At 45.6% G+C, this 926,581-nt stretch overlaps 2 protein-coding genes and 1 pseudogene across 2 annotated transcripts; 1 reads left to right on the top strand and 2 right to left on the bottom strand.

Annotated features, from left to right (window-relative positions):
- Positions 1–265,685: 265,685 nt before the first annotated feature.
- On the bottom strand, positions 265,686–755,920 carry SLC38A6 (solute carrier family 38 member 6). The gene is made up of 16 exons (XM_069638925.1): positions 754,882–755,920; positions 750,046–750,176; positions 739,574–739,647; positions 696,228–696,280; positions 596,558–596,597; positions 499,752–499,830; positions 489,164–489,246; positions 488,703–488,761; positions 423,388–423,453; positions 423,079–423,132; positions 397,710–397,789; positions 396,325–396,425; positions 393,462–393,586; positions 333,381–333,525; positions 333,196–333,290; positions 265,686–274,924 (listed from the first exon to the last, which is right to left on the bottom strand). Exons 1-16 carry the CDS (start codon positions 754,972–754,974, stop codon positions 274,844–274,846), a joined length of 1,359 nt encoding a protein of 452 aa, XP_069495026.1. The 5' UTR covers positions 754,975–755,920; the 3' UTR covers positions 265,686–274,843.
- Positions 755,921–756,003: 83 nt separating this feature from the next.
- On the top strand, positions 756,004–835,470 carry TRMT5 (tRNA methyltransferase 5). The gene is made up of 6 exons (XM_069638924.1): positions 756,004–756,188; positions 766,647–766,760; positions 769,469–770,109; positions 779,453–779,577; positions 820,101–820,755; positions 835,063–835,470. Exons 2-6 carry the CDS (start codon positions 766,756–766,758, stop codon positions 835,146–835,148), a joined length of 1,512 nt encoding a protein of 503 aa, XP_069495025.1. The 5' UTR covers positions 756,004–756,188; positions 766,647–766,755; the 3' UTR covers positions 835,149–835,470.
- Positions 835,471–841,034: 5,564 nt separating this feature from the next.
- LOC138527187 (histone H1B-like) lies at positions 841,035–844,573 on the bottom strand (annotated as a pseudogene).
- Positions 844,574–926,581: the final 82,008 nt, after the last annotated feature.

Genomic DNA, 926,581 nt, shown 5'->3' with positions numbered 1-926,581 from the left:
GTTGAAGCCTTTATCTTTTCTTCTTTGTTGGTAAAATCCTTTGCAAAGTAGTTGCAGCAGCTTCCATGGGCTCCTGATCCCTCTCAAGATCACTCAGAAAGGCTTTAGCACTCTTGCTATAATTAAATGAAAATAATGGCCATCCATGACAACACAAAATATAGCTGGATATACCATATAGTACTTAGGGTTTTTGGTTCTTGTCCTTGGTGTTTTGTTCTTGCCTTACCAACACCACGTCGCCCACTTGAATGTGGCAAGGCTTGGCCTGTCGTTTTTGATCTGTGTATGCTTTTGTTAGTTCTTTGCTCCTTTTGTCTTTTTTGATGGCGTCGCCTACGGCTGTTGGCGACGGACGGGCATGGGGATTGTGAGGTAGTTGGGTATGTATGATGCGCCCGAACATTAGCGTGGACGGACACACCCCTGTGGTGCTGTGTGGAGTGTTCCGGTACTCACGTAGAAGGGTGCAGATGGCCTGCATGAATGACCTGTTTGTTATGGAACATATTTGGAGTGTTCTCTTGAGAGAGCTCATGAATTTCTCAGCCATTCCATTCGCTTGTGGCCACAGCGGTGTGATTGTTCTATGCTGGAATCCAAGGTGTTCCGCGAACATTGCGAAGTCATGTCCACTGAATGGGGGGCCATTGTCTGACTTTACTGTCGATGGTATGCCGTAATCAGCAAAGGTCTTGTCCAGGGCAGGTATGACTGCTTGGGCGCTTGTAGAGTGAATGAGGTGCACCTCTGGGAAACGTGACATTTCGTCCACAATGACCAGTACATATTTCCCATTTGCCAGGGGTCCAAACATGTCTACAGCCACTCGGTCCCACACTTGCGGAGGCATCTCTGATGGTTGTAGGGGTGCCGGGAATGTTCGGGGGCTCACCGCCTGGCAGGTGAGGCAGTTGCCTAAGATTTGTTCTAATTGTTCATCCATTTTGGGGAACCAGACCTTTGTTCTCAGTTGTCTCTTGGTGGACACTATTCCACGGTGGCCAGCGTGAGCTATGTCCAGTATTTGCCTCTGCAGGCTGGAGGGAATTACAATTCGGTTCTCTTTAAGGAGTAAACCTTCTGGGGACACGGATAACGTGTGTCGTATCAATCTGAAGATGCGAATTGAGCCTTTTCTGCTTCTGTTAGGCCCTTGACATGCCACCTGCCCGTTCGCAGGCACTCTTTTATGATGGGCGTCATTTTGTCTGTGGATGTGGCTTCTACGAGCTGGGTGATGGAGACATGCTTAGGGAGTGCGTTGTTAACTAGGAAGTTGATGTATTGGTTCGCTTTTGTGGATTGTCGTTCCACCTGGGCTGGTAGTGGGTATCTGGAGAGAAAATCAGCGGGGTTGTTCTCTTTCCCTGGGCGATGTATGATCTTGAAGGAATATTCTTGTAAGCGTAGACCCCATCTGGCAATTCGGGGTGGCATTTTGGCAGTGGGTTTGCCATATATTGTGGTTAGTGCTTGGTGGTCAGTCACAACAGTGAATGGGCGACCATATAGGAAGAGATGGTAGTGCTCACACGCCCATACGACTGCGAGACTTTCTTTTTCGGGTTGCGAGTACGCGCATTCTGTCTTTGATAGACTCCGACTGGCATAGGCTACTATGCGCTTTGGTGCATTGGGGGGTGCTCCAGGTCTGGATTGAGCTAGAATGGCACCCAGGCCTACGGGACTGGCGTCTACAGTGAGTTCCGTGTCGTAGTCAGGGTCGTAATAGGCCATGCAGGACGCTGACGATATGCGTCGCTTGATTTCCTGGAATGCTTTGTCGCATTCATTTGTCCAGTCAAATTCCTGATCCTTCCCAGTGAGGACTCTTAACGGGGTGCTCACCGATGCAAAGTCTTGGATGTATCTCGTGCAATAACTTGCCATGCCCAGGAATGATCGTATGCCCGATGATGAGGTGGGGGTGGGGGCATCCACCAGGGCCTGCACCTTCTCAGGATCTGGACGCATGCCCTTGTTGGAAAATATGTGTCCAAAGAACTTGAGCGTGGTCTTGTTAATTTCACATTTTTCTGGGTTGAGTGTGAGGTTGGCATTTTCTAACGCCATGCAGACCCTCCGTAATGTGTCATCGTGGCTTTCCTGGGAAGTGCCGAAGATGAGGATATCATCACTGTAATTCAAACAATGCGGGATGTGTTTAATTATTTGGTGTATCTCATTCTGAAAGATCTCGGCTGCAGACGACACACCGAAACTTAGTCTCTTATATCTGAAGAGCCCTAGATGGGTTGAGAAGGTGGTTATGTATCGAGAGGACGGGTGAAGTTCGAGTTGGTGGTAGCCCTTGTTCAGGTCTAGCTTCGAGAAGATGGTGGCCCCGTGTAGGAGATGTATCATGTCGGTCATGCGTGGAGCTAGATGTCTCTCTCTTTCGATGGCCACGTTTGGAGCACGCATGTCCACACAGATGCGTATCTTGGATGTGCCATCTTTCTTGGGTACGGGTACTATTGGTGAAACCCATGGAGTCGGGCCTGACGCTGGTTCGATTATGTCTTGTTGTAGTAGTGAATGGATCTCGTCTTCAACTTGCCGTTGTATGTTGAGGGGAATGCCCCGATAATGTTGGGCAATAGGTTTCACTTGCTGATTAATGTGCAGTTTGATCTGTTTGTCTTTTAGGCACCCTAGTCCTCTGAACAGGGCTGGAAATACCTTTTGTATCATGTCTTTGGCGCTGGAGGTGTATGCAGACATGAGCTGATACATGATACTGATGAGACCCATTTGTATCGCTGTGCGGAAGCTTAGGATGCTTCCTCCCGGGACTTCACCTCTGATTACATATATTTTCACTTTCTGGCTCTGCTCCTTGTAGTTGCAGCGTGCGTTGAACATCCCAATGCAGTCTAGCGGTCTGTTGGATCCATATGGGTATATTAGCGTGTCGGCTTTCTTTAAGTCTTTCTTGACTTCCAACGATTTATATATTATGTCGTTGATGACATTCACAGTGGCGCCTGTGTCTATCAGAAACTCTAGATTTTGGCCATTTAGTTGGAGTAGGAGGGTCGGACTGTATTCAGTCGCTGTGGCATTTCCAATGGCATGCACGTATGCTCGCTTTCTTTCTCCACTGGATGAGGATGATCTGATTGCGTGTCTGTCCTGAGGCGAATCATCCACGTATCTAATCCTGTGCCTTGGTCTGCGGTGCGGGGAGTGGCGTCTGCTCTCTCGGTGGTTGGACGTTTCTCTCTCTCTCCGCTCTTCGCGCCTCCTCGACGAAAGTGCGTGTTCTTTGGTTGAGCTGTGAGAGCGCCTTCTTCCATGTGTGGAGCGTCGATGTGAGTTTCTGCGCGGGCTTTCCCGCCTCGAGCATCCACCTTCTTGACGTCCAGTGTCCCTGTTGCTCCCTGAGTTCTGGAGGAATTTGATGTTCTTGCAGACGGACTGGAAATGATTATCCCCTCCACATTTGTCACACTGATGCCCAATCGCAGGGCATGGGCCAACATGAGGAAAGCGGAAACCACATCGGTAGCATTTTTTTGGTTCTGACGGACTGACAGGCGTGCGGATGGGACAGAGAGAGGCTGACTTGGCATTTTGCGTGATGGAGATCTTGCCTAGAGATTCTGTTTGTAGAGTCAGTGCAGCGTCTGCTCTTGCAATTTGGAGGATTTCTTCGAGCGTCCTGCTTTTCTGCAACAATTTTCTGCGAAAGTCAGGGGACCCGCACCCTGCGATGGCTTGTGATTTGAGTGCCTCTTCAGTGGAATATTTGTCAAAATCGCAATACTTAGCTCTTTTCCTTAGCCTCATGATGAAGTTGTCCATGCTTTCATCATTGTCTTGCGTCGTCGTGTGGAACACATGTCTCTCGTAGTCGACGTTCCGTAATGGTGCAAAATACGCATTCAATGAGTCAATTATGCCTTGAAAAGAGTTGGTGTTGTCCTCGGGCATTTCGAACACGATGTCCCTCACCACGGGGCCCAAAGAATGAAGCAGGATGCCTCTTAACCGGCGCTCTTCTCGCACGCCCGAGGCGTCAATGTAGATGTGGAGTTCTTTCAGCCATCGAGCCCATCTAGGTGCCAGGCTGTTGGTGTCCGTCATGTCGAAATGCGGGACTGCTTGCAGCTGCAGGGATTCAGAGGAGTTGTCCTCACCCGTGCTGGTTGCTCTCGGAGTGGAGCTGGCTTGGGGGCTCTGTAAGCCACTGTCAATAGTGTCTGCTGATGTGCTGGTGGACATGGCTGGGCTGCGCTGCTGGGGCACTCTACTCACTGGGGTGGCGTGTGTCGAGAGTCCCTCACCCCTGCTTTCACCAGCGCGGCCCCGCCCGTTGAATGTGGGAGCTAGCGGCGACTTGGGTTGCATGAGAGGATCATGGGTAGCAGGAGGCCCTTATTAACTGGGCTACAGCTTTTTCTTCCCGGCGTGTGTGGGAGGGTTACAGGGTCTTCTTTCCTTTTCCACTGCAGCACTGAAGAAGAATGAAAACGGTCGTGCCCAGGCCCGTAATGCTGGTTTTTGCGGCGCGCACGTGGTTTCTGAGGCTGCCTGCGGGAGGGCGTGGGCGGATTGATAGTGCTCTGCACGGCTGAGGGCAGCGGCGCTGTTCCGCTGCCCGCGCGCGACTTTCGAGGCTGCCTGCTGGTGGGCGTGGGCGGGCCGACGCTTCGCAACGGACCTGGAGGCGGTGGCGTTGCTCTGTGGCTCACACGCGACGTTGGAGCTGAAGGCAGGCGGGCGTGGATACGATGACCTCGTCGCCAATGTTGAGGGGCTACCGCATGTAGACACCTCGATAATATAAATCATCCCATGCAAATAACGTCAATGAAATGAGACGCGGGAGCCAGTGTCCAGAGATGCTAACTTCTTTATTGCCGGCGCCAAAACTGGCGTCGGAGGCGGTGGCTCCGCCTCTTCCTCCTGCTGTGTTCACGTCACAGCTTGCAACGCAACAAAAAGAACGGACACAAACATTTACGGTAAATACCATGCCCATAGAAATGGGACACAACAAACTCGGACGCAACAGTTCTTGCCTTCTCTTTTGCCATATTAAATTCTTTCCTTTTATCCAACACATCTCGACTCAGGTCTCCGAAAATCATGACTCTATGACCCCCCCACCGCCCTTGAAAGATCACCCAGCTTACGTGCTTTCTTTAAGATCATCTCCTTAATTGGAAATCTCAAAAATGTGACCACAAAGTATCTAGGTCTCTGGCCAAGCATCGGTTTTGGCCCTAAAACTCCTATGTGCCCTTTCCATTTCCAATCTTCTTTTTGGGTCCAACTTGAGCAAGGTAATCAGAGTTTTCTCTATGAAATCCATAGGTTTGCCTTTCTCAATGTTTTCTGGAAAACCAGCAATTCTAACATTACTTATTCTTGATTAATATTCTTGCTCTGAAATCTTCAAGGTAAGCCTATCATTTTTGGCTTTTAAGTCCCTTATCTGGTCCGCCAGTCTCAAAACTTTATCATCCATTTCTGATAAGTGTGTTTCAATTCTGCTGATGTTTGATGTTAGCTCCACATATCACTCTTCAGCTTTGGATACTTTTTCCTTGATCTCAGCAACATCCATGCTCACCTTAGTTAACAGCTCCAGTATCTTATCTTCTCTTTTCTCAGGGACCCTCTCTCCGCCTCCTTTCTGCCTTTTAGCATGCTGGGTTAAATTCATTTGTATTTATATCAGCCATTGTAGGGTGAGGAATCAATCCAGGCACAGGAGCACAGCTTTCAGGCAGCCATCCCTGGAGCTGACAGTGCTAGAACAGATCACCTTCGAAAGTACGTAATGCTTATATACTACTCTTAGTTATAATAATATCGGCATGCACCTACAGTTGTGCACTGAACACTACATTTAAAATAACAAGGGCAGAATACAATGTACTTTGTAAGTATGAAATATGCACAGCTATGTTATGTAACAAAAGAGAGTTGTCATATTTCAAAATGTAATTAATCAAACCAGTACTATCAATGATGTTATTAGTGACACCATCAGTGATGTAATGTATGATGTAATTAGTGGCCATGGCCAGTGGCCTTTGGCATGGCTCTAAAGAAATCTACTGGTGCATTATGTACAGTGGCCAAGGCCAAAGGCCACTGGACATGGCCGAAAGCCAGGGCTAGTGGGCCCCAAAGAAACATATTGGTGCAAAATGTACAGCGGCCACAGCTGAAAGCCATGGCTAATGGGCCCCATAAAAAGCTAGTAGTGCAACATGGACAGTGGCCAAAGCCGAAGGCCATGGCCACTGGGCATGGCCAAAGGCCATGGCTTGTGGTCCCCAAAGAAATGTTTTGGGGAAACATGTACAGTGGCCACAGCTGAAGGCTATGGCTAGTGGGCCCCAAGGAAACCTATAGATGCAACATGTACAGGGGCCAAGGCCAGTGCGTATGGCCGAAGGCCATGGCTAGCGGGCCCCAAAGAAACCTATTGGTTTAACATGTGCAGTGGTCACGGTTGATGGTTGTGGCCACTGGCCATTGCCAAAGGCCATGGCTAGTGGGCATCAAAAAAACCTATTGGTGCAATTTGTACAGTGGCCAAGGCCGAAGGCCGTCACTATTGGCCATAGCTAAAGGCCATGGCTAGTAGGCCCCAAAAAACCTATTGGTGCAACATGTACAGTGACCATCGCCGAACGCCATTGCCAGTCGACCTCAAAGAAACCTATAGGTGCAATATCTACAGTGACCACGGCCGAAGGCCATGGCTAGTGGGCCCCAAAAACACATATTGGTGCAACATGTACAGTGGCCGCAGCTGAAGGACATGGCTAGCGGGCGCCAAAGAAACCTACTGGTGTATCTGTGCAGGGGCCACGGCTGAAGGCCATGGCTCCTGTGACCCAAAGAAAACTATTGGTTTAACATGTGCAGTGGCTGAGACTGACGGCCGTGGCCACTGGTCATGGCCAAAGGCCATAGCTAGTGGGCCCCCAAAAAAGCTATTGGTGCATAATGAAGATTGGCCAAGGCCAAAGGCCATTGATGCAACATGGACAGTGGCCAAGGCTGAAGGTTATGGCCATTGCCAAAGGTCATGGCTAAAGGGCCCTAAAAACACATATTGGTGCAAAATGTACAGTGGCCAAGGCCAAAGAGCATCACCACTAGTAATAGCTTATATACTACTCTTCATGATAATAATCTCTGCATGCACGTACGGGTGTTCACTGTACACTACATTTAAAGTAACAACGGCAGAATACAATGTACTGTTTAAGTATGAAATATGCACAGCTATGTTATGTAACAAAAGAGAGTTGTCATATTTAAAAATGTAATTAATCAAACCAGTAATATCAGTGATGTCATTAGTGACTTCATCAGTGTTGTAATGTGTGATGTAATTAGTGGCCATGGCTAGTGGGCCCCAAAGAAACCTACTGGTGCATTATGTACAGTGACCAAGGCCAAAGGCCACTGGACATGGCCGTACGCCAGGGCTAGTGGGCCCCAAAGAAACGTATTGGGGCAACATGTACAGTGGCCACAGCTGAAAGCCATGGCTAGTGGGCCCCAATGAAACCTATAGGTGCAACAGGTGCAGGGGCCAAGGCCAGTGCGTATGGCCAAAGACAATGGCTAGTGGGTTCCAAAGAAACCTATTGGTCTAAAATGAGCAGTGGCCACGGATGAAGGTTGTGGCCACTGGCCATTGCCAAAGGCCATGGCTAGTGGGCATCAAAAAAACCTATTGGTGCAATATGTACAGTGGCCAAGGCCGAAGGCTGTCACCACTGGCCATAGCTGAAGGCCATGGCTAGTGGGACGCCAAAGAACCCTATTGGTGCAACTGTGCAGGTGCCACAGCTGAAGGCCATGGCTACTGTGCCCCAAAGAAAACTATTGGTTTAACATTTGCAGTGGCTGAATCCGACTGCCGTGGCCACTGGTCATGGCCAAAGGCCATGGCTAGTGGGTCCCAAAAAAAGATATTGGTGCATAATGGACATTGGCCAAGGACAAAGACGATTGATGCAACATGGACAGTGGCCAAGGCTGAAGGTTGTGGCCACGGCCAAAGGCCATGGCTAGTGGGCCCCAAAGAAAGCTATTAGTGCAGCATGGACATTGCCCAAGGCTGAAGGCCATTGGTGCAACATGCAAAGTGGCCAAAGCTGAAGGTTGTGGCCATGGGCCATTGCCAAAGGCCATGGCTAGTGAACCCCAAAGAAACCTATTGGTATAACATACACAGTGGCCACGGCTGAAGGCCATGGCTAGTGAGCCCCAAAAAGACGTATTGGTGCAATATGTACAGTGGCGAAGGCTGAAGGCCATTGCCACTGGCCATAGCTGAAGGCCATGGCTAGTGGACCCAAAAAAACCTGTTGGTGCAACATGTACATTGACCATAGCCAGCTGAAAGTCATAGCTAGTGGGCGCCAAAGAAAGCTATTGGTGCAACATGTACAGTGGTCACAGCTGAAGGCCATGTCTAGTGGGCCCCAAAGAAACATATGTGTGCAACATGTACAGTGGCCACAGCTGACGACCATGTCTAATGGGCCCCAAAGAAACCTATTGGTGCAAAATGTGCAGTGGCCATGGCTGAAGGCCATGGTTAGTGGACCCCTAAGAAACGCATTGGTGCAACATGTACACTGGCCACCGCTGAAGGCCATTGCTAATGGGCCCCAAGGAAACGTATGGGTGCAACATGTACACTGGTAATGGCAGAAGGAGATGTCTAGTGGGCCCCAAAGAAACGTATTGGTACAACATGTACAGTCGCTACAGCGGAAGGCCATGGCTAGTGGGCCCCAAAGAAACATATTAGTACAGTATGTGCAGGGGCCACATACGAAGGCCATGGCTAATGTGCCGCAAAGAAACCTTTTGGCGTAACATGTGCAGTGGCCGACGGCCGTGGCCACTGGGCATGGCCAAAGGCCATGGCTAGTGGCCCCAAAGAAAGCTATTGATGCAGCATGGACATTGGCTGAGGCCGAAGGCCATTGGTGCAACATGGACCGTGGCTAATGCTGGAAGTTGTGGCCACTGGCCATTGCCAAAGACTATGGCTAGTGGGACCCAAAAAAAACGATTGCTGCAATATGTACAGTGGCCAAAACCGTCGCCACTGGTCATAGCTGAAGGCAGTTGCTAGTGGGCCCCAAAGAAAGCTATTTTAAATAAAATAGTTATTTTATAAAACGCTTAATACCAACGAGTGGTTTCTAAGTGTAGGATCCGGTTTCGAATCTGGGTTGGGCTGCGTTGTCTTGCTTCCAATACAAACGCGTTTCCCCCTGAGCTATCCTTCCTCCCAAAACACTGGTGTAACATGTAAATTGGCCATGGCCGAAGGCTATGACTAGTGTGCCCCATAAACCCTACTGGTGCAATATGTTCAGTGGCCATGGCCGAAGGTCGTCCCAGCTAGCCATAGCTGAAGGACATTGCTATTGGGTCCCAAAGAAACCTATTGTTGCAACATGTACAGTGTCCACGGTCGAACGCCATGGCTAGAGGGCCCCAAAGAAACGTATTGGTGCAGAATGTACAGTGGCCACACCCGAAGGCCATGGCTACTGTGCCCCAAAGAAAACTATTGGTGTAACGTGTGCCAAATGCTATGGCTAGTGGGCCCCAAAATAACCTATTGGTGCAATGTGTACAGTGGCCAAGGCGAAAGGCCGTCGCCACTGGCCACAGCCGAAGGCCACGGCTAGTGGGCCCCCAAGAAAACTATTGATGCGACATGTGCAGTGGCCTTGGCTAATGGGCCGCAAAGAAGACTATTGATGTAACATGTACAGTACCAAGGCCGATGGCCATGGCCACTGTTCATGGCCAAAGGTCATGGCTAGTGGGCCCCAAAGAAAGCTATTGGTGCAACATGTACAGTGGCCACGGCTGAAGACCATATCTAGTGGGCCCCAAAGAAACCTTTTGGTGCAAAATGTGCAGTGGCCACAGCTGAAGGTCATTGCTAGTGGGCCCCAAAGAAACGTATTGGTACAACATGTACAGTGGCCACAGATGAAGGCCATGGCTAGTGGGCCCCAAAGAACCCTATTGGTGCAGCATGTGCAGGGGCCACGGCCGAAAAGCCATGGCCATTGGTCATGGCCAAAGGCCATGGCTACTGTGCCCCAAAGAAACCTATTGGCGTAACATGTGTAGTGGCCGCGGCCAACGCCCATGGCCACTGGTCATGGCCAAAGGCCACGGCTAGTGGGCCCAAAGAAACTTATTGGTGCAACATGTACAGTGGCCACGGCTGAAGGCAATGTCTAGTGGGCCCCAAAGAAACTTATTGGTACAACATGTACAGTGGCCACAGCTAAAGGCGATGTCTACTGGCCCCAAAGAAACATACTGGTGCAAAATGTACAGTGGCCATGGCTGAAGGCAATGTTTAGTGGCCCCAACAAAACTTATTGGTAAAACATGTACAGTGGCCACAGCTGAAGGCCAGGGCTAGTGGGCCCCAAAGATATCTATTGGTGCAGCATGTGCAGGGGCCACGACCGAAGACCATGGCCACGGGTCATGGCCAAAGGCCATGGCTATTGTGCCCCAAAGAAACCTATGGCATAACATGTCCCAAGGCCGACAGCCATGGCCACTGGCCATGGCCAAAGGCCATGGCTAGTGGGCCCCAAAGAAAGCTATTGGTGTAGCATGAACAGTGGCCAAGGCTGAAGGTTGTGGCCACTGGCCATTGCCATAACCATGGATAGTGGGCCCCCCAAAAAACTATTGGTACAATATGTACAGTGGCCAAGGCCGAATGCCGTCACCACTGTTCATAGCTGAAGGCCATGGCTATTAGACCCCAAAGAAAGCTAGTTTAATTAAACTTGTTCTTTTATAATGCGCTTAATACCAACACGTGGTTTCAAAGCGTGGGATTGGGATCCAAACCTATGTTGCGCTGCGTTGTCTTGCTTCCAAGGCAAATACATTTCCCATTGAGCTATCTTTCCTCCCCAAACATTGGTGTAACATGTACAGTGGCCATGGCCAAAGGCCATGACTAGTCGACTCCAAAAACCCTATTGGTGCAATATGTACAATGGCCAAGGCCGAAGGCTGTCGCCACTAGCCATAGCTGAAGGACATTGCTAGTGGGCCCCAAATAAACCTATTGTTGCCACATATATAGTGTCCATGGTCAAAGGCCATGGCTAGTGTGCTCTAAAGAAACATATTGGTGCAACATGTGCAGTGGCCACACACAAAGGCCATGGCTACTGTGCCCCAAAGAAAACTACTAGTGTAACAAAGGCCAAGGTCAAAGGCCGTCGCCACTGGCCATAGCTGAAGGCCATGGCTAGTGTTCCCCAATGAAACCTATTGGTGTAATATGTGCAGCGGCCATGGGCGAAGGCCATTGCTAGTGGGCCCCAAGGAAAACTATTGATGCAACATGTACAGTGGCCATGGCTAATGGGCTGCAAAGAAATCTATTGATGTAACATGTCCTCTGACCTGAAAACAAACAGTTCTTCATCACCCTATCCCTAGAATACAAACAAGCCATTCTACAATCAGAAAGCAACTCCTTCAATGACACAATAGCACAATCCACCTCAGGCTCAATAGAGCTCTTTATGATCATACGCGAATTCGAATCCCCAGCCCCCGCTCCGGACCACTGTATCAAAGATCTACCATGGTGCAAAAACAATCAAGAAGCTCTCCTCAACAAAATATCTACTCTCCAAACTAAAATGAACACCAAAATAATATAACTAGCCTCAGCTGTCAGGACTCAAGATACGCAACCCACATCATCCAATCCCATACCTAAATTTGAATTCACCCCGATTACCATCACGAAAGCCATCTCCTGAAACCCTCTAGATATCAAGGATACACATGCCCAGATCCCCTCATTAAAGACTGCGTGGCTGAACTGGCCCCGTTCATCACAACCCTGATTAACAAATCATTTGCCACCAACAACGTACCAGGAAATGTCAAAGAAGCATGGGTACTTCCACTTCTCAAAAAACCTACTCTGGATCCCACATTCCCACAAACTATCGACCCATCCAAACCATCCCCTTCCTCATGAAAATACTGGGTAGAGTTGCCTATGTGCAAATACAAAACTATCTTGAATTGCATAACCTCCTTGGCCTCCGCCAATCAGGTTTCCGGCCGGGCCACGGAACGGAAACCACCCTCCTTGATCCTAAAATCCAAATGGATGAGATTAAAGACAAGGGCAACCTGGTCATACTTCTCCTACTAGATCTCTCGGCAGCTTTTGACCTGGTAAACCACAGTATACTCTGCAAACATCTAACCTCAGCTGCTAATTTCTCAACCAATGCTATAAAATGGATCAAATCCTTCCTATTCAATCGCACCATGAGAGTATTCTCAACAACTGCAGCGGCCCCAACAGCCCCAGTAACATGTGGAGTCCCCCAAGGGCTCCTATGTATCCCCAAAACTGTACAACGTCTTCACTAAGCCACTCTTTGACCTCTTAGACAACTTGGGGGTCACCTACACTAATTACGCGGACGACACCCAAATACTCCTTCCCATTACTGGCAACTACGCTGCTGACTCTAATTGTCCCGGGAGGATAGCTCAGCGGCAACGTGCTTGCCTTGGAAACAAGACAACACGAAGCAACGCAGGTTCGATCCCCGGGTCCGCGCTTAGAAACCTCTGGGCATTAAGCGTGTTATAAATACGCAACTAAGAGACATATTCCTGTAACAGTGCCTCGATGCCCCTGGGATGTGTGAGCGCTTTAAAAATGAGAATAAATGAAATAAATAAATGTCCTGAACAACATATACTCAACCACCCAAGCCTGGATGGCGCAAAACGAGCTTTACCTTAATGACAAAAAAACTGAGCTACTCCTCATCGGCAGTCAAACTCGACTGAACAACCTCTCTGACTCCTATAAATCTTTCACCATCGACAGCAACGTCATAGCTACCGCCAAAAAAAAAGGTAAAAACTCTCTAAGTCTATCTTGACTCCTCCCTATCCCTGACAAAACAAGTCAACTCAATTGCGCCAGCAGCAGCCTACACCACCAAATGAATCAATGCAAGCAAAACCCTATATTACCACCAACAATTGCATCACCTTAGCGAGGGCCCTCATTTTGTCAATGATTGACTACTGATACTCCCTTTTCGCAGGTTCTAGCTCCCGTAACATTAAAAAACTACAAATTATGCAGAGCAATGCTGTAAGAGCAGTGCTCAACATCCCTAAAAAAGACCACATTTCAACAGCCAGATGCAAGATCCATTACCAGTGCGAGAACGCATCACCTTCAAAATACTCTCCCTCACTCACAAATGCCTCTCAAAAACTGCCCCTCCCTATCTGGCCAAACAAATCACCAAAGCCCAGTCCAAGAGACCCACCCGAACTGCATATTCCTTCGACTTAACAATCCCTCACTTCAAACGCCAAAAAGCTGGAGGCACCAGCTTCCCGGGATAGCTGCCAAACAATGGAACTCACTGCCCATAGCCCTGAGATCAGACCCGTACCTATGGTCTTTCCTCAAAGGACTCAAAACCTGGCTATTCGACCAAAGCAACTAGAATCATAAATACAACCGCCAGATCACAACCTGCACTATACGTGACCACTGCTTGCATTTCATGTAACTCTACGTAACCATTGTATTATTCAATGTAACCATGCAACCTGATGTAACCTGCGATGTAACCTATGCAAAGTGCTATGCATGTATGGAACCTGGAAACTGAAACCAAGGAAACCGTCAATCACATGTAACCATCGCCTTGAAGCCTGCGGGTGTGGTGCGTTTAACAAATGCCAAAATAAATGTATGGTTGCCAAGGCCGATGGCCATGGCCACTGTTCATGGCCAAATGTCATGGCTAGTGGGCCCCAAAGAAAGCTATTGGTGCAACATGGACAGTGGCAATGGTCAAGCTCCATAGCTAGTGGGCACCAAAGAAACTATAGTATAGCGAAAACCTTGACATTCTGTGAAAAAACTTTATTTAAGGGAGATTTAAGGTGATCAGATTTTATGTGAAAAATACATACCAACAAAGTCTTTGAAATTCACTGAAAAAACCTTATTTAAAAACCTTAGTTAAAGAGATGTTAAGGTGAAAATGTAACGTAACAAACCCTTGACATTCAGCAGACAATTCAGGCAAAGAAACCTTAACTACTAACCCCCTTTTGCGCAGTGTATGACATCACTGGTGACATCATATATGACTTCCCTGATTACATCACTGATGACATCATACTTGAGATCACTCATTATGTATATTAAAATACTTTTTGGGTCCCTCTCTTGGTACATATGTTATTTCAGTATACTTAATAACAATAAGAACATGACATAGAACAATAGACGGGTACATATGTATGTTATGAGTACTTGTGGAGTATTCGTTTGTAGCATTTATTATAGCAATAATACCCGATCCGGTGGGCTTTATCGGGTGGTAACAGGTGGGGCACAAGTTAAAGGCCTGATTAGCACCCCAAGTTTTGAATTCAGAAACCCAGGGTGATGAAAGCAATGTATTTTGTTTGAATGAACGTGACGCCTTGTGGCGTCTCATTCATTCAAACAAAACACTTACCTAAGATGGCCAGCATGGATCTGGAAGGCGGGGCTCCATACCAAGCCCCTCTTCCATTTCCATGGTGGCCAGCAGGGACACAGAGTGGCAGCGAGCGAATCAGATAAATTGGGCTGGGGGCTGGAAAGGGACCAGAGACACGAGGGGAAGGGAGCGGAGGGTTGTGGGGAAGATCGTGGGGTGGGGTAAGTAGCCATCAGGCCGCTCAGAATGCAGGCTGAGATCGTGGAATTCAGCCCACGATCCGAGCAACCTGATTGGTTGCCTTTCCCGCCTGGGATGCTAATTTCGATTATGTAATATGTATATACAGTCGTAAAAAAATTATAATAGTAATAGATAGAAATAGAAACATGTTGAATCCTGATTGTTACGAAAATGCTAAATGTACAGATTTAAATGTTCTATTGTGCCGATTATAAAAATAGAATATAATTGTTTTCTGAATGAGAAGTATTAAAAATACACATGCAAAACAAAGTTCATGCACTTATGTGTTGTGATATATTATAAGAATTCTAAGTGTTGGCATTCTACATACTACATAATTACATATATATATATATATTACACGGCCAGAGCACTTTTTCGCTGGCTTATAACTTCGCTCCCTCTGGACGAATCCTCACCAAACTTTGCAAAAAAAGTATATGGGCGTCTCTGAATTTTTTTGCCAAGTTGGGCGAGGTTTCGTGCGGGAAGGAATTATATGGGGGTCCCAACGTTTTTTGTTTTTCTCATAGACTGAATGGGGAAAACCTTTGCGCACGGCTACAGGTTGAACGGCTGGACGGATGTTGACCAAATTTCCGCCTAGAGCGGGGGCTTGGGCCAGAAAGCGTGCTTTTGTGTGTTCGGTGTTAATCGGACTGGTACATTTTTTGCAAAACACTAAAATGTACATCCCAAAAAATATGTGATATTTGGGTCCGCTCCGCTGACCCATTCCCCTATCCACTCCCCGGACAGATGTGTAATTGGATTGCGGTACGGCATGGTGTCGGAGAAGTTTGGACGCAGCCAGTTGTTGGCTGGTGGGAAGCGTGCTGTGAGTCAACATTTTTCCGGAAAGCCACCTTGGTGTATCGGAGGACAGTGTGGCGATGGAAGGGTCTGGAAAATGTACAGTACGCATTGTGTTGGCGTCAATAAGGGAGGGAATAGCTGGGGCAGTGAGAAGTGGTTTATATGTGACATATGTAAGCTAGTATTTTCATGGCTAGGTCATAGCTAGTGGGCCCCAAAGAAAGCTATTGGCGCAACATGGACAGTGGCAATGGTCACGGTCCATGGCTAGTGGGCCACAAAGAAACTATAGTATAGCGATAACCTTGACATTCTGTGAAAAAACTTTATTTAAGAGCGATTTAAGGTGATCAGATTTTATGTGAAAAATACATAGCAACAAAGTCTTTGAAATTCACTGAAAAAACCTTATTTAAAAACCTTAGTTAAAGAGATGTTAAGGTGAAAATGTAACGTAACAAACCCTTGAAATTCAGCAGACAATTCAGGCAAAGAAACCTTAACTACGAACCCCCTTTTGCGCAGTGTATGACATCACTGATGACATCACTGGTGACATCACATATGACTTCACTGATTAGATCACTGATGACAACATACTTGAGATCACTCATTATGTATATTAAAATACTTTTTGGGTCCCTCTCTTGGTACATATGTTATTTCAGTATACTTAATAACAATAAGAACATGACATAGAACAATAGACGGGTACATATGTATATTATGAGTACTTGTGGAGTATTTGTTTGTAGCATTTATTATAGCAATAATACCCGATCCGGTGGGCTGTATCGGGGGTAACAGCTTGGGGCACAAGTTAAAGGCCTGATTATCACCCCAGGTTTTGAATTCAGAAACCCAGGGTGATGAAAGCAATGTATTTTGTTTGAATGAACGTGACACCTTGTGGCGTCTCATTCATTCAAACAAAATACTTACCTAAGATGGCCAGCATGGATCTGGAAGGCGGGGCTCCATACCAAGCCCCTCTTCCATTTCCATGGTGGCCAGCAGGGACACAGAGTGGCAGCGAGCGAATCAGATAAGTTGGGCTGGGGGGCTGGAAAGGGAGTGGAGGCACAAAGGGAAGGGAGCGGAGGGTTGTGGGGAAGATCGCGGGCTGAGGCAAGCAGCCATCAGGCCGCTCAGAATGCAGGCTGAGATCGTGGAATTCAGCCCACGATCCGAGCAACCTGATTGGTTGCCTTTCCCGCCTGGGATGCTAATTTAGATTATGCAATATGTATATACAGTCGTAAAAAAATGATAATAGTAATAGATAGAAATAGAAACGTGTTGAATCCTGATTGTTAGGAAAATGCAAAATATACAGATTTAAATGTTCTATTGTGCCGATTATAAAAATAGAATATAAACTAATTGTTTTCTGAATGAGAAGTATTAAAAATACACATGCAAAACAAAGTACATGCACTTATGTGTTGTGATATATTGTAAGAATTCTAAGTGTGTGCATTCTACATACTACATAATTACATATATATATTACACGGCCGGAGCACTTTTTCGCTGACTTATAACTTCGCTCCCCCTGGACGAATCCTCACCAAACTTTGCAAAAAAAGTATATGGGCGGCTCTGAATGTTTTCGCCAAGTTGTGCGAGGTTTCGTGCGGGGGTGAATTACAGGGGGGTCCCAACGTTTTTTGTTTTTCCCATAGACTGAATGGGGAAAAGCTTTGCGCATGGCTACAGGTTGAACGGCTGGACGGATGTTGACCAAATTTGGGCCTAGAGCGGGGGCTTGGGCCAGAAAGTGTGCTTTTGTGTGTTCGGTGTTAATCGGACTGGTAATTTTTTTGCAAAACACTGAAATGTACGTCCCAAAAAATATGTGATATTTGGGTCCGCTCCGCTGACCCATTCCCCTGTCCGCTCCACAGACAGATGTGTCATTGGATCGCGGTACGGCATGGTGTCGGAGAAGTTTGGATGCAGCCAGTGGTTGGCTGGAGGGAAGCGTGCAGTGAGTCAACCTTTTTTTCGGGAAAGCCGCCTTGGTGTATCGGAGGACAATGCAGCGGTGGAAGGGTCTGGGAAATGTACCGTATGCATTGTGTTGGCATCAATAAGGGAGGGAATAGCTGGGGCAGTGAGAAGTGGTTTACATGTGACATATGTAGGCTAGTATTTTCTGTGGTGATTGGAGGAAGCTGTCATAACAATCCCTTAGCTTCTGCCACGACCTTTTCATGGTGAGTGGTGGCAGGTAATTTGCAGATGGTGAGTTAATTGCACATGACATAAATTGGGTGGGAGCGCGGGTGGCGGTGTGTTTTGGATGGAATGCCGTAGTTGGGCACATGGAGGCATGCATGGGTGAATGAAGGTGCAGTGGGTCTGTGGAAGGATTACACTATTGGGTGCATGGCCGAAGCCTGTAGCCCGTAGGCTGTAGGGCATGCACTGAGGAGCGTAGGGCTGCAACATACACACCTCAGGAAGGCATGTTTGAGTCTGCATATGGTACAGGGTGGTGCTTGCATAGTGCAGTGTGTGCAGATTGGTTGTAGTAGCATTAGTGCTGCAAACTGAATGTGGGCAGGTTGGCAGTGACACAGTACTTTCTGAATGGGAGTGGGTACGCCTATAATATGTGAATGAAAGTGTATAGGGGTGCAGAAGAGAGTGTTTACTTTCCACATTGAGTTAACTGTTGCAATTTGTTGCTGCATAGCTACATGGTGGTGCCCAGGTTGGGTAGGACTGCTGGTGGCAGTGGTGTGTATGTCGATGGTCTTGTAGTTGGTGAAATGGTGAAATGCATGGTGGCATTACGTTGCTGTGGATGTGTTCAAGGCCTATGCTGTGTGCAGAATTGTTGAAGTAGGCCGAATGTTGTGAAAATGTTCTGGTTAGTGACACAATACTTTGTGAATGGCTGTGGGTAGAGGTGGTGGAGGATGTGGTATGTTTGTGCATTCTGGTAAGTGCAATCTGTGTTCGTGATTGGGTGTTTTATGGTGTGGGAGAGTTGGGGTGAAGTGCTGCTACCTACGTGTGGCACGTTTGTGCAAAATGGTAGCTGCCCACATGGCCATTATGTTAACTGTTGCCATTTGTTGCTGCGTAGCGCCATGGCGGTGTACAGGTTGGGTAGGAGTGTTGGTGGCAGTGGTGCCTATGTGGATTGTCGCAGTTGCTAATATGGAGACATGCATGGTGACATTACTTTGCCGTGAGTGTGTTCAAGGCCTAGACTATTGGATGCATGGCCGAAGGTCATAGGCACGGCAGTAATGCATTTTTCAATGTGCATGAGTGTGAGGGTGGTGACATGTAAGGAATGGGTGTGGAGCACATTTAAGCCGATATAGGCCATTGTTGCAAACAGATTGTGGGTAGGTTGGCAGTGGCACAATACTTTGTGAATGGTAGTGGGTATGCCCATAGTATGTGATTGAAAGTTTACAGGGATGCAGGAGAGAGTGTCTTGTTTGTACATTATGGTAACGGTTGCAATTTGTTACTGCATACCTCCATGGTGGTGCCCTGTGGTTGGATATGCTGCAGTGAAAGTCACGCTGTGTGGGCACTGGGTGCAATGTTAATATGTTACAGGGTATGGTTGAAGGGCAGCTTATATGTGCTTGGATAGTGTGCTGTGTGCACAATGCTTGCAGTATCGGCAATGTTCTAAACATGTATTTACGTTGCCAGTTAAACAATTCTTTCTAAGTGGAAGTGGGTAAGACAATAGTATGTGAATGAAACGGAGGAAAGGGGTGCCAGAGACAGTGTAATGTTTATACATTATGGTAACAGTTGTATGTAATGATATGTATGTCCATTGCGGTGTCGAGGTTGATTAGGAGTGCTGGTGCCAGTGGTGCATATGTACATAGTGGTAGTTGGTGATATGTTGATATGTATTTTTGAATTACGGTGGGGGGAATGTGTGCAAGGAGCAGACCCACTGGAGCCATGCAGGTTTGGCAGTGTATGAGGCACAGGGTGGTGATCTTTGGAGAATGCGTGTAGAGCACATTGTCGACGTGCTACAGCAGCACAAGTGAGTTGCAAAGCATGTACTGTGCATTCTATGGTTGTGGTGATAGTTGGAACATGCTACAGTATTTGAGGTGCAGCAGGAGATGGTGCAGTGAGATGTTGGGTAGTGTGGCCACAGGGTGCAGTGCGTACGTAATTGGACTATGGAAGTGGGTATGGTTGAAGGGAAGTTTATATGTGGTTGGTTACTCTGCTGTGTGCAGATATATTGAAGTAGACCCAATGTTGTGAAGGTGGTGTGCATAGGTTGGCAGTGACACAATAGTGTGTGAATGGTAGTGTGTAGGGGTGGTGCAGGCTGCGTTTTTGTGAATGGGTGTTTTATGGTTTGGGGAGATGGGTAGAACTGATGCTACGTATGTAACGTTTGTGCATAATGTTAGGTGCCAACATGGTCACTCGCTTGGAAGTGTAGTGTTGCGGTGGGTGTGGAAAGGGTTGAAATGTTGTGTGCATACTTAAAGGTGTGGCATGTTAGGATGTTTGTGGATGCTGCAATAGTGCCTTCTTTAGCAGACATTTCTGGTGGAGAGGCTTTGCAATCAAATGGAATGTGTACTGAGTGTGTTTAACAGTAAATAAGGAGTGGTGTATACAAATGACAGTGTGCAATGCAGAGGTTTTGTATGTGATTGGTGCATGCGTGTTTTGAAGTGTGACAGCACCCAATTTGGGGAGTACTGCAAAAAGTGAACGTGCAAAGGGAAGAAGTATTGTCAAAACTTTACTGGGCTGTGTCCCTCACTGTAGATGCGAAAGCACACGTGCACATCCTCCCATTATGAGCAGGGTGGAAATGGAAATGGAATTGTGGGAAATAGGCAATTAGGAGTTTAGGGCGTGGTTCACAGGAAGGGGTGGTACCATTTCGTCACAATACTGTGTCTTGAGGGGGGTCGACATGGAGAGACGCACAGTGCTTGTCGTCGGTGATACCTTTGTGCGCCATCTGCACAGGTGTTGCGTGCAAAGAGGCGTTGCTGGTTATTTCGGGTTGGAAGCAGTGGACGCTTTCTGTGCCTGTCAGGGTGACTGCAGTTTCGGCTGGATGGTTTGCCTTTGCAGATATGTGGCGTCCGTCACGAACATGGACTGTGTCGTGGTGCACTATGGAAATGCACATTTGGGTTACATGTTGTGTGGACGATTAATCAGTTTACTGATGTGGTTGCTGACCGCAGTGATGCCTATTTTTCCTACTGCCAAGGTGGTTTTCTCATGCATAACACCAAGAGCAGTGTGGGTCCATGACAGTGTAATTTGTCGCCAGCCAGCGGTCGGAAGGTGTGTTATAAACAGAATTATGCGTCAGTTTATGCAGACTGCTGGCATGTTCTCCACCCACTATGAGATCATGAGGTCACAAAATACATGCACTAGTATCTGCGTGACGAAGGTGCACCAGCTTTGCAATTTTGCAGCCTTACTACAAACTGTCCCACTTGCAGTTACATGTTTTCTTCAACTGTATAACCGGCACGCAAACTGTTCATACTTTCCATCACACTGCTGAGTGCACACATAATGTATCAGTTTCACGGGTCATGGAAAGGGAAGCAGCAGATAAATCAAAGTAATGCCACATTTAACACGCCCACGTCACAGTGCAAGTTGCTCTTCTTTGTTTACCAGTAGCCGTTATACAGTTAGGAGTACTATAGCCACACATTGCTAAGTTTGCAGAGTTATGGTTGCTTAGCTTACCATAACTGTCGAATTTCGGGGAGTTTTTGGTTTCACCTGTAACCATAACGTTCCTTTAACAACGTTTTTCCATTGAATTTCACAGGTTTTTTAGTAGTGCAACTTAACCATAACGTCCCTTTAACAATGTTTTGTGTTAGTGATATATATATATATATGTAAAAAGAATGCGTACAAAGGTACGCTTTTTGGAAGGCACTCCTGGAGCCACGGACCGCAGCAAATCCCTAGGTCTGCAAGAAATCATAATGTCAATGTCCACAAAAGTAAAGTTTTTATTTTGCAAATAGGTGAACAGGGAAGCACACAACATGACTTGTTTCACGGTAAACAAACCGCTTGTTCACGTGTACGGGAGCAGACACAAAGGTAGGGCATTAATATGTTACAACGCTCTATGGTTTCAACATGATGTTAATGTTATTGTTAAAGGATATTTGTACTGCGCACTATCACCACCGGAGTGGTCCCCTGGCGCTCTGGCAGCTCTGAAAAAGGGAAGGGGGGGTGAGTTAGTGGGAATAAGCTGGAGAAGTGCAAGAGAGCAGTGATGTGCTGTTGGCGGCCTCAGCCCAGTGGGTCTGTTGGCTGGGCTTGGGGTGCTTTCCGTTCGGTAGCCGTTGTGTACTGTTGTGTGAGTCTATGTGTGTTTTGTTTTGTTGTTGCAGTGTAGTGAAGTTTATGCGGTTTGTTGTGCTATAGAGTTGTGGTTGTGTTTGTTTAGAGTTTGAGAGGTGTATGCAGAGGGGTAGGATTGTTATTGAGTTGGTTATTGATTCATGATGGTACGCTTGGTCCAGGCTCGGCAGGTGAATCGTATGTCAATCATTGAATCACATTTCTATCTCGATGCGAGGCAGGCAAAACTCAAGAATTCCAGCTAAGTGTAGCACATGCTAGCAATCGCACTTCTATGTAGATGTGGCGGAGTCTAAACTTAAGAATTCCATCTAAGTGTGCGTCTACAATTCTATCTAGATGCAATGCAGGCTAAACTTAAGAATTCCATCTAAGTGTGGCACATGCCAACATTCAAAGTTCTATCCAGATGTGGCACATGCTAACATTCACAATTCTATCCAGACACGACGCAGGTTAGGTCAAGATTCCATCTAAGTGTAGCACATGCTGACAATCACATTTCTATCTAGATGCGACGCAGGCTAAGCTTAAGAATTCCATCTTAGTGTGTTACATGCTAACATTCACAATTATATATAGATGTGGCACATGCTAACATTTACAGTTCTATCTAGATGTGGCACATGCTAACATTTACAGTTCTATCTAGATGTGGCACATGCTAACATTCACAATTCTATCCAGACGCGACGCAGGTTAGGTCAAGATTCCATCTAAGTGTGGCACATGCTGACAATCACATTTCTATCTAGATGCGACGCAGGCTAAACTTAAGAATTCCATCTAAGTGTGGCACATGCTGACAATCACAGTTCCATCTAGTTGTGATGCAGGCCAAACTCAAGAACTTCCTCCAAATGTGGCACATGCTAACATTCACAATTCTATATAGATGTGGCACATTCTAACATTCACAGTTCTATCTAGATGCGACGCAGGCCAAACTCAAGAATTCCATCCAAGTGTGGCACATGCCAACATTCACACTTCTAATTACATGTAGCACATGCTAACATTCACAAATCCATCCAGACGCAGGCTAGGTTGAGGACTCCATCTAAGTATGGCACATGCCGACAACCACATTTCCATCTAGATGCGACGCAGGCTAAACTTAAGAATTCCATCTAAGTGTGGCACATGCTGACAATCACAGTTCTATCTAGATGTGACGCAGGCTAAACTTAAGAATTCCATCTAAGTGTGGTACATGCTTACACTCACAATTCTATATAGATGTGGCACATGCTAACATTTACAGTTCTATCTAGATGCGACGCAGGCTAAACTTAAGAATTCCATCTAAGTGTGGCACATGCTAACATTCACAATTATATCTAGATGTGGCACATGCTAACATTTACAGTTCTATCTAGATGTGGCACATGTTAACATTTACAGCTCTATCTAGATGCGACGCAGGCTAAACTTAAGAATTCCATCTAAGTGTGGCACATGCTAACACTCACAATTCTATATAGATGTGGCACATGCTAACATTTACAGTTCTATCTAGATGCGACGCAGGCTAAACTTAAGAATTCCATCTAAATGTGGCACATGCTGACAATCACAGTTCCATCTAGTTGTGATGCAGGCCAAACTCAAGAACTTCCTCCAAATGTGGCACATGCTAACATTCACAATTCTATATAGATGTGGCACATTCTAACATTCACAGTTCTATCTAGATGCGACGCAGGCCAAACTCAAGAATTCCATCCAAGTGTGGCACATGCCAACATTCACACTTCTATCTACATGTAGCACATGCTAACATTCACAAATCCATCCAGACGCAGGCTAGGTTGAGGACTCCATCTAAGTATGGCACATGCCGACAACCACATTTCCATCTAGATGCGACGCAGGCTAAACTTAAGAATTCCATCTAAGTGTGGCACATGCTGACAATCACAGTTCTATCTAGATGTGACGCAGGCTAAACTTAAGAATTCCATCTAAGTGTGGTACATGCTTACACTCACAATTCTATATAGATGTGGCACATGCTAACATTTACAGTTCTATCTAGATGCGACGCAGGCTAAACTTAAGAATTCCATCTAAGTGTGGCACATGCTAACATTCACAATTATATCTAGATGTGGCACATGCTAACATGTACAGTTCTATCTAGATGTGGCACATGTTAACATTTACAGCTCTATCTAGATGCGACGCAGGCTAAACTTAAGAACTCCATCTAAATGTGACACATGCTGACAATCACAGTTCTATCTAGATGCGACGCAGGCTAAACTTAAGAATTCCATCTAAGTGTGGCACATGCTAACATTCACAATTATATCTAGATGTGGCACATGCTAACATTTACAGTTCTATCTAGATGTGGCACATGTTAACATTTACAGTTCTATCTAGATGTGACGCAGGCTAAACTTAAGAATTCCATCTAAGTGTGGTACATGCTAACACTCACAATTCTATATAGATGTGGCACATGCTGACAATCACAGTTCTATCTAGATGTGACGCAGGCTAAACTTAAGAAGTCCATCTAAGTGTGGCACATGCTAGCATTCATAATTCTATATAGATGTGGCACATGCTAACATTTACAGTTCTATCTAGATGTGACGCAGGCTAAACTTAAGAATTCCATCTAAGTGTGGCACATGCTAACATTCACAATTCTATCTAGATGCGACGCAGGCTAAACTTAAGAATTCGATCTAAGTGTGGCACATGCTAACATTCACAATTCTATCTAGATGCGACGCAGGCTAAACTTAAGAATTCCATCTAAGCGTGGCACATACTAACATTCACAATTCTATCTAGATGCGACGCAGGCTAAACTTAAGAATTCCATCTAAGTGTGGCATATGCTGACAATCACATTTCTATCTAAAAAAGAAAAGGGCAGGCGCGCACTCTAGTTCCCAGTCTTTTTAATCCTTAAACTAGTAATAACAGGGTTTGATCCCAGCAATGTTAAAAAATAACAGGGTTAAATCCCAACTGCCACAAAATGTTCAGAAAATATACCCGGGTTAAATCCCAGCTGCCAGTTCAAATGCACAATAGTTCTGCTCCTCCAAGTACTTTCGAGTCTCCAACTCTCTTCAGGGAGGCTGTGTTTATATTCAGCTGTTGCCAATTGCTTGTTTAATTACAGTCTCAAGGAATTCTGGTCTTTGTAGTGATGGCACAATGTTTTGTTCAGGAGACCAGGAACTAACTCCCCTCCAAACACACACATCTTACCCAAAATTGGGGGACGGGGAAAGACCATGATTATGGCTCTTCAAGGTGAGGGCATGACAACCCCTGGTGCTGCTGCCTCCAGGACCCGGGCTTCCTGCAACATTAAGTAAAAAAGAAAAGGTCAGGCGTGCACTCTATTTCCCAGTCTTTTTAATCCTTAAACTAGTAATAACAGGGTTTGATCCCAGCAATGTTAAAAAATAACAGGGTTAAATCCCAACTGCCACAAAATGTTCAGAAAATATACCAGGGTTAAATCCCAACTGCCAGTTCAAATGCACAGTAGTTCTGCTCCTTCAAGTACTTTCGAGTCTCCAACTCTCTTCAGGGAGGCTGTGTTTAATCACATTTCTATCTAGATGTGACGCAGGCTAAGCTTAAGAATTCCATCTAAGTGTGGCACATGCTAACATTCACAATTCTATCTAGATGTGGCACAGGCTAATCTTCATGTTTCTCTCTAGGTATGGTACTAGTTAACATTGTGATGCCAGCAATATTTGCTGTCCAGCCATGAATAGGTTTAGGCTTGTGGTCACATGTCTCTCTGAGAATGCATGGTGTGAGTCTCGGTTATGGAAATTTAAGTTAGAGTGGCAGGAGCTTTCTGGAGTAGAGTAATTGCTCTACACCCCACCCATGCCACACTTACATTTTTTGTCATTGTCTCTTGACTGCTGGCTTCATTGGCTTCCCCTGCAGACACCTGCTGACACACCTTGGAGCCGCCAATGTCAGAGCTGCCCTTTGCCTTGGGGCCCTTAGGCGCAGGTTCTGCCAGGCAGTGGGCTGCCCTGGGAGGGACTATTAAGTACTGCAGCTACCCAATCAGGGGGTGGGGCGGGATAGAGGCGTAGGGAGGTGCTTGAGGCCCACAAGGCAAGAGCTACTCCCTTGGCATTGTGTTTTTGTGCACATATGCACAGACTAATCACGGTTGGGGTGAGGGAGGGGAGAGGGGTGGGGGGGTCAGGAAGAGGGTTGGGTTTGTAAGGGGGAAATTGCCGAATGCACCTAATTTTACTAAAATTGAATCAAGATGGAAATTAAGCCAGCGCGAGACGCTGCTTTCCATGTTTTGGAAAGGGAAGCTGCCGAGTGCACCTGATTTTACGAAACGGGGATAAGATGGGAATAGAGGCAGCGCGAGACGCTGCTTTCATGGGGTCTTACCTGCAAGCTGCTGCTTGGGAAGTGCTTGAGGCCCACGAGGCAAGAGCTACTCCCTTGGCGTTGTGTTTCCATGCACAGATGCACAGACCAATCACGGGTGGTGGGAGGGATGGGAGAGGGGTGGGGGGTCAGGAAGAGGGTCGGGTTTGGAAGGGGGAAAGTGCTGAGTGCACCTGATTTTACTAAAATGGGGCCAAGATGGAAATTAAGCCAGCGCGAGACGCTGTAAAGAGTCGGACATCTTGTGATGTATAAGTGCTGCTGATTTGCCTTTAAAAGAACGGATTCAAGTACATTGCAAATGCTATTAAGCCTTCCACGACAGTCAATGGCATCACATTGCTTTCAATATTTGCATATTATGTATTTGAGTGCAGTAATGAAAAGTATGGAAAGAAACACGTGTAACATGCTTTGTGAGGCAGTATAACCCGCTAGACCCCCAAAGAGCATGGCAGGTATGGTCGTTTCGTAATGACCTTGACAATTGCCGCCAGCAATTAAAGGGGGAGATAGACTCGTGTATGATGGAAAAAGCAGACACCGCAATAACTTTGCAAGGATCTAACATGTGAACACATAAGCAGCGATGTTCGTGTTTATGGAATGCAGTGTAGGAAAGCACTGGAAGCATTCTAGTTAACAAGGGAAATCTCGTAGTAAACAATGCAAAAAGCTAATTGCTAAATAAATATGCAACGTTAATATAATAATAACGTTTTGCATATACATTTCCCAAGCAGATCGATTTAAGCAATAAAATATATAGTGTTAGATCCTATTTTGAAACATCGAAAAACATAATGCAGAACAACGTGGAATTGTAAAAAATCAGCAGCATATTAATTTCAAATTAAAGTGCAAAGTGCACGTTGGATTTTTATGTAAATGTGCAAGGAGCAGCATGTAAACTTCAGAGTAAGGTGCATAGTCCAAGTCAGCCATTTCTGCAAAACTCTCATCATGCGGATGCAAACATGAAATTAACAATTTAAAAGCATTGTTAGTCCAATATTTATGCAAGTTTTTTTTTTTTTACTATAAGAAGGAAAAGGGGAACTTCTAAAGTGCATAGTGCATAGAAGTAGGGCAAATCAAATCATGACGTGTATGCCATGTTCGCGTGATAAAGTGCTAAGCCTTCATCCAATTTTTTTTAAACTTTTTTTTTGTAAGGGGGCAGAGATCCAAAGTGCATGGTGCATAATGGTGCAAATTAGAATCGCATAATGCAAATTACATTGTAGTGCAAATTAGTATCTTAGCAGCGTGTAGAGCTTTAAATAAAGTGCATAGTGCATATCTAGTTTGGTGCTATTTATAAAAAATGTATATATACAAAAAAAGTGAAGCTTCAAAAGTGAAGATTTGCTTTTTAGACGTAATTGGATTTCTATTACTTTCAGTTATTTCTTTTGTAAATTCAGTATGACTTTGTATTCCACTGTAAAATAAGACATGCTAAAGAAAATGAATCTTTACATACTATGCTATTTTTTGTTGTACTCATTGTTGTATGTTCTTCAAATTGTGGACCATACACTAAATTTAAAGAAACTACAGCACAATAAAATGTACTTTGAAAATATGCATTTATATTGTATGTAAAGGAAAATAGTGCTAAAAGTGGAGGGGGTACGGGCGTGTCATCAGCTGCGTGTCATCAACGTGCGCCAGGGCTGGTAACTCGAGGTTCCCCAGTTTGTGGGGGGGGGGGTCAGCTCCCACTTGTGACAGGGCTGTGTGCACTCTATGGATATATAAGCTAAATAATAATGGAGCCAGCAGCACACAGCCTAATTGGATTGAAGCAGTGATATGCAGTATAATGCCGTGTGCATTAATAGGAATACGCAAGCCACTGCCATGGCCACACCATAGCGGGTGCAGTACAGTGCAGCAAGCCGAACTGCACTCTCCACACGGAAGCAGAGCGGTCCCAAGATTGAGCAATAAAAGGAGCATCGTGCACGGGCATTCCTTGTAACTCAATAGCACCGCGTTTCCCGCGCCACAAAAAGCGCACAATGCGAAATGTTCAAAGCCGACAAGGCCCCCTTAAGTGCCTTTGATGGGGCTGCAGGTGAGCGGAGAGTTTCTCAGGACATAAAATGAAAAATAAAATGCATTACAGCCTCTCTTAATTTGACCTGAAGGACTCGTAGGCTCTCCCCCCCACTTCCTCTCCCACCAAAGTCGCAGGAATGGCATATAAAAATGGCAATGACTTATAGTGTGTTTTCCCACTATTAGGAATGCATCGGAGTCTTTACGTGCTGTTAAACTTTTAAAGCTTTCAGCATTGGGGGAAAGGGGTGGAACACTAGAACCCTTTCTAAATCCCTCTGGGCCTGTAAAGACTTTCTCAAACTTCGGGGTCGTTTTGCCGAGAGACAAAGCCGCGTAAAACAGTGAACAGTTTGCCCTAAAGCAGGGCACTGGAGCCTGAGTGCTCACACCTACGTTCCGAATAGACGGGTCTATTTCATGCGTGCTAGGCCAGGCATGGGCTTCATTCAGCCTACTACCAATCCCATATGTGTTTGGCCTCACTCTAAATTTGTCGCTATCAGCTGTGCTAATACCGTCAAACTGAATGGGCCTCATTCCGAGTAGGGCGGTAAGGGTTAACGATTACCGGTAACAAGACCGGTGCCGTTAAACCCTTACCACTCTACTACGAGTTCCCTTTGCGGGTCCTTCCTTAACGCCTGCTTTTAGCAGGCGTTAAGGACGGGACCCGCAAAGGGACTCCGGGGTCAATAACGGTACCGTAATTTACGGTACCGTTATTGCCACCTTCCCGTTGAGCCCTATGGGGGCTCAAATGAGAATGGGGAATGGCCCTGGTGAATGGGGAATTACCGGTCCCTCCGACCTCGGAATGGACCAGTAATTACTCCATTCACCAGGCCGGAGTTTGGACGAGTTCGGAAGCAGCCATGCCGCAAATATCAGCGTGGTTACCTCCGAACTCGGAATGAGGCCCAATGACCGTTGCTGCATACTGTAACGGTAATTTAATGCTCTATATTGAGTTCGCGAGGACTCCAGTGAGTATACTGCATGGGATAATACCGTCCCGGTTACCGCCATTGTAAAGTGGAGGCAACAGCTCCACTTACAAGCAAGCATTTTTTGTGTCTATTGGTAACTCTCCAGAGTTGTAAAAAAAAATGGATGAAATGCCACAATACCGCCTGTTTTAATGTTACCACATTCCTTGCAACGAGGCCCTATGTGAATAGTGAAATATATTGCCATGTATTGATCCTGCACGGACCTCTCTTGGTGCTCCGTATCCGTGCCCACCAGTTCTACTGATACCATTAGCTAAGGATGCTCCGCAATGGACAGTCTGTCTTTTGTGTTCTATTGCACTCGTTTTTTGTGCTGCATGCTCAGGGATGTCATTTGGGGGTTGCCTGGGGTAGCAACTGCGACCCCTGTCTCTCCCTCTGTTACTCCTGGACCGGTCCTTGCTACCCCTGGGACACTGTACAAAGAGGCAGTGCCAAGAGCAGAAATCTGTGTTGCACCTGAACAAGGTGGTTGTAAATGCATCTAAATTTGCCACAGCTTTTTTCACCCGGAATCTCTTGATCTCGTTAACTGGAGAAATAACAGGGATGCAGGAAAAACCATGAAGCCGCCATCACTAACAGGTTGGCAGTCCATTAGTGAAGAATGCCTGAATGGTTGGGTTCAGAGGCTGGGTTGTCTGTGCAGCTCATACGCAGCACTGAAGCAACAGGAAAGGTATGCGGGCTAGGTCTAGCTAGCAGGGAATGGGTAAGGGCAGCCTGCAGTACACAGTGACAGCACAGCATGAACGCACATCTCATCAGTGTTTCTCGTTGTCTGCTTTGCACATCCAGTGCGCCACTGGGCCTGTGTTGAGAGCGGTGTGCCCAGTGGCTTCTGCCACCAATCCTGCCTGGGCACTGTGTGACCTGACCCAGATTGGCCAGACCTGCATCACAGGCACACTGTAGATAGACGCAAGATGAGATAATTAATTTACATGAAGTTGCCCTCCGCCTTTGAAATAAATCATCTGATGCTTCCTCAAGCAAAAAATATACATGTTGAGAAGGATAGCTCAAGGGCAACGCACTTGCTTTGGGAACAAGAGGATACAGTGCAACTTGGGTTCCGTCCCTGTTCCTGTCCTTAGAAGCTGGAGGAGTCTGGCATTAAGCAAGATATAAAGGACCAAAGAAAGCCTTTTATAGGGGTGATGGCATGGAGCTGCTGCTGTTTACATTTTAAAATATATTTAAAAAACTGTACTTTCTGTGACCTGCAATAGATCCTTTCCCTCTTTCTCCCATCTAACAAAAAACTGTGGGTTACTTACCCAATAAGCAAGGTTTCAAATCATTCATAAACACTAGCAGAGCTCTGGGCAACCCTCCAGACCATCATTTGTTTCTTGTTAGACTTGTGTAGGTCAGTTGCTGTTTCCAGTCTGTGGCCGGACACTTGGCAGGCACTGCATGTCTGTGCTTTGGGGTTTAGGCCTCTTCGAGATGCTGTCTGTTTACAGTTTAGCCCAAGTGATGTACAATAGTCCAGGTTGTTGTGTTGGATGTCTACTTACATTCACAGTCATTTGGTAATATGGGCCTATACACACTGATATTAACGCTACATAAGGTGATCCATTCTTGTATGAAATGTATATCACATTACAGTGTTGTCATAACCATATTATTCTTAGTGTACTGAGGAACAATGCTATGTGATGCCACTCCCTGTTTTGTCAAAGGGTTAAAGGTTGTGTGCCACCACTTCCTGTGATGTCACTTCCTGTGATGTCCTCATAGTTCCAGGGTCATGTGCTGTCACTTCTGCTACCCCTGGCATTTTGATGAAATGACGTCCCTGTGCAAGCTGTCATTTTTTGGAATCAGTACACGGTTGATTCATCACTGTGGCCATCCTTTAGAAGTCTGTGCTCTGGTCTCACATGAAACCACAGACTGGGAATACAGTTTACACAACATGGTGGGCCAGTAAATGTGCCCCATCAGGACTTCAATTCGGAGTTGTCTGCTGCAAGCGATTATAGCTTAGTCTTCCTGATAAATCAGTAAAAAAATCTATAGCATTTAGAACAGGGGGTCTGTAACCTTTGGCTCTCCAGACGTTTTGACTTACAACTCCCATTAGACCCAGCCAGCATAGTCAATGGAGGGGATCCAGGGTGCGGTTGTGCAAAACCTCTGGTGAGCCACAGGTTGCATACCCCTGCTTTAGAAACAAAAACGGATGCAACTCAATTAATATAATTAATAATTAATATTAAAGGCCCAAAGAAATAATGAACTTTTAACAAGTTCTGTGAATTAGAGATAATTATTCTCATGATGAGAACTATCTCAAAGAAGCTGGCATTCTATTTTCTCAATTGTCACAAAGAGGGCAACCACGGCATCTATTGTGACGCTCCTTGTAAAAGGCATGCTATGAAATATTTTTCCTGTGTAAAAGGTGCAGTGAGCTAAAACGTGGTTGTACACCCTCCCGAGTGGCACCTCCCATAGAATAGATTATTTGGCTATATTCGTTCTCAGTAGAGGGGCTCCCAAACATTTTTGTGTATTTTTAGGGAGTTGAGGTTTTACCCCAAATTACCCAGTGTAATCCATACGTGGACTCCTTGCTCACTGTACTTAAAGAGGCACAGCTCCGCCTCACTGATAAGGCCCAACAAGGCTGAAACACGTGTCTGGAGTTGCTGTTGGTACTCTTGTTCAGAGGAGAATTACCTGGCATTTTGGTGCAGGACTGCCCAAGTGGGTGGGACCAGACTGATATGCAAATGGATATTTCTCCTCTGTGAAGGGTACAGTGAGCTAAAACGTGGTTGTAGACCCTGCCGAATGGGCACCTTCCTATAGAAGAGGTTATTTGGCCGTGTTTGTTCTCGGAAGAGAGGCTCCCAGACATTTTTGTGTATTTCTAGGGACTTTGTGGTTCACCCTGTTACCCTGAGTAATTCAGACGTGGACCCCTTGCTCACTGTGCTTAGAGAGGCAGAGCTCCACCTCACTGATGAGGCCCAACAAGGTGTCTGGGGTTGCTGTTGCTACTTTTGTTCAGAGGAGAATTGCCTGGCATTTTGGTGCTGGACTGCCCAAGTGGGTGGGACCAGACTGATGTTCTATGTGAAAGGTACAGCGAGCTAAAACGTGGTTGAAGACCCTCCTAAGAAGGCACCTTCCCATAGCACAGGTTATTTGGCCCTTTTTGTTCTCGGTAGAGGACCACTGGAGGAGGGGGGTCTGTACTCCTGCTCTCTATATGGCAGAGGAGAGGCACAGAGGACCCCAGCCAAGATTCTCTATTATTGGTAACGTAGTCGAGCAATCAAGGCCTCTCTTCTCAGGAGGTGATGCAGGCTGGTTCTTAAGTACAGTGCAGTCCCCAAGCACCCACAAATGAATGTCTACACACTGTATTATTTAAAACACAATCTCTATATAAATAAGGTTCAAGGTTATATACACAATAATGATAATACACTTTGTGCTCTGACAATTCTAAAATGGTAAATATATACAATTCTAGGTGGTACCATGATTACTCTGATTCCATTAAAATGCATCAACTGTACTCAGTTCAAATAGCATACGAATCAACACAGCAAAACGATATCAACCAATTGGCAGAATACTGGGTCCCTACCAACCAGACACACTTCTGTATGGTGATCCCCGCACCTGGACAACCTGTAAATGGAGATGCACTACAAGCCCAGTACATATATTGTCTATTAGAGTCTTATCTTCTTCTATAGTTCTGCAACCCAAATGTACCTTGTGTTGTAGAGTTCCTCGTTGGGGAATTGACAGGCCCTTCTTGAGTGTACTCCCTTTCAGGCAGGAGCCACAGTTCGTCAAACTTCCGAGATGAATGAAAGGTGAACGTTGTCGTTGAGGCAGCAGCTTCGGTCCCTGCGGTGCTTGTTGGCGAGTGGTAGAAAACATCCTGCAACAGGGGAGGCGTGCAGTGCTCCGTGATTACGATGGTTCGTTGCTGCAAAGAGTCAGTGAAGAACTTTGGCACAGCAAGGGTGTCGGGTCGTCAGCGTCTGGCATTGGCAAACGGGACGTGACCACGGCTGGCTTTAGTAGCTTTGTCTGCGTCTCTGAGGTCTTCCGGTGGCAGGAAACCCACCGTCGGATTCTCCTTGGTCGTCGGCGGCCTTGACTTTCTCCGGCAGGACGAAAGCGGTCGACGAGGATGAACAAGGGAGTCCTTGGATCAAATGTTCTTAGGTAAAGGGAACACTGCGGCTCGGGTCGGCGACGGAGGATGGCTGTTTGGTGCTTCTCTTCATGATTCCGCGGCGGTCCCCGTCTCCGATCAGCAGCCTTTCGTAGGTCTGTATACCAGAGAGCTTTGGCAAAGATCAGCTGGTGCATGATAGTCCCTCGTAGCTCGGGGAGAGGTCTCCTAGCCAGGTCCTGTCTTGGATCAGTTCTTGAAGGCACAGCAGCTTTCAGATTGCAAGGAAGGGAACAGCGGTTCACCTTCTTCTTCCGGCTCCGCTTCAAGAGTAAGCATCAAGTATATACTTCAGCTACTGAACGATTTCTGCCAGTGAGAGGCCCCCAGATATACTGTTGATCTGCCATTCATTCTGCTAGGTCACACTCAGGCAACGAATCACTCAGAAGGGCATTCAGGCAGTCAGGCAGCCAATCAGGTGCACGGTGCATTCAGGCCATTCTTCTCCATCCAGACACTCACAACACAGAATGTGGATTCGGACAAGCACTCTGCCATTCAGCACTACACACTGCATTCATACCAGTTTCGGGCAGGGCTGTCTCAGTCAGTGTCAACCACCAAATACTAGACACCCATAACAGAATGCATATTCGTCACACACTCCATTCACCCAGTTCCCACCCCACAGGCGTACCCACAACATACAGTCATTGGGAAGGCTCCATCCAGTCTGGCATGGACTTCCCCACAACACCATATATGGAACTTCCACCCAACACCCAGTCGGGGGGAAGGGACAAAGTCAGTGTTTTCCGGGACTTAGGGAAAAGTAAGGTAACAGGCGATAGAAAACAAGAAGCCACGGGGCCATCTTGTCTCCATCAGGAATCCACTGATTCCAATGACAGGGCCTGGGCATCCCAAAATGGAGGACGCTCAGGGCACCTGTCAATTCAGCACAGAGCTACCACTAGTCCGTACCCTGCTCTGTGGGCCACATACATGTGCCCAAAAAACATGTTCGCCAAACCAAATACAGGAAGAGCCGCACCACCAGGAGTCCCACAGGAACACCTGCGCTGAAAACAAGTCAGAACATACATGATAAAGCAATAAAAGACAAGGATACGGAGGCCCTGTCCCTCTGATGCATTTCCAGCAACACAGGCTCCCAGACTTTTTTGTGTATTTTTCGGGACTTGGGGTTTCACACTAAGTTACCCAGGGTAATCCGGACTTGGACCTCTTGCTCACTGTGCTTAGAGAGGCACCGCTCCACCTCACTGATGAGGCACAAGAAGACTGAACACGTGTCTGGGGTTGCTGTTGGTATTCTTGTTCAGAGAATTGCCTAGCACTTCAGTGCTGGGCTGCCCAAGTGGTAAGGACCAGACTAATAGGCAAATTAATTGTTCTCCTCTGTGAAAGGTACAGTGAGCTAAAACGTGGTTGTAGACCCTCCCAGGTGGGCACCTTCCCATAGAGCAGGTTATTAAGCTGTGTTCATACTCAGTAGAGGGGCTCCCAGACCTTTTTGTGTATAATATAATCCTGATGCCTAACTAATGCCGACTTCAAAACCCACAGCAGCAGATATACTTGCATGCGTTTACAGGTACTCAAGCATTGGCCACTGATTAGTCCAATGTAGATCCTATTTCTTGTTCTCTGTTTTCTTTCTGTAGTCGAAAGAGCCACATAGATAAATTGGTCAATAGCCGATGCAATCAAATGCTTTTAACGTGATGATAAATTCATTAACTTCATTTTTCTTGGCAAGGCCCAGCAAGGGCTTGTTTTGAAAAGGTCCATCGCGTCTGTAGAGAGTCAGAAAAGCATTTGATAACAACACGCACCTGGAAAACCGTAAAACAAGCGGACAACTGCACTGCGGCATTTCCACCATTCAATATAATTGAAGCCACAGCATGAAGTAAACAAACATACGACCGCACCAATTTAAAGAAAGGACGTTGATTAGTAGATGTCCTACGATACTGGAAATTGTGATTTCTAAGAAATTGATCCAGTCTACCAAACTGACAGGCACAACAGGAATGCCTTCAACCTATAAAAATAAGGAATATTAAAACCTTAAGAAAATACGTTCCGACTTGCCTAAAATAAAAGTGGGCTTCAATATATGTACGAAAGAAGGGGTACTGTGATTTAATATAACACCAGAAAACTAACGCCATTGCCCTGAAGACGGCTACAGCTGCAAAAAAGGCACTAGGGATAGTGCCCTATTAATTGCATTGAGCCGAAACACATGTCGACAATTTTATAGGCTATAAATATTCAAGCTTATGTGACAGAGACTAGATTTATGTATCTCTGCAACTACCCATCTCGTGATCATGCAACTTTGTTTGTATAACAAACTGACAATAGATGAATCCTGAGTTCAGTTGTTAAAAATCCATAAAAACACACGTTCACGTACTAACCCCACTTCCTTTGAAATGTGTGAAAGTTTGGATTTTTTATCATACAACATCTGTAATTTAATAACTTTATGTTTTTTATACAAAAAACATTTTTGTAAGACTTTTTGAATAAAATATGTACTTTTGAATATGCTTTTTGATTTGGTTTTGAGTCACTCGTAATAACGAGTCTCCTTCTGAAACTTTACTTTGAAAGTTCTAGGCTCTAGATGGTGCACTAACTGTTAAGATGTCGTTTTGAGAATGGGGTAACTACCTTCCATGTTCTCTCTATATATGTTTCCTCCCATAAGGAAGGTTGTCCCCCAATAACAAAAAATAGGGGCCACCCATTTGTTTCTCACATAGCTACAAGACACCTTTATCTGAGCAACTTGGGGCTTCATAGTAAGCTCAGCATCCAAAGTAATACCATCCAATCGCCACCATCCAACTACAAGCCTACGTGGAGACCAACAACTTCTTACACCACCAACAATCCGGCTTCCGCGCTGCACACAACACGGAAACTACGATGTTGGACCTTCAGACCCACATGCTAAATATCGTCGACAAAGGAAAGACTGGTCTTCTTATACTAATTGACCTCCTTGATCACGGTCTTATCCAACGCGCGCTGAAAAAAGTCTCAAATTGTTCAGAGGATGCAATAAGATGGCTCTTATCCTTTCTCTCCAATAGGAAATCTAAAGTTCATTGGGGTGATAAATTCTCCTACGCAATTGACATTCTTTGCGGAGGCCCACAGGGAGCCAGCATATCGCCCCTACTGTTCAACCTTTAGCTAAGACTACTCTGTGAAGTCTTGGACAACATCAAGGTATTTTTCGCCAACTATGCTGATGACACCCAGCTGGTATTGGAACTAAGTGGAAACTATGCAGAGGACAGCAATTCAGTTACATCAGTACACAACAACATTGAATCATGGATGTATCAAAACTGGTTATGCCTTAACAGCAGGAAAAGAGAGTTTATGATCTTTGGATCCCATCAAGTGCAAGCCAAACTAACCCCTCAATACAAATCTTTCCACATCAAGGAATTTGCAATACCGGTTGTAGTAAAGGTCAAGACACTGGGTATGATCATGGAGGCATCTATGAGTGCTGATGCTTAAACTGCGCACATTACAAAAAAACTGCATGTATCATCTTAGACTATTAAGAGCTATAAAGCCCTACATTAATGAAGAGAACTGTACGACAATAGCCAGAGCAATTATACTATTGCGCCTGCACTACGGAAACTCACTAATGCTTAGTGCAAATAAACAGTGCATTACAAAACTCCAGCAAATACAAAATAATGCCATCAAGATTATCAAGCAGAAACCCAAGACCAAGCACATTAGTAATGACAGAAGGGAACTTCATTGGCTCAAAGTGGAGGACAGGGTCTTGTTCAAGGATATGATGCTGGTACACAAATGCCTATATGGGAAAGCTCCAGCATATCTCAAATCAAAAAGTCTAGATATGTTCCAGGCCGTTCATTAAGATCAGTAAACAGAGACCAAATCACAGAAGCCTCTCACAAAAGATCCAACGGAATGGGTAAAGCCTTCCCCATTTCCGCAGCTGTCAAATGGAACAGTCTACCTGTAGATTTAAGACTAGAAACCAACTTTCTGAGCTTCAGGAAAAAGCTGAAAACCCTCCTCTTTAAATAAGTACCAAAAACTACGTCACTGTTCTTTTATTGTCCTGTCTCCATGTTAGCGCCTTGTTGTCTGATGTGTCTTCATGTTGCGTCCTGATGCCTGCAGGCGACCGGCGTGACACAAATAAATAAATACAAATAAATAAATAAATACCTAATATTTTACAGATTTAGCAATTTATGTTGTTTTATGGCTATACAAAAAAACGGAACACAGTATTTTTTATTTTATTACCAGACGCAATGATCAGAAGTTAGTTTTTTTTTTCTCGCATTGAGTGCAAGCGAGTTGGTAACCATCCAAGCCTGGATGGCCTGATATACAGAGTTACAGAGTTCACAGTGTTGGTATCCCTGGTTTAGCACCCTGATAATTCTGTTATGACCTGCGCGTTGTCAGCATAGTTGGTAAATTGGACACCCAGGTCCTCCAGAAGAGTAAGGAGACACATGATATATACATTGAACAATGTTGGCGAGATACAAGGGCCCTGTGGTACCCCACAGGTGACTAAGGCGGGAATAGAGCAAACCTTGTCCACAGCCACTATGGCATATCTGGGTCCAGGGAAGGATGCAATCCATTGAGCAGCAGCAGGAGAACAGAGCACCTGATCCACTAACCTAGCAACCAGCCGGGAGTGGTCAACTAAGTCGAACCCTGCAGACAAGTCAAGCAGCATAACAAGTGCTGGTTTACCTCTGTGGAGAATGCCTGCAATGTTCGATTTCAAATCAAGTAATGCGGTTTCAGTACCGTGTTTTGACCTAAAGTCAGATTGCCTGGAGTTAAAAAGATTGTTGATCTCCAGGAAATCCCGCAGTTGTAGGTAAGCAACATGATCTAATATTTTCAGTAGAAACGGCACGTTAGTAATAGGTCTGTAGTTTTTAGCGATGAGTGGGATCTTGGGTACTTTTTTTCAACAAGGGTGTAATCCACACCTCTTTAAGAGCTTCAGGTACATTTGCTGGCTCGAAAGAGAGATTAACAAGGCGGGTCACCCAAGGAGCCAAGGTGCTGATGCAAGCCTTGAAGAGGCTAGAAGGACAACTGTCCCGCATACAAGAGGTGGGTTTCATTTTTGCCACAATCTTGCAAATTTGGTCCTTGGAGCAGGGCAAGAAATGAAAAGATGTTTGCATTGTTTCTTTATACATAAACGACAAGGAGGTATTCAGAGGAGTGGACTCATGAGCTGTAACATGGGGGTCTAAATTTAACCGGGCATAATAGATTTTTTTATGACCTGAAATGTCGGAGTTGAATTAATTGTGTATTAACTGGCACCAATCAGCATCGTTCTATACCATGGTTTCAATGGGGGATTTACCTTCAAACTCCTTTTAAATTGAAAAAAGTTCACGCACGCGTATTAGATTTGTCGGAGGTGATCCTTATGTAATAGCTATGGGATTAGATCTCCATAATAGCTTGTTTGAGATTAGTGATTGATTGTTTATAGGTAGTATGAAGAATGGGGACAGGATTTTTACGCCATTCTCTCTCTGCCTTTTGTTTAAGACGACGAAGACATATAATCAAGGCATTAAACTAAATGTTCTTGTTAGTAACAGGTTTAACTATCCAGGTATTTTTAGGTGCGAGTGTATCCACAAAGTGGGTGAACGTATGGTTACGATGGTATGCCAGATCATCGGATTTATTAAAAGTATGTGCAGGCCCAGGTTTTGACAGCAGCTGAGAGGAGAGTAATTGGGGTGTTAATTTCTTCAGATCCCTAGCAGTGACATATTGTCGTAAGATAGATTTTGGGGGAATTGAAGAACCAGGTGGAGAAAAGGCACAGTTCACTAAATAGTGGTCTGACCACAAACAGTGAACAAAGTTAATGTCAGAGACAGAAACACGAGAAGTAAAGATCCAATCTGTGTGTGGGAGCTGATAATTGCTTAGAAAAACCAATGGTTTTCAGAGCACAGAGTATAGAGACAGCGGATGTATCTTTTGGGCCATTGGCCCAAAAACTAAAGTCCCCAAGGACAATAACTGGAGTATTGGCCTTGGTTATTTTGTTAAGCAGACTGATGAGTTGTTCTTCAAAATACGGTGTGGCAGAAAGTGGGTGGTAGATCACTATGACCTTCAAGGAATAGTTGTCATTAAACTTAATTTTGGCTAACATACTTTCACAGCTATCATTAGCTTCATTGGTGTTGATGTGTATATTCAGATGAGGGAAGGTCAGAATAGCAACTCCTCCACCCTTTGGAATGGCACTATCTGCCCTAAGAGGGAGTGTAACGAGTCAGCCCGAACTCAGTAATGTCCATGAAATCACAGCCGGAGTCTAAAATAGCATCATGAACCTTAGTGCCATGTTTAAGCAGAGAGCGGGTATTTAAAAATTAAAAACAAATTGCTGAGTTAGAGCACACTGCTTCATTTTCATGGTTGTGTAGCTTTGGCTCTATCTTTGGAGGTGGGGGAGCAACTAGGACACTAGCAAGACAGAATGAGTCAGAGGTTATAGTTTCACGACCAAAAGACATGATACAAAGTATAGAAACGGTGGAAAGAAATAAAATACCTGGATACCTCTGAAAAGGAGACGTGCGCCCACCACGGACGCAAACCGGTACTAACTGGCTTGTTGCGAACGCGCCAGGGGGCTCACAAAATGCGTGACAGAACTACAATACAGATGGGGTCTGTAGCTCCGAGCTGTGACAACGTGGACTAAATAATAAAGTATGCAGAAGCACAATGAAACCAAGCAGGGGAGTTAAAAGCAGATAGAGCGAGTCAATTAAGGATAAAAATGAAATTGTTCACTAAAATGATCAACACAATTTAAAATAAATTAAGAACAAGGCAGCAACAGAGTAAAACTGCAGTGTGTGCCAGATGGAGAAATAGCAGCAGTGGTAAAGATGGTGGCAAGAAGATTTTTGCTTGGGTAGTGGGAGGGGCGCACAGAGGTGAAGAAGGGAAGCAAGACAGGAAACCACTGGAAAAGAGTGACCACAATGATACAGACAGAGTTGCCCAAAAGGGGAGAAGAAGGAGAAAAGGGGATTACTGATTGGAAGGTGCGAGGTACCGACAGGGATGAAGGAGTGAGGCACTGGAGAAACGCAGAAGGGACTAATAGACAGAAAGAAGAAGGAGAGACAAAGAAGGAGAAAAGACTATGGATTGGGAGCTTAGAGGTACTCACATGGGTGAAGAAGGGAGTAGTGGGAAGGAGGTAAAGTTGTTACAGGAGATTGTCAGCTGGAGACAGACATAAAGGAGAAAATGTTGAGAAGGAATTTACTGGGGAAGAGAGTATTACCGAGTAGTATTTTGAAGAGGACTGGTGGTATGAAAGAGTAGATTGGAAGAGGGTGGAAGGAATAAGAGAGTGGTGTGAAGCCAGTTAGAAGGTTGACAGAGGATGGAGAACAGGAAGGAAACACAGAGTGTACAAGAGAACATCAAAAGGATAAGGACAAGATCATTGTTGGAGACTCTAGGGAGAGAGATACTTCCTAATTTCTTTGAGAAATGAGGCAAAGTGGTAGGAGTTATGTGAAAGAGGCACACATTTGGTTAGAAAATTAATTGAAGAGGATTGCGAGGGGAGGGCATGAATGGAGAGATAAGGAAAGGTGGCAGAGGAAGATAACCAAGAGGTAGAGAAGAAAGGGGGTGTCTTTCTCAGAGACTCAGAAGATCTAAACAAGCTAGTGACAAGGGGGAAGTGGAGAAAAGAAAATCATTGAGTCTACATCGGTAGGTGTGGGAACCCTGGACAATACATTTGCCCACCCTCTCTCTACCAGCCACACCTGCACCACATCCAACCCTGTGCTCATCCCTCATTAACTTATCCGGGTGTGACAATGCAACAACCAAGCCCAATGCAGAGGATGCAAATCTCCATACATTGTTCCAAAGGCAAATGACACCAGAGACTAGGAAAAGGACCAAGAAGAGAAGACTATCACCCTGAGACCAGTAAGGGATTGGATCTCCTCAGATCCCCAAAATGGAACAAGACCTGGGTGCAGAGACACCAGATACTGTACTAGAAGATCCCTGCCAGGAAGGGGACCCGAGGAGAAGCCGTGAATCTGAAGAAGGGGAATTTTAAACGTTTCATTTTTGCCTCAATTTCTGTTTGTTTTAAAGCTCAGATATTTCCTGAGAATTGAAATCATCTGGGCATTTTAGCAGAAGTTCATTCCATCCTCCTTTGTTATTTTGTCTTACACTGTGTACATCCCTCGTTGAATAATGTTAGACATGCTCTGTGTCATCTGGCCAGCATATCCTGGAAACCTGTTTATGCTCCTTACTAGGGGACCCAGTCTATTTGATCTCACATCACCAAACCATGAGTACAGCTTCTGCAAGGGTCCTATCGGGCCTTAACCTCGATCCCTTAACTAACAAATACAATTGGTAGAAAATTGCCAGTGTCCATGACTTTTGTTGACCTCTGAACTGCCTTCAAATGTATTAGTTGCCATCATCAGTTATGGCATGTATTTAACTTAATATGGCTTCCTAGGGCTCGCCCATCAATCATAATGAGTTTACCCACAAGTAATATTGGCGGGGAGAGACGCAATAGGGGCGCATGCATGCGCTTTCTTGGTTTTGGCAAAGAGGGCTGCAGGGCAGCACTATGTTTTGGCCCCTCCTCTTCAACCTGTACACAAATTCACTGCAATCATTCTTGGAACGAGCCACAGCAGAAGTATCTAAATTAGGTCAAAGAAGACGCCAAATGCCCCACAAAACTTAATTAACACTTATGTGTCTTGTTTTACAGCACTCAGTATTGCATCTATGTCTACAATATTTCTTTTCCGGCCCAGAAACAAATCTTCTTTTGTGTTTAGAACATGTAGCAACATTTGGCCGGCATACCGAGTCACCCCCAAAACAAGGCAAGGGACTTTGTCACATTCCCCAATGGGGGGAGTGGTGAGGAGGCATTCAGATGTGCATAAATTGGCCAGTTGGGCAAATTCACGTCTAGTAAGTCTAGCCGTGCTTGTAAAATACCTAACATGGATAACTTCCCTTGGCCAGTGAAGAGTCATTATAGCTACTTTAACCTTTTGTACCTGCAAACATTAGTGGGGCTTTGGTCGGGGAAGGCTTTACTCTATTTGACTGTTCATGCCCTGATACCAGTGAGAGCGAGCTTGACTTTTGACTTTTTTTGCAAAGGCTATATGTACAAAAAGAAATTAACTTTAGTGCCTCTTCTTAAATCTTAAATCTGAAGGTTTTCTTTCATTGCAGGCCCCCCTTGCTTCTAGTCCCAGACCTAGCTGTCTCATGGATATTGTTTAAATTTATCTCTGCAGCATTAGCCACTTGTAACAAGAAATTAATTAGAGACAGGATGATGTTAGGACACCGAGACCCATTTACCAGGCATCCAGAGGGAGGGATAGATACCCGGAAGATTGGAGGCTTTGGAGCCCATGTTGGGGAGCAGATGCAAGGCTGTGTGGTGCTCCACAATAGAAGAATGCTTGACAAGAGCAAGACACCTCAGTCCCGTAGAATATCACGTTGTTCTCTTTCTGTGGCACACCGGAAGTCAGGCACAAAAGCTGACAACCAGGAGTCCTGCATCATGGAAAAACATAGCAACGCTGAGGGAATTCCGTCACCCCCATACGTACCACCAGCAACAAAGTAAAAGACGTCAGTTGCAAGAACCCTGCATCTTTGCAATACTGGTTATCTGGCATCTCACCTGCCAGTGCGCTACATGCTACCGAAGACTATTTTCCTTAAACCCCCAGTAACTCTGCCTGATGAATGCTAGCCGAGTGGTCAACCCTGAATGGTCTGGATTTCTTTTGATCTCATGTGACATTTTGGTTTTGGGCCATTTAGAGACCATACAATATTAACTTGGTTCGTCAAGACTTTACAGAAGCTTCTGTTAACACCCTCTGCCCCGACAGGATGGCTGTTAAAGTAAAATTGTCCACTGTCCTGTGCCAAGAAAACCTTACTTCTGTCCCTTAGACTATAGACTAAAGAATAAAGCAGTACTGTTCTGGTCCCAGGAGAATGACTCCCATCCCCAGGGTTATGGTCAAAGTTCCACCCAATGTTTCCTTTGTGGGCCAGGAGAAAGCCTTCCTTTTCCTGGCATTCAGTCTCACATAGCCTGGGGAAATGACTGCCTTCTCCGGGTAAAAAAGTTACAAACAATTTACTTGGTAGACCAGGAGAATGCCTCCCTTCTCCTGGCATTCAGTCTCGCTTAGCCTGGGGGAATGACTCTCTTCCCCAGGTCACACATTTCCAAACAATATTTAGTTTGTGGACCAGGAGAATGCCTCCCTTCTCCTGCCGTTTGGTCTCAGTCTCAAATTAGCCCAGGGGAGTGACTCTGTTCCCCAGGCGTGTGGATCTTCCTCCTGGTCCGAGTTAACAGGAGAATTACTCCCTTCTCCTGGTAATCATAAAACAATCTCTTACAAGTGGGAATGACTCCCTTTTCCTGGACTTCTCATTAGGTTTCATGCTTACAACACACAACTCTGGGTGTTATGAGGGTCTACGACCCGTGCTTCTCTTCTTCTCTTCTTCTTTGATTGCGCCCACTTGGTTCACTTCCCTGCCAAGCATGGTGTTATGTCTTGTGTTTCCCTGTTTGAGTGTCTGTTGTAGGCCTGCAACAGACTGAGTGTTTTGTAGGGTTGCTTGACCTCTTTGTAGGTCATTGAAGGGACCAGGTAGGTGGGAGCGTGGCTCCATGTTCTTCAGAATGGAGTGAGTGGGAATTGGTTTGGAATGTGGAGTTTGGAGTTGGAGGTTGGTTGTGGCCAGAATGTTTACTGTTGTTGGTTATGCTTTTGTCACATCACCTCTTGGTTTTTCCCCTATGCTTCTTTCCGTACCTTGTACCTTGGTTTCTGTTGAGGAGGGAGATGTGGTATGTCTTAGGTGTCCCTTCCTTGGCCCTGCATGAATGCTTGCTTGATAGAATGCCCGGTGGAATGAATGCCTGTGGAATGTTGTGGCGTGAATGCCCCTGGAGATTCTGTGTATGTAATTTTAAGAGAGCCAAGCCCAGAGAAAGGCAGCTGGTGTATGTTCTCCCTCTATGTAACTTACCCTCCTTCATATCTTGTTATCCTGAACCTGTACCTGGAACTTAAGTAAAGGTCTTACCTGCAGAGTGGCTCTTGACTCATCTGTACAGCGCAGTCTTATCACACTGCCACAAGGAACATGACCCATATCACTCTCTTGGTTTGGGTCTCCGATCCGGGTTTCTTTCTTCTTTGGTTTGGCCCACTTCCCTTCCAAGTAGTGCCACAAAGAAGATAACTCGTATCACTCTCTTGGCTTGGGTTCTCGCCCCCAGTTTCTCTTCTTTGGTTTGGCCCACTTGGCTCACTTTCCTGCCAAGTACTGCCAAGAGGAAAATTACTGGTATCACTCTCTTGGTTTTGTCCCCCTGACCCTAGTTTCTCTCTTCTTCTCTTTATGTCCTCTTGGCTGCCTCACTTGCCAAGTACTGACACAAGGATAATAGTTCTGCTCATTATGTCCAGTGAAAGTATAGGGATTTGTTCTCCTGTACTTTCCAGTCCGTACCGGTCCCTGCACCACTCCTGTTACCTTGCCTGTTCCAGAAATGCGTGGCATCTCTCTGTCTCTGTGCCTTCATCTCGGTGATCTCCTGCCCGGACCGTGGACAGACAGTATGGACGCTGCCACTTGCATTCACATCACCATCTGCAAGCCTCCCATTGCTGTCTGGATGCAGTCGGGCAAAGGAGTCCCATGTCTTCTTGACTCTGGGAGTGGACTGCTCTTGGCTCTGTCCTGGCCTTCTGCACGTCTCCTTCGTGCTTCCCAGGCTTCACAGTCTCTTGTCCTGGTTGGCTGTATCTGCGCGATGGGCAGTCCTTCTTTGGATTTTATGGCATAAAAGGAACCAGGCCTCAGCGGAAGTCTATACTGCTGCAGTTCCTCCTTGGTATTTCTCCTCATTGTTCCTGTGTCCCACCTCATACCAGTATTGGGCTACCTACATTCCTGATGTTGTTCTTCATCTCAGTACTTTCCAGAATCTTGAGGTAGTCTACTTTACAAAAGCGCATAGGTCTACTGTCTACAAAGAGGTTAGCAGAGGAAAGAGAGGCCAAAGTATGTGGGGGCAAGATGTTCTCAGAAGGGCTATATCCTAGATGGTCAACCTTCTCTCGGGGGGTGGGGGGTACCTCCCCATGAGATCCTACCGCATTATACCTCCCCCGGGAGGACTATCGGGTAGTGGCCTCACCTCCCTGTCCTCATGGAAAGGTGCTGCCTCCTGGGGAGAAGTGACGATAACCGAAGGATCATCACAGCGGTTGGAGGAGAGAGTGATAACGGAGTATCAGAAGGAGGTGAAGGGGGAGCAGAAAAGTTACAAGGAGACTGGAGAACGAGTAGGCCAGTAGAAGGTGTCTTGTTGAGGAGGGAGGACAGAGAGGGTCAAGCAGAAGAGGGTGGAAGGGTGACAAAACCAAACCAAAAGGAGAGTAAAGGTTTGCATCGAACTTCTGAGCCGAGAGGGAGAAACGTGAATAAAGAGCATTTTATCAGAAGTTTTGCTGAATTTGAATAGGAGGTAGGTTCAGCAGATCAAATATTGAATCTGAGCCTAGTCCTGGATAAATATGTGTGTGGCTGTAAAAGCATGATATACCTGGGGTTTATGGATCTCTCAACCGCATTCGACTGTATTAATCGCAGAAAACACAGAGAAGTTGTTATACACCGTCCTTGGAAGTGCTAGCAGAAATGGAGATACACCTAACATGGCGGTCTAGTCTTTCTCCAAGATGGCCGCCAGCTGTATAACACCGAGGGAAGTGCTACACTCAGTGCGTTGTATCCGTCTATGGTATTCGCTGCTAGTATCTGTTTTTCGCACACAGTACTTGCATGTTTGTTATCCTTCCTTTCTTCTGCTTTCTGCAGCCAGCTTTCCTATTCCACAACTCGGGTGTTGTTTACTTCCTTCAGGTAACTTTGGAACACTTTACTAGCCGGCACACTCTGTTTTTGGTTTTCCAGTTTTCTCCTTTCCTTCTTACCTCTCTGGTATCCTGCCTTCTAACCGCGGCCGCCGAGGACATCCGCCTTCGGAGGTTGCGGTTACTTTTCTGTCAGTTTGTTTTGGTCAGCAGCTGCTGGCTTTACCTCCTTGCTCCTCCAGAGCCGCAGCTTCTGTCATCTTACTATTTGCGGCGCCGTAGGTATTTTGTTTATATTTCCGAACGTACGGCGTCCGCGAGAGACATTTCCTGCTTACCGGATTACTTTTTTCTTTGAGTTTCCGTTGTGTAATTTTGACTTCTGTTTCTATTATATCCATTCCGGTTTACATCTTTTCTTTCTTTCTGTTTTTGTGCTACATTATTACTTTTGGGGCATTTCTTATAAGAATTCCAACGTCAGACTACTGTGCCCTGCAGGCTGACAACCTTCTACCAGAGCTATTCCTAACATTCTACCAGAGCTATTCCTAACATTCTACTGGAGCTATTTCTAACATCCTGGAAGAACTGCAACCTACATGGACTAAAGAACCGATTCAGATCTCCAGTTATTTTCAACCATCTACTACAGCTAAACACATCCACCAGGGTTTTTTATGCCATGAGGCTTTTTCCCTGAATTTTTGGGGGCTTGCTCCTTGGAGTTCACCTGGCCCGGTTAACCTTACCGGTCAATGTTGCCTCCGAGGGAGCTTGTCCCTATCTTCACCAGAAAAAGGAGAAAAAGCCTAAAGAACAGAAAAAGTCACGCAAGAAGGTCACTGAAACACTGGACAGTTCAGTTGAGGATTCAGGTGAGGAGTGTTGGGAGTTCACCCCGGGGTTTGACAGAAGTCTTGTATACAGTAGGCATGCCAGGGGAGCTTTTACAAGTCTTGGTCCAATTGCATTCAAATCTATCGGCAAGAGTGAAGTTGGGGAATCAAGGCAAAACAACTCCTCCAAGGAGTAAGGCAAGGGTGCGCAATAGCACTGTTGCTTTTTAACTTTTATATAAACTCATTACCAAATGCATTATCTGATTTGACGAGTGACGTTCCCACAATGGCTGGTCAAAAGACATGCGTATTTTTGTATACTAACGGTGCAGTCTTAATTATGAGAACAAAGCGTGCCCTCCAAATATTGGTCAATTTATTTAGTGACTATATGAGACAAGATGATTTAAATAGTAATGTATAGAAGTCAAAGGTAATGTGCATTGGTAGGAGTAAACCTTTGGAGAACGCAATCATTATTAACGATGACAAACTGGATTGAGTAACTACTTCTCGCCGCTTGGGTGTAACGATTTCTCACGACCTGAGGTGGTCTGCGCATGTAGAACAACAATCAGTGAAGGTCTAGCAAATCAATGGCTGCGTTTTGAAATATGGCAGGAAGTTAGGCCGTTTACCATTAGACCACACTGTTAGGATTTACCAGGCCAAATCTGTACAATTGTTTACTTATGGTACAGCTGTTTGGGGATATTATCCTACAAAGGCAGCCCACGTTAGCGAAAATAGATTTTTAAGGAAAATCATGGCCATTTCCCAGGATTACCCAGGGTATTTGCTACATGAGGAATGCAATTTGACTCAAATTGAAGACCTCATAATATTGTAACCCCTAATGTACTGGCTATGTTTATGGGGAAATCCTCATCTGTCATTATCCAGAAGTTTGGTGAAGGATGTAATGTCCTCAAATATTTGTAATTTATCCCCTTGGCTAAACCACATTAAATCCTCCTTGCGTATCCTTGGTCTTGAACGCCTCTTTAATGAAGAACTACTTGTTAGTAATATCGAAAGAAGGCAGTTGGTGGATGGCTTCCTTTCTCTTAAAGTAGATGTTAGGAGGAAGAAAGAATGTCAAAAACAGTGTTCAATTCTACCATAGAAATACTCCTGTGGCCATTCAATCAGGCTATGCACAGTGGTTCATATATCCAAGGAAAAGGTCAATTATTCTTCGTTTTAGAACAAATTTACTGTTTGTAAATGGCGTTGTTCCTTTCTTGGAGGTTAACAGTGTTATCACGCGCAAATGTGTTTGCTCTTGGAATAACACAGATGATTTTCAACACTTTGGGCCTCATTACGAGGTATGCCGGTAAGGCAAAAACGATGCCGGTGTGGTAATACCGGCATCGTTTACCATCCCGTTGCATTCCGACCCGCAAACCCGGTATTAGCGGCACACTAAACAACGGTGCCGCTAATAGCGGCATAGGCGCGCAAACACGCCCATTCAGGCAGCAAATACTGGCATGCCGGTAATAGGGGGTAATTCCAACCCACGCATACATGCAAATACCGGCATCGCGAAGCCGGTAATCACGGCCTGCACGATGCCGGCCATACAGGCATCGCGGACCACCCGCAAACAGCAAGCAGGATTCAAGGCAGCTGCCACAGGTGCACACAATCTCCACAGGTGGAGTCAATGGAGGCTGTGCCAGTATAAACTGAGCACACCCACACACCACAACCCCCCCACAGGTGTAGGCAATGTAGAGTGGCCCAGTACAAAAGGAGCACACCTACTCACCACACCCCTTCCTACACCAAAATGCTACCACTAGCAGTTGCAATCATGGCACTGGAGGACATGCCTATACTGCTACAACTACAGCAACAACAGGAACAACAGCAACAACTACAGCATCAAGAACAGGCTGCACAGAGGAGACGCAGGAGGAGAAGGAGGATGAGACAGGCCCAGCAATTACCACAAGCGCAGCCACCAGTGCCTCGTAGGCAGCCACCAATCCCTCGCACCAGACCCAGCCCATTCAACCTAACCCCTGAGCAGATCCACACCCTGTACGGTTGGACCGTGACACCATCACCACCATAGTGGACATGATACAGAACGACATTGCCAGCCACATGCGGAATACGAACTGCTATCCCCCCACTACTAAAGGTGGTGTCTGTGCTACACTTCCTGGCCACTGGCACCTACCAACACACAGTGAGCCAGCTGCATGGCATTTCACAACCACTATTCTCACGCATGCTGAACCAAGTGCTGGATGCCCTCCTGAAGCACACAAGCACCCATATATCCCTATCACGGACTGCCCAGGAGATAGCTGAAACCAAAGTAGGCTTCCATGCACTGGCAGGCATGCCCAATTGTGTTGGTGCCATCGACTGCACCGATGTGGAATTGGTAGTCCCCCATGCCATAGAGGCGGTGTACCGCAATCGCAAGCAATACCACTCCATCAATGTGCAAATGGTATGTGACTCCAGCAAGATCATCGCACATTGCTGCGCCCGATTTCCTGGATCCACACATGATGCCATGGTACTGCGCAACTCCACGCTACCCCGTCACATGGAGCGACATGCTGGACCACGTGCCTGGCTGCTCGGTGAGTTGCACAACAGGGCCATGGCCATGCTGTGGGGTACTGATGTGTGCGGATGCAGAAGGGGAGGGGAATAGTGCACTTGGGTGGGAAAGGGGGGGAATAGTGCACCTGGGTAGGAAAGGGGGGGAATAGTGCACCTGGGTGGGAGAGGGGGGGGAATAGTGCACCTGGGTGGCACTAGCCAGTGAGTGGAGAATTCATGCAGAGCTAAACACTCCTCACCTGAACCAGCCAAACGGAGCATAACACATCACTGGGCCACATTTCACAAATATTGCATATGGATGACAACAAGTAAGAAGCACAACCAGGGCACCATGGTGATGGCAAGCAATGCATGACTGAACAGGATGGCAACAGTGGCAATGCGCTAGTGTGACCATGCATAGTAAAGAATATACAGCATGATTTGGAGGCCAAACATTTTTGCACTACCACAGCACATCTGCCTCAGCATGCATGATTACACCCTGCATCATCTATTGAACCCCATCCAGTGTACCACACCTCATTACAGTATACATTGCATCCAGGTGACTGTTTTGTACACGTACAGGGACATGTGCATGCCCACACCAAATAGCTGCTGCCATGACTGTGCTCCCTGAAGGTGGCAGTTCAGAGTGACACACACCTATTTGTATCTGCTTGCAGGTGATGGAGGATATCCCTTGAGGCCGTGGCTACTTACCCCTGTGCGAAACTCGCAGAACAGCCATGAAGAGGAGTACAATCGTGTGCACACTCGTACCCATGTTGTGATTGAGCAGACCTTTGGCCTGTTTAAGGTGCGGTTCCGCTGCCTAAGCAGGTCTGGTGGGGCACTCCTATATAGGCCTGAGAAGGTGGCGAAGATCACCATGGCCTGTGTCATGCTGCACAACATGTGCGTCCGAAGGAATGTACCACTGCCACCTGACATTGACATGCATGGGCCGGGTGAGGATGTAGGGGATGGAGACGGAGGCGAAGGAGCCCCCCTGCCAGTACGTGATGCACGGGATGGCCATGCTGTACGCCAAGCACTAATTGACGAATACTTTTGAAACGCAGGGACCATAAATGTAATGTGCCTGTGACACACTGTCTGCATGTGGACATGCACACTTGTTTGGTTAGAATTGCCCCACTGTACACCTCACAGATTAAATGTACATGCACAAAAATAAGTATGTCCAGCCAATGATTTTCTTGCACACAACGGGTGTATTTTCAAGACATGTGATAATGTGAACAAAATCCCCTCTCAACCCCCAGTGAACACCTCACCCACTCTACAAACCCCAAAAATACCCAAGTAAACTCCCTCACCCACCCTACAAACCCCAAAAATACCCAAGTAAACTCCCTCACCCGCCCTACAAACCCCAAATGTCCCCATATGTCCAACAAACACTGGTCCCTTCACCAACGTACATTTTCAAAATGTCATTGTCTGCCCACTCTATTTCTTAGCAATTTTGGGATCCGGGGGTGCCATGGTCAAACGCCGTGCACTCCTCCACGTCAACCGCACGGGGCTCGATTGGACCGAGGTAGAAAAGGTTGTGGCAGTGGAGGTGTCGATCAGTCCCATGCCTGCCCCAGGGTGTGGGGACTGCGTTTGAGGTAGATTCGCAAGCAGGGCCTGTGTAAGTGCCCCCATACACTCCCTCATGGCACATGTTGATGCCTCAACAGCAGCAGTGTTGGCTGCAATGGCTGTGGCAATGGCCCTCATGGAGTCATTCCCGTTGGATATTTGTTGCCGCATGAGTTCGCGCATCGACTCATGTCGGGCCTCAACCCTTGACAGGCAAGCCTCGAAGGAGTGGTTGGCTGCAGAAGTACTGGTGGGCGGGGTGGTGGTAGGCAGGGTGGTGGATGGCAGGGTGGTGGTAGGCAGGGTGGAGGATGGCACCTGCGCTGGGCCCACGTGCAGGGCACAGTCCTCCTCAAAGAGGGCCATATCTGAGTCTCCAAGGTCTGAGTCGTGGAGGCAGGGGTCGTCCATGCTCTCGGCCTCTGTAGGGTGGGGTAGGCTCGTAATGGGGCTTGGGGTGGGTGTGCCGGACATGATGTCACCCTCATTCTCCACTTCTGTATCCACAACGTCTGCGGTGGCTGGCAGAGCAGGAATGGAAATTCCCCCCACTGTTGTGGGTGGCTGCTGCTGTACTGTGGCTGCAGGTGTCTCCTGCAGGGTTACTGCCCGGTGTGGCACACTGCCTGTTGTTCTGGGTTGTTTCTTGGGCTGGGGGGTGGCGGTGGCCCTGGTCCCTTGCCGTGCAGTGGATGAACTTGCACCCCTGTCCTGCATTCCATCTTCCTCATCGGTGCCTGGGGGATAGAAGAGATGCAGGTCATCAGTGATGGTGTCACATGGCAGCTATGATGTATTGCGCTGCGATATGTTCATACATTCATGCATCAAATTATTTCTGGGGTGTGGCATTTGGTGTTCTGAGGGGGCATGTGGGCAATTAATGCATGGCTGGTGGCATGGCATTGGTATGGTGTCTGTGTGGTGAGTTCCATGGGCACGGTCGGGTCATGTTGCACTTGTGTTGGCATTGGGATTGGCACTCAGCATGCGTGTTTTGCAGGGTGTGCCACACATTCTTGATTGGATATGTTGATGTGGGCCTGGGACATGCATTGCCGTGCCTAGTCTCACTTCCACATCACTTGTGCCACATCATGGTTTAGCCTACATGGATGTGATGGGTCCCTCACCTTCTTCTGTGGATGATGCGGCGCCCGCCTCCTGGTCTCCAAATCCCTTGATGGATTCAAGGTCAATGAAGGTACTGGCGGTCTCCTCCCATGTCGTCAACTTCACTGGGGAGTGTGGGCCCCCGCCTGTTGCCATTGCGGCCCTCCTGTTATCCGCCAGGAACTTCCTCACCCTGAGGCGGAGGTCATCCCACCGCTTCCTACAGTCACGCACATCCTTGGGGTGGTTTCCACTGCCGACACCCTCTGTGCGACCTCCTGCCAGACTTCTTTTTTTTTGGTTTGGGCTGCATGCTTCATGTCAGTGCTCCTGATCGTGTCCGCATGCTGGGCCAGGGTGTCAGCAAGCATGCTTAGTTCAGCGTCTGAAAAACGCTGTTTTCTCTTCCTTTGGGTCGCCTTCTTGGTAGCCTTCGACATCCTGCTTCTATTCTGCCACAGAACAACACGAAACAACTGGTGGTTGTGGAGGATGGCAATGGATTGTGTTTTTGAAGATTGCCGCCGGCACATTTCCCGTTCCTGCGCAATGATGTAATTTCCGGGTCCGTGCCGGTATTACCGTGCCAGTATTTAGGGGTTGTTATGAGGCGGTAACGCTATGGGCGGGCCCCGCAATGCCGGTATAGGGGGGTTGGTGGCCCTTTACCGGCATGGCGGTATTGCCACTAGCGGCATGGGGGAACGCGCATGCTCGCGCACTCGTAATCACCCGCTGTTAGCGGGTTTATACGAGCACAGACCCGCTCATTCCGGCATGCCGGTAATGAACCAGCTTTTACCGGGCAACTCGTAATGAGGCCCTTTGTGTTTTTCTGCCCTGCCTTTATGGCATTGACAAAGACATTTCTCTTCCCATTATTGAGGGCTTCCGGAGTGAGACATTTTCTATCAGCAGTGTGTTTATTTGAATATTGAAAGTGCCCTTCAATTGTGCAGTCAGTTAGTTTTTATCATTTTTATGTATTATTGATATGTTATTTTGTGATTTACCTTTGATGATTCATCGTGTTTTATGTTGTATGCTCTCGGATGGAAATGAACATTTTCCGAATAAAGAAAGAAAAAATAAACAAAGAAGAATGGGAGTATCACTGCCTAGTGGAATTTAAGGGTAGATTTCTCCAAGTTTCAGAAAGTCATTGAGAAAATGAACCAATAGAGAACTATTGTGTATAGGAAATTGTGGGAAAAGGTCCCAACGATTATTGAAAAAGTCAACAGTATGAAAGACACATGTGAGCAGGAGGGCCGGGGAATGCCACCCAATGAGTAACCCTGCGGAATCTATCCTGCAATCCTAGCCAGTTCACCCGTACCACATACACACACCCAGAGATATTCAATACGGGAAACCTGGAGTCTGAGAACTGTATGCAAGAAAAGCAGTCCATGAACAGGACCACAAACCCAACCTAGATCACTGTTTAGAACAATAACAATATTGCAGGGTCTGTGAGCAAGACTGTGGCTGTGATCACACTCTCACCAGTTGTCCTTGGTAGTAGAAATCAGGGAGAAAGATTCTTGCAAGCATTGAAGCCAAAGGTGAAACTGCAGAAAGCCATTGGTCACACAGGCAAGCAGAGGGATGTTGTAGCGAGTGCAGTATTTGGCATACTGTGACCGCCTGATTCCAAGATGTTTGCCCCAACAATGTATTGCCTTGGCCCACAGAAACACAGGTCATGGATGACTAAACTAAGCAGCATTTGGCACACATGCTCGGCAATAATCTGTACTTAGCGGATCTCGACACCCTCTGGAAATACTCTGAAAACTCTCCAGGTAAATTAGGTAGCTAACGCATAAATTGGCTTGCCTTTGCTGATGATGTGATCTTGCTGGATCGGACTCCATTTAGGTTACAAAAATAATTATATCACTTTGCCAGATTTTGCGAACAACATAACCTTAGCCCTAATCCCGCAAAATCGAACATCGTAGTGTTCACGAATAAAAAAAACCTATCTCATACAAATGGACCTTGGATGATGTCCCTATTCCACGGTCCTTGTAACTCCTATTCTACTGCGAAATGGCAACAACTGTCTATCTCTATTAAAATCTTTCCCTTGATAGGTCAGATGAAGGTCATACGACACAAGATTTGCAGGTTTTCTCTGTTACCGTTAATAGAATTCTACCTTTTGAAGGTGGAAGCGGTCATCCTATATGGACTTGATCTTTGTCTATTGCAGATTGGGCCCGCTCTTAACATCATTCAAGGTAGAATTTGGAAGGAAATATTGTAATTGCCAAAATCACTCCCTAATGCCATAATTATTCACGAGCTTGGATTAACATCACTGGTCTCAGATTTTATATGGAGGAGAATGACCAATCTGGCAAAAATGCTGAAGCCTCCACAGAACTCTATATGAAGACCTTGCTAGTGTGATAGCTAGTGGTAACCCAAAATCTTTAACACTTTTTGTCAAGCAATGGAGAGAGTCTCTTGATGCTATTGCAATGCATCCCGGTGACTTAGTAACATGCCCTCAAATAGTGAAAGAAAACTCTTACAAAGGGACTGGGCAATGAATTGCGATTTGATTGGTACGTATAGGTCTTACATAGAATATGCCAAACTTAGACACAAACAAAAGCCGTATCTCCCATATATCATACAAGTGCCATGTTACCAAGTTTGCACAATGTTTACGCGAGTCAGATTTAATCTTCTTCCGACTAAAGAATGCATGATGAACTGGAATAGCAAACCTGGTGAAACAAATGATTTGAAATGCAGATTTTGTGATATAGCAAGGGAAGATGAAACACTAAAACATTTGACTATTCATTGTGTCTTCTTCGAAAAAGCACGATTCAAAATTCTTGGGGCATATTATAAAAGTGATTCTGTCTTTATGTCAGACTCTTTGTGGTCTCAATGTATGAGTGGGCATAGAAATGCAATCAGGTTGGCGCTATTCAACTTTATGACAATCATTGAAAAACATTTGATAGCGAGATTGTGAGAATTACATCAGCATTGTATATGTCAATAGCCTTATCAGTTCTGATAAATTCTGTTGATATCAGGTTACCTTAAAGCAACTTTTGTAGAAGAAATTCTTTCTTTAAGGGTGCTGAATTGTAGGTTTGAAAAACCCTAAGTGAATCAGATGTAATGATAAGGTGGTAAATGTACGAATATGTCATCACACGGTTTTACTTTTTTACATTGTAAATCTTCTTTTAATCATTATATTGTATTTTTTGTAAATTTTAAAAGTATTTTCTGTACTGTTGTAAAGATGCTCGCATCAAAAACAATCAAAAAATAAAAAATAAAAATAGGGTCAATTCCCCACAGACCAGTCCAATTCTCCCATTGCCAACAGGACCCAGGGGCCTCAGTGAAATACCCCTCTCATGGGCTTGGGTATAAATGGGGATGGGGAAAGCACAAAGCAAGATACTTTGAGAGAAATTTGGAAGAGCATAGTTGTGTGAAGTGAGTTAGGAAGAAGGAGAAGGAGAGAAGAAGTATGAAGTTGGAGTTGGAGGAGGGAAAGATCAAGAATGAGGGAGAGGTTAGAGCAGGAGGACGAAAATCTCATGAGAAAAGAGTAAGGAAGGGATTGGAAGTGAAAGAGGGAGAGAGACAGGGGAGTAAAGTGAACATCGGTAACAATGTGGAGGGAGGAATCAGAGAGATTGAAGAAGGCAGACAAGACGCTGAGTTTGCAGGTTAGAACCCTGCAAAAAAAATTCTGGAGATTCCGCCTCAGATCCTGACTAGAATAAAAGCCAAAGGTGAGAGAAAGTAAAAAAAACAGAGCAAGCATTCGTTCGGGCTAATTACCCGAATCCAAGGAAATACAATATAATCCTTAGTTATGTTATGTTATGTTACTTTGCATTTATATAGCGCCTTATGTACCATTGGTATGGTCTGACGGCGCTGGTAGGTTGAACACCCTTGGGAACCGAAGTTCAAGTCAGTAGAGAGTAGAGAGGCATAGGTGCGTGTGAGCACTGGATATGTGTACAGCTGGTGTGGCAATCATGTAATCGCTGCTTCTTAGCGGTAGGTGTTGCGGTTGAGAGATCAAGAGTATGTGTTCGTTCTGGCAGGATTTATCCAGACCGATTGTGGCTGCGTTAGGCCTGAGAACGCCTGGCTGGGGGGGGGTGTAACCGGCAGTGTTTAATTAGAGTGATGGGAAGTATGCGGCAGATGTTGGTATGAGAACAGCTATACCGAATGGTGTCATAGTATCTCTGTGTTCTAGTTGAGTGATGGTGTAAGGAAGAGAGTAAGCGTGGTGATGTGATATGATGGGTTACATGCTCTTTCCAACGTTCCATGCACTCCAAACCATTCCATGTAAGTCGCGCAATTCTATGCACTCCAATCCGCTCCATGCACTCCAATCCGCTCCCTGTATTTCAAAGTTGTTTTATGCACTCCATCCACATATTTCACCCATACCATCCACATACTTCTCCATACCTTTCACATATTAACCTCGTTCATTCCACATACGTCACCCGTTCCATCCACTTACGTCACCCGTTCCATCCACATACGTCACCTGTTCCATCACCTCTAGGCATTCATCCGCTCTATATGTTCTGCACACTCGCCCGCTCTGCACACTCGCCAGCTCTGCACACTCATCCAAGTAAGCCTTCCTAACAGCGCCACAATGCCCAAGAGCAGTGGGCGCTTTACAAATACAAACAAATAAATAAATAAATGCAAAGCAACACAAGTGGGAAGTCCCGGAGAGGCAGAGAACGTATATAGAATCACTGAGGAACAGAGGGACCACGGAGGGCGGTCACACCTTCTCTGTGAAGGGACATTCTGCAGTTACCAAGAGTTTAGGGCTTCTGGTGTTGACTCTAGTTATTACAAATGTGAGAGGAGGCCAGTACTCTAAGCTTCCCGATACCTGGATCCAATGGCCGTCGAGGAACTCCTGCAGTGGTCGCATCTGCAGCCTGCACAGGCGCACGAGGTATATGCACAACAAAATCATGCCGAGGGACTTTATGGACCTCACCCTTGCGATCTTCAGGGTAAACAGCCGTTGTACCTTGCCCAGGATGGCCACTATTCTCTCCTCCGATGGGGACGCCAGGCCACCTGAAACTTCTGGGACCAGATTTACTTGTTGAGGCAGCGGCAGTCTAGTATGGGTCTCAAACGCCCCTCTCTCTGACGAGGAAGTACCGGGAGTACACGGATCCCCGGAGCCTTTTTGGGACAAGTTCTATCGCGCCCTTGAGCATGGCTGTACCTCCAGCAGAAGTTTAGGGACGTGGTTTTCCTTCCTGGCCATCGGTGGAATGCGCAGGCACTTCTGTTGAAATTCCAGGGTATGCACGTGGGCCACGGAGTCCAGCACCCAACGGTCGGTGGAGATGGACTTCCACACGCTGACGAAGTTTGCCAGCTGGCCTCCAACCGGGGTGCGCGGGTGGTGTCCAGACGTCACAGCCGGTTCAATCCTGCTTCTCCGTGGGGAGTACTGGGGTTGGAGAGGTAGTAGGAGAAAGAGGAGAGAGAAAAGAACCCATCACTTACCTAGCAGCACATCTGTGACTTGGCAAGGAAGAGGGGAAGAAAGCCTGGCATGGGTTACAGAAGGCCATCCTGCAAGAATGCAGCTGAGACACACTATAAAACCTGACCCTGTGGTGGGCTGCCAATGAACCTGACCCTGTGGTGGGCTGCCAATGAACCAGAGCCTGTGGTGGGCTGCCAATGAACCAGAGCCTGTGGTGAGCTGCCAATAAACCTGAGCCTGTGGTGGGTTGCCAGTGAACCTGAGCCTGTGGTGGGCTGCCAATGAACCAGAGCCTGTGGTGGGCTGCCAATAAACCTGAGCCTGTAGTGGGCTGCCAATGAACCTGACCCTGTGGTGGGCTGCCAATGAACCAGAGCCTGCGGTGGGCTGCCAATAAACCCGAGCCTGTGGTGGGCTGCCATTGAACCTGAGCCTGTGTTGGGCTGCCAATATACCTGAGCTTGTGGGGGGCTGCCAATGAACAAGAGCCTGTGGTGGCCTGCCAATAAACCTGAGCCTGTGGTGTGCTGCCAATAAACCTGAGCCTGTGGTGGGCTGCCAATGAACCAGAGCCTGTGGTGGGCTGCCAATAAACCTGAGCCTGTGGTGGGCTGCCAATAAACCTGAGCCTGTGGTGGGCTGCCAATAAACCTGACCCTGTGGTGAGCTGCCAATGAACCTGAGCCTGTGGTGGGCTCCCCAGGACCCGGTGCCTGTGATGGGCTCTTAGTCAATCTAAGCCTTGGCCCACTGCAGGCTCTGCATACAGCCCTTGGCTTGGGGCATGGCAATAATGACTTCAGCTTCAAAATCGTCTCGGGTCAAACAGGGAAGAAATGCACAGATGGGCGTGGAGCTAAAAAGCTTAGGAGGGCCAATGCTTGCCACAGGCGACAGAGAGCCCTGGAGGCTGAGACGATCCAGGAAATGTAAGTGTGTGTGTGTGAATCCTGTAGGGTGACCAAACCCTGACCACTAAATGTTGTATGCCAGGGAACATGAACGGGGGGTGGGGGGGAATAGGCCTATTAGATGAGGTTTTGAGCCCCCCACCACCACCACTCATGTTGCACCTCTGCACTATTACCTGGAGATGCACACTCATTTTGTTGTAAGCATACAATGGTAAAGTTAGAACCTTTCTCCACACTCTGTGTTCTGGTCTGTGACAACTGCTGCATGTTGGAACTTGAGGTCAAATACCAACCAGTCTACTGGAAACATGAGCCATTATAGAACTGCAACTATGGCAAGCAAAGGCACACAGAGTAGTGTTAGAAACAGCCTAAAACAAACATGTTTATAATTAAAATAGTTGCACTGTACATGTTGGCCTGTGCTCACCAACAGTGATATAGGAAAAGGAAAAAAACTGAATTAAGATTTAAAAAAAAAGGTAAAAGAGGCTCATGTGTAAAAGATGAAAGATAAGGAAAGTAAATTGGGCGGAACTATTTGGAAGTGGAAAATAGGAGCTGAACGAAGAATGCAGGGATAGGCAGCCTAGCGACATACAGGTGGAAAGGAAAGTAAATAGCATCAGGAGAGGAAACGTCTCGCTCTGCACATAAGAGAGGGCAAGGCGGCAGGAATATTGGGTGGCCAGTAAATCAGGAGGAGGCGGGAACGTGAAACATGGTGAGATTGTTCAACAGTTCATAGCATTTTAGAGAGCACTGTACACTCAAAAAGATGACCTTTCTGGTGGGAAAGCTGTAGGAGAGCTTGATCCCAGACAAGTTCAATCTCTGCTTATTTAGCAATGAACAGAAAAAGGTGCCAAGAAGAAAATGCATTGGGGTGTTGTTAAGGATTTCTCGAAGAAGAAGGAAGCGGGTTATGAAGTGATGGAGTGGAATTTCTCATTGGTCTTTTGGCGCCATGATGCCTATGCGCGACCGTGCGCTATACAAGTGACCATAACATAACAAACCTAACATATAGCACAGATCAGTATAATGGTGAAACGTGTTGCTGAATTCAGTGGGCCGTTTTCCGAATCTGGGATGTTGTTGTGGGTCCATATAGTTATTCTGAAGAAAGGAAATGACTGGTAACCCACTATCCCCAATGAATATGCCCAAACAGATTTGGAGGACCAGTTATGTGGACATTGAATGATTCATTAGCTTTCGAAGTCTGACAGACTTCATCAGATGGTGCAAAGGGAAAGATTGGGAAAACAAAACCACAGGACAGCTCATTCTCAAGCAAAGAAAAAAAAGACAATTTAAAACCTAATTGGCTAAAGGAACAGTTTACAAGGAGTGCAGATCTGGAGTTGCTGTCTTATCCAAAATACATTAAAACACTTGGAAGAAGGGAGCACACCATGATTTGAAAGGAGGCCTAATTTCTAGCCGAGTGCTGCATCCGTTCCACATGTAACTGTTGAATGCAATATGTTTCTGAAAGGTAGGCACAGACAGTCTTAAAGTTGACCCTAATAATTTCCTAAAATGACCGTTTGCCACATTTCCAGAAAAGAGCTGCATTTGAGAAAACAAATCTTGTTCACATGTAACTGTTGAAGGTTATATATTTTCAAAGTTAGGCACATGCACTTTTAAAGAGGGTGCAGGTAATTTCCTAAAATGACAGATGGCTCTTTCCTATCCTCCACCACACTCTCTACCTGTGGCATAACTCGGGGCTCTATCCTGTCGCCATGGCTCATTAACATCAGCTTGCCCCTCTGGCCCATCTGATCTCCACCTGCTCTCCTCAGTTCCAGTGTTGACGACACAACTCCTTTAATCTCCCATCTACCTCCTCTCCTTCCTCTCTCATACCTGACTGCCTGATTGCTATTCGGACATGGTGCTCTGAAAACGATCTCTGCCTTAATGCCAGTAAGACAGAGTCCTTCTCATTGGGACAGCCACTCCCTCTTTCCCTCCCTCCTTCTGGCCACAGTCATTGAGTTCCCTGCCCTCCCCTTTTTGTGAGGTGAAAAACCTAGGGGTCATCTTTGTCTCCTCTCTGTCATTCTCACCGCACATCACCGACCTTGCCAAGAAGCCCCTTCTTTCAGCTTCACCTCCTCAGAGGCATTCTCCCATTCCTTATCTTCCCCCAGAAGCTCAGCGTCTCCAGAGCTCTGGTTCTCTCTAGGTTGGACTACTGCAACAGCCTCTTTCTCAATCTGCCTCTTTCCTCCCTTGAACCCTCTTCAACTAATCCAGAATAGATCTGCAGGATTTATCTTTGGCCTCAAGCCCAGGGACCGCATCTCGCCAGCCCTAAAATCTCTCCAATGGCTCCCGGTAACTGCAAGGATTAAATTCAAGAGCCTTTCCATCATCCACAAGGCTGTCTGGAGCCCAGGAATTCTCTCTACATCTCTCCTCACATCACAGACCTTGCCAAGAAGGCCCACTTTCCGCTGCATCTCCTCAGAGTCATTCTCCCTTTCCTCACCTTCCCCCAGAAACTCAATGGCCCTCATTCCGAGTATGGCGGTAGTCATGGCGCTATTTGCGCCATGACTGTCTCCCATACCGGTACCGACTCCGGTTTGGTGAAAGGGGGACTTACCGGTCCAGTCCGACCTTGGCGGGACCGGTAAGTCCCCATTCACCAAACCATTCCCCATTCTCATTTGAGCCCCCATAGGGCTCAATTGGAATGGGAAAGTAGCTAATAATGGTACCGCAAATTGTGGTACCGTTACTGGCTGTGATTTCCCTTAATGGGTCCCATCCATAACGCATGGTCAGACCAGGTGTTAAGGAAGGGACCCGCTAAGGGAACTCGTAGTAGGGCACAAAGGGTTTACTGGCACCGCTGTCCTCATCGGTGCCGGTAATCCCTTTGCGCCCAACTCGGAATGAAGCCCAATGTCTCCAAAGCTCTGGTCCACTCCAAGTTGGACTACTGCAACATCCTCTTCTCGCCCTAACTCCTCCCTTTGCCCTCTTCAACTAATCCAGAATAGGGATGCAAGACTTGTCTTTGGCCTCAAGCCCAGGGACTGCATCTCGCCAGCCCTAAAATCTCTCCAATGGCTCCCGGTAAATGCAAGGATCAAATTCAAGAGCCTTTCCATCATCCACAAGGCTGTCTCGAGCCCGGGACCTCTCTCTACATCTCTCCTCACATCACAGACCTTGCCAAGAAGGCCCACTTTCCGCTGCATCTCCTCAGAGTCATTCTCCCTTTCCTCACCTTCCCCAGAAACTCAATGGCTCCAGCGCTCTGGTCCACTCCAGGTTGGACTACTGCAACAGGCTCTTCCTCAATCTGCCCAACTGCTCCATTCGCCCTGTTCAACTAATCCAGAATAAGACTGCAAGACTTATCCTTGCCCTCAAACCCAGGGACCGTATCTCTCCAATCCTAAAATCTCTCCACTGGCTCCCAGTTGCTGCAAGGAACAAGTTCAAGACCCTCTGCATCATCTATAAGGATTTCTGGGGCCTGGGACCTCACTACATTCAGTTTTCTCTCCCCAATACCTCCCTGCTAGAGTTCTTCGGTCCTCTAGCTCCAACTCTCCGCAGGTCAGATGTTTCTCTAAGCAGAGAGTGGGAGGTAGATCCCTTTTCTCAGCAGGATCCTCGCTTTGGAACAGCCTCCCTGCCTCCCTCAGACTGGAGCCGGATCTTCTTAAGTTCCGGAAGCTGCTCAAGATTTTCCTTTTATCCTCTTCCTTCCACCTCCCCCACTAAGTATCCTTCTGCCACTGTGACTGGTGACTGGTCCCTTCTGAGTCATAAAGGGGCCAGGCCATCACCGACCAGTCTGCCCCAGCATCCCTTACCAGCACTTGCCCTCGAGCACCCTTCCCCGGACTTGACTGAATCTGGTCCACCTTGTCCTTTGCACTTGTCTTCCCTTCCCCCTTTCATCGGCACTTGCCCTTGTGGCCCCCCTCAGCACTTGCTCCTCCCCTTGGGACCCCCACTCCGGCACTTCTCCCCCACCCACCCCTGCCCCGTACTTCCACCCCCTGCACATTTATTACCTCTGTCTTCGAACTTGCACAGTAGGATTGTCACATGGCCACTGTAACTGTCTATGTTGATTAATTTTTTCCTATCCCCCAACCCACATTTTTTGTCGCCTGGAAACACTTATGTATAGGCACCATACACATGGCCAATCAAATAAAAAATGTAAATAAAAGACACATTGAAGTGAAAATTTTAAAAACACATAATTGAAATGTAGGGTCAGTATTGAATTTTCCTCACACGGATACTAGATTGTGTGTTTTACAGCATCTATGTATTGTGTGAACATTGTAGTGATTCCAGTGCGGATGCAAGACAGTACAACACTACAAAATATGTTTTTTCAGTGTAACTGGTGTGGTCTCCAATAACACATTAGTATGCCTCAAGCATCACAATTATGGCAAATGCAAAATATATTGCTCATTTTTTAATATTCTACATGAAGGTGGACTTGTTGCATGCCACAAATTCCTGCTAAAGCAAACACCAAGATAGACTCCCCACGCACAGCAACCACAGATCTCATGCGATTCATACTCCCACACGACACATTTTGCTTCAATGGGACACACTTCCTACAAAATACTGGAATGTCCATGGGCCCAATAATGGCTCCTTAGCCTGCTAACCTGAGACATCATGGGAAACAATGAGTGACAGATAGAGGAAGAGGTAGCAGGCACAGGTTTCTACAGCAATGGCTGCAGGAGCTTAGTCCATCCTTGTAGTACAGGTCAGTGAAAGGTTTTCATTTTCTCCTCATCACATACTTAAGTACTGGTACTCTCCTTCCGCTATGAGAAGTCCCTGTAACCAATGTTGCCAAAAATGAGAAGTGTCAGCCCTGAGAGCAGGTTAAGGCCAGCCCGCTTAAAGCAATGTTTGTGGCACAGTTAAAGGATATTAGGGGGATGAAAATAGTAGTGGCCCAGTGCCTTCGAAAATACATGGAAGACACTGGGGCATTTTTCGTAACCTTTGAGCATGCAGCCGACACCACAGAGTGGCAAAGTATACACTGAGTGAAGTATACTGTCAAGTTTACCAACTAAAAGCAACATACTATATCCTGAACCCCAACGTGGAAACAGCTATGATGAGCTTACAAAGCTCCAAATGAAGTCATCAGAACCCTGACTGCCCCCCAACTGGACACAGTGAAACTGCAGGAACATGGTCTCGGTTGGTTCTCTTTGTGGGGATCTTCAAGCAGTGTATATGGTATTGTCCACCCTTTCAGAGGTGCAATATTCAGAATGCTAAGCTCTGTGCTCTGGTCTTTAGGGTACACGCTCTGCAGAGTGCCCAAGGAACGGGGAACCTGGCTGCTGGAGGCTAGGGCTCCGAGGAGGTAAGTGGGGGAGGTCGTAGGAGCGGTGGCTGGTATGGTACAGAGGGTGTCACGTAGAAGCCGGGATTCGGGGAGGGGAGGCGACAAAGAAAGGGAGAGGGCAGTGCACAAAAGGTCACAACCGTGGGATTGCGACCTTTTGTGCTGCACTCGCAGGTGCGACCTATACACATAGAAACGCACCCAGCAAGACATCTCATAGGACAGTGGTCCAGAGTCTGAAATGTCTCGACCTATCTTGGGTCATGGTCAAAATGAGCATACCCTGAAAATATTTGCCAAAGTCATTTGCAGTTCTCAAGGTTGCAGGGTTCCGAGAACCCCTCCTGGCAGCTCCCAGCAGGGGATGGTAGCCAGGGAAGTGGTTGTTTGGGTTGCCAACAACAGGAAATTTATCTGGGTCTGTTCTGGGTCAATTCTCAGGCTGCAGTCATTATGCGACCCAAGCGCAGGGTGTTGCTGTGAGATGGGACTCCCACCCGGGTCCAGAGTTGGCATATTGTTCAGTCTTCTTTTTCATATTTACACTTGGGCACGTGCTCCTTTGTTGCAGAAACCCATTGATTGAGTGTGGCACGCAGACACTTTAAATCTTCACTGGTATTGTAGGTCTACTTCTCAAGTCTGTTGGTAATTAACAGTTTTTTAAAGACAAATGCACATGATGAAAAAGGTGTTTACTGAGAAAGAAGTTACATGTATGTGCCGTCCCCCAGTCTGACACTCTGCAGCAACCAATGAACTTGCAGAAAAGTGAACTGTCATATGAGGCACCAGGAAAGTTGGCATTAAAATTCATGCTATTAACCTCAACGCCACTATTGATGGACACACGTATGGCATGTCAGAGTTTCTGACTGGAGCACGGATGTTCAGCAATGGGTATTGTAAGGGAGGCATGGTATCACATTCAAGACAGACACAAGAGATGCAATGTTCAAGAGTGTTTATTGAGCAAAAGGGTTGGATAAACCCCTGTCTGGCCCTATATCTAAAGTTGGGAGCACGCTGTACCAACAAATAATAAATAAAACAGTCCTAGTTGAGTCTGTCAAAACAAAATGGCCTATACTAAATAAACCTATTGCCTGCCCATAGGCTATTACAAATATGTGTGGGAAAATGTTCTATGCAAAGAAACTTAGGGCCTCATTACACGGAAGGCGGTGATCCAGGGTGCTATTAGCACCCTGGACCATGCCGGTATATTACCGGCACCGCCTTGGCGGAAAGGGGATTTACCGCCCCATTCCAAGGTTGGTGGGGCGGTAAATCCCCCTTCCGCCATTGCCCTTCCCCATTCCCATTTCTGCCCCATAGGGCTCTATGGGAATGGGGAAGGCGCTAATTACGGCACCGCAATTTTGCGGTGCCGTAATTAGCTCCGAGGTCCCTTAGCGGGTTGGTTTTTAACGCCTGCAAAAAGCAGGCATTAAAGCACCTACCCGCTAAGGGACCTCGTAGTACGGCGGTAAGGGTTAACGGTCACCGTTGCCATTAACGGTGACCGTTAACCCTTACCGCCGTCCGTGTAATGAGGCCCTTAGTGTTCAAAAGTAATATATCAGGATGACTGAACAGTGAGGTTCCCTTCCCCACGTTTTCAGCATGGGACAAGGTGACACACTCAGGCTTTGGAAAACACTCTGGTTTCTTCAGCACGAGGATTCAGATCGGGACACAAGCCAGGGTCTTCTGTGGCAAAATCTCTTTTCCACACATCTCTTATTTGCAGAATGCCTTGGGTACACATAAAACAAAGTTCCTTCTCTTCAGGAGTTTAAAGTTCATACGTTTCCAGGTTCACAGTTTATAATGGGCCTCCCTCAGTCAGGCTCGGACCTTGAAATCACAATTTCTCTTTGTTTTGCAATTTCTCACTGTTCACCATGGGTCTCCCTCAGCCAGACTTGGACCCCCTTCAAACACAAGTTCCCAATAGTTCTCCCTCGGTCGGGCTCGGACCTTCCATTCATAAAGGCTTTTCCAATCGAAGACTTTCAAATGCGCGTGGGGTTTTGCAAATATCTCTGCATGACCACTTTGATTTCCATTTACTTCCACCATTCGGGATACGTTAAACAGAGACCTTCGATTGGGCGCCTTCGCTATGCAGGACCATTCTGTTATATTGTATCACTTTATATATTTGACTCTTTCTCTTCCTCCCAACTCTGTCGTTCACCCGGGACAGTAACCTGCAACCTTTGTTCTCCCCAAAGGAATTATGCCTCCTTTGCTCCTCACCAACACATTTGTTAATCTGGGAGGGTCCACTGGCTTTTCACGGTCGCTGTTTCTTCGAACTACAAGTTCCACAATGCAACAGTCACTTGCCAGAGTTATCACTTGAAATGTCACAAGCCGAGCTGTCTGCCATTGCGCACGAGAACTCACAAGTTGTCTCCTTCTTTCTCATCAGTCTTTGCCTTGATGAGGTTGGGGCCTCCGGTGCCGGTCTTACTCATGGCAGGAGAACAAACACAGTTCAATGAAGGGGGGGGAGAGGTTTGAAGCCTCCACACTTTGCCTCCACGTCTACTGCTTAGGCAGACCTTGTCAGGATCTCCTGCTTTGCTCCACACCAGTCTCTCCACCAGTCAGTCCTGGGCTGAGAAGGATCTGTGGTTCTGCCTTCTGCTCTATGATTCCCCGTAGCTTTCCTGAATTCTATTCGCAACCATTCAGAAAGGGCTGTCCTTTCTCATGTCCATGGTAGGAAGAACAATTTCCCAAAAACAAGCTACCTCTTGGTGTCACACACTTGGACTCAAGGTCAAGACGAGGATTAGGCACATTTAGAGCACGGGCTTGTGTTGAAACAAATATCACAAGATATACACAGGAGCTAGTATTTTGACCCAAAAAATATATATGGTTTTATGTAACTACATAAAAAAAAAAATTATATATATTTTTTGGGTCAAAATACTAGCTCCTGTGTATATCTTGTGATATTTGTTTCAACACAAGACCGTGCTCTAAATGTGCCTAATCCTCGTCTAGACCTTGAGTCCAAGTGTGTGACACCAAGAGGTAGCTTGGTAGCTTGTTTTTGGGAAATTGTTCTTCCTACCATGTTCTGACCACATCCCACAAGCCCCTACCAAAAAAGTGGTTCCCCTTAGCTCAACAGTTATACCCACTTTCTCATGTCCAGCCTTGCTCTCTTGACTTCTCATGAGCTTCTCCCTGTAGTGCTTGGACCATGCTAGATTTACGAAAATGAATGTCTTTGGACTTCACGTCCCAGAATACAACCATCTGAATTTTGCTCCCATTTTGCCAACTTCCCTAAATGGCATTCAGGCAGTTTTGGGAGCTGCAGGAGTTTAAAGAGGATATCTTTCTGAGGTCAGGGTCATCCCTGCCCCTGGTTTGTCTCCCTGGAGTCAGAGCTCCCTCGCCAAACTGCCGCCTTCACTGTACTCACAGGCACATTGGTGGGGTAGTCCTTCTCCCTCAAGGTACTCCCAGGTTCTTTCTGCTCTGTTTTTTCCCTCCTGGTCTCCTGGTCTCCTGGTCTCCTGGTCTCAATGCTTCCACCAGCATCCCCAGCTCACTCAAAGTGTGCCTGTGTGCTCTGTCTTTTATACTGTCTGGGAGACTCAACAGTTTTCAGGTGGAAATGATTGTTAAGGGAGGCCTGACCTTGCCTGGTCTCATTAGCGGGACAAAATGGCAACTGCCCATAGGAATACCTGGTGCATAGGTTCCTATGGGTAATCCTCGTTGCTCCTTTTTGCTTCTTCCTCATCCCAGTGGTTTTGGAAAAGAGCAGTGGTGGGGGATTATGGGAGTTGAAGTGTTGAAAATTCGGTGAAATGGTGTCAGGTCGGAGCGGATAGATGTTTGTTGGTGGATACATGGGTTTTGGTTTCCCATAAGGCTCTGGCCTTCTTTGCTTTAAGGGAACGTGCTGGGGTAGGATATGATATGGCATTTATAACGCGCCAATTCACAAGTGTTTCAAGGTGTGAGACTTGGTTTAGAATATCCCCTGAAGAATGAGGGGATGACGGATGGGGGTATGCCGGTAAAGTGGGGGTATACCTTGTCTCTCCCGACGGCACTCCTCAAGCAGTCCCCAAGGATCCCCTGTCCAGGTGATCCTCTCTCACTGTCCACCCCCAGGTTAGGATCCAAGCGCAATGGCCCTTCCCTGGCCACCTGAACAAAGGATCACTGGGGCCTATAAGTGAGAACACCCTTGGGTTTCTCACAGTGGTGGCTGTAATGCAACATGCACAGATTCTGGTGGAAAAAGAACTTGTGGGTGGTGTCATGTCCTGATAAGGACATGGCTAACGGAGCGACAGAGCTCCATCACAGAGTGTGCCATACCAACAAGCATGCGCGAACATCGTGCATGCACAGTTCCGGTTATGCCACGCTAGGGAGGCTCGTCAGTGCAAAAATAAAGATCAGTTCACTGGCAGAGAGGCTCCTGGTATTTATTGCCACTATGTGGCATTGTGTGAGTGCATTCTGTGTCTCACATCCTCGTGATGAGCGCTGGGGCCATAATTAGCACACCCACAGAAGAAAATATGATTATGGCAACGAAGGTGGGATCTCTTTTTCACCAAAAACACATCTCAGCCTCACTTCTATCACACAACTCGATATTCAAGGTGCAAGGAAGACCACCTCACTCCAGAGATGTCAGAAGGTGAGCCAAATAAGGAAGAGGTGTACAGCGTACCAGCCTTTCACCAACCCAGGCCGTTTGATATGGGTTACCATCAAGCATTGGGACCGCGCCTGGAGAGATGGATAAAAAGATTCAAAAACTATATACAATCTCACAATGAAAATGCACCTGACAAATTTGCGAGGAGATTGCTAATAAATCTAGTGGGAGATGAGATAGAAGACCTAATACCTACCTTCCTGCCAGAAGATGGTAAAATATAACCAGGCCTCAGGAAGTGCTAAGCATACACTTCAACCTACAATGTAACATTGACCATGAAAGACACACTTTAAACACAGCATGTCAAATAGTGCGCAAGTCCATGGGCACTTTCACGACTCGTTTTAGCAAATTACTGGCGCACTTTGAATTTCTCAAATTCACAAATGAGGAGCTGATCAGATTAAGGATCATTGGAGGATGCTTGTCGTCATCATTTAGAAAAAAACAACTCAAAGAACCGCTCCCTCTGGCCACCATACTGCAAATTGTCACGATGGAGTCCAGACCGGACACACAAGCCTCGCAAATTGAATCCAACAAGGCAGCTGAAAGAGAACAGATGTCTGGAAGATGCTATCGATGTGGCCTCCCATCCCCTGATCAAGAAGTTGTAACGGGCTCCACATTTGGACACACCTGCACCAAATGTGGCAGAAAGAACCACCTGGCAGTCGTGTACAACTCCCCACCTGGACAGTCACAAGGATACAATTTCACGCCTGCCAAATAAGAGCATGGTACACGCAGCACTGGTTCGAGAAGAGATGCAGGTGCATGACAAGAGCTTGTGAGAAATGTCAGACCAGTTACAGGAAGGTCTCCACCGTCCTCACCTTCCAGAGAGGTGACCCAGCATGACTATGCCTACATGATGAATGTGCTGACAACATCAGCTGCGAGTGATGTCAACCTGCTGTTAGGGGATCACCAGGCCAAATTCGTCATCAACACTGATGCCACACTAAATATCATGTGTGTGGCAGAATACCGCAAAATGACACCATCTCCACAGTTAACACCATCTGACCAGAAAGTTTTCCAATGGGCAAATGGCCCAGTACGAAACATGGGATGCTCTCCACAGCACTACAATACAAAGGAAAGTGTGCATATACTGAATACTATGTACTTCAGGGGTAAATTCTTGGGAGTAATCGACTGGGCCGCCCACTGCTCTAAAGATGGAAATTGCGGCAGTGACATACTCCATGCAGCACAACCCCTCGATTGTGCAAGCATTTTCAACTCTATTCAAAGGCATTGAGTGCCTTAAAGGGGATCCTGTGATATTTCACATTAAAAAATCCATAACGCCCGTAGCCCAACATCCGAGGAAAATACAGATTCACCTACAACTGCTAGTGGAATAGGAGATACAATGTCTACTGAGTGAAGGCATATTAGAACTAGCCAGTGGTCCGACTCCATGGGTATCCTCCATAGTAGCTGTCCCCAAGAGCAGGTCATCAGACAAAACATGCATATGTGTGGACATGTGGCAGGCAACAAAGACCTTTGGATGTGAGAGACACACCGGAATGCACTTAGACGACATGATCAGCCTGCTGAATGGGGCAAAGGTATTCTAGAAACTTGATCTTAACAAGGGATATCATCAGATAAAAATAGATGAACAATACCTGTACATCACCACTTTTGCCACACACATTGGATGATTCGATATAAGAGACTCAGTTTCAGCATCTCGACTGCGACCAAAATTTTCCAGGAAAGTGTGCGGAAACTCGTTTGCCTCATAAATAATTGTTTCATGTACAGTGACGATATCCTGGTTTTTGGAGCCACCACTGCACAGCACGACCAGGCCCTTCGACAAGTGTGCACAGCTTTGGTAGAAGCAGGCTTGACACTGAACCGTAAAATGTGCACCTTCCACAAGTCTCAACTCAAGTTCTATGGCCACGTTTTCTCACGCAAAGGCACAAGACCTGACCCCAGCAAGGTTGCAGCCATCTCAGAGATCTCGACCCCCCAAAGATGTCAGTGAGGCCAGGTCCTTTGTAGGAATGGCAAGCTACTGCAGCCTATATCTTCGAGACTTTGCGACCAACAGCGCCCCTCTCAGAGAACTCACTAAGCAAGGTCTAATCTTTCAATGATCACAACAATGTGAAAAGGCGTTCACACACTTAAAAAGTGACATTGCATAAACAGTGTACATAGAATACTTTGAACCAAACATGTGCACAGAGGTGAACTGTTGACGCCAGTTCTGTTGGTCTAGGGGCAGACCTAGGCCAACATCGAACAGGTCAAGAAGCCCCAGGACAGGTATTGCGTATGCTAGCAAGAGCTTATCAGACGTAAAAACAAGATACTCCCAACTCGAAAAAGAAGAATTTACAGTTATATGAGAGTATGAGCACTTCTAGATGTTCCTCTTGGAAAAGCCATTCACAATCATAACAGATCACCAGGCCCTGGTGACCATCTACGGAAATTCTCAATGCAAGATGTCCCCACATATAGAAAGAATACGTCAACTTCCTCACTCATCATGGCCCCCATAAAGCAATTGTGCCAAAGATCACACTGGATCACATGAGGCAAGCCATCACTCTACGGAAGGTGAAGGACCTGATCAAATCCAGAAGATGGCGAGACACAAATGTCACAAGCATTCAAAGTGGAGAGAGTCCCACTGCAGAATTAAGAGCATTCCGAAATGTACGAGAGGAGTTGTTGATATCGGCAGAAGGTCTCATCATGCAGGGACACTGAATAGTCAGTGTCACAGACTTGCGACAACACGTCGTAAATCTAGCACACAAAGGTTACAGCGGGATGGTGGCCACAAAGCGACAGATCAGGGACACCATGTGGTTCCCAGGAATAGACGAGATGGTGGAACACGATCAGTGTGTGTCACCTATGTCAAAGCACATCCAAACCCAGCCATCCAGAACACCTAAAGAAGTATGACATGCCTGAGCTCCCATGGACCCACCTGGCAATTGATTTCTTTGGACCGCTCAAAGACAGCAAATATTGGTTGTTCATCATGGATGAATACTCTCGGTTTCCTCTGGTACTTCTGGTATCCTCCAATACAAGTGCTGGACAGCATTTTCTCTGCCTGGGGCATTCCAGAGGTCCTGAGGTCGGGCAACGGTCCACCTTTCAGCAGCCTGAAGTTTGCAAAATTCATGCAATACATGGGCATCCACCACAGGAAGATCACGCCACTATGGCCTCAAGAATACAGCATGGTGGAGAGATTCATGAGTAGCTTAAAAACAGTCCTTCAACAAAACAAATTATGGTCCATGTCACTTAATCAAGTGGTGTGCAACCAGGGATGTCAATTCACCAAATGCCATGGGTAGTGGAAGTGACATCACATGACCTTTGACCTCTGATGACATCACACAAAGTGATGTAATTTTACTCCACCTCACAGTGACATCACAGGAATCAATGGAACAAGACCTTTCACCCCTTGACAAAACATGAAGTGGCATCACATAGCATTGTTCCTAAGTAGATTACGAAAAATAAGGTTACCATATCACTAATGTGATATACATTTCATACAAAAATAGATCAACATATGTATCATTAATATCAGTCTGTGTAGGTCCATATTACCAAATTACTGTGAATGCAAGCAGACATCTAAGGCCAACTGATAATGATGTGTTATTATATAGCACTTACGCTTAAGTGCTTTATATACAACAAATATACATACAATATCACCCAACCTGTGTTGGTACTCATTTGTCAACCTCAGAAGGATGAAAGACTCAGTTGACCTTGCTGGGTTTCGAACCTGCAAATCTCACACACATCACTGCAGCAAGTGCTCAACCCACTGAGCTATCTTACCAGCTATAGTAAAATGAGGAATTACATGTCTGAATGTTCTCAAAGTCAGAAAGCAAATTACTCTCTGTAGTGGATACCATTAAACTGGTAACCGATTTAACAGCAGGCCAGTTCATCTGCAGGTCTGGTGCAATGTTGGCCCCATGTCAAGCCTGCTTGGATCTACTTTTCAGGCTTCAGAGGTTGGCAACATGCATATCATTGGGAGGGTTCATAACCGTGTATTAAAGAATGCACTCACACAACATCACATACTCTGGGCACTCCTTACCTCATGCATGCAAACAAACATCCTGAACAGCATGCCAGGTAAATGGAAAAGATAGACACATTACAACAAAGGATTAATTGTGGCACAAGGAAATCAAGGGCCACTTGATGTGTGTGATGGACCACTCTGGCAAGGTGATTGGTGTAACCAAAAGTATAGTCTTTATTGACTTTTAAAGAACAAAAGAAAAATGTTCAAGCAAATAAGGAGAAGAAAAATAAAGAAATAAATCTTCCCGGTCAGGCTTCTGACTTCTCCTTTGTTAGTGCCAGTATTGAAGTCCTTGGAAGCTTCCTTGGGGGGGATAAGGTGTAAACCTGGGTTTAGTGCTTGTAAGCCCAATGGTAAGAGGTTCCTGTCTCTTCGCTTCCCATACGGATCTGCAAAAAACAGGAGAATTCCCCGTCAGTCCTTCTTCACTATCTGGTTTATATAGGGGCTGGTCAACTGTGGGCCAATCAATGCTCTCTACCCAGCTAAGCCTTGATAAACCCCCCCAAGCCCTGCCCCCTTCCTTCTTTGCTGCCGGTCGCCATGATGCACTCCACCCGTGCGCCGTGAGGTGTGGACTGAGATAAGTACTGGGTTTTGGGTTTCCATCTTTCTCTCTGGTATGGAAGTTTCCCTTGTTGTGTGGAGTTTTAGCCGGTATTGGCAATTGCCATTCATGTGGCATTTCATATGGTTTCTCCGCCCTTCCCCGAGCCGTGGCCGTGCTGTGGCGGGTCGTCCGTACCGCTCCCGGACCTTCCCTTCCCCACCGAGCACAGCGCAGGTGTTGGCCGCCGCCTCCTTCATTGTTGGCCCTTGTCAGGGTCGCAGCTGTGCTTCTGTTATTGCCGGCTCGAGTGACCACCTCCTCGCCACGTGAGTCTACGCTCCATGTCGGCAGCAGTTCCTGCTGGGTAGCATGCAAGTCTCCTTTGTCCTGGCTCATGATTGAAAGGGCTTTGTCCATGCCTAAGTCGGCACCCCACCATGTGGGCTCCCTGCTTTCTGCGGCTCCCTCCGCACTTGCATCCCCCTCCTCAGACTTGCTTTCCTCAGGCCCCTGTGCACCTGCGTCCCCCTCCTCAGAATTCAAACCATTATACACACCCCCCGAGGATTCAAGCCGCTCGGGCCGATCCATGCTCCGGGACAGATAGTCAGGAACAATCTGAAATGAGGCAGGTTTATGCACAGGCTTGAAAGAGAACGCCTGGTGCGTAAGGAACCATCTGAGGACTCTCTGATTGGAATCGTTATGAGTGGCCAGCCATTGCAGTGGAGCGTGGTCGGTGAAGACCATGAAAGACCTTCCCAATAGATGGTATCTTAGGGTTTCAATAGCCCATTTGATGGCCAGATACTCTTTTTCCAATGTGGAATACGCCATCTCGTGCGGTAGAAGTTTTCTACTAATGAAAGACACTGGTACCAAGTTTTCTTCAGTTCCTTGAGATAGCACAGCTCCCAATCCCGTTCCAGACGCATGGTCTGTATGAAAAATGGTTTCCCGAAGTCTGGACGCTTTAACACCGGTAGAGTAGATATGAGGGTTTTCAGGGTTTGGAAGGTCTCTACGGCGAGATTGTCCTGTAACACATTACCCTTATAAGTGGTTTTAAGGGCTTCTGTTAAGGGACCGGCAATGGTGGAAAACATGGGTATAAATCTTCTGTAGTATCCTACCAATGCCAAGAATGCTCTTATTTGTTTCCGGTTGCTGGGCATAGTTAACCTCATAATTGCCTCCACTTTGTCTATCTGTGGTTTGATGACTCCTCCTCCAACCATGTATCCCAAGTATTTTGTTTCTCTTGCTGCGAGGATAGTTTTCTTTGGGTTAATGTGTAACCCTGCTGTTCCTAAGGAGGAAATTACCTTTACCAAATGTTCCAAGTGTTCCTCCCATATCTTGCTGTATACAATAATATCGTCCAGATAAGCGGAACTGTACGATGTGTGTGTCGCCAATATTTTATTCATCAAGGCCTGAAAAGGCACTTGGGTGCCGTGTAGACTGAAGGATAACACTGTGAACTGGTACAAACCCGTTGGCGTGGAAAATGCTGTTTTCAATTTATCTTCTTCACGCAACGGGATCTGCCAATAACCTTTCGTTAGATCAATTGTGCTGATATATTGTGTGGTACTTAGTTGTTCTATTAGCTCGTCAATCCGAGGCATTGGGTACGCCTGAAAGGTTGAGATGGTGTTGAGTTTTCTGTAATCCATACAGAACCTGGTTGACCCATCAGGTTTGGGAACTAACACAATTGGTGAGGACCAGTGGCTGGTGGAAGGCTCGATTACCCCTAGGTGCAGCATCTCTTCCACCTCTGCTTGTATGGCTGCTCTTTTTGATTCTGGAAGTCTGTAAGGTCGCACTCTCACTGTTTGAGTAGGATCTGTGTTAATCTCATGCTCCACGAGGGTCGTCTTCCCTGGATAGAAAGAGAACACATGTTCTAGGGGTTTCAATATTCTTCCTAACTCTTTTCTTTCTTCCTGGCTGAGCTGAGTTCCCCAGTTAACGGCCTGGAAGACTGTATCCTTGTTTAACACCTGTAAGTGGTTCATCTTTTGCCCGTCAGGGTCTGCTTCCCTCAATTCTTTTAAGAGGTTAATATGATAGATCTGTTGTTTCTCCCTCCTATCTGGCTGTTCCACCATGTAGTTCACTGGGCCGACTACAGCTGCAATTGTGTACGGCCCCCTCCACTGAGCCAACATTTTGTTTGAGGAGTTGGGTAACAAAACAAAAACCTTTTCCCCAACCTTAAATGTCCTCACGCTTGCATTCTGGTTGTAATACTTTTCTTGAGACAACTGTGCTCTCTCTAGGTTCTCTCTGGCCAACTGTCTCAACCTCGTAAGGTGTTATTTCATTTCAATTTCATAATCTGTGAGATGTGTTTCTTCCTCTTGTTCTTCCCACTCCCTCTTGGCAATATCGAGTATTGTTTTGGGCTTATGTCCGAACAACAGTTCAAATGGTGAGAACCCTGTTGACGACTGCGGAGTGTCCAAAAGGACCATTAAGATCCACGGTAGTACGCGGTCCCAATCTTTTCCAGACGGAGCTGTTATTTGTTTTAGCATGGATTGGATTGTTTTATTGTATCTCTCCACTAGCCCATCAGTTTGGGTGTGGTAAACTGAAGTACGTAATTGCTTAATACGTAACTGTTGGCATACTTTCTGCATTACCCTGGACACAAAATTACAGCCTTGGTCTGTCACTATTTCGTTAGGCAATCCAACCCATGAAAAAAAAGGAACCAACTGTTGACATACTTGTTGAGCACTTATACCTCTCATAGGGAATGCCTCCAGGTATCTAGTGGCATAGTCTACCACAACCAGAATATATTTGTGTCCGTGACTATTTGGTTCCAAGGGACCCACCAGATCCATACCAATTTTGGAGAAGGGTTCTTTTATGAGAGACATTGGACATAACAGTGCTTTTTGTGGTTTATGTGAACTGGTTTTCTGACAGACTGGGCACTCCTCACAGTATTTTGTTATTTCTTTGTACACTCCTGGCCAAAAGTACCCTTTTAGCAACTTCTCTTGTGTTTTTTCCTTAGCTAGGTGGCCTCCCACTACATTATCATGAGCTAGTCTTGAGACAGTTGGCCTGTAACTCATTGGTACCAGTAATTGTTCTATTTCCCCTCTATTAGGTTCCGTGGTTATTCGGTATATGAGTCCCTTCTTGGTTTTGAACCAGGGGTAACCAGTTCCAGCATTCCTATTAGGCATGGCCTGCTCTCTGGCATTCTTTAAGGACAGATTGGTTAACAGTTCATTCCGGAACATCTTCAAGCCATCTTCCGGCAACCAGTCTATTATCCCTATATACTGGCTCCTTTCTCCCCTTTGTCTTTTGGTTTCTCTCACTTCCCTCCTAGTTTTCTTTAGGTGGTTACTGGTACCTGGTTCAATCTCACTCTGGGCATATGGTGCTGTTTTTAACCACTCCGCTTCGTTAACACATTCCCCAAATGAAGGCAGATCAGTCCCCAACAACACCTGGGCTGGCAAGTGTGGCATTTATGGCGACCCTCATTCTTGCGTTAACCCCGCTGACCTCTAGATCTACTTCCTTTGACGGATACATGTTTGTGTCCCCATGTACACACTTATTCTGTATAGGTTGTTCTCCCGCCTCTTCAAGCCTACTTACTTCCGGTCCTATGGCAGTCTGTTCACTTCCGGAATCAAGAAGACCTTGTCTTGGAGTACCGCCTACTCGTACTTCCACGAGGTATGGATCCCTTCTTTGTCTGAACTGTCTGGACTGGGCACATTCGACTTCCATTGGTTCTTGTTTTGGCTTCCTTGTACAGAACCGGGCTATGTGTCAACACTCTCCGCAGTCAAAGCATTGAGGCTGTCTGTTAGAGGTGGGCCATGCTGCGATTTTTGCTTCTGGGTAACTGCTCTTGAGCTCTGTGGGTACAGACCCTCTGGGTACCGGTTTATTGAGGTCCAAAGATGATAAGCGGGTTGGACCTGCTTTCTGAAATGCGGAAGCAATGTCAATGGCTTCAGACAATGTTGGTCAGTGGTGTTGGCGTACCCAGCGTTGCATTGCCGCCGGCAGGGCCTCTACAAATTTTTCCAGTTTGATCTTGTCCATGATTTCTTGCACCAAGCTTGAGGCTGGTTTTAACCATTTTTCACTTAGATCATGGATTCTGTAATATAATTGTCTTGGAGTTTTGCCATTGCGTAGTCAGGACTGTCACAACCTGGCCCTGTAAGCTTCTTCGTCCACCCCCATCCTTTCCAGAATGGTTTTCTTGATGTCTGCATATGTTGCGCCACCTGCAGGGTTCGCCACCTGATATGCCCCTTGCATGGGCCCTGTCAAGAGGGGAGCAATGAAAGGGCCCCATTTGTCCACTGGCCACTGTGAATTCCTGGCAACCCTTTCAAAATTCGTAAAGAAATATCCTGGATCTTCTCCTGGCTGGAATTTCTGTAGCACATTGGTAGGGGCTTTGGAAGCACCCCTGGTAGCGGTCATCGTCTCCGTGATCTGTTTGATGGCATCTTGGGTTGCTGCCTGCAGTTGCAACGCCTGCTGCAAAGCCTGTCTGTCAGTCTGGGCTTGATGAGAACTTGCATTAATTGCTGGAACTGTTGCTGTCCATCTGTGAGGGCTTTGATGATTGCCTCCATGGCGTTTTCTTCAATCCCACCGCTGCCACCAAACTTGTGATGGACCACTCTGGCAAGGTAATTGGTGTAACCAAAAGTATATTCTTTATTGCCTTTTAAAGAACAAAAGAAAAAATTCAAGCAAATAAGGAGAAGAAAAATAAATAAATAAATCTTCCCAGTCAGGCTTCTGACTTCTCTTTTGTTAGTAACAGTATTGAAGTCCTTGGAAGCTTCCTTGGGGGATAAGGTGTAAACCTGGGTTTAGTCCTCGTAAGCCTAACGGTAAGAGGTTCCCGTCTCTTTGCTTCCCATACGGATCTGCAAAAAACAGGACAATTCCCCCTCAGTCCTTCTTCACTATCTGGTTTATATAGGGGCTGGTCAACTCTGGGCCAATCAATGCTATCTACCCAGCTAAGCCTTGATAACCCCCCCTAAGCCCCACCCCCTTCCTTCTTTGCTGCCGGTCGCCATGATGCACTCCAGCCGAGCTCCGCAAGGTGTGGACTGAGATAAGTACTAGGGTTTGGGTTTCCATCTTTCTCTCTGGTATGGAAGTTTCCCTTGTTGTGTGGAGTTTTAGCCGGTATTGACAATTGCCATTCGTGCAGCATTTCATATGGTTTCTCCGCCCTTCCCCGAGCCGTGGCCGTGCTGCGGCAGGTTGTCCGTACCGCTCCCGGACCTTCCCTTCCCAGCCGAGCACAGCACAGGAGTTGGCTGCCGCTTCCTTCATTGTCCGCCCTTGTCAGGGTTGCAGCTGTGCTTCTGTTATTGCCGGCTCGAGTGATCGCCTCCTTGTCGCATGAGTCTACGCTCGATGCCGGCAGCAGTTCCTGCTGGGTAGCGTGGAAGTCTCCTTTGTCCTAGCTCAGGAATGAAAGGGCTTTGTCCGTGCCTAAGTCGGCACCCCACCATGTGGGTTCCCTGCTTTCCTCGGCTCCCTCCGCATTTGCATCCCCCTCCTCAGACTTGCTTTCCTCGGGCCCCTCCGCACCCGCGTCCCCCTCCTCAGACTTCAAACCATTACAATGTGCTATAGTTAAACATTTCTATACTGTACACAAGCTTTAAGGCACAAGGATTTTGTCAAGTGTCCAAGGACACCGAGATGGAATGTCTTCTAATGATCCTAACAGGATACCTACATTGCACCGAATACAATTTACCTAAGGAGAAGTGACCAAATTTATTTCCCTGAAAATGGTAGGTAAAGTGGTATATGTATGGTGCATAATAGGTGGGGTGTGGCGTAAGGGTATACGTTATGGTAGGGAGGGGTGAGCAGGGGCTGAGGGGGGCCTCCGTGCACATTATTTTAAAAAAGTTTAAAGTTAATTTTGTTTTTTGGTGAAATATATTCAGTCACTTCTCCATTAGATAAAATATCTTGAATAAATCACAGACATCCGATCATAACAGACACAAAGGCAGAATAAATATGCTATAACTGCAAGTTGCGAAAAGCAAAATACATAGGGCCTCATCACGAGTTGGGCGGTAACCCTTAAATGCGGTGGTAGCGCTATTACCGCCACATTTAAGGGTCCGCCAAATCATGGGTTTGGCAGATTTCCCCTCAGCTCTGAGCTGGGGGGAAATCCACCGAAATTTCGCGCTCTTACCGCCGGCGGGAAATCCGCCGGCGGTAAGAGCGTGAAAATTCCCCATTGAGCCCAATGGGGAATGGGGAATTCCCGAATGGGCTCAGTGGGCAATGGGCAATACCCGTTCCGCCAAACCCGTGATCCGGCGCTATTAGCACCGGGGGGGTTTGGCCGAATGGGCTCAGTGGGGAATGGGCAATACCGTTCCGCCAAACCCGTGATCCGGCGCTATTAGCTCCGGGGGGTTTGGCGGTAGGGCTATTAACGCCGGCCCTAATAGCGCCAGCGTTACCGCCCAACTCGTGATGAGGCCCATAGTCCGAAATGGATGCTTATTTGAAAATGCTCAATCAGGCACTAGGGAACTCTTCTCTATACTTTGAGAGCTGGAATCCCCTGCTCCAGTACCTGATCATTGCATCAAGGATAAGCCTTGGTGCTCCAACATCCAAAATGCCCTCGCTGACAATATCACCCTTCTCCAAAACAAAATCAAAGCTAAGAAAGCCAAACTCATCCTAGACATCCTGCCAGACAACTATGCCATGATGTCACAGTCTATCGCCCATACATTTGAATTCACATCTGTGTCCACTGCGGAAACTATAAAGATCCTCAAGAGACTGAAGCCCTCAAGATGTCAGGGCGACGTCTCCCCGGCTACCCTCATTAGAGATTGCGTCAATGAGCTCACGCCCTTCATCACAAACCTGATCAACAATTCCTTTTCCTCCAGCAAAGTGCCTGACAACCTAAAAGAAGCCTGGGTACTCATTGCTTAAAAAACCTACTCTGCACCCTAACATCCCCACTAACTACCGGCCCATCACCACAGTTCTATTTCTACTGAAAATACTTGACAGAGTAGCCTACCTATAAATACAAAAATTCCTAGAATCCAACAATCTTTTAGGCCTTCGACAACCCGGCTCCCGCCCCAGCCACGGTACGGAAAAAAACACTTCTTGACCTCAAAATCCAAATAGACCAAATCAAAGACAAAGGGGACCTAGCGAGCCCCCTTCTACTCATCCTATCAGCAGCGTTCAGCTTAGTTAACCACAATATTCTATGCCAACATCTAGCCCTAGCTGCTCACTTCTCACTGAATGCCATAAAGTGGATTGAATCATTCCTCTTCAGCTGCACGATGAGTCTTCTCCTCCACGGCTGCAGCCGAACCAGCCCTAGACTCTTGCGCAGTCCCCCAAGGATCATGTGTCTAGCCCACATTGCACAACGTATTAACCAAGCCTCTATTCCACCGCCTAGACAAACTGGGTGTCACGTATGCAGATGACACCCAGATACTCTTACCAATCACCCGAACCTATGATACTTATTCCAACCTACTAAACATAATATACCTCACCATCCAAGCTTGGATGGCGCAAAATGAGTTATGTCTCAACGATGAGAAAACCGAACTACTCATCATCGGCAGCCAAACCAAACTGAATAATCTACCCCATTGTTATAAATCTTTAAACATTGACGGCAACATCATTACTGTGGCCAAGGAGATCATAACCTTAGGTGTCTAAATACACTCCTCACTTACCCTAACTGGCAAGTTAATGCAATAGCCTCCACAGCAGCCTATTTCTCTAAACTGATCAGCAGACCATCTCTATCCACATACAACTGCATCACCCTGGCCACAGCACTAATCATTTCAAAAGTTGATTACTGCAACTCCCTCATTGCAGGGTCTAATGCCAGAAACATGAACAAACTACAAATTGTGCAAAAGAAGGCTATCAGAGCAGCACTAAACATCCCTAAGCATGAGCACATCTTGTCAGCCAGAAGCAACATCCATTGCCCCCTCGTACGAGATTGGATTAAATTCAAAACTCTCTCACTTGTTTGTTTGTTTGTTTATTTATATAGCTCTCCAAACCAGGAGGTATCTGGGCGCATTACAAGAAGTTTTCAAGGTATAAGTTACAACAGGGACAGGTATGTACATAAGCATAGAGAATAATACATAGTTACATAATGGTTAAATACTTAAAATATTGAATGTGATTTACAGGTTACAGCAGGAGGAGCACTAGTAGTGTGGTAGGGCATTGGTGGAAAGCCAGCTTTTGGTATTTTTCTTAAAGCTGAAGAAGGATGCGTCTGCTCTTAATGTTGTAGGTAGGAAGTTCCACAGTTGGGCAGCCATAACAGGAAACTGATACCCCCTGCTGTTTTCAGTTTAAATCTGGGGACTCTTAGACAGAAGGAATTAGAGGTCTTTGTGGGTCGTCATGGCGTATTTTGGACACATTTGTCCATTAGGTATGTGGGGCTGAGTTATTTAGACATTTGTGAGTGAGGGAGACGGTTTTAAGCTGTAGTCTGTCCTTGACTGCAAGCCAATTGATCATTGCGCCTGGCCTCCGATATGTGATGTCTTTTAGGAAGGCTTAGGGCCGTTCTAAGAGCATTGTTTTGTAGGATTTGGAGTTTGTTGACAGTGTATTTGTGAGCTCCTAGATATAGTGCATTACAATAGTCAAGCTTGGAAAGGATTAAAGCTTGTGCTAAGGTAATGCAACTATCTGTGGAAAGAAATGGTTTGCAGGCATGGATCAGCTTGCAGGTGTAGGCTGTCGCAGATGCGGTGGCATTTACTTGCTTACGTATATTCAAGGCTGAATCCAAGTGGAAACCCAAGGTCTTTACTTCCTTAGCCACCTTGATGTCAATGCCATCAATGTCGAATGAGAGGTAGTGATTGCTGAGTTTGTTGAGATTAGACGGGGAGCCTAGGAGCAAACGTTTGGTCTTTTCATCATTCAGACATAGGCCATGTGAGGCCATCCAGGCCTGAATAATGAGGAAGATTTTATTGACCAATGCAAGGTCTTTTTCATAGTCGCCAGTTAGAGGTAAGAGGATCTGGGTGCCATCTGCATAATTAGTGTAGGTGACACCCAGAAGATCTAGGTCATCAAACAAATGTTTGGTTAACACATTTTACATCGTGGGTGATACACATGATCCCTGTGGTACTCCGCAGGTTATAGGAATAGGGTCGGCTGAGGCCGAAGGTGAGAACACTCTCATAGACCTGTTGTTCAAAAAGGTTTGGGTCAATGCTGTTGCTTGTGGAGAGAAGTGAGCCGCTGTGGACAAATGATTGCAGAGGGTTTAGGGTCATTTGTTCGAATCAAAAGATTTGAATAGTCAAACTTTCGAAACAAAAGTTTCTAAATCAAAAGGTACGCCATGCTATCTTTAACATGGAAAGTGCATTTTGTTCGATAGTCATGGATTGGTTTCAACTGAAATGCACTTTTACATGTTAAAAGTAGCATTTCACTGCCTTTTTTTTTAACGTTGAAACTTTACATGGAGCTGTCCATTGCTGAAATTACAGGTCTGAACAGCTCCATCTAACGTTTCAAAGTGTTTTGCATATTTTGGCATTTAAATGCCTTTTTTTTACTTTTTTACTTTGAAACGTTAGATGGAGCTGTCCAGACCTGTAATTTCAGCACTGGACAACTCCATGCAATGTTGCAAGGTTTTAGTGTATATTGGGGGGGTCCACCCCATCCCCGAGCCCTCCAACCCCCATGCCACCCTCCCACCCCCAGCCCTAACCCAAGCCCCAACCCTAACCCTAACCCCATTTTCGAAAGGCAAACTTTCGAATTGTTTTCAATCAAATTGTCATTCGAAACTTTTGTATTTAAAAAAAAAAGATTCAAAAGTTTGCCTTTTGAAACTTTTGTAATCGAACAAATGCCTGGACACCATTGCAGAGCACTTTATGGTCCAACAGATCAAAGGCTGCTGACAAGTCTAGGAGTAGTAGGAGGGCCATTTTGCCTTTGTCTTTCAGGTCATCAATCTGGTTCTTCAGGTCAATCAATGCTGTTTGTGTCATGTTGGGGCCTGAAGCCGGATTGCCGGAGGTTGATTATACATTTTGTAGATTTGCATTTAAACTTTTCAGAACACAGATTGAGTATACACTTTACGCACAGATTGAGGATACATTTTCAGTGTACAACATATTTTAGGTGTGCAGGCATGTTGTGTTTAGTGCATAGTTGGGTTAGGTAAAGAGCATGGTTTTCAGGGTATTTCAGAATGCCATGTGTGATCCCTCTGCACGTAATGGTAGAGGGAGGGCATTCCACTACAGGGATGCCAGGTAACGGAAGCTAGTGCTGCCTGCTTTAACTCTTTTGGCCAAAGGTACGGTGAGCATGTTGGAGTAAGGCATGCTCATGGGTCTTACAGAAGACGATGGATGAATCCTGTGTTACAAGTAGGCAGGTGCAGTGCGGTGGACACACTTGTGGGTCAGTGTTAGGGCTTTGAATATTATGCGTTCTTTTATTGGGAGCCAGTGGGCTTGTTGTCTGTCGGCAGTGATGTGTTCCCTTTTAGGTATGCCTATGGCTGCGCGTAATGCGCTGTTCTGGATGACTTGCAGCTTGTCTAGGTTTTTTGAAGATTTGCCTAGGAAGAGAACGTTGCAGTAGTCTAACCTTGCGCCGGTAATGGCTCTTGCTATGTTGGTGCAGTTCTCTTTAGAGAGGAATGGTCTGGCTGCATTGAGGAGCTTAGCATGGTAGGCTGCAGAGGAGGCAATCACGTTGTCCTGTCTGGTCAAGGATAAGTTAGAATCCAGGTAAACTCCCAGAGTTTTCACAGAGTCTGATACTGGGATTCTAATGGAATCGATGGTGAAGTGGCTGAATTGTGCGTCAAGGTTCTTGAGTGTGTCGGTGGAACTTTACAGGAGAAGTTCTGTTTTGTCTGAGTTCAGGCAGAGTCCGTTAGCTGCCATCCAGGTCTGGGTTCTTGAGTCAGTGTCATAGTCACCTGAGAGTGTGAGTAGGATCTGAGTATCGTCTGCGTAGTTGGTGTAAGAGATACCCAGAGCGTCAAGGATGAGGAAGAGGGGGCGAGTGAATATGGCGTAGAGCGTGGGCGAAAGGCATGAATCTTGGGGCACTCCACATAGCATGATGGTTGGAGAGGCGGATGCTAAGTCAGAGAATACTTGCAGGGACCTCCCTTGTAAGAAGGATGTGATCCAGGCAGTAGGCCGTGGTAGTGAGGTGGTGGCATAGCACATCATGGTCTATGCGGTCAAATGCTGCTGAGAGGTTAAGAAGTGGGAGTAGGGCTGGTTTGCCCACGTCCTGGCAACGTCAATCTGTTTTTTTTAGGTCCAGTAGGGCATTTTCTGTCCCATGTATGGCCGAAAACTGGATTGGCGCAACGCTAGAAGGTTGTTCTCCTCAATTAACTGTTGCACTTGCATGTAGGCTGCCTTATCGAGTATTTTTAGTAAAAAAGGGATGGTAGTAATAGGCCTGTGGTTGTTTGGAGAGGTGGGATCGAGAGTGGGTCTTTTTAAGAGAGGGCGTACCCATGCTTCCTTGAGGCTGGAGGGAACCTTGCCTGTGGCAAATGAGGCATTAACAAATGCTGTGAGGAACGGTACGAGGGTGTTGGCACATTCCTTAATGGTTGTAGCTGGGCATGTGTCTCCTTTACAGTTGGATGGCTTTATGGTTTTCATAATGTTGATCATATCTTGTTCCTGAATGGGTTTGAAGGAAAATAGGGGGGCCGGCTGGGCGTTGGCAGTGTCTGTAGGTAGGGCAGTGTTGTGGATCTGAATGTCGGTTAGCAGGTGTTGGATGGTTTGAATTTTAGCTTGCAGGGTGTTGAGTTTGTTGCGCATTGCAGTTTGAATTTCATCGCACCACGCTTTGTCTTTACAGAGGTTCTGCAAAGGGGCTTGAGTGGGGCAGCGGAGTTGACAGCGGATGTGATGGCCGTGTTGTAAGATAGCGCAGAGGCCTCTTGGTCAGTGGAGAAAGGGGGCCGGAGCGCAGTAACCTGAAGGTATGGTAGAGTCCTTTCCTTTGTGAGCTGTCGGGCGCTTCTGGCAAGTGCAGGTGGTGGCAGGGACGGAGGGTGTGAGTTGGCTCTGATGGTAGGGATGTTGAAAGTAATAGTGAGGTGGTCAGACCACAGGGTGGGAGAGTTACCAGTGATGAGTAGAGGACAGTTGTGTTGGGCTATCCAGTCAAGTGTTCGGTCTTATGGGTAGGGTTGGTGACAGAGTTGTAGAATTCTAGGGTCTCAAGGGCTGTGCTAAGTGACTTGGTGGCTGGGTCCTTGGCATCGTTAAGGCCTAGATTGAGGTCACCAAGTAAGATACCTTTTGTGTGTTTTTTTAAGTTGTCTGACAGGAGGTATGTGATGGCTGCCTGAAAGTCCCCTATAGGTCTAGGTGGGTGGTATACGAGATGTAAGGTAATAGTGCTATGATGAGATAGATTGAGTTTCTATTGGAGGTAGTCACTATTGTTGTTCATGACTTTGTTGACCGTTCTAATGGAGAGGGAGTCTTTCGCTATGATAGTTACTCGGGCACCTTTGGATGGGCAGTCTTGTCTGGTGATGGAGTAGCCTCGAGGGAGGGCAAGCGCAGGACCTGAGGCATCGTGTAGCCAAGTTTCGGTTATCATAAGGAGGTCTCGGTTGCAGGTGATGAGGAGGTTTGGATATCCAGTGAGCGGGCATTAACCAGAGCGCAGTTGAGGTGGGGTTCAAGGTGGGTGGTGGAGGCTGTGGGTAGAGGTTTGGGTAGGCAGTTTCTAGTGTTAGCTAGGAGGGAATTAGTGTCAGGAGTGCTGGGAATATCTTTGACAATATGGGCTTATCGGTGAGGGCATTATGAGCAATACAGTTCGAATTAGTGGTAGTACATGGTGATAACATGATATTCTTAACTGTAGCATTCACAGTAGTATTGTCAGAGGTAAAACATCATTAGCTGTGGTAGGGGCATTAAGAGCACTATAGGTCGACTTAGCGGTAGTACATGGTGGTAACATGATATTCCTAACAGTGTCATTCACAGTAGTATTGTAAGAGGTAAAGACATCATTAGCTGTGATAGGGGCGTTTGGAGCAAAGCACAAATCATTGTAAGGCAATGTCTTGGGTGGCGCCATTATGCCATGCATGGTAGAGGGAGTGCATTCAGGAGTTCCGTGGTACAGTGTTGCTGTACTTGTTGTTAGTGATGGATGAAGTAGCGGCCTTACAAGTACGTTTGAGGTACGTGGGGGCTCTGAGAGGGAGCAGTGGGGAGATGGTGTAGTGGGTGCCTAGGTAGCTGGCGTGGGACTGGAAGTGGCAAGATTGGAGGCTGTTTTCATGGGCATGGCCATTGAGCGCAGTGGGCGATAGATGGCTCATGGAGTCGGGCTTCCAGGTGTTTATTCCTAATTGCCATTGACGGCGGTTAGGCGGTGAGTGGTGTCGTATGGAAGCGGGCGCCTAGCCGTGATAGTTTGATGGCTAAGGCAGTATGGGGGGCAGATTGAGGAGCAGCATACTGTTTACCTTGGTTGACTTGCATGGAGGGTAGGCAAACGGCAGCCGACGAGCAGCAAAGAGGATTGCAGGCCTTGTCTGTCGGCCTTCTCCTGATCTTTAATAAGAAGGGGACAGTAGTGATGGGCCTGTAGTTGGTTGGGATACTTGGATCCAAAGAGGGTTTCTTTAACAGTGGAAATACCCAAGAGTCTTTTAGGTTGGAAGGTACGGTGCAAATTTGAAATGATGAGTTGATTAGGGTGTTGATGAAGGGAGCCAGGTCACTAGCAGCTTCTTTGATTATAGAGGATGGACAGGTGTCTTCTTGGCATCTGGAGGGTTTGAGTGAAGCTATGATATTTTCCACTTCCAGGGTGGAGACTTGGGTGAAATGGAATTGTTGGAATGGTTTAGAGGGGTTGGATTGGGTTGAGTGTTTTGGTTGCTATTTTATTTTGGAGAAGGGAGATCTTGTTAGCTAATGCATTTTGGATCTTGGTACACCAAGTTTTATCCTTATTGCAGTTATCCTGTGGTGGGATAGGAGATTCCAGTTCTCTTAGTATGACGAGAAGTTCTGTGGTTCTGGAACTAGCTTTGTTAATCCTATCATTGTAGTTGTCATGTTTAGTTTGTATTATTTCAGTTTTGTATTTAGCTGAGATTAATAGCAGGTTATCTTTGTTGGCTGTGATAGGGTGATTTTTCCAAGCGACTTCGCATTTCCTTTTTTCAGTCCGCAAGGATTTGAGTTGAGGTGTGAACCAGGTATTTAAGTGAGCTCTGGGTTTACCTTTGCACATTTTCCGGGGTGCAATTTTTTCTAGGGCTTGGGTTATGGTAGAGTTGAATAATTCAACTTGCAATGTGGGGTCAGATAAGGTAATCAAGGGACTTATTATAGGGTGGAGAAGGGGTGTAAGTTTATCCACTGCAATATTCTGTTTGGTCCTGGTAGGGAGTGGAGGAGCTAGGAGGTTAATCTTATTAGGCAATGAGCAGTCTTGGATAGTTAAGGTCAGTAGATGCTGGTCAGTCCAAGGATATGGTTGAATAGATGTAATGGTTGTCTCACAAGTGAGGTTGGCTACCCAATCTAAGGTTCTGCCTTTTACATGTGTACGGTGTTGAAATATTTGTGTCATGCCCAGTTCAACCAAGGAGTTAGACAGAGCAAGGGCATGTTGATCTTGGGGATTGTTAAAACCCAAATGAAAATCTCCTAGGATAAGGATCTGTGATGAAGATTTGGTATTGGCAGATAATACCATGGTTATATCTTCCTCAAAGGAGCCACTAGGTCCAGGGGGTCTGTAGATTAGGTGTGTGGTTATTGTGGGAGAGTTTGTGAGGGGGACTTTCACTGTTAGCATTTCGCACAATGAGACATGAGGAGACCCTGAGTCCCAAATTCAACTTGGCGATGAAGGCTATGCCGCCACCTCTGGAGTATTCTATATTGGATCTAAGGATGGTTTAGTTGTCCGGTATGGCAAGTAAGAGTGAAGGACCAGCCGCTGCATGGTGCCAGGTCTCTCTTATAGCTAGGAAGTCAAGTTGTTTAGCCGTGATCAGGCCGGAAATATCTACAGCGTGTGCTACCAAGGATCTAGCATTGATCAAAGCACCTTTAATTTGCATAGGGCTGTTTCTGGGGGAGTTAGACTCTGGTAGTGGATGCTTCTTATCAATTCTATTATCAGTTTTGTGAATTTTGGATGAGACATTATTCCGGGAAGGAATTGAACTGTTTTTTTTTTGGCAAGGGGGTAGACTATGTTTAAGGAGCTGTCTAGTGATAGGTCTACAGGTTTTGTTAAATCGTGAGTCTAGCCTATCGTTTCTGGCTAAGGTGGTGCAGGGGAGGTAAGGAATGGGAGTAGGGATGATACACTGGGACATTTGGAAGGTCGTTAAGGTATCAAGGGCTACAGCTGGCTGGCAGACAGCAGTGTTGAGGCAGTTGGTTCTGACGATTAGCTGTGGCGGGAATCGGGTGGCTCTGATGAATGAAAGAATTAACATAGGCTTCAGGTGTGGAAGGAATTTAGTAGGCTTTATGGAGACTGGTATGTTAGACTGAGTAGTCATGTTGAGCTGTCAGGAATTGATTGGAGATTCCTGGCAACCTTACACACATATGCCTCTCAGATAGCGCCTCGGCCTACCTGAGAAATCAAGTCTCGAAAACCTAGGTCAATAGACCTATCCACACCTCCTACACCGGCCTTGTCTCTATCCCTAGTTTCAGACGACCAAAAGCGGGTGGCTCCAGCTTCCCTGTGTTTGCAGCCAAACTGTGAAATTCCATGCCCTAAGCATTAAGGACTGACTTATCACTATGGTCATTCTGCAAAGGCCTCAAAGCTTGGATGTTCACCCAAGACCTGCCTTAACTCAAGGTGGTGGTCTCGCTGTTAGCCAATAGCTGTTACTTATGGAATCCTGTATGTACCCCATCCTGTATGTATCGCTTGTATCCCAATGTGCACGCTCTTGATTCACTGGCTGCCTGTAACTGTTGTACCTATTGCAACTAAGGTAACTAACCTCCTTGTCACATGACCTGTAACTAACAAAAGACAACTATGTAATATCTAACTTTCCACCTATCCTATCTTCATATGCAATGACTGTAATTTATGCAGTTTAAGCACCCACTGTAACCAAATTCTTAAGCAAAAAAAACTCCTCCGGGTTATGTGCGCGAATTTGAGGTGTTTAAGAACAGAATAAATCAGTGACTTAACCCTTGAAGTGTGCCTGAAATAAACTTTTAATGAGTCTAGCAATTATTGTATAGAATTCCAGAACGACAAATTATTTGTTATTCCGATTCTTTCTTATTTAGGGTCGCTGCTCAAATGTCACACTTGTGGAACGCCTTGTTTTTTTAAGAGGCCTGAACAAGAAAGCCAGCCACTGGAGAAACAAAGAGCCTCATGGTGCTGGCCACAGCCCAAGAGCTTCCATTTAAATAAGAAAAAAAAGATTTCTATTTGTTTTTTTTAGGAGTAGCAAGGGAGACCAACACGGGTAGTAGGGAGACCTCAGGGGTCACCGTTGCGACCCCTGAGATCCCCCACATTACGTCCCTGGGTGCAACATGCTCAGGGATTACAGAAACTCTCTTCATGGTATGATCGAGAGATGTCCCTCAGAACTAGAGTTTGGCAAAAAGATAAGAACAAGACTTCCTCACCTGGCAAGTGGCCCTAACGAGGACACGACACAGCTTTGCGAAATAGACACATGCAAGAAACAAGAAATGAAGTATGCAGATAGTAGAAGACGTGCCAAGAGTTGCACCTGCAAGTGGGGGACAAAGTTCCCGTGTGCAGACGGCAGGACAAAAAGTCGGATTCAAGATTTGACCCTGACCATCTGAAAGTATCTCACGTGAAAGGCACAATGATAAGTGCTTGCTCACCAGGGCAAGTAATCACTTGCAATATATCTCACTTCAAGCTCTACAAAGAAGATCAAGAAAGTTGGGAGGAAGACAACACAGCCCCATCACATGAAGGGACTTTGTGAGAAGAGGCTGAAGAAGTGCCTAGAGAACACCCGTCAAGGTCGACAAAATGCATAAGAACAAGCGTGCATCTAATTGAAGAAATGTAGGAGCACAAACTGTGAGTGACTTTTGTTTTGCCCGAAGGGGGGAGATGTCATGTCCTGTAAGGACATGGTTAATGGAGCTTCGGAGCTCCTCCACAGACCGGCTTAAGCAATCAGCATGCGCGTACATCGCGCATGCGCAGTTCCCGTTATCCCGAACTTGGGTGGTCGGTGGCACGAAAGTAAAGAACAGTTCACTGGCAGAGAGGCTCCTGGTATTTATTGCCACTGTGCGGCATTGTGGGAGTGCATTTCTCTCCCTCACATCCTCGTGCTGAGCACTGGGGCCATAATTAGCACACCCACAGAAGAAAATACGATAGGCGAGGGAGCGGTAGAGAACCCCACTACAAGACAGCGTGCACTTTCACATGTGCTGGCATAGCATGCAAACAGTATGATGCGGCTGATAACTCATTTTCCTGCCCTCTTATCACAGCTAAGATGACATGTGATGAGAAGTGAACAGGTATGTTCCCAAGCGTTCCATGTTATAATAACCCGGAAATAATAAATAGGTGAAAATAGCCAATTGTACCTTGAAAGTAATGTACACAGAACAGATTTTAAATAAAGAAACTAAAAATAACTGCATAAATGTTTTTCTTTAAAAACAAATTCTGTGCGGGGCGGGGCGCTGTTGCACATGAGGAAAATGGCTGCCTGATTTCGGAGCTCCTGCTCCACCAAGATATCCTGCGCTAAGTTATCCGTTTAGAGGCCGCATAGGAAGCTGGAAAGCTGATGTATTGACGGCCCAGACATTCAAGCACAGTCAGTGAAAATCCTGTACAGCTACGACCCAGACTCGCAAAGATATGGCCGTGGTGAGATTAGCCGACATCCTGCGATGAAGTGAGCCGACAAATAGAACCAGGCAAATCCACCCAGTGGCCGGGGACGCAGAGTGACGGCAGGCCACAGAGGGGAGGAGCCTACCGCTACGGCACGCTACTAAGCACAATAGACGGGTGCTGGAGGCTGGATCTTAATGCTGCAGGAGACGCACACAATGGACGCTAGCAACTTACACATATTGCCAAAATGGGGCAAATTAAGGTGCCATACTAACTATTCATCCCAGTCCAGAGGGGTCATTACTCTGATTCATCCAAGTTTGGGATTCAAACTAGAAGGCCAAAAGATTGACCAACTCGGCAGATACGTTTTGGTGTGGGGCGCGATCGCTGGCCAGCAACTATTGCTGGTTAACACATATGGGCCTAATGTTGATGACCCTGCCTTTTACACAAATATGTATCGATTGATTGCCTCAATTAATGTGACCATTATAATCTGGGGAGGGGATTTCAATGTGGCCCTGGACCCCAGTCTTGACAGATGCCGAACTAAGGTCAAGGCACCAAATAAAACAGTCCTCACCCTGATGCACATTCTACCACAGCTCTCACTGGTGGACGCCTGGTGGGGGGACACCCGAACAGTAGGGGATACACGTATTACTCCTCGGTCCATGACTCTGAGTCTAGAATCGATTATTGGTTCATTTCCACTACTGTGGCTACTGCACTAAAGACATGTGAGATATTACCCCGCACACTGTCCGATCATTCCCCTGCGTTGTTAGAGGTTGAGCTTAGCAATGCCCCTAAGCCCTTAAAAAGATGGAGGATGCCAGGATGAATGTTGGGCGACCCCGGGGTGGTGGAAGAACTACACATAGAAATTGCAGAGTTGTTTACTAATAATGTGGGATCAGTTGATAGGTACTCCACTGTCTGGGAATCCTTTAAGGTTTGGACCAGGGGAACTTTGATATCTAAGTCTGCGGGCCTCCTAAAGGTTGTGCGAGCTGAGTTGACTGAAACTGAGCGGAAACTGGGGGAACTAGAAGAAACTTACACCAGTACACAAGACAAGGTAATATTGGCTGAAATTCAGGCACGCCTCCAAGAATTTGGTAATCTGGCCACTAGAGAAATGCGCTATATGGCGGCACCGGTACGGGCTCGCAGATATAGGGAGGGGAGTAAAGCTGGCAGGACACTGTCCAATCTGCTCAAACAGGATAAGCAACCGAACCAGATTACAAGCATACAAACACCACAAGGGGAAGCTCTCCAGAGTGAGCAGGGGATTAATAGTGAATTTGGTAAATTTTACCAAGAACTGTATAGGATTAAAGACACCAAAACAGGCGCTGAAATTAAATCATGCCTTGCGGCGCTGTCCATGCCAAAACTCTCAGAGGAGGCCCGGCTGGCAATGGAGCAGCCGGTAACCGCTGAGGAAATCACAGAAGCAATTAAGGCTCTATTGTCGGGTAAAGCTCCAGGGACAGACGGGTTGGGTGCTGAATTCTATAAGGAGTTCTGCGAGGAACTAGTACCAATATTATTGCAGATATGGGAGGAAGCAAAACATTTAAAAAAAACAATCCAAAAGAAATATTCAATCATAAGTCTAATTTAGAATACCTGAAAAAGGGGCTGGGATAATACCTAATAGCCCTGTTTATTCTGAGTGAAAAACATTAGTCCAGTCAGATCAATAGTCATTTAAAAAAATTATGAAGAAAAAAGAATTTACATTCATAGTACCATTTCTCAACCGAGCATGAAGCATGAATCCCCATTTGTTAAACAGGTATTTGCGGGCAGAATGGCGCACAAATCCCCGTTCTTTGGCGCACAATGTCCATGAATCAGCTTCAATGTCTTGGAAACTAAATGAAGAATATTGAAAATGGAATAGGATGGAAAAAGGCAAGTGCAAATAAGGGGGTGATGGGTTTAGCTGGGGGTGATATGGGGGTTTCTTGGTAGTGCTAAATCAGTAAGAAATCAAATCATGCTTCAACTATGCTTACTCCATAGTTGGTAAGTTGCACGTTACATGGAATTTTTTATATATCCAATACTGCAGAGTTTATTCTTGATTTAGTTTTGGGACAACTAGATAGCTGACTTCATGCTCGGTTGAGAAATGCTACTATGAATGTAACTTCTTTTTTCTTCATAATTCATAAAAGTCCTGGGTCAGGTCCTGCTCGCTTACCAAGTGGGTATCACTGAATGCTGGCCTACGCTTAATTCAATTCAAGATTTTAAACGGACTACACTACATGCCGGCTAAGATATCCAAGTTCACGGTTGATGGTTCAGAAGAGTGTCCCAAATGCAGGGCTCCTCAGGTGGGTGCATTCCATATGAACTGGGGGTGTCCGGTGGTGGCGGGATTTTGGAGGGATGTGGCGGAAATGTTGGAAGAAATCACACAGGTCCCCCCCCTGTACTAACCCCACAGAAATACCTGTTTGGTGACATAGGTAAGTGTTCCGAAAGAATCAGAAGACTGTTCAACGTTTCATGTACGGTGGCCAAAAAGTGCATTTTACAAACTTGGAAAAGCCCAGGCCCACCGAGCATGAACCATTTTCTTCGGGAACTGACATATGTTAACGAATCGGAAGAACAATTTGTCGAGACTCAGCCAGCTACAAGTAGACCCAAAGATATATGGGGCCCTTTCAGAATGTATTTATGAGACATGGTGTCTGATGATGACGAATATTTGTAATCTTTAATGTTTCGGTGAACTATGATATCATTGTTATAATATGTGAAATGTGATGTCGTGAGCACTGTGTATCTTTTGTGACCACTAATTAAAAAAAAGTTTTTAAAAAAATAATAATATTCTGTGCACATATATGTAATCGTTTTTTAAAAGTGGTTTTGATTTCTTACTGATTTAGCACTACCAAGAAACCCCATATCACCCCCAGCTAAACCCATCACCCCCTTATTTGCACTTGCCTTTTTCCATCCTATACTATATTCCATATTCTTCATTTAGTTGCCAAGACATTGAGGCTGATTCATGGACATTGTGTGCCAAAAAACGGGGATTTGTGCGCCATTCTGCCCGCAAATCCCCATTTGTTAAACAGGGATACGCCGGCAGAATGGCGCACAAATCAGCCCCTTTATCACCTGAAATGTTGTAAAGATGACCTCGAGGGCCCTTCACCCTGCCAGCCTTGCCCATTGGTAGGCTAGGTGTAAGTGCTGACTGTTGCACTGTCCAGCCACTATTTGCTTTGCTTCTTTGTGTGTTGACCAGGATGTGCATTCATTCTTTCTGGTCAGACACTGGAGAAGATCCGCCGTGTCACATGTTCCCCCCATGTTTACACCCTCTTCTGCAGATGAATGTGCACTTCATGTACGGGCACCCTTTGCCATTTGCACAATTGCGCGTGGTTCTTTTGCATAGCAATTCACTTTTATGTCCGTCGCGCACAACCCGCGCATGCCTAATTTCAATGTGTTTTAGTCATATTCGTGTGGCTTTTCATGCACCTAATTTGCAGCTTACCTAGTTTACAGCTGGATAAGTCTCTTCTTAAATGCACCTTATTTGCACTGTTGATGAAGTGATGTGTTTACATTCTTAAATGTTTTTATGGTATTCATTAGATATTAATGATTATATTTTTCTCAATTGAAAATTATACGAATTGTATGTGTTATGAATGTTCCCATTTATTTTTGGCCCTCGTGTACCTTCCTTTTTTCTTTGTATAAACATATTGGTCAAAAGTTATTTGTTTAGCTATAAAACCAAATAAAAAATAAATGTTTAATTTGCTTTGAGAAGCAGACCCTCGGATACAAACTCCAAGAGATCTTCCTCGTCCGGTTGAACTGGGGATGAGTCTTCACTCGTCTAAAAGAAGAAAACAAACATGTTAATACTCTGCACAATGAGCACCTGCCCAGTCTTTAAAAAAAACACTTGGGCTGCAATCAGGAATTCCTGTGTTGGATGTGTGTCTCTCCGCTGATCCGCTGACACATATGTGACCGTGAGCAGCTCAACATATATTCCAAGGCCTCCGTGAAGCCCCTTGTGATTGGCCACTGCTCACCTGCACACCTGCACACAGAGCTGGCTTGAAGGATATTAGATCATTGGAATTAAAACTTTTTTTATCCTGAGGTCCCCTCCTGAGTTAAAATATTGTTTCAAAGTCCCCCACCATTTTTAACTGTTTATATATTCTATTAAAAACAGTCACCATAATCTCATTTCAAAGAGTCACTTGACCCTGTGCCCCCCGTCCCCCATCCTCAGTTTGAAGGCCACTGCACTAGATACAACCAGCGAACTCGCTGGCACGTGGCTTTTTACTCTCATACACATGTTGTGTCGATTTCGTCTGAATAAATGAGATATTAGTTCGGCGAAAACAAGCTAGCACCAGCCTCTGCTGATTCTGTCGTCAACCAGACACAATTGAAACTTTAAAACATGTGCTCCTCACGTGCAGAGTGGTAGATGAGGCCCACACTCTCCATCTGGGACATCGATTTTGTAAATTCGACTTTTTGGAAGAAGAGGGGAAATAGAATAATCTGTTGAGTGGAGAGAACATCAAATGGACCATTGCAGTGGCAGGCTTTTATGAAAGCCTCAGACTACTGAAACGCCCAGAGCCTGCCAAAACAGACTGCACAAATTGAGGAGATTAAAACCTCCGCCTTTCTTTCTTCCTCTTCGTCTCCTCCTCGGAGAGGCTGGTACGATTAGGACTTTTTCTTTTATGGATTGAAACACCATTCCCTAAGGAGCAATCTTGTAAAAATGGTTTCTTTTTTAAACAATTAAATCAAGTTAAAACAATCTTTTTAAAAAAAGTTGTGTCGTTTTTCGCGGGCAGGCATGCAAACTGCCAGTTGCACAATCCGAGTTTCTTCTGCTGTGTTGGAAGTGAACACCATGGGGACGTTGGCCTAGCAGCTGAACACGCCAGCAGCTATTTTTAAGGGATGGCCTGGGTTATGTCGTTCAGGGGGGAGGGGGGGCAACGCGCCAACAAACAAAACACGCCCATCTGCACACACTGCGGCGGACTTGATGTATCTGTCAACACAGTGCAGTTAGTGGCTGCTTTTCTCGCCTGTCGCTCAAAATGACTGCTGGTAACACCCGACTGTAATTATTCTCTCCTGCCACATTTAGCCACGGCGACATACCTAAAACTGCCGCGGCCGTGGGGTGACAGTAAATTACTGAGTATGTTTTTATGACTTCAAGCCTTCACAGCAGATAATAGAAGTGTTGTAGAAACACCGCGTACTTACCACAAGACATAATGATATGTCTTTTTTCGTACGAAAATCAAAGGGTGGTCACTTTTCCCAGCAGAAGTGGTTTTGCCCAGAGAGCTGGACGGCGTCCATGTTGTGCGGTCATCCGCGGCCCTGCCCGCCGCATCATTCCCATCAAACCTCCACGGGTCCTGACCTGAACCATTTCAGGGATAACAGTACTTGTGTGAATGGTATATGCTGTGCAGCTGTGATGTGTGCAGTCTATTTGGACTTTACAGTAAGACCCATCTTCCCCACACCCTGAAAATCAAACGTAGCCACTGTGGTCCAGATCTATGTTATGTTACGAGGCATTTGCAAAGCCTACTCTGCCACGACATTCATCCTTCTGTGTGATGTCTGGTTGCGCCACAACACATGTCCCGGGGTTTCCGGTGGACCGTAGCCTTTTTATACAGGTGAAGGATAGTCCACAAGGCCATAGCCTTTATCTTCCTAGTAGAGTGACAATAGAACCCCATTGCCGGAGACGGTGTCCGGACATTTCATTGAAAACAATTGGTCGACAGGACAATTGGTCGACGTAATTTCGTCAAAAACCAAATGGTCGAATTATTTTTTTATTTATATATATATTTTTAAGGTTGTAATTTAGGGAAAAAAAGGGTTTTTTTTAGAAAAAAAAGGGGGTTGGGGGGACCCCCCCCCAAAAAAAGGGGTAAAAATACAAAAATTTAAAATTCGACCATTTGGTTTTCGACCAAATTGGTTCGACCATTTGTCCAGTCAACCAATTTTTTTCAATCAAATGTCTGGTAACCGCCGGAGACATCATGGGTACAGCCCACAGCGGGATGGGGAGTTTTTACCGCAGTAGATTTCATCGAGGGAAAAACCATTGAATCTTTTACAATGGATTTTGCCAAAAATGTATGTGGTGGAGTGGGGGGGTTAGGTGTGTAATTAATGTAGCAGGGTGAAGGGGGGCCTACCCCCGCATATATCTGAGGCCAATTCTTCCTGTAAAAATAAAAATGTGATGATAACGACTTCGATGAAAAAAATTCAAAGAAATCACATTGAACCCCCACAGCTGGATGACTGATGGCTCTGACGTGCACCCCATTGCAGAAAAATATGATCTTCCTGTACATAGCCGCTGCACACAAAGACCACAGACTGAAAAGTGGGGCGGAGCAGAAGGGGGGTGGGGCAGGGGAGGGGGGGCAGTGAGGTAATATGACAAGGCAAAGAAGGAATGTGTCGATATTTTGGTACCCTTCGTGAGTGGAGGACTCGTTAATGGCAGGTGGATTATAAGGGGGATCTATGGCTACCAGGGACATGTAACCAGAACAGTTCCACAGTGGGGTGCATCAACAGAATGTGTGGCTTTCACACTGTTCAGTTCAACAGCTTCCCCTATCTAAGATTAAGTCCACCAGTGTTGCCATAAGTCATGCCATTGCAATTGCAGTCAGTGATGTCACATGTCATGTTATCACCCTAAATCCCGCTTCACCAGTGTGCAGCCCAAGGTCCCTGTGACTTAGAACATTTCTGTTGCATTGCTATCCAATTGAGGTGTTGCTAACCATACCATGACATGACATGATAGGTTATTTATAACACGCTTAATACCCAGAGGTTTCTAAGCGCAGACCCGGGGATCGAACCAGTGGTGCTCGGTGTCATGAGCTATCCTCCCAGGACCATGCTCTCCTCATTCACTTCCTTGTAAAACAACAGTCACGTTTCATGCCAGTGGTGATCCTTCAGATCCTGCAGGAAGTCACATGGCTTTAGGGAATACTTCTGGTGGTGATGTTGAGTTGAGCAGGACTCAAGGGTGATGTCTGGTAGGTTTGGACCCAGTGATAACCTGTGGCATTGCTCTGGGCAACACTGCAGACCATCGTTCTTCTGCCCGCCAACTCATTACAGAAAGGGAAAGACCATAAGCAAATCAGGGTTGGCCCCAGCTTAAAAGAGGGAGTGGAGCCCAATCTGCTAGGTCACATCTCTTCTGCACGCGGTACGAGCAACCCCAGACACGTTTCAGGCTCATTGGGCATTATCAGTGAGGTGTAGCTTAAGTCTCTAGGACTAGTACGTTCAGGACCCACAGCTGGGCAAACCTGTCCCACTCAGGATGGCTTAAGCAACATTGAAGGGTGATGGCTGGAAGGTTTTGAATCAGTCATAACCACGCACATCAAATAAAGGCCGACTCTCATATAGTGGTACCAAAACGGGGGTCCAGAGTGGTGGAAGCAAATACAAGGGAAGTCTTTCTACCACAAAGCACACAAGGGCAACGGAACTCATAAAACAAATGAACATTTAATTTGAAACTTGTTTCTGAGTTACAGTAAAAACAAAAACTACAAACAAGTGGGAACTCGACTCAGATTTCTCACCCCGTCGTCCATACACAAACCTACAGACGTGTCATACCATTCAGATGTCAATAATGAACGATTGTTATCATATGAAGGGAGGAAAAAGAAGAACCATTTCAATCAAAAGGACATCGATCCCATGTATAATGAATTCACAAATAATTCAGGGTCAATTAGAAAGAACTTTGGAAACAGAGAAGGTGGTTTATTTCTAAAGGAATGATCAACGCTTGCGTACAGTGTGTCATCTGGCGGGGTAGTCGCTGACTCAAGGACTTGGCTTTCAGCTACAGGGGATAACCAATTAAATAACCCATCCACACCAGGATGAAGACACCTATGGTGGTCTGAAAGGATGGTAAATCCTGAATAGGCTGTTGGTTTATAAGTCCTTCCTTGTAATTGCAAAGAAAGAAGCTCTGTAGCAGATACTGTCAACACAATGCTGTGCTATCTTCAAAGAGGCCATTCCTGGCTGGTCACAATATTCAGAATGAGCTTAAATCACACCGTGTGTGGGCTCTTTGATAGAGAAGCTCCTTTTAGAGTGGCAAGTTTAAAGTGATATGCGTGATGGCTACAACGCTGACCCCGTTAAGGGGGGAGTGGAGACCCCTCTCAACCTGTAGCTGGATGCATAACAGGGTGGTGTTGGTGTTGGGAGGGCCTCCGTCTCTGTTCCCCTCTTATATGCCTAGTAGCGAGTGTAACATTTTCGATCAAACCATACCTGCCTTGAAAAATACTGGCCAGTGTTGTCTCTCTTCACTCCTAGGACCACACCAACTAGAGAGCCGTGCGGCCAAGCAAGCAAGATGCTAGTCACCGGCGAAAGAGACATCAGTGTGTAGAGAGCCAGTGGAGTGCTACCCTCTACAGACTAACCATCCAGGTGCGCAACAGCAGCACGCTGCAAAAAGAAAGGCGGGCACTCATTGTATTGGCCTCCCATCACGGAATGGCGGCAGACCTGTGGCTGAAAAGGGAGTGGGCTTAAGGGAGAATTTATGTTTTTGTACATCTGTACCCTTCCACCTGGGGGTGAGCAAGGCAGCGATTGGCCAAGGGACACGACAAGCCGAAGAGCCAATGATATGAGGAGGAGGAAGATACAAGTGGACAGATGAGCCAAACAGGAAAATGTGGGTAGTTTGGATGAGGTGAAGAGGCAAGCAGGAAACAGACCAAGAGATCAGACACTGGAAGGGCGGTGGAGAAAAGGTTGGAGGAAGATACTAGAGAGGTTGTTTAAGGTGAGGTATTGATTGTCGAGAGAAAGTGGTACTTGGGTGTTAGAGTATGTGTAAGGTGAGTGAGTAAGTAGGGAGTGAGCGAGATTGATTGAGGAAGGTGGCTGGGAGAGTGCAACGAGGGTGAGCGTAGGAGAAGGAGGAGTGGAGAGGGGAGAGTAGTGGTAGTGGAGTGTAGTGGGGGTGGAGAGAACTGGAGAGTAGTGGAAGTTGCGACTCTAGATGAGTAGATTGGAAAGGTAGAACAAAGTGGTAGATGTAAGACAGAAGAACATCCTAGAGACAGAAGAGAGAGAGGCGGGGAAAAGGAAGAGGCAGTGGAAGAAGATAGAGAGTAGAAGGAAGGGAAAGGAAGGAAAGAACCTTAGAGCAAGGACTACAAGAGCGTGAAGGGGAAGATCAAGTGAAGCGTTGGTGTCGTCAAGGCACATTTTCCTATTATTAAGGTCATTGCCATTTTGTGGGGCACGAGGCTAGAGTCCACCTGGAAGACCCCAGAGGGAGTAAGTTGACTAAGGCATTATCTTTAGGCCAAAGTGACTAGCCAGTTAGATTTTTAAATAGTAGGGGTTACCGATCACTGGGAGAATCGGGGCGTCTAGGATGGGGTGAGTGAATCCTATGGAAAGGCTAGAGAGAGAGGGACTGCCCTTAGGGGTCTTGAAGAAGAAAATAAAAACCCTTGAACCTTCTTTGCAAGATGGTGTATGTTTAAGGCAATATATGTCTCAACCGTAGCCATGTTTCGTCCCCTTGCTCTCTGCACCACATGGAACTAAGCTGCACGTCACTGATGAGCCCAAGGATGAAACATGTGTGTGGTTGCTTGTCTTTCAGTGCAGAGGGGGCGTGACCTAGCTGTTTGGGTTAGATTGCTCCGCTGGTGGTAGTTCGAGACTGATTTGCCTATGTCTGATCTACTTCTGCAATGGCGCGGACGGCTAAACAAAACGGTGCTGTGTAAGGTTGCGCAGAGCATTGCCAATGGCGTAGATTAATTCAAAACCTCCCACCCATCATATTTTTGGGTGAGGTTAAATTGGCCATTATAGAAAAATATTGCGACTTATTCTCTCTTCGGCTAACCGAATATTGTAGGGCTTAGCTTGGGCATAACTGGTTGGGCCGCTGTTACTTCCCCACCCTACACCCTTTAGTTCATTCTGGAGGCCTGCACATCATTTAGCACACCCCTTCTCGAGACACGCCTGCTGCTATTTGCTACTCTTTTCAAAACGCTTTTCAGGAAAACATATGGCCTCGCCATGCTCCCTTGCCCAGCCCATGAATTAGACCATCGTCCCCATCCATCTGCCCTGTCACATGGGTGCCCTGTGACATGGCATCCAAACCCCTCTGTTACAGTTTTCCTGCTTGCCCCTTCCGGCTTTCTCCTCTGTTCCCCATTGGTGTGTTCTAAAGATTTTCCCATGACTATTAATCCATTTTCATAGATGGAAAAATGTGGCAACATTTGCTTTTTGGGTTCTAAGCATTTTCATTCCCGTCAATTTTCAAAATGAGCATTTTATTCTACCAGGTGACTATGTGCGAGTTACAGGATGGCGCATGATTGCACCAGGTTTCACCTGTACATTCCGAATTTATAATGATTTGTTATTTAACATTTATATACCACCTTAAGCCAAAGTGCTTTACAGAGAGCATATTTACAATCCCAACCTAAATTGGTACTCATTTATCGACCTCAGGAGGATGAAAGGCTGAGTTGACATTGCCGGGATTCGAACATGTGAGCTGCATATCACACATAGATCACAGCAGCGAGCGCTCAACCCGCTGTGCTATCTTACCGGCCTGATCATCTCCCAAGTTCATGAGCATTTTTCCCCAAGTGGTATTGACACTTGGTCACCCACTTGCCTCTTTCCTCATACTCGTCCCGCTGCACCACTGCTTCCCTTCTTTTCTGCTTACAGGATGTCTACTCTATCACCACTTCCCTCCCCCTCCCCCTCCCTTTCCTACTCCCCACTCCCCCTTTCCTCTGGCATGCTGGGGATATTCCCACCCTCCTAGCGCTCACCCCAGCCTACTCATCCAATTTGTGTTCAATTTAACATTACATTAACCATTCACCCACTGACTGCCTTTTTTCGTGTCTGATTTCTCGATTTGGACCTCCTATGTGGGGGACACTGATACAACAAATGCCCCACCCCCACCCCCCCCCCGCTCAACACCTCCAGCTCCTGCTTTCTCTTTCTGTTTTACACGCAATTCCCCCTAATCCTTGGGTTTTGCTTGGGGCTGCTTTCTCATCTATACTGTGCAACCCACCTTCACCCCCTTATCTCTAAATCTGAGCTGCAGTACCCCCAGGGCTTTAAGTGGGGTAAGAAATTGAGGGGGGGGGCCTCATTTGGGGGAGTGGCTTATGGGATGGGCGTGGCCTTAAAAACGTACACAAACCATAGTAAGATAGGCAAACATTTTATATATTTGTATGCGTACCTTACTATGGTGTGTGTAGTATGCCAGCCACCTTTTATAAACTTATTTTTCTGTTTATAAAAGATGGCTTGCGTACTACACACACCATAGTAAGGTACGCATACAAATATATAAATGCTTACATTTATATATTTGTTTGCATGCCTTACTATGCTTTGTGTACTTCAAGATGGCTTGAAAAGTACATAAAGCATAGTAAGGTACGCACACAAATATATAGCATTTATATATTTGTGTGCATACCTTATGGTTTGTGTACTTTCCAAGCCATCTTGAAGTGGGATGTCACCAGAGGAAGTTAAAGTGACTGACAGAAGTGTGAGCCAGCTACAGCGACGCTCTGGCTGGCTGACACTTCTGTTAGCTTGCCTGACCTAATGGAGGGCGCATCTCCTGTCGTGGCTGCGGCTGCAACGGGATAATGCATCCCGCCAAGGTTGTGGTGGGACCGGGGGGACCCAACAGGGCCCCGGCAGGGCCCCGGCTCAACCCCACTTTTAGGAGACTGCCAGGGCCGGCCCTGGCAGGCCCTGTCCCACTTAAAGCACTGAGTACCCCACATTTCACTATCTTGGATTTCTTCCTCATGTGGTGGACAAAACAATACAAAGCATACACAAACACAGCCTACCACCCCAAAAAGTCTTAATCAATCCCTTTATTAAACAGATATGTTTTAAGATCCTTTTTGAATTTTGAGATACATGGACGCATGCAATGCAAAAGGTAATTAATTCCATGCCTTGGGAGCCCAAGCGTCAAAGCTTGTGGTTCCGTATCTTGTCAGTTTATAACGGGGTTGCCTGAGGGATGTGCCCTCATTAAAGCATAAGGCTCTTACAGGGATTTTGATATGTATCCGGTTCTTTAGATAGTGTGGGGCAGACCCGGTCATACATTTCTTAGTCAGTGTTAAAACCTTGTGTTTTATGCAGTGTTGTACCGGTAGCCAATGAAGGTCTTGTCACCGGACAGTGATATGTTTGCCTCTCTTAAGGCCATGAATAGCTCTAATCACACCATTTTGTAGGGTCTGTAACTTCTTAATGTTACTTTTTGCAGTGCCAGCCAATAGGCTGTTGCAATAGTCCAACCGGGAGTTAATCAGAGTGTAGCCGGAATCGCTCTAATTTCTATGGAAAGATATGGACTAATTTGATGCAGAAGCTTGTTTATATAGGTACATGACGACCTAATGGAATCCACATGTTTGGAAAAGGACATCTGGGCATTGTGAGAAACCTGAGGGTATCCTCACTCCTACTGCCCCTGGATCCTCTTCTCAGGTGGCCAGGGAAAGGCCATCCCTGTCGGATCCTGATCCTGGGGGTGGATATGCGTAGGGGGATCACCAGTGTGCGGGGTCCTTGAGGATTGAGAGTGGGGTGCCCACAGGGGAGATATGGTATCCCACTTTTCTTATTCAATGAAATTCACGTGTTTAGAAAAGGACATCTGTGCATTGTGAGAAACTTGAGAGTATCCTCACTCCTACTCCCACTGAATCCTCTTCTCAGGTGGCCAGGGAAAGTGAATTGCTTTTGGATCCTGGCCCTGGGGATGGCGATGTGAGGGAGGATCACCTGGGTGGAGGATCCTTGAGGATTGAGAGTGGGGTTCCCACAGGAGAGACATGGTATCCCCCTTTCCCTATTCAAGACCAACGTAACCCTCTCCCAGCCTTTATAGACTATTGTAAGCCACCTCCCCTCATTTGCCCACATTTCATCTCTAACGGTACTGGTACGAGAAAGAGGCGACAGAGTGATGAACACTAAAAACCCATTTCACCACTCTAGTACTGGAACGAGGAAGATGCCTGCAGAATACTGTGAGGGTCAGGCATGTCCCTTTAATTATGGTCAGGCAAGTCCAATTGAGAATCCACACCTGCAACCTATCAAGTGGTTGCAGGTGTAAAAAAGAGAGATCCAGAGAGCAACATGGGGGCTACCAGCAGGAAAGCCTGTGTGGGAGAGACTAGCAGGGAACCCTTCTTGTGAAGTGGCAACCATGGTCAGACCTGAAAGGAAGCAAGGACGACCTAATGAAATTCACGTGTTTAGAAAAGGACATCTGGGCATTGTGAGAAACTTGAGGGTATCCTCACTCCTACTCCCACTGAATCCTCTTCTCAGGTGGCCAGGGAAAGTGAATTGCTTTTGGATCCTGGCCCTGGGGATGGCGATGTGAGGGAGGATCACCTGGGTGGAGGATTCTTGAGGATTGAGAGTGGGGTTCCCACAGGAGAGACATGGTATCCCCCTTTCCCTATTCAAGACCAACGTAACCCTCTCGCAGCCTTTATAGGCTATTGTAAGTCAGCTCCTCTCATTTCGCCACATTTAATCTCTGACAGTACTGGGAAGAGGAAGAGGTGACAGAGTGATGAACACTAAAAACCCATTTCACCACTATAGTACTGGGACTCGGAAGATCCCGAAGAATACTATGACGGTCAGGTATGTCCCTTTAATTATGGTCAGCCAAGCCCAATTGAAAATCCACGCCTGCAACCTGTCAAGTGTTTGCAGGTCCATAAAGAGAGAGCCAGAGAGTAGCATGGGGTTGAGCAGAAGGGAGGCCTGAGTGTGAGAGACCAGCAGGGGACCCTTCTTGTGAGGAGGCATGTGTGGTGGGACCTGAAAGGAAGCCAGGACACTGGCCGTTGTCCCAGAGGACCGGTTGAACCCATGGCAAGCTGGGCTGTGAAGGCACCAAAGGTGTGGGAGCCTCCATATGGGAGAGGGAGCAGCTGGAGCTGCGAGCAAAGAGGAAAGAAGGGATGTGTCCGCATCTGGGCCGAAGCAGCAGAGCCATCGGCATGTGGAGGACAGCATCCGGAGTGCGAGCGGGGCTCACAGAGGCTGACCAGCTGACCGGAGAGGCAGAAGAGAGGCAGCAGAGCCACCAAACAGGAACGCAGAGGATCGATGAGTGTCGAGGAAAGTCACTCAGCATGGGGCACTGCCAGAGGGCTATGCATAGGTAATCAAGTGCCATGTGAGTATATTGATTACCAAATTGAATGAAACTTTGAAACAAAGCTGAATTATGTTCATTGAAGGGGGCGCTGTTGCATGGCTGTAAGATGGCTGCTACCTGAGAAGCCTTGCACCCGGCAACTACAAACATACACTAACATCCTTCTCTATTACGGCCCGTGTTAAAAGGAGACAGCAGCATCAGGTCCGCTACAACAAGTTGCACCGCCTGAACCTTTTTGCAGCTCGTTTCAGCAGCGCTGATCTGATTTAGATGCCTGCAGCTCCCATCTGGGCTCTGCGCCTCCATTGCGGGATCCACTTCTCCATGAGGGATGAGGAGCGAGCGCTGCGCTCTGCCTCCGGTCCCTAGGGACTAAACCAGGACTCACACCGGCAGAGGGAGAACGGGTTGCCGACCCACGGGGCGCATGAGTACTTTTCCATGCACTGGGAGTGTTGGCCACCCCTCCCCCCACTTCTGGCCGCCCATCGGAGGTCCCTGGCCTTCCGCAGCTGCTCTACCCGGCCTGGTGTAGGTGCCGGGGATGGCATGCTCCCCCCGTTCTCTCACATCTACTCTGATTGCTCTCGGCTGCGGGCCCAGCTCCTTACCTGGCTGTGCTTAACTGCGCCACAGAGTCCCTTACATTGGACTCAGCGACTTCCCCCTGACCACGCGGGAGATTTAACTCCCTTCAGCTTGCCTGCAACTCTGTGTGCTGCTCCGTGTGGGTGCACAGGCAGACATTCGCCCATACGGTTTGGCACCATTTAGCTACGACCTGGAAGAGTACCGGATGGCACTGGGATGGTACCCAGTATATTCTACCTAATCTACATCCTCCTTATTAACCTTGGTGCCAGACTCCCACCCGTTAGTTCTTGTGGCCTGCTTCAGAAACGGTAGTGTTATGTACTGGCTGGGAAGGGAGGAAGGCAGCTCCCCCCAGCGTGACCAAATCACAGCGACACCCAGGCAGATGTCCTCCCTGCTCTGACCCCCCTGCTCCCATGTATCTCCTGCTGACAGCTGACTACTCAGTGTGATGGGGAATAATAAAAGGCAAGCAAAGATAGGCCAATTTGCCAGCCAAGATCAGCCCTCACCCCCTCCCACCACAGCATCCACTTCCACCACCATTGATGTTACCCCCCTGAATCAAACTTTGCTCGCTTTGAAAAACAGTATGGGCAGTCTATACTTCAATATTGATACGTTACCATGCAAGGTTGAAACCTGAGCCATTCAAATAGACAAGCTTTATGGCCGTATGACAGAGGCAAAGCATCACATTGGTGATAATGAAGATAGGGTGGCATCCCTGCAGAGAGAGGTGGTAACCCTACAGCAAGCTATGAGGCTGGTGGAGGCCAAAAATGACGACCTGAAAGGGAGGTTGTGTAGAAACAACATCTGCATTGTGGGGGTCCCTGAAACCACGCACATTGAAAACATGGAAGTGTTTGTGGAAAAACTCTTAATCGACATACTCGAGCACCCGCCGATGTCTAATATGTTTCTGGTTGATAGGGCACACCGCTCCCTCGCCCCTAGGCCACCCCTTTGTGTGCCAGTAAGACCCATCATTGCAAGGATACTCAATTACAGGGGCAGGGATACCCTTCTCAGAGCTGCAAGGGACAAGGGCGAATTGCGGTTTGGATCTTCGATCATCAGATTGTTTCCAGACTTCAGGCACAGTTACAGGAACAAAGTAAGTCGTTTCAGGCCGTTAAAACCAAGCTCAGGAAAAAAAGGTGCTATATGCCATGCTATTTCCTGCTAAGCTCTGTGTGGTCCATAATGGCAAGACCTGATTTTTCACCAACCCTGCATCTGCTGACAGATTTGTTTCTGAACTACCGGAGCCTGCTGAACTTCAGATTGATCCTAAGCGCTGAACCTAACCGTTGACCCAAACGAGTCCCTGAGGGGGGCCTATACTAATGTCTCCTAATTTTCCCTGTTTTTGGATGGGCGTGGTTCTACCTCACTATCCTACACATTGCCCTGGGCCTTCTGTCTAAACTCTAGACCCTGATAAGGGCTCCTCTAATCCATGATAGAGTGACATTGTGTTCTGTTGCTGGCCCCCGAGCTGTACAGCCGCGGCCAGTACCCCATTGGTGCAGACACTGCATCTAGTTCTTCATGGGTTTTAGTTTAATTGGGGTGGGCATTTTTCCAGTATGTTGGTGTTTCTGGTGTGGGCGGGGGTGGCGCGTAGGTGGGAAGGCTTTCGATTTTGGGCTTCCCCGATGCACCAGGAACAGGAGCTCCTTCATTGACTTCATCGAGGTGCACTGTGGGAGCAGTGCCCCTGACTCGACAGGATCGCAAATACATGTATGAGGTGAGCCTGGGGCCCGACTACCTCTCTTCACCCATCGGAGCCAGAGCCGCATCCTCTACGTTGAGCCTGCTGGCTCTTTGATTTACTCATTGGTCCGAATGCCAATTTCTGTCCCAACATCTTTGTGCATATTTACTTTATTCACCCGATGCACATGAGGTTCGGCCATTCCAAGATGGCCGACCTCTAGGTGCCTCTGCTTCCTGGACACCCCGTCCTCTCTGATTGGCTGCCCATCAGCCTATCCCTACCTCCAGACTACCGGCAGGCGCAAGCCGGCATCCGCACTAAGGCGGAGAACAAAGGCTCCTGTCCTGAGCCTGTCACGAGCCCAGGGCCAGCAACTATGCCCCTCACCCACCCGTGTGGAAACCATACCACAGTTCCAGACGGTCTCCGAATACTCTGGTAAGATTCAAACTTTCCCGGCATCGAGTTTCAAGGGACAATACGTCCACTATATTGTCCACAATACCAGCTCGCATATCCCCGTACTTCGCGCTTGAACAATATTGACTTACACTGCAACTGAAATCCTAACTTATCCAGCATTCTGCACTCCTGCACTACAGTTGATGCCCTAAGCCTCTAAATGATTACTGCAAACTAAATGTATCATGTTAAACTACTGTACCCGCATCCTATGTTGTAACCATTACTGTATGCCCTTGTTTATGCCGCACTGTTTGCCTGAATGCAGATTCCTTTATATTGAAATACCATTGTTTACAACCACATGATAGCATGAAATCTGTGTTTTCAAAAAAATCGCTTTCCCGCTGCAATATAGACACTGCACGGTACCATCAACTGCTACTAATTAGACTAATGGTAGCCATGTTACCTTGAGCCCCCATCACCAACCTGCTACCAAGCACAAGTAGCGGCCTAAACTAGATTATTATTACCGCACACTGCTACACCTTATCCAGCAGCGCCACCGCCATCACCAGCATCATCGCACCAAACTAGTGAGCTATACACTTACCCCATATACATTCTGCCCCACGCTCCCTCTGCCCATTGCTCAACATTGAATCAGCCTATTAGCAGCACCTGCGCACCCATCAAATCAGCCCAACAGCAACCCTCTGCGCCCCTTCAACACAGCAGCAGGCTGTTCCAACATCATTCTGCACACCAGAACACCTGCCAAAATGCAATACCACAACCCATAATCCACTGGCACACATATGCCCCAGATGAATGAGCCCTCCAAGAACAGGAGCAAGAAATCACACAGAGGATTCACACCCAGCCAAGCACTTTTCTCGATACTCAGCTACCTCCTCCTACTCCATAGCATCACGACTCACCATACTATGCCGACTTGCATCTCAAACACCAGTCCCACTACCACTACCCTAGACCGTCCAGCAGCCTTGCCTCCCAAGAATATAGACTGTTCTAATGGTGCCTTTATTTACTATAAGAATTGCTTGGCCCAGCTCCACTGCCATAAGCACCACCCATTGCCATGCCCCACGCAATTCCTTCCTAACACCCCCGCCTTTTTACCCTTACCAACTCCCAACACTACCACTACTGGGAAGAATACGCCTTACACGCCTTTACTCCAGAACCACACGCAATCCTATTACAACCAGACCCCTCTCAGCATCCATAAGAAATGACAGACTTTCAGCACGCACCCACCACCATCACCCCATCCTCAAATTCCAATAGACCCTCCCCACAACCCAGCCCCACACTACACCCACATCATGCATAATCAAGGAGAACCCCATAATCAAAGCCCAACAACCAGACATCACCAATGAGACTCTGCAAACCTCCCCCAATATCACAGCAACCCACCCCCAGACTCACTCGACCAGGCCTTTGAGACCGCCCAAACCCAGCGAAGCACTATCAGGAGCCTTACTCAATGTAAGATCCCTTGGAGCCCACACAACCGACATACATGACTGTATACTAGAACTTAAACTTGACTTCTTAGTCCTCACCGAAACTTGGCTACACACTGCCTCAGGCGCACAGATCACACTAGCTGTCCCTGCTGACTACACTCTCCTCAGAGCTGATCGCTCAGATGCTATTGGCGGAGTAGTAGCCATAATTCACAAAACCTCACTACAGTTCAGGGAGTGCAAAATGGAATCACTCACTTACGAAATTCTCACCCTCAAACTAACAACCAGCCGGAAGACAACAATCAATTTCCTAATAGTATACAGATAACCAAGTGCCCCTAATAACCCGGACATAGACCTACCCTTACTAATCACACCCTCGCTCAAACCCAATACAAAATATATACTTCAAGGAGACCTCAACTTAGGTTTCAATGACCCACAAGACAGCAAAGCAACAACCTGCCACAAGGCATTCTGTGAAATGCAATTCACTCAAATTGTGAACTCCCCCACCCATTCCAAAGGAAGAATCCTTGACTGGATACTTACCCTGAACACCACAGTGACCATAGCAGACATCCTTAAGATGCAATGGACCGACCACTGTCTAATCAAATTTAGCATAAACCTAAACTTGGATTTAATAACAAAAACTCCTAGTCAAGCACCTATCCAGGTCAGAAACGCGTGTAAACTTACCCCTGAAAACCTAAACCCTTTACTCAATAATTTGCTGAACGCCAAACTCCCAGACGACTTTAATACTGAAAACATCTCAGACCACTGCCTCTAATGCCTAAAAACTGCAATAGATAAAGTAGCCACACTCAAATCTAAAATACTCAAACCCAAATGTAGCTCTACATGGTACAATGACAAACTCATCGAACTTAAAAAAGAGCTATAGAACACCTAGTCAGAACAAAACACTCCCAGAACACCAAGTTAAACTGCAAAAACGTTCCAAAGCCAACAAACACACAACTCTCCCACAAAGCCAATTCACTAAACAATTGGATTGCCAACGCAGCCTCATATATTAAAGAATTATTCACTATTATTAAAGAACTTGAATCTCCTATCCAACCCATCAGCCCAGTTACCATCAGCAAAGCATGGTGTACCACCATACAGGATGCTCTATCCGCCAAAGTGAAGACACTCCAAAACAAAATAGCTTCTTAAAAAAACCTCATTAAGTCTACCAATACTCCTTCCCATCCCCCAATCGCCACCACAAGATCGGACGTACCAAATTCCACTGTCAACAAGTCACAAATGATCAAGTCCTTAAAACCATACCCCTCCCTCAAGCCATCCAACTGTAAAGGTGACAACTTCCCGGCCAAAGTAGTCAAAGACTGCGCTAATATTCTATCACCCACCATTACTAATTTTGTGAATGAATCATTCAAATCCAGTGAAATACCAGCATCTATCAAAGCAGCATGGGTCACACCCCTACTTAAAAAACCTACACTAGACCCAACCAACCAGACAAACTATAACAACAGTACCATTTCCTCCTTAAAATTATTGACAAAATAGCCTACTCGCAAGTGCAAACCCATTTAGAATAGAACCACCTGCTAGGCGACAGACAATCTGGATTCCGGCCTAGTCACAGAACGGAGACCACACTCCTTGATCTAAAAAAACAGATGGATGCCATTAGGGACTCTGACAAACTGGGCATCTACTATTATTAGATCTCTCTGCTGCGTTCGATTTAGTCGACCATGACAAATTATGACTTACCCTATCCACCAACTTTCACTTCTCTAAGAAAGCCACTAATTGGATAAAATCCTTTCTCTCAGCCCGTACCTCAAGAGTTGCCCTAGGAGAAGAAGCAGCCGATCCCATCCCTGTTCCTCTGGGAGTACCACAAGGCTCTTGCCTCTCCCCAACGCTATACAATGCCTACACAAAGTTACTCTTCGTGGCTCTAGATGCCATGGGAGTCATTTATACAAACATTGCCGACGATACGCAAATAATTATCCCCATCTCAGGCAACCTTGAACAGGATACAGCTTGTATCAACAAAATGTATTCCTTTATCCAAAACTGGATGGCGAATAATAGTCACTGCCTTAACGGAGAAAAAACAGAGATCCTTATAGTAGGCACAGCAGCTAGACTCAGCAAACTCCCCCCTGATTACACCTCTATCCTAATAGGTGGCACCCCCATCACCATCTCACAAAGTTAAAACCTTAGGAGTTCACCTCGACTCCAATCTCGCTATGAAAAGCCATATTAGCGCTCTAGCCTCTTCCACGGCCAGCACAGCCAAGCTAATAACGCTAAGCAGACCCCTCCTCTCCATTGAAAACTGTCTCACACTCGCCAGAGCCCTCATTCTCACAAAACTAGACTATTGCAATGTTCTACTGCTAGGTACTTCAACAAAAAAAACCTAACCAAACTACAACTCCTGCCAAATAAAGCCCTTAGAGCAGCATGAGGTATTAACAGAAGAGAACACATCTCCCAACATAGAAGAGATGCCCATTGACTGCCAGTACAAGCAAGAATCATCCACAAAACACTTACTATCACCCACAAATGCATCTCCAACACAGCCTCTACCTCAATCACAGCATTTCCCGCAAAAATACAACTAGAATCCTATGATCCAGCAACAATACACACCTCCACATACCACGCTTCACCACCTCTAGAGCAGGCAATACCAGCTTCCCTATAGCAGCGCCGTTCATCTGGCACCCGCTCCCCAACCACCTCACCAATGAGAGCTCCGTTCGGAAGTTTAAGAAACAACTAAAAACCTAGCTATTCATCAAATACTAGTCACCCAAGCAAATGCCAACTATTTGATTGTACTATACAAAATAACCACTCTGCCTGTAACTTAAGTTCAAGATGTATGAATAAGATGTAAGATGACCATGCTTATATGTAACCAAATATCGCATGATTAAGCAACCCAAGATGTATGTATAAGATGTTTGTACGCCGTGATACCGAAGGGTTTGGGTGTGTAATTAAATGCAATAATAAATAAATAAGGTGCTTACATAAACATTGTCTTGAGCTGCAGGAATGTACGGCATATGAGCGTGCTGTCTTTTTTGGAAGGCAATTCCACAGGATGCACTGGCCACGCCTGTGTACCTCATCACGGTTTCTATATCTACATGATTATGGTAGGTGAATCCCTTAAGTTAATGTCCTGGAACATCAGCAGGGTTACCAACAGTAAGAAATGTCAGCTGGTGGTTAACCAAGCCAAAATGCATGATGCTAAAGTTCTGTGTTTACAAGAGACGCACCTTCCCGATGACGGACCACTCTTTATGGCTAAGGGCTGGTGGGTGCATAGATATGGGTCTTCTACTCATCACAAGCTACAATAGTCGCGATATATATATATATATACACCAGACCCTGAACTTTTGTTTTCATGACAAAATATGTGATTTGGAGGGCTGTTACATCTTCCTTGCTGGTGAATGCTCTTTCAGAACTGTGCAGCTATGATTCATAAATTCCCTACAAAGTTTTGTGGGCGGGGGACTTTAATTTAGCGAGGTCCCTAGACCTGGATCGGCCATCAACAACACAAACAACACTGCCTAGAGCGGCTATGTCCTGGGGCGATATAGGCAAATCAATCGGACTTGCAGATCTATGGAGACACATGCATCCTACTGCAAAGGAGTTCTCATTTTATTCTAGTGCTCATGGTAGTGCCTCCAGGATAGACTACATTATGGTGACTGTCCCTCTGGCTGGCATGATCTGGCGTGCTAGTATGCTACCACGTACACTCTCCAATTACTCCCCAATACTCGTAGTGATCTCTATTCCAAACATGACATGACACCCCCCACAGTGGCGGTTTCGCCCTTGTGCCCTCGAGGACACGGTGTTCTGAGCCGGAATCCAGGGAGATATCCTTGAATATTTTCTGATAAATGCTGGCTCAGCCCCCGGTTATAGAATGGTTTGGGAGGCCTTCAAGGTGTTCATAAGGGGGTGCTGCATTTCCAGAGAGGGCGGCGTCCCTAAATCCCTGAGGGCGACCTTGCGTTGTCTTGAGACAGAACTTAGAGAACTGGAGCATAAACAGACGCTGTGTGGGGACCCACATGTTGAAGTTACTAGCAGATACGCGACTTGCCTACTCCGAGAAGGTGAATAGGGAGGATAAATATATGGAGGACCATGTCCTGGCAACAAGATATAACGAATGGCCTTTTCTGTTTGAAATTCTACGCAGGTCCGGGCTGGGTCTCCATTACATCCAGTGGATTTGTTTGTTGTATATGGCACTGCGCCATGATATTGACAAACCAGCTGACTTCTAGCAGTATCTTACCTACCAGGGGAATGAGACAGGGGTGCCCCCTAACTCCTTTCCTCTTTGCCCTGACAGTCCAACCCCTTGCAAATTCTATCAGCTAATTTCATTCACATAGGGGGGTACAGATTTACTCGCATATCTCAGCTATCTCTTTCTAGGTGGATGATTTGCTATTGTACATTAAGAACCTGTGAAAAATCTACAGCTGTTAGTACAGGAAATATCGATGTTTGGTGGATTCTCTGGGTTGCGTATTGATTGGTCCAAATCCGAAATATTACCATTAACCATGACGGTACTCCCAATGGATGTCTGTACTGAATTTCGTTGGTCCCCTGGGGGAATGAGGAATCTTGGTATAATGGTTCCCACCTCTCCATCTAAGCTTTTCGAAGAAAATGATCTCACAGCCCTTGAGCAGCTGGAACATAAGGTGGGAGTTTGGATACGGCTCCCTCTGTCCCGGGCTGCACATCCTGCGTTGGCCAAGATGGTTGTGGCCCCCAAGATGCTTTACATATTTAATAATGTCCCATCTATCCCTACTTCGTGTTGAAACGGGCCCGGTCATTGTTATTTAGACTGGTGTGGGGGGGAGACACACATGGATCTCGCTACACACCCTGTCACTTACATATGCTGCTGGGGGCCTAGACTACCCAGACCTATACGTTTATTATCTTGCCTCTCAGATCCAGTATACTATCTGGTGGTGGCACCCTTCGGTGGAACTGCCGCACACTAAACTCGAAAGGGTAGCCGCTCTTCCAGATGACCTAAGAGGCATGCTATGGGGGACAACCAGACGTATTCCCAAGAGGGAGATACAACCTATTGATGTAACACATTGGGCGTGGGACCAAGCTAGTTCCGGAGCTGGCACAAGAGGCAACTATCATCCTGACTTCACGCTGTCCTCAGTCTATGAAATCCCCCTCACGCATTAGGGGATCTTCAGAACACAGTCTGAGAAACTGGACGTCCAATCTGTGGGCGATGTGACACAGGAGGGCAAGTTCATTCAATGGGACATTCTTAAGAGTCGAGGTCCCTGGAATGCTGTCACCATGTTGCTCTACTGTAGGCTTAGTAAACACTCTGGGGGATGTGGGAAGGGTTTCTGCAGACACCTGTTCTCTCCCCTTTGGCCAAGCACATGATCAGCCCCCCCAGCCTCACCGGCATGGTCTTGACACTGTACAGACTCATTAAATCTCTTAGCCCAGCCCCCCAACATTGATTAGGGCTCGATGGGAAAGAGTGTTGGACACACCTCTGTCAGAGTCCCATGGCAAATGATTTGTAGAAAGACACAGAAGATTTTGCCTCCAGGTTTTGCCTCATACAGTATAAGTTCCTACATCAGTCCTATCACTCCCCGGCACAACTACAAAAATATCACCCTGAGAGACTGGCTTCCTGCCCACGCTGTAACTATGACCCAGCTGATTATATGCATAAGGTTTGGAACTGCGGGCATATACAATCCATCTGGGAGGAGGAGTACGAAACTATGGGCAAAATGATCCCCGACTGTCCACGGGACTCCCCAGTAGCTTGGTTACTTGCTCTTTTTCATATCCCCATTAAAAAATTGAAAGAAAACTCTTGGTTATGGCATCAGTGGTGGCCAGAACGGTAATAGCTAAAACCTGGGGGAGGACAAAACCACCTCTGGTGAAGGAATGGCTCCATATGTTGAAAGTTTGTGAAAGCCAGGCATCATCATATTCTGCTTCCCTCCCTCCCGGGACTAGGCCAATCGATTACTGGGGTCCCTTTACGGCATATATTCTCAGTAACGCCGACCTAGCCGCACTGTGAGGGGGTCCTGAAGTTCTTCCATGTTTGGTCAGCTACGGGGTGATCTTGGGACACTGTTCACGGTTAGTGTATTGCTACCCCTCTCAGGCAATGCTTCCCTTCTCTTAGTTCGCCTCATCTGTTACTTATTTAATTGTACCATGCATAGCAAATGTGATCTTATCTGCTCTCACATGCACACCACAGTTTCTTGTAGCCGATATTCAGTCTGCGACTGCACAATACCTGCAGATGTATCAGCACTTGTTGTTGTGGGTTTGGGGGAGGGTGGCGAATTGGGTAAGAGTTAAGTTGTTATTGTCAACCTTGTTGTTGAAAATTGAATAAAAAAAAGAGATACAAAAAAATGAATTATGTTAATTGAATACAGAACTGAATGAAACTTTGAAACAAAGCTTATATTGAAGATTCAGTAAAAAAAACTTTGTTAAAGGGATGTTATGCTACTAAAAACCTGTGAAATTCACTAAAAAAACATTATAAACGGGACATTATGGTCCGAAGTAAAACCGAAAAACCCCTGAAATTTGCCAGTTATGGTAGGCTAAGCGACCTGTGCACTGCTAACACTAACACCCAGGACATCAAAGATGACATCAAAAATTATTTTACAATACAAAATCACCATTTCACATACAATGGCCCTAGCTTTCACCATATTGTTTAGAACTTTTGCAACGCTTTTGAGTGATCGATATGGTCACAAGGCGCACCCCTCCACCCCTATAAAAGGCCACACCCCCAAGCTCATCTTCATTGTACTTCTGGCTGTAGCAGATTGAGTTGTGCTGCCTTTAGTGCTGTACCGAAGATTATCTGACCAACCCTAATGACATCCATGGCTGCTGTTGCATCATCAGCCACAGCACCACCCCCAAACCCTCCACTGCCACCACCTCCCCAAGGGCCGGTAGAGGGAAAAACACGTGAGAATGTAGAGAGCGAGGAAGAAGAGGATGAATAGAATGAATAGAATGAGGTGGGGAACTCCCTACTACCAGCACTCGCCGGGAGTCGTGGGTGTGGCGGTTGTTTACCATTTCTGGTAACGTACCAAAAGCACGTGCGAACCTGGTCACCTGTAAACAGTGCTACTTGGTGCTGAGTCGTGGGAGACCTGGTGCGTACAGCTTTGGTACGACAACCATGAAGTGACACCTAACTTCGTTCCACGGTGCGGACATTCTCAAGGTGGTACCATGTAAAGAACGTAGTAGGTTGAGTTCCTCCGCAGCATCCTCTGTGTCTGATCCTCTCACCACAAGAGACACTCCTGTGGGAGAGTGCATCCCTCCAGCTGCCTCACAGGCCATTTGCGATGCTGTTGACCCTTACCTTTCGAAGGTCACAATATTGTGTATGTACTGCGACGCAGTACTTTGCAGGGGGGAGAGTTTTCGAAGTGCTTTCGAGACCACGGTCACGGAGCACCAGAAGACCTGCTACCTACCTAAATAAGGCCCACCCTACATCTTTCTCTCTCCACCTGCCCTTTCTTATCCCCGTGTTTGGTGTCCCTTCCTTACCCTCCTTTACCCTCCTCTCCTAGTGTGTCGTGTGAAAAAAACCAAAAAAATATAAAACAACAACATTTTTTAAAAAGGCCCTTTTCAGAGCCGCCTTTCTCAGTTTAACAATGGAAGTAGCAAGTGAACGGTGTAGGCCCTGCCCATTTTTCAAAAAGTCCACAGACAGTCGTAGGAGGCACAAAAATATTGGGTGCAACCGTTGCAAATCCAATGCACTTTTCTCTGGGAGTAAGTGGTGGCTCTGAAAAGAGCCTTTTGGTGGTGTTGTGTGTGTTTGAGAAACTTGGATTCGTCAAATTGTAATGCAAAATAGGTGACTAGGAATCCAAAAAAGGTCGCTTTGCATTTTGTACATTTCAAAGAAAAATCTGATTGCCAGCTTATGTAAGGTGGACTCCATCTCTGCGAAAAATGAATGTGCTACGAAACAAAATATTTTCATTTTGGAAAGAGGACATGCCAACATCTCTTAGAAAGGCACAAATAGCCTTATTGACATTGCGCCTCGCTTTCTCCATTTGTGGACCAAATTAAGCAGAACGAAGCCACATTTGTCTTTGTGCAATACGGGAAAGAATTACTTGGCAATTTGAAAACATGTCCATGACCTTCGCAAGTGATTCCTTCATTGCAAATTGCAAAGAAATTCCAGAGACATGCTCTAAACTGTTTCCTCCACAATGAATGATAATTATATCAGGATGACGCTCTGTCTGTAAAGTAGCACAGAGAGGTACCAAGTCCAGACACTTCATTCCACGCACTGCATGCCAGTGCACTTCCACATGAGAAAATCCAAGATCTGCAGATATACTGCAACATTCTGCATGCACCTTCAGCCAATGTATCCATGAGTCTCCCAAAATCCAGATAATCTGTTTTCGAGCACACAGAGCCATAGCTGTCTGTTCTCCTCTCAGGAAAAAGACGTTCTCACTAAATCTCTCCATTCAGAACACACCCACTGAACTTTACTGACCAATCCCTAGCTTCGCTCATTCTCATGCGTCTCCACCCCAGAATCCCTGTTGTTAATACGCGCTGCCTGCAGACTACCGCCATGTCTGCGGACATGTAGACGATCTGAGCGTGACAACTGTACATTTAAATAGTATTGCCTTTTTCCCCTTTAATGTGGGCTCTGAAAAGATTTTTTTTCTTCTTAGTTTACTCCTACAATCATCACAGAACCTTCTCCAAAGCAAGCCTTACATTCCAAAAGAACATGGCATTTCCCAAAAAAGACAAAGAAACACCATCTGCTTCAAAATAAGCCGCATTACTGGAAACAATGTTCTCGTGGCTGCAGAAAAACATCCTAGCTCTTAACATGAAAGCACGCATTCCGCGATTGATGGCACACCTACCAATACTTTGATCTGGACAAAAAACAGAACTGTTGTCCCATTTTGCTCTAGGGAGTAAGCCAGGGAGTAAGCCAGAAAAAATTACTTTCGCAGTTGGAAAGATGTTAATGACTGCTTGAACCAACTGTTCCAAATCTCCCAACAAAGAAGGTGAACTCACGTAGCCCAAATGACAAGCACCATAGTGCAAAACTACTACATGGGGACTGGTCATCCTATGCATATCGCGGCAAACTTGGAGAATTGCTGCTACATTGCAATCAGTCGCAGCGCTCCACATCACCTCCACTCCTCTGACATTGAAATTGTTTGCCACATGCCTACATTCGGAATAGTGCTGTAAACCATGGACAAAAATATCTCTGAGCACCAACACCCTGATTGTCTCCACCTCTGCCATCTTCACTACACACACTCGCTTTCGCACAAATCTGTCACGACCTTGTCCCCACCGAGTGCCCACGGCGCCCTAAAGACTCTGTTCGGCCCCCCCTCGAATCCCTTGGAGCCAGTCCTGGCGCTATTGGCATCGGAGACACATCCTAGGATGGGGTTTCAATGGGCAATGGACAAGCATGGCCGCCCCCATGCGGAACACTGGGGAACTGCATTCAGCGGTCTAGCATCTAGGGCGGGGCTCGCCCTGAAGGCACCTGGGATACCTGCTGTCTATTTAAACCACGCCCGATTGAAGGCACGCGTTTTGTGTTATTCTGCTTTAGCAGCGTGACGTTTACCGGGTCCTGCTCAGCATCCTGGCCTGCAAGAGCGAGAAAAAGGCAAGAAGCATTTCCAACTTACCTGTTCCACGGCATCCTCCAGCTGCTGAGACCATCCGACCCTCACCATCTTCCTCCGCCTCCATCCCTGTCATCATGTGAGCACCTTACCAGTCCACCAGGAGGGCCATCTTCTCCGAGACATTTTCCGCTCCCGTGGTTTCTGGAGAACCACTCCTCGTCTATTCTTCTCGACCTGCAAGACAACAATAGCACAGGTTAGCCATTTGCAAGGACGCTCTCTGCGCCGCCTGGCATTTCATCTTACCTCTTCACTCCCAGCTGTGGCCTGTGGGAGCCACGGATAAAGAAACCCCTGACGAGGAATCGGGAAACAAGCAAGCCTGGCAATTGTAGAGGTCCAATTGTCGAGCGAAGAAGTCCAGCTACAGACCTTCCATTTTGCGCTACCTGTGATCTTAATTCCCCATAAGCTGCTGTCCGATATGCACTCGTTGGAGGCCTACATAAACAGCGGAGCGGTGGGAAACTACATTGATCAAGACCTTGCAGCAAAGATGGGGCTAGTCCTTTGCCCTAAACCAACCGCGGACGGTACTGAGATTGCCTCGGGCCCTGTGTCAGAATGCACCACCGAGCTCACCCTCCTGTGCGAAGATGGGCATCGCAAAATCATCACCTTCGATCTGATTAAAGCCCCCCAATTCCGGATGATCCTGGGAATGCCTGAACCATTCTGCCCACAAATCCCCATTTATTAAACAAAGAATAACAGGCAGAATGGCACACAAATCCCTGTGTTTTTGGAACACAAATTACATACAGAAGCCTTAGAATGTTAGTAGTACAAAAGAAATAGCGGTTTTAATTTTATACCATTACGTTTACTATTAATGCTTCTCCTCACCACTAGCTCACTTTCTACTCCCATCTGAAGCACAGTGTAGTAATATACAAACAGAAAAATAGCCTTCCCAACTCATTGTAACTGCCCAAAGCACATTCACACAACACCACAAACATGTTCCCCATCAAACTCACACACGCATGCACACAGCACACATACATTGTAAAACAGACCAACCCATGCCTTCTTTTTTTCAACAGACACCAAAGAATGCCTACCAAAAAGCAAGTCCGTAGAAAGGAACGCCAAAATAGAGCAAATAAAAATAAAAGTGTCCAAAGTAAGCAGCCATCTCTAGCCGAGTTTGTACAGAACTTTGAAACTAAACAGCTAATACAGTCATTTAGCGAAACAAAGGAAGCTTCAACTACAGAAACTTTGGCTCCTCTATCAAAATGTCGCACGAAACAGAAAATGCTTTACAAGAATTCGGCTACCACTACTGCTAACAATGGTCCTACAAATCCTGATATACTAGCAAGAACCCAGAGTAAAAAAAGTATTTTAGCAAAAATGTTCTGCCACAGAGTCCTTCAGAATCTAATAGGAAGAGGAGCGAAATCATCCTCAACCCTTAAACCCTACAGTAGAAAATTAATCCTACAAGCTCTCGTAGACAGTGCAATCCTTCTCAAAAGGAAGTTATTTATTTTAGTGTTATATAGGATGAAACCACTAACAAAACTAAGTACTAAACTACAAAAGAAACTTCTCAATAAACGGAATGTTAACAGAAATAACTTCTTAAATATATGTGGAGGTGAATGGAGTCACAGGACGACCACAGAACCATATTTTAATGAAGAAGCATACAAACAAACTCAAACAAACACAATTGCCATCCATAGCAGTGGACGAGGATATGAAAAAAATCAATAATACCATCATGGAACAAGAAACACTGCTTACAAATGTATCCCCAAAAAACTCAGAATTACCTCTCTGTTCAACTGAACCAGACCGTCCAGTATACAAATGGCTGTGCACGTCAATGTGTAACATTCCTAACGAATCTTTCAAATCTTTACGCCAGTTCCTCAGTATGTGAAAGGTAAAGACAAAGTGAAAATGAAAGTGCTGCAAAATATGGATACCTGCCCAGTGCACAAATACACAGGACTACAAGGACATTCATTAGCCTACATTTCAGCATCTATTTGCAAAAGCACCCTCCATGATATCAAAATGATATCAACACATTATTCAAATGTAAGAAATCTAGTGTATAAACTGTACTATGCTAAAAGTCGAGCTTTAGAATTAGCCAATTTAAATAACACTCTTCTGCATGGTACACCCACATACCTACAAGAAGAAATCGACCGTATCCAGAGAAAATATTTTGGAAGTGAAAGCCACTTACAAAATGCAATAGGTTTAGAACAGACTAGCAACAATTCAGCACATAGCAACCGTCTATTACACACATACAAAAAAGAAATACAAAAATGTAAAAGTACATCGGCTGAAGTACCAAACCGTGTGTGTGTGTGTGTGTGTGTGTGTGTGTGTGTGTGTGTGTGTGTGTGTGTGTGTGTGTGTGTGTGTGTGTGTGTGTGTGTGTGTGTGTGTGTGTGTGTGTGTGTGTGTGTGTGTGTGTGTGTGTGTGTGTGTGTGTGTGTGTGTGTGTGTGTGTGTGTGTGTGTGTGTGTGTGTGTGTGTGTGTCCGCAGAACTTTTTACAAAAATAACATAAAAACTATAGACGTAACATACAAAATAGAAGACAATGAAGATTCCAAATGGTTTGAGTTAGCTCTCTACCTTTTAGCAGAAAACAAATACGAAATAAGTGAACACCTAATATGTTGGTTACTGCACTACAAAACTTGTCAACAACCAAACTCCCTCACGTGCTATCACAAATAATTTGGAATTATTCTCACTACCAAAACCCCTGCAACAACTCAATTTGTATGAGAGCATCATAATTCAAACAGTTCACCTATTTCAAGCAATAATACGCCTTCAACCAAAAACAGCAAAATTACCACCCTCTGAAATGGTGAAAGGCATTCATGGCAAAGTAGTTTATTTGCCATTAGATCTGGCAGAGAATGTGCACACTCTGGAAGTGCAACGTCCAATAGAGATTTCTTTAATTGTCTTAGTAAATGGTGTACCAACAAAAGACAAAACAATTTGGCAACAACTCGTGGATTTACATACGTTAGACAAGCCTTGCAATATCTAAAAGACAATAATGAACACTACAAAGAAATAAATATTGAAGAAAGCTTAAGGGAAACATCTGAAATAATTCAAGAGTCATCAGAAACTGGTCAATTTGAACTTCTGGATCCTGCTGCAGTATCCACTCTTATGAACCATTACACAATTCATCCATTGCACTCTAACGAGAGCATTGATGATGCACTAAAAACTTATCAAATGCAACAAAATAAAGGGTCACCAATGAGCATATGGGAAAAAAGTATAGAAGCACGTGCTTTTCCACTGCTATTTCCTACTGGAAAAGGAGGAAGATACGATGATAAACCCACTCAGATAACAGCATCAGAGTACCGCTCATTACGAATGTATTCTGAAGATCCCAGATTTAGACAAAATGTGGAATACATATTCCACCTACTCTTTCAAAGTGAACGAGCAACCCTATGTTACAGAGTTGCACACATATTGAAATCTGGAACCCATTTTCAAAATATGTCAGCCACGCAATTAATAGAAAAAGTACAAGAAAAAGATGAGGTTTTACAATCAAGTGTAACAAATCTGTTTGCAAACATGCGTGGTATGAAAGAATACTGGTTCTGACGGCACGGAGATGTACATTGTATGATCAGAAACCTAGGCCCACCCACTTAATTTATTTCATTAAGTTGTGCAGAATATGCATGAGAAGATTTACATGATTTCCTACGCATATCAAACAACAACAAAACCAACATAGATATACTAACACCTGGAGAACTTTGCTCTCTAGATCCTGTTAATGTTTCAAGATATTTCCACCATTGTTTAATTTCTATGCTACACTTCATTTGTAATAAAATTGTTCCTCCCCTCGGAGAAGTGCAACACTTCTTTTGGAGAACAGAATACCAGGCCAGAGGAGCACCACATATCCGCATGCTTTTAGGGATCAAAGGTGTACCTAAATTTGGTCAGGACAGTGATGCCACTGTTTTGCAGTTCATCCAAAAATATGTCACTTGTGAAATCCCTTCACAAAGGACACATAGTGACTTTCATGGACAGATTGTACAATTTCAAAGACACAAATGTGGCAAATATTGTCGTTGAAAACACAAAAGCAAAGGGAAAAACTAAACCAAATGCCGCTTTGGTTTCCCTAGACCAGTTACAGAAACAGGTGAAGTGAACAACTTCATGTCTTCACCTAAGAACACGTATTACATAAAAAGAACAGAAGAATTCAAATATATCAATGATTACAATGCAATCATTGCCCTCTTATGGAATGCAAACATTGATGTGCAGTACATTGCAGACAATTCCACTGCAGTTGCATGATAGGTTACAGCCTACTTAACAAAAGCAGAAAAAAAACAGAGCTTCAAGACCTCTGGAATGACCTATAATCAGACAAAACACTATCTCAGAAATTGTAAAGTCTAGGCATAAAAATTCTCTCCCATAGAGAATGTATGGAAAATCTGAAAATATAGTATGGCTAAGTCTTGGTCCTGATAAATCTAGAAAAATAGTTCTCAAATCATATGAGGACATAGAAACAATTGCCAAAAATGATCCCAACAGCCAAGACATTTTAAAAAACAAGGAGTACCACTTTGGAAACCATGTGTCTATACCACATAGCTCAACACTTTGCATACAAAAATAATATAAAACCTGATGAAAGAAAAGGTAGATATAGAGTGACAGATTGTGAAGACAGCTTAGTGAAACTTACCAAACAGAGCTTAATTAATCATGTCAAATTGTCATTAAAAACTCCTCAACAGAAAGAACTATATTACATGTCCCTGCTACAACGTTTTAAACCATGGAGAAAAGAGGAAGAGATACTAGATAACTATAACTGCTATGAAGACGCTTTCAAAGCAAATGAAAGCGCTATCACCGATGTGAACTTTACGCAGTACAAAACAATGTTGCACAATGAACAGCAACATGAAGAAGAACTCCAGGCCCAACTAGATAAGGACACTTCCGACAGTAGCCAACCTTCTGTACCAGGAAGTCAAGAACCACCAGGACAGCCACTAATAGCAAATGAGGCAGAATTAGCTATGACAGAAGTGGAAAACACCATGTGTCACTATGAAGAAGATATAGAAGACATAACTGTACTACAGTCAAAACTTAACAAAGATCAGCACACCATTTTTGAAGAAGTAACAAAAGAAATTGCACATGGTGTACAACACGAAAATAAAGAATGTACCTGCCAAAATTACAAACCTATACTGCTGTACGTCAGTGGTGAAGCCGGTTCAGGAAAAACATGCTTGATCAAAATCATCAGCAAGTTCCTTCAACAATTGACAAACCACAAACTGTCAGCTGTTGTAACTGCCCCCACAGGTTTAGCTGCCTACAACGTAAGCGGTATCACTTTACACCGATTACTACTGCTTCCAGTAGAACACCAAAACAAATTAGACTATTACAAAGTTTCTGCAGAAGCTGCAATGGAACTACGCAGAGTATTAAAACAAATGAAAATGCTACTAATAGATGAAGTGAGCATGGTCTCCAACCTAATGTTGGCTTTGATTCACCTCAGATTGCAAGAAGTACTTAAAACAAACTACGAAGAACTCTTTGCAGGGAAACACATTATCGTTTTTTATATTGAGAAACCGGCACATTCATGCACTTTATGGCGATAACACATGTGCTATTGATGTTATGGAACAATTAGCACACAAAAATGTCAATTGTATGGCCTTAATGCCAACTCTTGCAAGCTGTATCAAATTCAATTAAACAATGTTAAAAAAAGAAATGCAACCAATAATTGAAATTTTCTCCAAAGACAAACTGGACGTACATGGTATGACACTACCCATGTGTCAGCAAGCCACAACAAGACTAAATACCTTCGAAAATTCAATCTCCAACACAGCTGGGTTGGAAAAAATATTAAAATTATCCTTAAATTGTAGAGTAATGCTTAAATTTAACCTTGACGTAGAGCAAGGGCTAGTTAATGGGGCACTGGGTACAGTTGTTGGCTTTCAAACATACCCACGTGACAACAATATTCAGCTTGTCAATATTCGCTTTGACAAACTTTCAAAAGTAAAAAGGATAGGGCGCTCAACAGCTTGATTCCTTCTCTTCAAAGACATGTATGTACGCAGAGAACAATTTTCTCTGACTCTTGCATATGCAGTTACCATTCATAAATCCCACGGTCTTACTCTAAACAAAGCATTGATAGATATAGGAAACACAGTCTTTAAAGAAGGCATGAGCTACGTAGCACTATCACGCTTACGTACACTTGACGGTCTATTTCTAATCAACTTTGATGCAAGTAAAGTGAACGCTGATATTCCTTGCATTTTAGAATACAATAAACTGCGTTCACTGTACACCCCCCATCTGAAATCATATCCTGTTCCAGAAAAAGGAAAATGTTGTAAAAGAAAACTAATTCAAACAGAAATGCAACAGAATCTGACTGCAAATCCTTCAAAGAAAACAAAAGAAGATAATACTTCATCAATTACCACAAAAAAAGAAGAACCTATTAGGGAAAGTAAATCAGGTACTTCTTCAAAGAAGGAACAGAAACTCCAAAAAAATCACTCGGAACTATCTGAACCATTCAAATTTTCAAATGAAAATGGTGTAAATTGCTACACAAATGTAGCAATGAATATTCTATTTCAGTTGCCACCAATTGTTAACAACATTTACTTACACAGTACAGACCAATTGTGTTTGCCAATGTTAGTCCTTCATAGAAACGCAACAAACAATCCTGACAACACGTATAGTGTTCATGGAATAAGACAAGAACTGGACTACTGTGCTGGAATGGTGAGAATCACTATAAACTCACAAGAAGATCCACAAGAATTTCTAATGTACTTACTACAAGAACTCGAAAACAAAAACATACATATAAATGAAATCTTCCAGATTTCATAAATGTGGAAACATACAGGCACTCTCTGTAACAATGTGACACAGGAACACATCCCAAATGAGCGATTTGTGTATGTATCCATACCTAATTGTGAATCCATTCCATTTCAGCAACTTCTACAAAATTCAAACCATGGCAGATTATGTACTATCTGCAATTCAGATAATCGCTCCACCTTACTGATACAAACACATAGCTTCTACGTTACAATGCAGATGGTACCAAAAACAACTGCAAGCTGACTGGATTCACACACGATCAAGTGTCACTTGGTAGGAAAACCTTCACAACAATAGGTATAATCTATCACGCAGGAGCCACAACCAATGCAGGTCACTACACTGCATATATTAAAAAGAAATGTGGATGGTTTGAATGTAATGATAGTAGCATTACTTTAAAGCAGAGATTAACAGCAAATCTGGTTTGGCCTCTAGTTCCTGCCACAACCACCACAGCATATCACACCCATTGTGACTTGTAACTTCACTACGTATAAATCTGGTCTTGGGTGCATGGCCTTCGGCATGCACCCAAGACTCTAGGTCCTCCCCACAACCACCTGATTGATGTTCGATACTACAGGTGTATCTATAGCTGTGATATGCTGCAGTGGTTGTGGCCAGGGCCTTGAGTCTTGGGTGTGTGGCCATAGATATTTGAATGTATGCATGTGCAGTATATAAAACCGATGGTGGCATATAACTCCAGTGCTTATAACTTTTTTCTTGGGTGCATGGCCTTCGGCCATGCACCCAAGACTATAGGCCCTCCCCACAACCACCTGATTGATAAGCGATACTACGGGTGTATCTATTGCTGTGATATGCTGCGGTGGTTGTGGCCAGGGCCAAGAAATGTGGGAGTATGGCCTACGGCCTGCCGCCATGCACCCAAAACTGTACGTCCTGCCCACAACCTCTGCACTATATGAAACCCATGGTGCCTTATAGCTGCACTGCTCATAACTTTGGTCTTGGGTGCATGGCCTTTGGCCATGCACCCAAGACTCTATGTACTGGCCACAACCACCGCAGCATATCACACCCATGGCGCCGTATAAGTCAGGAGCATACCCATAGAAACAAACATTTTAACTACGGTATGTATTCAATTGTAATATTCGCTAACACCACGCGTGTCCTTAGAACAGTTTCAAGTTGCCTGCGCAGAGCACGGACGGAAGTACTATCCTTATGAGACCCCTCATTTTCAGTAATTACAAACATCCCGGACAGGGCGGGCATGGCAAATACATCATTAGCACCTGCCGCCTAAACAAATACAGTATTTCACCCATCTCTTACTCTCTGAACCTCCCCAAGCACTCTGACACACCAAAACAGTTTCCGAAACAGCATTTTGCCCCTGGTCGCCGCTGCGCTGTCGGCGGATCCAAGATGTCGGGCGCATCCAAACAATATGACGCACAGCATGCCTCACACTAGCCAATCGGGGGACACGTCGCGTGTCCGCGGTCATGCCGCCAGCCCCTTAGCCAATTGGTATCTTGTCCGTGGAGCGAACAGGGAAGTGTGACCGTGGAGCGGACATAGATATCACTAATTTGTTTAGACATACTTTTTAGCCGTTTTAAAGAAAACTACTGGACAGATTGGAAGCAAATTTACAAAAGCACACTTTCGGGACCAAGGTCCTCCTCCTGCCGCAAATCTGGTGAAAATCCATCCAGCTGTTTGGCCTGTAGGCGTGCGCAAAGTTTTTCCCCTATTCACTCTATGGGAAAAAAAGACGTTTTGGGTCCCCCCTATAACTTTTCCCTCCCTGGAACAAACATCACCAAACTTTGCAAATCAATTCAGAATGGCCGATATACTTTTTTTGCTAAGTTTGGTGAGGATTCGTCCAGGAAGAGCGAAGTTATAAGCCTTCCAAAAAGTGCTCTTCCAGTGGAAACAGCAACTTAACCATAAATACACAGCCACTACCATGGCCGTGTAATCAGGCTGAGTAAAAACTTGAAATCAAGCTAAAGTAAGCTTATTGAATAAGGAATTAAATAAAACTTTATGGGCAAAACTAATAGCGGATGAAAGCCAAAAGGGAAAGTGCCCATTGGAAAGCAATTTATGGAAAAGAGCGCTAGTGTGTAAGAATGCAACAGAAAGGTGGTGCATGAAAAAGACCACCACAATGTGAATTTTAAGAAGAGTGTGATACGTTATGGCAAAGCCAAGAGGCTAACCAGGAGAAAGCCAGGAGAGTGTGAAACTGCACCCAGGGCCAAGAGGCCGATAATCTGTACACAGGGATACATACAGAAGAACCTGTGAGGGCTGGAGACCTCAAGGTTCCTGGTTGCGAGACCTGTGATGGGTGGATGGTGTGGTCTGACAACTGCGCCTAGACCAGTGAGCCCTAAATGGTGAAAGACATTGTGAAATGAACCAAGAAGTACTGTGAGTGAACTGGTAAGGCGAGCCCGAAGGATGGTCAAGTAGACCTAGATTTGTGTTGAACTTCGAAAGACTGAAACCAATACAGGTTGCTACGTTGAAATCTTGGGGAAGGGAACCCTTAGGTTTGGATGAACTGAAAATGTCTTGAGGACGGAGCCTCAAGACCCCTTTTTGTGTGAACAGTGTTGCGTTGAACTTGAGGAAGGGAACCCCGAGGATTGTGTTGAACCATTTTGCTTTGAACTTGGGAAAGGTAAACTTCAGACTTTTTTGTGGAACTTTCTTGAACTTGGAGAAGTGGAGCTGAAGAGGAAGCTGAGAGCTGGAAGAAGCTCAGAACTTTGTCTTGAGCACCATTTCTTTTTTTATTGACTTCCCTACACATTGTTTAGCTTTAGGCAAGGATAGGCTTTGGACACAGATAGACTTTTAAGTTGAACTCTTTGACTCGGACTTTCCGTAATTTTGTCCAGGTAGGTAAATCCCACCTTAGCATAGGGCAAGTTAGGCCTTCTACTATCCTGACATTTGATTTAATTAAGCATTTTCTTTTGAACTGTGAATCTGTTGTCTGTGTCTTGATTCATGTTGCCTTCACAGCATCAGAATAGACTCCTAGGGTCTTCACATGGTGTACCACTTGAATATCGCAGTCAGCAATATTAAAATGTGAATAACTCGAGTGCATTTTTTAAAAATCTGGGCTCAGAGCCCTAAATAAGGATCTCTGTCTTGCCATCGTTTAGTGCAAATGTATTATTAGCCATCCATCGATGCACCATGGCATTCATTTTATTGATTTTACCCGAATCATGGTCATAGTCTCCTGTTAATTTTAAAAGAATTTGGGAATCATCGGCGTTATTAGTGTATACCACCGCAATGTCATCCAATAGATCAAAGAAAGGTCTCATATAAATGCAAAAAAGGGTGGGACTGAGACATGAGCCCTGGGGGACCCCACACTCCACTGAGACAGGGTGTGCTTGTGCGGCAGCTGTACAGTTGTAGCCACTTTCGTAGTCCTCAGACCCAAAAAAAGATTTGACCCAATCAGCTGAGTTCTCTGAACATCTGTCCACATCAACCAATCTCATAGCCAGGAGCGAGTGATCAATGAGATCAAACGCTGATTATAAATCTAAAAGCATAAGAAGCGCCGTCTGACCATCATCTATAATCTTGGTAATGGTAGCTTTTAAGTCCAAGAGTGCTGACTTCGTCCCATGTCGTGATCTAAAACCGGATTGCCTCATGCCGCAGCCCTACTCTGAGCGAAGTCGTTCCAAGTGAGACCCGGAAAACTGGCTGGCAAGGGCTTCAGGTGGTGGGTGTGTGGGTGGTACTGAAGGTACAGTAGATACACAATATGTGCCAGCACTGTGTTGGGTCACGCTTAACACTTAAACTGCATTTTATGATGATAGTAGAGCTTTCATAATCCTCACCCAAGTGAGGGAATCCCTATGTGGCATTGACACTTCCTACAAATTGAAATAATAAGTTGCTTTGAGACAGAAAAACAAAACCTCAATTACTCAAAAAATTGATAAATTTTTTTAAACCAATGAGTGATGCTTACATAATCATTTTAGCATGTGTCATCTTATTTATGGTAAACACCAACTCCTGGTATTTACAATATCATATTCCATCACTTTGATTAAAGAGATCTGAGCATCTTTGTAGTACATCTCTATAAAGATCAGGGGCCTCATTACGACCCAGGCATTAACCATGGCGCTATTAGCGCCATGGTTGACGCCGGTACCTTACCGATTCCGCCATGGTGAATAGCGGAATTACCGCCCCATTCCAAGGTTGGCGGGGCGGTAATTCCCCATTCACCATTGGCCCTTCCCCATTCCCATTTTTGCCCCCACAGGGCTCAATGGAAATGGGGAAGGCGGTAATTACAGTACCGCAAATTGCGGTATTGTAATTACCTCCAAGGTCCCTTTGCGGGTCCCATCCTTAACGGCTGGTAAAACCAGCCATTGAGGAGGACCCGCAAAGGGACCTTGGAATTGGGCGCTAAAGGATTACTGGCACCAGTGCCCTTACCGGTACCCGTAATCCCTTACCGCCCGGATCGTAATGAGGCCCCCATATCTCCAAAGAAATCCATTTTTTCCAATACATTCAGATTGCAGTTTAATTTTAATTTTTCCAAATCTGAGTTTCCATTCCATTCGGCATCAATTTGAATTTATCAGCTCTTTTTTTAATGTGCATTTTAGTTTACAAAAAATATTTAGCTGTATTTTAGTCAAAGGGAATTGTGTAAAAAGTACTGCGCATTCCTACCTTACAGTTCATATCAAAGTGTTACAGTACAAATATGTAATTATTGAATTCAAATCATAATCCCACATGCAGGATTGCCTTCATTTAAAAGTCCCGAATCCATACAACACCCCGTGTGTTTTTACAGAGGAAACCCCACTCAAGGGCACTATATTCGATATTCGCTCTCTTTAGATTATTCGGCACAAATTAGGTTCATTTTTGTAATAGCATTTCGAGCTGCTCCTTAACATATTGAATGCATTGCATTGTCAGAAGTCTCTTCTGGGGCTGGCCTGTTCCGATTGAAGTCTGTAGTTTGTACTTTGCTCCATAGGGATGCATTGTAAACGCCTCCTGCCATACGAGGCAGCATTTACATCATTTGCACAGCAGAGTGCAAAATAGGAGGGCAAAAAGGCAGCACACAAGCTTGTAGGCCGCCTCTTGTCCTCCCATTTTGCACCCCGCCATGCACATGCTGAATATTTGGCACTGGGTTCCTGGCTACGCTGCAGTGCAATGGTACCAGGTCCCCGCCGCCAATTGCGTGCAACAATAAAAGCACCTCCCATGTCTTTTCTCGACAATGTAAAAGCGTTTTTACTTGGTCAGCTGGTGGTTCCGTTGGCAGGACATGGATGTAGATGACCTTGTGAAACAATTCTGGAGGGCAGACAATAGCTTGGAAGACAATATGCATGCTCAGATTTTGGTTGGGGGACACTTTTCAAGTCAAACGTGGCCTGCTGCCACTTCTATTTGCACTATATGTCAAACCTTTGATCTGTACAGGATGCCACTCTATGCAGATATTGGTTATCAGCTGACTGACCAAAAGATGTTTGCAGTGATCTGAAACTGCTCAAACCTAAGCAAATTGGGATTCATTAACATGTCAGAAACTTATCTAGAGGCTGAAATCAAACAGGACTCATTGGACTCTGCATGGTTGACTTATCTAAAGTAATGACTAATGAGAAATAACTTCTCTCATGATTGGCAAGATTAGCTTTACTGGCATGTTACTACCGCTCCGTCCAACTTGTGATGAGGGCCCTTGTATTTTGGCTGTTGCCAATGCTTGCTTTCTCATATTATGCAGTACAGTTCATACATTTTCTTTCACTCCTCTCAAGATTTCAAAAGTGCTCAAAACTTGTTTTCATTTTGTTCGGTATTCAAAATTAATTATATCACCTTTCATTCAAATTGGTATTCATAGCAATGTGTGCTTCCGATTAAATCAGTGGTATTCAAACCAAGCCCCCCTTCAGTAAAAATGGTGTTGCCAAGCCCACCGCCCCTCGAGTAATAATATTGCTGCTGGTCCCCGCAAGATGTCATTTCTGCTTATATTTTCTATTAAAATAAGTCACCATAATGCCTTTTGGAAGAGCCTCGTGCCCCACCCTGGACACCCTTTGAGACCCGTAGGGGGCCAGCCCACAGTTTGAAGACCACTGGTTTATATCAATGTTCATTACTTGATTTCTATGGTTGCCTGCCAGCCCGGTGTTCCCCCTTCTGGTTCCACTCACCAGCCAGAGCTTACAGTTCATTGCGAAGTCCTCTACCAGCATGGGTTCCTTTCTGCCTGTGCTGCCCCATGCGTCTTCTTCAAGTTGCTCTCCGTGGCTTGCGCTCATCCAATGAAGCTCCGGCTGCAACTCCGGACTCACACGACCCCATCGCTTAGTCACGCTGGTCTCCTTTTGACGGCTTGCCACCGGACTCCAGTATCCTTTAGCTTCACTTCCTGCTGCATAAACGTTGCACTTTTCCACGGGCTCGAGCACTCCACTTGCCACACCACTGCACTGGAGAGCTGTGCCTGCACCCAGTGGTTCATAGTCATACTCCCACAGCTGACCCAATTTCCATCTAGATTTTGACTTTTAAAGTTCCCACCTCCATGATTATTCCAAAAAAGACTACCGAGATCACTACTGAGGCAGTAGTCCTGTTTTACTCTTGTTGTCCTCCTCGTCTTATTACCTAGCTGGGATCGGTATGTGGCTGCATTAACAAAATGAGAATGTGCTGCTCTAGTTGTCCTCTTCTTCGTCTGAGTAGCATATTGGTGTTTCTTGGGGAATGTTTTAGGAGAAGAACAGGGAAAGGGCTGACAAAAGACTATAAAGGCTTTAGGATAGAGGGTTAATTGTGGAAGGGAAATGGGGGATACCATGTCTCACCTAAGGACGTCGTCTCCCCACTCGCCAAGTCTCCTCCACCCAGGTGATCCTCCCTCGCATACCCAAACCCAGGGTCAGGATCCAAAGCAATCGCCTTTCCCTGGCCACCAAGAAGGGGCTACTGGAGGAAAAGAAGTGAGGACGCCCTCAGTTTCCTCACATACCCTTTTCCCTATCTGGGTTGGACCTCAATGTTTCACAGGGAAACCAGGAGAGGAAGTTGACATTTCCCTGGTCTCGGCCCTTCTGTTGTTCCACTGTGAAACTGTTGAAGGTCCAGAAACCATCACATAATTCTCAGGGTTGTCTCCTTTCTTTGGCTTAGCCACACTATAGGAGAATGAACAGTAACTAATCTGAATTTGCTTCGTAACAGATAATATTTCAGATGGAGTATGTCCCACTTGATTGCCAGGGCCTCAAGTTCAATAACTGAATACTTATTTTATTTGAGAAGTAACTTTCTACTGATGTGGAGTATGGGGTGTTCCAGTCCATCATGATCTTGAGAGATGACTGCTCCTAATTCCATTAAAGAGGCATCGTCTACAGGATGAACTCTTTTGAAAAATCAGCTACCTTTAAAATGGGCCTCTAGCAAAGAGTTTCCTTTAATGTGGTATAACATTTTTGAGCTTCCTCATCCCACCTGATCTTTTGGGGCTCAGCATTTTTCAACTTATCTGTGAATCTTGCAGTTTTACTTGAGAAATTTGAGATAAATTGGCGATAGTAGCCGATCAGTCCTAAAAAGGCTCTCAGGTCTTTCTTTGTGCTTGGTCTGGGGGTGTCAAGGGCGGATTTAACTTTTTCCTGTTGGGGTTGTACAGTGCCATTACCCACAAAAAAACGAAATATTTGACTGATGATTGAACCAGTGTACATTTTTTTGAGTTCGCTGTTAAACCTCCCTTTCTCAATACTCCTATGACTAAGTAAAGATGACAGACGTGATCTTCCCAAATGATAGTGTGTATTACAATATTGTCTAGATAGGCCCCACAAAAATCTGAGTATGTTTGTAAGATGGTATCCATCAACCGTTGGAATGTAGCGGGGCACCATGTAGTCTGAACGGGAGCACTTTAAACTGAAACAGACCTATAGGTGTTGCAAAGGCAGTTTTTCTCTTGTCAGGACCGTACAATGGAACCTGCCAATAGTCTTTCATAAGGTCTATTGTAGATTGTAGAGAGATAGGCAGAATTACCCAGCCGGTCAATAAGGTCATCAATATGAGGCATTGGGTACTGACCAAACGTAGATATGGCGTTGAATTTCCTAAAGTCAATAGAAAACCTCCAGGTCCCATCAGGTTTTGCCACTAACACGATGGGGGAAGTCGAGGGGCTAGTAGGTGATTCAATAATATTAGCCTCAAGCATTTGATTGACTTTCTGGATGATGGTTGCCTTTCTAGATTCCGGTAATCTGTATGGTTTTATATGTACCACTTTGCCTTCAGAAGTGCAGATATGATGGTAGATATCCTTCACTCTCCCTGGTTCTTCTCTAAATACATCAGGAAAATGGAGTATGAGGTAATATAGATCTTGTCTCTGGTTATTACTAAGTTTGGGTGGAATCAGAACTTTGCTATCAGAGTCTGCAGGCAACAATCAGGATAGAATAGTGGCAGTAGACTATGTAGGATTTTCCTTCCATTCTTTTAAAAGATTAACATGATATACCTGGGTCTTTAATCGGCCGTCAGGATGGGAAATTTTGTAGTAACAAGGTCCTGTTTGTTCGAAGAACTCCTATGGTTCGTGCCACTTAGATATTAATTTATTTTCAGAAGTTGGCATCAATACCAAGACCTTTTGGCCTATTGAAAAGGATTTTAACATAGCCTTTTGTCATATGAGGTTTTCTGCTGTTCCTGTGCTTTGGCCATGTGGGTTTGAACTAAAGACATAACTACCTTTGTGTGTTCTTTCAGTTGGTTTGCAATTTGGGAGATTGGGACTTCTTCTCTTTCTTCCCAGGTTTCTCTCAACATATCCAGGATATCTCGAGGTTTCCGTCCATAAAGTAATTTGTAGGGGGAGAATCCTGTAGAAGCCTGGGGTGGGTTTCCTAAAAGCAAAGAGAGCCCAAAGTATCATTTGATACAAACGTCTGCCATCCTGTTCTACTAGTTTCCGCAACATGGTTTTCAAGGTCTTATTAAACCTTTCGACAAGGCCATCTGTTTATCGGTGATATACTAAGGATCTTAAAGTGATAATATTAACAGTTCTTTCACTTCCCCCATGAGTTTGCTAATAAAAATAGAGCCGTGATCTGTCAAGATCTCTCTTTGAAACCCTACTCACAAAAAGAAAGGGAGCATGTGGTTCAGGATCTGCTGAATGGTGTTAGCTCAAAGGGGAAGGACTTCTGGATATCGGGTGGCATAATCGACTATTAACAAGATGTACTGTTCCCTAACTTTGATGTTTCCAGGGGGCCCACAATGTCCATGCCAATTCTTGAGAATAGAACTTCAATGATTGGAAGTGGCTGTAAGGGAAATGGTGGTGGTATATGTGTACTGGTCTTTTGGCAGATTGAACAAGACTGAACACAGATCTTAATGTAAGCATAAATTGCAGGGTAGTAAAATGGGAATTAGCTATTTTCAGGAATACTTGCTTATGACTTTTGGGGATGACTGACTGAGTTTTTACTAGGTCCTCTGAAGCAGTGCGTCTCCTGGGTACATTAACTCATGTTTCAGATGTGATCTCTAAAGTCCCACGGGACAACGAGAAAAGTGAGCGGCCGAGTGTGTCCCTAGATATAGAACAAGAAATTAAGAGATGGAAAGGAGAAAAAGACAAAGCTGACGAGATAGCGCTCATACAGAATGAATGGATGGGTGGTCAGAGATTGCTCGAACTTGATGGGAAGAGCATTGAGGAAGTACGGCATAGGGAAGATCAAGACAAACAAGATCAAAAAGACAGGGAACGAGAGAAACGATTGAAAGAAGATGAGTATACAAGAAAGAATAGACAAAGACGGGAGCAACTGTATCAGGAAGAACAGTTAAGAAAAGAAGAAAGAGCAGAAAAGTAAAGAAAATATGACAGCAGGCAGAGAGCCACCGAAGAACGAGACAGGCTAGTAAAGAAAGGAGAAGAAGAGGAAGAACAGAAATGAAGAGATACAAAAATGCAAAGACACAGAGATGAAGAGGTGCATAGGGCAAAAGAAAGAAGAGACGCAAAAAGACAGGAAGAGGTAAGGGTTAGGGAGGAAGCAAAGAAACAAAGAGAATTTGAAGAGGAAATAGAACGGAAGAGAAGGCACAGGGCACGCGACATTGATCACATCAAGAAAGGGCCGATGGAACCTAATCCAGCAGTATTATGGGAGGACATCAAGCAGTTCCTCATATCACAAGAACCTATGCCAGGACCCTCTCGAGTAGATCTAGAGGAACATTTTGAGATAGGAAGTATCAGAGATAGAATCAAGAAGGCCTATCAGGAGATGAGGACAAAAAGTGAATCGAGAAATAAAGGGAAAGACGATTGATCTGAAAGTGCTCAGTCATGAGGCAAGGAGGGAGGCCCGTTTAGCCTCGAGCATAGAGCATTGTCTTTGGACAGGCTAACTCTAAACAGAGACGAGAAGGAGGACAATCATACTAGTTGGGGACAAGGTATGTCAGATGAAGACAGGGAAACCTTGCGTGGGGAGGAGGGTGATGGTGTATGTGGTCCTGAAGGACGTATTCAGACAGACAAAGAAGTAAGATGGTCGATTTTTAGACCTGCCTAAAGAAAGGATGCCATAGCCTATGGCGAGGCCAGAGCGACCTAAAAGGCAACTTCTTAATGAGAGGGGGAAATCGCCACCATATCTCAGCAGACTCAGGTCATTACCAGGAAGAAGACGATCAGGAACCATTGTCCCTGCTATGAACAGGCAAATGATGGGAGACGATTGTGATTTTAGGATTTCACAATTTTCCTTGTTAGAAAAAGGAGGGGCCAGGACGTAAAATATCCTGTGGCTCCAGATGGACAAGGACAATCTAAGGTGTTTAACTTCGGGCGTTGGGAAATGGATCTATGAATTGGAAAAAATGATGGGAGGGAACACATTAGCTATAGGGGACATTCAGGGTCTTATAGCAGCTATCCTTGGGGAAAGGGCTGACAACATTTGGACGAGAGCAGGATATTCAAGTGTCACAGCACAGAACACAGAGCATGATGGAGCGCTGTTTAATAATTGCAGAGTGGCAGTCCAGAAAGCGCTTAGAGTACAATATCCTGATACGTCCGATATGGGTGCAATTATGGCACGTAAGATGCAGGAATGCGAAGATCTGCTTTCTTACATTCAGCATTTTCAAGAACAGTGGTCTTTGGAAACTCGAGAGCCGTGGGGGAAATCGATACCTGTATTCTATCATATTTTATGTTAGGGATTGCCAGAACAGGTACAGAGACAGCTCAAGAAGCTGGTGGGTATGGTGGCAAAGCCATGGCCAGAAATACAGCTGACCATTGCGCAACATTGTCGATTGTTGTAAGAGAACAATCGAAAGAGAGAAGATGCTAGGAAGCTTGAGGAAGCTAAACAAGTACAGAAGAAGCTGTCGACATATGCTATAGAAGGGGCAATGTTAACTAGCAAAGAAGGGCCAGGATCACAGCAGACAGTAGGTATGCCGCAGGTGAATAACCAACGGCAGTCGGATGAAGGCGGGAAATGATTTATACCGAGAGGCAGGGGAGGCTTCCGCGGAAGAAGAGGCTTTCAGAATAATCAGGGAAACTTTCAGAATAACCAAGGTGGTTTTCAGAATATGCAAAATGATAATCAAGGCATGCAGAGAGGGCAAATTAGAAGACCCCCTTCTGTGTGTTGGACATGTGGAAGGACAGGTCATATTGCGAGAACATGTGGGAGCCAAGGGTATGCGCAGAATGGACAATTCTCAAGAGGGGGTACAGCTTATCCTCCAGCATATAGCCCACAAAGTAGGAATGGGTTTGCCCAAGAACAGACAGTGTATCAAGCACAAGCACCACAAGCACCACAAGCACAACAGGCTTTGCAACCACAGCAAGCAATACTGAATCCGCCACAAGGGCGTCACAGCACGCACCCATGCAGGTATAGCAGAATGCAAACACGGGACAGTTACTGACTCATAGAGTAGGGGTGTCACCATCGAGGGTGGGAATCCCTTTACAGGTACGGGAATAAGTATGTACCCACAATAGGACAACTCATAGGGTGGCTTGATGTGTTCTGTCAGTGATGCCCAATCCTCAAGAGGAACCAAGGGTTGACGTTACCATAGGAGGCAGATCCTTTTCTTTTTTAGTAGATACTGGGGCAACTCGCTCATGTATACGAGAGGGAACATTTTCATTATCAGGAAATGCCATGAATACTCATGCGTTCTCTGGCACTACAAGTAGAGTTCCTTTTACTGAGAAATTGACAGTCTCTGTAGGAGAGTGTGATATGTCTGGCACTTGGGTGTAATACTGTCGGCTTCTTTATCTATGGACATCCAAGTTCCAGCCATCTGTTAAGCAAGACACTTTCAGCTGAGAGTACTGAAGAAAGTGCTCCCTATGATTTCTGCGCCTCTTCGTCCGTCGGTGGTAGCAGCTCTGGTACTATCCCTGCTGGATTATTGCAACTCTACGTACCTGGCCCAACCAAAGGGGCACATTCAATGACACCAACGCCTGCAAAACCTGCCAGCCCGGGTGGCAACTGGGACCCCTTAGGGAGCTCCTACATCCCCGGTATTACGAACCCTTCATTGGCTAACTGTGACCCAGCACATCAGGTTTAAGGCTTTATGTATAGTACACCGGGCTGTACATGATCAGGGGGCAGAGTTCCTTCGGGTTAAGTTTGTATGCTATCATCCTAACCGTCGGTTGCGCTCCGCATCAGGTGATCTGCTCATCGTGCCTCCCTCTCGACGCAATGCGGATGGGAGGTTGGGCTTTTTCCACAGCAGCTGCTAGATTATGGAATGAGTTGCCGCTATCCATAAAGAAACTCTCTAATCATCTGGCCTTTAGAAAACCAGTAAAGACACTTCTCTTCTAGTTGGTCTGGTCTTGGCTGGCTTTTTACTGGCTTTTTTGTTGTGGATGTACGCCTGACTCTCTAGCATCAGATACCTTAGGGTGGCCGTGGGCTTAAGAAGTTTTCCTAACATAACATAACAAGTCTGTCCCATTGTTGTATTGAAGGCAGACACCAGTTCATATACTGGGCCGAGATTTAATGACAAAGCTAAATATACCGATTTCCTTCACTGATGAAGGCATAGTGTGTTCAACGTCACAAATACATTATTTAAATGTGGGCACATTTATCATGGCCTTTACTGGGCAAATAGCTATGCAAGGAGTGCCGTTAGAGCCAGCAGTCTTTCACTATGGGTGATGCATTTTGTTAACATGGCTATCCAGTTTAGTGGACAAGATTATGGGAATACCTGATGAATTTTTATTCAGGCCACAGATACCTATAGATGAAGAGGGTGGATAGGTTTTTCTCTTGGAATTACAGGCAGCCATAGTACGAGGGGAATTGGCCATGCTCGAAGGTTGGGATAAAGGCAGGCCGTGAAGAACAGAGATTGCTATTGGGAAAGGATATAGATTTACATGATGTCACTGACGAGGATATGTTTAGAGACTACCCATCAGATGACGAAGTAGTGTTCGAGATGAGCATTACATATTGGATCAGAACAGAAAGACGAGAGATCCCACAGAAAATGATGATAGTGCAGCAGTGTCCCGCATTATTTTATGCAGATATGGAGAAAGTACCAATTCCTTTATGGGCTACGGGCCCACACGACAAAGGCCTCTTAAAGGGGGTGGGAGAAGTTAAAATTAAGTTCAAACCAGGAGCAATTTTACCTCGAGCAAGACAGTATCCCATGTCTTCAGAGGCAGACAAGGGTATTTTCAGATATGATGGAACAAGGTATCTTAGTGACGTTGTAGTCACCATGTAATACTGCAGTGTATCCTATCAAGAAATCAAAGCGTGGGTCATGGCATTTAATTCAAAATATGAGACCAATAAACCAGATTGTACAGGCACAGTTTCCTCTAGTTCTGAATCCTGTGATGATTTTGAGCAGTATTCCACCGGAAGCACGATATTTTACGGTGATCGATTTGAAAAATGTGTTTTTCTCAATCCCGTCACACAGATTCTGAAGATCTTACGTCATTTACGTTCAGTTAGACTAAGCTGAAAGTACACGTTTGCCCCAGGGGTTCTGTGAGTCTCCATCGATTTTCAATAGGGTCCTGCAGAAGGACCTAAGTAATATTGATTTGCCAAGTGTTGTGCAGCAATACGTAGATGATATTTTGGTCTGCAGCACAACAGAAGAAGAGTGCAGACTAGACTTCATTCAGCTAATGACTATTTTAGCACAAAAAGGATATTAGATGGACAAAGAGAAATTGCAGTACTGCCAAGAAGAGGTGTTGTACATAGGACAGTTAATCTCGCATGAAGGAAAGAAAGTTACATCTGAAAGAGCTGAGGCTATCTTGAAAACGTCACAACCGCACACAATAAAGCAAATGCAACAGTTTTTAGGACTATGTAATTATGTTAGAGCATGGTTATTTGATAATAGTTCATACACAACACCCTTCTTGGAGGCCCTGAAGGCGGCACAGGTAAAACAGGAAAGAAATGAAAGGACTGAGGAAATGGAGGAAGGGTTTGATGAACTCAAAAAGGCAATTTGCACAGCTCCAGTTTTAGGAATTCCCAATTATTCAGAGGAGTTCTTTTTATTCTCACCCACAAATAGGACAGTTATGACAACAGTACTCATACAGAGAACTACATTGGGGTACAAACCTTTAGCATACTATAGTGGCATTCTGGACCCAGTTATGAGGGGTCACTTGACTTGCGAAGAATTGCTGGCAGCAGCTGCATTCGCTATCGAGAAATCTGCAACCATAGTGATGGGGTGTTTCATGACGTTATTCATTGAGCATGCTTTGTTTGATGTTCTGGAGAAACCCAAGGGTACACCGACGTCTCAAAGAGCCTATGCTTATGAAGTGGTTAGATCGAATCCAGCGATCAAAATAGTCAGGGGTAAAATGGTGAATCATGCCACGTTTGTAGCCGGACCACTGGCAGGGGATGAGCAAGTGTATGATTGCTCAAACTATGAGGAATTCTATGATGAAATCCAGAGGGTAAAGGAAAATGCACTAGCAGCTGGGGAGGTTCTCTTTGTTGATGGCTCTTTGAAGATCGATCAAACTGATGGAGAAAGACATTCAGGCTCAGCTGTGGTAAGATACAGAGCCAATAAGGAATTTGAAGTGGTAGCAAGTGCGAGACTACAGTCTCATTTTTCAGCACAGGCTGCAGAATTGGTGGAGCTTATTGTCACACTCGAGAATCACGCAGGGCAGAAAGTAACAGTGTACAGTGATTCCGGCTAGGTGATGTCGACCATGCACGCAGGATTAACACGTTGGAAAAGGATGGGCTACCTCTGAGCGGATGGCACTGCAGTGCAACACGCTGCATTATTGGACAAGCTTGTTAAAGCACTACAACTCCCGGTACCCATCGCAATAGTTAAGTGCACAGAACATGCTAAGAGAGAAGACTTTATTTCACATGGAAACCAAGCCGCAGACAAAGAGGCCAAAACAGTTGCATATTCTTCTGATATTTTGAGTTTCGACACTCCTGAAAATGGTTGTAATAATGGTTCTGAATGAAAGCTTTAATCACTTACCATGAACACAGTTAATGGAAGTTCAAGGTGGAACTACACAGGAAGAGAAAACCTGTGGACGCTGGTAGGGTGTTCTTTTTCCCCTTTCGAAGCACTGTGGCGACAAGACAACACTGGTAAACCGGTGATGCCTGTAGCCTTATTAGGGGTGGCTTTAGAACAGCTACACTACCCTGTGCATGTCACTGGGGAGACCCTTGCAGCAACCATTGCAGAGGACTGGTTCCTACCGAACCTGTTAGGACACATTGCTTTTTATGTAGTAAATTGCATCGTATGTCAAAAATGTTCTGCTGGGCACACGCTGCGAACAGTCAGAGGAGTAATTCCTCGACCAAATGGTCTTTTTCAGCATTTACATATCGATTATGTTGATATTCTGCAGGTCTGTAATGGATATAGGTATATGATAGTGGTTTTGTGCCCATTTTCGAGATGGATTGAAGCTGGTCCATGCACACATCGTGATGCCACATGCGCTGCAAAGTTTTTAGTTCGAGAAGTATTCCTTAGATGGGGAGTATGTGAAGTGCTGAGATCAGATAATGGCCCTCATTCTGTGAATGAGGCATTTGAACAGATTAGCTTATTGTTTAACATTAATCCCAAGTTTTCTTCTGCTCATCACCCGTAAGCGAATGGGATATGTGAGAGACTCAACAGTATGCTCAAAGAGAGAATAGCTAAGTTGAAACTGACACTGAAAAAGGGGTGGCTGCATTGCCTGCCCCTTGCATTATATGCATTGAGAAATCTGCACGGCTCTGACCACCACCTCACACCCTACAAATAAGCTACAGGGAGGCGAATAAGAATACCTCTGACTCCTCCACCGAGGACTAGAAGTGATGCCCAGACAACTGCAGAATTGTTAGGAGATGAGTTATGTGCTTACTTAACATATTTGACCGCTAGCATCTCTGTCATTTCAGATCAAGTCACGCGGACGGGGTGTCAGTCTCAGAACACATATGAAGGGCGTGCAGCAACTGGATCTGAAGGACTATGTGTTCCAAAGCTTTTTGCTGGAGATCAGGTTCTAATAAGGAATTTCACAAGAAAGTGTCAAGAGCCCCGAATTAGCGGCCCTTTCATTGCAGAGAATATTACTCCGTCAGCAGTCAAAGTCCAAGGGAGACGAGCTTGGATACACCTAGGAGATGTGAAAGACTATGCTGGAGAGGCTGACGCACCCCCAACCCATTCGGAAGCAAGTCAAGAAGTAGTAGTTCAGGACGTGCAGACTAGATCGATGACAAGGAAGAAGGATGCAAAGACTGTCCAATAGATAGACAAAAGTGTACATTTGGTCTGTGGCTCCCCTGAAACACTCTTTGTAGCTACTATAATAAGGAGTGAGAAAATTACTGCTCTTGAGCCATAGTAGCTTGCTGACATTGGACTGTGGAGTACTGAAGTGAATGGAAGAATGCCTGATCTAGACTTTCAGTTCGAAGAATGGAAGAGGGAACAGTTCCCCGACTCGTTTCTCACTGAGTTTTTCTCTGGCGGTGCCCATGGTGCTGTCAGATGTTTACATACACAGACTACTTCTTGCTGTCTTCATATTTATGGTCAGAGCTTACCTTGCTCATATTGGGCGTAGCCATGACGTGCATACTTTTGTCCAAGAACCTAAAAATGGGCCGACGATTAGACGGCTATTGGCAGCAATTTTAAAACAGATTGTACTATTGCCTTACCATCTTTCCGCATAAACAGATGGTCCTATCTAACGACGATGCCCACAAACTACTTGCCATGATCTTTTGCTATTTGCTTCAAGTACACCCTTATCTTTTTTGGCGAAATACTAACACTTATGTGTTTATGTGAGATCCTATAAATTGTCCAGCAATCAGCCGATTACTTGTGGAGATCACAGAGCAAATTCAACAGCTACCGGAGCATTTGACGAGATTTCCTGAATAAAACAAGTGTTTCCTCCCTTAAAAGTAATTACAGGCAGTCGTGTGGTCTATAGAGCATATTGCAGTTCCAGAAAGTGAGCAAAGTCAATGACGAGTGGATAGACATCGATGGTGGAGCCTAATGTATTGGTGCATAATCTATGCCTGTTCAACATCCATCATCGTTTTTCTGTTTCTATTGATTCATGCTGTCTATTTTAATGATTCCAAAGGGGAAGGTGTACCGTTAATCCTTCCCACTCCAGTCACCTTGGCAGAACTAGATAGTGTAAGAAGGCAGAGGACTTATGTGAGTGTCCCTACTCAAGTAGGTCATGTGAAGGCACCTATCTCTCTGACAAATGATCCTAGAAATCCTTTTGTAGGAAGAACTCTTTTAGATATCTTTACTGAGCACCACATACAGGTTGTTAGGGAAAAACAGACAAAGAGACCTAAGAGAAGTGCAAGGGAGGATGATTATGAATTAAATGATTATATAGACAGTACAGCACATTTGGAGAACAACATGTGATATCAGCACATGAAAGAGATTGGAAAGAGAACTTCGGACGAGGATTGCTATGTATGTGCATTCCTGCCTTATGCTATGGGAAAGTATAAGGTATTCATAGCTATTGAAATAGATGTTCAAACAGCTCATTGTCTGACTCACCTTGCACTCTGTCATACAAGAGGTCAGTTCCAGGGTCGAACAGTACCCTTGGTATGGGTGACAGAATGGACATCCTCCGATGAAGATGATTATGTTCAAGACTTGAAGACAAGAGAAAGAGCACACACCAGAAATCATGTGATAAGATATGAACATCCTGGCACGAATGGAGCTGGAATCAGTTGGGAGATAAACAGGAAACTCAACTGTCAAGGGAAGACTGATGAAGTTCGAAGTTGCAAGAAAAGAGGCCAGATGCGAATCTGGGGAACAGTACTTTCTCCAGATGGCTGGGAAGAAGGCATAGTCGTATGCAGAGCTGTGGAAGTAAGTGGTCATCACAAGCCAGTTATAGAACGAGTGGAAAATAGATGCAAACCTCTGTGGCCGAGGCTTGCGAAACCTCTGACATGGGTTGAAGACAAAGGAGGTCCATTGCAGATAGTGCCTTTGGCTAGTGCAGAGCTATGCTTCAGAAACAATGGCACAAGAAAAGTTGGAGAGAATCAACAGTACGGACACATTTTTGATGTACCAGGAATGAAAGACGGGACAGTGGTGATAATGGATCACTATATGAAGCTGCCCAGAGATTGGGGAGGACTATGTTCTATAGTGATTGTTATGTTCTAGCATTGGTGATTCCTAAAAGTGACTTGAACATTGGTGAATTTCCAAAAGCAGATGCTCACCTGAGGAAGAAGAGATCTGCTGAGCACTTGAATCGAATGAAGAGAGAGAACAATTTCTCAGCTAAATCGATAGAATTGTTTGATGCCATTCCATATGAACTTATATTGTTCAGTCAGACTTCAGCAATATTCATGATAATCTTTATGCCCAGGATCCATGTGATGACAAATGCCAAATGGTTACAGATAACCAGATGGGAGCTTCTGCAGACGATCACCACCACCATAAAGGGATTCAATGCTATGAAGGAGGAGCTGAGAGTCATACGACTGATGACACTTCAGAATAGATATATCTTGGATATGATTACAGCTGTGGATGGAGGTGTTTGTGCCAAAATCGGAGAATCATGTTGTTGCACCTTCATACCTTCTCACGACGATGAGAATGGCACCATGACAGAGGCCACAACGCTGCTGACAAACCCACACGTCAAAATGGAAGACGAAGTGGAAGACATTGCTGATGACAGTTGGTTTGGGTCAATCTTTTCATGGGTTCCACAATGGATGGCAAACATTTTCAAGTTACTGGGAGCCCTGTTGGTGATGATCATGTTTGGAATCTGTGTGATCAGGATAATAATCACGCAATGCAAGAAGACTGCGAAGAAAGCGGTAGGAATGAAGACTGTGATTGATGGCGAATCAGGATTCAAACCTAAAGAGCTGACAGATGAAGAAATCAGAGACTACGTGAAGGCCAGCATTCATGCAACTGAGGGAACAAAAGTCCTGTACCCAAAGAACCACAAGAAGTATGTGGGCAGATGGATCTACTGCAGTCCCAATGGACAATGCATGCGTATGACTTGGAGTGTTGATGAGCAAGTGAAATCAGCAGGATGCCTGAAAGGAGTCAAAGATATGGCTCCCAAAGAAGCATTTCTTCAGACAAGGATGGTGAAGAATGATGAGAGAGTGGTCGATGAATCACCCAAAGGGGGGAGTGTAGAGGAAGAGCCAAAAGCCCTTCTAGAAGCTCTGCCCCCATGTTGCCTATATGTTGGGAACCGAAAATTGTGACACGTGCAGTACCAGTAAGGATGCCTGTACTGCAAAAAGTTCTTGAGACAAGGTATGCATTGAGAAAGTCATATATGCATTTACGAAGATATGATGGTCTTCTGGAGAGAGTACCAGAAGAAGTGTGAAAATGAACTAGAAAGACGACTGGTGACATCATGCGAAGCAGAACGGACGCACCCTGAAAAGATATGTAAGATATGTAAGACGAAAGAACATAGACATTCTACAAGAACTGAAGAGGAGGTGTCAAAGATGAGCAACATTTCGGGCTCGAGATGAAGATGCTCATGCAAAGAAATGCTGAAGAAAATGCAAAGTCATTTTACATTTGAACAGATGCAAGTAACACAAGTAGACAAAGTGATCGTGAGGCTGTCTACATAATGAATAGATGACAGCTATGCGCCAATGTATAAACATAGGAATGTATAGAACCTGGATGTTCCACGATGCACTTTAGCAAGACTTGAACCCCGTGAATAGAAAAGGGTTTTAGTGTGGCGCAGTTGGAAAACAGCTAATGGCGAAGGAGAAATTCAGAAAGGCTTGGCTGGCCCAGCACCAAGAGTCGAGGCCACCGTGAGCCTGGTTGTCCATCAAGTAGTTACATGAACGTGAGAAAGAAACAAACTTCTGTTTGAAGTGGAATGAAAAAAACACTGAAGGCATCAAGAGTTCATCATTTAATAATATTATATGCAGCAAATAGCTTGAAAACGTGGTCTCCAGTCACATGGCCAGATGAGAAGAGCTCTGGGTCGAGCTACACCAAAACCAGAAGATAAAACCATTCCACAATCCCTTTTATTCTCCGGCACAGAGAGCTTCTGCAAGTCCAAGTCCAAAGCCTTAATTGAATGGCAGACCGCAAGAGTGATGATGGATGTCTAACTAATTGGGGGGGAAGCTTTGGTCAAGACCAGCCCACAGGCACCTGAGGTACCAGTCTGCGTGCTGCTAGCATGTGGAATATTCGAGACGGGTACAAGTGTGCCAACCAATTTTAGAGGGCCATGTAACAAAGAGCCCTATAGTTTGTTTAATCAATAGATCGTCGTGTATTTTATGATGATGAAGATGACTTGCACTAGAGGAGGGCTTAGTTGTCCACCTGATGTTAGAGACCCAGTCGCTAACCCCGATAGTATGGAACATATACTTATATGTTGCCTGTAAGCGTATCACTTTCCCAAGTAGGTTTTTGTAGTTTGCCACATAGTGTGACATCAATGATAACAAGTTTGGACTATAAAAGTTGTGTTTTTATGAAATTCACTGAGAGAAATCGAGTGAACGTTCGTTGATGTCAGTTGTAACTCCCCATTTAGATAATTGCAAATAAAACATCACTTGGTTTTGCCAACTTCCTTAGTCGGTTTGATTATTGATGTATGAGTAAGTTCTGCATCCCCATCCATCTATAAGTATTGCTACTTCATCTTAAAGGACCCAGGTCTATGGGTTCACATGCCTCAGTAACTAGTCTGCCTGCATAGAATAGTCTAAAATTGTATGTTAGGACTGTCATATTGGAATTCCGAAACCCAGTGAGAGTCTTATAAAACCTTATGTATCCAAATCCTAAAATACTATTCATTAAGGTTACTGCTGCTAATGGGCAATTCAATTAGGCGTCATAAAAATGACACATTTATAATGTTATAAAGAGTAACCCAAAATCATCCATAACTTTGTGGATTCATACCAATACTGTAAATCGCTTTTCCTTTAACAAACCTTTGTGATGTAATACATTATTTCAATCCTAACTCATTTAAAATCTGATATTAATCCATTACCAATGAGCAGACCCTCCGCCTCGCAGATATGAATACCAGTTTTCAACCATTTGTATTAATAATCATTCCAATATTGATACAAATTCAAATCATTCATATTATTGTCTAATGAAAACTTGACATTGTTATCAATTGGCTTATTATCATGCTGCCATTTATCATTAAAATCAATGTCAAAGTTAACCAGCAGCTGCTTGTTGGTCTAGTTGGTGTCAATAATATGAAGGATTAAATGCATGTCAAATTGTTACATAGTTGAACCTTACATTGCTTTCATTAGAATGGTTCACATAGTATCAACAATGCTAAGTAGTTTACATCCAGAGTAACAATTTCCATATTAAACAATTTCGGTCCAATTCATTATTTATTCATCGGGAGGATAGCTCAGGGGCAACACGCTCCCCTTGGAAACAAGACGACATGGAACAACACAGGTTCAATCCCCGGGTCCGCGCTTAGAAACCTCTGGGTGCTAAGCGCGTTATAAATAACATATCATATCATATCATATCCCCTAGATTTATCTCCCTGGAGGTCTATCAGGCTACTATAACACCTAATGGACAAACAAGTTTCCACACTTTAATGGTGCACTTAAGCACATCCAAACATTCACTGACTAATTTCTGTACTTCCCACTAAGTGTTAGAAACTGTCCACACAAGTGCACGCTTGTTTGCAGGAGCATTACTAATTTGTCATTTTCTTATCAACTATGTGCTTTATCATTCTGTAGAACGCTAGTCATGCAAACTATCACAAACTGCATTCCTACCCCTTATTCCCTGGCTTAGATGTAAACAAATGTCATCTACATGTAGCCCTTCTGCTCCTTTACCATTTAACCTCCTCTTCTGCAGTTTTCTATTCTCTCACAGACGAAGTCCAGTTACCCTGGCATTTCACAATGTACCAGTCTCTGCACAAGCCTCAGCGTTGTTAGATCATTGGTGTACTTACTGGAGCAGAATAAAACGACTCTTAGCATGACCTTTGCACATCTGGATGGATCGTGGTTCTACATGGTACAGAGAAAATGGGAGGTTACATTTAAACATTTGAGGGCATGCAATGGTTATCAAAAAATGAAAGTTAAATATAGTTGTGATATTGAAGGATCCACTCAAATATACAATGTCAACCATGGCCCAGTGATTTGTTTTTTAAACTAAACTTTGGGCCTCAGCACAATAGCAGGCAAATTGGAGGGGGTGTCTAGAAAAAGTGGCTTTGGGTGCATCAGTCAGTATTGATTGGAGTCTTGCCGTTATAAATGGGACTTACTTCAACTCTCTGTAAAATGATCCTTTCATGCAGGAGAACACGCTAATCTTCATTCATTTTTGGACAAAGTTTTTAAGAATATCACACTGAATAACCTCAGTGGGAGCTCAGAGTTTGTTGTGAAAGCCAAACTAACATGCAGATTATCTGGCTAAAGCAGTGGGTGGTTGGAGTGCTCTATAGAGGAGTAGAACTTAAAAATGTGGTAGAGACCTGAAAATCAAAAAGCAGTGGATTAGATTTAGCTCCTACTATTTTTCTGAATTCAATTGATTCCCCAGTTAAAGACAGCTTTAATAGGCTGATCCAAAGGTATTTAGTGGTGCTACGAGACTAGCCATATCAGTATCAGTTTATTAGGCTCTTTTGTGATGAGGGGCACCACACTGCTCGTGTGCAGTCTCTGTGGTTGTTCATTAGAAAAATCTAGAGTGTGCGCTCTTTACTGCACTTGAATAAGAAATGAGAATAACATTGCAATTTTACTTTTTCATGTAGTAGGATAGGTTTAAGATTTGGCAGGATGGAGTAATGCAATGTTTGTTTTAAGAGGAAACATAGCATGGGTGTGTTTCAGTTGTGCAATAATCTTTCTTAAATAAATGTCAATATTTTGTTAGATTTTGGTAAAGTGTATGTATGCCCTTCTTTGTGCAGTAGATTGAAAGATTGCTTATCTGGCACCATTGGGAACCCAATGGCACCAAATAATCAAAAATGCAGGTGAATTGAATGTCGGTTGTCCGAACTGGATAACACAGCAAGTCTAGATAACCAAGCTTCTATGCCTTTTTGCTCTGTTTTATGGCTCCAACAATTTGATATCTGGCATTTCCTTAATTGGAACCTTTACAATGATGGCACTGGAGGTGGCAGTTAATAGAGCATTCCAGTTAATAACTGCCAGTTAACAGAGCTTTGATGTTACTTGTTATGTTACTTGGCATTTATATAGCGCTCTATATATCATTGGTATGACCTCAAAGCGCTGGTAGGTTGAATGCCCTTGGGAACCGTAGTTCTGGTCAGTAGAGAGAGATAGTGTCACAGGGTGCGTGGGAGCACCAGATATGTGTGCAGATGATGTAATTGCCGGACAGTAGCTGCATCCTAGCGTTAGGTGTGGTGCTGAAGATATCAGTTGAATGTGTGCAGTTTGGTGGGTGGCCCACCAGACTGGGCTCTGCCTGCGTTAGGCCGGAAGGACGCATATGTGAGCAGCTAGGCCAGAATGTGCTTGGCTAGCTGCGTTTTATTAGGGTGATGAGGTGTTCATGGGGTCGTATTCGTACATGAACAGCTTGGCCAAATTAGTCAGGGGTATAGCTGTGAGACCAGGCACATGAACAGGATGGCAGGGAATAGGGCGACACAAGGACACATGGTGACATGGGGCTGGGCTTACAGCGAAAGGAGGGGGGCATACGGATATATAGCAACAGCATGGGGAGCAGGTAAGCAGGGTACACAGTGATACATGTGTGGGCATGTTGACATTTACATTCGCATTTCTATCCAGATGCGATTCGGGCTAATGTTCACAGCTCCACCCAAGTGTGGGAGATGCCAACATTTGCATTTCTGTCTAGAAGCAACTCAGGCTAATGTTCACAATCCTGTAGGGGTCTGGCGCAGGCTAATGTTCACAATTCTAACTGAGTTCAACATTGCCAATATTCACAATCCTGTTCGGGTTTGATGCAGGCTAATGTTCACAATTCTAGCTAAGTGTGATACTGCTAATGTTCACAATCTAGTATGGGTCTGGGGCAGGGTAATGTTCACAGTTCTAACTAATTGTGGAAGTGGCATTGCTAACATTCAGAATCCTGTCTGGGCCTGGTGCGGGCCAACGTTCACAAATCTACTTAAGTGCAGCATTGCTAACATTCACAATCCTGTCCAGGTTCGGCGCTGGCTAATGTTCACAATTCTAGGTAAGTGTAGTACTGCTAACATTCACAATCTAGTATGGGTCTGGGCAGGCTAATGTTCACAAATCTAATAGTGCGGCATTGCTGGCATTCACAATCCTATCAAGAAGTGATGCAGGATACTGTTTACAAATCTAACTAAGTGCAGCATTGCTAATATTCACAATCTTGTCTGGGTCTGGCGCATGCTAATGTTCACAAGTCTACTGAGTGTGGCATTGCTAACATTCACCATCTTATCTAGAGGTGACGCAGGCTACTGTTTACAAATCTAACAAGGTGTGGCATTGCTAACATTCACAATCTAGTATGGGTCTGGCGCAGGCTAATGTTCACAATTCTAACTGAGTGTGGCATTGCTAACAATCACAATCCTATTTAGTTGCGACGCAGGCTAACGTTCACAATTCTGAGTGTGGCAATGCTAATATTCACATTCCTATTTAGAAGTGACGCAGGATACGGTTTACAAATCTAATTAAGTGCAGCATTGCTAATATTCACAATCTAGTATGGGTCTGGGGCAGGCTAATGTGCACAATTCTACCCGAGTGCAGCATTGCTAACAATCACAATCCTATATAGATGCGATACAGGCTAATTGTTCACAGTTCTAACTGAGAGTGGCATTGCTAACAATCACAATCCTATCTAGAGGTGATGCAGGCTACTGTTTACAATCTAAGTGTTAACAAATCTAATGGCATTGCTAACAATCATAGTTCTGCGGTAAGGCAATGTTGAGTGGCAGGGTTTTCGGGAGTAGACTAATTGCTCTACTCCCAGCCTGTACCAGACTTACTTTTGGGTTGCAGCTGGATGACGGCTGGTCGCTGGCGACACTGGCTTCCCCTTTGGACACCTGCTGACACTTTCTGGAGTCGCCACTGTAGGAGCTGCCCTTTGCCTTGGGGCCCTTAGCCACAGGAGCTGCCGGCAGAGGACTGCCCTGGGGTTTCCATTAAGACCAGACTAGTATCCAATCACGCGTGGAGGGAGGGCTGGGAGGTGGGCAGAGGGAGGGGAACAGGAAGGAAAGGGACACTGCAAATTGAGGCAGCACGCAGGACCTGGGGGCAACTACAAACACGGCCCAAGATTGAAAACAGCCCGGAAGAGTCACAGGGTCAATCCAGTTTACCTGGGGATGCCGGTTGGTAAAACAAAAACTTTACTGTATTTTAATGTCAGAGTGGTTTAATGTGCCAAAATGTGTTATTCATGCACGTGTGTAACGTTTCAAAGAGGTTTACATTACAAATTCAAACAAAGTTGATAACGTTGGAAATCAATGTATCAACCTTGCAAGGATGCAGGTCTGTCACAGCACGACTGGGATTGGGACCTTTGACTGGGCATGTTAGTCTTTCCAACCCAAACTATTATATACAAGTATTTCAGAGTGAAAGCATTCATTAATGGAGATCTTCTGTTGAAATCAACGGACTGCCAAAATGACTGACCCTGTTGATACAAATGCTAGTTAATGGACAAAGGGGAAGGGATATTACACTGACAAACATGGAACTATAAAAAAGTATCCCACAATTAAAGCCACACTTTACTGGTGCAAGGAAGGGTTCACATGGAATTATGATCTTAAATACACTCTACCTCTCCCTGCCCCTGGTCCTCAAGGGGTCTAACCTGGCACGGTTGAAAACATTCAGGGGCACAGTGGATTTGGGATACGGTCACGGTCTGATTTAAATCGTTCAGTCTGTATCATAAGAAGGAAATTAAGGAAGTCTTACTGCACAATAATTAGGTCTTAGTCATTGTCACTGGACAACAATCGAGAGGGAAGCCATGTGATATAGACAGGTCATTCTGTGCTGTATGCTTACATCGGACAGCTGTTGTCCCAAAGACACAACCTCACTGTGTCGGGTGAACTGGAAGAGCACCTAACCAATGGGAAGGTTTTTGTCTTTTAATTCACCAGCAAATAGAACATTAGTACAGGGATATTGTAGCCAGCAGGGCATGTTTTGCAGTAATCTGTTGGGGGCCAGGGTTAACACTGCATCCACTGAACGGAGGTGATTCTATTATTACTCACTAGATTCTACACTAACACAACTATCCACAAATCAGATCCACGTTCATTAGCACCCACCAGCTAACTCAAATCTCTGAGGTATTCCTAAGTAGAATTACCTGAAAAGGTTCCTATAGAAAAAGCTTCACTCTGGGCATTGCAAGACATCTTCCTCAATTTCCAAATTTGTACAGCGTTGCCCAGCTGGGTGGCAAGCAAGAGCATAGTTTGCAAGGCAAGTACCGATTACCCAGACTCCACTTCATAGTCTGCCTTTGAGGCAATATTCCTGTGAAGATCCGCCTTAAGGCCCTTACCATGCTACCTGCTTGAGGGCACACTAAACGGGCATGCTACTGTCAAATTATACTACGCCTTACCACGGTCTCTGCTAATGAGAATAAACATTTGTTTTCTTAAAATGTCTAATACACCTCAGCTGCAACATGCCAGATCTTTGGGAACAGTGTGGTGGCACGGGGCATCAGGTCTTGCATAGAAGCATAAGGAGGCTTCATTGTGGAAACGTGATGTGTCAGGATCAGCATGCCAGCATGACACTCCGCATTTTTCTTGTTGATTGTGGTGTTGGTTGTGTAACAATGTCCCCTTCCTGGCTCTTGGGATGTGTGGGGAAGAGTCCATGCCGCCACCCACTATGTGATGCCAGGCCTGGGGATGACATAAGGAAAATCCCCGGTCACCCCCAACACCAGGGTTAGATGCAGGTGTCTGCCAAATATGTCCCTTTAAAGGGTCACAGTTAGCATCTGTGACCTCATAATGTTTGGCCATGGTAGTCGATTTGTACATTACTGTAGTGATGGAAAGGGGCAGTGTTTTTTTCTACTTTAAGATGCCAGCTTCAGCATCGCAACACCATTCTCATTTGGCCATCTTGGTGCTCTTGGTTGACCTTATTCTATTGCAACGTGATTTCTTTTCTTTATATACCCTCCTCTGACAGGTGACAAAATGGAGGTGGATCACAAGTCTTATCTCCATTGATGCTGACAATTTGTTGCATATTTTTATTTTCCTTTTACCAGGTTCCAGCGGAAGTCAATATCTGTCACACACATCCAACCATCCATATGCCTCGGGAGTGGGGGGCACCCACAGACAGCTCTGTGTCATCTGCCTTTAGCATTCTGCATGCAGGTGTATGTGGGGCATTCTAGGTCTATTAAAGGAGGAAAGGTTATAAAATGAAGAATCCTGAAAATAAAGAGATAACAATAACTTTTACTGAATATAGCTCAGACAAAAACGAAGTGGAAATAACAGACATTGGTAGTTGCTCTCTCCAAATTCCTTGATTACACACTGAGAAGATAAGAGGAAGAGATATTCAAGGATGCTTGTCTGCTACAGCAGGAGATTATACTGATGTTTCTATGCATGCTAGAGTTTCCAGAAAGGCTCAAGAGGATATCATTCTGGGGGACCGCATTTAAAATGCTACCATGAGAGGGGTTTACAGACGGGACAGTCCAGAAGAAAAGGAAAAGAAGTCAACAAAGGACTTAAACCAGATGCTGTGGGTGAGGCAACCATGGAAATTAAACTAAGAGCTCTGGAGACCTCTGAAATCACATTGGGGGCTGTGTGATGGGGTTGCTTTTGGAAGCCCTGGAGCCCAATGCTGAGGGGAATTGTGCTGGAGAGCAGAATGCTGAAGCTGCGTACCCGAGATCCAGTTGGGCGTTATCTGCGGTGTGTCCATGACGATGCAGCGTGTTCCTGCACCTGGGACGTAAGTGGTGCAGAAATCCTACCCAGAGCTGCCACTGTGAAAATGAAAGCGGTGTAGACTAGCTCAGCCTCCCTGCACCATGGTACGGCACGCTGGATGCACGTGCCACAAAGACAGTGCAAGGCACTGGCTCAGGCGACCATATGGCAAGATGACACAAAAAGGTTCTCAATAGACAGTTCACCGAGGGCCAGCGAGGGCGTCGAATGCCCTAGGCAGCAGAATACTGGAATGAGAAAGAATTTGCTAGAGACAAAAGGAGGTGAAAAACTGAAGAGGCCACAACAGGGAAAAGGTAGATAGGAAGACTAGCCCAAGAAGGTGTCCAGCCAACAGACAAAGGAACAGGTACAAGGCTAGATGAGTAAGAAAGAGCTCAGTAGAGCAGCAGACGGAGAACAGGAGAATGAGGAGCAAGCACAACATGAATGCTCAATGTGAAGCAGAAACTATCCAGGAGGGCAAATGAAAGTCACAGAAGAGCATCTTAGTTCCAAGCTCTCACCCAGAATAGACGCCCTGAAACTTGTGGCACGCTATCATCAGTGTCCCAGAGAGGGAGGCTTATTATCTTTTAAGGAAACTGGCAATTGGTCTAGATACTCCCTAAAATCATAAGAATCTGCAGACGTCCATCTAGAACAAATGTGCTTGGTAAAAAGTGGCAAGAACAAGTCACCACATCAAGAGGGATCTATGAGACAAACGGTTTGACAAAGATCAGGAGGCATGAATCAATGACCACTTTATGTATAACTACTTTGGCCCAGAAAAGGCCAACCCAGCCTAAGAGAAATACACCAAAGCTGAGTAGGCAGTACCTTCTAGGAGTGGATGTAACTCTTGCCCTCTTTGAGACCTCTTGCTCTAGACCAGTGGTATTTAAACTTTTTCATCCCGAGTCCCCTTGAGTACAAATGTTGTTTCTGGGCCCCCACCCCGCCTAGGTGGTTGCCTCCCTCTAGGGGGCCCAAAGGATGCCCATGGAGGCACACACACCCCGCCCCTGTTTGAAGACCACTGCTCCAGAGACTGCATGTATTCTTTTGTCTACGATGGACACAGAACATCTTTTATTCAGAGCCAGAGGAGATATGGGAGATATGGATCCATGTCCCCACTCGTCCAGTGGAAAAGGGAAACAGGAAAGGTTTCAAATGGCAGCAGCCTACGGAGTCCTCGTGACAACAGCGTGATAGAGCAGTGAGCTGTACCCACATTTCTGTATTGCTGCTTTGAAGGCAGGTAAGAGTTATAGTAAATTGAGTGTGGGAACAACCACATGCTCTCGGCCTGTTCATGAAACGTAAAAGCAATTTGATATGTGCTAGCTTTAATTTATCATTTATTAATGCATGTTATGTTAATGGGTGTTGCAATGGCTAACGTTTTGCCATTTATATTGCCTCTTGGCGTTTATATTGCATAGTCTATGCATATGCCCAATTATCTAAAAACACCTAAACAAAATTCAAGTTCAGAACACAGTTTTCTTCAGTGTTACATAGCTAGTGCCCCAGCAAATGAAATTCACGTTTGCCAATCCTAAATGTTTAGAAAACAGCACTTTTAGGTTCTACAAATAGGTTCTATTTGACAATATCCGGGAAATAATAACCCATAGTGAAAGTGAAGTTGCTAAAATGAGGCGGCACAAATTTCTAACTTTAACATTGAAATCAATTAAAACAAAAAGGTAATTTTAAATTAAAGTAAAAATAACTAAATATATTATTTTATTCATTTTTTTCTGAAAAGGGAAATTCTTTCCAACAATAGGTATTTATTTTAAAACTGTGATCACTATTTACATTCATATGTAGAGAATTATAACATTGTGCCCTCCGACATTCACACACGTGTGTGTGAGCGCACGCGCGCATAACTCTCTCAAAATGAGTTCACCAAACTAACCACGACAAAATGAATGACGTTTTAAAAACTGCATACCAGCATGCGCTGTCTTTGGGTAGAGCAAATGGGGGCACCTGTACATGTTCGATATACACTGTGCTGCAAACTGGAGGAAAAAAGTAAACAGACATATACAAATGATTCTATGTCAAGACAGGAGGCTTCATATTATGCATTACAATCTTTACTTGCTGACACCATAGCAGCAAAGAAAAAACTTTTCTTTTTTAAACAAACAACTTTCTTTAACTTAAAACTGAAAACAGTACTTCAATGATACTGAAGGGAAGAACCCCAGACCAAGATGAAGGGCAGGTCATGCCCTGCAAGTAACCAATAGGCAGAGACCCTCCCTCATTTAAGTCCTTTCCTCTAACAGCATATCCTCTTTCTTTGCTGCCGGCGCCACAAGCTAAGTCACCCCCTTCAGTTGCCTACTTTGTTTCTAGTTGGTGTCTTCAGTAATTACCTAGCATAGTTACAGTGTATTACTATTGTTTATTAGGGCTCTGTTGCCTTTTGTTTTCAAGTGGTTTGCTTTATTCAGAAGGCACGTGTTGTGCCGGCTGAGGCGCCGTCTTTTCCTCATTCCTCTCACCTTAATTTATTCAGCCGTTTAAGGTGATCGCTGCGTTAATTTAATCACCCCTGCAGCAGTCGTGCCTACACAAGAGGCCCGGTCTCCGGGCACTAAAAGCTTCCTCGGGCTTCATACTCGCTGCACGCAAACCGGCTTTGCAGCGTGTGTTTAGCTGCTGCTCCTTCCCTCTCCTCTCCCTCTCCATCGCTCTGCAGCGTGTATTTGGCTGCTGCCCCTCTCTTCTCCCTTGGAAGGCTTGTTTGCCTGTCAAGGGGCCTGCTCGGCTTCCAGGCTGCGCCTCCAAAAATGACAATAAAGCGAGGCGCGTTGCTCTCACTCACCTCATTCTTGGCCCACCCGGCTCAGCAGGAAGGACTGCTTTTAAACCCCTGCTCGGCGTGTATATACTAAACAAGGCTTTGCGGGGCCTCAGTGTTTTCACAGCCATTACGCTGTAATAAAGGGCTTATTGTTTTTAAAGTGCTTTGCCTTTTTCCCTTTCTCACAAGCCTGTGAACAGTTTCTTGTTCAGTTTGCCTCACATCTTTCCCTGTATTTAACCATGGTTGCTACCAAAGGGGGAGGGCCCTTCTTCAGCTGATTCCAGTACCCAAGTTAGACCTGCGAGGAAAAGGGAAAAGTTGGCGGGAGGATGGTACTTTGAGGGGGTCGGGGGAGGTATCCCTTTCCGACCCTCCTTCAGTGACACAGGTCATTTAGGATACTATGGACTCTGCCCTTCACAATCTTAACTCATCTCTGGCCTCAGCTTTTGATAGGTTAGTTAATAAAATCCCAGATTTTCACAATCATCCTGAGGTTGAGCCCTCACTTCCTCTTCATACCCCGCAGAGGTGTTCGGCTAAGTCAAAACATTTAGAAGGACAACTCAGTCCTGTGTCTAGATCCCCAGGTCAAGCACACTCCCCTATGAGGGCCCTAACGTGAAATTGGTTCAGGGGGGTCCCCCTCAGTCCCAACCTTTTTCGTTCTGGCTGAGTCAGATGGAACCAACTGCTAGCGCCCATTTTTATTTATTTATTTTGATATTTATATATACGGTACCTGTATCTTCAGAGGACAGCTCAGAGGATTCAGATTCCCCTCCAAAAAGGCATAAAAACAAAGGGTCCCCTGTAGGTAGTTCCAATGGGGCTACAGGCTAATTATTGGACTACAGCGGGGTGCCCTTCTTCAATCCGTCCCTCATTCAACACCCCAGGTCTGCGGAGTGGCATCCCTCGGATGCTGTCTCTGCCTTTTTGAAACAGTGGATTAGACGACTCTTGCTCAAGGAAGATGGGAACAAGCTCCGTTCTGAGTGGCCTAGGCCGGTCTTTTCAGACATGGTGGCCCTTAACCCCGATATCGACCAGCCCATGGTCTCATTCCTATCCCAAAAAGGGAAAGCCCCAAGAAGAGGGTAGACAAGGCCGTAAGGAGCTGCCAAGATTATCTTTTGGACATTTTGGGTCCCCTGATGCACATATCTGAATTGGCAGAGGAGGTGGCACTATCCAAGTCCCCTATAGATGTTCAAGCTCTTTGGGGTTGGGTGCAGAGAGCGGTCTGCCTGCTAGGCAATACAAACACTGCCATTTCCAGAGAAAGGTACAAGCCTCTTCTTATGCGCATCTATTCAAAGTTAGCGTACATGGCAGAAGGGGAGGCAGGCCCCAAGGCCAAGGGCAACCTGATTGGAGAAAGGTTCATTAAAGAACTGTCTGCTTATGTGCATACATTCACAGCCTTAGACAAGGCACATGCTAACATCAGAAATGTATTCACCCCTAAGATTTTTGACAGGTCTGGAAGAGGTAGAGCATGCTCCTCTGGCCGTTTCCCCCAGATCATTGGGTGTTGCAAGCTATAAGAGGGTTTTAAATAGAGTTTTATGTTCCTCCTTGCCAGCTCTCTCCTCGTTTTCCCCTCTTTTTCCACCAGGCCAAGCAAAAGTTAGTAGATGCAGAACTCCTGGATCTCATTTTCAAGAGTGCAGTGTCCTGGCCAACTTCAAAGCTTCACAATTCCTAAGTACAATTTTCTTAGTATTGAAGCCTGAGGAGGGGTTTCTGCCGGTCATAAACTTACAATCCTCAACTTTTTTGTGGTTCATCACCATTTCAAAATGGAAGGCATTCATCTCCCCAGGGACACCTTTCTCCCGGCAGATTGGATGGTGAAAATCGATCTCAAAGATGTGTACTTAGTGGTCCAAGTTTACCCTCCCTACCAGGAGTTCCTTCAATTCCGATGGGCAACTCGCACTTGGCAGTTTGCCTCTCTACCGTTTGGCCTCGTATCAGCCCCATAGTGCTTCACCAAGCAAATGAAGCGGGTGATGGCTCATCTCAGCTCAAAGGTGATACGAATCATTATTTATTTTGACAACGTGCTCCTTCTAGCACAGAGTTTTCAGAGTCTTCAAATTCATCTGAATTTAACGGTCTCCCTTTTGCAAGCATTAGGCTTTGTCATAAATGCAAAGAAGTCAAAATCCCAATAATAAAAAAAAATAATAAAAAAACAATTGCTACTCCCCAAAGTGCGCTAGACTTCCCCCCAGGAAAGTGACCTTAAAAGCCATTGAACCCCTTACTGAATGTGATCCAAAAGAAGAAATGTCCACCCCTGCTTCTTTCATAACCCATCTAACCCACCTGGCTAATGTGGCCGGGGACACAGGTTTATGGGGTTTTCTGTAAGAAATCAGCAGCTGAGCAGTACCTGGAGGCCGGAGCCCCACTGTCTTTAATGCAAAACATTTTAAGCACTGCACCACACACAGTTTATGATCTTCTGGAAAAGCTGGCTATGAAATGGAGGAAATCATGCCCTTAGTTCTCCTAGAAACAAAGAAGGTTACTCCCTGCGGGGAAAAACATTATTATCAACATCCAATGCCCTGATATCTGAAACTCTTTTAATGGAAAAGAGACACAATAACATGGCTAGCTTGGAGAAAAGTTACTTCAAAGACAAGTCATCATTATGAGGCCAAGAGTGAAACAAATCCAAGACCATATTGACATCCCATAGGACGGAATACTTACCCCTAGGTGGGACCTTAATGCGAATAGATTTAAGAGCCTTGCGCACCAGGAAGTGCCTGCCTACTGGCTCCCCTTTCACTAACACATGTCCAGCCGAAATGGCTGACCTGAACCCGTTGATAGTCCTTTATGCCTTACCCTCTTTGAATAATTCAACCAAAAAATTAACCACCTCTACTGGAGGGGCAGAAACAGGATCGAATGTGTCGAGCCACGCACCATCTAGCCCAGCGGCTCCATGCTGAAGAATAGCCTAATGGTGGAGCCTGCCCAGGAATCATTGATGATCCAGCTAGAGTGCTGCGAAAGTCCTTGGAAGCACCAGAAAGAGCTGAAATCTTCCAAGCCATAAGGGAGAGATGCCCTTGAAGGGCCAGCTCGTGAGGGAGACTCGTGGGGTCCGTCAGGAGCTGAGGGTGGGGAGGAAGACGAGGAACGTCCACTGCTAACTCTAAGAGGGCTGGAAACCACACCTGGGAGAGCCAAAAAGGAGTCACTATTACTAGTGTTGCAGCCTGCCTGCGCACTTGTGCCAGGACTCTGGCTACCATGGCGAACGGGGGAAAAGCATAGGACAGGGGAATCGATCTTGGAGAAAATCATCGGTTGCTAATGCATTGGGGTTGGGCCTCCAACTGTAAAAGCGGGGCACCTGTCAGTTGAGTCTCGAGGCAGAGAGGTCTACCCGAATTGGACCCCAGAGAGAGAGAGGATCTTGGCAAATAGAGCTTTGTCCAACATCCAATTGCTACAGTCCTGAACATGTCTGGAATTCCAGTCTGCCACTGCATTGCTGACTCCCGGAAGATATTCTGCCTTCAATAGAATGTTCCTGTCCAGGCAAAAATGCCAGAACTCCCTTGAGAGTTTCCCCCAGATGGTTTATGTAGTGAACTGCTGAAATATTGTCCATCCGAAGGAGGACACAACAATTCCCCTGATCTTTGAGGAGACTTTTGACTGAGAAGGAGCCCGCTACAGACAGTTGATATGCAGAGATTTCGCCTGATCTGACCACTTCCCTCCAGTGGAAACCTGCCCTATCCAGGCCCCCCAGCCTGCCCTACTGGCATCTGACTCCAGAACGATATCTGGAGATGGCCCAAAAATCCCCCTGCCATTCCAGCTGTCCATGTGCTTTAGCCACCAAAGGAGTTCCAACCTGGCTTCAGGAGACAGAACCACTAGCTGAGAATAGGACAGACTTCTGCGCAGATGTTTGCCTTTGAGGCGCTGCAAGGCTCTGTAATGAAGGGGCGCTGGAAAGATGGCTTGAATAGAGGCGGATAGCATCCCCACTACCCTGGCTAGCTGCCTGAGGGAGACCGTCCCTTTCCTGCGGAGGAGGCAAATCTCCTTCTGTATTTTGGTGAGCCTGCTGTCTCGAAGCAGAACGATGCAGTGCCTGGAATCTATACTGAAGCCCAGAAATTGAATACATTGCGTAGGCTGGAAAATGGACTTAAACAGTGATGCTTGAGGTATTAGGGAGAGCCACTCTGCGACTCAGACTAGTAACTAGTTCTTAAGTACTTTCTTACTTTGTAACATCAACTGCCTTTGTTTGCTACCCGTTGCTCTTGGAGTAGCCAAGAAGTATTATCCCCATCTTCTAGTAATAAAAAAACAATTGCTACTCCACAAAGGGCGCCAGGTATATTTATTTTCGATATATCCTATGGTTTACACGTGTTTCGGCCCTTGGCCTTTCTCAAAACTGGACATGTGCTAAGTCATTCTGTATGCAACAGTGGTTATGTGTGGTTGACAGAGATAGAGGGTTTGGTATAGGGTAGGATTGCAAAGTGAAAGAAAAGAAAAATATATTACAAAAATAAATACATTTGTAAAAAATAAATATCAGTCTAAGTCTAGATGAAGACCAATTTAATAGCTTGCATTAGCTTTTGGAAACATTCACCACCCCATAAGTGGATCTTTTTAAAAACATTACTCAGGCGGTTATACTCACCCTGATAGCTCTAAATTCATTTCAACTACTTTTGATTAGTTCTCAAAGGTAGCTACAATCCTGGGATAATCCCTTTTCACTACAAGAAGAAAGAACTTTCAAAAGATGTATGAAATACTGAAGAAATATCAAGGCGAGGATAAACTGTGAAAAATTAGAAACTTCTTTTGCGATGAACATGATTACAGGGAAGACCGAGTGTACACCTTTCAGACGGAATATGAAACACTTATGTACGAGCGTGATACAAATAAAATATCATATCATATCAAAGACCATGTTCATGTTCTAGAAGTAGTACCACAGTGAATAAAGGCTATATGAATCAAATTCGAAGATTCAAGAGAGGAAATAGAAACATGCCAACCAAACAGGTCCGTTTTCAACTAACACCATTTGTACCTATGACAATTCCAGCCCAGTAGGAGAGGAAGGAAGGTGGGGCAAGCAACAGAACAGATCAACAACTTGCACAAGATCCAAGCAAAAGAATACCAAGAGCCAACGTCAAAGCAGTGAACAACAGATGCACATGAATAATCTTGTGGTCAATCTCTCAAGGAAGAATATTACCGGTGATGAGCTAACTGTTTTGAACAAAGGATTGACATTTGCACCGACTATAGGGCTTGATCCAATTGATCTTCAAATTGTTCTTTTTAGATTTATTCGAAAAATAAAATTAAAAAAATTCTTTGCAACACAAATAGATAAAGCTAAGGAGCCAACTTATAAAATAGATAAAAGCATACTTACTATAACCAATATTGAAAATACTTTTCTTTTAAGGTCTCTGGGTGAGACCCAAGATTTTGAAATGAGGAACCTATTTCATGATTTAAGGATCACACCAACTACCTATCAAATACAAGAATGTAAACCGCAATCAAGATTTGTACTGCAAATGGCACAAGATAATGTTATAAATATATTTTTGAGAGCCGTCACAAATGACATAAATAAAGATCGCAAAACTTTACAAGGGATCAGGTCAAATTTAAGAGCTGGGGGAACTTATCCCTTCAAGAAAGAATGGCACTTCATAACAAAGAATGACAACTCAATTGTCATCAAGGAGGCTGACAAGGGAGGAAATATTGTTATAATGGACTGAAAGGATTATATTGATATGGCTATGCAACGCTTAAATACCCCTGGATGATATACAATACTGAAAGAATATCCAAAAAACGATGTGGTGGTTCAATTGAGAGAATTGATTATCAAAGGGCACAGGCAAGGGTTAATAACTGACAGAGAAAAAACGTTCTTCAGTATAAAGGAACCAACTCTTCCTACTATGTACTTCCTCCCTAAAATCCACAAGACGTTTGAACATATACCGGAGGCAAGGCCCATCTTAAGTGGGATAGGGTGGGCTACAGAATCCTTATCCGAATACATTGATGCAATGTTCAGACCTCATGTAAGTCAACTCAAATCCTATCTATAGGACACAACCAGTGTACTAAACATTGTCAAGAAACCAAACTGGGATCATGAATGTCTGTTGGCTACACTTGGAGCCCGATTCATGACATTTTTTGCACGGTTCAAAGTGACTTTGCACTTTCGACATAAACCTGATTCATGGAACTATGCAAAGTGTACTTTTGCAGTGCAAAGTCAGTGCAAATTCATTTTGTACTGCAGAAATGACTTTGTACTGACTTTGCACTGCTGGGCCTAGAGACCCAAACTACTCCTCACTGATGAGGCCCAACAAGGCCGAAACATGTTTAGGGATGCTCGCGGTCTCGTGCAGAAGGGATGTGATCTAGCAGTTCGGGCTGGACTGACCCTTTCGGTGTGGGATCAAGCCTGATTTGCATATGGTCTTTCCCCTTCTGTAATGACTTGGCAGGCAAAGAACGATGGTCTAGAGGGTTGCCCAGAGAAATGCCAGTGGTTAAGATTCATTCTAAACCTTCCAGCCATCACCTCTTTGTTTCAATAAAAGGGGAGCCAGTGGGCAGGCACTTCCTGGTGCGCAAGGCTCTTAAATCTATTTGCATTAAGGTCCCACTTAAGTCTAAGTATTCCGTCTTATTGGTTGTCAATATGATCTTGGATTTGTTTCATTCTTGGCCTCATAATGATGAAACAGCTTTTTCAGAAGATCATAAACTGTGTGTGGTGCAGTGCTTAAAATGTTTTCAATTAAAGACAGTGCACCTCCGGCCTCCAGGTACCTCTCAGCTGCTCATTTCTTACAGAAAACACCATAAACCTGTGCCCATGGCCACATGAGCCAGGTGGGTTAGGTGGGTCATGAAAGAAGCAGGGGTGGACATTTCTTCTTTCGGATCACATTCAGTAAGAGGTGCAATGGTTTCTAAGGTCACTTTCCTGGGGGGAAGTATGGCGCACTTTGTGGAGTAGCAATTGTTTTTTTTATTATTGGGATTTTGACTTCTTTGCATTTATGACAAAGCCGAATGCTTGTAAAAGGGAGACCGTTAAATGCAGATGAATCTGAATAATCTGAAAACTCTGTGCTACAAGGAGCATGTTGTCCAAATAAATGATTATTCATATCCCCTTTGACCTGAGATGAGCCATCACCGGCTTTATTAGCTTGGTTTAGCACCATGGGGCTGATGAGAGGCCAAACGGGAGAGAGGCAAACTGCCAAGTGCGAGTTCCCTATCAGAATTGGAGGAGCTCCTGGTGGGGAGGGCAAACTGTGGCCACTAATTACGCATCTTTGAGATCTATTTTCACCAACCAATCTGCCGGGAGAAGGATGTCCCTGAGGAGATGAATGCCTTCCATTTTGAAATGGTGATGAACCACAAAAGAGTTAGGGATCACAAGTGCATGACCGGCAGAAAGCCCTCCTCGGGCTTCGGGACTAAAAAAAATTGCACTTAGGAATTGTGAAGCTTTGAAGGTGGCTGGGACTACCGCACCCTTGAAAATGAGATCCAAGACTTCTGCATCTACTAACTTTTGCTAGGCCCTGTTAAACAAGAGGGAAAGAGGGGGAGAGAGCTAGCAAGGAGGAACATAAAACTCTATTTAAAAACCTCTTATAGCTTGCAACACCCAAGGATCTGAAATGATCGCCTGCCACTGAGGAAAAAACTCATGAAAGAAGCAGGGGTGGACATTTCTTCTTTCGGATCACATTCAGTAAGGGGTGCAATGGCTTCTAAGGTCGCTTTCCTGGGGGGAAGTCTGGAGCAAATGTTAAAGGCAGCTGATTTGTCCAGAGAGTCCACGTTCAAGACATTTTATCGATGCAAGGGCTTTAAATTTGCATAATATGAAGCCTCCTGTCTTGACATAGAATGGTCAATCCTTCTCACTAACGTGAGAGAGGGTTTAGATTAAAGACAAGGAGGTGAGTATTATCCCACCCACCCTTTTTAATTAGTTTTGCATACAGCTTCAGGGTGAGGTGGCCCAGCCAAGGAGATTCCTTCAGTGTCCCAGGACGGCGTGCTGTACGAAGGTCCCCGAGTTCGTAGTGGGTCATTTTCCGTGCTACTATATCTGGTCTTCAGAGATGGTGTCTGGTGTGATGCAGCTGCAGAAGAGGATATGCTGTTAGACGAAAGGATGATTATATGGGGGATGCTCTCTGCCTATTGGTTACTTGCAGGGCATGACCTGTCCTTCATCTTGATTTGGGGTTCTTCCCTTCAGTATCATTGAAGTATTGTTTTCAGTTTTAAGTTAAACAAACTTGTTTGATTTTTTTAAAAGTGTTTTCTTTGCTGCTGTGGTGTCAGTAAGTAAAGATTGTAATGCATAATACTTGCCTCCTTGTCTTTAATAGAATCTAAATAAAATCTAAACCCCCTCTCACGTTAGTCAGGGGGATTAACCATTGTCAATAATAACTTTTTTTAAAGTTCAGTCAATGATATTAAAGCCTAATGACTTCCATTAGGAAAATGGCCAGGATCTAGATGAATTGGATAGTCACACGTTCTAGCCAGATTAATTTCCACGGTAAAAAAAAACAATGTAATGGGAGCAGGGGATAAACATTTTTTTTTTTTTTTTACAAACGACTCCCTTTTTAATGTGGATTTTAGTTCTTGACTGGTAGAAATTGATTGCATTAAATATTTCTTTTTTTAAGACATACAGTACCTCTGCAAAGTGATTTAAGGAGTAACATTGAAATGCTGGGAGGATGCTCCAACAGCCAACAATCACAAGAGTATGCTCAAAATGTCTATAATCTCCCCCATTACACTATCTGGAACAAGTGTTGTTACTTGTGCGGTTCAGAAAAATAACCCTGCAACTTTGTCTGATTAGCTGCTTCAACATATCTGCACATCTTTGCGAATAAATTCAGCGACTTGAATTACATCATGTCAGAGCACTGAAATGCAAGGCAGATGGCAAAAGCATTAATGACAACGTTGGACGGGCCCAACAATGCAAACCTTCCCGAGTCAGCCCTGTCTTGACCTTTACGGTGCTGACAATGAGAGTGTGACATCATGTGTAAACGAGCTTTAAATCTAAACCAGGTGCGGAGAGCTGCCTGGCGTCTGATGGCTGCTGTGTAAACGCCAACGCACGGGGGAGGTGGACTGGAGCAGTAAAATGGCGGCTTGCGAAACCCTGAAAACAATTTAAGACAGGTACGAGCAGCTGCAGCAATTAAAGTCGAATCATAAAGTGCGATTGACCGAAAAAAAATAAAGTTTAATCACATTTCTAGAAGCTTTTGGCACTACAGCTCAGGTTCCCGAGCTTTCGGCCGTCTCTAATTTAGTCAAATGGCTGACGTGACGGCATTAGATAAAGGTCTATATTTGACTGTGGTCGATATGTGATGCGTATCTTGCGGCATAGATTGGCAGGGAGGCACAGCGGTTTGTGTGTGGTTAAGTCCTACCACGCTCGGGCATGTTCTGAGGCCCACAGGAAAGAGAACTTTTATCCCACTGGAAAAGTAAAGGTGTATGGGCTTATCTCACTGGTGCCTGCCAAAATAAAAATAAAAATAACTTTTTTTATTGATTTGAGATTTACCATTTTATGAGGAAAACCAAGGAACATAAATGTCCATGGGCCTGTAGGTCAGTCATCCAGTCATTTTCTCCTTGCACTTGTAGTTCTATCTTCCCCATTCAAATTTTTGAAAAACGAAAATTCACATAATTCTAAGCAAAGGACTGGATGGGCTTCTTACACGTGGCCACGTGAAGCTTGAGGGCTCTGCTGTGTTTCATGCAAGTAAATAAACAAACAATGAGACATAATTGCTTTAGAGTACAGCTAGAGAGAAATGGCATATGAGGAGGGACACAAATCTTGTAGGTGTTGTTTGGTTATTTACCCACCCATTGACTGCCCATGTTAAACCCTATGGTCATTCCCACCCACTGCCTGACCCACCCCTCTAAAAACAAATCTGTGTTGATTTTTGCCATCCGCTCCACCTCTCACCTTTCAGCGCCACTGTGATGTAGTAGTTGCGCTTGTAGTCCTTCTTGCTTGTTGTAGTCAGTTCCATTGGCATGGCAATCAGCGGGTTTGCTTGTGATGCTTGCGCTAGTTCTTCCAACGTCAGCGCTGGTGGCATGGCCTGCTCAGTGATGTAACAGAAATATTCTGCGCCCTTTTCTCTCAGGGGCTGCGTGCCAGAGTTTGGGTGCCGTGAAAGGTAGTCGGCGGGGTTGTTGTCACCCTCTGGTCGGTGTACAATGTTATAATCATGTTCTTGGAGGCAGATGCCCCACCTCTCTATCCTGGGTGGCATCTTCATCCTCAGTTTGCCGAACAGAGACAGGAGGGCCCGATGGTCAGTTACAAGCGTGAAACACTTACCATTGACAAAATAATGGAAGTTTCTGCATGCCCAGACTGCTGCCAAACGTTCTCTCTCTGCCTGCAAGTATGCACCCTCCTCTTGGGACAGAACACAACTGACATACACTACAACAGAGCTCGCCGCTGCTTTGGGCTGTTCATGTTGGGCGAGGATGGCTCCCATACCCACGGGGCTGGCATCAAGCACAATCGCCATGCGCCAGGCCAGATTAAAATAAACTAGGTGAGTCACCAGCTCCGCCTTGATGGTATCAAACACACTCTGGCATTCTTGCGACCAGTGGAAGGTGTGCAGCAGGCATGTTATCAAGAGAGACACAGACTTAAGTGGGCTCATTTAAAAACCTTTATTAACTAAGGTTCCTTGGTTGGTGTAATGCCTAACTGGCCCTAACTCTAAAGGGATAAGTCCCTCAACTGATGTTTCTAATGGCAATTGTTGTCTAAGAGTCCAAAATAAAAGTCAGTCTGTGTCTAAACCTATGCTTGCCCTCAAACTATACAAAATGGGATAGGTAGTCTTCTAAAAAAAATAAGCAAAATAGTGGTTCTACAAAAATAGAAACCAGGATTGGTTCCAGCCGGTCTTCTTACCAGATGCTGCTGGGTCAACCTCACACATATAAGTTCAATTCACAGAGCTGTTCATGAGACCTTCTCCTTAGGTCCTTTGTAGTTATTCCAACTATCTTCAATGTCTTTAAGGTCCTTGGGGTTCCCTTCCCCAAGCTGCAGCTTCAACAACTTTCAAAAACACCACAAAATATGGTAATACAGTTCTTTTCAAAACACCATGGAAAATGGTAACACCGTTCCTTTCAAAACACCATGGAACAGGTTAATACAGTTCCTTTCATAAGCTTCTCAGGGTTCCCTTCCCCACGCTTCAATGCTCTCAACAGTTCATTAAAAATAAATGAACAAGTCTCCAATTTGGTTAAGCCTCTTAGGGTTCCCTTCCCCAATCTAAGGCCCCTTTCAACCTTGAAACACAAAACCAGTTATTTTATCAGGATGTACTTTGATTTCTTAAACAGTACTCCCAGGGTCTCCCCCAAGCTCTAGACCTCTTCCGGTTTCCAAACACAACATATGCTGTAGCACAGTTCTGTCTTGAATTCACAATTCATCCTTTCATGGGGTAGAATCAGAGGCTTTCAAAAACGCCAGGCTTTTTGCTTTTCCTAGGGGCGACCACTCTGACCCTCTTGCCCCTCTCTTTGCTCTCACGTTCTTCTGTTACCTTTTTGTTCCCTTCATATGCTTTATGCACCCTCCTTTCTTATGCTTTCCTTTCCATGCACACTTGCACCCTCTGCTTTCCTTTCTGTGCACACTTGCACCTTATTTACTGTGCCCCTGGCACTTTGCTGATCTGCTTTCCTTTCCGTGCACACTGTAAGGAACTCATGGTGGCAACAGTAAAAACAGACACAAGTTCTCACAGTTCAAGGGTGTTTATTAAACTGTATAAATGGGTGGGAAAAATGATGCCTGATCTGAACCTAAATCTAAGATGGGAGCAAGCTTTGTCCATCAAAGAATAATAAGGCAGTTCTAGTGGCGTCTTGTCAACTAAAAAGGGCCTATACTAAAAAACCTATTGCCAATCCTTACCGCTAAATTACAAAATAGTGTGGTCGAAGGGGGGTGTCGTTGGAAAGGGGAATCTCTCCCCTTTCCAGCGACACCTCTTTTGAAGCATTGCTGGGTGCGGATCGGGCACAAAGCGCTCAATCTGGGCCCAGCAATGACACTAGACCACCAGGGATCTGTTTGTGAAATGGGCAGGGGAGGGGGATGCTTACTATGTAAGCGGGCCTCTCCCACGGCCCACAAAGCATGGGCCACACGTGTTGGCCCCCCTCGGGGGAGATTGGTGGCCATCTGCCCCTATGGAAGGGGGTCAAAAAATTCTAATAAAAAAACGTTTTTTTTAGGGTGGTTAATAAGATTATCCACTGTTTTATTACAACCATTTTCTGCAAATCCTGCCTTTCCTATTGAGTTGGTAGTACTATACTTTAACTTCTGTTTTGAGTTAGAATTAACTTTTTTGTTGGTGGCTTCCTCCTTATTATTTACAGGGGGCTTGATTTAGTTACACAGTCATTTGACAGAGTCAATTCTTAGTGAATTTGTAAATACGATTTGCATTCATCATTTAACTGTTGCAAATCCAATATTTCATCTTCACTACTTATGAGGTATATATTTTAATATTTGAATTGTGTTTGATACTTTTAGTTTGAGGCATATATATATTTTTTTTTTCATTTGAGACTCCATGAGTTTTTTCCTATTTTCTCTACGTTTTTCTGCCATTAGATGCAATCTTTTATTACGGCGGGAAAGGATAGTAACAGGATAACTGAGGAAGGCTTTCTCTCAAGCCTCATTATTTGCCCAGTCTATGATATCCGTCAGTGCGGTTGGACTATTATTTACATCTGCAGCTTCTGAAGGAAGCAGTCTGGAGTCATCCTCATTATGAGGAGACATATTTTGTTCTTCAAAGCAATCCTTGACAAGCTTGGAACGCTCTTTCATAGCTCTATCCTTCAGTAAGTGTACTGTTTGTGATAGATCTTTAATAGTGCTTGAAATCGACTCCAACATAGGTTGGAGACCTGGAAAGTTGTCTGTTTCAGGGAATTCCCCAATAGTTGGAGTACACCCTAAACCTGGACGAATGTCCCGATAACTATTTGAGTTCTACAATAAATCAGGGAGAACCTGGCAGGAGATATGTCTAACCATAGTTTGTGTAGTTTGCGTGTGCACCGAGCGTCCCTCTGTATTCAAGGGGCCCAATTCCTGTACATTAGGTCGACATGTCTCTCTTGCCATCATACAGCCCTCCAATCGGTTGATCTTAGAGAAGATTTCTGCTATAGAATATTTAATTGTCCTCATCATAAAATGAGTAACATCATGCCCTTTATCTAATAGGTCTAGTATGCCAGTGATAATGGGCAAGTGCAGAAGTTCATGTTCTCCTGAAGATGAGGACAAATTAAGGTTGGCAGGAGAAGAACAAGTTACTCTCTTACCTGGTAACGTTCTTTCGATGGGATGGTCCAACGACGTATTCCATATCTATGACAGTAATCACCACAGCTGTGCTGCTTTGGAAAATTTTCGGCGTCTGCGTCCTGCGTCGATGACGTTGATACGCTGTCCTCGAGGTCCTCCGTCGAGCCGACGTCACCGGATGTTATAAGTAGGACGCACGACGCCTGCAGCCTCAGTTGTAGTTTTTTCCCCAGAACGTGTGGCACCAAACTACTGCCAGTATGACCACAGAAAGCCTTGCGGAAACTTAAGCTGCAATCGCATAAGAAATTCTGTAGCAGGGCAGGTAGGGAGGGAGCGATATGGAATACGTCGTCTGACCATACCATCGGAAGAACGTTACCAGGTAAGAGAGTAACTTGTTCTTTGAGTGGATTGGGTCCTCTGACGTATTCCATATCTATGACAGACTCCCAAAGCAGTACCAACGTATGGAGCAGGGAAAAAAAATTTATAATATAGAAATTTAGAATGCCCAATCAAATTGTAGAGTAAAGGACCGCCTTGCCAAAGGCCAGATCCTGCCCATGGATAGAATCTAGGGAGTAGTGTCATACAAAAGTATGGACCGAAGCCCAAGTGGCTGCTTCACAGATGTTTCGAATAGGAACAGCCCTCTGCAGGACAGTAGAGGCAGCCATACCCCTAGTAGAATGGGCCCGTAAGCCAACCGGAGGGTCCTTACCCGCCAAGCGGTAACATTCAGAAATTGGCAAGATAATCCATCTAGACAAAGTCTGCTTAGTAACAGCTTGTCCCAAACGCCTTCCAGTGTAACCTATAAATAGCTGATCGTCCACTCTGACCCGGGACATGCGTGAAATGTAGAAACTTAAAGCTCTCCTAGGATCCAGCCTATGGAGCCTCTCCTCTTCCTTACCAGGATGCGGAGGAGGATAAAATGCCGGAAGAATGACCTTCTGTCTTAAATGAAATTCCAACACCACTTTTGGAAGAAAGGACAACCCTGTCCTTATGAAACACAGTAAAGGGTGGCTTAACTGAAAGTGCCTGCAACTCACTCACTCTGCAAGCGGAAGTGATTGCAACTAAAAGTACAGTTTTAAGAGTCAACAGTCTCAAAGGACAAGAATGGAAAGGCTCAAATGGAGCACCCATTAGAAATTTTAGAACAAGGTTCAAATCCCAACCAGGCACCTGGAAAGGCGACGGCAGAAACACATTAGTGAGCCCTTTGAGAAACTGAGAAATTAAAGGAATCTTGAAATAAGAACACTCCTCAGACAAGCGCTTAAATATGGACAGCGCCGCCAGGTAACCTTTAATGGTACCCACTTGCAGGCCCTTGTGGACTAACGAAAGCAAAAAAACATGAAAAAGGATCCACATTCTTAACCCTGCACCAGTCGCAGAACTTTCTCCAACGGCAACGGTACAGGGACTTGGTTGCAGGCCGTCTGGCCGAAAGGAACACCTCCATCATGTCTTCAGGGAGGTCCCAATCCTTATACCTCAACCTTTCAGAAGCCAAGCGTGAAGGTTGAGGGATCTGACCTCTGGATGGAGAACCTGACCCCCCTCCCGTGAGAGCAGATCGTCTCGTTAGGGAAGACGACGTGGAGGGCAGATGGACAAGTCTAGAAGGTCCGGGTACCACGTTCTCCGGGCCCATGCCGGAGCTATGAGGATCATCCGGGAACCGAACCTCCGTAACCTCCGCAGCACTTGCGGGAATACGGGGACTGGAGGAAACGCGTACAGCAGTGGGAAGGACCACGCCACCATGAACGCGTCTCCTAAGGCCCCTTTTGGAGGAAATTCCCGCGAGCAGAAACTTTCGCACTTCCGGTTGACACTGGAGGCGAAGAGATCCACTTGAGGGGTCCCCCAAAGGGCGAAGATCTCCATGAGAATCTCCTGAGCCAGCTCCCACTCGTGAGAGATCGCGCTCTGCCTGCTCAGAGCGTCCGCCGTCTCATTTTCGTCTCCGGCCAGATGAACTGCCAAGATAGAAACTTCCTGCTGGATGGCCCAGAACCAGAGCTGCATCGCCTCCCTGCACAGAGGAAGTGACCCTGCCCCCACTTTTTGTTGAGGTAGTGCGTGGCCACTGTGTTGTCCATCAGAATCAGGACATTCTTCCTTCGCACAGTCGGCAGAAAAGCCTTCAGGGCAAGCCTGATGGCCCTCAGCTCCAACAGATTGATATGGAGTCTGGCTGTCAACTCGTTGGCATGAGCTCCCCATTCCGTTAGGGACGCGTCCGTCACGATCCTCACCTCCAGCCAGGGCAGCCAAAATGGAGCACCCTTCATCAGCTTGCCTTCGACGGCCCACCACAGGAGGTCCTGAGCGACCGAGGGCGGCACCTGAACGGGGTCCGACATCCTGCCGGAGGACTGTAATCACTGCATCTTGAAAGCCCATTGCAGAGATCTCATCCGCAACCTGGCCTCGGGCACCAGAAGAATGCAGGATGCCATTAGGCCGAGCAACCTCAAGAACTCGAACGCCGGGAGACTCTGGGCATGCTGAAACTTGTGTATCATCTGCTGAATGCGATGAGCCCTCACCTGGGGAGGAAAACACTGCCGCAGGGACGTGTAGAGCACTGCTCCGATGTACTGGAGCCACTGAGTTGGCCTCAAGTGGGACTTCTTTAAGTTGAGGGAGAAGCCCAGCTTGTGAAGGGAGTGACAGGTGACGGACAGATGATCCAGGACTTGCTCGGAAGAGCGCGCCCTGATCAACCAATCGTCCAGGTAGGGGTAGACATGAATCCCCCCTTTCCAGAGATACGCTGCCACCACCACCATGAGCTTGGTGAAGACCCTCGGGGCGGAGGTCAATCCGAACGGCAGGACCCGAAACTGAAAGTGCGCGTCGCCAACCGTGAACCTCAGGTACTTCTTGTGCTTGGGCTGCATCGGCACATGAAAGCAAGCGTCCTTGAGGTCGAGAGACACCAACCAGTCCTGGAGTTGAAGGGCCTGAAGGACTTGAAAAAGAGTAACCATCTTGAACTTGTCCTTCCTGATGAGCTTGTTCAAACCGTGCAAGTCCATGATGGGTCTCAATCCCCAGTCTTTCTTCGAAATCAAAAATAAGGGGAATACCATCCCTTGTTCCTCTCCGCTACAGGCACCAGTTCTATGGCGCCTTTCTCCAGCAGGGAATGTATTTCCTGTGCAAGGAGCGGATCCGGACTCTTCAAAGAGAGATTCCCTGGTGGATTGTCGTGAGGCCTCTGCCGGAAAGGAAGACAGTAGCCGTGGGCTATGATCTCCAGAACCCACACATCTGAAGTAATGTCACGCCACTCTACAAGATGTTGCACCAGCCTTCCCCCAACCGGCCAACCATGGGACATGGCCTCATGACTGAGCTGAAGCCGCTGCGGCAGTGCCTACGGGCAAAGAGGCAACTGCCCGAGCAGCTTTGGCACCTCGAGTACCCTGTTTTCCACCTCTGGTACTCCTACGGTGGCCCCTTTGACTTGCAGCTCCTCTTGATTTACCAAAGGATGATTAATATCGAAAGGAACCTCCCCTCCATTGCTATCCCCTAGGACGAAAAGGTGGAGGGTGGCGAACTGCAGCGCTCAACGACTTCACTGCAGCTTTGGAGGTCTGCAACCTCTCAAGGCTCTCGTCAGCCTTGTTGCCAAAAAGATGTTCACCATCAAAGGGTATGTTGAGGAGCCGGGCTTGCACATCCGGAGCAAACCCCGACTTCCGCAACCACGCAAACGTGCGTATTACAGTGCTCGCTGCCATGGACCGGCTGACACAATCTGCCATGTCCAGACCCGACTGAATGGACTCGCACATGGCATCCTTGCCATCCTGCACAATAGCAAGAAAACCATCCCGTTCCTCCCCTTCGGGAATATGTTCAGCCGCTAACAAAATACAGTTCCACAGAGTGTGCGTGAAACGTGACAAAGCACACACAGAGTTGGCTGCCTGTAAAGCCATACCCCCTGAAGAAAACACTTTCTTCGCCCAGCCATCAAAACGCTTGTCGTCCCTATCAGGAGGGATGGTAGGGTATGACGCCTGCTTTGCTTGGGCCATAGCCGCCTGCACCACCAAACTCTCCGGAGTGGGGTGCGTGGTCAAGTAGCAGGGGTCGCCACTGGCTGGGCGGTATTTTTGCTGCAAAGACTTGCTCACTGACGGGAGACTCTCCGCAGCAGTCAAAGCTGCTGCCAACCTTCTCTGCAAGGCCATATGGAATTGCAGTACCGGGTCAGTTGGTGGACCTTGGTCGAGGGTATCCGTCAGGTCATCCTGCAGAAAATCCACTGGTGGTGCAGACCACCCCAAGTATTCCGTGACCCTCGACATAAGGCGCCGGTACGAGGACTCGGCAGGGGTGCCAGGCTCAGGCCTACAGCACTCCACTTCTGGAGAGGTGTCCAGAGCACTGGCAATGACTGCCGCAGGTCTTCAATCTGGCTATGACCAGACAAAATCTCATCAGGTACCTCATCAGGAACCATACCTTCCTCAGACCCTTCATTCACCTCAGAAATATAATCCAGAGGCTCGAATGAGGGCACAGAATCGGGACAAAGACATTTTTAGCCTTGGCCAGAGCCTTTCTAGGGTGTTCCACCATGCCACGGGGTACCACTGACAACGCATCCTCGAAAGGCGTTGAGGGCGTCAATGGAATCGGCGTCGATGTCGAGCGTGGCGCCGATGGCTTCAACACAGTCCTCGAGGGCGGAGCCCCGAGCGTGACCTTCGACAGCCTGGGCGCCAAAGGCGTCGATGGCTTCCCCAGAGGCGGTGCCTCGAGAGAGTCCCTCGATGACCTTCGGCGCCGATGTCTTCTTCGAAGACCTCACAGGCTCCGAACCAAAAGAACAGAACTCGGAAGAACATAGGCGCGCTGAGATCTCCGAAGCGAACACGTTCGCGGAAAAAACGGAACTGAGGCTACGGGCGTCGTGCGTCCTACTTATTACATCCGTTGACGTCGGCCCTCGAGGACAGCGTATCGATGTCATCGACGCAGGACGCAGAAAATTTTCCGAAGCAGCAAAGCTGTGGTGATTACTGTCGTAGATATGGAATACGTCGGAGGACCCAATCCCCTAGAAATCTGGGCCTTAGTTTCTATGGGGGATAAGTTTGTCCATCCATTACCACCTCTAAAAGGAGCATTATGTATGGATTCCGTAGGGCCTAAAATACCATCGCCTTTTGTCGGACATTCATAAATGTAGGGACCTCTGTCCTTTCTACCATGTTCACTATGTTTTAATATAGTAAACGCTAAAGTGGGTTTAGGTGGTTTGACATAAGGATTTTTAGCTGAATATAAGCTCATTTCCTCCTTGTCCCTCAAACGTGACGTAAGCGGGTGATTGGTCCCAGAGAAAGCCTTACCCGCTTATCCAGTTCCGCCAGCACCACCGGGGCCATCATTGAGATATCGGACAAAGAAACATTAGTTATATCAATTGCGTTCAATATGCGCGATCTTCGTAATGGAAGGCAGTGATTATTTGTATGGCACCGTAAAGTAGATCTTTCAAAGTCGTATATCTCTTTAAAAGAGTAAAGAGTAGTATCAAGATTTCATGCCTCTTCGGCAACATGGTGCACTTGTACTTTAGTAAGGGTTTGCACAATTGCTCCAGGGTTATCTGTGGCAATTGGTATTTTCTCTTCAGGGACCACATCCACGGTTTTGTTTTTTTATATATGTCCCTCGATACCATTTTGTGTGTTCCAGAACACGTGCCAGGGTCATTAGTGGATTGGTTCTCAACTATGTTACTTTTAAATGCGGAAAACTCTGGCAAGAACTTCCCAAATAAATTTGGTTAGCAAAAATACTCTGAGATACACACACAGTCGCAAATCTCATATTCCAATATACACGCTTTCTAAAGATCACAGTCCAGATAGATTCAACTATTATGATTGAATACATAATTCTACATATATAGATCGGCTGTGAATACCAACAAAATAAGGTGTTATTTGTAAATAAGAGACTGGAACCTATCGCCTGGATCACATGAAGTAGCGGTAACTCACGTGAGGGCGCTGCCTCAATTGTTATAAGAAACCCAGGACCCGCTACCCGCCACTCCACCAAACAGCCCAACAGCGGCACACTTTTGGTACACTTCCGGTGTGCGTGCACAGAGCTGATATGGGATGCTGGGAGGAGGTGGGAGACCAAGAGGCGTGGCTGTAATCGAACAGAAATGGTGAATTAAATGTGGCAAGTAACTTGGAACATAAATCCCAGCTCAAAGTCCCAGCTCAAATCCCAGAGTAAGTCTGTGACAAGAGTCAAGATAGTTACTTAGCAAAAAGTAGTAGACTGCACAATGTTTCCACAAACTGCACTTCTCACCGACGGCCACTGGGGCAGCAGTAGATCAGCGTACAACAGCCCAACAGTGGCACACTTTCAGTACACTTCCGGTGCGCTAAAAAAACAGTAAGATTAGGAATTACAGAGGAGGTCATTAAAACTATCGAGCATGTTGCGGAGTTGGATATAAATAAGCAGCCTACATTGACCAACTACTTTCCATCCAGTGGGAGAATGCAGTCGCATACCTCAAGTCTCCCTGGATATGACACATTTTCCTCTTCGCGTAATTTATGAGAAAATGAAAATCTAGGTAATGCACTAGTTGAATCTGTTCGGCGGCCTTTCACCTATGCAGACGCATGCCGTTCAGTGACTAACATTGAGGTGGTGCCAGCACCTACTCGAATTATGGACCACAAGATCTCAAGCCAGATACACACAGACACATTTAATATGTCTGTTCCTAATGCTGATCTCTTGAAGGGTGATATTCGAAAGTCAGACTTCAGGTATGCTTATGATCAAGTTGTACAAAGATTACAATTGCTCTCTGGACCTCCAGCACGGTTTGACCATACAAGTGATAATATCCCACTTACCCGACCCTCATTGCACTTGATTAGTAATAATCCTATTTATGAAAGTGCATCCATGCCGGGTGTCCACCCAAAATAACTCATGAAACACAGGCTCGACTACTTCCCCCATTGACAAACACTGATTTTTACAACAGAAAGCACTATAGCAGGGGTGGTCCCTAAAAACTATGGTAATGAAGCAATCCCTGAAGGATTTTGCAAAAAGTCTTACTCTTCCTGTGATGCAACCTGAATTGGTATTGGATAGTAGCGATGGACCGATACCTTCTTTAAATATTATAGGTTAGACTGGTAATGCTAAGAAATTAGGCAATACACGCATAAATCGCCCCTTTCTTCTAGAACTAATTACTCACATTCCATCCTTAAGAATATTAAACTCAGGGGCCTTTGAATGGATTTCATTAGCTCGACACAATAATCACCGGATGATTTGTAAAGTGAAGTCTGTTATTATTTTAAAATTGATCTGGGCTCATAAAGCAGATTTCAATGATTTGGGTTTATCCTTACATTTCTTTGAATCAGAAAAAGAGGCCCGTGAGTTTTTGCAATACCAGGAGATGCAAAAAGCTACAGAAGAAAGGCAGACTATTGAGAGTAAAAGTAGTCATGCACTTGATAACAGTAATATTTCTCAGCCATTATCTATTGCTGGCACGATCAAGGATTGGTCCTGGGTTGAGCTTCTGATGAGAATTATATTCGCAATCAAGCCTGATACCACCGACTCATAACAAGACCAGGGTAACAAATTTAGTATTCTATCCTGGAATTCATGTGGCTTTCCTAATCTTGATATATGGTTTGCCACTCTTCAATTGGAAAAAAGCCATGTTTAATTATGCTACAGGAAACAATGAAAATAGAGCAATTACATTTAGAGGGATATACAACCTACTGCTCTCTTGCCTCGATGAGGTAAGGAGGGCGCCCCTCCGGAGGATTGACGATAGCTATTAACAACTTACTCGCTGGCCTTAGCAGGCTTATATTTTCCTCCGAGTACCTACTTGCTGTTGAATTTGGCTCAAAAGGAAGGGAGAAGAAATTCTACATTTGTATAAGTGTATACTGGAATCCTCTTACTATCTCGCAGGAAGACATCTTTGATCAATTAGACTTCATTTTCGAATATGCTCATTCTCTTAATGTTAACTTTGATATAATTATTGGGAGGGACTTTAATACACGTTTTATGGAAAATCATCAAGAATCATGTACAGGAAGATGAAAAAATTGTGGGACAGGGCATTCAAGGGGGAGTAAATGGAACATGTATTTCACAGAATGGGAGATTGGAATTGTACCATACTTGAAATCCTGTTCTAATTATTCATGGAAACGTGGATCAGCAAATTCTTTAATTGATTTTTTTTCACCCCTCACAAAATTGCTTGTCAAGTTGACCCTGTAGTGATTCTCGACATCAACCTTAGTGATCATATGCCTATTCTGTAAAATTTTAATAGGATTGTGCAAAAGCTTAGTATGGACCCGGTGCTCTCCCTTCTAGAGATAGACCGTCCCTTGATTTCGTTAAGGTGGAATCCTAGATTGTGCAGACAATTTACAGCAATGCTTTCGCGAAAATTAGAAGAAGGGAGTGTCTTGGATCTAGCAACTTGGAATCCATCGAAATGCAACGTACTTTGGTTGTAATGCATTCCAAAATCTTAATAGTAAATCAAAATCCATCAGTCTCCCCCATAAGTATACATTTAATCTAAAACTGAAGATGTTAAAATGGTGTAAAAATAGGGATCTAAGGAAATTGAGGCATAAGTTGTATTCTTCCCTTTCAGTTTCAGGCTGGCAAAAGATTAATTATTCAGACCTATAGAAATAAAGTAAAATTGAATTGGATCGACACTCATAATTGGGAAAATCAAAATATGATTAAATATATCTGTTGTCATGATACCAAATCTATATGATATTTAATCAAACTGACTAACCCCCAGCAGAGGGCAGACAATTACTCCTCAATTTCCGCAGAAGCTTGGAAGGAGCATATTGAATTAAACTATCAACTCCCACCCTAGTATAGAGAGATTGGATACATAAAACCGAGGAGATCTATGTTATACAGATATGAATGGAGTATTCAGGATATTGAATGGTCAATTAAGAAATTAAATCCTTCTAGGGCCGCTGGTCTGGATGGAGTGCCGGCCTGCATGTTAAAACTGACCCTGGTTTATGGTCTATGATATTATAACCTAAATTCGATCTTGCCATGAATTCCTTGATCTTTCCTGAGTCTTGGGTCACTTCCACCATCATGCCTATATACAAAAAATGGGACTATGCTTCCCTCCGATAATTATCACTCAATAGCGCTGTCTGATGCTGTTGCAAAGATTTTTTCAATTCTTATCTTGCACGAACTTGAGAATCATATTTCATTACATGGCAATTGCTCAAAGTATCAGATCGGATTCCAAAAGGGCCTGGGCACAGCATTAAATGCCACTCTAATTTCTCACATACTGGCACAAACCAAGAGCAAGGATTCCTCGGCAGTTTGCATGGCCTCTTTGGATTTATCATCCACTTTTGACTGTGTGATAAGGAATCTCCTTTCGCAGAAAATTACCAGGCATACCCCATTCCCTAATCTACCTTATATTTTTACTTCATGATAACACCTCTTATCGGGTTCAAATTAATTGTGATGGGGCTGTGATGGATCCTATCACAACATATTTAGGGCTGAAATAAGGTTGCAATTTAGATGCTACATTTTTTAACTTGTATCTTTGTGATATCTGATGTACTTTGGAAAAATACTAACACTTTTCCAGTAAAACTACGGTCAATTTGTCTGCACTGGGTCGCCTTTGCGGACGACATTATAATGTTTGATCTGACCCCTTTTGGACTTCAAAAGAAACTTCAACTGTTCGAAAGCCATGCCCAAAATCATAATCTCAGACCAAAGTCATCAAAATCGAAGATTATGATTTTCACTGGAGGGAAGGAAACTAAAATTATACAAATGGATGATTGAAGGAGTATCCATAGAGCAACCCTTGAAAATCATATAACTGGGATATAACTTATCTAATGCCTCCTCTATTAAAAATTTGGAACATACATTTTAATGAAAAATTAAGAACACTCTTGTCCCAAATGAAGGTGATAATAGCCAGATATTGTATATTTTCACTTGTTCCACTGTTTGAATTTTTTTACAGTAAAAGTGGAACCTGTACTCTTGTACGGACTAGATATGTGTCTGCTTCAGCTTAATTAAACTCTGAACACTCTATAGGGGCCGACTACTGAAATCTGCACTTCATTTGGCATGATCAATGCCAAATTCGGTAATTCTTCATGAATTCGGATTAACTTCATTGGCCTCAAGATTTGCGTGGAGATCTTGTAGCAGTTTTGCTAAAATCTTGAATCCCCAAGAAATTCTTTCTATCAAGATTTCCACGTAATGATGACTGTTAAAGGTCCGAGGGCATTTACTGAGTACTGTACAATAATGCATATACTTATTGAAAAGCTTGGTGTTACCGATGTTGACCTGATCATTCGTCCTGCTTCTGTTACTGTACAAGTTAGATTGGATTGAGATCATTGAGAATTTGAATAAATATAGCTCTTTCACTGAATATGCACAATTTGTAAGGAAAAGGGAAAGTCAAAGCCCATACATTACTTCCTTCCCGTTTAACAAAGCGCACATCTTATTTATGCATTTTAGATTAAATCAACTACACACCCGTGAGAGGGTTGCGCATTGGACTAATGTTAGTTGCACCCTGCTCAAACTACAATGTAGATTTCAGCATTGTTTAGAACCCAGGGAAACGCCTAACGCCTAAACACTTAACTCTTGAATGTCCCCGCTTTAAGGAAACAAGAACCAAGTTTTGAGTTAATTTTGTATATCTGGAGGTAGAAAATTCGATTGAATTTCTTTGGCAAAGATTGATGAGGGGGGAATCTAGATCTCTTAACCTGGCTTTAGTCCAATTGTTAAAAATTATTGATTCAGAACTATAGTAAATGGGACTGTTTGCTACGTACGCTCAAGTATTTCGGACCTGTTCTGTTTACCTGAGAATTGTAGGGATATGAATACTTTGTTTCTGAATTGTAACACAATCTCTATCTTAAGCTACCCAAAAGTGAGATTTGACCATCTTCTGAGATATAAAATACCTCTATGAATTGTGTTGTTAGTTCTATTTTTGCATGTTTGATTGAATTGTACTAACACACCTTCTTTATGCTGGCAAGCTCTGCTTAGTTGATTGATGTTACTCTTTAATCTTGTTCATGAATAATGCTGCTATATCTACTTTGCACATTCCAATTTGCACACTTGCTTGATTTGCACAAATGATGAGTTTTGAAAGAATTTTAGAGTTTTTTTTAATGTTTTTAATTGATTAACTTTTGGAGCTTTAAATTTTGATTGTGAATCATATTGTTATTGATCTTATTATAAGATTATGTTGACATGATTTGCACATTTGTTTGTTTACTTAAAGGATTGCTTGTGAAATAGACTTCATGTGACATTAGTAGCCAAATATTGAAAAGGGTTACAAGTAGAAGAACCTTAAGAAAATAATTGATTGAATTAAGTTACTGGATCTATAGGTATTGTGCTGCTATCACTAAAGCGATATAAGATACTGTAATATGTCTTGCTTTTGTTTGACGCACAAAGGTTTATCATCATAAATGCTTTTTCTTTTGAAATAAAAAGATATATACAGTACATGTTTTATGCTATGTTAATAACTCAAGTTTTTTATATTGTGTAAAAAAATTGGATATTATTTAAAGAGAGATTTGTGTAAAGGTAAAAAAATAAACAAAACAAAGGAATTAGGATTTGGGTGGGGAGCCACTAGTCCACCAGGAATTTTTTCATAATGAAGGGGGGGTGGCCCCCCAGACTAAGTGGATGGGGGGCACCTGGCCCCAGGAAGGGGTACATGAGATGCCCCCCATCCATTTGGCGTGGGGGGAGAGGCCACTGGAACTATTGCACAGGCCCCCCAAGCCTGGGGCAGTACATTTTGCCCCCCCGGGGGCAGATTGGCACACACATGTGCCCATTTGCCCCCAAGGAAGGGGCAAAACAAAAACATTTCTTTTGAAAAAAACGATGTCGGTGGGTTGGGAAGCCACTAAACCACCAGTTATCATATATAATGAAAAGGGGGGTCCTGAAGCGCTGGCTGGGCTGCGTTACAGAATTTCCCTCGAGGGAGGGAAGTGGACTCTAGCGGGGCTCCCTGGAGCTGCCACTATGCTTGCGGATGGTACACCCACATGGTAAAAGGATTTCCAAGGCCGGGGAAAACCTCCACCTGTCCTGGAGTTCTGGCTGGGATGTGTTACAGCTTTTCCCTTCGGAGATGTATGGGCACACTGACAGAGCTCCCTTGTGGGGAAAAGCTGTAACGCAGGCCAGCCAGAGCTCCAGGCTAGGCTTGGGGATGGTCAACCCACATGGGTGACGGGTGCCCAAGGCCTGGGACATCACCTCGACCATCCTTGAGCTCTGGCTGGGTTGCGTTACACCTTCTCCCTCTGGGAAAGGACAGGGAGCCCACTGAGGCTCCCTGAAACCGCTGCTGGACTTGTGGATGGTCAACCCATATGAGGGACAACCACCCAAGGCCAGGGACATAACTCCCAACCATCCTGGAGCTCTGGCTAGGCAGCATTACAGAATTTCCCCCGGGGAACAGACCGGGACCCTACCGGGTCTCCATGGGACTGCCGTTGGACTTGTGGACGGTCAACACTGTTTCTTTTCCACCCAGGAAGGTGCAGCTACACATGTGAGGTACCGTCACGGGACACCTTTTGGAACGCGGGAAGGTAGGACATGTGTTGTTGGCGGCGTGTTTTGGTGAGTGGGCAGAGGGAAACGTCTGTAAATTGTGCTTTTTTCGCCATTTTTCGGACTTTGCCAGGGATTGTGGGTAATACATTCTGGGGCGTTTCGCGCAAGTTAGACCACTGTGGATTCCCACAGGTGTCTTATTTTCAGAAATGCATAGGGTTCCCTGTTTTCCTTGGTGGCTTTGACACCCTAGGCCCAAATCTGTAGGTTGTCCACATGAGCAAAATCCTTCAAAATCTGCTCTGCCGAAAGACTTGGGGTTACCAGTGGTTTAGCCTTTTCTCTTTGTGCCGAGGTAGGTGCACCCACACATGTGAGGTACCGTTTTCGTCGCGACACCTGTGGGAATGCAGGAAGGTAGGACATGTGTTGTTGGCGGCGTGTTTCAGAGGGTGGGCGGAGGGAAATGTCTGAAAATGTATTTATTTTTTCACCAGATTTCAGACTTTGCCAGGGATTGTGGGTAATACATTCTGGGGCGATTCACGCAAGTCAGACCTCTGTGGATTCCCACGGGTATCTTCTTTTCGGAAATGCATGGGGTTGCGCGTTTTCCTTGGTGGCTTCGACACCCTAGGCTCAAATCTGTAGGTTGTCCACATGAGCAAAATACTTCGAAATCTGCTCTGCCGAAAGATTTGGGATTACCAGTGGTTTAGCCTTTTCCCTTTGTGCCGAGGTAGGTGCACCCACACATGTGATGTACCGTTTTCGTTGGGATACCTGTGGGAATGCGGTAAGGTAGGACATTTTTTCTGTTTGCTTGGTTTTCATAACATTTCGACACATTTGCTGCTGCACTTTGTCACACAACCCTTTAAATGTAGGTTACATTTGGGAAATGAAACCTACATTTAGTCGCTGCTTTAGGCACTATACCCTTTTGTAACCTGCGGAAGTCACCAACCCTTCAAAAGTTCTTTCTGTGCCCTTTCAAAAAATGTATGCTTGCCCTTCCTCACTACATTTGTTTTCCTTATTTACATATGCTAAGTACGTCTATTTAGACCGTAAGCATAAAAATCCTGTGTACCATGGCTCAGGTTCTGGCTTGTGGTATTGCTTGTTTTGTGAAACATTACAAAAAATGTGTGATTTCCTAACTGGAAGAGTCGGGGGAATGTAGCGGAGCATTGTTTTCCTCAAAATTCACAGAAGCCATTGCCTTAACGGGCCAACCATGTCCACTACATACCTTTTTTTTCTCTCATTTCTCCAATTATTCCCGAAACTATTTTTCCCTACATGGTGGCTGCCTGACCTGCAAGAATCACCCATTCCTAAACTTGGAATTTTGTCTATTTTTCAGAATTGTACGCCTTTCTGTCTTCCCGTTCACCTTTCCTACCCTCCTTTTCCATTCCGCCCATGCAGGTCCTATTGGAAAAAAAAGGCCAAAATCGCCTTTCTCTCACAAAATGGCTGGTAAGCATATAAAAATATGTTTTTTTAGTTTCCACTCAACCTGTTATTGAAAGCCTGGGAAATTGCGAATTCAGCACAGCAAACCATTTGTTCCTAGCTCTTACAAGGAAAAATCCACAGGCTTCTTTGTACCTCATTTTATTGGTATTTTCTGGAAAAAAAAACATTTTCTTCCTTTTTGATTTGTTTCTCTCACCCCCTACAGGAAACTAGGATTCCTTAGTGGCTTTATGGCCGCCTACATGTGGGAAGAAAAGGGAGCAATTTTGGCAGAGATATCTCATGTAACAAAAAAGTTACAAGGGATTGAATAGCGACATACCGAAATCACCAAAAAAGGCCCTGGCACTGGGGGGAAAACCCTTGGCAGTTAAGGGGTTAAGGCAGAAAAAAGTAAAGGGCAGTAGCCTTCTTTTATTAGTTAAAGGGGGGCCTGGTTCCGGAAGGCAAGGTAAATATCAAGACAAAAAAAAAAGACAAAAAAGAGAGATAGAACCCAGGCTACCCAGCCCTTAGACGTGCAGGGGACAACCTTTTCAGAAGCTAGTAAGTTCTTGAGCTACCTATAGATGATCACACTTATATTTATACAGATAAAACAAAGTTTAATTGAGGAAACAACATGTTACAAACATACATAAAAAAGGTTACAGTTGTTAACCAGAGAGAAGACAAATGGACAAAAATTAATTAATGTGTAGTAACAAATACCAAACACATTTAGGACAGTTAACATTTGTTTGGTATTTGTTACTACACATTAATTAATTTTTTCTTGTTGCATTTAATATACACGTTAAGGCACATGTCCATTTGTCTTCTCTCTGGTTAACAACTGTAACCTTTTTTTTATGTATGTTTTAAACATGTTGTTTCCTCGATTAAACTTTGTTTTATCTGTATAAATACAAGTGTGATCATCTATAGCTAGTTTAAGAATTTACTAGCTTCTGAATAGGCCCCCCCTGTACGTCTAAGGGAGAGTTAAGGGGTAAACAACCATTAACTGTGGACATCCCTCAGCCAGGTTCACACTTGTCAACACAATATTTATGGGGTATTACGTTTTGCTCTCATTCGTGGGCATCCCTCGGCCGGGGTCACATTTGCCAGTTTAACACAGTTCACTTAGTTGTAACACATTGCAGGATTCACTTCCCTTATCTTTTTTCAGCCCCCAGTCAGGCTTCACCTTAGCCCCCAGTCAGGCTTTACCTTAGCTCCCATTCAGGCTTTCTCTTAGCCCCCAGTCAGGCCTCACTCATTCACAGTTCACACTTTTCCCTCAGCCGGGTGCAAATGCCTGTTTCACAATGTTAAGGACTTTCGATTGTATAAGGGATTTTGGCTCGACCCTTGTATGACCACCTTCATTTTATTCCGGCCTTTCCTACGGCCTCTCCTTACTATAATGTTCACAAGAAAAGGGGACCAGCCAGAGTCTTTTGAATGGATGCCCATGTGGCGCCGGACCACTCTGCAGCTGGTCTTTCCCTGGTCTTTAAAACTTCACTAGCACACAAGTTCTTAGTTCATAACAGGTTGCCGTTTGCAACCTTCGCTCAACACCGTCTGGTTTACTATCGGTTCTCCCTCCGACTCACCAGCGGTGCTGACCTCCTTGTCATTTCTGGTCTCTGGAGTCAAGGAACGGTACTGTTAAAGAGGTCACACTACCAAATGACTCTCTAACTGGTATTTGTCAAAAAAAGAGACAACACAGAATGATTGTGGTATGCCAAATGCAAGGTGCCTCAGTTTATTGCAATAGATTGGGGGGGGAGGAGCAAGATTAAAAGCCAAGCTCTCACTCCAACATTTGAACAGACAACAAGAGTTTATATAGTACAAATGAGTCATTCTGATGTCATCATGATCACTGAGTTATGAAAACCTATTGCACCTGGTCATTGGCTGCCTCTACTAAGCTACATATGGAATCCTATATGTGCACAACTAGGGATTGGACAATCGTTATCTAAGATCCCACCCATGAACCTTCTCATAAAAAAGTGTGTTGCTCATCATATGTGATTGTTGATAGGCCCTGATTTCTTCTGCAGTGAAAAAAAGACATAAACTCATCGGTTAACAGACAGTGACACTGTCCATGAACTGGCTGGATGCTAACATGTTTACGTGGATGAGAGGGAGAAAGAACAAGCATATCGCCTTTGTTTTTTAATTAAATTAAACAGCCCATGTTATCTCTTGCCGTGGTCGCTGCCGTGGTCGCTGCCGTGGTCGCTGGGTCTCAAGGACTTATTCTCGCAACAGTGATCGCCATCCTGCTCTTGACACATTTATGAATAGCTATTTTGTGAGTCATTTTGCTTTCATCCTGCTAAGATTTCATTGTGGCAATTCGTTGTTTTTTCTAGCCTCATATTGCATCCCTCTGTCTTGCCTAGCCGATCGCAGAGACATTAATCTGCCAATTCCTTCCGACTTCCTGGGATGTCCAGTTTGTCCCATGGACTTGAAACAGTCTGCTGTGTTGTTGTAACTTAATTCATCTCGACAGCTGAATGCACACAATAATATCTTGTTCCGCTATGCTATACTCCCCTACGAAGTCTTGGGCTTTTGATATTTCTTTTAATGTAGCTACTATCTAGCTGGAGCATTTTCTCTGATTTGTTGAAGCATGCTCAACTGGGCTTTTTCTTAAAGCTGAATTCTCTGCTGGTTTTAAAATGGCAGCTTGTCACGTTATGTTTCTCTGCAGGACACCTTTTCTCTGCATTTATTTGCTATCTACTGACTCCCGGGGCATGCCTGGCACATGATATTTCTACCTAAAAATACGCTTCAACATGACCCTACCTATTATAGCCATGCTGCCCTACATGTGTAGTGAGGACCTATCCTGTTTACACGCCTTCCTGTCACCTAGTCTATTCTATTTAGAAACACACTCATTGTCCAAGCTAATGCCTCATCTGTCCCTACTTGTGTAGTGAAACAAACTATTAGTTGTGCCAGCTGCATTTCCAGGAGAATTTAAAGTGCAGTTTCAAATGTGTCCTTTCTGATTTTATAATTTTGTTTCTTCTGAGGAAGGCAGGGGGGCACATGCTTTCTAGTTAACAATTGCTCCACTACATTCCCCCCTTCTTTTTGTCTCATCATATTATAGCCATCCTTGGGCAGCCACACTCTGGTGACCCCCCTCAAGTTACCTCCTTGTGCTAAGTATTCTGCTAGACTGCATGTCATAAACCAGCACTAACCATTGTCGTCACATTTCATCCAGTGCTCATTGTAGTTATAGTATCTTTTGGGCATGTAAACAATGCTCCAGGGTGTCTAATTGACGATCCCAATGGGTACATGGGACAGTAAATTTCATCATCAGTTTGAGTATACTAATGTACGGTGACAGCCACATTAGCCATTACTGTCATTGTGAATGCCTACTTGCCAGTCTTTTTGCATTTGCTTATTGCTATTCTCAAGATGCAAAAGGCCATGTAGGCATCCAGGAGAACAGATAATTGAACCAGCTATCATCCCCAATGTCATCCACTTCCTCCTCCATTTTATCATGCAGCTTCATCAGGGAGTATATAGTTCCCATTCTCCTCATCATGTGCGTGTCAACTTGGCCCTACCTTTGTGCACACTGCTCCATCCATGGCTGTCAGGAGGTCCAGAACATACCTGTTCTGTAGGGCCATCAATCTGACCGCTCGTAACTCCTCCTTGATGGCATTAAAGACTTTTATTGTGGCATTAATAGTTTGTAACAGTTCCCACCTAGTTAACGGGATCCAATGTACATTTGCTGCTGTTTGCAGGCCAGGCATTAGAAAGAATGTGAAGAATGTTGTTGTTTTACCAAACAACCTATGACACTCTGAGATTTCATCAAATGCAGCATTGGCTTCTTTGAAAAAATAGTTTGTTCTCTTTGTGCGTTTTAGGCCTGGGGATCTTTTCTTCCTGTTGTGTACCATTGAATGAAAAGTACCAATGTCAACCTCACTTCGCGGTATTACTAATGCTGGTGCATTTAGTAACACTATTGTACATATGCCACCCCAGTTGGGTGGAAACTGCATATAAGCTCTCGTACCGCAAGCCCATTAATGGTCCATTAGTATAGCTGTGCCAACTTTCATACATGGTAAATCCATAATGCGTTTGTACCCTTCATTGTCACCAACCTTTACTGAACCATTATTTCTAAAGCATAATGTTGGTGCTTGTAGTACCCATGGTCCTGCTTCATCTTCCACCCAAAACATTTGCAGTTTTTTTCCATTCCTCATGGCACACTGTCTGTTTTTTATCACTTCTATTGGTGCTGTCGATACAGCCTCTGCTTTGCATCCCATTATTCCATCAACCCATCATCCTGAGGTAAATATTTTCCCTTTTATTTGTAATTGTGGTCTGTCGGCACAATCGGGTATTAAATTAAATTGGGCATCTGTACACCTTAATATTTGGTGATCCACTACTTCAACATCTCCTCTTTTTGGACTTGATAGTATGTACGTGAGTTCCTTACTTTTCATTCTTATATTCTACATCATGTGTACTTCTTTTACATAGTTGTCTACGTATGGGAATTCTGATCCTGTGACATACTTTATCATGGCTGATTGTCCCTGAAATTGTCCTCTGGTCTGGCATACTGCGAGATGTACCAAGGAGTGTGCTCTGTACTCAGGTACTTCTTGAGGTATAAATACCAGAGAATCTGTCATGGGATAGGGGATAAGTGAGCCAACAAAGCAGCTTTCCTTTGATCTCTCTCTCCCCACCTTCTCCATTGACCTATACCATGCGTTTTATTCAATATTTATGGAATTATCAGAATACCTTCTCATGAAATACTCATCACCTGCAATACTTCATTATGCCATAGGGACATATTTACCTCATCATAATCAGTTAAATGTAGTGTGAGATAAAATAAGAAATAAAAACAACAAAAGAGAAAGGAAAACAGAAGGACGGCAATAGCCATAATTTCTGTTATGTGTAGATATGTCCTGCGGCGTATTGATCGAGGTATTATGACGATATCAGGAACATAAGAATATGAAAACATTTGTACAGTATTTTTCAATGGTGAGTGAGGCGAGCTGTATATGCCTTTTTCAAACCATTTTACATCCACATATAATGACAATAAAATATTTGATTGATGATTTTCAAACCACTTCAACTATTATGTGATTCATTGAAATATATAAAAATATAAAAATGGTGCTGATGATAAAAACATAAAAAATGTAGAAGATAGAAATAGTCCCAATAAAAATGGAAAGATGAAAAAGTAGAAAAAATAGTCAGTTGTAGACGTATGCTCTTGTGAAAAATAGTATAAAAAATAGTCCAAGTACAATGTAGAGATAGGAAAGTAGAGGAAATAGTCTGTTATAGATGATTGTTCTTGTGAAAAATAGTATAAAATTGTCCCAATACAATGTAGAGATAGGAAAGTAGAGACAATAGTCTGTTCATTGAGAAGGACACTTGTTGCTGCATACACCGGAGTCACTCAGGACTCTTGCTGCCCGTAGCTTCGTTCCCTGGAGGGGGCGGAGCTTGTTGGAGCCCACGTGAAGCATCACGTGACCCGAACTCTCTGAAAAACTCACCCGCGTTCACCCTTGCGGCATTGAGCCCGGCAGGGGTAGAGGGCGCCGGCTGTTGTGCGGCTGTTTGGCACTGACTGCGTGACCAGTGAACAGGAGACTGCGGGGGTATTCCCTCTTTGATCCCGGAATTTGAGTCAAGGAAAAGCTCGGCGACGAGTTCAGCTTACCTAGGAACGTTGGTTGTGCACATTAAGAGAGGAGCTGCAGCAACAGTTTTTTCTTTTTTTTTGTGAGGAAAATCAGTCTGCTCACAGTGATTGGCTCTTGGTGGCATGATTGCCCAACAGCTCAAAAACCGGTCCTCAGACACGGTTCAAATCCCTCCTTTCCCGTCGGAAGCAACTGCTGAAATCCTTAAAGGAGGTAAGACAAACTGATTTGATTGACCTTGAGGATGGCGCAGAGACGGTGGGGGGTGTGGTCCCTCCCTTAGCCTCACTGTCTCTAACATCATTGGGTGCCAGTGGCCACATACCCTCGACGTCATCTGATTTAAAGATCCTTCATGGCGGCAGAGGCGCTGAAAGTAAGGAGGAGTTGGCCGTACTGCCGTCTCAGTCTGTGTATGTTGATGCTAGTGATGTGGCACAGGTTTCTCCTTTTGAGCTAACGGACTCTGATCTGCTTGCTATTAATCTCCCGAACGTCTTGGGCCAGGTGGAAGTACTTGTACAGTCGCCAATACCTGTGAAGTTGAGTAACTCACACAGCTTGGAGGTGCTGCCTGAGCCTCATGTATTATGTCCTTCCTTTACCCCAAGAAAGTTGACAGCGGTGGGTTTGCCATTGCTGTATGTGACTAGTATGGCAGATAATATAGTCCCATCACCCGAAAAGAGACATGGGGAGGGGAGACACAGTGTTCCCCAAAACGCTGGACTGGTTAAAATCACAGCGTCTGACATAGTAGTGCCCAAAAAGGCTAATGTCATCGTGGTCCCAGAGACCGACTTGAATCAGACGCTGCCTCATAGTTTAAAAATTACCTCCATGGACATGTCATCTGGAATGCCCCTCCCAGATGACGTTACTACTGAAATGTCAGCGCGTGAAGTATGGCTAACAGCCAGATTAAAACTGATTTTCTGGCTATGTATGAACATCTAAACAACAGTTTCTTGCAGAATATTCAGACACCAGCAAAAATAATGGCGCACAGAAGGAGTAGCTCTCCAGCGACCCCAGGTGACAAGGCATTCATGCCCTTGTCTCAGAATACATCAAAGACGACATCGCGCGCCAGACTAAGTGGAGACAGGGAGGCCAAAATTGTCATGGAAGTTGAGAAGCGAGCCACGGCGAAAAACCCCAACGTGGCAGGCTTAACACTTGAGCACTCTAATAGCAGCACACTGGATAAAGTGGCCTCAGAGGATGCAAAAACTGACATACTTTCCAAAAGCTCCTTATCTACGGCTGCTGGTATTCAAATACATAATAATGTGCTTGCTGCAACTTCAATTGCTTTATTGCCCTCATGAAGCTTTATGAATCCTTACATGATGCTGTTCGCGATCAAACTGCTATGCTAGTTTCTATCAATAACAAGATCTCAAGCCTAGAAGCCTTTTCAGAAAAAAATGCGCAAAGACTGGATTACGAAGCTGAAAATTCCTTAAAATGGCAAAATAGATTGTGTGATCTTGCTCGGCAGTCGCATGGAGATCAAGCAGCCTTAATGGATGCGGTCATCGAATGTACTAAATGGATGCGCTTCAATACCACTACAAAAAAGCGATTTGAACATGACACTCATGAAGCTCTTGCAAGACCTACAGATGCTCCAAATGGGATTGCTGCAGTGGCTCATAAGGCAACTAACATGGATCGTCAGATTGATGGTGTATCAATCGGTGGAGTGTGTCCAGTGAGCTCGAAGAGCAATTCAGCAGCTCCCGTAAAGGCAACTTCTAGTCTGCAAAATGGCAGTTCAAAGAGAAAAAAAAAATGGACTCAAGCATAAGCTTCCTGGCACCACTCATGATATGCCAACACAGCCTGACAGTGAGACAACAAGAAAGGATGGAACGTTACCTGCTTCATCCGCGCAGAGCAGTGAAAGCAGCAATAAGCTGCCTGAGCCGAAGGTGGTTGTTGTGGAGCCAGATTCCCTAACAAAGAAACTGTCGTTTGGCATTTTTAATAAGTCAACCACACCGGTGCAGGCGAATGCTCAGCAACTACATCACAAGAATGGCCGTCCAAACTTCCACCAACGATGCCCAATACGGAAACAGGTGGCAAAACGAGCACGGACAAGTGGTGTTAACATTTTTTTAAGGAATCTCACTACTCCTCCTCTCCCAAAGTTAGTTTCTCAAGCTGAGAAATTAAATGAAGTACCACAAAGTTCTATTAATATTCCTGAAACACAAATCTTTCCACAGAATTGTGCTAAAAGAAATAGCGACACCTTTGAAGATGAAGAGGAGGCAATCTCTGAAGACTCGCTAGAGCCATGCGAGTACTCCACGTACTCAATTGATGACGATGTCGAGGTTGCTGCAGTCACTGTGGCGGAAGATTTATCTATTGCATTAGATAAAGATAAGACTATCATGCCCGTAGCTGCAGATGTGCAGGTTGCCATTCCTCGAGGGGGCGGTCTGATAAAAAATCAGAAAATGATGCCGCTCTCCTCGTCATTGGTTGTCAAGGATGCAAAGATACAGAGTGGAGAGGTGAGAGTCTTGGCCTCCCGTGCTAATGTTGTGTGTGAAATACTTAATCCGAAACAGCCAAGAGCTCAGGTTGAAAAACTTGAATGAAGCTCAAGTGATAGGCCCATAAAACATCACTCATCATTAAATCATGGGTTGTGGTGAGTCCAATTTAAAAACATCTTGCCGGAGCAAAGAGAAGTGAATTTGAATCGGCAGAATATTTTAAATCTGCTTTATTGTATTCCAACTCTGCGTGCGACAAAATCGGAGGATATTGTAGTAGTTGAATACATGTCTGAAGATCATCTGGACTGGGTGAGGCTTCACCTCAAATCACGGTCCTTATTGTCGGCTATAAAGGAAGCCGCCGAGGATCTTCTGTTCTTTGGCTTTGAAGTTCACTGTGAGGATGAACAAGACGATGAAAGAGAGCACTGTTCACCAGTGGAACTAACTGCGAATGAATTGAGAAGGAAAGAGTTATGGGCCCAGATGAGCTTTAAGCGCACACCGAGCAGGAAGGCCCCATCCTATAACAGCAACTAGCAAAAGGAAAATAAGACTGACGCTTTTCACCAGCTACTGTCGTGGAACACTCACGGATTTGTGCATCTTTTTCAAGACCAATGGCAATTCCCAGACCACGTTTCCATATTGTGCATGCAGGAGACTTGGCTACGTGAATGTCCAGCATGCGATGGCTACACTGTTTTGCTTAACCCTGCAGGCAAGAACTTGTTTGGGCGCCCTTTTTCAGGTCTTGTAACACTGGTTAAAAACAGTCTGGAATGGAAGATTCTTTCCTCCAAAAACACGAATATGTTTGTACAAGCCACAACGATCCAAAAGAGTCAGTCCGTAAGCACACTTGATCAAGTGCTATTGATAATTAACTTGTATTGGAACCCGGCAATGATTTCACAAATTGCTTTCATTGCGGCGGTTATGGCCGTAGTTGACAAGTGTCTATTGTACTTTAGTGACCCGACAATTTTGATATGTGGAGACTTCAATTATGCTTGGCTTAATAACCATTTGCTAAAGAGCAAAACATCTGATTGTAAATCAGAAACTATATCAATAGACCGAGGTACCCGATGGACAAACAAGATTTCCCGGAGAGGTTGCTCAATGTTGAATGGATGCACACGAGGCGACATCCCCCCAGGGTTTACCTGGAAACGGAGAATGAGTAAGAAGACACTTTATTATATCTGGGCGTCCAGAAACTTTCTAGATCTGATCATAAGTCTAAAAATATTAGAAACTGACAATAGTGATCATGATGAGCTGGTGTTGTCTTGGTTAAAGGAACCAAAAAATCAAAATCTTAAGTATAGCGCCAACATCACAGTAAATAATCAAACTAATCGATTACGAATGAATGCTCCTTAGCTGGCCCAGTTGACATCGACTTTTCTACAGTCAAATTCGTCCCTCTCAAGGATAAACTATCCCATTTTGCTGCAGGAATATAAGGTGATGACTAAAATCCACAATGGTAATGTGACAGAATTGAACCACCCTTATAGTGCGGCAATAGGGAGAGCAAAGAAAGAACTATGAGAGGATCTACGTGACCTGAAGCAAACCCGCCCCAGTAACATCCTGGATTTACTTAAATCTCGGTGTCAGCAATACCGTAATAGGATAAAATCTTTCAAAAAAGATCAGAATTCAAGACCAGGCCGAACAAATGTTAAAGCTAATCTTACAAAAAGATAGTAGACACATCTGGGAGTTTATCAATACAGGTGGCGTAAAACATTCATACACAATGTCAAATGGTGTGAACAGAGTTACATGGGTGGAACACTTCTCTAGGGTATTTGACGACCACAATTGCATTGATGTTCCAAATTTGATCTTGAATACATCGAGGTGGAACGCGGCCGATTCTGAAGAGGATGTTGAATGGGCAATCCATAGACTAAAGTCATCAAGAGCAGTTGGTCCTGATGGCGTCTCGAATGTGATATTAAAAACTCACAGTGCCTTGTGGGCAAATTCCATGGCCATCCTCTTTGAACAAATTTCCGGCGAGAAAGTGCTGCCTGAGTCTTGGCTGAAAGCGGTTGTGGTGCCCATTTTTAAAAAGGGCAATCGGGACGATCCTAACAACTATCGCCCGATTGCCCTTTTGGACACAATCGGTAAAGTATTTTCATCTTTCCTTCAGAAACGGCTTGCGATATGGGCCAATGAGGTGGGAGCGGTTGACGTACGTCAAACAGGATTCACGAGAGGAGTGGGTGTAGAGCTCAATTTGGTCCTCTTGAACAGTCTGAAGCTTGACTCCTTGATGCGAAAAAGAAGCTTGTTCTTCGCCTTCATAGATCGGAGTCAGGCGTTTGACAGCATAAACCGTAATCTACTATGGAGGAAATTATACGACTGGAAATGCCCTAGTGAATTGTTGTCTCCGCTGATTGCGCTCCACACAAAGACTTCAATTAGAGTACGGCTAAATGAGCAAGGCGACTTATCTGATGAAATCTTTACTAAAAGAGGAGTGAAACAAGGTTGTCGTCTGGCGGCACAACTATTCAAGTTATTCATCTCTGACCTGTCGTTGTCCCTAAATGGTCAAAGGGTGTTTCCACCGTTAGTAAATGGGCATCAATTAAGTTGGGCCATTTACGCATATGACATTGTGCCAATAGATTCTACCCCAATTGGACTTCAGCATTTGCTTAATGCATTTTAAGAATATTGTATACATAATGATTTACGGATCAACACAAAAAAGTCTAATATCATTGTGATGGGTAATTGCAGCTCAAAGAAATCTAATAATTTCTCTTGGAGAATAGCAGATGAACTTCTTGAGGTGTCAAATAACATTCGGTATCTAGGGGTACTGTTCAATACTTCGATACGGGAATGGGATTGGACCCAAGATCTGCTGGCCCGTATGCAGATGTTTGCGTTGTAGGGAGTAAAATTGCACTTAGAGTTTGGAAAATTTACCCTTGGGCCAGTGTTATCATTTTACCTTCAAAAAGTGGTGCCAGCAATAACATTTGGTAGTGAATCAGGTTGGAACATCTCCCACGAATTGTGGGATATGTTAGAAGGTAAATTCCGGCGCAAGGTTTTAAGATTACCAAAAAACGTGTCAATTTCTGCAATACGGTACAAGCCGTGTATTGAATCACTTTATGGGGTTGTTCAGTGGAAATCTGTTTCCACCATAAGAAAAATGCAGCTGAATCCAGTTGCTAAACCTTATGAAATCTTGCATACAGTTTCATCGCACCCCTCGGCTTGTCTATTGAATGAGTGGAAGGCAAGACTGATGTATGCTTTGGATAAAGTGGATGTCACCATAGAATCAGTGCTGTTAAGACCGCAAGAAGCAAAAAGGAAACTGCGGTTGGGAAACTGGCTAGCAAACGAAGAAAAGCGGATGAAGCTCGCAACATCGCTCGATTTGGGTAGTGTCTTGAACCAACTTGATGTGCTCCCGAAATATCTGAAGCAATTTCCATCTAGGTATCATCGAGATATGTTCCTTCGGTTACGTCTTAACCTCTATTACACCAAAGATATCCAAATGTTGAAACGAGACCCGAATGTACATGACTCATGGTGCCGGTTTTGCAAACAGGAAGTAGAATCTGTGAGACATTTAATCACTGCATGCCTGTCAATCAAGTCAGCGCTCCTTGCATTTAGCTAAATTTGCACCTCTATCTGGTAACATGGATGCATGGTGGAGCTATTTGATTGGGGGTGGTAATACTCAGTTAATATGCGCCACAATAAACTTTCTAGATGCCCTGATGTTAAATAATAAGGAGCAGTAAAGTTTCAATTTTAGGGAAGTAAAAAGACAATCATAATAGGTGTAAAGTTTTGAAAGAATTAATTAGAAGATATTGTCTGTTTTATGGTTGGATGAACTGTAACTTAAAGTTTTTCTTTTTGTATTAAAACTAATGTTACAATAAAAAAAAAGAATAGTCTGTTATAGATGATTGTTCTTGTCAAAAATAGTCCTCAGCATCAACAGAAATACTATGTTGGCGATGCATTCAAAAAGTCCTCAGCATATTGTAATTTAAATCTGCACCAAGATGTGGCTTGCCTCTTGGTTCCTTTGGGATATGCGTGTTAGAAATCTTAAATCAAATACAAATCAAAGCATTAACTCCTTTCTTACTGTTCCAGTGATGGTTCAGCATCAGTGTTCCTCAAGTGGTGAAATGTGATTTATATCTTCTTTATTCTCAAGTTCTTCATTCCTTTTATCTTCTTTCTCAGCATGCACTTGAGCTCTTGTCCTGGGTCTGATTTCGTTCTCTTCTCCCGTGGGATCCAGGTAGCTGGGCAGGGAGGCAGACTCTTTTATTGTCTTTAGGTTGGCTATGTTGACCCACAGAAAAAAAAGTTGGCAACTGCAGTGGTATTCAATTCTATTGTGTCTTTACTGTGCATTTAGCAATACCTCCCTGCCTTTCCTTTCCTGTCAAGAACCGAATAAGAGAGGTATTTAGTCATGGACATAAAATAGTCATGTAACACGTTTACAAACACAGTCTCAGTGCTTTGGGCATCTGTTTGCGCATGCATCGGCAAGGTAATGGGCACATGCATCCTACAACCTATCACCAACTCATAAGGAGTCCGGTGCAATCTTGCTAACCTGTGATGCTTGAGAGCTTTGTGCATTTTATAAATGTAAAATAAAAAAAAAAATAAACCTCCATGACCCTCCATGAGATTTCTTCGCTATGTACACAGCAGTGTTGCAAGAAGGTTCTGATGGCACTATCACTCCCTGCTTAATGAGCAAATGTATTGTTTCATAAAAACCCTCATCTGCTTCTTTGGACATTGGGTACTGTTTTACTTGAGGTGAAATTGCCCCTTTCTTTAATTTTATTTTTACTACTCCAGATCCTTTGAACAACCCACATCATATGGACTGGTCATCCATAGTGTGCCGGGTACCCTTGCCAAATCTTCTTCCATAAATGATGGTACCTTTTTAGCTAGCATTATTTGTTGTGGCACCTCTGTGTACACTATTCTCAATTGACATGGTATATTAATTTCAAACGCAACCTCATCATCAAAGTCACTGTAGTCGAACAACTCATCACCTGTCAACTGGGTCAGTCTGTGTGATGCGTGAAGTGCTATTACTGTGCGCCAACTCATCCCTTCCTCATCAGTGCCGTGTAAAATCAATCTATCCTCCCTCACTACAGCTATCTCTAGCTCAATTGGAACCATTTCCCCTTCAGTTACACCTGTAGGTATCTGTGCTCTGATTAAAAAGTATGTGGGTAGTCTCAATAACTTTCCCTCAATGCTGGGAAGCCATGCTAACAGGTTGCTGCACCTGCTGTGCTTGTGTCTGATCTGGTGAATATTGTGTTTAGTCATAGTACTCACAGTCTTGCTGTGGTGCACCATATGGTGATGGATATGCCACCCACCTCTTGGCCCATACTGCATTGCTACTCTACTTCTACACACTCGTGAAATGTGTCCTATTTTCCCACATGTCCAACATTCTGCTCCTGTTTCCCCAGGTCCTCCGAAGCGAGGCTGTCCCCCACCAAACCCAAATCCTCTCCTTCTGCGAACAAATCCTCTTCCTCCTCTGGAGTAAAAACCTCTCTCCCCTCTTCCTGCAAAATAACCACCCATTATTCCCGTCTCCTATATTTATCAATACTGCCATTTTGGATAATTTCTTCTGTACCAATTTTGCCTCTTCCTTTTGCCTTTCCTCTATTTTCTTTTGGTCTTTCTCCTGCTTTAACCTACAGTGATGGACAATAGTTAATTGTATCACTGGTCATGGTCTCATTTCAATCCTCACAATCTTTTTTTAACTGTCTCTGTATTTCTTCAGGTAGGCCCCGACATAGCATATGATAAAACACTGGTATATTTGTATCCCACTGGTCTTTAGTTTCCAAATGCCAACGTTCTTTAATGTCTTGAATATAGGCAGCAGGGTCTTCAGTAGGCCCCATCTTCCTAATCATTATGGCACTCATGTCAGATTGATCTGGACATAGCACACTCAGTGCCTTCCGTACATTAGCCCTGCAATTATTAAATGGTGACACGTCATATAGTGGTGTTATGTTCTGTTACTGTAAAATAGCCTGCTCGCTTCTACACGTCCTCTGCCTGGTCACCCAATGTGGATGCAAATAAGCTTTTCATGTCACCTGTAGCTAATGCTATCCCAGCTGTCTCTCGCTCTAGCTTGTAGATCCAATGGCCCGCCCCTGCTGTCAGTGATGGCAGCTTATCCATCCAGTCATTTTTGTCTGATTCCATGGAGTGTAGTGGGGTTGCCCTAATCCCTTTTGGAGCAGTGGGAATTGTGTTGCCACTTTCTTGCGCAAAGGTGATGCTGCACAAGTTCTCCTTTTCAATGTCTCAGCTACACAGTGTTGCTGGCGTTCTGGCAAGTTCCTTAGAAAATATGGTGATTTATGGTATTCATTTATGTGCAGTACATGTGAGGGGCAGATACAAGCTTAAGTGTGGCCCCAGTAAATGTGCTATTTCTCCTACGACTGGTCCTGTGGTATCCATTTGTGGAGCTTGCGCTGCCTCTTCACCATCATTTGTGGGGCTTGCGCTGCCTCTTCTCCCCCCTCTTCACCATCAATGTCTACCCAATCTGTCTCCTTGTTACTTTCTCCACTCTCGTCATCCTCAAGTATGAGATCAAAACTCACTCCCATAACAGGCTCCCTTACATATGTTCCACTCATTATCTCTGGCAACACACCTCTGCCCCCAGTCTCTGTGGTTATTGGCTCATTCCCTTCTCCCCACATCGCTGATCATACTTCTGCTCGTATTTTGGCTCATCTCCATCCACATTTTTTCAATTTCTTACTTTTCTCTTGCCATTTGCCTGTTCTTATTTAGCCCCTTTACATCCTTATCCCTTTCTCCAACCTCTCTCTTCCTTCTTTGTCTTCCCTGTTCCTCTCTCTGCATTTTACCTGCTGCTTCGGTCTGTTCCCCCTCTTTCTCCCTTTGTGCATTATGCTCTTTCTCTTCCTGTATCTCCCTCCTGAATTCCTCCCTGGCTGCTTCCTTCATTTCTTCATACTCCACTACCTTCACATAACTATTTTCTGTGCCTTTCCCATCGAGTTTCAACAATATTCTTCCTCCTACCCATTTCTCTGGGTTCATCATGGTCTCTCCACTATCCCCATTACCTATGGGTACGCTTCTTGCCCTGTGGCCATCTATCTGCATGCCTCTCCGGAGCTCATCCTTAGCTGCTTTTAGCTGCTTTTCTAAGCTATATAGCCCTCTATAATCGTCCTCATCTCTTAACTGTGTCTCTGAGCTGTGCCATGCTTCAGTCTCCATTTGCACTAATGGCGCCTTTCCTTTTACCACTTTCTCCCTTCTACTATCATCACCTTCCTCATCAGGAGATACATACCTGGGGTTACTATACCCTACAACTGCTGCTTGTACCAGATATATTCCTGGGATGGTCGAGGTTGATGTGCTCTCCTCATATGGAGGCAGGACTGTAAATTGTGTGTGGCTGCCTGCCTCAGCTGGTGATGGTGGAGCTGTTGGCTTTGTGCAAGCGCTTTACTCAGACGGAGGAAACAGTAGTGTTGTGGGCTGCTTGCGCTCCCCCTGACACATATTAAGCATTCATTCCTTCTTAGGCCCCTCTGTTTCTTCCTCAAAGGTCATCCAGAGTTCTAATACCCCTAGCCTGTTCTTGAGCTTCCTGCCCTTGTGTGTCGCATGTAAGTATGTGCATATGTGTTGGAGTACATTTTTACAGTGGGTGCCCTCTTGTGGCCATGACAGGTACATCTTGCCAGCAGACCCTTTCACCCACTCAGCATGATACTTAATGATTTTGACACTATATCTAGGGAATGCTTTCATAGGCGAGTTATTGGGGTACCCGACATGGTGACAACATTTAAGCACGCGCAGCTTGGCACTTACACAGAATAAACAATGCAAAATAGTGGTCAGCTTACCAAGAATTTGAACAAAAATTGTTTTTGACAATTTTCTCACACTTTTCATTTAGTGCCACGCCACAATATTCAAATCCTACCTCTGGATCACAACAAAATCCACTCACAATCTAAATGTTCATACTTAACCCATCAACCACTATCAAACAATACTATCTGCTACTCTCACAACACACAAAGAAAAATCAAATCTACAGGACCTGTCTCACAACACAACAAAATGCCGGTAAACAATTTAATCAATAAAGCCACAATATAACACAATAAAATACAGCTGCCTTCCGGTTTGCCCCGGAATATCCTTATCTTTCTGTCTCCTTAATTCCACCCACAAAAGAAGGTTATTTATTTATTTAAATTTGTATAGCGCGCCACATGTCCATAGGCCTCAGAGCGAACAAAGAACGTAACAAGACAAGACAACAAAAGCATAAGAAGAGAGTCATAACAGACTAGTCAGCGGTAGAAAAGGATTACATTAATCCGGGCTAAAGTTGAAGAGATGTGTTTTAGTTGCTTTCTTGAAGGAAATTAGATTGCTGGCTAGATGCACAGAGGCAGGGAGATAATTCCACAGAAGAGGTGCCTGAACATCAAAACTGGTCCCAACAAGGTGGGCCAGTTTGAATCTAGGTTGGAGAAAAGTAGGCACCATAGAGGAATGAAGGCTCCTAGTGTGAAGATTAAGCTTCACACGATCTGACAAATAAACTGGGCATGAATAAGGGATGGGACATTTTTTGTATGGTTGGGTCCTCAGTGGCCTTACTGCGCAGTCTTTCAAGACCTTGTCTACGGCTATCCTTTATCAGTTGTCACTGTTTCTTAAATACCATACAATAAATGTTCCGCCCCACGTTACCGTGCACATAGCACACTCACTTTTTCAGAGGACCTTTGAGGGTTGTTGGTCCTGGGGTAACCTCAATTGCTGGCTCCTCCTGTTGCTTCCAGTGGGTGGTGGGAGACAAGGCAGAGTTCCACTTCAAAGTCGGCCCTGCTGTCCTTCTTGTTAAGTTGTACACAAAAGAAAATCTTCTCCCCTGACCGATCCACTGCTCAAAAGGAGGGGGGCAGGGCACCCCAACATCCATAGCCCCTTAACCATCCTCTGCTACTAGATGTTAAAGAGGTCACAATGCCAAATAGCCCTCTAACTGGTATTTGTCAAAAAAGAGACAGCAAAGAGTGACTGTGGTATGCTACATGCAAGATAACCCAGTTTATTGCAATAAACTGGGGGGGAAAAGCAAGATTAAAAGCTAAGCTCTCATTCCAACATTCTCCAACGTTTGAACAGACAACAGGAGTTTATATAGTACAAATGAGTCATTCTGATCACTGAGTTATGAAAACCTATCACTCTTAGTCATTGGCTCCCTCTACTAAGCTACATATCGAATCCTATATGTGCACAACTAGGGATATGACAATCGTTATCTAGGATCCTACCCATTAACCTTCCTATAGAAAAGTATGTTTCTCATCATATTTGATTGTTGATAGGCCTGAATAACTTTTGCGGTGAAAAGAAGACATGAGCTCATCGGTTAACAGAAGGTCGCATGGTCCATGAACTGGCTGCATGCAGATATGTTTACGTGGATGAGAGGGAGAGAACAAGCATATTGCCTTTGTCTTTTAAACAGCCCATGTTATCCGCTGCTGCGGTCGCCGGGTCTGAAGGACTTATTCTCGCAACAGTGATCACCATCCTGCTCTTGACACATTTATGAATAACTATTTTGTGAGTCTTTTACTTTCAGCCTGCTAAGATTTCATCGCAGCAATTTGTTGTCTTTTCTAGCCGCATTTTGCATCCCTCTGTCACACATGGCTGATCGCAGAGACATTAATCTGCCAACTCCTTCTGACTTCCTTGGATGTCCAGTTTGTTCTGTTGCCTTGAAACGGTCTGCCGTGTTGTCGTGACTTAATGTATCTCGACAGCTAAATGCACACAATAATAACTTGTTCTGCTATGCAATACTCCCCTACAAAGCCTTGGGCTTTTGACATTGCTTTTAATGTAGCTTCCACCTAGCTGGCCACAGCATTTTCTCCGATTTGTTCAAGCGTGCTCAACTGGGCTTTTTCTTAAAGCTGCATAGCTGAATTCTCTGCTGATTTTAAAATGGCAGCTTGTCATGTTATGTTACTCAGCAGGACACATTTGCTGTGCATTTATTTGCTATCTACCGAGTCCCAGTGCTTGCCGGGCACATGATATTTTTATCCTTAGGGTACGCTGCAACATTACCCTACCTATTATAACAATGCTGCCTTACATGTGTAGTGAGGCCCTATCCTGGGTACACACCTTCCTGTCACCTAGTCTATTCTATATAGAAACACACTAATTGTGCAAGCTAATTCCCCATCTCTCCCTACTTGTGTAGCAAAACTAACTATTCTTTGTGCCATCTCCATTTCCAGGAGAATTTAAAGTGCAGTTTCAAATGTGTCCTTTCTGATTTTATAATTTTGTTTCTTCTGAAGTAGGCAGGGGGGCACATGCTCTCTAGTCAACAATTGCCCCACTACACTACCATGGTAGCAAGTGAGCCTCCCTGCCTCGGTTATCAGTGCAGGAGGGTCCTGTGCACCGTTGGCATCGGTTAACACCACACGTCAGCTGTAGTTCCCAGTCTTATGATTTCCATCCTTGTTGTCCTTTCCGGTCTTGCCGCCTTTCTTCTCTGTTTGGACTGCCGTCCTGGAATAGCTGCGTCCTCGTGCATTTGTCTTTGCTCGCAGTGTGCTCTAGTGCTCCGCCTTATATCGGTTCCATATGTTAATATACCCGCAAAAATATTGCCATACAAAAATACCATTGAAAACAAATATGGGGGTTGCAGTGTCAATCTGGAAAAATGAATACCCTTCATTTGAATGACAGACGTAACTTGATGGCCATGGGCCAACCGTCTTATGCACCGAATTATAGAAATATAGACTGTTATGCTTGACCAACAAGCGGCCATTTTAAACGTAGCAGAATCGCCATTTTGCTTGTTAACCATTGCTCATTGCTTTCTGTCTAAAAACTGCTTTGCAGCTTGCAATTCTTGCGGATTCTGCTTACTCTGCTCAACTGTTAACATTGTTGTCTGAATATGAAAGGACAAGGTCGCGGGACTGAAGAGTTTGCTGAACTCCTCATGAGTAGCCCAGAAAGGAATGCCCACGCTCCCTCTTTGTAGCCTTGGGAGGAAGCTGCAGGGCATTTAATCACTTCACAGCTGCCAGCCAGTCTCGTACGATGGTATAATATGTTAGAATAATACAGTTAAAGGCTTGAATTATGCTTCTCTTACGGCCCCCCTTCGCAAAACCCCTTAGAACGTGTCGGCTCCCAGGACACGAATAGTACCTCATAGATAGTAAAGCTTGGAATGTGGCTCTTCCCCCGTGTACAGATTGCTTCCAAGAACAGAACCACCGTGTTCTAAAAGATCCCTCCGCACTTTCTAAATTGCACATTGTTACTAGAATAGACATCGAAAGCATTATAATCGTCATACTCGTCGGATACGTCCATCGTCATCCCGAGTTCAAAGGAACTTAATACAGAGGGGTGTTGAACATGACTTTGCTGATTGTATGATATGCATTTTGTATATATGTAACTGATGTACGTAATTCGCTCTCTTGCGTCCCTCGAGGTCTAGGAAACTCACGTCGCGGGGCGTGAGATCAGAATTGGCCAATTGATCTTTTCTTTTGCTTGCAATAAACCCTAGGATTGGGAATTTGAAACCTCGTGTCTGGCGCATCTTTTCGTGTATGGTCATTGCCTTGTTTCCATAGCATGAGGGACCCCTAGGGGCCCCTTTCAGCAGGGGTGACCCCTGCAGGTTCCAATGCTTAATATGCTGATATTAAGCATTGGTACCTGCGGGGGTCACCCCCGCAAACCCCATCATTTTTTCAATGGGGCAGGGGACATCCCCGCAACCTCCGGTCCCAATAACCCCATAAATGATCCCCACTAATAATATTGCCCATGGCTTTACCCCATTACCATTTATATGGCGATATTGGTAGGGATAATATTACCTGATAACCTTATATCCCTGTGGGGAAGGGAAAGGGCTGTCAGGTGTGTGTATTTATTGTCAATTGCCTGACCCTGACCCTTGTGTTGGGACATGTCAGGTAAATGGCTCTGGTGTTAGTCCGTTGTCTTTCACAGTGTAAGAAAGTGTTTGTGTCGGAAAGGGCAGGGGTAGAACTTCTAAGTATCCTACGGGTAGGATGGGTAAAAGGTATTATAAGGAAGGGGGTACTGCCTCTCACCCGTCGGTGTCCCTCTTCCACTCCCTAAAGACCCCCCATCCAGGTGTTCCTCCCCCACTGGTCCACCCCCAAGAAATGGATCCAATAGCGATGGCCAAATCCTGGACACCTGGAAGACAGATCTCCTGGGACTAGCGGGTGAGACACCTTCAGGTTTCTCACAACACTTGCACCCTTTCTTTTTCCATGTCCCAGACCCTTTTCCTTATCTTTCTCGTGCCCCTCTCTTGCTATGAGCCATTCGATGCTTCTTTTCATTTTCTCTTGCTTTCTGCTTTGATCAGGCTCTTTACTCACCTGTCCCTCCAATCGGCACTTTTCATTTTGCCTTTCTTTTGTTTTCTATCTTCTTGCTGCACTTCCAGCCTCTCTGTCTCTTTGCTGCGCTTTCAGCCTTTATTTCAACTTTCACACTTTCCTTTCTTTTCCAATTCTGTGCCGCTTTTCCTATCTGTGCCTTACTCATGCTCTGCTCTCAGTTAAACGCACGCACCCACGTTCCTCTTGCATTCTTCATTAAACTCACCGGGCAGTGTCACGTTTGAGAGGTCGTTCCTCCAGGCAATGCAGGGTTGAAGTCAGGGTCTCAACCACCTGCTCCACAGGCACTCTTGCGGTGGGCACAAGGGATCAAGCACTTCACTGAACCTAGCCTGCAGAATGCAGGCGTCGCTTCTCCAGCTCCCTCGCTTTGCTGCAGCCCATACACACCAGGCCAGTGCCTCTGCGTGCCATCTTCCTCCTGCCTGCAGCTCCTGCTTTTTGCCGCCTCTGGGCTCCACCGGTCCGGACTACATCCCCAGCTCACTCATGTCTCTGTGACTGACCACACCTTTTATAGTGGAACACACAATCAAGTGGAGTCAGGTGTGAATGGTTACCTACCCATGCCTGACTATTAGTGGGACAGTAGCTCTTTCTAAAGTCAGTTTCCCTTACTTTACCCATGCTATTCCTATGGATAATCTCTATCTCAAATCTCAAGCATATTTGGTTAATGGCGGGACCCATACCAGTATGCGGGAATGCCTATCCACAGCGAAATCATGACCTCTGGGGGCGAGGACCTGTCCACCCTTCCAAGACCCCATCTCTCTGTGGTCCTCTCGAAGCGGTTGGATAGTGGCCGGGTCCCCTTTCCATCTCTCTGGTTGTGGAAAACGCAGCCACTGTCTCTTCCTTCTCACTTTTCTTCTTAGGCGCTTCCATGGCGGTCGCCTGAATCTCCACTCTTCAGGTGGCCAGGGCACAGCCATCCGCTTTTGTAACCAGACCCTGGGTGCGGACCAGTGCCGGAGGATCACCTGAACAGGTGGTCCTTGGGGACTGCAGGAGGAATGCCCTCAGGAGGGACGCAGTATTCCCCTCTTTCCAACACACCCCTACCTGACACCCCCCTGAGTCTACATGGCATATGTTAAACCCATAATTACCATAAAACACTGACTTCCCAACCCTGCCGCGTTTTCTATACAAATGCAGCTGTCAGAGCTCCGGGAAGAAGCTGTGCAGACCATGGGAGATATGCAGTATTCAGCCGGAAAGCAGTAAGAAGATAGAAGGTCCATCGCAGCACCTGCAAAGGAAAAAGAGATGCCACAGAAGACCAGTGAGTTAGCCTAAAGGTAACCCCAGGGCACTACAAATAGAACATTTAGCAGAAACCATTACTTTTGAATACCGAACAAATAAAGCAATACAAGGGCTCAACTACCCTTTTTGGGGACACCAACTGGGGGAAAGATATAACCCACATTGCCAACAGCCAAAAAGCTGTAAACAAACAGAAGCAAGACACAAGGAAGCAACTCCCCGTATCTGGGACACCAACTGGGGGAGACTTTTAACCAGCATTACAAAAGTGAAGTACTATAAAAAGAGGCAGACATTGTTCAACCCTCCCCACAAAGGATATTGGTGTGGAGAACCTGGAAACAAATATTGCCACAAGGGTAAATTGTAGTTTAAGCAGTTTAAATCCTGGCAGGTGAGTAAATCAGGAGAGGGACCAATAGTAATAAGTCCTGGCAGACGAGTGGACCCGGAAAGAAGATGTTTTTGTGGCAAAGTGTTATAATGAAAATAACTTGTTAACAATATTTCATTTGAAGAACAAAGGTGACACTAACAGAAGTAGTAGTTGTGTTATCCTAACAAAAGTATTTCATTTCAAGAAGAAATGTGATATGCTGATAATTACTTTACGAACTTATGTTTTGAAAGAAAGATATTTCTGATTTACCAAGGATATTGGGAAAGACACCCATTTGTTGTGATTTGTGGACCAAGTGCTTATGAATGAGACATTTACTTTAACAAGTGGAAGTTCGCTTGGTGTTGAACTGAACTTTATTGAATTAGAACTTCTCTAAAAGTATTCCTGCATTTATCCAGGGTAAGGGAATCCAACCCTGGTCACAAGGAGTACTTTCAAAGCCTTATAACTTTGAATTCATATTCTCTTGTATCGAATTGAAGACAGCCAAATAGTCCATGTGCTATTTTGTTGTATGTATTAATGTGAGGGTCAAAGACATTTGGACATTAGGTCATCTTTCTTTAGTTTAGTTTGCTAAGTAGGGACATCCTTGTTAGGCAAGGCATAAAATAAGCAGTGTCGCATAGCAATTTTCTATGGAATTCTGTAGGTTTGCTAATCAAACAGGCACTTGTGTAGCAAAGTTAGCTATTTAAGCTGCCCTCTTCAATTAAGGAACACAGCTCGCCCTACTATATTCCTCTTGTCCTCGGTGCTCTCTTCAATCTATTTTCCCTGTTCACTTCAAGTGCTAGTGGAGAGAAAGTGCAGAAGTAATCATCTGCTCCACTCTTAAGTGCCAAAGGAATGTGTGGGAGTGCTAGGCAAGAATTCCTTTTTCAAATAATTGCACAACAGAAATAATCGGGAAGATATATTTATTAAACTTTCAATATCCTGTCTGGCAAAGACCTCTGTCAACTTTATATTTTTTTAAAAGACAATCAAGCAATTCCATTGCTAAAATGCAAGTTGTTACATAATGCATAATTACAGTATTGATAGTGTAAAATACGGCATCATCTCCATGCTTTACAGTAAAGTTTATGTTAATGTTATCTAAATTTCAGTGTCAACTATACTTCATTTTGTTGGAGAAGATGCATCAAATTGACGAGTGAAAACTTGAAAATGTACATGATGAAATGCTTTTGATGGCAAACCTAGTTCTGTAACCTGCAGGTGGCATACATCTTTCAACTGGTGCTCCTACGAGCGAAACCATACTCCCTGACATTCTAGGACATTCAATATTATCACCCTGTTCCTTTATACCAGAATACTCTGAAAATGAGATGACCACAAACTACAATATTCCACCTAGTTTTCCCAGGTCTGTGCCTGCTATGCAATCCACTCTGCTTAGTCTCTTTCTTACCTCTTACATAACGAATAGACAAAGGAACTAGGTGCTTACGCAAAGTAATGATCAATATTTCCATCCATTCTTTACATCTACAACTCTACTGCAATACTAAAACACAGTAGTTGCCCCCCAGAGCTCGCTTTGCTTTTTGATTATGATTGTATCATATATGATCTGATTGTATCATATATGATCACCTGTAGGAGACAGCTGCCCAAACTATTTTCAGAGCCTTTTTATCTTGTGTTTTTGTCCATTTATACAGCTAACCTTCTACATTTTACAGACACTCATCTATAGCTCGCAAAGTCGAGTAGATTTTATGACGGGTGAGTATCATTTGCAAGAGATGTTTGAAACTTTTATTTAACATTTACTTTGCAGTAATTGTAAAATACAAGTTTCACTGTGCATAACTGGCCTCTAGGTGGCAGCAGGGTTCCGAACAAAGTGGGTGTGTAGTGACATGCACCATTTTACAGAAATCACATTTAAAGGTGTTGTCCTCCGTGGCTATGGGTAGAGTGCATTTTTCTTGGGTTGAATATGTAAACTAAGTTACTGTAACGCTCACCTGATTCTCGCAGAGGCGCCGGTCTTGACTGGGCGACTACCGTATCTTCAAAGGTGATGTGTAGCACCCGGTTGGCTCTTTGGGCTGGACCTCTGTGCACTGTATGCCTGACGTGTAGAGTAAGATGTCTTAGGTAAGTGAATGCCGAGCTCTCCATCTGCCTCGGGGCAGGGTGCTGTAACCAGTTTCTTCACTGGATAGGTAGCGCAGGCCTCTTGACTTCAGAGGACTGCTGTCCGTCGTTTACTGCACGAACGGTAAGTTTCGAGTCATTCAAATGTCTTTAAAGTCTTTAGTAATGATGTCTCTTGTTTTGCAGGGTTCCGGCGATGGCGGATGACGGGCTGAAGTGAGTTGAAGATGGAGCCCGTGTGATGAATAGAAGCGCCTGGAAGCACGTAAGTAAGCGCTTGTTGCCTGCTTCACTATGCGCTCTAACTGTCTTTTTATTTTGCAGGTACGAGTTCGGAGCGGCTGCAGGGTGCCGGAATACCCACTGGATTAGATGTGGAAAGGAGTAATGGCACGTGAGTATTAAAGTTCCCCAATGTCTTTAAACGCACCTTGTTTTGTCTTTCAGATGCGGGATGCAGCGCCGAAGGCCTCCGGAGCGTGCGAAGAGTTGGTAAACTTTTGTCTTTCAGATTCCGGAATGCAGTGTGAAGACCTCCGGAGCGCACGAAGAGTAGGTAAGCCTTTGCCTTTCAGATGCCGGAATGCTAACCTGTTCTTTCTTGTCTTTATAGGTGTTGCTGAAGACTGGATTCAGGATGGTAAGCCTTTGCCTTTCAGATGCCGGAATGCTAACCTGTTCTTTCTTGTCTTTATAGGTGTTGCTGAAGACTGGATTCAGGATGGTAAGCCTTTTTCCTTAGGCCCAGGACCGGATGCAGAAGACACGATGAGCGTTCTGCTGCAGAGGTTGCAGAATAACGCAAAGCAAGATTCATCCACCGGGTGTGGTTTAAATAGCCTCCTGTAGTGCTTAGGTGTCTCCTTCCACAGCCACGCCTAAGTAAGAAAAGAGTTCCTGGTAAGAAAAGAGTTCCTGCCTTCCAGAAGAGTTCCAGTGTTCTGAATCTAGGGAGTGGCTCCAGCCCCACCCAACAGGAAAAGTAGTTCCAAACAGAAGAGGATCAGAGGCTCAACTGGCAGGCAAGGAAGCAGCATGGTCTGCTGAAGGTAAGTCCACCCAAGCATTATGAGCCCGGCGCTTCCAGCGCTGGGACTGGGCATATTTATGAGCCTGGTGCCACTGGCGCCAGGACTGGGTCCAAAAGGTCCCAATTGGGACTGGTTGGCACTCGGAACCTGGGTTATGGATCTGCTTCCAAGGGAGTTGGGAAAACCCTGACCTTTTGGAAGCAGAGACCATGACAGTACCCCCCCTCAAGGCCCCTCCCAAACCGGGCTTCTCCGGGCGTTTTGGCTTGTCAGGAAATGTTCGGTGAAATCTTTTGATTAGGCGAGGAGCGTGGACATATTCAGCAGGTTCCCAGGATCTCTCTTGGGGGCCGTAGCCTTTCCAGTCAATTAGGTAGAATAGTTTAGATTTGGAGATCTTGGAGTCCAGAATGCTTTTGACTTCAAACTCGAGTTCTCCATCCACTAGGATAGGTTTTGGAGATTTGGTTAGTCGGGTTTGAGGTTGCACGGGTTTTAATAGAGAGACGTGGAAGACCGGATGTATCTTCATGTGCGGGGGCAAGTCCAACTTGACCGCTACTGGGTTTACTATGGTAGTGATGGAATAGGGACCAAGGTATCTTGGGTTGAATGTGCGTGGCCCTTTTAGAGATAGATATTTGGTGGATAACCAGACTTGATCCCCTACTTGATAGTGAGGGGCTTCCTTCCGATGTTGATCTGCTCCTTTCTTGTATTGTTCTTTAGCCCTTTGAAGGTGAGAAACAGCTTCCTTAAAGGCTTGGGTGATTGTAGAATGCAGGTAGTCTACTGCTGGTGTTTCAAGATCTTGGAGGGGATCCAACTCCGAGGTTCGAGGGTGACTGCCGTACAAAAGAAAAAACGGGGTTTTCCCAGTTCCCGAATGGACAGAGTTATTGTAGGCATACTCGGCTATCCAAAGGATATCTTTCCAAGTTTTTTCAGTTTGTTGCAGCATGCAGCGTAAATACTGTTCCAGAGTTTGATTGGTCCTCTCGGTTTGTCCGTCGGTCTGAGGGTGGTGACTGGTCGATAGTCTCACATCAATTTGAGCCGACCGACAGCAACTTTGCCAAAAATGAGAAATAAATTGACTACCTCGATCCGAAATTAGAACCGAAGGAAAACCGTGCAGTCGAACGATGTTTTCGAGAAATTCTCGGGCCAGAGTTGCTGCTGTTGGCAAGCCTTTGAGCGGAATGAAATGCGCCATCTTGGAGAATAAGTCCACGATTACTAGAATCGTATTGTATCCGGAGCATGGAGGTAGATCGGTGATGAAGTCCATAGAAAGCGTATGCCAAGGGCGAGGTGGGATGTCAATAGGGCGTAAGAGGCCTGCTGGTCTTTCCTTTTGACTCTTGTTTTGGGCGCATACTCCACAGGACATTATAAAGTCTCTGATATCTTTTTTCCAAGACGGCCACCAGAAGTAGCGCTTGATCTTTTCTGAGGTCTTGGCTATACCGGGATGACCTTCCATTAAAGAGTCGTGATAACAAGAGATTACTTTTTTCTGTAAATCTGTGCTGGGTAGGTATAATCGTTCTTGGAAATACAATAAGTTGTCCTTTACTGCAAAGTCCTTTCCCTGCAGATGCCAATTCTGTATGTCTGCTGGAGTTGCCTGGCTTTATCCTTAACTTCCTCTATGGATTCTGTGGCGATTACACCCAGAATTCTTTGTTCGGGAATGATTGGTACAGGTTTAGGGTTGACCAAGTGTTCTTCCACTCCCATCCGAGAAAGGGCATCGGCTTTACCGTTCTTTGTACCAGGTCGATAGGTAATTATGAAGTCAAACTCGGCAAAGAATAATGCCCAACGGAGTTGTCTAGAGGATTGGGCTTTTGCGGTCTTCAAATATTGCAGGTTTCGGTGATCCGTAATCACAGTAACGGTGTGTCGGGCCCCCAGCAGATAATGCCGCCAAGCCTTAAAGGCAGACTTGATAGCCAGAAGTTCCTTGTCAGTAATCGTGTAATTGATTTCAGGAGGCGAGAATTTGCGGGACCAAAATGCCACGGGATGCAACTGATTGGTTACCGGGTCCTTTTGTGATAGAACTGCCCCCATGGCAAGGCTTGAAGCATCAGTTTCCACGATGTAGGGGAGTTCGGGGCGAGGGTGTTTTAAGATTGGTGCAGAGATAAATTTAGTCTTCAAATCCTGGAAAGCTTGTTCCGCCTCGGTAGACCATTCAAAACGTTTGTTTTTCTTTAACAAGGCAGTGATGGGCTGGACTATTCGAGAGAATTCGGGGATAAACCTGCGGTAAAAGTTAGCGAAGCCTAACATGCTTTGCACACCTTTTACGGAGGATGGTGATGGCCATTTGAGAACTGCATCGACCTTCTTTGAATCCATACGCACTCCGCCAGGTGATAATATGAATCCCAAGAATTCAACTTCAGTCACGTTGAAAACACATTTTTCCAACTTAGCGAAAAGTTTGTGTTGACGCAATCTTTCGAGGACCATTTTCACGTGTTTCCGATGTTCAGATTCCGATGAAGAATAAACGAGGATGTCGTCAATGTAAACAACAACACATACATCTATGAGCTCTCTGAGGACATCGTTCATAAAATATTGAAAGGCGGCCGGGGCATTGCAAAGTCCGAAGGGCATGACCTGATATTCAAATAGCCCATACTTGGTGCAGAAGGCCGTCTTCCATTCATCGCCCTCTTTTACTCGTACCAAGTGGTAAGCTCCTCTAAGATCCAGCTTTGTATATATGCATGCTTTTCTGACTTGGTCCAGGAGTTCTGGGATCAAAGGTAACGGATATCTATTCTTAACGGTGATCTGGTTCAGGGAGCGATAATAGATACAAGTTCTAAGGTCTCCTTCCTTTTTTGGAACGAAGAACAAAGCTGAAGAAGCAGGGGACTTGGAAGGACGAATAAACCCATTTGCCAGGTATTGATCCAGGTATTGTCGAAGGTGAAGGTTCTCAGGCTCGGTGAGGGCATAAATTCTACTACAAGGAGCTGTAGATCCAGGTATCAGGTCTATCTGGCAGTCATAAGACCTATGAGGAGGTAGAGAGTTAGCCTGATCCTTCCGGAAAACATCTTGGTATTCTAGGTATTCGGGAGGTAACTGGGGAGTCTCTGAAGAAATTGCGGCCAGTGCAACACCAGGTGGAGGGTGACAAGTAGAGACACATTCTGGAAACTGGACCGTTCTTGCTCGCCAATCGATCAGAGGATTGTGTTTCTCTAACCAAGGTATTCCTAGAATAATCTGAAACTGAGGGGCCTTGATCACATCGAACACGATCTTCTCATGGTGTCCATCTTGACTTACTAGCGTCACCTCTTGAGTGGTATGCGTTACTGGCCCGGAGGCTATCTCCGTACCATCCACCGTAGTAATGACGTCCTTTACAGCCTTGGGACAAAGAGTTAGATTCATCCTCAAAACCATTTCATGATCCACATAATTGCCGATGGCACCGCTGTCGACGTAAGCTTCAATTGCATGTAATCGATCCGGATTATCAGGGCTAATGAGGACCATAGGTATCACGAAATGCGAGGTCACGGAACTGGTTTTCACGCTCGGCAAGAGGACCTCTATTCTTGTCGGGCAAGGTCGTTTCCCTGCTCAGAGTTTGTAACTTTGGTAACTGCAGCTCCTACTGCCTTCTTGGCAGGTTTCACCGGACAGTCTCGAAGAAAGTGCCCTGAGTTTCCGCAATATAGGCATAATTGCAACTGTTTCCTCCTTTCCCGCTCCCTTTGTGTTAGAGGACCTTTCAGACCCCCTATTTGCATGGGTTCCCCGGAGTCTACTCCTTTGGAAGGAGTTGGCGGTTTGGAAAATACTCGAGCATCAAACTTGGAACGATCGGCCTTCCTGTTCTGCAGCCTGTGATCTATTTGAACGACCAAGTCTATATAATCCGAACAGTCTTGTGGGGGATTCACTACTTGGGCTAAAACGTCTTTGAGCTCTCCACGTAGACCTCTATAAAACAGCGTAATCCTTTTGTCCTCAGGCCATTGAGTTTCCACTATCAGTCTGTTGAAAGACGCAATATAAGCCAAAAGGTCTTGATTACCCTGTCGCAACGAAAGAAGCTCATTGTCCAAGGCCTGCCCCTGTGAATGTCTTGCGAACAGTTTTTCCATACTAAGCTGAAAGGCTTGAAAATCATGGAGAACCGGATCATCTTGATTAACTAGAGGGATCGACCAGTCTGACGCATTGCCACTAAGGTACGAAAGTACAAAAGCTACTTTTGCTTGATCAGTTGGAAAGGCTGCTGGCCGGCATAAGAAGTGCAACCGGCACTGATTGATAAATACTGCAAACCTCTTTGGGTCACCAGAAAATCGTTCGGGCGGAGCCAGAGGTACATTCCCAGGTAGGTTGATCTGCACTGGATTCATAGAGGATGTTGAAGGAAGATTTGCCCCTGATGCGGGTAACGGGGTCTGTCCGGCTTGTGACTGTAGCACTTGTCTAGCAAGATTGTCTGTTCTCTCCTTGGAAATAATTAGTTCCCTTCTTAGAGCATTCGTTTCCTGACGAGCTGCATGCACTTCTGCCCTTAGTTCCCCAAGTAACCGGGGTAGGGGGTCAGTATCCGAGGTTTCCATAGCGCCTGGGCGAGAGTTTTGCGGTAGGCTTTGCGTTCTGTAACGCTCACCTGATTCTCGCAGAGGCGCCGGTCTTGACTGGGCGACTACAGTATCTTCAAAGGTGATGTGTAGCACCCGGTTGGCTCTTTGGGCTGGACCTCTGTGCACTGTATGCCTGACGTGTAGAGTAAGATGTCTTAGGTAAGTGAATGCCGAGCTCTCCATCTGCCTCGGGGCAGGGTGCTGTAACCAGTTTCTTCACTGGATAGGTAGCGCAGGCCTCTTGACTTCAGAGGACTGCTGTCCGTCGTTTACTGCACGAACGGTAAGTTTCGAGTCATTCAAATGTCTTTAAAGTCTTTAGTAATGATGTCTCTTGTTTTGCAGGGTTCCGGCGATGGCGGATGACGGGCTGAAGTGAGTTGAAGATGGAGCCCGTGTGATGAATAGAAGCGCCTGGAAGCACGTAAGTAAGCGCTTGTTGCCTGCTTCACTATGCGCTCTAACTGTCTTTTTATTTTGCAGGTACGAGTTCGGAGCGGCTGCAGGGTGCCGGAATACCCACTGGATTAGATGTGGAAAGGAGTAATGGCACGTGAGTATTAAAGTTCCCCAATGTCTTTAAACGCACCTTGTTTTGTCTTTCAGATGCGGGATGCAGCGCCGAAGGCCTCCGGAGCGTGCGAAGAGTTGGTAAACTTTTGTCTTTCAGATTCCGGAATGCAGTGTGAAGACCTCCGGAGCGCACGAAGAGTAGGTAAGCCTTTGCCTTTCAGATGCCGGAATGCTAACCTGTTCTTTCTTGTCTTTATAGGTGTTGCTGAAGACTGGATTCAGGATGGTAAGCCTTTGCCTTTCAGATGCCGGAATGCTAACCTGTTCTTTCTTGTCTTTATAGGTGTTGCTGAAGACTGGATTCAGGATGGTAAGCCTTTTTCCTTAGGCCCAGGACCGGATGCAGAAGACACGATGAGCGTTCTGCTGCAGAGGTTGCAGAATAACGCAAAGCAAGATTCATCCATCGGGTGTGGTTTAAATAGCCTCCTGTAGTGCTTAGGTGTCTCCTTCCACAGCCACGCCTAAGTAAGAAAAGAGTTCCTGGTAAGAAAAGAGTTCCTGCCTTCCAGAAGAGTTCCAGTGTTCTGAATCTAGGGAGTGGCTCCAGCCCCACCCAACAGGAAAAGTAGTTCCAAACAGAAGAGGATCAGAGGCTCAACTGGCAGGCAAGTAAGCAGCATGGTCTGCTGAAGGTAAGTCCACCCAAGCATTATGAGCCCGGCGCTTCCAGCGCTGGGACTGGGCATATTTATGAGCCTGGTGCCACTGGCGCCAGGACTGGGTCCAAAAGGTCCCAATTGGGACTGGTTGGCACTCGGAACCTGGGTTATGGATCTGCTTCCAAGGGAGTTGGGAAAACCCTGACCTTTTGGAAGCAGAGACCATGACAGTTACACAACCTGCAGGTCTAGCTGAAGTTTCAAGAATTTGCAAGGCACGACTCCTCTCACGAATGTCTTATTTCAGCAGTATGCAAAACTGCTGTATTGTTGCTCATTTCATGTCTTTGGTACAAATGACTTCTGGTGACATTAACAATATTAGTAAAAAATGTCTAATCAAATGGGTCTGTTTGCTAATCAAAACAGATTTAATTAGCAATCTCTGCTAATCAATTTTTGAAAACTAATTTATGCTTTGTTAGGATAGGAAAAGATAGACGTTTATCTCACCCTTTTTCATTTAATAAAATGGTTAAACTTGCAAACTTTACTTTTGTGTTCATCTCACATTTCTGACCCCTCACACAGTTCATCTACCTGGAGTATCAAACACAGAAGTGGATCAGCTGAGCGGACTAGCAGAAGCCAAACACGAGTGGCAACTCCACCCTCACGTGGTGAAAGATCTGTTCTACCAGCGGCCATTCCCTCAGGTGGATCTTTTTGCCTCCAAACTAAACATCTACTATCCTGTATATGCATCCAGGTGAGGACAGGGAGAAGGTTCTCTCTGAGATGGTCTGGAGATTCCATGGGACGGAATGACAGCATATGCCTTCCCTCCTTTTCCACCAGTACATCGGGCTCTGTGCAAATTCCAGGATGCAGATTGCTGTGCACTAATAATAGTTGCATCACAGTGGCCAGCAAGGTTCTGGTTTTTGGATCTGGTAGACCTATCCAAGGAAACCCCAATATCTCTGCCATTTCGCCAGGACCTAGTGTCGATGGAGGAGGGGAAGATTCATCACCCCTCACCACAATCGCTGAACTTGGCAGTCTGGTACCTGAGGTCAGGTCTCCAGGTCATCTAGGGATCTCATTTGAGAACATGCAAATACTGCAGCGGCTCGAAAGGATTCCACCAGGACACAGTACAAAAGCAAGTGGCTAAGATTCTTTCACTTGTCTCTGGAGAAGCACACGATTCCTTTAACTGCTGCACTAGAAGATGTCCTCTCCTTCATTTCTAATCTGGATGCTTCAGGAAATAAGCCAGAAACTTGCAGAACGTATTTGTCGGTGCTTGGTGCCTTTCTAAATTCAGATGGTCAAAGTTTCTCAATCGCAAACCCGGTAGTAAAGTAGCACTTTGATGGTCTTTGCCGTCTGTTTCCAACAGTCAAGACTCCACACCCCAAATGGGATCTAAATGTGGTCCTAAAAATGTGTGATGCTGGAATTGCATTGGAGGGACAGGGCCTCCATGTCGTTATCCTGTACTCCCTTTTGTGTTGTTTTCTGTACAGGAGACCAGTTGGGACCCTTGGCAGTGCAGCTCTTCCTCTTTTGGTTGTGGTGAACAGAGACTCTTGGGATACCCTTATGCACCCATGGGTGGGGGTACAACCCTTTACCCCTAGTGTATGTTTTTGGGCACCTGTGTGTTGCCAACAGAGCAGGGTATGGGCTGGTAGCAGCTTCATGCTGATACGACAGGAGCTCGGAGTATACTCCATTTTGGCCTCTTGGTTTCCATTGCCTGTTATCTTGTTTCCCCAAGTCCTGAGAAACTCTGACTCTGTCCCTGCCCCTGATTGGCTGTTGGGTGGAAGAACCATATATGGTATTGTGGGCGATGTCCAGGCTAGACTGGCCGCAGCCTTCCCAGTGACTGTATCTTGTGGGTACACCCTTGGGGTGGGACCTGTGTGAAGGAACACGTTACTTGCCTGTTACTATTTTTCTCCAGCATGGGTCTGGCATGGATTCACATGCTCATGAATATTCCCCATCGTCAGGCTGGGAATCCTCGGTAATAGAAAGAAAAAACAGTTCCACTTTCACTTACAAACTGTCTTTCTCCTTTAAACCAATCACTGTACGCTGGGTCATACTGACCTCTTCCTAAAACAGTCCTCTCCCTAAGCCCCTCCACTGGCAGCCATTTTCAGATTTTTACTACACGCTTCAGTGTTGGGAGTCCTCGAGTTTGCTCTTTGAGCTGCGTTTTATTTTTGTTCCAAAAGAGCCTGTGTGCTCTTTTCTCCATCTACCGACAGCAGGGATCCTTTGCCAGTGAATTTCAGCGCCCCTCAAGGGCGACTATTGTCAAAGTTTCCAGAAGGCCATCAGACTATTTGCGCCCTCCGACCATGACAGAAGAGCAGAAGGAAGGAAGATCCCTCTTCAAGCCCTGCACAGAGTGCGGGCTACGGAATGTGTTTGCGGAAGACAAGCACCAGCAATGCCTCTACTGTCTGCATCCAGACCTCAATGAAGGAGATTGTGAGATATGCCTCGGTTTCTCCAAGAAGACAAAGAAGGATAGGCACAGTAGACTGGCGCTGTGGCTGAACCCCAAGGCTTCTGCCCCGAGTTCCAGAAAGGGTCATGCCTCACCCACGACTGACCAGTCCGAGAAGCGGTCTTTTAAGTTCTTTGAGGGCACCTCATCCATCACAAGGCTGCCTTTTTTCATCTCCTGCCATGTCTGAAGTATTCGAGTGATACCATGATCCACTCACCAGGTAAGCCCTTTGGGCTTCAATTGCTTTCCTTTGTGCCTTCTTCTACACTAAGATGGCCGCCGCCATTTCCAGCTCTGGCTGGCCTGGTGTGTGGTGCACAGAGCCCGCCCCACGCAATCACTGATTGGCTGCTTCCACCTTTATCCAAAGCCAACCCGCCTAAGGCCCACACGCAAGGCCTCTGTGCACTCCTGTCCGGCCTCTTTCCTTCGTGCAGGCCTGTGGTCACAATGCTGCCTTTGTTCATCTCCTGCCTTGCCTGAAGTACTTGAGTGATGTCACAATCCACTCACTAGGTAAGCCCTTTGGGCTTCAATTGCTTTCCTTGATGCCTCCGTCTACACTAAGGTGGCGGTTGCCATTTCCAGCTCTGGCTGGCCTTGTGTGCGGTACACGGAGCCCGCCCCAAGCAATCACCGATTGATTGGCTGCTTTCACCTTTTCCAAAAGCCAACAAGAAGAGCCAGCAGGTGAAGCTGGCCTCCTGCCTAAGGCCCACGCATAAGGCTATGGTGTACTCCTGTCGGGCTTGTCCGGCCCTGGCCGGTGTACTGTGCCGTTGACCCCTGCTTCCTTGCTGCCCCCCACTCCCTTCGTGTCTCTAACAGCCTGCTTGATGTTCTGCAAGTCCTGCCGCCTTGGTCACTCGCTGCATCAGAATCTGTGTTCTCTAGGTAAGCGCTGTGCCTCGCATTGCCCATGTGCCCTGCATTCCCAGCTTGTCCAGCCTCTCCTATGCATCCACACCCAGTGCCTCAATTTGTTGCCCGGACCAGTCCACTGTTTCAATACCACACTCTGTTCTTCGTCCTGGCATCTTGCCACAAACCTGCATCGCCTCCGGTGTACTCCAAGCTGCCCCTCCCCCCCCCCCCCAACTCATTCATCATCTCTTCCTGATCCCTTATGCAACTTTGTAACGCTTCTTTTCACCTTTTTGCCACTCCTGGTTCCCTACAACAACTTCCTACCACGACTATAACAGTCTTGCCTCTTGACTGTTCCACTAATTTATGACTCTGTTCTCTGTTGCTACCGGCAGACACCTACTTTCCAATAGACTTTACTACTTCCATGGCTTTCAAGCTCTATTCCTCGATCCTTCATCTCATGTACCTCAATACCATACATGGTTTTGAGCGTTTACTCAATTCTTGCAGTGTTGTGGACATTCTATCTGCAGCCCTTCACTTTCACTGCTGCTCACTTAATGTTGTATACTTTAATTTCCTACATTGGTTGTTGGCATTCGATCTCTGCAGCCATACCTCTTTTTGCTGCTGCCTATTTACTGTTGCATCTTTGTCGATCATCATGTTTGTTCACCTTCTTCTCCTCTCGCACTTCCCTTCCTCAGCATTTTCCCTGTTTTTCATGTTCAGCCCTTGTACGTTCTAAATCATCTCACAACCTAGTCAGAATGTTTTGGGGGTTTTTCTTCCCCCTCCTGCACTTCCCCCTCCTCCGCCTCTCCCCTGCTCTCACTCTATAATACTTGCACGTTCTGAATGTTTTAAGACCTTTTAAGGATGTTTTTGTTTCAATCTTATCCCTTCCTTTGCCCTTTCCCTCCCTTGTTTTGATGCGCCTTGAAACACAATTTTGCTGTATAGTGCACCTTACAAATAACCAATAAATTAAATTAAAAAATGCCTTAGATGTCAGTAGGGCCCTGAAGTTTTACCTCGACAGGAGCAGGGTGTTCAGGAAATCCCCTCCGGCTGTTTGTCACATTTGGAGGCATACATAAGGGGTCCTCTGCCTCAAAAGCTACCATTGCCAGATGGATTGTGGCAGCGATTCTAGAAAGCTACGCTCTACAGAAACGTCCCCATCCAAAGGGGCCCCATGCCCACCTGGTCAGAGCCAAATCAGCATCAGTTGCATTTTAGAGACATATTCCCTGAGACACCATTACAAAAGCGGCAACTTGGGTCTCTCCTTCCGTCGACACTACTGCGTGGACATAAGTTTGTGAGCAGACGCTCAATTCAGTCAGGCGGTACCAAAGAATCTCTTCTGCTGAAGATCCAAATAGAACCTTCCATCCTCTGGGAGACATGTGCTGGTGAATCTCCCACAAGTATGAAGGAAAGGAGATGCAGGAGTAAAGAAAAGTTACTCACCTTAGTGACTACTGTACTCCTAGTCCATAGTCCCCTTTCCTCCATACGCCCACCCTTTATCCCCCTAAAATAAATTAACTTATCAGTTACAACCCAACCTAGGCTGGTTGAAAAGGACCGAGGAGCGAGACCCAGAGGTAATGCTTGGAGAGGCGGAGCCTGTAGCCATGCATGCACTTGGCCCTGCAACATAAATATAAGAGCATTTTGTATAGTGCTACAAAAAGCTCTGGTCTGTCCCAAAGGTGGAATGTCCCACAAGTATGGAGGCAATGGGACTATAGACTGGAAGTACAGTAGTCACTACAGTGAAAAACCTTTCCTTTCTTGCGGATGTCTGGCAGGTCGTAAAATTGTCACCTTGGAACACTGTGACCATGAAGGGAAAGAGGAAAATCCTTGTCAAGACTACACATTTGAATCTATCCTGTCTATTGTTAGATTAGATGTTTTGTAAGAAGTTCCATTTTACTGGTTGGTTTTAGAGAGGTTTTACAGCCTGCTCTTTGCACCTGAATAGCATACACACAGCTAATCTTAGTAAAGACAATAATGACTAGCCTCTGGTAATGTTCTTTCTAATTGATGTTCCTCCCATGGATTCCCAATCTTAAAATGTTTACCCTCCTGCAGCAGCATATTTCAGAAACTTTGTTTTCACCGTGGGTGCCGTACATCATTGGCATCTAGGTTCATCAACACCTCTATGAATCTGGACCGCACGTGACATCGACACCGGTAAAAATAGCCAACACTGTGCCTCGTGACCTCAGTTTGCTCATTTGTTCCCCATGCTCAGAATGTTTTTAGTACTCTATAACCATCTGACCTTTTATTCATTCTAGCCAGGAGGACAATGAAGGAGAGTCTTCTAAGATGAAGAAGCTCTTATTGCAGGGCAGGATCGAAGGGCAATGAGGAAACTGTGGGAGGAACGTCCCTCAGGAAGAACATTACAAGAGGTAAGTAATTTGTTCTTATAAAGGATTGTGTCCTCCCACAGATTCCTCATCTTGGACTTGTGAGAAACCTCAAGGTATCTCACCCGCTAGTCCCCGGGGATCTGTCATCCAGGTGGCCAGGACACAGCCATTGCTATTCGATCTAAGTTCCTGGGGGTTGGACCAGTGCGGGAGGATACCTAGAACTCTAAAAGGTACCCGGGGCTCTGCTGCATCGATAGCCGAGGCAGGGAGGAGCGATTGCCGCTGTGGTACTGTCCTTGGCTCCTACAACTAAGCCACTCCAGTAAAGTCAGCACAGCCGGTGAGTTGGGGAGACTGATAGCAGACCGGTCTGTGTTAGAACCAAGGTTGCAAGCGGCAACATTGTATGACGAAATCTGCAAAGAGCAGAATGTAAGGCATATGTGATGAGCGACACGAATATAATTGACTATCCAAGGAATGATTGAAATTTTGAAACCAAGGTAGATGCCATATACAGAGCGGTCCGGCAACACATGGTTGCTCATTCGAAGGAGTCTGTTAGGCATCCAACAGAGTGTAAAATTGTGAACTGTGAAATCAAAGCGGTCCTGCAATGGGTCAAGCCAAACCCTGTTCACATTTGAAAGTCTTTAATTGCTAAATACGAACTGTAATTGGTCCGGGCCAGGCTGAGGCAGAATAATTGTGTAAAAGGGATCTGAGCCCAGCGGAGGGGGATCCGGGGTGAACCATGAGTCACCCGAGAAAAGATATTCTATAAGCATTGGAGAAGAGGATATGAGCCCGGAAGAGGGGGATCCAAACTAAAGATTGTGGTAGAAAAGGGATCTGAGCCCGGGTGAGGGGGATCCAGGTTGAAGAGTTAATTGCCCTACTTGAATATTTGGAAAGGCACTTTTTTTGTTTATTTGATACATCAGGCCCTCTGGATCAAGAGACTTTTGATAACTTAAAAGACTTGGGCATAGAAGGCCCTGATGTGTGTAATAGAACTGTGTCTTCATACCAAAAAAAGCCGAGCAGTCTGCTATGCTCGAGTGAACCGCCTTGTCCTGTGCTGAAGACGTGGGGAAGGGAAGGGAGGACAACGACCTGAACATCCATCCTGACTTATCATTTTGTGAACATCTTTTTTCATCATTCCCATCACTATTCGTAACTTAGCAGTAAGGATTGGCAATCAGTTTTAGCACCAAACCTGACAATTTCTGGAGGTTTTGCATAGATTTTCGCCAAGTTAATGCCATTTCCGACTTCAATGCATATCCCATGTCACGCATCAATGACCTAATTGATAAACTCAGAAACGCCACTTTTCTATCCACCCTAGATTTAACGACAGGTCCCAATATATGGGCTTGATAAAGAAAAGACAGCTTTTTCAATGCCCCTAGGACTATTTCAGTTCAAAGTCCTCCCTTTTGGATTAAACAGTGTTACAGCCACTTTCCAAGGACTTATGGACACATTATTAAAGCCACACTCCGATTTCTGTGGAGTTTAAATTGACGAGATTGTCAAGTATAGTAAAACTTGGGAGGACCACCTTTTCCATTTTTTTACTATTAAGAGAGCACTCAAAGAAGCTGGCTTAACCGCCAATCCATCCAAATGCAGACTGGCCCAGTCAGCCATGAAATACCTTGGCTTCTTTGTAGGGAATGACAGTTGTAAGGAACTCATGGTGGCAACAGTAAAGACAGACACAAGTGTCACAGTTCAAGGGTGCTTATTAAACTGTATATGCGGGTTGGAAAAACACCTACTCTAAACCTAAATCTAAGATGGGAGCAAGCTACAACCATCAAATAATAATAAGGCAGTCCTAGTGGTGTCTTGTCAAATAAAAGGGCCTATACTAAGAACAATCCATTGCCAATCCTTACGCTAAATACAACAAGGAGTGTGGGATAGGATTCAGAGGAAAGAAAGAAGTGTGCACAAATAATAAGTCAGGATGCGGTAGTTGCGTCTCCCTTCTCCACGTTTTGAGCACGAGACAAGGTGGGACTCTTGAGCACAGCACACGCTCAAGCTTTCCCAGCACGAACTAACAGTTCCGCTCTTAGCTAATCAAGACTTTCAGTGGTTAAGTCTCTTCTACAAAAAGTCTCTCGCCTCGAGGACCTGATGTCTTCAACAAAATAATAAACAAAAGTTCCTTTCTGCTTGCCCGTTGGGTGATGTCTTTTCACCCCTGGTCCTCCCCACCCCCCTTTTCCAAGCTCAAATCCACAGGGAGGGTTTAGCAATATCAGGCTCTTCGGTGTTCAAGCTTCTCGCTTCCAAGGGCCAGATGAGCTCCCAAAATATTAAACAAAAGGTTAACGAAAATTCCAAAGTTCTTTTCTAATTATCTCTGCTTATGTTTGAGTGATAACTCTTTCATCCTTGGTCCCCCTCTTCTGGGCTCAGACCCCTCTCGATTGTTAGCTTCTCTCTGCCAGGTTCACTATGGCTTTCAACACAATCTCCTTTGTGGCATCTTGTTGATTCACAAATCTTAATGTCTTTTTGAACAGTTCACTGTGGACGTCCCTCTGTTGGGTTTACTGTGGAGGAACTTTCTGCCGCACTTGCCTCACTCTCTACCAACAAAACCCCAGAGAGCGACAGACTCCCCCTGAAATTTTATAAGACCTACAGCACCACTTTGGCTCCCTTAATCCATAAGGTGTTTGTGGAGGCTTACCATAAAGGCATACTTCCAGCTAGCATGAGAGAGACTCTGGTTGTGCCTATCCCTAAACCTGGCAAACCTATGGACAAGTGTGACTCATACCGCCCCCTGACTATGTTAAATTATGATGTTAAAATTCTCACCACTGTGTTAGCGGCTCACCTTTGCAGAGTAATTGCCTCCTTGATACACATAGAAGAAACCGGGTTCATCCCAGGATGCAGCACTGCTCTGAATCTGCATAGGCTGCAGCACATCACTGACCAGACCGATCACTGTGCCGAGAGCTATGCAGTGGTGTCGTTAGATGCAATTAAAGCCTTTGTCTTGGTCTACTGGGAATGGCTGATCGCATCACTGTGGAGCTTCGGGTTGGTGGAAAGCTTCATTCGCTGGGTTACGCTGCTATATCCTTCTCCAACTGCAAGGGTAAAATCAGGTAGACCGATTTCTAAATTGTGAGACATACGTTGTGGGACCCGCCAGGGGTGCCCGTTGTCACCTATGCTACATATAGGGGAGACAGAACTCCTGGCCTTAATGTATATGCTTGAAGATGGCTGGAGACCTGTTTCCAGACTGTACGGCCGCCTACTAAGTGGGGCAAACTTACAAAACCCGAACCTGAAGACACTATGGGGATCTGATATAGGCACTATGATTACCGACCATTAATGGGCACTTGTACTACATTTCCCTAAGAAAGTCTTCCGGAATGCTAGATTTAGGCTGCTTCCGATTAATGTGCCCCATCGCACGTACATTACCCCCATTAGAGTGGCTAAATTTAACAAATATAAGTGCTTGCCCTGTCCGTGGTGCAAACTCGACAATGCAGACCTGATCCACATGTCCTAGAAATGTTCCAAACTACAGGCCTTCCGGTCCCGTGTCGAACACGCCTGCAGGGCGGCCGGTATTGCAAGATAGAACTCGAGTCCGCTGGAGTGCCCGCTTGTGGTTTACTCCAGAAAAAGGGAAATCAGACATATCACCAGGTTCATGGATTTAGCCTGCATCCTTGCTAAGCGCAGCATCGCCATGTCTTGGAAACAAAGGGGTTGCAATATACACTGTGGTACCTTGAACTTGACACTTGGTGCGACGCTGAGACAAAAGCATGGACTGGTTCACTACAAGGCCTGGATGAACTTCAAGCGGAAAATTCTGAATCTTGGAAAGCACTGGTCTTTGATATGTTCCACCCCTCTGATGACAAACCCCCATGAACCCCCACCAAATGTTATGCTTCTCTTGCCTGATAAGATTGTGAATTGCCTTCACCCCTTCTAAACCACTTTTTACAATTCTAATTTGGAATCCTTGATGATCCACTCTTATGTGCCCTTGTCATGCCTCCCTTCCCACATTAGCGTCCTCTTCGCTCCACCCTGAATGAGAGCCCAATTGTTAAGAATGGAAAGTTTGATTTATGTTTTGTATATTTCCCTTCCCCTTATCCCTTTGGCATAACAAGCACTGATTGGTTACCTAGCAATGTCTATCTATATGTACACTAAATCTGCCATCTGTTGATGTTAATTGTTGATATGTTGTTGTTAACCGTTGATGCTCTGTCATTTGTAGCAAATGCCAATAAACAAAGTTTAAAATATAATCAAGCCCTTCGGTATTCAAGCTTATCCCTTCCGAGGGTCTGATGAGCTCTCAAAATATTGAACAAAAGGTTAACAAAAATTCCAAAGTTCTTTTCTGATTGTCTCTGCTTGTATTTTCGTGATAACTTCACCCCTGCGTCCCCCTCATCCAGGCTCAGACCTCTCTCTATTGTTAGCTTCCATCTGCTGGGTTCATTACGGCACAATCTCGATTGTGACATCTAGTTGATTCACAAATCTTAATGTCTTTTTGAACACTTCACTGTGGACATCCCTCTGCCGGGTTCATTCTTGTCAACACAGTGTTAATCAGGACTTTTGGCTTTGCTTACACTTTATCGGCATCCCTCAGTCAGGTTCACTCTTGCCAACTTTACAATGCGGTATTCACTTCCCTTAGCTTCACAATCATCTGTCAGTCAAAAGCTTTCGACTGTACAGAGGATTTTACTAGACCCCTATATGACCACTTTAACCCCCTTCTCGCCTTTCTCCCAAGGCTTTCTGGTAACGGTAGCTCACTAACAGGGTACCTGCCCACAGTTTCCCGAGTGAGCACTGACGCGGTGCTTGACTCTTGTATAGATGGCTTTCCCCTTGCATATCAACAGTTCTTTGTATTTCCTTTAATCAGCTGTTGGCTACTTTCGTTCAACACAGTTCGGTTTCTTATCGGCTCTCCCCTCGACTCACCCACCGGCTGTAATGAACCGCTTGAATTTTCTGGTCTCTGGAATCAAGGCCGGTACCATGGGGCCAAGCTTCTGTTCCCGGATTGGTTGTCCGCAGAGGAGGACCGTGTGTACCGTTGCATCTGCTGCAACACATGCTAGCTATTAATTTGAGTCTTACCATTCCTTCTGCTGAGGTTTCACAGGCCTTGGTCAAAGGCTGTCAGGTGTGTGTGTGTGTGATTCTGGTCAATTGTCTGACTTTACCCGACCCTGGCATTGGGACATGTCAGGTAAATGGCTTTGGTGTTTGTCTGTCCTCTTTCGTGGTGTGTGAAAGTGTTTGTGTTGAAAAAGGGGTGGGGGTAGAGTGTTATAATATCCTACAGGGTAGAATGGGGAAAAGGTGTTATAAGAAGGGGGATACCGCATCTCACCTGTCGGTGTCCCACTTCCCCTCCCGAGGACCCCCCATCCAGGTGATCCTCCCTTACTGGTCCACCCCCGGAACTGGCTCCACTAGCGATGGCCGTGACCTGGCCACCTGGATGACAGATCCCTGGGGACCAGTAAGTGAGACACCTTCAGGTTTCTCACACAGTGTACAACCTCAACGCAAGAAAGTGAAAGCCATCTTAGATACCCTGACACCTAAAACTAAGAGACTGCAGAGCATTTCTAGGTTTAATTGGTTATTACTGTAGGTTTACCCCAAACATCTCAGACAGGACAGCTAAGCTGACATACAAACTAAAGAACGCTGAACCCCAGAAAATTCATTGGACTAACAAGGATGACCTAAAACAAACCCTGTGCCAGAACTCGATCCTAAAGAATTTGTATTGTAAACAGACACCACCCTTACAGGGTTAGAAGCATCTTGTTTACGAGTCGCAAACTTTTCCCACGTGAAAAAAATGACTCTGTGCTGGAATTAGAGGCCCTTGCCATCAAGTGGGCCATTATCCACTTTAGATACTACCTCTTAGGAAGAAAGTTCACACTCGTCACAAACCATTCCCCATTAGTTTGGATTAGCCAACGAAAGGACTCCGACCCTCGAGTCATGCAACGGTTCTTAGACTTGCAACCCTACTGTTTCACTATGGAGCACCAAAAAAGTAAAGACCAAGGAAATGAAGATTTCCTCTCCCGGTTCCCATGTGAAACAGATTCGGCTACATCTCATGGGGGAAGGGTATGTGAGAAACCTGGAGGTGTCTAACTCGTTAGTCCCACGGGGATCTGAACACGGCCATCGCTATTGGATCCAGTTCCTGGGGGTGGACCAGTGCGTGAGGATCACCTGGACAAGGGGTCTTGGGCAGTGGTCGAAGTGAGCGGGAGCGGTGCTCCTCTACTTTTTTTAATGAAGTTTTACCGTTCTTATACTTTTATTTAAAAAAGAAACCGTTCCGAAATGGTTTCGTTTTAAAATAAAAGTATAGGAAGAAGTTGAAACTTGCACTTTCACTGCAACACACTGAACGTTTTCCTTAAGCAGCAGGTGCATGTGTTTGGGGGTTTATATTGGGTCTCGGAGGGTGCGTGGTGATGGGCTTTGTGGGGAGAGAGTGAAGGCCAACAGGGAACATAGTTCCACTACTTATTTTTTGTACACTTCGACCACTGGTCTTCGGGAAGTGGAAGTGGGACACTGAAAGGTGAGAGGCGGTATCCCCTTCCCTGTAACACCTTTTCTCCACCCTACCAGGTTGGATACCTAGAGCTGAAGCCCCCCGCCCTTCCCGACATGAACATTTTCTCACAGACATTGTGAGCGACAACAGACTAACACCAAGCTGTATACCGGACATGTCCCAACACAAGGGTCAGACAGAGTCAGGCAATTACTGATAATTACACACATCTGCCTTGTTGCATCACACGTCCCCACACGGATAAAAGGCCGAGCCCGAAAGCACACTCTGAGCAAGGCAAAACACACAAAGAAGCAGCAGTTTGGAGATGGCAGTTTAACACAAGGAGAAAGGCGGCAAGACCAGAAAGGGTTGCAAGGAGGGAATTGCTCTTGGCCTTTTCAGAGGAAGAAAAACACTACTTTTACAAGCCCTCAAGAATAAGAAACCTAAGACTGGGAATTAAGGCTGCAGAAAGATGCATTGTGTGTCAAAGGTACCCGGGGCTCTCCTGCATCGATAGCCGGGGCGGAGCGATTGCTGCTGTGGTATTGTCTTAGACTCCTACAACAAAGCCGCTCCAGTAAAGTCAGCACAACCGGTGAGACCGATAGACCGTTCTGTGTTACAACCAAGGTTGCAAGCGGCAACATTGTATGAAGAAATCTGCAAAGAGCAGAATCAAAGGCATATGTGATGAGCGACGCAAATACAATAGAATATCCAAGGAGTGATTGAACATTTGAAACCAAGGTAGATGCCATATACAGAGTGGTCCAGCACCAAATGGGTGCTCATTCAAAGGACTCTGTTAGGCATCCAACTGAGAGTAGAAAATTGTGAACTGTGAAATCGAAGTGGTCCTGAAACGGGTCAAGCCAAACCCTGTGCACATTAGAAAGTTCGAAAGTCTTCGACTGCTAAATACGAACTGTAATTGGTCCGATCCCGGCTGAGGGAGACTAATTGTGTAAAAGGGATCCGAGCCGACTGAGGATGATCCGGCGTGAACCATGAGTCACTCCAGAAAAGTTCTAAGTAAGTAGGCAACTTGCGTTTGTCATCGAAGATGAGGTGGCTATGTGTGGCCTTATGAGGCAGGTGGTTTAGGCGAACCGTCTGGTTTTGATTCCTTTGCAGAAGATTAGATGAGAGGGTTCAGCTATGAGGGTCCGTGGTAGGGAGTTCCAGTGCTTGGTGGCAATGAACGGGAAGCTTGCACCCCCTTCTCTGGCACGTTTGATTCTAGGAAAGGGCAGTAGGTTGGTATAGGGTGTTCTTTTAGGTCTGGATGTGTGGTGAAGGGTGGCTCTTTGTGAAAGGTTTTTTGATACATCAGGCCCTCTGGATCAAGAGACTTTTGAAAACTTGACTTGAGCATAGAAGGCCCGGGTGTGTGTTATAGAATTGTGTCCTTGTGCTGAAGAAACCCAGGAGTGTCCTATGCTCGAGTGAACCACCTTGTCCGATGCTGAAAACGCGGGGAAGGGAGGCCAAGGCCTGAACATCCTGACTTATAATTTTGTGAAAACTTCTTTTTTCATGAATATTCCTCCACACTATTTGTAACTTAGCAGTAAGGTTTGACAATAGGTTTTTTAGTATAGGCCCTTTTATTTTGACTCCACTTTACTAGGACTGCATTATTACTATTTTGATGGTCGTAGCTTGCTCCCATCTTAGATTTCGGTTTATATATGAGTTTATCACCCCTTTGATGAAGTTCAATAAACACCCCTGAACTGTGTCACTTGTGTCTGACTTACTTTGATACCATGCCTTCCTTACAGACTCCCATAGCAGTACCCCTTCTATAGAAGGAGGGAAAAAGAATGAACTCCCATTGTAAACTCATCAGTAGGTTAAACGCTAGTTCCTGTGATCTAGGTTTGATCTGCAGGTCGCAGGTTCGAATCTCGACAAAGCCAACTCAGCCTGTCATCCTTCCAAGGTTGATAAATGAGTACTAATTTTGATTGGGTAATAATAGCAATGTATCTAAATATGTCCTATGAAGCACTTTACATTAAAGCGCTATATAAAAAAATCAAATGATTATTATCTTAAGACTTTCTGTACTACTGCCTGCTGAATTAGGCATCCTGGCCTGAAAGTGTGAATTGACAACAAACATTGATGCTACGCTGGGCCGGTCCCAGCAATTTAAAGTAAAGACCGAGGAAGGACTAGGATGTTCGAGAGCAGGAAGTGCAGCGAGGGAAGCTGGCGTCCGTCCTGCAGGGCCCAGGAATTTCAAGCTTGTACTGCCTGAACCATCGAGAGACAGACAGTCTCGAAAGGAGAAGCCAAAAGGAACCACACGGGCCGTGGTAGACCAGACTTGCTGCAGATGCAGGAAGAAGCCAGCGGTGGTGTGGAGGTGTACCGTGTGGTCCATAAACACGCTGAGACCGCCACAGCTACCACTCTGTGGAGCCACATAGACCAAAGAAGTGGAAAACAGGAATACACACAGAACGTGCGCAGAACCAACTGCAACCTGAGACCCCACGAAGAACAAGTAGTGCTCCCCAGTGAAAACACAGGTAATGGGAGTTGCGGAAAAGCCGGGTGCAGTCCAGGGAGCCCAAAGAGTCATGTATTCCTCTGGAGTGAATTTCCTTGTCACAGTGTTGACAAGAAAAACCATAAATCTCAAGAATGCCTTGGAGGTGAACTCCCTCATCACAGTGGGAAAACCAACACATGTGAAAGATACCAAAAGGACAGAGTAATCTCCCTAACATTCAAGATATAAAAAGTCCTGACAAAGTGTCGGCAAGAAGAAGAGCTGATAAAGCCTTGTCTTAGCGGTTTGCAAATCCATGGGATCAAGGAACAAAACTCTTCCAGTTAGACCAGGAGAAGTGAGTCTTTCTCCTGGTCTAAGGGTATTTGGTAAAGCAGACCCTATTGCAAGAGACTTCTGTTAAGACAGCCTAAGATTGGATTGTTTCACCAAAATACAAATACCATAAATACAAAAGTATAAAAAAAAAAATCACATACAAAATGATAAACGATAAAATCATCACACGATACAAAATGTCTAATACTCAATTCATAAATCTATTAAATTAATCTTTCGAACATTAGTACAAATTGTCTGTTAACCCCTTCAACAATTAAGTTTAATAGACTGACCGAACTTAAATATTTTTACGACCGCAATTTTAAGGGGCGTCCCCTCACCACTTGGCAATCTTTCATAAAATTCGAATGCATTTAACAGTAATCCCTTGTGAGTAAACTTTTCAAACTGAATAAACCTACAGGTCTCGAGCGCCCTTATCAGGTAGGTGTATGCTTGAAGATGGAAAGGGATGATAAGTAACATTTTACTGTAGTCACCTGCAGCACTTGCAGGGCTATGTGTAACAGAAAGAAAAGTACTGCTGCAATATCACATAGAAAAGGGTCCAAGTCTTTGATCCTGCACCAGCTGCAAAATGTCTTCCATCAGCAGTGGTAAAAAGCCTTTGTTGCAGGTCTTTTGGCTGAAAGCAAAACCTTCATGGTGTCTTTGGGGAGATCCCAGTCTCTATACCACAGCCTCTCAGTAACCAAGCATGTATACTAAGAATGAAGTTTGGGGGGGATAAGCAGGCCCTTCTTCTTGCAAGAGTAAGTCCACCCTCTTCAGAAGACGACGTGAGGGGTAGATGGTGAAGTCCAGAAGGTCCCAGGACCATGTCCTCTGTGCACAATCCGTAGTGTTCAGAATCATGATTGTTCCAAACCTTCTGAACCTCCTGATGACATTGGGGATGATGGGAATTAGTGGAAACATGTATAAAAGTGGAAAGTTTCAGTCCACCACAAATGTGTCAAAGAATGCTCCTCTCACAGGGAATTCCTTAGAGCAGAACTGTGCACCTTTCTGGTTGGAACTGGATGCACACAGATCCACTTTAGGGGTTTCCCAGGGGGTGAAGATCTCCTCATGGACTTCCTGACACAGCTTCCATTTGTCAGTGACTGAGCCATGCCTGCACAGCGCATCTGTGGTCATGTTCTCCTTCCTGGCTTGAGGAACCGCTGGCAGGGATCCTGCAGTGCCCAAAACCAGATCTGCATTGCATCCCTGACCAGTGGTAGTGACCCTACTCCCCCTCTCTTGTTGAGTTGGTGCATGGCCACTGTGTTGTCCAACTTGATCAGGACAATGTTTCCGTTATTGAAGACAAAAAGCCCATCAGATCACGTCCGACATCCTTCAGCCCCAAAAGGTTTATGCAAGGCTTTATCTCCACCGGGGACACCAAGCTACTCATGTCAGGTGTTCGGGTGCACACCCCAGCCTTTCAGAGAAGCATCCATTACCATGGTTGCCTCTTATCTGCCATTGAGTTCTCTCTGCTCGTCCACCGCAGAAGATCCTATGAGACCTTGCTCAGGACCCGTAGGAGGTCTGTCATGTTGTCCGAGATCCATGAGGCCAAGCAACCGAAAAAAGTCCAGGTCCGTCAAACGTATGGGCATTATGGAATTGGAGACCATCTGCTGGATGTCCAAGCCTCTGTGCTCGGGTAGGAAAGCCTTTCCCGAGGAAGAGACAGGACTGCTCGGATGAATTTAATGTTTGTCAGGGTGTCATTTGAAACTTCTAGAAGTTGAAGAAGCCAAGCTTGTGTAGGAAGTAGCAGTTGTGGCTTACATGCTCCTGAGCCTGCTCCGGGAAGCAGACTATGATTAGCCAGTCATCTAGGTAAGGGAAGACATGAACCCGCCCCTCTCCTTGGACTGACTGCCACCACTGAGAACAATTTAGGTGAAGACTCTCGAAACCTATAGTGGAAACTGCTGAACTTAAGGCACCTCCTGTGCTTTCGTCGTAGTGGCAATTAGGGCTGGTTGAAATTGTGAAATTCCATTCCGCCAGCTGCAGAAGCGAAATCTGTAAGATTTTGATCATTCCGCCACCATCTGCTGTTCCATCACCCCCCTGCGTACCGCACAAAGGTTCTCATGGCGCTGTGCACATCTATGACAGTCAGGAAAAACAACATGCAAAGTTTCTCGTGTCGCTGCAAACTAGCATGGATCATGCAAAACCGAGCAAAGTGTCTCGTTACTCTGCACGAAACTAGCACGGAACAAAAAAAAAAAGACATCTCCGTTGCCAGTGTCGTGAACCAAGCACAGTTTGAAAAAAGACCTGCCCAAAGTTTCTCGTGTCACTGCGCCACCCTATCACGAATCGAAACACACCATCAGGTTTCTCATGGTACTGCGCGAAACTCGTACTGATCGGAAAAACTTGTACAAAGTTTCTCGTGTCGCTGCACTAAGCTAGCACGGATCGAAAAAACGAGACATGTGTGAAGTTTCTCGTTACTCTAAACGAAACAAACATGGGAATGAAACACCATGACCTACGCAAAACCAGTGACATTTCAGTGACAGCGGAACCAAAATGCAGATATCGGGGAACGGGCGGAAGGGGATTCCAGTGCAAATCCCACACTTCACTTCGCTGGTAATATACCCTTGGGTGACCACCTATCTTACCCTTGTATCTGTAATACTGCACCATTCTGTGGAATGATGCTTCTGGCGTTGACCCATCAACCGCAGTGGGGAGGTATGCAAGTATACCTCAGAGCCATTTTGTTGCTGGTTCTGTACCTCATGGGACAGGAGGATGTAGCTTGTGCGGCTTTACCTCTCAACCTTTTGGAGCACTAGCAAACCTCAATTAACCTGACCTTCCCAATACTTGCCCTGTTGCATTTTGGCTAAAGATGCCATAGTAACGAAAAAGTCTAGTTTTCTAACACTGTGGTCTAGGTTGTGTTGCTTGGTATCAGGCTGTGACTTCTAAGGACTTTGCCTTGATACATTAAAAGCTTCAAAGGAAATGACAAACATCAACCTTGGATCCAAAGAGCCTCAACTCATTAAAGGGCATATTCAGCAATCTTGCTTGGACATCTGAAGCTAACCAAGAATTTATTTTTGAGTCCAGAGAATTTTCTCATCACTGAATTTGTGCCCATCCCTCTACCCACACAGTCAGAAGCATCCAGGCCATACTGGAGAGCTTGGCACATTGCTTGTTTACATCTCCAACAATGCTAAGGAAGCCATCCCTCATTTCAACTTCCAGGATGTGCTCTGCTGCTTCTTTGATCACTGCTCACAATGTGTGAGCGTACTTTACTAGAGTTGTAGGAACTCATGGTGGCAACAGTAAAGACACACAAGTGATCACGATTCAGGGGTGTTTATTTAAACAATATGCAGGTTGGAAAAACGCCTAACCTAAACCTAAATCTAAGATGGGAGCAAGCTTCGACCATCAAATGAAAAATAAGGCAGTCCTTGTGGTGTCTTTTCAAAGTAAAAAGGCCTATACTAAAAATAAAACTATTACAACTAATTACAGAAAGAGTGCGGGTTAGGGGTTTCAATAAAGAAAGAAGTGTGCGATTGCCACAGGTCTCCCTTCTCCACGTTTTCAGCATGGGACAAGGTGGGTCTCCTGAGCACAGTACTCACTCGAGCTTTCCCTGCACGAGCCGACAGTTCCATTCCAGTTATCATGTTCTTCGATGGTTAAGTCTATTTCTTTTTTCAATTAATCTTTTTATTTGATTTTAACAGTAAACAAACATCTCAGGCACCTCAATTCACATCTTGTGTCATTCGTTTAGAGATGAACATAACTAACAAAACATAATCAGGTGGGGATGGGGGGTACAGTGGGGGAGGGACAATCGGGGGTGCTGTAGTTCGTGGGGGTGTTTTGGGCAGTTTTCTTTCGCCGTGAGGTCTAACTAGTCAATGTCTGCGGCGAGGCGCTTCTGGGGGTTCGCCTTTCCCTCTGCTGCTCTTGGTTCTGAGTTGACCGCACTCGGGAAGGTGAGTTCGGTGTGGGCTTCGGGGCTGGTTTTGAATTGCGTTAGTCGTATTTGTCTAGCCAGTGGAGGGGTGGTGGTTTCCTTGCCATTCCAGGGAACTGGTCCGCATAGTCTAGGGAGGGGGCCAGGTGTCAAAGAACTTGTTTCTATTTCCCAGGCGGATGGCGGTTATTTTTTCCGCGACTGCGATGTCCCAGCACTTGGCCCACCACAGGCTCACTGCAGGTCCCTCTGGATGTTTCCATAGTCTTGAGATGGTTATCTTTGCTGCTGTGAGAAGTTGTGTGCATGGGCTTGCCAAGTTGCCAGTCAGCGGAAATTGGCCACCCCCTGTGCTGCCCAGTAGGACAATTCCTGGGTCCCATGGAATCGACAGGCCTGTGATCTGTTTGATAAGGTCCAGAATTTCCTTTCAGGTTAAGTCTATTTTAAAAGAAAAGTCTCTTGCCCTCGAAGGCCTGATATTTAAAAAACAAAAACACAAAGTTCTGTTCCACACATGGCTTTGGGTGACGGTCCTGCACCTGGGTCCCCCTCTTCCGGGTGCAGACCTCTCACAGTCGTACTTGACAACTAAATGAAATAGTTCCTTTTTCAACAAACTTTCGGTGGTGCTTTTCCACCCCTGTATCTCCCTCTGCCGGACTTTCCAGCCCGATCAACACACTGCTCATGGAAGTTTAGAGACTTGCAATCACGAGTCTTAATGTCTTTTCGAACGATTCACTGTTGACTTCCCTCCGCTGGGTTCACTCCTGTCAACACAATGTTCATGGGACTTCAGATTTCATCCCCTCTTGTTAGCATCCCTCCGCTGGATTCACTCTTGCCAACCTTTACAACGCACTAACTACTTCTACCATGCGTGTTTCCCTTGGTTTCCCAATCATTTATCGGTCAAATACTTTCGACTTTATGGAGGATTTGACAAGACCCCAGTATGACCACTTTGGCCCCCTTCTGCCTTTTCCTAAGGCATTCTGGTTACTGTAGTTCAATAGCACGGTAATCGCCTAGAGTTTCTTGAGTGAACACCCACGTGGTGTTTGATTCTGCTATCCTGGCTTTCCCCTTTTCTTATATCAACAGTTGTCCGTTTATTCAAAGTTCAATTATCTGCTTGCTTCTTTCCTTCAACATGGTTCGGTTTCTTTATCGGCTCTCCCCTCAATTCACCAGCTGTGATGATCTGCTTTGATTTCTTGTCTGTAGAGTCAAGGCCGGTACCATTAGGCCATGCGTCTCTTCTCAGTTGGCTGTCAGCAGAGGAGGCGCCTGGGTACCGTTGACATCTGCTGCAAACTCTGTCTATTGTCTGCGGTCTTATGATTCCTTCTCTTGAGGCTACATCGGTCTCTGTCAATAAGGGCAAGGTCATTTCACCCCTTGGTATCCTCTCGACTCGCGCCGTCTTTCATGTCCTCTTGAACTGCCGTGCTGAGTTAGCTCTCACGTTGTGCGGTCTGCCTTGCTCATCCTGTAATCTTATGCTCCACCTTTTATCTCTGTGGGGAAGGGAAAGGGATGTCAGGTGTGTGTGATTCTGATAATTGCCTGACTTTGCCTGACCCTGACCTTTGTATTGGGACGTCAGGTAAACGGCTCAGGTGTTAGTCCGGTGTATTTCATGTTGGCCGAAAGTGTTCTTGTCGGAAAAGGGGAGGGGGCAGTGCTTTGTAATATCCTATCTGGTAGGATGGAGAAAAGGTGTTTAAAGAAGGGGGATACTGCATCTAACCCGTCGGTGTCCCACTCCTACTCCCCAAGGACCCCCCATCCAGGTGATCCTCCCACACTGGTCCACCCCCAGGAACTGGTTCGAAAAGTGATGGCCGTGTCCTGGCCACCTGGATCACAGATCCCCAGGGACTAGATAGGGAGACACCTTCAGGTTTCTCACAGAGTGTACAATGTAATCATTGCTTTTAAGACCATGCTGCCTGAAGCACAAATCTTTTTGAATACATATCAACCTTTTTATCATCCCCGTCTGGTGGCAAGGAAGGGTAAGCACTAGAATGTGTAGCTGGTTGCACTGCCAGACTTTATGGGCTAGGATGTGTAGTAAGTCAGACGTAGGAGATGGAACAAGAGGTCATGTTTAACTTGGCCTGTTTTTATTAAAGGAAATAAGGCCTGTCTCGACCCATTTCTAAGGAGGCAGTGTTCCCTATTCTATAAAAAAAAATAACAAAACATGTGCTAGGTCAGGATGTAACAGAGTACAAATCTTTCCTCTGTCCAAACCTAATCTGACCTAGAGGCTGTCCCTACCACGAATACTGAATAGATTAACATAAAGTCCACCAGAAGGTGCTGTAAAGTATGCTGATTTCTGGCCCTCACCCAAATAGCTCTCCTGGTCTCTCTCAGGCCACGTGCCTAACGGGACGGGTCAGAATGCCTCTTTAGTCCTCTTTTCTTGGTGGTGCTTGATCCTGTCACCCACCCAAATATCTTTATATTTTCTCCCCAACAGTCTGCCAGGTTGTACATTTCATAATTCAGGTTTGCCCAATGTCTAAGTCTTCTTTTTCTCCTCTGGTAACAGTCTCTGTTCTTCTCCATTGGCCTGTAATTTCTTAGTCATGTAATATTTAGTCTTTCACCCCATATTGGGGTGTCTGTTCCTTCTTCCTGCTTGGGAGACTGTTTGTTCACATCTTGCCTTGGGGTCCTGCTTTTCACACCTGCGTTGGTGCTCGTCCTGCTTTTTGCACTTCGTCTTTGTGTATCTTGCCACTTCTTGGGTCCTCTTGAATCTCACCCTTTTGTCTGTCTGGTTTCTCACCTCTTAATGAATGCTCTTGATTTATACTTCTGACCTCTGGTTCCTTGGTTCTCAGGAGTTGTGGTTTGGTGTCTCTCGCCATTCCCTGTGTAACTGTATCTTCCTCTATGTCTTGTGGTTTGCTTTCCAATGCTCCAGCTTGTGTTACTGTAGTTCATGGCCTGCTTGGGGCCTCAGCTTCCACCCCTGCTTGGGGTACTCCCTCTCTTTCAGTGGCTTTCTGCTGGGGCCTTTGGATTTTTACCCCAGTGTGGGATTTCTTCACCCTTAGCCCAGTTGTGGGCTTCTTGATTCTCACCCCTGCTTGGGACTGCTTTCTTTTGCTGGAAACTCTCCGCCCCCTCCACCCAGTTCCCTGAAACAACTGCGTACCTTGGGTACTGCTGGGGTGTACCTCCAGTGAGGCGGTCCCATGTACAGACACAGAATTGCGGATCTGGTTCCTTGTTGGGCTTCCTCACCTCTTTGATGAGTTCATCTCGGCCCGTCAGTGCGTAACGGGTCCTCTGCATCGTCGATTGCGGCACCAATAAACTACTTCTGGTGTTGCTGGGTGCCCTCTTCATGAGCGGACGAGTCCTGCAGACTGGAGACTGCATAGGGGATAGCAGCATTATGCGGGTCCCGGAACTCCTCAACTCTGTATGCCATATGCCTGGGGCTCCAGTTGGACCTCACTTCCTGCTGTTCGGTCTGCAGGAGTTCTTCCCCTTCTCCCCCACACCCTGTTTGGTGTCACTCGGCTGCCCTCTTTATGGTTCATGCTGAAATGAGAATTGACAAACCACTGATACTGTGATTCAAGTAAAGAAAATCAAAGAGTCAGAAACTTTAACTGGACACCGTCAGAAACTACCCTACTAGTTTCTAAAGCATCATATATACGATTATCCTGATCAAACCCAGTATTTCCAAGAACAAATGGGACTTTACACATGTGGGAGGATGAATACAATTCCTCTCTCCCTCTCTAGGTGTCCTTCTCCACTAGGGTGGCGTCACCCCCAGTGGGATCCCACTTGCCCTGTCCCATAGTGGGTGTTAAGCTTAGTGGGCTCGCCTTCCTAGTCCCAAAAGGGGTGGCTCCCCCTTGAGAATGGACGAATTCCCTGGATTTGTCACAGATGCTGCAACAAGAAGTCTGTGTCTGTAGACGCTGCTTTATACTTATTGACAATGTCACACCTTACTTCTGATGCTAAGCACGGTTTATGTCATAGCTCTAATAGAGAGTCCGTTAGAGCTGCATAAAGGGCAGGACTGGCTCTTTTGGAGCACCCTTATCCAAAATGTCCATGAGGTGTATTTAGTAATGTCCTTCACTGGAGGACCACATAACAGGGCTTTAGAGACCTCAACCACAAAAACCCTATAGGCAACATTTGGATTGACCTGGGGGACTTGGCTTGAGAATTCCACCTGAGGGGAAGTGTCAAGCCCACTTACATCCTGAAGATCATTTGCAAACCCCTCAATCCTGTCTTCCCCAGAGGAAAACTTCTGGGGAAGCAGAAAATCTCTGGCTCGAAAACCATGGGGTATGTGTTCCCCTTCTTCATCAACCTTCTTGAAAAGTGGATTTACATTTCTCTCGGCTTATAGTGACATTGAGGGTTGCTCGATGCCAACGCTGGTGTGTTGTCAAAAAATGCTGAGGGAGATACAATTGTCGATCTAGGCACCTTTTTTAATCTTTTTGATTTCTACTTCAAGCCCAGACTTTTCAGTGCAGGATGAGTCTCTCTCTGAGTCCCTGCCGGCTATGTCCAAGATCCATCTTCTTTTTGATTTTGGCTCTGAAGTGGATGCCAAGGGAGCTGATTTATTGAAAACGTGCATCTGCTCTTGATGGAATTGAAGGGGGGAAAAACAGAAATGCATGATGGAATGTGGTGGAGTAGAGAGATGGTGAGGAATAGATAAGGAGAAAGGAGAGAGCATGTTGGCTTGCCTCGAATCCCAAAAGTGACAACTGGTGGTCTGGGAGCCCCAAAAAAAAGCCCTTTGCCAACGCCTCCTGCCTAATTCTGGTGACAAAGTGGGGAGAGCATACAGGTCAGGTTCTTCCCAGAGCTAATGGATGAGCCGCCTAGGGTGATATGAGGAGGATCCCCTGGTCACCGTCACTTAGTGCCCATCACTGGACGGAGGACAGTTCCATGCAGCACCCCTCCCCATTACTCATAGGGTGCCCTTAGGTAACCTAGACCTGCATGAAACAAAACCCCTCTCACAATATACACTAACTAGTGTTGGGTCTGTTTCTGAGGCATAAAAACCTGGAAACACTGTCTTGATGAGAAGAGAACACTGAATGAGAGAAACAATGTAGCATGGGAAATACAACTTTTGTTGCAGACAGTAAACCTACACCCCTACATCAGAGGCACATTTCATCTTACTTTGGCACTTGGTAGGCCTTCTATGTCAGAGACATTTTATATTTTTCTCTGGGGCACACACAGCATGTTCAGATATCAGTAGCATGTTACATTTTTTCAAGCACTCACTCTGCGATCCTGCTTAGACATCAGAGGCACAACAGACTTTCTACCAGCACTCGCACTGGGAGTATGTTTAGGCACCAGGGACACTACATAAATTCATACTGCACTCGCACCACAAAACCGCCCAAACATCAAGCACCAGGGTTTAATACAGGGCTTACCCTGCGAGTGGGCAAAAACATCCAAGGCACAGCAGACTGTCACACAATATATGTGCAGCAAGGCTGCTTCACTGCTGTACATTGTGTTCATTTTCCAGTGACCCAAAGGCAGAAAAAGGCACATTTGGAAACCGTCCCAAGTTTAGAAATACTTTTGAAGGGCTCATATACATGTGGGAAGCCCATGGCTACACAGAGGGCCGAAGAGAAATCCAAGATGCCAGTCAGCCTTTTAAAGTCTTGGCCCAATCCCAAAAACCAAGAGTACACACAGGTGAGGCACTTGGGCTCAGTCAAACAAAGCCTTTCCCTCATTCACTTGTACAGGATATATGTCAAGCAGTGTGGGTAGTTGGAGGCTGGAGCATTGAGTACGTTGGAGAGCAGGGAAGGAGTTTGTAAGAGGTTGGAGAGTGAGGAAGGCATTCAGAGGAGATTTGAGAGCAGAGAAAGCGATCAGTTACAAGGTGTCGGATTGTGGTAGTTATCAGGTGGAAGCTGGGCTAAAAGAGGGGAGATTGGTTTGAGAGAAGGTTGTTGCTTAGAAATACAAGGAGGACATTGGTGCGAGACAGCCAAAGTTGGTTTGAGAAAGCTTGAGGCGGTCTGAAGCCCTTCCTAGTGAGATTAAGATGGTACAAGGTACAAGAGCCGGAAGGTACAAGAGGAAATGCTTGGCCCGTGGCAGGTACAAGATTAGGAAGGTACAAGAGGAAATGCTTGGCAATGGTAGGGTTTAGGGTGAGACACCAATTTGAAGGTGTCATGCCCACGATGAGGGGATTAATGAGTGTGACATAGCTTTGAGGGGAAGGGACAGTGCAGGAGTAATGGCTGGTGAAGAGGGTAAGAGTCAGGACACTAAGACAGGAAGGCGACAGGGGCTCTCTTTGAGTGCACCCCTGTGAAAACTGAAAGAGGCAAGACCTGTTATCTCAGCAACCAAGTTGACTACAGAAAAAGTACAACCCTGAAAATAAAAGAGTGGAATGGTAGGGGAACCTCTCAAATCTGAGACTGAAAATCAAGGGGCAAGAAGATCCAGAGATGCATAAAGAAGCTTGCGGGAAACCCTTAAGACCTACTTGGCACTACAGGGAAGAAGGGGAATAAAGAGTGCATGTACCCTTTTAAACCTGGCTATGTGATGTCCCGTTTCTCGATCTGGAGAGACTCTAGGGTACGAGAAGACCCATTTTCTAGATTTATGTTAATAGTGCCTTACTTTTACAGTCTTTCTCTCTTAGCCTGGTTATTTTTGGTGGCCCCCCTTGTGACAGTCCTACTTATCTCCATTGGATTGCAGCATTGGCAATCCTTACCACAATGCGTCTGCTCTGCTACTCCAAAATCCCAGTGTAAGCGCACATACAAGAGGGAGTGAGTGACTTGTGATAGGTCAAGACGAGGCAGACCAAGTGGTGGCATTTTAGTAATACAACTTTATTCAAATAATACAAAAAAGGCCTACCTATCCCTGTTCTAAGGGTTTTGCCTACCTAACACAAAACTAACTAGGGTGCTCATCGTTAATAGTATAGTCCATCCTCAGTCCAAAACTAATCTGTCCTGACCCTACTAGTAAACAAAACAACCATACAGTGGTCTGGAGAAGTACTCCCTTCTCCTGGATAAGCTTGCTCAGCCTTAGTAAGTGATCCTTAAATTGCTTTTCAGGATTTCTTGGGTTTGTTTTAGTTCTTCTTGGGGACATTTCCACCTCCGGGATGCCCCTTTTCTTCCTGTACAAAAGTCACTTGGTTTATCCAATGACAGTTCGGACCCTTCCCCTTGTTGGAAACGTGCAGTGTCTCTTTTTCGCTCCCTGTAGTCAGACTTGCTTGTTCTGATCCAAATCAACTCTTCTTCTCAGGAGTCTTTAGCCACTCCTTTCCTTTCTTTTCTATTGATATCTTGGGACGAATAGACTGAGTCTTCTAGCACACTTTTCTACTGGGACGAGTAAGTTGAGTCCCCAAGTATTCTTCACTTATTCTTGTACTGGGACGAGTAGACTGTGTCCATAACTATTCTTCACATATTCTTCTATCATCGTTTGGTTTCCCCCACCTTCAATGGTACGGAGATAACTATTCTTCTCCAACATTGGATCTTTCATAGATTCACATGCTGTGAATATTATTCCCATCGCCAGGCTGGGAATCCCTGGTTACCTTTGGTACAATACATTTCCTAAAGGACACCTTGAGTGTCCTAGCCATATCGTTGTGTGTGCTTTTAGCCCCTAGCAATAGGACGTCAAGTGTATAGCTCGTCCCCAGCAGCTTCCACTCAAATTGTATTTGTCTTCTTTGCTGATAGGAATCCTTGTGTTCGTCTCTCCAAAGAGAGAATTTCTTTTAGCAAAGGTTGTTCTCTTCAAAAATCACAGTTTTCTCTATAAATTTACGGTCCTTTATTGCGCATCGGCGACGACAACCATGGAAACCCCAACATCCCAAAAATTGTTGTTTCGGGCATGTGGAGCATACAGCCTAAAAAATGTCTAGACTGCATATATTGCCTATACTCCAACCATTTGTCAGAGGCCAGCGAAATTTGGCAGGGGTTCTTACAGAAAACCCTCAAGGACAGGAAGCGTCACCTAATCTACTGGCTAAACCAAGGTACCTATCCTGCCTCAGAAGCAGGCTCTTCAAGGAGTGTCAGAACTACAACTCCCACTGAGAAGCAGTCTCTGCCTGGCCACAGAGCCAGGTCAGAGGAGAGATCTGTCAAAAAATACAAGACACACCATCTAAAGATGGTAAAACGAAAAGGGGGGCAGAGTCGTCGACGGGACAAACCCAGGCAGTCCAGAAGTCTTTGTCTCCATCACGGGAGGGACCTGGAGGCCCTGATGGCTCACTGGCCGCGACCAAACAGTGATCGTTGTCAGGGAAAAAGAGGACAACGGACATACGAATGGACCCATGTGCAGCCCAGTCGGCAGAGACTAAAAGCAGGTCCAAGGCCAGTTCGTCATCAGATCGCCCATCACCAAAGGTCTACCATCAACCAACGGGATCGTGAGTTACACGGTCGACGTCAAAATCAGACTTGCCAAGGGGTGAAAAACTTAAAGAAAAGTCGTCTACATGGAGGGGGCCATTCACCAGTCTCCATTTCAAGAGGAAGTCATAGATCCTCAAGGAATAACCTCACAGGTACAAAGGAGCACCAGACATGGGTATCTCCCATTGCGTACCCAGGGGGTCATGCCAGAGGAGATCTTCCAGCATTAAATCACATTGGATTTTCAGGCACCAATGGACTCCCCAGTAGACACAGATTCTGACTCAGGAAACTGTATCATGGTTCACCCACGGCACACCCAAGACAGGAGCCCCAGTCTACCACAAACAGAAAAACAGAGGGCACCAGTACTACTGCAATCCTCTCACCCTCAGGCAGGTCCCTCAACAGCTTTGTTGGGGCAGTCAGTGGGACCCCCCACACCCCTTAATAAACCCACAATCTTCACTGTCTCTACAAATGTTGTCAACATTACAGAACCTTTTGGGACAACTTAACTCTAGGCTTCCCCCGCCGCATTCAGCCCACTTACAGGGTCTCCCGCAAGCAGCAGGAGGAGGACAGAAACCACCTCTTCCATAGGCAGATAAAGGTCGATCATCCCGTCTCTGATAGCGAACAAAACAATCTCACATAACTCATAGGTCACCATCTCTGCCCAGGCCCCCACCTCCAAGCAGAGTAAGTCCACTACAGGGTGTCCAGGAAGAAGGGGAGTTGACGCATATAGATACAGACACTGACCCTAAAGATACAGACTCCACCACCACACAAATCACCGCACGGGGACGATACTTGGGATACGGTCGATACTAACCACCTGAAGCCACAAGGAGTCCAGGACAGCCTTTACCGCCAGATGGCATAGGGGCTTTTCACTCCATGCTATCCAAGGCATGTCAAGAATTCGGGTTGACATCAGCAGAAGAAAAGAAAGACTGTTTTTTGTTCGACCACACAGGAACGCGTTGTAAAACCATAATCTCCATACCCATTCTGGACCATGTTTGGCAAGAGGGGATTCGAACCCTGCAGCACGCTTTGTAAGGAACTCATGGTGGCAACAATAAAGACAGACACAAGTTATCACAGTTCAAGGTTGTTTATTAAACTGTATGCAGGTTGGAAAAACGCCTATTCTAAACCTAAATCTAAGATGGGAGCAAGCATCTACCATAAAATGAAAATAAGGCAGTCCTAGTGGCGTTGTGTCAAAATAAAAAAGGGTCTATAGTAAGACCCCTATTACCAAACTTTACAACTAATACAAAAAGGGTGTGGGATAGTTCGCAAGAAGTTATGTTATGTTATGTTATTTTGCACTTATATAGCGCCTTATATACCATTGGTATGGTCTGAAGGCGCTGGTAGGTTGAACGCCCTTGGGAACCGAAGTTCAGATCAGTAGAGAGATTAGAGAGAGTCCAAAGGTGCGTGTGCGCACCGGGTATGTGTGCAGCTGATGCGGAATTCATGTGGTAGCTGCTTCTTAGTGGTAGGTGTGGTGGTTGAGATCATGAGTATGTGTTCGCTCTGGCCGGAATTATCCAGACCGAGTCTGGCAACGTTAGGCCTGAGGGGAACGCCTGGCTGAGGGTGTGGGACCAGCGATGTTTACTTAGAGTGATGGGGAGTGAGCGGCAGATGTTGATATGAGAACAGTTATACCGAATGGTGTCATAGTATCACTGTGTTCTAGTTGAGTGGTGGTGTAAGGAGAGAGTAAGCGTGCGGTGTGATATGAAGGATGTTCTTTCTAAGGTTCCATGCATTCCGAGGTATACTATGTACGCCATGCAATTCTGAGCGGCCAGGTCAGTTCTATGCATTTTGGTCATTTTAGGCGTTCAAGATTGCACTACACACTCACGCGCTCTGGTTCACAATGCACGTTCTATACTATGCTTTATTCTCTGGTGTGCTCCATGTGTGTTCTCCAGTATTCCATATGCATGCACTCTGATCTACACACTCATCCGGTCTACACACTCATCCGCTTTATGCACTATTCGTCCGCTCTACGTAGTCATTCGTTCGTCGTACTCATCTGCTCTACCTACCCATCCGCTCCATAAACTCGTTCGTTCCACACTTATCCGCCCTCCACACTCATCGGCCTTCCACACTCATCCGCTAACTGCATTCATCCTCGACAGTCGTCCAGCACTCATTCACTCTCCACACTCATCCGTTCTTGCTCTCCACACTCCTCCGCTCTCCACCCTTCTCTGCTCTCCACATTCCTCCACACTCCTCCGCTCTCCACACTCCTCCGCTCTCATCCTCTCCCCACATCGGTCCGCTCTCCTTATCCATCCGCTCTTCATACTCATCCGCTCTCCATACTTATCAGCTCTTCCTACTTATCCACTCTCACGCTCTACACCCATCTGATTTTCTATATTCATCCGCACTACACGCACTTCCGCTTTCCATGCTCGTCCGTTCGCCACGCTCATCCGCTCTCCACGCTCATCTGCTCTCTGCACTCATTCGCTCTCCACATTCATCTGTTCTCGCTCTCCAGATTCATCCACTCTCCTCAACTCATACGTTTTCCAGATTCATCCGCTCTCCATACTCATCCGTTCTCCACGCTCATCCGCTCTCCACGCTCATCCGTTCTCGCTCTCCACACGCATCATCCCTCCATATTCGTCTGCTCTCCACTCCTCCGCTCTCCACACTCCTCCGTTTTCCAGACTCATCCGCTCTCCACGCCCATGCGCTCTGCATGTTCATTTGCTCTTCACGCTCATCCGCCCTCCACGCTCCACATCCATCCGCTCACCATACTCATCCGCTCTCCTCGCTCATCCGCTCTACACACTCATCCACTCTCCATCCTCACCAGTTCTCCACATTCGCCAGCTCTCCACACTCACCAGTTCTTTACACTCATCCGCTCTCCACACTCATACGTTTTCCAGACTGATATGTTCTCTAGACCCATCTGCTCTCCATCCGCTCTCAACGCTCGTCTGTTCTCCACGCTCATCCGCTCTCCACGCTCGTTCGCTCTCCACGCTCGTCCGCTCTCCAAGCTTATCTTTTCTACATGCTCGTTCGCTCTTGTACGTTCGTCTGGTCAGATGTCCATCCAGACTATACGTTCGTCCGTTCAGATCAGTTCTACACGTACTCATCAACTCTACATTCTTGTCCACTCTACATACACCTCCACTCTGCATACTCATTGGTTCTAGTATGTTCATCTATTTCCACTGATCTCTATATTCATTTGATCTTTCTAGTCATCCGTTCTTCTATTCTCGCACCCTTCGTCTTAGTGTGTTCATCTGTTCTATACGTTTTGTCTATTCTAAATATTTCGTCTATGTTATTCATTACGTTCGCTCCTCATTGATTATGTCCATTCCATCGATTCAGGTCTCTTCGAATCCGATGATTTATTCCTAATATCCACTTCACTGATTTGATCTACATTATTCGTTTAGTACGGATTGTCTTTATAGTTTATATTCAAGTTTATTTAGTTGTAAAGTTCATGCTTCGGGTGGATTGCTGGGTCGGTGTTATTGCGATGAGGCTAGTTTGGAACTGGTTAGTTATAGGGGAAGGGCAAGTTTTCAGTAGTTTGCGGAAGGCCGTTAAGTCTTCAGTTAGGCGGATGTGGGGTGGGAGCGAGTTCCACAGGGTTGGGGCGAGGGCTGAGAATGATGATCCGCCTAGCCTGACTGAGTTTGTCTTAGGAATTACTAGGAGGCCGGCTAAGCTTGATCTTAGGGTGCGAGTGGGGTGATAAGGTATTAGCTTGTCTTGAAGATATTGCGGTCCAGTTTTATGCAGTGCTCGATGGGAGAGGCATAAGGTTTTGAAAGCCACCCTACGGGCTACTGGTAGCCAGTGCAGTGTCTTAAGGGCTGGGGATACGTGGTCTCTTGGGCCGAGCGCAAGTAGCATTTTGGCTGCCGCGTTTTGTGCTCTTTGGAGTTTGTTTAGTTGGTAGGCGTGAATTCCGAGGTATAGGGGGTTTCCGTAGTCCAGTCTTGATCTGACGATCGATTGGACCACAGAGACTCTGCTGAGAAATGAGAGGTATGGAAGGATGCGCCTAAGGTTTTTGAGGTGGTAGTGGCATGATTTTGAGACATTCTTGACTTGGCGCGAGAGTGTTAGGTCGGAGTCCAGGGTACATCCCAGATTTTTCACTGTGATGGAGGGTGTTGGTGAGTTGCCCATGGCGGGTGGCCAGGGTAGTGGGTGCGGAAGAAGATCTGAGTTGCCGCAGACCATGATTTCTGTTTTGGAGGGGTTTAATAGGAGGTGGCTTTGGGTCATCCAGAGTTCTATTTTAAGGAGGCAGGATGCTAGGTCAGGTAGGGAGTCGGGTTTCGAGTTTAGGAATTTTAGAATTAGTTGTGTGTCGTCGGCGTAGTTGTAACACAGGATGTTGTGTGAACGAATTATTGGTGGGAGGGTGATCAGGTAGAGATTGAACAGGAGGGCGGATAGGCATGCTCCTTGAGGGACTCCCGTGTCTACTGGTCGGGCTTGTGAGGTAAAGTTGGAGAGTGTCGTTATTTGGTGTCTGTCTTTGAGGAATGAAGCTATCCATTTAAGGGCGGTTCCACGAATTCCTAGGGAGTGGAGTCGGTCTAGGAGAATTGAGTGATTGATTGTGTCAAAGGCGGCCGATAGGTCGAGGAGGATTAGTGCGGCGCATCCCGCGGAGTCTGCTGTCATTTTAAGGTCATCCCAGGTTGAGGTTAGGGTGGATTCAGTGCCGTGACGTGATCTGAAACCTGATTGGGCGGGGTCTATGAGGTTGTTGGTTTCGACAAAGGCATTTAGTTGTGAGTAGGCGGTTCGGTCAATGAGTTTGGCAAGGAGCCTGGTGTTTGAGATTGGGCGGTAGTTTTTGGGCTCGAGAGGGTCGAGCGAAGGTTTTTTAATTAGAGGTTTGACGTGTACCATTTTGAATGCGTCGGGAAAGATACCGGAGGAGAGGGAGGAATTTATGATAGATCTTGCATGTTCTCCTGCGCAGGTGGAAGCAAGAATTTCTTTAAGGGTTGTGGCTGGGCAAGGGTCCAGTGGAGATCCAGATGGTTTGTGGGCAGATAGAAGTTTGAGGAACTGTTCTGGTGATATTGGGCTAAAGGATTCAAACGTTGGTTGCGTAGAGGTTGCGGCTGAAGCGCTCGCCAGTACGGGTGGAGGAATGCCCGGAGGCTGTAGTTGAGCCAGTTTGGTGTTTAGAGTTTTTGTTCTTTCGATAGCCGTGTTGTAAAAGTGGAGGGAGAGTGAGTCGCATAGTGGTTGTGAGGCGGTCGGGATGGTTGTATTACAAGCCGGATTGATGAATTCTGAGATGATTTTGTGGAGTTCTTTGGATGGGTTTTTGCAGTTTAGGATTCGGGTGTTGTAGTGGGCTTTTTTTGCTTTCCGGATTTCGGCCTTGTATTGATATAGGTGTCGGGCCAAGGTGGTCCTGCTCTCATGAGTTTTCTCTTTCTGCCATTTGCGCTCTAGGTATTTGTAACGTTGTTTAGTGGTCTTCAACTCAGGAGTGAACCATCTGGGGAAAGGGCCACGGCGGGTTGATGGTTTGCATGGGGGGGGTGAGTCGCAGGATAGATGCGTTGAGCCATGAGTCAAAGGCCTTAGGGGTTAGTTGGTTGTTAGGATGGCAGGTCGGTGGTGGAGATTGGAGGAGTGCCTCGGCTAGGTCCGGGTGATCATTAGTTTTTTCCAGCATTTGCGTAAATTCAGAGGTTCAGATGCAAGTACGGGAAGGGGGTCGGGTGAGTGGATGGCGAAAGAGAGAATGAAGTGATCGGACCAGATGATTGGGGTGGGGGGCTTTAAATGAATCAGGGTGTTGGAGCTAAAGATGGCATCAAGAGTGTGTCCTTTGTAGTGGGTCGGGCCATTTATGTGGAGTTGGAGATTAATCGCATCTAAACCGTCAGCTAGGGAGTGTGTCATGGGGTTGGTGGGGATGTCGAGCCATATGTTGAAGTCACCAACGAGGGTGAGGTTGGGATGGTTTAGTTGGAGGGTGGCGATTGTGTCGCAAAGGTTGTTTGTGAATTGTCTATCATAGCCAGGAGGCCTGTAGATTATTAGGAAGGTGTGGGAGAGTGATGGGGAGAGGGAAAGTTTGACGAGAGATTCGCAGGCTGGGACGGAGGGTTGGTTGTCGATGATTGAGGCGCGTAAGAGAGATTTGAAGACGAATGCTACCCCACCTCCTCTGGACGGACGGTTCAGTGGGATGAGGGAGTAGTCAGGGGGAAAGGCTTCACTAGCGATTGGCCCGAAATCATCAGAGAGACAAGTTTCAGTGATGAAAACTAGGTCTGGTTTGACAGAGGCGAGGAGGTCATAGATGCAGTGTCTGTTTTTTGCTACGGAACGGGCGTTAAATAGGATACAGTTCACATCTACCGGCAAGTTAGGTCTTGGTGCTGGAGCGGGGTGGGGCGGTGGTGGAGAGAGTGGAGGGGGGGGTACGGTGGGTGATGCTAGACGGGAATAGTGGGCGGGCAGAAAACTTGGTAGGTTTCGGGCGGGGCTGGGTGGCTGGGTGTGATGGGATGATCGGGTTTGGGTGGGGGGATTTGAGGGAGGGGTGTGGGTGGTTGGGAGTTTCAGTTGCAGTTGATGAGAAATCAAGGGAGAGGGGTTTCAGGAAGGGGGAGGCCACGGGGGAGGGCGGAGAATGCGGGAGAGAGGTGGTGTGTCGTGACAGGGGAGGCGAGGAGTGCTCAGAGATTGAGGGGGACCAGGAGCGTTTCCTCTTTAGTTTCTTTGTTGCGATTGGTGTGTGGGAGAGGGTAGGTGGGTCAGAGGGGGAGAGGGAGGCAGCTTCAGTTCGTGCTAGGGCTAGGCGCGCAGTTTTTAGGGAGGGGAAATGGTGCGGGTGGGGGGGTGCGGGTGGCAGGGGTATGAGGGCAAGGCGGTGGGTGGGTGGTTTCGGGGTGGGGTGTGCCAGGTCTGATAGTGAGGGGAGCGGGTGTGGGCCATGCTGGCGGGTCGAGGGTGGGGTTCAGGGGATGAGTGGTTTTAGGGTGAGAGGCTCGCCACTGTGCTCCTCTGGCTTGGTGTTTGGAGAGGGGAGTGGTAGCGAGTGTGGAGGAGGGTGGGGTGATTTTGGAGGGAGGGGGCTGGCGGGAAGGCAGATCGGAGAGTAGGGGTGGTCCATGGGGGTCGTTTCTGACAGACTCTGGTGGTGTGGGTGCGCTCATGATTGGTGTGGGCTTTTGGTTGATTTAGGGGGGTTTTGTGATTGTAGTTCTAGGATCGGGGGGAGTTACGCCTTTAGGCACACTTCTAGGTTCAACTTGTCACAGACGAATATTAGACTATTTAATGTTCCCTAGATACAGTTGAGTTGTCGGCGGATGATATTAGTTTATTAGGCACATTTCAGAGTTCCGTTTACAGAGTCACCTATACACAGAGGAGATTTTCGGTCGGTCTCTAGATTCACTTTACATAGAGGGGGTATTAGATTATTGTCGTCGTTTTAGATTCTACATTATACAGCTAAACTGTTAGTTATCCTAATAGGATTGAGTAGGGCAAGCTAGTGGGAGTACTGCTTCCAATTCACCTTTATACTGGGAGGGTGTTAGGAATGAATCTAAATCAAGTTTGTATTGGATTATTAGTCGCTGTTTAGGTTCTACATTACGCAGCTATACTGCTTAGTTATATTAATACGATTAGTTAGGGTATTCTAGTAGGTGCAGTTTTTCAGTTTGGCTTCATACAGGGAGGGTATTAGGGACTTTGTAACTTTTGTCAGAGAGGCTATTGGTCACAACTTTTAATTGCAATTGGGTACACTTTTAAATTCAACTTTCTCAGAGAGGCAATTGGGCGTAACTTCTAAATGTGATTGGGAACACTTCTAGATGCAATTGGGAACACTTCAGAATCCAGTTTTCTCAGAGAGGCTATTGGGCGCAACTTCTAAATGCAATTGGGAATTCTTCTAAATTCAACTTTCACAGAGAGGCTAATGGGCGCAGCTTCTCAATGCAATTGGGAACACTTCTAGATGCAATTGGGAACATTTCTAAGTTCAACTTTTCTCAGAGAGGCTATTGGGCGCAACTTCTAAATGCGATTGGGAATTCTTCTAAATCCAACTTTCACAGAGAGGCTATTGGGCACAACTTTTCAATGCAGTTGGGAACACTTCTAGATGCACTTGGGAACACTTCTAAATTCAACGTTCTGAGAGAGGCTATTGGGCGCAACTTTTAAATGTAATTGGGAACACTTCTAAATTCGAGTTTTCTCAGAGAGGCTATTGGGCGCAACTTCTAACTGCAATTGGGAACACTTCAGAATTCAACTTTCTGTTGGGCGCAACTTCAAAATGCAGTTGGGAACACTTTTAAATGCAATTGGGAACACTTCAAAGTCAAACTTTTCTCAGAGGCTATTGGGCGCAACTTCTAAATGCAATTGGGAACACTTCTAAATGCAACTGGGAACACTTCCAAATTCAGCTTTCTATTGGGAAACTTTTCTCAGAGAGGCTATTGGGCGCAACTTCTAAATGCAATTGGGAACACTTCCAAATGCAATTGGGAACACTTCCAAATTCAGCTTTCTATTGGGAACACTTCAAAATGCAATTGGGTACATTTCTAAATGCAATTGGGAACACTTCTAAATGCAACTTTTTATTGGGGGCAACTTTTAAATGTAATTGGGAACATTTCTAAATTCGAGTTTTCTCAGAGAGGCTATTGGGCGCAACTTCTAAATGCAATTGGGAACACTTCTAAATGCAATTGGGTACACGCGAGTCAGTAGACTCTAGGCAGGAGCCACGATGGCCAATTGGAAGGGCTGTGGGCGGGTCGGGAGGCGGGAGGGAGGTGGACCAGGAAGCGGGAGCGGCAGGGGAGGAGAGCACGTGGCACGCTACGCTGAGTTCCAACTCAGCTGATTTTACAAATAAAATGCCTGCGATTCAGGCGCTGCACTCACCGGGCTCCTGGATGGAAAGAGAGCCGGCGGGGACACGCGAGTCAGTACACTCTAGGTAGGAGCCACGATGGCCAATTGGAAGGGCTGTGGGCGGGTCGGGAGGCGGGAGGGAGGTGGACCAGGAAGCTGGAGCGGCAGGGGAGGAGAGCATGGGGCATGCTACGCTGAGTTCTAACTCAGCTGATTTTACAAATAAAATGCCCGTGATTCAGGCGCTGCACTCACCAGGCTCCTGGATGGAAAGAGAGCCGGCGGGGACACGCGAGTCAGTAGACTCTAGGCAGGAGCCACGATGGCCAATTGGAAGGGCTGTGGGCGGGTCGGGAGGCGGGAGGGAGGTCGACCAGGAAGCGGGAGCGGCAGGGGAGGAGAGCACGGGGCACGCTACGCTGAGTTCTAACTCAGCTGATTTTACAAATAAAATGCCCGCGATTCAGGCGCTGCACTCACCGGGCTCCTGGATGGAAAAGGTGCATAAGTAATATGTCAGGATGTGGTAGCCTGGATCTTCCTTCCCCAGGTTTTGAGTACGGGGTAAGGTGGGATCTTGAGCACAGCACACACTCGAGCTTCTCCAGCACGAGTTAACAGTTCTGTTCCAGTTTATCAGGACCCTCGAAGGCCAAGTCTCGTTTCTCTTGAAAGTCTCTTGCCTTCAAGGGCCTGAAGTATTCAAACAATAAACTAAAGTTTCTTCAACAAAGGAAAGTTTGTTTCCTGGTTTAATTTACGGTGAAGGCTCTTCACACCTGGGTCCCCCTCTTCTGGGCGCTGACTCCTGTTCCTTGTAGTGTTGGGTGATTGCTTTTCACCCCTTGGATCTCCCTTTTCCGGACTTGAAACCTAAAACAGTTACATTCAAAGTCAAGGCCTTCGGTAGACGGTTTCCTGGTTCCGAGGGCCTAATAGGTTTGTCATATGAAAAACGAACTAACACAAAGTTCTGTTTTACGAATTTCTAGGGTGATTGCTTCACCCTTGGGGTCCCCCTCTTCTGGGCACAGACCCCTTCTATACTTTCAGCCTCCCTCCATCGGTTTCTGTCTGCCTTTTCTCGAGTCATGGATTCACTCCTTGATCTGCCTCGTTCGGGCTCGGACCCTTCTCAAATGTCAATGTCTTTTTGAACAGTTCATAGTGGACATCCCTCGGCTGGGTTCTCGTTTGTCTATACACTGTTTCTTGGGACTTTAGACATGCCCCCTTCTAGTCAGCATCCCTCGGTCGGGTTCACTCTTGCTAACTTCACATTCATAATTGTTTGCAGGAATCACTTCCCTTGCTTTTTAAAGTTTGTAGATCAAAGGGTTTCGACTGTACAGGGATTTTACTTGACCCCCTGTATGACCGCTTTGACCTAACTTGACGGCTCTCCCATGGCCTTCTAGTTTCTGTAGTTTCACTCAGATGGGGATCGACCAGCGTTTCTTGGAGCAGCACCTGCATGGTACCGTTCGGTTTCCCCTCTGCAGCTGGTCTTCCCTTTACACTTTTACAGTTCTTTGAACTTTCTCAGTTTGTGACTTTCCTTCACCACAGCCCGGTTCTTATCGGCTCTCCCCAAGACTCACCGGCTGTGATGAACCGATTGGCTTTCTTCTTCGCTGGAGTCAAGGCCGATACCACAGTAGCAGGAGTTTCCCTCGCTAACGCTCATCAGCGTCAACACGCTCCGTGTACCGCTGACATCTATTGCAGCACACTTGGGCTATTGTTTTCGGATTCCTCTGCAGAGGTTTTATGGGTCTGCATCGGAAAGGGCAATGTCATGTCTCTCCTCGTCAGTCTCTCGATATTCGCCACCTTTCTCCTCCTCTTGAACTGCCGGACTCGGATAGCTGTCTCGTTGTGCGGTCTGCTTTGCTCGTACTGTGCTCTTTCACACCACCTTTTATCTCTGCTGGGAAAGGAAAGGGCCATAAGGTGTGTGTGATTCAGGATAATTGCCTGGCTTTTCCAGGCACTGGGGTTGGGACATGTCAAATAAACAGGTTGCATATTAGCCCGTTGTCTTTCTTGTCAGGCAAAGGGGAGAGATAAAGTCTCTGTGTGGTCGACGGGGAAGAGGTGTTATATGGAATTATAACCCTCGAGTTACAGGGTTTTTTGGTGATCTCGGAAGAGTGGGTTTTGGAAGGGTTGTAAGGTAAACGGGAATAGCTGGGATCGTGAAATGGACAAAGGGGATTGTGGGAACAGTAGTGTTTTATCAAGATAGACAGTGTTTGGGAATGAATTATCAGAGGGACATGGAGAAGAAGAATTGGGAGTAGTCGGTAGAAAACAGGACGACAGGAATTCTGAGAGAGAGGGTTTCTGAATGTGACATGGTTTGAGATCCTGGGGGATTGGTTGTATACGGAGGGGATGGTACATTTGGATAAGCTAGATTTAACAGGAGGAAGGTGGGTACATGTATTATAACCTACAAAGGACTATTGTATATCGTCATCCTCTCCTCCTTCCCGGTACAATAGAGTCTGCCTGGGGCAATTCCCCAAACATAACCCTGGCCTCCCCTACCCAGGTGATCCTCCCTCGCTTTTCCACCACCAAGGTTGGGATCTGAGAGAGTCAGTCCTTCCCTGCCCACCTGAATAAGGGATTCTCAAGGTCTACTCAGGGGAATACCCTCAGGTTTCTCACATCTTTCACTGAACCAGCAGTCAAGGGTAGGCTGGACAAGAAACAAGACATCATGGGAAGACAGTCACAATCACTCCGGCACTCTCATGCAAGCACCAGTGGTGGACCCTAGACAGCAACTTAACAGCGGGATCCCACTTCTCGAACCAGTTCATCAGTACACTTTCGTACGGACGCCTCCTAGGCAGGATGGGGAGCTCACCTGTGGCGGCATCAAGTGTAGGCCTTTGGGCGCTAGCCGAAGCGTCCTTGCACATCAACATCCCAGAACTACGACGGTCCATTGGGTCCTAAAGTCCTTCCTCCTAACAATTGGGAACCCTGTGGTGCAGGTTCTTACCGACAACACCACCACAAAGTATTACCTCTGCAAGCAAGGAGGAACCGGGTCACACTCCCTGTCACAACAAGCTCAGACAATCTGGCACTGGGCCATCCGTAAAAACATCTCACTGCATGCTTTTCACCTACCAGGAATACGCAATCAGCTAGCGGACAGCCTCAGCAGGGCGACGGCACAATCCCACGAATGGGAGCTTCATAGCATCCCAACCAGCAGGATCTTTGAAAAAATGGGGACCAACGTCTTTGCGTACATGTTCCCACCCATACCACTAATCAAGAGACCGGTCCAAATGATCCGGAGACACCCCTGTTCAGTGACAGACTGCTTAAATATTTTATATAAGGGCTGTTCTGCTTTTCGGCCCCCCACCCCGTGCGAAAAAGAACACAGCCGGTGTGGAGTTTAAGCCTGGTTCTCGCAAGTCTTATGAAGCCACCCTTCGAGCCGCTGGCTACAACACACATAGTTTGTAACTTGTAAGTTGGCCTTCCCAGTGACAATAACTTCCTCCAGGAGGGTCTGCGAGTTACAGGCGCTGGTGGCAGACCCACCATGCCTAAGATTTGCCAGGTACAGGGCAATGCTCTCCACTAATCCTCACTTTATGCCTAAAGTGCCAACTGACTATCACACGAATGCAACGATCACGTTGGCCACCTTTTTCCAAAATGCTACTACTCTGGCAGAAAACAGCATTACATTGTTTAGACGTCAAGAGGGCCTTCAACTATTACCTCGACCGCACAAAAGCCTTCAGGGCTACAAGCCAACTTTTCATTGCATTTGGGCTTTCAAATAAAGGCAAAGTGATCACAAAGCAAGGTATCTCGTGATGGATCTCCTCTACCATATTTTTCTGCCGTGCTAAAGCCAACAAGCCGCTACAGGCAACACCCAGTGCACACTCCATAAGAGCCACGGTGGCTTTGGCAGCAATATGGGCGGGCGTGACCATAAAGGAATTCTGTCAGGCGGCTACGTGGGCAGTGCCTCACACCTTTACAGGGCACTACTGCCTACAACAGCAGCACGCAGAAGCGCAGATGGGAAGAGCAGTCCTGCAGCCGCTATTCCAATAAGGTAAGCCCCGCAGCTTCAAGGGTCATCTATTGCGTGTGTGCACATAAGGTAAATGCTAAATAATATTTCGTTTTTTGCCCATCTCCTGCAGTTAGGTTTTACTGCTATACAATCTATTCACAGCATGTGAATCTATGAAAGATCAAATGCTGGAGAAGGGAGTAGTTTCTTACCAGTAACTCAATTTTACCAGCGTTGGTATCTTTCAAAGATTCACAAGCGCCCTCCAGCCTTCCCCACCAGGCAAATAACCGCTCTAACTGTTTATTTTCCTACCAGCAGGTTTGGTTAAAATCTGAGGGGAATCTGCCTGGGGCGGAGCTATTCACTCGACGTCCCATTGGTAGGGACCAAAAGCACCCTCAACGATGTGGGTAGAACACTCAAGGTGTCAATTTTTCCTTTATGAAATGTATTATACCATAGCCAACCAGGGATTCCCAGACTGACAATGGGGAATATTCACAGCATGTGAATCTATGAAAGATACCAACGGTGGAGAAATGGAGTTACTGGTAAGAAACTACCCCCTTGTTATTGTCTTCGTTGATATTTCTTAATTCTTTATCATTGGAATTTCAGCCTCGTGAAGGCATCATAAAGAAGGACACAGACAACAGATTCAATGTTCAAAACAAACTGATTTATTACAGTAAATGCCAGGATGGTAGACAGCCTAACTTGCCCTACGCTAAGGTGGGATTTCCCTACCTGAATGAAACTAAGGTACGTCTGAGTCCAAGAGTTCAACTAAAAATCTTTCTGTATCCAAAACCTATTCTTGCACTCACAACCTAAGCTAAACAACGTGTAGGGATGTCAATAAACAAAGAAATAGTATTCAACATAAAGTTCTGAGCTTCTTCCAGCTCTTAACCTCTTCTTCAGCTCCCCTTCCCCAAGTTCAAAACAATTCCCAAAAAGTCTAAGATTGCCTTTCTCCAGTTCATGGCAATATAGTTCTACAAAATCCTTGGGGTTCCCTTCCTCAAGTTTCAAGCAACGCAGTTCAAAAGAAACTGGTCTTGAGGGTTCGTCCTCAAGTCTATATCAGTGATGCCTCAAATCTCAGGGTCCCTTCCCCAAGGCGTTAAGTCATCCACGTGTTCCTTGCCTTGTTTCACAATGTTCTTGGTTTTCACAATTTAGGCCTCACTGGTCTAGGTCCAGTTGTCAGACCACACGGTCCACCGATCACAGGTCGTGCAACCAGGGTTCCTGGACCCTGTAGTTCACACAGGTTCTTCTGGCTGGCCCCTGTCAGTCAGATTCACTTAATCTCTTTTTATTGGCCTTTTGGTGTTAGTTGTAGCCGCATTGCATATGTTCATACCATTCACTAAGGGTGGTCTTATTTCATGGCCCCACCTTCTTGTGATACGCTCTGACACTGCTTTCCTCAGGTTGCTTTCAAATGTGCACTTTTCCCTTTTCTGTTAATCACCATTTGCTTGGCCCATACAGTTTTATCCAATTCGGGATGCAATGTATTTAATTTTGAGTTTTTCCTCTGTTCGCCATTTCACTGTGCATAATTCGGCTTGATTTCAAGTTTGCTTATAGTTCTGTATTCAATAAAAATGATTTAAGTAGTTTTCAAGATTTCTTATAGTTTGGTATTCAATATGTATGATTTAAGTCATTTTCAAAGTTTCTTAAAGTTCGTTATTCAATATGCATGATTTAATTGTGGCTCTCCCCGTCACTTACTGGTCCCGGCGTTCCTCTTCTGAGGCTCTGGCTGCTTCTTCTCCGCTTCCAAGATGGCAGGTGAGCTTCTGCGAGCCCCGCTCACAAGCTGGCTGCTGTCAAGCACACACCGGCAACTCTACTGTCTCCGGGCGGATGTGGACAGCGTCCTCTCTCCTCGCTCACAGCTCCAGCTGCTTGTTTCCCCGATATGGAGTCTACCACACATGGGATGTCAGCCGGCGTCCTGAATCTGCTCCTACAGGTCCCACCAAGGCTGCCTCCCCAAGGTCCCGGTCTCCTCCTGGTCTTCCCCACACAGGCCTATCAGTTGCTCTCTATACTGCTTTCTGGCTCCTCATCTATACACCTACAACCCCATGACAGGTTGAAGGTGTGCAGTCTCAATTGGGCTTGCCCGGCCATAACAAAAGGGACATGCCTGACCCTCAGTGTTCTACAGGCATATTCTTCGTCCCAGTACTAGAGTGGTGAAATGGGTGTTTGGTGTTAACTACTCTTAGTCGCCTCTTCTTTGTCCTAGCACCTTCAGGGATTAAATGTGGGGAAATGAGGGGAGCTGATTTACAGTATCTTAGAAAGCCTGGTCTTTAATAGGAAAAGGGGGATACCATGTCTCTCCTGTAGGTACCCAGCTCCCAATCCCCAAGGACCCTCCACCCAGGTGATCCTCCCTCACTTCTCTGTCCCCAGGAACGGGATCCAAGAGTGATGGCCTTTCACGGGCCACTTGAGCAGAGGATCCTAGGGGAGTAGGAGTGAGGATACCCTCAGGTTTTTTCACAGCCTTGAGGCCAGCAACGGTTTACTCTTGAATTCCAATCAGCATATTCGCTGAGACAAGTATAATTTACACGTTTGTCAATTGCAACATCCTTCCCGGGTCTCACTCCATCCCTGTTACCTTCTCTCCATGGGTCTGGCATCAATGGGCCTGTTATCAGGACCGGAATTCTTCTTCTAGTCAGGTTGGCTTTGCGGCATTCTCTGACCCTCTTCCTCTCTCAACACTTGTTTCTGTGTTGTCTCGATCGTGGAGTTGTCTGCACTGTTCACGGACGGCATGGTCTACCCTTCTAGGGTGACACTACCACTCATGACACAATGTCTGTGTTGGGGCATCTTCCCCTTCATTCTCCCGGCTCCAGATCCCTCAGTACTTCCTCTGTACACCAGCTGGTTACCTTCATGGGGCACAGGACTTCCTTGCTTTGTTCCGCTGTCCCCGCAACAAAGGTTTGAAAATCATGGGCGTCTCCTTCCCAGCGCTGACTATATGACAAGAGTCGTCATCCTCCTTTTAAGCTACTTAGTTGGCTACTCCCCAGTGGGGGATCGTAGTCCTCTTTCACTGTCCATGAAGTATTCTTCATCACTCATACTCTTCACAGTATTGTCAATTTTCAATGATGGAGTGATCAGCACTACTCCTCTATTATTCTTCTTCTTCACGGTAGGATTGATTTTCATTTGGGAGTATTGTCACAATCGCAAACAGTTGTTTGTTCAAGATGGATTTACAGAGGCCATGGTGATGTGAGGGGCTCTTATTATGGAGATTAGGGAGTTCCTTGATGGAACGGGAGTCATTGTCCCAAAGAGGGGAACCTCTCTGTGTGAGCTCCTGCTTGCCACTACCCTCAGAAGGAAGGGCTCCCCTCTGGGGAGAAGTGATGAAATCTCATGATTCGTCACAGATTTTTATCAACACAGAGAGGACATTGTCATACAGTTTCACTATATTTCATAAAAAATCTCTTAAAATCAAATTCACCCTAAAAGGGTATCAGGGAGCCTGCAGAAGAATAGGGTATAGGGAGAATAGGGGGGCTACCAATAGATATTGATGCGACAATGGTACACTTGGAGGTGAGGCATATGGGAAAGAGACTGGAGAGGATTATCCTAGGGCATTCTGAAGGTTTATGTGTGTCTGTGTGTATGTCGGGGAGCTCGAGAATTGTTATGGGTGATGCTCACTTTGGAGCCATTTGCTGCCAGTGGCTAATGGAGGCCCACTGTTCTTTTGCTCTCGCACAGTAGAAACACAAAGTGTATCCATACTTATGTCCAGAGTCATATCTGTAACAAATTCCCATGCTGCTCATCATAACAATTTCAAAGCAATATCAAGGGACACTAAAATGTAATTCCTAAAGTAGAACAATATGGAAGTTATGGAGGTTAAGGAAGGAGGCTAACATCCCTCTTTTTTTCTGCTTCCTTGTTTGCACATTGCACCTAAAAGGGCCTTTGCTTTTCAATTTAGCCGATTGCCACAGACTCCATTATTCAGAGTCTGCGGAAGTAGGACATGTTTGCAGTGCTACAACCCATTAATGCCGAAGATCACTACTTTCCAGATCCACCACATTGCCATTCTACACTATGTCACAAGTTTTGCCATACCAAAGGAGAACAATGGAGCCGGACAAGCTACCAACAACCTTCATAGCACGGCTCAAAGGGGCGTTTAGAAGACTTTTGCGCTAAGTAGTAAGCCAGCTATAGTCACAAAATACATAAGAAATCCCAACCAGCATGGCATCTTTAGTCTTGTCTCGTATACTATGGTTTGATCGACTAGAATTTGTGAGTGAGAAGTTACGATGTGTTCATTTTAATTTTGGGTGGTAAAAAAAGATAAATACATTGAGTGGGTTAGGGGATATGGAGGGGTGGGAAAGGGTAGGTGGGCAGGAATATGGTGGAGGGGCATGGGAGGATCCTGCCCATTAAGAAATGCCACAATGAAATTGAATACAGTGTCACTTGCCAGTAATTCTAGTCGATAAAATCACATAGAACCCTTCACCTAACGTAGGTCGATTTTTATTTTGAACAATGTCTGACTGCCTTCCTGGGGGCAGCATGGGCACCATCGCTTGAGTCCTATACAGCTGTCAATATTCAGTTTCTTGTCCAAATATCTGGGTCAGAAAGGTCTCAAATATTGGTCATTTGTAAGTACATTTGGTATACAGTCAGTAACTTTGTATTTTTTACCGCAAGCCTGATCATATATTTACATTTGCTTTTGGATTGTTGAGAATATCAAGTTATTTCTTAGAAAATTGATCATACACGAAAATGGCAGGTGACTGGCAGAGCACAAAACGTGTGACGATAGTAGCAAGAAAGTGGACATGAATGTGTATTTAGGGACATGCATTGCAATAGGCAATTTGAGACGTTTTAAGATCAAGTATATTCCTTTTACTATAGGAACATATTATATACAGATTAACCTTTACTAGACTTTACAAGAATGCATCATTCCAACACTCAACAGATCAAGGTCTTTTAATTTTAATGTCTGCGCTTGGTAACGTATGTGGCTTTGCAGTAATCTCCACAACTTCTTTTCTACAGTAATGTAGATGAAGGTAAGGGTTTGTAAAAAAAATTAAATTTGTTTTAGTGCACTCGGACACAGTTTTGCCAATGTATAAAGTTTTACAAATAAAATGTTTCACTCTTATTGAATCATATGAGTAATATAGAGGGACAGAGAAGAAAAAAAATGAAAAGGGAGTGTTATAGAGTACACTACAAAAGTTCACAGTTGCACAACCCCCGAGTCAAACATGCTGCACTACTAAGTGTCTTTTCTAAAAAACAAAAGTTAATGCATAACTGTCTAGAAAATCATCACAGATGTCCTTGAAGATATTCTCTTTAGCTCATTATATATAATTTATGTCTAGAGTTGACAGGTTTACTAGTAATGTGCTTCCTTATGTTCAATCTGTACATGCGCTAAAACAATACAATCATTTGGAACACAAAAACGGTGTCAACCTTACCTTAATCAAAGGGAATCCTTTTACCAACTTCAGATGGAGGAGCCCGCTTTGTCTATATTCAAACCCGAGTCCTACAAGTTGCACGCAGCTTTCTAGACAGCTAACATGGTATAGTTTAAGGCTTCATAGCCTCGCAAGTTCCTTTTACAGGGGTTCACATCTGAAGAAGTGACCTGCCTGGTTTTGAAAAGTAAGGCATGCATTATCACATTCCTGGGCTTATTTTGTCAGTCCAATAGTAGGTAGAATTGCCTACAATTATCAATATTGAACAAAGAGACACATATTAATGAACGTGTGTTTATTTGCACAGAAAACTAGTCATTAGGTTTGATACACAATCCAGAGAATGATTCCGAATTTCACTGTATTATCCGCTTAAATGCTTTGAATGTTTAGCATGGACAGTGCTAAGCGGTTAAGATAGCAGCAACGTGTGTGAATCTCAAATCACATTCAGAGAACTTAAATAGCCCAACAAAGATATGGTGCCCGTCACATCTACAAAGCAAATTAGAGAAAGGTGGCAGACAGTTTTCCTCATTACATTAAGGCCCTGAAACACGCCTCTGCCTCGTTGAGCATGTCAGAGTAAAACACAAAAAAGGGGAAACACAAAAGACCATTTATTTAAGGTACTTGGGTGTTGAGCAAGGCAGGCTTTTTGGAAATAACATGGATGTTTTTGGAAAAGTTAAAAAGGATAAGAGGAAAAAGAAGATCAAGTTGTAAAGATGAAGTGCCCACACAAGGTAACACTTCTTCTGACGAAGGATGTAAGATTTTAGACGGCACAAGCAACTGATACGTACGTACAAATATACAAGGCAATGGTAAACTAGTAAATGCAAAAAACGTTGCAGATAAACATTTTAATATTTTATTGTTAAAATCCATTAGACAACAAATTTCAAACATGGCTCAACAGTCATAATGAAACTGAAACTAAATCACACTTAATTTATAACCAAGATTAAAACTGATTACAGCATTTAATACTCCTTTAGAGTGCAATACAATAATTTAATACTGGAAATATCCACTTCAGCAAATCCTCTTCTGTAAATAGTCTTTCAACATAAGCTAATATTTCACTGGGTAGATACATCTCCTTATTAATGCTTTTCAGAAAAAAATAATCTGAAACAATCCAGTTCCTTAAGGTCTATGTTAAACAATGTAATTTTTCAGAAGAGGAACACAGATTTTGGTCAATGGCATTGTATGGTTCTCTAGTACAATACACATTTGTGATCCTTCACAATTGACAACTTAATATGGGATGCCATGCAGAGCAGCACTCTTAGACTTATCAATTTTCCCCACCATAAACATGGATTGCATGTTGTGTGTTGAAATAAGTGTTTTTTTTACTTACATCAGATTATCTTTTGTATGCAAATAGTGCTGATCCCAATTAAAAATACACTATTTCGACAATACCTATAGTGTTAGTGAGATGGTGAGGGGGATAGCTCAGGGGCAACACGTTTGTCTTGGAAGCAACACAGCGCACCACAGGTTTAAATCCTGATCCCACGCTTAGAAACCAATTTCTGGTATTAAGCGCGTTCTAAAAGAACAATTATAATAATTATAATTATGGCAGGAAAAAGGGTGCCCAAACTGAGGAACAATGCAATTGGGTGCTCGAGTGCTGTCCCCCTCACCCTCCATCACCGTTTTTCCTCCGGCCTTTCCTGATTATTATCTGTCTAGGGCCAACCAATCCTAGGCGGCAGAGTCGGTTCCGGAAGAGGGATCCCAGACCTTGCAATCCCGGGAGATGCGAGACATAGGGGACTAGAGGAGAGGCATCACTGCCATTTCAGCCTTTATTACCACATTCTCTCTCTGCTGCCCTCAAGGCAGTGGATTTAGTGACCTTCTTGGTCTGCTTGCCCCTGTACCCACCATGCTCCAACTAATCTGTGGCCTCGTGTGGCAGACCTTGCATGCTGCCTCCTGTTTTCCAACCAGGTGGTGCCACCCTAAAACCCAAGGATTGGCATGATTGCTGCAGCAGGTTATTAGACCTGGCAGCGCAGAGATTACTCGGTGTTATGAGGGATTCTGCGTGGTGCAGTAGGTTACCACAGGTCAGGGGTCTGTAACCTTTTGCTCTCCAGATGGTTTGGACTACAATTCCCATGATATCTGGCTATTGACTGGGCTGATTAGGGATGATAGGAGATATAGTCCAAAATATCTGGAGAGTCAGAGGTTGCAGAGCCCTGCCATAGGCAATACATTTTATGTAATAAGGGCCGAAGACTTTTGTCTGTGAAAGTCGGCTACATATGCACTTCTCTCCCTTGTAAACATGCAAACACGGCAAAACATTACACTACAATATTGTGGGGACGGAATGTGTAGCAGCAGATATGTTGATTTGTAAACAGATAACATAATATTGTGCACAAACTCAAATAGTGAGATATTACATAAACTTTCATTTAAAACATTCATTTAAAACATAAGCCATGTTAACAGTGCCATTTTGTGCAGATGTATAAAAACATGTGTTCCCTTTTTTAATTCTTGTATGGCACAGATTTCGAACGTGGAAAACAAACTAATATGAATGCCCTTTTGTGTCTGGAGGGACTTAAGCCAGCAAAGCACGTGCAAGTGGCAGTGGTGTGTCCAGGGAGTGGTCTGGGGTGGCACATGCTACCCCTGGAAACTGACTGGCCACCCCATTAGCCTAAACTAGGATCATTATGGGTGCCTGTGTGCGTGCACGCTCGTACTTCATGCCAACCCAGCATACGTCAGTGCTCCACTTGGGCTACCCCAGTCAAAAGAGTTTGGACAAGCCACTGGCGAGTAGTCTGCCCCCTACCCCAATGCCATTGACTTCTATAAATGGTGGCTTTGATTGGCTATTTAGAGTCCCATAACACACTTGACCACGCATCACCATCAGCACAGGTAACACTTCTTTATTTTAAGTCACTTTTTTGCATGCTTTTATCAAAGGAATCGGGTGCTAATGCTGTTAGATTGGTCACATAAGACACAAAGATTTAGTTATAATTGCAATGTATTGCACTTTATAGATCGGAAAGAGCAGCTTAAACCAAACAAACATTATGATGAGGTAGTGTGTTCTTTTGAAGATGCATTCAACCGAGTGACCCAATGGTCTAAAAGTGTCTCGATTGTGCGGGCTCAATAACACAGGTGATGAGGATCCACATGTCCTGCAATTAAGGCTGGCCTTAGAGGCTTCAGCTCTCCCCGGGAAGCAAAACAAAGATTTGGTGCCCCCCCGCGTGCCCTTAGTCACGCAGGGCATGTGAGGGGTGTCACATTTTTCAATAGGCGCCACAGCACCCTATTATTAAATGTGCTCCGCTCCCGAGAGCGGGGCACATTTAATTTCATTAGGGCACCTGCCGTTCCTTCTCCCACCACGCTAGCTTGGGGGAGACCTTGGCATGGTGGGGAGATGATGGCGCCCCAGGCAGTCGCCCGGCCGGCCCTGCCCCAAGGCCAGCCCTGCCTGCAATTGCATAAGAAAACGATGCAGGCGATTCTTAAAGGACGTCACAATGTGTGCATTACCCTTTGTGATGCACCATGTGCAACTGCACAGAACTGGGGTGAAGGGTGATTCTATGGCATGACAAGGAGGCTCATACTATGCAAAACAATCTTTACTACTGACACATAGCGGCAAAGAAAAACTTTTGTGAAATCAATAACTTTTCTTTATAAATCAGAAAAAACACAATATTGCATAAGGAAACACAGGGAAGAAACCCAGTCCAAGATGGGGCTCAGGACAAGCCCATGCAGCCAATCAACAGGGACCCACCCCCATAAAAGTCCCTTCCTCTAAACACAACTCCTCTTTCTTTGCTGCTGACGCATTGAGATAAGTTCTTGACATTCTGCATACTTATTCTCTGTGAGGGTGTTTGTGATACTTTGTATCTTATATCTGGTACTGTTCCTTTCTTGCTTATAGCGACTGCGGTTCTTTGCTGTAACATTCTGTGGAAGTTGCAATTGTTCCTCAGAACATTCGCTGTGAGGCGGAAACCTCACTTGAGCGACGCCCACCTTCAGGCTTTCCCCTTTTCCCCCCTCCCCCCTCCGCAGTATCTTATTTCACCTGCTCGGCGTCTTCAGTGGATACATTCTTTAGTCGCGCTGTGTGCGCCCGCCCTCCCCTCCTTTCCCCATTCAAGCGGCCTGCTCGGCTTGAGAATTGACAGCTCATATTACGTTCCGTGTGAATTTTTGTTGGCTTGGAAGTCGCCTGTTCGGAACCATTAGCACATGTTTCCTGCATTGATAAATTCGCATTGCACACGTGTTTTTTCAGACTCTATGTTACCATTTCTCCCCATTTGTTTATGCAGTCCCCAAGGCCTGGCCTACTTGGTTTCCAAGCTCGGCTTGGTCAGAGTGTAAGTTCTAAGAGAGCTATACGTTGGTTTGCTGCACCTGTACCTTCCCACCTCACCTCACTTTGGTCATTTATTGCCACACTCTGGGGTATCTTGAGCACTATTTGTGTAATATTCGTATATATTTATTACATTTCTCAGAGACTATGCAGTCAGCAAAAGGGTTGGAAGGGGTCCCTTTAGTTGATGCTAGTACCCAGGTTAGACCTGCTTCTAAGAAAACGGATAGGTCTGTGGCAGAGGAAAGTATGAGTGGGTTGAGGGAGTCCTCTCTGGTTCCACCCCCTCTCTTTCTAGGGCTATTAGAGACTCTATGGACTCTGCCCTATTGAATTTAAACTCCACTTTGGCCTCGGCATTTGATAGGTTGATCAATAAGATTGCAGACTATCATCCCAATTCTGATCAGGGTTCTTCTGTAGGGCCCAGAAAATGTACGGCCAAATCTAAACATTTCCAAGGGCAACTAAGCCCTGTTCAGAGTTCTCCCTCTTCTCCCAATTCCCCGGTTAGGACCATGAAGCGTAAGTTTGAAGAGGGTCCTGTGCAGTCTTCAGTTCCAATTAGGGTTACCTCTACTCCCTTTTCTTCCCCTGATTCTTCTGAGGATTCTGATTCTCTGCCTAAGCGGCGTAAAAGGAAGGTTTCCTCTGTGGAGTTATCCCAGACAACCCAGGGACAGTTGTTGGATGACAGTGGGGTTCCTTTTTTCGACCCCTCTCTCATCCAACATTCTAGATCAGCGGAATGGCACCCTTCAGAGGCGGAAGCCTCTTCCAAAGGAGGACAGGAATAAGTTAAGATCTGAATGTCCTCGCCCTGTCATTCCTGATAAGGTGGCTATGACCCCAGTGATTGATCAATCTATGGTAGCTTCCTTGTCTCAAAAGGGGAAAGATCCAAGAAGGGGGTTGACAGGGTTCTCCGGGACTGCCATGATAAACTGTTGGACATGTTGGGGCCCTTGACCCAGATCTTCCAGTTAGCGGATGATTCCCAGGTTGATGTCCAAGCACTTAGGGGCTGGGTGCAGAGTTCCTTTTGCCTGCTCGGCAATGCCAATACCGGCATATCTAGAGAGAGGCGCAAAGCTCTCCTTAGGCGCATAGACCCTAAACTGCAGGATATGGCTGAAGGGGAGGCTGGCCCCAAAGCACAGGGAAATCTCTTTGGTGACAAGTTCATTAAGGACCTCTCAGCATATGTCAATACCTTTACTGCACTGGACAAAGCCGGGCAAACATTCGGAAGGTGTTTGCGCCTAGAATTTTCGACAAGGCCGGACGAGCAAGAGCCCGCTCTTCTGGCCGTTCCTCTTTCAGGGGCTCTACCCGCCCGCAGCAATACGCCTCCAGGGGGGCTCATCACTCTTCCTCTGCTCGAGGTTCCCAGACGTCCTTCTACCCCCAAAGAGGAACTCAGTGGAGAGGTCGCAATGGCAGAGGTGCAAATAGTGCGAAATCCGCTCCAGGTATTGTCTCATTTCGTAAATGTTTCTTCCAACGGAGGTTTGGGGGCAGGTTGGCACGTTTTCTTCATCGGTGGGAGGGGCTCACCTCAGATCCGTGAGGTGTTACAAACAGTTCAGGGATTTTAGATAGAATTCTACTCCCCTCCCTGTAAGCTCTCTCCGCCTCCTCCTCTTGTGTTCGATCAAGAGAAGCAGAGGCTGGTGGATGCAGAGATTCCAGATCTCATTTTTAAGGGTGCAGTGGTTCCGGCCACCTTCAGGGCCTCCCAATTCCTCAGCACGATTTTTCTGGTCCCAAAGCCAGAGAAGGGCTTTCGCCCTGTGATAAACCTCAGAGCCCTCAACTCGTTTGTGGTTTACCATCATTTCAAGGTGGAGGGTATTCACCTTCTAAGGGACACCTTCTTCCAATGGATTGGTCAAGTTGGACCTCATGGATGCATACCTAGTGGTTCCTGTCTTTCCCCCTCATCAGGAGTTTCTCCAGTTCTCTTGGGGAGGTCGCCTATGGCAGTTTGCCTCTCTCCCATTTGGTCTGTCGTCAGCTCCATGTTGTTTCACCAAGCTAATGAAGCCGGTGATGGCATTTCTCAGGTCAGAAGGGATACAGAGTATAATTTATGTAGACAACATACTTCTCCTGGCTCAGGATCTCCAGGTTCTGCAGAGTCACTTGGATCTGACGATCTCTCAATTGCAAGACCTAGGCTTTGTAATAAATGCCAAGAAATCCATATTCTGTCCTACTCAATGTATCCAGTTTCTGGGCTTCTGTATAGATTCAAGGCAGTGCATCCTCCTTCTTCCAGACAGCAGGCTATCAAGAATTCGGAAGGAAATTTGCTTTATTTTAAGGAAGGGGATGGTATCTCTCTGTCAGCTAGTGAGGGTAGTGGGAATGTTGTCCGCCTCCATTCAGGCTATCTTTCTGGTGCCGCTGCACTACAGAGCGCTTCAGCGTCTCAAGGGGAGGCATCTGTGTAAAAGTCTGTCATATTCTCAGATGGTAGTGCTGTGTCCCGAAGCCAGGTTGGAGCTTCTATGGTGGCTCAAGCAAATGGACGCTTGGAATGGCAAAGCGATCTTTGGGCCATCCTCGGATGTGATCCTCTAGTCCGATGCCAGCAGAGCCGGTTGGGGGGGCAGAATAGGCCAGACTTCCACTTGAGGGAAATGGTCAGATCAAGAGAAGTTGCTTCATATAAATGGTCTGGAGTTACTGGCGGGATCCTTCGCGGTCAAGAGCCTTCTCAAAGACCAAGGGAACTGCTGTGTCCTCCTCCGGATGGACAATGTTTCCGCTGTGAGATATATCAACTACCTGGGGGGGGACTCGCTCGAAGGCTCTAGAGGACTTAGCAAGGGAGTTTTTGGCATTATTGCCTGGACAGGAACATTCTTTTGCAGGCGGAATATCTGCCACGGGCTAGCAATATGGTGGCAGACTGGAACTCCCATTATCTTCAGGACAGGAGCGATTGGATGCTGAACAAGGAGGGTTTTGCCTGGATTCAGTCTCTTTGGGGTCCCATTCAGGTAGACGTTTTCGCCTCCTGTCTCAACTGTCAGGTTCCTCGGTTTTACAGTTGGAGACCGGACCCCCTAGCACTGGCGACCAATGCTTTTCTACAGGACTGGACAGGTCCTCTGCCCTATGCTTTTCCTCCATTCACCATGATAGCCAGGGTCCTGGTGCAGTTGCGCCGGCAGTCCGCTACTCTGGTAGTAGTGACCCCGTTCTGGCCATCTCAGGTGTGATTTCCCGCTCTCCTGGAGTTCGTGGTAGATATTCCTTGTCTTCTCCCTCTCCACCCGCGGCTCCTCACGGACCCAGCAGGTCTTCCTCACGACCTGGTCCTTCAGGGACATCTCTCTTTTATGGCCTGGAAGATTTCAGCTCTTCCTGGTCCTTCAGAGGCCTTTCTCAGGACTCTATTAATGTCATCAAATATTTCTGGGCATCCTCCACCAAGGCGGGGTACTCCTCAGCTGGGTTAGCTGGTGTGTGGCAAGGCACCTCAATCGCATTTCTGCTCCTCCAGTAGACATAGTGAATTTCTTGGTTGAATTGTTCAAGGAGGGCAAAGCCTATAGGACAATTAATGGGTTCAGGTCGGCAATCTCGGCCGGCCATGTTTTGGTTAAAGGGGAACCAGTGGGAAAGCATTTCCTCGTGAGGAAAACCCTTAAGTTCATCAGAGTTATGGTTCGTCCTAAAGCCAGATATTCAGTGCTGTGGGATGTTAATAAAGTGCTGAATTTGATTCTCACTTGGCCCCATAATCAGGAATTATCTCTGCAACAACTTTTTTCAAAGCTAGCCATGCTTCTCTGCCTTGTTTCCATTAAGAGAGTGTCTGACATCAGAGCTCTTGACGCGGACAATAGGGTTTTCTCCCCTCAAGGGTGACTTTCTTTTCCTATCCTGCATTTCCTGAGAATGTTAAAATGTTAAATTATGTGTGGTATAGTGTTTGAAGTGTTTTGAGCTAAAGACAGAAGGGTTCCGCCCCCCAGGTACCTCTCACCTGCTTATTTCCTACCGGAAACCCTATAAGGCAGTGTCCTCAGCTACTTTGGCTAGATGGGTTATGGAAGAAGCTGGGATTGATATCTCTTCCTTTGGGGCACACTCTGTAAGGGGAGCTATGGTCTCTAAAGCGGCCTTTCTTGGGGGAGGTTTGGAGCAGCTGACTGGTCATGGGAGTCTACTTTTAAAACATTCTATCATAAGCGTATTGATCACGTGGTATTTAATGTGATGCAAGGGCTTTGAACTTGCATAATATGAGCCTCCTTGTCATGCCATAGAATACCTAATCCCCTGCACTATCGTGAGTGGGGGGTTTAGATTCTATTAAAGACAAGGAGGCGGTTATTAAAGTGTCTCATTTACTGCTTCGGGTTGAGAAGTTTGAAGGAGATGGTCTGGTGAAAGATCTCTGGAGTCCGCGCTTTAGGAAGTTGCATGACCTGTCCTTCAGTTGGAATCTTGGCCTTTGCCAAGATTCTTGTGTTTTTTCTGATTCATAAAGAAAAGTTATTGATTTCACAAAAGTTTTTCTTTGCTGCTATGTGTCAGTAGTAAAGATTGTTTTGCATAATACTCGCCTCCTTGTCTTTAATAGAATCTAAACCCCCACTCCCGGCAGTGCGTGGGATTAGGTACTGTCGCAAATGAGATTCTCTGCCAGATCCCTGCCCTGCATCCCCTGAGCTTTTAGATGTCTATCCTGTAAGTGAACAATGCATAAACTCTGAATCACGTGGCAAGGGCACATACAAATATAATGTGAAAGAAGAAACGGCAGCAACCACCTTCCACGCTCCCCGACATCAGGGAGATATATATGCGCTGCACTTTGGCAATTCAGGAGCGATGCAACCCCTTGCATCTATTCAGGGTTAGATGGATTGCACACGCGGGTCTCGTCTTTGCGTGACCTTCTTTGAGAACGCAACATAGCACGATGGTTGGCACAAGATCTATCAAACGAACAAGTGAACAAATAGAGCAGGTGAAATCGCATACATCAGATGTCGGATACCTCCAGCATGCAGACGAGAATGGTGCACCACTCACGAGGCTATTTTTTGCCCACTATTGATTGTGCTGTGCGATATCCATTTCCTCGGCCGGGCTGAAAGCTCATTTGGATCCGCACCGTCTCCTTCGCCATCAGGGTAGTGTCAAAACAAAAGCTGGTGGAAGAGGTCCTGCTGTCAGCATCATATGGCGAAGGGCGAGCATATTCTATGTTGTGGACATCAAGTCCCACGAGGCCAAGGGCATGTGTTGATTGCCTGAGCAATGAGAGAGATGCCAAACCTTCTGGTCAGTTTGTGATATGAGGTTAGAACAAGAACTGGCGCCTCTACAAATGTTTTCGCACGGGATAACTAACAAAATCCCCAAAGTGTACAGATACATTGTATCCATGAGCTGGGTTCCACTTCTACTGCACTACTGCACGTTTTGGGGGTTTGTAAACATGTTTAACAATGTAGATAAAAGCCCTGCTGCAGCCCTGTGTGGTCCTCGTTCTGCAGGAAAGCTCTTGCTGTCTGCCACCTTCGCCTGCACGGCATTTGGCCAAACCCTGCACAATTGGCTGCCCAGGTGCTGCTTTGATTACTTCTTAATCCAATTCAAACTGATTAGGGTTAAACTGGAGACGCCGACACAAATGCCGAAAGCAAGCAATGCAGAAGCCTGCGGAGACAAAGGAAAACAAACAGAATTGAAGGCCTTCTGCCAGGAACCAATTTACACTTCTAAGAACGCCCATTAAGGCCCGTGATAAGTGAAGCGCTCACACCTCCCTTTTGTTGATGGGGGGATTTAAAGGGTGGGACTGGAATTTTCCACTTTTGAAAATAAACAAAATTCTCGACTGCCAGTCCCCGCAGTGTTTACTGTACAGTAGGTTCTAAAAACCCATTAAAATGAGCATTGCTTGCTAATTAAAAAGCAAAGAAAAGGGTGAAATGTCAATAAAACATTACAACATAGCTTTGACGAGGTCACATGACCACTGCATCTGTGATCAAATCATGTAACACTCTCCTGCCCTCTTTATAAGATCAAGACAGAAAGGCCAGCTGTGCGAGAGCAGAAGAGAGGGGTCATAAAATGGGCACTTTAAAATCCGGTTTTAATATACTCTGGGCCCCACAGTGCACAAACAGACTTATAACAAAACCCATATTAAAACCTAGTGAAAGGCATTGTGGTTTAAACGGCTATCACATTAATGGCGTCCTTCAAACTCCCTAAAATGCTCCTCTGTTGTCACACGAGCTTTATTTTGGGAAAATGCAACATCACAAAACTACTGACATTTAGAAAATGAAAGTGCAGTTTTGAATACAACTTTCTATTACAGCAAGTAAGGAAACTGCTTGTTTAGGAAAGGCAAAACTGAAGGTATTCACAAGTAGCCTCCTGACAACATTCACACATTGTATTGTGATTAAGTCCCCTGCCTTATTTTGGGGGCATCTAGTGGGTTAACAAAGGAGGCCGGCTAGCTCACGAACTAGAGGGCGATGAGCCAGTGGGTGGAATGGCAAGAGCCCATTGGTCGCCTGCATCACGTCAAACAACCGCATGTAGAAAGCCGTTCATGGAGTTTGTAGTGAGTTCGCATTACAAGCAAGTGGGAGAAGGAAGTTGGAGAGGGAGAGCAAAGAGCGGAGAAGTCCAGATGGAGAGAAAAACAGGAGGTGACAGGAGAATATCAGTAAGAGAGCATCAGTAGGTTGCAGGAGAGAATCGAGAAGAGTCTGGAAAGCAGAAGAACGCATCTAACAACCGTGAGCTGAGACACACATTGCCAAAGATAGGGTATAGGGATGAGGCTGTGATCAGAAGTGGTTGGGAGGGCCAGGATCAAAAGATGAGGGATATATGGTACAAATCAAAAACCCAGGGAAAGAAGGCAAATAAGACCCCCTTTTAACTATCCTGAAAATCGGACAGAAAAACCCCGTTGGCTCTTTCTGCAGCTAGAAGAAAATCTCCAGCCGTTTCTGTGACTCCTGGTTCAGACACAGCAACATGTGCAAAGCTTGCAGGAATGATCAGAGGTGGGTGTGCCCTGCAATCACCAAGAGTTGAACCAGGGGACCTTTTGAGGCTGTTTCAGGTGAAGGCAATTTAGGTTGGAGTTCTGTCCAAGTCCCACACATATATTTGATTATTTCTGTATAGTTCTTGGTAAAGGGCCTTAACAAAGCTCCCTTAATACTTAACCGAGGCTGACATGACTATATATATATATATATATATATATATATATATATATATATATATATATAGTGCAAATTTAGCTGGGTAGCAACTAAGTGCTGCACAAGAGGTTAGGAGATACAGTACAGTAACGGTAGGCAGGATACAGTAATTAAGTAATCCATTATGCAGATAGTGGCGACGGACGACAGGATGAGGTTTGGCTGTTAACAAGGATCAATAAGATGTATTTTTCAAGAGATGTGAAGTATTTTCAGTTCTCTTCTAAAGTGCAGGTGAGAGGCGGCTCATCTGACGTAGAGTGGGATGTTATTCCAGAATCTTGGTGTCATGGCCTTCCATTCACCTTCCCATAGGGGAGACAATAACCAGCACCTTAGAGTGTGACCATTATCTTTATTGAGGAGTAGACCGTACCGGGATTGGGGTTTTGGGGGTAAAATAGGGGATCCGATGGAGTTGTGAATGTGGGCCAGAGTCAGGAAGAAGAGTGCCTCCTTGGTGTCTTTGGCGGATCAGGTACAAACAAATGGTATTGGAGTCCAGGAGTATGGAGGTCCATGTTGTCGAGAGAGATGCTGTCCCTTGGCTGGAGCCAAAGGAAAGCAGAGTGTATGAGCAGGCTGAGACTCCCCACACTGGCTCCCAGAAGGGACACTGAGGAAGGACTGGCACATACTAAAGAAGAACTTGCTTCTTCACACAACATATGGTTTGATGCCCCTGACAACCCCATGACATGACCACTCTTAGATAATCGGGAAGCCTTCAACCTGACCCAGCAGGTGACAGGTGACACCCACACAGCAGGAACTACTCTTGAAGCTATCTTCAGTTCCACTGACCTCATCTCTGCACTCCCCCTCAACCGCATAGATGGACAGACCACGCAGCCACCCTCTTCTCTCTCCTGTCACCAACCCTTCCTCTATGAAGGACTAACACCAGACCACCAACCCATGTCCCACTTTGGAATGAGGCCATAATAATCCTGGACCTGGCAGACTCCCTGCTCTCCTCCCACATCCCTCCCAGCCAAAGGAGGACCACCGTCCAACGACCACTTTGACTCATGGCTCTCCAATGCTCTCCTACCTCTCACCACCCCCCAGGAGAATGTTCCTTGCCTAGGTGGTTCTCCCCCACCTCAAAACACAGAACTACTCCCTGCAACGTAAATGGCAGACCAATCCACCAGCCCACACCCAACAACATCACATCTACAAAGCTGAAATCCATAAGACTAAACATCCTTTTACAAGAACAAAATCTCCAATGCTCGTAACACTAGCGAGGAGCTTCACAGGATCATCACATAATTCATGCCTCTCCTGCACTTCTCACCTCACTCACGTCTCTCAATCACTGTGATGCCCTCTCCGACCACTCCCACAACACAGCACTAGAAAGAACACGCACCAATAACAGCAAACTGGCAGCACTCCCACCCATTCCTCCCGCTTCCCCCAAACGAACCCACCAAGCAGCCCACCATGCACTGTGTCTTCTCCTCTTTCAACTCCATCTCTTGACCACAATTACTTTAAATACTGACTGATAGCTGTCCATCTGGATCCTCGAGTGACCCATGTCCGCCTCCTTCCTCAAAGAAATCTTCATATCAACCTGTGCAGGCAACATCGCTAGATCCAACCTTAATTACTCCCTCACCTCAGGCATCTTCCCAGCAGTGGTCAAAACATCCCAAGTCAAACCCCTCCTGAACAAAACTTCACTTGACACACTCCAGCCCGCAAACTACAGACCAGTCTCTAACACCCGTTTCCAAGCCAAACCCACTGACCGCACAGCCTACTCCCAGCTCAGTACTTTCACAGAAACCAACCACCTCCTTGACCCCACCCAGTCCGGTTTCAGAGCCCTTCATGGAACTGAATCATTCCTACTCTCCATATGGGATGACCTCAAGAACACGGTAGACACAGAGGGCTGTGCTGCACTCATAATACTGAACATTTTAGCAGCCTTTGACACCATCAACCACAGCATCCTCGTTGAGATGCTCCACTCCCTAGGCATTGTAGACACAGAACTAAATTGGATCTCATTCCTTGCAAATAGACACCCAATTAACTTCCTGTCTCCTTTCACTTCCTCCACTCGATCATCAACAACGGAGTCCACCAAGGCGTCTGCCTATCCCCCTCCTCTTCAACCTGTACATGAGCCATCTCCCCACACTTATCTGCTCACACAAACTCACCTGCTACAACTACCCCCATACACAAATCATCTTCAGAATCCTTAAGTCTGTCTCCACCCTCCACCCACACCTTGCATCCTGCTACACAGACATTGATCGCTGGATGACGGTCAACCACTTCCTGCTCAATCCAGGAAAAAAAGTGATCATGATCTTCAGAAAGACAGCCCTCTTCCAGCAACCCACCCCCTGGCCTCCCTCCCTAGGTACCTGACCCGCTGCATCCACCACAGTCAAAAACCTGGGCTGCACAATGTACACTTAGCTAACTTTATCACAACACATTAACACTGTGTCAAAATCCTGCTACCTATACCTCTGCTTACTTAGACGCATCTTCCCTTAACTCTCCCACCCCCACAAAGTGACGGCAATCATGCCCAATGTCCTCTCCCAACTAGACTATGCCAGCTCTCTACATGGGCGCCCCTGCCCACAAACTCAAAAAGCTCCAAAGAGTCCAGAACACTGTATCCAGGCTGCTCCTCGCCCTCAGAGAGCACATCACCTCCGCCTTACGTACCCTCCACTGGCTCCCTTTAGGACGACGGGTCACCATTAAAGTCATGTGCATCACTCACCGAGCCCTACATAAGACATGCCCCAAATACCTGCAACAGAAAATCAACCAATACCACCCCAACAGAAACCTGCGATCAGGTACTGCTCTCCTACTTGTGACCCCACCCCCCCCCCTTCAAATCAACCAGAATTGGAGGCACCGCCTTCTCTGTCCAAGCCCCACCATCTGGACCTCTATGCCTCTTAACATCTGGCGCATAGTGGACTACCTGGTCTTTTCTGCAGGCCCTTAAGAGATAGCTATTCCCCTAGGCACCCTGACTAACCCTGCCTCCATTTTAAGATAGCCACTTAATCCCAGGCGGACCCTGGCAGGATCAAATCCCCCTCACAATCACCAAAGAACAGTAAGAATCTCATTTGGAAGCATCCTATGTACGGCATTTGGATGAATTTTGAGGGTAGTCAATGTGTGTCACCAGACAATTTATAGGGTGGCCACGGTATTTGCATATGGGTGAATCTCTGAGGGTAAGCAATACTGCACTATACTAAAAAGATGCTATATAACCAAGGACTAGAATTTAGCCACTCTCTGATTCCACCACCTCCTAAATCCAGCTGCATCTACGCAACCAAAGAACCTACCAGGACACAGGCGTACGTATCACTCTCCCTGCTTATGGATACTAGCCAAAGGCACGACTACCCACCAATACCATGCACTACTCTAAGACACTGTACAACATCTCTATCATCAGAATGCAGCTTTCCCCCCACAAAGAAACTCAGTCTTGCTGCACACATGAATTCCCCTCCTGCTGTCATATACTCTCCAGACTTCTCCTCATCACTCTTCCACGACAAGCACTAAGAACACATTGTACAGCACCTCTGTCTCTAGAATGCAGCTATCCCCCACAGTAAAATTCGGTCTAGCTGCACACATAATGTCTCTCTAGCTCTCACATACTCTGCAGACTACCTCCTAGCACACTCCACTACACTATAACACATTACGCAACACCTCTCATCAGAATGCAGCTGTTCCCCACGATAACATTTGGTCTAGCTGCACACATTTCTCCTGCTCTCACATTCTTTCCAGACCTCCTCTAAGCACCTTTCCACTACATGCACTACTCTAAGACAGACTGAAAAACACCTCTGCCATTAAAATGCAGCTATCCCCCACGATAAAGATGCGGTCCATCTGTACACATCATATCTTCTCGCATACTCTCCAGTCTACCTCTCTACACACACCCACTTGCCTGCTCGACATGGGTGACTAACAGGGACCTGGCCACCCCTATTTACCTTCATATTGGCTAAAATACACACATGCATTCTAGAACTCGGATGATGTTTCCACACCTGGACTTCTGTCCCCCAAGGGCATTCAACCTACAGCACGTTGACACCATACCAATGGTGAAAGGCGCTATACAAATGACAACTATATTACATTACAAGTGAAGTGTTGGGGCGTCTGTGCATTCCATACGTCAAGGCTTCTTCCGTTTGAGCTACGTTGTTTGGGCATGTGTTCTCGACTCCATATCCGTGCATTTGCTTCCCCAAGACACTAAATAAGATCCATCTCTACTGTCATCTTCTTGGGGACAACCAGTAGAGAATGCCACTTGTGTGTATTAGCAAGATAGCTGGCCTCTTCCATTTTGCATTTCTTGATTTGTGCTCTAGAGATATCCTATACCATCTGTCCCAAACATGGAAATTCAGAACAATAATCCGCAAACTGAGCTGAAATTATTGCACTCTTGTTTGGAAGTGATGGATGCTTCAGCCCATCCATGCTAAAATATTGGGAAGATACAGACCTACTCCTTGAATGGATGTGCACATCCCTGAAGCTAACAAACTTGCCATTTGCATGGTCTTGTGGTGCTATGGGATCTGAACACGAGGCATGTTGGGCTAGGTTAGTAGGGGCAATGCAAAATAGGTTTCCTGTTGTGTTGTAGCATACAGGTTAGAAGAGACTGGGTTTTGAGCATGGGTATGTTTCTAGAGGATTTGTGTCGAGGGCACCCGAGGTATCTGAGGTATAGGAGGCTCATGTGCCTTGAGCGTGTGTTGGTTGGAACTATGTCATACACGTTGATGGGAGATATGTAGTGTTTCGATGTTTTTCAGTGAATGCTTGGATTGAGTGTTCAATTGCCATTTGTGGATGGCTTGGTCAATATGCGTATTATAAGATGAAAAGTAGAATTTGGCCATGTTAGTACAGGCAGTTAATGGACGATTGGTGTATCCTTCCCAGTGTAGCCGTGCGGACATCCTAGCACTGGTGTGCCTTGGAGCATAGTCAGGAGTGGGGTGGATTCAGGAACCCACCACAGAGGGAGAAATACCCCAGACAGCGGCAGGAACACTATTATCATTAATATCAATGTAAAAAAATATAACATTCAACAGCTTTTGAAAATAATATCCAACTTCAAAGACTATACATTGCAAAAGTCAAAGAGTAAAAGACATGGGGCCTTATTACACATTTGGAGGTATTTCGGCAGTAAATCCGCTGAAATACCACCAAACAAATCTACTGTTACTGCCACTAGATTTGGCAGATTTACCACCAGATTACAAGTGGTGGTAAGCGGTGTTAGTCTCCATTTATTGGAGTGCACAGGGATTTCAGTGTAATTACCGCCTGCGCTAATTCCACCAGCGGTAACCTTGCTGAATTTTGGCAGTAAAGCAGCAGATTTACCTCCAGCGTTTTTCCTGGAGGTACATCCTTCACTTCACAGCCAAAATTGTAGTACGGCGTTGCAGTAATGAGGTGGTAACGGAATTACCACTCCGTTATGCCATTTCTTACCGCACTTGTAATGAGGCCCATGGTAACATACGCAAAAGGAAAAAGGTATGTACTCACTCTAACCAGGCTGCAGTCAGAAATTATATTTAGTTTTCACTTATGTGGAGCCACATGCTCTAGTTCATAATGGTTTGCCTGGATTTAAAGTTGGGCAGTTTTCACCTAATGAATTTTAGCACCCAAAAATCTAATTGTAGAATGTGTGTTTGGTACTTGCTTAATTTCCCCAGTCTACCCTCCCACATTAGCATTCCAGTTCAATTGTCAGTTTTGAATGGATTCTTCTGTTTTTAATCTCCTGTTCAATATCTCTTTGTCAGGGCAGGGAGAAACCCTCTGACCCATCTTCCCAGGGTTGTCTATGGGAAATGCTGCCCTTTTGCTCCCTGCCCCTCTCACATATCCTATAACCATCCAATTCCAACTTATGTCCCAATTTCTTGTTCATTCCTGTGTCCTGAGGCTAGAGGGATTACCCACACTTTGTTTTTACCATTTCAATTACACTTATACCCTTTTTTAACATTTATCCCTTTCCATTACTACCGCAGTTCCTCTTACTTTTGCTGCCGTTCACTTCACCTCTTTGTTCCTGCATCGTTTTCTCTCCCCTGTCCTTACTCCTTTTTTGTTCATTCCTCTGCTCCTCTACCAACCATCTTTGCTCAGCAAACTTGTTGTTCAGGAAATAAAAGGTCTGCGAGAATGAACTCATCTCATTTGTTTAGTGGACAGGATTTCAGAGAAAAGGGGCTCTAGGCAGCTTTACCAAATCCACAATTATGTTCCTGTTCTTCTTACTGCAATAATTCATATTGTTTAAGTGAACCATTGCATTTATATGTATTAATTGCTGATAGTTCTTTTTAGGAAGCATACATCTTTTGCATTCAACTGGCCCTATAAGTCACAACAGGGACTCTTCAAAGTCATCAAAGAGATAAAACAATTCATCCCGCAAGAGCTCCATCATCCTGACACAAGCATTTTGTGACAACACCAACCACCTGGAATCAAAAATAGAAACAATCCAGCAGACCATCAACACAATTTGGGCTAATACAACCACAACCGCTGAACCTGAGACACCAGGCGAAACACACACTACAGCAAAACTCACCTCCCTAGAATCAACCACAGAAGAAACGTTGGCCACACTGATCAGGGACACCAACCTTGCAGGATCCTCAAGGGCCACCTGACATCTTCAAAGGCATTCTCAAACACATAACCCTGGTGACACACTTCCAAAACCTAACAAACCTATCACTCAAAACAGTAATCGTACCATCCGCCTTCAAATCAGCATACATCAAACCACTTATAAAAAAGGAACCAGAAAGCGCAGAAGACATTAGCAACTACAGACCGATATCTAACCTGCCCAACCCAGTGAAGATTCCAGAGAACCATGCGTACAAGATCCTATTTAAATACGTTGAAACAAACGGAATTCTCGACCGGTCACAATTTGGCTTCAGACCAATGAGAGGAACAGAATCAGTGCTCCTTTCGGTATGGGTTAACCTGAAAATAAATGCAGACAAAGACGCCCAATCGGCCCTCATACTATTGGACAGATCAGCGGCTTTAGAGACAATCAGCCACACAACACTAATAAAAAGACTGATGGAATGTGGCATACAGTAATCCATACTAAAGTGGCTTACCTCATTCCTAACACACCGAACTGAAAGATCCTTCCTACCACCGTTCACCTCAAACACCAAAAATATATCCTGCAGAGTCTCGCAGCGATCCAGCCTCTCTCCTCTGCTTTTCAACATCTACATGTGCCCAATCATGAAAATCATTCAAACCCACGGACTAACCGCCTAAAACTATGCAGTTGACACACAACTGATTGTGAAAACGAACACAACCTAGGTAAAAAATAACTGCCTCAACAACTGCCTCACAGACATCTACAATTAAATGACAACAAACAACCTTGAACTGGACCAGGCAAAAATGGAAATAATGCTCTTACCTGCAGAATTTGACACAGGCAATCCACAACTGAACTGGCCGGCTGGCATGGGAATGCAATCACCAAAAAGAGTACCGATGAAATAAATAACTTAGGAATACCAATGGGCAACAGACTATCCCTGGAGCCGCAAGCCAACGCAATCACCAATAAAATGCTTCTTCCTCCTAAGACTACTCAAAGGATTACTCCCTTACCTCTCCTTCCCTCACAGAACCCTCACAATCATATCCCTGATACTCACAAGAATTGACTATGCAAACAGCCTCGGCCTAGGAATGCCCGAAAGACTCACAAAGTAACTCCAACGGGTGCAAAATACAGCAGCCAGGATCCGATTAAGACTAAACAGAAGAGAACACATCACTCCAGCACTGAAAAGCCTACACTGGTAACCATTAAAATAACACATTAAATTCAAAGCACTCTGCATTGCCCACAAAGCCTTGCACAGACAAGAAGCTGAATTCCTCCAAGAAAAGATCAGCAAGCACCACCCAAGAAGGGACCTAAGATCCAGCAACGACCTAAAAATAGAGACAAAACCATATGAAAAGATTAAATTTGGCAGAACAGCGTTCTCATGTCTAATTGCAAACCTCTGGAACACCATGCCCAAAGAAATGAGAACCACAGAAGTCTACATCACCTTCAGGAAACAACTCAAAACCTGGTTATTCATCAGACAATGACAATCACAAAGGGAGACCGTCAGCAATAACATCACAGACAAATAAGAAATACACTAAGGGACATGATTTCACAGATACCAACAGCAATAGCTTAGAGGACCATAACACGGCACCAACCCCACCTCCTGCCCACACCCCTTCCATGTCCCAACAACTAGACAGAGCTACAAAAGACTGCAGACCAACGAAAGGAAATATTTTAGGGCTAGCACCAAGCCCAATTATACACCAAGGAAATTCAGGCGGGTAATCCACAAAAATCATAGCAGTGTGCAAGTCCCGGGTCGCTCCGTTGAGCGGCCCGGATGAAGACGAGGGCCGCCCCCTGCGTTTCCACAATGCATTGCTGAGGGGGCGGGCCAGGAGGAGACCTGATGCTCTGCAATGAGAGCAGCGGCATCCCCATAGCAACGGGGACGCCGCCGGCTCTGGTAATGGTGACCGGGCCACGTGGTGACTTCCGTGGGCCCTCCAGTCAACAGGGCCCACCCATGGACTTAAAGGCCGAGGGTCGCAACAGTGATGTTGGGTGTGGGGGTATGGGAATATTGCGGGCCACAGCAGTGATGTCGGGTGGGGCCCTCATCCAAGGGGCCCACCCTAAAATAATATATAAATACTGCAGGTTACAGTGGTGAGTCTGGGCGGTCCCCAGGTGCATAGGGGCCGGCCAGGACAATGAAAAGAATGCCGGATGTGCAGTGGCCCCACGTGGTGGACAGGGCCACCTTGGAAGAAAAGGCGTGGGCCAGGCCTTACCTGTCATCTGTGCGGCAGGGCCCAGTCCATCAGCCAGTGCCACCAGGAGCATCCCTGCACATTGGAAAGACATAAAAGGTACAGTGAAGGGGTGGCAGTCTGCAGCAGTCACCCCATTGTGAAATGGGGTTTTGTGATTCTGTAGTATGTCTATATGTATGTATGTTACGTGTATAATTCTCCATTGTTACGTAGGGTAAATGTTAAGTAGGAAAGGTTAGGGAGCTGGGGTATTAGGCGAATGTTAAGTAAGGTAATTGTTAAGTAGGAATAGATCAGATGGCCATTAGTTTAAATAGGGGTTAGAGGGGAGGCACCCTGACGTGAGGTGGTGGCATAGGTTGGCGGCCTGCCCAAGGCTGCCTTGCAAGATGGGACCACCCAGAGAGGCCATCCTCTGGCCTCACTCTCCATGTGGGTGGTACCTGAGTTTAGGAAGGGGGTTTGGTGGCGGCAAGCTCATCCTTAGGGTTCCTGGTATCTCTCCAAGGAAGGGTGAGCTGACGTAGCTGGTGTTACGCTCACCTGGCTCCCACAGGTGTGTCGAGCGGAACTGGACAGCCACGGTCTCCACCAACGTGATGCGTAGTGCAGAGATGACTGACTGGACTGGCCCACCTAGCTTCGTCTGCTTGACCCGTAGAAGTAGTCTCCTAAAGACGGGGAAAGGGAATTAGCCACCTGTGGATTTGAGTATTAACACCTCACTGCGTCCCCACTTATCACTTCTGACATTCCCTTTCACAAAGCTCACCTTATAGTTTTGTATGATGAGCTCTCCATCCTGCAAAGAATGCAGGGGCATGTTGATGGCCAGTTACTTCACTGGCTTGAGGATATTGGAAGAGTTCTGGACAAATCTTGGCTCCAAACCTCCAGGCGAAAGGCCGTTAGTATATAGTTCTAATGAGTTCAAAATGTCTTATTAATCACTCTTGTCCAATTCCTTGTTTCTTTTGCAGCTTAGACCCAAAAGATGATCGTCTTGTGGCAGCTGAAAGCATTCAGGTAAGAGTGTAACACTGTCCGGTAAATGATGCCAAGGTTTAACTCGCTGCTTTCTCTTTTCTTGCAGGTGCAGCGTAGGAAGATTTGGCGTGCTGGTGGATAATACCTCCTGCGGTAAAATGAGGTAAGCATATGGTGGCAAGAGATTGTCCTCGTTTGTTCCCTTGGCTCACCTTGTTGTTTTCTTGTCCCCCTTAGGTGCTGGAATGCGGCAACCAGGTGATGGAGACAGCACCGGATCGTAGAGATGCTGCGAGGAACGGTGAGTATGGCGCGGCGCTGCTGCTGGCGATGCGACACGTTTAAAATGAAGTCTGTTTCTGGTTCGAAGATGCACTGAATCTGAAATCAGGTAAGAAATCCAGTAAAGTTCTTGTTCTAACCTTTCTTCTTCTTTCCCTTCTTTCTAGGCGCTCTGGACTCGAGGCGGGCATGGCAGGATGCTGGATGCTGACTGCAGATACGGTGAGCGTTACGCTGCTGGATGCAGAATAACGCGAAGCATGTGCTGCTCTTCGGGTGTGGTTTAAATAGCCTTCAAAGTGGTCCCAGGTAAGTATTCCTCCACAGCCACCACCGAGTAACAAAATAGTCCCTAAGATAAAATAGTCCCTTCAAGCCTCACATGTGCTTGGATGCTTGGATCCCTTGCAGCATGGTCTGCATCAGGTAAGTTTTAACATATGAGCCTGGCGCCTATGGCGTCAGGACTGATGTCCCATATGGGCCTGCCGCCATAGGCGCCAGGACTGTACCCAGATAGCCCCTGTTAATTATCTGTTAATTATCAAGGAACTCAGGATGTGGCCCATCTTCTGTATTAACCCTTTTTATTTGCAGGTTGCTCAGCCCCCAACCCAGCAGCGGGTCTGGGATGGTGGGGTGGTGTTGGTTAGTCAGTTCCTGGTCTGGAGTCTTTATAATACTGGGCTCGACCGGGCCAGGGGAAAAAAAAAAGGGGTTACATTATGTTATGTTAAACACATTTCTAAAGCGCGAATCTTCACCGACATGGACATCACGGCGCTAAAAACTACAGGGAGGATAGCCATAAGAAAACTAAAATAAAAATATTTCATAGATTGACGAAAAGATAAGAGGTCCAGGATAGCATGAAGAGAGAGGGATGGCGTTCCATAATTGGGCAGCCACAACTGTAAAGGCGTGCCCCCCTATCTGTGAACGATGAAAGCCTAGTACTAGAATGCGAAATGCAGCAGCAGATCGTACAGAACGGGAAGTAACATAGGGGCGAAACTTAGCTTGTAAGTATTCCGGTGCTGTGCCATAAAAGGCACGATGTACAGTACAAAAGACCTTAAATTTAACACGCTTAGAAACAGGAACCCAGTGAAGGGAAGAAAGGATAGGCGAAATAAAGGCACGAAACGGTATGCCAGTGGCCACTCAGGCTGCTGTATTTTGTAAGATTTGAAGATATTTGAGAATATAGACCGGTTGTGCCAGATAAGAATGAGTTACAATAGTCAAGAAAGCCAGATACCACAGAAGATACCACAAGGGGACGAACGTGTGCAGGGAGGTACGGAAGAACTTTGCGAAGGATCCTAAGCTTAAAGTGAAGCGTCTGACAAACAGAACACACGTGAGAATCCATCGAAAGAGAGGAAGAAAGCTTGATTCTCAAGTTTTTTACAACTGAAACCGGCTTTGGCAGAGAACTGAGGACGGGGGCCAAAAAGCAGAGGTCTAGGGGGAGGCACCAGAAGGAGGGCCCACCACAAGAACCTCAGTTTTATCGCCTAACAAAATAATGCAAATGTGGTTAGAGTCATTTTAGAGAAGGATCTGCGTCATCAATGATGCCTTTCCGCCTACTACTAGTGCTAGACATGTGATAAGATGATAGGACTCAAGCTGCTCACTAAAAACAGGCAATCTAGGTTCTTATCCCAACTTCCCACTTGATCCTATGTGTTGTGACCGAGTCAGATACCTATTCTTGTCACAAGGGGATGGGAACCCCTCTCTTCCTGGAGTGGGAGGCCTAACAAAGGGATTCCCAGATTCATTCCTGCCTCAGAGATGAGGTGGGGTGTGGGAGTTTGGAGGGCTACAGTCCCTGTCCCTTCATGTGCCTGCATGTTTGAAATGAGTACTACTGTCAATCACCCCATACCTACACTGCCCAATTTTGGTCCCATTTATTTTTTTAGTCTCTTAAGACTTCAAGTGCCAGCAGCCTTAGAGGTGGAACAGCCAGCGAGCAATCAGACCAAGGGAGGGACCACAAAAAGCAGACGGGACACTTAGCAAATTGCACAGATGCTTAACCGGGCCAAGTTACTACCAACCAGCATCGCAAACCAATCGAAAATCCCTCTCACGGACTGGGATATTGAATGCAGTGGGCCGCCATTGCCTGAAACCGGCGGCAGAGAGTACAAGAAAGAAGCAGGGCTTAGGACCTCCTTTTGTATCTTTTCTGTCCTGTGACATGTTCCCCTGGGGAAAAGGTCAGGCAATGGTTTTCCCGTAGAATTAGCTGAGGGGGGAGCCAACAGAAGGGGGGATTGAGGTGGATAAAAGAGGGCACAGGAAACTAGGAAGGTGTGTTTATTTTTATTTTATTTCTTGTTTTTAATCAAAAGGGATTTTTTACAAGAATACTTCAAAATATAAGTAAAATATGAAAAAATAAAAATACATGAAATACATTAAATACATTAATGCCATCATAATTTTTACAATATATTATAATATTACCTTAAGCCTCATGAACTTAAGCATATTAGTGCATCTGACATGTAATTGTAACTAGGACAGATTTTGTAAAAGAGTCAAGTGTTGCATGGTGTATACAAGCTAAGATTGTTCAAAAACTCAACAGAAGCAATAAATAGACTCATATTCGTTGAGTTTAGCAGATAGGCCCATCTCATATTCTGCTGTACATTAGCAACCACAGTCATGTGTTTCTTGTAAGCATTGTTCCTTAATGGGCACAGCGCAGGGCAGTCCACTACTATGTATTCTAAAGTTTCTTTTTGTGATGTCTTTTGGCAGAACCTACAAAAGTTACCTGACTTGTCTATTTGTTTCCTTTGAGCCAGTAAGTCTCGGGTCAACCACAAGCCAAAACGCATTCTCAAGATTGCCGTGCGAAGTTGAGGCGATGGTGATTTTAACAGGTAAGTTTCAACAGTTCCCATTTTTTTATCTGGAAACTGTCATGCATGCTGGACGTGGTCCTACCTCTTACGCTCATAGAACAGCTAGACCGTTCTATTCCAAATGGCGGTTGTTCGATACGTTGCCAGGAAAACGACGTTTGCACTTTTCACGTCGCTAACTTCACGTGTATTCTGCTTCGTCACGTGATATACGGCATTACGTATATAAGCAGCGTGGAAACTTCACTCGCTGCTTCTGATCGAATCATTTGGCGTTGTGCAGCCTAAACCTCCGATCTGCATCCTAACAGGTTTCTTCAGCTGCTTTTTGGGCCTTCTATAGCGTGTTTTCCGCCACACGCTGATTCCTGGAGCTGTTTGTTCGCGTGTCCTTCCACACGCGCACGTTGTCTTCACACGCGGCTGTCCTGGGCTGCGTGAATCCTGTTCGCGTGCTAATCCACAAGCGCACGCTATCTTCAAGCACGGCTGGCCTGGACTGCGTGAATCCTGTTCGCGTGCAAATCCACACGCGCACGTTGTCTTCAAGCGCGGCTGGCCTGGACTGCGTGAATCCTGTTCGCGTGTAAATCCACACGCGCACGTTGTCTTCAAGCGCGGCTGGCCTGGACTGCGTGAATCCTGTTCGCGTGTAAATCCACACGCTCGTTGTCTTCAAGCGCGGCTGGCCTGGACTGCGTGAATCCTGTTCGCGTGTAAATCCACACGCGCACGCTATCTTCAAGCGCGGCTGGCCTGGACTGCATGAATCCTGTTCAGCGTGTAAAACCACACGCGCACATTGTCTTCAAACGCGGCTGACCTGGGCTGCGTGAATCCTGTTCAGCGTGTAAAACCACACGCGCACGTTGTCTTCAAACGCTGCTGGCCTGGACTGCGTGAATCTGGTTCGCGTGTAAATCCACACGCACACGTTGTCTTCAAGCGCTGCTGGCCTGGGCTGCAGGAATTCTGTTCGCGTGCAAATCCACAAGCGCACGCTATCTTCAAGCGCGGCTGGCCTGGACTGCGTGAATCCTATTCGCGTGTATTTCCGCACGCGCGCGCTATTTTCTTCGTGGCTGTTCAGAACCACGTGAACTTTGTTATACCATAAAAGGGGCGCTATTTCCAACTCCTGTACCTGTGATATTAACAGGGGGATTGATTCATTTCTATACTTTTCTCTACGTGGGAAGGAAGCTTTTCAAGGATTATTGGAAGGTGACAGTGAACAGTACTTTGGACGCTATCCTGTGGTGCATCAACCCGGTATCTAGCGTGAGCCTCGTTCCGTTCGGGATAAGTCTCCCTTACTAATCTTCCCTTCCTTGTCGTTTGTTCTACTTCTGGATTTTCCTCAAGAGACTTCTGCTGGATTCTTCTGCCCTAGACTGAAGGTCAGTGTGTGCATTAATGTCAATTTCTGTTCTATCAGTCATTTTGGGGCAGTTCCTTATGATACTTTATTTTGTTCTAGGCTGACTTCCTATACCTTACCCACGCCCTTTCCAGTGATCCATCTCTCTGCCTGTTTTGTCAGTCAGAGAGTTGTATCATTTGGAAGGTCTAAACTTGACTTCACAACTATCAAAACGTGAACAGGGATCCGGAAGACCCTACCATCTGTATCCTTTGAGTACCGTATCCTTTTCAGTCAATACTTTGGTGCTTTCTGACAGAATCAGAAGCCATGGAGGGTACGGATCCTTTAGCTGTTTTGACTCAGTTGATCAGCGATTTGAGAAATTAAATGGTTACGGCACAGGACATGTTACGGCATCGTATGGACGTTATGCAAGACGCCATGCACGCTAGTCCTCAGGGAGCACAGGTTCCAATGGCCACTGCATCTGGATCTGGGACTATGACACCCCCACAGGAAACTATTAATGTGGTTATGCCCACTCAGTTTCCCTTGGCCCCCCCGGAACGGTTCACTGGTGATCCCAAAACCTATAGAACCTTCGTTAATCAGTGCCGACTCCATTTTCTTTGTCGTCCTACATCTTTTCCTGACCTAACCACAAAAGCAGCATTCGTGCTTTCCCATTTAGGGGGTACAGCTGCTGCTTGGGCTAACCCTTTGTTGGAAACAAATAGCCCTTTGTTATACGACTGTGACGATCTCTTGGCTGCTATGAGTAAAGTCTTTGACATGCGTTATGCTACTCAAGCCATGGATCTGGAGTTACTTAATCTACAACAAGGTAATCAACCTCTTTTGCCTTACATTGCCCGATTCAATCAACTAACAGCCGAAACTCAATGGCCTGACGGCAAGAAAACGGCTGTTTTCTACAAGGGTCTTTCGGAAGAACTGAAAGATGCCTTATCTACAGTTCCGGTGGTTCCTACGGGATTCACAGAGTTGCTCGATTTGGTTCTACAAATCGATGCCTGAAGAAATGCTCGGAAAGCAGAGAAAAAGCCCTTCATGCAAGCCTCGGTTCGTTCAGAGACACCGACAGTCCTCTCAAACGACCCTGAACCAATGCAGATTGGCGCCGTGAGAGGCCGGTTGTCCAATGCAGAACGAGAGAACCGAAGAAAGAACCATTTATGTATATATTGCGGTTCATCCGAGCATTTATTAGCGACGTGTCCTAAGAAACCCGTCAAGCGTTCGGGAAACGCCAAAACTCGACAGTAGCAGGAGTCCCTGTGTCGAGTGTTTCATCGGACTCCAGTACCATTCCTAATCACGCACCCATAACTGTTGAGGTGACGTTACGTTGTTATGACCGAGAATTGGTTTCCAGGGCCATGGTTGATTCCGGAGCCACCAACAATTACATAGACATCCCATATGCCAAGAACTGTTCCATACCCCTTGTAAACAAGAACAAACCTGAAACGGTTAATACCGTGGACGGATCTGTTTTGACTTCTGGTATGGTAACCCAGGAGACGGTATCTGTTCAGATGACATTATCGAATAATCATTCGGAAGGAATCATCTTCGATGTCATAGCTGCTCCGCAGTACGAAATCATACTTGGTCTTGCCTGGTTAACCCTTCATAATCCCGCCGTTGACTGGGTTTCGGGATTGCTCCAGTATCCTTCGATTCATTGCAATGAACATTGCTTTACCAGTCAGGAGGTGTCGAACAAGCAACACATATTGGCCTCTATGGGGGGAGTTTCGACTATTAGCGTGGTACATCAAAGCGATACTACCATACCATGCGAATACGCTGAGTACGCTGACGTCTTTGATAAAGGCCAGGCAGAACAATTGCCTCCACATCGACAGTATGACTGTCCAATTGAATTGATTCCTGGAGCTAAAATTCCTACAGGTCGTTTATATTCACTGACTCCAAAAGAAGATGTGGTGTTGAAAGAATACATCGATAAAGCTTTAGCGATGGGTTTCATACGGCCATCGCAATCACCTGCTGCGTCTCCTCTATTCTTTGTTACGAAGAAAGAGGGAGATCTAAGGCCTTGCATTGATTACAGGGCACTTAATGACATCACCATAAAAAATCAATATCCCTTGCCACTGATAAACGTTCTATTGGATCAATTAGGTACTTCCAGGTACTTCACCAAATTGGACTTGCGAGGAGCATACAATTTAGTTCGCATTCGTGAGGGCGACGAATGGAAGACCGCTTTTAAGACACGGTATGGTCTTTACGAGTATTTGGTGATGCCTTTTGGTCTGTGCAACGCTCCCGCCACTTTTCAATTCTTCATGAATGATATATTCAGGGATATAATGGACCAATTCGTGGTGATTTATTTGGATGATATTCTGATCTATTCATCATCTTTCTCGGAACACGTCAAACACGTTTCTACAGTCTTACAAAGACTCAGGGAGAACCTTCTTTTTGTGAAAGCCGAGAAATGCGTCTTTCATTCACAGGAAGTGGAATTCCTGGGTTATGACATTACCAATCTTGGTGCTCGAATGAGCCGTTCCAAAGTGAAGGCCATATTGAATTGGCCTATTCCGCACAATGTCAAGTCATTACAGTCTTTCCTAGGCTTTGCGAATTTTTATCGCAGATTTATACATTCCTTCTCCAAAACAGTAGCTCCTTTGACGGCTTTAACTAGTTCCAAAGTTCCTTTCTGTTGGAACCAGAATGCCCAAGCATCATTCGAAAAGTTAAAGGAAGCATTTACCACTGCACCCGTGCTTCAACATCCAGATCCAGATCGCCAGTTTATCGTTGAAGCGATTGCATCCGGTGTCGCTACTGGAGCGGTACTCTCACAAGTTTGCACAGAAACCAAGGAGGAGCACCCAGTGGCTTTCTTCTCTCGCAAACTTACCCCATATGAACGGAATTACACCGTCACAGAGCGGGAATTGCTGGCTATCAAGGATGCCTTCCGAGAATGGCGTCATCATCTTCTTGGGGCCAAACATCAGGTGTTGGTGTACTCTGACCATAGAAATCTTCAAGCATTCAAATCTATGAAATGCCTTACGGCCCGACAGGCCAGATGGCATGTCTTTTTTGCCCAATACGATTTCCAGGTCACGTATCGTCCTGCCAGAGAACACGTTAAGTCGGACGCGTTGTCTCGTATGGGTGAAGAGGCGAAAGAAGAAGCACAAGTGCAAAATCAATTGTTGGCAGATCATGTAATATGTAGTTGTTCTGTTCAACCATCCTTAAAAACCGAAGTACAAGAGTGGGTGAGAAATCATCCACAAGTTATCAAGGATATGAATCTGGACGTACATAACGGTCTGCCTTTCACACAAGGAGTGCTCTACTTACCAACGTCTTCGACGCGGAACAAGGCCCTCAAATGGAATCATGATTCCTTGATCGCAGCCCATCCGGAACGGAAGAAAACACTAGAGCTGCTCAAAAGATGGTGCTGGTGGCCATCCATGTCAAAAGATGTCATAGATCATGTATCGACTTGTTCTGTATGCATCCAATGCAAAAACACTCCTGGTAAACCAGTGGGCCTACTCCAGTCCCTACCTGTCCCTAACAAACCATGGGACATGATATCTATGGACTTTGTGGTAGAACTCCCACAAAACCAGGAGTACGATACCATATGGGTTGTAGTGGATTACTTCACTAAATTGGCTCTTTATATTCCCTGTATTGGTTTACCAACCGCTGCTGTTCTGGCTGACCTATTCATTCAACATGTATTTCGTTTCTTTGGTCTACTGTCAGTAATCATTACGGACAGGGGCTCACAGTTTGCGTCACGCTTTTGGAGAGCACTAACATCAGCATTACTGATTGATGACAGAATGTCCAGTGCTTATCACCCTCAAACTGATGGACAGACCGAAAGAGTCAATAGCACTATGGAACAATATCTGCGGTGTTTGTGTCTGCAGTTCCAATCAGATTGGCTCAAGGTCCTGCCGGCAGCAGAATTCGCTATAACAACTCCTATCATAGTGCCATAGGCACTTCGCCTTTCTATGCTCTTTATGGACAACACCCCCGATCAATACCTTTGGATTCCAGCTTGTCTTTGGATACTCCTGCCGCAGGCCGTACTTATCGTGATCTGAAGAACCTACAGAGGAAAGTGAAGCAGCAATTGGAGCAAGCTAAAAGACGCGACAAGTTCTATGCCGATGCTCATAGAATACCCGCACCTGTCTACAAGGCTGGTATGAAACTATGGTTGTCCACTAAGAACTTGAGAATTCCAGGCAAAAAGAAATTATTGCCTAAATACATTGGTCCATATGCAGTGCTCCAAGTAATGAATCCAGCTGCTGTCCGTCTGGCTTTGCCACAACGATGGCGAGTGCATCCCGTATTCCACGTGTCACTCATTAAGCCGTGTTCTGAAGCTACCAGATTGCCTGTACGGCCTGTTGCCATTTCTGTGCGGGGTTCAGATGAATACGAGGTACAGGACATACTGGATATGAGACTACGTGCTGGTAGGCCGTTTTATCTGGTGGATTGGAAGGGCTATGGTCCCGAAGATAGGTCCTGGGAACCTCTTTCCAATATTCATGCTCCTGCTTTATTGAAGCGTTTTCACACAAGAAGGGGAGAGGTTGCCCCTTTGGGGGATGGCACTGTCATGCATGCTGGACGTGGTCCTACCTCTTACGCTCATAGAACAGCTAGACCGTTCTATTCCAAATGGCGGTTGTTCGATACGTTGCCAGGAAAACGACGTTTGCACTTTTCACGTCGCTAACTTCACGTGTATTCTGCTTCGTCACGTGAACTACGGCATTACGTATATAAGCAGCGTGGAAACTTCACTTGCTGCTTCTGATCGAATCATTTGGCGTTGTGCAGCTTAAACCTCCGATCTGCATCCTAGCAGGTTTCTTCAGCTGCTTTTTGGGCCTTCTATAGCGTGTTTTCCGCCACACGCTGATTCCTGGAGCTGTTTGTTCGCGTGTCCTTCCACACGCGCACGTTGTCTTCACACGCGGCTGTCCTGGGCTGCGTGAATCCTGTTCGCGTGCTAATCCACAAGCGCACGCTATCTTCAAGCGCGGCTGGCCTGGACTGCGTGAATCCTGTTCGCGTGCAAATCCACACACGCACGTTGTCTTCAAGCGCGGCTGGCCTGGACTGCGTGAATCCTGTTCGCGTGTAAATCCACACGCGCACGTTGTCTTCAAGCGCGGCTGGCCTGGACTGGGTGAATCCTGTTCGCGTGTAAATCCACACGCGCACGCTGTCTTCAAGCGCGGCTGGCCTGGACTGCGTGAATCCTGTTCGCGTGTAAATCCACACGCGCACGTTGTCTTCAAACGCGGCTGGTCTGGGCTGCGTGAATCCTGTTCGCGTGTAAAACCACACGCGCACGTTGTCTTCAAACGCGGCTGACCTGGGCTGCGTGAATCCTGTTCAGCGTGTAAAACCACACGCGCACGTTGTCTTCAAACGCTGCTGGCCTGGACTGCGTGAATCCTGTTCGCGTGTAAATCCACACGCACACGTTGTCTTCAAGCGCTGCTGGCCTGGGCTGCAGGAATTCTGTTTGCGTGCAAATCCACAAGCGCACGCTATCTTCAAGCGCGGCTGGCCTGGACTGCGTGAATCCTATTCGCGTGTATTTCCGCACGCGCACGCTATTTTCTTCGTGGCTGTTCAGAACCACGTGAACTTTGTTATACCATAAAAGGGGCTCTATTTCCAACTCCTGTACCTGTGATATTAACAGGGGGATTGATTCATTTCTATACTTTTCTCTACGTGGGAAGGAAGCTTTTCAAGGATTATTGGAAGGTGACAGTGAACAGTACTTTGGACGCTATCCTGTGGTGCATCAACCCGGTATCTAGCGTGAGCCTCGTTCCGTTCGGGATAAGTCTCCCTTACTAATCTTCCCTTCCTTGTCGTTTGTTCTACTTCTGGATTTTCCTCAAGAGACTTCTGCTGGATTCTTCTGCCCTAGACTGACGGTCAGTGTGTGCATTAATGTCAATTTCTGTTCTATCATAGTCATTTTGGGGCAGTTCCTTATGATACTTTATTTTGTTCTAGGCTGACTTCCTATACCTTACCCACGCCCTTTCCAGTGATCCATCTCTCTGCCTGTTTTGTCAGTCAGAGAGTTGTATCATTTGGAAGGTCTAAACTTGACTTCACAACTATCAAAACGTGAACAGGGATCCGGAAGAACCTACCATCTGTATCCTTTGAGTACCGTATCCTTTTCATTCAATACTTTGGTGCTTTCTGACAGAAACACATAACTACTAAAATTTTTGTATTGAAGACAAAGACTACGATTCGCCAACCAGTCCTGATAGAAGATTTTTTTTTGTTGCTCGGTAAGGGTTCTGTGTTAGAGTTTCTATGTCTACTTCAGCTACAGCCATTATTTGATAGACATAGGTGGCCCATTTAACTATAAATCGATGATTTGAGTTAAATAAATAAGCCGCAAGTACAGCTAGAATTGATTCACTTTCAATGTTCAATAAGCATTTCCTAAAAAACGCACACAGCTGCCAATGATATCTTGCCTTGAGCGATATAAGACCGAGTTCATATCTTATGCATGATACTGGGGTTGCTTGTGGAAGATGTAAGATGTTTCTCCAAAATTTTGCTTCCATTCTATCTAGATGTTTCACGTCAGTTAGAGCTCGTGCCTCCATCCCATATAACATTGTAGGAGTTACTTTTTGTTGCCAATAATATAGGGCAGGCTTGATCGGAAATTTACCATATTTATAAAGAATCAATTTAGACTGGGAAATTGCTATATTCAATTTACTTTGTAGTGAACGATGATGGTCAATAATCACTGAATTGGCTTCAAATTGAGGACCCAGATACTTATAGCTTGAGACAATATCGAGGGTAATATTTTTGACCCTCCATACGAACTTAGTTCTTTGTGATCTCGCAGGAGTGTCAGCTACAATCTGGGATTTTTTTATGTTCATTGATAGCTCATTATTTTCAAAGTAGATTGAGAGTGCAGTTATTAACTTTTGGAGGCCTATCGGTGTCTTAGAAATTAGCACAAGGTCATCGGCATACCATAATGCTTGTATTGTAAGACCATTCATTTTTGGTGAGTCAGTAAGTAAGTTGTAAAATATTTCTTGAACATCATGAATGAAAAAGTTAAATAGTGATGAGGCCAAGATGCACCCTTGTTTCAAGCCTCTTGATGTGTTGATTGCTTGAGAAAGCAGGCCAGTAGAGGACAACCGAATTTGAATGGACGTGCCTGAATGAAGAGCGGCTATGATATCGATTAGTTCTTGTGGGCACTGTGCTTTCAATAATTTTTGAAGAAGTTTTACGCGAGAAACTGAATCAAACGCAGCATTTAAGTCAATAAATGCGAAAAATAATGCTGTTTTTGTTTGTTGTGCTTGAGCTTTTAGTGCATTTAGAATCATTAGGTTTACAGACGTCCCCAATCCGCGAACAAAGCCTGTTTGATTACGATCTCTGATTTTATTTTCAAGTGTCCAAGTATTGAAGGCCGTTAAGACTAATCTATTAAATATTTTGCCTGGGGAATCCAATAGCGCTATCGGGCGGTAATTAGCTGGTATGCTAGGGTCTCCTTTTTTAAAGATTGGCAGAATGATAGACTTACGCCATGAGTCTGGAATCCTCTGTATCTTTAACATATGCTGGAATATGTTGTTCAGTATCTTGGCCCAAAGGTGTGGGTGTTGTTTTAGCATATAATTAGTTATGCCATCTGGGCCTGCTGCTCGCGAGGATGAAGATTCGGTTTTGAGCGTCTCAATTATTTCTTCTGAACATTCAATGTTCCAGGTCACTGCTGAATAACTCTTAGGATCATACTGGAAGGCTTTATCTGTGAATCAAAAAATAGGGCTCCTGGTGTGGAACCTATTCTACCCAGGAGGGTTAACTAGGAAAACAAAAGATACAAATGAATAGGTCCAAGGATGCTAGGCTCAGAACAACACCTCCACATGTATTATCAAACTCTGCATTGCTAAGGAAGGAATCACTCTTCGAATAGTATGTTGTAGAGATACATCTCATTTTTTTATATTAAAGTTGTGTGCAAAAAGACATAAATCCAACATGTAGAGAAATTAAGACATCAAAATGGTTTGCTAAAACAGAACAATCAGACAAAAAAATATATTTACAACACACAGTGCCAAAAAAACATTTTTTGGGACAATCTCCAAATTGTGTGTGTGTAACAAACCCGACTCCTATTAGGATTTGCCAAGAAATTCACATATTGCAGTGTACATATTCAAGTCAACATTTGTGGAAAACACATAGAACAATGGTAGGTACACAAAATTATTTTTCTTGCATAAACAGCATTAATGTGCTGTAGTTTTGGGGGGAGTAGTGCGTCTACACCAGGTGTTTCAGCCGTTTCTAGGTGGGCTAGGTGTGCCTCATCTTTGACACGGCCTTCATCGGGACGGAGTTCTGTGTAGATTGACTCTGTGCTGCAGGGGAAGGAGACTACAGTCAGGGGGGTGTCTGAGCCAAAATTATTTAGTTTGAGTGAATCACGTGTGGTTGATGTAAAATCAAAAAGCACATAGTTTACCTATGGGTTAATAGATTTCACAGGCGCTAAATTTGAGATCTGCTAGCCGCATGGGCTGGTCTCTGTATGGTCCTGTTGCAAATAACAGAGAACTAGAGAAGCAAAGGGAGGTTGAAGCTAAACATGTCCCCGTTTAAAAAGGCATGAAAAAAAGGTTTTTATTATATGGAGGGAAAAAAATCTTACCTCTCGCTGGAGGTCGAAAAATGCTGATCCAGGGTGGTATCAGTGGGAAACAGACACGGCTTGCACAGCTAAAAAATATATATGGCTCAAGGTGAGTGTGGTTACCTAGTAACAACTGTCTCATATATAGCAGTAAGTGCAGGGTTTATTTTAAAGTACCTGTGAGGGTTGCAGCATGGGCAGCCTGTCTGCCAAAAAAGTACGAGCTGGAGCTCCTCAGGCTGCTGTGTCACAGTTGAGACTGCAGGGGCCTGACTGCAAAGCGATGGTAACGCTGTTGCTAGGTCCCATTTATATGTCAGCCATCTTGGAATGGCCCTAGGATCGAGTGAGAAACAAAATGATGGATTCTGCTCCATCCGGGGGGCACAAAAAAAGCTCAATCAATTATGGGTGTGATTAGTGTCAACGCGTGTCTAAAAAGTTAATTTAGACAATATTGTTGACAAACGGTTGTCATGGCAACCGTAAGCATTGCGGGGTGGCATTGGTTTTTTATACTCTGAGACAACATAGCTAATGGCCCCATGAGGTTGTGATTACCGAAAATACTTCATTTCAATATGTTGTGGCATGGATCACAAAATGTTTATGTGTCTCAGGAATCTCAGCAGAGAAAAACCATAATTAAGTAGGTGGACAGTTTGTATTGTATTACTAACAGCCCGAGAGGGTGAGAATTAGGGCGTGTCGCCTGGAAACTTAATACATAGTTTCATAATGACAGAAAACATTTGGAATTAACAAAGAAAGTATAGTTTTTCATGTAGGTGATTTCATACATTGACAAGACAAAAAAAAAACTGTCATAATGTCTACTGACTTCTGCATTTCATGAAATGAAAAATGATCATAGTGTTAAGAAGTTCATAGCTCATACTCAATCATTGGGCACATGTCATTACAGGAAAGACTTCCATTCAACTGACACATTTAGACCAGCCTGAACGGAGTTAAGTCTGTGGACCCACCGTTGTTCTAATTGGGTCAGCGTTTTGTTCAGATCCCCCCCACGCTTTGCTGGTTTCACTTTTTGGAGGACAAACCATCTTAGATCAGTATCACTATGGTTCTTACTGATAAAATGCTCTACTAGGGGCTTGTCTGCTACCTTGTTCCTGATACAGGAACGATGTTCAGAGATGCGCATTTTGATGGCACGTGTGGTTTTTCCTATGTAGAGGAGTTTGCAAGGGCATTGTATTACATATATGACACCCTTCGTGTTGCAGTTTGTAAAATCTTTCATTGTCCATTTAACTTGTGCATGTTCGAAAGATTTCTTTTGTAGGGTCAAAGGGCATGCCACACATTGACCACATTTGTGATGTCCAACTATTGGAGGTAAATCCCATAGTGTGTTCTGTGTTTGTGGGGGTGGCTCTATGAAGGTGTGTACTAGAGCGTTTCTTAGATTTCTGTTTTTCTTGAAAGCAAAAAATGGCACATTGTGCAGAGTGCCGGGGTGTTTCACCAAATGCCAGTTCTTCTTGATGGTTTTCTGGATCAATAGGCTCAAGGGTCCAAAAGTGGTGACACATACCAGTCTTCCCAAATCTTTTTTCGGTTTGTTTTCCAAACAGATTTCTCTAGGTGTATGTTTGGCTCTCTTTTTGGCTTGGTTGATGGCCTTTTTTGGATAGCCTCTCTCTGCAAGTCGTTGGGTTAGTCCTTCCGCATGTTGATGGAATTTTGCCAGGTCTGAACAATTTCTTCATATACGCAAAAATTGTCCGTAAGGTAAATTGTACTTTAATCCCATTGGATGATAACTTTGGAAGTGCAACAAAGTGTTGCGGTCCGTGGGTTTTCGAAACAACTCAGTTTTTAGTCGATCCCCGGTCTTGTAGATATGCAGATCCAAGAAATCTATTTGGTGGTGGTCCCAATACACGATAAAATTAATGTGAGTATTTCTTAAGTTGATCCAACTGTGGAACTTTTGTAGTTCCAAAGGTGTCCCCTGCCATATAATAATCACGTCGTCAATGTATCTCTTCCATAATGAGATGTTTCCTAGGAAGGGGTTGTCTGGCGTGAAGACATGGTTCTTTTCGTAGCGGGCCATATATAGATTGGCAATGTCCGGGGCGAAAGTAGGCTTTATCTGTGTACAATTGTGAAAAATGTGCTACCCATTCACTTTCAATTACTCCATTTAATTGTGATTGCTGAATGTTTGGGTTTAGTTTTTGATTGAGTAATTGCCATATTTGTGCAGAATTCTTACTTATTGCAGCTTTCAGAAAGGTCTCTCCATCCTGTTGAAAGAACTGTCCTTTATGAGCCCGTATCCAGGATCTATAACGATTTTTTACCTAATTCTTCATTTTCAGGCCAGGGAAGATGTCTGGCTAATCTCAGCTCTTTACGATATTCCTTTTTTTTCGAGATAGTAACTGATCATATGTATGAGGGTGAGAACGGCCCGAAGGGATAAAAAAAGTTTTGTAGGTGGCAAGTGCTTCGACATATGTATGAGTATTCCGTGAGTCATTTTGTAATATTAGATTTGCATTTAGGCTTATCAGTTTAGTCGGTGTCCACTTAAATCGTGATTTTGCATTATTGATTTCCAATTTTTGCGGCATCCATTGAGATGTAATGCTTTTTTCCTGTGTGCCTCTTGACCATGATAGAGATAGCATTTGATGATCACTGCTCGATTGCTTGATTATCTTAAATTCAATAGATGACATAAAAAGCCCCGAGGATAGGTATATGTAATCTATAATGCTTGTCGATGTTCCTCTTTGCCACGTGTCATGTTGCGGAATATCTCCCGGTAATGATCCATTAGCCATTCTCATGTTAATTAGCTTCATGAGAGAACTCCACTTTTTGTAATCCTGTGTTCTTTTTCCCCGTTCACATTTGAACACATCAATATTAAGATCCCCCGCTAGAATAACATCAGTTATTTCTTTGGATTGTGCAATTATATCAAACATATTGGATAAGTCTTTGTAAAAACATAGATCCGTAATCGCGGCTGGGTTTCTATAGATGTTTATTAATGCGAGCCTTTTAGACTCCATTGAGATTTTTACCAACTGTATGAAATTATTGGGGTTTTCCCATGCTTGTAACTGTATATTAATTCCCATCTTAACGGCTACAAGAAGCCCTGCCATCGGGCGACCTGTTGGAGCTATAATTGCAGGGTTAATTACAATGACATGGTTATCCCATAGTGGTACATCACTTAGCCATGTCTCTTGAAGGACTATGATGTCTGCGTCATTCAAGAGGGAGTTAGGGTTAGTTAAAAGATGGGAGTAACCCCTTGTATTTCAACTTACAAGTGTAGCGGAGTCAACTTTTTGCTCATATTGTTCTTGAGTCGGTGGTGGTTATGACTGAGAGGAACGGGCATTAGGAAATACAGAATCATCAGCATTGCATTTCAAGCACTGGCAAACACTCGTAATTGGAGTAGCCATTACTTGTTCTTCCGGGGTTGTTTCGCTATTGTTTCTTTCCGGGTCTTGAGCAAGGAGAAAACCCATTGCAAAGAGTTTAATTCGTGCCTGCCATAGGTAATTCATAACTAACCCGGATTTCGTCCATAAACGCACAATCCCCAAATTAGTATCACAAATAAATTCCACTTGGCTAATATCAAATGAGGTGAGGTCTCCTAGTTCTGGCACATCACTAAAGATGTTGAGTACACTTGTGCGAGACAGACCATATTGAGAGTAAGGAGCCGCACAACATTTTAAAATTAATGTATGATGGTTTGCAAATTTTTGTTTCCTTTTTAGGTCCTGTTTTTGTTGTTTTGTTATAGGTTCTTGAGTTTTGGAAAATTGTTTACTGTTCGATTCATTGGTCACTTGTTTAGTCAAACTCACTGGCAAATCTTTGTTCGTCAGCAAACGTTACTTTATTCGGTTTCGCTAATAAGCATCTTGGCGGGAGGAACGATCCTAAACGAGTATCCAGATAAGATTCGATTACTGATTTCATTGTGTCATTCTGATCGTGCCTTGTCTCATCACTATGGGTTTTGTTTGCCACCTCTGGAACGCTCCAGACATTACATGTAGACTGTCTTCTGTTTTCTCTGTCTTTTACACACTGAGTTTCAGCAAACGCTTTACTATGCTGTACCGTGTCCACAGAGCATTTCGCCACAGTGATCTGTGAATTTTTTTTTGCGGCCAGGTCCTTTATCTCAGATGTACGCTGGAGAATGTATGCATCTACTGCAACTTTGAGTTGTTCAATTTGTGGTATCTCCGTTGTTGGCAAGATTCCTTGCATTATTTTTTCCGTTATATCAATTGATTGAGCCTTTGGATAGTTTTCCTGAGTCACTGGATTCATTGTTAATGCGGGCTCATTTGGGATTACTGTTTCCAAAGAAGAAACCAGTTGACTTAATGGAGACTCATTGATTTGTGATATATGACAGTTTGACGATGTAAGTGTAACAGGGACCTTTTGACCTGAAATGTCATCATCAATAGATTGGCCAACACTAGACTTTGTAGGATCTGTCAGGTCCACTGTTTGTGCGCGGAGTATTCGATTAGTTATTTTGTTATTTCGTTTCATTGATTGGAACGATTTGGTGATAAAATGTCTTGCACGGCCTTTATTCTGTGATTGTTTGTTAAATAGATCATATTGAGCTCCATTTGCTGGTTGCTTCACTTTTTTAGGCGAGTTCTCAACACTTATCCATGATGTATTTTGTTGTGTGCTTACTTGCGGATCCGCTTCAATTGGACAAATGACGTGTTCAAATGTTGGAAGAATGGCAGAATATGTAGTGGGAACAGTCACAATTTCAATACTTTTGGATAGATCATTATATGGTTCTTCAACTCGACCACATTTCTCCATTTGTATCGCTTGAGTTTGGATCCACCAAGTTATATGGTCAATCTTGGCGGATTGTAGATTAATCTTGTATTCAAGAGTTTCAAATAGCTTGAACGAACTCTTGATTGTTGTGTTTACTGCCATAAGAGTAACTTCCAAAAGCCCGGCATTAACAGGAGCCTTTTCTTTTTCACGTGATGATTCACGGTGTCTTGGCGTTGGAAGTATGTAGGATGCAGCCTCCGAAATGGTAGAGTCCATTGAGCATCGTTGGTGATAGTCTGTCGGTGACTTGGTGAGAGATGTATGCACACTTCTAGGCGTCATTTGTTTAACTTCATCTACGAAGACCTCCCCATTCGAATCATTAAGATCCTCCTCCTGTATTTCTGTTATTTTATCCAATTGGAGTTTTGGATCTTTCTTTTGTTCGATTTGATTTGTGGATTGAAGCATGGTATTATCAGAAATTGGCATGTTTTCTAAAACTTCCAACTCTACAGTATTCGACATAACAGTCTGCTTCAAGGATTCCATTTGAATTGAGTCCAATGTTGCATTTGGTATATTTAGGGTTGGTTCAATTTGCTCTTCATTGCACCTCAAGGAGGGACTTATAGGGATTTCCATTTGTGCCTCATTAGCTTGTTTAGATATACCTTCTACATTGAGGACGTCTTGTTGGGGAGGGGACATTGTACTTAGTAGAGTAGAATTTTTTAATACAGGGCAAAACTGCCTAATATCTTTGCTTGCAAGTTGCGTTTTTAGGCGTGTTTTTGCACGCGGAGTCAGAGTTATTGTTGTGGATGATGTAATTTTTTTCAAGTTACCTGGTTGCGACAACCTCCATTGGTGTGATGGAGGCCACCGCAGGTGAAGACACATTGGTTTTGCGAATTTGCGGAGTTAAAAACATTTTGGTTGTGCAACAAGGCTGTGTGTTGATGGAACAAGAGGGCACTAATACCCAAAATTTACCTTTTATGTCGGTGACGGGATCAAAGAGGGCACATCTCCACAGTCTCCCGTTTGAACATCGCCAAACAGCCGCACAACAGTCAGCGCCCTTTTCCCCCGACGGGTTTATCGCCGCAAGGGTGACTCTGGCGCAGGGATGAGGGCTTGGGTTGCTCACGTGACCACTCACGTGGGGGTCTGTAACTCCGCCTCCTCCAGGAAGCGGATTGGGAAATGCAGTTCCCGGCAAGAGCTTCACTCCTTTGCTCGCAGTGCCGGGAACAGAAAATGCAGTCCAACAGCAGAAGTACACAGAAAACGGCGCCGCTTCAGAGCTCCAACACACAGGAAGGTGTGAGTTATTCAGGTGGGGTCAAGGGAGAAGGAGGACCAAGAAAGCAGTCAGAAGAATGGATGGAAACAAGTGACATAGCCTATAGTATAGATCCAATTATCCAGGCGGCAAATATTCATTATTTGGACACTGAATCATTGTATAGATCCTCTAGTGCTATTTTCCGCTTTGCGCATTTGCCACAATTCTTGACTAAAATATAGACTTTCATAATAATCAATACCGCATTCCTCCTGCTTCTAAGAGCTACATCAGTAGGTGTTATTTAAGCAATCTTACCCAAGGAGGGAGGGCATTACCGGTCTGGTAATGCTCTGAGGCATCAGTTACAGCCCCGTACCAGACTGGTAAGGCCCCACCTCCGAAGGTTCTATTGCTAGTAGTACCCCTGCACGATGTACCGATATTGAGAGACAGTGTTTTTGTCGTTTCTCAGCTCATGCTAAAATCTACAAAAAAGATGGCTGCCATGAATCGGGGAGAAGGGAACTACATGTATTCCCTTCTCCCTTTCCATGGCACCCATTCAGACGTTGGAAATGTGCCCGGAACACTATGGTTCCCGGCGCCGATGAGTGACAAGACAGCAGAAGGTTAGTGGGAGGACTAAATGTGTGGAAAAGGGGGTTGGGGTAGGGGGACGGGACGTGATTACCTTTAACCCGGCGAGGGAAGATGGCGGCCTGCCACTCTGAGGAGGCTCAGCGCTGTATCTTTCCTGGTGTGCTAAAGACCCCGTTCTAAGCCTCTTCATTGGATGGAAGGCTGCCCCTCCACCACCCTCGCCGGGTAATAATACACATTAGAGCATTTTTACAGATCCTGAGCAAAACAGCAAGGTCAAAATGCATGCGTTAACCGCCTGTGCATCCCAAGCTGTGCATTCGGTTCCCCACACACAATTTTAAGCCGTTCTGTAGAGTACGTGGATCTCATTTTTTCCCTCTGACTGCTTTAAAGTTCATAAGCACTTAAATCTTTTCTGCACATCTTGCCGAGTTGGGTATACCTTTAGCACAGCAAGGAGTTACTGTACAGGGAGGAAGCAGTCCAAGAGGACTGGAGTGCCTGCCGAGCAGTGGTGTCCCAAGGAGGCTCCTTTGGTTATGGAAAGAATCTCTGAAGTACTGCTGTACAATGGATCGATAACTAGTATATCAGAAGAAGGGACCTAGGCAATAAAGTTGACCGATTCCCAGGTCAGGCAGAAGACCGAAGCAGCAGAAATGGCTTTGCTCTGCCCATTTTTTTAATTGGCACAGAGTCCTTAACAGGGGAATTAATAGATTATTTTAATAGATGAACTGTAGCCACATGAGGTGTCTTTTGTGCATGTTTTATTATTCTTGGGTAGTCTAGGTCAGCCCTTCACAGACAACCAACATTTCTTTATAAAGCTGAGCAAACCGTGTGTGTGCGTTTATGCCGGCGACCTGTGCAGTCCTTTAGTATTACCACCCTATCTAGGAGGCCCCTTTAAAGGGTGAACTGTGACTTCATATTTGAGATTGTCTTGAGACATTGTAGCCTTCAGGATGTATAAATCTGTAAGCAAGACTATTGCAGGTGTACAGGGGAATCCCCCACCCCCTAACCTCATGGAACATAGGAGAGCAGGAGCATCCTGCCACTTTCCACCTTACAACGGAACCTCATTAAATGGACATGTGAGCCCCCCTGCTCTGCAAGCCACTGAACCTGAATAAAGTAGAATATGTTTCATGAAGCAATGCCACAAACAGAGTGTAAACACCATAGCCAAGTGTGGGCCTCTGTGACTTATTTGTCATGATACAGAAGCAAGCAGCAGTCACCCACTCCTCTGCGTGCAGTTTCATCTTTACAGGAGTCTGATGTCACATGGAGCACAAAAGTGAAATTTCATACCACAATGTAGCAACATGACTAGAGGTAGCCATAAGGGTGCTGCGACAACAAAGTGCCTCAGTGAATCCAAGGATCAGCAGGACTTAAGTTAGTTGATTGAGTACATGATTAAGTCTTCAGTACATAGTGGTCCAACCCACCAGTGCTTCTGCAGCCAGAAAACAGGCCAACTTTCACCCTTAGAACACCTGTGGTGTAACATTATACATGCATAGAGGACAACCTTGACATCACCAGCTCCAGTCGCATTCGTCCACACAGCTGTGCAGGATCCCATTACCCCAGATAAAGCAAGTCACTCAACCACCAGGCACATGCTCCCACATGTCTCCCTTTGAAGGGACCATCCAGACTACAACAAGCCCAGTCTTACAGACCATTACAGACTTACTCCATGAGGAGAAATTGTAATAGCAGGCACCCATGAGAAGGAAATTCAAGAAACAACATGACGCTGGAAAAGACAGCGACCACAACTAATAAGAATGACACAGCAACAGTTCCAAAGATCACAGGCAATCAGGAGGGGAAACCACAATTTGTACTCCATCACTCGCATTCAGCACACACTTTGCACCCTCAACAATACTCTGTATACCATTAGCCAAACCCAGGTAGGCTCTGTACGTCTTTGGCCATGATCTGTAAATGCCTTGCCATGTCTGCTTTCTCTCTGTGTTTGAGCAAACCCACTTAGTCATAAATGCACACCATAAACAGTGGTCTTCATGGATCTACGTGAAATGACCGAATCCAATGAGTCCCAAAAGTCTGTTTTCTTTTTATTTCCCATTTGTTCGCATATATATATATATGAGTGTGTGTGTGTGGGGAGGGGGGGGGGAGACCCCCTAAAGCCCCCCCCACCTTACCCATATACATTTTTATTAACTTTACCCCCCCACATTATATATATATATATATATATATATATATATATATATATATATATATATATGATACATTACTCACCGTAATCGTATTTCTGATGCTTGTATCTGCTTAGATTCACATGCTGTGCATAGGCCGACATCTAGTGGAAGCTGCGGAGTATTACAGTTTGTTTTTCGAAACTCGAAAATGGGGGTCGACACAGGCGTGCCAGTAATACTATCCCTAGTGTGACGTCCACTGTACCCAAGATCCCTCACGCGTCTAGGATCCTCAGATTGTATTTTTTCTGACATGAGGAAGCATGAGGAGTAGCGTGAGTACAGATAATCCAAGCAGATAGACAGAAAGGTAAGACTACAAGCAATCATGCGCCTTCTCTCGGAGGGGAGGAAGGGTGGGTCGCATGTGAATCTAAGCAGATACAAGCATCAGAAATACGATTACGGTGAGTAATGTATCCCTTCTGAGGCTTGTGGAATCTGCTTAGATCACATGCTGTGCATAGATTAGCGAGCAGTACCAGAAGAAGGAGGTGGGATGTGAGAAGAGTCATGAGCAAACAGGTGTCTTAGAACCGCTTGTCCCACTTGTGTATCTGTCTTGGAATGAGTGTCAATGCAGTAATGCTGAGTAAAAGTGTGAATAGAGCTCCAAGTAGCTGCTTTGCAAATGGTGTCGAGGGGAACATTTGCAATGAAAGCCAGAGTGGCCCCAATGCCTCTAGTAGAGTGGGCTCTTGGCGTAAAAGGCAGAGTTTTCTCAGAAAGAGAGTAACACAGCTGTATACAGTTGATAATCCACTTCGAGATAGCGCCTTAAGAGACGCGATCTCCCTCTCTGCCTGTAGCTACGGAGACAAACAGTTGATCTGTTTTCCTTAGCGGTCTGGTTTTATTTACATAGTAGAGGACCGCCCTACGCACATCTAGGGTGTGTAGTTTCACCTCAGCCGAGCTTTGCGGGTTCTGGAAGAAAGCCGGAAGCTCGATGGACTGGTTTACATGGAATTTAGATATAAATTTAGGTGAGAACCTAGGGTGTGTGCGTAAAACCAGTTTGTCTTTGTGGATAGTAAAGAAAGGATCCTGCACTGACAGAGCCTGAATTTCACTGACCCTTCTTATAGAGGTAATGGCTACTAAGAAGGCAGTTTTATAAGTCAGGTGTTTGAGACTACTTTTATGCATGGGTTCGAAAGGGGGGCCCATGAGCTTAGCTAGCACCACATTAAGGTCCCATCCTGGCGGTGGGTTAGAAATAGGAGGGTGAAGTCTCTTTACTCCTTCCATGAAGGCTTTAACTACTGGCACTTTCCACCACGACACCTTGTTATGGGATGTGGTGTAAGCCGAGAGGGCAGCCAGGTGTACTTTCAGAGAGTTAAAAACCAATCCTGCATCCAGCAGGTGGAGCATGTATGTCACAATGTTGGAAGGAGTGCAATCAACCGGGTTTATTTGTTTATTCTGGCACCAAATAACGAATCTCTTCCACTTGTCAAAGTAACAGTGCCTTGTGTTTGGTTTCCTGGATTCTTTTAGGATGTCCATACACCTCTGTGGTAAATTGAGATGTCCAAACTCTATGACCTCAGGAGCCATGCTGCCAGGTTCATTGAGTTGGTTTGTTGGTGCACTGTTTGACCTTGTTGCTGGGACAGTAGGTTGTACCAGGCTGGAAGTTTGATGGGCTCGCACACCGCCATCCTGCGTAGGTGTGGAAACCATGGTTGTCTCGCCCACATGGGAGCAACTAGGATGAGCGTCATCGATTCCTTGTTCATCTTGTACACTACCTTCCTGATGAGAGGAGTTGGTGGAAAAGCGTACGCAAACATCCCTGACCAGTTCATCCACAGGGCGTTCCCCTGGGAGTCTGGTTGGGGGAACCTGGATGCACATCCTGGGCATTGTTTGTTTTCGCTTGTGGCGAATAAGTCTATAGTGGGGAAACCCCACTGAGAGAAGAGATCTACGATCTCTCTGTGAAGGACCCATTCGTGTTCTTCTGGGTGGGAGTGTCTGCTTAGAGCATCCGCTAGGGAATTGAGCTCCCCTGGAACATGTTGCGATGACAGGAAGATGTTCCGTCTGAGTGCCCATATCCAGATTTTCTGGGCAAGCTTGGACAGATTTGGCGAACGAGTCCCTCCTTGCTTGCTCAGATAGAACATGGCTGTCGTGCTGTCCGTCCGGATCTGCACCAACAAGTTTATTAGATGGGGCTCGAACGCCCAAAGCGCTCTGAATACTGCCAGAAGCTCTAGCAGGTTGATGTGGTTCTTGGCTACTGAGTGAGACCAGAGACCCTGAGCTGTGTGGTGGAGATGGTGAGCTCCCCACCCAGTCAGGCACGCATCTGTAGTCACCACTGCCTGTACTTCGGGATCGTAAAAGGGTTTTCCCCTTGCGAGATTCTCTCTTGTCCACCAGTGTAGGCTCTGTACAAGTGTTGGCGAAACGACCACTAGATCGTCCCACTGACCACTTGCCTGAGACCACTGTTTCGCCAACCATTCCTGCATAGGACGCATGCGCAGTCGCGCGTGGGGGACCAGGTAAATGCATGACGCCATCATGCCCAGTAACCGCATTGCTTTGCGTACCGTTATTTGTTGACCGGACTGATAATGTGGAATTTGCAGTAGTATATTCCGAATTCTCTCTTCCGAAGGGAAGGTCAACCCTTTCTGAGTATCTAGGATTGCTCCTAGGAACTGTTTTGAGGTGCTTGGCAGTAGCCTTGACTTCTTCTCGTTGATTGAGAAGCCTAATTCGTGGAGGAGGTCGATAGTCCTTTGAATGTTTGTCCTGTAAATTCCTGGGGTTTCCCCCGTTATGAGCCAGTCGTCCAGATAAGGGTACACTGGGATTGCCTCCCTGCGTAGGTGTGCAGCTGCCACCGCCAGTACCTTGGTGAATACCCTTGGTGCTGAAGCTATCCCGAAGGGCAGAACCTTGAATTGGTAGTGGCGACTGTCCACCTTGAAGCGCAAGTACTTTCTGTGCGCCGGGAGCATGGAAATATGAAAATAAGCATCTTTCATATCCAAGGTTGCCATGTAATCCCCCTTTTTTAGGAGGGGGATTACCTCTTGTAGCGTGGTCATATGGAATTTTTGGGGCTTGACATACTTGTTGGCAGGCCGTAAATCCAGTACTGGGCGCATTGTCAAATCTTTCTTTGGCAAAAGGAAGTAAGTTGAATAGATACCCTTGTTTACCTGGTGTCCTGGGACGAGTTCTATCGCGTCCTTTTCTAGCAGAATGGCAATCTCCTCGAGAAGGATCTTCTGATGTTCTAAGGAGTGTACTCTTTGTCGTGGAGGATGGTTCCGGGGACGCTGCAGTAATTCTATACAATATCCTGTGGACACTGTTGACAGCACCCATCTGTCTGAGGTGATCCCTTCCCAAGCCTGGGTGAAGTTGGAAATGCGTCCCCCTACTGGGGTTGCGTGAGAAGGGACCCTGAACTGAGCGTCACTGCTTTGGTGGAGGCGTGCCACCTCCCTTGTTGGGGCTGCCTCTGCCTCTTCCACGCCCTCTTTTGTTACCCCTGCCGTAACTTTGGGTAGACTGCTGGCTGTTGTTCCACTGTGTACCCTGTCCCTGGGCATAGTTGCCTCTTTGTGAATTTTGGCCGCGTGGGCGACGAAAATTACTATTCCCCCTCTGGTTAGGGGGTTTGTTGGTTAGTTGGCCAAGGGATTTCAGTGTCTCGTATTCGTCCTTGGCGTTTTTCAGTGCGTCTTCGACCGCTTTCCCAAACAATAGATCGGGTTCCACCGGCTTGTCTATTAATGAAGCCTGAGTTTCTGTTTTGAACCCCGACTGCCGTAACCACGCATGTCTTTTGATAACAGTACCTTCTGCTATCAATCTTCCTGCGTTGTCCGCGGCGTCGAAAGTTGCTTTTAATATGCAACCAGACACGGCTCTCCCTTCTGCCGAGATCCGAGCCAATTGGCCCTTTAACGGTTCAGGAGCAGAGGCTATGAGCGCCGCGACCTCTTCCCATTGATGGCAGTTGTAGCTGGCCAACAGGGTGGTGGAGTTAGCAATCCTTGCTTGGTAGGCGGACGTTGAGGCTACCTTCCTGCCAAACCCGTAAAGTTTCTTGCTCTCCTTGTCGGGAGGAGCTTCTGATGAAGATAAGGGTGTTCCAGCCCTCTTCCGAGTGAGTCTGGTTTAAGATGTCCTCTTATATAGAGAGGGTCAGACTGGGCTGCCCGGAAAAGCTTTTCGACCCTGGGGTTGACTGCTCTGGTGAGGTTTGGGTTCACCAGGGACGGATCTATTCTTCGTTGGATGGATTTAAGGATAGGGATGGTCTGAGCGACCGGCCTCCTCTCTCCCACCAACTCTTCTGCGAAGTCCCTTTCCTCCTGTACACCGTGGGTGTCGATGTGAAAATATTCTGTCGTGCGAGCGAGAACCTCATTAAGGAGGGGCTGGTTATCGACTGGCGAGTCGGTAACTGGGGCTTCGTTCTCTACCGGGGAATCTACTCTGTAAATTTCCTGCTCATCTTCTCCCTCCTCCTGATCCTCATCATCCGCATAGTATTCCGTCCCGGTTTGTTCCTCCATAATTTCAAACTCCTGGTCCCCCTCAGGGAATGGAGTAGAGTAAGGCTGCACCTCGAAGGGTTCAGGTCTTTCGAACCGGGCCTTTTTACTTAGGGGGATAGGATCAGTGGAACCTGAGGGTGTGGCCCCCTGAGGGTCATACGAGAGGAAATGCTCTGGATTCTTGTCGTAGAAATCAGCCAAGGAAGACATCCTTGACATGACCCTGTCTATGTCTTTACTGGACCATTCTTTGGAACAGGGGATGACTTTAGTAGGCAATTTAGGGGACTTATCAAGGGTACCCTTGCTGGATGTTGATCTCTCAGTAGACCTGTATTTGTCTGTCTGCTTAGGGGGGAAAGATGGTCGTACAGGGGTGGAAGAATGTGCTTTCCGCTGTTTCCCCCCCTCCCCGTGTGTGGACAAATGTTTTCCCTGTCCCTTGGAGGCCCCGGAGACTTTCGACGCCTGGCGTCGAGGATCGGGAGAGGTATCTGTGTTTTTCGAGCGTGGGGCCTCGCTGGTGTTAACTGCTGGCTCCGTCTCTTGGAGTGCGGCCTGGGGGTGGAAGTCGTCTTCGTCCTCCGACGATCGAACTTCCGTTAGTCTAGGGAGCGAGGCACTCTTGGCAAGAGTGGATGATTGCCTTGCGTCATGAGGCGATCTCGATCGAGAGCGCCCAGAGGACACCGAGTCGGACCGTTCTATCTGTGCCTCTTTCCGAGAAGTCGACGTCGTCGAGGTTCGGTTGGGCTTAGTGTGCTTAGTGTGTGTAGGTTGTGTAGCGCTTGCGTCGCCGGGGGTCTTCCCCATAGCCGCCCTGCCGGACGACCTTCCGAGGTCGGGGACCTGCGCTCGGCTGTCTTTCGACGCCGTAATGCCCTCGCCGTCCGAAAGTACGGCGTCGCTGCCATCGCTGAAGGCGCCCTCCGCTGCCATGGCCGCCTGCCTGGCGTGGTGGGCCCAACGCTTAGTCGAACGGTCCTTAAGTGTCTTAGGTTTAAACCTACTACACGCTCTGCAGTTCGCTTCGGGGTGGTCCCTCGGCAAGCAGAGATTGCACAAGGCGTGCCTGTCGACCCAAGGGTATTTGCGGTTGCACTTGGGGCAGAATTGGAAAGGGGTACCCTCCATACGCACCTAAAGGCAGCGGGCTGGTAAGTGTAGGAAATATATAAGATAAGGTGTACCTATATACCAAGAGTGAAGAGTATGTACCACCCCCCACTCTCCCTACTTGCAGGGCCGAGGCCAGCGGCCTACCAGGCCCGGGCCGAGGCCAGCGGCCTTCCGAGGCCCAAATCCGTCGTGCGGCAGCAGACGGTCGATGTCTTCTCCAGCCGTCGTCGAGTGTCGAGGGTCGACGTTTGGGTGGGGAAGGATGTCAATAAAGAATTATAAATTTCAATTATTAGCAAAAGTATGGCTAAGGCCAGGGGACTCCGCAAGATGCTTCCGACCAGTATGGCGGAAAAAAACAATCTGAGGATCCTAGACGCGTGAGGGATCTTGGGTACAGTGGACGTCAACTAGGGATAGTATTACTGGCACGCCTGTGTCGACGCCCATTTTCGAGTTTCGAAAAACAAACTGTAATACTCCGCAGCATCCACTAGATGTCGGCCTATGCACAGCATGTGATCTAAGCAGATTCCACAAGCCTCAGAAATATATATATATATATATATATATATATATATATATATTCTAACAAATAGGGGTCAGACTTTTGGGCTTCTGACTTTTTGCCCTCAGCAATTTCATACAATACTGTCTTCACACCATTGGCTGTGCACTGCTGAGATTAAAGGAGGCAGTAGCCAGAAAATGCCCCACATGTCATGATCTCTGCTTCCAAAAGGTCAGGGTTTTCCCAACTCCCTTGGAAGCAGATCCATAACCCAGGTTCCGAGTGCCAACCAGTCCCAATTGGGACCTTTTGGACCCAGTCCTGGCGCCAGTGGCACCAGGCTCATAAATATGCCCAGTCCCAGCGCTGGAAGCGCCGGACTCATAATGCTTGGGTGGACTTACCTTCAGCAGACCATGCTGCTTACTTGCCTGCCAGTTGAGCCTCTGATCCTCTTCTGTTTGGAACTACTTTTCCTGTTGGGTGGGGCTGGAGCCACTCCCTAGATTCAGAACACTGGAACTCTTCTGGAAGGCAGGAACTCTTTTCTTACCAGGAACTCTTTTCTTACTTAGGCGTGGCTGTGGAAGGAGACACCTAAGCACTACAGGAGGCTATTTAAACCACACCCGGTGGATGAATCTTGCTTTGCGTTATTCTGCAACCTCTGCAGCAGAACGCTCATCGTGTCTTCTGCATCCGGTCCTGGGCCTAAGGAAAAAGGCTTACCATCCTGAATCCAGTCTTCAGCAACACCTATAAAGACAAGAAAGAACAGGTTAGCATTCCGGCATCTGAAAGGCAAAGGCTTACCATCCTGAATCCAGTCTTCAGCAACACCTATAAAGACAAGAAAGAACAGGTTAGCATTCCGGCATCTGAAAGGCAAAGGCTTACCTACTCTTCGTACGCTCCGGAGGCCTTCGGCGCTGCATCCCGCATCTGAAAGACAAAACAAGGTGCGTTTAAAGACATTGGGGAACTTTAATACTCACGTGCCATTACTCCTTTCCACATCTAATCCAGTGGGTATTCCGGCACCCTGCAGCCGCTCCGAACTCGTACCTGCAAAATAAAAAGACAGTTAGAGCGCATAGTGAAGCAGGCAACAAGCGCTTACTTACGTGCTTCCAGGCGCTTCTATTCATCACACGGGCTCCATCTTCAACTCACTTCAGCCCGTCATCCGCCATCGCCGGAACCCTGCAAAACAAGAGACATCATTACTAAAGACTTTAAAGACATTTGAATGACTCGAAACTTACCGTTCGTGCAGTAAACGACGGACAGCAGTCCTCTGAAGTCAAGAGGCCTGCGCTACCTATCCAGTGAAGAAACTGGTTACAGCACCCTGCCCCGAGGCAGATGGAGAGCTCGGCATTCACTTACCTAAGGTGAGAGCGTTAACCTTTGGGGGTCTACAGGAGAGAAGAGGAAAGAGATAGGGACACCCCAATAACCCCAGTTCATTAACCCCATATTTTCTATCTGCAGACATCTTACTCTACACGTCAGGCATACAGTGCACAGAGGTCCAGCCCAAAGAGCCAACCGGGTGCTACACATCACCTTTGAAGATACGGTAGTCACCCAGTCAAGACCGGCGCCTCTGCGAGAATCAGGTGAGCGTTACACCACACACCTGTGACCAAGAAGACCTATTCTGGTGCCTGCTATGTGAGAGGGACAGGAGGCTGCAGAATCAATCACAAGATTGGGCAGTCTGCCTTCTACTTTACTACTTATGGGTAGTGTCAGGGAGTGGTTGAAATGTACAGGTTGCTTGACACTTTGTAGGTATCCCCTAGGCACAGAAATGAGAAGGGGCAGATTGCCAGATTTGGTGGGTTTTACACGGTTTCAGATGCAATGCCCGAAGTCTGCACATGCAGTTTCTTTAGCTTCATAGGCGTTCATAATGCTAAGAGTTTTGGCTTTGCTAAATGGATCAGCTTTGTCATGCAGGCATCCTCCCAGTTCCCAGGAATGCAGGTTACATAACCAAAGAAGCACAGAAGCGAGAGAGGAGCACAGTCCCTGTACTCCCACCGTCCAAACTGCCTCCCCTGTCATAGTGCCTTCCGTGTGCACGCTACACACCATATACCTATAGCAATATCCTAGGCTCCCTTAAGAAATAAAGCACTACTCAAGCAACACTACTCAAATGATGAACCAATGTTGACGTTGAAAGGGTAAATTGTGAGCCAAAACTACTGTGCTTCACCAGGTGGGGCACCATATGTGACCAAAAACTGGTGGTGCCTCAAAATGTCAGCAATGAACAAAAAACAATGGGTTTGCTAAAAGGCGCCCAAAGACTCTATGCAGCCTCACTTGGTGGTGATTAAGTGACACCTCTGGTCCAAAAACCGATGGTGGCTATAGTCCACCACATAGCCAAAACTAGCGAGTACTTTAGTTGAGTCCTTTCTGGACATTTTGAAACTTCCATAAACTGCACTGATCTTAAAACCCTATTTATACTTAAACACGTTGATGATGTTTATTTTCTTTGAATGTCTTCCAGGGTCTCTTCATACCCTCCCTGTAGTCACATTGAGACTTTTAAAACACCCTTATTACTTAATCGTGCATTTTGTTCCCATTCATGAAAAAGGCAGTGGGTAAATTCAAACTGTCTTCTGAACTATTTTTGACGTCCATTGTCTTTGTCACAGAAGTCAAGTATTTTAACTGCAAAGAAAATGGAAAAACTTTCAACATTTTGGGCATGGAATGATAGACCTTCTGCTCCCAAATGGTTTACTGCAGCTGTGGGTGGTGTGATATCCCAAACGTATGTAGCCTCACTAGCTGATAAAACAACCCCTAAGAACTAAAACTAATGGTGGTACTACAGCAGCACGCAAACCAAAAATCTACGAAAGGGCAACTCTTGGCCAGCCTGCACAATGATGGCCCTCTCTTTCTACACACACACTATAACAATATATTGGCCTCCATAGTTGGTGCCTAAGCATCATTTAGGAGCAAAATTAAAAAAGCAAGGCAAGCCAGGGTACCTCTCCCATCCCCTTTAAACACCCACCTACAGGGACGCTGTAGGGAGCCCGGGGCACTTTGGATAGTGCTAATTTTAAACCCTAGGGCTGCGAGGGTCCTGTGAGGAGCCAGGAATGAGACGCAGACACAGGGGGTTCACGATTTTGAACATACACTTTTATTGAAATACAAAAGCGGTTGGAAAATGCCTCTCTGTCCCTACCCTAAGAGGTATTCCCCTACCTAACACAAAACTAATGATCTGTCCATTGTCAAGATGTCCAAAGCAAAATGTTCTGTGTCCAAAGTACTATTCTGGCCCTCACATTCTAATGAATGTAACTCGAAGGTGAAAAGGGAAATGTGTTTGGCCTTGAAGATTCACAAATGTTCAAGTTCAAAAGGAAAGGCACAACTCCAACCTAAACGTTCCCAATGGATACAGTTCACAGTTCCAGGAGATTGCTGCCTTCCCCAATGATTCCTCTTCACTGTGCTTTACACTTTTAGATATATCAGTTTCCTTTGGTCAACAAAACAACTGGTATACAAAACAACTTGGCAGTTAATCTTAATCTTGGTAGGATACCTGGTGTACTCTCCTGCCAGGTTTCTTCTCCTCTCTAAGATGCCTTCAATTCAGTCTTTGGCTATTCTTAATGTAACCTTATCAGGACTTCCTCATGTGATGTACTTTATACACTGTTCAACTTGACCTCGCCTGGAATGCTCTCCTGCCAGGGAATTCGCACACCAAGGCCCCATCTGCCAGCATCAGAGACTTTCCCCTCACTCTTGCGCTTTTCTACTTTCTTTCTGGGTTCTCGAGGCAGATCCCTTGCAACTACCAGGTAAGCCGTTTGGGCCGAGTATGATTTCCTGGCTTCCGCATCCGCTCAACTAAACAAATTATTTGCTTGTGAGAATTAATCTGCTCACTTGGGCTTTTTTACTTAAGTGAGTTGCTTCATCCACAGAAGTGGCACAATTCTCTCCTGGAAATCGATTACCAAGTTGGGCCGCATATTTGGTAAAGACCACAAACCTTCTCTAAAATGGCCGCTGCCATCCTATCACATCCAGGTACTGAAGTGCCCTTTCATCTAGACCATGCGTGGCATTGATTGGTTGCTTTCCTCCTCTTACAACCAATCGGCGAGCTAGCAGGCGAGAGCTGGCCCACTGATCAAGGACCCCTGCCTGGTCCTGTCCGGTGCTGTAGGGAGCCCCTCTCCATGCCGCCGTGCCTGCAACTTTCCTCCAGTCCACATGCTCAACAAACCTTCAGTTACCCCTGCATTTAGGGACCATGAAAAATCTGCTCCTACATTGCACCGGTAAGCACCCTGGTTTGCCCTGTCTTGGACTACAACCCTCGACCTGGTTGCTTGCTGGACCTTCCCCTCTAGCCTAATTGAAACTGTAACTTCTTGCCCACCTGATATGTGTATGTGCCTTCAATTCACACATTAGTAGCTCTGCCCTGCTTGCTAGTGCCTTACTTAAAATCCCTCTTCAAATGTGCTTTTCAATCAGTGCATCCTCCATTGTGTACTGTATTTGGTGCTTTTTGGTCATTTCGAATTCAGGTGTGCTTTCAAATCTGTGCATCCTCTATGCTGTATTTAGTGCTTTTTGAACACTTAATTTAGGTGTGCTTTCAAATCTCTGCATCCTCCATTTTGTGCTGTATTTAGTGCTTTTTGGTCATTTCAAATTTAGGTGTGCTTTCAAATCTGTGCATCCTCCATTCTGTGCTGTATTCAGTGCTTATTGGTAATTTCAAAGTTAGGTGTGCTTTCAAATCTGTGCATCCTCCATTCTGTGCTGTATTCGGTGCTTTTTGGTAAATTCAAATTTAGGTGTACTTTTCAATCTGTGAACTGATTGTCTCCCATTGCACACCCCCTCCTACTGTGCCTACATGGCTGCTAGACCACTTGGTGAGCTCTCGGGCACTGTGCCTCCCCCGTCTATCTCGCTCTCTCCTCCACTACTCCCATGGCACTCTCTATTTCGCCTACCTATTCTAACTGCTATTCTATCACCTATCCTTCCCAACTCACAAATTCTGGAAGAAAAAAGCTGAAAAAAGCTCTGCTTAACTCTAATCCAGGCCTACGTATTGCTGACACCTACGTCAATGCCACTTACAGGCTATTACGGACATTCTATTGTCTGTCCCCTCAACCTATGAATCCCACATCGGATCTCTACTCTTTCCCCTTTCTCCTCCTCACCCATTAATGGTGGCACTACGTGGGAAGTACTTCTGGCATACTTCTCATCTTCTAGGTGCATCATTAATGTCCATCACAATGGCACTATCATGGCCCAAGGTTCTCAGCCCACTCTTTTCCTTCTCGACCGGCGCCTACCCTCTTATAAACTTCCTCCCTTCTCCTGCCACTCCTTCCTCTCCTCTGACCTCTCCACCACCACCGACAGGCGTATACTCCCTCGAAAAACCTTTGAAGTGGTAACCAGCTTCACTTAGCTACTCTGAATGCTCGCTCTGCTGTCAAACATTCCTCTGACATCTGTCTCCTTCTTGAAGACTGACCTAGATGTCCTCGCTCTTACCGAGACATGGTTCAATGCCAGCTTTGTCACTGCTCTTGACATTGTCCTTCCTGGGGGCTACAAAATCCTCTCCAAACCCAGACCCAACAGGTCTGGAGGTGGAGTGGCCCTAATCGTCCCTGAGTGGGTCTCTACCTTCATCATACCTACTCAATCGTACAACTCTTTTGAATGCCTTGTCTGCAAGCATGGGGTCTCACCTACTCTCTCGCTCTCACCCGTGCCACTATCTACAGGCCCCCTGGCCCTATTTCTCTCTTCCTCTCTGAATGGGCCAACCATGCCTCCTCCTGTGTCTCAACCTCTTCTTCCAACCTAAACCTCCTTGGTGACTTCAACATCCACCTCGACTCCCTTGAATCATCCAACTCTCAGTTCTGTGTCCTCTGACTCCCTCGCGCTCGCGCTCTCTCTCTCTCTCTATTCTCCCTTCCGGCCCAACCCACTCTGCTGGTCACACCCTGCACACCCTTATTTCTGGTGACATCCCTATCTCTAAACCAGTCACCACCCCTCTCTCTTGTAATTGTTTATTTGTAGAGCGCTTATACACAGGTGAAGTGCTTCAAATAGCTTCAAGGCGGTTAGGGGACAGGGAAAACAGTAGTCATTCTTAGGCCTTGAAGTTTCCGAATAATCTAACAAAAATTAACTAGTCTACTAGGCCAGAGGCATTTCTACAAGTGCATGACAGGAAGGAAGAAAGGAGGGAAGGGAGGGGGAGAGAGACAGAGCAAACAATCAATAAGCTGCCGTGCTAGGCCTAATGACTTACCGGATAGTAAGTGCATGACAAGGAGTATACGGGGAAAGAGAGTGAGGTGGGGGAAAAGGACATACAGAACAATAAACTACCATGCTAGGCCTGGCGACACTCATATTGACTGATGATAGGTCATCATCAATAATGCATCTAAGCACAAGTGTTTCAGGCGCAGCCAAGCTAGGGACGGAAGAAAAAGGGAGGGCAGACAAAAACGACTTAGTGCATTCAAGGTCGTGCAAGTGCGCAGTCAGGAAGTGCAAAGGAGGTGCAGGGGGAACAAGTGCGCCAAGTCCATCAGGGGCCTGGGTTAAGTGCAGAAGAGGATGCCTCTCACATGGAGCGTGTTCCGAGTGCAGAAGTGCGAGGCAGAGTGCAGAGGGCTGGAGGTAAGTGTAGGACTGGCGGGAGTGCCTGGGACATGTGTGGCCCCTGAGGTGCACCAGGCGACCAGTCAGCGAAAATGAGCATAGTTGGGATGAAAGTAGGAGTAGGAAGATTGAGAAAGACTGTTGCATTAGTCCAGTCTAGAGAGAACTAGGGCTCTTGGTCTAACTACTCTCTCCTGCCAACTGGGACCCCTTGGCCCTTCATCAAAGCCAACCCCAGCACTGCCAGCCTCCTTCACTGTCATCTGACCGATGAAGCGAGTGTCAGTCGCTGCTTTCGACTCCACCTTCATCCCTCCCAACCCCTGCTTCTGACTCTCCCTATGACTGTCCTTGCTAACCTGCACCTCTTCATCTCCAACACCCTTGACATCCTTGCCCATGTCATGAGAATCCGGCTAAAACCTGCCTCCAAGAACAACAGCTGGTGCGACGCCAATCTAGCATCTTTGAAAGGCAACTGCAGAGTTGCTGAACGGAAGTGGTAAACTTTGGGCTTACCCTCTGACAAACTGGCTTTCCCCCGGCTCCAAAGGCAATATTGCTTCTCTATCCTCTCCAAGAAGCAGGCCCACATCCAAGCCAGCATCTCCGTAGCCACTAACACGGCAGAACATTTCAAAATCTGTAAGGAACTAGCCAATTTAGCTGCAGTCTCCACCTCTCTCCTCCCTTCTGTAAGGAAGGCATGGCATCAATAGTAAGACAGACACAAGTGACCACAGTTCAAGGGTATTTATTGAACTTCAACAAGGGTGTGATAAAAGCCTATCTAATCCTAAATCTACAGATGGGAGCAAGCTAGAACCAACAAATAATAATAATGCAGCCCTAGTGGACGCTCGTCAAAATAAAAGGTCCTATACTAAAAAAAGAAAAGCTATTGCCAATCCTTAACGTTAAATACAAATAGTGTGCAGTAGTGTTCATGAAAAAGAAAGTGTTCAGAAAATTATAGGTCAGGATGCTCAGGCTGTTGGCCTCCCTTCCCCATGTATTCAGGACGGGACAAGGCAGATCACTCGAGCTTTGAAGTACTTCCCTTGTGTATAAGCACTTTACAAATAAACAATTACAATTACATAGCACACACTCTGGCTTCTTCGGCACAAGGATACAGTTCTATTACCAGTATCAGGGCCTTCTGTGCCCAATTCTCTTTACTTATCAAAGTCTCTTGATTCAGAGGGCCTGATGTATCAAAAACAAAACACAAAGTTATTTTCCTGCCACAAGTATTTAATTCCAGTGATTCCCTCTTCACCCGGATCCCCTCAGTCGGGCTCAGATCTCTTTTTATACAGTGCTCATTACTTTGGATCCCCCTCTTCCGGGCTCAGATCCAGTGTTCAGAGATAATTCTTTCACAGGAGACTCACATTTCACCCCCAGGCCCCTGTCAGCTGGGTTCAGATCCTCCTTTTAAACAATTAGTCTCCCTCAGCCGGGCTCGTACCAATTTCAGTTTGTATTAGCTATCGAAGACTTTCAAATGTGCACAGGGTTTAGCTTGACCCGTTGCAGGACCACTTTGATTTCACAATTTACAATCACATACGCTTCCTCTCAGTTTGATACCTAGAGACCTTCAAATGAGCACCCACGTGGTGCCGGACCACTCTGTATATGGTATCTATCTTAGCTTCAAAAGTTCAGTCACTCCTTGGATGGTCAATTATATTCACGTCGCTCAATACATACGTTTCACACACTGTTTTCTACAGATTTCTTCTTACAATATTACTGCTTGCAACCTTGTTCTAACCGACCAGTCTCCCCTACTCACTGGCTGTGCTGACTTTACTGGTGCTTCTTTGTAGTAGGAGCAAAGGATAGTGCCGCTGCGAAAATCGCTTCTCCCCGCCTTGGCTATCAACGCATGAGAGCCCTGGGCACCTCTGACACATAATGCACCCATCTTCAGCTTTAATTCCAGGTCTTATGTTTCTTATACTCAAAGGCTCGTGAAAGTAGCATTTTTTCTCCGAAAAGGTCAAGGGCACCTCCCTCCTTGCAAGCCTCTCTGGTCTTGCCGTCTTTCTACTCGTTTTAAGTTGCCATCTTGGAACTGCTGCTTCCTCATGTGTTTTGCCTTGCTCAGAGTGTGCTTTCGTGCTCCACCTTTTATCTGTGTGGGAAATGATCAGTAATTGACTGACTCTGCCTGACCCTAGTGTTGAGACATGTCAGGTATACGGCTCGGTGTTAGCCAGTTTTCTCACAGTGAGCAGTCTGTGAGAAATTGTTCGTGTTGGGAAGGGCTGGGGGGGTGGGAGTTCCTAAGTATCCTACCTGGTAGGATGGGGAAAAGGTGTTACAGGAAAAGGAATACCGCGTCTCACCCTCCGGTGTCCCACTCACGGAAGAATCCTCATCCAAATAATCCTCCAGCACTAGTCCACCCCCAGGAACTGGATCCAAAAGTGGCCGTGTCCTGGCCACCTGGATGACAGATCCCCCGGGGACTAGCGGGTGACAGAGTAACCAGACTAACTCTCTCACATCGTACTGGACATGTCCCATTAATCGGGTCAGGCAAAGTCAGGCACTTTACACTAAGTGCATACACCTGATACCAGTTAGCTCTCCTCACACAAATAAAAGCCAACACCTAAAGACACACTCTGAGCAAGGGCGGGACGCAAGTATGAGCAGAACTTCCGGGACAAAGGCACACCTACTGGAGCAGAGAAACGAACCAAGGGACAAGAGCACCGGTCTAAAAAACCCCAAGGGTTCCCTACTGGAGGTCGGTGCCTCCATCAGACCATGAAAGACATGCGGACACATATCCCACAAGTGAAGATTGCATTGTGTTTCAAGGACGCCAGTTACCGTCCTGGGTGAACCGCAGAGTTGGGGAGGTGACACCAAGCCTATGGGACTAACCTTGACTTGTGAATTGGAAATAGCAAAACAAGAAAGAAGCGCACACACCTTGTGAGTTGTCAAACGACCTGAGAGACCGGTGTTTGTTAAAGCGAATGAAGTAGCAACATTATATCACAAGTGAAGGCTGCACGTGTGTGGCTGAGACGCAAAGAAAGGTAGACCTGTAAATGAACTTTGAAGTAAAAGGCAGCTGTGAGATCAGCGATACTAAGTGACATAGTGGTCTGGCGAAAGGAAGTAGCCCATTCAAATCTCTCAGTGAAAGGTACATTGTTGGAAGCTATAAAGCGAATAAACAGCAAAAGTGAATTAAGTGAGAGTAAACGTGAACTTTGAGTCGAAGTGGTCCAGCGGTTGTCTGTAAAGAGAGCCACGCACATCCAAAAGTCTTCGACATCTGAAAGGGGTCCGAGCCCGATTGAGGGATACCCAAAGTACAATAAACTTGGGGAAGGGAGCCCCTTGCAAGTTTGTGTTGAACTGTGGTGTGAGAGGTCTGAGCCGGACAGAGGGGGGATCTACCTGAACTGTGTGCTGTAAGGTTTGAGCCCAGCAGAGGGGGGACCCTACGTGAACTGTGTGCTGTAAGGTCTGAGCCCAGCAGAGAGGGACCTTTGTGAACTTTACGTTGGAATACTATTTTGTAAGTCAAGAAAGAGACTAACTTGGAAGGCCAGATGGGCCTCAATCCACGGTTTGGAACAGCTTAGAGTGTTAGAAACCGAGCTAGAGTGTGTCATCCTGCCTACTCCGTGAGGTTTGACGTGAGGAGGAGAGCTGGTTCAACTACCTTTATTCCTTTGAACCCTGATTTGTCCTTTGCATACATTTCTCGTTACACTTCTTGTACAAGAGATAGGGCAGGAATTAGGTTTTTGTTAGCATAGGCCATTTTGATTTGACAGACTCCACTAGGACTGTTTTGTTTATCGTTTGATGGTCGAAGCTACTCCCTTCTTAGTTATAGGGCAAAATAGTATGAGTTTCTCCAACCCCAATATTTTCAAAAAAGGTTTTAACCCAAGAGTGGACCCCGAAAGAAAAGGTAGAAATAAAAAACCCTGACACTAGGATTAAAGAAGAATTAGTAAGAGTGGAACCCAGAGGGATTAAGCCATCACCATCCGTCTGTTTCTCATGTAGGGAAACAGATACTTTAGCTCGCCATTGTCCCAAAAATAAAAAAGGAGCCTATGGAAATAGGTTGCTTAAGAAGAGAGGAATGGTAAGAACAAGATGAGGATCTAAAATCCTTTAGCATATGTTTATGGCGATCCTCAGTGGATTTTAAGTATGAAAAAGTACTGGTGTACGGGAGAGTAGTGAATGTTGATTCTGGCAGTAAACAGACAGCCATAAGAGCCGATTTAGTCTCTCCAGCAGATCTAAAACATTTAACCATGGTTAGAGTCACCTATGTACACAGAGATGATGAGATCTATTCCCGAGTACCGGTGAACATTAATATCAGACCGGAGTCCCGGCTAGTATCATCAGCCATTATCCCTGGACTTCCGGAAAAGGTTATTATAGGAAGAAACTTTCCAGAATTGTCCACCCATCTTCAAGAGCCTACTTCCCCACCCAGAGAATTTATGCCACAAGATCAATGGCAGTCTGATTTCTATTCCCAGACCTCCCCGGTATGGGAATGGATGGAATCAGAGCCTCATAGAGACATTAGTTGTGTCAAATCTCCTCAATCCCAGTTCATGGGCTACTCACAGGGAACTAAGATTAACATCCAGACCCTACCAGCACAGCCAAAGAGAAATTAAGTTGATATGCGAGAGTCCCTGGATAAAGTTTCCACTTGTTCTTTGCAGAGTCCTCAGACTAGAGAAGTGTGGAGAAGAGCTGGTAAAACTACCTTTATTCTTTTGCACACTGATTTTTCCTTTGCATACATTTCTCCTTTTTACAGTTTTTGAGAGATCGGACAGGCATTAGGTTTTTGTTAGCATAGGCCATTTTAATTTGACAGACTCCGCTAGGACCGTTTTGTTTTTCGTTTGATGGTCGAGACTATTCACATCTTAGTTACAGGGCAAAATAGGAGTTTCTCCAACCCCAACATTTTCAATAAAGGTTTTAAAAATTGTATCCTTTGTGTCAGTGTCATACTTGTGATACCATGCCTTCCCTACATCCTCCACACTGATCTTGTTGGTTGCCGACCATCAATCTGGATTCCGGGCATCCAGAGGCACGGAAACTGCTCTCCTGAACACCCTTGAAACCATGCTTGCTAATCTTGACTCCAACGCTCCTGCTGTCCTCATTCTCCTTGATCTCTCCTCTGCCTTTGACACAGTCAACCTTACATCCTCATAAATCGACTCTGTGATACCCTCAGCATCACTGACCGGGCACTGGATTGGTCGACCTCTCTTTTTCACTAACCGCCCTTCCCAGTTGCAATTGGGCCCTTTATCCTTCACCACCTCACTCTCTACCTGGGCACTATCCTATCGCCATGGCTCTTCAATATCTATCTTGCCTCTCTTGCTCACCTGATTTCCTCCTTCTTTCCTCAATTCCAGTGTTATGTTGATGACACACAGCTTTCCTTCAAACTTCCCTCTACTTCAACCACTCTGATCCCTGACTGTTCCCATTCAGGCATGGTGTGCTCTAATGATCTCTGCCTTAATGCCAGTAAGATGGAGCTCCTTCTGATTGGAACACCTGCGCCCTCTTTTACCCACACCCTCTGGCACCCTCTTTGGGCCCTCTACCCCATCATCCTGTGAGGCCAAAACCCTTGAGGTCATCTTTGATTCCACTCTCTCCTTTATCCCTCACATCATGGACCTTCCTAAGAAGTCCCACTTCCAGCTCCACCTCCTCACAGGCACCCTGCCCGTGTTCACCTTCCCCCAGAAGCTCAATGTCTCCAGAGCTCTGGTCCTCTCCAGGCTGGACTATTGCAACAGCCTCTTAATCTCCCTCTTTCCTTGCTACGCTCCCTCCAGCTAATCCAGAATAGGGCTGCAAGCCTTATCCTTGGCCTCAAGCCCAGGGACCGTATCTTTCCAGCCCTAAAATCTATCCACTGGCTCCCGGTGGCTACAAGGATCAAATTCAAGATGCTGTGCATCATCCACAAGGCCTTCTGGGGCCCTGGACTACGCTATCTCCAACTTTCCCTCTCTAAATATTCCCCCGCTAGAGCCCAAAGCTCCACTAACTCCAACTGTCAAACGCTTCTCCAAGCAGAGAGCGGGGGGCAGGTCTCTCTTCTCGGCTGGCGCCTCCCTTTGAAACAACCTCCCCGTCTCTCTCAGACTTGAGCCGGATCTACTCAAGTTCCAGAAACTGTTCAAAACTCTGCTGTTCTGTACCCCTTGCCCTTCCCTGCTGATCACCCCACTGCCGCCGTTACTGGTGGCCTGATCGTCATGATTCTCACAGTATTTCAGGCCCTTCTTTCCAGTCGATATCAGTCCCCCGTCCCCACTGCACTGTCTGTGCGGGCGCCTGCTTTGTGGCTCTGCATCCCACCAGGGAGTTGCCTTTACTAGCACCTAGCATGAGGTTCTCCTTCTTGGCTCCCCTAGGCACCTCTCTCCTGAGCCCCCCACGAGCACTTGCCCTCTCCTCTGCCCCCTTCACCTCCCTCCCCATCTCCTGCACTTCTCCTTAAAGCACTTCCACATTCGACCGCCACAAGGCCTAGTAGGACTATGACTGTATTTACTGTTTTGCCATTGTTATCTTTCCCCTATTCCCTTCCCATTTAGCCTTGTGGCACTTTGAAACACTATTCAGTTGTATAAGTGCCTAAGAAATGCTTAATAAAATAAAATTTTAAAAGAATGAACACACTTGTAACCATGTGATGTACTTTACACACTGTTCAACTTGACCTTGCCTGGTATGCTCTCCTGCCAGGGCTTTCTCATATGAACACACTTTACACAGGGGTTTTCTTCTCCTCACTTGACCGCTCTTGGGGTTTGCCTCCTAAAGCGATTGCCTTTAAGAGATATTGAGTCTCTCATTCTTTCTCATGTGTTTCATTCCCTTCTATTTGTCTTCGGTAGGCTCGTCGAAATGTCCTGGTTTCCCTGCTTCCCTTGGGTGGACTCACCGGGGTGGTCTCTCCTGCGGCAAGCCAGCAGCGTCCCTTTGGTGTCCTCTGTCTTTACTCCGGGTTCATCCCCTCTGCTCCACGGCTTCTGTGCCCCTCATAATTCCTGCTCGCCTGCTCTGGGTGTTTGAGTTCGAACAGCGTGCAGGCTGCCTTTCGGTACCAGCGTACTTAGGAAGCCTTTCTTCCTCTTGTGGTGTCCCCGCTGCCATGTACCGTCTCCTGCAGTGTGCTCTCCTCTGTCTTCTGTGAGCCGGTTGGCTCCACAGACCTTGCACTAGCCTCTTGATCCCTCGGTCGGCACTGAGAGGATAAGACTCCTACAGCCAGCGTGTTCCACTTCCCACTATCTTTCTCCTTCATTGAGTGGGATAACTCTCCCAGTGAGGGAGCTTCCAGCTTCCCTGTTGCACAGTGGTTCCCCCAACAGTCCCCAGTTCTCCACAAAGTGTTCGGGTGAAAGGGGTCACCCTTCTCTCCTCTGGAACAGCAGTCCAAGGCCCCTTGTTCTGCAACAAATGAATCCTGCAACTAGGTTCTCCAGGCAAGGCCTCACTCATACTTCCTGAGTCTTTTCCTGTTTTTATACTGTCCCTGGCCAATAGGATTTGAGTAAAGACTAGACTGCTGTATATGATTCTTACACATAATCCCATTCCTCTCACTTCTCTCCCTCATCACAGTACTGATCGTATAACTTTCTTGTGTGTCATTGGGGAGCTTTCTTGTCACAGTACTGGGAAAGTGATCTTCATTCAGGATACACATATTCTTCCCCATTCCAGCACTTTTTAGGGGAATGGTAGGATAAGTACAAGCATGAGTCAACTAGGGAAGAGATTGTTCTTAGGGTTGTAGGAAGGGGGTCTAAAGTCCCTTAATTGGATCTAAGTCAAGGCCATGTCATGAATCGAAGATTCCTAAGAAGGGGACAGGGGAATGTAAGGGAGTTTCAACAAAAAGTTGAAATCACCTCATATCAGACGGTCATCAGAAGGAAGGAACGGCTGGTTTGAGAAGTTACATGAAAAGATTTCAGATGCCGTAGGTCGTCACCATGTTTTGTAGCACTGGACCATTAAAGTGTATGATAACAGAGCAGCCAAGAAAAGTGTGGACAGAATTCGTTAGTCAAGGCTATATGCTGAGCCAGGTGTGAAGGCAATCTAGCTTGTATGCAGCAGTTGATGGGTCTGCTATGAAATGTCAATAATATACTGAGCCTTGTTCATGGAAAAAACTTTGAAACAGTCCTCATGTTAGAGAAGCTGACGGTCCACAGAGTTTTGCAGGCACAACGGGGTGTTCGCTGTGCCCAGGGCGTACCTGCATGGTGTCCTCAGATAAAACGGCTGGATCGATTTTCCGACCAGACCTCCTTAGTTTGTATGCCTCTTATCTCAACCCAGGTGGGTGGGAGTCTGAATCTAAGCTACCCTTCATAACTTTTAGGTGGGCACCGACAAGACGCCCTGGGTCGTTCCTGTAGGGATACCTCACTTAGTTTGAATGGATGTTAAATACAAAGCTGGCCTACTCACTCAGGAATGCAGCCCTTACCAGACAATGTCCAGCTTTTCAGGTGTTTTATAGGTTCCATTAACAGGGAGATTTACAAATCCGATAGAAAGGATCTTCACTCACCAGACCTAGGAAGGTGTCAGTAGGCAGACGTACGGGCATCTGGCAGCCATGCAAGTGTAGAACAATCTGGTGTTTTTTTTTAACCCTTAATAGGAGTTCAAAGCAGGTTTGTTTATAGCTTGGCATACAGGAATTGTGCACCTTAGAAGATTAAAGAACTGTACATGCATTTGCCACATATTTAAAGGAAACTCTATTGTTACAGCCTGTGACAAGGTGCCGAGAATAAATTGAAGCTAGCGTGATTTTTTATGTGCAAAGGCCTACTCACAAGGGAGCAATATTTCTTCTCTTGGTGTGTGGGAGTTTGCGCTATCATGATCAAGAAGACCAACTACGGTACAGGAATGGAGTTGACTAGAGCCAGCATGCAAGCCCAACGGACTGCCATCAAGGCAGCTGAGAGGCTTTCCTAGAGAAAGGAGCTAGGACGCTGAATCATGGCATTCTTAGTGAAAGGAGCTTTGTGAGACCAACTGCTGATGGTCACAAACTGAGTCACTATTGGGCAGTGAGGCTGAGTAGAACTATTCTGGTGCCTTATATGCGGGACAGGAAGGTGTTAGGAGCGATTCCAACTGCCGATGCATTCTGGGAGGCAAAAACTCAAATAGGCATGAAATGATCTGAAAGACCATTAAATACCTGTAATGTGATGGACTGCAAGAGAAAATGTGATTACGACTATTAATGCTGGGAACCCTCACGCATCTGGAAACTAAGAATATTTAATTTCTGTACTCTGGTGGAATAAGACTTCAGCGAGAGAGAGAAAGTCCTTCAAATGTTACATTTTGGGAGAACCAATTTGTTCCCAAAACACCACAGAAACCAAAGGAAGATCATCAACAAAAGGCCTCTGGCACATGGGCACCAGAAAGGGACAGCATCCGCAGCTGGTGCCTAATAAATCAACTCCAAATACACAACTGAAGGGTTAGGCAACCTCTGACTCTCCAGATGTTTTGGAGAACCGCTCCCATCTGCCTTAGCCAGTATAGTCAATGGCAAGAGATCATGGGAGTCAAAGCACAAAACATCTATAGAGCCACAGGTTGCAGACCCCTGAGAGTAAAGAGCCGTATGAAACTGGGGTGCTGTGGGAAAAGAAATTTAAACTCGAAGCCTAACTAAGGCAGAGACTGTTAGAACGATAGAATAGTGCGGTACGACGTGGAAGTATCCCCAAACCTACCAAGAACTTGACTATACTAACCCTACCCTGGCAAGCGTAAGTCACTTTAATACTTGAGCTTTTATTTAAACCTCATTTGTATTTTTTGGCGAAAGCCGTCACAACTCTTAATCCTCCAAGTGAAATAATCATAGATCGTTCGGAAATGGCACCACCCTCTTCTGCAAAAGGAAGGGAAACTAAAGTGACCTCATGAGAAAGGATCTCCTTAAGCATCGGAACGCAGTATGCTCACATCTGGGCAGGAGGCCAGGAATTTTGAAAGTGGCATTACATCAAGGCGATTCCTCCCAGCGCCCAGTGACAAAGGTTTTTAATTTTCCAAAGCAGGCAACCTCTTTAATGATCCATGTAGGCATAGCCTTTCTCTCCCTAGTTATTTATAGGGCCAGGTCTGGTCTTGTAATTATGGAAAAAAACAAATTCCTTTTTATGTACATATTTTCAAACACTTAACCAATACTGCTTGTTTATTTAAATAAGTCTTCAAACAAGTTCCAATTTGAAATATTAATTTTACCTGGAGTGAGAACAGTGTAGCAGAGTGGATTTAGCAGTTCAGATACCAGTTAAGAGTTTACAAAATGGTTACGTTTGGTGGCATATAAGCAGGGCTTGTTGGCCCAGCTTAAATGTCTGTGCTGGCTTAGTAGTACTTAGCCCCTTATTTGCTTGAATAATACGTTTTCCTGTAGCACGCACATTTTTATTTCTATCAATTTGCATTTATAAAACACAATTCGTTCACCAATGAAAGTGCTGCTGAATGGAAGGCTGGGTGCCGGATCTGAGTGAGTGTTCTGTGGTACTAGTTGGGAGTTGACTGGCATGAAAGTTGAATGGTACAGTTGGCTGTTCATATAGAAGATACATCCCTATAATGGGCACATCCCTATATGGGCCAGGAAGATAGGTCAGGGGCAACGTGTCTTGAAAGCAAGAGCAACACAGATTAGAATCCTTGTCACACACTAGAGACTGGTCTACTGTATTAAGCGTGTTCTAAAAGATTAATTAATTGGAGTCTATTGTCCGCTGACAAATTAGGGATCACTGTTTTGCTCATGTAACAATACTAGCTGAACAACTGCATATAATTATTAGATATAACCGCATAGTGTCTACAAAAAAAGCACCTCACCTGAAAGTGTTAACGTAATTGAAAGAGAAAGCTATGGAACACTCAGGCTGCGGGTACATAAAGGAACACAAAGTAAAAATGTTTTAATGCAAATTGTATATTATGCTTCTGATTTTCAGATGGCAAATCTAGTATATGTTTGATAATACCAGTACCTGGAATAATTTAAGGGTGACCTTTATCTGCAATACTGCACACAGTTGCATAATAGCCGGTGAGACACCTATGCTTATGGGCATTCAACTTTTCATATAGGCGCCAGAAGAGCGAGGGATGTTCATTTGCCATATTTGATCCTGGATACATTACACATGCTTTGCTTAGGTCAAAACCGAGTCAAAGAAGAAAGTTTAGAGTCCATCTGTTAACAGATATATCCCTTATATCCATTGCTTTGTACACTTGTTTAAGGGGCAAACATGATCATTATTAAACAAAAACACCACATTTATAGAAATGAAATTAAAATGTTATGTTTGGGCAATATATCTGAAAATGTACAGCATAATGTAAAGAAAATACCATACCCCGATTTTCTGTCGTGACATGAAATCCTCTCTGCTTAGTTTAAGAAAAAAGAGACTGGGAAACACAAACAACAAACACGTTGACGTGGTGGAACCTAAAAGAGAATGCAAAAATTAAAAACGCACCAAGCATACCAAAATGCCTGAGACATGTATCAGATTGTTTTTTCAAACAGCAAACTTACCAATCACTCCAAAAACATTGCTAATGTCTGGCACATAAATAGAAAGCAAAACAATAATTGCATTCAATGCCAGCGTAACAACAATGTGACGGACACAGGAAAAAGGGTAACTTGAAAAAAACATCATCATGAAAGCCTTCCTTGCCTAGAAGCGGAGACACAAAGAAAAATGACTGTAAGAGAACACATGATTTTAGACAACCCTACAAATAAGAAGCAGATCATCATATTTTACTTCCTAAAATAAAATACTCCCAACATAGAAATGGAAACCACAGACACACTAGAGCCTGCTTCCCGCTTCCACCCACACAGCATCAAGCACATGTTTAGATCATTGATTACCGCAGAGCAGTGAAATAAGGAGCACCTCTCATGCCGGATCTAAAACAAAGCGGAACCGTAAAGGTAAAATGTATCTTTTAATATGTTTGGATTACTATGTAAAAAGAAATATAGATTAAAAGAGATCTGTTTTCCACTTAAATATATTTCTAATGGATTGTTTCCTCCCACATATTCCTCATTTTATGATATCTTTGTTTCCAGCTTCAGAATTTGTTTTCTCTCAGCAGAGGTGGCTGTGCGTCGAGATGGCCAACTCAATGTCCCTCGAGGGCTTCCATCTTGGCTGACGTCATCGTCGAGTACATATGCCACGCGCAGCGCCCGTTGGCTTCAGTTGTGTTTTTCTGCGAATGCGATTGCTTCGAGAATTACGGCGCGCTTCAGTTTTCTTCAAAAACTTATCGAAAACGGCCTCGTCTTCAGCTTCGAATACTATGAAGATGGACTTAAAAAAAGCCTAAAATGCAAAACCAAGATGTCCATCATGGACCTGTATAAGATATGCATCTGGTCCCTGGGCGTCAAGCATGTAACCGATGACTGTCGATCCGGTCAGTCGATGACAGGTAAGGCCTTAAAAGAGTGCAAAGCTAAACTTGTGTTGGGTAGGATTGCCCCCATATCCACGTCCACTCCATATAAATTTGGGTCATCCCACGAGTAGAGAGATTCCTCTCCTCACAAAAAAAGATTTTCAAAAACAGTCCCACTCAAAGGAGCAGACACTCCTCGTCGTCATAGAAAAAAATCAAAGAGAATGCATAGAGCACCTTCTTCCTCATCTTCCTCAAATGAAAGCAGCGTAGTCTGCCCGACCAAATCCTCCTCCAAAGAGGAATAGAGGAATGCGAACTCTTTAGGAAGAAAATGTGCAAAATCTTCCAGGATCAGGCCCCATCCTCGAAGCATAAGAAAAGTGGTCATGCAACAGTCGATGACAAGCATGAGGCCAAGGCAAAACCCTGCGTGCCGTCAAGCCCGAGTTATAAGCCTAAGACTACTCGAGAATCTTTGATTACTCGACGAGACAAGAAATCATCGTAAAAACCATTGAGTCGAGGGTCAAGTCCCTCGAAGCACAAGACCAAAGTCAAGCCGTCGACAGAACTGACGCCACTGATGTCGACAGCATCAATGCCGATACAAAAAACATTGACGCCGTCTGTACATTCTTCGATGCTTTACCACAAAAAAGCCAGGAAAAGGTTTTTAAACCTTTACCTCAGAAGGATATTTTTAGATCCTTAACATCTATTTATGAAGGCTATGAAACCTCAGATGATACCCCTCAATGTGGTCGCCAATTGGATACTCCTAGTATAAAAAAATACTAATATACCTGAAATTTTCTTTTCAGAAGAAACCAGGGTTAGGGAGCTACATGACACCCTACTGACGGCTAGTGGGGCAGACACCTCCCCAGAACTAGATTTTGGGAAACCGGACCCTGCTGATCATGCAGATTAATCATACAAAAGCCTAATGTCCAGAGTGGTGGAATTACTGGAATGGAGTAGGCCAGCTCCTTCATTTGAACAAGATGACCTTACTGACGCATTGGACAAAGGTCTTCAATATGACCCTATATTACCATTCCTGCAGTAAACACAAATGTGAAAAAATACAGGCCATCCAGTAGCAACCCTGGCTACCTGTCAATACATCCAACTCCAGAAAGCTTAGTAGTACAGTAGTACATCTGCCTACAAGCAAGCGGCGTACCCCAACCATACCCCCTGATAGGGATGACAAACGCATTGACTCTTGGGCTAAGAAAGTCTTTTCTGCTAGCAGCATGGCTTTAAAGTCTGCTAATTCTACATCTGCCCTTGCAAAATTCACATTCACCCTCTGGGACTGCATAGCGATGGCGGCTGATCACATCCCTGAGGGTGAGGAAAGAGATGGCTTCATGAACCCGATAAGGGAGGACAAGGAGGCCATGTGTGAGTCTCTGCAATCAGGTCTGGACACTGCTGGCAGCGTCAGCAGCGCTATGGCGGCAAGCACTGTCATACACAGATTTGTGTGGTTGAGGAAGTCAGGATTTGCACCTGATGAACAATACAGACTCCTTAACATGACGGCTCCCATTTTTTGGGAAATAAGGCTGACAAAAGCCTTGAAAAGCTGCAAACCTCAAAGGCGGCAGTCAAGTCCTTAAGTGCTGCAGTCAGACAGCCACAGCCTTTTCACCTCGCGGATCATCTTGGAGGGTAGGTCTTTTGCTAATACTCCTCAGTCGGCAGAGCTAGAGGACAGGCTGGTCAGAGAGGACAGAGAAGATTCCCTCGCGCGAGGTGCAAAGCTCGCCCAAGCAGTGGCGTCTTTACCATCAGCCGCCTCAAAACAACTCTGAGGTCTTGACTCATGGCACACCGGTGGGAGGAAGACGGTCACATCATTTGAAAGAATGGCAAGGTATTACTTCGGATGCATGGGCACTGGGAACAGTAGCCCAGGGTTAGTGCCTCCCCTTTATAAAGAGACCCCAGAATCATCCACCGGGAAACCATTCGTTCCAGATCCATTCCTGTTGCAGGAAATGTTGACCCTGATAGAGAAAGGTGCCATAGAACCAGTACCTTTGATGGAGAGGAACAGAGGATGGTATTCTCACTATTTCCTAATCCCAAGAAGGACGGAGGACTGAGACCTAGCTTGGATATGAGATACTTGAACAAGTTCCTCTGGAAGGACAAGTTCAAGATGGTCAGACTTTTTCTCAGATCCTTCAGGCCTTTCAGCTCCAGGGCTGGATGGTATCGTTGGACCTTCAGGATGCATACTTTCATGTACCAATCCATCACAAGCACAGGAAGTACCTAAGGTTTGCCAATGGCGGGTTCTCATTATCAGTTTTGAGTTCTGCCATTCGGGCAGACCTGCTCCCAAGGGTTTTCACCAAGTTAATGGAAGTGGTGCAGCAAGTCTCAGGAGAGGGGGGATTCACGTCTAACCCTACCTGGACAATTAGCTGATCAGGGCACGTTTATCCGAACAGGCCCAGGAACATCTCAGTATCACCTGCCACTCCCTCCACAGACCGGGCTTCTCCCTCAATTACAAGAAGTTCCAAATGATACCATCTCAGAGATTCCAGCTCATTGGAGCAGTCCTGGATGCATCCTTGGGAAAAGCCTCACCACCCGAGTGAGGGCTCGAGCATTCTGCAGATGGTCACCAAGTTTCAGATTGCCCAGCGTCTTCCGGCCTTCGACTTCTTGGGGTTGCTCGACCTCATGGCATCCTACATTTTTCTGGTGCCAGAGGCTCATCTGAGAATGGGATCCCTTCAATGGGCTCTCAGGACACAGTGGTCCCAGTTCTCAGGCAGGATGTCAGACCTCCTTCAGATTCCGAGCAGAGTATCACAGGAACTTCTGTGGTGGGCCTGCAAGGACAACATTCTGAAAACAGTACCGCTTTGGCAACCATGGCCGGAGATTAACAGTAGTGACAGACGCCACACTCGCGGGTTGGGGAGCCCACGCCAACGATCTGACAATCAGTGGTTGTTGGTCTTCATCAGAGTCCAAACTACACATCAACCTTTTGGAGCCGAGTGCAATCAGACTAGCGTGGATGGCCTTTCTGCCCTCTGTACGGGAAAATAATGTCCTGATAATGATGGACAACAAAGTGGCCATGTACTACCTCAACAAGAGAGGAGTTGTAGGGTCACTACCACTGTGCAGAGAAGCAATGCAGCTCTGGTTCTGCGCAAAGAGAGAGAGAGCCTGCAGATGAGGCATTCGAAAGAGGAGTAGGCCTGCGTAGGAATGACAGAGGCAGGAATCCACTCAGGGAAGTTCAGGGCTACACTCCTCCAGAATGATTGGGTCTGGGCACGGAGAGCATCTTGTAGCCGTCAGGGAGGAGAGCGTCAAAGCTTGTGACAGAGCTGGCCGTGAACCATGTCTCGGTGAGACCGAGGACATCTAGGTCAAGTTCCTCCAGGAGGCGGCAGATGTCAGAGGAGGACAGCTGAATGAGAGTTAAGAGTGGCAATATGGAGAAGGTTGCCATCCTTGAAAGACTTCCCGGGAGGGGTACAAATCAGAGGTACACCCTGCGGAGGTGTAGAAGCAGCCCGAGGGGGGGCAGAAGAGGAAGGAGGAGAGGGCAAGGTAGCCAAGGAGGAGACACCCGGGGGAGACGAGAAAGCCGTGGAGGAGAGAAAAGGGACAACAGGAGAAAAAAGGAAATTGATGAGGTGCAGGAAGTGTTTATCAAAAGAGGAGGTTTGTTTGAGGGCCTTGGACCAAGACGGTACCATTCAAGTAAACATTAATGATGACCTTAGAGGACTGGAAGGAGGCCAGGGGGGCCTCCCACAGGGTGCCACAATTAATGGGAGAGGAAGAGAAGGGAGACAGCACAGAGACCATATGTAGAGTCCATAGGGCTGGCATAGGTCTGGCATTACATCACTGATCTGTGTTTCAGCAGGGAGCAGATATTCATTAGGGAGAAGACAAAAGGGCAGCCCCCAGCAGTTAAGAATATAACTTCGCACAGGTCATCAGTCTAGTACCACAAAGGAGACAGAGAAGATGTGGACTGCACAAAAATGATCTTTTCCTAGGGCAGATTTCTAAATGAAGTTTCCATAAATCAAGTAGAGCATCAATGGGGGAGTAGGGGATCCTGGCACCAAAATGAGCATGGATGTATTTGCCATTGGTGTGCTGTTGGCATTAATGAAGAGGACCTGCTTCATCCCCAGCATATATTTGGAAAAGTGAAGTTGGAGAGAGTTGCCTCTTGTCATACTCAGCTATGCTGTAAAGGTCTAAGGACCTGATTCAGCAAGATGTGCTCTTCAACATCTCAGATTTGTACAGGGTACTTTATACTAGATTCACAAAGCCAAAACTGGAACAAATCTGGAGCATGTATGAGAGCGAATAGTTGTTAATCACATTTACACTTCCGCATCTCAAAGATGCTCCAGGTATCTCCATATATGCTCCAGTTGAAACCTTGTAAATAGGACCATAAATGGCTCTGATATCCCCAATTATAAATTGAAGAGTCTAGCATTATAATGAGGATTGTACTCCATACTATCTGTAACGCCAACCGTGTGATATTTTGCTTTATTGCACCTTTGCTTGCCCTAGTTTTTGCATTCAAAGGTCTTATTCTTTCTGGTGTGTATTGCATTAATTGTGCGGTCCCCTGATGCTTTCCACCTCCTGATGTTTAGGATTTTCTGATTGTTTGTCTTTCTTGGTGTGTTTCCCTTTCCAACGCTTTGCCAATCCAGTTACCAACTATCCAGACATGGTGTACAATTGAACATTTTTGCTGATTTCAATGTTTTCCCCATCATGCCAGTTTGGTGTTTTGCCAATCTGATGTTTAGCATATTCTGAAATTTTGTTAATCTAAAAGCGTTGCAATATTTAATCCAGGTTATGTATGTGTTCTTGCAAGAAAAGAGATTGGAAACCTAATTTTCTTGACAGACTCGGTCTAAATCCGCACCCAACAGTAGTTCTATGTATACAGTTGAACCTTTGCATTATTATATGTTTTCTTCTAGCACTCTATACATATGTATTTTCCCCGACTTGGTGTACAGACGACCCAGGAGCCGGAAGTGCTCAGCCGAACGGGGGCTGGAAAGAAAAAAGTTGATGCACTTATGTGGAGGGCCAATAACGGAAATAGAAAAGGGGCCATACTGCAACAGAAAAAAGATAAGTTAAAACAGCTAAGTGTGGGGAAGAAGTGAGATTTGCTGTAAGCAGGAAAGAAGTGTCAGGGATACAGGTGGATCAGGGAGCACATTTGGGGATAGGAAGCAGGAGGAGACACACAGACTGGGTTTTGATTGGTTGCAACAATGTATGCATATTTTTAATTTGCATTTGTTTATTGTGATACAGTTCATCTTGTGAACTTATCACAAGTTTCAAAAACAGTTATTTTAAAACATCATATATTATCAAAATAACACATACAAGTTCAATGATACATCAATTATTTAAAAGGCAGAGGAAACAATTCCATTAAAAATGCAAAGCCGCAAATCATTAAGTCTTATCCACTAGAATTATTTGCCAAGGCATTTCAAGACAAGAGTCAGAAGTTGTTTATGAGGGAGCCAAAGAAATGAGGACGCTGAATAGTTAGCACCTGACAATCAAGGAGCAACTGCAATAAGGTTTCAACTGGATTGGAATCTCCACATCTATGACAGGTCCTTAGTTCTCTCAGTGACGAGTCATCAGATGTCACTTCTCCCCGAGGGGGAGCCCCTTTCCATGAGGCCAGGTAGGTGTGGCCACTACCCGATAGTCCCCCTGGCGGTGGTACGAGGCAGAAGGATCTCATGGGTTGGAACTCCCTGCTCCGCCCGCCACCCCCGAGGAGAAGGATGAACACCTGGGTAGAATTGGGAACAATATCCTCAACCTTACCTTCCCAAACCCTTTGCCATCTTTTAGCCAACCTTTACCCTGTGCCCGCCCGCTTCCTGGTTCTCCCTCTGCCCGCCTCCCGAGTCCTGATTGGACCATTTAAAAAAAAAAAAAAAAAAAAAAAACAGAGGCTGCAGCGAGGCTCGGCACCAGCTGCTTCCCACCATATCCAGCTACCCCCAGACCAAGGTAAGGAGTCTCCTGACCCATACCTCCCAAAAGCCCAATTTTAAAAAAAATGGCGCTTACAAGCACCATTGCGCACTCTGCGCGTGTTGTGTCCCCCTGTGCCCGCCCGCTTCCTGGTTGTCACTGCCCACCCCCAACCCGCCCACTGCATCCGGATTGGTCCACATTCCACTTATCAAGGACATCTCAGGGCAGCCCTCTGCCCGGCAGCCCCTGTGGCTAAGGGCCCCAAGGCAAAGGGCGGCTCCAACATTGGCGGCTCCAAGATGTGTCTGCTGGTGTCCGCAGGCGACGCCAAGGAAGCCAGCAGCTAACAGACACCAACAAAAACTGAGTGTGGCATGGGTGGGGAGCAGAGCAATTACTCGGCTCCAGAAAACTACTGCCACTCTATCTTACCTCCCAATAACATAGAGTGCCATAATATTAGCATGTCCACACTTAGATGGAATTGTAAATACTAGCATGTCCACACTGGGATATAATTGAAATATTAGCATGTCCACACTTACTGTGAATATTAGCATGTCCACACTTAGATAGAATTGTAAATATTAGCATGTCCACACTTAGAGAGAATTCTGAACATTAGCCTGCGCCTCATCTAGATAGGACTTTGATTGAAGGAAAGCATGCCCGCGCCTAGATGAAACTTGAATGTTAACATGTGCCACACTTAGAACTGTGAACACCAGCCGGCGCAGCATCTAGACAGGATTGTGAAGGCCAACAAGTGCCACACTTAGACAAAACTGTGAATGTTAGCATGTTAAAGGTCAGGTAGCCCACTAACTAATATAACCTCAAACTCTGCATACCTATCCGACCCAAAAACTCACACAACCATCTCTCGCACCACAAGCCGCACGCACTTCACAACACTGCAACAACACATAAGCCGGAGCAACAGCACACGTGGACTGACACCGATCCAATACCTGCACCAAAGCTCAGCACCCGGTGTATACCGAGTTGAAGCTGCCAACAGAACACCACTCCTCTCACTATCCTACTCCCTCTTCACCTTACTAACCCATCCCACCTTATCATTTGCAGATCCGCCAGACCGCCTGGGGACCAATTCCGTTGGCGACGGTGCGCGGTACAAATACCTTTAACATTTAACATTTACTTGCTGACACTTCAATTTGCTATTTTGGTATTATACCAGTTACTGACACTAGCACCGAGACAAAGAAGAATACCTGGTTGGCAGGTACTGACACAGAAAGGATGCACAGATGCAGGAAGAGCACTTCCATGTACTCAGAGGAGCATTCTAGCCTTCCAGGAAGAAACATACTTGCACATACTTTAAAAACCAAAGCAGGACTTGACACAATGCCAAGCTGTTACCGGAGCAACAGCGTTCATCAAAGCTGTTTGCCGCAGGAGATTTGAAGCAAAAACAAAGAGGTGATGGCTGGAAGGTTTAGAATTAATCTTAACCACTGGCAATGCTCTGGGCAACCCTCCAGACCACCGTTCTTCGCCTGCCAAGCCATTACAGAAGGGAAAGACCATATGCAAATCAGGCTTGGCCCCACCCCAAAAGGGGCAGTCCAGCCCGAACTGCTAGGCCACATCCATTCTGCACGAGACCACAAGCATCCCCAAACATGTTTCGCCCTTGTTGGGGCTCATCAGTGAGGAGTAGCTTGGGTCTCTAGGCCCAGCAGGCACGGGACCCACGTCTGGGCATACCCGTCCCACTCGGGGTGACATAGCAAAAACAAAGAGGTGATGGCTGGAAGGTTTAGAATTAATCTTAACCACTGGCAATGCTCTGGGCAACCCTCCAGACCACCGTTCTTCGCCTGCCAAGCCATTACAGAAGGGAAAGACCATATGCAAATCAGGCTTGGCCCCACCCCAAAAGGGGCAGTCCAGCCCTTTTGGGGTGGGGCCAAGCCTGATTTGCATATGGTCTTTCCCCTTCTGTAATGGCTTGGCAGGCGAAGAACGATGGTCTGGAGGGTTGCCCCGAGCAATGCCAGTGGTTAAGATTCAGTCTAAACCTTCCAGCCATCACCTCTTTGTTTTTGCAGTAGATTTGAAGAGCTGAAGACTGGGACGCCGCCGGAGAAGACGCATCTCGAGAAGGTCTGACACAAGACCCTGCAAGAAGCTGGTGAGGAAGTAGCACAGCATCCAGGAGGAGGCAGACCGAGCAGTCCATAACAGGTGCAGAAACTGCATGGAGCCAAAGGCTGCAGAGTTGCTGCAGTGACGTAGAATCCGTTGGAAGATGCCGAAGAGTGAAACTAGAACAGTGCAGACCCCAGGAAAGACCAGAGCCTGACGAGAAGTGCCCAGAAGGTACGGGAGAGAGCAGGCTGACTGCTGGGGGAATGAGAGGGTCCTGGCAACCACATAACAGTGCATGGGGATACAGGGGCATGCATCAGTCTCCTAATTTAAAAGCAGTGTGACTTTTACATCCTAGGATGTCTTCCTTGCGTTGGTTGTAGCCCCTAGGTCAATAACCATCAGAAAAGGGTTGAGGACTCCAACGAGAGAAAACAAGTTAAAGATATGAGTCATCTTCCTAGTGGCCATACTTGGCAGGGTAGTGAACCAAGTGGGCCAAGTCAAAGAAGAGCTGAAACCAGAATTGGGTGTTATAGGTGTGAAGCCTAATGGAAAGTCATTCCCCCTGATTGTGATGAACTGAGAGTAAGGTGCAAGGAAAAGGGAGTCATTCTCCTGGTAACCAGAAACTGCAGTAAAGTCCGAGAAGGCCTGGGGAAGGGAGTCATTCCCACAGGCTGGTGTAAGGAACAGAACATTGAGAAACCTGAAGGTGTTTCACCCACTAGTCCCCAGGGATATGTCATCCAGATGGCCAGGACACGGATCCACGTACCTGGGGGTAGACCAGTGCCAGAGGATCACCTTGAGAGGTGGTCTTCGGGGAGTGGAAGTGGGACACCAAATGGCGAGACATGGTAGGGACTCAACCCCCCACCCCCTTTCCGACATGAACGCTTTCCCACGGACAACTTACTGTGAGCAAAAACGGACTGACACCCGAGCAATATACCTGACATGTCCCAATACAATGGTCAGGTAGGCCAGGCAATTACTGATCATTTCACAAACCTGACTTCCATCACACTTCCCCACATGGATAAAAGGCAGAGTACGAAAGCACCGGAGCGATGCAAAGCACACAAGGAAGCAGCAGTTCCAAGATAGCAGTTTAATACAAGGTGGAAGACAGCAAGACCGAAGTGGATTGCAAGGAGGGAAGTACCCTTGAACTTTCCACCGAAAGACAGCATCTTTTATGAGCCTTCGAGAACAGGAAACGGAAGCATTGTGTGTCGGAGGTACCCAGGGCTCTCCCGCGTCAATAGTCAAGGCAGAGATGAGCGTTTGCCGCAGTTCTACTGTCCTTGGCTCCTACAACAAAGCAGGTCCAGTAAACTCAGCACAGCCGGTGAGTTGGGGAGACTGATACCAGACCTGTCTGTGCGGAAACCAAGGTTGCAAGCAGCAACATTGTATAAAGAAGATTGTTACAACAGCAGATGAGTAAATGAACTTTGAAGCCAAGATACAATACCGTAGACAGAGTGGTCCGGCATCACGTGGGTGCTCGTTCGAAAGTCTCTGTTAGGTATCCAACCAAAAGGGTGTGAACGTTAAAAGAAAGAGAATTGTGAAATTGAAGTGGTCCTGCAATGGGTCAAGCCAAACCCTGTGCACATATGAAGGTATCCGATACTTGATGTAAAATTGACATTGGTCCGAGCCCGGCTGAGTGAGACTAATTGTGTTGAAGGGATGCGAGCCCGGCTGAGGGGGATCCAGGGTGAACCGTGAGTCACCCGGAAAAGAATAACCTACGAACATTGTGTGATAAAGTGAAAGGTGAAAGACAGGCTCTAGCACGGCAGAGGGAAGCCTGTGCACAACTTTATGCTAAAAGGATCTGAGCCCAGCTGAGGGTGGTCCAGGATGGAGAGTGACTCACCCGATGTGAATATGGAAAATAACTTGTTGTTTATTTGGTTGCATCAGGCCCTTTGAGTGAAGAGACTTTGAGAAGCGAAGAGACTTACGCCCAGAAGGCCCTGATGCTGATGACTGAACTGTGACCTTCTGCTGGAGAAGCCAGAGACTGTGCTATGCTCGAGTAAACCGCCTGTCCCCATGCTGAAAACATAGGGAAGGGAGGCCAATCTGACATATCATTTTTGAACACTTCTTTCTTTTTCATAACATTATTCCCCACACTATTTGGTTTTAGAGGTAAGGATTGGCAATAGGTTTTTTAGTATTGGCCCTTTTATTTTGACAAGACACCACTAGGACTGTGTTATTATTTGATGGTCATAGCTTGCTCCCATCTGTAGATTTAGATTTACATAGGGGTTTATCACCCCCTTGATAAAGTTCAATAAATACCCTTGAGCTGTGGTCACTTGTATCTGTCTTATTTTGATACCAATCATTCCTAACATATGGTGTCGGGGGTGGGATGTGACTCAATTGAAACAAATTGGGGAACCCTGGAATTCCAGAAGCTTGGTCATAGAGCCTCAGACCCCTCTGTTGCCATGAAAGAATCAATAGGCTTTGATATCTAGCAACAGAGAGGCTACTATCCCTCCTGGGAAGAAGGAATGATTCTCACAGACTTAGTTTTGATACCCTCTCCTGGGTGTTATATAAGAATGGCCCCAAAATCTGGCCTTGAAGTTTGGTGTAGATGTTCTATCAGGCTTCATGAATCCCCACTTCCGGGGGGGGGGGGGGGCAATCATAAAGGTTCTCTTACAGAACCATGGTGAAATCCCATTTGAAGTACATTGTGGGGACAGAATTGCACAAGGAATTCTTGAATTGGCTCTATTTCCTTGTTTTAAAGAGAGTGAACCAGAAGAAACGGAGAGCGGTACCTTAGGCTTTGGGGAAGCTGATGAACCTTCTACCACTGAAGAGAAAAGGGAAGAAGAGCGTACCATCTTTCCCGACCTGGCCTTCGCCCAGTGAAATGGTTGAGCCCTCGCTGAGGCTTTCTTACAAGCAATTCCCGAAGGAGAGGGTGTAGAGAAGGGAAGTCCTTTTTTCTTCTTAAAGCAAGGATTGCTATATAGAAAAGAAACATCCACAGAAGGCTTAAGTAAAACTCAGTTAGTAATCCCCAAAACCCACCGGACGATCGTAGTAGAGATTGCGTATTCCCATCAGACAGGGGGACACTTTGGACAATCCAAGACCCAGGCACACATCAGTGGGAAGTTTTATTGGCCAGGTATCCATGCCGATAGCAAAAACATTCAGATCTGTGAAATATTTCAGAAAACCTTTACTCACATCCCATTGCCTGCCCCTCTGACTCCTTTACCAATAATAGACGTCCCTTTCTCAAGAATTGGGATGGACATCATTGACCCTTTAGAAACGTCTAGACTGGGTGACAAATATTTCCTTGTGAATGTCGACTACGAGACCAGATACCCTGAGGAATTCCCTATGCGGAACACCACCACCCAGCAGATTCTAAAGCACCTACTACAACATTTCTCCAGGGTTGGCTTTCCTAAGGTAGCCTGACAGATCACGGATCCAATGTCATGAGCAAGCTCATGGGTGAAGTCAAGGAGCTGCTCCATATTACCACCTTACGAACTTTAGTTTACCATCCCCAAACACATAGATTGGTAGAAAGATTCAACAAAACACTCAAAGTTATCCTAAGAAAGTTGGTAGATAAGGACGGGAAGGACTGGGACCATATGATCCCCTGGTCACTATTTGCACTAAGGGAAACCCCTCAGGCATCTACTGGATTCTCTACTTTTGAACTATTTTATGGAAGAGAACGTAGAGATGTCCTGGATATGCTGCGGGAGACCTGGGAAGAAGGAGAAGAGGCACCCATTCCCCTTTCGCAAACTGTTACCAGGTTGCGAGAGCATATGAGACCTGTTCAAAATATAGTCTAGACTCATATGGAAAAGGCCCAAATCCAACAAAAGTCCACCAGTGACAAAAAGGTAAACTTAAGATTGTTTTCCATAAAACAAAAAGTATTGGTCCTCTTGCCTACCTAGGAAAACAAACTTGTCTCTAAGTGGCATGGGCCATATGAAATATTGGAACAGACAGGAACCTGTACTTATAAGGTAGCACAACCAGACAGGAAACAAAAGATCCATCTATATCACGTAAATCTCTTAAAAGAGTGGAAGCAAAACCCGTCTGCCACCAATGCCACAATACTATCATGTTTGGTACCAGAAGAAATAGATAACTTTGAATTAATTCCTCAAGACCAATCTAATTAACACCAAGAAGATTTAAAGGATTAAGTTATATCATTACCCAATGTATTCTCGAAGAAACCAGGAAGAGTGAAAGACACTAATCACTACATTAGAACACCCAAGGGAAAAGTGGCCCATCTGAAACCATGTAGACTTTCGGAAGCCCGTAAACAAATAGTGGTTGATGACGTGAATAAAATGTTAAGAGCAAATATTATCGAACCCTCTTCAAGCCCATGGCCCTTCCCTATAGTATTGGTCACAAAACCAGACAATTCCTGGAGGTTTTGCATAGACTTTCACCAAGTTAATGCTATTTCTGATTTTGAAGCCTATCCCATGCCATGCATCAACGACCTGATTGATAAACTCGGAAACACCACTTTTCGATCAACCCTAGACTTAACCAAAGGGTACTGGCAGGTCCCAGTGTACGGACCTGATAAGGAAAAGGCAGCTTTCACGATGCCCCTGGGACTCTTCCAGTTCAAAGTCCAACCTTTTGGCTAACATGGGGCTCCAGACACTTTCCTACGACTTATGGACAACAATATTACAGCCCTACACTGATTTCTGTGGAGCTTATATTGATGATATCGTCATTTATAGTAAAATGTGGAAAGAGACCATCTTTTCCATCTCTTTATTATTATGAGAGTCCTCAGAAAGGCTGGCATAACTGCCAATCCATCCAAATGCAGACTGGCCCAATCAGCCATGAAATACCTTGGCTTCTTTGTAGGGAATGGTAGTGTCCAAACAACGCCAGAAAGTGAAGGCCATCCTAGATACCCCTATGCCTAAAACTAAGATCTCAGAGCCATCTTGGGGCTAATTGGTTATTAACGTAGGTTTATCTCAAACTTCTCGGACAGGACAGCTAGGCTGACAGACAAATTAAAGAACGCTGAACCCCATAAAATGAATTGGCCTAACGAAGACGATATATGTTACAACAACCTAAAACAAACCCTGTGCCAGACCTGCTCCTACAGGCAGTAGATTTCTCAAAGGAATTTGTACTCCAAACAGACACCTCCCTTACAATAATGAAAAATAATTACTCCATGCTGGAATTGGAGGATCTTGCCATCAAGTGGGCCATTACCCACCTTAGATACTTCCTCCTAGGAAGAAAGTAACAACTTGTTATGGATCATTCTCCACTAGTTTGGATTAGCCAATGGAAAGATTCTAAATCCTAGAGTCATTAAATGGTTCTTAGACCTGCAACCCTACTGTTTCACTGTGGAGTACCGAAAAGGCAAAGATCAAGGGAACGTGGATTTCCTTCCTCAGTTCCATTGTGAAACAGATGCGCATAGGGGAAGGGTATGTGAGAAACCTGAAGGTGTCTCACCTGCTAGTCCTTGGGGATCTGTCAGCCAGGTGGCCAGGACACGGCCATCGCTTTTGGATCCAGTTCCTGGGGGCGGACCATTGCAGGAGGATCACCTGGGGGTGGGGGGGGTCTTCGGGGAGTGGAAGTGGGACACCGCATGGTGAGACACAGTATCCCCTTCCCTGTCACACCTTTACTCCATCCTACCAGGCAGGATACATAGGGACTCAACCCCCCCCCCTTTTCCAACACAAACACCTTCCCACGGAAAACTCACTGTGAGCAAAAAGGGACTAACACCTGAGCCGTATACCTGACATGTCCCAATACAATGGTCAGGCAGGGTCAGGCAATTACTGAGCATTACACACACCTGACTTACATCACACTTTTCCACATGGATAAAAGGCGGAGCACGAAAGCACACTCTGAGCGAGGCAAAGCGCACAAGGAAGCAGCAGTTCCAAGATGGCAGTTTAATACAAAGCAGAAGAAGGCAAGACCGAAAAGGATTGCAAGGAGGGAAGAACCCTTGAGCTTTCCACCAAAAGACTGCATCTTTCATGAGCCTTCGAGAAAAGGAAACATAAGACCAGGAATTAAAGCTGAAGAATCCTTAATTGTGTGTCAGAGCTACCCGGGTCTCTCCCGGTGAGTTGGAGAGACAGCTACCAGACCGGTCTGTGTGGAAACCAAGGTTGCAAGTGGCAACATTGTATAAAGAAGATTGTTAAAACAGCAGAGTGAATGAACTTTGAAGCTAAGATATGATACCGTAGATAGAGTGGTCCGGCATCAAGTGGGTGCTCATTCGAAAGTCTCGGTTAGGTGCCCAACCAAAAGGGTGCAAACATTAAAAGAGAATTGTGAAATCGAAGTGGTCCTGCAGAGGGTCAACCCAAACCTTGTGCGCATTGAAAATCTTCGATACTTGATGTAAAATTGACATTGGTCCGAGCCCAGCTGAGGAAGACTAATTGTGTTGAAGGGATCTGAGCCCGGCTGAGGGGGATTTAGGGTGAGCTGTGAGTCACCCGGAAAAGAATAACCTACAAACATTGTGTGATAAAGTGAAAGGTAGGCTGGAGCCCGCAGAGGGAAGCCTGTGCAGAACTTTATGCAAAAAAGATCTGAGTCCGGATGAGGGGGATGTGGGGTGGAGAGTGACTCACCCGATGTGAATATTTGTGAAAATCTCCAAAAAAATCACTAGTTTATTTGGTTGCATCAGACCCTTTGAGTGAAGAGACTTTGAGAAGCAAGGAGACTTACGCTCAGAAGGCAATGATGCTGATTGAACTGTGACCTCGTGCTGGAGAAGCCAGAGACTGTGCTACGCTCGAGTGAACCGCCGTACCCTGTGCTGAAAAGGTGGGGAAGGGAGGCCAACGATCAAACATCACATATCCTTTTTGAACGCTTCTTTCTTTTTCCTAACATTATTCCCCACACTATTTGTATTTAAAAGTAAGGGTAGGCAATATGTTTGTTTAGTATAGGTCCTTTTATTTTGACAAGGCACCACTAGGTCTGCATTATTATTATTTGATGCTCGTAGTTTGCTCCCATCTGTAGATTTAGGTCTAAATAGGTGTTTATCACACCCTTATTTGAAGTTCAATTAACACCCTTGAACTGTGGTCTTACTGTTGATGCCATGCCTTCCTTACAACACTCAGACCGGTAGTAAGGTCAAAAAGGGGCCTGGGGAAGGGAGTAATTCCCCCACATTATCTGAAAACATACGTTGGGAAAAGGGAGTCATTTTCCTGACCCACAAAGAAGGAGTAGCAGAGTGTTTGGGACTCTACTATCAGGGGAAGGTAGTAATTCCCGCTGATAACACATCAGGAATGTATTTATTGGAACACTTATCAGAGAACAAGAGCTATTCCCCCCTGACAATGTGTGAGACACGAGACTGTTCATGGGGATGGTGTTCTGTGGGAGTATCACATGGGAGGGGACTCGGGTCAGGGTAATTGGGAGAAACCTCTAAACTACTTTCCTAGTGACCCTGTGGTCTTCATGGCATATTGCAAAACCGAAATATGAGATAAAATGAAGAAACAGAATGTTGGGGGCTTCAAGTCCCATAATACCATATGTACTAGGACGAGGAAGAGGAGTTCAGAGGCACAGAACTGCAGTCTAGTGTTCTGAACAATCCACACCTGAGCAGGAATTTTGATTATTTTAATCTCCCTCAGGTGCAGAGGAGTGGCAGTAGTAGTAGTAGTAGTAGTAGTAGTAGTAGTAGTAGAAGAAGTTGTTTGTGGCTGTCTATGCAGTAGGGTCAGAACGAAGACGCCGGGATCAGCGCTGTGCCTTTGGTGGTTAACTGTGCTGGAGGAGTTGAGAAGTAGAGAAGCCCAAGTTGCAGATGTTGCGCAGCGATAAGCGCTGTTGTTATAGGTTACCCCATGGGAGAGAGACGCTCTCCGTACTTTGTGTCTGCCTCCGGTGGCTGGCGAGCACCAGGATCCAAGAGGAGTAATGAGGACTCCTGCTCGGAAAGACGCGACCGCAACCAAAGCTCTCAGAAGCTCCCAAACAGGAGAGCAGAGCAGAAGCAGCAGCGGAAGCAGGAGACCTGGACGCACAGGGAAAAACCAGTGAGTTATCCTCTGGGCTATCCTCTGACAGGTGACCTCGGGGCGTTCTGGTGTAAACCACTAACCGCTTGCCATTTTTTCAAACATTGAACTAATGAGAAGTGTTTTTGCCCTGAAGATTATATACAGAGGAAACAAAAGGAGAAAGTGATTAATTGTCACTGCCCAAATGAAAGAAGAACAATATCTGAGAAAGGCTGTGATTATCATTACCTACGAACAGGGGACAATATTAAAACCCCAGTATAACTACCATTGGCAAAGCAAAGCAGGGGCAATATCAAACCGGAACTGTCACCAGCATTGCAAAAGTAAAGAGGGGGCAATCTATTAGACATACAGATAACCAGCATTGCCTAGGACAAAGAAGGATAATTTGAGGAAAGAGGGAAGACAACTTTCTTGGACAGAAAAACTTGAATATAAGACATTCTCAACAGGTTTGATAGTGAAAGCTCAAAGATGGCAGGGAAGTGGCCCTCCTTGTGAAGATTGGCAAGGGGGAGAGGGATATAAACTGCAGTATATGTGGCCAATTAAGCAGTGGAACAAACAGCATTAATGGATGTTGCATCCTTATGGAAGAAGTGAATCTTATTGTTGAAAGTCAAAAGATGTTATTTATATTTTGAAGTAACCCACACCACTGTGGTAAAACCATCCTCACAAAAACATTGTTTTGCATAAAGAAGAAGTGTGTAGTAGTTATCTGTCTCGAGAAGAGAAATTCTATTGAACTATTCATTGGAAGAATGATGACCTTCGTTTGGTTATAATACAATCACAAAGACAAGTGAAGCCCTCCCGAAGTGAAGGAACTTTGTGTTGGAAACAGAACTTGGCTATTAGGAGAAACCTGTGTGTGTTACTTTTTGAAGCAGACTTTGGGCCTCATCAAGACTTGGACGTTACCGCCGGCGGTATTACCGCCGGCAGTATTAGCCCTACCGCCGAACTCCCCGGCGCTAATAGTGCCGGATCACGAGTTCGGCAGTAATGTTAATCCCCATTCCCCATTGAGCCTATTCGGGAATGCCCCATTCTCCATTGGGCTCAATGGGGAATGCTCGCGCTCTTACTGCCGGCGGATTTACCGCCGGCGGTAATAGCGCATATTTTCAGCGGATTTCCCCCAGCTAAGAGCTGGGGCGAAATCCGCCGAAGCCCTGATTTGGCGGACCCTTAAATCCGGCGGTAATAGCGCGACCGCCGGATTTAAGGGTTACCGCCAAAGTCGTGATGAGGCCCTTTGACTCAAACTTTATTCATTGGAACTTTCATTCAGAAATTCAACTTTGATCATGGGGAAAGGGATCCAACCCTGGTTGCAAGAATAGTTGGTTCTAGTTATTATTTTGTGAATTTGAACAGCCATATGAATACCTGAAATGCTTTTGTTGTATGTTTAAGTCTGAGAGACAGATATCCTTGTGCATTGGAGTGTTTTCCTTTAGTCTTAGTTTCATAGGGAGGGAAACCCACGTTAGGTTAGGGAAAGCGAGGTGTTTGTCACACCCTTATAAGTTTATAAAATGTCTTTGTGAAAAACCTTTATCAAGTTGTTCACCTTGCAATTCTGACCCCCCCATCCCCACACTACCACTTATGAAAGGGAGAGACCTACTTATATTTATAGTCACATTTTTCTTTGCATATTTATTAAAAGGCATTAATGGTGCATATAACAGATTTTATTTGGATTGTGAATATTGTAAAGAAGGATGTGACCCAAAATCCGAAAGATAAAAAATATTCCAAAAGCTAAATAACCACTGCACCACTATTCAAGGGAAAAAAGGTTTATTACAAGCAAAAAGGTCTCAGATCGCCCCATAGAACCGAACTGGCACAAAGCTCACAGGTTATATAGCAGAAAACCACATATTAACATATATAGGTTACAATGTCATCCCACCAGCCTCATTGGCAATCCAAATACATGACATGCTAATACCCCCCCTTTAGTCTCTGGACCGATTGGCCACACCTTATCTAAACCCTTTCCCTTTTTTATCTGGCTCACTACATCGTCACTATTGAATCCAGGTACAGGATTGGCTAATGAGTATATTGTTGACTAATAAATCGTGGCCGTCACATAATATGCACCCCTCCAATCCAGACACGTTCAAAGTAAGACTGGTGAGGCCAACTCTACTTTGATAAAACAATAGGCCTTCTCACTATACTAGACACTGCGGCATACACAATGTGCACCTCGACCTTCTACTAACTGTATTGGCATCACCCTTGCCCCTCCTATCCCAAATCACTGTGCATTCCAGACACAGCTCCACCTTATCTCCTTTAAACCCCAGGTGCTCAGTAATGACATGACCAGGGCACCACTCTTAGTGGTATATGTGATTTATTTGCTTTGGTTATGCGTCTACGTGCAGTTCAAATAGAATGACCGCTCCCTGGGTGAGTGCAGTAGTGCTCTAAATCTTCGAATGGCCTTTTGTAATCACAACCCTCATGCCCTGTTCTCATGAATTTGTCCGTCAAAGGGCGCATCCTTACCTTCCCTCCCCACATCTAACATTCCTTTACCAGTGCCTTCGAACTTTGCATCTGGATACAATTGGCGTGTATTTGTGCAGCGTGGGTGCCTCTGACCTCGGCTTCTCTCTTGGGGATGGTAAGGGGAATGGCCTTGGGACTCAGTTTAACAGACGAGCAGCACCACATCAGGGCTTTCATTCGAATCATCATGTACTAGCACTAGAGATCCAATAATGCGGTGCTCTTGTCATGTCGACCCACGGACCTCACATTTACAGCAACACCTATCGGACTTAATTTTCTCTCTTTCCACCTACTTCAACTCACTTCTCGCACCATACGCAAGACATAACATCATGTACTACGTCTAAACACTGGGCTTATGATATGCTGCCCTATCTATAACCTCTGCAACATTTGTACATGTGTTGTTCTTTCCGTGTTGCTATGTGATATATCTAATGTGTGTCACAACTAACTAATAGTGATACATGCACCTTCTGCCATGACAAACTCAAACTGCTCACACCGAAACACTTAATATGTTTTTCTCAGCCTGATCCTTTGTGCCTGGCTCGGGGGCGCTATGTGCATCCCAACAATATATACATGTAGAAAATTCATATAATTTCATCAATTCATTAAAAATAATAATACACAGTTAACAATAAACTACATACATTGACAGAGCATAATTACTATAAAGAACTTTCAATAATACGATTCTTCTTAGACATAAGAACCGCTGACTCCCCAATATTAGTTATGTGGAGTCTATTGAGTACTGCACACATTTACTTGCTATTGCTTTAAGTTTAGACGCACCTACACCTAGCTGTGTATTCCGTTACTGACCCTACATGGGTCTGTCCCTAATCGCTCCAATTGCAGGACATTCTTCAGGATTATACACAAACAAACTTCTAAAGTCTTAGTTTTAGCCAAACACTGTCCATACACATTATAGGACATCCATTCTTAGAAGACACATTAAATAATTCTCTGATTTTCTTTGTTGGCTTTTATCTTGTCTTGTATTCCCTTTTCTTATTCTCTTTGTTCTCTGACAAATTCTCCCCCTTTGACCTGGTTTTCATACAGCTTTTGTAATATCTTCTATATGTGATGCTATATATTCTTAAATATATGTGTATTCTCCTTGCTGCCCCATAGAAAGGAAAGAAATACCTCCAATTTAAGCTGTTAGCTTACGGCTTATGTGATTGTTTCTTGATTCTGTGAATTAATAAAAAAATAGGATGATTTATTAAATATCTTACTTACAAGCCCTATCTTCTAAAGTTGTCATGAATGTATTTACCACTAATGCTTTGCATTAGTTACCTCGATATGGTAAGAGAACCTTCTTCCAGTTCAATCATTTACATTATGTTGTTTTTCTATTTGTGTCCTCTTTTGGCAAAAATGAATCTTCTCTTATTGCTGCTGGTGTTAGTTAATGTCTGACCTTAAAGAAAAATGGAAAAACCCCCATTAGTCTGGATTTTCTATATTAACCACTCTCAGCTATTGTATATCTTAGTTTTGTTTGCTAGTATTAGCTTCAGCCTTTAACTTCTGTTTCAAGTAATTTCTCTCAGTTTGTCTGTTCTTTAGATGATAACGCTGTGGAAAGCTTTTTGTGTAGCATCTGCACGTAATCTAATTACATCATCATGTATCCTGCGTGATGTGGTTAGTGTAATATTTAGCCATATTAGTAGTTGGTACTTTTATATAAATGTGTGTATTTCTCCCACATTCAATCCTCATACTTTTTAACAATACCTCATGTTTTTGGGATAAATCCTTGTGTTTTATAACAAACTTGTTAGCACCCCCAACGATTGGTACTCCTATAGATGTTAATTACATTGTCTCTGGGCAACTACAATCAGCCTTTGCCAGCACAGTCAATTGTGAGGGATCATGGCAGTCAAGTCCAAAACATCTGGTGAGCAACAGGTTGTAGAGCCCTGCCTTAGAGGAAGATGTGAAACTTAAGGTTTTACTGGAGTAATCCATTTCAAAACCAACAAAACCATAGAAATCTTTAAGACACCATTTTAATGAATTAAACACACCATATAAAATAAGACACAGCATGTACAACAGTCGCAAAACATTAAACAGTCCATAATGCAATAATTTCCTTTGCATATAGGTACACAGATACATTGTCACATAAGTGCTAAAAATAATTGTTTTAACGAAGAACAGGATGATTATTAGCAGGACTCCTGGTAGGATTCTGAGGCTGGAGTATTTAGTCATCACTTTTGAATGTTAGAACTAACTAGGCGTATTAGGGAGTACAAATAGTAGATCTCATTCTCTACTGCAGTATTTACAGTTAGTAAAAGGATACCTTTTAATGTGAAAACATAGGTATGTTGCAGGACTTATATTTCACGGTACCGTACTACACTCTACACATTGTCAGAGGAAAAATATTTCTGAGGAATTTTTAACTGTTCTTGTTGAAAAAAATCAATAAAACATATTAAAACAACAAATTGGAATTCCCATTGTGAGCAATGCTTTCTTTATAGTCATTCATTCCTCTAAAAGGTTTTAGATCCCAGTGACGGGCAGCAACCAATCAGGATTGCAGGATTTATCTAATGCTGTAAATATTTATTTCAAGAAATCTGTTGGTTACTTGTGCCCTCCCCTCGCTCCTTGAATTAAACTCCCTGCTAAAAAAAGTAAAAAGGCACACCTGCCTCTCACAAAGGGTGCCACCTCACAGGACCCCTCCACTCATGCTTACAAATTCCCAGCAGCCTTACAGACCACTAAGGAATTGGAAGGGGGCTCCGCCTCTATGGCAGCCATCTGATTTGTAGTTTTCTAGAGCAGAAACTGTTCATGGGCACCCACTGGCCCGTTTCAGTCCTTAAAATAAATGGTATTTAGCACCTGCATGTTACCCTGGTGCTAAGAGTGATAAAGACGGTACTTTCGAGTAACAGCCCTTGGCCTTTGCTTTTCTCGCTTGCTATATAGGGGTAATGGGGGGGTTATGACAATGATGGGCTATCTCATCGGGCTTTATCCCTTAATTATGTAAAACGGTTCTTCAGATTAGGCAACACAATAGTACAAAGCCTCTTGGTGGCATGTGCCACAATTCTGAATGCCTGAACAGGGTTTGAAATTGCTGGTAGCCCAGGAGAGCCTGGTTAGATTGAAAGCAATAGCTTCCAGGAGCTACCTTTGGCTCCCCAGGCCAACTGGCGCCTTGCAAACATACATATGTGATATTAACTTTAAATATTTGAGAAAGTTGATTAAGAAGAATTAGGACACATCTGGCACATATAAACATAATATATCATATTGCTGGGCAAAAATTCAAGTTTGCATGGTCTGTGAAAGTTTTGTGGTGCGCTGTGTACTCGCTCTTGGTTCACCAATGGCAGCTCCTGCCTATTGGGTGGTATTCGACACCCAGAAACTGGTTTTAGCTCCTGCTCAGTGATTCTTAATTTCAAACTCTGCATCAACGAGACAATACAAGCAGCGTCAAGAGATAGACAGGTGTATCTGTTAATCTGTATTTCTTTAGTTAGGTACTTGCGTGAGATTGTAGGGAGTACAATCGGGTGATACACTGCTTATCTAGAGCCCAGATTATTAGGTTGAGCTGAATCCACTCGATCCTTGGAAGTGAGAGTATTAAATCTCACTGCATCCTTTTGTGCTTTGTTTGCAAGATAATTATGTATGGCAGGAGATAGAGAAGGCTGAGCAACAAAGGGAATCAACAGAGCCCTCAACACTGGAAGGTGACTAAACAGCTATCAACCTTCAAGCTTGCTGTCTGACCGTATAAACCCATCAAACCTCAGTGTCCTGATGGCTCACTCCCAACCTCTCAATTAACTTGTCTAAAAATATCTAATGACAAATTATTTTTAGGTTATCTGGCAATGATTGAGGGCTCACATAAGGGGAATTTGACACGTTCTCATCAATGATAATTTGAGCTCAAGCTCTGTCACGAAACAGAGATTCAATAAAATGTCTTACAAGACCTTTTTGGACATTACAGTTCAAAGTAGATGAAAATCCCTGACTTGGCTGTGGACGCTGGCACTGGGCCCTAAGAGTCTGAAATTAGGCTGCACTTTGGTGAAGGAATAGACACAGTATCCTGAGAAAATTCTGGGTGGGAGAGGAAACAGTCCAAAGTGTCAAGAAATAAACAGGCCAGTCTAGACCATGGGACAACCATTTGTAGTAAACTCACCTAAGAACATAAGGGACATTTTGAAAAAGGATAATTGGTCGAAAGATCTCATTATGCTCTAGATCATAAGGTATCAGTGAGACTTCTTGTTAAGGGGACGTCCAGATCTAGTATGCAAGACTAGAACAGGTGCATGTACTGCACTCCCTGCTGAGAGCAACATCAGATTGTATATCAGTGACGGAACACTCCAAAGAAATGACTTACTTCCTCTTCTTTTTTGACGTTTTATTTTTCTGAGGCCTACAGGATACCAATCTGGTCCAAAAGGGCTTTACCAACGTACAACTGGACTCTGCAACTTACTTTAATGCTGTCATTCCGATCACTCAGTGGGCAGATTCTCAAATGTGTATGTCACTTACAGACTTGCCACTGATTTACGAAAATGATCCTAACCTGGCTTCTGTTTTTCAGCTCCCACTTCATGCTAGAAACAAAATTAAAAGCCTCTTTGTGATCAAATGCTTATCTGACATTGCCCCCATCTACCTTGGAAACAAAATAGCCAGATACACATTCAACAATCAAAATCTACTAAGGACACCCACTCATCTCCAACTAAGTGTAAGCAGTGCTATATACGTCTCCCGGTGCTCCAAAGCTTTGGAACATCCTCCCAGACAACATCAGAGTGGTAATGCCACAATCTCATTCAGGAAAACCTTTGAAACTCTTAATTTGTGAACCACCTGTCACCAAATACTCCAGACATAAACTGCCTTGCACATGGGGACGGGTGTATGGCAGCAAACAGACTAAAACTCAAACCTAGCAAAACAGAACTGATGTTCTGCAACCCTACAGGGTGTACCACAATCCCTTGGCCTGATGAGATGGGCCCTTGCCTGATCCTGTCGATCACAGTAAGGCATCTTGTAACCACAATGGACACCACTGTCAGGTTCCATAGTAAATAGGTGGTAATTAAATAATTATTATCCTTATGTTCTTTGTTTATTTCATTGTTAGGTTTAAAAACTAAATATAGTCATTTCACTGTTAAAATGGTTGGGCCTTAACTTCCATATTCAGAGTACTGCAGATACCCCAAGCCAAGATGGAGGGCAGAGGCAGGAGTTCTGATTGGGTGGCAGGTTGACAATGGTGTGACTGCCAACATTCTAAACTGCCTTTCATTAGTTTAGTTTCCTGAGCTGGTCATGTTTCTGTTTATCTCCTATGTTTTGGGCCTTGGAAAACTCTTAAGAAAATATCTTCAACACTAAAAGAAAAAGAAACAACTCATTCAAGTTACATCTACTCTAAAGAAATTAATTTTCCCTGTGGAAGAAAATGCTGAGAGGTCTTCTAAAGCAAAAAATAAACCAAGTACTTTTTATGTAATTAATCTAAATGAACTGCCAAAGTTAGCCTTATCTTCTGTTATTTTCTCCTCTGAAGTGCAAGGATTAAAAGACGTTGTGTTGTGAAGCCAGTGTTTTTACATGGCAAACTCATTCATCAGAGATTAAGTCATGAAAACATGATATTTAAAGGCTATTAAAGTTAATGACTGCACAGGCAACCTTGTTTTTTAAAAGCAGCACCAAGAAGGATATTTATTTTTGAGCCAAGGTATTTTTAACAAAGAGGAAAATATATAAGACTTGTTTACCATATTATATGAGGAATCTTCCAAATGCATCTCATTACATGCAAAGACGTTTTTGAGGAATAACTTTACTTTAAAACTGCACTCAACATTAAATGGTATTTCCTTTGGTTGTTGAACTATTTCCATAAAGAGAGGTAAATGAAATGGAATTAACTGATTAAGGAAATAGTATCATTTTAAGGAAAACAAAAGATTATTTCTGTGTTTTCAACTATTTTTTCAAGTGTGCTTCATTCAAAAGACTCATCTTCTTGAGACATTCTGGAGTTTGTGTTCACAGTTTTATTGACATTGTTTGGAAACACATTTTCTTTTCTTCAAGTTCATTTATTTCCACAAGGAACCTCCATCAGTTTAGTCACTTGTAATGACATTCAGTTCATTGGTTTTCAGCAGCACAGTTATGAAACATGACCACCAAAGTTTGCTTTTAGGGTAAAAGAGTTGGAGTTATTTCAAAACTAAAAAAAAATATATAGAAATAATTATCATCCTCTGGGCTTTTTGCAGAGGGTATTCAGGTAGGATTGTTGATATTCATAAAATAATAGTTGTTTAGTTTTGTAATATTATTTAATGCTTAACAATTTTCATTCATGCAGAGACCGGATGAAGATAGAAGATCCAGTGTCTGATTTGTTATTTTATCCACTTTTACCCCTTCCCCCCAGGGGTGTCTAGTACTCAGCTGTTCAGTTTAGTTGTGAGCTAGACATCTTAGTGGGATCGTGGGACTCAGCAGCTCCTGCGTTGGATGGGGATATTACCAGCCTGACAACCACCTTCACTCTTGATCTACAGATTAGAGCCATCATTAGACTGTTTCTCCCAGCTGCACATCCTTTGCCAGATCATATCTTACTAAGCATTCCCCCACAGAGCCATGGTGACACTTTCTCTAACGCTATCCAAACTGGAATAGCCAAGAGCCTCTATCTCAGATTTCCATATTACCTAATAAGGACACTTCAAAGAGTTCTAAATGCAATGGCAAGACTACTTCTCAGAATGAAGCAATTTGAATATATCACGCCAGCTTCACATATTCTCCACTGGATACTCACTGAAAAAACATGGTTCATTTAAAAATATTGTGCATTGCCCATCGTGCATACCACGGAGGCGGCCCTTGCTCGAACATCACACTCCCTCCAGAACTTCAGCAATGCTGCACTAGTACTAGTCATACATATATACAAAAAAACGTTGTTAAAGGGACGTTTTGGTTAAGTTGCACTAGAACACACCTATGCAATTCACTCACAAAAACATTGTTAAAGGGACGTTATGGGTAATTTCCATTACTAAAACCCTGTGCAATTCATTGAGAAAACCCCTTCTTAAAGGGATGCTGTGTTTCAGTTGCCCTCGGAAAAACCTATCAAATTCAGTGCAACAAGTACTTGGAAGGAACATTACACTTACTTTGCACTAATAACAACCTATCCATATTATGGTTCCAAGTAAAACCAAAAAACCCCAGAAATTCGCCAGTTATGATAACCTAAAAGCAACCATAACTTGCGGCACCACTGTGCACTGCTAAGACCAACACCCATGACATCAAAGATGACAACACAAATGCCCACAAATATATCCTTGTACGCCGGAAAGATTGCGTACAAGGGTATATTATGGACAAAATAAAACTGCACTGGCAGACCTCTTCCCCATGTGACAGCCAGTCATCCCCTCAAAATCTGCGTGATGGGAGACGTTATGGTGATACCTCAATCTCTTCCTCCCCTCACAACCAACGTGTGCAAATCTCCAATTCCCCACAATAAGAATCCACTTCTGCTACCCCTTTCCTTTCCTAATAGCGTGTACGAATGTGTGCAAGTAAACATTGATATTTAAATTGATGTTGAGTATATGTGGTATTGTTTTTTTTTTTTTTAATGCTGTCATGACTCAGTGGCGCTCAGTCCTCGTAGGAATGCCCGCAATTAAGCAAATTGGAGGTGTTCAACGGACACTGTACCTGCCCGGCCTCTCCGCAATGACAATAGAGGCATCCGTCCGACGCCACTATGACCCGCAAGTCGGCATCTTGTGCACCACCTGTAATTACGTGTGGGAGCGGACGTTTCGTCTTTGTGCAAGTACACGCATGTGTATCTGTGCCTCTGTGTTCTGGTAACACCGCCACTGTGCAGCATATGCAAACAAACTTTAATTAGTTTGAGCCGCCCGTCCACATCCCCAGCGTGTCCCAAAATGGTCGGCGCACATGTGTCGCACTATTAATCAGTACAGAAGTGGCAACCGTGTGCATCGGACACCTATGCAAATGCGCACAATGTATTCCACCCGAAACCTGTCCTGCGGACAGTCGTCCCTTGGGAGAACAGTGGGGACGTCACCAGGTGACCTCACCCACGCGCACACGATCCTGACCTCCAGACAGCGGAAAAGTACAGTGTTGTGCAATGTACGGAGTGTTTTTCGGAAAGTACAAGCTTACAAACACACCACAATGTGCCATTGCACATGTATATATGTTTTTGAACAATGTAGGCCTGTTTTCCGCATGCAAGTTCTCCACAGCAGCCCTACAAAAGGCTGCACCCCAGAGCTGCTCCGCAATCGGTTTGTAGCTTTTCAGAACAGAGTAGCAGGCCACATAGGTTTGACCTGTAATTGATGTTGGACCGAATCTGCTGTGCTACACTCCCTTTGCAAGTAATGGCAACCATGTCAGCCCGGCTCACTTCGCACAGTAATGGAGAAAAGTATTAATGGGCCTTCCTGTGAACCACACCCTCAGTTGCGATAGTCCCCACTGTTCCATTCCAAAGGGTAGCATGCTGAAAACGGTACTATTTGGCACGTGCGTTTCCGCAAGTACAGCGAGGGCCGTGCCCCAATAAAGCAGAAACATTCCTTCTTTCCTTTCCACTTCCTTCTTTCCAGCACGCCATCATTGGGTACTGTTAAAATGTTCCACACACATCCACCAATCACAATGAAGAGCTCTCCATGTAACAGTATCAGTTCTGTATGCTAGTCCTCTGCATACACCACACCCAGAAACGGTATTGCGCACAACCTCAGCCTGCATAGCCATCCTCAAAATCGGATGTGGGATTTTGTGCTGCGTGCAGGCGTGGGGAATAAATTGCAACCGGGGTAGGAGAGTTATGTTTTTAGGGGTGGCTCTGAAAAAAGCCTTTTTTTTTTTTTTTTTTAGGTGCTGCTAGTGAAACACCTTTTTTCGGTTTTTATTTGATTTTGTTTTGTTTTCTTGTGCTCACATTGTTACAGTAAACTCTTCACCGAATCCTGTAGATGGGCAAATAAAACAGCATTACCAATGGGCGACAACAAAATGCCATTTGCCTGGAAAAACTCTGCCTTTCCACAACTAATGAGGTAATTGTTGCAGAAGAATATCCCACGAGCGGACATAAAAGTATACATGAATCATTTGAGACACCTTCCAACCTCGGGCTCGGAACAACTTCCATGAGCATTGTCCCATACTCCTCTTGGTGTTATGGATGAGGAAAGCACCTTGGCAGTGGGAAAAAGCCCCTTCACTACATTCAGCAACCTCTTCAGTCGACGGACAAACCTAAACAAGCCACGTAACCCATATGCATACCGCCATAGTGCATGACGATAACATCGACAGTAGCAAAGGTGGCCAGGTCTCTGCAAAGTGCATGCATATTGGTGAAACTGCGGTCATAGATAGCGCACCACAATGGGTCCACTCCTTCCAAACCGAAATTGCCATCAAAGTGTCTTTCCTAGACATACTTGTGCAGATCTATCACAAAGGCATCACCCAAAGTCAACACAATGTGTTTCGCCATGTCAGCCAGCCTCACTATGCAGAGTAATGTACAACAGTATGACTGCCCCTTCCTGTGAACCACACCCACAGTACCTGATTGGATAATCCCCACCCCACAGTCCCATTTCCATTGGACAGCATGGAAAGAAGCGCAGAATGTGGCACGTGCCCTTCCCAAAGTACCGCGAGGGCCGTGCCCCACTAAAGCAGGAGCAGTCCTTCTTCCCTCTCCACTATTTTTTGTCCACCACTACCTCATTGGGTACGTGTAAATAGTCACACACGCATCCACCAATGCCATCCAAGATGTTAGCATCTAACACTGGCAGTTCTGCACAACACTTCATATGTACCGTTACAAATTCAGCCTGCAAGTGTTCTGTCATTCGAAAGCACGTCCAGTAGAAAGTTCAGTAAAAGATTGCAAGATTTGTGCATCCACATTTATCCACATGAACACCCATCACCACAAAATGGAGGTATGAATACTTTTTCTGCAATATGTTTACAACTGTTATAAGTGCCTCTGCGCATGGTATCTGCCAATGAGCGTCCATTATGTTGTTTAAAAGCATACTGTTTTTTTCCCATACCCTACCATCAAGTGGCACTTCAATGGTATGTGCTTGCATACATTTTAAAAATATGCCACCAAAAGCAGCACTGAATCTATCTTACCAACCTAAAGCAAGTTCCCAAAAGGTCACTGTGTGCATAGCTGTGCTTCGTCTAGGCTGGAATATTGAAACAGGCTCTTTTTAAATCTGCCCACTTCTACTCTCTGCAACTCATCCAGAAGAGGACTACGCGACTTGGCCTTGGCTTCAAGCCCAGAGATGGTATCTCTCCCGCACTGAAATGTCTGCAATAGCTCCCAGTGGCTGCAAGGAATAAAGGTGAAAACCCTCTGCATTATGCACAAGGCTTTCAGGGCCCTGGGACCTCAATACCTTAAACTCTCACGTCCTATATATCTCCCTGCTCGAGCTCTTCCCTCGTCGGCCTCCAACTCCCTAAGGGTCAGTCGCTTCTGGAAGCAACCAGTTGCTGGTAGATGTCTTTTTTTTTCAGCTGGGGCCTCCCTCTGCAACAGCCTCCCTGCCTCCCCGAAACTTGAGGAGAATCATCGCCAGGTCCGGAAGCACCTCAAAGCATTTCTCTTTGTGGCTGCTTTTTCTCGGTGTGGTGAAGGCCTTGGCTTTTGGGTGCATGGCCTACTGGCAATAGTCTAGGCCTTGGCCACACCCACTGCAGCAATGCAGTTTGACTGCATCTCAGCAACCAAAATCATCCAGACCGGCACCCATCACGCCTTTGACCATGCACACAAGAGTCTACTGCTTGCCCACACCAATCACAACAGAATGGAGCCATGCATGCGAACATGTGGCCAGAAACCACAATCTACAAATCTAACATAGGCAGTGGCACTTCTACCCAACCCCAGAACCATAACACAGCGATGCATGCAAACATGTAACAGTTAGCAGATTCCACAAACATACCACTGCCTCCACTACCCCTACCCACTTCCATTCATAAAGTATTATGTCACAGGCAACCAAACCACACAATCTTCACAACATTGGGCCTACACCCAGGAAGATACAGAAACCAGAATATCCAAGCACATAGAAGATTCACTTCAACCCTACCCTCTTCTATACTGACAGTGTTACAACACTGCACCCAGTGGGCACACTGCAAGACTTTTCACTGCACAATCTCCAGTCGTACACCGAAAACCATAGGATGTTCCAACAATGACTGCACCCATGGAACCAACAACATATGCATGTCAGCGCACTTCTGGTGCTCTATGCAGAGTGCTCCACAACCATTCTGTAAAGGTGACCACCCTCTGACAGATGCAGTCTAAACTGCATTGCTGCGGTGGGTGTGGTGAAGGTCTTGGCTTTTGGGTGCATGGCCTAAGGCTTACGGCCATGCACCCAATAGTCTAGGCCTTGGCCACACCCACCGCAACGTAATCCAGCCATGCATGGCAACATGTCACCTAGCACCACAATCCACACACGTACCACAGACACCGGCACTCCTACCCAACCTCTACACCATTATACAGGTATGCATAGAAAGATGCACCTTTTAGCAGAATCTACAAACTTAACACAGACTCCGGCACCCCTACCCACTTTCATTCACATACAATGGTGTTACTGGCAACTGAATCAACCAACAGTATATGCATGGCAGCTGACTTCTGGTGCTCTATCAAGTCTAAAATGTGCTCCACATCCATTCTGTGAAGGTGAGCACCCTCTGACAGATGTAGTCTAAACTGCATTGCTGTGGTGCGTGTGGGTAAGGCCTAGACTATTGGGTGCATGGCCTATGGCCTTTGGCCATGCACCCATTATTCTAGGCCTTGCCCACACCCACCGCAAGGTAATGCAGCCATGCATGGCAACATGTGCCCAAGTACCACACTCCACACATGTACCACAGTCACCGCCAGTGCTACCCAACCTCCGCACCGTAATAGAGCTATGCATGGAAACATGCAACAGTTAGCAGAATCTACAAACATAACACAGCCTCTGGCACCCATACCCACTTTCATGCACATACTATAGCTCCCAGCACTCTATTCAGTATGCAAAAGCAATACCTCATACGGCAGTACAGTAGTCAGCACTCATCGCAATGGACACTACGCAATCCTATGCGATACGCACTATAACCCGTATCCACTTCTATGCACACGCTATTGAAGAATTGCGCCACTTCACACACTGTAGTATCCATGCACATAGAAGATGCACTTCAACCCTACCCTCTTATATACTGACAGTATTCCAACACCGCACTGAGTTCTGAGTGGGCCATTTCTTTGGTGCAAAGTTTGGTGAGGGGGGAGCAAAGTTATGAGAGTTGTCTTCCTATGGGTTTAGCACTTTAACCATATATATTAGGCGGCAGGGGCTTGGTCCTGAAAGCATGCTTTGTAAATTTGGTGACAATCTGCCCAGTAGTTTTCTTTAAAACGACCATAAAGTAGGTCTAAAAAATTAGTGATACCTATGTCCGCTCCGCAGTCACACTTCCCTGCGAACATTAAAATTGAGTACATGCTGTAGTTACATTTTTTTTCTATGGGTGTGCTATTGATTTATACGGCGCCATGGGTGTGATATGCTGCGGTGGTTGTGGCCAGGGCCTAGAGTCTTGGGTGCATGGCCGTAGGCCGTAGGCCATACTCCCAAGACGCTAGGCCCTGGCCACAACCACCGCAGCATATCACAGCAATAGATACACCCGTAGTATCGAACATCAATCAGGTGGTTGTGGGGAGGGCCTACATACAGTCTTGGGTGCATGGCTGAAGGCCATGCACACAAGACCAAATGTATATGTAGTGAAGTTACAAGCCACAATGGGTGCGATATGCTGTGGTGGTTCTGGCCAGGACCTAGAGTCTTGGGTGCATGGCCAAAGGCCATGCACCCAAGAACAAAGTTATAAGCACTGACGTTATAAGCCAACATGGGTTTTATATACTGCACACTTATCGCTTCAAATATCTATGGCCATACATCCAAGACTCCAGGCCCTGGCCAGAACAATCCCAGCATATCACAGCAATAGCTACACCCATAGTATCAAACATCGATCTGGTGGTTGTGGGGAGGGCCTAGAGTCTTGGGTGCAAGGCCGCAGGCCACAGGCCGTAGGCCACACACCCAAGACTCTAGGCCCTGCCCACAACTACCGTAGCATATCAAATTCACACATCACACCCATACAATCGAATATCTATCTGGTAGGTGTGGGCAGGGCCTATAGTCCTGGGTGGAAATTGAGTGTATGCTGCAGTTAAAATGTATCATTCTGTGGGTGTGCTATTGATTTATACGCCACCATGCATGTGATATGCTGCAGTGGTTGTGGCCAGGGTCTAGAGTCTTGGGTGCTTGGCTGTAGCCCGTAGGCTATACTCCCAAGACTCTAGGCCCTGGCCACAACCACTGCAGCATATCACAGCAATAGATACACCCGTAGTATCGCATATCGATCAGGTGGTTGTGGGGAGGGCCTAGAGTCTTGAGTCCATGGCCAAAGGCCATGCACCCAAGACCAAAATTATACGTAGTGAAGTTACAAGCCACAATGAGTGCGATATGCTGTGGTGGTTCTGGGCAGGAGCTAGAGTCTTGGGTGCATGGGCCATGCACCCAAGAACAAAGTTATAATCACTGAAGTTATAAGGCAACATGGGTTTTATACAGTGCGGTGGTTGTGGGCAGGACGTAGAGTTTTGGGTGCATGGCTGCAGGCCGTAGGCCATACACCCAAGAGTGTAGACCCTGCCCACAATCACATTCATACATCACACCCATACAATCGATTATGTATCTGGTAGGTATGGGCAGGGCCTAGAGTCCTTGGTGCAAATTGAGTACATGCTACAGTTAAAATGTTTCATTCTATGGTTGTGCTAATGATTTATAAACCACCATGGGTGTAATATGCTGCAGTGGTTGTGGCCAGGGCCTAGAGTCTTGGGTGCATGGCCGTAGGACGTAGGCCATACTTCAAAGACTGTAGGCCGTGGCCACAACCACCGCAGCATATCACACCAATGGATACACCCGTAGTATCGCTTATCGATCAGATGGTTGTGGGGAGCGTGTACAGTCTTGGGTGCATGGCCGACAGCATATCACACCCATTGTGGCTTGTAACTTCAGATGTATAACCTACCACCTACATCCTACATCTTGCGGCCAAGCAACCAAGACTGTAGGTCCTACCCACAACCATTGCAGCATATCAAAAGCATGGTGGCTTATAACTTCACTGCTTATAAGTTTGTTCTTGGGTGCATTTAACATTGTTTCATTGAATTTGAAACAGCTTGCAAGCGTTGGCATTAAGGCCATACAATTGACAATTTTGTGCGCTAATTGTTCCATAACATCAGTAGCACATGCGTTATCGCCATAAAGTGCATGAATGTGCCGATTCTTCAATATTGCTTGAGCTTCTTGAGATAGTACACCAACTCTAATACTTTTAAAAATGTTGGCGTAAGTGAGATCTGCAGATTGAGGATGTTTTCTGTTAATTCTCTGTATTGGAAATGTTGCCAAAGGTTCACATTTCCTATGCTGCCAACAGTTTTACGGCAGAGTTTGTGTCCTAAGGTTTTAAAAATAGGTTCACCTTTCACTGGTGTCAATTGTAGAAGATCTCCGAAAACGATAATGTGTTTCCCTGCAAAGAGTTCTTCGTAGTTTGTTTTAAGTACTTCTTCCAATCTGAGGTGAATCAAAGCCAACATTAGGTTGGAGACCATGCTCGCTTCATCTATTAGTATCATTTTCATTTGTTGTAATACTCTGCGTAGTTCCATTGCAGCTTCTGCAGAAAGTTTGTAATAGTCTCATTTGTTTTGGTGTTCTACTGGAAGGAGTAGTAATCAGTGTAAAGTGACACTGCCTATGTTGTAGGCAGCTAAAGCTGTGGGGCAGTTACAACAGCTGACAGTTTGTTGTTTGTCAATTGTTGAAGGAACTTGCTGATGATTTTGATTAAGAATGTTTTTCCTGACCCTGCTTCACCACCGACGTACAGAAGTTTAGGCTTGTAATTTTGGCAGGTACATTCTTTATTTTCGTGTTGTACACCATGTGCAATTTCTTTTGTTACTTCTTCAAAAATGGTGCGTTGATCTTTGTTAAGTTTTGCTTTTAGTACAGTTAAGTCTTCTACATTTTCTTCATAGTGACACATGGTGTTTTCCACTTCCGTCAAAGCTAATTCTGCCTCATTTACTATTAGTGGCTGTCCTAGTGGTTCTTGACTTCCTGTTACAGAAGGTTGACTACTGTCGGAAGTGTCCTTATCTAGTTGGGCCTGAAATTCTTCTTCGTGTTGCTGTTCATTGTGCAACATGGTTTAGTCTGGGTAAAGTTCACATCGGTGATAGTGCTTTAATTTGCGTTGAAAGCATCTTCATAGCAGTCATAGTTATCTAGTATCTCTTCCTCTTTTCTCCATGGTTTAAACATTTGTAGCAAGGACATGTAATATAGTTCTTTCTGTTGAGTTTTTAATGACAATTTGACATGATTAATTAAGCTTTGTTTGGTAAGTTTCACTAAGCTGCCTTCACAATCTGTCACTCTATATCTACCTTTGTTTTCATCGGGTTTTATATTATTTTTGTATGCAAAGTTTTGATCTATGTGGTATAGACACATGCTTTCCAAAGTGGTACTCCTGTTCGGATAGTATGTGTCCAGTAAATTGTTTTTTAAAATGTCTTGGCTATTGGTATCATTTCTGGCAATTGTTTCTATGTCCTCATATGATTTCAGAACTCTTTTTCTAGATTTAGCAGGACCAAGATTTAGCCATACTATGTTTTCTGATTTTCCATACAAAGCAGTACCGGTTAAACAATCTGCCGCTTCATAGGTGCCACATTCTCTACGAGAGAGCATTTTTATGCCTAGGGTGTACAATTTCTGAGATAGTGTTTTGTCTGATGATAGGTCATTCCAGAGGTCTTGAAGCTCTGTTTTTTCTGCTTTTGTTAAGTAGGATGTAACATATCGTGCAACTGCAGTGGAATTGTCTGCAATGACTGCACATCTATGTTTGCATTCCATAAGAGGGCAATGATTGCATTGTAATCATTGATATATTTTGGTTCTTCTGTTCTTTTTATGTAATATGTGTTCTTAGGTGATTTACCTTTAACACTATATCCAACTGAAGACATGAAGTTGTTCACTTCACCTGTTTCTGTAACTGTAACTGTTTCTGTAACTGGACTAGGGAAACCAAAGCGGCATTTGGTGTAGTATTTCCCTTTGCTTTTGTATTGCAACGACAATATTTGCCACATTTGTGTCTTTCAAATTGTAAAATCTGTCCATGAAGGTCACTATTTGTCCATTGTGAAGGGATTTCATAAGTGAAATATTTTTGGATAAACTGCAAAACAGTGGCATCATTGTCTTGACCAAATTTAGGTGCACCTTTGATCCATAAAAGCATGTGAATATGTGGTGCTCCTCTGGCTTGGTATTCTTTTCTCCAAAAGAAGTGTTGCACTTCTCCGAGGGGAGGAACAGTTTTATTACAAATAAAGTGTAGCATAGCAATGAAACGATGATGGAAATATCTTGACACATTAACAGGATCTAGAGAGCAAACTTCTCCAGGTGTTAGTATATTTATGTTGGTTTTGTTGTGGTTTGATATGCGTAGGAACTCATGTAAATCTTCCCATGCATACTCTGCACAACTTAATTTAACAAACCAAGTGGGTGGTCCAAGGTTTCTGATCATACAACGTACATCTCTGTGCCGTCAGAACCAGTATTCTTTCGTACCACGCATGTTTGCAAACAGATTTGTTATACTTGATTGTAAAATCTCATCTTTTTCTTGCACTTTTTGTATTAATTGTGTAGCTGACATATTTTGAAAGTGGGTTCTAGATTTCAATATGTGTGCAACTCTGTAACATAGGGTTGCTAGTTCACTTTCAAAGAGTAGGTGGAATATGTATTCCACATTTTATCTAAATCTGGGATCTTAAGAATACATTCGTAATGAACGGTATTCTGATGCCGTAATCTGAGTGGGTCTATCATCGTATCTTCCGCCTTTGCCAGTAGGAAATAGCAGTGGAAAAGCATGTGCTTCTATACTTTTTTTCCCATATGCTCATTGGTGACCCATGGGTTTGTCGCATTTGGTAAGTTTCTTGTGCATCATCTATGCTCTCATTAGAGTGCAATGGATGAATTGTGTAATGGTCCAAAAGAGAGGATAGTGCAGCAGGATCCAGAAGTTCAAATTGACCAGTTTCTGATGACTCTTGAATTATTTCAATTGTTTCCCTTAAGCTTTCTTCAATATTTATTTCTTTGTAGTATTCGTTATTGTCTTTCAGATATTGCAAGGCTTGTCTAACTTTATGTAAGTCTACCAGTTGTTGCCAAATTATTTTGTCTTTTGTTGGTACACCATTTACTAAGACAATTCAAGAATGCTCTATTGGACGTTGCACTCCTAGAGTGTGCACATTTTCTGTCAGATCGAATGGCAAATAAACTACTTTGCCACAAATGCCTTTCACCAATTCAGAGGGAGGTAATTTTGCTGTTTTTGGGTGAAGGCATATTATTGCTTGAAATGGGTGAACTGTGAATTATGATGCTCTCATACAAATTGAGTTGTTGCAGGGATTTTGGTAGTGGGAATAATTCCAAATTATTTGAGATAGCACGTGAAGGAGTTTGGTTGTTGTCCAGTTTTGTAGTGCAGCAACTGCAACATATTAGGGGTTCACTTATTTGGTATTTGTTTTCTGCTAAAAGGTAGAGCGCTAATTCAAACCATTTTGTATGTTATGTCTATAGTTTTTGTGTTCCTTTTGTAAATCGTTCTGCGGCAATACCCACACACATGGTTTGGTACTTCAGCCGATGTATTTTTAAATTTTAGTATTTCTTTTTTGTATGTGTGTAATAGAAGGTTGCTAAGTGCAGAATTGTTGCTAGTCTGTTCTAAAACTATTGCATTTTGTAAGTGACTTTCACTTCCAAAATATTTTCTATGGATACAGTCGATTTCTTATTGTAGGTATTTGGGTGTACCATGTAGAAGAGTGTTATTTAAATTGGCCAATTCTAATGCTGGACTTTTAGCATAGTACAGTTTGTACACTAGATTTCTTACACTTGAATGATGTATTGATATTCTTTTGATATCATGGAAGGTGCTTTTGCAAATAGGTCCTGAAATGCAGGCTAATGAATGTCCTTGTAGTCCTGTGTATTTGCGCACTGGACAGATATCCATATTTTGCAGCACTTTCACTTTGATTTTGTCTTTACCTTTCACATACTAATTGAGGAACTGACGTAAAGATTTGAAAGATTTGTTAGGAATGTTACACATTGACGTGCACGCCATTTGTATACTGGACGGTCTGGTTCAGTTGATTGGAGAGGCAATTCAGAGTTTTCAGGGGATACTTTTGTAAGCAGTGTTTCTTGTTCCATGATGGTATTATTGATTTTTTCATCTCGTCCACTGCTATGGATGGCAATTGTGTTTGTTTGATTTTGTTTGTATGCTTCTTCATTAAAATATGGTTTTGTGGTCGTTGTGTGACTCCATTCACCTCCACAAATATTTAAGAAGTTATTTTTGTTGACATTCCGTTTATTGAGAAGTTTCTTTTGTAGTTTAGTGCTTAGTTTTGTTAGTGGTTTCATTCTATTTAACACTAAAATAAACAACTTCCTTTTGAGAAGGATTGCACTGTCTACGAGAGCTTGTAGGATTAATTTTCTACGGTAGGTTTTAAGGGTGGAGGATGATTTCGCTCTTCTTATTACATTCTGAAGGACTCTGGTGAACCATTTTTGCTAAAATACTTTTTTTTACTATGGGTTCTTGTTACTATATCAGTATTCATAGGAGCATTGTTAGCAGTACTGGTAGCCGATTTTTTGAAAAGCGTTTTCTGTTTCGTGCCACATTTTGATAGAGGAGCCAAAGTTTCGGTAGTTGAAGCTTCCTTTGTTTCGCTAAATGACTGTTTGAGCTTTTTTGTGCCAACGTTCTCTACAAACTCTGCTAGAGATGGATGCTTACTTTGGACACTTGCATTTTCATTTGCTCTATTTCTGCGTTCCTTTCTACCGACTTGTTTTTTGGTAGGCATTCTTTGGGGTCTGTTGAAGAAAAAGAAGGCATGGCTTGGTCTGTTGTACAATGTATGTGTGCTGTGTGCATGCGTGCATGAGTTTGACGGGGAAGCCGTTTGTCGTGATGCGTGAATGTGCATTGGGCAGTTACAATGAGTTGGGAAGGCTATTTATCTGTTTGTATCTTACTACACTGTGCTTCAGATGAGAGTAGAAAGTGAGCTAGTGGTGAGGAGAAGCATTAATAGTAAACGTAATGGTATAAAATTAAAACAGCTATTTGTTTTGTAGTACCAACATTCTAAGGCTTCTGTATGTTATTTGTGTTCCAAAACACAGGGATTTATGTGCCATTCTTCCTGTTATTCTTTGTTTAATAAATGGGGATTTGTGGGTAGAATGGTTCAGAAATCAATGTTTTTTTTGGTGCGCAAATTAACATAAATAACCCACACAGTCTCTTTGAGGAACAGTAAGAATATATCTTACTTTTTTTTGCGGAATGACCAGGTTTTTTCGGATATGTTTGCAGTGTAGATGCTGTTGATTTTCAGGACATTAGTCTTCACTGCAATTGTAAAAGGAAGAAGTTAGTAACTTTGTGTGTTTAAAGCAGTGATGTTAATGTACACGTTCATTTTGCATCTTTCGTCGGAGTATTCTCCTTTGATATCTCAACACAGTGCATGTGTGCATTTTATTTCACTATGTGCAGCCTTTATATGTTATTTGCAGCATGTTAGTTGAACCTGCTTTGCAAATGAGTACAATTTTCAGTTCATGAAATCCCCTGTTTTTTTAAGCTGTGTTTCTAAGGTCATTATAGTAGATGGGAAAAATTTGACTACTTACATATTATAAGTACGAATGCGAAAAATCGGGAGAAGCTTAGACGGAGATGTCACCACAGCAATCGGGAACGTTTATTTTTCTCATACGATCGCATTGGAAGTAGCATTAATTTAGGCGGTAGTCAGTAAAAAATTGTGACATTTCTAATGGAAAATCGAGTTTCGCTCCTAAATCGGGAGGGTTGTTACGTATGTATAGGTTATGCGGGAGACAGTAAGCAGTAGTGCGGTTTCTCAATGAAAAGTCGGAAGTCGTGCACTTATAGGGGGAGCGTTGGTATGTATTGGCTATGTAGATTTAGTGGCATTAATTTGTTTAAATGAAATCATAAGGGTTGCACATATTCTATGGATAAAATATGCATACTTGTACTTTGTACTCATGCATGTTCGTATGCATGAAGCTGTAAGTAGAAATCCGCGACACTTGCACAGTAATTTTTTAAGTAGGTGCTTTGCAATGATATGCGACTTGCATTCAGAGTGATCAACAGTACATTTGAATTGCGGAACTCTGATGACGGAGTTAGATGTAGAGATCTTGAATGTGATTGCTGGATGGTTGTGTGACTGCTTAGCTGTGTCCAATGAGGGAATGGATTCGCGAGTGATGTGGAAAGGGTAGAAGGACTGGCTAAGAGTTACGTGACGCACATAGACCGCGCTTGTCCGCGGGTAGGGCGTGGCACATACAGGGTTCTACAGCAAATCCAGCATGTAAAGGGGACTGTAGGCATCAGCCAATCAGATGTTCACATTGTTCATTTGTGTCGAAAGACGGTGCGTGTAGTGAAGATGGCAGAGGTGGAGACAGTCAGGGTGTTCGTGCTCAGATATTTTTGTCCATGGTTTACAGCACTATTCATAGGCATGTGGCACACAATTTCGATGTTAGAGGAGTGGAGGTGGTGTGGAGTGCTGCGACTATTTGCAATGTTGCAGGAATTCTCCAAGTTTGCAGAGATAGGCGTAGGATGACCAGTCCCCGTGTGGTACTTTTGCACTATGGCGCTTGACATTTGGGCTACGGGACTTCACCTACTTTGTTGGAAGATTTGGAACAGTTGGTGCAAGCAGTCATTAATATCTTAATGCGAAAGTAATTTTTTCTGGCTTACTCCGTAGAGGAAAATGGGACAACAGTTATGTTTTCTGTCCTGATCAAAGCATTGGGAGGTGTACCATCAATCGTGGCATGCGTGCTTTCATGTTACGCGCTGGTATGTTTTTCTGCAGCCACGAGAACATTGTTTCCAGTAATGTGGCTCATTTTGAAGCAGATGATGTTTCGTTATCTTTTTTGGGAAATGCCACGTTCTTTTGGTGTAAGGCTTGCTTTGGAGAAGGTTCTGTAATGATTGTAGGTGTAAAGTAAGAAGAAAAAAAATTAAAAAAAATCATAAAATAACAGGTGTCCGTCCGGCATTTGCACAAAAAAAAACAGTCTCTTTTCAGAGCCCACCTTAAAAGGGAATAGTATTTAAATGTACAGTTGTCACGCTCAGATCCTCTACGTGTCCGCGGACATGGCGGTAGTCTGCAAGCAGCGCCTATTATCAATGGGGTTTCTGGGGTGGAGACGCATGCAAATGAGAATGTGCGAAGCTAGGGATTGGTCAGTAAAGTTCAGTGGGTGTGTTCCGAACGGAGAGATTTAGTCAGAACGTCTTTTTCCTGACAGGAGACCAGACAGCTATGGCTCTGTGTGCTTGAAAACAGATTACCTGGATTTTGGGAGACTCATGGATACATTTGTTGAAGGTGCATGCACAAAGTTGCGGTATATATGCAGATCTTGGATTTTCTCAAGTGGAAATGCACTGGCATGGAGTGTGTGGAATGAAGTGGCTGGACTTGGTACCTCTCGTGCTAGTTTGCAGACAGATCGTCATCCTGATATAATTATCATTAATTGTGGAGGAAACAGTTTAGGGCATGTCTCTGGAATTTCTTTGCAATTTGCAATGAAGGAAGGACTTGCGAAGGTCATGGACATGTTTCCAAATTGCAAAGTAGTTTTTTCCCGTATCGCACAAAAACAAATGTGGCTGCGTTCTTCTGCATTTGGTCCACAAATGGAAAAGGCGAGGCGCAATGTCAATAAGGCTGTTTGTGCCTTTCTAAGAGATGTTGGCATGTCTTCATTCCACAATTAAAACATTTTGGTTCGCAGCACTTTCATTTTTCACAGAGATGGAGTCCATCTCACATATACTGGCAATCAGATTTTTCTTCGAAATGTTAAAAATGCATTGCAACCTTTTTTGGATTCATAGTCACCTATTTGGCAATATGTTTTTTCGAATCCACAGTTTTTGAAACACACAAACCACCACCAAAAGGCTCTTTTCAGAGCCACCACTTACTCCCAACGAAAAGTGCATTGGTTGTGCTCCTCTTGCACCCTCCATTTTTGTGCGTCCTACGGCTGTCTGCTGACTTTTTGAAAAATGCGCGGGGGCCTACACCGGCCACTTGATAGTTCCATTGTTAAACTGAGAAAGGCGGCTCTGAAAAGAGCCTTTTTTGTAATTTTAGTTGTTTTCCATTTTTCTTTTTTTAACACACGACACACTAGGAAAGGAGGGTGAAGGAGGGTAAGGAAGGGACACCAACCACGGGGATAAGAAAAAGCAGGTGGAGAGAGAAAGATGTAGGGTGGACTTTACTTAGGTAGGGAGCAGTTCTTCTGGTGCTCCGTGACCGTAGTCTCAAAAGCACTTTGAAGAGTCTCCCCCCTGCAGAGTACTGTGTCGCAGTACGTATACAATATTGTGACCCTCGCAAGGTAAGGGTCAACAGCATCGCAAATGGTCTGTGAGGCAGCTGGAGGAATGTGCTCTCCCACAGGAGTGTCTCTTGTGGTGAGAGGATCGGACTCAGGATGCTGCGGAGGAACTCAACCTACTATGTTCTTCACATGGTACCACCTTGCGAATGTCCGCACTATGGAACGAAGTTAGGTGGTGCTTCATGGTTGTCGTACCAAAGCTGTACGCACCAGGTCTCCCGCAACTCAGCACCAACTTGCACTGGTTACACCTGACCTGGTTTGCACGTGCTTTTGGTACGTTTCCACAAACGGTAAACAACCACTACACCTACGACTCCCGGTGAGTGCTTGTAGTGAGGAATTCCTCCACATCATTCTTTTCTTCATCTTCTTCCTCGCTCTCTACATCCTCACGCCTGTTTCCCTCTGCAGGCCCTTGGGGAGGTGGTGGCGGTGGAGGGTTTGGGGGTAGTGCTGAGGCTAATGAAGCAACAGCAGCCATGGATGCCGTTAGGATTGGTCGGCTAATATTCGCTATAGCAGTAAAGGCAGCACAACTCAATCTGCTATAGCCAGAAGTACAATGAATATGAGCTTGGGGGTGTGACCTTTTATAGGGGTGGAGGGGTGCGCCTCGTGACCATATTGATCACTCAAAAGCGTTGCAAAAATTCTAAACAATACGTTGAAAGGTAGGGCCATTGTATGGGACATGTGAAATGGTGATTTTATACTGTAAAATAATTTCCCATGTCTATATAAGTTCTTTTTGAAATGTTGCGGAAGCACACAAACTGTGCAAATTAGACCACACGCTCAGCGTGGGTGCGGTCACATGATGACGTTGTGAACACATCTGCGAAGGAAATGGGTGCTCGCTGGACACCAAATGCAGAATAACGGAGGTGCGCATGCACGCGGGTGTTCTACGGACAGTGTTCGGGTCCTGAAACGAATTAAAAGTGAGACGGACAGGGGCAATGTTCGCAGTACTTATGGGTGTGATGCGCATGTGCGTAGATGTTCTGCTGACTGTACGGGCAGGTACAGTGTCCTTAAGATATCTCCATTTTGTTTGACTACGGTCATGCCGGCCACCGCGCCTGTTCTACGGACAGTTCCGTCTTGGCTGCGGACGGTACAGACAGGTATAGTGTCCTTAGGACACTCCCATTTTTTTCATTTACAGACATCCTGGACACCTGGTGTTTTCTAGGACCATGTTTTATCCTGGTTGCGACCAGTCCGGAGAGGTATAATGTCCTTAGGACGCCCCCATTTTGTTCATTTACGGAAAAAACTTGGACACCTGGTGCGTTCTAAGATTAGTTCCATCTTGGTTGCGAATGGTACGGGTAGGGGTATTGCCCTTAAAACATCCATATTATATTGATTACGGCCAGCCGAACAGGCGCGCTGTCCGCGGACATTTGAACTCTTTTTTTAAAAAAAAGTTTGATCCACATCATTCCACTACAACATAAAAAAATGTTCAATACACACACATACATCAATCAAGAGAAATACAGGGGGAAGCAGATACTGAAACGAATATAGGGGAATTAGGGTTTAACACGGGCTGGTTGTGAGGGGATGATGGGGTGGATGTTTCGTCAAAACGTTTATGTTCTTCTTGAGGGTTTGGGGATGGTTCACTAGGAAATGGAGAAGGGGGACAGGTACAAGTGGGGCAGTGTTATCTTATTTTTCCTCTCACGTATTACTCCACAAATTGCCTTAACCTGTTAAAATTCTCATTTAGTATGTCCATTTTCTCTTCTATCCGTTTCAGGCTGTCTTGCTCTGTGTCCTTTGGTGGACTTTCTTTTTTTTACCTGGTCTGTTAAAAATAAATATATATGTATGTTAAATGCCCATAAAATACTGAGTATTAATTTGCTTATGCAGAGAAGGTTTACCATTATTATCGCTATCTTCTGACATTTCCCCACGCAGAAAATTCTCCTCCAGCCATTCCAAAGTACTGCACATTTCTGTTTCAAAACAACAGAAATACGTTATTTTTTCTGCACTTTATACAAAAAAAGTACACACACATAAGAAAAATGAAGTTCACTTACTATTTTCTTGTAATTTGTCTTCGTTGTGCTGTGTGCGTCTACAGTCGCTCCTGGCTACATAGTTTCTGTGAGGTAATTATATTGGAGGCATATCTTTTTTTGTTATGGTATAATCCATTTAATTCTAGACGGTAATTAAATGCATGGGTAATGTTTGAGACGTGTAGGTTCAATTGGTTACTTATTAGTACTTATAATGTGTTTGTGTGTTCTTTTTTAAACTTGTGCATTTCTCATATGGCACAATAGTACAATTTCAGATACCCCCTGACTGTTTGGGTAGGATTGATCTAGTCCGCAGACAGGCGCTCCGTCCGTGCCTTTCACATTTCATTAGCAAGGGGGTTCTGTATGTTCTATGTTACATGTATATAAAGTAAGGGATTATAGTACATATCTCCCAAATTCACATCATGAAAGTGTATATTCAGTAAAAAAAATGTTGTTAACGGGATATTATGATTAAGATGCCCGACTAAAAAACTATGAAAATCAGTAAAAAAAAAAAAAAACTTTGTTAAAGGGACTTTATGGTTAAGTTGCCCTACTAAAAACCCGTAAAATTCACTAAAAAAAAACGTTGTCAAGGGGACGTTATGGTTAAGATGCGCTACTAAAAACCGGTCAAATTCACTAAAAAAAAACTTTAGAAACGTGACATTATGGTTCGAAGTAAAACCGAAAACCCCCTGAAATTCGCTAGTTATGGTAGGCTAAGTAACCATAACTGCCCGCACCACTGTGCACTGCTAACACTAGCACTCAGAAGAACAAAGATGACATCACAAATGTCATTGATGACATCACATGTGTAGCCCCTTCGTTTTTGTTCACTGCCATATCTAGGCCGGGTGGGTTCATTTACTGACAGGCAGAAAGTTAACTTTCAAAAGGTATTATATTTATAGATATTGCTATTCTCACATGTTCTTACAATACTTTCCTTACAATTTAATCGCATGTTATGATGTACATATATAGGGGAAGAAGCAGGCCTGAAACACAGCAATCATTTTTGTGCGTGAATAGAATCATGTAGATTATACACAGTTGCTAATGATACTGTCTCCTGTATGCTTACTTTACTCTCCATATATAAGCCCCGTATTTGTATGCATTGTAGTCTATTTATGTATTGTGTATTACTAGAAATATGTAGTAAGTGATGCACTATTAGCAATTTAGTACATGTTTCACAGACCAGAAAAGTGTTACAGAAGCATTCACAATTTTATTGTACAAATATAGCACCTCTGTGGTGTATGCTGCAGCCACTACCTACATTTCTTTATGAGTAGGTTCCTGTACTAGAAAGGACACTGCAATTGAATTTTCTTTAGAACACTACATTGCGTGATGAAGTTTGTAGTTCATTACACATGTCCTGATAATCCCCGATACTTTTTTGCCAAAATTATATTCACAACCCCTTGTCTAAAAAGTAAATGCACATGTGATGTCATCAGTGATTTCATCAATGACATTTGTGATGTCATCTTTGATGTTCGAAGTGTTAGTGTTAGCAGTGCACAGTGGCGCGGGCAGTTATGGTTGCTTAGCCTGCCATTACCGGCGAATTTCAGGGGGTTTTCGGTTTTACTTCGAACCATAATGTCACTTTTATAAAGTTTTTTTAGTGAATTTGACAGGTTTTTAGTAGCGCAACTTAACCATAACGTCCCCTTAACAAAGGTTTTGTTACTATATATATATATATATATATATATATATATAGTAAGAGAGGGGCAATAGCCAGTGCCCAGATGCCTCAGGGTTCGGTGCGCTTTACAAGTGTCAAAATAAATAAAAAGTTAAGGTGAGTCAGACTCCCATAGGAACCCCTCAAAATTCAATCAAAAACTTTTGATTCGAGGGACGGAATTGACCAAAATTTCAAAAGTGATTAAGGACTCACCCCCCCGCCCCCCAGACTGCAAACATTTCATAAAGTTTTGTTAAAAAATACCAAAAGTTATTAAGAAGACATTTCTTTTTCCAAAAGTGCGGCCTACTTCCCATTTATTTTCCCATAGACAAACAAGGTACATTTTTTGCCAAAGCACAGAGTCCAAACCGCTGGACAGATTTGGACCAGGTTCAAAACAACTTGGGCACAAAGGTTTGACTCGCGATCCATGCATGGTTTGGGGTTATTTAAAATATTTGACTTTAACGCCCCTGTAACAAAGGTTTTTGCACTGAATTTGCTAGGTTGTTCTTAGGGCAACTGAAGTATAATGTCCCTTTACCAACGTTTTCTCACTGAATTTGATAGGTTTTTAGTAGGGCACTGTAACCAGAACCTTCCTTTAGCATAGTTTTTTCAGTAAAGGGGATAGGTTTTTAGTGGCGCAACTTAACCATAACGTCCCTTTAACAATGTTTTTTGTTAGTGAATATATATATTACAAATGTATATCTTCTTGGAGGAAACTGCTACACATAAATGATTCAAATTAATTCACCTATGAGGAACAACGTGTTCTCTCCATATTTTATATCCAGGTATAACACGTCATAAACATAGAAGAACAAGTTACTCACCAACTGGTAACGTTCTTTCGATTGGATGTTCCTCCAACGTATTCCTCATCTTAGATGAATTTCATCCAGCTTTAGCTGCTTCGGAAAATGTTTTCGGTAGAGGGCGCCTGTGCGTCGATGTCGTCGAGTCGAGGGTCCCTCGAAGGCCTCCGTCGAGGGTGACGTCATCAGGTATACAAGTAGCACACGCGGCGCCCATTGACCTCAGTTCTGTTTTTCCCCCTCACTCTTGTTCTACTGTGTAGATTGTGCCGGTAGTCAGGCGTTAGCCTTGCGAGAGTTGAAGTGGCAATAACCCTGAAAAAACAAAATATTCTACAGAGGGGTAGGTTGGGAGGGCGATGAGGAATACGTTGGAGGAACATCCAATCGAAAGAACGTTACCAGTAGGTAAGTAACTTGTTCTTCGAGTGGATTGTGTCCTCCAATCTATTCCTCATCTTAGATAGACTCCCAAAGCAGTATGGACAATTCTCTGGAGGAGGGAGTAGATTTTTTGATACCCTTAAATGGCTGAATATAGTACTGCTTTACCAAAATTCAGCTCTTTAGATTGGGAAGCATCCAGACTATAGAATTTTGAAAAAGTATGCAGCGAAGACCAAGTTGCTGCTTCACAAATGGACTTTATGGGAACACCTCTTTGAAGGGCTGTCGAAGAGGCGATACCTCTGGTGGAATGGGCCCTTAAGCCTTCTGGTGGGTCTTTCTCCACTAATCTATAGCATTCTGAAATGCAAAGCACAATCCAACGTGATATGGTTTGTTTCGACACCGATTGACCCAATTTCCTTCCGGTGTAGCTAATGAAAAGTTGATTATCCACTCTAAGCTTGGAAAGCCTAGAAATGTAAAAGCTTAGAGCTCTTTTCGGATCCAACCTGTGCAATCTTTCCTCTTCCTTACAAAACCTCCATGAGGTGGAGGATAGAATGCGGGTAGAACAATCTTTTGATTCAAATGAAAATCGGACACAACTGTAGGTAAAAATGAGGGTTTAACCCTTAATACCACTCTGTCCCTATGGAACACAGTATAGGGTGGCCCAGAAGACATTGCCTGCAATTCGCTCACTCTTCTTGCAGATGTTAAAGCAACTAGGAAAGCGGTTTTCCATGTCAGTAATCTTAATGGACAAGTGTGCAAGGGTTCAAAAGGGGCACACATTAAGAATTTTAGAACCAGATTAAGATCCCAAATTGGTACTTGGAAAGGGTAAGGAGGAAACACATTGGTGAGTCCTTTTAAGAATTGTACTACTAAATGAATTTTGAAATAGGAGCATTCTTCTGACGAGCACTTGAAGATGGAAAGCGCTGCAAGATAACCTTTAATGGTCCCAACATTTAGACCTCTATGTGCTAGGGACAAGAGGAAGGACAGTACTTCCGGGATAGAACATAGAAAAGGATCAACATTCTTTTCTCTGCACCAGTTGCAAAACTCTTTCCAACGGCATAGAGGTTTTGTTGCTGGTCTTCTTGACGAAAATAACACCTCCACGACGTCATCTGGAAGGTCCCAATCCTTGTATCTCAGCCTTTCAGATACCAAGCGTCAAGGTTGAGAATCTTGACCTCTGGATGGAGAACCTGACCATCATAAGGACGGAATTACATGGTTCTATTATGTTGGAATACCTGAGGAAGGGCACTTTACCACAAGGACTAGTCATTAGAAACGAACCCAGGTTATTCTTAGACAACAAGAACTTTATCCTACAATGGAGGTATATCGTGAATAAATGCGGTAGGGATTGGGTGATCCTTATCGACACTGCATCCGAAACGACTGAGAAAATCCTAGTAGACCTTAAAACTTTGGAAGAGGCAATACAAAAACTGGTTCCTCTAGACACCTACAAAAAAAGACTTGACACTATTATCAGAAATGTCTGCCTTCAAGGAAAGTACCCTAACGGGTCCGTAGGATGAATAAAGACAACACATTTTTTGCATGAAAAAGCGTTTAAATACACACAAGACAACTACTTTCAGACTATGGCAACAGGAAACTCTCCACAAGGCGGACAGAAAAAAGTTCAATTTTGGAACTCTTCATTTAGCTCCAGTAATGGCAGCTCAAATGGAGACCCGACCCCCAGACAAGGCCAATCCAACCGCTGCCCTAGAAATTATAAAAACAACTACCGAGGGAAAAACAACTCTAATCGCGGCACCTTCCAAAATAAAGGCAGAACTCAGCCAACTGCACAGCCTTTTTTAGAGAGCAACCCAGAGGACTGGGACCTGGAGCCACGTATCACCTGGAGCATGCAAGCATTATGATGAATCTCTCCGAATACACACCAACAGAAGATGAGATTAAGGTCATTGAGAAGGGGTTGGGATTTGTACCCACCAATAAACATGACCCCTTCAACTTTAGACAAGAATTTTTCACCTTCATGAGAAAAATCCATCTTTTTCAATTTTTCCAAGGCATTGACTCGGACTCCAAGCTACATAACAAATCCACATTCTGTGTCCCCAGTCAAGCACAGACCGCAGAGGCCAAAGTATTCCAGAAATGTGTACTCCACGATCTAGAACAATTGGAAAAGAAGACCAAAAACAAAATGACATTCATGAGCATGAGTACACGTGAAAAAAACGCAATGAGAGATCTCCTTACGAATGAAAAAATTGTTATCCGAAAGGACAATTATCGGCATCTTGACCGTGACCCCAATGACAAACTTAAGGAACTCATTGGGCTAAAAGTTGAAAAAGCCAAACAAAGGGAGTGGATTACACCAAAGGAAGCGGACTTCCCTATCAAAACCAAACCAGGAATCCCCCAGTTTTATACTTTGCCCACGATCCACAAGTCTTTGTCCAAACTGCCTGGTAGACCGATCGGGTCAGGTGTGGAATCAGTACTTGAACCCCTGTCTAGGTTCACGGATACATTTCTTCAACCTCCAATTCGAAAGATGGAATCATACATACAAGATACCACCCAAATTATCAAACTAGTGGAAGGCCTCCCTTTTGACACTGACACAGAAATCCTCCTGGGTTTAGATGTGGTGGCCCTATACACCAGCATCCCACAGAAAGAATCCATTGAGATGCTTGAAGAAAAACTCCTGAATGACCATAAAGTAGGCAAAACCCCAATTTCTTTCATCCTTTGGTGCGCCGAGATGAGTTTACAAGAAAAGTACGTTCATTTTGACGGTGACTTTTACCAACAGATCCAGGGGACGGCAATGGGGGCTACACTAGCACCCAGCATTGCCAATCTATATATGGAATTCTTTGAGCTATCTAAGATTTTTCATATCACTAACCCTTTCCTGAAGAATATCACAAAATGGAAAAGATACATTGACAACATTTTCGCATTTGGAAGGTTACACCAACAGAACTCCAAGATTTTCTTACCTGGATCAACATCCAAAATAGGTTTCTACAATTTACCTCTAACTCGAGTAAAGAAGAACTGAACTTTTTGGACATCACAATAACAGTAGAATTACAGTCCAAAACATTGTATGCTAAACCATACAACAAACCAACTGGCAGAAACTCAATGCTCCACTACGAGAGCTTTCACCCAAAACACGTGTGGGACAACCTACCACTCAGACAGTTTTTGAGATTGAAAAGAAATAGCTCTACCAAAGAGGATTTCCTAGTGACAGAAAAGAACATGAAAAACAACTTGGAATTGAGGGGCTATCCCAAACAAATAACCACACAAACTCTAAAAAGGGCAAAATATAATCATCGAGAATCTCTTTTAGAATACAAAGAACATAGCTCCCGGAAAAATCAAGACACTAAACTAGTGTTCGTGAACACTTACAGCGATATGTCGAACAAAATTAAGAAGATCATCTTAAAAGAATTGGTCTGTATTAAATAAAAGCGAGCCCCCGGTCCCGAGACCTGTGGTAGCATTTAAACGCAGCAAAAATATCAAAGACCACATCACCCGGAACGACATCACGCCAAGCATCCAACAACAAAGAAGCCTTACGGAAATATGGAATATGCCTCCAATAACAGGCCATTTTCCAAGCAGTCACTGCATCTCCTGCAACTCGACGAAACGAAGCACAGAAGTTGATTTAGGTCTATGCTCGCCTTGGAAACAAATTAAACACACAAACTGCAACACAATCATAGTTATTTATGCCATCTGGTGCCCATGCAAGAAGTTCTACATTGGGAAGACCGTCAGGAAGGTCAAACTGAGAATCGGGGAGCACAAGAGTTGCTTAAGAAACAGAACTCAAATGCCCCATTGGTCGATCATTGGATTGAATTTGGGCATGGAGCCGAGGATGTGAAATGGACAGTTCTATACAAACTGACACCTAGTCCAAATACCAACAGAGACAAATGTTTGCTTTTTCTCAAAGAACAACAAATCATCTTTTTAACCAAGAGTGCGATCTCAGGGCTTAATGACAATATTGATTGGCTAAATATTTGATCACAGAACTAATTCAACTCGATCAGGGTACACTGTTTAACACCATATGGATTAGTCCTCAAACACCAATTACTCCGCAAAGAGATGCAACAAAATGACCCCTCTCCCATTTGAAGAGCGCTCCAAACACACACAGAACATTGAACACCCCCAGTCCATTTATAATGAGGATATACAGCTAAACATACATGCATCTTGTCCTTACGGGGGCGTGCATTGTGTAGGGGGCTGACAACCAGACCTATATGTAATTAGTCTTCACTTTGGTACGTTAAGTATCCTGACCCTACCTTGGGCGGGTCTACTGTTCACCTGCGCCAGTACTTTAACAAGGACTTAGCAATGCCATCTCATATAGTCCGATTTTGCTTTCCCTCCCCTCTGCATTTCGCAACGAGGTAATCGGCATGTAAGGGTTAATGGATAAGCACCGCACCAGAATATTATGAAGGGCGGCACATGACCGACGACTGCAAGTACCGGTTGCATTACATCCACATAAACAACTCAGCATCACGTGGTAGTATGGGCTCCAATAGGAACCCACGAGTGCAAGTGTCGATCGCATTACATCTACCAATACAAACGTAACATCACGTGACATGATGGGCTCCTATTGGAACCCAACAGTTATGACGTCTTCTCGTATTTAAACAGACGTCGGGAACACGTGACACATACATCCTGGGCCACGCCCATGTTGAATCCAGAAGACGGCGCCATACCGAACAAGGACAAAATTACCCGAGGTAAGAACCAGACGCCTACAACTAGACGAACGCTCGCAGTCGTATTGCATCCTTCCACCTGCCAAATATACGGCTATCCGGGCCTTAGTCAGCTCGCTCTTCTCATTTCCTTCCCCCCTCTCTTTTTTGCTAGTTTCAAACACGCGGCAGACTCAGTAGTCGCGATTGCTTCCCGATCAGCAAGACGAGTTGCAGTTTTGCATAGATACGGCTCCCCGCCATTCAGCGGATTTTCCACTGTGTACACCGACACCCGGAGTAGGACTTTGGAACTTATACCTTGAAGGTAAAACTTGTCTGGCCTGACTAACATGGGCGTTTTTTTCCTCTCCTCCTCTCTGTGTCTGATGTGGGTATTCTATTGCCCTTTTTTGTCTTCTAGTATATACAGACAGCACAGCAGCTAATGGGGCAGATGACCTAGCCCCGCCCTTTAGCACCAAGAAGTGAAGATTTCACCTCTCTGCGCATTCATTCCCTATACAGTGTCCTTTGGTGGAATATATGAAGTGTCAACCTAAACCATCTAACAGATGGTAAGCCCTGTTTTTAGACATACCCGCAGTGAAGTTAGCGGCAACTGTGAAATTGTGAGAATTCATCTCCTGTTTTTGATAAAGGTTCCATTTGAGGAGTCTTTTGTTATTAAGTTTTGAGAAACTGTGTAGCCCACAGATCCTTGTGTGGTCCTTGCGTTGGCATTTAGTGTTTATTTAATTCACACTTATCTAATTGAGAAGCCTAATCTGGTTGGTTAGAAACTCGAAGCTGGTAATTGAGTTCTAGTGAGAATTGGGGTGACATTTGGATACATGTTCTGATTGTCCTTTTTTGTTTTCTTTTTTCCTTAGGTAACACGTGGACTGACATAGTTCTTTAATTGTGGATGTATCTGTAATAGAAATTACCTGTAGCAAATTTATTTCACGCTATTACTTGCATTTCTTTGTGGATAGTATTGAATTTTAAAGCACCCAATTGTTGGGTTGGCTTATTTCATCTATCTTAGCTCACAGCGCCTTAGGCGCCACACAGTGTATAAATTGACGACATAGACTTGACTATCTTGACAGCTCCCTGACGAATTTCCCCTCACTTGGTTTATACCCTTCTTTTTTGTTTGTTGGAAAGAAACATGTTGGATGATTTTGTGTTGAGATGGGTGTGTATGTAACATTTTGAATGAGAGAATGTAACGTTGTTTGAAAAAACCTTGTTTGTTTGGTTAAAACAGCTGCGTATTTGCACAAGCATAAGACACTTTATTTGAAAATAACTTAGACCTTAGAGGGCAGTTACCTTGACCAGCCCCTTACACCTACAAGACAGACTGTCTGCTCTATGTTTTGCACTGATGTCTTTTTATTGTTGAAGCTGAAGAACAGGAGAGGCAAAGTAGAGTGTAAGTAAACCACACTGCTCCTTTCTCCAGAATGATCTCCTGTCAGTACAATATTAACAGTGTACTGTGGTGTTCTTTGTTTTTTTTTTATTCGACTTTTGTACATCAATAAAAATCATATTTTTTTAGTCTGTTGACATTGCCTGTTAATTTAATGAAATAAGGGGCAGACTATCATCCAATTACATTGTTGGTCCAGAGGTTACATGTGCGAAATGGAATCAAGATGCCCGTTTGACCCCAATGTTGTTTACTAAAGGTTGTTGACCTTTTGAGGGTTGGTTGAATACAGGCTTTCTTTCCCTTTTACCTCCTTTTTGTGTTGTTGGAGAACCTGACCATCCATTTGTGAGAGAAGGTCCTCTCTCTGAGGAAGACGTACCGGGAGACAGATGGACATGTCTAGAAGGTCTGGGTACCACATTCTCCTGGCCCAATCCGGGGCAATTGGGATCATGCGGTTTCCGAACTGTCTCAGTCTCCTGATGACCCGAGGAATGATGGGAATCGGAGGGAACGTGTATAATAGTGGGAAGTTACACTCCACCACGAACGCGTCCCCTAGGGCTCCTCTCGGGGGAAATTCCCTTGAGCAATACCTTTCGCATTTCTGGTTCATTCCGGTCGCAAATAGGTCTACATGAGGGGTTCTGCAAAGGGCGAAGATCTCTTGAATTACTTCCTGAGTCAGTTCCCACTTCTGGCACACCGTGCTCTGCCTGCTCAGAGCGTCCGCCTTCATATTCTCCTCCCCAGCTAGATGAACTGCCATTAAGGAGATTCCTTCTTGAATTGCCCAATACCAGAGCTGCATTGCCTCTCTGCACAGAGGTAGTGACCCTATACCTCCTCTTTTGTTTAGATAATGCATGGCCACTGTGTTGTCCGTCATTATCAAGAAATGTTTTCCTCTGACAGATGGTAGAAAAGCCTTCAGCGCTAGTCTGATTGCTCTCAGCTCTAAAAGGTTGATGTGTAGTTTGGACTCCGATGGAGACCAGCGCCGCTAATTGTCAAATTGTTGGCATGAGCTCCCCATGAGTGAGGCGTCCATCACTACTGTAATCTCCGGCCATGGTTGCCAAAACTGCTCTCCTTTCAGGATATTCTCTGTGCAAGTCCACCACAGAAGAGCCTGCCGAACTTTGTCAGAATCTGAAGAAACTCCATCATTTGACCTGAGAACTGGGACCATGGAGTCTTTACAGCCCATTGAAGGGATCTCATCCTCAGGCGTGCCTCTGGCACTAGGAAGATGCAGGATGCCATGAGGCCGAGTAATCTTAAGAAGTCGTAGGCCTGGAGATTTTGGGCATTTTGGAATTTTGAAACCATCTGAAGAATGTCTTGAGCACTCGACATGGGAGGCGAGCTCTTTCCCAAGGATGTGTCTAATGCAGCCCCTATGTACTGGAGCTGTTGCGAAGGTGTTATTTGTGACTTCCTGAAATGGAGGGAGAAGCCCAATTTGTGGAGGAAGTGGCAGGTGACTTTCAGATGATCAAGTGCTTGTTTGGCAGAATGTGCCCTGATCAACCAATCATCCAGGTAGGGGTGGACGTGAATCCCTCCTCTCCTGAGGTGCGCTGCCACCACTATCATTAACTTGGTGAAGACCCTCGGGCGGAGGTCAATCCGAATGGCAGGACTCGAAACTGATAGTGCAAGTCGCCAACTACGAACTTCCGGTATTTTCTGTGCTTGAGATGAATTGGCACATGAAAATAAGCATCCTTGAGGTCCAATGACACCAACCAATCCTGAAGTTGCAGGGCCTGAAGGATCTGGGAAAGAGTAGCCATCTTGAACTTGTCCTTCCTGAGGAGCTTGTTCAAGCCTCTTAAGTCCAAGATGGGTCTCAGTCCGCCAGCCTTTTTGGGGATCAAAAAAAAATAAGGGTAGTACCATCCCTTGTTTCTCTCTGCTACAGGTACTGGTTCTATAGCACCTTTCTCCAGCAGGGATAGAACTTCCTGCTGCAGGAGCGGGTCTGAAAACTTCAAAAGGTGTCTCCCTGGTGGATTGCTTTGAGGTTGCGTTAGAAAAGGAAGGCAGTAACCTTGGGCTATTATTTCTAGAGCCCAAACATCTGAAGTAATGGCTCGCCATTCTTGCAGATGCTGTGACAGCCTGCTTCCCACTGGTGTCTTGTGATGCAAGTCCTCAAAGGGGTTTTGTGGCGGTTGCTGCAGCCGCTGATGGCAAAGACGCTGCAGATGGAGTTGTCTTTGCACGTTTTCCTTGTCCACCGCAAGTGGCCTTTTTCTGGCCCCTTTGACTGGCCATTCCTGGGCCTTTCCATATGAGGAGTAGTAACGATAGGATCGTCCCCTCCAAGATTGTACGGGCGCACGAAAAGGCTGAGGTTGCCTAATAGCAGCTTCTAAAGACTTGGCAGCTGCTTTTGAGGTCTGCAACCTCTCAAGGCTCTCATCAGCCTTGCTGCCAAAAAGGTGAGACCCGTCAAAAGGCATGTTCAGAAGACGGTTCTGCACGTCTGGTGCGAAACCAGACTTCCGTAACCATGCAAATCTGCCCATTACCGTGCTAGTTCCCATGGAACTGCTCACACTATCTGCAGTGTCCAATCCAGATTGAAGGGATTCCTGCATGGCCTCCTTTCCATCTCTAACAATGCTAGGAATCCTTCCCTTTCGTCCCCTTCTGGTATGTGCTCTGCCGCCTTTGCAATACACTCCCACAGAGTGTACGAAAACTTTGCCAAAGCACATGTGGAGTTGGCTGATTTTAACACCATACTCCCAGCTGAAAATACCTTGCGTGCCCAGCCATCCACACGCTTGTCGTCCCTGTTCTGAGGGATAGAAGGGTCCGCCATTTTATTTGAAGCTGTGGCTGCCTGGACCACCAGACTCTTGGGAGTGGGATGTTTAGACAGATAGCCGGGGTCGCTACTGGCAGGGCGGTATTTTGAAGTAAGGGATTTATTCACTGGAGGAATAGAATACGGAGTCTCCCAATTTTTGCCCACCCTATTCTACAAGGCTACATGGAAGGGTAGGATTGGATCTTCGGTGGGACCATGGTCCAATATATCGGTCAAATCATCCTGGATGAATTGGGTTGGTGGTCTAGTCCATCCTAAATAATCAACCACTTTTGTCATTAGCTGACGGTATGAGGGACTGGCATGCTCCCCTGGTTCTGGCCTGCCAAAATCTGTTTCAGGAGATGCATCAATGCCACTTGCATTATGTAAGGATTCCACCAGGTCCCACATCCTGCTTTCTTCAGAAATCAGGCATTCTGGGACATTTGGGTAACCATATTCCAGTCCAAAGGGTACATTCTCCTCATCAGATCTCTCCTGTTCCTCAAAAATTGAGGTCAGGGACTTGAAAAATTCCTTCCTAGGAAGAGGTTTAAAAACCTTTTCTGGGAGAGGTGGGAGAGGTGTGTCAGTGGAACCTGAAGGCATTACAGGCTTTGCAGCCTTCTCTTTTCCTTTTTCCGGTAGAGTTGGCTGAACTGGAGCCTTTGGAACCTTTGGTGCCGAGGGCTTCAGGGTCGACGTCGACAAAGGCGTTGATGGTGCCGACGAAATAGTGGTCGTCGACGGAGCCGGCTTCGAGGGCGTCGAGGCGCTCTTCGAAGATTTGCCCTTGGAGGTGCGTTGGGTTTTGGACGGCGTCTGTGACCTCGAGCGGTCGACTCGACTGGTCTTTATCGCTCGGCGTCCTGGAAGGTTTGAGCCTTTCTTCTTCGATCACCCGGGCTCGAGGACGCGCGAGTGTCGGAGCAATAACACTCCTGGCTGGCTTCCGAAGAAGGCGCGGACCGAGGCTTCACTTTCTCGAACACCTCCATCATTTTAACTCTGAATGCTTCCCACTCTTCGGAGGAAGAATGTTTTGTGGGGCATTTCATTCTTTTTGGGGATTCGTCCGAGGACGAGGTGGAGGGGGACCTGTGGCGTCTTTTCTTTGATTTTTTTGTTGAAGACGAGCGATGGGAATCGCTTCAGGACCTGGACCAATGCCTTTCGCGTCGAGGAGACTTCTTCTCACGAGACCTCGACTCGATGCTAGAGGCTTTCTGGTCGGATTTACGGCCTACATGTAGTTTTCCCTTCCTCTCTCGCAAGGCCTTCCCCATCATCGCCTGACACTTCATACAGGCCTCCATGTCGTGGCCTTCCCCGAGACACCACAGACATTCTCGGTGCGGGTCTGTGATAGACATTTTCGAACCACAAGATTTACATTTTTGAAAACAGATCGCTGGGTCGTGGTCGGCGTCGATGACGAGGACATATCGATATATATCAGTATTATTCACTGCGTCACAGAACTCGAGGCGCACCAAATCTCCGAAGCAACATGCACCACGGAAAAACAGAACTGAGGCCAACGGTGCCGTGCGTGCTACTTGTACACCCGATGACGTCACCCTCGACGGATGCCTTAGAGGGACCATCGACGCGACGACATCGACGCACGGGTGCCCTCTGCCGAAATTGTTTTCCGAAGCAGCTAAAGCTGGATGGAATACATCTAAGATGAGGAATACGTTGGAGGACACAATCCACTCGAAATATTTATTCATCAATATAATAAAAACAACACCCCGTAGATAATTGTAAAAATACATCCCATACAAAAATACATCACATGATCATAATGTGAAAGTGCTCAATGTGCAAAAAGTGCTATAAATTGTAAACATGACATCAACAAAGTGCAAATGCATAGTATTGACAAAGTGCAGATGCATAAGTGATACTTCCAAACCAGCGGACAAGATGGCTATAATGAAGGTACAATCACAGGGGATGGCATCAAGACATATAGCCATTATGGATTTGAATACATCACGCCAGCTTTACGTATTCTGCACTGGCTCACTGAAAAAAAGGGTTCATTTCAAAATATTGTGCATTGCGCATCATGCATGCCTAGGAGGAAGCCCTTCCTGTAACATTACACTCCCTCCAGAACACTTAGGTACAGCAATGCTGCACTAGTACTAGTCCCCATCTTTAACAAGAACCAGCAACGAGGACCCCCTTTTTCTCCGTTCTGTCCACAAATCTGTGTAACACCCTACCCAAACCTCTCTTCCTGGAAGTGAACACCTGACTTTCAGGAAACGGCTCAAGACTTGGCTTTTCGACCAACCACTTCGAAAGATATGAAAGAAAATAGCAACCATAAAATGACTGTATACCATAAACCTGAACTACTTTAAAACAAACAATTGTGAAACTCTTCTCGCTACCATCTGTGGGAATCCAATCTGATTAATGGCGACTCTGCTGCGGGACACTGGTTTGCACCCAAATCTCAGTGGCATCTACAACCAAGCACCAGGAAGCAACACCTTAACTCCCCTCTCCCCTCTCATCCCTCACCCCTTCCCCTTCTAAATCTCGTATTCTTTCACTACCCACACTCCTTCAGATGACTGACCAGGTCTAGTGCACTTAACAGACTTAGACCTTAACCATTGTCTTTCAACACCATTCTTTAAATGTGTGCACTTCACAATCTGAGGGCCGCCCACACGGCGAACCTGCCTAGTGCATAGAAACCACACACAACAGAGACTTTCGCATCAGGAAAACTGGTACCCCTGACTTACATTCATAAACGCTACAGGTTTCTGCATCTGCCTTTCTGCTACCCCACCAACACACCCTGCGCCCCGTTCTTACAGAGCCATGTGCCGCGAGGCCAAGGTTATAGGCAGAACGGGCGCTATATAAGACCACTCTACATGCCATTGCATATTGCATGTGCTAATAATTCTCCTTATCTCAAACATATTTGGATGCTGTTGGCGCATGGATCTCATTCCCGCTACACCGTGAGATGAATAAGTGTTTATTGTGCACAATGCAAATGTCTGTAAAGAAATTAAATTAATATACTTCAAACCCGTCTTTCTTTCTAATATCCCATGAAGTAGCAAATCTGCTATCGTTTTGGAAACTCAGCCGGCACATGAGAAGAGTCGACATCCTCCTACTAAAGAGCATATATCCTTTTTTACACATTTCGGCTTTTCGCAGCCTCTCATTGCCAAGCGCTCAAATCCAAGTGCTTAACACAAAACCCCCCTTAAAAGGAACAAGTACACTGGAAAACAAACATATAATTCAGCAGTGTAATTAAGATTGTTTGTTAGAACTTACCGGGAAGTGTATAAGCGGAACCGTCAAAAGAACAGCCAATAAAATGAACAGTCTCACAGTTACAATGAGGCCATCGTGTGGCAGGTATCTGCTGTATCCTTCAAGAAGTTCGGACTCCACTTTGTCTGAAAATAAATGGAAAATAAATGATGATATGCTGAGATGAACATAAAGTCTGAACCAGATAGGAGTCAGTCAGTGTGACCGTCGAAAACAGGACAATTGCTGATGTTTTACCAGGCTGCATCGAATGACTGCCTACATTAATTACACAAGAATTAGTTGGCCTACATCCAAAAGCAGTCAACATGCTGGGGATGAGTGGTCAAGTTTAAGAAAGGTCATGATTGGTGTCGTCATTTCATTCAGAGTTGAATGGTCTAGCCACAAACCCAGATGATCCGATTCTGGCTCCATGTGTTGTTACCACTGAATTTCTCATCGCTTAATGTTCCATTTATGATTGGTCACCGATTTCCAATTCAGTACAGCTCCAAAATATGGGGGGGGGGGGGAGATGGGAATTCCCTGCAGCACCCATAAAGCCCCAAGCATCTCCTAAAAACATTATCCCCTTTCCTCAACTTACTATCTGTACCTTGTGTCAGTTGTGACTATTAGGTGGTGGTAAACGCCACCTATAAGCCGAAACGATTGCATTAGGGTACAGCTAAAGAGAAATGGCATATGAGGAGGGACACAAAGCTTTTAGGCGTTTGGCTATTTACCCACCCATTGGCTGGCCATTGCCATTAGCATTACCCCATGGCCATTACCACCCATTTCTTGCCTCTCCCCACCCACCCAAAACACATCCTTCTAGGATCTCTTTGATGTAGTTTTATCAAGACATAACATCAAACTGTGTGTTCAAAGTGCTTGCCAGTTTTCCTTCAAAACAGTCTTCTGAGAGTTAATGACTTAATTGCAGCTGTAAATGTGCTGCAGGTATAATACAATTGTCTTAACCAGGTATGCCTTCATCCTCTCGATTTATAAGCACTATGGCGTGTCCTTCACTGAAGTCCCGTTGAAAACAAGCATTGGCAAAGCCAAAAGCTTCGCATTGTTCAAAGAAGGTTTGCTAGAAAGTGTTAATCGCTCTAACTCAAGACGATTTTACATACTCGGTTGTCCTTTAACTGGTTCAATGTCAATGAAGAGAAGCCAGTCTATTCGTAACTTTTCACATCTTTACTACTGACACTCAGCTGCACCTGCAATCAGGAGATCTTTTGCCTACACCTTTGATAGATTTCCCCTGCAAGTTTGCTTCCAGTTCTTTGTAAGTCTACTGTTGCTCATTCTACTGCAGTTTGCAGTTGCTGCCTGTTGTCTAGTCGTTGTGGTTACAATGAAAGATAGATTCTATTGGCGAAGAAAGTGGCCATCCGATAATGAGGTGGCCCGGACCCCACACACTATCAAACACCAATCATGACCTTTGTTCCCCTATAGGCACCATCAGCTGAAACATGGGCCTTCATCTCGTTTTTCACACTATGAAATGTCATGTTTAGTCGCTACGCCTGGCATATAGAGGGAAAACAGGCAAATAGGACACCACCTCCATCGCACTTGGACAGTTTGGGTTGTACTGCGGGGCAATGGGCAATATCACAGGAGGAATTGTGTGCCATGGCCATGTCTCGCGTGGGAAGACATGGTGGGGGTTTCTTGTGCATTACTCCAGGACGGCAATCAAGGACTAGCCTGGAATCGCACTGGAAGGACTTGAGGGATGGGCGGGTATCGCGCAAGGATGAGCTACAGAGTGGGCCACCCATTCTAAAGGTAACAATTGAGAAGGTTCAGTATGCTCACATTATCTGGATAGATTTGCCATGCTATCCACCTAGAAGAGCCTGTATAGTACAACTGTGCACCTCTAGTTTTAATTTGTTGAAACACAGACTGTCGTTAACGTTTTATTTCAGCCGAAAGAATCGATAGAGGAAGCCACTACCTGATTGGGCACGCACACCCACCCACAAATCACCACCAAATCTGTTTGGTACGTATAACGCAACACTCCAGTGGACACTGGCCACAGGCATGGCTACCCACAAACATCAGAATACAGCAAAGACTATGACAAATTCAGCCACGCTGGTCACATAATGTTCTGCCTACTTACAACAGACTACGCCTCAACAACTCTGACATCTGTATGCAGCAAAGATTTTGGCAAATTCGGGCACGCTGAACACATAGCGAGTCTTTAGCACTCACACAATCTATTGACTCCTCTCAGCACCCATCCACATGCCTGACCTCAAGGGTTGCTCTCTACTGGAGCCCGACATGCCCTACTAGGCCTCTTTTGGCCAAATGCAGACACGCATTCTAATTTTACTCTGTGACCTCCAACACTCTGGACTTCGGTCCCCGAGGGCGTTCCCACCACCAGCGCATTGAGACTATAATAATGGTAAAACGCGCTATATAAATGACAACTACAATACAAATGTAACTGAAAGCGCCCGCATGCAATGAATACCATTTTGATCACATGCTTGTGTCAAAAATTGACATAGGTTCCCTTAACGTAATTTAAAAACGGAAATGTGAGGACTGTATGCAAACAAACTTCTAAATAAATACTTAGCATTGCATTTACAGTGTTGTCTTGGCATTTAAGGGTGGGGGTTAATATAAAAAAACAACGTAAACTACTTAGCATCAATTTAGCAAGAAAACAAATTGCCTTAAAACATGTATTTTTTTTAAACGTTAAACCACCATATTGCCTACTAGAGAAACCTACAATGCAGACTACAAGTAATGCTTTAAAGAACTTGATCTGTTACTCAACATGGTGTTTGCGGACTCTTACTGGCACACAAAGAAATGCTGTACGAACCATAAAATGTGAGGTAACCAAACAACGCAGAGATGAAATAGATCAGAAAGCTCAGCCCGATTCCAAGGTTGGCTACATTCTGCATCCTTCTCTTCGATGGGCTAGAATAGAAAATAACAGTGGTAAACATGTTTTCCTGAAGAACATACTTGACTTGCTCAGTCCCTGGAAGGGATCAAGGCTGTATCAAGGAAGTCTATTGCATGCCGATAGGAAAGAGTCTCAAATGGCTTTATAGATTCTTTTAAGTGCAGATGGAGGTCGGGGAATCTTTCCATTTGTGTGGCTACAAAATGTAACCTAATCGACTAGCTAGGTATACAAGTCACTTCTCTCCTCAATTTTCCACAAACGCAGAGCACACCATGGCTTACTCGCCAAGAGTCAATCGTCACTAGCCAATCTCTAGTTGCAAGTCCACATTTTTGAGCCAATTATACATCAACTTCCAGAAAGTGATGTGCTTCCGTCTCTTTGATGTAACAACAAGCACAAAACAATGTCATTGGATGTTCAGTCCATTTTCCGTTTACAATGGAATTTTGGATTGTATTCAAAAGAGGCATACTAACGTCGACAGAATAGTTCAATTTTAAGCTATCCCAGTTAAAATGTAAATATAACAAAGAGGCTCCCAATTAAGACCAAGAGCAAAAGCTGTGATTTGTCTCGACTGCAGAGGTAAAAGAAGTAATAAACCAAAGACATGTTAAAAGATCTTTTTTTTTGGTGTGCATGCACAGTCATTTATTGACAGCATAAATGAAATCCAAAAACAAAGTCTAATGTGAAAAACGCCTTAATTCACTGCCCATCCAGAATCATTACTGGGCTGCAAAGACAAAAGCAATTATAAAACATGGACGATTTTAAAAGTTCGAATTTCACACTGATGACTATGCTGCAAGGATTCAAGCAGTGATCAAAGTACACTTGGTCTGTCCTTTAACAATAATACACATTAAGCTGATTCTAAAGAAACCATAGACAAAGTACATATAAACACATACAAGATTCTTTTCTCTAGTTGGCATATTTCTTAGCTGTATGCATAAAATGTCAAATTAATTTGTAAAGGCAGGCACATCACAATAATGAGTATGATTTCTCCTGTTAGATGGTCTTGCAATGAAAGGGAAGGAGGTTATATTTTACTGAGGTTTGAAATTACACAATGACAACACAACTAGCCTGGCGGAAGGGGGAGAAGCACCAATTCCAGAGGACGGTGTATTTTCTACATGAAAGTGATACACAATAGAGAGAGATTGTAATGCATTTTTACAGACTGGCAGCTAGACTGGCAGCTAGCCTTGCATTCAACAGTGATTGCAAGTAATTCTGGAAGAGGGGGTTTGGTAGTATGCTTCCCTTTTAACTTTTACCTTTTTAGTTCACAGTAGATGGGTAACACTGATGTGTGGCAGAGGAATGAGAAGGCCATTGTTGGTATGGCAAAGGCACTCTAGAAAAAAAAGAATATCAAAGAATAAGTAAAGGGTGACATTATCTTTTAATGTTCATGTAAACAGTTTTGCCAGTCTGACGTAATCTGAATCAGATCATTGCAAAAATGACAGAGGAGTTTGAGAGGTTAAATGACTGATTAGACACAAACCCAGTGGAAACAAAATTAAGTTTTGCTTGGATGGCATAGAAGCATATGGGATCCCATGACATACCTTGTTGAACACTAGGTTTGCAGTTACCTCTTACTGGTGTAATTATAATGTGATGTTTACTGATAGGGGGTCAACATCAGGAGATTTCTAAAAATGGCATACATTGGTAGTGCAAAATAGCAATGAATGTGTTTAATTGTTAACAACATTGTGAACACAGGAGCACAGTGGGCATCAGGCCAGTTATCGGCATTAAGAACCTGTCTACAGCAGATGTGCGGTATTCCTCAATATTAGCACTTACCCATCGGTCTGCTCGCCTCCCGCTGCAACACTCTCCGTTTATGCCACTGGCATTCAGTAGAGATCCATATAACTTGAGTTATTGTGTAAGTAGTGTGGCCACTGACAGCTACTGAATGGAGGTCTTATCGGCTTGATTTAAGTATGACTCAAGGCAAAAGCCTACTATATCAATCTCTCTCTAACTTCAGATAAACTTACTAATGCATATCATAAATATTCATGTTCTGTGGTGCTGCATTTTATTTAGAGGTACAGTTCATGCAGCTGTCCAGTATGTGGGCCATCTTTGTTAGGGTAAGCAGGCACACATATTCTTCTTTGCATAAACCTAGGTGGCAGCTTTGTGACCGTGAACTGACATTTTGCCGCAGCCTTGCACAGAGAAAAGACTGAAATGTGTGCTACGGTGGGTGACAACTCAGTTAAACCCAGAGCTCACTTTATCTTCATGCATTTGTCACAATTGACAAACCTCTATAATGAATATCCATGCAAAAAGGGCAAAAGGAACGAATGAAACTTAAAAGATGAAAAATATAAATTTCTGGCATATTAACATATTCTCTCTGCAGTTTACAGCCATTAAAGAGAATGCACATTTTAAAACGAACACAGTTGGGAACATGCTGTATACAAAAAGGATAATTCTAATGAAATGCTGCAATGAGAGGAAAGCACCGGGGACAACGGACAGAAAATGAGATGAAGCCAGAGGGGACAGCAAACCTAGACAGAGCTGCTAACTTACATAAAACGACAGATCCAAGTCATGGTGCCTTGTTTTCCAGGTGCAGACATTTCAGAACACCTGGATAGGAAACAGATATTCACCCAGCCAAATTACAGTAGAGGAAGAAAGGTGGTGAATAGGAAAGAGCAAATAAAACACATGTTTAAAATGTCAAGCTGAGTTGCAAGCAAGCAAACAGATGGAGAAGAAACCAGTTAGTACCAAGGCAAAGTATTGGCAACAGACAGGACAATAGAGTTAATAATCAAGTTAGCAAAGTCATATAATATACAAGAATTAACTGTGCAAATGTTGGGAGGATTTATGCAACAGACTTTTCAAATGTACTACTAACATGTACAAAGGAGACCATGCTGAAACATGCAGAGCCCCTCTACTGTAGACACCGCATTCGTTCTTGTCCGCATTGTTGTCCCTTGGGGCTATACAGGAGACACGGCTGCCACACTACACAAATTGACAAGGCATGCACATGTTTTTGAGATTCTGTAGTGCTGGAATGAAAATAAATGGGAGCTGGGAACTATTTAGCTCCTGGCTTGCATCTGAGACGAGCCTTGTTAGCTGAACGCAGAGTACTATCTGAAGCCACCTTTGACTGACCGAAGAGATTCTGACATACAAATATATGCATGTGACAATCACACCTGTGCTGATCGGTTTAACTGCAGAGGGCACCAGATAGGCACTTGCCTATTTTGCACTTCAAAATTAGGTCCATACAACCAATAAATAAAAACAGAGAAACCGATACACATGTTTATGGCCCTTTAAGCCACCTGCACCTGCTTAGGTGATCTGTTGAAACCAGTGGCACGATAAGGGCCTTCCACAAAGCGGACCTTTGCTGTAGTGCTGTCTGACTCAAAAAAAGACCTTTACAATCCAAAATGCTTATTTTTATTTGGAGGAACTGCTAACCTACAAATAATCTTTGGATTACAAGAAAAAACCTATTAAAATTAGGCCAGTCGAGAATGGGACAGTCCTTTTACTCTCAACTTCCCAAAGTTAGAAGTAAAATACTCTGACCTGAAATATCTTTCTGTGGTCCTGAAACAGCACATTAGTAGGCATATTAATCACATGTGTAATTGTGATGTATTTTGTATGTACTATGATTAACAAGTCACTAAGTAACTTTGGGAATGTACAATGCAGGTGTTGCTCAAAGGAATTATACTAAGCAGGTGTCTCTTGTCAATTTGTTTTTACAGTGCAAAATTGAAATAACTATTTTAAAAAAGTTCCTTTATGTTTATTTTGCTGCATTTGGAATGTTTTAGAATGTACTTTAGTTATGCAAAAAACCTGCATCACCAAAGTCACACCACAGAAATGCATCCGGCTTCAGTAGCCCCAACTCGTCAGGGCACCGAGTAACTTCTATGCGTGGAGCTATCCTTTGTCAAAGGAAAACTAAAGCAGGGTATATGACCATGTCATAAATAGTGCAGGATTAAACAGGAAGGTCTGCGCTAAACCTTCTGTGCCTATTTGCTGCAAATAGAGCCTTCAATCAACAATTTGCTGACATGGCCTTCCTATTGGTAAAATATGTAGTAAAGTCCTGTGTAAGCAGTAGAGGTCCACCGTGACATTTTTGGGTCAGGGATATGATAAAGTGGGCATTTGCTGAACTTTAGGAAGCTTTGCTACACATTGAATTTGGGGGTGGCAGCACTTGAGTCGGATGTAATATTAAATAAAACATGCAAGTACTGACACTGCCCTGAGAATAAAAAGCATTTAGTCTGCCAAAAGAAAAAAAAGGCGAGTCGGAGGAGACATTGGGAATAGGACTTGCCTAAGGGAATTCTTGAGAATTCAGAAGGTTACTGTGGTAGTGTATCCTGTAAGGAACTCATGGTGGAAACAGAAAAGGCAGACACAAGTGATGACAGTTCAAGGGTGTTTATTAAACTGTATGCAGGTTGGAAAAACGCCTAAACTAAATCTAAGATGGTAGCAAGAGTTGACCATCAAATGAAAATAAGGCAGTCCTAGTGGCGTTGTGTCATATAAAAAAAAGGGCCTATACTAAGAAACCTATTGCCAAGCCTTACAAATAATACAAAAAGGGTGTGGGATAGTTCTCAAGAAAAGAAAGAAGTGTTCACAAATAATATGTCAGGATGCGGCAGCTTGGGTCTCCCTTCCCTGCGCTTTGAGCACGGGGCAAGGCGGAATCCTGGAGCACCATACACTCTCGAGCTTCCCCAGCACGAGACGACAGTTCCACGTGCAGCTATCAGGGCCGTTTATGGCCAAGTCTGGTTTCTCTTGAAAGTCTCTTGCCTTTGAGAGCCTGATGTATTCAAATAACAAAAACAAATGTTCCTTCAACAAAATGAAAGTTTGTTTCCTGGTTTCACTTAGGTTGAGGATTCTTCACCCCTGGGTCCCCCTCTTCTGGGCGCTGACCCCTCTTTATTTTCAGCCTCCTTCCACCGGGTTCACTATGGCTTTTCCTTCCTTTACAAATCTTAATGTCTTTTTAAACAGTTCCAGTGGACATCCCTAGGCCGGGTTCGCTCTTGTCAACTTCACATTGACATCTACTTTAAATGTTCACAGGATTCACTTCCCTCGCTTTCTCACAGTTCTTAGGTCAAAGGCTTTCGACTGTACAGGGATTTTGCTTGACCTCCTGCATGACCCCTTTGACCTATTTTGGTGGCTCTCCTACAGCCTTCTGGTATCTGTAGTTTCATTTAGACGGGGATTGACAAGTTTCCTGCAGCAGCACTCATGTGGTGCCTGCCCTCTTTTGCAGCTGGTCCCCCCCCTTTACAATGTTACAGTTCAAGCTTTTCTCACTTTGCAACTTTCATTCACCACAGCCCAGTTCTTATCGGCTCTCCCCTCGACTCACCAGCTCCGATGAACCGCTTGGCGGTGCTCCTAACTGGAGTCAAGGCTGGCACCACAGAAGGAGTCTTCCTTGCTTCAGCTTATCAGCGTCGATATGCTCTGTGTGCCGTTGACATCTACTGTTGCACACTTCGGCTATTGTCCTTGGCGTTAGGATTCTTTCAGTGGATGGTTTGCAGGGTCTTGTCGATGAGGACAAGGTTGCATATCTCCTCGTCAGCCTCTCAATGTTTGCCGCCTTTCTCCTCCTCTTGAACTGCCAGGTCTGGATAGCTGTCTCGTTGTGCGGTCTGCCTTGCTCATACTGCGCTTTCTTGCTCCACCTTTTATCCCTGTGGGGAAGGGAAATGGCCATCGGGTGTGTTTGATTCTGATCAAATGCCTGACCCTTGTCTTGGGACATGTCAGGTGAACGGCTCTGGTGTTAGTCCGTTCTCCGGTGTGTCGTGTTAAAGTGTTTGTGTTGGAAAAGGAGGGGGGGCAGTGGTTTTGAATTTCCTACATGGTAGGATGGGGAAAAGGTGTTCGAAGAAGGGGGATACCGCGTCTCACCCGTCGGTGTCCCACTCCCGGACGACCCCCAATCCAGGTGATCCTCCCTCACTGGTCCACCCCCAGGAACTGGATCCAATAGCGATGGCCGTGTCCTGGCCACCTGGATGACAGATCCCCGGACACCAGCTAGGGAGACACCTTCAGGTTTCTCACAATCCTTAATTAACTCTTTGATTGATCACTTGAATTATTCTCTGTGAATGAAATTAATAAAAGAAACTTTTGTTAAAAGTGTATATACAACTTCATAGGAACAGAGCCAGCCATTGAATGTACACACTGAAACACAATTGTATACACACAACTATTAGCTCTTTGTTCACTAAAGGTTATTACGGCTCACTGAGTGATCTCATACATAAACAAGCTACACTGAGGGCCTCCTTATAAACTCTTATTTTGATAGATGTTATAAGAGCATATGTGGACAGCATTCATTCTATAACTAATAATGCCAAATATTAGTAATGATCATTAAGGCCACATGTATGATTTGTGCTGAAGAAAGTGACCAATCTAAAAACAATGATAGCATCACGTGCAAGGGGTGGGGAGATCACTATGAGAAGGAAAAAACACCAGCCATGGCTTGTATTACTTCACCATCAAACAACAAGTCGTCATGTAATAAGAAATACTGTCACACTCAAAGGGTTATGGTTCAAAGTAGTATTGAACAAGAAGGAGAAGAACGTTATGGTGTCAGACACAAAATAATGATAGGAGAACATGACAATTATTGGCACATGTAAAGTAGACGGCAGCAAAGACAGGTGAGAACATTGGTAAAAACAGTACATAGGATGTGATATCTGCTTCTGCATGGTAACAAGAATTAGTCACTTTAATGGCCTTAACCAGTGACATTTCACCCAGACCTGATATTTAGAAACTTGCCTCAAACATGAGGGAACTGGAACGGTCAAAGAAATGTCATTGGAATTCACCATCAATAACATTGAATTCTAGTAACACAATGGTTCACACTAAGGGGCTCATTCCGGGTTTTCCGGTAGTTCAGTGGAATTATCACCAAACAGAATTACTGTTACCGCCACTTGTCCTGTGGGTTTATGCCCATTTTTATGAGTCCATAGGGCTCTATGGGGATTTCGGCAGAATTACTACTGGCGGTTTTGCTGATTGTTCCAATTTTGCCAATTTTTCAGCAGTAAAGCGGGGGATTTACAGTCAGCAGGATATTGGAGGTAAATCCACCACTTCAAGGCCAAACTCAGGATTTGTCAGAACGGTAAAAGTGGTGGTAATTACAGTAGCACCACATTTTTTTTTACCTCTCTGCCAAACTCGGAATGAGCCCTAAAATGTTGAAATAACGTTCCACTTTCTGCAGGGGATCTTCACTCTGCTATTTCTACAATGCAGGACTGCACTGAGCCTTGCATTGTAAATGTACCAACTCGATGACAGACAAAATAAATGACATACGACAGAAGACAAAACCATGCCATCCGCCCCACCATTTGATTGACGAGTCTGGATTAATTTACACAGATCTGAAAATCTCTTTAATGTCACTGTTCCTTCCCAAAGGTCAATTACATGTTTGGTAACAGTAGCCAAGGATTTTTCACACATACAGTGGATTAATACTGCCTTCTAGGATGATAAACTTGCGCTTTCTGATAAATCTAGCTTCAGATTGACATTTCATAGGTCTTTACTGCTATATGAGTTGAATTCATGGCTCTACAGATTGAGATCTATGCAACAACTAATTGTGAAGACAGCAACACTTATTGAGACACCCTAAAACTTTAACAAGGAGGCATACAATCAGCTCTACTTCACAGAAAAACAAGAAAAATAAAGCTGAACATACCGGAATTCATGTAATTTTTCAGATTTTTATGTGAAGACTTGGAAAAATCGTAATTTCAGCAGAGAAGAAAAATCAATTTCAGCAATTAAATGACATAGCCTCAAAAGTTCTTCTAAGACTAGATCTCAAACACATTCAAATCAGAGTAACTTGCTAAACATATATGATTTCCAGTTCTTTCATTTAGATTACGCACTACAAAAATGATGTAGCTTAAACATAGACGTATATCCTAACTGCCAGAAGTGTGGGAGTTAGAGTTACATTAGAGCAATTGCATGAGTTTGGTACCATGCTTGTCAAAATCATTGTTATTACAGACATGGACATTTATTATGCTGGAAATTGGCATTTACTTCATACGAGAAATGCCATTTAGCTTTGATGGCATAACCGTGCAAAACTCTAAAACTCTAAGTATTAAATAGAAAAGGTGAGAGGAGAGCTTTATACAAAAAATAGGGGTGTAACTGGGCATGTGTAGGAGGCATGGGAAATGTATCATTTAAGGGGAAAGAAGAGACACAGACTTCATTTTTGATGTTACTTTGAATGTATATTTCACATTTCCATAATAGCTTCATGCATGAACTTGCTTCTATGACTGAAGACAATGTATAGCTGTGTTTTATGTATTCCTCTGTTCATTTGGTCATATGCTTTGTTAAAAATAAATATAACAAATTCTGTCAAAGACAACTAACCATAGTACCTTTTAATATCAGCTCTACATCTAACTTTGCAAAAATGAGTCCCAGATTACTTCACCACAGTTTTCACATAATAGCAGCTGATGAGTCGGATAAGATAATCCGCTTAGTACCTACTCTGCCTGTGGGAGAGGAGGTACAGGTATTTCTGTTTTAGCAGCAGATCAGAATACATCGAAAATAAGTTTCTGGATCCTTTTCTTCTTACACCTCTGCTTTGACCCGGACCATTTAAGACATTAAACCACATCTGTTCTTCTCCGTGTACGAACTCTAGAACTCCACATAACTTACCTATCCAGTTCTTTATCCATCCATGCATTGCTCCTCCTCACTTCTCATATGCAAATTGTGAGAGCCTCTACAGAGCTACCGTAAAATTCCTATGCAAGTAGCTGGAGAGGCCTATAAACTAAATTATGGATCTCTATAGTCAAGCAAGACCTGTAGCTGATGACTTGTGCAAAAGGTCAATTCCTCAGACAAAAGAAATGCAGATGTCTTTGACTATGTGAAGTCGATCTTGGCTTAAATGCCCAAATTGGGTGAATTGTGAGGGCTTCATATCCCACTTTACGTCAACTGAAAAGGGCTTTCCCTTTCATGCCAAAACATCTGCACGATCCTGTTGGTATTCTTATTAACTCCAGGTTACACTATGCCAATGCAGTCTTTGTTGATCTAACCTCCAGCTCTATTGCTTGCCTGCAGACTGCCCAAAATGCAGCAGTCTGGCTAATTTATGGCCTAGAGAGTTTCAAATTCCTATCTCCTTTTCGGTGTCAAATGCATTTTCTGGTTTGTTCCACTTGATGTGTTGCAGAACCAACATAGATTAGTGGGTAATAGCTTACATTCACCCACCCCGAAATAAACATTGCGTTGTTTGGTATATCTGAGGAAGAATACTTTTTTCAACCCTGTCATGTTAGAACAAATTTGCCACCATATCTTCTCTGAGGTGGGACATCCCAGACCAGATTCCTATTTCCCTTAGCCACCCAAATCTATTAGAGGGCTTGCCTCAGGTGACATATATGTACAACTAGTTGAAGCAGATACTGTCAATGAATGACGAAGCTTGAAGAGTCTAGGAGTGTCATGAATTTGAGTTACACAAGTGAGAGGAGTTCAGCAAACAGTGCTGAGTGTACAGAATATGGAGTGCTCCACATTACATAATGTATGTTACCTTCCTGCAAAACATGATTATTCAAATGACCATACTTTGTCATGATCTCAAATTCAGGACACATTTTCATTAAGATAGAAACCTCCGACACCAAACATGTTTTCTTGGTAGCTGTGTAACTAGGTTTCCATTCTGAAATATTGTGAAGGAATGGGGTGGTGTTGTAGTTATATGTGGTTTTTTTTTCCATCGTCAGGAGGAAGTTAGGAGAGTCTGGGTGCAACGACTCCTTTTCAATGAGCACCTAATTAGGAGTATGCATCTTAGTCTTGATCATTCATAAGAAAATTAGCCTGCAGCCCTTTCCTAACAAGCGGGCAGAGAGAGAGACTGCAAACTGAACACTGCAGTGATATTGGAAAGTCCACCCTATTCCCCCTCAAAATCCCTTTCTTTCACTACCTGCAATCCCTGCCCCCTCTATATACCAACGTGCTGCATATTTTGATAAATCTGTACTCCAAATTCTATTGCTTCTGCTCCTTGTGTCATCATGAAGATCACCTTGCAGAGTTACAGTATCACTCTGATACCGAAGACTTTGCACTTCAAAACCTGGTGAGTTGTGTCCCTTCGGGCGGATGGAGTGGAGGAATTTCATTTTGGCCTGTGTGAGAAGAATTTGGGGCTTGCTGGAGACAGCAGGGTAGACCTCAGAGAAACGATGAGGGATTCTGGCCCCTGCCCTGACCAATACCTGATGAACGCATGACAAATGCCTTGTCCCATTCTCAATGGGCAAAGGTCCCAGCGGGCCACTGAGCATATCACCTTAGCATGCTCGAGCCAAGTTTGAGGCATCCCTCAGCTTGCCAACCAACATACTAAGGAAGGTGAAATGGTTGACTACGGTCCTCAAATTTCAAGCAGTCCTTCCTATGGACCAAAAGGTCTCGTCTCCCATAACAGTAGCAGGTAGCTCCTGGTCATTTCTGGAGTTTCCAGACCGCCCTTTACTTCATCTGCCAACTCACAGATGGTCGTTTTTGTTCCTCATGGGACAGAATGCATCAATTTGAGACAAACGGATAGAGCAAGGGAGAGCGAGAGAGTGGGATTGATAGGTGGCACTGAGCTAGAGAAATGGGAACGGTCTTTAAATGGCCTGGGGTAGCTCCCACCTTCACCTGACTAACCAATTCCCTCTAAGATCTCATATCTTATACAACAATTAGCACATCAACACTAACCGAACCTTCTCTTCAGCCTTGTACCACTTTCTCGCCACTGTGGCTAACCAGAGCGTCTCTGCCTAGTATATCACATCTTGTGCTCTTCTTCGCCAAACCCGTAGAATGCAAACTGGCACACACAAACCAGTTACTTCCGACCTGAAATCACCAACACCACAGTTTTTGCATTGTACCCTCCTACTGTCCCACTAATGAACTCCCCTCGTGCAGCGAGGCTATCATATTGGCAGAAGGGCAGTATATAAGATCACTTACATTACATTAGTCTCAAAAATCCAATAGTTCAGAAAGCATAGTGAATATTCTCAATACAATTGTATACACTCACTAGGAAACAGCTGTTCCCTTACAGGTTCCATGAAGACATTATGCTGCCACCTACTGCTGGGTACCTCCCAACCCAGTACAGAGCCTCCCAACCAATGAACAACCAGCATGATCTGACACCAATATCTACTGATCTGAGGTCTTAAATTACAAGCAGCCTTTTTACCCATGTCATGGCCAGTGAAAAAAGAAAAGAACATTCTCAGCCCATTTAATGGCATGGGGATTTCATGCAATGTATACACCAGCTGTGAATTCAGGCACCATTAACCTCTTAAATCTAAATGCAGGGAAAAGGCTGGAGACATACATCAACATAAGGTGGAAAGCTCACACATTAATGAATTTGCCTTATATATGAGTAAGGCATCCAGTTGTCAATATTTACACATAAAAATATATACGGAAATCAATCCGCTTTCTTGCTTGTATTTATTTATAAAAATGGAAAAAAAAGGTCTTTCTGTCTGGTTCTCTATGATGTCACTCATACATCGCAGGCTAACCGCATTAAAGATTGACAGCATGGAGAGTGTAAAAGTTGTATAGAAATAGCATTAAAGTTCTTTAAATTGCTGACAGCATATATCTTAAGGCAGCAGCAGTCACAGGAGCAACCATTTATTGTTATGGAACAAAAGGAGTCCATGTTTATTTCCGATATGGCTGCATGTGTGCGTTAATAAATGCATTTTAGTATTCTAATAAATGCAGAAAAATACTGGTTGCAAATGATCTTTTTATATGACAAACAATAAATGTGGCTAAATGCAGAAAAAAAGGCCACAAAATAAATATGGATAAATTCAGACGGCAATGACCGAAAAATGAATACCATAAAACCGGGAGCCTTATATATGAGCCATCCTGAACTTCACAAATATGAATCTCGTGTCAGGGCTGAAGGTTGATAAACTACCATTAACTTTAATAATAACATCTGGGATTACACCACCAAGAAGCAAGAGCATTCCTCTATTACGTGCTAAAACCTCAGATTGTTATTGCTATAAATTGGGCAATAGATGAGGCTAGAATTGATTTTTATCCATAAAGGTCACTTCCTTTTCAACTAAATGCTTAGCAACGTACCGGGGTGCTAACCTTCATTCAAGGCGAGGAAAGGTGGTGTCCTGGAACCCTTAGAATTTCCTGGAACTGTGAATGACGTTTTGTGAGAACATCAGGGGCGACCACTGTAACCACGATTTGTTGTAGGGGTTTGAAGTTCGCTTCCCTTGAAGCTTTGCATGGATGAATTTAAGAAATACCATGTAAAAAATATCCTTGGTTTATTAGAGTGACTCCCTGCTAGGGACCTCTAGACCTTACTAAAACCTTTGTTTTTCTACAAATAAGAGAGACTCATACCCTATTGACTTGGGTCTTTTTTGCTGATCCCGTGGTCTGCAACAAGTCACATAGGACATTGGGGTTCCTGGAAAAGATGGGGCAATGACATGAGATATCTTGGCGTACAACTTCTTGGATGTCACTGGCATACGAAGTCACACAGATAGAAACTTGTCCTCTTTAACTGCTTTTATCACAAGAGTCTGGGGAATTAACAGATGTGATGGTAGAGCAATAGAAATAAAAGCAGGGGTGGCTGGTTATGTGGATTGGTTGCATGAGAGCAATGATCCCTGGCTTGGGGGCCTCCAGCCAAGGCCACCTTTCCACCAGTTAAGTGCGCTGGACTTGGCTCATCTTTCATTTTACTGGATTTCCATTAGACTCACCCTTCACCCTAAACGTTCCAGATTCTGACAAAACTCTTTCGACCTTCACTGGATATTCTCTTCCTCCTGTATTCTTTTCTCCCACATGACAGGGCTGGACTTATCATTTTAATCATGTGTATGGAAATTATCGCCCCAATGGACTTGCCCTCCACTACAAATGTAGTGTGAGGCAGGCATGGTATAAAGAGAGACACAGACACAAAGGAGAACAGTTTGAACACCTTCATTAAAAGCTTTAGGGTTGCTGGAATACCTAGCTTGCCCTAAATCTAATGGGGAGTTTCCCCTCAACTGATGTTTCTAAGGACAGTCGAAGTCTAAGTCCCAAAACAAAAGTGTCAAACCTATGCTTGCCCTCACTCTTGAAGCAAATGTTGTGCTGGGTCTTCTTAAAAGAAAAATGGTGTTTCAAAAGGAAGTATAAAATAAGGGTGGATTCAAGTAGCCTTATCGTCAGGTTTAGTTCTGCCGGTTCAAAACAGTTCAACTTAAAAAGGTGCCCTTTGAATCTTCCAGGCAAGCCTCTCATAACTAAAGAACCCAGTTCACAAAGGTTCCTAGGTTCGCTTGAAATACCTTGCCCAAGCTTCTTAAAATTCACAGTTCCTATGGGCCTCTCATGGTTCCCTTTCCCAAGCCTCGGCCCCTCCGGTTCCAAAAGATTCACAGTTCCTTTCAGGCCTCTCAGGGTTCCCTTCCAAAAGCTGCGGCTCCTCTGGTCTCAATGATTCACCACAAATTCGTAACATAAATGTTCAACTTGTCAGGATTCACTTTTCAAAACATAGTTCCTTCCTTTCTTTCCTTCTTTCGTTCTGTGCCACTTGCACTATTTTCTTCTTGCCTCTTAATTATGCACAGTATTTTCATCCATGCCGTTTGCACACGGTCACTTTCTTTTTCATCCGTGCTGCATGTACATGTTCCTTTTTTCCCCCCATTTCCTTCTGTGACGCTTGCACATTTAAACTTGTATTCTTGCTTTCCTTTTCGGGTCGCTTGCACCCTCTTACTTCAGCCTTTTCTTTACATGCTTTCAACACTTTCTTATTTTCTCCTTTAGTGCCGCTTGCACACTTCTGTGTCCTTTTCTTTCTGTCGTGCCGCTCGGACACTTCTTCTCCCATTTAAATTTCCCGTTCCAGCCTCACACAGGCGCCGGATTTCTTATCGCATAAAAGCTCACTGCATTAGCACGATGCTGTCGGGAAAGGTTTGTCTGCTTCAGTGTCGAGGTCAGGGTCTCACCACCTGCCCCTCAGATACCACTGGGACCTGGATACCTCCCAGGGTAACTAGCAATTGCCTGGCCATGAGCAACAGGATTCAGCTCACCCCAATCCGGCTCCCTGGAGACACCACTCCCTTGCCACGCTGCAACCCTTCTTACAAATCGGGTCAGCGCCTCGCTCTCCTCCGGATCCCTCAGGGTCCTCCTGCTGCAGCTTCCTGGAGTTCTGCTCCCATGGCTCACTCAGTTTCTCTGGCAGAACTCCACCTTTTATACATCGGTCGATGTTCAACAGAAGTCAGGTGTGCATAGATAGTGTTAAGTGCCTGGCCGCATTAAAGGGACATGCTAGTGGTGTAGTGTAGCAGGCCTCACCATTTAGCTTCCTCCTCACAGCACTATAGGGACTTCTCCCATGGGTAATCTTTCCAACTCTCAGTCGCCTCTTCCTATATATGTTGGAAATTGGGTGGGTGGAATGGGACATGACTGGAAATATCCCATAAAGGCTGAGGGAGAGTGGGTTGATGGATAACTGGGAAAGGGGGAATACCACATCTTGCCCTCTAGAATTCTCCTCCCAATTCCCATTGACCCTCCACTCAGGTGATCCTCCCTCACTTGTCTGCCCCCAGCGTCGGGATCCAAGAGCGATGGGGCTTCCCTGGCCAGCTGAATGGAAGACCCCGGAGAGTAGGTAAGAGAATACCTTCAGGTTTCTCACAAACCCTTCCCCTATGCGGTTTGGACTGAATTGCTTTGCAGGGGAACCTTGAAAGGAAATCTAAGTTTCCCAGTTCTCAGCCCTTTCGATGTTCTACAGAGAAGCAATAGGGTTGTAAGTCCAAGAACCACTGCATAACCCATGGGTTAGACTCCTTTCTTTAACTTATACATACTAGGGGGAGTGATCAGTGATCAATTTGAATTTTCGGCCTAATAAGTAGTACTTCAGATGTAAAAAAGCCTATTTTATAGCCAAGGCCTCCAATTCAATAACCGAATAGTTCTTCACCCTGGAAACAGTTTTCGGCTAACATACAGAATAGGGTTTTCTAGTCCGTCATAGTTTTGAGATAAACCTGCACCCAACCCTGTCAAAGAGGCATCTGTCTGTAGTATAAAGGCCTTAGAAAAGTCTGCCACCTTTAAAATAGGACTTTGACATAAGGTCTATTTGAGTGCCTGATAAAAAATGACATCCTCTTCATCCCATTTGATTCTCTGGGGTTCTGCATTCCACAGTTTGTTGGTCAACATGGCAGTTTTACTGGAAAGGTTAAGGATAAATCGTTGGTAATACTCAATCAGCCCTAGCAAAGCTCTCAAATCCTTTTTGGTTTTAGGGATAGGTAATTTAAGGACAGCCCTAACTTTTTCCTCTTGCGGTTGAAAACTGCCATTTCAAACAAAGAACCTTAGATATTTAACAGCAGGTTGGGGCAGTTTACATTTCTTAGGGTTGGCCGTTAATCCTGCTCTTCTCAAAGCTCTCACTACAGTATATAGATGTGTAGATGGTCTTCACACATTTTACTGTGGATTACGATGTCATCAATGTATGCCCCGCAAAATTCAGAGTAAGGCTGGAGAATTTTGTCCATCAGTCTTTGGAAGGTTGCTGGGGCACGTGCAACCAGAAGGGTAAGACCTTAAAATTAAACAGACCTATAGGGGTGGCAAAGGCTGTCTTTTGTTTGTCTGGTGCATGTAGTGGTACTTGCCAATATTCATTTGTTAGATCTAGGGTTGACAAATAGACAGCACTACTCAGTTTATCGATGAGATCATCAATACGAGGCACTGGGTAGGCATCAAAGGCTGAGATGCTATTCACCTTCCGAAAATCTATACAAACCCTCCAACTTTTGTCTGGCTTTTCAACTAGAACAATGGGGGAGGACCAGGGCCTGGTAGATGGCCCAATTATGTTGGCCAGGAGCATTTGCTCCATTTCCTTGATGACAATGTTTGTACGGGCCTCAGGTAGTCGGTATGGTTTAAGATAGACTACCTTGTCTGCAGTATTGCGGATATGATGGTATTATCCTTTCACCCCATCAGGTTCTTCATGGAAGACATTCAAGAATTTATTAACTCAAGGAGATCTTGTTGTTGAGAGTTAGTAATATCAGACAGAATTAGAGTACTATTATTCACCTTTTAAGGTATTAAATGGGATAACAGTGGCATAAGACTCAGATGTTCTCATTCCACTCTTAAGTTCACTTGGTCGACCTGGGTCTTTTGGCGACAGTCTGGTTGGGTGATTTTGTAGTTACATGTCCCTGTATTTTCAAGTACTTCATAGAGCCCATGTCATTTTGAAATCAGCTTATTATTTGAGGTAGGAGGAGCACAAGGACTTTCTGCCCAATTGAGAATGGTCTTAGGGTGACATTTTTGCCATATGAGGTTTTCTGCTGAATTTAGGCTCTAGCAAGGTGGTCTTGTACCAGGGATCGAACAGCTGCCATATGTTCTGTTAACCTTGTGGCGGTTTGGGAGAGCGGTATTGGAGCTTCTTCCCTTTCCTCCCACGTTTCTCTTAGCATATCCAAAACGTCTCTGGGTTCTGTGAAAAACCTGAGGGTATTTCACTGCCCCCTTCTGGCGAATTCTTTATTCAGGGGATTAGAGGGAGAGTGCCTCGGGCAGATACGCCACATTCCCCCGTCCCTATTTTCCATCTAGCCCCTCTTCCTTTGTTGGGAGATTTCCACAAACAAATTCTGTCTCCCCCTCCCCAAATACAGACAAATAAGAAGAAAGAAAGAGGAATGAAGATTTCCCATAGGAATAGCAAGATCATGGGTTCCTGTGGGAATCCACCATAATGTCACACTAATGAGGCCAGGCAGGATCAGGAAATCCACCACAATCACGTACACCTGCAACCAATTGACACCACGCAGGTGTATAAAAAGAATTGCCCCATAGAGAACAGGGAAGTGCTCTTGGGAAGCAGGGTGGGAGGCTGCAAGGCTGAGACCGACAGAGGATCTCTACCCAAATCCAAAACACTCAAGAGGCAAGGCTGGACACAAGAAGGAGCAGCTCAGTGGGGGCTGACAAGGACCAGGCAGCAAAGCACGGGAAGCCGACGGGCTGTTCAACTGCAAAGGAAAACCAGATAAAGCCTGGCGAGTGCAGCATGCTCGCGAGAAGCCAGAAGTGTTCGTGACATGGAGCCAAAGAGCTGGAGAATGTATTCCTGTTTGTGTCAGGAAGTAGGCCCTCTCTTCACTGGTGAACGAGAGTGTTGGAGAGGAGTAGAGAGGCTGATGCTGAAAGCCTTAACCGCAAGCCAGCCGAAAGAAGCAGAGAGCCTGAACGCTACCGGTGAGAGTGAATGAAATACAAGTCTGGTTGGTGAAAGGCACCAAAGATAAAGGAGGCAAGAGCATGCCCTTATGGGACTTGTAGTCCAGTTGGAATCGAAGTAAAATTAGTAATAGAGTGGTCATGCGAATGAAACACATCTTTAAATGACTCGGTTTGAACTTTACAAGTAAAATCCACACCAAGTGAAAAATGTCAAATGAAATCTCAAAGCCAAGACAGGTTTGAGCCCGACAGAGGGGAACCTAAAGCGCAAGTAATCAGGATGAACTTTAAAAGGTGTGAGACCGATGGAGGGAAAACCAATGTTGGAACAAATGTGATATGTCAACCATTGAAATGTTTCTGAGTTTAAATTGATTATAAGAGCAGAAGCTTTTGTGATTGCTTATAGAACTATGATACCCAGGAAACCTGTTACGTGCCAGGAGCACGTTTGTAAAAACATCAAGCGTCACAATGCAACAGTGTCGGAGTGGTCAGGCATGAAGGAAGGGCATTAGTGTTGTTTTGAAAACCTCCGACATATTGTTAAAAAGATGTGATGTAAGAAGAATTGGCAAGGGAACCCCATAAAGTTGAATGTTGAAAGCAAGAAAGACAAGACCCAAACTCAAGGCGAGGGAAGCCTAAACGGTCTGAGTTTGAACTCTTAATGTCATTCTTGAAATCTATTTTGAATAGAGGTAAGGGAAGCCTCAAGAAGATTGTGTTTTGAAAAATGAGACAAGACAGATTGTTGAGAGACCGTATTGCATAAGGAACCGGGTGAAACTGAATTGTTTCAACTTTGGGGGATACGCTAAATAGTACCAGCCTGTTGTCTTTGAGAAACTAGCCACCTGTTTGAAAAGCTCCTCCAAACCCTCCTGTGCTTTAAATGTGGGGAAGGGAGTTGAGTACTGGTTTAACCACCATCCTGACTTTCCTTCTGATAGACTATATTTTTGTTTTGACCCATACCCCCTACACAATATTTTGTATGAGCATGAGGGCAAGGCTAGGTCTATAATATTTATTCGACAAAGAGAGACACTGAATAGTTTTCTTTTGTTGATGGTCGAGACCTCTCACCATCGTAAATTTAGGGCAAGGTAGGAAATCTCCACCTCCCCCCTTTTCAAGGCTAATAAGCAAATTGAACTTGAATCATTGTGTCTTTCTCATACTTTTGATACCATGCCTACATCACAGTTCTTGCCCATAGAGTAAATTGAAGGGTGAGAAACCAGTGGAGGCCTGGGGAGCTTTTCTTATGGCAAACAAAGGCCAATGAATCATCTGATCCCAGTTGGTTCTGCCTTGATCAACAAACTTCCTAAGAATGGTTTTGAGGGTTTTGGTAAACTATTCAACTAATCTGTCAGTTTGCAGATGATACACGGACGTCGTCAAGGTCGTAATGTAAAGTAGCTCTTTTACCTCCCCCATGAGCCTGCTCATTAAGGTGTTACACTGGTCAGTTAATATCTCATTTGGGAAGCCCACCCAAGAGAAAAAGGGGAGAAGATGCTTTAGTATCTGCTGTGTGGTGTTCTTGCACATAGGAAATGCCTCAGGATATCTGGTTGCAAGGTCAAGTATTACTAGCACTTTTTTGTTTCCCAATTTGGATTTTTCAAGGGACCCAATAATATCCATTCCAATTCTTGAGAGTGGTATTTCGATTATGGGTAAAAGATTCAAAGGGGCTGGTGGTGGTAAATGTGTAATTGTACATTGACATATTTGACAAGTTTGTACAACATTTTTGGTGTCTGTATGCATTGCTGGCCAATAGAATTTATTAGCTAGTTGGGCCTGAGTTTTGGCCTGTCCCAGATGACCACCTGTGAGATGCGAGTGGGCAATCTCAAGCACTACCTGTTTGTGACTTCGGAGTACTACCAGTTGTGTTTTAGGTAGACCTTCTGAGGTGGTATCCCTTCTATACAGGAGTCCTTTCTTTTAGAAAACAAACGGTCCCTCTCTCTTTTGGCCCCCAGATTCAGGTAGGACTTGTAGGGGGGAAATAAAGGATATTTTCGCTGGGAGAAGGACAAATCATGAAGTATGTCAGGAACTTCATCACTGAGTTGTGGAGGTATAGAAAACTAGATTTTCCATCCGCTTCCCCAAAGCCTAAAGCTTCTCTTTCAGTGGTATCTTTCTCAGCCTCTTCCTTGAGGAAATGAAACATCATCTTCTCAAGTATCCCCTGGGCTATTTTACCTCCTGCCTGGATCTGAAAGGCATCCACCCCATTATTTTGGAGTAACACCTTCACATCTCTGCGAAAATCAGGGTCAATAACCCATGCCAGGACATCAATGACAAATTTCCATGCGAGTCCTGACTTGGGTGCCACCCTGATGTAGGTACCTGGGGGTGGTATGAGGACCAGATCAATGGAGATTAAGCGCCTTCCTTTGGAGAGATGGTTTCTGACTGGCTACTACATATGTTAAATCTAAGAGAGCCCTTAGTGGCAACTGTGCGGTTGGAGGCTCTGTTATTAAATGTTTCATATTTGAGGGTCCTCCAAACTGTTTTGGTTGAGCTGTGTTCCAACCCTGAAACCATAATTGAGACATGCATGGTATCAAGAGAGACACAGACACAAAGGAGAACAGTTTAAAAACTTGTATTAAAAGTGTTAGGGTTGGTGCAATGCCTAAATTGGCCCAATTCTAATGGGGGGCTCCCTCAACTGATCTTTCTAATGAGAGTCAAAGTTTGTAAGTCCCAAAACAAAAGTCTCTCTGTGTCAAACCTATTCTTGCCCTCACGCTTAAAGCAAATGTTGGTCTGGGTCTTCTTGTTTTTTTTTTTAAAACTCTTCATTAATTTCAACACTAAACAAACAAACAGTAACAACAAACAAACAAACAAACATCACACTGCGACTGGAACGTTATGTTGGGATCTGCACTCTATCCCCTGTCTGCTTGGCGCCTCAGCTAGGCTCCCTCCTTGTCTGATCCTCCCATTCAGTTCTGTACATCTCTGGGTCTCGCATAGAACCTTTACGGTATGTCCACCACCCCCTTCGAGTTCTGTCGCTCACATTGTCCTCGGGGGGCTCAATCCTCCTCTGGCTCACTCGGGCTTGTCGTGTCTTGCCCTTCTCTGTTATTAAATAGGTCCAGTATGAGCAAGTTCCATGCAAGTAGTCTAGCCAAGCTCTCTCCTTCCCCCTCTGTGTCGTTCTGATCCACACCAACATTTCTTCTATTGTCAATTTTCCCAGGTCTGCCCACCACATTTCTGCTGATGGCCCCGTGCTTGTGTTCCATGCCATTGTTATCCGGCATTTCGCAAGGATACACATTAGGTCTTTCATTTTCGCTATGTGCGTCCTCTGTTTGCAGCCCCTCAGGAACAGCCCAAGGAGGTAGGATTCCGGCAATCACGCTTGCATTTGGATCCCTCCTGCCTGCGCCCTCGTTTTCACTGCGTCCCAAAAATTGAGTAGCACCGGGCAGCACAAGAACATATGTATAATGTCCACTTGCTCTTCCGCACAACGTGGGCAGCTTCGGATTTGTCTGTGTCCCATGTGCGACATTGAGTAAGGTACAGTTGCATTTGCTTGAATTTCGTGTTTCTGGAGAGTTTTTTTCAGCATACTGTCCTATTCCACTCATCGTCCGTGAAGGTCTTGTGGGGCTCCTCTTCCCATCTAGCTCTTGTTTGTAGGTCCCTTTCATTGCTGACCAGCAGGAGCTGTTCATAGAGCCTGGATATCGGGTGTCTTCACTCCGACACATCGTACCATGCGTCCAGCACTCCCTCTCCTCCTTTTCCCGGCAGCATCACCCACCTCTTCTTGATGCTCTGCATCATACTATTGTACAATAGGAATTGTCAGCTATGTATGCCCTGCTCATCCATCAGGGTCTGGAAATCCACCCACTGTCCTCCTTTCCACAGGTCTCCGGTCTGTGCCACTCCCTTGTCTTCCCACTGCGTCCGTTGGATGGCCATTGATACCATCCGACTATCGACTAGTTCTGCAAGGGGGATCTGTCTCAAGTAAGGGTCACAGACCGTTTGCATTTTCCACGCCTTCTTCCACAGAGTCAAGCCCAGTTGAACTATTGTAGGGAGTGGTTTGACTAGGGCCTCGTCCATCCATGGGAGTTCCCTCAGGTAATACTGTCATATTGCTGGCTGAAAAAGCAGTGCATCTATGGACGTGTCCTCTCCCAACCATTTCACAAAAATTGGAGCTGGCCTGCCAGGTAGTAACATTCAAAGTCTAGTAGCTTGATCCCTCCCCATTCAAAGCCCCTATGTAGTGCGTTTAATGCTATCCTGTTCCTCCCCCCACCCACAGGAACTCTTTTGCCAGTGTATGTAGCAGTCTGAAAAAGGGTCTGGGTATGATGTGCAGAATGTTAGTCAAATAATAAAGTAGGCGGGGCAGGACCGTCATCTTCAATGGGGCTGCTCTTACTATCATCCCCAGTGGGAGTGTCTTCCAGAACATCATAGCCCTTTCGATTTTAGCTAGGGCCGCCTGTGAGTTAGTCGTGTGCGTTGCTGTGATGTTGTGTTGTATGTCCACTCCCAGATAGCGGAAAGTGGTTGATGTCCATGTGAGTCCTAGACTCAGTAACTGGTAAGGGGCAATCTCCCTCAAACCCACCAGAGGGAAGAGCGAGGATTTCTCCTTGTTAATCGTGATACCCGACAGTCTGGCAAATGCTCCCAATGCCTCTAGCAGGTCTGGCATATTTTCCCTTGGGGTCCCGACATAGAGGAGTAGGTCATCTCCATATATCGAAATTAAGTGTACCACCCCGTTTATCTCTATTCCAGCATTTCCGTACTCCACCCCGAGAAAAACTGAACGGCTCCAGAGCTAGTAATATAGCATCGGGGAAAGTGGGCATACCTGCTTTGTACCCCTGCCGATCCTCCACCCCTCCGAGATATGCCTCCCCGTTTTTACCCTTGCTCTGGGGTCATTGTAAAGAAGCCAAATCCAGCGGGGGAACCCTTCCCTTATCCCAAAATAGGCATGAGCCCCCAAGTGCCAATCCCAATTTACTGAATCAAATGCCTTAAATCGCATCTAGTGACACTACTGCGCTTTCCCCCTGTTCATGGTTTGTGCTCTCGATTACGTGGTGGAATCTGCGCAGATTCCATGTCGTATTCCTCCCTGGCACATATCCAGTTTGTTCTGGGTGCACCAGAGTGGCTATGACCCGCTTGAGTCGGTTTGCTAGGGCTGCTGTCAGTCTTTTGGAGTCCTGATTGATTAGGAGATCGATCTATAAGAGCCGCACACAAGAGGCGGCTTATCCAGTTTCAATATGGGTATGATAACCGATTTAGACAGGCCCTGTGGCAACCTCCCCCTCTCATATGCCTCCTGAAACATCTCCTGCAGCTGTGGGGCCAGAGTATCTTTATATTTCTTATAGAATTCCCCGGGTAGCCCATCCGGACCCGGGGATTTGCCTATTGGGAGGTTGGCTATCACTGCGGTCAGCTCCTCAAGCGTGAGGGGCGCATCCAGTGTCTCTGCCTGGTCCTCCGATAGTCTCTGGAGGGGAATCTCCACCAAGGCGTCAGTTATATCTTCCCCCTCCGCTTCATGTTTCCTGGAATATAGTTCTGCATAGAACCACGAGAACACCCCATTAATCCCGTCCTGAGTCCTCACTTCCCTCAACTCGTTCATCCCTGATAGCGGTTATTGGTTCGTGCCTGTTCTCTCGTTTAGTGAGCCAGGCCTGCCCTGCTTATCCCCTTCAGCTTGTAGTCTCTGCACATTGTTCTTGGTCTTCTTAAAAGAAAAATGCTGTTTCAAAAAGAAGTATGAAATAAGGCTGGATTAAAGTGGCCTTGTTAGTTTTAGTTCTGCCAGTTCAAAACAGTTCAACTTAAAAAGGTGCCCTTGGAATATTCCAGGCAAGGCTCTCGTAAAAAAAAAAAACCAGTTCAAGTTCACTAACGTTCCTAGGTTTGCTTGGGCTTCCTTTCCCCAGATTTTTAAAGATCACAATTCCTATGCACCTCTCAGGGTTCCCTCCCCCAAGCCTAGGCCTCTCCTGTTCCAAAAGATTCACATTTCCTTTCAGGCCTCTCAGGGTTCCCCTTCCCCAAGCCGTGGCTCCTCTGGTCACAATGGTTCACCACACATTTGTAACATAAAAGTTCAATTTGTCAGGATTCACTTTTCAAAACATAGTTCCTTCTCTTTAGGTCAGAACAGCCTTTTATAACACTTTGGGGATTTTGCTTGGATTTTATCTTCAGTGTAGCTCCCCCTTTTGCACCTTCTCTCAAGTGGATCCGTTCACCTCCTGTTTTCAACACTGGTGCAGAATCAGAGACTTGAGATTGCATGGCTTTACTCTCCCCTATGCGTGACCACTCTGATAAACAGCCCCCTCTTCTTCTTACTTGCTTTCTTTCTCTTACTTTGGCTGCTGCAGTGCCTCTAATACATGTGACTCTGCTTTCTCCCCACGTCTCTGGCACCATCGGTATTCTCTTCTATTTAGTTTTTCTCCCTTATGCCTCTTGGATTTTTTCTTTTTGTCTTTTTGTGCCACTTGCACTCTTTCTTCTTGCCTCTTAATTATGCAGTTTCTTTCATCCGTGCAGCTTGCACACTTTCCTTTTTCCCCCCCATTTCCTTCTGTGCTGCTACACTTTCCTTTTTCCCCCATTTCTTTCTGTGCTGCTTGCACATTTAAACTTTTATTCTGGCTTTCCTTTTCGGGTCGCTCGCAACCTCTTCTGTCCTTTGTTTACATGCTTTCAACTCTTTCTTCTTTTCACCTTTCGTGCCGCTCATACGCTTCTGTATTCTGTTCTTTCTGTCGGGCCGCTCGCACACTTCTCTCATTTAAAGCTCTCATTCCAGCATCACACACGCACCAGATTTATTATCTCATAGAAACTCACTGGTTAGCGCAATGCTGTCGGTAAAGGCTTGTCAGCTTCAGTTAAGAGGTCAGGTTCTCACCACCTGCCCCTCATGCACCCTTAGGATCTGGATACCTCCCAAGGGAATGAGCAATTACCTGGCCATGAGCAAAAGGATTCAGCATGCCCCAATCCGGCTCGCTGGAGACACAGCTCCCTCTTCACGCTGCAACCCTTCTCACACACCGGGTCAGCGTGCCTGCATCGCGCTCTCCTCTGGATCCCTTGGGGTCCTCTTGCGGCAGCTTCCTGGAGTTCAGCTCCCAAGGCCCATTTAGCACCCACAGCTCGCTCAGTTTCTTTGGCAGAACTCCACCTTTTATACCTTGGTTGGTAATCAATGGAAGTCAGGTGTGCGTAGCTCGTGTCAGCTGCCTGACTCTGCTTGACCTCATTAAAGGGACGTGCTAGTGGTGTAGTGTAGCAGGCCTCTCCATTCACCTTCCTCCTCACAGTACTAGAGAGACTTCTCCCATGGATAATCTTTCTAACTCTCTGTCGCTCTCTTCCCCGTCTCAGTATATGTTGGAAATGGGGAGAGGGGAAAGGGACATGACTGGAAATATCCCATAAAGGCTGGGGGAGAGTGGGGTGATGGATCACTGGGGTAGAGGGAATACTGCGTCTCGCCCTCTGGCATTCTCATCCCAATCACCAAAGACCCCCACTCAGGTGATCCTCTCTCGCTTGTCCGCCCCCCGGGTTGGGATCCAAGAGCGATGGCCCATCCCTGGCCACCTGAATACAAGATCCCCGAAGAGTAGGTGAGAGAATACCTTCAGATTTCTCACAGTAGCAACATGCACCTTAACTTGCCCCTTTATGGCAACTTCTGTGTGTGTGTTCTACCCCCTTCTGAGTGTGTATGCTGCCCAGAACTGAACTTGTATGCTGCCGCCTCTGAGCCTGTAGGTAGTATACTTTTCAGTCTATGTGCTGCCCTTTTCAGTCTATGTGCTGCCCTTTACAGCCTGTGTGCTGGCCCAATCTCAGCCTGGCCACAGCCCCCCGTCTCACCCGGAGTGCTGCACCACTACGCCTGTGTGCTGGCACTCATTGTAGTAGTGGGAAGGCTACTTTCAGGCTTGATCATTACACTTCTTGATATAGTGCTTACCCTGCTCTTGTTCTCTTTTGGAATTAAGGCTGTGGCCTTGCTCTGAATTTCCTGGAACTGATTTGGTGCCATCCTATTTCCTGTCCATCCACTGATACACCTTGTTTTATTCTAACAGGTTCTGCATCTCCCTCCTCAATCCCCAGATCTGTTTCGAACATAGATGTTGTACATGGTCACAAAACCTCCATGGGCTAATTCTATATCAAATGCGCACATCCCTAATCACCAGTCTGAGAATTTTCCTCCCTCCTTAATACGCCCATCCCTCCAATAGGCAAAAGGGGCAATACATGTGGTTCTACATTCTATGCATATGCTTCTCCTTATTTCTGTGTTCAATGTATTGTTCTGTCTCCCCACTCCCACAAAGGAGACAAATAAAGACTTTGATCATAGTCAAGGCAGTAAGAAATACACAAATACAGTAGCTAATCTATATGGGAAGAAGTGAAGGGAATTTTCTGAAAACCAACGTTAGTTAAAAAAACAAACTTGACATACGGCACAAGTTAGATAAGTACAAAGAGCTGCAACTTGTGCCACAAGTTGGATTTGTACAAAGAGCTGAAATATATGGCATAGATTAGATATGTTCAAAGAGCAAATAAGAAAAGGAAAGTAACCAGGTTGCAATATATAAATTGAACATCATTTGATTTCATTGGTTGTCTTTTTCACTTCATGTAAAATAACCACGACAACTGTACTTAATGATGGACTATTTTGCACATAAGGTTCCTGTGTGAGGACCCGTTCATCCTGTAGCTGGCTCCCCTGGGAGATTGTCAATATAGTACAGTTAGGTCCAGAAAGGCACATCTGACTATCAAAAAGGTAAGCATAAGCAGCATTGTAGGGGAAAGACATACATTTCAAGATCTTTGTCTGGCAAGACTGAAGCAACAAATTGACATGGGATTCATTGATGGGTTTGAGAAAAAAGTTCCACAGGAATGAAAATGTCAACCACCATCACTTGCCAAGTAGACTTAACTTTTTAAAAATCATCAACTTACCTCTTTAGAGAAATTAAACAGCTTTGGTTTACATTCATCACTGGAATTAGCAACCTGAAAAAGGTGTGAGATAGAGACTGCAATAAATTATTTAGAATTTATTAGAAGAAAAATAGTTTTCGTGTTGACTTTCAGTTGTTCCGTTTATTGGTTGACCATGCTAACATGGTGAGACAAAGGACATTTGATGTTAAAAAAAAAGGAAAACATTACAGAAATAAATGGCATCATTTAATAGGCGTTTAAACAAATGCTAAAATCGCAAACATATCTTTAAATGGGTCCCACACACAAGAAGTTGCACTTTACCTGGAAAATCTCAACTGTGCTGTTCAGTGTAAGTGGACATGGAATATACCACTTTTTAATAACTACCTAAAATGGAAAATCACACCTTATTAGTTTACTGCTGTATGAAAATATGATTTATATTACAAAAGCAATAGACCGGTTATGTTGGTAGAAAAGCATTATGACATTTTTTAAATGACTACCAGTGGTGTGTTGTGTCATGTCTGCTGTTTAGAATAATGATGCAAATTATCATCATCTACCCCCACTTCTGGTACCGGCTCATGAACTTGTGTTATTACCATATTGGTACACATCTTGGAATTCCACCAATCACACTGTTGGTTGTTTGCTGTTCAGGTCCCAGTACTGCTATGGTTGCTTCTTGCCCCACACAGTTGAAGGCCTACTATCTGTAGTAGCTGCTGCTGTGATGAACCGGAGGGTGTCCTCACTTCGTTTCCCCTGTTATTGTTTACTCAGGTGACCAGGGAAAAGCCATGGCTTTTGGATCCAGACCCTGGGGGTGGATATGCGAGGGAGATCACCTGGGTGGAGGAGACTTGGGGAGTGGGCATCCTTAGTCGAGACGTGATATCTCCCATTTCCCTTTCACCACAAAGCCTCCATCCCTCAAGACTTCATAGGCTTTTGTCAGCCCTGTCACTATGATTCCCTTAAATATTCCCCAAAATGCATCATTATGGTACTGGGACCAAGAAGAGGACACCTGGACCAACACATCCTCATTTTGTGAAAACGAACAATTGTCAGCCCCAACCAAGTACTGGGACGAGGAGGAGGATAACGAGATCAAGGCAGGACTACTGCTTTGCTAGTGAGCTATCTAGTCCTTTTTGTAATGTAATTGGAGGCAGGAGCTTTAAAAGCTGGAAGCCCAACACAAATGGAGCCAGGTGTGGAAGCACAGTCAGCTCTGTGCCGGGAGACCTCTCCACTGTGGCAGCGTGGCAGGAGGAGCACTGGAAGCCTGTGAAGCAGTGCAGAGTGTATGCAGCAGGAAGAAGTGACAGGAGAAGCTGGAGGCCAGCAGGAAGCTGTGAGACGAAGGCCGGAAAGACAGAAGGAAGCAGTCGTATGTATCCAGCTTTACTGTGGAAGCATTGTCAGGGGCACGCAAGCCACAAGAAGACCGCCCGGAGGAGTCACGATTAACCGCATGGTGAACCAGGATCCCATGTCGGTGGAAGGACTCGCAGAGAGCCGTAAGATCGACCTGTGAGTGAAACCAGAAAGGGGAAACACCCGGCTGGCAGGTGGTGACAGAAATAAAGTGAATGCAACGTATTTTGAATACCGAATGCAATGAAAGCAATGAAAACAGAGGAAACCTATTTTAAATACCGTACCCAATTAAAGAAATGAAAGTTGATGAAAGCAGATGAAACGTATTTTGAATACTGAACAAATTGAAAGCCAGTTGAAGCGAAGGAAATGTATTGTGAATATCAAATGAATTGAGAAAAAGATGAACACTGGCATCCTGAAAGGAGTGAAAGAACGAGTGTAAACTTTACTGAAAGGAAAGTTGTGAACTGCATGGAAATAATGAACTGCACTAAGTGAAACAAGTTGCTGGCAAAGCCAAGACAGCAAAAAGTGTTGAATGCAAGATATGAGAGATCTAATACTTGCCACAGCCAAGCAAGTGCAAAGAACTGTGCATTGTAAGGAAACAAGCATTGGCAAGAGCTAAGGAAACAAAGTTATAACAAGTGCAATGTGTTTGAACAGCCGTAATACAGAGTCAGTAGAGTGTAACACATTTGAATGAGGAAAATCTCACTGCTGAGGAGAAGCAGTGGACTGGAGTCCAAGGAGAACAGTCAAGGCAGGTACCTGTAACGGGGTGGATCGTGTGGTCTGAGACTGCACCTAGACCGGGTCCCTCCAAATGGAAATACCACTAAAAACCACCCTCTTCAGGGCTCCGGCCCCTTTACCGAAACAAGGTTCAATTAGCCTCCCTCAGCTCGGCCCAATTGGATTTACTTTATACCGTTGATCACTTTCAAATGTGCATGGGGTTTAGCAAGACCCGCTCATGACCACTTCGATCTTAATATTTCTTTCACACTCAGCATCAGTTGGATACCCAACAGAGACTTTTGAATTGAGCACCTGCGTGGTGCCGGACCACTTCGTGTATGGTATCTTTTCTTCATTTCCCCATAGTTGAATTTGGACATTCAAATACTTCAATCTGGCTTTCAATTACAGTTGCATTTTGGAATGAGCGACGCTTCAGACAATGTTTCCTTTATACAATGTTGCTGCTTGCAACCTTGGTTCAAAACACAAGCTAGCTTGGTATTAGTCTCTCTGACTCACCGGCTGTGTTGCTTATTCGGATGCCGCTTTGTTGTAGGAGCCAAGGACAGAACCATGGCAGCAATTGCTCCTCCCCGCCTTGGTTATCGATGCGGGAGAGCCCTGGGTACCTCCTACACACTGCCTTAGTTCCTGATCTTCAGTTTCTTACTTTCCAAAGCTTGTAGAAGTAACAGTCCTTATAGGTCAAGGGTGCTTCCCTTCTTGCAATCCTCTCCTTTCTCGCCATCTTCCTCCTTGTATTAAACTGCCATCTTGGAACTGCTGTTTCCTTGTGTGTTTTGCCTCGCTCAGAGTGTGCTTTCGTGCTCCGCCTTTTATCTGTGTGGGGAAGTGTGATGGAAGTCAGGTGTGTATAACGATCCATAATTGCCTGACCTTGCCTGACCGTGGTGTTAGGACATGTCAGGTATGCAGCTCTTGTGTTAGTTGTCGCTGACGGTGAACTGTCTGTGAGAAAGTGCTTGTGTCGGAAAAGGTGGGGGGGTTAATTCCTAGGTATCTTACCTGGTAGTATGGGGAAAAGGTGTAACTGGGAAGAGGATACCGCGTCTCACCCTCCGGTGTCCCACTTCCACTCCCAGAGGACCCTCTATCCAGGTGATCTTCCCGCATTGGTCCACCCACAGAAACTGGATCCAAAAAAGATGTCCATGTCCTGGCCAACTGGATGACAGATTGCCGGAGACTAGCAGGTAAGACACCTTCAGGTTTCTCACATCATCAACGTTGTTTTTGTAGTGTTGATATGGAGCTTTTTGGCCTGAAAGTAAGATTAAAAAGCTACCAACAGTTCCATGGTACAGTACTCTGTCCTTGGAGAAGAGCAACATTTGAGGCGTCAGTAATGCAAAGCGGTTAACTGCTTGTAGATTTCTCAAATATGCCATTTTATTAAAGACATTATTTAAGAAAATAACTTGCTTGCCCTACTCTACAGAGGAATTCCCTAACGAGTCTAAAGGCTAAGGGAACATTCTCTAGCATGGCAAAACTGGCCCTCACACTAAAGAACAAATACACAAAAGAAATTATATGTCAACAGAATATAATAAACAATATTGACACAATATCTGAATGGCCTTCTCCTGTCCTGGGTAAGATCCTTCCCCAGGATTCAAAGTTAACTCCAAATGTTCAGCAAAAGAAAATAAATGTTTTGAACCAGCTCTTGAAAGTTCAAAGTCAAAACAAAAGTTCATCAAACAAAAATCCACTGGTAACAATTCTTTGTTTCTGGATGAAAAGATCCCCTTCCAATTTCCAGAAAAGATAATAGCACCAATGGAAATCGTGGTTATGATGGTAAATTGTCCCGTCTTCAATATAAATGACCACAGTTCAAAACAAAGTCTAATATTCCCAAAAGCTAAATAATACACAGTTCTTTAGGACTTCTTCAGTTACGACTTTACATTTGGCATATTTGTCAGGATGCTTCCTCTGGGCTGCTGCTTCTCTTATAACAACCACACTTCTACAGTTGGTACTATGAGAACAATCACCTTTCTCCCACAGTACGTTACTGCTTTAAACAGATCTGCGTGATTTTTCCGTCGTGGAAAAGTCTGTGACCGAAATGTTTGCATGAGAAATGTGCGAACCACAAAAGGTTTGCACATTTCCCATGCGAACACGCATCTACAAACCCACACCCCCACCAACAACACACCCACGACACACCCCCACCCATACCCTTAATACACCCCCACCCACACCCCCCAAATACCCCTACCCTACTTACCTTCTCTTCATGCTGTCTCCCTGCGGCGCCAGTTCCCTTTCACTTCGGTGATTGGGAACCGGCACAGCCAGGACTTTTTCTTTCTTTTTTTTTTTCGGGAGCTGCAGAGGTGTCCCACGCAACACCCCGCTCACTATACCACACAGTATAGTGAGCGGGGTGTTGCAGGGGACACCCCTGCAGTCTTTTTTTTTTTTAAAATACTTACCTACAATGCTACCACCAAAGGTTCAAACGTTTGGTGTTCAAACCTTTGGTGGTAGCATTTTTCGGACTTTTTGTACAATCAGACCTTTTTTTCGGTCCGATCGTACAATTCCCTTTAAACCACTTCAATGTGATATCTGCTAAACAACTTAATATACCACCACAGTTCAAGTACTACTGCTACTATCCAGTATTGTGGAATTATTAGGTAGGTTTTGACAAGACACTTCAACCTCCTGAGGTAGGCAAGGCACTCTTCCTTTTAATTACTTCTTTAAAAGGGACAGCCTCTTTGCCTCTTCCGTCTGTCTTACTACCACAAGAACAACCTGCGTTTGCCCATAAGACACTCTACTTTCTAGCTTCAGCAGTCTTTAGCACCACATGGTACATTTTAATTCCGAATATTCTTCACAAGCATCCGTTTCCCCTTCCCCAGCTTTCCTCCCACCTTTCTGCCAGTTATCAGCCCAAGTAATTACCCAGACGCGTATGTACCACTCTCTCAGCTTCAGGTAACAATGATGTACTTGTTTCTCAGGTCACTTGACTGTTAACAACTTCACCGGGTAGTTGAATGGCTCTTTAACTCTTGGCAAGACTGGTTTCACTATAAGAAGGGGTTGCACCTCTTGGCTTGGGTAACACTTCTTCCTCTCTTCCATAGTTTAGTCTCTTTACTTCTTTGAAATAGAAAGAATATCACTTCTAAATATAGTCTAGGATTCAGTATTTCAAGTGAAAACACAATTAGGCACACATTACCTCTCTTTCAAGTAGATATTTAAGTTTAAAGTTGAGTAAATAATTGTATTCCTGTGTTACTGTAAAGGATGCAGTTCTGACTTCCTTTGGGAATTACAATTAGGCACACGCAACCTCCTTTTGATGTAGTTTTCACTGTTTATGTTTTGTAACTCGTATGTAGACAATGTTAGATATTTGGCAATGGTTAGGGAGCGTTCCCTTTTGTTAAATAGGACTCACGACCACTCTGTTATACAGCAACTGTCTTTAGATACTTCATTGCCTTCAAGCACTAACTTCTTACGTGAGTAGTGATCTTCAACGCTATATGCGATGTGAGAACCCTGAAGTTGTCTCCCTAGCTAGTCCCCAGGGATCTGTCATCTAGGAGGCCAGGACACGGTCATCACGATTGGATCTAGTTTCTGGGGGTGGACCAGTGAGGGAGGATCACCTGGATGGGGGTGCTTGGGGAGTGGGACACTATTTATTTTTCATTTATACAGCGCACACAAGCCTTCAGGCATCATGGCGCTACAATCCAGTTACATGGAGCCGCTAGGCAGTCAAAAAGTCCGTGGATCGAGATTGGGCATTGGTACCTGTGGATAGGTAGGGTACATCAGAATAGGTAAACATACAGGCACAAACATGACAATGTAATGTTTGTTCATAGGTTACAGAGACAAGTACAATGTTAACACCTAGACTACTCATTTGAGTGGTGATGGCAGTGTGATAGTCGACTAGTTTAGGCGAATATCCAGGTTTTTTAAGGCTTTTCGAAAGGCCCAGTACGAGATTTCTGTTCTTAGGGGCTGCAGGATGGTCTTTCAATGTTTTGCAGCGAGGACTGGGAGACTTGAGCCTCCTGCTCTGGTTCGCTTGAATTTAGGTTGGATCAACCTATGGGTGTAGGGTGTTCTGGTAGGCCTGTCTGTTTGATGGAGGTACATTTTCTGACCTAGGTATGGTGGGGCCACTTTTGATATGCATCTTCGGGTAATCGTGAGTGTCTTAAAGAGGATTATTTGCTGTATCGGAAGCCAGTGTACTGCTTTCCTGGCCTCAGGTATGTGGTGATGCCTAGGTAAGTTTAATGCTGCTCGCAAGGCGTTATTTTGAATAGTCTGGAACTTGTGTATGTTGTGTGAGGATGTGCCGGCGAAAAGGACGTTGCAGTAGTCTAATTTTGTGCACATCACTGCTCGTGCAATAGTTAAGCAGTTATCTTCAGATAGATATGGTCTGGCAGTGATGAGGAGTTAAGTGGCATAAGCTGCGGATGAGGATATAGCATTTACTTGACAAGAGAGGGAGAGGGTAGTATCTAAGTAAACCCTAGGGTCTTCACAGCCAGTCATATTGAGATCATCGTACCATCTATGTTGAAGGCAGTGTAGTCTGCATCCAATTTGTTAAGGATTGAGTGTGGACTGACTAGGAGTTGTTCTGTCTTTTCATTGTTGAGGCAGAGGCCATGGGTTGCCACCCATGCCTGTATGGTAGTGTATTTGGCATTTAGCAAAGCAGAGTCTTGAGGATCGTTGCCTGATAGAGGGAGGAGGATTTGTGTATCATCTGCGTAATTTGTGTAAATAATACCTTGCGCATCTAGGAGGTCGAAGAGAGGCTTAGTAAAGATATTATACAGCGTGGGTGAAACACAAGAGCCTTGGGGTACTCCACAGGTGGGAGGAGCGGGTGCTACACTAGCTTGGTCAGAGAAAACCTTCACAACTCTGCCTTCTAGGAAGGAGGTGATCCAAGCTGCTACTTCGTGAGAGAAGGCAGCTGCAGAGGTGAGATGGTGACATGAGATGCTGTGATCTACCAGGTCGAAGGCTGTGGATGGGTCTAAGAGGAGCAGTAGAGCCGGTTTTCCCATGTCTCTAATGTCGTCCATTTGGTTTTTCAGATCGAGTAGTGCTGACTGAGTACCATGGTCAGGGCGGAATCCGGATTGTCGGACACCTAAGATTTGATTAGATTCTAGATGGCGTTGAATCTCGATGTAGGCCACTCTGTCCAGGATTTTGAGAAGGAACGGGACTGTTGTGATGGTTCTATAGCTGTTTGGGATGGCCGGGTCTAGGGAGTTTTTTTTTAATAACGGTAGGTCCCAGACTTTTTTCAGCGGGGATGGGACTATTCCTGATGTGAATGAAGCATTAATAAATGTAATGAAAGGGGCCAGTTCTTCTGCGCAGTCTTTAATGAGTGGGGCTGGACAGCCGTCTCCTTTGCATCTCAAGGGATTAAGGCTTTTCAAGATGTGTAGTGTGTCTACGGTGGTTATATTGTCGAATGTAAATTTAGGCGTGTGGAACGTAGCACAATTGATGCTTGGAACTTTAGGAGTGTTTTTTGGTGTAGGTTTTGTGATGGCTTGTTTGATGTATTTCTTTCTGTAGCATATCAATTTTTTTGCAGCATAGCATTTTGTATACTGATGCACCAGACAAGGTCTTTGCTCTCGGATGAGGCTTGTGGGATGGGTGATTCCAGTTCTCCGAGGATGGTGAATAGCTTGCTGCACGTGTGAGACGTGGCATCCCCTTCTTTCAATACCTTTTCCCCATCCTACTATGTAGGGCATTCAAAAACACTGCCCCCCTTTTCCAACACAAACACTTTCGCACAACTAGAAAGACAACGGACTAACACCAGAGCTGTTTACCTGACATGTCCCAATACAAAGGTAAGGCAAAGTCAGCAAATTGACCAGAATCACACACACCCGACGTCCCTTTGCCTTCCCCAAAGGGAAAAAAAGTTGGAGCACGAGAGCACAGGACGAGCAAGGCAGACTGCACAATGTAAGAGCTAACTCAGCACTGCAGTTCAAGAAGAGGACAAAGACGTTGCATACCGAGAGGGTGACAAGGAGAGAAGCGACCTTGCCCTTTCCAACCAGGGCACGTGAATCCTCCGCAGAAGGAATCGTAAAACCGCAAACAATTGCCAGCATGTGTTGCAACAGATGTCAACAGTACACAAGACTCTCCTCCGCTGATAACCAAACTGGGGAGAGACTCTTATTTCCGTGGTACCAAACTTGACTCCAAAGAGAAAGAAAGCCAGGCGATTCATTTCAGCCGGTGAGTCAAGAGGATAGTCGATAAGAAATCGAACTGTGCTGAACGAAAAGTTGCAAGCGGCTAAATTGAACTGTGAAAGGCTAATAGAACTATTGAGAAAAGAGGGGGGAAACCATATAAACAGAGGAGCCCGACACCACGTGGGTGCTCACTCAGGGAACTCTGGCTGATTACCCGATTGTTGAAACTACCATAACTAGAATGCTTTGGAAAAAGGCAAAAAGGGGTCAAAGTGGTCAGACAGGGGTCTTGTAAAATCCTCTGTACAGTCAAAAGTCTTTGACCGACAGATGATTGTGAAGTTAAGGGATGTGAATCCTGCATCGTAAGAATGTAAGGAGAAGAACAAGTTACTTCTTACCTGGTAACGTTCTTTCGACGGGATGTTCCTTCGACGTAATCCTTATCTTTGATAATACATTTCCAGCTTGCTGGCCTCGGAAAATTTTTCTGTAGAGGGCGCTGCGTGTCGACGTCCGCTGAGTCGATGTCCCTCGACGGCCACCGTATCGGCGCCGACGTCATCATGCCCATAAATAGCCACGCGCTGCGTCCGTTGCTCAGTTCCGTTTTGTAGCATAAGAAAAGTCATGCCTGAATTGGTTATTGACCTTGAAGGAGCGTAAGCTGCAACCACAAGGGAAGTATCACTGCAGGGATGGTTGGGAGGGGCAATAAGGAATACATCGGAGGAACATCCCGTCGAAAGAACGTTACCAGGTAAGAAGTAACTTGTTCTTCGAAGGGATTGTGTCCTCCAACATATTCTTTATCTTTGATAGACTCCCATAGCAGTGGCATGTAATTGGAGGTGGGAGTGAGAATGTTATGTATCCCTTTAGGGATGGACCGAATGTAATATGGCCTTGCCAAATCTGGTCTCTTGAGCAGTGGAGGAATCCAGATTGTAAAATTTTGTGAATGTATGTGCGGACGACCATGTGGCAGCCGCACATATGTCCTGGACCGGTACCCCTCTTTGGAGAGCCGAAGAGGCTGCGATACCCCTGGTTGAATGAGCCCTGAGATTTTTGGGTGGCTCTTTCCCTGCCAGTCTGTAACATTCCAGGATGGCCAAAATAATCCACCTGGAGATGGTTTGTTTTGTTATGGGTAGTCCCAACTTGTGACCTGAGTATCCTACAAACAGTTGGTCTGCTTGCCTGATCCTAGCCATTCTGCTGATGTAAAAGCTGAGAGCTCGCCTTGGGTCCAGCCTATGTAGCCTTTCCTCCTCTTTGTCCGGATGGGGAGGAGGGTAGAACGAAGGTAAGGTAATTTTCTGAGTAATAAGAAATTAAGAAACCACCTTTGGGAGGAAATTAGGCTTCACCTGTAGGACAACTTTGTCCTTGTGGAAGATTGTATGTGTGGGTTTACAGGAGAGAGCTTGTAGCTCGCTCACCCTCCTAACAGATGTTAGTGCTACCAATAGGACAGTTTTAAGCGTGAGAAATCTCAGGGCGCAAGAGTGAAGTGGTTCGAATGGAGTGCCCATTAGGAAGTTTAAGACTAAATTTAAGTCCCATAAGGGAACCTGGAATGGTTTTGGAGGGTAAACATTAGTTAGTCCCTTGAGAAATTGTACCACTAGAGGAAGTTTGAAATACGATGGTTCTACCACAGTGCCCTTGAAGATAGAAAGCGCTGCGAGATAGCCTTTTACAGTGCCAACTTGAAGGCCTGAGTTTGCCAAGTAGAGTAGAAACGATATCACCGTTGGTGTACCACATGAAAAGGGTCGATATTCTCTTGCCTACACCAGCTGCAAAATTTGTTCCAACGGCAGCGGTATAAAGACTTTGTTGCCGGTCTTCTGGCTGAAAGCAACACCTCCATGACGACATCAGGGAGATCCCAATCCTTGTACCTCACCCTTTCAGAAGCCAAGCGTGAAGGTTGAGGGTTCTGGTGTCTGGATGGAGAACCTGACCTCCCTTCTGCGAGAGAAGATTCTCTTTGAGTGGAAGACGGATTGGAGGACAGATGGACAAATCTAGAAGATCCAGGTACCACGTTCTCCTGGCCCAATCGGGGGCAATTAGGATCATGGTTTTCTGGAATCTTCTCAACCTCCTGATCATTTGAGGAATAACAGGGACTGGTGGGAACGCGTAAAGGAGTGGGAACACCCAGTCCACTACGAACGCATCTCCTAGAGCTCCTCTCGGGGGAAATTCCCTTGAACAGGACAGATCGCACTTCCTGTTGGTGCTTGTGGCAAACAGATCCACCTGAGGGGTTCCCCAAAGGATGAAGATCTCTTGAAGGACTTCCTGAGCTAGCTCCCACTCGTGGGAGACTGTGCCCTGCCTGCTCGGAGCGTCCGCTGTCAAGTTCTTCTCTCCAGCTAGGTGGACTGCCGATTGAGAGATTCCTTCTTGGATTGGCCAAAACCAGAGCTGTATCGCCACTCTGCACAATGGCAGTGATCCTACGCCTCCTCTTTTGTTGAGGTAGTGCATGGCCACCGTGTTGTCCGTCATTATCAGGACATTTCTCCCCTGTACTGATGCAAGGAAAGCTTTCAGCGCTAGTCTGATCGCTCTCAGCTCTAATAGGTTGATGTGTAGTCTGGACTCTGATGGAGACCAACGACCGCTGATGGTCAAGTCATTGGCATGGGCTCCCCACCCCGCGAGTGAGGCGTCTGTGACTACTGTTATCTCCGGCCATGGTTGCCAAAACAGTTCTCCTTTCAAGATGTTCTCTGGATAGGCCCACCATTGAAGGTCGCGGGCTACCTTGTCCGGAATCCGGAGGAGATCTGTCATTCTCCCTGAGAATTGCGACCACCGACTTCTCAGTGCCCACTGAAAAGAGCTCATTCTCAGGCGAGCCTCTGGCACAAGGAAGATGCAGGATGCCATGAGGCCTAGCAACCTCAAAACGTCGAAGGCTGGGAGACGTTGGGCATTTTGAAACTTGGTGACCATCTGTACAATATCTTGAGCCCTCACCTCTGGTGGCGAGGCTTTTCCCAGGGAAGTGTCCAGGACCGCTCCAATGAACTGGTGTCTCTGTGATGGTATCATCTGTGACTTCTTTAAATTGAGGGAGAAGTCTAGTCTGTGAAGGAAGTGGCAGACATAATCTAGCTGGGCCTGTTTCGAAGATACAGCCCTGTTCAGCCAATCGTCCAGGTAGGGGTAGACATGGATCCCTTCCCTCCTTAGACTCGCCGCCACTACCGACATCAGCTTGGTGAAGACCCTCGGAGCGGAGGTCAGCCCAAATGGCAGAACTCGAAATTGATAATGAGAGTCGCCAATTGCGAACCTCAGGTATTTCCTGTGTTTGAGATGGATTGGCACATGGAAATAAGCATCCTGAAGGTCCAGAGATACCAGCCAGTCCTGGAGCTGGAGGGCCTGAAGGATCTGAGAGAGAGTTACCATCTTGAACTTGTCCTTCCTGAGGAACTTGTTCAATTCTCGTAAGTCCAGGATGGGTCTCAGTCCTCCGTCCTTCTTTGGTATGAGAAAGTAGGGGGAGTACCAGCCCTTGTTCCTGTCCGCTACAGGTACCAGCTCTATGGCACCTTTCTCTAGCAGGTCTATAATTTCCTGCAAGAGCAGCGGATCTGGAATTTTTAGAGAGCTGTTCCCCGGTGGATGACTCTGAGGAATGTGTAGAAAGGGTAGGCAGTAACCTTGGGCAACTGTCTCCAATGCCCAAGCATCTGACGTTATAGCCTGCCATTACGTCAGATGGTGAGTTAACCTGCCCCCTACAGGTGTATTGTGTGGGAAGGCCTCAGAGTGGTTTGGGGACGGCTGATGCAGATGCCGAGGGTAAAGAGGCACCTGCTGCTGCTGCGGTCTTAGTACTTTTGACCCGTCCACTTCGGGTGGATCTCCTTTGGCCTCTTTGAGCCAGCTGTCCTCTGCCTTTCCCGAATGCGGAATAATAGCGAAAGGACTTTCCTCTCCCAGAGGTTCCTGAGGGGCGAAAAGGAGTTTGGCGGATAGCAGCTCCTAAAGATTTTGCTGCTGCTTTAGAAGTCTGTAACTTTTCCAGACTGTCATCAGCCTTTTTCCTGAATAATGAAGAGCCATCAAAGGGCATATTCAAAAGTCTGGCCTGTACATCTGGAGCAAAGCCCGACTTTCGCAACCACGCATGCCTGCGGATTGTTGTACTTGCCGCCATGGCCCTGCTGATACTGTCAGCGGAATCGATGCCAGTTTGAAGTGATTCGCACATGGCATCTTTGCCATCTTTAATACTGTTAAGGAAGGCTTCCTTTTCCTCTCCTTCGGGTATGCAGTCAGCCGCTGATCAAGTACACTCCCATAGTGTGTGACTGAACCTGGCGAGCGTACAGGTGGCGTTGATGGACTTCAACGCCATACTACAGGCAGAGAAGACTTTCTTCGCCATAGAGTCGTACCTCTTGTCATCTCTATCCTGTGGGACAGTAGGGTAAGCGGTCCTACTGCTAGATGAAGTTGCCGCTTGAACCACCAGGCTCTCTGGGGTCGGGTGTTTTGATAAATATTCAGGGTCAGCAGCCGCTATCCTATACTTGGCTGACAATCTTTTATTGACCGCAGGGATAACTTCAGGAGTTTCCCAATTAGATGCAATTTTTCTTTGTAAGGCTGCATCGAAGGGGACCACCGGGTCCTCCTGTGGGCCTTTGTCTAATATATCTGTTAGGTCATCCTGTTGAAAAACAGGTGAAGGCGCAGACCAACCCATAAATTCAATAATTCTTGCCATCAGGGTTCTATAGGGTGTTTCGGCATGTTCCCCTGGGTCTGGCTTAACAAATTCCACTTCTGGGGAAGTGTCCAGCCCACTTGCCTCATGCAGTGACTCCTGCAGGTCCTTCAGCCTTCTTTCCTCAGAGGTGAAATCCTCTGAAATAGGCAGTGTGGTCCTCTGTAACCCGAAAGTTTCCTGGTCAGAATCTTCCCCCTCTTCATAAATTGAAGATAGTCCAGGGTACTCTGACCTCTGAAATGGTGTAAAACCCATCTCTAAGGCAGAAGGAGCCAAACTCGTCATCATTGGGCGAGAAAACGTCAATGTCGTTGACGCCGATGTAACAGACTTCGAAGGCGCCGAGAACGGCGTCGAAAAAACTGGAAGGGGTCTTGAAGAACTCGAGAGGATTGGGATCCTACTCGAGGGCATCGACGACGGTCTTGGCGTCGTGCCGGAGGCCCTTGGAATCACCGTTGGCTGTGGAGTGGCCTTGGTCCTCTCTTTCATCGGCGTCGGCGATGGCGTCGATGGCGCCGATCCGTGCGTCGAAGGAATCTTCGACGATGGCGTCGAAGATGGTGCCCTCTTACCCGATGGCTCATGGTGCTCTCGGGTGGAATGTTTCGCCGGGTGCTGCGACTCGCGGCGTTTTGATTTTTGGGGTTTTTCACCCGGGGTATCACCCCGAGCTGTCTTCGAGGGGGTCGAGGCCGCGTTCTCGAAGACGCTTAACATTTTCTTTCTGAATTCCTCCCACTCAGCTTGAGAACTGTGTTTAGTGGGACAGGAGACCCTTTCTGGGGACACAGAAGACGACGAGGAAGGGGACCTTCGACATCTCTTTTTTGAGTGACTTGATCTCGACGAATGGTGGGAGCTACTTCGAGATCTAGAATGGGAATGTTTTCGACGGCGAGGAGACGAATGCCTCGACTCAGCCGACAAAACTTTCGAGGAGGTTTTAACTGATTTACCTCTCTTGAGCTTCCCCTTGCGCTCCTTCAAGGCTTTCGCCGTCATGGACATGCAGTCCTCACACTCCGAACAATGGTGCTCGGATCCCAAGCACCACAAGCAGATCCTGTGTGGATCCGTTATCAACATTTTTTTACCGCAGTCTCGACATTTCTTGAAGCCGGATCGCGGCGTCGTCGGTTCCTATGAAGAAGCCATCGAGAACGATAAGGTATATTCGAGTAGATATAGTTAATTATCCTGACTGAACTGAGCAACGACGTTCCGAGGCCCCACGAAGCGCGGAAAAACGGAACTGAGCAACGGACGCAGCGCGTGGCTATTTATGGGCTTGATGACGTCGGCGCCATTACGGTGGCCGTCGAGGGACATCGACTCGGCGGACGTCGACGCGCAGTGCCCTCTACAGAAAAAATTTCCGAGGCCAGCAAGCTGGAAACGTATTATCAAAGATAAGGAATATGTCGGAGGACACAATCCCTTCGAAAGGTATGATTGGCAAGAGTGAACCCAAAGGAGGGATGCTGAGAAAAGGGGGCAAAGACGAAAGTCCCGAAATACAATGTGTTGACAGGAGTGAACCCGACTGAGGGATGTCCACAGTGAACTGTTTAGCAAGAGTTGTCAAAAGTGAACCCGGCAGAGGGATGCCAACAGAAAGGGGTCAAAGCCTAAAGTCCCTATAAACAGTGTGTTGACAGGAGTGAACCCGACTGAGGGATGTCCACAGTGAACTGTTTAGCAAAAGGTGGCAAGCGTGAACCCGGAAGAGGGATGCTGGCAGTGGCAGAGCCTGAAGACCTGTTTAAAAAGATATTAAGATTCGAGAATGCAAGAAAATCCAAAGTGAACCCCAAGGAGGAAGGCTGATGTCCGAGAGGGGTCCGAACCCAAAAGAGGGAGATTCAGGGGTGGAAAGTCATCCTAAAGTGCATTGAGAAAGGAACTTTTTACTTGTTTTGTTGAAAATATCAGACCCTCGAAGTCAAGAGACTTTTGTTGAAAAGAGACTTAACCATCGAAGAACCTGATAGCTGGCACAGAACTGTCAGTTCTGCTGGGAAAGCTCGTGTGTGTGCTGTGCCCAGGAGATTTACCTTGTCCCGTGCTCTAAACGTGGGCAAGGAAGACCCCTGGCAATCACATTCTGACTTATTATTTGTGAACACTTCTTTCTTTATTGAAAACCCTATCCCACACTTTTTGTAATTAGTTGTAAGGATCTGGCAATAGTTATTTTTTTTTAGTATAGGCTTTTACTTTGACAGGACACCACAAGGACTGCCTTATTTTTCATTTTGATAGTCGATGCTTGCTCCCATCTTAGATTTCGGTTAGCCGTTTTTTCCATCCTGCATTTACAGTTTAATAACACCCTTGAACTGTGATCACTGTTGTCTGTCTTTACTGTTGACACCATGAGTTCGTTACAGCGAGTGCTACAATTCTATTGTTAATATGACTTCAGATGAAAGTAACAGCTTTCATTTGCATTAAGCAATATGCAAGTTACTTAGGAGCCACCTACAGTTACCGGCAAGGCTCGCACAGTGTTTTTGAACGCTGTGCTACACTCACCGGCTTCAGGAATACTGGCTTTGTGGATTGCACTGGTTTCCCGACTTGCTCTAACACTTCTGGCTCTCTGGGGACCCACACCCTTCGAGCACAGGCGTCTCAGGTCTGGACAATTGATATGGTCGTTTCTTTTCCACCTGAGGCCCTTGGCTTGCCTTCTTCTTCTGGCCTTAGTCTCCTGCACTTCCACAGCTCTACAATCACTGCATTGGGCTCACGCGTGGAAAACCTATCCTCCTGCACGTCTTTCGCTGCGCAGCCCCTGCACTTCAGGTTTGGGGAGAACAGGACTCGCTTAGAACTTACAGGTGAAGTCTGCTGTCACCACATTCCAGTGCATCTTCTGCGATCCCACTTCCTCATGATTTTCCAGCCTTGTGCTTCTCCTCGATCTACTACCGCTACTACAGTCAGCCTTCCAGTTCTTGTTCCAGCTCCTTCTACTCCTCCTTTCTTGGGGGGACCTTTTATGCCTCACAGGTTCATTGATAGGCGTCCGATGTGGGCCATTAGCTTAATTGCCTGACTACTGCAATGGCTACCAGGCTTAATTCCCTGACTACTACATCTGCATGGCTCTTCAGCTCCCTTCCTCATCTCACTACCTCTAGGATTTGGGGAACTGCAGTTTCTTCCACTAAAGTTAGGTTTTTTAACTTCTACATTATTTAGAAAGGGAAGATTTAATTACCTTAAGGCTTTTAACAGAGGGGCTATGAGAATTAGCCATCATAGAGGAAGATGGTTTAATGAAAACAACATTTCCATAATCCTTTACATTGTACCATTAAGACTGGAAGTATTTCGTTTGGGATTCCAAAAAGGGCCTTTCTTTTGTTATAGTTTGTTCAGATTTTATAACTTTGGGTTTCACAACCTTAGAATTAATATGAGGTTTAGAGACATTAAAATTACAATAAGCCATAACTTCTTTAGCTACAGTGGTAAGAATCTTCTCATCAGTGAAAAAATACTGTCTCCCATTCCACGGAATCTCCTAACCACCCTGGCCCTGTCTCCTCCCAGGTGATCCTCCTGCAGTACCCCACACTCAGGGTTGGGATCAGGAAGTGTCTGCCTTCCCCATGTCACCTCAAAGGAGACTTTAGGCAGGGATTCAGTGAGGCATCCATACGGGATCATAACACGGCATCACCAGCAAAAATCAGAAGCGCATCTTGGGAGCATCAGCCCTTGCCATGATCAACCACCGCTTAACATTATTGATAAGGATGCTGAAGAGGGACAGGAAAAGGACACAATATACCAAACCGCCTTTCCAATCAGAAACCTACCTGTCACTCTGTCCAAATGCTACCCTTTTATGAGCACCTTCATGAAGTGCCATAAGGAGATAGATGAACCCGGGGTGAAATCAAACTCCTCTGGAGTCTTCCCACATTTATTTTCTGTTGTCGTTTTGTATTTTTATTGAGGATGTAATTCTGGCTTTTCTCGATGCCTGTCATGACCCCATGTGGATGGGCTCTGAAAAATATCTTGCACTCTTCTTCGCAGATGATGCAATTGTATTACCTACTTCTCCACAGGAATTGCAAGCGATCCCTGGCATCATTCATGAGGAAGAGTAGGGAGTTAAAGCTACTCTTAAATATTGATAAAACAAAAGCTATGGTCTTTAAACCTAGATTTGCTAAACAACAAACTATCCATATTAGGGTAGAAAATTGTAGACTGTAACAGGTAAAGCACTAGGATTATTTGGGGACCCGCTTCCATAAGAATGGGTTTTGGAGAGCACAGCTAGATAAATCCTGTGCCACCTTGCTAAGACAGTGGCGCTGTGTGAGGTTTCTTTGACCGACATGGAAGGATGGCAATTAGACCTGCAGTAGAGCTGTATTTTAAAAAAAAAGCTACAACTTCAGCTCTTTTTTGGGAAGAGCTTTGGGAAAACGTGAATCACGCAGTGTTTGATAGAGTAGAAAACAAATTCCTTAAGGACAGCCTTATGCTATCCCGGGGGACCCTGAATATGATAATCCACTTTGAAGAGGATTTATGTCCCATAGGACATTTGGCCAATATGAAACCTGCGTTATTCTGCTTACTGCCATGGTACACCCCCTGTTTGACAGCGTATCGTAATTCTCTAATTTCACTTGCTGAGTTTGGAAGGGGGGAAAGTGACCTCTGGGAGCTACCAGCGCTTATTACCAAAGCTACCGTGGCCGTGTGAAGAGAATGCTGGTGCAGCATTCCAGGATGTGTATGGTGAGCGCCGACGTCTGAAATTGGGCAAAGGTTATTTGGGGAACAAGTCGGATTTTAGTTTTGAGAGTTATTTAAATTACTTCAATCCCCCGTTTTATCACACATGTTATATCTCAATTTTAGGATACGTACCCTTTGACTGGCTTCTTTTACCAAATCCTGGGTCATTAATGGTCTGGGCATCTGTCCATTCTTGTCCAAGTGCATAGACAATTGTTCACTTCCTATTTTTCTGTCCTACTCTATTCACTGTGCTTGGCTGGTAAGATTAAAGGAGCATTGAGAGTCGTGTTTACCCCTTGGATTATTTGTTCAAGGCAGATTAGTCCTCTGATGAGGCTGTAAATCTTGTTCCTTTCGCCTTTTGTGTAGCGCATTACAGATTTTAATGTTACCACCCATACAGTTTCAGATATTTTATTCAAATCTGATTATTTTGATATGTACACTTTTCTAGTGGTTTTGTAATGTATGGTATTCTGTTTTTGCTTGGAGCTTTTGTATTTATGGGGTTGTGAGTGGTCTTCCTCTCCACTCTGTGTGGTGCATAATTGATTTGCCTATCCTTTATTCACATGGTCTCAGATAATTTAATCATACTTGATGTTTATCTTGATATGTACACTTTTGCATTGGTTTCGCAACTTGTTTTAAACTGCTGACAAGTTTGCATATCTGACTGAATCCAATGGTTTGTTGAACAAATATGTTTTTATGTGTACATATGACAATTTTGCATATTTCCACTGAATCCAATGGTTGGTTGATCAACAATGTTTTTTGTGTACAAACAATTACATCTATATCATGTACTTTTAAGAGAATCCTGAATATTATATGATTATAGATGGAATTTTTAAATAGATCAACTGTATGTTGTATGTACTTTTATGGCTTTGCGCCAAATTAAAGATTTTGATGATTAGAAAAAAATTATGCTGTAACACCAAGGCATATGCTCCCATGAAGTTTATTTTAAGTTACAAGTAAAGCAGAGGAAGAAGAAGAAAAGAGAAAAACAAACACCTGAAATGAAAGGGGGGAGAGGAAAGGGAGCACTATATATAGAAGGAACAAGGAGGGAGGAGAGAGAAAGCAAGAGAGGAGAGGACAATGAAGGATGAGATTAGAGGCGAGGAGGAGGTAGAGGGTGAGATGGACACTATGGGAGAAAGGGGAGGCACAGCAGACATTGGAGAAAAGAGAGTGAGGGTAAGGAGAGAGAAGGAAAGGAGGCACACTAGGAAACCTATAATAGAGGCGAGTAAGAGGAGACAGCAAGGACATTCAACCAAAGGGAATCCTAAGTAGGAATGAAGAGTAAGACAGAGGTGAACTCCTCAGAGGTATTCTTCCTTTTCTCACTTTCCCCCAGAAGATCACTGTCTCCAGAGCTCTGGTTCTCTGTAGGCTGGACTACTGCAACAGTCTCTTTCTAAAACATCCTGCATCTACTCTCCGTCCTCTTCAACTCATCCAGAACAGAACTTCAAGACTTCGTATTGCTCCAGCTCTAAAATCCCTTCACTGGCTCTGCGTGGCAGCAAAGATCAAGTTCAAGACCCTTTGCATTGTCCACAAGGCTTTCTGGGGCCAGAGACCACACTACCTCCAACTCTCTCTTCCTAAATATCTGCCTTCTTGATCTCTCCGCTCTTCCACCTCCAAATCTCTGAGGGTCAGGCGCTTCTCCAAGCAAAGAGTTATGGGCCGATCTCTTTCTTCGGCTGGGGCATCCATCTGGAACAGCCTTCCTGCCTCACTGAAACTTGAGAAGAACCATCTCCAGTTCCGGAACCCATTCAAGACCATTCTCTTTGCTTTTGCCTTCTCTTTTCCTCTCCCATACTATCAGCTGTCTGATCCATCCTTGCACTGGTCAGCCTCTGAACTCGGGCCAGGCCCCTGCCTGTGCAGTTGCAATCCTACACTGCCCCAGGCTCCCCTGTACTTGTGGTCTGTATCTGTAACCCTACAGTCCCCTCCCTTGCTGGCTGCACTTATGAATACTCGCACTTGTCACCCGTTGGCTGCACTCTTGTTTTTTTTCTCCTTTGCCCGTACTTCTCCTTCCTCCCCCTACTTATCCCTTCCCGTGCTCTGGGTTAATCTGAATGACACAAGACCTAGTAAGATCGCTCTTTTGTCCTCCTTTTTTGATTCCCCCTCCTTGTCTTGTCGCGCCTAGAAACACTTTTGTACAGGCGCGCTATAAATGCCATATCATATCATAACATTGAGGAGTTGTAGGACGATTCAGTGACTAGGAAGGAAGAGGAAAGGGGAAGTAGTAGGAATTTAGGTGGTGGCATGTGGTGAGATGTCAAGGTGGAAAGAAAGTGGGGCTGGTAGGCAACAGTGGCAGGACCCCGAGACAGGGAGGTAGCGATATTCTTAAGGGAAGGACAATGAAAACTACCAGGAACCTACCATTTCCTCAAGATTCAGAGCCTTTGGGAGTGACAGGTTAGACTCTACAAATGTACCACCAAGCTGGTGACAAGCCCTCCTAACCTGAGTTCTAGGGGAGACCCCCCCCCCCCCCCACCAAATGCAAGCCAAGAGAAACACTGCAAAGAAAACTGGAAGCCAAATAAACCCATCTCGCTCAAAGACTGGGCGACTGGGAGAGACTGAGATTCCCAAGGGTGGGGAACGTAAGACTGTTTGGTTACTATTTATCTTTGGTCGTCTTAGTCTTATTTGTATTTATTTAGTTTATATAGCGTTTTACTCCAAAACGCTGCACATTTTAACAGGATACATATAATAATTAACATTATAACAGTAACAGTAGAAGCGATTTACACTTGTGAATCAGACCAACAAAACAGTAAGTAGAGCAATTAAACTGAAGGGAAGAGGGAGAGTAGTGCATAGGATTGAGAGGGGGAGGGAGGGGTGTAGAGGGGAGGAGGAGGGAAACTGATGGGGAAAAAGGTGAGAATGGGGAAGAGGGGCCAGGGGAGGGAGATGATCATGGTGAAAAGGAAAGGAGGGAGGGGGGCAAGAACGGGGAGGGGTTTCATGGCGGGGAATGGAGGAGGAGAGATTTAAGGGATGTACGGAATGGGGAAACGGAAGAAGAGCAGAGTGAGAGAGGTAAGGAGTTCCAGTGCAGGAGGCAAGGAGCTGGAAGGAGCAGAAGCGGGATGTGGCACAAGGGGAAGGAGGAACAGTGAGAAGGAAGTGGTCGGCAGAGCGAAGGGAGCGGGAGGGAGTGTAAAAAGAGAGGAGAGCAGAGAGATAAGGGGGGGCAAGTCCGTGGAGAGATTTAAAGACTAAGCAGAGAAAATTGTTATTATTTGTTTCCACAGCTGGTGTGACATGACTCCTGGGAAGGAGTAAGGCTTGGAGGTCTGTTGCTACTATTTTTGACAACCAGAGACAATGTTACAAACAGAACACCCTAAAATTCACCTCGTCCAAGTAGGAGAAATGGGCGAAGACGGTTGGGTTAGCTATGAGCTGACAGTGTGCTGTTCAGAAATACACTAAGAGAATTATCCCAGATTTGTACATTATCCCCTCAGTTAAAACTGCAAATGAAGGAGTAATGAGGTTGCCTGGCCTCATTGATCCAATTCACACGTTGTGCCAGGTCACCATATGCATTGGCCCCTCCTGATCTAGCAGTCTGGTTATGGCTTATCCCAGTACATAGTTGTCCAATGCAAACAGGCCATGGAGCAGCGTTTCCCTTGCCATGTTCACCCAGTCACTCCCAAGAATCCATAAAGAGTAAAAGCAAAATACAAACACATGCACAAAACACAAACATCAGCAAAGAAGGGAATAAGCGATGGTCAATAATGAAAATAAAGTGAATACAAAGAGGAAAGGAAACAGAGGAAAAGTGGCACATTTGTGTGTGTGTTTTTTTAACAACTTTATTTATGTCGGTTGCAACACGGAGAACATTTTATGCATCAAGCTAACATCATTAGAAACTTTTCACAAACAGCAAAATACGTCATCACTTCCCCACCTCACTCTCCACAGCACCCACAGGGCATCGAGGCCCATGGAAGCTACTACGCCCAAAAAAAAGAGTCAACAGTTGTGGCTTATGCGTTAATGCTGTGCACTCATAGTCATAGTCTAGGAGCGGGGACCAAATCACAGAACTGATGTAGTCTGCCGTCTTTGGCCGCCCCTAATGTTCTCTGCCACCAGAATGTCCCATATTTAAGTCCACCATAAGGCATGGATTGAGACCTCAGGAGATTTTCAGGCTCGGGCGATTGTAATCTTGGCAGCCAGGAGGAGTTGAGTGATCAGCTTATCCTTCCTCCCGGATCTGGGATATATCCGAGAGACTGGTGCCCCCAGCAACAGCACTTCTGGTTGAAGGGGGAGCCCAATGTGGGAAATATCTTCGATGGAGGCAAGAATCCTTTCCCAGAATGTTTGAATCGGGAGACACTCCCACCACATATGGAAATAGGAGCCTTGTGCTCCACACTTCCGCCAATATGCAGGGTCCAAGGTTCTCTGCATACAATGTAGCCGTGTCTGGGGGGAGGTATCACTGGAGTACTAGCTTAAGATCACACTCCTTATTCGTCAAGCAGAGAGAAGAATGGCTTCTCGTCCACATATCAAGCCACAGCTGGTCTTCTATCGGGCGGCCTAGATCCTCCTCCCATTGGGGCATATATCTGGCCTGAAGCAAGCCTGTCATCCTGTAAGAGTCTATATATTTTGGATATGTTTCCCCTTCGAGACCCTTCTCTTAGGGTGAGTTTGATGAGCCCCAGAGAGCATATGGCCCCCATTTAACTATGGGGTACATGACCCAATGACAAAGTTGGGCATATGTAAATCTGTCTGCTTCGGTCAAGTGGAACGTTTTATAGTTTACAAATCTACGAGACTGGCCATTGTCAAACAAGTCCCCCACGCTGAGTAGTTCCCATCAAATCCATGGCCCAAATTGACCAGGCTGCAGGCCCAGTGTGAATAAAGGGTTATGAAAAATCAGCGTAAGTGGGTCTATACCTCCCGGGATCTCTTTATACCTTAAAACCCAATTCCAGACTTTTACAGATATTTTCATGAAAGAGAGAAGCAAGGGCCAGGACTAACGTGCAGAGAGAGGAATATGTGGCAATGATTGAACAGGGAGGGGGAGCCTGGATTTTTCAATGTGAACCCATTTTGCTTTGTTAGAGGGATCCTGCCAGGTAAAGAGGAGCACCAGCTGTGCAGCAGCATAATAGTGACGTAGGTTTGGAACCCACAGGGCACCCAGGCAGGGACCACCCATAATCACCCTTTTGGGAATTCTAGCTCTTCTGCCACACCAGATAAAACAAAAAACCTTCTGTTGCCTCTGGAAAATGGGGCGCAGCAGGATATCCAATGGGAAGGGCGAGCAGAGGTATATGAGACTGGGAAGGAGCTTCATTTTACAGGCTGTAATTCACCCCACTAATGACATTTCTTGGACCAACCACCTTTCCAAATCTGCTTCTAATGCTTTAAAGAAGGGCTGAAAGTTGGTCGCATATAGCCTCCGGGGAAGCAACAATGCGTACCTCTAGATATTCCATGGACTTTTTCTTCCATTTTATTGGACAAACCGGTTGTAAACAGAGGATGTCGTTGAAGTGAGACCGATCCCCAGGGCAGCCGATTTGTTTTAATTAACTTCGAAACCTGCCATTTGGCCAAAAGATTTTAATTCTGAGAGATAATGTTGCAGGGAAACTCACGCGTTGGTCAAAGTGAGTAGCACGTCGTCTGCGTAAAGGGATATTTTATGCTGCATCTGGCCAATTGTCACCCCCGCTATGGCTGGGTTGTTTTATATTCTTTGGGCTAAGGGCTCCATTATTAGGGCAAATAGCAATGGGGATAGGGAGCAACCCTGTAGTGTTCCACAATTAAGTGGGATGGGTGCTGTACGACCCAGGTTAACCGCAGGGATGTTTTCAGGGGCCCTAGATTTCAGGGACTTGATTACAGAGTACACCTCCTCCATGGTGATTGGGCTTCCAAGGCATCATTCTCCGCTATGGAGAGGTGTGGAAGAGAGGCCTCACAAATATATTGTGTCTGTTCTCCCACGTCGCGCAGAGGCGCTGACATGGTTTGGGACAGTTGAGCGGCTGCCAGTTGGAGCTTTAAACCTTCTGCATATTGCACCTTCCCAGACGGTCTCGTAGACCCACAATGAAATTGCGCCGTTAAGCATTTGCTAATTTCCTAACCAAGAATCTGTTGGCCTGTTTCCTTTGGCGTAGAACCGCTGCCTCATGGTTGGAAGAGCTGGGGCAGTTTTCTCCACATACAGAGCTTCAAGTTTATTACGGGCCATCTGCAGAGACCGATGATATTCAGCGAACCATCTCTTTTTGCTTTTCTCTTCTGCCACAGCCTCTTCCCTCTCTAAATGAGTCCGCTTTTCCTATGTACGTTGTCGGTAGGCCGCAGTATGGGCTATGAGTTCGCCCCTGACCACAGCCTTCATGGCATCCCAAGTGGTTGCCACTGACGTGAGATTGGCGGGGTTCTCTTGAAAGTAGTTGCGAATGGATATAGCTATTCCATCTCTCAGGGAAATGTCATTCAGGATGGGGTCAAATAAATGCCATTGGGGTTTGAAGGGGGTCCCGGGTCAGGAGGGCAGATTCCAGAGCACTGAGGAGACATCTGTCAATCGTTGGGAGCATAGTTTGAGATGAGCGTGTAGAGTTGCCTGTACAGTAGCCCTTTAACCCATGTTGCGACCCTCCGGGTCCTGCAGAGTGTCCAGTTGCATAAACAGAGTCTCTCTAGAAATTAGAATAGCTGCCCTCCCTCCCCCCTAGCTGTCCTTGATCTGCTGGAGGCATGGAATTGTCCGGGGAAATGTCTATTCTGTAAGCGGCTGAAGTCTGGTGGAGCAAGGTGAGTTTTTGTAAGAATACAACCGACCCATTCAGGTTCTTCAGGTGTAGTAGCATCGATTTACTCTTTAGTGGGGAATTCAGACCCTTGACGTTGAGCGTGACGAAGTCACATTTTTGGTGGGGTGGGAACCCATGACGGGAATCCAAGTCAGCCAGGACGGGATGAAGGGGTGGGGGGGTAGGGGGGTGTTTCGGAGGGGGGTCGGTGGGGGATCAGGGTGCCCGGGTAGGCTTCACTCGCCATTCAAGTGTCATTGGGTTTCAATTCCATGCGGCAATCAGGTTTTAAAGTGATGAAAACAAACCAAAAATAATAAAAGTAGCATCCAATTCATAAACTGTAACCCTAACATAGAACTGTAATTGGAGCATTCGCCCCGTTCGCCCTTGGGTGCCATTGCACTCCCAGCCAGGGATGGGCCGCAGGAAGCCCGGGGCAAAAAGTCACGTCCAAAAGTGCCGCTAGGAACCAGTATGCCAGCAAGGTGGGGGCCACCAAAACTTCAACGGAATGTGTTCAAGTTTGTTGCAGGGATGTTTCTGGTTTCCGTCCCTTGGCCACTGTAGCCCAAGTGTTGCGTTTTGGTTTGGGAGCATCTTGTTTCAGTGGCATGGGGGACATCAGGGAGGAGCCTACCGCTCTGACAGGAGTGGCATCTCGCAGGATGTCTTCAGCTTTCTCCAGAGTGCTAATGGTTCGAACCGTGTCGCCGAAGTTGAACCATAGAGTGGTGGGATATCCGACCCTTTGATCCTGCAGATGCGCTGTAAATGGTCCGAGTCCCCTCTGTCTCTGTATCGTTGCGAGATCTTGGAAAATCTGCAGAGGTGCCCCCTGGAAGGTCAATTCCCCCTGGGACCGACTGTCCACCAGGATTTCCTGTTTAACTGTGAAGAAATGGACCTGTGTGACCCAGCCCCCGGCCAGTATCATCTTATGCATCCTAGCCATCACGTGGTCTCTAGCAAAGGCATACTGTGCAACGCCCACCTGCATCACTTCCATTCCTTGCTACAGCCCCAGTTCATACTCTACCATAATGCACTTTAGCACATCCCCACCACCTAACCAACCCCCTCACATATACACACGCTAATAACCCCTTTGCCAACCCTCTCACCAGCCACTCATCCAACCCATACCTCAACAATCCTGCCTTGTAGCTCAAACACTTTGCAACCAAACCTACTCCCAACCAACCACGCACATTCCTACTTAGGAATGCCAGACTTGGATCCAGACTGCCTCGCATTCCCTGCTCCTAACGCCCACTCACCAATACACCCTGCACCGTCATTCAGACTGCACCCAAACCATCAACAACCGTACCCACTAAAGAACTTAAAGGAGCTCTTATCAATGCTAGATCCCTTACTGCTCATGCCCTCGATATATCTGAGCTCATTACTACACAGAACCTCGATTTCATCGCTGTTACAGAAACTTGGCTACATGCTGCCTCTGGCCCGCTCCTGTTCCTTGCCATCCCTGAAGGATACTCTATCCTTAGAAATTACCGCTTATCCAACCTGTCCAAAGGAGGCGGCATTGCCTTCATACATGGGGATAACATCAACATGCGACCCATCCCCAATACTCATTGCAGCTCTGCTGAATCACTATCAGTGAAACTCTCACTCTCACCCACGAACACAGCGTGACTACACCTCATTTACAGACCACCCGGCCCCCTATCCTCCTTCGCAGAAGATATAACGTCCATCCTATCCAATAACACTAACCCTAACTCGCAAGTGCTGTTACTAGGAGACTTGAATCTTGGACTTTCTCACCCTAAGGATCTCATGGCTACTGAAGTTGCAAGCATTGTGTCAAACCTAGGCTTTCAACAACATATCCTCGAACCTACACATAATAAAGGCAGAACGCTTGACTGGATTGTAGACCTGAATTGCAATACTACGATAAGTTCCAACTCACCCTGTGCCTGGTCTGACCATCACGTCATCATCTTCCACCTACCAGCCACCATTCCAAGCACCAAACCTAAAATAGCCCCTTCTATTCCCACCAGGAATAAAAAGGACATTACCCGGGACAAGCTACTCCCGTTTATCCTACCCCTTTTGAACAACTGTGCCACACCCTACAATGACCCTACGGTCTTAGTGGACACTTTCAACCAAACACTGCTCAAAGCTATCGACACTATTGCCCCGCTCAAACTTAGGAAAGCTAAACAACAAACTCACCTGAACTCGTGGTTCACTCCTCAACTCAGAGCTCTGCGCAAAGAAAAACGTAAGGCGGAATCACTCTGGAAAAGTCTCCCTTGCCCCGCTAACAAAGACTTCATCGCATCCCTCAATTACAAGGAAGCGATCATACAGGTAAAAAAAAGAAACCTATAACCTGCGTATCTCGCAAGCTGAATCCAACACGAAGGAGCTATTCAAAATTCTTAAAGAACTAGAATCCCCTTCACCCATACCAGACACCTGCAACAAAGACAGCTCCTGGTGCAACAGCATCCAAAATGCTCTCCTCTCCAAAATTACCACTTTACAAGCCAATATCAACACCAAACAAAACTCTCTCCTCTCTAAACATCCTACACCCAACACCACTACCACCTTCACTCAGCCCCCATTTAGCATCCACCCCCTTACCATCCCTGAAGTCGAAAACATTATCAGTAACCTTAAACCCTCTAACTGCCAAGGGGACTCCTGCCCGGCACCCATCATTAAGGAATCTGCCCACGATTTTGCTCCCTTTATTACCACCTTCATTAACTCCTCATTTCACTCTGGAATTGTCCCCAATAATCTGAAGGACGCGTGGGTCATCCCTTTGCTGAAAAAACCTACACTTGATCCGTCCATACCCACCAATTACAGACCAATTACCACGGTCCCGTTCCTCCTAAAAATCCTAGATAGAGCGGCCTACCTCCAGATACAGACATTTGGAGACTAACAACTTACTTGGCACAAGACAATCTGGCTTCAGACCTAGGCACGGGACAGAAACAGCCTTACTAGATTTGAAAACCCAAATAGAGGACTTAAAAGACAATGGTAAACTAGCCCTTCTACTACTTTTGGATCTCTCCGCAGCCTTTGATTTGGTCAATCACCAAATCTTATGCCAACACCCGAAATCTGCTGCCCACTTTTCGGAAAAAGCTAACTGGATCAGATCCTTCCTGGATAACAGACTCATGAGAGTATTTTCACCTACTGCATCAGCTGACCCATCCCCCGGTCCCCTGTGGAGTTCCTCAAGGGTTGTGCGTATCTCCGACGCTCTACAATGTATTTACCAAACCATTGTTCGATGTGCTTGACTATCTGGGTGTCACCTACACCAACTACGCGGATGACACCCAGATACTCATCCCTATCACTGGTGACTACATTGCAGACTCTAAAGCGTTGAACGACGTATACCAAGTCGTCCAAGCATGGATGGCGCACCATGAGCTCCGTCTTAATGATGACAAGATAGAGCTCCTCATCCTTGGCATCCAACAAAGGCTTAGCAAGCTTGACCCGGCCTTTAGTACCTTCAACATTGATGGTAACTCCATCAAAGTGGCTAAAGAGACCAAAACTCTAGGTATCTACCTGGACTCCACACTGTCCCTAAACCGACAAACGAACGCAGTTGCCGCTGCATCGGCCTACACATGCAAGTTAATCACAGCCTGTCGCCCATTCCTCTCCTCCCAGAATTGCATTACTCTCGCCAGGACGTTGGTTATGTCTAAACTCGATTACTGCAACGCACTGTACCAAGGCACCAACCAACGTAATCTTAATAAACTGCAGATCACCCACAAAATTGCTATCAGAGCAGCCCTCAATATTCCTAGATCGGCGCATATCTCTGACACCAGGAAGAGCTTACATTGGCTCTCGGTCACCCAAAGAATCTCGCTCAAATCACCGACTCTGACTCATAAATGTGTCAACAACCAAGCCCCCCACCTACTTAACCTCCCGCTTCTCGCAGTACATTCCCTCACGGACTCCAAGATCTGCCCAAGCGCATGCACTCACAATTCGCAAATAAAACCTACAGATGGCCGGAGGTCTCAGTTTCCCAGTCCTTGCGTCCAAACTCTAGAACTCCGTGCCACTGTCCATCAGAACCCTCTCATCCGCCACGCTTTTCAAACACAAAGCCAAGCTATGGCTTTCCTCTACATCCCATCCACTACCAGCCTGAGCCTCCAACTCCACTTTTCGTACTACCGGCACCTCACTGCTTGAGAACTCATGTTTTTGCCTGTTTGTACCTATGTGCCTTAAGATAAACACGTGTGTATCTATTTGATGCCTGTAACTGTATCTACGCCATGTTTGCACTCTGTACCTTAAGATATGCGCCTGGTTTCCCTTGGGCCTAGTGCGCTATACAAATAAATAAAATACAAATACAAATAAAATACAAATACACATCTGAGGGAAGGTCCAATGAGGGGCCCCTGCGGGTCGATAGTCTGTGGGTCCGGTCCAGGAGAAGCAACGTTTTATCGAGGTGCGGTAGGAGCGTGTGGAAGAGTTCTCATATATACTCATGCAGGGTTTGGTCTCAGATGGAGGTGGGCACGCCTTTGATCCAGAGGTTGTTTCTTTGTGTCCTGTTCTCCATATCTTCCCGTTTGTATTCCATGGCTTCACTTTTCCCTTCCAGGACCTGGATCCTGGGTTGTAACTCTGACACCAGCATGGTCTGGTCTGTCACCAGCTACTCCCCCAGCAGTTGTTCCATCTCCAAGACCTGCTGGTCCAGGCAGTTCACCTCTGTTGAAATTTCAGTCATGCAATCCGACTTAATGTCTGATATAAAGGCCTGGAGATCCTCCTTTGTGGCCAGTTGCCCCGTGGTGACCTCTGGCACCTGGATCTGTAATTTTGCAGCTTCTGTTCTCTTGCCTCTGTCTAGGGGTTGCAGAAGGGTGGAAATATCCACAGTCTTCTGATGCTTTTGTTGTTTAGACATGGCTGGAATAAGTAGAGCTGTCAGGAGATTCCCTCGCAGAATGCCCCCCAAAATCTGAAGGCAGCCCCCGGAGGTGGAGGAGGGCGGGTTCACTTGCTGAACCTAAGAGGGGTCTCTCACTTTAGGCAACAGGCTATGCCCCGTCTGGCACAGCAGAGTTGAGGCCCAGGCTCCTACAGGTGTGGCTCCGGGAATGGCAGTGCTATCGCTGCCCCAGAGAACTCACTACGAGACCCTGAACGCAGCAGCAGGGGCTGTGAAGTGCCGGCAGATGCTCTAAGAGGCGCCTCCCTCTCCCCCCAGCAGCTGCTCAAGCAGCACCAATCGCAATCCCCGGCCCTGGGTGCAAGCCAGCAGGTGGGTGGGATCCCTCATCTCTTCTCTGATCCTCCAATTGGCAAACTGGTACTTCCAGGAGCTTTTCTGGGGACGGGTAGGCTCTGCAGAGCTGGGCTCAAGTGGACTCAAGCCGCAGAAGCCTCGTGATCAGGTGCGTCCTGCCTCCTCCAGCGGCTTCCCCGCCTCACTGCCCCAGTTCCATTTGGATGGTGTCCAGGGACTGAGGAGGCAGCTGGGCGACTGGAGCTCCATTTCCTTGGTGGGCAGCAGCAATCTTGAGAAGGCTCTGCTGCAAGTGCAACAGAGCTGCTTTACGAGGAAGCTCAGCCACAAGTGGGTCTCCAGACCCGACACTCTTCCCCAATTCCTCCCTGTACTTAGGCTCGCCATGCCTCTGTGTTATTAGGGCTGGCGGGTCTCAGGAACCAGCAGCAAGGGCATATTCCCCAGGCTTCCAACAGAGGCTCTCACAGAGGCGACCACATTGTCAGCACCTCAAGCCACGAGCCCCATTTGTGTGCATTTATTAAGGATAGGTAAAGGCAAGAAAAGGATCTAACCAAATTGAAATGTTTAAAAACAAAATGAAAACACACAGAAAATACACAAAAGGGGCACACCCTATTCCTCTCAATGCCACCAAGTGAAACCTTCTATAAACTCCTATCCAAAACTCCTTATTGTGATATGGAACTTGAAGGCTGCCAAGTTCCAGGTAACGTGGGAGGGATTCTGGAAGGTAGGGAGTGATGCTTGTAAAAAGGGGTTTGGAGATGTATGTCGGTGCAGGGCTCATTTCCTTGTGCTTGTGATTAATCCCATCTAAAGTATCCTCCCAGGTGGCCAAGGAAAGGCAGACGCTTCCTGATCCTGACCTTGGGGTGGTATACTGCGGGAGGATCACCCGGGAGGAGAAAAGGGTCAAGTGTGAGGGGGATACCTTTGGGATGAGACGGTATTTAACCTCTTTTTGAGAGGACACTCATCCACTACCCACGGTATGTAATGGCTTGTTGCCATCATCATTCTATTGTCCCACCTAGTTCACAAAAACCTAATAAGAGGAAGTGATATAATAAGAGAAGTCTGAAAGGTAAAGAACTATATTCCTCTTCTCAAACCTGCCTTATGATTGACTCTGGTAATGACTCTTTGTTTTAGAAAGTGGAAATCAAATTCACAATGTAGAAACAAACTTTTATTTGGGACTTCAAGTCACATAATTTCCTCAGTACTGAGACAAGGAAGAGGGATACAGAGGAACAAAGATGTAGAAGTGGTCAGAAAATTGACAGGAATGACCCTCATCTGAGGGAGCGTGGGAGGCATTAAACGCACCCCTAAGGTGCATGTAGTAGAGAAAGAGGAAGCAGAAGCAGTTTGTGAAGCAGAAGAAGTGTGCGCCATGTATGGTGCAGGAGAAAAGAGTAGAGAGGGTCTGTGCCTCTAACATCCTAAACTACAGAGGTCACGCAATGGGAAGCGTGTGGAAGAAATGCTTAACCAAGAAGACGACATCGTGCAGAGCTGTTGCAGCGGAAGGCAGGTGTAGCATGAGTAGTCGGGAGGTATCAGGTGGCAGGTTTGCACTGGAGACTCTCGGGAGTCAGGACGACTCCAAACCAACGTGGCTGAGATGGCGGTGACCGAAGGGAGAAGGTGCACCTGCTCGGATGTAGCCACAAGTGCAGCAGTCCTGCGAACGCAGACAGTAGCACCAGGAAGCGACTTACCTGGTGAGTCTAAGCCATGCCAGTGACTCTGGGGAGCTCCGGTGCAGTCCGCGGGTTCAGAGCAGACGGGATCACTCGCGAGGGAGTGACAAGCAGACTAAGCAACGCTACCAATACCAAACTGGTTTACATACAAAGAGAAGCTCATACACATTACAAATACTCAACAGTTACAAAGTTACAGAGGCAAGCTAATAACGCTTGTGAATACCGTACCATTGCACCTTTCAGAAGGCAAATTAATACGTTTTATGAATACCACATTGTCGCAGACTTGAGAAAGGGACTGACATTAAACCAAACAAGGTCCAAGAGTGAAAGTGGGAGTTTGGGCAAATAACATGGTGGGGAGGACATATTTGAAACCCAAATAGACCACCAGTACCAAAGCCAAGAGACCTCGACAACCTTGTGATATCAGTCCAATAAAGGTTGCCAACGCAAGAGGGGAACAGGGAGAAGCCCCAAATTTGTAAAGGTTGCCATTTAGGTTTGGGGATACCTATCCTTGTGGTTGATGTAGATTCACATTGCTACAGCCCAGATAGAAACAGGGGATACTATTGAAGCTCTGATCCGTTTTTGGTAAACGGTCCGGCAAGTAGACCCGTAGGGAAAGAAGTAGAAGGAGCAGAAAGAGTGGTACTATTGGAAAAGCAACATATATTCTTGAAGCAAGCCATTCTGACCAAACTGTTTGTTGTTGTTAAACTTAAAGCAAGTCATTCTGATCAAACTGTTTGTTGTTGTCAAATTTGAAGCAGACTATTCTGACCACACCATATGTTGTTGCCCAGGATGTGATGGAGTTCTCATTCCTGGAGATGTGAGAACTTGTGACTTTTTCCTTTCAAGATACTTTGGGGAAATTCTCATTCCAGGTGGTGTGAGAGCTTACGACCTTTCCTTTGTAGATACTTTGGGGGAGTTCTTATTCCACGAGGAATAAGAGCTTTTCACTTTGGCCAGTTACCTCATTGAAACAAAAGAACTTTGTGTTAAAGCTGGATTTCCATGGTTTTCCTTTGAACTGTGAAAAAACACGGTTGGTTGGATCTGGAGAAGGGGAGTTTCCCAGTACACGACAGGAGACATTAATTACACTGTGAATCAGTTTATATGTTTCAAAAAAGGTAGCAGGCGGTCCTCTCCAGAAAGAACATGGCATGAAACCTGTTCTGAGATGAGAGTTTGCAGCACACGCTTTTTGCTCACTGTACCTTTCACAGATGGGAAATATCCATTTGTAGATCAGTCTTTGTCCCGCCCACATGGGCAGTCCAGCACCTGTGAAAGGTACATGGATATTTCCCACCTGTGAAAGGTACAGTGAGCAAAAAGCGTGTGCTGCAAACTCTCATCTCAGAACAGGTTATTATGCCATGTTCTTTCTGGAGAGGAGCCCCTGCTACCTTTTTTGAAATATCAGTTTATATGTTGTCTACATTTGTGGAACTGAGTTGCCATATCATACCTTGTGTTGATTGTTGTATTAGTGTGATGGGTAGATATCCCTTGGTCAGAGTGTTCCCTTTTATTTTACAATAGGCAGGGAAATCTGCGTTCGGATAGGGATAATGAGGCGTTTATTTAACTTGTTTAATTTAATAAAATGGCAGAAGTTTAAAACTCTTTACAAAGTTGTCCATCTCACATTTCGGACCCCTCACATTGTATAAATAAAGTATCAATTACTATGAAGCACTTCTGCTGCCTTAATATCATTGCAATGGCGAAAGATGAGAACCATTAAGGCGGATAAAACGGTGTTGCTAAAATACATGGAGCATGCTTCGTCCAAAAAGAGAAGCACAGCCAATTCTCAGTAAAAAAAGTGTAAGGGAGGGAGAAGCACATCCAATTCAGTGTGAACTCACCAAGTGAAATTAGTAACTGGCATGCACACAGTCCAGACAAATCTAAGGGAACTTCCCATGTGGCGCAAGAGTACTGGAGCGGTGCAGATGGACACAGTCATCTCAATGAGAGCCCCACAATAGAGGGAAGGTAGCACCGGCAAAAGTATTCCAGGATGGCGAGTTGAAGGATAACCCCACCAGTCACAGATTTGGAAACTCCTGAAGAGCCTACAATAGAATGGGAGGAATGGAAAGACTTATTCAGATTCTACTCATTAGCCATAGGTGGTGACAACTTTTCAGATGAACGGAAACACACCACGTTGATGAACTGTCTGGGCAAGGAGGCAGTGAAAATCATAGAGCATGTACCGGATCCCATTCCCTCAGAGGGAAGTGAAGGCGATGGCTCATTCAGAGGAGATGCGTACTATCAAGCCATATGAAAGATTGAACAGCAGTATGGCCCTGGAAAAACATTGTATTAGGGAGATACACGTTATTTTCACACAAACAGATGCCAACAGAAAATGGAGATGCATACATAATGGATTAGAGAATACTAATATCATGCCACTTTTCAGTTTTAGAGGACAAGTGTATCAGAGACCACTTGGTTTTGCACATATCAGACTCAAATGTGCAGGAGAAATTGTGGGAGGATAAAAATGTCACATTAGGGGAGGCCTTGGAGATAGCTAGGAGCATAGAACTAAGTAAGAAGTGTGCTTGGTATGTGGAGAGGAAGGAAGTGACCAATGAGAATAATGGTGAGGCGGTAAAGGAATACAACAACTTGAGGAAAAGAGAATTGCAGCGGCATTAATGCACAAATAGAAGGCGTTTCCAAGTGCACAAGGAGCACATTTGTAGGGACAGGATTCAAAAGGTGCCTATTTCAGATGCGGAATCTTAGGGCACGTGGCACCTGATCCAGAATGTCTGGCACTAAAGGAAGTGTGTTGTAAATGTAAGAGGAAGGGACATTTTGTGAAGGCATGCTGCGCATATTATACAGGAAGAAGGGAAACTGGATTGGTGAGGTGACATGTGAACGTAGTGAGCGCGGATGAAGGAAAGGATTTTTCAAAGTTGGTAGCACAGATTCAAGTGCTTACAACAATGAAGGATGAATAACAAGCACCATATAGGCCACCTCTGGTAAACATTGCGTCAATGGTGGTCAAATTCGGATGCTAGTAGAGTCTGGGTCACCATATACACATTGATGTCTCAAACTGCATATCAATCAAAGTTACAGAAGGAGAGGGGAGATTTAAAGAAAGATGACATAGATCCTTCTGCATATGGAGGAGTGCCGATCCATAGTTTGCGTTTTGTGCGGTGTAACATAAGAGTGGGTGATCGGAAGATTAGGAGAAAGGTGAATTTATTGGGAAGGAGGCACCAGGGGTGTCTAAAAATTGAACTCAAACCTGGACAGGAGGACCAAATACAGGTTGTGTCTTCAAGAAGTGACTAGGGAAAAGAAATGGTGAATTGGGTTTCTGAAGTCTTCAAAGACATCATTGGCCTGTTTGGGAGGTTTTAGTCAAAAGATCAAATTGAAATGGGGAGCTGCCCCTGTAGTACAGAAAGTGAGAGTGTGAGGGGTAAACTGGATCAGGAATTAAAGACGTTGTGTAAAGAAGGAATAATAGAACCAATGGAGGCAAGTGAATGGTTGTGACCCATTGTGATATGATATGATCGTTTATTTATATAGCGCCTATACACAATGTGTTTCAAAGCGCTTCAAGGCAACGGAGGGAACAAGGGAAAATACAACCACATTCTTACAGGCCATGAACAGTAAGGATGTGAAATTAACTATCGTACTCGGCCTGACGACATTTCAGATAGTGCAAGAGCTAAGACATAGATAAGGAAGGGAGGGGGAAGAGTGGGAAGGAAATGGAAACAGATAGGCAACTACCGTACTAGAGCTGACAACATTTCTGGTAGAGCTGGAGAAAAACAAAAGGTGAGGGAGAGGGGTGCAGAAAGGGAGGGGAGGAACAAAACAAACGACTATCATACTAGGCCTGACGACATTTCAGATAGTGCTGGAGGGGTGGTGGGGAGTAAAAAAACAGTAATGGGAGGGTGGAGGAAACAGACAAGGTTGCTATCATATTAGGTCCAGGGACAATTCTGATAGAGTAAGTGCATAGAAGAAAGTAAGGGGTGGTGACACAAACGTCAGATAGCAAGATACAAAGTACATGTGTATCGACCCGCACAATGTGAATAAGGCGACATGGGTGGACTGGTAGCCCCAGCCCAATACCAACCAAATGTTGTCGACCATGGGCAAAGAGAGGTGTGTTTTGACTATCAACTTCTCGTCTGCATACCATCAGGTAGAATTGCATCCTGAATCAGTGCATATCACATCATTCATAGCACCCATGGGTGTATATCAATATAAGTGCATGCTGTTTGGTGTGGCATAAGCAAGTGCACATTTCCAGAGAGCCATGGATAACTTATTTAGTGGGTGCAGAGGCATACACTATTTCAGGACGACATCATGATATGTGCATGGGAAGAGGAGGATCTTGATCGGTTATTAGTACAGGTGCTTCAGACCCTCTGAGAGGTGTGGGTAACAGTAAAGAAAGAAAAATGCAAGTTCAGAGTTGATGTAGTCACATATTTGGGGAATGTAGTAACCTGAGTTAGTGGAGGCAATAAAGAAAGCAAGAGGGCCTGAAGATAAAAAAGCAGTTGAGGATATGTTTAGGTCTTGCAGAGTTCTATGCTAAATTTATCCTGAATTTTTAAGAAAGAACAGCAGACTTGAGAGATGTTTTAAAGGTAAGGAATTTAGGAGGTTAGACCAAATGTAAAAAAAACATTTTGTAGCATCAAAGAGATTATAGTGAAGGCTCATACCCTGTATTCACCAATGGGCAAATAGGAGCAAGAACATTTTTGATGGTGAATGCGAGTCAAAGAGGTCTGGGTGCAGTGTTGAGTCAAGGACAAGGGAGGGAGGAAGTACCCATTACAGTTGCTTGAAAGACCCTGAATGAGTGTGAGAGGAAGTTTTCAGTGATTAAATAGGAAGCGTGGGAATGTTGTTGGGCGGTGAGATATTTTAGATCGTACCTGTGTGGTATACCGTTTGTGATTAGGAGTGATCATAAACTGTTGGCATGGCGACACCCCGTATTGCAAAGGGACAATCTAGCGGCAGATTGTCTGACAAGACTTCTTCCTATGGAATGTCCCAACGAGGGGGTGGAAGAAGGAATGGACACATGGGTATCAAACATTCAGTAGTTGGTGGATGCTGTGGTACCAGAGGAGGAAAGGAGGAAAGCGATGGAGGATTATGAGGAGTTGAATATAGAGTATACGTAGAGAGGATGGCCAGGGAAACCGGAATGCAAAATAGCGTAAAATATGGTCAGTCATCAAAACCAGCTTTCCTATAGAGTTGGAACGAATGAAGTATAATACCTTGTCCAGGTTCGGGAGACCATCTTGAATTAATTCCACGGTGTCTTGCCACACAGCAGGTTTGAGCGTACTATACTTAATTTGTTTCAACTCTACAGGAAAGCTGAATTTGATGATTTGGGAGATCAATTACTTCACATGCCGTGGGCACTAGTTGAATTGTCCGACACTTGTGATTCACAGCGGGTGTAGTAGTCGAGGTGGCTAGGGCGATTGTTGCCATATCGAAGACAGGCAAGCATGTTTTGTTCCTGAAGAAGAGGTTTGAGCCCCAAAACATGTCAGGCATATTCGCAATGATCTGGCCTCTACATACAATATCGACTTGAAGTCACCTTTTGTTTTCTCACAACTGAATTAAACCACATTGGTTTAGCTATATTTTGTGTACTTGAATTTCTTTGATCAACCTTCATTGAATTTGTTAGCTGAAGTGGTCAGCATTAAAGTGTGCGAGGGTGGAAGAGTTCATAAATTGGACTCTTTTCTCGCCTCCTTGAGTTATCTGCAGCTTTTGATCTGCTGGGCCACTACCACTTGATCTCCTCTCCATCTGTTCTGGGGAACTGTGCCCCCAATCTACCAGTTGGATCAAATCTTTGGTCTCTGATGGACAATCTTCGGTATGTTGGGAAAATGCCTCCTCCAAACTAGCTCCCATTGCCTGTGGTGCTCCACAGGGGGCCTGCATCTCGCTCATGCTTTTTATTCTATATGCAAGACCCCTCTGCATCCTACTCAAGACCCTAGGGATCTCTTTTACAAACTGCAGGCGACACCCAACTGATCCTGGAAATCAGTGGGGAATCATAACCTCGATTCATTAAATATAAATACCATGCATGGGGTCATAGAGCGGAGGTTGACAGAGAATCGGCTTTGCCTGATCTAAACTAGGGAATGAATACTCAGGTTTCAGAATAAAGGACTGTCCCATTCCAGTAGTGGGTACAGTTAAGACCTAAGGGGTATTCTTTGATTCCTCCCTCAGTGCGGAAAGTCAGACCAACTATGTATCTAACAATTGCCACCACTACCTGAAACTTCTGATGAACATTAAGCCTTTTATTTCTGAAACGTACTTTGCTTCAAAAGCTTAAGCTATTGTTCTCCCGCACCTCAACTACTGCACCGCTTTACTGGTGGGGGCTGGTAAAAAATACATGAAACAACTGCAGATTCTTCAGAATTACGTTGTGCGCGTGGTTAAAGGTATACCTAGACGTGAGCACATCTCATCTGTTAGACAATGGCTACACTGGCTTCCCATCTCGGCCCAGATCCATTTCAAGATAGCTTCCTTGGTACACAAATGCCTGTATGGTAAGGCACGAGCGTACCTTAGAAGAAGCACATCATTGCATGATCCTACTTGCGTCCTCCATTTTGCCAATCTTGGAATAATTAAGACCACTAAGTACAAAAGGACCAGGGGCCTAGGCAGCTCAGTTCTGTACTGGCTACACAGGTTTGGAACTCACTGCCAAGTATGCTATGCTTGGACCAAAATACCAGAACCTTTCAGCTAGCCTTAAAAAAAAGAGATTGTTCAACTCGCTGAAAACAAGTCATTTTTCATGATTCTGGTTCCCTGTCACAGTCCTTCTGGTCTTTTTCTACCTAGACCTCTGCTGAATTTATCCTGTCATATATGTATGTATCCTCATGTTTTTGTGCACCCAAATGCCTGCGGGTCAACTGCCCGTTATCAGCAAATAAATAAAAACACCTGAAGAAAGAGAGGAGCGCATGCACTGGAAGGCCAAGAGCTGTGTAACACCTGAGGAGAGAGAGAGGGCGGAGTGAGCAGAGGCCAGGAAGCCCACGAGTTTGAAACTTGTATGAAAGTGTGGAGCAGGACACCAGAGCCACAGCGAATCTCCATACTGAGAAGCCGACAGGACATGAGTCCGGAAGAAGGTGGTGGTGAGACCACAAAGGGATCCGTGGTGGAAAGCAGGTACACACATCATCGCAGACACCACCGCAAGCATAACGTAGCAGGGGGTCTGATCTGACATCGAGGGACCGAGCTTCCTGAAGGAAGAAGAAAACACTGCCAAAGAGAAACAGACAGCAGTGTGGGACAAGAAGGAAGGTCCCAGACGAACAAAGCTGCCGAAGAGTTTCTCCTTCACAGTTGGAGGTAACAGGAAGAATGGGAATAACGGGAGGGCCAGAGGCAATCATAACGTACCAACCCCTTGTCTCAGAATAAAATCAGAAGGAGGAGAAATTAAACCTGAAACTGATAAATGTAAAGTATCATGAGCAAGGGTTCAGAGGAACTAGGCAATTCAACTATCAATGGATAACTTTACCCTAGGAAAAGGGGAAGAAAACTCAATATTCTCTGCAAGAAAAACAATACATAAAAGAGAAAGAATATTATGAGCCAGAGTCCAGAGGAACTAGGCAATTGAACTATATGCCAAGTCAAGTAGAGCAGAACAAAGTGGACCATAATTGTCCAAGAGGGAAAGCCTCCCAGGGAAATAATAATTTCCAGGGCCACCATGAAATAAGCAACCAAGAATATGGATCTTACAAAAGGTGTCCAAAAGAGATTTTTAAGGAGAAGAGAAAAGTCAATAGTCCATTTGAAGAGTTAAAGAGACTGATTCAAGAAATTACAAGAGACTATTTGAAGATTAAGTCGATACCTACAGACTGGTATTAGAAGTAACCTCAGGAGAAGGGAGCCATTCTCCTGACCCAAGTTAGTTTTCATAGTGGTAGGGTCACTTAGGGTAGTTTTGGACAGCTGACTTATTTCTCTGGATATTCATGACTTACTGATGAGCACTTTAGTTAGTAACATAGGCAGGGACCACCCATAGCAATAGGGAAAGTTAGGCCTTATAGTGTTACATGAATAAAATATTGTGAAACAAGCCCTCCGAGTGTTCCACTCCCCATGGACACATACCATTGTTTTTGAGGATTTGGCCACACAAAGTGCGCCGAAAGGGTTTTGCTAAACATCGCCCTGCCAGAGCGAATGATGCACAGAAACCTACTAAAATCTTGACTGTTTAACGGCCAGTATGTTCCCTATTTACAAGGCGGTTTTGCCATGACTACAAATTAGGAATAAAACATGTGACAATTCCAGCCCAACATGTTTAATGTAGTTTTAATAAAGAAGTATGGTTCCTATTTTCTGCAGATAAAATGAAAAAAATTTTCACATAGCAAAAAACTGAACAGCTGCCAGTTGAGACATGTCTGCCAAGAAACAACTGTGAGAGTATCCGTTCCATATGCCTTTCCAAGCAGATATCTGAATCACGCTTCAACCATGACAGAAAGGAGCACTGTGCCAAAGCACTGTGTTACACAAATAGGCTTCATTGGCTCCAAAACTATGCACAATCTAAGCAAAGGCGTTAAAACACTTGGTGAAGATCAAGAGATGTATTGTGATTTTCTTATTGTCAAGCGCCAGCCATGGTTTGTTCAGCCTTCCAGCATTAAATTTAATTGGTTTCAAAGATTGTTTCACAAGGTCTGTTGTCTTTCTAACTAAGGTAAACAGAAAACAATAAAAGCCCCACAATATCTTCCAATTGGATTATACCTAAAAGTGGGGGCACACCATCTCAAGGTGCTCTTAAGAGAATGGGCTGTATTATGAGAGCGCTTATTCGCTTTCCCCGCTACCTAATCTTTCCCACCCGTGGTTTTTTGAAAATATTTTTTGCAAGCATTCACACAGCACATTTTAAGCCCCCTTGCTAGCAAAGAGTTGTCATGGCACTGAGAAATGTGTGGACCGGAAGAGTAAACACAATGCGACAGATGGGTGACATTAGTGCAGTCGACATAGAAAACGCTCAGCAGCTCATTTTGCTCCATTGCGGAATTTGGAAGCATGAAGCCGTGACATAAATATAAGCGGCTCCCTGCCACCAAATCTTGGTCATTTGCAAGGTGGAGTGCAAATATGCAGGGCAAAAGGCAGGGTGCATGCGTATACGCCACCTTTTGCCCAGCAAATTTGCACACCGCCGTACAAATGAGTAAATACTGCCTACCATGTTGACGTGGCATGCAGCATTTTCAAGGGATCCCTATGGAATCTGGAAGTTCCACAGGGATCACCAGCATTTGCACCAGCATGAAAGTACATGTCAGTGCAAATGCTGGGACATTTGTATGGCAGAGAGGGGGCCGGAACACAAGTTGTGTTCCGCCCCTCCTCTCCGACATACAAATGAATGAAAGAGGGGTGCTACGTTAATGGAAAGCATAAAAGCCTTACAAAAGGTTTTTACGCCTTCCATTACCGTTACGCCCCCATAGAAAATTAGCTCCTCGGTGTTCACACACTAACAGCGTCTAGAAAATGTTCCATCTACCCAAGTCAGACCCATGGACAGCCGCGGCTAAACAAGGCACACCCATCCTAAGCTACAGTATTGTCAGTCCGCCTATTAAGTATTCAAGCAGCACATACATTTTCTAATCATGACCACATCACAATATAAACATATAAATACAACAATTACAGAGAGAGCAACAGTAGATAACATTGAAAAGTCAAATTCAGTTTGAACAAGCAATAAAGGGAGCCAGACCTATAAACTGCACCTACCAGAGCTTTCAAAAACAAGCAGTAAACAAGGTGCACCTAACCTAGAGGGTGCTTCTAGAACTTGGGTGCTGCACTCAAACCGGCGTGCTTACAAATGAGTCCTTGGTAGTAGACACTGACCTGAAGATCCATTGCTTTTGAACTATACGACAGTGTGAGACAGTGCCAACACCTTCATTAGTCAGGGTAACTAGGATGGGGGGGGTGATAAACGCGTAGAGGTTCTGTGTTTTTTAAGTCAACTTTGAAGGTCAGATAGACTAAAAGTGTCAGGATGGAAAACTAAAAGGGTGCAAAGACCCATCTAAAGGCCCATGGGCCAGATTCTCGAAAATGATAGTAAACGAAAGGAGCACAGAGAATGTGCTCATTCCATGTGCACTCATAGCTGAAATGCTCAAGTCACCTTATTCCCAAAGGTGACTGGAGCATTTCAGGGGGGGCTTGACAATAGCACAAAGATGCATTATCCAGCCCCCTTGCATACATTATTGTCTGGAGCATACTCCCAAAATGTACTTATTTGTTTTATTTACTTTATTGTGCATTTGTAAGGCACATATACAGCAAGTAAATTGTGTTTCAAAGCGGCAACAGGGATGGAGCATGGGATTGAAAAACAATTAAAACACTGAAGGATAAAGACAAACCTACTAAGCCTTATGAGCATTCAGAATGTGCAAGTGCAGCAAGAGGAGAAGGGAAGAGGGAGTGGGAGTAAGTGCTAGGAGAGCCAGTGCTCGCGGGTGAGCAGCAGATGTAAGTGCCCAGTGGAGGAACTGCTAGGACGAGGTCAGCTGCCAATAAATAGGTAAGTGCAGGCCTACAGTGCATAGGCCAGTGGGTGCCAAGGCAAGTGCTGGGAGTGGGAAGAGGCTGAAGATGATTAGGTGTGGGAGGCCAGGGCCCAGACGGACAAATAAGGGCCCTAGTCACCAATGTCAGCAACTGTGGGAGTAGCAAAGGAGGGAGGAAGGCAAGGAGGTGAAAAGTAAAGTCTTGCGGAGCTTCTAAAATTTGAGGAGATCCGACTCAAGACGAAGAGGAAAGGGGAGACTGTTCCATAAGAGGGAGCCAGCTTATTACAGGCTCACAGCAACCACGTGGTTTCTGGGAACACATTTCACCAAGACGGGCCATTAAAGTACCCGTCTTCATGAAATGCTCGAAAATAAAAAGCATTTTCATCTCAGTTGGAAAAAATGCAGATGTGACAGCCGTGGTTTAAACCACTGCTGTTATATAGGGGGACTGACATGTAGGGGTTTTATCTCCCTCTTTAGGATTCACATTTGTTTACCATTCTGTCCCTTCATGTCCTGACTAGCTGGCTGATTAGCTTCCTTAGTGTGGACTGAGGGCTTAAAGCTTCGTTCTGCCATTTTGAGGTCAAGCAGAGGTGGACTTGTTACTGCACTGCTCCACTGCGTGATTAGTCTCGGAGATTGACTTTGATTCTACTGGTAAGCATTTTTGGACTGTATTAGTGTGAAGAGATCTGTGTGGGTTGCAAGGATGCCCCATATGTGGAACTAGTGCTTCACCAACGCATCAGTGATGTACCACCATCTGTCTGCATAGTTGCCAATTGCACTCGCTCTGCTCTAGTGATGCAACAGACAGCGGGTGAGACAATCTGCCTCTGAATGAAGAATCTATCTGCCCATAGGAAAATGCTTGTAACAGTGTACGTTTGCCACTGTGTGTTTGCCTCCCATTTGGTATCCTGCCATAGTCTAATCTTCTGTCCCCTGTTCCTAGCACTATCTTCCTGAGACTGCATCTGGCGCAGGAGGCTGATGAAGGAGTGAGGACACTGGTAGATAACCCATCTAACTCCACAGGATAGCTCTTCATGGTGCTTGTGTTCATCCCTAGACCCCAGCGTCCTCCTAGCTCCAGCAGCTGATTCCTCAAATAGGACTTCTTCACAACTACCCAATGGCTCCTACTCAATCGGTTTACAGACAGCCCGATAACAGACTTGACTTGTATCTGAAAGAAACCTAAACTTGACCTCAAAGATACATCAAATATAGCAGGCAAATGTCATCCTATCAATTAACACATGGATGGGATTAGACCTGTTTATTTGTACTGTATTAACATTTGTATTTTTCAGCATTGGCTTCACCGACTCTCACCCTCTGTATGCCAGTCTTCTCTGCTCTATCCCCCATCTCACACTCTGAGTTCCTCGAGCTCCTAGAGCAAAGCCATCTGTCAAGCTCTCCTGGAGACCCTTGGCCCCTGCTATTTTCAAGAACATCCTAACATGTGCAGGCAGCATTGCACTGTCCATCATTAACCAGTCTCTCTCCTCAGGAAGCCTCCAGAAAGCCTTCAAAACGTCTTACGCCAAACCTCTCCTCAAAACACCCTTGCTCGACACACTCCTCTCCCAGAAACTGCTGGCCTATCTCCAACACCCGCTTCATTGCCAAACTCCTGGACCATGCTGCATACAAACAGCTCTGTCTCTTCACAGAATCCAACAACCTTCTCGGCCCAGCCCAAACAGGCTTCAGACCCCTCTGAGGAAACGAGTCGTCTCTTGTGTCGGTTTGGGATGAACTTAAAATAACAGCAGACGCGGAAGGATATGCCACAATCATCCTTCTCGACCTGCTGCTTTCGACACCATCGACCACACTATACACACAGACAGGCTGCAATCTTTAGGAATCAAAGACTCTGCCCTAACATGGATCTCCTCCCTCGTCTCGAACCGCTTGCAAATTGTGCTCCTCCCCACTTTCTCTTCCCTCTCGTCCTGTGCCCAAAGGGGTCCCGCAGGGAGCCTCACTGTCTCCCCCTGCTCTTCAATATCTACCTTAGCCCACTCCCTGCACTCATCTGATCTCATAACTTTATCTGCTACAACTACACAGATGATACCCATATCATCCTCAAGATCCCCTAATCGCCAGCCTCTGCCTGCCCAGACCTCTCCTCCTGCCTTTCTGATATCCATGACTGGATGACAACTGACCACCTTCTCCTCAACCCTGCCAAAATGGAAAGTATGCAGCAAATCCGCTCTCCTTCCCCAACCTATCCTCTGGCCACATTCCCTAGGACCCACCCCTTCTACATCCATTTATGTGAAAAACCTTGGATGCACGCTGCACTCGAATCTATCCCTCTCGCACCACACCAACGGTGTCAAAAACCTGCTTCTTCCATCTATGCATCCTCAGGTGAATATTCCTGTACATCACCTACCCACACTGAATCTCTACCATCCTTGCCACTATCCATTCCCGCATAGACTATGCAAACTCCCTTTTCCTAGGCGTTCTGGCATTCCATCTTAGAAAACATCTAAAAATCTAAAACGTTGTGGCTCGTCTCCTCCTTGGTCTCCCATCAAGAGAACATATTAGCCGCACATTCAGAATGCTACAGTGCGCCCTGTCGGCCGACGGACTACCTTTAAAGCCATGTGCATCACTCACCGTGCCCTCCACAACATCAGACCCGAATTCCTCCAGGATAAACTCACACACTACCAACCCATCAGGAACCTCAGATCAGCCTCTGCTCTTCTCGTCATCCACAACTGCAACTCCACCAGATTGGGTGGATCCTCCTTCTCTATCCAAGCCCCTACCATCTGGAACTTGCTTCATCGCCACATCTTCCTCATCGATACCCATTTCACTTTCAGAAAGGCGCTCAAAACTTGGCTATGCCATACGGAAACCTGAAACCATCTCCCCCACCCTATCCACATCACAACAGCCTCATTTGCATATAGTCATTCGCATCTACACACCAACACGTCATGTATCCAGCGGATGATGGCTGTGGTCACGGGGGCCCGCCCTACACACATCAAAAACACTGACAACCCTTTAATATATATTGTATACATAAACCCAGAGGCAAATACCGGCCGTTCTCACGGCGGACTGCTCTACTCACCCAATCTGCATACCACTCTCTGTACACGAACACACATCAGCCTATGGGCCGCCTTCACTCTGACAGGTGCTCTCAGGCTACTTGTATACAACTCTTGAGAGTCTAAGGATAGTCAGTATCATACCCATAAAAAGTATCAGGATAGCTCCTCAGGGCACGTCATATGCACTGGGCTCGCATCCTTACTCCCTGACCCAGCTGTACACCTCGAGGACCCATACTGGTAGCCCATCCTGTGTCAAAGATCTAAGGGGATTGAAAACAAAGCACTCAGAAGGTCCTTGAAAGCACAAGCACATGGACGACAACGTGTCTATTACAGTTACAAGATGTATTAAACCAACATGCCCTGTTCCAATATAGAGACAATGCAGGCTTCACTGACAAACTTAACAACAACTATTTCAAAGACAATTGCACATTAAGAAATACGAAGACTTGCATAGGTACGGCTCTAGAGGAGATTACGATGTGTAGCACAAGTATTTATCTTAGAAGAGCTCTTAAGGTTTAGATATATGGAGGGGTGAACTATATTCTGCTCCCACTCAGATCTGGGAGTGGAGACTGTTGCGGCACCTTATAATGTTACCCAGTCAATTGACCTATAAGATATATGATGGTAAGCTATTAATTGCAATTACAAGATCCATAAATCAGCTACTTTAACTCCTAACAATATATGCAGGTATCCTTCCTTCTGCACTAGAAGATGCTGGATGTTAGCCTATTATGGAATTTGGAAAACAGAGTAAGATTATAAGGTAGCTAGCCCATTGTACTAGAAAATCCTTAACTCTAGATGTTAGGGCAGCAGGCGTCCACGCTTAAAGGCAGCATAAGATACCCGGCCTATTTACTGCCAGTGGACTATGAGGGCAGTCTGTCTATAATGCCTAGAATAGCATTTGAGGATAGCTTGTCTTCTTCACACAGATGACCGGATCACACAGGGTGAACAAAGATGAGTGCCACCTGAGTTTAAGGTATGTTAAATGCACCACTTAGGTGGAAATCTGCCGCAGGCACAGTTTTCCATCCACACACGTTAGAAATCCAGTCTAGTTGGACGTATAACAATTTCACCCTTACACCAGACTTGCCTCAACACCTCTGCCATTAGAATACAGCTACAACCTATGACAATTTTAGGTCTAGCTGGGCACACATTGTTCCTCTTGCACTAGTGCTCTATCGTGACCTCCCTCAGCACCCTCCCACATGCCTAACCTCTTGGGTTGCTTACTGGAGTCTGGCCAGTACACCAAACTCCTAGTCTAAGCCAAATGCACACACACACATTTTAAGCCTTTCTTTGAATTTTCCCATACCTGGACTTCGGTGCCAGAGGGCATTCCTACCACAAAATGCATTGAGGCCATACAAATGGGAAAAGGCGCTATATAAATGAAAACAACAATACAATAATCTGCTGTTTATTCCTACCACAAATTTAAAAGAGGCCATGCAAAGAGAAAAAAAAAGTACAAGGTACTTTCTCACCGAGTTAAGCACTCTGTGGTATTTGCTTGTGTAAACCAGGCTCGAAGAGGGTATCCTGGGCAGCAATCATTAAAGCACAGAGACTGCTTGTGTGGCTGACATTAGGGCTAGCCAGCTCTGACTCAGGATCTCATGAACCATAATCACCTCAGAAGTGATGTACAAAGGTATGCAATTAATCATGGTCTGGCTATGCCAAACCAGGACACTCAGCAAGGAAACCGTGTTCCTGTAGTCCTTGGAGTTCTTGATATAGACCCCAACACTCTCAAGACCACAGGCATTACCTTTAGCACTGGTGTTGCTCAGCATTTCTTCAAGAAGTATGTGGGACAGTCTTAGACAATGAGATACAACCAGCCACCGATGAGCCACTCCCTGCTTCACAAACCTGATTAAATTATGTTCCTGAGCACAGCAGCCTGGCTGCAGCGCCATTGCAAACCTCTTATTCAGAGCCCTCCCTTCACAGGTCGGTCCTCTCCCCACATCAAGATGCCTGGACAAAATCTTCCACTTCTGCTGCATAGAGAAGCAGCAAGAAGACCAGCTTCAAATGTGTTGGGCTTTGTAAAGATAGTGAAGTTGTGAACTGGTGGACTATGTGCTCTGTCACAGACATCTTAGGTACCCAGACCTCTCGGCGTTTACTTTGGGTGCGGGTAAGTTGCATTTTCCTACCTTGCCCAAGACATTTCAAGGTAGCAATTTTCATTTTGTATTTCCCCCTTTACTTCAACTATTTCCTTATCTGTGAAATCCCTCCTGCAGTACAATTCTCAGCTTGCATGTCTGCATGCTCAGCCCCGATTAGTGTGTGCTTTTCCCTTGCAGTGGTCAGTCATTACTATGTTCTATGATTCTGTGTTTTTAGTAAAGACTTACATTCCTTTTATTTTGGAATATATCACATGGTTGTTGTGTGCAAGCGAACAATGCTTATCTACCGCTCAGAAGATTATAGCCTGTCCTCAACCCATGCTACCATTACAGCGGTGCAGGAGGTATACCATTTACATAATAGGTTTACATTTATGATTGCCACACCTCTGGTTCTAGCTGTGGTACAAGTTCAGGAATAGCTAATTGAAGCCCTTGCTCCTCCTTAAACCTTTTCTGGAAAGAATAGTATTTCATCACGTTTGTTTAAGATGTAATTGACAAACTATCATGATACCTGTGTTCACTGTCGCATTTGATTGGTCTAGGAAACAAGATTTCCCTGAAAGCAATGGTAGCTGCTATAAGTAAGGCAAGTCAAGAGCGATATTAGGTAATCATATATTAGGCAACCATAGGTCATTGCAAAATATGTATGAAAGGGAAAGAACATGTGGACTATGGGCCTCATTACGAGGTTGGTTTGCCGCCGACCCCGAAACACTGTTTCCGGCGCCTGTCTTCCCGGTGCCACCGGGACATTACAAGTCCCGGCGGCACGGGAAGCCAGGCGTCTGATTTGGTAAATCCCCATTCCCATGGAGTCCCATAGGACTCCATGGGAATGGGGACTCGGAAGCACTGGCACTCTTGCTAACAGTGCCAGTGCTTCCAGGACAACTCTGCCTGCAATGGCCGTTGTTCCCGGCAGGGTCAGATGTGGCGGGTGCAACGGCCCCTGCAGGCAGACTTGTAGTGTGGCCGCCCGGAAACAAGGGTTCTGGTAAGCTTACCGGCACCCCTGTTTCCAGACCACTACACTCGTAATTAGACCCACTGTGAGGGACCAGAGAAAGGAGACGGACACAGGGTGCTTGGCTTCAAAAATGTTTTTATTCAAATAATAAGAGGGGTGGGAAAAACACCTCACTAGCCCTAACTGTATGAGGGGTTTCCCTGCCTCAACAAAACTAACGGACCAGTCATTGTCAGGCTGTCCAAAATAAATGTCCACTGTCCTGCATTCAAAACCTATTCTGACCCTCAGACTTAAATACCAAAAAACTACTAAAAGGTGGAAAACAATATCTTGTTGTCTACTTTCCTGTAGCTTTTCTTCACCATCAATGCACCGCCGTCTTATCGGTACTGTGATACCAGTTCACAATTTTATGGAAGTGACCTTCTTTCTTAGTTGATGGCCAATGATGCCAACTCAATGCCAAGGAGACAATCCTCTTCCATGGACATTACTCTTCTTTGGTAAGGACAAAATTATCATAGTCTATTCAACTGTGTCTTTATCTGTAGCAAAGTGGTTTTTGCATTTTCTCTCATTTGTTTCTATTGTTCTCCCCATGTTCTGGAAGAGGAAGAGTAGGGATGTATACCGGGCAAATATCTCCAACGACTGATGGCCCTATGTAGCCTTTTCATTTACTGCCTAGGGTTGTCACATTAGTCCCACTGGAACAATACCAAAATGTCAGCCCAAAAATGCGACCTTTACCGTGCCTTTGCAGTGTAGTGGGGGGTTGCAAGGGCCCCGCTTCCATTAGATGGGAGCAGGGGAACAAGAAAAAAAAGAAAAAAGAAAGTACCCTGCAACGCCAGCTCAGACGCAAGTTAGTGCATGAGAACTGACACTGCAGGGTCGGGGGAGAGACGGCAGCAAACCGTGAAGTTTAAGTGGGTAGGGGGCAGCGGATGCGGGGAATGCAGGGTACAGCAGTGATCTATGTGATCACTGCGCCGCGCCATAATGGGAGTCGGCAATTTAATTGTCGGCAATATGATATATTGCATTAACAGGGAGGGGACATTATACTTTAATCTGGTTTACAGTAATTCATAATACATAGGCCATCAACAGTACTTTGTTATAGGCAGGTCTATCATATGTTTCCACAAGATCAGGCCAAAGATGGAATTCATGCCTGGCTAATTAACAAGGCATCAATACTATGCATAAAGGGTCAGAATGCCTACTTCCTCCAGTTGTGTAAGTCTGAAACGATGACGTTTTGCTAGAGGTATGTAAAACGTATAATTGCCATTAGCCAAACATGCTAGCTATCATTTTTACAAGCACTGTTTTGCCTTCATGTTATGTTTATGAGCAACATTTTCTCTGAAAGTGGTTTGTCTTCAGGGCATTTGGCAAAGGTGTGACCACGAAACAGTCAAAACAAGGAACCTAAGAAAGGAACCCACGCCAGTGACAGTCCTGAATTCGGTCAATCATTTTGGTTAAATCTCCATATTATTACGAGGTATGTGCTTTCAAGGAAAGTCGCAGAGACAGCAAAACCAATGGAAAAACCTAGGAGTACATGAAAATAAATTTATTATACAGAAAAACATATTCTTTAAGAATTTCAAGGTGCTTCTTACACAAGTTTAAAAAACATAACAAAAAATGAAAGAGAAACACAGCATAACATGTGTACATTGTAATTTCGTCAGAGAAATGGAATAGGATATTGTGCAAAAACAATTAATAAAAGGACGGAGGCCCAACACAAAAACAGTTGTACCTGTGGGTTGGATTTTAACCAGGGTGTATAAAACATTACCCTGGTTAGTACAGAGTGAAATAATTCACAATCAACTTATGTCATATGGTTATTTTGCCATATCATTAACTGCCAACCTGTATGAAATATCATAGATTTATTCCCAAAGGTGCTTCCAGAAGGGAGGGGGACACAGCACAGGGAAAAACACGTTTCGGCGGGCCTATACAGGCTAATGTGATTGAAGCCTTCCTCAGGGCAGAGTTGATTTAGTATAGAGATTAATCCCTAAAGGGGCAAAAAAATTAAAACATGATTGGTCAGACTAGTACTCAATAGGAAAATTACAAAGGAGTGTCGAGGTTTTGTGATACTGTTGACATACGGACGAGGAACACTCACCCTATGAATGTATGGAGGACAGGTGAATGTCGTGTGGCTGCTGTCCCGGTGTGTCAGGACTCTTGTACTGCTTATGAAAATGTCCAGCTGGACATGGCTAATGCCAGAACTTCTACTTGTTGTGCCGGAAATCCAACAGCTATACAAGTAAGCACATAAATGGAGTAGATCTCAGAATGGGGAGGGGGGGGGAAGTCATGAAGTTATGTATCGTGCACAAATGCATGCAGGCATAAAAAAATTGAAAAAGTGGTGTGTTAGATAAAACTGCTGTGCATACACCATGTGTCCATGACTGCCTGGAGGGAGAATACAGGTACAGAAGTGACCATATACTGCAGAAACGAGTTAAGAACAAGGCAAAGATAGATGTTTGAGAGAGGCTAGAGAACGGCAAACACAATGATAGGTTCCATGTGCAGAGTGGCATAAGGAGGAGGAAAAGGGGAGATGTGCAACCCATACAAAAATGGTGACCCGTGTGGAGCATACTGACAAAGTATACAGAGGTGCACGAGCGGGTTACCTTACAGCACGGTATCAGTCAGTGCTGGGTGGCAAAGTTGAGGACACCACAGGTCAGTCCAGGAGAAACTGATGTGGCGCGGATGTGGTGTTGCAGCACAGAAATAACTAAAACGAAAACAAGAGCCGCCCGGGTCGAGCAGTTATAAACGTTACATATGGTGTCCGTTTGTATTGGTAGCGAGACCACCAGTACAGACAATGTAGTTACAGTGCCTGTAAAGTGGAGGGTAGAGACGTCTATGGAACTAGGAGGCGGCCTCATGATTTCATAAAAAAAGAAAAGAAAGGGAGAAGAACTGGTGTGTGGGAAACACAGAGTCTATCGTGGAGCCCACCGTAAATATCCCTCTGCTAGAGCAAGCTGGGTATGCTTACCTTGCGCGCTGGTGCAGGAGTATAGAGAATTGAGAATTGAAGCGCACGGCAGAACGTGAGAATGCCGTGTCATGCGGGAGACTTGCAACAAAGGAGCCTGCACCCAGGGAGCAGCTGAATGACGCTGACTAGCGTACTCGGGTGATGGTTGTCATGGCAACCTGCCTTCAAGTAGCCTGAGCGGGGGTGTGGCGAGTGCCAAACCGTACCTGCGGCTCCTGATAGGAGCATATCTGGTTCCAACGCGACCAATGGCGCGGGAGGTGGGGCACAAAGTGTATCACAGTGCCGCAAAGCTAATGGTGCAGAAGGCGGAGCAGCTGCCTCATCAAGAGTGAGCACGGAGAGACCGTGGATGCGCAGCCCTGCAAAGACAAAGGGGGCTGCGTGTGCGTTTGTTTGGAAAACAACAAATGGCACCCGCATATAGATGGGGTGAAAGCACGTTGAGAAAGAATAGAGCCTGGTTGAAAATTAGGCACAAGTGGCAAACTGACCCCTCACGGGAGGGGGACAGCTGTAGTCACAGTTAGGGAAGCTAGAGCACCCAAAGGAGGGGAATCCCCGTCCATGGTAGCAAAAGCTACCGCTGAAGACAAATATGTCTAATAGGGAGGTGCAGGAGGTCAATCACAGAGGAAGGTGCCAAGGGTCAGTAGGAGAAAGGGATGACCAGCCGGTCAATGGGCAGGACACTGTGGTCCCAGAAGAAAGAAGGGACAAGGAAGGCCAACTTACAAGAGGGAGAGTGTGTGTATATATGTCGAGGGACGGGTAACCCGGTCGCAAAAGATCATCTTAGAGGTATGAATTCCTCATTGAGTCCATTGGGAAAAGAGTCCAAACGATGGATCCAACGGGCTTCTTTAGATAGAAGACTTGCATGGGCATTTGTTGAGTGGACAACTATGTCAATAATCCACCAAGTAATGACATCAACGGAATGATGAGATTCTATAAAATGGCTAACTAGGGGGGCGCTCATGTTCTTACATCGGATTCTAGAACGATGTTCACAAATCCTGATGTGGGCTGGACGCATCGTCTGACCCACGTATCTGAGGCCACAAGGACACTCAATCACATATACCACTTGTTTGCTCTTGCAATTTGTGAGGTTATGGAGGGTCCATGGTCTGCCGTTGACCAGAAATTCTTTGGTTTTCCTAGTGAATTTACAGGCTGTACAATTGCAACATGGAAAGTGTCCCATGGCACTCCTCAAATTCCATAGACCCACCCTTGGTGCCGGTTTTATGAACCTCGAGTGAACGAGGTGGTCCCGTGAGTTTTTTCCACGTTTGTACGCAAATATGGGTGTTGGCTCATCCTGTAGACAAAGTCGGGTCAGTGACCAGTATTTGGAGATCAATTCGCGTATTCTCTGTGAATGGGTACCATGCGTGATCACGCAGGTTGTCCTGGTGTTGAGGTCCGGAGTTTGAGTATCAGGTGTCAGTAGAGCTTCCCTATTATAGAATCTGGCACGCTTTTTGGATTTTGAGATCATATGCCGTGGGTATCCTCTCTGTGTCAGTCTGTTATCGAGGTCCTGTGCATGATGGTAAAAATGTTCAATCTCAGAACAATTGCGTCTGATTCTAAGAAACTGGCCAAATGGCAGATTCTCTCTGAGGTGTCTCGGATGGTCACTCGAAAAGGGAAGTGAGGTGTTCCGATCACTTGATTTGCAGAAAAGATTACATTTAATAAGCCCTTCTTTGTGTCGTATTTCTAGATCCAGAAAGTTCACCATATTGTTGCTAGATTTCATAGTGAATTGGATATCAGTGTTAACGTTGTTAAGCCACACCAAGACGTTGTCAAGGGTGTCTTTTGAGCCTTCCCAAATGAAGAGGATGTCGTCTATATATCTCTTCCAGTGATGGATCTGTCTTTTGAACAGGTTATTGTCGGCAAAAATGTTAATCTCCTCAAATTCTGACAAAGATAATGGCTAGGCTTAGCGCAAAAGTTGCGCCCATTGCCGTCCCTTTTATCTGGAGATAGAATTGGCCATTAAAGTCGAAATAGTTCTTACTCAAAGCCAGAGTAAGTAACTCAGTAATGAACAGGACCGGGACTCTATTCTGAAGATCCTATTTAATGAGTTGTCTCCTCATGCCTCACCCTGTGGTATGCTCGTATATAGAGATTTGATATCCATAGTTACTAGCAAGTGTGATGTGGGATCAAAGGGGAGGTCTTCAAAAGTTTGAATGGCATGGGTCGTATCACGTATGTATGTGGGGGTCAGAATGCTGATAGGTTTTAGAAAAAAGGCAATAAATGTACATACCGGTTCAAGGATCGAGCCGCACCCAGACACAATTGGCCTGCCTGGTGGAAAGGCACTGTCTTTGTGAATCTTGGGGAGGGCATAGATGGTACCCTCCCTTGGTTACTAGTCAGGAACTCGAATTCTTTCTTGCTAATCCAGTCTGTTTCACAGGCGTATTTAGAGATCTCGGTAATCTCTTTAAAGATACTTTTTGTGGGATCTTGCCTAATTTTCATATAGCTAAGGTTGTCGGCTAGAAGATCATTAACCATAAGTAGCTATTGGCTGGATGTCATAAGGACAATGCTTCCGCCTTTATCTGCTGGTTTTATGACCAGTGATCTGTTCTTAGATAGTTCAACAATGGCCACATTTTCTTCTTTGGATAAATTATGGTGGTAGTTGACTTTCTCTTTTAAGGGAATGTAGGTCCTTTAAAACACATTTTTCAAAGGTGAGAATTTCAGGTGGTACCTGATGGTCCTGGGGGCAGAAAGTGGAGGGTACATGTAACCCGGAGTCAGGGTACATGTCTTCCTGATTATGGTCCACAAAGAAGGCTTTTAGTCGTACTGTGCGAAAGAATTTCCGAACCTCCATTTCGGTTTGATGAGTAGGGACATATGAAAGTCCTTTTGAAATGGCTGATGTTTGTATTTTCGAGAGGGCGAAGTTGGCAAGATTAAAAATCGGTATGGGTTGTTCGTCTACCTCATGCGTCTGCTGTGACCACGAAACAGGACAGGAGTGCTGAAATAATCAATATTCTTGGGTGCTTGTGGAAGAACCATTTTGCACAGCATTCAAGATGCGCTATAAAAATGAAGAGAGAAGATTACAATTGTCCTCTGGTAGCAAGAGGCAGCAAGAGGCCTTCACATCCTCCTTCCCCTAATACTCATTACCCTCTCCTGTCTACCATCCTTATTGGTTTATGTGCAGCAAACATTGTAGTAATTTGCAATACAGTGGTTTCAAGGTTAATTTGTTTCAAATTGAAAGAGCATTATATTAGATGTAGATACCAATATCCCTTGTACTGGAATGCATGGAGAGAGGGGCAATTTGCATCATGCTTCCAAGTATTGCCAGCCATCTTTAGACCTCAGCATCACTTAGAAAAGAAAAGAAACTGGAATCTGGAAGTGAAGAAGGCTACCGCGCAGTCCTGACGCCCCATGATGCCTCATATTTTTCATGGCACCTTTCTGTGTCCGTCATGGGAAAACTTTAAAGTCTTTTTAAGATGGGATTTACTTTGATTGCTCAGATGCATTCATTTAAATGACTATTGCTCTATGCTTTTTTTTATACTTTCATGAAGTGTTTTATTTGTTCAAAAGAGGTTCCTGTCTCTAGTTAGGAGAAATCATTAATTAGGTTTGTTTTGCTGCTTCACAACATAGATATGTTCGAATAAACCAAAGCTTAAAGCTTTAATATAATTAGGCGTTAAATCTGCATACAAGGAGACTCAGATCTATTTTACATGGATCGGATTACAAATGAAGGTACAATTATATTGCATCACTATTTTACGATTGTTATTTTGTACATTTTCTTTATGACCTATTCACAATATGTCTGCAACACATTGTTTTCTATACAACTTTGACGGTTTAATTGGTTATAACTAAGTATACACTAATTTCATTTTTGAGTATTTAATTATTTGGACACTATTTTGGTGAGAATGCAGGGGGGAGTGACCCTGAAAGTTCTTCCACAGCAAAGAATAATTTGACCGGTATAAGAGTGCAACCACAAACTATTGGGCTGTACCTGCAAGCATGGCGAGAGATCTGCAAGTATGTATGAATACAAAAAAGAAAATAGGATTCAGATGTTTCATTGGATAGAATCTAGTATTAGAGACATGTGCCTCTAGCCACTTTCAGTACAAAGGTACAGATTAAAGACATTGTGCGTTGGGTCTGGGAGGTTATTGCAAGATTTCCAAACTGATGCTTCATGTCAAAAACAAACTTGATGAACATTTTTAGTACCTCTATGAACTGGCTTGATTTTAGTCCCAAATGGTTGTGAAAGGTCAGTTCACTGACCGTGTCAGGAGGGAATGGGAACCTCTCCCAGCCATAGGTAGGAGGCATACCAGGAAGGAATCCACAGCCAGTCCTACCCCAGAGGGGGACGGTATTAGTTGTAAGGGCCCAAATTCCTGTCCCCTACCCCACGTGCCAACTTTTATATGAGCAGTACTTTTTGCATCACCCCATGCTTATGACCCAAAATGCTGGCAGAGTTTTCTCTTCTCATTTCAGAAAGCCAACAAATAATGAAAGTGAACACCCACAAGGCAGAAAACCGGCCGGGTCGAGAGGGAGAGAGGGAGAGAAAGAACAATGGAATTAACCACGTAGAAAGGAGAGTAACAGAGAAGGGAACTGGAGCTACTGCACGGCAGTCCCCAAGGAATTGTACCAGCCTCAGTACACCAGAAGAGGAATACAGGGCGCACCGCCTAGATCACGAGTGACTTGAGACAGAGCGATGACTGCTCCAATGAACTGGAACTACTTTAAGGGGAACAGCACTTCAGTGCCCCTAACACCGACATAAACACTGTACAGCAGGGGGCGCCATTCTTTCAGAAAGGTAGCCCCGCACAGAGAAAAGGGGCAGGGGTTAACCGACATTTCAAAACTATTTTGTAACGATGAGTCCCACCTGGGAGCGGAAAACAGGGCCAGATTGGCCTGGGGCAGAGAGCAAATTCGTAGATAGGAATGAGGTAAAAGGAAGCAACAGGAAACAGGAAGGTGTGACTTGTTCATGTGAGGTCAGAGGAGGTGGAGGTGGTTAGTCCAAGACACCAGCATGAGGAAGTACAGTGAAGCAGATCGTAGAGGTGATTTTGGTATTAATTAATGAGTGCAAACGGTACTGTGTTATGAGTGTGCATGAAAGAGTGTCAAGTGTTAGACAGTGAATTTGAAGTGATTGTGTGAGTTAAAGGAGAGTGTTTGAGCAGAGGGTGGGGTAGAGTGGTAGTAGTAGTCCAGAGGAGGGAGTAATAGCCTGGAGGAAGGAGCAGTAGTGTGGTAATCTCGAAGAGTGACAGCAGGAGTAAAAGACCTCAGAGAGACAGAGGAGGAAGATGTAGAGGGTGAAAGAAGTGAAGTGGAGATGGATGGAAATGTGAATAGGAGAGAAGCGGGAGGAGAACATCCGAGGGAGGAGGTGGCAAAGGGGTATGTGGGCATGACAGAATCAGAGCAAATCTGGAGATTGTCCCAACAGCACAATCCGCTATCCCTAGTAGACCGCCAACCACTGGATAGTGTAGGGTCAGTTAGGAGGTCCCGGAGGGAGGTTGGGTAGACAGAACCTAGACAGAAGGGAGAAGCGGTCTGTGTATGCTAGCCTGGGGAGTAGGAATGCGTGGTGCATATAGATGAGTGGGAGAAGGACAGTCTTACTGCCCTGCCTGAAATTATAATAAAAACCCTCTGGGCATTGGAGTGTTCTTTAAGACATATGTGACATTATGCACTTTTATGAAGTAGGACATTTATGTTATCTACACAACATTAAATGCCACATTATCAAGGGGCTTTGGGAACATGAACATTGTTGTCTGAAATTAAATATGCATTCAGAAGCATAGTCTGGATTAATTTATTGAAGCAAGATGCAGACAGTTCCTCATCAAATAATTTTTTCTAACTTTTTGCAATCACAATATTTTTTAGGAGCTGCAATAAACTCCATAAAGACTAGCTACACACATTAAAATCCTCCACGTCTCCACAATGCTGCCCCACTTGCCATCTGTTCCTTGACTGCTGCAACATTTAAAATAGCAGACTCAATTGGAAGAGCAATCACATGTTGAATTAGGGAATGATGGACAGTTCTGGAACACATGGCCTACATCTTGTTCCCTTTGAATTCTAATGTTCAATGTGTTACTTTATTTGTTTATATTTTAATATTCATCTTCTATATCAATAAAAATGTAAATGTTCGTTTGTTCAAAATATTAAATCTCTGAAAGTTCTTCACCGATCAGTTGGAAATTTTGACACAACGTTGCATTCGAATACGCGCGTGTTTTTATATACCTACTATACATATATATGTCATACCTGTGACAGGTAAAAACATGCTTTTTCTGAAAAACCGCGCCATCTGGTGGACATAAAAGCAACACACGCTATACTAAATATTTTTTACGATTCCATTTCAATGTTTCCGATTTAGAATGGCTCAAATACGTGCCGAGGAAGCAGCAGAGCAATGTGCAGCCAGACTTCAGGATGCACTGTTGCGAGCACGGCAATCGCATTCTGCAGCTTCAGATCTGCTTAGTTCTCAACAGAATGAACGCGACAGGCTGAGAGTGGCTGAAAGACGTCAACGAGAAACAGCAGAACAGCGTCAAATACGACTCCGTGCTCAACAATCACGCGATTACAATCGCCTTGCATTCCGTACAACCCAGCTGATGATTATAGTTTGAGCTGGCATGTTCTCATCGGCACTATGACTGAAGTGTGTCGTTATTGCAAGGCTCTGAAATTTAATGGAGAAACGAAAGGGAAGTGTTGCGCTGCTGGGAAAATTAAACTGCCTCAACTTGGAGAACCACCAGAGACATTAAAAACTTTGCTTGCCGGATATACCGCCGAATCAAAGCATTTCCTATCTAACATCAGGAAATAGAACTCATGCTTCCAAATGAAATCGTTCCGCGCGGAAATTGTAACAGCTCAATTCATGCCAACTTGCGTTTGCAATCACCATCAACAAAGCTCAAGGCCAATCTTTAGAATTGTGCGGTTTAGATCTAGACACGGATTGCTTCTCACATGGACAATTATATGGTGCGTGTTCTATGGTCGGCAAACCAGACAATCTCTATATCTGCACAGACAATGGAACAACAAAAAATATTGTATACCCACAAGCATTGTGACATTAAACATATTAGAAACGTGCACTTTTTCTTTCTTTTCAATTTAACCAGACTGAGCCACAGCAACGCGTGGCCGGGTACAGCTAGTTTTCAAATGAGCAATAACTTCAGTGGTAGGGGTGGGGGGGGGTTACTGTCCTTGTAATAGCACAGGCTCAAGTTACAGGCCAGAGCAAAGCGAATAGAGGGCCCTGCACCATTGCGAGGGCCTTAACGAGGGCCCAAACGCAATTAACAGACTGGTAATGCCCCAATCAAGGGGCTTATAGCGGTTATCACACAGGCACGATTGCTGGGGTGCTAATAGCTTATTTTTTCCAAGTTGAGAAACAGCACAGGGACAAGGTATGGCCCCTTCTTCTTTTCCATTACTGCCGTGGCTGCAGAGGAGAAAGGTGGGACAGTGGGATTGGTGAAGAGAGGATCATGGGCGATATGGATGCAGGTGAGAAGATGGTGTAGGAATTGGTGGGAACGAGGGGTATTTTAAGGGGTTGCCGGACGAGCGTAGGCCTTTGCCATGGGAGGCAAGATGGCAGTTTCACCATACTGATATGTCTAAAGTATCCTTGTAACTGCTGTGCCCAAATACCTTCGGGTGAGGTGTGCCTTACAAATAAAATAGACAAACAAACAAACTCAGGGGTGGCGGGGTGCTCAGAAGAGGATAATACCAAGAGGAAAAAGCCTGCATTCCAAGCTACCTGACTGGTAGGAAGGTTCACTTACGTCACCTCCTGGGTGCTACTTTATAGCAATAAAGAAGTGCTGGTGGCAGGTTTATTTTTTTGCTATGTGAATTGATGTCCTCTCTAATCAAAAATATAAAAATAAATAAAACTAACGATCCAAGGAAAAGTGCGAAAATAATCCAACTTTCACAGTTCAAAACAAATGTGCTCTTCTAATGCATATGCTTTAAAAAGTAATTTCATATGCAGAAAAATATGTACTGTACATTGCACTTCATTCACTGGCTCAGCTGTCATCCTCCCAACATCTAGACGGTAAACCTAGCCAGGTTTGTGCTTTTGATTCTGGACAGACTCCCTAGGTAGCTGTTGTGTCAGCTTTGAAGTCTGGCAGCGGTTCCATCACATGGTTTAGCTACTAATGGGCTGTTTGGGTAACCACATCCTTATCCTCCTGGGCAACTTCTTCCTTTCACTCAACTTTTACTTCTACAAAATAGGCCCAGTGGATATCCCTCGCGAGGCCTCTGTCATGGTAAAAGAAAGAAGCATATTTGCAGCCCACATCTGATGAATTCTATTACAAAACACTTTTTTCTGGTATGCATCATGCATACATTGATGAAGTGTCTGCATGTTGCAAGTTGAGCATGTACGCACGCTGCTGGCCTTAGAAAGTGCCACATAGTTTGCTTGTTTTAGAATGCAAACTGTGGATTATCATGTACAATATATGTTTTAATGGGGCTTCTAATGCTGGCTAGTGAATAGGGGCGATTATAAGGACTAATCACTGTCAGACGGTCAGTTTGTCTTGACTTTAATGGCCTGCCTGTCCTATTGTATTCACAATCTTTCCTCACTTTCCGAGCCAAAATATATGAGCAACTGGGTCGTTCAATACACTTCTGGCTTTTATTTATATAATGTATTGCTTCTGCTGCTACCTTCATCAACAGTTTAATTGCCGGAAGATCCATTTAATTTAGAACCTTTCCTGGGTCCTTGTACCCTCCATTTCACTAATTCCAGAGCTCTCGCAGCTTAACCAACTGGAGAATTTTGCCCGCTCCTGCGTGAACGTACACTGCAATATCATTAAGTTTCACAACTTGCTATGCAGATTTTCCATTTTAACTATCTATTTAGAGAATTTTGATTTGATTTATTTGTTACATGCATATTTCCAAGGAAGGGGAGACTGGACAGTAAAATTGTATCTGGGCGCAGGTGTTTATTAGAGTGAAACAGTTGCATAAGAGAGTTACTGAATAATGTACGCTTTAAGCTTCTTCCTAAATAGGAAGGAGTCCATCTTTTGGAGAGCAGGAGACGTGAGCTCCAAGCACGAAGACTGTCACCTCTATGTACAAAGCGCAATGTAGCAACTGCAACCAGATTTTGATTGGAAGAGCGTAGACATTGTGCTGGTTAATAAGGAATGAGCTTGGTAATGAGATAGGTGGGAGCCATGCGATGAAGGCACTTCAAAACAGGACAGAGGATCTAAAAAATACATCACCTAAGGAAGTCCTGATAAGGATGCAGCAGGACTGGCACATGGCCGAGTTACAAAATATCAAAGAGGAGAGACAACTTGGCAGGAGAGTGCACCAGGTATCGTAACAAGATACAGACTAGCAGCCCAGTTGTTTTGTATATCAAGTGTGTTGTTGATCAAGAGAAACCTAAGGAACTGACATTCTTAAGTACACAACAGAGTGAAAGGAAATCCAGGGGAAGGGAACCACCCTCTGGAGCAAGGAACTCTATCCTTCTGGAATGTTTTTGTGTTGGAGTTCCGCATTTCCTTTTTGAACATTTGTACACTAAAGACCAAAGATATTTTGCCTTTTCACCTTAGAGTTGATTATTGGAAAGTGAGGGCCAGAATAGTTCTTTGGACAACGGACGTTTTGCTTTGGACATCTTGGCATTTGAGGGACACTTAGCTTTGTTTTAGGTAGGGAAACACCTTTCTAAATAAGGACAGAGATGCATTTCCCAACCCCCTTTCATTTTAATAAATATTTTTGGCCCAAACCATAAATCCCCTGTATCCGCGTCTCATTCTTAGCTCATCACAGTGTGCTCGTACCTAATGCCACCCCTGCATAAGTCAATGCACGAACTGAGCCACCCCAGTCAAGAGTCTGGACATGGCACTGCATTGTAAATAAATATAATAAAACAAATCCCTACAAAATTCCTCAAGAGTTCTTCAAAGTGCCACTATATGATCAGTACAACAACCTGTGATTTCTACAGCAATTTCGTATCCTTCAACAAACAATCAATCTCCAAAAGATTATAACGCTTAAAACAAGGGATAGCAGGTTTCCATTTTGTATTCTCTGCCAGAAACTCTCGGTTTTTATTAAACTGATATCTCTAACAGATGTACTCAATTGTTGTTATTACATTATGTCTAGTTCGTTACAATTAATAACCACATGTTTAATGTTTAATTTTTTCAGATTTCCAACCTACTCTACGCACTCTGATCTCCCTAGAGATATTGTTTCTTGTGTCAATTACTTCGTGCGTCTCCAACCTACTGAACTGGAAGAACATAAAATCTCTTCACGTGTTATGAGGCGTATCAAAGCACAGTATTTAACATCTGCTGCTGAAAGCCTCTCGAATACATGAGATAATCCCAAAACGATGATGGGGGTTGAACACGTGATTCCCTTCAGTGTGCTAGTGAGGTAGGTGAATCAAGAAGGCCATGAAACCCAGTGATTGGGAGTCTAGCACCCAAACCCCATAACTGGTGGTGTGCTTCAGAGTTTGGAGTAGGAATGACTAGCCAGAAGCAGAACAATGCATCACTTTAAAACATTGAAAGTTGTTTCCATTACCAGTCTAAAATCTGTTAGTCATGGATAAAGAGACATCATCTGAGTTTATAGTCCTGACCATTTTGAGCATCTTCGGGCAAAGACGAAAAATTGAATAGGGAAAGACGGGAAAGAAAACTAGAAGCCTGCGGAGCAGGTTAGCATGAGTTGCCTGTGAATGGTCTAGAAAACACACAACACAGGCGGAGGATTTTAGTAGGAAATATTTACTAGATACTTGATGCAAGGGTATTGCTGAAGGCAGACGAGTTGATTTGGGGAAAATCAAGAAGATAGCTCATAAAACTTTCATGATGCCAAAATTATGATTAATTGAAAATGCAACTACTGATACTGTGATTCAACCGGCCTTAAATGTATCAGTCAGAGGGGGTCTTACTAACCCTATAATCAATTGAAAGCTTTTGTGTCATAAATTATAGACTAATCAAAGTGAATCTCTGCCACCTGATCGGCACAGAGGATGTACAAGTTATTCTAAATCTGGATACTGGGCAATAGAATATTTGGCCCTATAGATTTCCCCCGCATGTTAACATTCTAAATGTTGAGGAAACCACTTTCAAAGATGGAACTGCATCCTGCTGAATGGATAGATTGTAATATTCAATTATTATGAAGAATGGAATGTGTGCAACAAAAGCCAAGAGTAAATCATGTGACTAACACCAAGTACAACATGGTGTTTTATCTGCATTCAATAATGGCATCCTAGGGCTAGCATGTGCAAGTAAAGGTTCCACATGACCAGTTTGTCGCATATTTCAGCACTCTCATGAAAGTTGGGAAACTGGTGAAATGGCACATTTTTGTGGCACAGTAAAGAAGGATAGTTGGCGGTGTGATCAGGAAACACAATTTGACAATGATTGACAAATGCCAACCCTGGAGGATGGCACACCGCAGGTGTGGTGTCCGGCATGATCCTACTGCAGAATGTGATGTATGAAGACCTGTGCTCCAATAAAGCACCCCAACAAGGTTTCAGGCTTAATGTGTGACTTGATAAACTATTGCTAAATACGGGATGCAAGTAGGATTTTCATATTATAGAGTCTGCTGGATACTAGTACAGCAACAGACAAGTTTGAAGATAATTGTGTGCATCTGTGCGCCAGACCTAAACATGAAGGGATTTAGGGCCTCCTATGTATGGCAGTAAATCCGTCCAATTACCACCAAACTCGTTTACCGTTACTGCCACTTAGTCTCATGAAATTAAAACGGGGTTACGAGTTGTGGTTTTAATCCCAATTTTTGGAGTATATTGGACTCTGGGATTTTTTGCAGAATTACCACAAGCTGCAATTCCATCGCAGGAATAGTAGATAATTTTGGTGGTAAAGTGAAGAATTCACCCCAGGCTTCTTTCTGTGGGCGAATGCTTGACTTCCCTCCAAACTCAGAATCCAGATGCATGTTAAAAGAGGCAGTAATTCCTTTGCTGCCAAGAAAAGTGGCAGTAACGGAATTATGCCACTTCTTTCTGCACCACCAAGCTCGTAATGAGGACCATAGCCTTCAAAACACTGAACAAAACATTGTTGTGCAGAGACCTTATAGTTAGGGTATATGTCTGTAGGTAAAATACAAGTTAAACCTACATTCCTAGAATCCACAAAGGGAGATCAAACAGACAATTAACCAGCAATACAGTCAAATGCACATCCTGCTCATTCCTCAGGGAGGACCTTGCTGGTAGGTTGTGTGTCAATTAGGTCCCCAAAATTATAGCACAGGAGGAGACCGGGAGAAAAGGGGCAAGTGAGAAGCAGAGAGGGTGAGGGCGAGAAAAAGAAAAGGGGGGGGTGGGAGAAGAAGGGATTAAAGGAGAAGTGGAAAGGGGGGACAAAAAGAGAAGGGGAGGGACAAAAAGAGAAGGAGAGGGGGACAAAAAGAGAAGGGGAAAGGGAGAGAAGAACAAGTGGAAAGGGAGAGAGAAAAGAGAAGGGCAGAGGGAGGGACAAAAATACATGGGCAGGTGGGCAGGGGGGAGAGAAGAAGAGAAAGGGAGAGCGAGGGAGCCACAATAAGAGAAGGGGAGAGGGACAAAAAGAGACGGGGAAAGGGAGAGAGAAAAAGAAGGGCAGATGGAGGGACAAAAAGACAAGGGGGGGAGTAGAAGAGAAGGGGAGGTGGGGACAAAAAGAAGGGGAGGTGGGGACAAAAAGAAGGGGACGGGGACAAAAAGGGGAGAGGGAGGGAAAAAAGAGATTGAGTGATGGAGGGACAAAAAGAGGGGGAAAGGGAGTGAGGAAAAGAGAAGCGAAGAGGGAAGAAGAGAAGTGGAGAGGGAAAGACAAACAGAAGGGGAAGGGAGGGACAAAAAAGAAGTGGAGTGGGAGGGATAAAAATGCAAGGGGATGGGGAGAGAAGAAGGGAAGCGGGGGGAGAGAGAAGAGGAGTGGGAGGGATAAAAATGCAAGGGGATGGGGAGAGAAGAAGGGAAGTGAGGGGAGAGAGAAGAGGAGTGGGAGGGACACAAAAGTAGGGGAAGAGAGTGACAAAAAGAGAAAGAGAGAGGGAATGACAGAAAGAGAAGGGGGGAGTGAGAGAAAAAGAGGAGGGGAGAGAGAAAAAAGAGGAATAGAAGCACGATGCTCAGTGCAACTGCTGTACTCATTAACAGTGTCAGAGGCCTCTACATGGATCTTCTAATGGGGGAGGGAATACATGCAACATTTCACTGAAAAGCTCTGGAACATACAGTGCAGCAACAGGGAGAACTCAGACATATTTTGTATTGTAACGTTTAAAATCCATACATAATTACATGTTACAAGGTCTAAAGAGTAAACACGGTCTTTCTTTTTCTTTTTTACAATGTAAGAAAAGAAATCTGCATTATAGGAACAAGATTTTGATGTTAACATTAAACACTTAGGTTGAGCGCTGTAGGGTTTAAACTCACCGCAAGAGCGAAGAAGACCATAAAGAAAAACGATAAACTACTTGTGTAGCCAAGAAAGCCTGTAAAATAACAGTAAAATAAAAAGCAATTTATTTGGAAAGTGATCCTAATACGCAGGCAGGGCGGGCATGGTTTGCATTAGAGCGCGCGGTATCTGGAGCGAGCATTCCAGCTGCCTGTCACAGATCATTCCTGCAGTTTTGTAGGGCAGAATTGGAACTGGCTTACCACTAATGGCATGCTGGAAGTACAGGCTGCCCTTTAATGTTCGGCTGTAAAGGTTTTATTTTAGAATGGCAGGCAGCACACTACTGCAACCCGAGTGGTAGGCAGAATCTCTAAGCAGCTCCAGCCGCACCTGGCTTTCTCGACAGGAAAGGCCGCATATCCCACGGTTCTGGCTCTTCGGGAGAGCGGGAGAATGGGGGGCAGTGGGAGGACACACGCCTTCTGCTACTTACCTATCCTGGGGAGCAGGGCAAGGGGAAAGACGATGCAGGCTGCGGCGACCACCAGCAGTAGTTTCCCATCCAGATACCACGACCTATAGGAAGAATAGGTGCATGTTACACTGGGGCTCAACAGCAATAAGAACCTGGCAGCGCGGAATGCCGGGATTGAGCCGGGCCTCTGAATGAAGCAGACAGCTGGAAGGCGTAGGGATGGGCGCTGTGATCGAGTGAGCTAGCAAGCGATCGAAACACAGTGAGGTAGCTAGAGCGAGAGGGAGGGGTAGCGACACAGTGAGATAGCTAGAGAGACAGGGAGGGGTAGCGACACTGAGATAGCTAGAGAGAGAGAGGGAGGGGTAGCGACACAGTGAGATAGCTAGAGAGACAGGGAGGGGTAGCGACACAGTGAGGTAGCTAGAGCGAGAGGGAGGGGTAGCGACACAGTGAGATAGCTAGAGAGACAGGGAGGGGTAGCGACACTGAGATAGCTAGAGAGAGAGGGAGGGGTAGCGACACAGATAGCTAGAGCGAGAGGGAGGGGTAGCGACACAGTGAGGTAGCTAGAGCGAGAGGGAGGGGTAGCGACACAGTGAGATAGCTAGAGAGACAGGGAGGGGTAGCGACACTGAGATAGCTAGAGAGAGAGAGGGAGGGGTAGCGACACAGTGAGATAGCTAGAGAGACAGGGAGGGGTAGCGACACTGAGATAGCTAGAGAGAGAGGGAGGGGGTAGTGACACTGAGATAGCGAGAGAGGGAGGGGTAGAGACACAGTGAGATAGCTAGAGAGACAGGGAGGGGTAGCGACACAGATAGCTAGAGAGGGAGGGGTAGCGACACAGTGATATAGCTAGAGAGGGAGAGGGAGGGTTAGCAACACAGTGAGATAGCTAGAGAGAGAGAGGGAGGGGTAGTGACACAGTGAGATAGCTAGAGAGAGAGGGAGGGGTAGCAGCACAGTGAGATAGCTAGAGAGAGACAGGGAGGGGTAGAGACACAGTGAGATAGCTAGAGAGAGACAGGGAGGGGTAGCACCACAGTGAGATAGCAAGAGATCTATAGAGAGAGAGAGCATGAGATGGCAAGAGATCTAGAGAGAGTTTGAAAGATATCAAGGGATCGAGAGACAGCGAGATAGAGAGAGAGAGAGAGAGAGAAGGGGATAGCAAGAGATTAAGAGAAAGTGAGATAGTAGGAGAACTATACAGAGAGTGAGATGGCAAGAGATCTAGAGAGAGAGAGTGAGATAGCAAGAGACCTAGAGAGAGGGGGATAACAAGATATTAAGATAAAGTGAGATAGGAAGCAATTTAGAGAGAGGGTGATAGCAAGAGATTAAGAGCGAGCGGGATAGCAAGAGATCTATATAGAGAGAGTAAGATAGCATGGGATCTAGAGAGAGTTTGAAAGATATCAAGGGATTAAGGGACCCGGAGATAGAGAGAGAGTGGGATAGCAATAGATTGAGAGTGAGCGAGCTAGCAAGGTAGCGAGAGAGTGCGATATAGCAAGAGATCGAAAGAGAGCGAGTGAGAGACAGCAAGAGATTGAGAGACAGTGAGATCGAGATTTGTGGAAAAAATAGATAGCAAGAGCTCTAGAGAGAGATAGCAAGAGCTCTAGAGAGAGCAACGTAGAGAGAAAGGGGGAAAGATGGCAACAGATCAAGAGAGTCAGATAGCAAGAGAGAATGTGAGATAGCAACAGATCGAGAGAGAGTGAAATATAGCAAGGGATCAAGAGACAGTGAAAGAACAAGAGCTCTAGAGAGAGTGAGAGATCAATAGACAATGAGATAGCAAGAGATCTAGAGAGAGCGAGATATAGCAAGAGATCAAGAGTCTGAAAGACAGCAAGGGATCAAGAGACTGTGCGTTAGCAATAGCTCTAGATAGAGGTATCGAGAGATTGCGAGTGTGAGAGATATCAAGAGATTGATTGATTCATAGGTTATTTGTAATGAGCCTATACACAAGTGCTTCAAGGCACAACCAGGCAGGAAGGGGAAAACAGGGAAGAACAAGGCAATCTTACTAGGCCTAGTATCCTTTAGATCGGGCAAGTGCGAAGACAACAAGTGCAGAGGAGAGGAAGGGGGAGAAGTGCATCCAGTGCAACAGTTACCTGGGTTAAGTGCAAGGAAGGCATGGCCTCCAAGGTGAACAAGCCCCAGAAGTGCAAGGAAGGCGAGGTGGCAGTGCAGGAGGGCCCGAAGGCAAGTGCTAGGGACTGGACGGGGGGGGGGGGGCAGGTGTTCTATATGACTCAGAGGAGCACCAGGCAGCCAGTCAACATAACTGAGCAGGAGGAAAAGAGAGATAGCAGAGGGAAGGCAGCGAGAAAAAGGAGGGGGAAAGGTTAGCAGGGGAGAGGCAGAGAGAAAGAAGAGGAGAGAATGAAGGGCTTGTAGAGCTTCTGGAACTTAAGGAGGTCCGGCTCAAGGCAGAGAGTGGCAGAGAGGCCATTCAGGGATGCACATGCAGAGGAAAGAGATCTACCACTCAGTCTCTGCTTGGAGAAGCGAGCGACCTGCAGAGAATTGGAAGTGGATGAGCGGAGGGCTCTGGAAGGAAGGTACTTAGGAAGAGAGCGTTGGAGATAGTATGGCCCCCCGGCAAATCTTGTGGACGATGCAGACGTCTTGAACTTGATCTTTGCAGCCACCGGGAGCCAGTAGAGGGATTTCAGAGCCGGGGAGATGCAGTCCCTGGGCTTGAGGCCAGGGATAAGTCTTGCAGTCCTGTTTTGGATGAGTTGCAGAGGGCGGAGGGCAGAGTTAGGTAGATTGAGAAAGAGGCTGTTGCAATAGTTAAGGCAAGAGAGAACCAAGGCTCTGGAGACAGTGAGCTTCTGGGGGAAGGTGAGAAAAGGTAGAATACCTCTGAGGAGGTGCAGTTGGAAATGGGACTTTTTGGAGAGGTCTGTGATGTGTGGAGAGAAGGAGAGAGTGGAGTCGAATTTGACCCCAAGGGTTTTTACCTCACAAGATGGTGAAGGCAGAGGACCAGGGGAGGCTGGCCAGAGTGAAAGGGGAAAAGCGAGAGCAGGGGTGCCAATGAGAAGGATCTCAGTCTTACTGGCATTAAGGCAGAGATCATTAGAGGTGAACCATGCTTGAATAGCAGAAAGACAGTCAGGGATGAGCAATGACGATGCCGAGGGAAGCCTGAAAGAGAGCTGCGGGCCTTCCGCATAACACTGAAAGTTAGCTGAAAAGGTAGCAATCAGGCGAACCAAGGGGGCCAGATAGACATTGAAAAACCAGAGCAAGAGGATAGATCCATGGGGAACACCACATGTTGAAAGTGTGATGGAGGAGAGGAAGGATCCAAGTTCAACCTGGGAAGGTTGGTCCAAGAGAAAAGGATAGCCATGCCAGAGCATCTCAGAGACGGGTGATCAGGATGTTGTGGTGCACTGTGTCAAAAGCAGAAGAAAGGTCGAGGAGGATGAGGACAGAGGGAGAGTTGGAGTCCAGGTTAGAGAGCAAATCTTCACAGGTGTTCAGGAGAGCAGTTTCCATGCCTCTGGCTGCTCTGAAGCGATTGATAGTAATACAGCAAGAGATGGAGAATGTGAAAGATACCAAGGATTCCGTAAGACAGTGAGATAGCAAGAGATCAAAATACAATGAGATATCGAGAGAGGAGAGAGAGAGAGAGGGAGTATATGATAGCGAGCAGTCGAGAGAGTGTGAAAGATAGCAAGGGATCGAGAGACAGATAGTAAGAGATCTAGAGAGAGAGCTAGCTAGAGAAAGAGTGGGAGAGATAGCAAGAGATCGATAAGTGAGATAGCCACAGACCAAGAGAGAGTGGGCGAGTGATGGAGATAGTGTGAAAGGTAGCAAAGGATCAAGGAACAGTGAGATAGCAAGATAGCGGGAGAGAGGGAGATATAGCAAGAGATCGAATGAGAGAAAGTGAGAAATAGCAAGGGATCAAGAGTGTGTGAAAGATTGCAGGGAATCAAGAGACAGTGAGATAGCAAGAGATCTCTCTCTTTCTAGAAAGAGAAAGATAGCAAGGGTTCGAGACACAGTGAGATAGAAAAAGATTGAGAGACAATGAGATAGCAAGACCTCTAGAGAGATTTAGCAAGAGAGAAAAAGGGAGAGATAGTGAGAGATCAAAAGAATGAGCTAGCAAGAGATATATAGAGAGTGAAAGATAGCAAGGGATCGAGAGACAGTGAAAAAGCAAGATATCCAGAGAGAGATAGATCAATAGATAATGAGATAGCAAGAGATCTACCGAGAGTAAGATCTAGCAAGCGATGAAGAGTGTGTGAAAAATAGCAAGGGATTGAGAGACAGTGAGATAGCAACAGAGAAGAGAGAGAGAGGCAGTGCAAGATCGTGAGCGGTCTCGAGATCAGCAAGAGATCTAAAGAGCAAGAGAAAAAGTGTGAGAGATAGAAAGGGATCGAGAGACCGTGAAATAGCACGCAATCTAGAGAGACAGTGAGCGACAGTGAGACATCGAGAGAGCGCGAAAAAGAGAGCTAGTGAGAGATGGCAAGAGATCGAGAAAGAGAAAGTCAGAGAGAGAGCGAGAGATCTGGACTGCCCTCATCTCTGCAACTGGGGCATATGACCTCCACCAGCCAAGTCTACAACTGCTGAAAGGCCCATTTATTTGAGGAGACAGGCCCTTTTAAACCGTGTAACCAGCAAGATTCAAAGTCCCTGAAATTCGCCTCTGCTTATTTATCTGCCTCGCCGCCAGTGGCTACCAATTTACCCAGAGGTTATGTTATCTTATGCACAAAATGAGACCTTTAGGCAGGCTCAGCGTGGGTACTGTTTGGAGGTGGTGGGTTTCCCTACAGTGCAGACCCTATAGGGGGTTTGTACTAGCAATCTTCTCACACCCTGATTGGAGGCAGATCTTGAGTTTTAATTAGACTGTTATGGCTTGAACTGGGCGAAATGGTTTATCTGGGATGGTGAGCTCATATAATGGACATTGGGCCTCATTACAAGTCTGGCAGTAACCCTGCTGGTGCTACTGGTGGGTTGCTGCAGGATTCTTAATATTTTACCGGCACCTGACTTCCCGGTGCCACTGGGTGATTCCAAGTTCAGCAGCTCGGGAAGTCAGGCACCGGTAAAATCTAAGTCCCCATTCCCATAGAGTCGTATAGGACTCTATGAGAGTGGGGACTCGGAAGCACCGGCACTGTTTCTAACGGTGCTGCCGCTTCCTTGACGGGTCTGCCTACCGTGGCCACTGTGCCCGGCAGGCTCAGACCTGTCGGGCACTGCAGCTCCGGCAGGCAGACTCATAGTTTGCCGGGCCAAAAACATGGGTGCCCGTGAGCTTACAGGCACCCTAGTTTCCAGACCGGCAAACCTGTAACGGGGCCCATTATCTTACAGTAGTAGACCACAGTGTAGTGGCTCTGTCCAGAACAGGCAATATTTGCACATAACGCAAGTGGCCTATTCATTTCAATCGACTGCACTGATTATCGGTTATAAATATCAACTCTTTAAAAATTCTAGTGCATTAACCATTACTGTAAAACTGGTGACACGGCACAAGCACCAGAAGGTAAATATTATAGGCCAGAGAAAAAGAAGCATGCGTGAAAATTAAAGAAAAAAGAAGAAAAACCTCTTTGCTAATGTCTTAAAGCTGCCATTCTAGCTCCCTGCCCATTTAGTGTCCATCAAGGGAGCCCCCAAGGCCCCTCCCTGCCTTTAGTGCACATGGATGTCATTGCCCTGCATCCAAGAGGGGTTGGGTTACATGTTGTGACAGGGTGAGCGAATGACTGCGAGGCTGAAAGATTCTCGGGCTCGCTCATTTAGGGGAGCTGCTCGTTGGGCTCCGCGGCGGGATTCTTGGCTAGGAGCCGGAAGTCTGACCATTTGCTTCCAGATTTCAATGGCATGGTCTGACAGCTGGGGCGCCGCCGAGGGTTCAGCTGCAGAGCAAGCCCCTCACGCCCTCCTGTAGTGAAGAGATATTTATTATTTGATATTCTAATGCCCAAATCCGCACATGTAGAGTTATCGATGGGTAGCTATCAACTACAGGCTGACGTTTCACCCTGGGGTTCTGAATGGCATCTGATGAACGCCAAAAGCAAAGCTCAACTTGTCCATGAGGTCCCTTGGAACGAACACTAAGGTGGATTACACACCGTATTTCAATACTCTCCATCTATAATTTTATGTTGTGTATGGTCCACGTGCCTCCATTTTTCACCCCCTCTGTCGAACCCATGGATCACCATTGCTGCGCTGGAGAGAAAGGACATGAGGGAACTATACAAAATTTAACACACTAGTTCCCTCTCTCCGCACAACAAACCAAAAATTAGAAACCGACATAGCTGGCAGAGAATAGGACATACCATGTCATAAGACCACCAAGATCCTTAATGACCTCCTCACAACCAATCAACATGTTCAGCAATCAGTCAATAACTACTGATATTGACTGCATTCTGAACATTCTAACTTCAAAAGCAGACAGGGAAACCACAATGCACTGTTCGGGAAAGGTTTCTTTCAACAAGGACCTTCCTTTGTGAGGGGGGGCTTTTTTTTCTGTGGCACTGCCCTGTTTAACACACTAGAGAGAAAGCCAAATCATGGGGACATGTGTTCACTTTATCATAGATAAACCATTTACTTTTCTGTGACAGCTAATGCATGTTAAAACTGCTCGAGCTTAGCTAAGTTTTCAATTAAAATACTTAATTTATGAAGCCAACCTTGTTAGTTAAACCCCTAGGTCCACACCCCCTCCGCTCCATACACTACTTACTTAGACTTGGGGAGCTGCTCCTCAGTGTTTCCTCCCCTGGTTCCCTGAAGATCCCCTCCTGCCAGTTGCCCGCCCTCCCCTGTTGCTAGATCCACTCTCCCTTTTGCTCTGCTTCCCTCATTGTGTTCTTCCCACACTCCATTCATTCCCGAAGCTATGTCTGCACTCAAATACACTAATAATGATAATAAATGTACAAAACTACACATTTAATTTACTGAGTTTCTCAATTTTACTCACTATTAAAGTAACATTTTTACTTCAACACCAAAAGCCCCAAACCTGCATGTCTACTACCACTATGTGTCTATATCCTTATAGACCTGGTGTGGGGCATGGGGGGCATTATCGCTTGTAATAATGACCCTTATGCAACGCATGGCACTCGGCTTCACCTCGGGCCATTATTTGGTGGCAGGTTATTATCCCGCGATAATGACCCCTGCCTTGGTCTATACGGCATAGTGTTAAATATTAATTGCATAATCCTCCGCCGTGAAGTCACAGCAGGAGGACACAGCATCCAGAAAGGGAAATAGTTACCAATGCCTCCTCCTGGAGGTCAGACCTCAACTGTAAAATCAAGGCAAACCCCAAAAACGAAATAGCCACTTCCAGTGCGCCGGTGTGGATTCTCCTAACACAGGCAGGATTTCTCTGCCAATCGGGCAGCATCGGAGCAGGTAGGAAGCGGGAACTCTGCGCCAGCGGCACGAACGTACCCCAGCCATAGACTCCCGCCTGCCTTTTAAAACACTTTGTTTAAAAAGATTTACTAAACCAAAACGAGGTATTTATTTGTAATCCTCGATGCTAACCCTGGTTCAAGCATGGAAATAAAGAGTATACACACTGAGTCCGTAGGAAAATATTTTGACAACGGATGTACTTTCTCCACAACTTAACTGAAAGCATACGTATTTATGCGTTGCCTTAATTTCGTTTTGAAACGGAATGGGGGGGGGGTGGGGTGGGGCTCATGTGTTCGGGATTAGGATCCAGCTCGCAGCCTAGATCAATTATGTAAGGCCCAGGCACAGACAACTTAATTACATCGGTTGCGTGCCCCCGACTCGAGGCCTGCATTTTACGAGAGCCCGCACATTCCCGGGGCTAGGCAGCCTCATCCGCAGGACTGACTCCCCGCTCTGGCCACACGCAACCTTCGGAACTGGAGACGGGCCTTTGCAGTCCGAGCCCCCGTGGCCGGCCCGAGGAAGCGAGCACTCGCCACGAGCCTGCCCAGTGCACAGACTGCATTTCATCAGATAAAGAAAGTGCGCCGATAACATGGCAAATTGATACAAGGGGTCACTGATGGGGAACAGCCGCTCGGGACGCCCCACGGTCAAGGATTATATAGGGTATCCAGTGTCACTTGACCACACAGGGGCAGGCAGGCGGGCCTGACGAGGGTCCGCAGCTGGAAGGAAGCACATGCCCGCCCGCAGGTCGCTACACCGAAGAGGCTGCTTGCTAGCTTGCTTAAAAGTCATCAATATTATCAGGCACAAAGAAGTGCGTGTCTAAACATCTTCTCTAACGCCCCTTTAAGAGTCAGGTGGTAATGTCAAGAATAGTATTTTAAAAAGCCTCTAATGTTTTGGGTTCGCTTGGGTTATTTACGGCATAGGGTATATCCAGTAGAGGGAACACGCGGGCTCAAGTCGACATTTTTCTATACATGACGGCGTGTTGCAGATCTTTAGATAGACATATCCCTTATAGTTAGAGCCAGCAATTTAATAGTAAAATCTGTTCTCTTGGCAAATGCTCATTTGTCCTGTGCCACTTGCTTCAATTGGGAAAAACAAGGTGAATTACATTTCTATATTTCACTTCATGATATGTGCACTTCGTGTGACGTCACTTCCTACTAAGTACGTCTGGGCCACCCACCTTTTGTTTTTTAGGACTTGAGCCCCGAAGAGGTTCTGCATTGGGTAAAACATATATATATATATATATATATATATATATATATATATATATATATATATATATATATATATATATATATATATATATATATATATATATATTTATCCCATGCCATCCTATGGACGCAATGCAACCTCAAATAATCATTATTTGGAGAAAAGGGGGGTTGGGAGCACCGGTAATGTTTGGCTAGCGCACTTGTGCTCGTTTCCTTGCGGTGGGTGCGTGCTAGCAGCCTGTTGTAAGAATCCAATGGGGCAGTGCTCAATGCCCCAGACGAGGAGTTTGCAGAATTGTTGGGGATTCTTTCGAAAATGGCGCTGCACATGTAGTTCAAGTGTTTCGATTTAATTTCACTGGCGGTCTAGTTGTTGAGTTTCAGTTCAAAGACCGAGGAGAACGTATTGGTGCCATTGGTTTTTAATGTTTACTAGAAGTGTCGACACGTGTTTCGACCACATGGGGGTCCTTATCAAGGCGGGTTGGTTTGTCTCAAAGTGGCCATGCATCAGCCATGCAATACGGGCACTTTATCATCGTACTTGAGACAAACCCACCCGCCTTGATAAGGACCCCCATGAGGTCGAAACACGTGTCAGCACTTCTAGTAAACATTAAAAAGCAATGGCACAAATGTAACCAATAAGTTCTCCTCATTCTTTGAAATGAAACTCAACTAGACCGCCAATGAAATAAAATCGAAACACTTGAATTACATGTGCAGGGCCATTTTCGTAAGAATCCCCAACAATTCTTCAAATAATGATTAGGTGGTATTTTAAAAAGAGAAGGTATTTAATGTACCACAGGTTTTTAACATCCCTACCACTCATAAAGAGGCCCTGCCTACGTTGTCGTTATGCATGCTAAAACCTATGCCTCGTACTGCCCAGCCATGGACCACCACAGACCGGAACATGTTCCTTTAATTAGATATGGCCCATGTGCGCCCAGGATGCCAGTCTAGTAACTGCCATAGCTGCCCTACTTCAGCAGCTGCTGGCCATAAGCATATGTACAAAATATACAAAGAAGACATTTACTTCCAAATAAAGAAATGATCTCAATGCTCTATTTAAGCAATAAGCCCCAAGCTGGGGTGGGGCGGGGAGAATTACTGCTTCAGGTACTACCCAGGGGCCCTTGAATACAGGCCCGAGCTAAGCGAGGGCCTTTACACATGCCCTGGGGCAATACCCAAAGCAGTAATGCCCCCCAGCGAGGGGCTTATAATAGATTCTTTGAGGAAGTGGCATATCACAACTGAAAGAAAAATGAAAAAAAAATGGCTACCATGGATCGGGGAGAAGGGACCCTTTCCATGGCGGCCATTGTCGTGCCTGAGAGGCACCCGGCGCAAAAGGAGAGAAGAGCAGGTAAATGGAGGGGGCTTGTGTGGGATGGGGGACAGGAGATGCAGAAAAGGGGTGTGTGAGTAGGGGAAGGGGACGCGGGAGAAGCGCATACATACTAATGATCCGGCAGTGAAAGATGGCGGCCTCCAGCTCTGAGGAGGCTCGGAACTGGGCTGTACTGTGTGGTAAAGCCCCCGCTCTGATCCTACTCATTTGCTTGGAGACCTAAATCCTGCCGCTGCCGGTTACAAATTAACGACAATGTATATTTGCTCGTGCAGCTGAAAAGAGGCACACCATAGTATGAAACAATGAAACATTTACCAAATTCTTAACTATTTCAGCATTGACTTGTGATTTCTTTTTAGATTTGACCATTGCAATGGCCTACCAAGCATTGGCCAAAATCTAAAAGCGCAACACGGCAAGTGACAGTGCTAGGACATGCAGCGAGAACCGATACGTCAATCACTTCAATAGCTAGGATATTTCCTTAGGGTTTGTATGAAATGGCTGTGCTTACCCAGTGTGATCACCACTCAAAAAACCTGCGATCGCTGCAGGCAGCTCAGTCTTGATGATGAACAGATAAGACGACATTGCTGCGGATACAAATTGTACCAGTTTAGTATTAACGAAATACAAGATTAATCTCAACCATTGTACATGGTGGAACCTGGGCCTACAATAGAAAGAAACTAATGGGTTTACTTTGATAGCACTAGATTGGAAGCTAAACTAAAATCTAGAGATGAAAAAGCTGTATGCAAAATCACTGTGCCTGCCTCTTAAGTCTAGAATAAGGTTATATCATATGATGCCTTTCATATGGAAAACCTTTTTTTTTTTAAACGGATCTTTATATTCAAAAGTCAATTTAGGAAAATAGTGAATTACAAGATTCATTCAGAAAATAATAATGTATCCAATTATATGATATGCAGAACATCTCGCTCTCTCAATCGAAGACTAAAAAGGCAAAATCCGATCTCTGCGGACTCCACTAAAAACTGACTAGCAATGGGTGCAGGAAGCAAACAGGGCACATTACAATGTGTTCAATGGCTGACAACGCAAACATACTTACACACACGCGCACACACACATAGCGTTTGTAATTTCATTATCATTACTCTACATATTTTGTACATCATGATGGTACAGAGCCATTTTAAAGGTTACATGTCAGTTTCAAGCGTAAATGTTAATGCCACCCGGGGCAACTTCAGCCAGATTAAAGCCATTCCCCGTTGGAGTAAGCATGCCTGATTTGGTGACGCTTTCATATTTTACATGCAATGCCAAAAATGCTGAAATATATATATCTCAAATCCGCCGGCTTAGATATGCTTGGTTATTTACATGCACCTAAATGTTATGGAGTAATGGCCATGCAAAAAAATGAACGATACAAACAATTACATATAAATTAATAAATAAAGGAAATTGAGACAACTTTGAAAAGGTCTAAATGTATCAATATGTTATGATTAAATCCATAAAATAATTCCACTATGGGATACTTCCCTTACTTTTGAAGCTTGAATACGTAATGAAACTGATACAACGCAGTAGACACACAAATAGGATAGTACTGTCAACAAACTGGTTGGAGCCCCCCGCCCCCTCCCGCCCCCTTTGTTTTCCACATGCATAATACACACAACAGATGAAAGACACACGCTGGCAATCTCTAAAGGTTTCCGGGGTTCTGGCGCGTGCAGTAGGCAAGCGAATGACACGAATCCAAAACAGTAACTGCACGCAAATAGGGAGAACAATTGTGGGAACAATTCAACAACTAACGAAAAGCGTCGAAGATGGCCTTTTTTGTTTGCACTAGTTTGTGTATTTCAGAGGGGCTGGCCAACACTCTTGCACGCATTAGTGTTAGGAACCTGCACCGACACTGATGCAATGGGCTCTCTGCACACATCTGGTTTATGGGAGCGGCCTTCAAGGACCCATCATAGTGAAATGTAAAACAATAAAATAAAAAACATTTCTATACCTGTCTTGTCTGAGGGATAGAAAGGCAAGTGTGGCAGCAGCATCTCGTACCGCTGCAGCCACACTTAAAATCCCTGTTTATGAATTTCTGATGCGCTTTATAATGCACAGAAATGCCCCTTTTTTGTTCAACACGATAGAACACGATATTGCTGTTGACTGAGTGAACGCACAAGTGCTTAAAGTGGATGAGTGCTTAAAGCAGATGAGTGCGTGGAGCGTATCGAGTGCGCAGAGGGGACGAGTGCGCAGAGGGGGACGAGTGCGCAGAGGGGGACGAGTGCGCAGAGGGGGACGAGTGCGCAGAGGGGGACGAGTGCGCAGAGGGGGGTGAGTACGTAGAGGGGGTGAGTGCATAAAACAGATGAATACATAGTACGCGTGTGGGCATAAAGCAGACGAGTACCTGGAGCGAACGAGTGCCTGGAGCGCATAGAATTGCATGACGCATATAGTCCGGTTTGGAATGCAGAGGACATTTGAAAGAGCATATAACCCATCATATCACACCACCACGCTTACTCTCTCCTTTACATCACCACTCAACTAGAACACAGAGATACTAAGACACCATTCGGTATAAGTGTTCTCATACCAACATCCGCTGCTTACTCCACATCATTCTATGTAAACACTGCTGATTTCACACCCCCAGCCAGGCGTTCTCAGGCCTAACACAGCCACATCCTTTCCGGATAAATCCTGCCAGAACGAACACATTCTCCTGATCTCTCAACCACCACACCTACCGCTAAGAAGCAGCTATTACACGAATACCGCATAAGCTGCACACATACCCGGTGCTCACACGCACTTTTTGACTCTCCCTACTGATCTGAACTTTGGTTCCCAAGGGCGTTCAACCTACCAGCGCCTTCAGTCCATACCAATGGTATAAAAGGCACTATATAAGTGCAAAATAACATAACATAACAAATGTGCAAAGGTGCTGGGAAAGGGCATCTTAATGTCGGCATCGTGTGTGCACATATTTAGATGCCCTTTGTGAGTAGGGCACAACTCATTTCTTGCACCAAATGGCACTTCGCCCTGTGTGTCAGACATCAGATGCTGGAGCCCAATATTGACACGGGTCAGGAAGCCCCTGCTACTCTAGCAGGCATCACCTGCGTAAGTTCAATAGCTCGCAGGGCCAAGATGTTATGTTAGAACATGAACAAACGCATTAAAAAAAAATAAATGTCTCACAACACCCAAGGCAATTAGACATCCTTCACATATTCACGACACTCCTACAAATAATTGTCATTTTAAGCCAAACTCTTTACATAACAAAACCACTCAGTCTCACACACGCTGGAAGCTTATGCCACACCCACAACTGCTAACCAGACTTCTCTGGACAACCGGCCGACGGAAACTTCCAGACACGCAGGAAACACGAGACGAAAACTTACAACACGCACACATACACACAAAAGCAGTGTGCCATTTCAGACCTCTCACAATTTTAAGATGCAAACACTTGAAAAAGAACGTGTGAAGCAGAAGACACAAAACAAAATCAGAACAAAATAACAAAAAGTCTATGCCACCTCAGACATCTCATCAATTTGCGCACAACATACGAAAACACACACACACACACACCTCTGAAGAAATCTGTGACCATTAAACATCCATGCATTTACACATCTAACAACCAGTCTCATCAGACTGAAACAGGGACGTTTTTATGGGAGGGCAATAGGGGCACTTGCCCAGGGCCCCCACCTTGGAAGGGCCGCACAAGGCTGCTTGATCTAAAGAAGACACATTCCTTTGTTCACCAGACTTAAATAGCACACATCAGGATATTGTAGGGCATGGTGCTGAGGCTCTAAACCTACTGTCTGTCTGTTTTGGCACGTACATTCTGCCTCAATCAATGTATCATGTAATGCTTTCTGTGTTCACTGTGGTATATATAGTTTGTGTGCTCGTCGTTGCGGCACCATACCTGTAGCATTCTTCGCTTCCTGTGGGAATTATGTTGATCATGTGCAATAGCCAAATTTGAAATGCATATTGGTAAATTGAGTGCCAAAACGGTTCAGAAGTTAGCTCAGTGTGTTAAGCACCTATTGCAGAGATATGTGTTCCTATGCAAGATTAGAAGAACACATTCTTTTAAGGCTGGCTGAGCCTTTTCTATGTCTGAAGTTTATAATCCTGCCTGCGTATGCACTTGGTCTTGCAGCAGAACAACTGCTATCATCAGCAATGTACCTGTACTAGATAAGGGTTGCTATAAAAACAAACATGGTATCCTTATGGTGAAGGTCTAGAATTTGGTTTGTTCAGATGGGGTGTTGTAAAACCTAGGCAATCACCTCCAACTGTTAGTCCAAGAAATGAATAAGTATCCACATTTGGAACCAAAGCATTCATGCTTGTATCCTGGCGTTGCCAGCAGACAATACAGTGATCCTGGTCAAATCATCTAATATCTCGTACATTACTGTACTGTCTTCTGTGAAGTTTGCCTCCTCGCATGCTGGTGGCATCGTTTAGCCCATTACTTGATCTTTCTTCTTATGTAAGCCATTTGAGTGGAAGCGGTGGTAGACAGAAGGGAGCAGATCAGATGGTGCAGGAATCGGGAAAGCATAATTTAAACTATGCTCATTTGCCACAAAAAAAACGCTTTACATTTTTGTAAACGTCAAAAGGGTTTTCTGCACGTTTATAAATGACAATTTCACAAGCCAGTGTTTTGGAACTATGTTAAGCTTTTACAATTCAAAAGACCACCCCACAATAAATCTGTTAAATAAACGGATCGGTATGCTGGTACGTATATACTTCTCTTGATGGAGAGAATGAAGCTAGAATTATTCTGTGTTACACCCTTCTATAATATGTTTTTTTTTAAATTGTCATGTTTAGTAATGCGATTGGTGTACTTTCCAAATCAGTTTTATAAAATGAGACTATTTTAGTTCATGGTAAGAACTGGTAATGAAAGTGTTGAAATGCAGAAATTGCAGAGTTGGCACAAATCACAGATTCACCCTTAACCAGTGTGTGTAATGCTGGGCATCTAATTTAATCTTGTATTGCCTAACCTCTCAAAATTGCCAGTCCCTAAACCTTTCAAAATTGTCAGCCCTTCAGAGAGATTTCATTCTCAGGATGTGATCTTCAAAACAGCCTCCCTCATGGTTGCTTACACTATAATAGTGAGCATTCATATACTGCACACCACAGGCACTTTATTCTTTTGATCTCTAATGGCAACACTATTTGAAAACCATGTCCCACTTATGATCTGTCTGTCTGGATACAGACACCTTCCTGGTAGCTTCTAATCTGCATCCACTATCTATGCTATGGTATGTGTAGCTTTCTCCTTCCTACCAATTGGTCTCCTCTATCCATGCGTGAGCACGTTTGAATTCTGTGAGGCAGCAAATGTGAGTTCTCTATTCTGGGTTGCATGTAACTTTTATATACAGTCCTGCATTAATACTACAGGCTGCATACCATCCTGGATTCTATTGACGAAAAGTCTCCTGAATCCATGCTAGAACAGAAGTAACCTCTTCGTAGACTGATAATGTTGGCCTTCAAATTGTGCTTGTTGATCATTCTGATTAGAGCAAGAATGAAGAGGGTAAAGGGAGTAAACATTCTTATTTTTAAGTGACTAAAGCAGGGGAGTAACCAGATGCAGTGCGCTCAACTTTCTTGAATCATGTGACAATGCAGCAGAAACTACACGAGGTTCCCTTTGGTACCTCAAAAGGTAATAGACAATCGCGATTATGGTGTATAGTTATACTGCGCAAACAGACTTGTAATCTGTAGTAGTCAATACTATTCAAATAAAATTCTAATCTTATAAAATGGTCAAGAAATATGCATGCAGCCGTCCGATATGTGATGGGTGATTTATTCTAAACACAGCCTTATTTTTAATGCGTAAGGCAGCATATCAACATATGGGTTGTTATTGCGGCGGGGGGTGGGTGGGGCACACCTTCTTGATCACTTAATTCCTTTGGTTTGGTGCAGGGGGCCCCAAAGATGTCCGTGCCCAGGATCCCAAATGTGCTTAAAATGGCCCTGGACTGAAAGAGCATATAATTCTGGTATGCACACAGCAGTCTTCAAACATATAAACACTTGCGGTCCTGCAACACAGAAGCAGACATGGACACTTTACATCCTGTTCGGAAAACATTTATACAAACATCCTTTAGTGTGGAAAAGGATGAAGAACGTTACACAGGAAATTGGGTAACTTTTTGTTTTTTATAAAGACTTAGGGTACTAGTGCATAAAAACCTAAGGCCCGCAAACATTGCAAATTCCAACATTAAGGTTTCTACAAACATACCGTGTACATTAAACATTTTAAAATTTTAAACTAAGTCCATCCCTCTACAAATCAAACTTCGACTTGCACTACTTAACATGCCCTTGTAATATTAGGTTGATTACTCACTTTACCTACAGTAGTGATGTGTGATCGGCAGCGGTGTACTGCGAGTGAAGGGCGCATTTTCATAATTTGGAAATCTTTAAAGTACAGTGTTTGTAGCAACCTATATGTTGCATTTCAAACATGTGAAGACCTCTTTTGTTGCTTAACTTTTTTTTTGTCACCTAACCTACGTACTCCTGAGTGATCACCATACACTGCGCACAATTCTTAGAAAAGTAATTCTATAAAATATGTGCTACAAGGCTGCAATAGCGTTGATACAATTCCCGGGCTGTGGGAAACCCGCTAACCAGTTTATTTCATCCTAGTCAGGCTTTATTTGGATGATGTATATATTTGGCATGATGCGTTGACTTAACTTCTGGGACAGGTTGGGGTTATTCCATCCAGTAGCTTTTAAAATATTTGACAGGGAAGGGGCTGCCCCCTTCTCCCCAAAATATAGCTGTGGGCCTCATTACGAGTCCGGTGGAAACCATGCCGGAAAAACCAGCAGGTAGTCGCCGGACTCGTAATGATCTACTGGCGCCTGACTTGCCGGAATAACCAGGGGATTACAGCCCTGGCGGTCTAGTAAGTCAGGCGCCTGTAATATGTTGATACCATTCCCGTGGAGTCCCATAGGACGAAATGGCACCTGCCAGCAGACTTGTAGTTTGCTGGTTCGTAAACAATGGTGCAGGTAAGTTTACTGGCACCGTTGTATCCGGACAGGCAAACTTGTAATGAGACCCTATATCTCCCATGATGCTTTGGAGCAGAATATTTTTTCGGGAATGAAAATCAGCCCTCTTTGTGTGTTCGATGCATGCGATTACCACAGTATTACTGAGGGAATGTGAAAACGAAAAGTAGAAAAAAAGCTATTTGGAGAAGTAAAAAGGATGAAATTGCACCAGGCTAGAAGTGGGAAGGGGGGAAGAGGATACCATGTGAAATTGGAGAGTTGGGGGTGATCTGGGGAGCCAGTTACAGTTCAAATGTTTTTGGAGAACCTCGTGAGATTAACACTGTAATAATGACACTGTAATAATGCAAGACACTCTCGGAAAAGAAAATGCGTCACACCAACAAAGGAGTGAAAGAGGGCCAGGGAGGGGAAAAAGCAGCTGAAGGAACTGGGGGGACTATGGAAAGAGGAAGGAGGCACTTGGGGAGTGCCTGTGAGGGCAAGGAAGAGCTTTTAATTTATTTTCGAGCATATTTGCATTATTGTGGGAATACCAGGGGATTACTGTAGGTCTGAGTATTTCATTGCCGCTCTATCTATAGTTCATTATCGGGGGAATCCTGCAGGAATCAGAAGAGTGTGAAAAAAAACAAAGACATGTTATAGCTAGTGGGCCCATTGGCACCTATTGGTGCAATATGTACAGTGGACATGATCAAAGGCCATGGCTAGATGGCCATGCAAGAAACCTACTGGTGCCCATGTAGAATAGCAATGGCTGATGGTCTCTCCCTCCTCCTGTTTGACTATTGCGACTATCTACAGGCTCCAAAGCCCTATCACCTCTTTTCTTTCAGAATGGGCCGATTTCCCCTCCTCTCTCCTGTCTTCCACCTCCAGTCTTCTTCTGGGTGCTTCAACATCCACTTAAGACTCTTCAATCAAGGCCTCTACTCTCTTCCGTGACCTCTGCACCTCTCTCCCCCTCTCTATTCTCCTCTGAGGCCCTTCCCATTCAGCTGGAACCACTCTCGATGCCTTCATCAATTCCAATCTCTTGCTCTCTACCCCACTCTCCACCCCGCTATCCTGGTCTGACCACACCCTCGTTTCCTCCCACCTGGGACCCCTCTGCCCTTTGACCGAGACTCCACCAGCTATGCCAGCCTCATTTGCGAACATCCGTCAAATGAAACAAGTGTCAGTTGCTGGTTTTGCTTCCACCTTAATCCCCACCGACTCAACTGCTGACTCTGCTCTCAACAATCTATCCGTTGTTATCACTCACCCCTGATATTCTTGCCGCTGTCATGAGGATCCACCAGAAAACCTGTCTCCAAGTATAACACTTGATACAACTCTGATCTAGCAGCCCTGAAACGCAAGCACCGAGCTGCTGAACGGAAGTGGCAGACCTCAAGCTCATCCTCGGATAAACTGCCATGTTGCCTTCTCCAAAGGCAATATCGTCTATACATTTGCTCCAAGAAGAGGGCTCACATCCAGACCTGCATCTCCAGAGCTTCTAACATCATAGCCAAACTCTTTAAAATCTGCAAGGAACTAGCTAATCCTTCTGCAGTCTCTACTTCGCCTCTTCCTTCCCAGGGACTCTGCAATGCACTGGCCACCCACTTCACTGCTAAAACCCAGGACACCCTCACTTCTGTCTCTTCCTCCTCATCCCACATGCCCCCCATCCTCATATCCTCCTGCTGCCCTTGGCCCTTCCTCCTCCCCCTTATCCACTCTTTCCTCTTTTTCCCCTACCACACGGACAAAGTCACAAGAGTTGTCCCCTCTATAAAGGTCTCTTCCAAACAGGTCTACCCCTGTTCTTCCAGAATTATCAAGGACAATATTGGCTCCCTTGCCCCCCCACTGTAACGCTCACCTGGTATCCACGGGGACATCACTCAGCCTGTTCTGACCTCTTACGACCTCAAACCCTTCCCTGGAGTCTACCCGACTGGAGACTGGGCCTGAAACACAGGAATGGTAGAGTTTATCTCCCTATTGTCTCTGTGTGCTTGAACACCTTCTTCCCCGGGGTCCATCTCTTCCCTTTGATCCCGAGCTCACCTTGTTTTCTTGGAAAGTGTGTTCTCCGTCCTCCTTTCAGCGCAGGGGCGCGTTGATTGATGCAGGCTTGTTGCTGCCTAGTTACTTCACTGGCAAGAGTCCGACAGGGAAGTATAATGAGTCTTTTGAACAGTTCTCTAACTTCGTTCTTTTCCTTCCTTAGCTGATGGCCGGCGTCCGGGGATGGCGACGTGTTGCTGAGAAGAGTAGCGCTGAAGGTGAGTGCGATGCGCGTTGCGACCCTTTTGTATTTGTATTGAACAGAGTTCTTTTTCGGTGACTTTTAGGTGCTGCGACGTTTTCAGCGTGGATGCCAGTTATGAAGAAGAAATGCAGTGAGTAAGCGCAGTTTGCGGCGCCTCTAGATGTTTCCACGCTAACCTGGAGTGTCTTTTCCCTCTTGCAGATGGATGAGAAGTTCCGGAGACAGAGTTCCCCCAGAGCGGCTGGGATTCAGGTAAGCGTTTGAAGCTCGTATAGTCTTTTAAAATAAGTGAAGATTTTCTGAATGCTTACTAATGCCTTTTTTTCTGTTCTTTTCCCTTTTCCTTAGGAGGTGGCGCGCCGGGATGGGAATGACACCGCCGAAGATGCCCGCAGAACGGAAGGAGCGATGAATGATGGGCAGAAGCGCCGCAAGGTAAGGCTGTTCCTAACGGTGTTCTTGTTCTTGCAGGAGCTGAGCGCAGAAAAAAGATGCAGGCCTACTGGAGACCAATCCGAACACGGTGAGTGTCACGCTGCAGGTGCAGAAAACACAAAGCATGTTTCTCAGCTTGGGCGTGGCTTAAATAGTCTCTGGGTATCCCACGTGTCTTTGGGCTGAACCACACCCAAAAGACTAGACTGCACATGCAGTTCTGGGAACCAAAATATGTGGGGGCGTCCATCTTGTCCCCATCAATGCACTACAAGTCCAATCCCCAATGTTATCCTATGGGAGTGAGTGAGTCTGGTGCCACAAGCGCCAAGTCTGACTCCAAGTGGGTCTTTGGAGGGATGGAGCGTGTACATGATCGAGGGCTGGGGACATGAGGGGCAGGAATCATGACAACCACTTGCAGATTTCTGCAATCACTCTCTTGCCACTGGGTCTTTCCCCTCTTCCCTCAAGCACTCTCTTGGGCGCCCCCTTCTGAAAAAGCCTTCTGCCGATCCCTCATGTCTGGCCAAGTACCGCCGGATCTCTCGCACTCTCTTCCTTGGGAAACTTCGTGAGAAGTTGGTCTTCCCCCCAAACTGACCCAGCATACTGAGCTTGTTGGTTGCCTGCACAACCATCAATTTGGATTTTGAGCATCCAGAGGCACAGGAACAGCTCTCCTGACCACCTGTGAAGAACTGCTTGCTTCTCTTGACTCCAACTCACCCGCTGTTCTCATTGTACTCGATCTCTCCTCTGCTTTTGACACGGTTAACCACTCTATCCTTATAAAACGGCTCCACGATACCCTTGGTCTCTCAGAGCGGGCACCGGACTGGCTGACCTCCTTACTCACTGACTGGCCCACCCAAGTTATCCTGGGTTCTTTCTCCTCATCCATCTCCACCGATGGCCTTTCACAGGGCTCTATCTTTTCGTCCTGGCTCTTTAATATTTATCTTGCACCTCTTGCTCACCTTATCTCCACCTTTTCCCTGCACTCCCAGTTTTATGCAGACAACGCTTCAGACTACCCTCTGCATCTCTTCTGACCTCCTCTGTCATTCCCGATTGCCTGTCCGCCATCCAGTCTTGGTGTTTTTCCCAACAACCTCTGTCTCAATGCCAGCAAGACTGAGATTCTTCCCATCAAAACTCCTGTCCCCTCTTTTCTACCTTCACCCTGGCCACCCTCAATGGGCCTTCCTCCCACTCCTTTCTCTGAGACGTGTTATCTTCAACTCCCCTCTCTCTTTCATTCCTCACATCATGGACCATGCCAAGAAGGCCCATTTCCAACTCCACCTCCTCAGGGGCATCCTCAATTTCCTCACTTTCCCCCAGAAGCTCAACATCTCCAGAGGTCTGGTACTCTGCAGGCTGGACTACTGTAACAGCCTCTTTCTTAATCTACCCTCTTCCTCTATGCGCCCCTCCAGCTAATCCAGAATAGGGCTGTGAGACTTATCCTTGGCGTTAAGCCCAGGGACCATCTCTCTCCAGCCCTAAAATCTCTCCACTGGCTCCCGGTTGCTGCAAGGATCACATTTAAATTCCTCTGCATCATCCATAAGGCTGTCTGGGGCCAGGGACCAGGCTATGTGCAACTTGCTCTCACCAAATACTCTCCTTCCAGATCCCTCCGATCCTCTGGCTCCAACTCTCTGCTTGTCAAGAGCTTCTCCAAGAAGTGAGCAGACAGCCGTTCCCTCTCTTCTGCTTTCTCCCTCCTCTGGAACAGCTTCCCCCTCTCTCTCCGTCTTGAGCCAGATCTCCTCATGTTACGCAAGCACCTCAAGACATTCCTCTTCTCCTCCCCCTTCCCTCTCTCCCTCCCGTGCTAAACCCCCCAGTTGCTGTGATTGGTGGCGTGGGCCCTTATGGGTCCTTCTGGGTGCTGGCTTTCTGTCCGATCATCTATTTATTTATTTTAGTATTCATCTGTTTTTCCTTTGCTCCGCACTTTCCACTTCAACCCCCTTCCATGCACTTTTCCCCTTTCCCTCTCCCATGCACCTGAGCGTTCACATTGTCACTGGGCTTAGTAAGATTGTTGTTTTTGTTCTCCCATGTTCCCCTTCCTTGCCCTGTCCTGCTCTGAAACACTTGTGTACGAGCGCGATACAAATAAAATATCAATATCTACAGCACCCCCCCCGATCCATGCACTTGCCTTCGAGCACCACGTGGTGTGTGCTGCTTCACATGCCTTCACTTATCATTTGGGTTGGTGACCCCTCCTCCATCCATTGGTCACTGCCTGGCACTTACCTGTTGCCATCACAAACGGCTCCTGCACTTGCCTGTTGCCTTACAACTGTCTCCCTGGCACTTCACCCCTCTATGGATCCCCCAGCACTTACCCCCCCTCCCCTGTCCCTACTCTCTAGTAGGACCACCTTTGTTCTGTTATTTTGCATATTCCATTGTCTTGTTGTTTCCCTTGTTCCCTTCCGCTTTCCCTGTGGGCGCTTTGAAACACAATTTTCTTGATGCATAAGTGCCTTATAAATGCCCAATAAAATAATTAAAATGAATAAATAAATGGCTAGTAGCCACCAAAGAAACCTATTGGTGCAACATGTACAGGAGCCAAGGCCGACGGTCATGGCTACTGGGCCCCAAAGAAACCTATTGGTGCAACATGTAAAATGGCCGCGGCCGAAGCCAAAGACAGTGGGCTGAAAGAAACCATGTTTTTTAAAATATACAGTGGGCACGGCCAAAGGCCATGGCAGGTAGGCCCCAAGGAAACCTATAGATGGAAAATGCACAGTGGCCATGGCAAAATGCCATCGCTAGTGGGTCTTAAAGAAACTGACAAATCGAGGGAACTTGTGCCTTCTCCCTCATGGGATTCGCAACCGAGGAGACCCAGAGTTAAGATAAACATCACTGCTCACATCTGCTGAATTTCAAGGTCGTCTCTCTCCCTCTCCCTCTCTCCCTCTCTCCCTCCCTCTCTCCCTCCCTCTCCCTCCCTCTCCCTCCCTCTCCCTCTCTTCCTCTCTCCCTCTCTCCCTCCCTCCCCCCCCTCTCCCCCTCTCGTTTGGGGAAAAACCTTTCACCTGAAATGTGAAAATAGGAAAGTCCATTTGAGCCAAGTCACACATTGCACAATGCCACCTAGTAGCCATCGCTGGAAGTTCACCTCCAGTTCTGAGCCACAACAGCAAGGAATTGTGGGTATGCAAATTAGCTGAAATGCAGACCTTTTTCTCCTGGAAATTGTCTTTCTCGAAGAGGGCAGTGCTACCTTATACATAGATTAATCAGATGAGTCGAGCAACTTAACCATAACGACAAGGCTGTGTATGTATATATATATTATTGTATTTTATTCATATAGCGGGCCAAGCCCTTAGGCATCTGGGCACATTTCTTATGATTGCATGAATAACGGTTACATAGACATTGTTTACATATTTGAAGTTGCATGATACATTTTACATATGCGAAGGTGAGTATTTACATAACAAGACATATTTACACAGAAGTGTTTAGTAGTAGTCGCGGCATGTTGGTGCATTTGGCAGTAAGCAGAGCAGGGATAACGAGTGGGCAGTTAGGCTTCATTCATAATGAGCCAGTGTTTTACACTCTTTTGGAATTTGTGGTAGGACGGTTCCGATCTGATGCTAGTGGGTAGGGCATTCCAAGTTTTGGTTGCAAGTACCAGGAAGCTTCTGCCACCTGCCTTTTGGAGCTTAAACCTAGGTATGATAAGGGCCTTGGATTGGGACGATCTGGTCAGTCGGTCCGTTGTGTAGAGTTTGAATTTATCGCACAAGTACATGGGTGCTCGATTATTCAAACATTTGAATGTTAGAGAGAGGGTCTTAAATTTGATTCTTTGGTTTACTGAGAGCCATCGAACACTCTGCCTAAGCTCTGAGATGTGGAGTGTTCTCGGAAAGTTAGTTGCTGCTCTGAGCGCATTGTGTTGATATGTTTGCAGTTTTTTTTTAGGTTGTGTTGATTAGTGCCCAAGTATAGGGCATTGCAGTAGTCTAATTTGGTAAGTACTAATGCCCTGGCTAAGGTAAGGCAATTGTCAGAGGTCAGAAATGGCCTGCAACCATTCATGAGCTTGCAAGTGCAAGCAGTAGTGGAGGCAGTAGCGTTGATTTGTCTAGCTAAAGAGAGGGTTGAGTCTATGTACATGCCTGAAGTTTTGACCTCCTTCGAGACCTTGATGTCATTGCCATTAATGTTGAAGGTGTTAAACTGGTTGTCGGTTTGTTAAGTCTGGCACACAACCACACATAGGCCTAATTTGAAACCTGAAATCTTAGGAGGCTTTTGATGCCCCTCATTGCTCCAGGCATGGTCTCATGTCAAAAGGTTTTTTAGTTTTAGCTAGAAGGTGGTGCTTTGGCACCACTTTTAAACCGAAACAAAGGCATTGCAATGCAGCTAGGGAGAGATGCTGTATGAGGAGGAACACAATGTTTGTAGGTGTTGTTTTGTTATTTCCCCACCTGTTGGTATGCAAGTCTAATGCCCCAAAAGCGAGAGAAAGTACTGGTTAAGGAAGTTCCTATAGTAAAGAGAGTAAAGAGAGTGTGCCATTTAAAGGGTTAGCAAATCTGTTTTGTGCGTAGCTACTCTGCTACGCATTCGCTGTGTCAGATGCAAATGCATTTTTTAGAACAATTCTATGAAAGAATATAGGGCAGTATGCACCCTACGTAGAGGGCAGACCAGGTGGAATCATGTGACAGTTTTGCAGCAAAGTATCAACCGATTAAAATTAATGTAGATTTCACAGATGGAGAGAAGTGCAAGAGGCACCGCTGGTAGTTGAAAGGCATTCATGTAATGTGACAAACAAGTAGGGGTAGATTGCTTAAAGAATTACAGGAAACCTATAGAGACACGTGTTGACAGCAAACAGAGAATCCTGCTTATATGGAATTGGTCACGATGGAGATGGAAGATGATTAGGCCACAGAAAGTACTGAGAGCTTTCCACAGTGAATTAGGCTTCATTTTATTTCAATTTAGCAGGTTTACAGACAAAGGCCAACCTCCTAGCAGGGTGTGTGAAATGCAGCACAGTGATTGGTTGAGGGTGCAAGGCGTGGTAGGATTCCACGTGTCGAACAAAGGGTGATATAGCAAGTAATGCCTCAAACCCATAGCCAGCATTCCAGAAGGCGAAGGACACAGGTTGATGGGAACCCGGTAATGTTGAAGTGCAACCAGGAGAGGCCTTATGGGGTGTGACTCTACTGCCTCCACAGAAGGAATGGCCATTCAATTAGTACTGCAGAAACTAAGTAAACTGATCTCATAAATATAGGGCAATATCCTCATCCGAGTGGTGTCCCAGTAGTGATTTTTACAAGGTTGCCTGTTCCCAGGTTAGGAAGAGCTCTCGAGCTGCAACATGTTTCCAAATAGAAGTCCTGATATAGGTTTTCAGTTGTACAGCTATAAGGGTGAGAACCATCAGGGAGTGCTAAACGTTCCGGTCCCATTGGAATAGGATAAGGGATTTGATTTTGTTGCCACACTGTCTACACCTCACAAGGGGATTGGTTAAATCTGAACGTTGAGGCACACCATGAGGCACTCGAGGGTGGGTTGACCAACGTGAGAAGGGTCAGGAAGCAACTGTTAAAAGGTTCTGTAATACACTTCAGAGACTTCAAATGAGTTGAGAGGTTTTATTCAGAAAAGATACATCCACGAGAACGGCCCCCAGCAGTGAATCACTTCTCTCCTTCAGCTCTCAACCTCCCCTGGAATCTGGAACCCTTACTGAGTCAACACAGCCAGGGTTCCCTTGTAACTAAGATACCCAATGCCATGAGTGACAACAATATTGCACAGGGAGATGAGATCTCAAGTTGGTACTAAGCACCTCCTAACACCTCCCTTCCTTTCACACCAAATCAAAGAACAGAACAATAACAAAGTATAAAAGTATACAAGCAATGAACAAAAAAAAAACATTGCTGAATTAACAGTTGTTAAAGTGGATAGGTTACTGGAACAATGATATTAAATTACATTGGTCCCATTAATCTTCTTGCAAAGTGCTATCCTCTTTTTGTTCCAAATACCACCTCCTTTGACAAGGACAGAAGATCCCAAATCTTTCACAACCTGTTTAGGCTGGGAAAATAGAGATGCACCTTTGCAGACTTTAGTAGGCAGTTTAATTTTAATCCAGTCACCTTCCTCAAGTTTGAACTCTCTACAGGCATTCCTTTGGTCATACCGCTCTTTGAATTTGATCCCTGACTCAAATATTCTCTTCCTCACACTTTCCACATTCACTCCCACTACTTTTGTTTTTTCCATCGAACCAGGACACATATGCGAATTAGGCTTCCTTCCCCTCAGCACCTCAAAAGGAGACACACCTGTAACACTATGCTGAGCTAATCTGTACTGAAATGTCCTCTCCATTACAGTTCTTATCCAATCACCTCCAGTGGTCACAGCAATTCTAATGGCATCCATGAGGGTGCGGTTGAAGCGTTCTACGCACCCATTGGTTTGGGGATGATACACAGAGGTGTTTACTTGTTCTATGCCATGACTGCTCAGAAACTCTCTAAACTCACTGGACACCAATTGAGAACCATTATCTGACAAACATTTCCTGGGAAATCCTTCTCTCCAAAATAATTGCTCCATATGCTTTATGATTCCACCACTGGAAATATCCTTCAGTATAAATACTTCAGGCCATTTAGACAATGAATCCATGAAAACCAATACCTAAGTATCTCTCCCATCTCTTATATTAAAAGGGCCTAACAACTCCAAGGCAACTTCATCCCACGGAACTGTAGGTGATCTCCTCACGGTCATGGGAACTTTCTGTACTCCGAGTCCCTTATTCCCTTCAATACAATCACTACAACCGTTGACTACTTCTTCTGTGCCTCTGTCCACACCAGGCCACCAGAACTCTGACCTAACCAAACCTTTGGTCCTGGCTACTCCCAAGTGCCCAACATGAGCTTGATCAATTGCCAATTTCCTCATCTTGAGGGGTACCACCATCTGATGACCCCTATGTAAATAGCCTTTAACAATCGGGAGTTCATCTCTAACCTTGGCAAAACCATCTAGGTCACCCAGGCAACTCTTGGTCTTAACTTCCATCACCAAACCCAACGCTCTCTGGTACAAATTATCCTCGGAACAAGCAATGTCCCAATTGTCCTTCTTTATCGACTCGTGAACCTGAAATATTTCAACATCGCTCCCATGACCTGAAAATTCCTCTTTAGTCAAAGTTTCTCTCAGCACTGATCTGGACAAGGCATCAGCAAGTACATTGGTTTCACCTTTGACATGTAGCATATTATATTGTAATCCTTGTAAAGAGGTCACCCATTTCATAATGCGCCTGGAAACTCCCTCCAGACCACCCTTGGTGAATATACCAATCAAAGGCTTATGGTCTGTGCACAAAGGGAATTCCCTGCCCCACAGGAACCTTTTGAATTTTTCCACTCCCCAGACACAAGCTAGTGCCTCCTTTTCCACTACAGAGTATCTATTCTCAGGTCCTTTGTGCGACCTAGATGCAAACGCTATTGTGTACAGACCTTCCTGATCCTCCTGCATTAAGACTGCTCCAACACCATACTCACTGGCATCTACAAACAGTAATGAGTGTCTACTTTCTTTAAACGTACTCAAAATGGGAGCATTGGCAATGGCATCCTTAATCTTGTCAAACTACTCCCTACATAAATCATTCCACTTAAAAAGGTAACACCTTTCCGAGTCAGCATGCTCAAATATACATTTCTCTAGGGACACTGTAAAACCCGCTTCTTTAAATATTTTCAACACTCTCTCTAGTCTCTTATCATGTTCCATTTCATCCTTTCCACACACTAGCACATCATTCTGGTAAAACATGACACCTCTTTCACCTCCTAGTAACTTGTACATTATGCTCTGGAACACACTCGCCGCCGAAACCAATCCAAACGGCATACGCACGCATCTGAAAAGACCAATTGGAGTAATGAAAGCTGTAAGGTTTCTGGAGTCAGGATGTTACTCCACCTGATGATAGGCCGATTTTAGGTCAATAATGGAAAATATTTTAGAACCAGATACACCTGCAATTAAATCATCTATCCTGGGTAGTGGAAATTTGTCAGCTACCAACATCTTATTAAGATGTCTGAGATCTATGCATTTTCGTAAAGATCCATTACCCTTTCTCACAATCACTATAGGGCTAACCCACTCTGAGGAATCAATTTTCTCTATTACTCCTTCACTCTCCATTCTTTTCAATTCCCTTTCTGCATCTTCTCTGAAGGCTAATGGGATGGTACGTAATTTAGCAATTTGTGGAGCGGCATCTCTCTTCAATCAAATCTTATGCACAAACCCTTTCAAACATCCTAATTTATCAATTGTGGTATTGGATTGTGCTCTCCCATCATTTACCACGGTACTGGCGGTGGTGGCTTCACTCCCTACAGCCAATACTTGATCTGGGTGACTTGCTTCAAGCCGTATTTTCAGTTCAGCTTGATCACTCCAGGACAGAAGTGCCCCACCTCTAGTGGTCACATGGACTGTTCCTGTTGACTTCCTATCCTTGAATTGCAACTCCGCTTCAAAACATCCTATAATTTCTATCAGTACATCTCCATAGTCATTCGCTCTTACTATATTCTCCCATAAGGTACATCATCCAAACTTTTCTCTCCACACATGCACACTTATCAAGGTATAATCCGCTCCACTATCCATGAGCATCGACACAGGTATACCTCCAACCATCACTGTGGGATATGGTTTCTTTTTCTTCACTTTCCCATCAATGGCATTGACTGAAAACACCACCTCCCTACCATCATCATTTGGGTCATACTTATGCTCTACGTTGACCTCATGTACCTGAGCTTGCATTGAAATTCCTACAACACCTGGCCATGTGTCCTCTCACTCCACAGTCATTACATATTATGTGGATCGCATAACACTCTTTGTCAGATGCTAAATGTGACAGACTTCCACACCTGAAGCACCTCCTTATTGGAGCACCTCTGCAGTAACTAGAATCTCTACCACCCTTAAATGCATTACTCTCACTGGGTGATCCTTTTTGCTGCCCTCATGGACAACCACTGTTGGCCCAGTGCCCTGGTGGCAAGACTGACGATTCTCTGTCCTCCTGCCCATTTGCAAAGGACGGCGGGGAGACCCTGCAACACTTCTCTGTACCACTTTTGAAACCTTTTGTATCGCAGTCTCATTGTCATCTGTCTTGGGCCTATAATGCGATGGATTGCCTTGTTGAAGAACCTTTATACATTTATCTGTATGTTCTACCATTTTCGCTATCTCAATCGCCCTGTCAAGAGAGGGATTTTTTTCCTTCCATAATTCCCTTCTGATATTGTCATTTGAACGTTTGATCATCAATTGATCCCTTATGTGTTCGTCATGACAATGACCAAATCTACACTTCATAGCCAAACCTCTAAGGACAGTTATAAATTCTTCAATATTCTCCCCACTCTTCTGGTCTCTTGTGGCAAACTTGTACCTTTCTAGTATTATATTCTCCTCAACACAATAATGTTTGTCCAACTTTGCTAAAGTGTTTTCAAATGGCCCCCCCTACAGGAATATCTGGAAGTTCCAAAAGCTTTAACACTTCTTGCCCAGCAGCACCTAAGCAATGAAAGAGGAGCGCCTCTTTGCGCTCATTGGAAAAGTTGGGACCAAATGCAGCCAGCACATATTTGTAAAAGCCCTCCTTCCAGTCTAACCAACGCACTCTAGGTTCACCTGGCATTGGAAGGAAGAAAACTGGAGCCGGTATGTTTGCCATGTCTCAACCTGGATACTGTCATCCCCAGTACAAGCAAACCTCTTCCTCTGAAGCACTGTTCCCCAAAAGTAGCAAGTAATCCAAACTCTTTAAATCTGCAAAGTTAAAATAAACTTAAATGTAAATAGTGGTGGTGGTTGCTTCCAACGGTGGGATCGCACAATGACAATATTCCAGCACCTCGCGCTCACTGAAGCATTTGAATGATGCAAGTCTGTGTGAAGCCAACGCTAGGCCTCCCTCACTCAGCATTGCTTCAGTAATCCACCGTACTCCCCGATTCCAATAAGTAAATGATGCTCCTCTCACCTTCCAAATTAAAAAATAAACGATGCTTCCAGGACACACACTCCGCTTCAGGCTGCACTATGTCCGCTCCGCGACACAGACCAGGTCCAGGGGGGTCAAACCGACCAGGATACCCTTCCTGTGCTTCCTTGCACCCGGTAAAATCCAAAACTGGTGCAGGATTCCTGTTGTTGCCGGGGGCCGTGTCTCACTGGGCCCAATCCTCGTCGCCAATGTTAAAAGGTTCTGTAATACACTTCAGAGACTTCACATGAGTTGAGAGGTTTTATTCAGAAAAGATACATCCATGAGAACGGCCCCCAGCAGTGAACCACTTCTCTCCTTCAGCTCTAAACCTCCCCTGGAATCTGGAACCCTTACTGAGTCAACACAGCCAGTGTTCCCTTGTAACCAAGATACCCAATGCCATGAGTGACAACAATATTGCACAGGGAGATGAGATCTCAAGTTGGTACTAAGCACCTCCTCACAACAACACAGTGAACCTAAGGCCACTGACCAATGGGGATGTAGAAATCAAGCTAACCCGGGCATTGGATCACTGTTAGAGGGATGTTACTGGTCTGGTCACGAGGGAAGGTTTGAGCCAGTAGGGCTAACAAATGTATGGTTTTCTGTTGGGTGGTTATTAGCATCAACCAATAAGATTGCAATATTTGTTCATATGTCTTGAAACAAGCTCCTCTGATTGATTTTGCCCGTTTTGGTCCTACCTTACACACCCATTGACTGGCCATGGTCATGCTAATCCGTATGGCCACTCACACCCACTACCTGCCCCTACCCGCCCAAAACACATACTCCAGGGATCTCTTTGAGCAAACTGCGCACTTAAAGTGCCTCCCAGATTTTTTCAAACCTGCCTTCTGAAAGCTAATGCTTTAATCGGTGCTGTAAACTCGCTACTGGTGTAGTAAAAATGTCTTTACCAAGAATGTTTTCTGCCATTTATTTATTCATGCATTTATAAAGTGCACTAAACCCAAGGGCATCAAGGCGCTCGTACAGGTTAATCAACAAAGTCTGGCATAGAGTCAGAAACAGTTAGGGTCGTCGATCAGTCCTTCACGGAGTCTTGGGAGAACAGCAGTGTCTTAAGATGTTTCCGAAAGGGCCAGTATGATTGTTCTACTCTCAGTGCAAGAGGTAGAGAATTCCATTTCTTAGTGGCGATGGCTGGGAAGCTCGTTCCGTCCGCTCTTGTTCACTTGAATCTTGGGGTGATCAGCCGGTGCAAATAGGCAGAGCAATTAGGTCTTGTGGATTGCGCTTTTTTGAGTTTTTGGGAGAGGTATATAGGGGAAGAATTGGAAAGGCGTTTGTGGGTGATTGCCAGGGTTTTGAAAGTAATGCGATCACGAATTGGGAGCCAGTGAGCTTTCCTTCTGGCCACCGAGATATGATCTCACCTTGGGATGTTCAGAGCGCCTCGAAGTGCATTGTTCTGGATGACTTGAGGTTTATGTTGTGAGCAGAAGTGCCAGCAAATAAGGTTTTGCAGTAGTCAAGTCTAACTCCAATAAGTGCAGGGGCAATGGTGGGGCAGCTGTCGGTGTAGAGGAATGGCCTGCTGGCGTTCATTATCTTGGTGGTATGAGCAGCTGCGAATGCTATAGCACTGATTGCATCTAGGTGGACACCCAAGGTCTTCACGACGCTAGAGACTGGTATAGTGATGCCCTCTACCGAGAAGGCCCTATAGGCATGGTCCAGCTTGTTGAGGACAACTTATGAACCTATCAGAACAATTTTGCTTTTATTGTCATTGAGGCATAGGAGGTGATCCGCCATCCAGGCTTGGATGGATTGGTATACTGTTTGAGTCTGTGGGTAATTGCCAGTTATGACATGAAATCAGAATAATTTAAGGAGAAATGACAGGGAAAGTAACTAATTATTATGGACCTCAAAGAACCTACCTAAACTTCATGATGTTCCGGCAACACAGTCTAGAAAAAATTGGACTGTATGCTGATGAAATATAAAAATAATGTCGATTTATTACAAAATGTACCACAAATGGTTAAAACATCAATGGACCCACAAACACCAAACACAGTGGAAGAATATGAACAAATAACCTAATACCTAGACCTATCGTCTAAACAAACTTCTTACGTAATTGCACAAAACACAACAAGACTCAAAAATAAAACAATAAACATTCTACATGTGTTTAAAAAAAGAAATTCCCGACATGTTTCTGTTCATCAACGACTCAAACGGTTGAACATTCATCAGGGGAAAGCTTCTGTAAATATGCTGTAGACTGCTTCAACACTGTGCACAATGGGTCAGTTTTCACATCTCAAAAATGGATGTAATCTTAACTGTATAATTGCTAGTACAGTGTGCCACTAATCAGAGCTACACGACACACCAATCGATGGGTGCATCTATTGTTTCAAAAAGCGCAAGTAAATTGCCGTAAAACTTGATCCGGGGCGCTTTAGTCAAAAACCAGGTTAAATCCGGAGGTCGAATCTCAAGAAAAGGATCAACAACACTATTTCAATCCGATCTTCAAAGTGTTAATATCCACACTACCCATTTATCGGTGCAAGGTTAAGTTAAAAATTGTCACGGGCTCCACTATATTGTGCTGTTGCAATGCAGGCATTAAGTTGAAGGTTGCAATAAACCCGCTAAAGATGTGAGTTGTGTAAGTTAATCGATGGCCAGTCATCCAGCGTTTCTGCTGCCTATGAAGAACTTGAGATTACAGAAACTCAATAAGTATTTCACCGTTGGCAGAGCAGACGCAATCAGACACTGTCGTAGCATGCTGCTAGGCAACTTGTCTACACGTCCTTCGAAGAACCACCGTAACAGCGGCCTGTGAGCTGTTCACTAGTCCGAAACAAATAAGATAACCAGCTCCATCTTTTGAGCTCACGCATCTCACTTTTCCAGTCACGATCTTCAACCAATCCACACTCTCATTAAGTTGAGCTCTGATATATACGCAGAGACTCACAGCACACATCAGAGGAGCCTTGTAGAGCCTCCCTGGAGCTCCGTTTGCAGTTCCTGTGTATGCATGCCCGACACATCCATTTGTAACCTATGGCACAGCACGAACATGTGCTCCGTCCTGCAGAGAAAGGTACATAGTCCTTTTTCCTCCCTTTGTTTTTGCAGCATCCCTCTTGGCATGGTTACCTCAAGTGTCGGTGTTCGCTGAATTCTGACGTTGCCGATGACACCCCCGTGCCTGGTATAATGGCCTGCCAGGTAACCACACCTCTCATATAATATTCAATCTATTTTAAGATAAAGTAAACAAATACATTTATAAATCACCCATTGGCTAAACTAAGCCTCATTTCCATTTGTTCAGTGATTTTTGAGCATCTGAAACCACACGACTAGACATCTGATGGTCCATAACACCTGCAGCCCAAGACGCATCCAATTACTTGTGGGTATGTTGTCACCTACAGTCCCTGGCCTTAAGCATAACGTCTCTAGTGACCACACTTTCGCAAGTCATATCAACCCAAAACATCATGTGTCCTTTTGTTTTTTCACGTCTAGATATTCTCTAGATCCACTGCAACACGTCTTTGTTACCAACATCCTACTGGCTGGAAGCACCAAGTGTCCTGACGAAAGTTCAGAGCCACTGTCCAACTGTACTACTTAGCAACTTTGTTCTGTAAAGACTCCGAACTACAAACAGAAAACAGTGTCGACAGTTGAAATGTGCTGTTAATGTGTATGCTGCCCATAAACACGTTTATATTACTAACCTCACTTACTGATCATCATTTGCTCGTTTACAGCAAATGAAATTATTATTCGTATTTAGATGTCTGTTTTTATTATGATATTTTAGAATAAACTTTGTTTTAAAAACAGTGTCACAAATGTGTTAGTGTGATCATACATGGCCAACGGAAATTTCCATGAGCAGACTGTAGGCTGTGCTAACATTACCTAGGCGTTGAAGGGAGAGGTAGCCTTCACTCATCCCCTTATATTTGCACTTAGGGCGTTTGCTGACATGAATGACTGATGACCAGGGGTGTGTTGTCACAGCCTCAAAAGAGGTGGAGATAGGAGGCTTGTAGTCACACCTAACCATAGGCAATCACGACAGTTAGGGGTAGGAGAATCTGTATGTCATCCACGTAGTTGATGTAGGATATGCCCTGGGCATTCAGGAGGTTAAATAGGGGGTTTGGTGAATATGTTGTAAAGAATGGGGGAATCACAGGAGCCTTGTAGAACACCGCAGGTGACAGGCGAGGAGGTCGGGGGGGTGAGGTGTTTAGAGCAAAGACTCTCATGGCTCTATCGGATAAGAAGGAGGTTACCCAAGTGATAGCTTCAGGCGAGAAGTTTGCCGCAGAGGTAAGGTGTTGGCACAAAATTTGATGGTCTATGAGATCGAAGGCTGCGGACAGGTCCAGTAATAGGGGTGGTGGTTTGCCTGCATATTTAATCTTGTCAAGTTGGTTTTTGAGATCCAGGAGGGCCGATTCAGTGCCACGGCGGAATCCAGATTAGCGCACTCCTAGGATGTTAGTGGCTTCTAGATATAGCGGATCTGTAGGTAAACTGCCCGGTCCAGGATCTTGAGGAGGAAAGGGACTGTGGTAACCGGACAGTAGTTGGTGGGGTTGGAAGGGTCTAATGTGATTTTTATTAGGAGCAGGAGAACCCAAGCTTCCTTCAGATTGGAGGGCACTGAGCAGGCGGCAAGGGAGGAGTTGATGTGGGAAGTGATGAATGGAGTGAGGGTGTCAGCACAGTCCTTGGTAACAGGGGCTGGGCATACATCTTTGCAGCTGGACGGTTTGAGGCCTTTCATTATCCCAGAGACCTCAGATTCTGAGACTGGGTTGAAGTAGAATAGGGGGGAGGGGGGGGAGGTCTTATGGAGTGTGCAGGGGAGAGATGTTAAGGGGACCTTGTGAGCTAGCACAGAGGGCGTTTTCTTTTTCAAAGAGATTTTATTCTGGAGAGTGCTGATTTTATCCAGGAGTGCATTCTGGATGTTAGTACACCAGGTAAAATCCTTGATGATGTTGGAGGGTGGAGTTGAAGGGGATTCCAGTTCACGTAGAATGGCAAAGAGCTTGCAGGTGCGAGATTTGGTGTTGAAGATTCTGGTTTTGTGAATTGTGCCTTTAGCCTGTAGAATGGCCTGTTTATATTCCTTTGCTACAGTAGCGAAACAAGCTCTGTTTAAGTCGAATGGGGTTTTTCTCCATTTGGATTCAGCTTTGCGTTTCTTTAGCGCGGAGGGTGTGGATGTCCATGGTATGCCACATGTTGCGGTATGAGTCACTTTTGGGCTTGCACAATGTTAGGAGTGCGATAGTGTTGACTGCCATTTTGATGGTCTGGTTGTAAAGGTCAGCCAGGAAGGCAGGGTCACAGTTCAGAGTTTGAGTAGATTGCAGTTCATCCACCAATGGCAGGAAGTTGTCTTTGTAGAGTGTGCGAGAGTTCCTGGCTAACGTGGGGGTAGATGAAAAATAAGTGTTGCACTCTGGGTGGTGGTGGGTATGTTGTAGAGGATATTAAGTCATAGGTAACGGTAATATCGCAGTTAAGGTCTGCAGTATGCCCTTTGGCATGTGTAGGATGCAGTATGTGTTGTGTGAACCCCAGGGCTTTGAGGGAGCAGGCTAAGGAGGCTGCATTGGCCTTGTTGTTGAGGTTTAGATTAAAGTCACCAAGGAGTAGAGTCTGGAGGTGGGCTTCATATTGGTGGAGAAGATATGGATAGGATCCTGTTCAAAGGATGACATTGGGCCTGGAATGTGATAGACCATGTGCATAGTAATGGTAAAGGTATGGGAGAGGGAAAGTTTAGCAGAGAGAAGTTCACCAGACGGTAGGGCCGAGGCACAGATTTCTCGGATGGGGGGGTCTCCCTTGCAATGATATCTACTCCACCACCTCTAGCATCCTGTCTATCTTTGCAGAGTATGTGTAGTCAGGCAGGATAGCCAAGGACAGAAATGGGATGGAGGCAGCGTGAAGCCAAGTTTCGGAAATGTCTAAAAGGTTGTGATTGTTAGCCGTGATAAGATCTAGGACGTCCAGTGGGTGGGCTGGGAAGGGCGGCCATTTGATTTATAAGCAGTATGCAGTATGCATAGCCTTCACTAGACTTCAGATAGAAACAATCATTGGCAAGGCCAACAGTTTCAGCTTTTGTATGGGTATTACATTGGCATATTCCTAAATAGGACCCGCCACAATTATTGGCCAGTTAGTATCATTACAGCCATGCCCCGGCAAATAACTTTCCCATACCTACATAAAAGCCTAAACTGTTTGCCATGCCAAAGCTTGTTTTACTATGTTGCAGTTTTATACTCTGTCACCATCATTGTACAGAATAGGTAACAGGCTGCCTTACTAAAGCTCCCCTGTTTATACTACAGCATCTACCCTTATAACAAGTTATCTTTAAATTAGTTGTATTTTACGTAAAAACCCTGCCTCAAAAGCTCAGAATTAAACTTTACCTTGTGATTACTAACTAAAGCAGTTTCATTAATGATATACTGACTGTGGTTTTGTGGTATGCAGGCTAAATCTATGAACCGCTCAAGGAGCACAGCCCCTGGCTGCCTATGCACCTCAAGTGGATTCAATATTATATCTATATTTTCAATCTACAAGAAACCCAAATAGAACAAAACAAAAAATATGTTTTTTTAAACAAATATGGGTCTCCTTAAAATGTTAGGTTCCAGAGTCAAACTACGTAGACATACATCTCTATTAAGAACAAACAGACTAGGTTCTGGTCAAGAAAAAGGTGAAAGCTACTTGCCGTAATGTGGGAGCACCTCTACTGAAACCGAACGCAGCCAAATACATGTTATAATGGATGATGCCCACTCAGGATAGTCTTTAGCACACCAAATCTTACAAGGGCGAAATATGCCAGTCTGGTCCTGCCCATACGGATGGTCCAGCACGGAAAGGGTAAGTAATCGTCTTCTGAACAAGGGAACCACCAGCAAGCCCGGGCACATGTTTCTGACTTGTCGGGCAGCATCATTTAGGTGCAGCTGCGGTACTTGGATTCTATGTGCACATATTGTGAGGGATCCCCCCCCCCCAATCGGGGTTGCCCTTGCTAATTTAGGCTGAAACACCAAAAGTTCTAAAATGTGACAACAATGCAAGAGCCCCTATCCCAAACATGGCCAATTAACCTGCTCTTTTAGATGCTGCTATAATTTAGACAGATAAATAAATAATTCACTTTACTCAAGAAACGGCATGCAGATCATGGGTTCCCTGCTCCAAAAACACACTGTCATTCAAAGGTGTTAAGTCAGAAATCCACTTTGGATTTCTTTTTGCTAACGCGAGTAGCCCCTTTACGTTTTTATTGGCTTTTTGGTTCCTGGGCTTTCTTATTGCTGAAAGAGACAATTTAACAGAGATCTCCCTGACAGCTACAACTAATTTTTGGTGTGCTGCACTTTTTAGCACACATGGTTACCTACCCGGGCAGTCGTGCTCCCAGCGCACCATGTGCTATGAGACTTCCCCCCCGGAAGAGTGTTGGGGAGTAGACTGGTGGCAACTAGTGGCTATACGACCTAAAATCTTTTTTCCCCCCTGAACAAACGCTGTCGTAATCCCTAGATTACAGCTCGTAGGTCACTTGATCTGTGCAAAGCCAATGACCTCTTGGGCAAATGGGAGCCGGTTGTCAGGAAGGAAAATAACATTTATTGGGGGAGACTTTTGAGTCAATTCAATTCAATGGCCCGAACAAAGTAAGATCCAAAGAGGGGGGGGGGGCACTGGCTGCAAAGGATTGTATATCAAGGTGCTAACAATGGTCAAGGCCAGAGAGGTCTAGGTCAAGCACACCTTGGGATCCTAGCTGCAAATGATCATTTATGCAACTGAATAATTAGACAGACAGGCAGATAGTCATCTAAACAGGCAGTTGTGAAAAATATTTCATACTTCTACATTTCAAGTTGAACCTTGCTTAAAAAAGAGAATTGTATTTTCTGTGAAAACGTTGCCAGCAAAGATTTAGTCAGTGAAAAGGTCATGGTGAAAAAACCTCTGGAGTTAAAAAGTTGCCAAGCAAAATGTAGTCACAAAAATGCAGCTGAAAAGTAGCCAAACATGTAGTTCTGTTGGGATAATTGCAAGGGTTTAGTAGGGGTTTGTGGGCTTGGGATTTCTGGTTTAGGGCTATCATTGTGGTAAGGATAGGAGTAAGGGTTAGAGAAAAGATTATGGATAGTATTAGGGTCAGGGTGGATGCTGCAGGGTTGGTGATGTTGGTGTTTGGTAAGCTGTTAGGGTAGATTAAGGGTCAGGATAAGTGTTAGGGTCAGGGTTATGGTAAGACTGGGGCTAATAGAGTAATGGTGTGGGTAAGTGTTAAAGAAAGGGATAGGGACGTTGGGGAGGGCTGGTGATTTTGGCATAGGATAAGGGTTAGGACAAGCCTAGCGGTTAGAGAAAAGTAAGCATATGGGTGAGTGTTAAAAGTGCACTTAGGGTACATTTGAGGTTAGGATTAGAGCAAGGGGTTGAGTTAGGGCGAGGGCTATGTCATTTGTGGCAAGCTGGTGAAGAGGTTGGAAATAGATTCACTGTTTATTTTCCATTGATTTTGTATGGGGTAACATGCAAATAAAATGCGTTTGCGTGCTGAAGGGTAAGTGTTCTGTAAGAGTTCAGGGTAGTAATTAGAATTAGGAGAAGCTTTAGGAACAGAGCTAGGGATTGTAGAGTTTTTTTAAAGGTTTGGACCATTGTTAGTGTTACAGCCCTGTACTTCTGTGCATTTTATAATAGCTTTTTTGGCGACCTCATTACTGGCAACATTTTCACAATTTGCATTGATTGTATTGCACGACTCCATTTTTTTAACTACTTTTTGCTGGATACATTTTCACATGACCACATTTTGCTGGGGACATTTTCACACAGAACCAAGCATTTATACGTAACACAAATGGTATAGTTCTGGCTCCGATGCAATAGCGAATGTGGCAGGGACTATGCAAGCCACTAGGAGCTTCCATTGCCGTGAGGGGGATGCTGGGTAGGTTAATATTCAAGACAGGAGAACTGTCCGTTCCTTATTCAAGGAGAATTACTTTAATGCAAAGTGACAAGCACCTACAGCAAGGTTATATTAAAAACAGCCTCCCGGTCCCCAAATAAGGACATATTCACTTCTTTGCGTCGATTAGCCTACCTCGGCCCCAGAAAGGAGAAACACGTCCTCCGGCTGCATTTCAGCCTCTGTAAGCACAGCTGTTGCCTGAAGGCTTGGCAAAACTTGCCAGCTTTTTATAAGGGCATCAGATTGTCGAAGGAAAGCTCTAGCTGCATAAAATAGAAATATCTTTATTGTCTAGAGATATTGGACAAAGCAGGTCTGAGGGAATTGGGAAATAGAAGTAAATAATCGAAAGCAAGTCAAGTGACATCATACTGGAGACTGCATTGCACACCTGCGACAGAAGACAATGTGGGACTACCTTATAGCGAACTACCCAAGAACAATTCACTGTACAAGCCCACTGTAGAATGAAGACATAGGCATCTCTTCTTATGGAAAAGGGCATGATAATGGGCACCCCGAGCCAGGTTAAAAAAGAAGCTACTTGTAGTAACTCTGAGTAACTCTTGACTTTCTCCCAGAGAGCGGGTTGATTCAATTCACAAAGAAGTTACTCCTGGAGAAAGCGGAGTAAGTCAGAATTACTAAAGGTAATGCCTTTTTAGATCGAATAGTCCCTGCCACAGGAGTAGCTCTGAGCTAACAGAGGGGACTGCCAGAGAATCGGCTCCATCATATCCAGCCAGCAAGAGGTACAAGAAACGGATCATGAGATGATCACATTCATACTGTGCCCTCTATAAGCAGCAGCTTAAATACAATGACATAGATCCCGCACTTGTCACATTGTATTAAAGATGAGGGATTCATTAAGCACACTAAGCTTCAAGGTTGATGATTAATTTTGCATCTAGGAAAAAAAGAATGTCTAAAGCTTCCTAAACAAGAGAAACATGGTCGAGAGACGCTACAAAGTGCACATTCCTGGATATAGCACTATATGTCCAAGTTGTTCCTCCGCCCCCCAACAAAGAAACCAGAAAAGTGCAAAAGTATTGTACAAACAATCAGTACCAAATGGAAGAGGAAGCTGTCTTGGATATGTGGGTAAAGGAGACTGCTTGGATGAGGAAGTAAACATATTCTTTTGATTTATAACACTGCACAGGCCCGACATATCCATCTACAGCGAGCCAAGAACTAAGAAGGGGATATGTCTAGGGGCTGAAGTTCCAGAACCTGCACCATACATATGCCATCATTTAATCCCACAGAGCTGGCCTCATCTGATTGATCTAAGCAGGGGTCTGCAACCTGCAGATCTCCAGATGTGCTGAAATGGGTGTCCCATGATCCCTCGCTATGGAGTAGGCAGGCTAGGGCTGGTGGGAGTCCTGCTTCCAAGCATCTCAAAGCCAAAGGTTGGAGACTCCCAATGTAAAGGGGGCCTGGTGCGTGGTGTATCTAGGATACAATGTTGATTGAGCAGGAGCGCCACATCGCGTGGTGTTCAGAGCATAGGATTTTGAAGGTTCAGTGTGCCCAGTAGGGAACAATTAGAGGGATTTCAGCGCTAGTATATTGTAGTCTTTTTCAATGCTGAGCGCCATGCACACTGACGGATACTGCACCAGTTGATGGTTTAAGTATGATTTTGGAAGTCCTGCACATGCAGTGTTACATTAATATAGCTCGACATTCATGTTCTTTTTGGCCATGTGAAGGTGAGCATTTGTAGGTTTACATACTACATTGACTTGGTAGCAGAATTAAAGGTTGGTAACACAAATAATGCTAGGATTCCATGCCAAGGCTACTAGGGTTGCCAGGCTACACATGGAAGGTAGCTCATGTTAGGAAATCTGAACAGTAATATCTCAGGATTGGTCCCATTAAGGGACACATCATTGTTGGACATCCAGCTCTGAATCTGCTTTAGCTGAACAGTAATATTTGGGGAGAGGGTCTGCCTTCTGGTCTAGTCGGACTGGTATTTGCAGGTTGTCCATGAAGAGATGAAATGTTATGGGGAACCAAGCTATCAAGTTAGCAAAGAGTCACATTTAGGCATTAAATAGCCACGGTGAGAGTGCAGAGCCCTGGGGGACCCTGTCGTCTTGTAAACTGTGTGAGCACTGATAAAGGAAGAGGTACAAACTATAGCTTTGCAAGAGATTCCCAGAAGATGAAGGGGATGGCAATTATTTTATGCTCTACTGTATCATAGGCCACAGATTAGTGTAGCAGGATCAGTGTGGATGGGTGATTGTTGTCAATGGCCTGGCGTAGTTATTCTCTGATATAAGTAGATTATGACCCTATGGTGGGTTTCAACCTAGATTGCCGATTCGCTGTATTCCAGAAGCTGCAATGTCACCAGCTTATCTTGAATCTTTGCCTTGACAGGCATGCTTGAAATCAGGCGAACATTGGCTTTTATATGGAAATCATGATGGCTGCTGTGTTCTGTGCATCTGGGCTGAGAAGGTGTCACTCTGAAAGTTCTGAATTGTTGCACGTTGCAGAACGATTATATGGCAAGAGTAGGCTTCACTGGCTAAATGACCCGAAGAATCACGCATTAAGCCACTTGAAGGAGAGCGTAAAAGCAGAATTTGTTAAACTAATACAATTAGGAATGGACGATATTTGTTTCTTGAACGAAATCAAAAACAGAACTGAAGGACTTGGTCACAGTTAAGGAATCGATTTCAGTGTTACTGCCCAAGGGGGAAGGTGTTATTGCATGAAGGTGTGCTGACACGTCACACTTGACCCTATTCTTTTAAGGCTTTATTTCAGAAACCCATAGGAAGTGAGGGGGTCTAACAGACAGCTCACAAAAGATAGGAATGCTATTGTATTTCTGTTCCACTTAAGCAATATTACCCAAGCAGGGGTGCATAACCAGTCAAGGTAAAGACCGTGGGGCAGCGGTTACAAGCCCGAGCGATGACACCCTCTTAAATCAACTCTGTGATACTCTGAGCATCACAGATAGGGCACTGGCTTGACTGGCCTCTTTCCTTTCTAATCAGCCCTCCAAAGTCCAAAAGGGCCCTTTTCTCTTCTCTACCTCACACTCTACTTGCGCCGTCTCTCAGGGCTCTATCCTAACGCCATGGCTTTTTAACATTTACCTTGCCCTTCTTGCCCACCTGATCTTCACCGTCTCTCCTCCCTTCCAGTGTCATGCGGACGACACTCAGCGCTCATTTAAGCTCCCCTCCTATACCTACTCTCCTTCCTTTGTCATTCCTGATTGTCCGACTGCTAAAGGGATGGTCTAGTAAAACATTTTATTTAAAAAATAGATAGGCAACATAAAAAAAAAAATACTAGCATTCTCTGTTTTAAAACTTCCTATGTAAAATTTTGAGCTATTCAAGCTCAAAATTCGCAAAAGCAAGCACATGGGCGCATCCATTTTGTGAAATGGAGGCCCTCCTGTGCTGGCTTTTGCGGCACTAATGAAGGAAAAGCCAGCCAGCTGTAGTAAACAAAAGCTACCGCTGGGTGGCTTTCCCTTAATTCGTGCTGAAGGCGGAGGACGGGGACCGGAGACCAGAGCAGGAAAGCTGCAGCTGAATCTCGGTAAGTGCCATCCCTTAATGATCTTGGTCTCAACGCCAGTAAGACTGAGGTCCTGCTCATTGGAGAGATATCATATCTCTCTCTCCCTCTCTCCTGCACCTCCTCAGAGGCATTCTCCCCTTCATCAACTTCCCCCAAAAACTCAATGTTTCTAGAGCTCTGGTTCTCTCTAGGCAGGACTACTGCACCAGCCGCTTCCCTAACCTGGCTCTCTCCTCCCTCCGCCCTCTTCAACTAATCCAGAATAGGACTTCTACAGCCCTAAAATCTCTCCAATGGCTCCCGGTGGCGGCAAGAATCAGATTTAAGACCCTCTGCATCATTCACAAGGCATTCTGGGGTATGGGACTGTGCTACATCCACCTTTCTCTCCCTAAATACCTCCCTGCTAGAGTCCTTCAGTCCTCTAGCTCAAACACTCTCTGCAGGTCAGATGTTTCTCTAATCGGAGAGTGGGAGGTGGATCTCTTTCTTCGCCAGGAGCCTCCTTCTGGAATGGTCTCCCTGCCCTCTCCTTAAGTTGCAGAAGCTTCTCAAGACCTTCCTTTTCCCCTGCTCCTTCCCTGCTAACGCCTCCTATGCTGTTACGACTAGCTGCCTGGTCCCCCTGAGTCATACAGGTTCCAGGTCCTTCCCTCGACCAGTCTGTCGCAGTACCCTCTTCTAGCACTTGCCTTGGGCACCCTCCCCTGACCAGACTACTGAGTCTGGTCCACCCCCCCTTCTCGCACTAGTTACCCACTTTTTCCGTTCCCCTGCACACTTGCGCTCCCAAGGGAAGTACAGGGGAGCGGGGGAGAAGTAAGGGAGGGGGCCCTAGGGGCTGGTTAAGTGCTGGGGGATAAGTGCAGGGGGGGGGGGGGGGAGTCTGCATGATCCGAATGCTACAAGGCCTAGTAGGACCGCTTATTGTTGTCTATGCTCCTTTGCTCCCCCCTCCCTTTTGCCTTGTGGCACCTGGAAACATTTCCTGATGTATACGCACCTTACAAATGTTCAATAAATGAAATAAATAAATAAACCCCGGGGCATTACCAGGCCCGGTAATGCCTCCCCCATTCGGGTAATATTGTAATTAGTACTAATAGTGTTTTTTTAAAGAAAAAAAAACAGATGCCTGCCGTGGATCGGGGAGAAGGGAACTACACGAAGTCCCTTCTCCCTTTCCATGGAGGCCATTGCTGGGTCGGTGACATACCGGGAACACTAGTGCTCCCGGCGCTGGAGAGAGAGCAGGCTGTACAAGGTGGGTGGGGTGGGGTGGAGAGGAGATGTGGAAAAGTGGGGGGGGGGACGTGGGCAGTGCTCACCTGTGATACGCAGGGGGAAGATGGCGGCATCCAGCTCAGAGGAGGCTCGGAGCGGGGGCTGTAGTGTGTGGTGTAAAGCCCCCGTGTTGAGCCTCCTTATTGGCTGGAAGGACTTAGCCACGCCCCAAGGAGTACTAATAGTGCATATATGATCCCTAAAAGCACTGAAGAGGAGGAAAGTCCCGCACTGCACCAGAAAAGACCGAATCAAGACAACTACTAATATGCAACAGAAGAAGTGCATAAAAATGGATAGCTGGTAGCGCGTCCCCTCTCCACTCTGTTAGGCACACCTAGGCATGGAGTCCAAATGGCCGACCCAACAGAACAGTGTGTAGCCTTTTTTGTGAGTAAACGTGGGCTAGTTCGATGGCTTAATTTTGTGTGGCTTGTGATTTGTCAACAGGGTTGCTGGCCCCATGTCCTTTACAATACACAATTTACCACAATATTTGCTGGAAATATACCCTCAACTCAAACAGTTTGTTTTCAGATTACCTCGCGAATGTGGCCCACTTTTTGGTCTGATGCCCGTCCCATTTTCTGCCCCCATCTAATAATGGGTACAATTGTGGTATGGCAAAGAATGAATCCCCTTGTGCCAAACATTCAAGCCAGCCAGCACAGCCAATCGCAGATATGGACGACTTGATGCAGGCCTTCCTTCTGAAAGGTTCTGTTCATAGCGCTCTCCAGAAGAACCGTCACCAATTTAAAGCTAGAGCCTTTCCGGTGGATAGATTCAAAATCTGGACCGGCAATTATGGGCCAATAGCTAGACCTGAATAGCCATTCACGCTGCCAAAGAAGCAAATATCAACACTGCAAAACAGAACCACATAAAAATGTAATCTAATTTGGGAGAAGGTGAACCGCTTCAGGTGGCTTTCATGGGCTTTACATTCAATCACTTGTACACATTCATTCGCCCTACAGTGTATAGAGAACATGGTGCTTGTGACAGGGGTTCATTTCCGTAATTGTGTTAATGCCAGGCAGGGGATCAACAAACGGTTGCATTTCCATCACCTCTGTGCAATGTTCAACATTTGCAAAAAGTACAAACAAAAAAAGTGTTCAGACAAGTAAATTCGTCCTAATAACTTTTTTGCATTTCATTTTCCCACCTGCAACTTCCACATAGTAGACAGTAATTACAAATAGGCACGTTCCATAGGAATCCAGTGGGGTTCACGCCAGGGTGCGATGGGAAAGCATAGACGGAAAGCCACCCTTCGCCCTGAGAACATCCCGCGGGTGCCATTGAAAGTCTAATCTAGTGGAGACTGATTTTTCCGGGGAGTGCCCGGGCACTGGAGCACCCACGTACTCGGCGCCACTGTCCCAGATAGTTAAAAAAAAAAAAGTGTTATCTGTGGCGTACAAAAAAAAAATCCTTATTTAGGCTCCCTCAAACTCAAAAGTGAGCCCTTCAATTGTGAAAAAGAAATTCATTGCGTAAGCCCTGGTGCACTAAAAGACACGGGAGACAGTAAATAGTGGTGGTTAGGGATAGGAAAACGGTACGCGGCTCGGGCTGCATTCCAGAGAGTTGATCTACTGACACTTACATCAACACCGCCGACACACGCCCTGCTCTCCACCGTGCTCCCTAGAATTACCTCATTTCTTTTTGCCGAGTTGTTTGCCTGCTGACTGGTTCACACCAGGAAAAACAATCAGCGCTGAAAGGGTTCGGATATTGTTCGGATTGTTGACTTGGGTAGTTATGAGATTTTTTTTAATTTAATTTTTTAACATTAGTCACAGTACTCTATTCCACCTTGCTTCTGCTAGGATTGCACGAAGTAATAGAGACTTTCCGTATGTTTGCTGGAGTTTATTTGGTGTATCGAAAGTGAAATGCCCACTGAGAGACTGCCTCAAGAAGACACATGTTGCCGGCACGCATTAGGAACCGAAAGCTAGTAAAACAAAATGTCAGGTTAACATAGTAGCTCTCTATTCAAAATCGCCTACTGCCTGCTGTGAGATTTTTGAAAATTCAAAGACATAAAAAAACAATTTACAAATAAGCAATACAATCAAGATGTTGCCGAGCCCAGGGCGGACGTCAATACAGAGCGCCTCATCACGAGTTGGGTGGTATCTCGGCAGTATTACCCCCGGGATACCACCCTGGCTAATAGCGTTATCGCCATCCGGTCAGCCGCTATTAGCGTTGGATCAAGGGTTGGGCGGTAATGGGTATTGCCCATTCCCCATTGGACCCGATGGGACAATTTCGGTGCAATTAGCGCATTCTAATAGCTCTGCGCTAATTTGGCCTGAAAATGGGCGTTAAGTTGGTACATTTACCCCCAGCTTAGAGCTTGTGATTGGGCGGACCCTTAAATGCAACGGTAATAGCATTACCGCTGCACTATAAGGCTACAGCCTAAATCGTGATAAGGCATAGAGGCTCCACTGAAAAGGTCGCCATGAAGACAATGCAATTTCCTATAGCTGCAACAAGTTCATGTCAAACGCTGAATCCCCCCCCCTCCTGTAAACGGTGGCTCCAGAAACCGAAATGAAAAAAAGATTCTTCCACAAGGGAAAGCTGTCTCTGGACCTTTAAAGCGCAATGCGAGAGCCCCAGATGACGCACCATATCCGTTGCAGTGAGCTTGATCGGAGCTCAAGCTCACCCCCGATAACTGCAGCAGAGGAGGGTCCCGATGAGACCTGGATGTCGGTGTCCTGCTGATCAGAGTTCAGTGCCCAGGAGGCTCGTTAGGGGTCCCTGGGAGGGGTGTCTGCTCTTCGATCCTGTGGCAGCGCGGCCTCAGCCAGAAGCAGACTTCTGAGCGGTCGTTGGGCGTGGTGGGCCTCCCGAGGACGGAACATCAGCTAGTGGCTGAGGAGACCAGCGTGCCAGTGGCGTAACAGGCCCTCCCGAATCTATCAACATGAGGTGCTCAGAAATCCTAAGGAGACAGACTGGTGAGAAACGCAGATACCAATTCATTAGAGAAGCACCCGCCGCCATGCAAAGGACACATCAGGGCAATGATCACAATACAGCCATACTGCACATAACCGTACCTATTAATGCAGTGTAATCAGGTCCCAGATGTCCTAACCACACTACGGGACTATTAACCTGGCTGAGCTATATAAATGCGTTTGGAAACATTATCCACCATCACAGGACCCATCTGGGTGTGCATCCCCTTATGCCCCTGGACACTCTGGACATTCTGGACATAATCCACACTGATTGCTAAAGGAAAAAAGTAAGGACACGCTTCAGTGTCCAAAAACTCAGGGACCATCGAACAGCGGGGGACTCCAGTGCTAATGGAGCCTAGGAACTGACCCATTTGAGGGGAAACGAGAGGATAAAATGGCAGCGGCGGGACAGGAGATGGGGAGCGATACTAACACGAAAGAAGACCTCCAGCAATGCCTACCAAAGTTCCAAGAAACACTCTCAGCAACCTTACAGAATCAATATAAAATCCCTTAAGTCTGACCTGAAGCAAACCCTTTCCAAAATAAAGGGGGGAAACAGCACAATTGGAGGAAATAACGGACACAAATGAGAAGGCTTTGCAGGATCTAATAGAAGAAGTGAGTAAAAAGGATGAGCTACTTGAACATCTCAAGATTCTCTACACTGTGAGGACCTTGAAAATTGCTGAAGACGGTGGAAACATACGCATTAAGAATTTGTCAGAGGACATTTCAGATAAGGACTTAAAAAATCCTTTACAAAACCTATTTGGGGATCTGCTGGATGATACGCCTCTGAAGTTAATCCAGATAGACAGAGCAGAACGCACAGAGCCCTGGAGAAGCGGGCCTAATTTGATGGTGAGAGACATCTTGATGGCAATCTCTTCATGCACACACAAGGAAAGCTTCCGGGGAGCAGCGAGAACAACAAGTTACTTACCAACTGGTAACTTTCTTTCGATTGGATGTTCCTACAACGCATTCCACATCTTTGACATGTAATGTCCACAGCTGTGTACTTCGGAAACCTTTTAGGCGGAGGGCCTCTGGCGTTGATGTCCCTCAAAGGCCTCCGTTGAGGGCGACGTCACCGGATGTTATAAATAGGACGCACGGCGACCGTAGCCTTTTCCCCCTCCATAATGTGTGACATGCACACATCCAATGCCTGCTTGACTGCACATAGCCTTGCATAAATGTAAGCTGCAATCGCATAGGAAATTCTACAGAGGGGCAGGCTGGGAGGGCGATGTGGAATACGTTGGAGGAACATCCAATCGAAAGAACGTTACCAGTTGGTAACTTGTTCTTTGAATGGATTGTGTCCTCCAACATAGTCCACATCTTTGACAGACTCCCAAAGCAGTACCAGAAAATGGAGGAGGGAAAAGAATTTAGAGTACCCAATCAGATGGCAGAATAAAGAACCACCTTACCAAAGGCCATATCTTGACCATGGAGTGTATCCAGGGAGTAATGTTTAACAAAGGTGTGGATAGAAGCCCATATGGCTGCATCACAAATATTCCTGATAGGAACTCACCGCTGCAGGGCTGTGGAAGTAGCCACGCCCCTATTGGAATGAGCTTGCAACCCTTCAGGAGGGCCCTTGCCCGCCAAACGGTAGCATTCAGTAATGGTGAGGATAATCCACCTGGACAAGGTCTGTTTTGTAACAGCCTGGCCCAATTGGGGACCAGCATACCCCATAAAGAGTTGATCGTCCACTCTGATCCTGGAAATATAAAAGCTCAGAGCTCTCCTAGGGTCCAACCTATGGACTCCCTCCTCTTCCTTACCAGGATGAGGAAGAGTATAGAAGGAAGAACCACTTTCTGACTCAAATGAAATTCAGACACTACCTTAGGAAGAAAGGAAGGACGTACCCTCAGTACAACCCTATCCTTGTGGAACACAGTAAAGGGCGGCTTAGATGAAAGTGCCTGCAATTCACTCACTCTGCAAGCGGAAGTAACCGCAACCAAGAACACCGTCTTGAAGGACAATAATCTCAAAGGACAAGAGTGCAAAGGTTCAAACGGAGCAGCCATGAGGAATTTCAAAACCAAATTCAGATCCCAAACCGGCCCCTGGAAAGGGGACGGCGGAACACATTAGTGAGCCGTTTAAGAAATTGGGAAATCAAAGGAATCTTAAAGTATGAACATTCTTCAGACGAGCGCTTGAAGATAGACAACGCCCCTGTGGGCCAAAGAAAGCAAGAAAGACAAAACCACAGGAATGGAACACTGAAAATGATCCTCTGCACCAGTCGCAAAACATACGCGAACAGCAACGGTACAGGGATTTTGTTGCTGGCCTCCTGGCCGAAAGCAACACCTCCATCACATCATCCAGGAGGTCCCAATCCTTATACCTCAACCTTTCAGATACTAAGCGAGAAGGTTGAGAGTCCTGACCTCTGGATGGAGAAAATGACTCCCACCCCCCTTTCCCCCCCTTCCCCTTTTCCGCCCTTTTCCCCCTCTTCTCCCCCCTCCTTTCCCCCCCTCTACCCCTCCTCCCCCCCTCTCTCTCTCCTCCCTTTCTCCCCCCTTTCGCGCGAGAGCACATCCTCTCAGTAGGGAAGACGGCGTGGAAGGCAGAGGGACATTTCTAGAAGGTCAGGGTACCATGCTCTACTGGCCCAATCCGGAGCAATGAGGATCATGTGGGATCCAAACCTCTGTAACCTCCTTAACACTTGAGGAATGACAGGGACTGGAGGAAACGCATACAGCAGTGGGAATGACCGATCTACTACGAATGCATCTCCGAAGGCTCCTCTCAGAGGAAATTCCCTTGAGCAGAATCTGTCGCACTTCCGGTTGGCACTGTTGGCGAAGAGATCCACTTGTGGGGTTCCCCAAAGGGCAAAGATCTCCAGAAGGACTTCCTGAGCCAACTCCCACTCGTGAGAGATCGTGCTCTGCCTGCTCAGAGCGTCCTCAGCCGCATTGTCCTCTCCAGCCAGATGAACTGCCGAGAGCAGAATTACCTGCTGGATTGCCCAGAACCAGAGCTGCATTGCCTCTCTGCACAACGGGTGTGACCCTACACCCCCTTTTGTTGAGGTAATGCATGACCACTGTGTTGTCTGTCATGATCAGGACACTATTCCCCCGCACAGACGGCAGAAAAGCCTTCAGGGCCAGCCTGATGGCCCCCAGCTCTAACAGGTTGATGTGGAGTTTTGACTCCGACAGAGACCAACGACCGCTGGCGGTCAAGTCTTCAGCATGAGCTCCCCATCCAGTGAGGGAAGCGTCCGCCACTACAGTCACCTCTGGCCATGGTTGCCAAAATGGCTCCACCTTCATCAGGTTCCCCTCGTTGGCCCACCACAGAAGATCCTGGGAGACCGAGATTGGAATCTGAACGGGATCCGACATCTTGCCTGAGAACTGCGACCACTGCATCTTGAGGACCCATTGCAGGGATCTCATCCTCAGCCTGGCCTCTGGCACCAGAAAAATGCAGGATGCCATTAGGCCGAGCAACCTTAAGAATTCGAAAGCCGGGAGACTCTGGGCATGTTGAAACTTGTCCACCATCTGCACAATGTGATGAGCCCTTACCTTGGGAGGCGAGCACTTCCCAACAGCTCCAGTACATTGGGGCTGTGTTGGACACGTCCTTGGGGAAGGCATCAGATGCAACTTCTTGAAATTGAGGGAGAAGCCCAGCTTGTGGAGCCAGCGGCAGGTGAGACCGAGGTGATCCAATGCTTGCTCGGGAGAACGCACACGGATCAGCCAGTCATCCAGGTAGGGGTAGACGTGAATCCCCCCCTCGCCTTAGGTACGCTGCCACCACCACCATTAGCTTGGTGAAGACCCTCGGGCGGAGGTCAATCCGAATGGCAGGACCCGAAACTGAAAGTGCGAGTCGCCAGCCGCAAACCTCAGGTACTTTCTGTGCTTGGGATGAATCGGCACATGAAAGTAAGCATCCTGTAGGTCCAGAGACACCAACCAATCCTGAAGTTGAAGGGCCTGGAGGACTTGAGAAAGAGTGACCATCTTGAACTTGTCCTTCCTGAGAAGTTTGTTCAACCAACGCAAATCCAGGATGGGTCTCAATCCCCTGTCTTTCTTTGGAATCATAAAATATGGGGAATACCAACCCTTGTTCCTATCCGCTACAGGCACCAGTTCTATAGTGCCTTTTTCTAGCAGGGTCAAGATTTCCTGCACAAGGAGCAGATCTGGAAGCTTCAAAAAAGAGATTCCCTGGTGGATTGTCGTGAGGCTGCTGTAGGAAGGGAAGGCAGTATCCGTGGGCTATTGTATCCATCCAGAACCCACGCATCCGAAGTAAAAGCTCACAGATGCTGAGACAGTCTGCCTCCAACCGGCGAAACATGGGACATGGCCTCATGACTGCTTCGGAGCGGCTGCAGCAGTGCCTGAAGGCAAAGAGGCAGCTGCCTGAGTGGCGTTGGCACCTCTATTTCCCTGACCACCACAGGTACTTTTTACGCTGACCCCTTTGACTGGTGGCTTCACTCGTTCTACCAAAGGAGGAGTAGTAACGAAAAGAACCTCCCCTCCACTGCTGTCCCCAAGGACGAAAAGGCAGAGGTTGAGGCACAGATGCGCTTAAAGATTTCGCTGCAGCTTTTGAGGTCTGCAACCTCTGAAGGATCTCGTCAGCCTTGCTGCCAAACAAATGCGTGCCATCAAAGGGCATGTTCAAAAGACGGGCTTGCACATCTGGAGCAAAACCCAACTCCCGCAACCACGCAAATCTGCGTATAACGGTGCTCGCAGCCATGGACCCCCTAACACTGTCGTCCGTGTCCAAACCCTGACTGGAGGGATTCACACAGGGCATCCTTGCCATCTTGCACGAGAGCAAGGAACCCATCCCTTTCTTCCCCTTTGGAATATGCTCAGCAGCAAGAGAAACAATTCCACAGAGTGTGTGAAAATCTTGCCAAGGCACAAGTGGTGTTGGCCGATTTCATCACCATACTTCCTGCAGAAAACACCTTGCGTGCTCAACCGTCAAAGCTTTTGTCGTCCCCATCAGGAGGGATGGTAGGGTACGCCACCTGCCTCGAGGTGGCCGTAGCCGCCTGAATCATCAAACTCTCAGGAGTGGGGTGAGATGAAAGATAGCTGGGGTCGCTACCGGAAGGGCAGTATTTTTTAGTTAACGATTTGCTAACTGCCGGGAGAGATTCCGGGGTCTGCCAAGCAGCTGCCACCCTTTTTGCAAGGTCAAATGAAAAGATAACACCGGGTCAGAAGACGGACCTTGATCCAGAATATCCGTCAAGTCATCCTGAACAAAAGCTTCAGGAGGAGTGGACCAACCAAGATATTCGGTGACTCTAGCCATCAGTTTCCTGTAGGACGACTCAGCATGAGCCCCAAGCACAGGCCTGCCAAACTCCACCTCAGGAGAAGTGTCTAAGCCACTGGCATCATGAAGAGATTGCCTTAACTCTTCCAATTGACTATCCCCAGAAAATGCAGAAGCCACATCAGGGTCAACAGGCTCAAAATCTAAATCTGACCTCTCCTCCTCCTCATATATGTCATCCAGAGGAAGGTAAAAGTCCTGTCTCGGGACAGCCAGAGGACTGAGTCCTTAACAGGCCTTACAGACTTGGAAGTAGCCTTCCATCGAGGATCCACAGTACCAGGGATCTCCAACGGCAAATCCCGCTCAAAAGGCCCCAAAGGCATCGAGGGCGCCGAAGGCTTCGGCGTCGACTGTTTCGGCATCGATAACGGTGCGGAGGGCTGGTACGAAGGCAAAGCTTTGACATCCGTATCCGACCTCGAGCCCTTAGCATGTTTCTGCGGTCTCGCTGGGGACGAGGACGAGACCTGAAAGCAAGTCTCTTGAGACCATCCTGAGCCTTGACCTCGAAGGTTCCCGATGTGGATCGCGCCGAGGACCCGAGCCCGAAGGCGCATGAGCCACAGATCGAGACCGTTCCTTGCCGGCTTCATCATAAGGCGCGCTCTGAACTGTGCCCTGTGATTGGAAAATCGCCAGCATCTGCTGCCTGAAGGCAGCCCATTCCTCCAGAGTCTAGTACTTTGTTGGACAAGCCACTTTCCTCGTGGCTCCATCCTCCAAAGAGGACAACAGGGAAAGCAACCAGTGACAGCGCTTCCTAGAATGCCAAGACGAGGAGGACGAATGGTGGGAACCACTCCGGGACCGAGATCCCCTGGACTCCTTCCGACGCGGAGAGTCAGCCCTCGAATCGTCGGTGGACATCCCCTTAGACTTAGATTTACGGGACTTACTAGGTTTAGAACCCCTACCTACCTGAATCTTCCACTTACGCTTCTGCAAGGCCTTAGCAGTCAGCGACTGGCATTTGGAACAGTCGTCGGTGTCGTGACTCTCGCCCAAGCACCACAAACAAATGCGATGCGGGTCGGTGATCGACATCTTAGACTTGCAATCCCGGCAAGTCTTAAAGCCAGACCGTGAAGTTGGGGGGGGTCGAAGAGGAAGACATATTCACAAGGAATACAAGAGGCACGCCGAGTCTCTGAAGCAAACACGTTTGTGGAAAAAACGGAACTGATGCTACGGGCGCGGTGCGTCCTATTTATAACATCTGGTGACGTTGCCCCCTCGACGGAGGCCTTCTAAGGATATCGACCCGACGCCATTGACGCAGGACACCCTCTGCCGAAAAAAATTCTGAAGTACACAGCTGTGGACATTACATGTCAAAGATGTAGAATACATTGGAGGACACAATCCATTCGAAGTAAAGGTTCCCCGCATATAAATGGTGCTGAGGTTCACTTGTACCAAGACATCTCCTTGTCAACGCTCCAGAAATGTAGAGAAATGAGACCGGTGGTAATCAAATTCATTAAAAAAAGGATTAGGTACAAGTGCACCTTTCCTTTCGGCCTCCTTCGCTTGGGAAGGTTCTCAACACCAGATCCCTACCTTGCAGGAAGGATTAAACCTGTTACACATTGAAGAAGATACAACAACGGCCACTTCAACAAAGGACGACTCCCCTGAATCAGAGAGCCTAGGAGAGGCCCAGGAATGCCAGGGATCAGCAACAAAAAGGTAGGGTATACACATGACCAGAACCAAAACAGACATGAATAGAACCGCACATCTTCTGGTGGCACTTGGCAGCTGAGGTTCGGCCTCTCTGAGGAAAGAGGAGGGAGCCTAAAAACAGCTCGGCAATGATATAAGGTTAAAAGATATTACCACATTGTAGAGTAACTGTGGGATAATTGTACGTTCACAACATGGCAGACAGCGGCCTGACCTGCTGGTTAAATTTCAATTTAATTTGCCCGCAGGCTCCAGTAGGAGGGTTTGAGGGTGCCATCGCAGTCTATAGGATCATTGTGGTCAATGCCTTGGATTTAATACTGTCAGGAACTCTGTGTGTTTACCATGGCCCCCAGGTTTGTTGTTCTCAATGCAAGTGATGGTTATATGTTAAACATGGCTGTGTTGCTATTCTGTCATGTGGATGGTGGCGGGGCAAAGGAATGTTAACGGAGAGTAGGAAGCAAAACTCAATAAAAACATAACAGACATACAAGTTTGATATAAGGAGCTGCACTCGCGACAATTACCATGTGAGGCCTCTGACCCTAGGTAATGCTCCATGCACATTCAAACCAATAACAAGAATTCTTACTTCTAACACAAAACATTAGGGGACTTAATTCCCATCTGTAATGAAAGAAGGTGAACCACTTTCTGCAAGGGGGAAAAGTGGATATAGTAGCATTGCAGGACACCCATATACCCATATTCGTAGATCTCACACGAACAAAGTGAGGTTCAGGAATTACTCTAAAATATTTCAGGCAACAAGCATCTGACAAGAATAGATGGTTCCTCCTAGCATTTAAGAATGGGAGTGATATGAAGTGTCTCGAGGTGAGGGAGGACAGAGAGGGCCAGTTCTTGTTTGTAATGGTGCAACATGGAGCCATCTGCCTCACCTGAGCAAATATGCATGTGCCTACTATAGGACAGGACGCCTTTCTAGGCAACATACACTCATGGCCAGAGGATTTCATTACAGGTGATTTAATCCTCATGGGTGATTTCAATTTAACTCTGTCTCCAACATTAGACAGAAGCACCTATCCCTCCACCCCGAGGGAAGCAAAGCATGATCTAATGCCCTGAATGTTGCCATGGAAAGACTAAAACAGAGACAAATGGAAAGAGATTAGGGACCAGGAGAGCGGTTTCCCCTTCTATTCACATGTCCATAAGACTCATTCTAGAATGTACTATATTTACTATATTTGGCGATCGGTCCCGCAATTGGGCAGAGTGGAGGAGATAGATTTAGGGGGCAGAGGAACACCTGTCTAGAGTGAACTGGAAGGCATATAGAGGAACTAAGGGGCAATTAGATATGTTACAGACTAGACGAGCAGATAAAGCACCATTTTACCCCCGACAAAGATATTATGTACAGGCAAACAGAAAAGACAAATAACTTGCTGGAGCCCTTAGAGAGCAAGTAGGCTCCAGAACAATCAAGGAGCCGAGGGATCCCAGGGGGGACAAGATTACAAAGACAGACAAAATCATTAACAAATTCACTAAATACTACAAAGCCATATACACACCCGATTCCCCCTTGAGCAATTCTCCAGAATTATTTTTGGCGAAACTCTACCTGCCTGAAATCACCCACTGGAACGAGAAAGGGTAGACATACAAAAAACGGACGATGCGGTCCGAGAGGTTATCAAAGTTTTACCTACAAATAAATTCCCTGGCCCTGATGGCTTCCGAGCCATTTTCGAAAGACTTTTAGGAACATTTTAATTCCCAAACTGACCATTTTATGGAATAGCTTCCGCTACCTAGTAGTCCTTATTCCAAAACCAAATAAATTCAGTCCTCATGCGGTTCATATCGCCCCATAGCTTTTATTAATGTAGAGACAAGAATATATATATGAAAATGCTGGCTAATAGGTTAAATCCTCTACTCCCAACATTGATAGGGCCCGATCATTCTGCGTTTATTAGAAGTCGCCAAACACTCGACAACATTACAGAAAGTAGAAAAGATGGGCAGACTAGCACTTCTAGTCTCCTTATAGCCCGAGAAGGTATTTGACCGGGTGGAATGGTCTTTCCTCTTTTCCACTTTACAATATATGGTTTGCAGACAGTCCTTCCTACAGATGGAGAGAGCTAATTACAATGCTCGCTCGATATGTCTCCTAATCAATGATTGCCTCTTACACGGTGTCGAGCTTACATGAGGTACTAACAGGGTTGGCGACTTTCTCCCCTTCTCTTAGCAATTGTTTTTTTGGAGCCTTTCCTGACTCACTTAAGAACCTGTGAAGATGTGCAGGGCATCCCATTTGGAGGGGAATATCACATGGTCTCTGCCTTTGCAGACAACATGCTCTTGACCCTAACCAATCCAGTCCAATCACTAGCAACAGTGGTCCAGGAACTTAAAGCTTTTGTAGATGTAGCAGGGCTGAAGGTACATTTAAATAAGTCAGAGATACTTAACCTCTCTACACAGGGGGAAGATCTTGCTCGATCTGAACTATCCTCGCCCTTTCGGTGGAATACATTAGAAGGCATTAAATACATGGAAGGCATTAAATACTTAAGGGTGACACCACCACTTTTGGGAAACTGTACAAGGCCAACTTTGCTCCTCTTTTGACCAAAATTAAGGAGGATATCTCCAAGTGGGGCTGCCTTTCCATTTCCTGGGCGGGATTGATGGCCGCTATTAAAATGTTAATTCTTCTGTGGGTGCATTACTACTTTCAGGCCCTGCCCATCACAAAAATCAAAGAGGCAGTCTCTCGCTCCCTAACCCCTTTTGAGAAATTCCTTCCTGATTACCCAATGAGGTTCAGGAAACCCGATCTCCCCATGATACGAAATATTCTTGGGCAATTCGCTGGATGCAAATTGGCCATCTCTGTATATATATGGGAACGTTTGTATGTTCAGGGTTGGATCCAGCCCCACTTTAGATGGTGGGCTGAAATTCTGGCCCAAGGCTGGTATACCAGTGTGGGGTGTACTGGCGATACTGAAATCTGACCGACCCCACCCATTTGCCTTGCACAGGGGTGGAGAGGAGTCTGGCCCTGTGCTAGCAGTATAGGCGATTCCGGGAGATTGCCGATTTTGCAATTTTTCAAAAATAGAAAGTTAGGACACAATATAAAATACACAAGGCTACAGCAGACCCCCACATGTATGTCAGCTACAGACCTGGGCCACGCAGGGTGATATGGCTAGTATATGAATATGTGGGAGAAGACATTGGAACGCACGTTTCCCCAAGATCATTGAAATATGCTCTGGGGGACTATAAGTAGACTTGGGCAATACACCTCAGGGAGATGTTGTATAAAATAAAGGTGCAATGGCATTACACTTCTACCCGATTATATTTTATGCTTCCAGGTCCCACCCCCAATTGCTGGAGAGGTTGCGACAGTAGAGGGGACTGGATCCACATATGGTGGAGCTGCCTGAAGATTACTACCTTCTGGGATTCTGTACACAAGCAAATTCACAAAAAATGTGGTCCGCCATTACAGTCTTCGGTGAAGGAGTACTTGCGGGGAGTGTGGGACCCGGAAATGGCTCCCCAACGAAGAACTCTTTAAAGCACAAGCAATGCTAACCTTGGCAGCCTTGTTTAATGGAAGAGTAAAAAAGCTCCAACGATACAGGAATGAAGGAAAATATGTGAGTTTGTTGCACTTACATACTCTCTCCAAATGGAACATCCTTAGTTCCTTAAGGACTGTAAGCTGGTACTAAATTTCTTTTTTTTAATGTTTATTAGATTTTTATCAAGATTTTAAGAAAAAGACAAGAATCGATAGTGTATTTAACAATAGATCTATATGTGGAGAGCCAGACTTCGAATTACATATCCAATAAGCTTAAGTGATGTGAACAAATCTGTATATATAAGCAGCCGGAATCTAAAGAATAACAAGTTATATGAGAACTGAAAATTAAGACGGAAACCAGTAATCATTACAAACATATCAAATAACACCTGTGATAGATTAGGATCTAAAATTCCTGAACTAATGGGTGAGCAAACCTGGGGGAGACAAACACGACAAGGCAAAAACGACACATGGAGAAGAGAAGGAATGAGAGAAACATGGTACAATTTAATCCATACTATACAATCAGTGCAGGCCTCCCAAGGGCACATACGATCTTTACATTGCGCAATTACACTTTTGACACAAAGAAAGGTTTATGAGGCATGAGTAGACATATTGTGAAAAGATAAGTACTTGGTGACGCAAAACCATTTAGCATCATATTTTGCACATAAGTTAAGACGTTTGGCCATACACTGTTCAAGTCTGTGGATATGACAGATATAGTTCAACCAGCCTTTGACATTCAAGTTCTGTGAGGATATCCAATTTAACGTAATTGATTTGATAGCAATTACAATAAAGAGATCGATTAGAAGAGAGGAGGGGTTATTCATGACATTACCACAGGCACTACTTCCCAGTATAATATTTGTGAGCGATAAAGGAAGATGTATCTTAAAGATCCTTTCTAATGAAGAGCATACATCCTGCCAAAATTTGTGAACATATGACATTCATACAACATGTATGCATAGGACCCACGCACATCACCACACAACCAAAACATGCATTAGAGCGATGTGAAGTTTGGATGGAGTTAAAAAGGGCCTGTGCATTAAAAAAATACATTTTGAGTGTTGCCGCAGAAGATATACATTTGATTCTCGGCCATAACTTACGCCAATTAGCATCATCAAACTTTCTACCACAGTCCGTCTCCCGTTGGGATTCAACAGGCCACCTGAGATCAGGAGATTTAACATCTTAAAGAAATGAGAGACTTTAACATCAGTATCTTCGGCCAGAATCAATATTCTCGCTGGATCAGCAATGAATGCCTTATTGGTAAAGGGATCAAATGAATCAAGACAAGCATTGACCAATTTGTTATAGAAATGGAATTCTGATCGAGGTAGAGAGAAATTATTTCTGAGATCATGAAAGGTTTCCAACTGTTATTTTGATAAATTTGGTGAATAAACCTAATCCCTTTCTTATGCCAGAGCTTCCGATATAGCGACCTCGCCTTAAAAGCAATGGCTTTTTTATACCAAAGGAACAGCAAGAAGGCCTGCAAAGGAGTGGTACCCGTGTGGAAAAGAAAAGTTCTCAGTGCATGTATAGATGCTTTAATCAGGCCGGTGAATTTAGAGCATGTGGGGCCGAATACGTAAACCAAATCACATGTTAATAGGGGCGACCAGTACTTTCTCTAAAGAGAACCAAGTGGGGACATCTGCATTTTCATCAGAGGCGAACCAACTACTGGTTTGTTTGAGTATGAATGCCTCATAATAACGCCTAAAATCAGGAACTCTAACAGCACCATCTTCAAAGAAAGCCCAAAGTTTGCTTATGGCAATTATCTTACTCTTCTCCTTACCCCAAAGGAAATTAACTAAAATTGAGTTAACAGATTTAAAGAAGATGAAAGGGAGGGGGACCGGAAGCATTTGTAGATAGTAAAACAGAATAGGCGAGCGCATCATTTTGATTGCCTCGAGCCTCCCCCACCAGAATAGCTACAATGGAGACCAAAGTAATGTTGATTGACTAAGTCGCTGGAAGAGGGTGTCAATGTTGAGTTTTACAGACCAACCTACTGAAGGGAAAACATAAGACCAAAATATTTAGAAAAGCTGTCACACCATTTAAGACCATAGGAGTACATTTCATGTTTGAGGCAAAAGGAATTTAAAGGGAGAATTTGGGATTTATCCTTATTAAGTTTATACCCTGAGGCCAAAGAAAATAAGTCTAATACTGTTAGTAAATTTGGGAGATGATCCTTAATTTTTTTTTTTGGGAGAATGAGAATATCATCTGCTTAGGCGCTATCTTGGACTCATATTTACCACAGCATACACCCGGCATACGTGTATCATTTCTCATATATTCTAGTAGAGGTTCAAGCGACATAACATACAGAATTGGGGATAAAGGACAACCCTTCCTAGTCCCCCTCTCGAGAGGGAAAAAAGCAGATGGTTGGCCATTGATGTAAATAGAGGACTTGGGGTCCGAATATAATAGTTTGACAAAGGTCACAAAACCATCACCACAGCCATGCCAGCGCAAGGCCCTAAATAGACAATCCCAGCTCACCTAATCAAAGGCCTTCTCGGCACCCAAAGCAATTGCTTCATATGAATGTTTGTCTGTTTTATTTTTCGCAACTAGATGTAGGATATCAACTAACAATGTTGCATTGGAGGAAATATTCTTCCCTTTCACATATCCAACCTGGTCAGATTTGATTAGTTTTGGTGGAAAAGATTAAATTCTATTAGCCAAAATCTTAGCGAAGATTTTGCATTCAACATTAATCAATATAATAGGTCTTTAATTCTTTGGACGATCAGAATCCTTTTGAGCTTTGGGGAAGAGTATTAATAATGCTTCAGTGAATGAACCCAACGTGAAATGCTTATTAGTAAAACAGGAATACAGCACCTTTAGTTTAGGGGGTATGGAGCTAGAGAAATTATTAAAGAATTCAACCAATAGGCCATCTGGGCCAGGGGCTTTACCTATTCTTAATGTAGAGATCACACATGTAATCTCATGGATAGTAATAGGTGCATCCAGGTCATTAAGGTTAATCTTAGAGTATGAATCCATTTTAATGTTATAGAAAAGGAATCCAAATCCCCTGATGTAGTGTTTGATTCTGGGGTTTATAGGTTAGAGTAAAATGTTTTGAATACATCTAGAATGTCACGATGTTTAGTAACGGTAATGCTGCGCGAATTCTTAATATGTGAAATAAAAGTTTTCTCTTTTCGGTCCTTGAGATACGAAGCAAGAGCCTTGCCTGCCTTATTGGAAGTTTGTTAGATCATAGATTTATATTTTAGTATAGTGCCAGACGCCTGTTTGGTTAGTTTCTTGTTAATTTGGATATGCAAGGATAAAACCCTGTGATGTTGTGTTTGGGAGGGAGATATATAGTATATTTTCTCAGCCTGATTAAGTAAACCAAATAATGTTCCTATTTTTTTTCTCTTTTTTTGTTGTTCTCATGTAGGCTATGACATGGCCTCGAATGACTGTTTAAAGGCATCCCAATTGTTATGAGTTGAGGTATCTTCATCCTTATTCTCCTGGAAGAACAGCTGCAGAAAGCTAGTAGCTGACTGAATTAGGGCCTGAGTAGGTCCATCATCACTTCGGCCCTGCAGTTGTCCCTCTTCTCCCTCCTCCACTGTGCAATCAGCTGTTGCTCACTCCATCAGAGCTTGGCTGTACGCGAGGAGTGGCCACAGGACCTTTTCCAACATCTTTAAAGGTATGTGGGGCAACAGTGATTGTTGTCTCCCATCAGCTGAATTTTAATCTGCATTTTTTGAATTCGAACAACAAAAAAGTTGTGCTTGCTACTTTTTGTACTTTCACGGTGGAATTCACCCACACCGTTTGCGCAATACTCTGTTTAAGAACTTAGCTTGGTTTGTGCAACGCATGTTTGCTGATGCACACCTTTGAGGCTGAAAAACATTGAGTTGTTTTAAGACCGGGCAACAGGCGAGAAATTCCTTTCTCACGGAAGCCAAGGTTGGGCTGTCAACTTTGCGACATCCTGCGAGATAAAGATTCTATTACCATGCCAAATGAGGGAGTTCTTTTCTTTTGCTTTCGTTATGATGAGGTGAAGTGGAGTATATTCCAGCAATAGAAACATTAAAGTGCAAGGCATGGAATTAGCGGACTGAGAAGCTCTTATAGGACCAATGCGGTGTGCTCTTTGTATATAGAAGACAGTCTCTAGCAGTAAATGGAGCTGGGCTGGTAACATTTTTTGAAGGAACAAAATGGCGTTGTTTACTACACCCCCCTCGGGTAAACCCTGAAATGCGCAGGTTGTTACACCTCCCTCTGTTTTCAAGTTCCTCGTTATGCTTTTGTAGGTCTTTGACAGACTTTCCCGGAAGAAGAACTCTTGGGGATATATCTTCCACAGTACTGACTCTGTGCTCCACTTCGTTCATCCTATTTTCAGAAGCGTTCCATTTGTCATCCAATTGCTGAAGCTTCAGATTTGTAGCTTCTATGAACGGTTTAAGAGACCTTATTCATTGATGTAAAATGTCCATGTTAGCCTCAGAAGGTGAGGTAGGGGAAGGCGACTCACTCTTAGGCTTTTTATGGGTAGCCAGGAGGGCAGCAGCTTGAGGTTCCTTATTTCCTGGTAAGGTCTTGGCACTGCTTATGGCTGCAGCCATAATCGTGATACAGGGGCAGTAGGCAACAGAATCAATTACCATCTCAATGCAGAGTTATTTGAGTAAATGAAAGGGCTCCATCAGCCAAGAATATGACTCCCCGTACACGAGCCGATAAAGTGCCTTTAGTAAATAAAAGATGTCGAAGGGCCACCCCAATGAAAAAGGTGTTGTAGACAAATGATGTTACCCTAATAGTGAAAGAAACCCTGTTGCATTAGATGGCGCAGGCAGAAAACAGCAGCAGTTCTCCACTGTCTCAGCGCAGTCGGTTTCCCAGAGCAGCTGTTGTCGGGCTTTGACCCGGGGCCCTAGTTCAGTGCCAAGCCGCAGTGTGGGGGGGGTTAATAAAAGCAGCTACGCCACTCACAGCCAGCAAGACAAGGTAAATACAAGTGGAAAAGTTGAGAAATGTTCCTTATATCATAGCACCATCTAAGTAAACTTTGTCACGGGCGGGAGATGCAACATTAGGCAGCCATCCTTGTCGGCACCAAACCACGCCCCCGGTACTAAACTTCCTAAAGGACGATTTCGTCCAACCGCCATGCCTGCAAAGACTGAAGCTACTAAACATGGCATAGGCGGTATGCGGAATAATACAGAATAATTATGCAATGTTCTTGGAATTTACTCGCCTTCTTACTTCGTTAGATGGGACAACTGGGGTGGGATCTGGAAGGAGTTGTTATTTTTGAGGGATGTTATTTAGGGAATGCATTGGTTCAGTTAATCTGTGAAATACTAAATAAAAATATAAAGATAAAATAAACATGTCATATTTCCCACTCAGAAAAATTGCAGATTTAATTTCCCAGCAAAGGATCACAAACAAGCCAGTGATACTGTGCGTGGGTCTGCTTGGGCCTTGTCCTAAATGCATAACAGATTGCAAAACAAGCAAGGACTCAAATATATGCCAGTAAGTTTACATGGGGCAAGAACCTCCTATCAAACGTATGAATGCTTGAAAATAATGGACACAATTCAAGGTTGAGCCCATGGGTCCATTTGTTATTAAGTATTTTTACTGCACCCATCACAACCGTAGCAGTCTTACGGCGCCGACGTTTGTCTGTAAAGTGGCGAATTGTACACCCGCCTGGGTTGATCCAGACGGTGGGCTGTGGAAGAAAGGAGTAGGGGTGAAAGAAAAGGGGGGGAAAAAGAGGGATACTAACCGACAGACATATGGAAGGTGTGTGAAGGTGTATGACAGATACCAGGTTAGCACATACGCTCCACTCCCATTATGCCATTGTTAAAGGGCTCAGGGTATGTCTTTTGCACTCATTTTCAATCCCAACATGAAACCCCTTAAAGAATACAATTCATGTAAATGATGTTTTATTTATTGAAAATGGCCTCCCACATCCTTTAGTCTCAGGGGGTTAGCTCAGCGGCAACATTCTCGCCTTGGAAGCAAGGCGACACAGAGGAACACAGGTTCGATCCCCGGGTCCACGCTTCGAAACCTCTGGGTATTAAGCGCGTCATAAATAACCTATCAATTCATATTGGGTAAAGGAAGTCTAAAATTAGGTAAATCTTAACTGCAAACCTTTTACATAGCGTAAGAAGCATAATAGCTGAGCTTCATTTCTCCATCACATACAAAAGAGGTTGGCTTCTGTAACCAACAGGGTTTGGCTGATGTATTGGGCAGCACTGCAAAACTGCCCCCAACTCTTGTCACAATGGCAAAGAAAGTACATGTGCCACGCCTCATTATGCAGACAGATTACCATGGCCAGGTTACTAACTGGCAACTCTACATTAACCAGCATCCTAATGAAAAGTTTACCAATCAAGAGCTCACTGTTATTCGAAAGTTGTTGAGTACATGAAATAATACACTGAAAAAAAGCAAGACACTTAATAAATAGAAAGCAGCGGGGATTGCCCTTTGCATTTCTGCAAATGACTTGTGTACACTTTATACTGTAGCTTTGTCTAAAGGCCCACGCCTCTATATGTACATTATGGGAAGGGAGTTGGTACACTGTACTGATTCCCTCCTGTAAGGAACTCATGGTGGCAACAGTAAAGACAGACACAAGTGATCAGAGTTCAAGGGTGTTTATTAAACTGTATAAATGGGTGAGAAAAACGCCTAATCTAAACCTAAGATGGGAGTAAGCTACGACCATCAAATAATATGGCAGTCCTAGTGGCGTCTTGTCAAATAAAAACAGCCTATACTAAAAAAAAAACTATTGCCAATCCTTACTGCTAAGTTACAAAATAGTGTGGGATAATGTTCACCAGAAAAGAAAGAAGTGTTTACAAAATGATAAGTCAGGATGGTATAACTGGGGTCTCCCTTCCCCATGTTTTTAGCAAGGGACAAGACGGGACTCTCGAGCACAGCACACTCCTGTGCTTCTTTAGCATAAGCTTACAGTTTGTTTCCAAATTATCAGGGCCTTCTGCGGCCAAGTCTCTTTTACTCTTTTACAAGTCTCTTGCCTCTGAGGGCCGGATGCACTATGAACAACAAACAAAAAGTCCCTTTCAGTTATCTTCCTGTCAGGTGATTTCCCTTCACCTGTGGATCCCCCTCAACCGAGCTCCGATCCTTTTGCAATGTTGGCTTCCATCAGTCGGGTTCACATTTTCCTGTTTTACACAGTTCACTTTTCTTAATACCTTGCAGGATTCATTTCCCTTAGGCTTTTTCTAGCACCCAGTCAGGCTTATCCCAATCCCCCCCAGCCCCCAGTCAGGCTTTCCACATTTATCATTCATACAGCGTTTTCTCTCAGCTGGGCGGCCACGCCCGTTTCACAATGTCACAACTTTGGTAATGGGTTAAGGACTTTCGATTGAACAAGGGATTTTGGTTCGACCCTTGTTTGACCATCTTAACTTTGTTCTGGCTTTTTCCACAGCCTCTTGTCACAATAGTTTTGATAACCAAACAGTTCTTTCATTACTTTCTCCTTCCTGATTCACAACTGTCATTCATCATGTAAGGTAAGCACCAGACAGAGGCCTTCGACTGGGCATTCGCATTCTGCCTGACCACTCTGTCAATCTACAACATTCGCCGTTTATCAAAGTTCCGTAATCACTAGCCTCCTCCTTTCATACTTCTGCCGCTTCACTTCAGACCGGCCTGGCACAAGTTTTCCCTTGACTCACCGGCTGCGTTTGCGGGTTCGATCAGGGAACCAAGGTCACTTCCACAACATCGGCTTCACCTCCCAGACTCTTGTTCTAGTGTGGGAGGATGGTGGGTATCTTGAACGCCTCAACGTGGGTTTCTCACCTCCTGTCCCTCATACCTGGGTTCGCCTGTCTGACCCCAGGGGAGGAGTTCTGCTACGGGCACCACCAGGCAATCCCCAGATGCCTCTGGTGTTGCCTGCTGGATGTACAGCTCTCTCTCCACACTGCAGTCTCCTTCCAGGTAACATGGCCAGTGTTTGGGTGGTTTTCTTCTCCTCCAGGTCTCCCAGGGTCTCTGCAGCTCACTAGGTTGTTCTCCTGCTCTCCGGCACGTTCCAGCATCCCTGACTCGCTCCCAGTGTGCCTTTGTTTTCTACCTTTTATACTTCATGGGAGAGGTAATTAGATTCAGGTGCGCATAGTTGTAAAGGGAGGCCTGACTTTGCCTTGCCTCATCACTGGGACAGTTTGCTGTTAAAAAGAAGGAGTCTGCTTTCTGTGTCTGACTAGGTTTTCTGTCAGTAATCTTTATCCACCCGATCCTTCTCTTCCTCGTCTCAGTGTTTACATGAAAGGGGGGACGGGGAGTTGGAAAGTCAGCATAGGATGGGGAAGCGGTTTGAAAGGAAAGGGGATACCGTTTCTTGCCACCGGGTGCCCCTATCCTACTTCCAGAGGACCCCTCATCCAGGTGACCCTCCCTCACTGGTCCACCCCGAGGAACTGGATCCAACAGCGATGGCCGTGTCCTGGCCACTTGGATGACAATTTCCCGGGGATCAGTACGTGAGACACCCTCTGGTTTCTTACACTCCCGTCACCTAGTCCTCATGTTGGATCATTGAAAATACCTGTCGCTAAAACGAGGGCAACCTGTAGCTGGATTAACAAGCAACTCTGTGCAATGCGCCCTTTTCTCTCAGTCAGCAATATGTCTCTTCTTGCATCTGCCCTTGTTAATTCCAGGTTAGACTACTGCAATAGTCTTCTAGCATGCACGTCTGCTGTCAATATCGCCGCTCTCCAGACAACCCAAAACGGTGCAGTCCGAGCAGTGCTTGGTTTACCCAGGCATTCTTCTATCACTGAAGCCAGGAAAAAAACTGCCATGGCTGCCCTTCAAGCATAGGGTATCCTTCAAGATATTCACTCTCACTTTCAAATGTTTGACTGACTCTGCACCCATCTATCTGACCCAGTGTATTCATCGCTATGTCCCAGTCGTTCACTCGGGTCCACTGAGCAAGCCATGCTTACTCAGCTGCGCTTTCGCTCAGTCAAATTTGGCAAAAACATCTTCAGTGTCGCAGCCCCTGCTCTTTGGAACACTCTTCCTCTTCACTTTAAGAGCTCCTCCTCACTGATCCATTAAAAAAAAAAATCTTAAAACCCATCTCTTCAACTCTCCCTAGTTATCGCTAAACGGTCTCTTCTCAGATTTCTGCGTCTCAATTTTCTTGTTCATGTTACTATCTCGTTTGTTTTATGTGCGCTGTGAGGCCTTCGGGCAATTTGGCGCGTTATCAAGAATTAAAATAAATAAATAAGGATAAAGAGGTAGGACTTGCAATTTGGATAAGGCACGTGCGTTCACTGCAGTTTTGCTGTGAATCACCTGCCCATGACAGTGTGCCTAATGTTGAGGCGGATGATGCACTACAAACCCGCACTGACACATGGCAGGCATGCCTCCTCCACACCAGAAGCCCTGCATTCTAACCTAGACGCCTCAGGTGAAATACCATGGAAGTCTTCAGCGTCAGGTTCAGCAAAGGCAAAGGTCTCTTCTCTAGGGCCTTCCTGAAAAAACAAGAGAAATCCGGGGAGGGGCTGGAGAGCCCAGCCATAACAAAATAAATAATCAGTCTCTCAATCTCTGGGATTATTGTACCAACGTTGAAAAGTGTTTCATTAATGTCATCAAGACCCGGTTAAAAGCAGCTTGAATTTTCCAATCCAACAGAGAATACTAATCTCGCATCATGCAGTCCTAAACGCACCCCAAAAATAGCGCTTAATTTATTTAAAAACACGCTGTTCCCTGCATGCGATATCACAAAGATGCACAAACAATCTGCCCATTTCTGTTTCCCGAATAGAATCTGGCCAAGAGGGAAAGATGGCTGAATAGAGGTTTCCAAACTCGTGCTCAGGCTCGGACTGGCCTATATGGCAATAGGCCCATGTCCGAACCAAAAACACAAAATGCTGGTGTGGGACAATTTTTTGACCAATTTCAGCCAGTTTGAGTTAATTCAGTCTGCGGCTAGTAGTTTTGAGCAGTGTTGCTGAATAAATATTATTTAAAATGCACAATTTGCATCACACCTTAACAAAAAATCTCCCCCTTGGTTACCATTCAAACACTGTCACAAAAGGAATGAATAGCCATTTCCAACTGTGGGACACTTTTTCATGGGTGTCTGAGACGATTGTATGGCCCAGTTCGACCCTGCTAGTGCCCTCCTCCATTAGCCCCACTACCAAAGATTTGACCTTTACTAACAGATATGGGCACTACCCATTTTATTCGTAATTCCCTTCATCGGTCCAAGTCTTTGCTTCATGCGGTTTTACTTGAGTAAAATGTCTTAGTTTGATGTTATCCCTTTACACTTTTATTTCAAACTCTGCCTGTGCGGTTTTTGTTCCGGTAAAAGTAGGCACATTTTATTCTCGCCGCACAAAATCCCACAGCCTTGCACCACTATACACCACTAAAGTGTGCGTCGTGTTTACTCTTTGGATAGGAGAGTGTAACCAGTTTGCCCACATGTAAAGTAGCCTTCTCCCTTTCAGATTTGAAACTGTGAAATTAGCTACCTAGACAGCAATTCTGAAAATATTGCAGCATGAAGTGTACGCCAAAAGTAAAAAAGAAGGGGATATGTAAGCGGGTTTATTGTTTGGGGGGTTAACTTGGCACAGTTCAGCATTCATTGGTAGCTGGGAGACAGATAAGCACTTGGCAAAAACACTTAATCGACACATTTTCAAACAATTTTTAGGAACTGGTAAAACACGTTTGTGGCCAAGATTTAATTCATTTACTGAAAAAATGACTCGGGTTTGTGGTACAATCACCATAATAAAACGAGCCTTTTATTACTAATCTTGCTCTCTGAGCGCCACGGGCGAGGACTTGCGTTACCCACTTGAAAACACGCGGCTGTGGACATGTGTATTTACATTAGTTTAAAAAGACATCAGACTTTCAGCACTTGGGGGAAGCAACTCTTTCTTAAAGGATTAATGAGACCTTCCTAAACAAATAGGTGGACGATGGGAGGAAGTGGCCTGTTTGTCTTTCAGAGACGGCTTTGGGCTTCATTTATTTAAAACAGATTTGCATCCTGGTGGTGCTGTTGAGAGGCCGGCCAGGCTTTCTCGCGAGACATGCGTATGAGAATGACAGGTCAACGGGGCTTGAGAGCAAACCAGGCACATTTGCATACAATAAGTGTTCATAGGATGTTTGTACGCACCTGGGCAAAGGTAGCCATCGAGTACTGGATTCCAACCACCGCCCAGCTAGTCAGATTATTTAAAAAATCATTGAAAAAGGGCACATGGCAAACATGGAATCATTTTAAGTAGTGGATAACAGTTACAGGGAGCTACCTAGATCTTTCTTGCAACTTAGAAGTCCATGGCTACCTTGCCACCAATAGCTACTATGAGCTACTTTTGACTCCTCAAGCCAACCGATGAAATATAAACATGGCCATGTGACAAGAGCTAGAAAATAATTCAGGCGCAATATGGCATTATAATGGGCAAAAAGCGGTTGTTTGTGTGTCATGATCTAGCTCGCGGTACTGCACAGTCTGTACAAGCTGCGCGTTCCTTAGAGGCCGCTTCTGCTCGGTGGTTGATGGCTGGTATGCAGGAGCCGCGTTAAGCTTCTGCTCGGCAACTCTTTATTTTGATTCCTGAAAAAAACATTTTATAACAGAAAAGAGCTCTCATCGTCAAGAAAACAAATCAACTTTTTAAATGGCTGAAAAGTGGCTTGCATGAAGGTTTAGACCCTAATGTTGCCAAAAGGGCTGCCCGTGAAGATAACTAACTCACGACAAGCAGAATGTGAACAGGGAGGCAAAACTAAGCAGAGGGCTTGGGAGACAGACCTAGGAAAAGTACCCAAATTGGCGAGCAGTGCCTCGAGTGCGAGAGAGTAAGATAGGGATCTTAAACCATCATTCGCACAGGCTGCATATTTGATTTAATCAGAGAAGGTCAAACACATCGCCACAAATCCCCAGGACATGCCAATGTTGAGTCCATTCTTCTGATTAGCCAGATCTGTGACCATCACTAGCCCAATACTGCCAAAATGCATGCAGTAAAAAGATTCCAAACCACAAACCGAGACCTCCACTTTGCCAACATGATATGACAGCAAAGGACCCATTACAAAAAAGCGAGTATGAAAACACACTGTGGTAACTGGCAAATACTGCTTTTGAGAAAGTGGTATTTCCCACTTTTGACCTTTTTGGCGGCATCCATTTTGACAGATTTTTACTATTATTTTACTGCAAAAAGGTAGATGGTGGTTAGGGGTAGGCATATATACTAGGGAGGGCTGGGGGGAGGGGAGGGTTCGTTCAGGGGGCCTGCATCCCACCGGTAAAAACCATCAGCAAAAAAATAAAAGAACATTTGGTGAGATGTCATTCGGCTAAATGAAATAACCAACAAGCGATGGGTGGAAGGTTTTTAATAAATCTGAACCACTGGCACTGCTCTGGCCTACCATCCACACCACTGTTTTTAGCCAGTTTGCACCATTTCAAAAGGGGTCCAGCCATATGCAAATCAGTAAGGTACTGCCACCAATGGTAGCAGCCCAGTCCGAACTGCTAGCAGAGGTGCCCTCTGCATGGAAACAAGCAACTCCAGACATGTTTCGGCCTCATTGTGCCTCATCAGTGAGGTGTAGCTTGATTCCCCATAGCGCAGCAAGCAAGGGACCCACGTCAGGGCAAACATTCTCTCACACAGGCAGACAAATTATAAACAAAAAAGTGATGGGTGGAAGGTTTTGAATAGATCTAAAAAACTTGCACTGTTCTGGGGAACCTTCCACACCACTGTTCTTTAACCCGTCTGCGCGATTGCAAAAGATTTGGCCCCAAAAAGTCCAAGTAACGACATAGATCTGAAAGTAATGTCACCGGTTACTAAAGGGGAATTGACTACATGGTGGTTAATTCCACTAGAGTACATTTAATACAATGGGCCTCATTACAAGGATGCGGGTCCGGAAACAACGGTGCCGGTAGTTCCGTACCGGCACCTTTTTCCAGACCAGCATAGTCTGAGTAGCGAGTGACCCACCGCATTCGGCAACACCGTTGCCGGTATCTGCGGAGTGACGAGGCAGCCTTGCCTGCCATGCAGCCATGCCGCTACTAAGTGCACATCACGAGCAGCATGGACATGCAATTACCGGCATGTCCCTATCAATGTGAAATCGATGCTGGAAACACCAGCATCGCGGACCAGGCGTTAAGTAGAATCATGTTTGTAGAAACATGCCACAGGTGCAAACAATTTGCACAGGTGCCACAAATCAGCAGTGCTACAGCACAAAATGATCTCTCCCATACCTCACACCTCTTACAACACCACAAAGCTAGCAGTAGCAGTATTGGAGCTGGAGGCCATGCCTGCGGGACTATTACTTTAAAAAAAAAAATGTTTTATTGGGATTTAGCCAAAACAGGATCTTGACATTTTACACAAACATATCCAAAATGTTAACATTTGAAAATAATGATCATTTAAAAATCCCTTTCATAACATACATCACGCCCATAAATTCATTAGGCAAAAAAAAAAAAGAAGAAAACAATCATCTTTCATTCATTGGAGTCTCTAATAAGTAACATTCCTCATGAAACACCTTGAATCCTATCGAGTCTTTACTATTGCTATTAACAAGAACAGTTTGCTTTCTTTACCACAATAAACAGAATTGTTCATTATGCTGTGAAAGAGCAGATAATTCTCTTACTTTGCCACCTCTAGCAAATACTGCTCCTATTAGTAAGTTTTAAAACATTCAGAATTTCTACTACTTCTGTCGTAAAAAAACAGTTCCTTTCCTTATACCATTCTTTCCTAAAACCTAAGAGAATCCAGAGAATCAATGTTATGAACAAATCTTCCCAGTCTAAGGACCCTTAGGCTCCGGGTCCCTGGACAGATAGTCAACAAATGTTGGGTTGTATGTTTTAGCTCCAACTCACACTCCTGGCAGGTATCATTAGGAAAAGCTCGCCCATCTCTTACATGTAAGATTTCTAAATTGGGAAGAATATTTAATCTAAATCTAAGGAAGTCAGCCCTCATACTTGGATCTGGCAACTTGCTCAGATAAGTGGACAGAAAGGATCTGGGTTTATCAAAAACAGAAAGCGAGGATGATAGTTTAAATGCTCTCATCCTCTCGATCGTTCTGATGCAATCCCATCTCTTCATGCTCTCTTTTGTTTTTAGTGGGTTTTGGACCAGGATATCTACACCAGAATCAACTTTAGTTAGGATATCATTACATCTATCCCGAGTGTATTTAAAAATCATTGTCACCCTTCTGAAGCTTTAAGGCCACGTCTTCGTAGAGAGACAGTAGAGGAGGTTCAAGGACAAGTCTGTATACTGATACTCATCTCCATTCCATCCAAGCTAAGAGCGATGTCAAGTACAATTCGTACCGAATGGAAACTATAGGGGTTGAATTTGGGAGATTCAGCGTTCTCTTCCACAATTTTGCCTCTAGTTTATCCCAAACAATTTCAAAACGTTGGCCGTTACATTCCACACCAAAGAGCAGGGAGGGTACCACTTTGCCTATGTAGTATTTTATTAGTGGAATGATTGAAAATCTACATAATTTATTGTGGATTTTAATCATTTGTGAGCCTAAGTTCAATATCTTGATATCTAAGTGATTAAGTAGAGCCCTTTTTGTCGCTAATCTTGGAGCCCAAATATATAATCTCATTTACGATAGGGACGACTTGGGAACAATCTGCCAAGAAAAGGGTTTAGTCCTCCTTTGGGGACATTTCAATATCACTATGCTGGATTTTTCTGGGTTTATAGTCGGCTGGTTTAATTTTGCATACTCAGCAAGGGCCTTAAGAAGTCATTGCAGACCGATTTGTGTATAATCCAGGATGGCGAGGTCATCAGCATAAACGAACCAATATATTTTCGTCATTCTCAGTTTGGGACTTGCTAATATTAACTTTTGAAACCATTGAAAAAGATCTGAAAAGTACAAATTAAAGAGAAATGGAGCGACTAAGCAGCCTTGGCGAACACCTTTCTTTATCTCAATTTCTTGAGATAAATCACACGATTTAGACAATCTGACTCGGAGAGTGGAATTGTGATGAAGTTCTATCAAGATTGCCAGCAAATTGTCGGGCAAGCCCCAGCTCTTCAGTTTACCCCAGAGGCGATCTCTATTAATAGTGTCAAAAGCCTGGGACAAACCCACCCAAGCTCGGAACAAGGCTCTACCGTCCTTCATAAAGCAGCCTGAACTGACACAATTGAGAGCCGGGTCATTAAGAGAGCTAGATGGTCGTCTCTTAAGGCCAGTTTGAAACTTCAAAAGGATACCTTTAGCTTTGGCCCAGCCTTCCAGATCTCCAAGGACAAGGCTAGCAAATATTTTACCGTCCGCGTCCAACAGGGAAATTGGGCAGTAATTAGATGCGGCTAGGCGATCACCTCGCTTATATATAGCGATCATAATAGAGCTTTTCCAAGAGTCTGGAATGGTTCTTGTCTCTAGTATTTTGTCGAAGAGGCCTTTGAGCACTCTCGCCCATGTGCCAGGATTTGATTTCAGGATCACGTTAATGAGGCCATTGGGTCCTGAGGCTCGTAACGCTGATTTGATAATTAAATTCATAATCTCCTCTATGGAACAACTGAATGCCCAGGAAGTTTCAATCTCCATCCTGGGTTCAAATATCTTAGGTCGAGCATAGACTTTAGCAAAATGGTCAACCCAGGACTGTTCCTGGATTATCACATCTTGTGGTTGATTTGCTTTCATATTTATCAATGCCCAAAAACTTCACGAATTTGTGAGCCATATGGCCTTTAACATTTCCTCACCGTCTTTCCGGAGCCTCAGGAACCTCTAAGACCTCATCCAGTTCCTATATGAATTGTTAACCACCCTGGCCTCCTCCATTCTCGGATTAGTGTTGATCTTACTATTTCTTTTTAGAACCCTCAACAATTTTCTTCTCTCTCTCTTTTTCCCCAAAATGTGTTGGACAAAGAGATGTCTGTGATGTGGCCTGTTTACAGGGGAACATGAGACAGGGAGATTGAGATGCCATAGAAATTCCACAAAATGACCAGGATCAGATTGTGACAATTATTCTTGGTCAGACACATTTTTTGCAAAACTCACTAAGTTGTCGTTTAAGGTTTGACCCTCTCTAAAGAACCTTACTAACCTGTTTCCTGCCGAGTTGAAGGATAACTTCTGAGTCGTGCATTCACCTGAGGGCGCCCGCACGACCCCAAAGGTCGCCTCCAGCATGGCATGATCGCAAATATTTAACAGTAATTTTAAACTGTAAGCAGCTCTCAAATAAACCCCTAGAAACAAAAGCGTAGTCAATAACTGAGTGGAGAGCCCCTCTCCTCCAAGTTGGTGCGACAGGGATGTCACCACTCAAATTTCCATTGAGTACCCAGAGGTCCCACTCCTCCATAAACTGACACCTAACATTACCATCAATAATCTTTCGACTGCCTTGGTCTGTTAACAGAGACACAGCTCCTAGACAGTATGAATTGAAGTCACCCATGATTATTATGTCATCTATTGCATATCGAGAAGTGAACGTAATAAGTAGATCCCAGAGATTCTGTATGAAGACAATTAGTGACATGAGTGCGGGATTCCAGTAAATATTTACTAGTAACCAACCCTGATCGTCATTTCTGCCTTTCAATGTAGTTCTAACAAAATACCAGGAACTTCCTCAGAGAGCAGAGTGAACCACCAAATACCAATTTTTTACACATCATACATAAACCACCAGCAGGACGCCCCACATCTCTTCCACTGGCCACCGGTGCTATGAGGAGAAACCATCTAAATCAAATGCTGTTCTCAACCAAGGTTCTGGGAAAAAAAATAAATCAAAGGAGTCAAATATGTAGCATTTCATGACATCTTTACAAAATGAATTATAACCCCTCGACTTCTAGGAAAGAGATCTTACCGGAGTGCTGATTAGAGGTTCTGCTCCGCTAACCCAAGTTTGAGAAGGATCTGAGAAACTGCTCCTTGAGGCCTGAAAAGGAACTACTTTACCTGTGGGACTATTTTTTACCATCCGGGCGTGGTCGGGGAAGGATACATACCTGATTGGAGGAAGGATACATACCTGGAACTTCTTCCAAAGCTATTTAAACCCCACCCGAACAGCCACACGTGCTTCGCGTTGTTCTGCATCTAGTAGCTGGACGCTCACCGTGTCTGCTCCTGCATCCTGACTTCTGCCACGCCTGCCAGCATCCTAGATCACCTGCAAAGGAAGAGAAGAAGAGAACAGAAGAAGGAAAAGTCCTTACCTGCTAAATCCGCATCCCAGAGACATCTCGCCGACAATCCTGAAAACGAAGACTTTAATTTAAAAGCTCATCGCGTCGATCGCTGCAGCGCCGCATTCCACTCACCTTTATAGGGCGCCTCCATGTTCAGCAGCGATCATCCGGATTCGCAGTCACGCCCCAGCGCCTAGGGAGAAAAACACCAGAACAAAAGGTGACAGAGAAGGGAATAAGGAAAGCTAAATCTCCATGTTAAGACTTACCTGTTGATTCATTCCCTCTTCATTTCGGGTCCGCGCCGCATCCTGGCATTTCCGGACCCCGGCCACTAAGGGGAAAAAGAGACATCAGCGTTAATGAGCGAATGAAAAGACATTACCAAAAAACGCTCATTAAAGACTTACCTGATTTCTACAAGGATTTCACCTCTCATCTCGGGTCGGTGCCTGTTCCCCGGCATTCCGTACCCCGGCCCCTATGGGGAAAAAGACACTAGCATTAGTACATTAATGCATGGACACAAGGGGAACCTCGCAAGTTTGGTTCTCACCAATCCGAAAATCCAGTGAAGTAACTGGATACCAACGCGCCCCTGTATCAGAAGCAGGATGGAGAGCTCGTCTACTCCTGCGAGCCAGACAAGCCAGATTTGGGGGCCCGGTCCAGTCCGTCTTCCGAACCCTGCGCATCACCTTAGAAGAGGTCACTGCAGCGCGAACCAGGCCAGCGCCTCCGTGGGAGTCAGGTGAGCGTAATAGAACGCAAAGCCTTCCTACAAATTCCCACCCAGGCGATATGGAAAGTTCTGAGACTGATCAGTTGGCCCAATTACTGGGGGAATTACGGGCCGAAGTACATGCCGCTCGTCAAGAGACTAATGCCCTCAGGAGGGAATTAATAATATCAAAGGAAAGAACTGATGACCTGGCCAGACAGCTTTTGCAAGGTCAAGCTGGGCAAACTCCTCTACCCGGTTCCGGAGGGAACCCCGCTCCTGTGGTTTCCAGTAACCCTGTGCAGATTAATCTACCTGGAAACATGCCGCTTGCCCCACCCGAACGCTTTGCTGGGGACCCCAAACGATTCGCCGTATTCATGAATCAGTGTCGTTTGCACTTCCTATGCAGACCTGGGGCCTTCCCTAATGATCAGACCAAGGTAGCCTTTGTATTGTTATAACTCAGCGGCTGCGCTGCCGATTGGTCAGTTCCACTGGTTAATCAAGATGACCCGATTCTCCACGATTTTCAAAGGTTTCAAGCAAGCATGGAAAGGTTATTTGCTCGACACTCTCAGGGGCAGGCTCTGGATGACGAACTTCTATCCCTGCGACAGGGCAATCAGGACCTCCTATCCTATATATTGCAACCTTTAATAGACTAATTGTGGAAACGGGATGGCCAGAGGATAAAAGAGTCACGTTGTTTTATCGAGGCCTTCGCAGAGAACTTAAAGATGTCTTGGCCCAAGTTGTAAATCCGCCCCAAGACTGCACAGAGTATATAGACTTAGTGGTCCAATTGGATCACAGACTTCAAAACAGAAAAGCAGATCGGTCCAGGTTTGAGACCCGGGTGTTGGTCAAGACCCATGCTAATCCCAAGGGAGTTGATGTCTCAGAGCCTATGCAAATTGGAGGGGTTAAAGGACCCTTAACTCAAAAGGAACGTGAAAGGAGGCGGCAGTTAAAATTATGTATTTATTGTGGGAATTCTGGACACTTTCTACGAGATTGCCCGGCAAAACCGCCCCGAAAGGCGGTAGGAGCCGCTGATAAAAACCATGAAGACTGTTTCGGGAAACGACTCCGCCCGACAAACGTAGGGGTCCGCTTGCCGAGCTTGAAAACTAACTCTCAGACCTCGCATTTCATTGTGCCAATGGTTCTCGTAGATCCAGAAAAGCCTAAGCGGTTGCATGCAATAAAGGCATACATCGATAGTGGGGATATTGGAAACTATGTGGATCGTGAATTGGTCTCTAGGATTAACCTCCCTCTCTGTCCTAAAACCAGCAAAGATGTCATCACCACAGTCGATGGAACTGAAATTGCCTCTGGACCGGTAACACATTCCACTACTGAGGTGACTCTTATTGGTCCCGACGGCCATCGGGAGGCTGTTGTGTTTGATGTAATCAAGGCTCCACAGTTTCAGGTTATTCTTGGAATCCCTTGGTTAGAGACACATAATCCTCGAATTGATTGGCAAGCTAAGAGAATAACACAAACCTGCTACCCAGAAAACCTGAAGATTAATCTAGCATCTGTAACCTCTGCCTCCATGCAACTACCTCCGGAATACCAAGACTTTCAGGACGTCTTCCAAAAGGAACAGGCCAACACATTACCTCCTCACAGATCGTACGATTGCCAAATCGATCTGGTGCCCGGTGCACAACCCCCTTGTAGCAGGATTTATGCCCTTACCGAACCTGAGAATCTGCATTTGAGACAATATTTGGATCAATACCTAGCTAATGGTTTTATTCGCCTGTCAAAGTCCCCGGCATCCTCGGCTTTGTTCTTCGTGCCCAAAAAAGAAGGCGACCTTAGAACTTGTATCGATTACCGCGCATTGAACCAGATCACGGTTAAAAACCGTTATCCTCTGCCTCTGATCCCTGAACTCCTTGACCAGGTGAAGGACGCTTGCATATACACCAAGTTAGATCTCCGGGGGGCTTATCATCTGGTACGAGTTAAAGAAGGCGACGAATGGAAAACTGCCTTCCGTACTAAATACGGATTATTCGAGTACCAGGTGATGCCTTTCGGATTGTGTAACGCGCCGGCTGCCTTCCAATACTTCATGAATGATGTCCTTCGGGAACTCATCAATGTTTGTGTTGTCGTATATATCGATGACATTCTGGTGTACTCCTCTTCGGAATCTGATCACAGAAAACACGTCAGGGCAGTACTTGAAAAACTGCGCCAACACAAACTATTTGCTAAATTGGAGAAATGTGTTTTCCATACCACAGAAGTCGAGTTTCTAGGTTTCATCCTGACACCCAAAGGAGTCCGAATGGACTCAAGAAAAGTGGATGCCATCCTCAAATGGCCAACACCTAGCTCTGTAAAAGGGGTTCAAAGCATGCTCTGCTTTGCCAATTTCTATCGCAGGTTTATCCCGGAATTTTCACGCGTGGTACAACCCATTACTGCACTCTTGAGGAAAAATAAACGTTTTGAATGGTCTGAAGAAGCCGAGCAGGCCTTTCAGGATTTAAAAGCTAAGTTTACCTCCGCACCTATATTGAAACACCCGCGTCCAGATCTCCCTTATGTCGTCAAGACTGACGCATCCAGCCTAGCCATGGGAGCTGTCCTGTCCCAAAGAGATCCCGAAACCAACCAACTGCATCCCGTAGCATTTTGGTCCAGAAAATTCTCGGCACCCGAGGTTAATTATGCAATCACGGACAAAGAACTGTTAGCCATTAAGTCCGCTTTTAAAGCCTGGCGGCATTATCTGCTTGGTGCTCGACATACCATCACAGTGAGCACTCATCACCGGAATTTACAGTATTTGAAAACCACCAAGGCTCAGTCATCACGGCAGCTCCGATGGGCTTTGTTTTTCGCTGAATTTGATTTCTTGATTACCTATCGACCTGGCTGCAAGAATGGCAAAGCAGACGCCTTATCCCGAATTGGAATGGGAGAATCTGATACAAACTCAGAACCAGTACCAATAATTCCCGAACAGAGGATTCTAGGCATGACTTCGTTACAGACGCTTGAAGACATTCAAGCCAGAGTGAAACAACTCCTGGACCCTACAACCTTACATTAATGGATACAAAAGGGATCAGACTTTACCATAGATAATGGTTTACCTTATTTCCAAGGACACTTATTCCTGCCACATAAGGAATTACACGAACTAGTTATTTCCGGTTATCATGATACATTAATAGAGGGACACCCCGGTATTGCCAAGACAGAGGAAAAGGTGAAACGACAATTTTGGTGGCCCTCTTGGCGAAAAGATGTTCTTTTGTGATGTCCTGTGGTGTTTGCGCCCAAAATAAAAGTCAAAAGAAAAGACCAGCCGGTCTCCTTCAACCTCTAGACATACCACCAGCACCCTGGCACACCCTATCAATGGATTTTATTATGGACCTGCCTCCTTGTTCGGGGTACAATACTATTCTGGTAATTGTGGATTTGTTTTCCAAAATGGCCCACTTTATTCCTTTGAAAGGTTTACCTTCAGCTTCTGTCCTAGCCAAAAAATTCCTCGAAATTATTGTTCGGCTACATGGATACCCAGCTATACTAATCTCTGACCGGGGAAGCCAATTCATTTCCCACTTCTGGCGCAAATGTTGTCACATAGCGCAGATCGATGTAAGATTATCGACCAGTCACCACCCTCAGACCGATGGTCAGACCGAGAGGACAAATCAGACCCTTGAACAGTACTTCCGGTGTATGTTACAGCAATCTAAAAGCAACTGAAAAAACATTCTTTGGATAGCCGAATACGCATATAATAATTCGGTACACTCTGGAACTGGCCACAGTCCTTTTTATACTTTGTTTGGGCATCACCCTCGAACCTCAAACCTTGACTCACCTCAGAACCTCGGAATGCCTTCAGTAGAACATCTGCATTCTACAATTACCCAAGCCTTCAAAGAGGCAACTACGCATTTACAACAAGCCAAGAGAAAATACAAGGAGAATGCTGATCTACATCGGAGTGAAGCACCTCCTTATCAGATTGGGGATCAAGTGTGGTTAGCTACCAGACATTTACCACTCAAAGGGCCTCGAACTTTTAACCCAAAATATCTGGGACCTCATTCTATTACGGCAATAATTAACCCAGTGGCTGTCAAACTTGATTTACCAGCTAGTATGCGAATTCACCCTGTTTTTCATGTGTCACTTCTGAAACCAGTGGTTCCCGGAACCCGACTACTCAAACCTCCAGAACCTATTCTAATAGATGGGGAGCCCGAATTCGAAGTGAAGAAAATTTTAGACTCAAAAATGTTTAGGTCAAAACTGTTCTACCTAATTGATTGGAAGGGGTACGGACCTCAGGAGAGGTCGTGGGAACCCAGCGACCATGTGCATGCACCTCGATTAGTCAGGAAATTCCACCGACTCTTCCCAGACAAACCAAAACCCCCGGAGGGAACAACCTTGGGAGGGGCCTTGGGGGGGGGGGGAGTGCTGTCATGATGCCCGCTCCCGGGGAGCCAGTTCAAGCCCGGCGTCCCCGAAAGCGGACATCCAGTCCCCAAGGAAGGACCCAGCAACCCCATATAGGGGCCCTTTGGACAGTGTCCTGGCACCTATGGCGCCAGGCTCATAAAAGACATCAGTCCTGGCGCCATAGGCGCCAGGCTCATTATGGGAATGCTTGGGTGCACTTACCTGATGCAGACCATGCTGCAGGATCCCGGCCTCCTTGAGGCCTGAAAGGAACTACTTTACCTGTGGGACTAATTTGCCATCCAGGCGTGGTCGGGTAAGGATACATACCTGATTGGAGGAAGGATACATACCTGGAACTTCTTCCAAGGCTATTTAAATCCCACCCGAACAGCCACACGTGCTTCGCGTTGTTCTGCATCTAGCAGCTGGACGCTCACCGTGTCTGCTCCTGCATCCTGACTTCTGCCACGCCTGCCAGCATCCTGGATCACCTGCAAAGGAAGAGAAGAAGAGACCAGAAGAAGGAAAAGTCCTTACCTGCTAAATCCGCATCCCGGAGACATCTCGCCAACAATCCTGAAAACTAAGACTTTAATTTAAAAGCTCATCGCGTCGATCGCTGCAGCGCCGCATTCCACTCACCTTTACAGGGCGCCTCCATGTTCAGCAGCGATCATCCGGATTCGCAGTCACGCCCCAGCTCCTAGGGAGAAAAACACCAGAACAAAAGGTGAGAGAGAGAGAAGGGAATAAGGAAAGCTAAATCTCCATGTTAAGACTTACCTGTTGATTCATTCCCTCTTCATTTCGGGTCCGCGCTGCATCCTGGCATTTCCGGACCCCGGCCCCTAAGGGGGAAAAAGAGACATCAGCGTTAATGAGCGAATGAAAAGACATTACCAAAAACACTCATTAAAGACTTACCTGATTTCTACAAGGATTTCACCGCTCATCTCGGGTCGGTGCCGGTTCCCCTGCATTCCGTACCCCGGCCCCTATGGGGAAAAAGACACTAGCATTAGTACATTAATGCATGGACACAAGGGGAACCTCTTATCAAAAAACTTACCTGGAAGCCAAGCAAGTTTGGTTCTCACCAATCCGAAAATCCAGTGAAGTAACTGGATACCAACGTGCCCCTGCATCAGAAGCAGGATGGAGAGCTCGTCCTTCCAGACCCTAAGAAGGATACTCCTGCGAGCTAGACAAGCCATATTTGGGGGCCCGGTCCAGTCCGTCTTCCGAACCCTGCGCATCACCTTAGAAGAGGTCACAGCAGCGCGAACCAGGCCAGCGCCTCCGTGGGAGTCAGGTGAGCGTAACACTGTGCTACACTTCCTTGCCACGGGCACATACCAGCACACAGTTGGAGAGCTGCATGGGATATCGCAACCCTGTTTTTCGCGTGTCCTGTTCCAAGTCATTGATGCACTCCTGCGTCACATTCAAGACTACATCAGTCTACCCAGAACAGCACACCAGGTAAATGTCAGGAAAATAGCCTTCCATGCATTTGCTGGCATGCCAAACGTCATTGATGCCTAGGACTGCACACATGTGGAGCTGGTGGGCAGGCATGCTGTGGAGGCTGTGTACCGCAACAGAAAACATAATTCACTGAACATGCAGATGGTGTAATTGTAATTGTTTATTATTTGTATTGCGCGCCGAACCCTGGGGTAGCTGGGTGTTTGAAAAACATAGAAGTTATATACATATACATATAGTAAGTGCCGGCACATTACAATCTAGTGCAGTATAAACAATAAAGGACCCTGGTTACATGTGGGTCAGGACAGAAGACATGCAGATCTAGAATCATAAGACAGACACAAGATGTGTGATGGCTGCCTCATCATCACCCACTGCTGTGCCAAATTTCCCGGTTCCACCCATGACTCCATGGTGCTGTGCAACTCTGCGCTGCCTCATTACATGGCACTTGGTGGACAGCGTACCTGGCTGCTGGGTGAGTTTAACTACAAGGCCATGTGCACAGTTGAATTGGGGGCGGGGAGGATGAAACAGCTTAGTGTACCTGGCTGCTGGGTGAGTCCAACTACAAGGCATGCGCACACTTGATTTTGGGACATGTCTAACATAAATCACCAGTGGCTGTGCACATTGAAACCTTCTTTCCATCTTTCATCACACTTCTCTGTGCTCCTTAAATTACAGAAACACCATGATATCGAACATGTGCAGGAAAGGGAGTGTAAAGAGGAATGGTTGCCATGAATAAGACTAATTATCATGCTTCAAGGCAATAGTGCTACACGTACAACTACTAAATGAAAGGGAAGAAGTATCTACTTTGTGTTGTGCGTGTATTAAACTGGAAAGAGTACAGGTGTGACTGAAGGTGCTACGCAGTAATAGCATGCCTGAGTGCAAGGCCTTGACATGCGTGCCACAATTTAGGAAACAGATCCAGTGCATGCATGAGATCAACAATTCTGTACAACTATAAACAAGAAAACAACATGTACCACAATGCACCACAACAGAATGAGAACAAGAAGCAATGACACAGTCAAGCAAACCCAACACCTGATGGACAGACAGAGAACAATACTGCACCCACCCACATAACAGTGGGTGTCAACACACCTATTGTCCATGTCCCCTGCCTGCCACAATCACACATTCTTCTCATTTCTAATCTAAAAGTACCCTAGTACATGGACATCTGGTTAACTTTTCCTTACTAACACAATAATGATACAGCCAGCATTTCAATTTCTGTCTTTTGTACTAAAAGGGTCGGAGGTCATGTCTGTGAATGGCCCAAGTGAATGCCACTGTAGACCACACCCCCCACACGCATTTTGACATAGTGCATTTCAGGCACCTGATAAAGGACATATGTTAGCGCTGAACTAAATATTGCATGTGCATGTCTATCCACTCAAATGAACACTATAGAGCCTGTGCCAACATGACATGGACAGAAGAATGACATTGTACACTTTCTGTTGCCCTCGTGCAGGTGATGCTGGTTACCCCCTGTTGCCATGGTTGATGACACCCGTGAGGCAACCACACAACATCCACGAGCAGGCACACAACCATGCCCATGTACATACTCTGGGCAGACATTTGGCCTGTTGAAGGCACAGTTCCGATGCCGGATCAGATCGGGGGGGGAGCACTGATGTACAGGCCAGAAAATGTGGGAAAGATAGTGCTTGCCTGTGCGATGTTGCACAACATGTGCATCAGACGCAACATCCCCCTGCCCCCCCGACTTGGACAAGCACCCACCAGAGGCTGAGGACGACAGTGATGATGAACCAATTGGCCAGCGCCGTGATGGCATGGATGGACGTGTCGCACATGATGAACTTCTACAGCACTACTTCTAATCACCTGTCACACACGTGGCACAGGCCACCTTTCGCACTGGGCACTGCACGTAAATAAATATATTCACAATATATAATAATAATAATGATGATCAATGTCCAGTCATCATTTATGTTTGCCACACTAACTATATTTTGTGATTTAAAACTATGTACAATTGTGAAGTTACTATACAACTAATACTGTGCACCCCAACTATCCCTCCCCACACCCAGTCACCAAACTGTCTATGGCCAACTCCTGTCCTGTATGACTATGTACATTTGCAAAAATCTCTGACAGGGCACCCATGCGTCCATGGCCTATTGCGGCCCCTTTTATTTCCCCCGGGGTGCGGCTTTGTGCAGGGCGAGATAGCCGCGCTGAACACCGCCTTGGGCTGCTCTGTACTGAACTCCCTGGTGTAGTTGTAGTGGAGGGAGCCGGTGGTGTTGACAGGGGTCTTGGGTCCAGGAAGGCCTGGAACAACATGTCCATAGTTTCTGCTATTGAGGACATGACACTTTTGCCCTCCCTCACCCTGTGTGACATTTGTACTATGGCACGTGTGCATCGCCCCAGTGCCTGTGCATTCCACCTTGAACTGGCCTGCACACTCTCCCGCATCAGCTATGCCTCAGTAAGGTGCTGTTGCACTAGTGATGTGAGAGCATCCTGGCGTTGCTCCATCCGTGTCAGACGGCCTTCTATGCCCCTCACACTGCAGAAGGGTTGAGGCTGGGGGCTCATTGGGTCCATGGGATTGAAAGGCATGGCCTCTTCGTAGCTGTGGTCTGTTCCACCACTATCAGGTCCACCCTCGTCAGCAGTGTTTTCGTCAGAACACCCTTGTGCACGTCCTTGTGCAGTTGCCACCGGGATGTGAGGCGGCTGTGGTGCAGATGCCACCGGGATGTGAGGCGGCTGTGGTGCAGAAGCCACCGGGATCTGAGGCGGCTGGGATGCAGGTGCGACCGGGATCTGAGGCGGCTGGGATGCAGGTGCGACCGGGATCTGAGGCGGCTGGGATGCAGGTGCGACCGGGATCTGAGGCGGCTGGGATGCAGGTGCGACCGGGATCTGAGCCTGGCTGGGGTGCAGGTGCGACCGGGATCTGAGCCAGGCTGGGGTGCAGGTGCCACCGGGATCTGTGGCAGCTGGAGGGATGAGGATGGGGACCAACTTTCACGTGTGCCTGTTGAGGCTGTGGAGTCCTGTGTCGAGGTGGTGGTCCTTCTGCAGCACGGCCTGGTGCCCCTCGATGTACTGGGCTGGCCAGCCTCATTGCCAGATGATGTGCCTTAGAGAGTCAGAAAGGCACGCCATCAGTGATGCGTGTGGATTGATGAGACAGACATGAATGTTTGTACTTTGTGATGACAATGCTGGGTCAGGGACATGGTGGGGGACGTGGAATGGTGCACACATGCTTGTGTCAGAGATACTGTGTGGGTGGATGTGTGATGTGCCTACATGGTGTGTGCAGTGCCAGAGATGCTTCTGTGGTGTACTTGCGTTTTCTGGGTAGGGTGTTAAGAGATGTGGCACACAAGCTGTATTATGTTGTGTTGTGGCGGGTTACAACATGGATGTGTTACACATGTGCCTGCTGCCTGTGGCACTTACTGCGTTGGTGATGATTTGGCGACATGGGTCGTGGTGGATGGGAGAAGGGGGTCACTTGTTTCCTTGGTGTGTGCCGCTGGTCATTTCTTGGTGGTGTAGGTGCTTGGCACTGACGTGACTTTGGGCCTGTGCCAGCACAGCAGTAACAACACAAGTTATGCTGTGGCACAGGGATGTGCGTCTGAGTGCCAGCAGGAGCATGTTGTGAGGTTGATACAGGGTGCCTGTGATATGTTCACTATGTGAATTGTGTATGAATGAGGTTTGGGGGCAAGGTGTATGTGGATGTGTGCAAACAGGCTGCAGGGTAGGGGTGCCCGACAGGGCTGTACTGGTGTTGTGTGCACAACGTACTTGACGTGTTTGGCGTCTCTAGTGTATGCAGGGTGGACAGGGAGGTTGATGTGACATTGAGGTTACAGGTACTCACCAGACTCCTCAGATGTCACGCCTCCGGCCTCCGCTGCACCAACTCCCTCAATTGATTCAAGGTACAGCACACTGTTGCAGGTCCCCTCCCAGAGCTGCAGGTGGATGGGGGATGCAGCGTCACCTCTTGTGGCCATGCCCTGGGTGCGCTGAGGTCTGTGCTGAAGAGTTGGTCAGCATGCTCGACTATTGCGTCAGCCAGCATGTTGAGTTCAGCCTTGCTAAAGCGAGGCTTGCGCCTCCGGGTTGCAGGTACCCTTGATGTGATCTCTCTTACTCTGGTTCAGTGCTCTGGATGTGTATATTACTCCTGTGCTCATAGGATTGCAACGGATTGCGTTTTATTAATGGCCGCCGGTAAATTTCCCGTTTCAGTGAACACTATTTCCGGTCACAGTAATAACGGCACTGTTGTTACCGGTGCCGGTGGGACCGGGAGCATGGTGCCGGAATCAGAATCACTGGCTCTGAGGGTGGCGATGTTGGGATTTTTGGGGGGAGTTTGGTGTAATTACCGGCCCGACGGTGCCACAGTTTCCGGCATGCCAGAATGCGCAAGCACACCAACACAGAATCAACTGTTGTTTCTAGCAGCAATGCTTCACGGACATGGTAGCACCAGCATGCCGGTAATTACGATTTCTTAATGCCGGACCCGTAATGAGACCCAATGTGTCTACATGACATTTCTAACTAGTCACCTGAACTCAGAGACAAATTGTATGAAATCGATGTGTTCATACAATCTAGAATGTACATCAAAATGAGTTTTAATGGATATTTGTGAATGGCTGTGGTGTTTTTATGGAACTGTTTTTTCGAAATAAACATTGACTGATTAGATTCAAGAAAAAGAGCTGGTAAAAACCACTTACACTCAGGCGCTGGATATCGTATATCATGACCAGTTAAGTTGCGTGTATGTATCAAGCAAATGAAGTCTTGTCACTTCCGTTTGAATTAGAGTGCTGGTTTATTATCATACAAAGTGCCCTGGTTTATTAGCATACAAAGTGCTGACACATCAGGTGGGGGTGTGGTGGCTTCATGTAAAGGGAATAGCTCAGACTTGGCTTCATTGACATGATATCCCGAGTAGAGAGCAAATCTGCTGATTTCAGCCATTATTGGTACGAGGTTCATAGCTGGGTTTCTTATGTATAGTAAGGAGTCGTCAGCATAGAGTGATTTGGTGTGCGTTGATCCCTTCATGTGTAAGCCTCGATATATATGTTTGAGGCGCATGATGCACGGTAGTTGCTCTATGGTGAGTGCGAACTACAACAGGGACAAGGGCATCCTGTCTCTTGCCTCGTCCGAGCACAAACATCGGAGATTTCGTGGATCCGGTGCGGGCCCTAGCAGCTGGGGAGGCATATAACAGGCAGACACACTGAATGAAGTAGTCTCCCAGTCCCATACGCCGCAGTATCGAAAACAGCGACTGCCATGAGACCGAGTCGAAAGCCTTCTCAGCGTCCAGCGAGGCCACCACCACTTGTGCATTTGGGTTGAGTTGTGAGATAATCCCAAATAGTCTTTGCAGGTTAAATGCTGTTGACCGTCCTGGAAAAAAGCCTGATTGATCAGAATGCACTAGCGTTGTCATGTGCAGGAGTAGTCTAGTGGCTAGTAGTTTGGCAAAAATCTTTGTGTCCGTGTTAATCAGGGACAGTGGCCTATATGAGCCCATATCAGAAGCAGGCCTATTCGGCTTCAGTAATACTGTGATCACTGCTTCCGAGAGGGATGATGGGAGTATGCCAGCTCGAAGCGATTCTTCCCATATTTGCAGCAAGTGTGGATCTTAGTTCTTTATATAGTTCAACGCTTAGCCCATCGGGGCCAGGTGGCAGCGATTTAATGGCTTCAATGATCTCATCAGTGGTTAGCGGCTAATTAATAGTCTGTCGGGCCTCCCCTGAGAGCGCCGTAAGCGGTATCGCATCCAAATAAGCCTCAAGTTCTGTGGTTGAGCAATCGTCTGAATTTGAGTATTAGGATTCATAAAACCTATAGAATTCGTAATTCACCGCTTCTGGGGTATTCAAGATAGTTCTGCAGGAACTACAAATTCCAGTAATATGATGCACCCCGGTCTCGCTTTTGACCGCGTTCGCCAGTTGGCGTCCCGGTCTATCGGCCTCACCATATCTCCTAGCCCGTACAGAATATAGAGCAGTTGGACCTCCCTATCCGCAAGTTCCCTGAACTTCAAGAGATTCCCCTTGATGCAAGCCTATAGGGCGCGATTTTGTGAGTTGGCATATTCATCTTCAAGTTTTTTAAAGGTCAATTTCCACCTTTCCCAATTCACGTCTAGTTTCCTTTAACGCCCTAGAAGCCATAGAAATGACCTCCCCCCTAGCCTATACCTTAAAGGCTTCCCAAACCGCACTGTGGTGCTGCACAGTCCCATTGTTCGTTTGGAAAAACTCCTCCGCCCCGTTGGGCAACCTCTCAAGGAAAACTGGGTATGCCAGGCATGTAGGGGGCATACGCCAAAGTGGACGAGGGGGACTTGTCCACTCCATTTCAGTGTCATGCTAATGGGGGAATGATCTTATATAGTGTGGGGGAGAATCTTACACACGACCACTTGAGTCACGACTGAGGTAGGGAATAACCACTATCTATTCTCGAGTGTGCGTCGTGTACTGATGAGTAGTATGTGTATTTGCGTAAGGTTGGGTTTCGCACTCGCCATGCACCTGCCAATCCAAGATGCTTTGTTACATTTGTCGGCATCCGGCCCACGTTGGTCAGGTCCTGCAGTGTAGCCCTGGATCTGTCCATGACACAGTCCAAATTACGGTTAAAGTCCCCCATCCCAGATAACATGTGAGTTGGGGTTCACAAGAAGAACATCTAAGATCTGGCCATAGAACGGAGGGTCGTCGATGTTAGTTTATTAAAGTTGTGGTAACACCGGCTAGTTCGCCCCATAAAATGACATATCTGCCCTGTGGGTCTATGCTTCGTTTGGTCTCCTGCAACGGTGTGGACCGATTTATTAGTGTCATCACCCCCCTTGACTGTGAAGAGTACTTGGTGTAACAGCGCTGTGGGCCCCATGCCTTAGCAAATGAATCATTAATGGCCTCCTGGGCGGGCGTCTCCTGTAACATCACCACTTTAGGAGCCTGCCTATTCAAGTATGCAGCGACCTTACGCGCCTTTATCGGGTGGTTGAGCACACAGATATTCCATGACAAAAATGTGAGATTAGTTCCTAACATGTCTGGAGTACGCCCAGTTGAGGGCCAGTCGCTGCCGGGCTAAACCTCGGGTGTGACTGTATTGTATGATCGAGGAGCAGTCTGCACTGTTTTTCTAACTCAAACATATCAACTTTGAACAGCAAACCAATGAAGTCTAAACATTTGCAAACAACATCAAGCTCGTTCCTCCGCCCCACCCACATCATCACCCCCAACTTGACGATGGAACCTGCAATACAATGCAACATTCTAGATCACTCTTGGGGTGCACTGTGTGCAGTCTGTGGAGCTACTCAGATGGCCGCCTTACTGCCACCAGCCCAGTTACTTGAAATTACCTATGCCCATGAAAATTTTGCATTTTAGGCCTGACCCTCCGGGGGAGGTCAGTCGTTGTCCATGTTGTCTGGATTGTTGTCGCCTGCTGGAGAGCTACCCCCGTCATTGTGGTCTCTTCTCTGTAATGGTATAGAAATCTTGGACTCAATGTACGCTGTTGCTTCATCAGGATACTCAAAAAAGTGAGCCCTTCCTCCATGTTGTATGCGCAGCTTCGCTGGGTATAACAGCGCATATTGGATTTGGCAGATACGCAATAGTTTTTTTGACTGGATCATATGACTTGCGTTTAGACAAAACATTTGCGGCGAAATCAGGATATATGTGTATGTCTGCAGAGTCATACCGCAGCTCTCCTTTTTCTCTTTCCATGCACAAGATTAGATCCCTGTCACGATAGTTCTGCAGTTTGGCCAGAGTAGTGTGGGGAGGGGCTCCCGGTTTAGGGACAGGGCCAAGACCTGGTGCACTCTTTGCACAAGGAAGTATTGTGAGAATCTGGAAGGGTCAAATGGAGTCTTTAATAGGCTTTTGACAAACTGTTCCATCGGGCCTTTACAGGCTGCCTCGGGGATTCCGACTTTCCGGATGTTATTCCGTCTAGAACGTTTTGTGATTTTATCTTCAGTTTCGCTCACTCTTGTTTTGACTTTGGTGATGCAAGCCCCTTCCTTTTCAAGCTTAGACTTCAGAGACCCTATGGTAGAGACAATGTCGTCTAGCTTCACGTTCACAGCCATGAAGCCATTCTGCATTGCAGTGAGGAGGTGGTCATCTCTGGTGATTTGGGATGTGGAAGGTTGCTCATCTTCAGTTGGGGCCTCATCAGGGCTCGAGCTCTTGGCCGGGGTACTAGTGTATGTGTCCACTAGGCCCTTCTTTTTGGATCCAGAACCCTTCGTTATGTTATCTTCCGTTGAGTATCTGCACTGAGATCAATTAGGGTAGAGTTGTTGCCAGTTGCTTCCAGTACCATTGTGTATTTCCAATTTGGAGTGTTCAGTTTCCTACCTCTTTTATTTTGGGGTAATGCAGCTTATCTGTAAAAAGTCAACCTAAGCGCCTCCGCGGCCAGCCAAGAGACTCTCAGGCTCCCGCAGCTATACAGAGGTTTGTTGAGCAAGCGCATCAGGAGGCGATGCAGATGTTATCGGTTCTGTGGATTGCTAGTGGATCCGGATGAAAGGCAGAGTGTCGGGGCAGAACCACTGTGAGTGGGCGATGTGCTACTCTATGCCCGCAGTCACAGGGCATGTCAACAAAATTTGTACGTTCTGCACCCAGCCTCAAGTCCGCCCACGCAGTTTCTTGGGAAGGGGTCGTTGTCCGGCACGCCGCAACCCAAGGGTGCCTCCACGTCGTGTCCCCAATGGGCAATGCTTCAGCGCTCCACACTGTTCCTCATCTCCGATGTGTGCCAATGAATGTTAGCCGCCCCTACCCCTGCAGCATTCACAGGTGTCGAAGTGCCATGTGTCCCCAGCCTTCCCGCTTTGACTCCACTAATAGTTTGTGTAGGGTTCACTAGATCAAGTGTGCCGTCACAGCACGGCTGTAATCAGGATAACCCTGGGGGCATAGTGATCCCTGTGCATTAAGTGTATTGTACTGGGCCGAATGTTCAGCTGTTTGGCTGAGTCTTGTTGGTCGCAGCTCTGTGACCCGGCCACACCGTGTAGAGTGGAGCTATGGCTCTGCGACCTCCAAGGGAGTAGGGCCCCCCCCACCCAGGACCAGTGAGGCGATCTGCACAGCGGGAACCACCGGATCAGGCACAGCCGGTGCAGCCCTTCCAACGGCGGCATTCAACCGACCACCCCTGCTTCCACACCCGCTCCCTGGGGTGGCTTCAGCCCGTCTACTCACTGCGTGGGCGGAGTAGTCTCGTGTCCGGATTTATCGGGTTGAGTGCAGAGGCAGTATTCCACCAGTCGCCTCAGGAGAATCCGGAGCACCGCCTCAGCCTCAGTGTTCCAGGAAGCCGCGGGTCGTCGCACCCAGAGTGTCCGCCACTGTCCGCAGTCGCCTCCTTATGGAGGGTGTCTCACTGAGTCGGTGCTCAGGACTGTGATAAGGTCATGGGCTGTATCTGTATGTTCTGTGACTTCCTTGCCCAGTTCAACGCATCCACGGACACGTGTGCGCAGAGTATGTCGCAGTCGCTCACATTAGATTCTGTATTCGAGACCACAGTCCAGCGTCCCTTGAAGATTTGAATCTGCACATTTTCAATATTATGCAGATCTGGCTGGCTGAGTCTGGCGGCGGCCGTCGCAAAGTCACCCACGGTGGGAGATGCCTCAGCGAGTCACCAGTATCTGCTGGGTCTGCGTTAGCTGCAAGGATCCCACATAACCAGCATCGGCCACCGTCTGGTCTTCAAGCGCCGAACCTTCAGCTCCTCCGCCAGTGGGTGTGCAGCCAGGGCCGTCAGCCGCCGGTCCTCGCTATCAAACTTTGCAGGGTCCGTGTCAATCAGGCCAGCGCCTCAGCCGCACTTGTCCCCCACCGGAGTGTTGTTGGATGTGGCGGCCGTCACCTCCGCCGCAGATTATAGACGGGCAGATCCCACAGCCGGGCGCTCTGTTAGCTCCTTCTCCTCCACGTGGTACAGATACGGGCAGCATCAGAGTTTCGTTCGCTCACAGCCCCTCTATAAAGATCCGGAACCGGCTCACAGAACCACTATGACTTTCCAGCTGGTACCAGTATTTCGCTCAAGCAGGCACAAGCGGATTTATATAGATTGCGGATTTTATGGGGCTGGCACTCCTCGTTCAAGCGGCATCTTCCTTGGCTGCTCAACAGCGCCCCCCGAACTTGATGGATTTTGAAAAAAAGGTGGTAGTTCGATGGCCTGATTGACATGGAACTTTGAAATGAATTTAGGTGAAAACCTAGGGTGTGTTCTTAATACCAATTTGTCTTTGTGGATAACAAAGAAAAGGTTTTGCACTAACAAAGCTTGCAGTTCACTGACTCTCCTTATGGAGGTGATAGCCACCAGGAAAGCCATCGTATACGTGATGTTTTAGGCTGCACTTATGCATAGGCTCAAAGTGGGGGTCCCATGAGCTTTGCAAGTGCTACATTTAGGTCCCTTCCACACGGCGGGTTTGAAATAGGATGATGCAGTCTTTTAACTCCCTCCATGAAGGCCTTAATGACTGGGATTTTCCACCAGGGCACCTTACTTTGAGAAGTGGTGTACGCGGATAGAGCTGCTAGGTGAACTTTGATTGAGTTAAATACTAGCCCAGAGTCTAGTAAGTGAAGCATGTAATGAAGAACGTGTGATGGTGAACATTCTATTGGGTTTATTTGTTTTGAATGGCACCAAATTACAAATCTCTTCCACTTGTTAAAATAACAGTGTCTAGTGTTTGGTTTACATGCCTCCTTGAGGATTTCCATACACCTTTGAGGTAGACTTAAATGCCCAAACTCTATGACTCCAGGAGCCAAGTTGCCAGTTCATTGACTGAGGTTGAAGGTGTATTGTCGTGCCCCTGTGCTGTGTGAGCATGCTGACTGGGCACTGCAGTTTGATTGGGTCGCACATCGCCAGTTTGGGCAGATGTGGATACCAAGGTTGTCTTGCCCACATAGGAGCAACTAGGATTAATCTAATTTGTTTGAATCTTGTTCACCCCTTTGCTCATTAAGGGAGTTGGGGGGAAAAGCGTAGGCACGTTTCCCTGACCAGTTCATCCACAGGGCGTTCCCCTAGGAGTCGTGTTGGGGAAACCTGGATACGAAGTCTGTCCATTGTTTATTTTCTCTTGTTCCGAACAAATCCAACGGGGGATAGCCCCATAGTGTGAAAATGTAGTCTACTATGTTTTTGTCAAGCTTCCACTCGTGCTCTTCTTGTAGAGGATCTCTGCTTAGTGAGTCCGCCAGAGTATTGCGTTCCGCTGGAACATGTGATGTTAGGAACATGCCCTGCTTGAGTGCCCACTTCCATATTTTTTGTGCTAGCCTGGACAGACTTTGAGAATGTGTGCCTCCCTGCTTGTTTATATAAAACATTGCAGTGGTGCTGTCTGTGAGAATTTGTACTGTCTGATTTGTCAGGTGTGCTTGGGAGGCTTGTAACATTTTGAGCTCTGCTAGAAGTTCCAGCAGGTTGATGTGGTTCTCTGCTGTGATTTGAGTCCACATACCTTGCACCCACACCCAGTGAGTGATGTGTCTGTTGTGACAACCGCTTGCACCGCTGGGTCGTAGAAGGGTTTTTCCTTCAATAGGTTTTGCTTTGTCCACCAGCGTAGAGCTTGTACTAGGGTTGGCGAAACGACCACTAGATTGTCCCACCGACAGCTTGCCCGAGACCACTGTTTCGCCAACCACTCCTGCATTGGGCGCATGCAAAATCGCACGTGTGGGACCAGGTAAATGCACGATGCCATCACCCCGAGCAAGCGTATTGCTTTGCGTACGGTTATCTGGCGACCAGCTAGATACTGAGGTATTTGCAGCAGTATGTTTTGTACTCTTTCCTTTGATGAAAAGACTAGATCCTCTTCTGTTTTTATGACAGGAACCGTTTGGTCTTGTTTGGTACAAGGCTTGACTTTTTCTTGTTGATTGAGAAACCCAATTGAAAAAGTAGATTGATCATTCTTTGGCTCCCTGCGTAGGCGCGCCGCCACCACCGCCAGTACCTTGGTGAATATCCTTGGAGTGGATGCTATGCTGAAAAGTAGCACCTTGAATTGGTAGTGCTGGTTTGCTATCTTGAAACGCAAGAATCTTCTGTGCGCTGAGAACATTGAAATATGAAAGTATGCATCTTTCATATCCAAGGTTGCCATGTAGTCCCCCCGCTTTAGCAGTGGGATGACTTCCTATAGCGTTGTCATGCAAAATTTCTGTGGCTTGACATAGGTGTTTGCAGGGTGCAAATCTAAGACAGGGCGCATCGCAATGTCTTTTTTTGGCACAAGGAATTACATTGAATAGATACCCTTGTTTACGGCGTCCTTTAAGAGCAGCACTGTCACCTCTTCCAATAGGATGCACTGTTCCTTGGAGGTGGTCCTTTATCTTGGTGGATGGTTGGCAGGTTGCTGTAGCAGCTCTATACAATAGCCGCCCGCCACGGTTGAAAGTACCCACTTGTCCGAAGTGATTCCCTCCCATACGTGGGTAAATTATGAAATGCGGCCTCCTACTGGAGTGGCATGGGAGGGAACCTGTAGCGGGTGGTCATTGTTTGGGGGGTGTTGAGCCACCTCTGAAAGAGATCTACCCCTGCTGCAAGACCTTCTCTGGCCTCTTTGAAAACCTTGTGAGGACTGCCCCTGTGGTGAGCCCCAGGACGAGTTCTGGCCCTGGTTGTAACCTTACCACCGTTGTGAGTTTTGCCCTCTAAAGCGGCGAAAATTGTAGCCTCCTCTTTGTCCGGAAGGGTATATTAGAAAGTTGCCCTAATGACTTTAGGGTATCATATTCTTCTTTGGTGCTCTTTAGGGTGTCTTCTACCGCCTTGCCGAACAACACATTTGGCTCTATGGGCATATTAAGAAGGGTAGCCTGTGTCTCGAGCTTAAACACAGATTGGCGTAGCCACGAGTGGCGTTTGATTAACGTGCCCTCAGCTATTATTCTCAACACATTATCTGCTGAATCTCGGTTGTTCTTAAGGATGCAATTTGCAACAGCTTTGCCTTCTGTAATGGAGAGTGACGGTTGTGTCTTCTGGGGCTCTGGGGCTGAAGCTATCCGTTTGGCCAATTCATCCCACTTATGGCAGTTGTAGCTGGCTAGTAAGGTGGTGTTATTGGTGATTCTCGCCTGGTTAGCAGCCAAAGAGGCTACTTTCCTACCAAAAGTATAAATCGTCTTACTTTCCTTCTCCAGGGGTGCTTCTGAAGATGCCAGGGGTGTTCCTGCTCTTTTTCCAGTGGTTGTGAGCACTAAGGAGTCTGAATGTAATTGTCCCCTGATTTAAAGGGGCTATGAGGGAGCTGACTGGAAGATTTTCTCAATGCGCGGGTTGACAGCCTGTGGTAAAATTGGAGTCACTAGAGAGGGTTGAATTTGCCTCTGTACTGATTGGAGTATGGGAATGAGTCCATGTCTACTTGTGTCTCCTGCGTATCGATCTTAAAATGTTCTGCTGCTTTTAGGAGAAGGTCATTGTTCTGAATTTGATTGTCGACCGGTGAGTCTGCCACCGGTGAATCTGAGTGATCCAGTGACTGTATGACGTAGACATTGTCGTAAAACTGGTCAAAATCACCCATGTCCCCTTGGTCGTCAGTGTAAGTTCCAGTGTCCTGGAAGTCTTGCATGGAGTCACAATAAGCAAGCTACCCTAAGTCTTGCTGAGAGGTGGGTGCTTGCGTGGTGTCTGTGCGTGCTCTCTTGGTGGGGGGGCTGTGTAACTGCGGCCCCATTAGTTGGTCCGCTGTGTGGAGTGTCCTGAAGGTTTACTAAGACCTTGGGATGGTTATCAAAGAAATTGGTTAGGGAAGACTTACATCTCATGACTTTATCAATTTCCTCTGCAGACCATTGAGATGAATTTGGGATAATTGGGTGTTATGGAGGGGGAGGGGGAGAGAAGGGGTGGGTGTTGGTTCAGGTACAGGTTTTTTTTGTGTCTCATGGTCCCCTGAAATGGTGCCCTCCGTTTGGGTCATAGTCCCTAAACTAGAGCCCTTCTTCTGTGTTTTTGAGGACCTGTGGTTTTTTGACATCCAACCTTTCAATAGAGTTTCAGGGACGTGTTTTTTGATGAGCTCATTCATTTTCAAGCTTTGTGTGGTCGTCGCAGGGGCATTCGACGCGTCTTTCGAAGGTCGCTTTTTGGCATGCATGTGGGCCGTTGACGCGTCTTTCGACGCTCGCTTGCCAGAATGTGTGGACTTTGAGCTTTTGGACAAAGAGTCAGAACCGAACTTGCCTGTCGATTTTGGGGGCCTGTTAGGTGAACACGAGCGAGATGGCCCAGAGGACGGGGAACTTTCGGACCTCCCCCTTGATGCCGTGTGTGGCCTTCCCGTGGGCGTTGAGGTCGACTTTTGGCCGTGGGATGTGTGCTTTGTGTGGTGTTTGTTCGTGCCAGTGCCGCTGGGTGTCGTCCCGTATCACAGCCGCCTGCCTGATGGGGTCGTGGGCTTGCACGCGGGCATCCGCCGGATCCAGTTTGCCCTCGGCGTCACTAAAGACGTCGATGCTGCTGTCACTGGAGGCTCCCTCAACATCCATGGTGGCTTCTGCCCAGCGCTATGTCTTGTGGTCCTTAAGAGTCTTGGGCTTGAAGAGCTTGCAAAATTTGCAGTGGCCCTTGTTATGATCCCTTGGGAGACAAAGATTGCACACCCGGTGCAAGTTTTTCCAAGGGAATTTACGGTTGCAGGACAGGCAACATTTTAAAGGTGTATTCTCCACTGTGTATGGAAGCCTGGCGAATTAAGTGTGTAGAGAAGGGAATATGCATTCTCTTAGGGAAACTACAGAATGAATGATGCCCTACTCTCCCTACTATGAGGGCTGAGGCCCGTTGCAGCCTTCTGAGGCCATCCAAAAGGTTTGTCGAGACAAGTTGGAGTAGTCGTCGACGAAAGTTGTCCTCGCCGTCGACGAAGGTCTTGCGGGAGAACGGCTAACAAAGGGCATAAAGAGTAACTAGAATTAATTATTTTTGTAAGTAATGGCGATAGTCAGAATGAACCCTGCTATGAGCGACTGACAATGATGGTGGAAAAAAACAATCTGAGGGACATTGACGTGTGAAGCACCATGGGTACAGTAGACGTCACACTAGGGATAGCATTACTGGCACGTCCTGTCGACGTCCCTTTTCGAGTTTCGAAAACAACAGCTGTTTTACTCTGCAGCTTCCACTATATGTCGGCCTATGTACAGCATGCGGTCTAAGCAGATTCCACAAGCCCCAGAAATATATATATTATAGGGCAGCATTTGCCGTCCTAAAGTTAAAGTGATTACCTTGAGTCATGGGAAATCTGAAAATTCGATTGTGAATAACTTATGACTTACATGACTGACTTGTATGACATTTTCCAAACCAAAGGTTTGTCACAGCCGCCCCCGCAACTGGTATTATCGGGAAAGATATGTTAAAAAATGAAAAAGCTATTAGGAAAGCAAAAATATGTCGTTTTCGGCCTACTTCCCGCCATTTTCTCATAGAGAAAAAGTCCAAATTTGGTAAAGCCGGAACGCAAAACCTGATGGCCTGATTTGGACCAAATAAACAACTTGGGCATGAAGCGTTGACTTCATTTCTGGGACAGGTTTGGGGTTATTGCAGCTAGTAGTTCTTAAAATATTTGATGGAGAAGGGGGTGTGCAGACATCTGCTACTCCACACGTCAGCTCTACATCCCGGTCTTATATTTTCTCTTTCGGAGGCTTTGCGGTGTGGGTTGAAAAGGGAATCTCCCTCCTTGTCGTCCTTTCAGGTTTCGCCATCTTTCGTCTCTGTTTAATCTGACGTCCTTGATTAGCTGCTTCCTCGTGCGGTTGGCCTTGCTCAAAGTGTGCTTTCGTGCTCTGCCTTTTATCCCTGTGGGGAAGGTAAAGGGCCATCATGTGTGAGTGGTTACTGTCAATTGTCAGACTCTGCCTGATCTGTGTGTTGGGACATGTCAGGTAAATGGCTCTGGTGTTAGTCTGTTGTCTATTACCGTGTAAGAAAGTGCTCGTTTGGGAAGAGGGAGGGGGCAGAGCTTCTAAATATCCTACAGGGTAGGATGGTGAAAGGGAGTTACAGGGAAGGGGATACCGCATCTCAAGCCTCAGTGTCCCACTTCCACTCCCCAAAGATCCCTCATCCAGGTGCTCCTCCCCCGCTGGTCCACCCACAGGGACTGGATCCAATAGTGATGGCCGTGTCCTGGCCACCTGGATGACAGCTCTCCGGCGACCTGCAGTTGAGACACCTTCAGGTTTCTCACATTCTCTACCTAGTAAAGTTTTTGTTTTACTAGTTAGGGGCCATCCCTCATAGCGATAGGACTAGTTAGGCATTTTGGTTCTTTTATTTAAATAAAACTCCTTGAAAATTACCTCCAATAGTCTGAGTCCTTCTTCTGGTTCACTGTAATATACAGTGTCATCAGATGTCATCGTGGTCACATGCTGCCCAACATGGGCCACAAAGTTAAGGTGGGCTTGCTTAAAACACGAGTGCTACATTTCAAGGGTTTTGTTTCCTTAAATCTGATCACCTTAACTCTCTCTCAAAGATTTGTCAGGGAATATATTTATACACAAACTCCGAAATACACTACTTTAAATAAATGCATATATAGCACACACTGCTAGATCTGTTTTAATGCCAGATTGCATATCAGCAAAAGTGTAGGAAATAAATGTCTTTGCAATACAACTACACTATTACCTGGCTGTCAAGAATCTTTTTCTGTTCTTTCAATTTATATAAGCACCCTCAACCTCTCGCCCCACTTGTCAGAACTAATTAAAAAGAAAGGCTGTATAGAATTTCCCTGAGGTATCCCTTTAGACATCTAGCTAATAACATGTCACTGGAGGGATGATCCCTTATTTCTTCAATCACACTAGTCATGCTGGAGGTGAAACCAATGAGACATTACCTGATCCCTTTGCTGAGTGCTTTATTCTGAACTGGAAGGGATACATTAACAAGGCAAATCACAGCTGTAAGCAGAATTTAAAAGCTGCTTAGAACATATTGAAGGAAATAGCAGGCATTGTTCACTGTAATTATATGTATATAGTATCAAGGGATTTGTGGAAACAATTCATTTTGAAAGTGCACTTTTGTGTAGAATAATTAAATCAATATGATAAATGCATCATCAAATAATTGTATAGATCATGGCAAATGCCAGTCCTTCCAAAAATGTTATGTATGCCAGGAGACAAATGTACACATATAAATGAATAATGTATTGACATGTACTGTACTTGACAGCAATATTTGGACATATTACATTTTTTTTAATCTCCTAATTTGGCAATTTTTATTTTTTGTGAGGTACTCAGCCGATACAGCTGTGTAAGGTGCTCTCTAGTGTTCCACCTCTAGGTGTCTCCTTGTCACTCAAGGAGACTCCTTGTCATTTAACAAGGCCTACAAAGCAGGTTGTGTCCATTCCGCGGACAGGATTCTTGGAGAAAAATAATATTTGTATGCTTTCAGACACACATCATTGCCAGAAGATTGGTAAGAACATGATGATTAGTATATTGGCTGGAGTGGCTTGTGGGGCAGTAGGTTTGATCATCCATGACAATCTCATATTTTTAAACTTTCATCATCTTAACCTTTCCCCATATTCGTAACCTTTCCTCATCTTAACCTTTCCTCATCTTAACCTTTCCTCACCCCATTATTAATTATACAAATTCCTTTGTGCAGTATATAAATAGCCATTTAACGTCTTCAGTGCTTCTGTTTCAGTAGATTAATTGCTAAAAAAGCCCAAGAAACTGAAATCTCCCTTAGAGTAGAGTTACTGTTAAAGAAAATAAGAAAAGCTGCATGACAGAAAAATGTCTTCTTCTGGCATTTACAAGGTACAACATAAGGGGTCTATAACTGGGAGTGTGCTTTTCTGAGTATAAAGACTACTGACACAGTAGGTACTCGAACCATGGCCCAAGATTCACGCAAGCCAGTGGTTGTCTATGGGAACTGGCTAAGACCTGACTAGCACATTTGCCAAGTATCTAGTTCGATTCATCCTAGGCAACAAATGCTCGGAGTGGAACTGGAATACTTTGGAACAGTCATCCATCCAGTGATCAAAGTGGTGCCTCCATTGGTTAAACTGAATGTCCCCTTTCAAAGTTAATTTTCCTCAGATGACCAATCTTCTTTTTCTTTTCTGCAGCCCAGTCTCTCTGCCCCATATTAACAATAATGTGTGCAAGGAGCATGTAGCTACTTCTTGCTTCTGTACAGTAACAAACATTATACAATAGGTATATGTGAGAGGAACATGTTGGTATGTATAGGCGTGTACATAGGTCTAAGTTGTAAGGTGGTGTGAGGTTGTTTCTACAGGCTTCTATACAGTAACTATCCAGTCACTCCATCATTCCCTTGACTGCATTTATTTCCTTACCTTATACTACCTGTTTGTGTGAACAAAAGAGATTGTGATGAAGAAAAATGGGGAACTGGCTATACAGATCCAGCAGAAGAGAGAAAAACAAGTAGAGGTCCAAGACGTGGTCATGGGCCTAATGGAAAAGATATGTGGACTGAAGCCTGGCATGTTGCCAGTTCACCCCAAGAATCATCCCCCTGGTTGTTCCGTCTACATGGACATTGGCCTTTAACATTAAGCAGATACCCCTTTTTGGCCTGAGTGTGGAAGTCTACCAGGGTGGAAGCAGGGTCCAGTCCTACTCCAGAATGGAACAATGACAGTTGAGAGGCCTGCAGTTCTTGCCCCCTCCCCAAGTGCCTGTATGTACATGAATAGTACTACTCTGCATCACCCCATAAATACTTGCCAGTCCTTTTTCGGTCATTTGAAGCAAGGGCGTAACTGATCAAGGCCTCCAGACAGATAACTGCAGTCAGCAGAGTTCTCAGGACAGCCGAATGAAAGAGAACCATGAAGCCAAGAGACTCAGGATTTCTATGGCTGCAAGGAACATTGCACAGCCTCCAAACGTCAGCAGCACATGCCGTGCTCTGGCAACAAAGCCCCTCAGAGAGACTCATACCACTGTGCCATGGAGAATTTTTCTACAAAACCTAACAATTCCCCAATACTTACCTTGGGCGTTGCCGCATCTAGGAACCCTGGAACACTCGACAATGCGGACTGCCATTGTTACAGCACGATGGCACCACATGGAAGAAAGGTACAGGGATTGGCACACTTTTTGTAAACACTGATCATTGTAACGCCTCACGGTCGGGAGGACAGGGCCAGATTAGGGCTGGAAGTCTAACAGGAGACGGGAGAATAAGAAGGAGACAGGAAAGAGGAGAGTACAGGTAATTCAGGTGAGGTCAGAGGAGCAGGTAGCGGACCAAGAGTCCAGCAGGAGGGAGAACGGTGGACTGCAATGTGGAGGCGTTTTGAAGAAAAGGTGTGGTAGTGGTTGGTGAGAGTAAGTGGTACTGTGTGTTGAGTGTGCTTGTGAGGTGAGAGAGTAGCCGAGGAAATATAGAGGTGGGTGAAAAAGAGTGACAGGAGGGTGACTGAGAAGAAGGTGGGGTGGAGTAGGAGTGTGGAGAGGAGAGAGTAGTAATAATGTGGAGAGAGGAACGTCGCAGTAGTGTGGATAGGGGACTGTAGCAGTAGAGAGGAGGGAGTGGTAGGAGAGAGAATAGGAGGGAGTAACACCAGGGATTGGAGGTATGAGGTAGAAGGAAAGAATGAAACACTGTTGGGACAGTGGAGAAAGACTTGGGATGAGAGGGGCGAGAAGGTGGGTAGAGAGTAGCTAGAAGAAGGGATAAGAATAGAGACACACAGGAAGAGGAACATCAGAGCATGAAAGGAAGAGGTTCAAGTGGGCTCAGTTGTCTGTAGGGCACTTCCCTAAAATCCTGTAGAACTAACATGAACAATTGAATAGTTTTAGCCTAGAATGTCCAGACAAGGCGGTTGCCATTCGGCTCTCGCTATCAGCAAAGTAGTAGTTCGACACTAGGGGTCAATAAGTGCTATATATTAACTGGGGAAGTCGGAACGCCTGGGCTAGTTCGGTAACTGCTTACACTGGGACAAGAGACACAGGGATGGCCATTAGCGGTCTGACGAAGATTTAAATAGAAACCTTTCACCCATCCCTGGGAGTTGGTGTGTTCTTAAGTCCATATGTGACATAGGTTTGGACTTTATGTTGGCCACCACTTTTGGATTTCATGGTGCGATAATAGGACGTCCTTGGAGCGCAGGTAATTGCAAAGATTGAGTTTGATACTTTCATGCCCATTGGAATCAGCATCCCAAGGTACTTAGAACAAGCTGTAAAACCTCACTTCGTGTTGTCCTATCCATGACACTCTTTTACAGTGTTACTTGTTATTTCTAGCTTATTGCCCTACTTCCTGGACAAATTTTTCCAACCCAAGCCTTGAATTACCAGTGGTTAATAAAATTAAGTTAATATAAAAAATGCTCGACCCTTCTACACATCCTACACCTTCACTCCCTTCCTGTCATATGCGTCCTTATACTAACCCTGGTACGAACTTTCAATGTATATTACAACCCTGGCTATTCAACCAATACCTGGCACTTCTTGCCGCGCTCTGCCCCAACTTCCAGTGCTATGCGGCTGACACTCAGCTAATTTTAAGGCTACCCTCAGCCACCGCATCTCCCTCTCTAATCTCCGACTGTCTGTCCGCCATCCAGGAATGGTGTGCCGCCAATGATCTCTGCCTTAATGCCAGTAAAAGCAAGATTCTCCTCATCGGCACACCCACTCCTTCCTTTCCTGTCACTCTGGCCGGTCTCTCTTGGCCATCTTCCTGCTCCCACCTGTGAGGCTAAAAACCTTGGGGTCATCTTCGACTCCACACTCTCCTTCTCTCCTCACATCTCTGACATCTTTAGGAAGTCACACTACCAGCTGCACCTCATCAGAGGCATTCGTCCTTTCCTCTCCTTCCCCAGAAGCTCACTGTCTCCAGAGCTCTGGTTCTCTCTAGGCTGGACTACTACTACAGCCTCTTTCTAAATCTGCCCGTTTCTACTCTCCGCCCTCTGCAACTCATCCAGAACAGGACTGCAAGACTGAAAACGTTGCATTGGCTCCCAGTGGCTGCAAGGATTAAGTTCAAAACCCTCTGCGTTGTGCATAAAGCCTTCTGGGGCCTCAATATCTTCAACTCTCTCTTCCTAAAAATTTTCCTTCTTGAGCTCTTCGCTCATAAGCCTCCAACTCCCTCAGGGTCAGTCGCTTCTCCAAGCAATAAGTTGGTGGTAGATCTTTCTTCGGCTGGGTCCTCCCTCTGGAACAGCCTCCCCGCCTCCCTGAAACTTGAGGAGAATCATCTCGGGTTCCGGAAGCACCTCAAAACCTTTCTCTTTGCTTCTGCTTTTTCTCCACCTCTCCACTGCTGACTTGCTGTCTGAAACTGAAACTGCACTGGTTACCTGGCCACCTTCTGGTCTCGGGCCCAGGTCCCCACTCCCACCAGTCGCACACCTGCACTGCCTTCCTGGCAACCCCGCACCTGGGGACAGTTTCTGTATCCCTACAGTCCCACTACCAGCACGTGACACCTGATGTCTGCGCTTACCCTTGCACTTGCCACCTGCTGGCCATACTTTGACTTATTGTTCATTTATTCTATTATCCCATGTACTGCACTGTCCCCTCCCCATTCCCCCCGCACTTTCCCACTTGCCACTTCCCATGCACTTGTGCTATCTGAATGGCACCTGGCACAGTATGATCGTTGTCCGTATTCCCTCTGTTCCCCCTCCCTTGCCTCATCATGCCTTGAAACACTTGTGTATAGGCGTGTTATAAATGCCTTACCATATCATAACCATTAACCCCTTACCCTCACACAACCGTTTTAGGCGGAGTTCTGTCCATTGTTCTTTTCCTCATCTTGGGACTGTCCTTCTAGTGATGTACGGTTTAGGGGGAGGCAAGGCACTAGGCTACCAGCTAATTATTCATCTAATCTTTCAATTTCAACGCATTAGCTAATATGTTTTAAGTGGTAACGGCCCAAAATGTCACCCTCAGAATTCCAACTCCCGAAATGATGACTTTTTTCTGACACCCGTTACTCTACATATATATGTGGGGGGTTGTGGGGTTTATGGGATATAATAGTAGTAGCGGGGGGGCTGCTGGGGGTCTCCCCTCGCTTATGTATGTGGTGTAAATGGGGTTTAAAAAAAAATATATCAGTATTTTCGGCTGTCAGAATTCTGGGGGTCATAGTGATCACATAGATCCTTTTAAGTTCTCTTTAATGACATGACTTATATGCTCCACCAGACAGTGGAACCCTCTCTGCCAACTCATCTCCTTGGACGCAAACTGTACAGCATTTTCAGTCACAATGGACCTTGGAAAGCCTTCACAATGGACTACTTCAGCAAGGAACTCTATCACAACATGCCTTGTTACTTCATGTACAAAATGAACCTCAAAACACCTGGAGATAAAATTGACAGAGACAAACGCTCCTCTCTTCACACCAACTACATAGGCCTGATATACGCAAGACAAGCGTATGCCACTCCCTCAGAGGGAACCCCACAGATTGTACGGGCGAACTACTCCAGTAGTATTTGTTAATCTCTGCACATGACACACATTTCTTAAGAACCCAATTTACCAACTCATTCATGCAAGACAATCAGTACATCTGCCATAGCCTTCGCTTAGTTACCCAAAGGAGCTGCTATGAAGTCCCTCTATATGCTCTATGCTCTGTGGGGAACTGGCCTATCTGCCGCAACCAAACCCCACTCACACAATGGGAATTCGTCCCTCATCCAAAAGAAAGTGGATCATGCTCAGGATTGTTGGACCAGGAATTCTGGGATTAACCAAACTAGGCCCCCTTATAGTAAACAAACGTAACAATGGCTTGTGGTCATTATCAATAACGAAAGGCACCCCTCAAAAGGATGTGCAGAAATACCATGCATCCCAACAAGAGGCCATGCATCTTTATCATAGAGAACTTTCTAGCATCCTCATTTAGCACCCTAGATACAAATGAAATGGGGACGTACACTTTGGTCTGCACCGCCCCAAAACTGCACCAACACCCTGTCACAGGAAGCTAGAGTCGCCAATTTATTTTCCCCCACTGCAAATGCACAATAGTAGCATTTCTTACACACCACACTTGAGGCTTTCAAACTATGCTTGAGGCTGTCACACTATGCCTGCATGCTCTCTGACCACACATACATGACACCTTTCTTCAACACTTCCCTTAACACTGATATTTTCTTACAACTTTGAGTAGATTTCTACGAGACCTAGGAAAGCCCTCAATTGATCCTCTTCGTCAGGAAAGTGAACACTCAGCATGGATTCCCCCAACTCTGAATTGGGTTTAAAATTCTTGATGGGATGTCCTCCTGGTTCACTTTTTACCGAAACCTTTCCCTCTTAATGGTCATACTGATCTTCCGCAATCTCTCAAATGCATTCTCCAACAGTGTATCCTGCTCACATGCAAGCTTTTGCATGCATTTTGCAAACACTGGGCCTGAATCACAGAACATTTTCCTAAGGGATTGCGTCATTATAAAACGCTTCTATGAACCAGGACCTGTGTTCCTGTTCACAAGGCCATTACAATAATACAGGTTAGAAAGTAATACGCAATTGCAAAACAAATTATTAAAAGTCCAAATCAAAAAAGTTAAAATATAAGCCACTTCCCAATTAATAAAAAAAAAAAAATCACAAACATTTAACATCTCAGTGCCTCAACTCTCACACTGAGATCCAGAACACTAACTCACTCAATCAAGGGCCATGTTTTTGGGGTCAGTTTTGCACTCACCACACAGAATATAGAAAAGAAGACACTACCTTTCCAAATAAAATACAGAGGTGATCATAGATAATACATCCCTACAGATGCGACAAGGGAAGCAACATCGTACTATTTGAAGGGACTGATCCAGACACTCACAGCAATACATATTTCCATTCCATTCTCTCCCAACCCCCACTTGTATGTCAAATAACCCAGTAGAAGACTACCAAATGTTAATTTAAGAAACAACCTAATGGCTCCCCTCCACCCCCCCGGGATTCCCACAGTCGGGTATCTTTCAAGCCTCCAGCTCGTCTCTTTCCCCAAAGTACCAACAAAGCCTGCCAGACTGCCGGGTATGCTTGACAGCACATTACTTTTTCATTCCTGTACCTTCGTTTGGCAACCGTCACTAAAGTTTTTGAGATCCAAGAAGAAAATGCAGGTCCTAGAAAAATATGCAGCATTTAAAAGGAAAGTAAGGAAATAAAAGGGATTTCTAAGTATTCTAGTAAGAAGAAACCTCTGACAAATATAGCTGACCTAATAGTGAAGCATGGCAAGCTCTCGGGGAGAGAGGGTTCTCCTGCCAAAAGTGCAGCAATGACGTCTGAAGCCCGGTTCTGGGTACAAACATAATTTTTCCCCAACCAAATCCTATCTTGAACCCTATTTATCTGCCAAGAGTCGAAGACCAAGCTCTGGTTAGCGTGAATTATCATACATAATACAGCACACTTGTGTCATGGAATAGCAAAAGCTGCACTGTCAACGGGTAAAAGGGTGCATGACTTTGGTATAATCAGTGTGAAGAAAGCTTTAGTGTGGTGTCTCACATAAGGCAGTGTCCTGGAGATATTTCAGCTCTTTTTTTGACCTATTCCTACTACAATCAGATCATGGGCTAACTAGTATTAGGATACGTTATGTCACATGTATGACTTTTTGGTGACCAACGGTTAGGTTAATTAAAAGTGGCATCATTTTGCGATGGTGCCCTTTTGCTGAACCGGGTGCTACATATGTGTATGATTTAATAATTTGGGACAGTGGACTGCTACACGTCACCTTCCCGCTGCTTAACAGGCTTTGCCCGTCTTGTATAAAGCAATATGACGATGAAGAAATGGTATAACAAATCATCACATAATAACAGCATGAAAGAACATGATGCATCAGGACGTCCTCATCTGCGAAAACTGCGGGTATGTCAAAAATGGAAGGGGAGGTGGTCAAGTGAATATACCCAAAGCTCAAATGAAAAAAGCAAGCGACATTCCCTATAAAATGAAAAGTGGCCTTTGGTAACAAAATCAAAATTTGAAAAGAAGAATTCAAATGAAACACAAGAATGGAAAGAAATTAGAGTCCACAGGAGTGACAGAGTGTGTGTGTGTGTGTGTGTGTGTTTACATGTGTGTGCTCATGCGTGAGGGGGGGAGCTGGCAGCGGTAAAACCCCCATCAAGGGAGACATAAAACAATAAAATGTCAACATATCAGTAGGCACTATTTCTTTCAAAACACATACAATTTCCTCCAAAGCAGAATTGTTTGAGAAAAGAGCTTCCTTTCTCCAGCTAGAGCTGTGTGAGAGTGCAGCCATCTTACTCACACAAAACATGGTTAAACAATATTCCATCAATAGAAGTACCCAATAAAGTCTTTCATTATGTTTATTTGAAACATTAGTTTCCTACCTCCAATATTCTGGATCATGATCGTACTTGCAACAAGAATCTGTAGAAGAAATTAACACAGCTTAAAATGCATCTTATACATTGCAACAAAGACGTAACACATTTCAAATGTGCTCTATCATACTGTGGATTGTAAATAAGGTGTTCACGTCCCTAAATTAAAATGACCCTCCAGTGGTTTGCAGGGTGTGGTAATATCTCTAATTTGATATTTAGTATGCTGTCACCTAACATTGATGAAACTGGAAGAAGGCAGTTTTTAATTTAACCCAAAGTAAATTTTATGGCCTTCGGCAGATGCTTTCTCTAGCACTCTTTGATGTCTGCTGAAAGTGCTTGCTATGGGCCTTTTCCAGCTCCAGCAGTCCCTTCCTGGACAACCAGTTGGTAACGGCTCCTATGTGGAGTGGATGCTTTCAGGGTACATTTTTAAGACTAGCCCCCGAGTCGAGAACAGCGCAAGGCTTGGTGGATAGGTAAGAGGGGACATTACAGAACTAAAATCGTTAATATAGTAGGCTCTACACTAAGTTTGGAAGGAGCTTGATGATCCAGGCCCAGACATTCAACTGGTTTGCAGCAGTAGACAAATCTGGAGGAAAGGGACATTGCAACTCATATAGTTCGATCAACGAGTGCGGAGCAGAGCGAGTGGAACAGAGACAAGTCACTAAAGATAGACATTGAAATAAAATAAACACAAAAATAGAATTGAGAGTTCAGGGTAGCATCACCTTATGAAAAAGGAGAATCCCTGTAAACAGAACCCATAGGTGACAAAGTCTTGAAAGTATGGCTTTTAATGTAAGATATTGCATGAAGAATTACCATCTATTGAAGTAGAAATGCATTATATAAAGCAATCTGTACTGTCATTTTCAATCTCAGTTCATCACCTTGGGAAAGAGCATGCTGGTGTGGATGTGGATAGCTCTGAAAGCGAACAAAACCAGGGCATTGCACTAGAAAATGTGCATGTTTTTAAAAAGTTATAATTAATAAAACTAAACCCTCACAAGTCTAAATATCTACAGAATAGGTTCACAAATATACCCCCCGCCCACCCGCCGGTAAGCCGCACATTGTATCCCTTTAAAATTGAAAGGGTCTTGTGTTGAAAGTGAATACTTGAGCGGATTAGTGTGGGCAGTGTTGACTGATCTGATTGCTTCAATCCAGTTTTATCTCCTGCAACCCTGTGGGAAAGATTTACAAGAAAACGTACTTTGCCGAACAACTAGAAGAGGATAGTATTCAAAGCCAACATGATCTAGCTAAACTATTACAATTCGACTTGGGACTTGGGACACGTGTTGATAGGACTGAAAATCAAGTCACTGAAAGGAAGTAATATTAGAGTTCTAATCTGTCTAAAGGGATTTGCATTGACAGTTCTTTTGAAGTACTGATGGCTAAATGTTCGATACTACATCAATTGAAAGTCTGAACAACTGAAAGTGCTGAATACTAAAGTATAGAAACTGAGAGTGACCTAAAAGCTTTGACAAACATCTACCCTGGAAAGGGCTGGATCTGGTAGAGTCCAACCCTAAAATAGATTGGAAGAATTACATTTACAAGTAGCAGGGTCCAGAAGGCAAGACAGCGACAGAGCTTGCTTGCTCGCTGGAGTGGCCAGGGTACATTGACTGAGGGATGGAGGCATTCCCAATTATGATTAATGGATGAAAAGGAGAGTTTTCTACAATATTCGCACCCGGGCAAGGGCGCCCAATCAGGTGGCTGGAACAGCGGGCGAACATACACATTCCCGCCTGCTATTCCAGTCACATAAGGCCCCTCCTGGGAAATGCCATCTTTTTTTGTAATTTGGGAGGCAACAGGGAGCCTCTCCCAGTTTCCTCCCCACCTCTCCACCTCCCCCCCCCCAAAAACAATCCCAACCCCTTCCCCACCTGTCCCTACCACTTACCTGCAGGACCGGATCTTTATGCGTCACTTACGGCTGTCAGTCTCCAGAGGGAAAAAAGAAAGCCATTCTCACCCTGGATGAACCCTGGGTTGCAAATGGCTTTCACACCCCGGTGGGGGAGGGTTGGGGTCTACATCGCTGGTAACAGCCCACAGCACTCTCAGAGGCCCTTGCAACATGGCCTGTTACCGCCCACATCCACCTCCCCCCCACCCCCCGCAGGTGCGTGAAAGCCATATTGTAAGGGGCTGCTGGGGACTCTTAGCCCCCCCTTTTGGTAGTGGGTGACGCAACTTTGATAATGCCAATCCTGGAGGCTTTCTGTCCCACAGAAAGGTTTGAATTGCCCCGTTAATCTTTCTATACATCCCTTTATCAGAAGAAAAGTGCCATTATGTCAAGGAGCTCATTAACTTTTGGCGGCAGCTATCATTTGCAACACCTTTACTTTGCCCCAAAGAGACAGGGTAAGACAGACCATTGCCTCAATTCGGTATTCAGTTGTGCGACTGCAATGGGCGTGTTTACCTACATCATTTCGCTAGGATCGTGGGTGAGTCAGATATCTAGATAGTTCATCTTAACAGAGCCGAAGCTGAACAGAACTGTCTTCATTGTTGAGTACTTCATGATGGATGGTGGGTAATACTTCACTCTTTGACCACTTGCTATTATATCCTGAGATCTTCTCAGGTAGAGAGCTCTCTACATCCTGGAATACCAGTAATAATTTAGCAGAACTACAGTTTCTGCACAATTCGACCAAATAATTCACCCTGAATTTGTTCCTCTTCCCTTACCCACAATGCCAGCGGTTCCAGTGCCATTACGAAACGTAGAGAGGAGACGACATCCTTGCTCAGTAGGACAGTCCCAGAACAGAGGCTGTTAATAACAATTAAGGCTATAGGGCCGCAACAGAGTAGTTTGAGCCATTTTAGGAAGCTTTATCCAAAATCCATTTCCTCCAGTGTCTTAAAATAGAAACATGCTTTCAGTCTTGTCAAACACCTTCTCTATATCAAGACAGGGTTATGCCACTGTTGTATTCAATGTCTTTCCTTCGGTCATAATTAATAGTAATCTTTTCATGTTGACAGAAGCAGCATGTCGACCCTTCACGAAGCATGTATGATTTACATAAATATGCCTTGGTAAGACCTTCCCCAACCTCCTTGCCATCTCCTTTGCTAGTCTTACAGTCCATCTTCATTAGGTCGCTTCCTCATGCTTCTTCAGAATCAGTGAATTTGTTGCGCGTTTTAGCGAGGCCGGTAACTAAACATTTTTGATTGATGAATCATGCATCCCTTGAAGTGCTTCATAGACTGCCTTTGGAAGAATCTTAACAAATTCAGTGGGTATACTGGTTGCATTGGTTTGCAGATTTTTGTGACACAGTTAAAAACAAGCACAGTAAAGGTGAAACTGATATGATAAGGGCTGGAGGTGCTGTGTCCAAAACGTGTCAAAGTTACAAAACATCTCGTCAACAGCGAAACACTCTCCCTCTCTCTCTCACTCACGCTCTCCCGCCCCCTTTTCCTCTCCCCCTCATTAGTTCAGCATTATGATAAAAAAAACACATTGCCAAATCAGTACTTGTCAACATAAAACACAATGCACTAATATGTAGAAAAAAAATAGAAAGGGATAAAGCATTTAGGCATTTAGTCCACCACTCCCAGACAGACAGGACAAGACCTATATTAGTCCTAAAAAGGAGGGAAAGAAGAGGGATTCATGTCATTAGAAAACAGTCCCACAAGCCTGCATACATTCAAATTACAATACCGGTCTTCAGAGGTCCCAGATCACCCCTAGAATTAGGAACACAGAAAGGGCCATATTCTAAAAACTATTTGTGGTGCAACTGAGGAGATGTGCTTGCACATCTCATTACTTACACAAACAAAAAAAACCTGCACACTATTTTCAAGGTGAATCACAGATGTGCATATTCATACGCCCTTTACCACCCCCTTAGAGCATTTGCGTGAATAAGTGGCCATTACTGCGCATTTCAATGTGCACCCCAAATTCACAAACTGGATGCGCTTTGAAATGAGCATAAATCGGGCATATTCCCCATGCAGCTGCTGGAAACAAGCACAAGGAGGATGGACACATCATACGAGTTTCATTTCTTTACCCTGCCAAGCATTTTTCTCTAAGCGTGACAGCAGATATTTGACTTACATTTCTATCCCCTAAACAGGATCAGAAGTGCTTTTACTTATTGTTAGCATTTCACAATGACAGGTTCTTTAAGGACTCATCACCGAGAAACTTGGGTGCTGGGAGCCTGTAATATATTAATATCAGGAGAGAGATTGGATTAAGGATTATTGGAGCCAACCCAGGAAGGGCTGGAGCCCTCTCCTCCACAGGACGCCGTCCCGCACTGGACCCACTCCCTTCCAACAGAAGATTGATCGCCTGATGAGCACAATGCACAAGTAAGCACAGGGCAGTAACCATTGCTGGAGCTGGTGCTGATGGTATATTGGAAATACCTGCCTTCCCACTCTCTCTCTCTGAGGACCCGAAGTGCGAAATTGATCACTCCAAAATGGCAGATCTGCTCGCCTGAATCGGCTGGAGCTTGCCGCATCTGTGAGCCTCTGCTAGGCTTACGGCTCTATTTGCATTGAAGCCCCTAACCGAAGGCGGAAACCAGCCGCTTCTCTAAAGGGCCATGTTCAAAAGGGCCTGTCTGTGTCTGTCCGCGGCTGGACGCAAGGAGCAAGCACCCTGACCCATTCTGAAAGCTGTAAGGAGCATCTAATAAATGTAATTCCACACTCGTTATCCGCACACAAGACTACCAAACATAGCATCCATATGAGGTGCGTTTGCTATATCTACCCGTAACCCCTATATGGCGTGAGCGAACAATTCGTTCTAGCGGCCACCCGAGCCGAAACGTACAGCACAAACCGCATACCAGGCACCACCGTGTCCCTGCACCTGTTGATCAAAATGCAGAACGATATGCCTGTAATCATATTGATGTTCATAATTTGCAAAGTCTCATGAGCCTCTACGACTAAACTGTTTCGCATTAACGTAAATATACCACTTGGCAATACTCCTTTATAGTTAAACAGCGTAACTTGTACCTATCCATGTTAGCATATACCTTCTACAAATATTGATCTGGACATAGTCCCGTCGACATTTAGCCTGCATTATTTAAGTTGTGCGCAATATGTGTGATGTCAACTTAATTCTGATTTGCATAGCCTAAGACAGTATACTCAATATAAGCAACTGTATGCTTCCACCATTACTGCCCACTATATGCATGCTCAAGACAACTCCTCTACCTGAGGTGTTCAAAAAGTAACGTGTATGATTTTAGAACAGTCATACAGCACTACTCCCCTTCTAGCACTACCTCCACTATAGCTAAGTATGCTAGGCCCCCTATCAGCCCTCATGTTCCCGTTCTGTATAGTACAGAACACAGTACTATGCACAGGAGGTGCATTCATCACGCACGATAAAGGCCCATTTAGAATTGGGTGCCAGCGCCATCACCCCATCCTCTGCCCCACTCCCTTCCTACCTACCACCTCACCTTTGCCTCCTTTGCAGGAACAAGAAATTATCAGCTACCATATAGACACCACCACTTCAGAGCTGAACTCCACGAACCTCCCGATACCCACAAAGTATATTCCTACTGAAGTGACCACCACTACAAGAATACCAATCCAGGGTAATGCGAGATGCAGTAGACTCAGATCACAAACTAAAACTCTCTACCTAGGCACCGCTCCAATACCTACCATCACCAAATACCCTATAACCAACGCAATATCCATGACCCATCAGCCCAAGTCACCACCAAAAGTACTAACCAAACCAACCATAGGTATCAAAGCCCCACCAACATCCGCATCGGGTGACATACCATCACCAGAGCCCAATCCCAACCTTAAAGGTGCGCTCATTAATGCACGCTCACTTGGAGCCCACGCCATAGAAATCCATGACCTCCTCATTGACCAACAACTAGACATCCTATTTGTAACCGAAACTTGGTTACACCCAGCTTGAGGCCCACTGCTAGACATCGCCATCCCTCCTGGATTTAACATCCTTAGGTCGGACACAGCCAGCACTCAAGGAGTTGGAGTAGCCACAATAGCCAAATCAACCTTGGAAATCAGGGCCTGCCCCCTTGAAGAAATAAATGATACGAGCTCCTGCTAGCCAAATTCACCTCTAATCCTAAAACTACAACCAATTTCCTGGTTGTATATAGATTGCCTAACAAAAACACTCACCCAGATCTAGATATCCCATCTCTAACTCACCCCCCACATCAAGCCGAACACCAAATGTATCATACTCAGCGACATAAACCTAGGCCATAATGATCCCCAAGATCATAAAGCTGCTGCCCTCAATGCGGCCCTCAAAGACATGGACTTCACGCAACTAGTCGATGCCCCTACTCACAATAAAGGCAGAATACTTGATTGGATCCTCACCCTCAACGCAAAAGTATCCATTGACTCTGTCCTACGTTTTGATTGGTCTGACCACCACATCATTAATTTCTCCATAAATAGCAGTGCGATAGACCCCACTATGACCAAAAAACCTGATACCTACGAAACTAGAAATACCAAAAAACTCACAGCAGACAACCTTTCCCCTCTCCTAAGAGAAGCACTAATCTCCCCCACGCTAACGAGCAACAATCCTAATTACCTAGCAGATTGCTACCAGAAATGCCTCTCAACCACTATTGATTCAATAGCTCCTATTGCAACTAAAACTCGTCGCACCGACAAACGCACAAGTTTCTGGTTCAATGATGAACTAGTAACTCTGAAACGCAAAAAAAGATCACTAGAGCACATCCACAGAAAAAGCAATACTCTAGACTGAGCAAATGCTTTTAATACAGCTAACAAAGCCTACAAAGCAGCCCATAAAGCGGGTGCATTCAACTTGCGCATCAGCAATGCCTCTTCCAACTGAAAGGAGTTGTTTACTATACTTAGAAAATCCTAATCAAGATACATCACCTGCTATCGCAAGCAAAACATGGTGTACTACAATTCAGAATGCGCTAACATCTAAAATACTACTTCTACAAAAGAAAAATGACCACTAAAAGAAAACTACTAGCAAATAAAAACCCACCCACACTGATAATGTGATACAGATTGTAAAACATTCCACTTTACCCCGGTCACACAAGAGGTTGTATTGGACACCATATCCAAACTTAAAGCCTCTAACTGCAAAGAAGACTTCCTGCCCACCTAGTAAAACCCTGTGCCCCCACGCGGACGACCATCATTACCAAATTTGTCAATGCCTCGTTCAACTCTAAGATAGTCCCTGCTAGCATTAAAAAAGCATGGGTAACCCCGATCCTGAAAAAGCCAACATTAGACCCATTAATCCCGACTAACAACAGTGACATTCTTATTGAAAATAATAGACAAAATAGCTTATACCCAAATCCAAAGCCATCTAGAGCAACACCAACTCCTGGGCGCCCGACAATCGGGATTTCGCCCCAACCATAGCACAGAAACCGCACTCCTCGACTTAAAAATCCAAATGGATTCCACAAAGGAGGCAGGAAACTTTGTCTTCTAATGATGTTGGATCTTTCCGCTGCATTTGACCACGACAAACTCTGCACCACACTAACCAATGACTTCAGATTCTCAACGGAGGCAACCCAATGGGTAAAATCCTTCCTAGCAGAGCGGACATCACGAGTATCTATCGGAAAAGAGTCGGCCGACCCGATACCAGTTCCCATAGGTGTTCCCCAAGGATCTTGACTTTCATGGGTGTCATCTACACCAACTTCGCAGAGGACACCCAGATCCTCATCCCTTTATCTGGTAACTACGAGCAGGATACTCTGCTCATCAATCAAATATATGCGCTAATTCAAAACTGGATGGCCCACAATCGTCTCCGTCTTAATGACGAGAAAACGGAACTGCTCATAGTAGGGTCCAGAACCAAAATCAGCACATTACAGCGTGAATATGCAACATTCAATATTGACGGGGCTACAATACCAGTACTCAACCAGGTTAACACCCTTGGGGTCTACTTGGACGCTAATCTAACAATGACAAAACAAGTAAATGCCCTATCCTCAGCTACATCATACACGGCTAAACTCAATTTCTTAAGCCACCAATTGCTTACACCTACTAATTGCATCACCCTAGCAAGAGCTCTAATACTATCCAAGTTGGACTAGTGCAACATACTCCTTCTAGGCACTTCCAAAACCAACCTTGCTAAACTACAACTCATGCAGAGCAAAGCACTACGTACTGCGCAAGGAATAAAAACGTCTGACCACATCTCATACATCAGGAGAGAAACCCATTGGCCCTATAAAAGGCAAGGATTAATTTTAAAACGCTAGGCATTACGCATAAATGCATTGCAAATAAAGCCCCGAAATACACGAATAACACAGTAATCAAAAAATCCTCTACTAGAACCCAGAGATCTAGCAAAAACTCACTTCTTGAAATCCCACGTTACAAAAGTTCCAGAGCCGGGGGCAGCAGTTTCAAAGTCCTGGGCCCTATACACTGGAACACACTCCTGATTAACATAAAGAATGAAGAATCCTTTCAAAGTTTTAAGAAATCACTAAACACCTAGTTATTTAACCAATTTTAATAGACCCAGCCCACCCTTACCACTCTCCCACCCCTGCTAGACTACCACAATTCCCTCTCTGCTTACGTAATGACTGTGTACCTCCGATTTGATGAAACTATTACTGTATTATTGTATAATGTATTACTGCTTGACCTACCGGTTGTTCATTTTAAGAACCCATTTGTCTGTAACTACACCGTGATACCTCAGGGTCTGGGCGTATAATAAATGTAATAAATAAAAATAAAATACATAAGGAGCTGGAAACCTCAACTAGACAGGACCTAAAGGGCCAAAAGGATCAATAGCCAAAAAACCAAGAGAGAGTGTAACTAACCTGGTCGAAACAACAGCAGTGACAAGAAAAGTAACAGCATCGACAAGAACGGCACTAGCAGGACGTAGGAGCCCAACCTAAAGTTCAGATCAGCTCAGAGGCCGCAGGGGGCAGCCAGACAGCTAATAAGAGAATGGGCACATGAGAGGCAACAACAGGAGGCGACCCAGGATGACCCAAAACAGAGCTCGGTTGGAGTAGCAATGAGCCACCACTAGTCCAGGCCAGGAAGACTCCTTGCCTCAAGTAACTTGAACCAGGAGAATTTTACAGGGGGGCAGCACTGCAAAGGTGTGAAGAAACACAGAGAATGCATCTTTGAGAATCGCTTGTGCCGATGGACGTGCCTTCCAAGATTGTGTCGTAAGCATGCAACGTCTCCAACCTGCGTGCACTTACCAAAATGCGAAAGTGTCCTAGCGTTTGCGTACTGCTTCCGGCACTGGAGTACTCCTTTTCTCCTCCTAGATTAGGGCACTGGACTACAGCTACCGTGCATCGCAACTTCAAGGCAATTGCTGCTTGACTTGTTGCCACGTTGTTCCCCGTTCCATGTCCGTCCTCATTTCCTGTTTTTCCTCTCCTCCTTCAGTCTCTTCCTTTCTGGTCCTACTTCCTCTTAGCCTGCTAACCTGGCTCCTCCCAGCTCATACTTTTTCTTCAAAGATTGATCTAAGAACCTTCCTCTCTGGACCTGTCTAGTGCTACTTTCCTGCCAAGACAGATTCCCCCCCCCCCCTTCTTGGCTTTTCCTCCGACATGGGGAGATCACATCAGGCATCACCCACCTTGGGTTTATGGTCATTGCATCGAGGTGCCTTTGCATCAAATTTTTTCCATCTAAACAATTTGCATCGAATGCATTTTTTCTTCTTTTTTTTTTGGGAGGGGTAACCTCAACCAAAGCCCTGTTTTTTACCCTCAAAAATCCACCTAAACAAAAATTAACCCTTTAACGCCCAGAAAACATGCATTTGATGCACATTTTTTAGATGTAAAAAATGTGATGCAAATGCAATCGATGGTATGGCTTTCGATGCAATGACCAGGTACCCCCGCCTTGCTGTTGTGCAGTGCAGGCAGGGTTGCATCCAAAGAGGACCGTCCCTATCTACCTGACTCTCAGCTGTGCCAGTGACACAGAACTAGTCACGTCACTCAAGCTGCTGGACTGCACCCAAGACTACAAGTAACTCCAGCTACAGTCAGTCCAAGCCATCAGGTTATGCCCAGTACTGAGGGCCAGGAAGATATCTCACCAGTGAACAGCCAGCCCAGGCAGATAGCAGGAAGGCAAGGAAGCAAAAGAAATTACTAGCCAAGGGATTCCACCAGCAGGAAGGTGCATGCAAAAGGATGCAGGGAAAAAAAAGACTCCAGATCCCGCCAGCATGGCCAACCAAAGATCTTCAGGAGCACCAGCAGTTTTTGAGAGTTAATGTAAAATAAGAGAAAGAGGATGGGTCTCCTACTGATAAACTCTTACCCCCACGGCCTGGCTAAGCCAGCCCAAGAATCACATCCCAGAGCAGCACGCAATGGCTTTGGTTGCCAGCCTATATGGCTGACCCCAAAAATCAACAAACACACTGGCCCACTGTGATGAATCAGTAATGATTCCTCACAAAAACCTGGCCTGGGACCCTTCTCATGTGGCCAGGTAAATGCAGACGTGTCCTGATCCCGACCCTGGGCGTGGTGTACTTCAGGAGGATCACATTGGGAAGGGGGGGGGGGGGTTTGGGACCGGCCAGGAAGACTGAGAAAAACCCTTTTTAACTTTCCCCATAATCCCACACTTTTAATGGCTGTTTGCCAAACAGCAGAAGTTAAAAGAACTGACTTTGCTGTTGGGGACTACATGTCCCATAATTCCATGAGTACTGGGACAAGGAAGAGGGCTGAAGAGGCATATTGCAGTAGTAGTCAAGTAAGTAAGCCTAACAACCCACACCTGAAGGAACCAGGGAGGCATAAAAGGCCCATTCAAGTGCAGGCAACAGGAAGGAGAAGGGGGAGCTGGAACTGTGACTGGAGTGCGAGCTGTAGCAGTAGAAGTAGAAAGAACAAGGCATGAGGCTGGCAAACCAAGCAGAAGTGGGAGAACCAGAGGGACGCCAGAATGTGGATTCAGCAGATTTCACCTGCTTGTTCTGAGAGGGTCCTGTTCCCCAATGATCTGCTGTGCAGAGGCTGTGCAGCGGAAGACGTGAAGAGAGGCTGTCTTTCCCGTGAGCCTGATTGCTGTGGTCCTGGGAAAGAAACGTGCCGGAGACTGAAGCGAGGAGCTGTGGGCGAGTCACAGGTCTCCCGAGTGAGAGGAGAGCCTTGATCGAGTGGCCAGACTCGAGATACCTAAGCAGAGGAAGGGTGCGAGTCCCTGTGAAGCCAGAAGTGGTAGACATTGTGCCCAAAGTCGTGGAACTCGAGCAACCCGTAGAACAAGGATACCAGAAGCGGTGAGTCAAACCAGGCATTCTGTTTCCTTGTGCGAGCACTGTCGGCAACAGTATCCAGTTGTTCCTTCACTCGCGTAAGAATAAGAAGCGAGCTGAAGTTGTTCAATTAATTTTCTAACAAGGGAACAATGGACATAAGACTTGCATGTGAATGGAAAGGTTTCTTTCAAATTGCGTAGAGACTAAATGTTACCGAAACATCATTGTCAAACCCTTAAAGTCCTTAAACTTCATGAAGGAGTGGTCGTGTGTACGGAATTTATTTTCCCAAACAAAGAGTGAACATTACTGGTCGCGTGTCTCTCATTAAGCAGAAAGATTATTATGAAACACCATTGTTAAACACTTAAAGCTTTAAAAAAGTGGTCGAAATTGACTCATTTCGTTTTCAAAGTGAAGAATGAATTTGACCTCTTACTTGATACAGACAATCATTAATTCTAAAAGAAGTTGAGTGTTTAATTCTATATCTGCAGATGGAGAGAGCACAAGCATTGCCCAAACCAAGAGTATTCCCCTATTGAAAGTGAAGCAGCCTTTCTCAAAGCGAGAAACAGTTATAATAATTATTGTGAGCCCAATAGAAGGTCAGCTTGCCTATGATACAATTGTGAAAGCATTACGAGAAGCCAATAGAGTATCACCAAGGTTTCTGGGTAATTGTGTGGCTGACATTGGCAAAGAGGTGAAAGCAGAGTCGGGGAAGGGAAACCTTCCTGCTTATCTACAATACTGGAGTTATGGTTGTAGAAGACAAGAGAGGCAAAGAGGCTGCCCTTTTTGAAGAGATATTCAGAGGAAGAGTGTCTTGTCTACTTTAAGGTATTGCAGTGCCTTAAAAGTGAATCTTGTCCAAACCTGTCTTTTTAAAATACAAAGTACTGAAGCTGTGGTGGTATATTTGGGTTGTGAGTGGATGCAATACTTCAGTAGTTCAAATGAAGTGGAGAGCTATGGGGGCAAGGAGAATGTTCTCATGGTAAACTGTGGAAGAAGTGAAGTTGTTGCAGTAGAAGCAGCAGAACTGAGAAGTCGTCCTGACAAATATACCTACTGTGATTTCTAACTTGAATAGACAAATGATTATTGTTAACTAAGACTTTTGTTCCTTTATCATTCTGTAAGTTGTATTTCCTTTTGAACTGTGTCAAGTCTTCTTGTATAAGAAGTAAGTGGTAAAAGGGCACTGTGGCTTGGAAAAACATTGATGCTAATCTGAGGAATTTACAAATCTATCCTTTGATATTGACTTTCCAAGAACTGATCTGAGACCTTACTACATATGTAGATTTTCCTAATATTCTTTTTGCTGAACATTGAAGAGGAATACAACTTGAATCCTGAGAAAGGGAGTTCACCCAGGTTACTAAAAGGTTACCAAAATATTGTGAATGTTATCATTTATGCTGATTAAATTGCCCTATATTTTCTTTTGTATTCGATATTTAGTGTGAGGGCCAGCATTCCTGCGTTTCCCCTTAGTTTTGTTAGGTAGGTAAAAACACAGTAGAGTAGGGCAAGGGAGGCATTTTGATATTCCTTCTGTTCTAATACGATGGGCCTCATTACGAGGTTGGAGGTAGCCTTGCCGGTTTAATCGGCAAGGCTACCTTCATACCGGCAAGAAAATCCAATGTGCAATTACCGGGGTATTCCGGCCTCGCGGGACCTGGTAATTGCCCTTTCGCGGGCGCCTGGGCCGGTAGATCCCATTCCCATTTGAGCCCGATAGGGCTCAATGGGAATGGGGATGCATGTAGCACCGGCACGGTTCATTACCGTGCTGGTGCTAAAGGCTTGCTGTGCTCGCGGGTGCCTTTCATTCTGCCAGGCCAGGCCTGATGTGGGCTTGGCCTGAGCCCTGCCAGGCCAGGCAACCTCGTAATGAGCACCAATGTCATATTTTGCAAAAATGTCAAACAGTTGTCCACTTTGCATTGCTAACCCTTCACACCCACCCACTCAGGATGTAGATTAGGGATATCTGGGAGCTGTACCCCAGCCTAGTCTAGCAGAAATCACAGGTTGAGGGTGGACGGCTGGGCTCAGGCCAAGCCCACATCAGCACAACAGATACTTTAGGCCTGCCTTGTGGTGCCAGAGACAATGGAACGACAAATGTAAAATGGCCATCTGCCACCTTATATGGGCAGTGGGGTAAAAAGGACTACACGCAAAGTGTAGTCAAAACTAAAACACAGCTGCCACCAGCATGCACCAAAACACACTTTAGATATGACAAGAGTCACCAATCTTGCTTAAAATGTTCCCCTGCCTTCGTAGCCATGTGTACTACAAAAGCAACACTTTACAAAAAGGGTTGCAATGACAGGGATACTTCAGTAAAAGTTCATCTACTCATAATATGACACCCTTTATTTATTTATGATTTGCTGATGTTCTTATACAGCAAGTAGAATAGTGTTTCAAAGCGCCCACAGGGCGAAGGGAGGGAACAAGGGTGTGAAACACATTACAAAACACGATATTTAAGAGCAGTGGGAGGAAAAAAAGGAAAAAGGACGAACCTACTATGCCTTGTGAGTATTCAGAATGTGCAAGTTGTAAGGAACTCATGGTGGCAACAGTAAAGACAGACACAAGTGACCACAGTTCAAGGGCGTTTATTAAACTACATAGGCATGTTGGAAAAACGCCTAATCTAAACCTTAATCTAAGATGGCAGCAAGCTACGTCCATCAAATAATAAGGCAGTCCTAATGGCGTCTTGTCAAATAAAAGGGCCTATACAAAAACATTATTGATAATCCTTACAACTAAATACAAAAGAGTGTGGGATAGTCTTCACGAGAAAGAAAGAAGTGTTCACAAATGATGAGTCAGGATGTTATAGCCGGGGGTCTCCCTTCCCCACGTTTTGAGCACGGGACAAGGCAGGACACCTGAGTGTCGCGCACTCTCGAGCTGTCCCAGCACGACACTACAGCTCCGATCTCTGCTATCAGGATCTTTGGTGGTTACGTCTCTTTTCTCAAAAAATTCTCTTGCCTCCGAGGACCTTATGGGTTCAAAATAACAAAACAAAAAGTTCCTTTCCGTATGTTTGTTGGGTGAGGACTTGTCACCCCCTGGATCCCCCCTCTTCCGGGTTCAGACCCCTCTCGAATAGCAGCCTCCCTCTGTCGGGTTCACTACAGCTTTTAATTTCACATGATTTCACCTGCTGCATTCACGAGTCGTTGGGTGATGGCTTTTCACCCTGGGATCACGCTCTTCCGGGCTCAGACCCTTCTCAAATGTTAGCCTCCCTCCGTTGAGTTCACTACGGCTTTTATTCCAAAAGATTTCTCCTCTGCCATTCACAAGTCTTAATGTCTTTTTAAACAATCCACTGTGGACATCCCTTTGTCGGGTTCACTCTTTTCAACACAATGTTCATTGGGCATCATGCTTCACGCCCGTTCTGCGGGCATCCCTCAGCCGGGTTTGCGTTTGCCAACCACAGAGTTTCTTCCACTTTCTCACTGTGTGGGATTCATTTCACTTAGCTTTCCAATTACGTGCCGGTCTAAGACTTGACTGTACAAGGGGGTTTTGCTAGACCCCTGTATGACCACTTTAACCTTTTCCTCGTAATTCTTCTAAGGCCATCTGGTAACAGTAGTTTCAACAATAGGGGAATCAACCAGTCTATCGAGTGTGCACCCACGTACGTGGTGCCGGACCCCCCTGTAGCTGGTTTTCCACTCAATTTGCCATTCGCAACTTTCATTCAACACAGTTCGGTTTCTTATCGGTTCTCCCTTCGACTCACCAGCTGTGATGAACCGCTTGGCTTTTCTTGTCTCTGGCATCAAGGACGGTACCACGGTAGCAAGCACCTCTACCTGTCATGATTATCATTGTAGGAGGGTTCCGTGTACCGTTGACATCTGCTGTAACACACACTGCTATTGTTCGCAGTCTTATGATTCCTTTCACAGAGGATTTTTTAGTCTGGCTCGAAAAGGGCTACGTTGCTTCTCTCCTTGTCTCCCTTTGGTTCTCGACGTTTTTCTCCTCTTCTTGAACTGCCGCCCTGGCATAGCTGTCTCGTTGTACGGTTTGCCTTACTCTTAGTGTACTCTAGTGCTCCACCTTTTATCCATGTGGGGAAGGGAAAGGGCTGTCAGGTGTGTGTGGTTCTGGTCAATTGCCTGAATTTGCTTGACCCTTATATTGAGACAGGTCAGGTAAATGGCTCTGGTGTTAGTCTTTTGTCTTTCGTGATGTGAGAAAGTGTTTGTGCCGGAAAAGGGGGGAGGGTAGAGTTTCTGAGTATCCTACATGGTAGGATAGAGAAAAGGTGTTATACGAATGGGGATACCGCGTCTCACCCGTTGGTTTCCCACTTCCACTCCCAGAGGACCCCCATCCAGGGGATCCTCCTGCACTGGGCCACCTCCAGGAAATGGATCTAATAGCGATGCCCGTGGCCTGGCCACCTGGATGACAAATCCCCAAGGACTCGTACCCCTTCAGGTTTCTCACAAAGTGCAGCAAACAAGAGGGCAGATGGGGTAAGTGCTGGGAAGTCCGAATTCATAGGTGAGCCACAGATAAAGTGCTATGATTGTTGAGTGTTAATCGGCCTGGAGCTGCGTTAGGTTTAAGTGTGAACCTCCGGGCGGAGGGTGTACCAATACAAGTGCTGAGGGTAGACAGATGCTGGGCTGATTGGGTGTGGGAGGTCAGGGGCCAAGGGGATGCATAAGGGCCCCAGACACCAATCACAGCAACTGTGGTATTAGCAGAAGAGAGAAGAAGGGAAGGAGGAGGTAAAGAGGAAAGTCTTAAGGAGATTCCGGAATTTAAGAAAGTCCTGCTTAACGTGCAGAGGGAGGGGAAGGCTGTTCCATAGGAGGGAGCCAGCTGAGGAAAGCGAACAACCACCTACCCTCTGTTTAGCAAAATGCTTTACACACAAAGAGTTGGTGCCAGAGGAACGTAGCGGTCTTGAAGGAGATTATTTAGCTAAGATAAAGTTGAAGATAGTGTGATCCCCGGGCCCAGACAGTCTTGTGGATTTTACAGAGGTATTTGAAGGTAATCCATGCAGCACCGGGAGCCAGTGACGAATCTTTAGGGCAGGAGAGATTCGGTTCCTGGGTTTAAGGCCAAGGATAAGTTTCACTGCCCTATTCTGGATTAGCTGGAGGGGGTGGGGGGGTGTCGCAGAGTGGAAGATGGTAGATTCAGGAGGAGGCTATTGCAATAGTCAAGCCTAGAGAGAACCAGGGCTCGGGTAACATTGAGCCTCTGGGGGAAAGGGAGAATTCCTTTGAGAAGGAAGAGCTGAAAGTGGGACTTCTTGGCAATGTCCTGAGTGTGAGGGAGGAGGGAGAGAGGAGTCGAAGATGACTCCAAGGTTTTTGGCTTCAGAAGAAGGAGCAGGGTGAGAGCCCAAGGAGGAAGGCTAGATTGAAGGGCAGGAGGAGGCAGCAGGGGTCCCGATGGGAAGGATCTCAGTTTTATAGGCGTTGAGGCAGAGATTGTTGGAGGTGCACCAGGACTGGGTGGCAAATAGGCAGTCAGGGATCATGGAGGGTGCAAGAGGGTCAGCAGGAAGTTTGAAAAAGAGTTGTGTGTCGTCTGCATAACTGCCATGCGCCGGTCCTGGCGGTTGTGGCATCGCTGGAGATGCACGTAATCCACAGCTTCTGCTGCGGTCTAGACTACCACCAAGATGGCCGTCGCCTCTAATGGTGGGCGGGGCCACCTGTTCCTCACGTTGTATCCGTTTCTCTAGGAGACACGCTGCAGGATTCCTCGTTCTGAGTTCCAGCGCTACCTTTTTGCCTTTTCCAGTGTTTTGCTTATCCTTCAGGGTTTATTCCCTTCTTTCATTCCTCCAGTTCCTTTCTGTACCTCTCCGTGCTCTTAGCGGCTGCTCTGTTGTATTCCTTCGGTTCTATTCTGCCTTCTATCTGTTCCTCTTCTTATTCTTTCATACTCTATACTTCCACACCCTGCGTGCGCCCCGTTATCCATTTGCCTGCTCGTCTTATCCTATTTCCTTACCTTCCCCAGTTCTGTCAACATTTTATGGACTATGTGAATTGCTGCATTCTTCCATTCCGTCTCATGAAGGAGAGAAAAGGCTTTCACCCCAATACTGTCAACCTTCTATGGACTGTGTGAATTGCTGCAAACTACTGTTCCCTCTTAAAAAGGAAGGAAAGGACTTTCAACTGCCTTTGTTTGTCAAGCTACTCTACCAGGGTTTTTGTGCCATAACGGCTTTTTCCCTGTTATTTGTGAGCTTGCTCCTTGGAGTCCCACTGGGCTTGTGCTGACCTTCAGGCCAAGGTGGATTCCGAGGGAGCACGCCCCTATTTACATCAAAAGAAAGAAAGATGCACCAAGGAGCCTAGGAGGACCCGCAAGAAGAAGGACTCAGAGGCTCTAGACAGCTCCATCGAAGTATCAGGTGAGGAGGAAGTACGGGAGGGATCATTGGAGGCCGACAGCATACAATGCCAACCCATAACCATGGCGTCTATGGAGTAATACCAAGAGATGGTCAATGAGATTCAAGGCCTCAGACTAGAGGTACAGACATTACAGACCGAGAACATAGTTCTACGACAACAGGTGGTGATCAGAGACAAATTAAAAGGTGATCTTCCTTCCATTCCGCTCTACTGTGGGAAGTACGATGGCAACCCTAACACTCTCAAAGAGTTCCTGGATGCTTGTGCCCTATACTTCACCTTTAGACCTAGAACATATGAATCCAGTCGAGCAAAGGTGGGCTTCCTCATCTCTAACCTTGTCGGTAATGCCTTGGCTTGGGCTACACCCCTGGTGACCAATTCTGCTCCTTCGATAACACATTATGATCAGTTTGTGTTGAACTTCAAATCTAGGTTTGACTGTCCTGAGGTACAGTTTGCCTCTTATGAAGCTCTTTTGGATATAAGGCAAGGAACCCAAGACGTACAGTCTTATGTCTCGCAGTTCCAGAGGCTCTCCGTGCATGCAGGGTGGCCTGATTCCGCACAGCAGACCATATTCCGAAGAGGATTACATGATGAGATAAAGGATGAGTTAGCCCGGATCGCGCGACTCAACACCTTCCAAGAGTTGGTAACAATGGCGTTACAGATTGAATTCAGAATCTCAGAAAGGGGGTCGCAAAGAAGAAGAGGTTGCGGTTATACTCCAATCCGCACCCTGCCTTCAGTATCCAAGGACAATGGAAACACAGACAAACCCATGCATATTGGGGCGATGAGAGGACTGTTGACTCAGGAAGAAAGAAGACGACGAAGAGAGATGGGCCTGTGCATGTAATGCGGGTTCTCGAAGCATCTTTTGCGAACTTGTCCAGAAGTACCACCCAGATGCCAGGGAAACTCCCTGTCCCGTTCCTAAGCAGGGGGGCAGACGGGAAGAAACAGAACCATCCCTGCAACAACACTAACATTCCAAACTGAAGAGGAGGACAACAGATTGATGGTTTTTCATATTGAATTCTCGATCCCTCCTGTTCCGAACCTGAAGGTACTTGCCATGCTGGACTGCGGAGCGGCTGGGAATTTTGTGGACGTTACCTGGGCTGAAGAGAACCACATTCCCTTGCAGGATAAGAAGATCCCACAGCCGGTCGAAGGTGTCGATGGTCAACCCTTGTCATCAGGACATATCCGGAAGGAAACTTTGCCTGTTCAAGTTTGTATTGGTGGCCATCGAGAAACTCTGGTTTTTGATGTTATAAGGGCGGCTCAATTCCCAGTTATCCTGAGGATACCTTGGATGTGCGGTCACAACCCTCAGATTGATTGTAAGGCTAACATCATCAGGTTCACTTCCCCCGGCTGCATGCAGAAATGCCTTAAGGATGCCCAGGAGCGAGTTCTGGTCTGTGATCCTGTCACCCTACTTCACCCTACAGTATCTTCCTTACCCAGCTCTTATCAGCAGTTTGCTGAGGTATTCAAGGACCATAATCCAAAATTGCTTCCTCCACATAGGGCTGAAGACTGCGGAATCGTTTTGCAGTATGATACCCCTCTTCCTTTCGGCAGAATGTATCCGCTTTCATTGCCTGAGCGTAGAGCACTCAAGGAGTACCTGGAGACCAATCTTCAGAACGGACTCATTAGAGAGTCCGAGTCCTCCGGAGGGGCCTTGTTGTTTTTAGTCTCTAAAAGAGGTTTCAACGAGTTGCGCCCCTGTATAGATTATAGGGGTCTCAACCAGATCACGATTCGGGATAGATATCCCATGCCCCTTATCCGAGACAAATTAGAGGCCATCCAAGGCACACAGGTATTTACCAAATTGGATCTGAGAGGGGAGTACCATTTATTGAGAATAAGAAAGGGCGATGAGTGGAAGACAGCCTTCAGGACGCTGTTGGGGCTATTCGAATATCAGGTTCTGGCTTTTGGACTAGTCAATGCCCCAGCGGTGTTCCAAAGGTTTGTATACAAGCTTTTCGCTGATCTTCTTTTCGTCTTGGTAGTTGTATACCTTGACGATATTCTCATTTTTTCTTCATCCTTGAAGGAACACCGCACACACGTCAAAGAAGTCCTAGGACATCTGAAGGAAAATCAACTCTTCACCAAACTAGAAAAATGTGTGCTTGATGCTTCCGAGGTTTCCTACCTGGGATATATTCTAACTGCAGAAGGGGTCCGGATGGATCCAGAGAAGGTGAAGGCCATCTTTAATTGGACAGAACCGAGCACTGTGAAGGAGGTACAAAGATTTCTGGGCCTGGCAAATTTTTATCGCCATTTCATCCCAGACTTCTCAGAGTTGGTGCTGGCCATCACTCACTTACTCAAGAAGGGAGTCAAGTTCGCATGGAACCCCGATGCACAGAAGGCGTTTTCTAGGCTTAAGACACTGTTTACCACAGCTCCTGTATTTCTGCAGCCTGATCAATCCAAGCCTTTCATCATAGAAGCAGATGCGTCCGATGGTGCTCTAGGAGCAGTTCTCCTTCATAAGGGCATAGACTTGGCAGAACATCCCATTGCTTACTTCTCTCAGACTCTCACTATCAGCGAGAGAAACTACTCTGTCCTTGAGAAGGAGTTGCTCGCGATGAGAGAAGCGTGCACGGAATGGAGACATCTTTTACAAGGGGCTTCTCACCCGTTCACCATTTGCACTGATCATCGCAATTTGAAGGTGCTCCAACAGATGGAATGTAAGAACTCAAGGCATGACAGATGGGCTTACTACTTTTCTCTCTTTGACTTCGTAATCACCTATATTACAGGTTCTAAGAACATTGTGGCAGACGCTGTATCCCGCAGCACAGAGGAAGAGATCAGCGATTGTACCTATGGGGAAAGGCTACTTCCTGAAGGGAAGATCCTTTCCATGGTCAAACCATTTCCGCAGGTTCTTCGGGTCCAGATCAGGAATGAAGGGGAAGCTGACCGACAGAGGTACACCTTGAGCGAGAAGGGTGGATATCTGTTTCCCAAACAAGCCTTGTATCTACCTAGTAAACAACTACAGATGCAAGCCATGAGATGGTGTCACGACCTTCCTTTGGCAGAACATAAGGGCCAGAAGGGTACTTAGGAGTTGGTCACAAGGAATTTTTGGTGGCCGACATTAAATCGGGACGTCAAGAGGTACGTGTCTACCTGTCCAATGTGTGTCACAAGTAAACCTTTCAGAGGTAGACCCTTGGGGTTGTTGCAGTAAGAGCAATAGCCCGCTAGACCATGGCTCCACATATCCACAGATTTTATTGATTTGCATCCCTCCAGAGGCATGACCGCCAAAATGGTCACCATTGACACCTACAACAAGATGGCACATTTTTCTTTGATGGCTGGCGTTCCTTCGGCTTCTGAGACAGCCAAGGTGTTTCGCAAGGATGTAGTCAGTCTTCACGGTTTACCTCAGACCATTGAGTCCGACCGTGGTTCCCAATTCACTTCCAAATTGTGGGCCGCACTATGGGATCAGCTGGGAATTCATAGAGCCTTATCATCAGGATTTCATCCCCAATCTAACGGCCAAACAGAACGTCTCAATGCCACCTTGGAACCTTAGGGCGTTGGCAACAGGGAGCAAGATGAATGGGTAGACTATATCCCTATGGCACAATTTGTCTATGTAAGGGCTTGGTCTCCGAAGAAGGGCCCGAAGGGCTCTGGGAATGTAACTCAGATGAGGTACACGGAAAAACCAAGGCAGGGGAAGGAGTCAACGAGCCCTCATGGTGGGGTGCCGACCTGGACACGGACGAGTCCCTATCAGCGGTGGACGAAGTCGTTCGAGCCAGCATCATGGCGACCAGCAGGAATGAAGGGAGGGGGCGGGGCTTGTTTTTTTTTTCAAGACTTCACTGTGTAAAGAGCATTGATTGGCCCAGAGGGGACCAGCCTCTATATAAAACGGGTAGTGAAGAAGGACTAACGGGGAATTCTCCTGTTTTTTGCAGAACCGTATGGGAAGCGAAGAGACAGGAAGCAAATACAGCTGGGCTTACAAGGTTTTCACCTTATTCTCCAAGAAGGAGTCCAAAGACTTTAACATTTGCTGTAAACAAGGCGAAGTCAGGGGCCCGACTTGAAAACTATTTTTTTTTTCTTCATATTTTTTTTGTTTGAACCTATTACTTTTGCTTGTTAAAGAAAGTGAATAAAGACTACATTTTGGTTACATCAAAAACCTTGCCAGAGTGGTCCATCACAGTCTACAACAACTCATATCATATGGCCATTAGGATGAGTCCCTTCATGTGTACTTATGGTTATCACCCTCAACATATCCCTTGGTCTGCTCTTACATCTTCTAAGGCACCTACAGTAGACAGCCTCCTTTCTAACCTCCGACAAATACACAAGGATGCCCTGGAGACTCTTGAGAACAGTCGCAAGGTGTATAAGAGAAACGCTGATCAGAAGAGGCGTGCCAATCCGGAATGGAAAGCAGGTGATCGAGTCTGGCAGTCCACAAGGTTTTTACTGAGATGGACACATGTTGGCAAGTTTTCACCCCGGTACATTGGAGTGTTTCAGATTCAGGCAAAGATTAACCCGGTGGCCTTCCGTTTACGCTCGCATCAGAGTCTGCGAAGGGTTCATCCTGTGTTCCACTCTTCCTTGTTAAAGGCCTGCGAAAAAAAACACATACGGACAGAGAGTAATCAAGCACCAGATCAAGCTATCTTCTACACCTGAGGAATATGAGGTTTCCCGCCTGGTAGACTCAAGGTACAGGAGGGGAGTGTTGCAGTACCTGGTTCACTGGAAGGGGTACCCGACAGTGGAAAGAACCTGGAAACCCAGATCTCATATCCACAGCCCCAGACTTGTGCAATGTTTTCACAGGCTATACCCGGGTAAACCAGGGGGCTGCCGGTATGGGAAGGGGCATGCTGTCATGCGACGGTCCTGGAGCTTGTGGCATCGCTAGAGATGCACATAATCCACAGCTTCTGCTGCAGTCTAGACTACCACCAAGATAGCCGTCGCCTCTATAATGGTGAGTAGGGCCACCGGTTCCTCGCGTTGTATCCATTTCTCTAGGAGACACGCTGCAGGATTCCTGGTTCTGAGTTCCAGCACTACCTTTTTGCCTTTTCCAGTGTTTTGCTTAGCCTTCAGGGTTTCTTCCCTTCTTTCATTCCTCCAGTTCCTTTCTGTACCTCTCTGTGCTCTTAGCGGCTGCTCTGTTGTATTCCTTCAGTTACCTTTGATTACCTTTGGTTCTATTCTGCCTTCTATCTGTTCCTCTTCTTACTCTTTACTTCCGCGCCCTGCGTGCGCCCAGTTATCCACTTGCCTGCTCGTCTACTTTCGGCCGTCAGATAGCTTTCTTTCGGTTCGGATGCTTCCCCTGTGTTCCATCGCTGGCCAACTGCTCTTTTGATCCTTGCCTTCTTTCAGTGCACCTCGCGGTCTGCCAGTTCTTTTACAAGTAAGTCACTGCACGGCACGCCTTGCCTCGCTTTCGGTGTTTCCGATCACAAGGTTCTTTAACTTTGTGACGGTCTGTGGGATTCATCCTCTGTAGGGAATCTTTGCTAATCACTTGCTTTCGGGTGACACCATCTTTCTTACTCAGGGGTACTCGGCTGTCTGTTATTCTTCTTTTCTCCTGTGCCATATGTATTCTGTTAGGGTTTTCTCAGATACCCTTTTTCACCCCACGTGCTATTCCTCTCAGTGAGATGGAACCCTTACCTTCCCCAGTTCTGTCAACATTCTATGGACTGTGTGAATTGCTGCAATCTTCCATTCCGTCTCATGAAGGAGAGAAAAGACTTTCACCCTAATACTCCCAACCTTCTATGGACTGTGTAAATTGCTGCAAACTACTGTTCCATATATTTACGTGAAGCACCGTATGTGGCAAGCAAAGCAATTCCTTTGAGAAGAGGCACTCTGTTGTGAACAAACGGCAAGTTAGCCGCGTAAATGCCTCGGCAAAATTATTTGCTAAACTTTGGGAGGACCGTATTATGATGGTTTTTTGTTTTGAAATCTGTGTGCCGTGATTTTTCCCTGATTTTTATTGAATAAAGGAAGGCATGGTTACACGAAGGAATGTGAATCTGGATTAGTTATTTTGATCCTGTGGAGAGTGCTGCTTATTTTTGTTTGAACAACGCAATCAACAGCAGGCCGGTAGGATAGCTCAGTGGGTTGAGCGCTCGCTGCTGCGATCCGAGCGTTATCTGCTGGTCGCAGGTTCGAATCCCGGCAAGGCCAACTCAGCCTTTCACCCTTCCGAGGTCGATAAATGAGTACCAATTTCGGTTGGGTGATATTGTATGTAAATGTGTGCTCTGTAAAGCGCTTTGGATTAAGGCACTATATAAATAACATATGTATATATATATATACACACACACACACACACACACACACACACACACATATATATTCATATTCTGCATATGTTGCCACTCTGACTTTGAGAATAATTGTTGAGGGTTTAGCATGACCTCAGTTTTCTTGTCAGTGGGATCCATGGGTGTGGTGTCTTCAAAGGGGACGGACCTCTGGGTAGATCAATTGCATGCCAATGATGCTTACTTTGGAATTGGTGGACATTCGGATATAAACAATAAACACAAATAGAGGACATCATTTTGCTACAAATTGCATGAAAGGTTTATCATTTTCTTTCCATTAATTGGCAAGGAGTGTGCCAACAGCCTGTTGTCATGATTGCCTAAGGAGGAGGAGGAGGAGGAGGAGGAGGAGGTGGAATGGCTGGGGGAAGAGACTGATTTCCAGACATTAGTGTAATAACATCCAATTCAGAGTGCGTGGCTTCTGTGCTTCTGTGGGTAGCTCCCCCACTCACCAAAGTGGGGGAGCTACCCACTTTGGTGAGCCTGCTCCGCAAGTTCCTCCGTAGGGCTTTGAGCAAGCGGGAACTCACTGGGAGTGACTCCCATCTAAGGGACAAGGACTCTCATTCCTATAAGGACCTCACTTTACTGTCAGGATTTATGGAAATGGAAAACACTGATGACATCTCTGTGTGGCATTCAAAGCATAATAACATTGCTTCCTATATCTTGGGCTCAAGGTAATGCTGGAAGGCATGGAAAGCGAGGAGCTCTATGCAGAGGCAAGCTTCTGACGAACATATGTCCTGGAGGGGGGGAGCCACGCAAGACCACAGAGCCAGCCGTGGCAAGGAAGAGCAGAGCGGATCGAGAGAGATGCCAAACGCCCAGTGCCAAGTGCAGCAATACTGTCGTGAAGGAGATGGGATGGAAAAACCGTCCCACCTGGTGGTGTGGACACATTGAAGCCGTAGTGGGCCTGGGGCCTGGAAATGAATGACGAGACCAGGACCGAGTGGAGAAACAAATCCTCTGTTCGGAATACGAGGCCTACAAAGCAGCCAAGATAAGCAGAATCCGAGAAGCAAATGCTTTTATAGCAGAGACAGAGAATAGAGGAACAAACAGAATGGTAACGTCCACGTGGCAACGCCATCCCGCTGGAGCACATTGTTGCCCAGGGAGGCCAGCAGGATTGACAGAAGCCTAATGAGGAGGATTACAGGAGACTGAGAAACCCGGGTAAAGAAGATTAGCCAAAACCCAGAGGGGTCTGGAGAGCCCTAGGGAAACAAAGAATCTTATACCACTGATAGAGAAGAGAACCTGGTGAGTTCAATGAGTCTGGTCAAGACTGACTTAGGGGAGGAAAGAAAAGGGCCAAGTTGGTGGAAAAGGAGGAAGGGAATCTCTCTCCCCTTAAAGGACAAGAGACATTTGGTTTACATAGAGACTCAACTTTTTATGAGGAGCCCAAAGAACGACCCAAGGAGATTGTTTTGATGAATGGTCAAGAATATTTTTTTGGTGAACTGTGAACACTGCTCTGGGAGTGATCCAACAACATTGGCTGGACAATGCCTGAATTTCGAGGCAATGGTTATGGTCTATTTTTCTGTTCTTTTGTTAAAGTGGTAGAACCAGATATTGGATAGGTTTTGGACTGAGGACTATCTTTTCTTATTTTGATACTAGACAAGCACCCGTCGTTTTAGTTCATGGGTCTTCCCACCTGCGCCTCAGACACTCATGGGTCTCAGACTCGGCCCAGGGGAATGAGCACTTGGTGTTCACATAAGAAGGGATAAGCACGACTCTTGGCTCCCTTTTATACACCCTTTCTCCCAAATGGGGTGGTAGGCTCCTGCCCACGCTGTTATAGGATGCTCCCTCGTGCAAGCCCTCGGCATCTCAGTGTCCTAGATTTCCCCAGCTGGTCCTGGGCAGCCACGGCTCCACAGCTCTCCTCCCAACTCGTTCTAACCATGGAGTGCTTGGGTGCTTTTTATACTGTCCTGAATACCTGACAGGCTCCTGGTGTGCATGGTTATGTCAATTGCCTGACCTTGCCTGGCCTTGTTAGTGGGGCATAGAAAATGAATATGTTGATGTGCCTTGATCTGCATCTTCTTCTCAGTACTATAATGGTGTTTCTCATAGGAAATGTGTACTCCTCTTGACTTCCTCTTCTTTTCACAGTACTTAAGTGATGTTTGGGGGGAAATAGGAAAGTGTGCCTGAATACATCCTATGATGGCCAAAGGGTGTGCGGGGGGGCTTGGGTAGGTCACTATCAAGAAAGGGGGAATACCATGTCTCACCCTCGGGTATTCCCTCCCCAATCCTGAACACTCTCCACCCAGGTGAACCTCCCTCGTTTGTCCACCCTCAGGGGTCGGGATCGAAAAGCAAGGGCCCTTCCCTGGTCTCCTGTGTAGAAGATCCCCGGGGAATAGGTTGGGAAAGACGTTTAGGTTTTTCACACTATCTATCCATTTATCTATTTTGCATTTGTAAAGCGCAAAAAACATACACCAGAGGTATAATGGCGCTTAGAGGATGCAAAACCAAGATAACTGATAGAGGTGAACAGTTAATAAAAAACATGGCTTTAAAAATGAGGAAATCAGAAAACACACAGAGTCAGGCGGGAATTCCATAATTTGAGCCCTAAAACAAAAAATGCTTGACTGCCAAAACGTTCTATATGATAACAAGGAACAGCCAGAAGCGCTAGATTTGCTGATTGAAATGAACGAGAACAAATATATGGTTTAATTTTTTCCTGAAGAGACAGGCAGCCACTACAGTGAAGAGTTCGACAGATCAGGCAAAGTGCCTTGAATTGAACATGCGCACAAACAGGAATCCAGTGTAAATTCCGACGATCCGAGGAGAAATGCTCGCGAAAAGGAGTTCTAGAGGCCAGTCTGACACCAGAATTTTGCAAAACCTGTAGGCGGTTCAGCTGAAAAGACGGTTGACCCAGCAGCACGGCATTGCAATAATCAGGGCTGCCATTGATAGTGGCAGCAATGACCGAACGTGAAACCTTGGAGGAATACAATTGAACACCTTTTTCAGCAATTTAAGTAAGAAAAATTCAGAGATACAAACCACACCCATCTGAGCATCAGGTGCAAGTGATGCCATTTTCTTAACACCCAGGTTCTTAACCACTTGCCGCAATGCCTTACTGGACTACACAAGCTTTCACCCAAGAAGCTTACGTGAAAACCTACCATTTGGATAATTATTACGCTATAGGCGTAACTGCTCGAGTTTACAGGAATATGATATCCAAGCAAATATCCTGGCAAACAAACTATCGGAACGTGGATATCTGAAAAAAAAACCATCAAAATGGCCACAAAAAGGGCCAGGATCATCCCAAGAGCGATCACATTACAGCAGAAGGCACGCCCGGTTGGAGAGAAAACTATCACAGCAGTGTTTAGCTATTCCAACAAGGTGAACCAAATAAAGAAAAATCGTGAAACTTTGGCTTGGCCACTTTTGAATATGGGTCCAGTGACTATTCCCATACCACACTTTGCTATTAAAAAGAGAAAAAACTTGAGAGATACTCTCATACACTCTTATATGCCACTTTAGGAAGTCATCACACAAACCACACTTTGGAAATCAACAGGGGCATCTGGACACACAGCATGCTTGTCCCTTAACTAAAAGAACCCAAACACTGGATCTGGAATTAACAACACTGTGGCGACAACAGTCATTGACAAACTGTAACACTTCAAACGTAATCTACATGATCAACTGCCCATGTAATAAAAAGTACATGGGTATGACCACCAGACCTGTAAACAAAACGTATACAAGAACATCTGTCATGTATAAGAACCCAACGAGAAAATGCTCCGTTGGTAGAGCATTTCAAATTACACAAACACAAGGCCAATGAAATCTCATGGACAGTAATAGAAAAAGTGACCTGTCCGAGAAGAGGCGGAAATATGGCCAACTTGCTCTTGAAAAAAGAGCAAAAATGGGTCTTCCTCCTCAAAACAGACCAAATGGGTCTGAATGAGAGTATTCCTTGGCAAATTTTAGCCATGACTGATTGAGCACTTATGAGTGGATGAAAGGTGACCTGTAACCCGGGTGCAATGGAAGCTATATATATATTTTCATATATGCATCAAGGTAAACCATGTCTGTGCAATTCACTTTGAACCAAAATTCATTTTGCTCCAAAATTGTTGATGCTCCCTTGACAGAACTCCTGAGTGCTAATAAATCAGAAATTTACCAAAATAAATCTAACAATACAAATTATTCGAAGCACCTGAGAAAGTTGCCTGATTTCTGGGTCACGTGATCACATACCCGTGAAGACAACGGTAAAACTACTAAAACCGCGTATGAATTTCTAGTCTATTCTCATTGAATCCCTAAATGCTTATTTGGATGCAAAACATCGATATGGTGAATCAAATGCTCATAAATCTAAAATCACAGTGTCAGGAAGAGAAGTGCCTGTCTTCCGGGTGACGTCCCTACCTGCGTCCCAACAACACGAGGCGCATTTAAGCAGATATCACATGACCAGTGATTCATTGCACATCGGCTTTCGACACCGGCACAGTGAAAACACAAAGACCGGCTCTGGGGAACAAGGACGGAGCTGGCGCACTTTAAATAGTAAGGTAAGCACGGAAGACCAATTGTTGCTTTCAAGTGTACATCGTGCCCAAGACTCACAACGCGTGGCACATAGAACATTACTTGAGAACTGTTTAGATAAATGATATCCTTCGGTTTTGACAACACTGAAACCCTTGACATGTGGACATTCCGGCATTTATATAAAAAGTGACGGCAGACTATTTTGTGATCTTCCCTCTCCCATTAGGACCAGGGTCCTCGACCTGCCCACCACGGACATCATTTTTGAATTTAGATGGTACAACACGAACTATCTACTTTGAACACTCAGGTCAGTGGGACCCCGTGGGTCATTATTATAATATGATATACATGTAAAGGAGTAATCTAGGTACCTTTGGATTACCATGAGACAATCACATAGAAAATCGATGGCAAAACGAGTAAAATAGCTTGTGATGGACATCAAACAAGTGGATTCGAGATAGATATATATGACACCATATCCATAATTGTGATAAGAGGTAATAACCACATTAAGTCTTGTGTTTTTAGGAGATGAATAGCACTAACAGAATTGTTTATTCACAAGCCATATACGGGCAGTTAAGTGCCAAATGGTGACTTGTGTGCATTTTGTTTTTCACACACAGATTCACCTGTCTGTCCCAGCCCTAAAACACATAAAGGAGGTGGTAAAGTACAAAACATGCCTTCTTTTTCTAAATTTGACATTTGGTAGGTACTGATTAGACCTACTTCTTTGTTAAATACCAAAAGACTGTCCTGAAGAAAGTGGTCCTAATAAACAAGTTGCCACTGAAACCGATAGACAGTAATTGCTACATTATATAGATAACAATCCAACTTTCTGTATATGAGCAATTTTTTACTCCACTCCACTTTATGCGGTCACATTAAGATCTTGAAAAACGCTAAGTGGCGTGCGTATTGTCTTTATGTTGTCTGTGACACAAACTTGGAGTTTCTGTAATTTGTGTTCATGTGTCTTCTTTTAAAATTTCTTTTAAAAATCTCGGTGCACATGGCCTACACACAATACCTGGGCCATTAAAGTTATGTATAACCCAGTGGATGTCTGTACACCAAACCACTAAAGCACCGACCTTTGTCTGGCTATTTGTCTCTTCCAATACACACACATAGTGGAAGAGAGTGGTTGATGGGCATGATTGCAACAAGGCTGAATGTTTTACAAATATTAGAAGTAAGTAATGTATCTTCTTATCCTGTCCCCTGTACTGTAGGCGGCACAACAGCGCACCCTAGAGATAGATGTGGACAGGAGGAAGGGATATTGAGAAGCTCATTCTATCCTTTTCTGTCTTCCCCCACAGCCTTGTTACCACTGTTGTTGTATCTCACAGCAGTTCTTGCTTTTTCACCTGCCTTCTTGAGAACTATCTCTGCCCTCAACCACAGTAGTTGTTATCCAAAAAACAGGTGGTTTCTGCTGTTTTGGAAATCAGACTTTGTTGGCTGTAACAAAATCATACCACAGTTGGTTTTTGCCCCAATTCTTTGTGTTAAAAAGTACATAGAGTAAGGGCATTTCCCTGTTAAACTCGCATTTCGCCCCCTCATTTTTGTGAATTCTTAACCACTTGCACCAGAGTAGGCAAGGGACCTAAAAGATGAAGGTCCGAGGCCCACAATGCGGCAGACTGTGGAGGATCCACAATCAACACCTCAGTCTTATCTGCATTAAGCTTAAGCCAGTTAGAGTTCATCCAATTGCCCACTGCTTCAGGACAGGCTCTGAGGTGTTTTGCTGATTGCACTTGATCCAGATCGAGCCGGAGAAACAGTTGGGTATCATCCGTGTAAGAATAGAAGTGGAAGCCATATGAATGCATCAGGCTGGCTAGAGGAAAAGTAGTTGGGACAACGCTGACCCTTGGGGGTCCACATGTAATGGCGGATGGTGCGGACCTAAAAGGGCAGCAGGAAACTGATTGGGTACGTGAGTCTAAAAATGACTAGAACCAGTCAGTCAATCGCGGTACCAGCAATACCAGCTTCCCATATCCGGATCAGGAGGGATGAAAGCCCATCTGAAATGGGTCAAGAATGTTGGCAGATTCAATAAATTAGCTGAGCAGAGGGTTAGCCCATGCCTCAAGCAGTTTAATGAGAAATGGGAGGAGAGAGCTAGGACGATCATTTTGAGAGTGTAGCGTCAAGTGCAGGTTTTTTAAAAAGAGGAACTACTAGGCCATGTTTTAAACATCCGGGTATCTGACCGGAGGTGCGACAATGGTTAACAGCATCCACGATAATCTAGACAGTGTGGCCCAGGACAGATTTCAAAACATGAAGATGGATGGCATCCAAGGGCAGGCTGATTTCAGATTAAAAATTGTGTAATGTTTTTGCGCAATCCATAGGCAATAAGGATCAAAGGGAAGGGCGAGCCTGGTCAAAGACAGGAGGAGACAAATAGGAAAAAAGTATGGCTGGGCGATGAGCCCCAGAGATATTATCTCTGATAGTCCGAATTTTGCTGTTGAAGTATTTAGACAGATTATCGCAAATAACTTGTAAATGCTGCCTTGGGGGTTGTCAAGTTTTTTACAGTCTGAAATAGTGTTTTGGAAGAATTTGAGGCAGAGGTAATCAGATCCTCATGAAAGGAGCATTTCGCTAACTTTATGGCCTTGTGGTAAACAAGTTGTGCCTCTTTAAATGTAACTTTCAGATCACAAGTATAACTTATCCGCCACTTTCGCTCAACTTGCCGTAGCTGAAGATAAAGTACAGAAAGAGGAGGGTGAAATCAATGGGCAAACTGACGAGGGAATTTGCGTACCAACTTAAGCGGGCCCCAGTGTCGGCTGCCATTGAGAAGTTGTAATGAGACTCAACATAGGAGAGTAAGAAGAAAGGGTAGATACCTCCAAAAAATGTGCATTGATAGTGACAGCTAGGGCTCGGGAGTCAACAGACTTCCAGCACCTTTGCAGAGATTTAACATGACGAGTTTGATTACATGGTACTGGAAGACAAAATTTGAATGGATTCAAGAATTGATCCGGCCAGGTCAGTGGAAGAGCCGGATATATGCAAACAAGAGAAGAGGTGGCGAAAATAAGGTCCAAAGTATGACCTTTAGTGTGATTAGGGCCTGACACAAACTGACATAAAGAGATGTCCTGCATTCAGGAGAGAAGAGAGGCTGCCATCCAATCAGTTGGAGAATCGGGCCAAACATTGAAATCCCCAACCGCACAAAGGTTAGACATGGAGAAGCCAGCGGTAAAGCCTGAACCAAATCAGGGGAAGAAGTCGGAGATAGCCATGTCTCTGTAATACATACAATATCAGGATAATGTTCCCGTAGAATAGTAAATACATCTAATTTATGAGCGACAAGGCAGCAGGTGTTAACCAGATGGGTGCGAAGTTGGTGTACACTAGAAGCATGACAAAACGGTGTAGAGGGCAATTCCGCACAAAGATTCCACCGAAAGGGAAATGAGGATTAAGAAGGGCAAGATATTAAATATCAGCAGGACTAAGTAGCAAATTACCAGAATGATAAGCCAAAGCCTTGACTCGATGAGGGCGAGCGCAGACAGGCTTAACTTTGGCACAGCTTTAGTGGGCGCTCGGTCGCTGCGCTCCCATTCACGGCATGCAGTATTTCTGCACATGGCATCGCCAGAAAGCAAGTGAAGAGCTAGGTCTAGTAGCAAGTGAAGAGAGACTCTCAGCCCCAGCAGGAGAGCCCAGTGCAAGCAAGAAAGAAATGAAACAAGCAGGGTAATCTCTGGCACAAAATGCCAGAGAGCCCACCTGAGGCCAGGCAACCTCACTGCCGGAAAAAACGGCTTTCAAGGAAATGAAAATGAAGTAAAATTAAAAGTCAAAATAAGAATGCTAGGTAAACAAATCTGAGTGCAATTACATGATAAAAGGTGTCTAGTCAGCCTCTCAAATTGAGTGCAAGTAGCAGATCAATATGTTAAAGGGGAAAAACACAGATTAAAACATTACTAAAACAGAATAAAATGAACACACCAGCATTACAGCCTTGCTGGGAGGCATCCCTGATTCCGCCTCTTCCTTCCGTTTCCCCACACTACCCAGTGTATTTACGCAGGGCTGCTGGTTGCAAGTCCATGTTTTCTATGGATTGCAGCACCACATCCAGCAATATCTTGGCTGCTGAGCAGCACCTGGCGAATTCTGCCGAGAACTGCCACTGAAGGATTATCCTGTTGTGTGTGGCATGATACTGGTTACTGCAGCCCTGCAGAAATCTGCTTTGTGGGCAGGTTGGGAGTGTATTTCTTTACTCCCTCAACCCAGTCGACCCATAGCAGTGAGAGTGTGCATGCTGTGCAACCCATCGGGTACGCCACTGTGTGAAGAGGACCTGCCCTGAATAGTCCTTGGATACACTATGCTAGAGAAAGCACAGCAGCCTGCCCAGCATAATGGTTCTGCGTGGCCCAGTCTGCTCAGCAGGTACCATTGTGCCTGTATGTTGTGTACTATCAGCAGGGAGTCTAGCAATATCGGTTAAGGTATGCCTGGGTAAATAAGACAAAGCACTTTTTTTTTTAATAACCACTGCCACAGTGGAACATGACAAAAATAGGTCATAGTTGGGCTCTGGGGGTGAGACCAGGAGGCACTTATAGGTCGCCACCAGACAGTAAAAAAGGATGAGGACTAGGTCAAAAGCACAGATATGCCTTCTATGTTAATTTGAAAATTGTTGGAGATAATGTTTCAGGATTCCTATGTAAACCAGGGCTGTGACCAGGAGACATACTAGGGAGTAACGGCAGCCTTACAGCCACTGCTAAATCCAAACTTGATATGCTGTACCCTAATTGCAAAGGCAAACAGAACTGGAAGAATACCTTGATCGTAATTTAGCCCCGACCAAAATTCATACCTCAACTTCTGACTTGGATTTTTTCCCCTAGCAAATACGGTTTTCGCCTGGATGGAATTAGAAACCACCTCTCCAAATTGTTTATTTGTGACAGGATTTGTGCAAACATAGTATTTTTTGTATCCCTCTGCCTCTCTAAGAAGATTAACAAAGAGCATGGTTGTTTCCAATTTTAAAATAATTAAGATTTCTTTCGGATGCCTTCAAACGTTTACATGCACTCTAACAGGGTGTGGAAAAGACATGAATCACATTTGGAGCTGGTATACTGCAAACAACATTTTCTCCTTCCAAGAGTACAAAATTGTGAAATGTGTTAACTGCCCCATTTATTTAGATAAGGTTTTGAACTCCAGGATTAGACTTTGGTGAATATAAAAACACTGGTTCTAAATATGCCTAATATTTTTAATTGGTTTAGGTAATATCAAAATCTTAATTGTTGTTTAACACAAGAGAGTACTTATTTGGCATTAGCGAACATGTAATTTAATTAATTTGTATTTTTTTATCATGTTTGATATGTGTTTATGTTTTGTGGACCGTATTATCTGAAATAAACACTGAACTTGTACGAAATTAACCAACAAAGTTCTTGAACCTAAAATTGTCTGTTCCCCAAAATTACAGACATCGTCATCCATCACAGGTGTTTCATTAAGTTTCAATCACAAGTAGCTTGTGAATTTAGGAGTGGTTGGATTCGAAACCAAATCATAGTGCTATAATTTACGTTTTGTTGGACCTCCCACATCTTACTTTGAGCTTGTTAAAAACCACAACAAGGAGTTCCAATAGAGGTAATAATGAGAAACATTCTTGATGCAGAGGCAATTAATGAGGTCGCAATGAAATGAACTAGTTAGTATTGCATGTTGTTTAGGTCCATTAAAATGCAGAATGTAGTTGTTTCAGAAATGCTGGCAGGAATTTAAATACCTTGAACAGAAGCAATTATACACGTATAAATGAAATACAACATGATGCTCAATAATGCACTCAGGAAAAGACACGTGAGGACAAAAATATGCTTATTAAATTAATATGTTTATTATTGTAGACAGTTGCTGAATCCCTGAGCTTCATGCAATTAAAACATAGTCACTGTGATGGATGACTATTAATCAATACCCCCAAAGAACGTCCATAACCCGGCCATGCCAATGTATAGAATGTGTTAGATAAAACTATCAGGCAAAGAGACATGATAAGCAAGCAAGTAATGGGAGTCAGATGGGAACTGACTGCTACACCAAACTATATATAACTAAAAGGTGAAACAGTATGCTTTATCAATAAGAAAATGTAAGCTATGTGAAAAAACAGAGGGTGTTTCACAGTCTAGTCCCCAGGGATCCCATACTCAGGTGGGCAGAAAAAGGCCATAGCTTTTGGATCCTGACCCTGAGGTTGGACAAATGAGGGAGGATTACCTGGGTCCTGGGGGAGCAGAGGTGAAGCACCTGATGGTGAGACATGGTATCCCTTTTTCCTTAACCCATCTAAACCCTATCCCTGCTTATGGTATGGGAAACTACAACTATCATAATTCCTCCCCACTTCACATTGACAACACTACTGAGCCGAGGAAGATGAGGAATGAGGCCTGGACAATTACCTCTACTGACTTGCAATGGCTCTGTCCCTCTAATGAGATCAGGCAGAGTCAGGCGGGTAATGCGAATTACATACGCTTGCCACTTGTTAACACTCACCGTCAGGATAAAAGGTGGTGCGCACAAGCACACTCTGAGCGAGGCTAGGTGCAAGAAGGAACAACTCTTTTGGGGCTGATGGGAACCAGGCTATGGGAGTTGGCAGGCCAATGGGCTGATCGGCTGCTGCAGGGAATGAGAGAGGCCCAGACAAGAATTCCATCCTTTCGGGTAGCCGTAAGCATTCCACGACCGAAGATGAGTGAGCGGAAGAGACAAACCTTCAAAGTGCTTCCAGGTGGCCCACTACCCTGCCAGGTGAACGACGGAGTTGGAGAAGAAGAGGAGGTGTTGGTAAGGCCCTTGACTGATACGGGAAAAGCATTGAAGATAGAAGCCCAATTAACAAGACCAGTGAGTTGTCGAAAGCAAACAAAAGCCTGGTTTGTGTTAAGAGCAAGAAAAGGCATGTTACACAAGTTGAAGATAGCGTTTGTGCTGGGGGCGTGGCTACGAGGGCCATGTAGGAGGACGCGATCTGGAGGAGCTCCCGAGATCCTGCAACGATCCGGGCAAAAAAGTGCGTGATGACGGGCCGCTGACCGCTGAAAATACACATGCCGGTGTGTGAATGATTGGGCTACGCGAGGTGAACTTCTGGATGGTACAGGAGGAACGGCGGCAGGGATCGGTGCGGAAGAGATAAGGAGCACCGGAGACGAAAGACAACACAAAATGGCCGACCAATGCCCGGAACAAAAGAAGAAGCAGCCGCACGGTGACCTAGCGAAAGGGGCGTACTGAGTGCACAATTGTCACTTGTGCTCAACACAGGTCCTCTGGGTCATGTCGAATAGGACGGTGAGGCCGAAGGCTAAACAGCCCACCTTAGACGACTTCGCTAAGACGTCCCCTGGTCAAGACATTACCAAGAGCAGGGACAAGCCGCCTGCAAGCGGCATGACAACTTCGGGCGCTAACCAAGAAGTCCTGGCTGCAATTGCGGACCTAAGGGCGGCCTGGGAATCTAAACTAGAACTAGCCGTCACTGAACTAAAAACGGCACTGGACCTCAAGGTCGGAGAGGTGCAGGAGGACGTTAATCTACTCCGACAGGATGTCAGGGCCTTGGCGGAGCGCACTGAGTCCCTTGAGAAAGAAGTTAGCCCGAATACTGCGGATTGCGCCTCCCATAAAGCCGAATTGCATGCCCTGATACAAAGAGTGGGCAACTTGGAGAGCAGAGCGGAGGAGGCGGAAGGACGAGCCCGACGAAACAACATACGCATCGTGGGCCTGCCGGAGGGATTGGAGGGCCACGATCCCACGGAATTCATTGAATCCATGCTACTGCAAGAGATACCCGGAGGAGCCCTATCCCAAGGATTTGCAGTGGAAAGGGCACATAGAGCCCTAACAAGGAGGCCGCCGCCGGGGAACCCGCCTAGGCCGGTGATAGCCAAAATTCTTAATTACCGTGACGGGAGAGGATATTGGAACACTTTCGTAAGGGAGGAACGATCACACGAGGAGCGGCAAACATCACGGCTTACCCGGACTACACCCTGTCTGTGCAGCGTAGCCGCATGAACTTTGGGACGGTAAAGCGGAGATTGAGAGAGGCGGGCCACAAATATATGTTATTGTATCTGGCAAAATTGAAAGTCATTCATAAACATAAAACTTTGTTTTTTGAGACCCCGGAGGATGCCATGGGATGGCTCGATGCGCAAGGATGTCCCCAGGAGTCAGAAGTTCGGACGGAGAAAGAGTTCGGAAGAGATAAGTGATGCACGAAGAAGGTGCCGCAAGATGGCGCGGCACTTGGGACTTGACTATAGTCGCTTGCGCAGCCTTCAGTAGAGAAGGTCAGACTATTGCACTATATGTCATAAGCACTGTGGTTAATGTTGAATTAACGGGAGCCTTACAGAGCTTTTCTCTCTACCCCATAACAGTTTCAGTTAAGTGGCCATTAGGGCGACTTCACCCTACTGAGCTCTGTGCATCGTTTAGTGCTTGCAGAGCTAGATGTGGGGGTGCCTGAGCTCCGAAAAGAGAGCTGGGCAGCAGTTGGGGTGTGTGATGTTGGGGAAGGGACGGGTGGGGGGAAGGGATGGGTGGGGAGAGGGGAGGGGAGGGGAGGGAAGTTGGGGATTTTTTCGTGTACATAGTTATGGGGAGTTTGAGCTGGTACGAGAAGCTACAAGCAAAAATGGAGGGCTGTATCTGTATCACGTGGGCAAAGGGGAGGCGCTACATGGGAGGCAAGAAGACACTCACGAGCCATGGGAGACCTTAAGATCGTAACATGGAATGTCAGGGGACTTAACAGCTACTTAAAAAGAAACAAAGTCATAATGTACTTAAAAAGACAGAGGATTGATATTGCGCTGTTGCAGGAAACACATCTGGCGCAGCAAAAATTGGAACTGGTGGTGCAGAAGTGGAGAGGTACTGTAGTGGGCTCTCCGTACTCTGCCTACGCTAGGGGAGTGCTGGTCTGGGTGGCACTGCACGTTCCGCTCCAACTTACGCACGAGGTGATGGACACGGAGGGTAGGTTGGTCATATTAAAGGCCTTGGTAGAGAATAAAGAGGTGTGCATTATAAATACATATGCCCCCAACCAAAACACTGCTAAGTATTTTAGAACCCTATGTACTCATCTGGGCGCGTGTGTGGGGGGAGCGGTTATCTGGGGAGGGGACTTCAACTGTGTGCTCGACCCAAAGGCAGACAGATCTGATGGGAAGATTGATGGGCCCACCCCGGCGGCCAGGGTATTGCAGACATTACTAGATGACTTTGGGCTGGCTGATGTTTGGAGACTGAAACACCCTAATGAAACACAGTACTCGCACTACTCAGCTCCGCAGCACCTGTACACGAGGCTGGATTATTTTTTTGCCACGCCAGATGTGATGATAGAGACCACCCAAATAGAATATAGAGCGAGGGTCCTGTCGGACCACTCGCCTCTGGTGCTGACCTGGCAGCAGTGCCGCCCCAGGGCGCGGATACCGACGTGGCGCCTCCGGGCGGAGGCGCTCAGAGACCCAGTCTTCAGGGAAGACATCACAGATGCGATCTCACAGTACTTTGAGGTAAACACAGGCAGCGTAGATTCGGCGTGCACACTCTGGGAGGCCTTTAAGGTGGTGTTGAGGGGTGCGGCTATTGCTAAGTCAAAAGGCCTACAGGGTGGGGTCCTAACAGAACTAGAGGAAGCGGAAGAGAAACTGGAGCTTTGGGAAAGGCTCTGCAACCTTAACTACAAAAAGTATGTTGAGAGGCAACATGCAGGTGGGGATAAAACTGGCCGCTTGTTGGCGTGGTTATACAAGAGCGAAACCCCCAGGCCCCCGATTAGGATAATAACCAGAGAAGACGGGGAGGTGGTTGACACCCAGGAAGGAGTCAACAAGGCATTTTTGGACTATTATAGAACATTATATGAGGACAGAGGAGGGGACAATCAGGAGGAAATTAGAGAAACACTAAAAGACATGGAATTACCTAAGATAAGTGATGAAGAAAGGGAGGAACTAGACGCACCGAGTACCCTGGAGGAATTAGAGGAGGTGGTGAAACAGCTGCCCACCTGCAAGACCCCGGGTACGGACGGATTCCCGGCTGAGTTTTACAAAACATATAAAGCAGAAGTACTCCCCCCTATGCTAGAGATGCTCAATGAGTCTTTTGAGAAGGGTCGGCTACCGGACACGCTCAGAGAAGCACTAATCGTGCCGCTCCCCAAGCCCAACAAGCCAGGGCATTGCTGCGGCTCCTATAGGCCGTTGTCAATGTTGAACCAGGACAGCAAGATCCTGACGGCGGTCCTGGCTAATAGGCTGAGAAGGGTCATCAGTAACCTGATACACCCGGATCAGACAGGTTATGTCCCCAACAGAAATATAACCCACAACCACAGGCGACTCCACCGGGTGATTGAAGAGGGAAACAGGAGCGATGGGGAAATGGCGGTGGTGTCCCTAGATGCAGTCAAAGTTTTTGATTCAGTGAGGTGGCCATGGTTGCTGGCGGCCCTGGAAGAATACGGGATGGGGCCGGGTTATGTTAGGTGGGCGATATTGTTGTATAGTGAACCACTGGCCAGAGTACGCACAGGATCGGTGATATCTGAAAGGTGGCAACTCAGTAGAGGCACCAGACAAGGGTGCCCCTGGTCCCCGATGTTATACATTCTGGCCCTAGAGCCCCTGGCAGTGTACCTCAGACAACAATATGACATGGTCGGTATTGAAGCAGGGGGAGAGAAACACCTAATATCCTTATATGCTGACGATTTGCTACTGTATTTGAAATATCCGGAAGAAAATCTTCAGTATATTCTAGAGGTCATGGAAAAGTATGCAGAATTGTCCGGCATTGCAGTGAACCCCCAAAAATCGAGCATGTTCCCATTGGGGAGCTACATAGGAGCCCCTCTGGAACGGTTGCCAGTGTTGTCCGTACCTTGGACGGCTGATTCCTTCCGCTACCTCGGAATAGATGTATATCATACTGTGGAGGAGGAACACTTGCATAACACTGAGGTGGCTGTGAAAAAAATCCGCACAAATATGAAGTTTTGGGAGAAGCTGCCGCTGGCGATGATGGGACGGGGGGCGATGCTCAAAATGGTGGTCCTGCCTAGGCTGTTACATTTCTTCAGTAATATACCATACTTGATACCCAAAAAGTTTTTGGTCAAACTGAACAGCATGTGTAGGGACTTCCTGTGGCACGGCACTCGCTATAGAGTGGCGCTATGGAAGCTACAGAACTTCCATGATAGAGGGGGCATCAAGCTGCCGAACTTTGAGGCCTATTATGTAGCCAGTCAGTTGCAATATGTAACCAAATGGCTCTCTGATGAAGAAACTCCTGAATGTAGGCTGTTTGGGCAGGACTGCACCCCGTTTTACCTAAATGAGATTATCTGGGTGACTAGACTTGAAATGAAAGAACGCCCGGGTATGCTGTTGCTTGGGTGGAAGATGTGGCACAGAGTATGCCAACTGATGGAGAACCCATGCCCGTGTTCCCCACAGGTGCCACTAGTTACCTTAGCTAGGGGAGACAACCAGCTCAGGATGATAATCAGGACCTATTGGCAATCGGTTGGGCTGGTCACATTGGGAGACATATGGCAAGAAGGGGCTATTAAAGAGTTCGAAGAACTGGGAGAAGAGGCAGGCTTGCATGGAGGCCAATATGTCACGTATCGTAGGCTAGTGCAGACTATTCGCAAAACCTGGCCAGAGATTGTACTGGCGGAAGAACCAGACGTTCTAATGGGAACAATATATGATATATCAGAAGGAGGGCACGAGATCTCTAGACTGTATGAGATGGTGATGACCCGGGTGGGGAAGGATTTGACTCACCTGAGGCTGGACTGGGAAGCGGAGGTGGGGGCACAGATGACCGATGGAATGTGGGAACGTGCTATAGGATACCACAAGAAAGTGTCCAGAAATGCTAGATTGCAGCAGATACAGTTATACATAACGCATAGAGCCTATATGACCCCAAAGAGAATATCTAAGTTTGCAAACGCAGGAAGACAAGCATGCCCAAAATGCGATGAGGAAGACGCAGATAAGACACACATGTTCTGGTCTTGTCCAGTGATTGAAGCTTTTTGGGGGGAAGTGGCACGGAAACTAGCGGATAAAGGGGTCTCGCTCAACATAGATACAGCCTGGGCCTGCCTGTTGGGAGGGTTCCCCAGACCACGGAACACTAAACACCTTGGGAAACTGAGGGACCTGGCATATGTGCTTGCTAAAAGAAGGATAGCTATGGGCTGGAAGCAATGCCACAAGCCACGGGTAGAGGTATGGTGGCGGGACTTACAAAAATGGGCGGAGGCTGAAACGGTGGTGGGGCAAGAGGCATGTAGCAAGTGCGGGGAAGAAGATGTGGGTAACCTGATGGCTTGGAGAATGTTAATAACAGGACTGTTTGGCACAGTAGTGGATCCTGCAGCTTCGGAAGGAAGCGATACCCAGCCACACGCAGCGGATACAGAACCAGAAATGCAAATAAGCTCTTGGGATGGGGGGGTTGGGATTTGGGGAGCAGTAATGAGCGTTAATTGATGTTCACGAGTTTATTGTAAATAACGCTGCAAGTTTGGTTTGTATTGTTTATTTGTTTTCAAAATAAAAATCTTTTTTTAAAAAAAAAAAGATTGCGTTTGTGCTGTTAAAATGCGTAATGAAGAGAACAATGATTGAATGCTGAGAAAAGTATACAAAGTAGCAGAGTGTTCCTGCAAAGCTGAATTGCACATTCAAAACTCTATGTGAAATATTCTCAAAGTGAGAAACAAAGGCAAGAAAGTAACCGCGATGCCGAACGAGAGTTGACGGAATGAAAAGCAATTTAAATTAACTTTGAAAAATGGCCAAGAGGGCAAAAGGAAAACTACAGGTACCAAGGAGCAAAGGTATTGTGAAGATTGTTGATTGTCAAATTGTTTAAAAGGAGGTCGAAGTGGTCATGCAGAGGTCTACGTAAAATCCTTGCAGTGTAGAAAGTCTTCGACAGTAAGAGACAGGCTCGAGCCCGGCGGAGGGAAGCCTGCGTTGAATAGTGGCAAAGTTAAAGTCAAGGAAAGAACTGTGTATTTGTGTTAAGGCGGACGTCCACCTATCCTTTTAAGAAACTCTTGAGACCCCGTGATTCTGAACGCGGGGAAGGGAGTTGTTACCTAAGCCATTCTGACATTTATTTTAAGATACTATTTTTCCTTTTTGTATTCCCTTTACACATTTGTCTTTGAGAAGGAGGGCAAGGTTAGACTTTTAGTGTAGGCTTTTTTATTTTGACTAGACTGACTTGGACTTGTTTGTTGCTTATTTTATGGTGGAGATTACTCCCATTTTAGAGTTAGGGGCAGTTAGGAATTTCACCAACCCCAGTAAACTACAAAATAAAGGTTTTCTAAATGTGCATCTATTGTGTCTGTGTATACTGTTGATGCCATTCCTTCCTCACATATATTTCACTCTACTACCAATGCTTCAGAAGGGTGATTTCAGGCAGTACTAAACAAAAATGAATTTCTAGGTTATGTAAGGATGCAGAAGGGGTAGACTGACACACCAGTGGCATGGGTGTTGACATAACCTTGTATTAGTAATGGAAATAAAAGGAAAACATAACTTTCCCTAAAATGGGTTTCCCTGTCTCAACTAGAATTCTAAGGGTTCGGTCAAGATGTTTGTGTAAATCAATTGTCCACCGTCCTGTGTCAACAACCTACTTCTGTCCCCTACACTTATAGCTAAACTAAAGAGGTAGTGGGTCTTCTTGGTCCTTCTGGACAGCAAGCAGATCACCGTTCTAGTTATTAGGTGGGATTTTACCTAAAGGAATGACTCCCTCCCTGAGGTTTCAATCCCTTTCCAAGGCACAAAACAAAGTTTCAGGTTGTAGTGACAAAAGGTAGTAACGTTCTCAATTCAAACTCAAAATGTAAAGTTCCAGTTCAAACATCAACATTCCTTATTGCCTATATGTACTTCCTCACTATTGGGTTCCTGGGGAATGACTCCCTTCTCCAGGTATCTTGACACAATGCCAGGGGGAATGACTTCCTTCCCCTGGACTCTCTTGATTTCACAATGCCAGGGGAATGGCACCCTTGCCCTAGCGTTCCTTGGCTTTGCTCTTACACTCTCTTCACAGTGTACAAAAGCAGGGGGAACAACTCCCTTCCTATGGCCCCTCTTAGCTAGCTGGCCTTTCTGATGCTCAGTTTCACAGTTCACAATACCAGGGGGAATGACTCCCTTCCCCTGGCACTTCTTATTCTCAGTCTCACAGTTCACAAAGCCAGAGGGATAGGGGGGGGGGGGGGGGGGGGGGGTCGAACGCCTCCCTTCCTCTGGCCTTCCTTTTCATCCCTACTCTGGCTGACCTGGTTCACTACCCGGTCATGAACTGCCACAAAGAAGGTGGTTTAAGGCTTTTGTTTGTTCTTGTGTGTGGGGACCAAACCCAGTTTTCCTCTTCTCCTTGCTTTGGCAGACCTGATTCACTACCCTACAAGGTACTGCCACTAAGATGGCCGAGGAGGCTATTTGTTATTGGGTGCCGGTCTCAGACCAGTCTTTCCAGCACCCTTCAGCCCTTCTGGTATCCCACCAATCATCCCAGCAACCTAGAAACCTTCAGGGCACGTGCAGGTGCTCTCCAGTCGGTTGTGGGCTTCTTGGTGTTCTGTCTTGGGTTTTGGGCTGCTTCTACAGCGGCTGCGGTGGCTCCGCAACATCTTCTCCTTCTCGGGCTGTGTGTCTCCAGCTGACTGCGTGTTCTAGCTTCCTCGGTCGGTTGGATGCCAGTTCTTCCTCATGTTTTGTCGGTCCGCCCACGGCAGACCTGCAAGGACTGCTTCTGCTGGCAGACAAGTATCTTGCTTCCAGTCCTCCCAGCTTGTCCTCGCTCGCTGGCTTTGAATCTCGCGGCTCTTCCAGGGAGGTCTTCTATCCCTCTTCTGTAGTCCTTCCTCTGTTTCTATGTGTGCTTCTCCAATGGGAGTCAGAGAACCTCTAGAATGCTCACTGGGAGTTCTAGGAATAATCGGTAGGGCTCTGCACCTGCTCCAGGTCCCAGTACTTGCCCATTGCATTCGTTCTGGGTAATCTTTGCTCTTCTTCATCCCAGTATGAGCCAAGGATGTTTCTCTTGGATAGTACCTACTCTTCCTCATCCTGGTGGAAGTTAAGTCCTGGGTTTTGCAGAGACACATAGATGTTTGTGGTATGGAAGTGAGGAGTGAGAAGGTGGGCCTCATGAACTGAGAGGAGGTAAAGGACGTGGGCGGAGGGTGAGGGATGTTGAACCGCATTCTCCCTAGATGATCGTCCTTGTCAATAGAGGTGATGTCTTTCCCCACGAGATCCTCCCACTGAGTACCACCCCCAGGGAAACTGTCGTGTAGCGGCCTCATCTCCCTGGCCTCGGGGACAGGGCTCTCCCTCGGGGAGAAATGACGACATCTCAGGATTCGTCACAGTTCTATACGTTCAAGACAATTGACCCGTTCGGATGGGCTGAGAAGTACAACCGGTTTGAGAAATCAATTACAAGATCTGATGCTGAGGTAGTAGAACTTATATTAGTTTAAGCAAGTCCTGCATCTATCTTTATGTATGGATGCATGGAGGAAAGGTGTCTCTGGGATTTTAAAATAAAGCAAACCCAAACATGCTGCTTTTAACACAACCTGCAGATTTGATTAATGCCTGGGGATGGAGCTGCAACCAATCAGTTTGCTCAGAACATGGGCTGAATCTGTGTAAGCCTAAATTCTGAGCAAGCTGATAGCTACTAAAACTCTCTGCCCACATATATCCTCCCGCTCTCCCCTACTACCTAATGCCCTTGATAAAGTGCCCTCAAGAACACACAGCGGAGGACTATGTATAAAGTAGGCCTTCCATGCCTGGGGTCTGATGACCCAGCCAGCAGCACTATGGGCAAAAGAAAAAGCCCAGAAGGCAGTGATGCATAAGTGTCTCGTATATGAACTGTGGTTGAAAGTCTGTGTTATGTCTTCCTGCCAGTAGAAATGGAGGAACCCAGGATAGAGGTAGGGTTGCAGAGGACCCATGGATTTATGACCAGGAGTCACTAAGCAACAGCAAGGATGTGAAAAGAACACATGGTAGATCGAAGCAGACGGGTGACGCAGAGAGGAGAACAAGTTACTTACCCATGGTGAAGTTCTTTCGACTGGATGTTCCTGCCAGGCATTCCTCATTTTATGATATTTCCATATCCAGCTTCAGCTGCTTTGGAATTAATTTTTCTTCAAGCCGAGGGCTCTGCACATCGATATCTGTCGACTCGATGTGCCTCGGAGGCCTCTGTCTCAATGTCAACGTCATCGATGCTATAAAGCGCATGCATTGACTGTTGGCTTCAGTTCAGTTTTTAAAGCATGTATATGATATCTGACACCCGTACATTACTCCTCCTGAAAGTGAAGACTGCAATCACATGGAAAATTCTACAGCAAGGCAGTCTGGGAGGGACGATGAGGAATACGTGGGAGGAACATCCAGTCGAAAGAACGTAACTTGTTCTTCGAATGTATTGTGTCCTCCCACGTATTCCTCATCTTATGATAAACTCCCAAAGCAGTAAATGTATTCCTGGAGGAGGGAGTCAGATTTTTCAGACTCATAATAATTTAGAACCGATGGTGTACTGTAAAAAATATCCAGATAAGCGACTGATGAGAACCCTTTTAAGAGCCCGTCTAAATGTCTTACCGACCGGAGAAATTTTAGCGATAAGAGCGGGTTTGGAGAAACCACCCTGCAGACTATGTGTAGATCCAGATGACTTTGAATCTATAAAACATCTATTGATGAGATGTCCAGCTCTTCACCAGGCCAGGTGCACCTACTTCACCCCCCTGACGGCTACATCATTTGTAGGAAATGAAGATATTTGGTGGAACCGCCTAATCACAGGCGAAAAGCCTAGATGGCATACGGCGACTGCTAAACTCCTAAACCTGGCCTTGGAAAGAATAAATCGCACTCCGGAAGCTAGGTGTTAGATGCATGGATAAGGAACTAAACCGTAAGGTTCGAACCATTCACCAGGCAACATTAGAAAGGTTTGCATCCATTCCAGAAAGCGCTCTTGTAAAAATCTTTTAATGATTAAATACAAGTAATAATAAAAAAAATAATAATAATTTAGGAGTTCCTTCATAGGTCTGTGGGCACAGAATGTAGCACTGCCTTTCCAAATAAACCTTCCCGGCTTGAGGAAGAGTCCAAACTATAGTGTTTGGGGAAAGTATGTACGGACGACCATGTGGCTGTCGCACACATATCTTTAATTGGGACACCCCTCTGTAATGCAGAGGAGGTAGCCATGCCCCTGGTCGAATGAGCTCTAAGACCCTCTGGAGAGCCTTTCCTGCTAATCTGCAGCATTCAGATATTCCTAAAATTATCCATCTTGACAAAGTTTGTTTCGAAATTGCCATACCCAACTTGTGGCCTGTGTAACCTACAAAAAGATGGAAACCGTGTCTTATTTTAGACATCCTGGAGATGTAAAATATCAGTGCACGCCTTGGATCAAGCCTGTGTAATCTCTCCTCTTCCTGTTCAGGATGAGGAGGAGGTTAAAATGAAGGTAACATTTTCTGAATTAAATGGAACTCAGACACAATCTCAGGTAAAAAGATTGGTTTCACCTTGTCCTTATAGAAGATTGTATAAGGAGGTTTGCAGGACAAGGCCTGAGGTTCACTCACTCTTCAGGCTGATGTAATGGGCACTAAAATGATGGTCTTTAAAGTTAATAACCTTAAAGGGCAGGTATGGATAGGCTCAAAAGGAGCACCCATTAGACATCTCAACACCAAGTTGAGGTCCCAAGTTGGGACTTCAAATTGGACTGGGGGAAATGTATTTGCCAGTCCTTTTATGAATTGTATCACAAGAGAGATCTTGAAGAAAGATACCTCTTCAGAGGAGCACTTGAAAATAGAGAGCGCTGCCAGATACCCCTTAATTGTACCACCCTGGAGTCCCAAGTTGGCTAAGTGTAATAAAAATTATAACACCATAGGTGTATTGCATGTAAATGGATCCTCATTCTTATCCCTGCACAAGCTGCAAAATGTGTTCCAACGGCAGCGGTACAAAAACTTTGTTGCTGGCCTTCTGGCCGAAACCAAAATCTCCATTACGTCTTCCGGGAGGTCCCAATCCTTGTATCTCCACCTCTCAGAAACCATGCGTGAATGTTGAGAGTCTTGGGGGGGGGGGGGTCCACAAAGAGAGGACTCTCTCTCTCTCTCAAGAGAGAGAGAGAGAGAGAGAGAGAGAGAGAGAGAGAGAGAGAGAGAGAGAGAGAGAGAGAGAGAGAGAGAGAGAGAGAGAGAGAGAGAGAGAGAGAGAGAGAGAGAGAGAGAGAGAGAGAGAGAGAGAGAGAGAGAGAGAGAGAGAGAGGTCCTCTCTTTGTGGAACACATATTGGAGGGCAGAGGGACATGTCCAGAACATCTGTGTACCACGTCCTCCTGGCCCAATTCGGAGCAATTACGATCATGGATTTCTTCAACCTGCTTATGACTTGAGGAATGACGGGGATTGGGGGAAACACGTACAGGAGTGGAAACTCCCAGTCCACAACGAACGCATCTCCCAAAGCTTCTCTTAAGGAAAATTCCCTTGAGCAGTACCGCTCGCACTTCTGGTTGACACCGGTCACAAACAGATCCACTTGAGGGGTTCCCCAAAGGGTGAAGATCTCTTGAAGGACTTCTTGAGCTAGTTACCATTTGTGGGAGACTGTGCTCTGCCTGCTCAGAGGGTCCACTGCCATATTCTCCACTCCGGCTAGGTGAACTGCTGATAGGGAGATTCCTTCCCAGAACCAGAGCTGCATTGCCTCTCTGCACAGTGGTAGTGATCCTACACCTCCTCTCTTGTTGAGGTAGTACATGGCCATTGTGTTGTCCGTCATTATCAGGACATTCTTTCCCTGCACAGAGGGCAGAAAGACGTTCAGCAATAGTCTGATTGCCCTCAGCTCCAAAAGGTTATATGTAGTTGATATGTAGTTTGGATGACCGTAGATTGTCAGATCGTTGGTATGTACTCCCCACCCTGTGAGTGAGGTGTCCGTTACTACCTTTATCTCCGGCTGTGGCTGCCAAAAAGGTTCTCCCTTCAGAATGTTGTCCTCACAGGCCCACCACAGGAGATGTAATGGTAATTGTGTATACACTTTTTCTGTAATCCTCAATGGCGGCGCCAAAATCTTCGCTCTTTCAGGACTTTCGCTGTCATCGATTTGCAGGCCTTACAGTCGACTGTAGCATGAGGGGAACCAAGGTACCACAGACACACCCGATGGGGGTCCGTAAGGGACATCTTCGCCCTGCTATCCTGGCACTTCTTAAGGGTAACAATCTTGAACTTGTCCTTCCTGAGGATTTTAAGTCTTTTAAGTCCAAAATGGGTCTCAATCGTCCATCCTTTTTTGGAAATTAGGAAGTATGGGGAGTACGAACCCTTGTTCCTCTCCGCTACATGTAGTGGTTCTAAAGCACCTTTCTCTAGCAGGATCAAGATTTCCTGCATAAGGAGCGGATCTGGAACTTTGAAAGAGCTGTTCCCCGGTGGATGACTCTGAGGCTTTTTTCGAAAGGGAAGGCAGTAACCATGGGCAACTGTTTCCAATGGATGCAGTGAAAGTCTGCCTCCCACTGGGGTCTTGTGAACTAAGGCCTCAGAGGTTTTCAGGCAGCTGGAGCAGTGGCTGATAGTAAAGCAGCTGCTGCCTGGGCGATCCTAGTACCTCTTCCCTGTCCACCACAGCGAAATCTTTTCTGACCTCTTTGGTTGGACAGTCCTCTCCCCCTACCAACTGAGGAGTAAAAGCAAAAGGACCTACCCCTCCAAAGTGTGCCGGTGGGGCGATGTGTCCGTTTAATAGCAGCACCAAGGGATTTTGCTGCTTTGGAGGTTTGCAGTTTCTCCAGGCTCTCGTCAGCCTTGCTACCAAACAAATGTGTGCCATCAAAGGGCATGTTAAGCAGCCTGGATTGCACATCTGGAACAAAACCGGACTTTCTTAACCAGGCAAATCTGTGCATTACTGTACTAGCTGCCATGGACCAGCTCATACTATCAGCAGTGTCCAGACCTGTCTGGAGGGAATCGCATATTGCGTCCTTCCCATCCTTGACTAGATTTAAAAATCTGTCTCTTTCTGTAACACTCACCTGGTTCCCACGGGGGCGCTGGTCTAGTCTGGATTGCTGTGGCCTCTTCTAGCGTGATGCGCAGGACCCGGAACACCGATTGGACAGGACCTCCAAATCGTGCTTGCCTGGCCCGTAGGAATATCCTTCTGCAGATGAGAAACAGTCTGCAGAATAGTGTGCTAGCTCCCCCCTTTCCCCTTTTGCCCTTCCCCCTTCGTTCCTCTCTAACTTCGTCCAAACCCCGGTTTAAGCTCACCTTATGGTTTGGAAGGATGAACTCCCCATCCTGCTTCTGGTGCAGGGGCGCGTGTTCGTCCAGTTACTTCACTGGTTTTCAGAATGGCGCTGGCAAAATCCACTTCACTTTCCTGAGCGATGCGCTGTAAGTATGAAAGTTCAAAGTTCAAGCGAGGCCCCCTTTATGTTGTCTTTCTAACCTGTGATCTGTCCTTTATTTCAGGTGCAGAATGAAGGCGATGCGTCGAGGGGTTAAACTGCCGAGGTGAGTAGTGATGAGGGCGATCCCTCTAAATGTCCTTATTCCCCAGAAATGTCTCTTGTCCTTTCCCTATAGGGGCCGGGGTCCGGTACCTGCCAACGGGGCGGCGCCGACCCGAAATGTGGAAGAAAAGCTGGTAAGTATTATGGCTGTTAATCAGGCTTTCCTTCTGTGTTCCTTCTGCTCACCTTTTGTTTCTTCCTCTCTCCCCTAGGTGCAGAGATGTGGAGTCCGATGCTGACAGCCGCGATGGAGCCGGGAGATGTCTCGAGGACAGGTGAGTGAAGCGTGGCGCTGCAGCGAGCAACGCGATGCTTTTAAATGGAAGTCTTTCTTCAGGGATGCTGGCGAGAAGATACCGGATGCAGGTAAGAAGTTTGAAATAGTCCTTGGTTTTCACCTTTCTCTTCTCTTCCTTCCTTGCAGGTCTTCCAGGTTCGAGGCGGGCGTGGCTGGAGTCCAGGAGCAGGAGCAGACACGGTGAGCCTTAAGCTGCAGGAAGCAGAACAACGCGAAGCATGAGCTGCTGTCTGGGCATGGCTTAAATAGCCTCCAAAGAAGTCCCAGGTATGTATCCTTCCCCAACTAGGTATGTATCCTTCCCTGGCCACGCCCGAGTGAAAAAATAGTCCCTATGAAAAAATAGTCCCTTTCAGGTCTCAGGGAGGCCTGAAGCGTGCAGCATGGTCTGCATCAGGTAAGTGCACGAAACACCTCCCTTTATGAGCCTGGCGCCTATGGCGCCAGGACTGATGTCCAACATGAGCCTGGCGCCAAAGGCGCCAGGACTGAGTCCAAAGAGCCCCTATAAGGGGCCGCTGGGCTTTTACCCGAGGGCATGATGCCTGCTTCCGGGGGTGCTGGGCCTGGCCTGGTGCTCCGGGGGTAGGCATCATGACAGCACTCCCCCCAAAGGCCCCTCCCAAGGTCGTTCCTTCTGGAGGTTTCGGTTTGTTTGGGAAATTCCGATGGAACCTTTTTACCAGCCGAGGTGCATGTACGTGATCACTGGGTTCCCAAGACCTTTCCTGAGGCCCGTACCCTTTCCAATCAATTAGATAGAAAAGTTTTGATTTTGAGATCTTAGAATCCAAAATGTTCTTCACCTCGAATTCAGGCTCCCCATCTATCTGAATCGGTTCTGGTGGCTTTGTTAATCTGGTTCCTGGGTGCACTGGTTTCAAAAGTGACACATGAAAAACGGGGTAAATCCGCATGTTAGCTGGTAGATCGAGCTTGACTGCCACTGGGTTGATTATAGCTTTGATCGAGTAAGGGCCTAAATACCTTGGATTAAAAGTTTGAGGCCCCTTGAGTGATAGGTGTTTGGTAGCCAACCATACTTGATCCCCTATTTGGTATGGAGGCGCCTCTCTTCGATGCAGATCCGCATTCTTTTTGTATTTCCATTTCGCATGTTGCAAACGTGCAGTTGCATCTTTGAAGGCTTGAGTAATCGTAGAATGCAAATGGTCCACTGCGGGCATTTCAAGGCTCAGAGGTGAGTCCAAGTCTGAAGTACGAGGGTGATGTCCATATAGGGTATAAAAGGGGCTCTGACCAGTTCCAGAGTGTATCGAGTTATTGTATGCATATTCTGCCACCCATAAAATGTCCTTCCAATTACCCTCCGATTGGTGCAACATACATTGTAGATATTGTTTAAGGGTCTGGTTCGTTCTCTCCATCTGACCATCGGTCTGTGGGTGGTGGCTGGTCGAGAGTCTTACGTCGATTTGTGCCAGTTGACAACACTTTTTCCAAAAATGAGAAATAAACTGGCTTCCCCGATCGGAGACTAGTATGGACGGGAATCCATGCAAACGGATGATATTTTCGAGGAATTGTTTGGCAAGAACAAAGGCTGAAGGTAATCCTTTCAACGGAATAAAGTGGGCCATTTTGGAAAATAAATCCACCACGACCAGAATAGTATTGTAACCATTACAAGAGGGCAGGTCCGTGATAAAATCTAGTGACAGGGTGTGCCAAGGTGCTGGTGGAATGTCTAAGGGCTGAAGAAGACCGGCGGGTCTTGTCTTTTGACCTTTGTTTTGGGCACAAACTCCACAGGACATCACAAAAGATTTAATATCCTTTCGCCAGGAAGGCCACCAGAATTGTCGTTTAACCTTTTCCTTTGTTTTGGCAATGCCAGGATGTCCTTCCATCAGGGTATCATGATGACGGGAAATGAACCAGTTCTTGCAATTCCTTTTCTGCCAAAAATAAGCGTCCTTGGAAGTAAGGTAAGCCATCCTTGACTGAAAAGTTAGACCCCCTTTTCATCCAATCCTGCAAGGCTGAAGAGTCCAGGAATTGTTTCACTCGTGCTTGAATGTCTTCAAGGGTTTGTAAAGTGGTTATCCCCAAAATTCTTTGTTCAGGAATTATCGGCACAAGTTCTGAGTTTGTGTCTATTTCTTCCATTCCAATTCGGGAGCGTCCGCCTTACCATTCTTATAGCCGGGGCGGTCAGTGATTACAAAATTGAACTCAGCAAAGAACAAAGCCCATCGGAGCTGTCGAGACGATTGAGCCTTGGCAGTTTTTAAATATTGTACATTTCGGTGATCAGTGATCACGGTGATGGTATGCCGGGCGCCGAGGAGATAATGCCGCCAAGCCTTGAAGGCGGACTTAATGGCTAATAGTTCCTTATCGGTGATCGCATAATTTGTCTCAGCGGCGAGAACTTTCCGGACCAAAATGCTACGGGGTGCAGTTGGTTGGTTTCAGGGTCTCTCTGAGACAGGACAGCTCCCATGGCTAAGCTGGATGCGTCGGTTTCGACTATATATGGGAGATCGGGACGCGGGTGCTTCAAAATAGGTGCGGACGTGAACTTAGCTTTCAACTCCTGAAAGGCCTGTTCGGCTTCCTCGGTCCATTCAAAACGTTTATTTTTTCGCAAGAGTGCAGTGATGGGTTGCACCACACGTGAAAACTCCGGGATAAACCTGCGATAAAAGTTGGCAAAACCAAGCATGCTTTGGACACCTTTCACCGAACTAGGTGATGGCCATTTGAGGATGGCATCCACTTTCCGTGAATCCATTCGGACCCCTTTAGGTGTCAGGATGAATCCGAGAAACTCAACCTCTGTGGTATGGAAAACACATATTTCCAGCTTGGCAAACAGTCTGTGCTGGCGCAGTTTCTCTAGGACGGCCCTGACATGCTTTCTGTGATCAGATTCCGAAGAGGAGTACACAAGAATGTCATCGATATACACGACAACACAGACATCGATGAGTTCCCGAAGGACATCGTTCATGAAGAATTGGAAGGCTGCAGGCGCGTTGCACAACCCGAAAGGCATCACCTGGTATTCGAATAGTCCATATTTTGTACGGAAGGCCGTTTTCCATTCGTCGCCTTCTTTTACTCGTACCAGATAAGCCCCCCGGGGATCTAACTTGGTGTATACGCAAGCGTCCTTCACCTGGTCAAAGAGTTCAGGGATCAGAGGCAGAAGGTAACGATTTTTAACAGTTATCTGGTTCAATGCGCGGTAATCGATACAAGTTCTAAGGTCGCCTTCTTTTTTGGGCACGAAGAACAAAGCCGAGGATGCCGGGGACTTTGACGGGCGAATGAAACCATTGGCGAGGTATTGATCTAAACATTGTCTCAAATGCAGATTCTCTGGTCTGGTTCAGTAAGGGCGTAAATCCTGCTACAAGGGGGTTGTGCACCGGGCACCAGATCGATTTGGCAATCGTACGATCTGTGGGGAGGTAACGTGTTGGCCTGTTCCTTTTGGAAGACGTCCTGAAAGTCTTGGTACTCTGGAGGTAGTTGCACGGGGACAGAGGTTACTGATGCTAGATTAATCTTTGGATTTTCTGGGTAGCAGGTTTGTGCACAATCCGGGAAGGTTATTCTCTTCGCTCGCCAATCAATTTGAGGATTATGCGTCTCTAACCAAGGGATTCCGAGAATAAGCTGAAACTGTGGAGCCTTGATTACATCAAACACAACTGCCTCCCGATGGCCATCCGGACCTACAAGTGTCACCTCAGCTGTGGAATGTGTTACCGGTCCAGAGGCAATTTCGGTTCCATCTACTGTGGTGATGACATCTTTGTTGGTTTTAGGACGCAGAGGGAGGTTTATCCTAGAGACCAATTCTCGATCCACATAGTTTCCTATAGCCCCGCTATCGATGTATGCCTTTATAGCATGCAACCGTTTAGGCTGTTCCGGATCTACGAGGACCATTGCACAATGAAATGCGAGGTCTGAGAGTTAGTTTTCAAGCTCGGCAAGCGGACCCCTACGCTTGCCGGGCGTGGTCGTTTCCCGATACAGAGTTTCCATGGATTTTATCAGCGGCTCCTACCACCTTCTTGGGCGGCTTAACCGGGCAATTTCGTAGAAAGTGTCCAGAGGACCCACAATAAAGGCATAATTGCATCTGTCGTCTTCTTTCCCGTTCTTTTTGATTTAGGGGTCCTTTAACACCTCCGATTTGCATAGGCTCCGAGGCATCAGCCCCCTTGGGGTTAGCGTGGGTCTTGGCCAACACCCGGGTTTCAAACTTGGACCGATCTGCTTTTCTGTTTTGCAGCCTGTGATCCAATTGGACCACTAAGTCTATATATTCGGTGCATTCTTGGGGCGGATTTACAACTTGTGCCAGGACATCTTTAAGTTCTCCGCGTAGACCTTGATAGAATAACGTGATTCTTTTATCCTCTGGCCAACCAGTTTCCACAATTAGTCTATTGAAGGTTGCAATGTAGGATAGAAGGTCTTGATTGCCCTGTCGCAGAGATAGAAGTTCGTCATCCAGAGCCTGTCCCTGGGAGTGTTGAGCAAATAACCTTTCCATTCTTGTTTGAAATCCTTGAAAATCACGAAGAATCAGGTCATCTTGAGTTACCAGTGGGACTGACCAATCGGCAGCACAGCCGCTGAGATATGACAACACAAAGGCTACCTTGGTCTGATCATTAGGGAAGGCCCCAGGTCTGCATAGGAAGTGCAAACGACACTGATTCATGAATACGGCAAATCGTTTGGGGTCCCCAGCAAAGCGTTCAGGTGGGGCCAGCGGCATGTTTCCAGGTAGATTAATCTGCACCGGGTTACTGGAAACCACAGAAGCGGGGTTCCCCCCGGAACCGGGTAAAGGAGTTTGTCCAGCTTGACCTTGCAAAAGCTGTCTAGCCAGGTCATCAGCTCTATCCTTTATTACAATCACTTCCCTCCTGAGGGCACTAGTCTCTTGATGAGCGGCGTGTACTTCGGCCCGTAATTCCCCCAGTAATTGGGCCAACTGGTCAGTTTCGGAAGTTTCCATAGCACCTGGGTGGGAATTTGTAGGAAGGCTTCACGTTCTGTAACGCTCACCTGGTTCCCACAGGGGCGCTGGTCTAGTCTGGATTGCTGTGGCCTCTTCTAGCGTGATGCGCAGGACTCGGAACACCGATTGGACAGGACCTCCAAATCGTGCTTGCCTGGCCCGTAGGAATATCCTTCTGCAGATGAGAAAGGGGATTAACAGTCTGCAGAATAGTGTGCTAGCTCCCCCCTTTCCCCCTTCCCCCTTCGTTGCTCTCTAACTTCCTCCAAACCCCGGTTTAAGCTCACCTTATGGTTTGGAAGGATGAACTCTCCATCCTGCTTCTGGTGCAGGGGCGTGTGTTCGTCCAGTTACTTCACTGGTTTTCAGAATGGCGCTGGCAAAATCCACTTGACTTTCCTGAGCGATGCGCCGTAAGTATGAAAGTTCAAAGTTCAAGTGAGGCCCCCTTTATGTTGTCTTTCTAACCTGTGATCTGTCCTTTATTTCAGGTGCAGAATGAAGGCGATGCGTCGAGGGGTTAAACTGCCGAGGTGAGTAGTGATGAGGGCGATCCCTCTAAATGTCCTTATCATTCCCCGGAAATGTCTCTTGTCCTTTCCCCATAGGGGCTGGGGTACGGTACCTGCCAACGGGGCGGCGCCAACCCGAAATGTGGAAGAAAAGCCGGTAAGTATTATGGCTGTTAATCAGGCTTTCCTTCTGTGTTCCTTCTGCTCACCTTTTGTTTCTTCCTCTCTCCCCTAGGTGCAGAGATGTGGCGTCCGATGCTGACAGCCGCGATGGAGCCGGGAGATGTCTCGAGGACAGGTGAGTGAAGCGTGGCGCTGCAGCGAGCAACGCAATGCTTTTAAATGGAAGTCTTTCTTCAGGGATGCTGGCGAGAAGATTCTGGATGCAGGTAAGAAGTTTGAAATAGTCCTTGGTTTTCACCTTTCTCTTCTCTTCCTTCCTTGCAGGTCTTCCAGGTTCGAGGCGGGCGTGGCTGGAGTCCAGGAGCAGGAGCAGACACGGTGAGCGTTAAGCTGCAGGAAGCAGAACAACGCGAAGCATGAGCTGCTGTCTGGGCGTGGCTTAAATAGCCTCCAAAGAAGTCCCATGTATGTATCCTTCCCCAACTAGGTATGTATCCTTCCCTGGCCACGCCCGAGTGGAAAAAATAGTCCCTATGAAAAAATAGTCCCTTTCAGGTCTCAGGGAGGCCTGAAGCATGTAGCATGGTCTGCATCAGGTAAGTGCACAAAACACCTCCCTTTATGAGCCTGGCGCCTATGGCGCCAGGACTGATGTCCAACATGAGCCTGGCACCAAAGGCGCCAGGACTGAGTCCAAAGAGCCCCTATAAGGGGCCGCTGAGCTTTTACCAGAGGACATGATGCCTGCTTCCGCGGGTGCTGGGCCTGGCCTGGTGCTCCGGGGGTAGGCATCATGACACTTTCCTTCCCTTCGGGGAAATGATCAGCCGCCATTGTTACACATTCCCAAATAGTATGAGTGAATCTGGCCAACGTGCACGTAGCATTCGCTGACTTTAGGGCCATACTTCCCCACAGAGAAAACGTTCTTGGCCATAGCGTCGTAACGCCTGTCATCTCTGTCTGGGGGAATAATCAGGTATGAGTTTTGTTTTGAGGTGGATGTGGCAGCTTGTACCACCAAACTTTGAGGAGTGGGATGCTTCGTCAGGTAACTGGGGTCACTACTGGACGCACTGTATTTGGATGTTAGTTTCTTATTCACTGTCAGAATTCATTCTGGCATTTCCAAATAGGTATTTACTCTCCTTTGCAATGCCACATGAAAAGGAAGAATAGGATCCTCCGGGGGTCCTTTACCTAGGATGTCAGTAAGATCATCCTGTTCATATATTGGTGTGGGTCTTTTCCACCCCATATAATCCACCACTCTGGACATTAATTGTCTGTAAGACATGATCAGCATGGTCATTAGGGGCAGGTCGCCCAAACTCTAATTCTGGGTACGTATCTAGGCCGCTTGCATTTTGCAGGGATTCCTGTAAATGTTTTAACCTTGATTCCTGTGAGATCAAGGGTTCAGGGGCCCCAGGTGTTCCATACTGAAGACCAAAAGATTGTGGAATATCAGAAGAATGTTCTGCTTCCTCATAAATCGAAGAAAGTGACTCTAAGAAATCCCTTCTTGGTAATGGTGTATACACTTTTTCTGTAATCCTCGATGGCAGTGCCAAAATCTTCTACACCGTCGACATCTTTGCCGCTTTCAGCATTGAGAACTTCTTCCTCGGGGAAGATTTATCTCGACTCGAGGGATCCTTCGACCGCTCTCGAGGAGAATTTTCCTTGCTTGCTGGGCCCAAGGGTGCACAGGTTTTGCCCTTATCTTTTTTCTTGTCAAGTTTTTCAACCTGGGCATGGCTTTCATAAAGTCTTCGAGGGGTTCAAGGCAGCATTCTCGAATACTTGCATCATTTTAACTCTGAACTTCTCTCTGAACTTTTGTCAGGCATTTTACCCGTTCTAGGGAGGAATTAGACGACAAAGACGCCGAACTATGGTGCCTTTTCTTCGAACATTGCGAAGATGACGAGTGGTGAGAACCACTGCGTGATCTCGATCTCTGTCTTTTTACGACAAGGAGAAATATTTATCAACTCGTCTGAAGACTCTTTGACGGGGTAGTCAAAGGTTATTTTGACCTACCTGCCGCTAATTTTCCACTTCACTCTTTCAGGGCTTTCGCCGTCATCGATAGGTAGGCCTTACAGTCAAAGATAGCATGAGAGAAACCGACGTACCACAGACACACCCGATGGGGGTCCGTAAGGGACATCTTGGCCCCACAATCCAGGCACTTCTTAAACCCTGATCTCGGAGTCAAAGATGCCGACGATGATGCCATTTTTAAAACTTTACTCGAAGATTCTCGATAGGGAACCGAAGCGCACTGTATCCGAAGTGGTAGCTTTCACGGAAAAACGGAACTGAAGCCAACAGTCACTGCACACACTTTATACCATCAATGACAGACATTGAGACGGAGGCCTCCGAGGGACATCGAGTCGACAGACATCGACGTGCAGCGCCCTCTGCTGGAAAAAAACAACATTCAAATATCATAAGATGAGGAATACATGGGAGGACAAAATCCATTCGAAGGAAAGGATTTGAAGTTAGGGAGAAAGGTGAGGCGCTCGGACAGTTTTAAGACACTGTAGGGAAAGCGTGGTAGAGCCGTGAGCCACGTTGACAGGGTTAAGACACCCGAGGGAGTCCTAATGACTAGACCAAAGCATGGAGGAGCATGTGATAATCAGATCAGGGCCAGAGGTTTGGATGAATAGTAAAGACTTGAGGAAGGAGGTGTAACAAAGGCTAGGAGACGGAGAGAAGACAAGCAGAGCAAGTCTCCCTAATGATGAGAGCATTGAAAAAGAAACATTAAAAAGACACACTATATGCTGGAACCTTTTCAAATTCCCAGAGCAAATCTCTGAGCAACGGAATACAAGGAGTAAAGCATCATACTGCAACTTAATGTTAAAGTTCCAAAAGCATCCTGGATAATATTTTAACAAGAAGCCGACTGAGAACTGTTGCATGCTTGGAACTTGAGGTCCAAGTTCCTAATGGTAATTGAAAAGGTGAACCGACAGAGAACAGTAACATTTTAGAACTTGTGGTCAAGATCACCCAGACTACTGAGACAGAACAATCTGAGCTGTCGTTGTGGCAAGAAACAAGACACTGGGTAGAGTTATAAACATCTGACATCAATAATCTTATAATGCAAGGCAGCCTACAATACCAGTATAAATGCCTGTAAATAAATAAATGTTATTACAGGCTAGTTGATACATCACTAGCAACTTGTAATATGAAACTGACATCACTACAAATCTCTAATCAGTTATTTCACTTCAGTTGTGACGTTACAATGCCTGCTGCTTGACCCAGTATAGAGCAGAATTCCAGCTGCCACTGCAGCACTTAAAACCTTTTTTGTAAAATCACTTTCTTTGACACTTTACACCATAAACTGGTTTGATTGATATTTTATTTCTATCGCGCTCATACACAAGTGTTTCAGAGCGCGAGACAAACAAAATAATGGTAACTAACTGTTTATAATAGTATGTTTTTTCACGCACTGCTGGGGTTCTTCACATGAGAGACAGAATCTACATGTTATTGCTTACCTTAAAATCACAAAATGAAAACGTTTTTTAGATACATTTTATTCAGCTGCTTAAACTATTTTTCTACAACACCAAGTTTCATATGATTTGTTATTTACCTAAACAGATTCTGCATTGATCATATGCATCAGCAACTGGAAGATCGCTTACAATACATTGAGCAAGAGGCCAGGTATTAACTGAGTTGACCATGTTATGGCATTGTATTATAAGGAATAAAATGTCCCTGCCTGTACATAGAAAGGATATTGCAAGTCACTCTCGAGTTCCGTGATCTCATAAAGGAACTTGGCCATGTTCCCCCATTTGGTTAAGGAACTCTTTGATCACTTGCAATATCCTTATAACTTACGATAGGGGTAGTTTATCCAATAGATAATAAAAAAGTTCAAATCTACTTTCTGGTTTGTATGCATCCTTAGTGCCCAACGCCAAAGATAAACATTTTAAAAAAGTGTACTTTTTCTGCTGTGTACCTCACCCTCATCCGTACCTCTGCCTTTTTACTCATGCTGACACAGAAATAGAAAAGGGGGTCTTCCTAGAAAACCTTTCCAGTTTCCTTGGTGGCCATCTTGTTTGTTGGAATATGTTTAGTGGAAAGCACTGCACTTACCTCGCTAACCTTATTTTGTTTCCATCATTTTAGAAACAAATCAGCTTTAGCACCCTTGGCATTTTGGCAGGGTGCCAACAGCAATAAAGCCTAGGGTTCCACTGACAGGAAACATACCTCGCTCTCATTAATCCAGCATTTGGCCACCCCCACGCAGAAAATCTTGCCACATAATGCCTCATTCCGAAGGTAACTTGCTTAATAATTGTAAGCAGTTAATCTCAGGCCCTCAACACCATATAGAAGACGGGGTTGACGTTAAAAACATTGACTGTTTTACCTGCAATGATCGACATTGTGCCTACAAGACCTCAGAAACAGCATCTTATGTAAACATTCAGATCCATTCTGCTGCCCCCTTTAAACGTTGGGAGGTAACTGCAGCACAGGGAGAAAGTTTGTACATGAACGGTCGATTCAGAGGATTCCAAGAGGGTGTCTGTTACATTATGGTTTAAATCATAGTCGTGCAGCATGCAATGAGACAATGATAATGATGCGATTCAATAAGACATGGGAACTCCGTCTGGTGCGTCGGATCTTTATTTTCACGCCAGATTGAAGCTCCAGGCGGTAGCCCCGCCTCGTGCCTAACATGTGGGCACAACCCACAGAAACAAGAACAATAGAAAGGAGACTTGGCTCCATGACAACAGACATCAAATAATAACAGAAAAGGGACACAACATCTTCCCCCCAATTAAACGGTTGGTTGGGACTGTCAGATCATCTCCTCTATCCACCTGGAGGGTTTGCGTTTGGTTCTTCTTGACGGGCTGCGTGTCGGCACATGGGTCGAGCTGGGAGAGGTGTCACTGTCGCTATCATCAGCGTCTCGGTCTTCTCCTCTGTATTCAGAGTATATGTCGAATGATTCACATGTTGCAGTCGTGGTCGGCCTCACGAGTTCTTGATTTCCTTCAAGAGTTTTAAAGAAGGAGGAATTTCTCGTGACGGTTCCTTGCAGGCTAGCCGCTGTTATTATGGACCACTTATGTGAGTTACTGTCATGGGTTCAGGTTTGAATGCCGGGGTGTCTTTGGCATTTTGGGTTTGTCTGACTAGCACTTGGTCGCCTTCGGTCTTGCGTGTCTTCTTTGGTCAGTGTATTCCTTAATTTTCTTCTTGCTCACTTTGTCTTTGGCCCTGGCATCTTCGATGATGGAAGCGGGCAGTGCGGCACTAAGGTTGTGGGGAAGTCTTGTCCGTATGACCCGGCCGAACATTAGGGCAGATGGGCATTCGCCTGTGGAACTTTGAGGTGTGTTTCGGTATTCCCGGAATAATGTGCAGATGGCTTGCATAAACGACCCACTGGTGATGGAGCAGACTTGAAGGGTCCGTTTCAGGTTGCTCAAGAATTTCTCTGCCATGCCGTTGGCTTGTGGCGACAGTGGCGTGATCTTTCTGTGCTGAAAACCTACGTGTTCCACAAACATTGCAAAGTCATCACTGTTGATAGGAGGACCATTGTCTGACTTCACCGTCGATGGGATCCCGTAGTCACCGAATGTCTTGTCCAGTGCTGGTATCACTGCCCGAGCACTAGTGGAGTGGATGAGGTGCACTTCCAGGAAGCGGGGGATTTCGTCTACGATTACTAGTGCATATTGCCCATTCGCCAGTGGTCCGAACAAGTCAACCGCCACTTCGTCCCATATTTGTAAGGGCATTTCCGAGGGTCTTAGTGGCTCTGGGAACGTGCGTGGAGCAACTGCTTGACATGCGATGCACTTGTTCAGAGTTTCTACCTTCTCGTCCATAATAGGAAACCAGACTTTTGTCCAGAGTTGTCTCTTCGTTGATACCACCCCTCGGTGTCCAGAGTGAGCGATGGCTAAGATTTGGTCTTGCAGACTGGATGGAATGACAAGTTTGTTTTCCTTCAACAGTAGTCCCTCCTGGGATGTGGATAGAGTGTTGTATGAGCTTGAAGGTGTGCAGTTGTCCTACGGTGGATAGGTTGTGCTTGTCGTGGCGTCTCCTGTGCCATGTGCCATAGACACTCTTGGACTGTTTGTATGAGTCTATCGCTCCTTGTTGCTTCCAGCAGTTGGGCTGCGGTGATGGACTTCGGGAGCGCATTGTCTATGAGGTAGCTGATTTATTGATTTGCCTTCATTGACTGACGTTCCTCTTGAGCCGGTAGTGGGTACCTGGACAGGAAGTCTGCTGGGTTGTTGCCTTTCCCTGGTCGGTGGATGACGTTGAACGAGTATTCCTGTAGCCTTAACCTCCATCTGGCTATTCGAGGAGGCATTTTGGCGGTAGGCTTCCCATAGATGGTGGCAAGTGCCTGATGATCCATGATGATGGTGAAGGGGTGGCCGTAAAAGAAGAGATGATAGTGTTCACACGCCCACACTACCGCTAGGCTTTCTTTTTCTGGCTGGGAGTAGGCGCAATCAGCGGGTGAAAGGCTGCGACTCGCATAAGCCACTATGCGTCTTGGTGTGTTGGGTGGCGCTCCTGGTCTTGATTGCATCAGAATTGCTCCTAGTCCCACAGAACCTGTGTCTATTGCGAGTTCTGTGTCATATTCGGGGTCATAGTAGGCCATGCATGAGGCGGACGCAATGCGTCACTTGATTTCTTGGAATGCATCTTCACACTCACTCGTCCACTGAAACTCCTGGTTTTTCCCCGTGAGAAGTCTGAGGGGGGTGCTTACATCCAAGATTTTGCATCGTATCTCGTGCAATAACTGGCCATCCCTAGGAATGAACGTACCGCTGACGTGGATCTAGGGGTGAGAGCATCTAGCAGTGCTTGTACCTTCTCAGGATCTGGTTGCAAGCCATTGTTAGAATATTTGTCCAAAGAATTTTAGCGCGGTTTTGCTAATTTCACATTTGTCTGGGTTGAGTGTGAGGTGGGCATTCTCCAGTGCCATGCATACTCGTCTAAGGGTGTCGTCTTGAGTGGTGCCAAATATTAGGATATCATCGCTATAATTTGAGCAGTTGGGAATGTGTTTGATTACTTGATGGATCTCACTTTGGAAAATTTCAGCAGCAGATTGTAGAGAAGGTCCCAGACATGTCCTGCACCCCTGACCCTCATTTCAAGGTACCAGGAAAGTACTCGCCGAGGTATGTGACGTCTGAGGAGCAGATGAACCAACAAAGAGCTGCACTGGGACTTTCCCCAGTGTACATTAGAAGAGCTGTACCTCTGTAAGCGCGCATAACCAGAAAGCCCTGGGCAGCCCGGTACCTCATTAGACAACCATACCAGCTGCTAATACAAAACAATGAGTATTTACAGACTGTCCATGAGGAATCACGAAGAGCCTGATGGAAGGCGAATGGTAAGGAGACGAGGGCCTGGACAGACTCGCACATGGACAAGGGTAACACGCCAGCGCGAGCAGCCATTTAAATAGATACAAGAGACACAAAAGACGAAACGATGCTGAAACGTAAAGGAAACATAGCCGTGAAACCAGATGGAAGAATGGAACCAGCTCATGTGTGTAAATAGGCTTGGAACACAAGAAGCTAAGAAATCGATACTGCTTGCAATGCTTTGTAGAAGAATAGAGCGGCAAGCACCAATCACATATCTACCTCAATAAAGCACGCTATACAAGTGCGACTCCATTTTGTAAACGCGGAAGTACGCCCAGGCGGCCCAGGCCTAACAGGCCAGGTTTCATATCCTAGCCAGCCTGGAGAAAGAGCGGAATCGAAACTCAACGAGGGCAGTCTATGCCTGGGAAATCGAGGTCAAACTAAGAAAGGGAGGAGAGCTGCAGCGGAGAAGAATCGAAACTTCAGAGCATACCAGCCTGCCCCGTGAAGGTCAAGATAAGGAGGCCCAGGCAGGTGGTAGGGCCAAAAGGAGAATTAAATACACGAAAAGCTGAAAACTGAAGAAGATTCATGGTGAACTAACATGTGACCAGCCAGGCGCGAAGAAATACCACCGCCTGATGTCATCCAGAACCGCAGGATTCCATAACTTTTCCCGATAAGAGACTACAGTTTCGAGACCATCCTCAGCCAACTAATTGACACATCGCCCTAAAACACTGATTGATGGAAAGGAGGCAGGGTGAATCCTGGGGCACAAGGCACCTGGGTGTCCATTCTGCATGCTGCCAATTAAAATGGGGATTTATGTCTCGGGGTGTAACGTGCCCAATCACAATGGACTGTGTAATCAAGGGTCCTATAGACACTGCAACAAATAGGATGTCGTACTTGTAGTGACGTCTATCACGTGTGATGTAGAGGGTTGGGCGTAGACGCCCACCCGATAAGAGTTATCCTATCCACATGCTCAGTTACCATATACAGATATAACACCTATACTTAAGTTACCTCTCCTTACCAATTATATTCCATGACAAGTTTGTAGAGTTGGTCGTCAATGATGACGAGTTTCATGAATAAAAGTTGCTGCTCAACTGAAGTTCGAGGAAGTTAGAGCGAGACAGGTGATCGCAATGATGCTGATTTCCATTTATTTCTCTGTTTGATGTACTTGTCATTAAACTGTCTTCCCTTTGCCAAACTAATGAGTCCTCATTATTGAGTTGTGTAAGAGTAAGTGAATCCTGCACCCCCATTCCTTACACAGTGCAGCTATCTTGTCTTACAGGTACTAGAGGGTGCGCACTGATCTATGGGCCCGTCAGTGAAAACCCTGCTCTTCTGTACACTTGGTAGCGTGAGGATGGTTACGGCCATTGATTATATAATATTAAGACACCTTTAGACCGTCGGCACAAAGTAACTCTAGGCCTTCGGCAATATCACGAGTCCTTTCGCCATTCTGGCTGAGTAGGCTGAGAAGCTTCCCGTGGGCAATGATAGAGTACATTTCAAAAACTGCAGTGGGTCTGAAGGAACCTGCTTTCCAAGCATAACCCTTCTCATTCCCACGGGCAGCCAATCGGACGAAAAAAACCTTAAAAGGCTGGAAGAGGAAGGGGCGGTGATCCCGAAGTTCCAGAGAGGAAAAGATGCAAGCGGTGAGTGAAACAATAAACTCGTTGCTTTGGCAAATGTCTTATAGGCATTAGAGCAAGTAGCGGAAAGGTAACGGTGGGTGGCGGAAAAAGGAAAAAATAAAATAGTTAGAAGTAGAGAAGACTGTATATATGTAAGGGGTTAATGACTTGAGTATAAGATAAAAAGTGAGTACCGAGGGGACACCCGAGATAAAAACGAAGTATTCCCGGGGGGGGGGGGGGGGACACCCGAGAGAAAAGCGAGAGGGTACCAGGGGGGCACCCTGGAGATAAAAACGTAAGGATTCGCCTTGTTCCAGCGCTTTAATACAGTTGTCAGAAGAAACGTGAACTCAGAGCCCATATAATAGTGGACAATTGGACTACGGTGATGTTTAAAGACGCATCAAAGGAGTTTGTTTAAACTCCATGACAGGGTATTGGTTAGAAGGCAGGTGTATGTATGACCAGCTGGTGACTGTCTAGTCTGTCAAGAGTCTGTCATATGTGTTCTGGTGCATGTCAAATGTAAATGAACTGTGTCGTTGATTGTTGAAATGAAATTTGGGTTTTCCGCGATTCTGTAACTAAGAGGTAATCGCCAATGATTGGATGGTTTTCTGAGTAAATTGATAATATAAATTTTGGTGGGAAAAGACTGGATTGGAGCTTGCGTATTTGGTGCTCGCTCATACTATTGGAAGGATAAAAAAACTGTATAAATATTGTTGGTGGCGAAATTAAGAATGGAGGAAGTTACTCCACTTGCACATTTGTGTAAGCAGCTACCCAAGCATGCACCAAAACTCGAGAAGTATAGCACAGAGTGGGTTAAGGGTACCGCCCACAAGATGTTTATTCCTTGGCCACAGAATGGGTGCCTTTCTAAAGCCGTTTTACAACACATGACGACTTTCCTACATGCCACATATACCGGCAAGAAGTTAGAGAAACACCTCGCTGTTCTCGAACTTTGGAAGATGTTCGAGCAGACGAAGGAGAAACTACCGCGCCACCTGCCCCCCCTGAGCCAGTGATTGAGGGAAATAAGTCAGAGGGTCTTTACCCGCTAAGAGAACTCAAGGCAGCCACGGGGTACAGCAACCCCGCATATGAGTCACCTATGTGCAGTAGTGACAAAATCAAAGAGAAGGAGCAGGAAATTAATCTGGCCTCCGCAGTCCCGAGGGACAAGGAGAGACGCGATGATGGAAGAAAGGATCAGGCACAGACTAGTGCACCTCTTGATAAAGAGAGAGAGGGAAAGAAGTGGAAAGGAAGCGATGAGATAGCATTCGCAAAAGACGAATGGATGGAAGGACAGATATTATTGAAATTAGATGGGAAGGGAAGTGATGATGTAAGGCCGAGAGAAAGGCCTGATGAAACGCAAAGAAGGGAGAAAGAAAAGGAGAAAGAAATAAGGGACGAAAGGATAAGAAAGAAGGATAGGCTGAGGCGAGAACAATTATATCGCGAAGAGCAAGAAAAACAGCTCGACCGCAAACAGAAGGCAGCGTATGACCAGTACAGGCAGAACCAGAAAAGGTTGGAAGAAGAGCAAAAAGTATGTGAAAAGAGAGTGAAGAGAAGAGGAAGAGATTAGAAGGGCAAAGGAACATAGAAATGAACGGATGAGGGAAGTAGATAAGGCTAGAGAACGTAAACGCAGGCAAAGGGCACGAGAAGTTATAAAACCCAATCCTACAGTAGAATGGGAAGACATAGAAGAATTCTTTCCTGCAAGCGATGCGGTACCAGGTACAAGCGGGACAAATATTGAAGATGACTTCGACACCAGAAGCATATATGACGAGATGGGGCTGCAACAAATTTCCCAAGGGGGAAGGGAAGACAAGCGCTTAGAGAGCACTCAGCTATATGACACTGAGGATGTCACCCAAAGTAGTGGGAGCAGGGGACTGTCCCTAGACAGGCTGGAGATTAGGCAGAACGAGGAAGATACAAGGAGTTGTGTAAACTGGGATCATTCAGAGTCCGACTCTGGTGGGGAAATGGAGGACGAAGCACATGAAGAAGGAAGAAGGTGCGAAAAGAGGCTCCCAAGGGGCCAGGGGGTACGATGGTGTCAGGAATGGCACTCTGTCAAGAGTGGCACAGGGTACCCAGGTAGGGTTTGGGTGGCTGTGCTGAAGTAAGGTAGCAGATAAGCACACACAGCAGGAAGTTCAACAAGAAAGAAGAGTAGGAAACTGTAGCTGTGAGCCAAAAAGGGAAAAAGATACAAAGGTACACACAAACTGGATTCCCTCTTGGGGTGTATGCTGAAATGGGAAAGAGTGTTCCACGAACCTTAGAAAACTCCAGCCTTCTGCACAGATTGCTATAACAGAGGCCCACGCTGTATGCTCATGGCTGGGAACAACAGCAGTGGGTGTCTGTAACACTGAAAACGCGACAAGGGAAGGGGCAGAGGTTGCCTGCCGGAAACCAACAGGCAAGCTCTGTACAAAGGGATTACATAAGACACATGAGAAGACAAGAACAGAAATATCCAACGAAAAGGAAGTCAATGAGCAATCTAGCAGAAGGAAATGAAGGAAAGGCAGTTAGACTGAAATAGATAACCTAAGGTGGAGTACAGAGGACTCAAGGAAGAGAACAAGGGAGCAGCAGTCAGGAAAACAGAAGGGCTGCAAAGTAGGAAGCAGGTCTGCAGTCAAGTGTGGAACTAGGTGCAGGCAAACTGTAGTAGGTTGCAAGGCAGGGAGTCCAGAAGAACAGGACAGAGAGATTAGTAGTATGCGACAGACAGAGAGCTGAAAAGAAAAGGGCCGCGAGGTAGGGAGCCCAGAGGAGCAGGGCTGTAGGCAGCTAAGTGTAAAACAGGCTGTAAGGCAGAGGAGTGTAGCAAGCCACAAGGCAGGGAGCCCAGAGGACAAGGGTTTAGGCAGCGGAGGGAGTCAGGCTGCAAGGAAGGAGCCCAGAGGACATGGGCTGAAGGCAGCGGGGGGAGCAGGCTGCAAGGTAGGGAGCCCAGGGAACAAGGGCTTGGAGACAGCAGAGGGTTGCAAGCTGCAAGGTAGGGAGCCCAGAGGACAAGGGCTGTAGGCAGCCAGAGTGAGGCAGGCTGCAGGGCAGGGAGCCCAGAAGACAAGGACTGTAGGCAGCCGGAGTGAGGCAGGCTGCTGGGCAGGGAGCCCAGAGGACAAGGACTGTAGGCAGCCGGAGTGAGGCAGGCTGCAGGGCAGGAAGCCCAGAGGACAAGGATTGTAGGCAGCCGGAGTGAGGCAGGCTGCAGGGCAGGGAGCCCAGAGGACACTGGGTCAAAACAGGATAATGCAGCAACAGGAACAGCATACAAAGTTGAGGGTCAAGGCAAACAGGAGCAGGGAGATCTCAAGATGCAAGACACTGTGCTCCTGCAGGCAGCTGCTTATATACAGCCCTGCCCTGTTCTGAGGCAGGCTAATTGTCTTCAGGTGTGCTGCTCCAGATGCTGTCAATCTGCCACCTCCCTCTCTGGTCCTGAGCAGGTGGAAGCAGCACTGGCAGCTAGGGCTTCTGGGGATTGTGGTCCCAATAACGATGAATGAGAATAGCCAGGAATTGAGGACTGTAGCCAGGTGCATTATGGTAAATGTAGTTAATTTAATAAAATAAGAAAGAACCAAAGTTGAGCAAATGGAAATAAAAGACCAAGGTGTGAAAAGGAGTTGTTCAAGGAGTATTAGGAGGATAAATGAGTACCAAGTAGTCCATGATGGTTGCCAATGCGTGCGCCAGCGGCGCGGGCATGACAGATGGTCCGATGCTAGCAAATCTGAGTCCAGGACATCAAAGCCTGCCACGGTGCATGGCCAACATGAGGGAACTTCCCACGGTCAGAGGGGGGAGCCAGCACCTACCTATGCAGACAGATTAAGGGCATTGCCAGGTAGGCGGCAAGGCGGGAATGCGATCCCAGCGATAGACAGGAGAGCTATGGGAAGAGAAAAGGAAGACTGTACGTTTCAATTCCCGCTGCTAGAAAAGGGGGGAGCAAGACCGCAATATATTCCATGGCCACACATGGACCGAGAGAACTTGAAGAACAAGCTTCCAATGTTGACATCGGGAGCTGGGAAGTGGATACATGACTTAGAGAAAATGACAGGGGGAGTCACCTTAGCTATAGGGGTCATTAAAGGCCTCCTGATCACCATACTTGGGGAAAGGGCAGATGATGTATGGAAAAGGGCCGGGTACCCGAGGGTGACAATAACGAACACCTCTCATGACGGAGCGCCATTCAATAATTGTAGGGCAGCAGTGTGGAAAGCGCTACGAACGCTGTACCCAGACACTTCCGATATGGGAGCTATAATGACTCGGAAAAAGAAAGAATCCGAGGATCCGTTGATTTATATCCAGAATGTTCAAGACACGCAGGTGCTCGAAACGCATGAATCTTGGTCAAAATCTGTCCCTGTATTCTACCACATACTGTGCCAAGGGTTGCCTGAACCGGTGCAAAAGCAGCTCAAGAAATTGGTAGGAATAGAAGCCAAACCGTGGGCGGAAATCCAATTGACAATTGCACACTACTGCAGAGGAGGAAGCGAAGCTGGTGCAAAAGAAGCTCTCGAAGTATACTCTCGAGGGAGCCATGCTGACCAGCCCAGCTGAACCAAGCACGCAGCAAACGAATAACCCATCGCAGAATAACCAGGGTAATGCAGGATTTTACCCGAGGGGTAGAGGATTTAGAGGAAGAGGATGGCAGAGTAACCAGGGAGGTTTTCGGAGTAACCAAGGTGGATTTCAAAATGTACAGATGGGCATTCCAGCCATGCTAGATGGGCAGATGGTCCGACCACCGCCAGTATGTTGGTTGTGTGGAACGACTGGACATGTGGCACGCATGTGCAGAAACCGAGGCATGTGGCAAAATGGCCAAGGAATGGGAGCAGGTGTGGTGAATCAGCCTGCCGCCCCACAACAAGGCGGTGCACAGAGTCACACAGTACAGCAGCAGGCGACAGGCTTGCAGCAAGGTGTACAGCAAGGGGTTCAACCCTCAAACATGGGGAACGTGCAACAGGGCAACCCCAACAGGCACCGCTGCCCATGCCTCAGGGAACTAACACTGGAGGGGGAGTCAACCCTGGAAATGGGGGTACTCCACAAGTATACAGTGGGCCGAAACTATATATAAAATAGGACAGCTCACGGGGAACTCTGATGTGCTCTATCCTATCAGTGACACCAGACCCTAACAGGGAACCTAGGGTGAATGTCACAATATGGGGTAAAGAATATTCCTTCTTAGTTGACACGGGTGCGACGCACTCGTGCATACGAGAAGGCAAGTTTTCCTTGTCCGGCGAGGCCATAGATACTCAGAGTTTCACAGGAGCTCACAGTCGAGTTCCCTTTACAGACGCGCTCCCAGTCTCTGTAGGAGAGTGTGACATGAATGTACCCTTATTGTATTCTCGTCAGACCCCAGTAAACATCCTGGGTCGAGACTTGATGACAAAACTGAATATGACAATCTCATTCACCGAGAATGGCATAGTGTGCTCCACTCCAGGAATGCATTATTCGAACGTGTGCAAAATAAATCAGAGCATATTCAGGACGTATAGCCATGAGAGCTACACCGTTAGAACCTGAAGTCTTCGCATATTGCGTGCAAGTGCTCATGGCGGGATTGCCAGGCCTCGCATACAGAACTATGAGGACACCTGATGAGTTTCTATTTAGACCTAGAATACCAATGCGTGAAGAAGAGGGACAAGTATTTCACTTGACAATACACACTGCCACAGTGAGAGGGAAAGTAGCACTGGTTGAAGGGAATGATGACGAAGGCAGACATTGGTGCGCGATTATACCCATTGAAGAAGGGTATCGAGTGACTGACGTCACTGATGACGATCTGTTCGAAGAACACCCTGACTTAGAAGAAATGAGGGTAAAAGTAAGTCTTATATTCTGGGTCAAAATGATCAAGCGAGAAGTGCCACAGAGAATGATGTTGGCGCTAGTACGTCCAGAATATTTTGAGGATGACATGGCCCAGGTGCCTGTCACAGTATGGACTACAGGGTCCTATGACATAGGCCTCCTGAAAGGGCGGGAGAAGTGAAGATCAAACTAGAACCAGGAGCAATTCTACCAAGAGCGTGACAATATCCCATGTCCAGAGAAGCGGATTAATGGATCACGAAGACAATTTCTGCCATGATGGAACAGGGCATCCTATTGACGGCAGAATCACCCTGTGACACAGTGATTTACCCCATCAAGAAATCTAAGGGAGGGTCTTGGCATTTAATCCAAGATTTAAGGGCATTAAACGATATTGTTGAAGCCGAGTTTCCTCTAGTCCCTAACCCATCTACAATTCTATGCAATATACCCACTGAGGCAAAATATTTCACGGTGATCGATTTGAAAAATGCTTTCTTCTCAATCCCACTGGACCGTGACTCGCAAGATCTGACATCGTTCACTTTCAGACAAATGCGCCTGAAAAGCACGAGATTGCCACAAGGGTATTGTGAGTCTCCATCCATTTTTAACAGAGTCCTGCAAATGGAACTAAGCAATATTGCGGTAGACAGTGTTGTTTTGCAGTATGTAGATGACATTCTGATCTGCAGCACCACTGAAGAGCAATGCAGGTGCAACTCTGTCCAGCTACTAACTATACTGGCTGAGAAGGGATACAAAGTTGATCAGGAAAAGTTGCAGTACTGTCAACAGGAAGTGTTGTACATAGGGCAACTAATCTTTCATGAAGGGAAAAAGGTAACCCCAGAGAGAGCTGAAGCTATCATGAACACGGCTAAACCGCTCACGATAAAACAAATGCAAAGCTTCTTAGGCCTGTGCAATTATGTCAGAGCATGGGTCTTCGACTACAGCTCGTATACCAAGCTCTTGCTTCAGGCCCTGAAGGAGGCCCAGGCGACAAAGGAAAAAAAAATCGAATGGACTGAGGCAATGGAAAAGGGGTTCGCAGAACTCAAGGGGGCGATTTGTAAGGCCCCAGTTCTCGGGATTCCCAATTATGCAGACGAATTCTACCTGTTCTCACATACCGATGGCAACTTTATGACCGCAGTACTCGCTCGGCGAACATCAATGGGGTATAAGCCCCTAGCGTATTACAGCAGGAGTCTGGATCCGGTCATGAGGGGCCACTTCCCATGCAAACAAAATCTAGTTGCTGCCGCGTTCGCCATCGAGAAGGCGTCATCCATCGTGATGGGGTGCTCCATGATATTGTACGTTGAACACTCACTATTCGCCATACTAGAGAAGCCAAAGGGCACGCTGACATCGCAGAGAGCATCTGCCTATGAGGTGATTATCTCCAACCCATCGATCAAAATAGTCCGATGTAAAATTGTAAACCCTGCTACGTTTGTAGCTGAGCCAGTCATAGAGGGAGAACCTATACACGATTGTGCGAATTATGAGGAATTCTATGATAAAATCCCCAGGGTAAAGGAAAACGTCCTGGCAGGGGGTGAGATCGTGTTCATTGATGGGTCATCAAGAATCGACCAAGAGGATGGACAAAGATACACAGGCGTGGCCGTGGTAAAACACCTAGCGAATGGAGAGTTTCAGGTACTCGTCAGTGCGCGAATACCATCTCACTATTCTGCGCAAGCTGCAGAACTATTGGCGCTGATACTCGCCATTGAGAATCATGCAGACCAGGAAGTAACGGTGTACAGTGACTCAGCCTATGTGACATCTACCGTGCACGGAGGCTTAGCACGCTGGAAAAGAGGGGGCTACCTCTGAGCGGACGGCACGCCAGTGCAACATGCAGCCTTATTGGACAGGCTGATAAAAGCACTACAGCTCCCAGTGGGCATAGCAGTCGTGAAATGCACCGCCCACACCGAAGGGACAAATTTTGTGTCACGTGGAAACCACTGACCGGACATGGAAGCCAAGCGCATGGCATCCAAGAATGAAACAATCATAGACGTGGAGGTGGCACGTACCCATGAGAGGGTGACGGTAGCACGATCCACACCTGAAGCCTATAGCAACATGGGGCAGACTCAGTTAATGGAATTCCAAGGGGAGGCACCACAGGAGGAGAAGAATTTTTGGAAGTGTCGAGGGTGCTCTTTAAGCCCCTCTGACGGTTTGTGGAGGCAAGACAGCACTGGTAAACCAGTAATGACTGTCACCCTACTAAAAGTAGCATTAGAACAACTGCACTACCCTATCCACATGTCAAAAGAGAATCTAGATGCAACGCTCACAGAAGACTGGTTCACGCCGAATTTAGCGGAGCATGTTGCATTTTTCATGGTGAACTGCATAATCTGCCAGCAATTCACCGCTGGGCACACATTAAAAGTAGTGAGAGGAGTCATCTCTAGGCCAAATGGGCCATTCCAGCACTTACATATCGATTATGTCGATATGATTCAAGTGTTTGTTTTGTTTGTTTGTTTGTTTTATTCACTTTTTATGCGCGCCAGACCCAGGGGTAACAGGGCGCAGTGGCAAGGAAATACGAAACTTACAGGTTACATCATGGCAAAATGTACATTAAAATTACATTGGGTTAGACAGATCAGGCATACAGTAATTACAGCAAGTATACAAGTTCAAGGGGGTCAAGATGCTCGTAGGAAGTAGGAGCCCCCGGTCAGCAAAGGTCAGTCGAGGTGAGGAGTTGAATAACTTTTTTCCTGAAGCAACGGTAGGGCATGTCTGCTCTCAGGTCTTGTGGTAGAGAACTCCAAGTTTTAGCCGCCTTTACTGGGAAACTGTTTCCTCCGATAGTGTTCAGTCTAAAGTTCGGTATTGTCAAACAGTTGAAGTTACCAGCTCTGGTGGGTCTGGAAGATGTTCTCCTATGGAGTTTGTCAGACAAGTAACTAGGGGCAGAGTTATTGAGGGCTTTGTGGGTCAAGGATAGCATCTTGAGTTTTATTTTGTTCTCTGTAGACAGCCAGTTGTGATGTCGTCTGGTGGACGAGATATGGGACTGTTTGTTAATGCCTAGTGCCGCTCTCAAGGCATTATTTTGTAATGTTTGTAGTCTCTGGGTTATTTTTTTATTAGCTCCAGAGTATAGGGCATTACAATAATCTACTCTGGAGAGAATTAAGGCTCTGGCCAGGATTAGACAACTCTTGTTGGAGAGGAAAGGTTTACTGGCTCTAATCAGTTTGCACGTGTAGGCCGTGGAGGAGGCAAGGGATTTTAGCTGTTTGTCAAAAGATAGGGTAGAATCAAGATAGAATCCCAGGGTTTTAACATCCTTGGATACTTGGATGATGTTCCCGTCTATGTTGAAGGAGGCAAATTCCTGTCCTAGTTTTTTGATATTGGCTCGGGTACCTAAGATGATCAACTCTGTCTTATCATCGTTTAGACAAAGGCCGTGAGTGGCCATCCATGCCTGGATGATAAGGTATACCTTGTTCACCAATTCCGTGTCCTTAGCATGATCCCCAGAAAGCGGGAGGAGGATCTGTGTATCATCTGCGTAGTTAGTATAGGTGATACCAAGATGATCCAGATCGTCGAACAATGGCTTGGTGAAAATGTTGTATAGAGTTGGGGATACGCAGGAGCCCTGAGGGACACCACACGAGATCGGGGTGGGATCTGCCTCCGCGGAGGGAGAGAAGACTCGCATCGTTCTCTCGCTCAGGAAAGACTTGATCCATCCAATAGCTTCTGCCGAGAAATGAGCGGCGGAGTCCAGGTGGCTACAGAGGACTCTGTGATCCACCAAATCAAAGGCCGCTGAGAGGTCCAGGAGTAGTAGGAGTACTGTTCTCCCTTTGTCTCTTAGCTCATCGATTTGGGACTTCAAGTCTATAAGGGCAGTTTCTGTTCCGTGTAGGGGTAGGAAGCCCGATTGTCTTTCTCCTAATAGGTTGTGTAGTTCCAGGTGCCTTTGAATTTGGATATAGGCAGCTTTATCCAGAATCTTAAGGAGAAACGGTACCGTCGTGATAGGGCGGTAGTTAGTAGGGATGAGAGGGTCTAATGTCTGCTTCTTTAGGAGAGGGAGAACCCAGGACTGTTTAAGGTTGGCCGGGATCGTACCTGAAGCGAAGGAAGCGTTGATCAGTTTAGCAATAAAGGGGGATAATTCTCTGGCAGCGTCTTTTATCAGCTGTGCTGGGCAGATGTCACCTTTACAGTTTGAAGGTTTAAGCGACAGGATAACTTTTTCTACTTCCAGGGTGGTCATTTTGGAGAAGTGGAAGGTGTTACTATGCCCCAGTGAGTTCTTGGTATGAGGCGGATCCTGAATTTTGTGTGCAATGGGTATAGGTATTTCATTGTGATGGTGTGTCATTTCTCTAGATGGATAGAAGCAGGTCCATGTACACACCCCGATGCTACCTGTGCTGCCAAATTTCTGGTGAGGGAAGTTTTCCGTAGACGGGTGGTGTGCGAGGTAATGAGGTCAGATAATGGGGCACACTTCGTAAATTCAGTTTTTGAACAGATTAGCTTGTTGCTTGGTATGAAGCACAAGTTCTCGTTGGTTTATCATCCTGAGGGGAATGGCATATGTGAGAGGATCAACGGCCTGCTAAAAGGGAGGATAGCCAAGCTGAAGCTCACATTTAAGAAGGGTTGGCTGCACTGTCTACCACTGGCATTGTATGCACTTCGGAACCAACCCGGCTCCGACCATCATCTCACGCCGCACGAGATAGTTACAGGCAGAGCTATATGTGATGCCCAGCCAACTAGAGAGGTTCTGGGAACAGAGATGCAGGAGTACCTGAATTGCATGACATCCAGCGCCTCTGTCATTTCAGGCCAGCTACAGCGACGGCGAAAATGGGGAAAGCACAGCACAGGGCACATCAAGAAGTGCTGAAACAGACACCGCGCAAGGTCTACCGGCGCCCCTCGCCTTTCTTGGTGACACCGTGCTTGTGAGGAACTTTACCAGGAAAAGGTGGGATGAGCCACGATTCAATGGCCCTTTCATCGTGGAGGACTGCACCCCTTCCGCCGTCAAGCTCCAGGGCAGAAGGGCATGGATCTTCATAAATGACATTAAACCTTATATAGGAGAAAGCCCTCCTGCTGCATCCAACTGCGAAGAAACCACAGACAATGGGGAAGAACCTTCGCACGTGCAGACAAGATCTATGGCAAGGAAGAAGGATGCAGGAGCAGAAAAAATCAAGGCAGAGACTCTGGTTTTAGATTGTGGCGTTCAAAACTGGACAAGCTCTGGAGAAAAGAAAAGTGAGAAAAGGTGATCAGGACAAGAAATAGACACTATGTGCATCCCAGTTGCAGGGTAAAGAAAAGCGCATCCGAAGCCACGATATCATTGATAACACAAACTTTTGACTCGCGTCACAAGCAATATAAAAAACTAAGACTCTGATAAACTACAGACAAGACATTTCCTAGAACTCAACACAGTATCCTGAAGCAACCAGTATCGAGACTTTGTTCACAGAACTTATGGTACATTCCAGCAGAAGTCTCAAGTGGGATGTACTCACTTATTTTCAACTAGTGGTGTTATCATAACCGTCACTCATAGTCACTCATAGGGAGAGAGACCAGTGTCACAGACTTTACTCAAGATCTAGCTAAAAAGAAGGTAATCAGGCAACTGCTGACCGTCATATCAGAGGTCTTCGCTGAGTTACCCGAGCACAGTGAAAAAGACACAAATGCTTCCACCGCAGACAGATATTGAAGAACTCACCTTCACGTTGTTCTTTCGCATAATTGAACGTTGCCTAAGACTCGTTGGAAGAACGACTGATACCCACACATTCATCAGAGACCCAAGAAATATCGAACGATTAAATCTGCTGTGGACTAAATTAAATTACCTGGTGGCAATCCATGCAACAGGAAGGTACAAAGACTGTTGGAGTCAACAGAAAAGCCTGTAATCCTGAACCCAGCAAGAACAGGTCAGATGTCATTATCATCAGAAGATCGCCAATATGCATACCACGTCTTCTTTCACCTCATTGAGAACTTTCCAGAACTAGTAGGAAGACCAACAAATGTTAGCGTACTCGCATTTCTCTGAGATCCAGTGAAGAGTACGCCGCTAAACCTGCTGTTGTGTGCCGTCATAGCCCAGATCAAAAACACTAATGTCCATCGACTCCTACGGAGGGCCCAGTGAGACTTTCCGCCGAGCGACAGAGACACAGTTCTTCAATTTTTCGCCGTAGGACAGGCCGAGAGAAAGAGAGATAATGCCTTATTTTCCACCGAAGGACAGACCGAGAAGAGCAGAAACGAGAACTACACCATCTTATTTTTCTTCTTGCTTTTTCTATTTTTTCTGATTTTTTCATGTTTAGTTTTGTTTTTATTTTTGTTTTTATTTTTACAGCATTCTATTTTTGTGTGATTTTTAGCAGTTCCATCTTTTAATTCCTTCGCATTGAACAAGTTCCAGCATGTCCTCAGGACCAAAGCAAATTCGAGGAGTGCACTGGGACTTCACCTACTAGGGATATGCATAATGAATGTGATGTACCAAAGTTGCTAGCCTAACCTTTTTCCATAGTCTAGCGAAAGGAACTGTACTCCCTACCTAGAGACTACCAGCATCACCCGCAAGAGGGGGGGGACACTTGAAAAGCATGTGTCACTTTAGTATTGATGAACTCTCAAGCTACGAGATCCGAATAAGAAAAGAAATAAACCACCTACTATGGACTTGGTCGAAATGGGGGCCCAGAACAGTAACTTAGTTTTACCACCAGCAGAAGGGCACCCCCGCTTCCCTGGGAGGAAGTGCTGCCAGATGTCCTACAGATCTATCATGTGTATATGCCTAGTAATTATCATTGTCTTCCTGTCATTGACGATCAGAACTGCTTTCTTTATCGGTGCACGGAGCGTCCCAATTTCAGTGCATCCACCAGGTAATGAATGTCTGGGGCCTACGAAAGCACCAGACCCTATATAGTGATCCCAGTTCCCAGAAAGGCTGATGATAAAACAAACAACACGAAAACTAAATGTAATTAGCAACGATACATACACACTTGAGGTGATGAATGGAGAGAAAAGCTGGAGACAGGGTCAGCACGGAATGAGTGATCATGTAGCACTGACCACGGCACGCACCCACACACTGAATGCACACGAACAAGGGCAAGTGTCAATGGCTACAGGGCCTCAAACCAAAACAGTAAAAGTGGAACTGCCTACAGAACTAACAGCTCCAGAAAATAGCAGAAACGACCAAGAAGCATCAAGCGGAAAACCTAAAAGAAAGAATAACAAAAGCCCTCGAGGGAACTGAAGCAGCCACAAAGGAATTCACCGAGAAAACACAAATGCGAGTAGACTATTTGTTCCCACTCATAGTTAGAGCAAAGATGCTACATGAGGAGCTGAACAATAAAGCCACAGAGACTGTAATAACGAGCACACCAGCTCCAACGCAAGGAACAAGCACCAGGCCAACGACACAGCCACGCGTTGGGAAGATGGTGAGCCAATGGTGGTTGGATGAGGTCTACAAAAGATTGCACAAGGAAAGGAAAATAAACACGAAACATTCTCCTACCACAGCGATACAGCCAAGGCAACTGTAACGCTCACCTGATTCCCGTAGAGGCGCCGGTCTTGACTGGGCGTATACCGTATCTTCAAAGGTGATGTGTAACACACGGCTGGCTCTTTGGGCTGGACCTCTGTGCACTGTATGTCTGACTCGAAGGGTAAGATGTCTGCAGATAGAAAATATGGGATTAAGGAACTGGGTTATTGAATGTCTCTCTCTTCTTCCCTTTCTCTTCTCCTGTAGAACCACAAAGGTTAACGCTCTCACCTTAGGTAAGTGAACGCCGTGCTCTCCATCTGCCTCGGGGCAGGGTGCTGTAACCAGTTTCTTCACTGGATAAGGGGAGCAGGCCTCTTGACTTCAGAGGACTGCTGTGCGTCGTTTACTGCACGAACGGTAAGTTTCGAGTCATTCTAATGTCTTTAAAGTCTTTAGTAATGATGTCTCTTGTTTTGCAGGGTTCCGGCGATGGCGGATGACGGGCTGAAGTGAGTTGAAGATGGAGCCCGTGTGATGAATAGAAGCGCCTGGAAGCACGTAAGTAAGCGCTTGTTGCCTGCTTCACGATGCGCTCTAACTGTCTTTTTATTTTGCAGGTACGAGTTCGGAGCGGCTGCAGGGTGCCGGAATACCCACTGGATTAGATGTGGAAAGGAGTAATGGCACGTGAGTATTAAAGTTCCCCAATGTCTTTAAACGCACCTTGTTTTGTCTTTCAGATGCGGGATGCAGCGCCGAAGGCCTCCGGAGCGTGCAAAGAGTTGGTAAACTTTTGTCTTTCAGATGCCGGAATGCAGTGTGAAGACCTCCGGAGCGCACGAAGAGTAGGTAAGCCTTTGCCTTTCAGATGCCGGAATGCTAACCTGTTCTTTCTTGTCTTTATAGGTGTTGCTGAAGACTGGATTCAGGATGGTAAGCCTTTGCCTTTCAGATGCCGGAATGCTAACCTGTTCTTTCTTGTCTTTATAGGTGTTGCTGAAGACTGGATTCAGGATGGTAAGCCTTTTTCCTTAGGCCCAGAACCGGATGCAGAAGACACGATGAGCGTTCTGCTGCAGAGGTTGCAGAATAACGCAAAGCAAGATTCATCCACCGGGTGTGGTTTAAATAGCCTCCTGTAGTGCTTAGGTGTCTCCTTCCACAGCCACGCCTAAGTAAGAAAAGAGTTCCTGGTAAGAAAAGAGTTCCTGCCTTCCAGAAGAGTTCCAGTGTTCTGAATCTAGGGAGTGGCTCCAGCCCCACCCAACAGGAAAAGTAGTTCCAAACAGAAGAGGATCAGAGGCTCAACTGGCAGGCAAGTAAGCAGCATGGTCTGCTGAAGGTAAGTCCACCCAAGCATTATGAGCCCGGCGCTTCCAGCGCTGGGACTGGGCATATTTATGAGCCTGGTGCCACTGGCGCCAGGACTGGGTCCAAAAGGTCCCAATTGGGACTGGTTGGCACTCGGAACCTGGGTTATGGATCTGCTTCCAAGGGAGTTGGGAAAACCCTGACCTTTTGGAAGCAGAGATCATGACAGTACCCCCTCTCAAGGCCCCTCCCAAACCGGGCTTCTCCGGGGGTTTTGGCTTGTCAGGAAATGTTCGGTGAAATCTTTTGATTAGGCGAGGAGCGTGGACATATTCAGCAGGTTCCCAGGATCTCTCTTGGGGGCCGTAGCCTTTCCAGTCAATTAGGTAGAATAGTTTAGATTTGGAGATCTTGGAGTCCAGAATGCTTTTGACTTCAAACTCGAGTTCTCCATCCACTAGGATAGGTTTTGGAGATTTGGTTAGTCGGGTTTGAGGTTGCACGGGTTTTAATAGAGAGACGTGGAAGACCGGATGTATCTTCATGTGTGGGGGCAAGTCCAACTTGACCGCTACTGGGTTTACTATGGTAGTGATGGAATAGGGACCAAGGTATCTTGGGTTGAATGTGCGTGGCCCTTTTAGAGATAGATATTTGGTGGATAACCAGACTTGATCCCCTACTTGATAGTGAGGGGCTTCCTTCCGATGTTGATCTGCTCCTTTCTTGTATTGTTCTTTAGCCCTTTGAAGGTGAGAAACAGCTTCCTTAAAGGCTTGGGTGATTGTAGAATGCAGGTAGTCTACTGCTGTTGTTTCAAGATCTTGGAGGGGATCCAACTCCGAGGTTCGAGGGTGACTGCCGTACAAAAGAAAAAACGGGGTTTTCCCAGTTCCCGAATGGACAGAGTTATTGTAGGCATATTCGGCTATCCAAAGGATGTCTTTCCAAGTTTTTTCAGTTTGTTGCAGCATGCAGCGTAAATACTGTTCCAGAGTTTGATTGGTCCTCTCGGTTTGTCCGTCGGTCTGAGGGTGGTGACTGGTCGATAGTCTCACATCAATTTGAGCCGACCGACAGCAACTTCGCCAAAAATGAGAAATAAATTGACTACCTCGATCCGAAATTAGAACCGAAGGAAAACCGTGCAGTCGGACGATGTTTTCGAGAAATTCTCGGGCCAGAGTTGCTGCTGTTGGCAAGCCTTTGAGCGGAATGAAATGCGCCATCTTGGAGAATAAGTCCACGATTACTAGAATCGTATTGTACCCGGAGCATGGAGGTAGATCAGTGATGAAGTCCATAGAAAGCGTATGCCAAGGGCGAGGTGGGATGTCAATAGGGCGTAAGAGGCCTGCTGGTCTTTCCTTTTGACTCTTGTTTTGGGCGCATACTCCACAGGACATTATAAAGTCTCTGATATCTTTTTTCCAAGACGGCCACCAGAAGTAGCGCTTGATCTTTTCTGAGGTCTTGGCCATACCGGGATGTCCTTCCATTAAAGAATCGTGATAACAAGAGATTACTTTTTTCTGTAAATCTGTGCTGGGTAGGTATAATCGTTCTTGGAAATACAATAAGTTGTCCTTTACTGCAAAGTCCTTTCCCTGCAGATGCCAATTCTGTATGTCTGCTGGAGTTACAAGTTGCCTGGCTTTATCCTTAACTTCCTCTATGGATTCTGTGGCGATTACACCCAGAATTCTTTGTTCGGGAATGATTGGTACAGGTTTAGGGTTGATCAAGTGTTCTTCCACTCCCATCCGAGAAAGGGCATCAGCTTTACCGTTCTTTGTACCAGGTCGATAGGTATCAAACTCGGCAAAGAATAATGCCCAACGGAGTTGTCTAGAGGATTGGGCTTTTGCGGTTTTCAAATATTGCAGGTTTCGGTGATCCGTAATCACAGTAACGGTGTGTCGGGCCCCCAGCAGATAATGCCGCCAAGCCTTAAAGGCAGACTTGATAGCCAGAAGTTCCTTGTCAGTAATCGTGTAATTGATTTCAGGAGGCGAGAATTTGCGGGACCAAAATGCCACGGGATGCAACTGATTGGTTACCGGGTCCTTTTGTGATAGAACTGCCCCCATGGCAAGGCTTGAAGCATCAGTTTCCACGATGTAGGGGAGTTCGGGGCGAGGGTGTTTTAAGATTGGTGCAGAGATAAATTTAGTCTTCAAATCCTGGAAAGCTTGTTCCGCCTCGGTAGACCATTCAAAACGTTTGGTTTTCTTTAACAAGGCAGTGATGGGCTGGATTATTCGAGAGAATTCGGGGATAAAGCTGCGGTAAAAGTTAGCGAAGCCTAACATGCTTTGCACACCTTTTACGGAGGATGGTGATGGCCATTTGAGAACTGCATCGACCTTCTTTGAATCCATACGCACTTCGCCAGGTGATAATATGAATCCCAAGAATTCAACTTCAGTCACGTTGAAAACACATTTTTCCAATTTAGCGAAAAGTTTGTGTTGACGCAATCTTTCGAGGACCATTTTCACGTGTTTCCGATGTTCAGATTCCGATGAAGAATAAACGAGGATGTCGTCAATGTAAACAACAACACACACATCTATGAGCTCTCTGAGGACATCGTTCATAAAATATTGAAAGGCGGCCGGGGCATTGCAAAGTCCGAAGGGCATGACCTGATATTCAAATGGCCTTCCGCACCAAGTATGGGCTGTCTTCCATTCATCGCCCTCTTTTACTCGTACCAAGTGGTAAGCTCCTCTAAGATCCAGCTTTGTATATATGCATGCTTTTCTGACTTGGTCCAGGAGTTCAGGGATCAAAGGTAACGGATATCTATTCTTAACAGTGATCTGGTTCAGGGAGCGATAATCTATACAAGTTCTAAGGTCTCCTTCCTTTTTTGGAACGAAGAACAAAGCTGAAGAAGCAGGGGACTTGGAAGGACGAATAAACCCATTGGCCAGGTATTGATCCAGGTATTGTCGAAGGTGATGGTTCTCAGGCTCGGTGAGGGCATAAATTCTACTACAAGGAGGAGTAGATCCAGGTATCAGGTCTATCTGGCAGTCATAAGACCTATGAGGAGGTAGAGAGTTAGCCTGATCCTTCCGGAAAACATCTTGGTATTCGGGAGGTAACTGGGGAGTCTCTGAAGAAATTGCTGCCAGTGCAACACCAGGTGGAGGGTGACAAGTAGAGACACATTCTGGAAACTGGACCGTTCTTGCTCGCCAATCGATCAGAGGATTGTGTTTCTCTAACCAAGGTATTCCTAGAATAATCTGAAACTGAGGGGCCTTGATCACATCGAACACGATCTTCTCATGGTGTCCATCTTGACTTACTAGCGTCACCTCTTGAGTGGTATGCGTTACTGGCCCGGAGGCTATCTCCGTACCATCCACCGTAGAAATGACGTCCTTTACAGCCTTGGGACAAAGAGTTAGATTCATCCTCAAAACCATTTCATGATCCACATAATTGCCGATGGCACCGCTGTCGACGTAAGCTTCAATTGCATGTAATCGATCCGGATTATCAGGGCTAATGAGGACCATAGATATCACGAAATGCGAGGTCACGGAACTGGTTTTCACGCTCGGCAAGAGGACCTCTATTCTTGTCGGGCGAGGTCGTTTCCCTGCTCAGAGTTTGTAACTTTGGTAACTGCAGCTCCTACTGCCTTCTTGGCAGGTTTCACCGGACAGTCTCGAAGAAAGTGCCCTGAGTTTCCGCAATAGAGGCATAATTGCAACTGTTTTCTCCTTTCCCGCTCCTTTTGTGTTAGAGGACCTTTCAGACCCCCTATTTGCATGGGTTCCCCGGAGTCTACTCCTTTGGAAGGAGTTGGCGGTTTGGAAAATACTCGAGCATCAAACTTGGAACGATCGGCCTTCCTGTTCTGCAGTCTGTGATCTATTTGAACGACTAAGTCTATGTAGTCCGAACAATCTTGTGGGGGATTCACTACTTGGGCTAACACATCTTTGAGCTCTCCATGTAGACCTCTATAAAACAGCGTAATCCTTTTGTCCTCAGGCCATTGAGTTTCCACTATCAGTCTGTTGAAAGACGCAATATAAGCCAAAAGGTCTTGATTACCTTGTCGCAACGAAAGAAGCTCATTGTCCAAGGCCTGCCCCTGTGAATGTCTTGCGAACAGTTTTTCCATACTGAGCTGAAAAGCTTGAAAATCATGGAGGACCGGATCATCTTTATTTACTAGAGGGATCGACCAGTCTGCCGCATTGCCACTAAGGTACGAAAGCACGAAAGCTACTTTAGCTTGATCAGTTGGAAAGGCTGCTGGCCGGCATAAGAAATGCAACCGGCACTGATTGATAAATACCGCAAACCTCTTTGGGTCACCAGAAAATCGTTCGGGCGGAGCCAGAGGTACATTCCAAGGTAGGTTGATCTGCACTGGATTCATAGAGGATGTAGAAGGAAGATTTCCCCCAGATGCGGGTAACGGGGTCTGTCCGGCTTGTGACTGTAGCAATTGTCTAGCGAGATCATCTGTTCGCTCCTTGGAAATAATCAGTTCCCTTCTTAGAGCGTTCGTTTCCTGACGGGCTGCATGCACTTCTGCCCTTAGTTCCCCAAGTAACTGGGCTAGCTGGTCGGTATCCAAGGTTTCCATAGCGCCTGGACGGGAGTTTTGTGGTAGGCTTTGCGTTCTGTAACGCTCACCTGATTCCCGTAGAGGCGCCGGTCTTGACTGGGCGTATACCGTATCTTCAAAGGTGATGTGTAACACACGGCTGGCTCTTTGGGCTGGACCTCTGTGCACTGTATGTCTGACTCGAAGGGTAAGATGTCTGCAGATAGAAAATATGGGATTAAGGAACTGGGTTATTGAATGTCTCTCTCTTCTTCCCTTTCTCTTCTCCTGTAGAACCCCAAAGGTTAACGCTCTCACCTTAGGTAAGTGAACGCCGTGCTCTCCATCTGCCTCGGGGCAGGGTGCTGTAACCAGTTTCTTCACTGGATAAGGGGAGCAGGCCTCTTGACTTCAGAGGACTGCTGTGCGTCGTTTACTGCACGAACGGTAAGTTTCGAGTAATTCTAATGTCTTTAAAGTCTTTAGTAATGATGTCTCTTGTTTTGCAGGGTTCCGGCGATGGCGGATGGCGGGCTGAAGTGAGTTGAAGATGGAGCCCGTGTGATGAATAGAAGCGCCTGGTAGTACGTAAGTAAGCGCTTGTTGTCTGCTTCACGATGCGCTCTAACTGTCTTTTTATTTTGCAGGTACGAGTCCGGAGCGGCTGCAGGGTGCCGGAATACCCACTGGGTTAGATGTGGAAAGGAGTAATGGCAAATGAGTATTAAAGTTCCCCAATGTCTTTAAACGCACCTTGTTTTGCCTTTCAGATGCGGGATGCAGCGCCGAAGGCCTCCGGAGCGTGCGAAGAGTTGGTAAGCTTTTGTCTTTCAGATGCCGGAATGCAGTGTGAAGACCTCCGGAGCGCACGAAGAGTAGGTAAGCCTTTGTCTTTCAGATGCCGGAATGCAGCGCGAGGCGTTGGTGACAGCCGATGGACCGGGTAAGTGAAGAGCTGTCACTGAAGACCGTAATGCTAACCTGTTCTTTCTTGTCTTTATAGGTGTTGCTGAAGACTGGATTCAGGATGGTAAGCCTTTTTCCTTAGGCCCAGGATCAGATGCAGAAGACACGATGAGCGTTCTGCTGCAGAGGATGCAGAATAACGCAAAGCAAGATTCATCCATCGGGTGTGGTTTAAATCGCCTCCTGTAGTGCTTAGGTGTCTCCTTCCACAGCCACGCCTAGGTAAGAAAAGAGTTCCTGCTTTCCAGAAGAGTTCCAGTGTTCTGAATCTAGGGAGTGGCTCCTGCCCCACCCAACAGGAAAAGTAGTTCCAAACAGAAGAGGATCAGAGGCTCAACTGGCAGGCAAGTAAGCAGCATGGTCTGCTGAAGGTAAGTCCACCCAAGCATTATGAGCCCGGCGCTTCCAGCGCTGGGACTGGGCATATTTATGAGCCTGGTGCCACTGGCGCCAGGACTGGGTCCAAAAGGTCCCAATTGGGACTGGTTGGCACTCGGAACCTGGGTTATGGATCTGCTTCCAAGGGAGTTGGGAAAACCCTGACCTTTTGGAAGCAGAGATCATGACAGCAACTTGCTCCACCGAGACACCCAGAGTGGAAAAGCAGCAGAGACGCATTTAGAGACATAGTCATAGCAAACTACAGAAAAACGCTAAGAATCAAGAGAAGCCCGCACAAAGATAACAATGAACTTAACGATTATCTGGACAGCACAGCCCATCTCGGGAATAACATATGGTACCAACACATGAAGGAAGTAGGACGAAGGCAATCAGAAGGAGAATGCTTCGTCTGTGCACTCCTACCATACAGCATGGGAAAATCCAAGATCTTCGTAGCAGTAGAAATTGATGTTCCCACAGCACACTGTATGTCACACGTAGCAATGTGCAACACCAGAGGACAGTTTATGGGAAGAGACGCCTCGCTGATATGGGCCAACGAGAAGGATTACCCGGATGAAGATGGCTTCATCCAGGACATTAAGACAAGAAACAGGGCGCACACCAAGAATCATGTGATCAGATACGAGAACCCTGACGTCAAAGGATCAGGAATAAGATGGGAAATAAACCAGAGACTGAACGTCCAAAGAAAAACTGCAGAAGAGGCTCAAACCTGGAAGAACAGAGGCCAAATGCAGATCTGGGGGTCAGTGGTTTCCCCAAATGGATGGGAAGAAAGAGTAGTAATCTGCCGAGCTTGGATGGTCCTTGGAGCCTGCCAAGAAGCAATAGAAAATTCACAGAGGTTATGCAAACCTCTATGGCAAAAATTGGTAAAGTTGTTAACATGGGTCGAAAACAGAGGAGGACCCCTGCAGATAGTACCACTGGAAAGCCTGAAACTATGCTTCAGAAGTAATGGCATGAGAAAGATGGGGGAGAATCAAAAAACTGCGGACAAATATATGAAGCCCCAGGAACGACGCAAGGACCTGCAGTCATGATGGACCATTACTGGGCGTGTGGTTCCAAGGCATATATAAGACTACCGAAGAACTGGGGAGACATATGCACACTGGTGAACGTCCACATTCCTGCACTAGTGATCCCTAAGAATGACCTGAATTTGGACAGTTTCCCAAAAACAGATGCTCATTTGAGAAAAAGAAGATCTGTGGAACTGATTTCGAGGACGAAGAGAGAAAATTACTTTTCTGCCAAATCAGAGGAAGCATTTTATGCAATCCCCTACGAACACAGGCTGTTTAGCCTAACCTCATCAGTATTCACAACAATACTCTTGCCGCACATCCAAGTTGGTGCACATACTAAGTGGTTGCAGATAACCAGATGGAACTACTGCAGACCATCAACACCACCATAAAAGGATTCAACACGATCAAAGAAGAGCTAAGAGCAGTCCGACTGATGACCCTCCAGAACAGATACGTGCTTGACATGATCACTGCGATGGATGGAGGTGTTTGTGCAAAAATCGGAGAATCGTTTTGCACATTTATACCATCGCACGATAAAGAGAATGGAACCCTAACAGAGGCCATAAACATGTTGACCAATCTAAAGAACCAGATGATCGATGAAACGGATGAGGTGGACGATGACAGCTGCTTTGGGAACCTGTTCTCATGGGTCCCACAATGGATGGCTGATATATTCAAGTTTCTGGGAGCCCTGCTAGTAATGATACTACTAGGTTTCTGTGTTATTAAAATAATCATCAAACAGTGCCAGAAAACTGCAAAGAAAGCCATTGGGATGAAAATAATGGTCGATGTCGAACCAGGATGGAAGCCCAGAGATCTGACTGATGAAGTAATAAGAGACTTTGTGAAGGCCAGTGAATTTGCGCCAGAAGGAACAAAGTTCGCATATCCTAAGAAACGAAGAAGATATGAAGGAAAATGGATCTACTGCAGTCCAAATGGACAATGCCAGCTAATGACCTGGAACAAAAATGAACATGTAAAGACAGCAGGAAGTTTGAAAGGTGTGATAAAAATATGGACTCCAAAGACGCATATGTTCACGCCATCATGTACCCACCCTGAAGACGATGAACAAAACACTGAAGAACTACAGGAAATTAATACAAAGGAGGAAGCAGAAGTGGTTGATGAACCGACCAGGGGGGGCGGGGGGGAGTGTAGAGGAGGTCCCAGACATGGCCTGCACCCCTGCCCCTCATTTCGAGGTACCAGGAAAGTACTCGCCGAGGTATGTGACGCCTGAGGAGCAGATGAACCAACAAAGAGCTGCACTGGGACTTTCCCCAGTGTACATTAGAAGAGCTGTACCTGTTGAAGCGCCCATAACCAGACAGCCCTGGGCAGCCCGGTACCCCATTAGACGACCATACCAGCCGCTGATACGAAACAATGAGTATTTACACACTGCCCATGAGGACTCACGAAGAGCCCTGATGGAAGGCAAACGGTAAGGAGACGAGGGCCTGGACAGACTCGCACATGGACAAGGGTAACACGCCAGCGCGAGCAGCCATTAAAATAGATACAAGAGACACAAGATGAAACGATGCTGAAACGTAAAGGAAACATAGCCGTGAAACCAGATGGAAGAATCGAACCAGCTCATGTGTAAATAGGCTTGGAACGCAAGAAGCTAAGAAATCTATACTGCTGGCAATGCTTAGTAGAAGACTAGAGCGGCAAGCGCCAATCACATATCTACCTCAATAAGGCACGCTATACAAGTGCGACTCCATTTTATAAAAGCAGAAGTATGCCCAGGCGGCCGACGCCTAACGTGCCAGGTTTCACATCCCAGCCAGCCTGGAGAAAGAGCGGAATCGAAACTCAACGAGGGCAGCTTATGCCTGGGAAATCGAGGTCAAACTAAGAAAGGGAGGAGAGCTGCAGCAGAGAAGAATCGAAACTTCAGAACATACCAGCCTGCCTTGTGAAGGTCAAGATAAGGAGGCCCAGGCAGGTGCTAGGGCCAAAAGGAGAATTAAATACACAAAAAGCTGGAAACTGAAGCAGATTCATGGTGAACTAACACGTGACCAGCCAGACGCGAAAAAGTACCACCGCCTGATGTCATCCAGAACCCAAGGATGCTATAACTTTTCCCGATAAGAGACGACAGTTTCGAGGCCATCCTCAGCCAACTAATTGACACATCGCCCTAAAACACTGATTGATGGAAAGGAGGCAGGGTGAATCCTGGGGCACAAGGCACCTGGGTGTCCAGTCTGCATGCTGCCAATTAAAATGGGGATTTATGTCTAGGGACGTAACTTGCCCAATCACAATGGACTGTGTAATCAAAGGTCCTATAAGACACTGCAACCAATAGGATGTCGTACTTGTAGTGACGTCTAACACGTGTGATGTAGAGGGTTGGGCGTAGACGCCCACCCGATAAGAGTTATCTAATCCGCATGCTCAGTTACCATATACAGATATAACACCTATACTTAAGTTACCTTTCCTAACCAATTATATTGCGTGACGAGTTTGTAGAGTTAGACGTCAATGATGACGAGTTTCATGAATAAAAGTTGCTACTCAACTGAAGTTCAAGGAATTTGGAGCGAGACAGGTGATCGCAATGCTGCCGATTTCCATTTGTTTCTCTGTTTGATGTACTTGTCATTAAACTGACTTCCCTTAGCCAAACTACTGAGTCCTCATTATTGAGTTGTGTAAGAGTAAGTGAATCCTGCACCCCCATTCCTTACACGGTGCAGCTATCTTGTCTTACAGGTACTAGAGGGTGCACACTGATCTATGAGCCCGTCAGTGAAAACCCCGCTCCTCTGTACAGGATGATACCCCGAAGCAGAGTCTTTTGTATCTGAATAAGCCCAGATGTGTGGAGAATGTGGTGATGTACCTGGATGAAGGATGTAGTTCAAGCTGATGATAGCCTTTGTTCAAATCTAGCTTTGAGAAGACTTTAGCGCTGTGTAAAAGGTGAATCATATCTGTCATTCGCGGCGCAAGATGCCGTTCTCTCTCAATGGCCACGTTCGGGGCACGCATGTCTACGCAGATGCGAATTATTTATATATAGCGCACCATACCCTGGGACATCAGGGCGCAACAGACAAGAATATGCTCAATTTAGTTAAAAATACATGATAAGTAGGAAAGTACAGACATCATCAAGTTACAATAAGCAGGTATGTACAAGGCAGGATCAGGGTCAAATACATATACATGATAAGTAGGAAAGTACAGACATCATCAAGTTACAATAAGCAGGTATGTACAAGGCAGGCTCAGGGTCAAGGAGCAATGAGGTAACAGGTTCCTGTATCCTGGATAGTCGTATGGTTATGATATACAGTTGCGTCAGGGGAGGCGCATCTAAGAAGTCATGCAGGTTGGAGTAGTTAGATGTCATTAGCTCTCAGCCACCTGGTCAGATTCTGTCTGAAGTCAGCGAAGGGCTGAGGTTCTCTGATGCCATAGGGGAGGGAGTTCCACAGCTGCGCAGCCTTGACTTGTTTTGTTGTCCTTTTTGGGTACTGGTACAATTGGTGACGCCCATGGCGTTGGCCCCGACGCTGGCTCGATAATGTCTTGTTGTAGTAGTGATTGTATTTCATCCACGACATGTCGCTGGATGTTGAGCAGAATGCCACGATAATGTTGAGCGGTCGGCGGTATCTGTGGGTTAATGTGTAGTTTAATTTGTCTGTCCTTTAGCCTGCCCAGGCCCTTGAAGAGGGCTGGGAACATCTTTTGAATCATGTCCTTTGAGTTGGTGGTGTAGGCAGACATAATTTGGTACATTATGTGAATGAGACCCATTTGTATGGCTGTGTTGAAGCTTAGTATGCTTCCCCCTCAGACATCTCCTTTGATGACGTACATTTGTACCTTTTGACGCTGCTCTTTATATTGGCAAGTGACAGCGAACATGCCTTTGCAGTTGAGTGGTTTGTTGGAGCCATATGGGTATATTAATGTGTCAGCTGGTTTCAGCTCTTTCTTCACTGTGAGGGATTTGAAGACATAGTCGTTGATCACGTTTACTGTTGCACCAGTGTCAATTAGGAATTCTAAATTTTGTCCATTTAATTGAAGCAGCAATGTTGGGCTATATTCGACTGCTGTGTTGTTGCAGATGGCATGAACATAAGCCCTTTTCCGATCTCCACTGGATGACAATGAATGTGAGGCCCGTCTCCCTTGCGGTGACTCGTCTAGATATCTTATTCTTTGTCTCGATTTTCTTCGCTGGGAATCAGGTCTGCTCTTGTGGTGGCTGGAGCTGTCCCTCCTTTCTTCCCCTCTCCGGGTTGAGGGTGCGTGATCACGTGATGAGCTATGTGAGCGACGCCTGCTGGGCGCAGCGAATTTACTCGGGCGCGGGCTTTCCCGCCTCGAATTTCGCCCATCTTGTCTCCAGGACTCTCTGCCAGAGTCAGTATTTTGGAAGAATTTTATATTTTTGCAAACAGACTGAAAGTGGTTCTCACCCCCGCATTTATCGCAGTGATGACCTATAGCGGGACACGGCCCTATGTGAGGAAATCTGAAACCGCATCTGTGGCATTTCTTTTGTTCTGTCGTATCACTCGGGGTGCGAATGGGGCACACGGTGGCCGCTGTGGCTGTCTGTGTAATCATGATGTTGCCAAGGAATTCAGTCTGTAGTGCTAATGCCGAGTCGGCTCTTGCCAGTTGAAGAATTTCTTCCAATGTTCTGCTTTACTGTAGGAGTTTTTTTGCGAAACTCTGGCGACCCACACCCTGCAATGGCCTGGGATTGGAGAGCGTCATCAGTAGAATATCTATCAAAGTCACAATATTTGGCTCTTTTCCTCAGTCTCATAATAGAATTGTCCATGTTTTCACTCTTTTCTTGTGTGGTGGTATGTAAAATGTGTCTTTCATAGTCAACATTTCTTAAAGGCGCGAAATACGTGTTTAATGAGTCAATTATGCCCTGAAATGAGTCTGTGTTGGTTTTCGGCATTTCAAATACAATGTCACGTACCGTGGGTCCCAATGAGTGTAGCAGGATGCCGCGTAGGCGGCGTTCTTCTCTCACCCCTGAGGCATCTATGTAGAAGTAGAGTTCCTTCAACCACCTGGCCCACCTGTGTGCCAGGCTGCTGGTGTCCGACATTTCAAAGTGTGGCATAGCCTGGAGTTGTAGGGATTCTGAGTTCCCTTCTTTTCTGGTGCTGGCATGTCTAGGTGAGGAGCTAGAGGGCGCTAGAGGGCCAACCAAGATGGCCGCACTTTAGTGAGCTCCCGCAGGGCCTGAAATTAATCCAACATCATCCTGACTAAATCGCTATTCCACCGCCCTGACCACACATCATCCTTGCTAACTGGGCATTACCCTACCGCCCTGCGAAGTTTCGGGCAAAATCGGTGACCAGGCGGCCCCATACTCCCTAATCCGGGCCTCACGCCCCGAAACTCAAGGCCAGCGAGCGAGCCCAGCAGACGGCAGCGCAAAATAGGAGGCGGCCTAAGAGCCAGCGAGAACCAGGTGGGGGAAAACCACCGGCCCCTGGCTCACTCCCGAAGAACGAGGTTGTGGGGAGCGTTGGCAAGCCGCAGCCGAGGGTGAGAGCTCCTCCCCTACCCCCGCAACAAAAGACCCGCGGTGCAGCGCCGGCAGCAACAGCAGCTGCAGACACCTGAAGCCGCAACCAGCACCGGAGAGCCGCGAGAGACACAAGCTTGCCCTTATCTGCAAGGGGCGGGAGAAGCAAGAGATGCAGCACGGACACCCGCTCTCTCCCAGCTTGCCCACCCCCTCCTGCCGTCAGGCCCAGCGTGGCACATAAGACCTGGAGGCCGCGGTCGGTGCCCCCACCCCAAGCAACAGCGCACCGGCAAAACTCTGGAGGGACCAGCAGAAAGCAGAAGCAGACGCCCCATGGCCCACTTAAAATCTCAGGTACAGAGCACGCTGTGGGTACACACGCCTGATCGCATATGCCCCCGCTGGAATGCCCTTTCTCACGCATAGACTGCCTCCAGATCCTTACCGCATCTCCATATATACAGCCACCCTCTTCCACAGGAAAGCATTATCCGGACAAGTACATCGCGTTGAAGATCTCCTTCCCTCTGCGGAGAGAGGCGGAGGGCGCCCACGGCCCTCTAAACTCTTCCTAAGTATTTAAAGGAGCGACCCCCTGCGCTCTACCACCGGGTGGGTTACGCCTGCCTCCCTCACTCACCCCGGACTCTCCCAAGAACTGCAATATAGCGATTCTGATCAGTGACAAGCATCCTGACCACTGTCCCTTCTCCAGCAGGCACCATTACAACACCAACCACCCCGACATAGCGCACACAACGCCTCATCTCTTGGAGACTGCCGGCAACTGGTTAACCACCTACAGGCATCACATTCCACGCGGGGACGCCTACCCCTCCAACTCAATGGGGAAAAGAGACAGATCCCAAAGAAAACTAACTTTCGAGTCCGGTGCACTCCCCAAAACCCCCAGGCTCCAAGAGGATTCAGAACCCACATCTGACAGCACACACCAGATGGACAAGGGAACCACCTCCACAGACATTAAGAGCCTCCTGCTAGATCTTAAAGCAGGTATAGGGAGTCTAAACAAAATGGACGGACTCTCCTCGAAGGTAGATCTCCTACAGCACCGAATGGACGCCCATAGAGAATGCCTTAACGAGGAAGAACAACGCGTGTCTAATCAAGATGACGGCACAGCAACCATGGCAGCTAAAGTCACCCAACTTGTGAAGATTTGGAGGGTCGCTCCAGAAGAAATAACATTAGAATTGTTGGGGTGAGGGAACACCAGATGCAATCCAAAATGGAGGACTTCGTCGAAGAGCTATGCACCACCCTTTTCAGCCGAGAAGCCCTCTCCCACATGTTTGTGGTGGAGAAAGCACACAGGATTCATACTCTAAACCCATCCCAGGAGTGCCCTCCAGGCCGATAATTGGCAGGCTACTTAATTACAAGGACCGAGACACCATTCTCCGATTGGCCAGAGAAATGGGTGAGCTACATCATGACGGAGACAGAATACACTTTTATCCGGATTTCCCCCCAGCAGTCCAGTCACAGAGGAGATCCTTAACCGCCATCAGACAAAGGCTCAAAGACAATCAAATCACCTACTCTATGCTCTTCCCAGCGCGACTCAGAATCCAGCATGAGGGAAAAGTCCACTTCTTCCAGACGCCGGAGACCAACGTATTCCTGGACAGAGTGGGTTGTCCCGGGCTAAACCCCAACCAAGCACGAGCACAGAGAGAAAGAATGCACAGAAATCCAACTTAACCAACATGTGGTCAACGGCATGAAATCCGCATATAAAAAACAGCGACCTAACCGAGACATACGCGAGAGTTAAACACTCCAAGGCTGTGCAACTTGGGAAGCCCCTAGTACCCCTTGCACAGCAAAGTTATCTAAATTGTTAATGGGTGGGAAATCAGGAGACGGACACGCACCGTTGCGGTTCGGTCCTCGATGGAGTAAGCAAACGGGCCAGTGGGGGGTTGCCCGTGTAAGGAAGGAAATTGGAGAATGGGATTGGGATTCGCCTCCCAGCCAATACCCCCCCCCCCCGCCACCCTCCCAAGACACCATGCAGTGCCGGACCCCCTCCCTCGAACACCATGGAAACTACCAGCAATCAGCAGGATGCGCCATCCACAGCGCCCTATGACCCCTCAAGACGAACTCAACAACACCAGCTCGAACACCCACACCGAACAAAGAATTCGCCACATGGAACATTAGAGGAGGCAACCTCCCCTCTAAAACAAGAAAGATCCTCCAATACTTAAAGAGGCACGAAGTGGATGTTGCTATGATTCAAGAAACGCACCTGCTCCCTGGGAAAGAACACGAATGGGCCAGAAGCTGGGGTGTCAGATATTTCTCCTCGTTCTCGTCATATGCCAGAGGAGTGGCGATCTTAATTAACCGACGGACCGGCTTTCGGATGATAAACACAGAGAAAGACACCAAGGGCAGATCACTCTCAGTGAGAGGGATTATAGCAGGCAAAGAAATCTTTTTTGTTAACTCCGACGGCACCAACGTAGATGGCACTAACAACTTTGACTGGGTGCTCACACACCTTTCAACACAAACCTCAGGAACGATCATCTGGGGGTGGGGAGGCGATCTGAATACCGCCCTAGACCCCGCGAAAGACAGGTCATGGAGCACAACACTATCTATCTCCAAAGCCAGCCTCCAGGTACAGGAAATATGCAGAGCCTACAACCTTGTAGATGCTTGGAGACACAGTAACTGTGAGCAGCGGGACTACACGTTCCACTCGGCAGTACACAACACCAGCTCCAGAATAGACTACCTGTTTGTATCCTGCAGTGGCCCTCTCCACTGGGGACCCGGTCAAATTCTACGCAAAACCTTCTCCGATCACTCGCCGGTAACCCTCATATGCAATCCGTCCGTCGCCAAATCTAGCCTGCTGCACTAGCGCTTTAAGCCTGTCTCCCTGCAAGACCAAGTGTTCGCATCCGAACTTCGTGACGAAATCTCAACATTTCTGGACACACAGCTGAGCACAGTAGCTTCATCGAGCACGATTTGGGAAACGCTATGGTGTTTCATAAGAGGTGTCTGCCTAGCCAAGGAGAACGGTATCCTTAAACTGATCCGTCAGGAACTCACCTCCAGTGAGGAAAGATTAAAGCATCTTGAACTCACGTACTCCACTACGAATGATCCACACATCCAAGCAGCACTTAAAGAGGAGCTACAAACGTTCAGGACCACGGCGGAACGTGAACGAAAATTCCTGGGCCGAAGCAATCAAGTTGGTCAATACGGCAAAGGCCAAAAACCCGGAGCCCTCCTTGCAAGACTGATCAATGCCGACAGGAAGCTGACGACGGTCGAAAGGATATGCTCCAGACGAGGCACAATAGTACACACAGATGAAGAAAAAGCAGAAGAATTCAAAACCTTTTACCAGGACCTATACACCTCTAAATAGAACTCAGACACCGACGCCTTACACAAGTACATCAAAGACACTGAACTCTACTTGGTAGAAAGAGAGCTACGCGAACCTCTCAACGAATCCATCACGCCAGAGGAAATAGTTGAAGCCATCAAAATCCTCCCAAACACCAAAGCCCCAGGGCCCGACGGCCTAACGGGAGAATTTTACAAGGCCTTTGCTAATACCCTGGCCCCCCCCCTACTTGCAGAGGTATACTGCGAGGCATTGGAAACAGGTTCCCTTCCACAGTCATCCCGTAAGGCCAACATCATCCTTTTTTTTACACAAGACGGGCAAACCCCCGGAAGAGTGCGCATCGTATAGAACCATATCTCTACTCAACCTTGATGATAAAATATTGGCGAAAATACTCAGAAATAGGCTGCTACCGCTGATGCCAGGCTTCGTGCTTGCAGATCAAGCCGGATTTGTGCCCCGTCACAACACAACGTTCGGCATCAGGAGGCCGTTTGGTATTGCCGAGGCTCTTGACCCCACTCATCAGGCTGTCGCGGTTCTGCTCAACGCCGAAAAGGCTTTTGACTCGGTAGAATGGCCCTTCCTATTCGCTGTACTTAGACAGATGGGCCTAGGCGCCCGCTTCATTAAACTCTTCTCCCTATTATACAGCAACCCCCAAGCTACCATATTAGTGGGATCAGCAAGATCTTCCCCCCCATCAAACTACAACTAGGCACTAGACAAGGGTGTCCGCTTTCAGCGTTAATATTCGCATTAATAATGGAACCTCTAGTGTCGAACCTGCGATCCCAGCAACTCCACAGGGGCCTTACCATCGGCCCACACAGGCTGATTATATCCCTATATGCGGACGATGTAGCGTTATTTGTACGCGATCCCGTAGAAAATCTGAATCCAGTCATGAGGGAAGTAATTAAATTTGGGGCAATATCTGGCCTAAAAATCAATCATACAAAATCAATTATATTCTGACTCACTCCAGAAACCAGACCATTCACTGACAATTATAACTTTGTTTGGGAGACCTCACGGGTACGCTACCTAGGGATATTGATGTCACTAAATTACCACAATGTATTTCGGGATAACTATGAGGCAGTAGTAAAAACACTACAGGAAAAAGTGAACCGATGGAAGTCCCTCCCGCTAACCCTGTGGGGAAGAGCCTCACTAGTCAAAATGGTGATCCTACCGAAACTACTATATCTATTCTCCAACATCCCTATTCTAATCCCACAATTCTTTCTGAAGAGAATCAAAAGCCTAGTCCTCGAGCTAATATGGGCGGGCAAACCAGCCAGGGTCGCTCACTCAACACTGATACTTCCAGTGTCCAGTGGAGGACTAGCCCTCCCAGACCTAGAGAGATACTTTTGAGCAGCTCAGGCACAGTTCCTTAGCTTCTGGTATGCCACACACTTTGTCAGACCTCATGTGCAAATAGAGCGGGCCCTAGCAACCCCCAGGGCTGTCGTCATTAGTCAGCTTCCAGTTCCTATTAACACTATGAATGTGGTCGTCGCGACCTACGGGATTTGGAAGAAACTTGCACAAAAATACAAACTTCAGGTGAGGTACTCTCCCCTCCTCTCAGTCAAATTAATTCCAGGAATCCCTCTGACCTCAGAAAGGGTTTTCCATCAATGGGTAGAAAAACTACAGATAAATTCCCTAGGGGACTTGCTCAATGAAGGCACCTTTATCACACCCCAACAAGCAATGGAGAGAGGAGGCAACACACCCCTAGACAAGTTTATCTACTTTAGAACCAGATATTCCCTTCAAGCACTATTCCCCACCATCCCGCAAAAACCTCAGACATGGCAGCTGTTACATAATGTGATCCAGGCAGAGGGCGAAGGTAGACCGGTTTCATCAATCTATAAATCCATCTTAACGGACAGAGTATCTATCAACACACGCACGAAAACTAGATGGGAGAGGTCCCTCCAGCTAACAATCCCGGATGAGGAATGGACATATATACTGCAACAAACCCAAAAAATAGCTCTCAACTCACGCCTCAAGCAAATATACTTTAACTATCTACACCAGACGTACTTCACTCCTGCAAAAAAGAATAAACGACAACCAGACTCACCAGCAAAATGCGAAAGGTGTGGAAACCTAACAGCAGACTTTGTCCACCTCACGTGGGACTGCCCCAAGCTGACTCCATTCTGGACCCAGGTCCTCCAGACCACATCAGCAATAGTAGGAGAGGAAGTGCAGCCCATCCCGACAGCGGCACTCCTCGGGATGACGAAACAACTCTCACCAGCAATTAGGAAACTGGCAGGGTTACTGCTGACCCTGGCATGCAGGAGAGTCGCCATGTCTTGGGGTAAAGGACCAGCCCCGACGGTGGCAAACTGGCGTAAAGACATTCTCTACTGTCAGGACGTTGAGTCAGAGTTCATCAAGATGCTCCCCCAATACCCACGCCCTCCTCCCCCCCCCCGATATCTGAGGGCCACTATTGACATTCCTACTCAATGAGGCAGACGAGAACGCATCATCCTCGTCAGGAAGACACAGTACCCAAGACTTTGACTCTTAACCTTCCAGAATTCAGGAACCTGCGCACTGTTCGATATGCACTGAGGAGGAAACACAACAACCTCGACCTCAGTGGACGAGGGGGGATGGACAAGGGGGCGGCGGGTTCGGATGGCACATGGGTAACTCACCCTAATATGGGTGTGATCGTTTTGTAACAGTTTTTTAAAAAATTCTAAAAAGAAAGTTGTTAAAATTACAAAAACAAAAAACAAAAAAAAAAACAAAAAAAGGTGTGGAGCTTGCCTGGGGGCTTTGGAGCCCACTGTCAGAATTGCCTTCTGACATGATGATTTCACTTGTGGTTGGCAAATGTAGTTCTGAAGCTGGCTGTGAATGAAATCTTCCACGTGCTAGCCCTTCAGTGGTGCTTGGCAAGACACGCGTTGCAAATTTGGCGAGTTAAATGTGGAAAACGTGAATTGCTTGCCTTTCATCAGCTGGTGCAACTTATTGGCTGTAGCATTGGTGTTGCTCAGTCTGTTTCCTCCGTGGCGGTGCTTGTGATGAGGGGCCTGCAGTTAGGCAGCGCGTATCGTGAGATGGAACGCTCGCGCAACGTTGTTTTCCTCTGCGGCGTCACCGCCGTTGTAGGCGACTTCCTCAGATTTAAAAATGAGGCAGTGTAGATCAGATTGCAAAATGCACTGCCATGGTGAAGTGCGGTGGCATGGATGCGGCCCTCACAACCTGCCGAGGCACAGTGTTACGCGTACAGCTGGGAGTGTCGTGTACTCCTTAATTAAACCTTGTCGCCATTGTTTTTTTATGGTTTAAATCATAGTCGCGCAGCATGCAATGAGACAATGATAATAATGCGATTCAATAAGACACGGGAACTCCCTCTGGTGCGTCTGATCTTCTTGATTTTCAGCGCCAAACTGAAGCTCCAGGTGGTAGCCCCGCCTCTTGCCTAACACATGGGCACAGCCCACAGAAACAAGAACAATAGAAAGGAGACTTGGCTCCATGACAACAGACATCAAATAATAACAGAAAAGGGACACAACAGTGTCAAGAGGAGCCCCATCTTCACAACAATACTGGAACCCCAAAAGGAAACCTGCATGAGAAGAGGGCTGATGAAAAACCAGGCACGTGGCGCTGCACTCAAAACTTACAAGTGTAAGTCTACCCTCAAATGAGACTGTCCTCTGCATCAGACCACCTATGGATCTGGGGGTTTGTGAGGCTAAAGGGAATCTCAGGGTTTTGGGGAATGGGGCACAGCCCAGAACCATGTGGTGCACTAATGTGCACTCAGTTTATCACAGCGGTTGATATTTTGGCTCTTTCTGGCTTTGCAGTAACCTGCAGTGTCTTGAAGCACTCACTAAAACAAACCGACTTCTGGTTGCATGTCTAAAACCATGGCGAAGGAGTCTTCGTAGCTTTTAAGGGGACTGTATGTAGTGTGCATCAAGATACCCTGAATTTAAGAAGAACTACTGGACAGCTTTTGACATTCAGAATGCCTTTTCAAGCCAAATGCTCATCAAATCACAGTGCTACCATAGTCTCAGAATACTGGAAACAGGAGCTAGATACAAAAGGAAGCAATGGGAAAAAACTTGATGTGCAGTAATTCAAACATAACAAGCACATGAAAGAAGGCAAAAGTACCTTTCCTGGAGATCCAAATGCAAACAGACCAATATCTTCATAAGATGTTACAGCTGTTCAATGAAAAAAGAAAGAAAAAACATCTTCAATTTCTTGTTAAAGCAAAGTCTTGAGAATATGACTTCACATTATCTTCAAGGATATTTGCTTTACTGATATTCAACTATATAAAATCAATGTGTGTACTTCACTGGTTCAGGAGAAGACAAGCATGAAATACAATCCTATAGAAAGCATTTATCTGGAATGTCAGTCATAGAGTTCATGTATTTTTTTATTGAAAGGAAAAGTAAAGTACATTGCTACAAAGTTTCACATGTCTGAAAATGTGAGGAATGGATCACCAGGTGATGTGTGAGCACTTAAACTGCTGCACTCATATTAGGTGAGTAACTTAACCATGGCTGAAATGTCCTATTTAGACAACTTTCCCGAAGGACCACTATGAACAGACTGAGACCAACTGTATGCAGTGAGTGCATTTTCCTTTTAAAAACATCTTGTTTTATTATATATGCGACAGACAGCCCCCCTTCTTCCTCCCCCAAATGACCATTACATTCATTATCTTTCAAGCATATGTAAGATTTCAAACGGTTCTAGGTTGTAATGCTGTGGTACAATTTAAAATAGCATTTTTCAGGAGATTAGTTTTGGTTGCAGTGGGGAGATAGTTGATTTGGCAGAGTATTTGTACCTTAACATTCGCAATCATAGAATGTAGATTGTATAGGTAGTGCCACAGACGAGAGATCTGCAGACAACTCGAGGCCAAAATACAAAGCAACCTTCTCTTAATTATACAAAACAAAGGGGGGTCTGGGAATCTCTCTACCAGCACGAACACAGCCCAATGACTTGATCTTGGGTGAATAACCCCTGGGAGAGACTCTACCAAGTCTTTAGCTCACTGTCCCTTTCACAGAGAAGAAATTTCCCTGCATATCAGCCTTTGTCCTGCCCAGGGGCAGTCCAGCGCCGAAATGCTAGGCAATTCTCCTCTGAACAAGAGTACCATCAGTAACCCCATACACGAGTTAACAGGGCAATCCAGACGTGGACCCCTTGCTCACTGTTCTCAGAGAGGCAACAGTTTCACCTCACTGATGATGCCCAACAAGGCTGAAACACGTGTATGGGGTTACTGATGGTACTCTTGTTCAGAGGAGAATTGCCTAGCATTTCGGCGCTGGACTGCCCCTGGGCAGGACAAAGGCTGATGTGCGGGGAAATTTCTTCTCTGTGAAAAGGACAGTGAGCTAAAGACTTGGTAGAGTCTCTCCCAGGGGTTATTCACCCAAGAACAGGTCATTTGGCTGTGTTCGTGCTGGTAAAGAGATTCCCAGACCCCCCTTTGTTTGCATACATTAACTTTGGGTTTCACCCTAAGTTAACAGGGCAATCCAGACGTGGACCCCTTGCTCACTGTTCTTAGAGAGGCAACAGTTTCACCTCACTGATGATGCCCAACAAGGCTGAAACACGTGTATGGGGTTACTGATGGTACTCTTGTTCAGAGGAGAATTGCCTAGCATTTCGGCGCTGGGCTGCCCCTGGGCAGGACAAAGGCTGATATGCGGGGAAATTTCTTCTCTGTGAAAAGGACAGTGAGCTAAAGACTTGGTAGAGTCTCTCCCAGGGGTTATTCACCCAAGAACAGGTCATTGGGCTGTGTTCGTGCTGGTAGAGAGATTCCCAGACCCCCCTTTGTTTGCATTCTCTTAATTATATACACTAGAAACCAGGAGATTTGAGTTTACTTGAGCCCACCAGCTGGGGTTTCTGAACTTCAGACAATTTGGTCAGGCGCCTTTAGGACTGTGGTCCTCAGTCCTTTCCCTGGCTCTCTTGGTGTCAAACAGTCAATCACAGCCTCTGGGGTTTATAGTGCCCACACTTCTTTCTTGGCTTTCTGTAGCATCTTTCTTTACTCTTGTGGAACTCGTCAGAATGTCGTATGGATACGCTTGGATGTCTAGATGGTGTCCAGTTAAAGTTTCGAATGCAAACGCTCAAATGTCAAAAGGATCGAGTCAATAGGCCCAAAAACAAAAAGGGTCGAATTTTTTTTTGCCTTTTGTATAGATAAAAAAAGTGTTTTTTACAAGAAAAACAGGGGTTTGGGGGGTACCCCCACCCCCCCCCCCAAAAAAAAAAAAAAAAAAAAAAAAAAATTTGACCCTTTTTTTCGGTGCAATTGACTCGATCCTTTTGGCATTCGGGCATTTGCATTCACAACTTTGACCTATAACCTGTCTGGATATATAAATCACTGGAGACCACCACCACTCCTAGTGTCTAGGGTCATCTAGACCGGGGCCGGCATTAGACTCTTTCACATGCTTGGAACCCAGATTTATTAGACTTTTTCCTCACCCCGACAGTGATGGGAGTTCCCATTGGTTATTTTCCTGGGACCTCAAGTGAGAGGGCTTTCCAACAATGTCACTCTGCTCAGGTTCAAGGGATTGGTGCCTAAATCTTGTGCCCCTTTACTCTCCATCTAGCATCTATGTCCTTGTATCCACTTTCTATTACTTCTTTCCTTTCTCTGGCCCTCCTGTGTTTGCTCTTTCTCCTAGACCCCAACCGCTCTGCCAAGTTTCATCTCTCTACCCCCTCTAAGCCCCTCTATCGCTTTCTCGCCCTCCTCATTCCACAGCATGCTTTATTTCTCCACCTCCACTACTCCTCTACCTCTTACCTTCTATCATATTGTACATTCTTCTTTTCTGCTTTTCTGCTCCCTTCTCCCTCTTTACTACTGCCACCAGTGTTTCTCTTTCTCGTCTGTCTTTGCCTGAATTTCACTTTTCCACCTTCTGTGCTCTCCTTCCATTTCGACCTGCTGCACTCTTCTTTCTTTCTTTCTTTTTCTCTCTCTCTCTCTCTCTCTGACTCTTCAATTCACCTCCTGTGCTCCTCTACATCTCTTTCTCTCTGCCTCAGCTGTGCAGTACTGCCAGTGGACCACCCTGCCGCTCCGACGAGCGAGGACCCAAATGCTGTATCCACATCAGTCCCTTATTTACACCCCAGAAACTCACTATGATGGTTGCCGCCTTTCCCAACCAGCACATTTGTAGGACACTATTCCTAGTTTAAAATCTTAATTTCATTAAATGAAACTCTTGGAAGGTTAAACGGTGTAGACACAATATTCCTTTACACCAACAGATTGCTTTTACATTACACAAATCAGAGAATCTTCTGTGTCATCTCTCAATGCTCGTTGGGAATTTGGTCAATGAACACTGCACAATCAGCAGGGAATGCCTAATGAAATGATATGTTACAGCAAACTAGGAAAGGGGTGAAAGGGAGTGTGGGGGGTCTCCCCCCGCTGTTTGTGGTAATACAAAAGCGGCATTATAGGCCAAAACAAATTTTAAAAAATGACAGAACCATTTGAATATATTAAAGAGTGCTGCTATGAATCAATTTGCAAAATATTGAATTGGTTTATGGATAACTATATTGTATAAAACCTATAAGTGAAAGAACTATTGAACAAAAAGACAACGTTGACAATACTTGGAATGTAAGAGCCAACACATTTGGGGCGTGTGAAGGCATCATGCAAGACACAGACAACAGACTTAAAGTTCAAACAAAAGATATTTTGTAATTGTAATGGGTTATTTAAAACGCGCTTAATACCCAGAGGTTTATAAGCATGGACCCGGGGATCGAACTTGTGTTGCTCCACGTCGTCTTGCTTCCAAGACGAGCGTGCTGCCCCTGAGCTATCCTCCCTGACATTTATTAACTTAAATGTCAGGATGGTTGAAGGCCTAACTTGCCCTATGCTAAGGTGGGATTTCCCTTCCTGGACGAAATTAAGGAAAGTCTGAGTCAAAGAGTTCAACTAATAGTCCGTCTGTATCCAAAATCTAATCTTGCTCTCACAAATACAACAGACAAATGTGTAGGGATGGCAAAGATAAAATAAACAGTTTTTAACTTAAAGTCCTGAGCTTCTTCCAGCTCACAACTTTCTCTCAGCATAAGAAAGTTCCATGAAAAAGAGTCTTGAAGTTTACCTTTCTCCAGATCAAAACAATATAGTTCAGAATCCCTCCTGGGGTTCCCTTCCCCAAGTTTCATATACCACAATCTAGGGGGGTCACGGTATTCGTTTTATGACGGTACGATAATCTTCTTGCCAAATGACGGTAGATCATGGTTATCGCGGTATAGCAGGTGGAGTTAACTGATCTTAACAAATATTTTCTAAAAGGTCATAAATTGACAGATGTATCATCACAAACAAAAACAGGCACCCAGGGCCAGAATTGGGCTTTTCAACATACTTTCCACTGAAATGCCTTGCTTCCACCAAACACAAACACACGTGTGGAGAGGAGGGGGTGGGGCGGAGGCCTGCTGCAACTGGCAAAGCAAACTGAATAGCTTTTCTTAAGTGGTCATTTAGGCTTTTTGCTTCCCCACTGGCTACTGGTGAAGATGAACATGTTGCCATCTTGATAACCTGCATGCCACAGATCAATGGAGGCTGATGGTAGTATACGCTTGTGCACATACACACAAACACACGCACTTTCTCTTTACGTTACAGCCTTTAGTTTACTTGCGGGCCAAAAGGTGTTCAGTAATCACTGACATGTTACCCTTTGATATGGCAGCAGGGAATACCCACCGAGATGAGTGAATTTCGCAGTGTGACTTATATGTAAATTCAATGATAGAACCAGGGAAATCCCCCATTGCCATATGTTTAGAGACCATTATCCATTATAAATATATAAACCCCAAAGCCGCCACCCCAAAGTAAACCCTTTTCCTTCTTGGCACTGTATCTATTCTTCCTATTGCTAACATATTGATTTTGTGTAAGGCACGTGTGGTTTATGGAATGGCATTAAAAACTGCTCCAACTGAAACTACTTGGCAGATGGCACATCCAACAGTGCAAAACCAAGACTGCGCAGCAATTGCTTACTGCAGCCTTTCCAAATCAGATTGAAAAGCACACTTAACGGTATGAACGGTATAAACAATGTGACGGTTATTATTGTTCAATTAAGTGGTTCACGGTATCTTTAACGGTATACCGTTATACCGTTACATCCCTACCACAATCCAAACAAAAGGGGGTCTTGAGACTCCAATCCCAAGACAACACATATAAACCTGCCAAGTCCCACGGTTCTCTTCCTCAAGACTTCCATGTCTCACGTAGGTTCCTTGGTGTTTGCTCCTGTGCATCAAGAATCTTCATCTTCACTTGCTTCCCTTTATTGGTTTCTGAATTTAGGGTGTGTTCTTTGGGCTCCTCTGGTTTCTCCTTAGCCGGCTCGTGGATCTGCCACCATGTATCACACACCCCTTTCCAAATGGTAGCCTTGTCACACTGTATTCACTTCTTAAGGTTCACTGTTTAGGCTTCCTTCATTGCGCAACAATCATTCAATATTATTCAATTGTAGCTGAGAGTCTAATACAGTCTTATGTTGCTCAACTATATTCAGCTTCAAGATTTAAGTTGTTCGTTGTGCAACATGCAATCAGTATTCAGTGTTTTACTGGTTTGTCTCAATGTTAAATTTCCCTTTTAGTTCAGTATTCAATATGCATTCACATCCAAGTTAATTCGTGGTGCCACATGCATTCAGTGTTCAACGTTTTACTGGTTTGTTTTAATGTTAGATTTCCCTTTTCACTTTATTTATTTATTTTTGCATTTATTTCAGCGCACAAAGCCCTGAGGCATCTAGGTGCTAGTTAAGAGCTTTCAGTTCGGTATAAAATATGTATTCACTTCCTTTTTGTTGGGCATTCAATAAACATTGGTTATCAGTATTTTCATTCCTTGGTCGAAGACTTTCGAAAACGCTCCTTTTTTTTTAAGGCTCGCAATCACTTCAACAAGCTGAAAAAAGGATGGGTTCATAACAGTCAGAGACTTTCAAAAATATGCATGTTCCTTTACCAAGGCACGCAACCACTCCGGTACATTGTACAAGTCTCTGGCCTCAATAACAATAGAGGTTAATTTCATGAGACTCACGGTTACAGTAACACCGGGTTTCTCGATCTGGGAAACTCACCGGCTCACTAAGAAGTCCTCTTCTATATTGCGCTGGGCACAAACTTGGCGGCTTCCTTCCAGGGGGGTTTTCTCTGCCCACAGACACTCTTGCAGCGCCACAGGAGAACAAGCAGTCCTTTTGATGGAATGGAGGACGAACCCTCATACGGTCTCCTTCCTTCGCCTCGCCAGCACGGATCTCCTGCTCCCACTTCACCTCTGCACGGACCCTCAGCTTTATCAGTCTTTGTGCTTCTTTTTTCTCTCTCTCTCTCTCTCTCTCTCTCTCCCCCCCCCCCCTTTTATTCACCGAGTTGTGTAAAGGGGTTGCAGGTGTGAGTCATTTCCGGAATTGTCTCACTATACTTAGGCTTATTAGCAAGAAATGCCTGGTCTAAGCAATGGTACTCCTCTGAGGCCCTCTTCCGAATCTCAGTACCAAAGTGGTGCATCGTGGTGTGCATAACTCCTAGTTATCTCTTCCTTGTCCCAGTATTGTCAAATGTCATGTGTGGAACAATAAGGGGAGCTGACTTGTAATAGCCCATAAAGGTTGGATGAGGGTTAGGATTGTCATCAATGGGAAAAGGGGGATACCAGGTCTTGCCCATCTCATATTTAACCCTTTTTGCCCTTTTTCGGGTCCATCTGGGCTGATGACTCATACCTTTTCCTTGATTAATGGAACCCGGATAACAATATCTCATTACTGTCCTTGTAATAGAGGGTTCCATTTGGAAGGCACATGGGAAATACCCTGTCTCACCTGAGTATGTCTCAATCCCAAAGGACCCTCCACCCAGGTGATCCTCCCTCGCTTCTTCGCCCTCGGGTCGGGCTCCAAGACCGATGGCCTTTCTCTGGCCACCTGCGCGGAAGATCCCAAGGGAGCAGAAGTGAGAATACCCCCAGGTTTCTCACAGGCGTTGAAAAAGGACATTTTGACTCCAGACCACACACAAGTGAGTATAAATGGCCTTTGGATGTGAACCCCATCACCACCCCAAATCACAGAGTAGTGTCAGGAGATTCATCCCATCAGAACCAGTGCCAGATCAAAAAATCTGCTGCATCTAAGAACCAATTCTTTTGGGGTTACTTTCCTTGCAGTTTGTAATGTTCTGAAAAATGTAATCAATGCTCTACAGAAAACATTTTTAAACAGTGCAATGCTTTTTTTTTCATGTAAACTAGGATTTATTTCATTATTTTATGAACAATTTGTTTCTAACTTTCACATAAAAAGTAGATTGGTTGTGTATTCTAGAAGTCCAAATAAGCCCTCTTATATTTTCTTTTGAATGTCTTTGGAAATAACACTTTATTCCCTTTTCTTTATTAACTGTCACTATGGGACTCCTATTCATCTGAGCAGAGTTAAAAAAATAAAAATAAAAAAGAAACTTTCAAAGCGTACATTTTCCACTCCAGCTCATTTGGGCACCCTTCCAAGATGTAAGAGGGACACAAAGTGGAGTTTGCATGTCTGCTTTGCTTTCCTCTTCTTGGAAGCGCACCAGCATCTACGTCTGCATGAACTTTTAATGCGTGCAAAAAACCAATGGATGCCTATTGAATCCGCTTTGCATTTGTACCTGCTAATGATAGGAATCCATTATAAAACTCTACCAGCAAAGCGTAATTTGCAGGAGGCATTTAAGTACGTAATAGTGAACAGTAAAGGCGTTTTCGACTTGCTTTACTCTTCAGAATTACACTATGTCTCACAAATGATGAAAATTGAATGCAGAAGACCCACGGCATGAACAGTACGGTCGCAAATGCAGGCAGATGCTCACATTTGTTCACTCAACTGCCCAGACAAAACATTTCTGCTAAAGGGCAAGAGACGCGTGTACAGGTGGCTAAAAGCCGAAAAGGCAAAAGCGGGTGTAGTGGTGGCAAACAACGTCAAAAAAAAGAAAGAAAAACGAGAAAAAGCAGCCCTTACAGGAAAGATCAGTAGGAAGGCTGCGCGGAAAATCTACAAACAAAGCAACCGAGCAAATAGCACAAGGACAGGCAAAAGGAATAGAGATATTTAACTTTAGGAGAAGAGCCAAGAGTCCTAGAGTTAAATCAATGGGTGGCGAGATAGAAACAAGTCCTTGTCTGCACATGCAACCAACCAGGAGAGGCAATTTCGTGGAGTATCCCACTTCTGTGCCTAAATCCCCCTGAAGATGTTTGGAGAGGTCACTGAAGCAAGGCGTTCAGATGCTGACTGAAGCAGCGTGATGTATGGAAACTGAGCAAGAGGCCATGGCATACAGGTTATCCAATCACGTCGGAAAAGCGTACCCAGTACCCGAGCGGAAGGCTGTCAAGTCCTCTGCTTGATGGGGAGCCCCTGCTTCAGGCAGCGTGAAAACGCACAACCCCATACATTAGAAATACGAAGCAGTGCTTGTTAGGGGGTCTGCCCAGGGCACCGGGCAGGCTCCATGCACATGTCAGGATCACTCGACCTGCTTCCCCAGTGCGGCGCTCATGCCACGGATGCAGAGGTGGGGGTCACCCCACCCGGCCCGGATCACCGGAGCGGCCCACGAGGCCGGGTGCACCCAGCACACAACGGCCCCGGCTCTGGGGGCACCCAGGCCGGGGTCGCAACAATAGCCATGATCACATGGCCTTGGGATCACCCTGGGACGGCGTTGCCCAGCAGGGACCAGCATGGTGCTGACAGAACGACACCAGAGCCTTCTTGATGGTCAGACTGACGAGCCGGAAGCAGCTCGTACCTTTTATTAACTTGGTCACATGGGAACCATGTGACCACGACACACACACTGGGAGATACCATGTCCCCCTACAGGGGTGACATGCAACACTCCTCCTTTTTCATAACAAAACAAAAACTCCAAAATCCTAACATAACAAACTACTACAACTGTAACCACTCTGCTAATTTTCACACCCTTTATTAACTTGGGGGAGTGGTTCTGCAATCCCAAAACACTGATGAGAACTACTGGCACCATGTGAAGCATACCGCATGTTCAGATGTGCACTGCATTACATTTCCCACCCACCGAGCCATTTTAAACCAGTCCGTCTCTGCAGGCCCGGAGTCTTCATGGGGATGTCGGTGACTATGTCCATCCTCCACCCCTTGGAGTTGCAGGTAGCCACTTTATCCCCTCACCAGTGTTCCCTTATGACAGTCACATTACAGTCAAAAACCAGCAAAGCCGCACCTGGGGAGGCCCAGGGGCCACATCTGCCATGTCCACAGCTTGGGGTGGGCGGGGGAGAGGGGGTGCCTGTAGTGGGGACACTGGCACCACCACAGCCGGAGTCCGGGCTTATCACTGCAGGCACTCGATGTGGCCCCGCAAGCTGGTCTCTGAGTGTGCACGAGCACTAAGCTACCCCGTTGTTGTGTGATGGACGCAGTACAGACCTTGGCCTGTGCCATGCTGCACAAACGGTCATTTGGAGCTCAGTAGCACTTTGCTTTCCACTCAGCCCCTCCTTTTGGGGCTGGAGCAGGCTGCCCCACCCTGGGCACAGTCCTCTTTGATGTCACCCCCAGGAGTGAATGTCCACTTTTCTTCTCTTTCTCCGGGGCCGGCTCCTGTGACACCGGGGCCACGCCCCTTTTTTCTATTCACTCTGTGGTGGGCAGAGGCACTGGAAAATACCCCCGCCATGGACCCGATGATGTGAGGCCATGCCCCGACCTAGTGGGACTGCTCAGCAGATCTCCCCACTGCCCCGTTGAAAGCATATATATTTTTTTTCTCATACCGCGGGCCCAGGTGGTCATGGGCTCGCCTTGTTGGTCCTTCTCTCATGTGCCTCTGAGAATGCTCCGAACTGGAGCAATTATTCTGGGGTTGGGGGGGGGGGGTGGGACAGCTCGGTACCCCGCAGCGGATTCCGCGTTCATGGCTGCTCCTGTGGGAGTGAAGGCAACAAAGGCGAGGGCCAACCTCCTTTTACAAGGCTGGAGGCATCTTGTTGCGGCTCGCAGAGGGGGGGGAAGGGCAGTGCCTCCACATTTCGGCGCAGCCGCCAACAACTTCCTTTTGTTTGTCCTTGCAGGCCCAGTTGTAGTTGGGCCCGCCTCATTTATTCTGCTCCTTCTCGCGGCGTACCTCGCCGCTCCTTATTTCGGCAGCTAGTGGGTGGGAGAGGGGCAGCGAATCCTCGCAGCGGCGTGGCCGCCAGTGTGTTCCCTCTCCTCTGGGGGTGGGGGGGGGGGGCACAGATCCACCCTCCCTGCGGGCCGCCTCAGCTATTTGGCGGCCCCGGCACTACTCAGTGCTGCGGCTGACGCCGCTCATCGTTCGGGGCCGCCTCAGCTGTACGGCGGCCCCCATCCGCAGCTGACTCCTTTGCGGCCCGTGCCACCTTTCCTTTTGTTTGGGCGGTCCTCCCCCTCAGATGGGAGAGGGAGGGAAGCTCACACGGCCACCGCCGCCCTCCTGTACAGCCAAGATCACTTCTCCTCCACACGGGTGGGGGAGCGGCTCCTCCTCTTCCTCCCGCCGCATTACTTCTCACCCCTTAACGGCGGGGTGGGGGCAGCTCAGGACGGTGTAACGTCGAAATCTGCTCAGCCGTCGAAAAATGCTTAGGGTGCTACTGCGCATGTGCTGTGTTGGTACGCATGCGCAGTAACGACTGTCAGGAAAGCATTTTTCGACGGGCAATTTCGCCCAAGATAGCGCATTGATAGCCCATTTTCCGACGTTACACGGGGCCTGATAAGAGATCTCCCTCCCTCCCAGGGAGATGCAGAGTGAGAGGGAGGCAAATCCGAGGGGAAGCGAACTGGCAGATAGCCGGAGGAAACTGGTTCACCGCCTATGTTTACACTCTGCAGAGGCGATGCCGTTTGATCCCCTCCCTTTTCCCCTTCAGCTGACAGGTAGGAAAAGGAGCACCTGAGGTTGGGGGAGTGGTTATGCAGAGCATTCGGGTGCTTTTAAACTCGAGTCCCGTTCTGGTTTGTTGTCCCCCCTGCCCCCCGCCAGTGTCCCCCTGTCCCCCCCCTTCTCCCTGCCAGTGTCTCCTTGTCCCCCCCTTCCCCCTGCCAGTGTCGCCCTGTCCCCCCCTGCCAGTGTCTCCCTGCCCCCCCTTCCCCCTGCCAGTGTCTCCCTGTGCCCCCTGCCAGTGTCTCCCTGTCCCCCCCTTCCCCCTGCCAGTGTCTCCCTGTGCCCCCTGCCAGTGTCTCCCTGTCCCCCCCTTCCCCCTGCCAGTGTCTCCCTGTGCCCCCTGCCAGTGTCTCCCTGTCCCCCCTGCCCCCCGCCAGTGTCTCCTTGTCTCAACGCCAGTGTCTTTGTCCCCCCCTTCCCCTTGCCAGTGTCTCCCTGTGCCCCCTGCCAGTGTCCCCCCCGCCAGTGTCTTCCTGGCCCCCCTGCCAGTGTCTTCCTGTCCCAATGCCAGTTTCTCCCTTGTCTCCTGCCCCCTGCCAGTGACTTCCTGCCCCCGCCAGTGTCTTCCTGTCCCAAAGCCAGTGTCTCCTTGTCCCCCCTCCCCCTGCCAGTGTCTCCTTGTCCCTCCTGCCCCCCGCCAGTGCCTTCCTGTCTCCTTGTCCCCCCGCCAGTGTCTCCTTGTCCCCCCGCCAGTGTCGCCTTGTCCCCCCTGCCCCCGCCAGTATCTCCTTGTGCCCCCGCCAGTGTCTTCCTGTCCCCCCTGCCCCCGCCAGTGTCTTCCTGTCCCCCCTGCCCCCGCCAGTGTCTCCTTGTCCCCCCTGCCCACCGCCAGTGTCTCCTTGTCCCCCTGCCCCCGCCAGTGTCTCCTTGTCCCCCTGCCCCCGCCAGTGTCTTCCTGTCCCCCCTGCCCCCCGCCAGTGTCTCCTTGTCCCCCCTGCCCCCGCCAGTGTCGCCTTGACCTACTGCCCCCGCAAGTGTCTCCCTGTCCCCCCTGCCCCCGCCAGTATCTCCTTGTCCCCCCTCCGGTGTCTTCCTGCCCCCCCTGGCCCCCTGCCAGTGTCTTCCTTTCCCCTCTGCCCCCCGCCAGTGTCTTCCTGTCCCCTCTGCCCCCCGCCAATGTCTTCCTGTCCCCCCTGCCCCCGCCAGTGTCTTCCTGTCCCCCCCTGCCCCCGCCAGTGTCTTCCTTGTTTCCATTCTTGTCTTCTCCTCCCACTCCCTCCCCTGCACTATCTTGTAGATAGTCACTTGTTTTGTTCCTCTCCTTACCGCTTTCCGTTTCCCCCCCTTACCTCCCCTCCTCCCCCCTCCTCTTGTCACTCTTGCACTGCAACAATTGTCGTCGGGCATAGTAATGTTACTGCTAGTTTTGTCTCCTTTCCCCCCCCCCCACCTCTCCCTTATTGTTCCATGCACTTGTACTATCTGTTATGATTTGATAGTTATTTTTCACATTCTGACCTGTTTCAAGGACCTGTTTGAATGTAATTGTATTCTCCCATGTTCCCACCCTCCTTGAAGCGCTTTGAAACACATTGTGTATGGGCGCTATACAAATAATCAATCAATCAATATGCTGTCACGTTGAGGGTTCTACTTCCCAGGTGAGGGTAAGCAAGGTGATGTTTAACTTTCCTCTCCCCGTGCACATAATTATAGGCTCTCTACATGAGCAATGCTACATAACTGTTTCCTCAGAGGGGGGCTGGCAGACTCACATAAAATAATAAACTGGCCATCGCCGATGGCTTTTAGAAGTGAAACTATGTCATTTACACTTATACTAACATCATAGCCATTTAAGACCCCCAGTGACCTCAAAAGGGCACTTGTTAAAGGTACTTATATAGCGCACCATCACCAACGGAATTGGTCCCCAGGTGCTCTGGCAGATCTGCAAATGAGAAGGTGGGATGGGTTAGTAAGGTGAAGAGGGACTAGGATAGTGAGAGGAGTGGTGTACTGTTGGCAGCTTCAACTCGGTATACACCGGGTGCTGAGCTTTGGTGCGGGTATCAGTCAGTCCGCGTGTGCTGTAGGTGCGGCTTATGTGTTGTTGCAGTGTGGTGAAGTGTGTGCGGCTTGTGCGAGAGATGGTTGTGTGAGTTTTTTTAGAAAGATACGTATGCAGAGAATTTGAGCTTATATTGGTTAGTGGGTTATATGAAATTTAACATGCTAACATTCACGGTTCTGTTTAAGTGTAGTACTTGCTAATCTACATATTCCGTCCAAGTGTGGCACTTGCTAATCTTCCCAATAGTTATCTCGATGTAGGGCAGGATGATGATCTCCATTCTAAGTGTGGCACATGGTAACATTCAAGTTCCATCTAGGTGTGGCACGTGCTAACATTCACTTTTTCTATCTCTATGTGATGCAGGCTAAGGTTAAGAATTCCATATAAGTGTGGTATATGCTAACATTGGGAATTATGTTCGTAAGTAATGCAAAACAACATTTACAGTCCAGTCATGTGTAGATTGAGGTCGGAGGTCATATATTTCTCTAAATGTGCATGGTGTAAGCCTATGGCGGTGTACTTTAGGGAGAGGTATGGTAGAGTGGTGGGGGCTTTCTGGAGTAGAGTAATTGCTATACACCCTACCCAAGCCACAATTACAGTTTTAGTTGGTGTCTGTTGACTGCTGGCTTCATTGGCTTCCCCTGCTGACACCTGCAGACATGTCTTGGAGCCGCCATTGTAGGAGCCACCCTTGTCCTTGGGGCCCTTAGCCGAAGGGGCTGCACGGGTAGGGGGCTGCTCTGCGGTGTCCTTGATGAGGGCGTGGTGCGCCAATCAGGGCGGGGGGGCATTGAGGGAGGTGGGTAGAGGGATGTTCAGGAAGCGGGTTGGGAAGGGGAGAGGGACCACGCGCCGAAGGCGCTCACCGTGCTTTTAAGCACAGGTGCAAAAACGATTTTGGAGGCCGCAAGATGGCGCGGTCAGGGGGCACCTACCTGATCAGCAACTCACGTCCAGAATTAGGAAAAAGTTGTTCATGAAAAGATCCTGTATATCAATGGGAAGGCTGTAAACGGCTACCTTTCACCCTGCGATTGAACCCACATTAGCCCTTTGTCTCTCCAGTATGGCAAACAGTTTGGAGCAACACAGTGCAGCTAAGTGAAAAGGGGCATCAGCCCTCAGTAAACATTGGGCTGCTCTATGTTCACATTTAGGGATTCTGGAGAATGTTAGTGCAGCTACCGCACGAAGGGATGAAAGAAAGCACTGCTTCAACATGTGCACAGAATCGCCATCTGCAACACAATCTGTGGGGATTTCATACTTTCTATGCATATGTTGACTCAGGCTTTCCTTATGGAGTCAAGTGGGGCCTGGGGGAGCCTATTGCATTTGTCTACTGCTCGTGTTTGTTTTCCTTTCCTCCTTTTTCATGTCTGCATGTATTTTAGTTTCTTTCCCTGGTGTTGCCAGCTTGTGACAATGTTTTTTTTGTGCTAGACTGCAGGCACCAATGAGTCATTGATCATTTCCACGGGACTGCTGCTGCTGCTGAAGTGTTTTCACATTGTTCCCTCCCCACCCCCTCTCATGATTAAGTATAGGCTTATATAAAATGGGGACATTGTATTATATATACCAGCACACGAGAGAGAGAGAGAGAGAGAGAGAGAGAGAGAGAGAGAGAGAGAGTACATGTGTTCGGAGGGCTCCTGCAGGCTGCGAACCGCAGGGCCATTCCCCGCCTGCGAATACTACAGGCCCTGCATTCAGCAACAGATAAGTGCTTTTATCTAACAAGTCAGACTATTGGTTAATTCCGGAGTGTTTATTTGGATAGAACGCAAGCAGCGTTCGGGCAAGGCAGCGCTCTCGGGAGGAGCATTGTGTTCGGGGAGTAACTGAATAGAACGCAAGCAGTGTTTGGGCAATGTAACTCTTAAAGGCATTGGGAAGTGTATGGAGTACAGAGGTGCTCACAGCTGATAGCAACTTCCGATGCACAGTAGCATGAGTGGCGGAGAACCGGCACAACAAATCGACTGCATTTGCATGCTGTAGACCGCCAGTGGGCAGTTTTGGTAGCTTGTCAAGTGTTCTGTTATACTGTTCCGCAACACAAGCTCACACGTGCTTTTGATTTCTTTGTAGCGGCGCTCCGCTGGATCAAAACAGCTTGAACATTGGGACGGCAGCTCATGGCAGACGTACCCCGCTGCACGACACAAAGCTAAGTGCCATCTTGTTTCTTTAGTTAATGTGTGTTGGTTGTGAGTTCCAACAACCAACGCATTGCATGTAACCAGTGGGTATATGATTGCAATGTACTAGTGAACCTGTTTAAGGTGTGCCGGTTGTGAGTTCAAACAATCAGCACAATGTGAGTGCGTACCAGTAACGCACCAGAGAATCCTAAAATACAATGTGCCAGGTATCAAAGCAGAATTACTAGGGCCAGAGAAGGCCAGACTAGGCAGGGCTTTGGGGGGCATAGTGTGCTAGTGTGCAGGAGTGGGTGGGCGGAGCATCAGCGATTTCAGGAACCCCACTAGGGAGGCAAAAAAGTCAAACCTTTTCCCTGAATCCCCTTACCCATCCATTACCTCTTCCTGATCCTCTATCCGGTTTCCATAATCACCCCTACCTATCCAATCCAGCAGACCCTAACCCTCTTTCCGCGGCGGGTCACGGGGGCCTGAGATTGTGTACAATCCAGGCACCAAGATCCAACGGGGAGGCAGGTGTACATGCTACCTTCGCCCAAGACCAAGAAACCTGACACCCAGTCACTAAGTAGAGTAACTTGAATTACTCACATGTCCTGTCCCCTTTCCTCCATCCTTGTGGGTGATTCCACCGATCAAGACAACCAGGTGGTGCTGTGACAACCTGCCTCAAGATTAAGAAGAAGCAAGAATGTTCACCAGAACCGCCTGACCGAACGCTGCATCCCACGTGGAACTGGTATCAAGGGAATAGTGCTTACAGAAAGCAGACGAAGTGGCTCAAGTAGCCGCCTTGCTAATGACTTCTGGAAAGACCTCGTCCGGGAGAGATACATCTTCAGCGCTCTCCAATTCTAAGGATTGCAATACCCTTTCAGCAACGACGGCGGGTTTGGAAAGAACGCTGGCCGGCAGATTTCCTGGTTCAAATGGAACGGAGAGACCACCTTGGCCAAGAAGTTTGGATGAGTGCCCAAAATTACCTTGTCATTGTGGAAGGTGGTGAAGGGCTTGCACGACAGAGCCTGCAGCTTGCCGACTCTGCTTGCAGAAGTGAGCGCTACCAACAGTATTGCCTTGAGCGTCACCAGCCTGATGTTGACCAAGGCCATTGGCTTGAAAGGTTTACGCTGTAAAGCCCCCAGAACCACGCTGAGGTCCCAGACCGGGTGTGTGCCCATGAACCAGAGGAAACCGTCTGGACAACCCCTTGAGGTGAGCCTTAAGCACAGGGGTGGCCGCCAAAAAAATGCGCTCTGGGGAGTTCTTGTAGGCCCGAATGGCCACCAAATAGGTGCGACAGGTATCAACCTGGTCTCCATAGCGAGCCAGATGTGTAGAAAAGGCCAGTACGTCGTCCAGGGTGCAGGCGAGTGGTCCAGCCCCTTGTCGTGAGCCCAGTGGCAGAACCTGGTCCACCTACTCTTGTACTGAGAACACGTGGAGGGCCTCCTGGATGATTTCCCAGTTGTCATACGAAAACTGGGAGTGGGGCAGTCTCCGCTGATCAGGAGCCAGGCCAAGCGGGCCAGCTGGCTGGGTCCGGGTGCTCCCAACGCCCTGCTGCGTCAGGAAGCCCCTGCAGGGGTGTGGGAAATGGACAGGCCCCTGGGAGCGCAACTGCAGCAGGTCGGAGAACCAAGCCCTCGACAGCCAGTGGGGGGGGGGGCGATTAGGAGGAGGCTGCAGTGTACTGAGGCTCAAAATGTGCAGAGGGTCCGCTGGAGCAATGGAGGAGGAAACGGATAGCAACTTCCAGCAGAGTTGGAACATGTCGCCCAGAGACCCCTGGCCCCATCCCTCCCATGAAGCGAAGAGGGGGCACTTGGAATTCAGAGGAGATGCAAATGAGTCCAGATCTGGGAACCTCCATTTCTGGAATAGGGGCAACAAACAGTTGATGTGTAATTCCCATTCGTAGGTGTTTAGCCCCAGGCGGCATAGATGTTCGGCTTCCGCATTGTTGTCCCCCGGGAGATGGACCGCAGATATCCATGTCCCCTCCAACTGGGTCCCTCCCAGATTGACACTGCCTCCATGTACAGGAGGGGAGAGGGGCTGACGCCCTGCTTGTTCAAGTAGAACATCGTCGTGGAATTGTCGGTCCTGACCAGAACCGCATCGCCCCTGATGACCAGTAGAAAAGCCAGGCCTACCACTGAGATGCAGCAGATTGATATGCAGGAGGGCCTCCGTTCTGGACCATGTGCCATGAATCAAATGGCCATCTAGGGTAGCCCCCAGCCCCAGAGGGAGGAATCCGTCACTACCAGAGTGGGCTCTGGCTGGGTGAACGGGGCTCCCACTGCCACATTGCACTTCTTTCTTTTCTTGAGAACTATCCCACACCCTTTTTGCATTAGTTGTAAGGTTTGGCAATAGGTTTCTTAGTATAGGCCCTTTTTATTTTATTAAACTTTATTTATTTAGCTTGACAACACAGAAGAGGCAGAAGCCCAACAGGGGCAGACGTGACAATTGCAGTGCATACAGTCCGATTTCAACATTGTACATTGCTTTGCGGGTATGAGCAGAGGGGCGCAACAACACAGGAGCAATTTGGGTGATCAAAAGTTCAGGCCATGGTGGCGGTGGGAGAAGATGAAGTAAGAGATGCACCATCAGAGTCTGTAGCTATGGAGGCCATATAAGAGCAGAATCTCAGCCATATGTTCCTGGTCCTGGAATGCGTCGGCTGTTGATAGCCCAGACCTCTTCCGTGTCAATTGCCCAGGTGACTGCCCTAAGCCATTGCGAGTGTGGACCAGGGCGGAGCCAGCATAGTAAGATGCAGTGGACAGTGAGTAACATACAGAGGCCCGCCAGCTTTTTGGAGTCGCGACTCAAGTCCGGGAAGTCATGAAAGAGACACAATGCAGGGGATGGAGCGACTGTGCAGTCCAAAATGACAGTCATAGTAGTACATATCTCCTCCCAGTACTGCGCTAGTTTAGGACAGGACCAGACCATGTGCATGTATGTGGCGCTGTCGGTTCCGCACCTGGGGCATCTGGGGGGAGTGGTCCTTGGACATGCGGTGCAACTGAATCGGAGTGAGGTGATACCTGTGCAGGACTTTGAACTGGATTAATTTGAATCAGGAGTTAAAGGACACATTGTGGGTGCGCGCACATGAGATTCCAGCGTTGGTCGGACATCACCACCCCCAAGTCCTCTGCCCATTTATGTTTCAGTTTGTCGCAAGGGGGGGCGGGGGGATCGATCTGGCCTGTAGAGGGCGTATAGTCTGGATACCTTCCCCCTAAAGGAGTTGAAGCTGCATAGCTCCGCAACTACTGGGTCGTTGGGAGGTAGCGCAGGGAAGTCAGGGTATGTGATTTTAAGAACTCTGCGGAGGGAGGAGTATTGGAGCTACGCGGATGGTTTCTGTCTGAGGATGGGTGGAAGATCCGACCACTCAACAAAACCACCACTCTCAAAGATGTCCCGGATTGCCTCGTAGCCTGTTTCAGCCCACCGGTGTATGATGGATGATGGTAAGTATGGGACCCCTGGGAGGAAATTCCACAGTGGTAGATCGCCGTAAAATGGATAGGATGTGCCTGATAGTTTCCAGATTTTAGAGTGGGCTAGGGATGTACTAACAGGGTCTAGTGACTCTAACATGATCGGCAATGGGGAGAGAATCAAGGAGCGGACGTCTCAGCCACTGACTGCCATTCTCTTGAGTCTAACATGCGGAGGGGGATCCTGTGTGTTAAACCAGTGCGAGGCGAAGTGGGCCTGCGCCACCAGCCAATATTTGAGAAAATCTGGGGCACTGAATCCGCCGCTTTACATGGGGGTGGACAATGTTGCAAGTTTTAGTCGGACTGCCCCAGAATGCCACAGAAAAGTGTTAATAGTGCGGGTCAACGCTTGGAAAAAGCAGCCTCCCCGGCAACAGGGGCAGATTGATGAACTTATATAAAAGTTGGAGTACGACCATCTTTAGAACCCCCCAATTCGACCAGCCAGGGAAATTGGAACTGTCACCCAGCCAGAAGCCTTTTCAGAGAGTTTCGTGAGTTACTGATAGTTCTCCTGGAGCAATGTCTCAGGACGGCGAGTCACCTCTATACCGAGGTAAGTAAATTTCGATTGGGACCAAGTGAACCCCATAAGATCGGGAGTGGAACGTGTGCATTCAGTGAGTGAGAACAGGGTGGATTTGGAGCAGTTTACTTTGAGTCCAGAAACACGCCCAAAGTGGACAACGTCTTCCAGTATCGGGGCAAGGTTGATAGCGGGAGACCGGATATAGAGCTGGGCATCGTCTGCATATAAAGAGATGATATCCGCTTGGCCTGCTGTTCGTAACCCTCTGCGAGCGTGGCACTGGCGCATCTTATCAGCAAATGGTTCCATAGCTATAGCAAAGATTAAGGGGGAAAAGGGGCAGCCCTGCCTCATACCTCTGGCAATTCGAAATAGGGATGAGCATCTGTCTTCAGTACGGACCCTAGCCACCGGATCTGAGTAAAGTAGCCCGACCCATGAACGAAAACTGGGCCCAATTTTACATTTTCCGAGGACCCGCCAAAGGTACTTCCAGGGCACGGAGTCGAATGCTTTTTGCATGTCCAGTGTAGCAACTACAGCTTGCACGTTCGGGTTAATTCTACTAATAATATCAAGTTCAGAGAGGTGGAGCGCCCTGGAATAAATCCTGCTTTATCGGGGTGAATGTGTGACATGAAGGGGGCCAAGCGTAAGGCTAGCAATTTGGCAAAAATGTTGACATCGCAGTTGATTAGTGAGAGGGGACGGTACGAGCCACAGGGGTGGGGGCCTTGCTAGGTTTAAGTAGAACCGTTATTATGGCTTCCCGGAGAGAAGGGGGGAGCCTACCCACTACGCATGCTTCTTCCCATAGGGCCATCAAGTGAGGTATAGGGAGGGATTTGAAGTGTTTGTAAAAATCTACTGGAAGGCTGTCCGAGCCCGGGGATTTACCAGATGACAGCGAATCAATGGCATCTGAGAGCTCCTCCACAGTAAACGGCCTCTCGAGAGAGCTATTAGTTTCAGAGGAGAGGACCGAAAGGGGAAGGCTGTCTAGGTAAGCATCGATCTCCGCTGTTGGGACGCTCTCATCCTCTGAGTAAAGGGCTTCATAGAATACCAGGAACTCAGTGTTAATATCCTGTGGGAGTGTGGCTAGAGTGCCGTCGGCTCTCTCGATAGCGGGGATGTTGGGGGATCCAAACTCTCGACGGATGAGTCTGGCTAAGAGTCGGCTTGGCCGTTCGCCCTCCCCGTATTTTCTCACGAGCTGGGGGTTGTCAAGGAATTTCACCTTGCGTTCCGCATGAGTATGAGACGCATCAAGTTCCGTACCTAAAGACGCTAGGATCTCAGGAGATGGAAGGAGAGCGTATTGGGACTCGAGGGACGCGAGGGCCGACTCACTTTTCCGGATATCTCCTCAGATCGCTTTCAGAATACCACTTTCCTTGGAGATGGTGATACCCCTGATGTAGGCTTTAAATGCCTCCCAAAGGGTGGATTGTGTAGTGACCGAATTAGTGTTGTTTTCAAAAAGTCTACAATGGCAGTCTCTAGCTCTGAGCTAAAGGCTGTATCGAACAAGGAGTGTGGTTTCATTTTCCACTGCCGAGTTCCATCGTAGTCTGGACCCCAGCAGAGAGGGAGAGAGAGAGAGAGAGAGTCACCGGGGAGTGGTCGGAAAGAGTTCTAGGGAGAATCGATTGCTGTGAAAAGTTTCTTATCAGCATGTCTGATATCAGCCATCTGTCAATCCTAGAATGTGAGTCGTGAACCGGGGAATAGGAGTATGTTTGGGAGTCAGGGTATAAGTCTCCATACGTCTACTATAGCCAGTCGGGGAAGCGATGATAGAATGGTGTAGGCTGCTTTTGAGAGTTGGCGGGGTCTGGAGCCCGATCTGTCCAGGTCCACGTCTAGTATTGTATTGAAGTCGCCCTCCACAGTATCGGGACCATAGGGAAGCTGCCTATGAGGGAGGCTAAGTGGAGGTAAAATTTGGGGTCGTCTACATTGGGACCATAGATGTTCAATAACACCAGTTCTATTTTGTAGGACACCATGAAGCAATACATATCTACCCAGTGGGTCGACCTGCGAAGACTTACCAGTAAATTTGAGGCTTTTATAGATCAGTGTCATAACCCCCCCCCCAGACTCTGGGCAGAATAGTTGTTGTAATATCTTTGGGGACCCCACCCGTTGGCGAATTTTCCACAGTGTTCAGCATATGCGTGTGTTCCTTGTAAAAGAAGGATTTTCACTTCATGGCGTGCAATTGTAACTGTCGCATTTTCCTATAATTCCCCAGCCCCCGCACATTCCAACTCATGAGTATCACATTATTGTCGCCCATTGGAATAAGAGCACTGCATAGGTTTTGAAGTTCGGAGAGGTGATAACCTAGGGCCTGAAGGCCGGGCTAGATGAGCGAGCCCCCTCTCAGTACGCGACTGACCTGGCATTGGCCCGCACTCCGCCTTCTTCATGAACATCAAGCCTTTTTTTACCATAACACCCATCCCAACCCACTCCCACCCACATCCCTCCCCCAATCAGAGGAATGACAACCCCATAACCAAATCCAAACCAATGGCATCAACGCCTGGGGGCCTGTGTGCTGGCCTGGCTGCGATACTCTGGGCTGGGGGCTCATGAAGGATAGAGAGGTGCATCAAAAACCGTTAACATGTAGTTTAAGAGGTTACTAATGACGGGGAGATCAAGACATCGTAGAGCCAGAGTGAACTGTAGACACATGACAGAAGGATGGATCTCCTGCGCCCATGGGACGGGGGCGCCCCTCCCGATAGGTGATCAAACGTCAACAAAGTGATGAGGCCATGAACTTTCAACCTGGAAAGTGATTGTCTATGAATTTGGAGGCTTCTTCCGGGATTGTGAAAAAGAAAACCTGGTTAGAGTGTTCATTTCGTAGCTTGATGGGATACAGCATGGAATATTTAACCTCCAGGTCACGCAGCCTCTTCTTGACTGCCAGGAAGGTTTTGCGTTCCTGTTGAACCGCCACTGAGAAGTCTGGGTATAAGTGGATCCTAGAGGACCCCAAGAAAAGATCCCATTTGGCTCTCGCTACCCTAAGGAAGGCGTCACGATCCCGAAAGTTTAGCACCCTGGCTATGATGGTGCGCGGGGGCGCGCCAGGTCTGGGTTTTGCTGATAAAGCTTGATGGGCTCTTTCAATTGCGAACTGTGTCGAGAGCCTGGGAGAATCAAGAAGTGTGAGTAGAGTGCGCTCTATGTAGTCTTCCATGGGTTCCTTGGTGCCGTCCTCGGGGACCCCAATTATGCGGAGGTGATTGCGTCTAGAGCGCGATTCGAGGTCCTCATTTTTTTTGGCTACCTCCAGCACGCGTCTAGATAATGAGGAGACTTACGCCCGGAGAGTGCCCAATTCGTCCTCCGTAGCGCCCACCCTCGTTTCAATTTCAGCAACTCGGTTGTCGGTTTTTTCAATGTGCGCTGTGATCGAGGATATGGAGCCATTCATGTCATCCAGTTTGGAGTGCAAAGTGGTGAACCCTTCGCAGATATATTCCAGCATTTTCTGTGATTCTATGGAGTCTGGAGGAGTTGAAGTGGTGGGTTCCGGCTCCGGTGCCTCCTCTGCCTGTTTAGACAGTGTTTTAGTAAACATGTTGATGGAGCTCTGTTTTTTCCCTGCGCCCTTAGTCATGATGTGGACTGGGGGAGAGTCTGCAGACTTGGGAGACCAGTATGTGGAGAGAGTGATCGCAAGGGTGAGTGAGGGTGACTGGATGGGGCCTAGCCGGTCCCAGTTGGTCTGAAGGAGCTTGACCCCTTATTAGCTTGTGGGTGTCCAGAGTATACAGCGACGGGCCTGGTCGGCGGCCCGAGTCGCCAGGCCAGTTGGCAAGTATGTAGATGCACAGGGAGCCCGGTGACAGGAATGCCCAGGCGGAACCAACCAGTGATGTTCCAAGTTAGAGCGCAGATCCTGGGGACCTCAGTAGACAAGGGAGCACTATGGTCCAAGGAGTTTGTGGTCTCTGGCGTATCAGGGAGGTTGCCCAGTAAGCAACTGTGAGACGTCAGGTGATCGAGGTGGGAAAGGGGTCGCTGGGTGGCTAGGGTGAAGAGGACTTGCTGGAGCTCAGTTAGAGCATCACAGTTGCTGGTCGGTGGGAGCTCTCAGTATGCGTGGCTCGGCCACACCAGTGACCGTTCCCCGGGTGTCATGATGCCTACCCCCGGGGACCCAGACCATGTCCAGCAACCCCGGAAGCAGGCATCAAGTTACCCCCAAGCAAGCCCAACAACCCCCGCTAGGGGCTATTTGGGTGCAGTCCTGGCGCCTATGGCGCCAGGCTCATATGGAGTCAATCCTGGCGCCATAGGCGCCAGGCTCATAGATTAAAACTTACCTGATGCAGACCATGCTGCAAACTTACCTAATGCAGACCATGCTGCCTGAGCTCCAAGCCTAACGAGGCTTGGAAGGGACTATTTTACCTAGGGACTATTTTTTACTCTGGTGGGGCTGAGGAGGAATACTTACCTGGGACTACTTTGGAGGCTATTTAAACCACGCTCGAAGAACAGCACACGCTTCGCGTTATTCTGCATCCAGCAGCGTAACGCTCACCGTGCCTGCAAGTCTGCATCCAGTCTTCTGCCACGCCCGCCTCGAGTTTGGAGCTCCTAGAAAAAGGGAGAAAGAAGGAGAAAAGGTTAGAACAAGAGCAATACCTTTGATCCTTACCTGAATTCCCGATCCATCGCGCCTTCGAGCTGGAAGAAAGAAGTTGTTTTATGCGCGCCGCCTCGCCTGCTGCAGTGCCGCGCTGAACTCACCGGCCTTCGCCGCATCTTCACATTTCACCGCATCCTCCTGCGTGTTCACCTAAGGAGAAGACAAGAACAGCAAGGTGAGCCAAGGGAATACACAGAGGAATACCCCCTATAGACTTACCCCTGATTTTACCACCGGGGGTATTATTCTTCTTCACGGGTCGGCACAGCTTCCACTGCATCCTAGCCGAACCCTGGCCCCTAAGGGGAAACAAAAGGACAGCAAGGTGAAACAAGGGACTAACAAGGGAAACCCTCCTCACCACAAAAGACTTACCTGATTTTACTGCCGGAGGCATTATTCCCCGAGACTTCATACTTTCTCTCAGCGCCTGAATAAGGGAGAAAGCAACAGGTTACATATGGACATCATTTTTTAGAACTGTGTTGGATAATACAAATCCTTACCAGAACATTACCGGTTGCCACGAGGAACTCTTCAGTAGGGTCAGGCTGCAACCTGCAAGGAATCGGACAAGCGTGAAAGTCAGGCATTTGAACTCTTACGAACTACATACTTACGGCGTCTTGCTAGGAATATCGGAGTCAATATTGTCCTGGAACTCACCAATTCCTTCAAGCCAGTGAAGTAACTGGTTATCTACGCGCCCCTGTGCTCAATGCAGGATGGAGAGCTCATCTTTTCAAATCATCAGGCGAGACTATAAGAGGGGACATCCAAGGTGATCAGTGGGGAGAACAGCGAGGTGGGGGGATTTACGCTCAACTCCACGGGTGGTTAATTCCCTTTCTCCATTTGCAGAAGAATATTCCTACGGGCCAAGCAAACAAAGCTAAGTGGGCCAGTCCAGTCGTCATCTCGGCCCTACTCGTCACATTGGTGGAGGTCACAGCAGTCCAGTCCAGATCGATGCCTCTGTGGGAGCCAGGTGAGCGTAACACCGGGTTGTAGGGCGAGTGGGTGGTGCAGATAGTTTAAGCTTTGTGCAACCTGGCCAGGCTTCACACACACTGCATCCGAGTGCCCCCCCCCCTGTTGAGGTTTGCAAGGCAGGAATTCTGCAGGTGGGCGAGGGTGGAGAAGCCCAGGGATCCAGAGCCCTCTATCAACAAGCTCTATCAGAGCCACCTATTTCTGGGCTATTGCAGAGGGATGGGAGCCTTCACTGTCGCAGCAGCATGAAGTGGGATGGGGTTGTTGAGGCTGGATCAGCGCCTGAGCAGGGTGTGATCTTCAATGTTGAGTAAGTATAGGGCCGCCCACCATCAGCGCACCCAGAGGCCAATAACCATTCAGTTGTGCCCCCTATGGCCCAAGTTGGCGGCTCGTGGAGCTCGAACACCTGTGAAGCCGCGGGAGGCTCGCAGTGTCCCCGGGGGGGGGGGGGCAGCCCAGGGAAAACGAAGCCTCAGCTGTGGTTGCCAGATCCAGGCCCACCCGCCCCCAGGGACTCACTGTCTGTGTCGTGGGCTCTGGGCTCCACCCGTCCAGGGCCGCAGGAGGGGGGGGTACCCCACCAAGTGTGTAGATGTTAGGAAGGCTGCGGCGGGCGCCCCCCACCAGCACACCCCGGCCCAGAGCAGCGGCAGAGCAGACCCGCTCAGCGCCAGAAGGGTCGAGTGCGGCAGCAGTCCACGCTGCACACCAGAAGCCGCAGGTTCCAAGGGTCGGGGTTCGATGTCGCTGCAACCGTAGCAGCCCCTAGGGAAGCTCTGTACACCCCCCCACCTCTGGGCGCAGAGGATCCGGCTTGATCAGTGCTGGGGAATCCAATCAGGTGGGCACAGAGCGCCTCCCCCACAGCAGGCCGCAGATACCTGGCCCTAGCTGACACTCCCACGGAAGCGTCAGTCGGATCAGGCCGATACCGACTCCCAGTCCACCAACAGCCACCAAAAGCTCCGTAACGGAGCCAGCTCTCGTCTCCAGACCCGGCTGATAATTAGACAGGGTGCATGGGAGTAATCTGTTGATGTCCCCTCGGTAGACTACGGCACACCAACGCTGATTTCCACAAGAATAATGCCTCCCAGCACAGAGCCTTCACTTAGGTGGCCATCTTCACCAAGCGCAACAGCGCCGCCCAGGCCCTTTTTATTTGACACAACGCCATTAGGACTGCCTATTTTCATTTGATGGTCGACGCTTACTCCCATTGTAGATTTAGGTTTAGATTAGATGTTTTTCCAACCTGCATACAGTTTAATAAACACCCTTGAACTGTGAGCACTTGTCTGTCTTTACTGTTGACACCATGAGTTCCTTACACTACCCTCAAACAAGCCTGGTTGTTCTTGGGTACTGCAAAAATCCTGTAGTAGAGGTCAGAGCCCATATCTGACTGAGGAACCAGCTCCAACACCTGCATGTCCAAAAGAAGAAGGATCTCCCGCAACAGTGCCGGGGACCCTCTCTGAAGCAGAGGAGAAGAGGGTAGAGGAAAAAGAAGAGGAAGACAGAAGCCAGTGCAGCCGCGAAGAGAGCCAGCCGGCCCCCACCAGCGAGCTGTGTTACCTGACCGTCACGTCATTGCTTCTTGGCGTCCGAGGTAGGAGCGGAGGAGGAGGAGCGGAAAAAGCGGTGCAAGGTCCTCTGCTGCTTCCTCCTGTGGTCGCTGGGGGATCAGTCAGGCTGCAGCGTATCATGGTCCCTGAACCCCTTCAAGCTGCTGAAGGAGCAGGGTTTGAAGTCGGACCTGCCCTGGGTTTGAGGGAAGGACTTCTGCCCAGGTTTAGTCAGGATGGCCAGGGACTTGGCAGTTTGCGTTGAGGTCTTCTTTACTGTCAGCTTGTCATCGGTGGTCGAATGAAAGAGGTCCGTCCCTTCGAACTGAAGGTCTAGACTCCTCTCCTTTACATCTAAGGAGAACCTTGTGGCAAGCATCTACGCCGTCCACCTCCTCTAGACCCCCAGGCAGAGGCATCTACTGGCTGTGTCGATGTGCGAGACCAAAGACCCCATGAGGTCCTGCGCAACTGTGCAGGTCTCTGTCAGCCTGGCTTTAATAGAGGCCTGTCTCTCCGGGTGTATGTCGGGCAGGAACTCCCCCGATCTCTCGCCACAGCTTCTAGTTCACCGTGGCTAGAAGGGTATCAGCGTTGGCCTGTCGCAAGTGCAGCCCAGCGTTGAGATAACAACATCTCCTGCCGAATAGACTCGAGGGCCCTGTCCTCCTTGGATAGACAGGTAGAGGCGGCCCCTGCTGTGGACGACAACGAGGATGGCTTGGAATACAAAGAGGCTGCTGCCACAACTGAAGAGTGTGGTTGAGGGTGGGAGGTCAGGAGGACTGGTTCCCCATCCAGTAGCCTAAAGCGGCTGTCCAATTTCTTGTTCATCTGGGCGTTGGCCTGGGGCTTCTCACAGAACTTTTTAGCCACGAAAGGACATCTTTCTGAAGGGGAATGACTGATCGGATTGTGGCGCGTGGGCCAGGACCTCCGACAACACCCCTGATTCCAATCAGACCAGGAATGAGCAACAGGTATAAGATAGCACCTGCATCCTTAATAGGAATCTGAGCTTCACACACACACAGACACACAGACTATAAAAGGGAAAAATCACAATTTTAAAGCAAATGCTGGAGGTACCACGTATGCATTATTCACTACCTGCAAAGCAGAATGCTGGATAAATTGCAATAAGGCACGCAAAAAGGATGTAGCTTAACATTCCAAGTCCTGCAGACAAGCACCGGTCAAAGCTTTGTCATTTGCTTACAAATTGCAAGCCCCCCCAGCCCCTGCCCACAAGCATCCAGCATGATGAAGGGCAACCCTCTGAAGAGTGGGGCAGGGAACAAAAGTATAAATTGGTCCATCCGTCGTCTGATCATAATCCAACAGTCAGTACACCACACAAAGTTTGCGATGAAGAGTAAATCCTGGGTAAAAAAGGAGACCGCTTTGCACACTCCCTGAAGAAACACCTGTTGCTCCATAAGTGCTTCAACAAAATTTAGGGCATAATCAGCGTACACCAGGTGAATAGAAATCCAGAACAAAAAAGCAGCCAGTTGAAGCAAAGAACTTTGCCAATTTTCCAACCAGCTCATACATTGTGGACAGATCCAACAATGTAGGCCCACTAGGGCAAAGGGCATTCAACAGTCTGAAGGAGCTGGCAAATCAAGGGTTAGTAGGCTACCATGCTTTCCTGAACAGGATAGTGAACCGCAGAGATTGACGTTCTAAGCATTACTGATGCAGTATGCAAAACCACACCAAAAAAGCAAGCCTAATGATTTTACCACAGCAACCAGACCGACGGCCAGACAAGAAAGATCTCTACATGGACGGCAATACACCCAGAAGACCAGACTGAAGCATACCAATTTCTAGTCCCAGTCCTTGGATCAAATGTTCTTATGCAAAGGGAGCTCTGTGGCTCAGGTCGGCGACGGCGGACGGCTGTCCAGTGTTTCTCTTTGATCTCCTCGGCGGTCCCCTTCTCCGGTCGGCAGCCTTTTGTAGGTCTGTCTACCAGGGAGCTTTGGCAAAGATCGGCTGGTGCACAATGGCCCCTTGTAGCTCGGGAAGAGATCTCCTAGCCAGGTCCTCTCTTGGATCAGTTCCTTGAAGGCACAGCAGCTTTCAGATTAGCTAAGGACAGCAGCAGCAGTTCTTCTTCCAGTGGGCTTCAAAGGTAAGCATCGGTTTCAACTTCAGCTTCTGAACTGCGTCAGTTTCGATGTCAGTTTCTACTTCAGCTTCTGAGCGATTTCTAGTAGTGAAAGGCCCCCAGATATACTGTTGATCTCCCATTCATTCTGCTGGGTCACACTCAGGCAACCAATCACTCATAAGGCCAGTCAGGCAGCCAATCAGGCGCACAGTGCATTCAGGCCATTCTTCTCCATCCAGACACTCACAACACAGAATGTGGATTCGGCCAAGTACCATGCCATTCAGCACTACACACTGCATTCATACCAGTTTTGGGCAGGGCTGTCTCAGTCATTGTGTCAAACGCCAGATACTAGACACCCATAACACAGAATGCGTATTCGTCACACACTCCATTCACCTAGGTCCCACCCCAAGGGCGTACCCACAACATACAGTGATTGGGAAGGCTCCAGCCAGTCTGGCCTGGACTTCCCCCACAACACCATATATGGAACTTCCACCCAACAGCCAGTCAGGGAGAAGGGACAGAGTCAGGGCTTCCTGTGACTTTGGGAAAAGTAAGGTAACAGGCGATAGAAAGCAAGAGGCCACCGGGGCCATCTTGTTTCCTAACAGGAAACCACTGATTCCAATGACAGGGCCTGGGCATCCCAAAATGGACATTCAACCGTTAATGTGTACGCCCCCTCACCCCCTTTGGTTTGACGGTAGTCCATAGTGCTAAAGTGCCATCTCCGGGCTTCGTTATCCTTGGTGTCATGAGTCAGTGCTCCACTGCGTGCTTCTGTTCAGTCCTCGGGGCACCTCCCCTGTAGTAGCTCAATCAGAGGCTATCCTGCTATACCCAAGAGGCGCATGTTCCTTGGACACCAAGCACCCCTCGATCCTTCCTGTAGGAACTCCAATAACCTTGACCAGTCTGTGCAGAACCCTCTTGTATGCTCTCACAATATCTCTCTATTTTGGGGCAGTCCCACCTATGTGGCTCCACGTTCCCTCCCTTCCACATTCCCTCCAACAGAATTTCGATTCCCCCAGGTCAATTTTGTGGAGTCTTTAGGGCGTTGGGTACCAATGGAAAAGCAGTTTTACCCAGATTTCCCGAATTTGGAGGGATCTCGTGAGCTTGGGAATGCTCACCCATAGTTTCGACCATTCGCTCTTTTCTATTGAATGTCCCGTGGATAATTTCAATGTTTTCATATATGGCCTCGGAGGGGGATCTTCAACCACTTTTAGCTGCACGTATATGGAGGTGACCACCCGCCTGTCGCCGGGATCTATATTCAGGTATTTTTCAAAGGGCGTTAGCTAGCATGTCCCTGCTTGTTTCATGGAGGGTTGGAATAACCAGTAACTTAGTTGTGCATAGCGAAATCTCTCCCTGCTGACATATTTGGTGCGTAACAGAAACAAGAATACCATTAAGGCCTGGTATCAAGGGCCGAGTCACGCAAAATTAGAACCTAGATTTAACTTTCAATGAGGCACGCTCCTCCCCTCTCCCTTCCCCCACAAGCATCAGAAACATACTATCTGTTGCAGCCCAAAATTCCTTAGAGACCTCCTAGATACTGCGGGCCCCAAATTACTGATCCTGATCTAAAGGGTTGCTTGGTGATGGACAGCAATGCCCTTCCAGGCTGCCCTCACTGCTAAAATGCCATTATAAATGCCTAGGTGACATAACATGCAACATGTACAATGCCATCATGCCAACCCCTTACACTAAGATCATATAACATCATCAGATCCCTCCCCCTTCTAAGCATTGTAATAGAAGCTGCGACTATGACTCAATTTAAAGACAGTCCATTTTTCCAACTTGGAATGGTGGCAGGGGTCGAGTCACCCCTGCTGAGATTCGAACTTGTGACGTGTGGGCTTACCACACATGAGAAGTGAGTGCTTAACTCATAAGCTATTTACCTGAAAAGTGACAAGCTCAGTTACTCTCTATGTTCCGCCCTTCATCCCCCTGTTCTACAGCTAGAGCTGATTTGAACAGGCAGAGTCCCTCACACTCTCCAATTCTATCACAACCCTCACTCCAATGGGGCCTCGCAGTGGAAGCAGCTCCCTACACCCTCAGGGATATTGCGGCATCAGACGGGATACAAAAGCACAAAATTGTATTTATTGCTGCATTTTTTAAGCTATTTTTTGTATTGACTGAAGTGTTTAAGATTGGCAGGTTGCAAGAAAGAGGCAGTGTGTGAGGCTACAGAGAACCAGGTTATTATTTTCATCTTTTGTAGCAATTTAATAGGAAGAGTCCCAGATGTCCATAACTTGTATACTCTACTTTTTTTGGTTTAATGTGCGTGCCTATTTAATTGTATTAACTTTATTTATCATGATCTGTTGCAAGGGTGAAGATATTCCACTTCGGTTCTCCAATCCCCTCAAGAACTGCGCATCCCACTCACCAACACCCTTCACACTCACCAATTCCCCATTACAACTTACACTCCCAGACCTCTCACTCTGCCAGTCATGCACATACTTGCATGCTCTGTCACACTGCCAAGTCACAACTAACACTCACCCATTCCCCGCCACACTCCAAACCATGCTGCCTACGCACACCTTACGCTCCCCAGTTCCTCCTGCAGTCTACAGTTCTTTTATTCTTTCTCGCTCCTTCGGCATCTTGCCTCCTTTCTCCCATTCTATCACACTCTTCCCCCATCCTTTCCCCCAATCTGCAGCTTGCAGCCTCTTTCTGGCAAACCGCTCCCTCTCTGCTTTCTGGCCCACCGTTCCCCCTGCTTTCTGGATCGCCACTTCCTCTCTGCTTTCTATCCCATAATACCTCCCTGGCCCACTGCTTCCTCTCTGCTCCCTTGCCCACCATGCCCCCATCTGGCCCACTGCCCGCTATGTGCTTCCTTGACCATTGCCACCCTTTCTCCCTCATATTAAAATGTAGATTTTGGGCCATGGCCTCAAAAAATAGAGCATCTAAAAATAGAGCCGAGGCAGGCCCGTTTTTAGAAGCCCGATTTTTGGAAATGAGCATGTCACCTTGTTCGCAAAGGTTACCTGCGCATCCCGGGGGGATGGGCTGTAGTGCACATGATGTGCCGTCCAATCGCCTGGAATACATTAGTGTCGGCAGCACTGCACGTTAGATAGCAGCGGCTCATAGCTCTGCTGTCACGCTTAAAAAGAAAGGAAAGATCCGGTCACTCAATGCGCACTCCCCTGCGCCTTTTCCAAGCAGGCGCATGAGGTGAGCCTTCGTTTTCTGCACAGCCACAGAGGTAAAAAAGGCCACCTGAATGCGCGTGTATCAGACGTATGCCCTTTGCGGAACGGGCTGCTCCTTTTTCTGGCGCACGTGATGCGTTGTGCTGGTGCATTTCATTACTTTCACCCGAAATAAGTTTTGAAACCTGGCCGTTTGCATCTTTTTTAAAAAAACATGCGGTTTTTGCCGATGTCTCTGGAAAACAGTCATTTTTGCACTTTAAAAAAAAAAATCTTTTCGCAGCATTTTGTGGGATCGCGAAATCGCGGTAAGCTAGAGGGTCTGCTTAGTGCATCAACTTGGAACATGCCTGTGAGAAGAGTGGGTGTAAAGAGTGATCTTTTCTGCCTGTTGGGTGCAAGAGAGTGACATGCTCCCCTCAGACAGAGCCCCATTTTCTGATAGGTTACAGTGTCATCCTAACATTCCAACAAGACAGCCTCCTTTCGGTGTCAAGCAGCAGAGTCACCAAATCAAGCTCAGAGATGTTTTGACAACACTTGTTTGAAATCTATGATGTCATTTTTTGGCAGTGATTAATGTGTTTTGGGGTGGCATGGCTGCTTTATTTCCTATTGACCAGTTTTCAACTCTATGGACTTGGTCCAGGGCCACCCTAAACCGAGTAATTCTGTGGGGTAGGGGATATTGTAGCTCTTATAATTGGCACAGGGCACTACCCAGCAGCAGTCTGTGCATTCATTCCCTGTTGATCTGATCGGTACGGTCATGAAAATGACTCATTTTTTTGTTAAGGGGAATGTAAAACATGGCCAAGACAAAACATTTTTTATTGAAAAATGTGATCTTAAAATTACTTCTAGAAATTGTACTCATGTCTTGATGCTCCTTAAAGGCACCACCTCATTAGATGCTGCAGTAATTTACAAATAGTTTGGTGGATTCAGTCCTTCAGGGCAATGTGGTCACAAGTGGCTCGGTCAGAGCACTGTCGTTATAACATAACATAATAGTTGTAGAATGCTGGTTCACCCCCAGAGGGGCATCTTGGCGCTATTGACAGATACAAGATGTTTATTGTTAACAAACTTGATGGTGCCCATTTTAACGACCTCGCAAGAATGAAGGGGTGAGTGGACCTGCAGGTATTCGAACCTGTGACTATGAGGTCAAACACAGACCCCTGTAGTGGATGCATTAGTCCACTGAGCCACAGAACCAGTGTTATGTCCCGTCCCATGCCTTATGTTGTGCCCATGGGCCTATCATACCACCCTTGTTATTGAACCTTTACATAACATTTCTGGAGGAGAACTGGTTGCAGGCCAGAGGACAGTCTCTATGCATCAGTATGCAGATGGCACTAATTTGTATCTGCAGATGTCGTCGGATGGTATATTCAGCTTTTGTGGCAGGAGACAGAGAAGTGGATGGACTCCCATTCTTTAAAGCTGATCACCTCCAAGACCGAAGTCCTTCCTTTAGTACCGGTTAATGCTCTGCTTTCTGTGGTGACATGGTTTCCTGACTCGTCTGTCTTTGGTAATCCATCTTTCTTTTTTTTTTGTATATTGAAACTAGTTTTAAAATCGAGTCATTTCACAGGCTCACAGGCTCCAAAATTGAGACGGTCCTCTTCCATCACACCCTCCTTAATAGTGGATCTCCACTCAATTACTCCAAGTGTAAGCCATGTTTATATACTTGGTTAACCCTTCTCTTTCAAGGCCTCATGATCACTCACCTTATGCATATTACAGGTCAAAGAAGCAATTGCATTGTGTCACTGCTGAGTGCTTGAAGCGGATATGTGTGGCCTGGCATGGCTGTCAGAGTTGCCATCGATAGGTTCACCTTCAACCAGGTCTAATTTAGTAGTCGTTTCTTAACAGAATTCCGAAATTTTCTGCATGACCACCTCACGTGTAAAATAATAGCCTGAAGTGAAGCCCAGTACCAGCAGCCACCTGATTATCTTACTCTGGCGGGCATCCAGTATGTTTGGAACACAGATTATTTTTGTATGAGCTGCGCTCTCCGATCAATGTTTCTCACCGTATTCCTATTGCTTATCAGAGAGAACTTTTCATCATTCCTGTTCCATCGCCTGGTCTGGAATAGGTCTATACATCCATGTCAACCTGCACCACTCGGTAGTTTCCTGGCGTAACTGCACTGGCAGGTGCTCAGCAACATCTGCCGTGATGCTCCAGCCAACAAGAAGAGTCTGCAACCTGCGGCTGTCCAGATGTTTTAGACTAGGACTGCCAAGATACTTCACCATGATCTATGCCGACATGGGGTGATGGTAGTATCAGTAGAAAATATCTGGCGAGCTAAAGGTTGCAGACTCCTGCAGTGTACACCATTGGTCATCATTTGTGCTTATTTTATATTATAGTCTCAGCCTCTCTCCGGAGTCTATGTAAAGTCTATCAAAGAGATCCGTCACTGGTCCAAAACTGTCAAATGTACAGTAACTGGGCACACGCTTTTCCACCCGCTGTTACTTTTTGGGTATCCCTGCATTGGTTCATCTTCATAACAGAACAGAGTTTCATTACATGTGTGAGCAAGTGCCTTCTGTTCAGGCAACGAGATTTTTTCCATTCTCAACTCATTTTTCCTTACCCTTCTCATGTGCAGCATCTGCAATGTTTCCTGTGTCCCTTATAATTTTGCATCCGCTGTCACCCACACAGGAGCTTCAGTCGCATCCACATTTTCCACATTGACTGGATTGGTGCAGTATTAATGACATATTTGAGTTTTGTTCTGAACTGCTCACTATCTTTTGTCCCCATGTCAGCCAATGTTCATTTACACTAAAAGCTATAAAAGGATTTATTTTAACCACCAGCTTTTAGTTCAGGCCATGGTTGTTTCCTGTTTTGATAAAGGAAAACTAGGTGCTGGTTCGTCTTCCTTTAAATGACTCTTGCTTCCCTGGTGACTGTCCCTCAGGCGGAAGCCAGGCTGGTGTTAGGGGACAGACTATTTGACCATATGACGTTCCACTGTCTGCCCTTGAGGCAATGATAGGGATAAATGTTTCCCTTCAACCCCATAAGCCGGTACACGGCCAGACTTAAGGCTACCTGGCAGATACATAAGTCATCTCGAGGTGCTCTAGAGGACCGAGAATCTGGGATGCTTTCCTATTAGATGTACCCTGTTTTTGTCAATCCTCTTAACTGGAAACCCTTTCTCAGGTTTCACTGTTCTATTTTGGAATTATCTTGTTTTAATTTATTTACGAGCATTTCATTAAGCTTGAACCTCATTGGATGCTGTACAATAAATGAAACACGTATACCAATGCTAAATGAGAGAAAGTACAAATCAAATTGCATATATTCCAAACCAGAAATGATTTAACCAATAGCTCTGCTGAGTTGGGGAGCATTAGTACCTGCTAATGACCCAAGTTACTGTCTCAGGTTTCCCCCCTTCTCACCTATCTATGTTTCCTGATGTCCTCTTTAGGTGGAGTCTTCTTTCGTATGGTTCGGGACTTAAATAAGCCCGCTTGGCCGTCCTCGGCTTCCAGATTACGTTCAGCTTCAATATCCAGTATCACAGGAAACTCCGGGAATATTCAAGAAGGAGTAGGGGGGCAAGTGGAAGCGACGTAGGGATTCCGGGAAGTTAGGAAAGAGGGAAGAAGTCGGGAGAAGGAAATCCAGGGGCCATGGGATAGCAAGTAGCACTAGAGAAGGTTCGGAGCACACGTTCGATCACAGCTAGTAGCAGCGTTGAGACGTGCGGGGCTGCGGGGGTGTGGCTTCTTTATAGAGGACGCTGCGTAGAACGTGAAGACTGGCGAGCGGCGTTCTGAACTTGCCGCCATGTTGGTAGTATTATGGAGTGCAAGGCCGACGTGTCAGGGACCAGGAGGCCCAGAAGGGGTGAGTTTGATGGTTCATGACAGTTACAGGGCCTGACAGCATTAAAAGGCCATAAAGCTGATCATGAAGGGGAGTTATACACTGATGAACACAAAGTTTTGGTTTTCTCAGTCAGACATCTTATTAAATAGAAATGGGTTGCAAAACCGCCTTTCTAGCCCTATTCTAAAGAGGAATTTCCCTACCTAGGAAACTTAAACTAAAGATCTGTCTGTGTCAAGTAGTCAGTAACTTAAAAAGCTGTCCTTGTGTCTGAAACATTCTAAGCTGACCCTCACACTAGTAATAAAACAGCAAAGAGTGCAAGGAAATGACTGACTTGATGTTAGCAAAAAGTGTTCACAACCAAAAATATAAGGATTACTCCAACTAAAAGTGTTTCCCCAGGAAAGTCCCTTAGATCTGGAGAGTGGTTCCCTTCCCCTGGATGTTAAGGGTGGATGGAAACATGAGTTGCTTTATCCAACAGTTTCTTTGTGTAATCCTACTGGACTCACACAGTTCTTGTTCAAACAATACATTCCAGAACAGTATTTCTTTAGTTTCTGTGGCAGATTGCCTGGCATACTGCCCTGCCAGGAATCCTCCTATGGGTTTTTCAGATCTCCTGGTATACTCCCCTGCAAGGTGTCTTCCCACAATGTCAATTGCCTGGTGTACTTGCCTGCCAGGACTTCTTATTTGTTTCACTGTTCTTTTCACTAGACCACATGCGAGAAACCTGATGGTGTTCTCCCAAGTAGACCTCGGGAAACCGTTATTCCGGTGGCGAGGGGAGGGCTGGCTCTCTCAGATCCCAATACTGGGGGTGGACGAGTGAAGGAGGATCACCTGGGTAAGGGGAGCCAGGGTTATGCTCAGGGGAATGCCCCAGGTGAGATGCAGTATTATGCTGGGGAAGATGGAGAGGAGGCTGATATACTAGGGGCTATAATATGTTTATCAACCTTCCTCCAGGGTCGTCTATCGTACCCAAGACTTACATCCCCTCCGTATGTAACAAATCCCATAGAATCCCACACCCAGTGGTATGCAAAAACCATCTCTCTTGGAATCCCTGCTTTCCAGTGCCCTATCCGAATTCTTCCGGTCACTATTTCCCGCACGTCCCTTCAGTTCAGACAAAAATACTACGATTCCCAAAATCTCCTTTGTTCATTTCTTGATCCCAGCTATTCCCCCATTTACCCCGCAAATCCCACCAATCCCGTCTTTCTGATTATCATTTTCAAAATCCCAATATACTGTGACAGAATACTCTCATTGCTATAATCCCCTATGTTCCGTTCTACAACCCAGTCATTTATGTCCAATTTACAAACCCTATCCATTCCATTCCATTCTTTTCAGTCTACCAATCAACCCCCTTCTTACAATAGTACTGTTTCTCCATTGTATCCCGTAGGACAATTTGGCATGAACAATGTTTTACAGAATTTTAATGACGCTGCTTACCTGACATGTCTCAACACAAAGGTCAAGCAAAGTCAGGCAAAGTTAGGCAAAGTCAGGCAATTATTCTAATCACCCACACCGGACGCCCCTTCCTTTTCCCCACAGGGATAAAAGGTGGAGCAGGAGAGTGCAGTATAAGCAAGGCGAGTACAGCAGACAGCACGATGAGAAAGCTACCACGCAGCGTTCAAACGAAGGAGAAAGGTGGCAGGAATTGAGTGGGTGGAGAGGAAAGAAGTAACCTTGCCCTTTTCATCCCAGGCCCGCGGGACCTTCAAGAAAGAGAGCATAAGACCACAAACAAAAGCACAAGTGTCCTGCAGCAGATGTCAATGGTACACGGGGCAATCCTATGTCGATAAGCCGGAGCGATGGAAGCTCCTGTGTCCGTGATACCGGCCTCGACACCAGGAAAACCGTAAGACAAGCAGTGCAACACAGCCGGTGAGTCGAGGAGAGAATCGATAAGCATCGGGCTGTGTTGAGTGAAACATGCCAAGTGGCAAGTTTGAACCAAGGTTAATGAACTGGGTAATGAACTGAATCAGACATTAAGGGGAGACCAGCTACAGAAGGAAAGCGGCACCATGTGGGTGCTAACTCAAGAGACTCTGGTCGAGCCCCATATGAGAGAAAGTACAAGTACCAGAAGGCCATAGGAGGGCCAGCGAAATACGTCAGTCATCATACAGAGGGTCAAGCAAAATCCCATTACAATCGAAAGACTTTGATCTACAAGCACTGTGAAAGAAAGGGAAGTGAATCACAACGATATTGGACAAATGTTAATTTGAAGCAAGAGGGGTCCGAGCCTGACCGAGGGAGATCCACGGGTGAAGCTATCATCCAAAGTTGTTTGATATGCAAAGAAACACTATTGAGAAAGAGGGAGCTATCACCCAAGGATTAGCAGTCAAGAAAGATCTGAGCCCAGCGGAGGGGGATCCAGGGGGAAATCATCACCCAAGTACTGACAGTCAAGTGGGGTCCGAGCCCGACCGAGAGAGATCCAGGGCCGAAGCTCTCATCCAAACCTTATGTGGAAAATGATACGTGAAGGGTCAGCCCAGAAGAGGAGGACCTAGGGGTGAACCGTTATCACCCTAACAAACTTTCATTTGTTAAAGTAACTATTGTTTTGTTGTTTAAACACATCAGGCTTGAAGTCAAGAGACGTTCAAAGGAAACGAGACTTGGCCATCGACAGCCCTGGAACTGTTGTCTCGTGCTGTAGAAGCCGAGACCATACTGTGCTACAAGCTCCAACCTTACCCTGTGCTCAAACCGTGGCGAAGGGAGACCCAGGCTACCGCCTCCTGACTTATCATTTGAGAACACTTCTTTCTTTTCCTGATAACTTAACCCCACACCCTTTGTATTTAGCTTAAGGAATTGGCAATAGGTTTTCTTGGTATAGGCCCTTTTATTTTGACTGTACGCCACTAGGAGTGCCTTATTTTCATTTGATGGGTGTCACCAGTCCTCATCTTAGATTTAGGTTTAGATTAGCCATTTTCCCAACCTGCATACTACTTTCATTGTTCAATAAACACCCTTGAACTGTGATCACTTGTGTACGTCATACTTATTGTCACCATGAGTTTCTCACACACAGTAGCATACACCAGGAAATTCTTGGTATATTTGCCTACGGCAACACTTGCTTCGCCTTTCCCCCAGACTGGCATCTCATGCCTCTCTAGCTGTTTGGGGTTTGTTCCTGTACTTTGTCTTGTCTTATCCAAAAAAGGGTAACCCCTACTCTGTCTCGGACCAGGGAATATAACCTGAAAACACACAAAGATGTCCAGACAGGAAAGAGATTTACAACTGGAAATGAATTCCTATTATTTACTCAATGTCGGTGAAGTGGTATATCTCTCACTCAAATTGTACAAATCAAAATCTCACACAAGAAGAATACCATATTTCTAAATGTATTATTAATAATCACCTTTACCATGACGAGAAGCAATTTATTATGCATTGATTCATACACACATACAGCATCTAATAATACATTTTAGACATACAAGAAAGAATTATATGTGGTGCGTGCAGAGCACAAATGTCATTAATAGTGCAGTATTCAATAATGCAGCTATGCTCAAACAACACACATCAAGGTCCACATACACATATATCAGAATCAGAAGAAAAAAAAACAATTAGCAAAATTACTTTTCTCATTACACTTATTAATGATCAATGACACAGGTGGTCGAGATCCTGTGCAGAGACCAAGATCTGGAAGGTAGTAGAACATGAGTAAAGCAGTACCTCTCTATATAACTAAACAACACAAATTCTATAGCACTTCCAGTGTTGCCTTGTGGACTATTTCGTGGGCTCAGAGGTACATTGAAATATTCTTCTTATTGGGTATTGAATTTGTATTGGGTTTTGTCTGCGTGCAAGCCACTTTTGGGTTTTGTCCGTATTAGCAATCTCATAGCATTCAGTCACTCGGTTGCATGCATGTCGTTACGCCCAAGGGTCTCCAATGACTTTGGACAGACTCACTGGTCGTTCACAGCGTCACAGACTCTTGGTGTGCCTCTGCGATGAAGCTTCCTCACTGGGTTGGCTCCTTACACAGAGCGCACCTTCCCCCAGCCTTTCCTCCTGCTCTGTGAGCACTTGCTGGCTTTCCTCAGTGGCCTGAGCCGCAGAACGCTGCCTCTCGCCACGACCGTACCTCCAGGAGCTCTGCTGCAGCTCCCAGTTCTTCCACAGTCCTTCAGGTGTGCCTGCTGTGCCTCTCCTCCCTTCTTGCCACGTCTGTATGCGTGGCTCCCGTTCGCAAGCCACTGCATGGATTTGCATGTCTTGTTTTGCACTGCTTTCTCCTGCACTTTCGTTTCCATTAGTGCGCGTGCCATTTTTTAATGTCCTATGCACGTTAGGTCCAGTAAAACAACCAGCCTGCATGTTAGACTTCCGGCTTCTCTTGGTTTGCATAAATTCCTTCTTCCTCCCCCTCCTCGTCTCAGTACCTGAGGGTTTATTGGAGTTTAAGTCCATAGATGATGTTGGATTTCTTGGATGCTGTTGTTCAAAAGTCTCACATAAAGACACATCAAAAACAGAAGTTATGTATGAGGCATGCGTGTATGAGTCCTAGATGGGGGCTTAACTAGAGTGATATGGAGAAAAGGTTTTCACTATGGTGGGGGGGGGGGGACTGTTAGGTGACAATAAGCCATTAAGGACTCTAGTATTATAAGGTCTTCATCAAGGGAAGGGGGTATACCACATCTTGTCCAATGGAGTCACCACCTCCCCCCGGTAGTTGTCTCCTCCCATGTGATCCTTCCTCATATAGCTGTTCCCAGGGTCAGGATCAGGTAGCAGCTGCTGTCCCCTGGCCACATGGGAGGTGGTCACTGCTGAGAAATCAGTGATGACTCAATTGGAGTCATCACAACACCCTGGCAGGGTGTCCCAGTGCCAATAGTTTTTTTTTATAAAGTTGTGAAACAGCACCTGGCCATTTCAAACATTTTTAAAAAACTGCAGGAGTAAATGACAGTCATAGAAAAAGAAAGAGGGGCGGGGCGACTCATAGTCCCTTTTCCCTTCACAATATGGCCACATGTGCGGGAGGAAGAAGCAGATCAGCAGGGTGTGTGACGAGCACGAAGGAAGGTAACTAGATGCATGTGGAGGGGTGGTGTGGGAGTGGTTGATTGGGATGGGGGAGTGATGCAAGTCTCTAGGACGCCTTAGCCCAGGAAGGCAAGACAACAGTGTCCTGCTGCTCACGGGGCTCTGAAGGCATGGAACACCATCAAGTAATCCCTTAATTCTAAGCTCCCTGACTGGCTGGAGGACTGTTGCACATTCCTTTCCAGGGGCTAATTAAAAAGAAATATATTTAGGAAAGAGAAAGAACTTTAAATCTATATGAAAGACAAGAAGGGGAGGAGCTAAAAGTAAAGAAACAGGAAGGGAATTCCAAAGGATTACACAAGAGAATGCTTGATTTGTAATAGATTATCTCCAGAGACAGGTATCCTGCCAGGCTAACAGTTTTCTGAGTCACTCGAAGATCACAAACCATAGACAATTTCAATGAAGATGTCTTGCATCTGCATAGGAACCGCTGAGTTCATCAATCCCTTAAGAAATAGTTTTGGGCCCAGACCTTTAATTTATTTATTTGAATGTATAAAGCGCACAACTGCCCTCAGGCATCGCAGCGCTGTTACAGAAAGCTTACTTGGTTACATAAGTGCTAGCAAAAACAAACATACATACATACATGTTGCCTAACCCCATGTTACAGGGCGGCTAGCTTAGTTGCATAAATGCTTGCAAAGACATACAGATTGCCAACCCCATGTTGCAAGGTGGCAGCAGCATACAAATTAATAAAGTCAATTCAGGTGGTAGAGTCATGCTGCCCACCCCATGCTGCAAGGTGGCACCATACAAATGCATAAAGTCAATTCAGGTGGCAGAGACATGCTGCCCACCCCATGTTGCAGTGTGGCAGCAGCATAAAAATGCATAAGGTCGATTTCGGTGGTGGTAGAAACTTGGTGGGTGGGGGTGCGGGCACACAGCATAGCAGGCGACCATGGGGGGGGGCGAGGGCACAGAGTATACAGGCGACCAAGGGGTTCGTTGGGGGGCACACAGACGACCATAGGGGGTCTGGGAGAGCACACACAATACACAGGCAACCAAGGGGGTCGGTGGGGGGCACACAGGCAACCATAGGGGGGGGTGGGGCACACAATACACAGGCGACCAAGGGGTTGGGTGGGGGCACACAGGTGACCATAGGGGGTTGGGTGGGGGCACACAGGTGACCAGAGGGGTGCGGGTGGGGATCACACAGGAGACCATAAGGGGGGGGATCGGTGGGGGGAGGGGGAGGCACGCAGGCAACCATAGGGGTTGGGTGGGGGAATGGGTGGGGGTGCACAGGCGACCAAGGGGGTTCGTGGGGGGCACACAGGCTGCCATAGGGGGGGTAGGTGGGGGGCAAACAGGTGACCAAAGGGGGGTGGGTGGGGGTACACAGGTGATCAAGGGGGTGGTTAGGGGGCACACAGGCGACCATGGGGGGGGTCGGTGGGGGCACACAGGCGTCCATAGGAAGTTTGTAGGGGGGCACACAGGCAACCACAGAGGGGTGGGTGGGGGACACAGGCGACCAAGGCGTACCTGTAGCGTACAGGTAGCCGGCAGGGGCCTTGGAGGGAGGGCTGGTTTTGTTGGTTGAAATCGGTGATTGGAACGTTGGGGCACTCTTGTTTTTTTTAAGTTTTATGGTCTCATTTTTATTAACGATTTTCTTGGTACAGAGCACTACGTCCTTGCGCCTGTCTCAACGTGCCCTCTAACTTGTAAGTCCCTTTTCAACCGTTTCTTTTCACAATCACCTCCTCCGCGTGACTGCTTTTCCAAAGTCATGTCTCCAGCCCTCCCTAATTCTCCCTTGATCGTCTTTTTTCATCTTCACCCATATTCTTAAAATGGCTATAAGGCAGTACCGAGCGCCATACTAGAAAGTTACTTGCATACATCCCATGCGACCCATGATCCTCTAAATTACCAGAGGAAGTTTTCTTTGTTTGGTGGATGAGGCAAGATCTCAGCCCCTGATGTTAAAACAAATCCCATACTGGCATGACAGAAAGGGGAGACCCTCAATCATGAAAAGAGCCATGGAAGGACAGCAGTCTTTCATAACAAGCAGTACATTGCAGGGAATATCAGGGATCTGCAGCCTTGGACTCGCCAGATGTTTTGCACTGCCACTCCCATGATCCCTCTCCATGGACTATGCTGGCTAGGGCTGATGGGAGTTGTAGTGCAGAACACCTAGACAGCCAATGGTTGAAGACTCCCGAATTCGTCATGATAAATGGCTTTGGTGACCTCGTTCTAAATTTGTTTTTGGAGGGGAGAGCAAGCGCAGATTTAACCCCTATGTCCTGTGTAAATAGGCGACCTCTTTTCCATCACGACCGCGACCAAAACATGCCCATTGGCACTGCGACAAGAAAAGACAAGATACAAAAGGAATGCATTTAGTTGTGCAAACATTTAAAACAAGAATTTAAAACAGCAATAGGTAAAATACAAGTTACACTGTTTTTCTGTTAGAATATAGTATTTTTTAGTTTATTCTAGATACATTCAGCATGCTTCTTCGCCCGTGTTTACTGTGGCGCAATACGTGTTTAACTTACCCGTCTGAATACACATAGTAAGCAGGAGGTATACGGAGTAAGAGGCAAGGCTGGCCACAATCAACAAGAGGACACTAAAAACGAAAAGACGAAGGACACGTGAGATTAGGAAGACGTGCAGGTCATCACGAGGCAACCGTGAGTCACGCCACTTCAGTTCTGCAATTTGTATAAGGCACGTGAGGAGACATCACTGCTTGACATTCAAAGATTCTCCTCAAACTCGTCCAAAATTAAAAGCGAAAGACATCAGGCCTCCTCCTTTTAAACAGCTGAGCAGGTGGATGTGTTTGTCCTAGCAAGACAACTATCTAATGTGACACTCCTCAACAAAACATAATTCCCCCAAAAAGATAATAACGAGGGTACACCTTATTGTTTCTACCCTATTTTACGTCAATTATTTCACACTTTTTCCCGTGTGGAATCCCAACTGTATGTGGAAACTAAGGAAGGCGTCGCTTTAAGTAGCGGACAAATACAACTTAATTCTTTTAAAGGTTTAGAAAAGGGCAGGTAAGAAGGTGGAAAGGGGGTATTTGGAAAGGGGGAGGGGGAGCAGCTGCCGACAGTGCGGGAATAGGGAACCCCTGGCAGCAGGACGGGTACTGGCGCAGGAGGCAGGAAAGGAATGTCCCGATTACTTACAGGTAATCTTCATTACTCCGAGTCCGGATCTTCCTCGTGACAGTCCTTACCTCATTGAAGGACTGTGCCAAGGAAGCCGGACGGTCGGGGAATGCATGTTTAGAGCCAGGAGTGATGCAAGCTAGCGTTCCGAGCCTATTGGTTGGCCGATAGCACTCACCCAGGTGCTACTTTACAATATGACATTACAATGAACAGCTGCCGCAAAATCTGCATGATGTCCAACAAGAAATGAATGCATTATATATACAAAATGAGACCTTTTAAACAGTCTTTCTCAAATGTAGTTCTTTTTGATCCAGACAGACACTTCAGAATGTTATGTTACTTGGCATTTATATAGCGCCTTATGAATCATTGGTATGACCTAAAAGCGCTGGTCGGTTGAACGCCCTTGGGAACCGCAGGGGGGGGGGGGGAGAAGAGAGAGAGAGAGAGAGAGAGAGAGAGAGAGATAGAGAGAGAGAGATAGAGAGAGAGAGAGAGAGAGAGAGAGAGAGAGAGAGAGAGAGAGAGAGAGAGAGAGAGAGAGAGAGCGCATGGGTGCACCGGATATGTGTGCAGCTGGTGTGGTTGTTGCATGATAGCTGCTTCTTAGCAGTAGGTGTGGTGCTGAGGAGATCAGTTCGATGTTTTCAGTCTGGAGGGTGGAGTTCTGGCTGCGTTAGGCCTGAGGAGACGCCTAAGCTAGTGGTATGTGCTCAGCTAGCTGTGTTTTATTAGGATGATGGGGAGATTGTGCGGTCATGTTAGTATGAGAATAGCTATACTGAATGTGTCATAGTATAGCTGTGTTCTAGTTGAATGCTGGTGTATAGGATAGAGTAAGCGTAGTAGTGTGATATGGTGGTTATCAGTAAAGCGCCTGCGACCAAGCACGAGAGCAGGACAGGGGGCGTACCTAGCGGCATACATATATACAGGGACATACGGCATACAGGATGGATAGGGTAAACAAGTGATACAGCTACAAAGCATATACATAGCATAAATATCAGATATAGGGATATATCGAGGTATATCCATTCCATCCACTCTGTTCTTTCCATCCGCTCTGTTCACTCTATCCTTTCCTTCCACTCCATTTGTTCCAGCCGTTCCATTCACTTCATTCACTCCATCCGCTCCATCTACTCCATCCTTCCCATCCACTCCATCTTTTCTATCCACTCCACCTTTTCTATCCGCTCCACCTTTTCCATCAACTCCACCCTTTCCACCCACTCGATCCTTCCTGTCACTCCATTCATCCTATCCATTCAATCCACTTCATCCATTCCATCCGTTCCACCCACTCCATCATTTCCATCCGTTCTATCATTTCCATCCGTTCTATCATTTCCATCCGTTCTATCAATTCCATCCGTTCTATCAATTCCATCCGTTCTATCAATTCCATCCGTTCTATCAATTCCATCCGTTCTATCAATTCCATCCGTTCTATCAATTCCATCCTCTTCCATCGTTTCCATCATTTCCATCCTTTCCCTTCTTTTTCCATCCACTCAATCATTCGTCCTCTCTACCTTTTCCATACACTCCAATCCGCTCCATTCATCCGTTCCATCCGCTTCATCTGTTCCATCCGCTTCATCCGATTAAATCCGCTTTATCCGTTTCCATTTGCTTCATCCGATCTATTCACTTCATCAGTTCCATCCACTTCTAAACTAAAAAGGAATAATGAAGGAGAGGAGCTTCCATAAAAGACTTGAAACTCTTGTGAGCCTTCCAAACACTACAGAATTGCTGGCTTTATTGAATGGAGTTGCAATATGCAGTCTTGTAAAGTTGGGATCGAGTGCCTGCGAGGAATTGGGCACAGACCACTGTAGCATTGCCGGCATGCAGTAGGACTGGTGCATAGTGCAAATAATAAATACAATGCCAATGCACACGGGCTATATAATTACATCAGAGCTAAATATATTTTTTAAAAATTTGTATTTATTTATTTGGCTGAAATACAACCTTTCAAATATCTTGTACAAAATTAATTTACCAATGAATAAAATTACATATGAAATTTAAACTAACAGAGAAAAAAAATCTATAGACTTACAGACAATTTCATTTTGGAAAAATAACAGACACAAATTTAACCAAGGCAATATGCATCGATGTTCGGTCACTGTTAATTAATTGCCCCCATATTTCATCATCTGAGCGAAAGCAATAGAGCTGTAATAGATCTTTAAAGTATCTTTGCCGTCAAATATTCAACATGGGGCAGCTCACCACTATATGAGTTAAGGACTCGATTTGCTCATAATTCTTACAAAAGCGACACCACTTTTGCCTTTTAGGTACAATGCCACGTCTGGCCAGAATTTCATTTGTTAGGTATAGGTTTAACCGTATTCTCAACATTTGAGCTTTGATGTAACTAAAAGGGCATTTTTGCAATTATTTTTCCATTACTCCAAGTTTTTTTGGTCGAAAAATTAGAGTAGAGTAGTCGACAAACTTTTCACACATGTTTTGTGCGTCAATCCAATCTTGGTGGTATAATGCTACCTTGGCTTTCGTTGGATTAAGAATTAGCAGTTGCAAAGATATATTGGCATCAGTTAGTGCATTTAAAACACATTTATACCACATATTGCGAAACTTGTCGACTGATGTTAACAAATAGTGAGCTATGGTATTTAATACATTTTTCTCAGAGGCACCCACTAGACATTTTCTGAAAAAACTGCACATTTTCCAAATAACTTGACAATAAATTGAGGTTGCACCCAATTCATCTCACAAAAGAGGTGTAGGTGTGCATCTTGGAAGTTTGAAAACAGATTTCCAGAAATTACCTTTGTAACGGTCCCAATACTTTCTCGTTTTTGGTATTTGAGATTCTGAACCATACGACACTGTTGGCATCACTTTTTGTTTGAAGAACAGCATTACATGATTAGAGGTGAACTTTCCATATTTACGCATTAGAATGGATGCCTGAGAAGTCAAAGTTCGAATTTTAGGATCTAAAGTCACTGATTTCAAAGAATTTCCAAGACTGCCTGAAAAAATGAGACCTAAGTATTTGTAACTGTCTACAACACTAAGATTTTGCTTGCCCAAAGACCATTGTAGATTTCTTGTACGTTTGATACTTTTTTACTCTGACAGATAACACTGAAAAGAACCAAGTGGTTAATTATCAAGTTGTTTGCAACAGTGTAGTTCTCTAAACAGTTAAGCATGTTCTGCAGACCTCTTGGTGTCTTTGAAACAGGCACCAAGTCGGCGTACAAGAGCCACATTATTTTTTGCGTTCCCAATTTTGGAGCATTGCTTTCAATGTCACTAAATGCATTTCCTAAATCTAGGATGAATAGATAAGTGTTGAGGCCAAGATGCAACCCTGCTTGACGCCTCTTTCCGATTTAACACATGAGGATAGAAGCCCTTCCATTGAAAGCCTGATTTGGACGGTCGTGTTGGAATGAAGTTTCTCGATTATAGTTTGTAATGAATGAGGACAACCATACATGCTCAATTTAGCAAATAGCAATCGGCGATCAACCGAGCCAAATGCACAATGGAAGTCGACAAAAACCATGTAAAGATTATGATTTCGGTTGTTGTATTTTGCTTTCAACATGTTGAGTATTATGTTTGGTACTGTACCAAGACCAGTCACGAACCCTGTTTGGAATGGGTCTCGTATATTATAAGTGTTCATCCAGAGATTTAATTACTTCAACACTATTCATGTATAGATTTTCCCCAGGCGCATCAAGCAGAGCAATGGGCCTATAACTCTCAGGTTTTTCACGATTTCCTTTTTTCCATTTTTTAAAAAGAGGAACTATTATGGAGTGTTTTCCACGTAGAAGTGATTGTTTGCGAGCGATTAATTTGCTCGAAAATTGAGAACAAGTTGTTCATCCACAGTTCAGGATGTTGTTTGAAGATGTTATTTGACAGACCATCAGGCCCTGGAGGTCTCGATGCACTAATTGTTTTAATATAATACAGTATGTCTGATTTGTCAATGTTAAGATGAAATGGAATTGATTTTTTGTCAGTTATAACTACACCAGCAGTATCAGGTAGTGCGAAAGGTTTACCAAAATATTCTACCCAAGTAGATACTATGCCGACTTAAGGCATATTGTGGGTATGGGTATGGGTCTGGGCGACATCCAAGAATCAGTGAGCCCATATTTTGGTGATTAACCTTAGTTTGAGTCACCTCATTTAAGATCATTGATTTTTTGGTAGACAGTGTCGGAGGTGGTTTGCCACTTTCTTTAATAGGTTTTAATGGTAACAACGCTTGCAACATCCGGGCTATTTCTGCATCAAGACCTTCAGCTTGATTAGCAGATCTTGTTTGGTCACGGATGGCACTGTCTTGTGTATTGAGGGGTGTGCTAGGATTCATAGAATCTTCTTTACCAGAGGTGAGTTTTTTTTGATCTGGCTGATTTGTTTAAGGTAGTCAACAAAGTTTTAGATTTGGAGTGCTGGAAGTTATTTACTTTTTCAGCACTATTGTCCCACTCACACAAACTTGAAGAGGCCTTGCTATTGAAATCCAGCACCTTCAAGTCTCTTTGAACTGGTAATTTTGCCATATAAGCATCAACTTCTTTTCTGATCTCCCTGCGACGTGAATCATCTTGTTGAACATCATCACACTGCGATTCAGCGCTAGGCTTAGAATTAGAGGATTTAACAACCTTTTTTGATGGCATAGACTTGATGGAACTAGTATGAGAGTTGACCGCTTTTATTAGGTCATCTAGTAGTTCATGAGGTGCCACTGCTTTGTCTAATGATCTTATGGCGTTAAGCTTTAATTTACGCACTTGAGCCAACTGCATATATTTTTTAGAGACAGCCATAGATGCTATTTGCGAGGTGGTAACTGGCACTTTAAGAAGCTTTATAAACTGCTTAGAAGCAGCTGTCATCGTGTGGTTTGTTCCTTTAATATTTTTTTCTTTCTTTCTCATTTTACAAGATACTTCTTTTAGACTTCATTGCTTTTCTGCATGGTCAGCTTTAGAAAAAATAGTTTATACGGTTTTATTATTTGTTATTTTCATAGAGACCTCACTACCGTTCTCATCCAACACCACCGGCGCAGGCTGATCAACAATGATGTCAGAGAAGCAGGGTAGCACCGGAGTCCATAGTTTTGTAACTGCGTTCGGGCAATCAATAGGTGTTTTAACAGGTGAGGTGGCCATATCAACAACCCTCACCTTGTCCAATTCCTTACATTAATTTATTGGCACTACACTACTTGTCACCCGAGCTGCATCAAAATGTGCTTGCCAGGTTAAGATAGAATTGAGTTGGTTATTTTGCGTTTTCATTTTATCATTCAACGTATCAAATAATTTAACCAGTGTATTCATAGTTGTTTGCATGGCTTCAAAGGACATGACCACCAATTTGGACAAACCATCATTCTCCTGATGAATCTGAATATCATTTTGTCTGCGTGGGGTAGGAGCCAAAAAGAAGGAAATCACGGTTCGATTTCGGTGGGCGATTTCAGAAATGTTCGGTGAGAATGATAGTTTCTCCATCAGTGCATGATTAGAAAGTTCACTGCTTGAATCATCCAGGTCAATAGTCAAAGGAGCATCAGTGTGAGAGACAGATTGCCCACCCATGACGACATTTGTGTAAGCCGCCGATTCCCCTCTGAGCACAGTGCTATCAGACAGGGATATGTTACAAGCAGTGACCTCTATAACATCTTCATCATCATGGGAAGCCAAAGAAATCACTTTATCTGTCATTCTGTTTTTTGCTGGAGTACCTCCTGTTACTTCAATACCTATCAGAGGCTCATTAGGTTTGATAGGCACAGTAGGAGAATAAAAAGTTCCGATATCAGCAAGGTTACGATCAGAGTCATTGTTTCTGCCTCGCTTTCTGCCAACAGAGCTTGATCTGGGGGTCGAACAGTTCGGCGCTGCATTAATTGCAGTTCCCTCTGTGTTTATAACATTTTCTGTTTCAGGAGCAGCCCGCCATACAATTTGGGGCGGCAGCATATTAGTTCTTAAAGTATATAAATGCTGCATCGTTTCAATAGCACAAAGTGAGAAATCAACAGAGGGAGGGAGACAACCCAAGATCTTTTGGAGTTTAAAAAATAACAGCCAAGAACTAGGCTAATTCAACACTTGCCTCAACAACTTTACAAGATACACCAAAGCCCGAACCCGTGCCGCGCACCACGAACAGCAAACAGTACTTTGTTGTACTTCCGCGGTGCGCGCGCAGGCCCGGGGCTATTTGTACAACACGTCCTGGAGCTCGGGGGCAGAGCCACCAAAACCAAGAAGCCTAGATGTAAAAAAAGGGAGTGTTTAGGAGCAAGGCTAGTTATTGCGAGTGCGACTCAAAGCAAAGGCACACGAAACCAAGTCTTTCCGAGTCTTTCGTTACTTTTCTTAAAGCAATAGTAGCAAATCGGTGTGGCTGTGAAAGTGATCCTCCCAAGGCAATCTCGCCACTCGATCAGTGAAGCGAACACGTAGAAACACGTAGAAACTCCACCAAACACGATCCGTGATATGCGACAGCAAATAGTACTTCGTTGTACTTCCGCGGTGCTAAAATATTGGGGCAGGGTGAACATTATTGGTCAGGTAACGTAAAACTGCTTTAATAGCCATGGTGTGGCCACCATATTCCAGGTTACTTACGAAGCATATACGAGTGGTGCTCAAATAGTTCAGAATGCTGTTTGTTGGTGATATCAAGAAGCTGCTAGAAAACAGCCATGTGGGCTGTCCATATATAATGCTCCAAGTGCCACTTCCCACGGAAATGCTCAAATATTCTATGCTACCCTTAAATATGCCATAGTTCTTCTGAACGTGCCATCCAGTCGGGTTCATTGTGGCAGTTCCTCATTGCAGCACACAAGCCCCATGGCATGCAGAATTAAGCATTGCTGACAGGCACGTACACATCACCCCCGTCCAATAACGTGCCATGACCGGTCCACATTGTCCCAAGAAAATCTGCATGCAAGTTTCACATTGCCAACAGAAGAGTGGCATTGATGTTTCTACACGCTCATGGCAGAATTTGTCCCAATGAAGCAGACTGTCCTGCCGATGGACACTCCTCCTCCCTAAAATTGCCATGGCATTTTCATAAGGCCTCTTTAATGCTGCCATATCCCCAGGATCTGAGCAACATGGGCTCATTTGCATGACTTGCCTACTATAAAAGAGAGCAAAAACGTTAAGCCCAGTAGCTCATTTAAGGCTAGCAGTGCCGAGCGCCACCAACCTTGGTGATGAGCTGTCATTAAGCTCATCAATGAGACGTCTTTCGGTAACGCCTCTGGGTAAAGACAGTGTCTGGGCATGGCCCGGGGTTCCAAGCTATCGCAACCTTGCTCCAAGTCCAGTGCTGCTAAGGTACACTCTTTGGGGAGTAGGTTCGACTTTCAGGTAGGTGGGGGTCCTGGCAATTCAGCACATAACAAAAGGGACACTTTTTTCTCTTTCATCAGCCAAGGTGGATAAAGTCCCTTAAACTGTTGTCTATCAGACCCGGATCCTTTGTACGTCGGGCTCCACTCAGCCATGTGTCCTTCGGAAGAGAGGACACATGAAGCAGTTCAAATATGCAAGCATGGACAGGGAGACAGTCCTCAGGGCGTGAGGGTCAGTGAACAGTTCACAGGGCACAAGGAGAAGGTATCAGTCTCGGGGCAAGGATAGACTTCCCATGAGGAGTGGTTAAGGGCCTCATACTAGGTGGGCCCTGGATTGAGGAGGGAGTGGACCTCGGGTGAAGAACAGCCATTCTGCCTCAGGTGAAAGCATTGTGGGTGTTCCAAGCAGAATGAGACGGATGGCTAGCTCTATCATTACCGGACACGCCTCTGAAGAGGAGCTGCCAAGGGACAAGGGTTTAAAAACTCGCTGGGCCAATTCATGCCTTCATCCTTCCTAGGTAACACATCGAGTACCACAATTGTGGGTAATAATTGGAAATGATAGCACCTGCCCCCCAAAGTGCTCTGAAACCGTAACTTTTTGCTCCGTTGACCAACGACACAGTATCTCATGTACAATTAATTTATTTTGTTGGTGCTCTACAAAGCACAATATTACAAAAGGGAGCTTTCAAATCACAACCATGTTTCATCGCATAAGATCTTGACAATTATATTGTATGTTGCCAACACATGCAAAAGAACTTTGCCTTGGTCGTGTGGTTTCAAGTTAAATGCAGGTCTGGCTCCTTTGTTTTGGATTCTTAGGAGTGTCTGTGAAAGGTTGAGGGAGGCTGATGAGTAAAGATTTGACATAGTCCAGCCAGGACAGAATGATGGTTGTGATTAGAAGGTTCTCAATAGCGAGTATATAGATATGGGGTGATATTATTTTAAAAGATACTTGTTGCAGTTCATGCTTAACATTGTAACTTGGTTGGCCAGTAAGAGCTTGCCAATGAAAAGGTCTTGGAGTTTTCTAGATGATTTTTGGGGGTTTGGGTCAATCCTACATCTTTGGTCAAAAGGATTGGAACAGCTGTGAGAATTTGAGAGCCTAGAACGATAAATAGGTTCATAATGCAGTGGTTCCATAAACATATATTTAAAAATTAGGGTTTCCTGTTTTCAGGGTTTATGGTCTGAATTCTAGGTGTGTTTTTTTTTTAAGGAACTGTGCTCTTTTTCTGTGTTTCTCAATTTTTCCTCACCAAAAACAGATAAGAAGAGTTTTTAACAGCATTTACAAAAAAATCTGTTTTTCCTACATCTAGAACATGCACATTTCTTTTGAAGCATGAATATGGCAGGGTATAAATCGTTCTATTTGCTGCAGAAATATTACAGGGTAAAATAGAGAGAGCACTACAGTGGGAGGAGTGCAGAGGACAGGATATCGAGAGACAGAGAGAAAAGCAATGCCGGAGGAGAGATAAGCAAAAACAGTGGGAAAGAAAGAGGGGGCAAGCAAGAAATTGAGATGTTTACGTTGGAAAAGGGTGAGATAGACAGAAAGAGAGAAGAAACTGCTGGAATAGGGCTCAGTTTCTCGTCTTTCGCAATATAGTGAATTGCAGGCAAAGCAAGTACATTTTAAAGGGCAAAACATATCAACATTGAAAAACTACAGCCCACTTCGTTCACTTAACTCCTCCAGTTAATTCACACTGATATATAAGAAAATATACATAAACTGACGAGTGGTCTTCTGCAAGTGCTTCCAATTTTGTATTCCTGCAAGGTAGTCGTAGTTGCATTTACCCAGGACAAATGCATGATTATAAGTACCAGGCTGCAAAGTAAATAATCAATCGTCTCTCACACCTGACACAAGGCAACGGGAGATCTTGGGCACATGTTCTTCAAGTTTTACCTCTGTAATTTCACAATATAAAAAATACACCACAAAAGTAACTAAAATCAACATCTAATTGGTCGCAGCTCGATGTGAACTGGGGGTTAACTGTATGGTAGGTTTGGGGACCAACGTGAAAATGGCGCAATCCGAGTAGTATGGGCGGGCTTGCATGGATCTGACTACTGGAGAAGTGGCAGCCTTTAGCCACAAAGTAGCGGCACATTATCTGTGCAATTGCTAAAAACAAAGAAGTTGTACCAAGAATCCCAGGCCCCCTGCTCTAAAGCCCTCTCAATTACGGGGCATAGAAAATACACATATGCAGGTGTCTGTGTGCTGAGCAGCAGAGCAGCAAAGAAAACTGTATCTATTGGTTTACACTGAAAGTAAAACATTTCAAATTGGTGGGATTTTATCAGTGTCTTTCGGATTAAACGGAAAATCATAAAGTATAATGACAGTGTAACAGAGCAGATAACTGCTTACCTGAACCCGATTACTCCTGTGTTTGCCATAGCAAAGGCTAAGCCAAGAATTCCACTTCCCATAATGGCATTCATTAAATTCAAGACTGAAAATCCAAAAGAAGTGCCCGATGATCGATGCCTTGTTTCTCTCTGTGAAAAAAAAACATAGGACAAGAGTGCAAGATACAATGCCATTCGGTTTCTGTGTAATTTCAGTAATGAACAGATTAACATCATAAATATACAATACATTCTTGGGTAACTGGAAGAATATAGATGAATAGATAAATGTGGTGGTGTGTGTATATCAATAAGGGTGGCTACAATGTTTACAGGCAGAGCAGAATAGGTGGGTTCCACCTCCAATCCCGCTATACTGCTGAGCTGAATTCTGCTCAGATTTCTGCCAGTGGATAGTGGGGGACAAGGTGGGAAACGGATAATATTCCAATCAATCCGCATGGACGAAGCATTACGGCCACGTGACTGGATGGAACGCCAGGCCTTCTGGAACATCAGGGCAGGCAAAATGTTCTGTCCCTCCAGCTGACCCTTATTGGTTGAAATGCTTAGCCTTCATGATGGAATGCAACCTAATATGAGAGAATGATGGGAGCCAAGATCTCAATTCTGCACCAGAGACGGAAGGGCAGATTCTGCGCTCAGTCCTCCATTCCGATCTGTAATAGCTGAAAATGCCATCTTCATCCACCACCCATTCCATGTTATCCTAGCTGTGAGTGCTACACATGACAAAGATTATTTTCAGACTATTGCAGATAGATAAGACAGAAGCCGTGAAATGGTTAATGGAAGTGCCTGATTGCCCAAGGAAAATGTACCTCTTTCAAGTTTGGCTAAAGCCAAAGAAGTTACCTAAAGATGCTATTTCTGTCCTTAAGGAGTACTTCACAGCATGAAGGCCTTTTCGCTTGGGTGGACTCAGTGAGTCAGGATGTCTTAACCACTCCTGGTTAAAATGGACTGAAGGCCTGGAGCCCTCCTTGTCTTGGAACTGCGATGGGAGATGGGTTTGGACAGCTGCCTTGGAAAGCTCTTCAAGGCCATTGGGAGGTACATGAGGCTCAAGAGAGTGTGCTCATGTGAGCTCGCCGAAGTAGAGATTGTAACCCTGATGCTTTTCTTCTGCCCTCTATTTTCCTGGCTAAGAAGCAGTGATTCACACAATAACAGAGTTTCTGGCTTTGATGCATGCTGAGACAGTTACCTCAGTCGTTATTGCCACATTAGAGTGGTTGAGAGGTAAGGCATGCAGATGTAGGAAGCAGATGATCTTGGTTCACTGGCCCACAAAACCATTCTTATCATCTTACTGGATTGTTGCTTTTAGGAGACTGTTTATGGGGGGGAGGGGGGAATGTTTTACTTTACATCTTTCACGCTCATTTCCATGTGTTTTATTGGCTCTAATAGTCTAATGAAGATGTGACTATGATCTGTAATCTTGCAAAAGAGGATGTCTCTGTCACAGTTTCCAAGTGACAGAAATTAATCTGGCATAATGTATAAAACCTTGTCTATATTTTTTTTAATGGTTTGTTGGGAGGGTCGCTTCAAAGTTGCTTCTTTGCAAGTAGGTGATGTGTGTGCACTAATTAAAACCGAACTACATACTATGGATTGCTTTTTCATGAAGACGGACCATTTGTTCATGATTATGATGAAATCAAGAGTGTAGAATTTTGAACCTACTGCCTGAATTCGAGCCTCTCTGCATTGCACTTTGCATTTGTTCGTGTTTGGTTAAATGTTTTAAAATTGTTTTTAGATTGCTAAATTACAATATGCTGTAAATGAATGTGATTTTTGTGGAAGTTTTATCTTGTTTCGATTTTAAATTTGAATTTTAAAATCAACCTGATTGTAGTTTATGAACATATGCGATGTATGTGATTTGACGTTATGTTATCAATCTGTGAAATGTTTTATTGAAAGCACAGTAAAATACATCGAAGAGAGCCCAAAGTGGTAACACAAAAGTGGCGGCAATAACCCATATAAGTGATAGATTAAAATGAAAATGTTGCAAATAAAAAAATCATTTAAGGTCTGCAAGAGTGCCAAAGAGCCAATTAAAGGATGGGATCCGACGGTAATCTCCGCTAACATTTTTGGGATCATGCAAAAAAAGATAGACAAAAAAAAAAATCATGCTGCAAGCTACTAGCAGGGCATACACTAAATCACGTGTTGCCTCCATTACCCACATACACAGAGCAAACTGGGCGAGACTCAATTATTACTTCACAATGGCTAGTTGCGAGTGCAAATGTTGGGGCCTGCAGACACCAACAGTTGCTTTTGATGGGTTGACGAAATGTGTGACAAAATTAAAGTTCTGGCACTTAAAGAAAAGTAGAAGTTAAATATGTATTAGTACAAGGCAATAGTGGCTACAACTCTACCATAAATTAAAATGTTATTGTGGGTGATACTTTGCCTTTCTACAAGAAACAGCTCTAAAAACGTAGCCCACTAAAATCCTTATGGAAAGTATGGGAAGTTGATCCAGATGTGTGAGGTGGTGGGCAAGCGGGAGGTTATGGTGGGTGCTCCCAAAATAAATATTTTGATTGAATTTCCACATAGATTGTTGTTGCCCACCGATAGCACACAATTTCACAGCTCAACAGTGGCATGAATTCAACAACCACTCTAGGAATCTATCCTTTTTATTACAGTAGTGTAACTCAATTCAGCAGTTTTTGAAAAATGCCTCTAAAAAGAAAAAGTGGATAATAAAATGGTTGATGTCTAGTGGGACACCGATTGAAAAATTCTTTAGCAGTATATTGGGGGTAAGTCTTTGGAAAGATAATTTTAACTGGTCGACTCTCTTGGGTTTTGGAATCTAACTGTGAAGTTACTTAAGTGACTTTCTTAAAGATCATACATTAAAAAGTACCAAATACCATGACTTCCAGTGGTGTTTACTTATTCAAAAAACAATTTCAAAATAAATGTTAATTGGCCCACCCACGTTAGGTAGCCCAAATTCTCCCCCATAAAATGGCAGTGTGGTTTCAAAGGCTTGTGTTACTATGCAATGGGCAAGCCTGAAGTAAATATTCTGGCCATCCCTCATTTTAAACTGTCACCTCATATACAGTACGACAGGATGATAATGCAAGGCTTTGACAATCTTTAAATGTTTCAGCCTCCCAAGTTGTCCATATCCAAATGGATACGGGTCAGTTGCGTAGGGACAATTAGAAATAAGATGAGTTTCACCTGACCCCAAGCCCCATATCTTAGGAGTTGTTGCCGAGAAACACCGGTCTCCTCCATTTTACGACAGCAAAGCAGGCCCAGGGGGTGCAAATGTTTGGGCTGGGGGAGGAGAGGCAATCCGTAGGGGACGATCTTAAATGCAAGATACTGAGAAACCATCTCATGCAGGAACCTAAAAGGCTGACCGCACAGCTAAAACTGAACCCGTTTTTGAACTTGAAGCCAGTGCACCTGGTGTGGAAATAAGGAGATTGAGCCAGATGTTCAGATTGTGGTGAGCAACGACTGAGGAGCGCTGCATGACAAGTTGCTGGGCAAATATGACTAAAATTCGACAGGTTGGGGCGGGAGCAGAGCCAGCCAAACTGGATGCCACGGGGGCTCCCATGCTACAGACAATTGAGGGAAGATGGGGGAAATGGGGGTTAATGCTGATAGACACACTCCAATTCACATTTACCAGCAGTGGATTTTTGGCCTCAAAATGCAACTACATAACACATCACACTTTACTAGTTACACAAGGCCAACGTCACTAATCATGCTCTGGCACACATTTCAAATCGACACCCCTAATTCACCAATATACATCGCTTACTATGAGCGACATTATACTCCACCCTTCATGCCCATACTGCCGGCAGCTCATACCCATAGAGGCTGCTTACAGCTCATACACCGGAGCACACCACCATTATGCCGAAGACATCATCTTAATCTTCACAAACAACACGCTCGGTATCACCATCATCATTATAAAACATGTACTCCTAAAGGATCTCGATACTCCACAGCATTATTATCGCCAGTCCAAACAAAACAATCCAAATTGGTTTCCTTTTCCACTCGCTGCCAATTTCCATCTTTTTGTTATTTTGAAACCATCATTTCCAATGCCATAGCTACTTCCCCCCAGCATCACCTACCATGTCCCACCCATCACCATACCTACACTACCACCGTGAACCGCCATCATTAAACACCCAACCACTGATAAACTCCACTACACTCTTCCTCACTGCACAGTCACCCACCCGGACTGACAATAGACTTCATTCCTTAACGTCACTCCCCCCTTACACATTAACAAGCAACACACCTCCCACAATACTTTACCCGACCATCCAAGAGACATTGAAAACAAACCCGGGACCATAGCCTTGCCCACTAGTTGATAACCGCACCAGATCAAACGGAAACCCAGTGTGTGTAGAAGAACCCGTGCATGAGCATCGTGAACCATCACAACAAAAATGCACCTTCAGTGACACCGAAGACATGAAAAACGTCCAAAGCCTCAACATCCTGTGCCAACTGCTTAACCTCAATATATGCTTTCCAGGTGACAGAAATGGCAATGAGTCTTCAGCTCGGAACCTCTGTGAGGAACCTAATGCAAAAAGCACAAGAACTGAGTCTCACTTACAGAGACGGTGCCAAGAGGCCATGGAAATGGAAAGCATTGTATTATATAAACCATCGCGCATAATACTGCACACAGCTGAGCACACTCCGGAGCAAAGCAACACCGGATGTATTGATAACTGGCATTAGTAAATGGGTAGGAAAATCAAAACACATACACGAAAACAAGTGAACTTACATCTCCTTGCAGCAAAGGAGTGACTTCATCTTCCTGGGTCGCCACGTAATGCCCATGGTATGCATTGATGCTCTGCAAGTTAGGGTGCATCATTATGCTTAGCAAACAGGAATGCCAGAGGTAGGGTCTTACTAAGTGAAGGCCCTGGCCTCACTATAGCTACACAATGCTAGTAGTGGTCTTTATGTTGCCTTTTCCGCGAAAGAAGCCTCAGAGTCGCTTCTAACAATACAGCGCCTAATTCTCACTCACAATAGCTTTTAGAATTACCTAGTTATACACAGTGCTTCCAGACCCGCTGGCGTCAATCCCTGCACCACATATATTACCTTGCACGAACACTTCTTTAAACCCTAGTGGAAATCCCTGGCATTCACTCCCAACTGGAAATATAGCTCAGGGAACAATGCACCCACCAGGAGATATATACTATACTTGCCCGGACGTTCACATAGCCGACTACTTTGGGTAATAACACCTATTATTGAAGCGCCTTAATACAATTCAGTCAGTACCGAACACTTATATATATATATATATATATATGCTTCCAGTTCGGAGCACTTCTCGTTCCACTGAACACACTACTAATTTCCCTCCGTCTCAGAACCCTGTAATCCCTTTTCAGTTCTAGCGGCTGGGTCTCCTCAATCCCTCTCGCCGCCCGCCCACAAAGGACTATGACTGTCAGCCCTTTAAGACCCAAATCACTTCAGCGATCATTTAAACCCTTTTACTCCTACCATCCATCTGATCTCCCCCTATCTCTGTAGCACTCCTGGTCTCTACAAAAGTATCCCGGTCTCTTCTAGCACCCTCCAGGTGTGGACAGTCACACTCGTTCCCTGCAGCCCCCCCTAAGTTCTCGCACGTGCCCGTGCATTCCCTGCAGCCCCACTCGGTTCTCTTTTAGCTTCCCGTCCTCTCTCTGCCGTGTCCTGTGGATCTCGTTCGCGCTCTTGCGTCCTTTTCATTCCCTCTGCCCACTGCCGTGTCTGATGCAGCACCGTCGGTTTCACATCTCTTTCCCTTTGCTCACATTTCCTGGGTTGTGAATGGCATGTCATGTGATAGTTTAGAGTCACGTGATAAAACCAGTGCCTGAGGATTTGTCCCCTTTCTATGTTTACTATTTTACAGGAAGCAGCGCTGGGAGGATTGCTGTACACACGAGTGAACTGCAGACTCCTGGTACACGCTCGTTTCCGGTTTAGATGTGATATGGTTGCTCTGCACGGTCTTTGGTGCTCTGCAGACACTGCGTGTTGATCTGAGCCTCGAAGTTTCAGTGAAAGACAGAGTGTTAGGTAAGGTTGGTACAACGGGGCTGTCAGGACATCTCTGGCAGTGTTTTACACATGCCAGTTGCATGGCAGGGTGGAGAGAATAGCATGTTTGACCCTATGACTCCACTGTCAACGGGACATCACATACACTGTGTCCAAAACGTGACATTGGGCCGGTGCTTTACCTAACTGGGCTCTCAACATAGCCACTTAGTGCCACTGGTTCCTCGAGTCCCCCACAGTTTGTTTGTTTTATTCGTTTTATTCACTTTTTATGCACGCCAGACCCAGGGGTAGCAGACGCAACAGTAAGAAAATGCAAAACTTACATGGTTACAACATAGCCTGATATGCAGTATACAATAAAGGTCTCTAGATCACAAATAATTACAGAATATACAATGTTCAAGGTATGGACAATCCGAATTACAGAAATATACAGTAGAGATTGACGCGAGTGATTACAGTGGGGGGTAGGTGACACAGGTCAGCTAAGGTCAGTAGAGGTGAGAAGTTGAATGACATTTTTTCTGAAACAAAGGTAGGGAAAGTTTTGCAGCCTTTACAGGGAAGCTATTTCCTCCGCTCGTGGTGAGTCTGAAGTTAGGTATTGTCAAACAGTTAGAATTGACAGCTTTGGTCGGTCTGAGAGATGTTCTCCTGTGGAATTTGTCAATCAGGTATCTGGGGGCGGAGTTATTAAGGGCTTTGTGGGTCAGAGATAGCATTTTGAGTTGTATTTTGTTGTCCATGTTCAGCCATTTGTGATGGCGTCTGGCGGAGGAAATATGGGTTCTTTTGTTTATGCCTAGTGCTGCTCTCAAGGCATTATTTTGTAGTATTTGTAGTCTTTGAAGTATTGTTTTATTGGCTCCGGAATATAGTGCATTGCAGTAATCAATTCTGGAGAGTATTAAGGCTCTAGCCAGGATTAAGCAACTATTAGTAGAAAGGAATGGTTTACCGGCTCTTATCAATTTGCAAGTGTAAGCCGTAGAGGAGGCAAGAGATTTTAACTGTTTATCAAGAGATAAGGTGGAATGAAGATAGAATCCAAGGGTTTTTACATCCTTGGACACTTGGATGATATTCCCATCTATATTGAATGAGGGGAATTCCTGGCTCAGTTTTTTTTATATTGGCTTGGGTGCCCAGGATTATCAACTCAGTTTTATCATGGTTCAGACAGAGGCCATGAGTGGCCATCCATGCCTGGATGATAAGATATACCTTGTTCACCAATTCCATGTCCTTCGCGTGATCCCCAGAAAGCGGGAGGAGGATCTGTGTATCATCTGCATAGTTAGTGTAGGGGATACCAAGATGGTCCAGATCATCAAACAGGGGCTTGTTGAAGATGTTGTATAGAGTTGGGGAGACACAAGAGCCCTGGGAGACACCACATGAGATGGGGGTAGGATCTGCCGCTGCTGAGGGAGAGAAGACTTGCATCGTTCTTTCACTCAGGAATGACTCGATCCATCTAATGGCTTCCTGGGGGAAGTGGGCGGCGGAGTCCAGGTGACTACAGAGGACTTTATGATCCACTAAATCAAAGGCAGCTGAGAGGTCCAGGAGTAGCAGGAGTACTGTCCTCCCTTTGTCTCTCAGCTCGTCAATTTGGGATTTCAAATCAATTAGGGCAGTTTCTGTTCCATGTAAAGGACGGAAGCCCGATTGTCTCTCTCCTAAGAGGTAGGTTGTGTAGTTCTAGATGCTTTTGAATTTGGTTATATGCAGCTTTGTCCAGTATCTTGAGAAGAAATGGTACCGTAGTGATAGGGCAGTAATTAGAAGGGATGAGGGGGTCTGTCTGTTTTTTAAGGAGGGGGAGCACCCAGGATTGTTTAAGGTTGGCAGGGATGGTGCCTGAGGGAAAGGAGGTGTTAATCAATTTAGTGCTAAAGGGAGATCATTCTCTAGCAGCGTCTTTTATTAGTTGTGCTGGGCAGATGTCACCTTTACATTTGGAAGGTTTGAGCAACTGGATGATTTTTTCTACTTCCAGGGTGGTCATTTTGGAGAAGTGGAAGTTATTGCTGTGCACCAATAAATTATTGGTATGAGGCATTTTATGCGAGGCCTGAATTTTGAGTGTTTCTTTTTTTTGCTGAATTTTATTTTGGAGTGTGATAATTTTATTTGCTAGGGCTTGCTGGATAACTGTGCACCAGGGATTGTCCTTGGTGCAGGTGTCCGGTGTGGCGATGGGAGACTCGAGTTCCTTTAGAATGGAAAATGGGTCTTTCATGCTAGAATTAGATTTGGCTATACGATCGTCATACAAGTTGCGTTTTGCCTGGCAAACTTCTTTTTTGTATAGTGAAGAGAGAGAGGTTAATTTAGCTTTATCAGCTGAGGGGCAGAGCCTCCAAGTGGTTTCGCTTTTTCTTTTCAGGATGCTTAGGTCTCTTAGCTGTGGTGTAAACCATTTGTTTAGGAGCTTTAGGTTTACTTGATCTAAGTTTGAGAGGTGCCAGTTTATCTAGAGTAGAGAGCATAATGTTATTGAATTCTTGCACTAAGGTGCTAGGATTCAGATTTTCTGATAATGCTTTGAGGGTGGGTAATATAGCTGGGATAACTTTCTCTGCAGTAATGCATTTTTTATTTCTGGTTAGGCATGGTGGTGCTAGTAGAGGGGCCATACGGTTCGGTCTGGGAGTGGCTAAGTTAAAGGACGCCAATGAATGGTCTGTCCAGGGTAAGGGCATTATGGAAGAAATAGTGGCTGAGCAGTTGCAGTCTGCTATTCAATCTAGCGTTCTCCCCTTCAGGTGCGTAGGCTTGTCAAGTTTTTGAGTTAGGCCTAGTGTGTGAATCATGCTAGCTACCCACTGAGGCATTAGTATCCGTAGTGTCATGGAAACCTAAGTTAAAGTCCCCTAGGAGGATTAGTTGAGAACAAGGTTTGAGGTTGTTAGTAAGTAGGTTATGGAGATCCTCTTCAAAAGTGCCTAAAGTGGCCTGGAGCTCTATATAATAGAGGAATAGTGAGTGATTGATTATTATGGTTTTCACAAGATGGAAACGATTGGGTAGGGACTAGTCTGAGGGAGAGGCTCGTTTTGGAGATTATGGCGATGCCACCACCTCTTGCACCTTCTCGGTCTTGTCTGACTATCGTGTAACCATCAGGGATGGCTAACATAAGCGAGGGTCCTGCGGCATTATGTAGCCAAGTCTCAGTAATCGCGAGAAAGTCGAGATTGCCTTCTGTGATTAGGTCGGCTATGTCAAGGGCATGGGCGATGAGCGATCTCGCGTTAGGGAGTGCTCCTGCGATGGGTGGGGTCTTAGTGACATCTGTAGCTTGGAGGGATAGAGTAGTAGATGTATTGGGTGGCTTGGGTTTGTTATTATGAGTTGGGCGAGCATTGGAATTGGGTGTAGGGGGGTTGCAAAGGTAGCCTAGTATAGCTTGGTTTGCTAACCTGCTGATAGTTGGTTTTGATGTTGGTAGGGGGAAGAGACCTGTGGAGAGGTTCGTGCAATTTAGTTAGTCTGGCACGAAGTCTAAGGTTTCTGCATGGTAGTGATACGAAGGTGATTGTCTCAGGGGACCCGTGACTAGGATGTAAGTATTGGCCAAGAGTGTTACAGTTCAGGTGTGTTACAGACATCAAGGGAGGCAGAGTGTGAGGTAGATTACCATCTAGCATGATGAGCAAGTGTAGGATAGTCCTCAGTAGGACTGTGTAAATAGCTGGCAGATACATAGTTATATAAAAGTGGACTATCTAGAGTACCATACTGGGCAGTAGGCGGGAACCGTTGGCGACAGGGTTTATCAAAGTTCCAGGAGCACAGTGTGTACTAAAAGGCAGGGTATGAATGAGTGGAATAATTTAGCAGCAAGGTTTGCCTAAATACAAACACAATGTATGCTAGAAATGCCAACATGTAGGAGCAATTTAGCAGTAAGATTCACCTAAATACAAAACACAATGTATGCTAGAAATACCAGCATGTATACCAGCACTGCCTCCCACCCCCCCATCACAACCCACTCGACATATTGTCCTCGCCCCATTCATATGTCATTTTCATGTATGTACAACATCCCCGTGCGCCTTAGTTTGGCACGCTATCTGTTAACCTGCGCCAGACATTCACTGCCTCCATGTGTGTAGCAATCATCCATGGTTTCATGATCTATGCAGGTATTATTTCCATTCCCTGATGTGGAATACTTGGTGTTTTATGAGTTGACTGTTTCCCATGGGTAGATTTGCGTGTGTCTGTTGGGATGTACTCCATTGTGCATTGCTGGTGTTACCTGTGTAGCATCTGTTGTGCATAGTCTATGGACCTGTTTTGTAGTAACTTTGATGGGTTTAGCTGTTTGACTTGGCATGCTCTCTACGTGCTTTCTGTTGGTTGCATCCCTGTTGTGTTGGGAACTCTACTGCACCCCATGTCTGAGCGTGGTTACTTTTATTTATGTCCTGTGTGGCTTATGCCTAGCCACATTGTTCCTGTACTATGTGTGTCCGGGTGATAGACTACTTGTCTTCTTGTTTCTCATATTCCTTTGGTTCCTTGTCGAGACAACCTTGCCATATGAGTCTGCGTCATTCTTAGTGAGAAGATAGTTACTGGGGGTTCATCCTGGTACTGGCTGAAGACTGCCTGGCTAGCCCTCAAGGTTTGTTTGTTGTAGTACCGAACCGAGTTTGGTGACAATTTAGCAGTAAATCTGATGAATTACAGCTAAATTCAATTACTGTTACTTCCACTCGATCCTGTGGTTTACCACAGGATTACAAGTGTTCGTTCACCATTTATGGAGTGCATAGGAGTTCATGGGGAGTTTTAGTGGATTTACAGAGCAGTAAATCAACAGATTTTTGGAGGTAAAGTGCCTCCAGCTTGTTGCCTCGAAATGTACAATGTACAATTCAGCAGTGAAATGAAATGATTTATATCACACTCGTACACAAGTGTTTCATAGCACGACCAGGCAAAGGGAGGGGAACAGGGGAGGACAAAAACAACGATCTTACTAGGCCCAGTGACATTGAGAACGTGCAAGTACATGGGAGAGGAGAAAGTGTATGGAAGGGGGGAGAAGTGGAAAGTGAGGAACAGAGGAGAGACAGAATAAAAAAATAAGTAAAATAAATAAAGGTGATAAACAGTGGTAGTGCAGCCAGCAGGTGGCAAGTGCTAGGTTAAGAAAATAGGGTATATCTGATAAGTGTAGAAGAAAAGTGGGTGGGGGACTGTATGGGTACAGATACAGACCCCCAGTGCAAAGGGTGGCCCGGAGGCAGTGCAGGAGGGTGGCGTGGTGAGTAGGTACATGGGCCCAACGGACAGAGGGTGGCCAGGTGCATAGTGTAGGGAGAGAAAACAGATCAGCAGGGGAGACAAGGCAAAAAGGCAGAAGCTTAGAGGAAGGTCTTGAGGTTCTCCTGGAACCAGAGATGATTCTGCTCAAGTTTAAAGGTGGCAGGGAGGCTGTTCCAAAGGGAGGCCCCAGCCAAAGACAGAGATCTACCCCCAGCTTGTTTCTTTGAAGAACGACTGACCCTGAGGGAGTTGGAAGTAGAGGAGCAAAGGGCGAGAGATGGGAGGTATTTACGGAGGGTTAGTTGAAGGTATTATGGACCCAGTACCCAGAAAGCCTTTTGGGCGATGCAAAGGGTTTTAAATTTAATCCTTGCATCCACTGGGAGCCAATGAAGGGATTTCAGAGCTGGAGAGGTACGATCCCAGGGCTTGAGGCCAAGGACAAGTCTTGCAGTACTGTTCTGGATTAGTTGTAAAGGGCGGCGAGTGGAGGCAGGTAGATTTAGAAAGAGGCTGTTACCGTAGTCCAACTTAGAGAGAACCAAAGCTTGGGAGACAGTGAGCTTCTGAGAGAAGGAGAGGAAAGGCAGGGTACCTCTGATGGGGTGCAGTAACAAGTTTGACTTCTTAGAGACGTAAGAGATGTGTGCAGGGAAGGAAAGTGTGGAGTCAAAGATGACCCCAAGGTTCTTAGCCTCGCAGGTAGGGGTAGGAGGAGGGCAGAGGGAGGCCGGCCAGGGAGTGAGGAGAAAGGATGGTGAAGGTGTACTAATGAGGAGGATCTCAGTCTTGTTGGCATTTAGACAAAGATCGTTTGCGGCCCGCCAATTTTGAATAGCGATTAGGTAATCAGAGTTGAGGGAAGGAGAGAAGAGGTGGCTGAAGGAAGCCTGAAAATTAGTTGGGTGTCATCCGCATAGCACTGGAAATTTGAGCAGAAAATGGAAATGCAGTAGGCGAGAGCTGCCAGGTATTGGTTGAAAAGCCAGGACGAGAGGTTAGACCCTGGGGAACACCACAGGTAGAGCGGAAGATAGAGGATAGGAAGGACCCAAGTTGTACCTGAGAGGCTCGATCAGAGCGGAACGAGGTGAGCCAGGCCAGAGCCTGATCAGTGATACCCAGGTTGTCATGGAGACAGTTGAGCACAGGGTGGTATGGTTGACTGTGTCGAAAGCAAAGGAGAGATCGAGTAGGATGAGGACAGAGGGAATGTTAGAGTCAAGGTTGGAGAGCAGATCTTCACGGATATTCAGCAAAGCAGTTTCCTTACTTCTGGCAGCTCTGAAGCCAAATTGGTGGTCATGCGAGAGCCAACAGAATCGGAATGAAGGTTAAGTTGAGAGATGGGCAGCTTTTCCAGGAGTTTACGCAAAAAGGGAGTCATGGAAATTGGGCAATAGTAAGCCAGACAAGAAGGATCAACTGTGGGTTTCTTGAGGAGAGGATTCACAAGGGAGTGCTTCAGAGGGGAGTGGAAAGATCCAGAGGCAAAGGAGAGGATGCAGAAATTGGCAAGGGCCGGGGTGAGGTTATCAATTTGCTCCTTAATGGTTTTCGAGAAATGGGGGTGGACCTGTTTTGATGAGGCTTTCATAGATCGGACTTGTCTAGCAACCTCATCGGGGGAAAAAAGAGGAAAGGAGGAGAAAGAGGGTGGGGGTAGCTGAAGGAGGGTCAGCAAGCAGAGACGGAGAGGAGCAGAAGGTGGATAAGATGTCCTTGGTTTTAGAGATAAAGTGAGAGGCAAGGGCATTGCAAAGAGCCTGTGAGGCGAGAGGAGGGGTGGAGACTGCAGCAGTGTTGGCCAGCTCCTTACAGATTTTAAAGAGTTTGGCAGAGTTGTTAGATGCCGCAGAGACACAGGCTTGAATGTGGACTCTGTTCTTGGTGCGGACAGAGTCTGTATTGCCTTTGGAGCAGGCGACAGGCCAGTTTGTCAGAGGATGAACAAGAAGCCGTCCATTTCCTCTCAGCCACCCTACACTTACGTTTAAGTGTAGCTGGTTCAGAGTCGTACCAAGAGTTGCACTTGGCTTTGGACTTCAAACAGATCCTCAGGATAGGGGCAAGAGCATTAGCAGAAATGGAGGAGTAGAGCAGGGACAGGGCTGTGTCAGGGGGTGAGTCAGCCCGGGGCGGGATCAGGTTGCAGCGTAAACCTCGACTGACACACGCTTCATGGGCCGGATGTCCCAGAATGTAAGTGGCAATCTTGGGGTAGGCTTGGCTTGAGGGGAGGAGACGGAGAGATGAGGAGGGGAGGCAGTGATCCCTCCAGTAGAGGGGAGTGGTGAGGGGGAGGCCAGAGGAGATCAAGGCATCAAGTGTGTGACCAGCAGAGTGAGTCGGGCCGGAGGGGAGGATAGAAAGCGAGAGTGAATCGCAGAGGTCACGAAAAAGCCCAGATGAGGAACGGGCCAAATCAAGATCGATGTTGAGGTCACCAAGGAGGAGGAGTTGAGTGGTTGAGGCCAGGTGGGAGGAGGAGAGGTCTGCCCACTCCAAGAGAAGAGGTGATTTGACCAGGGGGGCGGTAGAGAGTAGCAACAGTCAGAGTGGCTAGGAGAGAGAGAGCCTGCAGACAAGGCATTCGAAGGAGGAGTAAGTCTGAGTAAGGATGATAGAGGCAGGAATCCACTCAGGGAAAATCAGGCCTACACCCTCTCAGGGCCGGGTGGATCTGGGGGTGGAGAGTGTCTTGTAGCCATCAGGGAGGATAGTGTCAAAGCTCGTGACGGAGCTGGCCATAAACAATGTCTTGGTAAGACCAAGGGCATCAAAGTTAAGTTTTTCTAGGAGGTGGCAGATGTCAGAGGAGTGTTTGACAGCAGAGCGAGAGTTGAGAGTGGCAATATGAAGAAGGTTGCCAGACTTAAAGACCTTCCAGGGGGTGGAGGGATACACATCTGAGGTCCACCCTGCAGAGGTGTGGAGGGAGCTTGAGATGGAGCAGAGGAGGAAGGAAAAGAGGGCAAGGTAGCCGAAGATGGAGATTTGGGGACAGCTGGAATTGAAAGGAAGTTGATGAGGCGAGGGAACCGCCTATCAAAGAGGAGGAGATTGGCCTGGGGGCCTTGCACCATGACAGTGCCATTTAGGTAGACATTAATAATGACTCTGGAAGAGTCGAAGGAATCCATGAGGACTCTCCAGCAGGTGCCACCATTAATGGGAGAGGAGAAGACAGGACGTAGCTCAGAGATCATGAGGGGTCCAGAGATCTGGCGAAGGAATGACAAAGAGGATGTCGGTGAGGGTTTGTCTGGCAGAGGCGCTGGAATAGGTATCGGCAATGGAGAGACCTGGGTTGGAGGCCTAGATATCCTTTTTAAATTTCTTCTTACCAGACTTGGTGAGAAGGGAAGGGTAGTTGATAGAAAAGCAGTTGGAGTAGATAGGAGAAACAGCTGACGCCATGGGCAAGTAGAGAGAGGAGGCAGAGGGAGAAATATGCAAGTACAGCGGTATGGAACAGTCACTGGGCTAGGAGGTTACAAATGAGGACCAAAATTAAATGAAAAACACACCCAAATTTGACATTTCCAAAACGCACCCAAATTTGACATTTTCAAAACACACCCAAATTTGACTTTTAGAGGCACATGCGAAGGCAACATAGGTAAGAGAAATGAGGTATGAGTTAGAGGTGAGTGCTGAAACGAGAGCATAACAAGGAGCCCAGTTGGAACAGGCAGAGGGGAGAGTGCCGGCTAAATCTTTTAATGCCAAAAAAAGTGGCAGTAACAGAATTACCACCACTTTTTTCCTGCACCGCCTAGCTTGGAATGAGGCCCATTGTACAAGAAACAGGCTACCACAGTCGTTTGTGCTACATCCTATGTTTCTATTCATACTAAACTGGTGCTTTAAGCAACTCAATGTGTTGGGGGTGTGATAAAGCCAACACCTTTCGCATATTACCTCACGCTTTCCCAAGGCCACACGCTGGGTTTGGCACTTATTCTGTGAGCATCTGCAAGGCAGAATGCATGCCTTCCTCAAGTATAGCTGGAAATGTTTGCCTTGAAATAGCTGTTATAAACTGCTACGAATGTGCTCTCTGCCTGTTTGGAATTGGGTAAACATTGCCCCTTGCTATAGACTCCTGTTAGAAATCATTACAATTTCTCGCAGTATTTGGAAGTCAAAATGTCAAAATGTGGGTTTATGCAAGACCAGATTTAAAATGCATGCCACCCAAATGAAGTTTTTGAGTAGTAACCCATAAGACTGGTGCAATGGTAGTAAACCATACAACTGATGTACCTGCTTAACTTAAACCCTTCCCTTATGCAGATTATGAAATCGCACGTGAACCTTATGCGGTGCTTATGAAATCGTACTATGCATCTATAACATTTAAAAAGTAGAATTTACAATGATGATATCGGTGTCGGAGTTGAGTGAAAGAAAACTGGTTTAATGCTTTCCAATTGAAGGATATTTTTGTACTGAAAACAAGGTTAAAACAGATGGTTAAATAAGTGTTGGGTGGATTATGAAGTTAAGAGGCATTTGAAGTAATCCTCAAGTGAAAGCAAAAAAGTCATGGGTGGAAGATTTTGAATGAATCTGAACCACTGCTCTGGTCAACCTTGCATACCACTGTTATTTAGCCTGTCTGTACCTTTGCAAAAGGGGTCCAGCCATATGCAAATCAGTCATGTGCTGCCACCAATGGGAGCAGCCAATCCTGAACTGCTAAGACAGGTCCCCTCTGGCCTGGAGGGTTACCCAGAGCAATGTCAATGGTTAGGATCAATTCTAAACCTTCCAGCCATCACCTCTTTAGTTTTGCGTAAATCACACAGAGTGGGACGGGTATGCCCAGACGTGGGTCCCATGCCTGCTGGGCCTAGAGACCCAAGCTACTCCTCACTGATAAACCCAAAAGGCCAAAACATGTTTGGGGATGCTTGTGGTCTCGTGCAGAAGGGATGTGACCAAGCAGTTTGGGCTGGACTGTCCTCCCTTTGGGGTGGGACTAAGCCTGATTTGCATAATGGCTTCCCCTTTTGTAATGGCTTGGCAGGCAAAGAACGATGGCGTGGAGGGTTGCCCAGAGCAATGCCAGAGATTAGGATTAATTTCAAACCTTCCAGCCATCCCCTCTTTGTTTTGTGATCCTCAAGTGAAAGAAAGTGCATGTTTGTGTTAACATTGTTTTCTTTTTTTCCGTAGGTGTCCCATTATCTCCAATGGTATAATCTGTTGGTGCAGTGATGGAATCTCCCAGTATGTTCATTAACTACTGTTACTTTGCTCTGCTGATTGTATATTGGGCAAGAGTATGAGGTGAGCAGAGAACAAAATAAAGATTTGGTTAGTAGGATCTAAAAGCAGCCACTGGATTTTGGAAATCACCCAGCATGCAGTAGTGACCTTGAGGGCGGTATTCCCATTTTCGATTAATAGTTTTTGCTGCATTTTTTACCACTTTGTTAATTATTTTTTACTACAGGCATGCAAATGGTAAGTTGGGATAACGTATATTGAAGGGTAGGTTGAGGGTCTCCTCCCCAACACACATTTTGTATTTAAAAGAAAGTGTTAAACTCTGTAAAAAATTATGTTGAAAAGGTGTAGTTCGGTGAAAAACAGTTGGGGATTATTCACAGATCCTTCATAGGATTGATTACCTATTTATTACACCTTGCTAGAAATCTGAAAGATGGCATAATATTTTGTCCATTTATATATGCCCCATTATGCTAATATATAGAATTACTTTGTTAATGGCCTTACTGAACCTTTGGCATCACTGGCCACCTCTACAAATCAATGGATGATTTTAGCTTCTCGGCAGAACACACTCTAGACTAAATCCTCATACCTGGGGAAATTTAAAATGAAGCTGTGGCCACTGTTTTTTTTATTCCCCTGATCTTGCTCCCACCTGTATTAAGGGCCATAACTTAGACTTTCTCCTAAATATTGTCACTTCTAACGTGCCTAGAAGCTTTTCATTCCCCCTTCCTCTGACATTACATATTGGGAGTGTAAGTTGGCTACATTGTATAGTAATACCCTTCTTGGTGTTGATAATATAATTGCTACTGCATCATCAATAGCAGCGTATCCCTGAACTTCGAATATCGCTCCTTTCACTCAGGAAAGGTATGAGAAATTTTCGGCAATATAAACCTTTAACTAATTCCCGCCTACTTCATAGCTATTGGCTGAGCTATAAATATCAAGTTTTATATGCTGGGAAATTATTCTATGTAAAGAGATTGAGAATGCCATGAACCAGAGTAAACCGATTTTCCAGATCTTGAAATGAAATCTCACTCTTGTCAATGCAAACCCATCTTGCTAGCTTGGTTACAAAAGAATCAGTACTTTCTGAAAATAACATAAATATGATATTTCACCTTTTTGCCCTGGCACTCTTTGCCCAACTCACATTATAGTTCACTATATTGAGGTAATTTTGCCTTTCTTGAAGTTGTTCACACATCTTTTATTCTATGAATGCTTTATACCCACTATTCATAAACCATCTTGGATTACCCCCTCTGTGAAAATAACTCTCCAGTGATCCCAACCTTCCTAACAACTAAAGGCCAAGTGCCCATTCCTCCTGCTTTCTTAAGATCATGGTAAAAGTTGGAATGCTGCCTCAACTCCAGTCCTTTGAGGCACATGGGCTGATTGTTGGACATCAGTCTGCATTTGAGCCTGGCCGTGTCACGGAAACCTAATTGTTGGATATTCAGGACCAACGTATGTGGACTATGGGCAACCACATGGTCTCTGTATTTATGATGTTCAATCTTTGTTATGCCTTTTGATGTCCTCATCATGGAACAATTTTTAATAGACTGTGTTCGTGGCAGGTGTATTGATTAAAGCTGTTAGATGATTTGATTCATTTCTGGAAAATAGGGCAATTTTTCGGAGTCTAGACTGTATTTTCAGTGTGGTGTCCTACTGCGATCAGCATGGTCCCCTTTGCAGCTCAATGTCTACACCAAAGCATTACATGATATATTGTCTAGGTTCTGTGTGATTCAATCAAAGCTAAAGTGGTTGAATCATATGGCCCTGATTTCCCCATCCATCCTATCCCACCTTCGACTCCTGCTCCCATACACGTCAAATCCCTTGTCCTTTCCGCCCTTGCTAATTCTGTCATCTCTCCCGTTTACACACTCAATGCAGGGCTCCATGTCCCCTGCCCTTAGGCCTTTGACCGCACTCTCCTCCCCCAGGCACACATGCCTCAATCTCCAAATCTGTACTCATGGATGCACCCGCTCCAGTTTCTTGGTATAAAAACAGACTACGCTTTTGCACAACAGTGTTTGGTCTACGGGCCAGTCGGTGTCCCATGGATGCGATTAACCATATTTGGAGAAGAGGGTTTTAAAGAGTCCGTCTTTGCTGGATATGGGTGGAACCATTTTCTAGCATGGAGTAAGATTCCACTATTATGCTGACAAACCACACATTTTGTTTATACTTTGCGATTTATACTTTGCGATGGCATGGCCTATCTTAACAAATACCTTGGCAACACCTTCTGTTATTTATGGCTTGGAAAATCTGCTATCCTGCTCACATTGGCGAGGAGATTTTATGAAGTGAGAAAACCGTTTATATAGTACTCAACCTTGCAGGTGAGTATGGGGGTGTTAAAAGCTGTAATAAAATGTTGCTGAGGATTTCCAGGTTGTGGGCGTGGAATATTCAAACCATGTGAATCCATGCTAGATACCAATGCTGGAGAGCAGGAGGTACAGGTATGCAACATACTCCTTTTCGACATAGCTACAAAAAGGTTGGGGGTAAATGTGGGGAGGTAGCTCGCTGAGGTGCGGGCTATCATAATGCATCAAACGGCAAATCGCATGTGAAGTTGTATTTAGGTGTTTGAATTACCCTGAAAACAGATTTTTGGTCTGTGAAAAATGTTACATTTTTAGACGCACGGATTGAGAAAGTTGGTGAATTCTGCTGTAAAATAAATATATTAACTACCATTTTTCTTTTGCTTCCAGGATTCTGTGGAAATGCCATGCCTTGTCTTTAAGTCTTCTTAATAAGCTGTATCAAAGGACAACAGCAAACGTCTCCTCATTTACAGGGCTTTTTCCACGATACGTTTCAGAGCTAGCTCACATCTGCCTATTCCAAAGAAGGAACCTCTATGCTTTGTCAGAAATGTTGAGGAACTCAGTTGACGTGGAGCTTTTCTCTCCTAACCCTGCAGTCCGAGGAATGACTACTCTTGATAGATCTGCATTTAAAAGAACAATTACTGTTCCAGCTGTTAAAGTAAAGAAGGAAGTCATTCACAAATTGATGAAATCTCTAAAAAGCATATTGATACAGCGCCCCGGCCTTAAGAGCATGGTGGATGACATGTCCGACGATAAGAAATTGGTTTTGTTGGATCCTGACAAAATATCATCCTGCGAGTCGTTTGGAAAGAGTGAACTTGCTGTATTAGAAGAATTGGGCATTACTCCTGAAATTATTAAATATGATTTGGAGCTGCCTTATGAAATTTTTAAAACTGATGAAATTTTACGAGCTGTTTTACCAGAAGGCCAAGATGTAACCTCTGGATTTAGTCGGATTGGGCATATCGCTCACATGAATCTTCGCGACCATCAGCTACCTTATAAGAACTTGATTGGTATGTATATGTTATTTTAAGCCTTTATGGAAATCAATGCCATTTTCTCTTCCACAATATATAAAGTAGAGAAGATGGTTGTTGGTAGTTATGTAGTGAATTAAAGTTGTGTAATAATCTGAGATTTGTTTTCCTATTTAGAGCTTTTTTTCATTCTAAAATGAACTTCAATTTAATGTAGCCTTCACCAATGGGTAAAAGATCCTTCTGTGCACTATACTCTCTTCATGAATGTCGGCAAACTTGTGCATATGCAGATGTTTGACTTTTATTAGGGATGTTCACATTTTTATCTTCAGTAGTTCCAAGAAGATATTCTGAATGCCACCTACATGCTTTGCATGTGTATAATGAATATGGTGCAAATGTAATTCACCTCTGGACAAAAACGTATCGGAGGACTAATAATAGTTTCCCCTACATATAATGTCTAGGTTCTGGAAAGCATATTTCTCCAGTTTACCTCACTGCCCTTTGATTGTCATTTATTTTGGGAACGCAACGTCTTAAACCATCATTTATGCTGCAGTTTCCTGATTGAATGCACTTCAAGTGGTCAGTGAAATATGAAGTCACCTGGAATAACTTTCACTAGTGCGCCACTTGGAAAGTTCTATGCTGTGAATTTTAAATTGAAATTGCCTTTTTTCAAGTTTCTTTTTTTTAATTGATTTATTATTGTTACCGCATTGCAGCATTCACAACAAATATTACAAGCCTTTCACAAATTAAAACCTATCAAAATCTGTTTCATTATCCTAATACAGTTGGTTCTCCTAAAACATCCTTAAAAATGTGCTAAAATTACTTTAAAAAAAATTACAAAGTGCCAAGATAAGGGAGAGATTGTCTCCCACATGAGGCTAGTCCAAAACACATCTCCCCCAAGTTCTTCACCGTCGTACTTCTCGAAGTGTATTGATCTAACACCCTTCCGGCTTAGGAAAAAAAGAACACAATGTTTAAGTGTTTCTTTAGAGGAATCCATTTACTCGTCCTATCTAATTTGTGGAGTATGTTCAACTTGAACCACAAGTATGTACTTCTCACCTCGTTTCTTTATAAAGTTGGCATATTCCTTGTGGGATGCAAAGGAACCCAACTCGTCAACAGTTTCACACCAATCATAAGCGTACAACCTGTGCTTTGTCTTACTCGGCCTATTAGCCAGTTCCTCCTCTGATGAAACAATTTCCCTTAGGAGAAAAGACATGTTTTTAAAAATAGCCAATGATTGTACCGATTCCTGCTGACCTATTCCCAGATCTTCATACAAGGATTGCAGGGGCGGTTGGACCATTTTGGCATAAAGGCTTAATAGTTTCCACAAATATCTAGAACTTAAGAAGGTCAACCCCAACTTGTGTCTTAGAATTGAGTTTGGAATCCCCATGGGTAGTCTTAATGTATTTTTCCATATCACGCCTTTTAAGACTTCAAGGATTTGTTCCATGTTCAACAGTGACAAGTCCAGACCATGCAGAAGTATCGGCTCGACTTTTGTCAGGTAGTAGTCCATTAATGGGACAAGAGAAAAGCTGCAAAGACTAGAATAGAATCTTTTGAGTTGTTACATCCGTGTCTTTGATTTCTGCTTCAGGTGGAGACCTATTTGCGTCAAGTACATGGAGTTGGTTAGGCTGTAGTCCAAGTAGAAGCTGTACAAAACCATCTCTAGTTGTTTCTCGCATGGTTTTTGGCCTTCGCTTGCCTGAGAAAATGAGTACCATTTTTGATTTAGCCCCGTGCACCAAAGAATTATCAAGTCCAGCTTGCACTGTAAGCCTATGGTTGTTCGGTCAAAAAAGATCATGTCATTGCGAAAGTCAGCCAATCCAACTTCATGTGACCCATCTTAACTGAGGTTTCTCCCACAGCTCATTGATGTCAGCAATGTAAACGTTATATTGGAGCAAGGCAAACACGCACCCCTGTTTAAATCCCACATAGTACTTTACCGATCTCGAGTAGGTCCCTTAGCCGGAAAGCCTTGTAAGGGATGTGTTTTGTGGAGACACTCTAGCAATCTTATCAGGTGAGTGGGTACTTGCCACGTCACTAACTTCACCCACAGTAAGCTGCGGTCAACCCTGTCAAATGCAGAACAGATGTCCACTGAGGCCATGTAGGTCTCCCCGCTTGCCCCCTTTTTTTCATATGCGCTCTTAGGTGGGCCAAGATTGTTGTGTTCAAAGAAGTACCCATCCCAGCTCGAAAACCCACCGGGTAACGGGCGAGTACCCCGCGCCTCGAGAGGACCCTTTTCCGCTCTCTCAATAAAAGTGTCAAAAAGATCTTTCCTGAGGCGTGGAGCAAAGCTCTGGGTCGATAATTGTTTGGGTCTTGAACATGGTCTTTTTTAAAAATGGGGATGATTGTCTTTTTAAAATAAATGGGGTTAAGTGCTTCTCGCCAAGAGGCCATAATCACGCAGGAATCCAAGGTGGCCTCAAATAGGGGACTAAAATTACCAGCCCACAGTTGAGGATCTGCTTTATATATAACTGGTGCAAGGCTATCCAAGCCCAGTGCTCGTGAGGCCTTAGATCTGTTAATAGCCCAAATTATATCCTCCACATTTAATGGGTAGTGGATGGAAGCCTCGTCCCCCTCCATGCCTGCGTTTCAGCTCCTAGACTCAGCTCGAGGCAAATGTTTCAGCAGAAAATGATTAACCCAGGTTTCCTCTGGTATACATAATATTGCCTCCGGCACCTCCACACAGTCTTGGAGTTTCTAGTATACCAAAAAGCAGCCATGTTTCGGGATTTTAGTATCTCCACCATCCCCCAATTGTCCCTGTTTAAACGATTCACCTTAGTGGCCCTGAGATATTGTTTATAAGTTTGCTGAATTTGTTTTTTCCTTTCCACATATTGATCTTTCGTAAGGCGACTGTTTCTAAGGTCTCTTAACTGTTTTCTTCTTTCTTTCCCGTTTGGCCATGGCTATTCCTACGTCTGGGACATGCAGCTTTTTGATCCCCCCCGCCCCCTTCCTGACAAAAAACTGGTTCTTCCAGACACTACCCTTAGGCATCCTCTTATCAGCTCGTTACGTTTTTCAATTTTTTGCCAACTTCAAGAATTCCACACCAGACGCAACCCCATTTTATTGCGAGTGCGCTCCCCCTATGGAAAATATCACAGATCTTTTGTCGAATACTGGTATTTTTATTTTCCATATTTTTCCAAAAATAGGTTATTTTTATGTATTGGTTTCATACATTCAGAACAAAAAACTATCTTGCACATTACTCTTTTTTTCATAATTTTTCATTGCATTTCTCCTCTTCTCCTCAATTTGTGTATGAAACCCCTCCACGACCTCAATATCAGCAACGAGGTTCCGTTTCAAAATTATGCTGATGATACTAAGCTGTTGTTTGTTATCTGGTGATATTGTTAGTCACCAATCATGTTAACAACATCATTTTGATGGGAGACAACTGACTACGTCTAAATGACCAAAAGACTGAACTTCTCTTATTGGCGCCCCTAACACAGTCAAGAAATCGTCTTGATTTCATGTCAATAAATAGACATCAATTCCCATACTGAGGAAGGCTAAATCCCCAGTTGCTCAGAGAATAAAATACAAAACCTTGACTATTACCCATAAATGCATATATGGTGACGCTCAAGCATACTTACAGACCTTCTCTTTGCTCAAGTTCACAACATTTTTAACTTGAGTCACAAGCGTAGCCGTGCTGGTGGCAGATCACTTCAAACAACGGTCTCTGATTGGTGGAACATATTACCAAATTGCCTATGCTTTGAGTCGAACCCCGTTCCCGTTACAAAACAGTTACCAATGAATCTCTTTAGAGATCACAATCCTTGGGGTCCATCTTGATCTGATGTTGGGCATATGAACTCTGTACAATTAAGTGTTTTGAATTGGTGCATATCAGCATTGCTAAAACCTAATGTTAATTCCAATAGGATTCAAAGAATTAGTATATTTGATAATGTTGGCGATTTATCCTTGAAACAAGGCAGTCGTTATGCCATACCTGACTGCAGAATTGAAACTGTTTTTTATAAATGTAAAACCGGATCTTTTTTTAATTTTTAAATCGTGTCTTGGAATTTTTTAGACTTAGATTTGTTTGTTATATCAGAAATTAATGCTTAAAATGAACTCGCTACACATCTATCTTTTTTAGATCCATTTTTAAGCTACTGTTTAATGATTTTTTTAGTATTATATTGTCTTATTGACCTAAATTAATTTGAAGTATTTTTTCTAACAAGAAGTTGTTTGCTATATGTTCATGAGTTTTTGCATAACTGTTGATAGTTAGGGCTTGAAATGTTACCGACTTGAAGGTATCGCAACACACTGGCACCTGAGATTCCCTTTGTCGAGAAATATACGTAAGCATTTGTATGGGGACGAATCTCTGAGCCGTTAAACTAACCCCATCGTCGTCTTCTGTGTTTTGTGGCAGATCACTTCAAACAACAGTCTTTGATTGGTGGAACATGTTACCAAATTACCTAAGCTTTGAGTCGAAACCTGTTCCCTTTACAAAACAGTTAAAAATGCATCTCTTTAGAGATCACAATCCTTGGGGTCCTTCTTGATCTGATGTTCGGATGCCTGACCTTTATTGCTTTGTTGTTTCCATATGAGTTCTTCTGTGTTTTGTCTGTCTTGTTTTTGTCTGATGTTTGATTGCATTTAGACACTTACGGGCTCAAGCGCTTAATAAATGAATAATTGTGTTTGGGAAAGTGTAGAAATTAGTTTTGGGACACATCTGAAAGACATTTAAGACCTCATTGGTCATATATCATTGACACAGCTAGAGTGTACATCTTTTTTGAGAGTTACGTTTGTGAAACACTATATGACCTCTCCTGGTTCCCCAGAGGTTGCTCCTGCTTACTTAGTGGTGCCAAATAAATACACAGGAGATGCGTTTAGCTCCTGCTAGTGAAATCCTTGTTTCGATCCCTGGCCTGGCATTGAATTGCAGGGCTTTGAGCCACTCGGAAAGGCCATTGAAGTCTGGGAATAGTTGGCAGTTAGCCTCTGGTGATGACGACAAAGAGTTGTGCGAAACTGAACACTAAAGATGAGTCTAGGAAAGTTGGCGAGTGGTTCAGTGAGATTCCGTGACACTATACTTGCTGAACGGGTGTATAGAGAATTGATTTCTGTTCACGGTTCTACAGATCCCCTAAGAATCGTCTCGTTTATGTTGTTGAGGGTTGCACATCCGGCTCCCCGGCATCACTGAATATTTCTGTTTATCATATTTTTGTTTATCGGGGAATGGTGCCACAACTCTGTGGCCTCCCTGCACTTATCCTTTATTTTTCTGTTAAGTGACTCACAGATCTGGGTTATTGGAGGTTAATCTGCTTGGACTCTACGTACGTTGTGCCTCACATCTGTTTCTTGTAACCAAACATTTAAGCAGCCACACAGCATGTGCCAGCATTTGTGTGTTTGCAGTCCCTCTGTTGGCAAAGCTGCATTAGGAGACTGCAGGAGTCTGTGAGAAAATTGCAAAAGGAGGAGAACACCCTTGTGTTTCTGGGTGTGCACCTGACCAAGGATTACAGAGTCTGCACTGCGGTGATCCAGAGATAGTTTGGAGGCTATTGCTCTCCATTAGTGGCACAGCTAGTCTGGGCATGGGTTAGGTTTAGAACATTTCCCCCCAGTGATTTGTTATGCAGTGGCTGTTCATGTAAACATGACAATTACTCATGTTTTGACTTTTTCTGAACACGTGTTCAAATAAATGAATTGAAAGAGGTGTATGTGTGTGTGTGTACAGATTTATTATAAATTTGCTTTTTATGCCGTTTTTCAGTTTGGGTCCCTACCATTTCCCCTCTTGTGGTAAGTGGAGGCTCTTTATCAAGGGAACCCCCCACAAATAGCATCAACACTTGCATGCTCTGACAGAGCTACCTTCCTATGAAATGCTAAGAAGTGGTAGCACGATCATATGTTCTTTTATAACTTTTACCCTAAAAAGTATTTCAGAGACTTATTTCCACTTGCCATCGTCGAGTTATAGTTCACTTCTGGCAAATAAGAAATGGAAATCTGTGGAGATCTGAATGGGCAAATTAAATTGTATGCCTGGCTAATAGCCTGCAACTTGGAGTGTGCCCCTAACCATCTTCTTGCCCTTTCTTTGAAGATGTACTTAAAAGGTTTATTTGGTTAAACATTTTTTTGAGAATTTCAAATATTGCTAATGGCAAAGTTTATGATTTAGAAAGCGGGTTCTTCATGATTTTCAATGTACAGGGTCCTTCTGCTTCAATATTTTTTAAACCCCCCCCCCCACCTCAGGCCCATTGTACGAATTGTCTATTCCCTGAACATAGTAAGAACCAAACAGTATTCTTATCAAAATCTGCTCTAACTTTTTAGAGACATTTGATATAACAATAAATCTGCACAAGTGGAGATAGCTCCTTAACTGGCCTAAGATGCCATTTACGTTTCAGTGTGTTCTACACGACTGATCAGACACACTGACTTGTGGCTACATTGTCTTTTTGGCCCCCCTGCGGCCACCCCTCTTCCCCCCCCCCTTCTCTGTCTTTCGTCTTTTCACCCCTGACGAGGTTTCTAGACAAGTCTGATCTATGAAAGTCTCGTCAAAATGGTTTCTTCCCTGTTCTTCCAAAACCATCAAGGACCACATTGATACCCTTGCTTCAGCCCTGCCCAACTTCTGCAACCACTCTTTTGCCACTGCAACCTTCCCTTAACCCCTAATGCACTCTTGTGCACCCTCTTCTTAAGAAATCCTCTGCCGACCCATCCTGTTCGGCTAACTATTGCCCGATCTCCATTACTCCTTTGCTGGGCAAACTCATGGAAAAGCTGGCCATCTCCCAGCTTAATCTTCCCTCTGAAATCTGTTGGTTGTCTCCATGACCATCAGTCTGGCCTTGGAGCAGCCAGAAGCACGGAAACTGCTCTACTGAACATCCGCGAAGACCTGTTCTCTAACCTTGATGCTAATCTCCGCTCTGTCCTCATCTTACTTGATCTCTCCTCTACCTTTGACATGGTCGACCATGCCATCCTGCTCAACTGGCTCTGTGATAACCTGGGTATCACTGATCAGGCTCTGGCCTGGCTGACTTCTTTCCTCTCGCACCGACCCTCCCAGGTCCAACTTGTGTCTTTCCTCTCCTCTATCTCTTTCTCTCTCTCTCTCTCTCTACCTTTGGTGTTCCCCAGGGGTGTAACCTTTGTCCCTGGTTTTTCAACAAATATGTGGCACCTCTCGGCCACCGCATTGATGCTCTCTGCTCCAACTTGCAGTGCTATGCGGACGACACTCAGCTCGCTTTCAGGCTCCCCTCTGCCGCCTCTTCTCCTTCTCTCATCCAGGATTGTCTGTCTGCAATCCAGGAGTGGTGTGCCCCCAATGATCTCTGCCAGAATGCCAGTGAGACAGAAATCTTCTCCCCCTCGGCACACCTGCACCTTCCTTTCCTGACACACTCTGGCCGTCCTCCCTTGGCACTCCTGCTCCCACCTGCGAGATAAAGAACCTTGGTGTCTTCTTCAACTCCACACTCTCCTTCTCTCCTCACATCTTTGACGTCTCTAAGAAGTCAAACTACCAACTGCACCTCCTCAGGGATATTCTGCCTTTCCCCTCCTTCCGCCAGAAGCTCACTGTCTCCAGAGTGCTGGTTCTCTCTAGGCTCGACTACTGCAACAGCCTCTTTTTAAATCTGCCTGCCTCTACTCTCCGTCCTCTGCAACTCATCCAGAACAGGACTGCAAGACTTGTCCTTGGCCTCTAGCCCAGGGATCATATCTCTCCATCCCTGAAATCTCTCCAGTGGCTGCGAGGACCAAGTTCAAGACCCTTTGAATTGTCAACAAGGCCTTCTGGGGACTCTGACCACAATACCTCCAACTCTCTCTGAAATATCTTCCTTCTCAAGCTCTTCGCTCCTCCAACTCTTTGAGGGTCAGTCGCTTCTCCAAGCAATGAGTTGGGGGCAGATCTCTCTCTTCAGGCTGGCGCCTACCTCTGGAACAGCCTCCCTGCTTCTCTGAAACTTGAGCAGAACCATCTCCAGTAGCATCTCAAGACCTTCGTCTTTGCTTCTGCCGTCTCTCTTCCTCTTCCCTGCTGATCTGCTGTCTGATACTGCACTGGTCACCTTGCTACCCTCTGAACTTCGGGCCCACGTCCCAGCCTGCCCAGTTGCACTCCTGCACTGCCTCCTGGGAACCCTTGCACTTGGGCCTGTATCTGCAACCCTAAAGTCGCTCTACCTGCACTTGTCGGACCCTTGCTGTCTGCACATAACCCTTGCACTGACACCTGCTGGCTGCACTACTTGCTTTTGATCCTGTGGCCTCCTGTCCTTCCCTTGGCACTTTTCCCCTTCCCTCTCCTCTGCACTTGCGCGATCTCAATGTCACTAGGCCTAGTAAAATCATTGTCTTGACCTCCCTTTGTTTTCCCTCCCTTGCCTCGTCACACCTTGAAACACTTGTGTATAGGTGCGTTATAAATGTCATATATCATGTTATGCTATGTTACTTGGCATTTATATAGCGGCTTGTATATCATTGGTATGACCTCAAAGTGCTGGTAGGTTGAAGGCCCTCGGGAACCGTAGTTCAAGTCAGTAGAGAGAGATAGTGTCATATGGTGCATGGGTGCACTGCATATGTGTGCACTGCATATGTGTGCAGCAGGTGTAGTTGTTGGATGAAAGCTCCTTTCTAGCGATAGGTGTGGTGGTGAAGATGTCAGTTGGGTGTGTGCAGTCAGGTGGGTTCTGGCTGTGTTAGGCCCGAGGAACGCATTTGTGAACAGCTAGGCTGGAATGTGCTCAGCTAGCTGTGTTTTATTAGGGTGATGAGGTGTTTATGGGGTCGTATTCGTAAGTGACTAGCCAGGCCGAATTATCGGGGGTATAGCTGTGCTCTAGTTGAGTGATGGCGTAGCAGTGTGACATGGTGGTAGAAGGGCCTGAGACAAGTGGGGACATACATAGCGACATACAGATAAATAGTGACGGGGGTCGATACCGATGTATGAGATACAGATATATACAGGGATACGTGTGTGTGTGTGTGTGTGTGTGTGTGTATATAGCGTATATCCACTCCATCCGTTCCATCAACTCCATCCGTACGATCCACTCCATCTATTCCATCCGCTCCAGCATGACAAACACAGCAGGAAATTGATATACCACTAGATTATTATGGCAGCACTACTGAAATGTTTCCTTTTCTACTATGTTCATGTTTAGTATAGACAAATGAAAAAAGCTATCTATTAAATTGTTCAGTATCATTGTTAACTAAAGCTCTTTTTCAGGTGAAGTCATAATGGATAAAAATTCAAGTATCACCTCGGTCGTTAATAAAACCAACACCATTGATAGCACGTACCGAAATTTTCAAATGGAAATTCTAGCTGGAGACAACAATATGGTGACAAAGGTAGGTATTGTTTCTGACCTTTTCAGAGTCATGGTGTCTGATTTGATTCAGGAGAACTGTTAGGGGGATACCAGTATGCTGGATGTGTTGCTGCTAAAAGCATCGTATTGCCTAATAACTACAACAGGTGTTCCTGGCTTCTATGAATGGCTCTCATTGCCAGGTTAGGATGTACTCCCATTTGTAATTAAAACACTCTAATGTAGCCTATATGTTGCTTTTGCAGGCCTGTGTTCTTAACCCTCCTCCACTTGTGTAGCATTTATGTTTCTTAAATGTTTTGGCTATAAGGTAGTGCCTTTAGTGCCACATATAAGCTGAAACTAATGCATTGTAATACAGCTATGGAGATTGCATATGAGGTACATAATGTTTGTAGGTGTTGGTTATTTACCCACCCACTGTCTGCCCATGCCGTGCTAATCCTTATGGCCACCCCCCCCCACTTCCTGGCATTCCCCGCCACAAAACACACCCTCCTAGCATCTCTTTGAGCTAACATTGTCAAGCCTTAAAATCAAACTTTGCACACTGTGCCTGCCAGCTTTTTTTAATTTATTTTAAACAGTCCTCTGAGAACTAATGGTTTAATTGGTGCTGTAAACGTGCTACTAATTTAATTAAAATATCCTAACCTGGTCTGCCTTTAGCCACTTGAGTTATAAGCAGTGTGCGTGCCCTGCACTGTTGTGTTTAAAAGCAAGCAAAGCCAACAGTTTCAGCTTGTGTGTAGAGTTATTAGGAAAGCATTTGCCAGGCACTGCTATCATATGCCCAGGTGCTGCACCATTTTCAAACTGCTACCATTAATGTCCAGTTAGTACCATTACACCAACGCCTGGTAAATACCTTAACCAATATCTACACAAAAGCCAAATCTGGTGGCATTGCCAATGCTTGTTTTAATTGTGTTTTTTGTATCCTCTTTGCGCAAACATCTATCCTTTAGTGTAGTGGGGCACTATACGTTTTATTCCTCACATAGCCGCAGAGCTCCCGAGTTCCCAAAGATATGGGCTAGAATTATGATCTCCGGATGCCTAGCCTTTCCTTCAGTAATCGCAGGATGGTGAGCAACATGTAGTTTGAAAATCTTCAATTCCTGATGGTCCATATCTTTTCACGTGTTTTGAAAGGTAGATTGAACTGTTGTCATGTACCATCTTTTGAGTAAGACTGAAGCCTTGAATTTGATGCAAGAGAAGATTAGCTCCTGTATTTGGAGCAACGCATGTAAGGTATAACTGTGTAGGTTTAGGGTGTAGGTGAATCTGGCTGTGCTTTGTTTCGAATGGCCCACAGTACTGTGGCATTTTTGCATACACCTATTTTGATACCATGATGCTCTGAACATATATTCCCAACCTCCCCCTCACACACCACCCTGCTTCATCCATCAATCTTTGGCTATGAACAGTAGAAACCATTTAGTAGAGATGGTAGAAGGGCCTTGTACTGGGAAAATGGACTATGGACTAAAGCTACATGAGTTACTGCTTTAAATAATGTGTACTTTACACAACAATCTGCCTGCTTTCCATAGTAATAGGAGGATTTTAAAACTATCCAAACAAGAGGGACTGCCAGCAAGAAAGAGAATTCCCTTTTCCGCCAAAACATCTTTGAAACATTCAGGCAAATATTGCCTCTTCCCTGGAATTAGTATGTGGTGGTACTTTCTTTTTTTCTTTGTTTTATTTGTTTGCAAAACACATGCTTCGTTGACCATATATTGGATCAGCAAAAAAAACATCATGTAGAACATAGCTCTAAATCTGGATTGTCCTGCACTATAATACCTTTTTTAGGGACAGTGTGAACACAATAGCACTCCAGGGTACATCAGATAATGCACAGGGGCCTGATTCCAGGAATCTGAACCACTATGAATACGCTATTTAAACTTCTCAGATACTTTGTGTACTTTAAATGTTTGTTCTACACACACATACACCTATATTTTTATACATCCTTGGAAAGAATTTGGACAAGATGTGTCGATTTCACCTGGACCTCTATTGAAACCTTTTAATCGCACAATTGTTATATTGGGCAGCAATCACCAATGGGGTGATAATTACAATGAAAACTACTGAAATACACTTGTGTAACCTTCTACACAAACATATCCAAAGCACAAATGAATAGGAGCACTTTTTCAATTAGGATAGATGGCACCCGAGTTAAGATTTTCCCCTGCAATGTTACCAGAAACCCCAATTAATCGAATTCTGAGTGGATAGAAGCAGCAGGGAATCGGGGATATGATGCAGCAAACAGAATCAAAATAAGAGGCAAAAACGGACTTTAAAACCCTTTGCAATGGCATAAATGACACTCTGATTTTGACAAATAACTATGTTTGCATTTAAATAATGATGTACATATGTTTTATCACAGTATCAGGGATGTTATATCACTAGCAACTATAAGGTAAGGTATCACAAAAGGCATACAGTTAAAAAAAACAACTTGAAATGAAAACATAGTGCAGCCAAATTCACACGTTGAAAAGTTGCAATTTACACATTTGCAGTTTTAAATGCCAAAAGAGTTTTTTTTAAAAACTGGTGAAATGCATAGAATCGGAATGCAGGTTTTAGGCTGGGTGATAGATGCACATCACAGGGACAATATAGAAGTGAAAGAGTGAATGTAGCTGGATAATTGGATGAGATTTTCAAGGTGGAAGGAGGTTCGGTTTTGGTAAAATAAAGCAATCAAGGAGAGAAAATCAGTTTTCAAGAAAAGACAAATTTCACTTATACTGGATTTAATGGCTAGCAAAGAGGAATGCCACCCGTGAATATAAAGGTCACGCTGCAGTTGTAACCCTTCACGCAGTGTACCCCTTTTCTTTATGGAAAATTAATTTATTTAATCAAAATATTGCTAAGGAGTTACAAGATGGGGTGAATGAAAGAATGGCGCTAACACTAGGAAATCATGGACCATATGCACAGAGAATTAGAACAGTTTAAGACAAGTTATCAGGGTAGGAATATAATTACTTAGAGAGTAGGACAAAGAAAAAGGGTCAAGATGGGATGGGCTATGTGTTGCTATGGGATGGGGAAAACTCACAAGCCGCTCTTATTAAGGATTTGGGACAGGTTCTGGACTCAAAAACAATGGTCACAACATGGTGGGCGCCCCTCACAGCATACAGCTGGGCAAGTCTTTTCCCTGGATGGCAAGGGTACAGCAGAGATGCAGGTAGAGGGCAAAAAGCCAGTCTGGTCACAGGATGCTCCCAAAAGGGTACCACAGCTTTTCCCCCTGGATATTGGGATTTTAGTGGGATTTCTTGATCAGTGGTCTTGCTGGGATAGGGTCAGCTATGCTTTGGCCTGGAAGTAGAGCCTGGAATCTTGCAAAGATGGATCTGGAATGTCTGGATTCGCAGGTGCTTGAAATTCAGGAGAGTGTCCTGCCTCTCTCAGCCTCTCTTATTTATAAGGCATGGTTACATCATAGGATTATACAGTGGGGCAAATTTAGGCTGGGCATGCCTCTGTCATGGTGCATGCCACCAGACATCATGAGCAGACCAGCCTACCCCAGTTGCTGGCACCCATGGGGACTTTTAAGGCCCCAAAAGGTTGCCTTAGGACTTCCTGGAGTCGGTCCTGGCGCCGTTGGCGCCAGGCTCATATTATTCCATCTTGTAAAGGCAGCTTGCAGGGAGCATGGAAACACACATAGCCCAGCCTGAAAGAACTAAGCCATACAGTCTAGCTTCGAGTGTGGCTGGGAGGACTACTTTACCTGGGACTACTTGCGCAGGGTGTGGCTAGAGGGACTACTTTACCTGGGATTACTTGTGCAAGGCTATATAAACCACACCCTAAGGACAGAACGTGCTTCGCGTTATTCTGCACTCCTGCAGCGTAATGCTCACCGTGTCTGCTTAGCTCCAGTTACCTGGTCTTCAGCCACGCCTGCCTAGGGAACCACGAACCATCGGTACCTGTGGAGAAAGGAAAGGAAGAGAGAACAAGAACAGCGGTTGAGTCCTTACCTGAGACGCAGTCCATCCGAAAGGCCTTCCTTCTGCCGCTCTCAGGATCGTCGTATCTGCAGAAAGTAAATGCATGCATAGAGAGCCAATACTCACCCGGAGGCTCCACTCTTCCTGTACTCCATCGAAGCGGTTCACGCGATCATCGGAGCCATACCGCACCTGCAGAACAGGAAAGAAAAACAAGCAGGTTAGTCGCATAAAGGAAAAGAACCATTTTTAGTACAATGCGCTAATACTCACCAGCAGGAATTCTGCTCGGCGTCGTGAGGAGACGGCAATCCTTCATCTGGCACACTCCTAAACCGTACCTGTAAAGGAATAAGAACAATAGTGAGAACTTTGGCAACTAAGAACATTTAAGCAAACTATACCAAGAATCTATTGGCATTGAGACTTACCTGCAAAGTCTCAACTGTTCAGGACTCCGATACAGCCCGCAGGATCAGTGACACAACTAGATCCAGAAGAGAGGCTGGAACATTAATGCGCCCCTGCATTCAGTTGTAGGATGGAGAATCTGCCATTAAAACACCTAAGGCAAACGCTCCCCTGTGAAGAAGTAGTGCGACAGAGAAGACCCGTGCAGGCATTCATTCATCACTCAGCTTCGTGCGACGCGTGTGCAGACATTCATCGCTCAGCTTCGTACGACGCCCCGGTGGAGACCAGGTGAGTGTAACACTAACAACTGGGTTGATCAGGGGTGATTGTTACCGCCTTGCTGTCAGCCGGTTGGGTTTCAGGGGCATGACATCAGATTTATGATGTGGGCTTTACAATGCAGAGGATCATCCCACAGTTACTATTGCTAAAATCAGTCTTAACATAAATCGCACATTTATACAGTTGTGGCACTCTAGCAAACTACATAGGCAGATTGCATATTTCATATGTACTTTCCCCATGATTCACATTCTCCTGGCGTTTGTGTCCCATACATGATATGGACAGCCACGATATCTTGTTTGAAAGCCACAAAAATCATATTTAAACTGTACAACGTTTACATTACTGCTCTGTCCGGTTATAGAATTAAGTCTTAAAAGTTTATTCATTAAATAGTCCTTTGAGCCAAGTGGGGCTGGCCTTTGTCCTTCAACTGGGACCATTTTTTTCAGACTACGAGCAAATGTCAGCTTAGCCCAGGGTTGTCATGGAGTTTTTCTTTGGAGCGCCTTGGTTTCAGTGGATGATTATTGTCACTTCCAGAAGTCACACGTAGGTGTCCCAGAATCTTCTGTCTCAAGCTGGAGCACAGACACAAGTCTGACGAGCATGTGATATTTCTTTCTCTCGGCCTATTCAGACTTTCCAAGGGCACAATTGGCACATCTGTGTCCCAGAATCTAGTGTGGTTTCTTTTAGGGGGTGAGGGGCTCTCCTGTTGCTAGCAACCCCCCCAAGCAGAAAAACAATTTGGCTAGTTCCACAATGCAGCCAATATCTTAGTTATTTTATTTTTCTGCATCCGAATCATGTCTGTTGAAATAAAACATCCCCTATAAGTTTTCACACAACATCCCCCTGACATTCCTAGGCAACGAAAGGGCTTTATTCAACATTGTACTTTTAAAACAGGCATTTTTCTTGTTTTGCAAAAACACATTTTGACACGTGGTGAATGCTGCTGGGATTTCCCTTTTCACATTTGGTTTTCTCTCCGATCTGGATTTCAAACATTGTTTGTAGCCCTAGCCAGTTTCTCTTGCACAACAGTCTGTACAAGGCAAAGGTCCCTTGAAATTGACATATGCACAGAGAGCTAGGGTTTCTTTTTGCTGGGTTTATTTTTGACACTTTGTAGCCAAAAGTCAAGCGCTTTTCCGTACGGCTGAAAGTAAAGTTTCTGGTGACTTCCCAGACCATGCCTGACGCAGCCTACCATTCTGTGACAGTTCTCTCTTTTGCTGGCACAATCTGAATGTGGATGGGCACAGCTAGATCTCCCGGGATCCGAACTGTGTAAGGTTGAACAGCTGAGTGAGAGCATCAGGACTGCATCATAAAGGCCAAATATTTCCTTTTTCAAGGGGGAATGTGGATCTAGTAGCAAAGCAGTGCTGCTTCTCAATTTTCTTCTCGGCGCATGTAAGAAACAAACTGGCAGGCTTTCTCCGTGTGCCCCCTTGTTCCATCCTGCCCAATAGGTGCTTGGCAAGACAGTGCAGCCATAATTTTGTAGCTGCAAACACAGTTGTGATGCGGGGCAATGGTGCTGAAAGGAGCCTGCACAGCCATTCTGCTGAAGTGCAGCTTGGTGATGGGGGGGGGGGGGGGGGACTGCGGAGTGGGTACATGTATCCCACATTCATACAGTCAAGAAAGTTTGTGGCAAAGTAGATTATTGGTCCAAGCCCGGTGGAGGGAGATTGATTGAACATTTTGTGTCAAAAGTGGATCTGAGCTCGGCGGAGGGGGATCCGAGGAGAATAGTAAATCGCCTAAGAAAATTGTGTACATGTGAAATACAAAAGGGAAAGGAACTTTATTGCTTGTTTGTTGCATCAGGCCGTCTAAATGAAGAGACTTTGAATGACAAAGAGACCTCTGCACCGACGGCCTTGATGTTGACGTTTTGAACTGCAAATTCATGCTTGAGAAGCCAGAGACACTGCTAAGCCTGAGTGTGCTGCTTTTCCCGTGCTGAAAATGTGGGGAAGGGGGAAGCCTATGGCTTGAATACCCCGACATATGATTTCTTGAACATGTTTCTTTTGCGTAACATTGTTTCCCACACTATTTGCATTTAGAGGTAAGGATTGGCAATAGGTTTATTAGTATAGGCCCTTTTAGTTTGACAAGACACCACTAGGACTGCATTATTATTAAATGGTTGTAGTTTACTCCCTTCTTTAGATTAGATAGGTGTTTTTCAAACCCAATTGAAGTTCAGTAAACACCCTTGAACTGTGGCCACGTGTCTGTCTTACTGTTGATACTGTGCTTTCCTTACACTATCTTCTAGCCAATATGGCACTATTGAACATTACTAGGTATGGCAGAGCAGCATGAGAATGTGCCCGTTCAACCTGGGATTGCCTTACCTCTTGCTATAGTGTTTTTTTCTGTACCATATATTTGAGTGCTTAACCCCAAGAGACTGTAGGAACTTCTGGTCGTACTGTAATATCAAGCAAGGCATTGGGGGTGCACCCTTCCTTTTTATATCTTTAAACAGTGCCTGCACTCTGTCACATTTTACAGTTATTTTTCCTGTGGATCATCACCAACTTTGTGCTCTGAACCCCCAAGGTGAAAGCATCCATTTTATTATGCTGCTTAGTCAATGAAGACTTCATTGCCCCGGTAACTACAATCAATTGTAACATGCTTTCTTTGAGAGCTTTCAATTCTAAATGCAAACACTGCTGTGTATCTTTAGAATTGTTTCAATTGGAATATGTTTTCTTCAATTTGTATCAGGTTGAAGGCATTGTTTGAAGATGCATATATTGTTCACAGGACAATGATTGTCTGCATGCAGCTTCATTATATGCATCTTTAAACAGTCCCTTCACCCTGACACAAATTAAAGAATAAATGTTACAATTGATTATTGCCCTTAGAGCAATTTTGTCTTCAGAGACACAGCAGCATCACTGTCGTCAATCAGATTTTATTTCGGGTGAATACCTACAAAATGACCACATGCAGACAAAATTCCAATATAAATAACAGTCAAAAACAATATACATATTTACAGTAGGGGAGTAGAAAACAATTTGTACTCAGCACTTCATGTTTCTCAAAGATTTAGATCTCTGGAACCAGGCATTAGTTATGTAACTGGATACTGCAAACATTACTTCTGGGTGTGAAGTTGACTTAAATATTAACATATGCTTCCATAATAGATCTTGATTAAAACCTTCAATTCCAAAATTGTAATATTTCTAGATTCCTGTAACAAATTACTAAAACCAACCCATTCTAAAATGTTCTTCACGTGGCTAACCATTTCCATCTGCTACCGCCTTCTAAATGAATGACGCCTCATGTTGGAGCTTTATAAAAACTCAATTCCTTAGTAGAATGAATTTGTAGCTAGTATAAAACCGGCTTAAAAGCTACAACATAATTAATCGGAACACTTCAAGTTTCTAAAAACAATGAGACAGAGTACTTAATGGAAGACCTAAAATGTAAACCCAGATTTCATTTCCATAAATTGCAGCCATGACTGCTTGAGACTTTGAAACTTTCAGCGTTGCCATGGCGTACACTATTCCTCAATGTATGACTAAATATTTGCAAGGCCCCTGATTACCTGTTCAGAATCTGCTCACTTTTATCTATTTGCTGTATCCATTTAGCAGTATTCTGGAAGTGCACTCCTAGATACTCAAAGCCGTTGACTTCTTTTAATAAAGTTCGATATTCAGTTTATTTTGAAGGGAATAATGGTGTGCCATGACCACCGTTTTGCTGGTGTTAATAACCATTTTTCTCTCCGGAAAGATGATGCAACTCTTAGCTGCAATTCCTTTTATACCCAGAAGGGTTTTTAGAAAAGAAATCACTCGTGCAATGGAATAAAACACACATTTTCCCTGCAGCAATAAGGTGTGTCTGCATTTACATTGAGCAGTTTTACAGCTAGATCAGTTTTGTATATCACTTCTCTGGCAGACTCCACTTGTAATGAGGAGCGCGTTTGTCATATCACCCCTCTGGCCATAGCATACAACTGCAGAGTTATCCTCTGGTAGAGCCTTCAAATGCTGTTTACAATTTTGATCAGTATGTGCCTTTTTTTCCAGCACTTTCCAAAGTGTTTTTCCATGAACTCTATCGAAGGCAGTTCTAAAATCTATGAAAGCAATATAGAGTTCCCATTTTTAGAATAACATCTCTTCTTGCGCTTCTCTTTGGAAAGTTGAGCCCCGCTGGAAAAAGTCTCAATCCTCTCCGGATTGACTTTCCTCCACTCATTCTTCCTATGACTCTTCTTCTTGCTAATAAAAAGCAATATTTTTCTTCTCTGACTTTATCCTGATCTCATCACCCACGTTGTCTCTATCAACTTCTTAATAAAATTCTTTCTCCATGCCACCTAACCTCTCTCTCTTCCTCACTCTCTGCTACTGATCTTTCTGACTATTTTACTACTGAAGTTTCTAACTTTTGTGCCTCTTTTCTGTTCCACCTTCTCCCCTTCCTCTGCCTTTTCCCCCTCTTACTGACTGACAGTGCTAATTTTCTCTCTAGTGCTCACCCTACAGCTTCCCCATCTGATCCAAATCCATCTACTTATACCCCAAGTTCATCCTCTTTTTTTATTTTATTTTTTATTAAGCTTTTTTTCCTCTTCCATTGTTTTTCCCATAGCAAGAAGAGAGGGTCAAGTGAATAAAACCTTCACTTGACCCTCTCTTCCTGCTAATTTTCAGCCTTTTACTCTCCTTCCCTTTCTATCCAGGCTTCTGGGGTGTATCATTTACTCAGACATGTCATCTTATCTTGGTTTCAGACCTGCTCACTCTACAGAAACTGCTCTCCTGCATGTGTCTGATTCTCTTCTTTCTGCCCATCACAAACATTCTTCTATTCTGATTGATCTATCAGTGGCTTTTGATACTGTTGATCACACTACTTTACTTTCCTCTCTCTCTTCCTTGGGAATCTCTGGCCACTCTCTGGCTTGGTTTCAATCTTCTGTTTCTGGACGCTCTTACTCTGTATCCTGGGCTGCTCAGCTCTCCTTTCCATGTTCACTTTTGTATAGTGTGCCCAAGGCTCTGTACTTGCTCCTCTTTTGTTTTCATTGCGTACTATTTCCCCCCCTTCCTCCCTCATTTCTTCCTTTAACCTTTCCTGTCATTTCTACGCCAATGACTACCAAATCTTCCTCTCTCTGAGTTCTGACTTCATTCTCAACTCTCTGCCTGTCTTTCTTCCATCCAGTCTTGGATGAGTTCTCTCTTCCTTCATCTTAACCCATCCAAAACAGAAGTCATTTTCATCCCTCCTTTCCTTGACCTTCCTTTCTTTCTTTTCCTCCGTCTCTGCTCCACTTTTCTTCTTTTGCTTGGAATCTCTGCATCCTGTTTGATTGTTCCCACTCTTACTCCTCCCACATTTCCGTTACTGCTCGTTATTGCCGCTTTCTTCTCTTCAATCTTCCTTGTGCTCATCCTTTTCTTTCTTTTCATGACACTAAACTTCTCATTTCTGCCTTAATTTTCTCCTGTATGGGCTATTCGTCTTACCTGATTGGACTCCCTGCATCTTGTCTTACCCTCTCCAAGCTCTTTTTATAATTCTGCTATAGTCTACTCTTTGGTCGATCTCCCTGTTCCTCAATAGCTTCTTCACTTCTTGCGCTCTCTATTCTACTGAACCCTGTCACCTGGGGTCCTTTAAGACAAGGCAGCAATACTTCGAGATGGATAGGGATGCAGATCTTACTCATACATCAATAACCAAACCGACTCGGGAAGTTGGAAAAACAGAGTACTGTTTTGTTAACAATTATCTAAAACAGGGAGTTACAACGGTCATCAACAGACGTTCACTCGATTTCTCTCAAACATTTCATGAAAAAACAGCATTGTTCTACTAAAAATGTGTCACTACTGACGTCATCCTACGTGGCAAACTAAGAAAATCTACGGGAGATTGTGATGGGCTTAAAGGAAACATCCAGGTATACGTTCCATATGGGCGGGGGTAGTGATTGGGTTTCTAAGACCAGGTGGACAACTAAGCCCATCCTAAGTGCAAGTTATCTTCCCTGTCATACTAACACTCGACACCCTATTGGCTTATCAACTAACGGGCTCTGTACTACATGGCCCTCTACAATTGGTTGGCACACTTCTACCCTTCTGGAATATTCCACTGGCTAGCAGCACACAAGCTGGTCACCCCAGGTGCATGTGGGTTGGAGTCGTCATGCCTTCCCTCCCAATTAGCCCTCATCACTCTTGCAGTCTGACATTCAATTAAAGCTTTGAACTTGGCCTTCTAGAAACTCACTGTGCCTGAGCATAAAAGGGAGTGTGGCATGGTCTTATCTTAGCTCGACCCAAAGTCTATTTCCATCTCAATCATGTGACTAGACCATGTTTTGAGCTCTTTCGTTGCATAAAATACTATTAAATGATGAACCCTTGGCACCTTCAGTGTTTTTCCATTTCACCTCTGCTTCTTTCTCACGTTCATGTAGCTTCTTGAACAGTCAGTCAGGCTCACGGCGGCCCGACTCTTGACACTGGGCCAGCCAGCCTTTCTTGAATTCTCCTTCACCATTAGCCTTTTATTCAGTGGCGCCACACTCTAAGCCCTTTCCATTTACGGTGTTCAAGTTTGCTAAAGTGCATTGTGGAACATCCATATTCTATACATTCCTATGTATATACTGGTGCATTGCTTGCAGTCTATTTACTACATAGCTAGCCTCATGATTACTTTGTCTACTTGCGTTTCTGCGTCTGTACATTTATAAACTGACTTGCATTACATCTTCAGTGCTTCTTCGCACAAGCAATCTTCATTTCGATCCCCAAAATGTTTCTTTAACTTCGATACTTCATCCTCGGGTTTCATCATAATGTCTATATTCTTTCTTCATTTATATCTCTTTTGGGTGCGTCAGCTCTTCTTCGTCCGGGACTCCTTCCAGAAGACCATTATTTCTTGGTGCTTCATATACGGTTTTCTTAATGGAAACCTTGTCTCGAGAATTCTCCAGCATTGGCTCTTTCATGGATTCACATGCTTAGAATATTCCCCGTCGTCAGGCTGGGAATCCTCTGTAAATTATATAGACATTTTCCATAGGAGAAATTTCGACACTTTTGTGTCCTATCTACGTCGTTTTGGGCCGCGTACGCCTGCGCCACTAGGACGTAGAGGTATAAGTAGCCCCGCCCCTGCGGCTCCCTCAGATTTCAACCGTCTTCCAAAGTAGTGGGATTACCTCGTGTATCTGCTATTTTTGCTAGGTTGTGCGTTCTTTTTTCTTCGACTTCCTTCGAAAATGTCTGGAAAGGCGTTGTTTCGTCCGTGTGCTACCTGCGGTCTTAAGAAAGTGTATGAAGGTGATGGCCATATGGACTGTATTTACTGTCTTCACCCTCATCATTCAGCCGACACGTGTGAGATCTGTCAAGGCTTCTCCCAGAAGACCCTGAAGGACCGAAACAGACGCCTGGTGACTTGGCTCAATGACTGGGCGGGTGCGTACCCTGCATCGGAGGTAGGCTCTACGGCCTCGAGATCTAAATCTCCGGTACCCCCTCGTCGCTCTGCATCGGCAGAGCCCCCGACGAAGAAACCACATTCATCGGAAAAACGCCCCTCTGATAAACATCCTGCGAGGGAGTCTTCGTCAAAGAAAACGTCCTCTTCTTCGTCCTCATCAAAAAAGGAGAAGAAATTGAAATCCTCCTCGGGAGACCACCATAGCTCTACCTCGAGTCGAGTGTCATCGGCCCACAAGCCGAGTTCTAAACTGGCAAGTGCGCCACAAGGCTCTGCGCCAAAAACTTAATCGTCGTCGACGGTCAGATCGTCAATGTCTTCTTTGCCGCCTGGGCCTCCTCTTCCTGCGATCGCTTCGGCGGGTCAAACAGCGGTATGGAAAAGATGTCGTTGACGGTGGCACCTTCGGTGGGTTGGCTGCCGGAAGTTTTTGACCCGATTTTGCCTGAGGCCTTGTTGCAGCCAGAAGCGACCCTTTCCATCTCGTCGGCGGAGGATGACCGTGGCAGATCGTACAGCCGACTGATCTGGGGTTACGTGCAATCAGTTACGCCGGTCGTCGCCGAACCAGGCCCAGCTCCGCGCTCGACGACCAGAATACCTACAATTTGCCCGGTGGAGAAGGTTTGTTCTCGCCCACACTCGGAGGAGGGAGAACTGCCGGAGTCGGAGTGTGAGCGTGAAGGGTCCCTTTCAAACGTCTCATTATCCCCCTCAAGGGACCCCACTTGGGAGTTGGATGCAGAGATGGAACCTCCAAAGAGTCCAGCGCAACCATCTCCGCCGGATGACATCAGGGCCTTCCATGCAATGATGGGAAAAGCATGTGCGGAATTTGGCCTGGCGCCCGAAGAAGTGAAGAAGGATTGCTTTCTCTTCGATCATATGGGCAAGAGAAGAAAATCGATGTTTGCCATCCCAATTTTGGACCATGTCTGGCAAGAGGGGTTGAGGACAATGCGTCATCCTTTCTCAGAACCGGCGATAAAAGGACGGTTAGAAAAGAAATTCAAGGTTCCGGGGTCAACCCCCCAAATGCTTGACTTCTCAACCTTCGCCAGATTCGGTGGTGTCCGCTGCTGCGGCCAGAAAAGCGAGGTCGCAACACAAATGCACGACCCCGCCGGACAACTACGCCAGGAGACAAGATGCGCTTGGAAAAAAGGTATTGTCAGTCGGTGCGACTACAGTGAAAGCAGCCAACTCCCTGGCCATTATGGCACGGTATGATCGAGAGATGTGGCATTGTTTCTGCCAGAGGAACACAGGAAGTCCGCTATGCTGCTACTATGTGAAGGGCAAGAGGCCTCCAATCACTCCATAAATATCGCTGTCGACCTGGCGGAGGCCGGGTTTAAACAAATTAATAACGGCGTAGTGTTAAGGAGGCAAGCCTGGCTTAAGTGCACGACTTTTAGACCAGAGGTGCAATACAAGGTGCTGGACATGCCGTGCGAAGGGGAACAACTGTTTGGCGAGAAAGTTGATGAAGCCTTGAAGGGCATGAAAGAAGACTCTGACACTGCTCGGTCACTTGGAGCCCTCCAAAGTGGCAGAAATTTTCGTTCCTTTCGTCCTTTCGGAGGTGCTTCCGGGAACTCCCGGTTTGGATCACCTAGAGACCGAGGTTTCAGTCGACCCTCCTACTCTTCCTAAGGCTACAGACTAGCAGCCCAGGCTACTCGTAGAGGCAGAGATTACCAGTCCTCAAGAAGGAGAGGCTCCTACTCATCGTCGCCGAAGGATCAACAGGCAACAACCCAGCAATGACAGGTTTCGAGACGTCCTGGGGGGCAGAGTGTCTCGTCGCGTCGAGTGGGAACGCATAACAATGGACCAATGGGTTTTAGACACGATACGTCTGGGTCACGCCCTACAGTTCAAGGACAAGCCACCACACATTCCGCCAGTGTTCTCGCCGCAATCCCATCTTCAGGTACTGGTGCAGGAACTGACGCTTATGCTGCAGAAAGGGGCTATAGAACTGGTCCCAGTGGCCGAAAGAGGAAAGGGAGTGCACTCCCGTTACTTCGTGGTCAAGAAACCCAATGGAAAATGGCGTCCCATTCTAGATCTACGGGCTCTCAACAAACTGCTAAAGAATCTGAAATTCAAAATGCTAACTCTGCAAGAGGTCATCCAATCGATACAACCGGGAGATTTTTTGTCGTCGCTAGAACTTCAAGACGCATTCTTTCATATCCCGATGCGTCGACGACACAAAAGATTTCTGCGGTTCGTCGTCGGGCGAACCCACTATCAGTTCAAGGTCCTCCCATTCGGACTAAAATCGTCTCCCAGGACGTTCACAAAATGTTTGGCACCAGTGGCAGCCTGCTTACGGAAGGAGGGGGTCATCATGTGTACCCATATCTGGACGATTGGTTAGTAAGGGGATCATCTCCGGAAAGGGCACAGGAAAGTCTGAATGCCACCATGTCCCCCCTCCAGCGCTTGGGCTTCGCAATAAACTTCGAAAAGTCCTCATTATCGCCATCAAGGACCTTGGTCTTTCTAGGGGCGGAGTTCCAGACGCAGTCAGGATTGGTAAAACCATCCGTCGAAAGAGTTCTGAAACTATGACACAAGGCATCGGAATGAAAAGTCAACACCAAAGTGTCGGTGAGAAGATACATGTCCCTGCTGGGGACCATGGCATCCTGTATACCCTGGATCAACAATTGTCGTCTCTTCATGAGGCCCATTCAGGAATTCTTGACAGATCCATGGGCACAGAGTCAAGGTCGTTGGTCGGACAAATTGACCATGAACAGCAGGCTTGTGCAGGCACTTCAGTGGTGGAGAATCTCCAAGAATCTAACCAGAGGGGTGCCCTTACTGGAACCTGGGTTCCACATGACGGTGGTGGCAGATGCTTCTCTGACTGGATGGGGAGCTCATCTGGATTCCCTTCAGGTTCAAGGTCGGTGGTCATCGGAGGAATCCAGCCTTCACATCAACGTGCTGGAGTTAAGGGCAGTGCGTTGGGCCCTGAAGTCTTTTCTGCCGCTCATAAAAGGATCTGTTGTACGGATAATGAAAGACAACACGACAACTATGTTTTACCTGAAAAAGCAGGGGGGTACTCGCTCCCGGACTCTGTCGACTGAAGCCCAGGAGATCTGGCATTGGGCCCTCCGCCCCAGGATTTATCTATTGGCGTTCCACTTACCAGGAGTCAAAAACGTGCAAGCAGACTCTCTCAGCAGAGAGATGAATCGACTACACGAATGGGAATTGAACGACCAACAACTACACCGTGTCTTCGAAAAGTGGGGTCGTCCGGCTCTAGATCTCTTTGCGACGAGAGAGAACAGGAAGTGCTCACAATTCGCGAGCAGGTGGCCACAACAAGACTAACTGGGGGAAGCGTTCTCCTTCCCGTGGACGGACAATTTTTGTATGCGTTCCCCCCGCCCCCCGTTTCCCCCTCCTACGTCGGACGCTGTAATGGATTCACAGATATCCATGTCGGTGATCCTGGTGGCCCCGTACTGGGCAAGACAAGTGTGGTTCTCCGATCTACTCCATCTTTCAGCAGCGGAGCCCATGAGGTTCCAGAGGATCCCGAACCTTCTGTCTCAGGACAAAGGGGCGGTTTGGCACCACGACCCAGACAGCCTCAGTCTGAAAGCATGGCTCCTGATTTCTCTGATTTCGATACGTTAGCAATTCCACCGGACTGTCGTTGCATTTTGCAAGCTGCAAGGGCACCGTCCACGAACGCTTCGTATACGTACAAATGGAAGAGATTCTGTATTTGGTGCAGGGATCAGCCAGGTTTACGTCCACTTCACATCACACCGGAGCAACTTCTACCATACTTGCTACTCCTGGCTCAAAAAGGTTTGTCTTTTTCATCGATAAAAGTGCATCTGGCGGCCATTTCGAGATTTACTCTGAAGAGACATTCAACTCCATTATTTAGTGACCGGTTGATTAAACATTTCATGAAAGGATTGTTCCGAACTTTTCCTCCTAAGAAGTTTCCTCCGATCTGGAGCCTTAACCTGGTTCTAGCAGCACTAATGAAGGCTCCTTTTGAACCGATGTCATCGTCGTCATTGAAGTTCCTGTCATGGAAACTGGCCTTTCTGGTGGCTATTACTTCGGCTAGACGTCTGTCGGAAATACAAGCGTTGGTGATCGATCCACCATATTTGAGGTTTTTCAAGAATAAAGTCGTGTTGGCTACTAATCCTCATTTCATTCCTAAAGTCCCTACCATGTTCCATAAGCATTCTTCTATGGTGCTACCGACTTTTTTTCCAACACCTTCGTCTGCTGCGGAGAGGACTCTCCATACGTTGGACGTGAGAAGGAGTCTGAAATTTTACCTCCATCACACTCAAAATCTCAGGGACACAAGACAGCTATTTGTGGCCTATGGCCCTTCGGCCAAAGGTAAAGCAATCTCAAAACAAGGACTGTCCCGCTAGGTGTCATCTACCATTTCTTTTTGCCACTCAAAAGCTGGGAAACCGCTGGAAAGACGTCCACGAGCCCATTCGACGAGATCTGCTTCGTCGTCGGCGGCGGCATTGTGGTCCGGGATTCCGCTGGGAGATATACATCATGCGGCTTCCTGGTCGGTACCACATACGTTTACCCGGCATTATTGCCTCGAACAACAACATGCTGAGGATACACAGATGGGTCGTGCAGTCCTACGGCCCCATTAAGGGGGGTATATCCTTCGGCTAATGTACTTTTTTTTTTTAAAAAAACAGTTTTTATTATTTTTTAAAAGAAACAAGCAATACAAACCAAACTGGCAGCGCTTTTTACAACAATCATATGAACATCAATTAGTCAAGACCACTGCTCCCCCAATCCCTCCCCCGCAAGAGCTTGTTTGTCCTTCTCATTCCGTATCTGCTGCGTGTGGCAGGGTATCGCCTCCTTCTGAGACTGCAGAATCCGTTATTGTTCCAAACAGTCCTGCTATTAATACTCTCCATGCCAGCAGGGTGCTCACTTCTTGTTCCCCACACTTGCTACATGCCTCCTGCCATACCACCGTTTCAGCCTCTGCCCATTTCTGCAATTCCCGCCACCATACCTCCACCCGTGGCTTATGGCACTGCTTCCATCCCATGGCAATCCTTCGTTTTGCGAGCACATATGCCAAGTCCTTCAATTTCCCAACATGTTTAAGTTTCCGTGGTCTGGGAAACCCTCCCAACAGGCAGGCCCAGGCCGTAACTATAATGAGCGTGACCCCTTTGTCCGCTAGTTTTTGCGCCACTTCTCCCCAGAAACTCTCAATCACTGGGCAAGACCAAAACATGTGTGTCATATCAACATTTTCCTTATCGCATTTTGGGCACGCTTGTCGTCCCACATTTACAAACTTCGATATTCTCATCGGGGTCATGTAAGCTGTGTGTGTTATATACAACTGTATTTGTTGTAATCTGGCATTTCTTAACACCTTCTTGTGGTATCCCATAGCACGCTCCCACATCCCATCTTCCATCTGTGCTCCCACCTCTGTTTCCCAATCCAACCTCAAATGCGTCAATTCCTTCCCAACCCGGGTCATCACCATCTCATACAATCTAGAGATCTCATGCCCCCCTTCTGATATGTCATATATTGTCCCCATCGTGGCGTCTAGTTCCTCCGCCAATACAGTCTCAGGCCAGATTTTACGAATATTCTGCACCAGCCTTAGGTACGTGACATACTGGCCCCTATGCAAGCCCGCCTCTTCCCCTAGTCCTTCAAAATCCTTAATGGCCCCCTCTTGCCAGACATCCCCCAATGTAACCAGCCCGACCGACTCCCAGTAGGTCCTGATTATCATCCTTAGTTGTCTGTCTTCCCCTGCCAAAGCAACCAACGGCACCTGCGGGAAGCACGGGTACGGGTCCTCCATCATTCGACATACTCTACGCCACATCTTCCACCCCAGCAACATCATTCCCGGGCGCTCCTTCATTTCTGACCTAGGCAACCAAATAATTTCCTTCAGGTAGAACGGAGTGCAGTCCTGTCCAAACAGCCTAAATTCGGGAGTTACCTCATCAGCGAGCCATTTGACCACATATTGCAACTGACCAGCTACATAATAGGCCGCAAAATTAGGCAGCTTAATACCCCCCTTTTCATAGAAATTCTGCAACTTCCATAGCGCCACTCTATTCCGAGTGCCATGCCATAGGAAGTTTCTGCACATAATATTCAGCTTGGCAAAAAACTTCTTGGGTATCATGTACAGAATATTGCTGAAAAAATATAAGAGCCTGGGTAGGACCACCATTTTGAGCATCGCCCCCCGTCCCATCATCGCCAACGGCAACTCCTCCCAAAACGTCATGCTTATACGGATTTTTCCCACAGCCACCTCGGCGTTATGCAAATGTTCCTCCTCTACCGTGTGATACACATCTATTCCGAGGTAGCGGAAGGAACCAACCGCCCATGGTATCGGCAACACTGGCAACCGCTCCGGAAGGGTTCCTCTGTAGCTACCCAATGGGAATATGCTCGATTTTTGGGGGTTCACTGCTATGCCAGACAGTTCTGCACACCTTTCCATTACCTCCATAATATATTGAAGATTTTCCTCCGAATATTTCAAATATAATAGCAAATCGTCAGCATACAGGGATATTAGGTGTTTCTCTCCCCCTACCTCAATGCCTATCATGTCATATTGTTGCCGAAGGTACACTGCCAGGGGCTCCAGGGCCAGAATATATAACATCGGGGACCAGGGGCACCCTTGTCTGGTGCCTCTGCTAAGTTGCCACCTCTCGGATATCATCGCTCCTGTACGTACCCTAGCCAGCGGCTCAATGTACAGCAACTTCGCCCACCTAACATAGCCCGGCCCCATCCCGTATTCCTTCAGGGCCTCCAGCAACCACGACCACCTGACTGAGTCGAAAGCTTTGACTGCATCTAGGGACACAACCGCCATTTCACCCTAGCTCTTGCTCCCCCATTCAATCACCCGGTGGAGTCGCCTATGGTTGTGGGTTATATTTCTGTTGGGAACATAACCTGTTTGGTCCAGATGTATCAATTTACTAATAACTCTCCGCAATCTATTGGCCAGGACTGCCGTCAATATCTTGCCGTCCTGGTTCAGCATTGACAAGGGCCTATAGGAGCCGCAGCTATGCCCTGGTTTGTTGGGCTTAGGGAGCGGTATTATTATTGCTTCTCTAAGCGATTCCGGCAGCCGGCCCACCTCAAACGATTCATTAAGCATTTCAAGCATGGGGGGAGGAGGGAGGAGAGTACCTCCTCTCTATATGCTTTATAAAATTTGCTAGGGAGTCCGTCCGCACCCGGGGTCTTACTGGTGGGCAGCTGCCTCACCACCTCCTCCAATTCCTCCAAAGTAATCGGCGCATCCAGCTCCTCTCTTTCTTCGGCACTAATCTTAGGTAATCCCATATCTCTTAAAGTTTCCCTTATCTCCTCTCGGCTGCCCCCCTTTTGTCCTCATATAGTGCCCTGTAAAATGCCTCATTGACTCCTTCTTGGGTGTTTGCTACCTCTCCATCCTCTCTGGTCATCGTCCTAATCGGGGGCCCAGCGGTTTCACTCTTGTATAGCCATGCCAAGAGACGGCCCGTTTTATCCCCACCTGCATGCTGTCTCTCAACATACTTCATATATGTCATGAGGGCTGGAGGCTGGAAGTTTTGGTTCCGATGGAAGCACCATTAAACTACACATTACGGCACCTCCAGCGCCGTTCTAGTAGTTACGTTTCGGAACATTCATAACGAGGTTAGCCACGCCCCCTCAGTGCGTTGCAACTATCTTTGTTTCCTCGCTCCACGGTAGCCCTGTACGTCGGTGCTCCCAGCGTTTTCCAGCCTCGGATTTCTCTCCCCTCCTGCATTGCCTTCCCATCTGATTCCCATCCTCTTTGTCCTCCTGACTTTCAGCTCCTTTCGTTCATTAGTAATCCTCTGGGTTACCTTCCGTTTTATTCCTGTCTTCCGCTTGGTCTATCTCTATAACTTTTCTTGCTACCGGCGTTTTTCTGCCGTCTTTACCGCCTTACCGTCTCCGATTCTTTCCCCCTGCTCTTTCTCCTGTGCTTACTTTTTCACGATATCCGGTGTTCATACCTGTTTCTAAGGTTCCGGTTTCATAACGGCTCGGTGAGTTTTTCTCTTGGTCCATTTTCTTCCTTCTTTTCTTTATTCCTTCTTTTGCTTTCGTATTTCCTTCAGTGATACTCGCTCCGTCTGTTCGGCTACTTGAAGCCCCTCCTCCTTAACCTCCTGTGTCACAGACTTACCTTCCATCTGGATATCAGGTGCTTTGTGAATCCTTCAGCTCCTGGATATACAATCTACTTACTTGGGAAACTCCTGCCCAGCCTCTACTACTGAACATTCTAGGAATTCTCCGGCTCAGCCTAAGTTTAATTACTGTTTGCGGAATCTCAAGACCAAGACTCGGACACGCCTCCTCTTTCTGTTATCAGAGTTGAATACTACTGGGGTTTTTTTATGCCGCTGGCTTTTTTCCCCCATATCGGGCTGTAGAGGAAAGGTGCCATAAATTCTTGCAGTCTGTTTCCTAACAGCAACCATTGTGGCGCATTCCCGAAACAGACCCTATCTCTTCTTTAAAAAAGGGTATTCCGAAGAGACAACAGAACTACCCGGATCGGAATTATCCTCCAGTGAATCAGACACCGAGATACAGGTGAGCTCCACCACTGACAATATAGTTGAGGTTGCAGAGCCTTTCCCAAAGTTCTGCACACCGCTGCTGTAGTTTAAGTACTGGCTCTGCATCTCCCCCTCCCCTATTGAGTTCCCGTTCCAGTTCATCCTCAGCTTCCCCTAACTCTGTTAGGACCCCACCCTGCAGGCCCTTTGATTTAGCAATGGCAGCACCCCGCACTACCACCTTAAAGGCTTCCCAGAGCGTGCCCGCCAAATCCACACTGCCAGCGTTCTCTTCGAAATAATGTGTGATCTCGTCCCTGATATCCTCTCTGAAGACCAGATCCTTGAGCGCCTCAGCCCGGAGGCGCCACGTCGGTATCCGCGCTCTGGGGCGGCAGTACTGCCATCCCAGGACCAGAGGCGAGTGGTCCGACAGTATTCTATTTGGGTGATCTCTACCACCACATCTGGCGTGGCAAAAAAATAATCAAGTCTTGTTGCGGGGCTGAATACTGTTCCTCATTAGGATGGTACAGCCTCCAAACATCAGCCAGCCCAAAGTCGTCGAGCAGTGTCTGCAATGCCCTGGCCGCTAAGGTGGGCCTATCAATCTTATCATCAGATCTGTCTACCCGGGGTTCAGCACACAATTAAAATCTCCTCCCCAAATAACCGCCCCACCCACACACGCACCCAGGTTGGTACACAGAGTCCTAAAATATGCTGCCGTGTTTTGATTGGGGGCATACGTATTTACAATGCACAGTGCCTTCAATATGATCATCCTCCCCTCTGTATCCACCACCTCTTGTGTAAGTTGGAGCGGAACGTGCGGTGCCACCCAGACCAACACTCCCCTAGCGTAGGCAGAATACGGAGAGCCCACTACAATACCTCTCCACTTCTTCCCCACCAGTTCCAACTTTTCCCGAGTCAGATGCGTCTCCTGCAACAATGCAATATCAATCTTCTGTCTTTTCAAATACATCATGACCTTGTTCCTCTTTAAGTAACTATTGAGTCCCTGACATTCCACGTTACCATCTTAAGATCCCCCATAGCTCATAAGTATTCTCCCCCTTTCCGTGCAGCAAATCCCAACTGCCCACACGATACAGATACAGCCCTCTGGCTTTTTCTTGTAGCCTCATTTACAAACTCAAACTCCCCATAACTATACACACCCCAAACTCCCCACTTCCCTCCCTACGCTCTACCCATCCCTTCCCCAACACCACACTCCCCAACTGCTGCCCAGCTCCATCCATGGAACTCGGGCACCCCCACATCTAGCCCTGCAAGCACCAACCACTTCCCAGAGCTCAGTAGGGTGAAGTCGCCCTAATGGCCACTTAACTAAAGTTACTAAGTGGGGTAAAGAGATCCGCTCTGCAAGGCTCCCCTAAATACAGCAATAGTCACAGTGCTCATAATATCTTGTGCAACAGTAGGACCTTCTCTGCCTAAGGCCGCTCAAATGACTATAATCAAGTCCCAGGGACATATTACGCGCCATCTTGTAGCACCCTCCTCGTGCACTACTTATCTCCTCTTCCCGTCCGAACGGCAGGCTCCTGGGGACATCCCTGCGCGTCGAGACATCCCATGGCGTCCTCCGGAGTCTCAAAAAACAAAGTTTTGTGTTTGTGAAAAACCTTCAATTTCGCCCGGTACAGCAACATGTATTTATGGCCCGCCTCTCTCAATCTCCGCTTTACCGTCCCAAAGTTCATGCGGCTACGCTGCACAGTCAGGGTATAGTCCGGGTAGGCCGTTATGTTTGCCACTCCTCGTGTAATCGTTCCTCCCTTGCGGAAGTGTTCTAGTATCCTCTCCCGGTCCCGGTAATTAAGGATTTTGGCAATTACTGGCCTAGGTGGGTTTCCCGGCGGCGGCCTCCTTGTTAGAGCTCTAAGCGCACATTCCACCGCAAATCCTTGAAATAAGGCTCCTCTGGGTATCTCCTGCAACAGCATAGATTCGATGAACTCCGTGGGATCGTAGCCCTCCGATCCTTCTGGCAGGCACACGATGCGAATGTTATTCCGTCGGGGGCGTCCTTCCGCCTCCTCCGCCCTGCTCTCCAAGTTGCCCACTCTCTGCACCAGGGCATGCAGTTCGGCCTTATGGGAGGCACAATCCGCGGTGTTCGGGCTCACCTCTTTCTCGAGGGTCTCAGTGCGCTCCGCCAAGTAAATTCACCTCCTCCTGCACCTCACCGACCTTAAGGTCCAATGCCGTTTTCAACTCAGTTACGGCCAGTTCAAGCTTAGCCTCCCAGGCCGCCTTCAAGTCCGCAATCGCAGCCAGGACCTCTTGGTTAGTACCCGTCGCAGGCATGCCGCCTGTAGGCAACTTATCCTTGCTCTTGGAACTTTCCAGACCAGTGGACGTCTTGGCGAAGTCGTCCAACGTGGGCTGCTTCGCCTTCGGTCTCACTGTTCTATTAGACATGACCCAGGAGGCCTGCGTTCCGCGCTAGTTACCAATGCGCACACAGTTCGCTCCTATCGCCCGACCACCGTGCGGCCTGCTCCTTCCTTTGTTCTGGTCGTTGATCGGCCATTTTGTTACGTCTTCTGTCTCCGGCGCTCCTTATCTTTTTCACACAAAACTCCACCACCGTTCCTCCCACGCCTTCCAAAAGTTCACCAAGCGCAGTCGGGCCGTTCACACATCGACATGTGCGTTTTCAGCAGTCATAGGCATGTGTTATGCACTATTTCGCCAGGATAATTTCAGGAGCTCCTCCAGATCGCCGCGTCCTACATGGCCCTCGTAGCCACGCCCCCCTTCGGCTAATGTACTTTGTGTTGTTTTTTAGCTGTTCGTTATTGGTTTGCATACATACCTCCATCTATGTGGACACTGCTGTACAATCTACTCTAAGCATGTGAATCCATGAAAGATCCAATGCTGGAGAAGGGAATAGTTTCTTACCTGTAACTCCATTTCTCCAGCATTGTTATCTTTCATGGATTCACATGCGCCCGCCGGCCTCCCCTGGCATGCAAACCAAATATCCCCCCATACTACTTTGGGGGTTGAAATCTGAGGGAGCCGCGGGGGTGGGCTACTTATACCTCTACGTCCTAGTGGCACAGGCGTACGCGGCCCAAAACGATGTAGATAGGACACACAAGTGTCGAAATTTTTCCTATGGAGAAGGTCTATATAATTTACCGAGGATTCCCAGCCTGACGACGGGGAATATTCTAAGCATGTGAATCCATGAAAGATACCAATGCTGGAGAAATGGAGTTACAGGTAAACTATTCCCTTCTTTGCGGTATAGGCACCCCAACTGGTACTGCGCATGTCGTCATTTCCGGTTCCCAACATATGGGCAGCATAGGGGCGGGACTTTTAGTAGAGGTACATGGCTCCTCCTCTACACTAGCATTTGAATCCTTTCCCCTACTCGAGCCTTACACTCCCAAACTGCTTATCGCAGACGCCCTTGTGCTTCCTCTCGCTTTTGCTCCTTTTGTCTTCTTGCTCCACTTCATTGGAATTCACTTCCTCTTACTATTAGTTCATTTTCTACGTGGTTACATTTTCCGCACTCATTTGAAGGCCCATCTTCTGCCCTAGTTCCCTAGTTGTCCGCCTCATAACCAGATGATTTTTTTTTTTTGTCAATTTTGCTCTTTCATTTTGTACTGTTGCTCTTTGGCAAAAGCATGTTATAAATTCAATAAAATAAATACAAACCTATTTGCTTTAAATGCTATATAACAAAAATGCCTGGTTTATTGCGCTCCTCCCTTTCCATAAATCCTACCTGGACTTCTACAATGATTGCATTCTTCTCTACTCAGTCCTCCAGTCGTTGTCGAAGGATTTTGCCTTGGACAGAATATCTATTAATTAAATCTGTCTGTAATGACTAGGCTGAGATCTGTCACTTTTCTTGAAGATCGGGATGATCTCTGCTTGTTTCCAGCTTTTTGGAACAAAATTACATTTGTGCATTTTATTAAACAAAATTTGTTAAAAACTGGCTAGATAGTTTGTTGTGCCTTAAACAGTTCTATTGGCAACTGATCTGCTCCTGGGGCCTTATGTGATTTCTGAGCCAACATGGCCGTATAAACATCTAATTTGGTCTTAATTAAGTATGCCTTAAGTTATGATATGGCATTTATAACGCGCCTATACACAAGTGTTTCAAGGCGCGGCAACGGAGGGAAGGCAGAGACAACTATCTTACTAGGCCAGGTGTCATTCAGACCACGCAAGTGCAGGGGAAGGGGAGAAGTACAGGAAGTACAGGGGGGAGCGGAGGGGACAGTGCAATTCATGGGATAATAGAATAAATAAACCAATAAGTAAAAAGTATGGCCAGCTGGAGGCAAGTGCAAGGGTAAGTGCAGACATAAGTGCTGTTTGGGGTATTGTAGGGATACAGAAACAGTCCCCAAGTGCAGGGGTTGCCAGAGAGGCAGTGCAGGTGTGCAACTGGCAGAGGAGGGGACCTGGGCCCAAGATCGGAGGGTGGCCAGGTAACCAGTTCAGTTTCAGCCAGGAGTTCAGCAGGGGAGAGAAAGCAGAAACAAAGAGTAAGGTTTTTGGGGTGCTTCCGGAACCAGAGATGGTTCTCCTCAAGTCGCAGGGAGGCTGTTCCAGAGGGAGGTCCCAGCCAAAGAAAGAGATCTACCACCAACTCGTTGCTTGGAGAAGCGACTTACCCCGAGGGAGTTGGAGGCGGATGAGCGAAGAGCTTGAGAAGGAAGATATTTAGGAAGAGAGAGTTGAAGGTATTTAGGCCCTAGGCCACAAGGCCTTGTGTACAATGCAGAGGGTTTTGGACTTAATCCTCTCAGCCACTGGGCGCCAGTACAGAGATTTCAGTTCTGGAGAGATATGATCCCTGGGCTTGAGGCATAGGGCAAGTCTCACAGTCCTGTTCTGGATGAGTTGCAGAGGGCGGAGAGTAGAAGCAGGCAGATTAAGAAAGAGGCTGTTGCAATAGTTCAGCCTAGAGAGAACCAAGGGTCTGGAGACAGTGAGCTTCTGGCGGAAAGAGAGGAAAGGAAGAATACCGCTGAGGAGGTGCAGCTGGTAGTGTGACTTCTTAGAGATGTCAGATGTGAGGAGAGAAGGAAAGTGTGAGTCGAAGATGACCCCAGGGTTTTTAGCCTTGCAGGTGGGAGCAGCAAGAGGGTCAAAAGAGTCTGGTCAGAGAGTGACAGGAAAGGAGGGAGCGGGTGTGCCGATGAGGAGAATCTCAGTCTTACTGGCATTAAGGCAGAGATCATTGGTGGCACACAAGTTCAGCACCATTATCGCTGTTGTTTGTTTCATATTGAATGCAGATATGATAATACCAGGCTTCCTTAGTTATATTGCAATGTAGTTCAGAGTGGTTGCCCTTATCTGTATTCCTAAATTTGGCAATCAATCTCCAGAAACTACTCTGATTTGTATTTGATGTGGCACAAATCAGGGCTTCCCGTTTATTAGCTTCCTTCTCCAGTTTCTTATTCCTAATCAGATTTTTATAGGTGCCTTGCATCCGCTCCAATCTTTAGAGCCATCTACAGCTCCTTTTTGGCCATACAGCATTCATTATCATACCATGCATTCCTCAAACGGGCCGGTTGCCTGATATTTTTACATTTTGGTTACAAAATTCGAAATTGAGGCAACAAGGTTTTGATACAATTGGTCTAATGATATTATCCCTTCAAGTTCCTCATAGAAGCATGTTGCCAAAATACGTAAACTAGAATGGAACATAGACAGTGTGATTTCAGAGTATAATGCCACTGACCATTTAAGTTGCCTTCTATTGTTGGTTAGCAGGATAGCCGAGCTAGCAATATTATTTGCATTAATATTCCCTATCCAGATCGTGAAGAATGGGTCATGGTCACTTTCTAATGACTTCAAAAAACCACAGTTGTAAAACGATATGAGAATATAATCTATATGGCTTCAATACCCATTTCTTCTATACGTTGGGATTGCGGGGTGATCGCCTGGGAGTCGGTCATTACAGCTGCTAAAGGCCAGAGTGATACCAGTTTACTTGAAACGGTTGTAGATCGCCTGATAGGGCGGCATTCTAAATCCAGGATCACCCAAGCGCCCAATGAGAGGAATAGAATGGATTGTGTCCTCCCACGTATTACTCATCTTTTGATATATCCAGCTTTAGCTGCTCCGGAATTCTTTTTCAGTAGGGGTGCTGTGCATCGATGCCTGTCGACTGGATGTTCTTCGATGGCCTTGTGTCGACGCTGTATAGCGCGCGCAGCAACCGTTGGCGCCAGTTCCGTTTTTCTGCGAGAGCTATCGCTTCGGATGACCGGCGCACTTCAGTTCCTTCATGAATTGACACTTATTTTGAAAAAATGTCATCTTCGTCGGCCTCGACTACCAAATCGGGGTTCAAGAAATGCCACAACTGTGGGGTGAAAATGTCCCTTACGGACCCCCATCTTGTGTGTCTATGGTGTCTCGGATCTGATCACAAGACATCGGAGCGTGAATCCTGCCTTTCGATGACCTTGAAAGCCCTAAAAGAACATAGAGGGAAGTTAGCTGCAGGTAGGTCATATAAATCCCTGTCGACCACTCAGTCGAAAACTGTTCTTCTGACGAGTCGAGGGGCAACTCTCCTCATCGGAAGAAAGCTAAAAGACGATCTCGATCTAGGAGTGGGTTTCACCACTTGTTATCGTCTTTCCGACGTACGAAGAAAAGGCATCGCGGGTTGCTGTCTTCGTCATCAAGTCCCTCCCCTGAACGGGTTGCTTGCCTGACCAAATCAGCCTCACCGGCTGAATGGGAGAGATTGAGGCTGAAAATGCTTCAGGTCTTCGAGATGCAGACTCAACCACCTCGAAGAAGAAGAATAAGAGACATGCCTATGTTGAGAGGAACCCCCACAAAGAATGGGCAAAGGACAAAACCTGTGCGCCCTTGAGCCCGGGTGTCCAGGAGAACTCCTTGAACCTACAGAGGTTCTATCGAGAAGAAACTCATTTGAAAGGAAAATCAGAAAGAGTCGACATCCTTGTTGAAAGAATCTTCAATGCCACAGTTGTGGAAGCCGTCAACTACTTGACGCTGTCATCGACGCATATGACAAAACCTTCGAAGGAGGTTGAAAAAGCTAGATTCTTTTCTCCCACTACCACTTTCTTCTATTTATGAGGAACATCAGCCCTCATCTGATGAGTCATGACCCGTTGGGCTATGGGAAACAGTGTTCCAGAGGCTCTGATAGTGAGAGTCGAGGATGAACGATCTATATGAGACTGCAAGTGGGATAGATACTTCTCCAAAAATTTAAATTTGGAAGACCAGATCCCTCAGACCATGCTGATGGGTGATACAGATTAATGTCTAGAGTTATTGATTATCAAGGGTGGAGTAGACCAGCACCACATTTTTAGCAGTATGATCTCACAGATATTTTAGATAAGGCAGCCCCGGAGGACCCTATTCTTCCCTTCCATGTAGCCTTACAAAGGCGGGTCAATTCCAAATAGGAGATGCTGGACTTGATTCCAGTGGTAAATAACACTGACAAGCAAGTACAGAACTTCAGTGACCCCCCTTTACCTAAGCAAGCATCCTACTCCAGAAAGTCTGGTGGTACATGCTACATCATCCACATCAAAATAGACTGTCCTCTCTGTTCGGGGAATCGTTGGGTCTGCAAACGCTATGATGCCTTGGCAAAGAAAGTCTTCTCTGCTGGAAGTATGGCCCTTAAGTCGGCAAATGCCACATGTGCGCTGGCTAAGTTTACATTTATCCGATGGGAATGCACAGCGATGGCAGCTGAACATATCCCTGAAGGGGAAGAAAGATAATTTAAAAAATATATATTAAGCGTGGGAAGGATGTCATGTGTGAATCCCTTCAGATTGGTCTTGACTCTGCGGTCAGTATCAGCGGAGCTATGGCGGCTAGCACTGTAATGCACAGATTTGCCTGCTTGAGAAAGTCTGGGTTTGCTCCGGAATGTGCAATCAAGACTTCTTAACATGCCGTTTGACGGCACACATTTATTTGGCAGCAAGGCTGACGAGAGCCTGTGGAAGCTACAGACCTCCAAGGCGGCAGCCAAATCCTTTGGTGCGGCAATCAGACAAACACAAACTCGGCCCAGTGGAAGAACTTGGAGGGGCAGGTTCTTTTGTTTTATATTCCTTTCCTGGAAGAGGGAGAGGCGTGTTGAGTCAAAGAGGTCAGAGGTCGGAGAAGATTTACCAGTGGTGGACGGGGGAAGAGACAGTTTACCCTCAGCCGCTGCATCAGCTGCCTCCAAATCTCTCTTACAGCATCTGCAAGATGCTGGCGGGGTATTACAGAATGGCGGGGTACTACTTCAGATGCATGGGCATGGGAAACAGCCCAGGGTTGCCTCAGGATCATCCACCGTGGAACAGCCCTTTCAAGCTTCCAGATCTGCTCCTTGTGCAGGAATGATTGACCCTGCTATAGAAGGGTGCTATAGAACCAGTACCTGTAGCATAGAGGAACAAGGGTTGTTACTCCCCTTACTTCCTAATCCCGAATAAGGACGGAGAATTAAGACCTGAGACTTGAACAAGTTCCTCAGGAAGGACAAGTTCAAGATGGTTACCTTTTGTCAGATCTTTCAGGCCCTCCAGCTTCAGGACTGCATGGTATCATCAGTTTAGAGTTCTGCCATTTGGGCTGACCTCTGCCTGAGGGTTTTCACAGAGTTGATGGCAGTGGTGACAGCGAGTCTCGGGAGAGGGGGGGGGGGGGAGATTCACATCTACCTCTACCTGGACCATTGGTTGGTCAGGGCCCATTCTCCCGAACGGGCTCTGGAACATCTCAGTGTAATCTGACACTCTCTCCAAAGACAGGGATTCTACCTCAATTACAAGAAGTCCCACATGATACCATCTCAAAGGCTCCAATTCATTGGCGCACTCCTAGATGCGTCCTCTGGAAAAGGTGTGGGGAGCTCACGCCAACGATCTGACAGTCAGTGGTAGTTTGTCTCCATCGGAGGCCAAACTACACATCAATCTTTTGGAGCTGAGGGCGATCAGACTAGTGCTAAATGCTTTTCTGCCCTTTATATGGGAAAAGAATGTCCTGATAATGATGCAGATCACAGTGGCCATGTACTACCTCTAACAAGAGAGGAGGTGTAGGGTTACTACCACTGTGTGGGGGAAGCAGTGCAGCTCTGCTTCTGGGCAATTTAGGAAGTGGTCTCCCTATCGGCAGTTCACCTAGCCGGAGAGAACACAGCGGTGGATGCTCTGAGCAGCCAGAGCAGTCTCCCACAAATGGGACCTAGCTCTCATTCAAGATATTTTCACCCTTTGGTGAACCCTTGAAGTGGATCTGTTCGTGACCGCTGTCAACCAGAAGTGCAAGCTGTACTGCACCAGGAAATCTCCCCCAAGAGGAGCTCTAGGGAATGTGTTTGCAGTGGACTGGGAGTTTCCACGCATTGCATCCAGTCCCCGTCATTCCTCACGTGATAGGGGGGTTGAGAAAGTTCGAGAAAACCATGATCCTAATTGCTCCTTATTGGGCCAGGAGGACATGGTACCCCTACCTTCTGGACATGCCCATCTGTCCCCCAGTACGTCTTCCACAAAGATTAGACAGTCTCTCACGAGAGGAGGGTTGGGTTCTCCATCCGGAGGTCAAGACACTCAACCTTCATGCATGGTTTCTGAGAGGTTGAGATAAAAGGATTGGGACCACCCGGATAGCGTAATGGAGATTTTGCTTTTGGCCAGAAGGCCAGCAACGAAATCCTTGTACCGCTGCCGTTGGAACAAGTTCTGCATCCGGTGCAGGGATAAGAATGTGGACACTTTTACACGCAGCACACCTATGGTTTTATCATTCTTATTACATCTAGCTAATCTGGGGCTCCAGTTTTACATCAGCCCCTAGGGCGAGTGAACTTCAAGCCTTGTCTTGCAAGCCTCTTTACACTATTTTCTTTAAGGATAGAGTGATCCCAAAGGTTAAACCCACGTTTCTACCCAAAGTTGTCTGATTTTTCATTTAACAAAAAATTATAATAGTCTTTTTATCCTCCACCTCATCCTGGAAAGGAAGAGCAGAGATTATACATGTGTAACCAAGGTGTGCACTTAGCTTCTACATGTCCAGGATGTTCAACTTTTCATTGGTTACACAGGCGGTCACAAAACAAACAATAACTAGGTGGATTTTTTGGGGGAATTTCTGAATGTGACAGATTAGATGGAAAAGATCCTGCTGAGAGTCTCGGGTTCATTCGACCAGGGGCATGGCTACTTCCTCTGTTTTACAGAGAGGAGTGCAATTTCAGGATATTTGTACAGCAGTCACATGGTCCTCCGCTCACACATTCACAAAGCATTACTGTCTGGACTCTTCCTCCGCTGGGAAGGTGGATTTGGGAAGGCGTGTTACATTCGGTACACACAAGCAAATAAGAAACTTCTAAATTCTTACTCCCTCCTCCAAAAATGCAACACTGCTTTGGGAGTCTATCAAAAGATGTGGAATACGTGGGAGGACACAATCCATTTGAAGAACAAGATACTTACCCGTGATAACGTTGTTTCGATTGGATGTTCCTCCCACATATTCCTCATCGCCCCTACCTACCCCGCAGTAGAATTTCCTTTTTATTTGTGTATTATAGTTCTAAACCGAACTTTTCACACATTACACCAATCAAATCAACAGTAAAATACATCTTATGAAAATATACAATAAATAATGTTACCCCTAGTTGCACTTAAAAATCCAGAACAGTTTTCAAACATGTCTGTTATTGAAGTTTTATGTTCTTTCAGGGTGAGTAGCAGTCCTGCGTAAGGTACACCCAAAAGGAAAATTGGAGGTACGCACAAAAACGGAACTGAAGCCAACGGACGCTGCACGTGCTATATACCAGTGATGACGTCGACATTGAGACAGAGACCCACGAGGGGCATCGAGTCGACGGGCATCTGTTTTCAGCACCCCTTGCTGGAAACATTTTCCAAAGCAGCTAAAGCTGGATATGGATATATCTAAAGATGAGGAATATGTGGGAGGAGCATCCAATCGAAATAACGTTACCACCGGAAAGTAACTTGTTTTTCTATCGATGTGGGATGACCTAAAAATAAACACAGATGGCGATGCCCAATCGGCCCTCATACTATTGGACATATCCACGGCTTTTGTCATAATCAGCCATGCAATACTAAAAAAAAAGATTGATGCAATGTGGCATACAAGAATACACAAAGTGGCTTACCTCATTCCTAACAAACCGAACAGAAAGAGCCTATCTACCACTGTTCACCTCAAACACCAAAAATATATCCTGCGGAGTTCCACAGGGATCCAGCCTCTCCCCTCTGCTTTTCAACATCTACATGTGACCACTGATGATAAATAATTCGAACCCGCAGACTTACCGCCTACAACTACGCAGACAATGCACAACTGATTGTGAAAAAAAAATAACCCAGAAATAAAATAACAGCCTCAACAGCTGCCTCACTGTCATCTACAATTTGATGACAACGAACAACCATAAACTGAACCCGGCAAAAACTGAAATAATGCTCTCACATGCAGGATTCGACAGAAGAAACCCACAACTGGACTGGCCGATTGGCATGGCAACTCAACCAGAGACCAACGATGTACTAGTACATAACCTAGGAATGCTCATGGACAACGGACTATCACTGGAACCACAAGTCAACTCAATCACCCAAAAATGCTTCTTCCTCCTACGACTGCTAGGAGGATTAACCCCTTATTTCTCCTTCCCACAGATATGATGTGATAGGTTATTTATAACACGCTTAATACTCAGAGGTTTCTAAGCACGGACCCGGGGATCGAACCTGTGTTGCTCCGTGTCATCTTGCTTCCAAGACGAGCATGTTGCCGCTGAGCTATCCTGCCGAGACTCATCCTATACCTGATACACGCACAAATTGACTACACAAACGGCCTCTACCTAGGAATGCCGGAGAGGCTTAAAACTCCAAGGGGTGCAAAATACAGCAGCCAGAATCCTATTAAGACTAAACCGAAAAGACCACATCACCCCAGCGCTGAAAAGCCTACACTGGTTACCAGTAAAAAAGCGCATTCAATTCAAAGCACTCTGCATCGCCCACAAAGCCTTGCAGAGACAAGGACCGGAATTCCTCCAAGACGAGACAAGATTAGCCGGTATCGCCCAGGAAGGGAAACTAAGATCCAGAGACGACCTACAAATGGTTGGAAAACGCTACGAAAAAAGGAAATTCGACAGAACCGTGTTCTTGCGTCTAATTGCTAACATCTGGAACAACGTGTCCAAAGAAATTAGAACCACGGAAGACCACATCACCTTCAGGAAACTGCTCAAAACCTGGCTATTCAGTAGACAATGACCACCTCAAAGGGACACCGGCAACAACACCACCACCACAGACAAACAACTAGACAACTAGAGAGGTGATGAGATGGGTCAAAGAACCGCAAAGAAGAACCTGGCTAGATATGGTCAAGCAGCAACCAAAGAGTCATGCCAGAGGCTTCGACAAACTAACCGACTTACTTACCCATTTCCCCTTCCTGCTCCTACAACATAACTGGACCATAACTGTCCCTGGAGGATAGCTCAGGGGCAACACGCTTGCCTGGGAAGCAAGATGACGCAGAGCAACAGAGGTTCGATCCCCGGGTCCGCGCTTAAAAACCTCAGGGTATTAAGCGTGTTATAAATGACCAATTGCACCAGACCTTGGACTAGCCCCACTACACATAAACAAACAGAGAAGCAATACTATGCTCACACCCAGCATCTCTAGATGCTGAATCACACATACAGGAACCACCCACATAGTCCATAAAACCAAAAACAACACAACTACACCAAGATACCGTATTATCTTATAGCTACGGCCACCCGTGACTCTGGATCCCTTATGGACACCATCTAACCAGCGCTCATGACCAAACCCACCATAACCCACACAAACACTTCCACACACCCGAGGTACTGAATTGTACCCGTAAGTTTACAGTGACTGAGACGTCTCCAACAAATAAACTGCATGCAAAACACAATGCCAGTTCCTCCTAGTTCTGAACCTATCCTCTCGCCCTATCCCCACTAAGCTCCCGATACCACTCTTTCACAGACCGACACGAGTGCCTGGAGACAGCGGAAAGGTTGACAGAGTTCAGCGAGGCAAGAGGCCACCAAAGGGGCAATAGGCTTGACTAGCTGAGGAGCAAGAGGGTCTGATGCGACACAAGATGGGTAAGCCTTCATCATGGAGATAGGATATTGTTAGATGAAGTGGGAGATGGAAGTAGAGTGTGGAATGTAGGAGGAGGGAGTATGAGGAAGGTCAGAAGAGGGAGTCTCTAATTTTGGAAATGTTTGCAGCAAAGTATTCAGCTAGGTTATTAGCTGTAAGCGTCGAGTAGATAGTCATAGGTTTAGGAGGAGTGAGTTGAGAGTGACTGTAGCCAGCAAGGATGGATGCAGTGAGCGTCAGAGGGTGCTTTAGAAATGCTTTCATCTCGATCAAGAGAGGACTTGGAAGAGTTCAGGACAGAGAGGTAAAGATTCAGGCCCTCGTGCCAGTGGGTACACCTCCATTTGCACAGTAGGTGACACGTCTGTGCAGATGGCACATAATAATGTGGTGACCCATGGTTGAGGGGGCTGAGCCTTAAAATTACCTTTGGAGAAAGAGTTGTATAGTAATGATTGGAAAGCTGGAGAAGGCAGTGTTAGTGGAAGAGCTATTAGGTGTGAAGTAGGAGAGTGAGAAGTGTAGCCAGAGAGAAAAGTAGGCGTGGCAGAAGGTTTACATTTCCTTTTAATAATGGGTGTGGCAAGTGGTGAGGAGAGGTCAGTTGGTGGAAAGGAGATGGTGGAAACAATGGAGTGATCAGATACGGATGTGTGATGGTAGCATTAGTGGCTGAGAGAGCAGTGGAGACAAATAAGCAATCCAAAGAGTTACCGCTGTGCGGGTGGGTAGGTAGGTTATGGATAGAATAGAGAACGTGGTCACTATTTAAAAAAAAAAAAAAAAAAATTTAAAAATCAGATTGTTGAGGCGTTTGGAGAGGGAAGGTTAGTCACCTGAGAGAATGAGGTGATGTTTAGTGGAAAGGGATTCAAGGAGTTGCCCATGTTCATCAAAGAATGGTCCAGGACGACAATAGATGGAGATGATGTGAACCGATTGAGGTCAGAGCAATAGTGGAACAGGTGAATTCAAGAGGTAGGAGAGGACGAGGAATGGAGGTGAGAAGGGAGTAGGTGTCCAACACCTCCATCGTTTAGGATCAATATTGGGGCTTGATGTAGGCGGTAGAGAGGTAGGGACCGGAGGTAATTGTTCAGAAACTATAATTCTGCCCATAGCATCAGAAGGAAGATGTAGAGAATCATTTAAAGGATAATACCTGTTTGTAAGCTGAATGCATTCTGCAACTAGGATTGTTTCACTAGGGGAGGCTGGGCAAGTATCCATATTATCAATCAAATTGTAAAAAATGTTCAGAACCAGCTGCATTTGTTGGCATGGCCCTTTGTTTTGACATAACCTGTTTGCGTCTTCTAGCTAACGCCAGTTTACCATGTACCAATTTGACATTGCCCAGTGTTTCGTCCCTTCTACTTTCTTGGAAGGCTTGTCATTCGTTTCCCGATTTGAAATAATGTGTATAATAATTTTGTTTAAAAGATCATTTTCTTCCTTTATTGGAAGTATTAGTTATTTTCTTTCAGTCTGGGGATATCTGATTAGAACAGTCTTTCTTTTAGTATCCATCTCAATGTGGTCCTAAAATCCTCCTACTGTTTCCTTCTAAAAGGTGGGAAACGTAAAATGCAAACCACTGAGATGCAAGGCTAACTTGTTTGTGCAAATGGCTGCAGACTTAAAATAAGAAGAAATCATTAGTTGTATGTGGTGCCCTGAGGAACCGTGACCGACTTGATGGGTATTCTCAAGTCCGTCTCCAACCCTCTAGGGCCACCAATAAGCTAAAAAGCATGCAGCAAAGTCCCAAGAAATGTGGCTAAAGTGCAGAATCAGCAGTCAATTTACAAAGTACATACACCTACTGATGTTTCATAGAGTAGAGAACCTCTTTGTCCAGACCCCCTCTGTTTTATATTTTGAGGACAAAGAACGTGACTGGTGGCTTCTTTTGAGTGTCCTGGTTCATTATCTCAGGCAGGTTTCCGCTTGTATTTATAGGGTACCTTGCCTAGTGTAAAGAGAAACCTAAATGAGGAAAAGTTGTTTTTAAAATTGTCCAAATATATAAAAATGGCTGCCAGAGACGCGCTGTGTGAACAGTGCATTGAATGGGAGTTTACCTCATGTGTGGAGGAGTGGATCCACATCCCGCATGTAGATCAGCATTCTCACAGCAGGGGAGTTGTGGTGTGCAACGTGAGCAGCCATGTTCGGTATCCTACATATATCTACCAGTCCACACAACTAGACTGTGTATTTGGGTGTAGATATTTGGTGAGGGGTAAATGGCAACACTGGCCATTTTGGATAAAAGAGCTCCTCCTAAATTGTGGAGAATTAAGCTGGAAGGAGGGGTGTGCTCCCACCGTTTCATTGTAAAAAATAAAACAATTCAGCAGTACTTATTGCATGGATATTTACCTCAACAAGGAAGGCAATAATTAAAAAGATCATGTAGACTGTTATTGGTAATGCTGAGTGGGCTAGTGGCTAACCATTTAATAATACCAAACACTCCATCAGTTCATTAAGCCCCCGAGTGTGGCTTTTCAAGACTAATACCCAAAGCTGTTCTTTCATAGTCTTGGGGCAATTTAGCTGCACCTATGATCCAAAAAGATTGCATTAGAATTCAATTAGGAGGGAGATGGGATCGGAGGAGGGACAACCTGCTTGTGTGTGCTTGATATTTTAGCCACCCATGCTAACCGTATGGACATTCCCAACTACTACCTGCCACTCAATGCCCAAATCTCCCCATCCTAGGAACTGTTTGGGCTGAATCTACCATGCAGTAACATCAAGATTTGTTCAGTATAGGGCTTGCCAATTATTTCTAAGGGGTGTTCTGAGCGTTAAACGCACTTGGTGTAATGAAAATGTCTTAACCACGCGTACCTTCAGCCACTTAATTTATAAATACGTGTGTCCTTGTATGCACTGACGTCCTTTTAAAAACAAACATTGTCAAATCTAGTAGTTTTGACTTTTGTACAGGTCTTAGATGGGCATTTTCAAGGCGCTGACACCATTGTCTAATTGTTGCCATTTTACAGTAAAGGAGTACCATTATGGCAATTGCGAGAAACCGGAGGGTGTCTCACTGACTAGTCCCCAGGAATCTGTCATCCAGCTGGCCAGGACACAGCCATCGCTATTGGATCCAGTTCCTGGGGGTGGACTAGTGAAGGAGAATCGCCTGGATGAGGGGTCCTTGGGGAGTGGAAGTGGGACAGACTGGTGAGATGTGGTTCCCCCTTCCTTTATAACACCTTTCCTACCCCCCTCCCCCCATCCTACCCCGTAGGATATTCAGAAGCTCCACCCTCTCCTCCCCCCTTTTCTGACACAAACACTTTCTTACACCATGAAACGCAACAGACAACACCTGACGTGTCCCAACACAAGGGTCATGCAATTGACAATAACTACACACTCCCGACGGCCCTCTTCCTCACAGGGATAAAAGGTGGAGCACGAGAGCCCACTTTGAGCAAGGTAAAATGCACAAGGAGGCGGCTGTTCAGGACAGCAGCTCAAGAGGAGGAGAAAGGTGGCGAGACTAAAAAGGAGTGAAGTGCCCTTGCCCTTTTTGACCCCGACCCGCAAAGCCTCTGAAAAAGGAATTCTAAGACCGGGAACTACAGCTAGCGTCTGTTCGGAGCCCTCCCACACTGATACCCAAGGTAGAGGGAGGTGCTTGCTACTGTGGTACCGTCCTTGGCTCCAGAGACAAACGACAAGGAGTTCGGTGCAGCCAGTGAGTCGGAGGGGGAACCGATAATAGACCAAGTTACGTTGAGCAAAGGTTGCAAAGGGCAACATGATTTGAACAGATAACTTATCTGCTATTGAACTTTTAAAACCCACGGGAAAAACAGCTGCAGAGTGGTCTGGCACCACAGGGGTGCTTATTCTAAAGACTCTGGTTGGTCCCCTTTTGTTAAAACTACAAATACCAGGAGGCCCTAGAAGAGCCTGACGTAAGTCATACAAGGGTTGAATAAAACCCCTTGTACAATCAAAAGTCTTTGACCCAGAAACCAAGCGGAACCCAAAGTGGATTGATGGTCCGAGCCCGACCGAAGGAAGCTATCATAAACCAAGAGGAAACCTAAGGGAATTGAATCCTGCATTTGTGATAAAGCACAGTGAATTGTGTAGAATGAACTGGGCGAAGCCTGACTGGGGGCTTTAAAGAAAAGCCTGACTGGGGGCTGAGATCCGGACTTTGGTAAAGTGAACAACCTAAGGGGTCTACAATGACTTTCTGATGGAACTGTGTAACTGGCAAATGTGAACCCAGCTGAGGCATGACTGCAAAGCGGGGTGTAGTACAGTATCCCTGTGAATATTGTGTTGACAAGTGTGAACCCGGTTTAGGGATGTTCATAATGAAAGGTTCTTTAAAAGGACATTGAGACTTAAATACTACAGGTGAAGGGATTTTGAATAAAAGGCTGTAGTGAACCCGACGGAAGGAGGCTAACATTCAAGAGGATCAGAGCCTGGTTGAGGGCGATCCAGAGGTTGCTAGGCCCTGAAGATCCTCCGCATATGGAAACTAAGGCACAATCACCATATACTAGTGATACGACCGACACAAGGTTCGATTTTCCAAGTACTATGGTTTATTGCAAAGTATTCTCAGTCGGTCAACTGGGTCTAACGTCTCACAACGTGGGTCACCCAGACCTCGTGAGACGCAAGAGAGCGCACATCATTCAAGCAGTAACATATATACAAATGTGCAATCTTTGAAGGCACATCAAAACCGCCCATAATGTATTTTCTAGAGCTAGGGTTGGGTGATTGACAATTATGACACATTATGACAAGTTTCTTATTCAATCTAATTATACTTATTTTAGCAACAGTTGCAGACACAATTCTTTGTTATAGAGACCATAAAGCACTTCTTCAGCAAGGATATCGTGTTTGCAAGAGAGACACATTCCGAGCATGTTATCTACCAGTTTCTATTCGTGAACTAGGCATCAGCCTGTTCTAAGGAGGACCGCTAGAAGAGTATAATTCATGCTTTAACTGCCTATTGCTACAGCTGTAGTGAGACAGGCCGGCACCTGGGCCGCTGATTAAATGCTGTTCTGCTTGCCTCCAAGGACTTTTTGAGGGAGGAAAACAATGTATTTCTGTACTGTTTGGCATTCCTATCTGGGTTGATCTTTCAACATGCAGGCTGTGGCCTCGCACCGTGTATGAGCTTTCAGAATAGAATACATTTTGCAAAGCATTTGACAGAAAGGAAAAAAAGCAAATGGCGGATGTTATACAAGATGGACGCCCTGTGGTTATACTGACGATTCTGTGTTCGCGATGTTGGTCATATGAAGCGATTGGTTTCCGGCCAACATATTATTATACATACTATGCAGGGTTAGGGTTGTTTGTGGACTAACAAGGTGAAGAATCATCACCCAACATAAAGAATACGGAAAGAATACTTTCATTTTGTTATTGCTGACACATAAGGCCCTCAGCGGCAAGAGACTTTGTAGAAAAAAGACTTTACCACCTAAGTCCTGATATCGCTGAAAGGAACTGTAGCCTCGTGCTGGAGAAGCCTAGGGGTGTGCTGTGCTCGAGAGTCCCGCCTTATTCCGTGGTGGTAAACATGGGAAAGGGAGACCCCGGCTATAACATCCTGATTTATCATTTTATGAACACTTCTTTCTTTTCTGCTCCCATTTTAGAGTTAGGTTTAGGTTGGGCGTTTTTCTCAGCCATTTATTACAGTATAATAAACACCCTTGAACTGTGATCACTTGTCTGTCTTTACTGTTGCCACCTTGAGTTCCTTACACAATGTATGGCAAATGCCTAAAACATTTTGCTTTACCAATGGTGGTTGTTTAATAGTCTTCTCACATTGCAGTGACTGGGTGCGTTTTTCACAACTTACATTAAAGTCTCGTCCAAAATGTTCTCCGAGTTGAGCGATTATAGTCCACATAATGTAAACCTATAGGTGCTTTTGTGATTTGTTTCTGATTTTTTACATGAATTCTGAAATGTGAACACTCATTGAGGATGGTCATTCAGACACGTTTTGTGGCAGGGGCAGTGAATAATGTATACTACATTTTCTGTTTGTTTTACATTTGGAAATGAGATGTCCTCTATACCTTTACATTGTTCTGCTATTGGATGGAGATGACCATTTACATATGGGTGTCTATATGGCTATCGTAAGTGTCGAGACCCTGCAGGAAGTCCTTGGTAGTACAGATGAATGATGAGTCACATACTGAAAATAATAGATGAGTGGCCAAAGCTACCTGCTCTGTAGCATGTGAATGGATAGCCTTTATAAAAGGAATTTCAAAGACATAACATTCTGTGCATTGTATAACAAATTAATAATCTTTTAAATAATCTGCACTTTTTCAGGTTCGAGAAAACGGCATCAACTATGAATTTGATTTTTCCAAGGTGTACTGGAATCCACGTTTGAGTACTGAGCATGAACGTATCATTGCATTGCTGAAGCCTGGTGACATTCTCTTCGACGTGTTTGCTGGGGTTGGGCCTTTCGCCATCCCAGCTGCCAAAAAGAAATGCACAGTTTTTGCCAATGACCTTAATCCGGAATCTCATAAATGGCTCTTGCATAACTGCAAATTGAACAAAGTGACAAGAAACATTCAAACCTTCAACATGGACGGCAGGGACTTTGTCACTGAAATCATAAAATACCAACTAACTAAGCACTTGGCATCCCAACTGGATGAAAGCAAAAGCTCTGTGCATGTCGTCATGAATTTGCCAGGAATGGCTATAGAGTTTCTCGATGCATTTCAGGATCTATTGGAGGACCTATCTAGTACTACAGCTTTTCTTCCCATTGTGCACTGTTATAGCTTCTCAAAAGAAAAGGATCCTGCTGAAGACATACGGAAAAGAGCCGAAGCTTTCTTGGGAGCTTCCATTGAGGAATGTGGCTCTATCCATCTAGTAAGAAATGTTGCACCGAATAAGGAAATGATGTGCATTAGTTTTAGGGTACCAGCTGCTGTCATTTACAAGAACTATTCTTCTAGCCTAGGTAAGCATGTTGCTTAAAACACTAGCATTTTTTAAGTAATGGATGTCATTTATATAGCGCCTTTTCCCATTTAAAATGGTCCCAACATGCTTGTGGTGGGAACGCCCTCACGGACTGTGTGGGAACATTCTCAGAAAAGGCTTAGAATGTGTGTGTGTGAATTTGGCCAAGATGGGGAATTAGGTTGGCTGGCCGGGTGTCCAGAAAGCAACCCAAGAGATCAGGCACGTTGACGGGTGCTAAAGAAGGTCCAGAGGGTGCGCGAGTGCAAGAGACTTTGTGTCCAGCTGGACTGAATTTTTGTTGTAGGTTGTCACTGTATTCTTACGGCAGAGGTGTTGAAGCTTAATCTGGTGTAAGGAGGCAAAAGTGTTGTCAGCACGGGTGGATAGCCTGGGGCCAACGCGTTCACTTTGGAAGCAAGTCGATGCGGAGTAACACAGGTTCGACCCCTGGGATCCGCGCTTAGAAACCTCTAGGTATTAAGCGCGTTATAAATAAGCAATCATACTTATAGGTCGTCTCTGCATTCTGATGTGTGGGTAGACATGCCTATGGCAGATGTCCACTGAAGTAGTGCGTTTATACATACCTTGAGGCTTGGATGGAGCTTTGTTATTTACGCCACTGTTTGATCAGGTTGACCTTGTGGGAGATTCTTCTAGGTGCACTAGCCGGGTTGCCATAATAGGCCTTCTGAGCGTCTTGAACAAGCTATCATAATCCATCTTCTATGCGTGATAGACCAGTGGCCCTACACACGTCGAAGTGCAACACCTTTCCTGCCCCAAAATACATCCATCAGGCTATTTAAGGAGGGCAGCAGGTAATCTACACAATGTTCTGATTGACGGTAGTAATAAAGTGACAAGGTTATAATTGAGCACAGTAATGGCTGTGCTAACCTCCAGTACCACCTTGCATTGGTTGTTGCTGCAGGGTGCTATGTCAGGTGTCCATCGGCGAACAGGGGCAAACAGCAATGGGATCTATCCAGAAAGGGATCTGCCCTTTACTTTGGCCGGCTGCCTGGGCAAGGATGCCCTGGAGACCTCCTTAAAGAGGTCTGAAGGCAGGTAGCCAATTGCAGGTTGGGAAGAGGGCAGTGAAGGGGCGAAGGAGGAAGGCATGGGGAGATGGAAAAAAGACTGTGGCACGGGTGAAACAATTAAATAGCAGAAAAACAAGAGAAAAATAAAAACAAACAATAACGGGAAAAATGAGCAACTAAATATTTAAATAAAGGGGGAATGAAGCAAAAGAATGAAAGAAAAGCGGCGAAGGGCGGGCGTTACTTACCTTACATACTGGCACAAGGAGGATGGGGAGGTCCTGGGAATGGGGTTTTCTCAACAGACTAAGCCCTCGTAGTCTGGACTCGCTCTGGCTTTCTTCATGCACATTTCCCCCTCCCAGTCACCTCATTGACAAAGCCAGTGTACTGGCCATGTCATCCGTACTTTGGAATCTTGTCCTGCATCTGGCCTGTACTTTTAATAAGGTTACGTTTGTGCGTGCACCTCTTGCAAATGGACAGATGCCACTGTGCATTACACCGGTTTATTTGTTCTGCAAGGTGTGTTGAATTCCCAATAGATTGAGCTTTAAACTAAAGCCTGTTTTTGATATTTAGACACGCAAGTGCTTGCGTTTGAACGATGCATATCTGTATTACACATCCTTAACTTCAAATAATTGTGCCGCTGCTCAAACATTAAGAACTTTCAAAAACAGCAATAAGGAAATTAAACATTTCCAGAGATGGTGTCTTCTGTAAAGGGCTCAGTCAAAAAGTCTCAAGAACATTAATCATGCTGGATTAATAAATGTGTGATTCAATTAATTAAATCAACAGTATAAAATTACCATTAATTTAATCAAAGATATTATGACTGTTCTTTCATAGTGCCCAATCTTTCACATGAGGGTTATTTAGAATTCACGTTGAATCGCTGCATACTTGATCTTTGTAAAGGCTGCCAACATGTGTGACCACTTTGACCATTTTGAAAAAGTATTGATGTTATGGCGCCATCCACAATACGATGGGCACAATTATGGTGCCCCTGGAAGATGTGGGGGAAGACATGACAAAAGGAGGCTATGGTAATCTGATCATTCAAAGATCTCAGTATGTTCAGACCAGTAGTAGGGCAAGGGATGAACCTAGAGGGGAATTGCAGTGCTATGGGGTTGGGTACCCAGGTAGGAACAGTCAAAAATGGTACATGCTTAGACACACACACATGAAATAATAAGGGCGTGAGGGGTGACCCAGCTCTTGCAATAGAAGTTCTGAATAGGTGACAAGGCAGCAAGATCCCAGCCACAGGCCGCTGCCAGTTCTATGGCCCGCAAAGTAGTGACTGATTCATTGGGGGGAACAGAAAGGGGCATGGATGGGGGCTTCTGTAGACCCCCATTTGTTAGTTCAGCGATCACACGGGTAATGGAAGGATTGATGGCAGAGATGTCAGAGGCCCGGGTATATATATACTGCCAAACAATTGGGTGGAAATGCCTGCTTGAAGAGGGAGATTTTAAGTCTTTTTATTTTCTTCTTCTACATATTAGATGGTTGTCTTGGAGTTGGATATTCAGTGGCAAGTGGCTCCAGAGGTAGGTGCCTGCACCACCAACTGACCATTGACTAAGTCTCTTCTATCTGAAAGTCTCCACCAACAGTTTTTTTTTTTTTAATCCAGGGAAGATCATTAAGATCTAGTAGGGTGTGGAAGTTTTATCACCTCCCCATTCTTTTGTGTGAGATGGTCAATTGGACTGGGGCAGCCTGGTCGATACCGTAAATGCCCCCCGTGGGTGCACAGAGCAGGATTCCCTTGTGTCTTACTCTTCTGCATGAAGCACACACAGCACTCATAAGTGGGCTGAGACCAGAAGCCTTCATTGAAGGCTTGCAGTTCCCAGAAGGCCATGGTGCTAAACGAAACAGACCACTGAGCTGATCAATTAATTAAGACTCTTCACCCACAGTACGGGCATGGATCAGAAAAGGAAGAATTGCTGAGTATAAGCTGCACACTTACCTCATTGCTGAATGGAAAGGTCACACTCGTTTACCTGGGGTCTTGGAGCGACCGCAGGATGCTTCTTAAGCCTTGCACACTGCTAATGGAGCCATGAGGGAAGGAAAGGGGCCTCATTTAAAAGTAAATCAGTCACTTGAAACGGTTTATAGACATAATTTCGAAATCAAAAATTTCGAAAGTCGAAAAAAAAATGTCGAATTTATTTTTTATGACGTTTTTTTTCGAAATGGGGGGGTTCCCCCGCAACCCCCGTTTTTTCTTTTTTTTTTTTTTCTTTTTACCTATTTTTTTTTATATAAACTAGAGCCCAAAAAAAATATCGAAAAAAAAAAATAATTCGACATTTTTTTTTTCGACATTTTTGATTCGACTTTTTTGACATTCGAAATTTTGTATTCGATATTATGACTGGACACCACTTGAAACATATATTAAATTCTTAATATTTGAATTTAAGAAACATAGCAGGCCACTTCACAAAAGAACCAATCCCAGGAGAGATTTCAAAGAGTCCCACTCCTCAATTGGTGTAGAAGGGGCTGGGGAAAGTCTGTAGGTGCTACAGACCCAGATGAAGCAGACCTGCTCTTCCAAGCTGCCTGTATGAAAAGGAGGCCACAATGTGGAGAAAGATGGTGGATGTATGTGGACTCTATAGAGGGAGACAGTTCAGTGTGTGGGAGAAACCATTGCAACTGCCAGTGGTGAGATAAGGCGGGTCCAGTCAGCCAAACAAACCACACACTCCCTGGAACGAATTTGAGATGCTGATGACTGGGCTTTCACCAGATGTCCAACTCCTAGGAGAACAATTCAAGGCTTGTGGCAGCAGGGTGAAATTGGCTGCCTGACAAGCACCCTCGGTGTAGGCGGAGAAAATGAGTTACCAGAAAACACAGTAGCAGAATAGGGAGATAGCCCAACTTAGTATTCACTACCCCAACCTAAAGGTAATTCATAGAGTTGCAGTGCAAAGAGAGCCTTTTTTAACAGAATACCCGAAAGATTAAGCTGGCCCTTATTGTTTGTAGAAATAACACCTAGACCCTTTAGGCGTTACTCTATACTTGCACTGTTTTAGCAAACCCTTACATGTGACCATGAACGCTTTTGTAATCTCTTCTCAGCCTCTTACATAAGTGTGTATATCTCTAGATCAGGCTTGTCCAACCTTTTTGAATGTTGGGCCGAAGCATTAACTTTTTGTCACCATGTGGGCCGGCGAGCCAAAAGTCAACAACCTCACCCAAAGCAGTATATTAAAAAGTGATATTGTGTGACCTTTGACACAATAGCATCACAGGTAGTGAAGCGCCATGCAGTCCCAAAGATAGCTTTTGGTGTCAGGGGCAGTGATTATCTAAGGGAGGCCCTCCATCAAATGATTTGAGGTCAGTTACTTGTGATTTCTTTCAGTGTGTATGTGTTCATATTTTCCTGAAATAGTGGGGGCGACCGAGCATAGCGAGGGAGCTATAAGGATCTAGGGAGGGTTTGGGGGGGTTCCCCCTCCAAGAATTTTATTTCAAATATGGGGTTGAAATGGTGCATTTTACAGCAGAAAATCTGATCAAAAAGCCATACGTTTATAATCAGTTCTAAAGGGGAACATGAAAATTCCATGTCACCAACAGCAGACAAGAACATTTTACAACACAACACATTTTAATTATCTATGTGTCCACAGTGTAAGACAGCACTGTCACTGATGTAACACATTGTTATGCTGGTTGTGCCCAAAATATGCCTCTGTAGTAACATGTTTATCCTGGCTGTTCCCAATTTAGGCCAACATTGTCCTTTACAAAGCATGATTGATGCTGCCTGAACATGTGCAGTGTGCCCAATACATATGCAGCTTATCTCTGTAATACACATTCATTACTTCTGTGTAAATGAGTGATGCTGCCTGTGCAGTGTGCCCTATACATATGGCAGCTTATCTCTCTAATACACATTCATTACTTCTGTGCCCAATACGTATGGCAGTGTATCTCTCTAATACACATTCATTACTTCTGTGGTAATGATTGATGCTGCCTGTGCATTGTGCCAAATACATATGGCAGCTTATCTCTCTAATACACATTCATTACTTCTGTGCCCAATACGTATGGCAGTGTATCTCTCTAATACACATTCATTACTTCTGTGGTAATGATTGATGCTGCCTGTGCATTGTGCCCAATACATATGGCAGCTTATCTCTCTAATACACATTCATTACTTCTGTGTTAATGATTGATGCTGCCTGTGCAGTGTTGTGCCCAATACGTATGGCAGCTTATCTCTCTAATACACATTCATTACTTCTGTGGTAATGATTGATGCTGTCTGTGCAGTGTGCCCAATACGTATGGCAGCTTATCTCTCTAATACACATTCATTACTTCTGTGGTAATGATTGATGCTGTCTGTGCAGTGTTGTGCCCAATACGTATGGCAGCTTATCTCTCTAATACACATTCATTACTTCTGTGGTAATGATTGATGCTGTCTGTGCAGTGTGCCCAATACATATGGCAGCTTATCTCTCTAATACACATTCATTACTTCTGTGCTAATGAAAGAAGCATAATCCAATTCAACAGATAAAATGGGGAAAAGCGATCACCCAAAGGTGATCCTAATTGAAGAAACGCAATGTGAGCACAATCTTAAAGTGTGAAGAACTAGACATGACCGGGTGCCCGCGTCTCCCAGCGCCCAGGGGTGGCCAGTGCGCCGGTAATCGGATCACTCCAGCTGAGCTGAGGGCCATGTTATAGGAACCGGGGAGGGAATTGACCTCATGGTGTCTGCTGTAAAGCCCACAGTGCATTGGAATTGGTGGGCTACACTGTTCTGCGCTCTGAAAATTCACTCCCGCAGCTGGCCTTCCTCCGACAGGGGCACGGACACCTCCCAAGGGTTGTTTTGCCTCGTCCAGGTTAGCACTTGTCAGTTGCAAAAACAAAAACTGGATTGAGCCCCAGGCATTTTACCCTCTGTGCTTCTTTTCTGGGTGTGGATGGCATGATTGTGTTGCCTAGCTATTTTGGCAAGGATTAATTCCCACATGCGGTAAAATCATGTGGGAATTCATTCCTTTTGTGACACAATTTGAACAGTACCCAAGGGGGAGGTTTTTTCAAAAAGTGATTCAAATTGTACCCTCCCTCCCGAGGCGGAATGTTCAAACATTAAGGCATCCCACGCTGCTTTTGAGCCTCCGAGGTACTGCTGGGCAGATGCATGTGTTTCGGTGTATCTGGCCAGCAGTATCTCGGATGCTCCAAAGCACTGCATGCCGCAAACATACGTCGGAAAATATAGCAGGCAGTACTTCCCACTGCTGGAGGCAAGGAGAACTAGGCCTCAGTGTGCACCGCACGTAGCACTGTGAACCTGGGCTGGGCTGAGCTGCTGGCTCACGCAGCCTCTGCCCTGGGCTCGGCAACGCAGATGTGTGAAGGTTGCGCTGTGTGCCCGTCACTCCACCCACACACATTACGTGATTATGATTTCCATTGGCTGAAAAACAGCCAATGGAAATACTGTTACCATGCAAGGCAGTTATTTATTTTATTTATTTCCACTACAACATGCCTTGCATGGTAACAGTATTTCCACTGGCTGTTTCTCAGCCAATGGAAATCGTAATGTGTGTGGACTACAATTCCTACCCTGAAACTGCAGCCACAATGCTTGCTGCGTATAAAATAAATACAAAATGTACAAAAGTAACCCTAATGCTTTGTCTGTGCTCTTAGGCTTCGAGGGCCACATGAAATGGCTTGAAGGGCCACATTGCGGCCCTCGGGCCGCATGTTGGACAACCCTGCTCTAGATGAACCCAGTAAGGTACATAGGAGCCTTCCCTTATTAACCTTGGGGATGGTGCTCAGGAATTGGTATTCAGTTATTTTTTTTCTAGCAGGAGCCAGTGGAAGGCCTTTTAATGCTGGTGTAATATGGTGACACCATTTCAAGTTAAAGATGAACCTGGCAGCTTTGTTTTCAATGTATTGTAAGATATAAGCGAGACGTTTTAGGAGATCCAGATGCAAACTATTCCACTAGCCCACCCTTCCAGTGCCATAGCCCTATTTACCTACACTTTGTGATGACTGTTCAGGAAGGGCAGGAGCTGCTTTAACTTATACAGGTGCAAATGGAAGGTCTTGGAATGTTCCTGGATCTGCCTGCTAAGAGAGAGATTGCTGTCCCAAATATTCCTACGTTTTTAGCTTCCACTACTGGTCAGGCAAGCTAAAGGTAAAGGGCTGCAAACGTTTTTTCCTATGCAAGGTTCTGCTGTTCAAAGACAATCTGTGTCTTTCTACATACATTTAGCAAGGGGCAATGAAGGGTTCCAAAATGTCTGTCACAGACTTAAGTAGTACTTAAAGGGCCACAGTGAGAGGATCAGGTCCCGAGGGCCTCCTTCCAGTGATGGACCACGCAGTGTGCCAGGTGTCCAAGTTTACGACTTCTGCAGGAAAGAGATCACTTTCAAGGCCATACCTTGAATACCCAGGAAGTGTTCTAGCCTCTTACAACATGCGATGTATGATGGTGTCGAATGCAGCATCTAGGTTGACAAGGAAAAGGTCAAGAGCACCACCTTTATTGGAGAGCATTTCTTGTGCACTCGCCTGGACGGAATGTTGTTTGGTAGTCCTGTAGCTGGTTTTCCTTTTGACTGTATTCCATGAGTTGATGGGCATTATTTTTTAAAATATCTTGTTTATGAAAGGGCCCTTAGGAATTGGGTGAAAGTTAGCAAATGTATTTATTTGTTTATAATGTGCCATTGCCCGCGGGCATGTGTGTGCAACATGTATAACACAAAGACAATAACAACTGGCTTAAAATTTCCTAAAAGTGGTCTTTTTTTTTCCATGTGCTTCTCAGGGGGGAAGTTTGTTCCAAACCAACCCTGCTTGTACCGTAAATGAGCATCCATTGCCTCCAACTAGTTTACTTCTATGCTGGGTCAGTAACATCGAGTTCTTGGACCAAGTCACTCTGGCACATTTTTCAAGCATCAGACGTTCTTTTAAGTACTCTTGTTCATAAAGGTTTATATGAAAAAGCACCATAGTACTCATCTTGAAGCATATTCTAGCCTCAACTGGAAGCCAATGCAACTCGCTCCTATATACAGACATCGGGTCTTGCCTTGCCGTGCCTTTGATGATCCGCACTGCATCATTTTGAAGAATCTGTAGCTTTTTGATGTAACCTTTATTCGCTTCATCCAATTAAACACTTCAATAGTCGAGCCTAGGCATTATAACAGCTCGAACTAGTGTGGTGCAATTCGCCAGAGAGACATATGGCTTCACCAATCTGAGCCGTCTCAGATGATATTGAGATTTGTTGATTACACTGTTAACATAGGCTTCAACACCGAGAGATGGTTCAATATCCCCCCCAAGGTCTCCACCTTGGACGCTGTCTTAATACAGTGCCCATCTATGGTAAATCCCTCATACTACGTCACTAGTTTGGCACATGCTTGTGTGGATACAAAGATAAGGAACTCTGTTTTTGCCGCATTAAAACAGTCTGTTTGCCGTCATCCAATTTTGTATAGACTTATACATTTGTACGATGTTCGCCATGTCTTTCTCGTAATTTCCAGTTGGTTCCATAATGAGCTGAGTATCATCAGCATAATTTTGTAAATCGCACACCTAATGAGTCCAAGAGGTCCCATAGGGGTGACAGAATATATTGACTAGTGCCGGTGAGAGGCAAGCCCCTTGCTGTACACCACAATTAATTAGCTCAGGCTTGGAGCATGCATTACCCCAAACTATTCTCTATTTCCTATCTTGGAGAAAGGATCAGTATCTGATCCAGTCTTTCGCTCCACTGGAGCACCCTCCCTGGTCCACAAGCCTACTGAGCAATTTCTCATGATCCACAAGCTCAAAGGCTGCTGATGGATCTAATAACATCAGAAGCCCTGATTTAATATTGTCCATGATATTAAGCCTTTCACCCTGTAGATCCAAAAGGGCACTTTCTGTACCATGTGAGGTCCTACAACCCGACTGTCTGGAATGAAGGATCCTCTTGCTTTCCACCTATTCCTGGAGTTGTATAGTCGCCAATTTGTCAATAATTTTCAGCAAGAAAGGCATGTTAGTTATAGGTTTTAAATTACTGAAAACTTTAAGATCTTGCCCGGTTTTCTTTTTTTTTTTAATCAGCACGACCACCTTTTTCAGCAAGTCTGGCACATGGTTGGTTGCAAATGTAGCAGTGGCGAAACAAACCAAGGAAGGGGCAAAAATTCCTCCATGTTCCAGGACAATTCTTGAAGAGATAGCGTCCCCAGAGCACCTGATGGGGTGCATTTTCTTAAGAACTTTTACCAACACATCTCCCGAAATAGCTTTAAAGGAAAAGGAGGGCGCATCAATATATGCTGATACCCCAGCAGCTATAGACGTAGGTGCAAGCAAATGTGTATCCAAATTATTTGCAATGCTGCCCTGTGCTGTCCTAATTTTGAATGCAAATGCCCTCTGGATTGCCTCGCAGTCCTTGTCTGTAGGGTCCACTTTTTTAACTTGAGCCTGTGGCTTCTCCAAGTTCTTAAGAATTTTAAAGAGCTTCTTTGAATAATTCTTTGAATTCAATATCTGTGTATTAAAATAATCTTGCTTTGTCATAAAGATTTCTTTCCGGTACACTTTCTCTAGGTCCTTCCAATTGTCCTTACTCTTTCATTTGCAATTTAACACAGATTCTTTCTGTGTTCTGTTTTTTGTCCAACAATGCATTTAGGGACTTATCGTATTCCAATGCTAGCCAATCAGGGAATCCCCATATGAGGTAGAAACCATGATCTTGCCAAGACCAATTCCAATTCGGCTGCTTTGATGTTGTTAAAGTTCCTGCAAAGAACTTTCTTAACAACATTCTTCCTTTGAATAGAAATGGTGGGAAGCTGAAGATTAAAGTTTACAAAGAAATGTTCAGACCAGACACACGGTTTAGTATCCAATGTAACAAGAGGTACATTCCTGACTGCGACCCAGTCCAGTATATTGCCCAGTTTATGAGTGGGTTCTTTAGTAAGGACAATACATTAATTATTCTGCACTAAATGCACTAGGATCAACCGATGCTATTTTCACCAGTGCCCGAAATGGCTTTGCTTTTTTTTTTAGGACTGCTTCATGGAGAATGAACTGTTAATGAGCACCATTAAGTGTCTATGTTCTCTTTAATGGAGATCACTGTGCAAGTGTGGCATCAAGGCATCAGTTATTTTAGCAATGATCTTCACCTAGTCTTTGTGAGACAGGCATGGTCTCAAGAGAGACACATACTCAAAGATGTTAGTTTCAAAACCTTTATGATGATTTGATATGGCATTTAAAACGCGCCTATACACAAGTGTTTCAAGGCGCGACAAAGCAGGGGAGGAGGAACAGAGGGAAGACAGACAGCGATCCTACTAGGCCAGGTGTCATGGGAAGGGGAAAGTGTGAGGGAGGCGGGGAGGGTACAGTACATGGGATAAGAATAATAACAATAAAGTACGGCCAGCTGGTGGCAAGTGCAAGGGTAAGTGCAGACATCCGGTGTGAAGTGCTGGTAGTGGGACTGTAGGGATGCAGAGACAGTCACGAGTGCGGGGGGTTGCCAGGAAGGCAGTGCAGGTGTCCGACTGGCGGTGGAGGGGACCTGGGCCCAAGAACAGGGGTTGGCCAGTTAACCAGTCCAGGGATTCATCAAGGGAGAGGAGAAAAGGCAGAAGCAAAGAGAGAGGTTTTGAGGTGCTTCCAGAACCGAGATGGTTCTCCTCAAGTTTCAGTGAGGCAGGGAGGCTGTTCAGGAGGGAAGCACCAGCCGAAGCGAGAGATCTACCACAAACTCGTTGCTTGGAGAAGCGACTGACCCTGAGGGAGTTGGAGGCGGATGAGCGAAGAGCTCGAGAAGGAAGATAACTAGGAAGAGAGAGTAAAAGGTATTGAGGCCCCAAGCTCCAGAAGGCCTTGTAGACAATGCAGAGGGTTTTGAACTTGATCTTCGCAGCCATTGGGAGCCAGTGCAGAGATTTCAGTCCTGGAGAGATACGATCCCTGAGCTTGAGGCCAAGGACAAGTCTCGCAGTCCTGTTCTGGATAAGTTGCAGATGGCGGAGAGTAGAGGCAGGCAGATTTAGAAAGAGGCTGTTGCAATAGTTCAACCTAGAGAGTACCAGAGCTCTGGAGACGGTGAGCTTCTTGGGGAAGGAGAGGAAAAGAAGAATATCTCTGAGAAGATGCAGCTTGTAGTGTGACTTCTTAGAGACGTCAGAGATGTGAGGCGAGAAGGAGAGTGTGGAGTCGAAGATGACCCTGATGATTTTAGCCTCGCAGGTGGGAGCAGGAAGAGGACCAAGAGAGGCCAGCCAGAGTGGTTTGGTGTAATGCCTAACTGGCCTTCACTCTAAAGAGATGGTTCAAAGGACCATCAATGTCTGAAAGTACAAAACATTAATCAGTCTGTGTCTAAACCTATGCTTGCCCTCACTCTTTACAAAAATGTGTTAGGAAATCTTTTAAAAAAAGGAAATAGTGATTCAAAGAAAAGGAGATGTAAACCACAGCTGGTTTCAGATAGTCTTATCAACGGGTGTAGTTCTGCCAGTGCAAGATAGTTCAATTAAAAAGGAGGAGCCTTTAGAACTTTCCACGCAGGGCTATTTCAGCAAATCAACATAGTTCACAGTATCCTCGCGTTTCTTGGGGTTCCCTTCCCCAAACCCGTACTCTTCCAGTTCCAAACAAAAAGAATACACAATTCTTCTTAGGCCTCGCAGGGTTCCCTTTCTCAAGCTTAGGCCCCTTTCCTATTTAAAAAAAGTTCTACTAGTCAGGATGTACCTTTCTCTGTACAGTTCTTACTACATCGAATAGTGTCGGAGACTTTCGAGAAAGCTGGGCTCTTTGCTGCTCCCAAGCGCAACCACTCTGACCTGCTACCCCTTTCGTGCACACTTGCACCTTCTTTTTATCTTGCCATGCCTCTTGTACCCTTCTCTTGCCTTTATCGTGCCCCTGGCACCCTCTGTTCCTTTGGTTGTGCACTCTTGCACCTTCTTGTCACTTTCTCGTGGCACTCGCACTTAATTTTCACCTTTGTGTCGCTAGTACCCTCTTTTCACTTCTCGCTTTTACTTTCCCTTTTCAAATCTGTCGGGTCACTCGCACCCTCTTTCCTGCTTCGGGTCGCTCGCACCCTTCTTTCTCTTACATTTCTTGCAGTTCACTTTCCTCTTATTTCAGTGCCCCTGGTGCATTTTCCTTCAAGCTTTCCTTTGGACTTTCTGCTCGTTTTCTCTCGTTTCTTGCTTTCATCTTTCCTTTGTTCTGCTTTCTTGCTTCATGCCTTTTCACAGCCTTTCGCTCCGTGCCGCTTTACTTGGGTGCCTTCCTCCCGTTCTGCTGCAGTCACGCACAAGCTCCCGACTTTCTCTGTCATTAACTTTCATGAAAGTCACAGGGCAGCGTCACGTTGACAGGCGGTCCCTCCAGGATATGCAGGGTTGAGGTCCGGGTCTCACCACCTGCCCCTTAGACACACTTTGGGCCGCCACAGGTCCCAAGGGAACAAGCACTCCACTGAATGCTGCCAACAGGATGCAGGCAGCCTTACTCCGGCTCCTTGGAGACACAGCTCCCTCGCCACGCTGCAGCCCCTCAGACACCGGGTCAGCCTATCCACACACCGTTCTCCGCCAGCCTTCAGCTCCTGCCCCTCTCTGCTCTTTGGCTTCTCTGGTCCAGATGGCATTCCCCAGCTCGCTCACTGCTTCTGGCTGAACTCCACCTTTTATAGTGTAGGGAAGAGTCAGAATGTGCCCAACTCTATTAGTGGGACAGCCTAGTGGTAGGTTATAGTATTAAGCCGGGTCTTGCTTCCCACTGCTTTTCCTATGGGTAATCCTCATTGATCTTAATTGCATCTTCCTTGTCTCAGTGTGTTGCTGTATAATAAATCTAACCCATTCCTCTCTCTCTAGTTTTACTCCATTTGCGTTCAAGCTGCCTATTCTGTTTTGTATGAATGTTGGAATTTGCTGTTGTGCAACCTGGTGGTTTTAATAGTATTTCAGTTGTATTCAACGTGTTTGTGCAGGGCTTCAAATTCATGATGCTGCCTCCTAGGTTTGTGAAGTCATAGATTAAGGTGCACGGAGATGCATGTTGCTTGTTCCATTAGGATTAATTGCCTACATTGTCATGGCGCCAGGTCTTTGAGCTGGTACTGGCAAGTTTAGAGAGAATAAGATGGTGGTCTGTACAGAGTAGGAGTGTCACAGTGGCGGCAAAGAGAGACTGGTTAACAGAGATCAATGCATCTAGTGTGTGCCAATCCCCCCCACACCCAAGCAAAGCCCAAGTAGGCTGGAGAGCAAGGTTCCAGTGGTCAGCGTATTCAAGGAAGTAGCAATGGCATTGTTCAGGCAGCAAACATGGCAAGGAGTGGGATCACACATGATGAGAATTGTATCCTACATGGACTGGAGTGCACTGAATCTGTCTGCCCATTCTTTTAAGAAGGCTGTGACATCTCTCTGGTTGGTAGAGGATGGTCACAATTAGGGTCCTGTTAGGGCTTAATGATCAGTTACAGTCCAGACCTTCGAACCTGGTGGTATGGTTGTTGGGTGAGTGTGGTCCTGATAGCCAGCCATGAGGGAAGGGATGATGTTTAGCAGAGTTTTTTGGTTGCCTTGCACCATGATCGAACAGCTGCTGCATGCAGATGTTGACTGTTAATGTAGTTTTTCGGGAAATATGTTGGGTAAATGGTCCATCTAGCCTGCGACGTTGAATTGTGACTGAAGGATCGAAATCTGCTACTTGGGTTTTGGAGAAAATAAAATGTCAATAGTTATTATTTTTTTTATTTGGGAGATGTTCTTTCTCCATTTTAGGCAATGAGATACCATGTCCACCAGGAAGTGGTCAAAAGCTTCAAAATATCAACACATAATCACATTTGATCTGCAGCAATGTGCACAAGATCAACTACATGCCAGTTTAACACTGCCAGTTTTTCTTCATGTCCCCTTGAATTACACAACCGCATTATGGCATGCACAAATTAATTTGCTGACAAAAGAAATGGCTCTTCCCATATTTATAATGGCAAGTAGCTATTTGTAGTTTATTCTAAAAGTATGTTGCAGAAATTTCCTTTATTGGTAGTGTAATTTAAAAAAGAAACGTGCTTTTTAAATTTATTTAACTTTCTTTTTCAGAAGCTGCTGATGAACCACCATCTAAGTGTCCTCGATTAGAGGCAGAGAGCAGAGAAGAGATCATACTAAATGGCTCGCAAATATAATGTAAAAGTAACTTAACATTACAAAAATAACTCATCTGGATACATTTAAAATCGGTCTGTTTTTGTCAAGAGCTGAAAAAATAGACCAGCCAGACTTTAACCTCTGTCAATGAATATGTGGATTGGTCTGCTTTGTCTGCTGCAGTCATGAATCTATTTGAGAAGAGCTGGATATTGGTGACCTTTTTACAGTACATAATTTTTTTTTTGATGTGTGGAAATATCTTTGAATATAGTGGTTAATGCCAAAGTTTATCATGGATATGAGATCTCTGAATGATGCAATATTTTCTTTATTTTAATTAAATCTTTTACAAAAGTAGTTTGTATTTTCTGTGTATACCGGTGTGTCTTGTGTTTAAAAGCCAGATTTCTTTAATTGGTAGTCTTGAAATGGTGTTTGTAACAAACCATACCAGAAATAGGTTACAAAGTGGCCAACAAAACACATAAGAGAAAAGTGCAGTTGAACACCTTCATTTTAAATAGGGCGATGTACACCGCTTGAGCCTAGGGGTTTCACCTAAAACTCAAAAAGGAATAGCTATAACAAAAATGTCATGAGGGATATCGCAAAGATGTTTGGAAGCCCTGAACTCCGACGGGGGCTTCCAGTCTGTTTTCTTACCCTAGGAATAGTTTGCCTAAGGAACACAAACTTACAGAAAGGTGCCAGGATAGGGACTAAGAAATTGGGGTGTAAACCTATATTGGAAATCCTGGTTCTTTCAGGATTCCCTAATTTAAGACAGTCTTTGGGCTGTTGTGCCCATTCACTTCTTAATTTAAAACAGTCACATGGATATAGCACCCTAGCTCATTCTTTTCTCTCCTTAGTCTGTACTATGGCAGTGTCCATGAATTAGCGCCCAGCAGTCTGTCTCTCCTTGGTCTGTGGTCTCTATCGCAGTATGGAATATAGCCTCAGTCAGGCTTTCCAGTTTCTCTCGAGCGCTGGCTCTCTCCCAGGATTTTATTCTGTCCCTGGGTCCGTCTTTCCTAAGATTCTCTTACCCTGCCATAAGTAGCATGACCTTCTCACCATGTTGGGGTTTGTGTTATTCGACCGCTGCAGTTTCTCCAGGCCACAGATTCTTCTCTCCTGGGGTTTGTTCTCATTTTACAGCTCTCCAGCTCACTTCTGCAGTTCTGCTTTCTTTCTCCTAGACTGAGGACACAGACTGTCTTATACTGCCTGGCCCAGGTGTCTACTCCCCGATTGGCTGGGCCAATCAGGTGGTTCCCTGCAGTGATCTGATTGGAAGTAGGGCTTTTTGGTTCAGACCTGGAGGAGGGTGGCGAGGCTTCAAAATGTCTTGTGGCCATTTTGAATTCATGCCATGTGCTGCTGTTTGTTTGCCCTCACGTTGCTGTTTCCCCTCTGGTCTTGGGGGCCAGATAAGATTTTGTATGTACAATTCCTGCTGCTGATTGCCTGGGTATGGGTTTGGCTGTGCTGTTCTGGCTGAGTAAGGGGGAATGACTGTGTCTACTTAAGTGCCCGGGTGTGCATGCCTTTCACTCCAGCTCGTGTTTGATGTACCTTGCTTCTTGCCTGTACAGAGCACGGTTGGCAAGTCCATTTAAATCAACTGAGCGGAAGGAACTTGGGGGGGGGGGGGGGGGGTGGGGGAGGACGTCCTTCTGTGAGACATGGTATCCCCCTTTCCATTTTCACAATGAACCCTCTATCTCTAAAGTCTTTGTAGGCTATTGTCGGCCCTTTCCCTTTTCTTCCTTTCAAACTGTCCCCCAGAAACACCACTTTAGTACTGGGATGAGAAAGAGACCAACTAGGACGACGAATCCTCATTTGACTGATGCACACACATATATGAGACAAGGAAGAGTTAAACATACTCCTTTTAAATCAGACCGTTCCAAACACCACTTTGGTACTGAGATGAAAAAGAAGGCTATAGAGGCATACGGGTGGAAAAACCAGGCATGTCCAGCTATTGGAGTTCTCCATAGTCAGGCAAATGAACTCAATGACCCACACCTGGGGTCCATTAACACACCGGATGGATATAAAAATGCCTGCTGCATTGAAAAAGAGGCTGGCTGCAGAGGAACGAGTAGGAGTAAAGGGAGCCGAAACCCAGATGCCAGGAGCAGCGTTGGGCAGGAGAAGGAGATGCTGGGCTGTGGTCGGCCATGAAACGTTCTGGAAGTCCCGCTATCCTCCTGAACGTGTCCATGCAGCAAGAGCTGTGTAACTCCATTGACCCCCGCCGCTGCGGGAAACCAAGAGACCGAATGGTGCTCTCTGTCAATGCCGCTAGAGAGAAGCAGAGTTTCGGGAAGCCGGAGAACAGAGCGGAAGGAGCGTTGATAAGCCTGTCGCGAAGGACGCCAAGCACAAGCAAGCTGCCATGTGCACCCGGTGAGTGTAAAGCAGTGAAACGTTCATACCAGGTGCGCCAGTAACTTATAATGAAGTCCTTTTTAAATGGCGAACAAACTGAAAGTAATTGCAAGTACTTCTGAATGCTGAAACAAGTACTGTTCAGACTAACGAGTGAACTGAAAGTTATGGAAAGTACTTTTGAATGCTGCACATAGTAAAAGGCAAGTTGAACACACAGGAACGGAGTGAAAGCAAAGTATTATATGTGGCAGATGCCACAGAATGTATTGTATGAAACAAATATTGGCAAAGTGAAGAGAATACCAAGAAGGGTATGACGATGAGAAACCAAGTATTGGCCCAAAGCTAAGAGGGGCCCAGGAAGTACAGGATAAGAGGAAACCTGTGTTGGAAAGAGCCAGAGAGGAATACATAAAAGTGCAACTAAGTGCATGGTGGCAAAGCAAGTCACAGTACAGTGTCTGAGGAGCGTGACACTGGGAAATCAGCTAAACATCACTGTCAGATTGAAGAAGTGGCTAATTGTTGATAGAAAAGCAGACCAGAAGGGGTATCATTAAGGTGACCTGTGATAGGTGAACCGTGTGGTCCGACAACTGCATCTAGACCGAGTGCCTGCATGGAAAAGCCATTGAACGTATGCATAGAGAAGCCTGTGTTTTGCAAAAGCCTTATGGCATTAAAAGTCAAGAAACGGAACTGCCTAAGTGAACTGGTACAAAGTATTGATATCAAAGGACCTGGGAAGTGTCCCCAGGTACTGTGTTGTTTTTGAAAGCTGGAAGACTTGAACTCTTGGGTAAGGGAACTCCGCTATTTTGTGAACCAATTTTAATCTGTTGTCTGATGCCTTCACAGTCCTCCCACGTATTCCTCATCTTTGATGTACTCCGATATCCTGTGCAAGCTTCGGAAACCTTTCACAGCAGAGGGCGCTGTGCGTCCTCACCAACTTCGTGTCCCATGACGAACTCTGTCCGTCCACGACTATGATGTCGTCAGTATAAATGGCACGTACCGTGCCCGTCGCCTAAATTAATTTCCCCGCACAGCTGCTACGAACCGGTTCACTTGTCTAAGCGTATTTTCAAACTGCGTACTCCAGTTTACTTGTTCTACCCCAAAAACGGGATTTCAAAGATGTTCTGATTGCGGTTCCAAGATGGCAAAAACTAATCTGCATCAGGTATGTCTTTGGTGTTTGGAAACGGGCCACAAAGTCGATGTGCGACTCCTGTCAGTCAATGCCAGTGAAGGCCTTAAAATGGAGGAAGGGGAAACTCGTCCTGGGCGAGCCTGTAACCCCACCCCCCAAAGTCCACTTCGACCACCCCGTTGAAAGTAAGATCTTCGGAGGACAGGAGTTCGAGTGAAATTTCTCCTCGACGGGCCAAGAAACACAGCAAGCATGCAAAGATTTCCAGGTCGAGTCACTCTTTTCATCATCCTCGGGGAAATCCAGGAAGAGGCACCATCGATCTCAGTCGACTCAGAATCCTCACCCGCTGGGTAACAAGTAAGCCGGCAGAAAAAGATGGTTTCCAAAGCCATGTTGGAAGAATTCTGATGAAAAATGTTGGAGGAATTTTATGAAGGTGGCAACACCTACCACTTTGGAAAAGTCTAAAAAGGCTTTCGACCCCCATCACGCCATGTCAGGTGGACAGGGTGTTGAGTAAAACCTCTGTTTGTGTGACCAAGAGCCCGGACAGAGAGGTCTCGAATGTTCCTCGAGGGCCACTTTTGGTCTCGACACCATGAGTAAAAACAAAGCCGACGCCTTTGAAACATCTGTTTTCTCCATCAAAGGTGTTGACGTCGAGCCCCTCAGCGCCAACGTCAACATTGTTGAAACCTTCAACATCCTATTCGAGCCTGTTTAAGGCTTACAAGCCACAGACGTAGAAATACTTTTTAAGTCTGAGCTCAATTTATGATGAGGAAGAGGCGGATTAGAGCCCGGTATTCAGGTTTGGTCTAGATTATGGTACACCTGGTGTCCAAGAACAGCTCATCTCTGAAGAAGGATGTAGGACCTGGTTGACCCCCTTAAAGATGCTAGTGGGCTAGACACTTCTCCAGAGGTGGATTTTGGTTCACCTGAAGGAGCTGGACATGCTAATGCATTTTACAGGGCTGTCATGTCAAAGGTTATTGTGTATCTGGGCTGGGATAGCGCTGCTGTGGAATTTGAACAGGATGATTTAACAGACATTCTTGATAATGATCCTGCAAAGGATCCCGTCCTTCCATTCCACAATGCAGTAAAAATAAATACAGTTCTGGGTCTTTGGAGAAAACCAGATTCTACCCCTGCGGTGAACAAAGACCTCATTAAAAAAAATACAGACCCTCCTCTTGATCTGGAGTTTCTTTCAAAACATGCAAGTCCGGAGAGCTTAGTAGTAGAAGCAAGCACTGCCACTTAGCAAGGTGTGGCGTAACCTATCATTGCGCCTGACATAGATGACGAGTAGATGCCCTGAGGAAGAGTGTTCTCCGCATGGAGCATGGCATGGAAAGCAGTTAATGCCATTTGTACCTTGGCCAAGTTTTCTTTCACTCTGTGGGAGGTGGTTACTATGGCTGCTGAGCATATCCCCGAGGGGGAGGAGAGAGAGGATTTCTTCAGTATTGTACAAGACGGAAAGGGCACCATGTGCCAATCACTTCAGTCTGGGCTAGAGACAGCAGAATTGCATCAGCCACTCCATGGCAGTTGGTACTGTCCTAAGGCGATTCACATGGCTGCGGAAGTCGGCTTTTACACCTGATGTGCAAGCTAGCTTTTAGATATGCCTTTTGAGGGTTCTCAGCTTTTTGGCTCTAAGGGGCTAAAAGCTACTGCTAAATCTCTGAGTGCTGCAATTAGTCAGCCACAACAAAGCCAATCGATTTCTCAGGGTTGGCGGGGTCATCCATTTCCGTTTTACTCTTCTGTCGGAAGATCGAGAGGCCAGTTCTCTCAGAGAGGACAAAGGAGACAGTCTCATGTGTCACGAAGATGTGAAGGCTGAGGTGCTTCTGAACCCTCCACTGCTCTGCCAGCCGCAGTCACACCTAATGTCCTAATGATACAGTTTGGAGCTCTGCCTTTCAGGCCCACCTCCATTCTGAGGGTCTTCACCAAGTTGATGGTGGTGGTGGTGGCAGCAAATCTAAGGAGGGGACTGATTCACATCTACCCCTCCCTGGACAATTGGCTGATCGGATGAACGGGCTTGGAACAGGCTCTGCAACATCTAGATAGCCCCTGCCACTCTCTCCACAAACTGGGCTTCTCCCTCAACTTCAAGAAGTCCAATATGACACTGTCCCAAAAGCTACAATTCATTGGAGTAGTCCTGGACTCTTCCGGGGGTGGGGGGGGCGCTTCACCACCTGAGGTTGGGGCCTCATTAGTGCCAAATGCCTACTGGCCTTTGCTTTTCTAAGGTTGCTGGGCCTCATTTTCCTGATTCTGGAATCCCTTCTGAAGATGAGATCCCTCCAGTGGGCTCTCAGATCCCAAATGGTCACAGTTCTCCTGCAGAATGATGGACCTGATTCAGGTCCCGAGCAAGGTTGCACAGGATCTTCTGTCGTGAGCCTGCGAGGAGAATGTGCTGAAAGGGGAACTTTTTTGGCAACCATGGCCGGAGATTATGGTAGTTATGGATGTCTCCTTCACAGGTTAGGTGGGAGGGGGCACATACCAACGATCTGACGATCAGTTGACACTGGTCTCCATCGGAGTCCAAACTGCACATCAACCATTTGGAGCTGAGGGCAATCAGACTGGCGCTGATGGCCTTTCTGCCCTCTCTGCAGGGGAAGAACATCCTGATAATGATGGACAACACGGTTGCCATGCATTACCTCTACAAGAGAGGAGGTGTAGGGTCACTACCACTGTGCAGAGAAGAAATCCAGCTCTGGTTTTGGGCACTGCAAGAAGGAATCTCTGCTGGCTGTTCACCTAGCTGGAGAGCAGAACACAGCAGCAGACGCTGTGAGCAGGCAGAGCACAGTATTCCACTAGTGGGAGTTAGCTCAGGAAATTCTTAGAGACCTTTGCACTTTGAGGAACCCCTCAAGTGGATCTGTTTGTGTCCAGTTTGCGCCTAGAAACACTTGTGGAAAGGCGCATTATAAATGACACATATCATAACAGGAAGTGCAACCTGTTCTGCTCCAGGGAATCTCCTCCAAGAGGTGCTCTGCGAGGCATGTTCGTATTGGATTGGGATTTTCCACTTCTGTATGAGTTTCCACCAGCCCCTGTCATTCCTCATGTTCTCAGGCAGTTGAGAAAGTTTGGGAAGTCCATGATCCTGATTTCCCCCGGATTGGGCCAGGAGGACGTGGTACCCAGAACTTCTGGAAATGTCCATCTGCCCTCCAGTTACTCTTCCCCCTAAAGAGAGCATCTGCTCTTGCAACGGGGTTGTCGCCTTCTCCACCCAAAAAATCAGGACCCCGAACCTTCATGACTGGTTTCTGAGAGGGTAAGATGGAGAGATGGGGTACTTCCGGAAGATGTGATGGAGATGTTGCTTTTGGGCAGAAAGCCAGCAACAAAATCTCGATACCGCTGCCGTTCAAACAAGGTTTGCAGCTGGTGTAGAGATAAGGACATTGACAACACAGATGGTGTGTCACAAGTGAATGGGTCATTTCTTCTGCATCTGACACATCAGGGGCTTCAAGTTTCTATGGCTAAGGGCTACTTGGCTGTGCAGTCCATTTTCAAGCATTCGCCAGAGCAGGGCTCTTACTTTAAAGTCCCTATTTTCATCCAATTTCTGAAAGGGTTGACTATTGGGCGCTCCTTTTGAGCCATTGAATTCCTGTCCTCTAAAGATGCTTTCTTTAAAGATTGTATTTTTAACAGCCATTACCTCTGTACACAGGATAAGCGAGATTCAGACTGTCATCTAAACCACCATTTACGTTCTTTTTTTTTTTAAAGGAAATTTAGTTTTACGGGTTCACCCTTCTTTTCTGCCCAAGGTGGTTTCAGATTTCCGTGTGGTGCAGAAAATTGTTTTGCCTACTTTCTACTCGCCTTCTTATTCATCTAAGGAGGAGGAAAGACTCCACAGACTGGATCCTAAGCGAGTGTTAAGCTTTTATATATAACAGGCTCTCTAAATTAATACCGGATGATCAGCTTTTCGTAGAATACAGAGGCCATAGGATGGGACTGGTGGTTGGTTACAAAACAGGCCCTGTTTCGCTGGGTCACCATGTGCATTTCTGAATGCTACAAACTGGCTGGAAAAGGTCCCCCAAAGGTCTAAGGGCACATTCCACTAGACGGGTGGCTACTTCCTCCACCCTTCAGAGAGGGGTACCAGTGCAAGATATTTGTAGTGCTGAGACCAGGTCTTCGTTGCATACCTTCACAAACCACTATTGCTTGGATTCTCTATTGGGCATAAATCTGAGATAAATGTTCCTTTCCCACCTCCTGCAAGGTACTGCTATGGGAGTCTATCAAAGGTGAGGAATATGCGCGAGGAAACCATCCATTCGAAGAACAAATTAGTTAACCCAGGTTAAGTTTTTTCAACTGGATGTCCCTCCCACGTATTCCTCATTGCCCCCACCCCGCCCTCTAACAGGAGAGAATTTCTGTAATTTACACCTTCCTCGCTATTAATGCTCACGTCTTTCTCATCTTCGAGACCGATGTGCTTGTGAGAGGAATGATATGATATGGTAGTTTATTTATATAGCGCCTATACACAATGTGTTTCAAGGCAAGGGAGGGAACAACAGAAAATACAATGAGATTCTTACAGGCCATGAACAGTAAGGATGTGAAATGAACTATTGTACTCTGCCTGACAACATTTTTCAGATAGTGCAAGAGTTCAGACATAGATAAGAAAGGGAGGGGGAGAGTGGGAAGGAAATGGAAACCTACAGGTGAGTACCGTACTAGGCCTGACAACATTTCTGGTAGAGCCGGAGAAAAAACAAAAGGAGAGGGGTGCAGAAAGGGAGTGGAGGAACAAAACAGGCGACTATCATACTAGGCCTGATGACATTTCAGATAGTGCTGGAGGTGGTTGGGGGCAACCACAAGCAAGGGGGAGGGTGGAGGAGACAGATGAGGTTGCTATCATTACTAGGTCTAGGGACAATTCTGATAGAATAAGTGCATAGAAGAAAGTAAAGGGAGTAGATGGGAAAAGGCAGAGGAGGAGAGAGAACAGAGAGTAAGCGGTCAAAAAGAGTGGAGAAGCAAGAGGGGAGAGTGAATACAATTGAAGAAGTCAGTAGTAACACATAATGTTGCAAGCCAGGATACAAGATGAAGATGGGAACAGCATGATTCTGGGCCACCATGAGTACAAGATGCAAAGGAAGTCCAGCATGAGAGTTGAGAAAGGGTGACGCACCGTGAATCAATGAAGTCCATAAAAGTCAAATCCAGCATTGGCCACAAGACGGTGATGGTGGAACCAGAATGTATCAGGTCAGACTCCAGCAGAAGTTGGCTGGAGGGGGAGCAGGGTAGAATAATGGCTTTTGCGAGGCTATTGGCGGCCTTCTTGGCTGGAGCAGCTTTGGGCTTTTTAGGGCTCTTAGCTGCTGCTGGTTTCTTTACCTACTTGGGACTCTTCTTCCGGCTGGGGCCTTTTTGGGATTCTTGGCAGCACCGACAGGCTTCTTCTCGGCTGCAAGTGTCTTGCTCTTCACTTTCGCTTTCTTGGCCAACTTCTCCTTGCCCTGTGACTGCTTCTTGTTGAGCTTGAAGGGTCCAGAGGCCCGGCTGCCCTTGAGCTGGGCTAGGGCTCCTTTGCTCACCAGGCTCTTGACGGCAGGCTTTAGTCTGCTGCTGTTCTTGCCCACGTCATATCCCTGGGTGCTCAGATTTCTTGAGGCCAGCCAGAGAGACTCCCTTCCCCTCAGTGCAGGTGGCCTTAGCCTTGAGGACGAGTTTGGACACACGGGGCCGAGTAGGCTTTTTGGCCTTGGCAGCGCCAGCTGCTCTCTTCTGCTTCTTGGTAGCAGCGGCGGGTTCCGCCGGTGGAGCTGCGGCAGTGGGAGCAGTTTCAGCCATTGTTCTGCAGGAGGACTCAGTCAGCGCTCACAGATCAGTAAGTGCTGAGGCAACGGGCGCGGTGCATGCCATTTATACTGATGCCGGTGTCTTAGTCTGAGTGGCACGAGGTCTGAGATGAAGCACGGCACCCTCTGCTGTAAAAAGTTTCAGGAGCTTGCGCAGGATATAGGAGTATATCAAAGATGAGGAATGCATGGTAGGAACACCCATTCGAAAGAACATTACATGGGGGAAAGTAATTGGTTCTTCTCTACCTCTTGCTAATCTTTTCTGTGTCTTTCTAGGCTTTGGTGGCTTGGAGGCTTCTTTGCAGTACCTGCGAACGCTCATAAGCCTTTAGTTTGCTTCTGGAGTTCTCGCAGCATACTCCCGCTTGCAGTACGCTCCCCTCTTCCGTGTCGGCGAGCCGATTGGCTCCACGGCCGCTGCACAAGCCCCTCGGTCAGCACTGATAGAAGTAGCATTCTCCAGCCAGCATCTGCCTGTTTAAATCTCCCGGCATCAGACGTGTTACTGCAACAACTAGAGCACAGCATGTGCTCCTGGTTCCAGTGATCGTCATCAGTTGGCTCTTCATCAGTGTTTCCATTTTTAAGGCAATGATAGTCTGTTTCTGATAACTTGTATGAAAAAGGGTTCTCTGTAATCTTAAAGGGCAAGTCATTTCTTGAGGACTTGTATGCAGAGTCTGGAAAGGTATTTCAGGAGTCTTGAAAGGCAAGTCTGATTTTAAGGACTTGTTACAGACCCTGTGAAGTATTTCCAATACCTTTCCTAGGTGGGCGAGGGGAGGTATGACAATATGCCATTAAGGCATGGGGAATAGTGTGGATATCGTCCAAAGAAAAAGGGGGGATACCATGTCTCGTCAGATGTCATGACACCCTCTTGATGGCTGCCTCCCCCCATATGATTCTCCCTCATATAGTCCACCTCCGCCCCCATCAGGATCAGGTAGCAGCTGCTGTCCCCTGGCAACATGGGTAGAGGTCACCGCCGGGAAAGGAGTGATGACATCACCAGATTCATCACACCACCTAATGCTCTTTCAACCAATTTTTTATTTAGAGGAAGAGATCAGTTGAAAACTGGATTTCTCTGGTCATATGAGTCCATCAACACAAATACGTGCAGGGGTGGTGTATGGCTAACTGCTCCCAATCTCACCACATAAGTACTATATCACACTGTTGTTTCATTTTCCACCAATTGTAGGTAGAAAGTAATATCGGCCCAAACGGTTAATATTATTAAACCTGTGACAAAAGTCCCATATTATATTGTCATCACAAGAAAACATACAAATGGAGGCATTTGTTGGGAAGTGGGCAGCCCCCTGTGTCCGTCTTAAGGCCTACCAAATGCACAGTTTGAATGATAAAATAAGCTGTATAATTAATTTGTTTTCTGACCTTCAACATAAGAATATGATGAGCCCTGCAGCACCCACGTGATGAAAGACAGACAGACTGGGCTGGTACCAATAAACTACCATCCCTTATAGATGAAAGGTGTCTGTATAGGGTCCATCCAATCCTCCATGTAGGCTTTTACATATATGTATTGCATCATGTGTGACTTTGTTTTGCTTTATAAGATTCTGCTTGTACTACTTTTTGGCAGAACGTTCTTAGCAGCAGAGTTATTTGCAGTTGCTCTCATCTGCGTGTAAGATTAAACTTGTTACCCTTACAAGATCGTCTTGGGCCTTTCTTCCCTAGCAGGTTGTATTCTCACTGGTGTGAGCATTCAGGGGTGCACCTTAAATTGGTGACCCTGAAGTGATCCCAGCGCCCACGTACCTGCTGAGGCTTTCACGCCGCTTCTCCAGAAGGAGCCATGCCCACCTAGACCGACCAGCCCCAAAAAAACGCATGTTGCGAGTGGTTTAGCAGGTGCCATTTTAAGAAATGTTCTCTCTACTTTTTGAAGCGGTGCACGGCTCCAAGGAGAGTGCAGGCTGGTGTTGGAACCCCACGCACATGTGAGTAGATTATTGTAAGCGATAACAAGTAGGGGACAGATGCATGGGAAAGTGTGAAAGGTGAGTCCGTGGAGAGCAAGGTCATTGATGCGACATGAATCAGGCTAGGGCTATTTGTTGGTAAATTTGTATTATTGATTGAGTGGTTGTTAAAGTATTATAAGGTAAGGTATTATGGGGTAAGGCAAAGGTAAGCTAGGGATCACCTCCTCAGAAGCAGAGGGAATTTGGTACCACAAGGCAGTATAATATTTAAAGGAGGTATATGGAAATAAAAAGTAGTGGTCTCGTATAGTAGTAGGCCTGGAACAAGCAGCGGTTGATAGTTTAGCGTGTTGGTTTAATTTATGGTGGTTGTGTTTTATGGTTGAAAACGGGTCCTAGAGAGGGCAGTAATTGTGTGTGTCACAGTGTGGTGTTGGAAGATCTTCTGGAGCGGCTTGTGTGCGTATGGAAGGTTTTTTTTTTTTAAAACAATTTTTATTATTTTATAACAAACACGTCAACCATGGTAACTTTTTAGGACCTACATAATCAATATCAAAACATCACATTATACATTGTCGCTTCCCGTCCTCCCCCCTCCCTCCCCACAAACTCGAGCCATCACAGCCTCATCTACATGAGCATTTTCGGGAATCTCTGTTTGTTGACTCATCCGAGTCTTCTGTATCATGATTGACCTGGTGGGGGCTTGCCATTGAGGTCACCAGCTGCCTCCAGGCTATCAGGGGGCCTGCTTCCTCCTCCCCCCGCTTGGTGACAGCTTCAAACCATACCACAGTTTCTGCTTCCGCCCATCTCAAGAGGTCCGCCCACCATATCTCAACTCTGGGTCTGTGGGCCGCTCTCCAACACATAGGCCAGGTCCTTCATTTTACTGATATGCTTCGAATGACGTGGCCTGGGGAAATTCCTGAGCATGCAAGCCCAAGCAGATCCTACGTCCAGTACCGCTCCCCCACCAGCCATTTTCATCTTTATTTCCTCCCAGAATCTGTGCACTTCAGGGCAGGCCCAGAACATGTGTAGTAGTCCTGCCTCCTCCTCCCCGCACCTGGGGCATTTTTGTACAGCCAAGCCTCCAAACCTAGCTATTCTACCTGGAGTCAGGTAAGCTCTATGAGTGACATACAGCTGGATCTGCTGGAGTCTCGCATTCCGGGACACCTTTTTATCCCACTGTCCCTCTGTCATGCCTCAATTGGAGCAGCTCCTTCCCCGCCTTCGCCCTCAAGAGATCATATATCCTAGATATTTCGTGGCCACCCTCCGAGACATCATACATCGTTTCTAGGGAGGCATCGGGTTCTTCCTCTTGCACAGTCTCAGGCCACACCTCTCTCACCTTTTTCATGAGCCTGGTATAAGTAATAAATTGGCCTCTATGCACCCCTGTCTCATCCTGCAGCCTCTGGAATCCCAACGCCTCCCCTTCCTGCCATATGTCTCCAAGGGTGGCCAAGCCCACTGGTTCCCAGTACCTAAGGACCGCTTCAAACAATTGGGAGTCGTCCCCGCATAGCACCGCCAGCGGGGCCTGCTGGGAAAGCGGATCTGGGTCACCCACCATTCTCCATGTCCTGCGCCATACTTCCCAGCCCAGCTTCAATAATCTCTCCATCCTCGCCATTTTAGTTTTGTGCAGCCATACTGTCTCCCTCAAAATGTAAGGAGCTGATTCACGTTGCAAAAGCCTAACTTCTGCCGAATCTTCTGTAGAAAACCACCCAGCCACATACAACAACTGTCCTGCCATGTAATACAGCTCAAAATTCGTTAGGTTTATGCCCCCCTTATCACATGTGTTCTGTAGTTTCCACAGGGACACCCTATTCCTGGAGTTGCCCCATATGAAGCCCCTGCACATGCCATGAAGTTTCTCAAAAAAGCGTTTGGGGATTAAGTACGGGACATTCACACAAAAGTGCAAGAGTCTGGGCAAGGCCACCATTTTGAGTAGAGCTGCTCTCCCCATCATGGCTAGGGGTAATTTAGACCAGAACACCATGCTATTCTTAACTCCCTCCATCGCCTTCTCTGTGCTATGTTTGTGCTCTGTCTCTATATTGTGGTAAACATTTACGCCCAGATACCTGAATGTCACGGTATCTGCAAGACGGGCAGCCTCTCCAATGGGGTGCTCTTGTACCTTCCCAGGGGGAACAAATTGGACTTCCCGGGGATCACCGATATGCCCGAGAGGGTGGCGTAACGACCCATCACCTCCAATACATATTGCAGGTTCTCCTCCGGGTAGCGCAAGTAGAGAAGCATATCATCTGCATACAATGATATCAGGTGTGTGCCCCCCTGTCGTGCGGATCCCCACCTCCCCGTATTGTTGCCGCAGGCATATTGCCAGCGGCTCTAATGCCAGGATGTATAACATTGGTGACCAGGGGCATCTCTGTCTGGTCCCCCTGCTAAATTGCCATTTATCTGAGATTGTGGTTCCGGTTTTGACTCTCGCCGTCGGGGTACTATATAGCATCTGGACCCATCTACTATATCCTGGTCCCATCCCGTATCCTTTCAGAGTCGCTTTGAACCACGGCCACCGCACTGAATCAAAAGCTTTCACCGCTTCCAACGACACGATAGCCAGCTCGCTCGAGTCTCCCTCAGTTTGGTCAATAATATGGTGTAGCCTCCTGTGGTTATCTGTAATATTTCTACCGGGGACATAACCCGTTTGGTCTGGGTGTATCAATTTGCCAATTACCCTCTTCAACCTATTGGCCAGCACTGCCTTGAGTATCTTGCTATCCTGATTGCGCATAGACAAGGGCCTGTAGGATCCGCATTCCGCGTCCGGTTTGCCTGGTTTCAGGAGCGGAATAATCACCGCCTCACGAAGGGATGCCGGCAGTCCCCCCCCCCCCCCCCCTCGCTCATATGCTTCATTAAACATGGCCAGCAACGGCTGGAGTAGCTCAGGCATGTACGTTTTATAAAACTCGCTGGGTAACCCATCCGCCCCAAGCGCTTTACATGTGGGCAGGTGTTGGATCACCGCCTCCAGTTCGTCCACGGTGATGGGGGCGTCTAGGTCCGCTCGTTCTGGATCATCCAAGGTGGGCAGCCCTATGTCCTCTATCATATCTATTATATCTTGACTCATGTCCTCTCCTGTGACCTCGTATAATCGTCTGTAATACTTGAGGAACACCTCATTTACCCCTTCCTGGGTATTATGGATTTGACCCTCCGCGTCCCTGATCTCTGATCACCGAGCGGGGGGGTCTCATTCTTTTATAACCAAGCCAATAACCTACCCGGCTTATTCCCCCCCCAGCATGCAGCCTCTCCGTGTATTTCTTATAGTTCAGTTTGCATAATCTGTCCCAAAGTTCACTACATGCTAGCTGTAAGTCCTTTATTTTAACCCTGTTCGCACGGGTGGTCCCCTCATTTTGTATCAGGTCCTCTAGCTCTCTTTCTGTCTCTTGCAGTTCCCACTCAATACCCCCTTGGAGCCCTTTGCATTTAGATATTGCTACTCCCCGCACCACCACCTTGAATGCCTCCCATACTGTTCCCACCGAATTTACACTGCCCATATTAATTTCAAAGTATTCCTCGATGGCCTCCCTCAGATCCTCTCGAAAGCCCGCATCCTGTAGAGCCTCAGTCCTGAGCCTCCACGTTAGGATCCGTGCTCTGGGGGGTTGATGTCGCCACTCTATGACCAAAGGCGAATGGTCGGAGAGTACCCGGGCCTTGTATTCCGCCCCCAACATTTCTCCCACTATCTCGGCAGATGCAAACACGTAATCTAGCCTTGTGTGCAGGTCGTGTGGCGCTGCATAGTGCGAGTATTGCCTATCAGTTGGGTGTAGCCTTCTCCACACATCCTCTAGGCCGAGGTCTATCAACAGTGTCCTCAGCGCTTTAGCTGCTGGCGCCGGCTTTTCTGATTTGTCATCTGACCTATCTATCCTGGGGTTCAGAGTGCACTTTAAGTCCCCTCCCCACACCATCGCGCCACCTGCCAGGGGGTTAATTGGTTAATTTTACTATATAAAGACCTAATATATACCGCTGTATCATGGTTATGGGCATACAAATTTATGATATTCACTTCTCTGTTCTCCGGGAGTCCCGCCACCGCCACCACCATTCTGCCTTCCGAGTCTATTGTCGAGCTAAGCAGCTGAAATGGTACATGCAGTGCCACCCGTGTAATCACCCCTCTTGCATATGCCGAATATGTGGCCCCCATGACAGTACCCCTCCATTTCCTCCTGATCACCTCCAACTTCTCCTTGGTGAGGTGGGTTTCTTGTAGCAGAGCTATGTCAATCCGCATCCTCTTTAGGTACATCATCACCTTGTTATGTTTTAGATAGCTATTAAGGCCCCGCACATTCCAGGTCACAATTCTGAGATTACCCGATGCCATTGATTTGTTTGTCATTTCACTGTAGGCTCATACACAAACTAAAACTAATACTCCCCAAAACTATATACACCACAAACATCCCCTCCCCCCCCCCCCACCCACACCTAACACCCCCCCCTCCCCAACCGTTGCCCAGCTCCATCCCTGGATCTCAGGCACCCCCACATCTATCCCTGCCTAGAAAATTTATACTCAGGGCTCAGCAGGGTAAAGTCGCCCTAATGGCTACTTAACTACCAATTCTCGGGGGTAGGTTGCTACCATCCCATTGCTCCTACTACCCATACTATCACGCATGATGTTAATGCTATTCATTTCCAGCATGCAGTTGATACTCTATATTCCAGTTCAGCCAGAGCACAAGGTCCAAGGGCTACAAAAATTCACTAAAATATCCCGTGTTCCCGAAACAAGTCCACCTTCCCACTTATCCCCTTAATGTCCATGGCACCGACTCCTCACTTGTCACGCTCGAGGCGATCTCAGTCAGCCTCCTGTTCCGGGCAGCCCTGCAGGTCCAGCCACGACGCCGCCTCCTCCGGAGTGTTGAAAAAAAGCGCCTTGCTCTTATGCAGCACCTTTAGCCTCGCAGGGTACAGAAGCATATATTTGATGCCCGCAGCACGTAGCCTCCTCTTGACGGCCACGTAACTATATCTTTGCCTCTGTACCAGCATTGTATAATCCGGGTACGCCATGATATTGGTGGATGCTCTCTCAATTGTCCCGCCCTTATGGAAATATTCCAGGATCTTCTCCCTGTCTTTGTAATTCAGGATCCTTGCGATTATTGGCCTCGGCGGAGCTCCAGGTCGTGGCTTCCTCATCAAGGCCCGATGGGCCCACTCAACAGTAAACCCCTGTGAGAGTTTTTCTGCCCCTATCCCCTGGAGGATCATGTTCTCTACATAGTCCGTGGGGTCATGGCCTTCCTCCCCCTCGGGCAGGCCGCCAACACGTATGTTGTTCCTCCTCGCTCTTCCCTCCGCCTCTTCCACTCGATTTTCAAGGTTGGTGACCTGCTGTTTTAGCACATGGACCTCCTTTGCATTGCTAGTGCTGACCTCCGTGTTGACTTTCACTGCGCTTTCCAGGCCACTTGGTCTCTCCGCCAACGCACGGACACCTTGACGCAGCAGGGTAACTTCGATTCCCACAGCGTCAATTTTATTCTCCAGGGCCGTCCGCAAGTCCGCCATCGCTGTGCCCCATTTGGTACTCAAATCCGTTATGGCCGCCAGGACCTGACGGTTATCTCCTTCTGCAGCACCATCAGCGGAGGCCGCGCCCTTTCACAAAGACCTCCATTGTGGATTGTTTGGATTTGGCTCTCAGTCCTTTCACAGACATCTCGCGATTCCCTATCGTATCTGGTCCCCACACTGCGATGCTGTTGTGTCGTGCTCAGGTCCCTCAAATGCTAGGCGCTAGTTGCGGCGGGTTGTGCTGTGGAGCGTGGCAATGTATTTAAATAGGCTGTCTTCTCCCATGTATTCCTGCTGCACCCAATCATCCATGCGCCATCAACGTACTTCGAGGTGCCACACAGAACTCAACAGCTGCTCACCTCCTTTGCAATGTCCTAGTCACATATAGGTTTTGCGAGACCGGGGTATGTCCTGGTAATAGTGTGTTACACACTTGCATGTCTCAGCCATGTCAGCAGCCGGGCGCGGCTGCAAATGTCTTTACTTCAATCCGTGGCCATCGCCCGATACAGTGACTGTATCAGAGGGCCGGCAGTTTCGTTTGGCCACCGCGTCCTGCTAGATCCCTTTGTTCTCTGGGAGCGCCGCCATTTTGGTGTTTTCGTCCACGGCCATTCCCCAGGATACAATGTGTCCGTTCGGCAGTTCTCCAGTCTCCCGCGAGCCGCTCACACGCTCACGTTCTTCCCGGCATCTTCCCACACGCTTGTGTGTGTTTTGCTTCCAGATTCAAGTGGAATACATGCGTTTGTTGAACGGATCAGGATGTCGGATCACGGAGCACACAGGGCTCAGTCTATTCCATGGCTGTCCAAGCCACGCCCCTTGTGCGTATGGAAGGTTAAGACATAATGGTGGGGGTTGATTTTCTTGTTTTTGTACAAGCAAGCGACAGTGTGCATGGCGCATTAGAGGAGCTTTGCAAGGTCAGTGAAAGACATCACTAGCATGGGGGGGGGGATCATCAATAGAGCACATGTACAAGGCTCTGCCACTGTATTGTGACAGGATGGAGAAATATCATAAGTAGTGGATTGCAGAAGGAGGAGGAGGAGGGGGATGCCCTGCCCATGGCTGGGGCAGGGGTCCCACAAAAAGAGCATTTTGTAGCACATGTCCACATTTCTAGTAACAGAATATAAGGGGAAGCAGCTACAGAAGAGAAAGGAGATTCTCAATCTTAGGCATATGTTCGAAGATGCAGAGGATCAAGGGAATGGAGTAGAGGTGCAGAGACAGAAAGATGGGAAGTGCAGAAAGGGAGAAGGAGAAGGCGGGACGCCAGTGCAGGGTAGGGGATTATATCCCTTGACGACATATCTCACAGAAAAGTACATCAATCCAAGCTATGTACCTGCTATGATAGAGATCCCTTCTGCTGCGGTAGGGTCTCATGCAGTGTCAGTAAGACCACAGACTACTGCTCCCCCACCTCTGTATGCTCATCCGCCTGAAGTGCCGGCATTGGTGGGTTACATGTCTAGGGAGTGTGAGGATAGGTTGACAGGATTACTAAAAGAACTGAAAAGGATACAGACATCCCCAGGAACAGTGAGGGATATAAGTGCATTGAGAGAATGATCGGGAGAATGGAAGTAGGGGAAGTGCTGCTTAAGATGGATACTGAAGGTATAAGACATGTAGGTGTTGAGAAGGAAAGGAGCCCAGGTGGGTGGATTATCATGGGAGAAGAGAATACAGTGTTGGCAGAGGATGTGGAGAAAGGGGATGCTGATACCTTTACAGAGGATCAGAGTGAAGGAGAAGGGAGGGGTGAAGAGGCGGCTGAAAATCCCCCGCTCCACCCCCCCAAAGGAGGTTTATGGGCGGGAGGCAGGTTGCCGGATGGATGGCGTTGTTAAAGAGAAGAGGAATCACGAGGAAGGGTGTGGGAAGTAGGGCAAAGATGCAGATGCCTCATCCATAAGGCGGCAGGTAGGGCACAGTATGTGCCCTAGCTCCAAATGGATAAGAATAATTTAAGGCACTCTTGCAGCTCACAGCAGGGGCGAACAAGTGGATATATAAATTTGAAAAACAAACAGCAGGGGCGCCACTGGCAATAGGGGGTCTTAAGAGGTTGCTGTAGTTGGGGAGCAGGCTAGGGTGTGTGGGCTAAGGCCGGATACCCAGGAGACGATGCACATAATGGAGCACTATTTAATGAAATAGGAGCACTGGTATGGGATATACTATGGAAGGCCTTTCCAGATACCCTTGATTTACATTCATTGATGCAGTATACCCTGGGGGATGATGTGGACCCAGCTAGATTTATTCTTAAGATGCATGAGAAATGGAGAGCTGAGACTGGACGGCCGTGTGATCAATCAATACCATTCTTCTATTTTATCTTAAAGAGGGGCTTACGAAAGGAAGTGCAGAAGGCGTGGATAAGATTGTGGGTATTGAGGCGAAGTGGTGGCTGGAAATACAGTGTATAGTAGTGCATCCTTGTAAAAGGATGAAGGAGTGGTAGAGGGACACAGCGCAAAGGCATCCGAGGATGAAGCGAAATTGGTGAGGAAAAAGTTGGCAAATGTGGCAGTCCAGGTGCCTGTATCGACGCAGTACAGATGGAAGTAACAGCGAGCACCCAGCAAGTTGTGAGTGCCACTATTGCGGCGCTGTGGGCCGCAGGAGGACAATGACAGTGGGGCAGGGCAACAGTACCCCATCCACAGTGGCAGCAAGGGGGGGGCCACAGCGAGGAAGAGGGGGATTTCGAGGAGGAGGGTTTGGACCTGGGGAGATGGGTTCGGATCGTCTCAATGTTGGAATCTTTTAAGGTGGGGGCATTTCGCAAGGGAATTCAAGAGCAGGTCTGCAGAAGGGTATATTTATGAGCCACTACAACAGTGCCAAGGACCCCAAGGATTAGGGTAACAGCAACTGGATCAAGGGTACAAGTCAGTAGCATCTACAGGGGCAATACCAAACTTATCAGCAGCTCCAAGCGCTGGACACACAAGTGCGGCACCTGCCGCATCAACTGCAGGGCGATGCTGCCCCATTAAATATGGTGCCAGGTGGGACTGCTGCTCTACTGTGGTAGGACATTGCCCCTTCTCGCTGCCTGCAACAAGCACGTATCCTGATTAGGACAGCCCACAGAGAGCACTCGTGTGTCCGGTCTTGTCGATGACTGTCCACCCTGAAGGTTAGCCTGCTGTCAGACAGCAGTAGTGGATGTACAAACGCTGACTCGCAGCGCGCCATTTGTGTAAGGTAACATTTGCAAATGGAAACCATTGAGCTGGTAGTGAGTTGAACCTGCAATTAGTTTTAACTTATTTACTTAGCAAATACCAGCAACATCACCAGTAATACTTTTCATTGTGAACATTGTGGGACTTTGAAATTGTACTTACTTTAATATTGTTAATTTAGCAAAACGAAACCAATCTTGCTTAAATTCCATCTGAGTAGATTCGATTTTGTATAGACTAGATTTTACTGAGGTTTCTGGAGGAGATTTAAACTCCAGTGCCCAGTCTTTATTTCCTTGATCCTCTTTGACTGCCTACTATCGCGCTCTGCTGCAATGCCTTACCTCCTTCGGCTGCACACGCGCACACACAACAGGGAACTACAGTTCCCAGAGTGCCAAACGTCGCCTTAAGGAAATGTCGGGCGCTTCAGCGCTGGCGCTTCCGCGACCAAGCCGGTCCACAGCGTCCCAGGGCTCACAGTGGAAAACTCTTCCAAAATCAACATACACAAGCCTGCGATTAATCTACAGGTATATGGGGTATCCTACACTCTGTGAACTGCTGTCCCAAGCTACAATCTTACAGAACCAAGGGCTAGTCTAAGCCTGCATCAATGCCAGACCAGACTCCCTCACCATAGCACCCCCAGAGATTGACTGCACTTCAGTCACCAGATCTAGCCCTAAAACCAAAGCCGAGACACACACATCAAATGACTCTAAATATTCCAAAATTAAAATCGCACTACTTAATACTAGATCACTAACCAAACACGCCCAGGAGATCCATGATTATATTGTAGATGACAATCTTGACATGTCTTATAATAACACTGCAGCATATGTGTTTGCATTTTTAACACTTGGTGTTGTTTTCTTGAATTGGTAATAGCCATGGTTTAACACTTGTAAACATAACTCACTTTCCTTGTAATCTTTTGGACTGCAGAGGTTTAGTCGTTAGTGAATATTGTGGTTGATTTTCAGTACTAGCAAGTGAATGTACATGGTTTATTTTGCACACTTTGAGGTAAGCATGAACACACACAATGTATTGGTGAGAGCTTTGTTCATTCCTAGTAATTACCAACATTTTATTTTTATATTTTCTTATTAATGAGTTTCTAAACGTTGAGTTTAGACTTTTTGTTCATGTCCTAAGGTTTAATACACGAGATTTGACGTTGTAACAACTCAAGATGTATGTGACTCTGATATATTAAGCACAATGTATGCAATAGTTTCATTTGATATACCTTTTCGACTAAAATAGGTACTTTTTTCTTGTCTTTTGTTGAATAGAATTCGCCCTGAAGAAGGTCCAAAAGTCAGGTCCGAAATGCATTGGCAATTAGTTTAAATCCTGCCTCCTCACTCTAAGATGAACTTTTAACATTAAAATTATCAAAAAGAAGCTTTTGTAAGTCTATTCATTTAGCCAGATGAATGGAAACCTATGGACTATTTTTCAACCGTGAATAAACTGGGTTTTAATTTTGCAGTAGTCTTTACTACACCATTGGCGACCCAAGGTCTGATGGATGTTTGTCCATTGGACATACTTTTTTGCTTAGTCTTGACATCTTATGTCTCACTGAGACATGGTTGCAGGGGCCAATGGGCCCTACCATAGACATTGCAGTGACAAACAACTATACCATCTACTTTAAAAACAGAGAGACTGGGAAAGGTGGAGGAGTGGCCATAATTCCCAAACAAAACCTCAAGCTATTCTCCTCCCCTATACAGTGCACTGGATGTGAGATCATACACCTTAAACTGACACCCACTTATAATGACTGTCCTAACATAATAGTCATTTACAGGCCCCGTCATTAGTCTCTGAATTCAACGACGAACTGATTAACATTTTGAATAATCTCAAATCACCTAACACAGACTATACTCCTCAGAGACATTAACAGATGGAGGGGTAACACAAATGACCCTGAAGCTATTAACCTAGAGGAAGAGCTGCAAAACTGTTCTTTTAAAGTAATTAATAAAGACCCCAAAGCCGTCACTGGAAACCAGTTATACTGGATAATTAAAAACAATGCAAACATAACAGAGCTGGGGACATACCCATGTATTTGGACAGACCACTTTAAAATCGAAGCCAGACTTATCCTAAAACAGAAAACAGAGAAAATAAACAACTCATCTAAAACAATACTAGATAGGAACCTAAAACAAATCACTCCCGCTTTTCTATCGGAAGGCATAAACCAAATTATGCTCAAAACTAAAGATGACGATCCATGTGAGGATATCATATTGATATACAACCAACACATAAGAGAACTACTAGACCTCCACGCCCCTATGAAAAATAAACAAGTTAGGCCTAAAATAAACCATCAAAAATGGTTTAACCTTGATGCCATCCAACTAAAAAAGGAGAAATACAAGTTAGAAAGGAAATGGTCAAAAGACCCCACAGATTTAAATAAAATGAATTGGAAACATTTAGATACCAGATACAAGACCAAACTCATTGAACTCAAGAAAAATCACTATAATGAATTAATCAGCACGGCGTCCAATTCCACCGGTAAACTCTTCCAGATCCTTAAAGCTATTGATAAACCCAAAGCGCTCTCTCCGCCATTTCAACCATCAGAACTAGACTGTGAAAAGGTTCAAATGGCCTTTCACAACAAAATCATTAAGGCCAGAGAAAACTATCTTAAATTGTCAGAATTGCAACCACCGGACGAGACATGTGAGATCAAGCTTGAACCACAAAATCCCAAGTTCCAATTTACACCAATATCATTGGAAGAGATGGAGAAAACTCTTTCAAATATTAGATGTACTTCATGTACAGAAAACGTTTTGCCACCTAAACGAACACTAGAAAATGCTGATATCTTTGCTCCATTTCTCAGAAGAATGGTAAATGCCTCCTTCAGGGACTGAATTTTTCCCGCCATAATTAAAACAGTAACTGTAACACCCTTACCAAAGAAACCAGAACTTGATCAACAGGACCCCGCCAACCTAAGGCCAATAACAAACTGTAATTTCTTACTTAAAAATCCTAGACAAGATCCCCACTGAACAGCTCCAAAAATATGTGGACAACAACAATCTCCTCCACCCTCAACAATCTGGCTTCAGGACAGGTCACAGCACGGAATCTGCATTATTAGATCTGCAGACAGAAATGCTGGGTATTCTCGACAAAGGCAAAACAGGTCTACTGATCCTACTAGACCCCTCGGCAGCCTTCGATCTGCTCGATCATCAGAGGCTCCGAGAGGCTCTAGAACTATCGGGAAACTGTTCACAAGAGGCCTCTGATTGGGTGTCCCCTTTCCTACAGGATAGACAATCCAGGATTATCTGGGGCAATCACACCTCTCAAACCAAACCAGTGGATTGTGGAGTTCCACAGGGAGCTAGTTTCTCCCCTCTACTATTCAAATCCACGTGATTTGCCCGCAGCTGAAATTACCGCAGGCAAATCGTTCGCATGAGAAAGGTGCGAACTACCAAAAGTTTGCAATTGTCTCGTGCGAACACACACACAAACTCACACCCACACACACAACACACCCATAACACTCCCCCACCCACACCCTAAGCACACCCCCACCCCCAACATAAACAAACCCTAATTACCTTGTCTTCACGTTGGGTTCCTGCAGTGCCAGTTCCCTTTCACTTCCATGATCGGGAACCAGCGCTGCAGGGTCCTTTTCTTCTCTTTTTATTTTTTTAAACAGAAGGCTACGGGGGTGTCCCCAGCAGTCCCCGCTCACTATACCATAAAGTATAGTGAGCGGGGCGATGCGGGGGACACCCCCACAGCCCCCATGTTTTTAATTTTTATAATGCTACCACCAAAGGTTCGAACTTTTGGTGTTCGAACCTTTGATGGTTGCATTTTTAGAACAAAAGGTTCATGCAAACCTTTTGATGCGGGAAAATCGTCCTCATATATGCGCTGCTTGTGTACAATGCTGACCCAGCTAGGCATATTCTTTACTAACTTTGCCAACGACACCCAATAAGTCTTCGAACTTTGTGGAGACTATGGGCTGGATAGTGAAAAACTTACATCCATATACAACATCATTTGAAGGCTGGATGAAGGCAAATTGGATGTGCCTTAATGGCACTAAAACTGGGCTAATGATTTTCGGATCTCCATATGCCAGGAAAATACGGAGCTAAGCGTATTCCTCATTCAACATCAAAAAGGCACAAATTGCAATATCAGAAAAGATAAAGACGCTAAGAGTCTACCTACATGCATCGCTGGGAGCAGAGGCCCACATAGCCTATCTGAAAAGAAACTGCCAATACCATCAAAAACTACAACAAAAAAATCAGACCTTTGCTAAACCAGAAGAACAGTACTACTATAGCTAGAGCTACAATTCTCTCCCGATTGGACTATGGTAACGCCCTACTTCTAGGTGCAAACAACAAATGCTTGAAACAATGCCAAGTGATACAGAACAACACCATAAGAGCTATCACAGGCAAATCAAGAAGGGAGCACATTATAAACGACAGAAGAGACTTGCACTGGCTGGCCATTGAGGAGAGAATTATCTAAGTCTCTTACACTGGTTCACCGCTGCTTGCATGGTAATGCCCCCACATACCTTTTAAAAAGCAATTTAAATGGCATGAGCCTAGCTGTAATCTGAGATCAACTAATAAAGGCCTCCTTCAAACAATACCAGCAAAAAAGATAAAGGGTCTAGGCGGGGCCTTCACAATCAGAAGCGTCCTAAAATGGAATGAACTGCCTGTGACTTTGAGGCTAGAAACAAACCATCTACGTTTCAGAAAACAACTTAAAACCCTTCTCTTCTAATGGCAGCCTGCTATGCACTAAGCCGGACCGGACCTGACCTACTTGTGTGGTTTAACCTATGTCCCGTCTTGAATCCTCATGTCGCGTCTTCATGGAGTGCGCTCTGATGCCCGCGGGCTACAGCACTATATAAATAAATAAATGAATGAAGAGGAACCATTGATGGTGGCGAAGACAGGAAATCAGTAATTTAAAATCATGGTGGACTCTGGTGCAACTAAATTGATGCACAGGGATTCTCTGGGGGCTATGTCCTAGGTTCCATACACTGAGGAGTTGGACGTCAAGGTGGGAGGGAAGGTAGTACGGGCACCCTTACTATATTCCAATAGTTCTCCTGTCAATTTACTGGGCAGGGACCTACTCAGTAAGTTAAACATGACTATATCCTTTACATATCGTGGAGTAATCTGTTCCATACCTGGAATGTGTGCTGTAAGGGCAATGTTGATAATACTCACAATGACAAGGGAGGTTGTAGTTTGCGGGATTCCCATAGACTGGACATGTTTATCTATGGTATTGCGGTGCTTGTGAAGGCGGTGCCCCAGATTGCTAAGTAATGCTGGCGAGTGCCCACTGATTTTATTTTTCACCCAGCTATGTCGCCCGAGGTGGTGGCAGGAACGATATCGCTGGTCCTTCATTAGTTGTTGATTTCGGACAAAAGTATTGTCCTATTGGGCATGGATAAGGACAGGTGTGATTGGTGCACAGTGCTCTGTGTAGACCCAACAGTGCAGCTAAAGGAGATGATGAACTGTTTGGGAATAATGGCAAAGAGGGGGAAATAATACTGGAGATTTGCATTCCATGTAACATAATGATACAGTATCGAAGAGTGCAGTGTCCCTTAATGGCAGCAGTGATTGCATCCCCATTTTTCAATGAAGATTTGCAGCACGTGCCTTCACAGGTGTGGACTACAAATCCACATGATGTAGGGTTATTGAAAGATATAACACCTGTGCATATAACCCTGAAGCAAGATGTGGTGATGCCCATGGTGAGACCATATTCACTGTCAAAAGAGGCAGAGGAGGGCATTAGAAAAACAATACAGGCCCTACTGGACCAGGGGATTATAATGCCATCTACGTCCCCATGCAACACTGTTAACAACTCAGCAGGGGGCAATTGGAGAATGATCCAGGACATGCACCCCCTAAATGCTCTGGTGCAGAAAGAGTTTCCAGTAGTCCCGAATCATGCAACAATTGTTTATAGCATCTCCAAAGAAGCCACATATTTTACTGTGGTGGATTTGAAACATGCATTCTTCTTGATTCCACTCCATTCAGAGTCAAGGTACCGCACATCATTTACGCATGGCCAGATACGGTTTCTAACACACTAGCTTACCTCAGGGGTATTGTGAGAGCCTGAGCGTATTAAATAGAATACTGCATCCCGATCTAGGGAATATTCAAGCACCTAGCATGATTATCCGGTACGTGGACGATCTGCTGCAGTGCAATGACAGTGAACGGCATTGCCCAAGGGACTCCATTGCACTGTTAAAACTGTTGGCCCATAAGGGGAGCAAGGTTGATGAGGCCAATATTGCCAGCAGGAAGTGATCCATCTCGGGCAGTTTATATTGGTGAATGGGAAGAGGATATTACCCGACAGGGCAGTGTCTGTACGTGCCACTCCAAGACCTGCCTCTGTAAAGAGATGCAGTAGTTTCTGGGCTTATGTAATTACTGTAGGGCCTGGATTCTAGACTATGTGGCGTACAAAAGACCACTCCTACAGGCCTTTAGGGAAGCACAAAAGACAAAGGACCACAAATTACAGTGGATGGCTGAAATTATCAGACAGTGTGACGATTTAAAAGGAGGTGATTAGTTTGGCACCCGTACTGGCCACCCCGGATTATAACTAGGAATTGTATTTGTTTTCACATTCTGATAGACAGCTTATGACAGCAGTGCTGATGCAAAAAAGCACTATGGGCCACAAGCCATTGGCCTATTACAGTGGCACTTTGGATGCAGGGGTATGCAGTTCGCGTGCGAACAAGCATTAGCATCTGCTGCCTTTGTCATTGAGAAAAGTTCTTCGATCGTAATGGGGTGTTCAGTAACGTATGTGGAATATGCTGTTTGCTATTCTAAAAATGTCAAAATCTTCCCTGACTACGCAAAGGTCATCGGCATATGAGGTCATTATCTCTAAACCCCATATTAGTGTGGTTAGGTGTAAGACAATGAATCCTGCCACCTTTTCAACTGTCATGCCTACTACCGAGGACCTGATGGCACACGATTGTGCCAAATATGAGGGAGAGGAGGATGATACTCCCAAGGCAAGGAACTGTGCATTGACGGAGGGTGAGATACTTTTAGTTGACATGTCCATAATTGGTCAGGAGAATGGACAGAGACTGACGGGGGCAGCAGTGGTATGACTTGAGGAATCCGAGTCCCAGATGGTGGTCATGAAAAGGTTGCCTACACACTTCTGCACAAGTGGCAGAACTTGCGGCGCTCATCGAAGCCCTGAGAGTGTCACAAGGGTGCCAGGTCACAATATACTCTGACTCAGCTTACGTTACAACAATGGTACACGCCGGACTCTCCCGCTGAAACAGGAGGGTGTTGATGGATCCCCAGTAGCGCATGCAGTGCTGTTAGAAATGCTGATGGGAGCGGTATCGCAGCCATCTGTTGTGGCAGTTGTCAAGCACGCTGGCCATACTAACGGGACAGACGAAATATTGAGGGGGAACACAGCCGCCATTGCTGCATCCAAAATGGTGGCTTATCTTCCAAATGAGATATCCGCTGAGTATGTTGTGACTGCCCAACTGGCAAATGAGTATCCAGTGCCTTATGATATGGCATTTATAATGCTCACACAGCATTGCCCATCTCACAGACTATCAAACAACAAGAAAGGGTGCCTGAGAGGGAGAAGGAGTTGTGGTCACAGAGAAGGGTGTAAGCAATCTCTGACAGATCTGTTATGGAGGCTCTGGGAAGACATTAATACCACAGGAGCTGCTAGCAGTAGCATTTGAACAATTACACTACCCGTCTCACAGTTCGAAGCAACACATAGCAGCAGAAATACAGGAGGACTGGTTCACCTCAAACATCCAGGAAAGCATTACAAAAATGGCCATACATTAGTACTGGGATGACACTACAGACGTAACTGGGCACCTTGCACCACCCTACTGGACTGTTCTGTGAAATGCATTTAGACTACGCTGACATGGGTGAACGTTGTAATGGATCCAGGTACCTCTTTGTGGTTCTCAAGGTGGGTTGAAGCAGGGCCATGTGTGCCCCCTGATGCCAAGTGTTCTGCGAGGTGCAGGAAGCTTTCCCGTGCTGGAGTGTGTGCGAGGGTTTATGATCAAACAATGGCACACATTTCTTCTATGCATTATTCCCACATGTTACAGCACTTCTTGGAATCAAACATCGGATGTGTTCAATTTATCACCCTTAGGCCAATGGCGTTGTTGAAATTATCTCCTCAAGAGCAAGTTATGTAAGTTGTGTACCATGTTGAAGAACTGGGTGCACTGTTTGCCCCTGGTTCTTCTGTTTACGCACGCAGTCCAGTTAAGATCATCACCTGTAACCTAATAATACTGGAAATGGATTTAATGACTCCAGTGTGCAGGAAGCAGAGAACCGGTTGTTTTCAATAAGGGATTGTCTACCACCATGGTAAAGATATAATGTTATCTCTGACAGTACTGCTAAAGCGGCTATCCTTGAGTATGTATATAAAACAATGAAAAGAGAGGTACGACAAAGTAGGACATGTATCAAGGGATAGGTTTTGATGTGATTGAGGAAATTCATCACCCCGAGTTCACTAATTCATGGTACTCTGATTTGAGTGGTGTGGAGAGAAATGCTGTGAATGGAAGCTGTTATGTGTTGGCACTCATTCTGCATGTGTCGGGGGCTCCCAAGGTGTTAGTACCACAAGGAGTCCCAATTATAGAGGCACAATGCCTGGTTCATCTTGCGCTGTGCAGAATAAAAGGAATGTTCCAGGCGCACACTGTCCAACTGCAAATGGTGGGCCCAGATTTTATAAAAGGCACTAAACCCCCGAGAAACATTAAGTGTGTGGTATTACCCTATCTGATGGTGAATGTGTGGAAATATTTCAATAATAACTGGCAAGACTGCACACTACCTTGCTTGGCAGAAGGACTGGTAACATAGCATGCAAAAGATAACACGAGTGGTCAACTTATGTGTTCAAATCTGGACAGAGCATATCACAAAGCTGACTTGGTTTTCAATGATGGAAAAGCCGGTGCGAGTGCCCAAGTAAGAATGTAAACTCTGTTTCTGCAGCAAAGGTACAGTCTTTGTCAGCACAAAAAAACATTGTAATAAAACGCTTGTGATCACAGACATGAAGAAAGGAACATCAGCGCTGATCGATTACTACTGGGTCTGTGGCCGACAAGCTTACTTGCACGTCCCAGCATCATGGAGGGGCTGTTGTTCGCTGGCCACATTGCATTCAGCGCTATTAGTAATCCCAGAACAACACCTGAAGAGGGTGGGGGCGGGTGGGGGGAGTACTGCCTGCAGAGGGATCAACAAGGTTCCCCACAGTGGAAAATTAAGATAAGAGTTTGGTGCCCACGCAAGCGCCTCACATCCGGATAGGGAAAGGACAGTCCAGCAACCACAGAGGATGAAAAGATTTAATTACATAACTAAAGACTCTTCCACATTGATTGCGGGAATACTAAAAGAATACAGACTTTTTAGTTCAGCAGAATAATTTTTCGCCTCTTTAATGTTGCCGGGGGTGCAGGTGAGGTGGGAACTGGTCCAGCTCGCAAACGACGCAGAAAATTGGTTCAACGTGATCATGGTTGAGTTGCGGACATTAAGAATTATGACAATGCAAAATCGCTATGTGCTAGACATGTTAACAGCGATGGGGGGGGGGGTTTGCAAAATATGTGGCGCTCCTGTTGTACATTCGTACCTCCAGAGGACACGGAGAATGCATCATTATCCCACATCATTGCAGCCGTCCATGGCCTGGGTGTTTGCATGAAGAAGGAGGGCGGAATTCAGGACAGCGATTGGCTGGATATTACATTTAACTGGGCTCTGTCGTGGCTAGGAGCGATCGTGAAGATGTTACTGGCCATCATTGTGTTCAACCTGGTCATTTTCTGCACTTGTCAGCTGGTTCTTCAATGCTCTGCCACTGTGGCACCTGTTTTTGTTAAAGAATATATTCAGCCTTACAGCGGTTACTGGCACCCTTAAATTCATGTGGAAAGATATTTGTGGAGAGAAAAACCTTACAATTTTGCTGGGTTGCTTGCAAATTCAAAATTACAGATCACCCTTAGGCTGACCAGGGTATAAAATTTAAAATAAAGAGAAAATTGCTGTAATATGTTTGAATTTGCGCCTTTATTTATAAAAGAAAAGATTTGGTCAATTTAGTCGGCTTTGTTTTTTTGAAATTATATTGTCGATTTACTTTGGACTTATGCTCTTCGTTTATTCTTCATTCGCAAAACAATCACTGAATTTCTTCTTTTTGACATGCACCACACTTAGATGGAATTCTTAACCTTAGCCTATGTCGCATCTAGACAGGATTGTGAACGTTAGCATGCGCCACACCTAGATGGAATTCTTAACCTTAACCTGCTTCGCATCTAGACAGGATGGTGAATGTTAGCATGCGCCACACCTAGATGGAATTCTTAACCTTGGCTTGCGTCACATCTAGACAGGATGGTGAATGTTAGCATGCGTCACACCTAGATGGAATTCTTAACCTTGGCTTGCGTCACATCTAGACAGGATTGTGAATGTTAGCATGTGCCACACTTGGATGAAATCATGATCACTAGCCTGCCTCCCATCTAGGCAGAATATTGAAAATTAGAAAGTGCTGCACCCAAATGAAATAGTGAATGTTGGCAAGCATCACGCCTAGACATAATTGAAAAGACAGCAATGCCAACTAACCAATCCACTAACAATTTCATCCCTCTGCATACACTTCTCAAACTCTAACCAAACACAACCACAAGCCTAAACCACAGCAATCCACACAAACTTCACTACAATGCAACAACAAAACAAACCACACATAGACTTGCACAACAGAACACGACTACCGACCGCAAAACACCCCAAGCCCAGCCATTGGACCCACCGGGCTGAGGCTGCCAACAGCACATCACTGCTCTCTTGCACTTTTCCAGCTTACTCCCACTAACTCATCCCCTCCCCCCTTTTTCAGAGCCGCTAGAGCGCCAGGGGACCACTCCGGTGGTGATAGTGCTCGGTACAAATATCCTTTAACATTAACAAGGTTGGTATTGTTGTTAGTGTCTTTGCATTTGCTAAAATGGTCACTGTATTGGGGCACCTCGACACGTGTTTACACGTCTGTTTATGACGGTTCTTCAGGAGGTTCCTTTGTTTTACAAAAATACTTTTTTCTCTCTTGATGAGCCGTTTGGTTTGTTAGGGGCAGTCGTTTTCCTTTGATGCTGAAAATTACTGTATGTTTATTGTACAAAAGGAGACTTTTTTATTACTCTTGATGGGCTGTTTGGTTTGTTAGGAACAGTCGTTTTCCTTTGATGCAGAAGATTACTGCATATTGGTATTTGGTGCGGAGGTTCCTTTGTTTTCCAAAGTAGGCTTTCTTTTCTCTTGATGGGCTGTTTGGTTTATTTAAAACAGTCGTTTTCCCTTCCTTTGGTTCAAAAAGGTATTAGTTCCTCTGTATCTGTAAAGAAACCAAACACTCGTTTGAGTTTGTTTTCTCTAAATATTACCAAAACGTATGCTGATGGTAGAATGTATGACATTGTATGTTGCTATTTTGCGAGCAGATGTAGCATCGAAACATTGTTTTCATGTAACCGCTTTTGTCACCATTAGTCTGTTTGATTATTTACAGGCAATTTAAAGTATAGATTTCAATATAATGTGTTTTCAAATGAAAAAATGTAGTTTACTGAAACGCAATGGAATACCTTAACTCTTGGCTAGTCTGCTGAGATCCTCTCGCTGTGCGCCGATCCTCAGTGTGTTTGATTTGTGTTATTCAGTCATGTGACTTACAGCGTTATATAGCACAGTGACGTTTCACATGTGTTTACTTTATTGTTCAAAGCAGCGTTTGGCCTGCGCCATTTTTGATTGGGAATCGTTTCTACCTTCATTTCTTTCATAGATGGCAAGTTGTACAGAAATGGAAAATGTCCTGTTTTGTATATTGCGCGATTCTAAATTGGTGTTGGTAAAATACAAACTGTTTTTGATATTTTGAAACCGTACTGTAGAATTTGTTCTTATTAACGGCCAATGGTTTCCCGAATTTTATTATGTGAAAAGTGAATGATTTTTATGGAGATATCTTCTCTTCCAGACAATATTTTCGTTGCTATTTGTTTGTACATATCCCAAAGTTTGAAAACATGTCCCAATGGTTTTTAAATGCCTGTGAGTGTGTTAAGATAGAAACTGTTCTTCTCTTTATCATACATAGATCATGCAGATATTTACAAAAAATGGTACATCTCCTGGTCTTTATTTAATCCAGTGAAACATGTGTCCATTGAACAGATCCAAAATGCTTCTGTTCTCCTTAATGTTTTTTCAATATTTCCTCCTCTTGGTGGGAGCTTCAGTTTTTCAATGCCAAAAAATTTCAGATTTTTGAGATCTTGCTGATGATAGTTCCTCTGGAAATGGTTGGCTAATGGTGTTTGTGAGTCTTGATTTTTGATAGATCTGATATGCTCACCAATTCTTGTTTTTAGATTCCCGATTGTGCTGCCGATATAATGTTTGGAGGAAATGCATTTGATTCCATATACTGTGTATTTGCTGTTGCAGTTGATAAATTGTTGAATTTGTTTGGTTTGTCCATTGGGCAATGGTATAGTGGTTTTGGCATTGTCTGAGAATTTGCATACACTGCAGGTCCACATTTGTAGTTTCCCATAGTCGGGGGATTTAACCACATTCTTTCTGTTAGGATGTTGGTAGGTTCTTTCAAAACAAAATGAGATGGACACAGTAGATTTTTGAGATTTTTAGCTTTGCAGAATGTTAGACTTGTTTGGTCATCTAGAATGGACTCTAGATCGTTGTCTGTTTTGAGTATGTTCCAATTCTTTTTCAGAATTTTTGTGAGCATTTTGTTGTTGCTGTTATACGTAGTAATGAATCTAGTTTTGTCTGATGCTGTAATATCTTTAGGTTTATTCATCAATAATTGTTCTTGTTCTTTGTTTGGTTTTCAAATGGCTGTTATATAATAGTTTTTGACTATAGCCATGTTGTTTGAATTTATTGATAGATCCTATAGCATTTGTTTCTAAATCATGTGGTTTCGTACAGTTGCGTTTGATCCTTAGAAGCTCTCTGTATGGTATGTTTCTTGTTATGTGATGAGGGTGATTGCTGGTGGCATGAAGTGTGCTGTTAACAGCTGTTTCTTTTGTAAAGAGGGTAGTGTGGATTTTGTTGTCTTCTATGAACAGTTTTAGATCCAAGAAGTTGATGTTTTGTTTGCTGTATTGTATGGTAAGTTTCAAATTGTAGTTGTTGGTATTCAAATACTGGTGGTACTCCTTGAGTTGATTTTCTGTGCCATTCCAGATCATAATAATGCCATTGATTGAACCTTCCCCAGTATGTAACTTGGTTGGTTGAGTTGAAAAGGGGTGAGTCCACGCATTTCCACCTCAAAATGCCCCATATAGAGGTTCGCATATGAATGGGCATATTTTGCTCCATCGCTGTTCCTTGGATTTGCCTAAATATGTCTTTGTTAAAGGTGAAAATGTTGTTACAAAGCGTACATTTTAGCATCTCCAAGATCATGTTGTTTTGCTCCAGGAAGGATATAGATCTAGTTTTTAAGAAATATGCTGTAGTGAGGAGTCCTTTTTCTTGTGTATAAACTTGATACGTCTGGTTTCACAAGCCAAAAGTTTGGTTGCCATTCTATATGCTCCAATTGTTGCATTATGTGTTTTGTGTCCTTTATGTAGGATGTGAGTCCTGCTGCCAATGGTTGTAGTTGAAAATCGATATATTCTGAGATTTTTTCAGTTAGGGATCCTATGCTGTTGATTATTGGTCTGCAATGGGGGAGTCTTAGGCGTGAAATAGATGGTGGGTATTATTGGGTATGTGATATTCATATAAAGAAATTCTTCCTCTGTCAAAATACCCATATTCTTGCAATGTTGACTCATGATATTCCAGTCCTCTTGTACTTTAGGGATTGGGTTACTGTTTAGTTTTTTGTAACATTGTTCATCTCCCAGGTGTTGATTTGCTATAGTTATATAGTCTGTTTTGAGCAGAACAATGTTACTGCCTTTGTCTGCTACTTTCATCGTGATTTCTGGATTATTTTTAAGTTGCATATACCTTGTTTTTCTGCCAAAGTTAAGTTGTGTCTTATTTTTGGTTCTTGTTTTTTAAGGTATGCTTGTCTCAAATCTTTCTGAACCGCTTTGTGAAAAATGTCTACCACATTGCCCTATAGTAGTTGGGGAATGAAGGTAGATATTGGTTTTAGATGGGTACTTGTTGATAATCCTAATAGGATCTTTTGTTCCTCTGCAAAAGATTGGATTGTGTGGGTATCTTCTAGTTCAGGTAAGTTGAGAAGCTCAATAGTGTTAACACTGTGGCACCTGATAGCGCAAGAATGATGGTATCAATTGGGGTTTCAAAAGCACCTTATGAAACAAAAAACATTGAGGTACAAACCGATGTCTCACGGGGTGGCCCGAAGTATTAAATGTTCCCCATCCCGTATGGAGATGCAGTTGATCCTTAATACCACACTACCATTTCACCGCCCCCTGATTCAGAAAATGACACAGCTTTGGGTGGGGTTGGGGGGATGCATTTACATTACCTGTTCACCTGAAGAGTGTCATGGGTACCAGGCAGGTAGTTGGGGCAAGCTGGGTGGAGACTTGGCAGGCCTGGCATAGGCACACAAAAGACCCATAGCAGATACTTCCTTTTAATTCCTTCCTAGTGTTTGTAGGAACTTCCTGGTTACCACTTCCTGTTGTCAAACAGGAAGTGCATGACAATTCATGAGCTCTCTAGTGTTTGGGTGTGGCTGGCTATATAAGCCACACCCAAGATTATTCCAGAACTTTGTGTTGCTTACTGTGAGCTGCATCAGCAACACACTTGCCGTGCTCTGGATCAGCCAGCTTCTGCTTTCCTGCTCCGGATCATCCTGCTTCTGCTTACCCGCTCCGGATCATCTTACTTCTGCTTACCTGCTCCGGATCCTCCTGCTTCTGCTTACCTGCTCCGGATCATTCTGCTTCTGCTTACCTGCTCTGGAGGAACCTCCGTGCTTTCTCCACGCCGCAGCTATCTCTGGTCAAGAGGGGACTTCTACACCTGCACCTATAAGAACAAAGAAGAACTGCGTTAGCACGCGCACTTCAATAACGCTGCGCATACTCACCGAATCTTCTGGCGGCGCTGGATCCAGGTCAGTTGTATGAGTGCAAAAACCCCTGCAAAAGAAAGAAGAGACATTCATTGCGCTCGCCCAAATAACGCAGAGACTTATTTCACTGCGTCTCATAACGCGGTGCATACTTACAAAGCCTCCATGCATACTTACCAGACCACCAAGTCTCCAGTAGCACCGAACCCGGACTCGAGGCACTAATACCACATAATCCACTCCTGCAAGGGAAAACGGAAAGACATTACCAGGTGCGCTCGAATTTATTACCCTGCGCATTCCTACCAGCAGCTGACTTCTACACGCAGCACTACTCGCCCACAAAATACCTTGGCAAACAAAGACAATACGGACAATTCAGGACACTCAACATCCTCCGTGCAATGTTCACTTGTGGAAAGGACTTTCTAGCCAGTGAAGAAACTGGCGCCTTGAACACTCGGCCTCGCTGTGAAGGCATATAACAGCGTGTGGCATCTGAACTCAGCCAACAGACATTGGTATCATTCATATGAGTGAATCGCGCCCCTGCGAATGCAGGATTGAGTGCACACCCTACTAAAAATCAAGGTGAGCCATTACGGGACTTCACAGCACACCGTAAAGAGAAGGGACCGGCCCAGGGAAATCGGGTGAATTCAGGTCTGAGTGTACATCTTGTATTTAACAGGTATCCCTCCGGGTGAAACAGGGGAAGTGAGAACTCTGGGTCAAGGGAGGCTCATCCATTGCTCCTGCAGAGACACAGGTGAGTGTGACAGAACACGAAGCCATCCTCAATACCTCTGCCCGAGCGATGGAAACCTTCGAGGTAGACCAGCTTTCCCTATTGTTAGGTGAACTACGGGCCGAGGTGCATGCAGCCCGCTCTGAGACAAATGCCTTAAAGCGAGAACTAGTAGTCAACCGGGACAAAACGGACAACTTGGCAAGACAGCTCTTACAGACCCAAGCTGGTTTAGCACCCCTACCAGGTGGAGTTCCTCGGGGGCAGCCTACAGTGGCACCTGTAGCCACACCCGTTCAGGTATTGCTTCCAAGCAACATCCCTTTAGCACCCCCGGAACGCTTCTCTGGGGATCCTAAGAAATTTGGAGCGTTCATTAATCAATGCCGCCTACACTTCATATGCAAACCAGACACCTTTCTGAACGACCAAGCTAAAGTAGCTTTCGTCCGCTCCTATTTAGGAGGGCACGCGGCGGACTGGTCTGCCCGTTAGTGCTTAGGGATGACCCTTTACTGAGAAATTACCCAGGTTTTCAGCGTGAACTGGAAAGACTATTTGCCCATCGGACTCGAGGTCAGGCCCTGGATGATGAGCTACTCTCTCCACGACAGTGTAGCCAGGATCTTATTTCATATGTCGCCACATTCAATCGCCTAATAGCTGAATCAGGTTGGCCGGAGGAGAATTAAAAGATGTCTTGGCGCAAGTAGTTAATCCTCCCGAAGAGTGTAGCGAATACATCGAACTAACTATGCAACTAGACCACTGGTTACAGGATCGCAAGGCCGACCAAACCAGATCAGAACATAGGACGCTTCCTTTGGTTGGATATATATTGGTCTATCGACAGGCTTCAGAAACGCACTCGGAGCCCATGCAGTTTGGTGTTCTCAGGGGACCACTTGCCAAAGCAGAGAGAGAACGGAGGCATCGGGAAAAACATTGCTTATATTGCGGCCAATCTGGTCACTTCCTCTGGAACTGCACGGTTAAACCTCCACGGAAAACAATGGGGGTACTAGATAACACAGGGGCAGACACCGAAGCGGAAAACTGCAACGCCCGGCAGATGTAGAGGTTGTCTGTTGAGCCAGGAACAGAGCACTCAGATCTCACATTTCAGTATTCCTGTGGTTTCGGTAGATCCTTCACAGCTCACCTGAATGCATGCCCTCAAGGCATTCAAAGATAGTGGGGCTATTGGGAACTACCTGGACATAAACACTGCAAATACCTTGGGATTAGCATTCCACCGTAAGGACACCATTGAAAGCGTGGCAGCTGTGGATGGCACACAACTCCTTTCGGGACCAGTAACACAGTGTACTTCCACCCTCACCTTAATCTGCCAAGATGGCCATAGGGAAAGTATTAGATTGGACCTTATCGCCGCACCCCAATTCCAGCTGATTCTTGGGATACTGTGGCTAGAGATTCACAACCCAAAGATAGATTAGCGAGCTTGAACCTTACTCTTTCCCATGGAATGCGCCTCTTGCTACGACAACAAAGGGATCCAAGGAAGCCCATTGTTAGCTTCACCGGAAAAGATTGCAGGTTTTGGCTTGGTGGGCACCTTACCAGTGGAATACCAGGAGTTCCAAGTTGTGTTTGCAAAAGAGAAAGCTAATACGCTACCACCACATCGAGTTTACCACTGTCAGATCGATCTGCAACCAGGGGACAAGTACCGTGCAGCCGCATTTATACATTAACCGAGGAAGAAAACGCTAATCTATGGACCAATACCTGGCCAACGGCTTCATTAGACCATCCAAGTCACCCGCCGCCTCCCCACTCTTCTTCGTACCGAAGAAAGAGGGAGACTTAAGAACGTGCATTGATTACCGGCCCCTAAATCAAGTCACCATAAAAAATAAGTACCCGTTACCTCTGATACCAGTACTCCTAGACCAGGTGAGACAAGTGAAGATTTTCACAAAGCTAGACTTACGCGGCGCATATCACCTGGTACGCATGAAGAAAGGGGACTAGTGGAAGACTGCGTTCCGTACCCGCTATGGCTTGTATGAATACCAGGTCATGCCCTTTGGGCTTTTCAATGCCCCGGCTGCGTTCCAGCATTTTATGAATGATGTGTTACGGGAACTCCTCGATGTCTGCGCAGTCGTCTACATTGATGACATTCTGATCTACTCCACCACTCCCCAAGAACATGTAACCCATGTGCGAGCTGTACTCCGCAAACTGCGTGAAAACCAACTGTACACAAAGCTAGAAAAATGCTCTTTCCACGTCACCAAGGTGGAGTTTCTGGGATATGTACTGACACTGCAGGGGATCAAGATGGACAATAGAAAAGTGGAGGCAATCCTCACTTGGTCCTCACCCACGTCTGTAAAGGGAGTACAGAGTTTCCTAGGGTTTGCAAACTTTTATCGACGCTTCATACCAGGATTCTCACATATTGTACATCCAATTACATCCTTGCTGTTGACACCAGCGGCAGAAGAAGCCTTCCTAGCCCTCAAGGAAAAATTCACCTCAGCCCCAATACTGCAACACCCACAGCCCGATTTACCATACATTGTGGAAACTGACGCTTCAAGCATTGCCATGGGGGCCGTATTGTCTCAACAAATCCCGAAACCGGATGCCTACATCCCATTGCCTTTTTGTCAAGGAAATTCTCCCCAGCAGAATTAAACTATGCGATTTCTGAAAAAGAACTCCTAGCAATCAAAAGCGCACTGTGTGAATGATGACATTATTTGCTAGGAGCAAAACACACCATCACAATAATAACAGATAATCGGAACTTGCAATACTTACACTCAGCAAAAGCTCAGTCTTCTAGGCAGCTCCGTTGGGCCCTATCCTTAATGGAATACGACTTAGTGATCACCTACTGCCCCGGAGTTAAGAACGGGAAGGCAGATGCGTTATCCCGCATTGGCACAGGAGAGGAAGTCTACAATGCCCCTAACCCGGTGGAGATCATACCCAGCCATAAAATTCTCGGCTTATGCACCGACCCATCTCCGTTAAACACACTGCAGGAAGCAATAAAAGATAATATGTCTGAAGAAGACCTACTGGTTTGGGACACGAAGGGAGATCAGTTCACCATTCAAGACAAACTACCATACTACCAAAAACGCCTCTACATTCCAACTAAGGACCTGCAACAAGCAATTATATCAGACTACCATGACTCGCTGTTAGAAGCCCATCCGGGTATAGCCAAAACCATGAAGAAAATAAACACATCTTATTGGTGGCCAACTTGGCGAGAGGATATTGCCACCTACATAGGCACCTGTGAGGTGTGTGCACAATACAAAACATCCAGGCAAAAACCAGCCGGCCTCCTTCAGCCAATCACCATTCTGCCAGCGCCCTGGCACACAGTATTAATGGACTTTGTCACAGACTTACCTTCTAGCTCAGGTTACAATGCCATCCTCGTAGTAATTGAACTCTTCTCCAAAATGGCCCATTTCATAGATCTAAAAGGTATTCCCTCAGCTCAGACTCTGGCGCAGGTTTTTCTAGACCGAATAGTCAAGTTACACGGATTCCCTACCGTAATCGTTTCTGACAGAGGCAGCCAATTTGTAACTCATTTTTGGAAAAAATGTTGTGCACTGGCAAGAGTGGAAGTCAGTCTGTCTTCTAGTCAACATCCTCAAACGGACGGCCAAACCGAACGCACGAACCAGACCATGGAACAGTATTTGCGCTGTCTATTACACCAAACAAAGCTGGACAGAAATACTATGGATGGCAGAGTATGCCTACAACAACTCAACACTTTCATCAACCCAAGCAACACCCTTCTTTACTATATATGGTCGAAACCCCAGAACGTCGGTCTACGATCCGCCAGAAAACATTGAGATGCCCTCAGTAAAGAATCTGCATGTCAGCATCATTAAAGCAGCCAGAGAAGCCGGCATGAACCTACAGCAAGCCAAAGAAACACAGAAAAGAAACGCTGATCGCCATCGACGAAAGGCTCCAGATTAACAAGTGGGAGACTCGGTCTGGCTGGCAACTAGACACATTGCTTTAAAGGGTCCCAAAAAATGTCAGTCTAGATACATCGGCCCGTATACAATTGAAACAGTAATTAATCCAGCAGCCATGAGACTGGCGTTATCTCAACATATGCGTATACATCCGTATTTCATGTGTCACTATTAAAACCAGCACACCCAGGAACCCGAACTTCCACACCTCCCGCACCCATACAAATGGGTGAAGAAGCACCAGAATATGAGGTAAGGAAAATATTAGATTACAAACTAGTATGAAAGACCGTGTTTTACTAGATTGACTGGAAGGGGTACGGACCCCAGGAAAGATCATGGGAACCCAGCACACACGTGCATGTCCCCCGATTGGTGCGGAAATTCCGTCTGGACCATCCTGAGAAACCAAAGCCCACACACACACACACACACACACACCATTGGGAGGGGTCTTGAGGGGGAAGACTGTCATGGGTACCAGGCAGGTAGTTGGGGCAAGCTGGGTGGAGGCTTGGCAGGCCTGGCATAGGCACACAAAATACCCATAGCAGATGCCTCCTTTTAATTCCTTCCTTGTGTTTGTAGGAACTTCCTGTTTGGCAACAGGAAGTGGTAACCAGGAAGTGCATGACAATTCATGAGCTCTCTAGTGTTTGGGTGTGGCTGGCTATATAAGCCGCACCCAAGATTCTTCCAGTGCTTCGTGTTGCTTACTGTGAGCTGCATCAGCAACACACTTGCCGTGCTCTGGATCAGCCAGCTTCTTCGTACCTGCTCCGGATCATCCTGCTTCTACTTACCCGCTCCGGATCATCTTACTTCTGCTTACCTGCTCTGGATCATTCGGTTTGTGCTTACCTGCTCCAGATCATTCTGCTTCTGCTTACCTGCTCCGGAGGAACATCCATGCTTTCTCCACGCTGCAGCTATCTCCAGTCAAGAGGGGACTTCTACACCGGCACTTGTAAGAAGAACTGCGTTAGCAAGCGCACTTCAGTAACGCTGCGCATACTCACTAAATCTTCCGGCGGCGCTGGATCCAGGTCAGTTGTATGAGCGCAAAAGAAAAGACACATTATTCATTGCGCTCGCCCAAATAACGCGGAGACCTATTTCACTGCGTCTCATAACGCGGTGCATACTTACCAAAGCATTCGTGCATACTTACTGGACCACCAAGTCTCCAGTAGCGCTGAACCCAGACTCGAGGCGCTAATACCACATAATTCCCTACTGCAAGGGAAAGGGGCGAGACATTACCAGGCGTGCTGCACATTCCTACCAGCAGCTGACTTCTACACGCAGCGCTACTCACCCACAAAATACCTTGGCAAACGAAGACAATACGGACAATTCAGGACACTCAACATCCTCCGTGCAACGTTCACTTGTGGAAAGGACTTTCTAGCCAGTGAAGAAACTGGCGCCTTGAACACTCTGCCAAGCTGTGGAGGCATATAATGGCGTGTGGCATCTGAACTCAGCCAACAGACATTGGCATCATTTATATGAGTGAATCGAGTCCCTGCGAATGCAGGATTGAGTGCACACCCTACTAAAAATCAAGGTAAGCCCTTAGGGGACTTCACAGCACACCGTAAAGAGAAAGGAAGGGCCCAGGGAAATCAGGTGAATTCAGGGCTGAGTGTACATCTTGCATTTAACAGGTATCCCTCCGGGTGAAACAGGACAAGTGATGACTCGGGGTCAAGGGAGGCTCATCCATCGCTCCTGCAGAGACACAGGTGAGTATGACAAAGAATACGCACTTGGGGGGAGCGTTTGCAATCTGTGTGCAGGGCGTGGGTCCAGTAAAAAGGAATAAGCCATATTTGGATGTAGAAACGGGAGTGTGAGCGCAGAGCTATTCCAGAATTCAGTACTGTAGAAGTAACAAAAGGGGGGTATGTTGGGAAGGGGGCAGCCCCCCCAGGCTCTTTAAAGTAAGGCGAGATGCAGTTGAGGCACTGTGATGAGCCAGGGAGGAATCGGGGCAGTGAGAGGGATACCTTCCCGTCCAGCAGGAACCCATGTTAATGTAACCAATTCTAGTGTAACTACCTGGTGTGGCCCAAGGAATGGGCGGCATCACCATTTTGCGTAGATCTTAGTAATCCTAGGTAGAATGGAAGGCTTGCGCAAGAAAATGCAGCATTACATGAACTAGGCCCAAATCTAGGCCCAAATCCATGAGATCACAGAAATCCCCAGTCATGCCCAGGCTCCCATGAAGACAATTTGCACCCCCACCCGCCACACCGTCTATTCATTGTTCTTGAAAGTGTTGCAAAGATGTTTTCACCCAAGAGGAATGTGCCCTACAAGGCCGCGATCAGAGACCGGCGTCTGGTGTAGATGTTATCTCACACTGGCCAAAGCATGACCCAGCCCATTCCCGGGTGACCACGAGTTATAGCGCATATAACTGACTAAACCCTAAGTTCCCCAAATTCCTTGGCACCAGGTGCCCTTTGACCACCAACCCCAAAGTAACAAGTCCTGAAATGTTCAAAGAGGATGGACAGGGCATATTGTTGAAGCGACAATCGTGTGCTTTGTATTGGGAGGTGCTCGGAAGGATAAATTATAGTTCAATACAAGGGCGGAGACCTTCGAGCTGGATGGCACGCAGGGAGTGAGTGAAATGTGTGCTTGAAGGTTAGAGTGCAGAATTCACCAGGGTATCGCACTCTGCACACCCTTGTTTGATAATGGTAAAAGTCAAACCTTAAGAGGCAAAGGGTGTGTAAGTAGATATTTCAAAGGTTTTTCATAAATGTTAAGATGCAGAGGAGAATCGTCAACCCTGACACATGGGTTTTAATACTACACTGGGAACATGGAAGAGGTTCCCCAATAGGGAACTCCCATCCCCTGCACACTGTCACAGGCCCTGTATCTGAGCAGAACATTTGCCAACTACTTTTGCATATAAAACAAGCATTTTTGGTAAGTCAAAAATTTGGTATTGATATTTTATTTCTATTTCGCTCATACACAAGTGTTTCAGAGCGCGACAAGGGAGGGGAACAGTGAAGAACAAAAACAATGATCTTAACGTGCAAGTGCATGGAAGGTGGGAGAAGTGGAAAGTGCGGAGCAAAGGAGAAACAGATACATAATAATAAATAAATAATAAGGCAACAAACGGTGGTAGTGCAGCCAGCAATTGGCTAATGCTAGGTTTGAGGCAGCAGACAGAGTAGGTTTGATAAGTGCAGGAAGAAAATAAAGGGTGGGGGCTGTATGGGTACAGATACAGACCCCATTGCAAGGGGTGGCCCGGAGGCAATGCGGAAGGGTGGCAGTGTGAGAAGGTACCTGGGCCTTGAGGATAGAGGGTGGCTAGGTGCAAAGTGCCAAGAGAGAACAGATCAGCAGGGGAGAGAGGTGGCGAAGGAAGAAGCAAAGAGGAAGGTCTTGAGGTGCTTCTGGAACCGGAAATGGTTCTCCTCAAATTTTAGGGTGGCAGGGAGGCTGTTCCAGAGGGAGGCCGCAGCCGAAGACAGGGATCTACCCCCAGCTCGTTTCTTTGAAAAACGACTGACCCTGAGGGAGTTGGAGGTAGAGAAGCGAAGAACTCGAGAGGGGAGTTATTTGCGGAGGGATAGCTGAAGGTATTTTGGACCCAGGCCCCAGAAAGCCTTGTGGACAATGCAGAGGGTTTTCACAACCATTGTTTCATACATATGTATTACAACTTTGTCTTGAGGCCATTAGTTAATCATATGGTTCCGTATTTATTCATGAGGCCCAACGCGATTCAGGAAAATCCTTCTCTTCATCAGGGGTTCAATTTTCAAATCAATTCTACAAAATAATGTAAATACAATAATATTAATAGTTCATTCCACTTATAAGTATATTCTTCTCTATTTAGAATCATTACAAATGTGTCATAAGTTGATCTTCATTTATTTCTAAACAATATTGCCAAGAACTCTGTGTGATCTTTCTTCTACTCACATATTCAAAAGGGTTCAATATCCTTCCTTCTCCTGTAAATATTGGCTAATAATTTCATTTACAACTTCCCATCCTAGCAATTTAACTAGATTTCCATGGTCAGCAGATATAGGTTATTGTATTCTACAGTATGATCCATTTTGAATTAGGTGTGTTTTCCCCTGTTTTTAAAATTGTATTGTGAACGTATTTAAAATTGTCCAACGGCCTACCACTGTCTCATCTCTCCCTGCCTCGTCTGCATGCGCCCCTCCATGCATCCTTCCCTAGTGTTCTCCCTGACCCATTCTCCCCTTACTCTTCTCTCCTATCCCCACCTACTCTATGGTGCACTCTGTCTCTCCTATCTTTTCTAACTGCTTCTCTATTAACTATCCCTCTCTGCTCACTAAATCTGGTAGGAAGAAGTTTAAAAAGGATATCTTGGTCTCCAACCCAGGCCTCACTATCGCTGACGCCTATACTAGTGTCGCCTCTATGCAAACCCTCACAGACATCCTCTTTGTCGTTCCCTCACCAGACCTATGGATTCTTCATATGGTCTCTGTGCTTGCTCCTTTCTCTTCTTCTCCCATTAATGGTGGCACCTGGTGGGAGGCCCTCCTGGTCTCCTTCCACTCCTCTAAGGTGATCATTAATGTTTACTTGAATGGTACCGTCTTGGTCCAAGGTCTTCAGGCCAATCTTCTCCTCTTTGATAGATGCTTCCCGCGCCTCATCAATTTCCTTCCCTCTCCCGCTGTCCCCTCTCTTCCCTCCATGGCTTCCTTGCCTCCCCCCCTGCAATCTCCTCCTGGGCTACCTTGCCCTCTCTTCCTTCCTCTTCTACACCTCTGCAGGGCTTACCTCTGATTTGTACCCTTCCCCGGAAGTCTTTCAAGGACAGCAACCTTCTCCATATTGCCACTTTTAACTCTCGCTCAGCTGTCAAACACTCCTCTGACATCTTCCGCCTCAGGAGGAACTTCACCTCGATGTGCTCAGTCTCACAGAGACATGGTTCACGGCCAGCTCTGTCACAAGCTTTGACACTCTCCTCCCTGATGGCTACAAGATCCTCTCCGCGCCCAGGTCAAACCGATCCGGAAGGGGTGTAGCCCTGATCTTTCCCAAGTGGATTCCTGTAGTCATTCCTACACAGTCCTACTCATCTTTGGAATGCCTCGTCTGCAGGCTTTCCCTCTCCTAGCCATTCCCTTACTGTGGCTACTATCTATCGGCCACCTGGTCAGATCTCCTTCTTGTCTGAATGGGTGTACCTTTCCTCTTCCCTCCTGGTCTCGACCACTCCACTCCTCCTTCATGGAGACTTTAACATCCACCTGGATGCTTCCTGTCATTCCTCTGGACTCTTTTGTGACCTCTGCGACACTTTCACTCTCTATTCTCCCCTCTGACCCGACTCACTCTGCAAGGCACACTATGGATGTTCTGATCTCCTCAAACCTTCCCCTTTCTAACCCTCTCACCACTCCTCTCTCCTGGAGTGACCACTTTCTCCTTTCCTCCCGGCTCACCCTCTCTACCCCCCAGGCCAAGCCAACTCCAGCACTGCCACCCACCTTCTCGGTTATCCGACCCATGAAGTGTGTGTCAGTTGAGGCTTTTGCGACACTTTCCCACCTCCCCCTACGCCTTTGGCTGACTCGCACCCTGACACGGCCCTTTCCCTGCTCTGCTCTATTTCTGATACTCTCCATGTTCTTGCCCCTGTCAGGAGGATCCGCTTGAATCCCAAAGCCAAGTGCAATTCCTGGCACAACTCTGACCTTGTCACCCTCAAACGCAAGTGCAGAGTGGCTGAGTGGAAATGGCGTGCTTCTGGTACATCCTCTGACAAATTAGCCTGCTGCCTGCTCCAAAGGCAATGCCGGCTCTCTGCACCAAGAAGAGAGCTCACATCCAAGCCTGCGTCTCTGCGGCATCTAACAACTAGGCCGAACTCTTTAAAATCTGCAAGGAATTGGCCAATCCTGTTGCAGTCTCTACCTCTCCTGTCCCTTCCCAGGCCCTCTGCACGGCTCTGGCTTCACATTTCATCTCTAAAACTCAGGACATCCTGTCTTCTCTCTCTTCATATCCCCCTGCCCCCTCTACTCCCTGCTCTTCCTCTGTCCCTTTCTTGGCCACCTCGCCTCCCTCCTCCTCTGCTTTTCCTCTGTTATCCCCGGATGATGTTTCTAGACAAGTCCGATCTATGAAACTCATCAAAACGGGTTTATCCCTGTTCCTCCAAAACCATCAAGGACCTCATTGACTCCCTGGTTCCTGCTCTGGCTTACTTCTGCAACCTCTCCTTTGCCACTGGAGTCATCCCATTCCCCCCTGAAGCATTCCCTTGTGCACCCTCTTCATAAGAAACCCTCTGCCGACCCGCCCTTCCCGGCTAACTATCGCCCAATCTCCATCACTCCTTTCCTGGGCAAACTCCTGGAAAAGCTGGCCGTCTCCTAGCTTAATCTTCAGACTGAATCTGTTGGTTGTCTTCATGACCATCAATCTAGCTTCAGAGCTACCAGAAGCACGGAAAGTGCTCTGCTGAACATCCGTGAAGACCTGCTCTCCAACCTTGATTCCAACACCCTGTGTGTCCTCATCTTACTTGATCTCTCTTCTGCCTTTGACATGTTCATCCATGCCATCCTGCTCAACCGTCTCTGATAACCTTGGTATCGCCGGTCAGGCCCTGGTGTGGCTGACTTCTTTCCTGTCTGATTGACCCTCCAGGTCCAACTCGGGTCCTTCCTTTCCTCTATTTGTATCTCCACCTGTGGTGTCCCCCTAGGGTCTAACCTCTCTCCCTGGCTGTTAGATCAATACCTGGCACTTCTTGCCCACCAGATTGCTGCTCTCTGCCCCAACTTTCAGTGCTATATGGATGACACTCGGCTCATTTTCAGGCTACCTTCGGCCACCTCTTCCCCTTCTCTCATCTCTTACTGTCTGTCTGCTATCCAGGAGTGGTGTGCCACCAGTGTTTTCTGCCTTAATGCCAGTAAGACTGATTATTTGGCACACCCACTCCCTCCTTTCCTGTCACTCTCTGGCCGGCCTCCCTTGGCCCTCTTCCTGCACCCTCCTGCGAGGCTAAAAACCTCTGGGTCATCTTCGACTCCACACTCTCCTTCTCTCCTCACATCTCTGACGTCTCTAAGAAGTCACACTACCAGCTGCACCTCCTCAGAGGTATTCTTCCTTTCCTCTCCTTACCCCAGAAGCTCACTATCTCCAGAGCTCTAGTTCTCTCTAGGCTGGACTACTGCAACAGCCTCTTTCTAAATCTTCCTGTTTCTACTCTCTGCCTTTTGCAACTCATCCAGAACAGGACTGCAAGACGTGTCCTTGGCCTCAAGCCCATGGATCGTATCTCTCCAGGACTGAAATCTCTGCATTGGCTCCCAGTGGCTGCGAGGATGAAGTTCAAAACCCTCTGCATTGTCCACAAGGCCTTCTGTGGCCTCAATACTTTCAAATCTCTCTTCCTAAATATCTTCCTTCTCAAGCTCTTCTCTCATCCGCCTCCACCTCCCTCAGGGTCAGTCGCTTCTCCAAGCAACAAGTTGGTGGTAGATCTTCCTTCGGGTGGGACCTCCATATGGAACAGCCTCCCTGCCTCCCTGAAACTTGAGGAGAACCATCTTCTGTTCCGGAAGCACCTCAAGACCTTCCTCTACGCTTCTGCTTTCTCTCCTCCTCTCCCCTGCTGAACTCCTGGCTAAAACTGCACTGGTTACCTGGCCGCCCTCTTATCTCAGGCCCAGGTCCCCTCCCCCACCAGTTGCACACCTGCACTGTCTCCCAGGCAACCCCCACCCTTGGGGACTGTTTTTTGTATCCCTACAGTCCCCCACCAGCACTTGACACCTGATGTCTGCACTTACCAGCTGGCCGTACTTCTCTTATTGTTTTTATTTATTCTATTTATCCCATGTACTGCACTGTCCCCATCCCGCACTTTTCCCCTTCCCCTGCACTTGTGCGATCTGAATGACACCTGGGCTAGTATGATCATTGTCTCTGTCTTCCCTTTGTTCCCCCTCCCTTGCTGTGTCATGCCTTGAAATACTTGTGTATAGGCACGTTATAAATGCCATATCATATATCAAATGTGCTCAAGACTAACTCAAAATTGTCACAGGTGAATTAAAGACTGTCCAAACTCCTTATTGCGGACTGTACTCGCTTCCTATTCTTGCCAATCAACACTGTCCTCAACACTCCTTAGAGTGTTTCTGAAAAAACTTTGAAATCTAATTGTCAACCCATATGCATGTTATATGTACTAGGTAAGGTACTTATTAATATATACACTCAACTAATGGTGGTGAATGTGGTGAGCACCCCCCTTTTTTTTTAAAAAAAGAGACTTCACCCAATGTGGGGCTCTAAGGATGTGTTTTCCAAAATCCTGTGGATAAGAGGGTATATACTAAGTAAATGCAACAGTAGTCTAGGTAAATTATATACATTTACGTGAAGTTGACCTGTCTCACCTACTCAGAAGATTCCTTGTAACGCCCATGTGATTATCTTTTCTGCTGAGTTACCCATACTTTTCAAAATGCCTGCATTTTAAAATCGCATCACATCTTGTATACGTGACGTCATCACATCTTACGTTTGTGACATCATAATGATAAACAAAAAACGTTGTTTTAGGTGAGAACAATAACATTTCTATAGGCTGGAAAAAGTAGATTCTTTCAGTTCGAAAGTTGTATAATAAAGACTGATAAATGTAAGGTAGCCTGAGTGCAGTAGGACCATTCAAATAACGGTGCAAAGTCGTAATGTGACTGTGTAGCATCCCTGGTTGTGATATGATAACCCTCATAATGACAAGTGGGTAATAGAGTGGGTCAGTCGCGGACCCAGTAATCACTATTGAGTATAGAGTCTCTTAGTTATTCCAAATAGGAATGGATACCCAATCAAGCAACTGGATATGCACTGGCCTAGCATATACCCTTTCTGTGTCTATACCTTAGGCAAAATGTACATTGTATTAATATAGATATTGTCAAAATAAGTAACCATGTTAAACATTTAAAAGAACGCTCATTGCGAGCCAATGGGCAGATCATATTATTTACATTAAATACATTTGTTTTGGCCTGAACTGCTTCCAAGAGTGCACATTATGGCCATTTTCATTGGATCATCCAGAGTATGATGTCAAGTACATATCAATTGAAGATCAATGATGTGTCTGTCTCATTAGAGTGCACAATCTAGTACAAATCATAATTACATGTCGCCTACTTGCTAATGGTTATCATTTGTAGAGCCTAATTCACGCATGCCCGCATACATGTTTAGATGATATGTTCCTAATGATGTTTGTACTTTAAAAGACTGACTTGTCTAGGTCCGTGTAGAGTATCATAGGAATGAGCCCAAATAATTGTCATTCAACCCTAGTGGGGTCACTGAGTCAAGGCGATGAATCCAAAAGCGTTCCCTTTTTGATAGTCTTTTTCCTAAGTCTCCTCGTCTAGGTAAGGGATGTGGTATGTTTGTTATCCCTGAAGTGTCTATATACTGGAGATTTGAGATTGCCAGTCTGTAGGTTGGATTTATGTACAGTCCATCTTTCCTTTGCCTTTCGTGTGGTTTTTCCTACGTAATATTTCCCTCATGGACATCCCAGGGCATATATCACATTTCTGCTGTCGCAGGTGGCATACTCCTTTAGTTTAATCTTCTTTCCTGTGTGGGGATGTCTGATGTACTCTCCTTTCATGATATTTGAACAATGATGACAGTTCTAACATGGAATTGTCCCACATTTGGGTTTACCTAGTGTTTTCTGCATAGGTTGTTTTTGCCTCTCTGCTCTGAGTGTGTCTCTCAAATTACAGCCCCTTTTATATTGCCAACATAGGTGGCTCTGGAAACAGTCGATTCAGATTAGGGTCCAACTTGATACAGTTCCAATTTTTGTTAATGATCTTCTTGACCTGTTAGCTTTGTGATGAAAATTTCAGTGGGGTATTAATCTTGTATTGTCCTCTTTTCGTGTCCCTTGTAGGAGGTCCTCCCTTCTTTGTGTTTGTGATCTTGTTATGGCTTTGTTTAAAATTTCATCCGGGAAGCCCCAAGCTTTGAATCTGCTGATATTCTTTTTGTAAATTCTGTGTTTGAAACTATTCTTTTCAACCTTAAAAAATTGGCTCTTTGGGAGACTTTCTTTGAGATGTTTAGGGTGAAAGCTATTGAAGTCAAGAGTAGTGTTCACATCAGTGGGTTTTCTATAGATGATTGTCAGTATTACTTATCCAGTTAATGTCACGGATACATCTAATTCATGTATATTGGGTTCACACACGTCCATTGTAAATTTGATCCGCTCTTGGCAATTGTTTAGATATTCAAAGAACTGTAAAAGTTTATTTTTCGTTCTTTTCCAAATTGGAAACATTTGTATATTTTCATATTTCAAAAGGAACCACTCCATTGCATCAATCCCTTCACCATGTGGGATGGATGTATAGGGATTGTTTACATCCAGTGAGAAAAGAATTAGATCTGGTTCAGAAAGATGTAATTCTCCTAGCAATTGTAAGAAATGGGCTGTGTCTTTAAGATAGGTAGAAGTTATGTGTATCAAGGGCTGTAATACCTCATCCAGGTATATTGTCAGAGGATGGAATATACTTTCTGTCCCCGCCACAATTGGTCGAAACGGGGGATTGGATAGATTCTTATGAATTTTTGGTAAGGCATAAAACACTGGAGATAACTGGGAATTTCTTGAGTAGGAATTCAGCTGTATGTGTTGCTATCCATTCTGTGTCTAGCGCTTTGTTGATAGTTTCCATAATCAATTCCTTTATAGACGGTAAGGGGTCATTCTCCAACTTTAAGTCGGCTCTAGAGTCTAATAATAGATGCAAACATCCTTGGTGGTAGAGCGTGGTGTCCATCAGGGCTAGGGCTCCCCCTTTGTCCGCTGGTTTCATTGTGATGGTTGTCATCAGCAAGTTCTCTTGATGTTTTCTAATGTTACCGCTTTGTTGTTTGTTGTAACTAATTTTCCTAAGATCTCTCGTAGTTTTCAGTTTAAACATGTCTATTATAGGATGGTTCACTTGTGGATGAAATGAAAATAAATGAATTCTTGGGTTTGAATTCAAGGAATTTGTTGGTGTTAGATCTTTCCTGTGTCTGGTAATTTAACAAAGAACATTTTAAGTTAATTTTTTCTAATATGTTTGAACAGATTTACCTCGTCTTCAAAGCTTGAGCTGTTATTGAACTGAATGTAGGATAAACCCAGGTTCAATGTGTCCAGTTTTGCATCAGACAATTGTTTGGAAGAGATGTACCTGACTATCGAGTTCCTTATTTGTTCCTTGCCCTTTGCTTTTTTTTTGCCTCTGGTTTTCCTCATTCTAAAAAGGAATTGTGTGGCTACTGTGAATAATGCGGTTCTGGTACCTGGTTGTGTTGGCACTGTCGTTCTTACTGGTAAGCTCACCTTGGTGGTGGTGTTCGGGATGTCACCTTCTCCACTCGTCACATCACAAATGTCTGTATTGGGAGGGATGGGCGCTTGTCTCTTAGGAGCTGGTCTTGTATTGTTCTAGAATTCCTGGCAGGAGTAAACTATGTCCCTGGCGTAGTCTAATGTATCTCTTCAGAATTTCATAAATTTGCGCTGTTCTATGTCCTTACGATAGTCTTCTAAGCTTCCGATTGGTATCCTCAAGGATCTTGTCCAGTTTGTCTCTTGATTTTAATAGAGCCAGTTTTTCTTTGATTTGAAATCTCTTGATTAATACCAGAGAGTGATTTCGCTAATTCCTCTATGGTTAGTAGCATGAGGTCTAAGGAACCTTTGTTAAGGATTTGTTCCCAACGTTTGACGAACTCTTGATTCTCTTAGAGTTGGGCGTAGGTATACTCTTAATACTTATTATGTATGAAACGATGGTCATGAATACCTCATTTTTGACTTACCAAAAATACGACTTGTATACAAAAGTAGTTGTCAAATGTTTGGCTCAGATACAGGGCCTGTGACAGTGTGCAGGTAATGGGAGTTCCCTATTTGGGCACTTCTTCTATGTTCCTAGTGAAGGTTAGAGTGCCCCTGAACCGCCTGTGTGTCTGTTTTAAGGCCTGCCAAATGCACAGTATGAGTGATAAAATAAGCTGTATAGTAGGAGTATAATTAATTTGTTTTCTGACCTTCAACGTAAGAAGATGAGCCCTGCAGCACCCATGTGATGGAAGATGGATGGACGGACGGACAGACTGGGCTGCCACCAATAAACTACCATCCCTTATGGATAAAGGTGGTATCTGTACCGTGCAGGAACGCATTCAGGCGTGTTATGATGACGCTCGTACTTTACTGACAATAGACTTGCAGCAACACACCCCTTTTATCGGGATAACGCTTGACAACACTGTTATCAGTGCCTTTTTCAGATTCGAACCTATCTACCCTACATAGGACACCTATTTGGCAATATCAACCAATTTAAGTTACACTTAATTGTAATATACAAACGCCCTGAGGACGGCCCAGAGAGGGCTGAAACACGTGTTGGCGTGTAGAGTTGATTTGCTTTTGTTAATTAAAAATACTTGCTGTATAACCCACGATAGTGTGGCATTGGGTTAATTTCTGCTACAAAACTAACCTTGGATTACTGTCTGGCTAGGGTAGCGCAGATAGGCAGGCATCACCTTTCTTATTGCTTATTGTATAGAAGGGGAGTCGAGAAGTTACCCTTCTAAGCTCTGCTACTGCTGCTAATGACCCGTTTATACTAGAATAACCACTTTTTGAGTGAACCAATCATAATGTGTGCGCAACAACCCATATAAGGGCTTCACTTCTCGGTATCTGTACCTCGGTATCTGTACAGGGTCCATCCAATCAGCCGCGTAGTTTTTACTATATGTATTGCATCCTGTATGACAATGTTTTGCATTATTAGATTCTGCTTGTACTACTTTTCGACAGAACCTTCTTAGCATTAGAGTTCTTTGCTGTTGCTCTCATCTGCGTGTGAGATTAAACTTGTCATCCTTACTAAGATCGACTTGGGTCTTTCTTCCCTAGCGGGTTGTATTCTCTCTGGTGTGAGCGTTCAAGGGCCAGCTTTCACATTTGACAAAATATTGACTTAGTCTGGGGAGTCCTTTCTACTGATTCCTAAACAGTAACTTTTACAGTCTCCTACGTTTCCTTCTGTTTTTACACCAATGCCTGCTCCCCAGTACCTTCGACAGGCATCTTGTATAATCGTTGCTTAAAAGCACCTTCAATCACTGCCCAGATTGTGGCGCAGAGCTGATGGTGAACATAGTTGCTATTCTTCAAAAACACTGCTTGCATGCCATGGGCAGTATCTTTGCAGTTGTGGACATACATACAACAAGCTTTAACAGGCTTTGGTAATTCAGGTTATCTGCAGCCTGGTGCGCTGAAGACAAACCATACATTGGTCTGTCTCAGTGCTGAAGTTTGACCGCTCCCTAGATTTTCTCTGCAAACAGTAGCACCTGTTCCAATCAGGCAGTGTGTTTTACTCTTATGTCCCGTCCCCTTGCCTCCAAACGGCATGGGTGTCCCTTCCAAGGGACGGGAGACAGAACCTTTTTCACCAGAAAAAACCTTCTTCCCCTTTAAATTTAGAGGCGCGCGGGGGTGCGGCCCAGAGAGCATATGCTGCCCCGACTCCACCAACTGGCGCCACACCCCAGTCCCCTTTTCCGCGTTGACTGGAACGGGCCGAATTCACCAGCGCTCCTGGGTTTGGCTTCGGCCATGTAATTCCACGCGCGGATACTACTTCTCTTTGACTTTTTATCATTCAGGTACTCGGTCCTCAGGCATCACGCTCCTCCCCAGCACATATCAACTTCCACAGGGTTCAGGAGGTGTCCATCCTGCAACGGGCGCTTGCCAACTTCGGACCCCCACGCCTACGTTGCCTTGGCCCAGACCATGGTTGGCAAGCTTGTACAGCGTGCGTCTCGCTGTCCTCGAAACCGCTGAAGAACAGACTAGCCAGTTGGAGGGAGCTCTTCCAGAAGTCACCTCCACAGGACATCAAGAACTTTGTGAAACATCAAGCCAAGCCCAAGGTAGGGCCGATCTTCTCCATCGCACCCCGCAAAGGAGTCCCAGGGACTCTCCTGCGTGGGAGTGACCCTTCAGGTTCTTGTACCAGCACGTGCACCGAGGCTGCTTCAGCTATTGGCCCTCGGGCCAAAGGATCCTCCCGGTGGCAGTGTTGAGGGACCGGAAGGTTCTTGTACTGGACCGTCATCCAAGGGGCTCCGCCCTAGTACCGGCAATATGTCCGAGGCGGGTGCATAAACGCAACTCTACCGACCCCCGGGTCGAGGGTATCGCACCTACCGGGCCTAGGCCCGAGGAGCAAGGTAGGCCTCGAGATCCACATGCAAGAGTCTTGGAGGAGGCTGGGCCCAGCGAGCCGAGCCACACGCCGCAGGCACGTGGCAGGCAGCTCGAAAAGATGGCCGCCACACCAGAACGAGGCACCTGTCCGACGTCATTCCACGAATGGGGCGAAGAACGAGTGTCAAGGTGGGACTGGCCTCAACCAGATACGTGGCCTACGGCCTACCCTTCTTAGGCGCAGGGCAGATTCCCACTGCATCCATACGGGCAGGATATGCAGCGGTTCTAGCAGCCCCTGTCTACCCCGTCTGTGCCCCCTGCCACCTCTACGGCCTGTGAAGAGGGGTTCTTTGGCCTCATGAAGTCACCTCGTATGGGAGTTATCCTCAAGGACGCCATAAGGGAAGTCCTCCCCACTATGCTAGCGGCACCACAAGCGCCTCGACTAGCGCTGCTGGTCCCGGCTCCCCAGCCGACTCCTCAGGTGGTTCTGTACCAGTCTCCTCAGCCCCCGGCTGCAGTTCCTGTGCCCTTGCCTCCGGCTCCAACTACTGCTCCACCTCCGCAGGATCCTCCTGATCCACAGGACACGGACGAGGAGGAGGATCCGGACACGCCATCCTCAGCCAGGGCCTTCCATGAACGTCTTGCTGGGCTGGTGGAATACCAGGGCCTACCCAAGCCAGAGGTCGAGCAGCCGGCAGAGGGGGTTCTGGCTGAAGTCCTCACGCGACGCTCCTCTGCCAAAATAGGGATTCCTCTGCAGACCGATGTAGTCTCACTGGCCAAGAAGGGCTGGCTTAAACCCCACTCTGCCCAGCCGGTCCATCGACGCCTGGACGCCAAGTCCAGGCATATGGAGGGGATACACTCTTGCTCTCGGCCCATCATCAGCCACACTCCTTGGTGATCACTGCGGCATCACTATACTCCAAGCCTCAGTCGTCCTCGGCCTCCTCCTCTGCGGCACTGCTAGGCAAGGAGAAGATCTTGGAGGCGTAAAGCAAGAAACTCTATTCCAACACGTCCTTGCATCTTCGCCAGGCCAACGCAGACACCATGCTGGCGGCTGCTAACCAAAGGTTATGGTGGGAAATCGCGGACTTCCTCCTTGAACTCCCTACTCAGAGCCAATCACGTTTTAAGGCGGGGCTCGCTGAGGCCAAGCTGGTGGCGCAGGACCTCATGGAATCCACCATGGCCCATATTGACACCTCTGGCCGTGCCATCTGTATCGCCACGGATATGAGAAGGACAGCCTGGTTTAGGGTGACAAAATTCAACCCTGATGTCCAGGAACGAATATGATATCTACCGTTTGGTGGGGGAGGGACTACTTCCACTCCACCACAGACGGGGAGCTGGACAAGAAGAAAACAAGCTCACAAACGGCCAAATCTTTATCCATCTTGACAAAGACCACACCCAAGTTGTACACCCAGTCACAGCAGCGCTCTGACAGGGGGGCGTACGTAGGGAGGGTTCCGCGGCTTCCAGGAACGGAGATCCAGGCAGCCGGACCGCTCGCCATCTCAGAACCGGCACAAGCAACAGAAAAAGGGGTGTAGGGGGTGGTAAGGGCTTTTTCCAGTCCCCCTCCTCCGCAACAGCCTCCGAGGGGGGGAAAAAAGGCATCACACTCCCCTTTGGGTTCACGTGTCTCCAGTGGGGGGCAGGCTCGCTCTCCACGCACATTTATGGTGCCAGAATTTCACAGACCCATGGATCCTCTCCGTAGTCTCCACAGGGTACCGCCTCCCTATCCCAGCCTCTCCTCCCTCCTCCCCTCCACTCCACTCGCTCAAGTTGGGACAGCAACTCTTCTGGCGCTGATCCAGTAGCTCGTAGAGAGCCAGGCAGTGGTCGAAGTCCGAGACTTGGGCTTTTACTCCAGGATTTTCGCCATTCAGAAGAAGAACCAGGCGAACCTGAGAGTTGTGCTGGACCGTTCCACCCTCAACCTCACCTTAACCCTTTAGAAATTCAAGATGGTTACCCCAGCTTTTATAGCGGAGACATTGTACAAGGAAGACTGGATGTGCTACCTGGATCTGAAGGATGCGTATCTACACGTCCCGATTTGGCAGCCCCATGATTCTTTCCTATGGTTCAGGATCATGGGCTACCAATTCCAGTACAAGGTCCTTCCTTTTGGTCTCAATTCGGCCCCCAGGTTCTTTACCAGGCTCGTGAATACGGTGGCTGCCCTCCTCTGAGCGCAGGGCCTCCACATCTACCCATACCTCGACGACTGGCTCATCAGGGCTACATCTCTGGAAGCGGTTCACCACGCTTCCCATGCCCTTATGAACACACTGCACGATCTGGGCTTCTCGCTCAATCTCAAAAGCTCGCAGCTGCAGCCCACGCAGACTCTGACATTATTGGGCCTCATCTGGGACACGTGCTCCGAGAAGGTATTTCCATCGGAGGACAAGATCTTGGCCATCAAGAGGGCCTCCGCACACTTCATCAGCAGAAAGGTCACCTCTGCATGGTGGTAACAGCATCTCCTGGGTCTCTTGGCGGCAGTCCTATTAGCTGTTCCACACACGAGATTGAGGATGAGGAGGATTCAGCTGCACTTCACAGCCTTGTGGAATTAGGAGCGAGACTTTCAATCAGAGATGATCAACGTTCCTCCATCCCTCCACCTGGACCTAACATGGTGGTCCAGGGACTACAACCTATGGATGGGGAAGCCCATTTGGCCGCCCTCCCCACAGGCCACCATCACCACAGACTCCTCGCTCGAGGGCTGGGGAGCCACCCTGGACGATCTCTTGGTCCACAACACCCGGACTCGACAGGAGCAGGAATACCACATCAATTGGTTGGAGCCGAATGCCATCTGGCTAGCGCTCAAAGCATTCCTACCACTTCTCAGGGGCAAGGTTGTCCTCATCCAACTCAACTAAATCAGTGCATGAGGTAGGCGACCAGAATCTTCGTCCGAACTTCCGCTTCCAGTGCCTCCCCCCCTACCCCTGATGTGACTAGGGGTGTTGAAATATTTAACACAAGTGGGTCTCGAAATCTTACTTGTTTTATGTTGACATTCTGCTGACTGCCCCTTTTGTAGCTTCGGATCGCTCAGAGATCCTAACAAGGGCCAATGCGAAGAAACAACTGGCCAAATGGATGTACCTAACCTTGTGGACAATCTATTACATTGTATATTGAATGATGATGAAATTAGAGTATTAAATACAGGCCTTTCTTTTGCGCCTACCTCATGCACTGATTTCGTCAATTTTCAGGTTGATTTGTTCAAATTTACCAGGAAACTGAAAATAAAACATTTTTTTGCTAATCAAGTTAAAATGCATGTTTCTAAACCTATATTAGTACCACTGAGCACACATTCCATGTTAGACATTGTCAACACAGAAACATTATTGTCACTAGCATCAGGCAGCATTCCAGATAAGGATGACTTATTTCAGTATCTTGGCGTCAAAACTAGGCAATTGAAAATGACCAAACTCAAACCGAGGTCTAAATTTACACCCAACTTTGGAATAGAAAACATCAGACATTTTCCATTCTGCTATGGTCAAAGATATATACAAGATTCTGGACAAACCACGTAGTATCAAGACTCAACAATCTGGATTCTCGAGAACTTGCAGCTTTACACAACCTAGCTGAAGATGCTTCGATTACCATCAAAGAAGCAGACAAAGGTGGTAACAGTGTGCTATTCAATACTGATGATTACATCACAATGGGGACGAAACATCTAGCCACTCCTGGCGGTTACTCTAAGCTTACTAGCAATCCAACCAAGAGACTTGCAGATCCTAATTAATGAATGATTCTCTTTACGATATCTGACTGATGAGGAGAATAACTTCTTACTAATCAAAGAACCGACCATGCCCACCCTTTGCTTCCTACCCAAATATCACAAACTATTTGCTGAACTCCCATAGGTACAACCCATAATGAGAGGTATAGGCTGGGCCATTGAAGTCATCTCACAGTATCTAGATGAAGTGCTTCCAACTTTTGTTACCAAAATGAGTACATATTTAAGAGACAGCACTCAGGTTCTTCAATATCTTAAAAATATTGTATGGCAACCTAACTATCGCCTAGCAACCCTTGATGTCACGGCCCTTTACTCCAACATCAATCATGATTTAGCCAGCTAGGCTGTTGACGTCATTTTCCGTAATTCATCTGCATCATACCATCACCACATACAAATGATTAAGTATTTCTTAAAATTTGCTCTGACTAACGATGCATGCCTTTTTAATAACATCTACTATATGCAAACCAAAGGCGTTGCCATGGGGGGCTAGGTTTGCACCCTCACTGGCTAACCCTTTTATGTCACATTACGAGGAAACACACATACTCAACGATCCTAAATATGCTGATCATCTTATATCTTGCAAATGTTATACAGATGATGTTTTGATCATTTGGAAGGGGCCTTCAACATCCTTTGATGACTTTGTTACCTATGCCAATCACAACACCTTTGGTATCACACTGACTGGACATTTCAGCGCCACCACAATCACCTTTTTAGATCTTGAAATCTTTATAGAAAATGATACATCCTTCAGAAAACGTACGGCTGTAAATTCCGTTCTACATTCCAAGAGTTGCCACCAAAAAGCGACGATTAACATACCTGGGGGAGAATTGTACAGGGCCGGATGAAATTCCTCTAAAAATAGTGATTTTGAAGCAGAGCATATGAATTTGAAAATCACTTTAGACAAAGGGGTTACCCATCTCAGATTGGTCAACAAGCAGTGAATAATTACTTACAAACTTCACAATCAGATTTACTTTCTCCCCGAATACCAACCCCCACTAAGGAAAGACACATTGCAATTATCACTCAGTTCTCTGATCTGAGGACTCTTCGACTCTCTTTAAATTGGCTTCCAAGCATTGGCACCTGTTGCATTTAGACTCAGATCTACAACCATATATATCTGATAAACCGATTTTCACTAGGGCTAGCACCTTCAAGAACAGATTAAGTCAGTCTTTTTTTGAACCTCAGAATGCTCAACCACCAATTACCATCACCTGGTTACAACCGCCAGTTGGTTTCTTCAAATGTGGCAATAGCAATACATGCCACTTTGCTTACCAGAATTGTCAGGAATTTTTTGACAACACTGGAACAAGAATCGAAATTAAAGATTTTATTAATTGCAAGACCAAATTTGTGGTTTATGCTCAGATATGTGTCTGTGGAAAGCTTTATTTTGGGAGCACCATTAGACAGCTACAGATACGTATCAGGGAACATCTCTCAAGTCTTAATAAAACTGATCCCAGCTTACCGGCAATCAGACCATCAATTTGCTAATAAGACAGATCTAAGGTTTATAGGCCTTATCAAAGCTAAAAGGGTTAAGTGTGGTGCCAACCTTCTATTGAAACTTGGGCAATTAGAATCTAAACGTATCTGCTGTTTACGATCTATTACCAATGGTCTAAACACAGATCATGAAATGCATGTTTTTCTGTGATGCTTTGTCAACTCTGGTGCTTGTCTCTGAGACTATTGTAATTAGGCTATCACTTAAATATCACTATGAAGCCATCTACCACCTATGATTGTTTTCAACTGTAATATGGTATCTTCATACCCTGTTATGTCTTATTTTCAAATACTTCCCGTTTGAGCATGACCTATATGATCGTGTACTCCAGATTAGCCAAACTAACCACCTACGAGAGATTATCTCTATAACCCATGCTCAGGAGTATTGCTACTTCATTAAGCTTCTGATTTCTAATCCACTGTGATGTTTCCAAGATCGGATAACTATATCTATTTACATTTGCCAAGAAATAGCATCTCATTAGCATTTGTGCAGTAATCTTGTTATCTAATTCAGCTCCCATCTTGTTTTTTGGATTGCTAAACAACCTATTATCAAGTTAGTCCTTGAATAACAGCTATACCAGGAGCATTGTTACCTCACCAGTACTCTCCTAAATAACATTGTGGTTTATTTCCCACATACTTGTGTCTTTTCCACCTGTTTTTTACTTGTACACATTTCGATTTTGACTCTTTCTAACAGTTACTTTTCAATCATATTTCCATGGGCTAATTTTCGCTTGTTACTTAATATGCAGCACTTCTTTGTTAGCATTATTGTTGCCATAACAGAATGGCCATTGTTCATGCATTTTTCTTTGAAGTACATGAGTTTATAGTTACTACGTACTTTTACTTTCTGACGTCACACGCATCATTGGCGCATGACATCATCGCGCTACGATGCTAGCTGCGTACGCCGTCCATGTAATCCTCTATGCGCCAGCGCTTCATGTTCTGCCGATCAGGGATTGATCCCGTTCAAATCTGAGCATCGTGTTCTACTTTGCGAGCCATTCTAAAGTAATTTTACCCTAGCTAACGAGCGGGCAACACTAAATAGTGCGAGTTATTCATTCTGCATAACTCTTGAGACAAATTGCATTGTGCCCATTCTGGCACCTTGCTTACCTTTAGTGCCTTTGTCACTTTTATCCTTACTGGCATTGCTTTGACTTTGTGACTGCATGACACCACTAACAAGATTTACTGCCAGATATTTTTGCCCCATTTTTTATACTTTTTGAAAGCAACCAGGGTGAGTTTCCCTCTTATGCAATGTTTTGACGTAAGCTTTTTTTCGCATTGAATTAGAGTCATTAGCTTTTTCATCTCGAATGCTTAAATGGACGCTCTGTATATAATCTCTGTCTAGGTACCATGTCAAGCAAATCCTTTTAGGACTCCGTAAACTGTATTGGACCTTTTTCATCAGCGACTTCATTCACTATTATGGAAACTAGTTGGTGAGGGATCACTTTTTTAATCCATTTTTAGCAACATGCTATTAATCTTGCCCAGTTGCTTATCATCTTCTTTTTATCGTGATTTCTCTTTCATCATTTCAGCAATACTATTCTTGACTAATACTTACAGTCCTATGACTCCATCAACATTTGAAACAGTGGATACCTACTTTTGTATTCATCTGACAAACTGCACGGTGGTGGGCAGTCATAATTTCGAAAAAAAAATGTCGACAGACAAAAATGTCGACAAAAAAATGTCGACAAAAAAATGTCGACTTTCGTTTTTTTTAATTATATATTTATTTTAGGGGTTTGGGATTTAAAACAAAGGGAAACATTTTTAAAAAAATTAAAAAAAAATCGGGGATTGGGGGTGAACCCCCCCATTTCGAAAAAAAAATGCATTGAAAAAAAAGTCGACTTTTTTTTCGACATTTTTTTTTTCGAAATTTTGACTTTCGACATTTTTGTTGTCGAAATTATCACTATGAACCCTGCACGGTATGCTATGGACATTCATCACTTTTTGTTTTCTTCTTCAGTGGTTTCTATTCTAGTCTTTGGGCATGTTCTTCGAGACCTCTATCCTTATTAGTCCTTTTCATCAGTTATTTCATATTTTAGGGGAACTCTTTATCCCCTGATTACGGCCCATTGCGTCTCTCTAGTGTGTACTTTATCACTTTTCCTCTATCCACATATCCGAAACCTTAACAGTCTCCACGACTTGTTCATGAGGTGTCTTTTCTTGGGCAAATGATCTATTGTAACACTTTTTGTGTGAATCTCTGTGATGAGAGAATAGTATCTTAACTTTGTGGTTTTGTTTCTCTGTATTTATATTTTTTCTCTTATATGTGCTTCCATATATCTTCAATCCAACCCCTGTACCATGGTATGATTTTGCTTTATTTATCAAACCATGTGCAACTTTGCTTGATTATGTGAATATTATTGTTCATCTGTTTTTTACATGACTTTGATTTTCTTCACTTCTGCTTTCAATGGCCTTCAAACTATAATTTTTGTTAAAATGTTAATTGCCATATTATCTCACACATTATATATTTTTTGTTTTCTATTGTACAGCCTTGAGAACGACCCAGGCGGTCGAAACATGTGTTGGCTGTTTTTGCTGTTAGATTAAACCTAAGACTGTTATACAATATCTTTGTATTTCTGATCTTTCATGAGATTGTTACAGTACTCCTAATACCAATTTGGCAGTGCGCATTGGACATTACTTCCAATTCACTACTCAGTAACCAATCTGGTCCTGCTAGGGGAGGGGGGGTCCCAGTGGAAGCAAACCGACACAGCAGGGTTGTCTTGTATCACTTTTACTATCATTGGTGGTATCCCAAGCACAATGTGTTTTAGACGTACCCCTAGCCAACCTCTTTTCGGTATTCAATGGAAGAACCTTGTCCTTGCCCTGAACTCCATATATATAATGTGATCCTTCTGTCAACACAGAAGCTGTTTGGTGACCTGGCAGACTCTCTTTTGTTGCCATTGCAAGAGCTTGCCATGCAGGTTTTCCTTCATCAGAACATTGATTACGTGTTTGCACCCTAGGAAGTGATGTCGTTGGCTGATAGTTTATTTTCAAATTCCCATTACACTTCTGCACAAAGCTCTTCCCAGCTTGGTTTATCTTCATTCTTTTCTCCTCTAAGGTGAAAAAAGGTCATTCATCTTTTTCCCCAGAATTCAGAGAAGGCCATTGGAATAATGTGGTTGCATTTTTAGCACTGTCCTTGTTGACCTGCTTCAGTGTCAAAATCCATGAGGGTAGACTGAATGTCAGGTTGATCATTGATTCCGAATCTCTGTGTCAGTTCATGGGATTCAGGGTGAGGAAGGGAACATGGAAGAAAAATCGGTCCCAAGGGTTTTAAGGCCGCAGGCTTATCAACCGATTCCAAAGTTAAAGGAGTACCAGCAGGTGCTGGCAAGTCAGGAACAAGAATGCTTTCCAAGGCACCCTGCTCATAGTTTGTATCCGAGTAGATTGAAAAGTCGCTCAGGTTTAGTTCCTTCGGTATTTCAGGAAGTGGCTTCGGACTGAACTTAAAGGAGCCTTTACCTATAGGAGAAGGGGTTTTGCTGTGTTTAGTTTTACACTTTGCCTTCCTTGGTGAGGACTGTAAGGTTCCTGACTTTTCCACTTCCAGAACCACTTTTGAAGTTGAGGAAGGGCAATTGAAGACCTCCTCAGCATCATAGGCTATAAGGTCTGAATCGCTTTCTTTCCTTGCTTCAAGATTTCTCAGGAATCTTCGCAAACCCATGCATTGTATGTTTTGGTGGATTTTTGATGTTATTAGATTTCTTCTCATGATATAGTGAGCTAGGTTTTATGGTCATGCTTTTATCCTGCACATTTGAAGAGGCGCAAGGAACAGTTAATTTCAGTCGCGACCCTTCCTCTGTGTATCCTGTATCACCATAGGGGCGAGTCTTTGTGTGATGTTTAAAGGTGAGGTCGCCATGTCGCCCCTCAAGCATTTCCTTTTCCCTTTTCCTGTGTCCCCTTTCGTAGATAATGATGGAAGAAACTGGCATATCAGCTCATTTGCCAGAGACTTTGATGGAGACACTTTGTTTACAGGGAAAGGTTTTTTTCTGGGATTTTATTAATACAGCCAAAAATAAAACCCTCCAAAAACGTCATTTTGGCAGCCATCGAGGTGAGACTAAATCTGCACGAAATTCCCCTGATGTAGATTCATAAGATTTGGCCAGATGGGAGAGCATGAAGTTGAGAACATGCAAAGCTGATCCTGGAGTATTTGGGCTTTCTTTAGAGACATGCCAAAATCAGAACTTATAAAAAACAGGGACATGGAACGTGAGAGGTTTGTGTCCAGAATGACACATGGTTCAGAGGAAAAAGATATTTTAGGTTCCTGTTGTGCCATCATGAGTGCCTCTTCGGAGTATTCTTCTATTGCCTGAAGATGGTGCTCTGAAGATAATTCCACTGCATTCAAGATTGAATTATCCGTAAGGGATGAGGGGAAAGCCATTGCAGGAGAAGTATTTGCTTTTACTGCTTCTGCTATAGCTTTTGGCACCAGATCCATTATGCCTCCAGCTGTCTGCATGTATGCTGTGAGTAACGCTAAAGGGGCGTGCCGCAACTCAGTGCCTTGGCATTGCTGCAGAGAGTAGCAGCTCATTTACGAGGGGCGTGGCTATGTAGTTCAGTCAATTTCAGGGGTCATATTTTGCAAACAAGTAAATCAGTAAATTCCCCAAATAGGCTTCGTGGCCGTGTAGGTTAATGAGAGCGGAAGGTCACTCTCCCACAATGTACTTAATTTGCCATCAGACTGGGTGGAAGACAAGGCTGCTGCTTGTTGATGGTGCTGTGGCTCCAGCCACTCCAACGCGGACCACATCTGCCTCCACTTCTGCACTGCTATCTGTGCCGATAAAATGCTTTAAAAAAAAGTCCACACAAGCCCATGGATTACGAGCTCGCCTCTAGCAGTAAGCACAGATTATTTGTTTGTACCGTGCTGAAGCCCGCAGGCATCAGGGCGCAACAAAAAGACACCAGACAGAAGACATACATGGGGACGACACCTGGCATAGCCAGGAATGGAAAACAACCAGCTTAGTACAGATTCATCACACAACATTTACTTAAAAAGGTATGTTTTCAGTTTTTTTCTGAAAATGGATAGCTTAGGTTCTAGTCTTAGATTTAATGGTAAATTATTCCATTTAGCTGCTGCAGATATGGGAAAAGCTCTGCCCAATCCATTACCTCTCTTATATGGAGACACGACAATCTGGCCCAATGTTTCGGCTCTCAATGCGTGACCTGGCACATATCGAAAAAAATTCCCCAGAGCAATTGGCAACTCTTTCCAATGCACGTTGGATCAGCTTGTGGTTGAGAAGGTCAAATGCTGTGCTTAAGTCAAGGAGAATGAGGAGTCCTGTCTTCCCCTTATCTATAATGTTCAACATGTGTGTCTGTAGGTACAGCATGGACAGTGAAAAATACTGGCTCGAGAGATACAGACTGACCACTTCTGCCGCCACAACTTTATGCTTGAAAGAAAATCAATAATTACTGGGATGGCCCTCCAAATAAAAACCTTTCCGGTAGCCAACAACTACCAAAAGAAGAGGTAGGACTGCCCTCCAGCAATCTAAACCATTCATTCTCAGAATCAACATAATCCAATCTGGACACCTTTTTCTGAAAGTAAAGAATCCATAAAAAACATTAGTGCGGGACAGTATAAGACCAGATGCGTCATTGTCTCTTCAATTGTGGGATTCAGACAAAATCTACAAAAGGCCTGTTCCTTTCCAATGGCCCCTCTCATCAGTAAAGTTTGACAGGTGGGAATGAGATTATATCTGAATCTAGGCGGGCATGGATTATATCTGAATCTAAAAAATGCTCTACTCACATTCTTATCTGGATATACATTTAAATTGGAAGCTACCATACCCAACTGTTTGTGAACATAACTCAAGTATATTAGGGACTGATACTCATGTAAATTTACAGTGGTTTCAATCCAATCTCTGGAGAGCAGTTGTTTTTTCACAAGGTGTGGTGTATGTACTAACCAATTCAAATATGTTGTACAAAAATTAATCAACACATTAGTCATCCCCCCTCTATTAGAAATACAGATTGCGTGAAAATCTTCATATAACAAGCCTTTAGGAGGATTCATTCTATTTGACAGGTTCTGTAGATTTTGGAACAGGGCTCACCTGTGGAGTCTTTTGCCTGGCCTTCTTGGCTGTCTTCACCTTGGGGCTTTTCTTCTTGGTCCGAGTCTCATGAAGAAAGGGGCGAGCCTCCCCTGACGCCACCCTGCCTAGTAGATAAACCACCAAGCAGACTGACCCCAGTGAGAACACCCAAATGCTAGGAAAAACCCTCAATGAGGGGGAAAAAACCTGCAGATGGTCCAGAAGGAGGTGATGTCCAATAATCTGACGAGCAGCTGAAGCAGCAAAAGGTAGCAAGGCAGGAGAGCAACAGAGCGCCTGGGCACAGAGCAGGGCAGAGCGTAGCTGCAAGAAGCAAGGAGCGGAATACAGGTAAGGAAGATGAGGAACAAGGAAAGAGGAACCAGGAGAGTGCCGAGCAAGGCAGGGACAAGCCAAGTGAAGAGCAAGGCAAGGACAAGCCGAGCGTTGAGACCCGAGGCTCAATTGCAGGTTGGGCGCATATGAATGCGGTCAGCATATTTACTAGACCGCACACTGTGCTGCCCAGGAATATCAGCAGCGGCCATATTGGTGGAAAAAAATGGCACCCGCAAGCCACAAACGGAGCTTTCAGTTGCGCCAGAAAGATATGGGGCGGAAAGTCATGACAATATTGTGATACAACATGAAGTCTCTCAAAACCGCAGGAATCTCTAAAAAATTCAAGCCCAGCTCAAATCTTATCGCAACCACTGGTATACAATTGGGTATGTGGAGGACCCTCCGCCATATTTCATCTCTTTCATCTGCTTCTCACTGGGAGTGAGGTCCTGTTTCCACCCTCCTGGCCATCTGTTGTTCTCCTGCACATGTGGAGTTGTGCCTGGCTGCTGACCATTCCATTAGGTAGGTGCATTTTCTGTGCATTACTGCACCTCCTGGGGAATTATTGAACCTGAAGAATCGAAATTTGAAGAAAAAAAAGAAAAAGAGGAAATTTGCATAATATTGTTGGAAAGGACTTTTTTATTTGGCATTTTCATCGTGCAGCAATTTTTTGAGCTTTTTAATACCTGGTGCTGCGTTGCTATTTTGAAAGCACTCGTTTTTTCCTACTATTGCTGCTTATTTGACTGTTTTTGGTCCTTCCAAGATGGCCGCCGTGGTTTTCTTTGTTGTGTAGGCAGGCTGTGCTGAATCACCTCTCCCTGTGCTGCACTCCCATTGGTTGCTGAGTGTTTTCTTCCATCCAATCAGGGACCGGCAGGCTTCAGCCGGCCCTCTCAGCAAAGGCCCACTTCCAAGGCCCCTGTCTGCACCCTGTCCGCTTCCAGAACGCTAATTGGGGTCTTCCCTGCACCTTAACCACAATGATGCTGCCACCTCACTCCTCTAAGAAATCTGGACTGCCTTGACTTTGCCACCTCCAGAACTATGGGTTAGTTCCCTCCCTATGGACTCGCTTCTACTGCCTTTGACTATCACTGTTCTTTCTGCTTGTTGCTCCCATGTTGTCATCCTGCTGCACAGTGCTTCCTAAAACCCTTTGCTAACATCCGATTCTAAGATTGAAAAAGTCAAATCTTGCTGTTTTTGCTATGTGCTAAAAAGTCATATCTTGCTGTATTTGCTTTGTGCTAAAAAGTCATATCTTGCTGCCCATCACAAAATTCTCTGTATTTTGCTTGTATGCTGTTTCTTCTCTGTACTTTGCCAGCCCAGTGACCTCACCACTCTTTTGTCTCACACCTACCTGCCTTAGCCCCCCCCAGTATCTCCATCCTCTCCTTACTTCCACCCCAATGGCGCTTTCTGTTTCTCCTATCTTCTCCAACTGCTTCTCCATTGACTATCCTTCCCTTCTCACTAAGTCTGGTAGGAAGAAGTTCAAAAAGGATATCTTGGCCTCTAATCCTGGTCTTCCTATCGCCGACACCTACTCAAATGCTTCCGCCAGACAGACCCTTACCGACATCCTCTTTGTCGTTCCTTCCCCAGATCTATGGACTCCTCATATGGTCTATGTGCTCTGCCCCAACTCCTCCTCTCCCATTAATGGTGGCACTCGCTGGGAAGTTCTCATGGCTTCCTTCGACTCCTCTAAAGTCATCATTACTGTCTACCTAAATGGCACTGTCATGGTCCAAGGCCCTCAGGCCAATCTCCTCCTCTTTGATAGGCGCTTCCCTCGCCTCATCAATTTCCTCTCATCTCCTGCTGTCCCCTCCTCTGCCCCCTTGGCTACCTTGCCCTCTCTCTCCTCCTCCTCTGCCCCTCCTAGGGCTCTTTCTCCTCCGCAGGGCGTACCTCTGATCTGTACCCCTCCCCGGAAGGTCTTTAAGGCTGACAGCCTTCTTCATATTGCCACTCTCAACTCTCGCTCTGCCGTCAAACACTCCTGACATCTGCCACCTCCTTGAAGAACTAGACCTTGATGTCCTTGGTCTTACTGAGACATGGTTCACGGCCAGCTCTGTTACGAGCTTTGACACTCTCCTCCCTGACGGCTACAAGATCCTCTCGCCACCCAGATCCTCCCGGTCCGGTGGGGGGGGGGTAGCCCTGATCTTTCCTGAGTGTATTCCTACCTCTATCATTCCCACTCAGACCTACTTCTCTTTTTGAATGCCTTGTCTGTAAGCTTTCTCTCTCGCCTACCCATTCTCTTACTGTAGTTACCATCTACCGGCCTCCTGGTCAAATCACCTCATTTCTCTCTGAGTGGGCAGACCTCTCCTCCTCCCTCCTGGACTCTACCACTCAACTCCTCCTCCTCGGTGACCTAAATATACATTTAGACAATCCTTGCTCCTCCTCTGTGCTCTTCCGTGACCTCTGCGACTCCCTCTCCCTGTCCATCCTCCCCTCTGGCCCGACTCACTCTGCAGGGCACACACTGGATGTCTTGATCTCCTCTGACCTCCCCCTCTCCATCCCTCTGACCACTCCTCTCTCCTGGAGCGATCACTCCCTCCTCTCATCTCATCTCTCCCTCTCTTCCTCCCAAGCCAAGCCTACCCCAACACTGCCACCTACCTTCTCGGACATCCGTCCCATGAAGCGCGTGTCAGTTGAGGCTTTTGCCGCCACTTTCTCCCCCCCCCTCCACCTTTGGCTGTCCCTCATCCTGATACAGCCCTGTCTCTGCTCTACTCTTCAATTTCTGATACACTTGATGCTCTTGCCCCTGTCATGAGGATCCGTTTGAAGTCCAAAGCCAAGTGCAATTCCTGGTATGACTCTGACCTAGCTACACTTAAACGTAAGTGTAGGGCAGCTGAGAGGAAATGGAGGATTTCCTCTTCATCCTCTGACAAACTGGCCTGTTGCCTGCTACAAAGGCAATACCAACTCTCTGTCCTCACCAAAAAGAGAGTCCATATTCAAGCTCGTGTCTCTGCGGCATCTAACAACTCGGCCGAACTCTTTAAAATCTGCAAGGAGCTGGCAAACCCTGCTGCAGTCTCTACCCCTCCTGTTGCCTCCCAGGCTCTTTGCAATGCCCTCGCCTCTCACTTAATTTAAAAATCTAGGACATCCTGTCCACCCTCCCCACCCACACTCCTCCTCCTCTTCCCTCTCCATCTGTGCTTGCTGACCCTCCTTTAGCCACCCTCCCACCATCCTTCTCGTCCGTTCCTCTTTTCACCCCTGACGAGGTTGCTAGACAAGCCCGATCTATGAAAGCCTCTTCAAAACAGGTTCATCCCTGTTCCTCTAAAACCATCAAGGACCACATTGACGCCCTCGCTCCGGCCCTTGATGATTTCTGCAACCACTCCTTTGCCTCTGGATCCTTCCCCTCCCCTCGGAAGCATTCCTTTGTACATCCTCTTCTCAGGAAACCCACAGCTGATCCTTCTTGTCCAGCTAACTATCGCCCAATTTCCATTACTCCCTTTCTTGGCAAACTCCTGGAAAAGTTGGCCATCTCTCAGCTTAACCTTCATTCCAATTCTGTTGGCTGTCTCCATGACCACCAATCCTGCTTCAGAGCTGCCAGAAGCACGGAAACTGCTCTCCTAAACATCCGTGAGGATCTGCTCACCAACCTTGACTCTAACATTCCCTCTGTCCTCATCCTCCTCGATCTCTCTTCTGCCTTCGACATGGTCAACCATACCATCCTGCTCAACCGTCTCCGTGAAAACCTGGGTATCACTGATCAGGCTCTGGCCTGGCTGACCTCTTTCCTCTCAGATCGACCCTCCCAGGTCCAACTTGGGTCCTTCCTTTCATCTATCTTCCTCTCTATGGTGTTCCCCAGGGGTCTAACCTCATGCCCTGGTTTTTCAACCAATACCTGGCAACTCTTGCCCACTGCATTGCCATTTTCTGCTCAAATTTCCAGTGCTACGCTGACGACACTCAACTCATTTTCAGGCTGCCCTCTGCCACCTCCTCTCCCTCTCTCATCTCTGATTGCCTAACTGCCATTCAAGATTGGTGTGCCGCCAATGATCTTTGTCTGAATGCCAGCAAGATGGAGATCCTCCTCATCGGCACACCTTCACCATCCTTTCCCCTCGCTCTCTGGCCAGCCTCCCTTGGCCCTCCTCCTACCCCCACCTGCGAGGCTAAGAACCTCGGGGTCATCTTTGACTCCACTCTTTCCTTCTCCGCCCACATCTCTGAGGTCTCTAAAAAGTCAAATTTCCGACTGCACCTCCTCAGAGGTACTCTGCCTTTCTTCTCCTTCCCCCAGAAGCTCGTGGTATCTCAAGCTCTGGTTCTCTCTAGCTTGGACTATTGCAACAGCCTCTATCTAAATCTACCTGCCTCTACTCTCCGCCCTCTGCAACTAATCCAGAACAGGACTGCGAGACTTGTCCTTGGCCTCAAGCCCTGGGATCGTATCTCTCCAGCTCTGAAATCTCCCCACTGGCTCCCAGTGGATGCAAGGATTAAATTCAAAACCCTCTGCATTGTTCACAAGGCTTTCTGGGGCCTGGGTCCAAAATACCTTCAGCTATCCCTCCGCAAATACCTCCCCTCTCGAGCTCTTCGCTCCTCTACCTCCAACTCACTCAGGGTCAGTCGTTTTTCTAAGAAACAAGCTGGGGGTAGATCTCTGTCTTCGGCTGGGGCCTCCCTCTGGAACAGCCTCCCTGCCACTCTAAAACTTGCGGAGAACCATCTCCGGTTCCGGAAGCACCTCAAGACCTTACTCCTTTCTTCTGCCTTCGCTCCCCCTCTCCCCTGCTGATCTGTTCTCTCTTGGCACCGTGCACCTGGCCACCCTCTGTCTTTTGGGCCCAGGTACCTGCTCATCCTGCCACCCTCCCGCACTGCCTCCGGGCCACCCCTTGCACTGGGGTCTGTATCTGTACCCATACAGCCCCCCCCTTTTCTTCCTGCACTTATCAGACCTACCCTGTCTGCTGCCTTAAACCTAGCACTTGCAAATTGCTGGCTGCATTACCACTGTGTGTTGCCTTTATTATTTATCTGTTTCTCCTCTGCTTGGCACTTTCCACCTCTCCCCCCTTCCATGCACTTTTCCCCTCCCTCTCCCATGCACTTGCGCGTTCTCAATGTCACTGGGCCTAGTAAGATCGCTGTTTTTGTTCTCCCCTGTTCCCCTCCCTTGCCTTGTCGCGCTCTGAAACACTTGTGTACGAGCGCGATAGAAATAAAATATCAATAAATCAATATGAAAGCCTACAAACATTTCAGTTTACCCAGAACCCAAAATTGCCTGGCTTCAATTCCATAAAAGATTTTGGAATTAACCTTCCCCTCATAGAAATGAATGAGTGTTATGATAGCAAATTTGCAATACAATAAATAGATTTTTCGCATTTGTCCTACAAGAGCCGTAACATTAGGTCTCACATTCTAGGTGATCTCTCTTCCTTGGTTCGTTAAACATGAAAAAGCCCAAGTAAATAAACAACGCTTTAGCATTTCGGAACAGAAGAAATGCTATTAGTACCTCAGTCTTACGGACCGGGGTACTAATAGCAATAAGCCCCTCGCTGCGGGGGCTTTACCGAGTCAGGTAATGCCCTGGGGCCTTCGTTGAGGCCCTCTCTTTGCTCAGGCCTATAACTATGGGCCCCGGGGCATTACCTGACTCAGTAAAGCCCCCACGGCTCAGGGCTTATTGCTTAATTCTTCTACTGTATTACTAAGATTTGCCTTCCAACCCATAAAATCCAGCCCTACAGGCATAATATCATATCCTAGTTGTCGCATAAGTGTAGCTTCCTGCAGAATGGCTTCATAGACCATCCTAGAGTCAAAGGCTAAAACCACTGTCTGTTCTATGATCATCAAAGAAGTCTAACAGGGCAATATCATTGGATACAATAGAACGAAGATTTGGAATCTCTGTAAAAAAATAAATAAAAAAAAAACAGCGAGAACATTGGACCTGTTAAGGACCACTTGTTTTCCTTCTGTGAATAATCATTCTAACAAACATCGTTTTCGCCATTGTTCTCCCAGATTTACTCTTTCCCGTTAGAGTATTTAGATGTATTCAATTGGCCGTTGTTCTCCTGACACTTCACCATGGGTGCCTGAGTACTGGACTAAGGCCTCAAGCTGATTCCACTTAGAACACTGTGTTTTTGTTTTTATAAGCATCCCCTTCAGGTAGACTTATTGGCAATAGCCTGCCCCATCAGGTCTGCATTCTCTCATGACAGAACCATTTTTCCACTGACCAACATACCCAGATAAAGAGCCAGCATTAAGGAAGAGCCGTTTATTACACCTTCTACTTCTAAATACATGATTTCCTTCCTCTTCAAGTCACTTGTACTGCATATTAGTTTATTCTTCAGGCTTTTGTCCGTAAGCCAGTACAACTGATGTAAGATCACTGTTCGCCCGCTGAGTTGTGTTTAATACCATAACACCTGTGACACCAGAGACATTTTTCTCCATGTCCGTTTGCGTATTGATAGCTGTGCTGTTCTTCATGGTAGGCACTAACCACCCACGCCGTATCTTGTTCATCTTCGTTGGTTTGCGTGTGCATCATTGCCATTTCCTTTCCACCCGTATTCAAGTCCATACTCTCTATATTTCTTTCACATTTGCCTTCATTTACTTCATTAACATGTCATCTGAGTTACTCTCCATGATATTCTTGAGGCTGCTAATGTCTCCTTCCCTGTCTGCCACCAGGTTGTTTTTTGAGGCTACCGAGGAAAGAGATTCTGCAATAGTCATGTTCCTCAAACATTTACATGAATTGGTCTTATTTTTCTGGGCGTTTCATATTTTTCTACTTTTTACTTATGTCCTTGGCCCCTTTTTCTTATTATTAGTCTGAGTGGCTACGATATCCAGTTCAGCAGAAACAAAATGGCTTTCCGGTCTGTCCTCCAAGGTTACTTTTTGGGGCACAAAAGGAGAGGTACAAGTTTCCTCCATATTTTCCAAGGATGGAAGCACCATACAAGAGAGACATACCTCAGAATTGAATGAGATAGTAAATCCATCACATTTCCTTATGCAATAACTTGAAAGGGACATGTCCCAACTTCCATAGACATGTGAGATACGACCTCAAGACTATTCTAAAATATTTCCAAAATATCCCTTTTAAAATCAAGATTTAACAACTTCTCATTTGTCTCTTTTTAAAGGGCAGGATGATTTTTGAACTTTGCATTGATATTTTCATATAAGTGAATTTAGCGTATAGTTTACCACCAAGAGAGCAGGTTGATTGGTATTAGGAGGTATTGCTTGATGAAGAAAGGCCGTCAAGTTTTACACCTAGACTGACCAGGTAAGGTTGGAAATGAGCTTTCACTCTCTTCATCCTCATCTGAGGAGTGTGCAGTGAAAATAGGTGGTGTGTTCAAGGAGGAGTCATTCCTGGCTAGACCTGCCAGGCCATTCATCCCCTCTCCATCTGGCGAATGTAATAAATCCACGTCAGAGGCTGATATATTTCCACTATTTGAAACTCCTAGATATTGGCCCATTACACTTTCCTCCGCAATTATATTATTACCAGCCGTTTCTAGGTGCTCTGGCTTGCTCACAGTACTGAAATATGATGTGATTTTCTTCACCCCCTTAGTCTCATTTATTTCCAAAAGGTCACCTCTCTGTAGCACATCCACAGACAACACTTCCATGGCTTGCTGTGATGTAAGGGGTGCCAATATTAACTGACGGGACAGCAGGAGAAGGGGGTAGCGGTAAAGTTCTAGCATTGGAAAGTATAGAGGAGGTAAAAGGGACCATATGTATGATTTCTGGCCTACAGGTAAAAGGGACCATATATTATTTCTGGCCTAGTTATGTTCTGTAGATCATACATAGTTAACTTTTTTGGCACGCTCACCGGCGCAGCTAGGAATACTGCAGACAAAGCAAGATGGTGCCAACTGCCATCCAAGAGCACTCTGTGGCCCTCCATGCTGTTTCAGAGTTTTTAACTCCATGTGTGTCACCAGCTCCGGGCTCCGATGTGCAATGCTGACAGATTAAGAAAGGTCCGCTCTCACGAGCCGCCAAACAAATATCCCCCAGATCCGTGGAGATCCGTGGAAACCCCAAATCACTTGTCCCAGTGCACCCGCAGTGTATAGTACTTGAAGCCAGATCACGGAAAAGCCATATCAAAGTGCCATTGAAATCACTCGGGCAACATAATGTGTTTGCCACAAGAAATTTGATTACCATTGCATTTTTAAAATGTCTTGCATCCTAAAAAAGATAAATGCCTTACATTGGAAACCATGCTAAATTTATCAACTATTGATATTTTCATGTGTTTTAAAAGTTTACTTTCTGTGCAGATTAAGCAAGATGTTTTTTGAAAGTTAAGTGGTTTACCAATTACGATGGGTAATTTAAATAGTTTATATAGGGTTATGCCATGAAAATGATAAGATACCAGAGCAGTTGCTGCTGTTGCAACACAAGCTAATTGATTAGTGAATGTGTCTTGCACAAAATGAGATATTACTTTAATGAAAATGAATTCCTGTGGCTGCTTGTCCACTACTATTTTTATCATTATTAATTGTAAATTTACAGTTTACGCACTCAGAGAACTTAAGTGCATGTAAGGATTAACTAGGTTATTTAAAAGTGTTTAAATAATTTTTGTTCATAATTTAATTTGGCAACAAGTTCTTCTAAATTCAGTTGTCATTTTATTGCATTGCTAATTGCACTTAACTTCTTTGTTGGTTGTCAAAGTGGGTCAACTACATTGCAACTTGTATTTATTGTTGGCTCTTGTATATTTTTCACTGGTTGTGTTTCAAGCATCTTTTCTTGCTCAGATCTTCACTTATTTTTATAGAATTACTAAAAACAGGACAAGTAATGTTATATTTTGATTTGTATATGAAGCTTCCAAATTATTCCAATTTAATTGTAATTAAGATTCGCAGGTATACCACTTGTAAGATTATGGTGATTAAATAAACTAGGTTTTAGCTTCTTACTATGCAGCCATCTGTGCTTTTCCTTTGCCAATGTTTTCTTCAACATTCTCTTGATAATTGGAATGTTTGAGGTATAAATGTTCCGATCTTCCTGGATCGTGGTTATCAATCATTTTATTTTTTACAATTTCCTCACTGAATGGAATAATTATTGCTAACATTTCTATATTAAGGTTGTCTATTTTCAGAGTATTCTAGAGCAATCCACTTAACGTATACATTTTTTTAATAAAGGTGCATTCCTGTTAATCGATCAGCAATGTGTGCCACATTCACAATGAGAATTAATTTTAACTCCTAAGATAATTTAACAAGCCAATAGTGATTTGTTATTTTTTCCCAAATACATTTTTCTGTATTGGTGACTTGGGAAGTTACGTATCGACTTAGATATTTAATTGTCTGCTTTAAAGTGAATGTCATTTTGCATTCCACATACTTAAAATTATAGCAGAGTAGCTAATAATATCAGTACTATTAGAATCTCCCTTTAACCCAGAAGATGTTTTAGGAGTTTTTGTTTTTACGTTTTGTCTAATGGTTGAAAGATGTGATATGATAGGTTATTTATAACGTGCTTAATACCCAGGGGTTTCTAAGCGCAGACCTGTGGATCGAACCTGTGTTGCTCAGTGTCGTCCAGCTTCCAAGGCGAGCATGTTGCCACTGAGCTATCCTCCCGGGACTATTATTAAGATGGTCATTAATAATGGTTTCTGCATGTTGCTTTCTAGAGAAGCCAAATCTACATCTTGTGTAAAAAAAAAGCTAATTTCTTTTGTGTGGTTTGTTGACAATAAGATGTGCATTTGTATTTTTGAAAACTGTTGATTTTGTTGTGGAAGTCTGGTTTTTGTAGCTCATTTGAAATTTTCCATGTTACACAGTTTTCTAAAAGGCTCATTATTGCTCCTTGAGAATGATATTTTTTTAGGACAAAAACAATGTGCTATTTTGCCTAATTTTGGATATTCTGAGTTTAAAATAAAGCTTAACATTGCAAGGGAATAGTGATGAAAATGTTTTGAGAACTTAACTAAATCTACAGCACAAAGGTCATTTGGACCTAAAGAGCAGATGTTATAGAGGTGTGTATTTGCTTTTTTTTAAAGTCAAATAATTATTTGCATAGATATTAAGGACAACTCAAAGTTACAAATCACATTGATGGGTTAAGGGTACACAATATACAACTGGATCCAGATAAACACCTGAACTTGTATTCTTCTGTTAATCTCATATTTGCTCAAATGTTTGTTATGCTGCTTTTTAAAATGTGATCTTTAGCTTCTACTTTTGTAACTAGTATAGATGCTGCCATGTTACGGTAACATTTTCTTGCTTTAAATGCATGAGCAACTCTTTAACATAATGCAGATACTTCACTTTCATAAAGTTAATTAAACTAGTATTCATGATTAACCCTGAATCTATGTTCACTTAAATACATTCAGTTTGTTCTAGGTTGCATGGTGTTTTTTTTGTACTGATTTATCATCTAATGTATCTCCCTCCCTCCCCCCCTTAGGATGAAATTGGGCAAAACATATTTCTTCTAAGTATTTATCACAATTAGTAATGTGACATATGCTTGTTTCATTTGAAATAATTCTATGGAATTACTCATACTCTCTGTAGAATGAAAAGTGTGGATTGTATATCATTCATACATGTTTTTCCTACTTTCTAGTTCTATGTTTTCAGATTGTTGTGCCTCTTTCATTGATAACCTCAAGGTTTAAATGTATATGTTATTCTATTTCATCTTGCTTATGATTATTTTTTGTTTTAAACCAAGTTAACAATGGTGGACTTCATGCAAACCTGCAACTTTTTTGCCAGATGGTACTGGCTTTTTGTCAGTACACCATTTATTAATACTAAGAGTATGTTTCCAAATGCATGATTAACTCCTAGAGTTTGTTACATTGTCATGTAAATGAGGTATACAGTTGTTTAATCGGCAGGTTTTTTAAAATTAGTTTTTTTACGGAACAATATTCAACATAAAATGAATCAAGAAATAGGGGGTGGGTAAGGGGATATAGCGGGTAGAGGGATTGGGTATGGGGAATGAATAATAGGTGATGGTGTTTGGGGGGGAACCCCATGAAATATATATACAAAAATGCAATTACATTTTTCATTGAACATTTTTTGGTAAAAAACAAAATGAAAAAAATCTGGTGCTAAAAGAACATAGAACCATATATGTAAAGATAAATAAACTACTTTCCCTTTTAAAGCGTTTGTTAATGCATTTGCTCTATTTTTTTTTACCAGACTTGGTTTCTAACCTTACAATAGTTTAAAAAGGACATATTAGTTGGGTAACAATACACTTGAATAAGTTTAACTATTATAACATTTTTGGAATGGGTTGTGATTTCATATTATTGCGAATTGACTGCACTGGTAGTTTATTTTTTGCCTAAACCTTAGCAATACAGACAGATATTTAGGTTTTCCCCTCATGGGATTTGATCCTCGAGAAATAAATACATAAGGCCAAGACACATTTTGTTTATGTCACTGTTTTTTTCTCCAGTGATTTAAACTAAATATGGCTTTACATTTTACAGACAAATATGATGTCCTGCTAATCCTGTGTATTATATATTGTTGCCTAATATGGAGCAACGTGGTTGAAAAAACTTTTTTTTGCCTTTGTTTTTATGTTTGCAGTATTCATTAACAAATTGTTTTAATGCATGAAAATGTGTCTGACCTATTGTACAAGTGTTTACATGTCAATTGCTACATGATTTAGTACTGTGTTTTCATCAGTATTCTTTATAACCTCGCTCCTAGATGGTTCCAGCTTTACATTCAAAAGCATTTCTTTCTTAGTGAAAGCATGTTATTGATTTTTATCTTTTTTTTTTAAAAACAGTAAGTTTATTTATGAAAGTACTGTTCATAATAGTAAAGTATGTATCATTTTTCCCAACATATTATCTTCACATTTTTCCAGAGTGACATTTTTTAGGGCGCTACCGTGATAACATTGTTAACTCTTTTTGGGCATTCACAGTATATTGAAATAACGATTTTGGATTTAAAAATAAAACATTTTGAATGCAATTTCTTTTTACATGTTATCTCTGTGTTCCTTTTCTAATATTACATTGTTTCATTAATCTGTTAATTATTTTCGTTCTGATTACCAGGAAACACATTTACTTCGATTGTTTATATTTTTGCTATACTTAGTATCATTTTTTGTAGTTGTATTTTGGCTTGTGTTAATATACTGCTTTGTATGTATATTTTTTTTTAAAACATTTTGTGACTGTTTTATCCTCAATGTTACAACAGGCACAGGATTTTATTTTTTGGCAAGTTGTACTTCTCACTTCTTTACTTGTGTTGGGTACCTTATTGTTGTTATGTTTTGTTCTGATGTGTATTTTATTGTTAGTGACATTTTAGTTGGTGATATTGCATCTATGCATTTTCTCTAGAGTTGCATGCTTTTTACTCAATGGAACAGAGATATTTCATCTGTGGAGTACAATAAATACAATAACGTGTTAGGAATACAATACTTTTTTTTTGCTATTTAAATTGAACCATGCTAATGTACTTTTGTGGTACATAGATGTTGGCATGCCTACAATTAATATGCATAATGTTTTTTTTTCTTTATTGTGCATTTGGTTAAATACAAGACAAAAAAACCCTGAAGTCATAAGAATCAACATGAAAAGAATACACTCTTTTCCGTCCTTTTCTGTATCTGCACTACAGCACCCATGATCAGATAAAACGACAAGACGAAAGGACAGCATTAGCATAAAAGCAGTTTCATAAATCTAAAGTAATAAATATGAAAAAGGATAGAATTACTCTAAAGACAGTCAAGGCATTCTGCGCAGTAGCTCTTTCCATATATAAAATGCTGCTGCTGAATATATAACGGACTCCGCGCTATATACATATATAACTCAAAAAATGGGTCTGTTACTATGCATTCCAATCTAGAAGGTAAGGTGGAATAGCCCTCAAATGTATAGATCAGACAGCCCAGGGCAACTGCTAAGTATTTGATGAGTGGTCTTAACTTCTCCTGCACAGAATCGACATACCCTTTCCTCATATGGTACCCCAGTCCAGCGGCCCAACACCTCCCTAGTGGGGAGAATATTTAAGCACATGTAAGTAATAAATCTCCTGAGTTTGTTTATACATGGCTTAACTAAATAAATGCAGGGGGTGTTGGGAATGAAGGCCTGTCTAGAAAATTCAGAGGTGCTTATCTTATTATGTAGCCAACAAAAATTATGATTTGCTTCCCCAACCTCAGTAGTTCCCTTTAATTTGTTCATAGCAGCAGGTGAATCAATCAAATCTACAATATCTACATTGATCTCATTCAGGAATTTCATAGTAGAGGCACTTAAATCCCAGAGATTTGAATCAGTGGTGTCTCTGAGCTAATGCCCCGTAATAAGGCCTTTCAAAAAATTAATGTTTAGGTTCGGGGACAGAAGACAGATCATGAATTTGCAACGCAAAATAGAGACCATTGCGCTCTCAATGATACAATTCCTAGTTCTAATCGTAGAGCTACGCAAGGAACTGAGTTGGGAAACCCCAAAATGGAATGTGAGACCTTTGTCTCCAGCCATTTCAATTTTAAGGCTCAGAGATGGAGACTGTGCCATATAGAATCCCCGGCACAATACTGGTTCTGTATACCAATATAATGCCCTCAATATTGCATCCACCTTTGCTACTGACAAACTTCCTAAGAGTCCACCAGAACCTTAGGCATAATGTATTCACTATAATACATGCTATTGAGTCGGTCTCCAACAGGTAAACCTAGGTATAAGTAGCTCTCAACTACTCAAGGGCCACATCACCCAGCTTCCAAACAAAGGACTTTTTCTCCCTCGCACTAATACCAAAGATTACAATTTTGGTTTTGTCGATATTAATATTGAGATTGTTTTGCTGAACATAAGATGACAAAGCAGCAATGGAGCGTTGCAAATCTATCGGGGTGCGATCCAGTAACACAGTGTCATCGGTATAGTCGAGCCAAGGCACTGGTGTACCCCCCAACGCCGGAGGAACATTTCTTCCTACATCAATGGAAGTGGCCATATCAGAGATATATTGATTAAAAAACAGGGGTGTGAGAATGCATCCCTGCTTCAAACTGTGGTTGGTGCGTATGGATCTTGCTAGAAAACCTCCCTGTTTCACACACGCACCACCACAGTGGCGTTGTGTAAAGTGCTCTGATAAGCTATAATAACCTAGAGTCAATACCCCATAACCAATCACGTGGCACAGTATCGAAAGCCTTCAAAAAGTCCACAAAGCAGGTATACAGCTTTTTTTTTCCCTTTGCCCAGTTACACATCAGCAACAAGGCATTATAAGGCACAGATGTTTAGGGTGGCCGTGTGATCTTTGCGAAAGCCAGTTTGATATCTATGAAGCAATCCCTGCTCATCAGCCCAGTCATTCATCTTTTGTAGGAGGAGGGCTGCAAGGCTTTTTTGGCTACAGTCTTGCATGGCCAACAGTTTGTCGTTTAGTGGGATCAGCCTTGTCCCGTTTCTTAAAGACCATGATCAAAATAGACTGTCCCCAACTGGCCGGTATTTCTCCAGGGTCAATAATACTTTGAAAAAGATGTGGCAGAATATTCACCCAAAAAGTCAGATTAGCTTTACTTATCACGTTGGCAATTCCATCGGGACCAGGGGTCCTGGAATTCTTTAGGCCCTTGATAATATAAAGATTATCGTCCACGTCAACATTTAACAAACCTTCCAGTATAGGGCAGGAGACTGAGATGGTATTGCAATAGCAGTCGTCAAAATATAGATTTTTTTTTATGGCAGCAGCCCAACAGGATTCAGAATTCACATTATCTTTCAATGGAGTAGTGCTGGCGGTATATGTTCTAATCATAGACCAGAACCTCTTATTGTTATTGGTGTGCAGCAGGTTAAAGTGCAGCATCCAGTTGGCACTGTGCAAAGAGGTCTTGTGAGCCTTTTAACCAGTTTTTATAGCGAGTAAGAATGTTCCTTTTTAATGCGTCCTTCTCAAAAGCAGACAGAATGTCATTCTTAATCTGCGCACATGTCAGCCGCTGCTCCTTTTCCGTGTTTTGTATCAGTACATCAAATTAGTACCCACCGTGAGCAGAGTGTCCAGGCATCCCGCTAGTAAAGTGCAACACATGCTTCAAAGAGCCCAACATCAGTTTAAAATCCCGGTTATGGCCAGGCAAGCCTACAGATAAGCTCCGATCATTGTTTAAAATAAAACGGGTCACAATGTTGATATTCTTCTCTGTCCAGATAAGACGGTTGCAATGGGAATTTACTGTGGCTCTGGAACAAACGTAATGCAAATCCTACAGGGAATCGATGGTTGGAGACCATTTCAGTATGACGTGGTCACTAAGACCAATATGTTTCACATGCAGTTCCCCACACTTCATTTTAGTCCCTTGATCAGTAAATACGTAGCCCAAGTAAGAATAGGAAGATCCATTGTACCAGGTAGGCCCAGCCGACTTATCCATCAAACCTCCCAAATTCAGGCAAAGAAGATCAAATGCCTCAATTAGAGATCCCCACTTCAAGCTTCTATGAGAACGGTTGTATACGAATTGACCTTTTCACAATTGACCTCAGGAGAATTGCCCTAATTTAGAAGGTCAATTAGGACATATATGTGGGGGGGAAACCCCCTGCAACTCCCCCCCCACTGAATCCAAAACCCCCCGCAACCCTCCACCCAATCACCTTATATTATTTATAATCCAAAACCAACCCAATACATATATAAAATAACTAAAATAATATAAAGGTCAATTGTGCAAAAGGTCAATTGTAAAAGGTAAATTTGGGTAATACCAAGAGAACGCTTATTTAGCGCACTAGATGCTACCAAGTTGTGCTCATTTCCTTCGACCTGAATCAATGTCCCAATAACACCAGTGAATTAAAATCGCCAGCAACAATCCCTTTCCCATGAGGGTTAGATTCAGACAATGTGTTCAACATTTCTTTGACTATACTCAGCAAATTGGGGGAAGCAACACCCTCAGGGAGATCGTAGACATTTATTACTAGGATCGGGGCTTGGAGACATTTGGGGCCTGTGAGAACGGCCGATAGTAAGTGGGGAAAACAAACTGTCGACATCATAGGGAATACATTTGTACTGAACAGGCAGACCACCGGCCAAGCCCCCCCCCCCCCATGGGCCTGCTCTCAACCCACAGGTCGCATGACGGCATACAATGTGATAACCGTCAATATAAAAGTCTTCTTTCAGCCACGTTTCTTGCAGCATGAAGGCTACACTGACCAGGATGTGCGCAACACCCAGGGGCTGTACAAGAAAAGAATGAAAGCCCCTGGTGTTCCAGCACAGCCAGGATAAATCTGACCTAATGGGTACTTGTCACTTGTTCCTATTTGCATTCAGTGTTTCAGGGACCCAATTTGCCATGTGCTTCTGTCCCCTCATGGGGGCCCTATTTCCATCTATGCTAACTTGCTCTCAGAGTGGCAAATCTGCCCAGAAAAGTAGCGGGACTGACAATGCTCTAGTTTCAGGCATATTTCGCATAGTACAAGCCACAACATGTTTTCTCCAAACATTGAGCACATAACCCAAACTATAGAGCTCAGATGTACATGTGCCTAAAAGGGCAACGATCGCTGGGGAAATGAACTCAAGAAGAGTCCAATTATTTGGACTGTCGATGTGTATCATATCTTTGGTACACAGATTTATTAGGTAAGGTATTCTAGACCACAGCTCAAGTAAAGAGGTAAGTTTCATGAATGGGTTATCCCTACCTGGGTTGAGTTCCTCCATTTTTGCCAATTTCCCAAGGCGGAGTTGCACGCCCTGCTCACAGTGATGCTGAGTATTTAGTGGGAAAGAGATGGTAACATTGTGTACTGTTACTAACAGATTGGGCCAGGCCTGCTGCGGTATCAGGGCGCAAGTTATGTCCCCACAAGGGATCAAAGGACATGTTGTCCCTATGTAAGTTAGCATGAATGTTCTGGTATTTGTAGGGAGGACCGGGTACACACTGGGCACTACCCAAGCAGCTGCCGGAACCTCTTGTTGTGGCTGAATGTTTTCCCCAGGCGTGATCATAATTATTTATTACAGGGTAGTGAGGAAGGGAATGTATCTGTGTGTCAGCCATGCTGGGATAAATGGAGCCAGGAGAACCAGGCAAACAAGTGAGAGGTGTAGCCAGAGGAGGAAGGTAGATATTCTGTGTTTGGGCGATAAACACATCATTTTTCACACCCTCCTCACAGTTTTGGCTCTGTCTCCCATTTGCACCAGTGTCGGCTACCTGGGTGCCCACATTTTTTTCTGCAGTATGTGCTCCAGCATTTGCGATTGTCTGTGCACCCAGGCAAACCCATGCATCAAGGGCTCCACGTAATTGCACCTCTCTGATAGTACCATCCCCCTGTTCTCTCGAGATCCTCCTCAGAGCTTTAGCGATGGAATTTAAAACAAGAGACGATGCCATCCCGTAGATCAGTAACCTTAATGGTATTAGTTGAAGAAATGCAGGCCCCCTGTTTAGAGAAATGTTTCCTTTGCCATTTGGCTTGCTTATGCCTGATCGGTTTTGGATGGCATATAGATTCCCCAGGCGAATTTCCCATCGTCGTTACACGAGACAAAACCTCCACCACAGGCAAGGGTGAATCGGGAAAGAACATTAACTAGTCTGCTGTGATCCACATGGCTCTAACGTGGTGAGGCAGGGAAGCAATGGGGGGTGGGGGGGTGGAGAGAAGGGGGTGGGACAATTTCTATGAGATCAGAAGTGGCCAATGAAGCGTCCCTATCGGGTGACGGAGCTATCCATCAAAATCACGTCCACAATTTTAGCCAGGATCCTGTAATAGTGGAACATAGTGTCATCAGAGACTCAACTTTAGACAATATAGTATTCAATGTTGCAGATGGAATGGAGATCGCAGCACTATCCACAACAGGCAAAGTCTGGGACGAAGTGGCACTTCCAACTGCATTGGACAGATCTGAGTCAGAACAATCAAAAGATGAGTATGAGGACAATAAACTTTGGAACGCCAAAGCAGAGCACATAAGCCCCAGAAGATGATCAGTGGCTCGAAACACGTGTTAGGCTGACCGTCACTTCATTCAATCATATGCAACAGATGCGCGGACTCTACGGATTGGTGTGCAGTGTGATTGTAATTGTTGTCTTAGTTTTCTATACTTGTGGAGTTCTTGTCTCTGAACCCACACTCGACACTCACCTGCAGCCATCCCCTTGACTAATTTTAGGCCCAAGCGCTTGGGCTTCTATTCTCTCTTTCCACCACATATTTTGTCTAACAATCTTTGGAGATCTGGAGTCACGGATAGTTAGGTGCCAATCATATTGTCCAGGCAAAAGGCAGCTGAGATTTGTTGTTGCGTGCCTCCCAGAGAGCGTCTTTGCAGTCCAATGCACATCTTTAACAACGAATTGTCGTTCTCAATCGGAGGCAAGTCAGTAAATGAGTTCTTGTTAGGAGAAGGAAAAACCTGTATATCAGGCAAAGGAGCTGAAATGTTTGTTCCCATCACTGGCACCAACTCTGGTATTTTTTATTTTATTTGTAGAGTGCCTAAAGCCTTGGGCATCAGGGCACTGTTGCAGACCAGTTACATTTGTACACAAGCTTGCTTCATAACAGGGGTATATCAATAATGCATTGGGTAAAGACATTGCATTAGGAGAGAGGAGTTCAGGCCATTCGGGACATGGATTGCATGCAGGGTGACATTTTGGTCAGCAATAGTTTAGACAAAGAGCCAGGTGTACAGGGTTTTTTTGGAAGGCCCAGTAGGGGTTCCCTGCTCTTAGTTCTGCTGGGAGGGAGTTCCAGTGGTTAGCTGCGACTGCCGGGAAGCTTTTATCCTTTCTTTAATCGGAAGCCAGTGAGCGCCTTTTTTCTGGCAGCTGTAATGTGGTCCTTTTTTGGGATGTTCAATGCTTCTCTGCGGGCATTATTCTGTATTATTTGCTGTTTATTTACGTTACCTTTGGATGTGCCTGCAAATAGGAGGTTGCAGTAATCCAATCTCGCCTCTGTGATTGCTCTGGAAATGGTCATGCAGCTATCTGAGTTGAGGAATTGTCTTGCTGCATCGATTAGTTTTGCTGTATAGGCTGCTGATGAGGCAATAGCACTGACTTGTCTGTTGAGGGAAAGGGATGTGTCTAGGTAAACACCTAGGGTTTTTATTGTGTTTGGGACTGGGATCTGGATCCCATCTATCAGGAAGGATGTGACTTGTGGGCTGAATTTCTGTAGTACTGCGGAAGAGCCTACCAGTAGGATCTGGGTGTTGTCATCATTTAGACACAAGTAGTTAGATGCCACCCAGGATTGTCAAATATACTCTGTTGAGCATTAATGAGTCTGTGTCGTAGGAGCCTGTCAGGGGGAGAAGGACTTGTGTGTCGTCGGCATAATTTGTGTAGGATATGCCAAGGTTGTCCAGGAGATCAAATAAGGGTTTGGTGAATATGTTATAAAGGGATGGGGAAGCACATAATCCTTGGGGAACATCACATGGGATTGTGATGGGCGAGGCACTGTCCATCTCAGAAAACTCTCATGGGCCTTCCTTCTAGGAAGGAGGTGATCCAGAGCGAGGCTTCCTTAGAGAAGTTGGCTGCGGCCATGAAGTGATGGCATAGAATTTTGTGGCCTACTAGGTTGAACACGGCCAATAGGTCAAGTAGTAGGAGGAGGCGTGCTAGTTTGCCCTCGTCCTTGAAGGAGTCCATTTGGATCTAAAGGTCAAGTAGTGCGGTTTTGGTGCCACGGCCTGTGCAGAAACCGGACTGTTGCATCCCTAGAATGCGATTGGATTCTAGGTAATGTTGAATCTTTTGTAGGCTGCTCGGTCTAGGATCTTTAGCAGGAAAGGTACTGTGTTGATGGGGCGGTAGTTGTTGGGCTGTGTTGGGTCTAGTGAGGGTTTTTTTCAGTAGTGGGAGGACCCATGATCCTTTGAGTTCTGTTGGGACAAAATTTGTCGTGAATGAGGTCTTGATGAATTTTGTGATAAATGGAAATAGCAGTCTTATGATTGATGCTGGGCATAGGTCGCCTTTGCATTTGGTTGGCTAAAGGCTTTTGAGGATATTGACTGTTTCCAGCTCTGGGGCTTCTCTAAAGCAAAAGGTGGGTGTGGTGTGAGAAGTGGTGGTCGGCAGAGGGTTGATAGGACTAGTCTTTATTAGTTTATCTTTGATATTTTCCTGGAGTAGGTACATTTTGGCACGCATAGCCTTCTGTATGTTCGTGCACCATATTTCGTCTTTGTTGATTGGTGAGGGTTGTGATGTAGGGTTCTCTCAGTATTCTGAGCTGTTCTTGCGAATTGGAATTCGCTTTCGCTATTCTGGCATTGTAGATTGCTGCTTTAGCTGTTGTGATGGCTTGCTTATATTCTTTTGCAATCTTGTTGAAGGCTGGTTTGGGGTGTTCTGAGGGTTATTTATCCAGAGAGCTTCTGCTTGTCTTTTCTGAAAGTGAAGTTCTTGGAGCTCGGGGGTGAACCAGGGTTTGCAGTGGTCTATAGCTTGTGTTTTTCTGGGAAGGAGTGGGGTTACTGAGTCTGTAGTTTTGGTTAAGGCGTTTGTGTAGAGCTCAGTTAGATGTTTATGGTTGTTTGATACAAGATTTTCCAGAGCTAGGGGTGCGAGATAGGGGGAGATAGATTCTTTGGAGATTTATTTTTTTGCTTTGTGACGTGGTGGTTGGAGCTTGTTTGAGTGAGAGGGAAGGCAATGACGTGATGGTCCGACCAAGGGCAGGGATTGTTTGAGGTGATGGTTATTTGGCTGTTCAGGTCGGCTATCCAGTCCAGGGTTCTACCTTTGATGTGTATGGGAGTGGCAGTGTTCGAAGCCTAGGTCTGAGTGGGCATTCACAACACATGTTGCTACACGGTCTGATGGGTTATGGAGGCCTAGGTTCAGGTCTCCAAGTAGTATTGCTCTAGAGGTGAGAATGACGTTTTCCCCTATGGTGTAGGAGGAGAAGAGGCTGGCTGGCAATATAGGATGTGTATAGTGATGGTATCCGTAAACTTGACAAGTTTAACTGATAACCATTCAAAGTGGCTTTCTGTACAGGAACTGCAGTGTTTTAGCCGGAGGAAATCCTTATGTATGAGAGCTACCCCTCCCCTTCAAGAGTCTGTTCCGTCGCATCTGAGGAGTGTGAAGCCTTTGGGAAGTGCTAAGGACAGTGCAGGGCCAGAGGCTTGGTGAAGCCAATTTTTCGTGATAGCCAATAGGTCTAGGTTCAGGGTTATGATTAGGTTGTTAATGTCCAGAGCATGAGCGGCAAGGGACCTGGCATTGATGAGGGCTCTCTATAGGGTCTTGTTACGGTTCTGGGGTGGGTGTAGGGGCTGCGGGTAGTCTCTTGGGGCTGAGCATTATGTTGTTTCTCCCTTGGTTATTGCCAGAGATGTTGGAGGACTCTTTATTGTTTGAGTTAAGAGCGGTGGTGAGGAGAGGGGGGGGTGCCTGGAGTTGTGGCTGGAGGCTTTCTTGTGGTTGGTTGTGTATCGCGCCTTTGTGGTTGAGTGGATATTGCGAGACCTTGCATTGAGGTTCCTATTTCTCATTTCTATAGGCGCTGGGAGGTGGGAGGGGATATCTCTGATGGTTCTTGTGCTGAGCCTATTGTTCGTTGTTTGGAAGTGTGGTTGGGTAAAGTTTGGAGGATCATTGTGTGGGGGTGCGATTTTGTAGACAAAAGGTGGTATCAGCGGGGAATTAACAGGGTTAGGTAGGTGCTTTAACGATGGTGTGGGCAGCGGTCTGTTGAGAAATTTGAAACACGCATCTAAAATCGATTTGAAGCACGCAGCTAAAATCGATTTGAAGCACGCAGCTAAAATCAATTTGAAGCACACAGCTAAAATCAATTTGAAGCACACAGCTAAATTCAATTTGAATGTGCAGGCTAGAAGCACATCTAAAATCAATTTGAAACAAACAGCTGAAGTCAATTTGATGGAGCAGGCTTTGTTCGTCGTGTGATCAAGATATGTATGTGTACACATAATCTCTAAGGGTGCATCAACGGTGCTCATGAAGTAAAGTCTTTGCCACTTTAAACGTGCATTAGCTGGCCAAGCAGGGGTGAGCACCCCATAGCACGGGGGCTGTAGGTGCCTCCAAAGTCAGTTTAAGAGGATGTGAGGTGATTACAAATGCTTTTGTGGCATGTTCTTTGATGGACTTAGTGTTGATGGGGCAGCGGAATGGGGCGTGCAAGTGCCTGGTGCGGCTTAACAGTGCAGGAACCGAGATCAGGGTTCACTTACTAGACCGTTAGTACCTAGAAGGTTTTCAAGTGCACTGCTCCCTGCTCTTCCTCGCTCAGACAGGAGCCTTTAGTGAGGGCCTTCGTGGTGGGCCTTCCAGCTGTTGGATTGGATGGACGTAGAAGCATAGCCCTATCAGTGAATCTGTGGCATGGGAGGCAGGGTAGCAGGAACTCCAGTGCCTGTTGGTGTGATCGAATTGGCAGCCATGTTGGAAGGACGGCTGAGGCAGGGGAAACACCAGTATTGAACAAAACACAGTGGAATCACAAAATGCCAGCAAGGGGCACTATGATGGTTGGAGGGAAATTATTAATACCCTGATTGAGAGATACAAGGCGGTTTTCACGCCGCTGTTGCTGTGATATGAACATGCAGTGCAAATCCTCTTTGTGAGCCCCCTGGGCTTACCTTGCGGTGATGGTGCCAAAGAAACCCAGAATCTTAGATTGCCTCCCTGTTTTCAGGTCCTGCTCGTCTTTTTTCACAAGAGGTGAAGGGGATCTATATTCTTTCACCAGAGTAGGACAACATGTTCTTTACCCATTTGTTGTCCTGCACTTCGCAAAGTGTATTTCTGTTGCTTTGCTGTTTTCATTTTTGGTAAATGTGAATTGCATAAGGTTAACACACGGAGGTCGGCTGAGACGGTATGAATGACCACCGGCAAGGAATAAATAATATAAATAAAATGAGGTAGAGTAATCGTCCCAAAGTCGAGCAAATTTAGGTGTGTGGCAGTGAGAAAAACGGAGTAAGGGGCTATGAGTCTACTGTAAAGGCACACACTCCCGATAACTCCAAAAGACACAGCAGAAGCAGCAGTAAATGGAGTAAGGGGCTATGAGCCTACTTTCACGCACACACTCCTGATAAATCTGACAGAAACAGCAGAAGGCAGAAGCAGCAGTAGGAGTGCTTCCAAAGTCAGCAGTACCAAGTGTACAGAGCTAGAGTACTCACAATCAAGGTTAAGAGAACACCTAATACACACCGCGCTGTGCTGAATGCAGGCACAGTGGTTTTAAGCTGGAAGTCCTCCTTGTGAATGGAAAAAGCCAGACATATGTGTAGGAATGCTGATTCAGAGTTCAAAATGTGTCCGTAGGGACCAGGAAATTGATTCTGACACTGCCGCCACCCAACATACGCTGCCACATGTATATACATAAATTTAATGTGTTTTCATGTTTACATTTGATTTTGTTAAATAGAACAGCATGTATGTATCATATTGTGACAAAATTAATTATATGAAATACAGGGAAATTGGGATTATTGTACACTAATACATCTGATAATTGTCACATGTACAGTTTTGTACTTTTGTAACAATATACATTACGGTTGGCATATTAATACATTGTGGCCCATGTTTCATATACTTGAGTCATACGTTCTTTATATGCAATTTAAACATGCGTATTTAATACGCAAAGCATATTAGTAGAGAATCATTTCTACAGATTGTGTGACATGTTTGCTATATGTATATATTCATATAATGTTTATGTGTACAAAGGGCATCATTGTAACATTTACATATTTATTTGTGGAAAAGAACACTAAACATTTTCCTACTACTTTTGTAACATATAGATTTTAGGGAAAAAAGTGGTGATGTTAAATACAAAGTAGAACAGAAGTTTTAATAGCATACACATTTATGTATTTGCATGAACACACCGCAAACAGAATTTACATTGTAAAATGTATTGTGTGGATTACATCACAATTGTTATAAGTTTCATATAAAATGTAAACGTACATAATGTATATACACATATACAATGTTGAAATCATATATATGTGTTTGTGTCACCATTCGCGCATACTATGTACACTATATACAAATGTATTATCACAAATATAAATGTACATAACTTTATAATACGTGTTTCTTTAATAATTTTAATGATTTATTTTTATATTAACTGCACATTACTTCTTGTACAATACATTTGTAAAACATTTGACTTAACAAAAACATGACATTTATTAACATTAATGCCTGTATATTAAATATTTATTAATAGTACCCTTAACTTTTTATACTTCATATATAAATAAGCTTAATCTAGAGCACACGCACAGAGAGGGAAAGCAGAGAGAATATGCGCAGAAAGAGTATGCACAGAGAGAGAGACAGTGCGCACAAAGAGAAAGTGTACAGAGAGAAAGCCCAAATCGCACACAGAAAGAGCACGCACAAAGCGCGCGCAGTGAGAGAGAGTGCACAGAGAGAGCACGCGCGCGCACACACACACACACACACACACACACACACACACACACACAGAGCTGCATTCATCCTCTTGGGCCTCTCTATTTTATACAACGGGGGCAATAACATATTACTTTACTGGCTTCAACACATGATGGGCATGAGAGAAACTGACCGCGAATGGGTGAAACCACTTCTTTACACCCCCCCCTTTACATCACGCTCTAAAC

Source organism: Ambystoma mexicanum, chromosome 14, assembly GCF_040938575.1.
Source record: "Ambystoma mexicanum isolate Mex_15411 chromosome 14, UKY_AmexF1_1, whole genome shotgun sequence".
Taxonomy (NCBI): Eukaryota; Metazoa; Chordata; class Amphibia; order Caudata; family Ambystomatidae; genus Ambystoma; species Ambystoma mexicanum.
This window is presented reverse-complemented; position numbering and strand designations above follow the sequence as displayed.

What these genes read in the sequence shown, in the direction of transcription:
- SLC38A6 (XM_069638925.1), bottom strand. Translation starts at nt 754,974, where the DNA reads ATGATGCACCCTAACTTGCAGAGCATCAATGCATACCATGGGCATTAC. An exon ending in TTGAGTGGTGATCACACTGG is followed by an intron (nt 489,247 to 499,751) that starts GTAAGCACAGCC and finishes TTCTTCCTATAG; the next exon opens with GTCGTGGTATCTGGATGGGA. An exon ending in GCACAGTTGAGATTTTCCAG is followed by an intron (nt 423,133 to 423,387) that starts GTAAAGTGCAAC and finishes CACCTTTTTCAG; the next exon opens with GTTGCTAATTCCAGTGATGA.
- TRMT5 (XM_069638924.1), top strand. An exon ending in ACAACAATATGGTGACAAAG is followed by an intron (nt 779,578 to 820,100) that starts GTAGGTATTGTT and finishes GCACTTTTTCAG; the next exon opens with GTTCGAGAAAACGGCATCAA. An exon ending in GAACTATTCTTCTAGCCTAG is followed by an intron (nt 820,756 to 835,062) that starts GTAAGCATGTTG and finishes TTTCTTTTTCAG; the next exon opens with AAGCTGCTGATGAACCACCA.